This window comes from Myotis yumanensis, unplaced genomic scaffold, assembly GCF_028538775.1.
Source record: "Myotis yumanensis isolate MYYU_CA2020_CCGP unplaced genomic scaffold, mMyoYum1.0.hap1 SCAF_8, whole genome shotgun sequence".
Lineage (NCBI taxonomy): Eukaryota > Metazoa > Chordata > Mammalia > Chiroptera > Vespertilionidae > Myotis > Myotis yumanensis.
The window spans coordinates 63,581,128-64,734,560 of NW_027223759.1; the positions used below are offsets into that span (position 1 = coordinate 63,581,128).

At 39.4% G+C, this 1,153,433-nt stretch overlaps 4 protein-coding genes and 3 pseudogenes across 13 annotated transcripts; 2 read left to right on the forward strand and 5 right to left on the reverse strand.

Moving 5' to 3' along the window:
• Nucleotides 1-5,532: 5,532 nt before the first annotated feature.
• Nucleotides 5,533-127,495, reverse strand: EPC2 (enhancer of polycomb homolog 2). Of its 3 annotated transcripts, none has more exons than XM_070423042.1 (14): nucleotides 127,065-127,495; nucleotides 86,736-86,895; nucleotides 47,533-47,678; nucleotides 42,027-42,233; nucleotides 34,442-34,590; nucleotides 33,518-33,650; nucleotides 30,902-31,093; nucleotides 26,864-26,953; nucleotides 25,582-25,727; nucleotides 24,158-24,501; nucleotides 12,393-12,523; nucleotides 9,648-9,807; nucleotides 8,393-8,726; nucleotides 5,533-7,445 (listed from the first exon to the last, which is right to left on the reverse strand). In XM_070423042.1, exons 1-14 carry the CDS (start codon nucleotides 127,215-127,217, stop codon nucleotides 7,373-7,375), a joined length of 2,418 nt encoding a protein of 805 aa, XP_070279143.1. In that variant the 5' UTR covers nucleotides 127,218-127,495; the 3' UTR covers nucleotides 5,533-7,372. The 3 variants fall into 3 exon arrangements, with proteins under 3 accessions (XP_070279143.1, XP_070279142.1, XP_070279144.1); XM_070423041.1 differs by having other exon boundaries at nucleotides 12,393-12,529; XM_070423043.1 differs by lacking the exon at nucleotides 30,902-31,093 and having other exon boundaries at nucleotides 12,393-12,529.
• A 112,663-nt stretch (nucleotides 127,496-240,158) lies between these two features.
• MBD5 (methyl-CpG binding domain protein 5) lies at nucleotides 240,159-637,424 on the reverse strand. 4 transcript variants are annotated; one of them, XM_070423044.1, is made up of 16 exons: nucleotides 636,807-637,424; nucleotides 502,107-502,200; nucleotides 458,851-458,999; nucleotides 397,147-397,266; nucleotides 310,829-311,002; nucleotides 300,783-300,893; nucleotides 300,220-300,498; nucleotides 296,594-296,696; nucleotides 295,341-295,521; nucleotides 288,877-291,012; nucleotides 275,018-276,043; nucleotides 272,975-273,186; nucleotides 266,351-267,559; nucleotides 252,384-252,457; nucleotides 244,765-244,840; nucleotides 240,159-241,659 (listed from the first exon to the last, which is right to left on the reverse strand). In XM_070423044.1, exons 7-16 carry the CDS (start codon nucleotides 300,330-300,332, stop codon nucleotides 241,588-241,590), a joined length of 5,202 nt encoding a protein of 1,733 aa, XP_070279145.1. In that variant the 5' UTR covers nucleotides 300,333-300,498; nucleotides 300,783-300,893; nucleotides 310,829-311,002; nucleotides 397,147-397,266; nucleotides 458,851-458,999; nucleotides 502,107-502,200; nucleotides 636,807-637,424; the 3' UTR covers nucleotides 240,159-241,587. The 4 variants fall into 4 exon arrangements, with proteins under 4 accessions (XP_070279145.1, XP_070279148.1, XP_070279146.1 ...); XM_070423047.1 differs by having other exon boundaries at nucleotides 275,717-276,043; nucleotides 300,220-300,893; nucleotides 636,807-637,422; XM_070423045.1 differs by lacking the exon at nucleotides 397,147-397,266 and having other exon boundaries at nucleotides 300,220-300,893.
• Nucleotides 636,847-719,264, forward strand: ORC4 (origin recognition complex subunit 4). Of its 4 annotated transcripts, XM_070423049.1 has the most exons (15): nucleotides 669,974-669,997; nucleotides 673,911-673,969; nucleotides 674,064-674,430; nucleotides 675,557-675,633; nucleotides 676,181-676,271; nucleotides 683,422-683,497; nucleotides 683,923-684,008; nucleotides 687,142-687,190; nucleotides 689,215-689,366; nucleotides 691,450-691,623; nucleotides 697,012-697,098; nucleotides 704,046-704,154; nucleotides 704,799-704,894; nucleotides 704,979-705,046; nucleotides 707,528-719,264. In XM_070423049.1, the coding sequence occupies exons 3-15, from the start codon at nucleotides 674,110-674,112 to the stop codon at nucleotides 707,714-707,716; spliced, it is 1,575 nt and encodes a 524-aa protein (XP_070279150.1). In that variant the 5' UTR covers nucleotides 669,974-669,997; nucleotides 673,911-673,969; nucleotides 674,064-674,109; the 3' UTR covers nucleotides 707,717-719,264. The 4 variants fall into 4 exon arrangements, with proteins under 4 accessions (XP_070279152.1, XP_070279151.1, XP_070279150.1 ...); XM_070423051.1 differs by lacking the exons at nucleotides 673,911-673,969; nucleotides 674,064-674,430 and adding an exon at nucleotides 636,847-636,864 and having other exon boundaries at nucleotides 669,924-669,997; XM_070423050.1 differs by lacking the exons at nucleotides 673,911-673,969; nucleotides 674,064-674,430 and adding an exon at nucleotides 637,728-637,854 and having other exon boundaries at nucleotides 669,924-669,997.
• ACVR2A (activin A receptor type 2A) lies at nucleotides 713,713-803,244 on the reverse strand. 2 transcript variants are annotated; one of them, XM_070423053.1, is made up of 12 exons: nucleotides 802,539-803,244; nucleotides 748,063-748,270; nucleotides 743,470-743,579; nucleotides 743,126-743,280; nucleotides 732,420-732,443; nucleotides 728,286-728,429; nucleotides 724,439-724,582; nucleotides 722,835-722,980; nucleotides 720,993-721,107; nucleotides 718,516-718,654; nucleotides 715,121-715,251; nucleotides 713,713-714,280 (listed from the first exon to the last, which is right to left on the reverse strand). In XM_070423053.1, exons 1-12 carry the CDS (start codon nucleotides 802,591-802,593, stop codon nucleotides 714,086-714,088), a joined length of 1,566 nt encoding a protein of 521 aa, XP_070279154.1. In that variant the 5' UTR covers nucleotides 802,594-803,244; the 3' UTR covers nucleotides 713,713-714,085. The 2 variants fall into 2 exon arrangements, with proteins under 2 accessions (XP_070279154.1, XP_070279155.1); XM_070423054.1 differs by lacking the exon at nucleotides 732,420-732,443 and having other exon boundaries at nucleotides 802,539-803,243.
• Nucleotides 803,245-833,215: 29,971 nt separating this feature from the next.
• LOC139015698 (large ribosomal subunit protein uL24 pseudogene) lies at nucleotides 833,216-833,681 on the reverse strand (annotated as a pseudogene).
• Nucleotides 833,682-942,103: 108,422 nt separating this feature from the next.
• On the reverse strand, nucleotides 942,104-951,638 carry LOC139015793 (ferritin light chain pseudogene; annotated as a pseudogene).
• Nucleotides 951,639-1,148,462: 196,824 nt separating this feature from the next.
• LOC139015699 (small ribosomal subunit protein eS10-like) lies at nucleotides 1,148,463-1,148,948 on the forward strand (annotated as a pseudogene).
• The last annotated feature ends 4,485 nt before the right edge of the window (nucleotides 1,148,949-1,153,433 follow it).

Below are 1,153,433 nucleotides of genomic sequence, written 5' to 3' on the forward strand. Positions count from 1 at the left end.
AGGCAGAGAGGAGAATTCTAGGCAGAAAGGATGTCCATGTACAAAAGCACGAAGGCAGGAAATCAGTTGTGAAAGTCAGGACCGAGGTTCTCCAATGAGGCTCGCCAGTGCTGAGGCGAGGAAATAATACAGGATGCGTTTGGAGAGGAAGCCAGAGCAAGACATAGAAGATCTTGCAGTCATGGTAGAAATTCAGATTTTTAGTGTAAATGGGAAGCAATGGGAAAGGTTTTAGGAGACCATTGAGACAGTCTGACTGTTAAGGGCTATTTGCTTCCATGTGAGTGGATGGAAACGGGCAAGAATGGGAGTGGGGGGAGGGAGAGTGTCATGAGGCTGTTGTAGTGCAAAGGATGGCCATGGTGTGAACAAGGTGGTGGTCGTCTGAATAAGGGAAAAAATGGATGGGCCTAACATATATTTTGGAGCTCATGTCAAAAGACTTGTTGATGGATTGCAATGGGTAGAGGTGGGGGCGAGGAAGGGAAGAATCAAGATGACTCTTAGGTTGCCCTAGCTGATTTGCCTCAGTGCATAGAGTGTCTGCCTGCGGACTGAAGGGTGCCCGGTTTGATTCTGGTCAAGGGCACATGCCCGGGTTGTGGGCTTGATCCCCAGTAGGGGGTTAGCAGGAGGCAGCTGATTGATGTTTGATTTGGGAAATTAGATTGCTTGAAATAGGTAGGTGTGAGGTATATTTACAAATTGCTGTAGAGAATTTGAATGATCACAATTTCAATCTTGATGAACCGCACAAATTTTTTAAAGCATATGATCTCAAAACCTTAAAAGAGCAGGGAACTGCATTTGTTATATGGCGGCAATTTTCAACCTTTTTTTTTTAACATATGGCATACAAAAACTAGTTACTAAAATCCTGTAGCACGCCAAAAAAATATTTATTTTGCCAATCTGAAAAAAAAATTGGTATAATTTTGATTCATTCACCTCAGACAGCCATTGTTGTGTTGGCTGTTGTCATTTTTTAATTTGAATATCTAAGGGAAAGTATCTAAATAGTCAGATGTTGCATGATTTAAAAATTCTTTAGCCAAACTGGTTGGAAATCACTGTTACAAGCAATTCTTCGAAGTCAGTACTACAGAGCCATGGAGCTTTCTCAGTGAGAGGCATTCTCTGTGTTCCCTTGGAGCTAATGGGACTTAGGGAAATAATTTATGCCTCCTTATTTTGCAGCTAAGGAAATAAATTCTGAACTTCTCAGTACAGCTACTCGTCCACTGTCACAATCAGTAAATAGAATGATCAGACTAGTCATTCCCAACCTTAACTGCAGTGAACAAACACCATCTGGTGAACTTACAAACACAAACACAATCAACCAACCCTACAGCAAATAAACAAAAGGACTAATACAAACAAAGAATAATTTTTAAAATTAATAATTAAAAAATCTTAAAGAAGTAAAAAAAAAAATCCCACTTTTGGAGATTCAACCAGCCTGGGATGAGACTCACACATCTGTACCTGTGATGGTGAGAAGCACCCAATAGGACTTTAACCCAGAATTTCTGATCAGGTCATTCTCCACTTTTACCTCATCACCTGTATTTCCTTCCCAACCAAAACCACTCATTTCTATCCACTGGCACTGTACCTCTGCAGAGTTCTTCCAAAGGGAATTAGAAAACTCCCTGGGTTTCCAGATTCCCCCTGGATGGCTACCCTGTCTCTTCTCTGCTCCCCCTTCCCCTGGCCACATCGATGCTGAGGTTCTGCTGCTCACAGTTTCCTTCCTTCCGGTCTACTCTTGCTCTAGCTGATCTCATCCATTCCTTTCCACATGGCTTCTCTGCTAATGATGGGCAGGCTTATCTGCAGACTGGACCTCACCTCCTCCCTGACATCCAGGACTGTGGAATTTATGATGCACAAAGTAGCACAGTGTTTGCACTATACAGAGTACCTTCAACTGTTTCTATATAGGGGAAGACCGGTGAGTGGTAGTGGGATGGAGTTGATCCCATCATTGACATGTGGCAGACACACCCTGGAGTAACCCTAGTATTCCCATCTCTTAGTGTCTATGCCTTCCCTCCCTTTGAGTTTAAAGCCTGTGACTTGTTTCTAATAAAATAGGGCAAAAGGAAAAGGATTTCACAGATGTAAGGTCCTCAATCAGTTGACTGCATCAATCATAGCAGATCAGGCTGCATGGGCCTGACCGAATCAGATAAGCCCTTTACGAGGTCCAGGTCTTCCCTGAAGCAAGAGACTTCACACACAGTGGAAACGCTCTCCCACGGCTAGCTTTGAAGAAGCAAATTGCTACAAATTCTACAGCCACAGGAGGTGAATTGTCTACAACCGGAGGGAGTTTAGAAGTGAATCCTCCCCTACTTGAGCCTCCAGATGAGAACAGAGCCCATGCCACCTGGATTTCTGCCTTGTGCTATGCTAGACTCTTCACCCACATTACAAGTTGTACCAATTTATTACTCAGCAGCAGATAACTAATAATGCTTTATGTTAAAAGCCGAAATCCTGGTCCTGGCTGGTGGGACTCAGTTGGTAGGGCATTGTCCAGTGCACTGAAAGGTTGCCAGTTCAATTCCCAGAGCATATGCCCAGGTTGTGGGCTTGATCCCCAGGAGGGGGTGTGAAGGAGGCAGCCTATCGATGTTCCATGCTCACATCGATGTTTCTCTTTCTTACGTTCCCTAGAAATTAATAATTAAAAATCTTAAAAAACAAAACAACAAAAACACGCAAAAGCTGAAATCCTGCATCTTGGTTTTCCCTAATTAGGGCTCACTTAGGCTGACCAAAATCTACTCACGACAGTGAGAAGAGCACATAAAAGACAGGCATTAGTAAGACAAGGAGCTGTGTGTGGCCACGACCTTGAGTGGCCTGCCCGGGGACTGAGAGAGGAAGAACATAATGTCATTGTATACACTAATGAAAGGTTTTCAACAGCGATAAATGTCAAATGTCAGTACTCTATGATCAAACCAATAGTTAGAAGGTGAAAGAATTTCCTTTTTGTGATTGGGGTTGGTCTCTTGCTCTGGCAGTGAAACGTAACTGCAGAATCCTAGCCTTCCTTGAGAATAACAGGTGTTCATTCTGAGGCAGGGTCAATGCTCTGAGCTATCTTGTCATCTTCTTGACCTGCCATGTTCCTCTGATCAGTCAGCCAGGGAAATAAGAGTTTTGTTCAAATATGCAATGCTCTGACAAGGAAGATTTCATGAACTCTTAATCTTGATATGACATAAAAGATTCCATTTCAAGTTTTTTCTGAAAAGGGAGCTAGCAGGGGAGTGGGAGGGGGAGGGGAGACTGGATTCCTGCAGCACTTGGAGCTGGCAGAGATGTTGGAGGTTACCTAATTCCACCCACCTATCCTACGATACAAGTTTGGAGATAGGAAGGCGATAAAATCACCAGGCAATTAAATGGCAGAGGTATTAAAACCCAGCTCAACAAATTATCTGCTAGTCTAGCACCCTGTGTTGTCTGTCTTGTTCCCCGTTGATGCCTTCTCCAAAAAATATTAATTCTTGTGTCCTGAGACTTGTCACTGAAGTTGGTTAGAATTATTAGTTCTGCCCAAGCTCAGCGGCATTACACAGACAACTGTCCACACACTAGTCAGCCTAGATGACATTAATGGCTAAAAAAAGTTGTCTAGACTGTATCTGTCTTCGATCCCACATCATTTACTTCCTTGGTGAGAAATCAATGACACGAGGGCCATACCTCCACCTCCACCAAGCTTGTCCATGTGGCCTCCTTTCTGGAGTTCCAGGAAAATTTGCTTATTTTACAGATAGGAACACCAAAGTCCAGAAAGGGCAAAACTCAGCCACGTCCTGGCCCAGACCCAGCTCCCAGTGCCTTGTGTCAATTGAGCATTTACCGCCAGGTCTGACAGAACAGAAACTAATTAGTTTGGGTTTGCCGGGCAGATGGCTAGGAGCCAGTTGGATTGAATGCACTCAGTCTGGGAAGTAAAAAGCCAACATTAAGTGCCTGGTGGTGGAAGAGGGGGAGGGTGTTTTCTAAATGAATTTTAAAACCCTGCTACAGATGCTGCCAATAAGTGACTGAAAGATACAGTCAGTACTTCTTTGAAGAGCATTTCTTTCACATTAAAGATGGATGCAGTGTCTTGAGTGTTGACTACCTAAGTTTAATTTCTGGCTCAGTAACTTACCAGCTATGTGACCTGGGGCAAGTTATCTAACTTCTCTAAACTTCATTTTCTACAACTGTTGTTAGGACTAAATGAAAAAGTCACTGGGAGAGAACTCCACATGCTCCATGATGTTAGCTATTGTGCTGTGGTTAGTGATTAAAACATCACTAGTCTTACAGGATAAAGCAGTCACAGTTACTTGAGATATCCTTAGCCTTTTGAAATTTAATTTGCCACGTCAGTTAAGGGACAACAAAACATTTCAGTCAAAAGTGTGTTACTACTGATCAACAAAACTTGATCAAAATAGAGCATTATACTCAAATACAGCAGTATATACTAGGGAGAAGTTTCTGAAATGGTAGTCCTCCTTACTGCCCTCCCCCTCCCCACCAAAAAACTACCTTGGCAATAAAGAACACTATGCATAGTTGCAAATACTGTATTCCCTATTTTTAAAAAAGAATCTGTATGAATGATATGTGTGTGTATGTGTATATATTTATATAGTAATTTTAAATGTGCCCTCCAGGTATTCCCCCCCGCCCCCCCCCACTTTTGCAAAAGATATGCAACATGTGGTGAAATATACGTAGAGCTACCATCATAATCACTGGGCGTAATGATGGTCTTCAATTCCTAGGAAGGAACGGTACTCTGTTTAGGAAGGTGGGAGACTAGTTTATGAATACTTTTGTCTATACTGAATTACAAGATATCCCAAGCACAGGAGAGTTACCCCTTTGTTTAAAACACATAAACAAACAAACAAACAAACAGACCTACTACTCCATAAAAAAACACCCTCCAAGGACTCTAGGAGCTTAGTGAATTACAAGTACCAACACTAGTTTCCTCAGAAAACACAGAGAGAGAGAGAGGGCAAGAGAGAGAGAGAGAGAGAGAGAGAGAGAGAGAGAGAGAGAGAGAGAGAGATTGCCCAGTGGAGGGCCATGCAAACCTAAACTATTCTTCAATTTAATATGGTGAAAATAAAATATCTGTCACGAAAGTTTTTGAAATGTGTGTCCAAGTAACTGAAATGCCATCCATGAAATAGTTACAACCACCAAAATAATGAAGGCTTATTTTTCTATTTTACTTCAAAAGGAACAAATAAATTGGGTCATCAGTCTGATAAATTCTGGATTTGTCACATATCCAGAAACTGTACAAATGGATAGTTCTTTTTTTTTACTTAAATTATTTTTTAACATGTATATCACATAAGGCAAATTCACTTCATGCTTGGCTTTAGTAAAACGGAAAAAAAAGCTTTCTCCAAAGTTGGCACTAATGTTATTGTAAGTTCTTAATAACGAAGAGATACATTCAACTACAAGCAGAATGAAAACAGTCATGATACATATCAAACAAAATGATTTCCTTTATATCATCAGCAATGAGAACTCCAGAGGTAGAATGGCAGAAACGAGCATGGATCCTATCAGGTCACAACCAATGAAGAAATTAAATTTATTTATTTTTCTATGGTTTTGCCCATAAATCGCTTTACACATTTAGGACCTGAATAAAAACCACTCTCAGCAGAAATCTTGGCCCATTAATTCAACTGACATATCAATTTACAACTTTTAGAACTGCAGATATAAAAAATGTAAAGTATAAAATTATGTTTAAGTTTGAAATGGTTTTAATCATATTCATTAAAAATATTTACATTTCCCAGTACTTACTTCACAAAACGCCCTTGCAATATAATTCTACTCTAAACTTCTATTTATAAAATGAGGCTCATTTATGAGATTTCAATGAATGTTATATTGCAAATTACTTACATTTGTAAAATATTTCAAGAACTTTTCATATCAAAGGTAGTTTATATTGGATTATCTGAAACCCAATAGTGCCCACAGATGAGCTCCTTATAGTTCTTTTCATTAATGCTTGGAAAGCACTGTGAAAATGAAAAGTGCTGTTAAGTGCTATCGTCTCCCTTAAATTTTACTGACACTGTGTGCACATTGTGAAATAAACACATATGCAGCATGGCCATGTTTTGATATGTATTTTTATTTCCCTGCAGTTTTCACTTATCAAGAACAAGTAACAGGGAAAGTTGTCTGAACTAGTGCATAAACAAACATTCTGAAACACCACTACACGTATCTAATTTACAAGAACCGTATAAAAAAAGTCACTAAAACACTACACTATGAAGGTGTCCAACGCTTACAGTCAGACTTTTTCCAACCCGTTACTTGCCTTGTAGCCACAGGAAAACTCTCCAAAATTGAAAAGACAATCTTGCCACAACCCTCCCCCCTCCCAACACCTGGGATGGCTCGATATCTAGACTTCCAATAATTATTGCAATGATATAATAATGCAATACATACCTGGTAAAATACCCTTTATGTGGTGTGTTACAGTTTTAAAGCCAGTTAAAATATGCAGTCTTCAGATAAAATGTGATCCTTGAAAAATTTTCATATCTGCACAGTTTAAATGTGCTAGATGCATAATTTTTCCTAGTCCTTTTTTCTGTGTAATTATTTTTTATAAACTGGTATTATAAATAGAAATATACATTCAAAATATATGGAAAAGTGAGTTACTACATTAAATTTGCATGTATCGATCCATCCCTTTCCCCTGCACAGTAATAGAAAATACTATTTTGCCTTGAACTTCATATTTGACAGTGAAATGCCACTAAAGTATTTACCAAAAAGTCCATCTAGTCAAATTGTGAAACAAAATGAACCAAGTGAAAACTTTACAGTTCCTTTAGAAAAAAATTACAAGAATTTCATTTCCTAGCTATGAATCTTTAACGTTTTAGACACAAAGTTGGATTTATTTTTACAAGATACAAAATGTAAACATGGCAAAATAAATAGTTAAAACAAGTGATGTAGGATCCCATTTCATGCTCATGATCCCATTAAAGAATTATTTTTTTAAATCCATTCAGTTGCAAATTCAAGTGCAAAAGCATGATGATGAATATCTACTATTCAAGTAACAGAAATAATATTGATGATACAAATAAACTATTTTACAAGGTAGTGATTTTCCCGATTTTACAAAATATACATCATATATGGATTACACATCCGATATACTGTAGTCCATTTAGGTCCATGGTTAACCTCTGTGATCCACAGAGTGTCGCCTTTTGCATTCAGCTGGAATATGAATGACTGCACACCATCAGCACAGGTCAAAGCCACATGTTTTAGGTTATGTCACTTCCATAGCTACTGTTGTCTCTGCTAGTCCATTTAAACCCAATCTTTCTGGTTCATGGTTCTCTCTATAATAAGGCAAAGAGTAAAATAAACATTAACACTCTCTAGTATTTACAGATACCTTTTTATGTACTACAACTAAACATGTACTTCTAAAGAACATTTCCCACTTTTATAATTTCTATACAGGAATGAGAAAAAGTTTTCTTCAGCTAAGAAATCCTGTTAGTTCCTAATTACTTGATTATAACTATTTACTTAGGGAAGAAAAGTAATTTAACATAAATTTCATTAGAAGTGAGTGATAAATTACTTATGCAATATATAACATAGGACAATCCAAGTTTTTACAATAGGTGGAGCTTATGATGCTCCAAAACAATGATTATTAGGAGCACAATATTAAATTACTTTCTACTGTAGTTTTAATTTTTCAGCTTGAAGGTCGTATAGTTATTAACCCATGCAAATCAATTTTTTTGATTCATTGTTCTAATGTATTAGTTTCACAGAAAGAAGGTAAGATTTAGTTAATCCCAGAATATTCTCAATTTTAATATATACATAGAATAATTTACTTTCCTCTTGTGTTTAATGTTGAAGAAAACACAAATGTGACTTGAAAATTAAAGCTCTGACATGGAAGTTAATAACGACTCTAATCCTCCAGACTGTTTAAATTACTAATAAATCATGTAAGAGTAACTGAAGTTTCTAAAATAGGCTCTGTGATATATTTTTTTGGTTTGGTGGTTCCCAATTTGATGTGGTTTTCTCCTGTGTTTTTATAATTTTGCCTGGCATTTAAACACTGCAGTAGTGACCTCAAACAAATAATAAGTCACAGCACTTTATACTAAGCAGATATTCAATATCTGTTGAAAAGCAAGCCAATCAACAGACATCTATTACTGGGGCAGTAAAAAAAAAAAAAAAAAAAAAAAGTCTTTTCCTCCCTCAGAGTAGCCAGCAGAAAGAGATAGAATGATGCCTGAAACAAGCGCACACACACCTTGCTATGCTGCTGATGGCACTGCTAGGAGTAACCTTTGGCACTCTGTCCATACTGGCAGCAACTGTGGCAAGTTTTAAGGCTGTTGGCGATGGTGCTGAAGTCCGTGTATTGATATGCACATTGACTGGAGAAACAACACTGACGTTATTGAGGTGCACTGCATTTGTCAGGCAAGAACTGTTCATGGGAAGTGTTGGAGGACTGCTTGTGCACAAGGCTGGGATTAAGTGGTTTGTAGTGGTGTGGCCAACTGTCCTTACAAGTTGTACGGCTGAGATCCCTGGGGTGGATGATAAAGCCATGTTGGTGGAGTATAATGTTTTAGAGGTTCCTGAAGGAGAAAAAAAAATCATTCAATTCATGTTATGAGACATTAATTGAACTCTTAAAAAGACTTTAATAATAAAAATATATGTAAACATTTGTATTCTAATTAAATACCATGTCAACTTTTCACATAATGGCCTATCAAAGACAGCTTCTGATTAGTAAAGACAACATATGCACCTGTTACAACCCCAAAGATAAAGACACCCTTTTTCTACATAAAAGGGCTTTGCAAAGTATTCTGTTGCCTCCATATCTGGAAATTGTGTAATAGGACAGAGAGGTCCATTATGGAGGCGGAGGGCAGGTGAAAACTATAGTTGGATTTCTATTAGAATGTATACATGTAAGAACATCAGTAAGGAGAAGCAATCAGGATTGTGGATGCACGTAAAAGTAAGTGAAAATCCTGAAGTTTGAGCACTAGTTGAAGGATATTCAGAACAGCAAGTCTTTGAGGACTCGGGGTAGTGAGAAGCAGACAGGGTTTCAGAGCAATGCTGCACTTCAAGAGGAGGAGTCAGAGAAAGCAGGCCTATGAGTATGTAAGACTGGGGAGGTAAACCATTTCAATCTTACTGATCATCCTGCATTGAATTTCATCTTTTTAAAAAGCATGGATAATTCAGTGATGATGGTTAGTGATTAGCTTGATGCATTTCCTAAGATGTGAGGCAACTGACAGGACATGGGTAAAACCAGGCAGGGTGGACAGTCACACAAGTAGATATCCAGTGGGTGTGGTACAAGAGAAATAGGAAGCAGGCTCTATTTGGATTCTAAAAAACATCCAGCTGTTCCACCACTCATTATCCACAGAAGACGTTTGGTACATCTTCCCCTTGGATTTAAAAACAAAAACCATACCTCAAATCACTGAGTTACAACTTTGAGTAGTAAGGACCACACGAAACCACAGGCTTACCTGAAGGCTGGACAACACCGTTGATGTTGTTGTGCCCAGTGTTCTGTTCCTTGGCCGACTCACTGCGACTGGGAACAGGTGCACTGACCACTGCAGATGCAGCAAAGTGGGCGCTGGCTGAGTCAAGTGTTTTAGACATACAGTCAGAGGTGCTTGAGCCCTGTAAAATGAACAAAATTAAACCCAATTTTTTTAGATGTGATTCCATGAACATATTAAGAAATGGGCAAAACCCAAGAAGAGGCTGTTGATTTTTCATACAGAACAGTTACAAGTGTTTAGATTAAGAGACGGAGGGCTCCGGCCCTGGCCTGCGTAGCTAGGTGTTAGAAAGTCAGACACACACTGAAGGGTCATGGGTTTGATTTCTGGTCAAGGGCACGTACTTGGGTTGCCAATTCATTCCCCACACCTGAGGCATGTGTCAGGCAACCAATCGATGTCTCTCGCTCACATTGATGTTTCTTTCTCTCCCCCTCCCCTCTGAAAAAGCAATGGGAAAAACATCCTTTGGTGAGGATTAACAAAAACACACACACACACACAAAAGAAAAAGAAAAAGAAAAAAGAAAAAAAAAAAGAGACAGATCCAGGGCTCCATAGACTATTTTTGGCATATGAAGCAGAGAAGTGACTAAAAACTGAGAAGCAACTATTTCTAAGAAAAAACTAGGGGATTAAAAAACCCAAACCTTTAATGCTCTATACATTTTTTCCAATAAGTGTTTATGAATGCCTTTAAAAATACTTGACAATCTTGATACTATGAGCAAAATAAAATCACAGAGATGACTAACAGTCATCTTTGTCACAATGTAAAAAAATGTGTCTTGGCCTAATCCTGGAGTAGGCTGAAAACACTTCAGTCTTACCCAAGAGATTCAGAAAAAGCAAATAAAAAGGCAAGTTTAATGGTACTTATTATTTTTTAAAATTTATCTTTATTGTTGAGAGTATTACAGATGTCCCCCATTGCCCTCCTCCACTCCAGGCCTTCACAGCACTATTGTCTGTGTCCATGAACTATGCATATAAGTTCTTTGGTTAATCTCTTCCCCACTGCCCCTTTCCTCTGAGATGCATCAGTCAGTTGGATGCTTCCATGTCTCTGGAGCTATTTTGTTTGTCAATTTATTTTGTTCATTAGGTTCCACAGGTAAGTGAGATCATGTGATACTTATCTTCCTCTGACTGGCTTATTTCGCTTAGCGTAACATTCTCCAGGTCCCTCTATGCTATCTCAAAGGGAAGATTTTTTTTTATAGCTGTATAGTATTCCATTGTGTAAATGTACCACTGCTTTTTAATCCATTCATCTACTGATGGGCACTTGGGCTGTTTTCAGATCTTAGCTTTTGTAAATAAAGCTGCTACAAACATAGGGGTGCATATAGTCTTTCTGATTGGTGTTTCAGGACTCTTGGATATATTCCTAGGAGTGGGATCACTGGGTTGAAAGGCAGCTCCATTTTTATTTTTTTGAGGAAACTCCATACTATTTTCCATAGTGGCGGCACCAGTTTGCATTCCCACCAGCAGTGCACGAGGGTTCCTTTTTCTCCACATCCTCACCAGCACTTGTTTTTTGATTTGTTGATAGTAGTCACTCTGGCCAGTGTGAGGTGATTCCTCATTAGAGTTTAATTTGCATCTCTCCAATGATTAGTGACACTAAGCATTTTTCCCTATGTCCTTTGGCCATCTATCTGTATGTCCTCTTTGGAGAAGTGTCACTTAAGTCCTCTGAATGGCATTTACTCTTGATTCTGTATAAAACTGGTAGCTATTACTAACAGCCAACAACCCTAGAATGTGGGCCAGTCCCAAATCCACCAGGATGATAGGGGAGTGTTAAGGGGTCCCAGGGTCACTGAGATTTTCATGTTGCTGGACATGGGATCTCAAGGTCAGTGTACTGACCTTTGAGAAAGAGCTGAATTAACTGCTATGGGCAGATGCTAGCCTGAGATATAACAAACTAAGTAATCTCATTATTATTTTAGAATTATTTTTTAGAATTATGGTGCAACAAAATTTAAGACCTAAAACACTAGGTTTATTTTTTCAGATGGCTCAAATTTGAAATACACTTCTCAGTTAGTTTTCTTTTTAGTGGCTTAAACAACAGAAATTCATTGTCATACAGTTCCAGAGGCCAAAAGTCCAAAATGAGTCTACAGGGCTCATCTCAAGGTGTTGAAAGCTTTTCTCTTCTGGCAATTATAATTTTATAACGTATTTTTATTCTTATCCATAGTATCTTCATTTAATGGCGCTTACGGACCTCACCTGGTGGCATTTTTTTCTTCAGGAAAATATGATTCAAGAAAATATGTTTAGAGTTAATGCACAATTCAAGAGAAGTAAATACCTTTCAGCTTAGGGCACAATGACATGGCACTAGGGGTTAGGAAAAATATTTTTTTTGGGGGGGGGGGGACAGTAGGGGTTGGGGGATAATGGTTCTAAAAGTATGCAATTACTTTTATAAATTCTCAACCCTTCAAAACATTTTTTCCTAAATTAAAAATATCATATTTGGTTCTAATGTGCCTCTCATAAAATATGAACTGGTCACTTAAAATTAAAATTATGTAAATTAACTAAAAAGACACTTAGAGGTTTGATCTTAAAATCAAGGGTGGCAATATCAAGATTATTTCCTCTGACTTGACTACAAGTGAATAGGACTATATAATTATGAGAGAAAGGAAGAGAAATAAGCATGGTTGAAGATAGGCTTACCTGTGCTTTTGGATGTGTCTGTTGCGAGGAATGCTGAGATTGCTGTTTCTGCTGAAGCTGAGCAAGTTGCTGCCTTTGCATTTGAACTAGCTGCTGTTGATGTGTCTGAAACTGCTCTTCTGTGATACCCCCTGTTACTGATAAAGAACATTCATTTCAGAAGTATGTTTAAAAGTACTTTTAACAACACAAATAAAACACAACATAAAATTATTCCACAATTAAGATGAAAAGCAATTACATACCACAATATACATCATCAGCAAAGAATCCAATAAAAATGACAAATCTTTCAGCAAAAGTGGCTTATGCTAATATCTACAACCTTATGCTCAAAGTTCCTATATTTTTTACTATATAACATAGTAATAAATGAGAATTCTATCATTTATTCAGACTCATTACCTGTAATCACCCTTTTTAAAATATATTTTTTATTGATTTTAAAGAGGAAGGGAGAGGAAGAGATAGAAACATCCATGATGAGAGGGAATCATTAATTGGCTGCCTCCTGCACGTTGGACCAAGCCCGCAACCCAAGCATGTGCCCTTGACCGGACTCGAACCTGGGACCCTTCAGTCCACAGGCCGACGCTCTAGCCACTGAGCTAAACTGGCGAGGGCTGTGATTACTCTTAATTCTCTACACTATGTTAACTACAATGAGAAAACTTTATTAGTGCAAATAACATTAAGACTAAGTTAAGTTATAGCCTTAATAAGAACACAGGACCATCTGTAATAGTGTAATTGGTTCTGATTATTGGTTTTCATCTATGACAATATGAAAATACCTTTTTAAAAAAAATTTCAAATCAGAGTGGAAGGCAATGATGTTCATCTTACATAACCATTAACCAGCAATTTTCAACCTTTTTCATCTCATGGCACATATAAACTAATTACTAAAAGTCTTTGGCACACCAAAAAAATACATTAATTTTTTTTTAATCTGACAAAAAAAAAAAAAAAAAGGTATACTTTTGATTCATTCACACCACACGGCTATTGTTGTGTTGGCTGTTGTCATTTTTTTATTTGACAATCTAAGGAAAAAGAGGTCAGTGGCCCTGACCAAACAGTTAGGTACTGCATGTTTTAAAAATTCTTGCGGCATACTGGTTGAAAATTGCTGCCATAAACCATAGCTCAAGCTAATAGATTAGCTGCTTAAAATAAGTCCTATCTATAAAAATATGGGCTAGAAATCGGAGAGGTATTCAGAAAATTAAAGATGCAATGTTTCCTCAGACAGAACTGATTATACTGTAACCAACTGTGTTAAAAGTTAGTAATTTCAAATAAAAGCAAGGCATCTAAAACTTTTGTTGAAAAGATTAGCTAAGTAAAAGTAATATAAGAAACATTTTCTCAAACAAATGTATACAAACTTTCATATTAAAGTAGCTTACTGATAAAATGATTTAGGACACAAAGCTATTTCCATAGTAGTTACTATGTTATTATAGTCAAGAAATATTAAATCACATCAGAGTATATGTACCACTAGAGTAAAATTTTGCTTTTTTTAAAGTTAATTTTGAGAGGGGGGGGGGGAGAAGGGAGAGGGGGAATGGAGAGAGAGAGGGAGGGAGGGAGATTCCTTGCTCCACTTATTTATGCATTCATTGGTTGTTTCTTGTATTTGTATGTGCCCTACCAGGATCTAATCTGCAACCTTGGTATATTGGGACCATGTTCTAATCCAGCGGTCACCAACCTTTCGGACCTCACGGACCACCAGTGGTCCGCCGCTGCTCTAATCAACTGGTCTACCCAGCCAGGGCTGCTCTATTTTTCTTTATTGCTTTCCTCTCCCTGAACTAGTTCACTCAATCAACAAGTATTTACTATCTATTGTGATGCAAAGTGCTGTATTGAGTTAAGAGTGACTATAGGAAAAAATAAATTAAGAAGAAGTTCCCTGCTATGACGTCCTATAGCAGTGATGGCGAACCTATGACATGCGTGTCAGAGGTGACACGCGAACTCATTTTTTTGGTTGATTTTTCTTTGTTAAATGGCATTTAAATATATAAAATAAGTATCAAAAATATAAGTCTTTGTTTTACTATGGTTGCAAATATCAAAAAATTTCTATATGTGACACGGCACCAGAGTTTAGTTAGTGTTTTTCAAAATGCTGACATGCTGAGCTCAAAAGGTTCGCCATCACTGTCCTATAAGGTAGTTGGGAAGAAAAGATACTTATAAAGAAATACCAACTAATAAATGTGTCAACCTTTAAATGCAATCGTGCGATCTAATTAATATGACCTAAAGAAGTTTAGATAGGAGATAGATCCTTAACCTAGCTTACTTAATTAGTCCCCAAAGTATTCTGTATAGTAGGATCACAAATGGGAAATTAAAAAAAAAAATTTTGATCGTTAATCAGATATATAACAAGTTATACATAGTATAGTCTATTTTGTATGAAAAGGGAGTTAGGCATCAGAGATGGACAAAGCTTTAGATATGTCTTCATTACTATTCCACAACAATTTTTAAAAAAATCCTCACCCTGCAGAGCTGCTTCAAACAGATTGTCAAACTGCAGCGGGAAGGCCGGGGAGGGTTGGGGGGCAGGAGGGAGGGGGGTAAGAGGTCAACTGAAGGACTTGTATGCATGCATGTAAGCATAACCAATGGACATAAGACACTGGGGGATAGGGGAGGCCAGGGGATTGTCAAGGGCAGGGGAAAAAAAAAGGGACACATATGTAATACCCTTTGTAATACTTTAAGCAATAAAAAAACCTCACCCGAGGATGTTTACTGATTTGAGAGAGGTGATGGGGGGGGGGGGGGGGGGAGATATCTATCTACTTCAACCAGTTGGCCCCCTTATGTGCCACGGGGGTGTGGGGGGTGGGGGCCTTGAACCCAAAATCTAGATATGGTCCCTGACCAGGAATTGAACTCATGACCTTTTGGTTTACAGACCGATGCTTCAACCGACTGAGCCTCATGGGCCAGGGCTTCCACAATTCTAATCATCATTAAAACGTGTATTAGACAATGAGGGGAAAACAGTTCTTACACAGATAGCAATTTTATTTTCAGGTGGTTAAAAAGCCTGGGGCTATGATAATGCTCACTAAAATTTTAATATTACCTGTATTTTTGAAGTACACATTAGTTATCTTACTGAATTACCAACAAAATCAAATGTCTTTCTTTGCACATGTTAAATTCACTGCAAGTGTTCTATTTTTAAATGGAAAATAATAATTTTAATTCTAAATGTACAATCTTCAAAATCAAATGAAAATATGAAGTATTCATGAATTTCCAGCTGTTTGAAAACCTTGGGAAAGATGAAAAATAGTTCATTAGATACAAAGGCAGGAAGGAAAATTTTACCCCCCAAAAATCTGTTTAGTTCTATGTGTGTAAGGAGTGTATCAATTAAAAAAAAATTGACTTGGATTCTGGTGTTAACATGGTCCACTCTTCAAATCTAGTGTTATGCTTGTCCAGAGCTAAGGGTTATAATGTGGTAAAAAGCTGGGTCAGTGGTTAACTTTAAGTGAACAATAAACCAAACAGAGAACATACTTTTTGTGGCTATTTTAAAATTAAAGAGAAATGAGGATAATGAGTATCTTTTCTGTTTCAAAAATATTTTAAATCATAAAATCTTACTAATTCAGAATAAAGTATATGCTAAATTAGTAGAAAGAAGAAAGTGTACTTTTTTAAATTAAAAAATTACTTTTGGTTGGTAGTCCATGGCTAACAAGGTATTGCTAATTATAGGTATTCAACTTGCTTTTATGAATAATTATTTATATACACAAAAAAGGAATGCTGATAAAATTGCCCATTTGGGGGGCTATGTCTACTTATTGCTCTGTATTGTTGAGACCATTAGTTCACTCAGGAACCTCATATTTTTTCCTAGAAAACTCAGGATACAATGTATTCTCAGATGTATCCCCAACCAAAGAGCAATCCAATTATTCAAATTAATGGTCAGTGTTTCCAATTTTTTAAACTTAAGCTGACTGATTCTCATTCCTGGCTCCATTACTGGTTGAGTATCTAATATAATGTGCTTTAAAAAATTACATTCATTGTTGTTTCTCTCTTACTTCAAACTTAGCATATTATATTGATTCTTGTTACCTAGCATTTTCTTTACTTTAAGGTGCTTGTGCTTGAAACAAGCTGAAGTTCCTCATTCAGAATTTTCTAGAGCATTGTTTAGTATTATTGCAACTCTTTAGACAAAAAGAGCAACTAGTACCATGACACAAACAAAACATCCTTTGTAACTGACTCGCTTTCCTTATGTTGGGTGAATGCAAAATGTAAGAAATGTATGGCTTAGCATATTATATTGTGTTTAATGGCATAGACACAGTACTGAATTATCACTCTCAGGGTTGACTTACTGGTTGGTGGAGGATGGTAATGTGATTGAAAGTACCTTCTCTACTAATTATTTTTCCTTTCAAAAATTACTGAAATACTTCCACAAGAGATTTATTTCTTACAATGACTTTGAGTTACCAAGAGGCAAGCATTAATATAATAAGGACAAAGTCATAGTTACAGCATAAAGAAATCTGTTTAGGGATGAGATACAGGACAAGGGCCCAGAGCTTTGGGTCGGTGGTAGTGGCACAAAGGGAAAAGGGAATGTACAAAAGAGAAACCTTGTCTGTTTATGTTGCTTAGGACCAATCCAAGTTCTTTCCTCTAGTTGCTCTGAAGTTGCTAGTTTAAAAGTGAAATTCATGCTGGTCATAAATCTGCTCTACCCAACCCTTCCAAGTCCTATTAGTTTAAAAGTAACCACTGAGCTGAATGTTTTGTGAAGATGGCAGTATTTCACTATTCCAAGTCTCACCTTGGGAAGTGTTCCTTTCCTTAAGTAAAAAGTTATGCAAATCTCCCTGGGTAAACACATTCTAATAGGTAGATATCCATATTATAGAATTTTCCCTTTTATGTAAATACTAGAGGCCTGGTGCACAAAATTCGTGCACTGGGTGGTGGTGGGGGTGTCCCTCAGCCTGGCCTGTGCCCTCTCTCAGTCCGGGAGCCAGGGGCCCTTGGGGATGTCCAACTGATGGCTTAGGCCCGCTCCCTGGCAGTCGGACATCCTTAGTGCTGCCACGGAGGTGGGAGAGGTTCACAGCCATGAACCTGGCTTCTGGCTCAGCAGCACTCCCCCTGTGGGAGCACACTGACCACCAGGGGGCAGCTCCTGTGTTGAGTGTCTGCCCCCTGGTGGTCAGTGCACGTCATAGTGACCAGTCATTCTGCTGTTTGGTCGATTTGCATATTAGCCTTTTATTATATAGGATATTTTTATTGATTTCAGAGAGGAAGGGAGAGGGAGAGAAAGATAGAAACATCAATGATGAGAGAAAATCATTAACTGGCTGTCTTCTGCACACGCCATATTGAGGATCGAGCCTGCAACCTGGGCATGTGCCTTGACTGGGAATCGAACTGTAACCTCCTGGTCCATAGGACAATGATCAAACACTGAGCAACACTGGCTGGGCTATCCTAAAACTTTTATGTTTGGCAACATTTTATGGCAATTTAAGAAAGGAAGAGAAACTGAAAAAAAGAAAAATCAGGAATTTATCGTAAAACTATCCAAAATGTTAATGATTTTACAAATTGGTAATATTAAGATATTTGAAGATGGTCAAAAGGCTGCTGGTATCTACTACTCAATACACTAAGACAAATAAGGAAAGTTAATTTGCAACCATGCATTAGTCAAAACCAAGATTAAATGTAAATTAATCGAGCCCTTCAAATATAAACAAGCAAAGCTACTTTTAGATATGAAATAAATTTTCTTGAGGCCTGGATTTAAGAACAGCATATCAAAAGAACAGTTTAATGCTACACTTTCAAATGACTAGAAACTTTATCATCTTTTTATTTTTTAAAAAATATATTTTATTGATTTTTCACAGAGAGGAAGGGAGAGGAATAGAGAGTCAGAAACATCGATGAGAGAGAAACATCAATCAGCTGCCTCCTGCACGCCCCCTACTGGGGATGTGCCCACAACCAAGATACATGCCCTTGACCGAAATCCAACCTGGGACCCTTCAGTTTGCAGGCCGACGCTCTATCCACTGAGCCAAACCGGTCAGGGCTTTATCATCTTTTTATATAAAGAATGCAATATTTGCCTGTAAACTTCTTTTTTTTAAAAAAAAAATATATTATTGATTTTTCACAGAGAGGAAGGGAGAGGGATAGAGAGTTAAAAACATCGACGAGAGAGAAACATCGATCAGCTGCCTCCCGCACACCCCCCACTGTGGATGTGCCCGCAACCAAGGCACACGCCCCTGACCGGATCGAACCTGGGACCCTTGAGTCCGCAGGCCGATGCTCCACCAACTGAGCCAAACTGGTAGGGCTGCCTGTAAACTTCTTGAAGGTAAGGATTATTGTCTTGTAAAACTTTGCAACTTTTAAACACTTCAACACTTAATAAAGTGATTTGCATATATCCTAAATAATTATGTATGAAATGAGTAATCTTTGGTTGTTCACTTGCCATGTTCAACACAATCTATTTTTCCTTTCTCTGTCCTGATTCTATTCTTTGAGAATAACTTTTCAACTAAGAAAACATATCCTTATTTTACTTAATAGTTACAAGAAGCGTCTCTGCTTTAAAATGAAGTATTTAGTTTTAGTTCTTCTAATACTTAGGACACACATTTCAATTTGTATTCCTTTAAGTCCTTTATGTGATACAAAAATAAGAATTAGAATATTTATGACTCAGGGATTATGACTTAAAAAACATTAACTGGGTTATAAACAACATAAAAGAAAGAAAATTCTTTGCCACTAGACCTCAAGTTGTTTTTTAAAGAACTAAGGAACCTGTGACACCAATAAATATTACTTCCAAGTGTATCATATTTCTTTTTCGGATTAAATCTTTTATTTGCTGGATTTGCCTGCTGTGAAACAGAAAATTCAGTACTTATAATTTGTCTAGCTCAGTGATACTCTGCCAGGTACAAATATGGTCCTGTGTCAGTCTTGGTACTCTTAAACACACATGCTCTCAAGACCAAGGCAACTTAGAATAAGCAGAAGGCAACAGTGTTAAAGACACACAGTTGAAAAGAAACCACATATAGGAGGATTCAATCCTTTTGTATGTATACAGCAAATATAAAAATACAGCTTTCTAAAAACACCCTACATCCTTTGCTTTAGGCAGATGAAGGAATTTCTATCAATACTTATTGAATTGAAGTGAACCTGCTTAAAATTATCTAACCGGAACTGAGAAAATTATATAATGAATATAACTGGTACAAATGAATACTATTGCCATAGCTTTTTGGTTATTTATAAAAATGCTGTTAAAACACCTGTTTCATTATACATTTATATATCTATGCCTACAATTTTGAAACGAAAGAAATTTGTTAAAAACAAACAAAAAACTTTGTGACTTTTATGACTAGAGGATCACACTTAGCAGAGAAGGAAAACTTCAAACAAAATCCTTTAGTAACAAATAATTATATATTTGAAGAGTTCAATTAAAAAACACTGATTCTACTGTAGCTTAGCTGTTGCTTAAGCCTTGACATTTTTCAAGGGAAGAAATAAATGGTACTATGTTGAGAATACTAAAAAAAACATAAGACAGGAAAAATTACACAGACCATTTTTTTTCCAATGGTAGGGGAAAGGCAAAAATAAAAAAAATCTTATTATCTATGATGTTATAACTTTTTAACACTTGTGATTTAACATTGTACGCCATAAGCATCTGTAGACGCAAGCGGTGGACCTTCCCCAAACTTCACGCGCGTATATAAAAAACAACACTGTTTTCCCTAAGTGGCAGCCCTGACCAACTTTAAAATCATTTTTCATGAGAATTTTCAGCTGAAAATATCCAAGAACACCCAAATTGTAATATATTTATTTTTATAATATTCATTGCAGATTGATTTTTTAAGTTAAATTCAAAATGTCGTGGCACGTGGGAGTGGTTTCCATTTTGGATGTGTGGCAGTTAACTTTAAGTTCCCTGAGAAGTGTGTATTTTATTATTATTATAATATTTAAATGCTTTTTTATGCTAATGTATGATAGTGTCAGAAAATTCTAGAGCTGATTATGAAATTATTTAAGTTACATTAAGTTTTATTCTGGATCAATGCATTTGAGTATTGATGATACAAAAACATGCAACAAATATATATTTTCTGGAAAAGAGTTAAGCCAGACAGATCTAAAGTGGATTGAACTGTATAGAAGAAAAGCTGCAAGTATGTTCAGGTTGTGAAGGAATATGTTAAAATCATTTTTTTGGTTTGGTATATACATTGGTAAAGTAGAAACTCATTCTATGGTCAAATCTAATTACAAATGCCTATACTGACAGGCTTTTTAACTCTCTTTTTGGCAAAAATTGTTTTGAGCTACTTTTGGGATAGGAATTCCTGTTCAGTTATTTGAACAATGTCTTGGAATTGGCTGAAAAAAAGATCTGACCTATATTCATCAACTTCTTATTTATTATCTTTAAATTTCTGACAATCTTGACACCTGAAAATCACATTAGGTATTTATCCATTTCAGCTTCAAAAGCTCATTAAACTTCAGAGACTTATGAACTTTATATAATGGGATGCCATTTTCCCTACCTAAATTCATTTAGGAGAATATTAACCAATTAATTTGGAGACATGATATCCCAACTTCCAATCATTCAAACAAATTCACTTTCCCATTACAAACTTTAAACACATAAATATGTCTAGGTCAGTTTGAAAATAAGAGTTTAGTAACTAAAAGACTGAACATTATTGAGACCAAATTTCAAGCTAAAATGATTTAAAATCACTTTAGTGCGATGGTAAATGGGATTGTTTTTATAATCTCTCTTTCTGCAGGTTCACTATTGGTGTATAGAAATGCCTCAGATTTCTTGGGGTTAATTTTGTATTCTGCTACATTGCCAAATTCATGTATTAAGTCTAGTAGTTTTTTGATGGAGTCTCTAGGGTTTTGTATGTATAATATCATGTCGTCTGCAAATAAGCACAGTGATATTTTGGTGTTCAAAATTAATACACCTAGGAATAAACTTAACTAAAGAGGTAAAAGACCTCTACTCAGAAAACTACAGGACGTTGAAAAAAGAGATAGAGGAAGACATAAAGAGATGGAAGAACATACCATGTTCTTGGATTGGTAGAATCAACATCATTAAAATGTCCATACTACCCAAAGCAATCTATAAATTCAACGCACTTCCCATTAAAATACCAATGGCCTACTTCAAAGATCTAGAACGAACTCTCCAAAAATTCATCTGGAATAAAAAAAGACCCCGAATAGCTGCAGCGATCCTGAGAAAGAACAAAGTAGGTGGGATCTCAATGCCAGATATCAAGCTGTATTACAAAGCCACTGTTCTCAAAACTGCCTGGTACTGGCACAAGAACAGACATATAGATCAGTGGAATAGAATAGAGAGTCCAGAAATTAGCCCGAACCAATATGCTCAATTAATATTTGACAAAGGAGGCAAGAACATACAATGGAGCCAAGATAGTCTCTTCAATAAATGGTGTTGGGAAAATTGGACAGATATATGCAAGAAAATGAAACTAGACCACCAACTTACACCATACAAAGAATAAACTCAAAATGGATAAAGGACTTAAATGTATGACAGGAAACCATAAAAATTCTAGAAGAATCCAAAGGCAACAAAATCTCAGACATATGCCAAAACAATTTCTTCACTGATACAGCTCCTAGGGCAGTTGAAACTAAAGAGAAAATGAACAAATGGGACTACATCAAAATAAAAAGCTTCTGCACAGCAAAAGAAACCATCAACAAAACAACAAGAAAACCCACTGCGTGGGAAAACATATTTGCCAATGTCATATCTGATAAGGGTCTAATCTCCAAAATTTATAGGGAACTCATACAACTTAACAAAAAGAAGATAAACAATCCAATCAAAAAATGGGCAAAGGAGCTAAATAGACACCTCTCAAAAGAGGACATTCAGAAAGCCAAGAGACATATGAAAACATGCTTAAAGTCACTAATCATCCGAGAGATGCAAATCAAAACAACAATGAGGTACCATCTCACACCTGTCAGAATGGCTATCATCAACAAATCAACAAACGACAAGTGCTGGAGAGGATGTGGAGAAAAAGGAACACTTGTGCACTGCTGGTGGGAATGCAGACTGGTGCAGCCACTATGGAAGACAGTATGGAGTTTCCTCAAAAAACTAAAAATGGAACTCCCATTTGACCCTGTGATCCCACTTCTAGGAATATATCCCAAGAAACTAGAAACACCAATCAGAAAGGATATGTTCTGATATGGGATATGAACACCCATATGTTCATAGCAGCACAATTCACCATAGCTAAGATCTGGAAACAGCCTAAGTGCCCATCGGTAGATGAATGGATTAGAAAACTGTGGTACATCTACATGATGGAATACTATGCTGCTGTAAAAAAGAAGGAACTCTTACCATTTGCAACAACATGGATGGAACTGGAGAGCATTATGCTAAGTGAAATAAGCCAGTCAATGAAGGAAAAATACCACATGATCTCACTCATTCATGGATAATAAAGACCATTACAAACTTTTGAACAATAATAGATACAGAGGCAGAGCTGCCTCAAACCTATTGTCAAACTGCAGTGGGAAGGCCAGAGAGAGTTGGGGGGCAGAAGGGAGGGGAGTAAGAGATCAACCGAAGGACTTGTATGCATGCATATAAGCATAACTAATGGACATAAGACACTGGGGGGTAAGGGAGGGCAGGGGATTGTCAAGGGCGGGGGGGGGGGGGGGGGGAGACACATACGTAATACCGTTTGTAATACTTATTATAATATATATTTTTAAAAAGAATAAAAAAAAAGTAAAATCACTTTAAATAAGTTTAACATAATTTTGCATACTAAAATACACCATCCAGGAAATAGTTTAGAAATCTATACCTATAAAAGAAAGAAAGGATAAGTCAAATCACATCTATGTGGTTTCTGGATACCATGAATCATTTGTAATGCATTTGTTATAAGGCTGTTTATAAATTATACATACTCCCATAAAGAGAAGCTATCCACAGAGGAAAACAAATCAAAATTACACTTTTGATTCTCTAGATATTATACATTATTTACAATGTACATGTCATAAAAACATTAAAATATTCTGAGCACAATGTCTCTTAAAATAAAAAAAACTTTCCAATCTCAATTAGAAAGGTAAGTTACCAGATAAAAATAATAACTTTTCATAGAAAGCCTCTTTAAATATCATTTTACACCAAAAAAGCTTTCAGTGGTACTCCTGAGGAGCAATGCCTATTTTTAAGGATAAAAATAAACATTTTCTTCAACCAAAGCAGACAGCATTGTGCAATGATGATATGGTTGCAGCTTATAATCACTTTGCCCATAGGGATCCCTATGCATTCTGCTTCCATATTCACCATAGCAGGCCCACACACTCAGAATATACCTCAATAGTTTTATAGGTATCAGAACATTTTGGTTAAAATGTCAACCACAATAATTAGGTTGTTTCTTAGGCTGGAAAGAAATGTGGTAGATTAAGATAAAATTGTGGTTCTCAGTGGGATTATGAAAATAAACCTTCAAAATTTACCATGTAAGTTTACTGAGTAAATGATGAAATTTAAGGAGAAAAAACCAGCAGGATATACCTCCAATAAAGTGACAGCTTACCTGATATGCCATTCTTGCTGGTGTTCAATAAAGCTACAGATGCTGCAGAAACCCTTTTATTGTTCACAGTCTGCCCTGGTTTTCTTGAGGTACATTCTTCACTATCACTATCCTGTACATTTAGTAGCCTTGGCTGGAAACACTGTAGTCGACATGATCTGATATTGCTTAATATTTCAGAAAGGGACAGTCTATTTTCACAATGTTTACTGGAAGCATTGGTCCGAGAGAAATTAGAAGAAAAGTCTATAGTTTGGGAAGAGCTTGAAAAACCATTCAGCATTTCAGGGTCTATCTGTTTCAGGACTGGGTCATATTCTGTGGATATTCGGTCCATTATGACCCTGAAAAACAATATAAAACCAAATATTATCTGGAAGAACTTAACATCTAATCTAATAAAAGAGAAACATGCAAATTGACCGCACCTCTGCTATGCCCCAAGCCACGCCCACCAGCCAATCACAGCAACTATATGCAAATTAACCCAACCAAGATGGCGGCCAGCAGCCATGGAGCTGGAGCAAGCAGGAGGCTTGGTTGCCCTGGCGATGGAGGAAGCCAAGCTTCCCGCCTGCCCTGGTTGGCTGTGGCTTCCGCTCAAGGCAACAAAGTTTCAATTATAGAAGATAACTAAATCCCAGATACCTGCTTCCAGCCAGCCTCCACTGGGAGCTTGGGTGGCTGGGGGCCATGGCCAGCCTGCAAACAGCCATCAGCCCCTCACCCAGACTGACCAAGCACCCCAGCAGGACCCTACACCCTGAAGGGGGTGTGGCCAGCCTGCAAACAGACATCAGCCCCTCACCCAGGCTGGCCAGGCATCCCAGTGGGACCCCCACCCTGATCCGGGACACCCTTCAGGGCAAACCAGCTGGCCGCCACCCGTGCACCAGGCCTCTATCCTATATAATAAAAGGATAATACGCAAATTGACCCTAACAGCAGAATGACTGGGAATGACTGGTCACTATGACACACACTGACCACCAGGGGGCAGATGCTCAATGCAGGAGCTGACCCCTGGTGGTCAGTGCGCTCCCACACGGGGAGTTCTGCTCAGCCAAAAGCCAGGCTGCCAGCTGCCAGCACAGTGGTGGTGGTGGGAGCCTCTCCCGCCTCCTCAGCAGCGCTAAGGATGTCCGACTGCAGCTTAGGCCTGCTCCCCGCTGGCAAGTGGACATCCTCCGAGGGCTCCCGGGCTGCCAGAGGGATGTCTGACTGCCAGCTTAGGCCCAATTCCCCAGGGAGTGGGCCTAAGCCAGCAGGTGGTCATCCCCCAAGAGGTCCCAGACTGCAAGAGGGCACAGGCCGGACTGAGGCCCCTCCCCCAGTGCACAAATTTTTGTGCACCGGGCCTCTAGTTTTCCTATAACTTTCCTTCTATCTTATAAACTAAATCCAGGTCAAAACAAATAGTTTACCTTCCACCTCTGCCAATTCGCCTCCTCGCAAATCCTATACATCTTCTTGGGACTGTGAGTGTTGTAAGGCAATGCCTATATCTCAACTTATCCAGATCTGCCAATTCTGAATTTTCAAATGAATGGTTAACTTGGTCCAAACGAGGCTGCAAAGAAAGAAAAAAATAAATGAAAACTCATGGAATAAATCTGAAATGAAAAAAAGCTAAATCATGATAAAAATAAAGTAACTATAGCATTAAGAAAACAATTAAATTTAGATATTCAGAAATTTAAAAATTCAAACTGAATTTAGTTTATAAATATAAACACATTTAAGGTGTATTTTAAAAAGAAATATATCTTTAAAGAATAACATGGCTTTTAACATTTATGTAAAAAAGTAAAGATAGTGAAGTTAGTAATAAGCTTTCTATTTAGATAAACCAGAAGAAATTTTTTGGACCCAAAATTACACTTTTTAAGCATGCATGGGTCAAGTTGACACTTCTTCTTTACTTTTAAGAACATATAGTCCATTTCTTTACCTTCTCATCCCCTTTATTATTCTATTTTTCTGTGTCTTAGCACTTCTGCCCCTTTAATAATTTTCCTCTTCTCTAATTAGTATAATTTGTAAACAACTCCCTACACTTCTACATTAAACACACACACCCTGAAAAAGCTGTATGACAAAAGGTGTCCACAAGCCATATATGAAAGGCATGCTCATAACTATATAGCTATACCTTATCTGAAAACCCAAACATTCGGGAGTGAGGGCCATTCTTTGCTATAATGCTACACCAAAACTTGACTTAATAGCACAGAGTAATTTCTAAGTGTGTCAAAAAGTTACACATATAATGACCAGATAAAATACTGCCATAGAAAAGTTTAAAAATGGTCCTATATGTTTGATACTTACTAGATATGTATGCACAAAATGGGCATACATACTTGGCAGTCATCAAAGGTTCAATTGGATATTCTGGGCTTACCTAACTATAGCAATGACACTGAGTAATTTTCGTTAACTGCTGAGCTATAGCTACACTTAGAAGTCCAAAGTGAGACTAGATTTCTAAAATATGAGTCATCAATTTCCAAGTGAAGAATTCTGATATCCTTTGAAAGAACTCAGTACCTTTAAGCACCTTTTGCTGGTATCTGCACAGGGGGTATTAAATAAAAAATGCTGAAGGATTTCCAATTTCTAGATCAAGACTAAGTCACCTTGATAAGAGTTACCTGTTAATTCTAGTTCACAAAAACATCACATCACAAAAAATAAAGTTCTTACAGCATAATACTGGCATCCTGCTCGCCTCCTGAAAGCACAGGGACCATCAGGATCATTTTCTTCTTCAGGTTCTGATACTGGGGACGGTACCTGAAAAATGAAGAATGAGGCATTCTACTTAGGAGTTATCAAAAGTCAAAAGATAAATCTTTGTAATGATTTAAAATTAGAATCTGATCATAAACAATAAATCACTCCTATGTTAACTTGAAAATTTTTGAACCTAACAAATTCCTCTCTTCCTATTTTGAGAAGAAAAATGTTTTCACCACATTTATTACCAAACTGTGGTAATTACCACTGAGCAGGGTCATCCAGGGGAGAAAGGCATTTGTTTGAGGTTACAATATATCTCCACCAGCCCTGTGGAGGATACAGAAATAGAAAGCTAGGGCAGATTCTTCCTCCTGCAGAACCAAGCCCCAAACCTGAAACTTGAAAGGAAATCCCAAATGTGAGTTTTATACTTTGTTTCCTTTGCCAATCATCTACATCTTCTAAAATGCACACAGAAAGTATCACAGTCTTAGAAATTCTTTGCATAAAGCATACCACCCCTTCCTCCCAACCATCATTCCCCAGGTGTGGACTTCAGGATTTAGTCTGAGCTATAGGAAGAGATAGCCACTTTAGAAAAACCAGAAGCACGGTCAAGACGACACAGGAGTTTTATTTCTGCTCTGCTGTGAACCAGTGGGTAAGTCTGGTTAAAATGTTTGTTCTCTTAAGTCTTCCTTTTTTCCTTGTTTATTGGACAAAGAAAAAGCATGATTACTTTATTGATTTTTTTTTTTTTACCAATAAAATCCTGATTTTGTAAGAGCTACATTCGAAATAGTTGCCTCACTGAATGATGTCCAACTGTAGGTAAATACTTACTTTAGCAATATGGGGATACCATTATAAAAATGTTTGAGGGTTGTCAAAAGACCTTATACAAGGACTCAGAGGAACCTCAAAGTTTCAAAATACAATTTTCATGTGGTTATGGGAGCTGCGGACTATGTAAATAAACATGAGAATTTGAACAGATATGAAGATACCTTAATGTTTGAGGAATATATGACTAGTGTGTTAAGTGTGCCCTATTATCAGGATGGACAAACTGATGCTAGCAATAAGGGGAAAGTTTCTATAGGTCATAGTATCCCATAGTATCATTTTATTGATTGATTGATTGATTGATTGATTTCAGAGAGGAAGGGAGAAGGAGAAAGAGAGAAATATCAATGATGAGAGAGAATCATTGATCGGCTGCCTCCTGCACGTCCCCCACTGGGGATTAAGCCCACAACCCAGGCATGTGCCCTTGACCAGAATCGAACCTGGTACCCCTCAGTACACAGGCCAACGCTCTATCCACCAAGCCAAGCCAGCCAGGGCCCATAGTATCATTCTTAAAGGGACTGTATAGCAAAACATTATAGGTTCTCACAAGTACCGTCAATATAAGGCCAATATATATCTATATCTGTCATATTCTGATTTAAAATTCTTCAATAATTTCCCAATATGTATAAGATAGACAGAGACCATTTGCTATCTGGGTAGCACTCCAGGCACCATTCTGTTCATTCTTTTTCCCTTTTTGTGTTTTATGCTCCAGCAATGCCAAATTGAAAACAGTGCTCTCTAATATGCTGTTTTCTCTACCTACAGCTCTTCCCTACATTTTCTATCTGGAAACCTACTATTTGTTAAGACATTACTTCCCTCATTCTTTCAAAATAGTCATTTAATTAATGTTTCATGGCTATTCAAAGCCCTGCCTAAGTCTAACTGGATGATCCTCTGACGAAAGTAATAAATTATTTCATTAAGTGCTTTTCAAGAGTATACTAAATTAAACACATCTTAGTGCATTGGGTACAATATGTATAATGCTAATATATCATCTGGGGTAAAAAACTAAATCAGTGACAAAAGAGTGAAAAATATAATCTAGCCAAAGTAAGTATCTTATATAGTAAAAGACTAATATGCAAATTGACCAAACGGCAGAATGACCGGCAGAACAACTCGTCGCTATGATGTGCACTGACCACCAGTGGGCAGACGCTCAATGTAGGAGCTGCCCCTAGCCCGCAGGCCCCAGGCCAGCCAAGGCGGGTGCCAGCGGGGGCCCCGCTATTGCCCCACCAGTTGCCCTGCAGAGGGAGGCAACTGGCAGAGCAGCAGGGGGCAGGGCCGGTGAGCAGGTGGTGCCAGGCTAGCCAAGGCGGGTGCCAGGGGGGCCCCCTGATTGCCTCGCAGAGGGAGGTGACCAGTGGGGGGTGGGCAGCACCAGGCTGGCCAAGGGAGGTGCCAGTGGGGGCCCCCCCATCGCCCCACTGGTCACCCCACAGATGAGCCCTGATCGCCGGCCAGGCCTAGGGACCCTACCCGTGCACACATTTCATGCACCCGGCCTCTAGTTTTATATAAACTCTAGATTCTTAAATAGTTACAATAAAGGGTTTTATAAACAGTCTTGCTTCCAAATATATCTGTGACAGTGTTTTTTTATTTGTTTTGTATTTAAATATCTTTTAAAGCAAATAAGTCACAATGTTAAAATATGGGAAAGCCTGTTTGTTACTGTATTCTCTTTAGGTTGCCCATACCATATAGAAAAGAAAAAAAAAGGGGATATTGCTAGACCAGGTGCTAAACAACTTTTTAAAAATTGAACTTCTACTATATAAAATAAAGGTCTTTTTTTAAATCCTCACCTGAGGATATTTTTTCCATTGATTTCTAGAGAGTGGAAGGGGACCCTGGCTGGTTTGCCTCAGTGGATAGAGTGTCGGGCCTGGGGACTGAAGGGTCCCTGGTTTGATTCCCATCAAGGGCACATGCCTGGGTTATGGGCTTGGAGGCAGCTGATCAATGATTCTCATCATTGATGTTTCAATCTCTCTCTCTCCCTTGCTCTATGAAATAAAAAAAAATAATAATATTAAAATGCTTTAGAGAGTGGAAGGGAGAGAGAGAGCGGGAAACATTGATTGGTTGCTACCAGGGCTGGGGAACCTGCAACCAAGGCATGTGCTCTTGACTGGAAATGGAACCCGCGACCCTTTGGTCTAAGGGTCGATGCTCTAACCATTGATCAGAACTGGCCAGGGCAAAGTCTTATTTTAAAAATAGCACTTATGAAAGTAAAATTGAGATTTTAATTGCAAACATTTTTTTCTATAAAACTGTTGCAGTATAAACCAGAGAATTACCTTTACAAGTTAAAACTTGAATCAGTTCTTCTAAATCATCTTTATAATCAAATCGTTACTGCTAAACAAATTAGCAAAATTAACATTAAAAGCTGTAAACCTTAATGCTGGTAAAAAGGGAATTACTGTTGGTAAATATTTATAACTAGAGGCCCAGTGCACAAAATTCATGCACTGGAGTGGTGGTGTCCCTCAGCCCAGCCTGCACCCTCTCCAATCTCGGACATCCCTCTCACAATATGGGACTGCTGGCTCCCAACCACTCGCCTGCCTGCCTGCCTGATTGCCCCTAACTGCTTCTGCCTGCCAGCCTAACCACTCCCCTGCCAGCCTGATCGACGCCTAACTGCTCCCCTGCTATCCCGGTCGCCCCCAACTGCCCTCCCCTGTGGGCCTGATCGCCCACAACTGCCAGCCATCTTGTAGCTGTGGGTGCTGCCATCTTTGAGGGTGTGGGAGTCAATTAGCATATTCCCACTTTATTAGATAGGACTATGTATTAAATGTCTTAAAATATTAATAATCTTTGGTTCAGTAATTTCATTTTTAATACTCTATTTTAAATAGAGAGAAAAGATAGAGATGCTCATTTTTTTTTTAAAATGGAAAATCACCCAAGTTCTCCATAATAAATTTTATCCTACTGATGGAAAATAACAAAAAATAAAAACCATTTCAATGGCTATATAAATAACGTGGAAAATATTTATGCTATACCATTAGGTGAAGAGAGCAAGAATCAAAACTCTAAGATGTCAATTATGTTTTAAAATATAGCAATATAAAAGACTAGAAGGAAATGTTTTTAAAATAGTTTTAAAACAAGCACCTGTGGAAATTCATCTTCATCTGAGCTGTGAAAGTCATATTGCTTAATGTCACTCTTATTGATCACAGGCAATGTCTCAGGAGTGGGTTGCTGAGATGTTATCAAAGCCTCTGCTTTAGGCTTCTTTGGGTACTTCTTCTTTTGACGAACCACATCAGAAGCCTCTTCTTTCAAAGACAAATGATGAGGGTGCTGTTAACATGACGATTTTCCCCCCAAAGGAAGAAATGAAAATCATTTTAGAAATCATGAAAACTATACTGCTCTTTGAAAAACATACATTTTTTACCCCAGAGGTGATTTTATTTACTGCTTTTATTATGCAAAAATTATGTAATCATAAATTTAAAAATTTCTGTCTATAAGTTATGATAAAAATAATTATGGTACTTAAATTTGCTTTATTTATTGTTATTAATACTTAAACTAAGATGTTAGTGATTTAAAAAAATTGCTCTATTGCAATCCAGCATTTACAAAGTATTTACATTTAATTTTAGTTTTATCACTGTACTAATGATGAAAATTAATTACTATTTTTATTTTAAAACTTGATTATGAATTCATTAACTTATTTTTACTTATTTCCAACTTTAAAAAACTCAATTTTTTTTTAGGGGAAATAGCTTATTACCTAGAAAAAAAGTCACTTTTTAGAATGTATAATTACTGCCTCAACTGAACAATAATCAAACCGTTCTCAAGTTCCACAGAGTTCTGTTGGTACTTCAGAGGCCATATGGCAAAAGGCAGGCTGATGGGGTGGGTTTCCAGCCCCCACCTCTCCTCAACAGAGCAGCTGTTTCTGTTTTAACATACTGGCACTCTTTTTAATAAAAGGGACCTATCACTTAAAAAAGTTTGAAAAGAGCCCTGACCAGTTTGGCCCAGTGGCTACAGCATCGGCCTGGGGACTGAAGGGTCCTGGGTTCGACTCCGGTCAGGGGCATGTACTTTGGTTGTGGGCACATCCCCAGTAGGGGGTGTGCAGGAAGCTGCTGATCAACGTTTCTCTCTCATCGATGTTTCTAACTCTCTATTCCTCTCCCTTCCTCTCTGTAAAAAAAATCAATAAATTAAAAAAAAAAAAAGTTTGAAAAGGACTGTTCTGAGCACCAAAGTACAAGCAATATGAAAAGTGTAAAAATATTTAGGAAGTTATACATTTCCCCATGTAGCCCAGATTTTTGTTAAAACGACTTTAGGGTCAAAATGGTACACACAATGAAAATGTTTAAATGCCAAATTATTTAGTGAGATATAAATTGTTTCATACAATGGGTACAGTTACGCCATCAAAAAGAAAATCCAACTTCTTAGAAACTACCTATATTTTAAGGTGGGATATGTGACAAAGTAAATACAGTTAACTTTGTTATATTGTAGAACAACTATGGATGCAACCATATATCTAAAAGTAGGATTTAAATAGGCCGAGTGTTTATTCTTAGTAAGAATCAATATATAATAAAGACTAATTCTGTCAGTTATTTGGGGCTGAGATTTTCAGATTTTATGCCTGCCAATTACATACCTAAGGAAAAGCATTGATCTATATAAAATGGATTTAAAAAATAACTTAGAAAATGACATTTTTTGCATTGATAACATTTTGGCTGGTTATAGAGGCAAATGTGATTTAAGGGGTATCAGGTAAGTGGGCTAGATGCCTGTGATTAATAAGAAAGAACTTTGGTGTTTGAACCGACATGAGTTGAGTAAAGAAGGAGTAAAAAAGTTGAGTTTTCCTGCTCCACATTCTTTCTTGACCTTTAAGAATGAACCCATGAAAAACGAGGATTGTGTACATTTTTTAAAAGATGAATTTTCCACAAATACCCTGTCGCTTTTAAATCTTGCTACACAGTAAATCTTTATCGTCTAATGCTTCAGTTAATACCTGTTCCTTATTTAAATCTATGCTCCTAAAATTAAAGATCTGACTAATTTTTGTATTATCTATTGAATACTTAATCAATGTACCAAGTGAATACTGAATAAATATAATTGAATACTTTAATCAATGTGCCAAGAGAATAATGAATAAATATAATTCTTTAGTCTAAGAAACTAAAGTAATAACTGTGATTACTAGGAAAAAATTGTAGTCTAGAAGTTAGAGGACATTTTCAAATCATGAAGTATAGATAGCAACTGATAACTGCTGGTTCTGGCAATGATGATGACAACAAGAATAACTTTCAATAGTCTCCATAAAGAATGCTTTAGTTTTAGATTTGATGCCTGCCAGTAAGTTTGATGCAGGATTTGCTAAGGCTAAAGATAATAACTAAACTTTATCCTTATTCTCTACAGAAGCAGCTTGCACAGTAGAAAGCACATCGTCCTTGGTGTAAGATCTAGATTCAAATCTTGAATCTGCCACTCATTAGCTATTTGATCTGGAAGTCTCACAGAAGTAAAATCTATCTCAAAGGCTTGTTATAAGAATTAATAAGCCATATGTATGTAAAATTCCCAGCAAAGTGTTGGCAAATAGAAAGAACTAAATATATGTTAATTACTCTCTTTAACCAAACTATAATAAGATGACTGCAGAAACCAATAACTGTGAAATCATATTACCATACATGCTTCTCTCCAGAGGATATTCACCTTAGTTTTACATTCTTGGACTTTGTGATGGTTTCCATTATGAAGAGTTGCTGGAGTGGCATATAACTCTTTTTCTGATCTATTGATTTTCACTTCATTAAGGATTTCACCACCATAGTCTCCCAAATGATATCTTGAAAAGGTAACAAAATATAAAAAAGTTGCACATTTTAAAAATGAAGAAAAACCAATGATACCTCAATTAATTGGAACACAACTAATCAAACAGAGCCAACAATTAATCAAGAGTCTTAAAATTTGCATGAATAAAGAAGCTCATAATTGGGATTTAGTAACTAAAACAAATGAACAACAAAACAACAACAACCCCAAAACAAAAAATCTCTTAGGTATACATAGGACGAATTTCTTGTACATTTTATATTTTGAAGCACTGGGAAATGATAACTTCAGAAAATACATAAAATTCTGTTAGGTTTAGGGATAGTATAATTATGCAGGAAAATTACTAATAAATTAGAGAATACATTTTCAAAATGCATTAAAACAAAACATATTTCTATTTAATAAAAAATACAATAAATAAAACATTAATTTCCCTCAAATTTTGTTTAATAGAAACTTTATTACAGAGAATTAGACAAAATGATCTCTAGGTTCTTTTGTAAATACAATTCAATAATTCTGCAAAAACAAGAACAAAAAATCAGGTGTATTAGAGGATCTATACTATACACAAAAATACCCCAAAATTTGTACTCCAAATTTTAACAATCTGCTTAAAAACAAACAAGTAGCAACCACAATTCTTCAAAAAAAAAAAAAAAGATTTTGTTAGAGTATCAATTTCAACTGTCTTAAATTTAACAACAAAATTTCTTTCTCTCTCTCTCTCTTTCATCTGGTTATATTGCCCATAAGTTGGCTAAAGCTGCCACTAGTATGTAATTGTGGCAATGTTACCTTTTTTCCACAACTTCTAAGGTTAAGTGCAATAATTCTCGTTTTGTTTTCTCTCTTCTCTTAATCATTTCCAGAATTGTTATGGCTCTACTAAACTCTCGTCTCAGTTTCAACATCTTTTCATAAGAGGCTTCATCATTCTTACGATTCTATTGAAAATAAAGACAATTTAAAATAAACAATTAATCCAGTTATCCACATTTCTAGTTTCATCCAACAAATCCATTCTATAAAGTCAAAATGTTAAATGTAAAAGTTAAAAAGTCATCCAACAACCACATAAAAAACCTATCTAACTCTGAAAATGTAAGTTTAAACAAATATCTCAATTAATATTCAGAAAAAAGTGTTACCAGCTGTTGAAAAGATGGAATGGCATAGAAGGGCTAATTCCAATGTAACCAAATTTTAAAATCTGCCTGAAACAAAACCTAGTGTATTAGAAAATGCAGTCCATTTAAATTGTAACAAGGTGTTTTCCAATGACAGAGAGAACAGTTCCTTCAAATCAAGGTTACCTAAAAATAGCCAAAATGGGTCTCTATCCATCCATCCAGCTTTGTAACTGGTGGCTGGAAAGTTCAATATACTACAATGTAAACATGCACAACGACAAGCAAAGCTTCACTTCAGGAACTCAGATATAAAACTAAAAGTGGAATATAATGTTTCTCAAGGAATGAGATTATCATGATTCATTGTAATGGCACCTCATTGCACAGCAGAAAAGAGATTTAGTAATAACTATGAGTTTCAGAGTATTAAGTTCTTACTATGAAGTGTAGAAACAATTTGAACAAACTTAGAGTGACAGTTGTGTTTAATAACCAGAGAAGGCTCAGCTATAATTAGCAGCATCTCTTTGTATATAAAAGTTACTGTTTCCATCCTTGACTTAATAATGCAGTATGATTATTAAAAAAAACCCTGAAGAAAGCCAATTTTCATGCTGGAGGATTACAGAAGAGAAAATAAAACTTGAGAAAGATTCAAAGTTTTATTCTCTTTTTCTTTTATGCATAGTTTCTTGTATTTTAAAGTTGATCAGCACATACAAAACATAACCTAAACTAACTCCCATTAAGGTACCACATATCAAACATTAAGAAATACTGTGTTAATAAGTCATCCCTTTCTCTCATCAAGAGGAAAATCTTTTTTCCCTTCAGTACTATGTGTATGACAAAAGGCAAAATCTAACGTATGATTTTAAGCAATTTTTTGGAGGAAAGAGGGGTTAAACAGGCAGCAATAATGCCCTCTAATTGAAAAATAATTAACGTTATCAACAGCAAATATTAAAGTGTCCACTCTGTGCAGGATACTGCACATGTCCCCCATCCGCAGGAAGCTTAAAGTCTTGTAAGAATGAGAGACAAATAGATTTGAATCCTATATAATAAAGGCCTAATATGAAAATTGTCCCCTTGGCCAGGAGTTCGACCGCTTGCTATGACATGCGCTGACCACCAGGGGAGGCGGCACAGGACATGGCAGGCGTCGGCGACACAGTGTTGGCAGCGGGCAGCAGTGGAGGTGCTGCTGGCCCCTATGGGCCCCAACGAGAGCGGGACCATGGCGGGATGGTGGAGGAGGCAAGCAGGCAGCGCCAGGCCAAAGCGGTGCAAGCGGGGCCCAAATGCCCTGCTGATCACCCCACAGACGGCAACAGGCAGAGGCAGCAGGGGGTGGGGCTGCTGCTAGGCTCCCAGGCGCTGAGGGAGCTGGGCGGGGGCCTGATGACTCAGGTGGAGGGGGCGCAGGTGCTGCCCAGGGCCCAGAGGTCAGCTGTGACCTGCCCTTCCATGCCAGATGCTCATGCTTCCATCGCCAGCCAAGCCTAGGGACTACACCCATGCACGAATTTCATGCACCGAGCCTCTAGTAATAAATAATAATACAAGGCTACAAGTCAGCTGAACAATATCCAAAAGAGCACGAGAACCTTTTAAAATTGCTCCCTCTTCACTAGGTTCCTCTTGAATTATGTGCTTCTGCTCTGTCTTACTCATTTACTTCCTGCTCTCTGTAGGCCCAAATAACTACCCTTCCTAATTTTTCCTTTCCTCAGATTTACAAAAAAAAATTTTTTGGGGGGGAAATAATTTGATTTACAAAAAAAATTACATAGCATAAAGAATTCTCATATAACAGACAATAGGGTAGTGAAGGCCTGGGGTGGGTGGTGGGGGCAGGCTAGCAGGGGTCAATGGGGGATAAGGAGGGACATATATAACACTTTCAACAATAAAGATTTAATTTGAAAAATTCTCTCCAGAAATAGAGATTGAAAAAAAAAAAAGAATTGTCATATATCTTCAACCAGATTTCCGAAATGTTAATATTTTATATTTGCTTTATCTTTTTCTCTATGTATATAGGGTGAGGCAAAAGTAGGCTTACAGCTGTTTGTGTGGAAATAATGCAATAATTAATAAACAAGAAAAACTCTGTTTCATGTACTCACAACTATAAATCGAGTTTTGCCTCACCCTCCATATATACACATACATGCACATATGTTATATGTTTATATATATGCATATTGTTATGCACTGAATGTTTGTGTCCCCTGAAAACTCCTATGCTGAAATTCTAATCTCCTAATGTGATGGTATTTGGAGGTGGAGGTGATTAGGTTATCAGTGTGGTCCTTAGGAATGGATTAATGATCTTATAAAGAAGACCCCAGAGAGCTCTCTGGGCACAGCAAGATGCCTGTCCATGAACCAGGAAACAGGCCCTCACCAGACACTGAATTTATTGGTACCTGGACCTTGGACTTCCGAGCCTCCAGAACTGTGGGAAACATATGTTTGTGTTTAAGCCACACAGCCAGTCTACGGTATTTTTATTACAGCAGCCCAAATGAACTAAGAAACATATACACATATGTTTATTAACAGTAGTATTTTAAAGATTTTTTTTGAAAAAAATGTAAGATAAAATACCCCTTTATTCCTAAACACGTTTAAAGTGTATATTCTAAAAATAATATTATCTTATATAATCACAGCAATTATAAAAATCAGGAAACTAACATGATGTATTCCTATTATCTATTTATAGATTTAATTCATATTTATCTAATTGTCCTACTAATGTTCTTAACAGCAACATATATAATTGTTATATTTTTATATATTTACATAACTTGTTAAAAAGGGCATTAAGTGAGACAACAGTAATTTTTACTATTAAAATTCATTAAAATATAGTAATATTTTTTTCTGTCTAGGATGTGATTCAGGATAAAACTGCATTTAATTGACATGTTTCTCTAATCTGATTGTCTACAGTGATCATGACCTTTATATATATACAGTATATATACATGTATTTAAATGTTTTTATTGATTTCAGAGAGAGGGAGAGAAATATCAATGAGAGAATCATTGATTGACTGCCTCCTGCACATCCTCTACTAGGGATCGAGCCCACAACCCGGGCATGTGCCCTGACCAGGAATTGGAACCGTGACCTCCTGGTTCATGGGTTGATGCTCAACCTCAGAGCCACACAGGTCGGGTGTGACCTTGATATTTTTGAAGAATAGAAGCCATTTATTTTTACAGAATGTTCCTCAATTTGGGTTTCTTAGATGTTTTTCCACAATTAAATTCAGGTTATATATTTTTAGTGGGACTATCACAGTAGTATTATAACCTTCTCTCACCATATTACAAGTTAAATTATATCTATTTGTCCTATTAGTGCTGATTTTAGCTTTGATCACTTGATTACGATGACGCCTGCCAGGTTTCTCTAGTTAAATTACTATTTTTCCTTTTTTTAATTAAAAAGTATGCTATAAAACTCTCTATCTTGTTTTTCATCAAATCTCCCCCCACTAGTTTTATATCCATTGATTCTAACTTTTGCCTGAAACATGATTAATATGGTAGTTGCCAAATGGTGATTTTTAAATTTAATCATTCCACTGACATTTATAAGTTGCAATTCTCTTATAAGGAAAAGAGTACCTTTCTCTTACCTATGGGTCTGTATACCAACCATCCACTCATCCATCCATTTATATCAGTACTAGAGGCCCGGTGCATGAAATTCATGCATGGGGGGGAGGGGAAAGAGGGGGGGTTCCCTCAGCCCAGCCTACATTCTCTCTAATCCGGACCCCTTGGACATCCCTCTCACAATCTGGGACCATTGGCTCCTAACTGCTCACCTGCCTGCCTACCTGATCGCCCCTAACTGCTTCTGCCTGCTGGCCTGATTGCCCCTCACTGCCCCCACTGCCAGCTTGGTCACCCCCAACTGGCCCCCCCACTGGCCTGATCGCCCCCCGGCTGCACCCCCTGCTGGCCTGGTCGCCCCATGCAGCCTGCTGTTCGGTCGTCCGTCCGGTCGTTTCGGTCATGACGGCCCCTGGTTTTTTATATATTAGGATGGACTCATAGGTTAGTTATATTCTATTGTTTATCCATTACTCTTATTTATTCTGACACTCAAACTTTCTTAGTTCTACTCAGTGGAGTCCTCCTTCTGACATGGCTCCAACATATTTTAATCACATTCTTATTTTCTGGCAGAGAAGAATGTTCCAAGCTTCTCTTTATGCTTTCTCAGCACCAGACCTGGAATCAACCATTTTTCTAAGGAGCCCTGGTTCCTTTTTATGAAAACTGGATTTAAAGTCACAATCTACATGCTAAGCATGCCCGCTGCTACTGAGTCATTGCTTCTAAACCCTCTCAGAGAACAGAGTTAGGAAATATGTATGTAATCCCATATAATAAAGAGGTAATATGCAAATTAACCCTCACACCCTCACAAGATGGCTGCCTACGACCAGCCCGGCAGGTGGGTTAGTGAGGGACGACCAAATGACTGAACAAGCAGGCTGCATGGGGCGACCAGGCTGGCAGGGGGGTTAGTGAGGGACAACCAAACGACTGAACAAGCAGGCTGCGTGGGGCAACCAGGCCGGCAGGGGGGCCATGAGGTGCGACCAGCCGGCGGTGGGGGGGGGGGGGGGTGTTGGGGGTGACCAGGCTGGCAGGGAGGGCAGTAAGAGGTGACCAGGCCAGCGGGGAGGGGGGGGGGTCAGTTAGGGGCTGGTGGGAGGGTGCAGTTGGGGGCAACCAGGCAGGCAGGGGGGACAGTTGGGGGCAATTAGGCTGGCAGGGGGGGCAGTGAGGGGCAACTAGGCCAGCATGGGGGCAGTTGGGGGCGACCAGGCCGGCGGGGGGGGGCAGTTAGGGGTGATCAGGCAGGTGAGCGATTAGGAGCCAGCAGTCCGGGATCAGGCCTAAAATGGCAGTCAGACATCCCCCAAGGGGTTCCGGATTGAAGAGGGTGCAGGTTGGGCTGAGGGAACCGCCCACCGCCCCATGCATAAATTTCGTGCACTGGGCCTCTAATGTATGTGTGTGTGTGTGTGTGTGTGTGTGTGTATATATATATATATATATATATATATATATATATATATATATATATTCCTTTCTTCCTATTCCAGTAACATATAGTTCTGACCTACTGCCAAATCTCTGGGGAAATGGTTCTCAAACTGCTTCACTTTAGAATTAACTGTAGATCTTTTTATAACCAAGGGTAATTCACAGGTGACTGTTATGTGCAGTCAGACTGACAACCACTACCATGAGACTTCCCTCTCCTGTTTGTCTTGCTTCTTCTGGTCCACAGAGAGGGAGGAGAGAAGGCACAGATGCTAACAGTTGTTTCTCTGGGGTTAAACATACTAAATGTATATTGGGATTCAAGATTTCCCAATCAGTACATTTAGACTTGCTGGTGCCTTAAGACTACCTCATTTAAGAATGGCCTAAAGTACTTAAATATTCCCAAATTAAATATTAGTTTGGTGAATTAAAATTAAATTCTAGAGTACCAAGCAAGTATTTCAGAAGTCCCTTACTTTCAGTCTTTGCATTTTGTGGCAATAGAGAAGGAAGCAGAGAATCTTTGCTAGCTGTATTCATTTTTGCATATCCCAATGCTTGCCCACCTCTTAAACACTGGGGTGGGAGTTGGGTGGTGGGAGTACTTATTGTTAACTGCTTTCCCAACTTTCTCATTTTGAAACATCAACATTTCTACCAGCAACAGCATGCATGATGGGGAATAATCCTTTGTCCCACAACTGAAAACAGAGAGGAATAAAAAGACTACTGGAAAAGAAACCACACCACAGGTAAGAGAAGGGGTTGGAATTAAGAGTTCAGGAAAAAGCTGGGCTAGTTATTACACAATGGTAAAGCACATAAACACAAGAAACCATTACAAGCAATTCTCAATACTGATTAGAAAATAGTAACTTAACCTATTTAAGAATAAAACATAGTTAAACAGTTAGAATATTGTTTAAAATGCAATAAATACTTCTTATGCTTTTCCTTGAAGAAAATGCTAAAAGATTATGCTTTGCAATATATCTAAATTAATTACATTTCTTTTAAAAAGCAACTGGCAGTTCAAATCTTTCAATGATTTAGATAAACCTTTCCTTCCACATGCCCAATAATCTATAAGTTTTATTATATTTACAAATTTCTCTCACTCTAGTCTTTTCTAAGGCACTAAATCTTCATAAAATATCTTAGATTTCCTTAATTAAGAACTAAAACACCAAACTGAAAACTCAGCTCAGGTTAGGGAATGCCATCTACACTTGGGAAATCCAAGAAAAAGTTATATAACTCTGCTTGTTAACCAGTAGGCGAGTTTCTCCTAAACTATACTATCCCTGGCAGCTGTTAAGCTTCCCAGCTGTTATACTAACAGCTGATGAGGACAAGCTTTCAATGTTAGGAAAAACAGAAATCCACAGAAAATGCTTTGCCTCCAATTATAATTCCTTACAGTTTTTACATTTATATGTTCTTAATATTTTACAATGTTAGAGAATGTGTTACCATGTGTGGTTCTTACTGTTAATTATGAGAAAAGGAAGGTAGTGAATACTCCTCTGAAATAATGCTTCCCTGTATACCATGTCATTCCACAGCATGAGACCTCTTACTTAAAAATCTGGCTCCTACTGCTTATGAACTTGCCAGTTGGGAACACGTTTATCAATCTGAAATCTGACACACCTGACAACTCAGAAAAGGAGAAAAAGATCCTCTGTATTACCTCTGACTGTTGGCATAACAGGCTTGAAAATGAATCTTTCCCTACTTCCCACGATCGTATCATAGCTAGAGGCAGTAAAGCCCATTTTTACTTGCAAGGATTAGAATATGGTTTCAAAGGAACTGTGAGTTCTTGGGCTTCCCAAATAAAGGATATGTACACATTGTCATAGTTTACTAAGAAATCAAAACATCCAAGGTACATAAAGACATATAATTCCTCATATCACTTCAACTGCAGGTCTAAAATGGTATGATCAATAGATTTATAAGGGGCATGGGATTAGATAAAAATACACAATTGGTCAATAGAATCTACTGAAGAGCGGGATTTCTAACATAAAGTTCAACAATATCATTATTGTCTCTTTATTTTCAAAGTATTGAAAATTATTCAAATCGTTAGCAGAAAAAATACTTGTCTTAAATACTATTAAGGTACATTCAATTAATTCCAATTTGCACATTACCTTTCGAGTTTGCATTTTCTCTGTTCTCCTCCGAAAGGCAACATAAGGGTCATTGTTAGTAGAGCCATCTCTTTTCTCTTGTTTTATCTGGGGGATGAGGGATGGCCCCCTGCAGTTTTTACGTTTTCTCACCCAGTAGTCATATACCGCTTTAATAAGATAATCATCTTCGTTTAGCAGCAGTTTTGCTTCTTGAAGTGTTACAAGCTAAATTTAAAAAATTACATATAATCAACTACAATGCTTGAAAAAGAGAAATCAAAAAAGTTAAAATTATACATTTGGTAAAAAATGTGATGTCAAATAAAACAATTATGATCAGATATCATGATGGCAGAAAACACAATTCAATCAAACAAAGGATTTATTAATAGGAGATTTATCTGAAAATTTATATTTTGCCCTGATAGGTAGGGAGTACCACCACTTAAAATATTTAAGAAGCTTGGATAAATGATAGTTGGGAAGACTACAATAGATTTATGCCTCAGGTAAGTCTTGAACTAGAAGACAACTGAGGTCCTTCAAAATTCTAATATTCTATGATTCTACACACTTGAGGATCTACCAATTTTCAATAGTCTAACTTCTTTCTGTGTATTTATCAACAGAAACTAGAAGCTACAGGTATCTTTTTCTCCCTCTACAAAGTAAAAGATAAATACAGGGTGTGGCAAAAGTAGGTTTACAGTTGTTCATATGGAAAATAACACAATAATAATATAAGAATTAAACTCCGTGTTTCATGTATTCACAACTGTAAACCTACTTTTGCCCAACCTTATATGTCCTAATATATTGCAACTAAATAATGCCTGTTTCAAAATTGTAAAAGGACAAATTTTGGCACATTTCCAGAAGTTTCAACACTATGTAATTTTGAATTTCTTGTACCAATTACAGATAAAAGCAATTCCTCTATCCAAGCTGGTTATATACTAGAGAATCTTTGTTCTCAACACTCGTTCTGTTACATGACAGTGTCCTAGGATGGTTTCTCTAGGAATTCTGACATTGGTATCTCAGGGATCTACTCCTTTATCAATGCAGCCAGTATAATGAGAACAAATCTCAAACTAATGTTTGTAAAAATTTGCTAGGTCACATCTGTTTCCTTGCTCCTTATAAAAATCAGGCCAATCAATGTTAGCAGAATAGACTTGGGGTTATACATACTCATTTACAGTGAATTTTAGAAAAACATCATGGAGGAGTTTTAGTGCTGGAAAGCCTCACTGAAGGATGTTATCTCAATTTTTTTACTTTTATCATTTTAGAGATTAATTTTAAAATCTCTGATATCTCATAAGAAATGTTTCCCTAAAACTTGGAAATGAAAGGCAAAATTTTCTCACTCAAATTATAATATCCACCTATGAATTGATCTGTTGCTTTTATGAAGTCATCTGAAGAAGGCATGACCCATCAAATAAATTTCTGATATGATCTGACTTACATTGGTATAACTTCATGGAATAATGCAATGACCACTTGGACTTCCAGTCCTATGGCAGTATTACTAGGGCTCATTAGTTGGTTTCTTATATAATTTGGCTGCCAAGGTAGTTTGGCCACAGGAAGAAAATACACTGACAATGTAAACTCAAGTATTCTAGTCCATGTAACAAGTGCATTAAAACTTTAAGTGTCCATTCTTTATTTTATTCAAGGTCTCAGTGGAGTTAGCTTAAAATGCACTTGAGAAGCTGAGCAATTTGGTCTTTAAAGTGGAGGGCCAGAGGCTGGAACATGAGACCAAATGAAAAGAATCAATATTTCCAAACATTAACTTTAAACGGACACTTTTTTTTTTACTGTGGGTGAAGTTCTCTGGAATGGTGATACGTGCCTCCAAAGTCTACAAGGACAGTGGCAGAGTAAGAATCAAGCTTTGTGGATGTAATGAAACTCCCCCTCATGCTGACAGAATCACAGCATCATTAGCAGCTCTCATGTGCTCTGGGGACCATTGCTGTGATTATGCTACATGTGCTTGAGCTGTTTGGTCATTCTGCTTCTGATACATTTTTATAACATTCACTCAGTAAATAAAAAACTTAATCTAATCTTAGACTGGGGAGAAGGATCGAATTCTTTCTGTCAACCAGCAGAGCAGTAGTAAGTTTCTTATATAACAATACTATCAAAATAACACTATCCTGTTGCAAGAGGCATTAGGGGATTAAAACACTGCCGCGGTTTTCCGTCTCCGATGCTTTCTTGCTCCTGCTAGAAATTTCCTTCTGCCCTTTAACTACCCTCTTTGTATTTCAGGTCATAAGAATTCAATATACAATTTACAGTTGAACATCCTGACAATTTTTTCTAGTGTTAACCGTATTTTCTTAGTCAACTGGTTTTTATATTATATAGCAAATTTTTATTTTATTGAATAATCTTGGTTTTAATCATTCTGTTAAATTATCTGTAGCAATTCTAAGGTAATTAATATCACTATCACCATTATCATTGGTGACAGCATCAATCTGAGTGGGCAAAAACTATTTGCGGGTAAAGTAGTCCCCAATTATGTCACATGATTAAAACCCCAGAAAATCAGAATTCTACTACTTTTGAACCTCAGCAAAATGTTCTGCCACTCAGAAAAACTTCTGTCTACTAGAAAGTAGTAGAAAACAGTATTTAACTGGCAAAGCATCTGGGATAAATTTAATATTCCCAAGACAGGTCTGAGTTGTTTGATTTACTTACTTTGGGGGTTTGAGAATGGGGAGATTAAAAATTATTCTACTGTATGGCCTTTTCTTCTAGACTGCTACTAGCTCCATGAGGATGAGGATCATTTAGTTTGTTTATATACAAAACTGATGATTAAGCAATTTTAATGAACACATTTTAAATACACAAATGAATAAATTACATGTAAACGTTAATGTTTTATATATACTAGTAAACTATTCAATTAAACAATAAGTAGTCAATAATTAATCACTCATTGTGTTATAGTTTGTGAGGAAGATAAACAAATTTTAAGATAAATCCACAACCTAAAGAAACTTACAATATGGCCAAAGAGGTAAAATAACACAAATACAAATTAAACAATAAGAGAACAATATAAAAACTCTAGAACTGAGTATTAGTGCAGTAAAATGCAGGTCAGAGTCACAAGAACACTATGTAAGAGGGCCTGCAGTAGTAGTTTGAGATACAATAATGAATTCAGAGGGCAGATACTGAAGAAAATAGCAAAAATAATATGTAGAGGAGCAGAGAAAGAGGAGATGAAGACGGCAAGAACCAGGAAATGTGGAGGTCAACAGCATCCAATACTACAGAGATATTAAGTAGGGTACAGGCTGAGAAGAAACTCTTGGATGGCAATTTAGAAGGTCACTCACCGGTGGACCTTATAGAATTTCTATAAACTGAAATAGATGTGGTGGTTAATCTTTTGGAAATTTAACAGTGACAGAAAAGGAGAGGCATAGGTGGTAGTTTATTAAGAAAGAAAGGGTCAAATATAGGGACTCTTGGCAGAGAATTTGGGGGCAGAGCAAAGAAATGAGAGAAGAAACAACTGAAAATGAAATATTCAAGGAATACACACAAGGAAGAATCAGAATTAGAAAGTTAAGAGACTAAAGGAAAGGAGTAAAAAAAAAAAAAATACATGATCCTGAGTTCTGAGTCACGGGAGAGATAAGGAATACAATATAGGAGGATTATCTGGAGTTGAGAGTAACTATCATGCTTTGAGCCCATCCAGTTGCTTTAGGGCCTAGAAGCTTGTCACTGAGCAAAGAGAACTAAAATAGAATAATACTGATGTATGTGTATAGTTAATTGTATTATTTACATGCTTTTTGTTTATCCTGTCCCTACTTAGAAAATAAGCTCCACAAGGTGAGAACTTTTGTCACCTCTCCTGTTCACCTGAGCACTTAAAAAATATTACTGACTGAATGAAGAAAAGCATATTAAAGAACAGAGAGGTGAAGGTTTCTGATGATATAATTTCTGCCACCTTGACTAATTTCTGAGTAATCATGGAAAACAGAAGAAATACCAAAAGATGGATTGAGCCTAAGATTGCTAGGAAAATTTGTGTATAAAGAAAAATTGAAACTATATCTGGTGCCAGTGATCAAAATCCTATAAAAATTATGAGCATTGATTACTATGAATATCAATTTGATAATTAAAACACATTTCCAATTAAAAAAACAAGACAGACATTTTCTTAAAAATTCAGTTTTCAATGTATTTCTTTGGATAGTACACTAGATTTTACTTTCCATTAAGATGTGGAAATTATTCATAAAGTAGTGAATACAAGCTAAATACAAGCAAAGTCACTTTACAATATAAAAGTTTTTAGAAATGTTCTGAAAGCTGATAATGTCTCAGGAATTCAAGAGACTTAAGTTGGGAGTTGAGAAAATGTTTGCATGAGTAAACTAGTAAAAAGTTTTAAGACTATTTTTAAAAGTTTATTTATATCTAACTTTTTACTACTTTAATAACAATTAGCATATTAATATATCACACATGTATATCAAAAATTGTTTTAAAAGATAGTTCAAAAAAAATCTAATTCCAATAGCAACACACGATTATAGTAAAATTGGAAAACAGAAAAACAGAATGAAAACATAAAAAATTACCAATAAGTCCATCACTTAAATATTATCATTGCTGCCATTTTGTTGGACTTTCTTGTTCTTTATTCTATGCACAAGTATAAATGTAAAGGCTTTAAATAAAACTCATTTTCATTTAAACAATTCTGTATCCTGGTTTTGAAATAGCTAATTATAAAATGAACTAATAATTTTGAATGGCTGTATGATATTCCACAATAAAGACTGTCTGTAAGTTACTCTGAACATCACTACTTAAAAACCTTCGATATTTTCACTAATTATTGTCCTTGAGAATAATTCCTAGAGGTAGGATTACTAAATCAAAAGGTATAAGCATTTTATACTTGACATATGCTACTTTCCAGAAAGACCATACCATTTTAAATTCTGTATACCAAATGAAGACTGTTTCACTAAGAAAAATTCACTACTTTATGAATAATTTTTCCTTCACTTAAAATTTTAATATATAAATAAATAAGACTAAAATACATTTAAAATAGTAAGAGTACCTTAATATAAATCTGAGCAACTGAGCAAGATTTGGTATGAGATGTCTGCCTTAGAGACCCAACCAAGCAAATTTAGTTACTGAAGCACCAAAAAGATAGCCCTATGAAAAGGATCAAGAAGATATTATAATATTGTAACTAGTATTATTTTATATCCAAACAATAAAAATGTCAGAACAGTACTCTTTACACTCCCACAAAAAGAAATTATGCTTAAGTATTCATATTCAGTTCAAGAAATATTATAAACAGAAATTCTAGGATGTGAGGAAAAGAAATTCATAAGACAGGAAAACGCAATATACTTTTAGGTCTAAAGAAAATGTAAAATAAAGCTACTAATTGGATTAATTATAAGACAAAAGACATTTTTACAATGTACAGTACCTGATTAGAACTGGCTTTTTCAAGTCTGTCAATCATAATTTCAAATTGCAAAGGCTTAATTTCCATCTTTCTGTTAAGTCTATTTAATAAGGTCTCATCTTCTGAATCCATATCATAATCTGGTTGCTCGTTGTCTAGATTAAAGGCTAGAAAAGAAAAGAAAAAGTGTTCAAATTCAGGAGAAATTGTTTACATACGACCACAGAATACTCTTAAACTATAAAGCATTGACCAAAGACAAGCTCATGAGCAGACATCTATAAACTGGCTTCAAAGACAAAGGAAACAATGAAAATATAAAATTTTAATTCATATATGTTTTAAAGTTTACTAAAAGCAATAGCAAAAATGATACATATTTATCAACATGTTAATTTAGTAGCACAATGAGAAGTTATGAAACAAAATTAAGAATACAGAAATAAACTCAAATACAAAATATAATGAAAATGGCATTTAAAATCATTAAGGATAAAACTGATTATTTAAAAGGGGAGGAGCTGGCACAACAGACTAATGATCTTTAAAAAATTAAGTTTGGCCAAGGCAGTGTGGCTCAATGGTTGAGTGTCCACCGGACCAGGAGGTCACACTTCAATTTCTGGTCAGGGCACATGCCTGGGTAGTGGGCTTGATCCACAGTGGGGGGCGTGCAGGAGGCAGCATCGATGATTCTCTCTCATCATTTCTCTCTCTCTTTCCCTCTCCCTTCCTCTCTAAAATCAATAAAAATATATTTAAAAAAATTAAGTTTGATTCCTGCTAGTCATCATACCAACAAATGATGTATTCATCAAATTAAAAAAAAAATTTTAAATATATTTTATTGATTTTTTACAGAGAGGAAGAGAGAGGAATAGAGTGCTAGAAACATCGATGAGAAACATCTATCAGCTGCCTCCTGCACATCTCCCACTGGGGATGTGCCCCCAACCAAGGTACATGCCCTTGACTGGAATCGAACCCGGGACCCTTCAGTCCGCAGGCTGACGCCCTATCCACTGAGCCAAACCGGTGCTGGCTCATCAAATTTTATAGTAAAAAATAAAACACATAAAAATTTTATAAGAAAATGCAAGGGAAAAAAATGTTGTATGGGCAGGTAAAAGCTCAGAAATCATAAACCCGACTAAATAAGTACAAATACAGTAACAGTAGTATATTTTACTCATTAGACAGACTACAATCCAAAACTTGGTGATAAACTACTTTGGAATGTATGGGGGAAGGACGCCTTCTCAAACACCGTGACAAGGAAATTATAAATTGATATTTACATTTAGTTTCTATTGCAGGAATTTATCCGATAAACTTACACAGAGACAAAGACATAGAAATAAGAGTTTTAGATGTGACACAATGAGAAGTAAAAAATATAAAACAAGCAATGGCCTAGAGAAATAAATGATGGTTTGTACATAAACTGAAGCCGTGACAATGACGTGTGCGTATTTATATGAAATGAAACCAATCTTTATGAGCATTAAGTAAAAAAAAGCGAAGGTACAGTTCATTGGGCACTGTCCTTAGACCAAAAGCTTGCTGGCTTGATTTCTAGTCAAGGCACATGCCCAGGTTTTGGACTCAATCCCGGGTGCGGGGATCAATGTCTCCTCATATCGATGTTTCCCTTTCTCTCTCTAAAACTCAATAAAAATACTAGGGGGAAAGGGGGCCTAAGGTACAGAATATTGTATAGTGTACTAAGCTATGTTTTTAAAAGAGGAAGGAGTGTATGAGTGTGTATAATCTTATAAAGGCACAGAATATTTTGTTATTATTTTTATTATTTTGAATCTCCACCCAAGGATATGCTTATTGATTTTAGCAAGAGGGGAAGGGAGAGAGAAACAGTGATGTGAGAGAGAATATTGTATGTGCTCTGACCAGGGATAAAACCTGCAATATAGGTATGTGCCCTGACCCGGGAATTGAACCCAAAACTTTTAGGTGTAAGGAACAAACACTCCAACCAACTAAGCCAAACCAGCCAGGGTTGCACAGAATATTTTTACAGGATACTGGTAATAGTTCTCCTCTAGAAGTGGAATTGTTAGGTAGGAAGTTAGACATGAGCTGCTGGGGTGGGGCCTGCCCTGGGGTCCTAAACAGGGGTCAGACCACATTGCCTTCAGACTGCCTCTCTATTGGTGGCCCAGCAGCCAGCAGACCACCAATGGCCAGGATGGGAAACAGCCAGTTCTTGGCATAAGCTCAGAGGAAAACAACATGACCTCAAGGTGACCTTACTAGGGTTCTGGACTAATTATAATAAAATTTGCATTGTGGTTTTGACATTAACCCCCACCCCACACTCTGCCCCGGGGTTTTCTGTATGCATTATGGGTAAGATGCACAGAAGAAATATAGTCATGTAAACCTTCCTGTCAGTCATCCATGAATGCAAATGAAAGTCTCCACCCAGAATATTTCTCTTTTAAACCATATAACCCAGGAGTTCGGGGCCATTGTCTCTCTTGACTGGCCTGCTCCTCTAAACCCCATTTGGCTTTACTTTCATTTTCATTAACCTTAAAATCTTTTCTGCATTGACAAGAAAAACTGGTAACCCCAATTGGTAACAGAATTTTAAGTAGGAGTTCAAGGAAAGGGGAGATAATTTTAAATTTCTCTTTGTTCCTTTTATACTGTCCTCTTTATTTTAAATGTAAAGCGCTTTAAGATTTAAAAATAAAGGATTTTAAGCATGTGTACGTATTAATTTTTAAAATATAAAGGAAAAAAAACCCTAAAGTGCCACAAAGTGTGTGTTGAAATCACATATCAAGAGTCAGCGCCAGGCAATTAAAGAGAAACCAATCACCAACAGGTTATTTAAAGACTAGAGGCCTGGTGCACAGAATTTGTGCACCGGTAGGGTCCCTAGGTCTGGGCCTATCTGTGGGGTAACCAGCAGGGCGACTGGGGGCCCCCGCTGACACCTGCCTTGGCTGGCCAGGCGCCACCAACTCGCCAGCCCTGCTCCCCGCTGCTGCCACCGGTTGGGGCCTGTGGGCAGCTCCTGCCCCCTGGTGGTCAGTGCACATCATAGTGACCGGTCACTCTGCTGTTTGGTCTATTTGCTTATTAGGCTTTTATTATATAGGATTATCTACATATTAATGTATAAATGAATGCCCCATATTCATACTGTGTGGAAATTCCTGGCATTCTCAGATTCAGCATAGCATTCTTAAAGTTAGTTTATAACACAGTAACAGGAACAGATGTGTATATTTATGTAATTTTAGTAAAGTCACCCACTCAACAATGGATAGTACTGATGGACATAAACTATTTAAAGGCAAAAATAACTGATTATACCTGAACTGTGGTTGTTTAGTAAAACTGTACCACTATATAAAAAACAATAAAAATAAATGTTATGTAACACTTCTAACCTTATATAGCACTTAATATGGGCCTGGCAGTGTTCAAAGGGCTTTATATATACTAAATTATCACAACCACCCTAAATCATTGGTAATATTTTATCTCTGAATGAGTCTTGCATTCTAAAATCTGTAAAAATGTTATTGTATTTAACTTGTATCACATAGTACAAAATAAAGTTAATAAGAAGTTATAACTATTCATGAAACGATACAAATTATTTTGTAAGTATGATTCATGTAAAATAGTCCTGAAAATAAAATTTTCTTCCTTATCTTGATATACTGCTTATTATATGATTAGCAATAATTCACAAGTATGCTTTAAAAAATCCAATCCAGGTGCTTTGCCCATGCTTTTCAGCCAGCAACTGAATCCTTGTGCCCAGAAGTAAATTTGCCTTGCTGAGCCATTTTTGAGTATTTGTCTCATTCTTGTTGAGCATTTCTAACAATTTGGGGGCTCGTCTGGGATTTTGCCTCTTGAGAGAGTCATCTGGACTCCCTCTCTAGGGGAGGGGCACTCCACCATTTCATTATGGTGGCCTCTGGGAGAGGGAAACCTATGGCACTCCAAGCTGGCAACAGACTCCAGATCGAAAGTTAATCGGCAACACAGGGGAAGGGCCCGGGAAAGAGAACCGCGTCAACCAGGTAACTGCATAGACCAAGGTGCAAAAACTTCAGGGAGAAGTCAGCAGTGCCTTGATGGTCTGGACATCCTCAGAGGTTGGGTATATGTCACTGGGAAGGGTCTGAGACATAAAGTGAGTGTGGAGTTCTGATCTGCACTCCCGTTCTCCCGCAAGGGAAATGGCCCGAGAGGGACAAAGCAGATTTCAGGGAGTGCGACACATCTCCCAATATGGGAGGTTGAGCATGAACTTTCCGAGGATGAGAAACAAAAATTCTAGGCCTAGGAAATACATTCTCCAAATAGTCCATGGGGAGAATGCTGAGGCTCTGGCGAAAGGCAGTCCCCAAACCAGGGACAGGAGACATTGCTCTGCTTCGGTGGTTTTTATTTTATGCAGGGCATTCTGTGGTGTCTGTGGGTTTGTGTGCACCTGTAAATATTGTATATAAGAAATAAATAAATAAATAATCCAATCTGCATCAAATTCAATGACAGATTATGTGGACCCCTAAACTATGTAGATCACTAAAAAGTACTATTCTATCTTTAAAGTGATGTTGTATTTGTAAATTCACATAGTGAGTCAATGATCTGCTTTTAGTCCACAGACTAATAAATAATAAAACCAGGGGTCTGATATGACTAGAAGACATTTTATTTATTTATTTTTTATTATTGATAGTATTACAGATCTCCCATTTTGCCTCCTTCCCCCTGGTTTCCAGGCGCCCCCTCCCCCCAGGTCTTCCCTACCCTATTGCCTGTGCCCATGGGCTATGCATATAAGTATGTAAGTTCTTTGATTTATCACAACTAGAAAACATTTTAGAGGAAGACAGGGTTTTAAAAATGTTGAGCAGAGTTAAGCCAGTACACTGAGTTTCTAAGTTAAACACAAGTTTTCGAAAGTTCAAGGTCATGGCTATCTATGCAAATTTTGTATGCCCATCTTTTACACACCTACCAACCTTTCTTTTTTTTTCAAATTTTAAAACATTTTAATGTATGTGACTTTATTCAATCTTTTTCAAGTCTTTTAAATAGTTAAAGTCAATGCCTTTTTTTTTAATGTATTTTTTATTGTTGATAGTATTACAGATTATCTCCCATTTCTCCCCCTTTACACACCTACTAAACGTATTCATCCCTTGTTCCTCCACCTGTTACCTCTGGTTCTACGTTCTTAATGCTATTCTTACAAAAGGCAGTACCCTAGCTTCCAAAGCAGGGGAAGGGGCAAGAAAAACTGGGAAACAGAAAAATTAATAGTGAGAATTGATAGGTCTTACAGTATGTTAAATCAGACCAAGGCAAAGACTTGCACTAGCACTGTAAGTTTTCTGATGCTACCTACATTTATCTTGTCATCCAAAAACTATACAAGAACTTGATTACAGATTCAGGTATTTTATTGCTTCCAAACACCTATACAGTTCCATCTGCACCTCTTTTTACCACAGATTACATTGATTATCTCCTCTAGCAGGCCAAACAAACAAACCCCAAATTCTTTAAAAATAGTGATTACTTTACTGGCTGGTAGGGCTCAGTTGGTTGGAGCATTGTCTGTACCCTAAAGGTTATGGGTTCAATGCCCAGTAAGAGCACTGGGGGAATCTCTCTCTCTCTTTCTCTCTCTTTCTACCCACTTCTTCCTCTCTCTAAAATCAATTAAAAAAAAAAAACATGTCCTCAGGTGAGAATTAAAAATTGTCATTTCTTAAATATAAATATACTAGAGACTCGATGCACGGATTCGTGCACGGGTGGGGTCCCTCGGCCTGGCCTGCGAGGATCAGGCCAAAAATGGCTCTCCAACATCCCCCGAGGGGTCCCGGATTGCGAGAGGGTGGTTCTCGGGTGAAACACCCCGGAATCAGGCTCCCTCCTCTCTGGTTCCAGGTGCATCACCTGAGAACCGCAGCTGCCAAGTCACCGCAGCTTGGCAGCTCCTGCATTGAGTAGCTGCCCCCTGGTGGTCATTGCACATCATAGCTACTGGTTGGACGGTCAAATGGTTGGATGGTCACTTAGGCTTTTATATATATACTAGAGGCCCGGTGCACAAAAATTTGTGCACTCGGGGGGGGTCCCCCAGCCCGGCCTGTGCCCTCTCGAAGTCTGGGACCCCTCGGGAGATAACGACCTGCTGGCTTAGGCCTGCTTCTGGGTGGCAGAGGGCACGCCCAATCCCTAGGTGCAGCCCCTGGTCAGGGTCAGAGCAGGGCCGATTGGGGAGTTGGGGCGCTGCCCCATCATGCACAGAGCAGGGCGGATTGGGAGGTTGCAATGCCACCCTCAGGGTAGGGCCGATTGGGGGGTTGGGGCACTGCCCCCCTGTCACACTCAAGGCAGGGTCGATGGGGAGGTTGCGGCGCCACCCCCTGTCATGCACAGAGCAGGGCCGATCAGGGGGTTGGGGCGCTGCCCCCTGTCACGCACAGAGCAGGGCCCATCAGGGGTGTTGGGGCTCCGTACCCTGTCACGCACAGAGCAGGACCGATCAGGGGGTTGAGGAGCTCCCCGCTGTCACTCACAGAGTAGGGCAGATAGGGGAGTTGGGGCACCACCCCGTCACACACAGAGCAGGGCTGATCAGGGGGTTGGTGCGCTGCACCCTGTCAAACACAAGAGCCACAGGGCAATCAGGGGATTGGGGAGCTCCCCCCTATCAGGCACAGAGCAGGGCAGATAGGGAGGTTGTGGCCCTGCCCCCTGTCACACACAGAGCCGCAGGGCGATCACGGGGTTTGGGCGCTGCCCCGTCACGCTGATCCTGGTGCCGGGAGCCTCGCTGCTCCGCTGATCTCGGTGCCGGGAGGCATATTACCCTTTTACTATATAGAATAGAGGCCTGGTGCATGGGTAGGGGCTGGCTGGTGTGCCCTGAAGGGTGTCCTGGATCAGGGTGGGGGTCCCCACTGGGGTGCCTGGCCAGGCTGGCTGAGGGGCTGAGGGCTGTTTTCCGGAAGCGAGTGACTGAAGCTTCCAACCGCTCCTTGTTTTCTTCTTTTTTTTTTATTCTGGGCCAGCTTTAGCTCTGAGGCCTCGCCGCTGAAAACATCGATACAATGTTGCTAAAGCCCGGCTGAATGAAAGCCGGTTTCTGGGGTTTTGTTTAGCTTCTTATTTGCAACATAGTACATAGTTGCTTAGAGTTGCAGCTGAGAGACCGGCAAGTGAGGCGGGGAACGTTGGAGTCCGCAGTCACTGAAGCAAGCAAGCCTCATGTTCGCTTCCAGCTGCCTGGCTGCCGGCCGCCATCTTGGCTGACAGTTAATTTGCATATCCTCACTGATTAGCCAATGAAAAGGGTAGCGGTTGTACGCTAATTACCATGTTTCTCTTTTATTAGTGTAGACTAGAGGCCTGGTGCACGGATTCATGCATCAGTGGGGTCCCTCGGCCTGGCCTATACCCTCTCACAATCTGGGATCCCTCAGGGGATGTCGGAGAGCCGGTTTCGGCCAGGCCGAGGGACCCCACTGGTGCACAAATCTGTGCACCGGGCCTCTAGTATGCATATAAGATCTTTGATTAATCTCTTCCCGCCCTCCCCCCTCCCCCCTTCCCTCTGAGATTCATCAGTCTATTCCATGTTTCCATGCCTGTGGCTTCCTGTGTTGAGTGTCTGCCCCCCTGGTGGTCAGTGTGTGTCATAGCTACCAGTCGGCTGGTCCCTTAGCTTTTATATATATAGATGTGGGGAAGCATGGGGCTTGGTTGGAAGGTCTGTAAGAAGGATTCTCTGAAAGGTTGGGGGCCTCTGAGGGGACCTTGCCAAAGGTGACAATTCGTACCTTGACTTTTCCAAACAAGTCCGACTCCCCGGGGTGTTTTGCTAGAATCTCTATGTTTAGTCTTTAAAGGCCTGACCTTGTAGAAGCATATACAGTGGGGCCTTGACTTATGAGTGTCCCGACTAACGAGTTTTTCGAGATACGAGCCATCTCTCGGCTGATTTTTTGCTTTGAGTTGCGAGCTAAAATTCGGGTTACGAGCCAGCTTCAGATACCCCACCGCTAGTTGGCGCAGCGAACGTCACAGTGAATGCCACAACATCAGCCCAGCATCACGTGTCTCACTCGTTCACTTTAAGATTTGACATACGAGTAATTTGAGTTACGAACTCTGTCACGGAACGAATTAAACTCGTAAGTCAAGGCCCCACTGTACTTTCTCAAGGATACTTACCCTGCTGATTGTATCTAGAGATTAATTTTAGTTCAAGCTGTCAGGACAATAAAAGCCAAAAAAGGCAGGTGAACAGGGCTACTTGGCGGTGACAGCCAAATAGTGCTTTAGCCCTCTCTTTTACAGAAACATGTGTCAGAGTAATCATTCACCCATCATTCAGGATCTGCTGGTCAGTCCCGGCATATACATAGATAAGTGATCTCTTAAACTACAAGCAGAACATATTCTGTAAATTCTTTTTTACCTTATTTTTTGAAATCCAGAAAGATTTTTCCTATTAAAAAAGAAACCTTACAAATACTGAGTTAGTTTCACAAGCCAGTCAACCAAGCAAAAAAAGTAAGGCATTCTCTATTCCCTCCCCCTATAAAGAGGGGAAAGAGGTACATGGGAGGTTGAACATTTCTTGATGTAGTTGATCAACAGAATCAAGATATGAACAAGGTTAAGGACAATAAGGGCATGTGTGTATGTGTAGAAGACTTCCTGTGGTAAAGTTAATTGAACAGTAAACAATTAAAGAAAACTGAGGGAACTAGAGTGTGCATGATCACTATGAGAAAGAAAAAGGAAGTGGGAAGGAAAGTAGATCAGTAAGTTTCAAAGGATGGCTACCGCTGTCCAGGGAAACTTGGTTACAGGGGGAGCAACTGCTTCTGTATAGGTAGGGAAGTGAGCATAACCTGCTGTGTTCATATAGAAGGCTTAGAGAATATATAGAACAGAGTATGTCTAAAATAGCTGGCATACAGAGATATTACTTCTAGTTAAAAGGACCTTTCAAAGTCCTTTAGATTGCATTTTATTTGGATACTAGAGGCCCAATGCACGAAATTCGTGCAAGAGTAGGCCTTCCTTCCCCTGGCTGCCGGCACTGGCTTCCCTCTGGCACCTGGGACCCGGGCTTCCCTTGCAGCCTCGGCTTTGTCCAGAAGGTCGTCCAGAGGGATGTCTGGTCTAATCAGCATATTATGCTTTTATTATTATAGATACAGGGAGGGGCAAAAGTAGGTTTACAGTTGTGAGTTGACCCTCTACTATGGGGCTGATTCTGCCCCTGTATTTGGAGATCTGCTCTGCCAGTGACCAGCCAGTGGTGAGGCAAGTTTATCTAATTCTGGGGTAAATATTAGATTGTCTGTTGAGGAATTTCAACACCATTTTTATTAATAATGATAGAAGACTAAAGGCTTCATTTGAAAAGGTTAATCCAGAAAGCCAGTGGACTCTGGAGTACAAGGCATGCTGAAGGAAGGTACTGGCTCCATACCAAAGAAGATTAAGTTAAAGTCTACAGGTTGAACCATGAACTCTTCCATCACTGCCATTCCACTATCTCATTCCCACACCCTAACTCAGCTATAAAAACAAAAAGTCAGCTACCCAGGAATGAAACTGAATTCTTTTTTTGGGAAAACTGATCAATTCCCCATAAAACATTAGATCAATGACCTTACTCAAATATGGACAGTCAAGTAATCCAAATATTTGAGAAAGGACAGCTGATGGATGTTTCTATCTATCCCTCTCCCTTCCTCTCTTATATAGATATATAGATATATAGATATATATATAGTTTCTAATATATATACATATTAGAAAAATAAAAAGAGCAGAAACAGGATACTATATAAAATAAACACTCAGACATCAAAAAATTAAAATTTAAAACTATAACAGCAAAAAGTAAAGAACAGCAGATTTCTCAATAGCAACACAACAGCACAATCAATTTTCAAAATTATGAAGGACAAAGGTTTTCAACCCAAAACTTTCTACCCAGCTAAACTATCAATAAAGTATGAGGCTAGAATAAAGATAATTTCAGACATGGCCTCAAAAAATTTTACCTTCCACTCACCCTTTCTTAGAAAGCTATCAGAAGGTCTGCTCCATTAGAATGGAGTAAATCCAAAAGGAAGAAAGCATGGAATCTAGGAAATGGGGAAATGAACACATGAGAAAAGCAAAGAAATTCCCAAGATAATGGATGATAACCAAGCATTAAGCCTAAAAGCAACCAGTCCAGAATATAGCAGCATAATGAATGGTTCTAGAAAAAATAATTTCCACGGAAGAAATAAAACTGACAGATTATCTGACTGAACATATTACAAGAGTTATACACTTCTGTGGGAGAATCTGTGATGACTTAATCAAAGGTACATACAAGAGGAAGCAGATATAAAGATACGAAAGTCGTCTCTTTTGAAAATAAAACCTAAACAAGAAAGGACATGTAATCATTGTTAAACTGTTGATATCTGCAGAATGATAATGCTGTTTCAGATGTTAGTATTTGTAGAATGATAATATTGCAAACATTGGATAATGATTTAATAATGTAACTATAGCCAAAATATGAGACATGGAAAGTATACCGAGAAGAGAAGTAAATTTTAAATGGCCAGAGTCAAAAGATAATTTATTTTTTAAAAGTTTGAAAAGACTTATATAAGCCTATTATTTAGAAATATGAAGATAAATACCTAAAAATCCCACAAAAAAACAAGTAAAAGATTTGAAGTTAGTTGCATCTCAGAATGGGGAACAACAGACTGTCCTTTTTAGAAGAAAAAGTTTTCAACTAAATCTAATGATATATGCATCACTTTGATTTTAAAAATATGTACTTTTTAAAACGAGAGAGAAAGAGAGAGAGAGAGAGAGAGAGAGAGAGAGAGAGGTAGATAAGAATAACGTTAATGATGGGAGCAACAAGGTAGAAGAATTCCACATACAATATTGTCCAAAACCAAAGCTGTGAAGTAACAGAAACTAGGAGGAAAATAGTAAAAAAATTCCAATTCCAGTTTACAGGCATTAATAATCCTTATACTAACTCCACCTTTTCTGCTTTAGTTATATGAGCGATCACCAACCTTACAATCAAAAGTGACTGTTTAAAACACTTTAGTCCTTGCAAAAAAATGTTTCCACGAGGGCCAATACAGTTTTATTTCAAGGTTTTAAGCAGAAGTTTGTTTTTCCTTTGATCTGTTTGTAGCCCTAAACATTTCCAGTTAGTTTTAAGTAGCTTAATAAAACCCTAATTCACTTGTTGCTTGAAAGTACTATAAATTACAAGTACTCATAACAATGCTTAAAACACTGATGCAATTCCTACTACCTTAAATGTATGCTTTATATACATTTTCTCTCACGGAGCACTGAAGGCATGGTACCTGTATCTTCCTTTTGCATACAACAAAACTGAGATTTTAGAGGTGGTTTAATTACTTTGCACCAGCTCACACAGATAGAATTTGAATCTAAGTCTGTTGGATCCAGAAGTCCATGCTGTTTTCCTTTTACTCCAACTTGCCTGAAAGGAGTGCATTTGTTTCTCCTTTTTTTGTTGTTGTTTGTTTCTTTTGTGGTATAGAAATTTAAAGTTTTACTATAATGCAATCTTTCCTTTATGGTTTCTGCTCTTTACCTTTAAAAAACCTGTAACTTTAGGTCATAAAGTTATCCTCACATTTTCCCCCTTAAACATGTTAACACTGTCTTTTAATATTTATATATTAGTTTTATGTTTTTCTATATGGATAACCACACTGTCCCAGAACTATTTATCAAATATTTCAATCATTTCCCCACTGATTTGTAGTGCCTCTTTGGTCATATATAAAATTTACACATATGTGTGTGGATGAGTGTGTTTCTAGCCTCTATTTTCCTTTCATTGGCATACTTACCAATCTTCAAATAAAACAAACCATAAAACTTTAAGAAATGGTTAACTATAAGAGGAGGAAGAAACAGAATTGGGGGCGGGGGGGGTGGGGGGGGGGCCACAAACATACAAGGAACAGCAACTAGACTTCTTTGACCATGCCTTGTTTTATAGGTAGTTTTAGAACCATATAAATATTTTACATAATTATGAAACAATAGAATCTTGGACAAAATTCCTAAGAATAAAAATTAAATAGAACAAATAAACCCAATTGTCATTTGAGTTCTATTGAAAGCACCTTTAAAATACAATAAAGTAATATTTCTGGTGGGAAATACTCTAAGGACTAAAAGCAAAATACAACCAAACGACCAAAAATCCTTCAAATTGCTTTCAGTAATTATATTGTTGGTGTAAGTGTTGGCATTATAATTCTGAGACTACTGTGGTGTAAAGTGAGATAAAACAGGGAATTAGGTAGATGTCCTTGAGAACTAATAGATGTGGAATAAAGTTGTAAATACGTAAGATTAAAACACTGTTGTCATGTGTTAGAGTAAGAAATATTATATAAACTCATGATATATTTTATCTTAAAAAATTTTAAGTACCTATTTCCTAGTGAGGTCCACTAAAAAGTCTTAGAGACAATGGCCAACCTAGTGCCCTGAATGTAGTCTCCAAATATAATTTGTCACTGATAGGAACAAAAGCTCTATGGAGAAATAGATACTTTCAGATCTGAGCCAGGAAATACAGGGTTTGGCAAATGAGGGTTTACAGTTTTGAGTACATGAAACAGTTTATTCTTGTATTATTAATTATTGTTTTCTTTTTATTACAACTGTAAACCTATTTTTACCCACCCCTGTACTAGGTGAGCCAATAACTGTTAGTTTTCTTGCTTTTTGGTCTGGTAATGTCAAAAAGACTCAGAAGTTAACCTGAATAACATTTTTTCCTACTGACCAAAGACAGTCATATATATGAGTATCAATGAGGATAATAATGCAGTAAATTGAAATATAATAAAAATGTGTAAGTCCATGATTCATAAGGATTCTAAAACAAAACAAACATCTTCACAATCACCTTTAGAGAGTACTAAGCAACCATCCTTCACCAGGAAGCATATAATATTTGGTTGCCTCTCCTTTTGTGATATTGGCAACCATTAATGATCACTGACTTGATCCATTAATTCACTAGGGGTTGAAAAATAGTGACACTTTATCATTCCTTTTTGTTCTACTTCAGCTGGAATAATGATATTAAGAGAAACATCCCCCTCTTTAAATATGTAGAAATCCTGAGATATAGTTCATAGGAAAGGCAAGATAAAAGTTCAATTCCCAATTAAAAGAATCTTTAGAAACTGATTAACCAATTGTAAATTATGGAAGTTTTCTGGATCCCAATTCAAAATGATCAGCTGTTATTTTTTAAATAAGATAAAAGAGAAAGGGTGATCACTTAAGACAATGAAAAAATGTGCACACTAACTATTTTGTGATATTTTTAAAATGCTGTTTTCTTTAAAGTGGTGGCGTGAGAATGGTACTGTGATTATGTTTAAAACTTCCCAGATGAAATGATGTTGGAATGGTTATAAAATCAAAGAGTGGGGGGTAAAGATGTAGAGGAACAATATTGCCAATGTTGAGTGATGAGTACATGAAAATTTATTATACTATTATTTCTACTTTTGAACATGTTGGAAAATTTTCCATAATAAATGTTTTCAAAAATATATAAACAATCTCTTTAAAAAAATCAGTAAGAAAATAACAGAGAAAAATGAACCCAGATAAGAAGAGGTCATTGACATAAAAACGTATAATCCTCCTTGTAATTGAGGAAAGGCAAATTTAAATCAGCAAATACCATCACATATCCATCAGATTGGGAAAAATTATACAGTTTGACAATAACAAGTCAAAAATATGAAAAAATAAGAACTCTCATACACTACTGGTAAAAATATATATTGACAGAATGAGTTTGGAAAGCAATTCCGCAATATGTAGTCAAGTTAAGCATGTACATTCTGTAAGACCCAGCAATTCCACTTTTAAGTCTATATTCCATAGAAGCTCTCATAAATGTGGACAAAGTCATTCATTGCTGCATTATTTGTAAGAGCTAAAAATTAGATAAACACTAACTGTCCATCAACAGAATAAATTGATATATTTACACAAAATTATTTCTATGAAATAAAAAATTATGTTGACACAAAAACATACACATGAATGTTCACAGCAACTTTACTCATAATAGCCAAAAATTGGAACCAACCCAAATGTCCTTCAATGAGTGAAGGATTAAACGAACTGGTACATTCATACTGTGGAATTATATTAAGCAATACATAGTATCAAACTAATGATATATGCAACAACTTGGATAAATCTCAAGGGAATTATGCTGAGTAAAGAAAACCCCATATCAAAAGGTCTGAATCCTTTTGTAAAATCCTATTTATATAACACTAGGGGCCCAGTGCACGAATTCGTGCACCTTGAAAGGAACTGAGAGCCGTGAGGCTGTGATGGGCACAGGGGCAGGTCTCGGCCCATCCTCTGCGCCCCTGCCCAGCTCCTCCGCCTGCGGCCCCTGGTCCCCTCTCTGTGACAGCCCAGCTCCCACCTCCTGATGGTGCGGAGCAATTGGGGCCGGTGCCAGGAGCAGGTGCTAGTGGGCCAGCACCGTCAGTGGGTGCAATTGGCAGCTGCTGCCCCAATTGTCCCTCAGGAGCAGGGGGAGGTGGAGAAGCCCTGAGGGGCGATTGGGGCCAGCAGCCGCCGCTGGTAGCAGGTGTGAGTGCCGGGCGGGACCGCAGCGCACAGGAGCAAAGAATTTTTAGTAACCACCAGAGGCTTGCCCTGATGACAGCAACCGGTGCGCCCTGCCTAGGTCTGCACATGCCCCCCCCCCCCCACCCCCGCTCATCTGCTCCACTATCCCGCTGCTGCCACCGCCCGCCATGTTCCATGTGCGCTCCCTGGTGGTCAGCGCACGTCATAGTGACCAGTTGTTCTGCCATTCGGTCTATTTGCATAATAGGGATTTTATATATATACTAGTAGCCTGGTGCACGAAATTCATGCACATTAAAAGGGAAATAATTAGTGGAGATATTTTAATATTGCTATTTGCCCTTTCTCTATAATAGAAGTGTGAGAGATGAAAGGAAATTAGTAAAATGTATATGAAAATAATATATAAATTTATTAATAAATAAACAGTAACAAAAGGACATAACAACAACAGAGGCATGATATAACAACAAAAACATGATATGAAAACAACAAAAACATGACATAAAAACAACAGTGATGCAAACAATGACTGATAAAGTGATTAAACTTATTCTAATATCTCCCTGTACACCACATTAACAGTGAAAACACTTTCAGAGTGCTTGACTAATTTCTCTTGTGATGAAGTATTTAGAACTTTAACGTCACAAGCTCTTCGAACTCGAGAGAAAGCAACATATAACTGACCATGTGCAAAAACCGGTTCAGGTAGGAATATTCCTACTCTGTCTAGAGTTTGTCTTTGTGATTTATTAATAGTCATCGCAAATGCTGGCATCACTAGAAACTGTCGTTGAATCAATTCAAATGGAAGGCCAGTGTCAGATGGGGACAAATCAATTCTTGGAATCAGAACAACCTCTCCCTCTGCAGATCCTGTTAATACTTCAGCTTCAATAATGTTAGGTCGTAATTTTTTTATAATAAATCTGGTACCATTACAAAGACCCCAGTTACTATTAAGATTTCTCAATAGCATGATGATTGCACCCACTTTCAATTTTAATTTATGACACGGCATTCCCAAAGGAGTAATACTATTAAGAAATTTGATGGCAAAATTTTCCTTTTCAGCATCTTCTGTTGAATCAATGAAATCATCACTCAAATATGTGTGAAAATCTCCATCAAGTATGTCCAAAATTTCTTAATTTACTTTTTGAATGTGCTGCTCATTTTTTGGACAAAGAATTGCATGTTTAGATATATTTTTAATATTATCTACAGACATAGTATTTCCAAAGGTAGCTTCAATAATAGATCCATTACAAATCATTTCACAGGGGATTTCAATAATATCCATTCCTAAATGAAAACTGCTATCAGGTTTGCCATCTCCAAGTTTTACTAACCATCCACTATAAGCAGAATCCTGTGATCTCATATTTGTTGTGAGATAACTTTCTGAAACATCTCCAAACATTACAGTACTTTAAACTCGTTTGTACTATGGCCGATCGCATAGCATGCGGTACAATACTGAGACATTGTCAAAAATCCCCTCCAAGAAGGAGAACTTTCCATTAAATACAACATTCAAATTCATAATTTCTCTTAGTAATCTGTCTATGGCATTTATAGCATGACTGGATGCCATGGTGCATTCGTCAATAATGAGAAGTTGGGCCTTTTTAATAGTTTTAGCAACTTCACTGTTTATATCGAGTCTAGAAGTTGAAGTTTCATTTAGTGGAATGGGTAATTTATATTGGGAATGAAAGGTGCTTCCACCGAGAAGTAAATTTGCAGCAATTCCTGTAGATGCTGTGGGTAAAACAGTACCACCACAACCTCTAATATAATGTATTAAAACTTTATTGTGGGGAGCTGCTACAGTGTTTTGGACAGGTTCAAGCCTTGGACTAATGAGAGGGCACAGTCCTCTCATTGCCACGTGCAAGTCCCAGCTTGGAGGGCAGGGCCCTCCCAGCATAATTATAGCCAACAGCTATAGTTGTAAGCTTGAACCTATGGTTTGAACATGTGGCCCCACATGCCTGAGTGATGTGGGCTCAATAGAGTTCAGGTGCATGTAACTGAGTAGGATCGAAACCCATGAGAAGGTTTTAAACATCTTGACCACGCCCTTACTTTGTCTTGTGGCATCTGCTATAAAATAAAGACACGGCTGTGGGCGTGGTCGCTGTCTCTCAGAGAAGCAGCGTCCCACCTAGACCCAGCTTTCATTCTTTTGTCTGTCTTTTCTAAGCCTCTCAGCTGCCCCCACTCAGGTTCACCTTTGGCTGTGCTGGCGTGGCACACTTTATAAAGATATGCCTCCACGCTCTGAGGGCCGTTTCCTGCCTCAAACCTCGCCCTCACCAGAAACAGCTCCGGGAGGGCGCAGTCCTCGGCAAAGTGACCCAGGACTCAGTGGGTCCACGCTCCGAGGGCCGGTTCCTGCCTCAAACCTCGCCCTTACCGGAAACAGCTCTGGGAAACAGCTTGGGGAGGGCACAGCCATTGCCAAGACAACCCCTGCAGGACTGACTTTCTTATGGTTGGTCAAGCCTCGGGTCGTGATGTTACACCCAGGATTTTTATATAAATAGATTCTTAAAATGATAGAGGTGGAGAACAGATTCGTGGCTATAAAACAAGACGAATAAATGCACCTATCTCATAAGATTCTTGTCAGGGTTAAATTAAATAACTTGTACATCATAGGGCCCAGTATAGAGGAAAAGTGCTCAATAAAGGTAGGCTGCTATAACTCAACACTACTCCATTAGTAGATCAAGACTATTCTGTAACGTAGCATAAATGAAAGTAAAGCACAATACAATTTTATAGGTATTTTCAGTATTAATGCTCTTAATGATCAGAGTATACAGAAATCAAGTTTTTAGTTTAAATACTTTAAAGTAGTCCCAACTATGACTAACTGAAAACTGTACGGTATATTGCAAAAAAGTACTTCTTTCTGTTTCTCCAAGGCTAAAACCTACTAAGAGCTGCAACATCTATTTTTCTGGCTTATTTCTTAATACTGATTTGTAGCCAATGTGAATTTTTTAATGGTTATTTTTATGAGGATGATATTGATTTTTTAAAGAGAAAGGAATGGAGAAGAAGAGATAAAAACAATGATTGACTGGCTGCCTCCTGTATGCCCCCACTGGAGACCAAGGCTGAAACCAAAACCGGGGCATGTGCCCTGACCTGGAATTGAACGGGTGACCTCCTGGTGCATAGGAGGTCAATCTACTAAGCACTGAGCAACACCAGCAGGACTAGAAAATGTGTTTTTAATTGATAAGACTTGAACTTGCAAATGGTTTGATAGAATCTGGACTAACTTTAAAAATTAACTAACTACATGTACAGTTTACAGAGTGAATCACAAAATGCCTGGCCTAACACTAGTTCAATTTATCAAGGGCTTACTTAATGTATTGGGTAGAGAGTTCAGTACAGTAGATGAAACCATGAATCCCTGTCCTGGAGGCTTTGTAGTCCCTCATTTTAAATATAACAGTACTGGCTTTTACTTGGAAACACTCTTGGATTGGAAAAGAACTTTGTAATTTTTCTCAGAAACACATATACCATGTGGTCATTGGGCTTAGAACATTGTTTGTTCATCTTCCAACAAAGTATTGCCCTACATCAAGCATGTCAAACTCAAAGGCTAACAAGGGCCAAATAAACAAGGTTTAAGTTTGTGTGGGCCACCAAAAAACAAAAACTTCAATTTTCATAGAAACGTAGGTTTATTTCAATAGAGACATGCTGAATACAAAGGGCTGCAATAAATAAGTAATCATTAACATAAAATAATAGAACATTTTAATAAAAATTAATACTTTCTTGAACATTAACTTACCAGACACTGAATAACTGCACAAATTAAGTGTAACGCAAATAAACCTATTTTTCTTGTTTTCCAAAAGCAAAATATTTCCTGTTGCGCACACCAAACAAGTCAGTACAAGACTAAGGACGTGGCAATCAGCTGCTCAAATATTCGCTGCTAGTGTTAGTGGAAATGGTGCGCCTGCGCATTAAGGTGCGTAAAGGAAATGAATGCACCACGATTATAGTAATCAGTCATTAGTGAACATTGTAGTTCGTTATTAATAATTATGCCTAACAGGATATTGTAAAAATTAAGTTACAAAATGTTTATTAAAACGTTTCTTACATACCATTATATTAACTGGGCTGCAAAAATATTCGTTGTGGGCCACATGTGGCCCTTGGGCTGCGAGTTCAACATGCTTGCCCTACATTCTTTGAATTATGTAGCCATATCCAGTTTAGGGTTTTTTTCTTTCCTCTGATCTAGAGGAGCAGTTTGGCTACATGTCACCCTTCTTTTGGTTACCTGTGATAACGAGCTTAATTGGATACATCTGAATTTTAGTATTTTGAAATGGACTTGTACCACAGCTAGACAGTGTGTGCTACTGATGAGAAAGAATCAATTTCCCTTCCAAAGGGACAAATATTTTAAAACAAATTTGGAAATAATAATGCCTCATGATCTTTTTGTCCTACCAGATACCACACAGTATGACTCCTACGAAGAGAGAGGAAAAGGAAAGGCCATCTGCCACCAGAAAAAGAGTGACCAGAGAGTACACTACCAACATTCACTATCATCTTTTGAATGTGCACCTCACATACTAAGAAATCTAAAAAATTCACAATGAGGGAGATGGAAACACCAAATGCGTACACTGCTAACAGGCTCCAGAAAGCTGTCTGACTAAAGGAACAAGAATGCACTCTAGCCAGAACCGGTTTGGCTCAGTGGATAGAGCGTCGGCCTGTGGACTCAAGGGTCCCAGGTTCGATTCCGGTCAAGGGCATGTACCTTAGTTGCCGGCACATCCCCGGTGGGGGGCGTGCAGGAGGCAGCTGATCGATGTTTCTCTCTCATTGATGTTTCTGGCTCTCTATCTCTCTCCCTTCCTCTCTGTAAAAAATCAATAAAATATGTTTAAAAAAAAAAAAAAAAAAAGAATGCACTCTAGAGCATTTAAGTACAACTGTTCAGAAAACATCATTAATATGATGATTTGTCAAAGAAGCTCTATATACTTATCATCCATGTACATATCCGCAATTTCAAAACCTTGCAGAGGCACAGGACAGCAGTTTACACAAAGGAACAAGAATGCACTCTAGAGCATTTAAGTACAACTGTTCAGAAAACATCATTAATATGATGATTTGTCAAAGAAGCTCTATATACTTATCATCCATGTACATATCCGCAATTTCAAAACCTTGCAGAGGCACAGGACAGCAGTTTACACCAGTGGGGCTTAGCATTTCTTCCTTCTACCCAGCATACAGTAATGGGCATCTTTCTAAACAATGGGTAAGACGAGGGTCATCTGTGTAGACTACAATGTATCTAGTAATAAATGGTCTGCACTAAGACCCTAATGAGAAACAGCACTGTGCTCATCCATAGCACACAATACCTAGCAATGGTACAAGGTGCCACTACACAATTCCCCTGAATCACATGGGGCAAAGCTGACTGCTGAGGAAATTTTAAACAAAAACAATAAAAAAATTTCAAGAGAAATATGATTAAGAATAAAAATTTCTGAAGGAGTTCCTCCTCCAGAGCAGAGAAAGCTTCTTAATTCTTAAGAGCACTGCTTTAAGGTCTGGCTAGTGTGGCCCAAGTGGCAAAGCTGATAACTTTGTCCTGGAAAATAAGTTGGAATTCCATCTAAGGAAGACCAACACCCAGAGAAGCCAAGCTCCTCCCTCCCATCTTAGTTCAGATAATAAAGTAGTCTATTAAAACAAAACAAAAAAAACACCTCAAGAGACAGTTCATAGAAAAAAAACTAGTTTAAAATTATAATCAAGTTTTAAAACAAGAAGAAAAAGGCTTTCAAACTCATCTTGTATACTTCCAATGAAGGGGCAGCCAGATGCATTGCTTATTTTTTTTTTTTACTTTTGTTAATATCTACCAAATACTTCTCTCACTCGCTAACAATTACCTTTACTTTTAAATTAAAAAAATTAACATAAAAATTCATTCATCTACATACATATTTTCTCTGATTTAAAATAGCAACAAACTGTAAGCAAAACAGATTTAAAACTGTTTCACAAGCGGATAAAGTGATATAAGATATGAGAATGGCAAGTCCTGATTTTAAATGTCTTTTACTATAAAAATTACTCCATTTTTATTGGGAACATTTTTTACCTAAAGTTGCTTGTCTTCTAAATAGGAATTAAAGAAAATAAAGAGGCCATAGACCAGGGGTGGGCAAACTTTTTGACTCGAGGGCCACAATGGGTTCTTAAACTGGACCGGAGGGCCGGAACAGAAGCATGGATGGAGTGTTTGTGTGAACTAATATAAATTCAAAGTAAACATCATTACATAAAAGGGTACGGTCTTTTTTTTTTTTTTTTTTTAGTTTTATTCATTTCAAACGGGCCATAGTTTGCCCACGGCTGCCATAGACACAAAATGCAGTGAGAATGGAGACAACATTTCCTATACTTTCAGAGTTTTTTAATTACAAGCTGATTTTCCTCTTAAGTTCAACCTGTATTGAGGGTCTATAACAGTGGTTCTTAACCTGTGGGTCGTGACCTCTTTGGGGATCGAACGACCCTTTCACAGGGGTCGAGAACGACACTTTCACAGGGGTCGCCTAAGACCATCGGAAAACACACATATAATTACATATTGTTTTTGTGATTAATTACTATGCTTTAATTATGTTCAATTTGTAACAATGAAAATATATCCTGCATATCAGATATTTACATTACGATTTATAACAGTAGCAAAACTACAGTTATGAAGTAGCAACGAAGATAACTTTATGGTTGGTGGTCACCACAACACGGGGAACTTTATTAAAGGGTCACGGCATTAGGAAGGTTGAGAACCACTGGTCTATAATATGTTAGGCACTAACATCAGAAAGGATGCATGGGGATGCCCAGTTCAAGTGCTCCTGAGTCTTAAAAAAATTGTAATTTATGTGCAACTTGTCAAGAGGAAAATAGAATAAACAAAATTATGCTGGGAGATCCAGATTCCAATTAGCTTTACTCAAATTACATAGTCGCTATCTCTTCTCCAGTAAACAGAGGTAAAAATCTTAAAAATTCATAGTTCCTAAGGGTAGTCAGTCACAAACCAGAACCCAGATGTTCAATTAATCACATTATTCCCTTTCCTCATGTTGGTGGAAAAACACCAGGTGTGGGGGAAAATTATATAACTAAATATGGTTACTGAAGCAATACTTAAAAAGTAAAAATCTCAATGTCATAAAATAAAACTCGGATAGTTTTCATCTTTTTAAGTTTTTTATTACTGGAATCCATTTTGAATTTTTTCCCTCTTTTAACTCCCCCTACCCTACTCCTTCCTGTGAACTTTTCTCTTTCTGGTATACCACTACTAGGGTCATTGTTTTTTAAAAACACATACACAAAAACAGCTCTGGCCCACGTTGTTCAATGGTTAGAGCAGGGGGCAGTGGCAGGATTTTGTTTGATTCACAGTCAAGGGCACTCACCTGGATTGCAGGTTTGATCCCCAGTCCTGTGCGGATCGTGTGCCAGAGGCAACCAATCAATGTATCTCTCTCACATCAATGTTTCTCTTTTTCCCTCTCTCCCTTCCCATTACTCCCTTCCACTCTCTCTAAAAATCAATGGAAAAAATATATTCAAGTGAGGATTAACAGCCACAAGAAAGCAAGCTAAAGTCAAGATCAAACATATCAGTTAATTTAGACGTATACAAAGTTACACACTGCAGAACTAGAAAAACCTTATCTTACAGATCAGAAAACTATGACTGATTAAGGACCTTAGTGAGTTGAGCACAGGTTTGAGGGCTTTGACTCAGAGCTCAATACTTTTCCCATTATGACACACAGATGTTAAATTAAACGCTTCTAATCATAACAGCAGCAATAAAAAATGCTTTCAATATTAAAAGGAACAAAAATATAGATAAATCAAAATATTGTTTTTGACTTTGGATTTAAAGGTTCAAGCTTATAAATTACATTAATAATCAAAGGTAATACAAAATAATATACAGATAAAATAATTATCAGTTGACTAAAATATTTATAAAACAAGCTATTGTGAACCTAGTGCATCAGATACTCAAGGATTTGTTAAAAACAAACGTTAAAAATTAAAATGAACAAAGACAATATTTTCTTAAAGTTATTTCAAGTCAAAATTTCCAACATTTAGCTAAGAATTAGCAATGATGATTTTTTGACGCAAAAAGAAGCAAAATCAATCTTTATACAAAGCCCCTACATTACTTTCATGCATCTTTATGTTTCCTAAATGTTTAACTTCTGGAAAGTATTTGCCAATATCCAATACCTCTTAACGAAGGCAACAAATTAGGACAGAGGTACAAGTGTACCTTGTTTGTAAAGGTGTGTTGTTTTTTTAAAAATATGTTTTTATTGATTTCAGAGAAACATAGAAACACCAATGATGAGAGAGAATCATTGATCAGCTGCCTCCTGCACTCCTCCTACTAGGGATCAAGCCCACAACCCAGGCATGTGCCCCAACCAAGAATTGAACTGTGACCTCCTGATTCATAGGTGGATGCTCAACCACTGAGCCCCATAGGCGGGGAAGTAAAGGCTCTTCTTTGAAAGTATTAACGATAGCATTCTAAGAGTTCACTGGACAGGGTAGGTCTGTATTCATATGACATGGGTTTAAAATAGCCAAGGAAGGCTGTGAGAGAACACTGTTTTGAAAGACTACAGGGTAGTTTTTTCTCCTGAAAAAGTTTCTTTCCTTTATGTTTCAACAACTGAATTGTAAGTATGTCCATTGGGGTGTCAACCAGAGACCTGACAAATGGCCCCTTGTCCAGGTTCTCTGCCACCTGCATGTTCTTGTTATGTTTAACTCTTGCTTCCTTTGTCTCCTCTTCAGGATTTCATTTAGCCATTTAATGCCCAAGAGTGGCCGAACCACTTCCAACCTTCCATGGGACTGCAGGGTACTGTTGCTTCTACATAGGCACAGACAGGCTTCCAGATAAACAGACCTTGCCTCTTCCAGCACTTCAGATTCCCCTTGTCTTGGTTTAAAAAATTATTTCCCCCCCTCTGTCCTTTGCACTAAAGGATCAACCACAAACATCACTGCATTGCCATCAGAAATTCACAATGTGCTCTTTGTTCTGAGAAGGGCAGCTCTAGGTGACAGTTCCAATCATCCCTTGGCCAGGTAAGACCATATAGTTCTGATTCAGTTATGAAGGGTGAGGGTGAGCTAGACCCAGTTATGCAGCCAAATTCTGGTTAATAAAATGTTTTCAAGCACCCCTAATTTCGTGCAGTAGGACATTCTATTTGCATGCTCTTCCCTTGCCTCTTAAGAATAAGGTGAGACTAGTAACCGAATACTGTTTAAATCTAGAAATGAGTGCATAACCTATGCTGACCGATTCAGGGGCTTAAACAGATGCCTCTTGACTGACGTTGTTGGCAGGTATTGATTGGTTGAAGACGTTTTTAGCAGGAGTTCCATTCATGTGGACCTATGGCCACCTGTAAGAAGATGGCAGGCATATTGGGAACTCGGGGATGCGTGAAGGGGGATATCAGGTTTCAGTGGCTTTGGACAGAAGAGCAGACTCTGAGTTTAAGTGGGTCATCACCTATTAAGGCTTTTACCTTGGGATTGTTATTTAACTGAATCAGTTATTTTCTTGAAATTTCAGAGTAGTGTGTGGGCCAGTGTTAAGGCTCTGGCCAAATAACATGAAATATGAAGCACATAGAAACACAGGACCACCAGGGTCTTTCTGCATGGCTGAAATGTCAATATCATGAGTTGTGATGACTTTCAACAGTATCATTAAAAGAACTGGTGTTCTTGCTGGTCTATCTCACCTTCCAACTCTTCACTTCCTTTCTTATACAATAAATTATGTTTATTAATTTTATGAACCCACTAACAACACACACTGACGATACCTCAAGTACAATATGCTTGACAGACTCCCTTCTAAATTAGAATAGATATCAATACCATAAGGCATATGCTTAAGTGCAAGAGATACAAATTACCTGTGATAGGACACTACTAGTATATAATCCAAGTCCACCTTTAAACAACAAAAATTCAGAACTGTATGTCCATAGAAGTTGTATATGCATATATAAGGAGTGTGTGTGTGTGTGTGTGTGTGTGTGTACACACACATTTATTTTAAAAAAGCAGAGTTAGCGAGTTAGCCCTGGCTGGTTGTTCAGTGGTTAGAGCACTGGCCCATGAACCGAAGGGTTCTGGGTTCAATTCCTGGTCAACAGCATGTACCTTGGTTGCAGGTTCCATGCCCAGCCCCAGTCAGGCATGTGTGGAAGGCAACCAGTTCCTGTGTCTCTCTCACATCGATGTTCCTTTTTTTTCCTTCTTCTTCTTCTCTCTCTCTAAAGATCAATGGAAAAAATATCCTCTGGTGAGGATTAAAAAATAAATAAATAAGCAGAGTTAAATGGTTTTACATATTGCACATCTAGACCTCAGTACATGGAACCTAGTGTACACGAAAATGGGCTCTGATTAGGCAGAATCATGAACTCGGAAGCAGTTTGAATAAACCATCTTCCTAAGACCCCATATATTTCTTAAACATGGGACTTGACAAAGGCTCAGAAGTCTCTCCTTGACACGAGAATATCATTAAAGCTTTTAAAAACCAGTGTTTTTCGAACTTTAGCATTCACCACAATCATCTGTTTGGCTTGTTAACAGATTACTGAGCTTGAGCACCCATTTCTGACTCAGTAGATCTGGAAACGGCTTGTGAATTTGCATTTCTAACAAGTTCCCAAGTTATGATGGACAATGTTTTGAGAACCTCTGATCTAAACCCAAGTCCTTGCTCTTAAAATATTACAAACTTTACTTATGTCTAATATAAGATAACTGGCTGAACTTTTAAAATTTGTAAGTTGCCCTGGCTGTCGTTCAGCTGGTTGGGCATCATCCTGTGCACCAAAAGGTTGCTGGTTCAATTCCCAGTCCGGGCACATGTCCAGGTTGTGGCTCAATCGATGTTCTACTCTCACATGGATATTTCTCTTTCTCCCTCTTCCTTCCTCTCTAAAAAGCAATAAAAATATTTTAAAAATAAATAAAATTTGTAAATCTTTTTCTCAGGCTTCACATAACTTTAAAAAATAGTTACTGACAAGCAAGTGTTTCTCAAAGTTCAGAAGCAACCCAAGCACCATCTCCTCTTTTATTTGGAGCTCTCCAAGGTTCTGATAGCTTCCAAGCCAAGCAGTTCTTGGATATTGTACCGAGATCATTAATGTTGAAAGTCAAGAGTGTGAACCTTGACTTTGATTCTCTGAGATTTCCTACAGTTATGACTTGGCCAGAGACCTTCCTTACACTCCCTCCCCAATGTACAAATATAAAAAGTGCAGAGAAGTCCAAGGCTACTTTCCACAAGATCACACAGTGATTCAAGTTGCTCTACTTGACTAAAAAAAGCTCCAGGTTTATACTATAAACACTCTTATTAGTGTTTTTGCTGACCAGCCAACTGACATTTCTCTCCCTCTTTGAAGAATCAACATTTGATATAAATAATAAGCATTACGAGCAAAAATTAGTAGCAATGATTACAACTATGGGAACCACATACTATGAGAATGGGTAAGTGAATTCTCTGAATCTTTCAGGTAGAGATTTTCATCATTAGAGAGGGGATATAGCTTAATTATATCAGATAGGACTTAAGTAATGCAATAGTGATTTTTTTTAAAAAGTAAGGTGTGTGGCCCGGCTGGTGTAGCTCAGTGCTTGAGCACTGACCCATGCACCAAGAGGTCAGGGCACATGCCTGGGTAGCAGGCTCCATCCCCAGTAGGGGGCATGCAGCAGCCAATTGATGTTTCTCATCTATGTTCTAACAGTATTTCATTTTATTTTTCAAGTAATCATGTAAATCAGGTATGATTTCCCCCCACACAGATCTAAAAATCTACATGAATCACATAACTTGATACACGTTAAAATAGTCAATAACTAAATAAATACCAAAGCTGCAATGTCCCATTAATATCCGGTTATTCATATATATGTTGTAAATTAACCCCTTAACAGATGTATCATTGTAAATTATGTTTTTCCCATACAGTGGGTTCCCTTTTCATTTTGATGGTGGTTTCTTTTGCTGTGCAGAAGCCTTTTATTTTGATGTAGTCCTATTTGTTTTTTTTTCCTTTGTTTTTCTTGCCCTAGATGTTGTATCTGAAAATTTTGCTACTTGAGATGTCAGCTTTTTTGCTGCCAACGTTTTCAAGAATTTTTATGGTTTCACCACTTACATTTCAATCTTATCCACTTTGAACTTATTCTTGTATATGGTGTAAGTTGGTGGTCTAGTTTCATCATTTTACATGTACTTGTCCAATTATCCCAAAACCATTTATCGAAGAGACTGTTTTTACTCCACTGTATGCTCTTGCCTCCTTTATGAAATATTAGACTCTATGTAATTAGAGCATAATGGCTGGCGTTGATTTCCAGGTTCTCTGTTCTGTTCCATTGATCTATGTCTGTTCTTGTGCCAGTACCAGGCTGTTTCTATTACAGTGGCTTTGTAATACAGCTTGATATCTGGTATTGTGAACCCTCCAACTTTGTTCTTCTTTCTTAAGATTGCTGTTGCTCTTTTTTGGTTCCACAAAAGTTTTTGGAGTGTTTGTTCTAGATCTGTGGAATATGCTATTGGTATTTTAATAGGGATCACATTGAATCTATAAATTGCTTTGGGTAGTATGGACATTTTAATGATGTTGATTCTACCAATCCAAAAACATGGTATAACCTCCCACTTATTTATATCTCCCATCTCTTTTTTCAATGTTCCATAGGTTTCTGAGTAAAGGTCTTTTAACTCATTGGTTAAGTTTATTTTTAAGTATTTTAACATTTTAGTTGCAATGGTAAATGGAACCATTTTCTTAGTCTCTCTTTCTGAGATTTCATTACTGGTATATAAAAATGCCAATGACTTCTGGGTGATAATTCTGTATCCTTCTACATTGCCAAAGTCAATTATTAAATCTAGTAGTTTTTTTGGTGGTCTTTATGGTTTTCTATGCATAATATCATGTCATCTGTGATTAATGATGGTTTTACATCCTACTTTCCAATTTGGATGCCTTTTAGTTTTTCTTCTTGTCTGATTGCTGTGGCTAAGACTTCCAGTACCATGTAGAATAAGAGTGGTGAAAGCAGACATTCCTGTCGTATTCCTGTTCTTAGGGGAAATGGTTAGTTTTTTGCCGAGTATGAGGTTGGCTGTAGGTTTGTCGTACATGGCCTTTATTATGTTGAGGTATAATCCCTCTAGTCCCACTTTGTTGAGAGTTTTTTTAATAAAAAATGGGTGTTGGATTTTATCGAATCCTTTTTTTCTCCATCTATTGATATGATCATGTGATTTTTTCCATTCAATTTGTTTATCACATCTATTGGCTTGAAAATATTTTAACAGCTTTGCATCCCCTGAATAAATCCCACTTGGTCATGGTATATGATCTTTTTAATATACTGCTGGATCCAATTTGCTAATATTTTGTTGAGGAGTTTAGCATTTATGTTCACCAGAGATATTGGCCTATAATTCTTCCTTTGTAGTGTTTTTAACTGGTTTTTGAATTAGGATAATGTTGGCCTCAAGAAATGAGCTTGGAAGTATTCCTTCCTCTTGAATTTTCTGGAATAGTTTGAGGATAGGTGTTAGTTCTTCTTTGAGTATTTGGTAAAACTCCCCTGTGAAGCTGTCTGGGCCAGGGCTTTTTGTTTGCTAGGAGTTTCTTGATTAGTGCTTCAATTTCATCAGTTGTTATTGGCCTATTCAGGTTTTCGGATTCTTCCTAATTCAGTTTTGGAAGGTTGTATTTCCCTAGGAATTTGTTCATTTTATCCAGGTTGTTCAGCTTGTTGGCATATAGTTGTTCACAGTATTTGCTTACAATGCTTTGTATTTCTGTGGTGTTCCTTGTTACTTCACCTCTTTTATTTCTGATTTTATTTGGATTCCCCCTCTTTGTTTTTCAATGAGTCTGCCTAAGGGTTCACCAATCTTGTTTATCTTTTCAAAGAATCAGCTCTTGGTTTCAATGATCTTATATTTTTTTTTAGTCTGTCATTTATTTCTGGTCTGATCTTTATTTTTCCTTCCTTCTGCTTACTCTTGGCTTTTCTTGTTCTCTTTCTAAGTCTTTAAGTTGTAGAATTAGTTTATGAGCAATTTTTTGTTTCTTGTAGTAGGCTTGTAATGCTATGAACTTCCCTCTCAAGACTGCTTTTGCTGTGTCCCAAGATTTTGGGCTGTTGTGCATTCATTTTTGTTTGTTTCCAGGAAGTATTTTCTTTCTTTCTTTCTTTTTTTAAAAATATATTTTATTGATTTTTTTTTTTACAGAGAGGAAGGGATAGAGTTAGAAACATTGATGAGCGAGAATCATTGATCAGCTGCCTCCTGCACGCCCCCTACTGGGGATGTGCCTGCAACCAAGGTACATGCCCTTGACTGGAATTGAACCTGGGACCCTTCAGTCTGCAGGCCGATGCTCTATCCATTGAGCCAAACCAGTTAGGGCAGTTTTTTCTTTCTTGATCTCATTGGTAAGCCATTCACTGTTTAACCCCTAGAGTGCTGGGGAGCGCGATCGCGCTCCTCCTGTCTTTCGCCAAAAGTGCCGGAGCGCCATCGCGCTCCTCCTGCAGTGTCCAGTTCTAAGTCTGCTTTTATTAGTGATGATGATATTGCTAAATATGTCAATTCTTGCTGTGAAGATGACGATTTTGTGGAAGATATTGAATACATAACTTCATTTACTTGTGACTCATAATTTTTTTTCCTAAACTGCTGTAAAATCAGCAAAAATGCCTTGGCAATTTTAGCATAGTTCCTAGGATATTGGTTGGCACTCAAAGGGTTAATAGCATGCTATTTAGCCTCCATGTGCTTGACTGTTTTGGGGTGTTTTTATTTGTTGATCGCTAGTTTTACGTGACTGTGATCCAAGTTGATGCTTGATATGATTTCAATCCTCCTGAATGTGTAGAGACTTTGTTTGTGTTCTAGCATGTGCTCTATCTTTGATAATGTCCCATGTACACTAGATAAAAGAATGTATATTCTACAGCTCTGGGGTGAAATATTCTGTAAATGTCAATTAAATCCATTTGATCTAGTGTGTCATTCAGGGTCACTGTCTCCTTGTTGATTTTTTTGTCTAGAACTATCCCATGATGTCAGTGGGGTGTTAAAGTTCCCTACTATAATTGAATTGCTGTCACTCTCTCCCTTTAAGTCCCCCAGAAGTTTTTTTTATATAATTGGGTGCTACTATATTGGGTACACATATGTTTACCAGGGTTTATTCTCTTTGTTGTATCAATCCCTTTAGTATTATGAAGTGGTCTTCATTTTGAAGTATATTTTGTCAATTATGAGTTTTACTATCCTTCCCAGCTTTCCTTTCATTTCCATGTGCATGTAAAAAATTTTTCCATGCCTTCAACTCTTCACTTTCATCTGTGTGAATCTTTTGTTCTGAGGTGGGTCTCTTGTAGGAAATACACACACGCACACACACACACACATTCTTATCCATTCAGCTACCCTATGTCTTTTAATTTGAATATTTAAGCCATTATTTAAGGGTATTATTGATAGATATTACCATTTTTACTCTTTACGCCTGTGTTCTGCCCTCTCTCTCTCTCTCTTTCATGTTACAATAGTCTCTGTAGCATTTCTTGCATTGCTGGTTTGGTGGTAATAAACTCTTAGTCATTTTTTGTCTGCAGAACTCCTAATTTCTTTCATTATGAATGATAGCCTTGGTTGATAGAGTAGTCTTGGATTCAATCCCTTGCTTTTCATTATTTTGTATACTTCATGTCATTCTCTTCTGGCCTGAAGTATTTCTATTGAGAAATCAGCTGACAGTCTAATGGGAGCGCCTTTGTAGGAAACTTTGTCTCTTTCTTGCAGCTTTTAAGATTGTGTCTTTAACATCTGCCATTTTAATTACGTGTCTCGGTGTGGGTCCTTTTGGGTTCATCTTGTTCGGGACTCTCTGTTTCCTGGACTTGTGTGACTTTTTTCTTCCCCAGATCAGGGAAGTTTTCTGTCATTATTTCTTCAAAGAGGTTCTCTATTACTTGCTCAGATTCTTCTACTTCTTGTACCCCTATTATATGAATGCTGTTATGTTTCATGCTGTCCCAACGCTCCTTAAACTCTCCTACTTTTAATATTGTTTTCCAATTGCAGCTCTGAATGGGTATTTTATTCTACCTTCTCTTCTAATTCGCTGATTCAGTCCTTAGCGTCTTCTAATCTATTGTTGCATCCTTCCAGGGTATTCTTTACTTCAGCTATGTCATTCTTCATTTTGATTGATTCTCATTCATTGCTTCATCTCGTTTCATGTTGGTGTAGTTATCATTAATTCCTTATAATTCTCATTAGTTGCTTGTAGATCTCCCTAAATTGTTTGAGCACCCTTATAACTATTCCTTTAATTCTTTATCTAACAAATTGCTTGCCTCCATTTCGTTTAGTTACCTTTCTGGCAAGTCCTCCTTTTCTTTCATTTGGGATTGTTTCTTTGTCTCCCCATTTTAGCAGTCCGTTAGTCTGGGGCACTGTTGAAGTAGACAGACTCATGGGGTTTGGCCTGTACATCCAGAGTTAACTGGTTGTGCTGGTTCGCTGTGGCAGGTCTGTGTCAAAGCAGTGGGGTCAGTCGTCCAAGGGCGTGCAGTCGTGCATTCTGGGTTGGGGTAGCAGCTCCCTGTGTCCAGGTGGTCCACATGTGAAGGTGGCAGGGCAGGCCTAGCAATGCTCAGCTGATGATAATGACAGGCCACTAGATGCTGCTCCACTGGTGAAGGGGTTGGGCCGGATGATGTTCCGCTGGTGGAGGGATTGGGCTGGGTGGGGCGCTGCTCCACTGGCCGAGGGAGTGAGCTGGGCACTTCTCTGCTGGTAGAGGAGGAGGGGTTGGTCGGATGCCCCACTCTCCAATATTGAAAACAATTATTTTAATCACTAAAATATAATCATCTTGGATTATTTAATAAACAAAATTATAAATGCTTTTGTATTCTTACATCTTTTACATCATTTCTATTATCCATTTCAGGCTCCTCTGTACAACCATGACAGATAATGTTAAACATAGAAAATAAAGCAAATCTGACCAAGGTCCTATGCAGTCCAGTTCATTCCACCCAAAGCAAATTTTATTGCTTGCCAAGCTCAGCACTTTGTTCGAGGTTTTAGAAATCAGTACCTGCCACACAGTCTTCTAAACTTGGGCCTCGCTCTATCAGGATTGCAGGATTATCTTCAAAGATGGGTTGAACTTGGAAAGTCAGGATACCCAGAGGCACCAGAAGCAATTCTCTAGCTCTGTTCCCAGAGCCCAAAATTCTTGGCTGATTCCTTATATTGCGTGTGTGTGTGTGTGTGTGTGTGTATGTGTGTGTGTGTGTACACTTATGCACATGCGCACATGTACTGGAATGGGAATTTTTCTTAAAGGCTTACCCCATATTGTCACCCTAGTGGCTTCCTCCTCCTAATATCTTTGATTGATAAAACTGAAAAGTTTTTTGTGTGTGTGTTTTTTTTAACAAATATTAGATCAGAGGCCTTTTTAAATGCTAATAAAATTCACTCCTTTTTACTGGAGCTCCACACTAACTTAAAATTATAAAATGTGTTTTTATTACTCTCATGGCTCTCTTTTCTTCAATCTTTTCCCTCTTCCTGGCACCTTCCCTCATCCCCATGCACAGTAGGCTTCATTATTTAAGCAACTCTGCCAGGCCAAACCAGAAAAATGTCATAGCAGGTGTTCACATCTGTCTTTCACATCCAGCTCTCCCTTTTCTATCAGCAGACAACCAATCATCTATCCTGCAATGTATCCATCCAAAAAAGAAATACTTTATTCTCACTGCTGATTCTATTAACCACACATGAATAGTAATGGATTTTTTTTAATGCACATCAATATTTGTATCTTATAACAATGAGGCATGACTGAGAAGCAGTATATCAAAGTAAACCATGCACCTTGTAGAGCCAGATGTCCTGGGTTTTAATTCTGACGCTTTCATTTGCTGGTTGCACTACCTTGAGCTCTTTACATCATCTTCCTTTAAAAAGAAGGTAAAGCCCTGGCCAGTTTTGGTCAGTGGATAGGGTGTGGGCCCATGAACCGAATGATCCAGGTTTGATTCCCAGTCAAGGGCATGTACATGGGTTGCAGGCCCTATCCCGACCCTGGTTGTGCATGTGCAGGAGGCAACATTGATGTCTCCTCCACACACACACACATTTCCACTCTCTCTAAAAATCAATGGGAATAATATTCTCAAGTAAGGATTAACAACATCAACAAAATATATGTATTACCTGCCTCATAAGATTCCTTTGTATTTTAACCCTTTGTAGCCATAAGCATTTATAGACACAAGCGGCAGACCTTTCCCACATGCCATGCGCGTCTATAACCGCAAACCACACATATCAACTCTGGTCGCCCAATTTTAAAATCAAACTTGTTAGTGACATCTCTGGGTTTGTAAAGAAAATTATGGTAACCTAAGTTCGTAAATATTCCAGCACATGTGGAAGAAATTCCAATATCGATAAATAGGGCTGCCACTCAGACACGTGAGAGATAAACACTGCGACACTTGAGACTTGTGTTATCATGAATTTCACACCTAAAATGGTAAACATGGTGTGTGCATTCTTCATTATTTTTTTTTTACAGATTTTGTCTTTGGCACATCAACAAAATTTAGTGTTTTCGAGGCTTTTCATGTTGACGGTTTATTTTTATTTCGCACTCGCTTTTGTTGGTATTTCCGTAGAATTAAAATTATTATTTTATTATTGAATTTATCGTTGTAATACATTATATTGTGCAAATAAAATTCAATCCCCATAAATGGCATCAGATGAAGAAATAATTGAACCAAGCGCCTCCCAAGAAGAAGATGACATCCTTTATTCAACTCCAGAATCAGATGATTTTTTAAATTAAATTCAAAATATCGTGGTGTGTGGGGATAGTTTCCACTTTGGACGTGTGGCAATTAACTGGTTAACATATGTAAAACACTATGGGATGTGGGCAAAATCAGTAAATGTTAAATATTTTATTATGCTTTTTACCCATAACTGTAGAAAAAAAACTTTTAGTCTATTAAAATTTTCAGGAAATAAGCATGAGAAAATATTTTTATAGATAGGCAGTCCATGAAATTATATTACTGGGGTCAGATGGGAAGAAAATTTAGTCTTTTATGATAGACAGGGAGACAGATAAGATGCTAAAAGGTGTCAACTCTCAGGGCAGTGTGTTGTCACTGAAGAATCTTTCTGGAGATGCTAGTTGCTAAGTGAATGTGCTGAAGGCCTATTTATGGCAACTCATATTAGCACAACCAGGTGTGCTGCTGGTTATATGACAGTATCTTTTTTGTGTGGCCCCACAGGAGAGTTCTGAATGCTTCAGTACCAGGAAACATCCACTGAAATATGCACCATAAAACCAACATTACTTTTTGGCTTTGTCTAATTATATCATGCCTAAAATATGTAACACTATGCATCAAATTTACCTCTTACTATACTATCTTTTATTTTCTCCCTGACTTCTTTTAACCCTAGTCTTTAATATATTGCACTGTGTTTTATTCAGTCACTCCAAACAACTTCTTTTCATAGTGGACATAAATAAATGCATATAGGCCCAAGGGGCACTCTCCTTGTACCCAAACTTCTCTTTGGTCTCTCTATCCCAGACTGCCAAATGATTATTTTGCTTTTGCCCAAAACACCTTGCATTATCTTAATATTTTCTGAGTTCTGGAGTTCTTTCTCCTTCCTGGATTAGTAGGTACCCAGATAATGGTTGACCATTTCAGCCCTAGTATCCACATTCACAGCTTCATCCAAAGTAAGGAGGGTCAGCTCAATCTCAAGAAAAGAGGAAAACTACTTAAAGATACCTGATCAGAATGTGGACTGCCTTCAATGCCTGGCCTTGCTAATCATCCCTGTTATAATCCCTCTAATTACCCCAAACTGGAATCCAGCCTCACCTGGAATGTGGTTCTCCACAAATTTGATACAATCAGCTTTTATACTTGTGACTGTTTTTCTAGCATTTATTTAAAAGTGTGATGTCATCTAATGGGATTTGTGCTCAATTTGACTTAATACATATCCTAGTGACAATTTTACAGGAAAATGATATTCCTACAATGCATCCTTTTCACCAAGAAGTTTTACTATATAAACAAAACAATGCTCTTCATTTGGGATCTTTTCCAACTCTTTCTAATCAAAACATGTTTGTCCTGCCAGTGCTAAGGGTCAATTACCATAATTTTTGTTTCATGAGAATAGCAAAGGACATTCCAAGATAATGAGATTGAAGCTGGGTGTTAGACCAACATGTGTCTCACTTTTGCTAAAAATCGAGTGCACTAGACAGGTTCACTTTACATTAAATAAATAGGATTTTTCTTCTTTTCCCAGTGTATACTGGTCAGCTTTATCAGACTGAGGAGGAGCCAGCTTCAAGTGTACTGAGGTATACAATAGAGTATACACACAGGCACTTTGCCAGGGTTTAAGATCTTGGCCACAGATACAAAACAGCAGAATTCAATTTACTTTGGGAGAGTTCCTCTCCCCCTCTAACAGATAACAAGAGGGCTCTACCCTACATATCCTTTCCCCTAAATTCTTCACACAACAGATTTCTCAATTTCGCTGTACACACCAATAATTTTATTCTTGTATTTGATTCTGCATACAATTTTGAGTTCTACAAGATGGACGTCAAAAAAAATGCCCTGATATGTATGCTTTTAGCCACACTATCCATTCACTCATTTATTTACTCAGCAAATAATTACATACCTAACCACATGCTAGGTACTATACTAGGCAGTGAAATTAAAAGAAAAAAATTCCCCTGCTCTCAATGAGCATTATGTTTACTGAGCAACAGAGGGCAACAATCACAACTGAAAGCGGTCAATGCCACACTGAGGGTGCAAACATGGCACAGGAGAGCTTGAGGTAAATAGTGCCAAGGACTTAAAGGGGTCAGAAAAAGGCTCTTAAAGGTAATCCTAAAGACGAGATTTGGAGAACAAGTTATGTTTTAACAAGTGGAAGAGAGAAGTAAAGGGCTATGTGAAGCCATGGAAACATTAGAAAATAAGACGTAAGTTAGAGAGTTGCAAGGAGCTCATTATTATAGCTGAAAGTATGAAGACAGAAATTGGGGGTGTGAGGTGTTGGGACTATAAGAACTATATGGTGAATGAGTTGAAGCTTCTGTTCCTCAGGAGCTTAGAGTCAAGAAAAGGAAATTCTCTCCAAAAGGTCATTTCAGTAAGGCTGGTGTCATAGTGAAAGAACACACAGGGAACTGTGGCTGGACAGGCACAACAAATGTTAAAATTTTATCCTATTCACAACAGAGTCTTTGAAAAATTCTAAATCAGTAATGATTACAACAGTGGCTGCGTGGACAACGGACCGGAAGGCACGAAGCTAGAGCAGAAGGGCCAATAAAGAGGTTTCTGCCAAACCCCAGGCAAGCAATATGATAGGGCTGCACTAGGCCACCTTACTGTGGCAATTTTGCAATGTCTTTTTCTAGTCAGGCTAATGGGGATTCTTTCAAATCTATCATAAAAGAAGAAAAAGAAAAATCCAGAGCAATATTATCTGAAGTTTCTTGTATTTAAGGGCTTAAAAGGAGTTATATAAAAAAATAACTTTTTAAGCTTTCCTGTAAAAAATAACACCTAAATAATACAAGATTAAGTTTTACTACAGATAACCTTAAAGCCAATAATAATCACAAAGGTAAGCAAATTGTGGAAAATCAATTTGATAAAAAAGTAGTATACATTGAAAATGAAAATAAGAGACTACGTAATATAAAAACTTGAGAAACTTAAAAAAAACATAAGTAGAAAAGCAGAATAAAAAATTGTATGTATAGTATGAAATTGCATAGTATATAGAATATATATGCTGATAGACTAAAAGGTTAAAATAATTTTCTGTTATTTTTATTCAAATTTCTTACAATAGAATAAAATGAAAAACAAACAAATAAACACCAATACAAAATTAATGTTTACTGTATCCAATGGGCCTGACCTGGATGGTTACACCCAATTTCTTCCTTCTTGGTTTCCTAGAATAGATTTTACAAATAGTCCTATTGTCTGGCTATACTATTATTAAAATAAAATAAAAAATGGATACTTTAGCTTGACAAATTCTTAAAATTCCAATTGTGAACAGTTATCTCCTTCCTGATGCAAAGAAAAGGCAAATTCAATAAGCTAAAGGGACTCAAAATGAAAGAACACAGAGGAAACATATCACAAATAATGTATGCATGTGTGTTTTTCTTGAGTGCTTCAGTCTCTGGAAAATGGTTATGACACCTAACAGACTTATAAGTCATTTAAAAACAACTGAATCAGTCAACAAACATGCCATTCACTGAGCATCTATAAGCCATGCACTTTATTCTAAAGATAAAAAAAACAAAAGAAAACAGTCTACTGTCCTCAAAAAACTCACAGTTTAAAAGGAGAGAAAGAATGGCTGCATATAACTGCAATGACATATGGTGAATCCTCTAATAGAGGTATGTACAAAATACTGAGATAAGCAAAAAAGATAGGTAGAATGAGAAAAGTAGGTAAACTTTATAAGTGAGTTAGGCCTTAAATGAGCTATAAGAAGGGAAAGAAGACTTGAAAAGCACATGCAAGTAATTGTGACATGTAAAGCAAGGCAAATGTGTATGATTTTTAGTTAGTGCCTATGTTGCAGAGAGTAAGGGAAAAAACAACAGAAAATTAGGTTAACAGAGCTGTCAGGGAATAAATCACAAAGTAGCTTGTATTCAAAATGGAGAATCCGGCTATTACTAAATTCTGTCAAAAAACATCAATTACAAATGCACCATGACTTTATGTACAGTAAGGAAGAAAAAAAAACAACTTTATGCTGGAGTCTATTAGGAGACTTCATAGTATACTCCTATATAAAGCTGCATGCTCTACCAAAGGGCAACAACCTCAGTGTACGGTAAGAAAATAAACTGGTCATGCAGAAAGGAAAAGCAAAGAACTTTGCATTTCTCTACTTGCCCTTAGGTAGAAGGAAGGGGAAAATCTCCCCCTGAGAACTAAACTCCAAGCAGGTCTATAGTCTGAACTAAAGCTACCAGTGTGGTACAAAAACAAACAAAGAAAACAAACAAGACAAGAATTTAAAATGCTCTCAGATTGGCAAGTGTCTCAGATGCCTGGCAGAAACAAATGTAAATTCTCTTTAGTTAAACCAAACTTCAATCCAGGTCAATAACAATTTAAAAATGCAATCTCATTTCAAAGATGACAAATGAAAACATATTCATTGTGGAATCTACTTAAAAAACAGATCTTATAGTCCTGTGACTATGAATCTGAAGATGTTTCAGAATTACCTGAGGAACTGCTAAAACATTCTTTATAACAGTTGCATACCAGAGATTATTAGATAGGTAGGCCTAAACAAAATGCTGGAATCTCTATTCTAACAAACTACCCGAGGGTGGGTGCGTATGCGTGCACTATTAGACAAGACAGTAGCATGTCTGTGAGGAGTTGGTTGAAAACTCCTACTATCCTATATAATAAAAGCATAGTATGCAAATTGTCCCCTCGAATGGAGTTCTTCTGGGAGTTCGACTAGGGGGCGGGCCAGCTGGGGGAAGAGAGGGAGGCCCCGGCGCTGCCAAGCGGCTGGGGAAAGGGAGGGAGGCTCTGGCTAGCAGCAGTGGCAGGCGGCCAGGGGAAGGGAGGGAGTACCTGGCTGGCAGCCAGCAGCCGCTAGGGACCCTACCAGTGCACGAGTTTCATGCACTGGGCCTCTAGTAGACAATAAAGAACAGTAGGATTTAGACTGACACTTCGGGAAGACACTCTGGTGGTGATGGACTTTGTGAATAGATAAATTAGAAAAGGGTAAGGAGATGAGGGTAGTAATATAATAATTAGGAGGTTATTAAAAGAGGCAAGAGATGGTAATCATTTAATTAGTAACAATGGAAAGAAACGAGTGTATAAAGGAGGCAGAATTAGAATTTTATAAAAACTAGTGCTATACAAAATCCTACACTACATTAATATCAAATGCTCCAAATGCAACTAACACTCGAAATGATCTCCAAGTTCAGATATAAGCACAGAGAGATTTTATTACTTAATGTTTTACATTTCTATTAATCAGTATATACAAATTGAAAAATGTCAATCTCTTTGGGCAAAAGAGAGAAAGGATTTTAAATTACAAACAGAAAATAATGAATTAAAAAACTTACGCTGAATATGAATGAACTGTTTGGGTTGTTTAAACTCTCCTTTGTACAAGCGATTGTAATAGTTGACGTTGCTCTCTGCCTCAGGAACTGGAATGACCATGCTCTCTTTTTTCTCTCTAAACACTTGCTGTGCTGAAATAGCTCGCTGTAAGTGATGTTCCTGGAAAATGTAAAGTAGGCAACATAAGTTGTTTTAATAATGTTACTTTAATGCATAAATATATTTAAGTTTTACTTGGTTTAATAATAGCAAGGTGCTTTAAGAATCAATTATAAACAGTTCCTTTGCTGCAAAATTAGGAAAACATTGCTGTTGCTCTCCTTTAATACTTGTGGTTCATAGTTAGATGTCACCTTAGATCAGTGGTTCTCAACCTGTGGGTCGTGACCCCTTTGGGGGTCAAACGACCCTTTCACAGGGGTTGCCTAAGACCATCGGAAAACACATATATAATTACATATTGTTTTTGTGATTAATCACTATGCTTTAATTATGTTCAATTTGTAACAATGAAAATACATCCTGCATATCAGATATTTACATTACGATTTATAACAGTAGCAAAATTACAGTTATGAAGTAGCAATGAAAATAATTTTGTTACAAACAAATATGCAAATGGCAAGAAAATAATTTTTATTGCAGATTTTAAGTGTCTTCTGCATTTATATTGCAAAAACTTCAACAATACAAAATTCTGGATAATTCAAAGAAAGATAAAATGATGCTCAACAGACAAAGTTAAACAAAAACTTCTTATAAAATATACCAGATTCTAATACTTTCAATCACCTCCCACTTAATGCATACTTTCTCCCTTGACCCACAGTGGACCATTACCATCTAACCAGCTATAACCTTGTGGAAGGAAAATTAGGTTATCTTACCCCCAAAAAATTCCCCTTCATATTCAGATTAAAGGTTTTTTTAAATCCCCTAAAACAAAACAAACTGGAAGGAGAGCAGCAAGAAAAGCCCAGATGGAAGGAAATAATAAAGATCAGAGCAGAAATAAATGACATAGAAACTAAAATACTGGTACAAAACATAAATGAATCCAAGAGGTGATAAACAAGAAAAGATAAACAAGACTGATGAACTCTTAGCCAGACTCATTGAGAAACAAAGAGAGGGGACCCAAATAAAATTAGAAATGAAAGAGGTGAAGTAACAACAGACACCACAGAAATACAAAGGATTGTAAGCAAATACTATGAACAACTACATGCCAACAAACTGGACAACCTGGGAAAAATGAACAAATTCCTAGAAACATATAAATCTTCTAAAACTGAATCAGGAAGAATCAGAAAACCTGAATAGGCCAATAACAACTGATGAAAATGAAGTAATTAAAAAGCTCCCAGCAAACAAAAGATCTGGACCTGATGGATTTACAGGAGAATTTTACCACACAGGAGATTTCAATAATAGATAGATCAATCAGACAGAATATCAACAAAGAAAAAGGACTTAGACAACACTACAGATCAACTGAACTTAATGGAACATTCCATTCAACAACAGCAGAACACTCATTCTTCTCATGCACTCACAAAACATTTCCCAGGATAGATCACACACTAGGGCACAAAACAAGTTTTATCAAATTTAAGAAGACTGAAATCATACCAAGAATCTTTTACAATCACAACAGAATGAAACTAGAAATCAACAGCAACAGGAAAACTGAAAAATTCACAAATGCAGAGGTAGGCAAGAGTAGATTTCAGTTGCCCATATGGAAAATAATACAATAATTAATAAATAACACAACAGTAAACTCTGTTTTGTGTATTCACAACTGTAAACCTAATTTTCCCCACCCTTAGACATGAAAACTGAACAATACACTTTTGGACAACCAAAGGATAAAAAGAAATTACAAGAGAATTTAGAAAATATTGACACAAATGAAAACAAAAATTCAAAATTAAACTTAAGGGATGTAGCAAAAGCAATATTATGAGGGAAGTTTATAGCACTAAAATCCTATCTACATTAAAAAGATTTCAAATCAACAACCTAACATTACATTTCATGAAACTAGAAAAAGAACAAACAAATCGTAAATTAGCAAAAGAAAGACTATATTAGAGGAGAAATAAAATAGAAAATAAAAACATAGGGGGAAAATCAATGAAACAGAAAGTTGTTTTGAAAAGATCAATAAAATTGACAAAAGCTTAGTTACTGAACTAAATAGGAGTAAACCCAAATACTAGAAATCAGAAATGAGACATTAAAAATGATGTCACATAAATAAAGAGAATTATGAGACTACTATGAACAATTATACACCAATGAATTGGGTAATCTAGAATAAACAGATAAATTTCTAGAAACATGCAACCTATCAAGATTAAATCATGAAAATAAAAAGTCTGAACAAACCTGTAACTAGAAAAGCTCATGGCCAGATGGCTTCACTGGAGAAAGAATTAACAACAATCCTTCTTAAACTCTTAAAAAAACACATTAAAGAAGCCCAGCCAGTGTTGCTTATTGGATTGAGCATCATCCCATGCACCAAGAGGTCACAGATTCAATGAACAGTCAGGGCACATGCCCGAGTAGCCGCTTGATCTGTGGTAGTGGGCAAGCAGGAGGAAGCCAATCAATGTTTTGCTCTCACATTGATGTTTCTATCTCTCTCCCCCTTCCTCTCTTAAAATAAATAAATGAATAAAAAACATTTTTAAAAAATTAAAGAAAAGGGAAAATTTCCAAAGTCATTTTATGAAGCCAATATTACCAATACCAAAATCGGACAAAAATACTGCACGGAGGAGGGTGAAGGAAGGAGGAAATGGGTTAAGCTAGTGCAAAGGTATAAACTCACAGTTACAAGATTAATAAAATTCTGGGGATGTAGAGTATGGTGACTATATATCATGACCAAGTGGGATTTATTCCTGGAATGCAAGATTCAAAAATTTATCAATATAATGCACCGTAATAAAAGAATGAAGGACAAATACCACCATGATCATTTCAATTAATGCATTAACAAAATTCAACATTCTTTCATGAAAAACACTCAACATACTAGGAACAGAAGAAAATTACTTCAACTAGTAAACAAATTAGAACTAATAAATTTAACAATGTTACAGGATATGTCAACACACAAAAATCAGTTGTTCTTATATACTAACAATGAGCAATCTGTAAAGAAATTAAGCCGAAACTGGTTTGGCTCAGTGGATAAGAGCATCAGCCTGCGGACTGAAAGGTCCCAGGTTCGATTCCGGTCAAGGGCATGTACCTGGGTTGTGGGCACATCCCCAGTGGGAGATGTGCAGGAGGTGGCTGATCGATGTTTCTCTCTCATTGATGTTTCTAACTATCCCTCTCCCTTCCTCTCTGTAAAAAATCAATAAAATATATTAAAAAAAAAAAGAAATTAAGAAAACAATCCCATTTACAACAGCATTGAAAAGAGAAAAATACTTAGAAAATAAACTTAACCAAGGAGGTGAAAGAATTATACATGAAAAACCACAAAACACTGCCGAAAGAAGTTAAATAAGACGTAAGTAAAAAGGAAAGACAAATTTGTTTTCATGTATTCGAAGACCATTTGAAAAAAAGAAATACCATATGATCAAGCAATCCAACTTCTGGGTACATATACAAAGAAATGAAAATGAGATTTCCAAGAGATATTTGCACACCCATGTTCACAAGAGCCAAGTGGTAAAAATAATCCAAGAGTTTATTGACAGATGAATGGATAAACAAAATGTGGTATATACATGTAATGGAATATTACTCTGCTGTAAAAAGAAAGAAATCCTGACACATGCTACAACTTGGATAAACCTTATGAACATTATGCTAAATGAAATAACCCAGCCACAAAAAGACCAACACTGCATCATTTCACTTATAAACGGTATAAAGTAGTCAAATTTATAGAAACAAAAATTGGTTGCCAGAGGTTTGAGGGAGGAGGAAAAAGGGAAGATGTTGTTTTCTGAACAGAGTTTCAGTTTTTAAAAATGAAAATAGTTCTAGATATCTGTTGTAATAACAGATAAAAATTTAGTGGTTTGTTTTTTTACATGTATAGAACACCTCAATTCAGATTAGCCATATTTTAAGTGCTCAAAAGCCACAAATGACTAGTGGCAACATATTGGATAGTGTGGTCCATCTTCACATGGCTTCCTTCAACCAAGACTGGAAAACTTCAGCAAAATTCTGTATAGACAAACACACATATTTCAAAGATGGGGAAAGGCTAGAAGACTAATATTCAAAATCTGCACATCAAAGTGGAAATAATGCAGCTAAAAATGGGAGAATGAAAAAAACCTTCTCAAATACCAAATATAATCCTATATAATAAATGCCTAATATTCTAAGTGTCTGGTCGGCCATTCAACCAATCAAAGCATAATATGCTAATGATATGCTAAGGCCGCTCAACCGCTTGCTATGACGTGCACTGACCACCAGGGGGCAGATGTTCCAACTGGTACGTTAGCTTGCGGCTGGGGTCCAGCCAAACGGGACTGAATGAGATGGGCCAGACATACCCTGGAGCCCTTCCATGGCACCTCCCTGACTGGCCAACCTCCTGCGTCCCTCCCCGCCCCGATCATGCACTGGTGGGGTCCCTCGGCCTGGCCTCTCACAATCTGGGCTGAGGGACCCTGCTCCCCACAAGTGCACAAATTTCGTGCACCAGGCCTCTAGTCTTTTTAGAAAAGAGCAAAAAGTAAAAACAGCCAATATAATAAAAATTTTAAAAATTAAATATGAAAGAATTGAGATCAAACATATTTAGTCACAGCAATAAATGTAAATGGTCTTTACTCATCTATGAAAACAAGATTTTCAACTTGTCTCATAACCCAAGACTCAACTATATGCTTATACAACACACACACACACACACACACACACACACACACACACACCCACACAGTAGGTTCAAGTTATTCAGAAAGAATAAAATTAAAGGCACAGATGAAAGTTTACTATGTAATAGAAGACAATAAGGCAAGCAGACCTTAATATCAGACTAGTAGAATTCAAGCGAAAGAACAATAAGCATGACCTATAAACCACAATTCACAACAGATTTTGAATATCTACGTATCATTTGTAAATATCTATATCTATGTATTGTGAGTATATACAGGGTATCCCAAAAAATGTATACACACTTTAATAGCTGATAGCTCAATTTTGAAAATGAAATGATTTTAATAAACACTGCCTTTATAATTATTCAAAGTGTGTGTATATATATTTGGGGGACACCCTATATTTGAATATCTATGTAATTTATGATTATCTATACATCAAATAACATAGCAACCATTTTACAAAGCAAAACTACAGGATATGCAAGTAGTAATAGGTAAGAAACAGTAATAATCAGTAACTTTAACACAACACTCAGCATAAGGCAAATCAAGGGGACAAAAAACAATCATGGACCTACCTATGCAACTTAATAAGGCATAATTAAACAGTTTATATCAAACTTTATACCCAAAGCCCCTTCTTATCAAGTACCAATAGAATTTTCATAAAACTAATCAGATAGTAGTTAAGAATTACAAAGATCAGGTATTACAGATGGTGTAGAAAGTATAAGGACAAAGTGAAAATTCTCTGAGCATATACCCTTTGTATTGTTTTGAATTTTAGAACCATGTTAATGTTTCATGTAATCCTATATAGTAAGAGGCTAATATGAAAGTCGACCGAACAGCTGAACGACCGGTCGCTATGACGTGCACTGACCACCAGCGGAGTGCCACTCAACCAGAAGTAGGGCTCATGGTTGGTGAGCACAGCAGCGGTGGTGGGAGCCTCTCCCACCTCCACACGCTAAGGATGTCCAACTGATGGCTTAGGCCTGCTCCCCACTGGGCCTAAGCTGTCAGTTGGACATCCCCTGAGGGCTCACGGCCTGTGAAAGGGCGCAGGCCGGGCTGAGAACCCCCACCCCCGCAAGAATTTCGTGCAACAGGCCTCTGGTCTAAAAATAATTAAAATCAAAGAGGATGTGGGGAGAACCCAAAATAGAATGCAAAGAGAAACAAATAGAAAACTCACTTATTAGAAATGAATGCCCATATACCTACCAGGAAGGGGATGGAAAAGAAAGGAATTTAAGTTCCTTTAGAAAATAATGATGAGAGACTCATCTGTAAAATTTAGTTAAGATATACTTTAAAGGTTTATTGTGATGGTTATGTAAGTTAAAGTGTTCAGAATAGTCCATGACATAAGGAATAAAAGTTTCTTGTTTTTATTAAAACATATCACAAAGGTACAATATTCAAAATAGTGGAATTTTAAGAACAAAAGCAAAACAATTTAGAAATCTTGACAATTAAAAACCTTTTTCAACACCCATTCAAAACAAAAATTTCTCTGAAAGAAATGTGTTCAAGCTAATAAAGAGTAAGCACCTATGAAAAACCTATATCTAACATCATACTTAATGGTCAAAGAGTGAGTGCTTTCCTCCTAAAATCAATAACAAACTAATAAGGAAGTCTGTTCTCACCACTTCTAGTCCACATTTTACCAGAAGTTTTAGCCAGTGCAGTAAGGGAAGAAAAAAATAAGAACATACAGATTGGAAACAAAAAGGTAAAAAACTATTTACACATGATATGATCATGTAGGGAGAAAACCCTAAGGAATCTTAACAGAGCTGATAAAATTAAAAGGTAAATTTAACAAAAGATTGCAAACCAATAATAAAAATTCAATTTTATTTCTATACATTAGTAACTGAAAAATTAGAAAAAAAAGCAGTATCATTTATAACAGCATCAGAACTGAACATTTAGGGTTTAACGAAGTATATGCCAAACTTGCACAGCAACATAAATTGAGAAATATAACATGGTCATGGACTAGAAGGTTCAATAACAAAAAACAAAAACTTTCTCAAGTAAATTTCACCCTAAACTGATCTAGATATAGACTCATCATAACCCTAATAAAACCCCAATAGGCTTTAAAAAAAACCCCACAGAAATGGATAAGCTGATTCTAAAAGTCATATGGAAAGGCAAAAGAAACAGAATAGTCAAAACAATCTTGAAAAAAAAATTTTTTAAAGAATTTGAAGAACATGCACAATTTGATTACAAGCTAAATCATAAATCTAAGTTAACAACAATGTGTTACTGGCATAAAGATAAACATACAAAGCAATGGAGATAAAAGGAGTCTAGAAACAGACCCGCATACACACAGGTAATGAGTTTTAGACAAAGGTGCCAATTACATGGGGGTAAGGAGTCTTTTCATCAAACGGTCTGGACATGAGCTGGTAAAAAAAAAAAAAAAAAAAAAAAAAAAAAGAGCCCAATATTCCTATCTCATACTACACTCAAAATAGATCACAGATTTAAACATAAAGCCTAAATTATAAAATATCTACAAGAAAATATGGGAAAAAATTCTAGGGACCCTGGATTTGGCAAAGATTTCTCAGGACATAAAAAGCACAAATTATAAATGGAAGAATTAATAAGCTGAACTTCCTCAAAATAAAAAAATTGTGCTTTTCAAATTACATTAAGAAAACAAAAAGATAAGCCAGACTGGGGAAAAATATTCACAATATATGTGAGAAAACGTGTATATAGAATATAGAGTGAGGCAAAGTAGGTTTATAGTCGTGAGTACACAAAAGATGTGTGCTTGCATGATTATTGTATTATTTTGCATACAAACAACTGTATAAAAAGAACTCTTATAACTCAATAAGAAAACAATTTAATTTTTAAAGAAAGCAGACACTTCATGAAGATACAGGAATGGCCAATAAACACTTTAAAAGATGCTCAAAATCTTTTTATCAGGGAAATCCGTATACATAAAAGACTAACATGCTAAGTGTCCAACCAGTAGCTATGATGCACCAACAGGGGGCAGGTGCTCAATGCAGAAGCTGCCGTGACTCGCACTGGCACCATGAACCTGGCACCCACAAAGCAACATTCGGCTTCCCTTAAGTGGGACATAGGCCCTGCCACCACCCCAGAGTGACAGCCCATCAAATTGCAACGGATGCTGCCGAGACACCTTGGCGTAAAATGCGGCCCACAGCCCAGCCCGGAAATGGTCGCTGTGGGAGCCGGGTAATGATGTCATGTAGCAATGCCTGGCTTCCTCTCCCTAGCGATGACTAATCTCCTTGCAGTTTCTTCAACCCAGGAACATGACTTGCTTTATAGCCAGGTGCAAACATTTCACACTTTAACCAATGTCTGTGAAGCGTTTTCCCGTGCCTCATCTCATCTGATCCTCATAGAAGTCCTGGAGCAGGTAGACAGGAGACTCGGTAGAATACTATTTTCTTTTCAATAGCCAGAAAACAGAGATTTAGAAAGTTTAGAAACTTGACCCGACTGAAAAGAAGTAATGGTGGGCCTTGAAAATGACTTCAGGTTTTCTCACTGCACAGAATATAGTCAAACACTGCTGCAGTTATATATTTTACCCTTTGTTCTCCCTGCGTGATCTACAATAATAATCTGCTTCCTGTTGATATTTACTGCTGTGTTGCTGACAATTACCTGAAAGAGAAGTTGAGGTGCTTCACTGGGCTGGCAACAGTCTAGCTACATCAGAAAGCAGGTCTATTTAAGCAAGTTTATTCTATATATATAAAAGGCTAAGTTGACTCATGCATGCGCGATACATATAAAGCTCTTGCTGGTGCCAATCGCACGCGTGTTTGGATATGTCATTGTCGATCGTGAATTTGGTTGACACTTCTGTTACAGAGACAGGGCAAACAACAATATTAAAATATTTCTTCTAATAAATTTCCTTTCAATGTGCATGAATCCATGCACCAGGCCACTAGTGTAAAATAAAACCACAGAAAGTTTTGACTACACACCCACAAAATGACTAGAATTAAGAAACTGACCACAACAAGTGATGGGATGTTAAATGATATCACCACTTTGGAAAACTGTTGGGTAGTTGCTTATAAAGTAAATATTCATTTTATCATTTGACCCAGCAATCCTACTGCTAACAAAGTATGTACCCGAGAAGTGAAATGCCTATCCACAAACAACTTGCACATAAATGTTAACTGCAATTTTACTCACAATGGCAAAAAACTGGAAACAAATGTACATCAACAGTTGAATAGATAAGAAAAGTGAGTATACTTATTCAATAGAATATTTGGTTAAAAGAAAAAAAGGAATGGAACAAACTAACCACACTCAGGATCTCAAAAGTATACTGAGCAATAACCGCACACAGGCAGCTACATACTGTGTGATTCCCTTTATATGAAGTTTGAGTACAGACAAAACTAACCAACAGTGATTGAAATCAGATCAGTAGTTGCCTGAAATGGGGGTGGAGGATAAAACCGTAAAAAGGTTAAAAGGAACTTTTGTAGGGAGTGAAAATATTCTATTCCTTGTCTGAGGTACTGGTTACACTGGTGTATTTCTTTATTAAAACATAGAACCACACACAAAATAAATGCTTTATACTATAAAGTACAAAGCCAATTTTTAAAATCTAGAAAAATTAACTTGTGTGGTAAAAAATATTTAACGTAAATAAAACATGGTGGCTAGGCAATATCTGCAATGCTGGTAAAATTGTGATGAGTAAAACAAACACTTTCAAGAATGAGTGCTAGAAAATGTGTTAAAGTGTAAATTGGCATGTTCTGGAGAACAGTTTGGTAATATATTTCTAAGCCTTAAAAATCTTCTAACAGTTAACTTATTATTTAAACAACTAGAGGCCCAGTACACGAATTCATGCATGGGTGGGATCCCTCGGCCTGGCTGGCGATCAGAACTGATCGGGGCTGTCTCACCTGTCCCAATCGGGGCCGTCCTGGCCAGGGGGAGGGACAGCGGGAGGTTGGCCAGCTGAGGGAGGTTGGCTATAGGAGCGCACTGACCACCAGGGGGCAGCTCCTCCGTTGAGCATCTGCCCCCTTGGTGGTCAGTGAGTGTCATAGCTACCAGCTGGTCATCCGGTCGTAATGGTCATTTAGGCTTTTATATATATAAATAATAATAATAAGTAAAACTGGAAGCAAGCTAATTATCTCCATCACTGGATTAATTGTAATTTAGTATATCCATACAATGGACTTATACACTGCCACTTAAAATTTCTTGAAAAATAATTTAATATTTGAAAATGTTTATGCATTAAATAGAAAAAGCAGGAACCAAAATCACACATTGAAAATAATCTCAAATAGAATAAGGTAAATAGATGATACATGATGGGATATATAAACACAGAATTAAAAAGTAAAAAAATAGAAAAAAAATCTGAAAAAGAAATGTGCCAAAGTATTAGGTGGTGAAATTATAGATGGTCTTTATTTTCTTCTCTACATTTTCTACAATTTACCCAAAGAGCAACCAGTGCCAATCTTTAAAATCACTTAAAATGATCCTTTTAGAATCAAAGAAAGGAAGAGATAAAGGAAGACCAAAAAAAAAAAAAAAAAAAAATCGTAGAGGAGTCCTTATCCTATCTATTTAAAACTGCTTCTCTTCTAATACTTCCTAAATCTGATTCTCAGCCCTGGCAGCATATTAAAATTACCTGGAAGGCCAAATATAGACTCTATGGGAGATAAAAGAGGCAGCAGAAATCAGTTAAAAGGCTTTAGCATCTTACTTTCACTACAAAGATGAAATACATACAGTGAAATATTATTCAGCCATAAAGACAAATGTAGTACTGATTTATGCTACATTGTGATCTTTATAAACATTATGCTATTTAAAAGAACGCCGCATGTATATGATTCCCTTTATAGGAAATGTAAAGAAATAGACAAAACCATAGAGAAAAAAGTATATTAGTGGTTGTCATAGAGTATTAGGGGGAGTAGGATGAAGAGTGACTAATGGGTATGAGATTTCTCTTTAGGGTGCTTAAAGTGTTCTGAAACAAAATAGTTGTTATGTTACAGAAGAGTGTGAATATAAAAAAAACCATGGAGTTGCACAATTTCATATGGTGAATTATATGTTATGTGAAAGTTTATCACAAAAAAATTTGCCCCCCTGCCTCCCCCCGCCTAAAAGATGAAGTGACAGTGGATGAATTTACACTTCTACCTGAAGCAACAACAATAAAATATGACAAGAGTTGAAATAATGGTTTTCCAGGCAGTGGACATCAGGCAATAAAAGACTTAAAAGAAGGAAAATAAAACCAGGTGAGTGAGACTATGTTAGCCTCTGTTTACTACCTTGAAAGAGTTTCCATGCCAAGGAGCAAAAGAATGAACTGAGGCAGAGCCTAGACTTCATGAGCTGCAGAGACAGAAATAAGAGGCCAGGAAGACTAAGGCACCTTTCAAGTTCATGGCAGAATACCGAAGAGGAAAGAACTACACAAAGATAGAACCCAGGAAATCTGCAGAGGGTTCCCTGGAGTATTCAGCAGAGAGTCTTCAGCACACAAATGTGACAATGAGGAACAAACTTCCCCAAAAGATTAGAGGGAACAGTGCCTGTCATTCAGGGTCAGGAAGAGTACCTGTTCCTACCAACCAGACTGGAAAAAAAGACAAGCCGTATACAGAGGAACAAAGATACAGATGACATCGGATTTCTCATCAGAAACAATGCAAGAAAAGACTGGAACATTTTCAATGAGTACTAGAAGAAAAAACTGACAACTTGAAATTCTGTATCCAGAATATCGTTCAAAAGCAAAGCAAAAATCAGAGATATGTTGTACAACAATATGCATATAGTTAACAGTACTGTAACATGTATTTATAACTTGTTAAAAGGATAAATTCATGTTATGTGCTTTACTACACACAAAAAAGGCAAAATAAAGATTTTTTTTTAGACATACAAAAGCTGAAAGTATTCCTCACCAGCAGACCAGCATTATAGGAAATGTCCTTTGGGAAAAAGGAAAATGATACCAGATGGAAGTCTGAATATAAGACAAACTGATGAAAAGCAGGAGTAGTGATAACTACAAGAGTAAATAGATACATCTTTTTATATTATTTTAAAGTATTTGAAAAATAAGTGGTTGTTTAAGTAAAAATAGTAAGAATGTATTATAGAGCTTATTATATATGACAACAATAATAAAAGGGCTGGGCAAGAGAAAATGGCAGTACACTACTATAAGGTTCTTACACTATACATAAGTGATATATCACTTGAACATAGACTATGATTAAATAAAAATCCTATCTAATAAAAAAGGGAATATGCTAATTGACCCTCACGCTGTCGCAAAGATGGAGGCGCCCACAGCCAATAAGGAGGGAAAATGCTAACTGACCCTCTGCCCTCAAAGATGGAGGCGCCCACAGCCAATAAGGAGGGAAAATGCTAACTGACCCCCTGCCCTCAAAGATGGAGGCGCCCACAGCCAATAAGGTGGAATATGTTAATTGACTGCCCCACCCTCAAAGATGGTGGCGCCAACAGCCACAAGATGGCGGTGACCAGTCCCCTCAGCCCCGCTGGGGCGGCCGCTCTGCACGCCTGCCTCCGGAGTCCCTCAGTCCCCTCAGCGCCCCATTCGCCCAGGGCCAGTCTGAGGTACAGGCAAGCCTCACATGATGGCTGCCTTGCCGCCCAGGGCCGGCTGAGACTTGCGCTGCCGGCAATGGCAGCAGCAGAGGTGTGATGGGGCGTCGCCTTCCCTGATCGCCGGGTCGCCTCCCGCCCCTGAGGGCTCCTAGAGGGTGAGGGGGGCAGGCCGGGCTGAGGGACCCTCCTCCATCAGGCCTCTGGTGTATATTATAATCCCCAAATCATGGGTTCTCAACTTTGGCACTACTGATATTTTGGGCATAAATTCTTTGTTGTGGGAGGCTGCCCTATGCACTGTAGATGTTTAGCAGCATCCCTGACCTCTAACCACAAGAAGTCAGTAGCATCCCCCAAGTTGTGAAAATAAAAAAATGCTTTCAGACATTACCAAGTGTCCTCTGGGAAATAAATCAGACCCCGCTGAGAATCACATTCCTGAAGCAATCACTAAATTAACAAAACAAAGTTATTGCTAATGAACTAAAAACAAAGGTAAAATGGAATCATAAAAAGTACTCAACTCAAAAGAAGGCAGAAAAGGAAAAAGGAACAAAGGACAGAAGAAACAAAGAGAAAACAGTAGCATAACAGAGTGTTACCTAACCGTATCAAAAAATCCTATCAAATCTCAATAAAATAGGAATAGAGGGGATCTTTCCTCAACTTGTCCCCTCTCACTACTGTGTTTCAACATCATACAAGAAGTTCTAGCAATGAGACAAAAAAAAAAAAAAAAAGGAAATAAGAGGTATAAAGATTGGGAAAAGACATAAAATTGTCTTTGTTTGCAAATGAAGTGATCATCTATGGAGAAAATCTGAAACAGACAAAAGACTCCTGGAACTACTATACCAAGGTTGCAGGATTCAAGGTTAATATACAAAAGTAAATTTCTTTCCTGTATACCAACAATGAACAAGTGGAATTTTAAATTAAAAACAATACCATTTACATTAGCAACACCCAAAATGAAATGTTTATGTATAAATCTAACAAAATAGATACAGTATCTATGAGGGAATATCGTAAAATTCTGAAGAACAAAATCAAATAGAAGAATGAAGAGATAGTCTATATTCATGAATAGGAACACCAACATTGTCAAGATGTCAGTTCTTCCCAACTTGATCTACATGGTGGGGCAAAAATAGGCTTACAGTTGTATGTGAAAGTTTAGTTTTGTATTATTATTTATTAATTACTAGAGGCCCGGTGCACGAAATTCGTGCACGGGGGGGGTGGGTTGGGGAGGGGGGGGCCTCAGCCCGGCCTGCACGCTCTCACAATCCAGGACTGCTGGCTCCTAACCACTCGCCTGCCTGCCTGCCTGATCACCACTAACTACTCGCCTGCCTGCCTGTCACCCCTAACCACTCGCCTGCCTGATCACCTCTAATTGCTCACCTGACTGCCTGATTGCCCCTAACTGCCTCTGCCTGCCTGCCTGCTCACCCCTAACCATCTGCCTGCCTGTATAATCGCCCATAACCATCTGCCTGCCTGCCTGATCGCCCCTAACCACTCACCTGCCTGCCTGATCGCCCCTAACCGCCTCTGCCTGCCTGCCTGATCACCCCTAACTGCCTCTGCCTGCCTGCCTGATCACCCCTAACCATCTGCCTGCCTGTATAATCGCCCATAACCATCTGCCTGCCTGCCTGATCACCCGTAACTGCCTCTGCCTCGGCGGCTTCGTTTGGCTGTCCAGTCTAATTAGCATATTATGCTTTCATTATTATAGATTGTATTATTTCCATTTGAGTAACTGAAAACCTACTTTTGCCCCATCCTGTATATAGATTCAATGCAATCCCAATCAAAATCCCAACAAGTTACTTTGTGGATATTGACAAACAGATTCTAAAGTTTACAAGGAGAGATAAATGACCTAGATTAACCAACACAATACTGAAGAAGAGGAACAAAGTTGGAAGGCTGATGCTATCTGAGTTCAAAGACTTCTAAAGCTACCCTAATCAAAACAGTGTAGTACTGGGGAAAGAACAAATAGATCAATGGAACAGAATAGAGAGCCCAGAAATAGACCCACATAAACAGATCCTCTTTGATGGAGGAGCAAAGGCAATGCAACAGAGCAAATCTTTTCAACAAATGCTACTTGAACTGTACACTCACATGCAAAAAAAAGTGAAAAAAGCCAATCTGAAAAGGTTACATATTGTATAATTCCAACTGTATGACATTATAGAAAATGCAAAACAATGGAGACAGTAAAAATATCAGTGGTTGTGGGGGATGGGGAGGCCAGAGGGATACATAAGGACAGGGTCGATTTTTAGGAGTTAAAATATTCTATATACCATAACGAGGGGCACATCATTATACATTTGTTCAAACCTATATATTGTATGCCACCAAGAGTGAACTATAATGTAAACTACTGAACTTTGGGTGATCATGGTTTTTCAATATAGGTTCATTAATTTTAACAAATGTACCACTCTGGTAATAGATGTTGATAGCAGGAAACCCAGCTACCATTCCAAAAAAAATCCTCAGAAAACTGTATGTGGACAGGGGTATATGGGAAATCTGTCCCTTCCTCTCAAAACTGCTCTAAAAAAGTCTTAATTAAAAAAAAAAAAACATATTAAATGTAAAAGGTCTAAACACAACAATTAAGAAACAGAGATTGCCAGACCGATTTTTAAAAACACCCAATTATAAACTACCAATAATAAATAGACTTTAAATATAAAGACATAAACAGGTTAAAAGTAAAAACATAAGAAGAGCTATAGATGCTAACACTAGTTAGAGACTTAGTGTGACCACATTCACATCAAACATAGATTTCAAATCAAAGAAAATCACAAGGGATTTAGAAGTTTATTTTATACTGCATAAAGGGGTCAATTAGTCAAGGAGACATAACAAACCTACTCAATTATGCACCTAACAACAGAGCTTCAAGATATGTAAAATAAAAGCTAATGTAACTTCAAGGATAAACAGACATATCTACAATTATAGAGATTTTACTACCATGTTCTCAATAATAGAATAAACGAATACACAGAAAATCAGCACAGGTATAATGACTCTAAGAAAATACCATCTACGGTAACTTGACCTGCCTTTTACAGAATGCTCTCTACCCATTAAAGGCAGCATACACCTTCTTTTCATATTGAAAGGGAACATTTAGCATGACAAAATATATTCTGAACTATACTGAGTGGCCAGATTATTATGATCACCTGACATTTGTAGGCAAATTAGATATAATTTCCACGCTGAAGTTGCTAGAGGGCCAAACCATTATAAATAGGGAAGCAGGTTGTTTACCATGACAGAAGAAGTGATTTTTTTCTGAAGATATGGGTAAACAGCGAGATTTAACAGCCTTTGAACGTGGGACACACACACACACACACACACACACACACTGAGTGGCCAGATTATTATGACCACCTGACATTTGTAGACAAATTAACCATACACTGCATTGTATGGGATATGGAAGCCAAAGGCCTGTTCGAACACCTTTGCTGTCTGCAGTTACCAAGATAAAACGTCTCCAATTCGCACAGGAACACAAGGATTGGACAGTCGAGCATTGGAAAAAAGTTATGTGGTCCGAAGAATCATGTTTCCAGTTGCATCATGCAGATGGCAGAGTGAGAATTTGGCGGAAACAGCATGAAAGCATGCACCCCACATGCATGAGTACAACCCTTCAAGCTGGTGGGGGCAGTGTTATGGTTTGGGCCATGTTTTCCTGGCATAGTTTGGACCCTTTAATTCGTGTGGAACTACGTCTGAATAGCACAACATATCTAAGTATCGTTGCTGATCAAGTTCATCCTATCATGTTGATGGCGTATCCCAATGGAAATGGCTTCTTCCAATAAGACAGTACGCCATGCCATGGTGCTCGTACTGTGCAGGAGTGGTTTCAAGAACATGAGGGAGACTTTACCTTGCTTAGGTGGCCCCCACAATCACCAGATCTCAATCCAATGGAGCATTTGTGGGACGAAGTTAAAAGAGCCATCAGGCAGCTGGTTCCACAACCATCAAATCTTACAGAACTGGACAGTACTATTCAGGCATGGTGTCAGATTCCTCGCATCACCTTTCAACATCTCGTGGAGTCAATGCCAAGAAGAATCGCTGCAGTATTGAAGGCAAAAGGTAGCCCAACGAAGTCCTGACAGGGTGGTCATAATAATCTGGCCACTCAGTGTGTGTGTGTGTGTGTGTGTGTGTGTACACACACACGTTCAAAGGCTGTTAAATCGCCTTGTTTACCCATATCTTTAGAAAAAAATCACTTCTACTGTCCTGGTAAACAACCTGCTTCCCTATTTATAGAGGTCTGGCCCTTTAGCAACTTCAGCGCGAAATTATAGCTAATTTGCCTACAAACGTCAGGTGGTCATAAAAATCTGGCCACTCAGTGTATATTATGAATTATAAAAAATTTACAAGAATTCAAATCACACAAATTATGCTCTCAGACTACAATGCGATCAAGTTAGAAACTGATAAAAGATTTCTGCAAAATCACTAAATATTTGGAAACTAAGTAACATTTTTCTAAACCAGGAACAAAGACGAAATTAAAGGGGAAATTACAAAGTATCTTAAGCAGTACTTAGAATTTTATAGAAATAGAAAACAAAATCAGTAAAGTTGATAAACTTCTAGCCAGATCAGTGAGGAAAAAAGAAGACAAATTACCAATGCCAGGAGTAAGAAAGAAGAGAATATTATGAACACTTTCATACCAATATAAACTCATCAACTGGATGAAAAGGACAAATTCCTTGAAAGAAACAAAGCTCAACGAGGAAGAAATAAATACCCTGAATAACATATCTAGTAAAGAAATTTAACCCTTTGAGTGCCAACCAATATCCTAGGAACTATGCTAAAATTGCCAAGGCATTTTTGTTGATTTTACAGCAGTTTAGGGAAAAAATTATGAATCGAAAGTAAATGAAGTTACATATTCAAAAACTTAAGGAAACCTTTATTACATTGACATATTTAGCAATATCATCATCACTAATAAAAGCAGACTTAGAACTGGACGCCATTTCGAAGCTTTGATAGCGCTCCAGGCACTTTTGGCGAAAGAAAGGAGGAGCATGATCGCGCTCCCCGGCACTCACGGGGTTAACTGTAGTTAAAAAACATACAAAGAAACTTTAGGTACAGATACTTCATTGGTGAATTCTACCAAATACATGAGAGAAAATAATACCAACTCTATACAGATTTTTCCAAGGCCCTGAAGTAGAAGGAATACTTCCCAACTCATTCTATGATGCCAAAACCAAAAAAAGATATTACAAGCTACTAATATTCCTTGTTAACATAGATGCAATCATTGTAAACAAAAATTTAGCAAATAGAACCCAACAATATGTTAAAAGGATAATAAATGACCAAATGGAGTTTATTCCAGGAATGCAGCATTGGTTTACATTAAAAAAATCAATGTAATTCATCATATTAATAAATAAAAGAGACTAAATCGTCTCCATATACAAAAATATTTACAAAACCCAGCTACCATTCCAAAAAAATTCTCAGAAAACTAAAAATAGGAATTTCCAAAAAGCATCAATGAAAAAAAACACAACTAACGTCACACTTATGTGAAATACTGAACACTTTTTCCTAAAATTAGGAACGAGATAGGGATATCCACTGTCAACACTTATGTTCAATGTTGTACTGAAGGTCATAGTGCAATCACCAGAGAGGGAAGCAGGCAGAAAGAATGAGTGAATGAGTAACTTGGAAAGGAAGAAGTAAAACTGCCTTTATGCACAGACCAACAAGATCTTCTCTATATAGGAAATCTGATGTAATCTACAAAAACAAAACAAAACCTTCTAAAACTAAAGCAATATTGCAGGGCATAAGATCAACATACAAATCAAATGTATTTTATGCATCAGTTACAGACACACTAAAATTGAATTATAATCAAGACAGATTCCATTTCAATCTAAAGTGATTTCAAATACAACAATGTGCTAGTTCCTTTTAATACGTACTGAAACAACCTACCAAACTCCCAACTTAGAGTTATATGAATCAGTTGCTATGCAACCCAGAGGTCTTAAACCATGACGGGTTTTAACCAGCAAAGTCTTCATCTAGGTGAGAGCAAAGTCAGGCTTCTCAGATCCATCAAAAGAATGTTAATTATGCAACCCATATTCCTAGTATCTAAAACACCAGAATCTATTTTCAGTTAGCACATATATTTTCAAACATCTCAATCTTTAATTACATGTGTTATTTCCTATCTAAGAATCCATGACAGATTTAATGTTTTAACCAACCATACCTTTCAGTCTTACAATTACATAGTTGCACTCAAAGAGAGTTTGAGACTATCCAGTTCCTCCTGAGAAAGCCCAGGTAATCAGCATTTTAGGGGGACAGCCCAAAGCAATGGCTCTCAAACTTTAGTGTGCTTCAGAATCACTTACAGTACTCATTTCAAAACATACTGCTGAGGCAAACCACTAGAATTTCTGATTCAATAGGTCTGGGATGGAACCAAACAATATGCATTTATAACAAGTTCCAATCTATATATATAAAGGAGTAATATGCAAATCGACCGAATGGCGAACAACCAGAACCGCTCGACCAGCCACTGTGAGGCGCACTGACCACCTCTAGGTACCTCCCCCCCGGCCAGTAGGCTCTGATCGCCCGATGGCAAATGGGGAACAGGGGGGTGGGGGAGTGGGGGTGGGGTCGGCTGCCAGCAGCCAGGGAAGATGGCCCTGATCACAGGACAGGCCTAGGGACTGTACCCGTGCACACATTTCGTGCACCGGGCCTCTAGTGTGGTATTTAAGCTGTAATTTGGGGACTACACTTAGAATTACCAGTCTAAAGCAGTGCTACTTAGATTGTGGTGCTCTAGAAGTTGTAAAGCAATGTGACAAAGTAATTCTGTCTGTTAAAACTAATGATCAAAAAGTAGTGGCCTTGTAGTTGCCACATCTTTCTTTGAATTTTTCTAGTAATTCATTTTTTATTACACTTAAGAAAAGTATTAGCAAGCAATGAATTATTTTTTTAAACTGGTCTTTCACCACAAAATTCGAGAAACATCAGCGTAAAGAATATGGTATCTAGCCATCCCTCTAGTATTCTAAATACCATCTTTGAAGGGAAAGTTACATTTATTTAATTAACTTTGCTTCCCAAAGAGATACATCAGGTTTAGCTGAAAATCAATGAAACAGAAACTCACTTTATTAAGCTTTCTATTGTTCTGTATTTAAGGGCATTTATTAATCAGGTAAGTGCCCCTCTCTATATATAAAAGCCTAAGCGACCGAATGACCAGTTGCTATGACGTGCACTGACCACCAGGGGACAGACGTTCAATGCACAGGATCGGGCTCCCTCCTGTCTGGAACCGGCCTACAGGGATGGGGCCTGTGTGGATAGGGCAGAAACCGGCTATCCAACATCCCGAGGGTCCTGGACTGCGAGAGGGCGCAGGCCAGGCTGAGGGACCCTAGTTTGCAATATATTCCTTTTAAAATTTATTAACAGCCCTAGCCGGTTGGGCTCTGTGGATAGAGCGTCAGCCTGTGGACTGAATGGTCCTGGGTTCGATTCTGGTCAAGGGCACATGCCGGGGTTGCAGGCTCGATCCCCAGTGTGGGGCCTGCAGGAGGCAGCCACTCAGTGATTCTCTCTCATCATTGATGTTTCTATCTCTCCCTCTACCTTCCTTTCTGAAAGCAATAAAAATATATATATTAAAAAAAAAATTATTAACAGGATAAAGATTTTTCTCTTCTGAAAAACATGTGTTAAATTTTAAATAAGAATTGGATCACCCATAGCTTCTCCACCTTTCTTAATGGCCTATGGGAATGTAAAAAAGAAATGTGGGTGAGGGGGTTATAATGGCCTGAACAACTGATATTTTAGAAAAAATCTAAAAGTGAAAGCAATCTTATTGGGTAGAAATATTTTACCACAAGCATTACTGTATAATTCTAGAACATTTGACTTACAGATCAACTTTGGGAGAACTCAATTATAAGTTACATAACACTAACTTGTTTCACTTGATAAAGTAACTAATGCTTACTTTTTAATCTAATTATTGTTTTGAAACCTTGTTTTAATTTGAGAATTTCTGAATACTGATTAAGACCTTTAACATTAACACTACTTCAGGAAGGTGACAGTAACATCAACGTAGCTTGATCTTAAATATTTTTATGCAAGAATGGAAATGAGCAGTAGTAGAGAAAATTTAAAACAGTAGACAAAATAAATTATTGATACTTGGCTTTAAAAAGCATTATTTGATATTCAGTTAACCTATTAATAACAAAATCATTTCTGAAATTACTTTGCATTCCTTGAATACTAAGAGTAGATAGATAACCCATACAGAAATTTTCAGGATACCTAAATAAAAAAATAACCAAGAATTAGATCACTGGTTATGAGAAAAAAAGAAATAACAACAAAAAAGGCAAATGGACTTATTCACCAGATAAATTACACAAAATTATACAAAAAGAAAATGGGCATTGCTTACCCACCCACACAAAAAATTGTGCCAGGCTAGATAGCACTACATTGAAGAAATGCTTGGGAAGTAATTCCTTCTTAAACTGATGCCAGAATAATTAATGAGCTAGACTCCCCAGACATGAGTGGGAGTGAGGCTCTTGGGGCACTGTGAAAAGAAGTATTTTTAAAAGGCTCCAGGGGAAGATGGAATGTGGAAGGCTTCATTGGCATGGAGTTATAGTTTTCAGGTTGCAATATTTTATTTCCCCCAAGCCAGTCGTGAAAGAGGAGCAGCTGGGTGTTCAATAGAGTCAGAAACAAGGTTAGTGTCCAGAGTTTCTATTCTATAATAGTTGGTTGTGGTTCAGTATTTAGCCCAGGTTAAAGTCCATTAGTGCAGCAGTTGCCAACCTTTCGGACCTCAAGGACCACCAGTAGTCCGCAGGCCAACGGTTGGCGACCGCTGCTCCAAAGGTTTCATTAAACCAGCGGTCGCCAACCTTTCGGACCTCATGGACCACCAGTGGTCCGCAGACCACCAGTTGGCAACCACTGCATTAGTGCATAGTGGAGTTCAACATGGCGTGTGCCATGTGGGCACAGCACAGTCCCCTGCAGTAGAAGCCCCAAGAGGGCCAGTGTGTGAGAGCCAAGAGAGAGAGAGAAAGGGAGGCAAACTCTCTTTGTTTGGAAGTTTATACATATAGATTTTGCCTGTTTGCAGTGGCTACTGACTTGGGGTTTTTCAGATGTGATTGCCTGGCAATTAGCCTCCCACATCACTCAGACCTTATTGGGCCTTTGTCTAGTCCAGTGATGGCAAACCTTTTGAGCCCGGAGTGACAGCATTTGGAAAAACCCTAACTTAACTCTGGTGCCGTGTCACATATAGAAATTTTTTGATATTTGCAACCATAGTAAAACAAAGACTTATATTTTTGATATTTATTTTATATATTTAAATGCCATTTAACAAAGAAAAAGCAACAAAAAAATGAGTTCACGTGTCACCTCTGACACGCGTGTCATAGGTTCACCATCACTGGTCTAGTCCCTTCCCCTATCAATCAGTGGGGAACACACTTGGAGAATGTTAAATGCAGCTTTTTGGCAAAGCTATGTAAATGGCATGCCTGTATCTTTTGGTCTCCCCTTTCACTCCTTTCCTGTTAAATAATAACCAGGTTATCATATCATTAGCAACGCTACTATATTTGAAATGGGCAGTAGGCAAAAAGTTATTGCCACAAGTAAATCACTATGAAACAATCATTTGAAGAAGGGCAGAACACTGAGAATTTATCAATATCATCTCGGAATTTTAAAAATGATACTGCATCTCCCAGCCCCATTTGAGAATGTCATACAAATGTGTCAATGCCCTAAGTATGGTAAAGTGAAGGAGGAGGTGGAGGAAGATGAAGAAGTAGAAGAAGGGGAAGAAGAAGGAGGATGAAGAACGGGAAGAGAAAGAGTAACAAAAACAACAACATCTGCTCTAAACCAAAGCTTCTCAAATCCTAATGTGCATTTGAATCACCCAGGATCTTTCTAATTTTTCTAATTGCACATTTTGATTCATTAGGTGTAGATGGAACCTAAAATTCAACAAATTTAACCCTTTGCACTCCGAACCATTCTGGACATTGGCTACCAGCTACTCGACGCTACTTTGCGGCGGAAACGTGCATTTACAGACCCTCGTATTATTTAGTATAATTTTGGAGCCAAGTAACGTATTATAATGATATTGGACTTATATGAATTGGGTGACATCGAGGAATGTATATTTGCAAAAAAAACAATATTTTATTGTTTATAATTTTATACAGTATGATAAGTTTTGTAACACTCCCCAATATGCATTGCAGGCTGATTAGTGCATGTTTGACAGTAATAAGTGGTTTGACGCCTGCCACCAGGTGTTTTCCTGTTAGAACACACAATGCAGTCCCGTTTTCTTTGTCCCACATCGGGAATATGTAGTTTATTGTTTAATCCGACACAAAACCCGCTGACATTTCTTGTATATATCTTAGTAATTTTACGATATTTTGATTTAATTTCTTGTGCCATTTCAAGATAAAACTTCAGGGAAACATGCATGTCTCAAAAAGTTGCGTTGAAAAAACTCAATTCCCCGTAATCACTAATAAACTGCAATGTCTCCTGAGAGGGGACATCCGAGTGATATGCTAGAATTCCGATGTCCCCTGAGAGGGGACAGCGGAGTGCAAAGGGTTAAGGAGCTCCTCTTAGGTCAGCGGTTCTCAACCTGTGGGTTGCGACCCTTTTGGTGGTCAAACGACCCTTTCACAGGGGTCGCCTAAGACCATCCTGCGTATCAGATATTTACATTACGATTCTTAACAGTAGCAACGAAAATAATTTTATGGTTGGGTCACAATATGAGGAACTGTATTTAAAGGGCCAGAAGGTTGAGAACCACTGTCTTAGGTAATGCCCAATCCACACCAAACTTTGAGTAGCAAGGTTGTAAGCTATGTAAACATCTCAAAAAAGGTGTCTTTATGGTATATAATTACTCTAAAAAAGTTTGATCGTTTTAAGTTAAACCTTTTAAAATATATATTAGTAAACCATATGATCAAGCCATTTCACCCCCAGATATTTAACGAAAATAAATGAAAGCAGATGTACACACACAAATATTCATAGCAGCTTTATCTGGAAGAGCCAAAAATCAACCAACCAATAAAAGGATAAATTATGGTATAGCCATAACATGGAATACTACTGAGCAATAAAGAGGAATGTATTATTAATAAATGCTATCATATTTATGAATCTCAAAACAATTATGCTGAGTAAGAAGCCAGACCAAAAAAGAATATATACTATGATTTCATTTATATAAAACTAGAGGCCCGGTGCACGACATTTGTGCACTGGGGGGTGTGGGGGTCTCTCAGCCCGACCTGCACCCTCTCCAATCTGGGAGCCCTCAGGGGAGCCCTCTCCAATCCGGGAGTTCCTGTCTGTCTTTGCAATCATATGAGCAAATTGTCTGAGACCCCAACTCAGTTTGGTTTGTTGCTCACAGAATAATAGAGGCATTTTTTTTTCTTTGCTTCATTGGTGGAGATTTCCTGGAAGTTTTAGGATATCTTCCCTTTAATTTTTCTTAGACACTCTGATTTTACTTATGTCTCTCACCTTTGCTTTCTCTCCATCCCCTACCACAACAGTAACTTGGTCCAGGCTCACTTTGCTCTAGTGTCTAGGAGACCCATCTGCCACCAGAAATACGATTCCCAGCATTCCAGGTGCTTCCGCGCTCTGGGCTTCTGCTTCCGGTCCTGGGGCTGCCACCAAAACTACTACTCCCAGAATTCCTGGTGCTCCCCACGATCTTGGTTTTCCCTTCCTGCTCTGTCTCTGTCCCATGGCCTCCCACTCTGCCAAGTCCTCCAAGCCACCAGCTCTCCCTCTCTGCTCTCTGTCTGGTGGCTTGGGGAGCCAATTTCCCCAAGCCGCTCCACTCTCCGCCCGGTACCTGTGTATGCAAATTAATCTGCCATCTTTGTCGGGTTAATTTGTATACTCATTCCTGATTGGCTGGTGAGCGTAGCGGAGGGACCGTCAATTTACATGTTTCTCTTTTATTATACAGGATTCTAGAAAAAGCAAACCAGAACACAATGCCCAATGCATTTCCTTCTATCTGGCTGACCCTGAGTTATATCCTATATAATAAAAGGCTAATATGCAAATCAACCGAACGGCAGAATGACCAGTCGCTTTGATGTGCGCTGACCACCCAGGGGCAGACGCTCAATGCAGGAGCTGCCCTCTGGGGATCAGTGCACTCCCACAGGGGAAGCGCACTTAGGCAGAAGCCAGGCTCACAACTAGTGAGTGCAACGGTGGTGGCGGGAGCCTTTCCTGCCTCCATGGCAGTGCTAAGGATGTCCAACTGCCGGCTTTGGCCTACTCCCCACAGGGGAGCGGCAGTTGGGCATCCCCTGAGGGCTCCCGGACTGTGAGAGGGTGCAGGCCAGGCTGAGGGACCCCCCCTCCCCCGACCGAGTGCACGTATTTCGTGCACCAGGCCTCTAGTTCTTTAATAATAAACCAGTAATCTAGCAAGTAAAATGTTTCTCTGAGTTCTGTGAGCAGCCAGATACTGATCACTAAAACCTCCAATCTATAACCAGTCAGTCATAATTAAACCCAGGTGAAGGATCACTGAAACCTCCAATCTATAACTGTCAGTCGAAAACACAGGTAGCAATCTGGGCTTTTGATTGGCAACAGATGCTATTTCCAGATAGTGTCAGAACTGAGTTGAACTGTAAGATAATCTGCTGGTGCCAGAAATTGCTTTGGGGGAGAGGGTAGAAGTATCAGAATAAATGCCAAAATCAGATATCCACAACAGTATGCCTATCTATACTAATAATAGCCTAGTTGGTCATCACGCTCTCACACATCACACCCTCATGTCGTCACAAGATGGCCACGCGCACAGCAAAGGCGGGGCCTGGCAGAGGAGGCGGGTCACAGCAGGGGAGGGCAGTTGTGGGTGATCAGGCTGGCAGGGGAGCGCAGTTGTGGGCAATCAGGCTAGCAGGGGAGGGCAGTTGGGGGCAATCAGACTAGTAGGGGAGCAGTTAGGCGTCAATCAGGCCAGTAGGGGAGCGGTTAGGGGGCGATCAGGCTGGCAGGCAGAAGCAATTAGGGGCAATCAGGCAGGCAAGTGGTTAGGCGCCAGCAGTCCCGGATTGTGAGAGGGATTCCGGATTGCGAGAGGGTGCAGGGTGGGCTGAGGGACCCCACCCCCACCTCCGTGCATGAATTTCGTGCACTGGGCCTCTAGTATTAAGAATAAAAGCCTCCCTCTTTTGGGGGAGGTGATGGTGTAAAGTGACTTAGAAATTCCAAGTAACGACTGAAAAGTATTGTAGAGTAGGTAATAAAACCAATAGTGACCCAGTGACAGAAATAATAGAAAGCAATAGTCACATGAAATAAAATTAACATAGAAATTGATAGCTTTTTAAAATACAAGCAATAACAAGTCATAAGGTATAATGAAAGAGGAGATGATATTTACAATAGCGACCAAATAGGCAGAATTCCAAAGAATAAGCTTAACCAAAAATAAACAAAACCAATAAGAAAACTGCTCCTGAAAGATATAAGTACACTTCAACAAATGAAGACATAAACCATGTTCTTGGATAGGAAGTAAACATCACAAGGATGTCAATACTTTATAAAGGTACTAGAGGCCCAGTGCACAAAAATTTGTGCACTCGGGGGGGGGGGGGGTCCCTCAGCCCGGCCTGTGCCCTCTCGCAGTCTGGGACCCCTCAGGAGATAACGACCTGCTGGCTTAGGCCTGCTCCTGGGTGGCAGAGGGCAGGCCCAATCCCTAGGTGCAGCCCCTGGGCAGGCTCAGAGCAGGGCTGATTGGGGAGTTGGGGCGCCGCCCCCTGTCACACTCAAGGCAGGGTCGATGGGGAGGTTGCGGTGCCACCCCGTCACGCACAGAGCAGGGCCAATCAGGGGGTTGGGGCGCTGCCCCCTGTCATGCACAGAGCAGGGCCAATCAGGGGGTTGGGGCACTGCCCCCTGTCATGCACAGAGCAGGGCCAATCAGGGGGCTGGGGCGCTGCCCCCTGTCACGCACAGAGCAGGGCCCAACAGGGGGTTGGGGAGCTCCCCCCGTCACGCACAGAGTAGGGCCGATAGGGGAGTTAGGGCACTGCCCCCTGAAACACACAGAGCAGGGCGGATCAGGGGGTTGGGGCGCCGCCCTCTATCACTCACAGAGCAGGGCCAATCAGGGGGTTGGGGCGCCGCCACTGTCACACTCAGGGCAGGGCCGATGGGGAGGTTATGGCTCTACCCCGTCACACACAGAGCAGGGCCCGTGGGGGGGGGGGGGGGGGGAGTGGGTTGGGGCGCCACACCCTGTCACTCACAGAGCAGGGCCCATCAGGGGATTGGGGCGCCTTCCCCTGTCACGAACAGAGCTGGGCGGATAGGGAGGTTGTGGCCCCGCCCCGTCACACACACAGCTGCAGGGCGATCAGGGGGTTTGGGCGCTGCCCCCTGTCACGCTGATCTGGTGCCAAGAGGCCTCGCGGCTCCGCTGATCCCGGTGCTGGGAGGCATATTACCCTTTTACTATATAGGATAGAGGTCTGAGGGCCAGCTGGTTTGCCCTGAAGGGTGTCCTGGATCAGGGTGGGGGTCCCCACTGGGGTGCCTGGCCAGCCTGGATGAGGGGATGATGGCTGTTTGCAGCTGGTCACACACCCTTCAGGGTGGGGGTCCCCACTGGGGTTTCTGGCCAATCTGGGTGAGGGGCTGAGGGCTGCTTTCAGGCTGGCGGTTGTTGACTGAAGCTCCCAACCGCTCCTTTTTTTTCCTCTTTTTTTTAATTTTATTCTGGGCCAGCTTTAGCTCTGGCTCTAGCTCTGAGGCTTCGTATCTGGTTTGTTTGCCGTTCTATAATCAAAACAATGTATAACTTCAGCTCTGAGATCCCGGCAGGCTGAAAGCTGGTTTCTGGGGTTTTATTTAGCTTCTACATTTGCAACATAGTACATAGTTGCTTAGAGTTGCAACTCAGAGGCCGGCAAGTCAGGCGGGGAACGTTGGAGTCTGCAGTCACTGGAGCAAGCAAGCCTCATGTTCGCTTCCAGCTGCCTGGCTGCCGGCCGCCATCTTGGCTGACAGTTAATTTGCATAAGGATATGCTGATTAGCCAATGGGAAGGGTAGCGGTCGTACGCTAATTACCATGTTTCTCTTTTATTAGTGTAGAATATAGTGAATCCCAATAAAAACACCAAACTTTTTTCTAGAGTTAAACAAAATTTATAAAGTTCATATGGGAAAATAAACAAGAAACTATCGTTAGAAAAACTCTGAAAAAGAAGAACAATAAGAATGAGAGAAGTTACTAACTCTTCCAGATATATTTTAGAATGATAAAAATAGATGAAATAATGAAATGATTAATGATTAAAACAGTAAAATTTTTTTGCACAATGAAACAAAATATAAAGTCAAGAAATAAGCTCAAATGCCTAAGAAAATTCAAATATGGTGAAAATGGCATCTTAAACCAGGGAGAAAGTATTTTTTTTTAATGATGTTTGGACAAATGAATATTCATTTGGATAAAAAAAATTGGATCTACAGAGTAGTGCACACTAGAACAAACCATATTAAATTCTAGAAAAAAATTTGAAGTAATTAAGGACCAGAGAAAAGGGGGGTGGGGGGGATGCCTTAACACTAATTTAAAAACCAGAGCCTTTTTTAAGAAATGAAAACTTTCTATTTTGTCCTTTTAATGTTCTATTTAGTGCTATGATTTTTGCATTTTAAAAATTATTTCATTGTTTACATCCCCCCCCCCCCCGCCCCTCCCGTACCCACAACTGTAGTGCTGCAGTGCTGTTTAGTGTGCCTAAGCACAAGAAGGCTGGGATATGCCTTACAGAGAAAATATCGTATGTTAGACAAGCTTTATTCAGGCATGACTTATAGTGCCAGTGGCCTAAGTTCAATATCAATGAATCAACAATATATATTATATAAAGTATCTTTAAACAGAAACATATGTAAAACAAGGTTATGTATGCATTGATTGGTTGATGAAAATACACTGAGACCAACCCTAGCAAGTTTGGCTCAGTGGATAGAGCATCAGTCTGCAGACTAAAGCATCCCAGGTTCAATTCCGGTCAAGGGCATGTACCTCAGTTGCAGGCTTGATCACGGGCCCTGGTCGATGTGTCTCTCTCACAACAATGTTTCTCTCTGTCTCTCACTCTCCTTTCCACTCTCTCTAAAAATCAATGGAAAAATATCCTCAGGTGAGGATTAACCAAAACACACACACACACACACACACACACACACTCTGAGACCAGAGGCTTACAGGAACCTAACCCTGTATTTCCTCTAGGAGCAATGGTTCATTCACTGTTCATAGCAAGTCTACAGAACATAACTACTGTGAAATATAAAAATCCACTGATTATGTACTAGTATGTGTGTGTGTCAATGTGTACTTTATTTTGGTTGTGTACACATACACACACACACACTGTCACAGCCAAGAGGTTGAAAGCCAATGAATTAGAGCACAGAAATTCTGAATGGAATGGTAAAATGGCAAGGCAGTCAGGAAGGGATCATAGGCATGCATGCTAATCATTTTTTCCTACTTAAAAAGTCAAAATCAGCCATAAAGGGTAATTCGGTTGGTAAATCTAGGGCAGTGGTTCTCAACCTTCCTAATGCCGTGACCCTTTAATACAGTTCCTCATGTTGTGGTGACCCCCAATTTCATTGTTACAAATTGAACATAATTAAAGCATAGTGATTAATCACAAAAACAATATGTAATTATATATGTGTTTTCCGATGGTCTTAGGCGACCCCTGTGAAAGGGTCGTTTGACCCCCAGAGGGTCTCGACCCACAGGTTGAGAACCGCTGATCTAGGGTAAAGCCCAAACATGTACTTTAGAAAAGCATCAAGATATTCTGACGTGTGGCCTAGATGAGAACCACTCTTCTCCCTCCTAACCTGGTGGCTCTTAAAGTGCTGTTGCTGGGCAAGCAACATCAGATCACCTGGGAACTTGTTAAAAGTACAAAATCCCGGGCCCCACCCCAGACCTACTAAATCCAACACTCTGGGAATCACCAGTGATCAGTGTTTTAACAAGCCTTCCAGGTGATTCTGATGCATGCCAAAGTTTGAGAATCCTGACCTAATCTTTTATATTTATTTTACAGATATTTTGAAAGCCCTGATGAAATCTGCTAAGATGGCTGAGGCTATCTATAATAATAAAAACGTAATATGCTAATTAGACTGGAGAGCCAAACGACTTTCCAGCCGAAGCCGGGGCTGCGAGGACCAAAGCAAGCCGTTGTGGCTGCTAAGCCCCTTGCACCAATTTCATGCATCGGGCCTCTAGTTTCAAATAAAACAGAAGGGTTACTGCTATTGTTACGCTATTGAAGCACCTATAATGTACAGACAAGCTTCTTTCAAGTAGTTTCTTTATGGAGAGTGACCCTGTGCTTTAAACCAAAATCAGTAAAAGCTGCAAATTATTTGTATCAAGCAACACGGTTTCTTTAGGCCCGTGGTCAGCAAACTGCGGCTCATGAGCCACATGCGGTTCTTTGGCCCCTTGGGTGTGGCTCTTCCTAAGCCTTAGAGTACCCTAATTAAGTTAATAACAATGTACCTACCCATATAGTTTAAGTTTAAAAAATTTGGCTCTCAAAAGAAATTTCAATCGTTGTACTGTTGATATTTGGCTCTGTTGACTAATGAGTTTGCCGACCACTGCCAAGCCATCCTCCATAACACCAAATTTCTTGTCCTCAGAACTCTTTAAAACACTGGTGGTCCATGAGGTCCAAAAGGTTGGCGACCGCTGCTTTAAAAGGCACTACTCTTAACACCAGCATGCCTTTCCTAAAAGGTGAATCTACACTAAATCACAAGAATTCTAATCCTCTAACAACTCTCCTGGGCATCATACACTTTCCAATATGAAAAAATATCTATTAAAAAAAACCAACAACAACAAAAAACACCCCAACAACTTACAGCATTCTGGCATATGGACATAATTTTTAAACTGATTTGTAAAAAGTATATTATACTCAATTAGCTATTATTACATGAATCCACATATACTCTTGTTCAAATTGGTCTCTTGTGTCATGAAATTCCACAGTACCATTTTTATCTTCCACATAACACATTAAGCCTCATACAGAGTTATCCGTGTGCAACTCTTTTGTATGGGACTGGAAGCTGCTTGAAGACAGGTACCACATTTTACCTCTTTCCATGTCTAAAGTACACAGCAGGTACTGTTTATCACATCAGCAAATATTTAGTGAGCAGCTACCATATCTCATTCACTGTACCACATGAGATACAAAGGAAGTACAGACAGTCCCTGTGCTCATGGAGCTATTTATTCAATGAATAAACATCACAAACATTACACTCAAAGGTTGAGAGTGTAGTCTGTAAGAAAGATCCAGTTTACGAATGTGATGCATGCTCTTTCTGATCCAAGTTGCTATTTAAGGCCATTTCAGATTGTTTAAAAAAAATTAGAGACACTTAATCAATAGTTAATCTGACTTTAATATTTTATATATAAAAAAATAAATAAAAGTCTATGCACAATGCAAGGCTTACTGACAACCAAATTCCCACATGGGAATAACAGGTTAAGGTTTGATATCCAAACTCCAAACAATTTATCAGAAAGCTACAATTTGCGAATTTCTCAGAGATTTTAGAGGGAAAAAATTTAAAATAAAAGTTATCTGACATGACTGTAGATTAAGGAATTAAAAGATTACATATCACTCATAAAATGAATACAACTAGAGAAATATTTGTCTATTTCACTGAGGAAAAAGCATGTGTTTAAAAATTTCCTAGGACACACACACAGTTACCTCTGTAGAATGTCTGGGGACATGGGGAAGATACTTTTTATGTATATCATTTTGTGCTATTAAATTTTTATATTTAAATAATGTGGATCTATTGTATTTCAATTTTAAAAAGCTAGGAATATTAAAATCTCAGGGGGACCACTTTGTAAAGTATACGGTAATAAAATCTGTAGCCTGACTATATATTTGGGAGAAGAATGACACAGAATGGGATTGTCATTTGGTTCATGGAAATTCTTCTGAGGAGTTCTGAACCACAGGTTATAGATTCCCCAAAACATTCACTGAAAAACCTGAAGAACCCAAGAACTTGGGTGAGAAAATAATCCTTTCTCTAATTTCACTAACTTGTTACATATTTAACATTTTCTTTTATTATTAACTAGAGACCCTAGTGCATGAAATTCATGCACCCTCTCACAATCCAGGACTGCTGGCTCCTAACTGCTCGCCTGCCTGCCTGCCTGCCTGATCGCCCCTAACCGCCTCTGCCTTGGCCCCCACTGCCGCGGCTTCGTTGGGAAGGACGTCCAGAAGGTCATTTGGCTGTCCGGTATAATTAGCATATTACCCTTTTATTATTATAGATGTAATTAGACGACAGTGGTATTAGTAATCCTTCTGACTAGCAATACAAAAGCCACAGATCTTTTGTCATATTACAATGGTTGCACTTGTCAAAATATTGTTTATACTCATCATTACTTCAAATTTAAGACAATTAGACTCAAGTCTGGATCCAGTTACTAATGTGTTAAATATGTAAATTAAGAACTGTTTTAATATTGATAACTACATTTCAATATAATTGGTTTATTTTATTTTATGCATTCAAATATCTTCTGAGGAATTTCACCAGACAAAGGAGTCTAAGTCACAAAACAGGTTAAGAAGCTTGGATAATAGTTCTCAAATCAAGTGCAATAGCCCCCATCTGGAAATAGATGGAGGAAACATTATGGGATTATTACAATCATTATGCTACTAGAAATTAGTGAGCAGGAGACTGATTAATAACCTTCCTGATATGCCTTCCCTGAACAACTAACTATGCACAAACATCAAAAAACATCCCAGCCAAGAACAATCTCAAGAATCAAGTAAATGTCAGCACTATCCTCTTCAGTACCATGCTTTTCAAAATTTCCAAACTTAAGTGTTCACCTCAGGCTTCACTGGTATATTAAAATGTATCACTTCACTTGCTTCTGCCCTCTAGTGTATGCCACCCACTGAACAGATTTTTACCACTAAAACCTATTTTCACACATCAAAAACTAATCTCTCTAACCTAAAACAATAACAACACAAAACCTACAAAACAAATACAATATCAATTATTCAAGACTCAATTATTACTCCAAGGATTTGTTAAAGATTTAGTTCTCTTGGCTATTAATTTTCAGTTTTTAATTTTTTAAATCAATTTGATTGTTAGCTGCTCTGCCAGAAAACAGAGATGAAAGGAGAAAAATAAAGTATCAATTTGCTAATGTCTATCAGATGTAAAAATATATTTAATTGGCAGAAGAAAAAAATGTGAAACTATACCACAATAATGTATGGAAATACTCTGTATATTTTATTCTTCCATATTATTATTTATTACTATTTATAATTCTGTATAACTAAAAATTACCAGTAATAAATAATAGCAATTGCCTGTAGAAAGTACTAACTTAGGTCTTTACAAAAAATAAAAAATAAAAAAAAAAACCTTTAAAGTTACCTTTTTTAGATACTTCTCATTAAAGTATAAAGAAATGTTATTTAAGAAGATAAAGTATTTTATCTTGCCCAGAGGGAAAGTGACAGAGGCCAAAATTGGAAACTAAATCACAATTTGGAAGTTCCAACAACTTCATCAGATTAGTAGTACCAACTTAGAGTTGCTTGCAGACTCCCCAACCAACAACTTTATCCTTTGCCCACCAAAAAAAGGGGGGTGCAATAAGAAAGCTGGAGGTAAAGATATGAGGATATGAGTTAGAGAGCAAGCAAATGGGCTGACTCTTTCACTCTGCATTCCTCAAACTGCACAGTATTACTAGCTGACAAGACAAAAGACACCTAAAAGCAGATATATGAAAATGGTGCTAAAAAGAATCTGGCAGTGACTGCCATCTTCTAGTATAAATCTCAAAAGCAGCAGTACTACATGATGAGTAGGCAAACTGAAGGCCTGTTCCATTTAAGTGTAAACAACACAAAACAAAAACAAAAAAAAGAATCAAGGATCAGTCGTAAGGTGAGATCAACTAATCAACGATGGACCTTCTGCTATCTACACTGTCTCCTTCATGGCTTATTCCTACCTAGTATCCTTTCTACCTCAGGTAGTCCCCTTTGCATCTATTACAGTTTTTCCACCTCAACTGTATTTAAAATGAAATAAAGATGCAGTGCAGTGTTTTTAGTAATACAATCAAACTCAATCCCAGTGGCCATGCCTAAATTATAAACTTTTTATCACCTAAGTGCCTCGGTAGGTATCTGAGCTGAATAAAACAAAGACATGATACCTTCCTTAAAATATTTGGTTTAATTGGAAAAACAGGTGTCTTTTCTCTCACTTGTGCTCTCATTGTCTCATACATATATCTATAGCCATACACACACACACACACACACGAGATATTAGAAAATTAGAATAAACTCAAGTAGTAGGGGTTGAAAGTATGCCAAAATTCAGAACATTTACAGCAACGAATAAGAGTAGTAAAGATAGAAAAAGAAAATCTTATGAAAGCAAGGGAACTGATTATAACCAAAACTTAAGGAGTGGACTGCCCTACTGATCTCTAGGGAAAAAAAATCAGTGTCGGATTGTGGGTAAATGTAACCGATCCTCATTAAAAAAAGGACTCTAAAGGCGACAAATGTACTACTCTTTGTAATACTTTAAGCAATAAAAAAAAAGCAAAAAAAAAAGGACTCTAAACAAAATTGACAGCATTTACAATAGTGTTAGAGTTAAACCTTACCTATTAACATATATTTTCCTAATATCTAGTCTCTCATTTGTTAGTTCTAGGTAGACATGTTGATTCACAGATGCAGTAATTTTTAGGTCACTCAGTCCAATTCTATTTCACAAATGAGAAAACTAAGAGCCAAAAAGGCTAAATAACTCCTTTGAGATCACACAAAATTCATGCCTTGCTATTTTGAAAATTAGTAAGTGTGAAAGGTTTGTTTTCTTTAAAGGGATTCTGGAGACTTCTTTTATAGTCTCTAATTCAAATTTCATCAAGAAATGTATACATTCAAATTATTCTAATCTCATTAAAACACCTTACAACCCTGGCCGATGTGGCTGTGGTTAGAGCTGTGAGCCCATACACCGAAGGGTCGTGGGTTCTATTCCCAATCAAGGGCCTGAGTTGCGGGTTCCTCCTCATGCCCCCAAATACGCCCCCCCCCTCCCCCGCCGAATCAGGATGCATGCCAGAGACAAGGAGTCAATGTGTGCATCAGTATTTCTCTTCCTCTCTCCCCCTCCCCCCCTTCCACATTCTCTGAAAAGCAATGGAAAAAATATCCCAATAAAAAAAAATAAAACACCTTACAAATTTAAGGTTTGTAAAAACACAAGTATACAAATTCACCTTGGGTCAAACCATGAATTTAAACAATTTAACTCCACAACTTTTGATTATGATGCTATATATCCACCGGAAGATCTCTCAGGGCAGCTCCTGGCTAAAACCCCATTCCCAGGAGGGTAGCTCTTAATAGCACATGTATACTAACTCCCCCTGTCCTTGACTGGTAGACTTAGAGGGAGACAGATACCTGATGCAGGCCAAACCAATAACACTCCATCTCAGGAATCTGGAATTTTGAACTTAAAGAAATATAACATTGATGATAATAATAGCTAACACTTATTATATGCTGACTGCAAGCCACCAACTATCCCAAGCACACTACAATTCATCCTCCCAATAACTCCATTAGATTTCATAGATGAAATTAACCTGCCTGGTGACTCAAACCCATACAGTCTGGCTCCAGAACACATACATGTACCTAACCACTAACCTATATTACTTCTCAAAAGATTGGGAATTATTAGAATGATATGAATGTCACCATACCTGCCCTGATTCTTGGCCTTCCCAAATCTTGACTGTTCACTTCTTTCTTGGGAGTCTGTGAAACAACCTCCACGAATGTTAAAGAAACCAGACTTGGTTTCTGTTATTTGAAACCAACCTACTGATCCCACAATCAAACATTTTTAGGCCTCATTTTTAGAGAACTGATACTGATGAAATCTAAACTTACACCACAGATAGATCATGCCTCTGAATTTTTAAAAAAGGAATGTGTTTACAAAAAGAATTCACCACAAAGTTTCTTTCATAATATTCCCTGAGGCAGAAGTTAGCACCTCCTCCATGCCTATGAGATATTAAGTGATAGAACAATAGAAACGTAATAACACTTAGATATCATCTGCTTCTCTACACACTCATTTTACAGATGAGCAGTACAATGGTGAAGAGAAGAGCCCAGGGTCATGAACCTATAGAGCCCGAGTTCAGGTACCACCTCTATCATGTTCTAGTTTAGATAGGAGCACCCTTGTGCAAGATACTTAATTTCTAAAGGCTCGGGTTCTTTTTCCGGAAAAGATATAATAGCAACCACCCATTCTAGTGTTATAATGAGCTCTAAACCATCTACTGAGTTTAAGGAAGCGCCTGGAACATGCTCAACACACTCAATAACACACACTCAATAAATGGTAGTGATGAACAACCAGAGGTTCAAAGAAGGTAGGCAACTTTCCCAGATCACATGGCCACTTAACAACAGAACTAAAACTTAGAAAACAGATTTCACACTTGTACCTCAATTCTTTCTTCTACACCATCCTACAAACTGCTGGGCCTAACATTCAAAACTCTGTATAATCTGGCATAATCCTACCCTTTTTTCAACCTAGTCTCCACTGCAACAATTTTATTCATTCAATCACCAGATATTTACTGAGTGACTTCTAGATTATAAACAGTATCTAGTGCTGAAGATACAGCAGGAAACAAACGGAGGGGAAGAAATAAAAGTCATCTGCATGTCCAAAAAAAGGAGAAAGATCAAAGAGAATGACATGCTCAGAAATGATAGACTGCAGCCCCCCTCAAGATTCTGTAAGTAGGGGAAGGATAGACAAGGATAGATTAAAAAACATAACATCCAAGAAGAGCCATAGCCAGGTGGCTTGGTTGGGTGAGGATAAAAAATATATGTAACATGCATTAGTCTGTGTAACATCCATAGAACTAGTTTTGAGTATTTCTGCACTAAATATTTGCTTCAACATACCCACACAACCAAACCTGAAAGTCCAAATTGTTAAATCCCTCTCCAAGGAGCCTTCTCTATACTTTCCAGTAACAGTTTTCTCTTACTCCTCTTAACTGCACCAACAGTTAACTTTTTCTAATGCTCTTTTAATGTCTTTCAGGCTGACTTAACCTGGTAGTTTTTGCTAACTTTCCAAATACATTTTTGACCTCAATGATTCATTTAAGTTCCCTGAAGTCAAGATCAGTATCATATTCTTCTTTTAATCCTAACATCACTTCAGCACACAGACTTACACACATTGATATACAGAACCCTTTCAATAGTTCCCCAATCTCTTATTTAGGTAACACCTGGAACTTAGATGATACCTGGCTGGTATTTGCTTTTATTGGGGAAAAAAACACCCCAAACCAAATGAAAAACGCTTAATGTTTTTACAATATCAGTTTACAAAACTGCATTTTATACCCTCTTTAGAACCCCCTATTATGAAACATGAAATATATTAGTACCAAAAATAACTTTGAAATGGTAGAAAGATTGAATATATTTCTACTATACCATTCAAAATATCACAAAATATTAAGATGACAAAAATTAGGCAACTAACATATGAGGGGAGAAATGGCAATTTAACTCAGTCATGATGTTTTTCTTTAAAAATAAATGGAATCACATGCTTCATGTAGATTTTGGTTCATTCCAGTATAAAGAGATCTTACACAAATATACCTATGAGAGGGGTAACTAACACAAATAAAGACTAATACTGCAACCATACCTATCTATAAAAAATTCTATATTTAAAGAGGCCTGACTCAAGAGGGAAAACAAATGAGTATTTAAGTGTACACAGTCCATCAAAATAAGAAACCAAAAAGAATCCCTGGGACAATACCAAAAAGAATCCCTGGGACAATAATGTACCACATTGTGCTAACGAATTTTACACACACACACACACACACACACACACACACAGTGTTTCATAAAAACCTAGCTCTTGGTATAGAAAACGAAATAGAAGCTCATTCAATACTCAGCAAACATATATCAAGCATAAGTTACGTGACAGGCACAGTTCCAGGAACTGAAATATGTTAAGGAGCAAAACCTGCAAAGATCCCTGCCCTTATAGAGATTACATTCTACTAGGAGAAAATATAATAAAATAGGATAGTTTCCTACAAGTTTATTATATGGTTAGGATAACAAACACTCAGATAAACATAATGGTGCCAACATAGGGAAAAGCAAAGTTAACAGACTTACAAAAAAAAAAAAGAGAAAATTTGAAAAGCCAAGAGCAAAAGTCAAAGTGATAAAAAAAATTACACTACTTAATTAAATATTTTAATCAAATCAATATCATTTACGGTTCCCAAAATTATAAAAAGTACTTTATTTACAAAAACTACAATTAACGTAATAATCGTTCGTAAGATAATTCGGGGTTCTGTAACAAGTCAATATGCAGCATAGTGGTTATGAAAATAACCCAACGTTAACACTAATAAACAAAATTGTGCTGGGGTTAATTAAGCATTTATTTTTCATATATTTTTCATATATCAAAAATAACTAACTGCAAGTTTTTCCCCCTAAATTCAAATAAAATACCAAGACACATGTGGCAAACTAAGGACCTAAAGCAGTAACTAAATAATAATGCTGATCACTGTTTACAAACAGTAACATATCTTCCACCGGCTAATTATTCATTCTAGAACAAATTTTTTGATTAAAGTTTTTCCCAAACCAAAATAATGGGATCCAAGTAGTTACATACAGTACAAGGTGGGACAAAGGTTTGCAGTTGTTCGTATGGAAAATAATACAATAACTAGTAAATAATACAAGAATAAACTGTCTCACGTTCTCACAACTGTACTTTAATTAAGGCTCAGAAGCCACCTTTCTTTTGGGGTCAAAACCCATAAAATAACATTAACAGAAACTTAAATTTGTGGAATCCAAAGTTGTGTTATTTAAAGTTCAATTCAATTAATTCTTGTACATACTATAACTTTATTTTAATTATCTTTCCCATGGAACACTGAGCTAAGTTAGAAATAAGTTTTATTCAAACAACCGAAAGACTTTTCACATCTGACTTAATTCTAAACTTTCAGCATAAATGTTGGGCTTTCATCTTATTATTTACTTAAAAGACGTTGGAATGTTCTTCCTGATAGTGCGGCCACATTCATTTTCTACTGAAAGTGCAAAATTTTCAAGTAATCCAACACCACAGAGAAATGCGATTAAATCACAGCAGAAAGCGATGGCAGGGTAATATCATGAGGCCAGAACTCGAGCAGCCAATCAAAGGCATAAAAGCATTTCCTGCAATATTAATAGTCAAAAGAGAAAACCAATCACAGAAACCTCGCGCCTTCTTTTGACAGGCACAGAAGCGAGGGAACCAATCCACGAACACCCGGGGTTGACAATAAGGCGGGACTGCAGGTTCATTGAAGAAATTCTGGAGGGTGCAGTTACTATAAACTTCGCATGCAAGTAACACCACTCCGGTGTCATAAACACTGTCAACCCAGATGAAATTCAACCGTATGCAAAAATTTAACCCATCGGGGAGGAAAAGCAGCCATTGCCAAAAAAAAATTAAAAAATGCAACTGTCAATTCAGACGCACCAGGTCAACTCCTAAAAGACTCCCCACCCCTCCGATGACAGTTCTCGGGGAGGCGGCCCGGGGACAGCACGCAGCCGGCGGCTCGCTGCTGCGCGTCCCCGGTTCCCTCCGAAGGCTGCGCACCCCGCGGGCGCCGTGCGCGCTGGGCAGGCAGAGCGAGCGAGCAGGTCCCGGACCCTCAAACGCTACAACCCGCCGGGCAGTCGCGGCCTCCGCCCTCCCCCGGCGCCGTGCCGCCCCGCCTCGGCCCGCTGCACCCCCACGGGCCGGGGGGACGACGATTACCTTGTGCTTTCCCTTCCTAAGTCATTTCAAAGATAACCCCATGCCAAACTAAATTTACAAGTTTGAAAAACAAAGCTTTCCCAGACACAGGATCCCTCTCCCCTTAGTTAACCCAGGGTCGCGGGTGGGAGAGAAAAAAAAAAAAAGGTAAACAGAGGCCCTACGCCAAGTGCGGCCAGAACATTTCCCTGCGCCATTCCCAGCCGCCGCTTACGGCAAGGCCCCCTTACGGCAGCGTAAGAGGCGCAGCGAGCTAATCACAACACGGGGACGCAACAACATGGCGGCCGCGGCGGGCGCTGCGCCGGCCGAGAGGCTTTACGCTACTCCGCCGGCGTAGGGGCTCCGGCGTTGGAGCGGCAGCGGCGCCCTCCAGCGAGCGTAAAGCGCGCTGTGAATGGCGAGGCCCGACTGACAAAGGGGAGGGGGGAGGAGGGAAGGGGGGGGTAATAAACACTTGAGTCCCTACCGATTCCTCCTCCTTCTCCATCCCGGTGGGCATCTGGGGCACGGCCCGGTTGATGGAGACGCAGTCGTTGAGATCAGGCATGTCCTTGCCGCGGTAGATCGGCAGCGGTTTGGCGGCGTCCAGCGCCCGCGCTCGGAAGGAGAGTTTACTCATTGTCTCCCCGCCTCACAGGAACAGCCCGGGCGGCGGCGGCGGGGCGGGTGGGGAGGGGGGGAGGACTCCCGCCGCCTCCTCCACCTCCTTCCTCAGTGCAGCGCGGCCGGCCCGCTCCTCCTCCTCCGCCGCACGGCCCCCGGCCACAGCATGGGCGCCCACCCGCCCGAAAACAGCCCCCCGCCGCCCGCGGCCGCTTCCCAACACTAGATCCGCCGCTCGCCCGCCCGATCCGCTCCCTGCGCCATGGCCAACATGGCGGACATTACCACCGCGGCGGCGAGCGATCCCGGCAGCCCGCGCGAGAGCGCGCCCCCGCCGCGGGGACGCGCCCCGTCCGCCCTCCCTCCCTCCTTCCTCTCCCTTCCCCTCCCTCGCCTGCCCACCCACTCGCTCCGCGGCGCGGCCGGCCCGCGGGAGCGTGCTCCGCCTCGGGCGCCGGGCGAGAGGGGCGGCGGCCCTCCGCGGGGCGGCCCTCCGCCGGGCGGGCGGCCCGCGCTCTCGCCGGCGGCAGGTGCCAGGTGCGCCGGTGCCCCGCGCCCCGAGCGTGCGCCTCTGCCTCTGCCTCTGGCTCTGCCTCCGCGGCCGCGGCTCCCGCTCGCCGGGCGCCCGGAGGAAGGCGCCGGGCAGAGCACCGCCGAGCGCGCGGAAATGGGCGAGCGCGCTGAAGTCTGCGAGCGGGAAGGGAGGTGACAGCCGGGCTGTCGCTGCGCCACCAGCCCGCACTCACACACTTGCTTTTGCACTTATGTGCCGACTGTTAGGACGCGGTGCAATGTGGCGCGCTCCTCCCGGAGGCTGCATCCTCGCAGACCCGCTTATTTACTTATTCGTGCAGCGCTGTCTCCAGGCGCGCCGAGCGCCGGCTGATTTGCAACCTCCGGTTCGCTGGTCCCCGGGAGGAGCGAAAGGTCCTCCCCGGCTGCCCGCGGGGCGCAGACCTGCCGAGCCCGCCGCCGCTCCAACGCGCCCGCAGCCCCGGCCCCCATCCCTGCAGCCCCCGCCTCCATCCCACAGCCCCGGCCCCCATCCCCGCAGCCCCTCTTTAGAGCCGACCGAAAGCCCTCTCCGAGGTGAGGAGCCGCTGCTCGTCCTCGCCTGCGCGGGGAGGATGTCATGGCAGCTTCGAGGGTTAATGCTGGCGGCTGCCAGACGCAACAAGTGCACTTGAGCCTGTCACCCGAACTATGTAGAGTTATTTAGCGGACGGTAGACATTCCTCTGATTTCAAAACTATTAAGAGTCCTTGAAAATTGAAGATCAAGTGTAACTAAGGCAGCGAGATTTCCGAAGTGGCAGAAGGGTGGACAGTATCAGCTACGGGGAAAGACGAAAAGAAGTTTGAGATAAAGTTCCTGCCCGCGTGGAGCTTCCACATCGGTGGGCTGACAGGTCGTTGGAAAGATGGATTAACAATAAGAGCCGCCCTAACCTGTTTGGCTCAGCGGATGGAGCGTCGGCCTGCGGACTCAAGGGTCCCGGGTTCGATTCCGGTCAAGGGCATGTACCTTGGTTGCGGGCACATCCCCAGTGGGGAGTGTGCAGGAGGCAGCTGATGGATGCTTCTCTCTCATCGATGTTTCTAACTCTCATTCCCCTTCCTTCCTCTCTGTAAAAAAGTCAATAAAATGTATTTTGAAACAAACAAAAAACAGTTAAGAGCCGCCAACGGTGGGAGAACCGGGCAACTGGAAAGATAAATGGCAGCAAAACAACAAACAAACCACAAGACGACAACAACAACAGTGTGAATACGTGGAGAAAACGATCCAGGAGATAACACAAGGCAGGAGGACATGATTAATTACCGAATGAGTTGTACTGGCAATGACTGCCGTGCGAGTTCGGAGAAAGGAGGCATTGCGTTAGCCTGAACTGATTAGAGAAAGTCCTGAAGAGGAAGGGAGATCGGGTTGCCTCAACTATACCAGCTATTGTGGAATCAGCCTCGTTTTGCCAAGTTTCTTGGTTAGTCTTGAAGCATTCCAGCTTTCTTACCAAATCCCGAGGAAGAGTGTAACACATTTTACCATGTTCTAATAGTTGATAAATACCCTGCCTCGTTCAGAGAGGAGATGGTGTGCTCAAGTCCAGACGTGTGAACAGTTGATTCCTACAGTCATTTCTATAAAAAACAAACAAACAAAGAAACTTCCTCCGTTAACTCCTCCTTCTCACCCACTTCTTCTCCTCTCCTTTTTTTTCCTCCTGCCTTTTCTCTCCATCTCCCTCCTTGAAGGCAGAATGGTGCATATGGACCCCTGGCAGTGTCTACCTAGTCGAACCCGCTTGGTGCAGCGATATTTGGGGCGTTGTTCAGCTGGGCTTGAGTGTTTTCCATCCACTTTGTTTTTGGAAACAATGGAGATGCTGTGACTCACTTCTCGTAAGCAACACCTTCCTCAGGCTGATGGGCATGTCCGGCTCTGAATGCTCCCCTCTGGAGCAGTTCCAGTTCTCTGCGAGGAAGGACAAGATGTTGCCGCCAGGGGGTCAGCCCTGTTCAGGCCCGAAGGTGGCTGAAGAAATGAGTCATCCAGAGCTTCCCATCTGGGTGCCCAGCACCTCTCCGGCTCAGAAAGGGTAGCTTTTCTCCATGCCCTATATTTATTGCTCCTTTCTCTCCAGAAAGGAAATATTGGGTATTTGTAATATACCAGCCACTATAGTGGTAACATATGCATATCCATATTAATTAAATTCCACTGAATTCTCATTACAACCCTATGAAGAAATATTTTAACTTTGCTAATAAGGAAAATGAAGCTCAGACAGATATTTGCCACGTTTCAACACGACTAACTCGCAGAACTGGGTTCAAAACCAGGTCTAGCCTGCGCTGCCCCCCAGCCCCCCCCAGCCCCCCGCCAAACTCCTGTTTCCTCTGCAGTGCCACCTTGCTGTTCGATGGCTAATGGAGTGCATGACCCAGAGCCTAAAGATGCAATGCCCTCAATGAGGGCAGGAACAACACCTGCTCTGTTAACCCTGTATCCCTAGTTCTGTGCCTCACACGGAGCAGACACCTCATATATACTGGTTGACTGATAAATCCCCTCAGGACACTCTGACACCCCACTTCACTCCAGCTTAGAGTTCATCAGACCTTATTGGCCCGCCACCTGACCTAACCATTGCTGCCAGTATTTGCCCTTATAGCCCACCCTGCTCTCTACCTTCCTACCTTGAGCATAGGAATTTAAGAACCAATGAAAGCAATTCAAAGAAACTTCTTAAAATCTGAAATTTTATTACATAAACAGGTCTTTTGCTATGGTAGTTGTTGTTTTGTTGTTCTTTTCTTTGAGCATGTAACAGATTTCTTCTCCGAGTCTCTATGTTCCTCCTGCCCTGTAGGCAATGATTATAGAGCTGGGAATAAAACGGTTTGAGGCAGGTAACACATCATGCTTTTCAAGTGAGACCCAGCCTGTGTTTTCTTGGCTTCCAACTCAGTACCCAAACCAGAATGCCTCTTTCCACATTTGGAAAGTAACTTTTATTTGTATGCACGTATTCTTTTTCATAAAGTTTACTTCTAATCTATTTGCTGAACACCCGTATACTATACTTGTTAGGGCTAAAAGCAGAAAATAGCTTTTCAACTTTTGAAGTAGATCCTGTTATAAAATGTCTTTATCAAAACCTGTTTCAAATGATTGTGCAGCCTAACAGCCTATTTTAATTTCCATGTACAATGAGCTAAGTACACTTATTCTAAAATCAGTCTACTGCAAATATGTTCTGGACCCATTAAAAAAAAAAAAGACATGCATTTAGCCAAGCAAGTGTCATAAATACATATCTAAGAATTAGAAATAGCTTTACAGCCATATCAAAAATAAAATCACACCCTAGCCGGTTTGGCTCCGTGGATAGAGCGTCGGCCTGCGGACTGAAGGGTCTCAGGTTTGATTCTGGTCAAGGGCACATGCCTGGGTTGCAGGCTCGATCCCCAGTGGGGGGCGTGCAGAAGGCAGCCAATCGATGATTCTCTCTCATCATTGATGTTTCTATCTCTCTCTCCCTCTTCCTTCCTCTCTGAAATCAATAAAAATATATTAAAAAAAGAAAAATAAATCACTGTCTAAATGTAGTTTAAATTAGAATAAAAGTCAAATAACAATAAGAATTGAGTTTATATTCCAGTTTCCACTTCCCCTTACTACCATCAGGACAGGCTGCTTCCAAATAATGAACAAATTACTTTTTGAAGAAGCTTAGAGCTAGTAAACACAGTTGCTATTCAACCATTTCAGAATTTTGTAAATGTCACGTTCTTTCTAATTGGCTCTCTACTTCAGCAAACCCAACTGAAAGTTAATTGGGTTGGTATGTGAACTGCATCCCCACCTCTCCCCCAGTGTTCCCAGGAATGAGCCCGGTACCAATAAGGCTTCGTTGTTTTCATCTGTAATCTGAATGTGGGGTCTGCATTCAGTACATCGGCCAGAATCAGCCTCCTGGTTCCAGTGCCCTCGGCTGAGGCAACTCTGGATCTTCGAGACACAGAGACGGAGACCGCCCTCAAAGGTGACATGCCAAACATCTACCTCCACCTTTATATTTGCAACAGTGAGAAAACCAAATGCCGAACAAAAACTGTGGCTGCGGCTCAGCCGCCTAGCAGCACCGCTTCTCTCAGCCCTGGTTGGAATCACAGGGTGCCACCTTGTGTATAAGCGGACGATTTACTTCCCAGTTCCACAAAGGACCCAGAGAGACTCAGAAATAATCAGCCCCAAAGCTCTGTGTTTTATTAACCAAGGAAAAATGAGACAGATGTAATCGAAGGAAACAGATTTGAAAACACACAGCTCCAGATGGTCCACAACACTCAATTTCAAATCACACCAATAGCCTGTCTCATTTGTTGCCCCACCCTGACCAGAAAACACACCCAATGGCTCAAACATGGAATAGATTGATGCCACTCATTCAAGCTTTTGGATGGGGATATGGGAAATAGGTAAAGCTCTGACAGAGCTAACAAATCTGGCTAGGACAATTATCTGTGTCCAAACAGCAAGCGAGTTACATAGGTTTAATTTCGGGACTTTGAAGTTCTGAAAGGCACCAGTTTCCATCGAGTTGATAAATATGATCCTACTTATTTTAATAAAGTGCCGAGTTTGAAACAGAGAAATACGATTGTTGAAGCAAGGCCCCGGGAGGTAAAGTAGGATCCTTCCCCATCCAGCTACCTTGCCCTTGAGAAATCCCACCCTTCTCCAAGTTCAGCACAGCTGCCATCCATCTGAAGCCACCATTACACTCAGGGAATTGGCTGGACCTGTCAGATTCTCTTCAGCAGCGAGGTGGAGTGGAGACCCGGGGGCTTTGGTGCTACAGCTGCACTTCTGCTGGCTGAGGTCTACTGAAACATCATTTCTCAGGTGCCTGCCCTGGCCTCCTCCACCAGGCATCCTTTTCTTCTCAGGCATCTCTGAAAGGTAACGTGGAAGATGGTTTCCCTCTCCCTGTGAAGACAGGTTAGCCTCCCCGGTGTGCTGGCACATCTCAGACAACTGTAGCAGGCTCCAAGCCCCGAGCTCGGGGCGGGGGGCGGGGGGAGGCGGGGGGGGGGGGGGGGGATGCGGGGGATCTTAAGTGTTAGCTTAGAGGAGTCCATCTTTAGAAACCTTGAGCTGCTATTCTAAATGTCTCTCCCCTCACCAATTTTTAAAAAATCTCTTCTACCACCAAAGGACTAATGTTTATAAACACAGGTTTGGGAATGAAATAGGCAATTGGAAGCCTAAATTAAAGAAAATCCGTGAACTGATTTAGTAAGCCTTATTGATCTTGTCTTTGTTGCCCCCAAGAACAAGCTGGCCTGTTTCCTAAGAGGTATGGTGTTAGCATAGTGAGAGCCCCTAAACTCCAGAGTGACTTGTCAGGAGGCAGAAAGGAAAGCACCTGAACGTCTCCAAATCAGAAGACGGGTCTACTTGTCTTTTGTCAGCCATTAAAGGTAACTCTGGCAGAGGAAGAGACAGAAGCCATTGAGATAAAATACACTAATTACCTGGATATTTACTGCTTCGCGTACCCCTCTCACCTTGTTTCAGAGAGACTTTGAGGTGACTTCTGAGAGCAGCTCAGTTGTGCTAGGATAGCATTTGGGCCCTAACTTTCCCAGTAAGGTGAAATATCCTCGTCATGAAAACGTGACTTGTCAGCTTCACAATGTCCATTAAATAAAACGATTGCTCAGGAGATTTACAACTGTTCCTGGTTCTGATGGGAATATCCATGAGTTCTTAAACAGAGTACCGAGGTGGTATGACAGACATCTCAACAGTATCCTGAGATACAATAGACCCGCAAGGGGCAACCCAGAGCTGTTTCTTACAGTGACCCTCTTTGCAAGCGGATGGCGTCCTCTGCAATCCCGCACAAACAATTCTGCAAGGGTTACGATGACCTGGGTGTCTGAGGCTGGGAGCCCCACCCCATGCAGATCGGGGAGTGGGAATGGCCTCCAAGAAATCCTCCCTGAATAATGTTTTTCTCTCAACTGTCACCTGCTAAACCGTGTGGCTGAGAGCTCAAAATTGTGCTCTATTACAATTGCCTTAAGTGTGGCTCTTCTAAGTGCCCAATTAAGGGCAGACCCATATGCCTTAAATGACTGTCTTGTGGAGGACAGAGTTAACTTCCTTTTCTGGAAAGAAAGGAGCTTTACAAGGACCAGTGCCTGAATAGAAAGCTGTCCCTCCTGCTCTTGCAGCGAGCTAAGGGTTTCTCTATTGGCAGGGCCAAGAGGTACATTGGCCTTTGCATAAACAAGGTGTACATTGCTCTCTCAGGATAGATGACAGTTGTGGGGGTGGGGGTGGGGAGGGTGTTTTTGCACTGCATCCACATGAGGTTGTCCAGTGGTTGGTAACTATAGATTACGGTTCCAACTCCACTTCCAGTGCCTACATTGTGCCTTTACTTAGAGAGCAGCTCCATCTATAACCGCTCCTTGCTATAAACAGCTTTATGTTCAGCAGGCTGTATCAAAGGTGGTTTTGAAAAAAAAAAACACCACAACTGAGCTTCAGAATATCTTCTTTTACAGGAAGATACCGGCTCCTCCTACTCAAAGCCATGCAGGGATGTCTTTGTACCAAGCCTCCCATCTTCCACACTTACCCACTCCAGCAGTCCTTCCCAGCATGGCATTCCCCTGCAAGGCTGGTGCACAGGCCCAGGCCCACAGATGACCCAGACCTGCCATTTTAGGACAATGTAACATGGACAAAGGGATTCTAGAATGGATGTTGGTTTGAAGGCCAATTTTCTCCATCACATTGATGGCCTCTATAAAGTTTGGAGGCAATTATAGCTTGGTCTGGAGCTTGTTGCTTGAAAGCCCTACTGAGTTTCTTAGTCCTTTCTTCTACTATTTCTCTATTTCATGGAGATGAAATGGCCTAAATAGTATGTTTCAAATATGTATGTTTGCAATAGCTCCAGCTGCTTAAAAACGTGCCCGAGTGGCTAACCAAAGAAAACATTTGAAACCTATTTTAGACACAGAGACAAGTCTGGAACATTGTATCAAAATATTCCCTCTAGTGAGGGAAATGAGATTGCAGGGAAAGGGATAGTGGTGAAGAGAAATCCTTAACTTCTCACTCCACAGACCCCTCTGTAAAGGTTAAATAATAACAATAATTCTAGAGAGATGGTTTAAAAAACCCATTTAAAAAAATTGAAGTCAGATAATGGAGCACAGTTGGGCTTTGAAGGAAGACAAAGCTTGTCTCCATGTATTCTACGACCCCTGAAACATTGTTAACCTCTGTGACTATTTCATAGCCTCCTTATGAGAACTAACAGTTAAACCGATACAACTTGGCTAACAGTACCTGGCAAATAGAGGCCCAATCAACATTAAGACTACTCTTTCCGTTCCCTTCCCTCTGTCTTTTTATTTACATAGCTCGAGGTGATTAAAATTAGATAAAATTAGAACCATAGCACACAGAAGATGAAACGTTGAGTTTCTACTCTGGTTTATGGTTTATTTTAATAATTAAATTTAGAACTTTAATTTAGAACTAAATGGAACATTCCTCCCTCCCCTCACCCCCAATAACCTAATTTTCTGGCCCTGTTTGGTTCTCATGCTTGGAGTGGAACTGTCTTCAGATCCTCATGGCCATTGGGCCCTGCCAAAGAGATAACATTAGGTGCGAAGAGCTTATCTTTATTAAGAATGGGCACAGTTATATCTAAATATTTAATTAGACTCTGAAAATTCTGATTTGTTTTTCATTTTCCAAAAGTTCTCTTTAATGACTATGATAAGATGAATCCCATGACCTTGATACTCACATTTGCGTTTCCTTCTTCTTTTCTCTTACCCTCATTTCCTCCCTTCCTTTCATTCTCTTCTTATTTTAGAAAATTCTAAAGCTAATTTTTAAAAATTCAAATTTCTGTCTGAACAGCACCATGGTTAGCTCCTATTCAAAATCAGCCAGAGATGGTCTACTTATCCATGAAATATCCGTAAGCTAGTTTCTGAGTTTGTTTACCTGTAAAATACCGCTACCACATTCACCAATGAGGTTGTAAAAATTATTAGCAAGAGTTTTAATGTAACATATTGGTAGGCCTTCCAAAGGAATTTACAAATGGTGTTTAAAAATAATGTATGTGTGATTGTTTTCAACAAATCTGTCAGAACATAGCCACCCGAAAGAGCCAGACAGTTCTCAGAGTCCAACCTGGTAACTAAAGTGAGTGAGCCATTTGAGTTGATTTTTTTTTCTGGTCGGAGAGGAAGGAGGTAATGACTCTAGTTTGCTCACATGATTTGTAAATTATCTCTGAAGGCTTTTTCAAAAGAAGGGTCCCAAGAATACAGTAAGCTTGTCCAAATCTCCACTTTGAAGGGTCACACTGATTTGGATGTGTATATATTAGCATGTTTACTAAGCCAGACCCGTCACTAACTGACCTTTTCTTTATTATCTATTGATATAATTTAGTTAAGAGGAGAACATTGGAACATAAGACTTGGTTTACCAACGTTTTCTGACCCTGAGAGATGAGAATTTTCTTTAGACAAGAGAGTTTAGCTCAAAAAGAGCAATAAATACGCTGTTCAACACTGTTCTCTGACAACATATTTATTCTATATTAGTTTTACAAATTTATGAACAGCTCTGAAGACATTCTGTTTGAATGAGAGAGTATGCAAGCTTGATTTTATTTGGTATTTTTAATATATTCTTTATACAGATTTTTATCACTTTTAGAATCACCTTACCATAATTAGAAGTAATTTGGCATTATATGAAATAGTAATAAAAAAGGGAATAGCCCCCAAAATACTTAGAATTAAGAATGTCAACTTCATCTCCAGCCCCAAACCAAATATGTGTTTCCCACCCTAGAAGCTCAGGCGTATTCTCAGCAGTACAGCGAACTTCCCGGAGCGGGCACAATTACAGACTTCTCCACTGCCCCGTTGCCTGATCTATAGCAATAAATTCCCAGGGTGGCAGCACAATTACATACAATGTGATCACCATCACAGCAGGCCCAGCTAGACATGGATACACAACGTGATCACTTACCCAGTAGGCACTGTTCAGTGTGGTTAGACAACATGATCACGACACAGCAGGCCCTTTTCAATATGGATTCTTAATATGGCCATGACTAATATACCAGGCAACGTGCAGGCTTCGCACTGCAGCCACCATCCGTCCATGCAGGAACTGCTGGACGGGGATATGTCATCGAATACCTGGCTCCACATGTGCACTCAGGTACAGACACCCTGCACAAGGCCATTTAGCACAGCGTGTTCTGCCAAACAGACATTTGACCAGAGACGCAGTGGAAACAGGTTTGGCCCTGAAGACAACATGTGATAGGGCTCCCAATTAGGCCTATTCTGACTTTAGCCAAGTGTCAATAAACGAAACCTACTGAACACAAGATCTGCGACAGAGAAAACGTCATCACAGAAGGACCTGGAGGAAAAGACAAGGGCGCATCGCACCACCTGGTGTGCAGGACTTTCCTGCACCCCCATGGCCAGTGCTTCAGGCAGAAGAGAACACATTTGACATTATCCTGCTTTCTCATTAGAGCACAGCCTTTTGATGGAAGGTGTGAAAGTACTTCCTGTAAGGTTATCAACAGTTGTATAGAATAAAAAGGGCAAGTTTTTCAGGCAAATAAATGGATACTTTTTTTTTTTTTTGCCAGCTTTAAAGAAGCAAATGGATTTGCAAATTTGGAATCAAAGTAAAATCTGAAATCAGATTTTAAAAAAGAGAGTAATTATTTTATCAAAAAGCTTTTCTTTTAGGTTTAAATGATGCTACTCCCATAGATTCCAACATGGCTGATCTGGAATGTGGCCCAGAAATATACTTTTAACAAATATGCCATGTGGTTCTGCATCAGACTCTTTTATACAGCTTTATCCCACTCTCTTTTCATGCTCATTTTTTCTCTAATTTTTACCTTCCTCTTCCTCTCCTTGTGTATCCCCTTCATTCTCTTGTCTCTTTCCTTTCTCCTATCTTATGCCCTTTTTTTCCCTCTAGGTATGGGCAGGGATAGGTAGAATAGTTGGAGGGTTATGAGGAAAATAGAAGAAAGAAAATCCTGCCCATTTTATCAGCCTCAAGCTATGCTCACAAATAGTATGAAGTCTCACTGTATTGCCTGTGCCCCTTTAATTGTAATACATAGTTCATGCCACCTGATTTTCTACAATCATGATTAATTGAGGGAGGTCTTCCGGAGCCAAGGGAAGAGAGGCAGAGATCTTATTCCGAGCCTGCAATTGTCCAAGTTTGGTTCCATCAACTAAAAGTTCCTACATTTAAAATCCCTTCGGTTGCTGAAACCGGTTTGACTCAGTGGATAGAGCATCGGCTTGCGGGCTGAAATGTCCCAGGTTCGATTCCGGTCAAGGGCATGTACCTGGGTTGCGGGCACTTCCCCGGTAGGAGATGTGCAGGAGGCAGCTGATCGATGTTTCTAACTCTCTATCTCTCTCCCTTCCTCTCTGTAAAAAATCAATAAAATATATTTTAAAAAAATAAATAAATAAAATAAAATCCCTTCGGCAAACCTGGGATTGGAGCAGCTTTTGTCTAAATTTCTCACCAGTGGCCTTTGGAAATAATGAGGCTCCAGTGTTCCCTTTCCTCTGGCCTCTGTCCCAGTTTTCCATCTATTTACTGGTAGTTTGGCTTTGTTTATTTCTGTTGTGGACTGTTTTATTGACCATGAGTGAAGCAATGTAGTTTGAAGAACCCTAAGAGTCAGGAGGCTCATGTCCACCTCTGGACCTGGCTTTAGCTAACCTGTGATCTTGGACAGATCATGCAACCTCTTCAGTCTCATTGTCCTCATTGTAAAGTGAGGGGGTTATCTGTAATGTTCATTTTATTTCTAACATTATACAAATTAAAAGATATTAATCTTCTCTAATGCTTCAAGATAAATAAGTTTTTAGCATCTAGAATAAGTGAATTTTTTGGCCTTAAAAAATTAAACTATTTTTTTTCTAACATAGCCGTACTAGAGTCAGAATTAAATGGCTGCCAAACTTGTCTGTTTGGTCATAATCAAAGTTAGCCTGAATGGTAAAATACAAACATATAAAAAACATAGCATGTAAAATAGGTTAATGTTTTAAGTTAAACTACAAGCTTCTCAAATTTTCTTGTTGTTGTTGTTGTTGTTGTTAGAGTGGAAAAGGAAAGAGAGAGAGAGAGAAAGAGAGAGAAACATTGATGTGAAAGAGACACATTGATTGGTTGTCTCTCGCACGCAACTCAACAATTTACTATATTTTACATTCACAATAACGTTGTGGGTTTTCAGGTAGATATTTTGCCATTTGCTCCAACAGAAAACCAAGAATGAGAGAAACTGAGTATTTTGACCAAATAGTCATTAATAGGCAGGACCAGGACTGAAAGCTTTGTCGACTGCGTCCTAGATCTTCCCACTCACCGTGTTTTATCCTTCAGGTTCCTGATCCTGGCATGCATCCTGTCCTTCCCCCCTTCATGTCTTTGCTCATGAACCTATTGCCCCCTTTCTACCTGTTCACATACTTTTCAAGGCTATATTTTGCCCTAAAGCTTTCTCTGACATACTCCAAGGCCATCAGTCAGAAGTTATCTCTCCACAGTTTCTTTTCCCCGTGACTTTTTTTGTTTTTGTTTTTGTAGATTTTGCTTAAGATACCTGTCACTTTCTATGTTGTGCCATAGTTAGCTGTGTACATGTCTTGTCTCTTCCGGATCGTAGGCACTAAGGGCAGATATTTTCTCATCTTTGAATCCTCATAGCATTTAGTAATAAGTCTTACTTAGTAGCAAGTAGAAAGCACAGTAGGCATTACTGAGTATTTGAATGAATGAATAACTGAATGAATGAATGAAGTGATAAAGGTACAAGTCCCAAGAACATGGTCTTTGAAAAAGAAACCATTTCCAGCACTTTCCTCTCTCCCCGGTTTACCCTGTTTATTCCAGAGCTGAGGGCAGACATATACTGTAGAGACGTTCAGTGATTTCTAGCCAATGTACCTTCTGTTTAATTTTTATGGAAGGGTCACCTAATTTCTCACACAAAGTCAACCAGGCATGGAGCATGAAACATGGGATTAATAACCATAAAAAGCTATACAAGGATAAGGCATTTTTACTAATAGATTGGGGCCCAATGATGGAGGGCCTTGAGCATTAGGCTAAGGGGTTTGCACGTGCTAACTGCATCAGATGCAGAAGGTCTTTCACCGAGCGTTCCCATCACTTCCTGGGTAAAGTCAGCTACCTCTTTTACACAATGTAATATAATCAGGCCTACTGGCAATATACACATTTGGTAACTGGTGTAGGCTACACACTTATCACTCACATTATTAAGTTAACTTGCTACAGGTTCACATTTTAAGCATAGGCTTCCAATGTTCCCTCCCCTGTAGAGTGACAGGTCTATCTTCTGGCCCGAACATTGGGGCCACCTTTCCAAATTTCTTGTTCTCACGACTCCCCCCTCTCAGGCCCACATTAGGGACAGTCTTCCCAGCTCCACTGATTCCTGAAGAATTAAACTCAATCCTGGTCTGGGGCCCAGCATCCACTACCCACCTCAGATCGAAAGGAATTCCCACTTCATGTAGGTGAAAAAAATTTAAATTAATTAAGGGTGAATATATGAATAACTGGCATTGTCTCAGAGGATCTGCAATAGCAGTTTAACACTCACTGGTTCTAAATATCTGTTGGCTTTTATGTTATGCTTAACTTTTTGGTTGTCATTAATAATAGATTATTTGCAAAATTAAAATAAAGATGAAATGAATTCCTTGTAGCTGTGGTGGCCTTTTCATTTCTGCGGCCCACCCACTAACTGCTTTTAACTGTGGCCCTATTTCTCCATGATCAGACGCTTACTGGTCTCCCAACGCCAGTGGTTTCCTAACTAGACATGCCTGCCCAGTCTTGCCTCTTCCTCTCCAGTCTCCACAGTGGTATCAGCGTGGTCACTCTGAGTGTGCAGGTCTGTTTGTGCCTTTCCGTTGCTTCCTTAGCATGGCTTGTACCCCTCCATGGCCCTTCCCTCTGCCACTTCCCCCATCACTCGAAGCCCCAATGTCTCCATCCTTTAGTCATACCACACCCCCTGCACTCCACCCCCTGCACTTCAAGCCATGCTCTTTTACAGCTTGTCTTTTCATGTTATTCCCTGGAGTTTCTGCTCAGTATCCTCATATTCTACTTGAGGTTTCATCTCTATCAGTCCCTTCTCTGTGAAGACGCTCTGATGGGGATGCCCTCCCATCCCCCCCACCTTCGGCATCATCGATGCAGGCCTTCTCTCAGCACCTGATGCAAAATGAACTCCAGTGGGGCATTATTCATACCCATCACCACTGTTTGTTGGCTCACCTGTCGCCTCACTAGATCCTGAGCCTTTTATTGTTCCAAGACCGCGTATGTACCCAATGCATAGTTGTTAAATGAATGACTAATGAGCCCACAGACCTCGACTTTAGAAAGCACTCCAGAAATTCTAGTTCCCTTTTGCCCTTTCTCCTATCTCTTATTCTACTTAGCTCCTAAAAACCATCATTTCCATTTCAGCTCAACCTAGGTCACCATATGGGGACCCCACTTACAAATGCCCACTTTTAGGGAGTCTGATCACCAGTCACAGTGAAGAGGTCATTTTCAATTTTCAAGAAGTCTAGAGGGAAAGAAAACTCCTCCCACCCATCAACTGTTATTTTACTGTCTTGCCTGGACCGAGCCTCAAGGCATACGTACACTTTGGGGGGAAAGAAAAAAAGGTTTTGTCATATTCATTCCTACACCTAAAATTCTGTAAAACAGAATTTTACCCAACAGAAGTAATGATAAGAAGGACAAATAGAGGTGATGCCCAAACCAATGTAAACTAGATGCTCCGTTAAGACTTGGACGCCTTCTCTGTGCCCGGCTCCCTGTGAGTGAGGTGCTTGCACACGTTCTCTCTGGTTGGAATCAGTGACCTGGATCGGGTTTCTCACCACTGGCGCAACTGACATTTTGGGCCAGACACTTTTCTGTTGTGGGGCTTTCCAGTGGACCTTGGGATGTTTAGCAGCATCCCTTGCCTCTATCCAGTAGATGCCAGCAGCAACCCTACCCCAACTGTGACCACCGGAAATGTCTGCAAAATGTCTCCAGACATTGCCAACGTCCTGTGGGGGCGACGTCAGCCCGCTTCAGAATCACTGATGTCCTCATTTTTATATTTTAGCTAATGTGTCACCACCTCTTAGAAGCCTTTCTTGACCCCTCAGAGTGGATTACATGTCCCATGACATGTTCTTATACATTGTACACCATTCCTTTAGAGCAGTGGTCGGCAAACTCATTAGTCAACAGAGCCGAATATCAACAGTACTTATTCAAAATAGACTCGCCCAGGCCGAAAACCGACTTCTGCGCATGGGCCACAAAGTTTCCATCTCACTGTACACGCGCCCACACGTGGTATTTTGTGGAAGAGCCACACTCAAGGGGCCAAAAAGCCACATGTGGCTAGCGAGCCGCAGTTTGCCAACCACGGCTTTAGAGTATGTATCAAGGTTTGCAATGATATGTTCATGTGTTCATGCTTGTCCGCTTATGCTTTTTCTCCTAGTCTATAAGGTCCATGAAAGTTCAGGCTGGGGCTGTTTTTCTCAGGTGGTATGGCTTAGCACAGCACCTGGCTCATAGTAGGTGTCCCTTAAAAAAACAATGTATAAAAGAGAGAATGCAGAGGTAGAGAGATCAAAGATGTAATCTCTGCTCTCCGTAACAAAATTAAAAAAGAAACAGATAAAACATACATGGGAACCATTGGCCTGAAATATGTAAGAAGCAATGTATTCAAGGGGGTGGGAGCTTATAAATAAAATTCCTTCTGTAGAACCAAGAAACAGTGGGAAGCAGCTGTACAATTAGTGTGGAAGAGTCTCTGGTGAGACACCATGGGGGGATGAAGGGATGGGCACACACCGACATCTCTAGGAACCGGGCCAGGGAGGCTAACGCCCATGGAGCTGAGGCTCACGTGATGGCTACAGGGAGGGCTTCACAATTCCACGTGCAGGCAGGACTCCACCTGTACGGAAAGCAGGAGCAGCAGCTGTGGCTCTATGGGAACCCGGACAGAGAGCCGCTAGGTGTGCATGAGTGGAATCATTGGCCGCCAGGTTCTGATACATGCTGTACCCATGGTTAAATTCAAAACAAAGTAATCATGATTCTCTTTTATATGAATGAAGATGTAAGCAAAATAGGAACTACCCTTTTTTTTCTCGTGTTGATCTGCTAGTAACACCTTCTCCAAATAAGGGGACTTAGATTGTTCTCATCTTTTCTTGCTCTAAACTCTTTGCTTTGATTTGTTTGCTGTTTGTGTATTAGGAGGGTGTTAGAAGCAGGGCCTTGACAGGAAAAGGATGGACTTGATAAAGGTGTTGTGTAGAGGATGTGTTGGGAAACCACAAGGATAGTGCTATATCTGGGGTCTAACAGGGAGGCACCCTTGTCACCTCTACACCTAAAGAAGTAAAAGAGAGGTTACAGGAAGAAAGAGGGAGAGGGAGGAAAGAGAGGGACAGACCCACGGGAGAACTATATAGGTAGAGAGGGCCACCTGCCATGAGCTGTGGCTTTGGAGGAGGATGGACCAGCTGTGGTGACCAGGCAGCACAGAAAATGAATCCATACCCACCTTTGCGCTTGTCCTCCCTCTCAAATCTGCTGCTGCTCATCATTGGTAGCAATCAAGCAGGCAAGGTCACCTGCTGATGCAGTCAACAAAGGTGAGCTTCTTGGGGCCCAGGATAGGGAAGAAAAGGGAGCCAAGAAGACGTGGAGGGCAGCAGAAAACACCCAGCACCATGTAGAATTACCATTTCCAGAGGTGGACCATCACATTACTTCAGACTTAACATCAACAGTTTGTAAAATAGCATTGATTGCGTTGCAAAGTTTTAACTGGAGATGGAATATACTTTCAAGTGTGTATGTACTTTGAAGGTAGCCACAACATAGGGCAGTGGCTCTCAATCTTCCTAATGCCACGACCCTTTAATACAGTTCCTCATGTTATGGTGACCCCCAACCATAAAATTATTTTCGTTGCTACTTCATAACTGTAATTTTGCTACTGTTATGAATCGTAATGTAAATATCTGATATGCAGGATGTATTTTCATTGTTACAAATTGAACATAACTAAAGCATTGTGATTAATCACAAAAACAATATGTAATTATATATGTGTTTTCCGATGGTCATAGGCGACCCCTGTGAAAGGGTCGTTCGACCCCCAAAGGGGTCGCGACCCACAGGTTGAGAACCGCTGACATAGAGAAAGCCTGCATGACTGTCTCTGAGGCTTGATCATTTTCAGAGTCATCATAGTGGTTCAGAATCATAACGAGGCAGGCACCAGCCTCCAAACTGCCTGTTGCATTCTTGAGCATGGCTGCATGAAAGAGGCTGGATAAAACTTAACCTGCCCCTGCCTCTCCCCGTTATGGGTGTGATAGGGTCACACAACAGAGCCTTCTTAACTTTCCCTACAAGGAAGTAGAAGCAGCAGAAGCAAGAAGAGCCATCACTAGCTCTTTGAGGAAGTGGGAGGGAGGGAAGGAGAGAGGGAGAGGAGAAGGGAGAAGGAGGGAGGGAAGGAGAGGGAGAGAGAGAGAGAGAGAGAGCGAGAGAGCTTGAAAGCTGTTGGGATGAGAGGCCCCTTGGCAATACAATAGGTGGCTAAAAAGGAATGTCAGAAAGTTTGCCTGTGTGTCATGTGACATTACCTCTCTCTCCTTAGAATTCTCTGAGTGACCTAAGTAAAAATTTAAATTGCTTCCCAATTTTTTATTTGAAAATGAAGCTGTTCAGTAGAGACCCCCAAGTCATCTCAGCTGTCTGTAGGCCGCAGAAGCAAAGAACAGATGGCCATCTGGACAGGGGCCCTAGAGCCAGAAGGAAAATACGAGGAACATGGGAACTCAGAGATGCCAGTCTCAACATGATGCCCAGGTGAACGCTCCCCTGCTCTCACCATGTTTTCCAGGAAGGGAGAGCATGTTTATCGGGGGCAGTGTGAAGGGCGCATGGATGAGGAAAGTGCAGCCTAGCTCAACAGACTAACAGGCACAAACATTTAAGAAATAGGTTGGCAGCCACACTTAACTGGACAGACCTCCTTTCAGGATAATGGCGCCTACTAGGAGCGATCCTGGTTGCTGTCTGAGACCCAGCCCTGGCTTCCGCCTGTCCCATCTCTTCAGTCCTGATCTGGGCTTGTTGCCCATGCTCCCATCTGTCTTGCTCACTGCTTGGCACTTCTTCCTGTTCATAACTTTAGCCTCCACCTGTCTGTGCCTTTGGTGAGCCCCCTCTGCAAACTCTAGCCGTAGCATGCATGTGAACTATGAGCTTTGATTAAGTGTTTTTCTCAACAATATATTTCTTCCAATCTTGTTTGGGTTTCTTGACTGTCTTGGCTTGAAATATATACTATTTCTACATCATAACGAGGACAAATTGGGGTCTGATACCAAACCGAGTTCATGACAATATCCTCAGGATATTCCAGCCTGGCCCAGGCCAATTACCTCAGTCTTTGCAAACCAATATTATATCGCTAATATTTATTAGGTGTTTTTTTTTTTTTCCTGTAAGCCTAGCCCTTTGCATGGATTATCTCATGGAATCCACAGGAAACACCTGTATGTAAGAGAAGACTACTGTTTCCATCTTATAGATGACAATGTCAAACACAGACAGGATGAGTAGCTCCCCTAAGGCCAGGTAGTGGGTGGTACAGTGGGCACTGGAACCCAGCCTGTCAGACTTCTGAGCCTCTGCCCTCAACCACTGTGCTCCATGTGCCCAGAATGCCCCTAACCCCCCGAGGGGATGCCCCTCGGTCTACACCAGCTGTACCTTCTGGTCAGGAGCCCCATCCCTTATACCGTCCAGGGTGAGCGCCTTCTCACTCTCAACTTACCGGTTTCCTCCTCAGAGAGGCTCCCTGCTCACCAGTCTAAAGACGGTCTCTCCCGCTTACATTCTCTCATGCACATTCTTCTTCTGTTTCATTTGTCCCCATAAATCTTCCTTTGTGTGTTTACTTGTTTAATGGGTTCTCTTGCTCTGTAAGGGATGGGACTGAGTCTGTTTGGCTCAGCACCATATTCCCAACATTCAGCTCAGCCACCGACCCACACTAGTCAGTATCTTTTGAATAAAGGAGTAAATGAGTAGACTTCCTTCTGGCATTCTTCACACCCCAGAATCTTCCAGAATTTCCCTCCGTTGCCTAAATTATTGAGCAAATTTTTTCTGCTCTTTGCTTCCTGCTGAGAAAGCAAACATTCATCCTTTGAAGGTAGATTTTATTTTCAGAGATAGATAAGACTTGTTTGAGGTCAAATTTGCAATGAGCAAGTTTGTCACAACTAAGTAACCTAACTTTGGTTCTAAAATGCCTTGTGCTTATAAAGTAGTAAGACTGTCCTAGCCTGTACAGCTCAGTTGGTTGGGCTTTGTCCCATGTATCAAAGTGCTAGTTCAATTCCCAGTCAAGGAACATTCCTACGTTGCGGGCTCAATCGCTGGTCAGGCCGTGCAGGAGACAGTCAATTGATCTTTCACTCTCACATTGATGTTTCTCTCTCTGGCCTCCTTTCCTCTCTCCCTAAAAATTAATAAAAATATATTTTCAGGTGAGGATTAAAAAAAAATGATGGTCAGCGTTGCTCAATGGTTAGAATGTTGGTCCATGCACTGAAGGGTCTCAGGTTCAATTCCTGATCAAGGGCAGATACCTGGGTTGCAGGTTCGATCCCCAGCCATGGGTAGGGGCACGTGTGGGAAGCAACCAATTAATGTGTCTCTCTCACATTGATGTTTCTCTCTCTCTCTCTCTCCCTCCTTTCCACTCTCTAAAAAGCAATGGAAAAAAATATCCTTGGTGAGGATTAACAAAAAAAAAAAAAAAAAAAAAAAGAAAGAAAAAGACACATAGTGTAAAGATTAAATGAAATTAATAATTTTTACTGCCCACCAAGGACATTCTTTTTTTAATCCTCACTGGAGGATATGCTCTTATTGATTTTAGAGAGAGAAGGAGGGAGAGAGAGAGAGAGAAAGAGAGAGAAACATTGATGTGAGAGAAAAACATCCATCGGTTGCCTCTCTTACAGGCCCTGAATGGAATTGAACCCGAAACTCGGGTATGTGCCCTGACTGGAATTGAAGTCGGCAACCTTTTGGTGTAAGGGATGATGCTCCAACCAACTGATCCACCTGGCCGGTGCCCACCAAGGAAATTCTTAATTGCAATAGGATTTTCTCCTTCTTTCTCTCTTTTTCTTCCCTTCCTCCTTCCCCCTCCCCCTTCCCTCCCTCTCTCCTTTCTTTCTTTCTTTCTTTCTTTCTTTCTTTCTTTCTTTCTTTCTTTCTTTCTTTCATGTGTCAATAAAGGATACAATTACTGCTGCCTGGTGCTGCTACCTTGATTTGTGCAAGGGCACCACCGGCAGGTTTGACAACCATTGCTTTCACACCACCAGTGCAAATGTCAACGCAGCAGGAAAGGCAAATAACACAGCATTATAACAAAAATAGTTTCGACCATTTAATCCCTCCAAAGCAGGCTCCCAGGAGTCTGCAGACCACTCTGCGAACTGCTGTGTTAGTCTTCCTGCTATCAAATTTTCCAAGAGCAAAGTTGTGTCATTATCTTCCTGTATAATGTGATGAGACAATCTCTCTCTATATATAAAATAGAGGAATATGCTAATTAACCGGGACGCCGTAACGGGTCGATGGGACAGGAGGAGGTTGTGTGTGCGGGATGGCAGGGGCCTCCATGTGCCTGCGCTCGGGGAGGACCTGATCAGCAGAGGCCGCAGCTGCTTCAAGGGCCAGAGTGGGAGGCAGGGCCGGACTGGCAGTGGCCGCAGCTGCTGCGGGGCCTGGGGAGCGAGGCAAGGCCAGACTGGTGAGTTGAGGGTGGGCGGTGCTGCACAATTTCGAATTGTGCACTGGGCTCCTAGTATACTCATAAAACAGTGTAAGCCCAAAACTGGAAAATGGCTCCAAATCCACAGAGGAAAAAGAATGTGGGAGAGGAAAGAGTGTCATAGACAAGAAAAGCAATTCTTGTTACAATGTGTTTAGATAACAAATGCACTACAATGGCACTGACTCTAAAATCTGCTTTCCTTTGCCTACAGTAGACTTCAAGAATGGTCTCACCCTGACTGGTTTGGCTCAGTGAATAGAGCGTTGGCCTGCAGACTGAAGGGTCCCAGGTTTAATTCCAGCCAAGGGCATGTACCTTTGTTGTGGGCTCGGTCCCCCACTGGGGACGTGCAGGAGGCAGCTGATCGATATTCCTAACTTTCTATCCCTCTCCTTACCCCTCTGTAAAAATCAATAAATTAATTAAATAAAATAAGCTGCAAAAAAGAAAGAGGAAGAAAAGAACAGAGCAGTCTCAGTGGTCACGCATCTTGCTGACTCCTTCTAATCCTACTTCGCAGAGTACAAGAACCATGAGTTTGCTTTGAGGGGGAAGACAACAGGAATTCAGGGAGGCAATGTCTTACTTCATAACCAGAATTTGCCTTTTAGCCCAAAGCTGGTGGCTTCCCACCAGTCTGACTTGAGTTGTCACTTCTAGCCAATGCCATCGTGCCTCCTGTCTCTCGGAGTGCTTATGGTTATGGGTAGTGGCTAATTAACTAATGCCTGTGACATCTGGGAGAGGACAACTTTGTGAGCAAGACATTCCTGTGGGGGCTTTATGTTTCAGTGGTTCTCAACCTTCCGAAAGCCGCGACCCTTTAATACAGTTCCTCATGTTGTGGTGACCCCCAACCATAAAATTATTTTCGTTGCTACTTCATAACTGTAATTTTGCTACTATTATAAATCGTAATGTAAATATCTGATATGCAGGATGTATTTTCATTGTTCACAACCCACAGGTTGAGAACCGCTGTTAAATGAAGAGCATAATTGTTCATTTAAATGATGTGGCAGCCCTAGAGCTGTTTTCTTAGCGGAGCAAATGGGTTTGTTCACAGCCAAAGAGCAGCAAGTAGGATCCCAGGTTTAATCCCAGCCCATCCTTCAGTCCCTGTGTGCCATGTTGATGACCTGGGACACTGTGTTTGTGTGCCTGGCTCTAGGGGAGGGGGCCTTGAGGGAGGGCAATCCAAGTAGAACCTGGATGAAGTGGAAGAGAGAAGAGGAGCACACGCCACCTGTGTCACATCAGAGCAGTTCGACTGCTGTCAGGGAAAACAAAGCTTTCTGTCCTTTGGGCATCTTCTCTGATTCTGGAAGATGCAGACAGGTGTTTCCTGGACAGGACCTAGTCCACCCCGGGGGACCAGGCTCTCACCAAAACCTCACACTAGGGCCAGGCCCGTGAGCCAGAGACGCTGGAAGTGCCTGCTGACCGGAAGGCCTGACCTTGAGACGGTGGAGGTAGAGCACTGGCAGGGAGATCCCAGAAAAGGGTCAGCAGCTACTTCACCTCCCTGCCCCTTCCGTGGTGCCAAGGATCCTGCCCAGCCTGCTGCATCCATAGGCAGAGGGAAGAGACTGCGAAATAGGAACCATCCAGGGGAAGGGGAGAGGGAGCCAGTAAGTTTTGCTTGTCAGGAGGAAAGGAGAAAGCTCAACCTGGGCGCAGGCTGCTCATGGCAACGAAAACAATGGAGCCATACATTTTCCAAAGCACTTCCTCGTTAGGGAGCCTTTTCCCTTTTCCCATTACCACCGTTGCACCGCACTACAAGCAAATGATGTAGGCAAAGGGGAATGCTGGGGAATGTTTCCATAATAAGGAAATGTACAAGTTGTAAAGCTGCCCACACAGTCGAGCCACAAGGCTGTTCTTCGGTGTGAAGTTAAAGGTAGGAATGCACGCCAACAGGAGTGCTTTTAGAAAAATTTCTTTTGATGTCACAAAAAACAAGAAGGACCTAACCTTTCTCTCAAACATAAAACATTCACGATGAGAACAGAAGGTATTCTGTTTTGGATGTTTCTGATGAAATCGTTCCATTTTTCTTTTCTTTTTTTTTTTCCTTCTCTTCAAAACAAGAAGAAAGGCATCCTGTGACTTTCAGTCTGCCCTAGTCTTTATTACTCCAAGGGCAATAAGAGTTGACAGCGCACATAATTCCAGGCATGAGAATTTGTTGGTACCCACGTGAAATTGCCGGTATCGGAGCTCTCTTAGCTTTAAGCTCCCATGGGCCTCTTGTTAGTACCTAGCGTCAGAAGACTCAGCTTCTTGGAGCCCAGGCTTCCCATCTGTGAAATGGTGATGACAATATCTACTTCACAAGGTATTATGAGTGCTAGATTAAAGGGGCAATAACACGGATAAATGTGTACAGCATAATCGTACAAGACATTAGTATGAACGTGCTCAGTGGTGTGCTGCAGTTGATTTGTATGGGCTTACTAAAGCTGGAGATTATATTTTCAGGAACTTTGCTAGCCAATCACTAAACCATGGGTAGCTTGAAACTAACCATGGTAAGAGCATTCATACCATGGAAATCAGCAAACTATAAACGAGGGTTTCTCCCCCGCTGGTGGAGAAAGATTTACAAGCACACCATAACTGCTCCAAATAAATATTTTCTTTAACATCTTGGTTTTCAATGTCCTATTTGATATTGTTCTAAAAAATAGTATGAATAAATATTTGTTGGGCATAAATATCTTGAAAATGTAATTACTTTTCTTTTTTCAATTATATTTTATTTTTATTGTTGACATTATTACAGATGTCCCCCCCATCCCCTCGCCCCCTGCTGTGTCCCCCTCCACACAGATCCTGCCCTTCCCTCCCTCTGGCCCTCACCACATTTTTGTCTGTGTCCATGGGTTATGTACATATCTTCTTTGGCTGTTCTCTTCCATTCCATCTGCCCCACCCACCTTCCCTCTGACCTTTGTCAGCCTGTTCCATGTATCCATGGTTCTGTTTTGTTTGCCAGTTTATTTTATTCACTAGATTCCACATATCAGTGAGATCATGTGATATTTGTCTTTCTCTGCCTGGCTTATTTCACTTAGCATGGTAATCTTCAGGTCCTTCCATGCTGTCTCAAAAGGTAAGAGTTCCTTCCTTTTTATAGTCAAGTAGTATTCCATTGTATAAATGTGCCACAGCTTCGTTACCCACTCACCTACTAATGGGCACTTGGGCAGTTTCCAGATCTTGGCTATTGTAAATAATGCTGCAATGAACATAGCGGTGCATATGTTCTTTCTGATTGGTGTTTCTGGATTCTTAGGATCTATTCCAAGAAGTGGGATCGCTGGCTCAAAAGGCAGTTCCATTTTTAATTTTTGAGGAAACTCCATACTGTTTGTCACAGTGGCTGCACCAGTCTGCATTCCCACCAGCAGTGAAGGAGGGTTCCCTTCTCCCCACATCCTCGCCAGCACTTGTTGTTTGTTGATTTGTTGATGATAGCCATTCTGACAGGTGTGAAGTAATAGCTCATTGTAGTTTTAATTTGCATCTCTCTGATGATTAGTGATGTTGAGCATTTTTTTTTCATATGTCTCTTGGCCATCTGTATGTTCTCTTTGGAGAAATATCTATTTAGGTCCTTTGTCCATTTTTATTTATTTATTTTATTTTATTTTTGTTAATCCTCACCTGAGGATATTTTTCCATTGATTTTTAGAGAGAGTGGAAGGGAGGGAGAGAGACAGAGAGAGAGAAACATCAATGTGAGAAAGACACATCAATTGGTTGCCTTCTGCACATGCCCTGACTGGGGATAGGAATTGAGACTGCATCCCAGGTATGTGCCCTTGATTGGAATCAAACCTGGGACCCTTCAGTCTGCAGGCCGACACTCTATTCACTGAGCCAAACCAGCCAGAGCCCTTAACCCTTTTTTAAATACAAATTTTCTTTCACTGGGACAGAGCCTCTGTTGAATTAAAGCACCAGTGGAACAATCATGGGATTCCAGGCATCAGCAAGCTCAGTAGTTATGGCAGACACTGTTGGCTGCCTCCCCAACAACCAATCTCTCGCCCTTGCCTCTCTTCCCTCATCACAGAACTCCACTCCTCAGTTTCAGAGTAGGCAGGCCCCAATCCTGATTGATGGGTCACAATTGCTCCAGCTGTTCCTGGCAATGCAATTCTCCTTCACTGGTGATTGGTCTAGCAGAGGGCGTATAACCAAGCTCCAGCTCCCTTCTCAGATTGAAAAAAAAGCAGACCTTTATTAGAAGAAAGACCTCGAGTCCTTTCCTCTCCATTCACTTTGGTCTGGCCTTGTGACCATAAGGCAACAGGCAGGCAGGAAGAAAGGCAACTTCCTGAGGATGTCTGAGGGGAAGAGTGGAGAGTGTCTATTGCTGTGTAGCATCCCTGAGACGCTGATTGAACCCTGAACCAGCCTCTGGCCAATGCAAATGGTTTAAACCACAATTATATTTTTCTATTACTTGCAGCCAGAAGCATTCCTATCTACTACAGGGAAGGCAATAGATTTCAAAGGAAGGTATCTTTTCAAAGTTCCCTAGATTATACCTATTTTGTAGCTGATATTTACTTAAAAGTCCATTCTGGCTCTAATCTCAAAGATCACAGGCCTTAGAGCCAGAGGGGACCATACTACGGCGGCGAGAAGACAGGTATGGGATGGGGAAGGAGATATCAATGGGCTTGTGGACGTCCCCAGAGCTGTGCGGGTCTGTTGGGCTATTACAATGAATCAAGTATGGATGGGCATCACTGAGAAGTCCTGAGAGGGACCCTGCGTGCTGAGGTCCTGCTCCTGAGGTGTTCCTCTGGGCACAGTATCTAGGATCGTCTCAGGGTTATTTAATTATCCTGAGTTATTGTGAATGCTTACCACAGCTGGCAAATAACGAAAGAGGTTTTAAGGGAGTGGAGGTGGTGGCAGGGCTGTCCAGAAGCTGTACCTGCTACCCCCCTTTCAAATGAAATTTGAAAAGACTGTGTCATCATACGTGTGAACAAAGAAGAACCTGAATAAGATGAGGCTAGTCTAGCAGAGGAAACAGTGAACTAGCACACGGTGTACTGCCTCCGCTCTTTCTGTGTATCAGAATCTGCTTACGCCTCCCCTTCACGCAAAGAAAAGACTTGCAGCCAAGTCAGCGGAAAGCCAGCAGCAAGGGCAGGAAGGGGGGCATTTCGAAGAAGCAGGCAATCTAGGCCTTGTTCCTGGAGGCAGCCTGGGGGCAGCCTGGGGGCAGCCTGGAGGCAGACTCGGGGAAAGCTCTGCCGGTCTAGAAAGCTTCCCCGCGGCCCCGCCCCCGCCCCAGCAGGAGGTTTCAGACTGGTTACAGGAGCATTGGGACAGGAAGTGCCATTCAGGGGGTATGAAAATAGCCTTATGTACTTCATCCCCCCCAGCGCCACAGTTCCGGCTCATCTCTTTTCTGCACAGTCTGTGATCCCATCTGATGGCTTCTTCCCATACTCCAAAGCCTTCGCGCCTCAGAGAGCTCAGCTGCCCGGCTGGTGCCCAAGAGGGACAATGATGACAGTGAGGAGCCGCATCCAGGGCCTCAGACTGGGAAATGGCAGGGGATGCTAGCGGAGCCTGTGAATGGCCTCCAAGGCTGCTTAGAGCTTATAAAGTCCTCCTTTCTCCTTTTGCTGAAAACTCCCATGGAAGTGAAAGGGACCTCTGTCTGGTTTATTTCAAAAGGGGGTTTGTAGAAAAAAAATATTCAACATTATCCAAGTAGCTGCTTACTGGATAATTTTCAGAGCTAAATATCTCAGCTGCTCCCAAACGTTTCGTTTTCATATTCATCAAAGAGACCGGTGATGGGGTCTGACATCGATGCATTTTCTATGTATACGTTCTGTTTCTCCCTCTTTAGGGAGCTGGCCAATGCTTGCGCCTTTTCAGAAACTATTTTTAGAGAACAACTGCTCACTGATAAGAGCTCATCAGAACAAAATCAACTCCAGGAAGCAGGGGAGTCACTGCAAAGTGTTCTTATAATTTGGGATCAATGAAGTCCAAATCTCTTCAAGCTGTCGCAGCCTGGCCTCCTGTGCAAACTCGAGCAGGACCGTGCCAGAGGCACTCGAGTGTCCCGACCTTCTTTTGGGGAGTGGGAAGTGGTGCCTACATTAGTCACTTCCCTTGCACCCAGAAGCTGTGTGTGTGTGTGTGTGTGTGTGTGTGTGTGTTTAAGCTAAAATCACACTACAATCACTATACGATTATGTGTAGACTTACAATTAAATTATGTAATTTAACTTCAGTGACAGAGACACACTGAAGTTACCACACACACACACACACACACACACACAAAATGTGTGTTGCAAGCAGTGCTTCTGCTTCTGTGGCTACTGCTGGTGGTTTTAAAATTGGAGATCCAGGAAATCCAAAATCCCTGGCCACAGGGAGATCAGGAGTTGGAGCTGAGTTAGGTGGAAGGGGGAGGAGGAATTCATTCAACTTGACATGGGAGTTGTTTGTGCTTCTTCAGCTCCTCTGTTGGTCAGTTGCCTCAATCTCATCATTTCTGCTTTCTCAGAGCTTTTGCTTCCTCATCTTACTCATGGTTTCTGTTTCCCCCTAACTTCTCTGGTCTTGTGTAGACCCAGTGAACCCTTTCAGCCCCCGAGCTCGCTTCTCCCACTTCATTCACCAATGTCTGCTCACTGTAGGTTCTGGGAGAGACTTGATGGTTCAGCTTATCTTTTCCTGTGCTGCTGCCTGTCCTGAGGACTGATTGCCCTTGGCATAGGACCCTGTGGTTCAAAACATGGCAGTCCTGGCAGTCTCTTGCTTAGGGGCAATGGTTGGGTCAGTTCCTATTAACCATGGTGGGTACCATGACTGACACGTCTATCTAATATGTGTGAGCATGCAGTTACAACATCCTCTTGGCAGTTCCATTTTTAGTTTTTTGAGGAAACGCCACACTGTTTTCCAGAGTGGCTGCACCAGCCTGCATTCCCACCAGCAGTTCACGAGGGTTCCCTTTTCTCCACATTCTCACCAGCACTTGTTGGTTGCTGATTTATTGATGGTAACCATTCTGAAAAGTCTGAGGTGCTATCTCATTGTGGTTTTAATTTGCATCTCTCTGATAATTAGTGATAGTGAGCATTTTTATGTTTCTTGGCCATTGGTATGTGAAGCCAGAAACACCAATCAGAAAGAATACATGTGCCCCTATGTTCATAGCAGCATTATGTATGATACCTAAGATCTGGAAACAGCCCAAGTGCCTGAGTAGATGAATGGATTAAAATATGGTGGTACATTTACACATTGGAGTACTATGCGCTCTGAAAAAGAAGGATCTCTTACCCTTTGAGATAGCATAGAGGGACTTAGAGAGTATTATGCTAAATGAAATAAGTCAGTCAGAGAAAGACAAGTATCATATGATCTCACTTATATGTGGAATCTAATGAACAAAATAAACTGATGAATGAAATAGATTCAGAGACATTGAACCATGCAACAAACCAATGTATTTCTGAGGGAAAGGGTGGGGTGGGGGGTGCAGGCAGAGATTAACTAATGAACTTATATGCATATATGCATAGCTCATGGACAGACAATAGTTCAGGAAAGGCCTGGGAAGGGGGTGGGAGCAGGGTGGAGGGGACCAATGGGGGGGGGCATCTGTAATACTTTCAACAATAAAGATAAATTTTTTAAAATTCTCTTAATTTAAACTTATATTAAAGGGTTTTAAAATTTGATTTGTCACCTTGGCCTGTGTGACCCTTTATCATCCTGTGGACTGAAGGGTCACTGGTTCTATTCCCAGTCAGGGCACATACCCAGCTTGTGGGTTCCATCCCCAGTCATGGAGTATACAGGAGGCAACCGATCAATGTTTCTCTCTCACATCGATGTCTGTCTGTCTCCCTCTTCCTCTCCCTCTCCCTCTCCCTCTCCCTCTCCCTCTCCCTCTCCCTCTCTCTCTCCCTCTCCCTCCCTCTCTCCCTTTCCCTCTTCCTCTCCCTCTTCTTTTCCCTTTCCCTCTTCCTTCCTCTCTCTAAAACAACAACAACAAAAAATTTTTTTTGATTTGTCTAATAGGACTACAATTCATATGTGGGCGTATGTTTGTGTTTTATCCTGAATGAGAATTCTGAGGGGAAAAAAATCATAAACATGCATCTCAATTAAATATTGCCTCCTCATAGAGCCTTTCTTGAGCATCCAATCTAAAGAAACCACTGAGCTGCTTGCCTGCCAGCTCCCCTTTCTTTATTTCCTCTATAGTTATTATTATTTGAAATTACATTAAAAATATAATTTATTGCCTCTCCCCCTCACTAACCAACTATAAGTTCTCGAGGGTAGGACTTGGCTGATCTTGTTTATCACTTTATTCTCCAGCACCTGAGACAGTAACTAACAATAAATATTTGTTAAATAAAATGAATTAATAAATAGAGTCCATGATGAACACATAATGGGAAAAACACTACTTAGTCTTTAGATCTCCAGCTTTAGTGCACATGCGAATCACCTGGTTCTTGTTTAAAATGCAGAATCTTTGCAGGTATCCTGACTGAGCATTTCTGGGGTAAAACCCACAATTCATCACTGTACACAACCATGCTGAGTGATTCTGATGTGAGTGGTGCCCGGACCACATTTTGATAAACACTGCTGTAATCAAACCTGTAAGACCTTCGCTTTGAAACTTCTCACCCAGTCAATACCAGAATATGGGCCAGCACTGGGAGATTACAGGGGCCAGCACTTGGAAGATCAGAGCTCGTTCCCTTTGTCATCAGTTGACTATCATGACCTATATCCCATCAACTAGCCTTTTGCCCCCAGTTATATCATGAACTGCTTTTACCAGAAGAAAGAGAAATGGATGCTGGGGAAGCGCCAACAGCAGATGTCTACTACAAATATCTTGGCAAAATAGCATCACTCCCAAACTCCTTTGCGTATAGCATTGAAACATTTCATGACCTGATTCCCAATGACTCACTCACCCACATGTGTGACACCTAACCAATCTCAAAAGCAAAAGCAGACATGCTGACCTTCTAACAGTTTCCTCTACGTGACCACGCTCTTCATCACCTCTGGGCTGTGGTGTGTTGGTTAATGTTTATCGACTAGTTCTTCAGAGGCAAAAGCCCTGATGAGTAGTGTTTGCCAATTTCTGTGGTGTAAATACTCCTCCTGTGACTGATTTCAGGCTATCAGGGTGACATCGATGAATGTAGGGTTGGAAGGAGAGGCACACAGCTCTTCTAACAGGTACTAACAGGCACCAACACCACTGCTTCTGGGCCTTCACACATTCTGTTCTTTCCTCGTAGAACCACCTTCACCCAAGTTCTTCTGCATCTCCCCACACTCTCCCAGGCTATTTCCCACAGAACTTCAATCTGTGACTCAGCTGTAGGCTCCTTGCCTGGGGGCAGTACTCTTCTAACTGCATGCAAGTCCCTGGGTTTCCTTCTAGTAGAGATGCACATGCATGTCTCCATTAGATCACGGATTCATGGCATCCACCACACGTTGCACACTACCTAGCATACAGCAAGTATTCAAAAATGTTTATTGCGTGCATGAATGAATGTACTCCTTGAGTGTCATGAAATCTCTTCATGTGGGCAGCTGTCAACTGGTATGAGGCCAGGCAGAATATATTTATTAAAGATGTAAACAATGCATCTTGGAAGTGACTTTCCAAGTGTTGGGCTAGTGGACTCATTCTCACTTCATTAAGATGCTTTGTGCCTAAGAGATCAGAAATTCACTTCTTGGTCCCCAGTCTTGCATTTGCCTTACTGTCCATGAAGCCTGAGGGAGGCATTCATTAGTGACTGAGCACCTCACGCAAGGATGGAAGATGTTTGTGGGAGCTGAGTGCCTTGCTTGTTTTTGTTTGTGAGAAAAGCTCACCAGAGGACAATAAAGCCATCAGGCTGGGTTGTGTGGCACGGCAGGGAATACTGGGACAATGGTGGGGGTTGGGGGGAGACAGGGACAAGGAGGACTCAGAAGGAAAATTGGAGCATTACTGATGCATTCTCCACATATTTTCTGAACTTGGAGGGAGTGAACATTCTATATTCAAAGGGTTTTGATATTGACCCTTTTTCTGGGAAGTTAGAGAAAACAAATTCTTCTGATTCCCAGCAATAAAAATACAAGAGCACCTTAAAGAAGGGTTAGTGGCTAAGGGTTGAACACAGTATTGGAAAATATAACAGCTGTGCTGTTTAATAATAAGTTTGTGCTATGTCGCCCAACTTTCAAACACCTTGTATATTGTCCCATATAACTCTCGCAGCACATGAAGCGAGGGAGGTGCCACAACTTGACCCAGGTAGGAAACAAATCCCTATGGAAGACACCTGTAATGCCCATGTCCCTATCTGCACCTCTGCCCCAAGGAACAGTTAGGGCGCACGTGCAGGGACACATGGTCATGGGCACAGCTATGCAGACAGCAAGCCAACAGCCAACACTACTGCCTCGCAAGTGTGCCTTTGTGATTATGTGCTCTCTGCTGAAAGCAAAGGGAAGTATCATTCCCTGAACCTTATAGTCATAACATCATTGTTCCTGGAAACGTTCTCTCTCCTCTGCTTCACCGACCCCCTTGTACTCCCTCCAACAGTTTCTAAAGCACTTTCACGTAAGTGCAAACATTTCCAGAGCAAACATGTACCAGCCCTGCCATTAGATGGAGGTAGAAAAGTGGAGGCTTCTTGCTTTGTCTTTAAGAACTTTACAGACAAAAATGTGGTTTTTACCTGGGTCCACGATCGCCAAGGGAGTCCGGGGATGGCCTTTGGGGGTCTTGCACATGTCCTGACACTGAATGCAGTTTCAGTTGTCAGGAGAGAGGGCCCATCACCTTTCTTGGTGTCTCAAAAAGTCTCCTGAAGCCTACGATACGAAGAGATGGGCACGTGACTTAACTGAATAGGGATGTGACCAAGGTGTCAGGAAAGCACCGTGGTCTCTCAACAACCCTGTGGGGGCTCAAAGCTCGGAAGGGAGGCTCTGAAGGCGAAAGCAGGTGGTCTTGGGCCCCGGGCAGCTAAGCTTTAAATCCTGGCTCTGCCCCAGAGCTGCTGGGAGACCTCAGGTCCTCATTTGATATAGCACAAACTTACTATTAAACAGCACAGCAGTTATACTTTCCAATACTGTGCTCCATATGTGTTTTTTTAAATCAATCTTCAGACACCTTTGAGGGTGAACTTAGTAAAGCAATGGGTCCAATTTTTCATTTGAAGAAGTTCAGAAAGTGCTTATTTCCTATGTGTTTCCAGACTTCTTTGAATGTTCTGTAGTGTACTGAAATTTAGAAGAATTTTGTCTGAAATGGTGTCTGAAGGTTGAAGAAAAATAATATTGAAAATGCAGTAGCACCTTGTTTGAAATGAGGTTTATCCTACGTTTGTTGGCAGGCTTTTCAGATGCTCTCTGTATGCAGGTTGCTGAGACACCATTTTATTCTGTTTGTTTTTTTTCCTGAGGAAGAAGCAGAGGTACGTGAATCCCTAAGCCACCAGCTAGCAGCACAGCCAGGGTCCCCGTAACCCCTGGTCTTCATCCCGTCACCTCTTCACCACCAGTGTTGGAGTGGGCAGCTGGTCACTGCCCGTCCTTCTGTCCCTCCCTCCCTCTCTCTGCCTCTCAACTCAGTGGCATGGAAGTGTCTAGCAGTCCTCCTGTGTCCCCGACAGGTGACCACCCTGAAGTAGTTTCGCCTAAAGGAGAAAAGATTGCTGGTTAGAGAAGCATTCAGTTGCATTTAGTCATATAAACGTGGTTGTTTTTTCCCCAATTAAATTTATTGAGGTGACATTGGTCAACATGCTCATATAGGTTTCAGGTGTGAGTTTCTGTGTTACATGATCTGTATAGTGTACCGTGTGCCCACCACCCAATGTCAAATCTTCTGTCACCATTTATTAGGCCCCTTAACATGGTTTTTAAAAATTATGGTTAGAGAATAAGGAGCCTGGAGGAGGCTCTGTCCCTCTCTCCTGGGAGGGGGGGCGGGGAGGGCGGGGGCCACACTTTCCCTCCCCAGCACTTAGCACCAAGATGGCAATCACCTGTGTGGTGGTCTGCCCTCCTCCCCAGCTCACGTCCCCACTCGCCAGCACTGTGGTGCCTGCTCTATAGCAAGATCTCCACAGTATTTTTCAAAGAAGTGCTTCTTAAAGAAACAACGTCTTCCTGAAAATACAAGGAGATTCTTACTTGAGATTGGTGAGTTACAGTTGGAGACAAATGTTCTTTGAATGAGAATAATTATAGCCAAATATCGGAGCTATAATTCCCTAACTTCTTTTCTCCCAGGAAGCTGCCATTGATGTAGATACATACACAGTAAGCAAATAAGGACATTCATGTGCTAACAGATTTTATTAACGAAGCAGGGAGTGTCTGGGTGTCCTACATCCGCGTCATAGAGGTTTTCTCAGTGTGAGTAGCACACCAAAGACACTTTTGGGTTCCCAACCCCAGCAGGTCAAAGGATCCCCTAGAAGTTCTTCAGGAAATACCTATTCCCAAACTACATTCCTGGAGATGTTGATTCAGAAGGTGTGAAGTCAGGCCCAGATTCTGTCTTCACAAATGTGCCCTGGGGTTCAGTGGGTGGGTTAGGTTTGGGGACGGACTTCTGAGGGGCCTTTCGCTGAGTAGTGTTGGAAGGCTCCTTTTTTTTTTTTTATGAGTGAACAAGCTTTTATTTTTATTTTTATTTTTTATTGTTTAAAGTATTACAAATAGTAGTACATATGTCTCCTTTTTTTTCCAGTTGACGAGGCTGGGGGAAGGTCACTTGGAAGGCTCTTGATGACTCACGCCTCTGAAGCAGCCGTTGAGTATGTGTAAGAATCGCCCATGGAGCTCTTTCAAATGCAGACTTCACATCCAGTAGAAAGTGGCAAAAATGACAGGAACAGACAACAGCAATATTGGTAAAAAGCGGGGAACATTGTAGATGAAAAGGAAAAACTGTACAGCCTGTTTGAAAAACGGCTTGACATTTTCTCCTAAGGTTAAACATAAGCAACTCTACTCCTTGGTATTTACCCAAGTCTTCCACAAAATACTACAAAATACCACGTGCGGGTATTTTGTGCGATTGAAACTTCGTGGCCCATGTGCAGAAGTCGGTATTTTGTGGAAGAGCCACACTCAAGGGGCCAAAGAGCCACATGTGGCTCGCGAGCCGCAGTTTGCCGACCACTGACCTAAGAGAAATGAAGCGTTTGTTCCCATAAAGACGATGTACTGACGGTGTTCATAATTAGTAAAAACTAGAAACAACTTCTGATGGACACACGCTCAGGTGGCCCCCAATAATCCACAGCCTGTCTAATACCCTGTCGGTGAGTCTGGGTGAAATCTGTGACTTGCTTCTAGTCAACATGTCACTCCCATGGTTATATTTGACAGAAGATCCCATTTCAGCAGACTGAGGAGGGAGACTCCTGTTGGCCTTGCAGGAGCGAACAACCACATCATGCACTGTCTCCAGAGAGGGCCACGTGGCAGAAGCCCCAGCTCCAGCCAGTAAGAAGCCAAGATCTTTAGACCTGCAGCTCCAAGGACCTGAATTCTGCCAGCAACCATGTAAGAGGACCCTGCGCTCCACCCAGCAATGCAGTGTGACCACACCATGGCTGCAGCCTGTGAGACTGAACACAGGCGCCAGCTCGACCACATCCAGATTCCTGACCGATGGAAATTGCGAGACAATAAATGTGCGTTATTTTAAACTGCTACGCTTGTGGTAGTTTGTTATGCTGCATAGCATAGAAAAGAAATGCAAAACTCAGATGTCTATCAACAGATGTGGCTGGATAAACGAACTGTACAAACACATTCCTACAATGGAATATTACCTAATAAAAAGGAACTAAGGATTACGTGTGACAACGTGGATAAATCTCAAAAACCTGCTGAATGAAGGAGCCTGGTGTAAATGAGAATAGTCATTGCTTCTAGGGAGGTGGGGTGATTGGAAAGGGCAACAAGGAAACTGGAATGATAGAAGTCTTTTTCTTTTTCTTTTCTTTTTTTTTAGAGAGTGGAAGGGAGAGGAATAGACAGAGAGAGAAACATCTATGTAAGAGAGACACATTGATTGGTTGCCCCCTGCATGCACCCCGTCCAGGGCCAGGGATTGAGCCTGCAACCAAGGTACATGCCCTTGACCAGAATCAAACCTGGGACCCCTCAGTCCACAGGCTGACGCTCTATCCACTGAGCCAAACCAGCTGGGGCTAGAAGTCTTATTTGGGATGGTGGTTACATGGGGTGTATACATTTATCAAATTCCTTTGAATGGTATACTTAAAATACATGCATTTGATTGTATGTAAATTCTAATGAGTACTCTACCTCCCAGATTCTCATTCAGTGGGTGTAGGGCAGTGGGATGTAGGATTCTTCATTTTAACAAGCTTCCCCAGACAAGTCTAAGTACACATCCTTGGACCGCACTTGGGAAAACACCCCAGAGCAGTGGGTCATTTAAGGAGGAAGGATGGAGGAGTCAGGAACATGTGGTTTCTTCTGACTTAATCTAGCTTTCTCCCAAAGGACCTGTATTCTAATTAGAGCAACATTGTCTTCATTCGTTATTTAGCCAGTCAACAGGCAATTTCATTTGGTTCTATTAATTGAGTGTTTTCCAAGTATTTGCTACTTATCTTACTCAAAGAAGTCATAAGACATAGCCATTCTTCCGAAGAGCTAAAATTTCAACTGAGGAAAAATGCTCATATGTGCATGAAACTGGAAACTGTTCAATTGCAATACAGGTAATCACCCACTCTCTCTAGTTATCAAATCCAGTTTTTCTTTGTCACTTTCCAAAGTATTCCCAATAGCCATACTTCTCTCATATCAGTATATCTTTAAAGTCAGCTTTTAATGGACTAGTTAATCATGTTAATGATCATTCAGATGCTGTTCCCCTGCTAGGTTTCCTCCATCTTTCCTACCTTAAGGTTTCTCTTTTTTTCTCATTTTATGCATTTTTGTTCTGATTTGCCATGAACCGCACTATGGGGAGATTTCAGGAGCTCTTGGTCGAGGATCATGGCAATATTCAGCCCCACCTGCCTTCCCCGGTGTCTTGGCACAACTCTTGGTCCTGCCCCATGTTCCAAGGACCAAGAAAGAAATTTTGTTACACCCAGAACAACAGATTTATCCCAGCTGGACAGAGGAAATACAACATCTTAATTCCCAGATGCTGCTGTTTTTTATTGCACTTACTTCATTTGGGGAAATTTCTGTTAACTAGCTAAGCATCAAGTCTTAATCCTAATTAAGTATCACAATCTATAATGTTCAGGCAGATTCATACTTTTGAGACCTTCCTGATAACTTTCTACTTCATTTTTTTTATTCCAGGTCATTCTAAATGATGCTTCTCTATTATGCACAATCGCATGGTTGATAGTCCAGAAAATAATGTTTACCTTTGGTGATAAAGATGGAAAATTCCTCCTTTGTAACAGAAGAGTAAGGTACTCCTAATCAGCAAAGGCTTTTCTTTCTTTCTTTTTTTCTTGGAGATCACATTTTTTGCAAGGGTTGGAGAAAAATAAAAATGCCATTTAGCTTAATAATTTGTGAGTTATGTGCAAATCAGCTCATTTCAGGAGTGAAGAATTATTGGTCATTTCTTGGTATCAAAATTTAGGCAGGTTTCTCTTTTGAATATCTTCTACATTTAAAGACCCAATCATATACTAGTAAGTCTCCTAATTTCCATACAGGATACATTCTTTGTTTCAGACAACTCTCAGTGCAGCAGCAACTAAAACAACACCATCTCCCCGGACAAAGAGCATTGGAATATTCCGTTTTGTTGACTTATATATCTCTTCATATGTTTCTTTTTCAATTTCTACAGCAGTCACAGTTTCGTCCACGTCTCCCAGTATCATATTTAAATGTTGATCATAAGCATGTGATCTACCTGGAAGCTCTCTGTCATGTCTCATTTTCACAGAAATTCCCTCATCCAGGCTGAGTCAGGATGGAGAATGCACAGGGGATCTCTGGTCCAAAGAAGGGAAGGCTCACCTAGGCTGTCTTCAAATATGGGATGGGCTGTCAACAGGGCTTCAAGAAATAAAATTAGGTCTATTGTTGGAAGGAACAATGACAGGATCTTTAGTGCAATCAGTAAGATTACATTTCCTTACAATGAGTGCTATTCAAGGATAGAATAAGCTTCTTGGGAAGGTTTATTCATTTTCTGTGACTGACATAAGAAATCACCACAAATTTAGCAGCTTAAATCAACACTTGTTAATTACCTCACAGTTCTGTAAATTTGGGATAATTTGTAACTAATACACTTAGCTTTATCCTTAATGCCTCTTTTCCCCTCACATTTCACATCTAGTCCATTAGAAAATCTTGTTGGGTTTATGTGCTTCTCATATATCCAGATCTGACCATCTCTCACCATCTCCACTGCCACCACCCAGGCCCTTGATCTCTGCTTCTACATCTGCACTGCCTCAGTCTATTCTTTCTTTTCTTTTTCTTTTCTCTGTTTGCTGTCCTTTACTGAAGGGTCCCACATCCTCATGGGACCAGAAGCCAGAAACCAGACAGGTCCTCCATTGATAGCAGGAGGCCTGGAAGGGGTGGGGAATGCCTTATGATTCGGCCACACCTCCCTGGAAACAGAAACCACCACAGAAAGACAGACAAGAGCTGAGGAGGAGAACTTGCCTCACTCTAGGTCCTCTCCCCGTTGCCCCACTTGAAAAGAAAGTCAAACACTGACTACACAGCCTCCCCACCACCACCCCACCCACAGCAGCATTTGTGGGACTCCCCTCTGCAAGGGGCAGCCCCGGGGCAGCTTCCCATCGCCCTTCCTTTGGTTTGCTCCTGGCAACTCCTTCAGTCTATTCTTAAAGGAGCATCCATGAACCTTGAAAGACGTTTAGTTAGGTCATGTCACTGCTCTGATCAAACCCTGCAATTCTTTCTCATTTCACTCATATTAAAGCTAAATTCTCACAGTGACTCTACATGATGTTCCTTTCCCCATCCCCTCCACTGGGATCCCAACTACTATTCTGCACCCATCTCTATATCTACCCCCACATTCCTCACTCACCTCTCTGCCTTTATTTAAATTTGCAGCCCCCTCTGCCCTCCTCCCCCTCTCCACATCCTTGGCACTCATCACCATCTGACACATTGTTTACAGCCAGGCCTCTGAGCCCAGGACTCCTTGGATGGGCGGTCTTACTCAGGGTCCCAGTGGGTGGCAGAGCACTGTCATGGCTGCACCACGTCCTGCCTCCTTGGCCTTACATCTTAGTGGGCATTGTGCTCAGTAATCTTTTGCACTCTGAAGTCCGTCTCCGTGTCTGCTTCCCAGAGACCAACACTAATACAGCACTGTTAGATCCACTTTACCTATAATAACTCTTTTAAATGTTTTTTTTTTTTTCCATTCTGGCTCCTGATTATGGAGCTTTCAAAATTTCCTAGGATCTAAAATCCCAGCAGCATGAAAATTAACTAAGCTTCCTAAATCCTTACTCTTTTTTCTTTTTTTTCAATTCTCACTTGAGATAGGTTTTTTTCCATTGATTTTCAGAGATAGTGGAAGGGAGGGAGGGGGAGAGAGGGGGGAGAGAGAGAGAGAGAGAAAGAGAGAGAGAGAAACATTGATGTGAGAGAGACACATCAATTGGTTGCCTCCCACACATGCCCTGACCGGGGTCAGGGAACTAGCTTGTAACCAAGGTATGTGCCCTTGACCAGAATCAAACCCGAGACTCTTCAGTCTGTGGGATGACACTCTAACCACTGAGCAAACTGGCCAGGGCCTAATCATTACTCCTTATCAGCAAAACTCTCCTGGGTCTTAACCTAAAATCGTTGTAAAATGTCCCCATTTTTCTCTTTTTTGGAAAGAAAATAAACCTTTTTGAAACTCTTTTGCCACCCTCTGATTTTCTGTCTTTTCACTGCCACACTTCCTAAACTAGCTCTCCTTTTCCTCCCAGCACACCTGTGCGTGTACCTAGCAGTCTGATTGCCCACAGCCCAAGAACCGCTCTCTAAAACTTCTGATGTAACTGGCACTCTCAACAACTCTCCTTGCCCTTCCTCCTTGCTCATCTATTTCTCCTGGACTTTCTTTGCTTTCTCACTTTCTCCCTTAACCTCTGCTTTGTATATTCCCAAAGGCACAGTACCTTGCCCTCCTCCCTACTGTCTCTGTACCCTTCCTTCTAGGGAACCTACTCTCATGCTGTCATTATCACTTGCAGTTATTTCACCATGTTGATCTCTATCACTTCACTGCTTTGTGACCACTTCAGAAGACATGCCTTAAACTAAAGGAAAGCTTGATATAGAAACCAGAAGCCCTAAAGATAGACACTGTTCAGTTTGATGAGCAAAAATGTCAAACACTGGCATGGCTAAAAATCAAACAAAGATGTGAAGTCAACCAACAAACCAACCTACCATAAGCAAAGTTAACAGACTATCGTACATAATTGAGAAAGACTATTTATAATTCATATGGCAAAGGACTAATTTTCTTATTAGACAGATGACTCTTTCATATCCATAGAACACCCCAAAACAACCCAGTAAGAAAAAATGGGGAATAGATATGAATAGAAAATTTATAGGGGTAAAAAAGGCAAGTATGTGCTGGGACAACAGGATATTGACATGCAAAAGAATGAATTTTGTCCCCCTACCTCACAATACATACAAATGTTAACTCAAAATAGAACAAAGTTCTCAGTTTAAGAGCTAAAACTATACAACTCTTAGAAGAAAAAATGTAAGTATAAATCTTTGTGTCTTTAGATTAGGCAGTTTTAGATATGATGCTAAAAGCACAACAACCAAAGAAAAAAGAAATAAAACCTTTTTACAATTCAAAACGTTTGTTCATCAAAGGACTACTAAGAAAGGGAAGAGACAAGTAACAGAATGGGAGAAAATATTCGAAAATCATACATTTGATAAGGAACTAGTGTCCAGAATTAAGAAAGAACACTTACAACTGAACAATTAAAAGTTAAACAGTTTTAAAATGGGCAAAGCATTTGTTTTTTTGCTCTTTGTTTTCTATGTCTAAGGTTTTTGTTTTGTTTTCTCAATCCCTTCACCTTTTCACCTGGTCCCCCAAAGAGCTATCAGTCTGTTCTCTGTATCTATGAGTCTGTTTCTATTTTGTTTGGTTGTTTATTTTATTCATTAAATTCCATATATAAGTGAAATCATATGGTATTTGTCTTTCTTTGACTAGCTTATTTCATTTAGCATAATAATATCTAGGTCCATCCGTTTTGTCTTAAAGGGTAACATTTCTTTCTTTTTTATGGCTGAGTAGTAGTCCTTTGTGTAAAAGTACCACTGCTTTTTTATCCATTCATCTACTGATGGACACTTGGGCTGCTTCCAAATCTTGGCTATTGTAAAGAATGCTGCAATGAACATAGAGGTGCATATATTCTTTCTGACTGGTGTTTCTGGATTCTTAGTATATATTCCCAGAAGTGGAATCCCTGGGTGGTAAGGAAGTTTCATTTTTAAGTTTTTGCGGAACTCCATACTGTTTTCCACAGTGGGTGCACCAATCTGCATTCCTACCAACAGTGCACAAGGATTCCTTTTTTCCACACTTGTTTGTTGATTTATGGATGGTAGCCATTCTGGCAGGTGTGAGGTGATACCTCATTGTAGTTTTAATTTGCATCTCTCTGATGATTAGTGACCATGAGTATTTTTTCATATGTTTCTTGGCCATCTGTATGTTCTCTTTGGAGAAGTGTCTATTCAGGTCCTTTGCCCACTTTTTACTTGAGTTGTTTCTTTTTTGGTGTTGAGTTATATAAGTTCTTTATAAATTTTGGATATTAACCCCTTATCAGATGTATCACTGGTGAATATGCATTTGAATAGATGTTTCTTCAAAGAAGATACAAAAATGGTCAATATGTACATGAAAAGCTGCTCAACCTCAGTAGTCATTAGGGAAATTCAAGTTAAAACTATGATGAGATATTACTTCACCTATACTGGGATTGTTATAATTTTTTAAAAACAGGAAAATAACCTGTATTGGTAAATATGTGTGGAATTAAAACCCTCATACATTACTGATGGCAATGCAAATGGTACAGCCTCAGAAAGTTGAACAGCGTTACCAATGACCCAGCAATTCTTTTCCAAGGTATATCATCAAAAGAATTAAAAGTATATGTCTATACAAAAACTTGTACACTAATGTTTATAGCAACATTATTCATGATAGGCAAAAAGTGGAAACAACCCAAATGCCCATAACTTGATGAATGAATAACCAAAAGGTGTATGGATAATGGAATATTATTCAGCCATAAGAAGAATGAAGTACTGATACATGCTACAACATGGATGACCCTTGAACATATTTTGCTGAGTGAAAGAAGTCAGTCACATAAGGCCATATATTACTTGATTTTATTTCTAGGAAATGTCCAGAATAGGCAATGTCATAGGGATAGAAAGTAGATTAGTTGTTGCCAGGGGTTGCAGGGGTGGGGATAGTATTAGGGGAGTAGGGGTTGGAGGAAGCGGGGGAATGGGTGTGACGGCCAATGGATATGAGGTTTTCTCTTGGGGTGATGAAATGTCTTGGAACTAGATAAAGTGGTGATTGTACAACTTTGTAAATATACTAAAACCCACTGAATTGTATACTTTGAAATGGTTAATATTATTGTATGTGAATTACATTTCAATTTTAAAAAATGAAAAAAAAGCAAGTGGGCAATAAACATGGGGATAGATGATCAAACTCACTAGCAATTTTGATTTTCAAATTAAAACAACAATCAGGATTCATTTTCCCATAATTAGATTGGCAGATTTTTTTAAAAATTCTATAACATACTGTGTTTCATGGTCTTAGAGAAACTCATATCTTGGGGAGAAAGTAATTTGGCATAATGTGTTCATACTCTTTGAAAAAATAACCTCACTCCCAAGAATTTATCCTGGGATTATATTTGCACAAATATGGAAGAACAGATGTTTAAAGCAGTTAGCTGTAGCATTGTTACTAAGAATAAAATGCTGAAAACTACTTAATTGTACAGCCATACAATGCAATGTTAAGCTACTGCTAAAATAATAAGGTAGGTTAATGTGGAAAGATGTCCACAATATAATGTAATGTTTAAACAATTTATCACAAATACATAAAGATAATAGCCATAATCTTTCAAAAGGTTTACATTGTATACACTTATATACCCTATATACATATATCCATTATATATAAAACACATCCATTTTTGTCTAAAATGTATGTATGTGTGCATTTGTAAAATAAAAATCAGAGAAACAAACACTGAAATAATAATGTTTGTTGAGCATGGGGGAAGATGAGAATTGAGACAAATTTTATTTTCTATCTTCCTTATTTAAAGTTTTAAAAATAAACATGTTTAGTGTATTCGCAAAGATACATGCACCCTATGTTCATTGCAGTATTATTCATGGTGGCCAAGACATGAAGACAGCCAAGGTGTCCTTCAATAAAGAATTGGCTAAAGAAAATGTGGTACATATACACAATGGAATACTACTCAGCCATAAGAAAAGATGAAATACTGCTGTTTGTGACAACATGGATGGACCTTGAAAATATTATGCTAAGTGAAGTAAGTCAGGCAGAAAAACTAAGAACCATATAATTTCACTCATATGTGGGATATAAAACTGAAACTCATGGATGCAAACAGCAGTGGTGGTTGCCAGAGGGAAGGTGGTGGGGGGAGGGCCGTGAAGGGGAACTAATATATCGTTGACGGAAGTTGATTTGACTTTGGGTGGTGAGCACACAGTGCAATATACAGATCTTATAACATAGAAATCCATACCTGAACCTTTTTGATTCTATTAACCAATGTCACCTTAATACATTTAATTAAAAAATAAATAAAATAAAAATTAACATGTTTAAATTTTTTATAATCAGAAAAACTAATCACTGTTTATAAAAATTGGTGAATTTCTTGAAAGCTCAAAACATAAAATGTGTACATTTGACATATTTTAAGGTATTTTAAAGAGATCATTTTGGAGAAGAAAATAAAAAATTCTTAAAATCCACCATCTAGGATAGCTTAGGATTCTTTTTTTTTTTTAATCTTCACCTGAGAATATTTTTTTCCATTGGTTTTTAGGGTGAGTGGAAGGGAGAGAGAAGGGGGAGAGAGAGACAAAGAGAGAAAGAGAGGGAGAGAAACATCGACGTCAGAGAGACTCATCAATTGGTTGTCTCCCTCATTGGCTCCCACTAGGGCTGGGGATCTAACCTGCAACCAAGGTATGTGCCCTTGACTGGGAATCGAACCCATGACCCTTCAGTCCACGGGCTGACACTCTAACCACTGAGCCAAACCGGGCAGGGCTGGAATTCATTTTTATGAGTCGTATTGCTTTATTTGTGTGTATCATCAGTTAATGTTTTCTGTTTGTTTTTTTTCTCTCACACACTTAGAAAGTGGTTTTGTCTTTTTCCACCTACAGAGAGAAGAGCTGGGACGTTGGAAGTAGGAGGCATCTCCTAGTCACTAGGACCTAGTGGGCCACGATCCTGCCACATAGAGGATGGCTATGCCCCCAAGGAATGACTAATTGCTAACATCACTGGGATTATCAATAACTTCACAGCTAGCAAAGAACCTCTGCACATCTCACCTCATTGACCTGAGGGACCTAATGCCACGCCATGTTCCTTAAGATCAGGTTTCTGTTTCATTAACCGCTGTGTCCCCAGGATCTGGCTCTGTCAATGTACACAAAAGCTGCTTTCTAAACTGAACTCAACTGAAACTGGGGAGAGAAGGAGACAGAAGGATGGAAGGGGAGAATGCTGAAAATAAGGATAACCCTGAAGCTGTTTCATAGGTTTCACATTTCTCTCTCCCACCTATCTCATCCCATCTCCAAACTCTAGAGAAGCAGGCAAGACAGGGAGGCCAGCGAAGAGTGATAGGAGGGACGTGGACAGTGGGAAATGACACAAGCAAGTTTCACCTCACCCCCGTGTTCCAGAAGCCAGTCGCCACCTCCGAACGTCCAGGTACAGGGTGCAAAGCTAAGCTTAATCAGATACAAGTCTATCTTTTGCCCTTTAATCAATGAACTCTTGGTCTTGTTTTTAAGCTGAGCACAGTCTGGTCTATTGCCAATATTTAGCTGAATTAAACCAGGAGGTTGCTATTTGAAATTGTCACACTTTTCAGATCCCTCCGTTGGTGACAAGCATGGCTATAACGCAAATGGTCCCACGTCTCCTTTGAAACTGCCAAACTCAAGGTTTCAGGCTATGGCTTGCAGTTGCTTCAGATTCTCTCTTTGCTCTGAATTCTGCTCAGTTCAAATGAAATGCATGCTTCCGACATCAAGGAAGAAAGGAAGTGGCCGGAATGTCCTGAAACACCTGGTGTCAAGGGCAGGTTGAGGCAGGCGAGCCTGTCATGCTGCCCTTGACAGGTTTGTGATAGCATCTTCCTTTGATCTTCATGTTATTTACTGGCAAATTCCGAGCTGTTCCAAGCAGCGTCAGCGCTGATGAATGCAAAACAGCCACTGTGGCTGCGCTATCGCTGCTGCTCAGAGAAGACCTCAACGGATCTTAACAGAGCTTTTTAAACTGGAGGTGGTCTGATCCCTTGATGGGTGGAAAAAAACAACTCAGTAGATCATGACAGCATTTAAAAAAACCAAGTAGCATAAAATGGAAAAAAAAAGGAATTTATAGTTCCTACGAAATGTAAGAACTGTTTTATGAAACTTAAGTTTGCATTACATATGTGTATATGTATTTATATATGTTGTAGCTCTGGATAAATGCCTTTCTTACAGTCATGGTCAGAAGAGAAGGAAAGCTACTGATCTGGAGCAGAGATTGGTAAACTGTGGTTCGCAGGCCACGTCCAGCCCGCTGCCTGTTGTCTCTGGACCACAAGCTAAGAATGGCTTTTCATTTTTAAATATTTGAGAAAGAATCACAAGAGGAATATTTCACGATCATGTGAAACTCAAATTTCTGTGTCATGAAGGAATGCAGCCACACCCACTTGTTCATGTACCGTCTGGGGCTGCTTTGGTAGGAACTGAGTAGTTGCGACAGATACTTTATGGCCCATAAAGCCTAAAATATTTACTGCCTTTATGGGAAAAGATACTGGATCCTTATCTAGAGGACTCATTTTCACGATGCATTCTTTTCAAGTTTGTGTACGCGTTTACTTTGGTTTGTAGAAGAAACAGGGAGACAATCTGGCAGGATTGGAGTATGATGTGTAAGGGGTGTCATGGACACTGCCACTCGCTACTCCCAGTATCTCCTGGGGTCGCCCATCTGTGCCTGCAAATGGCCCACAGCTGCAGCTTTCGCAGAGGCCTGTCCTTGGGCTTCTGGAGTGGCTTTGCCCACCTGGGCAGGAGCCAGAAGTGCCTAGGGGTTTCATCCACCGCAGGTGGGCCCTTGGCCAAGATGCAGAGACATGAAAGGCTCGTCATGAGGACAGAGCTCTGAAGGGTCACCTCATTCCTCAGGTGTCCTATGGGATCAGGCAAACGTTCTCTTCCTCTGGACTTTGCCCAGATGACACCCTTGCTTGATTTCTCTCCCTCCTCGGTCCGGCTTGCCTTCCCAGGCTTCCCGGAGCACTTTCTTAATAACACTTCGGGACGTGTGAACCTCAGTCTCAGAGTTGTCTTCTGCGGAACCCAGCCTCAGAGAGAAGGCGCAGGGAGTGAAGTTCATAAAAGGCAACCCTTTCTGACAAAACTCTGGCTTAGTGGGTGCCACCCGCCTGTCCTGCTGAATGTGGACTGTGCGTGCGGTGGTTGGTGCTCTTCAGAAAGGGGGGAGATGGTTTTCCTATTGAAGATGAATTTGCAGTGTGTTGTAATGTTAAAGAGCCCCAGGATGAGTCAAGAGGACTGGATTCTAATTCTAACTGAGCCAGTGGGCAAGCAGTAATTTCTGTGAGACATTTCCCCACTTGAGAAAGAGTTAGACGAGCCAATTTTTAAGGTTTCCCCCAATGTTCTGATTCTCCTTGTGAAGTGGGTGGTTAAAACCATCTTCTAGATGCTGACTAATCCCCATCTGGCTATCTAACCCACACACTAGGCTGGGCTCCCAAATCCAGACCAGGGCACACAACCCATGCAATACAGCCACTAGACCCATCAACCCCAGGTGGGCACCCACAGTGCAGCTGAGCACCCCCTAGGGTTCCCCCTACTGCAAACCCGGACACTGGCAGCCAGTGAGCAGCACTAAGAGACATTGCTTCCCTAATGTGGAGGCTCTCTGGGTAGTTTTAGGTTCTACAACTCTGAACTCGCCCTCATCCCAATACCAGCCCAGGCTCTACGGTACTGGGCTTCCTACTTGGCACCAAATCTTTGGTCTGTTATTCTTTTCCCGTGTGTCTACTAGCGATGCTCCCGTCACAGCTCAGGGCTCTGATACAGTGAGAGGACTGGTGCAAAAACGGCCAGCTGTGGAGCCTGCACAACAGAAATGGGGAGAGTAGGGTGGGGTGGTGAAAAGTAGGTGACTATAAGGTGGTACCACTTTATTTTTATCTTGCTCAACATACACACCTTAAACAGCAAAAGAAGGATAGAAAGTATTTCTTCAACTAGGTCTAAGGACCCCTAGGAATTCTGGACATACTGTCTGAGGCCTGTGAGTTCTTGACACAAACTCTTTGTAATTGTATCTGTTTACCTGTATAGCCACCTCAGTGCTTAAATAGGAAAAACTCAGGCATCCAGATTGTAGAAGATGGCCACATTCAACTGAAAGGTAGCACTCACATTTATCACCTTTTTTTCCATTTGGGAGTCAAGTAATCAAGTGACAGCATTTTTATCTTTTCATTTTTTCACAATAAGATCAGTGTTATCACTTTGTGGTTTATGTAAATAACCATGATCATGTAAAAATGATCCAATAACACAGGAAAAGGAAGGAAGAAGTAGAAATTACTCAAAATCCTACCACTCATGCCACGGACATTTGACCATTCTTTCCTGGGTTTTACCTGTTTCTGAGTTGGAAAGCAGGTTAGCTGCCATCAGGTTGGCAGGTCTCAACTCAAAATGCTAGTCATTGCGCTCATGTTGAATTGTTTCCTTGTGAAGACAAAACTTCCCTTTGGCTGTAATAATTTGCACTTGAGTGGCCTTCTCATATACAAAGGCTTAAACTTTTAAAATCATTTAATGAATTCCAAATTTAAGTGGACGTCCTGAAAATTAACATAATTAAATGAGTAGTGTACTACTTTAGTTAATGAGGAGGGATGAGGACAGGCGAGCAGATTTAATAGGAAGATGGTGCATTTGCCTCATCTGAAAACCACTGGACATTGTGCTGACAGTAGTTTGAACATTTCAATTGCAGGTCACACAGAAAAAATGAAAAGAAAACTTGAATTATGGTTGTTTTCTAAATGATATGAATGACTCATTTCCCATTTTTACTATTTTCTTTCAAATTTTAATTATGGATTCTGTTGAAACTATATATTTTTCAACATTTGCAGAAAATAGAGCAGATTCATATATTATTTTCCTGTTGCACCAAAAATTTAATGCTTAAAAAAGTTATAATAGCAATCTTACACTTAAGAAAATAAAGCTAATTTAGATTTATCCATTTATTTAATTATTTAGGGCTCTTGTCTGCATGAGGATACTACTCAATATAATGCAGAGAAAGTGACAGAGCAGGGCCTGGGATGGGGCAATGTCATTAAAATTGGTCCATAGTTTTGGTTAAATGTGGTCTGATCATCTGGATATCAACATTTTTTCATAGTTTTTTTTAGCATAGAAGAGTATAAAGAGTATTAACAAAAGTCAAATTTAAAAAAATTCATATAGACTTATACCTGAGATTACATCTTTTCATCATTATAACTTCAACAGAGATCTTTTGTTTTAGGGCAACACTCAACAATTTGAGTTTTTATTACATAGATTGTTTGGGGGTGTTTAATTTATAAATTGTCTTTGAATTTATATTTCTAATAATGCTCTAAATTTCTAAGACCTCCTAATTATTGCTTAAAGCATACATAGAGTACATTGATTTCAAATACTTGTACCTATTTAAGTAAAAATTAGAATTAAAAATTTTAAGCTAATGGTGAATATTCAAAGAACTATTTTCTTTTAAGGGATCCATATAGCATTTGGATTTGAGATAGCCAGGCGTAAGGCTAAAAGAATGTTTGTTTGTTTTTTTTGTTCCTGTTGCAGGCTTTTAGAGTTAGAGATAGAGATCGGGAGAGAGAGAGAGATTCTTTTTTTTTATCATTTGAACCATCCCATATGTGCTATTCTGTAACTTGAATTTTTACTTAATTTTAATATGTCACAGACCTCATTCTTTTAGAGGCTCGAAAGTATCCCATCACATGGCCGGGTAGGTGGTTCCTCATTAGGATATTTTTGTTCCCAGATCTCAGATAAGGAACATTGGGATGACATCATTGTTCATTTTGTAAGCTTGTGTAGGGTCATTTCACAGAAGTAAAATTGCTGAAGCAAAGAGAATTTACTTTTAAATTTTTGACAAATACTGCTCAGTTACTTTCCAAAAAGGCTGTATCAATTTTCTATCTCACCCATAGAGTGTAGAAGTTTTGTCACACTCTCACCAACACAGAATATCATAGAATTCTTAAATGTTTGGAAATCTGATGGCTGAAAAGGAAGGACTGTGTGTAAACTGAGTTGATGATATTCTATGTTTCAAATGTATATAGGTGCTGCTGTAATCATTGAAATGCAAAATCGTTTCAAAGTATTGCTGCAATAATTTATCTATTTACCATTATGCATTTCCCCAATCAACAGCTGCTTAAACCCCTATCATGCAGAAATTTGTTTCTTTCAAAAAAGGATGCTCATCGTAAAATATGTTTGGAAGCCTGCAATTATTTAATTATTTGGGGCTCTTGTCTGCATGAGAATACTACCCAATATGATGCAGAGAAAATGACAGAGCAGGGCTGGGGCCCGGGCAGCCCTGGCAGGCACCCTTCCTCTTTGTACTGACAAAAATACCACTCCAACTGCCCCTGGGTTCAAAGAGATTCCAAAGAAAGATGAGGTCCCTCTCTGAGAGGAGTTTTTTTCTTAAATAGGAATGAAGGTGTACTTTGTCTTTTTTTAAAAATTCCTCACCCAAGGATATGTTTCCACTGATTTCTGCGGGGGGGGGGGGGGGGGGGGGGCGGGGGGCGGGGGGGGGGCTGGAAGGGAGGGAGGGGAATAGAGAGGAAGAGAGAAACATTAATGTGAGAAACATCCATCTGTTACCTCCTGTATGTGCCCTAACTGGGGATCAAACCTGCAACCTAGTTATGTGCCCTGACCGGGAATGGAACCCACAACTTTTTGGTGCACATGATGATGCTCCGCCAACTGGGCCACCCAGCCAGGGCTATACTTTGTCTTTTTTGTTTCCAAGTTCCAGGGTCTTAATTTCCACTCTTGTGGAATCACTGTAAGTAGACAATATCTTTTTTTTTTTTTTTAAAGCAGCTCAGTCCATCAATTCATTTCTCCAGATGCCATAAAAAGCACGCTTGGTTTGTGCCACTGCACTTGAAATCCTTTGGTGGCAGGCTATGTGCCCACTCTATCCTTAAACCCCCCAGTGCCTGGCAGAATGCCTGGCATGCAGACGAATGAACGAGTGCTATTATGAGCACAGGTGGACACTTTTTTAACCTGAGCAGGGTGGCATGCTTTCTAACACCTTTCTCATTCTCACTCTTAATCAGGCTTTAGCCTTTAGAGAAATCCTTTTAGGAACCATGGGTAAGAAACTATTGATTTAGACTTTTGCTGGAATTGGTGATAACATATTTAAAAAGACAAGTACAAAATTTCTCTGAAAAGACAACTATCTGACTTCTTAAAAATGAAGCTTCCTATTGCAAGGGCAGAATATAGCCTGCTACCCAGGTCCCATTGACACTATTTCAAAGGGAAATTTTACACCTCTATTAGTGTTGTGCGGATTGGGTCAACCGGTTGCCAATTCTACTAGTTACCTTCATCCAGAGAAGAAAGATCTGATTACCAACAGCAACTCTGTTACTAAGTGAACCGGTTATATCAAATGCCACATTTCTGGCCACCTTGAAAACTCCACAATTCAGGAGACAAAAAGAAAAAGCAGATGCAACAATAAGAGAAGTCTTTCTGAGGTATTTGACCTCTCTTGCTATTTACGTCCTTTAGAATTTTTAAAAAGTTGAGATATAATTCACATACCATACAATTCACCCTTTTAAATGTGTACAATTTAGTAGTTTTTAGTATATTCACCCATCACCACCATCTAATTCCAGAATATTTTGGTCACCCCGAAAAGAAATCCCCTAGCGCCAGCCTCTGGCAACCACTGACCTATCTCCATTTCCTTTTACTTCTAGTTAATAGTGCCTCTAGCCTTGGGGAGGCCGTGGCCATTAGCATCCCAGGCCTGGAGACAGTCCTGTTTCCCAAGCTGATTTTCTCTTCCTGCCACCATCAGTAAATGCCATTGACGGGAATTCTCTGTAGGGCAATGCCTCTTAGTCATATAAAAGAGGAAGTGTGTATGTGTGAGTGGTGACTGGGGAAGGATTAACTGATGAACATGTGGTGAGGGATGGCCTTTGCTGAAGCAGAGTATTGATTGCCATGGATGGCTGATGATCACAATCTCTCCAAGAGATAAAATAGTAGGGAAGTGTTTTATTTTTTATTTTATTTTTTAAAAAAATATATTTTATTGATTTTTTAAAAATATATTTTACTGATTTCTCAGAGAGAGGAAGGGAGAGAGACAGAGAATCAGAAACATCGATGAGAGAGAAACATCGATCAGCTGCCTCCTGCACACCTCCCACTGGGGATGCGCCCGCAACCCTGGCACATGCCCTTGACCAGAATCGAACCTGGGACCCTCCAGTCCGCAGGCCGACGCTCCATCCACTGAGCCAAACCAGCTTCGGCTTATTGATTTTTTACAGAGAGGAAGGGAGAGGGACAGAGAGTTAGAAACATTGATGAGAGAGCAGCTGCCTCCTGCACACCCCCTACTGGGGATGTGCCCGCAACCAAGGTACATGCCTTTGACCGGAATCAAACCTGGGACCTTTCAGTCTGCAGGCCAATGCTCTATCCACTGAGCCAAACTGGTTAGGGCAGTAGGGAAGTGTTTTAAAGAGTTCAACCAAGACCATCCCAGAGTCCAAGATCGGGTTTAAACTTCATGAACATAATACAAAACTCTTAACTTGCTGACTGTGTGTCCCTGGCATTTTGCCTGGAAACAGAGCGAGGTGGTTCAGGAAAGAGCTACCTAGGAAGGTGTGAGAATAAAACAGTCCACCACAGAGCTGACCTGGCGCCCACAGCTAGGTCCCGTTCTCCTGTGGGATATAAATAGTTTCACAGAGCGCTAGCATTCTATGACCTTGATGGATCAAAAGAAAGACCAAACCACTCTGTGATTATGTCTAAACATGGGCACAATCGGAATGTTGCCCAAACCACACAAATGACCAAACATCCTCCTTTTCTGGCTGATAAGAGTGAGTGCTACTTCCTGACCAACCCCAGCTTTAGTTACCTAGATGAGATGTCAAGTCATAGAATTGCCTTTAATTTCTGAAAGCATCCAGTCCAGGGCAAGGCTCTGCTTCCTTAACCCTTCTCAAAATCATATAGCACAAGCCCAAAGCCTCTCCTGAGTTTCTAACGTCTCTTGCTGAGATGTGCCACAATTCTCCCTCACCGAATCCAGTAACAGAACAAACTCGTCCATCTACAGGTGTGTTTTTGTTCTTTAGCTGAAGGACATTGGCAGGGGGGATAGGTCATCTTCAACAAGGGTGATTTCATATCATACAAGGGCTCCTGCCTGAAACTATTTCGCCTACCTACCTGCCACAGGCAGTACCCGCAATTCCACCATGAAAATGCTATTCCTTTGGGTAAACACTTGAATGACTATAGAAGCAGAAATGCTCTTACAAAGGAGAGTGGCCGCTAAAACACTCTCAAACACAGATGTTTGACTTTGAGCAACCCCTTTTTACATTTCACTTAGTTTATAAATTTCCCCACATTCTAGCCCTTTGAAACTAGGACACACCCTATGACCCATGGCATGTTAAATTCTTTGAAACAGGGTGACACTTCTGAGCCTCAGTTTCCTCAAGTGTGAGTTCTAGTGGTGGGCAAATACTATTTCACAAAAACCTCAGTTATTTGCATACAACTCTCACAATTCTTGCTATATGGATGTGTATCATATTTGTCTTTATAGCAATACATTTTTTATTTTAAGGATGTTTTGTTATTGTTTTTTTTAGAGAGAGAGGAAGGAAAGGAAGAGAGAAAAACATCAATGTGAGAGTGAAACATTGATTGGCTGCCTCCTGCACACCCCCTACCAGCAATTGAGCCCCCAACCTGACTGGGCATGTGCCCTGACTAGGAATCGAACCTGTAACCTTTCAGTACAGGGTTCAATGCTCACCCAACTCAGTTATCCACATTGGTCATGGTTATAGCAGCTCATTTTAAAACTTAAGTAAATATAGTTTTCTCCTCATAATATTATCCATGAAATCATGGGTATGATACACTAGTTATAGTTTTCCCCAAAACATACACTATTATAAAAAATTATAAAATGGTTGTTCATGTCCCCCTTAAAATCATCTTTTTTGTCCCTCAGGGTAGCTGTGTGTGTGTGGACGGCACTGAACTGGCTGAGCCTTAGGTGTCTTCCTGCCTCCTTAGGTGTTTCGTGTTTCTCTTGTTCTGAGAGGGCAACGTCTGTCTCCCAAAGTTTACAATCTAAGGTCAAGGCTGACACGAACAAATAGAAAAAAAACCTAACAATCATAGATATTCTTAAACACAAAAATAGATCCTATTAGCCATTTGTATGGCTTTTCCAGGAAGATACTTGTGTTGGAGTCGCTGGAGCGTGAAGGTTAATTATCTATGTTGGCAAAAAGCATCAGATCTCTTGATACTTGGAAACAGGTGAGGGATTAAAGATATGATCTTTGTTTCAAATATTTTTGGGGGGTGGGGTGGGGGGAGGTTTGTTGAGAAAATAGGTTTGTTCTGGGAAAGCCTGTTAGAGGAAAAAAGATTTTAGAAATGACACAAACTCTTCCCTTTGTTACCGCTGATCAGAGATCCTCTAAGCCCTTGCTATCAATGTCTGTTTGGTGGACAGCAGCTTGGCGGGGCGCTTGTTGGAGATGCCGGTTCTCAGGTCCTAACTGCAGCCCTGCTGAGTCAGAATCTGCATTTTTCCTGATCCCAGGGTGTCTGTGTGCACATTGTGTTTGAGAACCACTGCTTTAAGCCACCCAAGCCTGCCGTAGCCACTGCTTATTTAAAAATAGTCCTGCCACAACACATCCCAGGCCAAGTAGCAAGGAAATTGGAGGCCCCAGAGAGAGTAAACACACTAGGTTCCCAGGGTTCCCCTCCACACCTTTGAGGGACACCACATTACACAGAAGACTTAGGAAGGGGATATTTACCTTATTAAGGGGAAAAAGAAACATCAGTTTAAACTAAACTCAAAACCTCAAGCCATGACTTGTGGTTCTTCAGCTGACTGAGGCTAAGAACAAGATTAAAATAGCGCTCACTTTCTTCCTTCTTCCGACCACCTCTACCATCCCATGTGCCTGTACGTCCTGGCCTAGGAACACATCTGCTCTCCATTGTAAGCCTGCAACCCACAGTGTGAACACCTAAAGTGATAAAGATCCACATACAGGAAAGTACTGATGGGTGAATTTATTCATGTGGGAAAGAAAATGTCATTTTTTTTTTTACATGGAGAAGGAACAGGCATATCTATGAGAAAACATTTTCCCTGGAAAACTTTAGCCCAGAGGACTCCTTTATTCGTCTCAGGACCCCTGTTCCTTCCTTCCTTCATTTGGTCTGTATTCAACAAGTTTTTATTGAATGAACGAGTGAAATCATTTTCCTTCATGGGCAATAGCCTAGACCTCCTGCTTCCCCTCTCAGCCCCTCTGGAAACCCTGGGCTCTTGACAAAGGCCATTTGATAGCACGTATTCTCCCATCCTAACAACAGAGTAAAATCAAAAGCATCTTTAAAGTTCCCAGTGACTAAGCAGAAAATGATCATTAAAAGGCCAATGAAAGGGAGCCAATCAGAAAATAAATAGCCAGTGGCTACATATAAGCATGACGATTTCTGACTTTTTAAGTGAGCCACACTCCATAAAAGAAAGCTGTTTTATTTTTAGCAAATTCACATTCCTTATTCCCAGGTTTCTATTCTGAACTCAGACTATCCCAGGCTCCAGGATTGCTACTACCTTTATTTCTGTGTCATATTTCATCAGCACATTCAAAAATTATCCCAACTGTCCTTTAAAAGGTGGCTGTTGGGTGATGAAATGTTATTGTTAGAATATTATCTCCTGTGATTATATGTAGCAATGGGCTTTGGTATATCCATATTAATAAGAGTAAAGTCATTTATTTGAGTTTAAAGGTCCCTCAATATGGACATTTTGACAAGCACAATACCAATGGGCTTTAGTTTTTTCTTTCTAGCAAGAAGAAGAGTGGAAAGGAGTGGCTAGTTTACCGTGCCCCTATTCTGTGCCAGGCACTCTGCTGGGAGCTTGGTGAAAAATAAAACTGTACAAAATACTACAAAAAGAGATATTATAGGTGACCTGCCATGTGCCAGACTCTAAGTCTATTGTTTCAGACTCTAAGTGTTTAAGGTAGACATTCTAATGTGATGGCTCCTAATCCTGGCTGCACAGTGGACTCACCCAGGGTCTTTAAAAATATATCCTAAACAAGTGGATAAAACACTGTCGTACACTTACACAATAGAATACTATTCAGCTGTAAAAAATGAAGGAAATCAGATCTTTTGCCACCAAAATCAGATCTTTTGGTCCAGCATGGATGGACCTGGAGGGCACTATGCTTAGTGAAATAAGCCAATCAGAGAAAGACAAGTACCATATGATTCCAGTTGTGGAATCTAATGAACAAAATAAACTAACAAACAAAATAGAAACAGACTCATAGATAGAGAACAGATTGACAGCTGTCAGAGGTGAGGAGGGTTGTGGGGCTGGATGAAAAAGATGAAGTGATTAAGCAAAAAAACAACAACTCATAGACATACACAATGGTATGGTGATTACCAGAGGGAAAGGAGGGTGGGGAGGTAGAAGAGGATGTGGAAGGGATATATAGTGATGGCAGAAGACTTGATTTTGGGTGGTGAACACACAATACAATATACAGATAATGTATTACAGAGTTGTACACCTGAAACCTATATAATTTTATTAATCAACCCCATCCAAATAAATTTTAAAAAGTAATTAAAACTAAAATTACTATTGGGGGAATCAATGTAGAAATGTAATACCTGCTAGCAGGCCAACTGGATCATTCCCATTAGATTACTTGCTATGATACTTGTGTGTGTGTGTGTGTGTGTATGTGGTTATCTTCTGACTCCTACTAGAATGGAAGCTTCAAGAGAAGAGAGAACTAGTTTGCTTTGTTCAGCACCATATCTCCAGAATTTCGCACAGTGCCTACCTGACCCATAATAAATATTTGTTGAATAAAAGAATGAATGTCACACATATTGAATATCTATCTGCCACGGACCAAAAATAGGATCAAACATAAGGTCTTTGCCTTTATTTAGTTTAAAGTCTAGAGGGGAAGAAAGCATTAACCAGAGAACCTTGAGATAAGTGTATTATTACAAATTGTGTTAAATGCTATAGAGGAAAACCAAAGTGTGTCATGAGAGCATATAACCATGGGGACCTGAGCTGGTCTGGGTAGGTGAGATTTCCCCCCATAATAGATTAAGACAGCTTGTATTGTTTACACACACACACACACACACACACACACACACACACATTCCTAGTGCCTGGACCCCATTTCCAGAAATTCTGATTCAATTGGTTGAGGTGGGGGTGGGGACATCAGGGCTTTTAAAAAAAACTCTCTTGGTGATCTGCCTCTGGGGTAAGGTTGAGAGCCACTGCTTTGAATCTTGCATTATAGTATTGTGTTAATGTCCATATGCAAGTCAGAGTGGTAAATTTCTTGATATTTCAGGGTAAACAATGGATAAAACATATTTCTTTATGATTCTTGAGAACATGGGCCAGGTTTTTTTCTTCCCATACCTATCACGGTTTGCAGCCAATAAGTATGTGTTAAAGATCTTAATGATGATGACTGAGAAGTCTCTTGAAGTCATACACATACTGTCTGCCCCATCTCGAGTGCTTAATACATTTTTATCAAATAAAAATAGGCTTCCATTGATGAAGGAATGATGATGAGGTGACACGGTGCTATATTGCTTCCTTGAAACAAGGAAGACATAGAAACTCTGTTAGCTCTACTCTTCCTGTCTCTGTGGAACTTTATTATTCATCTCACAGCAAATAACTATTATGAATTCTTTGCCACAGATGGAGTAGAGAGGCCCAAGTCTATCTCTGGGGTAGCTGTGGAGGTCGGTGGACCCTCCCCTGCTTTATCTGAGCCTCCTCGTTGCCAGGGTCAAGTTGTGATTGGGCAGGAGATCCGGTAGGGAGGTCAGACATGACAGGAGCACCATGGTAGAAGAAAGAGTTCCACGGACTTTGGTAGCCAGGAACTGAACTCTGCTGTGAGAGTTTCTCCTTTGATTAAAAAAAATATTTTTTTATTGAGAGGAGAAGGGAGAGGGAGAGATAGAAACATCAATGATGAGAGAGAATCATTGATTGGCTTCCTGCACAGCCCCACTGGGGATTGAGCCTGCAACACCATGCCCTGACCAGGAATCAAATCATGACCTTCTGGTTCATAGGTTGACACTCAACCACTGAGCCATGCTGATTGGGCTCTCCTTTGTTTTTTCACTTGGAGTCAAACATTTGCCCTTTCACAAATTCTTCCCTCTTTGTTATGATTGGCTATGGTGGGAGTGAGCTCTTAGGCTTTGAATGAGAGTCTTAAGATCAAGGGATATTATGCACGTGTAAGTGTGTCTATAGTTGTGTTTAAATGTCACCTTCTCTGAAAGAGTTCCTTTGAACAATGTGTGATGCCAGAGACTATGAAGCATATCTTGCTATCTTGGTACATGCTCTACAAGATGTATCACATTGGGTTCTTATCATAAAAGCATCCTACTACATTATGAAATTTTGCTACAGAGATTTGATATATTAGTAGTCAAATTGTTTCATAACACCTATAACACGATAAAAGCCATGTTCTGACATTGTCAGCCTCTTTGGTGGATATTAAGTCTCTTCCCCAAATGCCAGGATGATAAAGAACTCTCTGCTATTTGACATTAATCTATGTATCTGGTGTGTGAGATTCTATGTAGAATATTCTAGGACAGTGATGGCGAACCTTTTGAGCTCGGTGTGTCAGCATTTTGAAAAACCCTAACTTAACTCTGGTGCCGTGTCACATATAGACATTTTTTGATATTTGCAACCATAGTAAATCAAAGACTTATATTTTTGATATTTATTTTATAAATTTAAATGCCATTTAACAAAGAAAAATCAACCAAAGTAATGAGTTCGCGTGTCACCTCTGATACGCGTGTCATAGGTTCGCCATCACTGTTCTAGGAGAAGGTCACATGCTACAGCACCAGCCACTGCAAATGTAGTTTCCAAATGGGAAGATACTAGCTCAAATGGCAGCGTCCTCTGTTTCTTAGACACACAAAGAGCAATCATTAAGGATACACACAAGGGCAGCAGGAAGTTCCTCAGAATTCTGGGAGCCCTGACTGCATATAGTTCTGTACCATGATACCATCTGGAAATGAGGACATTGGTAGGAAGAGGGTGGTTCATGCCTGTATCATGGCATAATCGTAAGGGAAGAATTATAAGAATAAATTAAACAGCCTCTTTTCCACCTCTTACCTCCTCGCCTGGTCTATTCCTCACTGATGCTCTTAACCAAACCTTCACTTTCTGTTCTTGATCACATTTAAAATTTTCTGATTTCTAGACCTGGCTGATGTGGCTCAGTTGTGGAATGTCATCCAGTACACTGAAAGGTGGCGGGTCAACTCCTAGTCAGGGCACATACCCAGGTTGTGGGTTTGATCCTCGGTTGGTTGGACACCTACAGAGGCAACCAATTGATTTTTCTCTCTCACATCAATGTTTCTCTCTCTCTCTCTCTCTTCTCTGAAAATCAATAAGAACATATCCTCAAGTGAGGATTAAAATTTTTTTTCCTGATTTTTAGAATGAAGAGGTAGGATGATATAAATGCATATCTATATTATACAACATATAAAAATACATAGACCCAAACATCTCATTCTTTCTTTGAAGGCTACTTTTGTTATTATAGTTCATCCCATGTCACCTATATATTGCCTCTTTATCAATTCATCTTCTACCATATTTCTTTACTCCTTTTTCTTGTTATTTTGCAATACCCATTCTCTTTCTGTTCCAGAATCTCCAAAACTTTCAACTGCTCATTTATCACACACATCCCCACCACTGATATTTAACTGCTAGGGAATGGTTATGATAAAGAAAATTAGATGAGGTGCCAGCATTATTGTCTCCATTTTCCCAACTCAAGTATTTCCTAGGATTTTGTTTATAAAAGACTGAGTACATTGCTCATAGTTTGATCTTTTTTCCTTTTACATTCCTTCAATTTCTCAGATTCTTTCCTAAAAGGAAATGATCACAATCACCTAGGGAAATATGTATGAGAACTAGAGTTGGACCCTGAGGGGATGTAACAATTTGCTAGAGCTGCTGTAACCAGGACCACAAACTGGGTGGCTTAAACAACAGAAATCTCTTGTCTCACTTCCTTGGAGGCTAGAAGTCTTGAGTTCAAGATTTAGTTTCCTTCTAAGGACTGTCAAGATCTGTTTCCTGCCCCTCTCCTAGTTTCTGGTGATTGGCTGACAACCTTCCGTGTGCCTTGGCTTGTAGAGCATCACCCCCACCTCAGCCTGCATCCTCGCATGGCATTCTCCCTGTGTGTGCCAGTCTCCCATTTTCCCCTTTTTAGAAGGACACCAGCCTTATTGGCTTAGAGCCTGCCCTGACGACCTCATTTTAACTTGATTACCTCTGTGAAAACCTTATCCCCCAATAAGGTTACATTCTGAGGTACTGCGAATTAGGATTTCAAAAATGGGAAGGGGCACAATTCAGCCCTTAACAGGGGACTACTTTTCTGTTCTGTGTATGGCTGGACTGGGCTGTGTCATGCTTCCTTAACGGTAGACTTGATGAGATGGTGGGCAGTTCCTCCCAGTTTCATTCTGCCTTTCGACCACATGCCGTTGGTCTCACTCGGCAGCATTTGTTCAAAGGAAATAGTGATTACTGGGGAGAGTGAAAACAGTGACTTAGTTTAAAAGAACTGACTCCTCATCCCTAAGGGAGAACAGAACCTCTCTCAGACTCTGCACATCCTTGTTCCTGTCCCTCCTCATCCCTCCCCACTCCCCTCTCCTACTCCCAAGCTGTAACCACATCTGACATTTTCTTCCGACCCTCCTTAGAAGTCACTCTGGTTTAAGTCACTACCTGCTGCTTTGCACAAAGCGAAAGGAGCCACTTATCTAGGTCTCTTTCTCAAACAGCAGAAATGCTGAGCCTTCCTGCTGGGAACCCTTAGTCCCTCTCAGCCTTCACCACAAAGTCAGCCACTGACCCGGAGATCAGCAAGAGGCCTACCTGGGAGTGGAGAGGTCAGTGGGATGAGCTGAGAACGCTACAGCTGGAGGGAAAATGAGTTTAAAGGATGCGGGCAATAAATGGCAGAGCCCACGTAGCCATCCAGGAAATTCTGCCTGAAGTTTTGGCTCATTTTCCCAGCTCGTCCAGGATGTTTCCTGTCGGCTCCATGTTCCGGCCAAAGCACACACCTCAGCCACCTCTCAGACCCAGAGAACAGAGCCTTAGAGCTGAGGGGCGGTTTAGGTGGTTGTGTTCTGGTTTTTGTTTTCCCAGCGGAAAAGCCAGCACATTGTTCACAACTAAACCATTTACAGTCTTTGTGTCCTCCCGATGCTCTGACATCCACAGAAATAAAAGGGACTTTTGCCTCAGGGAAGCGTGTAAGCTGAGTTAATACCAAGCCTGGGAAAGCTCATTGAAAACCATCTTCCAATACATCCGGGCAGTAAACCTTCCGGAAAGGTGATCCCTGGGGCTCAGGGACTCCGAGATGAAAGAGGAGAAGCACATTTTGAGGAGATTTTAACAAACGGCATAACCGGGGAGTGGTGGGATGGCTGACACTTTCGGGGTAAAATGCCTCCTACTGACTCTGTGACTTTACCTCTCTGAACCTCAATGTTTGCTTTTTAACGCTTACCGAGTGGGGGAAATGATTTCTGACTCAAGGGTGAATATTAAGTGAGATGATGAAGAATGACAGTGTTTGTACCTTGATGAGTCATTTGGAGACAAATTCTCCTGCCCATCGCGATAGAATTATCCCAATATTGTTTTGGTTCAAAGGTGGGACAGGATTGGACAGGAACATGCGAGACAATTACAGTGAGACAAGGGAAGGAGCCGCTTAAGTCTGCAGCGTCTCTCTGTGCAAAACTTCCCTGTAGGGCACCCCTCCCTCTCATGCATTGGACTGGCCAACACCAGGTCAGGACAACCTGTGTGCTCCCCACCGGAGGCTGCTGGGCCTGATGCTCCCGGTCCAGACTCAGACACACCTACCTGTACACACAGGTTATGGACTGACAAGGAGGCTTTATTTTTGTTCTGGCACAGAAGCTGAGGAACAAAGGGGACTTTATTTGCTTCCTACAGCTCCCTCCAGTGCCTCCCTTCTCTCCTGATTACGTACTCTTTTTGAAGTGTGCTGTAACTATTCCATGTATGGTCTTGTCTTGGCACATGCATCAAGGGCAGGGAATAGTCTTTTATTTCTCTTTTATGCACTGAAACTGCACAATGCTGAGCAGATAGTAGATGTTCAATAAATGCTTTATTAACTGCATTTCCGTGTGGGCTATAACAGTCAACTTGTGTTAGACCAACTCTCCACGGAACACAACTAGAATTGCTGGATTTTAAAAAGTCATCAAAGCGTTACCTACCAAGGTAGACAGAAATTAGGGACAGCGTCCTGGAGAGAAAGGAAATGCATTGAGATGAGACCAAGGTTGGGGCCATGTCTCCCCTCCAGGCATTTGCTGATTGACAGGAGGGATGGGGCTGAGAGGCTGAGAATACAATCAGAAAGTGATAGCTAATCAATTATGTCAATGAAGCTGGGACACACACACACACACACACACACACACACACACACACAAATGCTCCCAGAACTCCCAGAGAAAAAAAGTAATGGCTAAGAGAGAGAGAAGCTGAGAAGATAAGTAGTGTCTCACAGGGTTGAGGAAATAAAAACTGGAGCTGTGGGCTCACCAAGAAGGGGCCTCAGGCTCCCAGTTGTGACCCCTGAAAGTTTGTGCCTAGGAGTAAGGAAGAACTGGAAATACCTCTGTAGTCAGAAAGACTGAAACACAACTTCAGATCAGATCCATCCAAGTCGGCATTAAGGCAGACAGCCCTACTCTAGCTGCCCTCAGAAGCAAAAGTAAATCCAGTCTGGAGGAAGACAACATAATCAGAAATACTACAATTCTCTACATAATTATTCAATGATATTTGCCTGTATAAATCTCCCCTACCCTTACCTTTCAAAGCCTCCTGGTGAGATGAGGAAAAGGCATCTCGGTCTGTCTCCTTGTTTACAGGGTTATCTAGCTTTGACATTCTCTGGTTCCATCTATGGAATTAGACTCTGCCTCACCCTAACTGTGCTACCACCTGTGTTAACCACATTTTATTCAACCCATTGGTGAGGGAGGGATTCCTGCTCCAGGCTTATGGGAATGGCCAGACTAAGGACACCCATCACTGGACATACACACACATATAGTTACACATACAGCTCAGAGAAGGAAGACACGGCATGCTACGAAGGGCCACATGGGGATTGTACTTGGGAACAGAGTGAACACCAGAGGCTGTAGGAGGCAAGAGGGTGTGGTGACCCCGGTTTTCATGGAGTGATGGGATTGGCTTGTTTGAAATGTTCTGTGGACGGGAACCCACTTCTCAGGGATAAGCAGGAACGTGCCTGGTCCCTTTGATAAGGAATGCCGTTTGCCTGAAGGACCTTATCTGCAGGAGCAGGTGGATGGGGACTTGCAGTCAGGTCATTGGGGGCTCTCCCAGTTTCACCAGTTGTCAAGGCAGCACGGCATGGTGAGCCTTCATTTTAGGACTCACACCACACCTCCCGAGAGAGAGGCCGCAGTGCGGCTTCTGCTACTCTCCTCAGTTGTTTCGACTTTTTACTTACCTTTACATCACATTCTCCTTTTTTTTTCTTTTTAACCTATGCCTCTCACCAAAGTTTGGGTTTTTATCACCCCATACCCACTGTAATAACGTCATGCAATAGGTTTCTGTGCTTCCATTTCTCCCCTGGTTGAATCCACTCTTGTCACAGCTATGTTAACCATCACAAAACACCACTGTGACCACATTGCTTCCCAGTAGCTCCTCACAACCCTTCAATAGCTCACTACTGAGCTTGTGGCTTGGCTTGCCCAAGTGTGTGAAAGCACAGTAACAGCGAGCACGATGGGCCTAGTGCTGGGCTCTCAGAGTCAAGTCTCTGATTTCAGGGCGGAAAACTAGATATTTGCCTCCATGCCGCTGCTTTCTAAACAAGATCTGGTAATAAAACCTAAAAAGTAAAGTCACTGCCAGTTATTGACATTTTCTTTTCAATAAAATAGATAATCTTGGTTTTAAGACTATGCTTCTTATTTATCAGAGTCCAAAAGAGCTGTTTTCATTTTGGATGATTAAAAGTGGTATGGCTGAGGAACTCAGAGGAACCAATATTTACAGTAGATGGAGTGTTTATGAAAAATATGGCATCAGGTATATCATATATATATATGTGTGTGTGTGTGTGTGTGTGTGTGTGTGTGTGTTTATGTAGGGTGTCTCAAAGTGTATACACATACTTTGAATAATTATAAAGGCAGTGCTTATTAAAATACATTTCATTTTTAAAATTGAGCTATTAGCTATTAAAGTGTATACATATTTTGGGGGGACAACCTGTATATAACCCAATATAATATGAACTAGGAGACAGAGGATGTATATCTCAACAGCAGTACTAGAGATATATCTAGTGCATATCACAGACGCAGTGTTTAATTGATCCCATCATGCTACTAGTTGTCTCTTTGAGAGTTTCAGGTTTTTTTTCTCTGTTCATCATCTTCACAGTTTTGAAGTTTGTCATCAAAAAGCTTTAATTGCTCTATCAAGATTTGTAGTTAAGCATCGGCCTCCTTAAGTTTCTAATCAAAGTCTTGGATGCCAGGAACAAATCCTGAATCCAAATCCCCAGAGGGCAGTGGGAAGGAGACAGGGAGAAAGCGACAATCATGCTCACACCCCCGGTAAACAGCAGGGACCCTGGGGACTAAGGGGTGGAGGCTGGCCCTCTCCCAGACCCTTGGGGTCTACTCACTCTGCAGCTGGCCCCAGAAAGCCATTCGTCAAGGCTCCTGACCTCTGTGTCTCCAGGAGAGGGAGCCAGGGGCCGCTTCCGAGCACCCCCTTTCCTCCCCACACATTGATTGCCTTGCTGGGCTGCAATGCAGTCTTGCCAGGTGCCTAGACTTTATTTTTTAGATCAATTTTGGATTCACAGAAAAAATGAGAAGGAAGTATAGCAAGTTCCCATATATGCCCTGCCTCCACACATGCACAACTTCCCCCGCTGCCAACAGCCCCACTATCAACATCCCCACACCACAGTGGTACATTTGCAACAATTGATGAACCTCCATCGACACATCATTATCATCAAAGTCCATAGTTTACATTAGGGTTTTCTCTTGGTGTTGTATGTTTGATGGGTTGGACAAATGTATAGTGGCATGTATCCACAATTGTAGTTCATACAGAGTAGTTTCACTGCCCTAAAAATCCTCGGTGCTCTATTCATTCTCTCCCCTCTCACCCCCTACCATAGCAACCACTGATCTTTTTGCTGTCTCCATAGGTATGCCATTTCCAGAATGTCATATAGTTGGAATCATACAGTATGTAGCTTTTCCAGTTTGGCTTATTTTGGCATATTATTTAAGTAATATGCATTGAATAGTATTTCATTGTCTGGATGTACCATAGTTTATTTTTCCACTTACCTACTGAAGGACATCTGAGTTGGTTCAACGTTTTGGCAATGAAGAATAAAACTGCATTAGCACATTTTTTGCCTTGTAAACAAACCTACCCGGGTTGGCCAGGCCAAATGAGACTGGTGGGAATCCCAATTAACAGTAAGTTCTGCTGAATAGGGGTTGTGTTTAAGATACCTGCTAACTATACCCACGCCCAAGACTGCGTTATAAAACTCAGGTCAGACACTTTTCAGGGATATCAGATTTCCCCAGTAGAAATTATTCAGTTAGCCTCCACAGCATTTATTGAGCATATTCAGGCAGATGATGAGGTGACTCAGACGACTTGAGAGCAGTCTAGAGAGCCCATTGCCACTATCACGTCCATAACAATGAACATTTACCGAACAAGTGCTGAGTGCCGAGTGCTGTGTTCGGTATTTCATTTAAGCCACGCATTGACCCAGCAAAGACATTTTACAGGACAGGGAACGGAGGCTCAGGCAGGAAAGCCCTCCTGAGTTGACTTGCAGAAACGTGAAATGTATTCGGGACCACCTGGACCTGCCCCTGTCCACTTGTTGGTGTCCATAGGAAGGGTCTCCTTGGACCCTAGGGTCCAAGATTATGTTCTCTATTCCTTTCCTGCTATTCAAGGGCAGGATGAAGGATGCATAGGAAAAACTCCGCCTTGGGTTCCACTCTGCTCTTAAGGGTCTCCTCAAAGAGAAACGAAGGGATATTGCCTCAGCAGGACGTGGTTTAACATCTTTCTTATAAAATGTATTTTTAGCAGCCCACAGTTCAAGGTAGCTTTAGCTAAAAGGAAGCTTTCTCCACCTCAAAACCATTTCTTCACGTTTCAATTCTCTTCAACTTTGTAAATGTGTCCTTATGGTCTCTTAGTCACCAACAAGACATTTAGAGCAGACCAGAAACACAGCTGGAGGGAATGAGTGAATCAGAAGACATCCCCCTGTGGTTTTGGGGCCCAGCACAAAGCGCAAATGTGGGGCTGTGTACATATAGCCAGACCTTCCACAGTCTCAGATGTAGACACTCCCTGCTTTCAGGTCAGCATCGGAGTCAGGACCAGTGACAAGCAGGAGGGTGAACACCTGGTAAATGAAGGGTGGGTGCTGCACCTTCCCTCCATCAGACAGTCACACAAAGGGAACTGAAGGAACAGGCCCAACTGGCAGGCGGTTCAAGGATTCTGGATGCCAGCACACTCCACCCCTCCCCCTTCAGGGCCTTCTCTGATGCTCACTCTCCCGGTGGGAAATAACAACAGGCCATGCCCTGTTTGTGTTATGATTCCCCTCTCCCAGGCACAATGCATGCGCTGAGCACCCCCTGGTACGTGGAAGGAGATGACGGGGGATGTTGACTTCGCTTGGCCTTGGTGCCTGGCACGCAGGGAAGGACTGATTGGTCTGATGGACTCTGTGCCACCTGAGAACCTTCAGAGCCAGTTTACCATGAGAGGCGCTGATGCTGGTGTCTCGCTGGCCTTCTAATCACTTTCCTGACAAACAGGCTCTCCGCTTTCCCCTTACAAAGGCTGACCTAACGCACGTGCTTTCCCTGCAGCAGGTGACTTTCCCTCTCTGGGCTGAACACAGGGTTACAGGAACACACAGAGCCCCATCCCTTGTCTCCCTCTGTGGGGTCCCCAGACCTGACCCCTCTCCCCTCTCCCCGGCTTCCTGAGGCCTGGGTGGGGGCGCTTTCAGAAGGCCCAGGAGACTTCCTCTGTCAGTCCGGCCCGCTCTGCACCTATCAGCACTAACAGAGCCAGGATGTGGTGAGGCTGAGAAACCTGACCACACGCTCCCGGGTGTGCTGGGCGGCGGAGCCCAGGTGATGCATTTGCACACACCCACGCCGCTTTCACAGTTCACACTTGGGTCTTGGCAGCGCTGTCTCACCAGGGACATTCCCCACTGCCGTCCAGAAAGCTCTTCTTTTGTTATTTTGTTTCCATTCAGAAGCTCTTTTAGTCCATAGTATGGCCTCAGTCCGGTACCACGCCCACCCCGAGGCTCGGGAGCTTTCTGGAACAGAAGGACAGAGAGGAGTGTGGTCCTTCGTGGGTACAGGTAATTTTCTGGAACATATGTTGCTACCTTTGCCTTGTCTGTCAGGGCCTTCGGTCAGGAGCTTTCCCACCCCCTGCAGGCCCAGCCTTCTCTCTCCGCCAGCAGGATCCTGGAAGAGAGGGCAGGAGGCCACTGCTGCGGTGGGATGCGCTGGTGAGGATTTGGCCTTTTCTAGAAAAATCTCTCCTTCTTGACAAATTCCTGTGTGCCAGGCTCTCAGGATAGAAAGGCAGCTGACAAGGCCCAGTGCTAAAGCCTGGCCGCTGAGGTGTGGCACAGGCAGTGATGAAGGCGTGTTCCTCTGAAGGAGAAGAGGTCAGGAAGTCGAACAGCAGAGTGGGGTATTAAAACAGCCCTCAAAACTGCTGTGGGACTTACTGAAACAAACATGGCAGCGTGGGTCCTGGCGTCAGACATCGAGGTCAAATTCCGCCTTTGCCTTTTCCTAGGTGGGGGCCTTGGGTGAGTGACTTGACCTTTCTGTGTCAGGGTTTCATCATCTATAAAGTGGGGGAAACCAAGTTCCTGTATCACAGGCTTGCGGTGAGGACTGGATGAGTTAACACGGGCGAAGCTCTTAGCATAGATTACTATGTGCTCAATTAGCTAGCAGAAAGTTTCAGAACATCTGCTTTCACCCTTCCTGTGACAGGAATCTCCATCTTCCAGGCAGATGCGGAAGTAGAGGAGATCCTAGGAAGAGGGAGGGAGGAGGAGAAGGAGAAAGAAGAGGCTGGGAGAGTGAGGGATGGGAGAAGCAGGAGGTGCACCCCCAGGTGGACAGCAGAGTCACCCAGGTGCCCCCATGGGCCAAGTGAGAGGCTGCTTCCTGGAGAAGGAGTGAGTGACATTCCAAAAATGATGCCTTGCCGGGTCTCATGGGAACAAAAACGAGAACATTGACAGGATTTCTGAGAAAACTGGGAGCTGCAAGGCCACAGCGGTGGAGGACACATGCCCCACAGTGTCACATGTCAGCCCAGGGAACAAGGCAGCATCCACAGTGAGGGAGACCCAAGGACCTCAGTCCCCACACTTCACAATTGCTGTTATATGAGTTGTTATATGATATACAGAATTTCTGTTGATTAAAGTCTTTGATGTGAATACGAAGCAAGAGTATTTATCTAGTACTTTAAATATTCAGGCGAGTTGAGGAAAAGGGCAGAAGCACTATGTCATTTGACTATAACCCATGTAACTGATTACCTGGCAAGTAGATGTTAAATAAATGCCTTGATGTAGGTACTATTGAGGGATGAAGAGGAGTTTCCAAATAGACAAGCATAAGAGGGAATGGACTTACCAAGTAGGGGGAACAAAACACAAGGAGAGCATGGCTTGCGGGGAGTGCACAGTGAGAGGGTTATCACCTGAGCATGAAGTGCAAGAAGAGGGAGATGAGGCTGAGATCTGGGGCTAGGCCAGGACATCTTGTGTCTTGCCCGAACTTGAATTTGTCGATCAAAGCTGTGAGAAATTACTGAATGGTGTTGAGTGGGGAATGTCAGCTTAGAAACACAGTGGAGAATGGTTTTGAAGGGCTGAAATTGGGCAGCGGAGAAAATAGTAGAATTGTCCTGCAATAATTCAAGTAGGACCAATGAGCAATAGCAGAAGGAATCCAGGCTATGGGGCAGGTCACCTCAGGAAGTCAGGAGCGCTGGGGAGAAGGAATTGCTACCGGAGGCTAGTAACAGCCTTAAGGATGAGTCGCTGTGTGTGACTCAGGGGGTGATGGAGCTTATAAGGTGGGAAAGATAACTTCCTTTTCGGATGCAAAATGGGAAAGAGGAGCTGAGTAGCCAGGGGAACGTGTGGATATACACGTAGGAGTGAGGTTAGTAAAAGACACTTTCCCAAGTTAAGCTGAAAAGACACATAGCTTATCTGCTGTTTTGTCTTTGCCACCTCTCGTCTTCTTTACAGAGGAGATATTTAAAGACAATGCAAAAGCAGTACAAACAACTAACATGGATTAAGTGCTTCTTTGTGTGGTTAAGTACGCTACCAAATTACCTCATTTTTTCCTCAAAGCAGTCTTATGAAATGAATATTATAATTTCTAGTTTAGAGATGAACCAACTGAGATTCAAAGGGCTTAAGTAATGTGCTAAAAGCCTCATAGTTAAGAAATGGTAGAACTGATATCTCTCACTAAGAATAAAGAAAATTTCAGGAAAGAAGAATTTTTCATTGTTCATATTTCTGGGAGGGGGAAGGTAGGCTAAGAATTTGGATGAACAAATGCACTTTGGCAGTTTTATTAACACCTTACATCCTATATAATAGAAGGCTAATATGCAAATAGACCGAACGGCGGAACAACAGAACAACCAGTCGCTATGGTGTGCACTGACCACCGAGGGCATGAGCAGAACATGGTGGGCATTAGCACGGCAGGATGGTAGAGCAGGTGAGTGGGGACACCAGACCAAGGTGGGGCGCAAGTCGCTGTCATCGGGGTGAGCCTCTAATGGTTACTGAAAATTCTTTCTCCTGCACAAAAATGGTTTCACCTGGTGCTCGTACTTGCTGCTGGCACCAGCCCCATGGCCAGTGCTGGAGCCGCCACTCGCACCCACTGCTGGCGCCCGGCATCAGCCCCAATCGCTCCGTGTCGTCAGTGGGTGTGAGCGGCAGCTGTCGGCCCCAATTGCCCCTAAGGGTTTCTCTACCTCCTCCTGCTCCTCCTGAGGGGAGATTGGGGCCAGCAGCCACCTCTAGCACCCGCTGCCAGTGCTGGCCCTGCTTGCACCTGCAGCTGGTGCCAGAGCTGCTGCTCGCACCCGCTGCCCATACCTAGCACCGGTCTCGCTTGGCACCATCAGCAGGTGTGAGTGGTGGCTGCTGGCCCTGATTGTCCCTGAGGGCTTCTCCACCTTCCCCTGCTCCTGAGGGGCTATTGGGGCAGCAGCTGCCACTCACACCCACTGACAGCGCTGGCCCCAATCACTCCATGCCTTCAGGGGTACAAGCAGGACTGGCGTCATCAGTGTGTGGGAGCTGGGGCTGCTGGCAGACAGGGAACAGGGGGCCTCAGTGGGAGAGGTGGGGCGGGGGCATGGAGGATGGGCTGAGACCCGCCCCTGTGCCCACAGCAGCCTTGGGACCCACAGATCCTTTCAATGTGCACAAATTTGTGCACTGGGCCCCTAGTTTATTTATATGTTCATGCTTTCAAAATAAGTTCTCATCCCTTATCTCAGATTTCTCACAAAATATCTACATGGGACAGGTAGGGCAGATGCTAGTCTCTATCAGCCAATGAACAAACACCTGCTGGCCTCACCCCTAAGCAAGTCACCCACTGTTCACAGGGTGTTTCCTGAAGTTTCATTCGTGGTCCTGCTTGCTAGGGGTTTACAGTCTATTAAAGGATTGCTACAGGAGGCTAGTAACAGCATTAGGCATGCATGCCAGTGATACCTGGAGATATCAGCCCTTTATTTTCAAACCTATTTCCCAGCCCCTAGTGTCTCTAGGGCAATGGCTCTCAAAGGGTGGGTTGATTTTGCCCCCAGGGGGCCACTCGGCAATGTCTAGAGACATACTGGATTCTCACAACTTTGGGGCTGGGGTGGGTGCTGCTGACATGTGGTGGGTAGAGGGCAGGGAGGCTCCCAACATCTTACAAGGCACAGGAGGGCCCCCCACCACACAGAACCGTCCAGCCCAGAATAGGAATAGTGCCGAGGTTGAGGAAGCTGCGCCAGGGTAATACGATTACTTGATTTCATTTCTTAAATTACACTTTATTTAAAAATAGTAATAAGACCACAGATGTACTGAACATTGTTACATTCTAAACTTTAACACATTGCACTCACCAAAGGACGAACTTGGGCTGCCAAATTAAATGCTCTTGTGGAGAACTTGAACGAAGTCTTCCTGGCATAGTAATTGTAAAGGAGAAAACTCTTAGCAAGATTACCCACTCTGAAGGGTATCCTAATATTTCCAGGTAAGTCATTACTTTTAATAAAATTAACCATTTCTAACTATTTGTCCAGATGTATCGGGGTCTTCTCAATAAAACACAGACATGAATTTGGAAGCAGAGGCTGACTCAAGATTACAAACGGTCAAGAACAGCCTTACAGTATTGTTTCTGTCTTTACCAAGCAGCCTAGTGGGCTGACTTAAAAGTAAATGTTGTTAAGTTGGAACGTATAAACTTGAATTAATGAAATGCTGATCTAATTTGGGGGGGTGGAGGTCTGTGATACTAGAAAGAAGTTTGGCACCATTGGCACAGGGCACAAGACCCAGGCTGGCCCTTGGAGCGGGTTCCTCAGACCAGGAGCCGAAGCTGCCCTGAGGGCTGGGCACAAGTGCAGAAGCTCAGACCCGCCCAGCAGGCAGGGATTAGAATGAAGGTTCAGAAATGTGGGGAGGGCATTCCAGATGGGGGAGAGGTAGAACGAGGGGCCAGGAATAGGCCACCTGGCCAGACAGAGGATTCTGGGAGCAGAACCCTGAGGAACAGTTTGAAGAATTTGGGGGCAGGGGAACTTGGGGCTGAGAGAGGCCAGTAGCCGGCACGTTCCCCCACTCAGGGCTCCAGGCCCCTTACCTTGTTGACAGAGCGGCCTCCGGCCTCCGTGGAATTCCTGCCAGGATTGCCAACCACTTCGCCACCATGAATCAATTAAACCGTCAATGGCCCCAAGAAGTTGGGGCTCATTATCTCCAATTTCTAGATGGGGAGCCAACCACTTCCGAAGCTGTAATTACTGGAGGTCAGAGGGCACCTGAGGCAGGAAGTCTGGTCTGTAGCTGCACATTCTTGGCCCTCCCAGCCCCAACCCCCACTTCCGAGGGGCACCAGGAGCTGCTCACTGCGGCTGGAGTCAGTCCAGAGCTCAAGGGGCTTCAAGGAGCCCTGGCAAGGAGAAAGGGGCTGTTAGCATCTCCACTCAGGCGTGCCAACCTTGTGGGGGGAGGGCAGGACTGAGAGGGTTTGCTGAAAGGACCTGGGACAGGGCAGCCTCGGGAGTGGAGGGAGGTGCTGGGGAGGGTAGAAGAGAAGGGGGAAGTGAAGGGAGGTGCTAGGAGGGTGGAAGAGGAGGCAGAGGGAAGGTCCAAGGAAGGAGGCCTCCAGTGAGCCTTTCCTGAGAGAAGTAGGGACTGTAATGCCTTCCAATGGAGCAGAGAGCAAACTTCAGCTGAGTCAAGAATCACCTAGCTTTCTTAAATAGGCCTAATGCGAAGCCTTCTGTGTCAGCTGCATTCCTTCCAGGCCCACACAGAACCCTGGGAAACAGAATGTGCTGCTGGCTGGTGTCCTGAAGCGTTGGTTCTGACTGGGACCTTCTGACCCACCTGATTTTGCTCAAGGTTTGGCATGGGGTCAGCTTTCTCCTGACTTCTTGGGAGACCCAGTGAGGTTTCTAAGCTAAGGGAGGCTATGGATGGACTCTAGTAGAACAAGTGACCATGGGATAAGGAGAAGGGTCAGGACAAGCTACTCCCTCTCTCAGGGCTCCCCCAGCCACCCCGTCCTGAAGATGGAGAGGCTGGGATGCCCCTCCACCCTGCCCCACACAGCTCAGGGCATTTGTCCACATCCAGCTGGGCCCCTCAGCTCTGCCTTCGGGCAGATTCATCAACTCCTGGAGGCCTCCCCTCCATGCTGACCTTTGATTCTGGTTAATGATTCCCAGCTGCACGGGTCCTGAATCTGTTCAGACTTTTTGGGGGGAAAAAAACCTCTGAAACCTGAGCTCTCTGCTAGGTGGCTGTGGGCACCTTTGGGGACAGAGCAAGTGCTGTTGGCCCCTCCCCACCCAAGGATGCACTATGGCCCTCAGCAGTGTGGGGCAGGGTGGAGGGGCGTCCCAGCCTCTCCATCTTCAGGACGGGGCGGCTGGGGGAGCCCTGTGGGAGGGAGTAGCTTGTCCTGACCCTTCTCCTCACCCACCCCTTGGCCTCTCAGGCCTCCTGGGTTGGCTTCAGGCATGAGACCTGTCCTTAAATTAATGAGCCTGGGACTTCACCAGAGCAGAGAGACATGGGTCTCTTGCCTCTCCTCCAAATTCTTCACACTGACATTTCTGAAATCAAGACACTGTTCCTGACATCCTCAAATATTAAGCAGAGACAGCGTGCTATAGGGGCCCTTCTTCAAGGAACTGCTAACCCAAGTTGGCAAGGGTAGGGAAAGGTGTGAAGATAAATGGAGAGGCTCCACGTTCATTGTTTGCACGCAGGTAAGGACACTGCAGGGGGGCTGCTCCTCAACCAGGAGGTTGTGTGGGCCCATGAGAACCTCCAGGGGAGCATTTCAGAGGAAAGGGGGAGAGAGAAAGGAAGACAATGAAACTCAAAGCTGATCAGGCAGCCCAGCCCAGCCTCAGCCCGGGTGCCTTGGAGAGGAAGCCAGACCTGAGGGCCAGACAGGGTTTGAGTTGCTGGGCAAGGTGTCTGGTGGGGCCAATGGAGAAAAGACACTGTCACTGCTGACGGCTTGATTCTCCAGGGGCCAGGGAGGCCGTGGGGGCTCAGGTGATTTCAAAACCTGAAGACTTAGACAAATCTAGTGTATGTGTACTATATATACAACATAGCCATTAGAATCATGCTATTCTTTAAAAGTATTTAAGTATGTGGAGAAATTCTCATGATATATTGTAGTGAAAAGAAGCTAGTGCTACAAACAGTACATACAGATTCCACTTATTTTGTTGAACACACACACACACACATCGGAAGTATGGAGTATTGGAAGTATGTCACCTCATCAACACCGGCTATCTCTGTGTAGTAGCAGGGTAGGTGGCATTTACTTTCTTTGTGTTTTTCTATACTTTTCAAATTTTCCATGATCAACGTGTCTTGCTTTTGTAAACAGGGGACAATAACCGTTCACTTAAGTGGTAGCACTTGTTCTACCTAAACTGGTGGTTCTGTTTAAACTGGTGTGAAGTGTCAGAGTCAGTTAGCTGCGGGAAGGGGCCTTGGTGGACACTGTTAGCTACCTAAGACCACCCCTTCCCCTTCCTCCTGCCTCAGTTTTGTCCATGCTCTGCTCCATATCTTCTATCTGCCCTTCCAGATCCTCTCTCTGCTTCTCTCTTCCTCACTCTGGGCCAGGGATGCTGACCTTTATGGACGACACCAAAAGCACTGGTTGGGTTTGGCTAATAGGGGGCACCAGCAGGAGATCAAAGGGAGTCAGGAGGGTAAGGCTTGGTATTGATTCTTCCAGCTTCCTCCCAGTGGGCTAGCTGTGTCTCTCTTTAGAAGGTGTGACTCCTGCAACAGGCCCTCTCCACACAGCTCTCTCTGAGTCTGCCACCCCTCCACCCGCTGCAGGCCTTGGGGTGGTATACTGGCCAATGGTGGCTTACCAAGACATGTCTGCATCCTAATCCCCAGACATGTAAATACGACTTCATTCGGAATAAAGGTCTCTTTTTAAGTTTACGATTTTGAGGTGAGAAGATAATCCTGGATTATTCAGGTGGGCCCTAAGTCCAATGACAAGTGTCCTTATAAGAGAGCAGTAGAGGGAGATTTGATGAACAGAAGGGAAGGAGGCACTGTGGCCATGGAGGCAGAACTGGAGTGATGTGGCCCCAAGTCAAGGAGTGCCAGCAACCACCAGCGAGGCAAAGCACGGATTCCCTCTAGAGCAGTGGTTCTCAACCTTCCTAATGCCGTGACCCTTTAACACAGTTTCTCATGTTGTGGTGACCCCCAACCATAAAATTATTTTTGTTGCTACTTCATAACTGTAATTTTGCTACTGTTATGAATTGTAATGTAAATATCTGATATGCAGGATGTATTTTCATTGTTACAAATTGAACATAATTAAAGCATAGTGATTAATCACAAAAGCAATATGTAATTATATATGTGTTTTCTGATGGTTGTAGGTGACCCCTGTGAAAGGGTCGTTCGACCCCCAAAGGGGTCGCGACCCACAGGTTGAGAACCGCTGCTCTAGAGCCTCCAGTGTCAGTTCCTGACTTCTGGCCTCCAGAAACACAGGAGAATGTTTCTATTGTTTGTAGTAAGGTGTCACAGTAACCACAGGAACCTAATAATACAGGCGGTCACGGGTTAAGGTGTCCCCATTGTTACTAGCCTGGGGGCATGGGGGAGCCAGTGGTATTTGTTGTTGTTTTCCTATGCCTGTCTCATCTCTTTGTAAATAGTCCTGCTATTAAATTCTCCTCACAGGACTCAATTTCTATGGGCCGCCATTGTTTCCTGCCTGGAGCCTGATATGGTTGGGGCCTGCCTCACCTGCATAGCATGTCCCACCCCCACATCCAGGGTGGATCCTGATCCATCCAAGCTGTCCAATTCCCTTTGCAACTGATTAGTCCAAAAGTGGATTTGCCCTAACTTTAGCCAAATCAGAGGGGACTCTGGGGGCCTTCTGGGACAGTTGCTTGCTGCTCTTATGAGAGCCACAGGAGGAGATAGTCCTCTACCCCTCTCCTTCCTCTGGGCTTTGGCATATCTGGCTATAATGCTGACAACTTCTGCAGCCATCTTGCCACCAATTGGAACCAACTGGTGGATTAGTGAATATACCAGCCCTGAAGGGAGCGCTGGCCTAGCCTTCCCATCACGTGAAATAATGCATTTCACTATGATTTATTTCTGTTTGAGTTGGGGTTATGTTATTAGTGGCTGGAAGCCTACTAAATGATGGAGAATTAGATGGGTTATATGTTGCCATAAGGTAGAGATGGTTGAACGGTTTTTAATATCCCAGTACATTTTTAAAAACTTTAAAAACTGGAAAAATCTTGTTTAAAGAAATGTCATGATATATATGTATGCATATTTGATTGGCAACTATAGCAAAGCAAAATGTGTAGAAATTTATGGTTCAACAGGGAGAGGGTCTGAAATCAGAGCAATTAGGTAAAACAAAAACAACTGCATATTCAGTTCAGCAAACAACTATTAAACCTGCTGTATACTGGACACTCAGCATAAGACATCAAGTGGGATTGGTCAGAGAGCTTATAGTTTGTTTTTTAAAAAACATTTTTTCTCCAGGTTATATTTTACCCAAACCGTGGACAAATAAATACAAAACTGTTCATCCAGCAATATTTGCTCTGTTCACTTTCTGTACTGCTGTTGACAATATTCTTGGTGAGAAATGTCCTGTTAAGGTCAAATGAGTGCAATTCAGAGGCAGAAAAATAGAAAGGAATTTGTTTCAGAAAGATTACATAAACAAAGTATGGGAACAAAATTGAGCTTTACCCCCAATTGCTAGAAACTATGTTCTGCTTGTAAAATATTACTTGGAACTGTCACAGGTGTTTTCCAGGGTCCCAGTTTGAAGAGAACTGGTTGGAGGCTTGGGGGAGCAGTGGGAGGGTGTGAAACTTACCCACCAAATCTCACAGAATAAAACAAAAGGAGACAGAGCCTTTTTCCTTACCAGCCAAGACCCCTGCCCCTTCATTCCAGGGCCAAGAAGTAGACATCCTCAGGAAGCCTAGATGTGTTTCTCAGTCAAAACCACTCCCAGCCTGATGGTTCAGTAGAACGCCATTCCTTCACGTCTAGTAGGACCCCTTACAAATCCTCTCTAAAGTATTAGTGCCCTTGGGAGGGGCATCAAATTAATTCAAAGCAGTAGGTGATTCGTTTAGTGTTTTAACAAGAGCTCTGAGAGAATGGGACAGGGGATGAAGAAAAGAGGGATTAAGGGACTTGTGTGGGAAGGATGGTACAGGGAGAATATTTGATAAAGCACCTACTTTTTTTTCTTCTCTTCTCGGTCCTATTTTCTCATGGCTACTTAGCCTTCCTCTTATGAGAAATGCTTAAATAGAAGCCAACCTCATCCAATGAACTTGCCCACAGTTCACTCTGGTTCTACAGGTGGTCCTAGAAAATACTGTGTTCAGAAAGCCCTTGGAAAATCACAAGTAGGTTAGTACATTGATGCTTCTGAGAAGTCCTGCAGTAAAGGATTCTAATTTGTGTTTATATAATCTGGCATTGTCTAAAGTTGTTATTAATCAAAGAACTCTTTTATGCATGTAAATGATCATGTCTTAGCCACATATTCTGAGAAATGTTATCTGATGCTCATGGTTTTCATAGCAGTGTTCGTTACCTGAGTTTTCAGATAATATAGTGCCATTTCCTCTGCTAATTGTGGCCCCATAGCATGTGAGCAGGGAGGAGAAGAGGCCACATGTCTACTGAACACTCAGCTATTTCTTGTTGGCTTTCCTAGCAAATGATTTGGCTGGGAACAGATTTAAACAATTCCTTACTTTATAGTTAGCAGATTTGCCACAGATTGCAGTGATCTAGACTCTTATTTTTTATTAATTTGGAAAAATTGGAAGTTGGCTTCTACTGAGTTGTTCTCCTTGTAAACGTGGCTCCTTTAAAAGCAGTAGCCTCCTTAATAAGCTTATTTTCATTACTCCGTAATCTTTGAAAGGACCTCAAACACCTCTCCTCCCCTAGAAGAGCTGGTTCAGAAAATTTCTGTTCCTGGTCAGAAATATTTCAAATAGAATCATCACAGATGCCATTGGATGTTCAGGAGGTTGCCCAGAAGACCAAGAATTTGAGACCACAAAAGTCAGGCCTAAGGGCTCACTCTAAGACTTTGCTCCTCAAAGTGAGCTCTCTAAACCAGCTGCAGAGAGCTTGTTAGAAATGTGGGATCTGGAGTCCCACCCCAGACCCATGGGAGCATAATCTGCATTAGAACAGATTTACTTGTACATCAAAGTCTAAGAAATAGCAGGATTCACCCTTCATTTCTCATTTGTTCATTCATTTATTTAACAAGTATATTGAATACGCTACAGCAGGCTCTGTTCTAGGTATGAGGACGTAGTAGTAAAAAAGCAGAGAAGTTCCCAGTTCTCTCGAAGTTTATATTCTAGTGGGGGAGACAGACATAAATAAATTTAAAACAAGAGATTTCAGGAAGTGGTAACTGCTTTAAGAAATAAGAGCATCATGGATTAGGAAATGACCAGGGTTGGGGGTGAGATGCAATGGTCTGTCCGAATAGAGGCCTGCACAGTGAGAGATTGAGGCCACAAGAGCATCTGGTGGGCACATTCCAGGCAGATGACACATCTAGAGCAAAGGCTCTGAGAAGAGTGTGAGCTTGGGAACAGAAAGAAAGAAGGCCAGTGTGGCTAAACCTTAGTAAATTAGGAAACTCAGAGGTCAGAGGTGGGGAAGGGCCAGATTATACGCACTAATGGTGCTCAGACTAGTGTGCACCAGAATCACGTGGAATAGGGATTGTTAAATACAGATTCCTGGGTCCCATCCCCAGAGCTTCTGATTCTGAGGTGGGGCCCACGAATTTGCATTTCTGACAAGTTCCTGGTAATGCTGAAGTTGCTGGTCCAGGGACCACACTTTGAGGAGCACTGGTGTAGAATCTTGTCGGGCCTTGGATGGAGTTGAGTTATAGTCTACATGTGATGAAATGCCATTGGAGGGTTTTAACCAGGGGAGTTACATGATCTGATTTTCATTTTCCTCTGTCATTACCAGAAGAGCAGGCCTTTCCAGTCATCCATTATGACCTGCACGTGCATCCCTTTCCTGCATTGCTCAACACCTGATTTGACCTAATTTCCATTTGACCTCCATTTCCTCCCAAACATTCCCATTGTGTCTTCTGGAATCTCCCCCTGTCCATCCCCCCTCTGCTCTGATCTAAAATTCTTAGGCATTCTCAGCCTATAACAGCCTTCCCTGCTCCTCCTTGCCTTAGAGCCTGGCTGGTCCCAAGAATACTGTGTTCCTGCATCTCTTTCTGGCACAGCCTGTTTGATCTTTTAAAGTTCATGAACTTCAAGGCCAGGAGGTAGTGCTGGTGCTTGCTTGTTCTCCACTTTGCTCCCAGGCTGTAATTCCTCTTTCCTCTTACAAAGTTCCTGCGTCTCAGGGTCCTGCTGCCTGACTCCACACTAGATCACGTGTCCTCATTCACTGAGGGCTACACCCCGGATCTCCATCTTCCTCTTTTGTCAATCTTACCCCTTTTGTCAATCTCAGTGAAGTTAACCACACAGATGTCCCAGCTTCCTTGACCTTCTCAGTTTCCTTGACCTTCTCATTTCTCATGACCTTTTCTTGCTCCATTTTACCTCAAGGTCATCATTTGAACCTTGTCACCACCAGAAACTGTCAGGTCTCTGCAAGTCCAAATGCCACTGACTTCCACAGTTTCTTCTCGATGTACTTGCTCAAGTGTCTATTGCAATGGTCCTTCAACTCTGTGGAGAACTCTTTTCTATTGGCTCCATCACTTTTACTATCTATCAGTCACTCCAGTGTCCACTCTTTTGTGCAGCTTAGGGTTCATGGTCCATCACAGTATACACTCCCTTCAAACACTCTCATCCTCAGAATCCCCTCATCTTCCAGTATAGAACCTACAAAACACTAAATGGATCCAACCATCCATTTCCCCATTCCTTCATTCAAGCAACTTAATGTTGCTATGGAACACCACACAAGTAAACTGTTTTCACTCTAAGTTCATGATCACAGACCTCAAAGGAGTATTCAAGATTGCTAGGCAATATTACTGTGTTTTTCTGGGAAACCAGCATTCATATTTCTGGAGGCCGCTTTTCATATATTTTTAATCTTTAAAACTCCCACAACCCTTCCTGCTTGTTACTCTCAGCTGATGAACAATCTCATATTTCAGTGAGAAAAGAGAAGCTATCAAATGTGAACTTCCTCATTTTCCCACGTTAAATCTACATGTCTACACTTGTTGTCCTCTTCTCCTGACCTCTGCTCAGATGTGTCTGTGCCCATCAAAGGCCACTGGTACTCTGAGGGACTCTCCATGTTCATTCAGTCATCCGCCATCAGCATCTGCCTCTCTATTGGATAATTCCCATTGGCACACACACATGCATTAGTATCTCCCATCTGTTTCTTGTGTAATTTATATCTGTACTTCTAAATAATACAGCTATTTTTAGCTTCTTCAATTTGAAACACTTTTAATTGCTTTCCTCCACTCTCCTCATGCATATTTCTCCTCCTTCTACCCTCCCAATGTAGTTATATAAGCACTTTTGGCTAAATCAATGTTCAGTGTTTGCATTACTCTGATTTAAGTACTCATAGCTGAACCATATAGGATGTTATTCTTTTATGGGTCAACTTTGTTTTTCTTGGGGTTACTAATTATTTAATTTTTTCGTTGCTTAGTTTTTAAAGTATGTATTACTAAGTTTTGACCAAACTTTCCAGTCAAATTGCAAAGCCCCTCTCATGAGTTATAGGTAACTGACCAAGATGTCTTTTCACTCCTGAGTCTGTCAACGTGGCTTTTGTGGCTAAAGCATGGCTTAGTTGGGGGTGTCCACCTCTATGCTTGCATGTGATCTCTCCAGCATGGTGGGCATACATAGCTGGACTCCTCACTCTGCATCTCAGGTCTCCAAGAATGAGTGTTCCGGCAAAGGTGGAAGCTGTGTGGCCTTTTAGGACCTCGATTGGGAAGTCACATCCTGTCTCCATATGGTAATGGTTGAAGTAGTCAGAAGCTCACCCAGACTCAAAGGGAGGGGACATAACCTCACTTCTCAAAGAATATTTGTGGCTATGTTTCAAAACTGCCATAGAGACACATATACTTGCATCTGAGTAGAATGTCTTTGGAGGGAATCACAAGAAACTGGTAAGAGGAGAAACTGGGTGACAAAAGTAGAAAAGACACAAACTTTGCCCTATAAGCCGTTTTGTGCCTTTTGGATTTTGCATCATGTGCTTGAACTACCTTTTTAAAAAAAATTAAATATTTGTGACCACATCACAGCTGAGCCTGGAGTTACACCAGCCCATGGAGGCCAGGACAGCTCCCGGGGTCCTCTAGACCAGCTGCTCAGTAGGACTTCCTGGGATGATGATAGTCTGTATCTGCACTGTCACTGGCCACATGTCACTATTAGAAGTGAAATTAAATTTAATTCCTTAATCATAGTAGCCACATTTCAAGTCCTAAGTACTATGCATGGCTGGTAGCAACATATTAGCTAGCACAGCTCTGGAACATGGGAGGAGCTCACCCAGATGGGATGACTTGTAGAGCGTGGGATTCCTTGGGTCTCCAAACATTTTTACACATATACACACATATACTTCCTAAAACAACTTTAAAGCAATACTGACCCCCTTGAAAACATTAAAGTTGACATCTAAATGCTTCATCCTTAGTTTAAAAGTTTGTTTTTGTAGGAGTCATAAAAGATTAAACATTTCTTAAGATGAGAAATAACTATAATTAGAATAAATATTTCATGAGATGGGTTGATAAGATAGGTTTAATTACTGAATAATGCAGACTGAATCTGAATGAAATCCTGTAAAAATGTTAGCATCACTAACCTACCCTGCTTCAGCTGTTCTAAATTTAGAGCATCTCCACGTGGGCTGCCTTCACCCTTAATGGAAATCTGTACAAGACAAGGAAAGGCAGGAAGCCCTACGGGGCAAAGATGCCTTGATGAATCATTAAAGAAGCTCCCCAGAAACCAATATATCAATCTCCCCATTTTTTTGCTCGAGGAGGTTTTTATACCCCCAGAGAAAAGCCCCCATGGTAAGATTACGATGGGTGAGGGGCACACAGAAATTTTCATATGACGATTTTAGAAATTTATCCTTGAAGTTAAGACTCTGGAAGCCGATTCTCTTTAGACCATTCATGGACATTAACCCCCTTGAAAAGTCGGTATACCTTCAAGTATACTTGAACCCCTGTTTGAAGACAGCCACCATAGGAAGAGGGACACTGGGCTTGGCAACCAGTTAGCTACCTGCTGCTGCTGCTGGGAAAGTTGCCATTGAAACCCGCCAAGGAGCAAACAGGAGGACAGTTTCCTGGGGCCTCTGGAACTGAGGCAGGGTGGCCCTGTCAGTATCACGGTCACTGGCCTCTGGCCTGCTCTCCAAGGCTGGTCACTGCCTGGGTTTCTTCACCGAGGCTCACTTCTCTTGTCTAGAATTTTTAAGCCTGTCCCGAGTGGGAAGGGCCAAACACAGGGTTATTTTCTTCTAGGACTTTGGAACAATCTGTAAGACAAGATTCCCTTTTCCTAGTTGAATCTACTCTATCACTTCCTTCCTTTTCATCACCCCACTCCCCTTACACCTAATTTCTTCGAATGGAACATATAGTAGAGATGGGCTTGGAGAATCACAGTTCACTGGATCAGGGGGAGCAGGGCTGAGAGGGGATGACCCATATGTCAGAGTGGACAGCAGCCTAAGTAACTACGAGCTGGTTAGAGGGTCCTCCTCTAGAAGGCGCTTTTATGCTGACCTGGGGGTGCTCATGAGATGACAATTGCACACAGCCACAGTTAGTCTTCAAAGTCTCTGAAATCAGCCTCTGGCTGTATCTTGCAGGGTGTGTTTATGTGCCAAATCGGAGACCAATACACCATCGCTCAAAAGGGCCAATATGGAACCCACGTAAGCCTCTCAACCTCATCCTACTCCCCATGTAAAAACGCTGCCTCTGTTTACTTGCAGTCAGAAAAGATATGAATGGCAAAGGGGCTGGATGGCATTGGGCCCACTTCCTCACACGGGAGAGCCCAGAGAGTGCCAGGAAACAAAAGTGGCAAAAGTGGCGGCAATTAAACAGCCAATAATCAAATGAGTGTCTGAGTGGAGCCTGTCCCAGGGGAAAGCAAAGGGGCCCCAGAGAGGCACAGCAGCTGAACAAGTCGAATTGAAAATGAAGGTGATGAGTTGAGTCTGGGAAAATGAAGGTACTTCGTTTGCCACAAGGAATGCTATTTTGATGTTCTTTAGCGAAAGAAGCTTAAGCCAGCAATGTATTTTCTCTAATTTGCTGCCTTGGGGTGACATCTACAATATCAGTTAATAACGTCTACAGCATGTTATCCATTTTGATTTAATTGTCGTTATAAAGAAAAGCCATCACCTACTATGAACATGGTTGACTTAATAGCGTTAAGACATGTCTCTGTTTATTTCATCATGTTAAACTTGGCGGCACATGCTCATCTCTTCCTGGAAATTGATTCCATATTAACATTGTCACAAGATAGTTCACACACTGCGGATTTTCCTCCCCATCACACTCCCTTTTTTAGTCTTACAATGTTCTTTTCCCAAGAGGCCATGTGGAAGATGTACTGAGGCAAGCTCTCAGTGGGTACCTGTTAGTCAACTACCTACATAGCCCATCTCACCCTGCAGATGCCAGAGAGGAAACAAGGACAAACCAGCCAAATTGTGAGAGGCTGTTCTGTCAGCAGCCGGCGACGCCAGCTCCTCAAGGGAATTGTGTTTCTGGTCCAATGCTGCCAATGACCACCTTCTGGTATTTTCAGTGAGAGCTGACTGATGCTAAATTACTGCTGTCACTGTATTTTATTTGAAGTAGCCATTACCAAACTATCAGCGTGTTATTTATCCAAGAAGAAAAAGGCTGGTTGTTCCCTCTTTAACTCAGACCCAGCCCTCCTGCATCTCTCTTGGCATTAGGACATGTTTGTTCCTATCCGTTTGAACACTGTCCACCCTGGAATTATTAGCTGCCTCAGACACTCTCCACTCATGCTTAACCAGAGGCTGACTGTCTTTTAAATGTATCCCCAAGCCCAGGCTCACAAGTCTGCATGCATTGCACCTCCATCAGATGCCCTTCCACTCCTCCTCTTCCTTCAAGACCTAGTTCTAGGTCACTTGACATCCATCAGACATTCTCTCCCTTCCCCAATGCCCACATCTTTCTCTGAAGTCCAAGCCCTTTCATAAGGCCTCCCAAGCTGCCCATTGTCATGGCACCTATTCCTGCCTTTGAGTTACTATATTTCTATGGACAAGTCTTAGCTTCCCAACCAGACAGGCCTTCACCTTCTTCAGAGCACAGACTCTGGATTATTTATGTTGGTATTTCCTTCACCTGCCTCACAACCAGGTTTGGTCCTGAAACCTGCAAGCGAAGGGCTCCATCAGTGGTAAAGCTGCATTGCATGTGCAGTACTCAGTACTCAGCCTGGAGCCCGAGGGAGAAACCCTGGCCTCAAACATGCAAACGGGTGTGGGGAGGGCGGTGGGAGGGAGGCGCTCCATGGCTTCCCCCGGGTTCTTGCTCAGCCTCCCCTGTTCCACTATAGAACCATCAGATCCTTTGGTTGTGCAGGCCAAGGTGGCCCTTGGGGTCCCACAATTCAACCACGATAGCATTGGATTAGGGAGAAATGGGGTGAAGGCCAAAGATAGGGTACTCTCAGAGCTGATGGTCCAGCAGGAGAGAAACAGGATGGCCACAAAACTCCCTTGAAAATGGAAATCTTTTCAGAAAGTAAACAATCATGAGCACAAGGGCATGGTTAGGGAGAAAATAAGTCTCACAGAGCTGAGTGAAAGGGAGAGGAAGTAGGGCAAGAGTCAGGAGGGAGGAGGGGCACCTGAGCCCAGGAAGACGCATGGGTGGTGAGAGGGACAGGAAGGGAAGGAAGAAAGCACATTCTGCAGGGCAGGAAACGACAGACCCAATGTAGGAAGTCTTGTTTTTGCAAGTAATTATTTTGGAGTTCATTAAGCAACTTCCTGCATGTGGCTGGAAGGGCAGTGGGTGTTCTTTCTAGCAAGCTGATGGTCTTGCTTCATCTTGGTTTAGAAGGTGAAAGGGCACATGGGAGGAGCCCAGGGTGGTGGCATTTTGAGCCAAGTCCCTTCAGCTATAGGCCCAAGATGAGGCTGACAGACCCCTCAGCTAGGGGGCGAACGGAACTGCCTGCAGGAACATGACCAGAGCTGCTTCCTAGGGAGCCGAGCCTGGGGAGTGGGCACAGAACTGGCCTTCCCAGCTCTCTCAGATGCGAAGGGGAGCACCACTCCTCAGCCAGCTAGAGTCCCCACTGCCATCCTGCCCATTTCTCTCCTTAGGTCAAGTAATGAGCTGTGTGGGAGGAGGGGATTTCTTCCTCTGGGGTTCTAGGGAACCATGTGTCGCCGCCTTCTGTGCTCATCTTTGGAAACACTGACCTGTTTGTTCTTCAGGGTCCTCCCTCAGCAGATTTGAAAAGGAGCGGTGGTTCCCACAACCTCTAGTAACCGGGATCCTGTGCCAACACACTGGACCTCAGGTCCCTGCCGTTGGTTCTAATCCTCTCATGTTGCCTGGCGGTGTCCATCAGAATGTCCCTACCCTGTGCTCCATTCTGTTTCCTAATAGATGGGAAATGTTTCATGTGATAAGTCAACTAGAAAAAGTGTTATAAAAAACCGGCTGTGTTCATAGACTCTTGTTCTCAACTCTCTTAGGCAGAGGCTTTGGGTGCCCAGAGCAGGAAGTGATCCTAGGCACTTAAGCAGAAAAGTCACTTACTGAGAGCATAGGCAGTGGCTCAGAGCCTGGGCAGAGGTGACTCCAGAATGTCTCTCTGTCGCTGCCTCTGGTGACTGGACTTGGCACTGCTGCCTTGGACTTGACTTGGCCGGAGCACCTGTGATCATCCCCACAGAGATGGAGTGGCCTGGGTCTGTGTGCTGCTTCTTCAAGACAGACAGTCCTGGGCTGCAGCCTTGGGGTGGAGCACCAAGTCCCGTGTCTCTTGCCAGCTTTCTGGAGGTGGGAAAAGGACCATCCATACATTTCAATTCTGCAGTGGAAAGTAGAGTCTTCTTTCCTCTTTTAGGATTCCTCCTAAATAGGAAGAAAAGTTACCCACTAGAATAATATTGTAAATATTCATAAGGAACTCCCAGGACAACTCCTTCATCCAAGAGTGCCTCTCCTGGGGATTCCAGGTACATGACGGATGGGTGGGGAGACTTGCCTAATGTCAAAGGCAGAAGTCCCACCCGTCAAAGCTCAGTTCCCCTGAGTACAGATCCAAGTGCTGTTGGCTGCGCTGGCCTCGTGAAGTGGACATTGCTGATGTTCAACCAATATTTGCTAAAATGAATGAATGAATTGTTGGGTCTTTCACTAGGCAATCACCTGCCCCGAATACATCATGCAAAGAGGCAGGATCAAATTATCGACAAATAACCTCTGAGGTTCTGGGTAAGTTATTTAATCTCTCTAGCTCTCAGTCTCCTTATCTTGTAAGACAAGAAGGTTGGCTGATCTCTAAGAACTTCCCTTTGAGTGAACTGCAAAAAGAGTGTGGGTCACACATAAGACAACTGGAAATTTGAACACCAGTTAGCTAACTTGATGACATTAAAGAATCACTGTTAATTACTTTTTAGGGCTGCTTACTCCATCTCCCACCCTCAGCCGAGTTGATGAGAGCCCACAGTATCGTGTCCTTCTCCATGATGTTCAATATAATGGGACACTCTTGCTTAATGTCTTTCTTCCCCACTAGTTTTTAAGCTTACAGAGGGTGGAGCCATTGCTCCACACCACCCCAAACACCTGTCACCGTGCCTGGCACGTACTGGTGATTAGTAAGTCAGTATTGGTTGACTGTCTGTCAGGTGTAGCCACTGCTGGGGCCTCCTAAGAAGGTGGCCTCAAGTAGCCCTCAAAGCCCTATTTGGACTCTTAAATGTGGAACTTCACACCCACCATGTTCCCGCTCCAGGGGTGTGGATGAATCAGAGTCCACTGGGACTCTGGGAGTGATATTGCTGACAGAGCGAAATGGCTTATTGGGATTCAGAACGTTCCCCTCGCAAACAGACTTGTTTCTTACTGTGTTCTAATGCGTTGTGTAGGACTCAGAGATACAGAACGCAGACTTGAAACAGAAAGCGAAACTGAGAGGGGAGGCTGGAGCCATCTCTGTCCACCCGCAGAGTGCACCAGGGGACAGTATCCTCGTCCTCCTGCTTCCTCAGCAATAAGTAGAAGCCAGTCAAGTCCTCTAGTCAGTGCTTCCTCCTGGGCTGCAGGGAGCGATGGGGGCTGGGGGGCAGAGCCAAGCTGTGATGCCCAGGCGTGGGGACCACTTGAAGCGTCGTGGGTGGCACCCGCTGGTCCCTCTCCCTCCCTGACACAAGGAGGTGGGACCTGGGGCAGGAGTGGTGTGTGCACCCTCCCCTCCGCAGGAGGCTGTCAGGGTGTGTGAGCCTCATCCCCACTCAGGGCGTGAGGACAGCCACTTCTCTCCAGAGTCAGCACAACCCCTGGGAACTCATCACCACGTCTCCCTCTGGGAAAGCGTGGAGTCACGTTCTCCTGCGTCAGATGTAGACTGAGCGGGACTGTCCTGTCAGGGCGTGGGTCGCTGACAGGGTGGGGGTGGGCGTGAGGGTTGGAGTGGGGCAGCCAGCCCAGGGCCAAGAGAGCCCAGCGGCAGCTCCCTGGACCCAGCCAGGTGCTGAGGCGTCGTGGCCTCCGGCGGTGGGCCTGGCCGCAGGGATGCTGGGAGCCTGCCAGGTTGGAAAAGGGGACGGCCAGAGGGGGGCAAAGGTGGAGACCATGCATCCAAGGTGCAGGGGCGGCGAGATTCAGCCAGCCTGTGCCTGAGTCAGGCCATGCGGCTGAGAGCTCCTCTCCTTCTACTTATTCTTCAGCAATAAGTAGAGCTCCGAGGCTCACGGTCCGTGGTGACATGGTCTCACTGTGGACCCGAAACCAAGCATAAACTGCTCGCAGGCGGCTCTGGATTCAAGAGGCAGCTTGTGCAATTATTACCTAGGGGCTGAGCCCAGGCCTGCCCTGGTCCCTCCCACCTCACCGCGCTGCCTTCCCAGCGGGTTCTCTAACACAAGCTGCTCCTGCCAGTCCTCAGTCAGGGAGCTTTCTGGGCCCCCCAGACCCCCACAGAACTGCTCAGACTTCTGGGCCGAAGGATCCCTAACAAGGGCAAATGCAGGCCCCAGCACAGCAGGGATGGAATTTCTCTCAAGTCCCTTATTCTATCTTAAAAATGCATGTGAATTTTTTTTTAATCTTATACCATAATATAGTCAAACTTGTTTTAATAAAAATAACTTATTTTCTTCAACTATTCCAATTAAATGTATAGTTCTAATAAGTTGCTGGAAGAAGTGGGGTGGGCGGTGAGGAAGAGGAGGGAGGGCGTGGCCCCTCACATCTGAAACATGTTTAAGTCTCCCTTTAATCCTAGGACTTTCCTTTTTGGAAAAGAATCAAAACATGACAGCTTTTATAAAACAGAGTGGGAGCATCCACAGTGTTAACTGCTCCCAGAACCCTTGTCGGCAGCGTCTGTGGCCGAGTGTGGAACATCCCTGCCCTGGGCTGGAGACGTGTGTCTTAATTGTACCGTCACTCGCACACACTGTCCTTACCTTTTAACGGAGAGCAGAGAGCATGGCCTCCTGCCTGGATCCCATTCTGTTAATTAAATGTAAGCTTTGGCCTGAGGCTAGCTCTGCCATAAACCAAGAGAGGTGGTTGGAGGGGCTCTTCTCCAGGCCTGGCCTGACCTTTATTTTAGAAGAAGCCGTATCTGATGGGATTCACTGTCCAGTGGAGTCCTGAGCTGGCAGCCAGCTCCGCAGGGATCTGTTTGCATGAAGAGAGGAGGTGACGGGGCACTGTCCTTCAGAGCCTGGTGGGGAGGAGGGATGGAGTGGGATCATGGTGTCTGTGCCCCGGCCCTGGGCATGAGGGGGTGGGTTAGAAAGAAGCTGCAGGCAGGCAAATGAGTGCCTTGCAATGGAGACTTGAGAGATGCAGGTCCAGAGGCTAAAATACAACACAGGGTTGGGATGCAGGCCCATCTCCCCATGACTGCAGGGCCAATAGGGGCTCAGGAGGAAGGCAGAGACCCCAGGGAGCGTGGCCACAATGGTCACCAGCGGCTCGGTCCCAAGAGAGGAGGTAGTTCTTTCACACAGAGAAGACTTCAGCAATACCATGGGGAGCCTTCCCGAGGGCGCGAGGGCAGAGGCAACGGGCCAGTGTAATTTACTGTTCAGGCTTATGTGGCCTAATACATATTCATACACAGGAAAGGCTTGGGGAATTCAGCTTAGAGAAAAATTCCATCAACTAAGCATTCATCTTGTGAATTTATTTTTTTGGGGGTGGGTGGGTGGGGGGCTATATATGTTCCTACAATCTAAAACAGAAAACAGACACACGGAATTGCTATATGAAATGGATGTGCCCCTTCAGATGGTGCCTCGGGAGGTCACGCACGCCTTCTGAGAAGCCCAGGGTATTTGCAGAAATCAGCTTTGGGAACTGACTGCAGAGCCGTCCTATGAGTCACACTCTAGAGTCAGCTGGTTTGAGCACCCATCTTATTCTGCAGATTTGTCTTTAAGTCATTTTTGTTTGATTCCAAAAATAAAAGCCTCCATCAAATGATGGTCCTCATTCACGAAGCCTGTTTCTCTGGACATTTCTTGGGCCAGTGGAGCACGTCTGTCACCTTTGGCCACTGGAGCTCTGGCCAGACCCTGCTGAAAGGCTTGGTCAATATTTAGTTCTGTGCTGTTCCCTCTGCTCCGCAGGGCTGTTTCCATCACTGTTGTGTCAGGTACACATTGCAGACTTCAAAACATCGGCCTCCTCTTCACCAGAGGCTTTTGGTACTAAGTAGCTAACAGTTATTCCAGAAAGGGAAGGGCTGTTCTAAATCGCACCCACCAAACCCGCAGCAGCTACGCCGCCTGGAAGGAGCATCAACCGTTCAGTGTTTTCTGTTGGTTGACATCACAGAGAACAGTCTGTCAACATTTTCCCTACGTTGCTTTTCTTTTCGGGGCATAGAATAGAGATGAAAAAGCACAGCTCCGGGAGCTCATGGAACCGAGAGCTGGCGCTCACGGGATTGATTATGCATTCACTTATTTATTACAATTTTAAAAAATGGCCCAGCTGCTTCGGCTTCTGCAAGCTGGGCTGGAATATTTCACTCGATACTACTCTCATCGGGTAGCTACAATACTGAGTGACTTAATGCAAAGGTTTTTTTCAACCCTAAAAGAAGAAAATCAAAATCAAGTAAAAAAATAATAATGTTGGGGACTGAAACTGGGATTCACACACTCAAGTGATTTAAAGAAATACCTGCCTCTTTGCTTCCCCTTCCCTGTGAGTTGATCCATAGCAGCCCCACTCTCAGTGGTGCACGTAAGAAGCACCTCCCCTGACAGAATTTTCCAATTGCTTATGCGCCCCTCACATGACCTCAAGGGCCCAGGCCCAGACCTGATCACTTTTGTTTTGTAAGGTGCCCCCGGGTGATTCTGGCTGAGAATACGTGAGCTATCTGACCACTCCTGCCCGGTGGTTTCTCTCTTGTAGTTGTCATTACACCCGATAAATTACGTTTGGTCAAATGATGGAGGAGCACAACTCCAGTTGTCTTAGGCAGAAGGAGAAGTTTGTTGGCTCATGTACCTGGAACGTCCAGGGGTAGGTTTGGCACAAGACGTTGCTTGATGGAGCTACTCAAATAGTGTCAAGACCAGGCTTCTGTCATCTCTTGGTGTGGCCCCCTCACCTTGGCGACTTTCTCAGATGATACTGTGTGACAGCAAGGTGGCTGCCAGCTGCTCTGGGCTCCTCGCCTCCAAGTCCATCAGAAAGTTAACCTCTGCTTCTCCACTGAATAAAACTCTGTGAGCTGACTCTCTCCTTGGTCCAAATGGGCTCCCAAGTGCCCATCTCCTCTGTACTAGGCGGGGTTCATTGGTAGAATATAGAAGCCACTCCAGATATTTAAAGCAGAGAGAGATTTAACTCCAATATCGGGTGCTGGCAAAATTGAGGGGTGAGTTCTAGGTTGAATCTTCAGAAATGACACCCAGAATACAGCAGAATGAACCTGCTGGGGAGCTATGGCTCCTGAAGCACTCAGGAAGATGGGGAGTCAGGAGGCCCCCCGAGAGCAGTTGAGTGAAACACCACGTGTCGTATGTGTGATTCTGGGCTCAGAAGGCCAGTTCTCAGCACTGCCATGGCCACCAAACTGCTTCTCAAACCCAAGACGTGACTGAATAGATATTGGACCACCGCTGCAGGATTAGGGTCCTTATCAGAAGTGTCTCCATGAGCTCGTGTGCCTACAGAAAATGTGAGCCACCCGGAAACAGTCTCTTCTGCACTCTGCCTTCCAAATCTAATTTGAATGGAAAATTTTGTATAATGATTTGCATTAAGATTATTGCTGGTAGCCCTGGCCAGTGTGGTTCAGTTGGTTGAGCGTCATCCCATGCACTGAAAGTTCGCTGGTTTGATTCCCGGTCAAAGCACATGCCCAGGTTGAGGGTTCAATTCCCAGTCAGGGTGTATAAGGGAGGTAACCAATTGATGCTTCTCTCTCTCTCTCTCTCTCTCTCTCTCCATTCCTCTTTCTCTAAAATCAATTTTTAAAAAACATATTAAAAAAAGATGATTGCCTGTAGAACAGTCTAGAAAAGGTAGTTTAGCTGTGCAATACAGGATAGTATACTGGATGATGATTCGAAAGCATTCTGAGGGCCAGCCCACCACAGGAAGAGGCTGGGAGGGTGCAAGGCGTTCGTTGGCCAGGCCTTGAGCCACATCCCCAGCTTCTGGGACTGGAGGAAAGGTCAAGTCCACCTGCAGCCCCAGGACTAACGGTCAGATGAGGTTGGTTGTCAGAGGAAATATACTATCATTAGAAGGAGAGATAAACGATGCTGGGTGACAAAACCAAAAAACATCTTCTGCAAGGTATAGATCAGTGGTTCTCAACCTTGGCTGCACATTAGAATCACCTGGGAATCTTTTAAAAATCCTGATTTCTGGGCCTCATCCTCCGGAAATTCTGTCTCTTTGTTATGGGGTGGGGCCACAACATTAGTAACAAAGAAACAGAATTTCCAGAGGATGAGGCCCAGAAATCAGGATTTTTAAAAGATTCCCAGGTGATTCTAATGTGCAGCCAAGGTTGAGAACCACTGGTATAGATGGTGCTTAATTGTTTATAAGTTCCTTCACCTATGCTACTCCATTTGCTTCTCACAAAAGCCTAGGGGGGAGGGTGAAGGTCAAATATGATTATATTCCCATTTTACAAATGAGGGAGTCCAGACTCCGAGGTCCTGAGCTGATCCCTTGTGGCTGGTAAGGGGTAGTGCTTTGATTCACACCTAGTCTTCTGCCTCAAATCCCATTCCCTTGGGCTGCAGCCAAATGTGGAAGAAACTGCTTTCTAAAACAAGGGTTCCAGCCTCAGCCCTCGTGTGTAGACCTTGTGCAGGGGCCTTGAGCAGAAGGCATTCCCTGGCTTTCTGGCAGCTCTGGCCAGGTTGGAGCAAGCATCACAGAGGTCGGGGTACTAGAGGAGTGGCGGGAAACCTGCATAAGCACTCAGATGCTCTGCTCCCCTTTCACTTGGTCTTTGAAGAATGAAACAGGGGGTTCCATGTGTGTTTGTTTAATGCAGGGTGTTCCAATTAGTTGAGAAATTGACACTAACCACAGTATCATTTTAAATATCTGAATTTCTCTCAAACAGCAATATTTTTCGCATTAGCCACTCCCATGTAAATGCAAAATCTTCTTTGATAACAGATCAAAGCAGATCCCTCCTCCTAGCCTTCCCTGTGGGCTGTGAAATGGCTGGGTTTGCACAAACCAGATTAGAGCCACACAGAGCTGCTACCGGCATTACAAATGCCTCCTGGTGTCAGCACCCAGGAAACCTCCACCATCAGATCAGCACCAGCTTCCTCTCCATCGGCTCTCAGACAGAGGGCGCCAAACTGGCCACACAGCGCCCAGTAGCACCACATGGCAAAGAAGGGGCTTACTCTGGGGCCAGTGGGACAGCCAGCATTTGTTCTTGAGGAGGAAGAGGAAGCACGATGGTCTGCCCTCTGGAAGTTCTGCCTCCCGGTCATGACCCTGCAGGGCCCCACAACTCCACCGGGCAATGAGGCCAAAGGTCAACTTTGCAATCCAGGAGGCGCTTCCTCTTCGTGCGTGTGGTTGGGTCATCGCACTCGTAGAATCCTCACCACCTGTCTTGGGCTGCTACCAACTACCATAGACTGGGTGGTTTAAGTAACAAATATTTATTGCCCACAGTTCTGGAAGCTGGGAAGTCCAAGATCAGCGTGCTGGTGGTTTCTGTTCTGGGGAGGTGCTCTTCCTGGTTTGCAGATGACCTGCTTCTGGTGTTCTCACATGCTGGAGAACCAGAGAGAGCAAACTCTTCTTATCAGGACCCTAATCTCATTTGGGGGGGCTCCACTTTCATGACCTAATTGCTTCCCAGAGGCTCCACCTTCTACAACCATCATGTGGGGGTTAGGACTTCAACATGTGAATTTGGGGGGACACAAACATTCAGTCCATATCACCACCTGCTGTAGAGGAGGCCTTTGGTAAGACCAGGTCTCTCCTGGAGTCCTGGCCCAACGTGACTGAGTTGTGCCTTTCTTCTCGCCCTCCACCCCAGGCCCTGGTAAAGTCTTTATGACAATCCCCACAGAAAGATGGTTGTTCTCTTTTCTCCACGGCTTCAATTTAACGAAGTTAAGAAAATGCTGCTTCTATGGGCTGAATTTTGCCCTCTCCCAAAATTCATTTGTTGATGTCCTAACCCTCCAGTACCATAGAATGTGACTGTGTTGGGAGATAGAGTCGTTAAAGAGGTAATTAAGGTAAAATAAGGTCATTAGGGTTAGGTCTAATCCAATATGACGGTATCCTTATGAGAAGGAGAGATTAGACACATACGGAGACACCCAGTGAGGACTCAAGGAGACTATGCCCATCTACAAGCTAAGGAGAAGGGCCTCAGAAGAAAGCAAACCTACTGACACTTTGATCTATCTTCAACTCCTGGCCTCCAGGAATGTGAGACAATACACTTCTGTTGTTTAAGCCACCAGTCTCTGTGTGGCACTTTGTGACAGCAGCCCTGGTAGACTAATACACCTTCTCTTCAGACCAATTGTCAGTATGATTTCCTGCCTCTGTTCGCTAGCCCTCTTCTTAATAGCACTACTGCTAATTTGCTCTCTTGATTCAGAGATGGCAGAGAGACCATACCCAGTGGGTGTGTGCATGAGTCCTCTCCCAAGAACAAGCGTGGATTCATCCACACATGCTCTCTGTCTCTGGGCTTCTTCTAGGCTAGGGCCAAGAAAAGGTAAAGGCTTACCACATGCTTCTGGCTGGGAAGCAGTCTACGGAGAGGAACGGACAGGAGGAGAGGGCCCACATGTGTGTGATACGCTGTCTTGGTCTCCATCTTTACTATTCTAGCCACTGACTACCAAATATTCACACCTCCATTTCTTCTCAGCATTGGTGGCTTAATCCAGTGGGCCTTGCCTTCCCACATTTACTTCTAACTTCATTGACACAACCCACAGGCTTGTGGAATGCCTGGATTGGCTCATGCTTCCCAGAGAGGCTTAGCGCCTTGTCTCACGCAGGCATGACAGGCTCATCATGGTCACGTGTCTGAGCAGTTGATGTACCCTCTTGCTCTCAGCCCTTGATGGTATAGCTTGTCTTCTTGATATACTATTTTAAATGAACATTGTGAAATCTAAGGAGAATAAGGATTAACCGCATCACTACTGGTCGTACAATGCAGATCGCCTTTCCCCTCCAGAAACCTCATAGCATCTAGTGTTTTAAGCCATCCCATCTTTCCATCTGCACCCCAAAACAATCATATATGTATCTCCCATTTCTACCAATCTTGCCTTTGTGGACAGGCTCTTGCTGGGACTACCTATGTCCTTCCCACTGTACCCAGCACAAATCCTGGCATGCATAGGGGCCCTATGAATATTTATCGAAGGAATAACTTATGCTCATAATTTAGATTCATTTGCACTTATTAGCAATTTCAGTTTCAAAGTATTTCTCCTTTTTCATCCTCACTGTACCTATCATTACAGTTAGGGAAACAGAGACACACGAAAGTGGAGAGGATATAGAGGAACCACTACTCTGGTTTCCAAGCTTAGTTGTCCCTTCATATCCTTTGGGTCTGACACTCTTAAGACAAGTCTCTTCTGAAGTAATTAGCAAAGCATTCTATGTGGTGCCTGGACTGGAGTGGGTATTCAGTAAATATCTGTGAATGATATTTGGATGAATGAATGAATGAATGAATGTATGAATGGAATATATGAATAAAGAGACCCCAGAGTAAAGTACAGATATTCTTATGTAGCATTCAGCTAACCAGCGGTTCTCAACCTGTGGGTCGTGACCCCTTTGGCAGTCGAATGACCCTTTCACAGGGGTCGCCTAAGACCATCCTGCATATCAGATATTTACATCACGATTCATAACAGTAGCAACATTACAGTTATGAAGTAGCAACGAAAATAATTTTATGGTTGGGTCACAACATGAGGAACTGTATTTAAAGGGCCAGAAGGTTGAGAACCACTGAGCTAACCAGTACCTCAAAGTTTCTTAAAACTTGTTCTCATCATTGGGCCCAGAAATCAGGATTTTAAAAAGATTCCCAGGTGATTCTAATGTGTAGCCAAGGTTGAGAACCACTGCCCTAAAGGAAGAGGAAGACAGACATGAATTAGGGATTTTACAGCTGGCTCTCTGTCCCTCTTCTTGCCAAGTGGCTGGGTAATGAGAGAAGTACATAGAAGTAGGAGTGCAAATATTTTCTATGTGCTCTGGCCTAAGCCTTCGCTAGGGTACATAGAACCCTGAACATACAGTGATGTGCCAGAGGCATTGGAAGCCACAATAGAGGGCAATCTCCACAGAGCATCGTTTTAATTCAGCTACAAGTAATTAAAAATATAGACATGAATGCCCTAGTGGCTAGGGCCTAGCCAGTTTGGCTCAGTGGATGAGTATTGGCCCACAGACGAAGCGTCTCGGGTTTGATTCCAGACGAGTGCATGTACCTCGGTTGCAGGCTAGATCCTGGCCTGGTTGGGGTGTGTGCGGGAGGCAACCAATCGATGTGTCTCTCTCACATTCATGTCTCTCTTTTGATTCTGAGGCCCAGAAATCAGGATTTTAAAAAGATTCCCAGGTGATTCTAATGTGCAGCCAAGGTTGAGAACCACTGCTTTAGGGTCTCAGAAGGGCATGAGGAGAGGAGGGTCTTCTGTGGGGAGCCGGCACGGCCCTGGCATACTCAGCCCCAGGGCGCCTTATGTGCCGTGCCAGCTCAGCCTGGTTCAGAGACCCTGAGTGGGGTTGGTGAAAGGCTTAGATTAGACAGACAAGAGAATGAAAGCTGGGTCTCGGTGGGACGCTGCCCCTCTGATGGACAGTGCCAACGCCCACAAGCCGTGTCTTTATTTTATAGCAGATGCCATGAGGTAAAGTAGGGGCATGATCAAGATGTTTACAACATTCTCATTGGTTTCAATCCCACTCCACTACATGCACCTGAACTCTATCACTTCAGGTACGTGGGGCCACGTGTTCGGACCACAGGCTCAAGCTCACAACTATAGCTGTTGGCTATAATTGTGCTGGGAGGGCTCTGCCATCCAAACCGGGACTTGCACGTGGCAATGAGAGGACTGTGCCCTCTCAGTAGTCCAAGGCTTGAACCTGTCCAAAACACTCTGGCCGCATCCCACAGTCTTTGAGCTCATAAAAAGATGGGAGAGAAGTTTCTTCATTCTCCCACCACCTGCTGGGTTGCTGACTTAGGGTATCCCCATGGGATTTCCAAGGGTGGCACTGTCCTGCCTTAAGCCTGGCTGGCAGCAAGCAGGACCCCAGCACTCATCCTGTGCCAGTCCCTACCCTTGGTGGGCAGTGCCATGGCCCGATAGCGCTCTTGGGACCTGGGGTCTGGAGTAAAGCAGGGCTATTGCCTGGCACTGGGAGGCCCTCAGAGCAGTGCCTGCTATTACCCCACAATCCGGGCATGTGCCCTGAATGGGAATCAAACTGTGACCTCCTACCTCATAGATTGATGCTCAACCACTGAGCTATGCTGGCCAGGCAGGAGTAGCTTAATCTTACATTGGGTACATCTTCAGTTACATTTTCAGCTCGATATTAACAAATGCCTGGAGGCACAACATTCCCTGCAGTAGGCATTCCCAGGGAGCAGACAAATCCATTGGGAGCTGCAGAGAGAGGGCACAATGGGAAGGAGTAAAGACACACACACACACACACACACACACACACACACACTGAGCAGGAGCAGGGAGTCCAGGCACCTTCTGCAGCTCTCAGAAGTCAGTGTGTGTGGGAATCACCTGGGTTGGGCAGCTTGTTACAGACACCGGGTGGAAGGGCCACCCCAGGGGTTGTGACTTGTGGTTCCATGGAATTTGCATTTTATATGAGCTCCTCAGGTGGTGCTGCTGGGTGGCCTGTAAGCTGCTCCTCATTGAGAGGACGAGGGTGTTGATGGGGCAGCTGGGTGCAGAGCTGGGTGCCGGTGGGACAGGGGGAGAGAGAGAAGCTGTAGATCCAACCACAAGGAGGCTGGTGGTGAGCTAGGTGTGCTCAGTTTCGATGGAGGGCTCCAGGCAGGCCTCAGAACAGGGGGCAAGCCTGAAGCTGCTGGCCAAACCACTTCTCAACCAGCAACAGAGACCGGGCAGGTGCCAGACCCCTGCACTCAGCCTCAGTGCAGAGAACTGGCCACTCAATAAAAAAGGAGCAAGGAATCAAGAAACATAAAAGCAGAAAGGAATACTTAGCAAATGAGGACAAGGGAAGGAATGGAGATGACCGTTATAGGTACTCTCTCAAAATGTGAATGTGGTGGGGAACATGGGAGAAGGCCTTTTGCTGTGTTTTGTTTAAATTCTGGTGAGGAGGTGCCCTCCACACATTTGCCCACTGACTGGAGATGTGGGTAGAGAAGAAGAGGCTGAAGGTGCCAGGGTGGCAACCAGGGGCAACCCGTAGGGGCAGCAGGGCCAGGGCTCAGAGGCAGCCTGGTCTTCCACAAAGGGAGCCAGGGGTTTTCTGCCTCGAGGAGAGTCAGGAGGAAAGATGGCCACAGGTAGCCTGGAGCAGCTTTGTCTGGGGAGGGGAGTGGAGTCCTCATCCCCGGCTTCCACCTTCTCTGTCATTCTGGCCCACTCCTCCTGAATCCCTGGGGGAGCTCCAGCAGGGCCTCACCTGGCTTCTGCCCACCAGCCCCCCTCCCCTGGGGTGTTAGGATGGATGTGGCCTTTGGGAGAACACTCCTTTGGGCCCTAGCTCTCTCCTCCCTTCAGGGCCATTTACCTGCTCCCTGCTAGGACCACAGGGGAGGGTGGGGTGAGAACACTACCTCCTCCCGGTTAGAGCCTAGACAGGAGGCTGGAGGAGGATTTAGGGGAGGACCATACCGGTTTCAGCCTCCCTGTGCAGAGCCCTGCCGTGGTGGGGAGGATTCTGGAACCCGCCCCTCCCCTACGATCTGAGCAGCTCAGCTCATTGGCACCTCCTTTGTTTCTGCTTCCTGGTAAGATTTCTTTTGAAGAAAGGCTCCTTGTGGTTTAAAAAAAAATTTTTTTTTGTTTGTTTTAAACCACAAATCTAGTACAACTACCTCATTTTTCAAATAAGGAGGCCCAGACAGTAAACTCTCACCTTTCTGGTTTCCAGTTTTGATTTGGGTGTTGGACATGTTCTTAAATTGGGTCATACTTTTTAGCCACATTGCAAACTAGAATTGAAAGAATTACAGTGACACACATTTTCTTTGAAAGCTGAAATCAGGTCAGTGCCATTGGTGACGGCCAACAAGCAAGCAAACAAGCGCCGGAAACAAGGAGGCACATGTGGTTTTAAAAATTTCTTAAAACAATAGAAATCCCTTCTCTCATGGTTCTGGATGCGAGGTGTTTGGAACCAACGTGTGAGCAGGCCATTCCACCTCCCACGGCTTCCAGAGAGAATCCCTCGCCGCGTTAGCTTCCTGGTGTTCCTTGGTTTGTGCCTCCGCCTTCTCGTGGCCTGCTTCTCTGTGTCTGTGCCTGCGTCCTCTCCTCTTCTCAGAAACTCGCCATTCATTGAACTTGTTTCGTGTTGTTGTATCAGAGGCTTAATGATTGCGGAGATGATGCCTGTCCTCTTCTTATAAGGACACCGGTCTTAGGGGGTTAGGATCCCGCCCTTACCGCCTCACTGAGGGTCGTATCTGTGAACACAGTCACGTGGGGAGTGGGGCTTTAGCATACACATTTTGGGGTTTAGTTGGTGAGGAAATGCCCTCCACACATTTTGGGGTTTAGTTGATAGTAGTCCCTTAACCCTTGCCCTGAAGATGCTTGGGGAGAGGCGTGTCCTCTCACACATCTCATTCTGTGTCACCGGAATCAGGCCGGGGAAATTCTTGGTAACTTTCAACAGCCCAGCCGTGAGCTGGGCGCACACATACCGCAGAGAGCAACTTCCTTCTATTTTGCTCTTGGAGATCTGAGAGCCCAGCTGAACGTCGGTAAAGGAGCTCTTGTCTAATATGACCCACGTGGGACCTTTCTGTCCTTTGGAGACTTAGGTTAAACTTGGCCCAAACTCTAATTCTATGGCCTCCCTTGCCGGAAGCCAATTCCAGCATGTCAGCCAGGGCTGAATCATCTGGAGTGGCTGAAGGGCATTTCCCCAAACCTGAAAAGGGATGATGGCTTGCTGCCAGAGAGCTCAGGGCATCTTAATATACATGTTATTGCCTCCTACTGGCCAAACACCTGAACAGCCATAGGCGAGTCTTCCAATCTGACAATGGACTCTGTATAGGAAACCTGACCCTTTGAAGTGTATATCTCCACCTTGCCTCAGGACAATTTGTGTTAATAAAAAGCATGGGATCCTGAGATGAGGAGATCTTAGTTTCTTTAGCTAGGCTCCTCTGACCTGACCCCCAAATGCCTTTCAAAATTATATTTCGTCTCTGGACTCTTTATTAAGTTACACACAGCTCTTCTCCAGATTGCTGAACCCTTCTAGATGCTGGAACAAGAACCCTAGCACTCCCTACATTTCTTTGCCTCATAATCTCCAGCTTTTCTCTGGCTCGTGGCTAAATTCCTGGGGCTCAGACTAGATACAGGAGCCCATCCCTTTACAGTCTCCACACACACACACACACACACCCAGACCCACACAGTGTTTTCCCAGGTCACTCCCTTCCCTGATGATTTCAAGTGGGTACAGAGTGAGAGCGTATCAGTACGAAACAATCTCCTATACTCTCCTCCTGGGCCCTCTCAGAACCTCCCTTCCCCCTCTTCCCAAAGCCCAGTCTCTCCTGCTTTATTTGGCCCCTGAGAAGGGGGTTCAGTTCTTGTGAGCAGCCGCTGCTGTGGTGGTGAGCCACCGGGTCCGTCTTTCCAGGGCAACACACACGCGTCGCCTCCTGGAGCTCTCACAGCTGGGTCTCACCTTACAGGACATCCTGAGCCCAGTGACTTCTCCATGGGGTGGGGTACAAGGGACAGCCCCAGGCTTCAGTCTGAGACAACTCCCAGCTGCCATCCCAGCTCAAGTTCCCCTGGGAACCGGCTGCTGCCTTTGCTGTAACTTCTCTCTCTGCTCAGTTGGTCTGTCCTTGCTCCTCACAGGTGTGATCCTGGCAGCATTCCCTGATACACATCCTGCAATCAAACCTCCATCTCAGAGGCCATCTCTGGCAGACCAGATCCAACACCCAACACCCAGGCAGCCCCATCGTGTGATCTGTGCTTCCCAGTCTCCCCAGAGCCTTGGCAAGTCAAAGTCTCTCCATGTGTGTTTTACCATTCTCCCCATTTTATTGACAGAGATACTAAGGCTCAGAAAGGAGGGGTCATGCAGGCCCAACCTCACCCATTCCACCAGTGGCTGAGCCAGCCGGAAGGCATAGCCACTGGATTAGGTGTAACTCCTAGTTTGGTTGGTTAGTTGACTTACCATGTGGCACTGTGGGTGCCTGATGGTAAAACTAAGCCCATAGTCCTGGCTATAGGAGAAGAAAAATCTCTCCCTCCCCCTTAACCCTAAGCCCTTGTGCTTCCTTGCGGGCCTGCTCCATTGACAACCACTCTTCTCTCTCACATCTCCACTCCCTCCTACTCAGAAAGCATTTGAGCTTCCCGTTTAATTTGGTTCAGGTTTTCTCATTTGCCAGGAACTGAACGCACTGGGTGACTCAGGGATGCTCAGGTGGTCTCGGGAAACCCAGTAAAGCGAGAGCACCTGAGCTTAGGAAGGGCCGGCTCCGGGCACCTTCAGAGAGCACCTCTCCTCGCCCTCCTGAGAGGCAGTGGTGCATGTGGCTAAAAGTGAGGACTTGGGAGGCAGCCCATTTAGTTTATGTCCCGGCTTCACTGGGAGTCGAAGTGGGCACAACTTCTTTATGTCTTGGGTTCTTCATCTGTAAAATAAGGATAACCATAGCACCCATCTCATAGGATTGGTATGAGAAATAAAGGAGGTAAGTCAATGTAAAGGACTTAGTACAGCGCGTGGCATGTATGAAGTGCCACCGCTTAGTTATTCTCTCTCACTTGTGGCTTCTCCACTTTTCTCCTTGTGTCTGTTGTTCTCTCCTGCCCAGCCACTTCCCGTGGGTCCCCGTGACTTAGGTATGCACATGACCAGATCATAGCCACTCTTCTTTACTTGATTTTCAGCTCCAGGGTCTGTTCTCAAAGGGCATCTTTCATCTGTGCCCCTTGATCTGGGACTCCTGTGAGAAGGAGTGTGATTGTCCCGGGGATCTTTTTGAGCCTGATCAGGTGCCCTCCTCAGTCAACCATCTGACGCTGGGATCGTGGAAGTAACCAGATTCCCTCTCCAATCAGCAGGCACATGGGTAGGGGTAGACTCTCTGAGAAGGGAGAGGAGGGAGGGCAGAAGCCCCCAAATGTGCCTGCTGCATCATTCTGTGAAACAGCCACAATCCTTTGACTTCCTCTATCACTATGGTTCTTTCCCTTCCTAACATGTTCAGAGTATCATTTAAAATTTTTTTTAAATATATTTTTATTGATTTCAGAGAGAAAGGGAGAGAGAGGTAGAAACATCAATGATGAGAGAAAATCATTATTGGCTGCCTCCTGGATGCCCCCTACTAGGGGTCAAGCCCCAACCCAGGCATGTGCCTTTGCCTGGAATCAAACCTGGGACCCTTCAGTCCGCAGGCCAATGCTCTAGCCACTGAGCAAACCAGCCAGGGCCAAAGAGCATAATTTTTGATGGCTTTGCTTACTCTCCATCGCCTTAACCCCTAGCATCTGACTGCCCACTCTACCCACTCGCCTGAAAGCATTCCCTTGAAGGCCCTATTTGTCTCCTAGAAACAAAAGCCACAGATGTCTGCTGTTATTTTTCTCCTGAACTCTCTGCATCACTGAGCCTCCAATCATCCCTTCTCTCTAAAATCTCCCCTCTTGTTTTTCATGCTGCTGACCATCCTTATGGGTCTCCTGCTTCACCCATCAGCTTAGACACTTCTGCTACTTTAATAGATACGTGGGTGTCCGATCTTATGTCTTAGATTATAAGCTTCTAGAAGTCAGAGACTGTGTCTTGTACAATTCCATATTCCATGCAATGGGCATGTAATTTATACTGTGAGTATTTTGGTCAGCTTTGGCTAGGTTACGCTGTTGTAACAACCTCAAAATCCTACTGCCTTAAAACAGCCAAGGTTTGTTTCTTGCTCATGTTGCTTGACTCCTACAGTCAGCTCCAGCTCTGCTGCGCTCCGTCCAGCTCCAGCCTACACGTCTCTTTCATTGTGGGATTCAGACAGAAGGAATAACTTTCATCTAAAATAAAAACTTGTGGATGAAGAAATGAGCATACAATGGCTTTTAAAGTCCCTTTTTGGAACAGGCTCTTCTACTTACAACCCATTGGCCACAATTAGTCCATGGCCAAGCTTGACATCCTCAGGGTGGGGAACTAGAAAGATACCACCAGTCATAAGGCAATGAGGTCCTTTTATAGGAAGGGGGTTGTGAACAATTGGGAAAAACGAGACAGTATTCCACAAAGTGTCACACAGTACTGTTTAGGGACCCTTAACAGGGATACGCTTAAGGGTATTGCATAGGAAGTGTGATGGCATCCATATTTCTACACAACCAGGAATCAACTTTAGGTTATAACTCCAACCAGAATATAACTAACTCTCCCCAAAACAGGGCATAAAGCCCCTGTTCCTGTTAGTGCTGTGACTAGCGACCCATCTCCACACGAAAGCACAATAGCCATCGGAATATGTAGTAGGTAGAGACAGGAAGCTGCAAACCCCACAATACCAGGGCCAGACTTTTCAGAGCTCGATGGAGAAAATCAAAGTGTTTTGTAGGAAACAATTGACACTTAGTGTTTAATGCTTAAGTCTTCCGCAAGGGCAAGCGCAAAGACTGGGACTTATCACCAAGTATCTGAGGCTAGAGGCAGCAGATGACGCTGGACAAGAATAACATGGGAAACCCAGAGCTGACCTTGATCAGGCTTCAGTTAGACAGCTAAGAGTTCCTGCCTCTTCCCTAGCAAAAGGGAACTAGAGACAAGCCTTGAGGTTCTTCATTGATAAGCATAAAAAATAAAATTTATCTGGTTCTCACCGCAGAGTGTTAGGCTAGTTTCAACAAGCACTTGGAGTGGTGGCATCATAGACATCTTGAGGAATCATTATGTATCTGGACCGAGTGGGATCCACCTTCCTAGTAGAGTCCTGGTACCCAGAATGGGCAAAACAAGGTGAACAGCCATTCCATCCCAAATTCAGTGTCACTGGGGTTTGTTTCTATCTGGGTATAAGAGTTGTAGGTGCTCAGTAAGCATGTTCTCAATGGAGAAGATTCATTCTTCTGTGAACAGACTGAGCCTGATTCCTGGGAAGGAGGAAGTGGCCCTGAGTGGGACTGAAACTAGCAAATGAATTCAATCACTCACTCCATCAGGGACATGGTCTAATTGCTAGAGGGCACAGTTTAAGAACCCAGAGGTTAGTGACTCCCTTTAGCAGCTCGGGCTTATTCTGAGTGATCCTGGAGACAAAACTCAAACTCTGAACTATCTACAACTGGAAATTCATTTGCACCAACCACTACGCTTCCTGTCCCACTGAGGGATTTTCAGAGGCTCAGGGAGAGTTCACGTTGCACAGCACAGTGTCTTTCTTGAAAACCTCATTACAAGAAAGAAATATTTTTTAGATAAACCTCTTCTCCTAAAATCTTCTTCTGGTCCCCCCTGCCTCTTTCTTCATCTTTCCCCAGCAAAACTCAGTACCCCCCTTTTCCAAGGGAGCCCCCTCCTGCTCTGCCGCATGGCTAGGGAGGCTCCCTTCTACCCCACAAAGGGGTGATTGCAGCATCTTTCCCTCAAATACAGCCTCCTCCCTCCAGAAACGTCATGGAACAGCCACCAAGAAGAGATGTTTTCCATATCATTATGAACTGTGCAAGTATGTTTTTTGTGTGTGAGATTGTATAGAGCTATATGTACATCCACTTACTAACTTTGAGAACTATATTTAGTTACTCAAACCTCATCTTACATACTAGGTCAGTGATCGGCAAACTGCGGCTCGCAAGCCACATGTGGCTCTTTGGCCCCTTGAGTGTGGCTCTTCCACAAAATGCTGACTTCTGTGCATGGGCCACGAAGTTTCAATAGCACTGTACATGCGTGCCTGCACGTGGTATTTTGTGGAAGAGCCACACTCAAGGGGCCAAAGAGCCGCATGTGGCTCGCGAGTCGCAGTTTTCCAACCACTGAACTAGGTACAAGAGAGACTGAGGATACGGACAGTTTGGCTTAGTGATAAGCTGCCTGGGCTCCTCTGGTGGGGCTGCCACTTCTCCATGGATGACAAATACAGATTACCTTTAAGTTTTGGACTCCAGATCTATAACATGGGGACATACTAGTACCTGTCCCATAGAATGGGGAGTGGTACACCATTTAACTCTCTCAACGTGTATAGTGCTTAGCATTGTTCCTGCCATGTGATACTTGACCCCAATCTCAGCAATACTTATACCAGCGAAGAGAATATGCTCCAATCACATATTTTGTCAAAAGCTTGTGTAGTGATTTGAAATGTGTGTGTCTGCACATTTTTGCCACTTCATCGAGAGAGAGTCAAATTCCCCTCTTACGTGCTGGCTTTAGGGCCATGCTTCTTACCAAACAAATTGGGCAAAAGCAACGACATGTGACTTCAGAGGGCAGGTTGGGAAAGGCAATACATCTTGCACCTGGCTCTTCCTCTTGCGTCCTGGGGCACTTGCTCTTGGAACCCAGGTGGATGCTGCGAGGAAGCCCAGACCACGTGGAGAAGACGTGCGTGAGCGTTCTGGTCAACAGCGCCAGCTGAAGTCTTCAGGCACGTGAGTCTGAATACCTTGACTTCATTCATACGACGTTTTGCATTGTTCTGCAAAATACCTGCCTACATATGTATATTCACGTGTACCTTCAGGATCAGCCTGTGGGGCAGGTGGGGTAACATCAGTGCCCCTGGGGACAGATGAGAAAACGTAAGGTTTAGAAAAGTAAAGGCACTGGTCCTAGGTCCCGCAGGAACAGCGGAGGTAAGACTTAAAACCAGTTCCGCTCTTTTCCCACAATACCGTGCCCACACCTTTTACATGGGTAACAAGGACAGATTACCTTTAAGTTTTGGGAACCTGTCGAGAAGGTTCCAGAACTCTCTGGAGGCTGGAAGTGTACCAAGTGCATGCGCATATGCACAGAGTGCCTGACCCAGGTCTGTGAGCTGGTAGGCCCACCGTGGAGCTGGCGTGCTCGCTTACCGCTACCAAGTGTGGCATGGGCAGTGCCGGGCACACTGGGTGGGCACCTGTCCTGAACAGATGACAGAACCTGGTCGGACCCTGTCTCACACTCAAAGAGCTACATCTGGTGACAGTCTGAGCTTATAGAAAGATCAAGGTCATTCACACATCCTAATACAAAGCCTACATTCCACGTTAGCCGCCAGGTTTTCAGGAACGCTTTCCTCCCTTTCTTGTCTCCTTTACAATTGAATTAGAATTGAGCAGATTGAATACGGAAAACCGGGTCTCTCCTCAAGGTGCTCCCTTTGATGGTTTGGCTCCATCACCGCCTTTGCTCATGGGAGACACACATTATGACCTGCCAGTGTTTCATCACTTGGAATGATTCTGAAGTCGGATGCACATACTGCAGGCAAAATGCAAGATAATCCACTGGGGTGAGAGAGAGAAATAGAAAAGCTTCCATTTCTGTTCCATTCATCTCAGTCTTTCCTAATTTCCAGTTTGTGAGTTTTATAACACATATTCATTCAGTAGTATACATACTAGCACAAGCATATTCACATGCATTTGTCTGTGTATAGTGTGTCTTCAATTTCATTTTTATTTTACTGATTGGAATTTGTTAGTCAAGTTTGAGAACCGTTGCTTTAGAACAAGGAAAGCTACTCTCCGAGGCAGGACCGACACCCCTTCTTTGTTCTGTTCTCTGCGCGGGAAGTTGTGTGCCCCTCCTGAGGCAGTGGCTGCAGCCTGATCTCTTTGGCTGACCCAGTTGCCTTACGAGGCACAAGGCGCACTTTCCCCTCCTTCCTGGACACCTCACCTGCTCCATGATGGCCTTGGATACGTGGGAAGAGCTGGAAAGCCAAGAGAAAGGGGACAAAACAGCGTCTCTTCGTCTTTGCCGACTCGGCTGGGCATATGGCTTGTCCACAGAGAGCCAGTCCGTTCTCCAGTCTGCCTCTCGCACGCCTCCTTCTCCAGCTTCTGTGAATTTTTGCTTCCAGTTCTTTGCCAAATTCATCAGAACAGTCAGAATCAGCCTGAAATCATGAGCGCCTGAACCTCCAGGCTTGTTTTGAAATTTGAAAGAACCTAACATTTCGAGATAATCCCTCTTTGATTGGAAAAGGGGGACAGAGCCTGTAAAAGGTCACAGGTGATTTCCAAAGGCTAACGCCCCTGACCACGACAGCTAGGAAAGATCACCTTGGCAGCGAAAACTATGTCCTGGGGGACAGAGTCACATTCCAGGGACCAAAGCTTCAGGCGACCAGTTGTTCTGGCCCAGCGCGCACGCAGTGTGCAGCAGCTGAGCAGACAGGACACCTTGAGGCCCTGGGAGCTAAGTGTTTAGCTAAACCATTTATCTGCATCCGTGTTTGGCAAATTCTGCCCCCCCCCCACCCGCCCCCAACACTTAGCAAGATGTACCTAAGGTTTCACAGTCTGAATATTCTAAGTATAATACTTAGGTATGAACTTCCAATTGAGAAATCAATAATAATCCTTAATAGCACTTATAAATACTATGACTGTGGGTTATTCGTTCTTTCCCCTTCTAAAAGCATGGCTCAAGGCACCATCTCTTTTCATGGCCATGCTTGTCTTCTGAGCACAGTGAATCCTGTGAGAATATGAGCATTTTCCTCCCCCCCGCCCCCCCCCCCCCCCCCCCCCCCGCCCACTCTCAAACCTCTGGGAGCTTCTTGGTTCAAAACCTTGCTCCTCTCAAGAGCACCTGTGTTTAAATCAGGAAAGAGAAATAAATGGTTAAACATGAATAGTAGGATCCTCTTAAGTGACCACCCCACAGAAGACTGGCTCTTTCTTTAAGATACATGAGGGCTACACCATTCCCATCTACGGTGAAGGAAGTCAGTGTGACTCAGCCTCTATTACTAACAGTAATAATGATAATAATAGCCAGACCTGCATAGCGCTTACTGTATGCCTGCCGCTCACATAGATTCATATATTTAATCCTCAAGCAATTTTAAGAGGTAGGTTCTATTGTCCCCATTTTTCAGATGATGAAACAAAGGCGGGGAGGTGGTAATTTGCCTGAAGGCACAGGGCTCCTGAATGCCTGGATTCACACCTTGGAGGAGGCCTCAGGGTTTCTTTAATGATCAAGAGTCAGTCTGCACCAAGGACTAGGCTGGTGTGGCTCAGTGGTTGATCATCGACCTATGAACCAGGAGATCACAGTTCGATTCCTGGTCAGGCCACATGACCGGGTTTCAGGCTCCATCCCCAGTAGGGGGCACGGAGGGGACATGCAGGACGCAGCCCATTAATGATTTTTCTCTCATAATTGGTTTCTACCTCTCTCTCCCTTCCTCTCTGAAATCAATAGCAATACATTTTTTTAAAAAAGAACAAGGACCCCAAATTTCACTTTCTTAAGTCAAATACACTTTTCCCTGTACTAAACTGTGCATTCCCTGATTGGACTGATTTTGTTTAAAATTTTCACATCTTGAGCTACTTATTTGAAGAGCCCTTTCCAATTTCACTCTGAGGATGAAGGTTAGAAGCTGTTTCTGCTCTGGTTACCGCAGCCATGCACTTAGCTTCCTGGAGAAATCATTTTGCAGACCAGTTTCCTGGGAAATCACTTTGCTGGTCTAGTTCTGCCTGTGGCATTACGGACAGTGGAGTTCACCTAAGAAACACCCTGGGCGGTCCGTCCAGAGTCTGCAAGCTGGGAGGGAGAAGCAGACACCTCCGTGGTGCAGTTTGCTTTGTCAGAACTGCCCTGGACAGGCCAACCACTCTCTTACCCTTCAGGGCTTTTGGGGAAGACACAGCACCTGGAGACACAAGTCCTCCTTATGTGCGACACTTTCACTGGCAGGAAGTTCCCTGTTCTAATCTGAATCTTTCATACCAGGCACCCAGAGCTGCATGATCTCATCTGATCTTTAATCAATCCCACAAGGAAAGTGCTATTATTATCCCCTTTTGTAGATGAAACGAAACATGGATAGACTGAGTAACTTGCCCAAAGTCAAGCAACTAGTTAGTGGCACAGCCTAGATTTGAATGCAGACAATCGCCCTCCAGAGCCCAATTTGTAAACTTTATGATGGACCGTCTCCCCGTCGAGGGTCCATTTCCTGTGCAGAGGGCCCGTGCCGGAGGGAAGGCCTATTTGCTGGTCTCTGGATCATAGAATTGGATGCCTGTTATTGCATTGCCTCTGCTTTTTTTTTTCTTTTAAAACCGATAATTAGCTTTGAAAAACCCTCAAGTTCAATGTTCACTGAATGTAGGAGGTGACTAATTGTGGCTGGGAATACTTTGAAGGGCATGGAACGGATGATGAAAGGCCACTGTGGCCGCCCCTGCTGTGGGGCAGAGGTCCATGAAGCCAGATGGCCTTGTCCTGGGCTCTGACTCCCTGTGTTCCCCTTTCCTGTGCTTTCATAGCCTTTGGTGCTCACCTGGTACCCCCGGCATGTTGCGTGCTCCTCTGCAGCTTCCTGTTTCCCGTGGATGTGTGAGGGAAGAATGCTCACTCCAGAGGTGTGACCTGACCCTCATTTACCTGTGCATGCTGGTTTGCAGGCCTTGCTTTCTAACACTTTCACAAGAGGCTTTGGATTTTAACTTTCCCATACTCTGATCATCAAAGTGGAAACACTATTGCTAGGCCGACAGCACACTCATTTGTGTCAAAAATAAAATAAAAAATAAAATAGGGAATTCATGTTGTTGGCAAAAAACGTAAGTGTGCTGATGAGCATGTCTTCATGGCTACCGAAGTGAATTTGCACATGTACATTACACACCCCTCAAGACTGGGGTGGAACTTGCTCAACAAATGTAAGAAGAAGAAGTAGAGTGGCCCCCGTATTTTATGTTGGTTTCTGAGGACGTACATGCTAAGTAAAAATGCTGCACTTGACACGAGGTCTATGCTCGTCGGTGTTGTCCTCCTGCAAATGCCTCTTCTTCACAGTACAGTCAGAATAATCTTTTAAAAACACAAACCTGATTATATCCCCCCCCCAAAAAAAACCCTACAATAGTTCCCCATTACTATGGTGCTCAAGGGCAAAGTCTTGACAAAACTTGCCTAGACCCCTCCCCGACTTTGCCTTTCACTCTATTTCTCTTCATAATTCCCTTTTGCACTCTATTCTCCTCTCACACTCCTTAGCTCCAAGCCTTACACACCTGTTCTCTCTGCCCCCGACTTGCTCTCATTTACCTTCCTCCACGTCACACCTATCTCCTGTGTCCGACTAATCTTATTCATCTTCCTTGATCCCCACTGAAGCCCCATCCCCATTAAATGGGGCCAGGGGCTTGTGATGGGCTTCCCTATCCCAGCCCTACCACCTTCTGTTGTACTTACACGTTAATTGGCTACCTCCTTGGGCAGCTGTTGTGAGGGCAAAGAAGGGGTCTGTCTTATTCACTATTGCATCCCCCTTGCCACACAGGTTGGGGCATAGAGCAGGTGTCCATGAATATTTATTGAATGAATATATTTATCCATGATATCTCCAAGGTCTCCTGAACTGCTTCTATCAGAACTTTTAAGAGGGTCACATAGAAACGACCGATTCCTGAACCAGGCCGCTGCAGAGAGCTGTTAAAATACACACAGAACAGGGCCTCCTTTGCCAGCTTCCTCATCTTCACCGAGGGAGGCAGCTACACTAGCCCTGGGCAGGTTACCACTGCTGGAAGCCCCTTGCATTACCCAGCGTGGACCATCAGTCTTCTCGGAAACTCGGGACCACAGAATTCAGGTGACTCTCCTGAGCCTTATCTGAGAGTTCTCAAAACATGATTGTTCTGGGTCTTAGCATCAAAGTGTCAAATGTGTCCAAAATAAAGCCAAAGCTCATGTGTTCCCTTCCTTAACCATGGATCGAGAAGCTCACCCTTGGCGTGGATTTTGTTTTGGATTTTGATCTAGGAATCCGTTTCCTGCAGATTACAGCATGCAAAACATGGCGTACTTCACACAGACATATGTTCCCTAACTGATTCTGTTAAGGCAGTGGTTTTCAAATCTCATTTTGTCCCCCGCCCCCAGGTCCCCCTCCAGGAGACATTTGGCAATGTGTGGCGTCGCTTCTGATTGTCACAATTTGGAAGGGAAGCTACTGGCATCTGGTGGGTAGAGACCAGGGAGGCTGCCAAAATCCTACAATGCCCAGGACAGCCCCCGCAACAATGCATGATCTCACCCAAATGTTACCGGTGCCAAGGCCGACAAGCCCCGAGCTGAGATGACACTCCTGGCACATGAGAACTAGGCCCTGACGATCTGTGTGGTGTTTCTAAGACGTATGAACTAAAGCAGAAAAGAATAAGTCAAAAGCAATAAGGTGGCTGTGGCTTTTTCTCTGCTTACGATTTAGAAATGACGGTGCACAGCCTGTCTCTAAAGCAGAACAATTCAGTTTGGGAAGGTTTCCTAGGTAGAGCCCAGACCTGGATCGATGAATCAAACCACCTATGGAAATCTCCTAATACAAGGCATTTAGCATGGAACTGAAAAGACTCTTGAGTGTGAAAAGGAGTTTTGGTGAATTCAAAACCATATTTGTTTTTCCGCAATGAAAATGTTGATGTCACTTATTTTTCCTAAGGCTATAACCATTTGGATAAAGATATTCATTTGAAATGCAGGTGAAATGTAAATTGCTACTTTTCTATACAGACAATCAGTGTATTTATACTTAATCCATAAAGGCATGATGGTTCAAAACACATTTGTATATTGTGAAGCCATCCGGCATCAAATTTTCCAATCTATAGACAACTTTGTATTTACATAACAAATCAGTAAATCAACCATTTTTTCCCCCGGTTTATAAAAGGTCACTGAAGTACACACACAGTGTGTATAAAAGCAGGTAAGGCTGATAATACATATTTACAGTAGATACAAATTAATCTTTCATATTTAAGAAAATGCTTTTTGTATATTTTTTCTCCATCCGACTCCCTACTCTTAGCAGGATATCCCATGCTGGAATTGTTTATTGCTTTTTGGCTCACTGATTTAAAAATCACTAGGGTGTTTTTTTTTTACACACATGAATTACTAATGTTCTTATCTCTTTGGCTAATGCAAATGTGATAGAGTGAATGAAAGAAAAAGATAAACTAATTCAATATTACAGTTCTTAATATCAGGTTATTAATTTGGCCACAGCCCCCACATCAATAAAGTATTGCATAACTCATTTTATACATGACAGTGACATGTCTTGAGTCTTGTGTTACACTATTTGGGCATAAATGGGCAATGTAAACAAGATTTCAGATTTTCAGTAAGGTCTAGAATCCTTGGCTTTCTTTTCACAAAGAGCAGTGTCACTAGCATCTTACGCATCTTAGATTTTAAAATCTCAGTGCAGAATGGCCTGTGACTTACACAGGAACGTTGCACACAGCACGGACGATTACCAAAGTAACTGCACTCTGAAATGAAAAAGGAATCTCCTCATGGGATAAGTCAGTTGAGAATTTTCATAAAACTTAACGGAAAACAAAATAACTGCCCTCTGCTCCTCCCACAATTCTGCTGTATGTTCAAAACAGAAGGTTGTGATTACTTAAAAAAACAGACACAGCAAATAACTCAAAGTCAGGGTCTAATTAAAAGACTAAAAGTGGCCCATGATATCACAAGGGATGAATATTCTTCTTAAAGTATTGATAGTCACAATAGAATTGAAATGTTCCTTTAAATAAATAAAAACCCTGATTGCTTTTAATGCCACAAACAAGACAAATCAAACAAGAGCTGCTCTGTTAATTTCCACTTGTTGGAAATCATCTTTGGCAACTACATAAAAGTATAGTTTATTCTCCTTGTGCTCCCTAAGACTGTTAGGGGAACAGAATAAAATCAGTTTGCCTTTTCCAAGGGGAGCTATTAAGTTCTTAAAAGGAGCAAAACATTTTCATTCTGTTTCCATTCTCAGATATATTAGGGGGGAAAGTTTATTTTAGGGAATAAAAAAATGTACTGATGTAGAAGGGCTAGCCTTCATTTAAAAAAAATGAATTGGCTTTAATACAAAGAGAAAGAAATGGCTCTATGGGCAAAATTTAAGTATGGTGACCAGTTTTTTAATTGTAAAGTAGGTGCAACATTTAAAAAAAATGTTACAGCACTGCATGACCTGTCATGCCAACAATGTTTACATGAACTGCTTACATGAAATCATATAACTGTAAAAGAGAAAGGGGGGAAAAACCCTGGTGGGCTGAAACAACCACACATAGCACCCACATCAAAGCTGTGAGCAGCCAATGAAATCATGGGCGCAAACATACTTTACATGGTCTACTGATGTAAAGTATACATGGGTGGGGGAGCACAAACCCAGTTAGTTTAAAATATCAAAAAGAAGGCTTGATTGACACAAACTCAGTCTGAAGACAAAAAAGTAAAGGCTGGAGAAACTTGTACATATGAGAACACACACACACACACGCACACGCACACGCACACGTGCGCGCACACATGCCCAGATAGACACAGGCACCTATCTGTGACTGAAATCAATCATATAAAACAAAACAGTAGAAAAGCAGGCTGGTGCACAAAAAATGGACAACGTTAATGGTTGAAACACACTGAACACATCAACTAATTACAAAAATGTGCCAACTCAACTACACAAAAGATGACTCTAGGCTAGGGGCTGGGGAGAGACAAAATGAACCTGCCCCAAAAGGAAGGGTCCCTCCCTCCAGCCCATGGAGCCCAGTGTGGCCAGTTGCTTGGGGACAGGGCTGAGGGTGGGAGTGGAAAGGACACAGAGCCACAGGAGACTTGGGGGAAGAATTCAGAGCTGCTGATATTACAGAACAGCCCAGGGAGAGTGTTCTGTGCTGTGGCCCCAAGAAACCAGTTGGAGGAATGACCTTGGTCTCCTTTTTCCTGAGTTACTGGAACTCTGCTACATCATGGGACTGAGGAGTTTGGGGGATGGATGAGAGAGGAGGAGTAAGGGTGAGCTATTGGAGGGCCTCCCAGCAGCCCGATCACTAAGCTGTTGAGTGAGCCCTGAGCTAGGGGGACAAGGCAGCGCTCCCTAGGGGAGTAAGAATTTGGGGGTGGGGCTGGTCGTAGGAAAAATAAAGGAATAATGGACTTCTTTTGACAATACATCAACAGAAGCCTGGCTGGAGGCCTGAAAATTTGTTCAGTTGCTTGGGAGATAGGGTTATACCACCACCACAAAAATTGTGAGAAAAAAAAGACAGAAAATTATGTTGTGCTACATTTCTTATTAATAACCTTGTACTTTACAATGGCTCACAGTTTTAGGCTTGTATACTTGTAATGTAGTATTTTCTTTCTACATTTGTTTCAAATTTGTTTCTTATTTAATATAATATAAATAATTTGGTTAATAGATTTAACCTGCACATTTCAGCCACATTAATATATATATATATATATATATAAGAATCTGTTAATGGTATAAATAATTCTTTAAATAAAATAAATCTGATATGTTACATAATACTGATAAAAAATTACCATTGCTAATAATTTTGAAAGCCACCTTAGCTTGCGGATTAAGTAATACTGATAAATGGATGGATATATGAAACTTGCTTTGATGATTCATGTTTCTTTTTGTCCCCAAAGGAAAACTGAATTATAACCAACCTTCCCTCTGATGATGATTTCAAAGTGGGGCTTTAGCCTCCATGTACAGGAACAGAAGAAAGTTTTACCTTGTCGGGTATTGTTTGCAAAGAAACTTAGCTCTGAGCATCACGGTGGTGCAGCATAAACAATCTAGTTCAATAGGTGGCTATCAAACGTTACCTACAGAAATGACTGAGTAAAATATTCCCTCTAAGATTTTTTTTTATAAAACCTATTCTACTTTAAAACTTAGGTAAAAAAAATATGCAACAAATGGTTGCAGTTTCTGAATTCTTAATTTAGACCTGTGAGCCCTCAACTCTTTAGAAATCCGCAAGGTTTCGACTTCCTAGACACCCGAGGTCAAGTCCAGTGCTTGCAGGCCAGGTGCGTCCAAACAGACAATATAAATGGACACTCAGTGGTGTGCAGTGTATGTCATAATTCAGGGAATACACATCATCATGCCTTTTCTCTGCTGTTAAATACAAAAACAGCATCTTTTACATTATCATAGAAAAGCATTTAGGTTGTATTTTTATTTATCACTTTACACTGGTAGTCTCTGGTAGGTGTACTCCATAGAAACCAAAGAATTTTGTACACTATTTCTTTGTACAATAAAAGATAAAGTGTGCATTAAGTACGCTTGTACATGACAATATTGTACAATATTTACATTTCTGATATCACCATGAAATTCTGTATTTTCTATATACAACATTGAAAAGTCTTCAGAAACATTTGGACTATCTCTTATAATCACAATTTTAGTGTTATAGAAAAAAAGGGTTTCTCAGTCATCTCTTGACCATTTATCACGCCCATCACTCAGGGATTTTGATTGGTTTTTCCAGCATTCATTATCCTTCCTGATCAAAAAAATATTGTATCACTGTTTCTTTTAGCACCCTGTGGTGGATGTAGCTCTCTGCCATAGTATAAATATTGATATAACGGTGGCTATATCAATACCTATATACAGATATATCTGTGCACGTTCCTTTCATAAACATTGTGCATGGTGGAGCAGTCCCTGTTATCTGGAGATCTTCCTCCTCTTGGGTTTGGGGGGCCTCATTTGTCTGTCTCCATGTGGGATTTGGTGAACCTGGAAATAAAGAGGCAGGAAAACAACAAGAGAGGTTGAAATCATAAATACCATCTGATTTCTGACACAGAAACGTAGGAAACAGACTCAGGCTTTTATTTGTAATCACTGCTATCGTAGGGTGTTTAAAATGTCTACCAAGACCCTAGATCTCAATGTGCCCACGGTCACTACAGAATATGAGGAGTCCTGGAAACTTGGAAGCAGAGCAGCACTCTGTGGACCCCACAACAGTGGAACATAAAGGAGGAACTGGGGAAATTCAAGCGAGGGAAAGGCGATGCGCAGTTGCCACTGCTCCTGTACATTGAAGATGAAAACAAGGCCTTTCCTGTCAGAGAGTCCTAGGTCATCAATGCCACCAGGACCTGGAAAGTGGGTGAATACACACCAGCCATGTTTTCTCCTTCACTCATCACCCTACTTATTTTACAACTACTAAGAAGGGTCAAAAATTGTAAGAACCTTGGCCCAAGAAGTTTATTTATGAGAAGAGTCAGGATGGAAAATGGAACACCACTACCATCTGTTGGCAGATTTGAGCTTGTGTAGTCTGGGAAGAGCAATTAATACAAGTCGTCTTTATAAACTAACACAGAAACTAGCAGGATTCAGGGCTGTGTATCAGATTGAGCAGAGGTGAATCAAACGAGGAGCATGATCGCCAGGTATCAGAAAGCAGGTGGTGTGGTTTCAAGAGGCAGAGGACAGGGGTTAGAGGGGTGATCAGGTGCCCCATGTTGTATTGTGGCTACTGATGAGAAAGGGAAAGGTCAAGATGCAGGAAAAGCAGGATGGACCCAAGACAGCGGCTTAGCAAATGATTAACAACTAGCTAGCTCCCTGTGGAGGGACACAAATACATGGTAGCACATGCCAATTTCCGCAGTGTAAATACTTCCACCATGGTTGATTTCAAGCTACCAATGTGATCTCACAGAACTAAGAGTTAGAAAGAGTTGTACACAATCAGCTCGTGATATTCACAACAAGTTGGCTCTATTGTATGTTTTAAAAAATAACATTTAGATAATAGCAAAGGTCAGTGTTATTCAGGGTCAAATGCAGAAGACTTCTTAAAAAATAATATTTAAATTTAAAAAATAACATTTATGCATTTTTTCAAAATGCCTCTTCCTCTTAACCCTTTCCTACACATTTTGAAAAATCATAGCCTCTGATAAGGAGTTATAACTGAAATCTTTTTATAATCGAGGAAAGCCATTATTCAAGAATATAAACTAGTAACCCATGAAAAGGTATTTTGTTTAGCCATCCAATGTTTTACTATTTTAAAAATAGTTGTCAACACTAAAGAGAAAGAGAGAGAGAGAGAGAGAGAGAGAGAGATTTTATTTCTAGACTTCTAGCATCTCAGGAAAATAAGGAGCCCCTCCTGCAGGGGGCTCACGCTCCGGTTGCCACAGTCCCCGTGGCCCAAGACCGTCCCCTGGCCACAGAGGCCAATGTCCTGAGGCAGGCACTAGTGAGATGCTCACTAAACCCATTTTCTCTTCTTCCTGAGCAGGCACCTTGTATAAGGCATGTCCTCGTCCATGAGTTAAGAAGGCCACATGAGCCCTAGCCGATTTGGCTCAGTGGATAGAGCATCAGTCTGTGGACTGAGGATCCCAGGTTCGATTCCGGTCAAGGGCACATGCCCGGGTTGCGGGCTCGATCCTCAGTGGGGGGCATGCAGGAGGCAGCTAATCAATGATGCTCTCTCATCATGGATGTTTCTCTCTCTCTCTCTCTCTCTCCCTCTCTTTTCCTCTCTGAAATCAATAAAACTATGTGTTTAAAAAAAAAAAAAAAGGCCACATGATTGGGTCAGGCCGAGAGTCAGCAGGAGTGATATCTGCCAGGCCTGGCCCGTAAAACCTACCCTGGTGGTGCTCTGTGTGCACTCTCTTCTCGAGGCTGCTGGGATCGATGCCAAGATTATAATGGAGCAGCCTGAGGCTCTAAGGAACAGTGGATGCTAAAGAACCTGGGCCCCTGAAACACTGTGTGGAGCAAGACCGTCCCCAGTCAGAACCAGACGGGAGCGAGCAGTTACTGTGCGGAGCCTCTAAGACTGGCAGTGGCGGGCAGCCTGATCTCACCAGCGCGTCTGGGTTGGCACGTCTCAGTCCACGCGAACTGCAGTTTTCCTCACACCTGACTCACCTTAACTATGGGTATTATTTGTTTGGTCCTAGAAGGCATTTGAGTGTATAATCCTAGTTCCAGACTTTTCTGTCAGGAAATTTAACATCTCAGGACCTCACTTTGCCCATCTGTGAAGTGATGGGTTGGATCAGAGTCTCTAAAGCCCAGACCAATCCCAACATTCTGTGAGTCTAACATACACCTGTCACGCAATAGCCACTGGATGGCTCTCAGATAACCGTGTTAGCACAAAGTGTCAAGAAAAAGGAAAAGGAAAAGAAATGACCTTTCAGAGCTGAATAGCTTTAGATATGTCACATATTTAAAACGATTACCAAAATGATACTTTGAGTGTTTACATTAGTGAATTAGAGGATGATGATTAAATTGCTTACATTCAACACTGTTATATGCACTGTTCAATAAAGGAAAGAAAAAGTAGATACTACTTCTCTAAAACCAGAGGTGACAGTGTTAATTAGCTTAACAACAGAGTTTTGTGCCAAATATTTTATTTTTTAGCTAGCAGTAGAAAGGAAATGAGAGGTCTATGAACTGTTGATCTTGACCTTGTTGTTCAATTTCACTTTTTTGTTCTATGGACAAAATTTGCACCAGTGAATATTTAGGCAACATTAATGGCCACGGCTATTCAGAGTCCAATGCAGAAAGCTGTGGTTTGAATTCAATATTTTGTTGCTCAGATTTTAAAAAAAAAATGCTATATGCAGGGGGAAAAAAGTTACTTATCTCAGAAAAAGACATAGTTAATACTGCTAGGTTATTTTTTTTAAATTATTTTTGGATCTTTTCTGGTATCAGTCTTCTTTAGAGCCTAGTAATTTAGTATTGCTACATGAGTTGCTTGACAATGTTTTAGAGACTATAGCAAAAAAGGGTAATGCAATTTATTTTCAAAGAAACACAGTATAATGGAAAAATAAATGAACTTACAGTCCCAGACATTTTGTCCAGTTCACTCATGGCCTCATGAATAGCAGCTTCTAAATGGTTATTTAGCTTCCCACTTCTAGAATTAATGGAAACAACACATCAGATTAATACATTAAAGAAACAAAACGGCAATTTAATTCCCTAATCAGAAAACAGAAGTGCCAATTCCACCAGAGAAAAACCAACTTATATTCACATTTGGAAAATTCAGATGACAACACACTCTGGAATTCTCACCACTGAAGGCTGACGATAAAATAGCAGATCTGGGGGGGCGGGGCGGGGGGGATTGAACACACGATTGTGGAAAACGGATTCTCTCCCCTTCCACATGCTTCTTCCACGTCTGATAATTTTGCAAGGAATTTGGGCCATGGGTCTCTTTCCCACAGACGCAGCTTATCCTCCAGCCGGTCCTGCGTTGCTTCTGGTTCTGGCTTGTTTCTTTTCAGGCAGCAGCCAGGCATGTGGCCAAAGGGAAGGGCGGAGGGGCTGAACTGCGGGCTCTGGCCACTAGGGAGCTCCCTCTACCTTCTCTGGAGCTCCTGGCTTCAGGAAGCTAGTGAAGGCTGATATTCAGATGGGAACTGGCTGCAGAAATGGCCACACCCAAGGCTCCCTCCACGCGGGGAGCCCACCCCATTTCCCCCCAAACCCAAATGGCGTAACTGTTTGAACAGATAAAGAATGACGGTCTCAGAGTGTCTATCACTTGCCTGACCTCTTCTCCCCACTTAGCATTCCTTTACACACGTTTGGCCTGAATAACACGCACAGCACAGCTGCCTTGATTGAAACTTACATCTGGGAAGCTGTTGGACTAATTACTAAACGCAGGCAAATCCATACTAGCCACCTCTGCAGTCACATACCCTTTGTCCATTCTGTTAACTTATTTCCCCTGCTTTATGCATATAAATAATTACCCAGTTATTCTGAGTAAGGTGATCCATTTCATTTATCTTCCCAGGACAACTATGAGAAAAGCTGCAGAGCTTTCCAAGGGTTAAACTGTATCTCAGCATCTACAGGGAGATCAGAATTTACAAATGCAGAAGAATTTGTTTCACAGTCCCATTTAATTTGGCTCACGGCCTGTTTAAAAATGCATTTGCCTTTAGATGAGGCCTTTAGGCTCACCACACTCCTCGCCTGGTATCCTCACATACCAACACTGACCATTCATACCTAGTTTCTGGGTATACATTGAAGAATTCTGAGTCTTCCATCCCTGAGTAGCACATGGCTGGGCACATCATGATGCCTATATTTACTAAATAAAAATATGTGTCCAAAGGTAGCATGCTGGCCCTATATTTTGGAAAACATACAGTATGCACTTAAGTCAGTTTAACTGAAAGGAAAGATGAATGCATTGGCTGTAACCACATTATAAGGGTAACGTGACACCAAGCCTCTTCCACCCACCTTTGCTGACCTGTAAGCTAGCCTCCAGCTTCTATATTTCCCAGGTACGTTCAGAAATCTAAGCAATGCAGAAAAGTGCATAAAATAAATTAACAACTAACAAACCCATTTCCAAGAACAGATTGTTAATAGATGACCTATTTTTCTTTAAAAAATTAAAGTTGAAGTTCCCATTTGTCATCAATTCCCAGGCCCATTCTCTCCCACCCTCCTCTCAAAGGCAACTGTGTTGCATATCCTTCTAGAATGTGTTCATATTTTATATGATTAACCATAAACAGTACCTAGGATTGTGTTATCAGCTTTTAAATCTATATCCCAATGGTGTCCTGATAATACACACCATTCTGCAACTTATCTCCCCCCCCCCCCCCCCCCCCACTTATTACTGTTTGGAGGACTGTCCAAACTGATATAACCTGTTATATTCTGTTTTTATTTACCTACCCATTCTGGTTTTAAGAGGGCCAGGGTATCTAGGGGAGTCAGTCTGCCCTGTGTTCGCAGTGAGGAGTTGGCTAGGCAGAATTCTGGATGACTGGGCAGGAATCCAGTCTCAGGACTGCAGGACCACCTACGCTTAGCTGAGGTTTTTGGGGGCTGTTTGGAGAAGGTCTTGATAGTATCACACATTGCCTAGTTGCCCAACAGTATTACACCTAGTACTATGTGCTAAACAGATTTATCCTTACTATTTCTTTTGTATTGAAAAGTATGAACATAAGTTTTAAAATACATTTCTTTGTTATACATTTTGATGGTAAGATCTTATGGGTTTAAGATTGACTACATAAGGTTCTAAATATCTAAAAAGATGGTAAAATGTTTTCATGAAAAATCATCAGAGAATCTTGTTTCTCTCACCTTTACATTAATAACAAAAATAACTACTATCTATTGAAAATTTTCTGTGCCAAGAATTGTGTTAAATCTTTACATCATTATCTTATTTAACCCATACAACAATCCTAAAAGGTAGGTATTATGACAACTGTTTGCATGCAATACCTTATGACTTTTGTAGGGGGAATTGGTGAAACCAATTTTAATTTTGTAATGAGGAAGATGAATATTTAAGTATAACTAGTTTTAAAAGTAATAAACAGAGTCATAACTTTTTTATGTAACTATTAAAAATTACAGTGGCTGTACTAATCTACATTCCCACCAGCAGTGAATGAGGGTTCCCTTTTCTCCACCACCTCTCCAACACTTGTTATTACTTGTCTTGTTGATAAGAGCCATCAACATGGACAGACCTTGAGAATATTATGCTAAATTAAATAAGCCGGTCGGAAAAAGCTAAGAACCATATGATTTCACTCATGTGGGATATAAAACTGAAACTCATGGATAGCAGTGTGGTTGGTGGTTGCCAGAGGGAAGGGGGAGGGGTTGGGGAGGGGGATGAAGGAGGCCTAATATATGAAAGAAGATTTGACTTTGGGTGGTGGGCACACAGTGCAATATACAGATCTTGTATATAGAACTCTGTATCTAAAACCTATGGGATCCTATTAACCAATGTTGCCCCAATAAATTTAATTAAAAATGACAATAACATCACCATTAAAGAAGATAAATAATTTAATATTACTTGTTAAATAGAATTTTAGGAGTCTGTGATCTCATTCTTCAACAAGGTATTTAAAATGTTTGTAAGTACCTTGTATTAATTTAAGCTAAATTAGTATAATATTATTTTTCTTTAACAAACTTAAGTAGTTAATAGAGGAAGAAGTGACTACTCTTGGAAGAGAGGATAGATACAGAGATGCGGGGCATGAAACTACTTGGATATATCATGAGAATCAAAGAGTGACTGTCCCAAATGTCAAATCTCCAGACCAACTTTTACACTCACTTGCCAGGTAGGGGGGAAATGAGCTTAAAAGAGGAAGAAAAAACTCCATGAGTTCCTGAAATGAACAATTAGTCAAAATTCAGCCCTCCAGTCCAGAGGGCCTCCCTGTGGTGTCTCTTCTACTATTTTCTATATCCCGCTGACATTTAATAATAAACATTTTTACTAATGGACACTCTAAAACCTACTTGATTAAGCAATTGATGCTCATATAATCACATTTCTAGTTATTAATGGAGATAATTGCCACTTCTCATCTCCATTGCCTATATTGTCACACATTATCCTTTTCTTCACTAATTAAAAAAAAAAGCCAGGTACACATCTGTGAATGGTACAAGAAATAAGAGGGAAATGAGAAATTGCATGTTGCTCTACACTGTCAGTTTAAAATCTGGGCAACTTCATGCAGAACAGAACAAATTTGGGGAAGACTTAAAGGTCAAGAACCTTAGACTCTAAAACATTATCATAAAGTATGAAGATTTAAGAAAATTTTACACACTAAGTATTATTTCTTGGTTTTAAACTAAAAGTATGATTTGTTTTATTACTTTATCATTTTCCAGCTTTATAAAAATCAGGGTACCAAATAATTTATATGTACGTATAAGACAGATATTTTTATCTTCACATAAATGAAAACCATAACATCCTTAAAGCTATGGAATTTTCTTGAACAAAGCTATTTCCTTTTTTAAGTACAAAATGACCCTGAGTAGTGTCATCAGTAAGTATGTTAATATTTCTTTTGTGGTTAGGCTGTAATAAGCATGTAAGTTTAAAGATATTTTATTGTACAGTTTGTAGGATATTGAGGAATAAAATGACTACATAAAGTTTTAAACATTTAATATGGTGATAGAATATTTCAACTGCATAAATATCAGATACTTTTTGTTTCTTTCACTTGTATCTTTATAATAAAAATAACTATTCACTAAATATTTACTATGTACCAAGTACTATGTTAAGGCTCTAATTATGTTATCTATGTTACAAAAACCCTAAAAGGTAGGTATTACCATGCCTCTTTTAGAAATGAAGAATTTAGGCTCAGAGAGGTTAAACAACATGCCCAAGGGCACAGAGGAATGAAGTGAAAGAAACAGGATTTCAACTCAGATCAAAAACCAACCGCGTAACAATCTTGTTCAGTACCATCTTCCCCGTGCAGTCTCTTCCTCTGTTCTTTTTCCCTCAGTCTACAAAAGCAGTCAAATCTTTGTAACCTTAAAATTTTTCTATTGTTGTTTTTCAGGAACTTCTCACATTAATGGTAGCAACCCATGGCCACTTTGTTTTTATAGCCACTACTCCCGTGGAAACCGGTTTCACTAAGGTGACCACTGGCCTCCAAACTGCCCAGTCCATGGAGATGTCTCAATTTTTGTCTTACGGGACCTCTGTTGAGCATTCTATCATCCCCAAACTTTTAGTCTTTGACTTCTGACACCCTACTCTCCTACCACTGATGATCCCCCTCCTTTCTGCCCATCTTCTTCAGTATCTGCAGTAAGTGTTCAGATGCCCCCGTGTTCAATCTGGCCAAGGTATCTGTGATCACTGCCGTTTTTACAATGTCAAATTCAGTTTCTCCCCCGTTTCAGACCTGAGTGTCCAACCTATCCCACAGGCACCCACACAGCACCCAACAGTTCTCCCTGTCTTCTCCATTCCAGTCAGGGTTTCCGCCACCCACCAGGACATCCAAACCAAAACCTTGACAGTTGTCCTTGATTGCTTACTCTCCTTCACAGGCCAGTCAGTCACCAGGATGCTCTGTTAATTTTACCTCCCAGATATTTCTATGCGACACTCCTCCTCCTCCATCTGCATTGTGCTCTTCCTGGTGTGAGTCCCCATCTCCCCTGTCTTCTACTGTGGCCTCCTAAATCATCTTCCTGCCTCCAGAATTGTTCCCCTACAATTTATCCTCCATACAGTCATTTCTAAAGTAAAAATCCTGTCCCCTTCAGGCACTTCCAATAAGATCAAGGATCCCATGGGCCTGCACTGGGCCCTTTCAGTCTAGTTCCTGCTTACACCTGTGGTTACATCTCTTACAGCTTCTGACACCTTATAGTCCCAGTTCCAACTGTTGATCTCATCTAAACACTCTCCCAGCCCACCCCACTGCAGTCCTTGTTTCTTTCATCTGGTTCACACCTAGGTAGAGATCATCTGCTCCAGGAAGTCTTCCTGTCCCTGAGTTTAATGCCGCTTCTCTATGATCTCAAAATAGACTACACACATTGCTATCCCTGCAATTTTAGCATTTTGTTTGTTTCTCGATCTGTCTTCTTCATCAGTGAGCTCCAGATCCTGCAGTACTGTGCCTGGCATTTTTTTTTTTTTTTTTTTTGGTAAATTAGTTTCCTTAAATTGGGGAATAAATAAATGACTGGATTCAACATATCATTTATCATGTGACCTTCCACTAATTATTTAAGCGATTTGGGTCTGCGTGTCCTCATCTATAAATGGGCTCAGTGATTCTGGCCCATCTTGTGATTACATAAACCACACACGCAAAGTGTAAACTATTCTTCTGGGCATTTGCAAGGCAAGTCAGTCTACTTAGACAATGGTATAAATAAATCTGTTTTTACTAATGTGTGCTTCATAATTTCTTCTTTACCTCTTTAGCCTGCACGCAAAGTGTACGGTTTCATCAGAGTTACTTTAGATAATTCACTACAAATAGTAAACTGGTTTTGAAGAAAAAATTGTTAAACCACTGTTTGTTACTCAATACCTTGCAGAAATTGCATAGTAACAAATTTGTGGGGAAAACACAGCTTATTTCAAGGCAGAATATCTAAAAATTTGGAGGAGGTATTTCATTTCTACGCTATCAACCATGCTTTGGGTATTCTGCTCATAATCCAGCTAACCTGCATGACTCACTGGAAGAAAGATTTTAGAGATTTTTTTTTTACATCAAATAAACAAGTACAGTTGACACTCTATAGTAAACAGCCCATTGTGAATTTGGGATGTAGGTAATTTGCAATTCCTCTCCTTTCATTCAGATCTTATATTAATTGGATAGGCCTGATCCTACTACCGAGCCTCCACAGGAAGAGTCTCTTTCAGAGCAGAGGGCACCCGCCTCACTGCACTCCTCATCAGCTCTGCAGTGAATCTGCCCATTCCCTGGACCCTCGTCCAGCCAGTGCCAACACAGGAGTCCAGCATAGGAGCTGGCTCTTGCAGTTGACACCCTGTTAGGAGACATTCCAGTGAGATAAAGAGTCTCCCCAAGATCTGTGGACTTCTAAAATTTTACCTCTGGCAAGAATTATTGACGACCCCACTAAAAGAACTAGAGTGCCCTTGAATAGGTATTTACACAAAGGGCATGCCTGAGCATTCTGGTTTCATAATTCTCGGATGTCTGATACGTAATATGAAAACTGTAGTATCTGAACAGGTCTGTCAGTTATATATACTTGAAAATAATTTTTCATGTACATACACAGAAGCAACATTTGAACTTCTTTACCTCAAAATAAAATAAAAAGGGGCACCTGTAATACTTTCAACAATAAAGATAAATTTTAAAAAATAAGTTATGATACACGAAACTACAATTTATTATAGTGGAAACTGTGCTTCAAGCATTATTTGCTTGAACATTACACATTTACTCAGAATATAAAGATCTGGAAAAACTTGAATAATAATGTCCCAAAGTTCATCTTCTCGTTACAATTTCAAAGAGAACTTACTGCATCTGCCCCAAGAGAAAAAATAATTCTTTACCATCACTTTGACCAATTTGCCAAACTGTAAATGGTAGACTTTTTGCTCTACTTTCAGAGACCATTTAATTGCTACATGTTGAGACTATTAATCATATTCCCTTGTCCACTGAATCAGAGGGATGGAGATGGAGGGAGTTAGGAAAGAGCCGATACACACCAAACCCTCCATCCCCTCCCCTGGTATAAATTGCTAAGAAAATATTTTCTGAAACAGCTAATTTGGTTTGTCTATAATGGGCCTCTTTGGTGATAACTATCAACCTGTTCTTAATCAGTGAGATTTCATTGTCGTTTGAAGGAAAACCAGTAAATTATATCCTTAAAATACTAAATGGGCCCGGACGGTGTTGCTCAGTGGTCGAGCGTCAACCTATGAACCGGGAGGGAGGTCATGGTTTGATTCCCAGTCGGGGCACATGCCCGGGTTGCAGGCTTGATCCCCAGTGTGGGATCTCTCTCTCCCTCCTCTCCCTTTCTCTCTGAAATCAATAAAAAAATAAAGAAATAAACCCAAAGTTTATTACTTAAAAAATGGGAAGAAAAATAATAGAGCTTACTTTCTGTTTCTTTTCCGGGCTCGGCTGTAGGCTTCTAAACCTTCTGTTAGTGTCTTCAGCTTCTCGGGCTCCACCTGAGTGAAGGTATGAAGACCAGATCACATTACCCAGACCTGCGATTGTTACCACTGTTTTCTCTCTCCTGCTGCACAGCAGGCTCTGCACTGGGGAGGCCTCACTGCCCTGCCCTGCCCAGTGTCCTGTCCTCTCCACGTAGAGCCTGGCCCAGGCTCCAGGCTGCAAACAGCAGTGGAAATGAAAGACGGTTGGGCTTTTAACTTGTTAACATTTTTAAAACAGTGTTTTAAGAACAAAACTTGGAATTTTAATAACCTTCGATTGGCAAAATGATATAAATCAGAGATCCTGTTTTGCTTTCTTCATTGCCTGCTGTTCAGAAACTGCAAATCTGTGTCCCATCAGGGAGGACAAGAGCAGTGGTGAGTGGAGTTTGCATCCGACCTCCCAGCATCAGGAAAACACTTAAATTTTCTGAGCCTCAGTTTCCTCCTCTTTAAAACGAGGACCATAATACCTACCTTCCTGCTAGAATTGCTGTGAGAACCACAATGTGACAAGTCACGTCGAGCAGTTAGCCAAGCACGAGCAGCTAATATCACCTAGCATGCTGGGGAGGCCCTCACAGTCCTTACTGATGTGGGAAGAGGGTGTTGTCCTCTCCCCTGTCCTGCTCTAGCACTACCACCCTCTGCGAAGCCTCCACCTCATTACAGTGCGGCCACCAGATGGTAGTTGGGGATCGTGGGGGTGGGGAGGTGCCTCTGCCACTCACCCCAATAATCTCTATCTCAGTTTTTGAAACCATCTCCCCTAAGAAAAACAATAAGTATGAAAATTTGTATGTAACTTGTGAATAAAAACACCTTTAGAAAAACATGGCTATTTTTATTGATCTTTAACAATAAAAGGACAAACTAAGTAAAAACAGTGTTACTTGTATAAACACAACTTCAAGGCAAATCCCCTGCCCATCCCTTAACCCAGTTCCCCCACCCCTACACTACTTTTATGTAAACATTCAGAGGTTGACAAAATGCCTCATGGTAAGAAAGTAAACACTAATAAGCAAGGGTATTATTATTAACTTTTGTCTTTAAATCTCCCTGACTCCTGAATATTATTTATAAGTGACTATTTCTTTGACCACTTCAAATTTAGTACAAAATAATGATTAACAAAGTGTTTTCACTACCAAGTCTGAAAACAAGCATTTCTAAGTATTCAGTGAGAGAAGGAAGTCAAATGGTGATTTTTGTATTTTGTCCTAAAGGATTTAAATATTTTATATACACAAGTTCATTGGGGATAACCAATCTATCACTGCCAGAACGAGAGATGACACTTCACAGGAGCCATGAAGAAAACGTGTTATCGGTATGATTAGAAAACTTTAAAATGAATACATCCATGTGTTGTTTAAAAAAAAAAAAAAAGAAAAAGGTGCCTGGATACATTTTCACATTTCATGTTAGACATGAGGTACTATGGTGTATTCACTCACACAAAGAGCATATGAAAGAGATTTCACACATTACATTTGTGTAATTTGTAGCTAATTCCACTTATATTTAAATGGCCTTCTTGGCAGCAGGAAGGAAGCTCTCCTGTAACAGAAACTTCTATTAGACACAACTGGTCTAGAGAGAGACCTCAGAGGGATGGATGGATGCAGGCAACAGAGCAGGTTCACTGTGAAACAGAGCAAGACACCACAGTGCAAACTTTCCCTATTCATCTTAATTAAAAAGAAAACAAGGCTAAGTTAGGCCAAACAATTTTTTAAAGTCTTTCATTTTTTAAAATTTTAATTAAATAAGGAATAAGGGGCAGTAGAGACATTCTTGTGCATTTTTATGTAAAAGGCACTGCTTTATTACTGAATATGGTAATACTGAAAGCCAGTATTATTTTTGTTATTTTTCAGGTGGGACTCAGGAGTTTAAGTAACAGGGCCAGCACTGAAATTCATGTCTGACTCCAAAGCACTCAGCTTCCCTCTACCATACCAACTCTGATAGACATTGAAATATACAGTCATTCTATATATAACTAGAGGCCCGGTGCATGGATTCGTGCACCAGGGGGTCCCTTGGCCTGGCCTGTGCCCTCTCACAATCCAGGACCCCTTGGGGGATGTTGGACTGCTGGTTTCGGCCTGATCCCAGCAGTCCAGGCCAAGGGACCCCACCAGTGCACAAATCTGTGCACCGGGCGTCTAGTATGCCTATAAAATCTTTGGTTAATCTCTTCTCGCCCTCCCCCTTTCCCCCTTCCCTCTGAGATTCATTAGTCTGTTCCATGTTTCCATGCCTGTGCATTGAGTGTCTGCCCCCTGGTGGTCAGTGCGCATTATAGCTACTGGTCAAACCGTCACTTAGGCTTTTATATATATTTTATATATAATATGCATACACACACACACACACACACATAGACATACTAAAAAATTAAGTAAAATTATTTTAAATCAAATGAAAATTTTACAGAAATTTAGACACTAGTCCAAATTTGTTTTCAAAATTTTTCTATGCTTAGATAATTTTCTGGTGATTTTTCTGAATTAATTCTCTACAAGATTTCTTTATTTAATTTTGCCTGTAAGGTTCAAAGGTACTCTCACAACAAACTATATTATTTATAAAGGAGTCAATGAACTTGACAGAGAAAGCAATGATGGTGCTTTCTAAAACTAACACACATGTCTATGTATTTCTGATATAACAGGATCATACATCTCCAGAGGTAAATATATAGTTTATTTTGTTTGAAGAAAATTTAATAGAATTTTAGTACTCTACTGTACTGTGAAATATAATATACTAGAGGCCCGATGCATGGAATTCGTGCAAGAGTAGGCCTTCCTACTTCCGGCTGCCGGCACCGGCTTCCCTCTGGCACCCAGGGCCTGGGCTTCTCTCTGGCCACTGGCAGGCATCTGGGACCCAGGCTTCCCTCGTAGCCCCGGCGTCCAGAAGGACGTCCGGAAGGATGTCTGGTCTAATTAGCATATTACACTTTTATTATTTTAGATGAAGAGTACGTGTTGTTTCTGGGGAAATATTCATAAATCTTCACAATATTCAAAAAGCTCTTTAAAGATACCACCCACCCAAATGGTATCAGAGATGAACAAAATGAATTCAATTTCTAGTCAAATAGAAATCATATTTAATGATTTAATAAACATTCCTTCACAAATTACCTGGCTAACTTGTAAATGAAAAAAATACTGGAAAATCAAATACATATAGATTTAATATATATTAAAAAGGTTAAACATATTTTATAAAACTGACACTGAAGGAGCAAGAAACAACATACACAATACTCTAATTTATAATTATAATCTTACTAGAGGCCTGGTGCATGGATTCATGCATCAGTGGGGTTCCTTGGCCTGGCCTGCGGGTATCTGGCTGAAACTGGCCCGGTGTACAAATTTGTGCACTGGTGGGGTCTCTCGGCCTAGCCTGCAGGGATCAGGCTGAAACCAGCAGTCCAACATCCCCTGAGGGGTCCTGAATTGCAAGAGGGCACAGGCCAAGCCAAGAGAACTCACTGGTGCACGAATCCATGCACCAGGCCTCTAGTATGCATATAAGATCTTTGGTTAATCTCTTCCTGCCCTCCTTCCTCCCTCCTTCCCTCTGAGATTCATCAGTCTGTTCCATGTTTCTATGCCTATGCATTGAGCATCTGCCCCCTGGTGGTCAGTGTGTGTCATAGCTACCAGTCGAATGGTCAGACACTTAGTATATTATATATATATTTATTCCCTGTACATTTACATGCCAGGGGTTCCAAAATTATTTCAATCCTATCTTGGTGTCAAATTGGGGGAGGACTTTATAATGCATCATTACTGCTCACATATTCTCATTCTAGTATGACGATGCTATAGCAAAGGCCAGCATGACATTTATACATATATCATTTAAGAACTAGAAAAAGACACCTAGAATTTATGTGGATTTAAAATTCCCATATTACCTCATATGTAAATGCACACATATGTTCATTTTTTTTTACTCCTAAATCCCTTCTTTCACTCATTCACATGCTTTAGATATAGAAATTCTTTGACGCAAATAGTCCTAGAGCTGTTTGGGATCCCTTGGGGATGTCGGACTGCTGGTTTCGGCCTGATACTGGCAGGCCAAGCCGAAACATATGCATAAAGCCAGACATTATTATACAGTGAAAGTTTGAGAGTGTTTTGAACAGTCTAAATCTCTGGTTGCTTCTTTTGTTCACAAGGCACATATCAACACTTGGTAATTTAACTAAGTTTGATTTCGGTTCAGCACAGTAGCAGGTATGTATCTCAGGAGAAACTTAAAGTCTGTGACAAGGGAAGATACAAACCTTCTAGATAGCAAGCTGTCCCTCTGAAAGTGAGTTGCAGTAGAAACAGGGAAAACCATGTAAGACAGAGAGAACTGCCACCTGCTGACATCTTCATCTCAGATTTCTAGTCTTCAGAACTGTCAGAAAATAAGTTTCTATTGTTTAAGCACCCCACAGCCTCAAATTGAGGTATAGACTATATGAGAAGAACCTGGAACAAAAATCCCAGATCAGCCCTAGCTGGTTTGGCTCAGTAGCTAGAGAACTGGCTTGCAGACTGAAGGGTCCAGGGTTCAATTCCCAATAGGGGGCATGCAGGAAGCAGCTGATCAATGATTCTCTCTCATCATTGATGTTTCTCTCTCTCTCTCCCTCTCCCTTCCTTTCTGAAATCAATAAAAATATATTTGGAAAAAAAAATCCCAGATCACTTTTGGATAGAGCCAATTAATTAGAGAAGGTGTTAACATTCCCTGCAGGTTTTAACCCTGATAACAGGATTAAATCTCTTGGTGATGAATTTGTGGCTACTTAGCTGATGCAAAGCTGTCATACAGAGGTCAAAGGACAGAGCACAAGCAACATCACAGATTTCATAACTGAGATAACTGACCTCAAGTTCCCCCTTCCTTCTTCACTTGCCCATCCCATTTCTACAGTATCAGCAGCTACTGTTGGGGGAATGGTATCATGCTGAATACTACTTAGAGTTAGGAGACCAGGCTTTACTGCCTATTATTTGTGTCCTTGGGAATGCCGCTTCTCTGAGGTTCAATTTTCTCATCTGTAAAATGGGGATATTTGTACACATTTTTATGGGTCATTGAGAGAATCTAAAAAGACAGTGAACAGGAAGATGCTCTATCAACACCAAAGTGGCTTTTCCCAAAGTGCCACTGGTGATGTGTGAAATTATTTTAGGTGGGACATGGACAGACCTTAAACATTTTTAATAGTTATGTACTTGTATAAATTTGTATTAGAAAAATACAAAAACCATTCTACTTATGATTCTCACATCTAATCTAATTAAAGAGAAACATGCAAATTGACTGCACCTCCCCTACGCCCCAAGCCAGCAAATCAGAGCAACTATATGCAAATTAACCCAACCAAGATGGCAGCTGGCAGCCATGGAGCTGGAGCAAGCAGGAGGCTTGGTTGCCCTGGCGATGGAGGAAGCCAAGTTTCCTGCCTGCCCTGGCCGGCTGTGTCCTCCGCTCAAGGCAACAAAGTTTCAATTATAGAAGATAAAAAAAATCCCAGATACCTGCTTCCAGCCAGCCTCCACTGGGAGCTTGGGTGGCTGGGAGCCCTGCCAGCCTGCAAACAGCCATGAGCCCCTCACCCAGGATGGCCACACCCTCATGGGGTGAGGGTCCCCGCTGGGGGGCTTGGCCAGCCTGCAAACAGCCATCAGCCCCTCAGCCAGACTGGCCAGGCACCCCAGCAGGACTCCCCACCCTGAAGGGGTGTGGCCATCCTGAAAAAAGGCCTCAGCCCCTCACCCAGGCTGGCCAGGCAGCCCAGCAGGGACCCCCACCCTGAAGGGGCTGTGGCCAGCCTGCAAACAGCCATCAGCCGCTCACCCAGGCTGGCCAGGCACCCCAGCAGGACCCCCTTGTCTGAAGGGGGTGTGGCCAGCCTGAAAACGGCCCTCAGCCCCTCACCCAGGCTGGCCAGGCACCCCAGCGGGATCCCCACCCTGATCCGGGAAACCCTTCAGGGCAAACCAGCTGGCCCCCACCCATGCACCAGGCCTCTATCCTATATAATAAAAGGGTAATATGCAAATTGACCCTAACAGCAGAACAACTGGGAATGACTGGTCACTATGACACACACTGACCACCAGGGGGCAGATGCTCAATGCAGGAGCTGCCCCCTGGTGGTCAGTGGGCTCCCACAGGGGGAGCTCTGCTCAGCCACAAGCCAGGTTGATGGCTGCCAGTACAGTGGTGATGGTGGGAGCCTCTCCCGCCTCCTCAGCAGCACTAAGGATGTCCGACTGCAGCTTAGGCCTGCTCCCCACTGGTAAGTGGACATCCCCTGATGGCTACCGGGCTTCCAGAGGGATGTCTGACTGCCAGCTTAGGTCCAATCCCCTGGGGAGTGGGCCTAAGCCAGCAGGTGGTCATCCCCCGAGGGGTCCCAGACTGTGATAGGGCACAGGCTGGGCTGAGGGACCCCCCCGAGTGCACAAATTTTTGTGCACTGGGCCTCTACTATAAGATAGAAGTGAAGAAGCTATTTAAAATTGGCTTGAATAGTGCCTAGTACATAGTATGTGGTAAAAAATATTTGTTGAATGAATAAATGAGTAAATGAATCTAAAGAAAAATTTTAATTAACCCTTTGAGTGCCAACCAATATCCTAGGAACTACAGTGGGGCCTTGACTTACGAGTGTCCCGACTAACAAGTTTTTCGAGATACGAGCCGTCTCTCAATTTTTTGCTTTGAGTTGCGAGCTAAAATTCAGGTTAAAAGCCAGCTTCAGATACCCCACCGCTAGTTGGCGCAGCGAACGTCACAGTGAACGCCACAACATCAGCCCAGCATCACGTGTCTCACTCATTCACTTTATGATTTGACATACGAGTAATTTGAGTTACAAGCTCCGTCACAGAACAAATTAAACTTGTAAGTCAAGGCCCCACTGTATGCTAAAATTGCCAAGGCATTTTTGCTGATTTTACAGCAGTTTAGGAAAAAAATTATGAATCGCAAGTAAATGAAGTTACATATTCAAAAATTTAAGGAAACCTTTACTACATTGACATATTTAGCAATATCAACATCACTAATAAAAGCAGACTTAGAACTGGACACCATTTCGAAGCTTTGATAGCGCTCCCGGCACTTTTGGCAAAAGACAGGAGGAGTGCGATCGCGCTCCCCCGCACTCTAGGCATTAAGTAATATTACAGGCAACATACCACATTAGCTGAAGTCTGGGAGATACAGCTCTGAAGAATTAAGTAAATATGAGGCAGTTCCTAGGCTCATTATCTCTCTATATAAAAGCCCCAGTGACTGCTACTACCAGCTGACCAAATGACCGGTCGCTATGATGCGCACTGACCACCAGGGGGCAGACGCTCAATGCAGGAGCTGCCCCCTGGTGGTCAGTGCACTCCCACAGCCAACCTCTGGTAGGCCCTCCCCCTGTTCCTGATCAGGACTGGGGGAGACAGCCCTGACTGGCCCTGATCGCTGGCCAGGCCAAGGGACCCTATCCGTGCACAAATTCGTGCACCAGGACTCTAGTTATCAAATATTAAATAGTAAATATTTTTTTCAAAATCTTCAAGCTGAAGAAGTCTCGCTAATTTAAGTGCAATATCTCAACATTTTTGAAAGAATGGGAATTAATGGTAAATAAGTAATTTGGGATAAAATGTTAACTCACCTGTGACAGAAAGGATGAACTTAATTTTCCAATAGAACTCACGGAAATATCACTAAAGTGAATCCAGTTTTTTCCAATGAACTCATCAAGTTCACATTATTACTATGTTAGTCAGTGACACTATCTGAGGGGTGTGTGTGTGTGTGTGTGTGTGTGTTTGCTTTCCTCCTCACTCTGGAGAGCGGTATCTTTGAGTACTAGAGAACTACACTGCAGGACTAGAGTAAATCTAAAATAAGACAACAAATTTCAGATTGACCAACAACACATAAACACATGAGACGAATTGGATAAATTGGTAAATCCGAAGAAACACTGTTGAAAAGCTCAGGTGACAGAAGCACGTATTTGCCTGAGACCTGAGATTGCATTTGCTACCATCTACGGGAAAACTGCACTGCCAGCTCGAGAACTCTGGGCTGAGCCTCAGTATCTGTGCATGGAGATAGGCCTCTTTCCCCTCTTGGATGCTGCCCAAAAGAAGAAGTTCACAATATCCCACAATTCACCAGCGTAAAGCTTACAGTCTCATCTAAGCGTTTGACTCAGTTTAGTCTTTTTTCCTAACATTCCCATTTCTGGTCTCATCTAGTTCTTCATTTGTATTATCACTCAAGTTTTGATTGGGCACTGACTTTCTTAGCCTGGATCTTATCGTAGTTACTACTTTTCAAAAACGATTTTGCTTCCTTTTCAAGACGATCCTGTTGCTACAGAGCACTGATTGCCCCTGCCGCCCTGCCAGCCAAAATGTAGCCCAAATATTATCGATATGGATTCTGTACCGAGGAAAGGATTCCTTTCCAGCAGAGGCTAAGAAACTACCTAAGTAAAGGGGCTATACAAAGGACAACTTCAACAGAGGATGATAGCACCAAACAATGCAAACAGCTCACACTGATAATCGAGCACAGGAAGAATGGTCTTGAAAATAAAATGTGTAACCATCACAGGACGGCACACCTCCCAAAACCAGTCCCCAGGCTCAATTCCTTAAGTTCTACATCCCCCGAATATGATGCAGGCTGTCTCTGGTTTTGCTCCACACTGTCAAATGTGTGCATGTGACGCTGTATGGACATGCAAAAGTGTGCTGTCCCAAATCAATTTTCCTATGAGTTTAATAATGATGTGTTTTGTCTGCTTTGAACGACTATATAAAGAACTCTTCTTATCTCTACTTGCCAAATAACAACTGTGTGGAAAAAATCCAAGTGTGAGTCTGGAGAAGGGGCACCCCGTCCACTGCGTTTACAGACCTGTCTTCATTTACCCAGGTGGCGCTGCCCTGAAATGGAGAACTTTATTGGGTAATCAAGAGATGTCCCTACTTGTCAAACAACAACAAATGTTTCATTGGAAAGAAACATGTTGGTGCCAATCTAGAAAGAAATCCTTTTCTAAATTGGGCTCGAGGCAAAATACATATTGAATGCCAGAGCAATGAAATGTGAAGACCAACGGGGCAATGTTCAAAGAGTAAAAATGATCTACTTAGAAAAAAAAAAAGAATTTTATTTTTCAATCATTAAAAAAGAAAAAGAGAATCATCCCTTTCAAGCTACTGTAAGATCAAAGATTAGAATGCCAAAATTTGTTTTAGAAAACAAGGGCATTTTTCCCTATGTTTAAATAATGTGCTGAAATGAGCACATAAAAATACCTGCTGTAGCCAAAACCGGTTTGGCTCAGTGGATAGAGCGTCAGCCTGCGGACTGAAAGGTCCCGGGTTTGATTCCGGTCAAGGGCACGTACCTGGGTTGCGGGCACATCCCCCGTGGGAGATGTGCAGGAGGCAGCTGGTCGATGTTTCTCCTCCATCGATGTTTCTAACTATCTATCTCTCTCCCTTCCTCTCTGTAAAAAATCAATAAAATATATTTAAAAAAAAAAAAAATACCTGCTGTATAGGCTTACCCTGTTTGCACATTGTAGAGTGTAGGTGCAGCCCCAATGGAAGCCCTTTTCCCTTCCAAGAATTCTCTGATCCAATGCCAAGAACTGGCAGTGCCTCGCTGGCCATGACCTTGTACTTGAGCACTGCAATGAAGTCTTACTCTTGGCTACTGAACCTCAAACTATGACAGGTTCAGAGTTTATAGAAACTTGCATTTCTTTAAAAAAAAATTGTAAGTATCTTCCAGACCATGCTTCATTACAAACTGCTAATGAAAGGGAAAAAAGCATTAGTAAGGCGATACCACTTCCCGAATGGCACCACAGGCACTGAAGACCCTGCAGCGTTGCCCCATATCAAGAACTATGGTACAGTACTCAAGGGGCGATCCAGTCCAACCTTTCGCAGACCGTTAAAAATCTCTACTATGTCATGTTGTTGAGTGGGGGGAAGGGTGTGAAGGAAGGTAGAGGAAGATAGTCTGAGTTGATGTTTTTTTAGAAAATCTGAGAAGGGGACTTTCAAATTCACTCAACAAACAGAGAGCTTTGAAATGCTTCCAAGTCAACTCCTGCTTGAAATGAGCAGCTAATATTAATTTATAATCAGATATGCCAATATGTCTGATGTGCTGAGGTTTATTAAAAAGTTATAAACTATTTCACTCATTAACTACATTCCTTATAATCTTTTTATCCCCATCCTGTATTCATGGATAGTAAACCCTGGATTCATGGATAATGCCTAGATGAACACCAACAAAGGTCCAATGGCCACAATTCTATAATGGTGGGAACCAAATTAATCGGGTTGTCGTGCATAGAGAATATGGATGAGGAGGTTCATTTTTGCTGAGGCTCTTTTGTGTTTTAACTTTTAAAACATCATCCTGAATAGGAATTAATATTCCCACTCGAGAGGTGCGAAGACTGCAGCTCTGGGAGGTTAACATACCTCCCAGGACCATCTTGGTAACTGGCAGAGCTGGGATGAAGCTCACGTCAAAATGCCCAAAGCCCATGCCTTCTCTGCCTCACCTTGTTTTCTCTCTAGTTCTCTGTAGACCGTATTCATACAGTGTTGATGTTTAGAAATCATACCTCTTAGCAAGTAATCTCAGAAACTGCAGAACATTTCTAATGGCTTATTCGTAATTTTGCTACATGTCATACTCCACCAAAGACTGAAAGTGCCTTGCTAAAATAATAAACTGAAAAGATCACTTACTATCGTGACAAATAGCTGGCTAAAGCATCAACTTATGGACAACATGGTGCTGGAGATCTCAGGCCCCCGAAGACATCAGTGCTCCGATCAGCACCGACCTCTCAGTGCAGAGACCACTCATACAACCAGCAAACACCGGAGGTGCCTGGTTTGCTCTGAACTAGTAACCTGCAGTCCTGTCAATCAATTATTTATTGTTTCTATTTTGCCTACTTCCAAAAAGAATCAGAAGTGTCCTGCTCAGGACAAAGACTGCAACAGAAAATAAATAAATGGTAGGTTTGTGGGATGTGGGGGTGGTGGGGAGATAAGATAATAAATCCATTCTAAAATTTGAATTAACATAGATTTCATCTGCTGGGATCTGACAGGGTCTTGGATGAATTTACTTTGGTAGACATGGAAATAGTATGAAAACCTGAGAGGCTAAAAAGGTTTAAAAGGATAATGTGTAAGAAAGTTCTCTAGCAAACCCTTTTCTCTGAGATACTACAAAGATAAACACTAGGAAAGAAGGTCCCTTCTGTGTTAGTGAGGTCGAATTAATAAGATCTTACTATAATAACCAATTGTCTATGGAGTCAGCCTCTGTCTTTGTCGACATTATTAAAATGTCAGGCATTGCCACAGTATATGGAGGAAGCCCTAATGCACTGCTTCCCTTTTTAAAAGCAGAAGTACAAGACTTTATCCACCGAGAACTAAGGGGCTCTATGTAACTAACATTCATACTTTGTTCACTTGAATAAGAGTACAAATTTAAAAATTGTTTTAATGGGAATCTTTTAGAATAGATTGTGCTTTGTCTCACACAGATATTAAACATAGTTTAATCTTTTCTGGATGCACCAGGGTCTCGAAGGCAGCAGGCCAAGGTCATTGGGCTTGAAGTCAGACAGACCTGGGTTTGAAATTTTGCCTTTTCTGGTGTTAGAAATTGGGAACACTGTTTGGCTAGCTGGGCATCATTAAATAAGGTATGAGGAAGCCCTTCCTTTGTTTTGTGCGCTATAGGAGAAAAAAGATTCTTTGTGAAGTAGTACTTTTTTTTAATGTGAAAAAGTGACGTAGGCCCTGAAAAGACTCGAGGTTTTAAAAATGTTAAGTGCCCTAGAGCATATAAGGCTGTGATACCTTGCTTTTTAATGATAGCTAAATATTTCATGTGCTATTAATATTTCATTACATACATTTTCGGTTTTTTACCTCTAAACGTCTACTTTAAAGTATTTTTCTGAATTACTAAAAATATTTATAGTGTATCTTGAAATCAACATTTTGAGAATTTGAAGTTACAATGTCAGCCCGTGGGAGGGGGGATATTTGCATTTACAGAAACAATTTTATTCTCCCTATTAAGAATTTTCCTATTGCTTACAATAAAAATGAAGAATCTGGATTTTTGAAACATTATTTTATAGTGAATGAAAACCAGTTGCTTACTTAAATGAAGGAAAATAAATGTTTCTTGGACTCTTAGATAACGACTTTTTATTTTTTTAGTCTATCTCCCTGAATATCAGTGAGGAACTCAATCTTAGGAGTTTGCTGACGCAGACTAATCGGAAGATCAGGAGCATTGCTGAATGGGAAATGTGTTAAAAGCACATGCCTTTATTCTCCAGGGGACACGGAAGATATTTAGACAAGGCATTCAGGACAGGAAGAAGGTTTCCAGGAAAGGGAGGCCGTACTCTTTCCTTTAGTTAAGCTTTTGTAAAATAGCACATTAAAAAAGACTTGGTTTCATGTGCACAGACTTTATAAAACAGCTCAATGTCTACATCTTGTATTTGCAGCAGTTCCATTTATATCCAAAAAGCCCAATTTTGCTGTTTCTAATTATTTTGGAATAAACTGTCAAAAATATTTAGGTTTATCAACCTAAAGATAGTTTGTCTGGTCTCGGAGAGACTAGAGAGTAAAATGTTTTGTGACTAGGAGTATGGAATTCATTTTCTTATCAAACATAGAAACATTATGGCCACAGTGATCCTGACAAGTATATATTAGGCATTATAAGCAACGGGTTTAAGGACCGCCCGGTCATTTGCAGAAAGACAATCCTTTTATTGTGCGAGCAAAAATGCCTTTGGTTTCCTGCCATTAAACCTAAGTGCCAGTGGAGGTTTGCGCAGAGTTGACAAAGCTTTATACAATATGCTCTTTAACAGAATAATACTTATACCTGGAAGAGTAATTTTTATTTCCCAAGGAGATGAAAAATTATGTTTCTTCACTATCTGTGAGAAACATACATTATTATCTCCCCCTGGTCAGATATAGACTTTTCTATCTACTTTATACATTCTGCATATTTCTGGCCTACTGAGTCACTTCCGCCAACTGTGGGGCAGGGGTGGGGGAAGCCCAGAAGACCCCTACTAATTTCTTCTAAATTGAATGGTAGTTTCACGGAGAACTTTTCCTTTAATTTATATGATCAGATTGTGTTAAGTAGAACCAGACTATGGGGCTAAACATTTCCATATGCTATAGAGGCCCAGAACTTTTCCTGAAAGGAGACACCATTCTGACTTCAGATATTACCTGCTGCTTCCAGAAATGGCTGCAATCCACCCTGATTTTACCCTCTCCCAGGCTCCAAGGGTCACATGTAAGCACACGGAGGGGATGCTGCCCCTTGGCACATCCTGTCGCCTGGCAGGACTCTTCCCTCTGCCACACTCCTGGGCTCCAGTGGCTACCAGACTTTTCCCCACTCACTGCCACTTGCCTTCATCCTCTGCATATGGGATGAAGAATTAGACAAATGCAGGCAAGAAAGGCAGAGTTAAATTCTGGCCATCTGGTTCCTGGGTTGGAACCACTCTGAGCCTTGGTGGAATCTACAGATGCTTCACAACTCACCCCTTGGCGATAGGACATTTTGGTGCCTCTAACCTTCCCCTCTTCACTTTATGCTCCAGAAGTTTGTGAAACCTTAATGAGTCATGAAGAATCCTAATTTCAAATCCAAAGAATCCAAAGTGATGATAACAACAAATAATAATTGATATCTGAATAAAGGTTAGTATTTGACAATGGATAAAGATTGGTATACCTTCCCTTCCTCAGGGCTTTGTTGACATAAATTGTGAACGTCGTCTTCTCTTACTAATTTTCCAGGCCAGGAAGTCAGTCCTTTGATTTGGCCCCAGACCAAGTCGCCAACATTGAACGTCCTTGGCCTATAATGTATCAACTCGTTTGAAGAGGGGGAGTCTGGATTCCGTAGGTCATCTTCACTACTAATGCTTTTAGCGTCTGAAGGGCTAGGCACACACCCATTAATGCTTTTGGCATTAAAGTCTCCATTGTAATGGATGTAGTCTTTGACCAGAGAACTTTCCAAACTATTTGAGGAGCTTGGAGACTGCTCCCCTAGGACCAGGTCTTGCTTTGTGGTGCTCAGCAGCTCTCCAAAGCCACGACTCTGTCGAGGTCTGTTCCCATTGATGTGTGCACATCTTTCCACAGTGTTCTCTAGTCTCTCCTTGAAACTCATCATAGTTCTTTTGTAGTTATTATACCTGAAATTTTCCTCCAGAATTTTATCCCCTTGACAGTTTCTTGGTGGTAACAGTATTGGGTGCTGTTCCCCAGGCAGAAATGGCAGTGTAGAGACATTGTTGGGCCTTTCGTGACAAGGACTACTGTGAATATGGCCTGGATGATCTAAAAATTCCTCACACTTCCACCTGTTTCGCTCCCCTCCAGGGCTCTGCTCCCCATCCCACTGTTTTTTAGATGCGTGGCAACTTGCTGACTTGAAATATTCAAACCCATCTCCTTCATGTGAGTTTTTCCCATGGTCCGGATTCCTGGGCAGCCGGGGCCCTCTTGCATTCCTCAGCCTACCATCGTGATCGACATTGCCCATGTTCCGTCCATGAATGACTGCACTGACAGCACTGGGGAGACTTAACGGGTCACCAATCGAAGCAGTGAAGGCACTCATGGCACTCAGAGCTGGAATGGGGCTGATCTGAGTTGTACTGTTGACTGCTGTGGTGATGACAACCTGCATTCCTTTGCTGGCAGCATCGACAACTGCCTTGTAAATGGCATCTACGGAAGCATCACCTTGGCCACCCACAATGAGGCCGTCCTTCACCTGCTGGCCAAGAGATGGGTCAATCCTCGGCTGCAACTCACAAGCTGTATCTTGGAAAGGTGGAAGTGTAGTGTTCGGATTCTCAGGAAGTGCAGTGAGCCCCGGCTGAGTGCTTGTTCTTTTGTTTAGGAGAGCTGCATCTTCCTGCATTCTCACCTTAAAGAAATAGACAGGAAGCAGTGAGAGAGAGAAAAAAATAAATTTAAAGATCTCAAAGAGAAAGACATAATTTTCAGATCTACCAGAAGACAAACAAACATAATGGGAAAGAAAATGACTCAAAAATGAAATAAAAAGTTACTCTGCATAGAAGAGCTTATGTCTTGATTATATTTGGGTACTGTTTCTTTGGTTAAAATCATTCAACAGATTTATTTTTAATCATTATTACTAAACATCCTCTAGAAAAAAATAAAGTTGAGGCTGTTGGACAAAATATGTTTTCAGGTGATGACTTCAAGTATTTAGTATCATTACAGGTTTTGCAACTTGGGATTCAAAGAGAGAAGCAGATTGAGAAACCAAGATGGCGGCATAGGTTAACGCCGGAGTTTGCTGCCTCGAACAACCACTTCAAAAATACAACTAAAAGACAGAACGGACATCATCCAGAACCACAGGAAGGCTGGCTGAGTGGAAGTTCTACAACTAGGAGGAACCGAGAATCAGAGGAGGCGCAGTGCTGAAGTAAAATACTAAGGTGCGGAGTGCGCGCAGCGCGGGCTGGTGGCTGAGGGCGCGGTTGACTGTTTCAATCCGGAGGGAGCCTCAGACTCTGAGCTCCAGATCCGGGCGAGTCTCTAGGGACCCATACTCAAATGGGAGAAGCCGGACTGTCTGGCTACGGTCCCTCCGAGGTTTGCAGCGGTTGCTGGGACAGAGAGGCAGAGCCCCTGGGGATGGACTGAGAGCAGCCATAACTGCTCCCTCCTCCGCCCCGTTGATCCCGTGGGACCCGCCCGGCCCAAGCCCTGCACAGAGCCATTTGCCGGATAGCCTCAGGCAAAGGCTAGATTAGCACCTCCCTAGAGGACACAAGTTCTTCCACTGCAGGCACAGCTGATTATCACAGCCAGTCGGCCTGGAGGTCAAATCCCTCTAGTATTAACTACAACAATCAAGGCTTAACTACAACAAGACTGCGCACAAAGACCACTAGGGGGTGTACCAAGAAAGCGTAAAAAATGCGGAGACAAAGAAACAGGACAAAACTATCAAGGGAGGATATTGAGTTCAGAACCACACTTTTGAGGTCTCTCAAGAGGCTACTAGAGTCTGTCGATAAACTTGATGAGATGTACAGGAAATCTAATGAGACCCTCGATGGTGTGATAAAGGACCAACTAGAAATTAAGCATACACTGACTGAAATAAAGAATATTATACAGACTCCCAACAGCAGACCAGAGGAGCGAAAGAATCAAGTCAAAGATTTGAAATGCGAAGAAGCAAAAAACACCCAACCAGAAAAGCAAAATGAAAAAAGAACCCAAAAATACGAAGATAGTGTAAGGAGCCTCTGGGACAGCTTCAAATGTACCAACATCAGAATTATAGGGGTGCCAGAAGATGAGAGAGAGCAAGATATTGAAAACCTATTTGAAGAAATAATGACAGAAAACTTCCCCCACCTGGTGAAAGAAATAGATTTACAAGTCCAGGAAGCGCAGAGAACCCCAAACAAAAGGAATCCAAAGAGGACCACACCAAGACACATCATCATTAAAATGCCAAGAGCAAAAGACAAAGAGAGAATCTTAAAAGCAGCAAGAGAAAGAAACTCAGTTACCTACAAGGGAATACCCATACGACTGTCAGCTGATTTCTCAACAGAAACTTTGCAGGCCAGAAGGGAGTGCCAAGAAATATTCAAAGTGATGAATAACAAGAACCTACAACCAAGATTACTTTATCCAGCAAAGCTATCATTCAGAATTGAAGGTCAGATAAAGAGCTTCACAGATAAGGAAAAGCTAAAGGAGTTCATCACCACTAAACCAGTATTATATGAAATGCTGAAAGGTATCCTTTAAGAAGAGGAAGAAGAAGAAAAAGGTAAAGATACAAATTATGAACAACAAATATGCATCTATCAACAAGTGAATCTAAGAATCAAGTGAATAAATAACCTGATGTACAGAATGAACTGGTGATTATAATAGAATCAGGGACATAGAAAGGGAATGGACTGACTATTCTTGGGGGGAAAAGGGGAATGGGAGATGCGGGAAGAGACTGGACAAAAATCATGCACCTATGGATGAGGACAGTGGGTGGGGAGTGAGGGCAGAGGGTGGGGTGGGAGCTGGAAGGAGGGGAGCTATGGGGGGAAAAAAAGAGGAACAAATGTAATAATCTGAACAATAAAGATTTAATTAAAAAAAAAAGAGAGAGAAGCAAGTCAGTCACCAACACTGCTCAAATTACAAAGGGAACCAGATTTTGAAAATGATATCTACTGAACTAAGTGAAATACGATATAAGATAAAACAAAAAAACACATACTCCTTTCTTAACAACAAGATATTTCTAATATAACACTAAAATTTTAAAGTCTAATTTTCAACCTTACCAGGCATCGGCTGAGGGACACCAGTGACAATGGCTCCCTAAAGAAGTGTTTCTGAGTTGAGAAGAGGTGAAGGGAGGGAATGCCACCAGGGAAGACTATTAATGCTCAGGACAGGAAGGATGGGTGCAGTTTGAAAAAAGTCTCTGAGGTTACTCTAACTTCACCAACCCCATCTAAGAATTGCTGCTCCAGATCTTTGATACTTGGGATGGCACCTCCACACCCCTGATCATTCCCTTCCGGTCTTCCCGTCCTTCCCCACTAAACCAGAACCTGGGAGCACCAGCACATCACTGACACTCTTGCCACTCTCCCCTGGTCTACACCTCCCAGATAAAATCCCAGTCCTGAGTCAATTCAACTGCCAGCCTCATCTATATCTACAGTGAGGGTGCTGAGTCTGTGATGCTTCACCACTATTCAGCTCTTCACCCACTTCCACAAGCTGGCTGCTGTACCGTCTCTTGCATTATTCTTAGTAGATGGCTTTACTTAACACAGAAAATGGAGTTCATAGGTTAAGAATTCTCATAATTCTTATACCCTGGCTTCTGGCGGCTCATACTTCTGTGCAATTTTGTGTCCCAAATCCTGTCCTGCTTCCCAGGGTCAGAGGGACACCTTCTGCTCTCTGAGAGCAAGTTCTCCATTTGTGCTTCGGATCCTACCCCCTCCTCAGGGATCTTGCCTTACCTATTATCCCTTCTCCTCTTTATGCTCCATCTCTTCCACATTAAAAAAATGAAATTTATTGGTTAATAAAATTATTTATATTTCACATGTACAATTCTAAAATACATCATCTGTATATTGTATTGTGTGTTCACCACTCCAAGTCATTTATCCCCCCTTTATCCTCTTCTACCCCTCGCCCCCCCCCCCCCTCAGCCCCCCGCCACTCTTTCCCTCTGGTAACTACCATCTCTTCTTTTTGGTTTCTTTCCTTTAGCATACAACTATGTACATGGCTTCCATATTACAAAGTCTGCAGCCTGCCTTGGGGCACTACCCTGTTTTTCATATGCTCTTTATCGTTCAGTTTTTGAAAGGTTTTCATCTACACTATTTAATTCCTAACCGTTTTCATCCTTTCATCCATTGCAATCTGGCTCATGCTCCCACTACTCCACCCAAACTGCATTCCATCAAGTCACTGGTGATGTTCTCACTGCTAAATCTAATGGCTTCTCTGCAAGCTTCATCTGCTTGTTTTCTCAGTGACATGGTTGAACACTTCCTCTTCCTTTCTAAATTATTTGATTACGTAAGATGTATATGAGTATTTTCACATTGTCCAAAAACGCAAAAGTTTTCCTTATCATTACGCCCCACCTAAATCTGTACTTTGCCATCCTACTGCAATCCAATTTCCTTTCTTAGAAGTACTAGTAATCAGTGCTGGAGAGCATTCTTGCAGACACCTATTTTTAATACATTCAAGTGTGTAGGTGAATATCTAATCTTTCTTCCTTCCTTCCTTCCTTCCTTCCTTCCTTCCTTCCTTCCTTCCTTCCTTCCTTCCTTCCTTCCTTCCTTCTTTCCTTCTTTCCTTCTTTCTACTTTTCATATAAATGGTATTGTATTTTACTTTTCTTCTGCAATACTACAGTATTGGAGTCTTGCAATCTTGTTGACCTTAACATATCAAATTATATAAGTCTAGCTAATTTTTAAATATATATTTTTATTGATTTAAAAGATGGAGGGAGAGGGAGAATGAGATAGAAACATCAATAATGAGAGAGAATCATTGATTAGCTGCCTCCTGCATGCTCCACACTGGGGACTGAGCCTGCAACCTGGGCATGTGCCCTGACTAGAAATTGAACCGTGACTTCCTGGTTCATAGATCACTGCTCAACCACTGAGCCATACCAGCCAGACAAGTCTAGCTAATTTTTTAAACTACTAGATAGATGGATCTACCATAATATATTTAACCATGTCCCTACTGATGGATGTTTAAGTAGTTGTAATGAACATTCTGAATTGTGCCCTTTTGTTCATTTCAAAGACTTCTTTAACATAGACACATAGAAGTTAAACTTCTGGGTCAAAGGTCATGTGTATTTAAAAAACTGATAAACTAAAATTACTCTCCAAAAGGACTGTATCAGCATATAATCAGACCAACAATATATCTGATATATAACAATATCATTATCCCACACCACTGTCAGCAAGTTATCATCAATTTGATGGACATATTAGTGTTGTAATTTATATAACTGATTATTCTTTTCATGTTTAATAATTTATCTTTTATTTTCTGTGAATTGACTGTTCATATCTATTGCTCATTTTTCTGATCAATTATCTTTATTTTTCTAATATGTAGGAGCTCTTTTTCTATTACAGATATCAGATATTTGTTATTATTTTCTTCCAGGTTATCACTTGTCTTTCACTTTGTTTAGAATACACTTAATCATACAGATTTTAAAGGTTTATGTATTCAATTTTCTTACTTCTTTTTACTACTTTGTTTTGTATCCTCTGAAAGAGCCTTTCCTACCCCAAAATTATAAAAACATCCTATATTTTCGTCTTATACTTATTTGGTGTTACTCTTTCCATCTAGCTCCTAAATCCATCAGGAATTTATTCAGTTGATCTAAATAAGAAGAAGACCAAGTAGCTGAAGCCAGGAAGAGAGCAGTGAGAGTGGGGCTGAGAGTGAGGCAGGCAAGGCAGGCATGTTAAGGATATGGATTTTAATCATGAGAGCAATGGGATTAAACCCTCAAAAGGGTGCAAGAGGGTACCAAGATCAGTTTTTACTAATAGCTCTAAAAGGACCACTGGGATGCTTCAGACAAAATAAAATAACCTTCACATAAAAGACTAGACTGTTTAACAATATTCATTATAGAGAAATGACAGTTAGTAGAGGTGGAAGGGCAGATACTAGTAACTTCCTTCTTTTGTCTCTTTGCCCAAATTGTTTAAAAAAACTTAGACATTGGTTTCTACTACAGTAACCCAGGGAAGGAGAGTACCTGAAAGTTCTGAAACAGACAAGCCATGGGGTTATTGTTAGCTGGGCAGGGAATTGTGGGCTGTCCTTGGAATGCCTGGAGATTCGGGTACCCCTGAAGAATCTGCTGCTGCTGCTGCTGATTTGGAGGAAACATCTGATTGTTGTTTAACAGCGACTGTAGATGAGTCAGTTGATGATTATTCAAAGTATTGTTTATTGAGGACATGTCACCTATGGTTTGGAAAACATAAAATGTAAGTCAATGTGATTCTTTGGCAATCCTATGCCTATCCTTGTACCCAACGATTCCTGAAACAAAAACTAAAAACTAGACTTACATGATAAAAATTTTTTTTCTCTTTTTCTCCTCAAAGTCTTACTAAGTGGTAAGGAAAGAGTATTTTACTATTTAATTTTATCTTTCATAATTATTTTTTTGGTTTTATGTCATGAGAGATGAATCTTTCTCTATCCATTATCCAGTCCCTTACATTGAGCATCAGTGTTAAAAATTCCTTGAAACTATTTTTATTAAAGCACCTACAATTAAAGGTAGAAATTAGTCCTAACCTGTTTTAGCAATCATAAGAATTTGATCAGATGATTAAAATAAGTGGATCTGGTCAGACTTTGTTTACAAAGTTTAGTTCTCAAGTCACAATCATCACCAATTACCACCAAATAAAACTGGATTTTGTCTGGAAATATGTATTTTTTTTTCTTTAAAATTTATTGATTTTTTATAGAGAGGAAGGGAGAGGGATAGAGAGTTAGAAACATCGATGAGAGAGAAACATCGATCAGCTGCCTCCTGCACACCCCCTACTGAGGATGTGCCCGCAACCAAGGTACATGCCCTTGACCGCAATCGAACCCAGGACCCTTCAGTCCGCAGGCCGACACTCTATCCACTGAGCCAAACCGGTCAGGGCTGTATTTTGTTTTTAAGTGAAAGGTTGGTCACCTAAAATTAAAATTGTAAAGAAAGTGAACAATACAAAAAGAAATCATTATCATAATCATTAAAAAATAAATATTATATAATCATGTAGGATTAGCTAATAACTAAATTTATATTCAAAATTCAAAATAGACTTGTTTTGAAATTACACTGAAGTTATTTTAAAGATGATGTCAAAGGAATTGTCCTGTAACTTGAAATATATAACACTAGTATGCTTTTTTAGATTACTTAACTGCATCGATTTCAATGGCAAATAGAACTAATTAAATTGTATTATAAAGGTGTCCATAGATCTGGAAACATATATATATATATATATATTTGCATACATTGGACATGCCCTTGACAATATCAAGTATATTTGCTGATGCTTCCAGACTTTATGGAAACCATCTCTGTACTTTACATTATAGTCACCTGCATCAATCAGTTGAATATACTTGACATTATTATCTAACATTTTTGTGACATTATAATTTACATGAAGAATTTTGTTTTTAAGCCACAAAAATTTTAAAGAACAATACTGTTGGAGGAAATCTAACAATAGCTATTGGGGCTGTCTCCTTGAACTTGGACACACTTTAACTTTGAATGTTTTTATGCCTTGTTTCTTATTTTGCTCAATAAGTATTTAATTCTGTTTATTGAGGGATCACCTGGAAAAACACTTCCTGAGACTGTTCCCACCCACGGTGCAGCTGCTCATGCTAACCCTGTGATGCCACACCAACTAAAATTCAAATAAAAGTTATTTTTAAGATGTACCTGTGCTTTATTATTTGAAAAGTAAGACTCTACTTGGCTTAAGAGGATGATGGATAGGTTAGTGTTAGGTGGCATCAGAATTAGAAGATAAGCAAAGGCAGATTAAAATGGTATTTAGTATTGCTAGGATAGGGGAGAAGAAAAAAGTCATTTTCATGTTTGTATAACTATGGTGGTGTGTGGGTGTTATTATATTTAGTTCCTTAAGCAAGCTGTGAAATAACAAAAACATATTTAAAAATAGTGTGACAAAATGGAGTCTTTAAAAATGAGAAATTAGAATTAGAAAAACGTTTCTTTTGTAAAAATTTGTGAAAAAATGTAACTTACCAAGCAGACCTGTCCCCAGTAGAGGGTTAAGTAGCTGTGGCACCACAGAGTTACTGTTGAGTTTAGCTGGACCAGGTGTGTTCCCAGCACTATTAGATACATTCAGCAATGTTTCTGCCATTGACACCACTGCTGTCCCACCAAGTGTTGAGACAGTCAGTGCTGCCACTGCTGATGATGTAGTGGTTGTGGTAGTGGTTGCCTGGGAGGAAGTTGCTATGGAAACCTCTGGATGATTAGCGGTGTTGGCCGATGCCGAGTTCAGGACACCTCCCAACAGCTGGGGATTCAAGGCCATTAATCCTGAGGCCCCAGTGACAGCTGGGAGGAACAGGGGGTTAAAAGGAGTGTCACTGCCTGCAAAGCTGGGTAAAGGGTTCCCCAGGGGGCTGGTTAAAAGGGTGTCAGCTTGGCTGTTCTCTGACTGATTGCTTGGCAAATGGTCTGGTGGGGCTGTCATCTGTGTTAAGGAGGGTAAAGGGGTATTTTGCTGTTGAAAAAGATCTGAGATGGTCAGATTGAAAGATGGCAGGGGAAGCATGGCAGCTGCGTGGGCTTGGTTCTGAAGCAGGGCCGCTAAGAGCTGAAAGTGGACAGGCTGCAATCCCTGCCCATCCATGTCACCGGAGAGAAAAGCTAAAGCAGCGTTTACATTCGGGTTGAGAAAACCTAAAGGGTGGAGGTTGATCTCAGACTTGCCTTCTCCCGCTGAAGGCTGGAGGATATTTAATAGATTCTGGTTTAGGAGATGCTGTTGATTCACTGGCAAAGAGATAGGTAGAGAACTGAGGAGGCTGGGGTTCAAGGGGTGTGGAAGATGGTTGTTGGAAGTGCTGTTGGATGGAAAATGAAGTGCGTGCTCCTGGCCAACAAAAGGAAAGTCACTCCCGATGGGCAGATGACTCTGCAGTGGGTTTCCAGCCGCGGTGGTGACGATGACGCCGTCCTGGAGAACAGATGTTGTCTTGGTGATGGCAGGATGGCTGGTGCCAGCGATGGCGATGGAGGATGAGGGTCCTGAACCGCCTAAAATGAAAACAACACAAAACAAAAAGGCCAGCATTAATTGTGGATGTGAAGGAAGACAACCCCATGAAAACACATTGAGATCCATTTCAACTATTTCATTACCTGTCCCCTTTACTGATTTTAATCAGAGAAATTGTGATCAGAGATGATATCCCATCTGAATGACACGTTTTCTAACCTACTTTGAAAAAAAATTTATTGGAGTTTAGGTTACTAAGAAATAGCTTGTTTTTCACAGCTGGACAGAGTGAATATGGAGGAAGTTCTGTAGTAGTTCATTCATTTGGGTTAGATAAAAGCAACAAGCCTTCATTTTTAAAAAACATTTTTCCTTTTAAAAATGTGTTTGTTCTTCTATTTGTAATACCAGTACTTGCTTTTAGTAAAAAAACAAAGTAGAATATGCATGAGCATATAAAACAGAAAATAAAAAGTACTTATAAATATTTTAATATTTTGATGTATAGTTTTCTGGACTTTACCCACCTGTACTAGTATTTGTATATATTTATACACACACACACACACACACACACACACACACACATACACATATATACACGTGTTACATATTTTAACAAAAATGGAATCATGCTGTCTTATAACTTTTTCATTTATCAATATATCTTTTCATGTTAACTCTTTTAACTACAGAATTATTTTACTAGTATCATGTATGGATATACCATAATTTAAACAACATACAGATGTGATATTTTGATTGTTTACAATCCTTTACATGGTAAGCAGCACTAAAAACATTAACTCATCTTTGTCAATATACTAAATTACTTTCTAAAGAGAAAGTCTTGAAAGTGGAATTCCAGGAACAGAAGAGTTTACATAAATTTAAAGCTTTGAATACTTCCTGTCAAACTGCCCTCCAGCAAAGTTGATCAATATAAAATTCAATTTCCATTTCTATAAACAGTGCACAGTAGTGCTCATTCTCACCAACATTAAGTTTCATTATGTTTAAATCTTTGCTACTCTGATAGCATAAAGGTACTTTGCACTCATTATTCCTTAAGTCAGACAAGTCTTCATCCAAACAGCATTTTTAATTTTGAAAGTCTTATGCAAGAGATGAAAATTCAGGAAATTTGATATTTAAAAATATAAAATTTGGTTGCTTAATTGTTTTCAATCCAAGCTGCACAATAGAATTACCTGGATAACTTGAAAAGAAAAGAAATAAAAAGCAATGCCTTGGACCCTATTCCAGACCAGTTGAAAACCCATCTCTGGGGCACATCCAGCCTGAGCAGTAGCATTTTTTTCAAATCACCCCTGGAGAGCCCGATGCACACAGGTGGGGTGAGGAGGGTGAGGATCACATCTGTTGAGTAATCATTTTTTCATAAAAGGTTTTCCGCTAAAGAGATGAATTATTTTATGTGATACATGCATTTGGCAAATGTTTATTATCACAAGCATATGCATTTAATTTCCTATTAAAACATAAACATGTATATAGTATGTTAAACAATACCACTGTCACTGGAAACCAAAAATAATTCAAAAATTTTACTGCTGTACTATGCCATCATAAGACATATTACATTTGACCAAGTAACCATGGAGGCCTCGTTCAAACACATAGAAATGTTTCCGTAGTTATAATAATAGTACAAATATGATTTTATAGTCTTCCTGTTTTCTCCGAACAGAAGAACACAAGAATTTTTCCTTTATGATATATAGACTTTGTATAAATATTTTTAAACCATATAGCATATGAATTGACTATATTATTTAAAACATTCTGATACATTTTGGCATTTTGATTTTTTTCATTATTATGTATAACACAGGGATGCACATCTTATTGCATATGATACTTTCCTATCTTTGAATTTGTCCTTAGGAAAAATTCCATCATTGGCATGATTGTTATGAGAACAAAAAATAGGTACATGAAAGGCTTGTAATATGTAAAAATCTATACAAATAAAAGGAGTTATCGTCATCATTACTACTGGCATTCATGTATGTAGTTAGTAGTGGTGATGTGTCAATAGCAGTTAGTATATCCAACACATCAGCATATCTAACACTCCTTACAGAATGTCTCTATAGCACGACTTTAATTTTTCCCAGCTGTCATGTCTGCTTTTTTTTTAAAGCTCTGTGTTTCATTTCAAGAATAAGATTTTAAAATGTTCTCTGTTTAAAAATATATAAATATTTATAAAATATTATCATAAAATAATGAGTATGTTCACAAAGAGTGGGGTCAGAGCATATCAAATGCTGAGATAGGCATATGGCATACAATTATTTAAATATTAATTCAGATTTGTGATAAAACAATCAACATCTTAAACATTTCATTGCCTCTTAAATCTTGCTGCTATTTCTATAAATAGGTACTGTGCTTTATTTGCATCTGGAAACCATCTTTTTAAACAAGTGAATAAAAACTCTTATTAATTGTTAATCACTACCCGAGGCCTTTCTCCCTATTTGCTAAATAATAATGACTTATTTAAATGTACAGATCACCATTCAGAACACATTTTCAAAATATTCCAGCATGTAGGTGACAAGGCTTTGTAGAAGAAGGATTTCCATAGAGGTTATTCTTTTTAATCTTTGTTTTCCAAGAGAAACATTTATATTTAAGATTCAAGAAAGTAGCCCTTGGGGGACATTATAAGTCTCCATCTAAATATTATTGAAAAATGACAATAAAGAAATGTAGTTACTTTGAGTGTATTTTCACATTACAAACAAGATGATGGTGAAGAGAACAACCTTTTCAAGAGTAAATATGTGAATCAAAGACCATTTTTTAAAACATTTTTCGCCAATTTTTAACCAATCAGTGCAACAAACAGGTATCATACCTCTTCTGAACAAAAGGATAGAAATGATTATACAGAAACGAAAACCAAACATAAACACCACAAAACACCCTGCCCTTTCCTACAGGAACTCGGTTCAGCAGTCTTGAGCACACAAACCTCCCTGTCTCTCTTTTTCTTCTTTCAAAGACACATTATTGAGAGCTTATTACGAACCAGGAACTAATGTTCTTTTCATATAGCCAGTGTACCTGTAATAGCTAAGAGCTATAATAGGCATATAACAGGAAGGCAATTGTAAAACTGAAGGTGTCAGGGAAAACTAAGCAAGTGGTAATATTTGATCTGGGATTTGAGAGTGGAAAAGGAGAGAAAGAGCTTCTAAGTAAAAGGAAAGTAATTAAAAAAAAACAAGACAAGGAGGTAATAAAATGCATGGAGAGTAATGGATTCTTATATATCTTCGAGTAAATAAATATGACTGAAAATATTATAAGCTGCTTTCCCAGACACACTGGCCCTGCCACCCATAGTTAAACGTGCTGCCTTCGACAAGAGGTAATGCCATTTGAAATAATCTTTCTAAACAATTAAAGGCAAGGACCACTTCTTATTTTCTTCTGCATTCCAAGACCTAACAGTCTCACACATGGTTGGCGTTCAGAAAATGTTTCTTGGTTGAATTAATCTGTTAAGAAGTTCAGAAGACTTGCACTGATTTTCTAGAAATCAGATCATTTGCATTCAATGGTGTGTGCCTGTGGCATGTGTGTATGTGAAGAAAGGGAGAGCATACCACCCATTGGTGGAGAAAGTAATGACCTAGCTCTCCCGATGCCAGGAGATGAGACGTTGGAAAGGAGATGGCTGGAAGATGCCAAGTTGCTTTAGAAGGCTCCCAGGTGTCTAGGGAGTTAAAATCTCCTTAGAGAGGAAGAGTCCTCACAAAGTCCTCAGTTCTTAAGGTCACTCGTTAATGCTTGGGGTCATTCGGAGAACCCTGGATTTTTATAGCTGGAGATAAGTTGGAGGGTGTTTATTTCTGAACCATTTAATCTTGAATAGGCACTCTCTGGTGAACCTACATCACAGTTCTGCATAAAAACCTTGTCTGTTGAAGCATTTGGGAAGACAATGATTTTCTTCTTTCCTTTTTCCCGTTCCTTGTCTTTTTCTTTTCTTTTCTCTTCCCGCCTTCTTTCCTGCCTGCCTGGCTGCCCACCTTTACTTAGTTTGCAGCCAAGATGTTTCATGCTTAATCTAATGAAATGAACAGTTAGTTTTTGAAAAAGCAAACTATTCATTAACCATTTAGCAGTTAAATAATCAAAAGGCAGCTGGGAGCCTGGAAGAAATGTCGGAGAAGTCCTTTAATTGGAAAAAGTGATTATTTCATACCAGCCGGCAGTACCATGAACCGGCATAGTTTTTCTCTTTGTCTTTGTTGCTTCTGAGGAAGAGAGAAGAGTTATAAAGCTACCCAAATAAACCTTCCTGGTGCGAGATCATGTGCCTTGATCCCCAATCAAAGGGTGAGAGTCTAGCACAATGAGGAAAGGACTTGCCCAGTTGGGTTGATTCCCAAATATAAATAGTACTCTTTGCACACACATATAGTTTATCTCTCTCTGTGTGTACACAGAAATAGCATCAGCAAAATTTTTCAAAGAAAATTTTAAGGCTATTTTCCTACTATTACTAATTTTCATTCTTGAGTTTTATTTGCCTCATTAGAAATGCTTTTCAAAACATAGGTACTGTATACCTCTTTAGATTTATCTTCTGTGTCACCAATATTCTTTAAGAAAAGTCATTGCCCTGGCCGGTTTGGCTCAGTGGATAGAGCGTCGGCCTGCGGACTGAAGGGTCCCAGGTTCGATTCCAGTCAAGGGCATGTACCTTGGTTGCGGGCACATCCCCAGTGGGGGGTGTGCAGGAGGCAGCTGATTGATGTTTCTCTCTCATCGATGTTTCTAACTCTCTATCCCTCTCCCTTCCTCTCTGTACAAAATCAATAAAATATATTTAAAAAAAAAAGAAAAGTCATTGTTCACATTATGCTAAATTTTTTAAAGGCTGGATCTTAACACATCGTGGACCAGTAGTTTTATTGCTAGCTTTACCCAGTGGCCAGATAAGTTTCTATTGAACGAGTACAAAAAACGTTTTACATAAATGTTAAAGGCATGCTTAAAAATTAAATACCCATTGCATTTTGAAGTTATTTATTACATGTTCTTACAAGTTAATATCTTTTTAAAGTATGATACTTTGTAAAACACTGTGTACTATGAAGCGAGAATTCTCATGATCCGTCCGCAATGTGTTAAGTATTAATATTGTATATGTCTTTGTATGTGTACAAAATAGGGCATTAATTAAGCTCATACCAAATAGACCAATAAGTTGTTTTTTAAAATGTCATTATACCAGTTTAATCTCCAATTTTGAATAAATAGTACTTCATGTTAGAAAACACTTTCTAAATTGATATGCCCACCTGTTGATTTTTGTCCATAAAATTCAAGAAATGAGTCATACAGAAGGAACTCCTTCACCATTTAACCTTTATCATTTGGCAAATGTACTTCAATTATATACTTTCAATGGCAATCCCTAGTAAAAATGAATGCTCCTAGAGATGAGAGAAAATATCATGCCCTAGTGAGTCAATAAATATAATCCATCTTTCTGTGCAATGGAAATAGTACACTTTTCTCCTCTATATTTAAAGGATTGATTTAAAAATAACTGTTATGAGAAGTCTCTATTTTCCAACAAGACGTTATATTCCCAAGCCTTAGTAATGTCATGGTAGTATTTACAAAAATATATCACTCTATGCTTGTGCTTTGGATTCTGATGTAAATTCCTAGCATTCTTTTAGCAGAAGTAGGCAGGAAGTCCTAGGCACTACAGATGTTCCTTGACTTACAATGGGGTTATATCCCAAAAAACCCATGGGAAATTGAAAATATCATAGATCAAAATGCATTTAATACACAACCTACTGAATATCACTGCCTAGCCTAGCCTTCTTAAATGTGCTCAGAACACTTACATTAGCTCATAGTTGGGCAAAATTATCTCACACAAAGCCCATTTTATAATAGTGTTGAGTATCTCATAAGTTATTGAGTACAGTATCAAAAATATACTGGCAACACAGTACACTGTGGAGTTCTGGTTGTTTACCCTCGTGCTCTTGTGGATGCCTGAAAGCTGGGCTCCCTGCCGCTAGCTGCTCCATATCAGAGAGAGAGCACCAGACTGCAGATTGCTAGCCCAGGAAAAGGTCAAAATTCAAAGTACAGTTTCTACTGAATGTGTGTTGCTTTTGCATCATTGTAAAGTCAAAAAATCTTAAGTTGAACCATCATAAGTTAGAACCATTTAGTGTCTACTTGTTCTCCACAAAGAAGGGAGGGGTGGACCCCAAAACAAAAGCACTTAGAAGAGGGGGAAGGAAGGAATGTAAGTCTCTTGCTTGGTAGGATTTTTAGTGTATGAATATGCTAGAGTAACATTTGAAATGCATCACCAATATTCCAATTGGAAGTTTTATTTCCTTATTTTAATGAGGTGAGTTTCTAGATTAATACAGTTAATTTGTACCCTTTCATTGTATACCATGTTATGTGTAGTGCTAAAATAGTGTTTAGCACATACTAGGTGCTCAATAAATATTTGCTGAGTTTATTACCCCATGAATAGTTTGAGACAGTGTTTAGGCCAATTTGGGGCTGCAAAATCAATTTAGTATGCCCCAACCATAAATAAATAGAAAAGAGCACACTGCATAACTAGGGTATTATTTTGTGGAAACTTCTTCTGTTAATGTTTGAGTGCTGGGTCAAGTTCTGTTAGTGGGTGATAATTTTAGTGAATCATGACTTTTAAAAGAAAATACAACAAAATAGGATAAAAAAGAATATATCAGAGTGCATCACATATAATAAGTGTGTGTTTTTTTCCAGGAAAATTTTATTTGTTATACATTAAAGATATATCTTCGGTGGATTGTAAGGCAAATCATTTTTTTTTTTTTACCGTGGGAAGAAGTAAAAAACAAAAGTTTGAAAAACACTGCATTCAGATCCGGCCTCGGAGTTGCTCAACTCTGTGGGGATGCTCCATGGAGCAGTGCTCCAGGAAGCACATCCATCAGCCTGCAGTGCGAGGGGTGTCCCTGTCGGGTGGGCAGCGCCGGAGCCCGCTCAGGGTGTCTGTGATAAATACTCTCTTAGACCTGTACCTGTGGGTCTTGGATAGACTTCCAAACTTCCCTGGACTAGCTCCACCCCAGGAGTATTTCAGCTACTCCATCAGAATTCTGACATCCAATTCCATTTTTAATCTGTGAAAAGGTGAGTTGTTACTTTGCATTTGCAAGAAGTATAATTCTTAGAAAATAATGTTTACTCTCCTCTTTGCTTGGTTGGCATTAATGTTGTCTGATATAAGTTCCCGGAAGATAAGAACTTAATGATTTGATTTATTTAGTACCACTTAGACATGGTACTAAATGATATCTATTTCTATGACACCATAGGAACATTTTTGATCGTTATTTTTAATGAGTCAAATTTTTTTAGAGTTAGCATCACTGCTTATAATTTGGGTATTTTCAGAGGCTACTTCACTGTTTTCAGACCACTTAATTTTAGTAAATAATAGCTTAGGCATCACTCTTGGACTGAAGAATTTCTAGTGGCTTTATGTATAAGTGAGCTTAGTGTACTGCAACAAAATAAAATTCTCCCAATTTACACACTGGGACAATTTATTTCTTGAAAGGTACAGAATAGATAATTGGATCAGCAAACATCTCACCCCACTCTGAGTTCTGTTATCTCCTTTGATGACACAGACTCAATGTCTAAAGCAAAACACGTGTTAGCTCCTTCGTTTGCACACAAGGAAACATTAAGCTTGGAATATGTAAGCAAAACAAGTGGTGTAACCCTGATATTTAGGAAACCTTCTTAAGCAGCAAGCTATTGTCTGTTGTAAAAGTATTTTCCAACAAAGAAGAAATGGCTCATTTTGCAAAAAATTAACCAAGTGAATAGACATAGATTATCATCACACAATCAAGAATTTAATATAGTTTTGGTATCTGGTTAAAAAACAAGAGGGCAACTTTTAACCTAGAAGCCCTGTGCATGATGATAAAATCTAGGCATTTAAAATTTTGGGTGGAAATACTTTCAATAGAAACTAATGTATGTTCAGTCATGACCTTAGGAGAGCCTCTGGCATTCTTCACTCTACATTAGTCTATGTAAGATTAGAAGATTATTTCTACACAAACTTCCCATATCTTGAGAGCTCTAAACTCATAGAGTATAATCACCCTTGAGCATTTTTATCCCATAATTTTTTGTACCTGTAACATGTAGGAAATGACAATTTCCCTTTATTTTCTGTCTGGCATCTTCTGAGAATAAATAAATATATAGAACAACAACAACAAAAACACAAGCTTATTACTTTGCAGTTTTTTTACCAAGAGTGTTCTTTTGTGGTCTCTATTTCATTTTCTTATACCTACCATATCAATGGTTATACTGAGTTTTAATCAAATGCATTTTATGCTGAAATAAAACATGTCTTTTCCAGAGTTTAAAAAATATATATATAAATATCCATGAACATATATTTATTTGTAGGTTTATTTGTATTATTCTTATAGTCGATTTATATCTTTAAGAGTTAAGGCAAATAAATGTTTCAGTTATTTTCTCTTCCGGTACAAACTCATACTCTGCGCATTCAGAGAATTTGTTTTCATGTGTTTAGATGAGTTGATTTCATGATTTTATTAGGGGAAAAATAAGAGAACATAAAAAGCATTTTAAAGTAAAAAAGTTGTATTTAATGACCTTATCATATTGGAGTAAAGCAAGGTTCAGTTAAGTTAGCAGAATAGTCTAAATCTTTTTGTTTCTTTGAAAATTGGAAAAAAAACCACAGGGCCACGGAAAGGATGTGTTGGCTGTAATGTGGGCACTAAGGGACCAAGTCCCCGCAGAGGCCCAGGTGGCAGGGCCCTGACGGAGCTAAGTCCTTGCAGAGGCCCTGGTGGCTGGGCACTGAGGGACTAAGTCCCCGCAGAGGCCCTGGTGGCTGGGCACTGATGGAGCTAAGTCCTTGCAGAGGCCCTGGTGGCAGGACACTGAGGGACTAAGTCCCCGCAGAGGCCCGGGTTCTTGGCATGTGTGTTTCTGTTCTAAGGTCAGCAGGCAGGCAGGAGGCAAAGGCCCGGAGAAATGAAATTTGAGTCAAGGGCACTTGATTTTGGATTCCTCTCTAAACCAAACCACCACAAAACATGCTAAAACCTGTCCCTCTTCATAAATTGAAAGTTACTTTCAAAGTACATGACTGAGGGCTCTCTGAACAGCCTGCCTTCGGCAGTTTGAGTGTTTGCACTGAGATCAGGAACTTTGGGAGTTGGTGGTCAGGTCCACAACTTTGCTTTGCCACCTCCTACTGGTCAGTTTCTTGATCTGTCACGTGGAAATATTAAACCTTACTTAAAATCTGATATCCAAAACGCTAACAGAAACCTGTAAACTTCACAATGCAAATGTTTAGAGAGCTTTAGTAGAAAGGCAATTTCAAAACTCCAAATAGAACCAATAAAGCCTTGATATCTAAGTTTCACAAAATGTTTTCTAAGCATTTCATATCTTTTATCTGATTTTTTAAAAAAATTATCTTTGCCTCCAATTCCCATACTTGAGTGTGTCCCATAGAATTCACTTATAGGCCAAAAAAATAAAAAATAAAAAATAAAAATCTGTACCTGGGTTGTTTGTAATAGAAAAACTCTTTAAATGAAGATTTAGAAAATAAATTACCAATAGAATAAAGCATTTTGAGAGCAAGTGATTTTTTGTCTTAATAGATGTCTTAATGTAACATTTTTGAGCTGGTGCTTCGGAAAGTGGATAAAGGGCTCTGGATTGCACAGGAGGCCACCTGAGCTCTGTCCAGGCTCCGTTACTGTGGAGCAGAGCTGGCCTGTGTTACCTTAGTCTCTTACCCTCACTGTGTATCACACTGGGAATGACAAGACTAGTAAATGCATAGTCAACTCCTTTAAAAGTCTAATGACATGTTATCCACTAGGAAACCCATTCTTATCTGAGTCAGATGATACCAATTCATTAAAATAAAGGTCACCAAATTAAATTAGCAAATGAAGGGTAGTTCTCTTGATATTTTTCACAGTTCACCAGCATGGACACAAACATTCTAATTGTTGTACACTATAATATTTGAGTCCACAGAGAGAAGGCAAAAATAACCGACTGTTGTCTAAAAGTGTATCAAAAGTTTAAAAACGTGGCTTGTAACATGCTTCAATTCATTTTCTGTTGGATATTTTTTAAGATGTTGAAAGTGAAAAGAGTTTTTTTAACCACTAAATGTTTCAGTTGAAGAACTTATGCAGCTGAAAAGAAAATGAATTTTAGAATTAGATGAACCCGAGTTCAAATCTGATTTCAGTTATATATGATCTTGGACAGTTAAGTTCTCTGACACTCAATTTACTCATCTGGAAAATGGGGACAATGATGCCTTATGCTTTGGAAAACTGTATATGTTAGAAATAATCTAGGTAAATCACCTGGTACATTAATAGGTACTCAATAATAGCTATAAGTAACATTTTAAGAATAAAGTGTTTTCACCTAATATCTAACTGGTATGCTAGGAATATCCAGCAAAACTTAGAGAGATAGTTGTGACCGTCATCTGCTGTCTGACTATGAATGAATGCCCAGCCTGGATGCTTATTGGATGGATGAACAAAGTCAGTGTAAATAAATATTTAGTGTAAGCAATTACAGTGACAGAACATTCAGTGACACAGTTAACTACATATCAAAAAGAAAAATGGCATTAGAGACCTCTTCGATGTTCAGCTCATCAAAATAGTTATATTAATTAGTAAATCTACTAATTTTCATAACCAGCTGCATATTCAGTCTATGTATATTAAGTAGTATTTAATTTTATTAAGTTTGATATTTTAAAGATTCTTACTGACCTAAGTTTTCATCAAGCATATGCTCTCTGTTAGCTTACATATGACTGGTCACATCCATATCATTACTAGACATTTATTCTTACCCCTTTTAGCTATTTATATGCCAGCACTTTTCTTACATTAATTAACTTTAAACTTGTGTGTTTTGATACTCCCAACACTGGGAATCCGGATCCAATGTTCTACACAGATGCGAGGAACAAGAAAATACATGTTTAAGACTATATAAAATAAGTCTACAATTGACATCCAGATGAAACAAGAATATAAATAAATGTTTGTCTTTACATATAAACTTAAATACATCATTAATAAAATACATACACTTTTCAATATGAACTGAGACCTGAAACAAAGTAAGTTGAGGTAAGGGGTATCAAAATTTGAAGATATAATACAACGAAACTAACAATTCTCATATAAATGATTGAAAGTATGCTTAATAAATATTTAAAATAGTTTCTTATTTCACGTAACTTTAATCTGATAAGTGCACAAGATTAAATTTTCATTTGTGTGGAATTATCTAAAAAGGAATAAGAGTCATTGAAAAGCTAGAAGCCCATTTGTAATAAGTATCCTGTTAAACACAAAACATAGTTTCATGAAATTCCTTAGACTAAGACTATCAAGAAGGCACTAATGATTTCAGTTATCTTCTCCACCTCATATTCTTTTTAACACAAGAAGCCAATGAATAGTTCTGCATTAAATACTGACAACAAGACAACACGAACATGAGTTGTGGAGGATGGCAGGTGTAGGTAGTGACACTGGGAAGAAACACTTGATCTAACTATCAGTAACAAAGGTGTAGGTCACAGTGCTGTCCCAGTAAGGCGGTACGATACAGTCTACACATGCCTGTACAGCAGCTTATTATTAGACGCCTCAGCAGTTTTCTCATTTTCAGAAGCACTCTGGTTTTTAAAGCCCACTATTTTCATATTTGAATTTTGTCTCAACAACCACCTTTTATTTTCTCCCTGGCATTTCCCACAAATCTCCCAAATCATTAGTGCTGTGTTTTTGGGTATTCTTTCTAATGTTTTCATGGCCAAGTTTTCTGATGTCTCGATGAAGTTCCCTCTTTACATTTTTTAAAATAATAATTTCTGAGGAATCTATTGCACAAAATGCAGTTCTTTCTAATGTGTCTGCTTTTAAATAGACTTGTCTCCATTAATAGTGGATGAAAAGATACAATAAATTTGGGTTCAAAACCTAAATGTCAATGCTAAAAATAATGGTTTAGTTCTCCAAGAAAACTGTAAAACAATATCAAGATCAAAAATTCTGGAAATCAGGTTTTCAAGCCTTTTTTTTTATTAGAAAACTTAAATTATTACCCTTTTTAAAAAGGGAGTAGTCAATATCCATTTTTTAATTTTCTCAAACAAATAATAATAAATGAGAGCAAACTAGGATAAGAAAACACATTAGAAGACAGCTTTCTACTTCATACAACTTCTGGTTACCTCTTCCTATCCATTCACTTATTTCTGGTCAGCAGCAAGAACAGAACATCCGTTTATCTTTGCCTTTTTGGGTTTTCCAAGATGAGCTTCATTTACCTGAATACAAACAAAAGCTAGGGGACACAGATTTTATATTGCAAGAGCCAAGAACCTGGCTCATAAGCCAGGATGCCCTGCCTTCTATGGCTTCTGTAGTTTAGAGTCCAGTGGTTACACGACCAACTGAAAGTTGAATGATATTCGAAACGACAGAGATTGACAACAAATAACGGAAACAAATGGAATCCCCATGGCTGCTGTTTCTCCCTAGTAGACAAATGCCTAGCATTCTGTAAATAACATTATAAATACTAAAGAAACGATGAGAATTTCACAATGGGGAAAGAGGATCATTGCTTATCATAATAAATATTTTGGTACAAACTTTAAAAAAACGTAGAAAAGTTTAGTACCTCTGGGTACTTTTTTCTAAGAAAACCATACCTGCTTCAGAACTTGTTTGATTATAGCTGCTAACAATGCTGTTTGGTATCACTGGAGTGGAGGACGTTGAAATTCTTGACTGAGGTGGATTGGGATGTAATGAGTTTCCTAAAGCCATGCCCGACTGACTGAGCATCCCACAGTTCCCGCTAGCCTGAATCTGATTGATCAAACCTGCAAGATGGTGGTTGGGGACTGAATTGTGACTGTGAACAAAGTTAGTGTTTGCGTTGTGGCAGTGCACGGCTTCCCCTCGGACGGGGATGTTCTGTGTCAGTGAATTCTGAAGAACACTGGAGTTCACACTGGGATCTGTAAAATGCAGCTGGTTAGCAGAGCAAGGCAAAGCAGTATTGGAGGCCCCACAACCCGGGGTACTATTGCTACTCAAGTGAGAGCTTTGACAACTCATAGACTGTAGTAACTGAGACATTGAACTGATGGGGAAAGAACCCTGACTTTGCTTCCTCAGCAAGTCGGGTCCAGGTTTAGGAACTGAAGAACTATCCATTTGAGACTGTCTGAGCAAACTCAAAACTGTGGTAGGAGGCTGTTTTCTTTTCCGCAATGAGTCTTTCTGCTGAGACATCAGCTTATCTCTTAGCGCTGCTCGACCACTTTGCCCTTCACCTGTTGGGAGAAGCATGTTGGCAGTAGGAGGGAACATGGTGTTTAAAGTGCTATGTCCTTCAGTGTTGCCACTGCCAGCAACAGCTCCGGGATTGCTACTGCTGCTACTGTTGTTACTAGCAAGTTTGTTTTGATTTGCTAGCTGTGCTTTGGCTGCTGCTGAGAGTAAACTACTTGCTGGAAAGGAGGCAGCATTGTGCTGGTTCAAGATCTGATTTAAAGGCATTCCCAGCAAACCAGGCTGACTCTTTACAGAACCACTTCCGGCAGGTGCAGCAGGAAAAGCGGCACTGCTTGGGGTAGTTAGTACATTACTCATTCCAGCAATTAATGGGTTAGGGATATCCTTGTACTGATGATGTCCATCGGACTTGGTGGAAGGGCTTGATGGCATTGATGGCCGTGGGGACCCTATTGTTGACCTTGGTGACCTGGGTGGAACCTTAATACCACTGCAAGCCGCTTGGGGTCCTAGAGGTGGCATCATGAAATTTCCATGATCTGATGATGTGGAAGATGAGCGTGATCTTTGGGGCGAAGCCTCAATCCTTCCGATTCCAGCCCCCATCATGTGCACTGGGGATGTCACTGGAGAAGGGGACAGGGAGGTCGAAGCTGAATGCTGAACTCTTTGAACATGACTCCCATGATTCATGTGACCAGGTTTCACGGTTGGCAAAGGGAGATTACTTGGCAAAGGAACAACAGCAGGAGGCATGCTTACATTCATCACAGGTACCTGAGAGTGGACATTTGAATGGAAACTAGTTGGATTAATGATAACAGGGTTCTGATTCGCCGGTTTACTAGGAATAGGGTCAAGAATGCCAAGTGGATCTTTCTCAGATGTTAATGGCTTTTTCTGAAGAGCACAAGAAGGTGGAGGAGGGGGAGGTGGGCCGTGGGGTAGTTTGTGGTGGAACATTGCTCGTGGTATTTCCATATTATTTGAAAAATTACACATTGGTTTTTTCATTACTGGACTCTTTGTAGTCAAGGTTGGGGAAAGAGGTATATTAGTCCTTCCAGCCATTGCACAGGATGACTGTACAGGAGAACCGTGTAGCATTACTGAAGGTGGAGAGAGAGGAGTCCTATTCAGGTGAATAGGACTGGAATTGGGAGCTCCATGAAAACCAGGATTATTTCTTGTGAAAACATCAGGGCTTCCAAGTGGGTCAGTCCTCGGAGAGATTGAGCCATCTCCATAAATCTGGGATCCTGACGACGCTGGGCTGGGCAGGCCTCCATGGCTGCCACGGAATGGAGATTTCTGTCCATGTTCACTGCTGCCCAATCTTTGCCGGGGGTAGACGGGGTGGAGTTCTTGTTGCTGGCTTCCAGGCAGTTCTTGTACATAGAGCCTTCCCATGGCATTGGATGATCCCATCATTAACTTGAAAGGATGCTTACATTCAGGCATTACAGAATTTGTAATTCCTTCATGAGACTTATTTCTTACGGATCTTGGAGTTGCTGCCCGTGAAGGTACTACTGGAGTCGCATCTGATGTGAAAGAAAAAGAAAAATCTGTTAAGTCGTCTCAGTTCTTTTGTATTTGGGGGTGGGGGATGAGGAGGGAGGAAATGAGGAAGGGAGGGCAGCTGGAAATAGAAATTTGCAAATAGAAGCCGTGCCTCCATGCAACTAGAAATTTCCACTCTACATTAAATTTTGATTTAAAAGTGCACATTATTCTCCCTTAGTTGGCCAAAGGTCCTGAATTAACTGCTCATTATGCTTGTTTGCCTCTTATCTGTTGAGAAAGAATGAAAATCTGAATCAGTTCATACTGACATTCGCCATTCTAATACTATTTAGAATATGCAAAATCAAGATTGACAGCCCACATAGAATTGATGATGCTACTATCTTGTTGAATTTGAAATTTTTAGGAACACAGTTACAATAGAAAATTATTATCTGTGTGGCATATTTTCTTGGGTGATTTAAATGAATTGCCATTTTTACCAGAAAATCTGTTGCCCTATAAATGTTTCTGTTATCTTACTGAAACCTCATCAGGACAGCTATAGAAACGCTTCTGTATCCCAACATTTTCACTGTAAAAGAGTCTTAATTTTTGTGAATTAAGTGAATGGAGTTCAGAATCTTTTATAATGGGAGCGATGACAATGGTAAATGCAGTGATACTGCAATCACACCTAACTTCTAATCAAGTCTCTAACACTGCAGTTTCTTTGACGTTAACCAGTCATTACTGTAAAAACAACTTTAGCCAGTCAACTCAGGTAAAAGGCTGCAATTCTTTTATTAGGATAGAATTCCTATGCAACATTTAGACTGCCAAATCTTTAGTACTGGGTTCTAATTGCTGTTCCTCTTCCTACAGAGCTCATCTCTCCCTCACTGGCCTTTGGAGTCCCTTCAGTCCCTTTGGAGATCAACAGAAAACAGGCAACAAAACCAAGCTGGCCCACTGGACAGAGCTTTCACTTTATCTTGTTAGAATTCTAGGTTCAAGTTTTTTAGCCCCTAAGGATGTTTCACTATTTTATAAAGTTGTACCTTGTAAAACAGGGGTAGTAAATAAAATTGATTTCCTAGGCCAAGTCCCATCAACTGGTGGTGGCTGATTAGAGGGCTATGATGGAAAGGATGCTGAGCCTTGCTGGGCTCTGTAGAAAATGCCACTGAGTCTACTACAGGCACAGGGGTTGAGAGTGGCTTCATTCATACTATCTGCTGGCCATCCCCATTCTGGGACTTACAACATCTTGGCAAGTACACCTGGATTCATTTGCAATCAGAAGTACATTTACTCACATGGATACTTGCACATCTAAGATAAATATACTTCTCCTACCTGCGAGGTAGTATACAGATCAAAACAGATAATGTTTTTTTTTAAGACAGTGGTTCATCTTAAAAAATGAAATCCATGTAGGGTGCATTCAAAAAGTAATAGAATGCAGTGAACATATATTTTTCTTTGGAAATGTGGGCTTTCTGTTTCTAGCATGGTGAAGATTCTGGATAGAGTAATTTCTGAATATAATATATGAAAAGTTGAGAACCAATGATATAAGAGAATTGTAGCAGATAAACTCAACTGAACTTATTTTCTTGTTAAAAAGAGATTTTCAAAGCTTGCAATAAAAATAATATATGAAAAGTAGTTGGGGTACTAGGCATAGCTCATGGTGGGAACACAGGTACCTGTATTAGCCTTATTATAGGACTGACTGTTCTCTTCGGGAACAAAACTATAGACTTGTGTCTTTTCTTGGGTATTTCTATAATTATTTATAGTTAAGTGATTAAAAATGTAGACATTGGCATTTTTAAATGTACAACAGACAGAAAAAAATATACAACAGAATTTAGAAAATAGTTGTGTTTTAAAAAGGATTTCTTCCATACCTGGGGAAACCTAGTTACCATCTTTAAAATAATAGGAATACTAAATAAACAAATAAAAGTCATGCTGCTGTTATGTTACACTTAGGAACTAAAGTATTAGAAGAGTTGGCAAATATAAATGCTAGGTACCCATCAAGGGCTTTCATGTAGACCTTTCAAAAGAATAAGCAGAAACTAAATGTATGTTTATGTATGTTAGAGGTGAAAATTACTATATGAGTCTTCTTAACATTTAAGGTTGAGCTTTAAATAATTAAATGTTAAGATAGATATCAATTTCATAAAATTAGGAAGTTGATATAAATGTTATGTCTGAAGCTAGTAAAAGAGGCAATTAATCCAATAAAGTATACCATTGTAAGAGTGGATGGAGATATGCCTCTTAAACCAGTTCCAGTTAAATATTTATCTTTATTTTTTAATAATGAAACGTGTTAAGATATGAAAAGTTGAGAACCAAATCAAGACTCTGTTATGGTCATTAAAAAGGCAACAAGGCAGAATGTAAAAAGAGGTAAAACTGTTTGATATGAGACAGCAGCAGATATGAGCATATACAAAAGTGAAACCATAGTTACGTTGAGGTGGCAAGATATCGGTAAATGTTAAATAAGTTATTACTATTAAATGTCTTTAAACTGTGGCAATATTTGTTTTTAATTAAAAAAAATGTAGCTCATCAAAAGAAAAAAAAATCCCTTAAAAGACTGTTTTTTCTTACATACCTCAGTGGAGCAATATTTTTCTGATCATTCCTGTTCAAGCTTCAAGGTTAGAGGTTATTGGGAAGGAGCTCTCTGGTCATAGCTGCTAACTTATCTCCCCGCCCTCTTCACATGAGTGCTAAGTGTCAATCTTTACCTGTCCGATGTCACAACTGCTCCTCTTTGTAAGTCCATAATTTGACCCCAATTTACCTACGCAGGCTTAATCTTCCCCTCAAGTCAGATTAGTTTCTACATTATCGATTCTACTCATTCTGGACAAGAATTTTCTTATTTCTCTCATATTTCTAAATCCTGCAAATTTCCAGGTTGGTTCAAATCTGAGTTCTGCTGTAAAGCCTTCTCTGATCACTACAGGGACCACGCGTCATCTGTATTTAGAGCTCTGCAGAACATCACTTTGCCTTCATAAGCAAACACTTTGGCACTTAGTCACATTTTATTCTGAATTACTATTCAAGTGCTAAGTAGATTGTAATATTTTGGAGGGAGTTTATACTAGCCATTACAAAAAGAAGTTCCCCAGTCTCAAATCATAATTCCACAGATTACATATTAATCTTAAAGGGAAAAAGTACCTTAACAATGGAGTGATCAGATGGATAAACTATACCCAAGCAATCAAACTTAATGTCATCAATATGGGATAAATTGACATTATGTGCCTCCTGAGGAGGACATAACATCACCTGTGCAGTATTCCTAGCAAAAAATTTTTAACTTGAATATAAATGAGGAAACAATCAGGCAAATCCAAATTGAGGAACATCCTATTAACATTGACCTGGACTCATCAACAATGTCAGTGCCATGAAAGAATGAAAGATGGGGAACTGATGCAGATTAAAGAAATGGAACAACTAATTGCAGTGTACAATCTTTGATTGCATCCTGGATTAAAAAAGAAAACCTGGTTTAAAAACAACTATAAGGAATTATTAGGACAACAGGAGGAATTTGAATACAGACTACATATTAGATAATATTGTATCATAATATTATATCAGTGTTAAAGTTCCTCAATGTGACAATTAGGTTTTGGTTTGTGAGGAGAATGTCTGTGTGTGTTGAACTATTTAGGGGTCAATTTTTATGACATCTGCAATTTCTAAAACAAAATTGTTAATTGGTGAATCTACATGAAGGGTACGTGGTATTCAATAAACTGTTCATGCAATTTTTCTGCATTTTGAAATTTAAAAAAAATATGAAAGCATGCATTCATGCATACAGGTGTGTTGGGGGAGGTATAAAAAGTTCCTAAAAAGGTAAGATCTACTAGTAGGTGCTCAATAAATAGCTGTAAAATGACAGAAAAAAATAACACTGCTAGTTCTTGCAAATATTATTAGTTGCATTTGAGGACTTGATACCACACATTCAAGCACAACCTTAAGAAAAAGGCTACCTCTGATTCCTAAAAATCTGTATCACTTTCTCTTTTGTTAGCCCAGCTCCATACCCCCATAACATGTGCATGTGCTAATCAGACTCTACTTGTTTAACTAGATGATTTGGATAGGACATTTTGGGAAACAACTTCATGGGATTTTTCAGAATGAGTATGCTACTTGTAATAAAATGATAAGACACTCATAACTTTAAAAGCATTGTGCCTGTTTGAAAAGTGGACTTGGAAAATGCTTGGCAAAGTGATCACCCATGACTCCACGAGGAGAGGAGAGGGTGGGGTGGGATTCCTAAACCCTTCCCCAGGTTACATACTTGTTCCTCCTCCGGGACTGGTAAGCACCAGAGAAGGATGTGGGGCTTCCATGCTTTTATGAAGTGTGGCCACTGCAATGATTTTCCTTTTATGGATGCATAGCTTTGTGACATCTTCATCGGCTTTAACATCTTCTGCAGTTCTCTGCTTCACAGCAGCTCCAGGATCAAAATTAAACACCTGGAAAAAGAATGGCCTCGGTTTAGAGCATGTCGTAAAAGCACAACATAAAAAGTTGCTTTGTTAAAACATTTCTTTACATAGATTAGGCCATCAATATGAATAAAACTTTCTCAAGTTATTTAAGAAAAGCAACTTTATGTAACTTAATAGTACTTCTGCTGAACATATGGCTTTTAGTGGCACAGTAAATAATGAAAATTATCCTAATTCCACGATAGCCAAGATAAATATATGCAAAGGTATATTATCTATGTTCCCTGATGTTATATTTCCTGCTGGTATAACAGTACAAAAATAGATGAAGTTCAGTTTAAAAATCCAAAAGCTGACACTTCTATGTGCTGACTTTTCCTTTGGCTTTATTTTATTACTATATTAATATTACCTTTTCACCTATTAAAAATCTACTCTTCTATTAAAATAATCTTATTGTGTATATATTTATGAGATGTTTCAAATGCTTTTTTCTTTTTTGGAATGAGGTGAAGGTGAAACAAGTAAGAAGAAAAAAGGTGTCTGTTAATTTTATTTCTAAAATTAGCACTATAATAGATACTCAGAGAACAAGAACCTGCTTCCATAATAAATAATATTTTATCATTTTAAACAGTTTTTACTTTCTACCTTGCAAAGGAGTAAAACCGTTTCACATTTTGAGTAGGAAGGTTCAGTTCAGCTTCATCATTTTAGAAGCATTGGTGGCAGATTTATCAACACCAGTGCTAAAAATAACATTGCAGATTGAGCAGTTACAGGAGGGGAAAAACTACTGCACTATTAAATGGTGAACATAGGTAGAGCTCTAATAAAATGTGCAAAAATGGCTTTCATAAAGTATTTCATATGAATATAGGTTTGTCACCTTTGAAAATGACTCTGGGATTTGAACCACTTTCCACAGTCATTAAGCATTCCAAAATGCATGCAAAAGATACCTAATTAGATAGACTTTAAAATGCATATGTGATTGGAGAAGTAATATAAAAATGAAATGCCAAATGAGAAAAGCTAATATACGAAACACCTAGAAAAGAGAAAACTGCTGATAGAACTGTTGTGAAATGGTTACCTTGGGAAGAATAAGAGGACATTCCAAGCCACACTTGCATGTTCCGTCAGTAAGCAGGTATGTTTTAACCTGCTCCAAGCAAGATAACAAAGACCCACTGGGACTGTAAAAATAGTTCAAAAAAGCATCAGGAAATAATTCTGACTGCACATATCATATAAAAAAAGGCATAATTTATAGTCTTACTGTCCTTCACAGGATAATATTTTCCTACTAGGGAAAAGCATTCTCTTTGTCAATATTATGCTAGCTGCTAAATTATAGCCTTTTAGCACCATCGCTCTTTCTTTTGAACCAAAATATTTCTCAGAAAAAGACAGATCTTCCTAGAAAATTAAATAAAAGTATTTGGAAAACCAAGCGTGGACTGGGATGGGGGAAAATGCTATTCTTAAGACGACAGGAGCAGGCAGGAAAGGAACAAGAAAACAACATGAAAGTAATCATTATCATTTTAAACCAGAAGATCTACTTTTGAAGCTGTTGGAGGAAAAACTGAAATTTACGAACACATTGGAGGTCAAACCAGAAAGTCACTAAGTGTATAAAAGTTGGAGCTAGCAAGTTCGTTCCTTTAATCTTGGAGTCCAGAACCAAGTCGTCCCTATGTAAAAATAGGTTTCTTTTTTTTTTCCTCCCTCATCCATGTGTTTCTTTGAAGATAGACCTGTGTGGCCCAACTCAAATTACACTGAGGAGCCAAATGGTACTGGCAAGGAGAGAGGAGCCAAGCAGATCTGACAAAGGATGAGGGGACTCTTGAGGAAAGAGGATTTTAGGTGGCAGAAAGGGGTGCCTTGCGGGTCTTCTGGCTGGTAAATGGGTGCTGCTCTCAAGGTTACTACTCCTGGTTTTTATTTTTATTTTTAATTTTCTTTGATTTTCATTTACTAATATAGTGAGGGTTAGTTTAAAATGGGCAATTTGCATTTTAAGACTTTTATTATTAAAATATTGATTTTTACAACCTTGAAAATTATTACACACTTTTCATTCAAGAATGGTCTTTTATTTATGACTGTTTACCAAAACCTTCACTTACACATTCTGATCAAATTTGGATTTGACCAGAAATAATACAAAGGATTACACTACTAGGGGTAGACTATTCTGCTTCTACAAAAACACAGGGAGCAGTTTTGCATCTACAAGTGAGCCAACTTTAAAATGCAATTCATCTTTTATTTATGGACAATCATGTAAGTGACTTATACATGTAGAAAATCTCAATTAAAATCCTCAACTTTGTCAATTCACTCACTCATTTATTGAGGCTAACAAAGTTTTTCAAGTGATCTGTAAAAAATAATAATTCCCATCTTATCGACTTGAGTTCCATGACAGTGGTAATGACCAGAGGTGTTGGAGGTCTGCTAATTTACATAAAACACGACCACCCAACAGTTATCATGTGTAAAAGTTCATGAGTTTTGTGACAAGAAATTGCCTAACATTTTACAGTTAAAGAAGGTGTACAGACTGAATCCTAGAGGAATTTAATTGTAAAATTAAACCTGAAGACAAGAGTTCCTGAATTCTATTAGAGTATTCCACTCTAGACTTCAAAAACACTTCCTCTCAGTCAGTCAGCTGGCCTCTTTTCTTCAGCTGTACCTCTTTAATTAACTTTTAAAGTAATAATTAACGTAAAAAACAGCTACAAGTCTTATGGCAAGGATAACGCTTAGAAGATTGGAAGCAGGTGGGAAATTTAATGTGCAGCCTCAACGCCTCCCTGAGGCAGGAGCAGCTGGAGACAAACCTAAAAATTACAAGCAAACTGCACATTGAGAAGGGAGCTATAGGAGGGCTAGCCCCTTATATGTGTTCAAGCAGTAATTTAACTCTTTACAAACAAATCAAACCCATACTGGCTTAATTTATTTGAAGGTGTTTTACCTTATCTGGCAAAGGTAGTTTTCAAAATAATTTTTAGTGCAGAGACTTGGATTTGGAGAACTCACGTTAACTCACACTAACAGATAGCGGAATCTACCTACACGTGGAAAATCATGAACAAGATAACTGACAGATTCCCAGACTTAGTAGCTTGTTTTAATTTAGTTTTCAGCAATCTGAAAAGCTGATTGATCTTTCATAGGAATGAAGATAAAGTTAAAAAAATTAGATCTTCAAGATCCTAGAATCTAGGATCTAGGACCTAGATTCATTTACTCTAAGATGGATACATGTTTGCTCCTTACAGACTAGAGCAATACTAAATATGAACAGCAACACTGACACCTTGCTATATTATATTAATAACAAAGTATTTCTGGCAGTTTGTTAACAGCACCGGCAATAGGAACACTTGAGAAAGTGATCCGTGTATCCATCTTAACAGGACAAGCTCCACATCCCCTGCTTTCGTATTCCTTCACCCCTCTTAATATAGAGCACATCTTTAGCATCCCAGAAACAAAAGAATTATGTGCCAGAGAATTTCAATTGTAATTAAGTTTACCTCCAGAAACACCTTACATCAAACAAATGCAGGAGAGACACTGAACTGAATTTTGAGTTGTTATGGCATGAAATAATTTATGTTTATATAACAGCAAATACCTCATTCATATAAATACATCTTTGAACAAATGAAGAATTCCGTTGAAGCAGAGATACAAATAACTGCATTTAAAGTAACAGCATTAATATCATGATGCGACGTGATAACTTTTAAAAAGTTCTATTTCTAGTAATCGTTTATTACATAACAAAGAGAGATTTTATGGTGTCCTAACTTTTCATATAAACTGCTAAGTAAGGAACTTAGGTGTTAATTATCTATAATAATAAAAGCATAATATGCTAATTAGACCGGACGACCTTCCGGGGGTGCGAGGGAAGCACTGGTCCCGGGTGCCAGAGGGTGCTGGGGGAAGGAAGGCCTTCTCTTGCACGCATTTTGTGCATCCGGCTTCTAATTCAATAATAAGACTGAAACTTCTTCCCAACAGTTCAGTTATTCCATTCAACTTGTTCTATAAGAGATACTTGCCCTCAAAATTCTATAGAGCAGGCATTTGCATTTTATTTGTATGATTTTTATGTGAGAGATGAAGAGCCATCTCCATCGTGACCTTTTCTTTTTTACTATAATATGCAAGGATATAGATTAAAAATGGTGCAGAAAAAAATAGGAAAATTATTTGTACCTAATATAAGGCTTTAAGAAGTCTACTAATTAAAACTGCCTATAAATATAAACACTCCACCTTCCTTCGGAAAATCCAGCTGAAGCACTCTGAAGGATAGAATAACACTGTCGAGGGACCTTGGGTCTATTTCTAGTATTTACATTCCCTTGTGAATGTGGTAATGATGCCTATGTTTCTTTTAGAAATCTTCATTTTTCTTTATCCTTGTTACAGAGATAAGCAGAACGACACGTTATATAAACACAAGTAATGCGTAAAAATTCTCTCTTGTAACCTAAGGCAATTTACATCGCAAAATAGGGCAGAATAAAAACAGTTGAATATTTCCAGCACAAAGATCATTTATTCAAATTTATTTGAGGTGCTGTCAGTCACAATATTTTGCTCCCTTGGAGGAACAGGCTCTATCTACCTCCTTAATTTTGGGACTGCAACTTGGAGGTAACTCAGGTAGTAATAAGGGCTCACCTGACATAAAGCACTCCATTGTGATCCACACGGCGCTGCCAACCCACAGGAACTTGTATCGCTGGAAGACCTCCATCCTTGTCCCCTCCGTCACACTCCTTGCCTCCATTCATTTTCTGTGTCTGCTTGGGACTCTCCAAAGATATCAGCAAGAAGATGATATCCTTATATTACAGGGCCCGATGGCCTTCAAAAACGGCCAGTGCAGCATAGTTGTTCCCAGACTGTACACAATGCACTGGGATGCTCCGGCTCAGTTTGGAACCAAGTCCTTGAAATCTGCCATTGTGGAAAAAATCAGTTTCCCATTATAATCTACATTAAATAACCAATATTTAATTCCTAAGGATGGTCTACATGGGTACAGCGGAGTGCTTCTGGCTAAGGAAAATCATATTCACTAATGCTGGTACCTGTCTGAAGTGGGGGAGGGGAAGGGAGTAAAGTTTTTAGTTCAACATTTTGTCTTGAACCTTGATGTTGGACTAAAATAATCTCTACTCTTTAGAAACCAGTCTCATTTTTACAATGCGAGTCGGTTAATATTTCCAGGTACTACCCGCCTTTATAGGCCACATTCTTTAAACTTTCTCTTCATCTTCCAATCTGAATCCAAGATGTTGCAGGTTGGTTCATCTGATGTTTTCATGTCTTCAAAATTCCAATAATGTAGCCTGAAACATATATAAATATATAAACTGTATATTAAATGTTGTAAAACTAAGAACCTGTACAATTATAAATAGAATAAACTGTTAAGTGTACCAAATTACTTTGATGCCCCCTGCCATCAAAATCACAAACAAATTCAACTTGTTTTCTTCTTCTAATGATCCACTTAAACCAATTTGCTTGCTCTTCACCACATGAAACTTTCTAATTACTAGAGACCGACCCATAATTATGGCATTACACACACACTCCTTTAATTCACAATAAAAATATCTCTCTCAAAACCTCTTATGACTTGACAACTGGAAAGTTATGTATTAATCCAATCACAACTGATCACTCTACATATCCTTATGATTTACTTTTTTAATCATCATAGTGGCCTAAAGAACAAAAGGTTTCTGTTTTTAAAAGAAAAATAAAAAGGAAATAAACTCATAGAACACTTCCAAATATAAGAGAAGGTTTTCCCCCACTGTTCTTGAATCCAAGAGTGGAAGTTGCTTTATAGTTAGGAGTTTCAAGCTCCCTTCTATTATGGGGCATGCTCTCTTAATTCCTTTATTGCATCACAAGGTCCTGTTGGGGGTGGACATATTAGCTTGAACCAGCAGGAATCGCTGCTGGTCTAGGATGCTTGTAAGAGGTCATCTTAAAGGAACTGTTAAATAAAAAAAGATGAGAAATACATTTTTAAAAAGATTTAGTACATAATCCTTGCAAAGATTGTATGTCACAGTTGCTGGCTTATTTGTTGTGGTAAACAAGACTTTTTATAATCAATTTAATACGTAGTGTATGATTACATTGTGAGACTCATGAAACTACTCTAAAAATGAATGAAAAAATGTTCTCATATTATATGACAGGGACTTGTGGTCTGTGATAAAAACTCCCAGGACAGCATCACCCACAGATTCAAAAAGTGTTATATCTCAAATAACTTAATGGAAGCCAGGTGACATGCTTTGGAAAGCTATGTCAACTGACTTAAGATTCACCTGGAAGTACTAGTACTAAAACTGTTTCAAAAAACTTAAATTAAAAAGTCATTATTTTAGCCCTGGTCGGTGTGGCTTGGTTGGTTGGCACGTTGTCCTGTGCACCAGAAGGTGGTAGGTTCGATTCCCACTCAGTCACATACCCAGGTGGTGAGTTTGATCCCCAGTCGGGGTGTGTGAAGGAGGCAGCCAATCAATATTTCTCTCTCATACCAATGTTTCTCTCTCTCCCCCTTCCTCTCTCTCTCTCAAAATGAATTTTAAAAGTTAATATTTTAGAGACTATGTTTAAATATACAAGCATAACAATCAACAAATTAAACAGTGTAAGTAGACACATAATCACTTAATCTATATTCCTAAAAGTCTACATTTTTAAGTTCAACCTAAACCTTTTTTGGATCTCTTCCTTAGGGAAGTAGGAGAATGCCTTGCAGTAAAGAGCATCATGTAGTCAGGCATATGCCTTATTTGCAGCCTCAGGTCTGAGACAGTTGTAATGAAATATATACTCATTTAGCTAAAAGTTGGGAACCATGGGTATTGGTGTGGGAAACATTGGCAAGGCAGTGGGAAGAGTAGCAAAAGTCTACTGGGGAAAATGTGGGTATGAGGAAAAGTGCCAAATAGTAACATTCCCGATGGTGTCTCAAGCTGGTGATTGGCACTGTTGGGCCCGCTCTGCTGTGCCTATGATTCCTACTTGCAGGCACTGCATCCTATTTCTGTCTTCCATTCACTGCACCTTTAACCAAGACCCCTTCTGATCACGTATGTGTTTACTCATGTTTTATTCAACAGTTAGTGAGCGGCTGTTATGTGCTAGGTACTATGCTACTAGTATGTCCTGTAGTTCCAAGATGGTAAGACACTACTTTATCCAGAGCCCAGTGTAACGCTTGGCACTACAGTGCTGCTCGGTGTGGCAGAACAAATAGAAAGGCAAGTGGGATGAAGGGAGGATGAGAAAGGATAGAGAGAGCAAGGAAGGGTCAGTCCCTCTTTCTCAAGGAGTCCCCGGCCGAGGGGAATACCCAGTGCTGGTGACAAACGTGAATGGGAGAGAAACTTTGTGCCATCCTGGATCCCCAGTTTTGTCAAACAGCAACAGACCCTGATGACTGAAACTTTGTTATTTTTTACAGTCCCTTTTCATGCTCATTTTATTGCCTTGCTTTTCTCCTAAATAAATATCTTCAGTGGTGTCTGATCATTAGAGATCACTCTCATTTTCTCACTTTTGCGTTTTCTAACCCCCTGATGACTTTTTGTTTATCTGCCTGCCCTAGCATGTGACTCCAACTTCCCCGAGACTGGCTGGCTGGCTCCATTGAGTAATTTGTGATCTGCCAGATAATAACATTGGAGTCATTCTTGCCAAATGTCTCCCTCATATTTCAACAATTAAAAATACAAGTATCTGATGGCTGGGTTTTGCATACACCAGAAGTTCTCAAGGCCTGGTCCTGAGACAAGCATCATCATTGTCAATAACATCTGGGAACTTGTTAGAAATGCAAATTCATAGGCCTGGCCCCAGTTACTGAATTAGAAACTCGGGGGACAACCTGTTTTTTCCACAAGCCCTCTCTGTGATTCTGATGCATGCCCAAGTTTGAGACCAGTGGCTTAGAATAACACCCTTCCCTCCCCCTTCCCAAGATATGGCCGGTTTTACATCTCCACACGGTGAAGGCAGCCAGCCCTCTACTTCCTTTTGTCTGTGGGAGAATCATCCTATTTTTGTCCATTCGTCAGCCTTCTAGAGGCAGCTCAAGTGTAAGGGCCTTAGGAACCCTGGATACAGCTACTGGTTATTTATCTATAAGTGGCTCTAATTTTCTCAGCATTCATTTTGTGAATTTGGAAAATGCAGAGAAGTTTGAAAATGAAAATAAAAATGGAACTGTAATCTTTCTGCTGAAGAGTAACCACTGCAAACATATATGTACCTTCTCTTAATTATTGTTTACAGAAAATTTTAAAAGCACACATAAGAAAGATTAATATAATAAACTTGAACTACCATTCCAAATTCACAATGTAAGCATTTTGTCAGTTATGTTTTTTTTTTAAAATTAATGACTTAGAAAACATTACAGATGAAGTTAAATACTATCCCTCACCCCCACCCTATTTCCCTTTTTAGTCTCATTCCTCTCCCTCCCACCCTAAAGGGCACCACCATCATGGTTCTGATGGTACTACACACACACACACACACACACACACAATATTTGGTATTGTTATATGTATTTTACATTTTTATGCAAATATTACTATATACTGTATATCATTTGGCAACTTGCTTTATAAAATTCAACATTGTTTTGAGAGCTAACTCTATTGAGATATATCGATCTATCTCTCCTGCAGATATATTGATCCAATTCATTAATATTTAACATCTGAATAGCACTTTATCATATGACTAGAGCCCCAGTGCACAAAAATTTGTGCACTTGGGGTGGGGGGCTCCTCAGCCCGGCCTGCGCCCTCTCGCAGTCTGGGACCCCACGGGGGATGACCACCTGCTGGCTTAGGCCTGCTCCCCAAGGGATTGGGCCTAAGCTGGCAGTCAGACATCACTCTGCCAGCCCGGGAGCCCTCAGGGGATGTCCACTTGCCAGCGGGGAGCAGATCTAAGCTGCGGTCAGACATCCTTAGTGCTGCTGAGGAGGCAGGAGAGGCTCCCACCACCACCGCTGTACTGGCAGCCATTAGCCTGGCTTGTGGCTGAGCAGAGCTCCCCAATGTGGGAGACCATCAGAGGGCAGCTCCTGCATTGAGCGTCTGCCCCCTGGTGGTCAGTGTGTGTCATAGTGACCAGTCATTCCCAGTCTTTCTGCTGTTAGGGTCAATATGCATATTACCCTTTTACTATATAGGATAGAGGCCTGGTGCACGGGTGGTGGCCGGCTGGTTTGCCCTGAAGGGTGTCCCGGATCAGGGTGGGGGTCCCGCTTGGATGCCTGGCCAGCCTAGGTGAGGGGCTGATGGCTATTTGCAGCTAGTCACACGCCCTTCAGGGTGGGGGTCCCCACTGGGGTGCCTGGCCAGCATGGATGAGGGGCTGATGGCTGTTTTCAGGCTGACCACACCCCCTTTAGGGCGAGGGTCCCCACTGGGGTGCCTGGCCAGCCTGGGTGAGGACCGTTTTCAGGCTGGCTGGCGACTGAAGCTCCCAGCCTCTCCTTTTTTTCTTTTTTTTATTTATTCTGGGATTTATTTACCTTCTATAATTGAAACTTCGTTGCTGTCACTGGAGCTGAGAGCCGGCTCCAGCTCTGAGGCCACAGTCTGCTGAAAGCAGGTATCTGGGGTTTGTTTAGCTTCTATAATTGAAACTTTGTTGCTTTCGGAGCTCAGAGCTGGGCCGCGGCAGGTGGGGAACCTTGGCTTCCTCCATCACTGGAGCAAGCAAGCCTCCTGCTCGCTTCAGCTGGTGGCTGCCAGCCGCCATCTTGGTTCACGGTTAATTTGCATATCACCCTGATTAGCCAATGGGAAGCGTAGCGAAGGTACAGTCAATTACCCTTTTTGTCTTTTATTAGATAGGATTATACAACTACTTATGTATGGGTATATCAATCCTATTAATGTTCGGTTGGAGGGTCTGCACATTTTCAACTTCACAGGCATTGCCAAATTACTCTCCAAAGTAGGTGCACTGATTCCAAATTTTTTCTATGTATAAATGTGTCTTTTTGCTTTCAACATTGAGTAATTACAACACTTTGTCCTGAGCATTTTATTATGGCATTAAATATTTTTCCAAAATATGGCTTTAAAATGCTGGGTAGAATTTTCTTGGATAATTGTATATAATTATTTAATTATATAGATTTTTCTCCTAAATTCTCACAATTTATAAATAAATCTAATATAAATATTCCTGTGCATAAATCTATGGTCATTTTGATAATACATTTAGAATTATTTGTTAAAATAAGAATTGCATAATTTTAGGACCCTTCATAAATTTCTGAATGTGCCAGGAGGGTAATTTTAGGAAAATACTTCAGGCCATATTTCTCAAACTTTTGACACCCATACATGCCCTCTTCTGCTAAATATTAAAATTACATTCTTTGTGCCTCCAAGATTTTGATAAGTTTATCTTCCATATAAACCCATCATTCAAGATTTAGTCAAGTTTTATTTTTGTAGTTTGTATTATGAAAACATAGTTTCTCTTCTTTTCTAATTTTTATAAATTTAATGTAAAAAGTAACATGATCTACCACATTTTCCCTTCACCTCTCCTAAAGATTTCATTATGACCCACCATGTTTATATCGCTTGTTTAAGCCCAACAGACACAAGTTAGACAGAAACGATATTGTGATATGAAAAGTACCTCCATCTCATTAATATTCTGGATAAAGGAAAGATCTTATACTCATGACATAATTTAAATTGATTTCACAAACAGTTTTAGTGGTAATAATAGTGAAATTTAAAAAGTGGTGTGTGTGTTCTAAGGTGAATACTGTATATGTCACAATTCTACCAATGTTTTCATTTTCTTGCTTCTTTTCAATATGAAAATTACTCTATGCGAATTGGCTTGTGGTGAACTGAATTTTAGTGGCTTGATTTTTTTTACCTTGGCTTTTTCTGACCATGAAGAATTCTAATTAGCTGTCATCTCTTTACAGAGACTATTCTGTAAATCCTAGGTACTCTCTCACACTTTTGTTAATTCACTGACTCCTCCTGATTTTTTTCTTATCATTTATTTGTTTATTGACTATCTCTCCCCAAAGGAATGTAAAACTCCCTCAGGGCAGGAATCTTTCTCTCTAAGACTTCTTATATTCCCAGTTCCAGCTGTAGACCCTGGCCTTAAAGACTTCCTGAAGATTATGCATATTCTAAGTAGTCAACATAATTTTCTATTCTGATTTCTACCATGTAGGCTTATAAAGTTTTAAAAACACATGTCTAAAATGAAAAAGAGGTTTTTAAAAGAAGACAGTAAGTATGTATTTTGACAAAATAGACAAAATGATTTTTTGTTCTAGATTTGTCCCTAATGATCTCATAATTTCTGAGTGTAGAAAAAGTATAATAGAGCTTCTAAGAAAATTAATATGCTAACTTTATGCATCAGAGTTTTATTTATTAAGTGGACTACATATAACACAATTGAATTGAATTAATGAACGAAGCACTAAAATAAATAAATAAATGCAACAATATAAAAATTAAGCATGATTTTAAGTAGTACAATAGACCTTTTTCTCAATGCTGACATTCTTGTCAAACTAAGAATAAACTCGCTATGCAGTGTTGATGTCAATTTTAAAAGTTATACCTGAAACACCATGAAGACTAAATATCAGAGAATATGACCTCAAGAAAATAAGCAGATTCATAAATGTTTCTGAATAACATCAAATATAATAATAAATTCTTCTGAATAATGGAAGACAAACTTAATGGTAAAAATAATGAATTGATTTTTGAATCATGTGATATGAATAAATTCTATTAAAATGTAAATCAGATAAAACTCCAATATTTAATATGTTGTATAATATAAATCATCATTATACTTTATAATACTGAATTATAAACATAGCTCATGAAATACTTAGTTAAATAAGAAGTCCACTCCATTCCTACATTTGCAAGAGTGAACACCTCATGTTCTCCAGCTGAGAACGAGTAGCACATAAAACCTACCTCTATACTTAAATGCCAAAACATATGCACACAACAGAGATGTGATTGGATTAAAAATAACATCAGCATTAGCATTTTGGAGAGTAATGTCTGAGTGGCTACAACATAATTATCATTTGATTGGGTAATAAATGTATATACCCATCATCTTTCCATCATTATTAGTTAAATGATGCTCATTAAAGTAACCCTAAATGACATTTCCCCTTTTCAATTACCTTTCACCTGTGTATCAATTATTCAAATGGCTCCTTCATGGCATTTAGCCAGCTCCCTCCACCCAACCTTACCATCTGTTTATTCCACCTTTCACCTGTTTATTCCAGCTATGCATTTTTACTTATGAGCACACTTATCTTGCAGTTAGATCTTCTTTTCATTTTTAAAAAACCGTCCAATAGATCAAGCCCCACTTTCACTCTGGTTATTATTTCCATTTGGTTCTTATCTTCACTGTACAGCCACCTCTTCCAAAACACACCTCTCAGATATATCCTTTGTGAGAGACCTAATCTCTTCCAGGCTCTTCTTACTCGCTCCAAGTGACTCCCAGCACATTTATGTTTGCTTTATGCGGATGTACCAGGATTCCTTACACACATCTTCTCTGCCCTGATCACTGATGCTCTCTGGTTCCACATCTCCATGACCTTTTAGTACAGAGGGATCACACCCATGTAGGAAGGCTACATTTTTTTCAGAAACTTTGAAGGTTAGGGAGTTTAGGAAAGTCAGAGAGTCAGGCCAGCCTTCAGTGTCAAGGTAACAAGCATGCTGGCCTATGGCCATCTATGGTCAGGAGGATTATTTGTATCAGGCCATTACTTGCTACCACAGTTCAGCAACTTACACATTCTAGTCACATAACAGCCTTTAGAAAACTAAATGCTGAGTGTAGTATACTGCACTGACTACAAATATTTTGTACCTCCTTCCATCAGCAAGTGGGATTACTCTACACCTTGAATCTGGGCTGGCCTGGTGATTTGCTTTGACCAATGGAATAGGATGGATGTGATACTATTGAAGTTGAGACTAACCCTCAAAAGGCCTTGCATCTTCCACTCCTGCTCCTTGTAATGCCACTGTCACATGAACAACCTGAGCTAGTCACCTTGAGGACCACACGCCAGATGGTCAGCCAGTCCAGCTGAGGCCCCAGACGTGTATGTGAGCCCAGCCAACACCACGTGGAACAGGGATAAGTTGGACGAGCTAAGCCCAGCCTAGACTGCCAATCTACAGAATCAAATAGCCAAAAACTATACTGGAAACAAACTGAAAGTCTAAAATAGGGTGTTATGTACATGAATTACAGTGTTGAGAAGCTATGTAGCTCTACCCTTTATTAGCTTGTGACCCTGGGCAAGCTTTAAAATTTCTTCCCTTATTGAATAGAGATTATAGTCTTATAGAATTTATCTGGGGATGCAATAAAAAACTTAAATCAGTGCCTAGCTCATCATAAATATCCAAACTGTTATTATTTATACATAGCTATTAAAATCATGTTATAGAAAATTTAACAGCATAGGAAAGGTCCATGATATTGTCAACTGAAAAGAATACTACAAAGTTGCATTTATAATTATAAACCTTCATTTACCAAAATGCTACTCTATATATATATCTAGGAATAGAACAGCACTATCCTCCCAGCAGTAGTCTCTGGGTAGTAGGAACATTTTTATATTTTCATTGTTTTTCTGTAGTTTCAACATTTTCTATAACAAAAATGTATTGGCTTTATAATTGGAAAAAATATTATTTCAAAAAAATTAAATGTTATATCTATAGACCAGCTAATTAATATCTTTCAGCTCCTTAAAAGCAATATGGAAACTTTTATGAAACAGTTACAGGCTTTGCACCTCATATTATGCTATCACTGCTCTTTCTGTTTTAGCCCCGGTCTGAGCTCCACTCAAAGCAACAAAGTTTCAATTATAGAAGGTAAATAAATCCCAGAATAAAAAAAGGAAAAGAAAAAAAGGAGAGGCTGGGAGCTTCCGTCACCGGGGGGCTTGGCCAGCCTGAAAACGGCCCTCAGCCCCTCACCCAGACTGGCCAGGCACCCCAGTGGGACCCCCACCCTGATCCGGGAAACCCTTCAGGGCAAACCAGCTGGCCCCCACCCGTGCACTAGGCCTCTATCCTCCTCCTATATAATAAAAGGGTAATATGCAAACTGACCCTAACAGCAGAAAGACTGGGAATGACTGGTCACTATGACACACACTGACCACCAGGGGGCAGACGCTCAATGCAGGAGCTGCCCCCTGGTGGTCAGTGCGCTCCCACAGGGGGAGCTCTGCTCAGCCACAAGCCAGGCTGATGGCTGCCAGTACAGCGGTGGCGGTAGGAGCCTCTCCCGCCTCCTCAGCAGCACTAAGGATGTCCAACTGCAGCTTAGGCCTGCTCCCCGCTGGCAAGTGGACATCCCCTGAGGGCTCCCGGGCTGGCAGAGTGATGTCTGACTGCCAGCTTAGGCCCAATTCCCCAGGGAGCAGGCCTAAACCAGCAGGTGGTCATCCCCTGAGGGGTCCCAGACTGTGAGAGGGCACAGGTCAGGCTGAGGGACCCCCCCCCCCCCCCCAGTGCACAAATTTTTGTGCACCAGGCCTCTAGTGTAAAAGATAACTAAAGTCTAATAAATTGTCTGATAAATCAGGTTCTCAAGAAGTAAGAGAAGGAAGATCATTTATGTGTGGATTCTGGAAAGAGAAGCCCAAAGCATACAATCTCTGAGCTCCATGAAATAAATGATCTTTTACTGTGTTTATGTCAGTTACCCGTCAGTACCAAAATGAGTGAGCAGTAAACCTGCAGATGTTTAGTGGTGTCATAACAAAGCATCTTAAGGAGACTCCATTTAGCATCCACTGCTCACTGGAATGCTGAGAGTGGCAGAGAAAATGTAGCAGCCAAAGAAAACGTATGCACAAACTACTCAGGTTGGAGAGGAAAGGAGTTTCAATATCACAAAACCAGGCACAATATATTTTAGAGCACATGCTGAAGAAAAGCAAAAGCTATAGAAAATAAAGCCTGCAATTCAACAAATAGGTAAGCACAATATAGGACCAAGCTACAAACAGGAGGACTCTGGGCCAAATCCCATCTGCAGAAGTATTTGGCTTGTGCACAGTTTGAGAATAATAATAATAATAATAATAATGGCAAATTAGTTGAAAAATATTTAAATTTTAAAAATTTCACATGAAAACTTGCATTTCCTGCTTTACCTGATAAACTGGACAAAGTGGCATCACTAGGTTAACATTCCTGCCTTGCAACAATTATCTGGACCAGAGCAGCGGCTGCTCCTTCAGAAAGAACTTGGCTCTCCAGGTCACTGCTGTGGCTTCCTGCTTCATTCCCACCAGACTGGCCTCTGTAGGCACTTGGGTTTCCAATCTCTGGAACAGAAAGGACCTTGAGGTAAGGCTTGAAAGACTCACTTTAGCCCTTGAGAAGAGGTATAGCTTTTTTTTTTTTCAATGGCAATTTAACCTTCACGTCATAGTTTCTTCACAACGATAAGGATGAACTAGTGGATCATCAGGCATTACTCTATGTGCTGGAGCACCAGCAAGCCAGCTAGAACCACAAGCACACTTTAACTTTCTTAATGAAACCAAGTTGACCCTGAGACAGTGATGATTCTTCAATTAGAGGAAGTAGAGGGGACAGAAAACTTGTCCAACTTCAATGCTCCATTTTTCCTTCTTTCTTAGCACCATCATCAGCAAAACCACATTATCATTAACTTAGGAACCCATCTTGGGATCAAAGAATTAAGGAACCAAAATGCACATCACCATTATTAAGAGTTAAAAAATGTCACTGTTTTATTTTCTGACTTTTAAAATTATTTTCTTTTAGCAAATAAAATATAATTTTGTAAGGGCTTTCAAAAGTGTGCTTGAGACCTTGCTACCCCTTAGTCTATTATCTCTGGTCAGCCATCAGGGACACACTGACAAGCTCCTCCTCAGTCTGGGTAAAATAATCCTTGTGACAGTCTAACTCAGCAGTTCTCAACCTGTGGGTCGTGACCCCTTTGGCGGTCGAAGGACCCTTTCACAGGAGTTGCCTAAGACCATCCTGCATATCAGATATTTACATTATGATTCATAACAGTAGCAACATTACAGTTATGAAGTAGCAACGAAAATAATTTTATGGTTGGGGGTCACAACATGAGGAACTGTTTTAAAGGGCCAGAAGGTTGAGAACCACTGGTCTAACTCACCTTGCTCTGTTTCTAAGGTCATTGAACAACCTTTTGAATATTTGTTGGATTTCCTAGAGGCTTTGATATCATTAAGTTAGTGACTTGGATACCATGAATATGTATTTCACTCAGTGAAAACAAACAAATAAACAGGCCATCTGGCTTGTAAATTAATTTCTTGTAAATATCGATGGTATAGATGGTCTGTGTCAGACCCTAGGGCCCCATCACCCTTGAGACCAAAGGCAAAAACAATTCTTTAAATTGGAAGAGTAAGTACCACATCCCGGACCATAGTTACTTCACAGGGTGCTCCTCCACTTTTGAGGTCTTTCCTGATAACCAGCCCACTTTCTCTTTTTTATTTTAGGCCAAAGGAGGACATGGGAATGTGGTGGACATGGTGTAACAGCATGCTTGAGCATTGAGATTCTTCATAAGAGACAAAGGAGCAAGTAAGGGATATGGGACCACAGTTAAGTAATTATGTTTCTATAATCCTGATATACTAAAGGCACTTCAGGCATTATATTTAATGTTTCAAGTATTTATTGGGCAACTACATGTGAGGCACTGAATGGATAGTAGAGACCCAAACATAAAGAGAACACAGTCCCATCTTAAGGCGCTTACTGCCTGGGAGGTGCAGGGTGGGCAGTCAGGTGAACAGGTAATTGCAACATTAAATGATACTGGCTATGACAGGGGCTAAGTATGGAGTGCTAAATGAGCACAAAAAAGAGCTAGTCTGGATTTTGGGAATCAGGTTAGGGGGTCAGCATACATGTAAGGATGCACAGAGATTAGAAAGGCAAAGAAAGGTGGGTAAAAGACCTGAAACTACCTAATCCATGCAAATGGTCTTAACTCCAAAACATTAATGTTGAAGGCTTTACATTCTGTCTGGTAATAACAACTCCAATATTATACTCATTTTTAGCTGGTAAGCAAGCATAAAGGTCTCATTTTTTAAAAAATATATTTTATTGATTTTTTTACAGAGAGGAAGGGAGAGAGATAGAGAGTTAGAAACATCGATCAGCTGCCTCCTGCACATCCCCTACTGGGGATATGCCCGCAACCCAGGTACATGCCCTCGACCGGAATCAAACCTGGGACCCTTCAGTCCGCAGGCCGACACTCTATCCATTGAGCCAAACCGGTCTTGGCAAAGGTCTCATTTTTGTCAGAACTTTTAACCTTGGGATGTGATAAGTCATGAAGCATTAATGAATATTTTCCACAGAAAGATCTGGATGCCGGCCTAATGCCTGAAATAGAATGATGGCCTGACATCTGGATAATCAAATATTGTTTTCTAGAACATTATAAAAAACAATGATTCATTTCAATAACAAATATTAGAAGTAAATGCATTGGAAGCAGAAGCTAAAAGGAGCAAGATATGGATGAGGAGTCTTAGCCTCTAGAGTAGTTCATAACTGTTTGGAGGTACGTCCTTTAATAAAAGAAGTCCATAAGATGATTATTGCGCTAAAGTTATTTTAGCCAAGTATGTGAATAATATTAGCTGACATTTATCTTACCATCTTTTGGAAACTGTGCTGAACACTATACAGTCATTAACTCATTTAATCCCTGTTGCAACTGTAGAAGTACTATTATTTTTTTCTTTTCTAGAGTTAAGGAAACTGAGGCGAGAGAAATTAAGTAGACTGACCTTCTCTCTTCCTCTCTGATAATTTACATAGCCTTTTTCTGCTTTATTATTTCCCCTTAGTATGTATCACTAACATATTACATATTTTACTGTTTGTTACTGCCTGTCTCTTCTGACAAAAATGTAAACTATGTGAGTACATGGATTTATTAGTCATCATAACAGACAAAAATCTACTATTTTTTGTTTTGCATCACAAGTTTCTATTTCTAATAGCACAAAGTACAGAGCCTTATACATGTTGCAGCCAAAAATATCTGAGTGAATGAAGGGAACACTTAGTGAGCAAGCATGCACTAAGCCCTGGCCATGCTCGGCACTGCACACATCACCATGGGGTTGGGAAGTACAAATACATCAGTGTTCTCAAAGACCTTAACATTTAGGGGCAGAAATAGGTAGAAGCACGAGGAATACCTATACAGAATAAGAAGTTCAGACATTTCCTTACTTCCATTCTTCAATTGTCTAATGGTGTGTACAAATGTTCACTCACCACTCCTCCTAAGACACCCTAGTTAGTTAGGAACCTGTTGTGTTAAACTTTCTTGGAAATGCTAGAACCACTCACACCTCTATGCTTATACATGTGTTGTTTCCTGGGCTTCAAAAGAATGCCTCCTACTTTCTTAATGCAACTTACCAGTCCTTAACTAAACCCCAGGGCCAGCTCCTCCGTGAAGCCCCCTCCAGCCCCTGCTTAGAGTTGCTTGTTCATTCCTCTCATTCTACAGTGCTGTTTACATAAAGGTAACAGCACCTACCACACACATTCCTTGTTTCATACATCTTTGTGCTTGTGGTTGCCAAACACATTTACAGGTTCATGGTATGCAGAGTGCTTTGAGTTAAATTATTTGTTTTTCTCACCTTTCAAAATATTAAAGAACGTTTTTACTCCCCTGAAACATAGCCATAAACAGAAAAGCTCTTGTTAGTAATATATTAAAACCACCCAGTGATACAATGACTAATTGCAGGTGTGCATTCAACCAAAATTAAATAGAGGCTGAATAGAATCACATTTCTTATTTTATTTTCAGCACAATTTTTAGATTCAGAGATGGTATCCAGTGCCTACAAGAGTGCCTAGCACCCAGAAAATTTCCTGTTGCATAAATAAATAAATGATGTATACAAACCATGTCATTAAATTCTAAATGGAATGACATAAACTAAACGTACTATAGGAACTCAGAGATAAGGTAACAAATAATAGAGAGAACAGTGAACTAAGTATTAGGAACTTTGGCAACTACAGTTTTCTAGCTGTATAACTTTGAGCAAGACAGTTAAACTGACCTTTAATTTTTCAATTTGTAAAACTAATGGATTGGGCCAGATCAGTGGTTTTGATATTATTTACTAGGTGTATCAGTTAATAATGCTTATTTTGTAATCAAAGAAAATATGATAATTTCAAGAGAAACATCAAAAGTGCTTTATTCAAAGTAATGTCCATCGCTAGCTACTAGTAATTGTAGATCTCTTGTCTAATAAACTCTAAATAGAATCTCCATTATATACAACAGAAAAAGATTTGTTAGTAATAACTCATTTTATAAGACCAAATTATAATGCTACTTATCAAAATCCATCAATAAAAACAACAAGCAATTGACTAATAAAAATATGAAATCAAGGGATAGGGGTAATAGCTGAAATTTTAAATCATCATCAACATATTTCTGTACTTTGTTTCGGCTTTATAATATTGAGACAATTCTCAACACTAGAAAAGCAATTGAAAATGGCAACTTCTAAAAATAGCTAATTTGGTTTGGGCAATATTAAGATTTTTGCTATTAAAATAGTCCAGAAGCTTGAAGGAAGAATTTTAAAAAATCTTGTTTCCATATTGAGTGATTATATCTAATTATTACTCATGTTTCTGGTCATGAATGTAAAATGTTATTTTATATGGGCAAGAACTAACCAAAACTTAAATTAAGCAAGAAAACTTTCTCTAATATAAATTTATCACATTAACTTCCCATTGTAAGACTGGAAAGGAGGGATACGGGTATGTGCAGGATGCTCCTGCATCTTGTTTGTGTTTATTCATCAGAGCACACACATGCTGCAGCCAGGCTCTGGCTTGTGTAATGTGATTTGGATATATAATAATGGGCTCAAGTTTTTGTTGTTGGTGTTGTTAATCTTCAGCTGAGGACATTTTTCCACTGATTTTTAGAGAGAGTGGAAGGGAGGGGGAGAGACAGAGAGACAGACACACATTGATTGGTTGCCTCCCACAGGAGCCCCAACCAGGGCCAGGGATCAAGCCTGCAAGTGAGGTATGTGCCCTTGACCAGAACTGAACCCAGAACCCTTCAGTCTGCAGGATGACGCTCTATCTACTGTGCCAAACTGGCTAGAACAATGAAAAGTTTTCTAAAAGCCCAGCTAAAAACATAAATAAAAATATGCATACTCATAAAAAGTTCAAATATCTCCAGAAAAATCAGTAGCAAAGGTTTAGTCAGTAGTCCATAAAAATACAAACTAGCAGTGAAGTTTATTTTTGTTTCATGGCATCTATCTATATATAAAAAGCCTGTGGCTGTAATGCCATAACGACCAAACAACCGGTCACCAGGAGGTGCATTGATAGGTCTCGCTGACACAGTGGGTCTGGGGTCCTGCCTCACGCAGCGGGTCTGGGGTCTTGCATGATTTCGGCTCATGTGGTGTGGCCCACAGGCTCCGATTACAGCAAGGCTGGTGGCCAGAAGGTGGGTGATATGGTGGGCGGGTGGGTGCAGTGAGGCGGGCGCAGGTGGGCAGGGTTGCGAGCACAGTGAGGTGCGCACGGGTGGGCAGGGCTGCGAGTGTGGCAAGGCGTGCAGGGACGTGCGATTTTGCGCATTGGGGTTCTAGTGTTAATATGTTTCCATGTGGTATAAAACATTAGCGTGTGCATGTTATTTTTACGACAGTGTTAAAATGTGGGGATAAGGACACGTATGCAATAACTTAATCAATAAAGAAATTAAAAATAATAATAAAAAAATACTTAATATATTTTAAATTTGTGTCCAACATTTGAAAAACTCTGAAGAACCTCTTCTGAGATGGATGCTCTTCTGGTCCTTTTGATTCTATCATTTCTACATAAGCTAGAAAAGCAAGACTTTATGAAGATGACTTCATTGTTTTTCAACTCAATCATAAATACAGTTACTGAGATAAGACACCACGGGACAGAGAAGAGTTTGATCAGACTGGAGAACCTGTATTGGGAATATCATGAATAGAGTTCAAAAAAACATGTCAATCTTCTTAGCATAGGGTGAATGTCTATGCACATAAGCTAAAAACAACTTTGGTATCATGGATCCATGACATTTTTAGCATAAGTATTGCTGGTCTATAGGTATCTTAACTTATAAATGCAATTTCCCTCCAATGTAGTTATTTTCTCAAAATGACATCTGCCAGATACAGAGCAACTTTTCAATGATTTTGACTTTATTTACTTAAACAATGTGTCCTGATTTGAACTTACAGAGGACACTCTCTTAACTGACCCCCACTTAAATCACAGAATTAATGAAAGCAGCATTTCCATTTGAAATCAGATGAATGCTTACTTCTGCAGCTTAACTTGTATGCTTTCCAATATCAGTTGTGCTTTTTATTAAAGCTGTCTGAGCCAATAATGTTGGTGGTATAATTTAGGAATTTAATAAGCTGATAAAATATAAATATACAAAAAAAGAATGACTCTTTCCATGAAAATTAAGTTGAAAGTTTAGCTTTTAACATCAGCCTCTTAAAAAATGAGGTTGAATAAGAGGGGAAAGAGGAGAATCTTGGGGGTGGGGGAACACTAAAAATCTTGAAAAAATTCTGCATTCAGACCATCTTGCAAGTGTCTTTGAGTTCTTCTTCCTCTCCAAAGTTAAACACACACACACATAAATAAATATCTGATGTTACGTTATTGGTGAAAAGACAATGATGTACTCCAATAAGTAAAGTCATAATTCAAGAAAGGCTTTGATCCAAAAAGTTGTTGACTGAGTATACATTTATATATTATAAGTTAAAGCTAAATGTTTAACTATAAGTATTTTTTATGATTCTCTTCTTTAATAAATCATTTTGGTTAATGAACCAATTTACAGGTTCAGATTATGTTAGATAAGAGACCATCTCTATTGCTATTTGTGACTGAGAGTCTGAATTTCACATTGAAATAATAAGATGGTGGTTTGAGATCTAGTCTATTTTCATTCTATTATCTTATTATTTTAAAAACATTGGTAAAAAATTATTATATAACCATTGAAGAAAAAATCTTTAGTGAGAAATAAAAACTCTGAAAATAGATATACTTAACAATATCCAAAAAATAATTTACACAAAAAAAGTGAGAATTGCAATGAGAAACTGATCAATCTACAATGAACATACATTCCTCAGAAACTGATAAGTAAGCAAGAAATTAATAAAATATACAAGATCAGAACAATTTAATTAACATGTCCAAGCTAATGGAAATATATACAGAACTTACAGAAATTATAAGAATTATAGATGAAAAAATTAACATAGTATGACGATAAAGAGCATGAATTTCAGATACAGAGTCCTGGGATTAAAATCTCAGCTCTATTATTTGCTAGGTGACTGAAGGCAAGTTATATCTTCGTCTCTCAGTTTCCTCATCTGCAAAATGAAGATAACAATAGTACCTACCACACAGTGTTGATAAAATTGAATAAAGATTGGTAAAGTACTTAGTGCCCGGCCCAAGTTAAGGACTATGTAAATATTTGGTAAATAATGATAAGTGCCCATAAAAGAAACCCCAATGATTTCAAACAACTGAAATCACACAGAATGTGTCATCTAATCAAATTCCCACAAATATATAATGTCATAAGAAATTATATCAGAAAACATCCTGTGTTTGCAGATTTAAAAACAGTCACTCATATATAGGCAGTGTTGTAAGTCAATCTGAGGTCAGTGGTCATGAATTCATGGCATTATCTAAAATGTAACTTTATTTTCTAGAACATAACTTATCAATCAATAGAGCAGTACGGGTAGAGTTGAACCCCTGGCTTATTGAGGATAGGGATGGAAAAATTAAAAACAAAATAGATCCCATGATATTTGCAATTTACCATTAAACTTCTAAAAACATACATAAATACACTGAGTGGGTAAGAGAAAGAATGATAAAGCAAATATGGCAAAATGTTTTGCAATGTGTGTAAAGAGAGTTCTTTGTATTATTATAACTTTTCTGTAAGTTTGAATTAATTTCAAAATAAAAAGTTTTTTAAATGTAAGAAAAACACAAACAAAACAAAAAAAACAGGACCAGGTTTTGGAGATGGGTAGTCAACAATAGTACCTCCCACACAGTGTTGATAAAATTGAATAAAGATTGGTAAAGTACTTAGGGCCTGGCCCAAGTTAAGGACTATGTATGGGTATGTAAGCTAGAATAAAGGTTTATATGAAGTTCAAAAATATGCAGTTCAGGTATAAGGGGAGAAGGGTAGGGACTGTGGGTATATAAGAGGCAGGATAAATACTCTGACCTGAAGAAGTTAAAATATTGGGAGACAGATATAGACCCATAAAAATGATAAGGCAAAAATTTGTGATTAAATACACAAATAAATACAGGAGAAAGAAAAATTCTGTATCAGATCAGAAAAAGTTAATATCTATTCTATTCTACTTTTGAATCTCTTCCGTATTTTGCCTAACTCCCCCAGCCTCACACATGGGTTGGATAACTCAAGCTTAAAGTAAATAATTTTTTTAAAAAAGGTAGGGCAATAGAAATTGAGAAAGAGAAACCCATCTTGCATAAATGGAGAAGACTGAACCTGGGAGGGGATAGGTAGAGAAGGATAAAATCTTCTACAGAAGTTGATAGAAATGAGCCGATTCACAGGTGCTTATTCGAAAATGGAATTGTCTTGAATATTTAGTAAAACCAATGAGTATTATATGAGGTATAAGGAATAGAAATAAAGAGATAAAACTGTTAGTACTTGAAGTAAATATGATATTTTAGCTCAAAACCCAACTAAAAAGTCATTAGAACCAATGACAAAAGCAGTTAGAGAGCAGCTGTGTATGATGCTAACATACTAAATAAGAGAAATTTGTCCTATCTAATAGTAAGTTATGTTAAAAAGTTGTATTATTGGTGCAAAAATAGGTTAAGTAGCATATGTAACAGAAGAGAGTAGCCACAAAAAAGCCATAGATATGCAAATTTAATTAATTATAGAGGTAGCATTTTAAGTCAGCTGAAAAAGAAAGGTCAATTCAATAAATGGTGTTGGGACACCTTGAAAAAAAAAGTTACTTCCATAACTCATGTAATTCACAAAAATGAGTTCCAGAGGACTCAAGACTTGAATAAAAACTAAACCAATACAATTAAAAAATGCATTAAGAAAATTTAAAAGAATATGTATATTTGTGCCATCTTTATGAAGGCCTTCTAAAGGAGATACAAAAAGCAAAGCTCATAATAAAAAAGACTGGTAAATTTTACTATATCAAAATTTAACATTTCAGTTCAACAGAAGACCCACCAAAAAAACTTGAAAGACAATTGATAGCCTGGGGAAAACATTTGCAACATATACACAAAGTATTAATATCTAGAATGGATAAAGAACTTCTAAAAATCAATTAGAAAAAGATAATAAAGATGTATCATTGGCAAATAAGTTGTCCCATGTAGTGGGCTCTCTTGTTATTTTGTTGATGGTTTTGGTTTTTTTTTCCAGTGCAGAAGCTTTTTATTTTAATGTAGTACCATTTGTTTATTTTCTCCTTAGTTTTCATTGCCCTAGGACAGTGGTCGGCAAACTGCGGCCTGGCAAACCGTGGCGCGCGAGTCACATGCGGCTCTTTGGCCCCTTGAGTGTGGCTCTTCCACAAAATCCCGGCTCTTCCACAAAATACCGACTTCTGCGCATGGGCCAAGAAGTTTCAATCGCACTGTACGTGCTCCCGCACGTGGTATTTTGTGGAAGAGCCACACTCAAGGGGCCAAAGAGCCACATGTGGCTCGCGAGCCACGGTTTGCTGACCATGGCCCTAGGAGATGTATCGGTAAACATATTGCTATGAGAGATGTCTGAGATTTTGGTGCCTATGGTTTCTTCTAGGACTTTTATGTTTCCATGTCTTACATTTAAGTCTTTTATCCATTTTGAGTTTATTTTTGTGTATGATGTAAGTTGGTGGACTAGTTTCATTGTTTTGCATTTACCTGTCTAATTTTCCCAACACCATTTATTGAAGAGCCTGTTTCTGTTCCAATGTATGCTCTTGACTCCTTTGTCAAATACATATTTGCCAATGATACATCCAATAAGTGATTAACCTCCAAAATATATAGGGAACTCATACAACTTAACAAAAGGAAGACAAACTGTGGGAAGCCACTGCTTGCCAATACTGTCAGTGCACCAAGGAACGTGGAAGGCCGATGGACCTTAGGCATTAGCAGGGCTGACGCTAAGCACCTCATCTGTTGAGTTAGTGGTGGCTCAAGGCAAATTCCCTAACCTGATAATCCTTTTATTGTTTACCAAACTTTACCTTTGATATGTCTGTATGCATTGCTAATGGGCAAATGTGTACTCAAGTAATTAAAAAGTGGACCAGCCAAAGGTCAGTGTGTCTCTTCAAGAAAGAGGCTCCTCCACCTGGTCCCCAATGCCTTCCAAATTCCTATTACTTGTATAGTATTTTCATTTGTGCGCCGGCCCCTCCTTCAGATCCTGAACCCCGCCGCGAAGGTTGTGGCATCTGGCACCCCGACAGGGACTGGAGGAGAAGATTTGCCCAAGCAAAAAATGAAGTGAAAAAGGAAAAGTGGAAATTCACTGGAGAGGTGGGAAGTTCACCACGCACAAAGCCCATGCCAGCTTCAGAGTCGTGACTGTAAGTGGATGGGAACATTTTTAATCAGCCAGGTTATAATGGGGAAGAATTTGAGTAAAAGGCAAAAACATTATTGTAAATTTTTAGCTTGCATGATCAAGGATAAAGTAATTAAGGTGTCAAAAGGTACTCTCTTAAATAAGGCTCAAGGAAAACAAGTGCCCTTGTCGTCTTTAAATATGTGGGCTCTTGTTCGAACTGCATTATGCCCACTTCGTATTGAGGATCAAAAGTCTGTAACACCTAAGGCCCTGGATCCTCCACCTTTAGTGTGGGAAGGTTCATCAACTAGAGAAAATGGGGCTAACAATCCTTTTACAAAAGGACTCCTTAACACTTTGTCTGAAAATTACCGTAGGAGGCCTTGGGACTGGCAGATTTTAGCTAAAATGACTTTAGATGCCAATCAATGCTATGGAGAGCAGAATATGATAACATCTGTGAACAAGAGGTTGAGATCTAGGCCGCATCTGGCTGTAAGTCCCAGGCAATGTAAAACATCGGAAAGATCCATGAAAAGAACTCTGATTTATTAAGTCTTGTCTATGTGTTATGCATGCTTGTCTGTTGATTGTTATTTTATCTGTCTTTTTTGATTGGTTTAATTTGTTCATTATTAGTCTATTAAGCATGCCTTTAATTTATCTTAATAGAAAAGAAACAGTAGATGGCCTGGCCATTACTTAACTTCCCCAGAGCAAACAGAATGTGGGGGTGGGGAGAAAGAATATGAGCAGTACACGTGGCGGATAACACAGGTCCTAGGAAAATGCCCTAGACAAAGGGAGGTAACTAAAAAAGGCCCCAGCCCATTAATTACTAGGTCTCTTGGTGATCCAGTAAAATGGATGCCCCCTCTCGGGGGGCATTTTCTCCATGTTTTTAAAAGTCTCATTTTCTCCATGTTTTTATTTCCTTGTCCATCATTTGAAATTTGGATAGATGAGACATTTCTCACAATTTAGGGATGCCATGTGGGACTTCTATACCTGTGAAGAGAAAAAGGCTAGCTTAAGAGAAGGGGCGCCCTGCCCGATTTTGGGTGGCCTCTTGGCCTCAGCCCCTTCTCTGCATGGATGCTACAGAATAGGCCCCAGAGTGTTTTTCTTTGGAAGATGGCGAAAATGACACAAGAAAAATATACAGGCTGGGTCTGGGCAACAAGATTAGCGTTTCCATAATAATGGGTAGTTCTTGAATAATAACGGACCGCATTCCAAGGTTGCCTCCCAGGTCCTGAGGGCACTCTGTTTTTATAAAGAAAAATAAAATAATACTTTAACATTAAAGCCACTGAAAGCCAGTGAGTTATCTCTGTTACAGAATTTGCCAAGGAAAATGCCTTGGGTAATAATAATTGGCTTTAAAATCTCAAAGTTGTTAAGGCAAAATATACATAACTAAAATGAAAGGTATATGATAAATCTTTTTCAGTGGTTATTATATATGCCTAAACATAGTTTTCCAAAGTCTTTGGTAACTTAAAACTTTGGACTTTGCTTAATTAAATAAAAATTATTAAATATCTAGATATTTTGAAATAACAGGGTACTGAAATATTAATCTGAGTTTGCCCTGTATGAAAATTCTAAAGGATAGATTTGAATCTATTAGTTGAATATGTCTTGTATTTTATTTGAAAGATGTCCTTAAAAATGTAAATATATTACTAATCTGAGAAATGCTAGTATTTAGCTTGCCACCTAAAATTTGAGGCTTCTAAGAGTTAAAAGTTCAAATTAAGTTGGGAGAAATTATTTGGTTGTGATAATAGAATGCATAAAATATGGAAATTCATTTTTGAGGAAAATAATTCTTGTGTTTTCTCTGGAGAAATTAGTAGTTCAAAATATATTACAGTCCTTATGTGTACTACATGTGGTAAAATTTCAACCTAGGATATAATATTTTATTGGTCTGATTAAAAAAGAAGATTAATTCTGTGGTCTAAACCAAATTTTTAATATTAAAACCAGTATAAATTTAATTGATGTCTTTTAGAATAATTACAAAAAGTGTGTTGATAAATGTCCATCTAAGAAATGCTGGCTGTTTACTTTTAATTATCATTGGAAAATTAAGGTTTAAATATTGCATGGTTTTAATAATAGAAGGCATGGACATACATTTTAAAGGAAAAAGAAGAAAAATGTCTGTGCAAGTTGCTGAAGGTATATACAAGTTGATGACAGAAAGAAAGAATATTAGAGCGGAAATACTTAATAGAAGGTCTAAGGCATGGTTATACATTTTTGAAGAACATAGAAAGAAGGTTGAAGGCTAATTTGAAAGTGCGAAACTTGTGAAGGTTGTGTATGTGATGAGAAGGAAAAGAGAAATGTTAAAAGAAAGAAAGAAGTTCTAAAATTAACTATTTACAAGAATTGTAAAAGGGCCATTTTACTCTGAGCAAGAAAGCCCGATGCTTCAGTGTCCAAGCCTGGCAGATAAGGTTGCTGGATACTTCTTAAACTACACCAGAATATTCAGCAGCGGAATTTTAAGACAGGAGCGTACATAATGCCTCAGACCGCCACCCAGCCTGCTCTTCAGATTGGCTCGGGGGTGGGGCGGCATCTGTACTTCATATATCAAATGTATAGGTTTGCTTACTTTACTTTTTCAATAAAGGTACATACTTTAATTATTTAATAAGTTAGCCTTTCACAATATAATCAAGGTCTCATATGACTCATTTATATGAGAAGCCAATATTTTATGAGCAACCTGGTTCTAGTAGAGTCCAAAGTAAAATTTGCATATATATGCAAATGAGCACTAGCCAAAAAGAATGCTGTTTTGAAGTAAATTTAAGCTTAAAAAGGAGAAATTTCAAAAATCTCTTCCACTACTATTTACAAAGTAAACTAAAAATTATTATCCAAGCATTAAATCTCACCATTAACGAGACACCATAAGTAAAGAAAGTTACTTTTACTTGAGAAGTATGCATTGCAGTATTGGCCAGCATGTCTCTCTCCTACCTGCTTTTCTGAAAGGCAACCAAGTTGGTTGTTCTGTTTGAAAGAAAGTAAGTCTTTAATGTAGTGATTTATGGCAAGCCCACAGGAAAAGCAGACTTTAGCAATGCTTACCCAAATAGAAAAGAAAATGCCTAAATGTGGCTTAAAAATTTCTCCAAAAGAAAGTACAGAAGGAAATGCCCTTCAAATATCTAGGAACTGTAATTAAAAAAATCAATGTATTAGACCTCAAAAGGAAGAAATATGAAAGAATTGCCTTAAGACCCTGAACAACTTTTAGAAATTATTAGAGAACATTAATTAAGACCTTATCTAAAAATCTTTATGGGAAAAATGACAAATTTATTCAATATACTTAGGGAATCCTGAGAATCTTTTATTAAGTGTATGCAAAGACCTATTGAATCATTTTCTAATTTTGTGGCTCGCCTCACTCGAGCAGTGAGATGGCAAATACAGCATGTAACAGCAGTTTGCAATCATCTAAAAAATATAAATGCCACGTGGTTTGGGACCATCTAGTAAACCCTATCTTCCCTAAATCAAGGACACTTAAAAGTAAATAATTTACATTTTGCCTCCCTAAACAAAGCTTATGTCAATATACTCAAAGAGACTGATAGGAGAAATCCAATTAGTGTCATTTGCTGTCCACACCCAAGGACAAATGAAGTTAAAAAATAAACCTTATTTAGACTAATTTAAATTGGCAAATTGAAATAAGTGAATATTCAGGGGAACTTACTTGTCACTTACTAAAAAACAAGTTACTACAGTTTTTATATTACACCTTTATTATTTATACCAAAATATACTAGACAGGAACCTATTCCTGGAGCATTAACTGTTTTTACTAATGGTTCATTTAATGGTAAAGCTGCTTATTATGCAATGGATTCAGACTAGTCACACTTCTATACAAAGGATTGAATTAGAAGCTATCAAGACTGCACTACAGAATTTCCAAGAGCCTCTTAATATTATTTCTGATTCTGCCTATGCTGCTGGCCTGGTAAACAGAATTGAGACTGCTCGATTAAAATGGCTTAGTGAGCAAAGTCTATTTATACTATTTAAACAGATGCAGCAAATTGTACAGCAAAGACAATATCCCTTTTTTAAAAAAATATTTTTTTTATTGATTTTTTTTACAGAGAGGAAAGGAGAAGGATAGAGAGTTAGAAACATCAATGAGAGAGAAACATCGATCAATCAGCTGCCTTCTGCACACCATCCACTGGGGATGTGCCTGCAACCAAGGTACATGCCCTTGACTGGAATCGAACCTGGGACCCTTGAGTCCGCAGGCCGACGCTCTATCCACTGAGCCAAACCGGTTAGGGTCCCTTTTATATTACTCATATCAGGGCTCATACCATCCTGGTCCTTTAACAAAAGGAAATGCATACTTTATTACAACAGGCACAATACAGGAATGCAATTCCGGAGGACAGGCAATTATAGAATGCCAACATCAGCAGCTAACTTGAAAAACAAAAAGGGGGAATAGTGATACTGGAGAAATCTCCTGTAGGTAAACTACATCAAACCATGATTACTTTAAATTTTTCACTTGTAACATTGATGGCAAGACACCTATGGAATTACACTGGTGTCAGAATAAACCACAGGACAGTGGTTTGGTTAAATGGAAAGATCCTGAGTCTGGTTTATGGAAGGTCCCAACCCTTTGTTAACCTTTGGTCAAGGATATGCTTGTGTATTTCCAGAAAACTCCTCCAAGCCCATGTGGATTTCTGCAAGGAACATTAAACTTCAACATGGATCCGAGAGAGGAATTGACCAGACTAATGAGGACCTTGCATCTGGAGCCTCACCCTGTAACTGTGGCTGCAGACAATCGACTACTCCAGCCACAGATAGCAGTAGCCCCAAGCAACACGCTGAAGATAAGGAATGGGAGGAGAACAAGACAGACCAGAAATAGTCCAGAGATGACCTGGGGGATGGCAAAGAAGCCTTGCCATGCTAGCAGTCACCAGTTGTGGGATGGTGCAGGTTGCCCTGGACAAAGCCAGAGAAGGTCAGACTTGCATTGTCATTGCCCACTGTTTGTGCACCATCCAGAACTCGAATATCATTGCTGTCATGTCACAGGGGACAGTGATTGAGAAGGGGACCCATAAATAACGGACAGCCCAGAAAGGAGCCTACTACAAACTAGTTCCTTAGATGCCTGGCAGCAATTAAAAAAGGACATGAAAGAACTCAATCCTTTTCATTGGATCTCCCTACATCTGCCTCTTAGCATAACCACTATTGTCTGTCTCATTCTTGTTCTTATATGTTTACTAGAGGCCCGGTGCACGAAATTCGTGCACTCGGGGGCGGGGGGGGGGGGGGTCTCTCAGCCTGGCCTGCACCATCTCGAAGTCTGGGAGCCCTCAGGGGATATCCAACTGCCGCTGAGGTGGGAGAGGCTCCTGCCACTGCCGCTGCTCTTGCCAGCCATGAGCCCGGCTTCTGGCTGACCAGCACTCCCCTTATGGGAGCTCCTGCATTGAGCGTTTGCCCCCTGGTGGTCAGTGTACATCATAGCAACCAGTCATTCTGCCATTTGGTCAATTTGCATATTTACCTTTTATTATATAGGATTTGTAGTCTGCAGATACGGAATGAAGAGTCTTAAGAGGACTCAAGCCCTACGGATGGCATACACTTTTCAAGATTTATTAAGAAAACAAAAAGGGGGAGATGCTGGAAGCCACCGCTTGCCAGTACTGTTAGTGCATCAAGGAATGCGGAAGGTCGATGGACCTTGGGCATTAGCAGGGCTGACGCTAAGCACCTCATCTGTTGAGATAGTGGTGGCTCAAGGCAAATTCCCTAACCTGATAATCCTTTTACTGTTTACCAAACTTTACCTTTGATAAGCCTGTATCTATTGCTAAAGGTCAAATGTGTATTCAAGTAAACAAAAAGCAGACCACCCAAAGGTCCTGTGTCTCTTCAAGAAAGACGCTCCTCCATCTGGCCCCCAATGCCTTCCAAATTCATATTACTTGTATAGTATTTTCATTTGTGTGTCGGCTCCTCCTTCAGATCATGAACCCTGCTGCAAAGGTTGTGGCAACAAACAATTCAATTTAAAAAATGGGCAAAGAACCTAAATAGGCACTTCTCTAAAGTGGACATACAGAATACCAAGAGACATATGAAAAAATGCTCTGAGAGATGCAAATCAAAATGACATGAGATATCACCTCACACCTGTCAAGAATGGCTACCAACAACAAATCAATAAACGACAAGTGTTGGCGAGGAGTGGAGAAAAGAGAACCCTAGTACACTGCTGGTGGGAATGCAGATTGGTGCAGCCACTGTGGAAAATAGTATGGATTTTCCTCAAAAAATTAAAAATGGAACTCACATTTGACCCAGTGATCCCACTTCTAGAAATATATCATAAGAAACCAGAAACACTTATCAGAAAGAATATATGCGCCCCTATGTTCATAGCAGCACAATTTACAATAGCTAAGATTTGTAAACAGCCTAAGTGCCCATCAGCAGATGAGTGGATAATAAAATTATGGTATATTTATACAATGGAATACTATGTGGCAAAAAAATAGAAAGAACTCTTACCATTTGCAACAGTATAGATGGAGCTGGAGAGTATTATGCTGAGTGAAATGAGCCAGTCAGAGAAGGATCAGTATCTTAATCTTCAGAGACTAAAATTACATGTTAGTACTGAGTACCTACTATACATTTAGGTGTTCAAAAACAAGTAATACATGGAATGTCCCCTCAAAACCTGTGCAATAACTTTAGGAAACCACTCAGGAGCCTCACTTAAGTGGCATGAAGCAATTATGTTCTTAGAAAGAAGATGATTTATTTGTTTTTGGCAATCCACACAAGCTCAATATTTACTTTAAAGCTCCGACTCAGTCATCATTTTTAACACATAACATAAAGGTGTCCAATTACTTCAATTAAATACTGTTTTTCTATGCTCATTAACATAGAGTTTTTCAATACTCACCTAAGGATATGTTTACTGATTTATACAGAGAGAGGAAGGGAGAGCGAGAGCAACATCGACCCATTGCATCCTGTATGTGCCCAGACTGGGGGATAGAACCCACAACCGTTTTTTGTTTTGTTTTTTTGCATTGTTCTTTTTTAAATTATTATTATTGTTTAAAGTGTTACAAATAGTAGTACATATGTTTCCCCCCTTTTTTTTCCCAATTGACCTTCACCTTTGGATGTATGGGACAACACTCCAATCAACTGAGCTACTGGGCCAGGGCAAACAGATTTTAATATTTTATTTAAAAAGGCCCAGAACACTAAATGTAAGCCTTTATAGAACTATTGGAATTTGTGTCTTTGTTTTTATTATGTAATGTCCTTGGAATTCTTCAGCTTCTAATTCCTTGTTCCTTGATGACTTAAAATGCTTGACACATTTTTGGGGGCTTCAAGAATGAAAATATGACAGTGACCTGATGTGAACATTGATCACATCAATATGTTACACTTGAGTTTTCAGAATGGTCAGCATGGCAGTAACTCTTGGGAACCTGGAACAACTGGCAGGCTAAAACCTAAAGTTGGCTTAGGAGGCTTTAGGAACATTAGGAAGTAATATGTTGCAAGCAATTTTATCTCTGGGCAAGTCAATCCAATGTTAATGAAAATATTGCCTTGGCAACCTGATACAGAAGCAAAGGTGCTGGATGCAAAGATAAAACATTTTCAGTTCTAACTATAATTGACATTTGAAGACTTTACTCTTTATTTTAGCCTTTTGTTTCTAAATATCAATTGAGATATATTTTAATGTATTTATCTTTAAAGCTTTCAATATGGAGAGTGATGATTCAGACCAACTAATCAGCTAATAAGCCAATCTCTACTGCCCTACAGCGTCAAAGTCTCTGAAATAGGTTACATAACTTTTAGGGCATATATTAATTCTTGCTCATGGTTAGGCAGTTTTACTAGCTATCGATTTATTCTTTTTGTCAGGATGATATGCAAATTATAATCAGAAAATAGATGTTTACATAAAAACTATCTAATAAACACAGCAGGCAACTATAAAACATTACTATGATTTTTTACATTAAAAATATAAAAAACAAATAAAAAGAATTGACCAAATTTATAAGGAAATAATCCTGAAACCCTCAAATAAATTTCAAATTTAGACTATGAGGTCATTTCTTACTAGTTATAAAAAATGAATAAATCCAAACTTGTGACTACAATGGTAATTCTAACATTTCAAGCATGAACACATCACTACACAATTGTAATAATTTTATATTTTTGGCATGAACCCTTCAACTCACAATATTATTTTGGAAGAAAATAAGCCAGGATATTGTAATACTAGTGCTGTGATTTAATAGTATTATGTGATTAATACTGAATGATAAATAGATAACATCCTATACTATTTCATGTTTTCAACATCTATTTGTACCAGGCAGTACCAAATAGTGCACTACTAAATATGTTCTATTTGTCAAAAAAATTTTTTGGCGGCCTCAATCTATTTCATATATACAAGTTGTATAATTATAAAAATTGCATAAAATTATATAAAATATCAGACACACTGGGAAATTTCATATTATCAAGTCTTCATTAATCTTACAAAATACAGAAAGACTTGTCATAAGTAATTAAAATTGAAATTATATTTAGCAAAAATGTATGTTGTGAGATGATAATGCTGATGTTAATCTTTTTCATTTGTTCAGCAAAAGATATACAAGAGTAACTGGGTCATGCTCAATCATTATTTCAGAATTTTATACCCTTTGCAACAGCATGGATGAACCTGGAAAAATTATGCTAAATGAAATAAGACAGTCAGAGAAAGACAAATCTCATTAGATTTCACTCATATGTGTAATTTAATGAATAAGCTTAACTAACAAGCAAAATACAGATTCTTAGATAGAAAGTAGGCAAACAGCTCTGGTAAAGGGGGGTGGAGTGTGTTGGGATGGGTGGGTGGAGGGATTGAGCAAAAAAGAAAATAAAAAGAGCCGTAGCCAAGGACTCTCAGTGGTTAGAGTGTCGGTCGGCCCAAGCATGGGAAGGTCGCAGGTTTGATTTTGGTCAAGGACAATACCTGGGTTGCAGGTTTTATCCCCGGTCCAGTCAGGGCATGTGCGGGAGGCAACCAGTCAATGTGTCTCTCTTACATGGACATTTCTCTTTCCCCCTTCCCTCCCTTCTACTCTCTCTAAAAAGTCAATGGGAAAAAATATCCTCAGGTGAGGATTAACCAAAAAAAAAAAAAAAAAAAAAAAAGGAGAAAGAGAGAGAGAGAGAGAGATAGAGTGAGAACTCATGGACATAGACAACTGTGGTGATGTGGGGTGGGAGGGAGGTGAGTGGAGGTGGAAGAGGGCATGAAGGAGATAAATGATGATGGAAAAATAAATAAAGTTGGAAAAACACCTGTATGTCCTTTTTCTCTCCCTGAACACTTCAGTATTAAAGAGTATCTTTCTTAAAAAGAACTTTTATTCTAAATTTTATAATTTTCTTTCTAATACAAGAATACCCAGCTTTATTGTACTGCAATTTATTGCACTTCATAGATATTGCATTTTTTTAAAAATGGAAGGTTTTTTGCTACCCTGTGTTAAGCAAGCCTGTTAGCACAATTTTCCCAACAGCATTTGCTCACTTATTGTATCTGTGTCACATTTTGGTAATTTTTGTAATATTTCAAACTTTTTCATTATTATTATACTAGAGGCCTGATGCAAGAAATTTGGGCAAGAGTAGGCCTTCCTTCTTCTGGCTGCTGGCACCGGCTTCCCTCTGGCACCAGGGACCCGGGCTTCCCTCGCAGCCCTGGCTTTGTCCAGTCTAATTAGTATATTATGCTTTTATTATTATAGACTAGAGGCTTGGTGCATGAAATTTGTGCATGGAGGGTTTCCTCAGCCCAGCCTGCACCCTCTCGCAATCCGGGACCCCTCAGGGGATGTCTGAATGCCGGTTTATGCACGATTCTGGGGATCAGGTCTAAACCGGCAGTCGGACATTCCTCTCTCAATCCGAGACTGCTGGCTCCTAACTGCCGCCTGTCTGCCTGCCTGATTGCCCCTAACCACTCGCCTGCCTGCCTGATCGCCCCTAACCACTCTGCATACCTGCCTGATCACCCCTAACAGCTCGCCTGCCTGCCTGATCACCCCTAACTGCTCACCTGCCTGCCTGATCACGCTTAACCACCTCTGTCTCGGCTCCCACTGCAGCGGCTTTGTCTGGAAGGTCGTCCGAAAGGACATCTGGAATGACATCTGGAAGGTCATTGGGCTGTCTGGTCTAATTAGCATATTATGCTTTTATTATTATAGATTTGTTATGGTGATCTGTGGCCAGTCGTCTTTGATGTTACTATTGTAATAATTTTTGGACTCCATGAACCCTACCAATATAAGACCACAATCTTAATGAATAAGTATTAAATGCATTCTGACTGCTACACCGACCAGCTGTTCCCCCATCTCTCTTCCTCTCCTCAGGGCTCCCTATTCCCTGAGCCACAAGATTGAAATTGGCCAATTAATTACCCTACAATCGCCTCTAAGTGTTCCAGTGAAAGGAAGAGCCCATTGATATGGCAAACTGCATTGTTGTGTTATTTTAAGAAATTGCCACAGCCACCCCAACCTTCAGCGACCATCACCCTGACCAGTCAGCAGCCATTAAAGAGGCAAGACCATTCACCAGCAAAAGGTTATGACTCACTGAAGGCTCAGATGATGGTTAGCATTTTTAGTAATAAGTATTTGGAAATTACGGTGGTGTATACAGTGTTTTGTAGACATAATAACATTGTACACTTAATAGAGCATAGTAGAATATAAACATAACTTTTATATGCACTGGGAAACCAAAACATTCATGGACTTGCTTTATGGCAATATTTGCTTTATTGCAATTGTATGGAGCCAAACACACAATTTCTCCAAGTTAGGCCTCAATGTTCACTCATTCATTTATCAAAAAATATATGAACTAGCTTTAAACTCAATGAAATTATTCAAATCCTTTATTAAGGCCTCCTTTTTATCTGGCAGTTCTGTGCACTGGGGATACTGAAATTGGGAGGCTTGTATTGTGGTGATGGAGGCAGACCAAGACCCAGTTAGCAAATACATAAATAAAATAACTGCAGGTTATGTTAACTGCTATAAAAGAAATAAACAAGGGCATAGAAAGAGAACTGGAAGGGAGGAAAGGTTAGAAAAGATCTCTTTTACATAGATGACAGGTCCTGTCTGAGGAGAAAAAATTGACGTGAGACCTGAAGGATGAAAAAGAAACTAGCCTGAGAAAGGGTATTCCAGGCAAAGAAACGGCACGTGCAAAATTCCAGCACTGGACAGGAGCTGGGTGTGTTCTGGAAACTGAAGGATGATGATGCTGGAGTATGAGATAAGGGGGAGTGGTATGAGATGAGGTTGAAGAAACAGGCAGGGAGGGATTCATGTCAGGCCTTATTATTTTAAATCATGTTTTGATTTTGATTTTAATTGCCATGGGAGCCGTCAAAAGAATATAAGCACAGGAGTGACAAGACCTTAATTGCACTTGAGGAAGGTACCCCTTTTTTTTGTTGTGCTAAAGATGGATTGGGAGAAGCAATCTGATGGAAAGAAGTCTTTGTGACAAAAGCTGATAGACTGACAAAATTTTGACAAAAGCTGATAGTCTCATAACTATCTTCTAAACTAGTTCTTTGTATTTAACTCTGACTAATAATGATAGCCATAATTAAAATAATTAAAGAAATGGGTCATGTTATGTTGGAGATTGTAATAGCTCAGAAAGTGCACACTGGAAGTGTATGTATTTCAAAGTATTCAAAGATAACTAAAAGTTAATTGTCAGCATCTGTTATAAGGAAGGCAAAAGGTTTGAAACTACTTTTTTTTAAATGAAAGGACACTTCAGCCCTGCCTGGTGTGGCTCAGTTGTTTGGGCCTTGTCCCGTGCACTGAAAGGTTGCTAGTTTGATTTCCAGTCAGGGCACATGCCCGGGTTTCTGGCTCCATCTCTGGTAGGGGTGTGCAAAAGGCAGCTGATCAATGATTCTCAGTCAATAAAAAAAAATCTTTAAAAACAGAATTGAGGATTCTCACAGCCAATTGGCCTGGAGGTCAACCCCTCCCAGTGTTACTTACAACAATCAAGGCTTAACTACAACAAGTCTGTGCACAAAGACCACAAGGGGGAGCACCAAGAGTGTCCTCCTCAGGTCATTGGGGAGGCTGAACCACTGGGCCCTAGAGGACACTTAGCACAGAAAACCACTTTATCAACACAAGGAAGCATAAAAAATGAGGAGACAAAGAAACAGGACACAAATGACAGAAATGGAGGAAAGCAAACTGCTGGATATAGAGTTCAAAACCACACTTTTAAGGTGTTTGAAGAACTGTCTAGAAGCCACCAATAAATTTAGTAAGACCCTCGAAAAGACTGGTGAGACCGCCGATAAATGTAATGAGATCCTCAAGAAATCTAGTGAGACCCTCGATGTTGTGATAAGGGACCAACTAGAAATTAAGCATACACTGACTGAAATAAAGAATATTATACAGACTCCCAACAGCAGACCAGAGGATCGCAAGAATCAAGTTAAAGATTTGAAATACAAAGAAGCAAAAAACACCCAACCGGAAAAGCAAAATGAAAAAAGAATCCAAAAATACGAAAATAGTGTAAAGAGCCTCTGGGACAGCTTCAAGCGTACCAACATCCGAATTATAGGGGTGCCAGAAGAAGAGAGAGAGCAAGATATTGAAAACCTATTTGAAGAAATAATGACAGAAAACTTCCCCTACCTGGTGAAAGAAATGGACTTCCAAGTCCAGGAAGCGCATAGAACCCCAAACAAAAGGAATCCAAAGAGGACCACACCAAGACACATCATAATTAAAATGCCAAGAGCAAAAGACAAAGAGAGTATCCTAAAAGCTGCAAGAGAAAGAAAGTCAGTTACCTACAAGGGAGTACCCATACGACTGTCAGCTGATTTCTCAACAGAAACTTTGCAGGCCAGAAGGGAGTGGCAAGAAATATTCAAAGTGATGAATACCAAGAACCTACAACCAAGATTACTTTATCCAGCAAAGCTATCATTCAGAAGTGAAGGTCAGATAAAGAGCTTCACAGATAAGAAAAAGCTAAAGGAGTTTATCACCACCAAACCAGTATTATATGAAATGCTGAAAGGTATCGTTTAAGAAGAGGAAGAAGAAGAAAAAGGTAAAGATACAAATTATGAACAACAAATACACATCTATCAACAAGTGAATCTAAAAATCAAGTGAGGCCCTGGCCGGTTTGGCTCAGTGGATAGAGCGTCAGCCTGCGGACTGAAGGGTCCCGGGTTCAATTCCAGCCAGGGGCACATGCCAGTTGGGGGCATGCAGGAGGCGGCCAATCAATGATTCTCTCTCATCGTTGATGTTTCTATCTCTCTCCTTCTCTCTTCCTCTGTGAAATCAATAAATAAATATATAAAAAAATAAAATAAAATAAAAAACAGAATTGAATAAATAAAATAAAAATAAAAAAGCACACTTTGGTCATGACCACACACACATATCCAGCATAAGCCCAAAGATGGAGAATCCAGACAGATATCTGTAGAAGCTCAAGCAATTGCACAGGGATGTTCCTAAGAGACTTAGATATAAAAAGTATGTTTAAAAAGTAAAAGGAAAGGCACATAAATGCATTACTCAGCCTTCAAGACCTTAATTGATCTGACATTTGAATACTTCCATGACCACATTCTGTACTACTCTTTTCTTTAAAAAAAATTATTATTTTTTTATTGATTTCAGAGAGGAAGGGAGAGGGAGAGATAGAAACATCAATGATGAGAATAATTGATTGGCTGCCTCCTGCATATCCCCTACTGGGGATCAAGCCTGAAACCTCGGCATGTGCCCTGACTGGGAATCAAACCATGACTTCCTGGTTCATAGGTCGATATTCAATCACTGAGCCACCCAGGCTGTACAACCCTCTTCTTGATAAATGACTCTCCAGTCACATCCTTTTTTATATTTCTTGAACATGTCAAACTTATTCTTGATGTTGGGCTTTTGCAGTTGTTATTCCTTCTTTTAAAACTCTTTTAATATTTGAGCTCAAATATCACATCAAAATATTATCTTGTTTATTTTCTTCATAGCATATGTTTCCAACTAAAATAACATATTTATGTGTTTATTGCCTTTCTCCCATCACCAGAATTTAAGCAACAGAGCAAGATCTTTGTCATTTTCATGGAATTATCCTCAGTGCTTAGTTTAGCATCTGGCACATTTTAGGCCTTCAATAAATATTTATTGACTGGAAAGAAGGAAGAAAATTAGAAAGAAAAGAAGGGAGGGGAAAAAGACAAGCCATGTGAAATAAAAAAGTCAAAAAGTTTATCAAGTCCAAAATGAAAAATCCTAAAGACATAAAAGAAATTTTTTAAAGTTATAATGGGAACAAGAAGACGATTAAGAAAAAGACCTTTACTTGGATAAACATTGTAATAATAAAATGAAATTAAATTTCAATTTTGTTTCTATTTTCTTGATCAAAGAGAATAAGCCTTATGTCAAAATGAAAACATAAATTTGATTAAGAATAAATCATAAAGGAATTTGGCTTCCAACCAAGATGGAATAACAGGGGTCAGAACAACAACAACAACAAACCAAAGCCGGCAAGATACATGAAACAGTGATTTTGAAGTTACTAGATACCAGGCAATAAAAGACAGTGAATCCTCAGAAACAGGAAACAATAGAGATGAGTCCTAGAACTGCTCTAGTTTATGCCTTGAGGGACTTTCCAGTCTGTGTGCAGAGGATAAACCCAGCTGGAGAACAACAGACTCTCTAAGTTGAGGAGACACAGCTGAAGAGTCAGGGGAGCCCAAGGCAGTCTGAGCTGCAGGATGAAGAGCTGGAGAAAACAGAGCTGCTGAGAGAAAAATGCAGAGTTCTACAGAGAGTTCACTTAGAGAATCCAGTAGGGTACTGATTAGTGCACACATCTGAGGACTCCCAAGGCTGAGAAAAGATTTCCCTGAAAGAATAGTACAAATGGCACTTGGATCTCAGACTGGGCTGACAGCTAGAAAAATTCCTAACTCATGAGGTAAAGGGTAGAATACTCAGAAGTGTCTTGCTCAGTATTGGGGAATATGTAGACTTAGACCAAACACTGTTCTGGTACCAACTAATGAGTTTTAAAAGTGAGACCTGAAAGGATCAAATTCTTATTTCCAAGTCACTTAACTGCATTCCAGAATAAAGTGGAAAACCATATAAAGACACACAAAATACCCAGAATCTAACAAGAAAATATTTACAATGTCTAGCATCAAATAAAAATTGTCAGCTGGCTGTGTGGCTCAGTTAGTTGAGCATCACCCCATGCACTAGGACAGTGATGGCGAACCTTTTGAGCTCGGCGTGTCAGCATTTTGAAAAACCCTAACTTAACTCTGGTGCCGTGTCACATATAGAAACTTTGATATTTGCAACCATAGTAAAACAAAGACATATTTTTGATATTTATTTTATATATTTAAATGCCATTTAACAAAGAAAAATCAACCAAAAAAATGAGTTCGTGTGTCAACTCTGACACGCGTGTCATAGGTTCGCCATCACTGCACTAGGAGGTCACAGGTTCCATTCCCGGTCAGGGCACATGCCCAGGTTGCAGGCTCGATCCCCAGTGAGGGGTGTGAAGGAGGCAGTTGATTGATGTTTCTTTTTCATTGACGTTTCCATCTCTCTCTCCCTCTCCGTTCCTCTCTCTCTAAAACCAATAAAAACAAACATTTTAAAAATTATCAGATATGGAAAGAAGCATGAAAATAAAACACATAGCGAGGAGAAAAATTAATCAATCTTGGATGAATCTCCAGGGAATTATGCTGAGTGGAAAGAGTTAATTACCAAAGGTTACATACTATATGATTCCATTTATTTAACATTTTTGAAATGACAAAATTTTAGAAATGAAGTATATTAGTTATCAAAGGGGTTAAGGATGGGGTAGGGTAGAAACAAGATAGAAGTGAGTATGGATATAAAGAGGGAGCATAAGAAATTCTTGAGTTGATGGAACTGTAACTTCACTATGGTAGTGGATATATAAACCTACACATGGGATATGATTGTATAGAACTACACACACACAAAAGGCACACAAATGAGTACAAGTAATATTGGAGAAATCTGAAAAAAATCAGTGCTTTGTATCAATATATTCTGGTTATGATATTTTATTAGTGTTATAAGATGATACCTTTGGGGAAAACTGGCTAAAATGTACATGAGATTTCTCTGTATTATTTCTTACAAGTGCATGTGAATCTACAATTAACTCAATAAAAATTTAATTAAAAAATTAATTGAAACTGATCCAGATAGATTTTAGAATTAGTAGATAAGAATATTGACACAATTATTATAACTGTATTCTATATGTTCAAAGATTCAGAGTGCTGTGAAAGAGAGGAAAACGTACCCAAATTGAACTTCTAGAGTAAAAATGGTAATTTCTGAGATAAAAAATACACTGGACGAGATTAACAATGGATTAAACATTGCAGAAGAAAAGACTAGTGAACTTGAAGAAATAGCAACAAACTAAAATAAAACAAAGAAAAGAGGCTGAAAAATAAAAGGAACAGAGTATCAGTGATCTGTGGGACAATTCAAGTGACCTACTATAGGTGTAATTATAATCCTGAAGGAGAGTAGTGAGTGAAGACAAAATTTTTTTTGAAGAAATAGTGGCTGACATTTTCTCAGATTTGATGAAAATTATAAACCTGGAAATTCAAGAAGCAAAATAACTCTCAAGCACAAAAAGCATGAAGAAAATTTACTTGAAGATATATAATCAAATTGGTCAAAACCAGAGATTTTTAAAAAGACCTTAAAAGCAGCCAGAAAAAAATCCCAAAACAAAACATGTCATGTATAGAATAACAAAGTTTGGGATGATTATGAGAATCCTTAATGAAAACAATTCTGGGGCGATAAGAACACATATGTAATACTTTAATCAATCAAGAAAAAAAAGAAATATTAGGATGACACAATACTCATGTGGATCAAGGAAACTATACTTTAAGTAACAGTTTTAGTGATAGCAGTTAACTGGGTTTTTGTTTTCAAAGAGACACAAGCTAAGACTATACTAGGTAAGCAGATATTGCTATAGTCAATGAAAATGGCTAAAATTCAAATCTTCTAATACCAAGTGCTCCTAAGGATAGGGATAAACTGGCACTCTCATAGACTGTTAGAATGTAAAAATTGATATGGCCACTTTGGAAAGCTGTTCGGTGTTTCCTATTAAATTTGAATAAATAAATAAAAAATTCAAAGGGAAAAAAAGAAAGAAAACAATTCATGAGAGAAGACTGTGGGCTCTTATTTTGAAAGTATTAAGAAAGCCCCCAAAACCTGTCAACCTAGAATTCTACATACAGCAAAATATCTTTAAAAAGTTAAAGTGTTATAAAGACTTTTTTTTTACACAGAAGCTTAAAGAATTTTTATCACTAGCTGATCTGCACTACAAATAATGTTAAACAAAGTCCTCCAGGAGGAAGCAAAATAATAACAGGTTGAAATTTGGATCTAAGAAAGACATGAAGAGCACCAGAAATAGTAACTATATGGCTAAATATATAACATATTTTTCTTATATTACATTTCTTTGAATATAGCCCAAAATTTAAATTTTAAAAAATGCAGTGTAGGGTTTATAACACATGAAAAAGTACAATATGACAACAATACCACAAAATCCAAAGGGTGAGAAATGGCTGTATTACATTAATTCTAAGGTTATAACACTACAAGTGAAATGAAATAATATCACTTGAAGCTAAGTGGTGGAAGTTAAAGATGCATACTAAAAAACTCCCAAACAACCACTAAAATAACAAAACAAAGAGTTATAGCTAAAGGGCCATTTAAAGGATATAAAAATGGAATCATCAAAAGAATATATGTAGAGGAAAAAAATACAGATAGGATAAACAGAAAATGAGAAACGTGATACAAATAGCAAAATGATAGACAAATCCAACCATATTAATAACCATATTAAACATAAATAGCCTAAACACCCTGATTAAAAGGCTGAGGTTGCTACATTGTATATAAAAAAGCAAAGCCCAATTATATGCTGCCTACAAAAAATAAACTTTAAATATAATAACACAATAGGTCAAAAATAAAAGTATGGACAAAGATAAATCTTAACAGTAATAAAAGAAAGGTAGAAGGGGAATTATGATAGTCAAAACTTAAAACAACCCAAATATCCATCAATTATGAATAAATTAATTGTGGTATATCCATATAGTGGAATATGACTCGGGAAAAAACAACTATTGACTTATGTAACAGCAAGAATAAATCTCAAAATAATTATCCTGAGTGAAAGAAGCCAAATGAAAAAAGAGTATATACTATATTATTCCATTTATATAAAATTTTAGAAAGTGCAAATTAATCTATAGTGATAGAAAACAGATTAGTTCGTGCTTGGGGAAGATGGGAAAGGGGTGGGGAGAAAAGGGAGGTAGGGATAAGAAATAAATATAAGAAAACCTTTGGTGGTTATGGATATGTTCAGTATCTTGATTGTGATGATGGTTTCTCATATGCTAAAACATCTAATTGTACTACTTAATTATGTGTTGCTTACTATATGTCAACTATATCTCAATAAAACCATTACAAATAAGTAAATAAAAAAAGGACAACTCTTCCTCACAGAATTCCAATAAAAAATGCAGAAGGACGGAGGGGAATTAAAAATCACTATTAGAACACAGAGTACTAATTGTGGCAGGCGTGATCCATTAATGAATGCCAAAATTAGTAGGCGAAGGTTTAAGAAGAAAGAGGATATATCCCTGTTATCAAAGTATTCCCTTCTAAATATTAATTACAAAAGGGGAAAGTAACTTTAAACGGAGGAACCTGACAGATATCCCCTAAAACAAGGGATCAAGGTAAACATCCCCAGTAATAAAATTTATCAACATCATGTGCCACCGACTTTAATGCACTGAGAAAGGTACATCACTTAGAAATATTTGTCCCCCAAATGCATAATCTCTATCTAATCAGGAAAAAACATCAGATAAACCCACATTGAAAGATATTCAACAAAATGCCTACTAGTACTCAGTGGCAAGGTTATGAGAGATAAGGACAAAGGAACTCTAACTGATTGGTGGAGACCAAGGATCCATGAAAACTAAATGTAATGTGGGATCCTGGATTGTACTTAAAAAGAAAAAGAACATCAATGGAAAAACTGGTGAAATCAGAACAAAGTCTACAGAGTTTAATTAACAGTATTGTACCAATATTAATTTCTCAGTTTTGATAACCGGATTATGGCTATGTAAGATGTTAACATTAGAGAAGGCTATCCAGAAATGCTTTGTACTCTTTTTACAATTCTTCTGTAAGTCTAAAATTATTTCAAAATAAAAGTTTTTGAAAAAGAGTAACTCACAAGCTCCAAGTGAAGAAATAGTAACATATCCTTTACCTGCATGTTGACCTACATGAGTGCCTGAAATGAGAGAACTTGGAGATGAACTGACTGGATGATGATGGTAATCTTTGAAGAACTAAAGAGACTAGAAAAGATGTTGACATGCTAGATAATGAAACTGTTTCTAATTTTTTTAAAAAAGAAAAGAATGTGCAGAACTGAAATTATAAATCAGTCTGGATTTAAACCATGCTTTTAAGTCTTGCATGATTTCTGAAGAAATTAATAAACAGTCTTACATGTGTTTAGAAGGAAAGCCCATGGTAACTATGAGTAGTTTGGCTTCACCAAGAACAAGTCATGTCAGACTAACCTCAATCATTTCCTGAAAGTATTTCTTGCTTGACAGATCTGAAAAATGCCCTAGACCTAGATAATTTGATTTTAAGACAGTATTTGGCAAAGTCATTAGAAATCTTGTGGACCAAATGGTGGTAAAATAAGGGCTAGATGATATTTCAAAACTTGTATATATTTATTATTGACTGACTATTTACAGATTTGTGACTCACTGTCCAAGGTCAATCTCCTATTAGGGAGAGTTCTCTGTTGGCAGATCCAAAGGCTTTTTTGGCAGTCCTATCCAAATAAACATTTTCCATTAACCAGGATGAAGATACAATGAATTGGAAGAATGGCTGATGGTTACAGAACAGAATTAAGATCCAAATATCTTTTAAGGGCTTTAAAAAAATCACCTTAAAAATAATGTTAAATGAAAAATGTAAGAGATATAATATATTGTATATGATGTAATAATAAAAAGACATTTTGGGGCTACCTCAAGTTTAGTAAGTTTTACCGTACAATACAGTTGGTAGAAGTGCTAACAGGATCATACTTATCAGAGAGTGATATTCAGCCTATTTTAAAATGAGGAGTTCTGATAAACTTCATATTTCATTCATCTAATTTCTTTAAATCATAGAAAAAATGAAAATAAACAAATCTTCATGATAGATGGAATTTCCAAATCCTTTCAAACAGGAATCTTTCTTGGGAAAAAATCATCCTCCCCAGATAGCACAAGAACCAGGTTCTCATTAAAACCAATTTCTGATTATATTGGTGAATATATGTAGAACAAACTCTCTGTTTGTACAACAGAGTAGCTTATTTATTAGTGTATGATGGCTATTAATTAGTATATGTGCTAATTTGGCACAGGGCCAGGATAGTAGTAGAGATAAAGCTAGAGAAAATAAAAAGAGGATAAATACTTATTAAGATCTGGTAAGAATGCTGAGCAGTTATTTACTGATTGTATCTTAGGTGCTAACCTTAACTAGAACCCATTCTATTTTATTTTATGTATTAGGGTTACATCTGAGATTTCATTAGATAGAAGCTTTCTACAGTTATAAATAAAATAAAATCCCCCAAATATCAATGATCTATTAAAATGTGAGGATTAGAAGACAGAAGTATAGGGGCCACAGCATACACACTTGTGAGTGAACCAGAGAATAATAAAGCCAAATATAATCAAGTAGGCCACATAATAAGTTTGTCAGGGATTGGTAACCATTGCTAAATAGTTTGCCTGAATATCAGTCCTTTTCCACTTCATATATTTTTATTTCATAGAGAGATACTGAGGGCCTGAACTAGGATTTTAAGAGTGAGAGTAGAGAGAAGGGATACAATTGCATAACGTTTGAGATTTGAAATAACCAAGTCTTTGTAATTGTGGGACTTGAGGATTATAGAAAAAGTTTAGGAAAGGGATGACATATACATTATAATTCACATGCTACCCTAGTCATGGTCCTGGCAGAAAACAAGATGATATAATCAAATTGGGTAATTTGTGGAACACTTTACCTACGAAGATGTGGGCAAGATTTAGGGGACCTGACAAGGGGTAGAATGTGACCCCAGGCAGTACTGGGGATCCGTTATCACCCCTAAATCAGGAAAGAGTAGTTTCTGGAATGGAGGAGGGTGTTCACAGAGTTGTGTCCTTTGGTAAAGGGATGCAGCCAACCTGTGGCAACTGCTGTAATAATCCGAATGCCACTGCCCTCTCACTTTCTGATCTGTGATTGCCTCCCAGAAAACCCAACCAGAGACAGAGGGCAAGAAAGCTTTGATGTAGTCCAAGGGGTGAAAATAAACAGGGTGCCAGTCCTAACTGATTGATACTGGTTGCCTGAAACAGTATGTATAACAAGATTCTGTGATGTCATTCAACATCATTAGGACAGACAACCACAAGAGGCATAAGCTTACTATGAGAATGGGATGAGGTAGTGTCAGCATGTGTGCTCATGAGTCCTATGTCTGTAATAAGTATAGGATGGAGGAATGGTAGAATGCTTGTCATATGTTTTCCAACCCTGAACTATGAAGACTTTCATGCTTCTACTTTGCCTCAATGGTAAATGGTTATATCATTAAATGAAACAGAATTATAAGAGGAACACATTTAGAAGCACGGTTGATAAATTCAGTTGAGTATATGTTGACCTTGAGGTACCCAATGACCATGCGTGGATATATGAATCTGAAGTTCTTTGGGGAAGTCTAGACTAAAAACGGGGAGTTTGGGAATAAATAGTTTATTTGATAAATAGTTTATTTGATATTTATCACATAAATAGTTTATGTGATAGTTGAGACCAGAAAAATCAAGAAAATACAGAGTAATAGGAGTTACATATGGAATCTGAGGAATATCAACATTTCAAATGGGGGCCTTAGAGAAAGCCCACAAAAAGAAAAAGAACAAGATAATTCAACAGGCTAAAAGCAGCACCATAAAACTGTAGATCCACAAAACCCAAGGGAGTAGAATATTTGCAGAAGAAAGTTGCCATGAATGTCAAATGTTGAACAAACGGCAGTAAGATGAGGACTAACAATTTTCCACTGGATATGACAATTGGAAGATGACTAGTGCCCTTGGTGAGAGTAATTCCAGGGATATAATAAAAGACTAAGCCAAATTTCAGTGGGATGAGAGTTAATGAGAGATACGGATGTGAATATGGCGAACATTATTCTTTTGGGTACAATAAATGAGATGAAAAGGAGAACTGAATTCATGATAGCTTGATGAAAACAGGATCAAAGAGGATTTTTTAAAAGAGTGGCAATAAAAATTAAAGTATGAGGAGAAGGAGCAAATGAAGTGAAATTGAATAAAGAAGAATGAGGACAATTAGAGATGACTAGAGCCTATTCTACCAACATATATATTCCTAATGAAAAATGTCTTGCTCATAGTACCTGGCCACCAATGCACAATTCATGGTGTAATTCCTTAGCCCTCAATACAGGTGATTGACTAATGGTAGCCATATAGATTGGTTAATGACTACCTGTTATAACAAGATGAGTCGAGCCTATTGGATTCTCTTTATTAGGAGTATAAACTATGAAACATGGAAATAATTGGCTGGCTAGCAGTGGAAATTCAGATGAAAGGGTAGTACTCTAAAAAGAAAGACTAGTACAGCAGTAATGAGTCATATTATAATTGAAGTTAGACAAAATAAAAACCATGAAGGTAGAGCATGAAGAAGCTAGCTTTTAGAGAAACAGAAGAGGACAGAGATGCGTGGAGAGAGGCAGGAGAGGCAGAGATTCCATGAAAGAGCACGTCTCTCTAAAGAAGGGAGGGAGGGAAGGAGGGAGGGAGGGAGAAAGAGAGCAAGCTGCCTGATAGTCCACTGCTATCCATCTACTAACTCTCATTTTCTCTTAAAATGAAAGTGTTTCTGTTCTCAAATTCCAAACTCCAACCCTAACAGAAGAACTAAAAGCAAAGACATGGAGGAGATAAAAGGAGAAAAGAAAAAGTCTAAGTGAAAAGGGTTGGCCTTGAACAGGAAAGGAAAATCTAATCCTCAGTGATCTTAGAAAAGAAAGTAGGATGGGTGTTGATGCAGGTGTTGGAAAGAAGTTCATCAAATACATTTATCAAGAAACAAAAAAGGTTAAAATTAAATGAGTAAAGTGTCCAACTAAAAAAGTTGGATAAAAGCCACAGAGTAAGCCCAAAGAAACAAGAAAAAAATAATAAGTATCAAGGCAGGTGATATCTTTCTACACTAATAAAAGAGAAACATGGTAATTAGCATACGACCGCTACCCTTCCCATTGGCTAATCAGCATATCCTTATGCAAATTAACTGTCAGCCAAGATGGTGGCCGGCAGCCAGGCAGCTGGAAGTGAACATGAGGCTTGCTTGCTTCAGTGACTGCAGACTCCAACGTTCCCCACCTGACTTACCAGCCTCTGAGCTGCAACTCTAAGAAACTATGTACTATGTTGCAAATAAGAAGCTAAACAAAACCCCAGAAACCAGCTTTCAGCAGGCCCGGGATCTCAGAGCTGGAGTTATACATTGTTTCGATTATAGAACTGAACCAAACCAGATGCCTGTTTTCAGCAGCGGAAGCCTCAGAGCTAGAGCCAGAGCTAAAGCTGGCCCAGAATAAAAAAAGAAAAGAAAAAAAGGAGCGGTTGGGAGCTTCAGTCAACTGCCACCCTGAAAGCAGCCCTCAGCTCCTCACCCAGACTGGCCAGGCACCCCAGTGAGGACCCCCACCCTGAAGGGTGTGTGACCAGCTGCAAACAGCCATCATCACCTCATCCAGGCTGGCCAGGCACCCCAGTGGGGACCCCCACCCTGATCCAGGACACCCTTCAGGGCAAACCAGCCGGCCCCCAGGCCTCTATCCTATATAGTAAAAGGGTAATATGCCTCCCAGCACCAGGATCAGTGGAGCCCCGAGGCCTCCTGGCACCGGATCAGCGTGACAGGGAGCAGCGCCCAAACCCCCTGATCGCCCTGCGGCTCTGTGTGTGACAGGGTGCGGCGCCCCAACTCCCTCCCCCGCCCCGACAGGCCCTGCTCTGTGTGTGATGGGGTAGAGCCATAACCTCCCCATTGGCTCTGCCCTGAGTGTGACAGTGGCGGTGCCCCAACCCCCTGATCCGCCCTGCTGTGTGTGTGACAGGGGGCGGTGCCCTAACTCCCCTATCGGCCCTACTCTGTGAGTGATGGGGGGAGCTCCTCAACCCTCTGATCGGCCCTGCTCTGTGCATGACAGGGGGGAGCTCCCCAACCCCCTGATCGGCCCTGCTCTGTGAGTGACAGGGGGCAGTGCCCCAACCCCCCTGATGGGCCCTGCTCTGTGAGTGACAGGGGGCAGCGCCCCAACCCCCTGATCGGCCCTGCTCTGTGCGTGACGGGGTGGCGCCGCAACCTCCCCATCGACCCTGCCTTGAATGTGACAGGGGGCGGTGCCCCAACCCCCCAATCGGCCCTACCCTGAGCGTGACTAGGGGTGGCATCGCAACCTCCCAATCCGCCCTGCTCTGTGCATGACAGGGGGCGGCGCCCCAACTCCCCAATCAGCCCTGCTCTGAGCCCGACCAGGGGCTGCACCTAGGGATTGGGCCTGCCCTCTGCCACCCGGGAGCAGGCCTAAGCCAGCAGGTCGTTATCTCCCGAGGGGTCCCAGACTTCGAGAGGGCACAGGCTGGGCTGAGGGACTCCCCTCCCCCCACCCCCGAGTGCACAAATTTTTGTGCACCGGGCCTCTAGTATAAATATATCAACAACAACCAGAATAACAACTAACAAGAAAGAATAACCAACTAAAAAGACTTATTGTTTAAAAAGATTAATAAGCAGACATCAGGCAAGACTGCAAAAAGACAAAAGGGAGAATGCTTAGAAGCTCTAGGTTATAAAGCTTAGGAACCAATGAAATCAGCAGTTTATTGTTTTGATTTTGGGAGTGCACTATCTGTATCTCATATGGCTTCAAGATCTGCCCCTGCCTAATCTGTGAAGATGACAAAAGGCTAAGATGTCTTTGGAAAAGGGAGATGCCAATCACAGACCTTTTGGCTTTTCTGTTTTGTTATTTTAACTAGTTAGGGGCACAGAGACCTCTGGGTAATATACTGTTTACCTTCCTTAGAGTCAGACTTTTGACTCTGGAGGTGATTTATTTCATTATATCAGTATCATAGGGGTTGAAGAAGAGATTTAAAAACTTACAGAAAACAGATTAGGTGAACATAAATTTAAAAGATTAGATAGGAATAATTTCCCATAGGACTGCCATACTTCTCAATTCTCTAATATTTGTGGTCATCTTTTTCCTTTATCCAGAAACTCTCACCGGAGTGAGAGCTGAATGTTTTGTTACAAGGCCTTTATCTGTAGCTCCCTTAGTCTGTATAATACAAAACATATATACCTATATATCTTGAAAGATCTGTGGTCTATAGTTTCTGGAACTAACTAAATCTCAGTAACGCAGAGGTAAAAGAAATACACGGTAACTCCTAGTGGAGAATTACAGGTTATATTTAAGAGGTCAAAGGGCAGTGGATTTTTTTTTAACTTAGTTTTAAAATGTTCAGATTTGCAATTACATTGACTGAAAGAATGAAAGTGAATCTTCCATTGTAACCATTATCCCCTAAGTAAATATTGGACTAAAATATTTCTTTAAATAAATCAAGAGATAATAATTACTAAGCTCAAGTAACGAAGAGTGGGATGGACTTCACAAATGCTGTGTATTTTCCAGGCCTGACAGACGAACACAGGCATCCAGCGCAGAGCCTGAGCAGAGCCTGGCTCTCCTTGCTTTTCAAGTTGCTGTTTGATTTAAACCAAGGTATAAAAGGACTGTAACACAACCGTCCCATAAAAGGACTGTCACACAACGAAGCAGTAATTTGGAGGATGGGCCACACCTAGAGAGGCAGGGCACAAAGCTCTTTCAGTGTTCAGGCTCTGGTGCACATCAGGGGTTCCTGAACGTGCCTAAGAATTAGCAGTGTTGCTCGCTAACATGCAGATGCCCAAGCCGGTAATCTGACTGGGAAGCCAGTGGGTAGCATTTAGGCACTGGGCTTTTTAACAAGTGCCTGCAGGTAGTTTTGATAGAAGTGGAAGTCTAGATACAACATATTGAAAAAGCATTGGTCTACAATATAAAAAAGAAATAGAACAGTTGGCAGTTCCCGCATTGATTTTGTTAAAAATGAATCAAACTCCCATAACAAATATTTGGAATTTGGATTCATGCTATGGTAGTGTGAATTGTGTACAGTGCTCTTATGATAGAAATAGCCATGGTAATAATGAAATGTGATATCATGTCTTCCAGAAAACCCATTCTAGTATGAACTTTATCTATATTACCAGAAACACAGACATTTGCAATAAGTAGCACCACTCATATTCAGAAAACAAAAAGCAATGAAGTAATTTCTACTTTGTGAGAAAAAAGTAAAACAGTAATTTACATAATGCAGTATACCAGACTGAGGGGAGCTATAGCAAAAAATTATTAAATGTTCAATCTGTTTTTCAATAATTCAACACAAGTCAGAGAGAACAGAACAACAAATGGATACATATAAAGGTCAACAGAAATATTACTTTATAGAATACATGTTGTATATCTATATCCCTTGAGGAACAAATGCAAAATCTAAGAAAAATGAATATTAGCTTATCTGTTTTCAGAACAATGATTTGCAAATATATATTTGCTTTTATCTGACAGCTTTATCAATATACCTATTAGCTTTCAGGCTATTAAGCTTTGACAAGATGCAGAATAATTGAAGAAATATGCCTATTGTAAATATATCTGGAAGCTTCCATTAATTCTTACTTTTATCCTTTCTAAAATCAGGCAGATGAACATATCAGACAGGAATGCTGTCTGCTGATAAGAAACCTATTCTTTGTTTTAGGTGACCCCCCCAAAGTACATTTCTTGTAAAATATATGATGTCAAAAGAAAAGCATTCTAGAGTTAAAAATTACTTTCAGGCAGGAAAAAGAGATTTAAATTACATTAAATCATCTGGATCTCTGCTAGGATTTTTCTCATATTCAGTGCAGAGAAGTAAGAAGTCACTGAGTCATTCAGTTTGAGCAAAGCAAGAACATGCAAAAAATACAGCTGGGCTTCAAATTAAACTGGTAAATTATTTTTGTTTGTATGCTAAAATATACAAACTATTTTTAGGTATGGATTATTTCCTATTAAGTACTGCTCTTTAACATTGTTTTCTGAAACATCTAAAAAATAATCAACATTTCTCTAACCTCTTAATGGAAGATAAAAAATAGTTTGAAATATAAGTCTAGACTATCCAAGATTAAATAAAATATTCAGAAACCTCAGAATGTTTTCTTCTCTGGTCTCTTCCATTATTAGGTTTATTAGAGTCCTGGGAGTTTCAATTTGCTAGCTGGAAATTTAGTCTTTGCAGACTGATGTAGAATGATTTGTGATTATGCAAATCATTTTTCTAGAGAAATATGAAAACATTTCCAAAGAGGTTAATATCAAGAACTTCTGAACACTAAAATGTGTGAGGTGCATGTTCTATTTAAATTTTTTAATTAAAAATTTGTCTGGACGGAACTGAATTTCCCTAAAATTCATATGTTCAAGCCTTAACCCACTAATATTTAGAGACAGGGCCTTTAAGAAGATAATTAAGGTTAAATGAGGTCATAAAGGTAGGGTCGTAATCCAATAGGTTGGTGTCTTGATAAGCAGAGGAAGAGACAACAGGGGTGGGAGGTCCTAAAAGAGGCCAGGTGAGGACACAGCAAGAAGGCAGCTATCTGCAAGCCAAGGACAGAAGCATCAGGATAAACCGAACCTACCAATAGCTTGACCTTGAACTTTTAGCCCCTAGAACTATGAGAAAAGAAACATCTATTGTTTAAGCTATCTAGTCTGTGGTAGCTTGTTATGGCAGCCCTAGAACAGCAATATAATTATATCAGGTATATAATCCTATATAATAAGAGAGAAACATGCAAATTAACTGTCCCTCCACCACAAAGATGGCTGCACCCACAGCTGAGGCCCAGTTCCCATAATGAGCCTTAAGGAGCAATCAGCAGGGACTTGAGGCCTCGCCCCCTCCTGCACACACCACCCCCCCCCCCCCCCCCCCGTGGGGCTTGACAGGGGACCTCAGGCCGTGTCTCCTGCCCGGCACCAAGCCAGGGGACCTGAGGCTGTGCCCCCCACCGGGCAGGGCTTGACAAGGGTAGGACCGGCGGGTCTGGATCTAGCCCAATGAGGGGGGCCAGCTGGGTCTGGGTCTTGCACGATTTTGAGGCACACATGGGTGGGTGGGGACTTGACTCTGGGTCCCATGGTGTACCCCAGACTCTGACAGGAGGAAGATTTTCATATACATTTTACTAATTTTCTTTCATCTCTGACACTTCTATTAGAGAGAAAGGGCAAATAGCAATATTAAAATATTTCCTCTAATTAATCCCCTTTTAATGTGCACGAATTTCGTGCACTGGGCCACTAGTAAGTATATATTATGTATCCGAGTTATAAAGCACCTATATATAGGAAAGGCTAAGTGACCCTCTGACCTTCCAACTGTCTGACCGGTTGGTACCTATGATGGGCACTGACCACCAGAGGGCCGATGCTCAATGCAGGAGCTGTGAGCTGGGGTGATTTTACAGCAGTGGTTCTCAGGTGATGCATCCCAGAAACCAGAGAGGAGGGAGCCCTATTCCTCACGGGGCCACACGATTCAACCTTCAGCCATGGGTAATGTTGTTCCTGGGGTACTGTCAGCCCCGAATCTGGTTTACTGCACATTTGCATTTGCGTTCCATACCCTGTAAGATAGCAACTTTGCAGAGTGCCCTCTTGCACTCTAGGGCCTCTTGGGGGATATCAGAGAGCCAGTTTTGGCCTGATTCCCGCAGGCCAGGCTTAGGGACTCCACCTGCCAGAGGGACCCTACTCACTCCACAGACACTCCATGTGTGGCTGCCGGGGAGGGATCATGGGAGGTTGGCTCCACAGCATGTCCGGCCCATCTCGCCCAGTCCCGCTCTGCCAGCCACCTTCTAATTAATTTCCTTTCAATGTGCACGGATCCGTGCACTGGGCTGCTAGTAACAAAATAACTACCCACACTAACTCTCTAATTGCAAAGTCCCTGCACCAGAGGGAATCATTATCGTAAATTTTGTATTCATCATTCCTTTGCTTTAGAAAAAAAAAGTTTTATCATATATTTAGGTAGTATCTCAAAACAATATATTTTGTTCAATTGGTCAAATTGTCTATCCCTCTGCCAATACTATCACACTTTCTTAAATTCAAACCTTATTATCTGACAGAGCAAATTTAATTCTTCTTTAGGAGTCTGTTGGCTATTCTAGGCTGTTTTTCCATGTAAAATTTAGACCCAAGTAGAATTCCTCAAAAACCCTATTGGAGTTTTTCACTGGAATCACATTGCTCTATGAATCAATTTGCAAAAAAACGAACATTTTGCTTATGTTAGAAATTCAACTTATTTTTGCATATTGATTTTATAATTAGTCACCTTGCTAAACTTTCATATTATCTACACTAATAAAAGAGAAACATGGTAATTAGCATACGACCGCTACCCTTCCCATTGGCTAATCAGCATATCCTTATGCAAATTAACTGTCAGCCAAGATGGCGGCCGGCACCCATGCACTGAAGCGAGCAGGGAGGCTTGCTTGCTCCAGTGACTGCGGACTCTAACGTTCCCTGCCTGAGTTGCCGGCCTCTCAGCTGCAACTCTAAGCAACTATGTACTATGTTGCAAATAAGCTAAACAAAACCCCAGAAACCGGTTTTCAGTCAGCCAGGTTCAGCCAGCCGGACCGCAACATTGTATCAAATACAGAAGGAAAAACAAAGGCCAGAAACCGGCTTTCAGCAGCCGAGGCCTCAGAGCTAAAGCTGGCCCAGAATTAAAAAAAAGAAAGAAAAAAAGGAGCTGTTGGGAGCTTTAGTCACCCGCCAGCCGGAAAACGGCCCTCAGCCCCTCACCCAGACTGGCCAGGCACCCCAGTGGGGACCCCCACCCTGATCCAGGACACCCTTCAGGGCAAACCAGCCGGCCCCCACCCGTGCACCAGGCCTCTATTCTATTTAGTAAAAGGGTAATATGCCTCCTGGCACCGGGATCAGCGGAGCCATGAGGGCTCCCGGCACCGGGATCAGTGTGACAGGGGGCAGCGCCCAAACCCCCTGATCGCCCTGCGGCTCTGTGAGTGACAGGGGGCGGGGCCACAACCTCCCTATCCGCCCTGCTCTGTTCGTGACAGGGGAAGGCGCCCCAACCCCCTGATCAGCCCTGCTCTGTGCCTGATAGGGGGGAGCTCCCCAATCCCGATCGCCCTGCGGCTCTGTGTGTGACGGGGGGAGCTCCCCAACCCCCTGATCGCCCTGCGGCTCTGTGTTTGACAGTGTGCGGCGCCCCAACCCCCTGATCGGCCCTGCTCTGTGTGTGACAGGGTGCGGCGCCCCAACCCCCCCACCCCGCACGGGCCCTGCTCTGTGTGTGACAGGGTAGAGCCATAACCTCTCCATCGGCCCTGCCCTGAGTGTGACAGTGGCGGCGCCCCAACCCCCTGATCGGCCCTGCTCTGTGGGTGATAGAGGGTGACGTCCCAACCCCCCTCCACGGGCCTTGCTCTGTGTGTGACAGGGTAGAGCCATAACCTCCCCATTGGCCTTGCCCTGAGTGTGACAGGGTGCAGCGCCCCAACCCCCTGATCCGCCCTGCTCTGTGTGTGACAGGGGGCGGTGCCCTAACTCCCCTATCGGCCCTACTCTGTGAGTGACAGGGGGGAGCTCCTCAACCCCCTGATGGGCCCTGCTCTGTGCGTGACAGGGGGGAGCTCCCCAACCCCCTGATCGGCCCTGCTCTGTGAGTGACAGGGGGCAGCGCCCCAACCCTCTGATTGGCCCTGCTCTGTGCGTGACAGGGGGTGGCGCCGCAACCTCCCCATCGACCCTGCCTTGAGTGTGATAGGGGGCGGTGCCCCAACCCCCCAATCGGCCCTGCTCTGAGCCCCACCAGGGGCTGCACCTAGGGATTGGGCTTGCCCTCTGCCACCCGGGAGCAGGCCTAAGCCAGCAGGTCGTTATCTCCCGAGGGGTCCCAGACTTCGAGAGGGCACAGGCCGGGCTGTGGGACCCCCCCTCCCCTCCCGAGTGCACAAATTTTTGTGCACCAGGCCCCTAGTCCTATATAATAAAGAGGTAATACACAAATTGACCATCACTCGAACAAACAAGATGGCTGCCCCCATGTGGTCAAAGATGGCCAGCAGAGGAGGGCAGTTGGGGGCAACCAGGCCAGCAGGGGAGGGCAGTTGGGGGGATCAGGCCAGCAGGGGAGGGCAGTTGGGGGGGGACCAAGCCTGCAGGGGAGGGCAGTTGGTGGTGACCAGGCCAACAGGGGAGGGCAGTTAGGGGTGACCAGGCCGGCAGGGGAGGGCAGTTAGGGGCAACCAAGCTGGCAAGGGAGGAAAGTTAGGGGTGATCGGACCAGCAGGGGTGGGCAGTTGGGGGCAATCAGGCCTGCAGCAGAGGGCAGTTGGGGGCAATCGGGCTGGAAGAGGAGCAGTTAGGCGTTGATCAGATTGACAAGGGAGTGGTTAGGGGGTGATCAGGCTGGCAGGCAGAAGTGGTTAGGGGCAATTAGGCAGGCAGGCAGGCAGGCGAGCAGTTGGGAGCCAGCAGTCCTGGATTGTGAGAGGGATGTCCAAATGCCAGTTTAGTGGGATCAGGCCTAAACGGGCAGTCGGACATCTCTCAAGGGGTCCCAGATTGGAGAAGGTGCAGGACGGGCTGAGGGACACACACCCCCACCCCCGTGCACGAATTTCGTGCACTGGGCCTCCAGTGTCTAATAGTTTACCAGTAAATTAGTTTGTTTCCCATGCAATCATGTCATCTATATAAATGAAGGCAGTTTTATTTTTCCTTTCAAATGCTTATACAGTTGTCCCCTGGATTGGGAGTCTGGGGGTGGGAGGATTGGCTCCAGGAATCCCTGTGGATACCAAAATCCCAGAATGCTGAGTTTGTTTTGCTGAGGATGTTTTGTCTTTTTCTATTCTCTGGAAGAGTGTGCAAATTAGAAATGATTTTTTTTAAAAGGTCAGGGGTTGGTTTTAGCCATGCAATACTAGTATTTGCATATAACCTACCTAATCCTCCTGTATACTTTAAATTACTCTGAATTATGTAGAACACTCAACACAATGTAAATGCTATTAAATAGTTGTTATACTGTATTGTTTAGGGAATAATAACAAAAGAAAGTCTGTGCATGTTAAGTACAGACACAACCATCATAGGCCTCAGTACATAGTACAGGCACATCTCATTTTACTGTGCTTTGCTTTATTGTGTGTCACAGATGTATTTTTTCACAAATTGAAGGCAAGACCCTCCACCAGCAAAAAGATTATAATTTGATTTTTTGTAATATTCACTTAATTGTGGCGGTCTGGAAACAAACCCTCAATATCTCTGAGGTATGCCTGTAGATATTAGCTACAATGTAACATTTCCCCCCTAAATATTTTCAATCTGTGGTTGGTTAAATATGGGAATGTGGAGCCCACGGATACAGAGGACCAGCTGTACTTGATATTTCTTCTCTGTTCTTGCTGTCAGGACTCTGACCTCCAGTACAATATTAAATGGTCTTATTCCAATTTCAAAGAGAATATCTCCAGTATTTCGTTGGAAAAAATTATATTTGATGCATGTGCTTGATAGATATCCTTTATTAAGTTAGGGAACCATCCCTTCTTCTCAAATTTTCCTAAGAACTGAACCCCTTCCCTCCAATTAGTGAGTCAACTAAATAAAAAAAAAAATCTGTTGAGCTGATCATGCCTTTTCTCCTTTAATCTGTTAATGTGCTAAATGACATGCATAGTTTTTCCCCTAATATTAAATTACACTTGTATTCCTTCGATGCCCTCCTTGGTCATGATATATATATTTTTAAAAAAACACACTGTTGTAATAAATATAAAAAAATACATTGTTGTATTCAGTTTGATAATGTTTTGTTTAGGATTTGATATTAACATTTATGAGTGAGAGTGAATTGTATTTGTAGTTTCTCTTGCTGTCTGTCTGGATTGAATGTTAAGGTTTTAATCTTTGGTTTAGATATTGAGGTTTTGATATAGATGATTTGATATAGATAATTTTGCTGAGTTTGTTTTGCTGAGGATGTTTTGTCTTTTTCTATTCTCTGGAAGAGTGTGCAAATTAGAAATGATTTTTATTTAAAAGGTCAGAGGTTGGTTTTAGCCATGCAATACTAGCAGTTTTTTTAAATGAGAAAGTTGAACTGAATATTTAATTCTTTAATGGTTACATTTTTTTTTTTTTTAGTCACTCCTGGTAAGCTATGTTCTTAAGAGTTTGTTCATTTTATCTAAGTTTTTGTAATTTATTGGTATAAAAATTTTCATAATATCTTTTAAATCTTTATTGATTTATAGGTATGTACCCTCCCCTTTTTTACTGATAACATTATTTCTGCCTTTTCTTTTTAATTTTTAACAGATTAACTTTCAGAGGACTATTTTATAGGTCTTTTAAAAGAACCAATTTCAGGCTCTGTTGATCCCACCTGCTAAATGCAGGTTTTACATTTCATTAATTTCTGGTCCCTGCTATCTCATTCTTACTTTTTCTTTTCTTTTCTTTTTTTAAGGCTGTTGATCATTTTCTAACTCATTAAATTGGAAGTCTAGGTTATTATAGTTCAGTCTCCCTCCCTTTCTAATACAAGCATTTAAGATTATATATCATATAAATTTGATATATTTAGTTTTTGTCCAGTTAAAAGTACAGGTACTCCCCACTCTCTGCAGGTTCGTGTTATGCCACTTCACTTTTACGGAAGACCTACATTAGTATAGTAATGGCTTTCTTTCATAAAAGTGAAAATCCTCTTCAGATTTCTTTCAGTTAGCAAATACAGGCAAGAACAGGTCTTCCGTAAAAGTGAAGTGGCAAAAATGTAAGCTTTTGAAAAGCAGGGATACTCCTCGCTTTACATTTTTTCAGCATAGGAACGTTTTCCTAAGAATGCTCTCTTTTTAGAGAGAGGGGAAATCTGTATTTCCTTTTGGTTCATGATTTAGTCAAAGGTCTTTTTAAAAAACTGTCAGAATGTACAATCATCTAAGAATTCATCTTTTTGCTGTTGACTTTTATTTATATGTCAGAGGATAGGATCTCCAAGACAATTCTCTGAAATTTATTGACTGACACTTTGTGGTAAAATGTGACCCACTTTTGTAAATGGTTAATCACTTGAGAAGAATGCATATTCTCTAATTGTTTGGTATACAGTTCTATACAGAAAAATGTGTGTTAAAATTTATTATGATATTGAATTGATCAATTTCCTCCTTTAATATATTAAATTTTAATATTTTATTTTATCTTGAGACTATTATGGGTATAGAGGCTTAATATTATTATATATTTCTAGTGAACTGAATCTTTCATTTTATGCAGTGACTCTTCTTATCTCTAGTCATGCTTATTACATTGAGATTGATACCCCAGATTTTTATTGTTCGGTGTTTGCCAAGCAGAACTTTTTATTATCCTTTTATTTTCAACCTTTTCATGTCTTACTCTTTTGCTTTCTATTTGTCCCACTCTTCCTATGCTTAAAAAAAGTCTCTTCTTGCCTTAAAATATTGACTGAAATAATTTTTATTTGTTTGATACTTATTCTATTTTCTCCTTTCTTTTGGATTGGACATCATACTCTCCTTTTATACTTTTTTAGTGGGTTACCTTGGAAACTTCACTATGCATACAAATAATCCCTGTTGTATCCCTTCCCAAGCTCTCATGCTATTGCTAATATTATATTTTTATCAAGTTTTTCAACCCCTGAAACTTTAAATATCTATATAAAAGTAGTAATAGTATTTTTTGTTGTTGTTGTTAATCTTTACCCAAAGATAATTTTTTCACTGATTTTTAGAGAGAGTAGAAGGGAGGGGGAGACAGAGAGAGAGAAACATTGATGTGAGAGAGACACATCGATTGGTTGCCTCATCCTGAGCGGGGTGGGGATCAATCCTGGAATCGAATCTGGGACTCTTCAGTCTGTGGGCTGATGCTCTAAGCACTGAGCAAAACTGACTAGGGCGGTAATCATTTTTTATATGGATTTTATTTGGTTTACTCTCTTTTGTCTATTTTTCACTCACCATTGCTTCTAGCATGTCATGTTTTCTTTTGGAATTATTTTCCTATTATACTGTCATTTTACTGATTTATTTTTCTTAATCATTTTCTTTTAGAATTTCCTTTAGTTCCTATCTATTGTTGGTAAACTCTCTGTTTTTGGTTATCTATCTTTTTTTATATGTTTGACTTGCAAGAAAGTTTGCTAGGCACCTAATTTTAGGTTGATACGTATTTTCTCTAAATATTTAAGAAATATTCCATTGATTTCTAGTTTCCATGTTATTATTAAAAAGTCTGCTGTCCATTTTATTGTTTCTCACCCCTGAGCCCCTGCCTCAGGCTGCTTTTAGTATTTTTCCTTGTCTTTGATGTCCTGCAGTTTTACCACACAATCTCAAGGTCTGAATTTCTTTTTATTCCTCTTGCTTGTTATTTATTGTGCTTCTGCTATCTGCAGACCACTCTTCTTCCCCATTATGGAAAAAATTATTAGTTATTAGCTCTTTATTATATATCCTTCATCTACTCTTTTTTTTCTCTGTGGGAGTCTTTGATTAATCTCAGAATTTCACATTTGAGCCTGAAAATCTCTACATTTTTTTCACATATTTATTTTTCTATGCTGTATTCTATCATTTTAAAACATCTCTTCCAATCGTCAATTTTCTCTTTATCTAAGCCCAAACTGGTATATAACCTACTCTACTAACTGCTTGTCTATTTATTCTTTTAAAAAATTTTATCTTTATTGTTGAAAGTATTACAGATGTCATTTACATAATACCATAAATTCTAAATAAAACCATGTATGTGTATACAGTACAGAAACTATATATACATAACATATCACATGTACCACATGTATGCATATGTGAGCACACATGTTTACATATATAAATATATATATATATCTTCCAAACTCACTATAAATTATGTATGTATATTACCTGATGTCATCTTGTCCTTTAACACAAATGACATTACCTCAGTCCTCCTATAGGGACATGTCCTAACCAATATTATCAATTCACAGGAACATAAAATCATGTGATTTTACAGTTTCCTATTGATTCCAAATTTCATATATGTATCACCTCTTGTTGCTGCTAACTGCTGCTGATCTCTTCCCACTGTGCCATAATTCAGTCACTGATCTCCTTTTCAGAGAGAAAGAGGGAGACTATAATATTTGAATTAGCCATTTGTGTATTCTAAACTTCAATGAATTTAGGAGAAAATGAAGCACACAATGTTTGATAATTGTTTTATCCTGTTTCTGCTCTTTTCTCTCTAAAATTTCTGTTTGCTGATTGTCCAATATACAATTTGTACAACTCTTGCCTTTACATTAAGTGTGACTTTCTTGTCTTATGTTACTTATATTGGTTCAGGTCATAGCTGTGGTACATTTACAAAATGGAATACTATGCAGCTGTAAAAAAAGAAGGATCTCTTACCCTTTGAGACAGTATGGGGGGACCTGGAGAGTATTATGCTAAGTGAAATAAACCAGTCAGAGAAAGACAAGCATCGCACGATCTCAGTCATATGTGGAATCTAATAAACAAAAAACAAGATAAAAAAAATAGATCCAGAGATAGAGAAACATGGAACAGACTGAGGAATCTCAGAAGGAAGGATTAACTAAAGAACTTACATGAATATATGCATAACCCATGGACACAGACAATAGTGTGGTGAAGGCTTGGGAAGAGGGTGTGGTGTGGAGTGGAGGGGGTCAATGGGGGGAAAAAAGGGACATCTGTAATACTTTCAACAATAAATTAAAAAAAAAAAGACCACAGAGACATTCTGGAGCTCCCTCTACCATGAAAATGATTTAAGTAATCTAGTGTTTGAGATACCATATTTTTATCATAATATCAAAATCCGTATGTTGCAAAGGATGGCTTGCTGAGAATAAATTATTCAGGTGTCTGTTTACTCTTAAAGACTTCATTCCCACACCATGAAAATGATGAAGTGATCTAGTGTTTGAGATACCATAGCTATTAAGGAAACCTCTTGATTTTGTCATTACTCAAACTTTAGTTAGCAAGAGATGTTTTTATTAGGAACACCCATGAAGTTGAAAAAAATTTTTTTCTAGATGGTGATTTTATCATAATATCAAAGTCCCTATGTTGCAAAAGATGGCTTGCTGAGAATAAATTATTCAGGTGTCTGTTTACTCTTAAAGACTTCATTCCCACTCTTCTAGACTCTGCTTTGTATTAAATGAGGTGAGGAGTTTGTAAATCCTGGCTCTCCTAACAAGTTTCCTAGTAAAGTCTTCAAACAAGAGGCACCTAGAGAAGATGATAAGGAAAGAGTTGCTTTCTAAGCAGTAGGAATAAGGTGATTCCAGAACCCAGAAGTTTGGGAAGAGGCAGAGACTTTTTGGTTATTCCAGCTGTGGCTGAGGTGACACTATACTCTAGTGAATCCAACAGTAACTGCAAGAGCATGTCAGTGGATTTACTAGTATGCTTACCGGCTCCAACCAGGCAGTGCTAGCAGCTTCTGAGCTCTGCACACTACTCCTTTCCCTTTTTGTTTCGCTATGACAGTTATCCTCTATTTGCTCTTCTGATGCTCTCTAATAACCTGTGTAACCAATTCCTCGTATTAAACTGTCTCTTTTTAGAACAATTAGCAAAACTCCTATTTTCCTGCCTAGATAATAATACATCTATCCATTAAATATTTCTCTTTTATTTCAAAAATTACGTTTTCCAATTTCGTAAGTTCAATTCTGCCGGACTATTTTTTTAAAAAACATTTCAGATGTGCTTTTATACATTTTATATCAGCTAATTCAATATCTGTAGCCCTTGGTGGGTCTAAATCTTAATTTGTCATTTCTGCTAACTCTCACACACGGTGGCTTATTTCCTTCTGTGTTTGCTGGACTTTGCTTATGAAGTTGACATAATCTGCAAACAAAACAGGAGAAAAATAACTCATCTGGGGATCTTAAGTGAGAACTATTTCTCCCAGCTTCTCCATCTTGCTCTTGGCCTATAGCTTTCTTTCTAAATTAAGTGCTATTATTTTCATTTGCCACTAAGTCAACTCCACTTGTCTTGTATGTTTACTACTGATGCTCCAGTTTCAAACCAAGGTTTGTTAAGATTTTACTCCTACCTGTGGAACCTGGCAATGAAACAACCTTAAGTTTTGTGCAAGATTTGGTACTTTTGGTATTAAGACAGCCCTTAAGAGTAATCTGCTATACTATTAGAAATGGATGTCTTTATACTGGTTTTCTACTTATTCCACCTCTGTGCTATTTGAGTATTTTTTAAATAATATCATTTTTGATAATAATATTCTGGTTTCTAAAAAAATTTTAATATAGTAACACAGATTTTAGCAAGTCTGTATTACATCATTTTTCTTTTCAATTAAATCATTTAATTTAAACACTAATTAATAAAGTATAAATGCCAATTTCTTACGTTTATCTGTATTATTTTATGTGATATACCTCAATCTATCAAAATTATTTTCACTAAGTACAATAACAGATAAAATTTAAATCTCACTAATATTAAAAGTGGAAAGATGGAAGCCACAAAAATTTTATTACTTTCCAAATAAGTCAATGGATAGCCAGTAACTATATGCTTGTAACTACCTAATCACACATTTGTAAATATTTTTTCTATGTGTATTAATAAAATAAACATAAGTTATATCAAATTTAAGTCAATTTTAATTGGAATAATGGACACTATGAGGCTACATTAAGATAAAACTAGAGCCCTGGTCGGTGTTGCTCAGTGGTTGGAGTGTTGGCCCAAGCACTACAGGGTTGTGGGGAACCCAGTCAAGGACATGTACTTGAGTTTCAGATTCCTCCCTAACCCCTGGTCAGGGAGCATCCAGGAGGCAACTAGTCGATGTGTCTCTCTCATATCGATGTTTCTCTCTCTCCTTCCCGGTCCCTTCCGCTCTCTCTGAAAAGCAATGGGGGGGGAAATCCTCTGGTGAGAATTAACACCACCAACAAAAAAAGATAAAGCTAGCCAAAATTAATACATAAAAATGCACTGATTAGAATTAGTGAGTTATTTCAAGACAGAATAAGATACATATTTCTCTTTTTTTAATAATAGAAAAACTTTAAGCATTTCTGGTAAGGAAAAAATGTTCTTTCTAACATAGCTGATGAGGTATTTATGACATAGTATAAAAACTGAAACTACCTTGATAAAAAGATGAATTATTTATTCTACCTAAAAACCATACAGAAAGAAATTTAATCATGCCCTCATACTTGCAAAGCTATAACTTATTAAGCAGTAAAAGAAATGCTTAAAGTAAGAAAATTAGATGTTACCCTTCAATATTGGAAAGGCATGCTTCTAAACTCTTAAACAGGGTAGCAAATTGGAGGTTAATTTAAAAAATAGTAATATGATTCAGGTCAACTTTGAAATTTATCAGAAAACCAAATGTCATTAAACTGATTTTTCTCTATTTTATCTTTGCTTAGAATAATTAAAGATTAATACATAAAATCATTTTACTCACATAAACTATCACTTTTAAGGAGTATATATAGAATACTGCAAAATGCATTAAAAGAAAAAGACAATTTATATGGCTTATCTCTAGTTCCTTGCATATGCTCTGAAATACTAAAGGAAATATAGAAAAGTTTTTAAAAGAGGGCTTCCAGGCTCAATCCCAAATCTTGATTATAACATAATAACTAATTTCTGCATTGTGAGTGCATCTTTCCAAGTAAATTTAATGTGATGACAAAATGACAACCTTAACAAATATGTACTAACTCAATTCACCAAATTTTTGACACACAAAGTTTAATTCAAAGTCTGAACTAATTTTCCGTTTGCTTACTTTCTTCTTATAGGTACTCACTGTCAAGACTATCCTTGAAGAAGGGAAAGGATATAGACTATTTATATTGTACTGAAGGGGCAGAAAGTATTGGAGGAAGCAAGGAATTCCTGGAGGCCTGCACAGAAGAGATAATTTCTCAACCTCCTGTTTAGATTTATATAACACATTTTGATGAAAAGACTTTAGGAGAAGCACCAAGAGACATATAATTATAGCATCAATGGTCATTATTATAAGAATCACAGAGAAAGAGGCAAAGGCAGCATCTGTTTATTTGCATAAGTTGTCCACTAAGCAAAGGCGTAGTTTCATCTTAGTGGCTCTCAACTGGCAATGATTTTGGAATCCAGGGGACATCTGTCAGTGTCTGAAGACAATTTTGATTATCATGATGGGTGTGTCTGTGTGTGTGCGCACACTACTGGCACCTAGTGGGTAGATACCAGAGATGCTGCGAACACTCTACAATCACAAGAGCACACCCTCAATAAAGAACTTTGCATCCCCTAATGTCAACAGGGCTGCGGGCGAGAAACCATGCTCTACAAGATGTGCTCTTCTCTTCCAGTTCAAGCATGAATGGTGGCTAGAGGGGCTAAGATGAGGTAAAAGTGACTCACAAGAAAATACTTTGCATATTTACTGAGAGCGAAAATTAGGATACATTTCCCAGAGAAAGACAATGGCCTGTAGATGATTGTAGAAATTTTAAGTGATGCAATGAAGAGTTAAAAGTTAATCTAGTTCACTGTTATCTGTGGACATTGATCACCTGTGCCTACCACAAGGTTTTGAACACTTTCCTTATCTTTGTTAATTTTCTACAATGTGACCCCAATCTTTGTAAGGCAGAAACCAGAAAACTAGCATTTTCAGACTGTCTCACAGCAAGGAAAATACCTTAGGTCCCAGCAATCAAATTCAGAGTGTGATTTGAAATTGGAAACAAGCAACCTGAGGATGTAACTCTTCTTGGAGAACTTGATTTGTTGGTGGAGACATTAGGTTCTTTGGGGATGACAGAGGTGTTCAGACTGATGCAACAACATAAGTGCTGGCTGCCAGTGGAAGCGGTGTTTTGGTAGAGGGTCTCCTAGAATATACTTGCACAATGTTATTGACTAGGTCACTTCCGAGCTGACTCTCTGGTCCTGCAGGATCTGTTCACTCTCTAATTACTACCTTTTAACATATCTCCTTTATGGTAAAACTGACCAGAGAGAATTATGTTATTTGTAATAAATAATCTTGACTGATACAAAAATGTATGATTTATAAACATTTTTTCCCTAAACTCCTTTTTTATTAAAGAATCAGCAATAGGCTTGAGACACACTATTAAACCATAGTGTCTGGATCTGGTACTTATAGGATTTTTAATAAATAATATGCATTACTAATGAAAGGATGCCAAAGTAAAGAAAAGTCCAAGGATGTGACATTCAGGATCAATATTTAACAAAATATTTGTAGACAGTAGGTATTAAAGAATGTTAGCTAAGAGGTTAACTTGAATTCAAAATAAAATCAATAAAATGGAATAGTGATCAAGTATTTAAAATAGTATTGTTTTCTAATGTTCAGTATAAAAAGTACACATACGAGTAAAAAGAATGCTCTAAAATATAAGTATAGTCATATGTATGCACAGCAGAAAGGAACCTAGACATGGCAATTAAAGAGGGCAGTATAAATCTCTATTATTGTTATTGTGCATCTGTTGTACCCAGAGTCCTGAGAGGATGTACTATGTCCTTCACATCTCAGCCCCAGGGAAAGGGAACAGACTGGTCACCTTCAGCTCCCCTATTATGGGAAAATCAATGGGAGGCCAGCAGGAGTTAGGCCTTAATTTTCCTCTCTTCAATACCACTTTACATTTTAGGTTGCACTTAGAAAATATTCAATAAGCACTTAACTAAATGTGATTTATGGAGATAAAAAAATAAGAAAGCAGCTCTGGCCAGCGTTGCTCACTGGTTAGAACATCGGCCTGCATACCAAAGGGTCTTGGGTTTAATTCTTGGTCAAGGGCACGTATCTGGGTTGCAGGTTTGATCCCTAGCCAGCCCTGGTCAGGGTGCATGAGGGAGGCAACCAATTGATGTGTCTCTCTCACATGGATGATTCTCTCTCCCTCTCCTCTCTCTCTCTCCTCTCTCTCTCTCTCTCTCTCTCTCTCTCTCCCTCCCCTCCCCCATCCTTTCTACTCATTGTAAAAAAAAAAAAAATCAATGGAAAAAATATCATTGGATGATTAAAAAAAAAAAAAGAAAAAAGAAAAGCAGGACACCTTAGTAAGACTTAAAAGAAATACAGAACCTGGTCTCATTATGCTTAGTATTGCTCAAGGGTCTTTTATATTGCAAAAGATAACATGATAACTGAGGATTATTAAATAACTAGAGACCCGTTGCATGAATTTGTGCATCAGTGGGGTCCCTTAGCCTGGCTTGTGGGATTGGGCCGAACCGAAGGACCTCACTGGTGCATGATCGAGGCCGGGGAGGGATGGGGGAGGTTGGCCAGCCAGGGAGGGACCGCAGGAGGGCTCCAGGGTGTGTCCGGCCCATCTCGCTCAGTCCTGATCAGCTGGACCCCAGCAGCAAGCTAACCTACCAGTCGGAGCGTCCGACCCCTAGTGGTCAGTGTATGTCATGGCAACTGGTTGACTAGTTCTGGTCATTTGGTCGTAAAGGTCGCTTAGGCTTTTATATATATAGATACCAAATATACATTCAGAATGGTCCCACATCTTTTTGACTTTGTAATTAAAAAACACTTGGGCATATGCATGTACACACAACACTGAGAAATGTACTTATTTAGTCTGGAACAAGTAATAGACCTGTGTGAAATGTATGTATTAAGCTTTGCAACAATTCTGGGTATGAAAAATTGCTATTAGTTACCATTAAATCAGTAGTCAGGCAAACCTAGATTCAGAACTTAAAAGGAAAGACTGAAAAAGGAGTGTGTGGAGGAAAGCCACAAAGTCAATTATTATATTATGAATAATTCTAATTAGTAAATACTTACAAAAAAGATTTAGTCATTGATGACTATTGAGAGTATTTTATTTGGCTTGTGTTTTCATTGAGGATTTTCCAATAAATGTAATTGGTTTTAGAGTCACAAGAAAAGTGACTTGCGTGTAGACAGAAGCTTTGTCCAATTTTTAATTTATGCCGTCATCAATATAAAGTCAAGTCAACACCATTTGTTTGTACTTTTCAGTATCTTAAGGATTCTATTATACTGTGGTTCAGAAAGTCTTATAGTTTATAAAGTACGGGAAAGCTAATGGATACTTTTATGATAAATAAAAGCAAAGATGGTATTTGTAAAACCTCTCCTTTCAATAACAAATACAGAAGAACATGTTTTTATTTTTTGCTATAGCAGACACAAATCAATAGGAATCATCACTGTGTTAGGTCATTATCTGGTTTTTCAATATGCACTCTCACTGTAATAAAATGCTATCACTGAACAAGAACTATTATGCACCGAATTAATGGAAATTTATCAAAATCATGAGTGGAAATAAATAAGTAAACAAATTCTTATCAAAGATATTCTTTTTCCCTTGCTCCTTGAAAACTTTGAATAATTAAGCCTATTAAAAATCAGGACTTCCTGTTTTTTCCTATTAGGTATTATATAACTAATTTTTCATTTTTCACTGAGGTCTGTTCTTACCTAAGTTAAAACTTAATTTTGTGGCCATATAAACAAAGATTTCTTTTAAAAATTAAATAAAAACTACATACAACTGAACAATGTGTTTGTTCCAGTATGCAACTAAAAGGTAAGATGTGGGTCTTCATTACACTATAGAGAACTAATCAGAACAACTACTCAAAGGCTAAAATTCCTTTTCCTCAGTTACCTTGTTAGCAGAGTTAGTGAAAACTATCGGCAGAATTGTAGAAAATAACAATGACTATGCAACAACACAAATTCAAGTACAAGTGACTTTCTGTATCATACTTAACTATTAAATTCCTAAAACTACTGTATTTTCTTCCACTTATTTCACTTCACTTAAACTCATGTTCTCTTTGTTAATATTTCCTACCTTCTTTTTTTGTTTGTTTTGTTAATCCTCACCCAAGGATATTTTTCCCATTGATTTTTAGAGAGAGTGGAAGGGAGGGGGAGAGACACAGAGAGAGAAACATCAATGTGAGAGAGACACATGGATTGGTTGCCTCTGGCAGGGGCCCCAACCAGGGCCAGGGATCAAGCCTGCAACTGATGTACATGCCCTTGACCAGAATCAAACCTGGGACCCTTCAGTCTGTGGGCTGACGCTCTACCCACTGAGCCAGACCAGCTAGGACTTCTTTTTACCTTTCATTTTAATTGCTGTATTCCCACTCTCGTATTTAGAAAATCTCCCTCTTCGTACAAGGCTGTTTCACCAAATTCAGCCTTACTACTTTTCAGAAATATTGCATTGTAACACTTTTCCTAGTGGTGACGGTTCATAGCGTAATTATGACTTGCTGTTTTTTATACGTGATGATGAAGGTAATGATCCAACAATTATTAGTAGGCTATGAGATCCATCCTTTCCTACTAGAAATCCAACTCATGGCTTCTAGTAGTAAAGGATGGGTTTACAATAATGAAGCCATAATGTTGCCCCTGGGTAACTCTGAAAGCCAATGGTGTGAGTTGTAAGGCATGAATTGGTATATATCAGTTAACCAGAAAGAGCCCAACAATCACAAGAAATAAGATATTTTCTTAGGAAAAAAATCCACACTATTATTATTATTTTAGATACTTAATATAGATGACAAGATTGTATTTGTTGTAACACTTAGCATATCATAGACATTCATTAAGTTGCTAATGTTAACAAGGCTAATGTTTACCTTCAAATAAGCTGATTTGGATCACAAAATTCACCTACTGTTTTTTCTAGTACATCTTTGTTAATAAAAAAAATCACTGACTCCCATAACTATCCAGTATGGGTTAGGAGTTCTAACTTTATACCTCTATAGTACATTGTGCTTATTTTTATCACATTTACTATATTGCATTGTCATGGTTCAGTTTGCCTGAGGACTATCTCTGTCTGCAACTTTAACCCAAGCACAGTACCTGGAACATATGTACATGATTTAGGCTGCATAAAAGAATGAATAGAAACCAAAGCAGCTTTTCAACAGGACTTTCAATCACTAACACTAAGAGTGAATTTATTGATTGTTTTATAGACAGGCCACTAGATAGATATATGAGAGTCATAATATTTGTATTATGGGAAAAAATTACTGGAAAAAAATCACTTTCCTATTCCTGATTTCTATGAATCTCTAAGAATAAGGAGAGCAGAAAACCAAAAATGGCTTTCACAGGAAATGTAAGAAGATGATAAGACCATTTGAAATAATACAGGCCTCAACTAGAGATTCTGTGAGTTTCCTTCCCATTCTAAGACATCAGACAGTTTAGAGAAGCTTTAGCAAAATTTTGAAACTCCTGAAGTTCTGGAATTAACCTGGTATTTATAACCTCGCTTCCTATAACATTTTTTTTCCTGTCAGCTGTCTGTTGATATGCTGCAACCTTATTTTATATTCAGGTTACAGAAATACAGCAAGAATGAGTTTCTTTCTTTTTTTTAATATGTTACAATAAAATTCTGGCTCCAAATTCTGGTGTGAGACAATTATTCTCTCACTAAAAAATATGAATGAGGAAAAAAGTAGGTCAATACTGGTGTTGAATCCTTTCTTATGTGAGAAATTCAAGATTTAATTCTGCAAAATAATTTTACATGATAATACATGACCATTTTCTCAGAGAAAGTATATGGTCATTAAAATGGCAAAAATATTATTGACATGTGTTATTCAATACATTTTGAATGTAGACTATAAAATTGTTGGTGGGATTATACATAAAAATAAAGATTGAATATAATTCATTTTTTAAAATGCTTATACATTTCTCTTTCCTTTGAAAGCTATTAAAATCTTCCCCAAGAAGAAAGTCCTTCATCTCTCTGTTTTTGATTTAGACTCTGGGTGATTTCAGATACCAGGTAATATCTGCATCTATGACAGCCTTTGTCTTCCCATGGTCTATTAAACAGTAAATATATTTTAAAAATTGAACTATAGTGCTGTTTAGTCCTCTGGGTTTACTTTGACTTACCAACTCTTAATGTCAAGTAACTAAAATATAATATTTGACTTCTGAACAGAAACAAATATTAACTTGCTTATAAAGAGTATATAGCTTATGAATACAAAGAAGGCAGAATTTAGACTCTGAGAAAGGTAAAGGAATAAATAACTTTACCCACTGCATATAAATAGACATAAAATAAAAAAACATACATAACATAGATATAAATATTCTGCCAAATTAAAAAATTATGATGCACTTAAAATATTTAAAATTAAAGATATTTTAATAATTATTCCATTTAAAAAATAAAATGTACTATAGTAATTTATGATACAAATAATGTATCAAAAACTAGGCAATTTCTTAGTACAGACTTTTAAAAAAGCATGTTTCTCAATGTAATACATACTCTATTACCTTTACAGAGTGGAGGCAATGACTTATTATAAAATATAGAGGGCAAAAAGGTTCCTGGGCAAAGCTTTTGTTACACTTAAACTAGCCAGGTAAAGTTGGGGGATGAAGAATAAATAATTTGTGGCAGGTGGGATGGAGTCTGGGGAGAGAATGAATATAGTAGTTTTATGTATCTCTTGAAATAGCTGTCAATTGTACATCCTCTAAGGGCATTCACTTAAAATATTAATACCATGAATTTGTGTGGTACATTTACATAAAGAATTTAATATTACTCACAAATAGATTAGAATTTACCTTTTCTTCATGGAGGGAGATTATTAATCACAATATTAATGTGCTTCATAATTGTACCAATCTGGATAAAGACTAAGGGATAAACTTCTAACTTTGACCTTTATTCTTATATACCTGGAAAACTTGACACGTTACAGTGAAGCTAGAAGCCCGGAGCACGAATTCATGCATGGGTGGGGTCTGGCTGGCCTGCCCCGATGGGGACCCTCGGGCTGAGCCAGCAGGAGGCCGGGTCGCGGGTGGTTGGCCAGCTGGTCCCGCTCCTGATCAGGGTGTTGGGGACTGACTGGGGGCTGGGCCGACCAGGGGTTGGGGGGCCAATCGGGGCCCAGATCAGGCTGGTTGGCTACCGCAATGCACGTCATGGCCACTGGTTATTCTGGTCGTTCTGCCGTTCCAGTCACTGGCTTTTATATAATAGATAGGCTTTAACTCTTAGTGGGTATACTCAAGTTTAAAAAAGTATTACAGTTTTTTATTTCAGTACTAGAGGCCCATTGCACGAAGAGATTCGTGCAATAGGCCTTCCCTTCCCCTGGCTGCCGGCACCGGTTTTCCTCTGGCACTCAGGACCCAGGCCTTCTCTCTGGATGGAGCCTTCAGTCTTCATGGCTCCGGACGGAGCCTTCAGTCTTGACTCCGCCGCTTCATCCTTACGTATGCAAATTAACCACCATTTTTGTTGGGTTAATTTGTATACTCTCCTGATTGGCTGGTGAGCATAGCGGAGGGACAGTTAATTTACATGTTTGTCTATTATTAGGTAAGATAAGTTCAAACTTTGAGAAATGTTGAAAGAATAGAATGGGGAATTCTCCAGAAACTTCATCCAGCCTTCTCAATTGTTTACATTTTGCCCCATTTGCTAATTGCTATCCAAGAATCTAATTTGTTCTTTGAGAGTAAATTGGAGCAATGCGTCAATTTTCCTCTAAAAATTTCAGTATATCCTTAGAACATGGACATTTTCTTATATAACCACAGTACAATTTTTAAAATAAAGAAATTTAATATATCTAATTTATAGTCCATATTCGTTTTTTAAATTATTGTCCCAATAAAGCCCTCTGTAGTATTATCCTATATAATAAAAGGCCAATATGCAAACTGTCCCCTCGGGAGTTTGACCAAGGGACTGGGAGTTTGATAGCTCGCTATGACGTGTGATGACCACCAGGGGGCAGCGTGGAACATGGCGGGTGACCAGCGGTGGCAGTGGGGCACTGAGGGAGTGGGGGAAGGAGGAAGTGGTGAGGTGGGGAGGCAGGGAACCTGATGGCTGGCCAGGCCTAAGGACCCTACTTGTGCACAAATTTTGTGCATCGGGCCTCTAGTATCTATATAATAAAAGCCTAAGCGACCATTACAGCGTTACGACCAGTTGCTATGATGTGCACTGACCACCAAGGGGCAGATGCTCAATGCAGGAGCTGCCCCCTGGTGGTTAGTGCACTCCCACAGGGGGAGCACTGCTCAGCCTGAAGCCGGGCTCACAGCCGGTGAGCAGTGGCAGGAGCCTCTCCCACCTCCACGGCAGTGCTAAGGAGCAGCGAGCAGGCAGGCAGTAAGGAGCAGGGGGTCCCGGACTGCGAGAGTGCTGTCCCACTGCTGGCTTAGTCTGGAACCCCTCGGGGAAGCTTAGGCCCGATCCTTGCGAGGAGCGGGCCTAAGCTGGCTGGTGGACATCCCCCAAGGGGTCCTAGACTACAAGAGGGCACAGGCCAGGCTGAGAGACCCTGCCCCCTCAGTGCATGAATTTCGTGCACTGGGCCTCTAGCATATATATATAAAACTTCTGGGGCAGGATCCAACCCATCATCAATTATATTTAGTTGTCAATGTCTCTTTAGTTTCCTTAAAAATGAAACATTTACTTTCTCTTTTTGTCTTTCTTGATATTGACATTTTTGAAGAATGCAGGCCAGTTAATTTGGCAAATGTTCCTCATTTTATTAAACTTTTTTTTTCTTTATTGATTAAGGTATTACATATGTGTCCTTATCCCCCCCCTACCCCCCACTCATGCCCTCACCCCCCTGCTGTCTGTGTCCATTGGTTAGGCTTATATGCATGCATACAAGTCCTTTGGTTGATCTCTCCCCTTTACACCCACCCTCCCTTACCTTCCCTCTGAGGTTTGATGGTATGATTGATGCTTCTCTGTCACTGGATCTGTTTCTGTTCATCAGTTTATGTTGTTCATTATATTCCACAAATGAGTGAGATCATGTGATATTTATCTTTCTCTGACTGGCTTATTTCGCTTAGTACAATGCTCTCCAGTTCTATCCATGCTGTTGCAAATGGTAAGATTTCCTTCTTTTTTACCACAGCATAGTATTCCATTGTGTAGATGTACCACAGCTTTTTAATCCATGCATCTGCTGATGGGCACTTAGGCTGTTTCCAAATCTTAGCTATGGTAAATTGTGCTGCTATGAACATAGGGGTGCATATATCCTTTCTGATTGGTGTTTCTAGTTTCTTGGGATATATTCCTAGAAGTGCGATCACTGGGTCAAAAGGGAGTTCCATTTTTAGTTTTTTGAGGAAACTCCATACTGTTCTCCACAGTGGCTGCACCAGTCTGCATTCCCACCAGCAGTGCACAAGTGTTCCTTTTTCTCCACATCCTCGCCAGCACTTGTCATTTGTGGATTTGTTGATGATAGCAAATGTTCCTCATTTTGAGTTTGTCTGATGTTCTTCATGATAAGCTCTAGTTCACACATTTTGGTGGGAATATTACAGAGGCAATACTGTGTCCTTTTCAAGTGCATTATATCAGGAGGCACATGAGATGTGAGTTTAACTAATATTGGTGGTAACTTTTATCTGTTTGTTAATGTAATGCCGTTCAGTTTCTCCACTGTCAAAATACTAGCTTTCCTTTATAATAAATAATTTGTGGGGAAACAATTTTATATAAAACTAGAGGCCCGGTGCATGAAAATTCATGCACTGGAGAGGGAGAGGGGTCCCTCAGCCTGGCCTGCTCACAGTCTGGGAGTCCTCAGGGGCAGGAGGCGACCTGGCCATCAAGGGAAGGTGACGCCCCCATCATACCTCTGCTGTTGCCACTGCTGACAGAGCAAGCCATGGCCAGCCCTGGTTACCTGAGCCTCAGGTGGCCCTGGGAAGCTGACATCTGAGGCTTGCCTGCGCCTCAGGCTGGCCCTAGGTGGCTGGTCAGCAGACATCCGAGGCTTGCCTGCGCCTTGGGCCAGCCCTGGGAGGCTGGGGGGCTGAGGGCGGGTCTGGCCGAACCATGCACCTGCTGCCCCCCCCCCCCCCCCCCCCCCCGCTGGCGGGGATGAAAGGACTGGGGGACTCCGGCGGGGCTGAGGGGACTAGGCACCGCCATCTTGTGGCTATGGGTGCCACCAGCTTTGTGACGGTCAATTTGCATATTCCGTCTTTATTAGATAGGATTTTACTCACTATTTTTTGGTCCACTGATGATTTTCTAACTCCATATCCTTAATTTAGTTGGCATTCTATTAGAAGAAAGAGCTTTCTCTTCTATCTCATTTATTTATTTATTCCTTTATATTAATATATATTGTCAAATTTTCATTTTAAGTGTGTTATAGTTCATTATTATCATTATTTACTTTGATGCTCATATTGTTCCAGATTTGGCCAGTGGGAGTCTCTTCAAGCTGACTCCTACTCCAAATATATTTTGCAAGTAAATTGTTCTTTAAAAAACAACAATACCCAGTTCCACTTTTCACTCTACGTCCAAAGAAATAAAATATTCTTCTATTATTTTTGCTTTCATAGCAGAAAGTTACTATAATGTCAGACTCAAAAGTTTCCTAGAAGAACATGCCATGACATATGACACTGATAATACTAAATTAAGTGATGAAAAGTACTGTTCCTATTTCAAAAAACCATTTCTTCTTTAGCTACTCCTTAGAGTTGTAAGATATGCAATTTTTTTGAATTAAAAAATAATATATGCATGATTTTAGAGTATTTTACCTAAAAACTGTAATGACTAACACCACTTAAACCCTTAGAAATCTTTAACATTCTATTCTAAGTACTCTAAAATCATGCAAATATTATTTTTAATTAAATATAAAAAATCTAATTACATGTGAAGTTGTTATAATGCTACAACCTAAGAGATTTTTTTTCAAATAACACTAGTCCCTCACAAAGTACACATTTGGAGTTCTTTGCTTATAAAAATGTACAGTCCTCTTTTTTTTTCTTTTAAGAAAAAATATAAATAGATAATATTAATCACTGAATATAACATCTTAGAATTACAGAAAGGTTGGGAACATATTCAGTCCTGTATTTCTCAAACTATGTTCTAAGGATCATTTAATATATGTGGCCTAGATATAGGGTAAAAGAAACCTTTAATGCTATATCCATCTTTTGAAAATTCACAGTGCATATTAATATTGGTTATAGTAACTTGCATTATTTTGTTTAATCCAGAATTTCCCAAATTTGAACACAGGGCTTAGCATTTCTTTTAGAAGTTGATTATTAATATTCAGCTGGGAAATGATAAACTCATTTTTTTTAGAAAACAACTGTCTTCTATAATGTCTCTTAATTGATGGCAGATCCATACAGAACGCAAATCTGGCTACTGGTAGTTTTGTGTGTCTGTTGCAATGCACTGCTTCCTGTGGTAACACAGGATCACCTCAGAACCTTCTCAGTGGGTGTCCTCTTACCCAGTATAGTAAGAGTAGAATATAGTTACAGCGAAACATGTTTTGCTCTAACTAATGTCTAGCAGTTGCTGTCCAAAATATAGGATCAGTGAGTGGTTCTTTGTTGTGGAGTTTAGCTTCTGTAACTTAATACACTGACTATATGAACTTTGAAAATAAGGTGCTAGGATGATTTCCTATTTGCCTGACTATATAAATAATGTGAACCCTTCTAATATGAAAGACTGGATTCTGTGCAAAGTTGCAAAGCTATATTAGTAAATATTGGAAAAATTCATTCATTCCTTTAGTATATATCCTACCTTAAAAAAATGGCTTTGAAACAGATCTCTATATTGAAACAGTAAAGAAAGTTTCTGGCACTAGTGTCCTGGAGAACACAGCTCCACAGGATGGTATTTGATGTGATGCAAAATAGTGTTCGAGGTCAATCAAGTTTGTGAAACGTTGGGTTTACAGATTTCTTTTCCCCTGGACTACTCAGAAGCTTTGATTCTAGGCACTGGCTTTCTAGCAGATGGCCTTAGACTTCTCAATTTCGATTCTGCTCATCTGACCAGTCATTTGCAGTTCTCCCTGGCTATATAAAGAAATCCATAAATTAGTTTGGCAAGCTAATCTTTCTATCACTGAGAGAACAAACAAAAATGTAGAGTTGATCTTTAGCACATCTGTGCTTTAATTTTCTTAGCTGAGAACTGCGACACATATTGTTTCTTTTATTTCATAATATTTTTGTAATAAGTAAAGAGAAAACAAATCAGATTTTTTCAGTAATATATGATTCTCTACTTTGAAGTCAGTCGCCTGTGCAGATGTTTTAACTCATTCAGTGCTTTCCCTTCAAGGTTTCATTTTTCACACGGAAGCATTAAAGGGTGAGATAGCTTTATAGATGGGAGAATATGGCTTCCCGAATATACAAGCTGACTTTTTGGAAGAGATGCTCTACACTAATCTAACAGATGCTCTTGATGAACATAATTTTATACTGTAGATTCTAGATACTATTCTATTTTTTAATAATTTAAAAGACTAAACCCAAAATTAGGAAATGGCAACAGACTAACTTGCAGCTTATTGTGGTTAGATTTCAAAATTAGTAGATTGCTATCATTCTAAACACAAGGTAAATACTAGGGGGAAAATCCACAGCCTTATCAAGCATCACCTAAAACTGAAAACTGAAAATGATTATGTGTGTATTCTTAACTGGACTATAAAGCATTGTTTTATATTTGAACATTTTTTGAATATTTAAAACATTTTAATGCCAATTTACAAATGATTGTACAGACTATCAGAGACCTTTTAAAATACCAGTGATATTAAACAGTGTGATTTTAGCAGGTGTATCCAGAATGTTTCTGAGGTTTCACAGTAAATATCAGCAATGCAGCACATTCTACCTCGATTTTTAATATCTAGGTCACATGGACCACTTTGAATACTGTGAATAGGAAAAAAAAAACAAGCAGCAAAATTTCTGTAGAGCCACCAAGAAATCATAATAGCATTCAAATTATGGAAAAAAAAGAAACACCCTGGCATATTATGGTATTTAAAATAACAATTCCTGCATAAAATAGAAGATAGTGCCCTAAAAATTAACTTCTCATCTATTATGTAAACAGAATAAAACCTTTGAGAAGTGTTATTTACTTAATAAAATCTATTTTGCTTTTATTACTCCCTCAGATTTGTTTATGTGGTGAATGTATTTATGTGGTGAATGGGTTTGCACCGTGTGTGTGTGTGTGTGTGTGTGTGTGTGTGCATGCATACAGAAACAGCTAAAAATTGAAAATAAATGTGTTATTAATCAAGAAGCATATGCAATGGAGGAAAAAATCTTGCAGTAGTTAGCAGTAATCAGAAACTATAGCTTCTACTTACAATGAAGGCAAATAGGTATGATAACAATGATATCTGAAATTACAATATTTTATTTACATAAAAAAGACATAGAGGGTTGGCAATATATTTTAATCACAAAAATGCACAGCGGTTTTGTAATTTCTTTTAGCTATAATCATATAGTTGCAGATATTTGGAGCCTGGAAGCATCGTTACTGTAATTTTTTATTCTTTTCCTTGAAATCTACTAAATATTAAGTTTTTAAAATTTCTCCTTGTCCTTTTGCCAAGATATTATGTGAAGGGCAGGAAGGAAATATGTTTCTTAGTAAAAAGAGAGACCCTAACAACCTATAATAAAACTCTGCTACTACTTATAGTTTTTTATATGTTTAGTTCTTCATAAGGGAGATAGAAATGAAAGCAACTTGTCTAAGTGCATTTTTTAAATCTGTTCAATAACACAAAAGGGAAATCATACATACGTCAGCATAACAATTCAGATGGGAAACACTGGAAAACATATTTAAATGACTAGGATTTATATAGAGAGAACTTGGATAGATTATTCATATTATAAAAACCTGACTATAATCAATGTATATTTCTTTAACAGCACTACATCTTACAAATATCTTTTAATCAAGTACATAAAGGAGCTGCTTAAGCCTGCAAGAAAGCAAGGAAAAATGCTTTTTACGCATAAAATTATATTAGTTAGCAGCAGTCCCTTTTAAAGCACTAAAATTTTCACATAGATACAGGTTAGGAGATTTGGATTACAGAATTACTATAATTATGGAGATATTCTCAAGGTTGTTTAAAAATGGGTATATAAAAGAAAATTGGAGAAAAATTAACATTATATATTTTACCTCATTTTAATCATCATTGCCACCCCCAAGAAAGTAATTTTATACTCACTATGGTCAACCAACTACAAATAAGAGATCATAAACTTCTAGAAGTTGAAGTCTGGTTTAAGGTTAATTTATTGCTATTCTATGCAAAATAACTTGTATATTCAATGATAAGAGATGTGTTGGTATTAAGAAATAGATGGAAGGCACTGGTAAAGTAGATAGAGATTATGTCATTTCTGAAGAAAGACATTTTGGTTTTGACTTGGAGAGTATTATAAAAATATAATTTATTAATATACTATGATATAATATATTTACATAATATAATAAGTATGTTTTGCATTTAGTAGGAGAAAAATACTTAACAAATTTCTAGATTATTGTATTCCATTTAGTGCTGGTCCAGTTATGTCTAAGAATGTACTATTTATATCATTATTTTAATAAATTGTTTTACTAAATTATATTTTGTGCTAAGTGGTATAAGTATCATATAATTACATCTAGTAGAACATAGTCTGCTAGTTCATGTTGCTATAATAAAAGTCTAACTAGGGTGACCTTTGTTAAATGACACTTGACCTGGTCAATTTTCTGCTTACAAATTTTCAATGACTTCTAGTTAAAGGTGGTAGGTAGATCATACATATTTTTACTTCACTTGAGAACTACTAAAAAAATAGTACAAAAATGAAAAAAAAATGACACCAGCACAGATGGAAGATAGGTCATCAATAGAGAAGAGTTTTCAAAAAAATGAAAGTGAACTGGAAAACAGAAAAAGACTATTGCAGTGGAGCACAGGAGATCTTGGCCTACAGCAGACAGGGAGTGGTAAAAGCCAAGGTGGTACTCAGCGAAGTAAAGAAACACAGAGAGGTTCAGAGGATGCCTGATAAAAGAGTAGCAGTGAGAATAGGAGTGCGAGGTGGGGCTGAAAATGGGGATATTAATTGCATAAGGAACCTCTGGTATCCACATCTAGTGAAGCAAGGCATTCCTAAAACAACAATCACAGGGTTCCTCTTGGAGGGAATCAATCCTAGAGCAAAGAATAGCTTCGATGTCTGGCACTAAAGAGATTCTCCCCTAGCTAATCACCCTTAACACCAGAAATCAGGAAAAGCTGCATTTGTATGCAAAGTTCCCAATCAGCTATTTATTTTCTCACTGTTAAATATGAACCTGTAACCAAGGATTGTCAGGGATTTACAGAAAGCATCCTGCATAAAAAAAGAGAAATAAAAATAAACAAAAAGAAAAAAGAAGCTGAACTGGAAGCAATGAGTAATGTAGGGAAAAAAAGGATCTTTAAAAGAACTCTAGGAAATCCAAAATGGCAGTGGGCTAGGTGAATGTTACACTCACCTCCTCCCATGACGAAACTGGAATTCCAACTAAACTATAAAACAATCAATCTGAATAATTAACTAAAGACTAGCTGAAGAGAAGTCTTATAACCAAAGACTTACAGAAGAAGCCACAAGACTGGTAGGAAGGGCGGCAATGGGAAAAGGGCTGGCTCTGCTCCCACCTGAGGAGGCTGAGATTCCAGAGGATATCTCAGCTGCAAAGGTTTTTCCTGAGGAGCTTGAGGACTCAACCCCATGCCAGGCTCTCTGGTCCAGAACACCAGGGCTTGAAAAAGGCACCCACATAATATCTGGCTGTGAAAATCAGCGGGGATTCTATCTGCCAGGGGGAGACAGAGACACACGTTCTCTCCTCAAGGGCGAACACACAAAACCATGTTCACAGCCACTCACCTTGGCTTCTGGCAGACGGAGGGTAGAGTGAACTTGAGTCATTTGAGAGATGGCTCTGGGGAAAAAGCTGAAAGGAGAGCCACTGGGACCCCTGTGCTGAGTCACTCTCCTGAACCCCAGACGCTATCTTTCTTGGGAGGAGCATGACCCTCCTAATGGCATCAGCATGGGAGAATGCAACAGCCCTACCCTCTAGATTCCCTGTCACACCAACCTCTGCAGGTCACACCTTGCTGAAGAGTCAGCTGCCTGGGCCAGGATGCAGAGGTCTGGGCAAACCCAGGGGGTGTAAGTGGCTGAGTGGTGTGGCTTTGGGGTGAGGGCCATTCCTCCCACTTTCCTGTGAACCTGCCTGGAGCCTCCCTCTGACAGGACAGCCTTTAGCCCCACCCTCTGGGCTCAAGGTGGCCCCACTTCTTGACTCCAGGTGGCTCTGTCCTGCCTAGGTCTGGGCAGAATCTGGGATAGGCTGAGTTGTGTGGCTTTGGGGCAGGGACCACTTCTCCAACCTTCCCCCAAACCTGACCAGAGCCTCCCTCTCATAGTAGATCCACTAGCCTCACCCCCCTAAGTCCAGGCAGCCCCATCCTGTTGAGGTTGGCCTTCTGGCAGAATTTTGAATACATTTTCAGTTGTGTGACTCTAGGATGAGGGCCATTGTTCCCTCAACCACCCTACTGGTGCTGAGCCCTCCCTTCAATAAAATCAGAAATGAAAGAGGAGAAGTAGCAACTGACTCCACAGAAGTATAAGGGATTATAAGAAAATATTACAGACAACCATATGACAAAAAAATTGGGCTATTGGGATGAAATGGATAAATTCCTAAAAATATACAACTGATTTCCAAAACTGAATCAGGAAGAACCAGAGAATCTGACTAGACAGATTACAATGAATAAAATCGAAGCAGTAATCCTATGTAATAAAAGACTAATATGCAAATAGACCAAATGGTGGAACAACTGAACAACTGGTCGCTATGATGTACGATGACCACCAGGGGGCATGTGCGGAAGTTGGCAGTGGCGGGATGGTAGAGCAGGTTAGTGGGGGCGCCAGACCAAGGGGGCGCGTGATCACTGTCATCGGGACAAGCCTCTGGTGGTTACTGAAAATTCTTTGCTCCCGCGCGCTGTGTCCCACCCAGCACTCACACTTGCTGCCGGTGCTGGCCCCACTCACACCCACTGCCAGTGTCTTCCCCGCTTGCACCCACAGCCAGCACCACCACTCGCACCCGCTGACGGTGCCCAGCGCTGGTCCCAATCACTCGGTGCCGGTTCTGATCACTCAATGCCATCAGCGGGTGTGAGTAGTGGCTGCTGGCCCTGTTCACCCCTGAGGGCTTCTCCACCTCACCATGTTCCTGAGGGGTGATCGGGGCAGCAGTCACTGCTCGCACCCACTAATGGCACTGGCCCAGCTTGAACCTGCTGCTGGCGCTGGCCCCATTCACTCTGTACCGTCAGCAGGTGTGAGTGGGGCCGGCGCCGTCAGCATGTGGGAGCAACGGCGGTGGGAGCAGGGCTGCTGGCAGACGGGACCAGGGGCCACGGCAGGAGGGGCTGGGTGGAGGCGTGGAGGATGGGCCGAGACCTGCCCCTGTGCCTTCTGCATCCTCACAGCCCACAGTTCCTTTCAAGGTGCATGAATTTGTGCACTGAGCCCCTAGTAATCATAATAATCCTATCTAATAATAGACAAACATGGTAACTGACCGTACCTTCGCTACACCTCCCATTGGCTAATCAGCGGGATATACAAATTAACCGCCAACAAAGATGGCGGCTAATTTGCATACTTAAGGCAGGGCGGGAAAGCGCGAGCTGCCATCCAGGCCTCTGTGTGCGACCCCAGATGCCGCCTGCCTGCCGCCCATGATCAGATCCGATCCTGGGGCGCAGGCTAGCCCCGGAAGCCCCAGAATCCACCTGATATGGCAGTAACTCTATCAGTAAGCACTCTGAAAGTCAGTGGCATAAATGCACCAATTAAAAGACAGATTATGAGGGTGAATCAAAAACAAAACCCACTTTAAATATAAAGACACATATAGATTAAAAGTAAATGGCTGCCTAGGAGGCAGAGCTTTTGACGCTGACTGGCATAGAAACTGACCAATCAGAACCAAATTGGCCGGCAGAGGAGGGCAGTTGGGAGCGAGATCAGACTGGCAGGGGAGGGCAGTTAGGGGCAATCAGGCAGATAGGCAGAGAGGTTAGGGGCGATCAGGCAGGCAGGAAGAGGGGTTAGGGGCAATCAGGCAGGTGAGTGGTTAGGAGCCAGGGGTCTCAGATTGTGGGATCGGGCCTAAACCGGTGGTCAGACATCCCCTGAGGGGGTCCCTGTATGGAGTGGGTGCAGGCTGGGCTGAGGGAACCTCCACTCTCCATGCACGAATTTCGTGCACTGAGCCTCTAGTAATCCTATCTAATAATAGACAAAGATTGAAATTAACCGTACCTCTGCTATGCTTCCCATTGGCTAATCAGCGAGATATGCAAATTAACCACTAACAAAGATGGCGGCTGGCAGCCATGCAGCTGAAGTGAGCAAGAGGCTTGCTTGCTCCAGTGATGGAGGAAGCCATGCTTCCTCCATGCTGCAGTCGGGCTCTGAGCTCCACTCTAAGCAACAAAGTTGCAATTATAGAACCTAAAAAACCCCAGATACCTGCTTTCAGCAGGCCATGGCCTCAGAGCTGGAGCAGCAACAAAGTTTCAATTATAGAAGGTAAATAAATCCCAGAATTAAAATAAAAGAAAAAAAGGAGAGGCTGGGAGCTTCAGTCACCAGTGGGCTTGGCCAGCCTGAAAACGGCCCTCAGTCCCTCATCCAGGCTGGCCAGGCACCACAGTGCGGACCCCCACCCTAAAGGGGGTGCAGACAGCCTTAAAACAGCCATCAGCCCCTCATCCAGGCTGTCCAGGCACCACAGTGCGGACCCCCACCCTAAAGGGGGTGCAGACAGCCTTAAAACAGCCATCAGCCCCTCATCCAGGCTGGCCAGGCACCCCAGTGGGGACCCCCACCCTGAAGGGGGTGTGACCAGCTGCAAACAGCCATCAGCCCCTCACCCAGGCTGGCCAGGCACTCAAGCGGGAACCCCACCCTGATCTGGGACACCCTTCAGGGCAAACCAGCCGGCCCCCACCTGTGCACCAGGACTCTATCCTATATAGTAAAAGGGTAATATGCAAACTGACCCTAACAGCAGAAAGACTGGGAATGACTGGTCACTATGACACACACTGACCACCAGGGGGCAGCTTAGGCCCAATCCCCTGGGGAGCAGGCCTAAGCCAGCAGGTGGTCATCCCCCGAGGGGTCCCAGACTGCAAGAAGGCACAGGCTGGGCTGAGGGACCTCCCCCCCCCCCCCCGCCGAGTGCACAAATTTTTGTGCACCGGGCCTCTAGTAATAATAATAATACTCCCCCCAATAAACCTCCTGGACCAGATGGCCACACAGGTAAATTTTATTAAACATTCAAAGATCTAACACCTAATCTTCTCAAACTATTCCCAAAATTCAAGAGGAGGGAAGATTCACAAGCTCATTTTGTAAGGCCAGCAGTATCCTAATTCCAAAAGCAGATAAGGACACTACAAATTGAAAAATTATAGACTAATAACTCTGTTGAATACAAATTCTCAACAAAATATTAGCAAACCAGATCCAGCAAACCATTTAAAAAAAATCATGCAACTTGATCAAGTAGGTTTTATTCCAGGGATGCAAGATCGGTACAATATTGGTAAAGCAATAAATGTAATACACCACATAAATAAAATGAAGCATAAAAATCGTATGATCTTACCAACAGATGCAGAAAAAGCAGCTGATAAAATCCAGCACCCATTTATGATTAAATCTCTCAGCAAAGTGAGATTAGAGGAAACATACTGCAATATGATAAAGGCCATATTTGATAAACCTAGAGCTAACATCATACTCAAAGGGCAAAAACTAAAAGTGTTCCAATTAAGATCTGGAACAAGACAGGATGTCTACTTTCACAACTTTTATTCAACATAGTACTGGAAGTCCTGGCCACTGCAATTAGAGAATAAGAAGAAGAAATAAAACTGTTATTATTTGTAGATGACATGATACTAAAGATTCCATTCCAAAACTACTATAACTGACAAATGAATTCAGTAAAGTAGCAGGATACAAAATAAATATCCAGAAATCAGTTGCATTTATACACAAATAGAGACCCAGTGCACGAAATTTGTGCACTCGGGATGGGGTCTCTTAGCTCAGCCTGCAGTCTCTTGCAGTCCAGGAGCCCTCCGGGGATGTCCAACTGACAGCTTTCGGAGCGGGCCTAAGCCGGCAGTCGGATATACTTAGCCCTGCCTTGGAGGCAGGTGAGGCTCCTGCCACAGCCGCTGTGCTCACCAGCTGTGAGCCTGGCTTCTGGATGAGCGGCGCTCCCTCTGTGGCAGCATTCTGACCACCAGGGGGCAGCTCCTGCATTGAGCATCTGCCCCCTGGTGGTCAGTGCATGTCATAGCGACTGGTTGACCAGTCAACTGTCTGCCCCCTGGTGGTCAGTGCACATCATAGCGAATGGTTGAGTGGCCTTAGCATATCATTAGCATATTACTCTTTGATTGGTTGAACAGACGACTGGATGACTGGACACTTAGCATATTAGGCTTTTATTATATAGGATAATGAGCTATCGGAAGGGGAAACTAAGAAAGCAATCCCATTTATAATTGTATTAAAAATATCTTGGAGTAAACTTAACCAAGGATGCAAAAGACCTGTAGTCAAAAAATTGTAAGACACTGAAGAAATTGAAGATACAAATAAATTGAAGCATATATCATGTTCATAGATAGGAAAAATTAACATAATTAAAATATCCATACTATCCAAAGTATTCTATAGATTCAATGTAATTCCAATCAAGATACTAATATGTATCTCATAGAACTAGAACAAGTATTCCAAAAATTTATAAACCACAAAAGACCCCAAATAGCAACAAAAATCTAGAGAAAGAAGAAGAAATCTGGAGGAATCATGCTACCTGATATCAAATTATACTACAAGGCCATAGTAATAAAAACAGCATGGTACTGGCATAAAAACAGACATATAGATTAATGGAACAAAATAGAGAGCCAAGAAATAAATCCACACCTTCAAAGTTAATTAATATTTGGCAAAGGAGGCATGAACACATAATGGGGTAAAGAGAGTCTATTCAATAAATGGTATTGGGAAAATTGTACAGATACATGCAAAAATTTATATTAGACCATTTTCTCACACCATACACAAGAATAAACTCAAAATGTATTAAAGACTTAAATGTAAGACTTGAACGCTTAAAAATCCTAGAAGAAAACATAGGCAGTAAAAATCATGAACATTTCTCATACCAATATTTTTTGACTCCTCAAGCAAAGGAAAGAAAAACAAACGAACAAATGGAACTACATAAAACTAAAAAGCTTTCGTACAGCAAAAGAATAATAAAATAAATTAAAGGACAACCCACTGAAATACTAATTAGAAAGATATATACACTCCCATGTTCATTGCAATGTATTTACTAGTAAAAATTTGGAATTAAATCAAATGCCCATTAGTAGTAGGTAAGTGGATAAAAATGTTGTGGTACATTTACACAATGGAATACTACTTGGCCATAAAAAAGAAGGAAATCTTATTTTTTTGTGACAGCATGGATGGATCTGGAAAGTATTATGCTAATGAAATAAGCCAGTCAAAGAAAGACAAGTAAATATCATATGATTTCACCAATACTTGAAATCTAATGGACAAAACAAACAAACAAACAAGCTAGAAACAGACTCATATGTACGGAAAACAGACTGACCACTATTAGAGGAGAGCTGAGTGTAAAAGGTGAAGGGATTAAGCAACAAATAAACAAACAAACAAACAAAAGCACTCACAGACACAGACAACAATATGGTGGTTACCAGAAGGAAAAGGGGAGTGGGAGGATAAATTGTGACAGAAAGAGAATTGACTTTGGATGGTGAAGATGCAATACAGAGCATAATTATAAAATTGTACACCTGAAACCTATATAATTTTATTAACCAATGTAACTAAATAAATGCAATAAAATTTTTTTTAAAATCTACCAAATCAGAGAAATAGTTGTCTTTTTTAAAAAACAAAAACAAAAACTTCTAACTAGTTTTCTCAGGAACAGTGAGTAGATGTCATATCTACAAAATAATAATGATTATAATAGTAACTAGAGGCATGGTGCACAAAAATTTGTGCACTTGGGGGTGTCCCTCAGCCCAGCCTGTGCCCTCTTGCAGTCTGGGACCCCTCGGGGGATGACCACCTGCTGGCTTAGGCCCGCTCTCTGGGGGATTAGGCCTAAACTGGCAGTCAGATATCTCTCTGGCAGCCCAGGAGCCCTCGGGGGATGTCCACTTGCCAGCAGGGAGCAGGCCTAAGCTGCAGTCGGACATCCTTAGTGCTGCTAATTGGAAGGAGAGTCTCCCACCACCACCACTGTGCTGGCAGCCATCAGCCTGGCTTGTGGCTGAGCAGAGCTCCCCCTATGGGAGTGCACTGACCACCAGAGGGCAGCTCCTTCATTGAGCATCTGCCCCCTGGTGGTCAGTGTGTGTCATAGTGACCAGTCATTCTCAGTCTTTCTGCTGTTAGGGTCAGTTTGCATATTACCCTTTTACTATATAGGATAGAGTCCTGGTGCACGGGTGGGGGCTGGCTGGTTTGCCCTGAAGGGTGTCCCGGATCAGGGTGGGGGTCCCGCTTGGGTGCCTGGCCAGCCTGGGTGAGGGGCTGATGGCTGTTTGCAGCTGGTCACACCCCCTTCAGGATGGAGGTTCCCACTGGGGTGCCTGGCCAGCCTGGTTGAGGGGCTGAGGGCTGTTTTCAGGCTGGCCACGCCCCCGGGCAACCCAAGCTCCCAGCCTCTCCTTTTTACTTTTTTTTTGTTCCTGGGATTTATTTATCTTCCATAATTGAAACTTTGTAGCCTTGAGCGGAGCCCAGGTCCGGCTGGAAGCTGGTATCTGGGATTTATTTATCTTCTATAATTGAAACTTTGTAGCCTTAAGCAGAGCCCAGTACAGGCCAGAACAGGCAGGAAGCTTGGCTTCCTCCATCACCGGGGGCAACCCAAGCCTCCTGCTCACTCCAGCTCTGTGGCTGCCGCCATCATAGTTGAGTTAATTTGCATACTCGCTCCTGATTGGCTGGTGGGCATGGCTTGTGGGTGTAGTGGAGTGGCCGAGTGACAGAGTGATGATTAATTTGCATCTTTCTCTTTTATTAGTGTAGATGATTATAGCAAATACATATGAGGTTTACTATATTCCAGATATTATTGTTAGTGTTTTATGTTTATCAACTCATTGAATCCTCTGACCTCTAAATCCGATGTACTATTATCACATTTCATATTAGGTCAGAGACACACAATGTAAAATTGCTCAAGGTCACAGAGTTATTAAATGTGAGAGATAGAGTTTCAACCCCAGTCTGATTCCAAAAATTACTGCTCTTAATCAATGCCCTTTTCAGCTTAAAACTAAGAAGCAAAACAAAAAATGACAAACAAACTAAAACTCCAGAGTGTGAAAGATTCTTAGAAAACAAAAACATAATTTTCCATTTCAAGCCTCCTATAAATCTTTTTTTTTTTTTTTTTGGTCTTGTTTAGAAATTGAAAGCATTGCCTAAGAGCAGATTTTAAAAAACAGAAAGTATCACTGAAAAGATATGACATTAGCTACTCAACTCATGTGGTCCTTCATAGAATAATAGAAGCTAAAGAGGAAAGAATAAGAAGGAAAAGAAAAGGAGAAGAATTGCTAAAGATATAATACGGGGTAATATTTTAGAGATGAAACTCCTCAGATGAAAGTGTTCACTAAATACAACATGAATAGAAAAAAGCCTACACCTACATCATTAGGAAGTGAAAAAATGCCAAGAAAAACAAGGGTAGGCTCCAAAAATGGTCAGAAGAAAAGAGCAGATGAGCTACAAAGAACTGAGGCTGGTGGGAATGAATTTTAGAAGTCTGTGGAACATCACCTTCCAAATTCAGAGATAAAGTAGAATTTAGATGACACACAGATTGGCAACAATTGTTTCTCCTCAGCATATTCTTTAAAGGCCTTATCTACAAGTTTTAACACAATGACTCATATTTTTTAAAAAAGCAAGTAGAAGTGGTACAAAATGTGAGTTTTTAGACATGGAAAACTACACTGCTATATAAAAGAAGGAACTTTTGACGTCTCAAACATCAAAACATGCCATCTTTTGCCCTGGCCAGTTTGGCTCAGTGGATAGAGTGTCGGCCTGCAGACTAAAAGGTCCCAGGTTCGATTCTGTTCTAGGGCACATGCCTGGGTTGTGGGCTCGGTCCAATGTGCAGGAGGCAGCCAATTAATGATTCCCTCTTATCACTGATGTTTCTAGCTCTCTCTCTCTCTCTCTCTCTCTCTCTCTCTTCCCCTCTGAAAACAATAAAAATATATTAAAAACAAAACAAAAACATGGCATCTTTTAATGCATTTTTCTCCCTTGTCAATAATGATGCATACATCCCCACTCCAACCCCACCTCTCTTCTTCTCCCCCACAACACCCCTCCTCCCCAATCAGGTCCTACTCCTAGGCTTATATGTTCTGAAGTTAGGTCCTGGATACACCTCTAGTGAAAAATAAAATAAAGAACATTTCAAACATGTGAAAGTTATCATTTCTTAGGAAGTTGCTAAGGATATGCTTCACTAAAGTAGGCTGTACAAAGAGAAAGAAAATATAAAAATGCAGATAGAAAACATAAAAAAGAACCAATCAGAAACAAAGAATACAGTATCTGAAAGAAGACTACATTAGAGGGAATCAACAGTAGATTAGAGAAAGCAGAGGATAAAATCAGCAATTTGAAAGATAAGATCCCAGAAAATACTCAATCAGAATAGCAAAAGGAAAGAAAGAATCCAAAACATGAGAAGAGTATACATCAAGTGTACCAACATTTGCATCTGGGGATTCTAGAAGGGAAGAGAGAACGCAAGAAATTGAAACCTATTTTAAAAAATGACATAAAACTTCCCTAATGTGGTGAAGGAAACAGACATACATACAGGTCCAGGAAGTACAGAGAGTCCAAAACTGAACCCAAAGAGGCCACACCAAGATACATCATAATTAAAATGCAAAAGGTTAAAGACAAAGAGAAAATCTTAAAAGCAGCAAGAAAAAGCAGTTAGTTACATATAAGGGCGCTCCCATAAGAATGTCAGCTGATTTCTCAACAGAAACTTTGTAGGCCAGAAGGGATTGCCAAGCAATATTAAAAGTGATGCAGACTGGTGCAGCCACTGTGGAAAACAGTATGGAGTTTCCTCAAAAAGTTAAAAATGGAACTCCCATTCGACCCAGTAATCCCACTTCTAAGAATATATACCAAGAAATCTGAATCACCAATCAGAAAGGACATATGCACCCCTATGTTCATAGCAGCACAATATACAATAGCTAAGATTTGTAAACAGCCTAAGTGCCCATCAACAGATGAGTGCATTAAAAACCTGTGGTACATCTACACAATGGAATACTACGCTGCTATAAAAAAGATGAAACTTTTACCATTTGTAACAGCATGGATGGACCTGGAGATCATTATGCTAAGCAAAATAAGCCAGTTGGAGAAAGATAAATATCACATGATCTCACTCATTTGTGGAATATGATGAAAAACATAGACTGATGACCAAAAATGGATCCAGAGACAGAGAAGCACCGAACGGACTGTCAAACTTCAGGGGAAAGGTAAGGGAGGGTGTGTGTGTGGGATGTAAGAGATCAGCTAAAGGACTTGTATGCATGAATATTAGCATAACCAATGGTCACAGACACTGTGGCGGTTGGGGCTTGTCCTTGGGGATGGGAGTGGCCAGGGAGGGGTCGATGGGGGGGGGGGGGGGAAGGAGACATATGTAATACTTTAAACAACAAAAAAAAGAAATTAAAAAAAAAGTGTTAAAAAGCAAGGACCTACAACCAAGATTACTCTCCCCAGGAGAGCTATAATTTAGAATGGAAGGACAGATAAAGAGCTTTCCAGACAAGAAAAAGCCAAAGGAGTTCATTACCATGAAACTAGTATTGCAACAATGTTAAAGAATCTTATTTAAGAAGAATAAAATAAAAAGACCAAAAATAAAAATTATAAAATGGCAGTAAATATATATCTATTAATAATTACTTTAAATGCAAATGGATTAAATGTTCCAATCAAAATACATAAGGTGGCTGAATGAATAACAAAACAACACCCTTAAATAATACAGAATTTTAATTTTTTTTTAAAAAAGTTTGCTGCCTGCAAAAGATTCACTTCAAATCAAAAGACACAGGCTGAAACTAAGGAATGTAAAAAGTATTTTATGACATTGGAAACAAAAACAAAACAGCTGGCATAGCAATACTTATACCAGACAAAATAATCTTTAAAAAAAAGGATATTACAAGAGATAAAGAAGGACCCAGCAATTCCACTTCTGGGTGTTAAGCCAAAGAAACCCAAAACACTAGATTGAAAAAATATATGCATCCATGAGTTCACTGCAGCATTATTTAAAATAGCCAAGATAGGGAAGCAACATAAGTGTCCACCAACAAATGAATAAACAAAGAAGTGGGACATATACAATGAAATATGACTCAGCCATAAAAAAAAAAAGAATGAAATCTTGCCATCTGCAACAATATGGATGGACTTAGAGGTATTGTGCTGGGTGAAATAAATTAGACAGAAAAAGATAAAAAACATTATGATTTCACTTACATGTGGAATCTAAGAAACAAAGCAAATGAACAAGCAAAAAAGATCCAGACTCATAGATATAGAGAACATTTTGAGAGTTGTCAGATGGGAAGAAGGTTGGGGGCAGGGGGGGATGAACAAAAAGGGTGAAGGAATTAAGAAGTACAAATTGGTAGTTACAGAATAGTCATGGGGATGTAATGCACAGCATAGGGAATATAGTTAATAATAATGTAATAACTATGTATGGTGTCAGATGGATAGTAGATTTATTGGGGTGATCACTTTGTAAGTTATATAAATGTCTGATCACTGGGTTGTTCATCTGAAATGATATAATATTGTATGCCAACTGTAACTAAAAAATAAAATATATAAAAAATGAAGCAATTTTAAAAATTAGAAAAAATAAAAATAATACAAAAAGACAAAAGGCAATTCCAAATTTTAAGAAAACAAAAAAATTGCATAAATAAAGACATATAACCAAAAAAGAACATTTGAAAATATAATTAACCATTAATTCAAATGATTCTGTGTCTGGCACTGATTTAGCTACTGAGAATATAATAGTGAAGGGGAAAATAATAATTTAGTTAAAACAGATAATAATCGTCTTCTTGAAGCTATAGCCAAGAATGTACAAAGTGACAATAATTTCAGAAATTAGGTGAAATGAAAATACGTTATTTATATTAACAATAAATACTATGTAGAAAAAAATAACAAGGAAAACAGAGCAAGAATGCCAGGTAATAGAATGGATATTTCCAATAAGATGACCAGGAATGGCCCCACTGAGCAGCTGCCACTTGGGTCAAGAATTTAAAGAAGGGAAGGACCAAGCAATGTGGTAATCTGGGTGAATGAATTTCCAGATTGAGGAAACAGCAGATGCAAAGGCCCCTTTAACACAATAATATAAATACTTAATTGTAGTGATAAAGTAAATGTAAATAAAACCAATTTTAGAAATATAAAAATGAAAGGACTGAGAACAGAACCATGAAGTAGATGTGTGCACTAATACTCTCATCTGACACAGGGAACAATCCCCAAAGCAGCATTAATAGTTAATGGGACAAAAAAACAAAGGTACTAGTTTATTACCCACAGTTACAATAGAGAAACCAAAAATAGAGATAAAACTAAATGAATAATGATAGAGAAAAGGTGGAGGGGGGTAGGGTGAGTGAGTGTATAAGGCGTGCGCGCCTGCGTGTGTGTGAATGTGTATGTTAATACATGATGCTTTAAAATGATAAGTAAAAAATAGGATGAGGAGGTAGATTACTTTTACCTGGAAAAATGAAGATAAATATCAGGAAGAAAATGGAAAGAGGTGAGGCTTAAGTGGGAAAAGCTGGACCAAAGAACTATTGATTTTAACCATGTGTGTTATTAATTTGATTTAAACACACACATACCCTTTGGAGATTTTCCATTGCTCTTAGAATATAAAAAACCTAAACACAGCCTACAGGGCCCTGCCTGCCTTACCAGCCTCACCTCAAGCCTCCCTCTCCTAAACACTCTGCTTTAGCCACACTAGTCTCCTTTCAGGTTTCTCTAGCCTCTGAAATCTTCGGTCTATGCTAGCCCTTCCATATGGAATGTTTCTGGCCCATTACTGCCCCCCAGCCCCGTCCCTGGGCTGATTTATCATTAGGCACAGTAGGCACAAATGCCTAGGGCTTATAATATTTTAAGGTTCCATGAAATGTTTTAATTTCTTTTTTAAAATATATTTTTATTGATTTCAGAGAGAGAGAGAGAGAGAGAGAGGGAGAGAGAGAGAGAGAGAGAGAGAGAGAGAGAGAAAGAAAGAAGGAAGGAAGGAAGGAAGGAAGGAAGGAAGGAAGGAAGGAAGGAAGGAAGGAAGGAAGGAAGGAAGGAAGGAAGGAAAGAAACATCAAGGATGAGAGAGAATTATTGATTAGCTGCCTCCTGCACGCCCCCCACTGGAGATCGAGCTGCAACCTGGGCATGTGCCCTTGACCAGAATCGAACCTGGGACCTTTCAGTCAGCAGGCTGATGCTCTATCTACTGAGCTAAACCTGTTAGGGCTGTTTTAATTTCTTATAAAATAATACAAAAAAACCTTTCAGTCCCATGAAATGTTTTAATGTATAATGTTAACATATTTGTCTTCATATCAATATAATTGCAAAATATAATTTTAATATATTTTCTGGAGGCAGGAGACATGAAGGCAAAAGAGTCTAGAGCCCACAAAAGTCATAATGTTGCCCCTGCCTGTCCTCCTTCCCAATTCCACTTGGCCCTGTGGATCCCACTCATCCCTCAGATCTCAGCCTGATTCAGAATACAAGAAGTCCCTGTATATGTTCTTCCATCACCTTGTAATACGGAAATGAAATAAATTATTGTGTGATTTTGTATTTAATGAAACCATGTCTACCTTATTTGCCACTATCTCCCCAGCATGAAGACTTGTGTGAAGTGATGTGAGACCCTGAAGGGCTGATAATTTTCTACTGTGCTCTCAAGTCCTTGTTCAGTTTTCTGTTGCTGGATTCCCTACTTATTATTTAATTTCTTATTGATTCAGTTTCCTCATTTTAAAAATGGGGAAAATAATGGAGTTATGAGTTAGAACTGTACCCAGTATATAGTAAACACTATTTAAAGGTTTATTTATTCTCATTCATGTTATTAGATGATTACTATTATTTTTATTACTATTATCATCATTATTATTCCATACATTGGGTGAGGTAAGTGAATGTTTAGTTTGTTAATTCTTTCCCTTTTACTATCTATTATGGAAATATGTTTTAAAAGGGTAGGGTCATTTTAACTTGTCACAAATTTTTAGGAAAGAGAGAAAATAGCTATAAAGATAGAAGGAAACTGAGATTTTGGTACCTGAAAATACATAATTATCCATGAATTAAAGACTTTAGGGCTTTCAAAATATCCACACTAACCAGTTCATAATTTTACATGATGATATCAGGCTAGAAGAATATTTTCAGCAAAGAATAGTAAATAAGAATTCTCTCAAACATAAATTTCCATGAAAAATCTCATAAAAATGAGATGTGGCATTCATTATCTTTATTATTATTATTTTTTATTTTTATTGATTTCAGAGAGGAAGGGAGAGGGAGAGATAGAAACATCAATGATGAGAGAGAATCATTGATCGGCTGCCTCCTGCACGCCCTCTACTGGGGATCGAGCCTGCAACCCGGGCATGTGTCCTTGACCAGTATGGAACCTGGGACCCTTCAGTCTGCAGGCTGATGCTCTATTCACTGAGCCAAACCGGCGAAGGCTGTTATCTTTTTTAAAACAAAAATCTTACCTATTTCCCCTGAATAGATGTAGAGACATATCTGAACACAATTTTCAACAGTGATATTACTTTCTTGGTGTTACAATTTTTTATACATAATTCCGTCTACAGGCAAATTAATATACATACCCAAAGCAGTAAAAATAAAATAAAACCACAGGACCTGAAAAACCTACCAAGGGTTTTTGTTTTGGTAAACATTTATGTTACCATTTAAACTTCAGACTCCTGAGATGGTCCTTGGTATAAAGTGACAGCTTCTGGTTTGATTCCCTCTGGTATTTCAAACAATACTCGCCAACCTAAAGACCAGTGTTTGGAGGCTGTATGGCTGGCTATGTGCGTCAATGTCCCAAGGCTTTGCCTCAGGCCTATAATCTCCCCTAATCATTATTCACAATCCCTCAGAAAAGCCTCAAGCTAAAACTGTGATTGCTATTGCTATTTAGAACTAAACTTGCATACTCGTTTTTGAAAATCATTTCTTCTTTCATGATTTATTTTTTTGTCTAATTCATGCACCTATAGAGATCCACTAAAGTAAGCATGAAAACCTAGAGCAACAAGCAATCTGTTTGGACTGTTGCTTTCTTCACTAATTTATTAAAAAGATATTTTAATAACAAAAATACTTAGGGACTGCATTGCATAATACATGCAACTGGATATATAAAGTCCTTAAAGGGGATATGAAAAGCAGTGATAATGGAGAAGAGTTTGGTAACTTCAGAATTTTGTAATACTGTTGTCATAAGACATCGTTTATTCAAAAATCCAAAATAAATTTTTTTAAATGCAAAAATGAATTGAGGGATGCAATGGTTCCTGAAAATCAGAATAAGCCAGAGTTAAATCACACCACAAATTTCTTTAACTAGACCTTTCACTTTTTTTTTTTTTACTTGGGATGTCAAAATATTATTTCTTGCCATCTATTCTGCCTAAAGTTCCCACTCCTGTCTTATTTCTAGGATTGAACATTGCAATCCTTTCTCTGTTCTTCCCATAATTCTGTCTGCTTGAGTGATAGTGAAATACAACGTCTTACTGAGGGAGGGCTATATGTCTCAGACTCCCTGGATTAGCGTCAGTTGCCTTACCTCTATAAAAGGGATAATAATAGTTCTTACCGCAAAGTATATGTGAGGATTAAATGAGACAAACGATAGAAAATATTTAGTAGATTCTCTGGTTTAGAGTAAGCACTCAATAATTGTTACTTATTGTTGTTAATAATGATAACTTTTTAGAACCTTTTAAATGTCTTCTGAGAAAACTATAAATAAAAACCATTTGCATGACTTCGGACAAACGTGAGTTAAACTCTCTGTTCTTTTGTTTTCTCATTCATAAAATAATATGATCTGACAATACTAACACAAAGATCTCTATTAACTATTAAATCTTACATGATTTTACTTAGCTGTGACTAAGGCTCATACTTATTTTCCTCCTCTGCTTTTCATATACATTGACAATTCTATTTCTAGTTGAGACTAACTTTGCTTTTGTATCTTTCTTTATATAAGAACCATATCTGATTATGTTCTGTACTCTTTCTGGCAGTAGTAATCATGGGATATCTTGCTAATTTCCAATGAACTATTATATTCACTATCAAACGCCATAGAAGACCCTAAGAAAGTATTGCTTTCTTGCCCGTCTGATGTGGCTCAATGGCTGAGCATTGACCTATGAACCAGGAGGTCATGGTTCAATTCCCGGGCAGGGAACAGGCCTAGGTTATGGGCTCAATCCCCAGTGTGGGCATGTGGGAGGCAGCTGATCTATGATTCTCTCTCAACATTGATGAGTCTATTTCTCTATCCCTCTCCTTCCCTCTCTCTAAAAAAAAAAAAAAAAGAAAAAAAAGGTACTCGTTTTTTTTTAACTGATATCTTAAAAAGTAATCAGATATTAATCACATAAAACATGTAAATATGCTGCTATAAAAAAAGAAGGAACTTTTAACATCTGCAACAACATGGATGGAACTGGAGAACATTATGCTAAGCGAAATAAGCCAGTCAGGGAAAGATAAATATCACATGTTCTCACTCAATATGTGGGATATAATGATCAACATAATTTGATGAACAAGAATAGATTGATCCAGAGACAAATGGTAGGGAAAGAGGCGGGGTTAGAGAGCAACCAAAGGACTTGTATGCATGCATATTAGCATAACCAATGGACACAGACACTGGGAGCTTGCCTGGGGTGGGAAGGGCTGGGGCGGGGTCAATTGGGGAAAAAGAAGACATATGTAAAACTTTAGACAATAAAAGAAAAAAAAACATATAAAATTTTGTATTCCATCTAAACCAAGGATTCAAAAAAAATCTGCTACGTTTCTGGAGAGGCATATGTCAAGTTTTATTCAAAAGTCTTGAAAAATTCCCCATTAATGTAGTAAAACAATTAGCAATTTAGGACAGTACCTTCTGAGGACAGAAAAATAATATCTATATTGTGGTGTAAAAAGAGTTATAATAAGGCTTATCTTCAGTAAAAATGGAAACTGAGGCTTTTTATTGATTGATTTAACTTTAGCAACAAAAAAAGTATGGGTCATAGATATATGTATATTTAAAGCATGAAAAATGAGTAACACATATTTTTTTTTTTGGTCAGTATATTAAATTCTTATGGAGGCTATTTTAAAATTATAAATTACAAAACACTAATCTTAGCTAATGTTGATGTTTGGTATAACATTAAGTATGTTGTAGTGGAAGTCAATGATTTCAGCAAGAAAAACTATGGCAGATGTAAAATACAGGTTAGGTAAAACTACCTTTAGAGTTACTCTCATACTGAAATATTAATAGATGAAATAACTTAATGTCTGCCTTTGCTTCAACATACTACAAGAGTTTTAAAAGAAAAAGATTAGCCATGAGTTGTTAATCATTGAGGCCAGATTGAAATACATGGGGGTTTATTATACTACTAGAGGCCCAGTGCATGGATTTGTGCACTGGTGAGGTCCGATGACCTGGCCTGTGCCCTCTCGCAATCTGGGACCCTTCGGGGGATGTTGGAGAACCGGTTCCATCCCGATCTCCGCAGGCCAGGCCGAAGGACCCCTCTAGTATGCATATAAGATCTTTGGTTAATCTCTTCCCACCCTCTCTCCTTCCCCCTCCCCTCTGAGATTCATCAGTGTGTTCCATGTTTCCATGCCTGTGCGTTGAGCATCTGTCCCCTGGTGGTCATTATGTATTATAGCTACTGGCTGGTCAGCCAATCGGCTGGTCACTTAGGCTTTTATATCTATAGAATAGATTCTCCCAAATCTTCTATGTTTGAAACTATCCATAATAAAGTTTTTTAGAAAAAGCCAATGAACATACAGACACCAAATTCAGAATCCATGATGATGACAGAATGATTGAACCTCATAAGATGCCAACCTTACATGGCAAAATTAAAATACATAAAATAAAACAAAACATAAAAAGAGGAAAATGAGGGAAAACATAATTGTACCATGTGATTTACAGTGTTAATATTCTTAATATGATTCTTGATTCTTTGTAATCAAAAAAATCCATTAAAAAGCCTAAGAAAAATTTGAAATGGGGCATAAATGAGATGGTCATAAAAGAAAAATAATGGGCAAATGAAAGTATAAAAAGACATTTATCTCACTAGCAATCAAGTAAATGAAAATTAAAATACCATATACTTTTCTCATATCAGATTTATGTAAAACATAAACAGTTACTATCAAATGATAAAACTACAGTGAAAGTGGCACTCCTCCATACTGCTGGTAAAAATGCAATTTGTAGACTTTCAGTATATTTACTCTTTGATCCACCAATTCCCTTTTAAAGAATATACCGTAAGCAAGTATTTTCCAAAGTGTTAAGTGGGATGTTATCAGGTGTGTATTATGTGTATGTGTGCAAGTCTAAATTTAATTTGAAATGTAAATGTATACAATGGCACTTAAATATATTCCCCTTTAACATTTCCTTTTGCTTTTTATAACAAAGACTTTATTTTTTAGAGAAGTTTTGGACTCAGCAAAATTGAGTGGAAACTAGAAAGATTTCCCATATGCCCCCTTCCCACACATGCACAACTTCTCCAACTCTCAACAGCCCATAGACAGGTTTTATTTTAAGAAAGGATTCTATAAACAAATAAGTTTGATTTCTAAGACCTTAGTATACTACTAAATATTGGAATTCTTCAAGATGGTGGGTAATAGTCAGTGTTTTCTTATATTATAAGTCCTGGAACCCTTTCATCAGAGAGCATGCTTAGGAACTAAGGTTCTACAATACTTACTTTTGGAAATTGTCCTAAATATCATTAGACATGAATACAAAGATGTATGCACAAGTACATTCATCGAAGTCATGTTAACCACAGGGAGATATTGGAAACATCTCAAATACTCAATAATTGGAAAATGGTTATACAATTTATGTTATACCTTTAAATTAGATTATTATATGACCTTTGACAAGGCTAATGTGGATGATATTTACTGGCATGAAAAATGCCACAACTTGCTAAGTGAAAGAAGCACTGTAGTCAAAGAGTGTTTAATTTCTATCCTATTGTTGCCAGTCATAATCTTAATAATTATATAGATATGTATTATATATGCATCAAATTCAGCAAGAATTACAACAAAATAAAAAAAATGGTTATTTCAAGGTGGTAGGATTACTATACATTTCTGTACTATTTTATATGTATATATATATATATATATATATATATATATTTTTTTTTTTAACAATGAACATGTATTAATTTTAGAATAGAAAATGTTTTTATAGAGGCAATGTGATTATGTGCCTTAACTCTTTGGCATTTTAATCTCTGGATGTCAGAAGATGCTTTTAATATTTAAAAAAAATTAAATTCACAGACAAGAAAACTATAATTATATAAATAATTCATGGAGAGAAAAACACACAATTCCTACCTTCTGGAGAGAAACTTAAAAACATAACAAGTGCTGTGAGACCCAGCAGCGTAATGGAGGCAGCAAATCTCTAGGTGCTCTATGCCTTTATGAATCCCTACATGGGAGTACCTCTTCTCTCTGAAATAGAAGTGACACAGACACACGCATTAATTTAAAGGAGAGGTGGAATGAAGTCTATCTTCAAGCACACATTGGAGCTGTACAGGCTGCCTGCTTTTAAATGGGGTCTCACAGGTAAAAAGTTGTTATGTAACCTTGGAAAAAATATTTATCTTCTCTGTAATTCAGGTTCCTCATCTACAAATGGGGAGGATAATAATAGTATCCAATTTTTGCTACAAAGATTAATATTCATAAAATATTTAGAACACTGCCATATACAATAGTATATGATATATATGTGGTTTAAAAAATAAATACCTGGGTAGGGTTGGTGACATTAATAGAGACCCTTCACAGGGTATATTACTGTAAGTGACATTTCATGTCATTACTTGAGTTCACATCTCAAGTAATTCTCAACTCAATGCTGTGAGGTAGATATTATTATCACTTGGCCCTCACTTCGCAAATCAGAAACTTCTGTCGGTTCCCCAAACTGTTACAAACTCACAAAAAACTGATCAATTTAACAGGAGAACACTTTTGCTGTTCCAAGTGATATCCAATGGATTGAATAAAATACTATTTACTGATACCTGGTCTATTTAACTTTCAAATCACTTAAAAATGACCTATCAGTATAAAATTAAAGCAAAGAGAATTGAAAACTCATTCTGGACCCTCCATCAAGTCATAGTAGAGTGCTCATCTACTGTGTTACCAATTTCTTCTTTATATTATCTGGAGGAGGCACAGCATTACCAATAGAGTATTCTTGCCAAGAATATTTAATCTAAATCTAATAATTTAAAAATTCAGAAAAATCTAAATCAAGGAACATCTTATAAACAATTGACCCAGACTTAAAAAAAAAAGTCAATGTCATGACACAAAAAGGTTGGGAAGTTTTTTTAGATGAAAGAAAATTAAATGGATAGGACAACTGAATACAATATATGATCCTTAATTGGCTTTTGGATCAGGGAAAAAAGAGAGCTATAATTAACGGACACTCAGAAAATTTAAAATACAACCTTTAAAAATCTCTCTCAGTTAATATATTTAGAATGAACCTAGGTGGCGTATTCTTATAAAATTGATTCATGCATTTATAGTCATCATAACTTATTAAATACCTATTCAGTGTGGTAAGCCTACACATAACAAAAATTCTTGCAAGGAACAGACCCTAAAATATAGACTTGGGTTGGACAAAGGGGTTAAGTGAAGGGTAATGAGGACCCTCTATCTCAGTCTGGCAAGTTAGCAAAATAGCTAAACTATCATCTGTTATATTTGGGACTCAGGCCATCTTCCTACTGAAGTATTTTCCCTTCTACTGTAAGGCAAACAGTCAGAAGGCTGAAGTAGGCTGCTGCTTCATGCAGCCTTCGTTCCACAAGACAGAGAGGCACATCAGGAAGCAGAGGAGGGAGAAAAGACAGCTTTGCCAAAAGAGCTTCTTTCTGTCTGTGGCTGAGAATCAGATGATTTGGAGCCTGGCAAGATTAAAGAAGCCAGATTATGAATGTTTTACAATGATCTTTTATTTATTTTTTGAATAAATTATTTGCATAATACAGAATTTGAAAGATATAAAAAAGCAGTGAAAAATTTCTTTTCCAGTCTTGTTCCCCAGACATCTGCTTTCCCTCCCCGAAGGCAACCTGATCCAGATTCGTGTCTTCTTCCAGAAATGTTTAATGCATTGCCTTATCTAAATAAGTTTTTACAGACATGGAGCAAGTTATACACATTGTTCTTACTTTGCTCTCTTCACATGATGTTTTGTCAATTGATCATTTCAGGATATATAGAGCTGCCTTATATATTCTTATTATAAAGTTTATGGCATAAAATCTATAAATAGGCAAGAATGTAAGAGGATAAAATAGATGTTTTCCTATGCAGAGGAAATAGATTCTGCCCCCCAGCCAGGAAAGAGCATCTAGGTGTCTGAGTATAGAGCGCACAGGTACTGTCTTAGGAAGGTAGCTGGGAGGGCTGTCTGAAGACATCTTTGGATTTTACACCACCAGTGTATTGTGTGTATTGTGGCAGAGCACCTGAGAAGTTCCTGAAGCCTATGAGTGGATTGCAAAAGTTTGAAGACTGATCCGGCAGACAAAAAGGAGATTGAGGTTTAAGAAAACGCAGCAAAGAGTGCAAGGTCCTTACAACTGGAGACCATGGTAGTATGTTCAGTATGAGGCTCAGCAAGAAGAACCACATCTCAGTAGGTGCTGGCATATGGTGCCAATATGCCAGGGCCAACCAGTAACTCAGCAGAGACCAGCAAGCAGAGGGAAGAGTGTGGAATCCCATACTTACCCACTGACGCCAGAATGATATGAGTCTCCCAGAAACTTGAAGAAGAGCGGAAGGAAAGGAGAAAGTAAGGGGTAGGGAAGAAACTTAATTTAAAGCCTAAATTGACTCAATTTTATTTCAGAAATGACCAAGCAACTACCGATTGGTAAGATTAAGTTTTACTTTGTGGAAATGGTGGTGACAGGGTGTGTATTGCAGGGGCTGGGATGGAGGCGTTGGGGATGTGGAAGAGGGGAAGTGAGAGGAGACAGACAATGATGACCAGGAAAAGGTGTTTGTGAGGTAAGTAAATTATAGCTATAGGCAAACAATGTTTTACATATTTGAGAGAAACAACTATAAAACTTAAATTTATATTGCCAGCTCATAGGGCTGTTAGTATACAATGAAATAGTTGTGTAAAAAGGTGCAAACAATAGTGATGTAATTTTCTGATTACTATTGCTGATAGTGTTCTTTCTTTGACTTTTCACCAAGTTCTGGGGATCTTTAATGCAGTCTCATGTGTCCTGATTTTTTTATGCACACTCACTCCAAAGAGTATTAGCGGTGAAGTGAATTCTGGGTTCAAATTTTACCTTTGTCACCCACTAGCTGTATGAGTTTGGGGAAGTACCTTGACTTCTCTGAGTCTCTTTATGATCTTTATTCATAAAACACAGTGCGATAATAAAAAAATCATCTCAAACATGCGTTAAGTAAGATAATGAAACTTACATAGTACATTGGCCCAACGTTCGTGGATCTACTTGCTTTCCTTAATGTTTCAACTAAGTTGTCCAGTGTTTGATTTGGAAAATTTGATCATCTTATTATATGTCATAATTATAAGAGCTTGAGCTATGTAATATATGGCTCTCAGTTATTGTTTTCAGGCCAACCCAGGAATACATATCACCACATGCTGTGAAGGAAGCAGGTTTGTATGGTAATAAAACCACTTAAATGCAGAATATATAATATGTGAACAGCAATCTCCTCAAATCTTACTCTGAGACAGAGTATAGAACTGAATATGGTAATTTCCCATTTTCTCCAGAGAAAAATTTATTTTTAAGAAAAATCTTTATCTCAAATCTAACAAATGCTTAAAAAATGAAACTATAAATTCAATAAAAATAAAATAAAAAAGAAGAAACTATATAGTAGACAATAAAATCAACACCTTTGACTTCTGGTTAAAGGTGGCAGATTGAACATACACATTTAACTTCATTTCCTTTCAAAACCACACTAAAATACAACAGGATATTAAATATTTTATTAAAAAGAATAAGCCAAGAAAGAAAAGCAGAATAGAGATGAATGACAGTAACCAAAATTTGGGAGCTAGAGGGCAGAAAACTATAGCTAACTAACTATAGTTGAATCCCAAGCAAGTTGAATCCTAAAGCAGCAGTAGGCAAAGCCAAGAAGCAATTTAATTTGTACTAGTTTCCAAAAAAACTTAGGAATTAGGGGGACCCAGATTTATGAAAGTTAGTTAAAGGTGGGAATCAGAGCAAACCTCTTTGGAGTTCTATTTAAGAATTTGTCTTTTACATTCCCTTTCTACTCTTCACAAGTGGACAAGAACTTCTCCCTCTTTCATCCTAGCAAAGTTCCTGAACTGGGAAATTTGGACGAATTCTGAAGGACAGAGTGCTCAACTGAAAACAGAACTGCGTGACATTTTACATGCTGAATATTGAGACTCCCACTTCTCTTCTATTTGGTTTGCAGAATGCTGCTAGCCCATTTTATAACTTCTAGGCAGGAGAGTAAAAACTTCTTTGGTGAATCTAATTGAACTGAAAAGGAAGATATTCACTAAAATAATATTGGGGTTCTGAATAAATAGCATAGTTGGATTTAGGGAATTCACAGTTATTAAGCCACAATTATGTGTTATCTACGCATTTACCTTTCTTACTACCTTAAATGTGAGCTGACAGTCAAAGACCACCAGACATCCGAGGAAAGCCCCTCACATGAAAGATGAAGCCTTAAAGCAAACAAACAGGAAATAGAACTATTGGGGGAAATACTAGTAAAGTTTCCAGAAAAAGTATCCTCAAAGATATGAGAGGACTACATCCATGAAACAAAAACAAGTTGATTTTTTTTTTTTAAAAAAAAAGGAACAAAGAAACTGTTTCTGAGAAACAAAATTATATTAGAAATGGAAACCTAAAGGTTGGATGATATCCCAGAAAGAAGAGACTAAGAAAAGTCTCTTTTTTAAAGGAACATAGGAGAAAAAGGATAAGAAAATTAGACCAATCTAGAGGTTCAGCATCCAGATAACAGAAAGAAAAGAGAACATGGAGAGAAAGAAATAATCAAAGAAGCAATTCATGAAAATTTGCCTGAATTAAACAACATTAATTTGCGGATTAAAAGGGCTCACTGAGTGTCTAGTCAAATAGAACCCCAACAAGGCACATCATAATAAAGTTTAAAAACTCTTGAAAAAAATAGAAAATAGTGAGAAAAAATGTAGAACAAAAATTAGATTGTTTTTCAACTTTTAAACACCAAAAGACAATGGAGAGTGAACATAAAAATTTTGAGAGAAAATAAATTCCAAACCACAAAGTCTGTTCTCAGCCACAAAATCAATCAAATGTCTAAAGCATAAAGGCATTTTACAGAGCGAAGATCAAAGCTATTGTTAGAAGTGCTCCATCAAAATGAGAGAGTAAATGAAGAAGGAAAGACATTAAAAACAGAAGATCCAATTCAAAGCAGGGACAAAAAGAAACCCCAAGGTGATAGTATAAAGAAATCTGTTTCATGTGGGACAGAGGTTACAGCTGAGTCAGAAACAAGTACATAGGAAGCCAAGCAAATGAAAAATATGACTATTATTGTTAGGGAAAGCAGAGAATTAGATACATGGTATGGTTATTAAAAGTCATCAGACTGAAAAGATGGCGTATTTGTGGTGATGGTGTAGGGCGCATAAAGATCTAAATCTACATCTCCCATAGTGGCACAGTAATGGATTATCTGAAGCTGAAAAAATCAAGAAGTAGAAATACAATCATGTTACTTAGTGATATTATTTTTCATAAATACCAGAGGAAACAGAAAAAAAAGTAAAAAGAAAAAAAATGATTGCTTCTGAAAATTTGAAAAATAGTAAAAGGAAGTACACAGCAAGGACCTGTTTCTGTTTTGTTTTTTTTATAAGTTTTGTAGGACTAATTGATTTTTTAAACTATGTGCATGTGTAACTCTGATAAATATAAAACAAAACAAAAACAGCATAAAAGTTAACATTAACCATGATCTGTGGAAACATAGTAGGCGTTTATAAATTCTTAAATGTGGTTGCATGAATTGAATTATACAACCTTATAGGGTAAATTTCTAGGAAACAGCTGTTGCACCAAGTATCTGCTATGACAGACAGCACATGGCAGGTCCCTAAATATTGCTGCTAATTGGTGACAATGAAAATAAAAAACAGGCACTGCAGTGGGTTCTGGACTCCCTGGGTTTAAATCTTAGCTCTGCCTCTTTCCAGTTACATCTTTTCATTTGCTTGGTTTCCTGTGTACTTGTTTCTGATTCAGCTGGAACCTCTGTCCCACATGAAACAGATATTAAACCACATGGATAAGATATTAAACCATTTTTTTAAGTTTCATTATTTGTAAAAATCCTTAGTTCATAGGAATGCTGTATTAATTGATATAGGAACAATGCTTAGCACAGTGCCTGATATAAGGAATGGCTAATAAATGTTAGCTATTTAAATTGCTAACATTGGGACATTGGGACATTTTATTTCCCACAAATTTCTTGTTCACCCTCCCCACAGATTCAGACTCAATTATCACCCTAAAATCAATCATGCCTGGTTTACTTCAAAAAACAGAATAGAAATAAATGTCATACCTAGAACCATTTCTCTTTTCTTATCCATTGCTGCTTCCCTTTTCCTTTAGGGCAGGCAGCCTGGAGCAGGATTTGTAACCAGAAGACCTACTTTGGGTAGGTCATTTAGCCCCTCTGAATATCCATGTTCTCATCTGAAAGGTGGAGATGATAATATCTGCTAGAGGGGACATTTGAAGTTTGCCACCCACCATGCTTTACTGCTACTTTTGGTAACTGCATGCTGACTTTCCTTTGGACAACTCACCTACTTCCCAGCTCTAGAAGTGAGTCTAATTGCCAAAGCAGTCAAAGTGTCTAGCTATTCCTCTGTCCACAGTGATGTGTCCAAAGATGGGCATTAACCAAATCAGTAACAGTGATACTCAAAAACGTCAGGATCACCAAAGAGTGAAAGTCTCGGAGCCGATCCAGAGGGAAAGAGTTGGGAGCCTGGAATTGGCCAATTTAAAAACCATCCCATCCTATGAACCCAAATGTCCCTTTTTAGCCCAAGCCTCTGGAGTGTGTGTGTGTGTGTGTGTGTGTGTGTGTGTAGTAGGAGAAGAGAAAAAGGGAGGGGAGTGAGGAAGAATGCTCTTCATTGTAACAAAGTAAGTCTTAACTCCTATCTACATTATAAGTTAAACTAGAGGCCATGCACCAGTGGGGTCCCTCGGGTTGGCCTTCGGGAATTGGGCTGAAACCGGTTCTCTGATATCCCCCGAGGGGTTGCGGATTGTGAGAGGGCACAGGCCAGGGCGAGGGACCCCATTGGTGCACGATTGGGGCTGGGGAGAGACTGCGGGATGGCTCCAGGGTGTGTCCAGCCCGTCTCTCCCAGTCCTGATTGGTCGGACCCCAGCAGAAAGCTAACCTACTGGTGGGAGTGTCTGCCCTCTGGTGGTCAGTGTGCATCATAGTGACTGGTCAAATGGTCGGACACTTAGCATATTAGGCTTTTATTATATAGGACTAGAGGCCCGGTGCATGAAATTAGTGCATGGGGGGGGAATCCCCTCAGCCTAGCCTGCATCCTCTCACAATCTGGGACTCCTCTGCCTGCCTGCCTGATCACCCCTAACCACTCACCTGCCTGACTGGTCTCCCCTAACCACTCACCTGCCTGCCCGATCACCCCTAACCACTCTTCCTGCCTGCCTGATAGCTGCTAACTCTTCACCTGTTTGCCTGATTGCCTCTAACCACTTGCCTGCCTGCCTGCCTGATCGCCCCTAACCTCCTATGCCTCAGCCCCCGCTGCTGCAGCTTCAGCTGGAATGACATCTGGAAGGTCATTTGGCTGTCTGGTCTAATTAGCATATTATGCTTTTATTATTATAGATATCTACTGTTTCCAGGGTGGGGACCAACTGAGATAACAAATATAAAAATATTTGGTAAACATAATGCAGTATGCACATGTTATTACCATATTTAATAACATAAGTCAACGTTTTTCAGAAAGCAAACTATGCCTTGAAACAGTAATTACTTATTTTCACAAAATATCAAGGTACCCTCCTGAAAGTCTGGGCATGATAGAAATTACTTGTGAATATCTATCCTATATTATAAAAGCCTAATATGCCAAGTGTCTGGTAGTCCAGTCATCCGTTCAACCAATCAAAGCGTAATATGCTAATGATATGCTAAGGCTGCTCAACCACTTGCTATGATGTGCACTGACCACCAGGGGGCAGATGCTCCTACCAGTAGGTTAGCTTGCTGCTGGGGTCCGGCTGATCGGGACTGAGCAAGACAGGCCTGACATTCCCTAAAGCCCTCCTGTGGTCCCTCCCCAGCTGGCCAACCTCCCACATCACTCCCCAGCCCCAATCGTGCACCAGTGGGGTCCCCTGGCCTGGCCTGCACCCTCGCGCAACCCAGAACCCCTCGGGGGATATCGGAGATTGGTTTCAGCCCGATCCCACAGGCCAGGCCAAGGGACCCCACTGGTGCACGAATTCATGCACTGGGCCTCTAATTGTGTATAAAAATATAAGAAGGTACAATGGTTATTTGTTTCAGGTCATGCATGTGACAGTAGCTCAGATGGCTTCCTTACCCATCAAACTTACAAGTTTAGGCTAGTTTGCCCGAATCTCTATTTTACCCTTTGAAATCTGTGCTTCATAAACCTGCTTGAATCCTTTTGAAAATATGTACTCTGTACTAATTACTTACAAGTGAATTTTATCAGACTTAATTAGTAAAATCTGGAGTAGTTCAATTGTTTTATTATTTATAAATAAAACACCAATTAAAGAGAAATAGAAAAATGGTACCTAGTCCCTATAAAAGCTTGTTTTATAAACTTGTAAAATAAAATACATTGAAGTCAGAATAAAAATTTAAAGTATATGAATATTCCTTCCAAATGAACTCAAAGATTTTAAAAAGGCATTTCCTTTTTCTTTATTCCTCACCTGAGGATATGTTTTTTACTGATTTTTAGAGAGAGAGGAAGGGGATGGGAGAGAGAGAGGGAGACAGGGAGAGGTGGGGGAGAGGGAGAGAGAGACCTATGGGTTGCCTCCATTACATGCCCTGACTGAGAATGGAACCACAACCTTTCTTGTACAGCAGGCATGTCAAACTTAAAGGCTAACACGGGCCAAATAAACACGGCTTAAGTTTATGTGGGCCGCAAAAAACAAAAGCTTCAATTTTCATAGAAACATAGGTTTATTTTGATAGACACATGCTGAATACAAATGAGAATTTGAGGGCTGAAATAAATGAGTAACATTAACATAAAATAATAGAACATTTTAAAAAAATTAATATTTTTTCTTGAACATTCACTTACCAGACACTGAGTAACTGCACAAATTAATAAGCGCAATGCAAATAAACATATTTTTCTTGTTTTCTGAAAGAGAAATATTTCCTATTGCACACACCAAACAAGTCAGTACAAGACTAATAACATGGCAATTGGCTGCTAAAATATTCGCTGCTAGTATTAGTGGACAGAAATGGTGCGCCTGCACGTAGGCACAAAGGAAATGAATGCAACACGATTATAGTGATCAGTCATTAGCAAATGCTGTAGTTCATTATTAATAATTATGTATAACAGGATATTGTAAAAATTAGGTTACGAAATTTTTATTAAAACGTTTCTCACATACTGTTATATTGGCTGGGCTGCAAAAATATTCATTGTGGGCCACATGCAGCCCATGGGCCGCGAGTTTGACATGCTAGGTGTACAGGACGATGTGCCAACCAACTGAGCCACCCACCCAGGGCAAGGCATTTGTTTTCTTAAATAGATCTATCTCTTCATGTCAATAGCATTAATTTAACTGGCAATCCTTTTTCTTTCTAGCTAAAGCAAACGTAAACTTTAGCTCTTCTCCTGTTTCATTTCTCAGAAACAGAGTAAGTACAGTTGAAATGCTGCTTTATAGTATTTGCTCCATCTGACATGTCCTTGGTCTTAGCTCTAGACTAGGCTTCTTTAGGTAAAAGATCAGATAATCAAGTAACGAGGGTGATTTTTGGTCTTACCTGATAACAACAATGAATATAATAATGAAAGAATCATGAGCATGAATGCACACATTTTTTCAGGCTGAAAAATATCCAATAAAAATGAAAAAAAAATCAAGTGAGCTCTAATTACATCTTTTAAAGAAAGAATGAGGAAATAATAATTATATTTTCTAATTAAAAACAAGTTATGATATAGAGGTCACTAGTAAAAGTTTAATACCAATTCAGGATAATATTAGACTGATTATTTGTCAGGAAACAACATAAAATGCTTAAATTCTAGTCCAATAAAACCAACTCTTTTTAATAAACCAGGGTTACAAACTGCGACTATGAGGAGTCTGGTATTTTAATGAATGTACTGTACTTAAGGTTTGCCCTTCAAAATGGTTATCCTGGGAGGCCATAAAGCAAGCCCAGAAATGCTAAAATAGTTCACTATATATTTGGAATTTCTCTTTTGTAATTGCCGTTACCATGAGCTTTTGCACCTCACAAGATCCCTTGTTTTTGACCTCAAAAGGTCTGCATAACTTTTGACCCACTAAACTTCGCTTGAGATGACATTTAGTAGGTTTCTGAATTCAGATAAAACAAGTGTGTGTATTTAAAACAGTGTGTCAGGAACAAAAGGCCAATTCTATAAATATGTTGTGTGAAGGCAGTACCCATAGAATAAGCCTACAGTTTCCAAAGTGAGAAAGAGTAAAATAATTTAGATTTAAAATGTTACGTTTATCAATTTCTCTACAATTGCATCTTAAATTAGGATAAAAACCAGCAGTCTGGATATGCAGATGTAGTATATTAAATTATAGACTGTGAGATTGAATTTTTTAAAAAGAGCAGCTCCTAGAAATTAATTCAATTTAACAAGCATTTATTGAGTGTATTCTATGTATTTTTAGTAGTGCTAGGAAATAGAACAAAAATAATACACAGGACAGGTCTTCAAGGCACTTATACACTAGTAGAAGAGGATGATGTACAATAACCACAACAACATTCTAATTCAATTCTAGAATTGAATATTCTAAATGAAACTGAAATCATAGTTGTACGTTAATTTATATTCAAACACTATAGTCTATATTTTCTCATATTTATCGTATTACCACTAGCATTTTGTAGCTTTAAAAATACATATTACCAAAGTACTTATATGCATATATACATAATCCATGGACACAGACAATAGTGTGGTGAAGGCGTGGAGGTGGGGGGAGGGTGGCAGTACAGGGTGGAGGAGGTTAATGGGGAACAAAAGGAGGACATCTGTAATACTTTCAACAATAAAGATAAATTAAAAAGTAAAATAAAATTACATATTACATTAAATCATACACATTTGTTTATATATCTGCCTCCTTAGATGGCCTATGACAGGGAAGGGCAACCCCTGGCATATGTGCCAAACATGGCACGCCAGTAACTTTTGCTGGCACGCGAAACTCTCTCTTATAAGCTTCAATTTACAATTTTTTTCTTAATATCGAGTTTTTTATTTTTCAGATAAATTCAGTGTAGGTGCATCTTAGATAAATAAATAATTTTACATAACAATTTATCTTAAAGACCATAGACATGGATTGACGAGAGAGGGGAAGAGCAATTTCTATGCCTCTGCCTTAACTCTCCCTGCTTTCCTAGATCTGACCAGTGTTTTGGTTTCATCCACATACACTTGTGAATCTTTGTTCTCAGTGATGAATTTTGTTAAGTCTCATAATAGGAGTAGCCTGACGGATGAAAGTAGTAGCTCGTGCATTTCTCTGAAGGTCATGAAATATAAACCTGAAGTAAAATCTCTGTCATCAGTGATGCAGCAGCAAAAGTCCCACTGATAATATCAAACAGAGTCATCAAGTTTTCTGTCGGACTATCAGTGTACATGTATACATTAAAAAATAAATGTATTTTTCATCATCATATACTGTGTTTGTGTTGCTTGAATGAATTTTATTATTTCTTCAAAGTTCTTCACATACATACACCTTAAGAGATATCAAGTAGGTGTAACATGTTCTCAAAAAATTAGGGTTGGCACGCAGAAGAATTTTGAGTCAGAGATTTTGCTGGTTTTGGCACGCACTCACAAAAAGGTTGCCCACCCCTGGCCTATGAGCTCCTCCACAGCAAGAACTAGAGGTCACAGCATAGTAAAATGTTTAAGACAGAGACAAAACTTGAAAGCAGTAAGAGAAAAAGAACTCATCATATATAAGAAAAACCCAATAATATCAGAAACTGATTCTTTGGAAATAAAGGTCAGAATGCAGTGGGGTTATATAATCAAAGTGTTAACAGAAAAATACCCAAATAACTGCCAACCAAAAAGCGATACCAGTAAAACTAATTTTCAAAAATGAAGGGGCAATAAATACATATCCAAATAAACAAAACTGAGAGGAATCATTGGTAGCACACCGACATCACAAAAACTACTAAAGAAAGTTCTTCAGGCTGAAAGCAAGTGCCCCCAGGTGTGACATGACTCCAAACAAAAGGCAGAGCACCAGTACATGAAATTATGGAATTATAAGAAAGCATAAATGTGAATTTCTTCTCCTACCTAATTTAAAAAGGAATTGTACAAAACAATCTTGCGGATTACATATTGTTGGGTTCTAACATATAGATATATAATATATATAACAGTGCAAAGGAGGTTGGTGGGAGCAAATCTGTATTGGAGAAGGAAATGACACCACATTGTAACTCAAATCCACAAGAACAAATAAAGATAATTAGAAATGGTAAAAAAGAAGGCTAATAAAATAAACTCTATACATATGTATTTGCTTCCCTTTCTTTTCTTCTTTAAAAGACATAAAATTACTCAAACTAATAATTACATCAACATATTGTTAGGTTTGTAACATATATACATGTGTGTGCAAAGTAATAGCACAAAAAAGGAAGAAAAGAAAATAGAGCTATACAGAAATATGATTTTTAATTTCACTGGAATTCAATAAGTATAAACCTGAAGTAGAATCTGTTCACTTAAGATGTATAAGGGAATCCCTAGACCAATCACTAATAACAAAAATATATATAATAAAAAATCATTACAAGAACTACTTACTTCAAAAAGAGAAAAAATAAAGGAACAAAAAAGACATGAGACATATTAAAGACATATTTCAGAGATGCATATGTCTTTTTTGAGTTAGTATTTTGGATTTATTTGAATAAATACCCAGAAGTGGAATTTCTAGGCCATAAGGTAGTTTTATTTTTAATTTTTTTTTTTTTAGGAATTTCCATATTGTTTTCCATAATGATTGCAGCAATTTGCAATTCCACCAACAGTGCACAAAGGTTCCCTTCTCTTCACATTCTCACCAAGATTTTCTTTTTGTTGATTCATTGGTGATAATCATTCTTATAGATGCGAGGCAATAGCTCATTGTGGTTTTAAAATGCATTTCTCTGATGTTTAGTGATGGTGAGCATCTTTTCCTATGTCTATTGGCCATTTGCATGTCCTCTTTGAAGAATTGTCTATTAAGGTTCTCTGCCCATTATTAAAATTGGTTGTTTGTCTATTTGGAGTTAAGTTGTAGGTGTTCCTTTTTTTTTTTTGGATATTAATCCCTTACCAACTGTATCATTGGTGAATATCTTCTCCCATTCAACAGGTTGTCTTTTCATTTTCTTGATGGTTTCCTTTGCTGTGCAAAACTTTTTAGTTGGATGTAGTCCCATTTGTTTATTTTTTCTTGTCCAAGGAGATATAAATCCCTCCCCAAAATTATTAAGAGCAATCTCAAAGAGTTTACTGCCTATGTGTTCTCCTAGGAATTTTATGGTTTGGGGCCTTCATTTAAGTCTTTAACTCATTTTGACTTTATTCTTGCATATGGTATAAGAGAGAAGTCTAGATTCACTTTGGGGATACGTCTATCCAGCTTTCCCCAAATGATTATTGAAAAGACTGTCTCTATTCCATTGTAAATTCTTGCCTCCTTTGCCATAGATTAATTGACCATACAGGTGTAAGTTTATCTCTGAGCTGTCAATTCTATTCCATTGGCTTATGTATCTTATTTTATGTCAGTACCATGCTGTTTTGATTACCACAGCCTTTTCTTTTATTGTATACCTTGTTGTATATCAGGTAGCATGGTATTCCCAACTTTGTTCTTTCTCAAGATTCCTGTGGCTATTCCTGTGGTTCTATGTAAAATTTAGGATTATTTGATCTAGTTCTGTGGAAAATATCACTGTTATTTTGTTAGAGATTGCACTGGATATATAGATTGCTTGGGGGAGTATGGACATTTTAACAATATCATTTTTTGCTATCCAAGAACAGGGTATTTGCTTCTATTTATTTTTATCTTCAGGTTCTTTATTTAATGTCATAACTTTTCGGGTACAGGTCTTATACCACCTTGGTTAAATTTATTCCTAGGCATTTTATTGTGTTTTTTTTGGATGCAATTGTAAATGGGATTGTTTTCTTAATTTCTCTTTCTGCTGGTTCATTATCCTATCTAATAAAAGAGTAATATGCAAATTAACTGTCACTCCCTCACTCTGTCACTCCCTCACAAAGATGGCAGCGGCCACGAAGCTGGAGTAAGCTGGAGGTTTGGGTTGCCCCCAGCGATGGAGGAAGCCAAGCTTCCTGTCTGCCCTGGCTGGCACTGGGCTCCATTCAACACTACAAAATTTCAATTATAGAAGATAAATAAATCCCAGATACCTGCTTCCAGCCCGTGGCCGTGGCCAGCCTGAAAACGGCCATCAGCCCCTCACCCAGGCTGGCCAGGCACCCCAGTAGGGAACCCCACCCTGAAGTGGGTGTGGCCAGCCTGAAAACAGCCCTCAGCCCCTCACCCAGGCTGGCCAGACACCCCAGTAGGGATTCCCACCCTGATCTGGGACACCCTTCAGGGCAAACCAGCCAGCCCCCACCCATGCACCAGGCCTCTTTCCTATATATAAAAGGGTAATATGCAAATTGACCCTAACAGCAGAATGACTGGTCACTATGACATACACTGACCACCAGGGGGCAGACGCTCAAAGCAGGAGATGCCCCTTGGTGGTCAGTGTGCTCCCACAGGGGAAGCTCTGTTCAGCCACAAGCCAGGCTGATGGCTGCCATCACAGCGGTGGTGGCGGGAGCCTCTCCCACCTTCTCAGCAGCACTAAGGATGTCCAACTGCAGCTTAGGCCTGCTCCCCGCTGGCAAGTGGACATCCCTCGAGGGCTCCCGGACTGCCAGAGGGATGTCTGACTGCTAGTTTAGGCCCGGTCCCCCAGGGAGCGGGCCTAAGCCAGCAGGTGGACATTCCCCGAGGGGTCCCAGACTGCGAGAGGGCACAGGCTGGGCTGAGCGACCCCACCGAGTCCACAAATTTTTGTGCACTGGGCCTCTAGTTGATGTATAAAAGTGCAACTGTTTTCTGAATATTAATTTTGGATTCTGCTACTTTACTAAATCCATTTATCAATTCTAATGGTTTTTTTTCATGGAATTTTTAAGGTACTCTCTATATAATATCATATGAACTGATGATAATTTTACTACTTATTTTACAATTCGGATGCTTTTTATTTCTTTTTCTTCTCTATGGCTAGTACTTCCAATGTTATGTTGAATACAAGTGATAGAATTGGACAACCTTGTCTTATTCCTGAGCATAAGTAAAACACTTTTAGTTTTTCACTGTTGAATATGATGTAAGCTGTGGGTTTGTCATATATGCCTTTATTATGTGGAGTTATGTCCTCTCTATTTCTACTTTGCTGAGTTTTTATCAGAAATGGATGCTGAATTTTTTCTGCATCTATTGATATGATCATATGACTTTTATCCTTCATTTTGTTTATGCGGTGTGTCACATTGACTTTCATATACTAAAACATCCTTGCATCCTGGTAATAAATCTCACCTGATCATGGTGTATGATATTTTTAATGTACTGATGAATTTGGTTTGCTAATATTTTGTTAAGAATTTTTGCATCTATGTTCATCAGATACATGGAGCTATACTTTTCTTTTATTGTAATAAAATTTTGGAATCAAAACCAGATGTTGGCCTCATAAAATAGCCTTGGGAACATTTCCTCTTGAATTTTTCGGAATAGGTTTAGAAGAATAGGTGCTAATTCTTTAAATGTTTGCTAAAATTCAAGTGTGAAGCAATCTGGTCCAGGACTTTTGTTTGTTGTTTTTAAACTATTGATCCATTCCCTTAGTAGTTATAGGTTTATTCAGATTTCCTGTGTCTTTTTGACTCAGTCTTAGAAGACTGAATGTTTCTAGGAATTTATCCATTTCTTTAGATTATCCAATTTGTTGGCATATAATTGTTCATAATATTTTCTATAGTCCTTTGTATTTCTATGGTTTCAGTTTCACTTCTTTTTCATTTATGATTTTACTCATATGGATCCTATCTCTTTTTTCCTCAAGAGTTATTTTTTTTTTTTAAACTACCTCTTGGTTTTATTGTTCTTTTGTATTTTTTAGACTCTTTTATTTATTTCCTTTTCTATACTCACTTTGGGCTTTTTTATTTCCTCATTTTCTAGTTCCTTAGGTGTAAGGTGAGATTGTTTATTTAAGATTTTTCTTATTTCTTGAGGCTTTTATTGCTATGATTTTTCCTCTTAGAAGTTCTTTGGCTGCATCCCATAGATTTTGGGTTATTGTGTTCTCATTTTCATTTGTTAACCCATTCATTATTTATTAGCATGTTACTTAGCCTTCATGTGTTTGTAAATTCTTAATTTTTTTTGTAGTTGACTTCTATTTTAATACCATTGTGGTTGTTGAAGATGGTTGGTATGATTTTAATCTTCCTAATTTATTGAGACTTGTTTTGTGACCTAACATGTGATCTATCCCCCAAATTTTTCCATGTGCACTTGGAAAGAATGCATATCCAGCTGCTTTTGGGTGAAGTGTTCTAAAAATATCAACTAAATACATGTGATTTAATGTATCATTTAAGATCACTGTTTCCTTTGTGATTTTTCTGTCTGCATGATCTATCCATTGATGTCAGTGGGGTGTTAAAGTTCCCTCAATTACCAACTACTGTTGATCTCACCCTTCATGTCCATCAATATTTGTTTTATATTTTTAGGTGCCCCTATACTGGGTACATAGATATTTACAAGGGTTATACTCTCTTGTTGGATTGATCCCTTTATCATTATGAAATGTGCTTCTTTGTCTCCTTTTGTAGCCTTTTATTTGAAGCATACTTTGTCTAATATTAAGTATTGCTACCCAGTTTTTTTCATATTAATTTGCATGAAATTTTTTTTCTGTCCCTTTACTTTCAGTCCTTGTGTGTCTTTCAATCTGAAGTGGGTCTCTTGTAGACAGCCTGTGTATGGGTCTTGTTTTCTTATTCATTCAGCAAGAGGTACAAGGCATTAGGACAATTGTTGCTTGTTTGGGAATTAATGGACCTTTGAGAGATTCTGGGAAAGTCTACAGCATAAGCCCTGATCAACAGCTTATGTGTATTAGCCTCTGAAAAAGGTTCAGGCCAGGTAGGGTCTCAGGGAATCATTAGGGTGAGGTGAGAGCCATGTTAACCTGGTTAATGGAGACTCATACTTGTTGACAAGTCTACAGGCTGAGTGACAGGAGGGCTTAATAACAACAGTAAACAACAATAGTTACTGCTAGCATTTCGGTCTGCACCTGCTGGCTGTGTGGGAGGAGGGCTGAACAAAGGAACAATGGCACCTGCAGGCACTTTAGTATGGGAGAGAGCTCCCACTCCAGCCCTCACCCTGACCCGGACAATTCAGTCTCCCCCTCGCCTGTTATTTTCCTAGCACTTTTTGAGCTGCTGCCCTTTCACTGGAGCTGAGGGCAAATATTTGTGAGCAAATAAGTCTGTGCTCAGGCCCTTTTGGAGGAAATCTGGGTCTCCAGTAGCCTTGCATCTGACCAAAATTGAGTTACTACTGATTTTCACAGCCAGGTGTTGTGTGGACTACTCTTCCCACAGTGGGGAGGTTGGTGTAGGGCTGGGATCCCTTACTCCTACAGTGGAGATCTCTGCTGCAGAGATATCCCTTTTGATTCTTAATGGCCACATGTGGGTGTGGGACCAGCCCTTCTGCATCTCCACACTTCCTACCAGTCTCAATGTGGCTTCTTCTTTATATCCTTAGATATAAGGGTTTGGGCAAACTAGTTTTCAGGTGGTTGGTTCTTAAGGGTGGTTGTTTTATATTTTAGTTGTAATTCTGATTTGATGTTGTGAGGCAGTGAGCATAGCATTTACCTATTTTGCCATCTTGACTGGAATTTTAAAATAGCTAAATTCACATAGCTTTTTAAAAAATATATTTTTATTGATTTCAGAGAGGAAGGAAGAGGGAAAAAGAGATAGAAACATCAATGAGAGAGAATCATTGATTGGCTGCTTCTTGCCCGCCCCACAATGGGGATCGAGCCCACAACTTGGACATATGCCCTGACCGAGAATCAAACCTCGATCTCCTGGTTCATAAGTCAATGCTCAACCACTGAGCCAGGCCAGCCGGGCTAAAGTTATATCGTTTTAACAAAATGTCCATGTTTTGACATATTCTTTGCCAACATCATGTATTATTGCATTGAAATTTTCTTATTACTATTATTTGGATTGTTTTCAAAATTTAATTATTATAAACAATGTTGCAAAGTTTCCTTGGGATAATGCTTTTTCTGTGCTTCTTTAGAATAGGTTTTTAGAAACTGGGTGAAAGAATAATAATATATTTAGGCTTTCCATATATATATATATATATATATATATATATATATTTATATTGCTTTCCATAGTTGTACAAATTTATACTTACCAGCAGTGTAAGAAAATACCTGTTTCTGCATAAATGTCATCTTAACCTCATGAAAGAGTCTTAAGAGCATTAACCTGAAATTCCTCTCACAACCTATATTGGAAAAGGAACTCTTTGTAAGTTTAGTAACGGGAGTAATGGTTAATATTTGCTATAAAGGCTTTGCATAGTTCGTGAGAGCAATGTAGCATACATTAAATAGGAGTCAAATTAATTTTTCATATTGTGGAAAAGAATGTGTATATCAATCAAACCAAATAAAGTTTTGGCCACATCTACTATTAGTAAGGCACTATAGTATAAACTGGAGAGTATGATCGATTGTAAGAGGCTTACAGTTTAGTTGGAAAAGTATAAGCACCAAAGGAGTTCAATAACAATATGATATTTAAATAAGTTTCTTAAAATAGCACAATTTAGTACAAAATTATTTGTCAAGGAAGCAATGTGGAAAATGAAGCTGCTACAAGTTCAGAGAGGAAAGAAAATACTGCATGCATCACTCACTAATTGTTCCCTACTCAAACATTCTTCCTGGGTCAACACTAAAGAATCCATCCTTACCCTTTATGACAAAAGTTTTGTTGATTGGTCTCTCCTTAATTACTGGATGCTGTAAATGTATCTGCCCTTCTGGGATGCTATTTCTGGCTATAAATAATACAATTCAAATTGGCTCTACACCAGTATTGGAAAAATGTAGAATTTCATGAGGTTAATGAAAGCGATATTGGAATACTACTCAAATCACACAAAAAGCCAGTTAGACAAGTTAAAAGTGAAATAGAGAAAATCTGTAAAGATTATGATTCAATGGGTATACCAAAGGTGGGTAATTTAAATATCAAATAATTGGAGAGACCACTGGAAAAATTGAAAAAATCCTCTGAATATATTTTTGCAAAAAAGGCAACTCTTTAAAAGCATGCTAGAAAGTTAAGGGCAAGATTCATATTGTGTCAACTATGTGAAAAATTACAAAAAAGAAAAAAAATTGTCATTCATTCTTTGCTGATTTTCATTATTCCCATAGTTAAAATTATAGCCTGTATTTAGATAGCTTTTGGTTTAATACTTTTCATAATCAAGTCCTATTAAAACTTCCCTTTCTATTCCCATGTCCTCACTATTTACCATAAATCTTTAGTTTTTATTACATTTAGGTTCCTAGCCCTGGTGCCAATTATTCCTAGATAACAACAATAACAATATACAAAGTGATTTTTTTATTCTAAAAATGAATAGAACCAAATTCTGTAAATTCTTTTTCAACAAAGATGTAAACCTTAATTAAATGTGCTCATAAACAAAGCATTCCATAGTTGTGGTTCAGTGTTAACAAAGAAAGCAATGTCCATCATCTTTAATACTTGTTTATACCATGAGAGATTTCAATGCAGAGAGTATAAAGTACTGGATGAACAAGAGATTAAAACTCACCTAAATAAACAGGGGTCTACAAAGTTTTGAAGATTAAAATCAATGAGAAATTATATGGTAAGTCAGTTCGTCAGCTCAGGGATTGAAATGTAGAAGAAATATGATCATAATTTTGATTAACCTTGCTGTAACATTTCTCAGCAACTGAAGTTTTCTTTTTAAATATATGTTTATTGATTTCAGAGAGGAAGAGGGAGAGAGAGATAGAAACATCAATGATGAGAGAGAATCATTGATCGGCTGCCTCCTGCACACCCCTTACTGGGGTTTGAGCCAACATCCCGGGCATGTGCCCTTGACTGGAATTGAACCTGGGACCCTTCAGTCCACAGGCCAACGCTCTATCCACTGAGCCAAACCAGCTAGGGCTGAAGTTTTCTTAAAGATACTAGAGGTCCCGCACCCTCTCACAATCCGGGACCCCTTGGGGGGATGTCAGACTGCCAGTTTTGGCCCTATCCCCGCAGGCCAGGCCAAGGGACCCCACCGGTGCATGAATCCATGCACTGGGCCGGTTTTGGCCCAATCCCCACAGGCCAGGATGAGGGACCCTACTGGTGCACGAATCCGTGCCTCTAGTATGCATATAACATCTTTGGTTAATCTCTTCCGCCCTTCCCCCTGTCCCCTTCCCTCTGAGATTCATCAGTCTGTTCCATGTTTCCATGCCTGTGGTTTCCACTCCTGCATTGAGCGTCTGTCCCCTGGTGGTCAGTGCACGCCATAGCTACCGGCCAGTTGCCCATCACTTAGGGTTTTATATATATATAGATATTGTATATTAAAAGTCAAATGACCGAAATATGGAATAATCAATCTATGAAGAAAATAAGAATCATTTGGAAAGTGATAAAAATCAATGATAGTTTTCCAAGACAGTAAGAAAATATGTTCATTTATTAAAAGAAGGAAAAATATTTATGTTAAGTAGTTCAAACATTAAATCAAATGTCAGATTCCATGTTTTAAAGAACAAATACTTTAATCATAATAATTGTAAATTTTTTACTGAACTATTATTGCTAAATACTATGTAAAAATCTGAAAATACTGACAATAAAAATAAGTGTTTGCTGATATATAAACTTATTAAAACTTTTTATAGTATTCTGAAGTATAAGGAAAAAAAATGAGTGGAGAGGCCATGTATAAGAATGTAGTAAATTAGAGTGCACTCCCCCATTAATAGTTGCAATTTGATAATATGGGCAATTGTAGCCAGATAGTCTGATTATTCAAGCAAAGCCAGAGATTTGGATTTTAATGTAAAATTCCCCAAGTTTGAAAGATTATGTAACAAATATGACACAATCCTGCTGGCTGAACCTGGCCTGTTAGCCAGTGGTTGCCACACCTAGTATAAAGCAATGCTATTTTGGTTCCGTATGGCTGATTTACATTTACAGTGAAGAAAGAAAATGTTTCAGACACCTTAGTTCAATTTTTCTTATGTTAATTCCATTAACACCATTCTTTCCTTTAATAAGTATACAAATGGATATACAAAATTGTAAGAGCTTCTTAATCATGCTTTCATTTCCAAACGTTTTGACATGGGCAGGAGGCAGAAGAGAAAAGGGAGTTTATATGTGTTTCCTGACTTGTGAACGTTTAGTTAAGAACAGTGAACATCTCACAGGTACATAACTGCAATCTAGACTACTTTTCCTTCTTTCCTTCAGTCAGCCTTCAGTTATTCAAAATGACAGAATGCTGAAAACAACTATTTGTTTCAGGAGCAGATGGGAAAAGTAGCTGCTTTAAAATGTGATTAAAATACGAGGCCTCTGTTTAGTATTTCTTTTACTTTTTAAGCTTCAGATTTTAGGCTTAAGCAACTTTAATCAAGAGAAGAAGGACCAGACAGCTGTGGCAGCCCTAGCCCACTGCTTATGTCTCTGCGTGGGGAATATACTATAAAAACAAACAAACAAACAACAACAGCAAACAACCAACTCCATCTTTTGCCAAGGCTATGAGAAAAAAAAAATCACTCATATACTATTGCTGAGAGTTTAGTGAGGGCGTACAATCTTTATGGAGAGGAAAAAGCCAATATTTATTAAAATTAAAATATGCATTTACTATTTGGTATGGGATTATGGTGGTGGTTACACAAATCTATGCATGTGTTAAAATGTATAGAACAGTACATAAAAAGAAAAAGTCAGTTTTAGAGAATGGTAATTAAAAATTTAGAGAATGGAAGTGAGCCTAGAATGTGGGCATCTGGGTTGTGGTCATTATCAAGTTAATAATCACAGCACCGTAAAGGTGAGCAGTGCAGACAACTCCTCTCTATTATCTCATCTAACTTTATGATCACCCAACTGACATAGAGACTATTCCCCCATTTTTGCAGAGGAGTGCAGCAAAGCTCCATGGGAGGGGAACTGACTTGCCCTGGGGCACGTGAGGAAGCCCAGACCAAACCCAGGCCTGTCTGTACAATTCAACCAACAGGCTCCATCCCCAATGCACCCGCTCTCTGTTGTTTTGAGGTGGTTGAAATAATAATGAAAAAATTTTTAAAATGCATTTTCTTTTTGACCCAGTAATCCTACTTTCAAAACATATCCTATAGATATCCTCGCAAAGTTTTTCACTGAGGCAGTGTTTATGTCAAGAAGAGCTAAGACAACTCAAGTGTTCCTCCTTAAATAAAAGATGGCACAGACTTTCAGTGAAATACCATATAGCTCTACACAGAAATGAAGAAGCTCTCTATGCATAGACATTAGAACAAAAACAAAGGAAAACTCCAAGATAAACTATTCAGTAAAACAAGCAAAGTGCAAAACTATATATGGTATGCTATCATTTGGGAAAGAAAAGTGAGGTTATTATATCTGTATCTATATCCATCTACATTTTAAATTTGTGTGTATAAACAAACAGCAGGAGGACACACAAGAAACTAGTAATGACTGACTAGAGTGGGGTAGTGGTGGGAGCACATGAGGACACGAGTGGAAGCAAGATACTCAGTAAATAGCTTTTAAATACTGTTTTAAGTTTTGAGCCATAGGTGGAAAGTTAAGAAAATAGTTAAGAAAGAAATGGGTTAAAAGGCAGCTGAGTAGAGCTATAAGCTTTATGTCCTAACCTTTTACTTGGCTTCCAGGAGTAGCAATTTGACTTTAAATGTATTCAGCTCTAGCAGGAACAAAGCAGAACTTTGGTTCCACTTGCAGTGGTTTCTGCTACATTTGAGTCTGCAGAGGCAAGGGAAAAACTGTATTGGAGACTTATCTGAGGAACACCTTTCTTATGATTCAAAATAGAGGCATCAACTAAGGATACACAGTTTGGTTCTTAGATTTGTTCAGCATAGTCCACTAAAGGTATGTAATACTTTTATCTGAAAAGGGAAGAAAATGCCAGCTCAACTGACTTCAAAACTAGAATTAGGATTCCTTATTTCTGTTTCAAATTGCTAAGAACTAACTATTGTATGCTGTGTTTGAACGAGCAAAGGGTTCTAAACTTTGGTCTCAGCAGTTAAACTGTCAAATATACTACATATGAGATAACGTATATCTACTTCACTGCCGTCCCCTAAGGATCCGTCTACATAGAATCCTCACTGGAAGTGTTTCCTTATTACAAAAAGTGCAGGATGGATTGCAAGTGAAAGAACCTTTCCAGGCACAGGGTTACCTGTTTCCATATGAGCTCTGTAAACCTGCTGTAATGAAGACAAGCAATCACAGCTTATTTTTGTGGTTATTTACAGTTTACAGATTGCATTGTCATATCTTATTTCATTTAATTTCAATAAACATCGGGTATGTGAGTATTATTATCTCTGTTTTATAAATTAAGAAACCGAGGTTTAGAGGTCAGGCAATTGGATAAAATCCCACCTCCAGAGATTGGCAGAGGTCAATCCAGATCTTCTGATTCTGAGATCAGATGATTTTCTATCATCACAATGTTATATATAATTATCAATGCCTGTCCTAAATACGCACATAACTAGTGTAGAAATAACTAATGGCAGTTATCTCTAATGAGAAGGTTAAGTCTTAAAGTAGGTCTGTAAGGGAAAAATATGTGGTAGTCAAAATTACCTTTGGAGATCATTTAAATCACTCACCAAATGTAAAACATAGAGTAGAGAGGGCTATACAATCCTAGTAATATTTAACTTCAAAGTACTATTAATGTATCACATATACTAGATATATACCTAAAATACACTTTTATGCTACATGAATATCAAAAAAGAAAATTGCTACAGGTGAACTTATACAATTAAATGTGCATATCATACAACTCCACTGTATAAAAAATAGCTAGCATTCACTGATGTTTCACTATAAGTCATATATTATGTAAATGTTTTGTGTATTTCCATATTTAATCATTTACAGATTTAGATTCTATCCAAATTCCAAATTCTTATGGGAAAACTATATTGCTAGGACTTCTAGGTCAGATAGTAGAGAGAGTATACATTTTAGAGACTTCTCTATTTTAGATATTTAATAATTATAAATTATAGAGAGAAAAAATTAAAAGATATACTTGTACTAAATACAAAAATCCCCATGTAACAAACACAAAGTAGTAAGCAGGCCCATAGCATAGGCTTGTTAGGTTCCAGGTCTGGTAGCGAGCAGAGGCACCAAAGCTTGGTATTGCATGGGAGTGGGGATTAATCTGCACCAAGGAGTGATTCCCCAAACGGTGAAAAGAGGCTGAAAAAGCTCTTAGAGTTAAAGGTTATATAAGCCCAAATCAGACCTTACATAGTCTGCCTCCTAAAACATAGTCCAAACCATCCACCAACTCTGTGATTAGCATACCCGGAAGACAGTTAATAGAGAAAAACATTTCCCTTCAAGATGAGCCTGCAAACTAATTTCCAAAGCACATAAGGAAATTTAATAGCCAAGAAAGGAAGTAAACAACCTCAACAATTAGAAGGGTATATAAAATTAAAAAAGAAAAAGTAAGCATCAGGAACAAATACATACACACAGAGCAGTCAGAAAACATCTTAAAAATAAGAGTTTAAGATTCACCAAAAGAAATAAGTAAGTAAGTAAATAAATAAATAAATAACACCTACAAAGAAGAACTAGAAATTATGAAAGAAAATCAAGAGAAAAGACAAGAATAGATATATACAAAAACATACAACAAAACTTATTGGAATAAAAAATATATTAATTAAAAAAGAAAATGAAAATATATTTAAAAATATCAATTGAATAAATATTAATTGGAAAAAAAACACCACCACCACCAAGTGATTCAGTGGTATGAAAGGAAAGAAGAATGAAAAATACATTCCATGTAAGTGCTAGCCAACAGGAAGTAAGAATATAGTTGACTTGAAGAACACAGTCAATAAGCTTTTCTAACAGCTATATGTAGAACCAGCACCCCAAAATAGAGAATTCCTTTCAAGCACACAGAGACCATTCATGAAAAATGATGACATACTAAACCTCAAAACATATCAAAAATTCAGAATCATATAGACTAATAAAATCTTTATCAAAATTTTGAACTTCTGATAATGGATACATGTAGAATTGCTCTTTGTGTTGAGAAAACAAAGAAAAATCATCATATATAAGAAAAGGTTCATTTGAGGAGCCATATAAAATATTTCCATATACATCATTCATGCCAAGAAAGAGCACATCACTTCAAAAAAATCTCTTCTATGATAACTAAAAGCAATGTATAATTCTTGACTGAGAATTAGACTGCAGAAAACAGTTGCTATAAAAATTGAAATAACTAGCAAAATTTGAATATACAGAGCATATTAAATGATAGCATTATATAACTGTTGCATTTTTCTGAATTCAATATCTTTTTTAAGTCATGTAAAAGAATGTCATATTCTTAGGAAATACCTGCTCAAATATTTAGGTAAAAATCATAAGGTCTGCAATTTACCCTCAAATGGTTTAGCCAACCTAGGCGAAAGGTATAATGGTATTAAACTATTCTTGCAAATTTTCTGGAGCTTATAAATTTTTCAAAATAAAAGGTTTTTAAAAACAGTCAAAACAAATAAGCATATAAATACCCAAGAAATACTTCAAATTACAACATATTTTAAATAAAAATATGAGAAAATCTTGCAAGCATAAAAATATGAAATCACAAAGTATTGCTTTTAAATGAGAAATATGATTACCAAATTTAGAAAAAGCAATAAATGCTAGAAGCAGCAAACAGATGTCCTTTGTTGTTGTTTTTTGCTAATCCTCACCCGAGGATATTTTTTCCATTGATTTTTCTTTTTTTCAGAAAGATTGGAAGGGAGGGGAGAGATACACAGAGAGAAACATCAATGTGAGAAAGACACACTGATTGGTTGCCTCCCACATGCACCCCGACTTGGGATCATGCTTGCAACCGAGGTCTGTGCCCTTGACCAGAACTGAGCCTGCAGCCTTTCAGGCCATGGACCAACACTAACCACCGAGGGAAACCGGCGAGGCAAGAGGTGTTTCTTAAGAAGGTTATTTTAAGAAATTATCCTAGAACTCAAACTAATTGTAAGAAGAAATAAAGGACAAAGAGAGAGTGATTTAGGGAATGTGATCCTTTTATTGTCAACTTGGCTAGACTACGGTGCACTGCTGTTTGCTCAAACACTGGTCTAAACATTCCTAGGGAGGTAATATTTAGTTGTGATTAACATTTAAATTAATAGACTTCGAGTGAAGCAGATCACTCTGGTAATGTGAGTGGGCCGCATCCAATCACTTGATGGCCTTTAGAGGAAAGACTAAGATCTCCAGGGAGAAAAAATTCTGTCTCCAGATTGCCTTGCAGTGCAAGACTGCAATATCAACTGCTCCCAGAATTCCCAGCCTGCTGGCCTGCCTTACAATTTCAGACTTGCTAGCTGCTGCAGGAGCATGAGTTCATTTCTTAAACAGCCCTAGCCTATTTGGCTCAGTGGATAGAGTGCCGGTCGGCCCGCAGACGGAAAGGTCCTAAGTGGAGGGCACGTACCTGGGTTGCTGGTTCAATCCCCGGCCCTGGTCGGGACACCTGTGGGAGACAATCAATCGATGCTCACATAGATGTTTCTCTCTCTCTCCACCTCCCTTCCACTCTCTCTAAAAATCAATGGGAAAATATCCTAGGGTGAGGACTAACAAAAAATACATATCTATGTATCTAAATTATATATATATATATATATATATATATAGAGAGAGAGAGAGAGAGAGAGAGAGAGATTTCCAAATATGCATACATACATCCCATTAGTTCTCTGGAGAGCCCTGACTAATACAGAACACAATCCAGAAGGTCCAATATAATAAGAATTTGGGTAGGTGAGAAGATAGTAAATGGAAGGGAAACAATAATTAAATAAATAATACTGGGAATTTTCCTGAAAAAAAGAAAAATATGAATTTTCAGACTGAAATGATTTACTCAAATTTGGGCAAAAAGGACTTACACCTAGAATCCCCTGATGATATTTATGAATTTAAAGAAGTTAAAATAAAAGAAAAAACAAAATCCTATACAAGTCTCAACAGACAAAAGAAAGTCATCTAAAATGAAAAAAATCAGGTTGACATCAGACTTCTTTCACACAACCATATGCAATAGAAAACAAGGGAACATGCTCAATTAATTTTTAAAAGTAAAAGATTTCTTCTAAGATTTCTCAAGCTAGCCTAGTACAAAAATTCATTTCCAAAGACATCATGAAAAAAATGACATTTGTGAAATGCAAAATATTTTAGCTATGAGGAAGCATAAGCAAAAAAAACCATTAAAACTTTGGGTTATATGCCTAAGTTAACATGGTTCTAAGGCAATGCATATGTTAAAATAATAATTTAACCAAATTAAGTAATGTAAAATATGGGAGAAAGTAAAATCATGTTAAACCTCTCATTGTACATAGGGAAAACTATTACATAATTTTATTCATGACACTGAAAGAAGAACGAAGCAATTATGGAGCAAAAACACAATGAAAAATTTCCAAATGGGAACCAAAATAAAGCAAGATCAGTAAAAATGTGGCTGGTATATCAAAGTATCGGAAAAAGAAAAGGAAAGAGCAAAAAAAATGCTTCTAAAAAAATTCAGCTTGGATAAATCCATGTGATGAAAGTGAATTTCCCATACCCATCAGGAACACAAATTTAAGCATTCTCACTTTGCAGAGCATGTGTGAGATGAGGTTAACAAAGAGAAAAAGAGAAATGTTTTCTAAAGAGACGTGTAAAACATAGAGAGCATAAAGTAAGAACAAACAGATTTCTTCTCATAGGAACAGTGAGATCTTTCAGTTCTTTGTCTTAAAAAATAAGATCCCTGGGTTTTAAAAAAAATAAATTTTTTGTTGCTTTTTATGTTTAAGAAAGCAATTATAAGCTTTGACACTCTCATTTTAAATATTTCTAAGCAAAGGTTAAAATTAAATGAATAGGTAAAGATAAATCAGGCAAAAAAAGAAAAAAAAAAAAAAAGAAAAGCCAAAGTGGCAACATTAAAGCATACTTGTCGAAATCAAAGCAAAATGTATTATACAGGCAAAGTGAATTTGTTTAAACTGATTAAAAAGTATAGATTTATAATAAGGATATAGTATTTATGAACTTTATTTTTATTAAATTTACTAATGGCCCAGTGCACAAAATTCGTGCATGGGGGGCGGGTGTCCCTCAGCCTGACCTGCACTCTCTTCCAATCTGGGACCCCTCGGGGGATGTCCGACTGCCAGATTAGTCCCAATTCCACAGGAATTGGGCCTAAACAGGCAGTCGGACATCCCTCTCACAATCTGAGACCTCTGGCTCCTAACTGCTCGCCTGCCTGCCTGCCTGCCTGATTGCCTTTAACCACTTCTGCCTGCCAGCCTGATCGCCCCCTAACTGCTCCCTTGCAGGCACGATTGACACCTAACTGCTCCTCTGCCAGCCTGATTGTCCCCAACTGCCCTCCCCTGCTGGCCTGATCGCCCCCAACTGGCCTCCCCTGCTGGCCTGATCACCCACAACTGCCCTCCCCTGGTGGCCTGATCGCCCACAACTGCCCTCCTCTGCCGGGACCCGCCTCCTCCGCCGGGACCTGCCTCTTCCACGCAAGGCAGGGGAGACGCCAGGACCAGCCTCCTCTGCACCGCGTGGAGCTGTGGGACCCCTAAGCCTCACTGTGCAGAGTATCCGCCGGGCCCCACCTATGCTGTGTGTGCAGCCATCTTGGCGGCCATCTTGTAAAGACGTCGCACGAGGGCGCGAGGACCACCTAGGCTTTTATTAGTATAGGTTGGGGTGACATCCTACATAATAAAAGCCTAACATGCAAATTATCTCCTCGGGTGGTCGCTTGACTGGGAGTTTGATCATTGCTATGATGTGTGCTGACCACCAGGGGTCAGCGCAGAACATGGTGGGCGTTGGTGATGCTGTTCTGGCAGTGGGCAGCAGTGGAGGTGCTGCTGGCCTTGATGGGCCCTGACGAGAGCAGGACCATGGTGGGATGGTGGAGCAGGTGAGCGGGCCGTGCCAGGTCAAGGCAGGTGTGCGCGGGGGCCTGATCACCCCACCGATCGTCCCGCAGATGGTGACCAGAGGCGATGGTGGGGAGTGGGGCCACCACCCGGCTCCCAGGCACTGAGGGAACAGGCAGGGGGTCTGGCCCTGATTGATAGTCCTGGAGGTGGATGGTGGAGCAGGTGAGGAGGCAGCGCCAAGTCAAGGTGGGGTGCCAGGCAGGGCTGCGAGGCTGGTGGTGCAAGCTGGGGCCTGATCTATGCTGGCCACTCTGAGGGACCCCACCCGTGCACTAATTCGTGCACCGGACCTCTAGATGGTTAATAAAGTTATATAGGTTTCTCTCTCTCTGTCTCCAGTGGTACAATTCTATTATTTTATTATTTATACTAGAAAATATGAAACAAAGCTATTCGAAATTCGAGAAGAACACGAAGAGATAGAAATAATTGTTTTTAGGAAAATAACTTCTATCACACAGTCATTTACATATCAAACATCCAGAGGAACATTGCAGCAATAGAATACTTTCTATTTCTAATATTTGGCAGTAGAATGATGTCCATTTCTATTTTTCAGCTATTATTAAGTTAGAAAATTGTTAATTTATTTTATTACATATTTTGGGTTTCTGAGCTATTTGGGGCAAAGAAGAGGTTTGGATTACTTATTAATTTAATAGACAAATGTAAATAAAAAATTGATCAATACAATGAATGTTCATAACTTTGTATATAACAGAGAATGTAATTTTTGTTCAAACGCCCATGTAATGTTTATCAAAATGGATTACATTCTATATTACACAAAATATTTTTGAACTCCAAAAATTAAGACACATTAAGGCAAGCCACTAATCACAGTGCAATAAAACTAGAAACTATAGACTTAAGAGAATAAGTAATATTATATAGGTACAAAATATCATTCTCCAAGGAGGAAATAAAACCATAATTACAGATTCCATATTTAAAAAGTAATAATAAAGGCAGTCAAAAGCTCTTAAGATGAGTTTCTGTTATGAGATGATAGGTTGAATTCAATCCTATCTTCTCTCTCTTGAGATCTCATTGGAATATGAATAAAGAAATACTATTTTTAAAGGAAAAATGATAAAATAAGGAAAGGGATGAGAGGTCAGCATCAGTGGAAGAGGGAGTTTAACAACTTTGGAAAAAAGGAAAGTAGGAGGAGTGGTAAATGATAAAGCAGAGCAGAAGAGGAGAGGGCCAACCTGCTGGAGGAAACCTGGAAAGGCAGGAAACACAAAATATAACAGTCTTTAGTAGAAAGATGTAGGACTGAAAACAGGAAATAATTGAAAATCAGAAGACAGTTGTGAATTTCCCAACTACTTGTCACCCTAGAATGCTTGGCAAATAGTCAGCCTCTATTTCTATCCCAAGTAAAATAACTGAGGTTTCTTCTCCAAAGAAACTGAACACATATCTGGTATGAAGCAGGGTGGCTAGAATCAGAGGCAGTGCTCCCAATCAGAGACACCAGCATTTTACATTCTGGGGTTGCAAAAGACGATGGCTTTTTTCATGCATACCTCATCCTAAAGGAAGCGAGCAAATTCACTAGTCGGTTCATGTACACAGAGCTCAGAACTTTCCTATTACTCTATTTAAAAAGTAAAAAGGCACCACAGATCACCAGATACATGAGGCATAGCTACCATAATGAAGAACAAAAGGAAATCAACAAATTGGGGAAATTGGGGGGTGGGGGGACAAGTAATGGACTATGGAGAAAAGAAAGAATATTTACAGAAAAGTAACTTTGAAAACCTTCCAATACATTGCATCCATAAAACAAGAACAGGTTATCTTTAGGAAGGATTAAAAATAAAATGAGTATGAGCTTTTGGAAACTAAATATATGATTGCCAAATTCAATGGGGAGTTTGGAAAATAAAGTTGAGAAAATTTTTCAAAAAGAAAAAGCACAAGCTAAAATATGAGAAAGAAGTTAAATGTTATAGAGGATTTATTCTAAAGGTTAATATTCAACTAACAAGTCTCAGAATGGAAAAAGTAGGGACATTGAGAGGGAAATAATTAATCAATGAAATAATAGAAGATAGTCAGAGATAAAAAAAGATATATATTTAAAAAATAGGACTTCAGGTTAAAGGAACCCTATATGCCAAGTACAACAGGCAAAAAAAAAAAAAGTACAACTAGACATATCTTAATTTTGGACCACTGGATAAGAAAATCTTAAAGACTTCCAGAAAGAAGAAATACATCACATATCAATAATCTTAATAGCAATACTAGAAGAAACAAAGCAATGTCTTAAGAGTTGTGAGGAAAATGACTTTAAACTCATTTTCTAGCAAAAGTTGTTTTTAATTATAAAGGCAGGATACAAGGATTTTTCAGGCATACAAAAAGTTAAAGAGTTTACCATCCTATGTATCCTTTGTTAGATTCTTCCTTGAGCTTGAGTGTCTACTTTCACAATAGGAGAGCGGAATACAGAAAGAGGAAAATTAAGGGTAGGTTCACTCAGGAGAGTTGATTAAACACTTACATGTATAAGTGTCAAATTAAAATATAGTCTAAAAATGAGGAAAAAATGAAGTGATTGAAGGAAAGACAAGTAATTCAATAAAGAATATTGAGCAAAAATACACGCAAATTTGTAAGTCCAATTGTGATGTACACTGGCAAAAGGAAATTAGTAACGACTATAATGGTTGTGGGGATGAGTAAATTCAAATGGTTGTGTGAAAGAAAATTAATCACCTTAGGTTTTTGTTTTGTTAGGGTGTACTGATTACATTTTATTAGAAAATAAAAGTTTATATGCATATACGTGTGCACAAATATTTAAACAGTATACAATAATTTTTAAACCACCTAAAGAAAAACCAAAATAAAGAAGAAAATTAGGTCTGTTAAACAGAAAGCAGGAAAAGAAATAAGATGAACAAATAGGGAAGTATTAAGTAAAAAACTAAACAATTATAGGGCAGGAGATAATCCAAATATATCAAGAGTCATAATACATACCAATATATTTTATGCCTCCATTAAAAAAACAAAGACTGGTCAAAAATATCTAGTGACATACTAGTTTAAAAAGGCACAGTTAAATCAATCTGATGGAGAAATGCTGACAATCAAATGATAAACGAATAAACTACGAAAATGTTAACAAAGATAGAGAGGTATCAGAAAAAATGTTTTATTGAACACAAAGTTAATTAGTTGGGATAAGAAGGATATATGAATTGATATTTCTATGAACTGACTTTGGTAAAAGTCAATTTTCAATAATAATATATAATAGTGACACTTTATTCATATTTAGAAATATATGTTCTATGACTATATACATATATATTATTACATATGCATGTGTGTATACACACACATAAATACTGTTTAATAATACAAGGAGAAACAGTCATAGCTACAATCAGTAGGAAACCTAATAGAATGTTCTCATATATCAATAATCAAGTAGTGAAAAATTCATGACACAGAAAGCAAGCTTCATCAACAGAAAATACATATTATTTTTAGATGCCACAGAAGTGATTATACATTAGATCATAAAGAAAAGTTCAATAAATTCCCCAAATAGAAACTGTGCAGGCCACATAATATAAACTAAGAAATAAATCTATAAATCCACACAAAAGAATAGCTAAAATGATCTTAGAATGTAAAAGCAAGCATCTTCTAAATAATGCCTATATTAATAATGCCTATATTAAAGAAGAAATAAAAAGTAAATTAGAGAAATAATTGACCTCAGAAGAATATTTAGAGCTAAAATCCATTTATTAAAAAAGAAATGTTTGAAATACATGAACCAAGCATTTAATTCAAGGAACCAGAAAAGAATGATAATATAAACTTAAAGAAGAGAGAACAAAAATAAAAACAGAAATAAATGAAACAAAGACCAATAGGTATAGTTGCGACAACCACAACAAAAGCTGGCCCTTTTTAAAGAGTAGTCATCAGACAATTCTAGTGCTATTTCAATATTTTGAATGATCTTAGAGAAAGAAAGCCTTTCAATTCATTTTATAAAACTAGTACTTTGTTATAAAATGTGACAAGGCAAAAATAAAAACTGAAAAGTAAGCTCACTTATTCTTGTATTAGGTAAACATTTACTGACTTTCTATTCTATGCCAGGTACTGTAACAGTACTAAGTATAAAGCAGTAAATAAAAAGACAAACTCCTATCCCACCTCCATGGAAACAGGATTTTAAAAATAAGTAAATGTACAATAAAAATGAGTACAAGAAGAGTTTCATTTAAATAGAAGCATAATAGAAAATGTAATAGAAAAAGAGTTCACAATGGCACAAGCAGCATGTATACTTGGTAATAAATCTCACCGAAGCTATACTACTAAAATAAGTTAAAACAGGATGAGCTCTTCTAGACAACAGGCTTTTCTTGGGAAAAATAAAATTAGATCCCTACCTCAAATCATATGTAAGACAAATTCTACATGGATTAAAGTACTACACATGAACAGCACACTTAAATATGAAATTTTTTAAAATTAAAGAATATCCTATATTATTTATCAGTAATACATATAATTAGTAAAAATATACAAACATTCATGTATATGAACACATGAATTTTAGAATAGTGGTTACCTTTGCAGAGGAAGGGCCAGAGGAGGGATGGAAGTGGGCTTTAGCTTTGTTAATAATTGACATACATTAGTCCCTGAATAAGTATCTGTTCAGTAAATTAATTTGTTTTACAAAAACAAACAAACAAAAACAACAACAACAATAAAACCCAAAACATAAAAACTCTGAAAAGCTAGGATTGTATTGTATTAATAGACTATAGCATTTTTATTGCATTTAGTCAAACCAACATATAAACAGTGTGTCCCAAAAGTAGTATACACACTAACAATTGATAGCTCAATTTTGAAAATGAAACGTATTTTAATGAGCACTGCCTTTATAATTATTCAAAGTGTGTGTATACATTTTTTGGGGGACACCCTATATTTATTTGTTAATGTGTTTTTAAATGTTTCTCAGCAAAGTTTTAAAATTTTCTTCAAATCAATTGTACATGAAATTTCTTTTAGTTTATATTCGGTATAATTTTTATTGATATCCTTGTTCTTTCTTTTTAAAATTGGTTATTGGTAAATAGGGAATTTATCAATTGTTTCAGTTTACTTTTTATCCAGAAAACTAACTGATATCTATTTTTAATTCTATATAGATACTAGTAACATCTGAAAATAATTACATTCTATGTCTTGCTAGCCAATTTGTATATTTTTCTTCCTCTTTCTTTTCTTACTGCATGGGGTAAAACTTCTAGTATGTTGAAGTTGGAATATTAACAAGCAACCGTTTCTATTTTTTTAGACTTTTACATGACATGTTTGCTTTTTAAAAAAAAATTATGTCATTTAAACATTTTGTAGATACCTTTTTATCAAATTAAAAAAATTTTCCTTCTATTCCTAATTTACTAAGTCTGTCTTATAACTGTTGAATTTTACTGAGTACTTTTTATTCATCTATTGAGATAATCTCACATAGTTTTTCCCTCTTAATTTATTCAATGTAGTAGATTACAGTGATAGATTAAACAAACAAAGGCAACAGCATTGACATTCCTGAATTCCTCAGATAAAGCCCATGTGGTCAGAGATACTAACACTCAAGTACAGGAACACACTTCAATTTGCTAATATTTTATTTAGGATTTTTGCACCCAAGTTTCTATATGAGACTGGTCTATACTATCTCTTTCTTATATCGTCTTTGCCTGACTTTGATATTAAAATCAAATGAGAGAAGCTTTCCCACTTTTCCTGACACAGTCCTAACCTCCCCACCCTAGTCTGAACCACCATTCGGATTATACTCCAATCCTCCTCCTTTTTCAAACTTATTTTAGTGTTTATTCTTTTCTCTTCTCTGACCCCATTTTTCTTCTCTTCACCCCACCATCTCACACATGCACTAGAATGTTGCTCCACAAGGGCTAGGAGTTTGCCTCTCCCCAGAAAGTAGGCTGTGCTAGCGGGGGCTCCAACATATCTGTTGAATAAATAAAAGAAATAAAAATCCCACTTTTTATCTATCAGCTTAACAAAGACAAAAAGCTTGAAGTGCTCATATTGGCATTTTGGGGGTTAATGAACACACATTTACATAATTATATTAATATAATTTTTCTGAAGAGTAATTTGAAGATAATAACCAAAAGCCTTTCAAATGTGATGAATTTTGATCAAGCAAGTGTATTTCTAGTAATTTATTTTTCTGAAGTAATCTAATGTAAAAAACTTGTAAAAGCTGCAAACAGCCTATTTAATGATAATGTGATTTTTTTAATGAATTATGATACATCCATAAAGAACAGTATGTACTTCTAAAATTGTCACAGAAATATGTTTAGGATAAATTGTAAAGTTTAAAGAAATGATAATATAATATGTATTATCATCACATTTTGGTAAAAAGTGCACTTCTACATTTAGAACAAAGTTTGGAAGGAAATACACAAAATTATTGCTGTTGTCTATCATCATCAGGCACTAGGATAAAACAAAAAAAAATTTCCCCTTTTCCTTTACTTGTATTTTTCTCCCTTTCTACCATAAAAATTATGCTTTGAGTAGTAAAGAAGAAATTTAAAAAGAAAAGCGTTCTAAAATTAGATAGTTGCCAATTTAATGAACTATCACTGGCATTGGGAAGTAATATCAAATATTCACGTGTGTGTGTGTGTGTGTGTGTGTGTGTGTGTGTGTATAAAAAACATCTGTTGATGCCTGACTAGTGTCTGAACACATTTCTTTTTTTGAGGATTCTCAAAACAAACTGGTGTCTGGGAAGTTCCCAAACTGCAATGAGTGTCCCAGGGCAGCAGAGCCCAGCACATGATGAATGCCCAGTGGAAACTACATCAGCAGCAGCTTTCAGAGCGGAATTTTCTTATGGGAAGACACTGACTAGGCTTTGCCTTCTTTCGTAAGCCCAGTACTCGTGTCAGTCCAGTGTCCTTCACAGCATTTGCGAGTTCTACAATACCTTTCCAAAACAGTGCTTTTCTGCTTTAGACAGTTGGCTTCTATTACTTAAAACCAAACATCCTGACTGGTACAATTATCAATTGATATGACTTCCTAGCAATGATCACTAGTAATACTCTTTCATTTCAGAAATTGCCACTATTTTTCTAGGTAGTTCAAAGCATGGGCTGTGAAGCCAGAGAAATCAGGTGTGAACACCAGAAATGATATTTCCTAGTTGTATGATCTTGAGTAATAGAACTAATTTCTCTCAGCCTTAATTTCTTCATTTCTATATTATTTTTGAGGATTGAACAAGATCATGGTAAAATTTCACATATTCCATATTGGTCTCAAATCCCCAACTTTGCTTCCTATTCCATGGCTTACATTATATCTACACTTTCACTCATGCATACCTCCATTACAGTGAAAACCACTTGCCAATATGATCAACTACTTCTGTCTTAGGCTATGCAACTCCTATTCATTAATCCCAATGTCTGTTTTCTCCACTGTACATACATAAGTTGCTGGAGTTCTGGTAGAGAAACTGGAAGTAACCCATATGAAGTCAAGCTGACTATGTCCAGACTCATAATGCTATGTTAAGACAAAAAACAAAACAAAAAACAAAATAGTAGCCTGTATCTAAAAAAAACACTAAACGAGCCCTGTTTGTGTGGCTCAGTGGTTGAGCACTGACCTATGAATCAGGAGGTCATGGTTCGATTCCTGGTCAGGAGACATGCCTGTGTGGCAGACTTGATCCCCAGTGTGGGGTGTGCAGGAGGCAGCCAATCCATCACTCTCTCTCATCACTGATGTTTCTATCTCTCTTTCCCTCTACATTCCTCTCTGAAATCAAGAAATATATATATATATATACTAAAAGAGAAAAGAGATTTTAAATCTTTACTAAACTCTGTGAAGAAACACTAATTTAGGATTTCATTTCTAATACACAGTGAAATATCTTAAAATTCTCTTTTGTCCTGTCTTTAAATAACAGAGCAGGGCAGCTGCCCCAGAACCTCATCTCATACCCCCAAATCTTCCTCAAACTCTTTACAAGTTTTCCCCAATATGACATTTTACTTCAATACAACCCCTTCTCCAGTCTTCCTGGACTGACTGTTATTTTCTTCCTCTAAATTCCTAGTGTAAATCAATCAAGCTTTCTCGGCTTCTTTCAATTATCCTCCCTTTCCAATATATAAAGCAGCATAAATTGGCTCTGAAACTAAACAGGCAAACAGGGAAACATTTATTAACTTTTAAATACTCATAATATTTTATCTTTCCCCATGCCTTCGAAGATTTCTCCTTCCTCTTCTCTCATATCTTTTTCCTCTCCCTTACACTCCACCTGCACAATTCTATAGATTTGGACCATGATAAATTTTGATCTAAAACCTCAACTGTGTCCTTAAAAATGCTTGGCAATCCTGCATTTCCCTGCCTGGCCCCTTTATTTCCCAGCCCAGACCTTTCTCCTGAGCTCTAGATTCACGGATGCTTTTGCGTTCTGAACATCTTCATTTGGTTGCTTTAGGGGTATTTCAAACACAACTTTAAAAAAACTCAACAACTTTCTCCCTAAATCTTCTCCCTCTTAACTATGAGTTTCTCACTTAAACAAAAAGCCCTGGAGTGATCCCTGACTTTCCCATTTCCTTCACACTCCATGTCAATTAATCACCAAGTCCTGATCTTTCTAATTGCTAAAATCTCTTAAATCTGTATACTACTACAGTAGCTGCCACTACCTGAGATAGGACTAGCATACATGCTTTCTTCTTATTGGTCTTCATGTCACATTTCAGTTCATTGTTTTTACGATAGTCAAACAATCTTTCTAAAAATGCAGATATAATTCTGTCATTTAACAATATGGGCTCTGGAGTGTGACTGCTGAGTTTTGAACCCTGATTTAATGATCAAGTAGGAAGGAGAGGGTGCATGTATAACAGTGAAGTGCAGATCCTAGTTTGTCTGCTTGGTTCAAACCCCAATATTGCCTTTATTAAAATGTGACCTTAAACAATCATTTAACCCCATAGAGCTTAGTTTTCTTAACTGTAAAATAGAAATAACAAAAGCAACTATATTATAGAGCAGTTGTGAGGACTAACTAATATAAAACTCTAGTAGATTCAGAGCCACATATATTCTTGCTATTATTATATAACCTTACATAAGTTATATAGCATTTTTGTACTTCAGTATCCTTATCTATAATAGGAAAAATATGTACAAAATGGGTTATTTAAATATTAGATGATATAGACTTATGTTCAGTGTCATATCCAGTTAAAGTATTCCCAGACCTTCTACTTTCCCAAAGCAGAAATAAATGCATGTGCACCCACTGCACAGTATATACTCCACATCAGACCATTTATCTTATGTAGTTACAACTGACTGCTTCTATGTATGTCTTCCTCACCACACTGGATGGTCTTAGATTGCAGGGGCTACACTTCCCCCAGAGTGTTTTCTTCTGTACATTACAGCAAAATTTTATTGTAGAAATGAATGAAAGAATATATATAAGGTACCTTTCCCAATGTCTAGCAAACGGTAGGTGATCAATATATGTCAGCTCCTTTTATCAAATTTCCCATCTGTGGTGGAAACGGTGGTGACAATCTTCTAGAGTTCTCTCTGCTTTTGATCTTGACCTTTACCAGCCAAAGTACCAGGCCATTTGGTGAGCCCTTTTACCTAAGTCAATTGTCACTGCTGAGTTTCTGTATCCCAACCTTATAATCTCATAAGAAATTAAGTCCCATTCCCATTTCTAGGCCTTTTTTTTCTGAAGGGATAATGCTAGAGAAAAATGTCCCTAACAACAGTTCAGGTGCATTCTTCAAATACCACACCACCACGTGCAAAGGGTAAACTTGATTTTTCCAGTAAGCATCTTCATGAAATGGTGGTTTGTTGGGTTTAAAGGTTACACCTTGGAGATCCCTTAAATTTCAGATCCCTTAACTTTTCATAAAGATAACTGGTATTTTACACATATTCATAACTAGAATATGCATCAATATCTTTCAGTGTTTCTTAATGGAGATGCTGTGACATTTGATAGAAAAAAATCTTTGTTAGATGGGATTGTTTCATGCTCTCCAAAAAAAATTAACACTCATGGACTCTTTTCAGCAGCACTCTTTTCAATGGCAATAGCTCTCGCATTTGCAGTTAGATCATTCATATAACTTCTAAAACGTATTCTGTAATACACAGAACTTTAACCCCCAACTTCCTACTGACGAAAGAAAGGCAGGAGTTATGAAGGTGATGATCACTTATTTCCCCTCTCAAAATGACCTGTACTTTTGAAATATTGAAGTAAAATGGTAGAGAAAATGCATACTTGCAACAACTGTTGAATAGGTATACATTTAAAAAATATTACCTTTGAAATGTTTTTATACATATCAATTTTAAGTAAACATATAAAACTTGGCACCCCTTCTTAAAATATGAAAGACATCATCTTAAAATGACCACAACTCTTCAAAAACTATGATGAACAGGTATTTTAAACTGAATAAAAATTATTTAAATTTTAGCTTTAAATAAATCTATATGGTATTAAATATTTTCAAATGCCTGTTTACCATTTTCATCAAGATGGTCATACAAATGAAAATGAAGGCCAATCTTTTATTTTTTTTTATTTTGATGATAATAGGAATGGCAAGTCACAGGAAGTCCATAATGCATGGGACTTCTTGCCTTTCTTAACTTATCATGACACTTAACATCAATGCAACAAGTCAATGTAATAAATGATTCAAATACATCAAGCAATAAGGGCTTCTGAAGCAGTTTTTGAGTCAAAAGGAAATATAAACAAAGTTCTCATTTAAAATGCAAACCTACCTTTTCTGTTTTGAAATAACTGTTCTGGCAGGCTTCTTACATTGTTCTGAAGAAGTCAAGCATTCCTACTTTTCCTCATTACACCCATCTTTCCCCACCATTTTTTTTCCTTTTTAAAGAATATTTATTAAGCTTTTTAAAACCCATAGCACTCCACTAGGTATTCTGAATTATAGGGATGAATAAGCAGAGCACAGAGGATTTTTTGGGCAGTGAAAATACTCTGTATGATAATGATGGTATATGATACATCATTATATAAGGATTATTATACATTTGTCCAAACCTATAAAAAGTACAACACCAAGAGTGAAACCTAAGGTAAAATATAGATTTGGGGTGATTATGAGGTGTCAATATAGGTTCATACTTGTAAAGAAATGTAAAATTCTGGTAAGTGAAGCTGATTATGGGGGAGGCTATGCATGTGTAGGGTCAGGGGGCATAAAGGAAATCTCTGTACCTTCCTCTCAATTTTGTGGTGTACACAAAACTATCCTAAAAATCTCTTGTCGAAAAATGACGGGAAGCAAGAAAAAAGAACATTAAAAACACACGAGTTTTCAAATACTTTACTTTCTAGACAACAAAATAAACACTTAAATATAACTACATAAAATAGGCATGCTGCAAATAATCCTATATAATAAAAGGCTAATACGCAAATCGACCGAACAGCGGAACAACCGGTCGCTTGACACACACTGACCACCAGGGGGCAGATGCTCAATGCAGGAGCTGCCCACTGGTGGTCAGTGCAGTCCTGTAGGGGGAGCGCCACTCAGCCAGAAGCCCTGAGCTGGGCTCACAGCTGATGAATGCAGCTGCGGTGGCGGGAACCTCTCCCGTCTCCGTGGCAGCACTAAGGATGTCCAGCTGATGGCTTAGGCCTGCTCCCCACAGGAAGCAGGCCTAGGGCATCAGTCGGACATCCCCCGAGGGCTCCCAGACTGTGAGAGGGTGCATGCCGGGCTGAGGAACCCCCTTCCCCAAAGTGCACGAATTTCATGCACTGGGCCTCTAGTAAAGTATAAAATGGCTGAATGGCACAGTAGAAAGAACAGTAAACTTGAGTTAGAAAAAAATCCCGATTTTTGTGTGAAATTGGACGAGGCATTTACATGTACTTTTTCTAAGTCCTAGTTTTCTCTTCTGTAAAATAAGAATAATATTTATATGTTTGTTCTGAAAATTAATGAGCTAAATTTCTGGAAACACCAGCATAGTATAATGACTAGCACAAATAAATAGACACCCATTAAATGTTTGTTTGGATTTTCCCTCCATAAAGTCTGGGAATGAAAAACAAGACAGTATCACTATCTGGTGATTTTTTTTAAAAATCCTGTTTTATTAATTTGCCTAATTTCATGATTTATATGGGGAAAACCCTGATATAGAAGAGTAGGAAAGCCCTAGCTGTCTTCATTCAAACCTATTTATGTCAATACATTCTCAACTTTTTGTACTATTTTGTTAGTTGTAGTAGTAGCAGAATTCAGAACATACAATTTATTACATTAGAAAGATGGTCTACAAGGGCAAGTATGTCCAGATGAGTCAACCATAGAAGACAAGCACAATAAGAAAGTAGCTAGAAAGGAAGGTTAGAGCTGGGTTGCTCAACTATGGCACTAATTGCATGTTGGGTCAGATAATTTTTCATTGTGGGGAGCCAGATGAATAGCAGCATCCCTGGCCTTGTACCCCAGCCAGAATGACATTTCAAAATGGCATCAAATATTGCCAAATGTCCCTTTAGGGGCAGAAAATGCCCCTGATTTAGCTGGTAACAGTGGCACCAAGAAAAGAGTGAGGTAACAAATAATTCTGCCCAAAAGATTCACAGTTAAAAATGAACACCACTTTAAAAGATTAATAACACAAAAATGGTAAATGTTTAAATCATGTTTAGAGAAAATTATCTGCAGAGACTCTCAAGTAGATAATGCCATTTCTACTTGATACTACAGGAGAATGAATATAATGTAATGACTGTATCAAAGGTCAGAAGCTGAGAGAAAGTGATAATTAGTTGGGGCTTGCCACAAAGATATGGGAGTGAGTCAATTCAAGGGTAATTTTTTCAGCATGCCAATTTTATTTTAATTAATTTATTTTCCAAAACATCAACTGAGAAACACACAGTATTGGATTTTGCCCCTTTAGAAAGCAAAATCAGATAAAAATATGAGGTCTTTTGCCCATTTTTCTGGGGTTTTTTGGTATTGATTTGTAATAATTATTTTCCAGTTATATGTGTTGAAATGTCTTCTCTAGATTCTAATTTGTCTTTTCATTCTCTAAAAGTGGCTTGTGAGAGAAGGAAGATCACCATTGTAAGACAACAAAATTTAACAATCTTTTCCGTAATGACTTTTTCATTTTGTATCTTAAATTTTTCACTACTTTGAAGATATTCCCTTAAAATTGTATAGTTTTGCCTTTCACATTTAAGTCTTTATTTCATTTAGAGTTGATCTTTACATATGGTATTAAGTAGGGGGTCAAATTTCATTTTTCCGCTAATGAATAATCAATGATCCAATACCATTTACTGAAAAGTCAATTCTATCACCATGCTAGCTTTGTTATAAGGGTTGGGCAAAAGTAGGTTTACAGTTGTTTGTATGGAAAATATAATAATAAATAATACAGAAATAAATTCTATGTTTCACATATTCATAACTGTAAATTATTGTATTATTTTCCATACAAACAACTGTAAACCTACTTTTGCCCCACTGTGAATATTAAGTTTCCACTCATATAAATGCATCTGGGCTATTTTGTTCCACTGACCAATCCATCTACCTGTGCTGTATTAATTACTAAAGTTTAATGCCAAATCTTCATATGTGGTATGTTAAGTCTTCCCACATTCTTCTTCAAGTGTATGATCATGTTATATTTCTTTATTAAACAGATGTTTTCTATTCTGCTTCATAATCTTAACATCTGACATGTTTGTGAATCTTATTCTTCTGAATATTGTTTCTAATACTCATTCATAATACCTTTTTTGTAATTTCTTAGTGTAAATTCATATTTGTTTTTACATTTTGCCTTGGGAATTTGAGTCCTGTATTGAAGCAGATTGCTTCAGGTAAAATTTATGTTTGCTTCTACCAGGTACTTGAGGGATTTTAAACTTAGGACCATGTTAAATTACTGGCTTTAATTTTCTATTTTATATCACCTATGTGGTGTGACATTCAGTGGCAATGTGGAAGACCAGCTTTTGGTTACAAATAATCAGGGAGATAACCTTTTACTATATACTCAGTTTCCAGGTTTGAACCAATCAGTTTTTCTTGCAATGCTATAGGAAGTGAGTAGGCCGATTTTATTATGCACTCTTACAATAGACCTTACTTTTAGACTGTGCAACTAGGAAGAACCCTGGACTTTGTCTCCTATTCATCTTTCAATAAGGAATGAGCTTGTGAAAACCCTAGCCCAGGGTTTATCACATTCAACAAGGCTTACCTCTCTGAATTGCACTTTTCCCCATGTTTTTTGTTTGTTTTAGCCTCCAGTTCATAGTTGCATGCAAACATTATTTTTATATCTATCACATTCTTTTTAGTTGATTGCCATGAGATGTTAGGGCATTTCTTTTATCATATTAACAAGACATAAAGGTTAATTTTTATCCCTCCACTTTATCCTTTACTCTATTTCTTTTTAAAATGTCTCTATTCCTTTTGTTTTTCTGGTTTCAAAAAATCAGATGCTCATTTTAAAAAAAATTCAAGTGAGATGGAAGTATACGAGTAAAAAGTATACAAGTAAAAAGTCACAGCCCTCTACCCCACCTCCACATAACCCTAAGGAAAAGGCATTGTTAATAGTTTGCTCTAATATAATTTTCATTTTTATAAAAATAGTACTATACCTACTTATATTTCCATATTGTTCTTTAAAATGATTTTAAAAAAATAACTATAATGTATCAGGGGGAATTTAACATCATTAATTATAGATCTTATTCATGAATATTTTCAAAAGAAAACTTGCAAATCTTGAGTTTATATCTTCTTCTTCAATTTAGAATCCTATTTTCTGAAAGACATTTGGAAAGCATATTTTAACTTGCTTTATTAAATATGCAATGTTTAATTGCAGACCCACACATACTAGTTCACTTATAATTATGTTACTGATTAAAAAAAACTTAAATAAATTCAATATGACATATTTTCAAGGTCTGACATTCTCATTTCTCTTTATAAAATTCCATGAAGTTACTAAACTCACTGGATTTAGAATTTTGTCAGATACAGTGATTTTATAAAATATTCTCAGTATGTTATACAAGTTTTTTTCAAATGACAGTGAATGCATTTAAAGTAGTTGCTATATTCCTTTAAAGGACTCAGTATTCTAGCTGGTTTTGAGTTACCATCTTTCAGGCTGTTCACCTATGATGCAAAAGTCCAACTCTTTTGAGTGATCAACTGAAAAATTGAATGACATCTGCCATCTTCAATATTTTGGATATTCACTTAACCAAGAGGGTAGTGGTTACACATATTTTTTTAAGACATGCTGAAAACGTACTAATTTATTTGAAGAACGTACTAATTAAAATGAAATACTCCTACTATGGAAGTTATTTATTATTAGAAAACATTAGAGATCTTTGTTTTAAATTTTGTTTATTTTATCAAAAGATATTTTAGCCTGGCTGGTGTGGCCCAGCAGTTGAACTTTGACTCATGAACCAAGAGATCCCTGGTTCAATTCCTGGTCAGAGCACATTCCTGGGTTGCCGGCTCGATCCCCAGTAGGGGGCATGCAGGAGGCAACCGATCCATGTTTCTATCTCTCTATACCTCTTCCTTCCTCTCTCTCTAAAAAGTCAATAAAAACATATTTTAAAAAACAAGATGTTGTAAATGTGGCTTTTGGAAAATTTTGAGAAACAAAATCAAAGACTCTTTAAAAATTAATACAAATTTCTGACAGGGATAGGTTGTAGAGTCTACAAATAAAATCTGCTGCAGCCCTGGCTACATGGCTTAGTTGGTTGGAGTGTCCTCCCATGCACCAAATAGGCTGCGAGTTTGATTCCTGGTCAGGGCAAGTATGGAAGGCAACTGATTGGAAGTTTCTCTCTCTCTTCCTTCCTCTCTCTAAAAATCATAATGTATCTTTGTGTGAGGATTGAAAAAACAACATACCTGCTGCAAAGTTTAAGAAAGAAACAAACTGGATACAAGTTAACATCTCTACCACACGGTTTCAAAGAATAATGACAGAGATAGAAAAAGGAATAGGTTGAAAGAAAATTTCTTTCTAATTATAAAATACTCACAACAGAAAATAAGAGAAAATCTCCAGTCAACAAAAAGTAATGTACAAGAAAGGAAGTGTAATTATAGTATACTACTTGATTTTGCAGTGAACAATCTAATCTAATAAAAGAGAAACATGCAAATTGACTGTAACTGCCCAAGCCATGCCCACCAGCCAATCACAGCAACTATATGCAAATTAACCCAACCAAGATGGCGGCCGGCAGCCACGAAGCTGGAGCAAGCTGGAGGCTTGGTTGCCCCGGCGATGGAGGAAGCCAAGCTTCCCGCCTGCCCTGGCTGACTGTGGACTTCTCTAAAGGCAACAAAGTTTCAATTATAGAAGATAAATAAATCTCAGATACCTGCTTCCAGCCAGCCTCCACTGGGAGCTTGGGTGGCTGGGGGCTGTGGCCACTCTGCAAACAGCCATCAGCCCTTCACCCAGGATGGCCAGGCACCCCCACCCTGAAGGGGCTGTGGCCAGCCTGCAAACAGCCATCAGCCCCTCACCCAGGCTGGCTACACCCTCAAGGGGTGAGGGTCCCTGCTGGGAGGCTTGACCAGCCTGCAAACAACCCTTAGCACCTCATCCAGGCTGGCCAGGCACCCCAGCAGGGACCCCCACCTTGAAGGGGCTGTGGCCAGCCTGCAAACAGCCATCAGCCCCTCACCCAAGTTGGCACAGGCCGGGCTGAGGGACCCCCCTGAGTGCACAAATATTACTAATAATAGCCTAGGACCTCATAGCCTGGTTGTCATGCCCTCACACTGTGATGCCCTCATGCCCTCACAAGGAGGCTGCATGTGCAACGGGCATGTGCAGGTGGGCGGGGCTGCATGTGTGACGAGGTATGTGCAGGTGGTCTGCGACTTGACGCTGTGTGCACGGCACAGAGGTGGGGCCGGCAGCTGCTCTGTGCAGTGAGGACTGGGTGTCCCACGGCTGTACACGCTGCAGAGGCGGGACTTCCAGCTCCGGCCTACCTCTTTGGGGCAATCCACTGAGGAGCCCCAGGGTCCTGGGTCTTGCATAATTTTGCACGTCGAGTCACTAGTATTTATATAATATCAATAAGGTAGATATTTTAAAAAAATTATATTGACAGGATGGAGGGACGGAGAGCTACATGTGAATTAAGTCATCTAAGATAATAGATTAATTATTTCTATCTATAGTGTCTAATATTGGTAAATCAGGTATAGCAGTAAAACATTATTTACAAATAAGTGACTAAAAACTTGGAATAATTAAAAGTAATTAAAAATTAAAGCAGTTAAAAATTAAAGAAGTTATCACCAAGTAGATCCTAGGCAGGATATACTCAATATTATTTGATTTAACATGTATACATAATAAATGAAATTAAAAAAGGAAAAAAAAAAGCCAATTCATAACAGGGAATCGAAGGCTGCCTAAGCACTCCACTCCACTCCTGTGTTCTAGAATCCAGTGGAGAGGCAAAGTGGTACAATGGGTATTGGATTCAGAGTCAAACTAACATGGGTTTGAATTCTGGCTCCACAACTAATTCAAATGTCTGTGGGAAAGACAGTTACTATTTTTGAGACCATATTTCCTCATATATAATTAGGCAATAATGATTCCTATCTTGTGGAGTTACTGTGAGGACTACCAATAATCTATGTGAAGCATATGGATTTTAAAAAGCTTAACTAATAGTAAGTAGTTGCTATAATTAATTATGATCTCTTGCCACTAAATACAACAGCTAACTATATGAAAGTCTTTACTTTCTAAAGCTGCTTATTTCAAAATCCGAACCACATAACCAGCAGGTGAATGTTATCACCTGCACCTTACAGCTGAGCACAAAGGACAAGTATACTAGTACTTGCCCAAATCCTCCTATAGATAAGAACTTAAAACGAACTGCAAATGCTTATTTGCTTAGTTTCTTTCAAAAATAGTTCTGTCTCCTTCAAACAATAAACAGAAAAGCAGAGAAGGGAAGGGTTTATAGCCTTTTCTGAGATTTAGTAGAATGTCTTCATCAACAAAGTTCTTTCACAACAGTTAATATGGTAATTAATGGTGGGGAAGATAGAAGAAAAGCTCCAAACAGAAATAGCTATTAACCTAGGTAGTGGTCCAAGGCCCAAGGTTTCCTAATACTCAAAAGGTAAAGAGAATTTAATTATTTTTACTTAAAGTAGACCAGATAATGGAATTAACAGAACTATAATAGTAGTTAGATTCAATTGTGATCATGTACTTTTCTTACCTAACTTTTGTTATTCATTTGTACCGAAGCCCTCATAATTTGGTAAGGCAAACTGGAAAATATATCTTTCCTTTAAGAGGACAGAGAATAATTACATATAACTTTCAGGAATGTGGGCTAATAATATTACTTTGCAAGCCTGGTGCTGTCTGGAATTATTATGATTCATGGAGTCAAAAAAGGAACCCTCATTCATGTGATGTCTGCTTCTTAGATCTGCCTAGGACACTGTTCACCACCTGTGAACCACCTCTGGTGCGTGGACTTGCAAATCCAGGTCTGAAAAATGAACTAGGATTCCAATTAACTGTAAAGTTTTTGAAGGCAGGGAGCTGGTCAGCCTTGCTCACAGTGCTATCACTAGTTCCCGCCACAATGTCCGGAAAACAGGTATGATCAGTCAATACTTGTGGAATGGATAAATAAATAAATGAAAGAGTAAATAATAACTCCCCAGTGGTTATTTGAGTTTTCACTCTGCAAAGACAAAATAACTAGGTAAAAAATTAAATAATAAATATATTTTATTTATAGCTCATGATATTTTCCCTTAATTAAAAACACACACAAATAGTACAGATTAAATAAAGTACTTCCTCTTTGGAATAAAAATTCTGCTATTTATACACATTCCAAGTCAATGTTATGGTTTAACTAGTTCTGTTTCATAACAAGGTACTCTCATCCATTCTTTATTAGTAAAAATAATGAGAACAATAACTGTAACAATGTTTTTTCCTAACCTAAACTACTACAGCCACTATAATATAGGCCCAACATACATTGTCTCATTCACTCTTCACAACAAACTTATGACTCGGATATTGTCACTACATTTGACAGATGAAGAAAATGAAGTTTAAAGAGGTAATTTGCCCAAGGTCACAAAGATGATAAAATCAGTTTAAATCTAAAATAACTGGTTTAACCACAGAGATAGTTAACACACAGAGAGAGACTCACACAACATCTAGCCTGCTCTCCAACTCCAAGCATGAGAGAAAATATTCATGTTATTTTCAAAACATTTATTGAACACCTATTATGCTCCAGGAACTATGCCAGCTAGCTCTCTTAAAAATCACTTATAATTCTGAAATACAATTAAAAATGGGACAGACCAACATTGTTCTCTGGGAGCTAACTATTGAGAACTATACTGTGAAATCTGCCCACTCTGTTCATATCCATATGTCATCTTTGTAGTTTTATTTGTTCTACCAAGCTACACACATCTTAGAGGCAGGATGTTACCAGATTCATTTTTTTCTTTTGTATCCCCTAAAAATACTTAGTATAGTGGTTTGCTCATAAAAAGTTCTTAATAAACACTGTTCAAAAACAACACTGTGTAAATGGCTCAGAGGAAATGTAAATGAAGATTTTTATCTTCAAATCTTCTGTGCAATTCCTTTATATTTAAAAAAATGCCAAAAAGACAGTTTTATTATTTTAAATATTTTATTTTATTGGTATGTTTAAAAAAAATTTAAGTTTTCATGGATACAAATATAAAATCTATTTTGGGAAATTGCATGTTCTATATAAATAGCTTTTGTTTGCTTCTCACATATTACAAACTTACGTAATGCTTTTTTGATAATATGGCCTTTCCTTAGAATGCAAGTTAGTGCATATGTTTTCACAAGGACATAAAATTTCCATTTTAAAATGATAAATAATAATTTTTCTATTTTCTCTCAGAGTCATTATTATGATTACAGAAATATATGAACATCTGAGTCTTCAAGAATTATATGTAATAAAAGAAAACACATCATCACAGGAATTATTTTATTTCCTCTTCTGACACTGCATTTTGCTTCTTAGTCTGGATAAAAATAAAACAAATCTGAAAGGACAGATTTTAATCTGAGATGTTACTCAGCATGTCTTTTTTTGGTGGAAAAAAGATATGTGGCAATTCATGCTATGCATTTGTGATCATAATCTGGCCCTAAGTTTACATGACTGATGGGTTTTTATTTGAACAGGCATAAATGTGAACAGCAACTGTAATAATGCTTACCAGAGAGAGTTGATGCAACCTCAAACACTTTCCCTTTTTACCTTCAGCATTAAATTGTTTCCACTGTAGCAAAATGTTTTTAAAATCACGCAAAAAATCTTATGCATTGCTTCGATATCACACACAAAAAAACACCATGATTCCAGTAGTCAGAACAAACACTGATGTTAACTATTCATAGAAAAGCTCATTCCATAACAAGTTTCTGAAATTGCATGTTTGCCTAGGGTAAAAATCATTCATTTTTGAGTTACATGTAAAGCTGAAGGAGAGACTAGTTCATTACATAGTGCTATTATGCTCTTTACTGACCATATGTACACGTACTACTTGTTTCACTGAGCCAGAGTATTCTCACTGAATATTCTGTTTCGCTCTAAAATTAGAAACTTGCTTAGATTCATTCTTCTCTGATAGGAAAAAAATGCTATAGTAGTATCTGCTGTCACCAGTCAGTTAGTTGTCTGGCTCTTAAGTGCTCGGAGAAGAGAAAAAGACATCACCCAGAACCCTGACTGTGTGGCTTGACTATTAGTAAGTTTCATTTAGCTCTTCCTCCTCTGAATCACCATCAGAACATCAATTTTTCCTCATATTGGATAACACTAAAACTGGAATCTCTGGGAAACAAACTTATCTTGCAGAATTGATTTAATTAATCTATACTCCTGTTACCTAGCAGTAAGATCTTGGGTAAGCTGTTCCATATGGTAATATCTGACCTTCCAAATTATAGAATAATTATGGTTAATAAAGGTAGCAAGCAGCATTTATGAGTGGCAAGAAATTTCTAGGCCCTGTGCCACATGTTTCACACATATTTTCACATTTAATATTCAAAAGCAACCAACCTAATAAGGTACATGTGATCATTTCCATTTTACATAAAAGGACACTAGAAATCAGAAATTTGAAGTAACATTATAATAAATGGCAGAGCCAGGAATCCAACCTAGGTCTAAGTGACTAAATTGGTCATGGAGTGACATAGTATACTTGAATGTGAAATAATAAAGTGAATAGGTAACTATGAAAGTAAAACAAACCCACCCAGGAATTAATTCTGGTAATGGTAGAGTAACTTCAATCAGACCTATTATCCACCGACAGCAATTATAAACTGTGGAAAATACTAACACAAACAGAAAGAAACAACTATTTAAAGACACAATGGAAAGTGACCAAAAGCAACAGAAACAGAAAGAAAGAGGATTTCACTCTTTCAAAGAAGAGAACATGGCTGGACTGGATCTCCATTTATATTGCTCATCCCTTTAGGTAAAAAGCAGTGGGGACTGCTAGAAGTAAAAAGCGGGAAGGCCACACTTATTGGCTTGAGGTATCAGAGGTTACTGTTCAGGGTTGGGAATGGCTGATAATTGAGGGTTGGGAGAAGTGGATTTCAGAAACTAAGAAAACTGAGGCGGAGTAAAAATATTACATATATACTCCCACTTGGGCTGACTCCCGAACTGTATGCATGGGGAAGACTCCAAAGAACCCACAGGAAGTAAAAGGTTGAAGGCTGAAACAGGGATTTCTGCTGCTGTCCACTGAATGAGAAAAGGAGTTTGAATCTCATCAAATTAAAGCAGCTTGGTGAACAACTCAAACTTTCTACATAAATCTCTGAAGGGCCACATTTTAGGAGCAAAGATTATATCCCAGTCCTAACAGAGTCACCTTGGGATTAAGGGCAAAACCAAAAGAGACTCATTCTTACAAAACATAAAATCAAACCTTCCTTAAAGACAAGCAGTCAATAATTTAATGGTTATACAAACAGCCAATGGTCTTCAGAGAAAGATAATAGAATCCAGAGTCTCTAAAGTATATCATCTATCCAGTAAATTATAAAAAAATTAGAGATGTAAACAAAGAGGAAAATGTGACCCAGCATTCATAGAAAAAAGCAGGCAACAGAATAGACTTTGAGATGACTTAGACAAGTACTTTAAGGCAGCTACTATAAATATTATCAAGAACATAAAGTAAAATATCATCATAATGAGTGCACACAGAGACTCTTAGCAGAATATGGAAACAATAAAAAAGAATTCAATTGGTATACTTAAAATAGTTAAAATAATAAGTTATGTTATATATAGATCTAACCACAATAAATACTTTTTTAATAAAAGAATTGAACTGAAATCACAGAATTAAAAAGTACAATATAAAAATAAAAAAATCACAGGATGGGGTTAACAGTGTATTGGAGATGATAGGGAAACCAACCAAAGAACTTGAAGACAGATCAATATAAATTTCTGAAGAACAGATAGAAAATATTACAAAAAAATTTCAGTCTCAGTGACCCACATACCCATGGAACAATATTGAGCAATCTATCATACACATATTTTATGTCCCAGAAGGAGAAGAGAGAGGAAATGAGGCAGGAAAAAATCTTTGAAAAAGTAATAGGATAAATACCCAATATTTGGTGAAAAACATCAACTTATAGATTCAAGCTCAGCACAACTCTAGAAGAAAATATACAAGGAAACATATTCTAGGCACATCATGTCAAATTTCTGAAGATCGAGGATAAAAAGCAAATCTTAAAGTAGCCACAGATAAAAAGAGCAAGTTTAATTCTGTCATCAGAAAATTGGTTTTATATAACTCTAAGAATTCAACTACTCATTCAATTTTGTTTCACTTTTTAAATAATTATTTTATTTGCAAACACCTAATTTTCCTGTAATCAGAGCTATGAGAGCTGCAAGGTTGTCATATCTATGGTGGTAAAAGTATTGGTGGACCAAAAAAAGTTAAAAACAATCCTATATAATAAAAGGCTAATATGCAAATCGACCGAACAGCAGAATGACTGGTCGCTATGACACTCACTGACCACAAGGAAGCAGGTGCTCAATGCAGGAGTTGTCCCATGGTGGTCAGTGTGCTCCCACAGGGGGAGCGCCGCTCAGCCAGAAGCCAGGCTCATGGCTGGCTAGGGCAGCAGCAGTGGTGGAAGCCTTTCCCACCTCCGTGGCAGCGCTAATGATGTCTGACTGATGGCTTAGTTGGACATCCCCTGAGGGCTCCTGGACTGTGAGAGGGCTTAGTCTGGGCTAAGGGACCCTACCCTCTGAGTGCACAAATTTTGTGCACCGGGCCTCTAGTCTATATATAAAAGCCTAAGCGACCGAACAACTGGTTGACTAGTAGCTATGACGCGCACTGACCACCAGGAGGCAGATGCTCAATGCAGGAGCTGGCCCCTGGTGGTCAGTGTGCTCCCACAGTGGGAGTGCCACTCAACCGACAGATCTGTCCTGGTAGCCCATCAGCCAGGCGGCAGTCACTCAATCCCTCAGTAGTCCTGCAGGTCCAATCTCTGGAGACCGGGCCAGGCACCGACGGACTGGCACTGCCAGCATGATCCTAACACTGCTGCCAGCTTCCTGGAAGTTGGCCTCAGGCACCGCGGTCACTTTCCCTCCCTAGATGCTCCACAAGGAAGAAATGATATAAAAGCAGCCACCAGGTAGCTCCTGACAACCTGTGCGAATGTCAGCGGGACGGATCCGGATCCCAGGCAGGCCAGGGTGTCCCACTGCCTGCCTGGAGGGCCGATCATGTCCTGTCTCCTCCCTACCCCCTCGGGACGGGTGCCAGATGCAGAGCTCATGGCTGGTGAGTGCTGCTGTGGTGGTGCGAGCCTCTCCCCATCAGGACTGACTGGCCCCATCAGAACTGACTGGGTGTGAGCCCGCGGCAGGTGCAGTGGGGCCAGGATGAGCGGGAGTGGCAGGCAGGAGCAGCGGCATTGGCCTGCCATTTCAGCCTAGTCCCTGCAGGCTTCCCGGAGGGACCTCAGCCATGCACGAATTTGTGCACCGAGCCTCTAGTTATATTGATATTGTTCTGTATATACTAGCTAATTAGGTGGGAGAGAGAAGTAAAAGGTATGCAAATCAATGGAAAACCTAAGAAAAAAATTTAGAAAGGTAGCCAGTTATATGATTAGTATATGGAAATCAATGTTTCTACTATATCTAAGCCATGCTCAATTAGAAAAGAAAAACTAGAAACAAATCCATTTAATATAAACACACACACACACACACACACACATACACACAAATAAATAACTCAGAATAAATAAATCAAGATATCTGCAAGACATGTAATTTGCTTTTAGGACAGACATAATCAATATTCTAAGACTTCTTATTCTGCTTAGATTAACCTATCATTCTAATAAAATTTCAATTATAATACCAATAGGATTTTTTATTTTGAGAACTTAAAAATATAATAACAAAGTAGATCTGATAAAAAGCATGTAATTATCTAGGAATATTAAAAAAAAAAAAAAAGAGGAGCAAGAGGGAACCAGTCCTTGCAGATATTAAAAACATTATAAAGATATAGTAAATAAAGAGTTTAGTTCTACAAAAGGAATAGACAAAAGTTTGTTTAATGGAGAATCCTGAGATACACTCGCATATACATAACTTTTAAATATAGAATAAAGTGACATTTTAAGAAAAGATGATTCAATAAAAGTTGTTAGGACACTAACAAGATTCCAGTTATTTAAAGATTTAAACATCAGAACTTTATTTAAAAACAGGGGATTAATAGGCACAGAGGATTTTTAAGGGAGTGAAACTACTATGTATAATACTGTTATAGCGGATACACATCATTTTACAATTGTCCAAACCCACACCGATAGTGAACCCTAATGTAAAGTGTAGACTGTAGATGATGATGTGTCAATGTAAGTTCATCAGATGTAACACATGCACCACTGCGGTGGGAATATTGATAATGGGGAAAGCTATACATGTTTGAGGCCAGGGGGTCTATAGGAAATCTCTGTACCTTCCTTTTAATTTTGCTGTGAACCTAAAACTTCTGGAATAAAATAAAGTCCCTTAACAAAAATTCAGCCATAATGGTGGGAAAGATGAAATGATGTTATATATTTTATCATCTTGGACATAAACTCCAGAAGCCATAACAGAAACAAGTAATAATTTGACTAACCCAAAATTTAAAATTTCAGTATGAGAAAGAGAAACTACCATAAATCAACCTGAAGGCAAATTAAACTACAGAAAAATGGTTTGAAACACATTAAAAAAGGCACATTTTATTAGTATACAAAGAGCTCTTACAAATCAATATTAAAGAGACAAACAGCGGAAAGGCTACTAGCAAAAAACAATGGATCTGTTGCATTTATGTAATAAAAAGCATATAACAGTATATGCATATGTGTAGGTGTGTATGTATATGCGTGTGTCACTTGTATTTGGATAGACCTCTGAAATGATACATTAAAAGTTAATTGAAGTTACTCGTGGGAAGTAGAAACAGAATGGCTACAAACTTTACTTTTATACTTTTCCATATTATGTTTCTTATTTTAAAAACCATGAGTATGTATTGCTTTTATAACCCAAAAGCAAAACCTAAAAAAAATACTTTACTTCTGAGGAACTCGACCAATAATATGCTGATGGTTTGACCCAATATATATTCATTTCTCTGGTGCCTCTTTACTCATGGACAGTAATATATATTGAATTCTATTATGGAGTTAAAACATTTCAAAGTAGGGAATGACTTGCTAAAACCCAGTAAAACTAAAAGTAGTAAAACTCTAGAGAAGGGAAGTTAAGTTAAAAAAAGGTAGCTCAGCCCTAACCGGTTTGGCTCAATGGATAGAGCATCGGCCAGCGGACTCAAGGGTCCCAGGTTTGATTCCGGTAAAGGGCATGTACCTTGGCTGCGGGCACATCCCCAGTAGGGAGTGTGCAGAAGGCAGTTGATCGATGTTTCTCTCTCATCGATGTTTCTAACTCTCTATCCCTCTCCCTTCCTCTCTGTAAAAAATCAATAAAATATATTTTAAAGAATATTTTAAAAAGGTAGCTTAATTTTACTTTTACACTTTTTATTATCTTTATATTGCTTTAGAAATACATAGCAGAAAAAAGAAAATAACTATTGATGTTTTCATTTTGCTTCTTTAAAGCCAGAACTAGATGGTCTTCTCTAGAAATTCCCTTCCCTTCAAACCCTCTGGGGCTCCGGAATCAATCAAGTCCTATACTCTAAGACCCATTATACTTACTTAGCCTTTCTCTTATGAGTACTGTTTCCCTATCCTCAGCAGTTTTCTTCCAGGAAACTGTACTCTCTCTCTCCAAAATTCTGGCTATTAATAAGCAATAATAGCAGCATCAAAAGTAACTTCATCAGCTGCATGCTTAGTAAAGGAACATGCAGGCAAGGAACAATGACAGAAATTAATTAATGTTAGCACCTGAGTCTTACCCAATAATAATTTCAAATACAATATAATGCATATTTATATTTGTTTTCAAGAAGCTTCTCTTCAAAAATCCTGGATCAAGATGACAGCTTTTCTAGTACAATTTCTTTCTGTACATTTAAGTATATTGAAGTCCTATTTCATACATTTACGTTAGCTCCTAAATGGTAACAGAAATAGCCAACACATGTATATGTATAAATGAAATACAATTATGTTTTTTAATTGCCCCCATGATACTATATAGTGTATTCTATTTTCCTTCAGGTACTAAATTTTATCTTCCAGTAAGTTTTCAAAATATATAAATGAATAAATAAATGCTAACAAAAGACTGTCAATTATTTACAAACACAGCCTATTCGAGTTGGAAAAGAACCTTAGAGGTTTTCCAATTCATAAGCATTCCATAAGCTAACATGTCCTGATCACCATCATATCTACCAGTGTTATACTCTTAGCAAATAGTTATTCAACTTGGAATATAGACATTTGAGGCAAAGGTACAATTTCCTAATATTTTCCCCAAGTATTTTTACCAGTAACACAGGGTATTTACTTCATCATTATTGATGCTCTTAATAAGAAAATCTTTATTGTTTAATTTGCATATTTATCTCCTCAAATCCCTGTTTTTCAGTTCAAAATTTTCCTAATTAGATCAGCACATCTCTAAGTATATATTATATTTTATTTTCAATTTCTGTAAGACACAATCTTATCCAAAAGTCCACTACTACTGTATCATCACTTCTCGAGAATCTGATTCTGAGAACTAAAAAATGCTCAAAGCCACACAGCTAGTAATCGGAACAATAGAGAGTAACCAGTAGAGGCAGGGCCTAAATAACTATTTTTAAAAAACTTCTCTGGTTATGCTAAAGCATAGTCAGGGTGGAGAACCACTCCTCTAGTAATTTGATCCATAGTCTACAAAACCAAACCCCAATCTCAAAATGCATAGTCAACTCTTCATTTAACCAGATACTTTATGTTTTTTCCTCAAGGTTTCAACATTCACTTGGAAATGAGATAAAAATATAAACCTTAAATCCTTCAATTTACTGAAAAGTTCTGGGAAATAAAGACTATATTGCCACTTTCCCACATTGCAAACTTTCTAATTCCCATCTCTGTTTACCTTTCATATAAAATTTTAGAAAAATATTTAACATGAAGGTGCATAACAGAGTTAGCTTCAGAACTGCTTTACCTTCTAATAACACTCTTTTGGATGCTATCTACAAGCAGAAGGACTAATTACAATTTCCTTCATTCACTTCATAAACATTTATTGAGTGACTATTATATGTAAAGAATAATTTGAAGCAGGTTTTACCTGCAAGAAAAGTACTTTTGGATATTTCATGTGTGTCATGCAAGAATGGCAAAACACGAGGACCCACAATAGGATTTTATAATGCTTTACTTCCTTTTCAGAAGCTCAAAGAGAAGAAAATACATATAAAATCTTTTTATTGAAACTTACACAGTGTAAGTTTTATTACATGGAAAATCTGTGACAGTTGTCTAAATATGTGGGCAATGACAATAAAAAAGATGTGATAAAAATGTACTGATGATCTATATACCACATACCAAGTTATATATTAGAAAGAATTCACAAGAACGAGCTTTTCTATAATAAACAGTAGAATTAATGCTTATGTTCTTTTTGAAAGGTCAACAATTTTTTTTCTTAATCTTAATTTTAAAGTAAATATCTTACTCAGGAAAATAAAAAGTAGTCCTGTTTTGAATCAAGTACAACAAAGGAAAACTGGCTCAGTTAATTTACTTACAAAGAGTAATTCTAAGTAAAATTATAAACACAAATGTCATACCATCTCTAATGTCTTTAGGGCATCACATTTGTTTATATATGTAATATGGACACATGCCTGTGACCATAAAACTGTAACCCTATTATTTGAACTCTGATATCAAGTAAACAAACAAGATAACTATTGTTCTCTAATTTTAAAAAACAGAGCTATTCAGTTAATGGGAAAAAGTTTTATCAAGAAACTATGTTCAAGAAATGGTACTGGCAAATCATTCTAAGCAAACAGCAAAAACCTATTCATAGATCATGTCCTGTCACAAGTGAAACAACCATTGTTCTAGAAGAAGATAATTTTCTGTTTTTAAAATCAATGTTTCTTTCTTAACTTGATTCTCAGTTAAAAAAATATATCTAAACCTATTTATATAGATAAAAAAAGACAGTGTGTTAAATCAGTTGAATTGTACCCCGACCCCCAAAGATACATTTAAATCCTAATCCTTGACACCTAAGAATGTGACCTTATTTGTAAAAAGCGTTTTTGCAGATGTAATCAAGTTAAAATGAGGTCATGCTGAATTAGGGTGGACCCTAATCCAATATAATCCTGTCCTTATAAGAAGAGAAGATACATAGACACAGGAGAAAAACCATGTGATGAGCGAAGCAGAGATAGAAGGGATGAATCTATAAGCCAAGGAATACCAAGGATGGACGGCCACACCAGAAGCTAAGAGAAAGGCATGGAACAGGTTCCCCCCTAGAGTCTTGAAAAGAAGATGGTCCTGAGGACAACTTGATTTTGGACTTCTAGACTTAAGAACTGTGGGAGAATAAATTTTTTTTAATTTAAGCCACCCAATTTGTAATAATTTATTACAGCAGACATAGGAAACTAATCCAGAGAACCAAATTGCCTATTTAATTTTATCTTTCTAGTGGAAAGATCAAATCAGTTTCTCATACTAAATACACATTTGATCAATGTATACATAAAAGATATTTAATCCCAAGAAGAAAATTCTTCAACTCTCTTGCTTTGCATGTGGAATATTTCTCCAAACAATACTGGTTGATAAAAAGTTAAAATTTTAGAACAGGAAGTGAATCACTCAAGTAAAATTCCTTGCAAAATTTGTAATGTATAAAGTTTTCATGAAGCTCAAAAGTTAACAACCACTTTTTTAAAAAACTATGTTTTTTAACCGTGATTTCAGCATAGATTACATTTTCACATATTTCATATAAAATTTAAACTGCTTTTTGGGAAATTTCAATAAGAACAAAATTTAGTAGCAGTACAACAAACACAATAATGCAAAAAAAAATTTGACATGAGTATAATGGACAAATCCATTACTTATTTTCTAAGAGTTGAGCTTACTATGAGGAAACCTTCTTCAATCATTTGCAGAAAGTAGGATAACTATATCACCTATTTATTAAATTATGTGCTAGGTGAGTGCTAAATATCTAAGCTTTTTACTAATGTTATCATCTATCCCATTTAATCCTTACAATTATATTATTAGTATCTAAATATAAAAAATATACAAAATATACATTGATCAAAGAGAATCAATGATTTGCCCAAGATCACACAGCTGGTAGGTCTGGCACAGGATTAATCAGTTAGTCTTCACTGTTCTTTGAATTTGTCATACCTATAAGTCATATGTGCTGTGTTACAACTGCCTTTCGAATTACTAAAAATTTCTCCAATGATAATTTACAAATAAACCTTACAATATGGGAAATAAATGAAATAGCACTTGTGATTAGAACTATAAATATCTGTCACAAATTAATGATATGAGCAAAACTAGAATGCAATTCATAGAGAACAAAGGGCTAGTTCTTAATGTGGAAGAAATATAAATTAGAGCTATTTGACACAGATATGTTGCTGTGATTAAAGAATAACGTAAGATCAAAATAAGGTCTGATATATGAATGAGTTAAAAAAGGAAACATGAGAGAAAGAAATTTGACAATAGGCTGCTTATGGAGTAGCATTGTTTATGGGAACTATTTCCACTAATTTAGCAATGATCAATTTAAAGTATCTTTTTAAAGTAGTTACGTGAATTGTATTAGACAGAAAATATTTAAACTGTGATTAAAGTATAATTCTGAGAGAAGTTTTAGAAACAGTTACTTGTGTGCAAGGGTTATAAGAACTTCCTGCTTCTTATAGGTTAAACAACTCAACTCAACTAAGAAAGCAGTAGAATCTATTTTTTCTTTTTTACGATCTATCCTTATAAACAGAAGGCATACATTATCAGCAGTTCAGAAAGGTTAGGTGTGTTTTTGCCAGAAGGCAGCCAGTGGATAATCACTTACGGTTCTATAAAGCCCAGTGACTGCATAATACTGCTATTCTTATAACTATGAGGCAAGGGCAACACAGCTGCTCTTTCTTTTCTTTGGTGATCAGGATTTGCTGTCCAAAAAGTTGCAGAATAATTTGAATGTAATTAGATGAAATTTTCCCCAACAGAAAAGCAAGAATTAATTTTGACTCTAGTTACTCAGATGCTCTACAGTAGGCTTTTTAAACATTTATGGTCTCCTTTACTTAGAAAGTGTTTCTGTAAGTTCAGCTTAAAAAGCAGACTCTTTTGCTGAATGACCTTAGGCCTCTGAGTTGAAGGAACATTAAATAAAAAATTCTGAGCAAATCTTTAGTTTCTCTGTTTGTATAAAAAGCTTTGAAAAATTGAATTTTAGTACATTCGACTCAAATTTTTATGAGTTTATTTTATTTCATTTTATATTCATCTACTTAAGTCTTTTTTTTTTTTTTATGAAGGTGAAGAAGGGAGATTCCTTATATTTATAATTTTTTTTTTCTAAAACAGTCAATTTATTTCCAGGCAAACTTTCCATTTAAAGGGTAAGGTAATTAGTTTCAGTTTTGAAGATGACACTGTGGTTCCACAATCCTTGATTGACTGTTTTTCCAGGAAAAGCAAGGGCAGCTGTGAAAGTAACTAAAAACTTAATGGGATCTTTTGATGTAGACATCTCACAAAATATAAAACTGTGAGGAATATAAAGGGATGACTTACCGCGAATTTGGAATACTTTAGAATATTTAAAAATAAGTGAGGAAAATGCAGGAATCAAAACAAAAAATTTATAAATGGTATGGATAATTAAAAATACCCAAACAATTCCAACACCCAAACTATTTAGTATTTGTAGTTATACGTGTGTCCAAGATAGATAGAAAGAGCCCTGTTGTCAAACGTGGGTACTTAATTTCTGTTATTTAAATTTTTACTTTGTATTTAGGAATGTAATGTAACCCTATACCATGGAAGGGCAAAAGCAGCTTAGCTCAATGTAATGTTTGACATGCTACAATGCTCTGGGGGGAAAAAGGAGGGGAGAAATAGCTTATCTATACTTATGTAAATTACAGTATTAAAGAACACTTTTCATATTTTCATTAAAACATAATTCTACTTGTTTCTACATACTTAATAATAGAAAACTCAAAGCATCAATATTTCATTGCTTGCCTCCAAAAAACTGTTGACATCCTCTGTGGCCATCTGCCAAGGTGGTCATTCCTTTGTATTTGATGGAATTAGAGAAGTATCACGATTCTATGAATTGGTGAAGGAAAATATTCTGTGCTCTGGGCTTCTGGTGTTTTATTTCCTTGGTCCTGTTAAAAAGGGAAGAAGGATGAATTTTCCAGTTTTGAACAGAGAGCCAGTTATTTTGTATTTCCTAGTTTCATATTTAAGGACATTTTGAGATTTTATGAGGTCTCATTAAGAATCACAGAATTTTAGTCTTACACACAGGACTTGCTAACTTTATGATTGCAGGCACAAAAGAGCTATATCAATTAGATGATTCAATCCCCATATTTTACACTATAGGAAACTGAAATCCAGAGAGGTTAAACAACCCAACTAATGGTACAACCGACTGGTGGCAGAGCCAGCATGAGAAACCAGTTCTTTCTACTCTTAGTCCAAGGTTCTTTCCTCCAGTTGTATGCCTGGGAGGGAAATTGGGAAAAGCATCATCATTTTTAAGTTAATTTCTCAGACCTAAAGCTTAGAGGAAAATCTAGAACAAGAAACAACAAACACGATAGTTTATTATTTAGATTACTAATTCAATGCATGGAACTTATTCAATGGGTATCTAAGAGAGACTATTTTATTACAGTATGATCATCATTTTATCAAAAATGATCATTTACCATTAAATTTCTGAATGTCAGCCAGTCATAATTATTTATTTTTCCTAATTCTTCCTACTGCAACATAGCAAAAAGTGATATTTTTATTATATGCAGAGCAACAGACTGAAATTTTTTTTTTAAAAAAAGGATTTTAGACACACCCTTATATCCTATAACATTTAAGATAAAATCCAAATCTAGAGGAGAACCAAGATGGTAGTGTCAGTAAACACCTGTACTCACCGCCTCCCACAACCACATCAAAATTACAACTAAAAAAATACAAACCACCGTCATTCAGAACCTTCTGAAAGTGACTTTGGCTGACCAATTCAGGCATGTGTGATCCAAACTTGATCAACCAAGTGTCTGTTTAATACCCTGAAATTTAGACACGTGACTGGGAACCCCATTAATGGCTCTACTCTGGAGAAAGCTGAAATCCCCAGAGCTACCCTTGTTCCTTTCCTTCCCACCTGTCAATTCCATGAGATATTCGAGTCACTTTCCAGATGAATGCCACATATGAATAAGTTTACAAAAATCTTGTTGCAAACAAAGGAAATTTAACCAAAGTAGGCTTAAAAAACACACATACACACCCAGTGTTCTTTTTGTTATAATTTCAAAGTACAGAGAAGGATATTTAAAGAGACTAAATAAAGCTTGCCTTTGTTTTTTATTCTCTTAAAGTAATTTTATAAATTGTAGTTAGGGACTGTGTGTCCTCTGGTACTACTTAAAAATTCTTCCAAATTTTAAAAATCAGGGTCCATGGATCCTAGATTCTGTGGATAGAACTATATTTTAGTAGAGGTGAAAAGATTTGCTTTGTAATTTTACTTATTTTATGTATTTAAAAATATTTTATGTAGAATGAGCTTTCTATATTCCTTTTGCTAATGCAAGACAAGGGAACATATGAAATTATTTGTGTCACTGATTTACTCAGATCCACTTATGAGACCCAAACATATTCCCATACATTGTTTTGGGTACGGAGGAGAGAGCAGGGACAAAACAGATAAAGTCTCTGCCCTCATAGAGTAGCAATAAGAGAATTCATGGAATATAATTTGAAAATTTTATAGTACTTTAGTAATGAACTTGGTACATGTATATACAATGAGGAGATAAAACTAGCTTAAAAGTGTGAGCATATGGAGATAAAAATCCTGGAAAAAAATTTATGTGCAAATCCTTAACCATTATCTAATCTTTAAGAGGGATATATCAGAATATATAGGAAGCCCTGCCAGAAGTCAAATTATTATAAGAGTAATAATAAAGTGCAACCATCACCACAAAGGCAATACTTATGTTACACTCTTTACCACTAATTTCATATCTATCATTACAATATAGCCTCTTAATACTTCTTCCAAATAAGCAGGATAGACAATGGAGCCTTAGAGGTTTGACAAACTTGACCACTTTGAGTAGGGGCAGAATCAGCTACAGCCTGGTTTCTAAGTTTTCCAGTTTTACTTCCACCATACCACATGGCATCATCTAACAAAAGACAGTTTCTTAATAAGCAGAGTAAAAATTCCTTTTAATTTACTTCTGTGAACTACAAATAAAGTGAGAAAAAGAAGCAATACTATTGGTGTTACGAAGAAGTGGCTGGTAACAAAGTGAACATCTTTTGTCACTTTGAAAGACATAAGCTCAAATCAGTAAGAATTCTGGGATAGTTTGATAGATTTGGCTGTGGAGGAGTTTAAGAATGTGTTATTAAGGCATATTTTCCCAACCAATGGGGTTGGCAAACTTTAGCCAGCAGAACCAACCCAATCTGCCATCTGTTTTGTGTGGCCCTCCAGACAAGAATGGTATTTACATTTCTAAATGCTTTAAAGAGCATACAAATTCTGACACCTGGAAGTTATATAAAATTAAGTTTCGGTATCCATAAATAAAGCTGAACCACAGCCACACTCATTTGTTCATGTATTGCCTCTGACTATTTCACACCTCAACAGCAGAGTTGAATAGCTCCACGGAGACCTGCCAGCCAGAGGAGCCTAAAATACTTACAATTTGAGCTTTTCAGGAAAAAGTTTGTTGATCCTTGATCTAGAACAGCAATTTCCAACTGGTGCACCACAAGATTTTTTAAAACATGCAATACCTGACTATTTAGTCAGGGTCACTAGCCTCTTTTCTTTCAGATTGTCAAATAAAAAAAATGACAACAGCTACACAATAGCCATCTGGTGTGAATGGATAAAAATTACACTTTTTTTTTTTTTTTGGTCAGATTGGCAACAAATAGAATGTATTTGTTGTTGTGCTACCGAATTTTAGTAATTACTTTATGTGTGCCATGAGTTAAAAAGATTGAAAATCACTGCTCTAGAAGGTCACAATTTTCCAAAGAGTTCATAATGTTAAAGGCAATAACGACATCTGCTTAAACTAATAATTAAATAAATTTGATAACTGGAGAGTTAAATAAATATTTCTTCCCCTTAAAATGGAATGATTTGCAAGCACCTGAGGTCTAAGTGACTACTTGGGTGCCTGAGAAGCATGCTTACATATCTCAGCACTCAGTCAGCTTATCACTTAAACTACAAGCCCAGGGCACGAAATTCATGCACGGGTGTCCCTCAGCCTGGCCTACACCCTCTGTGATACAAGATCCCTTGGGGGATGTCTGACTGCCGGTTTAGGCCCGATCCCACAGTCGGATATCCCTCTCGCAATCCGAGACTGCTGGCTCCTAATGGCTCGCCTGCCTACTGGCCTGATCCCCCTAACTGCCCTCCCATGTCGACCTGATCCCCCTAACTGCTCTCCCCTGCTGGTGTGATCTCCCTAACTGCTCTCCCCTGCCAGCCTGATCCTCCTAACTACTCTCCCCTGCTGGCCTGATCATCCTAACTGCCCTCCCATGTCGACCTGATCCCCCTAACTGCTCTCCCCTGCTGGTGTGATCTCCCTAACTGCTCTCCCCTGCCAGCCTGATCCTTCTAACTACTCTCCCCTGCTGGCCTGATCACCCCTAACTGCCTCTGCTTTGGCCCCACCACCATGGATTTGTCCAGAAGGACGTCCAGTCTAATTAGTATATTATCCTTTTATTAGTATAGATTATCTCTTTGTGTTTAAATTACCTCATGAAATTTGTGATTATTGTAGAGGTTGTAAATTTCTTAAGTATCAGTCCAACAATTTGAAATTTACTGTTACATAGATTTCTAGTTAATGACAGCAAGCACAAAAGCAACTTTTGGTGACATATAATTGAGTAGCATAAAAATCCTATGAAGCCTATAGATTTGCCTTAAGATAACCATCATCAAGTCTATAGGTTGCATTTACTTAATCAAAAGGAACTCCCAGAAGTCTTAAATACTTTAAAACTCAGGTTTAAAAGAACATGATTATCATATCCACAATTATCTTGAACAAAATTATCTCTTATTTAAATTAAATGCAGGTAGGTTCAAAAGCATCCTATCTAATGATAGAGAGACATGGTAATTAACCGTAACTTCGCTACCCTTCCCATAGGCTAATCAGCGAGATATGCAAATTAACTGCCAACCAAGATGGCGGCCGACAGCCACGCAGCTGAAGCGAACATGAGGCTTGCTTGCTCCATTGACGGAGGAAGCCAAGGTTCCCCGCCTGCCACAGCCCAGCTCTGAGCTCCAGATGCAACAATGTTGCAATTATAGAAGCTAAACAAACCCAGAAACCTGCTTTCAGCTGCCAGTGGGCTCAGAGCTTAGAGCGCCAGTGATGGCAACAGAGTTTCAATTATAGAAGCTAAACAAACCCAGATACCTGCTTTCAGCCAGCCACAGCCACAGAGCTGGAGCTGGCTCTCAGCTCCAGTGACAGCTATAGAAGGTAAATAAATCCCAGAATAAAAAAAAAAGAAAAAAAAGAGGCTGGGAGCTTCAGTCGTCCGCCAGCCTGAAAACGGCCCTCAGCCCCTAACCCAGACTGGCCAGGCACCCCAGTGGGGACCCCCACCCTGAAGGGGGTGTGACCAGCTGCAAACAGCAATCAGCCCATCATCCAGGCTGGACAGGCACCCAAGCGGGACCGCCACCCTGATCCGGATCACCCTTCAGGGCAAACCAGCCAGCCCCCACCCCTGCACCAGGCCTCTATCTTATATAGTAAAAGGGTAATATGCAAACTGACCCTAACAGCAGAACGATTGGGAATGACTGGTCACTATGACACACACTGACCACCAGGGGGCAGACGCTCAATGCAGGAGCTGCCCTCTGGTGGTCAGTGAGCTCCCACATGGAGGAGCTCTGTTCAGCTACAAGCCAGGCTGATGGCTGCCAGTGCAGCGGTGGTGGTGAGAGCCTCTCCTGCCTCCTCAGCAGCGCTAAGGATGTCTGACTGCAGCTTAGGTCTGCTCCCTGCTGGCAAGTGGGCATCCCCTGAGGGCTGCTGGGCTGCCAGAGGGATGTCTGATTGCCAGCTTAGGCCCAATCCCCTGGGGAGCAGGCCTAAGCCTGCAAGTGGTCACCCTCAAGGGGTCCCAGACTGCGAGAGGGCACAGGCCGAGCTGAGGGACCCCCTATCCCTGAGTGCACAAATTTCTGTGCACCGGGCCTCTAGTCTACACTAATAAAAGACAAACATGCAAATAGACTATACCTTCGCTATGCCTTAAGCAACACCCACCAGCCAATCAGAGCGACTATATGCAAATTAACCCAACCAAGATGGCAGCCAGCAGCCACGGAGCTGGAGCAAGCAGGAGGCTTGGTTGCCCCAATGATGGAGGAAGCCAAGCTTCCTGCTTGCCGCAGTGGGCTATGAGCTCCACTCAAAGCAACAAAGTTCCAATTATAGAAGGTAAATAAACCACAGATACCTGCTTTCAGCTGGCCATGGCCACGGAGCTGGAGCGAGCAGGAGGCTTCCCTCCTGCCTGCCTTTGCCGGCTCTGATCTCCTCTCAAGGCCACAAAGTTTCAATTATAGAAGGTAAATAAATCCCAGAATAAAAAAAAAAGGAAAAAAGGAGAGGCTGAAAGCTCCCATCGCTGGTGGGGCTTGGCCAGCCTGAAAACGGCCCTCAGACCCTCACCCAGACTTGCCAGGCACCCCAGTGGGGACCCCCCCACCCTAAAGGGGCTGTGGCCAGCCTGAAAACACCCATCAGCCCCTCACCCAGGCTGGCCAAACCTCCATGGGGTGAGGGGCCCCACTGGGGGGGTGGGCTTGACCAGCCTGCAACAGCCATCAGCCCCTCACCCAGGCTGGCCAGGCACCCCAGTGGGAACCCCCACCCTGAAGGGGGTGTGACCACCTGCAAACAGCCATCAGCCCCTCACCCAGGCTGGCCAGGCACCCCAGCGGGACCCCCACCATGATCCGGGACACCCTTCAAGGCAAACCAGCTGGCCCCCACCCATGCACCACGCCTCTATCCTATATAATAAAAGTGTAATATGCAAACTGACCCTAACAGCAGAACGATTGGGAATGACTGGTCACTATGACACACACCCACCAGGGGGCAGATGCTCAATGCAGGAGATGCCCCCTGGTCAGTGCGCTCCCACAGGGGGAGCTCTGCTCAGCCACAAGCCAGGCTGAAGGCTGCCAGTACAGCGGTGGTGGTGGTGGGAGCCTCTCCTGCCTCCTCAGCTGCTCTACGGATGTCCAATTGCAGCTTAGGCCTGCTCTCCACTGGCAAGTGGACATCCCCCGAGGGCTGCCGGGCTGCCAGAGGGATGTCTGACTGCCATCTTGGGCCCAATCCCCCACGGAGCAGGCCTAAGCCAGCAGGTGGACATTCTCCGAAGGGTCCCAGACTGCAAGAGGGCATAGGCCGGCCTGAGGGACCCCCCGAGTGCATGAATTTTTGAGCACTGGGCCTCTAGTCTATATATATAAAAGCCTAAGTGACCATTATGACTGAACGACTGGTCGACCAGTCACTATGATGCACACTGACCACTAGGGGCAGGTGCTCAACGCAGGAGCTGCCCCCTGGTTGTCAGTGTGGTCCCACAGCCAACCTCCTGTGGCCCACCAACCTCCTGAGGCCCCTCCCCCTGGCCAGCTGGCCCCCCGATAAGCCCTGATGGGGGGCCGGCCGGCCAACTTCCTAGCTTCCCTCCCCTGGCCGGCCTCCCAATAGGCCGCAATCACTGGCCAGGCCAAGGGACCCCACCCATGCACAAATTCATGAACCGGGCCTCTAGTAAAATATAAAAAACTTCAAAATGTAAGATCATAAAAGCAGTTTTGAGCCTACTTTTGATGCTGTAACTTAGTTACTTTTCAAGATACATTTAAATAGTCATTAGGACTCAAAGTCAAATATTATTTGAAATATTGTTAAAATTTTATATTTACTTTTGTCCTATTGTCCCCACCCTAAATTTTAATTAATAAATTTTTACAGGTCACTTGCTAAAAGTAAAAAAAGTTGAATATCTTCATTATGCTTAATAAATATTGATTTATTTTTAAATAAACTTTATGATTCATTTTTTTCCCTTTTGTAACTCAACCATTTTTTCAAGGAGGGTTAAAAATATCTACATCATCCTATTTATTCTCTGTGATATGGCTGCTCCAAAACGAGCTGCTCTGTGATTTAGAAACCAAAGTCTACCTTTAATCAAAACAAGTTTTTAAGATATCTTTTACTAATGCTTCTATTTTACAGTTTTTCATTTATCTCTTAGGAATATGCCTAAGCCTCATATTGGAACTTTCTTCTTTATTCCCATATGTTTCATCTTCTCTTACATCATTTTAAATTTTTCTTTGAATTCTGAGAAAATTTCTCATTTCCCCCCCACCCTCACTTCACTAAGTTGATTTCCTGCAGGCCAATTCTGTTTTTACTGACAAGAGTTGAGAATTTTAATTTATTTTTCTAATTTTAATTTTATCCAGTCATTTTTAACCTTATTTACCTCACCCTTAGATTTATCCTGGTGTTTTTTTAATTTTATCTGCTCTCTCCTGTGGACACCTGCTTCTGTTTCAAATATCCATGTCTTCTTGGGATCACAATCAGTTTTCTAAATATCTATCTTTTTGCAAAGTTATTTCTCTGAATGTTCACTATAGAGGTCTAATTATCCTTAATTTGCAATCTTCTTTTATAAACTTTGTGTTGTTATTCAATTATTTTTTAAAATACTCACCCCAGGACATGCTTATTGATTTGAGAGAGAGAGAGAGAGAGAGAGAGAGAGAGAGGAAGGGCAGGAGGAGGAGGAGAAAGAGGAGGAGGAGGAGGAGGAAGAAGAAGAGAAACATTGATGTGAGAGAGAAACTTCATTGGTTGCCTCCAGTACACACCCTGACCAATGATTAAATCCACAACTTAGGTATGTACTCTGACTGGGAATCGAGCCTTCAACCTTTCAGTGTTTGGGACAACACTCCAATCAACTGACCCACACCAGCCATGGCTTTGATTCAGTTTTTAACAATAGCTTTCCAACATTTTTGTAACTTAAAAACAATAACATCCTTTTGAACAATTTAAAGATTCGCCTATTTAAAAAATGTTGAGAAACGCTAAATAAAAAAAAAAAAGGGATAATATTTATCCACTTATTTCTTAAGCAAATAGATGAGTACAAATTCTTTGCCAGCCACTGTAGAAAAAAGCCAAGAGATAAATGATAGTATTTACTTTTAAGGAGATTACAGACCAGTGGATGGAAACAGACAAGTATTCAGATTGTTAAAATATAGTTTAATAACATCTTCAATGAATGCAAATTAAGCTGCTCATAGATGTAAAGAAGGTGCTACTTTATAATCTAGAACAAAAATGAACTCAGTTCTGGGTGGTGAGAACAGAAAAGGGAGAATAAATGAGAGGTATTAATAATAGAATCCATTGGGCATATTGACCAATTTGATGAAAGAAGTAAGACAAATATTAAAATTATTGTCAATAAGGGTGCCCTTTTATTAGAGATATAAGGAGAAGGTAGGTAGAGTCTAGAGAGGTACCATGATTGATTTATTTTTAAAGTAATTTGTACTTATTAAAGTAATTCATGATCATGGTACAATTCAAAGAGCATAGAAGAGTGAAAAAGTGAGAAATAAAACTCCTATCTCTTCTCTCTATGGAAAAACACCATCAATTTCTTGCATGTCTCATTACATAAATTTTATACACCTTTTTCTCTCTCAGTCCGCAGGCTGACGCTCTATCCACTGAGCCAAACCGGTTTCAGCTATACACCTTTTTAAAGAAACTCCTGGGGACAAATATATTTAGTAATTTTGGGTTTTTCAGATTTAGAAACGTAATGAGAGAAACTGCATGGACTGTAGTTTATCTAATACCAGCCAGTGGTGTCTAGGCAGCAGCCCATAATCAAATACACTAATTTTTCTGTAATGAATAGTCACACTTTGATTTAAACATAGAATAGAAATAATTTCATATATTCATAAATAGCTTTTATTTTTTTCCTCAGAGGATGTCATTTTCCCCTAGCTTTACTGAGATATAATTGACATATAACATAGGTAAATCTAAGGTGTACAACATGGTGATCTGATACATGTTTATATTGCAAAATAATTATTGCAGTAAGGTTAGTTAACACATTCGTCACCTCAATTAATTACAATTTATATGTGTATGTGTTGTGAAAACACATAATATTGTTAACTGTAGGCTGCATGCTGAATATTAGATCCCAATAACTTATTCACTTTATAACTGGAAGTTTGTACCCTTTGACCAAAATCTCCCCATTTCCCCTACTTCCCAGCCTCTGCAACTACCATTCTATTCTGTTTCTATGAATTTGGCTTTTTTTTTTTTTTAATAGATTTCACATATATGTGGGATCACACAGTATTTGCCTTTCTCTGTCTCACTTATTTCACTAAGCTTAAATGCCCTGTAAATGTTGTCACAAATTATAGGATTATCTTTTTTGGCTGAATAATATTCATAAGTATGCATATATAAACAAATTTACATGCATTATATATGATATATATGTGATATGCATATTACATGTTCACATATATATCACATTTTCTTTATCCATTCATCTATCAATGGGGGTGCAGTTATCTTTGAAATAGTGATTTCATTTCCTTGTGATATATACACAGAAGTGGGATATATATGCAGCTGTGGGACCATAAGGTAGATTTATTTTAAAATTTTTGAGGAACCTCACTGTTTTCCATGGTGGCTGCACCAATTTACATTCCCACTGACAGGGTACAAGTGTTCCCTTTTCTCCACTTCCTCACCAGCACTTATCTCTTTTCTTTTTCTTTTCTTTTTTTAATATATTTTATTGATTTTTTACAGAGAGGAAGGGAGAAGGACAGAGAGCTAGAAACATCGACGAGAGAGGAACATCGATCAGCTGCCTCCCGCACACCCCCCACCGGGGATGTGCCCGCAACCAAGGTACATGCCCCTGACCAGAATTGAACCCGGGACCCGCCAGTCCACAGGCCGACGCTCCATCCACTGAGCCAAACAGGTCAGGGCATATCTCTTTTCTTTTGACAATTAACCTTTTCCCAGGTGTGAGCTGATATCTCATGGTTTTGATTTGCATTTCCTTGATGATGAGTGATGATGGGCACCTTTTCCATTACTGGTTGGCCACCTGTATATGTCTTCTGTGGAATAATGTCTATTCAGGTATTTGGCCGATTTTTAAAATCAGACTATTTTTTGGCTATTGAGTTCATTGAGTTCTTTAATATTTTGGATATCAACTCCTTATCAGATGTGGTCATCAATAGCTTTTCAATTCATGAGGAAATTAATGTTTCCACACCAGTTTGGTCTTGTTGCCAAAACATATTGAAGGAAAAAGAAATTTTTGGAATTCAGAATCTAATGCCTTTTAGAATTGCAATTACAGACCTGTACTAACTCTACCCATGGAAACAATATATTACCATATATAGATATAAAAGACTAAAATGCTAAGTGTCTATCCAACCATCTGACCAGTCGCTATGACACGCACTGACCACCAGGGGGCAGATGCTCAATGCAGGAGCTGCCGTAACATGCACTGGCCATTTACAAAGAAATGGCACCACGGACCTGGCATCAACAAAGCAACACTTGACTTCCCCCAGGTGGGACACAGGCCCCGCCACCACCCTGGAGCAACAGCCCATCAAATCTCAGCCAATGCTGCTGAGACCTCATGGCACAAAATGTGGCCTACAGCCCAGCCCACCCTTAAAAGGTGGCTGTGGGTGTCAAGTAATGACATCACATGGAAACACCCTAGCTTCCTCTCCCTAGCAACCAGCCTCCTTGGAGTTTCTTCAGCCCAGGAACATGACTTGCTTTATAGCCCCGTGCAAACATTTTACACTTTAACCAAATGTCTATGAAGCATTTTCCCATGCCTCATATCATTTGACCCTCACAGAAGTCCTGGAGTAGGTAGATAGGAGACTCAGTGGAATCCAATTTTCTTTTCCTTAGCCAGAAAACAGAGATTTAGAAAGTTTAGAAACTTGACACGACTGAAAAGAAGTAAGAAATGGTAGAACTTGAAAATGACTTCAGGTTTTCTCACTGCGCAGAATAGAGTCAAACACTGCTGCAGTTAATTATTTTACCCTTTGTTCTCCTTGTGTGATCTACAATAATAATCTGCTTCATGTTGATATTTACTGCTGTGTTGCTGACAATTACCTGAAAGAGAAGTTGGGGTGCTTCACTAGGCTGGAAAAAGTTTAGCTAAATCAGAAAGCAGGTCTAATTAAGTGAGTTTATTCTATCTACACTAATAAAAGAGAAACATGGTAATTGGCGTACGACCGCTACCCTTTTCATTGGCTAATCAGTGAGTATATGCAAATTAACTGTCAGACAAGATGGCGGCTGGCAGCCAGGCAGCTGGAAGCAAACATGAGGCTTGCTTGCTTCAGTGACTGCAGACTCCAACGTTCCCCGCCTGACTTGCCGGCCTCTGAGCCGGCAGTTTGAAACTTTGTAACAAATATAGAAGATAAACAAACCCCAGAAACGAGCTTTCAGAGCTCAGAGCTGGAGTTATACATTGTTTCGATTATAGAACGCTCAGCAGCGGAAGCTTCAGAGCTAGAGCCAGAGCTAAAGCTGGCCCAGAATAAAATAAAAAAAAAGAGAAAAAAAAGGAGCGGTTGGGAGCTTCAGTCAACAACCACCAGCCTGAAAGCAGCCCTCAGCCCCTCACCCAGACTGGCCAGGCACCCCAGTGGAGACCCCCACCCTGATCCGGGACACCCTTCAGGGCAAACCAGCCAGCCCCCAGGCCTCTATCCTATATAGTAAAAGGGTAATATGTCTCCAAGCACCAGGATCAGCAGAGCCGCGAGGCCTCCTGGCACCGGATCAGCGTGACAGGGGGCAGCGCCCAAACCCCCTGATCGCCCTGCGGCTCTGTGTGTGACAGGGTGCAGGGCCACAACCTCCCTATCCGCCCTGCTCTGTTCGTGACAGGGGAAGGTGCCCCAACCCCCTGATCAGCCCTGCTCTGTGCCTGATAGGGGGGAGCTCCCCAAACCCCTGATCGGCCCTGCTCTGTGTGTGATAGGGTGCGGCGCCCCAAACCCCTCCACCCCCCACAGGCCCTGCCTCTGTGTGTGACAGGGTAGAGCCATAACCTCCCCATCGGCCCTGCCCTGAGTGTGACAGTGGCTGCGCCCCAACCCCCTGATCGGCCCTGCTCTGTGGGTGATAGAGGGCGGCGCCCCAACCCCCCCCCCCCCACGGGCCCTGCTCTGTGTGTGACGGGGTAGAGCCATAACCTCCCCATCGGCCCTGCCCTGAGTGTGACAGTGGCGGCGCCCCAACCCCCTGATCGGCCCTGCTCTGTGGGTGATAGAGGGTGGCGCCCCAACCCCCTGATCTGCCCTGCTCTGTGTGTGACAGCGGGTGGTGCCCTAACTCCCCTATCGGCCCTACTCTGTGTGTGACAGGGGGGAGCTCCCCAACCCCCTTATGTGCCCTGCGCTGTGCATGACAGGGGGCAGTGCCCAACCCCCTGATGGGCCCTGCTCTGTGCATGACAGGGGGCAGTGCCCCAACCCCCTGATTGGCCCTGCTCTGTGCGTGACAGGGGGTGGTGCTGCAACCTTCCCATCGACCCTGCCTTGAGTGTGACAGGGGGTGGTGCCCCAATCCCCCAATCGGCCCTACCCTGAGCGTGACTGAGGGTGTCATCACAACCTCCTGATCCGCCCTGCTCTGTGCATGACAGGGGGTGGCGCCCCAACTCCCCAATCGGCCCTGCTCTGAGCCCGACCAGGGGCTGCACCTAGAGATTGGGCCTGCCCTCTGCCACCCGGGAGCAGGCCAAAGCAGGCAGGTCATTATCTCCCGAGGGGTTCCAGACTGCGAGAGGGCACAGGCCGGGCTGGGGGACCTCCCCCCCCCCGGCCGAGTGCACAAATTTTTGTGCACTGGGCCTCTAGTATCTACACTAATAAAAGAGAAACATGGTAATTGGCGTACGACCGCAACCCTTCCCATTGGCTAATTAGCGAGATATGCAAATTAATCACCAGCCAAGATGGCGGTTAACTGTCAACAAAGATGGCGGTTAATTTGCATATGTAGGCACAATGCAGGGAGGCAAAATGGAAAGCACAGAAGAAGCCCCCTGGCACTGACAGTGATCGGAAACCCAGGGGGGAGCTAAGAGCCGGGGGACAGGGCAAAGGCGGCCCCTAGGGCCGCCTTTGCCCTGCCCCCGGCCATGATCGGAGAATCCTGGCCTTTGCCGCTCTGGCCAGTGATAGCAGGAAGTAGGGGTGGAGCCAGCAATGGGAGCTGGGCAGAGGTGGAGCCAGGGATCTCCGGGTGGCTGCAGCCGCTGCCCGGAGCCCACGATCAGGGAGCGGTTGCAGCTGGGTGGGGGGGGCGGCTGCAGCTGGGGGTCCCCGCTGCCCTAACGCCTCGGCCAGAGGCATTAGGCACGGGCAGGGGTGGAGCCCATCAGGGGGCGGCTGCAGCTTGGGGGATCCTCTGCCCGGGCCTAACGCCTCCGCCAGAGGCAAAAGGCCCGGGAAGGGCGGCTGCAGCTGGGGTCCCCACTGCCCGGGCCTCACGCCTCAGCCAGAGGCATAAGGCCTGGGCAGGGGCGGAGCCCACGATCGGGGGGCGGCTGCAGCTGCGGGGGTCCCCTGCCCAGCCTAACGCCTCGGCCAGAGGCGTTAGGCTGGGCAGGGGCAGCTGCAGCTGGGGGTCCCCACTGCCCGGGCCTCACGCCTCAGCCAGAGGCATAAGGCCTGGGCAGGGGCGGAGCCCACGATCGGGGGGCGGCTGCAGCTGCGGGGGGGTCCCCTGCCCAGCCTAATGCCTCGGCCAGAGGCGTTAGGCTGGGCAGGGGCAGCTGTAGCTGGGGGTCCCCACTGCCTGGGCCTCACGCCTCAGCCAGAGGCGTAAGGCCCGGGGCAGGGGTGGCTGCAGCTGCGGGGGTCCCCTGCCCAGCCTAAAGCCTCGGCCAGAGGCGTTAGGCTGGGCAGGGGCAGCTGCAGCTGGGGGTCCCCACTGCCCGGGCCTCACACCTCAGCCAGAGGCATAAGGCCTGGGCAGGGGCGGAGCCCACGATCGGGGGGCGGCTGCAGCTGCGGGGGGTCCCCTGCCCAGCCTAACGCCTTGGCCAGAGGCGTTAGGCTGGGCAGGGGCAGCTGCAGCTGGGGGTCCCCACTGCCCGGGCCTCACGCCTCAGCCAGAGGCATAAGGCCTGGGCAGGGGCGGAGCCCACAATGGAGGGGGGGCGGCTGCAGCTGCGGGGGGTCCCCAGCCCAGCCTAAGGCCTCGGCCAGAGGAGTTAGCAAGGTGTTAGGCTGAGCAGGGGCAGCTGCAGCTGGGGGTCCCCACTGCCGGGGCCTCACGCCTCAGCCAGAGGAGTAAGGCCCAGGCAGGGGTGGAGCCCACATCGCAGGCGGCTGCAACTGGGGGTGTCCCTTGCCCAGGCCTAACGCCTCAGCCAGAGGAGGTGTTAGGCCGGGGCAGGGGCAGCTGCAGCTGGGGGTCCCCGCTGCCCGGGCCCAACGCAGAAGCGTAAGGCCTGGGTAGGGGTGGAGCCCATGATCTTGGGAGGCTGCAGCTGCGGGGGTCCCCTGCCCAGGCCTAATGCCTTGGCCAGAGGCATTAGGCCTGGGCCGGAGCAGTGCCAGTGATCATGGGGAGCAGGGTCACAGTCGCTGATGGTGGGAGCTTGGGGTCCCCTGCCCAGGCCTAATGCCTTGGCCACAGGCGTTAGGCCTGGGAAGGGGTGGAGCAGGAGGTCCCTTGGAGAGCTGTGGGTCCCCTGCCCAGGCCTAATGCCTGGGTGAGAGGCATTAGGGCGGAGCAGTCAATTGCAGGGAGCAGGGGCCGAGTTGATGATGGTGGGGAGCTGGGGGTCTCTTGCCCAGGCCTAATGCCTTGGCCAGAGGTGTTAGGCGTGAGCATGGGCAGAGCCAGCGATCGCAAGCAGGGGCGGCGTGGGCAATCGTAGGGAGCTGGGGGTCCCCTGCCCACCCTGATCTGGGACACCCTTCAGGGCAAACCAGCTGGCTCCCACCTGTGCACCAGGCTTCTATCCTATATAATAAAAGGGTAATGTGCACATGCAATTTTTTTCCCCAAATATATTTTATTGATTTTTTACAGAGAGGAAGGGAGAGGGATAGAGAGTTAGAAACATCGATGAGAGAGAAACTTCGATCAGCTGCCTCCTGCACACCCCCTACTGGGGATGTGTACGCAACCAGAGTACATGCCCTTGACGAGAATCGAACCTGAGACCCTTCAGTCCGCAGGCCGATGCTCTATCCACTGAGCCAAACCCGTTAGGGCGGTAATGTGCAAATTGACCCTAACAGCAGAACGACTGGGAATGACTGGTCACTATGACACACACTGACCACCAGGGGGCAGAAGCTCAATGCAGGAGCTGCCCCCTGGTAGTCAGTGCACTCCAACAGGGCGAGCTCTGCTCAGCCACAAGCCAGGCTGAAGGCATCACATTGGCGATGGTGGGAGCCTCTCCTGCCTCCTCAGCAGCTCTGTGGATGTTCAACTGCAGCTTTGGCCCGTTGGCAAGTGGACATCCCCCAAGGGATGTATCACTGCCAGCTTAGGCACAATCCCCCGGTGAGCAGGCCTAAGCCAGCAGGTGGACATCCCCGGAGGGGTCCCAGACTGCGAGAGGGCACAGGATGGGCTGAGGGACCCCCGAGTGCACAAATTTTTGTGCACGGGGCCTCTAGTATATATATAAAAGGCTAAGTTGACTCTCACATGCACAATTTATACAAAGTTCTCACTGGTGCCAATTGCACGTGTGTGTTTCAATCTGTCATTGTCAATCGTGACTAGGTTGACACTGCTATTATAGAGAAAGGGCGAATAGTGATATTAAAATATTTGTTCTAATTAATTTCCTTTCAATGTGTATGAATCTGTGCACCAGGCCTCTAGTATACTTATAATGATAAATTGTATCCTTTTACTTATCACATGCTTCATTATGCATGAAACACAATCTTGTTCTCAGCCATAGTGTTCCAAGACTGAAATCCTTAGAGAACATTAGATATTTACTCTCACTTAATACAGGTAGTAACTGAGTACCCATTAGTAAAAAGTCTCATCACTGAGTAGTTTATGGATTTGTGTATATTTCTCAGAAGCAGCTTTATGATTATTCAGATAAGAGATTTCAGATAGTGGATCGAGTGAAAACACTCTATCAGATGGAATGTATTCATTCAATGACTACAACATAAGCCTTGCATTGCTTGCAGATGTTTCCCACATTCCCTTTGCTTTTCATTATGGGTTTAATTATTTGTAGCTTTCATATTTTTGTTTCATCCTTTAACATTTCTCTTTTGTCATTTGCCACTTTGCCCTCCCCCCTTTTTGTGTTCTCTTACCAGCTGTGTTCATGAGATGTTCAATGTGGTTGATAATCCATCTAATGCTTCTGGTATTTTATAAGTGTTTGTCTCATGATTTCATAAAGTTCTTATCCTCTAAAACTGTTGAGCATTTTAAGTAAACAAATGCTCAGAACACATACAATTAATATAAACAATTTATATATAACCAGTGACCCGGTGCACAAAATCCGTGCATGGGGGGTAGGAGGGGTTGTCCCTCAGCCCGGTCTGCACCTTCTCCAATCTGGGACCCCTTTGGGGATGTCTGACTGCCGGTTTAGGCGGGACCGGGCCTAAACTGGTAGTTGGACATCCCTCTTGCAATCCAGGACCACTGGCTCCTAACCGCTCACCTGCCTGCCTGCCTGATCGCCCCTAACCACTTGGCCTGCCAGCATGCTTGCCCCCAACTGTCCCCTCACTGGATTTCTCACCCCCAACTACCCGCCTTGCTGGCCTGATTACCCCCAAGTGCCCCCCCACCAGCCTGATCACCCCCAACTGCCTCCCCGCCAGCATGCTTGCCCCCAACTGTCCCCCTGCTGGCCTGATTGCCCCAAACACCCCCCCTGCTTGCCTGCTAACCCCCAACTTCCCCCCCTGCCAGACTGATTGCCCCCAACTGCCCCCTTGCTGGCCTGCTCACCCCCAAATGCCCTCCCCACCGGTCTGCTTGCCCCAACTGCCCTCCCCTCCTGGCCTGATCGCCCCTAACCACCTCTGCGTCGGTCCTGCCACTATGGCTTTGTCTGGACAGCGGCCATGGAGCCGGCTGGGGCAACCAAGGAAGCCAAGCCTAGGCAACCAAGGAAGCGAAGCCTCCCACGCCTGCTCTCCAGCCGGCTTGGCTCCATGGCTCCGGCCAGCGCCTCCATCTTTGTCACATCAATTTGCATATTTCTTCCTTAATGGCTGTGGCACCACCATCTTTATCGCATAGTGATGGTTAATTTGCATATTACTCTTTATTAGATAGGATGTATTAAGTTCAAAATAAGTTTCATGTTTATTTTTGAAAACTGCAAAATATAAGCTAAATCTAAAAAATAAGTAAATAAGGAAGCACTCTGAAATGCCCGCTGTCTTACAGGCATGATTTACCTAGGGTCATTGGATACACATTTATTGTCTAGAACAGTGATGGTGAACCTATGACACGACACGCGAACTCATTTTTTTGGTTGATTTTTCTTTGTTAAATGGCATTTAAATATATAAAATAAATATCAAAAATATAAGTCTTTGTTTTACTATGGTTGCAAATATCAAAAAATTTCTATATGTGACACGGCACCAGAGTTAAGTTAGGGTTTTTCAAAATGCTGACATGCCGAGCTCAAAAGGTTCGCTATCACTGGTCTAGAATGATCATATGAAAACCATGTGCAGCTAAAACTTGGGGAATATATCTAAGTTTTGTATAAATACAAATAAAAATAAGCATGTTTGTATCTCCTTTTTAAAAAAATCATTCAAATGAGAACATTTTCTCCATGTATAATGTCCTGTTATAAGGCATCTTTTCATAATACTACAGAAATCTATTTCTTCAGATCAAATGAGGCCTACATCATGAGACTGAATGTAGCTGCAGAAAAACCCATAATCATACTGACTGGTCTCATTTTTAAATTCATGAAGCACTCAAGTGGGCTCTTCATGCTCCCAGGCAATCATAGTATATTTCCCTAGTCCATTCATTCTCCCATTTTTCTAGATAATGTTTTCATACTTCCTCTTCCTTGTGTTCTCTCCCTCACATTCCACATCCAGTCTCTCTGGGATCCAGTTGATTTAATTTTAAATTACATCCAAACTCCAACTCTTTCTCACCACTTCCACTGCCATTCCTCAGGTCTAAGGTACCATTATCTCCCAGCTTTTTACCTTTGCTCCCTATCAGCCTATTTGTAGTAACATCAGCTTAAGCTTTTACAAATTTATCAGATACTGTCACTCCTCTGCTAAGACAAACAAACTGAAATGGACCTCATTTATCTTTCTGACCCCATCTCTACCACTATCCCTCTTTCTCTGCTCAAGCCACACTGTCCACTACCCTTTTAACATCTGATATGACATGTTACTTAGAACACTCTTTCCTCCAACATCCACATGACTAAATCCCTGGATTCATGCTTTTATTTAAATTTGCTCTTTTCTGATGAGACCTACCTGCTAATCGTATTTAATAAATTGCAACATTTTCTCCTAATCTCAATGATGCTGCCTATCTAAGTAATTCTGTTTTATAAAATGTTTTTCTTTACAGAACTTTTATCTTCTGATAGTAAGTATTTATTATGGTTAATTTTTGTCTGTCTTCCACCATTAGAATGTAAGCTCCATAAAGACTGGGATTTTTGTCATTGATCCCATGCACCTCAAACAGTGCCTGGTAAAAAGTAGCCCTCAATAAATATATCATTAAGAAATAAAATTTATTCATTTAGTTAAAAAGTTAATATACATACTTATTTTAATAATTTTTAAGCTTAGAGTATTTTATAGTCAAATTTCCCTCTCACTTCTGTCTCCATCTATCCAGTTCCTCCTATTCCTTCCAATGAGATAATGGCATTTTTATTATTTCCTTGTATATACTTGATATATTTTTGCATAAGTAATCATATATAAATGAACATGTTTTTCATTATCTTTGAACCACGAAGATAGCAACCTATACATACCATTCTGCATTTGCACATTGTAATTTTAAAAGATTTTTCTTTATTAGAACCTAGAGGCCCAGTGCACAAATTTGTATACATTGAAAGTAAATTAATTAGAAGAAATATTTAATATTGCTATTTGTCCTTTTTCTATAATAGAAGTGTCAACCAAATGCATGATCGACAATGCCAGATGGAAACACACATGTGCGATTGGGACCAGTGAGATATATATATATATATATATATATATATATATGTAAATTTGCTTAATTAGACCTGCTTTCTGATTTAGCCAAACTTTTTTCCAGCCTAGTGAAGCATCCAAACTTCTCTTTCAGGTAATTGTCAGCAACACAGCAGTAAATATCAACAGGAAGCAGATTATTATTGTAGATCACACAGGGAGAACAAAGGGTAAAATATTTAACTGCAGCAGTGTTTGACTCTATTCTGTGCAGTGAGAAAACCTGAAGTCATTTTCAAGTTCTACCATTTCTTACTTCTTTTCAGTCGTGTCAAGTTTCTAAACTTTCTAAATCTCTGTTTTCTGGCTAAAGAAAAGAAAATAGGATTCCATCTAGTCTCCTATCTACCTACTCCAGGACTTCTGTGAGGGTCAAATGAGATGAGGCATGGGAAAATGCTTCACAGACATTTGGTTAAAGTGTAAAATGTTTGCACGGGGCTATAAAGCAAGTCATGTTCCTGGGCTGAAGAAACTCCAAGGAGGCTGGTTGCTAGGGAGAGGAAGCTAGGGTGTTTCCACATGATGTCATTACTTGACACCCACAGCCACTGTTTAAGGGTGGGCTGGGCCATGGGGTCTCAGCAGCGTTGGCTGCGATTTGGTGGGCTGTTGCTCCAGGGTGGTGGTGGGGCCTGTGTCCCACTTGGGGAAAGTCAAGTGTTGCTTTGTTGACACCAGGTCTGCGGTGCCGTTTCTTTGTAAATGGCTAGTGCATGTCACGGCAGCTCCTGTATTGAACATCTGCCCCCCCTGGTGGTCAGTGAGTGTCATAGTGACTGGTTGGATGGTTGGAGGGACACTTAGCATATTAGCCTTTTATATTGATACTAGAGGCCAGATGCATAAAATTCATGCAAGAGTAGGCCTTCACAGCCCTGTCAGCCTCAGCCTTCGGCTGCCTTGGCCCTCACAGCCCTGGCTTTGTCCAGAAGGTCGTCCGGACGGTTGTTCCGTTGTTCGGTCGTTCGGTCAATTTGCATATTAAGCATTTAGTATTACAGATATATAAAAGCCTAAGCGACCATTACAACTGAATGACCGGAACGACCAGTTGACTGATTGTTATGATGTGCACTGACCACCAGGGGGCAGACGTTCAACACAGGAGCTGCCCCCTGGTGGTCAGTGCACTACCCCAGTGGGAGTGCTGCTCAGTCAGAAGCCAGGCTCACAGTTGACAAGCAAACCTGTGGCGGCAAGAGCCTCTCCGGCCACTGCGGCAGTGCTACAAAGCAGTGGCGGTGGCAGGCGCAGTGGGTCTCCTCCCCATCTGCCTGCCACTTCAGTACTGCTACATCCCTTGGGGGGATGTTGGACTGCCGGGATCAGGCTGAAACTGGCTCTCCGACATCCCCTGAGAGGTACCAGATTGTGAGAGGGCACAGGCCAGGCTGAGGGACCCCGCCCATTCACAAATCCATGCACCAGGCCTCTAGTATATAGATAACAAGGTTCCTTGTTTGTTATTAGTAACTGCATAGTATTTCATTCTGGATATCCCACAGTTTAACTTGTTCCACCATGAACACTCAAATTTGTCCATTTGCTATTAAATATTGCAGTGAATAATTCTGTACATCATCTCTTTTCATAAAGGAAAAGACTGGTGAATAAATTCTAAGAAGTAATTAATTAAATCAATGGGAAAATTTTTTTCTTTGACAGATATTGCCACTCACACTCCAAATGAAAAGAGCAAGTGTATAATTCTACCAGAAACATCAAATAATGCGTTCAGTATCCCCAAGACTATTATATCCACTTTTGGAATACTGGGAAATTCTGATAGTGACAGTGTTTCATTGTGACTTATATATGTTTTCCTTTATTAGCAGTGAGGTTAGAATTATCATATTCATAAGAGCCATTTGAATGAACAGTCTGTTCATGTCCCTCGTTATTTTTCCAACAGTATTAGTAGTATTTTAACTTACCACTTTTTATCTTTTAATTATATTTTAGTATATAGCCATTCCTCTTTACTAAGAATAGCAAACTTTTTAAAAAAATATTTATAGTTTGTCTTATTTTACTTGTGTATGTGTTTTTTTAAAAAATGTGGTGAAGTTTATTAATATTTTCTTTTATGGTTTCTAGATTTTTTTTCTTCTTTTTAATAAAATCTATTGGAATGACATTGGCTAATAACATTATATAGGTTTTAAATGTACAATTCTATGAAACATCACTTATATATTGCATTGTGTGCCCACCACCAATGTCAAATCGTCTTCTATCACTTTATCCTTTACTACTTCTCTATCCCTTTCTACCTGGTAACCACCATACTGTTGTCTGTGTCTATGAGTTTTTGTTAGTTTTTCTTGTTTGTTAATTTGTTACTTTTGCTTTTATATCCCACAAGATATTATCGTTCTTGATTTTTTCTATGTGATTCATTTCACTAGTATATTTTCAAGATCTGTCCATGTTGTCATAAGTGGCAGTATTTCATCTTTTATTATAGCTGAGTAATATTCCACTGTATATATGAACCATATCTTGACCCTTTGATTGTTTCCATGTCTTGGCCACCAAGAATAATGCTTCAATGAACATAGGTGTGCATATATTTTTTCAAATAGATGTTTCAAATTTTTTGGGTAGATACCCAGAAGACAGTTTGTGGGGTCATATGGTAACTCTCTTCTTAATTTTTTGAGGAATCTCCCTACTGTTTTCCATAGTGGCTGTACCAGTTTACATTCCCACCAGAAGTGAATGAGGGTTCCTTTTTCTTGGCATCCTCTCCAACACTTGTTATTACTTGTCTTGTTGATTATAGCCATTCCAACAGGTGTGTGTTGGTATCTCATTGTAGTTTTGATTTGCATTTCCCTAACAGCTAGTGAAATTGAGCATTTTTTCATATATCTATTGGCCATTTGTACGTCTCCTTTGGAGAATTGTCTGTTCAGGTCCTCAGCCCATTAAAAAATTGTTTTTTGTTTAATCCTCAACTGAGGATATGTTTTGTTTTGTTTTGTTTTAATTGATTTTTAGAGAGAGAGGAAGGAGACAGAAACATTGATTGATAATGCTCCACTCAACTGAGCCACCAGGCCTAGGCCTTTTTATACTGAATTGTTTATTTAGTGTTGAGTTGTGTGAATTCTATCTATTCTGGATATTAACATCTTGTCAGAGCTGTTGTTTGCAAATATCTTCGCCCATTCAGTTGGTTGCCTTTTTGTTTTGTTGGCAGTTTCTTTTGCTGTGCAGAAACTTTTTAGTTTGATATAGTCCCATTCATTTATTTTGTCTTTACTTTCCTTGCCCCTGAGGTAAAATTCATAAAATACTCTCAAAGACCAAAGTCCATCAGTTTAGTACCTATGTTTTCTTCCATGTAATTTATTGTTTCAGGTCTTATATTTAGGCCTTTGATCCAGTTTGAGTTAATTTTTGTACATGGGGACAAACTGTAATATACTTTCATTCCTTCCCAGCACCATTTATTAAAGAAGCTTTCTTTTCTCCATTGTGTGCTTTTGGCTCCTTTGTTAAACATTTGCCCATAACTAGATTTTGTTTTGAAGTTATTTTCTATGCTAAAGTCAGAAGGGAAAAAAAAATCTTGTGGTTTTTTTTGAGTACCTCTATGGGTTTACATTTAAGTTTCTGGTCTATTTCTAGATATTTGGTGAATGATGTGAGTATGCATTCAACTTGTCTTTACAGATAGCTAAGCAGTTGTCCCAATAACATGCATTAAATAACACACCTTTTCCCACAACTGTGAGATGCCATCCTCATCATTTTCAAGATTCCTGCATTTATTAAGTCTATTGCTAGAGTTTATAATCCTGTTTATTCTATCATTTCACACCCCAAGATAGTATTTTTCAATGAGGGTTCTGTAAGAGAATTAAACTCTAAAATTTTTATATGTGACTATTTTCTTAATCACCCCAAGGTTGGTACTTTTCTGATTATCCCAAGAATGGTACCAGGAAGTTAATTCATTATATACTTGGGGAATTAAACTCTATAAAAATGATTTGTGGCTATTTTCTTGATTATCTCAAGGATAGTAGTTTCCTGATTCTCTCAAGGATAGTACAGAGCTACTACCATTCTAGATACTTTCTAATAGAAAGTTAGTTCATTACACATTACATTACAGTACAGTACATGAAGTCACCACCCAAAGATGTCATGTCTTAATCCCTGGAATCTGTAAATGTTACCTTATAAGGAAAATGGATCTTTCCAGATGTGATTAGAATTTTTAAATGGGGAAATAATCTTGGACTATCCAGGTGAGCCCTAAATGCAATTACAAGGGTCTTCTAAGAAAAAAGCAGATACACACAGAAGGGGAGGAGGCAATGTGACCATGTAGCTTAAGACTGAAGTGATGTGGCCATAGCCAAAGCATGCTGGTAGCCACCAGAAGCTGGAAGAGGTGAGGAAAGGATTCTCCACAAACGCCCAGAGACTTTAGAGGGCGAGTGGCCCTGCCAACAGCTTGATTTTGGCCTAGTGACAACTTCTGGCATCTGGAACTGAGAGAATAAATATCTGTTGCATTAAGTCACCAAGTCTATGGTAATTTGATACAGCAGCTTTAGCAAATTAACACACAAAAAGTATGACTAGGCTTACAGCACATACCCACGTAATCAGCCTATGCATTATATGGCACTGGGGCTTAATTCATAGTTATTCTGGTATACTAGTATATGAAAGTTACCTATAGGGATACATTAATCTTGTGCCACAATATCTAAATGAATTATCTCATTATTCTTAGTAATTAGTTAATTTTATTTTGGGTGGTGATTTCAGGTAGATAATCATGTTACTCACACAGAGGTTCTAACTTTACCTCTTTGATGTTTTAAAGAACTTCTAGTATTTTTCTCATCTGCTTCCCTTCACCACAATGTTAAATGATAGTCATGGCAGTGGGCATCTCTGCAATATTGCTGACTTTTGAGCAAATGCTTTCAGTGTTTCCTCGTTCTCCCCTTACCCCCAACCCTGCTTTACCTGCTTTGAAATGATTGAAGAATAAAAGTTCCAAGTTTAGTGTGTTTTTAACTATTTTCCTTTGTATCTGCACTGTTGTAGCTTTATCAGTATTGTGGCATGTTATTTGGTTTTTAGATATCCAAAATTGCCACACCTTCATTATGAATTGCACTTTTTACATTTAAAAATATCTTTTTTACAGCAGCATAGTATTCCACTGAATAAATGTACCATAGCTATTTTTATCCACTGATCTACCGATGGGCACTTGGGTTGTTTCCAGATCTTAGCTATTGTAAATAATGCTGCTATGAATGCATGGGTGCATATATTCTTTCTAATATGGGGAGATAATCCTGGACTATCTCAGGATTTTTAGGATATATTCCTAGAGGTGGGATCATTGGGTCAAATGGCAGTTCCATATTTAATTTTTTGAGAAAACTCCATACTGTTTGTCACAGTGGCTACAACAGTTTGCATTCCCACCAGCAGTGTACTAGGATTCCCTTTTCTCCACATCCTCACCAGAACTTGTCGTTTATTGATTTGTTGATGGTAGCCATTCTGGCAGGTGTGAGCTAATACCTTATTGCAGTTTTTATTTGCATCTCTTTGATGATTAGCGAAGCTGAACATATTTTCATATGTCTATTGGCCATCTGTAAGTCCCCTTTGGAGAAGTGTCTACTCAGGTCCTTTGCCCATTTTTTATTGGACTGTTTGTCTTTCTGGTGTTGAGTTGTATAACTTCTTTATATATTTTGGAAATTAACCCCTTATCAGATGTGTCATTGGTAAATATGTTCTCCCATTCATTCGGTTCCCTTTTCATTTTATTGATGGTTTCTTTTACTGTACAGAAACTTTTTGTTTGATGTAGTCCCATTTCTTTATTTTTTCTTTGCCCTAGGATATGTATCAGCAAAAATACTGCTACATAAGATATCTGAAATTATACTGCTTATGTTTCTTATAGGATTTTTATGGTTTCCCAATTTACATTTAAGTCTTTAATCCATTTTTAGTTTATTCCTGTGTATGATGTACCAGTAAGTTGCTGGTCTGGTTTCATTTTCTTGAATGTACCTGTCCAGTTTTCCCAACACCATTGATTGAAGAGACTGTCTTTACTCTGTTGAATGCTCTTGCCTCCTTTGTTAAACATTATTTGACCATAAAGGCATAGGTTGATTTCTGGGCTCTCTGTTCTGTTCCATTGATCTATATGCCCATTCTTGTGCCAGTACGAGGCTGTTTTGATTACAATGGCTTTGTAGTATAGTGTGATATCTGGTATTGTAATCCCTCCAAGTTTGTTCTTTCTCAAGAATGCTGAGGCCATTTTGGGTCTTTTGGTTCCATATAAATTTTTGGAATATTAAAAAGAAGGAAGTCTTACTCTTTGCGACAGCATAGATGGACCTGGAGATTATTATGCCAAGCAAAATAAGCCCATCAGAGAAAGGTAAATATTACATGATCTCACTTATTTGTGCAATCTAATGAGTGAAATAAACTGACAAACAAATAGGACCAGAGGCATGGATACATGGAACAGATCTCATAAAGGGGGAGGGGGAACTAGAAGTAATTAACCAAAGGACATATACGCATATACGCATAGGGCATGGACACAGACAATAACACGGCAAAGGCCTGGGAGAGCGGCGAGGATTGGGGAGAGGGGAGAGAGGAAGTGGGGAACATCTGTAACAGTGTCAACAATAAAAGTAACTTTTCATCTCATTTGATGTTTATGGGGACTGATTCCTTTGTTCTGATGTATATTGCTTGCCTTTATCTAGCTTAATTTTTACCCTTTAGTTTTCAACATTTCTAAAACACTTTAGTTCTGTTTTTTGCATATATCAGAGAATAGACATTTGCTCTGTGATTTAGTTGGAAATTCACTTTTAATAAATAACACATGAGTTAAGCCCATTTACATTAATTTTTCTGTTGATTGATCCCCTTCAATACAATGTTAAATGATAATTTTGACAGTGGGCATCTAATAGAATTATTCTTCATTCTGTTATTAATTTAACTTGTTTTCTGGATTTTTTTAAAAGAAAATATTTTACTAGTAGGTTTTATCTCATATTTCTCCATATGTAGTTTCTCTGTATGTATCTTTGTTCCAGAAACTGTGTTTATAACTCTGTGCAACTTTGTATTTATAAATCGTATTATGTAATTTAATTTTTTTAAATTTCTGTATTCAATATATATTAGCTTCAATAAGCAATTATATTAGCATATTTTCTATTATTCTTTCCTGATCTTACTTTCCTTATCATATTTCAGTTAATATTTTTCAGTGTTTTTCTAAGTCCTGTTAAATTTGCTTGTTATTTTTATTATTTGCAACTTTAATTGACAGTTTTTGACTTTTAAGTATTAAAGAGGAGGATATAAAAAATCTTACAAATACAAAAATCTCGTGAAAAGGCTGAGAAAAATAGGTCCAGGTAGTGTATAATTTCTATTTTTAGGAATACAGTATTCACATTTTGTTCTTTAATTCTAATTCCCACATTTGTTTTCATCTTGTTTTACAACTAAATCCTCTCAATGCTCACTGCTCAACCATCGGTGGTGTTTCCCGTTATCTTCATCTGAATGGCAGTAATTTTCTCGGAATTTTTTTCAAGAAGGGCACACCTGAAACAATATTCTCTAAGTTCAAAACTGTCTGAAGTTTTTATGCCTGAAGACAGCTTTACTGAATTTAAAATACTATTTTAAAAACTCTATTTTTTCTAAAAGATCCTGCAGATGTTAGTCCATTGTCAGCTGGCTCTAAATGTTGATGTGGATAAATCAGAGATGAGACTGACTATTTCCCCCCTCTTATGTGTGAGTTAATCATTATTTTTTCATGTTTAAAAATCCAGTAACTTCATGAGGCTATGCCTCAGTATTGACAGTTCTAAACTCATTTTTTTTGGCCCGTGGAGTGTCCTTTTAAAATGTAGATTCAAAAGGTCTCCTGTATTATCAAAAAGTTATTAGATTTCATCTTTAAATATTTATTTATATTATTTTAAGTTTTTATAGTGTCTCTATCTCAATTTATATATCTTACACATACATAAAAATTTTCTAATTTGCCGAAACGGTTTGGCTCAGTGGATAGAGCGTCAGCCTGCAGACTGAAAGGTCCCAGGTTCGATTCCAGTCAAGGGCATGTACCTTGGTTGCGGGCACATTCCCAGTGGGAGATGTGCAGGAGGCAGCTGATCGATGTTTCTCTCTCATCGATGTTTTTACTCTCTATCTTTCTTCCTTCCTCTCTGTAAAAAATCAATAAAATATATTAAAAAAATTTTTTTTTCTAATTGTTTTGTTCTTTCTTTGGTTTATTGCATTCATTTTTATCTTTTATATTCCTTAAGTTCCTTTCCATAATTTCCAGTCTCTCTTGAGCTCTTTCCAATTTTATCTTTGAAATAAATACTTCTTTCCTAATTTTGGCCCACTCATAATTTGTCTTCTCCATTGTTTTATGTCTTTCCCAGAGTTCTTTCTTTCTGGATCATGAATTTGGCTCCTAGAGCTGATGGCTTTATTTATTTTTTCTTTTCTCTTTCTGTTTGTGCCCTTCCATCTGCCCAGTTGTGTTTCCCTCCAAAGGAAGAAACACATACAATATATTTGTAGTAATATTAGGGTTCAGATATAATCCTTAAACTTAAAATAGTAAAAGCAGCTGAAACCTGGCAGGAGCTCCATGAGAGTAAGTGAAGAAAAGCAGTCTCGGAGAAATGCAGCTGTAAAAGAGCCCACAGTGTGAATACCAGAAAATCAGGGCAAAAAATATGCCCTGAAGGTATATAACACACCCTAAGTTGCTACAGGCCTTTTTTGTAATCACAGGTATGGGTACAGAGGTGAGCTGAGTTGTCAGCAGAACCTACTAGACTCAGATTTAGAAAGTAGAAAAGGTGGGGGAGGGAGGTTACACAAAGAATACGCAGACAAGCAACTTCTATAGGAAGCATTTTGTGTCTATGGCAGCAGAGAAACAACTTTGTGAAGACTGGCAAACCTGGAACAATACTCTGTACTCTTCCTTACCTTCAGTCTCCCCATAACACACACACACACACACACACACACACACACACACACACACACACCTCTTAAAAATAGCTAGCCAGGTAAAAAGTATTATTTCCAGTCATAAGTAATAACAAAGAAAAGAGTACAGCACTGGTAACAAAGATACTCTACGAAAAGATGATGAAGAGAATAGCTAAACACAGTAACAGGCAGCAACTGATCACTAGAAATATGTCACCATAGAGCAAAGGAGAGATTGAGAAATGAAATGTTCTCTTGTATTTGTTAGCCATTAGCATTTCTTTTTTGATAAAATGCATTTTCATCTCTTTTATACAAATGAGTTGTCTTTTCCATATTGAATTGTTAGCACTCTGCCTATTAAAAAATCAGCATCTTCTTTGTTATAGTGACTAAATATTAATTCTTAGATTTTTAAATGCCTTTTAATTTAATTTCTGGATTTTTCTAGTTGTTAAAAAATGTGGAGTAAAAATTGTCAATCTGTTATTTTATGACTTTTAAATGACTGTTTTTCAAACAAGACACTAAGTTATCATTGAATATATTTTCTGAATGTTTTAAATTTCATAAATCACATCAATCCTATGTTCAAAACGCCACCAATAGCTTCTTGTCACAGTTAAATAAAACCTACATTTTAAATTCGTCAATATGACCTCTAAGGCCCTACATATCTGGCCCTGCTCTCTCTTCAGCCTTATTTCAAACCACTGTTTTTCTCACTTTCTCCATACCCATAGTTTCTCCACATTTACTTTCTGGCTATGCCTCAAACACATAATTCTTGCTGACCCAGCAGCCTTTTCAATTGCAGTTCCATTTTGCTGCAAGGACCCCTCCTCCTTCAGACACAGCTCCTTCCTACACTATTTAGGAGGTTTCTGTTTAAATATCATTTCCTCAGATAAGTCTTCAGTAACCACCTTATCTAAAATAACACTCCCAAGCTCTCCATTACCCTTGTCTACTTACTATATTTTGTGTTTCTTTATAGACCATGTCACCTTTTGAAATTATATTATTTAATTATTTACATGCTTATTGTTTGTCTCCCACAATAGGTAGTAAGCGCCATGAGGCAGGGACTTTGTGTCCTTCACTGCTTATGACAGCTCCCACAATACTCCCCAGCAAACGGTGCATAAATATTTTTTGTTTTTGTTTTTGTTTTTTTTGAAGATTTTTTAAAAATCCTCATCTGAGGACATTTTTTCCATTGATCTTTAGAGAGAGAGCGAAAGAAAGGGAAGAGGGGAAGGGGGAGAGAGAGAAAGAAAAACACTGATATGAGAGATACACATCAACTGGTTGCCTCCTGTACGGGCCCCAACAGGGGTCAGGGATGGAACCTGCAGCTGAGGTACCTGCCCTTAACTTGGAATCGAACCTGCTGACCCTTCAGTCAGCAGGCTGATGCTCTAACCACTGACCCAAATGGGCTGGGCACATAAATGTATTTTTTAAATACATCAATGAATAAATATTTCCAATATTAAAAAATGTTTTGAAATGTTTGAAATATTAATGTTTATTGCATGTAAAAAAAATTTCTGGTCAGGCACAAGCCTGGGTTGCAGGTTCGATCCCCAATAGGGGGCGTGAAGGAGGCAACTGATAAATGATTTTCTCTCATCATTGATGTTTCTATCTCTCTCTTTCCCTCTCTGAAATATATATATATATATATTCCTAAGCTTGGGCTAGTGATTTCCAAACTGTATTTTTAAAGTTTGCCTAATGATATAACACAGGATGTCAGTAAGGCAGGTTCAGTGAATACATACATTTCTTGGATTGGCATGGCACTTAATGCTGTGCTTGCTTCCATCTGTGACATACTGACATTCCTGGTAAGGTTAGGAGGAATGGGCAAGTGCAAAGGCCCAGGAGCTGAAAGAGCTGGTCTGTTTTTAAGCATCAAGAAGGCCAGAGTGGATAGAGCAAAGGGAAGGAGGAGAGTGATAGGAAATAGATTGAGTAGGGTTCAGATCTCCCAGGTCATGGTAGGACATGGACTTTTACTCCAAATGTGATCAAAATACATAGAAGAATTTTGAGCAGGGAAGTGACATAAAAAAAAAGTTTTAAAGTAGCTTTTAAAAATTGCCTCTATTAGGGAAAACAAAACATATGACAACAAACTAGTTACATCTAAAGACTTCTTTAGAAGTTCGTGCCTTTAAAGATTTTATTTATGATGTGCTAAGTATTTTCAGAGCTCTTGAGTACATGTAGAACATGTCTTTTTCCATGGTGGGATGGATAGAAAGGGGACCTTGCAGGGGAACCCCCTTAAATTTACACATCAATAAAGCTTTCCATGAAACCTCATCCTCCCCTGAGGGCCTCAGGAAATCCTTTTCCTTGCAGCATCCGAAGCACTCCACTTCCACTGATAACAAACTCATTTAATCATACTTTGTATTCTGCATATGATTATCTTTTCTTGATTTTTTTGTATAATATTCAGAAATGTTACAGAAAAATGTATCAATAAAGAAATCCATAGAACCTATCTACACTAATAAAAGAGAAACATGGTAATTGGCGTATGACCGCTACCCTTCCCATTGGCTAATCAGCGTATCCTTATGCAAATTAACTGTCAGCCAAGATGGCGGCCGGCAGCCATGCACTGAAGCGAGCAGGGAGGCTTCCTTGCTCCAGTGACTGCAGACTGCAACGTTCCCCGCCTGACTTGCAGGCCTCTGAGCTGGCAGTTTGAAACATTCTAACAAATATAGCCGGCTGGATCTCAGAGCTGAAGTTATACATTGTTTCGATTATAGAACGGCAAACAAACCAGCAGTGGAAGCCTCAGAGCTAGAGCCAGAGCTAAAGCTGGCCCAGAAGAAAAAAAAAAAGAAAAAAAGGAGTGGTTGGGAGCTTCCCGCCAGCCTGAAAGCAGTCAAAACCGCCAGCCTGAAAGCAGCCCTCAGCCCCTCACCCAGACTGACCAGGCACCCCAGTGGGGACCCCCACCCTGAAGGGTGTGTGACCAGATGCAAACAGCCATCATCTCATCCAGGCTGTCCAGGCACCCCAGTGGGGACCCCCACCCTGAAGGGTGTGTGACCAGATGCAAACAGCCCTCAGCCCCTCATCCAGGCTGGCCAGGCACCCCAGTGGGGACCCCCACCCTGATCCAGGACACCCTTCAGGGAAAACCAGCCGGCCCCCAGGCCTCTATCCTATATAGTAAAAGGGTAATATGCCTCCCAGCACCGGGATCAACGGAGCAGTGAGGCCTCCTGGCACCAGATCAGCGTGACAGGGGGCAGCGCCCAAACCCCCTGATTGCCCTGCGGCTCTGTGAGTGACAGGGGGTGGAGCCCCAACCTCCTGATTGGCCCTGCGCTGGGTGTGACAGGGTGCGGCGCCCAAACCCGCCCCCCCCCCTCCACGGGCCCTGCTCTGTGTGTGACGGGGTAGAGCCATAACCTCCCCATCGGCCCTGCCCTGAGTGTGACAGTGGTGGCGCCCCAACCCCCTGATCCACCCTGCTGTGTGTGACAGGGGGCGGTGCCCCAACTCCCCTATTGGCCCTACTCTGTGCGTGACAGGGGGGAGTTCCCCAACCCCCTGATGGGCCCTGCTCTGTGCGTGATGGGGGGGGGGGGGTAAGGGGGGGCAGTGCCCCAACCTCCTGATTGGCCCTGCTCTGTGCGTGACAGGGGGTGGCACCACAACCTCCCCATCGACCCTGCCTTAAGTGTGACAGGGGGCGGTGCCCCAACCCCCCAATCAGCCCTACCCTGAGCGTGACTGAGGGTGGCATCACAACCTCCCAATCCGCCCTGCTCTGTGCATGACGGGGCGGCGCCCCAACTCCCCAATCAGCCCTGCTCTGAGCCCGACCAGGGGCTGCACTTAGGGATTGGGCCTGCCCTCTGCCACCCAAGAGCAGGCCTAAGCCAGCAGGTCGTTATCTCCCGAGGGGTCCCAGACTGCAAGAGGGCACAGGCCAGGCTGAGGGACCCCCCCCCTTGCCCCCCAAGTGCACAAATTTTTGTGCACCGGGCCTCTAGTACTAATAATAAACATGATACTCTATCCGCTGAGCCAAACCGGCTAGGGCAAACCTTTCCACTTTTAACATAGTAGTCCATTTATTTTATATGATTTTTTCTTAAGTGTCACAACTAAAGGCATTGAAATGATTTAATGTATTAATGTGAAAATCACCATCAATAGCCTGTCCCACTATTTTCCTTTGCAATGGCTAGTTTTCTGATTCACCTTAGGTAGGCTGTATTACAGTTATTTAGTTAAGCACTAATTTAGGTGTTGCTGTGAATGTATTTCATAGAATTTTTCAAACAGCTGATAACATCTACAATCGGTTGACTTTAAATAAAAAAGATTATCTTTCATAATCTGGGTTAGCCTCATCCAATCAGTTGAAAAGGCTTAAGAGCAAAGCTGAGATTTTCCTGAAGAAATTCTGCCTCAGGGCTGAAGCATCAGCGCCAGCCTGAGTTTCAGTCTGCCAGCCTGCCCTACAAATTTCATACTTGAGAGACTACAACTGTAAAGCTAATTTCTTGAAATGAATGTCGTTACACACAAGTATGTGTGTGAGCACCCTTGCACGCCCACAAACACACCCATTCATGCACATATATATTCCTTACTGACCTGTGACTGATACAGTCCTCTGACTAAATTAGAAGCTAGTTGATAGGCACCATGTCTTGTTATGATCCTGCATCTAATATAGTTCATAGCATAGTGCTTTCTTGAAAGAAAACATAAAATCATAGAAGAACGTATTAATTCTATCAGTAGCTGGAAGGTAATTTTACTATTAAACAGTAGAAAAAATTTTAAAACTTTAAAAAACTGTATACAACAAAATCAAAAGATTAAAAAAAGAAAATGATCATGAAATAAATATAATAAAGTTCTTATGTCAAATATATATGATGAAATGACAAAAACATGAAATCATTACAACTTCTCTGTATGAGAAAATCTAAACTTACTCAGCATTGAGTGTTTCAAATAAAATATAAAACACCCAGTCAAGTGCTGTATGTGCATTACTAGTGGCCCAGTGAACGAATTTGTGCACATTGAAAGCAAATTAATTAGAAGAAATATTTTGATATCGCTATTCGCCTTTTCTCTATAAGATAAGTGTCAACCAAATTCACGATTGACAATGACAGGTGGAAACACATGTGTGCAATTGGCGCCAGTGAGAGCTTTATATATATAGATAAACTTGCTTAATTAGACCTGCTTTCTAATGTAGCTACACTTTTTCCAGCCCAGTGAAGCACCCCAACTTCTCTTTCAGGTAATTGTCAGCAACACAGCAGTAAATATCAACATGAAGCAGATTATTATTGTAGATCACACAGGGAGAACAAAGGGTAAAATAATTAACTGCAGCAGTGTTTGACTCTATTCTGTGCATTGAGAAAATCTGAAGTCATTTTAAAGTTCCACCATTTCTTACTTTTCAGTCGGATCAAGTTTCTAAACTTTCTAAACCTCCATTTTCCAGCTAATGAAAAGAAAATAGAATTCCATCTAGTCTCCTATCTACCTACTCCAGGACTTCTGTGAGGAACAAATGATATGAGGCACGGGAAAATGCTTCACAGACATTTGGTTAAAGTGTGAAATGTTTGCACCTGGCTATAAAGCAAGTCGTGTTCCTGGGATGAAGGAACTCCAAGGAGGCTAGTCTCTAGAGAGAGGAAGCTGGGTATTGCTATGTGATGTCATTACCCAGCACCCACAACCATCATTTACAGGCTGGGCTGGGCTGTGGGCCGCATTTTGTACCATGGGGTCTCGGCAGCATTGGCTAGGATTTGGTGGGCTGTGGCTCCGGGGTGGTGGCGGGGCCTTTGTCCCAGTTGGGGGAAGCTGAGTGTTGCTTTGTGGGCACCAGGTCCGCGGTGCTCTTTCTCTGTAAATGGCCAGTGCGTGTCATGGCAGCTCCTGTGTTCAGCATCTGCCCCCTGGTGGTCAGTGTGGGTCATAGAGACCAGTTGGACAGTTGGACACTTAGCATATTAGCCTTTTATATATATAGATTATATATAGATAGATTTTGTTTACTTATTTTTTAAAAACTTATCTTTATTGTTGAAAGTATTACAGATAAGCTATCCCCTTTTTCCCCCCATTGGCTCCCTCCACCCTGCATTGGTCCCCACCCCAAGACCTTCACAGAACTATAGTCTGTGTCCATGGGTAATGCATATATGCATGTAAGTTCTTTGCTTTACCCCTCCCCCCTCCACCTTTTCCCCTTCCTTCTGAGATTCCTCAGTGTGTTTCACACTTTCATGACTCTGGATCTATTTTGTTCATCAGTTTATTTTGTTTATTAGATTCCACATATAAGTGAGATCATGTGATACTTGTCTTTCTCTCACTGGCTTATTTCGCTTAGTATAATACTCTCCCAGTCCCTCCATGCTATCTCAAAGGCAAGAGATCAACTCGAGATAGGTAATATTCAGTTTCTCAATTTAAGGATGAGGAGGCCAAGCACAGAGACATTGAGAAACAAACTAGGTATTTAATGGTGGAGCTGTCATGAGACCATGAGGACCCAGGCAAATGTAGTGCTAAACATGGAGGAAACAATACATTAAAAAAAAAAAAAGGCCAATTAAAAAGATTCGGCATTGTTCATTCTTGGCATAAATTATAGAAATACAAACTCAAACAACTGTGTATTGCGACTTTACATTTTGGCAGTAAAAAAAAAGAAAAATGTTAAAACCTATGAAGTATTTGAAAAAAAAGACACAATTTTATTGATTATGATAATGTAAAATGCTTTAATTTCTTAGAATTTAATGTAGGCAGTCATTAGAAATTGTAGATGCCATAGCATAGTAATTGTACTCCAAAGACTAGAGTCTATGGAAATAACTAAAAGAGAAAGAAATTTTTTTTTTACCAAAACACATGTAATAGCAAAATGTTGTAAATAACCTAAATGCTCAAGCACAGAAGAATGAAGAGGAGCATGATGGTTTATTAATAGAATACATAGGCATTAAAATGATGACTTTGGAGAAATATTCTCAAATGATGACACATGAGATGCTCTATGCAAAACACATATGCTATCTATGATCTTCTTGGAGAGTAACTATGATCTGCTTGGAAAGCATCACATATTAGCATACTGAAGGCTTTCCCATAGCAGAGAAATTTCTTACGCTGTTCAATAAGTATTTTCCAAACTTACTTTAAAACAGAACCTTTTGGTACCAGCTATTTATTGCTACATAGCAAACACCACAGGTTCAGGCAGAGTTCAGAAGAGATAGCTAGCCTCTGCTCTACTTGGTGCAAGCTGGGGCAACTTGAAGGCCTTGGACTGGAATTATCAGAAAATTGCTCAGTCACATGCCTGGTGTGGTGGTAGCCTCCTCATTTTGCCTGGCCTTCCTCAAAATATGGGGGTTTGAGTTCTAAGGGCAAGCATCTCAAGAGAGAGAGATTCATATAGAGCCCTTGTATCTTTAATGACTAAGTTTCTGAAGATATCTAGTGTCACTTCCACTACTCATTAAGGCAGCCAGATTTCAGGGAAAAGGGAAAGAGATTATGCTTCCTGTTGACAGAGTAAAAAGATTTTGGAAGAGTATGTGAGAATAGAAATATGTCTTTGGCCAGTTTTGCCAAATATAATCTGTCACATTTTTTTCATGTAATAACTTTTAATTTCTAAAGTTTGGTAAATGTTGATGGAGGTACTTCAAAAGCTATATATAAAATATCAGAGGCCTGGTGCACGAATTCATGCATGGGTGGGTTCTGGCCAGCCTGCTCCAATTGGCCCCAATCGTGTCCAGGCCAGCGTGCTCCAATTGTCCCCAATCGTGTCCAGGCCAGCCAGGGGGAGGGGCTGTGGGTGGTTGGCCAGTCAGCCCCACCCCTGATCAGGGTAAAGGGGCTGATCAGGGCCGAAGTACATGTCAAAGCAACCGGTTATTCCGGTCGTTCTGGTGTTCCAGTAGCTTGGCTTTTATATATGTAGATATCCTATCTAATAATAGAGAAACATGGTAATTAACCGTAACTTTGCTACCCTTCCCATTGGCTAATCAGCGAGATATGCAAATTGACTGCCAGCCAAGATGGCAGCCGGCAGCCAGGCAGCTGAAGCGAACAGGAGGTTTGCTTGCTCCAGTGAAGGAGGAAGCCAAGGTTCCCCGCCTGCCGCTGCCGGCCTCTGAGCTGCAGTCTAAGAAACAATGTTGCAAATATAGAAGCTAAACAAAACCCATGCTTTCAGCCAGCCAGCCGAGCTGGAGCTGAAACAGTGTTTCAATTATAGAATCCAACAAATGCAGATACTGCTTTCAGCAGCCTAGGTCTCACAGCTGGAGCCGAGCCTCAGATCTAAAGCGGGCTCTCAGCTCCAGTGACAGCCATAGAAGGTAAATCAATCCCAGAATAAAAAAAAAAGAAAAAAAGGAGAGGTTGGGAGCTTCAGTCACCCGCCAGCCTGAAAACGGCCCTCAGCCCCTCACCCAGACTGGCCAGGCACCCCAGTGGGGACCCCCACCCTGAAGGGTGTGTGACCAGCTGCAAACAGCCATCATCCCCCCATCCAGGCTGTCCAGGCACCCCAGTGGGGACCCTCACCCTGATCCAGGACACCCTTCAGGGCAAACCAGCCGGCCCCCACCAGTGCACCAGGCCTCTATCCTATATAGTAAAAGGGTAATATGCCTCCCAGCACCAGGATCAGCGGAGCCGCGAGGCCACACGCCCCGGGATCAGCGGAGCCGCAAGGCCTCCTGGCCCCTGAAGCAGTGTGACGGGGGCAGCGCCCAAACCCCCTGATCGCCCTGCGGCTCTCTGTGTGACAGGGGGTGGGGCCACAACCTATCTATCCACCCTGCTCTGTTTGTGACAGGGGAAGGCGCCCCAACCCCCTGATCAGCCCTGCTCTGTGCCTGATAGGGGAGAGCTCCCCAAACCCCTGATCACCCTGCGGCTCTGTGACAGGGTGCGGCGCCCCAACGCCCTGATCTGCCCTGCTCTGTCTGTGACGGGGCGGTGCCCCAACTCCCCTATCGGCCCTACTCTGTGCGTGACAGTGGGGAGCTCCCCAACACCCTGACCAGCCCTGCTCTGTGTGTGACAGGGTGCGGCACCCCAACCCCCCCGTGGGCCCTGCTCTATGTGTGACGGGGTAGAGCCACAACCTCCTCATCGGCCCTGCCCTGAGTGTGACAGCCGCGGCGCCCCAACTCCCAATCGGCCCTACTCTGTGCGTGACAGGGGGGAGCTCCCCAACCCCCTGATGGGCCCTGCTCTGTGCGTGAGAGGGTATAGAGCCCCAACCCCACTGATGGACCCTGCTCTGTGTGTGTCAGGGGGGAGCTCCCCAACTCCCTGATTGGCCCTGCTCTGTGCATGACAGGGTACGGAGCCCCAACCCCACTGATGGGCCCTGCTCTGTGCGTGACAAGGGGCAGCGCCCCCACCCCCTGATGGGCCGTGCTCTGTGTGTGACAGGGGGTGGCGCCGCAACCTCCCCATCAACCCTGCCTTGAGTGTGACAGGAGGCGATGCGCCAACCCCCCAATCAGCCCTACCCTGAGCGTGACTGAGGATGGCATCGCAACCTCCCGATCCGCCCTGCTCTGTGCATGACGGGGGGCGGCGCCCCAAAGCCCCAATCAGCCCTGCTCTGAGCCCAACCAGGGGCTGCAGCTAGGGATTGGGCCTGCCCTCTACCACCCGGGAGCAGGCCTAAGGCAGCAGGTCGTTATCTCCCGAGGGGTCCCAGACTGTGAGAGGGCACAAGTGGGGCTGAGGGACACGCCCCCCCACCGCCAGTGCACAAATTTTTGTGCACCGGGCCTCTATCCTATATAATAAAAGCCCAGCGACCATAAGGGTGTAACGACCAGAATGACAGGTGAACTAGTCATTATGATGTGCACTGACCACTAGGGGCCAGACGCTCAACGCAGCAGGAGGGGGAGGGGGGCGCAGTGAGGCCTGGAGATGCATGCTATGGTCCAGGGATCCCAGGAACTGCAAGCTCAGAGCTTCCTTTCCAACAAAAATAAATAAATTGAAAAAAAAGTGGCCGATACTACCACCATGGGAAGAACTGTGCCAGGAGGGAAAGGCCTCCCCAGGCCCCACCTGGCCTGGCTGGCGTGCCACAGGCTCGCAGGGACTCACTGGTGACGTGCAGGAAGTGCAGCCCCTCCGACTCCAAAGCCGGTCGCAACAATAGCTCCTCCCCGTCCAGCTCCATGGCAGATGCAGTGCTGCCAGGACACCTCAGCTCCAGCTTTCAGCTTCTGGCTTCCTGCCCACCCCTTTGCATACTACATGTGCTTGGGGGCGTGGCTTCGCCCCCCCTCCCCGCACCAGCCAATAGCACCGCAGTTAAACCACAGAGTGGCAGGACACAGCCACCAGCGCTGGCTGGGCATTGATTTGGCTGCGTGACTGATGTCCATGTGCAGTTACACTAAGTGTTTACATTTGTAGGGAAGCAGGGCAGCCTGCTTCTGCTGCCCGCATCACCTTCTAGGCTAAAAAAGGCCTGCTGATCTCCATGTTTCTCCTCCCGTCCAGAATCAACACCTCTTGGGGATGAATGATCCCAGCGATAGCCCTAATACACACTCGGTGTCACTATCATAGACATTCCCAGTCATTACAGCGTGTTCCTCATCCCGCAGGGCCCTGCTCTACCCACTGCCACTCCTCATCTGTCACCCCCTGAGGGCCACCTTACATTCTCCTATCTGAAATGTGAGCAAGATATCAAATGCCCCCCTGTCAATAGCTCCCTTGCCCTACCTTTCCTCTAAAAACCTTGCATTTTAAAAATATATATCTGATTGATTTCGGAGAGGGAAATAGAGATAGAAATATCAATGATGATAGAGAATCATTGATTGGCTGCCTCCTGCATGTTCCAAACTGGGGAAGGAAACCTTCCCTGGCCACTCCCCCTCCCCTCCCCCAGCCAGTGGGCCCCCAGTGGCAGCATGGCACTAAGGGAAGGAGGGGTGGCAGGGAACCATGGGGTGGTGGGGCACTGAGGGCAGCATCAGCATCTGGCATCTGTTCCTTTCGCACCCGGCCCAGCCACCGTCACCTCCTCTCCCGACCCCACCAGGGCCTTCAGGCCCTGATGGGCCCTGATCGTCTGCCAGGCCTAGGGACCCTACCCATGCACGAATTTTATGCACCGGGCTAGTTATATATATATATATATATATATATATAAAATATATACATATCTATATTTTTTTCACACATGCACCATTTGGCCAAGGAAAAAAATCTCCTTTGTTTGACACAGTGAAGTAGTCCCAATTACTGCAGCTCAATGAGGCAAAGCCATTCATATTTATATGAAACAACAATAGGACCCAGAGCTTACTCTGCTCACATATGTCCCATTGACCACTTCGGTTACCAGACTATCTACCTCATTGCATTTCAAAAGAAACACCAAGTTTTCTTGATACTAAATCTTGCTAATATTAGTGATGAAAGAAATCTTAATGTGACTTACAAGGAATCTACACAAATAAATACATATATATTTTTTTTTTTGCTAAACACAATGCTGGGTAATAAACTTATCTAAGGGGATTGATTCTTTTAATAACAATGCCTTCTTGAATTTTCTTTCTTATGAAAGCCTTTTTCAGAATGTTTTCCTCATGTAGATACAGGGACTATATAAAGCAGAGAGAAAGTATTTTTTAATGGTGGTGCAAACACATTTTTAAATAGCTATTCCTAATTACCTTAAGGCAACATAAATGAAGGCAAAGTGAAAAGATCTAACGTTCATAGAAATGTAAATCTCAGTGAGAATGAAAAATTATTTCCTATACATCCTTTCTCAAGAATCCCCCAGAGGGCTGGGCTGGCTCCACAAAAATGAGAAAGCAAAACCTTAAGAAAAGGTTTAAGCAACAGGAAGAGAAAAAGGAAATCCCATAAAAGATTAAGAAGACAGATCCGAGAATGATACCTGTCCATTAGAGATACGGGATAGCAGCCAGGTCATATTTCAATAAGGTGATTCAAGAAGTTAAAGGCTGTCATCATCAAGACTCCTCACTGGCTATTTTAATGGTCTCTCTCTCTCTCTCTCTCTCTCTCTCTCTCTCTCTCTCTCTCCTGTCCTTGATCAGTCTAGCAAGAGATTTACCAATTTTATTGGTATTTTCAAACAACCACCTTTTGCTTTCACTGATTTTCTCTATCTTTTGGTATTTCCTAAATACTGATTTCTGCTTTTATATTATTTCCTTGTTTCTAGTCACTAATGGATTTGCTTCTCCTTCTCTTAAAATGATAAATTTCTGTCTTAGCACTGCTTAACATACATTCCACAAATTTTGATATGTTGTGTTTTATCATTCAGTTTAAAATATTTTCCAATGTCCCTTATGATTTCTAATTGACTCATAGGTTATTTAGAAGTATAGTGCTTAATTTCCAAATATTTGGGACTTTTTTTCACATTATTATTTTTTTAGTTTGATACTTAATTCTACAGAGAACCTACTCTGGATGACTTCAATCTTTTAAAATTACTGGGACTTGTGTTATGACCCAGCATATGGTCTATCATGGAGAATGTTCCCACAGTGTTAAAGAATGTATATTCTGCTGTTATTGAATATATGTTCTATAAATGGCAATTAGGTAAGGTTGGATTTTATAGGTGTTCAAGGTTTGTTTACTAACTGATTTTTGCCTACATTTTTGAACAATTGTTGAGAATGGAAAGTTGAAATACCTAATTATAACTGTGGATTTGTCTATTTCTCCTTGCAACTCTACTGCTTTTTTTTTTTTTTTTTTTTTAAATATATTTTATTGATTTTTACAGAGAGGAAGGAAGAGAGATAGAGAGTTAGAAACATCGATGAGAGAGACATCGATCAGCTGCCTCCTGCACATCTCCCACTGGGGATGTGCCTGCAACCCAGGTACATGCCCTTGACCGGAATCGAACCTGGGACCTTTCAGTCCGCAGTCCGACGCTCTATCCACTGAGCCAAACCGGTTTCGGCAACTATACTGCTTTTTGCTTCATATATTCTAAAGATTCTAAAAGACCCTAAAAACCAGTTACATTAGGCCTGGCTGGTGTGGCTCAGTGGTTGAGCATCAACCCATGAACCAAGAGGTCACCTATTCTAGGTCAGGGCACATGCTGGGGTTGCAGGCTCAATCTTCGGTAGGGGGCATGCAGGAGGTAGTAGATCAATGTTTCTTTCTTATCAATGTTTCTATCTCTCTATTCTTCTCCCTTCCTCTCTCTCTAATTTCAATGAAAACATATTTTTTTAAAAAAGAAAATAAATAAAAAATATAAATAAGTGCTTTGTATGGACCAGTGATGACAGTGTGCCATGGACTGAGGAAAATGATTTACTCTGTTTTCTATGCAGAAGGTCCATTAAAGAAAAAAATGATACCATTTTTTTTCCCTAAATCAGAAGGCTCCATTTTAGACTGTGGAGATGAACAAACTATAAAAATAACTGTGTAATTATTATTATTCAGGAAACAACTGAATAGCTGTCCAAGTAACCAACTCACCATATATAACTGTACAAATGAATTAAAAATAAGTAATATTTATATCATTTATATTTTCAAGAGAAGTCATTTCTGACAATAATAGTCATCACAGAAAACTAGCAAAATCGCTAAGCTGCTAACTACAAATTAGGGAGAAAAAATAGATTCTAAGTACTTGCATTCTAAAAGAATAAAGAAACAGAAAAAAGGAAAAAAAAATTCCCCTATCAAAGGCTATAAACTGTTTTATTTGGCTCACACAGTGGCAAATGTGGATTTTTCACTGCCAAATGTTATGCTGATATTGAAAAATTAGAACTTTTCAAAATCTGTATTTCTGGTTTCTTTCAAAAAAATCATAAAATATGACTTGACTGGTCTCTTATTTCCACTGAGAAAGAATTATAGAGTTGAATAGAGGTGCCCCATTTACAGAGCATGTACTCTCCAAGGTTCCATTGTGCCCATCTGACTGCAACATTATTTATATTTTGTACCCTTCATATGTCACTCAAAATTTTACCAAAATGTTTTTAAAAATTTGCTTAGTAATGCAAGCATGTTATTACCGGAGGCATGAACAGAACATACTAAGTAAAAGGATATGCTCATTCAAGACAAATCTTTGGGGACACAAGAAATAGTGACAAGAGATTTGGTATTCAGAGGCAATACTGTATTTGAAACTATGACAGGGTTTTTGGAGGGTTAAAGAACAAGTTCTTAACATGGTTAAAGAACAGATTAATGAATACATTTTAAAAAGTGCAGTGAATAGTAGTTTTTGTTTAATTACTGTTTCAAGTATAACTCTATGGACTGAGTTGTGCTCACACAGCTGATAGAAGCTACTTCTTCATTCTTTTTAATGGATTTGCTCTCTTCCATAATAATGTACCAATTTTATCAACTGCCTGTGGTAAATAAAATCTGATACTTCCTGTCAAGATGGTGTTAGGGCATAAAAATGTGTGTCTGAATACGAATAAAAGTGGTTGTCAGGTCATTTAGACAGGGCCAGTAATAAAAAGTAAGCAAGTTTAGCAAGTCAAATTATAATCTGGCAACCTTAACCATTTAAATGAGATTATTTATGAGGCTATAGTTATTTATTACTTACCTTGAGTGTTTATCTTTTAAAGATGTTTTCTGTAAACCATATAACCTTCAATATCTACTGCCCACATGCAGAAACTGATATTCTCAATAAACATCTAAAAGAGAAACATAAGAAAATATCATAAATTTGAGTTTATACATATGGTCTCATTTATTTTAACTGTAAAAGTAGATCTTGAAATTATTCTTTCTGACTTTCTCTAATGAGTTTGAACAAAGGAAGGTGTATAACAAAGGATGTGTTTTATGTAAATAAACTGTAATAATGATGAAATTTTCACATTAGAAGAATCAAAGTTCTGTGGAACATATATTGTAATCCATGTCATTAAGTTTAGCACTTTCTACAGTACTAAATTTATCTGGCTGCCTAGTTCCTACGAACATTTTTTAAAATATAATTTTAAACATATTGATTCTGATGTCCTACATGAACATAGCCGCACTCTAGAAAATATTTTCCTTGTTCAAAATAGATAATGAAAAATAATTCTTGATTACATTTGAGTTGGTTATAAATGCCAAAAATCATAAAAATCAACTGATTAAATATATCTGTCCCCACGAAAAGGTCAAAAGTTTATTCCTTATCAATTAAACTGCCCAATCAGTACTTTACTCAACCTAGTGAAGCTTAGCAGAGATCTTAAAGGGAAATTGCCTCTAAAATGGAACTAAAATTAGCCAGAATAAAATGTTCTTTGCTAAAAAAATTTGACTCTAATTTTCTTTGCTTTTTTTAAATGGGTCAGAGACAAGCAGTTAGGGAAAAGAGGATTTGGATCCTACAGTGTCATACTTTTAGTATGTGGTTTGGAGTACAATGGATTCCCAAGCCAAATATCAATAATTTTTGGATTAGCAACATCATTCTTATTTTTGGTCATTTGTATAATCCCTGTTGCTCAGTTGCAGCTGCACATTAAAACACTTGGAACTCTTGAAAATATATCAAGATTCAGCCTATTCCTTAGGTATTTTGATTAATTTGTATGATGTGGGGCCTGGGCCCAGCTATTTTTAAAAAGCATTAAGGACATAGATTTGTTCTTAAGGTAAGAAATAATCTCACTGCAGCTATTTGCCTTACTTTCTATAGATTAATTAATAAAACACTAACTGTAAAAACAATACTGTCTACTTAGGTCTATGAAAACTACTGAAATACTTGCTAATCTGATTACTAAATATTTAAAATGACTTCAATGCTTCCATGACAAACACACACCTATCTCAACAACTATGTAATATCTTAGATTACATGGATCCAAGCATGACATAAATGGCAATTGCAGAGAATCCAAAACTATAAGGACCAAAGGTACTACTTTAAAATGTAAATTCCCAGATTACATGCCCAGAGATCCTTATTCAGAAGAACTAGACTAAGGCCACAGTGTCTCTATTTTTAAAGACTAAGGTCTACAGTCGCAATGAAATAGTGCTCTAAGTATTTATGAACACTGACTCCTAATTGACCTCATTAGTATTTATAAAAAGACTTTTTGAGTTTTAGTCCAAAAATTACATTTCTAATATTAAAAGATAATCCTGAGACTCACTAGGTAAGAAATAACTTTAAACATACAATAAATAGAACTTCAGCAATAAATCAATGCAGATAAGCTAGAATAATGTTTATGGATTACATGTTTTGTAAGCTTTGGTATCCTCCTAAGTAAACTCTGCAGGTAATCAATAAAATACTTGTGGCAAACAACAACAACAAACCAACCAACCAAATTTAGGTTATATTACAAAATGAAAATTTAGCCTAGAACCTCATATATAACTAGAAACATGCCCTCAATGTCTCAGAATTAAAAATCTTTGTCCCTAACTTAATAGGGGGAAAAAGCTCTCTAGCATCATTTTCTCTGTTATAATACAAAGCCAACGTTTTTTAAAAGAAAAAGTGACAAACCATTTCCCTCAAGAGCATGAACACACTAACATAACCTCTAAAAATAACAATGAATAGGCTGTTAGCATTTTAGTTTTGAAAATTCTTATAAATGGGTCCAGAAATACTTCACAAGGAAAATAATATATTCACACACACATACCCTTTAGATTTTTTTCTGAAAAAGAAATGTCTAATAAACAGAGGTAAATATCTGAGTCTCTGCTACACATAATAAGGATGGTGATCTCAATTACTACTTAATCTTTAAAGATAACTATACTTATTTTCTTTCACCCTAGTTTATGCTGCTAAAGATTTCAGTTTTTTTCTATTAAGTTAGCATCAATCTTCAGTTTATGACTACAGTTGATTCTCCCCCTCCACTCTCAGGGCCTGTGCTGCTTAATAGCTGGTAAACAGCCATGGGCTTCCCAAATGTCTTCACAAACAGGAAACTATTCTACCTCTAAAATCTATGGTGGGCTGTATATCTGCCTCTTTGGTCTGCAGCTATGAAATGAAGTCCCAGTGTCCTTTGGCAAGATTCCTATCTTCTACTATCTGACTCCAGCTGCCTTTCGCTGTTTATCTCTTACCTCTTGGTCAACCAAAACCTGGCTCAGATACTGCTTCCTCCTTGAAGGAAATTTCCATCCATCTGACACTAAAAGCTCTCTTTGTCTTCTGATTTCCTATATTAATTATTGCAAATTACTTTACTAATTAATCAGGTACTCACTTATGGTCCCTTATTTTTTTTTGTTATTATTTAGGATCTGGCATGTCTGTTTTATTCCTTCAAGTAGATTATCATTTTCCAGCAAGTTCGAGTAAAAGCATTAAATAAATATGTGATGATTTCATTTGTTGGTCTCCCTAGTAATTGAGTATAGTATTTTACAATGATTGGGTGAGAAACTCGGCTCTTCTTTTTATTATACTCTATTACTATGAATGATTTAAAAACTGTAGTCTCCCTCTGCTGCATGAATTTTCCCATCTCTTCGGAGGACTTCCATAGCTAACTCTTTTAACGGCTCATAATCCAGGAAATTTGGGTTAACTGAGAGTAACAGTATATTAATTACCATTATTAATAACAACTGAATTAACAAGAATGAACATTTTTTCCATAAATTGGGGTCTTTTAACATACTTAATACAGAAGTTATAGGAAACATGATTTAGTGTTTCCTTAGAAAAACTACATTTTTAATAAGAACCAATAACTCTCAATCACACAATACTCCACATTACAAGAGAATTCAATTTATGTATATTACCTTTAATGATTAAAAAATACAAGCTTCTAGATAATAGACATTGCTAAATACCTCCAACATTTGTCCCATTAAGTTGCTAAGACTTCCTTGTTTTTAAATTCACTAATAAGAACATTTATTGATTGCTAAATTCTAAGTAGCATTAATTACTTTCATCCTCACGACAATCCTAAGAAGTGCTATTTTAATCTACATTTTACAAATAAGAAAATTTAGGGTAAGAGAGATTAACTTGCTCAGGGTTTTACAGCTAAAAACTGGCAGACTTGGGTTTCAAACTCATGCAGTCTACAATTGACTGTAGTAATTCTTGAAGGCCCCATCCACTAAACTAAAATCTACAGTAGCTCTGGAAGACTTACATAATATATCTTCACATAAATTCCTGCTTTATACCTTTTGCAAGGTTTGCCAGGTTTCCCACTCTAAGGTTGGTCCACTTCTAGTTCTCTTCTTCACAAAAAGATGATTTCTAAGTCCCCATTTAGCTCTCCATATTTTCTATTATTTCTGTGCAATTTACATAATAAGGGCTCTGTGAGACTAAGGGTTACCCTAAAAGCCTCAGTCTTGTTTCTGAATATAATGTTCTATAAGCCTGTTCTAATTAAGATCCTTTAAGTATGGTTCAATACTGGGATATAATTTATGGTTTTACCCTTTTATTTCAATTTTTTAAAAAAATGAAAAACTGCTTTCTTAAAAAATTACTGCACTCCTAATTTTAAAATATGGCAGTTTCTATGGGAAGAAAATATGCTTTCTACTTCCCTGAGCTATGGGGACTATATCTAAACATAAACTTTTATAGGTGATTGCTTTTTATAGCATTAGCAGTATGTAATTTCATAGCCCTCGAGAACCCATTCATTCTGATCTGATAGGTGACTTTTTAAAAAGAATTCTAATTCACAAATTTCATATATGACTTAATGGAAACATATCATAGTAAGAAAGTATATAAAATAAAACTCCATACAGTATTTTATGTCAACAGAAAACAAATATTCAAAAAATTAAAAATATTTTAGCCTATATTTGCTTTTTTAAAAATTCCAAATTTCTTCCATTTCAGAGCTCCAATTATGCACTCCATGCAAGATTTGTTTTTCTCAACTGTTTTTTTTTTTTATCACAAACAATAATCTTAATCTGACATATTCAAGCCATTGCTAAGTACCTATTAGGACCATTATTAGGTTTATTCCAGATTACTCTTTTAGTGGACCTTGTAAAACTTTTGGTTTTAATGCAATATTGTATTTTTGGGGATAAACAGCATAAGTCTCTTATTGCATATGCCTAAGTCACTTTCAATACAAAGAACCATTGGTAATTCTAAATCCTATCCACCAAATTAAGCCTTGTCTTTAGTCCTCCTGGAATTTGTCCAGATGATCTGGCTCAGTAAAAAACTATTTTAAAGTCCAAAGCACCTGAAGTTCTCTCTATGGAAGTTGATGATAACCAAGTTATTCAAGGTATTACTAATAAATCATATATTTTCACTAGAGAAAGAAAAAGAAGCAATCCTTTCTTTCACATTCTTCTCCCCACCAGCATTCTCTAAAAATGTCCATCTGAAGTAGACAGGGAATCTTTTCAGCTGGAAAAAGTAATCCATTTGGTTCTGATAGACAATTATTTTAGTTACATCTTTTATTTGGAGAATACCAGTGAGTGATTTGGGGTACACTAATAAGCAACCACTTTAAGAGATGACCTTTCTGAAGACAAAGAATTAAGAACAATATTTTGTCAAAAATAGTACCAGAGCATGCATATTAACATTCTGGCAATAACAAATTTGACCTGAGTCTTCTTATCCAATTGGGTTTGTTAAGCTGTTAGGGTTGAAACCCAGCAAATGGGCTAGCAGTTAATTTATTACTTTATTCTATATAGTTTATACCAACCTCAAAAATAAGGTCCTTGAAAAACCACTGTGAATTGAGAACTCAAGATTGAGAAAATGAGTATGCTATAGAGAAAAAGCAGGATTGGAAGACTGAAATCATGTCAATATGAAGGATTATGTGAATAGGTTTACATTCAATAAAACCATTTTTTAAGAGAAATAATTTCCACTTATGCTACCATGCACTAGAACTTTTCAAGGACTTCCTCTGTGACAGTGCATAGAAACATATGCAAACTATTATATTTACTATTATTATATTTTATAAAGCTATTTTACCTTTGGAAATAATAAATGGAAGAGTGACTTTACTCTCTTCCTTCCTTCAAATAATGGCATTGTTAGAAGTTTATGACTAGGATGATATAGATGTTATCTTCCTCATATCTTCTCAGGTTTTGCCTCTTGCCTTTCTGAGTCCTGACTAAGTTGTCTATCCTACACATATCTAGCAGTATATACTCTTTTATCTTTTCCATGGCTTACTTAAAAAATATCACTACCATTGACATCACCTCCATTTTCTTTTCTAAAACATCATATTCCTCTTTTTCTTATTATCATCATCAACAGCAATTGCTTAAATTTCCAGAATACTAGAAATGAACTATTTTTCAATACTAAGAAGTTGTGAGGGGGAAAAAGAAGGGAAGAGAAGAAAAGCAATGATGACAACTACCGTTGATTCTAGTGATCAGGATTATGCTAAACGTGTAGATGGAATTACTGGGCAAAGAAAGAATTTCAACATCAGAAGGTATGCTTAAATTCCCTCTGAAACATGGTAACCTTGAAGGTGCCTTCCAACTCCATGATTTTATGAATCTATGATTAGGAAGTACAAGACATTTTATGAGCAAACAAGAGAAGAATGCTTTGAAAGAAAGCATTCACAAATCAAACACAAAAGTTGTAATGCCCCATTTTGGAGGCAAACAACAGAAATTCACACACATTTAACATTTAATTTGATAAAGCAATATGGGAAAAAATAGGCATTAGTTGTACCAGCATTTTATTACACAATACATTTAACTAACTCCCAGGTTGAAACAAACACAAAACACTATAAATTGATGGTGGGGCAACATAAATAATAAAACAAAAATCTTGGAACTGATGATGAAACTCATGCCACCAAATAAAAAATTGCAAAATAAGTGGAATTTAGCTCAACAAAAAATGGGAGCTTCTTTCTGTGTGTGTGCGCGCGCGCATGTGCGCACACACAGAGAACAAAAATTAGGAGGCCTTAAAGAAGTTTCACATATTCTAAAGTATTTTAATGGTGCTATAATAGAATTTTTGGGCATCTGACATAAAAGACACTAGTATCCCAAAGAAAAACACTATTATAAAGATAGATTTCATGAAGTTATCATAAAACTATGTCAATGCTAAAAAAAAAACAACAACCAAAAAACCAGGTCCAGAGTATGAACCATAATGCTTTATTTACATGGTAGTAACAAATATAATAGGTCTAAAAGTGATTCCGTGGTAGTGAACCAAACAAATGATTAGATGTTGTAGGAACTTAAGAAGAAAATAATGAATCAGAACTCGAAAAAAGTCTTTATAAAAAAATGTCCTCTATATAAAAACAAAAGAAAATCATGTAACTTAAATGTTCTATAATATGTAAACACCCTCCTTATAATATTTATGGCGTTGATGAGGTAAAACATTATCTTTTTGTACAATGCATATTTCAGCCAAAGTGACTTTTCAAATTTTCAAACAAAAATAAATAAATAAATAAATAAAAGAAACCCTCCAAAAGGTAGAGTCCTTCTTAATGAAAATAAATCCTGAAAGTATTATCCAAAGCTAACGGAAGAGATATAACTGAAAAAAACACACACACAAAAAAAAACAAGCAATAAGTACTTGCATTTTGGAACAATACTTAAAAAGTTATAAAGGAAAAAAATGGAGAAAAAACAGTAAAATAAACATTTAAATTCTACCATAATTTCTAACAAAAACAAAAAGATAGCAGGGAGAGGTGTTAGAACTCTGTGCAAGAAGGTGAAGAAATCCCCATATGTCAACACATTGAAAGAATTAAAATGACAAGTAGAGAAAATGCAAATAAACATACAGAAGAATAGGAGTTTCCTCCTTAGTGATGTCTGAGAAGGAGGGTAATGTGACGAGAGTATCAAAGCTGCAGCATTTGGGGGAAACACAAGGCCCAGACTTTCTGTAGAATTTTAGTACAGGCTCTCATAACAGCAAAAGAAACCGTATTATGTGAGGAAATCTGTGAGCCAGCAGTAATGCCTGATTTTACAATGTCTGGAAATAGCTATCTTTTACTGAGAGAGAATAATATTTCAAATCCTACCAAGAACAGCAATTCTATGCCAACCTGCCAAATAATGTAGTTTTGTTAGAGAAAATAACACATTGACATAAGACTAAAATCCTTATAAACAGAAAAAGATGTCTGCATTACACAAATTACTTCCAGGAGTAAACAAAGACGAGATCATTACTGGCTCGGTGAGATAACTGAAAGATGAAAAAGTGAACTCTGAATATGAGAGACTGCAACCAAAAAGAGCTTATGAGTCATTCCTGTTTATTAGAGATTTTTCAGGTTTAGAAGACTGACCTGTCAAGTTTCGTTTTTGAGGTTCATAAGAAATAAATGGAATTATCATTTCAGATCTTTCAAAGGCGATAAATCCGAAGCTACACATTTAAATTTGAAATATTTCCAGAAATTTGCTCCATCTTCTCTGTCTACAGTGAAATGAAATGACTATGTAGAAAAATAACTACTTAAATGTTTAAACCAAAACATTATAGGACATTTTGCTCTATATGAGTCATATAAGTCCTAATACCACATATAGGTCCCAATGCTCCTCAATATTAATAAAATATTAAAGGTTCCCTATATTGCTGGCATTTATAATGCTGTGATTTTTCTGATGGCTCAATAGCACTGAGAATACAGCTGCAGATACCACTGCAGATACTAGTACAGATATAATAAAATGCACCTTATGCAAATATATATAATACAAACTTTAACTCAGTACAATAAACTGTAAATCAGTATGTGGAAGTAAAACTTAGCAGATGGGTTCATGGTCAGTAAAAATTAAACATAAAATATTTAAAAATATCTATTGATTGGATGGTTGCAACTAAGAGCAATTGAAACAATAAGTAAAATGAAATATTCAATTCATTCATAAAAAATAATAAAAACAAATTATCTTAAAGCAGTCAATATGTTAGCAATACATGCCTCTCTATTGGATTGCATCAGGTAAAATTATTTTTATTGATCAAAAGAGGCTAAATATTGATAATTACATACAGTTCAAAATAAAAGAATTATAGTTAATATAGTTAACTCTTTTAATTCCATGAACTAATGCAATGCAAACCAAAACACAATATATTCAATGCTTAAAAATACGAATTTCAAATAATACTACATTTCAAAGAACACAGAAAAGGTGAAAGTGAAATAAATACTATCAGTTATTTCTGTTGCTCCCGTATTATGAAATTAAGAATTAGATTGTTAGTAAATTTAAACATATATTATAAAGATTATTAGGTAAAATTCAGCATTATTTTATTCTTCTTGGATGTGCAGAGAGAAGATGTATCAAGAGGAAAGTTATAAATGACAGCAAATTTATATTTGGAAAAAAACAAAACAACAAAGTCCTTTATGGTATTTACAACTACTTAATTTTTTTGGCCAAAGAATGTAGGTGTGAGTTTCCTCCACCAAATTATTGCTAGTTCATAATTTTTACAAAATGGCTGACTGAAAATAAAGGCAATCTATATTAACTGGCAATTGATCAACTGATCAATCATTCAATCAATCAATCAATCAATCAAAGTAATTGAAAATGAACCAGATATCTATATAATAAAAGGCCAATGGCTGTAACAACCAAAACGACCAAACGGTCACCAGGAAGTACATGGAGCACTTCTCGGTCCCTGCCCTGGGGCCCACAGGCTCCTATCACAGCAAGGCTGGTGGCCGGTGGGTGTGCGGGGTGGCAGGCGGCTGGGCAGGGTGAGGGAGGCACAGCGACAGAGGCAGGGCCTGATCTGCAGCTGCCGCTGAGGCTGTGGATCAGGCCCGGAGATTGGCCCGGAGAGAGAAGCAAGCTGTGATCAGTAGCTGCCGCGGAGGCTGTGGATCAGGCCCGGAGAGAGAGACAGGTGTCAGCTGGCCTTTCTGGATTTCCCAGAAGAGCCAATGACTGCCTAGGAGGCGGAGCTTTTGATGCTGACTGGCATAGAAATTGACCAATCAGAACGAAATCTGGGTGAACTGCGAGGAGCCAATGGCTGCCTAGGAGGCAGAGCTTTTGATGCTGACTGGCATGGAAACCGAGCAATCAGAACAAAATCTGGGTGAACTGCGAGGAGTCAATGGCTGCCAAGGAGGCAGAGCTTTTGATGCTGACTGGCATAGAAACCGACCAATCAGAACCTAATCTGGGTGAACTGCAAAGGCAGAACCTAAGGTGGGCGTTGAGGAGGGGTTATAAGGGTAACAGCTATTTGGTGTAAGGTGTAAGAAACCGGTTCAATTTTTTAATAACCGGTTTGGCAGTATAGTGCCTATGGCTGGCTATTAGTCCAGATATATATAGGGTTATGTATTTTTGTCTGCCAAAAGCATCTCCTCTTGCTGAAAAAGGCTCCCCCCCCCCCCATTTAAACAATCCTATCCTATATAATTTATGCTAATAAAAGGGTAATATGCTAATTAGACCAGGTCAACCGGCCATCTTCAGGACAACCGACTTCCTTCCGGACAAAGCCATGGTAGATGGGTCGAGGCAGAGGCAGCTAGAGGCGAGATCAGGCTGGCAGGGTTGGGCAGTTGGGGGCTACCAGGCCTGCATGAGAAGGCATTGAGGGTAACCAGGCCGGCAGAAGAGGGCCATTGGGGGCGACCAGGCCAGCAGGGGAGGGCAGTCAGGGGCGCAACCAGGCTGGCAAGGGAGGGCCACTGGGGGCATTTGGCAGGCAGGCAGGTGAGTGGTTAGGAGCCAGTGGTCCTGGATTGAGAGAGGGATGTCCGACTGCCGGTTTAGGCCCTATCCCTGTGGGCCTAAACCGGCAGTCGGACATTCCCCGAGAGGTCCCAGATTGAAGAGGGTGCAGACCGGGCTGAGGGACACCCCCACCCCCGGTGCATGAATTTCGTGCACCAGGCCTCTAGTTTATGTAATAATAGTTTAGCAGAAATCTTGAGGAAGTCTCAATTATGCCTAATATTAAAATGTGTCCAAAAAAACCCAATAACCAACCAAACATAAAAATGAAAATTAACACAGTATTTAAAATGTTATATACCTAATTATAACATTAGGTACATCATAATTACCTATTTTGATATATCTAATGTTTGGTCAGAATGAACAGTGAGGCTACACCAGTTGTTAGAATACTAAAGAGTGAGACCTCCATGCTTGTTGGGAAATGGCCACTGCCCCAGGTTCTCCACATGGCCCTTCTCTAGGACCCTGTGGCCCACCAAGAGTTCTAACCACTAATGAGATACCATGTGGCAGCACAGGGGGCCTCCAAGACCTGATATCCAGTCAGATTGGTTGGTGCCTGGGCCACACCAATTGTTACGTATTTCCAACCTCTCCTCTGTTTAACACAGGGATAGCAGTGGAAGCTTTGAGTCAGATTGCTCTGATACTTGGGTAAATCACTGGACTTGGCTGAAATTTCAACTTCCTTTTTTAAAATGAAGTGTTTTGTTTTTATCAGCATGGGTTTATTTTATGCAGTCAGCTTAATAACACTTAACATTTACTTACTATAAAGGTAATAAAAAAACACATTTTTTATAAACAACATTTGAAACTGGGATTAACAGATGACAACTGCAGTCTTAACAACAGTGTAAACATTGAAGAAATCTGAATCTGAGGCTTATGGACTTTCTAAAATACTTTCTGAAACACAATTTGACAAACACTGTTTCCACAACAAGCTCTTCCCACAAAGCAGGCCTTTCTCAGCCTTAACTGTCTAAAGATGCCACATTCCCTGTCTGTTTTATAGATCATATGTTTTGGAAGATTTAGAGCTCCCAGAAGGTTTTGTTCGTTTTGTTTTGTTTTAATCCTCACTGGGGGACATGCTTAGAAAGAGGAAGAGAGAGAGTCAGAAAGCCCCCCATAAACCTCCTGACTGGGGATTAAACCTGCAACCCAGGTATGTGATCTGACCTGGAATCAGACAGGCAAACAATGCTCAACCAACTGAGTCACTCCGGCCTGGCTGTCCCAGAGGGGTTTCATATCCTCACCAACATGATAAAAATTTTCCCCTGTGAGACCATCTAATTCTCTCTTGCCAACTCTTCCTCTTCTAGGTCCTGTTGTCTCACTACAGAGACACTCACTGTTAACATAAAATGAAGTTATTAACAGCTACCAATTAGACCTGATTACACAAAATGACATACAATTTTTTTTTTTATCACATGGAAGCATAGTAAATACTACATGAAAAAATAAGCAAAAATGACAGTACTTTACTCACAAATAGGTCATGTTTCAAACATTCATTTTTGAAGTCAGTAGACGGGTAATTAGAATGCATTTCTCCCATAATAGTCATACAAAAGCAGTTATGTATGTCAACAATGTTATAAATTCCCATTTTATCCGTAATTTACTGTTCTCATACACACACACACACACACACACATACACACACATAGAAATTAAGCATTCATATATGCTAGGCACTATTTAAGAATTTTATTTTTAAGTTATTTAGTCTTTAAACAACCTTATGGAATAGTATGTTCTTAACATGCCTACTTTACAAATGAGATCAAGGCAAAGGAGAGGTGGCATTAGCTAGGAAGTGGCAGAGCCAACCTTAGACCTAGGCAATCCAGCTCAAGGGCCTATGTTCCTAATTACTATGCTATATTGTCTTTGGAGTTATTTGTATCATAAAACATATAAATGTTTATAAAAATCAAAACATTGGGAAGAAATACACAGTAGTTTCTCAACTTGTGATATAAACAAAACTGGTCAAACTGAGCAAAAGAAGGAAGAAGGATACTGAATAACTCACAGAAATACATACAGGCTGAGACAGATTAGACCTGTGGAGAAGAGAGTGGCCTGCCTACTGTCAAAGGCTTTAAGTCCTGCTATCATTGGTTCTTCATCACAGCTAAAGTTCCTGAGTTACTCTTTGTTATCTTATTTACAAATCTACCATCGGCTTTTACAAAATGTTACTAAAAGGGTGGGAAATGCAGCAGGAAATTGGGGGTCATTGACATGGTTTGATTTCTCCCTCTTCTTTCAGAGTAAGTGATTTTAAAGACAGTCTGCAAACAGGCCTTAAGCCAACCGGTATCAGCCTGTGCTCCCCAAAACAAATTCTCCAGAGTGACCAAGCTCTTACCTGGCACTTTTCCTACAGATCAAGAGAATGGGCGTATTTGTTCTAAGGAGGTTAAACTCAGCTACTGTCTTGACCCCCATCTTCTTTGGACTAGACCTAGGTCTTTTTACCCCTGAGGCTCCTCTGAGTGCTCTGTGACCATTTGTGGCTTTGAGAGATAGCCTTTTAAATTCAGTTCTTGGTGTATTAAAATGGCATCTGTCTAATGCTCTCAGTATTTTTAAATTGCTCTTTAATATTTTAATTTGAGCATTTTATTACATTTTTACTTTATTACATTTTTATTTTATTCTCTTTATTTTTTTCTATCACCATTTATCCCCCCTATAACCTCTTCCACCTCCCCCTACAACTCCCACAATCACCACACTGTTGTCTGTGTCCAGAAGTTCTTCCTTTCATTTTAATTTAAAAAAAATATATTTCATTGATATTTTACAGAGAGGAAGGGAGAGGGATAGAGAGTCAGAAACATTGATGAGAGAGAAACATCAATCAGCTGCCTCCTGCACACCCACCACCGGGGATGTGCTCGCAACCAAGTACATGCCCTCGACCGGAATCGAACCCGGGACCCCTCAGTCCGCAGGCCGACGCTCTATCCACTGAGCCAAACCAGCCAGGGCTCATTTTAATTTTTTTCTCGGTCCCCCCGCCCCCTTCAACAGAGATATGCTCTCTCTCTGAGTCGGTCTTTATTTTGCTTGTTAGTTTAATTTGTTCATTAAATTCCACATATGAGTGTAACCATACGGTACTTGTCCTTCTCTGCCTGGCTCATTTCATTTAGCATAATACTCTTCAGGTCCACTAATTCAAAAGAATATGTGCACCCCTATGTTCATTGCAGTGTCATTTACAACTAGAGGCCCGGTGCACGAAATTCATGAACGGGGGGGATGTGGGGGGATGGGGTGGTGGTGGCAGCGGGTGACCCTCAGCCCGGCCTGTGCCTTCTCGCAATCCAGGACTCCTTGGGTAGGGTCCCTAGGCCTGGCCGGTGATCAGGGCCTCTCGGGGCTCCCCCCTCCCCCACCACTGGTCACCTCCCTCTGTGGGCGACAGGCATGGGGTGTGATCGCTTGGCTGGCCTGGGCCTCCCTCTGTGGGGTGATTGCTGGCCGGCCCTGCACACCCACCACAGCATCGCTGGCCAGTGGCCTCGGCTTCCCTCTGTGGGGCGATAGATCGTGGGGCCCCCTGGTAGCCTGGGCCTCCCTCTTCGGGGCGATTGTGGAGCCCCCTCCACATCCCCCATCGATTGTCCTGCTGGGCCTCCCTCTTTGGGGCGACTGATTGCAGCCTCCCTCTGTGGGGCGATCATGGGGCCCCCAATCCAATCGCATTGCACCCGCCTCGGCTGGCCTGGCACCAGTACATGTCATAATGTGGTCATCCCGAAGGTCATCTGGACAGTCATTCTGCTGTCCGGTCATTCGGTTGATTTGCATATTATGCTTTTATGTTAGTTACAATAGCCAAGATTTAGAAGCAGGTCAAGAGTCCATCAGTAGATAAGTGGTTAAAATAGCTATGGTACATTTACACAATGGAATACTACTCAGCCATAAAAAGGAGGAAAATTTTACCCTTTGTTCCAGCATGGATGGACCTGGACATTTTACTTTTAGTATCAAGGTGGCTGTCAAGTATTTTATTCATTTATTTGATATATTGAGTGCTCTGAATACTAGTGTTTTAGAATCTTATTACTTTACTATTTGTTTTCAATTCTTTAGCATTTTTAGGTAGCCCTAAACATTTACATTTGAGTATTTTAAGAGTATTAGTTTTATTTTAGATTACAGGTCTCAATACATTTTTTGTTATAATTATATTCAATTTTTAAGTTAAAATGAATTTTTTCCTTACTTCCTGTATTAGGACTTTACTATTTATATTGATTTTAGTATTTTAAAGTTATGGTTAGAACGTCAATAAAAGGTTGATCATGTAAGTAAGATCCATTTAATTACATAACTTTGCTAATTTTTACTAGTATTTGATGACTACTAATTTTAAGCTTGTGGGCACAAAGAAGGGAGAGGGATTTATAACACTAAGTATTTTCAGTACCATACAAATGCAAATATATTACCTTTATATATGTCCACTTACTATAGACAATTTTTCATAATTAAATAGGGAGGATTACCATGTTTTGGGGGCTTTGGGGTAGCTCTTAGTGGAGTTTCCAAGGAAGCAGACCCTGAGTGAGGTGCACATAATTTACTTAGGAGATTCAGAGTAACTGGCAGAGCAGTGGGAAAGATGATAAGAGAAGGGCAGGCAGCTAATATAGGGTACATTAGTAAGCTAGCTATCACAGAAGCTAGCTTAACCCCATGAGAGACATTGGCAAATGTTGTAAGAAACATGTCTCCAAATTGTCTAAGTGAGGGCCAAGTAAGCTGACACCTGTCAGTTACTGCTTAAAGTCTTCCCTCAGTGCTTCCAGGAGCTCAAAGGCAGTCCTAAGGCATAGATGCAGCTGCTGGCCTTCGGAAAGTTGATGTGCACAAAATAGTACAGGGCTATGAGAGCACAGAGATAGAGTACCACATTATCTGTTACATTAGCAAAACCGTGAAGCACCCCCAATCAACACAGTGATCATCCTGGCAAAGTACATTTAGCCCTGAATGTTGGTGAAATTTTGGCAAACCAGTTTTACCTGGAAGCTGAAAGTATGCTAACCATAGCTAAGCATTACTAGTAATAAGGTAGTTTGTAACTTCTCAATTCAAAATGCTAAAAAAAAAAAGAAGCAGCGTATTAAGACACTAGGAAATATATACAAGCCCCAGGAATAATAACAGCCCATGATTTAACTCTTAAGAAATACTCCTCACAGATTCCTATAATGTCCCAAACCATAGTGAGGGCAAACACCCATCAGAGCAAGGGATGTGAAGCTTCATCCTAAATCATCTGCCTGGCTGTTTGCCTAGCAAATGGCTACATGCCTACTGTAACTTGAAAGGTCATGCTATAAACACACACACACACACACACACACACACACACACACAAACTACAGATTAAAGTCATTTGGTGGACCCTCAAATACTTTCTCCAAAAAGACCATACCTCACTGACCTAAGAAAACATATTTTTGTTCAGTTTAGAATTTTTCCTTAGCTTTAAAGTCTTTCCTGGTTCCTGTGGGTGTTCACCTGACTCGAATCTTTGGCCTCCTTCCTTTGGAGTGATCCATACAGCATTTAGGTTTCCTGGCGTCAGCTGATAGGTGCCAAGCAGGAATGCTCCAGCCCAGGCTCTGGCCTCACCATAATGCTAGAGCTGCTTTGGTCAATGAGATGCCAAGTCTGATAAATTATTATTTCTGGATCTTCATTCTGCTCAATGTTTCATTCTAGACTAGAGCTTATTAGACAACTGGACAGCTAAATCAGACGGCTCTGTGGCCAGATGGGGCATCTTTGTTCACATATGCTTCCGATGTGGGTTGATGAAAGAGTAATGATCTTTTTAAAGCTAACCATGTCAGTAAAAAAGCTAAGTATATATCTGTACCAAGACTGATATTTGTAGTTGTAATTATTTTTTTGCAGAGAACAGAGAAAAAAGATGGAAAGCAAGTGTGTGTGTGTGAAAGTGAAGAAATGACAATTCCCCTTAAACTGTGCTATGTAGCTATTTGGGACAATTATACCTATATTTACTACCACTGGATTATACTTTCACAATACAGTTGCCATGTATTGTTCTATTTCTACTGTGGAAAGTAGTGCCCCAGAATTTGTCAAGGTGCCTCTGCTACTACTCTGTGGCTCTGTGATTGTCAGACTTGGTTTAGTAAATTTTTTATTTATTGATTTGAGAGAGAGAGAGGAAGGGAAAGAGGAAGGGAGGCAGGAAGGGAAAGATGGAGGGAGGGAAGCAGGAAGGAAAAGAGGGAGGGAGGGAGAGAAGAGAGAGAAAGAGAGAGAGAGAGAGAGAGAGAGAGAGAGAGAGAGAGAGACTGGCCCACAGTTCCACTTATTTATGCATGTATTCATAAGTTGATTCCTGCATGTGCCCGACGTGATCAACTGGATGGAACCTGCAACCTTCAGACTTACTTTTTTTTAAAAAATTGATTTTTAGAGAGAGAGGAAGGGAGAAGGAAAGAGAAGGAGAAACAAAAATGTGACATCCGAACATTGATTGGCTGCCTCCTGCATGCCCCCTACCAGGGATGGAGGCTGCAACTCAGGCATGTGCCCTGACCATCAAAATGGCAACCTTTTGGTGCAGGGGCATGGGACAATGTTCTAACCAACTGAGCCACATCGGCCTGTGCTAGACTTACTTTTAAAGTGTGTACTCATGGGGAGGGTATTTTGGGATTGGGAAATGAAGGAGAGGTAGCATAAAATGAGAAGGGTAAGATATTCACCTATAAAATATTTTCTTTCTCAAAATGAATAAGTCTGGTAAAAAAAATAGCACATAAATCAGAAAACACTTAGAAACAAAGAATACAATTGAATTTTTTATATTTTTAAAGACCAGTTTGCAGTGTAAAATTATACTATTAATAACTCTTAGTACAACATTCATTCTATGTACAGTATGACTAATTTCTTTTCATCTCAAATTTTAATAACAAGAATATTAGAAATTCACAGTTGGAAGGATGGGCAATCCCTCAGACCTTGTCTTAATTGTCAAGAAGAGAAGACAGAGCTAAAAGGTTGACTTGCTAAAGGTTATAGTCAGTGATAAAAGGGCTAGGATCCAGAACTCCTCATTTCCTTTCAGATGTCCTTTTCACAAATAATTTCAAAATATTATTGACATAGTGTTTTTGCAACTTGCAGAGCTTTTCACTTGAGTGCTACAACATTATACCTCCACATAAATAATACTTGTGGGAGGTATTATTAGCATTGCACCAACTCTCAAAATGAACATATTTCAAATCTTTTTTCTAATAATTGAGAAAAGATGCTTGTATATGGCTAACTATTAAGAACAATGTCTTGACTATTCTTAACAACTCCATTAATGTGAAATACCTCTAAATTACTGTAATTATTTTTAAATTTACAACAAGTCACCAATATCAAAGATAGAGCTCTTTTCTAAAAGTCATACTTTCTGGCCCTACCGGTTTGGCTCAGTGGTTGGAGCATCAGCCAGCAGACTCAAGGGTTGTGGGTTCGATTCCATACTTCCTACCTCCATTGCAAGCTCAATCTCCACACAGGATGGGGCATGTGTGGGAGGGGAGGACACAACCAATAGATGTGTCTTTCTCACATTGGTGTTTCTCTCTGTCTCTATCCTTCCCTCCCACTCTCTCTGAAAATCAATGGAGAAAATATCCTTGGGTAAGGATTAACAAAAAACAACAACAACCACAAAAAAGAAAAGTAACACTTTCTAAAATTAAGCAAACTGTGGAAAAGGGAGGGGGGAAGTGAACATATTATATCTTTTAAAAAATAATCCCAGCATACTAACCCAAAGTTTTTCTTTTTCTTTTTCTATTATTTTACACTCCCCTCCAAAATTACATATGAGAAAGTGTTCTTATAACTGTTAATCAAAGCATAAAATTTTTTAAAGTAACAACGTAATATTACTTTATTAACAAGTCCCCTGAATACAGAGTGGCTTGGAAACGGAACAAGTTTAAGGAATTTCCATTCTTCAAAAATCTTGCTCAGAATGAAGGATAACATGGAGATGACAGGTTTCCATAAACTAAGTCTAGATCCACCTGAGAGAAAGGCTCATTTGATATAAGAAATACGGTGAGTATAGTTATATTTTCATAGGTGCACAGCTGTTTAATTATATTAAGGATGAATAGCTTTTGTGGGGAAACCATGACAAATTAATCCTATTGATAGCACAGCTTCTATAAGAAAATGTGTTTTAGGTTCCTGTTTTGGAGGCTAGGATAATGTCTTCCTCTTGCCTTGTCTATAGGCATAGAGGTAATATGGAGGCTCAATAAATAGGCCCCCTCTTTCCGTGGGCACAACACAAACACAGCATCCTTCAAGCTTCACAAATGGGATGCTCAGAATCCAGAATGTTTAGACTCACATTCCTACTGAATGTGACAATTCAGACCATTTTAGTCACAATAATTACAGGTTGTAAAGGGACAAAAATAAAAATATTTTTTCCCAACCTGTGAAAATCTGATCTGAATTCAACTAGCATTTGAATAAGTTTATAGTGTATGCCATATACTTTTCCAAATATAATGGGATGTAACCCTCATTAAAATCATCCTCATTAAACTCATGGGCTGTGGACTGCATGCAGCCCACAACAAATATTTTTTATTTATTTATTTTTTAAAATACATTTTATTAATTTTTTACAGGGAAGAAGAAAGAGGGATAGAAAGTTAGAACCATCGATGAGAGAGAAACATCTATCAGCTCCCTCCTGCACACCTCCTACAGGGATGTGCCCGCACCAAGGTACATGCTCTTGACGGGAATTGAACCTGGGACCCTTCAGTCTGAAGGCCAACACTCTATCCACTGAGCCAAATTGGTTAGGGCCACAACAAATATTTTTGCGGCCCAGCTAATATAACGGTATCTAAGAAAAATTTTAATAAAAATTTCCTAACTTAATTTTTACAATATCCTGTTATACATAATCTATCTACACTAATAAAAGAGAAAAATGCAAATTGGTGTCACACCGCTACCCTTCCCATTGGCTAATCAGGGCCATATGCAAATTAACTGCCAGCCAAGATGGTGGCCGGCAGCCAGGCAGCTTGAAGCGAACATGAGGCTTGCTTGCTTCAGTGACAGAGGAAGCCAACGTTCCCCGCCTGGCGCTGCTGGCCTCTGAGCTTGCAGTTTGAAACATTATTACAAATATAGAAACTAAACAGAACACCAGAAACCTGCTTTCAGCCAGCCAGGATCTCAGAGCTGGAGTTGAAACAGTGTTTCGATTATAGAACCCAAACAAACCAGATACCTGCTTTCAGCAGCCGAGGCCTAAGAGTTGGAGCCAAGCCTCAGAGCTAAAGCTGGCCCAGAATAAAAAAAGAAAAAAAAAGAAAAAAAGGAGCAGTTGGGAGCTTCAGTTACCCGCCAGCCTGAAAACAGCCCTCAGCCCCTCACCCAGACTGGCCAGGAACCCCAGTGGGGACCCCCACCCTGATCCAGGACACCCTTCAGGGCAAACCAGCCGGCCCCCACCGGTGTACCAGGCCTCTATCCTATATAGTGAAAATATGCCTCCCAGCACCGGGATCAGTGTGACAGGGGGCAGCGCCCAAACCCCGATCGCCCTGCGGTGGTGTGTGTGACAGGGGGCGGGGCCAGAACCTCCCTATCCACCCTGCTCTGTTCGTGACAGGGGAAGGCGCCCCAACCCCCTGATCGACCCTGCTCTGTGCATGACAGGGTATGGAGCCCCAACCCCCCTGATGGGCCCTGCTCTGTGCATGACAGAGGGCAGTGCCCCAACCCCCTGATTGGCCCTGCTCTGCAAGTGACAGGGGGTGGCGCCGCAACCTCCCCATCGACCCTGCCTTGAGTGTGACGGGGGCGGTGCCCAAACCCCCCAATCGGCTCTACCCTGAGCGTGACTGAGGGTGGCATCGCAACCTCCCGATCCGCCCTGCTCTGTGCATGACAGGGGGCGGCGCCCCAACTCCCCAATCAGCCCTGTTCTGAGCCCAACCAGGGTCTGCAGCTAGGGATTGGGCCTGCCCTCTGCCACCCGGGATCGGGCCTAAGCCAGCAGGTCGTTATCTCCCGAGGGGTCCCAGACTGCTAGAGGGCACAGGACGGGCTGAGGGACCCCCCCCTCCACCCCAAGTGCACAAATTTTTGTGCACTGGGCCTCTAGTATATATATAAAAGGCTAAGCGACCGTCTGACCATCCGGTAGGTATGACACACACTGACCACCAGGGGGCAGATGCTCAATGCAGGAGCTGCCGAGCTGTGGTGACTTGGCAGTGGCAGTTCTCGGGTGATACACCCCAGAACCAGAGAGGAGGGAGCCCGATTCCAGAGTGCATCACCTGAGAACTGCCCTCTTGCAATCCGGAACTCCTTGAGGGATGTCAGAGAGCCGGTTTTGGGCCCTTCCCCACAGGCCAGGCTGAGGGACCCCACCTGACAGAGGGATCCGCTCACTCCACAGACACCCTTTGAGTCATAGCACAGCCCCAGGTATGGCTGGCCAGGAAGGGACCATGAGAGGTTGGCTCCAGGGCATGTCTGGACCATCTGGCCCAGTCCTGCCCCACAGGCCATCTTCTAATTAATTTCCTTTCAATGTGCACGAGTCCGTGCACGGGGGCACTAGCTATTAATAACGAACTACAATGTTCACTAATGACTGATTACTATAATCATGTTGCATTCATTTCCCTTATGCGCCTTATGTTCAGGCTCACCATTTCTCTCCACTAATACTAGCAGCAAATATTTCAGCAGCCGATTGCCACGTCATTAGTCTTGGACTGACTTGTTTGGAGTGTGCAACAGAAAATATTTCGCTTTCAGAGAACAAGAAAAATAGGTTTATTTGCATTATGCTTATTAATTTGTGCAGTTATTCAGTGTCTGTTAAGTTAATGTTCAAGAAAAAATATTAATTTTTATTAAAATGTTCTATTATTTTATGTTAACAATTACTCATTAATTTCAGCCCTTTGTATCCAGCATGTCCCTATTGAAATAAACCTACATTTCTAAGAAAATTGAAGCTTTTGTTTTTTTGGGCCCACATCAACTTAAACCTTGTTTATTTGGCCTGTGTTAGCCTTTGAGTTTGACATGCTTGGCATAGGAGTTACTGTCCTCATTAGCAGATGAGAACACTGACAGACTAAGAGAAACCAAAGCTCTGGCCCTGGATTGGAAAAATGCAGAGCCAGAACTTGAACCCAAGGCTAGTGCTTTCTTCCCATCTTGTCACATTGCTTTGTGATACCTCTGATAATGGCTTATATTCATGTCACAATTAAGATCTATTACATTCTAGGTTTATTTACTTACCTACCTGTTTTATTACAAAGTGATCAAGGCAGCTTATCAAATACCAGCATCATAAGAGTGAAACAAAAACAGGTACAGGAGGGGGGGAGGTTGGGAGTTAATGGGGGGATGAGGACACATTTGTAATACCTTAACCGATAAAAAAATTTTAAAAAAATGATTAAATAAAAAACAGGTACAGGAAACAGGGTTTATTCTTGTATTATTATTTATTATTGTATTATTTTTTCATATGAACAACTGTAAACCTACTTTTGCCCCATCCTGTATATAAAATGGAAATGAGGAAATTGGAGCAAAGGAAAATTATAAATGGGAAAGGTTTAAGTTTAAGAAAGAGTTGTAGAGCCCTAACCGGTTTGGCTCAGCGGATAGAGTGTCGGCCTGCGGACTCAAGGGTCCCAGGTTTGATTCCGGTCAAGGGCATATACCTTGGTTGTGGGCACATACCCAGTGGGGAGTGTGCAGGAGGCAGCTGATCGATGTTTCTCTCTCATCGATGTTTCTAACTCTCTATCCCTCTCCCTTCCTCTCTGTAAAAAATCAATAAAATATATTTTTAAAAAAAGAGAAAGAGTTGTAGGAAATGAATGTTTTAATGTATCACTGTGATGATGGTACAGTAACACATTAATAGATAAGACCTGCTTTACCAACATAATACTTTTTTCAAAATATCATGCCAGAATCATAACTGCATGGGAGACTGGCAATGTTGTCAGATGTAAATCCCCTCTGGAATTCTCTTAGCTATGGGTTCCTCTCACTTCCAGCGATGTAGTTATCAACAATGATTCCCAATCAGGCAAGGTCTCTCTTTTCACAGGTGACTAGGATGATGTGATGTCTAGGAACACTGCCCTAGGTATCTAGCTCTATTTACTACATGGTTTTCAAAGATGGACATGTATTCTCAGTTCCAAAACAGTAAACTACCCCCAGAAAAGTATAACTTGGGATTTGGGGGCTTCAGTTATTTCCCATTTAATGGAATAATGCAGAAAGTCTATGGGATAACTAGTGCAATGACCAAGGACATTTACACAGATATTTTACTAACATATTCATTTCCAAAGAGATTTTAATTCAAATAGATCAAACTCACTTCGGTAAATTACATTAGTAAAACACCCATTTTTTTATTTTTTATTTTTTTGTTAATTCTCAGCTAAGGATATTTTTCCATTGACTTTTTTGAGAGAGTGGAAGGGAGAGAGAAAGACAGAGAGAAACATCAATGTGAGGGAGAAACATTGATTGGTTGCCTCCTAGTTCCCCAGACTAGGGCCGGGGAACCTGCAACCAAGGTACGTGCCCTTGACCAGAATCAAACCCGGGACCCTTCAGTTCGCAGGCCGACACTCTATCTACTGAGCCAAACTGGCTACTAGGGTGTAAAATAACCAATTTTGATCATATTATATATTATGGAAACTGGAAGGTACATTACATAATATGTACAGAAAATGGTGGATAGAAATCATTAAAAGTCAAACTTCTCCTAAGTATTAGCACTTTCCAAAAACCAACTGTAAAATCCATTTCAAATATGTTTTCAACTAAATATTTATTAATTAGAAATCAATCACAGTTTCCTCCTGGGAAAAAGCAGTGTGTATCCATTTAACACAGTACAAAAATAGTGTACAATATAACAATGTTTACAAGCCTGGCTTTTGGATCTTGTGATATGACAAATTCCTCATTATTGTGAAAAAAGCTGACATGCCCCACAACTGGGCTACAGGGTAAAGTGTCAAATGTATCTGTCAATATTTAAATTCATGTGTCTTTGAAATAATGATATAGTGGAAAAAGTGCAAAGGGAAAGAAGTTTAACTCCCCCCCCCCCGCCTCCCGGCTCAGTCCCATTGACCTGGTGTTATCCTGATCAGCACATACTTTGGTTTTCTGAGTAGATTTGATGACTATGGTTTACAGAGAAGCTAACATTCCAGGTCCTCTACTTCCAAGCCTGCCATTGTAAGGTCTTGCAAGGGGGTAAAATTACACATGATATACATTTTCAATTCTCCCCTCTGCTCATCTCCTTATCAATTTTCCTTTCTTTCTTCCCTCTTTTTCTTGCTTCAAAGATAGAGATAAGATATGGTGTTGCTAAACAAACTAGGGAATAAACAGGGACCACTAGTTTGGCATTAAAATTTAAATATTATGACTGAACTATATCTATGAAGAGATAACAAATACTCACTTATCAAAAGCATTTTCTGTGTTGTTAAAAAAAACCTGGCTCTTGAATATACAAAATTTATTAACTCCAATGTAGGAACCTCTGCATATATAAATTGGATTTGTTTGTTATTTAGACTTCCACTTTAGCATTATATAGACATAATAGCTCCCCTATTATACTAATATTAAAGAAGACAACTTGGGGAGAAATAGAGAAGATAACTGGTTCTTCTCCCTTAATTCAATACAGTGAACTTTTAAAGTTCTACTATGTGCATGATAGGGTTTAGGTACTCCTGAGCATTTTAAGAACAAGAAGCTGGGGATATCAAATACACACAAATCACCATAAAAGCAAAGGCACAGAAGGGCAAGAGTAATAACTACTTTGCAACTTTTTTCTTTTAAAAAATTTGTTTTAAATTATAGTTTATATTCAATATTATTTTATATTAGTTTCAGGTACACAGCATAGTAATATAAATTAAATTAAATTAACGTAGACCAAGATTCAAAATCAAATACTAAGGATGCTTATCCTTCTCAAAGATATCGCTACAATACATTCTATGTCTTGGAATGATCCCACTCTATAGCTTCCTGTCATATTTCACATAACTTCTGGGAAGCCTACTCACCTGATCCCAAGATCGATGCTTGTTCTCCACAGCATATAATGACTACACTATTCACATTATTTACTATAATGTCAGAGTACATTTACACAACTACGTTCAACTTTGGGGAGTTAATATGTGTCAGGCACTGTGCTGAACTGCTTTATTTGTATACTAGAGGACCGGTGCACGAAATTCATCCACGGGGGAGGAGGGGATGGTGTCTCAGCCCGGCCTGCGCACTCTCGCAGTCCGGGAGCCCTGGGGGGATGTCCGACTAATAGCTTATATCCGATCCACACAAGGAGCAGGCCTAAGCCGGCAGTTGGACATCCTTAGCACTGCTGCAGAGGCAGGAAAGGCTCCTGCCACCACGGCTGCGCTCTCCAGCCGGGAGTCCAGTTTTTAGCTGAGCAGCGTTCACCCTGTGGGAGCCCATTAACCACCAGAAGGCAGCTCCTGTATTGAGCATCTGACCCCTGGTGGTCAGTACGTGTCGTAGCGACCGGTCGTTCCGCCGTTTGGTCAATTTGCATATGCTACTTAACAAAATTTACCCTATTTAATGCATCATGAAACTAAGTTTTAGACAAATTAAGTAGTATCCTCAAAGTAACAAAATTAATAAATTGTAGTGAGGAAGTCTAGCTCCAGAGTCCACACCACCAATCAATAAGCAATATTACCTTGCTTGATATTTTCATAAAAGTTAAAGTCTTTTGGATATGACAGCCCAAGATATCATGACAATACCATTAGCTTCATGTACACAGGGGACAAGTATACACCTAAATCATCTATGGAACATCTTCATACAGGTATGCATAACCTACCCTGGAAGACAGTGATTCATTTTGCCTACAGTTGGATTGGGCCTCTGTGTGTATAGAAAACCCCACAGGTTTTTTTTTTGTGTTTTTTTTAATGTGTAGCCAAGGTTGAAGCTATTATGTTACATACTTTTAGAACATAAACAAATTTTAAATAGCAAACAAATTTCTTCTTGAGCACCATTTTGGATTACTCAGTGGCTGCCTGGAAAACCATGTTAAAAAGGATGCTAAAGCTCAGATTGCCTGGATTCAAACCTTGGCTTTGGTATTAATTACCCTGTGACCCTGTGCTTCAGCTTCCTTATATGTAAACATGGATAACACTGGTATTAACTAGAGTTACTGAGATTAAATTTTATAAAAATTTATAATGGTGCCTGGCACACGGAAAATTTCAATATTAGCAACTGTCATGGGAGTGGCATTATAAGTACTGAATATTTGCCAATTCAGACCTGAGAAATACCCTTGGTGATTGATTCTTAATTAATTTAATGTTATACCTATGAGAAAAGTAATTACATATGCACACGACTAAATGAGAACACAATTTATTTACAAACTGAGAATTGTTTATTCTTGAGGCTTTGTGGTGGCAATGTCCAGCACAGCACAGAAAAAAAGCTATGCTGTGCAGTAGAAAAAGCATAGATTTATAAGCAGGGCACCAGTGTTTGAGCCTCAATTTAAACTTCTGTAAGCCAGAGATGAATGCCCGCCCCCCCCCACCCTGCCGATCTGTAAAGTGGGTATATAAAGAGTTTTTACTTTGCAAAGTTTTTGTGGAAATTATATGAGATGATGGATGTAACTGTATCTAGTGTACGACTGAACACATGGTAAATATATTCAATAAATATAATATTTCAAGCTGGAGCCTTCCCCCCCAGAATTCTATTTAACCTATTTACAGTGTAAAGACAATATAAACTGCCCAAGTAAAACCTCCAATTCAGTATGTTAACATTTTCTCCTTTCCAGACTCTTTGTACCACGATGGGACAAAGGCTCTGGGTATAATGAACAGACCACTGGCAAAATCAGAGCCTCCATGGGTGAAAGTCTAACTTAGAGGCAACTGTAAAGAGACTCCAATGGAAAGCCTGCCATTTTAACTGTTGGGACGAAGGCTTCATGTGCTTAAAGGAGCTCAAGGAACACTTACAATTTTCTTTCAGCTTTTTTTTAATGCATGCTTGTTTTACAAAACTGTCCAACTGTTTAATTTTGTATTCAATGCTCTTCACATGACATATTCTCATGAGCATTTTCACATTTCATTAAAAATCCTTTACAAATATTATTGCAATGGCTGCATAGTAGTCTAGCATACAGATATATCATATGTAATCACTCCCTTTTTATTAAACAGTTATTGCACATAACTTTTTCTATTATAAATAATGCTGAACTGAACATGCCTATTTAAAAAATAATTTAACAGAGGTGAAATTCACATAACATAAAATTAACCATTTTAAAGTAAACGATTCAGTGGTATTTAGTAAATTTACAATGTTGTGCCACCACCCCCTCTACCTCTAACACATTTCCATCAGGATTAATATTTTGAAGTATTAATGAGTATGAACATTTTAAGGTCTTTCAATACACACTGTTAACAACTATTTATACGTTCATCAGCAGTAGCTAAGAGAACACTTTTCATAGCACACTTATTTCCAAGTGTATTATTACTAAAAAAGTAAAAACATTTGACAATGACAAAGGTTTAAGAAAAACCTATCTTTTTTCAGTGATCACTAGTAAGGTTTCAATTTTTTAAAATATTTACTTTGACCTATGTTTCTTCTTTTCAGGATTGTCCACAGTGATAAAGTAACTTTAAGATGTTATTCTATGAGGCATCTGCAGCAGTTTTATGGTGTTTGGTTTAAAGGGACACCTAGCTTGGGCCAAATGTGGATGAGCCTGAGATTGTTCCAGGTCTCTGGAAGCCCCAGGAAGGCTATTTTTGTGTTTTGGGGCAATTAAATACCCATATCGGTGAAATCATTCCATTGCCTGTGGTAAAATAGGATTTTATTTTTTACTAGATGCCTGGTGCACAAAAATCGTGCACAGGTAGGGTCCCTAGGCCTGGCCTGCGATCAGGGCTGATTTTTCCCGGCGGGCTGCAGCCGGCCCTGCCCTCCACTGCTGCTGCCACTGATTGCCCTCTATGTGTGGGGCTACTGGTGAGGCAATCAGAGCCCTGTCAGCACCTGCCTTGGCCTGGCACCAGCTGCATCTGCTGCCACCCACTCCCAGTTCCCCATTCCCCATCAGGTGATCAGAGCCTGTTGGCTGGGGGGAGGGACCAAGAGGTTGGTGGGAGGCTCCTGCATTGAGCGTCTGCCCCCTGGTGGTCAGTGCAGGTCATAGCAACCGGTTGTTCCACTGTCTGGTTGATTTGCATATTATACTTTTATATATATAGATTATTATTTTTAAAATATGCTTTCTACTGATTTTTAGATAGAGAGGGAAAGAGAGAAACATTGATGAGACACACTGATCAGCTGCCTCCTTCATGCCCCTTACTGGGGATTGAGCCTGCAACCCAGGCATGTGCCCTGACTGGGAATCGAACCAGTAATCTCTTGGTGCATGGGATGGCGTTCAATCTACTGAGCCACACCAGCAGGGCAAACACTAGGCTTTTAAAAAACAGTAACTAGAAATAGAAAATTTAAAGCATTATTATAAGCAAACAAAAATGAGTATTTTGATTCAAGTAATATTAATTTACAAAATTATTTAAGTATTTAAAGATGACAATATCAATCTATGTGTCTAAAAGTAAAGGAATTCTAAAAATCATAAAAAACAATAATAATGCATAAAATATGAGAGGAAAATCCCTGCAAAGTTTTCAAAGTCAGAATTAAAGATACCACTAAATTAAAAATGCAATTAAAAAGATACAGCTCAGATTCATAAATCAAATCTACTTGGGTAGGATAATCTGAGAAAAGCCTGCGATTCCTTTGCTAAGAGGTACTGAGCACTATCACAATCTGGTGATTTAAGTGAACTATAAATTAATACTAATTCTTTCCTATAAATCTCATATACTTGGTCAAATTAATTGAGCTTCCCTTTAAATTAATTAAATTCACTAAACTTATATTAAGTGCAGCTTAATGCCGGGCACTATGTTAGAAGTTAAGGAGACAGAGACAAAACAAAACCAAAAATTTCATAGACCCTCAAAGAACTTACACCAGTGGAGTTTAACATATAAACAAACTATTCTAGGTTGAGATAACTACAATAAAAAGATCACATAGAAGTGGGCAGTAGCACAGAAGAATAAATAATCAGTTTATGTTCGCATTTCCAGGGAAAGATTCCTATAGAACAGTGGTTCTCAACCTGTGGGTCGCGACCCGTTTTCCAAGACCATCGGAAAACACATATATAATTACATATTGTTTTTGTAATGAATCACTATGCTGTAATTATGTTCAATTTGTAACAATGAAAATACATCCTGCATATCAGATATTTACATTACGATTCATAACAGTAGCAAATTACAGTTATGAAGTAGCAACAAAAATAATTTTATGGTTGGGGGTCACCACAACATGAGAAACTGTATTAAAGTGTTGCGGCATTAGGAAGGTTGAGAACCACTGCTGTAGAAGATGACATCTGAGATTAATTTTGAAGGACCAAAATGAATTCATGAAGTTGGCAAGGGCCAAAGAGCACTCCAAGCATTTGCTAAGGCCCAGAGACGTGAAATTTCTCCCTTGGGGGGAAGGGGGGGAGGCGGTAATTATAAGTGGTTCTGCACTGATGGTATATAGAGATATAAGAGCAGGCCTGTGGGAGCTGCCACTGAAGAGAATAAAGTCAAATTAAAATACCACCTGTGCTATGTTATAGAGCTGAAATTTAACCTAAAGCCAATAGGGAATCATTGGTGGATTTAATTCTGGGAGATAAATTATTACATTGAAGTTTCAAAAAGATCATTTTGGTAACAAATGGATTAACTGAACACACTAATAGGACCTGAAGATATGCATGATGTGGCTCCTTCGCATTGCTCTCCAGCTTGATTTTGAGCCACTCTCCTCTTTTTGGCGTTCAGTTCTATTTTCTGGGCACTTGCAAAAGTGATCTCTTTTCTTGGAAACTCTTCTCTCCTTGATGTTCTAACTCCTACTTATCTTTTAGATCTTAAGAGGAATATAATTTCTCCTAGAAAGCTTACGCTAACTCTCATAAATCAAAACTACCCACCAGCTATGTGCTACTAAGACAGCTTGTATTTCCCTTCTCAAAGCACTTATTACACTGTCAGGTTATTAACCGACTGTATGATTTTCTCCCCAGTTACTGTAAACTTTGTAAGGACAATGATCATGACAAGCTTGATGACCATTAAACACACAATACCTAGTGCAGGGCCAGGAACTCAGAAGTTGTTTAAAAATATCTCTTGAGTGGGTGCTGAATATTTGGTGTGAGACTAGCAGCAAATCAACTGAGTGACCAGTGATAGAGGACTGAACTAAGGAAAAAGTAGTGAGACTGAAGGATAGACAGAAGAGTAACACAGGAGTTGAAATCAATAAAACTTGGTAACTTACTAGTTATAAGAGGAGGAAAGGAGAATGACAGATTAAGTAGTAAGGGGTAGTTTCTAATTTTTAACAAATGGGTAGACATGACCAACATCACTATGTTCCCTGACCTCTCTGCTAGTGTTCTCCCCCTCACACAAACCAGGTATGACGGCCACCTTATTGTTTCTCTAAAATGCCAGGCACACTCCTGCCTCACAGTGTGCAGGTTTTGTTTCCTCATCCTGAAACAATCTTCCTCCAGAGATCCACGTGGTTTGCTCCCTCACCTCCTCAGATCTTTGCTCCAACAGCACCTTTTCAGTGATGGCTTTCCCAAGCATCTTACTTAGAACTGCAACCCTTATCTTCATCTTGGCTCTCCTCAGTTCTCTTCCCTGCTTCATTTCTCCCAACAGAATTTGTCAACATCACACACACAATAGACTCTGCTCTGTCTCTTCCACTAGAAACATGTTCCCTGATGGGTAAGGATTTGTTAATTTGTTTACTTCACTATTGTATTCTTAGATTAGCAGGCACTCAATGAATGTTTAATTAATTGATTAATGGTCGAATGAAGGAGTAAACAGTGTTGCCCATGCAGGCATAGAGAGGAAAAAAAATATGTATAAAATGGTTACAAGTTTATTTTTAGATATGTGCAATTAGAAGATGTCTCTGGGTTATCTAAATGGTGCTTGGAAAAAAAAGAAAAGAAAAGGTTTCGGCAGGTTCCATGAAGCATGTTATATATACCAAGAGACAATGTGTAGAAAATAAAAGAAGGTTAAAAACCTATGGGAAACATGAAATATTTAAGGAGTAGGCAAAGAAGAGCAAGCAAAAAAGACTGAAAAGAAATAACCAAAGAAGTAGGAAGAACCCTAGAAAAGGAGAAAAAAGATAATTTCAATATGTTGAACAGTATCACATTTAATAGAAACAAAAATAAAGAAAGAGAAGGACCTATAGAATTTCATAATTTAGACTATGTAGTTTTAGAGGAGCACAAAATAATCACAAGAATAAGGTCCACTTACTGAGCACCTACTTACATACCATGCAAGGTGTTTGGTGATTAAAATACACTATGTCACTAATCTCTCAGCACGTTGCCAAGTAGTTATTCTACTGTCTAAATGTTATGAAACAGACTTAGCTCAGAGAGGTTGAGTGGCTTTTGGCTGCATAAATGAATAACAAGTGAAGGTAAGGTTTGAGTCATAATAAATATATACTTTAAAAAATTTCGTTCATTTGACACTGCTGATATAAATTCCAGATTAATTCTTTTTCTGGAGGGAAAAAGCTTGCCACTTTAAACACCAACACATATTTTAAAGATCTCTAAAGAAATTTTTTTAAAAAATCTTATACTTGATTAACTCAAGAATGCCATTATGAATATCAATTGCTGTATTTATGCCTTTGGAAACTCCTGCGTTGTCTAGAGTTCTTGATTTTATAATGAAGTCACCACAATAATTTATTTATTTTTTTGTATTTCTGTCTTCATTTTAAAAATTGTCTACCTATAGGTCAGAAAGTGCTCTACATACATCAGCAGAACCTTATAATTTAACTTCTATTATTAAAAAAAAAAAAAGAGGCATAGAGAAGCCAAATGACTTATCCAATGTCACACAGCCAGTCCCAGCAGCAGTCCTTAAGTCTCTGAGTCACATTCTTAATTTTGACTCAGCTATTTTCCAGGCTGATTTTCTAATGCAGTCCTTGGTCACTTTTCAGATAGGCCTGATTTCTAAATAAGTAATTGCAGATGGGAAAGGTTTTGCCCTAAATGAACTCTGAAATATTAAACTTCCAGAAAATTTAATTTAAAAAAAAGCCTTTTAGAGTTTTGGACAAATTCTAACAATTTGAGGGGGAGAAAATGGAAGCATGAGACCTATTAAGTTTAATTTTACCTGCCTATTGTTAAATATTTACTAACACAGAAAACCTTCGCCATTTGTGAGTGCTTTGTCTTAATAGTTTAGTGACTTCGTTAATTTCTTATTTGCTGCCAAAACAAATTACCACAAACTTATGGCGTAGAACAACACTATTGATCGCCTTGTTCTTCTGTAGGTGGGCTAAAGTCAAAGTGTTGGCAGAGCTGCACCCCTTTTTGACGGTTCTGAGGAAGAATGCTTCTTTGCTTTTTCCAGTTTTAGTGGCTGCCCACATTCCTTGACTTGTGCTTCCCTTCCTCTGTTTTCAAGCCCCATAATGGCAGGTCAAGTCCTTCTCACATGAAATCGCTCTCAGCTCCTGTTCTGCCGTCCTCTCCCATTTTTAAGAGCCCTTATAATAACACAGGTCCCACCTAGATAATCCAGGGTAAACTCTATTTTAAGGTTAGCCAGCTAACCTTACTGCGGTGGTTCTCAAAGTACAGTGCTCCAGACCAGCAGAATCAACATCATCCTTGGAATTATATTAGACTTAAAATTCCCAGACCACAACCTTGACTCAAGTGAATCACAAACTCTACAGTTGAGTCTCAGCATACTATGTATTGACAAGATTTCCACATGATTTTGATTGATGCAAAAATTGAGATTATTGTTTTATTGTAATCTCAACAAAGTAACAAAAGGATTTTTCCTTAAGAGGGAAACAGAACTAGACAAGCTTATTTTAAAGATTTTATGGAAAAATAAACACTAAAAGTTTGGCATTAGATAATAAAATTTGAATAAGTATGTAAGGTGCTACATGAGTACTAGACTTATTGGGGGATCACTTCGAAAGTTATGTAAATGTCTAACCACTATGCAGTATACCTGAAACTAATATAATATTGAATGTCAACTATGACTGAAAAATTATAAAAATTAAAAAAAATTAAATGTTGGCATTAGAGAAGGGATAATTTGGCCAAGAAATCAGTGGAAAAGAATGATGACTCCAGAAATATTCTCTATACACATAAAGGAATTTAGTACCTAACAGAGTGGCATGTTAAATCGAGAATGGTGCAGAAACATCTGGTTATCACTCACAAACAACCAGACAAATAAATACATAAATGGATCAATATGCTTCTGGAAGAAATTATGGATGAATGTTTCTAAACTAAAAAGCAAAGGCCTTTCTAAGCGAGTCATAAAACCACTAGAAGACTGGAAAGTTTGACATTTTTTTAAAAAATAAAGAAAAAGTATTGTAAGTTATGCCAAATAATCAACTAGAAAAAGAAATATTTGTAATATATAAAACAAACCAACCGTCCAATTCTCTTTACTCAGTAAAAAAATAAAATAAAGAATATGAAAAGAGGCACTCTAGGAGTAGTGTGTTTGGTGGTGGAAGAAGATTTACTAGTATAAGTATATGGAATAGAAGAAATTTAAAACAATGAAGATATGTTTTTCATCTTTAAAATGGCTAAATGTTTGACAATACAATGTGACAAGGTTAGCCAGCTGAGGAGAAACAGCATTCTCCTTTACTACAGACAAAAGTATAAACTGATAAAACATCTTTAGAGAGGTAATTTAGTAACATCCATTAAAACTTAAAAACAAATACATCTCACATTTCATAGGTAGAAATTTATCTTATACCAGCACACATGGTCAAAAAGATGCAAATGCAATAATGTTCACTCCATCATTGTTTGAACTAACAAAATAGTAGATCAACTCAAATATTTGTTCCTAGAAAATGTAAAAATAATAAGACTACCCACCCATGGAATATCAAACAACTACAACAACAATGACAAACTGAGATAGTCCCATGTATCAACATGGATCAATATCTAAAGTAAATTACCAAGTTAAAAAATGTCAAAAAATATACAGTATATTTATATATGTATGAAAGGAAATATAGATCTTATCTTTTACAGATACATGCTTCTCTAGCCATATATTTATGAAGGATGCACAGTAACTGTTATCACTAGTTAATATTCTGGTTAGAAATGGGGGACTAAGTTTTAGGAAAGAAACCTTATTTATAATAATATTTGGTCTATTTGTACTATCTGAATTGTTTTTATAAAAGCACAGCTCAGCCCTGGCTAGTGTGGCTCAGTTGGTTGGAGCTTGCCCATACACCAGAAGGTAGTGGGTTTGATTCCCAGTCAGGGCACATACCTGGGTTGCAGGTAGATCCCCAGTCAGGGTGCGAATGGGAGGCAACTGATCTATGTTACTCTTTGTCTCTCCCTTCCTCTCTCTCTCAAATCAATAAAAACATATCCTCAGGTGAAGATTAAAAAAAAAAGAAATAATCAAAACAAAACACACAGCTCAATATTCAGAATGGTGGAATAAAGACCTCCAAAAAAGTTCCTGCATAAAGGTAATAACACTGGCAAAAACTGTCAAAATCACCTTTTCAAAACTATGAAAACTAGCTAAAGGCTCACAACAATCCAAAGACTGTTTATTCAAGAAAAATGGCTGTATCTTAGTAAGAAAAGAAATCTTGTGGCATTTCAATTTGCCACATTCCATTCCATTCCATTCTCAGGTTCTGGAGTAGCACTGAAAACCAAGAGCCTCACAACTCTGGCAGCTGTAAAAACTAGCAATCCACCACTTAAAAGATTGGAATAGATTTGAGATCCCCAAAATGTCCATCCCCTAAGAATTGTCACTATAGACCTACTTGGCAGCTCACTAAACGGCTCCATTTTCAGCGCACTTCATTTCATCTGACTCAGAGCTGCCTGTGCAAACAGTCCTAGTCCTAGGGCACTTGTTGAAAACCATCGGTGGCAATTGTTAAATAGTGAAACTGTTGGAGGTGGCTCTAACAGTTGGGGCTAACAAGGGGCTGATAAAAAACAACAACAAACAAACAAAACAAAACAAACAAAAAAACACACGGGAAAACTGGGGGATGAGATGTCCACATGGGTCTACAAAAATCTCCTACATATTCTTGGGAGTCTAGAGGTCATGCACTTGAATGGTCTTTGTGCAAGACCATGAAAGACCTGAGAAGGCTCTAAACTCTCACCTATATGACTGAGCTGACATTGAGGTTCTGTGCAAGCAGAAGTGAAGGCTGAGGCTAAGGCAGAGCTGTAAAATGCCAGGTGGAGCACTGAGGTCATGCCCTAACACATACAAAGAGCCCCTCAGCAGAGGCTGAGAGACTTATTGGTCCAATTTTCCACCAATCAGTAGCTAGCTGACTACCAAGGTAACAAGGAGACGTTAGTGGCCACATACAACAAAGAACACAGACTTCACAGAAAAATCACTTAAAAAACAAATAGCAACCACAATAAAAGCAAACAACAACAAATCCTGGGGTGGAAGGCATCTTATTTATAGAGTTGACAATTAAATTATTTAAAATGTCCAGTTTTGACAAAAAAGTATAAGATATGCCAAAAGAAAAGTATGGCTCATAAACAACAAAAAAATAGCAGTCAGTAAATATTGTCTCAGAGGAAGGCCAAAAGTTGGAATTATTAGAGAGATTTAAAAAATCACCTATAATAAATAAGATTAAATAACTAACAGAAACTATGTCTAAGAATTAAAAGAAAGTATGCAAATGATAATCTCACCAAATATAAATAATACATAGAAACTATTTAAAAAAAAGAAATTCTGGCATTGAAAAGTACAATAACTGAAATGAAAACCTCCACTAGTCTGAACAGCACATTTAATTGGCAGAAGAAAGAATCAATTAACTTGAAGATAATGACAGGAAGACAGGTCAATTGAAATTATCTAGTATGAGGAGCAAAAAGTATTTTAAAAAATTAACTGAGCCTTAAACACATGTGGGCTACCACCCATCATCCCAATACATGATGAGGGGAATCCCAGAAGGAACGGAAAGACAAAGAAAAAAGCAGAAAGAATATCTTAAGAAATGACTCCCCAAATAAAAATCACAACAAGCCCTGATCGGTTTAGCTCAGTGGATAGAGCGTTGGCCTGCAGACTCAAGGGTCCCAGGTTCGATTCTGATCGAGGGCATGTACCTTGGTTGCGGGCACGTCCCCAGTAGGGAGTGTGCAGGAGGCAGCTGATCGATGTTTCTCTCTCATCGATGTTTCTAACTCTCTATCCCTCTCCCTTCCTCTCTGTAAAAAGTCAATAAAATATATTTTTTTAAAAAATCACAACAAGAGACATTAATCTTAAAATCCAAGAAGCTCAACCAACTTGAGTACTGTAAACTCAAAGATATCCACACATCAAACACATCATAGTCAAAATGTCAAAGACAAATATAAGAGACTAGAGGCCCGGTGCACAAAAATTTGTGCACTCGGGGGGGAAGGGGGGGTCCCTCAGCCCGGCCTGTGCCCTCTCGCAGTCTGGGACCCCTCGGGAGATAACGACCTGCTGGCTTAGGCCTGCCCCCGGGTGGCAGAGGGCAGGCCCAATCCCTAGGTGCAGCCCCTGGTCACGCTCAGGGTAGGGCCGATTGGGAGTTGGGGCACCGCCCCCTGTCACACTCAAGGCAGGGTTGATGGGAAGGTTGCGGTGCCACCCACTGTCACGCACAGAGCAGGGCCAATCAGGGGGTTGGGGCGCTGCCCCCTGTCACGCACAGAGCAGGGCCCATCAGGGGGTTGGGGAGCTCCCCCGTCATGCACAGAGCAGGGCCCATTAGGAGGTTGGGGAGCTCCCCCCTGTCACGCACAGAGTAGGGCCAATAGGGGAGTTAGGGCACTGCCCCCTGTCACACACAGAGCCGGGCGGATCAGGGGGTTGGGACGCCGCACCCTGTCACACACAGAGCCGCAGGGCGATCAGGGGGTTTGGGCGCTGCACTCTGTCACGCTGATCTGGTGCCAGGAGGCCTCCCGGCTCCGCTGATCCCGGTGCTGGGAGACATATTACCCTTTTACTATATAGGATAGAGGCCTGGTGCACAGGTGGGGGCTGGCTGGTTTGCCCTGAAGGGTGTCCTGGATCAGGGTGGGGGTCCCCACTGGGGTGCCTGGCCAGCCTGGATGAGGGGATGATGGCTGTTTGCAGCTGGTCACACACCCTTTAGGGTGGGGGTCCCCACTGGGGTGCCTGGCCAGTCTGGGTGAGGGGCTGAGGGCTGCCTTCAGGCTGGCGATTGACCGAATCTCCCAACCGCTCCTTTTTTTTTTTTTTTATTCTGGGCCAGCTTTAGCTCTGGCTCTAGCTCTGAGGCCTCCGCTGCTGGTTTGTTTGCTGTTCTATAATCGAAACAATGTATAACTTCAGCTCTGAGATCCCAGCTGGCTATATTTGTTACAAAGTTTCAAACTGTTGGCTGAGAGTTGGAGTCTGCAGTGCCTGCAGCAAGCAAGCCTCATGTTCGCTTCCAGCTGCCTGGCTGCCGGCCGCCATCTTGGCTGACAGTTAATTTGCATAAGGATACGCTGATTAGCCAATGGGAAGGGTAGCGGTCGTACGCCAATTACCATGTTTCTCTTTTATTAGTGTAGATTATCTTGAAAATAATAATAGGAAATAATCCATGATGTACAAGGAATCCTCAATAAAATTAAAGGCTCACTTATCATTAGAAACTATGTAGGCCAAATTGCATTGGATGATATGTCCAAAGTTCTGAAGAAAAAGATGATTAACAATCTTATCCAGCAAAACTATTATTTGAAAACTATTATTTTTGCCTAAAACAACCTAAATCCTTACAGTATTTAATCAATACTAAAATTATTAGTGGTGTTTGGTGCTTTTGATTTAGTTATGTAAAAAATAGATTCTTTTTCTAAAATTCAAAGCAGAAATCCATTGTTATCAAACATGAAGAAATGAAATGCCTTTGGGATGATATTTAAATCAAAAGCCCAGTATGATGTGGTAAAAAGAACACTGACATGGGAATAAAGGAATCTGGTTCTAAATTGTTACTAATATTTTAGGCCTGGGCAAAGTCATTTAAATCTCTTGGTCTTCAGTTTCCTCCATTATAAAATAAAAGCATTAGACTAGATAATTTCTAAGGGCCTCTCTATTGCCGAAAGTTTCATTACTTCAATATAATTATTTTCACAGCAATAATATTATTTACTAACTAGAGGCCCGGTGCATGAAATTTGTGGACTGGGGGGCGGGAAGGGTCCTCAGCCCAACCTGCACCCTCCCGCAGTCTGGGAGCCCTTGGGGGATGTTCGACTGACAGCTTAGCCCCGTTCCCTGGGGAGGGGCCTAAGCCAGCAGTCAGACATCCTTAGCGCTGCCGTGGAGACAGGAGAGGCGCCTGCCACTGCTGCTGCACTCGCCAGCTGTGAGCCTGGCTTTTGGCTAAGTGGTGTTCCCACTGTGGGAGCACACTGACCACCAGGGGGCAGACACTCCTGAGTTGAGCCTCTGCCCCCTGGTGGTCAGTGCATGTCATAGCAACTGGTCATAGTGAACGGTTGAACAGCCTTAGTATATCATTAGCATATTACGCTTTGATTGGTTGAACAAATGACCAGAGGACCTGACACTTAGCATATTAGGCTTTTATTATATAGGATTGATATTTTGAGTGATAGACTTAGTTTTACAATTCTGATGCTTAGGTTCTTTCACAATTACTCATTCTGCCATTATCATGGAGTAGCGATTTGATCTTATAGGCTGCTACTCCATGGTATGTCTGGGGCCACCAAGTTAGGGAAGAACAGAAACCAAAGTTTAGCGGTGAATAAGTCCAAGCACATCCAGTGAACATATTGAGAGACAGTGGGAGTGCAGAGGGTTATAAGAGTCCAATATTGAAGCAGTCATTCTGAGAGGAATGGTACAAGAATGACTGGGTCTGCACATCAGGCTATCTGGGGAGAGTGGACATAAAAATAAAAAAATAGACAATCTATGACTATTTTCTCTGTGTATACCAAGGCCTACCTTTTTAATGTTTTTGCATCAGAGACTGAACAACTATCACATCTCTGTGTTACCTTTAAAAAGTTTAAAGAAAACATTTTGGGACAATATGCTCAGGAAATAAACCATTTCACCTGTATTAATACATCCCCCAAGCTCAGTCTCTAATTTTATAATTTACAGATAATCTATAGCAGTGGTTCTCAACCTTCCTAATGCCGCGACCCTTTAATACAGTTAGTTCCTCATGTTGTGGTGACCCTTAACCATAAAATTATTTTCGTTGCTACTTCATAACTGTAATTTTGCTATTGTTATGAATCGTAATGTAAATATCTGGTATGCAGGATGTATTTTCATTGTTACAAATTGAACATAATTAAAGCACAGTGATTCATCACAAAAACAATATGTAATTATATATGTGTTTTCCAATGGTCTTAGGCGACCCCTGTGAAAGGGTCGTTCGACCCCAAAGGGGTCGAGACCCACAGGTTGGCGACCCACAGGTTAAGAACCGCTGATCTATAGGGTATAAAGCTAGTTTTAAAATTTGCTAAAAATCATAATTCAAAAATGCCAAAATTTGTCTAAAACAACATATAAAAGTATTTTTCAAATAATATATAAATTAAGTTATAAAGTATGAATTTAACTTTTGAAAAGAAATAAAACATACTAGAAATTTCATTCCCTGAGATTTGCATCCCAGGTCAAGCAAGGAATGTATTATACTGTTGCCTCAACCTAAAACCCAAATCAGTTAATAATTCTTCCAAGGTAAATACTTTTAGAAATTTCAAAATCTGATTTTTTTTAACAGTTCTTTCTAAAAGGGATTAACTTGTGGAGTTAAACAGACAGAAAATTTGGGGATTTGAATTAAGCACTTTCTCTCCCTTGCCCTCCATATCTATCCAAATAGCAGCTCATATACATTCTACTTCTATATCTCAAGCATTTAAATTCTTTGCATTCCTGCCTCAACTACTTTAAAGTCAGTTTTTCTTGATTAGTTTAGTGTTAACAGCTTCTGAATCACCCACTTCATATTGTGCTCCATAATGATTCCTTTAAATACAATTTCCCCATTGTATTTCCTTGGACAACAATCTCCAATATAAGTATAAGTCATGTCATGTAGCCACACGCTACATTCTAAAAAGTTAAGTGGTCAAGACATTATAAGATTTAATCCTAATAAACTAAACAAAGTTACTTGATGATTTTAAGTTTTTCTATATTCTGACTGAAATTTAAACCTGAACTCTGAGAGACTGCCTAGATTTAAATGTGATTGTGGACAAGTGTCTTTACCTTTCAAGTGCCTTACTGTTTTTTTTAAAATATATTTTTATTGATTTTTTACAGAGAGGAAGGGAGAGGGATAGAGAGTTAGAAACATCGATCAGCTGCCTCCTGCACACTCCCTACTGGGTATGTGCCCACAACCAAGGTACCTGCCCTTGATTGGACTCGAACCTGGGACCCTTGAGTCCGCAGGCCAACACTCTATCCACTGAGCCAAACCTGTTAGGGCTAAGTGCCTTACTTTTTACATCTGTAAAACTGACAGGGGCTGGAGGCATTGTCACTAACAGGCCAGAGGGTATCATCAAAACTCCCAGGATCCTAGGAGATCTTGGCCTTGTCTGAAAGTAAGCACATGCCCATGTGTGTAGTCTTAGGAGTTTTGGATTATGTTTGTGGAAGATCTTTCAAGCAGCGATAAAGATGGTCAGAGTTATCCTCTATTCCTAAGGAGAAATTTAACCCAAATAATCCTGTTGCCTCCAGAAATGGTGAGTAGGCTTGCTGGTTGGTATATTTAAAGCTTATAGAGCAGGGAATGCTGGGCCTCTTACCACTCAAAAGCTGCACAGAACCATTATTAGACAAAGGGAAATAATAATACACCAAGGGGCCCAATAATCAGAGAGGAAAAAACAAGCAAAATCCTGAGAATGGGAAACCACCTAGTGCCATGGTCGGCAAACTGCGGCTCTTTGGCCCCTTGAGTGTGGCTCTTCCACAAAATACCACGTGTGGGCGCGCACGTACAGTGCGATTGAAACTTCGTGGCCCATGCGCAGAAGTTGGTTTTCGGCCTGGGCGAGTCTCTTTTGAAGAAGTACTGTTAATATTTGGCTCTGTTGACTAATGAGTTTGCTGACCACTGACCTAGTGGAACAGAATTTCTGGCAGAAGAGAAAAAACACACATAATAACAGTAATACAAAATAATGATCAGCTTTAAAACATATTCTGGAATTTGGAAATCTAATTTTGAACTTAAAAATAGAAGAATTGAAATTAAGTATGTCCCTGTTGAGCTCTGAATTACTGGCTTGTAAGACCAAATGGAAGAAATATCTCAAAATATGGAGCAAATATACAATGAGAGAAATCTTTGGGGAAACACACTTGGAAAACAATTCCAAGAGAAATTTCAGGTAAAGAAGACAATAATCAGACACACAAAAACGGAGGTGAGGAATAAAGAAATAACACAGGTAAAGTTCCCTGATTGGAAGAAGAACTAAGCTTGTGATTGAAAGGCTCCCTAAATTCTAGGTAGATTAAACAAAGTAAGGCACCCAACTAAATATCAAAATATTTTGATAATATTCCCATATTATAATGATTAAGAAAAATGTTACTAATTCCAGAAAGAAAGAATAAGTTACTTAGCAAAGAAAAGAATCAGATGGAGATTTTACTTCTTATCTGCCACACCTGAAGCTGAAAGATATTGGAAAGCTTAACAGAGAAAGCGATCGCTAACAAACAATTCTGTGCCTAATTATCACTGATCTTGAAGGTTAGAAGAAAGAATTGTGGCTAGTCGTGGGAGATAATGCCACTTCTCTAGACCCCATCTGATGAAAATACTCAAGAAAGTACCTGAACCAAACAACATATGAATCAGAATAGAAATCCCAATATAAATGATGAATAGAAACCAGTTCAATTAGTCTTACAATATACATGTTAAAGCTAAATGGGTAATGATTGTCTGACTGGGAATTTGAAATATAACTGCAAGGTAAAGATTTATCAAATAGAAGGGACATATGGCCAGGGAAAATCTAATAAATCTGGAACCTAAAGTATTGAACTATGTCAGCAAAATCAGAGTTGGAAGGAGGGGAAAGAAAAGTTAAAGCACCCTAAAGGCCCATTTAGGAAGGGGAATAAATTGGGAATTCTAAAGCTTTCATATAGGAAAGGGGAATAGAGTGGATTGGTGGACAGTTTATTTGGTTTCTGGTTTTCATATAATTTTGGAGAAATATGTTAGGTAATGATTATCAGAATTTAAACAGCACATAATTTCCAGATTGACAGGTACTAAGGAAAATAATAAAGCGTTAAAAATGAAATTAATAGCAATTTTAACAAATTAATAAAAAGAAATGGGAAAAGAGCAAACAACAAAATGAAATAAATAATGAACATCAAGTAATAGTTTAAAAATAATGACGTGTATCAGTTGTCACTCCAGATAGTGATAGGATTTTTCTTAAAATATAGGAAGTTTCAGAATGGGTTAAAAAGCAAAACCCAATTATATTATATTTTACAAAAACACATTAAAAGAAATTACTAAATATCTTTCATGTTTATTGTCAAGAATTTGAAAATATAAATCTATCTATCTATCTATCTATCTATCTATCTATCTATCCTTCCATCCATCCATCCATCCATCCATCCATTCATCCTATCATTAAGATAAGTAAGAGCTGGGCATAATAAACAGAGTAAAGTCACATTTAGTTTAAAGATTGGATGATGCATGGCTAAAACAAAAAATTTATTTTCATATTCCAGAATCTTTATGAAAATATTTCCTTTACTGTATTCTTGGTAATTTGGACACCTACCCTCATTACCTGTACTTGGCAAATAAATTTTCCTACTATAACGTGAATTTTTAGATAATTATTTTTCTTTTCAAAATAAGTTAATAGTATGTTTAACTCGTTTTTTTTTATAGTATAGTTTTATTTAAACATACTATTTTCTATATTTGACAACCAAAATGACAAGAAAAACAAAGTGAAGGCAGAAATGTTCGACTAGGAAAGCTTATCCAAATGGAAATAACAACTTGGAGATAAACAAGGGCAAATTCATACCTCAACATTCCACTGAGAATAACTTATTTGGAATGCTATAATTTATAAATCTAAGGTTTATAAGGTAAACTGCAATACCAGATCTCTTAAAATATGAAAAAAGAAAATATACTCTCTCCTAAATGATATTTCATTACCCCAAGAAAAACTTATACAAGGACTGTTCTAGAAATATAATATGTATACTCCTTTAAGAGATGAAGAAACAGAAGTTAAACTACTATTGAACCTCAGGAATAGCAGAAGTAAACTTTTTGGTTTCCTTTATAAATGATCACATAATTACTCCAAATTATATATTCTGAGACACTAACTGTGAACTTTTGTTTTTTAAAGTAACATTCTGGTATAATAGTATCCATATCTCCACTTTCCAATAGAAAACTATGCTGTTAATCATGATCCATCCAATTATTTTTTTAGAAGCAAAGATGGCATATGAATAGGTACATAAGATATGTTATACTACTAAATCATCCTTCAGCTAGGTTTCACTGTTTCATGTATTTTATGTAAATGAATGAATATTCTTATGTAAGTATCTTCATGTACCTATAAAAGACGAAAGTACATAGAAGCTACAGGCTACAAATCCTGGTTCTGGTTAAAAAGAAATCATATTAGATTTTAATATTCCAGTGAAATCCAAAATATCTTGAAAAATGATGTATAACTAATTAATGATTTAAAAAATTTACCAGTCTATCTTCATTGAACCTAGATGAGAATAGTGATTACAGCTGAAATCTTACTTTCACTCCTGCATAACTTTCTCAAAGATTTGTTTGGAAACTGGCTCATGCTTAGTCACCCTCCACATATGATTTTTATGAGCAAAAAGCAGTTAGCTATTTTTGTGTTATGCAAGATGGGAAAAGATGTATGAGTATTCATTTTTAAGCAACATAATTTGATTTTTATGCTTATTCAGTATCGAAAAAGCAGTTCATTTTCTTACATTTTAGAACTGCCATATGGATGTACCTCACTGAAGATCCATTCCTACCAAAAGCCTAGAGAACTTTTGTTTATAAGAGGTAAAAGCAAGATGATAATTTATGCATTGTCTGTGTATATTTTATTTTCATTCCAGGTTTTGAACAGTAGATTCTAACAATAGATTAGTAGTCTTAATCTCTAAAAAACATGAAAGAGATCATAAAAACCACAACAATGCATATATTATTCTCTTTTGTAATCCTCTAAAAGTTTTTAGTGACTATTTTTTTTTTTATTTTTAGTGACTATTAATTGAGCACTTTCAATGTGCCAGGCATTGTGCTCAGCAGATTATGTCATTTAACCCCTGTAATAGATCTATGCTGCCAGCACAATTATTCCCATTTTACAATTCAGGAAACAAAGTTGGAAGAGGGCACATGGATAGAATGTTAGCTCGAGTCTAACATCAAAGCTCTGTGAAGGTCAGTTATCAAAAAATATGTAACTCTAAGTTGCAACCCTTAGATGAGGAACTCATCATGCTGAAAAGAATAATAATATCTCATTAATCTAGAACAATCAAAGAATTAGAAACTTTAAGAATTTTCAAGATAATTAAACATATAGCATTCTATATTTACCATTTAAAATATTTGAGGGACTTTTAAAAAAATACAGTAAGTTCTAATTTAACATGTGGATATTCTTGGAACCGTGGTGAAAAATGACCTATAATGAAGCCAATTTTACCAAAAGCAAATTATGTTAAGTTCCTAATGACATTTCATAAACATTACAACAAAATGACATTGAAGGAAATGACATTATTGGAGGACCTGCTGTACATAATACATTTTCCTATATTCTGAATAGAATGAAAATTTAAGAATAAAACTTGTCTTGACAATGCAAGTTTATTCTTATAAAAATTAAAATCTTTTCTAGTTATTTGAAGAATGTGCTATAATTATAGTGGTGACCTCAGCTGTCAATGAGTGTAGTGCTCCTTGACCTTGTAATAGGACTTGATGACCATGCTACCTGATTCCTTAAATCTTTGTTTCCTCTATTTAGTTGCCTACTATAAGCATGCCATATCTCTTGGTATGCGTCTCCGTCCATTATAAAAAAAAATCACTAAAAAACTGCAGATTGGGAAACAGAAAAACCAGTGGATCTTTCAACCCTCCTAACTTCCTTCCTTTCTTCTGTCTATTCATTCAGCAAGTACTGTGTTGTGTGGCTATTTTACAGGCCACACACTGTACCAAATGCTAGTTAGAATTAGATTTTATAACAACTATTAAAATAACTGATAAACAACTTCTCTAAAATATTAACTCTTCTCATTGGGACACATAGTTCAACAATACAAAAATTACAGTGAGAAAGTAACTACCACATAGGATGATTTTACAAAGTCTTCACCTTGGCCTTATAGTTCTTGAGTATAAAGTAGATGTTATCTCTGTTCAGGTATAAAGAATAACATTGTGATAATGTAAAAGGTGTACTTGGAGACTTATAAGCAGGGGAATTCCAAATAGAATGAAAGCATCTATATAAACAAGAACAGAGAGAGGGAAATAAGAAACCCCTGAAGCTTCTGATTATGATTATTCGTGCCAGAGGCTTGGCCCTCACAGCCCTGGCTTTGTCTGGAAGGTCACCTGGAAGGTCGTTCAGCTGTCCAGTCTAATTAGCATATTACGCTTTTATTATTATAGATTACAATTAGAGGCCTGATGCACGAAATTCATGCAAGAGTAGGCCTTCCTTCCCCTGGCTGCTGGCACCAGCTTCCCTCTGGCATCCGGTATCCAGGCTTCACTCCAGCTGCTGGCAGGCACCTGGGACCCGGGCTTCCCTCGCAGCCCCAGCTTCGTCTGGAAGGTCGTCCGGAAGGATGTCCAGTCTAACTAGCATATTATGCTTTTATTATTATAGATGTGATCATATAATCCTAATATAATCTAGAGGTAAGTCAGGAGCTACTCAGCCCATCAGATCACTGGGCCACTGAGTCCCTCCCCATCATTTTCCTGAGGTCTTAGATTGTTCCTGGAATGCTTTATTAAACCTCATAGCTGATGCTGATGTTGGTGGTCCAGGATCCACATTTTATTAAATACAGTAGTCCCTCCTTGTCTGCAGTTTTGCTTTCTGCAGTTTCAATTACCAGTGGTCAACAATGGCCCAAAAATATTAAGTAGAAAATTCTAGAAACAAACAATTCATAAATTTTGAACTCTGCATTCTAAGCAGTGTGATGAAATCTTGCCCAGGACATTATTCATCCCTTTGACTAGCATATCCACCTCACTTTGTATCACCACACAGGCACTGTATCATCTTACAGCATCACAAACAAGGATAAATATAGCACAATAAAATATTCTGGGAGAGACCACATTCATATAACTTTTACTATGGTATATTATTGTAATTGTTCCATTTTATTTTCAGTTATTGTTTTTAATCTTTTACTGTACCAAATTTATAAATTAAACTTTTTCACAGTTATGTATGCATAGGAAAAAATATAGTACATATAGGATTTAGGGATTTCAGGCATCTCCTACATATAAGGGGGGGGCTAAAAGGTAATAGTACAGGAGACCTCCTGGATAAAAATAATATCAATATTATACTTGAAAAAGAAACATAAAGCTTTATACAAATTGGAACAAGAAAAAAGAATGGTTCAGGTATGACCTGGATATTGATTTGGGTTTCCCAGTATGGTTCACTCACTACCTGTAAAATAATCATCCATAGTGCATATCAGTAAAACATAGATTCCTCAGGCTTATTCAGACCTACTGAATTAGAAAATCTATGGCCAAAGCTGAAGAATCTCCATTTTTAAGAAACTCACTTCTGAGAATCTAAAGCAGTCCTTATAATAAGCAGCTACAACCGGAGGCTTTATTAGAAATAATATAGCGTTATAACTAAGTTAAAATATATTTCCTATCTTACTTTCATACAAAAGCCATTCATTAATTCAGGATTTATGGGACACTCATCACATGTCACACAGTGTTGGTAGAGTATAAAGATGACTAGAGAGAGTCCCTGAACTCAAAAAGAGAAGTCTAATATTTGTAAAGACACTAAAATCAATAGTCTTTTCACTTAATAAGCTCTAATTAACTTCTATTTTATAACATGGACAAATGATCATTGCAATTAATTGATACTATAACTTGACCCATAAATCCTCTTTAAAAAATAGCATTAAAGAAAGTCCTTTTGAATGACCTCTATATTGCATTTGATGACAAAGAACTTCTCATTCATCTCCTCTTATGAGGAAACTAGAGGCCCGATGCACGAAATTCGTGCAGGAGTAGGCCTTCCTTCCCCTGGCTGCCGGCACTGGCTTCCCTCTGGCACCCAGGACCCAGGCTTCCCTCATAGCCCCAGCTTGGTCCAGAAGGTCCTCCGGAAGGACGTCCAGTCTAATTAGCATATTACACTTTTATCATTATAGATTATTATAGATGAGATGTTATGGATGAATTCAGTTTTCAGGTAAGTGAAGCTTCACTTATTAAGTGCCCAAACTATATTGAGTCTAATTACCTTTGGTGAGCTAAAATATACTACACATTAACTGGTCTCCTCCACCTTGCCCAGGAAAATCATTCATCATTAAGTAAGTAAATCCCTGCTGCTACTCACCCTGGATCATGCTAAATGAGAAAGCACTGGATGGCAAACCAAGGTCTGCAATATGTCAGGTCCATCCTCAGGACTCTTTATTGAAGAGTCGTAGTTAACACTACTGTTTTATCCTTCTGTGATGTCTTAATACACATCCCTGTCTCTCATGAGCAAGAGTCATACAAGCCCCTCTTTGTCATGGAAATTTAGTTGATCTATGAGATAGGTCCCTTGAGATCCCAAAGTGAATTTTATGTCATATAGCTTATATTTTAAGTTATACATTCTCAAACAAGAGTCAAATTTGTTGAAAAATTTCTATATGCTTGTTTCTAGATGTTTGTATGGTAACAAACAGAAATATCCCTGTCATAGTAAGCAATATATTGGGAGTCATTTTGTATGGTTGCATTGACCTAGTTCATCACTTACTGTACGGTTCTATAAAAGAACGATATTCCAGAGGCATTTGAGGTGCACAGGGGCATTGCTATACTGTGCCAGCCTCCAGAAGAGCAGTGCTTCTAATGTACTATGTAGGGAGAATTGAGAGGCATCAGGAGAAACTAGGTGATAGTTATTTAATCAACTTAACTAAAACTTATATTAATAATTTCTCAAAATAGTATATTAACTTTTCCCCCCAAACTAGTAATAATGGTTACAGTCCTCTCTTTTAGGACAAAATGCATGGGTTTTTAAATAGTTACTTCCCTAAATGTTCAGAGATTTCGTTTTAGATCAATGTTTTATAATGGAGTTATTTCATAACCTACAAAAGTCATCAAAATGTCTACCATGTCACAAAATTACTTATGTTTGATAATTGAATTGTAAACATTTCAACAATGGAAAAATCTTACTACTGTAAAAATTTTTGAAGTGTCAATTAGGGAGGCAGTCCCATTTGAGAATGGTATTTAACTATGTTTTAGTATTTTATAGATATAAATTAGTTCAGAAAGTTAAAGAAAATTCAAGTCCCATATCATTTAACAATTAAAAATGAACACTAAATTCTGAACTTGCCTATTCAATTATTTAGTAAAACATATTTATAGTGTCTGAATTATCAATATTTGTAGTTTTCAGCCACAAAAAAGCTAAATAGATGTAGAATAAATTCTTTCTCAAAATTTCAACATTTTCATCAATTACCATGTTTTTAAAACTTATTACCAACAAAACATTCCTTTTTCTTAATGCTCAGTGATATTTTGAATATACCTTCTTTGTACGATGTATCAGCAGCATTTCCACTGAGCCTGCTTTTTTAGACATAAAACTATGGTCTGAGTCACTGTTTTGGTTAAGTTCCTTCAGCCACAGCTTGTGTTCCATTTTCCTGTTCAGGATTGCTAACAGTTCTTTGCTGCTTGTAACTCTCTTGGAGTGTGAGATGTTTAAAATTGGGGTTGGATGATAAAGGCATTTTGGAGATCATTATAAAAACGACAAAAAGCAATGTGAAATTACTAGCCTAAAATAAATTTTGTGACTCGTGAGAGATCAAAACTTTGTGCTAAATCTTATTTGTGCTGATAGAAATATTCAGCTGCCAGATTTCTTCCTTAAAAATACAGAGAATTGTGCTAGTGTAATAAATAAGGATAATTGCAAATATTATGCACATGAAAACCATTAATTTTAATTAATATTGTTCTAAGAGAGGTGGAAGTGAAGCTTTAAATACTGCTGCTGGTGGAACAGTTTTTAGACATTTAAAAAGTAAATCATTGACAATATGTGCAATATATGTGTGTGTGTGTGTGTGTGTGTGTGGGTGGGTGTGTGCGCGCACATATATATAAAAATTTATACATTACTTTTTTCATGATGATTCGTATTTTCAGTCTTTACATAGCAATGTGGTATGAAAAGAAAAGGGGGCTTAAAGCAAGAAGCTTGGACCTAGTTTCTGCTCCTGCCCTAATTAATGTGTGAGCTTGGACACCAATTTGCCATTGTCCTTCAGGACCTTTTCTACCAAAAGCACAGGACTACTGTAAGATTCAATAATATATGTATTGTATGTATTATATGTATGTAAAATAATATGTAGATTTTTAAAAAATACAGTTTCAGTTTCTCAACTAAGGTATGGCAGTAATATATTACTAATAATTAAGTACCAAAGTTTGCAAAACTTTTTTGAGTTATTTTAAATTTTAGGAATATCCAATATTACCTTTATATTATAAATTATATTCTCTCATCCCTTTCAATTAAGTCATTCTGACATGCTTTTCTGAGTAAGGAATGTGCTGTACATGTGACTACTATCCATCATGTAGTCATGTTGGAAAAGAGATTGTCAATGCTGTTTATGTATAAACAGCTAGGGGGAAAAGATGGTTTTATTATTGTTCCTATTTTTAAAATAGTCCAGGTTAGAGGCCTCCTCCTAATGCTATAATTCATGCAATACCTCACTGTGAGAAAGGTAAGTATAAAGGATTGCTTTGTTTGTTTTTGCCTTTTGGTGTGTGTGGAGCATGGGAAGGAAGCACCTGGCAGAAAGCACTCACTATATATAGTGAGAGATACAGTAAACACTCTGGCTATCACATACGGAAGGCTATATTTAGCCACCTAATAATACAGTTATATTCCTTCATCGAAACCCTTAGCAACTTTTTCCTTTATAAAAGTACCTACTTCTTAACCTAGTATTCTTAATGTCATGGCTTGGTACATAACAGATCTCTGGAACACATTTTTATTTTGGTTGTTGCTTCCTCTTAAGATGGCTAAAAACAGAAAAAAAGTATGTATCTGTAATACAAACATATTTTTCATTTCCTTTTAAGCTAGTCTAACAGCTCTGTAAACTCTCTTTTTATTTTCCTTTTAAGCATAGAAAACATTTTTTATAGTAAATCTATAAAGATATTTAGAAACATTTTTAAGACACTTCACAGCATTATTTATTCTTTCAATATTGACTGACAAAGTGACAGCTACTCATTGTACTAGTTACAAAGGCCTAGATTTTTAAAAAGCCTACAAGAGATAGAAGAGTAAATAAGGCATCTGCAGTACAATATGATAAATGTTGAAAGAAGTTAAGCAAACGGGGCTATTGGGCTAGTCTGGAGATGCCTTTGACCTTGAAGTTAGTCTTCCACAATGACACCAAGCTGAGTTCTGAAGTCAGAATGGGAAAACAAAAATTTGAGAAGGATATTTCAAGCAGAGGGAATATCATAAGAATTTATATACTACATTACACTTGTCCTGATCACTTTTACCTTTTAGAGAGATGACCACAATCGTAATATGAAGAATAGATTAGAAAAATGTAAGAATAAGATGTTAATCATGATTATCTATCTATCTATCTATCTATCTATCTAAGAGAAATATGCTAATTAACCGTGACCCACCATAATGGGTCAACCGGACAGGAGGTGGTTGGTGGTTGCAGGTGCAGTGTCGGGGGTGGGGCGGCAGGGGCCTCCACGCCTGTGCTGGGGGAGGGCCGGATCAGCAGTGGCTGTGGCTGCTGCGGGGCCTCGGGAGGGAGGCAGGGCCTGACCAGGGACTTGAGGGTTGGCGGTGCCGTGCAATTTCAAATCATGTGCTGGGCTCCTAGTATTTTTATAATGTATGCAAATTAGCATTATAGCTTATAAGCACTAATTTAACATGAAATAAACACAACACTTAGTAGAAAAAGAATGTTAATTAAGTAATTTGGGGTAAAAGTGAAAAGCTTAAAACAAAACAAAACCCAAAAATCATACTACACAATAACAAAAAGCCTTAATCAAATATATAGGCACATCATAAGTATTTATTATTAAAAATTATGAGAGAATCATACCATGGAATAATATGCAGCCAAGAGAAAAAATGATTACTCTATTTTCATCAAGTCTATATGCTAGATATGGTAAAATATAACCTGGATTCAGAGATATTAAAATAAGAAAAAAGTGCCTCTTAGGATTGATGAAATATACTTTTAAACTTCTGTATTTCAAAAACCTCTTAAATTTAAAAAGCATGTTCTAACTATACACACACACATATATTCCTAGTCCCACCTTTATATAAAAGAGGAATGATATGTATTAGTACATATTTGCTTTACATACATGCTATCTATTTCTAATACTTAGATAACTACATTTTCTTGATTTGATAGATTATAACTGTGTATGTAACATATTTTTATTTATTTATATATACTAGAGGCCCGGTGCACAAAAATTTGTGCACAGGAGGGGGGGGTCCCTCAGCCCGGCCTGTGCCCTCTTGCAGTCTGGGACCCCTCAGGAGATAACGACCTGCTGGCTTAGACCTGCTCCTGGGTGGCAGAGGTGAAGCCCCTGGTCAGGCTCAGAGTAGGGCCAATTGGGGAGTTGGGGCGCCGCCCCCTGTCATGCACAGAGCAGGGCGGATCGGGGAGTTGGGGCACCGCCCCCTGTCACACTCAAGGCAGGGTTGATGGGGAGGTTGCGGCGCCACCCCCTGTCACACACAGAGCAGGGCCAATCAGGGGGTTGGGGCGCTGCCCCCTGTCACGCACAGAGTAGGGCGGATCAGGGGGTTGGGGCGCCGCCCTCTATCACCCACAGAGCAGGGCCGATCAGGGGGTTGGGGCGCCGCCACTGTCACACTCAGGGCAGGGCCGATGGGGAGGTTATGGCTCTACCCCGTCACACACAGAGCAGGGCCCGTGGGGGGGGGGGGGTGTTGGGGTGCCACACCCTGTCACACAGAGCAGGGCCCATCAGGGGGTTGGGGCGCCTTCCCCTGTCACGAACAGAGCAGGGCGGATAGGGAGGTTGTTGCCCCGTGCCCTGTCACACACAGAGCCGCAGGGCGATCAGGGGGTTTGGGCGCTGCCCCCTGTCATGCTGATCTGGTGCCAAGAGGCCTCGCGGCTCCGCTGATCCCGGTGCTGGGAGGCATATTACCCTTTTACTATATAGGATAAAGGCCTGGGGGCCAGCTGGTTTGCCCTGAAGGGTGTCCTGGATCAGGGTGGGGGTCCCCACTGGGGTGCCTGGCCAGCCTGGATGAGGGGATGATGGCTGTTTGCAGCTGGTCACACACCCTTCAGGGTGGGGGTCCCCACTGGGGTGCCTGGCCAGTCTGGGTGAGGGGCTGAGGGCTGCTTTCAGGCTGGCGGTTGTTGACTGAAGCTCCCAACGGCTCCTTTTTTTTCTCTTTTTTTAAATTTTATTCTGGGCCAGCTTTAGCTCTGGCTCTAGCTCTGAGGCTTCGTATCTGGTTTGTTTGCCGTTCTATAATCGAAACAATGTATAACTTCAGCTCTGAGATCCTGGCAGGCTGAAAGCTGGTGTCTGGGGTTTTGTTTAGCTTCTACATTTGCAACATAGTACATAGTTGCTTAGAGTTGCAACTCAGAGGCTGGCAAGACAGGCGGGGAACGTTGGAGTCCGCAGTCACTGGAGCAAGCAAGCCTCATGTTCGCTTCCAGCTGCCTGGCTGCCGGCCGCCATCTTGGCTGACAGTTAATTTGCATAAGGATATGCTGATTAGCCAATGGGAAGGGTAGCGGTCGTACGCTAATTACCATGTTTCTCTTTTATTAGTGTAGATTTTCATATTCCTTTATTTTAATATGGTATTCATTTAATACCAGTCTTTTTGGAGAAAATCCATTAACTTAAACATACACATCAATTGCTAAGACACAGCCTAATTTCAGAAATATAAAAAGGTGAAAACTTTTGCATTTGAGCTAGTAGGAATACAGTAATGCTTGCATATGCAAGAAAAATAATTCAAAAGATGAAGAAATTTAACATCTAATACTTCAGGAAAAAATGCAGTGTAGAGAGGGGAATTTTTTTCACTTTCTACCTTCTTAATCTCTTTAAGTAATTTTTAAAAATAACATAATACATTACTTTTGCAATTAAAGTTTCTTTTAAAAAGATCAGTATGGACATTTGTGCTAACTGCCATTACTAAAATGATTTGTCTTTGGTTTTGCTGGCTTCACTTTTGAGTTCCTACTTTCCCAAGTGTTCTATCCAATTTTCTCACTGGATTCCCTTCTGTTGCCAAATTTTATATATGTTAACCCACATTTCAATTCTCAGCAGTCTTCTTGAACAGGTAGATACTTGTCTTGGAGACTATTTCAGGGGTGGGAACATTCAGGCCCCAGCCTATATAAGCCCTCGAAATCATTTAGTCTGGCTCTGCCGAGGCATTAAGGGTAAGTTAATTAAATGTTTGACCACATGTAGCATGCTAATTTTTAAGTTGATAATTTTGTATGGCCAGAGAATGTTATAAATATCCAAATGGCCCTTGGCAGAAAAAAGGTTCCCCACCCCTGATATTTAATGCAGTCAGCTCATTTCTGTATGTTTCGTAGGCCTCACCTTTCACATCTGAAAAGTAGAAAAGTAAAATTGGAAATAGTTTATTACCAGTTGTCTGGTGGACATTTCTAAGTGGATATCACATAGTCAACACACAATGAGCATAATCTAAACACAACTCATCTTGTTCATTCTCAATCCTATTTTGACAACTGTTCTACATCTTGATTAATGAATCATAAACTTCTGTGCTCAAAACCTCAGAATCACCTCAGAGTCCTCCTATCCAGTTTGCAAGGTCCCCAATCTAGGCAGTTTCCAATAACTAAACAATATTGAACTTATACCTACAGTGTTTCTAACATTGTTCCCCTTTTTAAAATCTAATAACTTGTATATATCTCTCATTTGGATTATACTAGCTTTCTAAATTCTGTTTCTAATATTCCCAAGTCAATTCATACTAAAGTCATTTTCCTAAAACAGAATAAGTCTATTCAGTTGATACTCCTAACTTAAAAATTTAAAAAACATTCAACACTGCAAGTTTCTACAAATATTTAATAAATACTTATTATGTGCCTGTATATTTGATATATAGGAGAAAGACTTCAAAAACAAAACAAAACACCAAAAAACCACACACCAGAATTAGAGGTAAAAAAGCTAGGGAGAAGAACAGCATTTGATGAGAGCACAAAGTTGTACATTCTTAGCTATTACACCACACACCACTATCCATTGGCCACGAACATCTGTCTACTCTTACTGTCACTGCCTTTGAGAAATTCATTTGGCTCATATATGGCCTCTCACATTCACCTATATTCTTTAAGGAACATAGAATAATAAAACACAGTCTTAAACGTGATGAAAATAGCCAAGAATGAACTCCATACAACAAAGGCTACTTTCACATCTAATGCACTTAACATAATTATTGACCATTTACCTCACATTTTGAGTCTAACATAACACAGTTTACTGATTACAGGCAAAAGATTGTCAAACTAACAAATAAGTAAGGATAAACAATATTTTCATCAAGCCATCCTGAGGAAAAATTAAAAGAGTAAAATACCTCATTTTTGTAATTTTTAGGAAACAAAGTGTTTGTCATAACTAATTTTCTAAGTAATAACATTTACCTCTTAAAATTTTAAACTTAAAAACAATTAACTTTTTTTTGATGAAAAAATTCTAAAATATATCATAAACATTCCAAATGTGCACTCCTAAGTAGAAAGGTAAAGAATAATTTTACTTTTATTTGATCATTCCAGTTCATCTGTTATGATATACAATCATATCATTTTGTAATTTTCATTTTTTAAGGTCTCTATTTAAATGGAGGTTGTCTCTTTCCTATCCAAATGCTTTATAAATCTCTATATTCAGGTATTGCTTCCAAGCTTTTTTTTTTGGCTAAACAACTAGAAAACTATGTTAGGAAGCAATAAAGTCAGTAATGGTCTATAGAGAAAGGGAACTGCTTTAATCAGAGCTTTGTGATAACTACTTTCAGTGCTCTGGGTATTTATATTACTTTACCTCCGTATGAGGAACTATATTCAAACAATTGCTTATGCTAAAATTAATTTCCTATCAAAAGTGAGGAAGTCAGTTAATTCTAGATTTTTTTCTAGGCAGCTAAAGAACAATTTCAAACTGGTATTCAAATTTTATAAAATGAGAGTGAATCATATGAAATAGTTGTTCATAAGGAATTAACATTCTGAAGCATGTTCTCATAGTTGACTCCAAAGAAATACAAAGAATTTCATTTTGAATCTTCTCATCTATATGTCTAGCTCAAACTAACAAGAAATAAAAAAACATTACATCTGTGTTCTTTCCTTCAATTTATGCCCAGAGGAATTATCAGAATACAAAATAGTTGTTTTATTCTGAAATAAAAAGCCTAGAAATTTAGTTCTTTGATGCCCTTAATGAATCTAGTCCCTCATGGCAAGTTATGTTGCTTTTCATAGCTATTCATTCATGTTCTCTATGGAAGTAGCCTAGCTAACTAAATATGAAAACCAGGAAGATGTCTCGCAAGCTTTTTTACAGACATGGTACATAGCTTCTTAAAAGAAATATGATCTGAAGAACTGAATTCTTCTGTAGGAATAAGCAAGGCATAGATACAAACCAAACTAACTTTAAAACTTTCCAAAAATTGAACAAGGGGTTCTGAATCCTACATTACCTGACTTTGTAGGTGCTAGATATATATGTAGCCTTAGATAAGTTTACCTGAATATTCATCTACTAAGAGTGTAACATTGGGGAAAAAAACACACATAAAAGATTTAAATACAGTTTTGAATAAAATACATTATTTCCTTAAAGAGATGGCTTCTAAAATGTGTATTCATGCAAAAATGTATTGAGATAAATTCATGCACAAATTATGCATGTTCTTAATAACAACTAATATATATTAGTGCTTATGAGGCCATCTACTATTCTAAGTGCTTTATTTGTAAATAGTTTAGTCTTTAAAAGATCCTATAGGGTAGGTACTAAAAATCAATCAAACCCAGTTTTGCAGATGAGGAAACTCAAGTGCATAGAAATTAAGGTAGCCCAAGTTCACACATCTAGAAAGTTGAAGCACTGTTTAACAGAAAGTAGAAGAGCTATTAATGTAACTGAAGAATATTTTAGTTACTGCTATCCCTATATGATGTGGATTCTAAAATACAAAATATTGATTCTAGATTGATTGTGTTGATTGTTAAACAATTCTCTGAATATATTAAAAATCACTGCATTGTACACTTTAAATGGATGCTTTGTATGGTATAAGTTATATCTCAATAAAGCTGTTAAAATAATGTAACATAATCTTTTCACCTTATATAAAAGACTTGAAATGAAATCTACATTAAGTGACCCAGGAAATGACCCCTTTGTGAAAGAGAATAAAAAGGTTAAATTCCTTTTTGTCATGTGTTCCCAACTTTGACCAAGACTAAGCAAGAACAGGTCTAGTACTATTAACTATCTATCTATCTATCTACCTACCATCTATCTATCTATCTACCTACCTACCTACCTACCTATCTATCTAAGCCTACGTGATGGTCCAACAGTCCGACTAGTAGCTATGACACGCACTGACCACCAGGGGGCAGACGCAAACATAGGAGCTGCTGAGCTGTGGTAACTTGGCAGCTTCAGTTCTTGGGTGACGCACCCGGTACCAGAGAAGAGGGAGACTGATTCCGGGGTGCATCACCCGAGAACTGCCCTCTCACAATCCGGAACCCCTTGGGGGATGTCGGAGAGCGGGTTTCGGCCGATTCCGCAGGGACCCCACCTGTGCATGAATCCATGCACAGGGCCTCTACTCAGATATAACAGTTTAGTTAATCATTGCAAAGTGAAAATAACTAATTTTTAACAACTTCTATTAAAATACAATAGATTTACAGCAATAGTTTAATTAATAGGAAAATTAATTCATATTTATAATTTGTGGGCACATTTTGAAACTAATTCATTTGGTAGAATAACTATATCATCCATAGTTTTGATCAATCCATGAGACTATTATTACAGAGGTTTGCTCATTTTCTGAGATTATTTACTGAGTACCATGAGCTTGGCAGTAAGATAAATGCTGGGTATTCAATGGTGACCATTCTTCCAGGGCTATACTGGAATACTGGTAATGCCTACTCTAGTAATAAGCCGAAGATTCTTTATTGTGCATTATGCTTTATGGTGAAGATTTCCCAAGACTCGGTTGACATTTTTTTCTTGTGCATTGGAGCAGCTACAAAACTCATTTTACTACAGATGCAAAGTGCTATAAGCATGATTTTTATTTCAAGCTGAATGGCTTTTCTTTCCAGCCATGAGACCATTATCAAGTTACTTAGATTCTCTGTGCCAAAAAGGGCTAATGGTATCTACCTTATTGGGTTCATATGAGAATTAAATGAGGCACCGACCCTGATCGCCCCTCAGGGCTTCTCACCTCCCCATGCTCCTGAGGGGTGATCTGGGCCAGCAGCTGCCTCTTGCTGGTCCTGATCGCTCGGCACTGTCACTAGGTGCGAGCAGTGGCTGCTGATCGGGATCACTCCTGAGGCCTTCTCCACCTCCCCATGATCCTGAGGAGCGATCAGGGCAGCAGCCACTGCTCGCACCCACTGATGGCGCTGCCCTGGTCGCACCCGCTGCTGGCACTGGCCCCAATCACTTCACATCATCAGTGGATGAGAATGGGGCCGGGTTTATCAGCACATGGGAGCCATGGTGGCAGGAGCAGGGTTGCCCGCAGACAGGGGACTGGGGGCCAAAGCAGGAGGGGCCAGGCGGGGGTGCAGAGGATAAGCCAAGACCTGCCCCTGTGTCCACTGCAGCCTTGCGGCCCACAGTTCCTTTCAAGGTGCAGCGGAACAATTGGTCACTATGGTGCACCCTGACCCCCAGGGGGCAGACGCTCAATGCAGGAGCCACCCCCAGCCCGCAGGCCCCAGGCCAGCCAAGGTGGGTGCCAGCGGGGGCCCCCCCATCACCCTGCTGGTCGCCCCACTGATCGGCCCTGATTGCCAGCCAGGCCTAGGGACCCTACCCATGCATGATTTTTGTGCATCAGGCCTCTAGTATAAAATCATAAGACCTATCTATCCATGCTATATATAAAAGTACTGAATTTCTGTTCTACAAGTTTATTATATGCAGTAATAAAAATTCCCTTTTTCCCAGTCTGCTCCTGCCAGGAAACCCCCAAAGCCAGACCTACCTGGGTACTGAAGTGACTCCAGAGTGGCAACAGTACCTACACAAATAAGGATTATTGGATATCAAAAGAGAATCAGCAGTTCAAAAAAGAAGACCAAGGTGAAATGGCATTCAGTGAAGAGAAATAATGAAAGAAACAGGAGAGGTGATGGAAAATTTCTAATGTTGTTTTCAATTACATTTTAGAGGTATTATGCCAATAAAACAAGAATATACTACCCTGGAAAAGAAGCAAAAATAAAACAAAAGAGCTTACTAATCTACAATTTTCCCCTGGTACATGAAATAAGAATTTCTCCAAGAACTCAGGTGTTATAATTTTTAAACTCAGTTATTCTGAGAAGCAATGGGTTAAATTCGTTGTCATTTTTATTTATACTTCTGAGATGTTTAGTTTCAGACTGTTATTGAGATCTGGTAGGGCATTTCAAAGTCAAGTAGAACTCAGGAATTCTTTGTTGAGAGAAGGAAGTTCTGTGTACTAAAAGAGTCTGGCAGACATCCCTGGCTCTCAACCACTGAATACCAGTAGTGCTTTCTCAATCATGGTGATAACTTTAAAAGGATCCTTGCATTATCAATATGTCCCTTGGGATAGTAGAAGAGGAACACTACTAGTCCCACATTTTTTAAAAAAGGATGCAAATATTTTAATGTAGAAAATAAAAATGATACAATCTCTAAGAGAATTCAAGAAGGTAATTTTATAATTCTGTAGCAGAAATTTCCTTTCTTAGCATGACACAAGATCATAACAAAAAAAGACTGACACACTTGACTAAACAAAAGTGTAAATCTTAAATTCAGGAAAAGATAAAACAAACTAAAAAAATAATAAAATTTTAAAAATTATTATAACTTACTGCCAAGACCAGTTTGGGTCAGTGGATAGAGCGTCGGCCCGGGGACTGAAAGGTCCCAGGTTCAATTCCGGTCAAGGGCATGTACCTTGGTTGCGGGCACATCCCCAGTGGGAGGTGTGCAGGAGGCAGCTGGTCGATGTTTCTCTCTCATTGATGTTTCTGACTCTCTATTTCTCTCCCTTCCTCTCTGTAAAAAATCAATAAAAAAATATTTTTAAAAAATTATTATAACTTACAAAATAAAGTAAATATTGTTAAAATAAAAAATTCTCCTACAAGTCAATAAAAATAAACTATTCAGAAAAAAATGAAAGAAACAGAAAATTTTCTAAAGAAGAAAATTTAAGAACAGGTATTTTAGTACTTACTATATGCCAGGTGCAATAGGTACATAGTGACTGACAGGAATTTCCTCATTAAGAGGAGATATATAGAATTCTCAATAATTCTATAATGCAGCTTCTAAATTCACATCAATTTTATAGGAAGGTCAATTAGCTTGCCAACGGTACATGGCATGTTAGTGGGGGAGGATGGAATTCAAGCTCTAATACCAGAGCTAAGAGTCTTATCATTACTCTCTACCAATAACAATTCCATGCTGCAAGTGTACTTATTTTAAGGAAATAATAATAAAAACATAAATGTCTGTCTAAGAAAATAAATGTACCCGCTATCTGTAATTAATTAGAAAAAGACAATCTAAATAATTATCAATAAGGAATTTTTATTTACTAAAATGTAGTATGTTCATTCCATGTAATATCATGTAGGAATTAAAAAGAAAAAAGCAAATCTACATGTAATAATATGGGAAGATGTTTATGTTGATATATATATATATATATATATATATATTAACATTTTTAATATATATATGTTTTTATTGAGTCAGAGAGAGAAAGAGAGAGAAACGTCAATAACAAGAATCATTAATTGGCCTAATCCAGCAGGTGGATGTCCCCCAAAGGGATCCCAGACTGTGAAAGGGCGCAGACCAGGCTGAGGAACGCCCCCACCCACCGAAAGCATGAATTTTCATGCACCAGGTTTCTAGTACATATATAACTTAACAGAGAATATAAGTAATATGATTATAGATAATAATTTTTATTTTTTTTTATATTTGTGCACTTTTAGATTTTTTAAGAGGAACAAATTATTTTTGTCATTTAGAATAGGCAATAAAATATCCCCACTTGGACCCCACCATGTTGTTCAGTTGGCTGGAATGTTGTCCCATATACCAAGAGTTGACAGGTTCGATTTTTGGTCAAGGTACATACCTAGGTTGCAGGTTTGATCCTTGGTCAGGGTGTGTATGGGAGGCAACTGATCAATGTTGTTCTCACCTCTCTCTCTCTCTCTCTCAACCAATCAGTGAAAACATATCCTGGTTAAGAATTTTTAAAAATCCCCATTTGGGGGAAAAAAAGATGAAACTACATTAACCAAATCATTTCCTATGAACATCAAAGCCTTTATACTGGTAAAGTGTTGTCTGCTGTTACATAGATAGTACTTCTGATTTATATTGGAAATTCTTAATATTATTCCTAATGATAGCAGGTAGTAACTAACTTATTCTCACCTCCAGACCATTAAGCAACAAGTTCACAGCTTGCTAAGAGGTTATCTAAAGTTCTCAAGACAGTATTTAAACTAACCATCTTCCTTACTGGTTTTCTCTAAATATTACTATATTAAGCTATTTTTCAATATAAAGTACTTTTAAAAAGTACTTGAGCAATATGTATCAAAATTTTAAAAATTTCCATCATCTTTGACCTAGCTATTGTGATTTTCATTCAAAAAAAATTGTGCCCAAATATTTATTTCATCCATGTCATCAGAGTACTAGTGTAATAAAAATTTTTAAATAAACAAGAGGAAGCTGTTTAAATAAGACATGGAGCAATTAAATAATATTATACAGCAATATGAAATAATAGTGCAGAAAAAAATAAAATAACCTGGAAAAGATGTCCACAATATATTGTTAAAAAAATAATTTTAGGTAACAAAATGGAATATACAATAGATCTCATTTAAAAAATGAAAATCCTGCCCTGGCCAGGTAGCTCAGTGGGTTAGAGCATCCTCCCAATATGCCAAGGCTGTGGGCTCAACCTCCAGTCAGGGCATACAGAAGAAGCAGTCAATGAATGTATAAATAAAAAGAAAAACAAGTCTCTCTCTCTCTCTCTCTCTCTCTCCCCATCCCTCTCTCTTCCCCCTTCCCACTCTCCCGCCATTCCTTCTTTCCCCTTCCTCTATCTCTCTAAATTTAATAAACAAAAAATAAAAAATCCCTCAAGAGAAAGATCTAGGAGGATGAATACCAAAATGATATCTCTGTGTGATGTAGTGACAAACAATTTTTTTCTTCTATATTTTCTAAAAGAAAAAAACACACACATTACTTTGTAATAATCAAATAGTTTAAAAAGTAGAAAAGAATCAAAGTTGTATGCTGTGTTGTAGTTACCATATGCTATATAGTCATCTGCAGGTTATTCACAGAGAGAGGAAAAATGGGGTACAAAAGCTACGAGATGGACATCATCATTTATTAACCCAGTTCCACCATCCTGCTCTATTCTTCCTAGCAGCCTCTTTCATACTGAAAAGTGGCCATTCCAACAGAGTAAGGTGAATTGAGGCTACTTACATTCTTCTGAAAGGTTCCACAATGTATGTCACTTTAAGCCCCTCTATTCTCTGATAAAAACTGGGGATGTCAACAATATTTTAACTGGAGATTAACAATTAACAGCAAATGCCAAAAATACCAATAATACAAATTTGAGATTAGGTACTATACACAAGAAAGTTTTCCACAGGTAAGATTCCCAGGTGAAATAAAATGTACCTGCCATTATCTAAGAGTTGAACTTTATGTGTAAAAGGGAAGCATCAATCATGAGATCATTGAATGAATTATTATAAGTACTAGAGGCCCGGTGCACAAAAATTTGTGCACTCGGGGGGGTGGAGGGGGGTCCCTCAGCCCGCCCTGTGCCCTCTCACAGTCTGGGACCCCTCAGGGGATGACCACCTGCTGGCTTAGGCCCGCTCCCCAGGGGATTGGGCCTAAGATGGCAATCAGACATCCCTCTGGCAGCCCGGCAGCCCTCGGGGGATGCCCACTTGCCAGCGGGGAGCAGGCCTAAACTGCAGTCGGACATCCTTAGCGTTGCTGAGGAGGCTGGAGAGGCTCCCACCACCACCGCTGTACTCGCAGCATCAGCCTGGCTTGTGGCTGAGCAGAGCTCCTCCCATGTGAGAGCGCCCTGACCACCAGAGGGCAGCTCCTGCATTGAGCATCTGCCCCCTGGTGGTCAGTGTGTGTAATAGTGACCAGTCATTCCCAGTCCTTCTGCTGTTAGGGTCAGTTTGCATATTACCCTTTTACTATATAGGATAGAGGCCTGGTGCACGGGTGGGGGCCAGCTGCTTTGCCCTGAAGGGTGTCCCGGATCAGGGTGGGGGTCCCACTTGGGTGCCTGGACAGCCTGGATGAAGGGATGATGGCTGTTTGAAGCTGGTCACACCCACTTTCAGGGTGGGGGTCCCCACTGGGGTGCCTGGCCAGTCTGGGTGAGGGGCTGAGGGCCGTTTTCAGGCTGGCGGGAGACTGAAGCTCCCAGCCTCTCATTTTTTTTCTTTTTTTTTTTTTATTCTGGGATTTATTTACCTTCTATAGCTGTCACTGGAGCTGAGAGCCGGCTCCAGCTCTGAGGCTGTGGCTGGCTGAAAGCAGATATCTGGGTTTGTTTAGCTTCTATAATTGAAACTCTGTTGCCATCACTGGCGCTCTAAGCTCTGAGCTCGCTGGCAGCTGAAAGCAGGTTTCTGGGTTTGTTTAGCTTCTATAATTGCAACATTGTTGCATCTGGAGCTCAGAGCTGGGCTGTGGCAGGTGGGGAACCTTGGCTTCCTCCATCACTGGAGCAAGCAAGCCTCATGTTCGCTTCAGCTGCGTGGCTGCTGGCCGCCATCTTGGTTGGCAGTTAATTTGCATATCTCGCTGATTAGCCAACGGCAAGGGTAGCGAAGTTATGGTTAATTACCATGTTTCTCTATTATTAGATAGGATAAAGAATCTGCAATCATACCACTTATTTCTTTTTATTTTTTTTTTAATTTTTAATTTTTTTATTTCAGAGAGGAAGGGAGAGGGAGAGATAGAAACATCAATGATAAGAGAGAATCATTGATTGGCTGCCTTCTGCACGCCCCCCACTGGGGATCAAGCCCGCAACCCAGGCACATGCCCTTGACCAGAATCAAACCAGCGACCCTTCAATCTGCAGGTCAACGCTCTATCCTCTGAGCCAAGCCGGGTAGGGCCATACCACCTATTTCTCAACCCCAATGTCACCTAGAGTGTTAAAGAGAATTTGCGTGATAAAACGAGCAAGCTTTTTAGTTAGTTTGACAGTGAACAGCTGCAGACACCACACAATAAAGGAAGCATAGCCAACTCACTCTATGCTAGAGTAGATTGTTAAATTGATGGTTGTTACCTACATATCTGGTCTAATGAGATTTTTAGTTTACCAAACAGACCACCACACTTTAATGACCAAACAAAATACCTGAGCTTTAGTTCAAGCTAGTTAGTGGCAGAACTGGGCCTTCTAGGATTTCTGAATCCTATTAAAAGACTTTTTTTCCAAGTTCAGCACTACACTAGACCAAATGAGACTGACAATCCATAATCAGACTATGATGAGATTTAGACTCAATGATAAGCATTTAAAATTGTTAATTTATTGAGAAGAAATTGTACATCAGACTATTTTTTATTATGTATTGGTAACCATGAACTTCAAAAAGGCTCATGTGATAATTCCTCATGCTTATTTTATTCTACAATATGTGAACAGTTCATAAAGACATTCATTTTGCACCAAGTCGAAAATATTTGGTATAAAGATTAGGCCAATTTAGGATAACATTTCAAGAACGGCTAATAAATGGTACCATTTTTTAAAGAAGAAAAGAACATTTTAGTTCAGGATATTTATGACAGAGTAGAACCTCCAATAAAAAATAACACATGCTGAAAAGTTTCCTTGGGGAACAGGAATTCAGCAGAGACACTAAAGGCTCTCACAAATGCATATGTGTACACAAACACATGCGCACACGCACAAACATACACACACAATTTCTTATATAGGCTAAAAACCCATGAACAATAAATTGTTAGAGTATTACTGCAAAGGAGATATAGTTGTAGGTATAGAATAGCTAAATTTAAATTTTATGATGTTATACATCAGTGATGGCGAACCTTTTGAGCTCGGCGTGTCAGCATTTTGAAAAACCCTAACTTAACTCTGGTGCCGTGTCACATATAGAAATTTTTTGATATTTGCAACCATAGTAAAAAGAAGATTTATATTTTTGATATTTATTTTATGTATTTAAATGCCATTTAACAAAGAAAAATCAACCAAAAAAAATAAGTTCGCCTGTCACTTGTGACACGCATGTCATAGGTTCGCCATCACTGCTATAGATCAAAGTTAGAATAATGTATTTCAAGTTACCAACTTTTTTGAAAAATTTAAAACTTAAAGAAGTCCCAGTAGTCCCTCCCAATCATTGAACACACATCTTTTACCCAGTTTCATGGGTATGTACTTATGTGTGTGTGCATATCTGTATGTGTGTACACATATGTACACTTATTTATATAGATATACATATATATACACACACACATATAAACACACATTTTTGGTGAACCACTTAAGAGTTAATTGCACAGAATATTCTCTACACAACTGTGGTAAGTATCACATTCAAGACACTTAAAATTGAGATTTAATCTATCCTATTTAATAAAGAGGGAATATGAAAATTGACCATCACGCCATCACAAAGATGGCGGCGCCCATTCCCCTCAGCCCTGCTGGAGTCCCACAGTCCTTTCAGCCCAGTTGGGGGTGGGGGGATAACAGGCACACAGTGCAGCCGGACCTGCTCTCAGCTCCCCAGCCGCCCAGAGCTGGCCTGAGGCACAGGCAAGTCTTGGATGGCGGCTCCCCAGCTGAGGCCCGAGGCGCAGGCAAGCCTCGAATGGTGGCTGCCCGGCCGTCCAGGGCCGCCCAAGGCTCAGGTAAGCAGGGCTGGCCTAGGCTTGCGCTGCTGGCAGTGGCAGCAGCAGAAGTGTGATGGGGGTGTTGCCTTCACATAATCGCCGGGCTGCCTCCCACCCAGACTATGAGAGGGGGCAGGCTGGGCTGAGGGACACCCCCCTCCAGTGCATAAATTTTCATGCGCCGGGCCTCTAGTATATATATAAAAACCTAAGTGACCAGATGACGGCCAGTAGCTATGACACACACTGACCACCAAGGGGCAGACGCTCAACGCAGGAGATGCCCCCTGGTGGTCAGTGCGCTCTCAAAGCGGGAGCGCTGCTCAGCTGAAAAATGGGGTGCCAGACTCGGGCTCACGGCTGGCAAGCACAGCTGTCACAGCGGGAGCCTCTCCCGCGGACAGTCCCCCTGCACGCCCGAGCCAGTGGCGACAGGCATGGTGGGGCCAGAAAAGGAGGAGCTGTGCTGCTCCCAGCCAAGGCTCGGGCTCCTCCCTGGCCGCCTGCCGCTTCAGGGATTGACGCGGACAGCGGGCTGGAGCCAGATGAGCTGTCAGGTAAGGCCAGGCTGCATCCATGTGGAGGTCCACTGATCCCCGCAGGCCGAAGGACCCCACCAGTGCACGAATCTGTACACCAGGCCTCTAGTGTGATATAATATTCAACCCACAATGGCTTTTGTGTCCAAAGCATCCTTAATCATTTCGCTGTGTTGTTTTTTTTTTAATTAGGATCCAATCAATCTTCATTCTCCTTTCACCTAGAACAATTCTCCAGTCTTGATTAGTTTTTCATATGACTGACATTTTGGAAAAGTCTAGTTATTCAATTCAAATGTGTCTAATTCCTCATGATTAGATTTAGGTTAAACATTATTGGTAGAAACATAACAAAACTGACATATTTTCCTTCTGAAGTGCATCATATTAGAAGCCACATAATGCCAAACTGTCCTTTAGCAGTGTTGTGAAGTTTAGTCATTTAGTTATGATGGTATCTGGCAGATTTCTCCATTTTAAAGGTACCTTTTCCTTTCTCATTAATTAGTAATCTGTGAGGTGATAATCTAAGACCATGTAAATATGCTGCTTCCAAACAGTCCTTTACCCAATAATTTTAGCAGCAATTGGTGACTGTTGCCTGAATCAGTATTACAATTGTAAATAAAGGTGGTTTTCTATTTCTACTTTTTCTACATTAGCTGGCATTCTTTAAAGAAGCACAGTCCCACCACCCCTTTTTCTCACTAATTCTTTTATATTATTTCTTGGACTCATGGATTACTCTTTTTAATTTATTATGTTAGAATCTATTTCTTTCATTAGTTATTTTAACAGTCCAACCGTTCCAAATTTGTACAGAGGGAGCCTCCTTAAAGCTGGCATCTGTGTCCTTTGAACATGCCTTCTCAGTTTTTGAGCCTTTCCTAAAATATATTTTTTAAATTATGAGCTATTTAAAAACAGAAATCAATATTATACCCAATAATAGAACCCTACTATAAGTATGCCATGCAAACTCAGGGGTAAAATAAGAATATTATTTACCAATATTATTTTAAATTATGTCAAATATTTTTTTACAAATGCAGAACAAAAATAAATAATAAATTAATATATGAAGAGGCAAAATATTCTGACAAAATGGTTGTATGTAATTAAATCTAAAAGAATTAGTGCAGAAAAAATAAAACTAATAAGTTTACTAAATTTTGTAGATATAAGTTAAATATACTAAAGTAATATCATCAAGTAGATAACTAGCTAGAAAATACAATGAAGAAATTTCATTCCAAATAACAAGGAAAAACTGCATATTTTGGAATGCAATTTAATGAGAGGTGCACTGAATCATTATGAAGAAAACCATTAAATTTAAATTAGGAAATTTAAACTATGCCTTGACTTATAGAGAAAACGTCATATTCTTAAATGGGTGACAATAATATTATAAAATGAGTTTTTTTAGTTAAGCATAGTGGGTAAAACATAGATTCATCTTCACTCTTTCCTGAAATACCATTTCAATGATGTAAATATATATAAATATTTTAAAATTATAACACTAGAAGAAAAAACAAGAAAGAAAACAAATAAAAGATGTCAATACAGTTTTTGAAACTGGAAATTGGATTGAATAAAGATAACCCAAGGGGTGAAAAGTAAAGGAGGGAGGGAGGGAGGGTACGAAGAAGAGAGGGAGCAATGAAGGAAGAGAAAAAGCGATTCTATTGCAAAACCTCAGAAAAGTTTAGGAACTGTACTTTGGAACAGGGCTTTAAAGGAAGGATTTCTTGATAATTTTTTAAAGAAGATGCCAAATTAAATGGATCTGCTTCGCTATTATGGAGCCAGAGCCAGGTGACAACTCAATTATATGACTGCAGTTTTAGTCTCTTGAACAGCAATTTTCAACCTTTTTTTTATCTCATGGCACACATACACTAATTACTAACATTCTGCAGCACACCAAAAATATGTTATATTTTTTGCCAATCTCACATGCACACACACATACACAGAAGGGATCATATCAATTCATTCACACTGGATGGTTATTGTGTTTCATTTTCTATAAAGTGATGTAATGACCACTCTTGTAGCTAAATCTCTGCATATATCTTTAATTCTTTTCAAAAAGTTTAGAAGTGAAATTTATGTGTCACAAATATAAGTATTTTAATAACTTGGATACATATTGCCAAATTGCTCTGCATAAGAGTTACAGCAATTAACATTCTTGCCAGTAAGAGATATGAAAGTATCTGGATTCTTGAATGCCTGTACTTTGGGGATTTAAAATTACGTTTCCTTCCTCCCTACCCTCCTTTTGACCTCCCTCCCTCCCTTCCTTTTCTAATCTATATATATATCTACACTAATAAAAGAGAACATGGTAATTAGCGTACGACCGCTACCCTTCTCATTGGCTAATCAGCATATCCTTCTGCAAATTAACTGTCAGCCAAGATGGCGGCCGGCAGCCATGCACTGAAGCAAACAGGGAGGCTTGCTTGCTCCAGTGACGGCTGACTCTAACGTTCCCCGCCTGAGTTGCCGGCCTCTCAGCTGCAACTCTAAGCAACTATGTACTATGTTGCAAATAAGAAGCTAAACAAAACCCCAGAAACCCGCTTTCAGTCAGCCAGGTTCAGCCAGCCGGACCGCAACATTGTATCAAATACAGAAGGAAAAACAAAGGCCAGAAACTGGCTTTCAGCAGCCGAGGCCTCAGAGCTAAAGCTGACCCAGAATAAATAAATAAAAAAGAAAAAAAGGAGCAGTTGGGAGCTTTAGTCACCCGCCAGCCGGAAAACGGCCCTCAGCCCCTTACCCAGACTGGCCAGGCACCCCAGTGGGGACCCCCACCCTGATCCAGGACACCCTTCAGGGCAAACCAGCCGGCCCTCACCCATGCACCAGGCCTCTAACTTATATAGTAAAAGGGTAATATGCCTCCCGGCACCGGGATCAGCGTGACAGGGGGCAACGCCCAAACCCCCGATCGCCCTGCGGCTCTGTGAGTGACAGGGCGCGGGGCCACAACCTCCCTATCTGCCCTGCTCTGTTCGTGACAGGGGAAGGTGCCCCAACCCCCTGATCAGCCCTGCTCTGTGCCTGATAGGGGGGAGCTCCCCAATCCCCTGATCGCCCTGCCGCTCTGTGTTTGACAGGGTGCGGCGCATCAACCCCCTGATCGGCCCTGCTCTGTGTGTGACAGTGGCGGCGCCCCAACCCCCTGATGGGCCCTGCTCTGTGGGTGATAGAGGGTGGCGCCCCAACCCCCCTCCACGGGCCTTGCTCCGTGTGTGACAAGGTAGAGCCATAACCTCCCCATTGGCCCTGCCCTGAGTGTGACAGGGTGCAGCGCCCCAACCCCCTGATCCACCCTGCTCTGTGTGTGACGGGGGCAGTGCCCCAACTCCCCTATCGGCCCTACTCTGTGAGTGACAGGGGGGAGCTCCCCAACCCCCTGATCGACCCTGCTCTGTGTGTGACAGGGTACGGAGCCCCAACCCCCCTGATGGGCCCTGCTCTGTGAGTGACAGGGGGCAGCGCCCCAACCCCCTGATCAGCCCTGCTCTGTGCGTGACAGGGGGCAGCGCCCCAACCCCCTGATCGGCCCTGCTCTGTGCATGACAGGGGGCAGTGCCCCAACCCCCTGATTGGCCCTGCTCTGTGCGTGACAGGGGGTGGCGCCGCAACCTCCCCATCGACCCTGCCTTGAGTGTGACAGGGGGCGTTGCCCCAACCCCCCAATCGACCCTACCCTGAGCGTGACTGAGGGTGGCATCGCAACCTCCTGATCCGCCCTGCTCTGTGCATGACAAGGGGCAGTGCCCCAACTCCCCAATCGGCCCTGCTCTGAGCCTGACCAGGGGGTGCACCTAGGGATTGGGCGTGCCCTCTGCCACCTGGGAGCAGGCCTAAGCCAGCAGGTTGTTATCTCCCGAGGGGTCCCAGACTGCGAGAGGGCACAGGCCGGGCTGGGGGACCCCCCTCCCCTCCCTAGTGTACAAATTTTTGTGCACCGGGCCTCTAGTATATATATATAAAAGTCTAAGCAATCATTATGATGGAATGACCAGAATGACTGGAATGGCCAGTCACTATGACACACTGAGCAGGCAGGCAGGGGAGCGGTTAGGAATGAGCAGGCAGGTGAGCCGTTCGAAGCAAGCCTTCCAGGTTGTGAGAGAGATGTCTGACTGCCATATGTCCGACTGCAGGGATCAACCTAAACCGGCACTCGGAAATCCCCTGAGGGGTCCCAGACTGCGAGAGGGATGTCCGACTGCCGGATATCCAACTGCAGGGATCAGGCCTAAACCATCAGTCGGAAATCCCCCGAGGGGTCCAGGATTGCGAGAGGGCACAGGCTGGGCTGAGGGACACCCCCCCCCCCATGCACGAATTTCATGCACTGGGCCTCTAGTGTGATATAAAAAATGGCACTGTATGGGTACTTCCATCAGTACTTCTTAGATTACTAGTAATTTTAAATATTTGTTTTTTAAATACTTAAGTATTATGGTTTTTGTGTACTTGTGGGTTTGAGCCCTGTTCAGGGCACAACCATTTGATGGGAAGCAACCAATCGATGTTTCTCACATTTAACCAATCAATGCTTCTCTAGCATATTTATGTTTCTCTCTCTCTCTCTTTCTCTCTCTTTCTCTCTTTCAAATCAATAAAAACTTATCCTCTAGTGAGGCTTTTAAAAAATCAACCAATAGGTTAAGCAGTAACTTTAATATAGTTGAAATGAGAATTAGAAAATTGAAACAGAGAAGTAAATACATTATGTCACATGTAGTCCTGAGAGATAAAGAAGCATGGAAAATATTGTGAAAAGATCTAACATATCTGAATTAGCACTCTGGCAATGAGAGAAGGAAGTAGAAGCTTACCAGAAGAGCAAAACTGCAGAAAATACAAGAAAGAGAAAAGATCTCAAAAGCAAACAGAGAAAAGTAAAATTACATTCCATGGACTGAAAGATCAATAATTAAATTTTTAAAGGAATAGTTGAAGCCTAAAGACAGTGGATATCTTCAATAGGCTAAAAGGAATTAGCTCTTAACCTAGAATTTTATACACAACAAAATTCTTCTAACAATGAGAGTGAAATAAGGTCATTTAGAGATAAAAACTAAAAAGGTTTATTACTTTCCTCACTGAACATACCTTCAAGCAAAATGAAAATAATACCAGATACAAAATGTGAAATGACAGAGAAATGATAGGGTGGGAAAAAGGGATATAAACGTAAGCAATATTAACATTATAAAATAATATTTATTTCGTACAGAATTAAAAATGATAGATATACATTATATATATAAAACAGAAAAATGTTCTGTTCTTTGGGTAGTTAGTATAGATATGTACATAATTTAAAAAATAAACATGGCAACATTTCTATGGTAACCAACTAAAAATGGTATGACAAACTAGTAGAACAACAAAAATGAGAAAAAAATAATGAAGAATACAAAAAGGCAATAAAGGGAAGAAAAAGAAAAATTGGTGGTAAAATAAAAACACAAAATAAAATAGTAGATATAAACTCTAATTTAGCAGTAATTACAATAAATGTAAATGAACTGTATGATCCAATTAAAAGATAAAAATGTCAGGTTAGATTAAAAAAATTTTAGCTATTTTTTTTCTTTTCAAAAGATACCTATGTGAAAAATATTAATGACGAATATCGTAAATTACATTAATAGTATCTAAAATGTACTGAGGTCAAAAGCATTATTAGAAATACAGAGGATAATTTTTAAATAATAAAAGGTTTTTCTTTAGGAGTACATAATAATATCCAATTTGTGTGCAACTAATAACATAACCTATAAATCCATAAAGCAAAATGTGACACGTAGGCCCTGGCTGGTGTGGTTCAATTGGGTGAGCAATTGTCCCATGCACCTAAAAGGTTACTGGTTTGATTCCTGTTCAGGGCACATCCCGAGGTTTGGGGCTCGATCCATGGTAGGGGGCATGTAGGAGCAGCCCATCGATGTTCTGCTCTCTATCAATGTTTCCCCCTCTCTTTTCACCCTTCCTCTCTCTCTAAAAATCAATTTAAAAAATCTTTTAAAAAAACCCCCACAACTTGACAAGTAGAACTAAACACCAGAAAAAAGACAGTTTTATTATTATTGTTTTTATTTTTTGTTAATCCTCACCCAAGGATACTTTTCCATTGATTTTTAGAGAGAGTAAAAGGGAGAGGGAAAGACAAAGAGAAACATCTATGTGAGAGAAACACATCGATTGGTTGCTTCCTGCACATGCCCTAACTTGAGCCTGGGTTGGGGAGGAGCCTGCAACTAAGTATGTGCCCTGGACTGGAATTGAACCTGGGACCCTTTGGTCTACAGGCTGACGCTCTATTCACTGAGCAAACTGGCTAGGGCTGACATTTTTAATATAGCTTAGTAATTGACAGGTCAATAAGACAATTTCATAAGAACATAGATTTGAAGACATATATAAAATGGCACCAAAGGCTATAGAATACATATTATTTTCAAGTACATTTCCAAATCAGAACATTTCCACCCTGGTTGGGAAGCTCAGTTGGTTAGAACATCATCCTGATATGGCAAGATTGAGGGTTCAATCTCTGGTCAGGGCACATACAAGAAGCAACTAATGGCCCAGGCTGGTTTGGCTGAGTGGATAGAGTATTGGCCTGCGGACTGAAGGGTCCCGGGTTTGATTCCAGTCCTGGGCACATGCCCGGGTTGCGGGCTTGATCCCCAATGGGGGGCATGCAGGAGGCAGCCAATCAATGGTTCTCTCTCATCACTGATGTTTCTATCTCTCCCTCTTCCTTCCTCTATGAAATCAATAAAAATATATTTTTTAAAAAATCATGTTTTTGTTTTGCTTTTTTTTTTTAAAAAAAAGCAGCAACTAATGAATGCATAAATAAGTGGAACAACAAATTGATGTCTGTCTGTCTCTCTCCTCATCCCTTCATCTTTTTCTTTAAAAATCAATAAAGTAAAAAAAAAAAAAAAAAAAGGAAAACATTTCAAAAACCTGATCACACAGTAGGCCACAAATGCAGATACAGAATCTTTTAAATAATTGATATTGCACTGGCCAGTGTTAATCAGTGGTCAGTGTCAGCCCTGCAAGGGCTGGGTCACGGGGTTAAGGGCATGTACCTTGTCAGGGCCCTGCAGGAGTAACCAATCATGTGTTTCTTTCACACAGATGTTTTTCTCTAGCTCTCCCCCCTTCCCTCCTTTCCACTCTCAAAAAAAAAAAAAAAAAATCAATGGAGAAAATATCAAGTGAGGATTAACAAAAATAAATAAATAAATAAATAAATAATTGACATTATATAAACCACATTCTCTAACAACGAGATTAATATAGACTTTAGTAAGAAAAGATAACTAGAAATAACTGAATTGCTTTGAAAATAAGAAGCATATTTCTAAATAACTTAAAATAAGAATTCGAATAAAATATTCATAACTAAATGACAACCAAAATATAATATGAAAACTTGTGGTACACAGCAAAATCAATAATTGAGTATTTTATAGTCTTAAATGCTTAGAGAATAAGAAATAACCGAAATTAAAGAAATAGAAAATAAAAATAAAATAAAGGTGACAGCAAAGCTAAAAGTTGACTCTTTAAAAAGCCTAATAAAGATGCAAACCTCTGGAGAGATTTAGCAGAAAGTAGTAAGGATGGAAGAAAGGGAAAAAAGGACAGGAAGGAAAAAGAGAAAAAGGACAAGGAAGAGGTGTATGCAGAAATAGTTAATATAAAAAACTTCCTAACTACAGTTGCTGCACTAAAATAAGCAAATATTAAAACAGCTTCATGCCAATACATTTGAAAACAGATAAAATGGGCAAACTTTTAGAAAAACATAGTTTACTGACACAAATTCACAATTAAGTAGAAAAGTCTGAACAATACTATTAAAGGAATTGAAGCAATAATAAAAATCTTCCCACAAATTAAATTCCAGGCCTATGTGTACAATCTAGGATTATTAAACCTCTATGATTCTTAGGTTATTTATTTATAAAATGGATATTATAATACCCTATTATATTATGTCTTATACTATCTCACAAGCATTTAATTTGAAGATTATATAAAAAGAAGTACATGAAGGCAACCTGTGAACACTAAAGTATTATAAAAACCATAAATATCATTCACCTAATTTTAGATTTATATCAGAAAGCCCATAATTTTAAAAACAGACACATTCCAAAGAATCCACCAAAATGTCAAGTTTTCATCATAAGGCAAATAAATCTTATTTTGCTGTGGCCTCCAGTTAATAACTAAGGACACATTCTCTGGAAGGAAAATTGACCACACACAAACACACACAATACAACTGCAAATTAAGAATATTAAAAACAATTTTAAACTCATATTTTAATAAAGTCAACATTATGTGTTAAAACCTTACTGACAAAGCTATAATTTAAATAACCACTATATTTTGTTCAGGGCAATAGGTTAAAGATCCAAAGGAACAGAAACAATATTGCAGGATGGGACAAAGAAGCATAACAAAGGCACTGGTTTAATTTTCATGGGTAATGAGTTAATGCTTTTTCCCTCCTGAAACACAATCTCCCATGAATGTGTGCTTCATAAAATACCTGTAAATCTATTCATATCTATTTTTTCATGTATGCATTCATTCAATAAAGATGTCAGTGCCTACGAAGTATCAGGTACAAGATGAGCTGCTGAGACACAAAGATAAGAAACAGTGAAGATTACAATTTTATAGTAAAGCAAGGAAGAGATGAAGAGAAGCACCTGAGTATGCACAGAGTGCTACAGATGTTCACAAAAGAGGTATGCCTAATGCAAAATGAGTGGATCAGAGAATATCACCAGAACGGATGATGTCTAAGCTGTATATTAAGAAAGAAATTAGAGTAAGGATAAAGGGAGCAGCTGGATGGTCATTCCAGGAAGAGAAAACTCAATTCTTCATTCTCCCTACAACTTCACCGTGCACATATATGCTAAACTGTATTGCCTGGTGTCTGCCATAAACATTATTTCATAAGGAGCAAAATTTTAAATTTACTACTGAATAATGCTAAAGATGAATTTTAATATGAGTTCATGTATTTAAATTATTCTTTTAACTCTGGCAAGATACGTTAAATTTATTATCAAATCAAACTTCAGAGATTCATGTTTGACTAAAATACCATGAAGTTTTTAAAAACATGACTATCTTGTTTCAGTTTTCCATGAACTGGGATAGCCAGAAATTATAAGAAAGAAAACAGGGGCCCTGTGACGGCATGGGAAAGCTGGGCAAACCTCTGGTCCAGAACAAAGAAAGGGCACTTCACTAAACTGTCTAGCTTATTTTCCAAAGTATTCCATGTACTAACTTGCCACGTTAACATGTAGCATGTATCAGAACATCAACAGGTTATGCGACTTCCTGAAAAGGTTCCCTGAACTAAGGCCATTGTCCTGGTTCTTCTTCCAGCAGTGATTGGCTTTTGAGAGTGTTTCTTATACCACTACTTCTATCTTGACTTCTCTATGACTCCAGTAGTACTTACCCGTGAGCCACTACATTAATATTAAAACATTTTCAAGGCTGCAATGTTTTTAATTACATGAAATTTTTATCGCTGTAAAAAATGCAACCTCCTCTTTAAGGAAATATGTTACTCTAAAGAGGAAAAGTCACTGATGAAACATAAAATAATAGAAAGATCAAGCAGTAAGTAGCAGAGTTGGGGTTGTACTTGGCTTTGGTACAATAAAGGAAAGTATAATACAAGTAGATAATATACATTTTCTTTTCTTTATGGTGCTTACATAGATGTGTGAGGAATTTAATCTAAGGCAATAGTTTGATTTCTTGCAGAATGTTATATTTTCTTACAGGAAACTTATATTCTGATTAACTTTTTCCATCTATCTTTTCTTGGTGACCTGGAATACTCTGTTCTTGTGCAACATAATAAATTATACTTTACATAGTTTCTTTTGTATATTTTTTTGGTCATAATAAAAACCTTTAAAAATTCTGATCTGACAACAGACTATGAGCTCTTAGTAGGGTTAATGTCCTGCTCACCTAAGTCTTACTGTTCCTGAAAATGCCCTATACAAATAATCCAGATTTATATATACATCTAGCTGAAGAAAACAAGCAATTTAATTCTGATCACTCACATAAATAATAAATCAGTATCAAAATAATATTCAACTCTTGAAATATTAAGGGAAAACTACAGGTACTGATAGTAAACTGAAAAAACCCCCACAGTATTTGGAGTTGGGTAGATCTGGCATAGAATCTAATTTATTGTCACTACTATATCACAGCTGAGTAACGGACAGTTACTGCATTTCCTGCAGCTTTTTGCTTTCTTCTCTGGGAAATAAAGAGAATAACAGGTACCCTTCCTAGTTGCTGTGAGGATTAAGTGAGGTAACAAATGCACAGCACTTGGTAAAAATAGTCGACACTACCATTTTTCAACTCTACTTCTTATCAAAGTAGCCTGGAAAGTCTTTTTAAGGTCAGTAAGTCTCTGAGATTTGGCTGAAGTGGGCAGGAGAAGAGAGGATAGGGTGGATTAGAACAGCAAACGATATCAAGAATAGATACATAACTTTTAAAAGATTTCTTTCTAATTAAATTCAGATCTTCCTGGATCATTTAAAATCAGAGGACTAAAAGGATTCACTAAGATACACAGTGAATCAAGAAAGGCCTAGTTTTGGGTTTATGGTTATGTATGTATATAGACATTGTTTAATATATCATGTATGTACATACATGTACATATATGTATACACATAAATAGTTTGCACAAACACATACATAAAAATAATTCTATTCATGAGAAAATCAGGGCCAAACAAAGAAAAACAAACAGAAATGTAATGAGCTGTAGTTTTAACTTTAACATCTATTTTTACTGTAAGAACACAATGTTTTTAAAGTTTAATATTGTTTATATTATAACTGAGGCTAATACACAGCGTTAAAAAAATAAGGTTTAAAAAATAAACCCAAACTGTCATACCTAGCTAGCAAAGATGATAAAGTAGTAGTGAAGTTCCTTAACTTAAAATTACATTAGGTTCTGAAAGAATGTTTATTTAATTCCATTGATTTATATGTCTAATGTTACAATGTAGAACCAGTAGTTACAGTTTTACCTCTGTTTTAATTAAAAATCTTTGTTGATTTCCAATGGAATCATATGACTTTTCTTAGTACCACTTTTAGCCTTATGTCTGCTTTTGCAAATACTGAATGGGATGGGGCAGCTAACTTTTATAAATTACCTCAAACATAATGTTAAAGATAACATGAATGAATAACAGGAAACTATAAAGGACAATTATGACTGCTGCTGGTGCAGCAGAACATAGGTTGTTCTTATTTTGTGAATATTCTTAAATGAGTGTGCAAGATTATTCTTTCCAAATACACTAGTCAATCAATCAATTAATCCTTTCTCCCCTTCTCTTCTTACAATGTCACTAACACTCTTCCAACTGAGAGGTAGGTTCTTTGTTCCTTTCCCTTGAACATGGGCAAGGGTTATGACTGCTCCAACAAATAGACTATGGTAAAGATGGTGCCATGTGATTTCTGAGGCTAGGTCACAAAAAGATAAAGCTTACACCTCGTTTTCTTCTTGAGACACTCTTGTATACTGGTCACCATGTTCTGAGGAAGCTCAAACTAGCCTATGAGGAGAGACAATGCAGAGAGACTTTTACAGAAAAGAAATAAGCCCTCTACCAATAGCCAGAATCAACTGCTAGATCGATGAATGAACAATGCTGCAGATGATTTTAGCCTTCACAGCCTTCCAGTCCTCAAGCTGAGATCCCAAGCATCATGCAACTAAGAAAAACCATCCCTGCTGTGACCTGTCTGAAACCCTGACCCAGAATCTGTGGGTATAACAAACGGCTGTTCTATTCCATCAATTTTGGGTAATTTGTTATGCAGCATTAGATAACTAGAACAACCTGCTTCTGTACATGTCAATTTGAGACCTGGCATTTTGAGGGTTATATGTAGGGGTTTGTACTTGTAGGAAAATCTGAGCATATCTCTGACAATGGAGGTGGGGAAGACAAGGATAGGTTAACATCCTATCTAATTTTCCCTGTCTATATATGGTTCTTTACTTTCTCTTGCCTTGAGAACATCCTACTCTATTCCCTCAGCCTTAACATTCATCTTCCCAGTGAGTCAACACTCACTCTAATCTTCTCTTGGCAAATCCCTACTCTCCTTAAAGGTCTTAGGTCTCACACAAAATATCACATTCTCCCAGAAGACTCTTCTAACTGCTAATGAATGAATTGGGTGCCCTCACTATCAGACTATCAGAGACAATCAGGGGCCAAATCAATCATGTAGGGTCATTTGTTATGAAGATTAAATAGGATGAATATATAATAGCCAGTAATTACATGTTATTTTGTGGGCACTTAACAAACATTACTTATAAAAATGTTATTCCAGATCAGTCTCCTCTGCTCTTCCAGATATATGTATCAGTTCAAAACAATTAAAGAAAAATTAAAACATGCTAGGTTTTCAAGGAAATTCTTTTATATCTGGATTCCCATAGCTTCAACTTTCCAATGACCTTATATCATATATGTCTATATCTGAATGTTTAAATACACCTATATAATAGTAAACCTAAATATAATGAGTATGCATTTTAAAATACATACAAAACCTTATACACCAAATAAATGTTGCCCCATTCATAGTATAGGATTACAGGGCTACAATTGTTCCAAATAGCTTTGAACCTCTTCTAGAAATACTAAAATTAATTTAAAAGCTCCACAAAGTCTACTGCTTTTTAACTTTTACCTGTTTTTGACCAAGAAACAAACAAAACACAAAAACAAAAACCTTGCTCATTAATCATTACTCAGAAAGAAAACTGTCTGTAAATTATCTGATAATACATGTAACTTTCAAAATAATGGCACAGACTGTGAAGACTGAGTTACAAAAGCATTTAAACAAAATAGCAGCACTGAAATGAGCGCATAGCCTCCCATGTGATTACTTTCTAAGAAAAAAAATTTCTTGTTTTCAAGATAGTTTGAACTTGTATGCATACATGCATAATCCCTAGACACAGGCCTGAGGGTGGGGGAACAGGGGAGGGCTAGAAGAGGTTAATGCGGGGGGGAGGGGAGGAAAACCCATGTAATACTTTCTACAATAAAGATTAAAAGAAAAATATGAAAAATAAAATAAAATAAAAGCAAATCGGCCCACGTGGCTCGGTGGTTGAGCATCAGCCTACGAACCAGAAAGTTCATAAACCTATGAACCAGTAGGTTCAATTCCCAGTCAGGGCACATGCTTGGGTTGTAGGCTTGATCCCCAGTGAGGAGGCATGTGGGAGGCAGCCAATCAATGATTCTCTGTCATCATTGATGTTTCTATCACTCTCTCCCTCTCCATTCCTCTCTGAAATCAATGCAAAATACATTTAAAATAAAAAAATAAATAAAAAATAAAGCAGTCTACCACTGTGTACATTGTGTATATTTGTAAAGGACAGAGTGAAATTGAGAGATCATTTATTGCAAAAGAGTCTAATGGGAGTATTCCTTAGGAAAATGTTACTTAACCTAATAATTAGCAAGAAAACAAAAGATTGTACTTCTACTTTTTCTAACTTCTTGACAGTAATACACCAATATTCTTTCTTCCCAGCCTCAGTTATTTAATAGCTTAAAGCACATATCATGCATTTCTTAGTAAAAACTATTAGCCTTCCTTATGAAAGAGTCACAGAGAAGAAGTGGATAATTTAAAAAGAAAGAAACATAGTCCCATTATTTCCAAATAAATATGAGAACTACAGCTAATATAAACAGAAAAGGATTTAGGCAGATAGTTCCTAGAGTCTAGAAGAAAAGAATGAAAATAGAGAAGCAAAAAGAACCCCATCCTCATCCTGCAGCTTATTCAAGGAGCCTTTAGCCATAATCTGGGCCTGTTGGAATTCCCACTCGCATTGCACCGAGGGATAAGGGGACTCAGAAATTATGTGAAAGCTGTAGTCCGGTTGTTCTTATGTTTGAGGAGCAAGGGTGGAGTAAAGAAAATAGATACACCCTAAAAATATTTTTCATAGAAACACTGCCATAAAATCCATAGAAACATTAAAAAAAATCCAATTAAAAAAATGGGCAGAGAACCTGAATAGACATTTCTCCAGAGAAGACATGCAGATGAACAACAGACACATGAACAGATGCTCAACATCAACTATCACTAATCATCAGGGAACTGCAAACCAAAACCTCAATGAGATATCACTTCATACCTGGCAGGATGGCTATTACCAAAAAGACAAGAAATATCAAGTGTTGCAGAGGATGTGGAGAAAAGAGAACATTCTCACACTGCTGGTGGGAATGTAAAGTAGTGCAGCCAGTTTACAGTATGGAAAACAGTATGGAGATTAATTTTAAAAATTAAAAACAGAAACCACCATACAACCAGCATTTCACTTCTGAGTATTTATCTGAAGAAAAAAATCAATTTAATTTGGAAGGAAAAGCCTCAGGAAAAGAAACAGCCACCATTAAGAGAAATAGCAAAACTATTCTATAAATAGTAATAAGATACCCTGTATTTATATAATGGCTTTCTTCCAAGAAATTCATGGTGATATATTTTTTAAAGTAAAGAGAATTTTTTCTTTTAAAGATGATGAGCCAATACAGAGTAAGCCTGAACCACTCTTAAAAGTACATGATATTCTCATATTGAAGATTAATTACTTGGTACTAAAAAAAGAGAGAATCATTTAAAGATATATAGGAACCTCAGATAAAGGTTTGTATCGCAGACAAAGATCTTATTATGCTCAAGTTTTCCACTGAACAATCAATGTAACAATGATGAAACATTTATACTGAACTAATGACGTGAAAGTCAACAACACTGTACTGAAATATTTTAAAAGCTATATCTTAAGAGGCAGAAAATAAGGGTAGATATTAATTAAGATATGACAAAACTGCCTTATTTCTTCAATGGCTATTTTAATACAATACCTTTTGTTTATATGTCCTTGTTTTTGGAATAGTTTAAATTCTAGTTGGGTAGAATTTTGTAATCCCAATGTAAAGAAGCTTCTAGTTAGGCAAGTCACAGGGAGCAGGTGCCATTCTATATGAGAGTAGAAGCAAAGAGTAAGTAAATTTGCCCAACTATTAATGGTGAAAAAAGTAAAGATATTGTTGTTTGACTTCAAGTTGAGTGCTTTTAAGTACTACATAAATATGTATTCAATCAGATTAAATTGAAAACTATTAAGTTGCAAACAAACAAAACAAGAGAATTTCTGTTGGGTTTTTAATATTTTGTGGGCTATTATTATGTAGAAGAAAAATATCTCCCGGAAGTGAAAATTTGTGAAGGATAAAAAAATAGGTCTTATAAACATTATAAACAATGGAAAAAAGGGGACACAATTTCAATAACAGCAGGTTGGAACGTAAGGTCTCTACTGGGATGTTCTATTTCTTATTTTTCTAATGAAATATGTTACATAAATATTATAGTATAACAGACTTAGAGGGAACTATGTATGCTGTCTTTTCATCTTATTTTAAAAAATTCAATATTAACAAAAAAAGTTTGCTAACTCCCAATTATTTATGATTTAAAATAATAATACTCACATGCAATCAATCCTTTCACAAAAATATTTTCCATTTGGTAGTAAATATTTCCCAGTGTTTAAAAAGTCATATTCTCTTTCATACTCAAAACTAATCATAAACTGGCTTTGTAGATATGGTTAAATCTTCGTTTTTGAAAAAATATTCCCCAACATTTTAAAGAACAGAAATATTAATATGATCAAAGAGAAAACACAAATTTTACACATTTGACTTCTGATTAACTTCACTAGGAATGGAACCCAGCAAACATGAGAGACAACAGAGCTCAGGTTCTTGGACAAAAAGACTTGGATTCGAATCCCTACTCTCTCACTTAGTACCTCAATGACTTTGAGCAAGTGACTTAACTTCTTTGTGCCTCTTTCATCATAAGTTTGTTGTAGGGACAATAGAAAATCATGCCCATAATGGGCAAGAAGCACAAGGCCTAATAAATATTGGTTATAATTATTGACAGGAGTTTTATAAAAGATAATCTATTCATTTTGGTTGGAAACAATAAATGGCCTTTAGATTGTGCCAAAGGTACCGGTAAACAGGTAAGATTATTTTATTCCTTTTGGGTGCAAATGCATAAGAGAATTCTGTAATAAAAACTTCCTTTCCCTGAAGTCAGACACAATTAATAATGGAAATAGATGTGTGAGATTAGTGTGTTATGTTTCAACTGGACAGTCAGCTCCACAAGGGTGTAGACCACATTTGTTTCTTTTACCACTTATCCTAACACTTAGCACAGCTCTGGTACTTGGTAGTGTACTAAATATCTGTTGAATGACTGAATAAGTGAATGAATGAGCTGATGTCAATCAGAGAAGAACTAACAGGGCTAAAAGATGAATAATGAGAAATATGACCATCTGAGATGAAAAATAAGATGCTGGTGGTTCTGGGCAAATGACAAAGATGTGTGGAGTTTAGAGAACTTGCCAGAACCAAAAAGAAATAATGAAACTTGAAGGAATCTTGACAGGAAGATAGCTATGTGCTCTAGAAAAGGGAAGCTATCACAGAAGACACTGAATGAATGACAAGATTCAGAACTTAGGGCTCAGAGTGAGAGATTCTAATCTATAATATAAATATTCAAGGAGTTCTGGAAAGAGCAGATTCGGCCTAAAACTATAAACATCTGAGGCTAGAGAAAGGAAATTATGCTTTCTCAGAGTCCAAAGGATCCATGAGAATGCCTCCAGTTTTGCATATGAAGTGTGAAATATTTCCACAAAGAGAAAAGAAGCATAGAGGGAAATAGCAACTGAAAAGAAAGAGGCTATAGAATGAAAGATTAGAAAGAGTCTAAAAATTATTTACATAGAATCGCACCTAAGTGAATGAAAGGAAATAATGAGTATATTGGCCATGAGCAAAATAAAATGATTTTCTTATTACATTGATTCAATCACTTTCAAAATGAACAATTACTGATGTGGTTGGTTTGTGTTCTAAGATATCCGGACTTCCCCACAGTGCAGGAGGCACTATGTGAAAGAAACAGATGGATTAAAGTTATGACTTCAGGATAGACTCAAAGTATGCACAAAACAATCTGGAAAGCTTTCTGAGGGGGTGACACCTTAGGTTGTATTGTAATACAGGGTCCATTTATGGTAAGCAAACCAGGACTTATGGGATATTCCTAACACCTCTCCACCCTACTTACAATACATACTGTACATACTCACATTATTCCTTAGAGCAAGGTGTTTTACTATCAAGGTTGATTTTGCTTGGCTGCAAGTTGTTACATTCTCTACAAATCAAGGCATCTTTAACCCTTCCCACAAGGTTTATATTGCTCTGGTTATACAGCCTAAATAGGTGAGATGGTGAGGGTATGAGAAACAGTAACTTACATTGGAAGTATCTGTACATAAATCATTAGTTCATTGTACATCTCTCTCATGTGATATTTATTTGTTCAATTAATATACACTTATGAAGCCCCTACTATGTCCCAGAAACTTTTAAATGCTAGGGACACAATAATTTAAAAAGATAGACAAGAACCCCACCCTTGTAGAGTTTTTATTCAAGATGTTTGGGGGAATAAGGAGGTTTGGAGGAGACAATAAACAACTTAAGATTTACTTAACCCCTTTACATGAAAACTTATTAATTTTGAAAATTGCTTAGGACTCTGACACTGTGAGCTCTTCTTACACTGAAATATACTCTAAAGAAAATGCAGTATTTTTGGTACATGAATTATCCTTATCCTATATAATAAAAGCCTAATATGCTAGATGTCTGATCTTCGACAGTTCTACCAGTCACTATGATGCCCACTGAACCACCAGGGGGCAGAGGCTCTGACCGGAAAGGTTAGCTTGCTGCTGGGGTCCAGCCAATTGGGACTGGGTGAGAGGGGCCGGACACACCCTGGAGCCCTCCCAGGGTCCCTCCCTGGCCCCGATCATGCACCGGTGGGGTCCGTTGGCCTGGCCTGTGCCCTCTCACAATCCAGGACCCCTCAGGCGAAGTCAGAGAGCCGGTTTTGGCCCAATCCCCACAGGCCAGGACAAGGGTCCCCACTGCTGCACAAATCTGTACACCAGGCCTCTAGAATCTAATAAGTGCCTTTGAATTTGCTATAATTAGAATCAGTAAATGCTTTTCTATATTTAATCGTATCTTTATTATAGCTTGTAAAAGCATATTTATTTTATTCTTCACATCATAAAAGTAACAACTATAGTACACAAATATTGGAATCTAGAAAAACAAAGGCCTTAATCCTAGAACCTTACTATAACCAAGTATTTGTTGACATAGTTGTATATTTACAGTTGTAATCATAATTTTTAATAATTTTGAATATTTTCATTTTATTTTAAACTTTTTTCATTACTTCATAATTTGTATTTACTTTTAAATTCAGTAGATACACAAATTAGCAAAGAAGTCATATATGTATTTATCTTTCTCACAGACCATTTAAAAAGTGTAAGATAAGCATCGAATCTGGTATGTGCTTCACACTTTTTGAAGAAAGTAACATTAATTCAAATTAAACTTCTACTTCTGTTATGACCCAAGCTTCCTGGATCATTTTTTGAAGTTATTTGAAATTTGCTTTTTGTAGAAGAAATGTCCAAAACTAAATAAGAGAATACACTGAATTTCCATATATACTGATTTTATTAAAGGATTATAATTTTAATATTTCTCTCATATTACAAGATATAACTGCCTCAGCTTAACCAAAACTTACTCCTAAATTTATATGTGGATACAACGACTGCTATAATTGAAAGAAAAATTAATCACCTGCTCCCAATTCCATGCTCCAGATTCCACCTTCACCTTGATTCTAAATTTCCTTTACACAATAAGATTAAATTTTTTTGTTTTGATTTGGTTTTAATAATTCCAAAAGATTTATTAAAGATAAAGTTGCATTTATTAACATGATAACATGGTTTATTAAATAGCTTCAGGAATCTAGACACTAAGCAAAATGGGCAAAGGCAAGTTTTAATAGGAAGGAGAGTGTTTACAACTATAACTGTGATGGGGATACAGTATATGGGCAGGGACTGCTTTCTGACTTGAGCATTTCAGGCACATAGAAAATTGTGTATTTTTTTTATATTCATCCACTAACCAAAAAAATTCTTTGAAGCTACACTTTCTCTAGTTTGTATTTTCAAAGCTGATAATGCTTCTCCAACTACAACAAAATCCTCAGTGGATGTTATTGCTGTCAACACTACTGTTACCTTTAATACATATGAAAATCACTGATCTAAGACAGGCTGAATGAAGTTAGGCAAAACCCAGCACTCAGAATTATGGGAATACAAAGGTAGTGGTTTTGAAATAGGAAGATAGAGAAAAATTATTCACAATTCTGCTGAGACTCCAGGTCAGCATTTTATTAATTAGAACTGACCTAAGTAGCAATAAATAATTTCAATAACTTTATCATTTAATTTTGTTTAAAAATTTTAATAATGTTGACCTGGACATATATTTCAGTGGACTATTGAAAATAAAGACAGAAAAGCTATATGTAAAGAATAGATGACAGATGAATCAACAATATTAAATTTATTTTTCTATAAATATGTCTTAAAAGGTTAGGTATGGGGGTCATTTGTTCAAATCTGTGTAGCATTCATGAACAAAATATTTTTATAATAGAATATTTTAATAGTTAATAAAATAATTGATAAAATACTTTAATGATAAAATAATTAATACACTTATTTTTATATTAATTTTCCAACAAAATGACAGGATTATTGGGTAATTCCAAATTATAGCTATGGTACCAAGTTAGGTGAAATTATATGTGCAATTAATATTGACCAAAAGAAGCTCATAATTAGCAACAAGGTTAAATTGGTAATGTAGAAATTAGAGATTTGAAAGGGTAAAAATGTGTTGAAAGAAGTATCAATGGACTTACACTGGACTATTTTAGGTGCCATAGAAAGGGCAGTCAGTCATATGACATTATATGATGGTATATTTGCAGTGGCTAAGCTGTAAGCCAGTTCACGTTATGGAAATTAACAATAAAATAACTACATAAGATAAAGGCAATTTTAAATGATAATCTGGCTTTCGCAATGGTAGCAGAGGCTGCCTGTTAGGCGAGCCTGGACAGCCTGCCCCCGAAGGTCCTGCGGGATCTCACTGTGCCACACACACACACACACCTCACACGTCCACACACTCCTCTTTTGCTCCCTCACTCACTCACGCTCTCTCCCTCACTGCCGCCTTCTTCCTGCCTCTGTAGTTGGGTCTGGAGTGTTATTGACCAGTTCATGGATGGGGTCTCCTCTCCAGGTGTCTGGTTATGTGTCTCGCTCTCTACTACATTGGCCAAACAGGACAAAATGCAACTCGACAAGACACGATACAAAGGGAACAAAACACGAATGTACTCATGACACTGATAACCCCAATATAAGTGACCACCAGAGAAAAGAGAATTAGGGGAGAGAAAAGAGAGCACAAATGATATTGAAGAGAGAAAAAATGGTATGAGAGAAAAAAAAAGGAGAAAAAGGAAAAAATATATATATATGGGCAGTAAACACCAGAGAACAGATAAACCAAAACATACAAACCCAAAATACCAAGTAAAGAGGGTGGGGGCAGAATCTGTAGAGGCCGAGCTTAAAAACAGAAAGTAAGGTTAAGGAATTGGATGAATATGGGGAGGACCTCAGTTCAGTATAGAGGAAGTAGAAAGAGGATGAGTAATAAGAAGAAAGAGAAAGAGAAGAAAAAAAAATAAAATATTTAAAAATTAATTATAAAAAATAGAATAAAATAAAATTAGGATGAAAAAATTGCAAAAATAGAAAATAAAGAAACGAAAAAGGGGAAAAAAGAAAAAAAGAGATAACAAAATAATAATAAAATAAAATAAAAATGAAAAAGTGAAGTGTCGTTCCTTTCCACCGAGTTTTAATTCCCCATGAGGGCTGGTTATAATTACCCACTCTTCTGTACTGTCTGCCGCTTCTCAGTTTCCTGTTGCTGGGACCGAATGGTCTCTCTTTAGGCCAGTCACTGAGGACTCTCAGGGACTGAGAATTACATATAGCAGCAGTCAACGGACAGGAGAATGAATTATACATAATTGATAGTAAACACTGGCACACTTGGTGTATTTAGAGTAAACTGCCAATCCTCAAATAGAAGGTTAGTCAAATACAATGCCAACTTGATATACATGTAAACAAGTGCCCACTGTATACACACACCATTCAGTATACTAGCTCAAAATCTGATTACTAGAATCACATCTGTCATCTAGTCATAATCAGTCATAAACCTGGAAAGAACCTTAGGAATCACTTGAAAAATATGCTTGTGCACTAACAAAACAAACTCCAGTGCTTATAAAATAGTTGAGAGTAACATTTATTGATTCAAGCTCTGAAGCACCAGATCTAAAAAAAATAAAAAATTAAAATTAAAATTCCCCCAAATCTATAAAAATTCAACAGGATAGAAGCTGACCTTGACCAAGACTAGAATTGTAGACTGTTGTTAAACAGGAGTTTTTGGCACTGACAATCACATTCCACACATAAGAATACCTTGAGTAGATCCTAAAACTGGTATGGAATCTGGCAGTGTTCCATAATCTAACATGCAAATAAAAGTGAAGATATAACAGAATTGAGCTCTGATGGTCAATACAAGACTGTATTAAGTATAAGTTAAAAGCATTTTTTCTCTTCTGATGTTATGAAAGTTACATATTTTGGAGGCTTTTCCTCCAAAACTGCTTTAGAATAAAACAGATTTATTTTATACAATCCTATTCCTCTCAACCTGAATCAAAATATTCTGTCTTTATTTTGAACTTGAGCACTAGGAGTGATTCTCACTTGTCCTTGTATCTCAAGTGCCTCATTCATAGCAGGGACTTGACATATATTCTTTGAACCCCATTTACTTTGAACCACAGCCTCTTACTCAGTTTAAGAAATATCTAAAATTATAATCCTTAATAGAGTAGCCCAGTCCATAGTACAGAAAATAAAAACCCGGCTTTTATGTGAACTTCCATTCACTGACTGATTTCTAAAGTCCATCAAGTTTAGGCCTTATTTCTCTGTGGAAGCAGATATTCTCATGGTTACTCTACTTCCTTTTTGCCAATAAATTATTACTTAATATCTGCATGAACATATTTTAGAAGTCTGACAATTTTGTGGCTACCTAAATAATGCATCAAATTGAACAGGGACCCTGTATCTCCAAAGCCCAGTAACAAGAGCACTCAAGATGCTAATAAAATCACCATTCTGGCCCTGGCCAGGTAGCTCTTTTAGTTGAAGTGTCATCCCTGAAGTGCGAAGGTTACAGGTTTGATCCCTATTCAGGGCATGTACAAGAAGCAACAAAGGAATGCATAAAGACATGGAACAAATCGATGTTTCTCTCTCTCCCTCCCTCCCTCCCTCCCTCCCTTCCATTCCCTCTTTCCCTTCCTCTCTCTCTGTAAGATCAAAAAAATTTTTTTTAAATCACCATTCCAACAACACAGGAAAAGACATATATTTCCATAGAAATATATTATCAGATAAAACCAAAGGCACATTATTAAGGGGTATGCAGAGCTTACAAGGTAATTGTGCACCATTTATCTGCCAATGGTCTAGACTGCAATTTATTTGAGGAGCTTCAAATTTAAGGACAGATGTCATAGATCAGAGGTCAGTGAAGTTTTTCACTATAAGGAGTCAGATAGTAAATATTTTAGGCTGTACGGGTCACTTACAGTCTCTTTTATTCTATTTTTGTTTGCCTTTAAAAATGTAAGACATTTTTTAGTTTAAGGTCCCTATAAAAACAGGCTGCAGGCCAGATTTGGCCTATGGGTCATTTGCTGAGCCCTAATATAGAATTACTTACCTCTTGCCTCTACTAGATTCTGAGAATCTAGAGAGAAGGAATGGAACATCTTTTATGCACTTTAATATTTTCACTGTTTAGTAAAATAACTTGTACATAGCAGCCATTCAATAAATATTAGGTTAATACATAAATAGGTGAATGAGCAGATCTGTCCACAATCTAGTAACAGACTCATTACTTAACGTGCTAGTTATTTGTGCTGCTCACCAATAGCTGGTTCCTCTCTCTGAGGCACATAGAAGACTAACCACTCCTCCTAGCCTGTGATTGGATGTGTGAATTCTGGGCTGGAACATTTAATTGCAGTTGTAAGACCTTCCAGGGTAATCAGCAATGATTGAAATGGTGGCTGCTCCATAAGGTCCCTAAGTGACTATTATGAGCAGAGGTAACTCTGATCATGATGAACATGCAAGGAGAACCAGAAATAAATATTTGTTGTTTTAAACCAATGAGGTTTTGTGGTTGTTTCTCACTACCTCACAATATAGCCTATCCTGACTGACACCAAGCATACTCTCATCTTCAGTCTACTTGCAATCTATTTTAAAACTCACACAAGGCTGTGGTATAAAGAAAAAAACATCTTTATTACTCTACAAAAAATATTAAGTGCTTCAAGTTTTCAAACTAGTTCCTAAGGGTAATCTAGGGTAAACTACCAATCATTTGAGAACTGTTTTTCTACCCAGGATTAAATAATCAGGATAATATTTATTTTCTAAGATGCACTTGTAGGGCAAATTAAGAAAACAACTATATAGATTTTATTTACAAATGAATAAGTTGGCTTATTATTAGTGGCTCCTGATTTCTTGCAAACTAGTTATTTTGATCGTTAATACATTCATATGGGGACTGAATAAAAAACTAGATTAAGTATTTTCTCATATATTTAATTCTTATATATTGCTATTTTCTAAAATCTCTATTGTTAAATTGTACATATAAACTAAAGTCTAATCAATTATTAATTGTGAGAGTGAAGACCTTGAGATTCAGAAATACTTGAGATATATCATCTAATTGCAATCATGGATTTTATTTAGATCCTGATTAAAATAGAGAATTATAAAATAAAATAAAAACAAACTCCACAAAAAGCCAAACTTATAATTGGAAAAATCTGAAAACTGACTAGTGCATGATTTTAATTAACCCTTTGCACTCCGAACCATTCTGGACATTGGCTACCAGCTACTCGACGCTACTTTGCGGCAGAAACGTGCATTTACAGACCCTCGTATTATTTAGTATAATTTTGGAACCAAGTAACGTATTATAATGGTATTGGACTTATATGAATTGGGTGACATCGAGGAATGTATATTTGCAAAAAAAACAGTATTTTATTGTTTATAATTTTGTACAGTATGATAAGTTTTGTAACACTCCCCAATATGCATTGCAGGCTGATTAGTGCATGTTTGACAGTAATAAGTGGTTTGACGCCTGCCACCAGGTGTTTTCCTGTTAGAACACACAATGCAGTCCCGTTTTCTTTGTCCCACATCAGGAATATGTAGTTTATTGTTTAATCCGACACAAAACCCGCTGACATTTCTTGTATATATCTTAGTAATTTTACGATATTTTGATTTAATTTCTTGTGCCATTTCAAGATAAAACTTCAGGGAAACATGCATGTCTCAAAAAGTTGCGTTGAAATAACTCAATTCCCCGTAATCACTAATAAACTGCAATGTCCCCTGAGAGGGGACATCCGAGTGATATGCTAGAATTCCAATGTCCTCTGAGAGGGGACAGCGGAGTGCAAAGGTTTAAGGACTCCTTCTAACTTTTTAAAGTATAATAATGGTAGTGTAGTTATTTTTAGATTGAGTTCTCATCTTTTAGATATACATATAGCAATATTTATAGATGAGAAAAAAGATCTAATATATAATGTTATAACACTTTCAGGACAATTATTTCAATTTCTCTTAGCCTAGTCTAGCACTTTAAGAAAGAAGGGCAATGGGACGGAGGTTTAAAAAAAGATAGTGGGCAGGGTTCTAGACTCCTACTATGATTTCAAATGGAGTAAATCAATTTTTACCTTTGCTTGTGACTACCCAAAAAAATAGAAACAAAAAATTAACACAGAAACAAACCTGACTAAATCCAATTTATACCACTATGGCTATAGCTGTGTCATCTTTGGCCACCCCTTGACATATAAACCCTCTGCTAGAGCCTGCTATAAGCTTCACTTGTTGGCACATTCTACTCAGAGCTCATTCCTTGAGCCATCCTATATAACAAAGAGGTAATATGCAAATTGACCCTCACTCCATCACAAGATGGCTGTGCCCACAGTAGAGGCAGGGTTCTTGTAACACAAGATGGCTGCACCCATAGGGACCTGAGGCTGCGTGGCACCAGGCCGGGGCAGGGGACTTGAGGCCATGCCCCCCGCCCGGCGGGGCTTGACGGGGGACCTCAGGCCATGCCCCTCACCCCCGGGCCTGAGGCCACGTCCCCTGCCCCAGTGTCGGGCTGGGGGACCTCAGGCTGTGCCCTCTGCCTTGGCATTGGGCCTGGGGACCTGAGGCTGCACTGGACTGGGGGACCTGAAGGGGGGTGGGGATGGCTGCATCTGGATCTTGCCCAATGGGGGTGGGGCCGGCCGGGTCTGGGTCTTGTGCAATTTCAAGGTGCACACAGATGGGTGGGGACTTGATTCTGGGTCCCGCAGCATGCCCCAGTCTCTGACAGAAGATTTTCATATACATTTTACTAATTTTCTTTCATCTCTGACACTCTATCATAGAGAAAGGGCAAATAGCAATATTAAAATATTTCCTCTAATTAATCCCCTTTTAATGTGCATGAATTTCATGCACCAGGCCACTGCTCTTTCCAATAATCCCTTCTAACAATACTTTTCTACTGCACCTCTATTATTACTAGTACTAGAGGCCTGGTTCACGAATTCGTGTATGGGTGGGGTCCATCGGCCTGGCAGGGGATCAGGGCTGATAGTGGCTGTCTTGCCCAGCTCAGCCAGGTTGGGGGAGGGACTGCAGGAGGTTGGCCAGCCACAAGAAGTTGGCTGTGGGAGCACACTGACCACTCTGCTGGTCAGGGGGAGGGAATACGGGAGGGTGGGTGGCCACTGGAGGTTGGCTGTGGGAGCGCACTAACCACTAGGGGGAAGCTCCAGTATTGAGCTGCCCCCTGGTGGTCAGTGCATGTCATAGCTACTGGTCGATTGAGCAGTTGTAAAAGTTGCTTAGGCTTTTAGATAAATAGATAATTATTAATTAACAATTGACAATACCCCATGCCACATCATCATCACAAAATGCTCCCTCTCGAGACCTATTTGCCTAATAGGAACCCAGAGGACACCATTCTCCGGTGGCCCTTTCTATAGAAGGGAGTCTTTATTCTCCCAACACCTCTGTTTAACACCACAACAGAGTCTGGAGGAAGAAGGAAGTCAGCACTCCTCTAGCGACTCATGATCATTTCAAAATCATTACTGCCATATCCTCATGTCAAAAATTCTATTCTGTTGAGGTTTATTATTTTCCAGTTATATCCACATTTCTTTTGAAAAGCAAATAGTATATCTATGAATTTTTTTAATCAGAAAGCTCACATTAATTTGTTTTTGTCCTCCTCATCATTTACTGGAAGTCCAACAAATACCAAGCTAAATAGTATAGTAGTAGGGCAGTGTTCCGTGTTCCTCTTCTGAAGGAGTCCTTGCAGCAGTCCATGTAGTAGTTCATACAGCCACCTGGGAGTTTTCTTTCTGGCCTCCTAGATCATGGCTTCCATACAAGATCAGACACACATCAAGCAGGTGAGGGAGTTACACTGACTTGGAGGCCTCATGCCCCACCTGGAGTCATTATTTCTTGTAACAACACTATGGGCATATCTCCCCTTCAAGGGACATATCCATTTTTAAGAGTCACCACATACAGGGAAATGCAGAGATATGGCTTCCAGCCAGGTATTTATAGCGCTATCAGTACACATGAAGTTTATCAATTAGGAGTCATTTTTACCATAAGCAATGTTGCCTAGTGACACAGCTGATATACTACCTTTATCAGGTTACCAAGGAAACAGACTAGAGCGTTAATAGAAGGTCAAACACTCATGTTGAAGGAGAAAAGGTTTTGTTACACCTTTGTCCATATAGGGCAAGAGGCTTTCTTATAGCACTGGTGAGAGAAGAGAATAAGAATAACCATTCAGTTACCAGGAGATTTTAAACATCAGCTTTGGAAGACAGGAGGGAACTGGAAGTAGGGGACAGTGTAAAAGTGGAAAGGAATTGAATAAAATTATTTTGCAGCCTGAACTGCATCCTATATCTATTTAGCTCCAGTTAACAGTTAAATAAAAATAGAGATGAATTTAATATTTTTATTTTATAGGAAAGTAGGGAGAGATGTTAAACTATATTTACTTAAGTATTAAGTAATAAGTCATCTGGAACAAATCTATAGAATATAGACTTATCTCGAGTCTTGGAGGTATCAACACTTAAGAAATATTTATTTATGTGTTGGAAAGTGAAATAAGATATTTACTGAATTCTTAAAATTTTAATCTTGTTCTATGTCTAATAATAATGTGTAAAGAAGATCAAATCTAACAAAAATACCTAACAATTATCAAGTGGCTCTTAACTGAAGGTCAAAATACTTACTTGATGAGATACACTTAAAGCTCATAGACATTTCAATGTCTAGCATAGTGTCTGGTTCAGAGTGAGTGCTTAATAAATGTACTGAATTAATGGATATTCAGAGAGTGCACCTTTTATATTCTATTTTTTGCACAGTTATTGAGAAGAGAGACAAAACTTATATCAACTTTAACTTTTGTTTCTTAGCATTAACCAGAATAGGTACAGTTATTCTTAAATCTATATTCAGTTCTACAAATGCTTTTTGAGTACCTCTATATACCTAGATCTGTACTAGATCCTAGAAACACTATCTTTGCTCCCTAGATGTTCACAAAAAATTCTAATATGAGCAAAGGCACAAAACTAGATGGTGCCTTAAGTGCACTGAAGGACAAAAGAAGTCTGACAGAAGGCCTAAGCCAAATCTCAAATTATAAATAAGAGTGAATCAAGCACGGAGATATGAAGTGTATTATTCATTGAAGGCATAACATGAACAAAAGCCCGAAGGTGAGAAAAAAACATAGTATATGGGGTTGATCTAAAACAGTTTAAGTACTGCTAAAAGAAATACTGAATACTAAAGTGAGGAGCCAGTGTGAGATGTGGCTTCATCATGAGACGAAAATAAAACATTTACCTATTAACATATGGCATTTAAAAGTAATAAAGGCCTATAAATCTCCCCAGCAAAAATAATGCTGTAAAAATCTCTTGGCTCTTCCCCACCCCCAAAGCTTTTTTCTTTTTTAAATATATTTTATTGGTTTTTTACAGAGAGGAAGGAAGAGAGATAGAGAGCCAGAAACATCAATGAGAGGGAAACATCGATCAGCCACCTCCTGCACATCTCCCACTGGGGATATGCCCGAAACTCAGGTACATGCCCTTGACTGGAATCGAACCTGGGACCTTTCAGTCCGCAGGCCGACGCTCTATCCACTGAGCCAAACCGGTTTCGGCACCCCCAAAGCTTTAACAATAGCATCTACTCAATTCTGGGACATACAAATAACAGATGTTTTATTAACTATATATCAATTAAATACTAAGTTCATCTTTTTAGCGTTGCTTCCAATATATTCCAGCTAATGAACATTAATAGACTATCTTCCTACTTTTAAAAAAACTCACATAAGGCTCAGAGGTACAATGTTTGCTACTAAAAGTCTATAATACACAGAATAATCAAATTTAGCATTTTATTTTGTGTCATTCCTATTTCCCACTCCCTCCCCACGTCATCTCTGGTTTAACTAACATGCAGTCTTTAACACATTAACTCAGAGAAAAATTCAGATTTTCTTACATTCTACCGTGATATCTCTACTATTATTATTATTGCCTGAGATTGGTTTTTCCTACATCTTTTGTTGAATGATAATTTCAAATGTTCATGACACTGTTCCTGAGTTGCTCCTGTTAAAGAAGATGGTCTGGCCTCAATCATGGAATTGTGAACAGAGAATGTTCACAAGCCAGGAAGACACAGAAGCACCTCATGAACTCACAGGTTAGCTATTCTCAACTGATAGCTAGAGCCTCTGGTTCACATGGACTACTGGTCCAGCTGTCTCAGGTGAGGATTTAAAAAAAGTAAGAAACTGCCAAAACCGGTTTGGCTCAGTGGATAGAGCGTCGGCCTGCGGACTGAAGGGTCCCGGGTTCGGTTCCGGTCAAGGGCATGTGCCTGGGTTGCGGGCACATCTCCAGTGGGAGACGTGTGGGAGGCAGCTGGTCGATGATTCTCTCTCATCGATGTTTCTAACTCTCTATCTTTCTCCCTTCCTCTCTGTAAAAAATCAATAAAATATATTTAAAAAATAAAATAAATAAAAATAAAAAAATTAAAAAAGTAAGAAACTGAGTTCATACCTGGTTTATTTTGATATATATTTAAGAAATTTTCTGGAAAAAAAAATACCTATCTCTCTCTCTCTCTCTCTCTCTCTCTCTATATATATATATATATATATATATATTTATATACTAGAGGCCCAGTGCACAAAAATTTGTGTACTTGGGGGGTCGGGGGGGGGGGGGTCCCTCAGCCTGGCCTGTGCCCTCTCACAGACTGGGACCCCTAGGGGGATGACCACCTACTGGCTTAGGCCTGCTCCCCGGGGAGATTGGGCCTAAGCTGGCAATCAGATGATCCTCTGGCAGCCGGCAGCCCTCGGGGGATGTCCACTTGCCAGCAGGGAGCAGACCTAAGCTGCAGTCAAACATCCTTAGCACTGCTGAGGAGACAGGAGAGGCTCCCACCACCACTGCTGTACTGGCAGCCATCAGCCTGGCTTGTGGCTGAGCAGAGCTCCTCCCGGTGGTCAGTGTGTGTCATAGTGACCAGTAATTCCCAGTCATTCTGCTGTTAGGGTCAGTTTGCATATTACCCACTTACTATATAGGCCTGGTGCACGGGTGGGGGCCGGCTGGTTTGCCCTGAATGGTGTCCCAGATCAGGGTGGGGGTCCCCACTGGGGTGCCTGGCCAGCCTGGATGAGGGGCTGAGGGCTGTTTTCAGGCTGCCCGTACCCCCTTCAGGGTGGGGGTCCCCACTAGGGTGCCTGGCCTGCCTGGATGAGGGGCTGAGGGCTGTTTTCAGGCTGCCCGCACTCCCTTCAGGGTGGGGTCCCACTGGGGTGCCTGGCCTGCCTGGATGAGGGGCTGAGGGCTGTTTTCAGGCTGCCTGCACCCCCTTCAGGGTGGGGGTCCCCACTGGGGTGCCTGGCCAACCTGGATGAGGGGCTGAGGCCTGTTTTCAGGCTGCCCGCATCCGCTTCCAGGTGGGTGTCCCCACTGGGGTGCCTGGCCAGTCTGGATGAGGGGCTGAGGGCTGTTTTCAGGCAGGCCAAGCCTGCAACTGGAGCTCCCAGTCTCTCCTTTTTTTCTTTTTTTTTTTTTATTCTGTAATTGAAACTTTGTTGCGGCTCCAGCTCCAAGGCTGGCTGGCTGAAAGCAGGTATCTGGGATTTGTTTAGCTTCTATAATTGCAACAGTGTTGCATCCGGAGCTCAGAGCTGGGCCCTGCAGGCGGGGAACCTTGGCTTCCTCCATCGCCGGGGCAACCAAGCTTCATGTTCGCTTCAGCTGCGTGGCTGCCAGCCACCATCTTGGTTGGCAGTTAATTTGCATATCACTCTGATTAGCCAATGTGAAGCGTAGGGGAGGTATGGTTAATTACCATGTTTGTCTATTATTAGATAGGATATATATATTTAGAATTGTATATATAGTAGTAAAATTTGAAAAATCCTTATCAGAGTATGTCAGTGGAGAAAAAAAATTTACATCCCCAAATCCTCACAACATAATTAAAACTCAGGAGAGCTTTTATGATTAAAAAACCATTAATTATTTAAAAAAAAACAACCCTAAACCAATGTTCAAATTAGATGTTCATTTGCCTGTAACCTTCATCACACATCTGTAAAACAGAACATTTTTTTACATGAAGTTAAAACAAAAACACTTAGCAAATGTTTATCTATTACTCTGAGCTTATAAAATATAGACAGTTAAGTGTTAAATGTTTAAATTACTAAATACAACGTATAAAATGATATACATTTTAAAAGCATGTTAAGAAAATATGCAAATTTTGAAAATAGAGCCATGTAGTTTTTTTTACTTTTTACAAATTTAGATTCTAGGAAATAATATCAAATTTAGCATCTCACAACATTCCTTTCACCAAAAAAAGCTAAAATGAAATTATACATGTGTGTATATACATATTATTTATTACATCTATTCATATCAAGGTTAATACTGCCAACAGAAAGAATATGTAGAACATTTTCATGGTAATTCTGATTTCAATCTAATATACAAACAAACAGGAACAATATTTTCTGCCAACATGACAAAATGTTAATATCCATACCATATAATACTCTTACATATCTATATAGATAAAAAGCCAGCGACTGGATCGCTGTAACGACTGGAACGACTAGTCGCTATGACGCCCACTGCGGCCAGTGGGGACCGATCACGGGGTAGGGCCAGCCAGCCAACCTCCTACAGCCCCTCCTCCTGACTGACCCTGCCCCTGATGGCCCCCACTACCCCATCGACTCGTGGCCCCTCCCCCCAGCCAGCTCTGCCCCTGACAGGTCCCTCCACTCCGATCAGGGGTAGGGCCAGCCAGCCAACCACCCATGGTCCCTTCCCCAAGCCACTGGCCCCTGATTGGCCCCCCCAACACATTTGGGGGTGGGGCCAGCCAGCCCACTACCCACAGCCCTTCCCCAAAGTCAGCCGCACTCCCCAATCAGCCCCCACTACCCCCATCAGCCCGTGGCCCCTCCCCAAAGCGAGCTTCGCCCCCAATTGGCCCCCCAACACCAATTGGGGGTGGAGCTGGCCGGCCAACCTCCCAAAGCCCCTCCCCCAGCCCCAACTGGGGGTGGGGCCCGCCAGCCAATCACCCGTGGCACCTCCCCCCAGCAAGCCAATCTTCTGCTGTCTCCTACTCCTGACAGGCCCAGCTCCGATCTGCTGACTGGGGCTTGGTTGTCCGGACCCCACCCGTGCACCAATTCATATAGGTCCTATAGTCCTATATAATAAAAGGCTAATATGTAAATAGACCGAATGGCGGAACAACTGGAACAACCAGCTGCTATGATGTGTGCTGGCCACCAGAGGGCATGCGCAGAACATGGTGGGCGTTGGCTGCGGTGGGATGGTGGAGCAGGTGAGCAAGGGTGCCAGACTAAGGCAGGGGGGGCGCTGGTCGCTGCCATTGGGGCAGGCCTCTGGTGGTTACTGAAAATCCTTTGCTCCCGCGCACCACAGTCCCACCCGGCACTCGCACTTGCTGCCGGCGCTGGCCCCACTCTCACCCACAGCCGGCGCCAGAGCCACCGCTCGCACCTGCTGCCAATGCCTGGCGCCGGTCCTGAACGCTCGATGCTATCAGCAGGTGCGAGCAGCAGCTGCTAGCCCTGATCACCCCTGAGAGCTTCTCCACCTCCTCCTGCTCCTAAGGGGCGATTGGGGCAACAGCCGCTGCTTGCACCCACTGACGGCACCGGCCCCAGTTGCTCCTTCAGTGGGTGTGAACAGGGTCAGTGCGTGGGAGCAGGGATGGGGGGGAGTGGGGCTACTGGCAGACAGGGGACCGCAGGGGTCACAGTGAGGGGGCCCTAGTGGGGGTGTGGAGGATAGGCCAAGACCTGCCCGTGCCTACTGCAGCCTCACGGCCCACAGTTCCTTTCAAGGTGCACAAATTCGTGTACTCAGCCCCTAGTTCATACATAAGAAAATTAATCCCTCAACAGATAAAAAGAACAAAGTGGATATCATGAATAAATATTAAAACAAAAGTAAGTACCAATTATAACAAGTACCTGAGAAATATTTAATATCCTGAGGACACAAAGAAATAAAAATTAGAAATTTTAAGGAAGAGAAAATCCAAAGCTTTCAATGGTACAGTAAGACATTCTCGGTTGGGGCTGACCAAGATGGCGGCATAGGTAAACACCGGAGTTTGCTGCCTCGAACAACCACTTCAAAAATATAACTAAAAGACGGAACGGACATCACCCAGAACCACAGGAAGGCTGGCTGAGGAGAGACTCTTCAACTAGAAGGAAAAACAACAGCATTACGAGGCTTAGAGGAGGCGCAGTGTGGAAAATTTAAAGGTACGGTGGTGCGGCGGTGCGCGCGCAAAGCGGGCTGGTGGCTGAGGGCGCGGTTGTCGTTTTCAATCAGGAGGGAGTCTCAGACTCTGGGCTACAGATCCGGGCGAGTCTCTAGGGACCCAGACTCAAACGGGAGAAGCGGGACTGTCTGGCTACGGTCCCTCCGAGGTTTGCAGCGGTTGTGGGGACAGAGAGGCAGAGCCCCTGGAGACGGACTGAGAGCATCCATAGCTGCTCCCTCCCCCCGCCCTGTTGAGCCCGCCCCGCCCAGGCCCTGCGGAGAGCCATTTGCCGATCGCCTCAGGCAAAGGCTGGACTAGCGCCTCCCCAGAGGACTGAAGTTTTCCACACAGCTGATTCCTACAGCCAGTCAGCCTGGTGGTCAAATCCCTCTAGTGTTATCTACAACAATTAAGGCTTGGCTAGAACAAGACTGCGCACAAAGACCACAAGGGGGTGCACCAAGAAAGCATAAAAGATGCGGAGACAAAAAAACATGACAGAAATGGAGGATATGGAGCTAAGAATCGCAATTTTGAGGGCTTGCTATAAACTTGAGCAGAGCCTCACGAAAACTAATGAGACCCTCGATGCTACGATAAAGAAATTAGAAAGTAAGCATACACGGACTGAAATAAAGAATATTATACCCAATAGCAGACCAGAGGAGCACAAGAATCAAACCAAAGATTTGAAAGCAAAAAACACCCAACTGGAAAAGCAAAATGAAAAAAGAATCCGAAAGTGTGAAGATAGTGTAAGGAGCCTCTGGGACAGTTTCAAGCGTACCAACATCAGAATAATAGGGGTGCCAGAAGATGAAAGACAGCAAGATATTGAAAACCTATTTCAAGAAATAATGGCAGAAAACTTCCCCCACCTGGTGAAAGAAATGGACTTACAGGTCCAAGAAGCGCAGAGAATCCCAAACAAAAGGAATCCAAAGAGGACCACACCAAGACACATCATAATTAAAATGCCAAGAGCAAAAGACAAAGAGAGAATCTTAAAAGCAGCAAGAGGAAGAGACTCAATTACCTACAAGGGAATACCCATACGACTGTCAGCTGATTTCTCAACAGAAACTTTGCAGGCCAGAAGGGAATGGCAAGAAATATTCAAAGTGCTGAATACCAAGAACCTACAACCAAGATTACTTTATCCAGCAAAGCTATCATTCAGAAGTGAAGGTCAGATAAAGAGCTTCACAGATAAGGAAAAGCTAAAGGAGTTCATCACCACTAAACCAGTATTATACGAAATACTGTAAGGTATCCTTTAAGAAGAGGAAGAAGAAAAAGGTAAAGATACAAATTGTGAACAACAAACATGCCTCTATCAACAAGTGAATCTAAGAATCAAGTGAATAAATAATCTGATGTACAGAATGAACTGGTGATTATAATGAATCAGGGACATAGAAAGGGAATGGACTGACTATTCTTGGGGGGGAAAGGGGAATGGGAGATTCGGGAAGAGACTGGACAAAAATCGTGCACCTATGGATGAGGACAGTGGGTGGGGAGTGAGGGCGGAGGGTGGGGCGGGAACTGGAAGGAGGGGAGTTATGAGGGGGGGGAAGAGGAACAAATGTAATCTGAACAATAAAAATTTAATAAAAAAAAATAATAATAATAATAAAAAAAAAGACATTCTCATATGCTGCCTGGTGGGATAAGAAAATCCATTTCATCTTTCTTAAGTATATTGCAATATAAATTAATAGCTTTAAAAGTTTTCATAGACTTTGATTCAGCAGTTTTATTTTTGAGAATTCTAGACTTTGGAAATTGAGATGTTGCCAAATCTTCTGCAAAAAAAGTATTCACTGCTGTGGAATAATAAAGAAATTTTAGCAACAATCTAAGGTATAACATTAAGGAAATTGCTAAGAAAATTATGGTATATACACCAAAGAAATATTAGGTTTTGAACACTATGGAAATATACTTATGATAGGGTAGGTATCCCTTTTGTTGGAGTAAGAAAAACCAGATACACAATATGATCTCAATTCTGAGGGGGAAATGATAGAGAAAGGACAAAGAAACATACCCAAATCTTAACAGTGGTTCTTTCTAATTCTATGTTCTTCCCAGATTTACCAGTACATATAAGCATGAAGTAGACTCAGAAACAGAAAAGAGAAACAAAAAAAGAAAAAAATTGCCACTGATTATTTAAATACTATTTCGTGCTAGTTATGATTACAGATCGGTCAGACGGCATCTCTAATAGGCAAGCAGAGTTACTTACAATAAAAGGAAGAACATTTTGTAAAGGACTAACATTCTAAATAAAAATTCTATGGGATTATAAATATGATTAAATTGGAAAAGTAGAAATTATTTATATTTGACTTTTAAACACTTCAATAAAATTAAACCCAAAACGATTTCCAAAATTGAGTCATCCAGAGATTGGGAAACTCTTTTTTACAATGGAGAAGAAAATGTGTAAAATACAAAAATATAAAAAGGGAGATATGGAGAATCAGCATCAGAAATCAGTCCTATCTGCCTTTTTATGAATCTTGGTAGGAAAATGTAAAAGCCTCCTTGGTTAACTAATGAACATACAGTAAATTGGTAAGGTGACAGGACAAATATACAGCAGAACCATACAGAAGTCTATGAAGGGTAATCAAAACTGGTACATTAGATTTGACTGAGGTAATATCATGTACAGGGAAGTAACAAAAATATACTTTTAGAACAAATAATCATGCACTTTGAAATCATTGTAAGAAATAGAAACACAGGTAGTTATTTTTTTGTTTTGTTTTTTTTTCCAATTTTCTCTGAGAATTCTGTTTAACACCCTAAGAAAATTCTGAGCATTATAAAAGGGATACCGCCCGGCTGGGTGGCTCAGCTGGTTGAGTGTCATCTATAGATGAAAAAGGTTGTGGGTTTGATTCCCAGTTGGGGTGCATAAGGGAGGCAACTAATCCATGTTTCTCTCTCTCTCTCTCTCTCTCTCTCTCTCTCTCTCTCTCTTCTCTCTCCCTCGTCAATGAAAATGTCCTCGGGCCCTAGCCGGTTTGGCTCAGTGGATAGACCGTCTACCAGCAGACTGAAGGGTACCAGGTTCGATTCCAGTCAGGGGCACATGCCTGGGTTGTGGGCTTGATTCCCAGTAGGAGGTGTGCAGGAGGCAGCCAATCAATGATTCTCTCTCCCTCTCCCTTCCTCTCTGAAATCAATAAAGATATATTAGAAAGAAAAGAAAAAAAAATGTCCTCAGGTGAGAATTTTTTTAAATGAATACTACTAATAAAATAAACATATTTTCCCTCAAAAAGTTTCAATAAATTTTGAAAAACTTTAGAGTAGTCCATGCCTGAGGCCCTAAAATAATCAGTTTACTAGCGTATACAATGTAAAGCAGACTTGTACAATTAACCCCCACTGCTGTGGAAAGAAAACATAAGGTGAAAATTATCAAGTACAGGTACCACAAGAATGAATGACAAATATTGGTTTTGTACAAGCTATATAATAGAAGATTTATAAAGTGAGCCAATCCATTGGGACATATTTAAGGCATGGTACCATGCATTTGAGGCCTCCAAACACCTGAAAGCATCTCACCAGTCACCACGAACTAGGATTCTTCCTAGCCCTGTGCTAGAGAAATCTTTTAAAGAATTGGAAGTTCCTTCGATTACTTCTTAATTGAAAAGTAACTTTAATTGCATTTAAATACAGACTATTAAAAACATTTTAATTATGCTAATATATTTGCATAGCTCACAATATTAATTGCATTTCTACCAGCCTATGTATTAAGGTAAAACTGTTTTATTAAAATAAATGTTTTTATTGATTTGAGAGAGAGAGGAAGGAAGAGGTAGAAATAGAAGCATTGATGCATCACCATATTGGCAGCCTCCTACATGTACCCTGCTGGGATTCAAGCCCTCACCCTCCCATGTGACCAGGAATTGAACAGGAGAACTTCTTGGTGCATGGGGCAACACTAAACCACTGAGCCACACCGGCTAAGCTAAAACTGCTTTACTGCATCTAAATTTAAAGAGTATAGTGATAGATCAATGTAGAATACAGTGACTACACAATAACACTGTATGGTATAATTTAAATTTACTAAGAGAGTAGAACTTAAATGTTCTCACCAAAAAAATAAAAAGGTAAATATGTAAGGAGGTGGATGTATTAATTAACTCAATGGAGGAAACTTTTTCATAATGTATATCAAATCGCTGAATTGTACACTTTAAATATTTTACAATTTTGTCAATTATACCTCAATAAAGCTGGAAAAAATGCACAGTGATGACACTATGGCAGCAAAGTTGCTCTTTGAGATACTGCAGATTATTGTATATATGGAGAGCTAGCAGTAAACTATAGTTTTCTTCAATTGTCAAAGCCATCTTTCATGAATGTGCAAATATTTTAATATTAAAAAGCCACTGACGACTCTAAGTTAAATGTATATTTATAAATGATGCTAAGATTATATGCAAACTACCGAAACAGATACATTGTTTCTTATAAAAGCAAATAATACCAAAGTTTTTATTTATTTGCTTATCCATTTATCCATCCATCCAATACAATTCATAAAACACTTTCATTGTGTCCCAATGACTTTACAGAATGTAGTAGCCAGAAGTTCTGACCAAGCTCATATAAGGCCACTCACTATGTTCTTCTGGAATTCCATGTTTAATACACACACACACACACACACACACACACACACACACATTTTGACAAAAAGTTTTTAAACTAATAACTCAAGCATACTTTTTGCCTAACACATGCTTTGAGCAATTGTTTTAAAGTTAGACAGAAATAATAAAATCTATTTGCAGAAAAGAACTTCAAGAACAGTGTCCATCATATATAGAGTCTAAAGATAAATGGAAAAGTGTGTGGGAAAACAAAATCAAACTTTATGATTACACTTCACTGATTTGTTAATGAAGTGATTACATTAAATATAAATGATATGGAGAATATTTAGTAGTAAGTACCTCTGGAAATCCTCTATTTTAATAATATATTTTTATTGATTTCAGAGAGCAAGGGATAGGGAGAGAGAGAGAGAAACATCAATGATGAAAGAGAATCATTGATCAGCTGCCTCCTGATCGCCCCATACTGGGGATTGAGCCCACAACCCAGGCAAGTGCCCTGACAGGGAATGGAACTGTGACCTCCTGGTTCATAGATCGATGCTCAACCACTAAGCCATGCAGGCTGGGCTGGAAATCCTTTTATAAGCATTTACAATACAAGCAAAATAAAAGCAATATGGAAAATAAAAATATTTATATATTGGAACATATTTAAGCCATGACGGTTTAAACTTGCTTCTTAATGACCTCACACATACTACAACAGATCTACAGAACAAAACTTATACAAACATAAAAGTAGAGCTGAGATGGGTTTACTCTGACTTATCCCACTTAATAGCTAACGGACGTTGAACAGTTACAATTTAGCATTCCAGTTTTGGTTTCATTATCTGGAAAATATGGACACTGCCTAATTTGTAGGGTATCTGTGGGTATACAAGAAATAGTGTCTCAAACCGATTGTCGGACTTCAGTGGTAAGGCCAGGGAGGATTGGGGGACAGGAGGGAGGGGAGTAAGAGATCAACCGATGGACTTGTATGCATCCATATAACCATAACTAATGGACATAAGACACTGGGGGGTAAGGGAGGGCAGGGGCTTGTCAAGGGTGGGGGGGAAAAAAGGACACATATGTAATGCTTTAAGCAATAAAAAAATAAATAAATAAATAAATAAAATAAAGTAAAAGGAGGAAAAAAAATAAATAAATAAAATAAAATAAAATAAAATAAAATGACATGAAAAGTTTAAAAAAAAAGAAAGAAATAGTGTCAGGAAAAACCGTTCATGACACCGTTAAATGATACATAAGAGTTCAATGCTACATGAGTACAATAATACACAGTGTAGAAATAAAGGAAAAAATGTTTATCCAAACTCTGAGGTAAAGGGTGGGAAAGTGAGAGTTACTCCTACCCCCTTAAAACAGCACCCTAAGAACAATGTGCATTATGGATTTTAAAGTATTGAAAAGTACAGGGGGAAGAACATCATCATTGACATAATGTCTTTGGGAATAAACTATGAATCACATTGAAGATTTTAATGTTGTACTTTATGACCAATAAATCTGAACCAGATTTACACTATTGCTTATTTCATGGCCCAGAAAACAAAACAAACAAATTAAAACAATAAAATAAATGACGACAATAAAGCAACAACAACTCAGTAAGAGATTTAAAGAATCTAATATTTTTTAAAGTATGGAAACAATTTTTGTGGATATTCTCTTCGTGCTGCTGATAATATCTGGATTCTTAGAATCAAGGGGAGAAATCTAAGTAATGACAGTACTACAAATTCATGTGACTAAATTACAAACCCTAAAGCAAACTGGACATTTTTTTTTAGCATGCTGGATTTAAATTCGGATAAATGGATCCCACTAGTATAATATGAGATTCTAAGCTCAGATCCCATGACCACAATGTCTTTAAATGTAAAAACCAGTAACGAAAAAAGGTATTTGTATAGGCTTGTAAAGCAAAAACAAACAAACATATAAAACACTTTTAAAGAACTCATTAGTCACTGAAGATAGCACAAGAGAAATCAGAAAATATAAGAAAACAGTGAAAAAAACCCTACATATCAAAACTTGTGGGATACAGCTAAAGCAATATTTAGAGAATATTTAATGGCCTTAAATGCTTATATTAAAATAGATTTTAAAAACTATAAATTAATTAAAAAGCATCTAAATTAAAGTTTAGATATTTAGCAGAATATATAATGAATGAAGCAAAATAAATAAGTAGAATAAAGACAGTTATAGAAACAAATCAGAAGTGAACATACAATGAAAATATCAGTACCACCAAAAGGTAATACTTTAAAAAGATGGGGGGAAAATGAGTGTCAGTACAGACTAATCACAAACAACAAGAGAAGCATAAATTTTAAAAAATGTTAGCTACAAAAAATGCTATCTAACAAATAATACATATACTAAACAAAGAAGAGAACATTAGAAACAACTTAATGCCAATAAAGCTTTTTTATAAGCTTTAAAATTTTGTCTTTCACATTTAGGCCTTTATTCCCAATTGCATCTGCATTTGATTTCTGTGTAGAATTTCAGATAAGGATATAATGTTATTTTTTCCTTTTATGGTTAAGGGTCCCAGTATTGTTTATTATTGTTTACTAGAGGCCCGGTGCATGAAATTCGTGCACTCGGGGGGTGGGGGGTTCCATCAGCCCGGCCTGCACCCTGGCAGTCTGGGAGGCCTCAAGGGATGTCTGACTGCCAGCTTAGACCCACTGCTGCGCTCACCAGCCATGAGCCCGGCTTCTGGCTGAGCAGCGCTCCCCATTGGAGTGCACTGACCACTGGGGGCAGCTCCTGTGTTGAACATCTGCATCCTGTTGGTCAGTGCATGTCATAGCGACTAGTCATTCCATCGTTCGGTCAATTTGCATATTAGCTTTTTTATTATATAAGATTGAATAGGTTCTCCTTTACCAGTGATTTTCAATACCTGATCAGTCTGAAATTATGTCATATGTACCCACAGACCTGGGTTCTAAAATGTTTATTTCTCATAACTTACTTAAATAAAATGATGTTCAAACAGCAAAAAAAACTTAATTTCTTTATGATTTTTGGTGCTCATTAATATTAATGGTACCTAACTGAAAATGTGTATGTAGGTAACATATGGTTAAGTATCATTAAAAACCTTGTTGCTAGGCCGAGGGCAGAATTGGTATAGCACATAATTCTCAAACTCTAGTAGTGAAGAGAAAAATCATGTGGCAATGTTTGTTAAAATGCAAATTCCAGAACTTAGGTCACTGGAAATTCTAATACAGTAGGTTTGACGTTTTATCTAATATTCTGCATCTTAGCAGAATGATTCTGATGCAGGTGGTCTAGGGAGTTCATAAGGTTTATGAATCCCCTGATTCATAAACAAGGTCATCTAGAATTTTTCAGATATCCTTCCTCAAGAGTCCAATGATTTTATCAGATTCTTAATGGAAACCAAGTCCCCAAAGAGGGTAAACTAAAAGTCACATTACTTTAGGAAACCCTGATGCCACAGGAAAAAATTCCTGACCAGCAATGGGATTCCCATGACTTGTAGGATTTCTTTTAGCACTACTAGTCCAGTCTCCTTTTCCTTTTTTTAGCTTTAGAGGTAGTCACCTTGCAATTCTTATAAAACTGGCAAATGCTAGTTTGAAAATTTTATCAACATAATTTTGCCTTTTCAAGAGATTTTGAGATCTGCAACTTTTCTTATTTACTGTACTTGTAGCTTTTTTTTTGCTCTTTGTAATCTTCACAAATGCATTATAATAAGTTTTATTTTACACTTTATTTAATGAAGACTTTGGGGGAACTGTACAGCATTTTTTATAAATAATGTAATGAATGGACCTTGATAATGTAAAATTTTTAAAATTGTTTTTTGAAATGCTGATCTAAATATCTCTTGGTATCCTAGGGTATTATTTTTTTTTTTTTTAAAAAAAAAAAGCCTCTTTGGCCTTTTACTTAGAGTTCTCTATAGCTTACTCACAGCTAAGAAAATGTTTTATCTGTAAGTCATAAACCCCCCCTTTTTCCTCATAGAAGCATATGCTTCTTATCAGTCATATAAATGGAGATGTAACTTTAAAATGTTATATAGGCACTGAAAATAAATGGTAGGAAAAATTGCCAAGAAAGGGTAGAGATCTACAATCACTGAACTTTTATTTATTTATTTTTATTTATTTATTTTAATAATTAAATCTTTATTGTTCAGATTACATTTGTTCCTCTTTTTTTTCCCCATAACTCCCCTCCTCCCAGTTCCCACCCCACCCCCCACCCTCACTCCCCACCCACTGTCCTCATCCATAGGTGCATGATTTTTGTCCAGTCTCTTCCCGCATCTCCCACACCCCTTTCCCCCGAAGCATAGTCAGTCCATTCCCTTTCTATGTCCCTGATTCTATTATAATCACCAGTTCATTCTGTTCATCAGATTATTTATTACTTGATTCTTAGATTCACTTGTTGATAGATGTGTATTTGTTGTTCATAATTTGTATCTTTACCTTTTTCTTCTTCTTCCTCTTCTTAAAGGATACCTTTCAGCATTTCATATAATACTGGTTTGGTGGTGATGAACTCCTTTAGCTTTTCCTTATCTGTGAAGCTCTTTATCTGACCTTCAATTCTGAATGATAAGCTTTGCTGGATAAAGTACTCTTGGTTGTAGGTTCTTGCTATTCATCACTTTGAATATTTCTTGCCACTCCCTTCTGGCCTGCAAAGTTTCTGTTGAGAAATCAGCTGACAGTCGTATGGGTATTCCCTTGTAGGTAACTGAGTTTCTTTCTCTTGCTGCTTTTAAGATTCTCTCTTTGTCTTTTGCTCTTGGCATTTTAATTATGATGTGTCTTGGTGTGGTCCTCTTTGGATTCCTTTTGTTTGGGGTGCTCTGCGCTTCCTGGACTTGTAAATCTATTTCTTTCACCAAGTAGGGGAAGTTTTCTGCCATTATTTCTTCAAATAGGTTTTCAATATCTTGCTCTCTCTCATCTTCTGGCACCCCTATAATTCTGATGTTGGTATGCTTGTAGCTGTCCCAGAGGCTCATTACACTATCTTCACACTTTCGGATTCTTTTTTCATTTTGCTTTTCCGGTTGGGTGTTTTTTGCTTCTTTGCATTTCAAATCTTTGACTTGATTCTTGTGCTCCTCTGGTCTGCTGTTGGGAGTCTGTATAATATTCTTTATTTCAGTCAGTGTATGCTTACTTTCTAGTTGGTCCTTTATCACACCATCGAGGGTCTCATTAGATTTCCTGTACATCTCATCAAGTTTATCGACAGACTCTAGAAGCCTCTTGAGAGACCTCAAAAGTGTGGTTTTGAATTCTATATCCAGTAGCCTGCTTTCCTCCGGTTCTCTCCTTTGTGGCCTGTTTCTTTGTCTTGGCATTTTTTTATGCTTCGCTGTGTCGATAGAGTGGCTTTCCGAGTTAAGTGTCCCAATTACCTGAGGTAGACACTCTTGGTGCACCCCCTTGTGGTCTCTGTGAGCAGTCTTGTTGTAGTCAAGCCTTGATTGTTGTAGGTAATTACTACTTGACCTCCAGGCCAACTGGCTGTGAGAATCAGCTGTGTTTGCAGCGGGAGAACTTCTGTTCTCTAGGGAGGTGCTAATCTAGCCTTTGCCTGAGGCTATCCGGCAAATGGCTCTGTGCTGGGCTTGGGCGGGGCGGGTCCCATAGGATCAACAGGGCGGAGGAGGGAGCAGTTATGGCTGCTCTCAGTCCGTCCCCAGGGGCTCTGCCTCTCTGTCCCAGAAACCGCTGCAAACCTCGGAGGGACCAAAGCCAGACAGTCCCGCTTCTCCCGTTTGAGTCTGGGTCCCTAGAGACTCGCCCGGATCTGGAGCTCAGAGTCTGAGGCTCCCTCCGGATTGAAACAGACAACCACGCCCTCAGCACCTTAGTATTTTACTTCAGCACTGCGCCTCCTCTGATTCTCGGTTCCTCCTAGTTGTAGAACTTCCACTCAGCCAGCCTTCCTGTGGTTCTGGATGATGTCCGTTCCGTCTTTTAGTTGTATTTTTGAAGTGGTTGTTCGAGGCAGCAAACTCCAGTGTTAACCTATGCCGCCATCTTGGTTTTTCTACAATCACTTAACTTTTAATGTAGCAGAGCCCTGCTCACCAGTTTTAGTCATTCTAATCACTATTATGCAGAAAAGGAAGAAAAGTGTGTTTTCTGAACCATAGTAACATCCACCAAGTAGCATTTATTATAATAATGTTTACTATTTATAACCATATAAATTCATTTTTTACTTTTTATTTATTTTTTAATCCTCATCTGAGGATGATCTGTTGATTGATTAGAGAGAGGGAGTGAGAGAAAAGGAGAGAGAGAAAGAAAACGAGAGAGAAATGCTGATGTAAGAAACATCGACTGATTGCCTCCTGCACGCACCGACTGGGTATGAACCTGCAATCTAGGTAGATGCCCTGACTGGGAATGAACCCACACCTTTTTGGTGTATGGGATGACACTCCAACCAACTAACTCACCCAGCCAGGGTTTCACATAAATTCTTATAAAAGAGAAATAAATTCTGTATCTTTTTAAAAATAAGAATACTAAATTCTAATCACTACCTGCAACTAAACTGCTCACCAGGGGTTTAGTAAGCACACAGTACTTTTGTACATATCTTTTTTGTATCTGTTCACCATAAAAGGTAACCAGCAAACCAGGAAGTAAGCAATCCCCTTAGATGGCCATAGCTTTTCACTCCTTGTTATTCTCACTCACGGGAAATACAGGAAAGGATAAAGAGACATGTAACTTGTTTAAAGACTACATATGCTATGAGATTCCAATGTGTGAGTTTCCATGCTAAGTTCTTCAACTCTATTTAAGGAGGAAGTCAAATCCTCTTAAGAAAGTTCATATACAAGCTAATAGGTATGAAAAGATTTTTGTGTAGGCTTTTGGAAAGAGGATAGAAGGAAAGGAAAAGAAAGGCAGTGGATACAAGACAGAATCGTTTTTTGCCCCAATATCAATTACTGCATAAAAACATGTGTATCCTTACATGCTTTACAATAACTGGGCAGCCGTGTGTATGATGTGTGTGGGTGTGCCTGTGCATGCTGAGACGAGGAGAGCACTGTCGAAAAGGGCAGTTTGTCAATACCCAGTTCTCATCACTCTCCCTAAAAGGCTATCCATGATGGCAGGGTAGGGGCTCTTTTGGAGGTCCATTTCAAGCACTTCAGGACATGAATGGCTATATAATCTATTTTTAATATCACTTTCCTGAAACTTCTTAACTCACTTCAATTTCATCTGACCAATCAGAAGGACCCTCTTCTAATTCCTCCCTGGCCTGAGACAGGATGAGTGGTCTCAGCTACCTTGTTCTAGTCTCAGCAACTACAGCTGAGGATCCAGAAGCCATCCTCACAGGAATTTCTCATCACACTCTAATGCCACTCCAAAAACAGGTTAGCGTAGTCCACATTCTGCAGTGCCATCAGCCCTCCAGTACCCTGTGAACCTGGTATTTACGGATCTCTTAAGCACAATTTTGTAACACAGTGGATCTTACCCATAGAAAATTAATTCTCAATATTGGCTGCACTTTAACATCATCTGAGGAACTTTAAAAAATATCAACACGAGGATCCCTACCCGCAAAGATTCAGATTTAAATATGTATCCACTAGAACTATTATCTTAGACCACAGGTGACACGCAAACTCATTTTTTTGGTTGATTTTTCTTTGTTAAATGGCATTTAAATATGTAAAATAAATATCAAAAATATAAATCTTTGTTTTACTATGGTTGCAAATATCAAAAAATTTCTATATGTGACACGGCACCAGAGTTAAGTTAGGGTTTTTCAAAATGCTGACATGCCGAGCTCAAAAGGTTCGCCATCACTGACCTAGGAGAAAGAAGTGATTTGCAAAAACAAAAAATAATGCTGTAACATGTAGAACTCTCCAGGATGGGGTAAGCAATTAATAAATTAATGGATATATATGTTGTCAAATATGAATACCATTAAGTATAAATCAAATTAGTTTTATTTAAGTAGGTGACAGCATTAGATGCTCATAGGGCTGGATACTCAACTCTGTCCATGTACTGTATGCTGACACTTAATGGACATGAACTTATTCAAACAGGATAATAGCCCAGTATTATAGACTACTGGATTCGCTTTTACTAAAGGAGGAGCAATAGCCTGTGCCCAAACTAATATCAAATATTTTGAAACATAACTGAAAGCCAGTATTCTTGTGTTTAATGGAGACTCACATTATAATATCATTTTTACATGTAAACTCCTTACTCCACATATTATTTTCATATAGACTCAAAAAACAAATTTCAAAGATAATAAAAGTAAAGAATATACACTAGTAACTCTATAAAATGAATATATTTGAATTCAGATGCAAATGGAGTTTCCATGTGTGAAATATTTTTTCATTAGTTTATGATTAACATTTCAGAAATGCTTTATTTACCTTCACTTCTGATTACCAGTTAAGCAGCAGTGGCTGCCACAGTTTCAGCACTGAGTTTTCTTGTCTCTTTTAACCCAGGGTAGGAGGTGATTTTACAAGCACTTAGATACATCAGAAGGGCTTTCTGTTTAAAGGAATTCCTCAGTAAATCCTTTCACCATTTACTTTACAGCCTTTGTATGTTAAATTTTTCATGTAACAAATTTCTTAAAAATTGCCACAACAGTAAAGTGAAAATAGTGTGTGTTCCTAAGACATAAAACCACAAATATATACCAGAAAAAAATAATAGTTTAAAACATATTACCCTAACTATATTATTAAGTATTGAGATACTTAAAAAAAAACAAGTTTCTTATAAATTAAAATATGTTCCTATATATTATATCAAAAGGAAGATGATACAGTGTCATTATTTCTGAGATGAGAGATCTAAGGTTATAAAGCAGAATAGGCATTTTAACTTCCAACTATTATTTTTGTCTATATTCTATTGCACTATTTTTCTCCTTAGCCATATGCATTATAGGTGGAATATTTCCTGTTGTTACCAAGTCTACTTTGCAGACTCAATTTTCAAACAGTTTATTTACTTTATGTGCTTTCCTATCCTTAAGTAAAACTAAGTTACTAGGATGCATATATAGCTTTTCTATTTAATAGCCTTAAAATATAAAAATTCAAACTATGTTATTCTAAAGGAATACAAACAATAACACTGAGTATCAACTACAAAAATTATAATGGAAATAAAAATAATGTAACTTTCTTACAGATCCATATATCTATCTATTAGTTTAGTAAGAACCTCATGTGATTGGAATACCATTTATAATTTATAATGGTATTTTCTTATCAGATACATCCAGGATTAGTCTATAGCAACAGGATGTCAAACCCATGTTAGGTCAAAATGATCCCAGGGAAAACTGTCTTTAATCTTCCACCATCCTGTTTTACTTTCTTTCCTGCAACAAGTAGCTTAGTAAATTCAAGATAGTTAAAGGAAACAACTTTCTTTACTGAGAAAAAAAAAATACCACTGAGAAGTTATAGTAGATAAGAGCTTCAGAAACCATGGCACCAAATTACATGACTTCCAGGGGCACAGAGCTACCTTAAATTTTTTGTACAAATATGGATTTAGCAAAACCCTGAAAGACTATTTAGTAAATGTTAAAGGAGAACCAAGATAATTTTACAAAAATTCAAATAGAAATAAGTTTCCAAATATATTTTCTCATATTATATTAACTATATTCAAGTCCAAAGTGGCTGGTCCAACTTTCCCGGTAACCTTCCTTACTTTCTTAACTTTCAGCTTCCTGTTTTAAGCAAATGGCAAATCTAAGCAGAATAGGAGGCAGGGACCTAGGTTCTAAATATATCGCTTGCTATATGACCTTGGATAAACAATTTACCATTACTGGGTCTCTATCCTTTATCAATAAAACTGAGAGGTTGAAAATACATGCCTTTAACTATTATCACCGAGAAATATCTGCCTTCCAACTCACATCTCCGTTCTCTAAGTACCTGAAAGAACTGTTTATTCTTTGTAATGTCTATCACTCTTTAAGCTCCATGGTCCCTGCCCATCATAATTACAGCTGAATATCAGGCTCATAGCAAGTAGTTAATACTTACAGAATAAGTAACTGAACGAATAATTATTATAATTCTCTATTCCACAATGAAAAATCTGAGACTGCATCTCGAGTCCTTTTACCTAAATGCATATATAATATGAATACATACACAAAATGTGTTTTCTTCCTCTTTGAGAAATAGTACTGCTTATTAAAATAATAGTACTCCCTCGACTCAGGATTTGCTGTCACTCAGCAGCTGAAGTTAGCCTTAGTATTACTCTAAAATGTCCACAACAGTCCCATTTAAAGAAAATAATTGTTTTCACAAGCTATAATTTAAAAAAAAAGACTTAAATGTAACTTGATTATTTTTAGCAAAATTTTAAAGTGGTTTAATCACATCAGGATTAACAAAATAATCTGAATTTTAAACTGTGTTATTAGGTGATTAGGTTCCGAGTCGATGCCCCTATTTAGCAGAATATATGAAAATAACAAAACAAACCAAAAAAGGAGAGAAAAAACATTTTATAAAACTTATTTACAAAACTTAAACATTATTTCATGTGGAAAATACCGAAGGCACTGTGTCTTTGAGTCAACATCTTGCTATTTTAAACACATATAGAATTATCTTTGTTTAATTTTCTATAATAAAAAATGGTATTTATGAGAAAACCCCCACAAATTTTTACAAATTATAGACTGGAATACTAAATTTTAAGTATTGTTATTTTTAAAACAAAAATTCATAAAAAGTATTTTACATAAAAATTCTACCTAATGCCCTAACCGGTTTGGCTCAGTGGATAGAGCGTCGGCCTGTGGACTGAAGGGTCCCGGGTTCGATTCCGGTCAGGGGCATGTACCTTGGTTGCGGGCACATCCCCAGTGGGAGGTGTGCGGGAGGCAGCTGATCGATGTTTCTCTCTCGTTGATGTTTCTAACTCTCTATCTCTCTCCCTTCCTCTCTGTAAAAAATCAATAAAATATATTTTAAAAAATTCTACCAATATGCTCAATTAATATTTGACAAAGGAGGAAAGAACATTCAATGGAGCCAAGATAGTCTCTTCAATAAGTGGTGTTGGGGAAATTGGACAGATATATGCAAGAAAATGAAACTAGACCACCAACTTACACCATACACAAAAATAAACTCAAAATGGATAAAGGACTTAAATATACGACAGGAAACCATAAAAATTCTAGAAGAATCCAAAGGCAACAAAATCTCAGACATATGCCAAAGCAATTTCTTCACTGATACAGCTCCTAGGGCAGTTGAAACTAAAGAGAAAATGAAAAATGGGACTACATCAAAATAAAAAGCTTCTGCACTGCAAAAGAAACCATCAACAAAACAACAAGAAAACCCACTGCGTGGGAAAACATATTTGCCAATGTCATATCTGATAAGGGCCTAATCTCCAAAATTTATAGGGAACTCATACAACTTAACAAAAGGAAGATAAACAATCCAATCAAAAAATGGGCAGAGGACCTAAATAGACAACTTTCGAAAGAGGACATTCAGAAAGCCAAGAGACATATGAAAACATGCTCAAAGTCACTAATCATCCGAGAGATGCAAATCAAAACAACAATGAGGTACCATCTCACACCTGTCAGAATGGCTATCATCAACAAATCAACAAACGACAAGTGCTGGAGAGGATGTGGAGAAAAAGGAACACTCGTGCACTGCTGGTGGGAATGCAGACTGGTGCAGCCACTATGGAAGACAGGATGGAGTTTCCTCAAAAAACTAAAAATGGAACTCCCATTTGACCCTGTGATCCCACTTCTAGGAATATATCCCAAGAAACCAGAAACACCAACCAGAAAAGATATATGCACCCATATGTTCATAGCAGCACAATTCACCATAGCTAAGATCTGGAAACAGCCTAAGTGCCCATCAGTAGATGAATGGATTAGAAAACTGTGGTACATCTACACGATGGAATACTATGCTGCTATAAAAAAGAAGGAACTCTTACCATTTGCAGCGGCATGGATGGAACTGGAGAGCATTATGCTAAGTGAAATAAGCCAGTCAATGAAGGAAAAATACCACATGATCTCACTCATTCATGGATAATAGAGACCATTATAAACTTTTGAACAATAATAGTTACAGAGGCAGAGCTGCCTCAAACAGATTGTCAAACTGCAGTGGGAAGGCTGGGGAGGGTTGGGGGGCAGGAGGGAGGGGGGTAAGAGATCAACTGAAAGACTTGTATGCATGCATATAAGCATAACCAATGGACATAAGATACTGGGGGGTAGGGGGGGCCAGGGGATTGTCAAGGGCGGGAAAAAAAAAAAAGGACACATATGTAATACCCTTTGTAATACTTTAAGCAATAAAAAAAATTTTTTAAAATTCTACCTAAGCAACTATGAACAATAATTATAAATTTGAAATTAGACACTCTCCTGCTATTACTAATATGTTCAAGAAACCTATTTTCTCTTACAGAAATGGTTCTCTGTGAGTCTGTTATTTTTATTTTCAAAGCCCAACCAAATTGTTCATCATATGCTTAAACTGATGAATTATAGACACTATGCAATATTTGAAACAAACAGTAAATTTCTCTAATATGTCTTTATAAAAATTCTAGAGGCCCGGTGCACGAAATTCGTGCACTCGGGGTGGGGGGGGTCAGCTCAGCCTATACCTTCTCACAGTTCAGAAGCCCCACCATCATTAGCACCAATGAGGTAGGCCACGCCCACCCGGCTAGGGTTCCGCAATTGATCGCCCTCACAGAGAGAGGCCCTGCCCACCCGCTGGAGCACCGCAACTGGGTAGCCTGAGCCTCCTTATTTGGGGCCATCAATCATGGGGCTCTGCCATCGACCTACGGACCGATGTATCTACCGACCAGGGCTCCGCGATAGATACCCCCCCGCAGAGGGAGACCCCTCCCATCCACTGTAGCAAACTGGTCGGTGGCCAGGGTCTCCCTCTTTGGGGCAATCATGGAGCCCCCCGATTGATCAATTGCTCTGCTGGCCGTGGCCTGGGCTTCATTGTTTGGGGTGATCGTGGAGCCTCTTGACTGATCAATCGCCCCACCAACTGGTGGCATAGGCTTCCAGCTGCAGGACGATCACGGGGCGATGGCCAAACCCCGACCAACTGCATCTACACCCACCTTGGCTGGTCTGGCGACAGTGGGTGTCATAGTGTGGTCGTCGGATGATTATTCTGCTGTTCTGCCGTTCAGTTGATTTGCATATTACACTTTTATTATTATAGACTAGAGGCCCTGTGCACAAAAATTTGTGTAGTGGGGGAGGGGTCCCTCAGTCCGGCCTATGCCCTCTTGCAGTCTAGGACCCCTCGGAGGATGTCCACCTGCTGGCTTAGGCCCGATCCCTGAGGGATAGGGCCAAAGCTGGCAGTCAGACATCCCTCTGGAAGCCTGGCAGCCCTCAGGGGATGTCCACTTGCCAGCGGGGAGCAGGCATAAGCTGCAGTCGGACATCCTTAGTGCTGCTGAGGAGGCAGGAGAGGCTCCAACCACCACCGCTGTACTGGCAGCTGTCAGCATGTCTTGTGGCTGAGCAGAGCTCCCCCTGTGGGAGCATACTGACTACCAGGGGGCAGCTCCTACATTGAGCGTCTGCCCCCTGGTGGTCAGTGTGTGTCATAGTGACCAGTCATTCCCGGTCATTCTGCTGTTAGGGTCAGTTTGCATATTACCCTTTTATTATATAGGATAGAGTCCTGGTGCATGGGTGGGGGCAGGCTGGTTTGCCCTGAAGGGTGTCCCGGATCAGGGTGGGGGGTCCCCACTGGGGTGCCTGGCCAGTCTGGGTGAGGGGCTGAGGGCCATTTTCAGGCTGGCCAAGCCCCCCTGGCGACAGAAGCTCCCAGCCTCTCCTTTTTTTCTTTTCTTTTCTTTTTTTATTCTGGGATTTATTTGCCTTCTATAATTGAAACTTTGTTGCCTTTTGCAGAGGCTACAGCCAGCTGCAGGAAGCTTGGCTTCCTCCATCACTGGAGTAACCAAGCCTCCTGCTCGCTCCAGCTCCATGGCCGCGGCCAGCTGAAAGCAGGTATCTGGGGTTTATTTACCTTCTATAATTGAAACTTTGTTGCCATTTGCAAAGGCTACAGCCGGCCGCGGGAAGCTTGGCTTCCTCCATCTTTGGGGCAACCAAGCCTCCTGCTTGCTCCAGCTCCGTGGTTGCCGCCCGCCATCTTGGTTGGGTTAATTTGCATATATAATCGCTCTGATTGGCTGGTGGGCGTGGCTTAAGGCATAGTGAATGTATGGTCAATTTGCATGTTTATCTTTTATTAGTGTAGATGTATAACACATGGACACAGACAATAGGGTGGTGAAGGCCTGGGACAGGGGGTAGAGGTGGGCTAGAAGAGGTCAATGGGGGGTAAAAAGGAACATATGCAATACTTTCAACAATAAAGATTTTTTTTAAAAAATGATAATTAACTTCTAAGGTGGCTCAAAAAATCACAGTGAACCCATATTATAAATAATCATACTGAACCCACATTATACAGTACTAGAGTAATAAATGGGGAAGGCGTTTTTGATCTAGTTCATCAAACATGGAGAGAACAGTTGATAACTAAAAAAACATACTCAACCTTCAAATGTCCTAAGGGATAGCTAGGCCAAACTTTAATTAGTCTAATCCTATTTAAAACAATATTTTTTTCATACAATTTTTCAATGAATCAATCATAACTAGAGGACACATCCAAAGGAGACAGCCAATGAGAGTTTTGAAGAACAGAATAATATATTTTTAACACTTATTTTGCCAACTAATAAGTTTGTTGTCTGAATACTTAATAAGGAGCAGAAATAGCTTGGCTCAACATACTGGCACATGCAATATTTCAAACTCTAATTTTAGTCTTTCCACTGACTTTTCTACTGCCATGCTTTAAAGGGTCCTGAGCATTCTGCATGTCTCGGTTTCTTTATGGGGAACAATAGAAATGTTTTTCCCACTACCTCTCAAGAGCATGATTAAGAAGTAAAAAATATGTAAAGAATTTGGCAAATACAAAACGCTACATACAGAAACTATAAATTAAACTAAATTTGTTTTATTCTTCCTAATAAAAATTACCAAGTTAGGTACTTTCCAAAATATAATAATCACTATTTTTTCCATAAGAAAACAAATACGCAAATAATACATATAATCACTATTAACAGTTAACACTTTTATGGCATTATGTATATGCCAGGCAGTTTCCTTTAAAATATATTTATCTTATTAAAATAATCTGAGATGAGTATAATTATTACACCCACTTCACTAATGAAGAAATTAAAGCACAGAATGTCATACAGCTAGTAAGTGATAAAAGAGGTATTTAAATCCAGACAGTCTGTATCATAAAATTGTATACTTGACACCTATATACTTTTTTAAAAAATACATTTTATTGATTTTTACAGAGAGGAAGGGAGAGGGATAGAGAGCTAGAAACATCGATGAGAGCGAAACATCAATCAGCCACCTCCAGCACACCCCCCACTGGGGATGTGCCCACAACCAAGGTACATGCCCTTGACTGGAATAGAACCTGGGACCCTTCAGTCTGTAGGCCAATGCTCTATCCATGGAGCCAAACCGGTCAGGGCGACACCTAAATACTTTTATTAATCATTGTCACTGCAATACATTTAATTTTAAAAAGATAACCATATTAAAAATACAAATTCACACAGTCTGGCTCTGGAGTCCAGGCTCTTAACTTTGTAATACTCCCTGTTTAATGTGGGGAAACTAATAAAAAGAAAGAAAACCTATTTACATATTATTTCACTTAATAGGAATTACCAAACACACTACTGTAAGCTGTAAGTAGAATATTTACATTCACAAATAAGGAGGGCCATTTATTCAAATTTCTCTAATATATGAGTTCCACAAAAGTTGTAAGTGCCCATTTTATTAGCAATGTGCAGGAAAGAAAAAAAAAAGTAAATCTGGTCCTATTCTACAGAATTTCAGGAAAGTTTTAAAACAATTTTAGGGGTAATGGGATAATTTAATTGAAAAAAAGTAAAGATTTAGTGCATATATAATTTCACAAAGATCCTGAAATGTGGTTATTCCTAATAAAAGCACAGAAGGAAAAGGAAAGGAAACAAAGTTTAATGAATGTCCACAACATGCTAGAACTTCATATGCACTCTATATTAAACAGTCACAACTCTGTAAGAAATATATCACTACACTACTTTACAAACATTGTTCTAACCCAGAAATGTCTCTAAATCTCTAAAGACTGTTCCCTATCTACACTAATAAAGACAAACATGCAAATTGACTGTACCTTCACTATGCCTTAAGCCATACCCACCAGCCAATCACAGCGACTATATGCAAATTAACACGGAGCTGGAGCAAGCAGGAGGCTTGGTTGCCCCAATGATGGAGGAAGCCAAGCCTCCCGCCTGCTGCAGGTGGCTCTGAGCTCCACTCAAAGCAACAAAGTTTCAATTATAGAAGGTAAATAAACCCCAGATACCTGCTTTCAGCCGGCCATGGCCACGGAGCTGGAGCAAGAAGGAGGCTTCCTTCCCGCCTGCCCTGGCCGGCTCTGAGCTTCTCTCAAGGCTACAAAGTTTCAATTATAGAAGGTAAATAAATCCCAGAAAAAGAGAAAAAGAAAAAAAGGAGAGGCTGGGAGCTTCCATCGCCGGGGGGTTTGGCCAGTCTGAAAACGGCCCTCAGCCCCTCACCCAGACTGGCCAGGCACCCCAGTGGGGACCTCCCGCCCTAAAGGGGCTGTGGCCAGCCTGCAAACAGCCATCAGCCCCTCACCCAGGCTGGCCAAACCTCCATGGGGTGAGGGTCCCTACTGGGGGGCGGGGGGGGCGGTTGACCAGCCTGCAAACAGCCATCAGCCCCGCACCCAGGCTGGCCAGGCACCCCAGTGGGGACCCCTACCCTGAAGAGGGTGTGACCAGCTGCAAACAGCCATCAGCCCCTCACCCGGGCTGGCCAGGCACCCCAGCCGGACCCCCACCCTGATCCGGGACACCCTTCAGGGCAAACCAGCCTGCCCCCACCCATGCACCAGGACTCTATCCTATATAATAAAAGGGTAATATGTAAACTGACCCTAACAGCAGAACGACTGGGAATGACTGGTCACTATGACACACACTGACCACCAGGGGGCAGACGCTCAATGCAGGAGCTGCCTCCTGGTAGTCAGTGCGCTCCAAGCCAGGCTGATGGCTGCCAGTACAGTGGTGTTGGTGAGAGCCTCTCCTGCCTCCTCAGCAGTGCTAAGGATGTCCAACTACAGCTTATGCCTGCTCTCCGCTGGCAAGTGGACATCCCCCGAGGGCTGCCGGGCTTCCAGAGGGATGTCTGACTGCCAGCTTTGGCCCTATTCCCCAGGGAGCGGGCCTAATCCAGCAGGTGGACATCCTCAGAGGGGTCCCAGACTGCAAGAGGGCATAGGCCTGGCTGAGGGACCCCCCACCAGTGCACAATTTTTTGTGCACCGGGCCTCTAGTTAATAAGAAGTATAACGGTTATCACTGATCATCTGTGAACACTGTGGTTAAAAGAGAATACAAAGATACTATTAAATTCAGTATTTAATTTTAAGAATACAGTTCATAACCTTTCTTTCCCAAAGCTGTAGGGTTATAACAACAAATGGTATTTGTCTCACTTTTCCATGCTTATAAGCAGTCAAGTAATATGACAAACAACAACAACAAACCAACTTTCTGAAGTGTGTTTCTCAGAATGTTTTTTCTGGTTAAGAGGTTTTAAAAATGCTTAGCACAGTGAGTGGCACAAAGTAAGCACTCAATAAATGTAGTGATTAGTGTTGCAATAAAAGTTTTCTAGTATTTTTTAATCACAATCTATTTTTCTAAGCTTTATTTGATAAAGGAACCTTATAGGGGATGGAGGAGAAGGGGTCATACCTGTTAACCTAGCACAGAACTAGGGATCATGGGAATACACTTTCATATAAAGACAAGTAAGAAGCTATAAAGGCAAGGGAACACATCAATCCCTGAATAATTCCCAAGAGAATCTTCATTTCTGTTCACAAAGTACAGTGACCCCTTTGAGTTATTAGATAAATTTAGTAAACTGTCTTTTCCAACACTAATAAGCTTATCAAACACTTATGGTCTATGAATCATCAGTGATCTGCAAGATACTGCATGAAAAATAAATCAATACTAATGATATTGTATCATTTAGAATGTTTATAAATAAGTAAAAAAGCAAATAGGTGAAAAAGTAATCACTAAACTCAATTCTGTAGTTTTTAATTTTAGATATTAATTTGCTTTAACAGCATGGTCTGCTATAGCTAAATATGTCAGAAAGTTAAGTTCAATATCAGGTGATTTAGATGTATAAACCAGCTGTGGGCAAACTGCGGCCTGCGGGCCGGATCTGGCCCGTTTGAAATGAATAAAACTAAAAAAAAAAAAAGATCATGCCCTTTTATGTAATGATGTTTACTTTGAATTTATATTAGTTCACACAAACACTCCATCCATGCTTTTGTTCCAGCCCTCCGGTCCAGTTTAAGAACCCATTGTGGCCCTCGAGTCAAAAAGTTTGCCCACCCCTGGTATAGACAGAATTCAACCAACAGTAATGTGATACACCCTCTCTAGCCAATGCATGTATTTTATGTCTTCCTTATAATTTAACAAATCTTTGTATATTTGGTCTTAATAAAATTCAAGTGTCTTAATACATTTTTAACAATGTTCTTAATGTTTGGCATATTTCTTAAAACTCTAGTTATTAATTAGACTGTTTATTACGTAATACAAACAGAAACTGGTATTTAAAGAGGTTTAAAACTTAAAGATCACCATGAAATAAAGATATTTTATTAACAATGTTATGTTAAATGGATAATAAGAATTAAAAATTAAATTTCTTCAACTTTGTCTTTTGAGATACATCATTATTTTCAAGATTAACATCAAGGTCTGAAATAGTTAATGTAACTTAGTAATTTATAATTACTTCTGACTGTATGAATTACTTTAAAAATAGCCAAAGTTGGCATTGTATTGACATCATTTAGCAATTCTACTTTTCTTAAGAGTATGTTTATATTTTAATAACATTGAAACAAATATGCTCTAGATTTAGAACATACAATTTGTGTGATGTCTTCTACTTTCCCTGCCTTGGTTTGTTCCAGATATCACAGTTTCATAACCAGGTGGCAGCTGAGGGTCTTCTCCAGGTGTCCAACGTGGTATGTCCCTTTACAATCATTTGGTACGATCTCCTGCACTAGCCTAGTATACGTGTGGGCTTTTTTTTTCTTCATTATTCACTAGTCAGTCACACCCAGGATATTCTCCTGAATACATGCAGCATCAATTTTCACCCGTTTTCTAAGCTCTACCTGGCTAAGTTTAGGGGACAATGTTATATTCACTACTTTCCATTGTTATTGGTGTTAAAGGGGTTTTATGAGACCTGACCACTCTAACAATGATACTATGGAAAAAAAGCTTTATGAATTTTAAACTGAAATAAGAATGAACTCGTATAACTTTTATAAGTAGTAGAAAGCTTCTGTGTTGAGCATGAAGAAGATAAGGGGGCAAAAAAAAAAAGAGCACCTCAGCCTTCAAACATCCTACAGTTTGGCACCTACATAAGTTCCTATCACCTTTTACCAAGTATCTACAGTTCTTGATGCCTGTCACTTTGACCTCATTTGGTGTTAGGTTCTATGCTCTCTCACTATTCAGGACCTTTTTGAACACTGTTTTTTTCTTCCAGAATACTATTTTCTCCCTCTTCATCAAGTTATCTCTAATTCATCAAGATATTCCAGCTAACCAAACACTCCCTAAAAAAAAAAAAAAAAAAAGCTGCCCCTAATCCCAGCAATTGGTCAAATTATCCTTCTAAAAGCCCTCATATTAAATACCATGGACCTCTCCACAGCAATTGAAATGTTTCAATTTTGCACTTACTTATATGATTATTTGATTAATACACTTCTCTATCTTTAGGATAGAAGTTCAGAAGATCAACAAGACCCATGTCTAGTTTACTCATCATTTCAGTGAGCATATAATAGGCATCAACATATATTTGTTGAAAAAAAGACACTAACAAACCACTAGTTGGAGATAGAGAGAGAGAAAGAGATAGGGAACAAACACTAAGTTAATGACCTTTACATAGTTGTGTATTTTTAAATCACTATGACTTTTTGGGTAAAAACAAAATATGTACAGAGCCATTTCATAGAATTCTTTAAACTTGCTACTTTTCAGGGAAAACAGTTCAATTCTTGAAACCATTTGTTATAAACTTTCTTTTCTGAAGTATAGTAGATGACACAGAATAGTTCTTTAGCATTTAAAAATAGTTCCAAACCCCATGGTTCCTAATGCATTGGCATCAGACTTATAGGATAACAGAGACAATGTTAAGTATGTAAGTATGTAAGATGGAATGGTAATTTACATGACCAGGTCAGCTGTAAATAAATTAGATGCATTTAAAATGTAAATTAAATGGAGAAAACATAAGCTATTATATCTTTAAATTTATTTATATATAAAGTTTATAGTTTTTAATTATGTACTATTTACTACTGATCCTAGGAACTGACCTGAATATGAATTTTAATTATGAAAAGAAAACCTCAGTATCCTTTGATAAAATTTTCCTGTTTTAACTACAATGTTTAATTTCCAACTCACATTCAGAATAACTTCTTTAGACTCCAACAGATTTTTCCAGTCATAATTGCAAAAAGTTATTCACTTCCTTATTTTTTATGCAAGTGTTTTGCTTTTTTCCTATTTCTTTTCTGACCCACATTCTGGAAAATAAAGTTTTAAAAATATAAAGGCTAGGCATATTATTTCTAACCACTTTCCTATTTTACCAGGTTATGCTGAATTTTAATCCTAGCTGTCAAACTAGTAAACATCTTTTCCTCATCCCCTCATCCCATTGGAAGCTTTGTCTTTACTTGAGTTACTCTTATCCATGCCAACCTAGAAACTCTCAACCCAAACTATGATTAACTTGTGTCCTCCCAGGAAGCTGGTGTGATTAACTTCACAGAATTCTAATAGCTTCTTTAGTCTGTATATTTACATACACAGTTTGATGTCATTTTACAGTGCTTTTCAAATCATGATCTAGTCATTTTTTTTAAAGAAAATATTAAAACCTTCTGTTTTATCTTTGTCATCTATTCAAACCAGTTCCTGGATATAGAAAACATTATAAAAATGGTAAGTTAACTATGTCATCTGTATTATGAATGAACATAAGATAATTTAGATCACTGATTAAAATAATGAAAGTCAATCTTAGGCCTCTATATTGTATCTTATATCAGACTGAAACTGACTTACTGTCTACCACTTTATAACTGACATTCTACACTTTCCCAGGATAGTGAGAAATGTATTTTGCAATAAAGCAAAATATTTAAAAATCAGGATAGATTATATTCATTGTTCCCCCCTCAATTGACTAGGATTTTCAATTTGTTGGTTAAGAAGATTCGATCAGTCTAACAGTGTTTAGTCTGTATCAAGCTATGATGATTGTTAGCCAATATTCAATTCTCTTCAAGGTATTCAAGGGATATATTCATGTGATGATTAGGGGTGAGGGCTACAATTTTCTTAGGTTAATCTATTTCTCATTTCTTTATTACATAAGTATATTTTTCCATTATAAAATTACTACATAAATATAAGCTTACAGTTAAAAATAAAAATAAATCCAAGTAATGCTAAAGTACACAAAACAAAAAATATTCTTCAACTTTCTAGCATTCCACATAGATATTTTCTATAAAAAAAAAGATATAATTTGGTACATACTGTCCAGACCTTTTCTCATTGTATTTCATACAATTTCTATTTCATAAATATATGTGCATGTAACATAAAGTTTATATTATATATGCAAATTTATATATTTAAACACATATTTAAGAAATTTTTTAAAGAATTCTTAACATTTGTATGTTATCTGTATGTGTTTTTATATATATATAAATGGGATCATACTGTGCATATTATTTTGTCTTCTTTTCAAGTTAGCTTGTCTTAGAGATCTTTCCATGTTTTTAGCCTGCAAATCTAAATTTTGCATGATGGTTGTCAATTCCCATCTTCAGATACTATAGATAGTATGTCTTAATTTTCTATCTTTGTAACATTCCAAAGTAAACAGAGCACTTCTTTCAGTGACTAAGAAAATGAATAATATAAATTTTTCCATTGTAATGTTTCTTCTTAATTAAAATGAAAAGCATTTTAGCAAGTATTCATTCATTCAATTTACAATGATTTTTCAAATCTCTTAAAATGTTTAAACCCCCGTATGAACTCATATTCTAATAAAAATATATTATACTAGTACATATAAAGAATGCATATATTTAGTAAATCAAGGTCTAAAATTAATAAAAACTAAATTTATTTTTTATAAAAGGAAAAGCAATATAATAGAGCAAATTTCTCTACTAATTAGAAAAATTTTAAAAATATGCGCACTATTCATTTTCTGAGTCACTGAGGTAAATTGTGCAAGAGAAGCTGATGAGGAAAATCAAGAGGAGCCGAGGAAGAAATATTTTTAAAGAATTCTTAACATCTGTAAAAAGAAAAATAAAATTTTAAAACAGTTTACCCACATATTAGAATACAGAAACCACAGACAACAGGAGCAACAGTTAGAAAAGCAAGATTAAATTAAAATCTATATTATGTGGGTCTCTCTATATATAAAAACACTGGAGTAATGTGACTATCACTTTTGTTTTCTAACAGGCAACAAACATTCTGGTATGTTCTTCAAACTAGAAACAGAAGTCATATCAGGTGGATAGCAAACTAACATCTACTATAGAATTTAATAATCCTAAAAATACTAAACTGGGACCATTTAAATAAGATATGCAATAATATAAGCTGTTAGGTTTTATTATCCAAAGTTAGGAAATGCTGTACTATTTCTAATAGAAGATAAGTTTCATTTTTAGACTTCCATGAAAGAATTAAATGTCAATACCTCCTAAATGGGAAAAAAAAAAGTATTCATAAAGAGTGGCACGATATGGAAATCCAGCATTACTGGTGATATTTGTAGCTAGTATGGGTCTTCTGATATCTAGTGAACTGAACACTGTAGCTTTAATTGAAGTTTCAATGTTATAAACAGTTAGATGTCTGGCTCTGGCCAGCATTCTAATACCATCAGCAGAACAGAGATGGGAAGCATAAACAAACCTTTTAACTAGATTACAGTCTCTAAAATGGCCAAGAAACCCTTCAGCATAAACTCCTGTGTGACAAATGTCTAAGGAAAGTGATTTTGGAATAATGGTAAAAAAAAGAACAACAAAAAACAGGCTCTAAATTTCTGTCATTCCTGGAATTTGTATTTGACTTTTAAATATTTTGATATTGCTTAATATGCATTAATGATAAGCTTTATATTTAATTTTCCAACTAAACCCTTTTTTCTCTTACATAGCAGCTGCTTTTTAGATCATTATATCCCAAGGAAGCTATTTAAAAATCAATACTTTTCTTCTGTTGAATCAGAATAATTCCTTCCCCCAGCATCAGCAAGTGTATGTATATAAAGCCTATATTATTATATTTAGGTACTAGTAACATTAAGAATATATGTATTAAGTTAATTAATGCTCAACAGATTAAGTCAGCTTCTGGATTTAAGTTGTATATAGAAAACAATAGCTTTGAACACAAGATTAAATCTAGATATAATTGAGCACTTGGTCAATCTTAAGAAACAACTTAGGTCTGCTTCTAACTTCTGATATATAGACATTAAGAAAAGAAAAGGCAGCACAAGAATGTAAGTTATAACCCTAGCAACACACAGAAATTTTTCCTCTCAATGATGGAATCTTGGTTGGTTGGAAAAGAACTCAGTGAAACATGTATGTCCAAAGATTTTTTGCCCTTACAAGGTTGGCAACTAATTTATATAACTCATTTTTGACCTTTAAAACAATATATCCTAACAAACTACTCAATGATATAGAATTTAATTACAAGTTCTCTAAGAAAAGGTTATATAGATCAGCTAAAATAAGGACTCAAATCAGAATTAGTCACATCCAACTCTGAATGAAGTATATGCTTTTCAACAGGTATGAGTATCATTAGTGATTTTCTTTTCCATTATGTCCAGCTATATTAGAAGATATACCTTAATATATGTTAAGCCTGGTTCTCACCTTGTTTCTCTGAAGAGTTATACTGAGTCTTTCTGATTTCTGAAACCTTACATAATATAGAATACTTCAAACAGAAATGCTGACGAATTAGAATCTTTACTTTTAACTGAAATTACCTTTAGATTATCTAAGGAAATTATTTGGGACCATAAACTTATTCTATCTCATCAATTACTCAGATTGTTCTTAAAAGCAAGAAACCATTTGTTATAAACTTTCTTTTCTGAAGTATAGTAGATGACATAGAATAGTTCCTTAGCATTTAAAAATAGTTCCAAACCCAATGAATGGTTCCTGATGCATTGGCATCACACTTATAGGATAACAGAGTCAATGTTAAGTATGTAAGATAAATGTGTATTTATTTAGGATGGATATGAAAGTTACTTGATTAATAAAACAGAATTTTTAAAAAATTACTCTTTTCTCCTAAAAGCAAGATGTAAAAAATCAACTCTGGTCAACTGGGTCAAAAAGCATTTTAATGAAGTGCTGCTTTAAAGAAGTATATCATAATAATGACATTTTAAGAATCCAACAAATTGTCCATTCTAATACTAAAAATATTTCAGACTTGAAGCAGTAGGCAAGAAGACACTAAACTTAATCCTATTAACTTTATTAATTATGAAAATATTGCAAGATAGAGTGTCCAGAAGGAACATGTATATACACCAAAGCACTAGGCAATATAAACTCTCCTTTGTTTAGGTTTTCCACTATCAACAGAGGTATATAAAAATTTTTACTGTAAATATTCTTTGGGTCACAAATTGTTGGATCCTCCAAACAATTTAGCATAGGAAAGTGTTAAATGTAATTCCATGCAAGATAAAGAAAGTTTAATATGTAGGAGGCCTAAGTGTCATGTTTGCCATACAAAGAGAAGAATGACTTTATCCATATTTTATTTCAAGTTGCACAATGGTCTGCATCTATGCTCCTTATAAAGCATTGAGTTTTTTGTCTGTCTTTCTGTCCTTAAGAACTTTTCGAAATTTTCCATCACTCAGTCAATAAGCTACTGGGGCCATGATTTTACTAATGTTTCCCAGAATACTTAGTGACTGATAAAAAGTCTTTATTGTTACTTTGTTTTGGATTAGAAAATGTCATGAATATACTGTTACTTACTATTTTGCTGCTATTTAATAAATGCTCAATGCTGTTTTGTCAGGAGTAGGTTTCCTTGTTTGTAACATGGGGACAATGCTACAAAGTTCACCAGGACTGGGATTGGTAAATTTATCACAGTACTAGACCCATATAATAAATGGTAACTATGATTATTACTAAAATAGAAAATTAAGAATGAATGTGAAAGAGATCAGAATTGATTCTCAGAGTCTATTTACCTTCACAAGATACTGTATCAGCAGGGGATTCCTCCTTCTTTTATTTTTTTAAAATATATTTTACTGATTTTTTACAGAGAGGAAGGGAGAGGGATAGAGAGTTAGGAACATCGAGAGAGAGAAACATCGACCAGCTGCCTCCTGCACACCCCCTACTGGGGATGTGGCTGCAACCAAGGTACATGCCCTTGACTGGAATCAAACCCGGGACTCTTCAGTCCCCAGGCCAACGCTCTATCCAGTGAGCCAAACTGGCTAGGGCTCCTCCTTCTTTTAAATTATGAATCAGTATTATTCTAAAAGTTATACTTAAGAGGGCAAAGGAAATTCATGAAATCTTTTTCTCTCTAATATACTTTAAAATTACAAGTGAAAGCCATGACAGGAACCGAGACAGTATTCTTTGTTTTTGAAACATCCAATCAGCTAAGAAACTTCCAACTCATTTTATTAAAGTTACAGAAACAATATCACAAAACCAAGATTAAAAATTGCAACTAATTTAGAACAAGAACTGGGAAGTGTCTTATGAGGACCTTGGAGGAACATATCTAGTACCCATTAAAAATTCCAAAACTCCTAAATAGTGTATACTACAATTACTCCATGATAATTAAGTCATACTGTCAGCTTAAACTATGATAGAAAATAACTAAGTGCTCAAAATGATAACGTACAATGTCTTCCAAGTAACCATGAAAGATAAAGATAACCTGTTAATATGAGATATAAAAAGGAAAAAGTTACTTTTGAGAAAAAAAGTTTAAGTTGAAAAAGTTTGGTTTTTATCTTTTGTTAATAATTTACTAAGAGATACTTCAAGGAACAGTGCTGGTCATCTTCAAATTAAAGTATATAACAATAAAATACTAGAAATGGAAACCACATAAACTATTTTCATGATCTAAAATTAGTGAATTATATACAGAATAGAAATCCCCAGAAAACAATATTAAGTGGAAAATTTTACTTTATATTTTTCTATTTTAATAAAATACAGCAATATCTTTCTTAAACATGCATTTTTCCACCTAACAGTATCCATCTAAGTTAATATAAAATGTACTTAGGTAGAAACATCAAAATAAAGATATGACCAAAACACTTCTAGAATACAATTATGATATCTCTTCACATTAGCTGTAGGGACCATCCTTATTTCTCAGATGCCTAGCACAGTGCCTGACAGACAGTAGACACTCAAGTGATGTTTAATGAATAATAGCTAAGTACAATGTGTTTTGCACATACATTCAAAATCCAGACAAGTTTGCAAAGGTACATAGGTTGGATATAGGTTTTCTGGCTGACTTCATTGGGTCCCACTGATGACTAGCAGTAAATCTTCATATCCATAGAAAACTGGAAAGTTGATAATTGTCTGGGTAAGGACCAAAAAAACAAAGTCAGGGAAACATGTCACCTAAGTAACAGTTGTTTTTAAAGAGCTGGTAAAAGCCACCTAATCACTCTGACAACCTACGATACCAGTCACTCAGTGAAATGAAATTTAAGTGTATCCTCAACATTTGCTAGTATGTTTTTCATTGGAATTTTTTTATCATCCCTTATTTAAAATAGATCACTTTTGTCAAATTGTGTCCTGTAAAAGAATTAGGGGGATATGTTTTTACTTATTATGAGTACTATTATTGTTAATAGGATTTAACTTGGCCATTGGAATAAAGTGAGAGCCACAGTAAAGATTACAAAAAAAAAAAAAAAATCATGGTGCTGAAGAAATTGTAGCAAGGAGGAAAGGATAAGGAGAAAGGGAAGGAATCCCACATACGGAATAAAGAGATTCAAATATGCCTAACGCTAATATCAATATGACAAACAACCAGTAGGGCCTATGGTGCACCAGACACTGTGCTATAAGGGATATAAATGCTAACAAGTCAAAAATCTGTAGTTCTAAGTAATTCATAGACCAAGACTCACAAATATTTATAATACAATATGCATTCTTCTTATATATATGGGTCTTTAATCTAAGAGTAAGAATGATATTTACTGATTAATTGGAAGTGCAGGGGGATAATAAGCACTAGGGGAAGCTGAAAATAATTCCCAAAATAGTAATAATCCACCTATTTAAAAAAATCAACTGAAGGACTTGTATGCATGCATATGAGCATAACCAATGAACATAAGACACTGGGGGGTAGGGGAAGCCGGGGTATTGTCAAGGGTGGGGGAAAAAAAGGACACATATGTAATACCCTTTGTAATGCTTTAAGCAATAAAAAAAAAATTTAAAAAAATCAACAAATTATAAATGGACAGGATTATGACTTTATGACTTTAAAGCTATTTACCTTAATATTCTTAGAAGAATATGCCTCCATATGAAACCCTTAAGTGCTATACACAGAATTGTGATTATAGTCTCATTTCTTTATTTAAATTTTATTTGTTGATTTGGAGAGAGAGGAAGGGAGTTTAGAAAGATAGAGAAAAAACACACATATCGATTTTGTTGTTCCACTTATTTATGCACTCTTTGGTTGACGATTGTATGTGCCCTCACCAGGGATCCAACCCACAATCTTGCAGTAGTGGGATGACACTCTAACCGACTGAACTACTAGAAAATGAAGTAGCACATCAGTGTGAATGTCAAGAGACCTGGGTTCTCTGGTCCATGCTCCGCCCACTTAAAGTTCTTGGAACCCTGAGCAAGTTCATCAAGCTCTTGAACTTCAGCAATATGGAAAATGAAAAGCTGGATAAACTGACCTCCAAAATATCACCTTGCTGAAAATTACAATCCTAAATTATATCTTAATACTTAAAAAAATAAGCCATAATAAAAAAAAAAGGTTTTCTAATTGTAAATAATTATCCAACCCAGAGGAAGTCTGGAATCTTCAAAACACATAGGGGAACCCTGGGGGTGGTAGAATAAGGAATGTTTTCAAAGGAAAGCAGAAACAAAATAAGTAAAGGTATTATGCTGAAGACTGTACATTTTTCACTCAGCTGAGCAACTACCACCCTAATTATCCACATAATTCGCTTTACTTAAAATTGATTTATTCACTAAGTTCTACTTTCTATCTCTTATGTTAAGGCTACTAAGGTATTAAAGGGAGAACAAGAAAACCGAGGTGGATCTGGAATAGTATTGATGTTGAAAGAAAAACTTGAACTTGGCACAGATTTCTGCTTAAGAGCAGGATTTACACCTCAGAGAAAGGTAAGAAACTGTTCAAATTTATAACAGAAAGGAGAGAAATAAGACCATATTGTTTATTGCTGCACAGCTTTTTTTTTTCCTGTGTGTAAATGCCTGCTTTGCACACAGTTGATAAAATTTACAGAACCAATTCCTACATATGCAATGCTTTTCTGTCACTAAAACATAAGAGCATTATGTTTTGGCTTTAACATCAAGATAATAAAAAATTAAAAGTATTATCATGTCTTTAAAATATTTATGCCAAACATCCTTCTAGATTTTTTTCTTCAATCCTTTCTAATTGATCAAATTGCTATTTTCATATTGCCAGTCTGATCATAAAATTGCTGCTTTACAGAAAAATATTTTTTGCTGACATAAATTATGGGATCAGAGATACCAATACAGTAACAAAAAAGGGTGTGAGAGAGACAGAAAGAGAGAGAGAGAGAGAGAGAATATGTGTTGCATCCATCTTCAAGGAAAGCATAAAGAAATGTATGTATGAAACAAAATACCATTCTCCAATGTAAGACCTAATAAAAGGCCTACATCATAAACATACTTTCTAGCATTTGTGAAATAAAATGCAGCACTGATTTTGAAAGCCATTCATAAGAACATACCATGTAAAAACGTAAGAATAGTGATTTCTATCAAGATTGTTACTCTGTAAGCCTAAATCTAGTTTCATCTTTCGATTTATATCTAACTACAATGAATATACTAACTACAACTTCATGATTTCTTTTGAGTCATGAATACATATTTTAGAAATCTGCCTCCCTTCAGATATAGTGAGCATTTTGGTCCAGTACCCCAAGAGGGGAAAAACTCGTCTCAATTTACAACAGTAAATAAATAATTCAGTTAAAACTGAAAGTGGTACCAATCCAGCAAACTATTGATGGAGAGGTTTGGCCTTCCATGAAGCCAGAACAACATAAAGTTTTCAATGGGGATTACTTGTTCATACAAGTTACAACGACTGAAAAAATACCCAGATTAATTATGAAATAGCTTACATTCTCATCTTATGTGGGGAAAGACAAGACCAGTGGTATTTAAACTTTAAGCATTTTAAGCTTTGAACTTTATATGCTGATACATGAAACAAACATTTAATCCCCAAAAAAAGCAATAATACAAGTCAAAACCTAACCAAAGGCCTCTATCAACTAAAAATCTGAAATTTTCTCTGCATGTCGGACAAAACGAAAAAAGGAAAAAAACGTAACCCAGAAAGCAAAAACCAAACAAGTCTGCTCCAACACTGAAGTCCAGACCCAAATCACATACAGAACCACGCAGGGGAAAACACTCAAGTCCACTCATGGACCAGCAGTTCCAACACAATCCAGACCCCGACATTTTCCCACTCGGAAACAAATGCAACGGGCTTCTCCTGGGGACGCAGGAGCACAGCCCTCCACACGAATCCTGCAAAGTGACACCCAGAAAGTGTGCCTCTTTCTGCCCCTTTCCCTGGCGCCTCCCCGGGAGAAGGAGGGGGTTGTTTTTGTATTCTCCCCCACTGGAGCAAGACACAATCGGATGTGAGCTGGAGGAGAGAAACCACTTTTGACAACAGCAAATATTCACAAAAGTGCCCTTCCTCCTCTGACAGGATGGGCACCCTCCTCGCACACCCCTCCCCACTCCGACCCCTCCTACACCGCCCCCCCCCCCAGCACCACCCCCTCCTCACCCCGGAGCTACACTGCGTACACGGTTTGGTGCTACTGTTGCCCCGGAGTTAAAGTCGGAGCCAGAGGAAGGCAATAAAGCCCCCACAGACACACTTACCTTTCCTGCCCCCCACTTTTGAGTGCCTTCCCGGGAGCTGTGGAGGATGACACAAAGGGTAATAAAGGGGGGAGTGGAGGAGGAGGAGGAGGCGGCGGCGGCGGAGGAGAGCTGGGGAAGTGGCTGCTCCTGGGTGTAGTGAGATGTCTCCAGCCAGGGCCAAGCAGCAGCAGTAGCAGCAGCAGCAGCAGCAGCAGCAACAGCAGCAGCAGCAGAGCAGGGTCTGTGTTGCTAAGAGGCTTTTGGTCTCTTTCTCTCCTCTCTCGCGGCCAAAGAGGAGGGTGGAGGGGGCTCGGGAGGGAGGCTACTGGAGGGGTGAAGGGGTAGGAGTCGTAGATGGGGGTTTTCGAAGAAGAAGAAACTCCTTCTCCTTCTCTCTCTGGCTCAATCCCCCTCTCAGGTCTCAGGGCTGGAGGGTGGGGGAAGGAACTCAGCCGCCTTCCCCCCACCCCCCCCCCTCAATTCAAGGTTGAAGTGGGGTAAAATTAGTGTCCTGTCCCTTTAAAAATAGAAATAAAAGGTGCCCCCCCTCTGCCACTGCCTCTCTCTTCATCATCAGCTGCTGCTGCTGCTGGGGTCTCTCTGCTTTGGGGGGGAGGGGGGGGATCGGGTAGAAGAGACGGGAGGCACTCACTGCGCATGTCCCTCACTGATGGGAGGCTGGTTGGTTGAAGGCAGGAGGAGGGGGAGGGGAGGAAATGAGACGGCTTCCCAGAAGGCTATGAGGCTCTGGCGACCCGGAAGACATTGTAGCAGGGGGTAGAGGGGCGGGGGCGAGGAGTAGGAGGAAGTCGCTACTCAGTAACACCCTCCGCCCCCTCCTCCCTCCTAAGGGAAAGTGGAGGAACGGAAGTGGGCGTAGCGGAGGCCAAAGGAGGTCACGTGTTGGGGCGGGAGGTGGGCGGGGTGGGAGAAGCGCGTGCGCGCGGCATGCCGGGAGTAGCGGTGCCTCCTTAGCAGCACCTGGTGCGAGGCGAGCCTGTGGAACGGTTCCCGCTGTGGCTACATCTCCGCTCTGCCCTAGTAAGGGCAGACTTTTCTGTGAGAGGTAACGTGGGGGAGGCTGGCCCCTAGTAGGGGCGCCAACGATGAAAGGCGATCTAAACGGGGGGGGGGGGGGGGGGGCGGGCGGGGAGGGCGAAAGGCTCTGGAGACTGGGAATGCGGGCTGGGGGCTGGCTTGTGTAGGCCGGGCAGGCCAGAAAGCAGGAGGCTCCTGGTCCCCTGGCCTCCCTGCCGACGGATCCCGGGTGGGGCGGGGAGTCCTAGTGAGGCCGGTTCGGTGGCGGGGTGGCGACGGCACTCGGTGGTGTGAGGTCCTGGTGTAAAGAGGGCAGCGGACTCGGAGCCTCTGCAGATGACTGGTGTCCGCTGCTTCAGCTTGGAGCAGGGAACCTGTGCGGGGACGGAAGCTCCCTGTGTGAATGACCACAACTTCTAGGGCCGGAAGCGATGCTTCCCTGACTTCGCCACCCGCCCTGGAATCCTGGAGGGGCTTGGAGGCCGAGCAGGCTGGGAAGCCGTGGTGGAATTTCTCTCCGCGTTTTGCGTTGCTCCTGCAACAACGCCTGTGCCTGTTCTCATCTCAGGAAGGGGTGGTGGATGGTGTAGTCCTTGATATTGGGTATTGCTGTTGATAGAGAAGGGACATATCTCAGTTTTCACCTTCTGCGGTGTAGATGAGAGATTTTTAAATGGGTATCTTAAGGGTTTTTGTGGTGGTGGTTTTGTTACTAGCCTCGGATTTGGAGCCTTCTCAATTAAATGCTATCTATTTTTGCTGGAAATAATGTTTCCCTCATAAGATCAGAATTAATTCCAAACTATTTAAGAAAAGATTCATGAATTTACATTAATAAAGCTTTTTAAAAAAATATATTTTACTGATTTTTTTTACAGAGTGGGATAGAGAGTTAGAAACATCCATGAGAGAGAAACATCCATCAGCTGCCTCCTGCGACACCTCCTACTGGGGATGTGCCCGCAACCAAGGTACATGCCCTTGACCAGAATCGTACCCGGGACCTTTCAGTCCGCAGGCCAATGCTCTATCCACTGAGCCAAACCGGTCAGGGCTTAGTAAAGCTTTTTAAAATAAAACAGCACTATTTCTTTTTCATACTCTCTTTATACAACTTAAATCATTTCAGTCTTTCAGTTGGCGTGTTTTGTAAAGGTACTTTGAAAGATTATCACCCATCTATGGTTTCTATTAAGATCAAGAATCTAAAGTTTCTCATACAGTGGGGCCTTGACTTACGAGTTTAATTCGTTCCCTGACGGAGCTCGTAACTCAAATTACTCGTATGTCAAATCAATTGTGAACGAGTGAGACATGTGATGCTGAGCTGATGTTGTGGCGTTCACGGTAACTTTCGCTGCGCCAACTAGCGGTGGGGTATCTGAAGCTGGCTCATAACCCGAATTTTAGCTCGCAACACAAAGAAAAAAATTGGCCGAGAGACGGCTCGTATCTCGAAAAACTCGTTAGTCGGGACACTCATAAGTCAAGGCCCCACTGTATTTATTTGTGTTGGTGTTACCTAATCTGTAATGGGTCCTTTGGGGTAAACTATCAATTAAAGGTACTACTATTTCTCTTCATTTTGTTTTAGCAGTGGACCCTATTTATGCATCATATCCTAGTGCTTGCTACTTTCTGTGTGTGCTGTAATCTTGTCAAATGAAATAAAAACTAGAGTCTTGTACCTTAAAATTTTTTATATAGTAAAACCAGACGTTTATCACTTTTTAACAGAAAAATACCTTGCAAAGCAATTAAAGTGCCTTAGGTAACAATTTTGAAGTCTTTTTGTGTGGTAAAATATACAAAAAATGAACAAATTATAGATATGCAGTCTAATGAATGCAGTGAACACTCTGTAATCATTACCAAAGTCAAGAACTAGAACATTGTTGGCCCTGGAGACATGTTCCTACCCCCCATCTATTCCTGATCATTCCTCCCTCCTCACTACTCTCAGAGTTAACACTATTTGGATTTTATGGGAATTATGTCTTACTTTTATTTCAACTATTTTTTTAACTAGCTATGCCAGCATTCCTAAAATAATATAGGTCAGTTTTGCCTGTATTTACCTATATGTAAATGAGTTACATATTATGTACGAGGGGCCCAGTGCACGAATTTGTGCACCTTGAAAGGAACTGTGGTCCTTGAGGCTGCGGTGGGCACAGGGGCGGGTCTCAGCCCATCCTCTGCGCCCCTGCCCGGCCCCTTCTGCCATGGCTCTCGGTCCCCTGTCTGCCTACAGCCCTACTCCCGCCGCTGCTGCTCCCACGTGCTGATGGTGCCGGCTCTGCTCGCACCCACTAACAGCACATGGACCTATTGGGGCTGGCGCCAGCAGCAGGTGCAAGCAGGGCTGGTACTGTCAGCAGGTGTGAGTGGCAGCTGCTGCCCTGATCGCCCCTCAGGAGCAGGGGGAGGTGGAGAAGCCCTCAGGGATGATCGGGGGCCAACAGCTTCCGCTCTCACCCGCTGACAGCGCCTAGTGATCGGTACCAGCGCCAGGTGCCAGCAGTGGATGCGAGCGGGGCCAGCGCTGACAGCGGGTGCAAGAGGCAGCTACCAGCTCCAATTGCCTCTCAGGAGCAGGGGATGGTGGAGAAGCCTTGAGGGGCAATCAGGGCCAGCGCCAGCCGTGGGTGCGAGTGGCGGCTCTGGCACCAGCAGTGGGTGTGAGCGCCCTGTGGGACCTCAGTGTGCAGGAGCAAAGAATTTTCAGTAACCACCAGAGGCTTGCCCTGATGACAGCGATTGGCACCCCACCTTGGTCCGGCACCCCCACTCACCGGCTCCACCATCTCGCTGCAGCTGATGCCTGCCATGTTCCACACTCTGCCGCCTGCTGGCAACGCCCACCATGTTCCGCATATGCCCCCTGGTGGTCAGCGCACGTCATAGCAACCAGTTGTTCGGTTGTTCTGCCTTTTGGTCTATTTGCATATTAGGGTTTTATATATATAGATTATGTTATTTTCTCTCATGTTATTAATATATAACCACGTTAGTACATTTAGCTTTAGTATGTATATTTTCATTGCTGTATAGTAATGTCTATAGTCTACAGTAAAAGTATACTGTAGTATTTTTTTTTTAATCCTCACCAGAGGATATTTTTTACATTGATTATTATTATTATTATTATTATTATTTTTTTAGAGCTAGGGGAAGGGTGGAAGGAAGGGAGAGAGGGGAAGAAGAGAGACAGACAGACAGACAGACAGACATAGGTTGTCTCCCCCAGCACGTGCCCTGACCAGGCTGGATGGAACCTAAAACCCTGCTCTAACCACTTTGCAACATGGGTCAGAACTAGTGTGGTCTTTTTATGAATAAGCCACAATTAACTAATCTAATATTAATGGACATTTGGATTGTGTCTAGTTTTTAACAATTATGGGCAGTGCTATTATGGATTTTTTAAATGTATTTTTATGCATATAGCATACAATTTTGTGTATGCCCAATTTTTCCAAAGTGATATATTAATTTATTCTCCCACCAGCAGTATACAATAGATACTTTTTCTCGACCATCCTGCCAACAGTTGGTATTTTTTTATTTTTGCCAAACTGATGGATGTAGCTTCACATTATTGCTTTAATTTGCAGTTCCCTGGTTATTAATGAAGCTAAACATTTTTTTTTTTCAAAAATATAAATTGGTTACGTGAATAGTCTTTAAGTATTTTGCACAGATTATTTATTAGGTTAAAAGCAATTTACCAACCGAATTGTTATGTTCTGTGAATGTCAAATAAACCCCAGATTTCTAATACTAAGTATAAAAACAGAGTAAATTCAGTTTCTTAATATATTACATGTTGAAATTTTAATAAGTTAATTTCACCTTTTTTTATTTTTTAAACTAGAGGCCCGGTACATGAAAATTCATGCACTGGAGGGGGGTCCCTCAGCCCATCCTGCTCCCTTTCACAGTCCGGGAGCCCTCAGGGGTGGGAGGCCACCCAGAGATTAGGGGAAGGCAACGCCCCATCACACCTCTGCTGCTACCACTGCTGGCAGCTCAAGCCTCAGCCGGCCCTGGTTACCTGAGCCTTGGGCGGCCCTGGGCAGCTGAGTAGCCACCATTCAAGGCTTGCCTGCACCTTGGGCCAGCCCTGGGCGGCTGGGCAGCCGCCATCCGAGGCTTGCCTGCGCCTTGGCCTGGCCCTGGGGCCTGAGGGGACTGGGGGTCTCCAGAGGCAGGCCTGCGGAGTGGCTAGGCCCGCCTGGAGGCGGGCCCTGCCTTGCTGTACACCTGCCGCCCCGGCAGGGCTGAGGGGACTGGGCACTGCCATCTTTGAGGGCGGGGCAGTCAATTAGCATATTTCCTCCTTATTGGCTGTGGGCGCCACCATCTTTGCAATGGTGTGAGGGTCAATTAGCATATTCCCTCTTTATTAGGATACTAGAAAATTTTAAAGAACATATAGGTCAGCAGTTCTCAACCTGTGATTCTCGACCCCTTTGGGGGTCGAATGACCCTTTCACAGGGGTCGCCTAAGACCATCAGAAAACATTTATATAATTACATACTGTTTTTGTGATGAATCACTATGCTTTAATTATGTTCAATTTGTAACAATGAAAATACATCCTGCATATCAGATATTTACATTACAATTCATAACAGTAGCAAAATTACAGTTATGAAGTAGCAACGAAAATAATTTTATGGTTGGGGGTCACCACAACATGAGGAACTGTATTAAAGGGTAGCGGCATTAGGAAGGTTGAAAACCACTGACATAGGTACTATGTTTCCGTTTGGACAGCACAGTTCTCTATCATCATTGTTGACTTACATATCCCTACATATTTATATACTTTCAGTGTTCTTTATTTCTTCTAATGTCTCTGAATTTTCCTCGGAGATCCTTTTCTATTTTGTTTTTGTTTTTTTAGCATATTATTTAGATACAGATGTGTTCATGGCCAATGCTCTTAATTTTTTGTTTGTCTTGCACTGTCTTTGTTTCACCTTCAATCTTGAAGAATGTTTTGGGGTGTATTAAATTGTAGCATTATGGTTGTTTTTCACCACCACAAAGGTAATATTCCACTGCTGTTTGACTTCCATTACTGACTTTGGAAGTCAGCTGTCAGTCTAACTCTTGCTGCTTTGAAAGAAATCTGCTTATTTTTTTAACATTTTTTTAAAAATATATTTTATTGATTTTTTACAGAGAGGAGGGGAGAGGGATAGAGAGTCAGAAACATCGATCAGCTGCCTCCTGCACACTCCCCACGGGAGATGTGCCCGCAAGCAAGGTACATGCCCTTGACCGGAATCGAACCTGGGACCCTTGAGTCCGCAGGCAGACGCTCTATCCGCTGAGCCAAACCGGTTAGGGCTTTTTTTTTTTTTTTTTTTTTTAACATTTAAGAAATCTGCTTTTTAAAAATGTTTCTTTTATCTTAGATTTTCTGCTATTTCTTCATGAGGTTTTCCTGTTTTGGGTTCACTGGGATTCTTAATTCTGTGGATCAGAATTTAAAGAAATATACCTATATTCATTTTTTTAAAATATATTTTTGTTGATTTCAGAGAGGGAGAGAGAGAAACATCAGTGATGAGAAAGAATCATTTATCGGCTGCCTCCTGCACACCCCCTACTGTGGATGAAGCCCACAACCCCTGCATGTAACCTGACCAGGAATCAAACTGCAACCTTATTGTTCATAGGTCCTTATTGGTGTGGTTTTTTTTTTAATCCTCACCCAAGAATATTTTTCCATTGATTTTTTTTTTTTTTTTTTAGAGAGAGTGGTAGAGAGGGGAAAGACAGAGAAAAACATCGATCTGAGAGACACACATTGATTGATTGCCTCCTGCACAGGCCCTGACCAAGGAGTAGCCTGCAACCTAGGTACATGGTCTTGAATGGAATCGAACCCGGGACGCTTTGTTCTGCAGGCCGACACTCTATCCACTGAGCCAAATCGGCTAGCGCCCTATATTCATTTTTACTGTTTCTGGCTACTTGGTAAAAATTATAAATTTTAAATTACAAATTAAAAGTTGTGGCTTTAGTGGCATAGCATTCATAGTTTCTTTTGTCTGTGACTGATAATTACAGTTTCTGAATTTTGTGTTTGCTGGTTTATGATTTTTCTTGTGTGCCTATGTGCTGGTTTTGTTTGAAAAATTACAGGAATAGTGAGTAAGTACTAGCATAATAATATCTTTGTCAAGAAGGCATGTTTTTCTAGGAAAGATGCTTAGGAATGCTACCAGTTCCAAATCAATTCATTTTCAAAATTTGGGATTTCTTCTGTTACACACATGAAATAAGCAGGACTTTGAGTTATATGAGTTGTGTTTTACATCCAGTTCTTCCTATACTGATGACACTGCCCTTGAGATCTCAACTTAAATTGTGTCATGGTTTATTTGAATCCCCAGGTTTGGTAGATCCTTTGCTTCAGTGTTTTGTTTTGTTTTTTGGTTTTGGTTTTGCTGTTGTTGCTGTTGTTTTTTACCATGCTCATCAAAGTCACCAGTAGCTCAGTCTTCCTTTTTATTTCTCAGCCTTTGTTTCTGGATTGGCAAAAGGCCTCAGGAAAAAGTGATTGGGTGTGTGGTTTATTTCTCTGGTTTACCTTCTACTAGGTTTTGGCATATATTTCATGCTGCCTTATTTCTTTGATTTTTATTATGAAGGTTTTTCTTGACTTTGGCAAGAGGATTGATTCCATCTGCCTTTACCATAAAGAAAACCCTTATCCTCTCTTTTGTTTTTAAATTTAGAAATTCATATCAAGATCTTTCTGGTTTTGGCCAAAATTTTGTGTTTCAACTTAAGTCATACATGAGTTTAAAAATTTTTAAATTGAATTACCTTCTACAGTATAAGTAGCCAAGTTAATGAAAATATTTTCAGGTTGTTTTTTTTTTAAGTTAACAGTTTCAAATTTAAAAGAATATAAGCTTCAAGTATTGACTACTTCTTCATTGTTTATTATTAAAAACAACTCATACCTGTTTTAATATATATATGTGTGTATATATATGTATATATATAATTAAAATATATACATATTTTAATCCTTACCCAAAGATATGTTTATTTTAACAAGAAAGGAGGTTAGAGAGAGAGAAACATCATTGTGAGCGAGAAACATCGGCAGTTGATTTCCATGTGTACCTGGACCAGGGACTGAACCCACAACTTAAGTATATGCCCTGACCGGGGAATCGAACCCATGATCTTTCCATATACGGGATAGTACTCCAACCAACTGAGCCACAACAGGCAGGGCAACTCATTTATTGCAAGTTCTCTTCTCCATAATATTTCCCATCAGAGTTGGCACCATGGTGGACCAAAATGCTTGGGCCTTTGTACCCTCACCTTGCTCAAGCCCCTTGAAGGGTGTAATATTGGACGAGGTGGCTATTGCCCATCTCTCGGGGGGAACACTTTTTATTTTTTTGGCACATTCTTTTGCTATTTACTTCCATATTTCTAAATAACATCTTATATTGCTACCTCTTGATTTTTTTTTTCATTTCATTATTTGTTGACTTCCCACTATGGATTCTATAAATTGGATTTTTTCCCCACAAACACCCTAACCACTCCCTCATCGTTCTACAGATACTTTAGTTTTTCAATATTTATTAAATAATTTCCAAACTAACTGATAGTTGTCAGCATATCCTCTCCATAGGTTCAGAAGTATTGATTATTTTTATCAGGTTTACCATAATGGAGAAATTTCTCCTGGAATATTCTGCTTCCAGATTAAGCCAGTTGCTTATTAATAAGGTTCTCCTTCGTGCAGCCTCTATTCTATGATGGATCATCTGTTGTTTGTATCCCATGTAATTCTTTGTCTTGTATGCTCCTTCTCTTTGTTTGGTCATGGTCTCCAGTTGCTATCTGAAAGGCTAATGTTTTGAGGCATTATGTTCCTGTAAATATCTGCTACTTTATATGACTATAGTCTGGGTATAGAATTCTAAGTTGGGAATGTTTTTCTTCAGAATTGTGAAGGATGCCGAACCGGTTTGGCTCAGTGGATAGAGCGTCAGCCTGCGGACTGAAGGGTCCCGGGTTCGATTCCGGTCAAGGGCATGTACTGTGGTTGCAGGCGCATCCCCGGTGGGGGGTGTGCAGGAGGCAGCTGATCGATGTTTCTCTCTCATCGATGTTTCTGACTCTCTGTTCCTCTCCCTTCCTCTCTGTGAAAAATCAATAAAATACATTTAAAAAAAAAAAAGAATTGTGAAGGAATTCTTAGTGTCTTATATAAAATCTGAAACTATTCTAATTTTCAACACTTTGCATTTCACCTTTCTCTCCCCATGAAAGCTTCTGCAGCCTTTTTGTTTAAAGCTTATAGAATTTTCTCTTCGTTGTACCCAGTATTCTAAAATGTCATAGTCGTAAAATAAATGCACTTTTTTGTGTGTTCCATGGGACCTTTCCATTTGGTAACTTATATCCTTCAGCTCTGAGAAACTTTCTGATACTTTTTGTGTAATTTCCTTGCTTCTGTGTATTTTGTTCTGGAAGTGCAATTAGACATTGCCCTCCTGGACCTGTTTTATTTCTCCCATTTTTTATGTTTTTACAATTCTATGCTTTACACTCCCTGGGAAATTTACTTGATTTTTTAAATGTTTAAAGATTTTCATTTCAGTTCTCATACTCTTTTGTTTACAATAGCTTTCTTGATCTCTGTATTTTTTTCACAGAATCCTAGTGGTTGGTTTTTCTTTGTTTTGTTTTGTGTTTTTCTTTTCTTTTTATGGACTTAATTAAAGTTTTTTTTGAAATTTATTTTTCTTTGCTTTATCTAAGGGTATTCTCTTTGTATGTTTTGGTTTCTTTCATTTTAGACGTTTTCCTTAGCTCTCTTATGATCCTTGATTGTGTGTTCAAATTTTGTAAGGGGCAGTAGAAAGTTATCTCGGGTCTTTATGAACTTGGCTGGGACTTGCTAGCTATTGATGGTTCTCACTGAGGAAAAATTTGGCTGGGGCACATATTAGAGGGAAAAACCCTAATGTGCATTTCTTAGGTATTTGGAAACCTTTTCTATTGGGCTAACAAGAGTTCAGTGCAAAGGATTTTTCACTCTCATGCCTTTAAGTCGCTGGTTCTAGGATGTGGTTGTTACTAAAAACCAGTAGATGGAAGCTGCAGGTGCTATTGACCATTTGTCAATTCACTAGACAGCCTCCCACAACAAATCCTGCTCCAAGCTGTAAGCCTGATTGCCAATGCTTGGAAAAGCAAGTGAAAGCAGAGAGCTCAGGAATATCAATATTCAGTTTTTTCATCTGTAATGCCCTTACCTTCTACTGAGGCCGATATCCCCTAGTGTAGAGTTCTGTATTGCCCTCATTAGAACCTCTTGTCTTTTGATGGAGTGGAATAGAGGCCTTGGTTTAATTTTAACTATTTTAGTGCTGCAGGTCTTTTGGAAATGGCTTTGTCAATGAATTCTATCCAAATTAAAACACTGGTTGTTAAGTGACCATGCTGTTATATGTTTCTTCTTTTTGGACAGGATTTGCTGATGGGACTGAATAGCTTTGCACATTTTACTAAGTGCTTAAATGGGAAAATAATGCAAGCTGAGATTGTAAACTAGAAGAAAGTAGATGAAATCTGAAATCGACAATTGTTCCCCCATTCTTTTCTTTTAGTTTTACTCCCCTTTTTCACTCCCAAATCATGCCCATATTCAAACAAGCATGTGTTGGGGTTGCTCGTTTTTCCTAAATTCTTTTTCCCCTTAATCTCACAAAAGTCTCCCAATCTCTTTCCCACCTCCAATAAAAACATAATTTTAGTAGTTTGCTACTTCCATGATGGATATAGGAATAGAGATGAGTATGAAGTTTTGACCAAAAAGTTGATGACAGTCTTGGCAAAGTTAAAGTTGAAAGGGTAATAGCTTTTCTTTTCATGTCTGTGGGATCAGTAGTGATGGTCCTCCTTTAATTTCTGATATTAATCATGTCTGATATTAATCATTTGTGCCTGCTCTTTTTTATTGTTTTGTTTTAACCTCGCTAGAGGTTTGTCAGTTTTATTCATTTATGTATTTAGCTTTATCAGTTTTCATTTTAGGCTGAATGAGTTTTTCATGATTTCTTTTTGTGATTGAGTTCTTGCTTTCAATTTCATTGGCCTGTTCTCTAATTTTTTGTTATTCTTACTTTGGGTTTATTTTGCTTTTCTTTTTCTGATTAACTAAGGTGGAAACTTAGATTATTGATTTTAGGTCTTCTTTGCTGTTCTCATATATGCATTCAGCACTATAAATTTTCCTCTAAGGCAGCGGTTCTCAACCTCTGGGTCGCGACCCCTTTGGCTGTCGAACGACCCTTTCACAGGGGTCGCCTAAGACCATCCTGCATATCAGATATTTCCATTACGATTCATAACAGTAGCAACATTACAGTTATGAAGTAGCAACGAAAATAATTTTATGTTTGGGTCACAACATGAGGAACTGTATTTAAAGGGCCAGAAGGTTGAGAACCACTGCTCTAAGGACTGCTTTTGCTACATGTCAAACATTTGGTAACTTCTATTTTAATTTTAATTTTATTTACAATTCTTTTTCTTAATTTCTCTTATTTGATCCATGTGTTTTATAGAAGTGTGTTGTTTAAGCTCTGTATTGGGGGATTTACTAGCTATTTTTCTGTTTATTTCTACCTTAATTCTATCATGGTGTTAGAGCATACTTTATATAATTTCTTTCTTTCTTTTTTTTTTCAAATATAAGGTGTTTGGGGGTTTTTTTTGTGTGTGTGGTGTTTTTTTTTTTTTTTTTTGCCCCAGACTGTCGTCTATCTAGGTGAATGTCCCATGTCAGTTTGAGGAGAATATGCATTCTGTTCTTCTTGGATGCAGTATTCTATGTATGTCAATTAGGTCCTTTTGACTGGTAGTCCTGTCCAATTCAAGTATTTCCTTAGTGATTTTCTGTCAATTATTGTTCGAGGGATATTGATGTCTTCCAAGTATAAAGTGGATTCCTCAATTTCTTCTTGCATTCGTATCAATTTTTGTTTCATATACTTTGATCTTTTGTTGTTAGGCAGTTGTTAGCCACTCACACATTAAGAATTGTTGACTTAATAGAATTCACTCCTTTATCATTATGTAATGCCTTCTTTAATCTTAATACTTATCACTCTGATATTTGCTCTATCTAAAATTATATATTGCTACTTAAACTTTCTTTTGATTAGTGTCTAACTGCCGCCCGCCCCCCCCATCCCTGTACTTTAATCTGTGTTGTTATATTTAAAGTGTCTTGTAGACAGTATATACTTGGGTCTTATTTGTTTATGTACTGTGACAGTCTCTACTTATTAATTGGTGTTTTTAGCCCATTAACGTTTAAAAGTCATACTGACATAGTTAGATTAATGTCTGTCACATTTATTGCTGTTTTCCCTGGGTTGTCTTTGTTCTTTTTTCCCCTGCCCTGGTCTTTCATTTTCTGCCTTCTCTGATTTTAGTCAATCATGTTATATCCATTTTTTTTCCTCCCTCAGTCCATAGTTCCACCTCTTTAAAAATAAAAACAAAAAAACTTCATTTAGTGGTTACTATAGGCTTTGCAGTGTACATTTATAAGAAATCCAAGTTTATTTTCAAATAACACTGTACCACTTAACAAGTAGTACAGGTATCATATAATAGAATATTGCCAGGTCCTTGTAATAGTCTTTACGTGATCATTTATACATTGTTAAGCATATCAAATGCATTCTTTATTTCTATTTTATTGTTTTCAATTTTTTGTATTTCCTTTTGATTTGTTTTCAAGAGTTTCCATCTGTGCTTACATTGCCCATCTTTAATTGCAGGTTGTTTGCTTTTTTCATTAGAGCTCTTAGCATATTGAATTCCCAGTCTTAATTTTAAAATTGTTGCCATTCCTAAGTCTTACTGTGTCTTTTCAATCTCTTCAATGTATGTTTATTTTCACTTTTAGCGTGCCTTATAATTTTTTGATTGAAAGCCAGACAAGATATATTCTGGTATAAGAAACTAAAGTAAATAGGACTTTAGTGTAAGGTTTTTATGTTCACTCAGCTCAAAGTTAGACTATCATAAGCTGTTTGGAATTTCCTTACAGATATTTAAAAATAAGGTCTGAGATTTGTTCTTTTAGTTATAAAGAGGAGCTCTATTGATATGATGGTATGGCGCTTGCCTAGGGGAAGCAGTCGGTATTCCTGTGATTAGGTTTCAGTTTTGTTTTGTGTGTGTGAGAGCCTGTGCCCCTGGGCTGTGCCCATGTTCATGGGTACTTCTTAGCTTGCTTTTTGTGTACATCTGGGATTATGGAGTAAATTTCTGGAAGTGGAATTGCAGGCTTGAAGTCTATACAAAATTGAGGCTTCTAGTAATAAGTGGTTGTGCCATTATTGTGTGTTAACCACAGCCTTACCAACTGTGACTATTCTTTTAACTAAAATGAAACAAGCACAAGATCTGCATTTTTAAACAGATTTATTTTATTTTTCCTAAGTTATTTTGTATTAACACTAGAATATGACTTAATAATTTTGCTACTTATCAGTGATAGTTAATAAGGCAGAGGAATGTTAAAAAGTGGAACTTTTCAGTTTGCTACATTAATGTAGTAGAGCTTCATCTATAAACTTCCTTTTTACCCTTTGTCCAGTTTTATTAATGAAGGTTTTATCAAGTGCATAAACTAAAGTAAAATGGCCTGCATATTTATCTTGATACTGGAACTGTTTAAATTCCTCTGAACGCTGTTTTGAATGTTTGGTTAAAAATTAAATTCCCGAACCACCTGGGGCTATTGCCATTGTTGTGCATAGTTTTGAACACCCTTTCTAGTTCTTTCATGATGACTGATTTGTTCAGGTTTTATGCCTCTACTTTTCATACTATTTATTATTTATTAAAAATTACTTCATCAGCCCAGCTGGTGTGGCTCATTGATTGAATGAGGAGGTTTTGATTCCAGATCAGGGCACATGCCCAGTTGAGTCCCTTCCTCTCTGAAATCAATAAAAACATTTTTAAAAATTACTTCATCAGTTTTGTGCCTTGGTCTTTATTCTTTGTTATGCACTCTTTTGTTACTTTTATTCCTTTTCTAGCTTTATAGGTTACATGTTGCAAATACTGCATATTTATTTTTTTAATAAGTTGGTAAGTTTGTTTAATACTAAATACTTCTGCATGGAGTTACAATTTTGTGTAGGTATTCCTCACCTACCAAGCAATTCTAGGACACTCACTGGTTGAGTGTCCTAAATCCAACTTAATTCTGAAATTGTTTACCTGGAGATAGCATAGATTCAACAAATAATGGGCTCAGTTCCACAAGACTGTCCCCCTCTCCTAACCCCTTTAGACACCAGTCGCAAGTCAGATTTGTCATTTGTGTTTCTGAACAACACATTTAAATTACCCACTCATTGCGTTAGATTAATTTGCTAGACTGGCTCAAAAAATTCAAAGAAGCATTTTATGTACTAGATTACAGTCTATAATAATAAAAGCATAATATGCTAATTAGACCAGATGTCCTTCCAGACATCTGTCTTTCTGGCTGCCACAGCAGTGGGCAGGAGAGCCAAGGCAGAGACAGAGGCAGCGGGGGCCAAAGCCCTTGCACAGATTTTGTGCATTGGGCCTCTAGTTTATTATAAAAGGACCAGTGGCCCTGTGCACGAAATTTGTGCACGGTGGGGGGTGTCCCTCAGCCCAGCCTGCACCCTCTCCAATCTGGGACATCCCTCTCACAATCCTGGACCACTGGCTCCTAACCGCTCGCCTGCCTGATTGCCCCTAACCCAGTGGTCGGCAAACCGCAGCTCGTGAGGCACATGCGGCTCTTTGGTCCCTTGAGTGTGGCTCTTCCACAAAATATCAACTTCTGCACATGGGCCACAAAGTTTCGATCGCGCTATATGTGTGCGCCCACATGTGGTATTTTGTGGAAGAGCCACACTCAAGGGGCCAAAGAGCCGCATGTGGTTCGCGAGCCGCAGTTTGCCAACCACTGCCCTAACTGCTTTTTCCAGCCAGCCTGATCCCCCCCTAACTGCTCCCCTGCCAGCCTGATTGATGCCTAACTGCTCCCTTCTGGCCCAATCACTCCCAACTGCCCTCCCCTGCCGGCCCGATCGCCCACAACTGCCCTCCCCTGCCGGCCTGATCACACACAACTGCCCTCTCCTGCAGGCCCGATCGCCCACAACTGCCCTCCCTAGCCGCAACCCGCCTTCTCCGCTGGGACCCGTCTCCTCTGCGCAAGGCGGTGGAGATGCCGGGACTGGCCTCCTCTGCGCCCTGTGGAGCCGCGGGACCCCCAGGCCTCACCGCACGGAGCAACCACCGGGCCCGCCTCTGCTGTGCGCGTGACCATCTTGTGGCAACGTTGCGCGTGAGGGCCACTAGGCTTTTATTAGTATAGATATAACTCAGGAACAGCCAGATGGAAGAGATGCATAGCAAGGTATGGTGAAGGGGCATGGAGCTTCCATACCCTTTCAGAGCATGCCACTCGCCGATATCTCCACTTTTTCACCAACCCAGAAGTTCTTCAAACCCTTTGGGATTTTTATGGAGATTTCACACAGGCATGATTAGCCAATTTCACTTTCTCAAGAGAATGGGAACAGGGCTGAAAATTCCAAGTTTCTAATAATGACTTGTTTTCTTATGACCAGTCCTCATCCAGACCTATCCACAAGCCCACTAATTGTCATCTCAAATGGAACAAAAGACACTCCAATCACCCAAGAAATTATAAGCATTTAAGTGATATCATCATTGTGCTAACATCATAGAGTGCGCTTACACAAACCTAGGTGGTATAGCCTGCTACACAGCTAGGCTATATGTTATAGCCTGTTGTTCCTAGGCTACAACTCTACACGGCATGTAACTGTACCAAGTATTGTAGGCAGTTGTAAACCAATAGTAGTAAATATTTGTATATCTAAACATATCTTAAATATAGAAAAGGTACAGAAAAATGATAAAAAAGATAAAAAATTATATACCTATCTGAGGTGCTTACCGCGAGTGGAGCTTGTGGAACTGGAAGTTGCTCTGCATAAGTGAGTGAGTGATGTATATACTTCACACTACTGTAGACTTTATAAACATATGTGAAAATGAGGGAGTTATGTTTGGTGATCTTGAGAAAAAGTGAGTCTGTAACTTTTATGAAGACACTTTGGATATTTGGTTACCTTAAAGTCATCATGATGAACAGTTATCTTGAAATACAAAGAATGCCTTAAGTTTTTTTTTAGTATTTTCCTGGTTTGAAGTCTGAAAAGGATAAAGTTTTCCTCTGTATTGTATGATGTTATATAAGAAAAAATTCTAAGATATCTTTTTAAAGCATTAATAAATAAAAACGTAGCATTCCCCTAAAACACATCCAACTATTTTAAGATCTTACTACAGTATAAATGTTTAAACTCAAATGTCTGCCTTGGCAGTTACCTAAGCATGAGGATGGGGGCCGGAGGGCGGGAGGGGGGGCGGGCGGGGGGCAGCGGTGGTGGTGGTGGTGGTGGTGTATACATTAGTAAGCACAATTGGAGAACATAATTTATTTGGCCCTAGTATTCAGATTGCGGGAATCTGGCCTCTTTATGTTTCCTGCACAAGCTGAAGAGTCTCATTAGAAACAATATACTATTAAAGTTTTGGGGGGAAATTCTGAGATTTTGCATTCAAATTGATAATTTCTATAAATTCTCAAATGGTTTCTCTCTAAGGCAATGCTATTTTAAATGTTTTCCTTCCAAAAATAGTTTAATTAACATTTGCTAATTAATTCACTGGGGTTGTAGCATATCATATTTACATAACTGTGTAAGCATGTCAAAAGAAAAAAATTATTTAAATAATGGTAAGGATTTTATTCAATTATTCTCAAATGAACATATGCCCTGGAGTAATTGCTCTTGCAAGAAAGTACAATACAGTACGTTATGAGTTCAGGGCTTTTAACTCTAATATTTACCTTGCTACATGCAAATGCTCCTTAATTCTAGCTGGCTGAAAAGCAAGTTAAATATATTCTTACCTCAATGTTATCTCAAAAACCAGTAACTGATCACACACAACTGCCCTCCCCTGCCGGCCCAATGGCAACATCCATGGAAAACATGGAAAGCATCCACAGATTTCTCCTAAAATACCTTTTGTTTTACATTATTTGCTTATCTCATCAAGAGTATTTTTCTAACTAAAGAGAGGCAGAGTTCTAGCCGTCTGTCCATTCTTACTCTTTGAACAAAATGTCTACTATTCAGAATTAGACACTAGGTAAATAGTAGTAGAATTTGTTTTTATGTAATGGAGGCTTATAGTGATATTATTTTCAATATTTCTGTAGTCATCATCAGAGAGTAGTGTTAAACACTTTTATTTTAATTGACCAAAAATTCCTGTCACAAAGTAATACTGCCCTCTGCTAGGATTTCAGGTTTTTGTCCCCCTCACTTCCACTCAAGCTATTGAAGAAAATAATGTTTATTTGTATGTTTTTAATTTTAATTTCTATTCACTGATTTTAAAAGAGTTTTTAAGTTGTCTGTTAGTAAATTTAATCTTCTCTCATGTAAATTGTTTTTGGCAAACTGTTTGGAAAGTTGTATATTTTTATATCTCCACTAATAAAAGAGAAACATGCAAATTGATGTCACTCTGCTACACCCACAAGCCACCCCCACCAGCCAATCAGGAGCAAGTATGCAAATTAAACCAACCAAGATGGTGGCGGCCATGGAATTGGAGAAAGCAGGAGGCTTGGGTTGCCCCCAGCGATGGAGGAAGCCAAGCTTCCCGCCCACCCTGGCCAGACCTCACCACTCAAGGCTACAAAGTTTCAATTATAGAAGATAAATAAATCCCAGATACCTGCTTCCTTCCGCTCAAGGAGGCGCTGGGAAAAAAAAAAAAAGGAGGGGCTGGGAGCTTGGGTTGCTGGGGGCCATGGCCAGCCTGCAAACAGCCATCAGCCCCTCACCCAGGCTGGCTACACACCCCCAGTGGGGACCCTCACCCCATGGGGGCATGGCTGGCCTTCAAACAACCACAGGCCCCTCGCCCTGGGTGCCCCACACCCCAAGGGAACCCCCACCCTGATCCAGGACACCCTTCAGGGCAAACCAGCTGGCCCCCACCTGTGCACCAAGCCTCTATCTATACTAATAAAAGGGTAATATGCTAATTAGACTTGGAGACCTTCCAGGAGACCTTATGGACGTTCTTCTGTATAAAGCCATAGTGGCGGGGCCGAGGTAGAGGTGGTTAGAGGCCAAAAGGGGAGGGCAGCTGTGGGTGATCAGGTTGGTTGGGGGCGGGGCTGTTGGGGGTAAGCAGACCAGCAGAAGGGGCCAGTTGGGGGCAATCAGGCCATCAGTGGGGGTCAGTTGGAGGTGATCAGGACAGTGGAGGGTGGGGGGAAGTTTGAGTGAGCAGGCCAGAAGGGGGGCACCTGGGGGCGAGCAGGCCAGTGGGAAGGGAAGATGACGGTGAGCAGACCAGCAGGGGGGACAGTTGGGGGTGAGAAGGCTGGCAGGGGAGGCAGTTGGGGGCAAGCACATGGCATGGGGGGCAGTTGGGGGTGATCAGGTTGGCAGGCAGAGTGGTTAGGGGCAATCAGGCATGCAGGCAGCTGAGCAGTTAGGAGCCAGCAGTCCCGGATTGCGGGAGGAATGTCCGACTGCCGGTTTAGGCCCAATCCCTGTAAACCGGCAGTAGGACATCCTTCGAGGGGTCCCAGATTGGAGAGGCTGCAGGCTGGGCTGAGGAACACCCCCTCCCCCATGCATGAATTTCGTGCACCGGGCCACTAGTTTTTAAATAATGGACATAAAACCCATTCATACTCTTTATAGAAATGTCTGTCAATAGATTAAATAGTTCTCTTTATAAGTGTTACATGTAAGTTGTTAGAAATAAAGTCAGTGGTGGTCGGTTTTCAAGGCAAGGCATTTAACCCTTAATGGAAAATTACTGGGAGATTGCTTGCATAGTGGCTTGTGGACTTGACAAAATTCATGCACCTGGAAAGACCTCAGGGCAAACAGGATATTGGGGAGTGACCAACTGACAAAGGAACTTAAACTGGGACGGGAAAAGAAAGAATACCCTATAAGGAAATAATGAAACTTTGCCGGGAGCCGGTCCATCCTTGCTGCTTGACACAGTCGCTGCAGGGAAGAAACATCTGCACAGCATATGTTTCAAGGGATCTGGCGTATATGGCATACTGTTCTTAATATGTTTGCTCACCTTCTTGGTGCTATGTGTTTTAACCAAGGTCGACTCTCTGAGAAAGGTGGTTTCCCCAGGTAGGGATTTTCCCCTGAAGTTAGGGAGGGAATAAAACCCCTTCACTAAGTGCCAGGCGGGTAGTTAATCACTTTAACTACGAACAATCACGCTTAAGCTACGTAATCTTTACTCCCTGGAATGGAGATAAGAAACGCCCTAACCTTTGGAATAGAAATTGATAGGATTAAAATCAACTGGTATAAATACAGATGTAACAAGACAACAGAACACAGAACCTAGAGACAGGATTTGGCTGGAGATCCTAGACAGAACCTAGGGACAGAACCTAGAGACAGGACTTGGTTGGAGATCCTGGACAGAACTTGGCTGGAGATCCTGACCAAAACTTGGCTGGAGATCCTTGCTAGGCTGCTGATCAACTGAACGCTGTCTCCTTGTCATTCCATCTTTGCCGACTCCGTCCACACCTTTGGGGACCCCTGGACCTGCTGGGGTTGGACCCTAGCAAAACTTAGGTGACATCTGGGAAGATTGTACACCCGTAGTACTCAGCCAAAGAGGAACCAGGGGAGGGACCTGTGCACTATGGAATAAAATGCTCTTGTAACTGCTTTAGGTGTGCCTTCCCACCAGATATCTGATCTTGCAAGACCGACATTAAATGCCTTGCTTTTGCTGTACTTAGTGTCTCCATGTCCATTTTAAAAAATTTTTTGGACTGGTGAGTATATTTCTAACATTTTTTGGACTGGTGAGTATATTTCTTTCTTACATTTGTCTTAAAGTTCTACATAAGCGATTTTTTTAAATACATTTTATTGATTTTTTTTACAGAGAGGAAGGGAGAGGGATAGAGAGTTAGAAACATCGATGAGAGAGAAACATTTATCAGCTGCCTCCTGCACACTGCCCACTGGGTATGTGCCTGCAACCAAGGTACATGCCCTTGACCGGAATCGAACTCGGGACCCTTGAGTCCACAGGCCGACAATCTATCCATTGAGCCAAACTGGTCAGGGCGGGATTTTCTTTTTTTTATTTTATGTTTATTTGCTAAGCAGAATGCTTTTGACAGGCAACTACTGTTCATTACAGGAAAGATCTGCAATTTATTGAGACACCTGCATTTTACTTTTATTTAAAACACTGAAACAATACCTTTAAGTTTAGCAAATCACCTGGATTTATAAGTAAAAGTTTTGAAATATTCTCTTTACCTGAGAGGGTTATTTTGTACCAACTTTCTTGGAGTCCTTTGATATGCAGGGTAGGAAAAACTATTGTATCTTTGACCTACTTGAACAACTTTGAAACTAATAGGACTGAGGCTTCCATCTAATTTTCCATTCTCCTTAAATTGTCACTTCACTGACCCCATTTACTTGGGATATAAGTATACTTCTATAGGGCTTGGGTAAGGTGTTCACTGAAGTTAGTTTGCATTAACCGAAAACAAACTAATAAAACTAGCCAAAGATGCAAAGCTTCATTCGAAAGGCAGGTCATTTCATGGTACTTAATAAGATTTTAATAAAACTTGAAAAAATTGTATTCTGCCTAATCTAAAAGTATATTTTTATTATTTAGCTGAAGTACTTGGTTCTTTTTCTCAGTTAAACCCACTAATTCCATTTATTTATTTATTTTTGCTTTAAAGTAGTAATAGGAAAAACAATAAGATATGTATAAATATATATTTGTGTGGGTATATGTGTACTAATATGCATGTCTATGTATGTATGAGTATGGCAAGTTGTTCCTGCTTTTTTTAACTGACAAATAAATACTATGGAGAAGTTTGAAGAGGATCCATTTTGGTAAAAAAAAAAAATATGTGTGCACACTCATAACAATAGTGATATTGCTTCCATTCAATTTTTCTGAATTTAACCAAATAAAAGTGAGAATTGCTGAACTTTGAATATTGAGATGATCTAATGTTTTAAAAAGTCCCTTTTCTGTACTGCATATTTTAATTTTAAACAGTATTTTCTCCCAGTTATTAATAATGAAGAAATTAGTACTCTTATGCATTCACTAGTTACATTGTATAATTATTTTTACGTTATTAAGATTTATATTTACCACCTGTTCTATAACTATAAATTTTATAGTTGTTTAGTTTTAATTATTTAATGGATTCATAGCTCACCACCAACCACCATACCGTGTGTGTGTGTGTGTGTGTGTGTGTGTGTGTGTGCTCTAAATGGCTGGATTTCATGATTGGGTTCCCTCTCCAAAACTTCATTTTCTGTATTTACTGAATCTAGTCTAGTTTAAAGAGGTTGTTATCTTTATATGTGAATGAAATCTTTACTACTTATGACTCTTTAAACTTTCTCTCAGAACTTTGAAAATATTATTCCATTGTCTTTCAACATTTATTTTTTTTACCATGTAGGTTTTAGTCTGCCTGGAGGCCTGATGAATTCTTTCTTTAGGTTTAAAATGAAACAGCTGAATTATGATTGTTTGAGTTTGCTTCTCTCCTTATTTGACATTTTTTGAGAATTTCTGGGCTTTTGACAGTGGGATTAAAATTGGAAGCTTTGCAGAACTCTTCTAGATTTTTCTAGCCTTTTATTTTTTGTGGTAATGTTTCACTTTTTCTTTAATTTTACTATGACATTTTTCAGAGATTTATTTTGGCAAAATATACATTACAAAATTTATCATACACATAACATAAAATTTACAATTTTAAATGTACATACAGGTCAGTGATATTAAATACATTCCTTACTATTGTGCTGTCATCATCACCATTCATCTCTAGAACACTGTTCAACTTTTAAAATTAAAACTCTATACCCATAAAAAATAATTCATCATGCTACCCTGCCCGTCAACCCCTGGCTATCAAGATTCTGCTTTTTGTCTAGATTTTTAACTATTCTGATTATTTCATGTAAATGGAATTATACAGTATTTGTCTTTTAGTGACTGGTTTAATTTTCATACATTTGGTCATAAATTTAAAATGTGTTGCCAGATTTTTCAGACATGCTAAAACTGGCATTAACAATAGCAACTTTGAAACAAGTAGGGAGAATAATCCAAATCACTGCAAAATTATAAGCCAAGAAATGGAGGATTGCTAATATGTAAATTGTCCGATCGGTGGAACGACCAGTCGCTGTTACACGCACTGACCACTAGGGGGCAGATGCTCAACGCAGGAGCTGCCCCCTGGTGGTCAATGCGCTCCCACAGGCAACGCTAAGGATGTCCAACTGCTGGATGTCTGATGGGGAGCTGGCCTAAACTGTCAGTCGGACAACATCCCTCGGGGCTCCCGGACTGCAAGAGGGCATAGGCCAGGCTGAGGGACACCGCCCCCCCCCCCCATTGTTCACCAATTTTGTGCACTGGGCCTCTAGTTCGTTTTATAAATAACTAAAAGTACAGATTTTGACTAGTAATTTTAATCATTAGAACTATTTCTCTTTTCCTCTAAGTTCTTAATTGAAGCTAGTATAAATAAAATATAAAATGAGCTAGCTTAATTCTAGAAAGGAGATTATATTCATTAATCTTTTAAAAATGTTAATAATGAGCTATTGTGAGTAATGGCCCACCTTTCCGAATTTCAAATGACAGACTTGCAAACAGAAGAATGACAAAAATGAGACTTTTAATGCACTCTTGAGAGCAGGCATCCATTGATGTGTATGTGCGCGCGTGCGCACACACACACACACACACACACACACACACAGCAGGGAACATAGCCTATTTATTTAGTCCCTCTTCCAGTTCCTCATTGGCTGAGTAGTATGAGGTCACCTGTTTCCTCATATTTCACCTAGGTCTTGCCGTCTCCCATTGGGCCATTAAAAAAAATTGGGCTGTGACCTTTCTAGCTACCTCCATCTTCCCTGTCTAGCTGAGGCCAAGGGGGGTTTCCCACCATAATGCTGCCCCATATGCACAGTTCTTTGTTCCTACATCCTATTCTTTCCTCCCTATATACTGCTTGCCCTTGGGAAATTCAGCGAATTCCATCAGAAGCTGACCATGCTGGAGATGGATCACAGAGGTCCATTTCTTACATTATCAATCTTCCTAATATATAAAAAGCCATGAACAAAACAACTGGATGGATGACCGAACGGCAGGCTGCATGGGGTGACAAGGCCAGGAAGGGGGTTAGTGAAGGATGGCCAATCGACTGAACACCAGGCTGCATGGGGCGACCAGGCCAGCATGGAGGTTAGTGAGGGACGATGAAATGACTGAACAGCAGGCTGCATGGGACGACCAGGTTGTCAGGGGGGTTAGTGAGGGATAACCATATGACTGAACAGCAGGCTGTGTGGGGTGACCAGGCCGGCAGTGGAGGCAGCTGGGGGCGACCAGGCCAGTGAGGGGGTGGCAGTTGGGGGCGACCAGGCCGGCAGGGGGCAGTTGAGGGCGACCAAGCCGGCAGGAGGGGCAGTTGGGTGTGACCAGGTTGGCAGGAGGGGCAGTAAGGGGTGACCAGGCGGTGTGGGGCAGTTAGGGGCAACCAGGCTGGCAGAGGCAGGCAGTTGGGGGAAACCAGGTCAATGAGGGGGGGCAGTTAGGGGTGATCAGGCTGGCGGGGGGGAGGGGCGCAGTAAGGGGCAACCAGGCCCGTGGAAGGGGCAGTTAGGGGTGACCAGATTGGTGGGGGGAAAAGTTGGGGGCAACTAGGCCGGCAGGGATGGCAGTTGGGGGAGATCAAGCCGGTGGGGGGGGCAGTTAGGGGTGACCAGGATGGCGGGGGGGAATGTTGGGAGTGACCAGGCCAGCAGGCAGGTGAGCAGTTAGGAGCCAGCAGTTCTGGATTGTGAGAGGGATGTCCGGGCCTAAACTGTCAGTCATACATCCCCCGAGGGGTCCTGGATTGGAGAGGGTGCAGGCTGGGCTGAGGGAACCCCCTGTGCACGAATTTCATGCACTGGGCCTTTAGTGTATTATAAACAGGTAGACATAATCAGGAATCATCAGATGTGTAGCTATGTAAGGTCTGCAACTTGATTTAAAAATTATTCATAAAAAATTTGTGTACTTTAATCTTGTGACTTCTAAAATTTCTTAAACAAATTATATTTTAACCATTTTGAAATTCTGTTGCTATGATACTACCAAGATAATACTGCATATATTTTACTTGAATTAGAAAATAAATTACTCTGTTTCTATAATTTATTGTTCTTTTATGCTTGACAGTGTTTTTTAGGGTGATGGTATATAGTTATTTGAAAATTTAAAATTTACTAAGCAGTTGATTTAAGCTAACCTGTCTCTTTTTTGGCAGCTTAGTTTACCTCTGCACATCCTCACTGCCGAGCACTTATTCATTTGTCAAATATTGTTTTGAAGACCAACTCTCTGCTAACATTTACTAGTTGATTTGGATACAATTATAACATAATTTCTGAGCCCTTTTTTAAGGAGCCTTGGTCTAGTGCAGAGGTTCTCAACCGGTGGGTAGTGATCCCTTTAGGGGTTTTCACAGGGGTCGCCTAAATACATCCTGCATATCAGATATTTACATTACAATTCATAACAGTATCAAAATTACAGTTATGAAGTAGCAACGAAAATAATTTTATGGTTGGGGGTCACCACAACATGAGGAACTGTATTAAAGGGTCATGGCATTAGGAAGGTTGAGAACCAGTGGTCTAGTGGAACAAACAGACAAGTTAAGACCGAGTTAGTTGCATTACCCTATGCTAATTAAGTTGTGTGAAAGAAAGAGGAAAATCGCATATATCATGAAAGCACTTTAGGAACACTAAACCCTCACACATTTGCCAGAGTTGGGGTGTCACAGAAAGTATTCCCAAGAAAATAAGGTCTCACTTTAAGATCTGAGGTTGGAGTGAGGAAGGGTAGAGAGAATGGTTGATTGTTCCAGGAACAATATTAAGAGAAGGAGCTAGTTCAGTAAGCTGGGAAACTAGTCATTCCTTTTAAATGATGTTAGGGAGTTTGGAATTTAGAATTTGGGGGGTTGGGAAAGGGTTTTTATGAGAAAGTGTTATCATAAATGGGTTAAGACTTGGAGACCAGTAAGAAGCTGTAGATATCCGGGCAAGAAATAATGGTGATCTGAAAGTGGGATAGAGACAACTAGTAACCGAAGTGGTTTGAGTTGAAATTTTTGAGACAATAGCATAGACCAATTGTTACTTGAAAGGCTGAGATTAATTATTAGGTTGAATCATTCTAACAAAACAATTTAGAGAGAAGGACCTACTGGAAACTGATAATACAGCAATTGTAGAACTAAAGCAGTAATATCAGGGTGAATCATTCCTTAAACTTACCCATTTCACTGCTCCTTGCAATAGTATGAATACGTAATAGTAGGTTCTACCAAAATTTTAGTCACTTTGGTTTATATTTGATACCAAAATGAGAAATCACTTAGTCCTGCATAGACATTCATCGCCTCTTACACTTTATGTCTAGTTCTACTATTTTAGAATAGTAAGTAAAATTATAGTATAGAAAGCACAATAGGAAGTAGAAGGAGTCCCAAGATCCATTGGTATAATTTGAAGAAAAATTCAACCAAACTTACTCTACTAATCTATTTGCAGATAATAAAGATTTGGTTGGACCACTAATCACTATTTTGGTCATTAAGTAGTTTTTAAAAGCCATAAAATTAGAATTCTCTTCTTAAATTTTTAATTTTGACATCATTATAGACTCACAGAAGTACAGGGAGTCCAGTAAATCCTTTATCCAGCTTCTCTTAAGGGTGACAGCTTATGTAACTCTAGTATAATATTTCAAAGCAGGAAATTTACATTGGTATACCACTCACTGGTAATAGACTAAAGACCTTATTCAACTTTATCAGTTTTCACCTGAACTCATTTTTGTGTCTGTGTCTCTGTGCTATGATCCCATGTATAGATTTGTGTGACTACTACCACAATAAAGATAAAGAACTGTCCCATTATAAGAAAACCCCTCCTGTCATACCCACCCCTCAACCCTGTCCCTATCTCCTAGCTGCCATAATTCTGTTCTTAATTCTAAATGTTTTGTTGTTTTAAGAATGTGATATAAATGGAATCGTACAAAATGTAATTGGCCTTTTTTTTCCTTAGTAAGCATAATGCCCTTGAGAGCCATCCAAGTTACTGCACATAGCAATAGTTATTGTTTTGTTTTTTTCTCACCCATATTCTCCGGAATGTACGGATATTTCAGTTTCTATAACCCCACTGGCTTGTTGAAGGACATCTGTGTTATTTCCAGTTTTTTGAGGTATTACAAGATAACTTGTTATAGACATTAGTATTATAGACTGTTTGTTTGAACATGAGTTTTCCTTTCTCGGATAAATACCCAAGAGTACAATTGCTGTGTTGCATGGTGAATGTATGTTTCACTTTTAAGAAACTGCCAGAAGAAAACTTTGCAGGGTAGCTGTACCATTTCACATTCTCACCAGTAGTTGTATGAGAAATCCAGTTTTTCTTTATGCTCACTGACATTTAGTCTCTCTCTCTCTCTCTCTCTGTCTTTATCTTATTTTGGCTGTTGTAATAGGTGTGTATTAATATCTCATTGGGTTTTAATTTACACTTTCCTAATGGCTCATGATGTGGAACATCTATTCATATGTTTATTTGCCATACATTTATCCTCTTTGGTGAAATGTTTATGTCTTGTTCATTTTTCTAATTAAATTGTTTATTTTGAGTTTTTTTAATTAAATCTTTATTGTTCAGATTATTACAGTTGTTCCTCTTCCCCCCCACCCCCCATAGTTCCCCTCCATCCGGTTCCCACCCCACCCTCTGCCCTTACTCCCCCCCAATGTCCTCATCCATAGGTGTACGATTTTTGTCCAGTCTCTTCCCGCATCCCCCCCACCCCCAGAATAGTCAGTCCACTCCCTTTCTATGCCCCTGATTCTATTATAATCCCTCCAACAGTTTATTCTGTTCATCAGATTATTTATTCACTTGATTTTTAGATTCACTTGTTGATAGATGTGAATTTGTTGTTCACTATTTGTATCTGTACCTTTTTCTTCTTCTTCCTCTTCTTAAACGATACCTTTCAGCATTTCATATAATACTGGTTTGGTGGTGATGAACTCCTTTAGCTTTTCCTTATCTGTGAAGCTCTTTATCTGACCTTCAATTCTGAATGATAGCTTTGCTGGATAAAGTACTCTTGGTTGTAGGTTCTTGGTATTCATCACTTTGAATATTTCTTGCCACTCCCTTCTGGCCTGCAAAGTTTCTGTTGAGAAATCAGCTGACAGTCCTATGGGTACTCTCTTGTAGGTAACTGACTGTCTTTCTCTTGCTGCTTTTAAGAGTCTATCTTTGTCTTTTGCTCTTGCATTTTAATTATGATGTGTCTTGGTGTGGTCCTCTTTGGATTCCTTTTGTTTGGGGTTCTCTGCACTTCCTGGACTTGTAAGTCTATTTCTTTCACCAGGTAGGGGAAGTTTTCTGTCATTATTTTTTCAAATAGGTTTTCAGTATATTGCTCTCTCTCTTCTTCTGGCACCCCTATAATTCTGATGTTGGTACACTTGAAGTTGTCCCAGAGGCTCCTTACACTATCTTCATATTTTTGGATTCTTTTTTCTTTTTGCTTTTCCGGTTGGGTGTTTTTTGCTTCTTCGTATTTCAGATCTTTGACCAGATTCTTGCAATCCTCTAGTCTGGTGTTGGAACTCTGTATAATATTCTTTATTTCAGTCAGTGTATGCTTAATTTCTAGCTGGTTCTTTTTCACTACCTCAAGGGTCTCACTAGACTTATTGAGGATCTCATTAAATTTATCGGCGGTCACACTAGATTTCTTGAGTGTCTCACTAAGTTTATCGGCGGTTTCTAGAAAATTCTTGAAAAACCTTAAAAGTGTGGTTTTGAACTCTATATCCTGTAGTTTGCTTTCCTCCATTTCTGTCATTTGTGTCCTGTTTCTTTGTCTCCGCATTTTGGCTGCTTCCCTGTGTTGATAGAGTTGCTTTCTGTGCTAGGTGTCCTATAGAGCCCAGTGGCTCAGCCTCCCCAATTACCTGAGGTGGACACTCTTGGTGCACCCCCTTGTGGGCTTTGTGCACAGTCTTGTTGTAGTTAAGACTTGATTGTTGTAGGTATCACTTGGAGGAGTTGACCTCCAGGCCAATTGGCTGTGAGAATCAGCTGTGTCTGCAGTGGGAGAACTTCTGTGCTGGAGACACCCTTCTGGGGCAAGACTTGCTTCAGTGGGGCTTTGGTGCTCACTGAGTCTGCCCCCTGAGTGTGTCCCTTATGGATCTGAGGAGTTGTAATCTGGATGGTTCCACTCTGAGTACTGGGTACACTGGCTCTTGGATCTCTAAGGAGGTGCTAATTTAGCCTCTGCCTGAGGCTACCCAGCAGGAGCTCAGCTTTGAAGGAATACAAGCTGCTGTGGGGCCTTGGGCCAGCTGCAGTTGGTTAGGTAATTTTCAGATTGCAAAGGGCCAGGCCTTTCATATGCAAAATCTGTTGCACAGCTTGGGCAGGGCGGGGTCCCAGGGGATCAACAGGGTGGAGCAAGCAGTTATGGCTGCTCCTCAGTCCTGCCCTCAGAGGCCCTGCTTCTCAGTGTCCCGGTAATCGCTGCAAGCACCTCTGAGAGAAACTCGCCTTTGAGGTCCGACCAATGCCAGACAGTCTAGCTCAGCCGTGGGCACACTATGGCCGATCCAGCCCGTTTGAAATGAATAAAACTAAAAAAAAAAAAAAAAAAAAAAAAAAAGAGACCGTACCCTTTTATATAATGATGTTTACTTTGAATTTATATTAATTCACACAAACACTCCATCCATGCTTTTGTTCCGGCCCTCCGGTCCAGTTTAAGAACCCATTGTGGTCCTCGAGTCAAAAAGTTTGCCCACCCCTGATCTAGCCTCTCCCCATATGAGTCTGGGTCCCCAGAGACTTTCTGGAACTGGAGTTCAGAGCAGTTGGAAGCTTGAGACTCCCTCCCGATTGAAAAAGACAGTCGCGTCCTCCGTGTGCGCCTCCGTACCTCTGCACTTTACTTCCACACCGCACCTCCTCTGAGTCTCAGTGTGCTTTTCTCTTTCCTTCTAGTTGTAGAATTTCCACTCAGCCAGCCTTCCTGTGGTTCTGGGTGATGTCTGTTTTGTCTTTTAGTTGTAGTTTTTTTGTTGTTGTTTTTTTTTTAATCTTTATTGTTCAGATTATTACATTTGTTCCTCTTTTTTCCCCCCATAACTCCCCTCCTCCCAGTTCCCACCCCACCCTCCGCCCTCACTCCCCACCCACTGTCCTCTTTCCTAGGTGCTCGATTTTTGTCCAGTCTCTTCCTGCATCCCTGACACTCCTCCCCCCCACAAAGAATATTCAGTCCATTTCCTTTCTATGCCCCTGATTCTATTATAATCACCAGTTCATTCTGTTCATCAGATTATGTATTCCCTTGCTTTTTAGATTCACTTGTTGATAGATGTGTATTTGTTGTTCATAATTTATATCTGTACCTTTTTCTTCTTCCTCTTCTTAAACGATACCTTTCAGCATTTCATATAATACTGGTTTGGTGGTGATGAACTCCTTTAGCTTTTCCTTACCTGTGAAGCTCTTTATCTGACCTTCAATTCTGAATGATAGCTTTGCTGGATAAAGTACTCTTGGTTGTAGGTTCTTGGTATTCATCACTTTGAATATTTCTTGCCACTCCCTTCTGGCCTGCAAAGTTTCTGTTGAGAAATCAGCTGACAGTCGTATGGGTATTCCCTTGTAGGTAACTGACTGTCTTTCTCTTGCTGCTTTTGAGAGTCTCTCTTTGTCTTTTGCTCTTGCATTTTAATTATGATGTGTCTTGGTGTGGTCCTCTTTGGATTCCTTTTGTTTGGGGTTCTCTGCGCTTCCTGGACTTGGAAGTCTATTTCTTTCACCAAGTAGGGGAAGTTTTCTGCCATTATTTCTTCAAATAGGTTTTCAGTATATTGCTCTCTCTCTTCTTCTGGCACCCCTATAATTCCGATGTTGGTACGCTTGAAGTTGTCCCAGAGGCTCCTTACTCTATCTTTGTATTTTTGGATTCTTTTTTCTTTTTGCTTTTCCGGTTGGGTGTTTTTTGCTTCTTCGTATTTCAAAGTTTTGACTTGATTCTTGCGCTCCTCTGGTCTGCTGTTGGAACTCTGTATAATATTCTTTATTTCAGTCAGTGTATGCTTAATTTCTAGTTGGTCCTTTATCACAACATCGAGGGTCTCACTAGATTTCTTGAGTGTCTCACTAAGTTTATCGGCGGTTTCTAGAAAATTCTTGAAAAACCTTAAAAGTGTGGTTTTGAACTCTATATCCTGTAGTTTGCTTTCCTCCATTTCTGTCATTTGTGTCCTTTTTCTTTGTCCCCACATTTTTTATGCTTCCTTGTGTTGATAAAGTGGTTTTCTGTGCTAAGTGTCCTCTGGGCCCAGTGGTTCAGCCTCCCCAATTACCTGAGGAGGACACTCTTGGTGATCCCCCTTGTGGTCTTTGTGCACAGTCTTGTTGTAGTTAAGCCTTGATTGTTGTAGATAACACTGGGAGGGATTGCCCTCCAGGCCAATTGGCTGTGAGAATCAGTTGTGTCTGCAGTTGGGAGAATTTCTGTCCTGGAGCTCTAGGGAAGTGCTAATCTAGCCTCTGCCTGAGGCTATCCAGCAAACACCTCTGTGCAAGGCTTGGGCGGGCCGAGTCCCAAGGGATCAATAGGGTGGGCGGAGCGAGCAGTTATGGCTGCTCTCAGTTCTGCTTTCAGAGGCCCCGCTTCTGAGTGTCCCAGCAATTGCTGCAAGCCCCTTGGAGGGAAAGCTTCCCTCAAGTTCCAACCGATGCCAGATAGTCCCGCTTCTCCCGTATGAATCTTGGTCCCCAGTGACTCACCCGGAACTGGAGCTCAGAGCCTGAGACTCCCTCCCGATTGAAAAAGACAACCTCACTCTCAGCCGCCAGCCCTCTCCGCATGCACCTCCGCACCTTAGTATTTTACTTCCGCACCGCACCTCCTCTGAGTCTCGGTATGCTTTTCTCTTTCCTTCTAGTTGTAGAATTTCCACTCAGCCAGCCTTCCTGTGGTTCTGGGTGATGTCCGTTCCGTCTTTTAGTTGTATTTTTGAAGTGGTTGTGCGAGGCAGCAAACTCCGGTGTTTACCTATGCCGCCATCTTGGTTTCTCCTAGTTGTAGTTTGTTTTTTTTGTTGTTTCTTTTTAAAATATATTTTATTGATTTTTTACAGAGAGGAAGGGAGAGGGATAGAGAGTTAGAAACATCGATGAGAGAGAAACATCGATCAGCTGCCTCCTGCACACTCCCCACTGGGGATGTGCCCGCAACCAAGGTACATGCCCTTGACCGGAATTGAACCTTGGACCCTTGAGTCAGCAGGCCGATGCTCTATCCACTGAGCCAAACCGGTTAGGGCTCCTAGTTGTAGTTTTGAAGTGGTTGTGCGAGGCAGCAATTTCTGGTGTCTACCTATGCCGCCATCTTGGTTTCTCTCTATTTTGAGTTTTGAGTATTTTTTATATGTACATTCTTTGTTAAATACATAGCTTGTAAATATTTTCTCTAATTTGAAACTTGCCTTTTCATTTGTAAAATTAAAATTAGCTTTTAAATTATTCTTTATTAGAGAGTAGAGATTTTACTATTACTTGGAGAGACAAGATGTGTTAGAACTTCTATCTTTTGACTAAGACTTATTTACAGTCAAAATTTGCACAGGTTAGGCACTAAAAGAGTGCATGTGTTTCTTTCATGGATTATCCCCAAAAGAAGAAAAATGCCTGCTTTTAATAATGCCTTACCAGTCATATTTGATGCAAGAGGAAGGCTTAAACACCTGCCCTGCAATCTCAGACATTTTACTTAGCTTTTCTGAGTAGTGAATTTGTAATCCATAAAATAGGGCGGAGGGGTATGTTTTTTAATTCCAAAAATACTGTGAAATAGCTAATATAGCTCTAAAAAATAAGGCATATTACCAAAGCTTTCTCCCGCTTTTTAAATTATTAGTCTTCCTTATCATTTAAGGGACAGTTGTTTCAGGATTTGAACCTAGTCTTCTATAATTTCAAATGTCAACATTTAAACCCTTTTCAGAGAACCAGAGTGAGGATATTATTTCATGTTGCTAATCTTAAAGGGTTATTGTAGTAATAGTTATTTTATTGGGTTATTTTGATGATTAAATGATTTAATAAATGCAAAGCACTTGTAACAGTTCCTGTTATATACTAGCAAGTAAACACTGCTTAAGCTATTATTACCTGACTAGTAAAGTACTGCTATAGGAAATCAATGCTAAGAAAGTGAGATCTTTCAGCCTAGGTGTTTACCAATGAGTATGTTGCCCTCAAGGAGAATTTTATGTTATTTTTCAGTAGAATATACATTTTTCATTTCAGTTATAATTGCCAAAATGCTTGGAATTTTTAAATATCTTCAATTTGGGGACTCTGACAATTAAATAGACAGTTTTATTTAATATAGTTTGATTATGGATAAAGAGAAATAGAGGCATTTATGGATGTTTACAGAAGAGGCATTATATTTATCTACTCTCTAATGACTAAGACTGATCAAGAAAGCAAAGGCTTTGGGAAAGATGATTCTGTGGGATGGACGTGGGGAGAAATGGCAATAGGTTCAGCTAAGAATTGAAAGTTTGAGAAATTCGATCATTTTTTCATGTTTTAAAATATGTGTTTAATTTGATTCTATAATGGTAAATTCTTAAATACTTTAAGCCAATAGTCTTTATTATATTCATGCTTAAATATTTTTTTTTTGTTTTTAAGGACTTCAGTTTGTAGAAATGAGCAGTCGTAAATCAAAGAGTAACAATTTAATACATACAGAGTACCTTTCACAGGTTAGTATATATTTTCATTAACTTCAAATTCTATTACTTTGCAAAGGTCCTCAGAGAAATAGTTGTCTTCTTCCCATTCTAAGAGGCAGAATGCCATATGCTTCTATTTAATTTTATCCTTTTTAAGTCTTTGGGTAGTTGGGATTCTAACTTTACATGTCTTCCTAAGTGTGGTTCTTTTTTTGTGTTTTTTAAATATATTTTATTGATTTTTTACAGAGAGGAAGGGAGAGAGAGAGAGAGTTAGAAACATCGATGAGAGAGAAACATCCATCAGCTGCCTCCTGCACATCTCCCACTGGGGATGTGCCCGCAACCAAGGTAAATGCCCTTGACCAGCATCGAACCTGGGACCTTTCAGTCCCCAGGCGGACACTCTATCCACTGAGCCAAACTGGGTTCAGCCCTAAGTGTGGTTCTGATTTCAATTTAGTTTAATATTATCTTCCAAGTTGTATACTTCCTTGGCTAAATGTATTCCTGTGGTTTTTTCATTTCTTTTGAAACTGTAATAAATAAAGTAGTTTTATTTTTATTTGTTCATTGCTAATATATCTAAATGCAATTGATTTTTATATATTAATCTTATATACTGCAACTTTGCTGAACTCATTTATTAGTTCTAATAGTTTATTAGTTTATTCCCTAAGATTATCTGTATACTAGGTCATGTAATCTACAAATAGAAATAGTTTTACTCCTTCCTTTTCAAACTGGATGCCTTTCATTCCTTTTTCTTATCTAATTGCTCTGGCTAAACGTTCAGTGCAATATTGAATAAAGGTGGCAAGAGGAGACAATCTTGTTTTGTTTTTGATATTGGAGAAATGCATTCAGCCTTTAACTGTGGAACATTATATTAGCTGTAGGTTTTTGTAGATGCCCTTTATCACATCAAGGAATTTCACTTATATTCCTAGAATATTTATCATGAACATTTAAGATAGTTGCATACTGTATTTCAAATGCTAAGTATATAGCTATACATATCTCTATTAAGGAATCTAGGAGGGAATGGGCATGGTATTTCTACCCTGACATTTCTTTTTACCTGGCTTGATCATCAGAACTACATTATTTTTTAACTTAAAACTATGCCGAAACTGGTTTGGCTCAGTGGATAGAGCATCGGCCTGCGGACTGAGGGGTCCCAGGTTCGATTCCAGTCAGGGGCATGTACCTGGGTTGCGGGCACATCCCCAGTGGGAGATGTGCAGGAGGCAGCTGATGGATGTTTCTCTCTCATCGATATTTCTAACTCTATCTCTCTCCCTTCCTCTCTGTAAAAAATCAATAAACTATATTAAAAAAAAAACAAAACTAAATGGTATTGGCATCCCTTTATAAAACCTTGTTCTTATTTTTGAAGGTAAATGTTTAATTCTGTTCCAAAAAAATTTTTTTAACAAGTATAATTTACATGTCTTCATAAAGGGCACCAGTTCATGTACAGCTTCATTAATTTCTTTAAATCCTGACCCAAGGATATGTTTTTCATTAATTTGAGAGAGAGAGACAGAGAGACATCAGCATGAAAGAGAAACTTCAATCGGGTGTACGGCTCCCCTCCAAACATGTCCCAATCAGGGATTGAACCTGCCACACCAACCAGGGCCAGCTTCATTAATTTCTGTACATACATACACTTGTGTAACCTCTACCTGAGATCACTTTGGGATTTTTAAACCTCCGACTACTTACTACAGCTTCTCTTCACTTTATCCCTGTCATATTTTATACATAGTTGTTCCCTCTCTAATGGACTCTAATGAAGAAAGAAAAGGTCTGAGGTTTGTCTTTTAATTTCTAGTGATATTATCTAGGTAGAGGAATAAACATTATGATTTGTTGAGTCTCCATATATGCTCATTTAAATGTTTTACAGGTATCAGCTGTTACCTGTCCAATACCTATGCTGTGTTAGAGATAGCTGCCTTATTTAATCTGAAAAGTGTTACTGTCTCCATTTTATAAATTTTTTAAAATTAAGATTTAGAAAGGACTAACTTTAAAATGCTTTTCTGGCACCAATTTTCTTATTCTTTTCACTTCCTCTATAATGAAAAGTATTTATTATTTTATTCCCAGTGAATAATTTGCTTTGTTTATACTCTAGTGCATGTAAAGAGAACTCATGTGTCTCTTTGATACATGAAGGATCAGTCCCACACTCTCAATTTGGGAAAAATAAATAATCTTGGAGGCTTCTTTTTTCTGTTGATGGAGCCAAATCTGAAGCTTCCTAAAGTTTGTGTTCCTGGGTGTACCTCTGCATTAGCAGTAGATCCTGAAAAGAATGCCTTTAATGCCCATCTATTCTTTTTATTTTTATCTATCTTCTTCTATATAAATAAAAATGTAAATGTTTGTTTGTTCAAAATCTTAAATCTCCGAAAGTTCTTCACCAATTGCTTTGAAATTTTGACACAACGTTGCATTCGAATATGCGCGTGTTTTTATATACCTATTACTATCTGTATCTGGCCACGCGTTGCTGTGGCTCAGTCTGGTTAAATGGAAAAGAAAGAAAAGAGAAAGCCCACATTTTGACACTGATCTGCTGTTTCTCGTTGACGTCTTTCAGCCACTCTCAGCCTGTCGCGTTCATTCTGTTGAGAACGAAGCAGATCTGAAGCTGCAGAATGCGATCGCCGTGCTCGCCACCGTGCATACTCAAGTCTGGCTGCACGTTGCTCTGCTGCTTCCTCGGCACGTTTTTGAGCCATTCTTTGTCTGTTTCGCTCGTTCGCTGATGCCCGTTCTTCCTCAGTTTGATTTGCAATTACTCGTCGCACTGCTTCTGCTCCGCGAGTACGACGACCTAAGTTTGATCTTCTGCGAGGCATTATTTTGATGAACTAAAGCAGATCGATTGCACTGAGAAAGAAAGTTCTAACAAGAACATATAAAATTGCCAAACATTAAGAAAGGAAAAAACACAAACTAAAAACCATAGAAAAAACAAAAAAATAAAAAATACTAACGAAATATTTCAATTCAAACGCAGATCAATCGACACAGCTCAATTCCATCGCCAATTGCACTGAAAAATAAGACAAACAGTTAAAAAATCGAAATGAAAAACAATGAAAAAGAAAAAGAATAAACTATACTCACGAAATGAACGCTGTGGTAAACGACACAGCTCAATTCCAATGCAATGTCACACGGAATAATTAAATCAAAATGAAAATAAATCGAAATCTATGTAAATTCAATTTAACAATGCAATTGGAAACATTGAAATGGAATCGTAAAATTGGAAATTTGGAAATCGTAAATGGATCGTAAATCAGAAACATTGAAATGGAATCGTAAAATATTTAGGATAGCTTGTGTTGCTTTTACATCCAACAGATGGCGCTATTTTTTAAAGAAGCATGTTTTTACCTGTCACAGGTGTGACATCTATATAATTATATAAAAACACACGCGTATTCGAATGCAACGTTGTGTCAAAATTTCAAAGCAATTGGTGAAGAACATTCGGAGATTTGAGATTTTGAACAAACGAACATTTACATTTTTATTTATATAGAAGATATAGATGTCACACCTGTGACAGGTAAAAACATGCTTTTTTAAAAAACAGCGCCATATGTTGGATGTAAAAGCAACACAAGCTATCCTAAATATTTTACGATTCCATTTCAATGTTTCTGATTTACGATCCATTTACAATTTCCAAATTTCCAATTTTACGATTCCATTTCAATGTTTCCAATTGCATTGTTAAATTGAATTTACATAGATTTCGATTTATTTTCATTTTGATTTAATTATTCCGTGTGACATTGCATTGGAATTGAGCTGTGTCGTTTACCACAGCGTTCATTTCGTGAGTATAGTTTATTTTTTTTCTTTTTTCATTGTTTTTCATTTCGATTTTTTAACTGTTTTTCTTATTTTTCAGTGCAATTGGCGATGGAATTGAGCTGTGTCGATTGATCTGCGTTTGAATTGAAATATTTCGTTAGTATTTTTTATTTTTTTTTGTTTTTTCTATGGTTTTTAGTTTGTGTTTTTTCCTTTCTTAATGTTTTGCAATTTTATATGTTCTTGTTAGAACTTTCTTTCTCAGTGCAATCGATCTGCTTTAGTTCATCAAAATAATGCCTCGCAGAAGATCAAACTTAGGTCGTCGTACTCGCGGAGCAGAAGCAGTGCGACGAGTAATTGCAAATCAAACTGAGGAAGAACGGGCATCAGCGAACGAGCGAAACAGACAAAGAATGGCTCAAAAACGTGCCGAGGAAGCAGCAGAGCAACGTGCAGCCAGACTTGAGTATGCACGGTGGCGAGCACGGCGAGCACGGCGAGCACAGCGATCGCGTTCTGCAGCTTCAGATCTGCTTCGTTCTCAACAGAATGAACGCAACAGGCTGAGAGTGGCTGAAAGACGTCAACGAGAAACAGCAGATCCGCGTCAAAATGTGCGCTTTCTCTTTTCTTTCTTTTCCATTTAACCAGACTGAGCCACAGCAACGTGTGGCCGGGTACAGCTAGTTTTTAAATATATTCGTATTGATTTCAGAGAGGAAGGGAGAAGGAGAGAGAGATAGAAACATCAATGATGATAGAGAATCATTCATTGATTGACTGCCTCCTCCACCCTCCCTCCCCCCCCGCCCCCCACTGGGGACTGAGCCGGCAACCCAGGCATGTGCCCTTGACCAGAATCGAACCCAAGACCTTTCAGTCTGCAGGCTGATGCTCTATCCACTGAGCCAAGCCAGCTAGGGCAATAGCCTATGTTCTTAAAAATGTGCTAGATTTTCTGACATTTTTTACAACCAAGGCTGGGCCCCTTATTTTATGATGACCTCAAAATTAAGCTCTTTATAAGAATTTTTTTCTTTATTTCAATGATTTTTTTATTTTATAGCCTACATGAATGTGATTTCTTCCGTATAATTGAGCATTTTCTTATATGCTGTTAATACTTTTATGCAGGTTCTTGAATGTGTCATTTCTGCACAGTATATCTGCAATTTTTTTTTTTAGGCTTGGGTCATGCTCTTTTAGTAATCTTGTGCTCTGCATCTAATAAGTACTAAATAACTACGGGGACTTTTAAACTTCTTTAATTCTCTCAGAATACTGACCTTTATGGCAGTTATAGATTGGTAGGGCTTGAGCTAAGGCAATTTAAATGTGTTGGTCTCTAGAGATAGAGGAGTGATATATGAGTATTATGAGATTAGGTTACATTATTAGATTATCACCTGTCAGTTTTTTAGCTGACATGTTATTCTCGGTAAAATATACATTCATTCACATGCTTTAAAACAGTCCTCAAGTTCTGATGTAACTAAAGTAAGTAATTCTCTCTTGTTGAAACCTACACAACTAAATTCTCATCTTTTCTCTGGGATTTAAGATAAAAAGAACTATTGAATTTATAACTCATGAAAATGGTGCCAGAGCTCTTGAAGAAAAGTTATTTAGGGAGGGTTGAATTGATTCATTAATACCTAATTCTGACTCCTATAAGTGTATATTCTCATTTATTTTGATTGCATGTATAATATTTTTTTATACTTACTTTATTTTCATCAGGTACAAAGAATTTTACGTGAAAGACTTTGTTATCAGAGTTCACATAGTAACCTATTTGGACTACAAGTACAATATAAGTAAGTTTGGCTATTCCCTTGTATGTTATGAGTATACTTACAGATGCCCTGTAGGTTTTGCAGATATTACCATATACAAATTTTATCTTAAGCATTGCTAATGAACCTTTTGCTTTGGGTATAGAAACATTGAGTATCATGAAGCAAGAGAGATATAAGTATTTCCATAATAAGAAAGCCTTTAACTTTTAGTCTTACGTTGTTTTTGTTACCTGGTATTGTAGAGATAATTCTGCTCTTCTTATACCTAAGACTTGGCAGCCAGTTGTAAAGTGAAAGGGCCTAAGAGCTGCCACTGTTGTCACTTACCCCATACTAGCATAAAGACCAAGATATTTCAGACTTGATTTCTTCCTGTGGTTTCCAGAGAATCAGTATTAGCCAACAATCTGTTTCTGTGTAGGACTATATAGAGTATAAGTCAAGTGCCCAGAGGGAAAGAAAAAAGGAATACCTGTTTTCTATGCATATTCAAATTTAGCTTTAAAAAATAATACCTAACAATTATTCTAGCTTTTTAAATTTGGGCCTGTTTATATAATTTCAGACACTTAATTGAGCTGCTAAAAAGAACTGCTATCCATGGAGAAAGTAACTCTGTTCTCATTATTGGACCCCGAGGATCAGGAAAGACCATGGTAAAGCTATTTATTTCTGGTGTTTGCTTTGGTAGGCTTGTGACTATTCCTGTAGACAACGCTGAAATGTATTTCATTATTTTGTTAACATTTTGCTTTTTTTTCCTTAAATCATTGAAAACATGAAAATCCTTATAAAATTGGGGCGATATATTTGAGTTGAGCTATCTTTTTTGCCTTGTTTTTCCCCACAGTGACAAGTTTCAGTTGATGTTTGTTTAATCATGATCTTCTGTCCTTGAAGAATTAGTGATTGCCAGTGGAAAAAGCAAACTAGCATTTATTGGACATGTACCTTGTGCCTTTTATCTTTGCTTTATCATTTATTGTTTACACTAACCTAGTAAGATAGGTTTTGTCTCTATTTGTGAATTAGGTAACTGTCACCAATGCATTCTTTTTTTTCTCGTTATTTTATTGTTTAACCCTAACATAAACAAATTTTTCATATGTCCATTCACATTTTCTAGATTTGTCTTCTACTTTCCCTCGTAATCATATTTGCTTAGTCGTCTCATTTTCTCTTTTCACATTCTTTATACAGAATATGAAACCAATTATGTCTGTCACACTGAAAGTATAACCAAACCATTTAATTTTAAATAGGTGGGCTGTGTAAAATCTATTTAAACAGTGTTCTCTAAAATGGAAATTAGAACTTTCGAATTTTACTGTTTTCCATTACCAGTATTGTTTGAAAGATATAAATTGGGAATATAGATCTATGGAAGGAAGTGGTGCCTAGAAGAAAGGTTAATCAGAAGTACTAGGCAACTGTCACTGACAACCACCACAGCTAACTTGTTTTTAGTTCATGTGATTTCCCCTATCTGGTTGCTTGTAGAGTTTCTTTATATTAGCAATGTTAAAATTTCACAGGTTATATCTAAATATTGATCATAAAATTTATATTCTTCAAATCCTCTTATTGTGAATTTAGATCTTTTCTTCTATAAAAGATCCTCTCCCTGCTCCCGCCATTTTTATTATAATACTAGAATTTTCATGCACTGGATGGGGGTCCCTCAGCCCGGCCTGCCCCCTATCACAGTCGAGGAGCCCTCAGGGGTGGGAGGCGACCCGGTCATCAGGGGAAGGTGATGCCCCATCACACCTCTGCTGCTGCCACTGCCAGCAGCGCAAGCCTCAGCCGGCCCTGGTTACCTGAGCCTTGGGCAGCCCTGGGCCTCTGGGCAGCTGCCATCCGAGGCTTGCCTGCGCCTCGGGCCACCCCTGGGCGGCTGGGGGGTTGAGGGGACTGGGGGAATCTGGAGGCTGGGGGGGCTGAAGGGATTGGGGGACATCTGTTGGCTGTGAGTGCCACCACCTTTGAGGGCGGGGCAGTCAATTAGCATATTCCCTCCTTATTGGCTGTGGGCACCCCCATCTTTGCGATGGTGTGAGGGTCAATTAGCATATTCCGTCTTTATTAGATAGGATCTGGAAGACACATCATCATAGTAATGTTTGAAGAACATTTTTAGATAAAACTTTAATTTTCAAGAAGCTTTATAGTGATACTCATATCAATACAGAAGAAAATGAGATTTAGGAAATCAGTGCTTTAGGTCTATCCCATCATAAACTGTGCATCTTGAAACTAAATGGCACTACAACAGGAAAGTTGAATATCAGTAATTTGTACATCAATGTCAAGCCTAAAAGTATAACTTGAGTGGCTGATTGAATTTGTTCTGAACTTCACCTTGGAAGTTTGTCTCTATAGGCATGGAGAAAGTTCAGAAATAGAGCTAAACACTTATAAAAATGTATAACTAAATACAAATTTTAACTATAGCCCATTTCATTAGAAAATGGGCTAAAAAATATATATTTTTTTTACCAGAAAAATTAAGCAGATACTACAAAGTTCCCATATTATTCTCCCCTACTCCTACCCCATACACACAATTTCCCCTACTGTTAACACCTTGACTTAGCATGGTACATTATAATCAATGAATTGATATTGATACATTATCATTAAAGTCCATAGTTTACATTAAGGTTCACTCTTTGTGTTGTACAATGTAATGGGTTTTAACAAATACATAATGTAATATATCCACCATTTAAGTGTCATACAAAATAACTTCACCATTCTAAAAAATCCCCTGTATTTATTCTCTCACCCCCAACCCCTCTCAATGACTGATGTTTCACTGTTTCCATACTTTTGCCTTTTTCAGAATGTCATATAGTTGGGATCATACAGTATAGAACCTTTTCATATTGTCTTCTTGCACTTAACAATAAGCATTTAAGGTTCCTCCATGATATTTCATGGCTTGGCAGGTCATTTCTTTTAATTGCTGAATAATATTCCATTACATAAATGTACCACTGTTTATTTACCTATTGAAGGACATCTTGTTTGGTTCTGATTTTTAGCAATTTGAATAAAGTTATTCTAAACACATGTGTACAAGATTTTATGTGAATGTAAGTCTGCAACTTAATTGGGTAAATACTTAGGAGCACCAATTGTTGCATCATATGGTAATACTATGTTTAGCTTTGTGAGAAGTTGACAAACTGTCTTCCAAAATAGTTATACCATTTTGCTTCTTACTAGCATTGAATGAGAGTTTCTTCTGCGATGTGTCTTCACAAGCATTTGGTATTGTCAGTTTTTAAAATTTTAGCCATTCCAGTAGATACACAGTGCTATCTCATTGCTTTTCTTGTTATAGTTCTTTATTGGTGTATGATATTGAGCATCTTTTAATGTGCTTATCTTTTTAAAAAAATATATTTTATTGATTTTTTACAGAGAGGAAGGGAGAGGGATAGAGAGTTAGAAACATCAATGGGAGAGAAACATCGATCAGCTGCCTCCTGCATACCTCCTACAGGGGATGTGCCCACAACCAAGATACATGCCCTTGACCGGAATCGAACCTGGGACCCTTCAGTCCGAAGGCCGACGTTCTATCCACTGAGCCAAACCAGTTAGGGCAATGTGCTTATCTTTTATCTGTATATCTTTGGTGAGATACTTTATGATCATTTTAAATTGGGTTCTTATTGATGTTTTAAGAGTCATTTGTGTATTTTGGATATATCAGATATATGTTTTGCAAATATTTTCTCCCAATCTGTCCTTTGCCCTTTGAATTCTATTAACAATGATTTTGGAAGGGAAGTTTTTAATTTAAAAGAAGTCCAACTTGTCAGCTATTTTTTTCATGGATTGTGATTTTGGTGTTGCATCTAAAACTCCATCACCAAAACTCAGGCTCTCTAGGTTCTCTCCTATTTTATTTTCTAGAAGTTTTATAGTTCTTTGCATTTACATTTACATCTGTGATTCATTACAAGTTAATGTTTGTGAAAAGTGTAAAGTCAGTGTCTAGATTCATTTTTTTTTTTGCATATGAATATCCAATTCTAACATTATTTATTGAAAAGACTATCTTTTCTTTATTGGATTACCTTTATCTCTTTATGAAAGATCAGTTGACCGTATTTGTATGTGTCTCTTTCTGGGCTCTCTATTTTGTTTCCATTATCTGTTTGTTCTTGCACTGGCATCACGCTGTCTTGATTACTGTAGCTTTATAGTTAGCCTTGAAGTTCCATAGTGTCAGTCTTTCAATTTTTTGCTTCTTCAATATTGTTTTGGCTATCCTGGGTACTTTGCATTTCCATATTAACTTCAGAATCAATTAACTACAAAATACTGGGAACTTTTGTGTTCAATTATGGGATTTTGTGTTGAATCTGTATATCACATTGAGATGATTTGGTTTAACTATATTGAATCTTCACATTCATGAACATGGAATATTTTTTCCATTTATGTATGTATGTATGTATGTATGTATGTCTTTCACCAGAATTTGTGGTTTTCCTCATGCAGAACTTATACATATTTTGTTAGATTTATAGCTAAGCATTTAAATGTTTTAGTGTTAGTGTGAATAGTATTATGTTTTTAATTTCATGTTCCAAGGGTTCATTGCTGATATGTGGTGAAACAAATGCCATGTGTGTATTACTTGTATCTTCCAACCTTGCTATAATTGATTATCAATTCCAGGAATTTATCGATTCTTTGGGATTTTCTACATAAACAGTCATGTCATCTGCAAACAAAAAAGTTTTATTTCTTGTCTATTTCTATCCATGCCTTTTATATCCTTTTTTTTGTCTCATTACATTAGTTATTAACAGGCTCTGTTTAAGTATTAATCATAAAATTAACTGATATTATACAAACTTTCTTAATATGAATTAGGTCTTCACTAAATAATAATTTAATTTTTGATATTTCTTCTGTTTCATTCTTTTTGTCCTTTCTTAGAATTATTCAGTTATTAAACTTTTGTCTAGCTCCTTGTCCTGAAACTTCTGAGTCTGCTGTTTTGTGTTTATCTGGGTCTGGCTTAAATAGCTTGAAACATTTTTTTTCTATATACGTTTTCAGTACTAATTAATCTTTATCGTCAACCTGCCTTTCCTTTTCTTTCATGTTACATCTTTTTTTTTTTAATGAATTCCTGTCAACTTTTTCTGCTTACTCAGGTTTAAAGAAGGACATGGCCATTACAGCATAGTATTTATCAGTTAATAAAATGGATAGACTATTCTTGGCATAATGACAGTTTATCCAGTTGTTGTTATTTCTTAAACTAGAGCCCTCTTCTGGTACTCTGAAGTCATTTATTTAATGTGACTTCACTGGAATATGGAAGAATCCCTTACTTGGTATTGTATTTTGGTATAATTTAATTTATGCTTGCTGCACTCCAATATTGAGAGGTCAAAGAGCTGAGGATCATTGTTTATCTGTGTCACTTTTGTAATTTGCTTTGCTTGGGACTATCCTAAGATATAAAATAGGTTATTCTTAGACAAGAACTCTCATTAATTAATTATGTAAATTAAAATTTAAAAATAAGATTCCAGCATATTTAATAACATTATGCTTTGCCTGTCTGAAATATAAAAATTTGAAATCTGCATTTGATTAAGGGGTTAGAGAGTGGTGGTTAAAGGAGCCTAATAGATGGTGAAGGAAGATAATTTGACTCTGGGTGGTGGGAAAAATAATATACAGTTGATTGATAAATATCATAGATAATGTGTCTTGTTGTACTTCAAACATTTCGATCCAAATGACAGATTGGACCCTGGGAAATACTCTTTTTTATAAAAATAAATTACTGTAAACAGAAACTTAATAGATGGTTAAATAGGATGTTTCTTCTGATTGATGTTTCTTCTACTTGCATATTGCTGAATGTTGTGTTTATTAAAGTATTTAGAAATAGTAATTTTAGTAAGCATAAAAATCCCTAGATGCTGGCAGATCTAAGCAAACTCTCCTAGTAGATTTGTAAAATTAGTTTTCAGGTACAAAAAATGTGGAAACAGGGTAGCCATGTTGGTTATGCTGGTTGGTGTAACATTAATAACCAACTAGCTTTTTAGTATATTATATAGTTTAAAATATTTGAAAAGGTGACATTATATCCATGAGAAAACTGACTGAAATTATACAATTGGTTATCTAGCTAATTACATACTAAATTTTAGCAGTATTCAGATCGGAACAAAAATTATATGAAGACATACTTGCTAATACATTTAAATTATTGTTTTAGAACACACACACACACACCATTAAAAAGGCTGTGAGTTGATCTAGGCAAATCATGACAGCTTAATGCCTAAAATAAAATCTGGAAAGAGTGCCCTATAAACCTGTTATAACTCTCTCTATGCATATGTAGAATGAAGGTACTATTGTTAACCTTATTTCATTTGGTCAAGAAATTGAAATGCTTTTCAACAATTCAGCAGACATAAAATAATTTAAATCATTAAATCAGAGCTTGAGATACATAAATGTTATATAAATAAAATATCAAAAGGGTGGGGGCAAGAACATAGCAGATTACTAAAAAAATATGGTGAAAGTCATATTTTGAGAGCCCAAGTTTATGTCCTCTGGGGACAAACTCTTGTAGTATGGAAAGACTTGACCCAAAGGCAGAGAAGCACCACCTCTTCTTCTGACAGTTCTTCATAAAGAATTTCACATCTCAACCAGGCCTTAATGCATATAACAATTGATATTTCCATATTGTCCCTTGTAAAGAGGACCTGGACTGCCTATGTTCTGAGGTAGAATTCCATCTGCTTTAAAAACGGTATAGATAAATAAGGAATAGCTGTTATGTTTGGTATCCTGTTGTGCAACCTAGTAATTTAAAATGAGGGTATTTGTTTCTTCCTATTGCACAAAGATGCTATAGTGACAGATAGAGGATAGGCTATTGTAAAAACAAATAGTATTTTGTTTTTCAAAATAGTTTACCAGTCATCCCAGTGACCTTTTTGAATAATTCCTTTTGTTCTCACTAAATTTTGATGCTATCTTAATTAATTTTTTTCTATATGCTGTGAGTGGTAAGATGTCACAATTTAAAAAGTATAATAAAATGTAAGTATGTGGATTAGAAACCTGTAATTATAAAAATGTGCAGCTTTATAACTGAACAGTTTAAGGTAGTATAATAATTTCTGTGCATATTTTAGTAGTAATCTATATATGTAAAAGCCTAAGCAACCAGCTGACCAGCTAGTAGCTATGATGTGCTCTGACCACCAGAGGGCAGACGTTCAACGCAGTTGTGGAAACCACAGGCATGGAAACATAGAACAGACTGATGAATCTCAGAGGGAAGAGGGGAGTCAGGGAAGAGATTAACCAAAGATCTTATATGCATACTAGAGGCCCGGTGCATGGATTCATGTACTGGTGGGGTCCTTCAGCCTGGCCTGCGGGGATCGGGCTAAAACCAGCTCTCCGACATCCCCCGAGGGGCCCTGGATTGTGAGAGGGCGCAGACCAGGCTGAGGGACCCCACTGGTGCATGAATCCAAGTACTGGGCCTCTAGTTATTATAAGTATATTAGTAGTAGGAATAATTTTTTCATTGTAAGCACTAAGTTTCTGTAATAAGGACTTTCTCTGTATACCTAGCAACTAACAGAGGGAACTAAAGAATCTGCAATTGTATTTGTTAATTTAAAGTGGCAATCTGTTTATATCATTTCCACTATTCATAGTTTAAAAAATAAGGGCTTATTAACTTTTAGCTATCATTAACTATTTTGTAAACTTTTTAATATTGTTTAGCTAATAAACCATGCTTTGAAAGAATTAATGGAGGTAGAAGACGTGAGTGAAAATGTATTACAAGTTCACCTAAATGGTAAGTGTGTCATTATTTTGCCACTGGAACTAATCATGTGCGCTTTTTATATTATGAAACTAAATCCCCTTGTATGTTTTAAATTTAGATTCATAATTAAATTTTTAAAACTAGATTTATGTCTAATAACTCTTAGCACACCATAAACAATATTTTTAGAAACTAAAACAATAAATAAAGGATGCACATAAAGACTTTCGGTTTTGTTGTGTGTTTTTTTCAATAACCCTAACTCCAGAGAAGATTGTTCTTTGATTCTACTAGATGTCTTCATTACTCAGTTGTAATATGAAATATAAACTCACAGTCTGTGACTTTTTTCTTTCTAGTTAAATTTAAAAATCATTAAAAATTATTTGATTGGAAAATAACCTCAAATACATATTTCATTTTAATTAAATGCTTTTAAATGGGCTTTGTTTTAGGACTGCTGCAGATCAATGATAAAATAGCTCTAAAGGAAATCACAAGGCAGTTAAATCTGGAAAACGTAGTTGGAGATAAAGTTTTTGTACGTATAACTTCTATTCTTTTATTAAATAGTCATCAAAATAAAGTCTGTATTGTTATAGCTTTATATTTTTGTAATAAAAATGTGTTAAGTACTAGGGTGCATTTATTTATCAAAACCAGGTTTACATAGATACTGAGTTTGTTTCTTTATTTGTAAGATAAATATTCTGATTCTCTGTCTTTGGAGATAAATTAATGTTTTTAAAAATACTATACTCTAGCAGTCTATTTCTAGTCGTCTGAGACTTGGGTATCATGGGAGTGGTGGAAAATGTGCTGAATTTTACACTACAGAAAAGGTGGATTTTAGTCTTGCTTTACAGCCTGGTGAGAATGATTAATGAATCCCCCCTGAATTTCAGGTCCTCCTCTGTTAAATAGGCATTATCTTAAACTTACTGCACTAATTTATTTGGCAGACAAAAGAAAGCATTAAACATAATTTATGTTTTAAGAAAAGATACTTGATGGTAATACACTATACATATGCCAGTTATCTCGTACTATTAAAATGTTTTCAGATACTTGCCCATATCTCATTATTGTAATAGCTTGGAATCTAGGACAATGAATGTCATAACTTAAAAGAAACTGATTAGAAATGTTTTGAAACTTGAAAATTTTTTTGCCTATCACTTGATTTATAGGGCTCAAGGGAAGAATGATTAACTTAATTTTCAACTTCTTTAATTTTCATGATGAAATGACTTATCCTCATACTACCTATGCATTTGAAGTGGGTTATATATGTTCCAAGTTCATTTTCTGGTCTCTGGTAATCATGCAGTGCTGTCACTCTCCTATGCAGCTTCACAGCCATGGTTGTGAAAGCCTCCTAGCATGTAGTGATTCATTCTTTTGTAATTATCTCTAAAATCTTGAGCCCAATCACATGTTACCCTTTCACTGTCTGCAGGTCTCTGAAGTGGAAGTTCAGAATTCCCCTTCTATTAATGTTCTATCTTCTGTTAGAATTTAATGTTGAAAATAGTCTGCTACTTGGTCAAGGAGAAGTACTGTTATAGAGGCCCTGTTTTGCTTTTAGTTTCCTGTTGATGTAAGATTGGTGTTTCCAACTTGCATATTGGATTCATACGAAATAATAAAAAGGCATCGTTGTTTATCATCCTAGTCATCACTTTTGGTACCATAATTGTCACACAGAGATATTATTAATTTAACTTCTACATTGTATTCATTAGTCAGTCAGCTGAAGCTCAGAGAGCATAAAAAGCTTGCCTAAAGTCGTAAAATAACAAAGGCTTGGCATTAAGAACCTGAGTCACTTATCTCAATCCAGAGCTTTTCTGTTCTGATATCCTTACAGCAAATTTGTATATTCTTATACATATATATATACATGTATATTTATATAAGTACATATATGTACATATGTATTGTATAGGTATATATTTAATGTATGTATAATATGTACATATGTATTTGTACAGGTATATATCTAATGTCATGTACAACATTCTTTTAAAAAATATCTGGAAGAGAAGCAACCTTTGAGTAACATTGACCACTGATTTCCTAACAAATTGTCTCTGAGCCTTTGTTTATGTTATGGTAACTACCTCTAGTCCTGCTTACCTTGGAATAGTGTTGACGTGGCAGTTTGCAATCATCACAAAATATATGGAAACTCTTAAAAACTTACGCTATTTTATATCAGTTCTCTCATTAGGAAACAAATAAATGTGTTTCCTCTCTCTTCTACATCTCAAATTTAAAGTTGGCTATTTCTTTAAATTAAAAAATCTGAAGTATAGTAATGATTTTAATGAAAAAATATTTTAATAGGGCCTTTATCCACAAGCTGTAACATCTGAATAATACATCTGCAACTCTAAATTTTTATCTGGAATATTTAAGTTGTATGTAAAAATGTTTTAGGTGTGGTTCAGTTAGCCAAATTTGATATGATAGTACATATTGTGTAATATGCTCTTGAATAGAGATTCACTATTATAGTATCTAATATTTGAGGCAAATTTCTTCTCCCTTTTACTTTTGGATCTCATTTAAATTCATTTTTTAGTGGTAGAAATTAATTTGTGACTTTCAAGAGCCTGATGTTTTTGACGATACAAAGTGCAATGGATTTCTAATTCTCTGATTATATTTATAATATAGCAACTCTTAATAGCCCAACCTGGGGGGTCTGTTGGTTGGCGCGTCATCCCGTAAGCCAAAAAGTTTGTGGGGCGAGTACAAGAGACAAGTGATCAATGTTTCTCACATCAATGTGTCTCTCTCACATCACTGTTTCTATCTAAAAATCTAAAATCAATGTACATATCCTCAGATGAGGATAAAAAAAAACTCCCTTTAAATAACATTAACAGTTTTATGTATTTTATCAAGAAAATATAAAATTTTGAACACTATGTAGTAATGTCACTTTCAGAGGTATGCCATCTCTGCTTTTATATTTAAGTTTTAGATTGTAAGCATAGATATATTCAACTGAGAATCTGGCCAATGACTCTAATCCTATATAATAAAGCCTAATATGCTAAGTGTCCAGTCGACTGGTCTGCCATTCAACCAATCAAAGCATAATATGCTAATGATATGCTAAGGCTGCTCAACCTCTCGCTATGATGTGCACCGACCATCAGGGGGCAGACAGTCTACTGGTCGGCCAGTTGCTATAACGTGCACTGACCACCAGGGGGCAGACGCTCCAACCGGTAGGTTAGCTTGCTGCTGGGGTCCGGCCTATCAGGACTGAGCAAGAGGGACTGGACATGCCCTGGAGCCCTCCCACGGTTCCTCCCCAGCTGGCCAACCTCCTGCGTCTCTCCCCGGCCCCGATCGATCATGCACCAGTGGGGTTCCACGGCCTGGCCTGCACCCTTTCACAATCCGGGACCCCTCGGGGGATGTGGGAGAGCCAGTTTCAGCCTCATCCCACAAGTCAGGCCAAGGGACCCCACTGGTGCACGGATTTGTGCACCGGGCCTCTAGTTTACTATGAAAAATGAGTATCTATATAATGTCTAAGAATTAGATACAGGGTGTGTCTACATAATGTTTAAGGGCCAGATAACCTTTCTGTTTTTTTATTTAATAAACTTCTAGTCATGGTATTTGTTTGTTTGTTTTTTGTTTTTGTTACTCAGGGAAGCTTTGCCGAAAACCTTTCATTTATTCTGGAAGCTTTAAAGAAAGGTAAATATTAACATATTTAACAGTATCAAACATACTTGTTTAGCTGTAGTTTCCCCTGATTATAAAGATAATAACATGATTTAACAAAAAAATTAGTAAAGAAATATTAAAAAAGAAAATAATAGTCACTATATTCCCACACTAATAGTGATTATCCCAATTTAACTTTGGTTTTATGTCTTTATTCACCTGCAGTATATCATTGATATAAGTAGTTAAGTAATTTTCATAAGAATACATTTATTTTCCATATTGTGTAGTCTACATCTTTTCATTTACAAACAGTATATTGTGAGCATTTTTCCATGTCAGTAAAAAATGCTGCATTATCATTTTTATGGTTCTTATATATTTCATTTTAAAAATATAAATTAACTATAATTAAAAATATACATTATAACTTATTAACCACCAGTTCTGGGCTTTTATTTTTAATTTTGTAATTATGAAGAAATTCGTAGATAGTCATCCAGATATTTCCTGGGGAAAATTTCAGTGAGTAGAATTCTGGATTAAAAGGTACAACAATTAAACTACCTTAGAAGGCCCATTTTCTAAATATATTTCAAGAATACCTTTTTCTTAACAATTTCAAAAACAAGTATTTATTTTTATATTTGTCTAATAGAAAAATTATTAGTTTAATTTGCTTAATTTTGATAATGATGATCATTTTGTTTTTATTGACCATTGACATTTCCTGATTCATGTGTTTCCTATGGTTCTGTCTTATTTTGATGTTTAGCTTGTTTGTTTGTTTATGGGGATTCTTGCACTTAAAAACAACACTTAATGTTTCTCTTCTCTTAAATTTGGGTTGGATTATCTGCTGAACAGAGTTTTAGAATTTTTACATAGTCAAAATTTCTTCTCTCCAGGTTTAAAAATACTCAATTATTTTTTCATCTAATAGTTGTAATTAATAATTTGCCTAGAATTTATTTTGGTGAGGTGTAAAGTGGAGCTTTAACCTTGAATAAACCACTTTTCCCCATTAATATGTAATGCTATGTTTTACCAATACTAAATTTCTAATAATGTAGGCCTGTTTCTAGACTTGTGAGCAGTCCCTGTGGTTTTTATGCCATTTAGGTTAGTGTTAAATGTTTTATTACCTGTTGGAGTGAGTGTCCCCTTATCAGATTTTCTTGTTACTTGTTTATGCAAATATAAAGCCCTAAACCTTAAAGTAGTAGTGATTCTTTTGCTAAAGCTGATTCTGTTGTGATGAGAACAATGAATTCACAAAATCATGTTGAACTTTTCCCTGTTGAAATATTAAATTTGTGGTTAGAAGGAATTATAGTGGTTCTGATTGAATTTCACAGTCTAACCATTGTTTATAAAAATTATTTCTAAGGGAAGATATACTTTGCATTTCTAGCTAAATGAATCTTTTCTGAAATAATAGTTTTGAGCATAATGACTCTTTATATTTAATCTCAAAATGATTTGGTCTGTGTAGGTATTAAAAGTTCTTTGTAAATTTTCTGGTACTAGAAGGACTCTGTTTACATAATTTTAAAAACAATAGTCTCCATTTATTTAAATCATTTTCATCAATAAACTACTAGTAACTAGACTGAAATACTTAAGGCTATCTTGTCCTATGAGTAATTTTGTTGAATAAATAAATTTATGTGCATTGTTAAATATCCTACCCGAAGTAGGTTATCAATAATTGTTTGTTGAATTAAGTTTTAAAAAGTGAAATGTAGCCCTGACTGGTTTGGCTCAGTGAATAGCCTGTGGACTGAAACGTCACAGGTTCGATTCTGGTCAGGGGCACGTGCCCAGGTTGCGGGCTCGATCCCCAGTGGTGGGCTTGCAGGAGGCAGCCGATCAGTGTGATTCTCTCATCATTGATGTTTCTTTCTCTCTTTTCCTCTCCCTTCCTCTCTGAAATCTATAAAAATATATTTTAAAAAAATAAAAATAAATAAAAAGTGAAATGTAGTAAATAGTATGGGAATTTAACAAAGGTTAATATAATTGCTGTTAATAAAACTCTTATTTTATCTTAGGTGACCGGACTAGTAGTTGTCCAGTGATCTTCATATTAGATGAATTTGATCTCTTTGCTCATCATAGAAACCAAACACTCCTCTATAATCTTTTTGATATTTCTCAGTCTGCACAGACTCCAATAGCAGTTATTGGTCTTACCTGTAGATTGGTAAGTCTTTTTTTTTAAATTAAAAAATTGTAATGTTTAGAAAGTTAAAGCTTAATTACCAACATAGTCACTTATGTAGGTCATGATATCAGGCATTTTTCAAATGTGTTTCACCGATGCCTGGTGCATTTATCCCATTTTTCAAATCAGATTGAGGAAAATAAGAACACAGTTAATCACTCATACTCATAAATACCTGTCTCTCCAACGGAATCACTAAATGAAAAAAATGAAGTCAGATTATGCTAATAAATACAATATTTCTACATTAGCAAGTAAAGAGAAAGTTAAATAATCTTACCATCACTTGATTAAATTCACCAATAGTGTCTATGTTTAACATTTATGATTCTTCCCATATTTGAAAATGCTTGGAATCAACTCAGAATGATACTATTTTAACTTTGTAAATATACACCGCTGGAAGTGAGGTTCATGTACTTGTTCTCTTTTTCAGTAACTCTTTGTCTTTTTTTTTTGAAAAGTGAAACTTTTTACAAAGTCATCTTCCAACAGTCCCCCTAGTGCTGTTTTTTCTTTCCAGTGGCTTTTCCCGCCCTCCTTCCCCAGTGCTCCAGAGCTTATGACGTATGCCTTCATATAAGCCTCCCTCGTAGAACATCGGGCTGGTTCTCCACATAACTATCCTGCCCTGCTAGAAGCAGCCGTCTGTCATGAGGATTGAGGCATCTTCTTCTTGTTAAAAAAACAAACAAACAAACAAAAAAAACTTCCTTTGGATGGAAGTGGCAGTGGCAAATATTGATCCAGTTAAGGACCAAATAAAGCAGGAGTGGGGAATTTCTGGCCTGTGGGCCGTATAAGGACCCTGAAATCATTTGGTCTGGTCCTGCTAAGGCTTTTGAGTTAATTAAATGTTTGACCAAATATAGAAGGTTAATTTTTAAGTTGATAATTTTGTATGGCCCACAAATGATGTTATAAATATCCAAATGGCCTTTGGCAGTAAAAAGGGTCCCAACCCCTGCTCTATATAATTGATTTCTTAACCTAGCTGTTTTATGAAAGTCATCTTGGTAGATTAGAAATCCATATTTCTAGGGCTTATCACAGCTTCTTTTTAAAAAAATAAAACTTTTTAATTATAGAAAGTTGGCAATAAACTTGATTTCTAACTTCTTAAGGAAAAATAGCATAAATGTAAGTAGTTTCTAAAATGTCACCATAGAAAAGCCACAGGACAATAACATACCATTGTCATGCTGTGTTTCTGCCAAGTTTCTCTTCTGTAGTTTGTTCCTTCAGCCTAGCATGGCTTCAGCTTAAATTTGTGGATATTTCAGTGATCTGAACATTTCTCCATTACACATACTGCTTACTTAAGTCATTGTTACATAAAAACAATGAAGATGTTTAGATTTTCATGAATGTAATAAGTCTTAGTACAAATTTTCATCTTAATTTTTTATCTGAATTCTTCATAGAATGTACAGAATTCCTTGAAACTTTTAATGTTACTATGACAAATAACTACTCAATAATAGTTACAATTTTTTTTAGCAATTATTATAAGTTTTAGAATGTTGAAGATTAGCTGAGATTAACATGGTAGGTAAAACGCATGACATCATCGGGCCTACAGATTCTTAAAGGGGATTAAAGTAGCATGCATAACAGAATCTTTTAGAGCAGGGGTGGGGAACGTCTGTCCCTTGGGCCATATAAGGCCTGAAAAATTATTTGGTCTAACCCTGCCAAGGCATTAGGGGGTGAGTTAAATGTTTAACCAAATATAGCAGGCTAATTTTTAAGTTGATAATATTGTATGACCAGAGAATGATGTTATAAATATTCAAATGGCCCTGGGCATAAAAAAGGTTCCCCATCCCTGTTTTAGAGGCTTGGTTTATTTCCAAGCCACACTCTCTTCTACTGCCTTTTAACAGTAAAGAGATCAAGGGAATAATTTGAGTGTTTAGTGGTTTTCATAAATTTTTTTTATGCTTAACTGAATATTATAAGATAGGCATTGCTAATTATAGGTAATAGTTTAAATATTTATATTTCTAACATTGACTTTTTTTTAACATGCATCTTACAGGAATTTCTGTTTGTTTTTAAGGATATTTTGGAACTCTTAGAAAAAAGAGTGAAGTCACGATTTTCTCACAGACAGATGCACTTAATGAATTCATTTGGTTTTCCCCAGTATCTTAAAATATTTAAAGAACAATTATCTCTACCTGCAGAATTTCCAGACAAGCTTTTTGCTGAGAAGTGGAATGAGAATGTTCAGGTAACTTGGAGCAAAAGTAATAATATCAAAATGATTTTTGTATCTTGCTATACCATTTGAAAACAAAACTTAGAAATATTTAAAATTTCTGAATTAGTACAAAGCTTCTAATGTACTATTGCATAAAACTGCATGAATACTAATTATACACTTTTTGTGTGTGCATATTATCTTCTTATAAAAAACTGTTGAAATGTCATAGCTCCTGAATTTGTCTCTCAAAAGAACTTTAATAAGCTTTTTGTTTTATTTATATCTGATTTATATTTTAGGTTATTTTGTTGAAGCGTTTCCATCACAAAAATTATTTTTATTTTACTTTTTAAGTTTAGCAATATATTATGTTAGTGATTCATATCTACCTATCCAATGTGGATTTTCCCCCTCTAATTCTCATAAAGAACTTTACCTTTTATCTCGTCACATCTATTAAAAGGCAATCCAGGTTATGGCAGTTGTGGTTATATTATATACATTGACGAAATCCATATTGGAGTCCATGGAGCCCTGAGGTTATTAGCTACAGAGGTACCTTCATATGTTGTTTTCAAGATTTACTAAACATGTGGACTCTGTTGATTTACCTACACTTCAAGCTTAATTTCTACAGACCACTGTTATGTCAGCCCAACATATTGGCATCAGTTTGTCTTATGCTGACAAGAAATTTCAGTTGGCAGGGAGAAAGGGAGAGGAAGTTCAATAACATAATTGAAGAACAGTGTTGCTAAATAAAGCCCACATAGTAGAATCTTGCAAAAATATGGGTCCTATGAAAGTGGAAAATAATAACAAAAAAGTCCTTCATTTTGAAAGCATTGGATAAAACTGGTATGTAGTATTAAATGCTAATGAGTGAGGATGATTAGCTATATGGATAATTAGAGTTACACAATTTATATTCACTGCCTCTAAAAAAGGATTGTTTTATAGTAAAGTAGTATTGATTTTATTCTTAAATAACAATACCAAAATAAAAATGTATTTATTTTTCTCTTATATGATTCTTGTTTTTTTTCCCATCTTTGTTGAAGTATAATCAGCAAGTTGAAAACAGTATATGTTTGTGGTGTTCAATTTAATGTTTTGATATACATATACATTGTGAAATACCACAATCAAGCTATTAAATATATCCATCACCTCACATAGGTATAATTTTTTTTTTTCTTTTAAGTGTGAGAACACTTAAGATCTATCCTGTATGTAAATTTCAGGGGTACAATACTATATAGTTAACCATAGTCACATTGCTTGCATAACTGAAACTTGATTCTTTTAATAATAAAATATGGTCTGCTCATGTTAGCATTAGTAATTTTGACACATTTCATTTTTTAAATTAAAAGTTCATTGAACAAAATATAACCAGTTCATAAGAATATACGGTAAAAATTAGAAGTTTCATTATGTCCAAACTCACCAGAGTAATTATTTAGTTTATAGCAATTCAGACTTTATGTGTAAAAACTAAACTTGTTTTTATATAAAGGGTTTAAGCTTTACATATTTTTTAAAATACGTTTTTATTGATTTTAGAGAGAGAGAAAGGGAGAGGAGAGATGGAAGCTGCCCCACAACCCAGGCTTCTTCCCTGACTGGGAATCAAACCAGCGACTTCTTGGAGCATGGGTCGATGCTCAATCCATTGACCCACACTGGCTGGGCAAACTTTTCGTATTATTTTTTGTTTTGCCTTTTATACTTTGTTCTGATTAATAATCCTATATTATTTTTCTTAATATAACTATATGGAATTGTGTGTAAAAATGGCTAACTTCATCCTTAAAATTCAGATATTGTATCTTGGTATAATTAGGTGTGGGTCCTCCCTTCCAACTTCATCCCCATATTAGTCTTTCCTGGGACTCAGATATTTGTTAGCTCAGGCACGTTTTCTTTGATACTCTAACTATAAGATTACATTTTTTAGGAGCACTTTATAATTAGTGCTCCCACGTTGTCCCTTCCTTTTCAAAGGTCTGGAATCTCTGGTTCTGAATCCACTTTTCAGTGAGTCACAGACTTTCACCTTCTGCAGCTCTTTAACTGACTGTTTTGTTACAACAATGGGTTTTCTGAGTGTTTAGAGATTCAAATGTAATCTTTCATAGTAAATGTTTGTGCTGTCCCAGGACTTCTATTTCTATCCTTGCTCACTTTCTTTCCTAAAATGACTGATGCCATCATCCTTCTTTCTGTCCTTCCCAGATACATTATATTCTGATCATCTTAGAGTGGGCATGTATATAAAGGAAGTATATGGTGGGTGTTACTGGTGACGCAAACTCTGGATGACTCAGAAAATGGGTAACCATGTGGTTGTAAAGTGACTAGGCCTAAGTTTTTTGGTCCCCTTTTTGCTGATCCTATATCACTGAATTTAGCAGCAGATGGTAGGAATGAATGTGAGCACTATCCTGTCATCTTTTTGACAACCTTGTAGACTTTCATAAGGTAATACTAGTACCACTGGAGTTTGTGTTTCTTAGTTCTAATACTTTTTTCCCCCAACCTAATCATTTGCCACCTTTTGGTATGCTAATAAATGAACTTCACTTGAAAAATATATCAGGACCATGGCCAGAAGCCCTGTCCTATGAGTGGTGGTGGAGTGGGGACTGCATTAAGGGAGCTATCCTTTCTCTCAGTGCTGACTGTTCAGGAAGTTTTTCTGATTCCAAAGTTAAATCAAAAGCAATGGTATAGGTCACCTATGGAATCTCACCCAAGAACTATCTTTAGGATAGTGTTGAATCTAGACCTCTGAATATCATTTATACCCCAAATGAGTCAATAAGTAAGAGAGAGTATGGCAGTGTAAGAGAAATCCCTGTATAAATGAACATTTAAAAGAACCATAGCTAATTCTCCTCTAAGGAAATTTCTCCAAAATACTATAGCTAAGTTCAGGAAAGATTTACCTATTGTCTTAAACCTTGCCTGTTTAGTTAACAAAAGGTGAGAAGTTTTAGCAGGAACTGACTAGGAGATTAGTACATATGTTGCTGCCTCTAAGTTATCCCTGGAGCAGCATGGGTCCTAAGGTGCAGGTGTAATTCTGTAACATTCTGCTTAGAATCTTACCTGAGGAAGGCACTGGCCTACCACACTGTGCAATCAGCACCATGAGAACCTGCTTCTGTGGCAGCTGTTCATGTGTTCATCAGTGAGAAGGAACGGTATCAGCTTCCCTGAACAACAGAGGGGGTCTGCTTTATTTCTGGGAACTCCCCCGTATTCCTGTGAGTGGTGATATCAGTCAGTCAGTTCTGTCTTATTCCCCTTATATTATTTCCTGACCCAACCATAAGAAATTGTCATGTTTCAAAACCTGAGATCTAATATCTTCAATAATTATAATTAGTTAAATGTAATAGGCATCCAGTAAGTGGTTATTGGTAATAATAACCGTCTTCAGGCAGTTTATAATGTTTGAATTAAAATGAAATAAAAAATATGATGAGGTTTCATTTTTTAATGGCTCACAGATAGATCTTGTAAGCTTCTTTTAGGCGGACTAATTATGGAAGCAAGAAGATGATAGCTTTCAGAAAGAAGGGGCATTGGATTCAGACCTCTAAAAATAAAGAGATGAGCAGAAAGGCAGAGTACAGAATATAAAAGACTAACTCTTTGGCACATTATTCTACTTATTTATGTTTTAATCCTCGCCCATTGATATGTTTTTATTGATTTGAGAGAGAGAGGAAGGGCAAGAGAGAGAGAAAATCATCTATCAATTGCCTCCTGTACGCCCTAACTAGGAATCAAACCCACAACCTTTTGGTGTGTGGGATGATGCTCCAACCAACTGAGCCACCTGGAATTCTTGCTGGAAAAAAAAAAAAATATCTTGCATCAATATATTTGTCCCAGAGGATTTACTTTCATTCTAAAGTGCTCTTATTGTAATACAGAAACTTCATAAGGGATTTGATGAGAGTCAATAATTGCAGAAGCCAGGACTGCAGTTATTTTTCAAGACTTTTTTATTTGAATTACTTTGCTTTATTTTAAGTTTATCTTATGTATCTCCAAAGGGTATTTGACGCTGTTTATGGAAAAGGGTATGTATAGTGACAGTAAGCTCTTTCAAATAGAAAGAGAATAACTAAAACATATAAGGAAACGGGGACTATAACTAGGATAGTATTTTTACTGAGAACACAAAACTTTATTTCATTAGATTAGAACTTACAGTAGGAGAGAGACATGTAGTTTTAGCTCTAGAAAATACAGAAATAATCAGTACTTAGTTTTCTCTCTTTTTTAAGAAAAATAATCCTTATTCTTTGCAGATGATTTATTAAAAATTAATGTCAATCTTACCCAAGGCTTTCTTGGCTCTGACAATTTTGAATTTATTCTTCTTTCATTTAATCTTTTTCAGTGCCAAGTGTACCTTATTTTTCATTAATCCTAATTTACTGCAGTCAGTTGGCTCTTTTAGATAATGCTTTTCAAAGGGTCTCTGAATTTCCTAAGCCATTAGCTTCCTCTCAGAATATATCTCAACTTAATTAGAAAAAGTGTTTTACATCATTGATCACCACTTGCCTCTTGAAGTTTTATTCCCTTGGTTTCATTGTTCTTGCTTGTATTCTCTTCCAGTCTTAAGTATCTTTCTCAATCTTTTACTTTGCTTCTCTCTTTTCTTCTGCTTCTTAAACATTGATAATCCAAGTTTTCACTTCTTGACATCATCTCCTCGTGGGACATTCTGTATGCCATGGTATCATCTCTGATTTTTTCTTTCCCCCTCTAACCCCTTTCTCCTCCATTTCTCACCAGTTGATTCTCCATCAGACATGTCTTTTATAAATGTCTTAATTTTCTCTTGTTTTTACATCACTTTGTTAATTCAGATCTTTTTGGTCTCTTGTATGAACAGTTACAGTCACTTCCAATTAGGTTTTCCTGTTTCTGTCTTCATACACAAATTATTTTGCCAGTCACTAAAACTCAGGATTACATGACTGCTTATCTTCTGTCAGTATGCCACAATCTTTTCTGCTTTACTCATGCTGTTTTTATATATATACTGGAACGTTCTTTTTTCTTTTTAATCTATTGACTCATACAATAAGCATTCTGCATACTTTGTTTTCCTAAATATAGTAACTCTTATTCTCTGTTGTGTGTTTTTGCTGCATTTTGATCATGCCACTGGTATCACTGTGTAGATTCCCTTTTCAGACTAGAAATTCACGGGTAGCAAGGATTGTATTTTATGTTTGTGTCAACTGAAATCATGTAAAAGGATAAGAAAATCAATAAACTAGTAATGAATAGAATTAATGAGGTACACCAACTAGTGATGCACAAGATTATATTTAAGTTTTAAATTGTAAGATTCCTTAACTCTGCTTTGATTTTTCTCTCCAGTGTCTCTCAGAAGATAAAAGTGTGCAAGAAGTCCTACAGAAGCATTTCAACGTCAGCAAAAGCCTGCGGTCCTTACATATGCTATTGGTTCGTATTAGCTTTGTTTTTATCATTTTTTTAAATTTTTATTTCACAAGACAATTATATTCTGTTGGGAATTCATTAAACCTATAAATTTTGGGAGAATTATCATGTTTACTACATGGAGTTCTCCAGTCTCTGTCTGTGGCATTTTTCTCCTTTTATTTAGTTCTTTGCTTTCTTTCATCATTTATCTTATAATTTTTTATCCTGTTTGTACATGTTTAAAGTATTTAACTTTTTAGAGCAGTTGTCCATGATGTTTTGTTCTTAATTTTGGTTTCAGCATGCTCTTTGTTAGTATATAGAAATGTGATTGATTTTTTGTATGTTGATGCACTCTGCAAACTTGCTGAACTCATTCTAGGAGTTTTTTAGATTTCTTGAGACAGTCATGTCATCTGCAAATAGAGAGGTAGGTTTTTTCCCCCTTACCAACCTGACTATATTTTATTTCTCTTTCTTGTCTTGCAACATCTAAAACCTGTCAAAAATGCTAAGTAAGTGTGGTGAGGATGGACATCTTTGCCTTGTTTCCTATCTTGGGAGAAAAGCATTTAGCCTTTCACTGTTAAGTATAAGGAAGCTATAGGTTGTTTATACATTTGTTATCAAGTTATGGTAATTCCCATCTGTTCTTAACTTGTTGATAGTTTATTATAAATGGATGTTGGATTTGTCAAATGCTTACTCTATCAATGAATATGCTCTATGATTTTTCTTCTTTAGCCTGTGCGGTGTTGGGTTGCACTGCTTGACTTCTGAATGTTGAACTAGCTTTGCATACCTGGAATAAATCTCATCTTGTTATGGTCTTAAACAAAGTAATAATATCTTTTAAGCTTAAACATTATCAACGAAGAAGTACTTTATTCTGAAAATGAAAGCTCTTCCTTTATTAAGAGTATTTGACATTAGCCTAATGTTTCTAGAAAATTATCTGTGGCAAATATCATTCAAGGAAAAACTAATTTTGTTTCATGAATTTCTTCTTGGTCACTTTCATTTATTATAATAATAGGTATCATTTATTAAATAGCACTTGAGCTGGGAACTATATAGTTGCTTTACCAACATTTTGTCTATTTTTTTTTTTTAATCCTCACCGGAGGATATTTTCCCATTGATTTTTAGAGGGAGTGGAAGAGAGAGGGAAAGACAGAGAGGAATACCAGTGTGACAGAAACACATCAATTGGTTGCCTCCTGCACACGCCCTGACCAGGGCCCAGGCCGGGGAGAAACCTGCAATCGAGGTTCGTGCCCTTGACCGGAATCGAACCTGGGACCCTTCAGTCGGCAGGCCAAAGCTCTATCCACCGAGCAATCCAGTTAGGGCAGATTATGTCTATATTTTACCTTTGGATATTTTTATCTTTATTTTTTAAGAAACTGAGGCTTCTTATGATGCAATATCTTTTTAAAAAAAATAAGTTTTTGATTTCAGAGAGGAAGGGAGAGAGAGAGAGAGAGAGAGAGAGAGAGAAACAGAAACTTCAGTGATGAGAATCATTGATTGGCTGCCTCCTGCACACCTCCTACTGGGGATGGAGCCTGCAACCTAGGCATGTGCCCTTGACCAGAATCAAACCCAGGACCCTTCGGTTCGCAGGCTGACACTCTATCCACTTAGTCAAAACAGCCAGGGCATGGTTAATTATCTTGCCCCAGGTCACACGGGTAGTAGATGGCAAACCCAACCCAAAGCCAAGGTGTCTGGCTTCAAGCTTGTATCCTGCTTTACTCTATGGTTCTGCTGTGTTTGTTTACAGATTCTCCTTTCCCATTTCTGCTTTTGGTGAGGAAATTTAAGAGCTTTTTTTGTATATACTTTCTCATTAGAAATCCCCCTCCCATCTTGTCATTTTCATTAACAACTGTCTTTCTTACAAAGTAATTTTGGGATTAAGAATTTTTAGAGTAGTATTTTTAATTATTTGTATATGAAAATTAGACTTTATTAACTTACTTTACATAGAGAATACACACACCACACATACATGCAACATAACTATTCATATACACACTTCTCATTATGATAAAATTTCTCTGCCTTAAAATTGTCAGCATGAACAAATATTTTTCCAGTTTTCTGTTACACTTCTCATTCGGGGTAATGGCTTGATTTTTGTTTCAGCTTTTCATGTTTAAGAAAAGTTTGGAATTGGTGGAAATTATAAAGAAGGGGGAATGACTTGACTGAGATTAATTATAGTTTGGATAATTTTTCAACAACCACCACAACAAAATCAGGAGTTATACATAGAAAAAAAAAAAAGAAAGAAACACCTTCATTGCATATCCAAAAGTAAATTCCAAGTTGATAAACCTATATGTCTGTACAAAAAGTTTAAAAAGTTTATAAAAAAATGTAAGAGAATATATTTGTAATCTTGAGGTAGGGAAATGTTTCTTAGATAAAATACGCAAATTCCAAGCCATAAAAAAACAGATGGATAAAGTTTAACTACATTTAACTTTTAAATGTAGACTGACTGGCCAGGATGGAGATTTAAAAAAAAAAAAAAAGCTGATTGGGAGAGGGTGTATGCAATGCATCTAATCATCAATACTATCCATAATAAATAAAGAGCTTTTATAGTAATCAGTAAAGGAATGAGCTAAGAGTACGAGCAAGCCATTTAGCAATGTAGAATCCCACATGCCCTATAATATACAACGATGCGTTACCTCGCCAGTATTCAGGGAAACGGTACAATTTAAACTTTACATAATTAAACACTAGAGTTAAACCTTTTTTTCCTGCCAACTGGTAGGTGTCAAAAGTTTATATCTGATGGTGTGGTGTCTGTGACTGTAGAAATGCGTTGCTGCTGATAGTGTGAATATGTACAGGGACTTTGGAGAACAATTTGGCGAATTAGATATCTAGAGTAACTCAGAAGCACAAGAAGGCGTAGAAAGGTTGTTTATTGCAGCCTTATTCATAATTGCAAAAGAAATGAGAGGTGTTCATCAATAAAAGAAAAAGAATTAAATTGTAGAGCAATACAATACAACAGGAAAAAAATGAATAAACTAGACTTGACAACTTGATGTGGATAAATTCTCATGATAAATGTTCAATGGAGAGAGAGTTGCAACAGTACAATATGATATTTATATAAAATTTAAAAATTACTCTATAGTCTAGGAAACCATGCATAGGTAGAAGTACATAGGTAGTAGGAGACGTGCATTTTTATTTATGCCTGGCCAGTTTGCCTCAATGGTTGAGCATCATGGTTCAATTCCTGGTCAGGGCACATCCCCAGTGGGGGGCATGCAGGAGGCAGCTGATCAATGATTCTCTGGCCCCCTCTGAAATCAATGAAAATAATACATTTTTTTTTAAATGTGCATTTTTATTTTTGTATACAAAGGAGAAGAGAGTTCAACCAAGGAAAGAGACAGGGGCTTCAACTGTATAAGGTCATATTTTGTAAGCGAAGAAAGTGGTCGTGGTTATTGATTATATTATTCTCTTGCCTTTTTGAGTGTCAAAAATATTTAATTGTAAAATGTAAAAGGACAGGTCAGAGAAAGGGAATGAAGCAGGGAAATGAAGTTCAAATAAAGTGGGCTCTGCTTTCAAGGAGAGCTATTTCTGAGTGTAATTTTGGTTTTTATCTTTTTCCTTTTTGAACAATTGAACATAAGGTAGCTAACTTCTTTCTATTACTTAACCCCGACCTGGACTGGCAGATTTGGTGGTTAGAAAGTTATGCACAAGTCACACATCTGCCTTTTAGTTTGGTTTGGTGTGGGGCTTTAAGTTGTATTTTACTTATTTTTGGTCGCTCTGCTTGCCCTACTCCTTTTTAAATGTTCTTCCTTTAACTTACACCATACACAAGAATAAACTCAAAATGGATAAAGGACTTAAATGTACGACAGGAAACCATAAAAATTCTAGAAGAATACAAAGGCAACAAAATCTCAGACATATGCCAAAACAATTTCTTCACTGATACAGCTCCTAGGGCAGTTGAAACTAAAGAGAAACTGAACAAATGGGACTACATCAAAATAAAAAGCTTCTGCACAGCAAAAGAAACCATCAACAAAACAACAAGAAAACCCACCTCGTGGGAAAACATATTTGCCAACGTCATATCGGATAAGGGCTTAATCTCCAAAATTTATAGGGAACTCATACAACTTAACAAAAAGAAGATAAACAATCCAATCAAAAAATGGGCAAAGGATCTTAATAGACACCTTTCAAAAGAGGACATTCAGAAAGCCAAGAGACATATGAAAACATGCTCAAAGTCACTAATCATCCGAGAGATGCAAATCAAAACAACAATGAGGTACCATCTCACACCTGTCAGAATGGCCATCATCAACAAATCAACAAACGACAAGTGCTGGAGAGGATGTGGAGAAAAAGGAACACTTGTGCACTGCTGGTGGGAATGCAGACTGGTGCAGCCACTATGGAAGGCAGTATGGAGGCTCCTCAAAAAATTGGAAATGGAACTCCCATTTGACCCTGTGATCCCACTACTAGGAATATATCCCAAGAAACCAGAAACACCTATCAGAAAGGATATATGCACCCAGATGTTCATAGCAGCACAATTCACCATAGCTAAGATCTGGAAACAGCCTAAGTGCCCATCAGTAGATGAATGGATTAGAAAACTGTGGTACATCTACACGATGGAATACTATGCTGCTGTTAAAAAGAAGGAACTCCTACCATTTGCAACATCATGGATGGAACTGGAGAGCATTATGCTAAGTGAAACAAGCCAGTCAATGAAGGAAAAATACCACATGATCTCACTCATTCATGGATAATAAAGACCATTACAAACTTTTGAACAATAATAGATACAGAGGCAGAGCTGCCTCAAACTGATTGTCAAACTGCAGTGGGAAGGCCAGAGAGAGTTGGGGGGCAGGAGGGAGGGGAGTAAGAGATCAACCGAAGGACTTGTATGCATGCATATAAGCATAACTAATGGACATAAGACACTGGGGGGTAAGGGAGGGTAGTGGTTTGTCAAGGGCGGGGGGGGGAAAAAGGATACTTATGTAATACCCTTTGTAATACTTTAAGAGGAAAATAAAAGAAAAAAAAAAAAGAAAAAAAAATAAAAATTCACACACAAATGAAAATGGAAAAAAAAAAAAAAAAAAAAAAAAATGTTCTTCCTTTGAGGAGTTGTAAGTAAGATATGCAAGTGGGAAGGAGTAGAGAGAGCAGCAAAACTTTTTTATGCTTTACATTTATAATTATACTAGAGGCCCAGTGCACAAAAACTTGTGCACTCGGGGGTGGGGGTCTTTCAGCCCGGCCTGTGCCCTCTCGCAGTCTGGGACCCCTTGGGAGATAACGACCTGCTGGCTTAGGCCTGCTCCCCGGTGGCAGAGGACAGGCCCAATCCCTAGGTGCAGCCCCTGGTCGGGCTCAGAGCAGGGCCGATTGGGGAGTTGGGGCGCCACCCCCTGTCATGCACAGAGCAGGGCAGATTGGGAGGTTGCGATGCCACCCTCAGTCACGCTCAGGGTGGGGCCGATTGGGGGGTTGGGGCACCGCCCCCTGTCACGCACAGAGCAGGGCCAATCAGGGGGTTGGGGCGCCACCCCCTGTCACGCACAGAGCAGGGCCCATCAGGGGGTTGGGGAGCTCCCCCCTGTCACGCACAGAGTAGGGCCGATAGGGGAGTAGGGGCACCGCCCCCTGTCACACACAGAGCAGGGCTGATCAGGGGGTTGGGGCACCACCCTCTATCACCCACAGAGCAGGGCCGATCAGGGGGTTGGGGCGCCGCCACTCTCACACTCAGGGCAGGGCTGATGGGGAGGTTATGGCTCTACCCCATCACACACAGAGCAGGGCCCGTGGGGGGGCGGCGATTGGGGTGCCGCACCCTGTCACACACAGAGCCGCAGGGCGATCAAGGGGTTGGGGAGCTCCCCCCTATCAGGCACAGAGCAGGGCTGATCAGGGGGTTGGGGCGCCTTCCCCTGTCACAAACAGAGCAGGGCAGATAGGGCGGTTGTGGCCCCGCCCCCTGTCACACACAGAGCAGCAGGGTGATCAGGGGGTTTGGGCGCTGCCCCCTGTCACGCTGATCCCGGTGCCGGGAGGCCTCGAGGCTCCGCTCATCCCGGTGCTGGGAGGCATATTACCCTTTTACTATATAGGATAGAGGCCTGGTGCATGGGTAGGGGCTGGCTGGTTTGCCCTGAACGGTGTCCTGGATCAGGGTGGGGGTACCTACTGGGGTGCCTGGAAAGCCTGTATGAGGGGATGATGGCTGTTTGCAGCTGGTCACACACCCTTCAGGGTGGGGGTCCTCACTGGGGTGCCTGGCCAGTCTGGGTGAGGGGCTGAGGGCTGTTTTCAGGCTGGTGGGTGACTGAAGCTCCCAACCGCTCCTTTTTTTCTTTTTTTTTTTATTCTGGGCCAAGGCCTCTGCTGCTGAAAGCAGGTATCTGGTTTGTTTCAGTTCTATAATCGAAACACTATCATCTCCAGCTCTGAGATCCCGGCCGGCTGAAAGCTGGTTCCTGGGGTTTTGTTTAGCTTCTATATTTGTTACAATGTTTCAAACTGCCAGCTCAGAGGCTGGCAAGGCAGGCGGGGAACGTTGGAGTCCTCCTTCACTGAAGCAAGCAAGCCTCATGTTTGCTTCCAGCTGCCTGGCTGCCGGCCGCCATCTTGGCTGGCAGTTAATTTGCATATCGCCCTGATTAGCCAATGGGAAGGGTAGCAGTTGTACGCTAATTACCATGTTTCTCTTTTATTAGATAGGATGGCATATGAATTTAAATATTAAATTTTAGTACAGCTAAATATGAGAGAATACTTTTCCCAAGCATTAATATTTACTCTCTCATAAGAGTAGACTCTCCAAATTAAAAAGTGTTGTTCAGTAATACCGCCACATTTCCCAAGTAAAGATGTAATTGTTTTCCTGATCCTCATTTTCCTAGATGCTTGCTTTAAGTCGTGTAACCACATCACACCCATTTATCACTGCAGCAGATTTGATGGAGGCAAACCAGCTGTGTAGCATGGACTCTAAAGCAAATATTGTACATGGTGAGAAACCTACCTGATTAATAATTAACCTTGGGCATAGTGCTTTATACACAGACTGCTTTTATATCCACACTGCCTTTAACTCGGCCCTTTATAAGGTGTTGTCACTCCCACTTAAAGTCCCCGAAAACTGTCACTGCCTCCCTTGCCACTTCGAAAGTCCAGCTAGCACTGTGTTGCAGGTATTCTTACTGCACCAGGTGCTAATGAAGAGCATGGGCTTTTAGCCATTTGGGGGTTTACTGTCACTTTTGAGAATCTAATGAGTCATCTCTTTAGGAAAAAGAATTTAGATATAATTTCTTGGGATTTAAGGATTCTTTGAATAATCAAGAGCCCTGTGTGACTTAAAGTTACATATGATTGCACAGTTTGCTTACTGTGGACCATATGGTACGTGCTTAATTCTTCTAACATCTCCGTAAGTTAGAAAGATCCCTATTCTGTTGATATGAAAACTAAGATCAGGGAAGTTGAGTAATTTGCTTAAGATTAGATGACAGTAACTGAAACACGTTGGGACCTGGGGGGTTTTGACCCCTTTCCACCCTTTCACTTCATCATTTTGTTTGAGGGGCAGTTATTTCAGTCTTATGTATCAGTAAGTAAACTATAACTTATAGTTTGTTTACCTTTTACTATAGGTCTGTCAGTCTTGGAAATCTGTCTTATAATAGCAATGAAACATTTAAATGACATCTATGAAGAGGAGCCCTTTAATTTTCAAATGGTCTATAATGGTGAGATGAGACTTGGGTAGTTTCTTTCTGACTCTACCCCACTGCTTATTGAAGATCCTGACTTTGTCATTGCTTTCTGCCCAGAGTTTCAGAAGTTTGTTCAAAGGAAAGCCCATTCTGTCTATAATTTTGAGAAACCTGTTGTCATGAAGGTAAGATTCACTGTTATTTTTCTGCAGGCTGGTATATTTTTATATCCAATTTAATTGTCTAGTTGACCCTTGAACAACATGGGGGTTTAAACAGTGTCCACTTATACATGAATTTTTTTTCAGTAAGTATTGTAAATGTATTTTCTCTTTGCTATAATTTTCTTAAAATTTTCTTTGTTCTAGCTTCCTTTATTGTAAGAATATAGTATATAATCTATATGACATACAAAATATGTGTCAATCAACTGTTTGTTATTGGTAAGGCTTCCAGTCTACAGTAGCCTAGTAGTAAAGTTTTGGGAGAGACAAAGTTATATGGGGATTTCTGACGGGGTGTGGAGGGTTGTTGGCACCCCTAACCCCAGCATTGTTCAAGGCCTCACTATATATCATAGGTGCACAAAGTTAGCAGCCAGGTGTTTTGGTTTGTGGGAGTATACTGCCCTCTACTGTCTGCTCCTAACACTTACATCCTGAAAAGAAACATTTATAGTCTGTGAAATATATTGATACAGCCCTATCCCTTTATACTCAAGGTTTGGCTAGGCTCTATAATTTTAGCAGTAAAAAGCTACAAAAATGCTGACATGAGCCATTAAGAAACCAACAGGCGAAATCTCACTGGCTGGTGAAAGCATATCGAGAAGGTTTTATTAGGGGTTGGGTGACACAAGGGTTTTAAAACTTGAGAAACTTTATTCTTGTGTAATATGTATTACCCACTAAAAATAAAATGTGAGCCATATAATATAATTATCAATTTTCTAGTAGCAACAAAAAATAAAGTGAAGTTTATTTTAATAATAAATTTTATTTAACCTAATATACCAAAATAGTCCCTAAATATTCATTGGAAATACTCTTTAGATTCCATAAAATTTTTAGCTAAAGAAGTAGATGTAGCCCAGGCGGTGTTGCTCAGTGGTTGACCATCGACCTATGAACCAGGAGGTCACAGTTGGATTCCCTGTCAGGGCACATGCCCAGGTTGCAAACTCCATTCTAGTAGGGAGCCTGCAGGAGGCAACCGATCAATGATTCTCTCTCATCATTAATATTTCTCTCTCCCCCTCACTTCCTCTCTGAAATCAATAAAAATATATTTTACAAAAAAATATTTACATATTGAAAGTTTCTAAACATAGTTAATTTTTTTTATTGACTCAGGCATTGGTTTTTAAATTCAATTTAATGAAAATGAAATAAAATTAAAAATCGAGTCCCACATTTCAAATGCTCAGTAGCCCTATGTAGCTAGTGATTACCTTATTGGACACCACAGCTCTAGAGGACTTTATGAGAAAAAACTTTTGTTTTAAAGCAATGGACCCATACATCCCTTAGCATCCCCTGTAGACCTATGTAGTCAGAATTTTATTTCTTGTAGCAACCAAAAAGTGTTGGGGCATTGCCATTTCTTCACAACAGAAAGTGTATCTAGCACAGTGCAGGTGGGTTTTCTCCCCCTTCCTAATACCCATGTCTGTCTGATAGTCATGGCTTCTGGGAGTTGTGAATGGAAAAAGGTACCTGAGCATTTACATTCTTAGGAGTTTCTACATTTAAAAAACAAACATTTTTGCTGCCTATATTTTAAATCTCCTTAATTTTATTCAGCCCCAGCCTTTTGTATTTTTCTCATTTTCAGAAGTGGTATCTGAGCTATTTGTTTCATCAGAAGAATTTTTGATACATAGAGAATATGTTCTAATGATATTTTTCACAATAAAGCTGTAGGAATAGAAAGCTCAGGAATTGATTGTAATGTTAGTATTTACGTTTAGTATGTCATGATTTAATGGTTTGTTTTTTCATAACCTAACAATACCTAAAACAATCATCAGGGTTAAAAAAGACATAATATGTGTGGTAAGAGGAAACAGAAGAGAGCCCTATTAAGGTGGGGAAAATGGAAGGAAACTCTGACAGGTGGTGGCAGTCTCCACCAGACTCCTTAGGGGACAGGAGCTGGCCCCTCCTCCATTGTGGTCCTCTGCTGAGTCACAAGGTCAGCTGACAGGCTTGCTGTGCTCCTAGGGCTCTTTCCTCTCAGCTGCATTAAACTTACACAGCAGTCTTACAAAGGTACAAACAAAATATAAGTGCAAATTGGAGTAATTTTAAGTCAAAAAGTAATGGACTTAGTGGATCTTAGCTGGAAACCCCTCATTAACTTCATCACTAGTAGGAAATATGATATAGAATAAGATCAGAAACAAAAAATGAGATTAGGAAAAATCATGGTGTGCAGACTGGATTAAAATGTGTCCTGTTTACATTCAACAATATAGTGACAGATAACTATTTATTGACGCTGCTTCACCTGATATACAAGTTTTTACGAAGTTGATGGAGAGTTGTTTTTGATTATTGATTTCTATTAAGTTTTTTCTGGCATTCTATTCCACAACTGATCAAAATCCTTAACTGTTCTCTGGGTTGTTCCTCTAATGAACCTAAACTATTTTTTTCATCTTTCAGGCCTTTGAACACTTACAACAATTAGAATTAATAAGGCCCGTGGAAAGAACTTCAATAAATGCACAGAGAGAGTACCAGCTGATGAAACTACTTTTGGATAATACTCAAATTATGAATGCTTTGCAGAAATACCCCAACTGTCCTACAGATGTTAGGCAGTGGGCAACATCCTCACTAAGCTGGTTATAAATATAACCCATGGCTTCAGTCATGTAGTTTCAGGCAGACTTCTCTCAAGAACTAAAAGCTGTTGTCCTTTAATAAGATGTGTTAATACATTTTTTTATATTTATAGACATGTATTTTTTGTATTTATGGGGAACTGTTACACAGGTAGTATTCTTGGCTATGTCATGTCTTTAAATCATAAGCAGTTACGTGATTTATAATTCCAGTAATTTAGACTATGTTGAAGTAGAAGTTAAAAAAAATGTGACTATTTCTTAGATATTGAACCATATACTTATTTAACAGTTATGAAGTATTTTTGTGTTACATTTGAAATGTTCATTTCAGTCTAGCAGCCAATGTTTTTATAAACATTAAAGAAAGCATTAAAGAAACAACAGCAAACATTGAGATGTAGAGTAATTTTTTTAGTTTTTTTTCTGTACCATGGAAATGTTGGATTCTATTTCAGACCCAGGTCTAGTTCAGGAGCCTGGCCAGTTTGGCTAGAAGATGCTTCAAATGGAAGTGAAAGGCCAAAAGTTTGGACATTTTCCTCCAGACTTCTCCGACTGTGGTACTTTATACTACCTACAGAAGAACCCCTTGAAGAGTTGAAGGGTGTTCTTAAATGCAGGTCCTTGGGCCTATTCTAGTCCAAAATGATCAGAATTTATGTTTTTAAACAGGTACTTACGAAATTCTTGAAAAACCACTTTCACAAAGACTAGGGAATGTTTGGCAGTGTTAACTAAATCTATATCTAAAAGTAAAACGCAAGAGGAATGTGGAACTGTCAGCCAAAGGATCACCTTATAAATTCAGGAATCCACAAGCTAATACAGCCATGTATTTAAAGTGGAATATAATAAGCATTCGTTAAGTGTTAGCGACTTCATTTATTCAGGATTATTTGATTGCCTATTGTTTTCATGGAAGGTTTACAGAAGGCATTGTCCCTAAACTTGTGCAGTTTGTAATACCTGTAACTGTCAAAGATAGGATGTTTCAGTGCCGTTACCTGCAGATGAAGAATCTAGCACAGCGGTGGCAGTGTTCAGAGTCACAGAGAATGATGACAGAGCCCAGTTCAAATCGGGTTTGACATCAAAGTCCCTGCTATTAAGGTGTGAAATCCAGCAAAGGTTTCTTACCATGTGTTTTTTAAAGAATACTCCAGGAAATGATTTATCTGGTTTTTAAGAAGTCTTGGACATCGAATAGAAATATCTGTGTGTAATAAAAGTAGCTCTCGTAGTTCTTCAATAATTACAACCTATTGTTCTACACACTTAGCCAGTCATGCCCTGCCCCTAAGTCTTCAGATCACTATCACTTGCTTTTCAGCAGTTTCACTAAATCTAAGGCTTACATACTATTTCTGTGCAATACTCTAGATTTTTAGGGGATGCTTTGCCAACATAATAGCTTCACTATTACTAGAAGCAAAGATTTTATTATACACTTGAGCTAAAATTGACCCTTTAAAATTTTTTCTCAACTATTTTAAGGCACTGACTGTATAAATACTTGAAGAACTGACTTGAGGTTTATAAATTTTTATTAGGCTAAATGCCACTAAAAGACTGAGAGCCCTCCCTCCTCTGCCTCCCTGGTACATAAAGCTAGATTAGATCCATCAGCATGCAAGTATACAGATTAAAAAACTAAGCAGCAAGGTGGGTTTTCATACTCATGAAACAGAAAGCAAGCCATCCCCTTCTTAAGTCATCAGATTGAAAACCAGGTGTGGAAGAAGAATTCAGTGCAGTTTTTACCCATGACTCCCCCCCAGGTGCCCTAACAAAAACAGATTCTTATAAAACAAATCTATATAATAAAAGCCTAAGCAGCCTGTTATGGCAGAAGGACCAGAACGACCGGTTGCTATGATGCACACTGACCACCAGCTCAGTGCAGGAGCCGGGTTCACAGCTGGTGAGCGCAGTGGCGGGAGCCCCTCCCGCCTCTGCGGCAGTTGTAAGGAGCAAGGGCTCCCTGACTTCGAGAGGGATGTCCAACTGCCGGCTTAGACCCAGGAGAGGGTGCAGGCCGGGCTGAGGGACTCCCTAGCATCCCCCGCCACCCGTACACAAATTTCACATACTGGGCCTCATGTTTTAATTAAAGAAATACTTTCCAATTCATGTGCACGTGCATATGAATGGCTCTGAGGAATGAAAACCTGTTGTGCAAACTTACTATGTCATAATGCTATATATATTAAGTGTATACTGTATTAGCTTCCTGATAAAGATAAATCAGTGTTTTGCAGAACACATTGTGGAAAACAATTCCAATATTCCTGTAGATTTCACCATTGTTCCCATTTTCATGTAGTTTAGAAGACAATGCACGTTCTTTCAAACCACCATAACCTAAGTGTTGTCCCTTCCTTTGCCTTTACCCTAAAAACTTGAGAATCAGTGTGAACTGTAACACTCCATGTGGCATTGTGGGGCTTTTCCACTCCCCCTTTCTTCGAAAGCCACATCATAAACAAAACTTTTGCAACATTAAATATGTAAATGGAAGCTGGCTTCCTATTACTGATTACCCAAAGTGAAAATACCAGAATTCTTCCATCCACTTGGTAAACAGGAAATGTATATCTTTGAGGGCTATTTCCTAAGCCACATTTTTTTTTATTTTCATATGAAGAAGAAAACTAATGCCAGCTAGCCCCTGGCTTCCTAAAACTGGCAGGACCAACATAAATACTTTAGTGGGAATATAATCTGTTTAGACGACAAAGGAAGGAAATTCCATAACTGACAAGCCTTCCTTTCACCTTATCCCCATTCATGCAAATCTCAAAGTGGAAGCCTCACTATAAATTACAAAGCTACTATTCCCCTCTTAAGAACATATATAGCTAAAGAAAAACTGCATATGCAAATCATACTATATTCACTTTTTTTTATTTAACTTGGGGATGGAATGGGAATAGCATACATTTTATTTGTACAATATTTAACAATCACTTATCCAAGGTGGGGTTTAATGGGGCTTTTTTTTTTTTTTAGCTTTTTGTTAAATACTTGCAGAAAAAACAGCAAGTACAATTTGACAGTAGTACAACAACCTGTGCCCAAAACACTGACAAGAAATACAGAGTAAAGCTAAATAATTGCTTTCCAATATTTTGAGAGGTAACAAATAGGATATGGGTTTAGACTGCATAAAAAATGTACTGCTGGTTGAATATCTGAGGTAAATGATGTTCAATCAAAATGCTACTTGTATCATTTTGCCCATAAATCAGTAAATAATTTTATGCACATTATACCAAATGTTCCTAAAAAGTAACTTTTTTAGAAAGGTAAAAAAGAGAAACTGGAAAATATCTATGGTGAAGCAGTTTTTTTTTAAACAGTAATCAGTTTATCCCACCAAACTATCATCTGGCCAGGGTTTTTTCCCATAGCACCTGCATTTTACTTAAATGCAGTTGTTATGTAGGGATAAGGAAAGGGGGAAGAGATTCTTTTTTAATTTGATGATATATGATTCTATTTTAAATTCCAAATTTGTGGGGGTTGTTTCCTGATTGTATTTTCAAAACCATCACCATGAAGGATAGTTCATGGGACCAACAATTGTGAGGCACAGTCTCTGTTCTAGAATTCACAAGATATCTATAATAAACACTCAAACAAGAATCACACATCACATGCTGAAAACTTCCTAGCATCTAAAATACATACAAGAGCTGTGCAGGGCATTGACTTCGAATAAAGCCAAATACCGGTTAATCCATCATCAGTCCTATGGCAGTTGATCATAAAGCGTTCTTTAGATGAAGATCTGGGCAAGGTAAAGAGTGTAAGTTAGAGCAGCAGTCCGATGGGTATCAGAAAGGCTAAATACAAGACAAATCATAAGGAGCACCATACACATGAGGAAAAAAAGTATTGGAGTCCATTTACCCCAAAACAAAGTCTTTTCTCATTCTTTGATCTTTCTTTTTTTACTATCCCCAGCTCAAACGTTTTGTTGACTTGCCCACTCTGCCCCAACTGTAAACCAAACATGAAAATGCCCTGCAAAAGAAAGTTCTAACGAGACTGGGTATCAGGACAAGGTAGTCACCAGAACATTCTTACGTAACTGCTTATAAAGTTTTTCTAATAACGTTCTCAAAAGGATACAAGCTTTAAAATTGGTTAGTTAAGTACAATACCCAGATTTCTAAAAAAAATTTCTAACTTACAAGAGAAAAATTTATTTTGTGAATAAATGGTCTTATAAAACTTATCTCTAAGTACCCACATAAGACAAATATTCCTCCTGTTTTGGATTTTTAACTTTTAAAATCAGGATTAAATGTTTAGAACACATGTAAATTAGTCTTCAGGAGATTAACAATTTTCATGTGTGAACATTCTGATTCTTTTCCTTTCTTGATTAGTTTCAAAGTGAAAGCGAAACCATATCAAGAAATTGATAGGCAAAGTATTTTTTAACTAAAGAGGTGAACTCAACATTGAAATGGGAATTCCTAAAAATGACATGACGACTTGGGCACATGTGACCAAGAGAATGTTCTAGATGGTGTGTGGCACATGGGCAACAATGCTATTACTCTTTTTTCCCTCCCTGCTTAGAGTCTGTTGACCTATTTATTTTTAAATAATATAACTTATGATTCCCAGAGAGTAAATGCACATCATATGTAAAATGTAGTGTACTGTGTGATTAAATAGCCATTTAAAGATAACACATTCACAGTGAGTGCCTGACAGTGACATGTAAAAAATTATTTTATAAAGTTAATGTACGGATTTCAAAATGACCTGACAAAAAGTATATAGTGTAATACTGGTGGTCAGTAATCTAGAAATTCAGGAAATGAATGTTTTACTTTGGCCTGAATAATTTGAGAAAGAATCCAATGATATTCTAATGGTATACTGTTTTGAAAAGCACTTTGACACCTACCATCAATTCCATTTTCTTATCAAGGGTAAGGAATGAACTATCTTAAAAGAGTCAGTTGTGAGAGCAACTTGCAGGAGGAGACGGCTCTATGTGACCTATTTTCAATATTGGTTACCTCTAAATGTCATTGCATATTTTAAGTTATAGGTTTAACTTGTTATCCCTGATTTGTTTTAAAGTGGTAACATCTGAAATCTGTGCTTAAAATTTAGTCTCTATCCTAGGATAATTCTTTACATATCACAGACATCAAATATTACTCTGACAGGATGGCACCAAGCAGAAATATGGTGATAAACTTATAAGTCTCAAAGCAGAGAGTGAGGAATTCTGGGTAATGACACTTCCTGAGGTGATCCTAAAACAGTGATAAAGAATGTCCCACACTGTTTGGTGAAAAGAAATACACTACAATTTTACATATATAAATAGGAAAAAAATCTATTTTAAAAGAATAAAAATGAAGAGCTTTCCAGTGTCACAGCTCACTTAAAAATTTTAAATCATGCTTTAAATTTTCAAATATTCCCCAAACACAGCACACCTAAAAAAAATACTTAGGTAAAAATGCAATATTTTGGGAACTGGATATAAGATGAAGCTTTAAAACATGGGAAGAAAGGGGAATGCCACCATTTTTCAAAGAACAGCACTTTTTTCCTAAAATTACAAGCTAGCACAAGAAAAGCTAAAACACTGCTTTACGAATGGCCACTTACTGTTGGCACTAAGTATAGCTTACCTTTTTTTCTTAAATAACACAGTGAATTTGTAATACCTTGTTACAAAACATGGATCAATTTATTATTCAAATTTTGTTAGTGTTTTCAATTATATAATTTAGCAACCGTGGAACTGAGGTATACCTTGTTGAGGGAGGTTAAAGTAATGCTTGGAAGCCTCTTTACTGTACCCCACTTTGATGACTGTTTATGTACACAGAACAGCAGCACACTAAACATTCACAAGCTGTGTCATATTGGCATTACAATAGTCATTTATAGAAACACAACAGCAAATGCAATAAAAACAAGTTACCCTTTTTTAAAATCTGAAATGAAAAGTTTCTGATTTAAAAAAAAAAAATAGCAGTAGTTCATTTAAGGAATTAGTGTCTTCTGACAGACATTAGAAATCTGAAGTCAGTTTCAAACACTTGATTAGCCAGGTCCAAAGAGCCTTGATTTGGAGAGGGCCATATTCTTCATGTACACTTTCTCAAAAGTTTATAGAGTTTGCAATGTTTCTCTTCATCTCGTCCTTTCACGTCTCTGCTATACGCAGTGCCTAAGTCTCCCAGAGCCACAGTTTTAAACGAGGGTCTTCTTTTCGACGTATCCAGGAGAACTCCTGCTCATTTCACACAGAAAATACACTGTAAGCAGTTGCGTTAGCTTAGCAGCTCCAGTTCACAGTCCCGTTTCTCAATGTGTACACATGGTGCAACCATCATAGACTAGATTCTTTGGGAGGAAAGTCAACATTTGTCACCATTGTGACCACTGTTACAATGTCCTCTGTGGTAATGATATTTGTTAGTCTCTGCATCTGAGTAATTCTTTCCCCTACACATCCAGCTGATAACCTGGCTTCTGCATCATGATCCCAACATTCTTCTATCGTTTCACAGAGCATTGCCATTCCCTAGAAAGGAAAAACATATTCAAACACCATGGCAATTTTTGTTTTCTATTAGGAAATAGAATAAAACTTCCATAAACGAAAGTGTCAAGATTAACCAAGTTTGCTATTATTTGCCAGTGTTCATTTTTTAGTATCTAATGTACACAGGAACATTAAGAATAAGAGAAGCACTGAGATAAAATTTTTTTAGCACTGGAGATTATCAGAGTAGGTAATTAATTTTTTCAATTCCAAAAATTGCTATCCATTGTTCATAAACCAAGTCATTTCAGTGCTAACCCTTGAAATGGATTTAAGACTAAGGCTATAGGAGGTATACATTAACAATCAACATTTCTATCTTGCAATTTATATCTTGAAAACTATCCTTGAGAATGATCCTGGTTATATCTAGACCAAAATAACCACAACAATACTGTCCCATCCTGTGTCCACCTAGTCTCTAGTTTCAGAGCATCCTTAAGAATTTGAAAATCTTGCAACCACAAATCAAAATGCTAAAGCAAATGCCCTTGGAGAGAGAGAACTGGGTGTTTATGGCATCATATAGGAAGGTGGTGATCAGCAGGGTTAACCCCATCATCCGCAGACGGCTCAGAGCCAGGAGCTCCTTTCCCAAACAGGAGTCATCTGCACAGGACCACACAGGGATGAGAGCCCGCAAGGCCCTATGACTGCATCATCTCCCCTGTGAGTGCACAATCTTCTTGTTTCTAGAGCAGAGTATTCTGATGAAGATCACCTCCCAGAAATCATTCCAGAAATGTGTAGAGGTGTAAATCATTCCTCTGCAAAGCATTTTATTGGGATTTCATGTGACAAGCTAACTGCGTAACTTACAGCATGCTTCTGCCAATAATCTCTTAAAACGGGCCTCTTTTTTTTATGCACAACAACTTCCTGCATGTCTTCAAGAGATGGATGCTGGCCGATTTCCTCCTCAAATGGCAGCATGTACTCATCTACAGGTCCTAAAGTGTAAATAAAAAGGGGAAAAAGTCTTTTAATTTAAGTTTCCCTGATTTCCAAAGTGAACAAACTTTAAAACACTATCACATTTCCCAGCTGTTACATACTGCAATGAGAGAAGCACTCTCAACCAGACTTACACACAGTGTGACCCAAACTCTAGCTTAGGGGAAGTCAGGTCTGACTTGGCATGTGACTTTGCAAAGGACGGTAAGGAGCTTTCTTAACCCTTATATGAGTACTGGTTATCCCCACGCATATGTAGGATATAGAGAACCACTGATATTTGCAACTGCTCTGGGGTACCCACTCCTCTTACAATTCAAGTCAGTGGTGCTGTAAACAGTGGTGCCGCAGCCTGGGTTCAGTCTGTTACAACCATCTCTAATCTATGAAATGCTCAGACTCTCAACACACTACACATGAGGGGTCTGTACCCCAGAGTCTGCCTCCTCTGCCCCCAAGAGCTGACAAAAATATATTGTTTTTCAAATCACAAACTCTCTCCACACAGGGTTGCCAAAAATTCAGAATATTGCCTTCACAGACAAGCAAGATTTCTTCAGTATTATAAGTGATTCCTGGTTTCTTAGGCCTACTCAAACAGGAAAAGGCAGTCAGGAGTTAATAATGAATATCTGATGCACTTTTCTCCTGATCAGAAACTTTACATATATTAATTATTTCCATTTTACTTTCACAGACTGAAGGTCGAGTTACATCTATTTTACAAATAAAAAGGAAGCTCAGAAAAGTTCCCTAATTTGCACAAGGGCATACAGCTGTTAAGTGTAGAGTTGGCACTTGAATCCATTTGAATGACTACAGTCTGTGCTTTCTCCCCTTGACAGAAGCCTGTCACTAAGCAATTTCAGTGTCCAGCTATGTCTGTACATAGACATAAACCTTGTACAAGCTCTTTAAATGCACTAAATTCTCCTGAAAAGAATCTAAGTCAAACAGTAAGTCATGAAGAAAGGCAGCTAACCCCACCCTCTCTAAATGTAAGCATTTCTGATGCCTGGTCACAGCCTCCCCGGGAACCCCTGCAGTGACAGCACTGTCACCCTAAGGCGTCTATTCCACCCCTCCTCAGAGTGTGGTCCACAGGGCAGCAGCACTGGCCTGACCCAGTACACCTTGTAACGCGTAAATATCAGGCCCAACCCAGACGTCTAGTCAGAATCTGAATCAACAAGGCCTCGAGGGGTTTGGTATACATTAGTTTGAGAGTCACTGAATTGAATCAATAATTCGATATCAAGAAATTTTAAAGCACTCACTTTAGCAATATCCACACTGTCCTCTGCCCCAGTTTCTGCCTAAGGGTTAGAAATGCCTGACTGCAATTCAGTACTTCACAGCACATGCCAGGCATCCAAGGAATGTGAGCATCCATCCTTTTCCATAAAAACTTCCCTGGTAAATCCTCCTCCCAATAACAATTTTCCCAATCTAAACTCCCATAACACTTCCTTACATTTAGTTCTCAAGTGTTACATATATCCAAAAATATTTACTGAATACCTATGTACCAAGCACTGGGCTAGACAATCCACACTTACCTTCTCTAGAGCAGTGGTTCTCAACCTTCTGGCCCTTTAAATACAGTTCCTCATGTTGTGACCCAACCATAAAATTATTTTCGTTGCTACTTCATAACTGTAATGTTGCTACTGTTATGAATCGTAATGTAAATATCTGATATGCAGGGTGGTCTTAGGCAACCCCTGTGAAAGGGTCGTTCGACCGCCAAAGGGGTCACGACCCACAGGTTGAGAACCGCTGCTCTAGAGTTAATAGTCCCAGAAAAAATGTGCCACCTTAATGAAACTGTACATTACTTAAGGGCAGGTCCCTGTGTATCCATATCTAATGGTTCGCTTTGGAGAGTTCATATTAATAAAGTTCTTATGAGATATATTTTTCTATGATATCTGCCATTTAATCTACTTTTTCTTCCATAAATGCCCATAATAAATGTACTTCCATTTACAGCCAAATACACTGAACAGCTTACTCTTCTTCCTACAGAACTACAAACTTAAATTATATCTAAACTGCTTCCTACTTTTTTAGGTTCTGAATCCACTTCCATACCAAATCCCCTGTCTGGAAGAATAAACGGCTGTCCATTCCTGAGCATATTCTAATAAGTTCCTTTAAAAGCACAGCTCCCCAAGTCAAGTTTCATATACCAGAGTAGTCTGTCCTGCACTAAGACTATTACTATACTCAGCATTTAAGTATTCTTGTAATCATAGGCTAAATTTGGTTATACCTTTCAAAATATTCAACAGTTTCTATGGTCTTTGACAATCCACAGGAAGTTTTTAGGCAATTATAAGTTAAAATATAAAACACCAGATCAAGTTAATTTACATTTGGGAGTTTAACAAAGTTTGCCTTATATTCTCACATGCAAAAACTGTAACATAACTGAAGGGAGTAGAGAGGCTTTGCAAAGAGCACTAAAACCAAGTACTTACAGCACTATAAATCTCACACCAGGAACATAGTATGCAGATTTATTATCAATCAGTCAATGCAAGTATTTATAGGACGTGAACAATGACCTCACTAACAAGAACAAAGAACATGAATCCTTAGAACCCAGGTGCTGTGCAGGCAAACATTCGCAATAATGTCTACATCAGATCACACTTTCAGAGCTTTAAGGAGACATAATTTAACCTGTGGTATATCCACACGCCTGCTCAGTTACGTGTCAGAGGACAGACTGATTCGTCAGGTATATGACAGATTCAGCCTGAATGTCCTGGGAGCAAAAGTCTCTCAACTCTATATGTATTTCCTCTGGCCAGAGGTGTTGACTTAGAACCTGGGGCAGGACCCACATGAACTAACAGTACAACCTTCTCCCTACATCTGGGTCAGTTTCAAATCTAGGTTTTACCATTTACCACTTTGAGGCTAAAACAGGCAAGCTACTTTAATTTCTACTTAAAATTTGAGCCTCAAATTCCTCATGTGTAAACCTGAGATAATTACTACTCCAAAGGTGTTTTAGGAAATAACCTAAAGCTATGTGAAGTGTCCAGCAAAACATCTGGCAAGGTGAAGGACCCATACATCCTGCCCCCTTCTCCCCTGCCTCCTGAATTCCCTAAGCTACCACCTCCTGTAGTCTATTTTAAAAAAATTAAAATGTGTACTTTAAAATATTACCTTTGAGTGTAATCATCCCTTTTCATACATGTGTAGTAGGCATATATATCTTTTTAAAAAATGTTTTTTTCCCTTACCATCTGCAGCAGTACAGCGAGAAGCCAGTTCCCACAGGACTAATCCCATGGCGTACATATCTATCCTCAAAAATGCATCCCTTTGGAAGTTTATGGCACCCTCTAATACCTCTGGAGCCATATACCTTCGGGTACCAACCTGAAAAAGATGTTGAAAGCAAATAGTACTCATTCATTAATTTTATGAACTAACATATACTTTTGTAAAAAAGAATCAAAACCAGATGTGGTGTAATATCAGATAAGGTAACTAAGTTATAACCACCAGACTACAAGGTCAAGCAGAATTTATTCCATTTCAAGTAATACAACAGCCAAGACACTCACTAGAAAGAACAGAAGCATCTATCAGTAAGGGTAGATTAAACAAATGGAGCATAAGCAGCTCTTAAAAACATGAGGTACATCTATGGGCTAATCTAGAAAGATTTCCAAAAACACTGCAGGATGAAAACATCAATGAACAAAGCAGTATAAACCAAAGTCCTTTCTGGGTACACTTAATAAATATATCAACATTATGCTAGTATAGGCTTAGAATTTTTCCCCTCTTCTGGAAGTAATCATAAGAAACTAAACAATAATTGTGGGGAGAAGGATGAGAGAGAAAAAAAACTATATAGTTTTAAGTTGTACCTTTACACACTTTGAAATGTATCTTTTTTAAAAAATGCTTTAAGGGTTTCTCTTTTCCTGTATTAGAAAATAATACACTAATAAAAATACAAAATGTAAAAAGAATTAGCTAAAAAAAGGATGAATAAACTTTTTAAAGTCTAGTTGTACAAAATCTGTATGTTTACTTATTCATGACTTCTGTCTCAGAGGTCTTTATCTTTCCCTAACAATTTGGTATTTCTTAGTAATGTAACAATGTTTACTAAGCTAGTACAGCTAGCTTTGCTTGGTGCTTGACAACATTCATAGATGGATGTTTAAAAATCTGTGTAATAGCTGGGTAGATCCCAATCCACTTGAGCAGATCTAGGAAATACTGGCCATTTCCAAAAAGCTCCATCCTTAAGTGACTGTGATTTCTAGACTAGAATTGCACAATTATCTGCAAATATACTGGTAATAAGAACAGATTACGAAGAGCCTAAAGTTCAAGTTTTTAATTCATTTAATAAGGAGAATACTTCAGAGAAAAAGAAAGCTTAATATTTTTTCTACTTTAAATAACTATTTCAATGGTACAATTGTGTAATATATAAAATGTGTAATAACATGCATTTTTATATTTTCTGGTCCATGAAATCTAAAGTCAAGGAACAACTGATGTAAGTAGTTATTTTAATCTCATCACGTAACCCAACTATGAGGGTATTAAAAGATATGAATGAGTTCCACATTCTTTTCTTAAAAAAACAGGGGGTAGGGGGGTTATGAGGTACCAAAGGAATAAACTATTCACCAAACTTAGTCTTATGATAATCGACCATACAATAAGCTCAGGTGTTTAATCCCAAGGCTTCCTGCACAATCTCCCTCTGTTACATTCTCCACAAAACTGCCTTTGTTCCCAAATACATTTGTTGTCAACCTTTCTAGAACTATGACTGCTGACCATGGCTCCAAACTAAATTCTTAAATCATTAGTCAATACTGCCAAAATTTGTTATGTTGTGGATATTTGAGAACTGTGTTCTTGGAAGTTAATAGGATATGCTGGGGGGAAAGAAAGCTGAGAATTAGATGTTCAAATAATTTGCATGATTTGAAAGATGAAGAAATAATCATACCAGAGCCTAAGTCATTAGGCTTTGTAAAAAAAATGTCACCTCTCAGGTTAAACTGGTTTTCCTGGTTAAAAGTCATCTTGCAGGAATGACAACACCTTTGCTATTTTCTAGCCTCACAGGTTTCGAGAATAAAGTGTATGGATAATGTTCTTTTCCTCTGTGGCCTTCTTAAAGTTTCCCATTACTGAGATCTCTGTGCCGACCTTGACAAGAGGTAGGATCCTCACTCAAGGCTTTACAAGTGTCCTGAAATGTGGAGAGAATTCAGAGAAAGGCTATAGAGCTGATTAAAGAGTTGATGAAGCAAGAAATTATAATGGTCTGAAAAAAATGAGCAGATCTTAATGCAATGTAGCATGAATAGTGACCGAATATTCTTCCATTCCCTCTTAAGGTAGTGAAAGAATTAAGTTAAAACTGAGTTACTACTAAGAACTCTCTCATAATGAGTCTATTAAAATGTGTTTGATTCTTCTTTGACTAGTTTTTAAAATTAGAATCCCATGACATCTATCTAGGCTATTTTTATGAAATGCTTGTTCTAAACCACTTGAGGTCCTCACAGTCCTTCACCATCCTATGAAAATGTCCTCCTCAGCAAATTTAACGCATTACTCTTAAGAGAGCCATTTTATATTAGACGCTGAGTTAATAACCAATTCAATCCAGATATGCCATGCTAAGCAAATATGAGACAAGATTATTTTTTTCAGAGTTTATAGTGACCATGCTTACCTGTCCATGAGTATCACCTGCAGACTTGCCAGCCTCAAACTTTAACGCCAACCCAAAGTCAGCAATACAGGCTGTCAAATTGTTTTTCAACAGCACATTTTTACTTTTGATGTCCCTTGCAAATAGAAAGATAGACAAAGTACTCAAATTAAGTTTTAACAAGGTACATCTTGTAAAAATTTTCACTGAAAGTGGGAGAGAGACTAGGTATGCTATAAAAGAATAGTTACTGGAAAGCATGAAAGGCAAAAAAAAGGAGAGGGAGAAAAAGCTTAAGCAAAGTCTCCATATAGCTGAAGCACAAGAAAGAGTACAGAGACAAACTCCTATTTATAACATGGACAAGAAGAAGGAATTCTTTCCATAACAGTTTTATAAAGAAGTGCCATTCCAAAAATACTATCCAGCCTACATGTTATCTATGCCATTCCTACTATCAATCATAAACATAATTGATATGTTTTCTAAGACAATAAAAACATATCAGAGTTTATTGTTAGAAACTCCCATTGAAACAGAACATTAAATACCAAAATTTAAGAATTTTCCAAGAATAGCTTAATTGGGGACCTTCTGCCTATTGGTACAGGCCTACATTTTAGAATGGTCCCTTATTTTAATGGTTCTTACATTCATCAACCTGGTTGCAGACAAGCACCTCCAGGAATGTATAACAGATAAAAATTTTTCACTATGAACATACCCTGCTCCAATTAGACCCTGGTGTTCTGAAAAGAGTAATTGTTTTTTAAGGCAATCAGATGTCCTCTACACACCAGTCTCAACCGGTTCATCCTAGAAATACTATACCTGAGCTGAATACATCTGTGCCATGAGCAATGGTTAAATTTATGTGTACAGAGAGACCAAGAGTGGGATAGAGGAGACACAAGGAGACACCCACAAATGTTACAAAACCAATCAGTTTTAGACTCAAAAATTTTTATGGGTGCTACTCCTTATAACCTGTGGGGGAGGAAAGTTCATTCAGTTCCCTGTAAGATGGGGTGAGGTGAGTAAAAATCCAGGAAGAGGCAGTTAGACTGAAGAGAGGGAGGTGAGAAGAAAGGGGAGCTATTTCTGAGGTGGAAGTTTGCAAAATCAGAATCTATGTTACAGTTGGGTTTAAAAGTAATGCCTCCCAGCAACCTAAACACCACCTGGTGCCACTCAACTAAATATTTGTTAAATGCATCAGTTCATACCCAATTTTAAAGCAACCATTCTTAAATTGAATGCTAGAAGACAAATTGGTCTCACGTTCAAGGAAGTTAAATTCACAATGACAAACTGAATCCTATGATTAAGGAAACTAATATTTTCCCTTTTAATGAAATTATAACTTTTTTGTCCAAGTACTATTTCTTCCCTGAAAAGGCAACTGAGTAAAACCAATTGTTCTGATGATGCCTCCTTCCACCTCAGCTCAAGTAATAATCATTCAAATGAAAGCAAAAAAAGGCACTCCTTAGTTATATCCCCTTTTACCTATTTTTAATCATCTTTGGAGTCAATCATGTTTTGAGGTTAAACAAATTTACCCTTTGATTTAGAGAAAATACACTTTTATTCTTAACCATGCTTTCAAAAATGAGACTAATTAAAACATAAATCGATAATTAAGCTAGTGATGACTAACAATTAAGCTAATGATGTTAATATATACATTATCCAAATTACTTCCTGGCCAATCTCAAAATTAATTTGAAAAACAAATGAAATCATTCTGCCTCCTATAGCATAACTAGATAACTAGGGAAAAAATAAATTTTGTTCAGGGGATTAAAAGCTTAAGTAATAAACAAATACTGATTTGGGAAAATAATATAAATTTAGCTCTACCTGTGAGATATGGCGGGTTTGTGGCCATCTTTTAGGCCAGGTATATCCTCATGTAAATATGCCAATCCTCTAGCCATAGTTTCTGCAATATGACACAGTTCATTCCAAGAGACCACATTAGCCTTAAGAAAGTCTGACAGTGAACCCTAAAGGGGAAAAAAAAAACAACTTATGTTCTTGACAAAAAGCCGTATGTATATGGAGACTTTCCTTTTTACTTTTAAGAGGTTATAGAAGACAACATATTTTTCTTTTGGTGAATAATAACACCCCAAAACCAATTTAAAGTATCTGGAATGGTTCAAGTTTCACATTAATAAATATTTGACTAGAAAAAAATACCACTCATCTTTAAAGGTTTGCTACAAGCACAGGCAGTCGGTCAATTTCCCCCTACTTAGAAGGCAACATTTTTTTTAAAAAAATGTCTAGTTTCAGAAACTATTTAATGACTATGGAGATATTATATTGGACTAGGAGAGCATAAAATTAAGACACATAAACAACAACAAACATAAAGAATCCTCTTGGGATTGATTATTGCCATCTTTTTGGTTAAGAATTAAGAGAAGTGAAAGAGCCACTTATATCTGACAATAAACCTGACTGCCAAGGAGAACACAATTTCCTATATCATTAATGTATATTTTCATACTAACTCTGAAAGTAGAAAAAATGAGGAAAAATAGCAAGTGTGCTTTGGTAATAATTACCCTACAAACGAGTGACAAAGATCAGGTATATTTCCTAATTCTAGTTTTGTCACTAAGCTATACTAAGTAAAGTTTTAAGAAACAAAATTCAAGCTGAAAAAAAATATATGGTTCACGTAATCAAAATGGATGGTAAATTTACTAAGCATCAATTATTCTATATAAGAAAAGCCTAATAATGCTAAGTGTCCTGTAGTCCAGCCGTTCAACCAATCAAAGCGTAATTTGCTAATGATATGCTAAGGCTGCTCAACCGTGCGCTACGATATGCACTGACCACCAGGGGGCAGATAGTTGAACGGTGACCAGTAGCTATGACGTGCACTGACCACCAGGAGGCAGATGCTCCGACCAGTATGTTAGCTGGCTGCTGGGGTCTGGCCAATCAGGACTGAGTGAGACGGACCAGACGTGACCTGGAACTCTCCTGACCTGGAACTCTCCTGCGGCCCCTCCCCAGCTAGCCAACCTCCCGTATTTCTTCCCGGCCCTGATTGTACACCAGTGAGGGTCCCTCAACCTGGCCTGCACCCTCTCATAATCCGGGGACCTCTCGGGGATGTCGGAGAGCCGGTTTCGGCCAGATCCCGCAGGCCAGGCCAAGGGACCCCACTGGTGCACGAACCTCTAGCACTAAAATAATTATTTGTAGCAGAGGTAATTGCAGCACAAGAAATCAGGGACAAAAGACTGGTTAACTAGAGGGTTAGGTAAAAAAGTTGCTATCTTTGCTCTTTTATTAAAGTAAATTTTCTAAATAGATATTACTTATAAATATTAACCTAGTAGAATATACTATTCCCAGAAAAATAAATCTGAGTAATTTGTAACCAACATTAGGTAGGTAAACCAACCCTGACTTTATTGAGTTAAAACAGAAAGTAGTTTTACCTTTTCATGAAATGCTGTGATTAGCCAAAGATCCACATCAACACTGGTGCCTCGTTTTTCTGCACCAATGAACTGTAATATATTCTCATGCTTCATTCCAGGCAAACTGTAGACTTCATATTCATTTTGCCATGACTGTTTGTCCTACAGTCAAAAAGGAAGAATAGTAAGAGTGCAAAGAATAGAGGCAATAAACTATATCTAAAAAAAAAAAGTTACTTGAGTTCTAAGGCAAAAAATTAAAAATAAACATAACCATTAAAAGATTCACCAGTTTTGATTTTTAATAAAAGCACACTCTGACAACAGATAAGAGTTCCATACCAAATGTCTGCCCTCCCCTATACCCTCAAAACACACTTTTCTGTGTTTCCAATTTGTAAACATAGGAGTTGCTCAGAAATACTCAACTTCAGTATCTAACCTTGGACACATTCTGCTTACAAGTTAGCACTACGGTGTAATTTCACCATGGTGTGAAGTTACTTGTGTTACTATTCAGAATAATCTCCCTGGGAGATGAAATTCAGGTAGAAAGACTTCATCTAATTAGAAAAAAATATTTTAAAGAATTTATATATATAAAAGCCTAATATGCTAAGTGTCTGACTGTTCGACCAGTTGCTATGACACACACTGACCACCATGGGGCAGACACTCTGACCAGTAAATTAGCTTGCTGCTGGGGTCTGGCCGATTGGGACTAGGCGAGACAGCCCTGATTGGCCCCGAACAGGACTGGGCGAGATGGGCCGGACACACCTTGGAGCCCTCCCATGGTCCCTCTCTGGCCCCAAACATGCACTGGTGGGGTCCCTCGGCCTGGCGTGCGCCCTCTCACAATCCAGGACTCCTCAGGGGATGTAGGAGAGCTGATTTCAGCCCTATCCCCATAGGCCAGGCCAAGGGACCCCACCAGTGCACAAATCCATGCACCGGACCTCTAGTAACATATTAATACGTTGTTTGCGGGTAGTTTTTATCGTGCGCTAACAGGTGGCTCTACTTCTTACAGTCAACGTAAAATGTATAAATACGTTTCCCGCATACAATGTGTTAAACACTAGAGGACTGATGCATGAAATTTGTGCACTTGGGGGGGGGGGGGGTCCCTCAGCCCAGCCTGCACCCTCTCACAGTCTGGGAGCCCTCAGGAGATGTCTGACTGCCGCGGAGATGGGAGGGGCTCCTGCCACTGCCTCTGTGCTCGCCACCCGTGAGCCCAGCTTCTGGCTGAGCAGCACTCCCCCTGTGTGAGCACACTGACCACCAGGGGGCAGCTCCTGCATTGAGCATCTGCCCCCTGGTGGTCAGTGCACATTATAGCAAGCAGTCACTCCGTCGTTTGGTTGCTTTGCATATTACCCTTTTATTATATAGGATTCTTAACAAAATGCTTATAATACCCTATAAAGTCAATAAGAGCACAATGGAGTATATTTATGCAATACAATAATTTTAAATACAATATTCTCATTTGTGCCTGCAAATGATCCATGCCCACTACATATCAAATTATAAAATATTTAGTTTCCATCCACAATGAAAGGATAATAAAAGCAGAAAGCATGATTGCATAATAGTTAGGGACCCTCCGGATCTAAAATATCTGAGACCTTTGGCAAGTTAATAACCATTAGCAAAATGAGGACTGTGCACGGGTTTGGGGGCGGGGGGGTGGTCCCTCAGCCCGCCCTGTGCCCTCTTGCAATCCAGGACCCCTCAGGGGATGTCTGACTGCCAGTTTATGGGCCTAAACCGGCAGTTGGACATCCCTCTCGCAATCCGGGATGTTGCATGCACCAGTGACCATACTTTTCATACAGGTGAAAGGCATCTTGCTGTTGTATGGGCAGCTACATTTTTTGCCCTGATAATAAAAAGTAGTATATAACATGATCCTTCTGAGGCAATAGTAGCATTTTCCCCATCTTATGGGTGGAAAAACTGAAGCAGAGAGAAGTTAAGTAATTGGCTTTGTCACACAGTTACAAGTGTCAGAATCAGGGCTGACCACAAAATGTGCAAGCCAGAGTCCATGCATGTCATTGCTGCATCATCCTGTTTCTTCAATGTTAAAGTAGCCTTGCCAGATTTTAATTTGTAAATCTAAGAGACTGTTCCCAATATATAGGGTAGGGTCCCTAGGCCTGGCCGGCGATCAGGGCCGATCTGTGGGACGACTGGTGGGGCGATTGGGGGAGCTCCCACTGGCACCTCCCTTGGCTGGCAGCCTGGCACCATCTGCTCACGGGCCAGCCCCACCTCCCTACCAACACTGGCAGGGCGATTGGGGAGTGGTACTGCCCACTTGCTGGCAGGCCCTGCCCCCCAATCACACCACCGCCACTGGTTGCCTCCCTCTGCCCACAGGCACCTGCCTTGGCTGGCCTGGCGCCACCCGCTTGCCAGCCCTGCCCCCCGCTGACCAGTCGTTCCGCAGGTCGTTCTGCCATTTGGTCGATTTGCATATTAGGGTTTTATATAAATAGACTAGAGGCCCAGTGCACGGATTCATGCACCAGTAAGGTCCCTTGGCGTGGCCTGCAGGGATCCGGGGAGGAGCCACTCCTGCTCATCCCAGCCCCTGTAAATCCCGGTAAGCTGAGCGACACTCCCACTGTGGGAGCACATTGACCACCAGGGGGGCAGCTCCTGCATTGAGCGTCTGCCCCATGGTGGTAAGTGCACATCATAGCAAACAGTCAAGCGGTCACTTAGGCTTTTATATATAGAGATAGAGATATGTATAGTGTGTGTTGTATTATATGTATGGACATATATTAGTCAGTACTCATATATGTAAAACACCTCTACCTGACACAATAGAAGCATCAAATAAAATGTTAGCTACTATTATTGTTATTAATCTTACATTAATATCATCCAAATATTTGTGAATCTTGGCACAACAGAATAGACTTTCCCTCTAAGAACTAAAATATATAGTTTCTGCAGTTCTACCAAAAAGAATAGTAATAGACTTTTTCATAGACTCTAAGAAATAGGCTTTAGAAGAGTTAAGAAGGCTAAAATCCAGGTATATTACGATGAAGAAGTTGATTATATTGTAACTTTGGAATAAGGAAGATCTACTGTCCAGGTACAGTGGTGAAGCAAGCATCATCCGACCCAGCCAGGATTGCAATACCACGCATGGCTTTAGCCACAGAGGTTTAGACACGAGAGAAAACGAAAAGGAATCATCTCAGATCTATACCACAGTCATTCTCATTGGAACAAAACAAAACAGAAGATAGCTCAGGGGTGCATTAGACCAGGTTTTATGAGGTCAGCCCCTTTAAAAAGAAAATTTCAACAGTAAACCAATTATTTGCCATCTTCATTAACTGCCTCTGAAAATTCAACAAGCAATATCTGAAGCAATTATATTAACACTCAAAGTAGAACAAAAATGAATCAGTTTGATAACATACTTCCAAACGGCAATTCTGAAACAAAGCACTTTACTCTTTCATTCTTCTGTTTGCTTTTTTTCTGATTATGTCAATGGAATATTAAAAGTTAACCACTCAGACATTAATTAAATTTTTATTGGAATCTTCATATTCACTTTGCATTTTTTTAGAATTTTTACTGGCAAACGATCTCCTATATGTTCATTTATTTTAATTCCACCACTCCAAAAAAACGTAATGACTAGTCTATCATTAATTCCATTTCTCAGATGAGAAGGCAGACTTAACAAGGAGAACCGCTTTCCCTAGTACCACAAGAACCACCTTGAAACATATGGCTTGTATTTTCAGACTGGAGTTACAAAGAACAATGCAGTTGCAATCTTTTAAAATTCTGTGTGCAGATTAGAAAACTATAATAAGCATACCTGTATTGGAAATATTTTCACAGCTACATATTCATTGAGCAACTGGGCTTTCCAAACACAACCAAATCTTCCCCTTGCTTTCACTTCTAGTAACTGCAGTGGCTTCAAACCTAGTAATGGAGAAGGTGGGGGTGGTCCTGGGTCCTACAGATAAATAACAATAATAATATTAAAAAGCAGCACTTGATACATATCTCTCTAAATGTGAGGGGGAAAGTTGAGTGTACTGAGAAATCAATTGACAGAAAAGGTAAACACATACAAATGACATTAACTTCAATCTTGCCCAAACTGAGTTCTCAAGCATTCCTAATTATCTATAGTAATCACAAGGCAAGCAACTTGAATTAAGAGTTTTCATAAGAACATTCGGCAGTACTGCTATGTATGTATAGTGGGGAAAAAGATCTAAAATCTTTTTGATCCACTGTCACTAATTTTCCTGACTAAAACTTTCTGTGGCCTCTAGGATACTATTAATAGTATTTCAATGGTTTCATCCAGTTGATACTTCCTTACAGAATGAGGATTCAAAAAGTGCCAGAAACAGCAAATTATGGCTGTGTCTCAAAGAAAACTTGTCCTCAAAATCCTCTACTTTCCCCAATTGCTCTTTAAAATCTTTCTTCAATTAATCTCAGAAATACCCACAGTGATTCTCAAATGCAAAGCACATAAAAGAAATGTCAGTTAACGTTGCTATAGCCCAACTGTTCCATTAATTCTAATGTTCCAACCTATTAACAATTTACCCCTTTGCTTGTAATTATTTCCCAAAATTGATCTGAGATAAAAATTATTAGTGTTCTGGAACTGACTGGCAAAAGAAAAGTGCAAATAATAATCAAGAAAATGAGTGGTCATCCTGGTAGGTGATACAAACTGTAGGTAAAAGAAAGAGAAGTGAGTGTACCGCTATAGTTAACTTTTTTAAGTGGAGTAAATACAAATAGGAGTATAGCATTTACAAAGGACAAAGGAATCCTCCCTATACAGACTGGAGTAGCAACCCTTCACTGAAAGTTTTTTATCAGTTCAGTATCTGCAAAGAAAAAACATAGGAAACCTTTTGGAAAGTTTCCAGAAGAAAAAAAAATAAAAGTATTTGAAGGGCTGCATAATGAGTACTATAGGGAGCAACTAAAATTTCTGTGACTACAGCAACAGACATTATGACATTGGTGGCACATAAGACATGTGGAAATAGTATGTCACCCCTATACTGATGCACCTCTCTCTGCCTCCTCCCCTCGTGTAAAAAGAAAAGATCTCTTCTTCTAATGCCTCAAGACTGTGAGAGCTCCCTTTAGGCATTATTCAGCCTGCCAGTGCCACTCGAGATTTTAAAAAGTTCGCATCTACATTAGAAGAACCCTTAAGAATAAAAACACTGCAAAGTATTAAAGAGAAAAAATATGTAATTTCAACTAAAGTAGACAATCTTTTACAAAACGGTTTCAGAATTCCGATTTTTTAAAACGGTAAGATAACTACAAGACTTCCTGTGACTCATTTCAATTTATTTTTTTAAATGTCTACAGAAGTTGTTTTTCCATGACATACTCAAAACATGAAAGATTAGCAGAGATAAAGAGTATTTTTGTTTTTAACAGGGACAAATCCAGGAAGTCAGATATAAATCTCATAGATGTATGCCCCTGAAGTTATTATCTTCAGTGGGAGAGGACACAAAAATCTCTGGAAAGGTTTTAGTAAAACAACCTTCCCTACCTCATTCTTTGATCATTTAAACTCTTGGATTCTACTGCTAAGTTTGTTACTTATGTGAATGCGGAGTCAGAGGGGAAAAAAAGTTGAAAACTACTCTTCTAGAGGCAAAGGACTCAGTGCTGAAAATCCAAGAATTACTGGATAAAAGCATAAAAGAAAATTTACACTAACTAACTAAAAAAGTTCAATTTGAAAAACTTAAAGTAACTAAAACAATAATGTCAATGATTTCCCCTCCTTTAGAGGTAAATTAGAAAACTTGAATTTTCAAAGCTGGGATTCCAAAAACTAAAATATACAGATAATGCCGAACCGGTTTGGCTCAGTGGATAGAGCGTCGGCCTGAGGACTCAAGGGTCCCACGTTCTATTCCGGTCAAGGGCATGTACCTGGGTTGCGGGCACATCCCTACTGGGGGCTGTGCAGGAGGCAGCTGATCGATCTCTCTCATCGATGTTTCTAACTCTCTATCCCTCTCCCTTCTTCTCTGTAAAAATTCAATAAAATATATTTAAAAAATAAAATAAAAAAATAAAATATACAGATAAGAGCTGAAAGCTGAAGGAAAAATAACCAAATAAAGGGTAATATGGCTCTAAATTTAAACACTACGATTTTTAATAACTTATATATAAATTAACTGATAATGTCTCTGGATAACATATACATTGCCCATTCTTGGTTCTAGAGTACCATCTACCTGGAAATAATGTCTATTAAACAGGATTTGGATTACTTAATTCACAAATCAAATTAAGAATATGTCAGCAGTTCAAAACATGATTTAACATAACATTAATCTTAATTTTAGGAAACATAATAAATTTTAATGTCTATGCTTAGAAAAAAAATAATTGAGTGTTTTTCAAATGCAAAGATAAACTTCAAAGTTCCCATGTTTCCAAGGCTCTGTTTAGCAAGCTTCTAAGCTACCATTATTTCAGTGAGAAATCTTAGATAGCTCTCCTAATGATATTACCATTATATCATAGCCTGAAAACATAACCACTGTCAAAATTAGTTGTAAGTAAAAAGCTTAAATTAAGAGCACTGGCCAATTTTCAAAGGGTGATAAAAAGATCTTCAAAAGTACATTCCTATAGAGTATTAAATAAAAAATATTCTTTATAAATAACATCGTATAATACTTAAAAGGTTGGGTAAAAAAAACAGTAACTATAATAGGTACCACTATCTAAAATTTATAACATCAATCAATCAACATATCTTTTGCTTTTTCAATAAAAAATCAGTAGAATGTTCTTCTATTTCATACTTTTCAGTTCTTTATTAAGCTTTAACTGAATCTCTAATATCTACCTTTTACTTATTCTATAATCCAAGATTATAAATGATTTTGTTTATTAACATCATTATACTAATCTACCCACACAAAAAACAATGCTCGATTCTAGAAATAAAGATTTATACCTTTAAAGTATAAGAATACCTGGGAAGACTAATTCAGACTTAAACTTCAAAAAGACAGCAACATTGTATTGTTATCCGTAAAACAGGGATTTGCCCTGCCATGCAGAAAAACTACTTTCAGGTGGGAGCAGCTATGAGGACTGCAGAATTTCTAAAAAATCTCCCTAAGTCTCTGGTTCTTTTGCAGTATCCATACTATTTTTGCAGTTAAAAAGATATGCATTAGAACATGGCTCTGATTACATCCCTTCTTTACCCATTTGTATGTGAAAATTATGGCCTCGTGAGACATCATGTTATGAAGCAACAAATGACTAGGGCTGGAAAAAGTGCCTCCCACCCCAACACACTAACACTACTGTAACCAATACCTGAGTACATTGTTCAAAGAAAGAACTGCAAAGAAGTCTGTGATCATTTCACTTATTCTGAATTCTCCAGATGAAGGCTGAACTCTAATTAAAGTTTTAAACTACCACACAGTGAAAAATCAAGTTATACTTCCCTAGCTAGTCCATTTGCTAAAGATGTCAAAGATGAAAGAAACTATCTGAAAATATAGATTTCACATTAAAAGATAATGGATTCAACCAGAAAGTCAGCACCTATCAAAGGTGAGGACATGCTGACATTTAAGCTAATGATGTTATATAAGAATTAACCAATACAAAGATTTTAAGACTAAAAATCTTGCCATTAGGTGTTAACTTCTAATCAACTAAAACAATTGTGTCTACATTCCACCTCAGGTGAGTATAAATATTGTTAACAATCCTTTAAACCCAAAACTATTACTATGGCAAAATCAATCATGTTTTCAATACCAAAAGTAGAAAAAAAACTTCATAACATAAATGTATAAACTATAAAGGATGCACAATAAAGCAATAACAAATAATCTAAGAACAAAATGTTTAGTATGCATCCACAAAAAAGTTCCACAACCATAAAACAAACATCAATGCATCTTACCTCTATCATTATATGAAAGGCGTGCTTGTGAAGAAAAAACACAGGCAAAAGAAATTACGATTTATATCCAGAATGAAATGAAAAATGACACATCAGTTACAAAAGTGAAGGAAGAAGGATAATGATTTAGCTTTTTAAAAATTGGCAATGATCCACTGTATAATATTTCTAAAATGAGACTTGGGAACACTTTCCTTATAAAACAAAGGAAAGTAATATTTGAAAAAACAAACTGGGACATTACCTATCAGACAGATGACTCTTGTATAACCCCAAGTTACCTGATCGAATGGACTTTAAGCCAGTAAATAAACTAAACCAAATCTTAAATAACTGTTACTTATTTTTCTCAGAAGTTATATTGTCTTAGCTATAAGAGTACAAGTAATTTAACTGAGAAGAAATGCATTGGAATTGACTTCTGGACACCAGAGGGCAGTATTGCCTGTAACAAAATTTGTAGGAGCAGCACTATATAGCTCAGACCACACTCTCTGACAGTTATCTTCACAATCTCTAGAATCTTCTACTTCCTGAACTGCTGCACATCCCTTTCATCGAAGGCAGCAGAAGCATAACAGTGAAACAGAAAACTGTTTCCGGTGCCAATGTGAATGTGTGCAACAATACACTAGGGTAAAAAAAAAGAAGGGAAGACTAAGAAGGTCAGAATTAAATAGAAAGAGTGACAGACCAGGCCCACTGCTATTCTATTTCTCTAGCCACAGCAACAGTAAAGAATTCAAGCAGCGGTGGCCCTGAGAACAAGTATCCAAACATACTTTTCAATCTGAGGACACTCATAGAGAACAAGATTTTCAATGCCCTAGTCATCACAAAATAGGTAAGGGCCCAAATTAAAAATTAAGAGAAATATTGTCACCACAGTGTAAAGAAGGCTATGAATCCCTCCAATCACTGATTATATTCTCCAGTTTCCAATATTTCTAAAGAGAAAAATAGCTACAAAAAAAGATTTGACAGCTCATTTATCTATACCAATTGCTTAACTAGTTTTTTTGCCTTCTTAATTTTTTCCTGTGACAATTCAGGATTGTTTATAATTCATCTAAAAGGCTTAGCTAATCCTACTATTAAAACATCTTATCAGTACTCCAGAGTAAAATTCATTCCTTGTAAGAAATACATGCCTTTATTGGCTTAGCTAATCCTACTATTAAAACATCTTATCAGTACTCCAGAGTAAAATTCATTCCTTGTAAGAAATACATGCCACATGAATAACTAGACGATAGCTTCCCAAGGTTTAAGCACCTCTCAGGTTTTGTTTTCATACAGGTGCTTTCAGAGATAAAGATGCCACTGTAATAACATTGTGCAAGCAGGTGCCATTCACGAACCTTACCAAAAAGTATAAACTTGTTCAATGTACACATTAGAATAAACTATAGAATGATGCAAACTAAACAGGAGACACAAAGAACAGGCCTCAATGTATCAACAATGTTATAAAATAAAAGGGTCCAAACAGAATCCAAAAAAAATAAATTCACCAAAATACATAAACAGATATAAAGGAACCAAACAAAACAGTCTGGATTCACAAATGGAAAATGGAACATGAATGTCACTAACTATAACTGGAGAAAGCAGTGAAAACCAAATAAGCACATTAATATCAAGTATTTAGGTTTGCTGAATAAAATTCTTTTAAAAGACTTTCCTTAAGGGAAAAAAAAATTAACTGTCAAACACCAGAAAGGAATGAACAGTACTTCTCCATGATTCAACAAATCTTTACTGAGTGCCGAGTTTGTGCCAGGCACTGACTATCTAGGCTCTCGTGATGCTTACTATAGTGTAGGTAAGAAAGACTAAGCTAATCAAAGATTACACTAATAAATGCATAGTTATAAAGAGCAAGAAAAAGGAATTCAGTACCTTGAGCACCTGTAAGGAGTTTAACTTAAACTGGCAAGTTAAATAAGAGAAGATATTCCTGAGAAGAGGATCCTTGAGAAATGGAATAAGTATTAGAGGTAGGAAGATAAGGGAGAGCATTATGCTAAGTGAAATAAGCCAATCAGAGAAAGATAAATATCACATCATCTCACTCATTTGTGGAATATAATGAACAACATACACTGATGAACAAAAACAGATCCAGAGACAGAGAAGCATCGATCAGACCATCAAACCTCAGAAGGAAGGAAGGTTGGGGAGGGTGAGGGTAAGGGGGAGAGATCAACCAAAGGACTTGTATGCATGCATATAAGCCTAACCAAAGGACACAGACACCAGGGGGGGTGAGGTTATGAGTGGGGGGAGTGGGAGGGCAATGGGAGGATAAGGGCACATATGTAATACCTTAATCAATAGAGAGAGAGGAAAAAATAAAAAGATAAAGTACAAAAACAACATTGGGACCCATCCTACAATCCTGACTTGCACAACCAAATGGTTATTGGTTCCATTTACTGAGAAACAGGTTTGAGAGAGATCACTACCCTTGAATGTTAAGTGCTTGGAGACATCTAGGTGGAGACATTTAGTAGCCAGTTAGATATACAAAACTGGAATACAAAGAAATCTTCCTAGAAATAGGGATTTAGGTTCATTTGCATACTATAAATAAATATATATGACATATAATATACATTTTCCCCTACTTAAACTATTCTGATATCACTCAAAAACTTCTTAGAAGAATTAAGAACCCCCTACCCAACATATTTGAAAACTTATAAATTCTAAATTTGTCTCCTCTTAGTCATCTAATTATCTTACATTCTAAGAAACTTTACAATCGCTAATTATAAAAAGACTATTGCCAAGTAGATAGAAATAGGATCTATAAAGAAATAACACAGTGTATGAGGACAAATGTTTCTGAGCTAAGGAAAGCAAGACATTATACATTAACAGATTCAATAATAAGGATACTGTCAAATGCACAGCCATGATTCCAATCCAAATAGAGTTTCAAAATTCCTGTGATATATCAACTCCTACTTCCTACAGTTTCTCTCATCTAATCCTCCTGAAAGCAAAGCAAAAACAGACCAAGGTGGATGAAATTAGAATTCTGAACACATTCCCTAAGAAGCTGTTAGTTCCTCAGGGTAGCCAGCCCTGAGGTTAAAAGTCTGAAAGAGATGTAGGGATGCCCATTCTCCTTTTGGTTGCTGCTCAGTACCATCAGATTTTACTGGTATGAAAATTTTTTTTGTTCATTTTAGCACTTGAATTCTGCAAGTAAGGCTGAAAAAATGAAAAGAACCGTGCTATACATTAATGTATTGTGATATGGGGAAGTGGTTATGTTTATCTACAAGTCTATATATGCTAACTATAAAAACTTTTTTAAACATAATTTATGTACTCTGATCTTTACCCTCACCCTATTTTAGTTTTTTATGAACCCCACATTATTATTTACAGAAATAAGCCATTAAATTAAAATTATTTCAATGAATTTAATCCTTGGATATAGATGCATAGGTGTTTTTGCCAATCAGCAAAATGACTCTAGGCCAACTTATTTACCTACCCGTGTCTTGGTTTTCTTAACTATAAAATGGATTTAAAATAGGACCTAAATCATGGGATGTTGAAAGATTAAATGAGTTAAACTTAAGTGCTCTGTATAGCACCTGATAGAGTCAAAATGAAATCTTTTATTACACTAAATCAATTTCAAAGTATTGACATGTACCTGGCCGGCGTGGCTCAGTAGATAGAGCATCGGCCTGCGGATTGAGGGGTCCCAGGTTCGATTCCGGCCAAGGGCACATGCTTGAGTTTCGGGCTTGGTCCCCAGTGAGGGGCGTGCAGGAGGCAGCCAATCGATAATTCTCTCTCATCATTGATGTTTCTGTCTCTCTCTCCTTCTCCCTTCCTCTCTGAAATCAATAAAGAAATATATTTAAAAAAAAAAAAAGTATTGACATGTATCTACAATGGTTTCAATAACAATGATTGATTTTGAGTACAATTTTGAAGTTGTTATTCTGATAGCAATAATAGCTAACACTTATTGAGGACTTAACATTAACTGAGCACCCCAGATGTGGCTCTTCTCCTAATCACTAAAGAGCTTGAATCAGGTACTTCTCCTCCTTCCCTCAATCATTGCCCAAAATTATTGAAGCAATTCCTTTCTTACTCTCTATGTCCTTCATTTCCAAACTGTAAAGTCAAACAACCAATCAACCAACCTACTTTTCATTCATCTATGTATTAACTGTGGGCTCCAAAAGGGCTACTGGCAAGGACTGTCCTGGTGCTTGCTTACCACTGCACATCCAGCATGGTGCCTGGCACACGATGGGCACTCAAGCATTAGGTGAGTGGTTAAACAAAACAAACAAACTTTCATACCTCCCAGCCTATCTGATATGAGCAGCTTTCACTAATAAACAGACTTTTATTCATTTTTATAATCTCAAATTAATAGAAAAAGGTTTGACAGCAATGAAGTAGCTAGGAGTGGAGAAACAGATCCAGGATGAGGTCCAGGAAATAAGAATAGAGAGGAAAGCAAACTTACTTCTTCCTGTCTATCATCTCCTTGCCAGACAAGGAGGAATAATGTCCTCTGGTCTACATGCATCAGTCCCATTTGTAAATTGGCAGACTGGGTTCTCCACAGGCCTAAGAAAAACTGAACTCAACGTTTTTTAATTTAAATGGAAGTCAGTCTTAGAAACAAGGTGCTTTAATTTTAATGTGTAGCTTTAAGTTACTTTAAGCTTTTGAAGCACCTTTTTTAAAATTTCCCTTTCTTCCCTTCCCGTCCTTTGGCTTTTGAACACAGGATTTCAGGCAATCTCCAAGTGGGCCTATCTGTGTGTTTGTAAGTGAAACAGTTTACATATGCCTAATGAGAGTAATTTTTTTTTCAAGCTGCATGATATGGATAATTTATGACATTTTTCCCACAATTAGTATAGAAGTATGTATAAAAGTAAGTTGTAATTTAGGTTATCAATATAAAAACAATCACACACAAAGGTGGAACACAGAAGGAAGAGACATTTGTAATAGCCCTGTACTATTTCTAAAGCATGTACCCCCTCCAAAAAAAATATATATATATATATCCTCAAGCATAAAACAATAGCATTATATCACCATATTTTAAGCATGATAAAATAATAAAGTGAAAACATTTGTGGAATGTAGGTTCCTGCTCTTATCAGAAACCTATCACAAACTCTAAGCAAATAAAACAAGTTTTGGTATTTTAAGAGCACACATTAGAGTCCCACTAAATTTCATCTAAAAACAACATCATTTAATCAGAATGAGATCGATTAGAAGTACTGAGCTGAAAAGCTGTCCTTAGTATACATCGTGGAGTAACATTTTACAGTTTAAAAAAGAGGGGGGGAGAGCATATACTCAAACAAATGAGATTCGAGGTGTCAAAGGATATACACCAGCCTGTTAGAATTGGTTATTTCAGAAAACTGATTAAAAAAAGAAAGGAAGAACAAATGATTCCCCCCCCCCTTTTTTTTTGGAGGGGGAGGGGGACACACACACTTCTATCTGTATTTTAAATAGAAGGCAATTTTTTAAAGAGAAAGCAAAAGATGTAGAAAAAGCAAGAGATGTGTTCATAAACTTCAAGCATTTAATAAGCAGTCAATCTATTTCAAGATATGCTTCCATAGATGCAATATCTATTTTGCAGGTATAACTTAATATTAGCATATTAAATACTTAATGAAATTTAGTAAATTTCCCCTACATCCTCCCAAATAAAGAACATACTTCCCTAAACTGACTTGTTTGAATGATGATATGCTGCCCCTTTCAGTATCTTACTAATTTTAAATGGGTACATATATAGATTTATGTTCAACAGGAAAATCCTACAAAGCATTTCAAAGATGGCTTGGTTTCTCAGTGAACAGTAATTTGACCTAGCATGAAATGATAACCTATGATTAATATTAAGGTCAATTGGATTATTCTGTGTGCCCAACTAGGTATCTCAAACATGTGAAAGCTTTTAGTCCTTATCAGACCAAAACCTAAACAAAAAAGTCATGACATAAGAACTGAAGAGACCAATGTCACTTAAAAAGTATTAATGTTACAATACTATAGTGCTGTTTATATAGCCTCTAAAAATTTAACAAGAAGCTAACTTCATATCTTGTTAAAGGCACTTTAATTTCTAGTCCCTAAAATGGATTTTTCTTATCAAGTGGTATTTTTTATCTGCACAAATAAAGATCTTACAAGCAAGAAACTTAAGCTCACATATGGTTATGAAAGTGATGCAAACAGTTTTATTGAAACCACATTAAGACTTCTTAATAATAGAGTGAATGCATCAATTCCCTCACATTCATGACTCACTGACACTAGAAAAACCAGTTCATGATCAGTTTACTCACTAAAGATTATTAAGAGGCTCCTTTCACATGTGGAAAGACAGTTTCAACACAGGCAAAAGAAAAGTGACATAGGTTAAACAAATTAAAAGGATGCTTTAAGACTGTGATAAATAAAGAACTGAATAATGGCATTCTCTTATAAAAGCCTAGAAGACTTCAACTTATTTTACCCCCAAGAAATACGGCCTCAAGATTCATCTTAAAGCAAAGCCCTAGATAACTTAAATGCTTATTAAATGAATCCCTGGGCATAGTGCATTATCATCTTAGTATAACTCTAAATACAATAAAGTCAATTTAGCAATTCATCACTTACAGAATAGTTATTACATGCAAATACTGTGTGAGATACAGTAGTGATACAAACACAGTTATCTTCAAGGAGCTTACAATCAAGTGTGAGAATGAAACATACACAAATGACTAAAGCCTTTCTCAACTGGGTGGGGTCGCTCGTCTGCATCACAGAAAACTTAAACTGACTTGAGCACTATTTTCTCAATTCCCTCAAGGAAGGCACATAACTAATACCATTCTAGATGGATATGATGGATGGCTTAGGTTGTATTAGGAGAAAAGAATCAAAAGGCAGACAAAGTGTAGAAGAACACACGTCATGCTCCAAACTCTGTATATTTTGTACTGATCATTTAAAAACTCCCAAATAGCTTTTAAGCTCAGAAGTAACATAATCAGACAAGTATTCTACAGCATTAGTACAGATGAAGAGAAAAAACTAGAAGACCAGCTACAAGATTATAGAAATAATCCTAGCACTGGATGCCATAATGTCCTGAGCTACAACAGGATCAGAAGGGATGAACAGTGAATGGACACAGCCAAGAGTAGGAAAAGCACTTGTCTCCAAGGCTTTCACTCAGGATGACTAGAAAGACAGTGATACCATGAAACAACATCACAAATATAGTAGTAGCTTAGCAAGAGGATGTATGTTGCTATCTCAGTCCTCCAGTATGTCCCATAGGATTGATCTTTTTCCCCCCAAGAAGAATAAAAGATCAGATCAACGAATGAGCACAGTATATGTAACCTTATCAGCACAGATTCTTACTCTGCTGAGAATCACTGTAAATCTTCAAATATAGTTCTTACTGTAGGAATGACTCATCAATAAGTATCTTCATGAAAAGATATCACCACTGCCATTTTACAACAGAGCAGTTAATCCACAAACCAGCCTTTAGCCAAAGCTCTAAGGAAAAGTTTCCCTAAGAAAATGAATGACAAACTTTACATCATTGTCTAAAAGTGTTTAAAGAATTTAGATAAAGAATGTTCTAGAAATCCACAAGCATGTAAGCTATTTTTCTAACTGGTCTTGTAATTAAACTTGGTATATGGGGACATGAAAATGGGATGAAATACAGAAGTCACTTTAAGATTTCAAATGTGTGGTATGTCTCCCCTACCTACTTCTCCCCCTCAAAAAAAGTCTTGAATAACAACTAGGTATTGGCACTATCAACTCAGACACACAAGAATCTTTACCTGCAACCCAATCAAAGTTCATAAACCCTATTCTAAAATGTGTTAAAATTTTTTAGTGGAAAACATGAATATGACTTGTTTATTTTTCCTTTTGTCCTATTAGAGATGATGTGATCATGCTATTGCTCATTTTTATTATTTTGTTGCTTGTTATTATTCAACATCCCAAAGTAGGAAAATAAAATGGCCTATAAGATGGTTTTGAGATGGCAGGAATGTTTAGAATTATCTGAAACCCCTGAGGCAACTGTTCTGTGGAAAATGAGAAGCAGAACAGCGTAAGCAATAAGAGCAAAGCTTTAGTTGTCCGAGTCCATGGTTTAGATTTCAGCTCTGATAGTTGTGAGCTTTGTTATGTCTCAATTTCTTTATCTATAAAGTAGGGATTAAACTATATAAACAATCCTGTGAGTAAAATCAAATCAGAGCTTTTCATACCTGGCTGTCACCAAAATCACCTGGGAAACTTATTAGAAACATAATATCCTAGGCCCCATTCTATACTTTTAGGGGTGTGGTTCAGGAATTTTTATTTTTAAACAAAAATACATCGTGATATTCTAAAGATGATCTTCATATACCAGTCACAAGTTGGAAATCATGGGGGGGGGGGGGGGAATTATATATCTTATATAGTTTTATATATTCTTGTCTAAATTATGTATTTCTACATATACATAAAGTACCAGTATTCTCATACACTCTAAATGTTCAATAAATGCTTGATGTAATTTCAGTAATTATTTTGAAATAGATAAAACTGAGTATTTTGTAACAAGATGGCCCCTAAGTCATCTTGCAGAACTAGTTTACTTAACTTTCCCACCCAAATGAGACTGAAAGAGTGGCACTACAGTTTCTGAGAAATTGTGAAGTTGACACAAGAGAAATGCCACACTGATGACAATGCTCCTTTTCCACAGCATAGTTTATGACAGAAGGAAAGCATAACGTCAGGCATGTCTTGTATTTTTAATAACAAAGGTTGACCATTCCAGGTCATTCCATCAAAAACCTTCCAACTCATTCCTTATTTTTCAGTAATTCATAAAGTTTATTCAAATTCACCACAGAACAATGTAAGTATCAAATAAATGAGAACAGTAACATTAACCATGGCAACAAATATCAAAGATGAATACTATTAAAGATACCTGGTTCTTAGTTAATTATGAACAATAACTGCATCTTTCCTTTTTAGAAGTGTAAACCCTGTAATGAATTAGCATTTCTAAATGAAGTAGCCTAATATATTATATCAAGCCCTTTTAAAAAAAAATGTTCAACCATACTTTCCTATCAACATTATATACAAATCAATATTATCTATAAGATTACATTATTCTTCTTATAGTTTTACTAAGAAACAACAAAGTTGTTTTTAAATGTAGTTTCCAGTTAGTTTCCATCACACCACAAATGTAAGTAAGGTACATTTGGACACCACTATAGTACTAAAGATATATGCTCTCTCTTCTAAATGTAGGTACTTATTATTAAAATAGTTACCACCAACAGAAGGTAAAGTGTATCCTATAGCCTTATGGAGTAAACTACATCTATTTACTGGACACTAACATTTTTTATTATAAATTACTTTTTAGAGATTATTTTATATTGACTCAAAACTTGATTACTAATGTCTAAAAGTTAAAATATTTCAGCTGTACAAAATAGTGTGTTTACCTAATTGAACAAAGTATTTAACCTCAGGTTTATTCCTCCATACACACATTTTACAAAGATTATGGGGATCAATGATCTAATGCTAACAGATTGTGGCAAGTACTGAGAAAGAAATATGTTATGTAAATAAAGCTTAAAGAGAAGAAGTTGTTTTGGTCATTAAATTATAGGACTTTACCATTTTCTTCTATCAAGTTTTAACCATTAATCCTACTATATTAGAGAAACAAAGTTAAACAAAGAGATCCAGAGGCTGAGGTAATCTGATCTTAAGAGTTAAAACAGTAAAAATTAGAGTTTAAAAAATGTCTCAAGCAAATGTAACCAAAAGTTATCACCTTTGCTCAGCCTGTAGAGTATCAACTATTTATATTAAAAGTCCTTATAAAGCACTGGACTAAAGCCAACTGTCTACAAGATAGAGAATGAGGAAAATTTCATGCATTTAATCTGGCTACCCACCACACCTATATTTTCAGATATATTCTGGCTCAGAGAAGTAAGAATCAAGGGCATTAAAAAAAGTGTTTAGTGTTTAGTACACAATTAATATGTTGCAAACAAAAATATATTTGGAACTATCAACAATACAAGATGAGAAACAATGCTCTTCTGCTTTTCCCCAAAACACCATTTTTAGTGATGTATCTTCCTGAAGCCTTTGTGAAACCTCTCTTTTCCACACTTTCCTGGTTACCTTAACGGGTCCCTAATTCATGGTTAGAAGGATATTTTGGCAAGTAGTCTTGAAAAAAGGCACAAAAATTTGGGAATGGAGGAGAGAATGGAAGGGAATAAAAGGGTTGTTTTCCCTTCTCCATCATCAATTACATCATAATAAAGCAGGGTGAATCTCACTCACACTGTAAAGTGTTACAATGACAGTGAAACTCCCCCAAGAAGAACAGGAATGGGAAAACCCTTCAATCTAGTCTACTCAACACTTAAGTGAGGAAAGTTCAGGACATAGCAAATTGCTAAGTTTGCAAAATTAGCTTTGCAATATTTTCCATAATAAAAAATATTCAAAAATTAATTCTAAAGGAAAACGAATTGTAACTAACTGGTAGATTTTATCACAGTAATACTCCTTTAAAATATGCAAGTTAAAACAGCACAAAGTATGAGACAATAACTTACTTGAGTAGGAACAAGTACAGGAGGGTAGGCCATCTTATGATGTCTATACACCCAAAATGCACAGATGACGATCCCTGCAATTAACATAAGTGGCACCAAGGAGTAGAGCAAGATGTTGTAATAGGGTGGCTTAGGTGTAACTGGATTCGAAGTAGCTGTGGAAAGGGAAGGAAAAGAACAACTCAGATTTAATCTACAAAATTCTATAATAAGTACTTATTGTAGGATCAAATTTTAGGAGAAAAATAAAAGTAGGAGAGGTAGGAGTAAATGATCCTATTAACATGAATATACTTTGTTTTCCATCTACTAAACAGACCTATGCATTTTCCCTGTGAACTTACGCTGTGTGACTTCCATCTCCGGAAAATAAGAAAACCTTTCATTACACATATTGCCCTCACAGCAACAAAAATATACTTCAGGGCTGTCTTTTTTCTCTATACAATCAGTCCTGCAAACAAACAAAGAGGAATAATTAAAATCAACATTATTATACTGAATCTACAACAGGTATGTTTCTCAAGTTCTTCTCAGAGAAAAAGTAATAAGTCATTTATAGTCAACTTTAAGATTTTTATTAATATCCAATGGTCAATTCTTAAAATTCAAAACTATCCTTGGAATCCTGTTACTAAATCTCATCAGAATAAAATAAACAACTGATTTTATAACAATCACTTTGGCTCATTGAGACTATTGCTTTAACTCGGTTTTTAATGATCAATCTAAAGCAACCATCTTTTTGTTGTTTAATTATTAAAAAACTGAAAGAGCCAATGAAGAAATTTGGTCTAGGAGCACTTTTCTCACAAGAAATATAGCTTTCACATTTCAGAAATACAAACACTGAACACTATATGTAAAACTGTACCTGTGTACATGTAAATATGCATATGAACGAATATACACACATAAATACACAAATACAAAGTGATGCAAGTTCATACCTCACAGTAGAACATATCTCAATATCAGAGACCAAATCAGGGCTTGGGAATTAAGTGCTTTTTGTAGTACAAATTTAAATACCCTGAACACAATAAACAGACTTAAGATAAACAACAAGAACAATATGTAACAACAAACATATAGAACCTAGTAACTCAAAAACTAATTCAAGTTAGGTTGATCTGGAGGGGAAGGTGGAGGCAACCTTCTATAGAGAACCTAAGTTACTGAAAAGATAGGAAATTAGCCTGTAGAACAAATCCTAATCAATCACTAAGAAACAGCTATACAGTAGTTCCCCCCACCTATCTGCAGGGGAAAAGTTCCAAGACTCCAGTGGATGCTTGAAACCGAGGATAGTGCTGAACCCTATATACACTGTTTTTTCCTATATATTCATACCTATGATAAAGTTTAATTTATAAGTTAGGCGCAATATGAGATTAACAACAATTACTAATAATAAAATAGAACAATTATAACAATATACTGTAATAAAGTTATATAATGGTGGTCTCTGTCTCTCTCTCCCTCTCTCTCGCTCTCATAATCAAAACACGTACTAAGTGACTAATGAGCAGGTAACATATACAGCCTGCATACACTGAACAAAGGGATGATTGCAGTTGTGGGTAGGATAGCACGAGATTTCTTCACAACACTCAGAGCTGTGCGCAATAGTTATTTCTGGAATTTTCCACGCAATATTTTGGGGCCCAAAAATGACACTCTTAATTCCCATAGGTAATTGAAACCACAGAAAGTAGCGCTAGTTGGTTTGCCTCAGTGGATAGAGCGTCAGCCTGCAGACAGAAGGGTCCCGGGTTTGATTCCAATCAAGGGCACATGCATGGGTTGCAGGCTCGATCCCCAGTAGGGGCATGCAGGAGGCAGCTGATCAATGGTTCACTCTCATCATTGATGTTTCTATCTCTCTCTTCCTCTCAGAAATCAATAAAAATATATTAAAAAAAACAAAGCAAAACTGCAGCTAAGGAGGGACCACTGTACCTATTTTTTCTTTAAAAAAAAAACCTCAAACACTGAAATAGTGCTAACAAACATCAGGTAGATTTAAAGACATGTTACAAATAAACTGAACTTTAAGGATGGCTATTAGAATAATAGGTTGATTTAACTTTATAATGAAAAGCTCAAGATATTTCAGGGAGAATGCCATCTTTAAAAAACCTAAGTTTAAAATGTAATTGATACCAATATCTATTTAGTAGAAAGTAAAAGATAAACGAAAGGTACATTTTTAACAATTTAGCAAAAGAAATATATATAAATTTAATATTTAGTATTTAGAACCATGCCTCAAATTATGGGAGGTAAATTAACCTAGCCTAATTACTTTTTGCCATCCAATTTTATTTTTATTTTTATTACTCTTTTCCTCCACACTTTGACATTTCTTTAATCTTCTTTTCCTTTCTCCTACTTTTATTATCCTTAATATCTGTTTTTTAATCAAATTCAAAGCATAAAAACAAAATTTCACATACTTTTAAGTTAGCATTTAATCCCTAGAAACAGAGTTGGTGTAGTAATTATCCCTGTAAGAACAAGCATTTGCGCTGAACCACCCGTACCCCATTATCAAGCCAAGTTTAACGTCCAGCAATACTGGTTTTAGATGAGAAGCACAGTATCTTTTTACTACAAAACACACACACACACACACACACACACACACACACACAAAAAAAAACACACAAAAAAAACCACCAGAAATCCTTGATTTCAACTAATTAATGAAAGGTAGTTTTGGGTAAAGATGATTCCCAGATCTCATTTTCCCCCAACTTCTTTCTACCTACCTTTTTAAAAAAATAGATATGTAATTAACATATAACATTGTATATTTTTCAGGTATGAAACATAATAATATGATATTTGTATAGACTGTGAAATGATCACCACAATAAGTTAACATCCATCACCACAGCATTACACACATTTTTTTCCATGTGATGAGAACTTTTAAGATCTACCCTCTCTGCAACTTATAAATACACAATGCAGTATTATTAACTAGTCACCATGCTGTACATTACATGCCAGGATTAATTTGTTTTATAACTGAAAGTATGCACCATTTCTCCCCTTTCACCTATTTCACCCACCCCTCAGCCTCTTACAACTACTCTGTATCTATGAATTTTGGTTTGTTTGTCTTTTTGATTCACATATAAATGACATCATATGGTATTTTTTTTCTCTGACTTATTTCACTTAGCATAATGCCATTAAGGTTTATCCATGTGATTTCAAAAAGCAAGATTTCCTTCTTTTTATGGGTGATTTCTATGCATACAATAGAATATTATATATTTTATATATCATATGTTATATATGATATATATTATGTATGTAATATATATTTTTATTTTAATTACATACACCTTCTTTATCCATTCATCTATCAATGGACACTTACATTACTTCCACATCTTGGCTATTATAAATAATGCTACAATAAACATAAAGGTGCATATATCTTTTTCAGTTGGCGTTTTCATTTCTGGATAAATATACAGAAATAGAATTGCTGAAATGTAAGGTAGCTCAATTTTTAATTTTTTTAGGAACCTCTATACTGTTTTCTTAGTGGCCCTACTTACCTTTCATGATAACAAATATTACTTAATGATCACCTCTGCGCTAACAGAAAGGCTAACAATTGAAATGCAGCTTAAATATATAATTATAGAGAAATAATCCCTGGAAAATTCACAGATTTGGAAGTCTATCCTAAATAATACATATACACCAAAATAACTATTTAAAAATAAAGTAGAGCTAATTCAATTTGTATGGTCTTATTCAATGCATTTTGCTATTAATCACATATAGCCAATCAACCACAGATGAGGCACCTAAAAGCGAAGAGGAACACGAGTATATCAGTTTTTTGGCTCCAAGAAGTCTGGTTATCTAGGACTTTGCAGCCTCTGCCAGTCATCAGCACCCACCCGCAGTGAAAAAACCCAGGCAGTTTAAGTGATCAGCCCAACATCTATGGGCTCCTCCACGAAAAATCACTGACAGTCAATTACATGTGCACTGTATTTCATTGTCAATATAGAATAAAACAATTTAAACAAGATCTTTTAAATAAAATGCAGTTTTCTATGAGGACTGTGTTAGTTCTGATGTAATTCTGAACATCAAGTTAAAATGTCTCTTGGGATAAAGTACAAAGGCCTACTTTGCAAGGGAAAAAAAAGGAAAAAATAAAGTAAAATCAATTTATTCCACATACATAAAGAAGAAACCTAAAAGGAAATTAAATACTACGATTAAACTTTCATCTCCTTGAGAATAAATTTTCAACGGATATATTCTCTTTTAAAGCAATTTTAAAAATCCTTTTTCCTTAAAATTGTTATTAAAAAAAACACACATTTATAATCCTAACAATATAAGGAAAGACATGTTTTTTATCTATATTTCTCATTACTTGGTCATTTATATCGAAGATAAAATATAAACATGTCACATTTATTTTATTACTTTAAAATACATCTCTTGTCATTAGAGAATCTCTATATATAAAAGCCCAATATGCTAAGTATCTGACTGAGAGGTTGACCAACCGGTCAGTAAGACATGCACTGACCACCAAGGGGCAGATGCTCCAACCAGTAGGTTAGCTTACTGCTGGGGTCGGCCGATCGGGAATGGGTGAGATGGGGCCAGACATGCCTGATAGCCCTCCCGTGGCCCCTCCCTAGCCACCGGCCCCAATCAGGACTGGGCGAGATGGCCCTGATTGGCCCCAATTGCCAGCCAGGCGGAGGGACCCCACCTGTGCACGAATTCGTGCACCAGGCCTCTAGTGTTACAATGGTCTTCATAATCCCATGTTTACAAAAAAAGAAATAAAGTGAAAAATACATGCATTGATCTATCCCCTTTAAAAGGAGTTGTGGTGGTAAAAATTACTCAATGCTATCATAAAAAAAGAAATGTTTCCTTACCTGTCATAGCAGTTGATATCATCCAGCCAACAACCTTGCTTCACTATTTCAATGGAACCAGAAATATTCTTCCAGGTAGCAAAACAATGTCTCCGTTTATCTTTGTCACCATAACAGAGTTCAACACCAGTTCGATTGGTTTTATCTCTTTCCCAATTAGCGTTATAGAAAATACACTCCTGAGTTTCTGATCTACCAAGTATAGCACCTATAAGATAATAAAACACAATTTAATGTAACTGCATTCGCTCTTAAAATAAAAGATTGTCTCCCAATATACTAACTTCAGATCTTCTGAAAATGTCAATAATTTACTGTCTTCCTAGTGTTATAACCTACAGTTATAACATTAGTTGTAGGTTTCTAGGTCAATCACTGCATTTTAAGTATAATAAACATAATAATAGAAAGTGAGTACATATATCACAAGATTTCTCTGGAAAAGACCAGTTTCACTTTACTAAAGAATGTCCTTGATAAAAAGCAGTAAAACTGTTCATTTTATTAAATCTTAACCTTTGAGTAGAGTTCAATATTCTGTGTAACAAAATAGGAACTAAGGCACTTCTGCTGCATACTGAAAATGGTTGCCTCAAGAAAAAGCCCTTGCATGATTGAGTTGTGAAATGAACCAGCCATGGTTATCTCAGATTTGGGTATCTGGTAAGGTCTTAAAAATGAATCATGTAAACCAGTTACTTCAAGAAAAACAACTGACAGTATGCATCAAAAATTTGAGTTTTCACACAAAATTAAGAATTTTTGAAAATTTGTATTCACCACCATTAGCATGACACCTTCCCAATACGTAAAGAACTTTCTGATGCAGTCAGTGATGATATTAACAAATGTTACATTTAAATATTGAATAACAAAATGTACCAATATTTAGAAGGTCTATATAATTCAGAAAACCAATGCTTTTCAAATGAATTATGTGTTATGTTATAAAAGTATTTAAGGGGGAAAATCTATTCAATGTTCAAAATAGCCCATTACATTTTAATGGTACAGAGGACAAGAAGCTCATTAATGGTTTCAGATTTTTCACTGTAACTAACTTTAGAGAAATTATCTTTTGTGTTACATGGGAAAGCAAGGAAAAATGAGCTTTTAAATTTTTTTACAACCTTTGTAAATAGTTTACAACAAATTATGATACTAAACCAACAACCCCCATGAACAATTCATTTGTTAAACTCTTTATCCCTTCTACCTATTTCCTCCAGAAACCTCCATACACATTCAAAACTAGCACTGACTGGCATCATTTCAAGGTTATCTGTCTTCTCCAAACACTGTATTTTTATTCAAAATAAAATTACTGAGAGCCTCAAATATGAAAACTTTGTAAGGACTCAAATATAAAATTACTCTTTTTCTAAAGAATAATCTTCCAGAGAAAACTTTGCTTTATATAGTATATTTACACATAAAAAACTGATTATATACTTGTACTATAGATTAAAACATCAAGATAAGGGCTATAAATAAATGCTGTAAGAATTTTAAGATAAAAACCTAGAACCTCCATTAGACTAAGAGCTAGACAAAGCCCTGGTATCTTCTTTGTACTACCAGTGCCTGGAACAGTACAGGAGCTCAATAAATGTGTATTAAATCAATTCTCAGGGACAAAGAAGAAAGGAAAGACTTTATAGAGAAAATGGGACTAAGACAGGGCTATGAAGGAGAGACAGAGTAAGGTAAACAAAGGCAGGGAAGGCCATAACCAAACAGGGTTGTGAATATTGTGAGAAGACTGTTCTTACTAGACATAAGAAGTCTATATTCTTTTGTACTGGGTATAATATAGACAGATCTGGAAGACATCAAAAGTTAAAAGAAAGAAGGGTGTGGGGCAGGCTATAAGGGGTCAATGAGAAAAAAGGGGACATGCAGGAAGCCAGTCCATCCTTGCTGCTTGACACAGTCGCTGCAGGGAAGAAACATCTGCACAGCATGTTTCAAGGAACCTGGTGTATATGGCATACTGTTCTTAATATGTTTGCTCCCCCTCTTAGCACTATGTGTTTTAAAAAGGCCACCTCCCCGAGAAAGGTTGTTTCCCCAGGTGAGGATTTTTTCCCTGGAGTTAGGGATTAACAGGACTAAGGAAGAGAATAAATCAGTGAAACCCCCTAGGGTTACAGAAATACCATGAGGAACTTGGACTAAGACTGTTGGCAATAAATTTGGGACTTGTTGGGCCCACATCCCCAGGGGTCTGTCCACCAGGGAAAGTACCAAAGCCTATACCCCTGGAGACCCACCAACACAGGGCAGTCCCAAGGAAGGCAAGCAGCGAGGCTGGGAGGACATAACCTTTACTGGGTAGGATAATCCCCTTCAGTCACTTCCTTGTAGCATATCAGTAAAGCAGTGACCTTGGAATAGCCCTTATAATGGAACACAGAGATTAACCTAGACAGGATTAAACTCAAAAGACCTAGATTAACAAACGCCCTAACCTTTGGAATAGAATGGATAGGATTAAAATCAACTGGTATAAATACAGATATAACAGGACAATAAAGACCGAACCTGGCTAGAACCTGGCTAGAGAACCTGGCTAGGCTGCTGATCAACTGAACACTATCGCTGTGTCATTCCTTCTTCACCGACTCCGTCCACACCTTTGGGAACCCCTGGACCTGCTGGGGTTGGACCACAACAGGGACATTTGTAATACTTTCAAAAATAAAGTTTTTTTTAAGTTAAAAAAATAAAAGAGGTATTTTTAAGATTAATTTGAAAACAATAAGAAAACTGTTGGAATGGAAAGAAACCCAGTAAGCCTTACTAACTACCCAATAAAAAGCAAAGGTCTACTAGTATCTGCTAACCAGATGGTCCCAGGTATCAAAAGGGATGGCAAATTAGAATACAGAGATCAAGTTTTTTCTTTGCATAGTCCCTCATTTGATCTCGCCAAGTATAAGAAAGTAAGAGATAAAAAAAAAAAAATTGGTTTAAAACTCATACAGAGAACAAATTCATAGTTGCCATATGGGAGGGGGTAGGAGGGATGGGTAAAAAAGGTGAAGGAATTAAGAAATACAAATTGCCAGTTATAAAAATAGTCAACAAGTATGTAGTGTACAACACAGGGAATCTATACTAATAAAACAGTAATATGCTAATTAGACCAGATATCTTCCCAATGTCCTTCTGGACAAAGCCATGGTGGCAGGGGCCGAGCAGAGGCAGTTAGGGGCGATCAGGCCGACAGGGGAAGGCAGTTGGGGGCAATCAGGCCAGCAGGGGAGGCAGTTGGGGGCGATCAGGCCAGCAGGGGAGGGCAATTGGGGGTGATAAGGCTGGCAGGGAGGGCAGTTGGGGGGCAATTAGGCTGGCAGGGGAGCAGTTAGGGGGGCGATCAAGCCAGCAGGGGAGCAGTTAGGGTGAGATCAAGCCAGCAGGGGAGCATTGGGGAGCAATCAAGCTGCCAATGGAGCAGTTAGGGGCATCAGGCTGGCAGGCAGGCAAGTGGTTAGGAGCCAGCGGTCCCAGATTGCAAGGGGAATGTCAGTATTCTGGGATCGGGCCTAAGGCAGCAGGCAGACCCCCCGACACACACACCAGTGCACTAATTTTGTGCACCGGGCCTCTAGTTAAATAATAACAGACACAGGGTCACTTAACTAGCTTTATTTTGAAAATCACCAATAGTGTTGTTCATATTTATAATACTAGGATTAAAATTCTTTTTTTAGAAAAGAAAAATTAAAATTCTTGTTTATTACTTTTGTGTTATGTAATATCTGAAATAACTCATTTTAGTAATTTGTTTCTATTGCAACTATAAACATCATATGTCTTCTGTATCATTTATTTTCTATATTAATACACATCATAGAACACAAGTCACCTTCCCTATCTGGCTGTCCTGGGCTCTTTGAAAGCACTAGCAAGAAAAGTCAAGTCCACAATATCCCAAAAGACTTCTGATAAACAGGTTAGAAATATGAGGAAGCAGAATAAATTTTCAAATGCAACATTTTAGGCCCTGTCAATCTAATTTTTTTTAAACTAAGCACTTTCCTACCACCAAACAACCACTTCTGAAGGAAAATACAAACACTTTCTGGCATTCTTTCCAGGAATATTTTTTTTGCCTGGCCTATTATATTCTGTATTTAGTACTTACTATTAGTCTGACAAAATAGTGCAAGATTCTGTCCATCTAGCTCAAGTACTATAAACTAAAAACAAAACTTAATATAGAATAAACTAAGGAGATAAACGTATGTTGTGACACTAGATACAGAGTATGCATGTGCGTGTGGAATAAGGAGCGTAAAAGTACTTAGAAGTCAATATTTAACTATTGGCTATTTAAGGACTCCTAATATTCATTCCTGACAAATTACTAAGATAACCATCTTAAATGTATTTCAACATTAACTCATAACTGACTAATTTTCCCCATGTACATAGTTCCAAAAGAAGTATGTATCTACTTTTATACAGACCAAGATTTGAAAAACATATATAAGTTGCTCATTTTTTCAAATCTCTTTCTTAAAAAGGCTCAACATAAAGTTTTAGAGTTCCAAAGAGAGCACAAACTTTGTAATGGGAGAATTTTCTCTTATAAAAGAGGCAAGCAGCCCAGTCCCCTTTAAATAAATTCCTTACAATTTGCCTATTTCTTAAACTACTTAATTGTAGAAAGAGTCTAATACAGGGGTGGGCAAACTTTTTGACTCGAGGGCCACAATGGGTTCTTAACCGTTTGAGTCCCAAGCATGCAATCGCGCTGCTTGGTATTTCTCGACATAAAATAAAACAAGCACTATCACGCTGTTTGGGTCTTTCGTATTCATTTAGAGAAAGTGCGGTTGCGCTGTTTGGGATTCTTCGACAGTGTTTTTTCAATACCCCCTGGGACTCAAACGAATCGTATGTTTTCTCGACATAAAATCTCAGCAGCACGATCGCGCTGCTTGGGACTCAAACGGTTAAACTGGACGGGAGGGCCAGAACAAAAGCATGGATGGAGTGTTTGTGTGAATAAAAATTCAAAGTAAACATCATTACATAAAAGGGTACAGTCTTTTTTTTTTTTAGTTTTATTCATTTCAAACGGGCCGGATCCGGCCCGAGTGCCATAGTTTGCCCATGGCTGGTCTAATACAAAAAGATGCATTTCTGTCTTAGCAAAACTTTTAGAGGACCTTCTTTCTTAAACTCTTCACTAAATACAAAATGTACTCTATACATGGGCTTATTCAATGAAAGATGCTAACTACCTGCAATCAGTTACTAAACTACTAAATAACAAAAGACACCCATTATAATATTTTCTTCCAGAAGACCCAAAAGAAAAAAAATTTTCTTTAAAAGTCACATAGAGGGAGAAACCAAGATGGCGGCATAGGTAAACACCAGAGATTGCTGCCTCACACAACCACTTCAAAAATAAAACTAAAAGACATAACAGACATCATCCAGTACCACAGGAAGGCTGGCTGAGTGGAATTTCTACAACTAGAAGGAAAGAGAAAAGCACACCGAGACTCAGAGGAGGTGTGGTGCGGAAGTCAAATACAAAGGTGCAGAGGTGCACACGGAGAGGGCTGGTGGCTGAGGACACGATTGTCTTTTAAAATCGGGAGGGAGTCTCAGGCTTTGAGCTCCAGTTCCTGGCGAGTCTCTGGGGACCCAGACTCATACAGGAGAAACGGGACTATCTGGCATCGGTCAGAACTCGAGGGAAGCTTTCTCTCGGAGGCACTCGCAGAGATAGCCAGGGCCTCTGAGGGCAAGACTGCTCGCTCCGCCCACCCTGTTGATCCCCTGGGACCCCGCCCCGCCCAAGCCATGCACAGAGGCTTTTGCATATGCAAGGCCCGGCCCTTTGTAATCTGAAAATTACTTAACAAACTGCAGCTGCCCCAAGGCCTCAGGGCAACTTGCATAGCTTTAGAGCTGGCTTCTGCTGGGTAGCCGCAGGCAGAGACTAGATTAGCACCTCCTTAGATCCCAGAGCCAGTGTACCCAGTGGTCAGAGTGGGACTATCCAATTACAACTCCTCAGATCTATAAGGGACACACTCAGGGGGCAGACTCAGTAAGCACCAAAACCCCACTGAAGCAAGTCTTGCCCCAGAAGGGTGGGTGTCTTCAGCACAGAAGTTCTCCCACCGTAGACACAGCTGATTCTCACAGCCAATTGGCCTGGAGGTCAAATCCTCCCAGTGTTAACTACAACAATCAAGGCTTAACTACAACAAGACTGTGCACAAAGCCCACAAGGGGGTGCACCAAGAGTGTCTACCTCAGGTAATTGGGACACTTAGCACAGAAAGCCACTCTATCGACACAGCGAAGCATAAAAAATGCCTAGACAAAGAAACAGGACACAAATGACAGAAATGGAGGAAAGCAAACTACTGGATATAGAGTTCAAAACCACACTTTTTAGGTTTTTCAAGAATTTTCTAGAAACCGCTGATAAATGTAGTGAGATCCTCAAGAAATCTAGTGAGACCCTCGATGTTGTTATAAAGGACCAACTAGAAATTAAGCATACACTGACTGAAATAAAGAATATTATAGAGACTCCCAACAGCAGACCAGAGGATCGCAAGAATCAAGTCAAAAATTTGAAATACGAAGAAGCAAAAACACCCAACCAGAAAAGCAAAATGAAAAAAGAATCCAAAAATACAAAGATAGTGTAAGAAACCTCTGGGACAGCTTCAAGCGTACCAACATCAGAATTATAGGGGTGCCAGAAGAAGAGAGAAAGCAAGATATTGAAAACCTATTTGAAGAAATAATGACAGAAAACTTCCCCTACCTGGTGAAAGAAATAGACTTACAAGTCCAGGAAGTGCATAGAACCCCAAACAAAAGGAATCCAAAGAGGAACACACCAAGACACATCATAATTAAAATGCCAAGAGCAAAAGACAAAGAGAGAATCTTAAAAGCAGCAAGAGAAAGAAACTCAGTTACTTACAAGGGAATACCCATATGACTGTCAGCTGATTTCTCAATAGAAACTCTGCAGGCCAGAAGGGAGTGGCAAGAAATATTCAAAGTGATGAATACCAAGAACCTACAACCAAGATTACTTTATCCAGCAAAGCTATCATTCAGAAGTGAAGATCAGATAAAGAGCTTCATAGATAAGAAAAAGCTAAAGGAGTTCATCACCACCAAACCAGTATTATATGAAATGCTGAAAGGTATCCTTTAAGAAGAAGTAGAAGAAGAAAAAGGTAAAGATACAAATTATGAACAACAAATACACATCTATCAACAAGTGAATCTAAAAATCAAGTGAATAAATAATCTGATGAACAGAATGAACTGGTGATTATAATAGAATCAGGAACACAGAAAGGGAATGGACTGACTATTCTTGGGGAGGAAAGGGGTGTGGGGGGTGCGGGAAGAGATTGGACAAAAATCGTGCACCTATGGATGAAGACAGTGGGTGAGGAGTGAGGGTGGAGGGTGGGGTGGGAACTGGGTGGAGGGGAGTTATGGGGGGAAAAAAGAGGAACCAATGTAATAATCTGAACAATAAAGATTTAATTAAAAAAAATAAAAGTCACATACACACACTGACACACAGGCAAAGAAAATACAATATGAAGGCATCAGAATCCAGAGAGCATTCATTTTTAAAAGTAACCATCCTCATCCTCCTAAGGCAGTGGTTCTCAACCTGTGACTAATAACTGATTGGAGGTGCTGATGGGGGGCAGGGCCAGCCGGGGGGAGGGGTCATAGGCAGTTGACCGGCTGGACCCTCCTCCTGGTATAACTCCCAATCGATCGAGGGGACAATTTGCAGGACAATCAGCCCTAATCTGGGCAGGCCAGCCAGACCCCAACCGTGCACGAATTTGTGCACCAAGCCTCTAGTGCAGCAGTTCTCAACCTGTGTGTCGTGACCCCTTTGGGGTCGAATGACCTTTTCACAGGGGTTGCCTAAGACCATTGGAAAACACATATATAATTACATATTGTTTTTGTGATTAATCACTATGCTTTAATAATGTTCAATTTGTAACAATGAAATTGGGGGTCAGCACAACATAAGGAACTGTATTAAAGGGTCGCCGCATTAGGAAGGTTGAGAACCACTGCTCTAGTGTATGTATACAGGAGCCAGCAAAAGAGCAAATCACAACACTCAAAATTTCTGATTCAATTAACTAGCATGTGGGAACACACTGAAGATTATTTTTCTATGACAGTCCAAGAAAACCTGGGTATTTCCAGACCTCAACTACCCTGTGCCTTTTTAAATATAAAAAAGAGGGGAAAGGTAATGGCTGTAAGAAAAGACCTGCTTTCTTCTCATTTAAATCAATATAAGAAGGTTTCTTATATTACTAGAGGCCTGATGCACAAAATTTGTGCATGGGGCGGAGGAGGGTCCCTCAGCCCAGCCTGCACCCTCTTCAATCTGGGACCCCTCAGGGGATGCCTCTTGTAATCCAGGACCTGGGCGGTTTTGCCCGGGCTGTGGCTGCAGCCACAGGGGACCAGGACCAGGGGCGGGGCGGCTTCACCAGGGCCCGGCTTTGTCAGGAAGGACGTCCGTAAGGCCATCCGGAAGACATCCAGTCTAATTAGCATATTATCCTTTTATTAGTATAGATAGACTAGAGGATCGATGAATGAAATTCGTGCAAGGGGCTCAGCCCTCGCATTCCCAGCTTCGTCCGGAAGGTCATCTGGAAGGATGTCCGGTCTAATTAGCATGTTACCCTTTTATTATTATAGATGGGAAGAGATTTCCAACTAAGCAAAGAACAGGAAAAATAGGAAACCAATGTTTTTCCATTTATAAATGAGAAATTTCCACTCTTCTACCCCTTCCATCCCGACAGGATACTTAAATGTCTATTTTGGTGACACGTTAAATGAAATCTTATAGGATACTATGTCTTTCCCACAAATAGAGCATCATCTACATTCAACAAATATATAGTGCTGGCACACACTGTGTCAGGCACTCTGACCCTTAGGTACTAAGCAGAAATAGTGAAAGAAATATTTTCAAAATCTGAGAAATCTTTAGCCTCAACTTGATAAGAAGAGAAAAGTGAGAGGTTTAATTTTCAAAACAAAACACTGGAAGTAAAAAAAGAGAGAAACTCACAAATCATTAGATATTTCTGAACTTCAATTAAGGTTCATTCTAATTTCTTCAGTAAGGTAAGTGGAAAGGCAGGAATAGATAATCAGAAAATTACAAAGACCAGGAAATTTTTATCTTTAACAATGTTCTTTATTTAAAAGAAAAAAATTATATTAATACCTCTAAAAAAAGTAACTTTTGTCTTAGACTAAATTTAGAAGGTAAAAAGATGAGTAACAAATAAAAAGTGAGTATACTGACAGCATAAAAAGTGCTCACTAGTCACCAGTTTGATATTAAGAGCAGCCATATCAACTCATTAATAGGTAGTAAGGATAAATAAATCCTACATAAAGTCATACTAGCTATAAAGAAATTCATACTAGCACCCTTAACGAATAAAATAATATTACCTATCTTGTCAAATAAAAGTTTATATATAGCTGAAACAAACAAAAAAGACCAAAATCAGGTTAGAGACTCAAGTCGTAAGTAAAAGAATTAGAGAAACTCTAAACAAGTTTTTGAAGGAGGTGTCAGTGGAGTAAGAAGGTTATTATTACTATTACTGCAAGTCACCAATATATCTCCCTGAACAGGAGCAATAATCTTCCTGATTTCCCAGCTTCCACTTTTATCCCATCCAATCCTTTCTTCATTCAAAGTCAGATCCTTTATTAAAGTGAACAAAATCAAGTCACTCCTCCAATTTAAAGCCATTAAAGGGCTTCCCACTGCTCTTTGCCTTAAAATAAAACGTGAACACATACAAGTCCTTCCACAGTTTGGCTCCTCTTCAGCTTCAATTCACACCAGACAAGTGAACTTCCTTTGAACATCAAACTCTTTCAGGCCTTGATATAGTCTTTCTACTAGTACAACCACCCTCCTTATCTCTAACCCCTTTTAATGGATGCGATAGCAGAATGCAGTTAAAACATTGAGAAAATGCTTGAAAAAGTTGAAATTACCAGATCATGAAATGAACAAAATTAACACTAGTTTGGAAATAAGTTCCTAAACCACTGAGAACTGTTTGATTAAATTTAGTAAGATTTTTTTAAAAACATTATCTTTACCATCTTCTTCATTCCCAAGAAACCACTGATCTGTAAACTTTTAAAAAATTATAATAATCAGTTGATTTAAAGAAAGCCTCATTTGCTATTTAATCCGTAAGAGACAAGTAAGAGCCCTTAAGTCTAACATCCTTTCTCTGAAACTATCTAAGTCACAGTAATACAAAAACATGCACTCTTCCTCCAAAACCCAAAGAAAACTAAGCAAAAATTTCAGGTAAGTACTGAAAGATCAGTCGGGAGCTGAAAACCAGGTGTTACAGGCTTTATTAGGGGAAAGACCTGCCGGGCTGTCTTGCAAGGGGAGAGCAGCAACCTGTGCAGGGGTGAGCACTCCTTTTGAGAGGAATGGGAAGGAATGGGGGCTTTGGGTACTCGGCACGTGCTGATTGGTGGCTTAATGTATGGTCCATATAAGGTACATAGTTAGGCACTCAGGTAATTAGGAACAAGGGCTTAGGGTATTTGGCAGGTGCTGATTAGTGGCTGAATGTATATCCATATATAAAGTACATGGTTAGGCACTCAGGTATTTCCGGGCTGCAGGTTACATCATACTCCGCCCACCAGTTGGGGGAAGGTAGGATTTATCAAGTATATGTCATCTAAATCCTTCACATAATTTTAAAATATTTTCTCCAATCTAGCTTTAATCTTTACCTTCTAACTGAAAGAAAAAAATGTAATAATTTAATAGTCTTGATATATTAATACAACCCAAAATCTAACATTTTCTATGTTAATTACCATAAAAGAATTATTTTAATAATATCTCAACAGATTTTTCCCTCCACAACTTAATGAAACAAAACATACTACAGGCAATAATTTTTACTGTAAGAATTCACATTTCTCTATATTAACCAGTCAGTAGTTAATACAGTTATTGAAGAGTAAAAAAAAAGCAGTATGATAAATGTAACACTAACAGTTTTAATCAAGATCAAAGTTATAGAAAATAGTCCAGACCAGCCTCCTTCAGAAATCTTTTATATAAATATCTGTAAAGCATACTATATCTAGTCCATGATTTTTATCACCTTCACTAATGAAACTTTCACTTGAAATGTCATGTTTACACTGGAAACAATCCATGTTTACTTCAACAATCAATAACTGATATGTTTTACTATGTAAAGAATTAAACTATTTTCTAGTATTCCAGCACCTATATCTGATTAATAAAGCTAGAAAAATTCCTGTTTACTTAAGCTAATAATAAAAAAAAAACTTTTTGTGTTCAGCAGTATAACAGACAACCCTGGAGAAGTAGAACTGAAGAATATTAAACTATTTACCTATTTCAATTAAAATATTTTAAAACGATAGATTTACATGCAATTGTAATGGAATAACATAACGAGGGTCAGGGGAGATCCCATTTACTCTTATCTAGTTTCCCCCAGTGGTAACAACTTATCTATAACATAATAAAAGCATAATATCTAATTAGACTGGACATCCTTCCGGAAGTCTTTCCGGAAGACCTTCCAGACAAAGTTGGGGCTGTGAGGGAAGCCTGGGTCCCGGGTACCTGCCAGCAGCCAGAGGGAAGCCCGGGTCCTGGGTGCCAGAGGGAAGCCGGTGCCGGCAGCTGGGGGAAGAAAGGCCTACTCTTGCACGAATTTTGTGCATTGGGCCTTTAGTAAAATTATAAAACTACTAGAGGCCTGGGGCACGGATTCGTACACCAGTGGGGTCCCTCGGCCTGACCTGCAGGGATCAGGCCAAAATCAGCTCTCTGACATCCCCCTAGGGGTTCTGGGTTGCGAGAGGGCACAAGCCAGGCCAATAGACCCCACCAGTGCACAATCGGGGCTGGGGAGGGACAGCAGGAGGGCTCCAGGGCGTGTTCAGCCCGTCTCGCCCATTTTTGATCAGGGCCAGGGAGGGACTGAAGGAGGGCTCTGGGGCATGTCCAACCCATCTTGCCCAGTCCCACAGGGGCCGATCGGGGCCTGGGAGGGACACGGGAGGGCTCTGGAGCATGTCCAACCCATCTTGCCCAGTCCCATAGGGGCCGATCGGGGCCTGGGAAGGACACGGGAGGGCTCTGGAGCATGTGCAGTCCATCTCGCCCAGTCCTGATTGGCCAGACCCCAGCAGCAAGCTAACCTACCGGTCGGAGCGTCTACCCCCCGGTGGTCAGTGCATGTCACAGTGACTGGTCGAACGGTCAGACACTTAGCATATTGGGCTTTTATTATATAGGATGATAGTGACATTGCTACAACCCACCAGATTCAGATTTCCATACTTTACTGATACTTACACTGAGTGGCCAGATTATTATGACCCCCCCCACATCAATACTTCGTTGGGCCACCTTTTGCCTTCAATACTGCGGCAATTCTTCTTGGCACTGACTCCACGAGATGTTGAAAGGTGATGCGAGGAATCTGACACCATGTCTGATGAATAGCACTGTCCAGGTCTGTGAGATTTGATGGTTGTGGAACCAGCTGCCTGATGGCTCTTTTAACTTCGCCCCACAAATGCTCAATTGGATTGAGATCTGGTGATTGTGGGGGCCACCTAAGCAAGATAAAGTAAGTCTCCCTCATGTTCTTGAAACCACTCCTGCACAATACGAGCACCATGGCAGGGCGCATTGTCTTGTTGGAAGAAGCCATCTCCATTGGAATACGCCATCAACATGATAGGATGAACTTGATCAGCAAGGATACTTAGGTATGTTGTGCTATTCAGACATTAATCCACACCAATTAAAGGGCCCAAATCATGCCAGGAAAACATGCCCCAAACCGTAACACTGCCCCACCAGCTTGAAGGGCTGTACTCATGCATGTGGGGTGCATGCTTTCATGCTGTTCCCGCCAAATTCTCACTCTGCCATCTGCATGATGCAACTGGAAACATGATTCATCGGACCACATGACTTTTTTCCAATGTTCAACTGTCCAATCTTTGTGTTCCTGTGCGAATTGGAGACGTTTTATCTTGGTAACTGCAGACAGCAAAGGTGTTCCAACAGGCCTTCAGCTTCCATATCCCATACGATGCAGTGTACGGCTAATTTGCCTACAAACGTCAGGTGGTCATAATAATCTGGCCACTCAGTGTATTAGTGTATTTGTGTGTGTGTGTGTGTGCACGCGCGCGCGCACGTGCAGGCGTTCATTCTAAGCAATGTTTTTCAGATGTGTAAGTTTGTGCATCCACCACCGTAATAAAAACATGAAACAGTTTCATCACCACATCCACCTCCCTATTTACTTTTAATCTAATAGTGCAAGAGAGTCAACACATTGTTATATCCTTCTGTTCTAATAAGTATTTTTAAAAGAATTCTATTAGCTCACCTTGAATGCAATTACACCATTTCTTCAAAATCCTCCCACTCAGAAATGTTTATATCCATCCTTCTCTTAAGGAACAAAGATCCACAAAACCCTAACAATTATTGGGTTGTTACTAGTCCTTTATTTGTGAAACATCTAAACATGGGACAAGTACGGCCCTGACCGGTTTGGCTCAGTGGCTAGAGCGTCGGCCTGCGGACTGAGGGGTCCCGGGTTCGATTTCGGTCAAGGGCATGTGCCTTGGTTACTGGCACATCCCCAGTGGGAGGCGTGCAGGAGGCGGCTGATCGATGTTTCTCTCTCATCGATGTTTCTGGCTCTCTGTCCCTCTCCCTTCCTCTCTGTAAAAAATCAATAAAATATATTTTTTAAAAAAAACAGTACATATGAGGTCACATATGTAATACCTTAATCCAGGGGTGGGCAAACTTTTTGACTCGAGGGCCACAATGGGTTCTTAAACTGGACCGGAGGGCCGGAACAAAAGCATGGATGGAGTGTTTGTGTGAACTAATATAAATTCAAAGTAAACATCATTACATAAAAGGGTACGGTCTTTTTTTTTTTTAGTTTTATTCATTTCACACGGGCTGGATCCGGCCCGCGGGCCGTAGTTTGCCCACGGCTGCCTTAATCAATAAAGAAATTAAAGATTGAAAAAAATAAAAATAAGCGTGGGACAAAAATTTTTTGCTAGTGAGCCAATGAAAGATAAGAAAATAAGATTCAAAGAAGTTAAAACATAGGGTACTTTCTTTTTTCCAAGTTAAAAGCCACTTTCCCAGTGCCAGAAACTAAGGGCACAGCTGGCCAATGTTTAGATTCAGGTCTACCCTCAGAATGGAAGTCTGGGATCAGAACATGTGTAAGCAGGAAGCAAAGGAATTCAGAGACACAGAGACTTTAATAATAATGCTACTATTGTTACCCCTTGTCATACTAAGTGATGTATTTGTACACTGAGGAGACAGAGAGAAGGGACAGGAACAACAGGACAGAAGAAAAGGTTGGAAACAAAAAGCAGTTGAAAGGACATGGGTAACAACTGCATCCATCAGAGTTGTTCTCAGTTAAGCAGCTGGCTGGCTGGTGACTCAGGGGTCAACAATTCTAATCCCTGGCTTTCCACAAAGTCTGAAGACCAATTCCTGGTGGAATTCACATTCTCTTTCCATTTAGCACTTACGCCCACCTGACTCAATTTTCAGTGAAGCACAATTTTGCTTTTTAAAAACAAATTAAGAACAGGGAACAATTGCAATGAACGTTTGAGCCCCAATAACATTGTAATAACTAAATATGGTGCTAGGTGGGTACTGGAAATATTGGGGGATCACTTTGTAAAGTTTATGACTGTTTAACCACTATGCTATACACATGAAACTAATACAAAATAATACTAAATGAAAACAGTAATTGAAAAAAAGTTTGAGCCCAACGAGAATTTACATATCTATAGTTGTTAGAAGTCTCATAAATCCAATGAAGAGAATGACAATGATAATCTGATGAAAGTTATGCTTTAGATGCCACACAATCCAAGATCCATATCTAATATTGGCATTTTCAAATATAATAAGCACTAATGTCATATATGTAACACTGAGAACTAAGAGAAAAAAGGAGCATCACTGCTTTTTACCAAACCAAATTTTAATTTTTTGCTTACTTTAATACTTAGGAATTTTAAGTTTTTGTACACTATTTAATTTTATAATTATACCATACAGTAAAAAGGGAGAAGACAGGGAGAGAGACAAAAAATGAGACATAGTACAAGAAAAACAAATAACGAGTGATCAGACTGTTTAAATGAGGAACAAGAAAAATGACCAAAACCTAAGGACTTTTCATGGGAATAAATAAAGGCATTTAATCCTTTCAAGAGGTCAATGCCAGTGTTGAAGAAGATGCTTGCAGGAGCATATTAACAGACATGCAATAAAGCTCAATAGTTTTTCTTTTTCTTTTTTTAAAAATATATTTTATTGATTTTTTTCTTTCTTTTTCTTTTTTTTTTCTTTTTTATTGATTTCAAAGAGAGGAAGGGAGAAGGATAGAGAGTTAGAAACATAGATTAGAGAGAAACATCCATCAGCTGCCTCCTGCACATCCCCTATTGAGGATGTGCCTGCAACCTAGGTACATACCCTTGACCGGTATCAAACCTGGGACCCTTCAGTCCGCAGAACGACAGTCTATCCACTGAGCCAAACCGGTTAGGGCTCATAGTTTTTCTTAAAGGAAGTAACAGACACTGCCTGTTACCCTATTTTCTTCTTCCTTATTTCACCACAAAATCTTAACAGTTTTCACTAATAGACTGTAATGTTTTGGGATCCCCGAAGCTAACTTAAAAAGAAGGGCTGAGACTTATAGACAAACTACTTCAAGAGCCAGCCATGTCCTATGATTTTCCTTTTTATAAAAATGTTTTCTGTGATACTAAACAGTTTTAACCTGCAGGTGGTAGGTTTGTCCCCTTCATTTAACATCTGTGTTAATATTATCTTGAGTTACTGAGGAAAACACACACAAACACAGGTGAAGTTCTGATGTGTAACATTTTTATGGCCATTTTCCAGCTGGAAGCACACTATTCCTAATTTATGCTATGGAGCCAGTACCTACAATTTATGTCTCTAGAGGCAACAAGAAACTCTGAGCAATATTTCCAGCGTGGAACCTACACAACCTCCAACAAAATCACCAAAATGCTGATTTCTGGGACCCAATCCAGAACCACTCAATCAAATTCTCTAAAAGTGTGTTGTTTGTCTGGGATGCTACATTTTTAATAAGCATTTCTATATATTAAATGATGTGTAGACATTAGACATGAAAACAAGAATGTTGTAAGCATGAAACACTGTAACTAACACAAAATAAATATTTAATAATAGTCTGTTCTCTGGAAATGAAGAAAATAAGGGATTATATTTTACGCCCAGGGAAAGTACCATTGTAGCAGGGTGGCTTTTTGTTCTGGGTTGGTTTTTTTGTCTATTGAGAGCAGAGAGGTTAATTGATGGAAAAAGAGTATTAATGGTAGATTACAGATAATCCCTAACCAGGGTTTCTACTTTAAACAATTAAGAGTCACAGAAATAATGAAAAAATTATTTCTAATATTAATATTAGGAATTAGTCCTAATATTAAATGTTTTAAACCTCTAAATTTGAAAATTAAAATTTGAAATTTATTTCAAATTGTATACTCACCTGGTTTGAATGTCTATAATCCTGCTTAGCCTCTATGTGACTAATAAAAGCAAAAAAATTTAAATGAGACATGGGAGATAAAAATAAATTCATTTTGTTCATAGGAAATCTGGTATCAAACACTTAACTTGATCTGTAATCCACCAAAACTCACCTAATACATAAATCACTATAGATTTGTAGCTAAGAGTCACTGCCTATATACGTATGTATTTCAAATTATAACATATGCTTGTATAATATGTATTATATACATTACAATCTATAGGTTCCTAAAATTTGTTTTTTCGCTTAAACCTAATTTTACAAACTTAAAGGTATTTTACTTGAGTCTCACAACAGTCTTACAGTGTAAATAAGAATAGATATCATTATTTTTATCCAACTCCTACTCTAGACTTATAATACAATGTGTAGATTCATACTTGAACCAAAACAGATCTTGGAATCATCCTTTCTGGTGGTTAGATGTGGTGTGAATCAGCTACACTTGAGTACTAAATAAAACCTCCTTGGCTCTGCCTTCAGAGATTATTTCAATGGGTCTAACATGGGCTCAAGAATTTTTATCCAGTACTCAAGGTGATTCTAATGCTGGGAGGTCCTCGAACCACAGCTTGAGAATCACTACTTAATTCAGTCTCAATGGAGTCCCAGAGAGATAAACAATTATTAGATGACTACGTGGTGTAGCTGGGACTCAATCCCAGACTTGTATTCTCATTTTCACTACCCACACCATTTACAAAACAAAACTTAGAAAATCTTTCTTCACTTAATTTTAATTATGACTAAAAAAATTTTCATCAATTATCAAGAGGCTTCACCAAGCTGAACTCTGAAAACTGCTTTTAGGGGTAATAGCTTAGTAGATATGGTGTGAGCATGTACTACAAAAAAACACTACTGTAACTTTTTCCTTCCTCTGGACATTCCAAACTAAGAATAACAGGAAGATGTGTCATACTGGTCAAGGTCACTACATACATAATCTCATTTAATCTATATCGTTCTATGAAGTAGATACTATTTCTACCTATTCTGTGAAGAAACTGAGGCTGGGGTGGCTATAATTTGCCAAGGAATATAAAGTTAAGTGGCCAGGCTAGGACTGGACCAAAGTTAAAAGCATGAGCTCTTAACTTCCCTCATATACTGTATCCAGTGCCCCATTGACTAAGACTTATTCACTGCCTAAGCAATAAATTTTGATATAATATTCTGCATCTTTCATTTGCTCTTAAGTCACTAAGAACTCTATCCGGTTCTTATTTTATAAAAATCAATCATTTACCTCAGACCCTTCCTCTCTACTATATTAGCGTAAATCACCCTCTACGGCCTCCCTGCTACCCATATTATTTCTCTGCAATCCATTTTATCTGTCGATCTCAATGGTTTCTCTTGGGTGTCATTATGAGTAACTACTGTTCTCTTCCAAACTGTAATGACATAGCATAGGCTAAAAGCCCTTGATTAGGAAACATGTTTTCCTTAAAATGATAATCAATCACCTTGTTCCTCTTATAGAATATTGGTCATTGTCAATTTCTGCCATTCCTATTTTCATCTTTTGAATCTCTGCTGTTCTCATCTTCCAGATGGTTTCCCATCATCTACCAAAGCTCTGTTTCACACCAGTTTCCCAATCTGGCTCTCTCCTGAAATTTCAGTTTCATATAAAATTCCCTGTGCTAGGTCCATCTTAGTGATTCACATGTGATCCCCTATGCCTTCTCCAATTTCCTGGCATCACCAAACACTCTAGACCTAAGCTGTCCTATATAATAGCCACTTACCGTATGTGGTTACTGAACACTAGAAATGTGGCTAATCTAAATTGAGTTGTGCCATAAGTGTAAAATATACACCAAATTTTTCAGACTTATTACAAAAAAAGGAAAACACTCAATAATTTTCATATTGATTTCATGTTGAAATATTTTTAATGTCCTGAGTTAAATAAACTATCCTATCCTATATAATAAAAGGCTAATATGCAAATAGACTGAACGGTGGAACAACCAAACAAGTGGTCGCTATGATGTGCGCTGACCACCAGGGGGCGTGTGCGGAACATGGTGGGCATTGACCATGGCGGGATGGTGGAGATGAGTGGGGGCACCAGACCAAGGTGGGGCACCAGTTGCTGTCATCAGGGCGAGCCGCTGGTTGTTACTGAAAATTCTTTGTTCCTGCATGCCACAGTCCCACGCAACACTCTCACCTGCTGCCAGCCCTGGCCCTGCTCGCACCCACTGCCAGCACCGGCCCCACTCACACCCGCAGCCAGTGCCTGGTGCTGGTCCCGATCACTTGGCACCATCAGCGGATGTGAGTGGCAGCTGCCAGCCCTGATGGCCCCTTAGGGCTTCTCCACCTCCCCCTGCACCTGAGGGGCGATCAGGGGAGCAGCTGCTGCTCACACCTTCTGATGTTGCCGGCTCCGCTTGCACCTGCTGCTGGTGCCAACCCCAATAGCTCCATGCTGTCAGCAGGTGCGAGTGGGGCCAACCCCATCAGCGCATGGGAGCGATGGCGGTGGGAGCAGGGCTGCCGGCTGACAGGGGACTGGGGGCAGCGGTGGGAGGAGCCTGACGGGGGCACGGAGCATGGGCCGAGACCCACCCCTGTGCCTACTGCAGCCTCTTGGCCCAGTTCCTTTCAAGGTGCATGAATTCATGCACTGGGCTCTCAGTATTATTAAAAAATTCATGTTTTTCTTTACTTTTTTAAATGTGGCTACCAGAAAATCTAAAAAGTACATTTTGTGGCTTACACTGCAGTTCTTTTGCAGCACTGCTTTAGACAGTGCACCATTCTGAGCTAAAATGGCCTAATGTTCTATTTATATATAACACATTTACCTATCTATATATATAAAGAGTCAGGGGCCGTCACATCCAAAACAACCGAATGGACGACCGAACAGGCTGAGTGGGGTGGCAAGGCCGGCAGGGGGGTTAGTGAGGGACAACCAAACGACTGAGCAGCAGGCTGCATGGGGCGACCAGGCCGGCAGGGGCGTTAGTGAGGGTCGACAATATGACTGAGCAGCAGGCTGCGTGGGATGACCAGGCCAGCAGGGGGGTTAGTGAGAGTCAACAAAATGACTAAGCAGCAGGATGCATGGGGCGACCAGGCTAGCAGGGTGGGCGGGGGGAGGCAGTGAGGGGCGACCAAACGACCAAGCAGCAGGCTGCATGGGATGACCAGGCCAGCAGGGGGGTCAGTGAGGGGTGACCAGGCTAGCAGAGGGGAGCTGTTGGGGGCGACCAGGTTGGAAGGGGGGGCATTTGGGGGTGATCAGGTCAGCAGGCAGAGGTGGTTAGGGGCGAATAGGCAGGCAGGCAGGTAAGCAGTTAGGAGCCAGCGGACCTGGATTGAGAGACCGATCCCAGATTGGAGATGGTGCAGTTTGGGCTGGGGCTGAAGGGGGCCCCCCACCGCCCCCCATGCACAAATTTCGTGTACTGGGCCTCTAGTCTATATATATAAGAGCCTAAGTGACCATTACAACCAGTCAACTGAACAACTGGTCACTATGACGCACTGACCACCAGGGGGCAGACGCTCAATGCAGGAGCTGCCCCTGGTGGTCAGTGCACTCCCACAGCCAACCTCACACAGCCCCGCCAGCTGGCCAACCCCAACTGGGATTGGGCAAGATGGCCCTGATTGGCCCCGATCACCGGCCAGGCAGAGGGACCCCACCCGTGCACAAATTCATGCACCGGGCCTCTAGTGTCATATAAGAGCTTCTTAGAACATACCCACTCTATTTTCAACCATTGCTTAAAAGTTGTATCTTCCCATAAAAATATCTAAAACAATTATTTAATCATCCTATATAATAAAAGGGTAATATGCAAATCGACTGAACAGTAGAACGACCAGTTGCTTTGACATGCACTGACTACCTGAGGACAGACACTCAACGCAGGAGCTGCCCCCTGGTGGTCAGTGCACTCCCACAGGGGGAGCGCCGCTCAGCCAGAAGCCAGGCTCACAGCTGGCGAGCACAGCAGTGGTGGGCCTAAGCCATCAGTCGGACATCCCCAAGTTGGACATCCCCTGAGAGCTCCCGGACTGTGAGAGGGGGCAGGCCAGGCTGAGGGACATCCCCCGCCCCAGCCCCCCGCAACCCTGGGCACGAATCTCATGCACCAGGCCCCTAGTAAATAATATATGAATGCATTTCAAAGAATACTATTTGGAATGAAGCTACCATAAATGTCTCCAAAGTGAGAACTACAAGTTAGGTGTCTAGTAAATGTGATATTCAAAGGCACATAACCACCCTGACTTTTATAAAACTAGTCCTCTCCTATACTTGGAAATTATTCTCTGAAATTTTTATTGTTCTCTTCTGTGTACTTAAAAAGTGCCCCCAAGAAGGTAAGACAATGGCTATCTCTAACAATGGAAAAGGAAAATCCTAGAAACTATAGAAAGACAAGTATAACTTCTATTGCTAAAGTATCTATATTCAAAACCACATGTATATGTAATTCTGGGACTTAGAACATACATTACTAAGAAAGAAATCATCATAACTTTCAGAAAGGACGTATTTAACAGCATCTGCCACAAATCCTGTTCAACCAGATGACTTAGAAACAGTGGTAGGTGAGTCTAACTTCGACCATGGTCATCTAGTAGCATCTGTGTCAAAGGAAGAAATCACAACAATACTTCTTGAATTGTCTGAGCCAAGAGTTACAGTAATGACGACTTTCCTGAATTTGCAGAAGTAGCAATGATAAATCAAAACATCAGATGAAAAATCCTGGCAGTCTGTTGATGTCAGACTGGAAAAGAAGCAAAAGACAGGGGTTTCTGTTGAGAAATACTCTGAAAATATAAAGTACAACAATATGTAAGCTATCAATGCTTTAGGTCAACTACTTAACATACTGAATTATCCATGGAATCCATTTCTCCATTAAAACATAGTAAGAAGCTTTTTACCTCAAGGTACATTTTACTTTTAAATGGGCTTTACATAATACATTCAATGTTGAAAAAAATAATGTATGACTCCTTTTTGACAGATGCAAAACTGGTAAGTGGGACACATTTAAGAAGTTAGCTATCAGTCATTAAATTTTACTGTCGGAGAATAAATACATACATACCAAACCATGGGCTCATATTTTCAATGCTAATTCAGAGACGGAAATGGAAAGTGCATGAGCAGGTCTGCAACTATGTGAGGTTCTGAGAAAACATGCATTGAAAAAAAAGAAGAAAAGAAAACATGCATTGGAGAGCAAGCAATTTTCACCAATAAGAGTCCCTAATACAGTAGGCATTTGACAAATTGTTTTTCTCCTACTCGTGTCAAAGACCAACTAACAAAATCAAGTCACAAGGGATGTAAATGAAAAAGTAACAAGAGAATGAGCAGAAAAGAGAAAAGATGTCAACTTGAAGAAGAGAAAGAAGGCAATGTGAGCAGCAATTTGAAATGATACCAAAAAGCATGAGGTAAGTTTGTCTTGAAAATGAAATCTTAACAGATGGTTAAGTAGGGGACTTAGTCCTCAGAATATTTATAAAATGAGTTTTTCAATACATATCTGCTCAATTCCACTGACACTGAAAAGACAGCACAAGGCTTAAAAGCAGCTGTTCCATGATTTTGCTTGCTAGGACTTACCTGAAGCAGTTAGCATGGCTTTTCACTACTTTTTTCCTTTCAAAAAGTATTGATATGCCAGCTGCAAAAATTTATCTATAATTAAATACACATACATAAATATATCAACACCTAAGCTTGACGTTCTGCAAATTTTCCTAATAAAATATTTTAACTAAAACCCCGATTTAAAATTAAAATTTTTTTTAAAAAATATATTTTATTGATTTTTTACAGAGAGGAAGGGAGAGGGATAGAGAATTAGAAACATCGATGAGAGAGAAACATCGATCAGCTGCCTCTTGCACACCCCCTACTGGGGATGTGCCCGCAACCAAGGTACATGCCCTTGGCCGGAATCGAACCTGGGATCTTTCAGTCTGCAGGCCAACGCTCTATCCACTGAGCCAAACCGGTCAGGGCTAAATTATTTCTTGATGTCCCATCAGGGCCTTAGAATTTAGGTTTCAAAAAAAGTGATGAGCAGAAAGTAAGAATAGGATAGAGTTTATTAAACAATTTAATTAGCAATAATGTATTCACTCATTGGCATTTACTCAACATTGACCAAAAGGAAAGAAAAACTGTCTTAACAAAATATTTAATATCATAAAAATCCACACAAGTATATGAACTAGAACTTCCAATATAGCAGAAGAAACACCTTTCCACATATGAGCTCTAGGACACAGGAGTACCAACCATATCTAAGTGCTCAGAGTATGCAAAATGTATGGGAATATACCCCCAAAAAAATAGAATAGTCTTTTTCTATCCATGGAGAATCTGCAATCCATTCTGAATAGTGAACATGTCAAAAATTTGAAATTTTTAAAAATAATCTGTATGCTTATTTGTAAGCCAAGTAAATGAGGAATGTGATGACTCAAGGAATAGAAGTTTATGAAAAAGATTCCATAGTGGTTTATGAAAAAGATTCTAGCTATATTTGTAAAGATATCTGATTATCTAAAGAGGAGTGCATTCAAGGAAAATAATGGCACATATGCCCAAAACAGTCTATAGCAAAAAGTAACGCAAAAGGAAGTTTATTAAAAGGGAGAAGGAAGAAGTGGGCCTTCACTAACACAGCCAGGAGAAAAATGAGAAAAGTCAAGTGAGAAAAAACAGTTCTTGCAACTGAAAGGTTTATGATAATTACCCAGTGATCGGCTCTTCCACAAAATACCGACTTCTGCGCATGGGCCACGAAGTTTCAATCGCACTGTACGTGTGCACCGCACGTGGTATTTTGTGGAAAAGCCACACTCAAGGGGCCAAAGAGCCACATGTGGCTCGCGAGCCGCAGTTTGCCGACCACTGACCTATAATATTCAGAATCAATAGATAGTGACTTTACAGTTTAGAAGGCCTGAAGGTGTTAAAGGTGAAACTCGGTCCCAGGCAGTCCACAGGATGCTAGATAGGTGGATACAAAGTCTGACACCTGCTCTCGAATTGCAAATGTTCAAACAAGAAAAATGAGGAGTTGCTTGTTAGATTCAGCATTCTGGCAAGGTATATTTTACTCAGACTAATTTTTTTTAAAGGCACAGATAGATAGAGTTATTTGAGATTAAAAGTACATTTTGATTAAAGAAATACCAGAGATGACTAAGTAGAATATTAGAAGGAAGAAATAAGGCAACACTTAATTTGATGCTATGCTACATGAGAGTACAACAGTAACCAATGTCTGAATATTGAAGGCATGTCTGAATATTGAAGGTTTTCTTACACTTCAGACATTTTCACTCCAATATTATTTTTCTTTGAAAAAAACACACTCACACCCTCCACACATACCCTCTTCTCACACTCACATACATCCTCACATCCCTATGCCCCTTCTCCACACATCCCTACACACGCACATACCCTCTTCTCAAACATCCCACAATACCCTCACACCCTTACACATACATTCCTCTTACACACCTCCACACACCTTCACAACTCTCATACACCCTCACATCCTCTACTCTCACACATTCCTACAACCTTCACACCCCACACAGCTCTCTCAACCTCCTTATCTATCCTCTCCTACACTCCTATGCACATTCATACCCTAGTCAGTGCAAATAAACCATTCTCATGCCTACCCTCACTCTTCCTCCCCCATCTCTCAATGCACCACACACTACCACTTTCTCACCTATCTAAATCTCAATTTATTTTTTAAGGTTCATTGAAGTCCTATTTTCTTTATAAAGCTTTCCAGACCACCTTGTCTCTGATTTTTTTTCTCCTAGATTTCTTACTCAGCTGGTGGTTTAACTGGTTTCTCGTGCAACAGCACTTAAATACAAATTATATTGTAACATTTACTGTAGATTTATATAGAATTCTCTCTTCAATTAGGTATAAGCATAGACCACAGCTTTGTTTTCTCTACAGGAACACAGTAAAGGGGCATATCCCTCTTGAATGCTTGTTACCTTATACTGTATTCCCCTTTCTCACCTAACTTGTCTAATAGTGCCCCAAATAAGTCCCTGGATTTCCTTCCATAATTTCACATTTAAACACACAACTGAGAGGGTCTTGCACTTATAAATTGGCTTAAGGAAATATGCAAAAGGCAAGAACGAATAATCAATCTCTCTTATGAATGATGCAAAATCAATTTTAATATTTTTATAAATAATTTGTAAAAGCAAGTATACAGCAAAACCTCCAGACTTACAGATTTCATAAAGCAATTCTAGGAAGTAAGTTACCAAGCCAAAAGGGAGGAACTTTATAACGTTCTCTTCAGGGTATAAAATTGTAATATTAGAATACTTTTTAATATCAAAGGAAGAATAATAAAAACTACCTTATTAAATGATTATTTATGAAGAAAAAAATCTAGAAATCATCAAGGATATTAAAAGACAATGACAGAAAGTACTGATATATCCACAAAGGACAACATTTTATAATCCTTAGGAAATGGACTAAAAAACAAAAAACAGAAATTACTAAAACTCTGCAAAAAAACAGACAGGTTATCCACATCTGATATTTCAAAGAAGATACAGATCCCTCCCTAAGAATTCAGAGTTGGTATTACCTCCCAGTTTAACATTCCACAAAGGTTGTTACAGGAAAAAAAGGAAAAATAACATTTTAAAGCATAGCATCTCAAGGCTTCATTCACTGGTACCCAACTTATTGTTTTAACCCTACCTCCCATTACATTTTCACTGCTTCTATCCTGTCTAAAAGGTATAGTCAGCATATCTATAAATATTATCATATTTACTGCTTCAATGCTCTATGCACAGAATCTTCTTCCCCTCAAAGGTTACTTGGTGAAATTCTACCATTCTTCCCAAATCCAGTCAAATGTCACCACCACCACAAATATTTTTTTATATAAAATCAATGAGCATGAGCTGAGGAATAATAATTCCACCAACACTGAGGCAGGCACAAAAATTCAGAGATGAATTAGTCAAACCCCTTACAGATTTAATGTGAAGAGAAAAAACTAGAGAAAATGTCAATAATGTAGGAAGTACAAGTATATTAAGTAAATGAGTAAGGTGCTAAGGCAACACAGAAAGGAGCATCTAACAAAGTGCTAGAGAAGAGCGGTCCCCAAGAAACTGCAGGATGTATTAAATCAGTGGAATGTAGAGGCAAAATACAAGTATGTGGTACAGGGGAGAGATTAGATCATTTTTAGTGTTATAGGATCAAAGTGGAAGGCAGTGAATAGCAGGAAATGAAGTTAGAAAGGAACAGTGCCAGAGTACTGTACAGAAATTAAGAAGCTTGACCTGCCTGGCTGGTGTGGCTCAGTGGTTGAGCAATTCCCAGTCAGGGCACATGCCTGGGATGCAGGTTCCATCCCCAGTATGGGGCATGCAGGAGGCAGCCAAACAATGATTCTCTCTCATCATTTATTTTTCTCATTCTCTCTTCCTCTCCCTTCCTCTCTGAAATCAATAAAAATACATTTAAAAGAAAGAAGCTTGACCTTCATCCTGTGAGGTGATGAAAAGTCAGTATGGGGGTTTTAAGCAGCTGAGTGTCAGAGTCAAATCTGTACATTCATAATGTATCTCTTAGTTTCTATAATATCCATGGTTTCTAGCAAAGACTGTAGAAGACAGGTTTTCACATTTCCAGGTGCTTTTTTGTTTGCTTTGTTTTATTTGGGAGTAGGAGAAGGAAAGGTCCAATTAAGAGTCCAACCCTAGCCAGTTTGGATCAGTGGATAGAGCATAAGCCTGCAGACTCAAGGGTCCCAGGTTCAATTCCAGGCAAGAGCACATGCCCGGGTTGTGGGCTCGATCTCCAGCGTGGGGCGTGCAGGAGGCAGCTGATCAATGATTCTCTCATCATTGATGTTCCTATCTCTCTCTCTCACTTTCCCTTCCTCTCTGGATTCAATAAAAATATATTAAAAATAAAATAAAAATAAAAAGAGTCTAGGCAAGGAATGGTGAGGGAAGAACTAATACACTAGTGATGGGAATGGGCAAGCAAGAGATTCAAGAAATAGAAGGTAAAATTTACAGGATTTAGTAATTTCTTAGATTTAGCACAATATTAAGAAGTAAGTGTTAAAGATGGTACCAAGTTTCTGGCTCCAAAAGGTTTAAATTTTAATCTTTCCCTTTCTATAAGCTCTTTCCTGAACCAACTCTTCAAGCACATAAACATCTCAACTTTAGTTTTCTTCCCATGTCTCTACATCTCTTCTCAGCTAACATTTCTTGAAAAGTAACAGACTACAGCTGAACCTACTTCCTCATCTGCATTTCACTCCTCATCTTCTACCACATGGTTTTTGTCTCCACCATTCCACTGAATGTCTCTTGCTAAAGTTACAAAAAATCTCCAAACTGACAAATCTAGTTGTGACATTTCAGGCTCTATTTTATTTGATCTCTCTGGCACTGCTGAAGAGTCTCTCTATACATTTAATACAATGACACTATACTTGTTTCTGGCGACATCTTGTTTTCCTCTACAAGCTCTTCCTCCTCCTCTCTCCCTACCATGAAAATGTTAGTGTTCCCCAGAGTCTGACCTTTGGTTCTCTCTTTCTTTCTTTCTTTCTTTCTTTCTCTATTTAATTGATTTGAGGAAGAGCGGGGGGGGGGGGGGGGGGGGGATACAAACAAACAAACATCAATCCACTATTTCACTTATTTATGCATTCATTGGTTACTTCTTGTGTGTGCCCTAACCAGAGATGGAACCCACAACCTTGGCGCATCCGGACTATGCTATAATCATCCAAGCCACCCAGCCAGGGCTGGTTCTCTTTTTATTCTTCCTCTTGCCTAGTTGATTTCATAGCTATTCCTCAATTGGCTGAAACTCAAATCTCTCTCCCGCTCAGATCTATATCATCAACTACTTATTTGATGTCCCTATCAGGAAGAGCCACTACTTTGACCTTTCAACTTATTGAAAACTTATGCCATCTTTTTATGCTAAAGCTCAAATCTGGTGGAGAACACTTCCACAGTCTTTAAACATGTAGTTAACACTCCTGAACAAATCAAGTCCTCCATGATCTGACATCCTGCACATCTCTGCAAACTCATCCCCCCAACACTGCTCCATGCCTCATAGTATGCCTTATGATCTAGGTCTCATGAGCTAATTTCAGTTCCTCAAACATGTAATAATTATTCATGTTTCCATATTAATTGTTACCTCTGCATTTGTCTGGCCATTCTTAGCTCCTATAGTCCCTGTCTACTCGAAGTACAGAGACTAATAGCAGTGGCATCACTGGGAGCTTATAAGAAATAAAGAACCTCAGGGCCACTCCAGGATACCAAATCAAAACCTGCATTTTAACATTATCTCCAAGTGATGCATATACACATTTAAGCTTGAGAAGCATTGCTTTAATTTATCATAACCACTACTACAATATAACAGGTATCATAGAAAAGGGCAAATGTAGCAGAAATAACTTTCAGAGCCTTAGTCTAAAATTATTCCTTTATATTCACTGCTTTTGACAGAGATTTTTGATATTAACTCCCCAGGTCTTACAGTCACCTCTCCCTCTGGCTTTGATGCTTGATACCATTTTGCCAACTATGACATTGGGTCCACAGGAACATGCTTACTCTCTGCCCTGAGGCTGTATGTCCTCAGGCCTTGGAAATTCCATAATGGGCTGTTTCAAGAGGGAGCACACCCACCAGGCTTGACAGGCAACATAAACTACTCCTCCCACTTTATTCACCTGGTGAACTCCTAATCATCCTTCACAATCACCTCAAGCATCAGAGGGGAAACACATTACCTGACTCTTTCCAAACTGAATTAGGCCATCTTTTTCAGTAGTCCCAAGGTACTCATACAATGTGCTGCATAATTGCTAGTTTACTAACCATTCTCCTCCAAATAAGCAGTCTAGGTTAAATAGTGTGTCATACTCCCAGTTCTGACATATACTTAATATTTACTGGAGCTCAAGAGGGAGATCAAAGCCAGATATATATTTCTGGACACGTACATTCAGTTAAAAACTAACAATGAGCCCAGCCAGCATGGCTCAGTGGTTGAGCGTCAACCTATGAACCAGGAGGTCAGGGTTCGATTCCCAGGCAGATCACATGCCAGAGTTGCAAGTCCATCCCCAGTGTGGGGTGTGCAGGAGGCAGCCAGTCATTGATTCTCTCTCATCATTGATGTTTCTATCTCTCTCCCCCTCTCCTTTCCCCTCTGAAATCAATAAAAATATATTGGGGGGGTGGGGGGGGTAATGAAGAGATGTGGGATTACTTCAGCAGGAAAGGAGAAGTAGACTAAGAATTCCCTAACAACTTAACTCAGAAACAAAAAACTAAAAGGATGGGCAGAATGAATACTGAGGTGGTGAGGGGCAGTAGACAGAAAAACTGAGAGTAAAGGCACAAAAGAATTTCACAAGAGAACAGAGAGACACGAGTATCAAAGTTACAGGAAAGTCCAGTGATAACCAAAAATAGATAACAATCTTAAATTAGACAATTAGAAAATCATTAAGTTTGAGGGAATTATTTCATTTACTTTGGGATACCAATGGCTGAAGAAAAAACAAAAGGTACAAATGTGAAGCCAATGTAAGATAGAAACCTTTCAAGAAAGTGGATAGCGAGAGTAAGAAGAGAGACTTTCACATTAATTTATTAAAAAACTAAACTGAACACTAGGAATGCAGTGATAAACATGAGGGCCATAATCCCCTCCTCATGGTACTGATACTTTTTTTTTTTTAGCAGCGATAAATTCAGGAAGAAACAAGCCAAGAAGGACTCAAAGGATGAGATCAAGAAGAATATGAAAAGCATTCCTCACCTAGTGAAGTTCTAAAAAATAACCAAAAACTTCAAAGAGAGAGAGAGAGAGAGAGAAAGAGAAATATGTCCCTTAATGCCTGGCACTAATTAATTTTAGTAATTTAATGTATCAAATATTTTTCAATCAAAAGACTTCATATTCCTTTTGCAAAACTGAGAAGCCCAAAGAAGGTACCCCTAAAATGTTGATTGATTTCAATTATAGCTAAATGAACTAAAGATACAACAATATTAGTTTTCTATAAATTCAGTCACTTAAATTCAAACCAAATCCCTATGGATTTATTACATTCTACTACTCATTTGCTACATTTCATTCATTCTTTTCCTAGCCAGTGATGGCAAACCTATGACACGCGTGTCAGAGGTGACACGCGAACTCATTTTTTTGGTTGATTTTTCTTTGTTAAATGGCATTTAAATATCTACACTAATAAAGAGAAACATGGTAATTGGCATACGACCGCTACCCTTCCCATTGGCTAATCAGTGTATCCTTATGCAAATTAACTGTCAGCCAAGATGGCGGCCGGCAGCCATGCACTGAAGTGAGCAGGGAGACTTGCTTCCTCCAGGAACTGCAGACTCCAACTTCCCCGCCTCACTTGCCAGCCTCTCAACTGCAACTCTAAGCAACTATTACTATGTTGCAAATAAGAAGCTAAACAAAACCGGCTTTCAGTCAGCCCCGGACCGTAACATTGTATCCATGTTTTCAGCAGAGAGGCCTCAGAGCTAAAGCTGGCCCAGAATTAAAAAAAAGAAAAGAAAACAAGGAGCAGTTGGGAGCTTTTAGTCAAGTGCCAGTGGGAAAACAGCCCTCAGCCCCTCAGCCAGCCTGGCCAGGCACCCCAGTGGGGACCCCCACCCTGATCCAGGACACCCTTCAGGGCAAACCAGCAGGCCCTTACCCATGCACCAGGCCTCTATCCTATATAGTAAAAGGGTAATATGCCTCCCGGCACCGGGATCAGCGAAGCAGCGAGGCTCCCGGCACTGGGATCAGCGTGACAGGGGGCAGCGCCCAAACCCCCTGATCAGCCCTGCTCTGAGCCTGATAGGGGGGGAGCTCCCCAATCCCCCGATTGCCCTGCGGCTGTGTGTGTGACAGGGTGCAGCACACCAACCCCCTGATCTGCCTTGCTCTGTGTGTGACAGGGGGCAGCGCCCCAACCCCCCTGATGGACCCTGCTCTGTTAGAGACAGGGGGCAGCTCCCCAACCCCCTGATTGGCCCTGCTCTGTGAGTGACAGGGGGTGGCGCCGCAACCTCCCCATTGACCCTGCCTTGAGTGTAACAGGGGGCGGTGCCCCAACCCCCCAATCAGTCTATCCTGAGCGTGACTGAGGGTGGCATTGCAATCTCCCGATCCGCCCTGCTCTGTGCATGACGGGGCAGCGCCCCAACTCCCCAATCGGCCCTGCTCTGAGCCGGACCAGGGGCTGCACCTAGGGACTGGGCCTGCCCTCTGCCACCCGGGAGCAGGCCTAAGCCAGCAGGTCGTTATCTCCCGAGGGGTCCCAGACTGTGAGAGGGCACAGGCCGGGCTGGGGGACCCCCTCCCCACCGAGTGCACAAATTTTTGTGCACCGGGCCTCTAGTATAAAATAAATAACAAAAATATAAGTCTTTGTTTTACTATGGTTGCAAATATTAAAAAATTTCTATATGTGACACAGCACCAGAGTTAAGTTAGGGTTTTTCAAAATGCTGACACGCCAAGCTCAAAAGGTTTGCCATCACTGTGTCTAACACACAGAAATAAGGAATTTCCTTTTCTTCCTATTCTTTTCAGCATCTTTCAGTTTCCTGCAAGCTAATCCAAAACTTAAGTAATAATAAAAAAAACAACAACAAAAAACACCCTAAAGTCCTTGGATTTGGAAAAGCAAAGGATGTATTACACGTTTTTATTAATCTGTTTTAATCTGAACATGGGCAAGGGAACCATAAATCCAAATGCCAGAACCATTCATATTTATCCAGCATATTCTTCTTCATTCACCCAACAGACAAAAAGTGAACAATAATGACCACAATCATTAAATTATTTTCCAACTATGAGTCAAAAGAGCCTATATTTGTTTCCTGCTACGTGAGCAAATTTCAATTAATTCAACCTCTCAGAATCAAAGTACAAACATTTTTAAAAGAGCCACATACTTTGATCATTCAATTCACTAATTACTCAAGTGCTGATCAGAGCAAACGAATTTTGACCTAGTTCTGATTATGGATCATTGCATAACCAAAGGAACAACTTTTGTTTAGAACAAACAACTACTTTTAAATAAGGGGTGGAAAAAGTTTGTTATATCAGCTACAGGAACCATGTTAGATCATTAGCAACACAATTTGTTAACTCAGCATTTTTTACTACATCATAAGTTTTAAGGGATATCAGCAACAGCAGCTGATATCAGAATGGGACAAGGGGAGGCAACTTTGGCAGAACAGGTTCAAAGAAAGTCACACTGCCCTGGAATTAGTAACATCTATTTAAACATACATGTCAAGATACTTGATTCAACAGAAAGAATAAAGTTAAGACCTGCAGACCTTGGTTATAGCGCTGACTCTGCTACTTATTTAGTTATATAACCTTAGGCAAGTTACTGAGTCTCAGTTTCCTCAGCTATAAAATGGGGACAAGAGAGAGAAACCAAGATGGCGACATAGGTAAACACCTGAAATTGCTGCCTCCCACAACCACTTCAAAACTACAACTAAAAGACAAACGGACATCATCCAGAACCACAGGAAGGCTGGCTGAGTGGAAATTCTACAACTAGAAGGAAAGAGAAAAGCACACTGAGACTCAGAGGAGGTGTGGAAGTAAAGTGCAGAGGTTCGGAGGCGCACAGAAAGGGCTGGCAACTGAGGACGCGGTTCTCTTTTTCAATCGGGAGGGAGACACAAGCTCCCGACTGCTCTGAACTCCAGTTCCGGGCAAGTCTCTGGGACCCAGACTCATTCGGCGAGAAACTGGACTGTCTGGCAGCGGGCAGAACTTGAGGGCGGCTTTCTCTCAGAGGTGCTTGCAGCGAGCGATTACAGGGACACTGAGACCCAAGGCTTCTTAGGGCAGGGTTGAGGATCAACTATAGCTGCTTGCTCCACCCTGTTGATTCCCCAAGACCCCGCCCCAACCAAGCTGTGTGCAGAGGCTTTTGCATATGAATGGCCTGGCCCTTTGCAATCTAAAATTACCTAAAAACGGCAGCTGGGTCAGAGAGACCCAGAACATCCAAAAGAAGGCCCAAGGCCCCACAGCAGCTTGCATTACTTCACAGCTGGGCCTCATCTGGGCACCTCCAAAACCCAAACAAAGAAGAGGAATCTGGAGATCTCTCCATAGCTCCTGCTGGGTAGCCTCAGGCAGAGGCTAAATTAGCACCTCCTTAGACATCCAAGAGCCAGTGTACCCGGTGGTCAGAGTGGGACCATCCAGATTACAACTCCTCAGATCCGTAAGTGACACACTCAGGGGGCAGACTCAGTGAGCACCAAAGCCCCACTGAAGCAAGTCTTGCCCCATAAGGGTGTCGCCAGCACAGAAGTTCTCCCCCCGTAGACACAGCTGATTCTCACAGCCAATTGGCCTGGAGGTCAATTCCTCCCAGTGACACCAACAACAATCAAGGCTTAACTACAAGACTGTGCACAAAGCCCACAAAGGAGTGCACCAAGAGTGTCCACCTCAGGTAATTGGGGAGGCTGAGCCACTGGGCCCTGTAGGACACCTAGCACACAAAGCCACTCTACCAACACAGGGAAGCTTAAAAATTGCGGAGACAAAGAAACAGGTCACAAATGACAGAAATGGAGGAAAGCAAACTACTGGATATAGAGTTCAAAATTACGGTTATAAGGTTTTTCAAGAATTTTCTAGAAACCGCCGATAAATTTAGTGAGACCCTTGAGGATATGAAAAAGGACCAACTAGAAATTAAGCATACACTGACTAAAATAAAGAATAATATACAGAGCTACAACAGCAGACTAGAGGATCGCAAGAATCAAGTCAAAGATTTGAAATACAAAGAAGCAAAAAACACCCAACCGGAAAAGCAAAATGAAAAAAGAATCCAAAAATACGAAGATAGTGTAAGGAGCCTCTGGGACAGCTTCAAGCGTACCAACATCCAAATTATGGGGGTGCCAGAAGAAGAGAGAGAGCAAGATATTGAAAACCTATTTGAAGAAATCATAACAGAAAACTTCCCCTACCTGGTGAAAGAAATAGACTTCCAAGTCCAGGGAGCGCAGAGAACCCCAAAGAGAAGGAATCCAAAGAGGACCACACCAAGACACATCATAATTAAAATGCCAAGAGCAAAAGACAAAGAGAGAATCTTAAAAGCAGCAAGAGAGATTGTCAGCTGATTTCTCAACAGAAACTATGCAGGCCAGAAGGGAATGGCAAGAAATATTCAAAGTGATGAACAGCAAGAACATACAACCAAGATTACTTTACCCAGCAAAGCTATCATTCAGAATTGAAGGTCAGATAAAGAGCTTCATAGATAAGAAAAAGCTAAAGGAGTTCATCACCACCAAACCAGTATTATTTGAAATGCTGAAAGGTATCCTTTAAGAAGAGGAAGAAGAAGAAAAAGGTAAAGATACAAATTATGAACAACAAATACATATCTATCAACAAGTGAATCTAAGAATTAAGTGAATAAATAATCTGATGAACAGAATAAACTGGTGAATATAATAGAATCAGGGGCATAGAAAGGGAGTGGACTGACAATTCTTGGGGGGAGAGTGGCGTGGGGGGTGTGGGAAGAGACTGGCCAAAAATCGTACACCTATGGATGAGGACAGTGGGCGGGGGGTAAGGGCAGAGGGTGGGGTGAGAACCGGGTGGAGGGGAGCTATGGGGGGAAAAAAGAGGAACAACTGTAATAATCTGAACAATAAAGATTTAATAAAAAATAAAAAAATAAAATGGGGACAATATTTATCTGATAGGGTAAGTCATACACATTATCACTAAAACCTAAAAGCACTTAGCTCAGAGCATGCAATACAATATAGTGGTGACTATTAATGGCAGTTTTAATAAAAAAAATAATCATTAATAACATTATTGTTTTACATAATGACTGAGCTGGGACATAACTTGGCACCTCCAATTTCGAACCAATGTAATAATGTAAAATTCTGGCACATGTGTAATGGGACTCACCTAATAATGGCCCATTGAGAAAACAATTTTAACCCTTCTCATCAAAAGCTAAAGTGGTTTGGGATGTAAGGTACAGCATAAGGAATACAGTCAATAATATTGTAATAGCTATGTATGGTGTCAGATGAGTACTAGATTTATTAGGGTAATTATTTTGTAAGTTATACACTATGTTGTATACCTGAACTAATATTATATTATATGTCAAGTGTAATTGAAAAATAAAAAGAAAAAAGAAAAAGTGATTGAGAAATAAAGAATTTCTGCAGCAATCAAAGGCAGGATTTACGTACAATTTTCTTTCAGCAACAATTAACATATGTGGGATATGTGGATTTGGGATTGCCATCGAGCTATCCAATCAAGAGCACAACCACCTCTACCCTGGAATTAGAGCTGACTTGGGTACTTCTTACTGCTATATTGCTACTTCTGGTTCTCCCCTTCCCCTCCCAACCATGGATTTCACAAAATGTGGTACAAGGATAATTTACAAAGCAACTATCTCTATAAATGATTGCAAACATTTTTCCACGAAGGGAGGGAGATGGCAGAGGAGGATGGGTAAGCATTCTTTACTTTTACAAAAGAACAATGAACTTAAAAATCAGGGTTTAAGTTCTAGCTCCACCAATCAGTGACTTCAGGTAAACTCTATTACCACAATCTGAGTTACAGAAAAAAAAAAAAAAAATCATGAAACAATTCAAATTAGATAAAAGAGGCAAAGAAGCAAAAAACACCCAACAAATTACATATAAAACTATAAAGCATTAATAAATGGAAGTTATCTTCCTAGATATGTTGATATTAAAACAATGAGAAAATTAAACAAAATATGCTCTTGGAAGTTTCAGTTATTCCCCAAAAACCACTCCCTTTTGTCTTTACCTCATTTTGGAAAGGTTCTGAGGTGCTCTCATTAGGGAATATACTACCGAATGATGCACTACTCCATTCTATTTTACAGTTTTCTGAAAACATTCCCCCCAAAACCTCTTTATAAAACAATACTACCAAACTACATAATTGAAAATATAGTATTCTTCCCTTGAAAACCAACTTATTTCCCAGAATTAAACCAGAGTCCAATAAATAGATAAACATAAATATTATAAACAAACACTATTATATCCTAAACAAAACAGCATAGCCACTTGCAAAAGTAGTTTTTCCACTAAATAAAGGGTGGGGCAAAAGTAGGTTTACAGTTGTTCCCACAGAAAATAATACAATAATTAATAAAAATACAATAAACTCTGTTTCACATACTCACTACTGTAAACCTACTTTTGCCAAACCCTGTACACGGAATGCCCATAATTAACATCACTCATCAGAGTGGTACATTTGTCAGCAAGAATAAACCTATACTGATACTTCATAATTACCCAAACTCAACAGTTTACCTTAGGGTTCACTCTTGGTGATATATATGCTATGGGTTTGAACAAATGTATAATGACATATATCCATCACTTTAATATCATAAAGGGTAGTTTCAATGCCCTAAAAATCCTCTGTGCTCTACCTATTCATCTCTCCTCCACCACCACCCTACCCCCAAGCACTCCTGGTAATTACTGATCATTTTACTGTCACCATAATTTTGCCTTTCCAGATATCGTAAGTTCGAATCATACTGGATAGTGCCTTTCAGTTTGGCTTTTTCACTTAATAATATGCATTTAAGCTTCTTCCTCGTCTTTTCATGACTTAATAGCTCATTTCTTTTTAGAATAACATTCCATTGTCTGGATTTATGAATAAAGCTGTTATAAACATCTGTGTAGAAGTTTTTGTGTCATAAAAGTTTTCCAATTCCTATAGGTAAATACCAAGGAGCATGATCCCTGGATCTTATGGTAAAAGGATGTTTCGTTTTAGAGGAAACCACCAAACTGTCTCCCAAAGTAGCTCCCAAATATCATTCTGCATTCCCACCATCAATGAATGACAGTTCCTTTTGCTCTACCTCCTTGTCAGCAATTGGTGGTGTCAGTGTCCCAGATTTTGGTCACTATAATAGTGTAATGGTATCTCATTGTCTTAATTTGCATCTCCCTGATGACATATGATATGAAGTATCTTTTCATACACTTATTTGCCATCTGTATATCGTCTTTAGTGAGGTGTTTATTGAAGTTTTTGGCTTATATTTTAATTGGGTTATTTGTTTTCTTCTTTATTCTTTCATTATTTGTATAACAGTCCTTTATCAGATATTATCAAATAGTACAAATATTTCCTCCCAGTCTCTGGCTTATCTTTCAACTTATATTTTGTATTGAGTTATTTAGAATGCTTACTAAATGCCAGACATCATTCAAAGGTCTTTATATATATATATATATACACACACACTAGGGGCCCAGTGCACGAAATTCGTGCACGGGGGGGGGGGGGGGGTGTCCCTTAGCCCAGCCTCTGCCCCCTCTCACATACTGGGAGCCCTCAGGGAATGTCCTAGTGATGGCTTAGGCCCGCTCCCTGCTCCCCTTGGGGAGCGGGCCTAAGCCACAGTCTAGCCTCCTTTTGTGGGAGGTGACCGGGCTGATCAGGAGAAGGCACCAGCCCCATCACCCCGCTGCTGCAGCCACTGCCCGTCACCACAGCCAGCAAGGTTTTTTCATCAACACGGACTCCAATCCCATCATTATGAAAAAATGACAACTTTCGTTAGGCATTTTCAAGATGTGTCTTTCATATAATAATAATTTATTATTTTTTTTATTCTCACCTGAGGATATGTTTCCATTGCTTTTTGGAGACTGTGGAAGAGAAAGGGAAAGACAGAGAGAAACATCAAAGTGAGAGGAACACTTTGATTGGTTGCCTCCTGCATGAGCCCTGACCTGGGCCCCGGCCAGGGAGGAGCCTGCAATCTAGGTACATACCCTTGGTCAGAATTGAACCCAGACCCTGCCATCAGCAGGCCAAGGCATTATCCATTGAGCCAAACCAGCTAGGGCAGGATATGACATTTCTTAGCCCTCCAGCAGCGGACCTTCGTTTTTTTCACCAGGAGTGTGGTGAAAAACCCTAGATTACCTTTTTGGATTCTTATTACCCAAGTTACTAAGAATATTACCGGTGGCATATAGGGAGCTTAGCCAATGAGCGGTCAGAAAAGGTGTTTCCTCTGTAGTTCACACCAATCGCCGGCTTGGACCCCCGGCCCAGGCCTGACGCCTCTGGCCCAGACTTCAGGCCTGGGCAGTGGACCCCCATCTCCCCCCGATCACTGGCTCCGCCCTCGCCCAGGCCTGACGCCTCGGCCAGAGGCATCAAACCCCCATCACCCTCTGATCACTGGATGGGCCCCTTGCCCAGGCCTGACGACTCCGCCAGAGGTGTCAGGCCTGGGCAGGGGACCCCCATCTCCCCCTGATCACCGGCTTCTGGGGTCGCACACTGTGGCCTGGATGGAGGCTCTTGCGTTGGCGGCTGCGCTGTCCCGCCCTGCCTGCAGTATGCAAATTAGCCACCATATTTGTTGGCAGATAATTTGCATATTGCGCTGATTAGCCAATGGGAGGCGTAGCGAAGGTATGGTCAATTACCATGTTTGTCTATTATTAGATAGGATATATATTAACTTACCTATACTAAATAACAACTGCATAGAGTAAGTACCACTATTATCTCCATTTTCCAGGTGAAAAAACTGTGGCCCCGAGAGGTTAAATAACTTACCCTCAGTCACAGATAGAAAATTATGGTGCTACAAGATCAGGCACTCTGGCTCCAATGCTATTAACCTACAACGTACATTAACATAGTACTATACTGAATGAGACTGAAAGAGCACCATGTCAGCTGGTAGGTGAACATATTAACAAGCAATTATAATACTGAATATAATAAGCAGTACCACAGGGTAAGCAATATTAAGCCCAAGTCTTCAGATATTACTAGTTGAAACTAATTATATTTGAATTAATTCCCCAGCAAAATAAAGAATCCCCAACTCAGCCTGAGAAAGAGGAACACATTTTATAAGGGTCTGTCATTTTCCATTCAATTAATCAGGTATCTGTCTGCTATGGTTTTGTTACTTTTCTAGTTAAGAACAATAACTTTCCTATCAATCTTTTACTTCCCAAGACAATTCTAAATCAAGTTAGAGATCACACTCAGCATAAATGAGTTTTTACACTTGTTAACTCAATACATAAGAGAAACAGAGATGTCTTCAACATGTATTATAATTTTGAAGTACTTAAAATAGGTAACTGAATCTAGACTAACCAAGTGTTGCTTAAGAGAGAGAGACGTTCCCTTGCCGTAACCCGTGGTCGGCAAACTGCGGCTCATGAGCCACATGCGGCTCTTTGGCCCCTTGAGTTTGGCTCTTCCTAAGCCTTAGGAGTACCCTAATTAAGTCAATAACAATGTACCTACCTATATAGTTTAAGTTTAAAAAATTTGGCTCTCAAAAGAAATTTCAATCGTTGTACTGTTGATATTTGGCTCTGTTGACTAATGAGTTTGCCGACCACTGCTAGCCCATTAGGCTCAGTGGACAGAACGTCGGCCTATGGACCAAAGGGTCCCAGGTTCGATTCGGCCAAGGGCACATACCCTAACTGCAGGCTTCTGGTTTCTCCCAGGCCCTAAGCCCTGGCCAGAGCTCATGCAGGAGACAACCAATCGATGTGTTTCTCTCACATCAATGTTTCTCTATGTCTTTCCCTCTCTCTTCCACTCTCCCTAGAAATCAATGGAAAAATATCCTCAGGTGAGGATTAACAAAAATAATTAAAAATAAGAGACGTTCCCTTAATAACTAAAAGAACTATTTTCAATTAGCATATCAAAGTTACAAGTCTCCAAAGTCAAGACTTCTGCTTGTAACTCAATTAATAGCAGGCTGTTTTACGTACACCCACTGATAAATTGCCACCTGGGAAGAGCCAACCTATCTGGGTGACCAGGTGGCCCTGCTACTTGAGTTTCCCTTCTCATTCTCGTTTCAGCTAAAGACAAGATTATATTACTCTTTCTTCCTCACTAAACCTCATCCTCAAGCCCTTGCCATTTCTAGTATGAATTAAGAGTTCTTACTGGTGGTGAGGTATGAACGAGCAGGGAGAGTAGTACAGAGGCAGAAGAAGAAAAACATAAAGGCAAAATGACATGAGAGTCCCCTCCTTTCTTATACTACATATGGATAATCATATCATTCTCCATATGTAGTACCTAACCATTTTCTTCCAGTGGTCCTGTCCTAAAAGTTAAGCCAATTGCCTTTGTCTCAAGCAATCTAGTAAGCTGCCACCAACTGGGGGCTCTTTTGTACTCTGAAACACAATGGAAGTCATACATGGCTTCTTTCCCTACAGGGAAAACACCATGGTGTAATGGACAAAGCCCATATTCTAAAATAAGGTAAGCGTCTGTCTGAATCTCAGTTGTGAAGCTTATTGGCTGCATGACCATTTTCTCATCTGTAAAACTGGTAACTAAGGTAGCTCGGTACCAGAAACACACTGTAGCAGGCAGTCAGTAAACAGGCTTCCTTTATATTTTTCATTTGGCTCTGACAAAGGATCTCAGGATCAGTATCTCTCAGGATCAGTATCTCAAATCCTTAGAAAACAGGCTGTCAAACTCTTGCTACATACCACAGTAAGAAATGCATTTTTCACTGAGACTCAGCATGTATATAGATATAATCATACACTAACTGATATTTCACAAAATGATACTAACCTGCTATGTATAATGCATTCTGATATTCTCTATTTTCTTTCTTTCTCCTCTCCTCTATAATCCTTCTCTTCTCATGACTCCTCCCTAATCACATACATGAATTACTTTTTAGTCTGGTCACCATACCAAACCTACTAGAGCTCCAGGGAACAGGGTACTTCCAGGATGCTAACTGCAGCAGGTGAAAGAGACATCAGGGAATAAGGAAATTCTAATAATGCTGGGAGAAATCAATTTTTCCTAAGACATAATGTTATTCCTGAGGGTAAAGTCAGTTGTACTGCTATAATACAGAACAGAGGTAAAACAGGTTTGTAGATTGGTCTGGGAACTTAACCAACACATATAACAATGATCCTTATAAGAAAATGCTTCCTAGGTTTCAAAGGTTTTGGAACATAATATATTTCTAAGTTGGGTAAGGGGTGTTACTTATACAATGTCCTATGTCAGGGGTTGGTAAACTATTTTCCGCATGTCAAATACAATCTGCAGCCTGTTTTTGTACAACCCCTGAACAACGGCTTTTACATTTTAATAGCTGAAAAAAATCAAAATAATATTTTGTCACACATGAAAATCAAATTCCAGTATCTATCAATAAAGTTTTATTAGAATACAGTCACACTTTATTAGAACAAAGTTTTATTTACATATTGTCCATGACAAATATCTGTTAAGCACCTTTTATGTATGTGTCAGACACTGGAGAAACTAGAGTGAATAAGTCAGATATGGTCCCCCTCATAAGTATTAATGAAAGGCAAGTGAAAGAAAAATCTCAGAGAAATAAAAGGCACTTGGTTTGTTGTAGAAACCATCAAAGGGCCAATATGGCAAAAGATGAGGTTGGAGAAGGGCCTTATCAAGCAGTGCCTGTAAGGTCACTGGAAGGAATAGACATTGTCTTGTATTTTACATTCAGTTGTTTATGGAATAAATGGCTCTCTACTCCTTTAATAAATCATTGCATTATTACAAATATTTGCAATAATATTTTAAAATTTCATGTATATATGTATATGCAAGTATGATTGTGTTTGTGTACACAGTCTTTGACCCTCACCGTAATCTTGAGAGGTAGGTATTAGTATTACAAACTCTCCATTTTACAGATGAAGAAACTAAATTTATGGAGCTTCCCAAAGTTCACACGATGTATCATCATACCATAGTAAAAAAAAAAAAAAAAAAAAATGCCCAATACCCAAGTTTTCTCCCTACAGAATGTTTGCTCTTTCTTCTATACCAGTCCAAGACTTGCATAATTAATTACTTTCGCTGAATTTGAGATGAAGAACATTCTTACTGCTGTTTGTTAGTTTGTTTTTTAGGAAACTATTCTTTCTAACCAATAGCTACATTTGAACCAATAAGATTAGCTTTTATTTCTATTAACTAGCCCCTAGTGGCCAACCACATATTCTAATGGTAGAAAATTCTATAATATGTAACCGACTAGGCTCACCTACTCTTCGGCTGACTTAGCTTCCATTTCACAGAAATAAGACTAGTTATTAATTAAAAAACATTACTTAATTGAGGCTGCTAAATATATGTTGCTAAACTAACACGAACTACAATTCTTAGTAGGAGCTATTCTCAGGCTCCGTAGTGAAAGATAAGATCAAAACTACCCTTCACTAATTCAAAAGGAAAAAACACACTTCTTCTATGACCCTAATCTTTTAACTTGACTCCATCCTTCAGAAGTAAGGACCAATTTGAGTATTCGTCATAAAAATCATTCCAATAGAGAAAACAGTACCTGACAGTTTGTTAGGCCCTCTCACCAGTTAAAGCTCCTAATTTAACTGCTTCTATTATTTCTAGTCTTCTCAGCTAACAGGCAATCGCTATTTACATTTTAACAAACAACATAATTAGCAATTAATTTCCTAATTCAATACCCAAACCCGGTTTATGTATCTCTACAGAACTAAGGAAGAGAATTAAAAAAGATTACCAGGTAAGGTTTGTTATATAATATTTATATAGAATAAAAGGATGGTCAGTAGCTATTCAATCATTTTTCCCTGGTCATTTAGAAAGGTGGTTTATTCTACTTCTGAATGCCTACTAATAAATTGTTTTACTATTACCTTGTCCATCTTGTATAAGTCAGTATCTCACAACTGCCCTTATTTATAATTTATCAGTCTCGTTTAACTTTGACTTTTCATTTCTACCCATATTATTTTAAAGGGTACTTATACAAGTAATGTCAAGTCTTAGCTTAAATAAAAATAAGCAAATTCTGTTCACTAATCCTGCAGCATAGAATCTCACTTCCAGGTAACACAAAGCCTAGCAACCAATTCTTTTTCTAGAACTACTTTATCTAAGGTATTAAATAAAATAGCTTATAATACTTACAAGGTGAAACTACATTTCTTTATAGAGGATAGCTTACCAAGGATAATTAGCTTTACCTGCTTCCAAAATGAAAGAAACCAAATGAAGAGAGGCAGTCACCATTATATTTTTAAATTCAGAAAAGCTTAATGTTTCTTCTGGTTTTATCTCTGTGTAATCATGTAGTTTTTCCTAGTCAAAGATGATGCTACTGACCTTCTGCCAATATAAAACTAAGATTTCCCTGCACCAAGCACCAACTCCCCCTTCCCACCAACAGTGGAGGCTTGGAATCCTTCATAGACAAAAATATTCAAGCTGACTACTTAGAGTTAGAGGCCGCAGTCCTGAGTAAAATTAACAGCCCATAGTATTAACTATCCTTTCAGCCTTAATTGTAAGACCTTAATGACCTATAAAGATATCAAATTCCTGAGAATTAAGATACAAAATACCCAGTTTCTACTTCTGAATCTTCAACCATACCAACAATATACTATCTTACAAGTTTACAATTAAGAGGTGATCTCATTAAAAAACAGACATTTGAAAATAAGTAAAGACAAAGTTCCCGATAGAAATCGGAATGCTTAGTAAATAAGAATATAAATTAGCGGATGCCCAAAATCTGAAGATAGAAATTTGCCACAAAAATTCAATAACCTCTAGTCTGTTTTATTCTCTCCTTTTTGAGGTATGTGTTTTTAAGGCATTGTATTCACAGTTCTCATGTGCACAATGAACTCATCCATTTCTTTTTAAGTAATAAATAGGAAAAAGTGGAGTGACTAAGAGGGAAGACTGGTAAGTGTAGGCAAGTTTTAAAATACAGAAAATGTTCTAAGCTAGAAGGGATCTTGGAGAGTCTCTCTAGCTTAGGTTGATGTAATAGTCTCCTAACTGGTCTCACCTCTTCACCTCTACATACTTTCACTGTATTTCCAGATTGCTGCTAAAGTGATCCTAACACATAACCCAGATCTAGCTTCTCCTTAAAACTTGTTGCTTCCCCTGCCCTCTGGATTTCATTCCAACACCTTCCCACACCAGATCAAAACTACTGCATGATCTTGTCCCTGACTCTCTCCAATCCCATCCCTGCATTCATTTCTTCAGGCAGCCAAATATTTATTGAGCTTCTACTCGCCAGAAACTGTGCCATCCCTCAGGGGTATTGCGATGAAGGTGAGAGGTGGCTCACCCTCTCTCAGAGCCTACACACCAGTAGTGAAAAGGGCAGATAATAAATAGGTAGATAAATAAACTAAGTAGTAATTAGAGACTGTGACATGTGATGCAAGACAAACAGTCACTCTCTCAGGACCCTGTTTGTTTCTGTTACTATACACATATGACAATTTGTAATTATTTATTCACTGGATTACTTACTTTATGACTGTAAGCTCCATTAGGATATAATCATGTCTGTCTTATTCCTGTTGCATCCCAAGCACTTAGTACAGTGTCTAGCATGTAGTTCAATATTTACTAACTAAATTATTTCATCCTCTTTAATTTAGAGTTTCAGTGGTTGCCAAGGTCAAAGAAGAGTAAGTAGTTAAGAAGGAATTTGAATGAGACTCCAAAATTTTAGTCCAAAATATCACACCACATTCAAAATATTGATCTCAAAACTGAAAGATCATGTTTTCAAAGCTTATAGCTGTTACCCAAAACAGACTTGAGAATCTTTCCAGACTTGAGTTTTACATGAAAAATTTTAAAACACTGAATGAAGACTTAAATAAAATTGTCTAAGAAAAATATTTTAAATTATAACAAATAAATAGAGATGAAGATTTACTCCAATGTTTCCTTTTAATGCATGCTAGAGCAATAAGACCTTAAAGAACCTGTAAAAGAACCATGATATCTGAATGTTCTAGATACTTCCTGGCACCTATTTGTCACTTGGTATCGACATTTTCTCTGGCTGAACCATGTAGACTATTATCTCACATTAACTGATATTTAATTTACCAACAAATTTAAAATATCCCCCAAGAAGTGACTCTACATTTTTTAATGTTTTACACACTACATGCTACATTTTTTAAAATAAAACAAAAATAAGTTAAAAACTCACATTTACAGGGGTGGGCAAAAGTAGGTTTACAGTTTAAATGTTTTACACACTACATTTTAAAAGATAGGCTAGATACTAATATTTACAGGGGTGGACAAAAGTAGGTTTGCAGTTATAATACAAAGAAATATAATCTATATATATAAAAGCCTAAGTGACCATCACAACCGAACGGACGACCCAACAGGCTGCATGGGGCGACTAGGCCAGCAGGGGGGTTTAGTGAGGGGCGACCAAACGACCGAGCAGCAGGCTGTGTGGGTTGACCAGGCCGGCAGGGGGGTTAGTGAGGGGCGACCAAACGACCCAGCAGCAGGCTGCGAGGGGCAACCAGGTCCACAGTGGGGGGCAGGTGAGGGCGACCAGGCCGGCAGGGGAGGGGTGGGGCAGTTGGGGGTAACTAGGCTGGCAGGGAGAGCAGTTGGGGGTGACCAGGCCAGCAGGGGGTGCAGTTAGGGGCGATAAGGCAGGCAGGCAGGTAGCAGTTAGGAGCCAGTGGTCCCGGATTGTGAGAGGTATGTCCGACTGCCGGTTTAGGCCCGATCCGAGGGGTCCCGGATTGGAGAAGGTGCAGGCTGGGCTGAGGGGAACCCTCTCCCCCACCATGCACGAATTTCGTGCACTGGGCCTCTAGTAAATAATAATACAAGAATAAACTGTTTCATGTACTCACAACTGCAAACCTACTTTTGCTCACCCCGTATATGTAAAATCTATGAACTAGCTATGTGTTATGTGGTATATTATTTCACTTAGTACATATTGATTTACAATTTTTTTTAAATTCTCAGAATTTTAGGAACTTGCCAAGATCTCATAACTCGCCCATGCCCCTGCCTCTTGAAATAATGCCTTAGAACGAGCTTGATTTATCATAAATAATCATAAAGATGTGAAGACCAACAGATCTTTCCTAATAATTAAGGTCTCGTTTCTATAAAATATAAATTGTAAAGTTAGTAATCATAACCAGAAAAAAAAATCCTACCTCAAAGCTTTATATACTGATAAGCTTAATCTTTTAAAAAGCAACAGCTCCCTAAATGGGTCCTTCTAATAATTATCTTATTGCTTTACATTTATTTTTTTCAGCAACATTAGAGAATAAAATGATTCCTAACATGACTATAGCTACTAAGAAAATAGTCAACCAGAGAAAAAAGAGCTTTTATCTAGTCCAAAAGAATGGTACTGAAAAGGTTTAGGATTCAGGCATGAATAGCATAGATCACATCAGAAAATTTCTAAATCTACTTCTATAGAACAGTGTAATTTACTGTGAGGAAAATGACTCATGTAGATTTCAAAGAATACTTAAACACAAACAACATATTGAGCCACTTGTGCTCAGAATTCTTTAACTCGACAGCCCAATGGCTACATACTCATCAAACAATGTCTCTGCCCTATAAAAGAATATTACATGCTATCGTGTGTTTTATGTGCTCTTATTTTTCCAAATCTAAGTCTGTATTTTCATTCATGCTTACAATATAAACTCATATCTGTGTCTAGAATTTCTTTTTTTATGAAAGTGATTCCTCTTTTCTTCTGGCTTGTTATTTCTTTATCAATTTTATTTAGTAGTGCTACCATACTACCTCAATCGTCAGGCTGCTTTTCTGTCCTATACGCTACATATATGTATTTGGGACATCAATCATGATCATATCATCCACTCCTATCTCCTCTAACTTTTAATTAATTTTCATTTAGACTTACCCCCCTCAACTGAGATTATTCTACTTCTTCAAGCAATTCTAAACATCTTTTCATCTTACAAATCTCTTCTTTATATTTAGGCAAAATTCCTGCATTCTAACTTGCCTTTCATCCATAATCAAGTTTACTCACAAGTGCCCTCTATGTTTCTTATCCTATTTTGTACCTTTTCCTTCATATTAAGATGAATAACCTACTCAACCTCCTGCCAAGACATTTTTTTTTCCTATTATTAGGATCTATATTTTCCAGCAAGCCTTTCTTAAATGAAAAAATCTGAACTCTTCAAAATTACAACTAATTTTGTTTGAGCACCTTCATGTGTGCTTAATTCATCCAACTGGTCCAGAAGAAAGAACAACTCAGCCACAGTGGGTCCATGTTCTCCCTCGGGATCAGTTTTCCCTCAATTCTGTACCTAATTATATGTTCTCTACTGTAGATTAAATAATGAGCATATTTTTCAATGCACACTATTTTTCATTGCAAATATTTACTTATTCAGCTTCCTTCTCTAAGAGTAGAATAAGAGATTGCTGAACTAGGTCAGTATTTTTTAGGAGTTTAGTACCCATTGATCATGGAATTAATTAATGGGTCATAAAATTTTTTTTAAATATAACTGAATATAAACATAAATAAGTGTCCTGCACACAGCATGAGTTAGTTCATGAAACTTCAATTTCTGATACATATTTATGTATATGGGAACTGAATCATGATGCAATATGTATTTCTTATTACAGTTATGATAAAAAAAAGTTGAAAGTCACTGAATTTGAAGATCTCTAAGATGCCTTCTAAATCTACATGAATCAAATTATATTAAAAGATTTAATCTAAGGATCAGAGACAGCATTTTTTTTAAATGAAGAGAACTTAATGATACAAAAAACCAACAAAATCATTTTTTCTTAATAAAATGTCACTATTAAATTCTAACCTTAAAATTAAAGAATCATAAAGCTTTTAGAGTAGAAAAAAAGTTCAGAGATCATCTAATCCAACTTTACCATTTTAATACATTTAAAACTTAGGCCCAAAAAAATGAAAAAAATTCGCCTCATTTGTTCAATAAACATTTGTTGAGCACCTGCTGAATGCCAGGTTTAGGAATGGGTCTGTGAAAAAAAAAAAAAGAGAGAGAGAGATCTTTGAAGAGCTCATAGTCTAAAGTGCATATAGGTGAGTAAGCAATTGCAATAATTCCTGGAATCAAGGTAATTTACAAAGTATAAGACAACAGAAAGCAACTAACTCAATCTAGGTTGAGTGGCGGAGAAAATGTTTCTCAAGAGGTGATACTTCTCAGTCTTAAAAACAAGGAGTTAGCCAGGGAAAGGAGGAAGAAATAACTTGTACAAAAAGGCACCATACTGATATATAATAAAGGATAATACATTCAGGAAACAGCAAGTCGAGTTTGTATAGCTGGAATATAGGACTCATGCTGGGGAGGAGCCACAGCAGAACACCTAACACTTATGTGACATTTAATCTTCAAAACAGCCTGTGGGGTAGGCACTATTAATATCCCCATTTTGTAGATGACAAAACAAGCACAAAAGGTGAAGTGATTTGCCCAAGGTTAAGTTGAGAAGCCAATATGTAAAACATAAAAACCATGGAAGTCTAATTCCAGAGCCTATACTCTTAGCCACTATTCCAAGAAGTTAGAAAAAACAGGCAGGCATCAAATGATAAAGGACTTTGTATGCCATTCTAACACTTAGATTTTATGCTAAAAGTGACTCAACAGTCAGTGAAAGGTTTTAAGCAGGAATGATATATACAGATTTATTTTTTAATGAGGTCAATCTAGCAGCTATGTGGATGGACTGCAAGAGAAAGCAGTAACAGGAATTAGCTAGTCTTAGCTAGAAAGGTACTACAATTATTCAGGTAAGAAAAATGATGATGAGCTAGACACTGGCAGTGCTGGCACCTGAACCCAAGTCTAATGACCACAACAACCACATTCCTGTCCACTATCCATAAGAACCTCCCAATTTTTTCCCTTGAACCCACCATTCTAACAGTATAAGAAATCCAACCTTGCCCTGATGGCTCAATTGTTTGGAGTGTCATCCTGTACATCAAAAGGTTGTGGATCCAATTTCTCGTCAGGACAAATACCTAGACTGTGGGTTCAATCTCCAGTCAGGGCACTTATGGGAGGCAAGATCCATGTCCGTCCATCCCTCCCTCTCTCCCTTCCTCTCTCCCCTCACCTCTCTCCCTCCCTTCCTCCCTCCCTGTGTCTCCCTCTCTAAAATCAATAAACATATCCTCAAGTGAGGATAGGTTGAGAGAGAGAGAGAAAGAAACCCAACCTCAGAGACAACAACACATTCCCTTAAGGTCCCTTTATTAAACAAAACCTGACCACTTGATACATTAGGTACATGGAAGTGACTAACAGAAATCTAGTTGGAGAATGAAGGGAAGTCAATTGTGCTCTATAGTAGTTTTCTTTCTTTTTTAAAAAAATGTGTTTTAATTGATTTCAGAGAGAGGAAGGGAGAGGAAGAGAGAGAGAGAGAAACATGGATGAGAGAGAAACATAGATCAGCTGCCTCCTGCACACACACCACCTACTGCGGATGGAACCTGCAACCCAGGCATATACCCTGACAGAAATCGAACCACAAAACCTCCTGGTGCATGGGTCAACACTCAACCAACTGAGCCACACCAGTTGGGCTTACCCTCTTGACTTCTCCTTCTCCTTCCTCTATACACTATTCCTGGAACTTTCATGTTCAATAGTCAATTTAAAATCAATGTTCTGTCTAGACATGACTATTATAACCAAACAGAATTAAATTTACCACAGAGGAAAACTCTAATGTGGTCCCAGCTGTTACAATAAATATACTCTCTGGTCTGGTCAAATTCTGGTTTAAACAGAGATGAATATTAACAAGAGGTAATCTTTGAAAGTAAAAAAAAATTAAAGAATATCAGAATATTAAAAAGGGAATAAGAGCAATCTAAAGTTTGATAAAGCCGTTTGATTGCAAGACAGTAACACTACTCCCAAGTGTGTGTGTGGTATTCCAGAAACCATCAAATGAAAGAATAGTGGAGAAGATTATTTGGTCAATTCTCAAGCATTCTAAATTTAATCCATTTTTATTTAAACCACGGATGAGACCTCTGGAGTCACATGATGTTAAACCACGAGTGGGTTCCATAAGCAAACAGCCTACAGTATAAGGAAGTACAGAAGGAATGGAGGGGGAAGAGAGTAAAGGAAGAAGGGAGGAAACTGTAAAGGGAACTATAAAGAAAATGAATGAAATTAGTTACAAGATAAGGAACAAACAGTGAAGGAATTCTAGTGATCTCAATGTCAATCATTGTGTACCTTACCTAGCTTACCACCTGAGGGGCACCACGACAAATGACAATATAAGAGGAACACGAAAAGAAAAAATTAAATCACAGATTTATGAGACACCAAAGATAAGAAATAAGAGGACTTACAAAAGTAAAAAAGCAACAAAACAGTTTTAGAATCTAAAGGGACAATTTAAAGATTAAAACTTCTTTTGGTTTAGTTATGCTTTACTTCTCATTAAACAGTGATTCTGATAGACCCAAAAGGTGAGATGTCAGTAGTATCAGAGATATATAAGGGAGGTGTGTTGCAAAGACAATATGAGGCTTATTTGCATACTTTTTGTGGGAGTGACTTCAGAATTTTTCCTATTAATAGATTATAAAATATTACTTAGTATAGCCTAAATGAGCCTAATGATAACCAAAAACCTGCAAGAAAATTATGTAATTATGAAACACTTTAAAAGTTTCTTGAAATTAAAGCTAGCTAGAGAAAAAAATATATATCCTTTAAAAAGAACAGAATTTACACCTTGAACCATTCAGGAATCATGCAATAGTGGACATATTTCTTCCATATGAAACTTAACAAAACTTTCAGGCACCATGTTAAATACACACTACACACACAAACACACCCTGATGCCACTATTCAGCCCAGGCAGTAAGAATAAAAGGAAATATCCTTAAAGACAATTATTATGGCAAAAAAACAACTGGATCAAAAGCAAATATAATTAAACCAGATAAACTGACCAATCATTCATCATATCCATGAATATGCAATCTTTATGAGCACTCCATAACCAATGATTAGAGTTTATTCCTAACAGTCAGCAAAGTATTTTTAGTAAAGTATAATAGGGTGAAATAATGTATATCCCTATAGTCTTGTTACTCTAATCATTCTAATTTTTAAAGATAGTGAAAAAAAATGAAAACTCTTAAACTCTCTCACCTGGAGATCACCAATACCATGTACTTATAAAATTAGGTAACAGGAGGAGGAGAAGCAGAGCCCTTTACTAATATACCAATGCTTTTAAAACTTAAAAGTTTAAAGTAGAGCTTCTCCACCTCAACACTACTGACATTTTAAGCTAGATAATTCTTTGTTGTGGAAGGCTGTGCAGTGTATTATAGGATGATCAGCAGCATCCCTGTCCTCTACCCACTAGATGCCAGTATCACACCCTCCCCTCCTCTTCTGTAGTTGGGACAAGCAAAAATGTCTCCAAATGTCCCCTGGGGTAGAGGTGCAGGGGTAGGGAGCAAAAGTTACCCAAGCTTAAGACTATTGGCTTCTTATAAATAAGTAAAAATTAAAAATGAATGGGAGGGTCCCAGGAGGGGGTGGATATTTTGTTTCCCTTCTGCTCTTGATGTTCCAATATATTATATTTGAATTTGATCACAGCCTACATTTAAGAGATTCTGGCTTTTAGAAAACAAAGCATTTAATATCTATCATTTGTTAGCCAAAGTTGAGAAGAGTCCCAGAAGATTCACTGCACTGCCAATTCCCCCTCCAACCACACACTTATTCACAGAAATACACACAGTATTGCCTAGCTGAACCAAAGAAAATGCACATATTACTTCATTTTCATTTCTTATTTCATCAAATATATGGACCAGACTGTTCTGGCTCCAAAGGAATTCTCAACGTATTCAATGCAACACAATAGTTTCATCACTTTAGGTAAGATAAAACCAAGAACTAGAGCAAGTATTAAACTCATCCTCATATTTTAACAAATTGTGGAGAAAAGGTACAAATTAACCACAATGCTTAAAAAACAAACAAACAACTAAGTAGGTTTCTGTTTGAAAAAAAAAATCTGAGGAGGAGTGAACAAAAAAATCAAAGAGAATCTGTAGACATTTCTGGATGAAGGCAAAACTCAAAAATGTTTCCCCTGGAATGAGAGGAGGAAATTACACACTTGGCCATACCCTACAGGAATAGTCTGTATAATCAGTCTCCAGTGTGCATACCATGGAATGGAAACTGAAAAATAAAAATGCACAAAATACTAAAGAAAACAGTAAACATCCATCCTAAACACCTGAAATAAATTTGTTCTTTACTACTAATCTCCAGCTGATTGAAAATATTCAAATAACCAGAAACAAAAAACTGAAAACTTGAAAAATAATTTTAATTTTTATAAAAATTGCCGTCCTCATGCCAGATTTCAAATTACACCGAAAAATCAAATAGGAGAAGAAACATAATAACCCTTTTTTAGAGTGCATTTGATTCACAACAAAAGCTCTTAAAAAGCAGACATTTTAAGTTCTAATAATCTTCATGTATAAATAAGGATTAAAGTCTTTAAGATTAGTTCAATTATCTTCAATAGAATACTTTATTCAACTAGGAACATTTACTTAAAAAACTATGCAACAATATATAATATCAGTTTAATGTAAGTAGAATATCTATATACTCTATAGCAACAAATTACTTTATTTCAAAATTTTAGCTATTAACCCTCCTGGCCCAGTGAAAATAATACTACAAGAAACGAATGCTCAATTCTTTTTTTTCTCCCAAACCAAGCAGAGGAAGCTGTAAGATCTGTAGTGGCAGCCTGCTTTTCCAGAAGTAATACCTTGACACTGCTCAGGAATAACCTCCTTCACCAATGAGTGTGACTCAGGTGAGCTTGGGAGGGAATAATGTCCACTATTCTTTGGTCAGTGGCCATGATGCCCCTCCCCCTCAAGGGCAGGAGATCAGAAAGAGGGATTTGAACAAGAGGAGTTCACCAACCAGAGCATATCCGAGCAGGGGAGAAAGAGTACTACCGGAAAAATAACACCCTCATGGTTAAGTCATGTCACAAAAGCCAGGGGTTTAATGTTATCAAGGTATTCATTCCTTGTAGAGACACCATTGTTTATCTTCCTCTCCAAACGTGCACAAAAAGAACTGTCAGCCTGCCTTAAGCATGCACCTTCTTCCATTTAAACAGACATGATTCTTTTGGTTAATCTCTGGCAATGATCGCCATTTCACAACACATTCAGCCCACCCGGAACTGATCAATACCACTACAGACATAAGACTAGACTTTATCCATTTATTAACCACAAGGAAATGTACCATTCAGCAAAATTCTATACATTACAAAAGATTCTATTAAAAAGGGGGGTGGGGAGGATGGACCTGACACACACACACACACCACAGAGGTACACAAAGAAAAGACTACCACCCTCTAATTTCCCTGTGGCAAATGAGATAAAGACGTGGCCATAGAACCTGTCAATTCTAAACCCTCCCCGCCCCCCGCCCCCATAATGCTATCTCACAACCTAGTAACTGATTTTTTAATTTCAAGATAAATAAATCCATTGCGACTTTAAAACTGTTCACCTATGGAACTAACTCTTGTTATGTACATCTGCACACCTCTGAGCTAGATGACACATTCACAGAATTTCAAATACAAAAGCCTAGCTTAGTTTTCCAACCACTGGTTGCAACCACAGAACGTTCTCACAAAATCAAAATTTCAAATACAAAAGGGCCAGATTCTTCTTCCAACCTTGAGCTCAAACCTACTTTATGAATACAGTGTATCTGACAGTGTGAACCATTTCAAATGGGCGATTCTGAACCCGAAAACAATGCCTCAATACAACGCGTTCAAAAATAAGTATTCCGTAGGTAAGCAAAATCGATGCCAGAACCGAGCACATAAATGGTGGTTGGAAGCCAGCACATTACCAACACAGCGGCATACCTCTCCTGCACTGGGTTATAGTTAATTCTCCAGCAACAACTACAACTATTTTTAACACGAAGCTGGACACCGAAGTTGAAGGCAACGTGAGGGGAGACCCGATGAAACTGCTGATAGGATCCATTGTTTCTCACGGTCAAAATTAAGTAGCAACTGACTCGATCTCTGCCGTTGATAGTCACTGGTGGAGCACTAATTAAAAGACGATTTAAAAAAAAAAAAAAAGCACACACACACACACACACACACACACACACACCCTTATTTTGGAGAATGCCACACTAAATGGCATGTTAGAATCCGCCTTGCAGGTCTCAAACCTTTGCATAAATTGTTACTTGTGGTATCTGCGGCTTCATCGCCACCCCACCGGCGCTGTCATCCGTGTTATGGCCACAAAACCATGACTTTCTCACTTCCACAACAACAGCGCGGCCAGCCTTATCAGTCAGCAGCCTCCCTCCACACCGGGGAAAGGCATGGAGGCTTCCAGATCCCCATCGGGCCTGGGGGGTGGGTGGCCACCGAGGGGCTCGGGGCGGGGGGAAGGCTCCCCGGGCTCCCCCGGGGCGCGCACGGCGGCTGCAGCCCGCCCGCCCGCCGCCCGCCCGGGCACCTACCTGAAGAGCAGGAGATGAGAAAGACGGCGAACGCCAACTTTGCAGCAGCTCCCATGTTCCCGAGGCGCCGGGGAAGCCGGAGCAAGTTCTCGCTAGATATCCAGTTCCCTGGGTCTTCCTCGGAGACAAACCTCCTGGTGTGAAATCAACCGTCAAAAAACATATTCGGAAGCCCCGATCAAAAAACGTTCACGGGTTTGTTTTAAAAAAAAAAAAGGAGAGAGAGAGGAAAAAAAGAGCACAACAATAAAAAAAAAAATGCACCACGGGGGGAAAACCGCCACACACACCCACAACACACAAAACCGAACCACGAGAAGCCAACAACAACAAAAGCGGGTTTAAATCACTGTCAAAATCACTGTCAGCGCCGCTCGCCTCGCGGGGCTCTCGGAACAAAACGCCAGGCTGAGGCGACGAGGCGGCGGCGGCGGCGGCGGTCGCTGCCGCCCGGACAGTCCGGGAACCGAGCTGGGTCCGACGTCCGGACCGACCTTCAACCCGGACACCCAAAGTCCGCGGGCCACTGGGGGCCGAGCTCGCAGCAGCGGCGGCCCGGGAGGCGGCGGCGCGGGGACAGAGCGGCGAGCGGCGGGCGGCGGCGGCGGCGGTCCTGGCGGCGGCCAAGTTCTGGTCCAGGCGCTGGCTCCGGCTCCGGGCTCCGAGCTCGGCCGCGTTTTCGGTCCCCTGGCCTCCGCCGGCCCCGCCCCCTGGACTTCCGGTTCCGGTCCGAAGCTGGAAGGCAGGCTTGGTGGAGGAACGCTCCGCGGCGGCGGTGGCGGTGGCGGCTGCGGGGCGCTGCGCGCGTGCCGGGCCGGAGCGCGAGGAGCTTGTGGGGCTGGGGAGGCGGGCGCGGGGGAGAAGTAGCGAGCGAGGGCGGGGCCGGGAGGACGCGGAGGCGGGGCCGACGGAGGCGCGCTACCGCCAGGCCTGGGCGTCCGGCCTGCTGGGCCGGCAGGGCCGCGGGCTCCAGGGGGTGGGCGGGTCGAGGCGGTGGGCGGTGGGAACACCTGGTGTGTTAACCGCGCCGCACCGGCCTCTCTGGAGCGCCATCCCGAATGGTCGGGGGAGCCCAAGACGAACGGGACTTGGAGGCGAGGCGGGGGGCGGCGGCTCCTCCCGGGGGGGCGTCTGCGGCGCCCTGTCTTTCCTCTGGGGGACGCCGCGTCCGCTCCGAGGCTCCGGGCGCCGGGAAGCCGCGGGTGGGAGCCGGTCCGCTGCGCCGACCGAGCTGCCCGGGCGAGCTCGGCGGTGTGCGAGCTGATGTGTCTGTGCTACCAGCCTTAGAGATGCCTCCCACCCCTGTGGCTTCTGCTGAAGCGCGTTGTATTTAGGCTAAAAAGAAAAAAAATAAAGGTGAGGAGGATGGCTGTCCACCCGATGAGAATATCCACAGTTTTCACGTTGTGCAGTTTGAAAACTTGAATCCATTCCCACCATTCCTCTTAATACACGAGTCATCCTTGTGTTGAGAACTGTTGTGCATGTGATAGGTTCGCAAGTACCTGCAGATTTTGATCGACATATTTGAAGGTCAGACAATTGTTTACTTTTTTTCAACTTTTAGGGCCTATTTTTATCCCTTAACCTAAGTTGATTGCTGTTCTAGGCCTGGAGTTGGATCTAAAATGTAAAAATTGTATCCCTGCCTCAAGGAGCTCACAGTATTTGCTCTACTCGAATTTGTGACTACCGAATACAAACCAAAGACAGTATTTAGCAAGCTCCGTGAAGGTAGGGATCTCATCTGTTTAGAATATGGTGGGTGCTTAATAAATAATTATATAAATAGCTAGGGATTCACTGCCTTTTACAAAAATCCAATATTTTCACTTGTATTCTGCAAATATTTGTTTTTATTAATAAAAATAATACAGCAACTGTATTATGAGGCTAATTCATTTTTTACTTTTGGCTTTCTGATTCCTACATTTTCCCCACAAAGTCAAGCCTTTTCCCTTGTATTGATAGTGTTTTATTTTTCTCTTCCTCGAAATTACTCTGAATTTCTATTAAATTCATCCTGTAATCATCTGCCCATTTCTACAGCTTGTCAAGGTTATTAGCAATCATTGTGGCACTTTAAACTCTCTCCAAGACTCCCAGTTCCCAAGTCATGGTACTCGGAATGTGATATTGTGCAACAGTTAAGAAAATCTAAAGTTGATCTTCAAGGTATCTAAAAGATCTCATGTAGTTCTCTGGACTTTATGAGCTGTTCAAAGGAATAAATATAAACCATTTTCCATTCACTGGTTGAATTAAGAGTTGCCACTAACATTTCTGGAATGGAAGAGTGTATTTTATTTAGAACTACCTTCATTTAATTCAGGAATTTGATGTCGGTTATACCCTGGATCAGGCCCCACTGTTGTCTTATCTCTGAATCACTTCAATATTTTTGAATTGTGAAACCAGAGCATGTGGAATAACTGGAATAACCAGAAATATGACTAAAACTTGAAAACATATTCCTTATCTTACCACCCAAATTCCCCAGTACAAGAAAGTAAGAGAAGATAAAAATTATTTTTCTGTAGTATGAAAGAGGAACAACTAATCAAAATCTTCACTACAGTATTCTTCTCTAATAAAGAGTTAAAATAACCCCATGGGAAATAGTAGCATCCATTAACAGTAGTTATCTGTTTTGTTCCTAAATCCGTGTTCACCTTGCCCTGTGCATTTTTCAAAAATTCAAAAATAACCTGTTAAGACATGTGTATATGTGACTAATTCCTATGGGAATTCCAAGACTTAAAAAGAGGTAGCTGCAACTGACCCTACTGCCCTTTTTGTAGAATGACTTTTTCTTATCTACAAGTCCAGTGGTGCAAGCTGTACAAACCTGGTTTAGGAAGAATGGTGAGGAAAGGAAAATGAAATGTGAAAGAAATTCTGTTCTGCCAGAGCATTAGGCATGTGTTAGCTTAGCTAACTCAGTCCCAAAACTTGAGACCTAGCCTAATAGCCACTCCAATGCTAGAATTTCAAGTCCAGAGTCCCAGCAACAAGTTCAATCAAACTGCAAATTATTCCCAGCTGGAAGAACCTTGAGAGGCCAGTTCAACCTAGAGATGCAAGTATGTGTTGGCTGGATGAGGAGACAGAGGTAAATGAGAGTCACAGATGGTTCCAGAATAAAGGATGGTTTTTTTATGCTAGAAACTCATGGCTCAAAGAGGTATGGATAGACTACAACTTTGAAGTGGGACTAGAATTGAACTAGCCTTTGAGATTGGATAGTATGGCATATATTGTGAGGAAATTTACTGCTGGGGGCCAGCCCCAGCGGTCCAGGGGTTCCCAAAGGTGTGGACGGAGTCGGCGAAGAAAGTTTTTCTCCGTGGATCTTCCCTGTGCCTGGCTGAGGCCTCAGAGAAATATCCCAAGGCAAGCTGAGCCTTTATTTTATAGTGAGAGGTAAACAAGGTAGTGGTTTCTATAGTTACACAGTTCTTGTGAGTTTCATTTGTTTTGACCATAGTTACACTTCCTGCACTTCCCTCAGCCCATTAGCTTCCCAGATAAGATCTAGAGAGCCTCATAAGGTCAAGCCTAATTATGCTAAGAGGACTGTACTCTCTAAGCTGGGAATTGTTTATGACTTTGCCCATAGGTCAGTCTGAGGCTTAACCCTATATCAGCTCCCCACAATTTACCTTAAGGTAATCACCTGCCTTTGGACATACCAATAGTCACATATAAGCAACACATGCCAAATCTTTCTTCCTTCATCATCAGGAAGATGATAGAATCCCTGTAGAGCAGTGGTTCTCAACCTTGGCTGCACATTAGAATCACCTGGGAATCTTTTTAAAATCCTGATTTCTGGGCCTCATCCTCCAGAAATTCTGTTTCTTTGTTACTAATGTTGTGGCCCTACCCCATAACAAAGAAACAGAATTTCCGGAGGATGGGGCCCAGAAATCAGGATTTTAAAAAGATTCCCAGGTGATTCTAATGTGCAGCCAAGGTTGAGAACCACTGCTGTAGAGTATGAGGGATGTTGAATTCCTCCTCGATGAAGGATTTAAAGGTATTTCTGCTGTTTTTTTAGCTACTGTAAAAATCTTTTAGGTTCAGATAAAATAGGCATTCTGGAAGTAGCACAACTAATTAATTTCTCATATGCCAATGCTATAAAGCAAGCATGTCAAACTCTTGGCCCGTGGGCTGCATGCGGCCCACAATGAATATTTTTTGCAGCCCAGCCAATATAACGGTATGTAAGAAATGTTTTAATAAAAATTTTGTAACTTAATTTTTACAATATAAACGTTCGCTAATGACTGATTACTATAATCGTGCTGCATTCATTTCCCTTATGCGCCTTCCGCACAGGCACACCATTTCTCTCCACTAATACTAGCAGCGAATATTTTAGCAGCCGATTGCCACGTCATTAGTCTTAGACTGACTTGCTTGGTGTGCGCAACAGGAAATAGTTCGCTTTCGGAGAACAAGAAAAATAGGCTCATTTGCGATATGCTTATTAATTTGTGCAGTTATTCAGTGTCTGGTAAGTTAATGTTCAAGAAAAAATATTAAATTTTTATTAAAATGTTCTATTATTTTATGTTAACGATTACTCATTTATTTCAGCCCTTTGTAGTCAGCATGTCTCTATCAAAATAAACCTACATTTCTATGAAGATTGAAGCATTTTTTTTTTTTTTTTTTGCAGCCCACATAAACTTAAACCTCGTTTATTTGGCCTGTGTTAGCCTTTGAGTTTGACATGCTTGCTGTGAAGCATAATACATGGGGAACAAACTTGGTACCTTGGTAGGTCAAAGGAAGGCAGATAACAATCAGCATGTTTTTCATTAATCCTCCTTTCCCTAAATGTGCAAAGTGGGAAGAAAACTCCCTATATCCTAGCTTTTGCTACTGTTATTCCTTTCTTTCTAATTAGATCTAGCCTTAGTATTGCACAGTATCAATGGGATAAAAAAGACATAATAAGGATAAGAATGTGGGAGTAGCGGAGGGACTAAACATTAAGGCCGAATAATCTAGAACAGAAAAGTGAGCTAGACGAGCTAAGAGAAACCAGCTATGGTGGAAATAATGTTTCCAACATGTAATTAAGCTCTAGCCAGTTTTTCTCAGTGGATAGAGCGTCGGCCTATGGACCAAAGTGTCCCAGTTTGATTCCAGGCACATACCTTGGTTGCAGGCTCCTCCCTGGTCCAGGCCCTGATTGGGGTTCATGCAGGAGGCAACCAATCAATGTTGTTCTCACATCAATGTTTCTGTCTTTCCCTCTACCACTCTCTCTAAAAATCAATGAAAAAATATCCTAGGGTGAGGATTAAAAAAAAAAAAAAGCTACATTAGCCAGGCCAGTTGGTTGAGGGTCTTCCCATGCACCAGGAGGTTGCAAAGTTCCATTCCCATGAGCCACATGTCCCAATTGCAGTTATATCCCCCATTAGTGGGTGAGCAGGAGGCTACCGATTAATGTTTCTCCCTTTCCCTTTGTCTCTCTCTAAAATAAATTTTTTAAAAACTATACTAACCCAGCTGGTAATATAAATCTCAACAAATTGGGTTCTTTATTACCTCCCAAGGGTTATATTTGATTTTTCTTCATATCACTTCGAAATCCAGTAAATGTGTGAGATACAAAAAGAACAGGCTTACTTGGGGGAAAATTTTTTTCCCACTCTCCAATAGACAGATGCATCAGCATCAAGCCATTAGATGGTTTTAAGTAAATGAGTTATGTGGTCAGTTTATGTTTTAAAAATTACTCTTGCTCTTATATGGAGAACAGGTTGCAAGGTATTACCAAAGAAAGCAGAGAAACCAGATAAGAGGGTGCGTCAATAAGGCAGGCAAGAGAATACTGGCAATGTGAACTAATGTAGAAAGAAGTGGATAGATTCTAGATATATTTTGTAAGTACATTCAACAAGATTTGCTGGTGATTGGATGACTTCTACTTTTTCCTTGAGCCAATGAGCGGACATGGTGTCATTTGTTGAGATGGGAAAGGTTTAGAGGAAGAGATATATTACAGAAAAGAAAGTGGAGAAATGAAGTGAAATTTTTCAGTTTTAAAAATGTTAAGTTTGACTTGCCTATGAGACATCCAAATGGAGATATAATCAATTAGATATAGGTGACTGAAGTTTGGAAGAACATGCAACGATATAGGTAGGAATTTGGGAACTGTTGGCACATAAATGGTATTGAAGGCCATGGAAATGAATGAGAACATCTAAATAGAGAGTAAACATAGAGAATAAATTTAGCAAGTGGTGGTTTGAAAGTGAGAAAGAGGGATGAAAAAGTAGCAGCTAGAGAGATGAGATAAAAACCAAGAGAAAGAGATGTCATACATGAGAATGTTTTACAAAGGGAGATAAGAACAGTTCCATCTCTTATAGACGCATCAGTAAATTGAAGAACATAAAATAAAATAAAGAGCCACTATATGTGCCATCATGGAGAGAATTGATGTCCTTAACAGTAATTTCAGCAGAAGCCAGATTGAAATGTTTGAAGTGTCAATGGTAAATAAGAACTCGGAAGTAGAACTTAAAGACATTTGGCTATTAAAAATCAAATAAGATAATGGGTAGCAGCAAATGCAGAATCTAGAGAGTATTTTGTTTTCTACTTTCAGATGAGAATAAATAATATTTGTAAACAGAGGTATGATGCAATAAGGAAAGAAGATTAAAAATGTAGAAGAAAGTGAGGGAAATTAAATGGGCAAAATACTTGTCAAGGTGAGAAGGAAGAAGCTTCAGAGCATGAGATAGATGGTTTGGACTTTGAAAAAAAGTATGGCCATTCCTTTTTTCTCTTTTTCCTTTTCTTTTTTTCTCTCTTCTCTTCCCTTCATTTATCTATCATCCATCTATCTACCTCCATCTCCTTCTTTGTCTTTATTTCTAACATTATCTTTTCCTTTCTTTCTTGTTTAGTTTTGTTGTTTGTTGTTTTTGTTTTGTTTTGTTTTTTTGAGGCAGGCAAAAAGAAGAAAGGGCAAGTAGAAGAAGATGAGTCTGTAGAACAGGACACTAGAGGGTGATGGTATTCCCAGCTGAGAGCTCTTATTTCCCTGTAAAGCAAGATTTTAGCATAAAGTGAAAGGGGCATAATGAAAAGGTATGAAATAGTCCTAACTAAGATTGGAGAGAAAAGTGTTACAGAAGAAGTGTCGGGGTTGCTCAACAATTTGAGAGGTTGGAGATCATGACTTCAGTCTGCCCATCTACGTGTGTGGTTATTTCCTGTAGCACAAAGGTGTTGGCAGGCACAGAGAAGGCAGATGATTGTGTTCTTCCATGGTTGGATTTGTTAAGTAAGAGATTTTGAGGAAGAGAGGAATAAGGAAGTAATGGGAGTTGTATGGGAGTGATTGGGATAATGAATGATAGAATTTCAGTTGGATAAGAAGAAAGCATAGTCTAGAAGAGGCTCTTGTAGGTAGAAAGAAGTGATAGGAGTAATGAATTAGAAGGCTGACACCATTAGAAGGACTCTTGCTTCCTGGAAGATATTTATACAAGATATATACACAAATGAACTAGAAGGATAGGAGCTATGATCTATGAATAAGAATTCAAGGTTTTTCAGGGGAGCTATGTCTGGTGAATGACAGTGGCTAGGGAGTTACTATTGGGAGTTATTTTTACCATTTTCCTAGATAAGAAAAAAATAACTGAGTCCCAGAGCAATTACAATTGTACTAGAAGCCTTATTTTTTTTAGTGTTTATATATTTTAATAATTATTTTCTTAACAGCTTTATTGATATATAATTCACATACCATACAATCCACCCATTTAAAGTGTACAATTCACTGTTTTCCAGTATGCTCACACGGTTGTGCAGCCATCAACACAATCTAATTACAGAACATTTTTATTACCCCCTGTCCCCAAAAGCCCATCCCCATTAGCAGACACTCTTCCTTCCTCCCTTCCCCTAGGCCCTGGAAACAATAAACCTACTTTCTGTCTCTATGGATTTGCATATTCTAGGCATTTCATATCAATGGAATCATAGAATATGTGGCCTTTTGTGTCTGGCTTCTTTCACTTCACATAATGTTTTCAAAGTTAATTCATGTTGTAGCATGTATTATTACTTTATTCCTTTTTATTGCCAAATAATACTCCTTTAAATGCCTATATCATATTTTGCTTTCTCAATAATCAATTGATGGATATTTTGTTGGTTTTACTTTTTTGGCAATTATTAACAATGCTGCTATGAACATTCTTTTTTTTTTAAATTAAATCTTTATTGTTCAGATTATTACAGTTGTTCCTCTTTTTTCCCCCCATAGCTCCCCTCCACCCGGTTCCCACCCCACCCTCTGCCCTTACCCCCCTCCCCCACGGTCCTCATTCATAGGTGTATGATTTTTGTTCAGTCTCTTCCCCCACCCCCACAACCCTTCCCCCCCAAGAGTAGTCAGTCCACTCCCTTTCTATGCCCCTGATTCTATTATATTCACCAGTTTATTCTGTTCACCAGATTATTTATTCACTTGATTTTTAGATTCACTTGTTGATAGATGTGAATTTGTTGTTCATAATTTGTATCTTTACCTTTTTCTTCTTCTTCCTCTTCTTAAAGGATACTTTTCAGCATTTCATATAATACTGGTTTGGTGGTGATGAACTCCTTTAGCTTTTTCTTATCTATGAAGCTCTTTATCTGACCTTCAATTCTGAATGATAGCTTTGCTGGGTAGAGTAATCTTGGTTGTAAGTTCTTGCTATTCATCACTTTAAATATTTCTTGCCACTCCCTTCTGGGCTGCATAGTTTCTGTTGAGAAATCAGCTGACAGTCATATGGGTACTCCCTTGTAGGTAACTGACTTTTTTCTCTTGCTGCTTTTAAGATTCTCTCTTTGTCTTTTTAAATATATTTCTTTATTGATTTCAGAGAGGAAGGGAGGAGAGAGAGATAGAAACATCAATGATAAGAGAGAATCATTGATCGGCTGCCTCCTGCATGCCCCCTACTGGGGATCGAGCCTGCAACCCAGGTATGTGCCCTTGGCCGGAATCAAACCTGAGACCCTTCAGTCCTCAGGCTGACCTCTATCCACTGAGCCAAGCCGGCTAGGGCTCTCTTTGTCTTTTGCTCTTGGCATTTTAATTATGATGTGTCTTGGTGTGGTCCTCTTTGGATTCCTTTTGTTTGGGGTTCTCTGTGCTTCCTGGACTTGTAAATCTATTTCTTTCACCAGGTAGGGGAAGTTTTCTGACATTATTTCTTCAAATAGGTTTTCAATATCTTGCTCTCTCTCTTCTTCTGGCACCCCCATAATTTGGATGTTGGTATGCTTGAAGTTGTCCCAGAGGCTCCTTACACTATCTTCATATTTTTGGATTCTTTTTTCTTTTTGTTTTTCTGGTTGGGTGTTTTTTGCTTCTTCGTATTTCAAATCTTTGACTTGATTCTTGCAATCCTCTAGTCTGCTGTTGGAACTTTGTATAATATTCTTTATTTCAGTCAGTGTATGCTTAATTTCTAGTTGGTCCTTTTTCATAACCTTGAGGGTATCATTAGATTTCTTGAGGGTCTCACTAAATTTATCGGCAGTTTCACTAGACTTATTGAGGGTCTTACTAAATTCATCGGCGGTTTCTAGAAAATTCTTGAAAAACCTTATAAGTGTGGTTTTGAACACTATATCCAGTAGTTTGCTTTCCTCCATTTCTGTCATTTTGACCTGTTTCTTTGTCTCTGCATTTTTTATGCTTCCCTGTGTTGATAGAGTAGCTTTCTGTGCTAGGTGTCCTATAGGGCCCAGTGGCTCAGCCTCCCCAATTACCTGAGGTGGACACTCTTGGTGCACCCCTTTGTGGGCTGTGTGCACAGTCTTGTTGTAGTTAAGCCTTGATTGTTGTAGGTATCACTGGGAGGAGTTGACCTCCAGGCCAATTGGCTGTGAGAATCAGCTGTGTCTGCAGTGGGAGAACTTCTGTGCTGGAGACACCCTTCTGGGGCAAGACTTGCTTCAGTGGGGCTTTGGTGCTCACTGAGTCTGACCCCTGAGTGTGTCCCTTATGGATCTGAGGAGTTGTAATCTGGATGGTCCCACTCTGACCACTGGGTACACTGGCTCTTGGATCACTAAGGAGGTGCTAATTAGCCTCTGCCTGAGGTTACCCAGCAGGAGCTATGGAGAGATCTGCAGATTCCTCTTCTTTGATTGGGGTTTGGAGGTGCCCAATGAGGCCCAGCTGTGAAGTAATGCAAGCTGCTGTGGGGCCTTGGGCCTTCTTTTGGAAGTTCTGGGTCTCTCTGATCCAGCTGCTATTTGTTAGGTAATTTTCAGATTGCAAAGGGCCAGGCCTTTCATATGCAAAAGCCTCTGCACACAGCTTGGGTGGGGCGGGGTCTCAGGGGATCAACAGGGTGGAGCAAGCAGCTATGGCTGCTCCTCAGTCCTCCCCTAAGAGGCCCTTCGTCTCAGTGTCCCTGTAATCGCTGCAAGCACCTCTGAGAGAAAGCCGCCCTCGAGTTCCGACCAATGCCAGACCGTCCAGTTTCTCCCAGTATGAGTCTGGGTCCCCAGAGACTCGCCCAGAACTGGAGTTCAGAGATCTCGGGAGCTTGTGTCTCCCTTCCAATTGAAAAAGACAGGCGAGTCCTCAGTTGCCAGCCCTTTCCACATGCGCCTCTATACCTCTGCACTTTACTTCCGCACCTCCTCTGAGTCTCAGTGTGCTTTTCTCTTTCCTTCTAGTTGTAGAATTTCCACTCGGCCAGCCTTCCTGTGGTTTGGGATGATGTCCGTTTTGTCTTTTAGTTGTATTTTTGAAGTGGTTGAGCGAGACAGCAATTTCTGGTGTTTACCTATGCTGCCATCTTGGTTTCTCTAGAAGCCTTATTGAAGTGATAGAAAAATGGTCACTAACATGAGGAGGTCCAGAAAACTGGATGTCAAAACATCCAGAGAGTTGGATGAGTTATTTGCAAGAATGTTGAAATCACCTAGAATGGTGACAAAGATTAAGCTGGTGAATAAAAACATCAAGACTTCAATAATACAGAGATGTTATATAGAGGCTGTTAGATAATAGCATTCCTCAAAGTTGTCTCTAACAAGATAAATGGTTTTCAAAGTGTTTTAATATGCATTCTTACTTAATTTTTAAATTTTTTATTAAAATTTTAATTGAATTTATTGGGGTGACATTGGTTAATAAAATTATATAGGTTTCAGGCGTGTTCACCACCCCAAGTCAAATCTTCTTTCATCATCATTTATCCCCCATTTACCCTCTTCTACCTCCCCTACCCCATCCCCCCTGGTAATCACCATAGTCTTTTCTGTCTATGTATTTTTTCTTTGCTTAATCCATTCACCTTTTTCACCCAACCCCTAGCCCCCTCCACTCTGACAGCTACCATTTTGTTCTCTGTATCTATGAGTCTGTTTCTATTTTGTTCATAAGATTCCACATAGAGCCCAGCTGGTGTTGCTCAGTCGTAGAGCACTGACCTATGAATCAGGAGATCATGGTTTAGAATTCCTGGTCAGGGCACATGCCCGGGTTGTGGGCTCAATCCCTAGTCGGAGGCATGCAGGAGGCAGCCAATGAATGATTCTCTCTCATCCTTGATGTCTCTATCTCTTTCTCTCTCTCCCTTCCTCTCTAATATATATATTTTCCACATATAAGTGAAATCATATGGTACTTATCTTTCTCTGACTGGCTTATTTCACTTAGTATATTAATCTCCAGATCCATACATGCTGTTGTAAAAGGTAAGATTTCCTTCTTTTTTATGGATGAATAGTATTTCATTGTACAAATGTACCATGGCTTTTTTATCCACTCACTTACTGATAGGCAATTGGGCTGCTACAACTTTGGTTGGTAGCCTTGGTATTATTTTTAGCGTTTCATAGATAAGGAAAAAATAACTAAGTCTCAGAGCACTAGAAACAGTTATAAGTAGATGCAATAAAGAGAGTCAATTTAGTGTCCTCTATTTAAACTTAAACTCAAATAAATGAAATAAATTGGGTATGTCTTATTAAATATTTAAAAGGATTATTTTAAAGCTTCCTTTAAAAAGCACCTTTCCTAAATCCAATTACTATATTTTAAATTTCTCTGTATTCAAATTAATTCAATCTTGATTATTTTTTAGTATCATGTATTGTGCAAAGAAAGATAAAGTACCAAAGGAATGATCTATTTGCTCCTTTTTATGATGTGGTGAGAACTTTAAAAAAAGAAACCTGTGTTGAGAGAAAATTATTATAAAATTTAAGAATAATTATTATTAAACTCAATTTCTAAAGAATTATAAATAAGAAAAGAAAAAGAGTAAATGTGAGTTTATTGTTGTTGTGTGTAAATGTGAATTTTTGTGCTTTGGCAATAAAGAGTAATACATGTGTAAAATATATAATACTTTTTACAATTTAAAAAAAACTGTGGGGGAAAGAAAGATTATTCTTCTCTCTATTTTTAAACATTTTTTTGTTTTCTTAGGCTTAACTACACTGGATTTTCCCACCTGTTTAAGCATGCAAATTAAACAGAACACTTAACTGCATTTTATTGTGCTTCATTTTAACTTAGATCAGAAGAATTTTAATCAAAGCAGTACTAAGGTTTTAGAAGAAATTGAATTGTAGGAATGTTTGTAGTAATTTTAACTGGTCAAAATATATTATATGCATTTATATTCAAAATCAGTTATTACTAGCTACTCTTGCACATAAGTGATAATTTTATACCACTTTTCAGGTAAACAAATACAAAAGTTAAATGGCTGGCCCAGGGGCACAAATTGAATCAGTAACAGAACTAGGATTATAACTCCAAACTACTGACTCAAAGCTTGGTCCAATGAGCCATGCTGTTTCTCAAGTAGTAAGCATATTAATTGTCCCTCCAAGCAGGAAACACAGCTCTAAATGGAGCATGTCCCATCCAGAAGACCTGCACAACATAGTAAAAAGACCTACTTTCACTTAAAAAAGAAAGAAAGAAATCCTACATCAAACTGATAAACTTGTCTTTTTGTAAAAAGGTAATATATATTATAAATTCAAATAACAATAATACAAAATGTATGTTACAGAAAGACACTAACTTTTATACTTATAAAACCAATGTTTTGATTTTCTTTTTCAATAGTGACATTATATCTGGGATACACAGAATGCTGAATCTGCATTATTAAACAAACATCTACATAACTCAGAATCCATTTTCCCTTTGTTATTTATGCTAGTCATAGAAAAATAGCAATCATACAAATTTTATTTAGTGTTTGAATAAATGCTTTCCTGACTCATTTTTCTTATTTTAAGTCCACCCAGGTACATAATTTTTCTGACTCAATTTTAACTCTGCAGTTTTAAGGAACTGAGAAGTTTTAAGCAAATGAGAAGACTATATCGAAAGTTGAGATTAAGGAAAATTGAAAATAGAAAGTAAATGGTTCAACTCCATTCTGGCTATGACAGAATAGCTTGTATTACGTTAACTCTCCTGTTGAGAACAGCTATTTTAAAATAATATAATCAGCTATTTAAAGTTATTAGAGGGGAATTAAGGAAGCCAGTACTGGAGGGACCAAGATCCCAGAGAAGAGAAAGATGTAATAAACTAACCCTTCATTCACCTGAGCTTTTCACATGTGTGTTTGTAGATTCATGTCATAGGTAATAGAGACCAAGAAGCAAATGTCAGCCAGAATTTATGGCAGTCTCACTGGGTTAAGAGACAGGTATTGGAGTTTGAGTCTACCAAGGTGATTAGCACTTGAGAGACTAATATCCAGGAATTGAGAGGAGTGAGCCTAAGCGCCTGTGCAATTTCCCCTCAAGGCATGTGCTGACTCATAAACTGTTGCAGGGTAAAATGCAGAGAAACTAAGTATAAAGGAACAGATGAGCAGAAAGGTTGGCAGTCTTAGAGATCTTGAGAGACAGTGATTAAAACTTAGACACCATCAAGGTATGAGAGCCCAAATAAACACTTCAAGATTTCTGAAGAAAACCCAAGTAAACACCTCAGGATTTCAGAGGAGAACCCAAGAAGGCTACTCCTTAAAAATTAAAGACTATGCTCTAACAGAAATAAATAGAAAATGATGAGGATAACAAAGTCTAAAATCCTGCATTGACTAGAGTAATGTTTTCATTCCATATATTATATGACTAGAGTATATTAAATCCTTTCTGGAGAAAGATAACTTCATGTAGATTCTTTGCAATTGTTCACACAAGATGTTCAGCATTCAATTAAAAAATTACCAAGTATATATATAAAAAAAGTACCAAATGGAAATGCTAGATATAAAAGTTACAAGAACTAAACAAATTAAAAGACAGGACTGTAATAAATTAGGCACAGAGAGGACAATAGTGATCTAAGAGAGAAAGCTGCAGAAAATATTCAAATTTAAGAAAAAAGAGAAGGAAAATACAGAAGAGAGAATAAAAGCAATGTGAAACAGAGTTTAAAAGTCTGATATACCTGTAATAGGTGTCCCAGAAGGATAAGAAAGCATGAATTGAACAAAATCAATATTTTAAATAATATTGGCAACTAATTTTACAAAACTTATGAGAGACAGCAAGTCATGAATTCAAGAAGCTTCACCAATCACATGAAGGATAAATACAAGGAAAACTACAACCAGTGCATCATATTTAAATATCTGGAAAACAATGATAAAAATAAAATAATGAAAGTAGTCAAAGGGAAAAAAAAATACATTACTTTCAAAGGAGCAAAAATAAGACTTAATGCTGACTTTTCAACAGAAACTATGGAATACAGAAGACAATGGAATGACATCTTTAAAATTCTAAAAGTACACAACCAAGAATTCTATACTCACAAAAATAGCCATCAGAAAGGAATGTAAAGTAAATACATTTTGGAAAAACAAAGGAAGAAATAATCTGTTGCTAGCAGACTTATACTAAAAGAAAGTCTAAAGGGCTCTTTTTTTTTCAGGTTCATGGTACTGCAAGAAAAAATTCAGTACATAGGGAAGAATAAATGAGAAAACCTAAATACAACCAGTAGTAGTAATGCATTGTAGGATTAAAAATATATGACAACACAAAAGGTGGATAACTTAAGGTAGATTGTAATAAGCAAAAGATGAATATTGGAATTACTTATTTTAGTTGAATCAATAATATATAGTAATAATAAATATATCACTAACTCTCATAAATGGGGCAAATGTAATAATAAACACTTGATTAACCCAAAAGAAAATACAGAAACAAAAAACATATAGTACAATAGGAAACATATAGTAAGAAGGTAGATTTAAATCTAGATGTATCAATAATTACACTTAATTAGTGTGATTAATACTCCAATTAAATGACAAAGATGGTTAAAGTGGACAGAAACACCCAATTACATGCTGCTTATAAAAGATACATCTTAAATATAAGGACTCCTGAAGGTTGAAAGTAATAGTATGAAAGATATAACATGAAATGATAACCAAAGAAAATGGTGCAGCTATATACATACCAGGCAAAACAAACACTAAGGCGAGAGAAAAAAAACAAGATAGCGGCATAGGTAAACACCTGAAATTGCTGCCTCTCACAACCACTTCAAAACTACAACTAAAAAACAAAACGGACATCATCCAGAACCACAGGAAGGCTGGCTGAGTGGAAATTCTACAACTAGAAGGAAAGAGAAAAGCACATTGAGACTCAGAGGAGGTGTGGAAGTAAAGTGCAGAGGTACAGAGGCGCACGTGGAAAGGGTTGGCAACTGAGGACGCAGCCCACGTGGAAAGGGCTGGCAAATGAAGACACGGTTGTTTTTTTCAATCGGGAGGGAGTCTCAAGCTCCCAACTGCTCTGAACTCCAGTTCTGGGCGAGTCTCTGGGGACCCAGACTCATACGGGGAGAAATTGGACGGTCTGGCATCGGTTGGAACTCGAGGGCGGCTTTCTCTCAGAGGTGCTTGCAGCGATTACAGGGACACTGAGGAGCGGGGCCTCTTAGGATAGGACTGAGGAGCAGCCATAGCTGCTTACTCCACCCTATTGATCCCCTGAGGCCCCGCCCCACCCAAGCTGTGTGCAGATGCTTTTGCATATGAAAGGCCTAGCCCTTTGCAATCTGAAAATTACCTAACAAACTGCAGCTGGGTCAGAGAGACCCAGAACTTCCAAAAGAAGGCCCAAGGCCCCACAGCAGCTTGCATTGTTTCACAGCTGGGCCTCATCTGAGCACCTCCAAACCCCAATCAAAGAAGAGGAATCTGCAGATCTCTCCATAGCTCCTGCTGGGTAGCCTCAGGCAGAGGCTAATTAGCACCTCCTTAGAGATCCAAGAGCCAGTGTACCCAGTAGTCAGAGTGGGACCATCCAGATTACAACTCCTCAGATCCATAAGGGACACACTCAGGGGTCAGACTCAGTGAGCACCAAAGCCCCACTGAAGCAAGTCTTGCCCCAGAAGGGTGTCTCCAGCACAGAAGTTCTCCCACTGCAGACACAGCTGATTCTCACAGCCAATTGGCCTGGAGGTCAACTCCTCCCAGTGATACCTACAACAATCAAGGCTTAACTACAACAAGACTGTGCACACAGCCCACAAAGGGGTGCACCAAGAGTGTCCACCTCAGGTAATTGGGGAGGCTGAGCCACTGGGCCCTATAGGATACCTAGCACAGAAAGCCACTCTATCAACACAGGGAAGCATAAAAAATGCGGAGACAAAGAAACAGGTCACAAATGACAGAAGTGGAGGAAAGCAAACTACTGGACATAGAGTTCAAAACCACAGTTATAAGGTTTCTCAAGAATTTTCTAGAAACCGCCGATAAACTTAGTGAGATCCTCAAGAAATCTAGTGAGACCCTCGAGGTTATGAAAAAGGACCAACTAGAAATTAAGCATACACTGATTAAAATAAACAATATTATACAGAGTTCCAACAGCAGACTAGAGGATCGCAAGAATCAAGTCAAAGATTTGAAATACGAAGAAGCAAAAAACACCCAACCAGAAAAACAAAAAGAAAAAAGAATCCAAAAATATGAAGATAGTGTAAGGAGCCTCTGGGACAACTTCAAGCGTACCAACATCCGAATTATGGGGGTGCCAGAAGAAGAGAGAACCTATTTGAAAACCTATTTGAAGAAATCATAACAGAAAACTTCCCCTACCTGGTGAAAGAAATAGACTTCCAAGTCCAGGGAGCGCAGAGAACCCCAAACAGAAGGAATTCAAAGAGGACCACACCAAGACACATCATAATTAAAATGCCAAGAGCAAAAGACAAAGAGAGAATCTTAAAAGCAGCAAGAGAAAAATAGTTAGTTACCTACAAGGGAGTACCCATAAGATTGTCAGCTGATTTCTCAACAAAAACTATGCAGACCAGAAGGGAGTGGCAAGAAATATTCAGAGTGATGAATACCAAGAACCTACAACCAAGAGTACTTTATCCAGCAAAGCTATCATTCAGAAGTGAAGGTGAGATAAAGAGCTTCACAGATAAGAAAAACCTAAAGGAGTTCATCACCACCAAACCAGTATTATATGAAATGCTGAAAGGTATTCTTTTTTTTTTTTTTTTTTAAATATATTTTATTGATTTTTTTTACAGAGAGGAAGGGAGAGAGATAGAGAGTTAGAAACATCCATGAGAGAGAAACATCCATCAGCTGCCTCCTGCACACCCCCTACTGGGGATGTGCCCGCAACCAAGGTACATGCCCTTGACCGGAATCGAACCTGGGACCCTTGAGTCCGCAGGCTGACGCTCTATCCACTGAGCCAAACCGGTTAGGGCCTGAAAGGTATTCTTTAAGAAGAGGAAGAAGAAGAAAAAAATTACGAACAACAAATAGATATCTATCAACAAGTGAATCTAAAAATCAAGTGAATAAAAAAATCTGATGAACAGAATAAACTGGTGAATATAATAGAATCAGGGGCATAGAAAGGGAGTGGACTGACAATTTTCAGGGGGAAAGGTGTTTGTGGGTGGGGGAAGAGACTGGACAAAAATCGTACACCTATGGATAAGGACAGTGGGGTGGGGGGGTAAGGGCAGAGGATGGGGTGGGAACTGGGTGGAGGAGAACTATGAGGGGGAAAAAAGAGGAACAACTGTAATAATCTGAACAATAAAGATTTAAAAAAACAAAAAAACAAACACTAAGGCAAAAAGTATTACTACTAGAGAAAAACATCGTGTTTCATAATGGTAAAGGAATCAACAGGATTATAAACTTAAATTTAAATGTACCTACTAATATAATTTTAAAATATGTAAAGAAAGAAATTACATAAATAAAAATTTCTGTAGTTTGTGTCTTCCTGGTAATTCACCCATTTCATCTCGATTATCTAATTTGTTGCCGTACAGTGTTTATAAGATTCCTTTATAATCCTTTTCATTTGTACAAATTAAAAGTAAATAGTTCAACTTCCACTTTTGGCTTTGACAGAATAGCTTAGTGGCCTATTGTTCATTTCTAATTTTAGTAATTTTAGGCTTGTTTCCCAATTCTTTAATTTATAATTTTTATTTTTTAGCAGTGGTTAAAGGATTGCCAATTTTCTTGACATTTTCAAAATCTTCGGTTTTGTTGCTTTTCTCGATTTTTCTGGACTCTATTTTATCTATCTATGTATTTATTTTATTCCTCACCTGATGATATTTGTATTGATTTTTTTTTAATATATTTTATTGATTTTTTACAGAGAGGAAGGGAGAGAGATAGAGAGTTAGAAACATTGATGAGAGAAACATCGATCAGCTGCCTCCTGCACATCTCCCACTGGGGATGTGCTCACAACCCAGGTACATGCCCTTGACCGGAATCGAACCCGGGACCTTTCAGTCCGCAGGCCGACGCTCTATCCACTGAGCCAAACCGGTTTCGGCATTTGTATTGATTTTTAGAGCGAGAGTGAGAGTGACATCAATGTGAGAAAGAAACATCAATCAGTTGCCTAGTGGAGGCACCCCAACAGGGGATCAAACCCACATGAGCCCTGACCTGGAATGGAACCTACCACCTTTTTGGTGTATGGGATGAAACTCCTACCAACTGAGCCACCCGGCCAGGATGCACTCTATTTTATTTATTTCCTTTCTAATTTTTTTTATTTCCTTCCTGCTTGTTTTAATTAAGATTGTTCTTCTTTTTCTAATTTCTTAAGGTGGAAGCTTAGCTTATTCATTTGAGATCTTTCTCTTTTTTTAAATATATTTTATTGATTTTTTTACAGAGAGGAAGGGAGAGGGATAGAGAGTTAGAAATATTGATGGGAGAGAAACATTGATCAGCTGCCTCCTGCACACCTCCTACTGGGGATGTGCCCGCAACCAATGTACATGCCCTTGACCAGAATCGAACCTGGGACCTTTCAGTCCGCAGGCTGACGCTCTATCCACTGAGCCAAACTGGTTAGGGTTTTCTTCTTTTTTAATATAGGCATTTATAACTACAAATTTTTCTCTGAGCACTGCTTTCACTGCATGCCATATGTTTTAGCATGTTGTGTTTTCATTTTCATTCACCTTAAAATATATTCTATTTTCTTTATGATTTTTTGTATCTACTTGTTATTTAGGGTTATGTTGTTTCATTTCCACATATTTGTAAATTTCTCAAAAATTTTAATTGATTTTTTATTTTATTCCATTTCCATGGCTAGAAAACATGTTGTATAATTTAAATTCTTATAAATTTATTGCAGTTTGTGGCCTAATATGGTATTTCAAGGACTAATTCTGTAAAATTAGACTTTTGAGGACTAATTCTGTCATATGTGGCTATGGAAGTCTCTCCTTGGTTAGTTAAGTGGTTAGCTAACAATTGCAGGAAGATTTCTTTAAATGCCCTAAAACAATAAATGTTCAAGATTTTGCAAACATGAAAGAGGGTCTTTGTGCGTTTGTTTTGGTGCATGTCTTCAATACTCTGGCATTTTATACGTCTGCGTTAGCCTTCAGTTCCTGTTTGCACGGGGCCTCGGATTATGCTAGAAGCCAGAAAATAGGGCCTTCTGTGGTTTTCTGGGGCATGTACAAGGTCCTGCACATGCATGTGGCCATTTAGATCCCCAGGAATATGTTGGAACTTTTCAAAGTCCACCGTGGATGTCCCATTTTCCAGATTTTTCTTTTAAGTTTTTTGGCAAGCTTCTTATTTGTTTCAAATGGTAGATTGCCTTAGATTGCTGTGATGTTAGGTAATTGCCACTGAATGTTTTTGACAATGCCTTGGGAATAGAACTCTCCTCACTGAGTAAATTCCAGAGCAGGAAAAATAAATACAAGTCTTGTGAATGGGGCTTTTCCAGGGAGTTGCCAGATAGGTTAAATTGCAACAATTGACTACGGATTTTTTGGGAGCTCCAAACTCATTCTGTCCTATTCAGTATCTACTAGGGTGGTTTTCACAGCTTCTGTGATGTGAGGCTGCTGATTTTCAAAGGCTATTATGAATCTGGAAAGAGTGCAATCAAAATAGGGAAAGCTAAAATCCCAGAGAGCTAATTTTTATAAAACAAATACCAGGTTTTTGTTTTTTTAAATAAATGATCTTAAGATTGCTGTAGTCTTTGGCTTATTTCCAGAGTTCCGAGAAGTTGATTTTTAACAATTTTTATCAGTGATATCATTGCTTTTATAAAAGAGGATATTTTCAGAGATCCTTACTCTGCCATTCCAGAAATGCTTCTGTTTTAGCATTTTCTTAAAGCAAAATAGTATACAACAATACAAATAACGAAAAACTGCTTTATGCAATCACATTGATAAATCTCACAGAAATAATTTTAGCCAAAGTAGCCAAAATCAGAGTACAAATTGTATGATTTCATTTATATGAACTTCCAAAATAATTAAAATTAATCTCTAGTGATGAAAGTCAGAATATAGTCGTTATCTTTGCGATGGTTAACTGGGATGGGGCATGAGGGAATATTCTAGTATGTTGGTAATGTTCTATATCTTGACTTGGGTGATGATTATTTACTAAAATCCTTTGAGCAATACACCTTATGAACTTCATTGTATGAACAATGTAACAAATAAAAGTAAATGGTTTTATACAAGGAGTGAAAGGTTTCATATTTGTAGTTAAAAGATTTCTATATGTATCATTGAGACATAGGTATGATTTGTTTCTAGTATTGTTACTACTAACAACAGAGGCATATATGTCAGCAATACACTATAGGTCTTAAATGGCTTTCACATTTATTTTCTTATTATCTGTACAACTCTTGAAGGTGGAGTCAAATGCTATATTTTCCAAATGAAAACGCTTAGATGTAGAGTCAGAATTTGTGAATAGTAGATTGAAGATTGATACTTTGTGTCTTACTCTTGGATTATTATGTGTTTTTGCCACACCTTACAGTTTTTGTAGTATATTGCTAGTCACCAACTTATCAAAATTAGATGGATACCCAAGGTTTTAGCTTTCTATTAAATCATTCTTAAAAGATGATATTAATCCTTGATTCCATTGGTAATCACAGGATTCTAGGAATAGACAGAATTTTGTACTTCCTCTTTTGAGTCTCTCCATGAGATACAACTTAAATATCCAACTTAAACATCTTTTGATGAGATTTCACAATGCTAACTCATTTCAATATCACATACTTTTTGTGATAAGGAAGTCTTCCCATAATTATAACTCTACGTATTTATTTCTGCAGCGTGCTTTTTCCCTGTCTTCTTCTCAAATATAGAATGATTGATCACAATCTGTGATTCCTTTCTAAATATTTTTACATTAGTGGTCTTTCCCATACTTAATTTAGGCATCTCTTCTGTCATTTACTAAATATTCTCATATTGGCTGAAATTCTCCCTATCAGAAAATATCCTTGTCTTGTCATTTCATCTATACTAGCTGGTTTTACCTAGAAAACAATACTTTAAGACCTGGTCAGTGATCACTATAAAGACTTTGTTGTTTATTGCTTCTGATATATCATAATTACTAGATAGTATTCTACAAGTTTATGTAAATTTCTAACATCTGTTTCTTTTATTTAGGTGATTTAATCTGCATTTGTCCTCATTAAAGGTCATTAAATTTGTGAAGATGACTTTCAATTCAATCATGTTTTCCTAAGTAATAGGCATGCCAACTAACTTTGCATCTTTGGCTAGTTTAATAAGTTTATTCTAAACATAAATACTGAAATCACAAATGAGATAATAAATAAAGTAGGACCCACAACGCTGTTATGTATTTGTGGATAACTATTAGGAAGCCTTAATTTTCTTTGCAGGCAAATGAAGAATAGCACAGAAGTGAGAAAGTATTATTTATAAAGAGAATAAGGGGCTTGGGAATTTTATGTATGCTTTTGCAATTAAGTTCTAAATGGCTGATGAAACACCACTCTCAGAGCCCAAACAGCGAAAGCAACTTCAGCTGGATTTTCTCTGTTCCTCATCTTGAGCAAAAAACTTACCTTCTCAACCATGTAAATATTTAAGGTGGTGGTGGGGGGTGGGGGGGATTTTTCCTTCAAATATCTCTCTACAGCTAGACACCATTTTCCCTCTCTGGAACACACCTTTCCTATTATATCCACCAAAATACAGTATACACAATCTTTTCAATCCCACAACTAATATTACTACCCCTTGGGTAACTTCAGGAGTAAACTATAGATAAATGAGATGTGTTACTGGTGTATATTGTTTCATTAGCTCAGTACAGCCTGAGAAGAATAAATCATTTCTCCTAAGTTATCTCAGTTCTTGCATTTGCTGTTTTCTCCTTGAGTCCAAACCTGTGGGGAGCAGGCCTAAGCCAACAGTCAGACATCCCCCAAGGGTTCCCAGACTGCGAAAGGGCGCAGGCCGGGCTGAGGGACCACCACCCCCCCCATCTCCACCAGTGCACAGATTTTGTGCACTGGGCCTCTAGTATAGTATATCCTTTTTAACCCAGTGAGCAAGTATAGATAATTATGACGTTTGGTGGTGAATATACAATTCAACATATACATGATGTATTATAGAATTGTACACATGAAACCTACTAGTATATAGTTTTATTGACCAATGTTACCCCAATAAGTTCAATAAAAAAGAAAAAAAGATGCACCACAATAAAAGAGATTGAGAATGTTCATTTATTTAAATTTTTGTTATGAAAATATGTTCAAAATATACAAAAGTAGAGGAAAATTATATTGAGCTCTCAGATATCTGTAACTCAACTTCTACAAGTATTGTGGTCTACTTATGTGATAAAAAGAAATATGGTCACTATATTGTATTAGCATTACTTTCTCAAGGGTTATTTTCCCCCAGGACAAATCTGCTTTTTTTTCTAAATTCAGTCCTAAGACCAAACTAAAACACTTCCTGAGCAAGTCGGAGAGGGTAGGGAAGAGAAAAACAAAGAAACTGAATGCAATCTGTTAATTCCTGGAGTATCACTTTAATATCTTTACCATATAAGTCAAGTTGCAATGCAAAGTGTCTTATAAATTCTCCTTTGAAACACTGGTTGAAGGGAATTTTAGGTTATTGGAGTTAACTTTTCTTTAATCACATCAGTGTAGTGGTAGAGCCTGGTTTATACCACTTCTAGGTAATTGAACAATTTGAGAAAGTTACAAATGAAGAGTAGTTAGCCTTCGCTGTGTTTCTAGACCAGGTGAATCAAAAGATAATTCGTAGAAACCTACAATGAGCATAGGTTTTGTCATATCTTTATTGATGATCTGGATAGAATAATTTAGGACATATTGTTAGACTCAGAGGGAGCTGAGTTAGGTGATTTGCTAATATCCTAGAGCAGAGAGAAAAATGTCCTTGCAAGCTCGTAAGATATTAGTCTGGAAACAGAGTGTGAAATCATAGGTAACAAATAAAAGGTGAGTTTTACATTAAAAAAAACAACTTCCATAGACTTAGTTTGAAAGATAACCCTCCCACTTTACATTTGACAGAATTGTACTAAAACAGTGTGTTCGTTTAGATCAGAAAACTTTAAAATTCTGTAGACAAAATAGAGGAGTTTCCAAGTTTAATGGCAAAATCAGTAAAAGTAAAACATTTAGCTTACAAAATCGTATTTTAAAGCTAGAAAGTATGTTAGGAGGAATGCAATAGTCTGAGTGAATATGTCCCTCCAAAATTCATATGTTGACATTCGAACCCCTAAGGATGATGGTTTTAGGAGGTAGGGTTTTGGAAGGCACTTAAGTTATGAGGGTGGAGGCCTCATGAATGGGATAAATTAAATTATGAGGGTGGAGCCCTCATGAACAGGATTAATGCTTTAATAAAAGAGGTTCCGGAGATATGCCTAACCCTTCAATCATATGAGGGTACAATGAGAACTGGAAGCGGGCTCTCAACAGACCATGGGAAATAAACCGTGAGAAATTAAATTTCTGTTGTTTATAAGCCACCAACATTGAATAGACCAAGACAAGGAAAACACTGAATGATTTTTTTTTCTTCGTGTTTAAAAAGAATTGAAAAGAAAGGAAAGACCTGCGGGTACACTATATTTGGGCATAATTCCCTTTCTCTTAGGTAAAGCAACAGAAATAATTTTTTTAAAAAAATGTATTTTAGTTGGTTCTCTTTCCAAAGTGTGGCTTTAACGGTGTTCCTTTTAGTAGAAAGAGTCCTCTGGCAATGAAGGTAGTTTTTATTGACTTCCCACTCTCCCTAACAGCAAATGGTTTGCAGGTTTGCTTGTGACTAAGGCTGTAAAGGAACAGCTCTTCCTGGCAAGCACGGCCTTCACCCATCCTCTACCCTAAAATGTCATATACTCATATCGTTCAAAATTTTTAAAAAAGTGTACAGTGAAAAATTCTGTTCTCACCCTGTTTCCCATCTACACAGCTCACTGACACACAAACGCATATACAGAGCCATAATTGGTTCTTTTATTTTTTTTAAATATATTTTTATTGATTTCAGAGAGGAAGGGAGAGGGAGATATAGAAACATCAATGATGAGAGAGAATCATTGATTGGCTGCTTCCTGCACTCCCCACACTAGGGATCAAGCCCAAAATCCGGGCATATGCCCAGATAGGGAATTGAACCATGACCTCCTGGCTCATAGATCGACGCACAACCACTGAGCCACACCAGCTGGGCTTATTTTCTTATCTATTCTTGCAGAGTTTCTTCATGCATTTAAAGGAAAGTATAAGAGATAGTCTTATTCCTTCTCTTTTTACAAAAAGTTGCATGCCGTATACACCTTTATACATTACCTTTATTTTTTGCATTTAACAATACATCTTATGATCAATTAGAGTGCGTCCTCTTTTTTTTTTTTTTTTTAAAGTTCTGTGTAGTATTTCCGTCTGTAAATGTTCCATGACTTTTTAACCAGTGTCCTATTAATGGGCATGTGAGATATTTCCAGTTTTTTATGTCAAGTAATGTTGGCATGAATGATAGCATTTCACATTTGGGCAAGTATATCTGTAGGAAAAATTCCTAGAAGTGCAATTGTGAGTCAATGGATATATGAGGTTTTGACGAATCTTACAAAACTCCTTCCATTAGAGTTGTACCCATTTAACTCTCCCTAATGTGTGAGAGAGGACCTATTTTCCTTCAAAAAATAAAATGTGTTATCAATCTCCTAGACCAGCGGTTCTCAACCTGTGGGTCGTGACCACTTTGGGGGTCGAACGACCCTTTCACAGGGGTTGCTTAAATACATCCTGCATATCACATATTTACATTACGATTCAAAACAGTAGCAAAGTTACAGTTATGAAGTAGCAACGAAAATAATTTTATGGTTGGGGGTCACCACAACATGAGGAACTGTATTAAAGGGTTGCGGCATTAGGAAGGTTGAGAACCACTGTCCTAGACCATTTCCAATCTGAAAAGTGATATATCAGTATAGTTTTTACATGTTGTTATCTTATTACAAGTGGACTTGATCATCTACTTATGTTTACAAACCATTTGGATTTTTCTTTTTGTGACTTGAATATATATATATATATTTCTGTCTGTTTTTCTATTATGTTATTGGTCGACACTCAACCACTGAGCCATGCTGGCTGGGCTTCCAGTTTTTGTTTTAATATTTAATAGTGCAAATTCCCATCCTTGCCCTTTTCTCCCTCAAGTTTTTTTTGTTTTTGTTTTTTGCCTATTTTTTATATAAACCTTTGACCACTTTGCCTAGTTTTAAAAACCCACTGTCAATATTTTTTCTTTTTGGGCTCAAGTTGAAATTATAAATTAGCTCAGAAAGAATTGACATATTTTTATGTTGACTCTACCAACTCAATACCTTGTCTCTTTGTATAAAATTTTTTGTATGTTTACCAGCATGTTTTACATTTTTATTAAACTTAATCCTGTGCCTTTAATCTTCTTTTCCTATTTAAATGAGTACTTTCTTCCATTATGTATTCATACTATTTGTTATTTGTCTTTTGTATATTAATTTTGTGCCCCACTACTTTGCTAAATAGCTTTTAAGTTGAGTCTCTTGTGTTTTCTAGGTTGATAATTACAATATCAGGCAGGAAAAATCCTAATGGACTCAGTGGAGGAGAAGAAATTCTGCTTTTCAGTTTAGGCAGGGGTGGGGAACCTTTTTCGGCCAACGGCCATTAGGATATTTATAATATAATTCATGGGCTATACAAAATTAACAATTTAAAAATTACCTGCTATGTTTGGTCAAACATAATTAACTCACACCTAATGCCTTAGCAGGGCCAGACCAAATGATTTTGAGGGCCTTGTATGGCCCCCGGGCCGGAGGTTCCCCACCCCTGACTTAGTGGATGCAAGTTTCTTCTGACAAATCTCTGGAAGGACAAATATGGGTATATTATGGTCCTGTGGTACTCTAGACCAGACCAAGTAATGCCCAGTGTTCAAAGGCTGTAGAATCAGTTTAGGACAGATATAATGGAATGAGGATTGTTTTAAAACAAATAATTTATTATTACCTTGATCTCAGCCATCATAATTGCCATCACATCTTGCATTTATATTTTAAAATATTTAAAGAAATATTTTTTAAAAATAATACAAGAAATTTACTACCTATTTATCATTACCATTATTATTTTCCCAAAATACCTCTGGAATATCCATGTAAGAATCAATGGAGTTTAACTCTAATACAGTGTGGAAAAAGGCAGTGCAGATATATGAAACTAACTACCCAGCAGTCTTGCAGTTGGATTTGTGTTTTTGTGTTTAAGTAGCTTAAATGAGTAGCTTTGTATTGTGATGAGCACAGCAAATCCTCCTTGCTAAAGTTACTAAACCCTCCTCACCTAACAATGCTCTTCTTGTTGATCTTCTGGGCATGGTGTCTCATCTGTTTAGTTTGGCTTTTTATTTGACTTTCATTGACTTTGCAGCCAAGCCTGTTTTCTTTGTTTGATATGTTAACTCAAATATGTAGGTGAACTCAGCCATTTAGTGATGGGCATGTAATTTTTAAAAATAACACATATTGGGTTTGATGAGAGAAAATCATTTTTCCTAGCAAATGAAGAAGCAAATGTTTGACTTTTTGCGTAATATCTTGCTGTCTTTTAGAGGAGTTGTCCAACTGTCTTTTGTTAGGAGACACAGATTTCTGGTTGCTGAATTTCTGCCAGCTTGCTTTCTATACATAGTGCTCAACCTTAGATTAGATAGAGACAGCTTTGAATCTTTAAAATCTTGCAAAGATAGTAGCACCATTTAGTGCTAATTTCTGGAGAACTGCAGCTAGTTATTACAGTATTATTAACTATATTCCCTATGCTGTACTTTACATCCTTATTATTATTTTGTAACTGCCAATTTTCACTTCTTAACCCCTTCACCTTTTTCACCCAACCCCCGCCCCCCCCGCCCCAAACCCCCATCCATCTGGCAACCATGAGTTTGTTTCTGCATCTATGAGTTTGTTTCTGTTTTGTTTATTCATTTATTTTGTGTTTTATATTTTTCATAGAAATGAAATGACATGGTATTTGTGTTTCTCTGTCTGACTTATTTCACTTAGCATAACACCCTTTAGGTCCATCCATGTTGTCATAAATGGTAAGATTTCATTCTTTTTTTATGACCAAATAATATTCCATTGTATAAATGCACCATTTCTTTTTTTATCTAATCATCCATTGATGGGTACTTAGGTTGCTTTTATATCTTGGCTATTGTAAATAATGCTGCAACAAACATAAGGATGCATATATCTTTTCTTTTTTTTTTTTTTTTTAATATATTTAATTGATTTTTTACAGAGAGGAAGGGAGAGAGATAGAGAGTTAGAAACATCGATGAGTGAGAAACATCGATCAGCTGCCTCCTGCACATCTCCCACTGGGGATGTGCCCGCAACCCAGGTACATGCCCTTGACCGGAATCGAACCCGGGACCCCTCAGTCCGCAGGCCGACGCTCTATCCACTGAGCCAAACCGGTTTCGGCAAGGATGCATATATCTTTTCAATTAGAGCCATGTTGATATGATGAAAGGAAGGTATATGTGTGAGAAAATGTTATTTTATGTTATGATTAAAACTGTCATGTTTGGATGGGACAAAACCTCTGTACTATAAAGTTCAGAGAAGCTTCTTAGAATTTACTTATTTTGTTTTGTTTTGTCAGAGAGAAACCAAGAGTCTGAGAGCCGTCTGCTCTTTCAACAACCAGATACTATTTGGGTGAATTCCTTTTCTTTGAGGGATGGTCTAAGTAACAGAGAACAGAGTACATTGAGGATATATCAAAATGTTTCCCTCATTTCCTGCCTGGAGCATGAGGCAATATTTTCTAGTTTCATGGTAAGAACCTGCTTGGACTCCTATCAGAAATAATAAATTTGAAGGAGTTCCCTCAGATTGGACTTCTTAAAGCTTTTGACTCTCAAGCTAATCCAATCTGTGTCTCCAGAAAATTCATTTCTAAGAGTTTATGTTTTCCTAAAGCAGCGGTTCTCAACCTGTGGGTCGCGACCCCTTTGGGGGTCGAATGACCCTTTCACAGGGGTCGCCTAAGACCATCGGAAAACATATATAATTACATATTGTTTTTGTGATTAATCACTATGCTTTAATTATGTTCAATTTGTAACGATGAAATTGGGAGTCACCACAACATGAGGAACTGTATTAAAGGGTTGCGGCATTAGGAAGGTTGAAAACCACTGTCCTAGAGGCTGCTGACTCTACTTGTTTCTCCTTCAGCTAAGTGGTAACTCTCTATATTCACCTGTCTTTTGTTTTGGGGTTATGGTTTGCCATGTATTCTCAAATCTGTCATGTATCTAAAAAGAGGTATTGCGTTTTACGTTTTTCAGGATTTTTCATGTTGTGAAGATGGGAATGATCACTTAGAACTCTTTACATATCAGAACAGGAACCATCCATTCACTTCTGTTATTCAAAAAAGGATGTTCTCATTTGACATACATCACGAGTTGTATAATATTTCTGTTAGAAAAAATAAAAACACACACATTGAGCAGCATGTCAATGAATATAAAAGATGTACAACAGAGAACTGAAAGTACAACAGAGAATTGAAAGATTGTGAATATGTTGATTAATACCTATTGGTACTGAAATTCTGATTTGGTCTAGTAAATTTAACTTCATTGCTGTGTTTCTGGTATGGTTAAATCTCAATACTTTACCTCTCTTCTAGAAATTCTCTAAAGAAAGCCAAAATATAAAATGCTTTTAAAATCCTAAGGAAGTTATATATAAATGTTCGTTTTCTTTGAGACATTACTTTTGAAATAAAAACAGTGAAACCTCATATCAACCAATATGAAAAATTGAAATCTAAGGCACTTATTTTGTGTGTATTGAGAGTTGCTGGAAATTGGAATACTCTCATCAATAGCAGGCACCAAATGTGAATTACTTACACTTCAGAATATCTTTTTATGTGATAGAAACGTTTGTTATGCTATCTGAGGAAGGGTATTGTTGTATGTAATAGGCCTTCTGATTGACTAACATACCTGAAATATCAACATTTAAAACTCATTCATTTAACCTCTTTTATTGATGTTCTTTTGAAAACTCTCAAGTACCTACTTAGAAATGCTTCCCAAGAATATTTTCTTGTGTCTAGACTAGAGTGTACTATGACTTCTTCCTTCCTTCCTTCCTTCCTTCCTTTCTTCCTTCTTCCTTCCTTTCTTCCTTCCTTCCCTTTCCTTCCTTCCTTCCTTCCTTCCTTCCTTCCTTCCTTCCTTCCTTCCTTCTTTCTTTCTTTCTTTCTTTCTTTCTTTCTTTCTTTCTTTCTTTCTTTCTTTCTTTCTTTCATTTTAAAAATACTGTGATTTGCAAACATAGTGCACATTTCAAAGAAACAAGACTTGGGGAAGAACAGAGGCAGAGCCAAGTTCAGGTTTCTTCACACGGCCAGCAGAAGGACAAAGGAGAAGCCCTCTCTACTACTTTATAATTGACCAAGGCAGGAGAACTCTCTAATAAAGATAGGGCCCTAATTTTATTCCTGGAAATCTTTGATAATCTTAGTCTTTTGGTGCAAATTAATATTAAATTAATAAACAAGAACTTGAAACAATTTTCCATCTGTTTGTTCTTTGGGAGGATGGGGCAGCTGGTAGACCACAGGGATAGGGCTGAGGAGATTTTTTTTCATTTTAGCAGTTTTTAATGAAGGATGCATATAATATTGCTTCATTCTTACATCTTCTCACTTGTTTCTTCCTTATATTTGCCCTTTTTCTTTCCTCCTTGGTGAGATTTGGCTTTATATTCAAGGATCCTTTTGCTGTCTTTGTCCAGTTTTAACCCAATGACAACCATCTTTCTGGGCTGAATGCTCACATGGGCTGTTGTGTCATTGGCTTCTCTTGCTGCATATGTTCGATGTAAATGACACATTTTTTTCCCTGTAAACTTGGACTACATCACCAATTTGCTGACCTTTGTAGTGTCATCACACAACTTCTTCATCATCCTTTTGGATTGACATGGATCAAACATTGTAATTCTGTCTTAACTCTTCGGAAAGAGGGAAAAACATAATGTCCATGTGAATGTGGGAAGGTGCATTAAAATGCCTTTTATCGTTCTTGCTCTGCTTATAAGTCACAAAAGGATTACACTTCATTTTGGCAACTGCTGCTTCCGTGATGGCCACAAAAGGAAAGAGAAGATGGGGTTTTTCAGAGCAGTTCCCCTAACTCAAAATCTCTTGGTCTGCTTGTGAGTGTGCTTCTGCCTTTTTATTCTCTGCTCAACCTTTTGCCTGGTCTACTCAGTATTTTCTCTTCTAAAAGCTTGGATTTATTGCTAAATGAAATAAGCCAGTCAGAGAAAGACAAATACCATATGATTTCACTTATATGTTGAATCTAATGAACAAAATAAACAAGCAAACAAAATAGAAATAGACTCACGGATACTTACAGGTAAAACAGACTGACAGCTGTTAGAGGGGATGTGAGTTGGGGAGCGGGGTAAAAAGGATGAAGGGATTAAGCAAAAAAAAAAAATATTCATAGACACAGACAATAGTATAGTGATTACCTGAGGGAAAGGGGGATGGATAGAGGTAGAAGAGGGTAAAGGAGGAATAAATGGTGATGGAGAGAGACTTGACACAATACATATACAGATGATATATTATAGAATTGTATCCCTGAAACATATAGAATTTTATTAACCAATGTCACTCCAATTAATTCAATAAGAAATAAAAGCTAGGATTTATAATTTCCACACACCTGGGTGTCACTTGGAGTAAGTGTGCAACCAAAGGAAGAATATTGTAATCTACAATTTAAAAAGAAAGTACCCTGGCTGCTCTGTTGAGAACAGAGAACTAGAAGGACCAGGATAGAAGCTGAGGAGACCACTGAGGAGGCTATTGCAGTGACCTGGACCAGAGTGGAGGGTAACAGAGGAAGCACTGAGAAGTGGTTGGACTCTGGATGTAATGTGTATATAGGACTGACCTAACTTCTTGAAGGATTTTTGGAGGGTGGGGGGTTGCGGGGGGTGGGGGGGGAGGTGAATAAAAGATAACTCCAAAGCTTTTGGCCTAGGAAACTGGAGTTACTGGTTACTGAAAGAGGAAGATTGGCCTATTAACGTATTTGGAGTGGAAGTGAAGAGATCAGAAGTTTGGATGTGAATATATTAAGTTTGAGAATAAATGCTTATTAGACTTAGAAGTAGAAATGTTTACTAAGCTTATAAAGTCATGAGACTGCATGAGAACTACCAGGGGAAGAGTATATGTAGTCAAGGAACTTGGTCCTAGGTCTCTTTAGCATTAAGAAGTGCTGAGATGAGAAGAAACTGTCTTTCAAATTTGTTGCTCATAGTGAAAGTGTAGGTTGGGGAACATATTTTGAGGTAGTTTATCTATATTCACCTTGCTTCCCAATTCAAACCCGAAGCGAGCACTGTATTGGCTTCCTGAAACTAACAAATATTGCATATCTATTGCTTAAGAAGCATAAAACTCTAGAAGTGTTTAGAGAATTTATACAGAAAGTAGACCAAAAAATCATCTTCACACGAGAGATGTTAAAACTTACAAATGGCTTATAAATACATCAAAAGTAGGCCTTGGCCAGGTAGCTCAGTTGGTTAGAGCATCATCCCAATACACCAAGGATGCAGATTTGATCTCTGGTCAGGGCACATACAAGAAGCAAACAATAAAAGCATAAATTAGTGGAACAACAAATTGATGTTTCTCTGCTTCTCTCTCCATCCCTCCCACCCTTCCTCTCAAATAAATTCTTTAGAAAAGTGAGGTAACGAACAGAGTAATGAACTGGAAGTGATGGCCAGTGTTTCTAGGACCTAGAGCCATGTGGCTGATTTAGAAATGGTTTATGAAAAAGACTAACCTTGATCCAAGTTTGGAAGGCAGGGATTCATAGAAAGAAGAGAATTTAAAAATCAACGATGGCCTATTAGCCATTGGATTAGTAGTTTGGTGAGTGAGTCATTTCTTCCTCACTGTACCACTCAGGATCCTGCAAATAGATGGCTCACTCAAAAGGAGCTATTGAAGACAACTTAATGAAGGAACTATTTCTAATGGCATAGGTAGAGTTAAATCAATAAGAGGGCCTGGCTAGACCTTCTCTAGCCCTGGAATAGGAAAGGCAGCTATGGTTGTATCTGTAGGAGAGAATGAGATGACAGGAGCTGTGGCCTTCTGTGGAGGAACTCAGGCACTGCCAAACTGCATTGTGACATGGAGGAAAGCAGGGGAATATATACGCAACTTCATCACCTTTCCAGTGTCCAGTATCCTGTTGGAGCCTCTCATTGATGGGATTCAGCAAGAAACCAGAGGGCAAGCAAGCTTAGTGATGTGCTCTCTACAAGTCAGCCTCCTGGGGTGCAGATCTGGTGTGGAAAGATGGAGAGTAGATCTGAGGGACACACTGAGACCATCCAGTACACTTATCTCCATAAAAGTTTATAATAAGGTTCTGCAAGAAGTCAGAATTGTGAGAAATTCAGCACCAATAACAACTTTGAACAATCATAAATTGAATATACTCCCAATCCTCCAATTTTATTCTTTTTTTAAATTTGCATTATTGTTTCATTTGTTTTGCTCTGGCAAAGTTCTGCCCAATGTTGTTATCCAAAATTTATAAAAAATTGACATGCCTTTCTCATTTGAGAAGAACCTGCTTTTAAAGAGGGTACCAGATTTAAGCTACATGAAATCTCGCTTGACTGTAGCACTGTGTGTTATAGTTTGTAAGACTTTGATATTGATACCCTAGTTTAACATTTTTTCTTACTAGTTATAATTGGATAACTTGTCACCATATATACGGAGTTAAAATCCTCATTCTAGTAAAATAGTCACTCGCCAAATTGTAGTTATTTTCCTTCCACATAGTTTTCTGTTGACCTCCGTGTTTGCAACCATTCTCCTTTGAAACCTTTTCACTATAGACAGTTAGTGATTATTTTTAGGCCAACGATATAAATAGAGTTAGTAAGATGAGGTAGATTCTAAAGAAAATGAATAACAAAACAGCAATATTAAAGATGTGTAAAGTTATTTTGATATTAGCACAAACATTAGGGATATGCAAATCTTTTGCAAATAGCCATTACTTTCTTCCAAATGCATGTAGATTTTGTCAAGGATGTTAACTTTTCCCTAATAACGCTTTTATCCTTCTTTCTTTAGTAATAGAACTCTCAACTCTTATAATTTATGAGCACATGGCTGCACAAAGCAAAACAAATGAAACACCAATAAGAACTTTGAACAACCATAAATTGATTACACATGGCTGCCCAGATAAAGACTACATTTCCCAGCTATTCTTGCTGCTATGTTGGCCATATATTTTAGAATCTAACCAATGATATGTGAGCAGAATGCAGCCACAATGGTGATGAAAACCCTGTCTTGAGAATGTACCTAGGTCCTCAAGACCAAGGAGTTGCCATGTGACCCCTGGATTACTTGTGCTTCAGCTTTTACACGAGAAAACAATCAATGTCTCTTTGAGCTATTATTGTTTTGGCCTTTTTTTAAAAAAAAATATATTTTATTGATTTTTTACAGAGATGAAGGGAGAGGGATAGAGAGTTAGAAACATTGATGAAAGAGAAACATCAATCAGCCACCTCCTGCACACCTCCTACTGGGGATGTGCCTGCAACCAAGGTACATGCCCCTGACCGGAATTGAACCTGGGACCTTTCAGTCCTCAGGTTGAGGCTCTATCCACTGAGCCAAACCAGTTAGGGCTGTTTTGGCCTTTGTAACAGCAGCCAGAATTGTATCCCAATTTACTCATGGCCCTTCTAAAAGAGGCCAGTGTGCTAAAGTCCAATAGTAATTGTACTTTACAATCTGTTGATAGAGAATATACATAATGACAAAGGGATATAAATGTAGGAAAATTCTGAATGAACTTTTATTTAATTAATCACACCTACTGGTATATACATTTGAAAAAAAAAAGTAGTACTGACCTAGGTGAGATATATTGTTTATACACTCTATTGATAATGCTTGGACTGGCATATGGATTTAAGGACTCTTTGCCAGACCTCTCCCCAAAATTACTTTTTGAAGTCAGTGGACATAGGCCTTAGAATAAAAAATGAGATTAGGCAGTATGGGATCTAGCTCAGAATATGCAAATAAAATCTGAAATGCCAGTTCAACTATAAAGCTGTTGACTATAACCAGGTAAATGAAGAGAGCAAAGGGCCAGAGGGTCCAGCATCTATAGTGGGCATTATGGGAACCCCCTTAACATCATTTTGCTACTTGCTCATTGCGTAGCAGCCATCCCGCTTGGGGGATATACTGGCTTGAATAGTGTCCCCCAAAGTTATATCCACCTAGAACCTGTGAATGTGACCTTATTTGGAAATAAGGTCTTTGAAGATATTAGCAAGTTAAGATGAGGTCATGCTAGGTTAAGGTGGGCCCTAATCCTATGATTGATGTTTTTATAAGAAAAGGGAAATTTAGACACAAGATGCATAGATGACCAACATGTGAAGACAGATGCAGAGATTGGAGTTTTCTTACCACAAACAAAGGCACACCAAGGAATGTGGGCAACCATCAAAAGCTAGAAAAGGCCAGGAGGGATTCTTCCCTTGAGTCTTTGGAAGGAGCATGGCTCGGTCAACAATTTGATTTTGGACTTCTAGCCTCTAGAACAGCCGTGGGCAAACTACGGCCTGCGGGCCGGATCCAGCCCGTTTGAAATGAATAAAACTAAAAAAAAAAAAAAAAAAAAGACAGTATCCTTTTATGTAATGATGTTTACTTTGAATTTATATTAGTTCACACAAACACTCCATCCATGCTTTTGTTCCAGCCCTCCGGTCCAGTTTAAGAACCCATTGTGGCCCTCGAGTCAAAAAGTTTGCCCACCCCTGCTCTAGAATGATGAGATAATATATTTCTGTTGTGTTAAGCCACCCAGTTTGCGGTACTTTGTTATGGCTACCTAGGAAACTAATATAGTAGGATTGAGGCTGCAAGTTAGATGATATTCAAAATGTTTAACATCCAGGACATGATCCATCCAAACAGAAGGGATGCCTACTGTATTGCTGGAGCACGGTGCAAATGGATCTTTGCTTTGCAGATATTGACTTTTTAGTTGCTGGATAATGAAGAGGTCAGGGGGATTTCAGGAGGGGTTGCTGATGCAGTGAGGAACATCTGGGGAGACTCAGAGCCGTAGCTGCTTATGTTTAGAAGTGTTTTAGCATTTAAGAAACCTATGGGATTGTATCAGGGTGTGCCAGGCATACACCTTGGTTGGTCTAAACCAATACAGCTGTCCCCCTTATCCATGGTTTCAGTTACCTAGGGTCAACTGCAGTCTGAAAATACTAAGTGGAAAATTACAGAACTAGCAATTCATAAGTTTTAAATTGTGTGCTGTAATGAGTAGCGTGATGAAATCTTGTGCCATCTTGCTCTGTCCAACCTGGGACATGAACCATCCCTTTGTCCAGTGTATCCACTCTTGTATATGTTCCCTGTCCGTTAGATCTCTGGCTTGTTAGAGCGACTGTCACCATGTCACAGTACTTGTGTTCAAATAAACCTTATTTTTATTTAATAATGACCACCAAGTACATGAGTAGTTTAAAGTTTATCATAGGTATGTGTGTATAGGAAAAAACAGTAAAATAGAATTCGGAACTGCATAGAGGTATATATGTGGGGGGTCGTGGAATGTATCTCCTGCAGAAAAGAGTGTGGGTGGGGACTACTGAATGCCTTTCCTTCTTGCCACTACAGACGATTCAAGAGGTGTCCAAACTGGGTCAATGAATGAAGTTTAGGACTTTTGTTTTTTGGCTGGGGAAAAGCATGCCCTCTCCTGGGAGATGTGAGTGAGAAAGAATAGTGGTTCTCAACCTTCTGGCCCTTTAAATATAATTCCTCATGTTGTGACCCAACCATAAAATTATTTTCGTTGCTATTTCATAACTGTAATGTTGCTACTGTTATGAATCATAATGTAAATATCTGATATGCAGGATGGTCTTAGGCGACCCCTGTGAAAGGGTTGTTCGACCGCCAAAGGGGTCGCAACCCACAGGTCGAGAACTGCTGAGAAAGAAGAACATGACCCTGGTTGCTTCTAGCTCAAATTTTGCGATTTGGGAAGTAGCTAACCTAAGGGCAGAACCAACAATCAAGAAGGGAAAAGAACTGAGACACCTGAGACAATTGTAGCCAATAACCTGGGAATTGCCTGGAGCTCTGGTTATTTGCACCTGAGTCTCTTCCATCCTCTACCAGGGGTCCTCAAACTTTTTAAATGGGGCCAGTTCACTGTCCCTCAGACCGCTGGAGGGCCGGACTATAGTTTAAAAAAAAAACTATGAACAAATTCCTATGCACACTGCACATATCTTATTTTGAAGTAAAAAAACCAAATGTTTTCGGCGGGCCGCATGTGGCCCGCGGGCCGTAGTTTGAGGACCCCTGCTCCAGATTGTTGGTTACATGATCCAATGCATTCTCTTCATTGTTTATGCAAGTTTTTGTTGGGGTTGGGTTTTCTGTTGTTGTAACTAAAAAGCATCCTAACCGATACAATCCCTATGACTTTCTTAGCAGATGTTTGCTAGGTCCTTCTCTTTGAAACATTCTATTCTATTTTGATGTGTAGGAGTGTAAATTTTTTTGGTAATTACCTTTATCTTTGTGTTCTGTTAATAAATGAGACACCAGCCAGGCTTCAAGGAAGTAGGGTTTTTTTGAGAGACTACTGTCATTAATTTTATACTGAATCCTTATTTTATAATACAAGTCAAAAGCACACAGACACATGCAAGGGTGTGCACATGCACACACGCATGGTTACACACACATATCTGCATTTCCCCCTACTGCACCACTTGCCATAATAAGAACTAACGTATATTATTGATGCAATTGATGGGCAAAATGTGCAAACAAATGGGAGAGGATCTGTAATCTCAGGATAGTGGGAAAATAAAAGAAAGCATTAATTCAAAGAAATATGGCTTTGTGAATAAAATTCTTATCTATAAGAATAACTCCAAAATAAATCAAATGGTAGTGCAAGGGCCAATTTAAATACAGAGGCTAGAAAAGGAATGGAAATGGAGAGAGATGGATAGAGGCAGCCAGGGAAAAATCATGAGGTTTAAACTCCTTTTCCTCTATCTCAGCCTTCAAAATAAATCTTTCTTTTGAAGTCCTAGGGGCCATTTTAAAAACAGGGCTAAGAAGGAGCAGAAACTAAGCACCACTGTTCTCCGTGGCCCCCACAAAATGAAAAATTGGAGTTGACTCAATTGATTTAGGCTACCTTGAATACTGTTCATCTATTTGCATACTGAATTGGAGGCTGGGGCTTTACCAGTATACTCCTCATGGCAGTTACTGTCTATACAATCTTAACAACAAATATTAGAAAATGCAATTCAACATTTAGCCATCATTTCAGTTACCTTTGATTGATTTTGAAATTAGTATATAGTTTCCAATAAGCAGGAACAAGAATTTTAGAAAGAAAACTATAAAAATGACAAAGTAGCTTTTCCCAGGATGCAATTCATGTTAATCACTGGTGTCTGAATAATAGCGAGCTGAGATTTTATCAATACATGCAGCACCACACATTTCCAATTTTAGTCCCTAATTAGTATTCAGGTGTGCAGTGGAATAAGGAAATTAAATGCGAATGCTGTTTCACTTGTAATTTAACGTGTACAAGTTGTTACTACATAGTGCCTTTCCCCCATCTACGTACATGTGTAATTGTTTTTTCTTTTTCCTTTGTAATCATGATATCTTTTCGTATTCATTTGATTCAATCTTCTAAGGGCATGATAAGAGTAAATCTTGGTTTCAAAGAAAATAATTACCTTCTGTAGTTTAGACATGAAAATAAGAGATATCTGAGAGTCAATTTAGAAGGCTTCAGTTGAGGACTTAGCTTAGTCCATTAGTGTAGAAATTTTAGTTTTTCCTTTGTTTCACTTAATTTGTGATTAACAGCTACATAAAATTGTGAACCACCCGATGAAAGTAGATTTGTAAATATTACATGCTATTTTATGTTCTTCAACCTGTACTTCCCTTATTAAGTATTTTCATGTTAGAAATTTCAGAGTTAATGTGTGAGAAAGTTAACTAGCTACTTTAGTTAGTTAGATTTCTCTTCCTTGAAGAAAATTACTATAATGGTTACTTTTGCTAAAATGCAATTACTGTCACTATAACAATCAATCATATTTTTATATAAGAAACTTTAACAACTTTTGAATGCATTAAGAAAAGTTAATGAAATAGACTCAGTGTGAAATAAGATGAGACATCAAAAGCCCCCACCCTGACATCTAATGTGAAAAAACTCAAGTATTTTTCTTGTAATAATGTTTTAATGCCTTTCCAAGATCACTGTGAAGATTTTTTAATATAGTAGTAAGCAAGTTTCTTAGAATATCATTGAAAATGCTATACATATTCAACAACTAGTAGCTATTATTATTTCTGTTGAGTAGTTTACTCCTAATCTATCAGAATCTGTAGTCTTCAAATTTTGTGAATTAAACCAAAATATATCATTTGAAAAGGTTTAACATTGTGATACTCCTAGAGATGAAAGTATCTCCATGTGAAAATTGGAGGTTAGGAAATATGAACCATATCAGTTCTTGACTTTAATAAAGAGACTGACCACTAGTTGAGGTCAGAAAATTCTTTGTCTCAAAACTTTGTGCAGTCACACGGAGATGGTGTTCCTCCCCAGAAGCATCTGGAATATACTCATGAAGGTAGAATACTAAGCATAACATGAGATTACTGCTACTCAAAATACCAAGCTTCTCTTGTAGTGTTGGGAATATAGAAACAGGTGACTTGATCCATACTGTTATATAACACTAGAGGCCTGGTGCACCAAATTTGTGCACTGGAGGAGAGGGGGTGTCCCTCAGCCCAGGCTGTACCCTCTCCAATCTGGGACCCCTTGGAGGGATGTCCAATTGCCAATCCCTGTGGGGTAGGAGCCTAAACCTGCAGTTGGACAGCCCTCTCACAATCCAGGACTGCTGGCTCTCAACCGCTCGCCTGCCTGCCTGCCCTATTGCCCCTAATCGCTTCGGCCTGCTGGCCTGATCACCCCCTAACCACTCTCCTGCCAGCCTGATCAGCACCTAACTGTTCCTCTGTCGGCCCAATTGCCCCCAAGTGCCCTGCCCTGCCGGCCTGATTGCCCCCAACTGCCCTCTCTGCCGGCCTGGTCACCCCTAATTGCCCTCCCCTGGAGGCCTGGTCGCCCTCAACTGCCCTCCCATGCTGGCCTGGTCGTCTCTAACTGCCCTCCTCTGCTGGCCTGGTCACCCCTAACTGCCCTCCCCTGCTGGCCTGATTGCTCACAACTGCCTCCCCTGCCGGCCATCTTGTGGGGGCCATCTTATGATCACATAGAGGTGGCCATCTTGTGCAAGGGCATGATGGTCAATTTGCATATTAGCCTTTTATTATAGAGGATGTGTTTTGATGGTGAATACATTTAAGTGGGACATTAACCAAATATATCAAGAATAATATGTTATCAGTAAAAGACATTATTTTATGTAGCTATTGTACTAAAACCCCAAATTAATGTCTTTCAGCACAGGCAATCACAGCTCCGTTCTCTCTCCCAATCATCCCTGCCCTGCTCTCTACCCCAATGTCTGTTTCTTCTACTTTCCCTAATATCTTTAAGGATATTAAACTAGTCTCCTAAACTGGATACATGAATTATTTTGATTCCTTCCTCTTCATTAGCTCCCTCATTCAATCCATTACTAATAATTTCCATTGGAACTTTGCAAAGTCTCTGTAGACATCCAGTCTTAGTTTAGGCCAGTCGTCGGCAAACTGCGGCTCGCAAGCCACATGCAGCTCTTGTGGCCCCTTGAGTGTGGCCACAAAGTTTCAATCGCACTGTATGTGCACGCCCACATGTGGTATTTTGTGAAAGAGCCACACTCAAGGGGCTGCAGTTTGCCGACCACTGGTTTAGGCCACATATTAGCCTTTCCTATAACCTCCATAAGGTCTCAGTGAACTCGGTCTCTCTCCTTTTCACCCATCCTCCTCCCTACTTCCAGAGTTAACTTTCCCAACTCCTTGGCATGACATACTATTCCCATCCCATTCTGTCTGTTCTTACCCCTTGTTAGTTTCCTGGGCATTCATTCCTGCTGTTTTCTGTCCTGCCAGTGACTTAAGGAAACCACAAAGTGCTGTAACAGTGAGTTATGCTTTTTCTTCCTGGAATACCTGGTATACTTTCTAGGCCTCTAGTTAAAAACAATTACAGTTTCTCCATCAAGACCTTCACTTTAAAAAAGCTTTCTCTGATAGACCTCAGGCACAACAGTTTGCTGCTCTGTGCTATCATAGTTGTCTGGACGTAAGTGTTTTGTAGCATGGCTATGCTTTTGAGCTTTTCCTTGGCTATATTGTGAGTTTTCTAGAGCAAGGACATGTCTTATTCTTTGTTGTATCATTAGTGCTCAGCTCAGTGCATAATAATGCGGTAGGCTCTCAATACAGAGTGAAAGAATAAAGGAATGAATAAATCCTTCAGCACTTTTAGTTGTGAAACAATTTCAGTGTTATCACTTATGGATTCATATTCTGTCTAGAAACAAAGCCATTAAAAATAATAATTTTTTTTCATGCTATAAAAAGTAGCTTTTATCAATTTACCTGAAGGCAAAATCCATTACAATTAGAGGTCATTCTTCATTACTAGGAAGACTCTAAGTTTTTATGGATTCTTTTTGGTATTAAAAAATATGAGCTGGCCCGGCTGGCATGGCTCAGTGGTTGAGCATCAACCTATGAACCAGGAGCTCAAGATTTGATTCCCCCATTAGAAGGCATGCAGGAGGCAGCCAATCAATGATTCTCTCTCATCATTGATGTTTCTATATCCCTCTCCCTCTCCCTTCCTCTCTGAAATCAATAAAAATATATATTAAAAAATAATAAATATGAGCTGGTGTGTGTGTGTGTGTGTGTGTGTGTGTGTGTGAAGGGATTGAGCAAAAAATAAAAAAGAGAGAGAGAACTCATGGACAACAATGTGGTGATTGCAGGGTTTTGGAGGGGAAGGTGGTGGAAAAGGGCTTAAATGATGATGGGGAAATATATATATATATACTGTGAATGACCAGTGGGTAATGACTGCATGCACAATTATTTGTTAATAAAAAATCCCACCCAAAGACATACCATTACAAGATATTCATCAGGCATTAGATTTATTTTCCTTAAAACTAAAGCTAGACAAAAATTCCATCTGCTGGCATTTTTTTCCAGTTTTATTGAGAAATAATTAACACACACCCCTGAACAAGTTTAAGGGGTACAGCATGATGGTTTAATGTACGTGTATTATCCAATGATTACCACAACAGGTTCAGCTAATATCCACCTTCTCATATAGATATAAAACAAGAAAAGAAAGAAGAAAAGAAAAAAGAAAAACATTTTTCTCCTTATGATGAGCACTCTGAGGATTTACTCTCTTAACAATTTTATTATATACTAGAGGCCTGGCGCACGAAATTCATGTGTGGGTACGGTCCCTAGGCCTGGCCTGCAATCAGGGCCATCTTCCCCAGCTGCCCGCAGCTGGCCCTGCCCGCTACTGCCACCCACCCCCAGTTCCCCATTCGCCATCAGGTGATCGGTGCCTGACGGCCAGGGGAAGGGACCGAGAGGTTGTCTGTTCCCGCCCGCTCACAGGCCCTGCCCCACAGCAGGTGGCCATCAGGCGACCGGAGCCTGCCAGCTGGGGAAAGGGACCAAGAGGTGGTCAGTGCACCTCATAGTGACTGGTCCAGCGGTCGTCCTGGTCATTCTGCCGTTAGGGTCAATTTGCATATTATCCTTTTATTATATAGGATAGAGGCCTAGTGCATGCTTGGGGGCCAGCTGGCCTGCCCTGAAGGGGGCTCTGGATTGGGGTGGGGCTGCCAGGCCAGGGGCCATGGGGTTTGCATGCCAGCCCTGCCTCTGATCAGGGTGAGGGTCCCTGCTGGGACAGGCCGGCCTGAGCAAGGGGCTGCCGGCAGTTTGCAGGCCAGCCATGCCCCCGATGGGGTGGGGGTCCCCGCTGGGGGGTGGTGCCGGCCTGGGTGAGGGGCCTGGGGCAGTTTGCCCCCGGCTTTTTCAGGAAGGACTTCAGGAAGACGTCCGGTCTAATCAGCATATTATCCTTTTATTAGTATAGATTGTAGGGCAGTGTTCGCTGTAGTCATTATGTTATACATTACAACCCTAGCACTTATCTTATAACTGAAACTTTGTAACTTTTGACCATATTTCTCCAACTCCCCTTTTCCAAATTCCCACAAGTCTGATCTTTTTTTCTATGAGTTTTTTTTGTTGTTTTGTTTTGTTTTTAGATTTGGTGGCAATTTTTTGAATGTATTTTAAATTGAGACAGCAGCAGGCTAGTGCTATCTATAGAAAACTGCATTTGGTTCTATTGCCAATATGTGTTGCTTTTTAAAAAATGTCTACACTCCGTCTGTTATCAGAGAATTAATAAAGGTGCTTCTTTATGTCACTGTCATGCTTTCTAGAAAAGGGAAAAATAATAGCATAAACTACAACATCTCTCTCTCTCAACTAACAGAGACCTTGCAATTCTTTAATTTAAAGTACATTTGCATTAAACATCAGTCAGTTTACTCTGGCCAGAACCCCTGTGTTATTTGAGGAGTGACGCTTCCCTCACCCAAGCGGTTTTGGCAGAAGTGATAGCCCCAGTGTGCTGCCTGCTTCTGCTGCAAGGGTGGGCAGAAGACCCAGATAGGACAATTTAGAATCTTTCAGTGTGTGTGTGTGTGTGTGTGTGTGTGTATTTTGCATGTGTGTTGGGAGAGAAAGGGCTTATTTTTGCATCACAAGCTGTAAAGATGCACACTTGGAAAAACTGGCACTTACGTCTTTTTACATGTGGAGAGAGTTTGTTTGAAGTAGGAAAATATAAACCTTACTCATAAGAGAAGTGGAGACTAGCAGAATGGAGAGATGCTGAGTAAACCCCAATGATCCTATTTGCACCCTGGGACCTAGTCATGCCTGAAGTGAGAGCCATCCTTGAATTTGAGTTATATGAGCTTCCAATTCCCTCTTTGCTACCTACACTGGTTTGCGTTCTTGCAACCAAAATAGTAAACATTAGGGTGACAGTATGCTCAGAAAAAGTGTTTGGCTCTTTAAGTATGAAATGTCAGGGCTAAGTAAATAAAAAGTAATCATAACTGTTCACCACCCCCTAAAGGAGTAACTCCAAGATGTGATCACCATGAAAGCTATCACCGGAAGAAGCTTCTGGACATGAGTCCTCTGACATCTCTCAGTACTTTCCACTCTAGAGCACCAGCAAGCTTTCGCAAACCATTCTATTTCACACTTCCCAATTTTAAATACAACTCTTAGTTAATTAACGGTAAAAGTACTAAACTGTATGGTGACTTTGAACTATGTCAGTTTCCCCAGATTCTCTTCCATTATGGCTCCAAGTTAGGGTTGGTCACAGAAAAATTGGTGGGATTTGTTACCAATGGGCAGCCATCCCTAGGCTTGAGGAGTGCTGCAGGGCAGGCACTGTTGGCATTTGATCTGCTGTTGACAAGGTACAGCTGCTGGGCCCACACCATCTCCGGCTCCCATCAAACCCCTTCAGCTTCTGAAAATCCTGGGCCCCGGGCTAAGTACAGCTATGTGGTTGACAGGTGGCCCAAATGGTAGGGACTGGATGTGGTGAGTGATGAGGTGACCTTTCAGTGTTTCCTCACAGGCTCTGATTTGTCCTTGGGTCTAACTGCTCTTCCTGAACGCTGATGTTCAGGGTTAGCCATCAGACCTACATGGGGCAGACATTTATGATTGCATGAGGACTAGTGCCTACATAGTGGATTCCTTGTTTTCTGTCACTCATATTGGTTCTTCTTGCCTGATCGAACTCTAACTGATGGGAGATTTATTTTTCATTATTCATTTCTGAAGCCATATGAGAATTTATTTGTTATTGGGAAACAACATTGATGAGGTTGAAAAATTTAGGCTTTATACTCAGTCTTTACATTCTACCTTTGCTACTTGTTATCTGTGTGACTTTGACCAAATTATTTGATCTCTTGATGCCCTTGTTTCTTCAGCTGTCCAATGGCGAAGGGTATATTTACCAATGGGATTGCTCACAAGGAAATAACATTTATTTTGTCAGTGGACTATTGCTCATTATTGCAGTCCCAGCATCTAGCTTCAAAATCACTACATTGTACCTGTTCCATAATTTTTTTAAATTGCTAAGTAAGTGGGTATTTCTTAATACATGTTAATCTTTTCTCTTTGTTCTTTATTTATGAGGAGTTGTGATAGAATCAGTTATTGTTCAGATAATATTTAGTTTCTTCCCCCAAAAACACTTCCAAGGGAGAAATATATTTCCCGATTCTATTGATGTTGATCTGGGCTGTGTGACTTGCCTTAGCCAACGGGATGTAAGAAATGTGAGCAAAGGTTTGACATGTACTTCCATACTAGGATTTGCCCTCTTGCTTTCCTGCCTCTACCAAGATTAAGAACATACCCCAGGTATCTGCTACTCCTTCAGCTGGAGCATCTAAGTATGAGAGTGAAGCAGAGGAGTTCTGGTGTAGTCTGAAGCAAAGGCACTTCAGCTGATTCAGAGACTAGAATCAATGTTTATCGTTCTATGACTTGACTATTGGAGTGGTTTGTTGTGGAACAACCACTGACTGATACACGGGAGCTTAATTGTAAAGAGAGAATCTATATTTATAGATTTGGCATGTAAAAGAGACTTTAAAATTCAAATAGGTCTATGTGCCTATCATAAATTAAATATATAGATTTGAACAACAGTTTAAGAGTCTCTTTGGCCAGATTAACCCATCCATTAACATAGTCCATGAGTCCCAATTCTGTTTGTAGTCTTGAGATGGCTGTAAGGAACATTTAAAGAGCACAAGACATTATAACCATTCTCAAAAAGCACATAAATATGTCCTCAAGAAAAGTGAGACTCTTCTTTGAAAGCACACTACATCTCTGAGCTCTGCAACTGGCTCCGTGTAGGGTCATTGTGTTGTTTCTCACATGCACATGTAGAAATAATTCTGCACGACTTAGAGGCTATGACCTTGGAGAAGAAGAAACTCACCTTCATGTCTTCATCTTTAAAATGAAGATAATAACAGTTACCACCTAATTGAATTATGACACTTAAATGAAAACAAACTCTTAGCACTCTAAGCAGCCAATAGACATTAGCCCTTGTTATAGCTGTTGTTCTGTGAGTGACAGGATGTTTAGGCACAAGGCCAGACTAATTCTGCCACTCTAAGCCATGGTGATGTTATACAGGAATCCAGCCTGGCTCTGTGATAGGACAAGGAGTCTCATAGCAAGAAGATTTCATTGAAGGGTAAATCTAGGAGACCCAAACTTTAGTGTTTCTGAAAAAGAAAATAATGTAGATTTTATTTTTTACAACTATTCCTGTGGAATATGTTGCATCAGATTTCAGGTTTCCCTTTATTAGATTAAGAAATCCAAATACTTTTATTTATCTTCATTGTTCACTTATAAATCATCCACTAAATTTTCACATTTCTCATTTTGTCTTGTGAAGACCAAGGGAGGTCTGATCTGAGCCAATCACAGTGGAACAATAATAAGCTGGTATAGAGTATATATTTTACTATTTTATTTTATTATTTTGTTTTATTTGTCTTGTGATAATCATTTCCCAGCCTATCTTTCTCTATTCTGGTTTGATAGGTGGGATTGACCCTGTTCTCATTCCTAGACTGGGCCTCATTTAGCTTATCAACATCTCATTCCTGTGGTCCTTGTGACTTGTTCAGAGTTAGGCATGTGGTCCAACCTGAACCAAGGAGATCCTGAACCAAAAATTTGTATTTGACTGCTGAGGTCCTTTTTTTTTTTTTTTTTTTCTTGGCTGGTGTTCTATGAGGATGTCAGGCATGAAGCTGCTGTGGGCAATAAAATCAGCAGCAAGGAAGGTAAAGTGTGGGAGACACAGAGAAGCTGGCTCACTGGTCAAATCAACAAGCTGCTGCTTGCACTCAGACCTGCCTCTGGATTTCAGCTCTTTAAGCGCTGTGTGAGCCTTAAAGAGTTTGCATTGGGTTTTCTATTACCTGCAACGTAAAGAGTACTGTATCTACATGCCATACCCTTATTCCTGTGAAAGCTCAGGTGATCAATAATGATAAGTTTTTGCTTCAGCACTATGACACATTTAGCTGGCTGTCCAATTTTTATTCTTTCTTTTTTTTTTGTACTTTTGACTTGGTGGGGTGGCAGAATAGGGGTTCCTTAATTACATTTTCAAAACACTTTCTTAAGAAAACATAATGTAAGATGTAATGCTAGATGAAAATAGCAGGAAAAATTCTATATACAGACACAACATATATATAATACATGTGTAATTCTATATATAGTACTCAACTATGTAGCACACAAAGGAAAATATTACTTTCATAATAAAAAATAATAAGTATTAAAAATACTCCTTCCTGCCTGGCTGGCATGGCTCAGTGGTTGAGCATCATCCTATGAACCAGGAGGTCACGATTCAATTCTGGCCAGGGCATATGCCCCGTTTTCGGGCTAAATCCCCAGTGGGGGTTTGCAGGAGGCAGCCAATCAATGATTCTCTCTCATCATTGATGTTTCTAACTCTCTCTCACTCTCTCTTCCTCTCTGAAATCAGTAAGAATATAGTTTTAAAAAATACTCCTTCCTACCATAGCACTTTAATATAGGATGTCATCCTTTTGAGGCATCAACCACCCCCTCACTATCTAGATGGTCCCTGTGACACTTAGTTGCATTCATTTGTCACACCATTATTTCACATAACAACTAGATTGTGAATTTTTGCATCACAAAATTGGGGTGGGGGTGGGGGTCATTAGATTTATTTTTGAACATGTTCTCATTCCAAACTTTAGTGTTTGGAATGAGAACATGCAAGAAACACTTGAAATTATAAAGCTGGCCCCCAAGCATGCACTAGGCCTCTATCCTATATAATAAAAGGGTACTATGCAAATTGACCCTAACGGCAGAATGACCAGGACCACCACTGGGCCAGTCACTATGAGGTGCACTGACCACCTCTTGGTCCCTTTCCCCAGCTGGCAGGCTCCGGTCGCCTGATGGCCACCTGCTGTGGGGCAGGGCCTGTGAGCGGGCGGGAACAGACAACCTCTCGGTCCCTTCCCCCGGCCGTCAGGCACCGATCACTTGATGGCGAATGGGGAACCGGGGGTGGGATGCAAAATAGAATTTTTGCATCACAAAATTGGGGTGGTTTGCTATTTTTGCATCACAAAAATTGTCACCAGTATATGGATGATACAGCAAATAGTGAAGACAAGTTAGAATATAGTGTACCCTGATATTTTGCCATATTTTCCTCTTTTTATTGTAACTTTCATTTTTTATTTTTTAAAATTTTATTGAATTGATTAGGGTGACATTGGTTAATAAAATTATATAGGTTTCAGGAGATCAATTCTATGATATATCATAATGGATTGCGTGTTCACTATCCAAAGTCAAGTCTCCTTCCATCACCCTTTATCCCCCCTTTATCCTCTTCTACCTCTATCCATGCCCCTTTCCCTCTGGTAATCACCATGATGTTGTCTGTATCTGTGAGTATGGCTTTTTTTCTTCTTAATCCCTTGACCTTTATGACCCAGCTCCCCAACCCTCATCCCCTCTGATAGCTGTCAGTCTGTTTTCTGTATCTACAAGTCTGTTTCTATTTTGTTTGTTTTGTTCATTAGATTCCACATATAAGTGAAATCAGATGGTATTTGTCTGTCTCTGACTGGTTTATTTTACTTAGCATAATACTCTCCAGATCCACCCAGGCTGTTACAAGGGCTAAGATTTTCTTCTTTTTTATGACTGAGTAATAATCCATGGTGTAAATATATCACAGCTTTTAGATACACTCATTTACTGATGGGCACTTGGGCTGCTTCCAAGTCTTGGCTATCCTATATAATAAAGAGCTAATATGCTAATTAGACCAAACAGCCAAACAACCTTCTGGATGACCTTCCAGATGAAGCCGGGGCTGCGAGGGCCGGCCGAGGCTGTGAGGGGCTGCAAGGACTGAGCCCCTTGCATGAATTTTGTGCATCGGGCCTCTAGTTGTAACTAATGCTGCAATGAACACAGAGATGCATATATTCTTTCAAATCAGTGTTTCAGTTTTCATTGGATATAGTAACAGAAGTGGAATTACTAGGTTATAACTTTCTTTTAACATCACCAAATCTGGTGCTTTATCAAAATGATTGACTCCTAAATTGGAAGACTGTTTGATGGTTAGGCTCCATATCTTTGAGTTAGAGTTTTGATTGAGATTTATAAGAGCTTGTGAGTGGCATTATCTCTATCAGCCTTCCATAACACACATATCAGGTACAAGGTTTCTCATTCCTGAAGTTGTAGTTCAGAAACAAAGACAAAAGTGAAAGAAAAACTTTGCGCTCTTGAAGGTAAGTGTAAAATGTCTTAATAATTTTCTATGCACTCTCTATTCATTACTAAATTTTATTGTTCCTATCTTGACATATACCTTTAAAATAGTTGTCTTTCTGACAAAGCAAAGGAAATGAGCTATTCAAAGTAGAGGGCTAATAAAGCTAGCATTAATTTAATAAGAATTTCACAATATTGCCATGGTTGATTTGTAAGCTCCATGCCTACTTTTGTTGTTTTTAACTCTCATGAGAGTATATTTACACTTTCAGGAGTACAGATGAAGTGATGGAATTGTTAACTGGAGGGAAAAACGTAACAAAAGGGTGTAATGCATACATCTGCCTAATGAGTGATATAATAGCTAGGGTGTTTTTAGAATTGAGTTATTTTCTAAGTCTTTGACCATACATGACTGTTCAGGGCTGTGCCTTCTTCCCCTTAGAGAGGATGGGTGTAAGGGGAGGGGGCATGGTGGTGAGAGAAGGAAGACAGAGAAGTGGAAAACACCCATGGGGATTTGCTGTGTTAGTTCAACAGGAGGTGAGAATTCTGTAACTTTCTCAAAGTTGTCTTTTAAAACACTGATAATACAATGGAGCCACTGTTATACAATACTAGAGGCCTGGTGCATGAAAATTCTTGCACTCAGGGGGGTCCCTCAGCCCGGCCTGTGCCCTCTTGCAGTCTGGGACCCCTTGGGGGATGTCATCTGCCGGCTTAGGCCCGCCCAGTCTTAAACCGCAGTCGGACATCCTTAGTGCTGCTGAGGAAGTGGGTGAGGCTCCTGCCACCTCCACTGCACTCACAGCTGTCAGCCCAGCCTGTGGCTGAGTGGAGCTCCCCCTGTGGGAGCGAACTGACCACCAGGAGGCAGCTCCTGCATTGAGCATCTGCCTCCTGGTGGTCAGTGCATGTCATAGCGACTGGTCATTCCTGATCATTCTGCTGTTAGGGTCAATTTGCATATTACCCTTTTATTATATAGGACTAGAGACCTGGTACACCAAATTCGTGCATGGAGGGGGGGGGGGGTGTCCCTCAGCCCAGCCTACAACCTCTCCAATCCGGGACTCCTTGGGCGATGTCTGACTGCCAGTTTAGGCCTGATCCCAGTGGGCCTAAACTGGCAGCCGGACATACCTCTCACAATCCAGGACCACTGGCTCATAACCACTTGCCTGCCTGCCTAATGCCCCCAACTTCCCTCCCCTGCCGGCCTGGTCACCCCCAACTGCCCTCCCCTGCAAGCCTGGTTGCCCCCAACTGCCCTCGCCTGCTGGTCTGATCTCGCCCCCAACTGCCCTCCTCTGCTGGCCTGATCTTGCCCCTAACTGCTCTCCCCTGCCAGCCTGATCACCCCTAACTGCCTCTTCCTTGGCCCCCACCACCATGGCTTTGTCTGGAAGGAAGTCGGATGCCCAGAAGATGGCCAGTTGACCCAGTCTAATTAGCATATTACCCTTTTATTAGTATAGATTGGTGATAGAGGTAAAATTTACATTAATAATCTAGATTTTATGTGCATTATAATGAGAGAGATACTTGAGGTCATTATTTTAACTAAAGTATAACCCTAATCCACAATAAAATGAAACAAATTATTTCAGGATGATACTATACTTTGATTTAATCTAGATGTTAAGTCATGTATCTTGGTAGATTCAATCATAGTAAATGAACATTTCTTTTTATTTCAATTTACTTGTACTAATATAATCATTATAGATAAGAGGATGCTAGACAAATTTTAAAACATTTTTCTTCTTTGCCAAAGATTCATAGCAGAAGCTCAATAGACATTGTATGCATGGAGAATGCTTAGCGAATATCCACTGAAATTCCTATATTTGAAACAATATATGTGAACAAAGGTTACATAGATGTTTGGTTCTTTCTTAATATAAAGGTTTTATTCAACTTGTTCTTAACTTTCTCTCTCAATCTCTCTCTCATACACATACACACACAGACACATCTTTATGTACTTTACATATCTAAAGAAGAAATTTTACATATGGCATGTTTTCCACTTAGTGTTAAGTTTAACAGTTGTTTTAAAAGTTATTAACAGACAAATTGACAAATTAAAAATTCAAAAATTTAACTGTGATTAGTGTCAGAGAATATTTTTAATATATGTGCATTTAAAATAATTACCAAGCATTAAAATCCACCTTAAAAATATGAAATCTATCATTATTTTTTCCAAATCTGTAATTGTGCCATAATGTAAGCTCATTTTTTTATATTCACAAGTAAGCATATTTAAGACTTCTAAGGGCCTGTATAGGTTGTATCCTAATAACTTTCAATGGTCCTTTGATTTACAATGTCCTTTTTAAAAATTTACTCTCAGTTGTGAATTTAATAGTGTCTGATAGAGTTTAAGAGCATGAACTCTGGAGCCAGGCTACCTATCTAAGCTTCCTATTAGCTATCTAACCATACTCATATTATTACCCCTCTCTTCAATCTGTTTCCTCATCTGTGAAATGGGGATCATTGTGTATTCTTCCTTAGAGAGCTGTTGCCAGGATTAAGTGAACTGATAAATGTAAACCATTTATAATTGTGTCTAACTTAGAGAAGGTTTGATAAATGTTAATAATTTTGATGATCTGTTTAACCCTCTCTCAAGGGTTGATTTAAAACAATCCAATTAATGTTACTTTATTATGCTTTCGAATTACAATATATCATACCAAATATACTTTAAGAGCTTCAAGTCCCATATTATTCTATTTAAATGAAAATTTCAGAATATTTAATCAATACTTTAAATAACACTTTCTATTGCATTATGAAAGAATGTAGGTCAATAGTTAAAATGAGATTTTCTTAATCTGTGTCACAAATATTCTAATGAACTCCAAACAGAGTATTTAACATATATGTTACAAGAAACATAAGTCAAATACAATAAGGTTTTTTTTTCTCAGTCCCAGGGTGCTGGTGATGTTTAATTAACATTTGAAAAGTGCTGTGTGGATAAAATTGTTATGTAAGTGCTATGTCCTCATTGTTAGTAACAGATGATCAAGTTTGAAAAAACACATCAAGAATATGTTACAAAGAAATTGTATTTTATTGTAATTTTTGCTTCTCTACTGTGTAGAAAACTGCCATTAACGTTTATTCTCCTAAGAGATAAAAGCAGAGAACTCTCACTGGAAGTCTCAGCACAGTTGACCCGGGATAAATGGAAGGACTTTGACTCAGCCACCCCAACCAATGCCTTTCACTTTCGTTATTACTGCGGTAAAGATAATCATATTTACCCGTTATCTACTTACTGCAGGCATGAAAATAAATACTCCTGTCGTTGTTATACATATAACATTGTATATATAATGTCAGCTTTGAGCTCTTTGAGGGGCATCGCAACTTATAACTATTATAACTATTCCCCATGTACTTGGTGCAAGGCTGTTGAAGCAGGTAGAGTCTCTGCCCACAGGACTGATTGCAGAGCCAGGCCATCTCCTTTCCACCCCCTCCATCCCCTCATAAAGAGGGCAAGTGGGAGAGCACAACAAACTGGAGAGTCTCTGAGCTGGAAAGGCTCTGAGAGAACAACTAGTCCAGACACAAGTGAAATCCACTTTGAAAACAAAATGGCTATTGTGTTCTTCAAATGGGTGAACCGTATGGTATATGGATGATACAGCAATAAACTGGTTTTTAAAACAAGCTTGCATGACCACATGAGTTTGTGTGTGGTGTGCGTAAATGTCTGCTTTTTTGGCCATTCTCCGAACTGAATGGCAAACCTACTCACTAACCCTGGGCTCATTCCATTTGTGGTCTTTGATGGGTTGTGAATGCAGTGATGTTGGTCAGGACCCCAGATGATCTTTCTTAAGAGCTAATGGCAAGTAGTGAAGAAAAGTTATTTAGGATTTTCTCTTTTTCAGATGCATTAACCTCTCAGGGGTTCTGAGAGGGTCTTGTTGACCCATCAGACTTTCCTTTCCACTCTCTTTCCCACCTCAGTTTCTTACTCAGTCCCAAGCTGTTGGTTTCTGACAATGCATTTAGGAGCTCTGCTGACTCAGTGGTTCACACCTGGAAGCTCTTTTTTTTAAAAAAAATATATTTTTATTGATTTTTTACAGAGAGGAAGGGAGAGGGATAGAGAGTTAGAAACATCAATCAGCTGCCTCCTGCATACCCCCTACTGGGGATGTGCCCGCAACCAAGGTACATGCCCTTGACTGGAATTGAACCTGGGACCCCTCAGTCCACAGGCCGATGCTCTATCCACTGAGCCAAACCAGTCAGGGCTCACCTGGAAGCTCTTTATGGGGCATTTAGAAATGAGAGATACTTTATATTACTACTATCTATTGGAGAAGGGGCCAGACGTGATGAGAATGCTCTGCATGAGCAGTCATTCATGTAGAACAAAGCGTTATCTGACCCCAGTTGTCAAAAGTGCATGTGATGATAGATAATTGACAGGGTCTAACTTAAGACTTTGGTTCCTCTTAACATATAAATGCCGGAGAGGTCATTGTCACCCAGAACTTGCCATAAGTCTATAGTCTTTCCTTGGAAATAGTTTTGGTATATAGACTGGTAAGAGATGGTGGAAAAAGCACCTGTTATGAATTTCCTGGAAGTAATGCTTTCATGGGGGCAAAGAAAATAGAAAGAAAAGAATATGTCAGGTACTTTTGACTGGCTGACCAACAGCATTTTTGCTTGTTTGTTTTGTTAATTCTCACTTGGGATATTTTTCCCATTGATTTTTAGAGAGAGTGTATGGGAGGGGGAGAGAGAGAGAGAGAAACTTCAATGTAAGAGAGACACATTGTTTGGTTGCCTCCCACACGACCAGGCCAGGAATTGAACCTGCAACTGAGATATACGCCCTTGACTGGGAATCAAGTCCATGATGCTTCAGTGTGAGGGTCAGCTCTCTAACCACTGAGGACGCCATCCAGGGCCCAACAGCAATTTTTTTTCCTTCACTTTTCAATTACAATTTACATTCAGTACTAGTCTGTACTAGCTTCAGATGTACCGCATGGTGGCCAGACAACCATGTACTCCACAGAGTGGTCCCCCCCAGAAACTTCAAGTACCCACCTGGCCCCACAAATGACCACAGCAATTTCTAACCCCCTTCCCTCTTGTCTCCTTTCACTAAAGAGGCTGCCAAGGCTAATTGACTTCCCGAGCTTTCCTTGCTGATGAGTGACCATGTGACAATATGCCAACCAATGAGATGTAAGTAAAAGGCTGCCTGGGGTGGGAGTGGGGGCTTCTGGTGAAGCATTGCTTTCCTAGTGAAAGGGCTAGCTGGTGTTGCCCCTTCCCATTTGCCTGCTCTGAGTATGGATGTGATGTCCAGAGACATCCTTCCACATAAGATAAAAATCATGCTGAGGGAAAGCCAGTACAAAGAGTATAGCAAAGGGGAAGCATAGAAAGAGCCTGAACCTCAGGACATGCTTGAGCAGTGGAATAATCGTGACAATTGCTACCCTGGATCTTATATAGAAAAAAAGAAACTATTGATTTGAGCTAGTTAGTTAGTTTTTCTATTATTCGTAGCTAAACACACAACTAACAATGTAGATTCAAAGGAAAATTGCCTGTGTATGCATAATTTTGTGTATGTCTACCCCTGCCTCTACCCAGAATATTTTGTCAATTGAGATTACCCCACACTATTCCCCAAAGAGTAGTCAAGACTGACAAGGACCTTACTTAAATAACTGCAACATTGTTGAGAGTCTACTACTTAAAAGGCAATACAGAAGAAATGAAAATGAAAAAGATACAGCTCTTACCCTAATGAGCTTACATTTTGAGATAAATAAGAGAATCCGATTCTTTTACTCAATTATTCTGATTTGGTCTGTATTAGAGCCAGGAATAGAATCAATTTTAAAAGCATAGAACACAATAGAAAGCATAGAATATTAGAACCCTTACTATAATTGATTTGGAAAGGATAGAACATGGATTGGGAAGAGATTGGAAATAAAGGTCATGTAGAAAGTTACTGGGATCATTTAGGTCTAGGGCAGTGTCTACATCACAGCCTGGTTCAGAAGATACCATTCATTGCTCAGTGGCTGAACATATGATAAAAAGGCAGAGCTTCTGTGTTATCAAAGATATTCCCCTTTATAGTTGAAAAATTGGCCTTTCAACTGCTTTCCCACATTTTCATGACCCTACTTGGTAAAATCCTCTAGTCTCATATCAAAATTTCATTAAGTGTCTGGGGAGTTGGAAGAAGTGCTGCTCAGTGGTCAGGAGTGCATACTCTGGCTTCGAATTCTGGCTTGGCTCCTATTTGCAAATGTGAATTTGTACTTTGGCAAGTTACTGAATACATCTGTAAAATGGGGGTAAAATTAACACTACTCAAAGTGCTGTTGAAATTATTAAATATCATAGTTTATGTTAAGCGCCTAGAACAATGCTTGGCATATACTAAGTGCTCAATAAATACTAGCTATTATATTAGCATTGGGTCAGACCACTGGGAATGCAAATCATAATCTTACCATTTACGGGTTTAACAGTATTGGAAAAAGGATAGAAATTCAGTTTGTTGAGGTTTCCTAGAAAAGGGGGCAGAATTGAAATGTCTAAATGTAGACCTCTAAATGCAGGCCCTGGTTCTGTATGTACCTCAAGCTGGGTTTGATACTGGTGATTTATAATGCTTACATACACATATACCCTCCAAACTCTCCCCTGCCGATGTGAAGCTAAGAGTACAGTTGTCATGCAGACTAATTTTCCCAAGGCAGCTAGGAGGTAAGCTTCAGACACATACTCTTTGAACAAGGTAGAGTCAAATCTACCTGCTTTTTGGGACTGCGAAAAGAGATGTTCAAATAAAGATATGCAGTGGCTTATATACAATATAATAGGACCAAAAAATAGAGAAAATTTTAGTGTGAAATAAAAGAAATAGAAAAAAGAAAACAAGATTCAGCTTGGATTAGGAGTGCTTAGAGAAAATTTGTTGGACCATTCTAAACTGGAAGGAAAAAAAGAGTAATCTAACTTTAAGCTAACAGACAATTGAGCAAAATACTTTGTATGAATGGCTGGTCTTTGTCTTTTTTTTCTTCATAAAGGTGGCAATATTTTTTCTTTCCCAACAATGTGTGCCATTTTATATAAATGTCTTGTTAATCTCAGTACCCAGGAATGCATATATCCCAACATCATTTTGTAAAGGTATGAGTTTTCTGAGATCGGATTACATCATTACACCCACATAAATATGTAAACTTCATGCTGCATTTATTTAACACAACAAGACCCAGTTACTAAAACCTCCTGTTCCTTTTGTTTTCCAGCACATGACATTGTTTAGAGGAGTGTTTTGGTTCCAAGCACAAAAGACATTTTTTAAATAAACAAGGATTTGTTTTCCTTGTGAGGATGTGGGCTGTCTATTTGAAGCATTAGAAAAGTCACTTTTTCGGGGCCTAACATTTTCATTTGCACAGAGATCTGCAGTCAGTTGTTGAAGATGGTGGGTACATGGCAACGTAAAGTGTTCAAGTAGCCAGGGTTGGAGAAGTCCCTTTGCATTTCCTCCTTTCTCCTACTCTCACACACATGCATGGGGCCACAAACAGATCCCCTCACTCAGTTCTGAGTAAGATCAGGTGGACCTGTGACAGCCTCCTACCTGTTTTCACCACTTCTGTGTGTGGGTGCACATCCTGAGGCAGAGGGGAGAACACAGGAAGGCGAACCTGACTGGTCACCCACTCAGAGATGGAGTTCAGAACCTCATTCTTTTTCTTGGGAAAGCATAAGGTGTGCTTCTTTGTGACTTTGCATCTTCCTTTAGCTAGAAAGGAGAGATGCGGGACAGGTGAAAGTGCTGATGGGCAAGTGTGTAAAAGCATTGTCATTGGCGTTCCAGGGAAGTTCTACGGTAATGAATTGAAAAAGGATCATTGAAGCTAGTTTTTTTTCCTTTAAAAATATTTTTTTTTCATTTATAATAAGATTTGAGATTGTATAGTGCAAAGATGATGAAAAGAATTTATAACAACCAAAAGACTATTAAGCAGACTTTTTTTTTAAAAAAAGCAGACTACAGAGTTTTATTTGTAGGATTCACAAACATGTTCATGTTAATTCAGTTGGTGGTAAAGTTGTTAAAATGGGAAACAAAAAAATATATGCACAAAAGAGTAGGTTCTCCATTTGTGTGTGATAGAGGAAAATAGAGCTAAGAGACTTTGCAGGGAATCAGTATGCCACATTAGTTCTGTAATTAACAATTTACCCTTTGATGTGCTTTTAAATACCTATACCTGGGAGGTGTGTTCCACTAAAATAAATATATACATAAGTAAGCTAACTCTGCTCTTTTTCATTTGATGTTTTATAATGAAGGCCTTAAATTATTGTTAATTAAAAGTTAAATAAAAGTGTAAGAATATTCCTTTCCTATGTATTTATAGTAAATTAATACAGTGAGAGAGAGGGGAGAATGTTGCTAGTTTTTGTCTTTTTCTCCTTCCTTTGAATTGACCCCATTCATAAAGGAAGTTGGTGATTATGATGCTCAACCTAACTCCTCCATTTAAATGCATTTATATCTATATTTGTAGTTAAAAGGGAAGAATGAATGATTAATTCCCCCTATTTCCAGGAAAAAGGAATTATTGAAATTAGAAAGATGTGTGCATCCAAGGCCATTTTTATGATCATTCCCATGATTCTCCAGGCACTTTATTTCATCTCACTATGAATTATGTGAGTGATTGGGTTTCCCATAATTGGCATCATAAAATATTTTATGATGAAGTAGGGGAAGACTTCTCCGCTCTTGGATGGGCATTAAGTGGTATGGGAACACTTGAGCACAGGTGAAAGTTTCTCTACTGCTCTTGAGGTTCATGGACAAAGATAGACGGGTTCCCGATATCAGTAGTAAAGGACACTGGAATGTCAAAAATGCATGCAGCACTGTGCAAGAGTGTGCTGCGAGAATCAACAAGTTATGGTCTCCAGGTACCTGAAGCTCATAATCTAAAAATACAACCTGCCCATTCCCAGCTCTCTCAGAAGTAGTCAGTGCCTGTGTAACTACTTCTAGACCTTGGACCACTTTTGTGGCCCTGCCAGCCAGCAGACTTGCAGAGAAGGCAGATGCTTTTCATGCTTAAATCTATTCATTATTTTTCTACTAGGCTCATTTACTGTTAAACAGAAAATTGCCCTTTAAAGAATGGCTTGTTCTTGTCTCTCTTATTGAATGCTCAGTCAGAAAACAGTTCTTTTGTTGTTGCTAGAATGAACTTCTTATGTTAAGTAGCTGGCCAGCTTTATAATTGTGCTTTGTAGCCATAAAGTACTAATGTAGAAAGCTACAATAGGGGTACAAGACCTCAACACTAAAATTATTTCCATAAAGACAAATACCGGATGATTTCACTTATATGTGGAATTTAAAAAACAAAATAAATGAACAAGCGAAACAGAAACAAACTCATAGATATAGAAAACAAACTGATGGTTGCCGGATGGGAGCGGGATGGGAGTGGGTGTAAAAGGTGAAAGGGGTTAAGAAGTACAAATTGTCAGTTATAAAAATAGTCATGGGAATGTAAAGTACAACGTAGTCAATGATATTGTATGTTGTCAGATGGATACTGGATTTATTGAGGTGATCACTTCATAAGTTGTATAAATGTCTAATCACTATGTTAAACACCTGAAACTAATATAATAGTGTAAACTGTAAAAAAACATTTCAATAGATTCCATGTTTTAAGATGTTCCATTACTCAATCAGTTTTAAGGAGCATTTTTTTATCCTTACATTGGTATTTTACTGGACTAGAGTTTTGCTCGTGTGTATGGCTTTCTCATTTGAAGGACATCAAAGTTCTTCACATCCTACCCTCCTACTTCCAAGGATACCTCACTGACTACAATTTTCACAGCCAATCTTGGATGTCATGAAATTTCAACCAGAAAACTGCTGCTGTGTTTAGCATCTATATCTTTTTTTTTTTTAGCTTGTATTCTTTTTTTTTTAATTGCTTAAAGTATTACAAAGGGTATTACATATGTGTCCTCCCCCCCCCCCCCGCCCCCCCCCCCCCCCCGCACTTGACAATCCCCTGGCCTCCCTTACCCCCCAGTGTCTTATGTCCATTGGTTATGCGTATATGCATGCATACAAGTCTTTCGGTTGATCTCTTACCCACCTCCCTCCTTCCCCCCAACCTTCCCTGGCCTTCCCGCTGCAGTTTGACAATCAGTTTGAGGCAGCTCTGCCTCTGTATCTATTATTGTTCAAAAGTTTGTAATGGTCTTTATTATCCATGAATGAGTGAGATCATGTGGTATTTTTCCTTCATTGACTGGCTTATTTCACTTAGCATAATGCTCTCCAGTTCCATCCATAGCATCTATATCTTATGTAAATTTGTTTATCTGATTAAGTTTGCACACCTGGAAGTGGGAGAGGACAGGTATATTTTGCTGGGAAAGAAATGAAGAAAATTGAAAGTGTATATGGCTACAGGCATTCTCCTAGGCAGACCTATGAGGCCAAGCAAGCCCTCTGTACTGTTAATAGGAGGAAGATGCTATAGGAGTCATTATTTTAAAAAAGGCAAAAAGACTTGAAAGGCTATATGAGGTTATCTATTTTACATTTTTGACCAGAGAAGACCATATCTAGACACCACACTGAAAAAAGATCTGCCAACTTATGACTTTGTCATAAGTAAATGAGCAGGCAATTCATGCAAATTTATTCTAACAACAAAATGAATTTTGAAAGGCCCAGAAGTTTAGAAATATAAAAATATGCTTAATCTAAGTCAATTGAGCATTTTAAAAAGTATTTAAGGTAATCCTAACGAGGGAATGCCAAAATAATATTATAAATAGTGAGTCCAGCTAGTGGAGGCTTGAGGCGGGCTGAGATATGCAGGGAAAGCTATGAGGGGCCCACATCAGTGACCCGAGGAACTGGTAGGATTTAGATAGTTAAGCAAAGAGGGAAGGAGCTGATGTTCCAGAAGGTGAGAAAAGCATGAGAAAACACAAGAGAATGGGTTTCCAAACCATGTTTCATGGAATGAAAGGTGAGCACAGCAGAGTCTCCTCAGCCGGGCATCTCAGGTGGGAAGGGCCATGTGTGGCAGCCGTGTCTGAATGTGTGGTTTAGGAGTTTGTACTCTATAGTGGTGTCACAGAACAAGTGCTATATGCATGTATAGTTAGAGGCATTTAAAATAATTATGCTTTTCATATTGCATCTTTCACTTACCATTTTAAGGTACTCGATTATTCTCTTAACATGTGAAAACTACATAGGACGTGAAAGTGAAGGGTGGAGTGGGATGACTGGTATTTACTATATGCCTGCCAGGCACTGTAAATATACAGATTTCTTAAGGTACTGAATTAATTACTAATTGTATGACTTGTGCAAGTCAATGTCTCTGTGACTCTATTTACTTAAATATAAAATAAAGATAATAATACCCCTACAACTATGTACCTACCTCTCCACCTAGACATCTAATGGACTGGGAAATTCTGAAGGGAGAGGCTCAACAAATATTTGCTCAGTGGATACCTGCATGGGCTGTTTTGAGGACCAAATGAATTGAGTAATGACTGAGAAAATTACATTTTATAAACAGCAGAGCAAAATGTAAATGAGGAAGGGATCTCTTCCATTTGCTCATCTCCCAATTCTCTTCTGAAATTGCAGTAGTCCTTACCTGTAGCTACTGCTTTCTGCAGTTTGTTACCTGTAGTCAGTTGTGGTCCAAAAATATTAAATGGAAAATTCCAGAAATAAACAATTCATAAGTTTTAAATTGTATGCCATTTTGAGAAGCCTGATGAAATCATGTGAGTCTAGCTCTGTCCCCCCTGGGACATTTGTGTAAGTATACCCTATGATGTTTGTACAATGAGGAGATCATCTAACAATGCATTTCTCAGAATGTATCTCAGTTGTTAAGTGATGCATAATAAGGTTCAGTATTACCTGAGGTTTTAGGCATCTTCTGGGGAACTTGGAATGTATCCCTTGTGGATAAGAGGGGACTATTATACATGCTAATTCCGGGATTGGGTAGAGAGTCATTCCCACCTCAAATTCAGGCTACCCAACTTCTAGCAGAAACACTTTTATGGGCTCACCAAATTCATTTTTATACCTTTACTTCTCCTGCACTAAGATGAGGCCATGTGACTGAGTTCTAGCTAATACTCTGGGGGTGAACGTGGAACATAGGCATAGTCCCTGAAATGTCTAGAAAGTGACCCTGAAATCACCTTCAAGATTCTCCACATTCTCTCTTTATATGTTGGCTGGATAACACCGGGTGACTAGGAAGCTGTATTAATTTGCTAGGATGGCTATAAAAAAGTACCATGGACTGGATCACATAAACAACAGATTTTATTTCCTCACAGTTCTGGAGGATAAAAGTCTGAGATAAAGATGCCACAGGGTTGGTTCCTCCTGAGGACTGTAAAGGAAGGGTCTGTTTCAGGCTTCTCTCCTTTGGCTTGTAGATGGCTGTCTTCTCCCTGTGTCTTCACATCGTCTTCCATCTGTGTATGTCTGTGTCCAAATTTCCTCCTCTTGTGGGGACACCAGTTATATTTGGTTAAAGCCCACTCTAATGATCTAATTTTAACTTAATTACCTTTATAAATACCCTGCCTCTAAGTATGGTCACATTCTGAGATTCCTGGCGGACAATACCTAAACATATGAATGTTAGGAAAAGACACAAATACAATAAGCTTATAATAAAAGTTATAGTTAAAGTTAGGGGAAGTCTAGATATTCCCTGCTCCCTAACATGCATTGACTGTGACATAAGCTAGAAACTCAGTGAGATTTTGGTGTTATAATAGCAGCTGGGATATCTATAATAATAAAAGCATAATATGCTAATTAGACCAGATGTCCTTCTGGATGACCTTCCAAATAAAACTGGTGGCGGGGACCAAGGCAGAGGCAGCCGAGGTAGAGGCCCCCCTTCAACCACGGCAGCAGTGGGTCCAAAGCCCCTTCACGAATTTCATGCATTGGGCCTTTAGTCTTTAATAATACAGAAATTGGCAACATGACTAGGGTGCACCCAGCTGGTGTGGCTCAGTGGTTGAGTGTCAACCTATGAACCAGGAGGTCACAGTTCGATTCCCTGTCAAGGCATATGCCTGGGTTGTGGGCTTGATCCCCAGGGCGGGGTGTGCAGGAGGCAGCTGATCAACGATTCTCTTTTATCATTGATGTTTCTATCTCTCTCTCTCTCTCTCTCTCCCTTCCTCTCTGAAACCAATAAAAATATATTTTTTAAAAGACGAGGGTGCTATATAAATATATGGCTTTGGCTTAGCAGTGGGAGGATGCAGGTATCAATTGGCAAAGGTGACCATTTCTAAGCCCCAGTCAGTAGAAAATAAGAGTGAAAAAAAAAATTAAAAACCCAGTAAGATGCAAGCATTTGGCAAAGATCAGATTAAGAGTGTGGCTTTTCAACCAAGCATGTTGGCAATGAGGTGACTGCCATTAAATTGAGACAGTAAGGCACAGAGCGAGGAAAAAGAAATAAAGCATATTTGAGAATTATGTTTAGAAAATAATTGGAGGATGATTACTTAGTCAATTCGGATGAACGTGACTTAAGTAGATCAGAAATATTCTATGCTTTTGAGGGAACTGTATTACCAAAGAAAACACAAACTGCAAGTTTGGATTACAAACAAAAAGCTTGACTATTCAAACGGTAAGACAACTTTTGGACTCCCAAGTTTCTGTAACTGAAAGTGGCTCATTGAAACTGTGCGGGTTGCAAGAGGGAAATTCAGTTCTCTCAAGTCCCCAATTCAGTCACAGCCAAAGAAGATGCTGGACAAGGAAGAAGCTCCCAGATGGGAGAGACAACGGCCAAGGATAAATGGTCAAAAGAGTCCTCGCAAAGAGTGGAAGCAGGGCCTGTACAAGAAAATCTTCCCTTACCCCTATTCCAGGGTAGGAGACCCTCGGAGTGTCTGCCCAGCAGGATTGGAGAATTGCTTTAACTCATGTCTGCTTCCTCTTCCCAAATGGAAATGTTTTTGGTGGTAATTCTGCATCCATTCCACTGCTGAATTTTGGGAGTATGTGTGTCCAGAGGCAGATAACTTGTAGTTTATTTAGTTTCTGGTTTATAAGAACTTGAGAAATTCCATCTGAACTTGATGGAGGGTGGGATCATTACTCAGAGATCCTGGTCTTTGGGCTGAATGCAGGGGTAGAATGGGAATTGGGCTGCCTCTCATGGGGAAATGAAAGTTTTGTCTGTGTGTGGAGGAGGGGGGTGAAATAGATATGTGGTGGGGAAGGAAGACTATGGCAGAGATATTTTCACATGCTCACCAAATCGGCTTTCTTTTCCAACAGGCATGTAGCAAATTTATTTTCCCCAGCATCTCCTTCAGTTAGATGAAGCCATATAACTAACTGAGTTCTGACCAGTGGCATGTGTAGAAAAGTAATATAAACCTCTTCTGGGCCTGACATCTAAAATGTCTTATAAATCCTCTACAATTCCTCTTTCCTCATCCCCCTGTTGGATGATGCCAGGGTGGTTTGACAGCACAGTTGAAGACTGAAGAAACTGGGATACCTGAATGGGTGCATGGAGCAGAGTCAAGACCCTCCCTTCCCCTGACCCTTTGCACCATCTAAATCCATCCAACCCTCACTAAACTGAGACATAAGTGAGAAATGCACTGCTATTGTGTTAGGCCACTGAGATTTGGAGACCATTCATTACAGCAGTTGGTTTAGTCTGACTGACAGAGCCATCAATGTTGTCAGGTGATCCTTTTACTCCTTCCCAGTTTATTCCTTTCACATTCCCCATAATGACCACTTCACTGAGCTCATGCATTCAATAGAGTAGCAAAAGATTCAGCCAGCCCACTCTCAAATTTAAAGCCTCACAGGTCCCAACCCCCTCACTCTCTATATATGTAAATTCTCTGAGAAGTAGTCCATGATGTTATTTTAAATAGTACCTCTGTGTAGATGTACTACACCTACTTCTTCAGTATGACTTCTTTCTTGAATTCCAGACCTAAATTTCTGATCGGTTACTTAGCATATTCCCAGGATCAAGTTGAGTCTGATTTTCAAGTAAGAAAATCACCACTATAGTCATCTTCATCTAAAAATCTGGGTCTTTATTCTCAGTTAATGGGATCACAAGTCTTCCTGTAATCATTTTTTAATTCTTCCCTCCACCTTCACACTAATACCTGACAGTGTTTCTCTATTGTCTCATACATCTATTCCTTCCTTCTCCTCCTTCATTAATCAGGACCTCCTCATTCTGTCTCTGGCCCATTAATGATTTCACCTGACTCTAGTCTCTCCTCCATAACTCTATCCTTCTAATACTTTCGTAATTATATTTGTAAAATTGTGGTGGATGATGACACTCCTTTTCTAAGAAGCTCTAGTAGCATTTCATTATTTACAAAATAAATCCACATTCTTTAACATAGCATTTAAGAGTCCTTATCTGTTCATTCGAACCTAATGTTTAGTTCCTACCTCTATATTCCAACTCTACTAGTCTCCTCTGCATTACTGTCTCTACTTTAATATCCCCCATTACTGCTATCAGTTGCTAATAAAGGTTCTCAATTACTGTCAATGACTGTCTAGGTCACATCTTTATAGATATTATGGTCCTCTTAATCTAGTTCACATTGTGGACAAGAGTGAAAAAAATTATAATACCTTTCAAAACAAAAAGTGTTTCAGGAACAGCTGAGTCAGAATCTGCAGGGGTAGAGTTTCCCCAAGCATTTCTGACATGCAACAGGTTTGGGAACCGCTCATAGGTGAGTTGAGAATAAGAAAGAATAGAACAAGGCATCCTATCTAATAAAAGAGTAATATGCAAATTAACCACCACCCCACAACAAAGATGGCAGCACTCATAGTGGCAGGGGGTGGGGGAGACGCTGGTGGTGTTGCCCTGGCGATGCAAGCCCTGCATCCTGTGCCCTGGCCGCATAGAGGGAGGGTCCTCTGGCAAGAGGCCGGGGCGCGGGACCCTGGCATCATTGCAGGCTGGGCTGAGGCTCCCCCCCCCCCATGCTCAAATTTTGTGCACCAGGCCTCTAGTTAAATATATACTCCAAATAATACTACCAAGGAATGGAGAAGGGAAATATCATTATGAAATCAGGGAATATTTCTGTGAGTCATTATGCTTACAACATGCTAGATACACTAGGACCTGGAGTCAGAAAAAGGAAAGTCCCCTCACTCATGTAGGATCTTTATCACTGGGAAGAATATGAATATAGGGAAAGTGACTTTCTTGAAGTAGTTGCATTGTTAAATATACATTAACTTAAAATGCACTATGGTTAATGTCACATCCAGCAGCACGGAGAGTGTATGTGCCAGGAAACCTATTCTCGCCACAGAAAAGAGACAAATGCACACTGACAAGTGATTAAAGCTGATGGCACGAGGAGGTGAGATGACAAAGGCATTTGTGTCCAACTGGCTATCCTGTCAAGAGGGGAAGTGAGAGAGAAAGCCATTAAGGACTCCACTCTCTCTGGCCTTGAATGAAGAAACAAAAACAGCAATTGAACAGCTCATACTAACAAATGAATAAGTTGATGGTAGAAAGGACCATGACTTGCTAAGAACTCTACAATGAGTCAGCCTCTCTATTCTGTCCTGACAGATGAATAGGGGAATTATATCTATTTTGCTTTTGTTCTTGTCTTTAGCAGTCAGGAAGCCATACAGTAACTTAAGGTGGAATGCCACTGCCGTGAGAATGTCATATTTTGAGAGCCAAGCAAATATTTGGATACAAAATGATTTTCTGTGATTTTTTTTCTCTTTAGTTTGGGGATCATCATTTCAAGGAATTCCACATCTTGAAAAGGGTTAATGACATCGTGTTTTGAAACCTGATCTGATCTGTTTTTCAAGCTGTGCTGTAGTTAGAGATACATTTAGTTCTGCAAATATCTTGAGTTTATCATTGGAATTGGACTTTCCCATCAAAACCAGACACTGATTCTCAAGGAGCCAGAGCAGGGCACTCAGTGCTATCTGGTAGACCATTTTCATGTTGCCTTCCACAAAAGCTGCATGGCAGCAAGAACTGATACAGCTCTTCTCTTTTTGTCTGGCCTGGAGAAGCTGTCTCCAATTGGTTGTGTAATATAAGTTATAGACTTTAATTTGGGAATTGCCTTGACTAAGAAAAGTCTTCAGGAGTGACGTAATTTTGTCAGTCTCAAGGGTTTGAAAAAATGTAGAAATAAGAATTAAAAAACATGAACAGAAGATTCATTTGTATTATTTCAAGAGGAGAGGTATTCAAATTGAGGGGACCTCTGATGAAAAAGAGAAAAATGTTTAAGATTCTGATGGTTCAAGTTTCTATGAGTCAAGGGCTGGGGACCCAAGACTTGAGGAACTCAAGATTATATTTAAGGTTGGAATAAACAAAAGCAAGGGTCATTCTTTTCTAAATTGGAGACTGAATTTTTAAATGCTCTAGGAATCATTGAGTATGGCCAAAAGCCTGCCACATGTCTCATCTGATTGAACAGATGAATAAAATCATTCAGGGTAAAATGGTTTTCTATTGCTGTTGTGTTATTTTGTCCAATTCCACCCCCCCAAAGGTGTGATTTACATAACAAAGTTAGCAAAAAATTTCCAGGCCTAATTATCACTTTCAAAATAGAACCTGGAAATCAGCCATTGGTAACTGAAGATTACAGATTGTTTTTTAAAAAGCAAATCTTGAGTTCAGCTCAAATGTTACTTTTAAAACTGGATTGCATTATTTTGCCACATCAAATCAAATGCCTTTTTAGCATCAAAGAAAGCAGCTCCCAAGCTAATTCATAACTCAAAGTCTGTCTATTTAGGTTATACTAAAGCTTTAACCTTTTTAAAATTAAAAAAATAAAAGACAATTGTGCTATATTGTTTATAATAACATTTTACTCCTGTGATATTTTTACACAGTCTTTTCCATGTTGTAAAGACAAAGTTGGCTCAGTGGATGATCAGAGTGTCGGCCTGCTGACTGCAGGGTCCAGGGTTTGATTCCAGTCACGGGCATGTATCTCGGTTGCAGGCTCAATCCCAGGCACTGGTCAGGGTATGTATGGGAGGCAATCGATCCATGTGTCTCTCTCATATCATTGTTTCTCTCTCTCTCTGTCTCTCTCCTGCCCTTTCACTCTTTAAAAATCAATGGAAAAATACCCTTGGATGAAGATTAACAACAACAACAAAAATTATGTTATTTTTCTTCAATCTATGCTCTATTACAGAGACAGTAGAGAAGGTGGTGGTTAAGAGCATAGGCTGTGGGTTAGATTGCCTGGATTTATATTCCAACTTTGGCACTCCTCAGCTGAGAGTCCTAGGATGCTTTTTAAAACTTCTCTGTGTCTCAGTTCTTTCATCTGTAAAAGGGAATAATAATAGAATTTCTCTCATGAGGTTTGTTGAGAGGATTAAATGAATCAATTCATGGAAAGCACTTAGCTCTGTGCCTCCAAATAGAAACCATTCAGTGTTTATTATACTCAACACATTCTCTGCATCAAATGTAGGAAGATTCAGACTCCTGTGTATAAAAGAAAACTTATCACTCCTGGTCATACATATACTAAACTAGTTGAATAGAAAGAATACTTACCGCTCCTAGTCATACACATACTAAGCTAGTTGAGAACTTTTCTTTTTAAATATAGAAGTGCTAGAAATTAGTATAAAAAGATTTTTCAGTGCGGGTATGATTTAAGCAATTTTCCTGCAAAGTTAAATAATTTAGATAAAACTAGCAAATGCAGGCTTTTATGTCCAACTTTTCATTAATTAGAGGTGTTTTTTTTCCCTAAAATGTTTGGAGAACAGACTAACCTGATTGTGCAGTTTGATTAGTAAATAATAAATATTTTCTGAATTCTTATGGAAGACAAGGAATGCACTGTACTAATAATTATGAGTAAAGGACCAGTGATAATTAAGGAAGTCACACAGATAAATAAACATATAACACTGATTCTACTTGATAGGGACTTACTTAGTTTTGGTAATTTTATCTCTATTACAAATCATTGAGAATACAACATGCTTTAGATTGTATTACGAGTAAGAAATAAACTGTCTATGTTGAACTGCTGAGGTTTGGGGGTATTATTCTACAGCAACTGTAGTTATTTACATTAACTAATAAAGTTGGGTTCTAAAACCTGTAGTATGACTAATAATTTGAGATTTGTGACTGCTATTAAGTTTAGTGTTGTTGGTGGGTCCCAAGAAATCCTGCCTCAAGAACAAAGCAGATACAACTTCTTTGTTCACATTTTGAAGTTTTGTTGAGCACCTACTACATAAGCAGTTTTTATGTAAGACATTGGGGATATAAAACAAAAATAAGACAGAGTTGTTGTCCTCAAGGAGTTCATGAACTTACAGCAGCAGCAGTAACAATAATATAACATTTATGGAGTAACTACTGTATGCCTTGCTTTCATTATTTTATTCCTCATAAAAACTCTACTAGATATTTATTCTCATGCTTATTTTGAAGATGAGGAAAATAGGGCCTAAAGACATTAAGAAACTTGGAATTATTTACAAGTACTATTATAGAAAAAAATGCACAAAAAACCCCAAAACACACAACATAATGGAATGCCTACAATGCCTCCCAAAGTATACAAATAAAGCAAAGGGAATGCCTACAGTGCCCCTGGCATGCTGGGCATTATGCTATATGATTTTATATATAAATATTGCATTTAATCCAAATAATATTACCTCCAAAGGTATGTATTATTATCCCTAAATTACAGAAAAATATGAGTCAGAGAGGTTAAGTAAGTTTCCTTAGATCACTCAGTTTGTAGTAATGGAGTAAGAAATTTAAGTATGTATCTTTCTGGTTTTAAAAATCAAGTTCTCTCCACCACATCAGCTGGTCTATGTGACCTGGAAGAAGGCGAAAGAACTTCAAGAGACAAGACAGGATCATGTTGAACCTTGTGGGTGGTGAGCAGCCACCAGAAGATTTTGGTAGAAGAATATCAGATTTGTTTTTCAGAAAGAGCAGTTTAGCAGCAGTTAAGAAGAATGATTATATCTTTAAAAGCTTTATAAATTACAGTTACTATGCTACTTTCTTTATTGGCTTAAAAGCATCACTAAGATGAAGATCATGAACAAGATGCCTCATCATCCCTCTCACATTTTGGGACTTAGATTTTGCACTTTCCCTTTTCTTCAAGCTTTAGTATAACCTAAATAGACTTAGGTGACCCATGCTCTTGTCCTATCCAATCTTGAGTATAGGTTCCCAGCTTTTATGAGAGTACTCACTACAGACCTTACCATTTAGTGTGCACTTATTCCATTTTATATTTTCCTTTCATATTCACCCCTTGACATTGTCATCTAGATTTGACTATATATTTTCAACTCAGTGTGGTAATAGAGTTACCCCTTGTGTACCATAATAGTGTAATAAAGTGCAATGTGTGGTGACTTTATGTAATTATCAAACCTATGTTGTTTACCTAACAGTGTATTGTACTGGTTAAGAGCTAGGGATCTAGACAAAAACTGCCTGGTTAAGAATCCTGCTATGCAGCTAACTAACTGTTAAGCACTTTGCTCAAGGTCATTTAACTAAATAAATAATTGGAAGGCAGTGAGCCACTTGCTAAAATAAAGGAACATAGACAGAGTGTACAAAGGTGCAAACAGTATGCTACACATTATGCTTCATGTTTCATATATCTCATTGCATACACACACACACACACACACACACACACACACTAGAGGCCTGGTGCATGAATTTGTGCACAGGTGGGGTCCCTCGGCCTGGCCGGCTATCGGGGCCAATTGGGGCAGGCTGGCAGGGTGTAGGGACCATGGGAGGTTGGCTGTGGGAGTGCACTGACCACCAGGGGGCAGCTCCTGTGTTAGGCATCTGCCCCCTGGTGGTCAGTACATGTCATAGTGACTGCCCAGTTGTCCAGTCGTCTGGTTGTCTGGTCATAACGGTCACTTAGGCTTTTATATATATAGATTTACTCTTGTACTTAATGAGAATATGGTGGACCTGGAAGGTGAGTATTATTTTCTAAAAGTGACCTTTTTGAGCATTACTTTCCTTATTTATAAGGATAGCAATAGTAAGTATCTCCTAGGGTTATGAAGATTAAATGAATTAATCTATTATTATGTAACTACCATATACTAAGCTCTCAGTCAATATTAACTATTACCTGAAGAACCAAGAAGTAATTCAAAATAAAAGCTCCTGACCTCTGAGACAGAATGATAAGCTATGAAAGAGAAATATTCATATAGAAATAAAAAGGAAAGAAATCAAGCAGAGAGAAAAAGAATCATTTTTTCCAGTTGGTTTATTAGATTAAAGTAAAGCAAGCTGACTAGCTGCAAAATTGTGCTGTGTATCCCTGACCACAAGTACAAAAATAGCACCGGTTTTTAGATTTAAACATCCTTGATAATTTATTGAAAAACTTAAAAAATGAATCTTTAAGCAATTACATGTTCACTGATTAAACCACAGAAACGAAACTTTAATGAAAGAAAATCAGCTTAACTCTTAAGTGTACCAATCTAATGAAATCCAAGTCAGAAAATGCTAAATTTAAATTCTATGAAACTGAAAAATAAGCAGATGAAACTGCCTGTAACTATCAATTGAATATCATTTTGATTTCTTAACTGGTTTTATGTATGTAAATAAAATTCATTTGTGTAAGAGGAATATTATTTAGATGAAAATGCAACTCTGCCAAGAAAAATTTACAGGAAAATAATCTGTAGAAAGTAAAAGGGACAATGCTCATCAAGTCAGACTGAGTTGAAAACAGGAGTGCCCTGAGCTTTCAGACATGGTACTCCTCTCATTAAAAATTAGAATCTATTCACATTTTCCTCTGCTAAATATCAAAGTGATCCTTGACAAATCTGAGTGGTCATATTGATCAGTTTTCCTGTGTGGAGACATAGTCCAGTAAGGGTTCTTTTCACAGTGGCCTTTTTTCTCTATTATACCTTACTAGAGGCTTGGTGCACAAAATTTGTGCATGGGGGAGGGTCCCCTCCTCCCAGCTTGCACCCTCTCTAATTCGGGACCCCTTGGGGATTGTCTGACTGCCAGTTTAGGCCCCTAACTGCCCGCCCCTGTCAGCCTGGTCACACCCATCTGCCCCTGCTGGCCTGGCTGCCCCCAACTGCCCCCCTGTCAGCCTGGTCACCCCACACAGCCTGCTATTCAGTCGTTTGGTCATCCCTCACTAACCGCCCTGCCAGCCTGGTCATAGGCAGCCATCTTGTGAGGGCGTGAGGGTTAATTTGCATATTACATCTTTATTATATAGGGTCAGAAATGTCAAATCATTCAGCCTTTACTCTTCTGAGTATTTAATAGCTATTCAACTCCCGACATACTGGTAACTTTAATTTCTTTATTCATTGGGTGTCCAATTGAAGGAAAAATTTCAAAGATAAATTTCACACTATAATTTCAAAAGATATTAATCAAACTGCAAGAGAAAATTTGGGTTGATTTTCTTCATTCTTCATATCTAGATGTCTATGCTTATTCTGTGTGTGGAGCTGTTTCTCAAATATAGTTAATCAATTTGGTGGAGGATGAACCCCAGAGTTTTAAAAAACTAAATGGTTGGTTATAGTTGGAGATAGTGTAAATATGGAAATATTTCCACCTGCTAATCCTAAAAACATACTAAAAAATAAAAAAGGATTCAGGAGACCCATTAATGAGGAATTAACTCCTCTTTCCCCAGCCAGGTAACATTTAGGAGTCAATAGGAACTAAAGATGGTTGAATATGAATATATATATATATATATAATTTTTTTTTCTCTAGCATTAACAGACATCTGTTTGGAGATGGTGGTGGAAGGAAGCTTGTATGCATGTGTGAGTTTGAGTGTGTGTGCAGGGACCTTCCTTTGCGATGGTTTAAATCTTGAATTGTGCTTCTGAGGTGCACTTGACACTGAAGGAAAAAGTCCAAGTTGCTGGAATTTTAATATTCATTTTACCTCTGTTTTTATTCCCTTCTGAAATACCATGAATCCTTCAGGAAAGAAATTTGCTAAAGTCTGTGCAGTCAGATGAGCTATTCTTGTAAAAGTAAAAGGCTAGTGTGGCAAAAGGCAAGAAGGCATGCTCACTCCATCCCTTCCTCTTCCAGGTTCTAGTAATGCCCCGAGCTACATGTGGAGGTCTATGTCTGAAGGACATTCCACAGAGAAGCCTTCAGGAGGGAGCACCTTGTGAAGAGAACATGGCAGTAAGAACAGGCTCTGATTGCATACAGAGGGCAGAGTCCACATTTTCCTGAAAGAGGAAATAGTGACTCCAGAGAACTCCTGGGTTCATTTTACTACTTCAATGCTAGACCTACTGCTGGTTGCTGGGCAACACATTTCCATATACATCTCTCAGGAAACACTTTATTCCTAGGAACAGCTCCTGCTCTTCTTTTATCTTTCTGGTTATAGGTTGGAGAGGAATGTTGTCCTCAACACTCATTTAAAGATAACAAATTTTCACAGTAAAATAAGTTATTTGAAGATGTCACTAGTTAAATATCACTTTTTCAGTGAGACCTTCTCTGTACACCTTATTTATAACATCTCCTCTGGCAACATTCCTTAATGCCCTTCTCCATCATGCTTATCACCTTTAGCATATCTATACTAATAAAAGGGTAATATGCTAATTAGACCGGACATCTTCTGGAAGTCTTCCAGACGTCCTTCTGGACAAAGCCACCATGGCGGGGGCTGAGGCAGAGGCAGATGGGGCAATCAGGCTGGCAGGGGAGGGCAGTTAGGGGTAATCAGGCCAGAAGGGGAGGGAAGTTAGGGGCAATGAGGCTGGCAGGGGAAAGCAGTTAGGGGCTTAGGAGGTGATCAGGCTGGCAGGGGAGCAGTTAAGGGGTGATCAGGCCGGCAGGTAGAGGCAGTTAGGGGAGATCAGGCAGGCAGGCAGGTGAGTAGTTAGGAGCCAGTGGTCCTGGATTGTGATATGGATGTCCGACTGCAGGGATCGGGCCTAAACTGGCAGTCGGACATTCCCCGAGGGGTCCCGGATTGGAGAGGGTGCAGGCTGGGCTGAGGGACTCCCTCTCTCCCCACCATCCCCCGCACGAATTTCCTGCACCAGGCCTCTAGTATTATATATTTTACTTTATTGATTCATTTCCCTGATAGAAACAAAGTTCCATGAGGGCAGGGATTTTCCTTTTCTGCTCACAACTGTATATACCAAGTGCTAGAACAATGTCTGTGTCTAGCGGTCATTCAATAAGTATTAGAGGAGTGTTGATGCAGATGACAAATGAAAGCACCCTGTACCCTTCTGCCCAAGCACAGAGCATCTGGATGAATCTTCGTCTCACATGGATGGATACCTGCCCTTGAAAGCTAGTGTGAAGCATCCAATTAAATTACAACAGTTGTGTTTTTCACAAGCACAGTGCTTGCATACCACAAGGAACCTGTAGTATTCCCAACTATTTCCTTTAGTAAATACTGCCTCGTGTGTTACTCTGGCCCCCTTGGTCTCTCAGGATTTTCCCAGCTGCTCAAATACCTGCAGAGGTGCCACTGCTGGAACCGTTGATAGGACTCCCTATTTTTTATTTTTATTTTTGCTAACTTCCTTGAGCTTTGTCTCCTGCTATCACCAATGTTGCCTTCATCATCGTCTTCGCCATCTCTCTCATATGCTCTCTCTCATTTCCTCCCAGAGCCAATGAATATCTCTCTGATTCTGGTTTAGAGAAACAAATAAACAAAAACCACAACTAAAAACTGTTCTTAAACGAGAATGTGCTTGGATTCTACAAGCTCCCACTCTTGTTCTGATATCCTTGGGAAGTGAGAAAACAAGAAGTCCAAACTGGCCAGGTCCATTAACTGTTCCTTGCCTGCTGCTGGGTTTGTGTATGGAAGCCTATCACAAGCTTCCTCCCTTGACATGTCATTGCAGCTCTCTCTCCGACCCCTCTGGCGCTTTGCCTTCTACTGCAAATCTTGTACTTGGAATTATTTCTGGTTCTGGGTTTGATCCTTGGGCTGGATGTTTTGGGCTATTTTGTCCAGGACTAGGACTTTTGAGTCCCCTTTGACCACAGCTTCACGCAATTCCTACTCATTCTTCTCCTAATGCTGCTGCTGCTCTTGGAGCGGGGGAGGCTGAACTCGAAGGGTTTCTGTTTCAGCCTTTCATTCCCTATTGAGGGTGCTGGGCTTTTCAACCAGAGTGGATGGGTTATGGGCAATGAGAAGCTAAACATCCTGACCCACGAGTCCTGGAGCACTGGATTTGCAGAAAGACAATTGATCTCAAGAGGATTTAAACAAACACTTGACAGACCCATGACACTCACCACCACCATCGCCTCAGACCCACTTTCAGCAGCTGGGAAATCTTTGCTTCTCTAATTAGACCTATGGGTACAAGACCATCTTCCTTAGGCACCTGCACAATGTCTAAGAAACTCTTCCTTTTTCCTGTCCAAGGCAGCATGAGACTCCACCACAGATTAGTGGTGTGGGGAAACCCAGTAGGGTGTCTTTGGGATTCGGTAAGACACTGCTTACAACTAAGCTCTCCTCACAGAAGCTCTCAATTTTGGAGCACATGGCGTATGTTTGGTATCAGAAGCAGAGGTAGGGGTAAGGAGGAATGTCATATCACCCAATCAAAGAGCAGCTCCAGGCCAGGTTGTGGGAAGGTGGAGGTGGGTAAGGGATTGCTCACATATTATATGCCCCCTGGGAAGTCTTGATGTCACCAGGGCTGTAATGTTAAATATTCCCTATCTTTCCATATAGAAACAAATGCAGTCCTTTGTGCATTGATTAATTTACATTTTAAAATATTTGCAGGCAAAGATTTACTGAGCACCTACTATGCACACATTGTTGGGCTGGGAGATGGGAGTGCTGAGACTTATAATAAACAAGACCTATCTCTTGCTTTCTAAAGAGATTACTGTCTTGTGGGGGAGAGAGAGAAGCACAGAAATAAGACAAAAGGGTGAAAGAGGGGCATGACAAGTGATGAATGTGGGGGCTGAGAACGGAAGTAGCCAGCAAAATTTCTAATTTTGAGCATTAGTGTCACAGTACATATGGCTTTTATTTCTTTTGCAAAAGGAAGAATAAAAAATTCCGTGATCTTTTTTTATAAGACTATTAAGCAAAACTACTTCCAACAACTTAGAGAAATTTGGTTATTCATGAGAATAACACCTTTTCTAAGAGAAATAAAGTTAATTTTCTACTCTTCTGCAAAGGAGGTCATTAATTATACATTTTAGATTTCATCAATTTCAGTTAGATGAGACTAACATTTTAACTAGATGTCAAGGAAGACATAATATTAAGTTAAATACACTAGATGACAATAAATGGTTCTTTAAAAACATAATTCTGTTACTCTAATCATCTTTTTCACTTGGGTATCTAATTGAAGGCCTGAATTGCACATTTAGGCAGTCAAGTCAATGCATAACAATCCTGTGAGCTTTAAACAAAAGCTTCTAAACCATTGAGTCATTTCCAGACTAAGGAATTAAGGACAGATGGATGGCATTTTTTTTTTGAGCACTAAAAAAATAAAAAATAAAAAACCCCAAATCAACAAAAACACTGGCATACACATAGTAACCATCTTTTTGAAAAAAAAAAATTCAACATACCTCTTATTCTGCTCCCACTAAGAATTCACTATTTTTAAGATAGAAACTTTATCTTGAAAAAGTTTAATACATGTGATTCTGTGTTTTGGTGACTCTCGTTGCCAACAAATTCAGCAAATGAAGGAAGGAAAGGAAAAGCTAAGAGCACTAGCTGTTTGGCATGCCGGGTGATTTTCCCAGTTTGCTGTTCTGTGTTCATCTTCTACTGTTTTTCAAAAATTGCCCTCTGGACAGCCCCCTATGAGGAGAAACAGGAGAAGTAACACCATGCTCTCCCGGATGCTGCATGGGGTAGCTGAAGCCATCTTTCATTTTTCACATCGTCTTCTGCTCGCTTGGCCCAGATTCGCAAATGGAGAACTGTTTCTTTAAAAAATTCTTTGTTCTTAAAGAATCCAATTTAAAATATTAACCAATTTTAATTGTTTTTATTAAGCCTGTGAGCAAGGGGGGTGGGGGGCATTCGCTTTCCAATGAAGATTTAAGTTAATGGTATTCTAAGATTTCATTTGGGGATTACAAAAAGTGTCCATAAACTCTTGGACTTCACACATCTGGAATGAAATTTGAATAGTTCAGATGAAAGACTGACTCATGTGGGTTGCATCTGTTTGACCCTGCTTTCTTGTCCTCTGGTCTATCTTGTAAGTACAGTAAAGCGGTGAGGACCCCCAACGTTACTATGGTAAATATTTATCTTTGGTTTTGCTACTTCATGGAATACTCCGGCTGGTCATACATCTTTTCACTATATTTTTGCATGTCATATATTTTTATTCATTCAGTCTCTGTTAGATTCTTTCTGTCCCTGTTAGATTGAGTTTTTAAGAGGCATGGTTACCATCTCCTGCTTCCTGTTTCCCCAGTGAGAATCCACGGCACAGATAGTAGCTGTTTAACAGGTCATTGTTATGAGACTGACATTTTCCCTCCCAGTAACCGATTAAAATTTTTTATTTTTTTATTTTTTCCATCATTTTGCTCTATGCAGAATCAGTGACCTTAATCTGTAGTATGGTGCATAAGGAAAAGAGATCACTAGAGTTGACAACAATTTGAAATAGCAAAGAAATGAGGCATCCAAAAGGAAGTAAAGAATGTGGGAACTTCATGCATCAAGCAAGACTCTGCTGTGTAAGTGGCCACTGACTATTAGTAACGAACACTAATTTTTTGTTTCCAACTATTATGAATTTGATTTTCTTCAGGGTGGCTTCGAAAAATCTCTAAGAGAAACTCATCGTTTTAAAATGCTTATTTACAGTTTTACCCTCTCTTTTCAATGTGATACCGAGGCATTAAACCATTGAGATTCTTGTTAAATGTGGTTGAAGCTGAGGAGATAAATTCCCAGGATATAAAGGGGTAAAAAAGGACCCTTAATATTCTTTAAGAGGAAAAAGCAATTATCATTTTGTAGGCTTTGGAGAGCTTCCCTTCTTTTCCTTTTTCATTCTGTCATCAGTTTTGTTTTATTAGAAAACAAGTACCCATCTGTTTTTTATATGAAAAGAAAATGTTTCTTAATTGTATTTATATGCAAGCCAATAGTTCCAAGCAACATGATTAATCTAAGGCAATAAATAAATGACTTCAAGAAAGTACTTATAAAGGCCACTACCCTTCAAGTTTTCAGTTTTTCTCACATTCTCAAGTTTCCTGGGTGTAATCCTTCTTGATTTCCCAATTGCTATTAATTTTTATTGCAATTATTACTGAAAAAGGAAGGTTAGTAGGAGAAAAATGAATTACTGCACAAAAGAGAAAATTTGTAGCAGCTACCTGAGCTGGGGCTTATCTTTTAGAAGGGCAATTAGATAAATCTAGAGTCAAAGAAACTAGTATTTATAAACCCATTTTAGCGATGTCCTCACAGGAAAAGACTATGTCTAGACAGCTTGGCCTATTAGCAGATCAGAAAAAAATCAGACTTTTCACTTTGATAGAGATTTCCCACATAATTATATTATAACTAGAGGCACAGTGCACCAAATTTGTGCACGGGGGGAGAGGGGTCCCCTCAGCCAGGCCTGCACCTTCTCCAATCTGGGACCCCTCAGGGGATGTCTGACTGCTAAACTGGCAATCAAACATCCCTCTTGCAATCTGGGACCACTGGCTTCTAACTGCTCACCTGCCTGCCTGCCTGATGCCCCTAACTGCTCCCCTGCCAGCCTGATTGCCCCTCACCACTCTCCCCTGCCGGCCTGATTACTCCTATCTGCTCTGCCTGCCTGCCTGATTGTCCCTAACCACCTCTGCCTCGGCACCCGCCACCATGGCTTTGTCCAAAAGGATGTCTGGAAGACGTCCGGTCTATCCAGTCTAATTAGCACATTACCCTTTTATTAGTATAGAAGTGGAGTCTAGAAATGCCGATTCCAATACACAAAATAGTTCAGATAATTCCACTGACTCTCATTGGCTAAATGTTTCAGTTAAACTCTGTTAGATGGTCCCTGTTGATTACTTTACTTGAATAACCTACTTCTAGTGCATATAGTTGTATATATATAAGCAGAGCCATAAAGTTTAAAAGTAAGTATTCAGATCAGGCAATTGTGAAATGGATAGGAATTTCCTTTTTATCCTCTTTGTTCTAAAGTAAATTATAAAAATAAATTTTAGAAGGAACATAAATTTTATTCAGAACATTTTGCTCTTTAACCATAGACCACCTCAGATATTTTGGAAATTTGAAATTTAGTTATAATGCATTTTCACATACATACAACTGTATGTGAAACTGATCAGTGATAATCCAAAATCAAAACTTCACTTAATATTGCTTGTGCTACATACCAGGGACCAGGCTAAACTTTAGAGACACAATGTACTTTTCTTATGTATGAAGTCTAGATGTTCTGAAACTAGGGAAATAAAATGGCACCTAAGATGTGTGTGAGCATTCGGGGAATTAATCCTCTGTTAATCGTTGTTCCTCTAATGTCTAATGCATGCCTTGAACAGGATACGAGGTGTACTTCTGGGAATGAGTAAGGGTTATCTTAGTCTTGGTGAAGACAAATAGAGAAGCAGCTCTAGGTGTCTTTGAACTTTGACTAAGGAGGAACAGAAGAGATATTTCACCATCTAGTTGAAGAAGTGGAAAGGAGACCTGCAAAAAGAAGGGGGTCATTCATGTGTATGAAGTGAAGAGAAGGAAATGGAATTAGAAAAATCAGAGAATGAATACACATTCAGTTTTATGTGTCCATATTTAATGCCTAGCAATCTTGAAGAGATCTTTCTTTTTTTCTCCCTTCAATTGTGTTCCAGTATGAGATCTCAATAACAAAGGCAATAAATTCTAGAATTGTTTGAGTCTGAAATCTTGGTCTCTTTTAGCTTATGAATGTGGCCTTGGAAATCCAGTAAAATGTGTAGAGTTATTGGTGGTGAATAGCTGAGACCAGTATGTGGTTTAGCAATAATATATGGTTATTGTTTCATTGTGGATTAATAGTTGTATATGAATATTTAGTTTTGTGTTCCAGCATAACTATACTTAAATCTCCTCTAGACATACTGATGGCCAATATTAACAAGGATTAAAAAAACAACAAATTAGCAAATTCACGCATTTTCTCCCTAACACATGGTTAATTACACAACTGAGGGATCAAAGTCCTGTGCTATGAAAGTATGTTTGCTTTTCACACTAGGGAGCCAAGTTTAGCTGCACTTGAGGAATTCAAACAGAAACTGTGTTTATTAGCCAGCAGCATAGTAAAGGCTATAATTAGATAAATGCCTAGGGACTAGAAAGATAAGCATAGGCACAATCCATCCATTTTTGCTTATAGCTACTTTTTCTTAGTGCTTATTATATGGGTTTCTATCTCTCACCTATAAATTGGTCAGAGTTTTTAGTTGCAAACCAAGAGATTTATTAAAGTGTCTCAGATAGCTCACAGAATTTCTGTAAGGGCCACTGGGCCAGATTTGAATGCAACACATTCTCAAATAATACATCTTGGAGCTCTGCTTCACCAGCTGCAGGATTGTTATTACCAATTGACCACTGCTGCCACCCTCCACTGATTGTGTTTCATGCCACATGGCAGACACCTCCTGGAGAATCAGATGCCTCCACTCCCACATTTGCCAGAAGATCTATTTCCCCATGTGTGGCTACTGGTTCATGCTGTTACCATCCATGTTTTACTTCTGCAGTCTGATAGAAAGTATTTGCTTGATACAACCTTGATCTGATGCTTGTACTGTAGGTGCAAGTGAGACTGGAAGGAGTTCTGTGTGTGTGTGTGTGTGTGTGTGTGTGTGTGTGTGTGTGTGTGTTTTAATTCTACTTTGGCAAGGCTGATTCATGATATGAGAATCTTTCAAAATATTGAGAATGCTTAAAAGCTCTCAGGCAGCTACAAATGATAAAGTTCCAAAGGCTATGACTAAAGAAACTCAGTGAGGACACATTTATTTCAGGAAGAGCTAGAAATTAAAATTAGGTGGCACATTAACAGGATGTGCTGACTAAAACTTGGAGACTAAGATCTTTTTCCAATCTTGGTGTGTAGGATTTGGACAAATTATAATTTCTAAGTTGCAAACATCCAAAATACCTAGGGGTACACTTAACATGAAATATGCATGACCTATGAAGAAAGTGATACAATGAGCTGAGGGGCATAAAAGAAGACAACACATGGAAAGATACCTTTTCTTGACTAGAAACACTCACTAATGTCAAGATGTCCGTGATCTCAAAGTCAACCAATGCAATATCCTAATTAAAACTCCAAGTGAGTTTTTTGGAGGGAACTTGACTAAGTCATTATAAAGATAATACTGGGTCATAGTCAACAACATTCTGAAAAAATATATTAGTCAATGAATGTAACAGCCAATAAAATTCTGAAAAAGAGAAGTGATGAGGGGTAACTTTCCCTGGCATCAAGGCATTCATAAGGAAAGAAATGTGGTTCTGATAGCACAGGAATAGGTGGAAGGTGAGGTAAAATGATTAATCTAGAAAGAGACTTGTTAGTAGGGGAACAAAATATTTGATAAAGGTGACAGTGTAAAAAAGATGGATTATTTAATGAATAATGATAAGAAAACTGATTAGTTATTCAGGAAAAAAAGAGCTCAATACTGACTTCACCCACTGTGTTAACATAAAATCCAAATGAATCAGAGATGTTGTATAAAATACTAAGCTATAGAATTATAGAAAAAAATCAAGGGTGGCTAGTATTATACTCTTCTGGTAAGAAAAGCCTTTTACCATCACACACACACACATACACACACACACACACACACACACACACACCCTCATATACCCTAACGCAGGGGTGAGGAATCTTTTTTTCTGCCAAGGGCCATTTGGATATTTATAACATCATTCATGGGCCATACAAAACTATCAACTTAAGAATTAGCCTGCTATATTTGGTCAAACATTTAATAACTCACCCTTAGTGCCTTGGCAAGGCCAGACCAAATGATTCATGGACCTTATACAGACTGTGGGCTGGACATTCCCCACCCCTACCCTAAAGAAAACTATCTACACTAATAAAAGAGAAACATGCAAATTGGTGTCACTCTGCTACACCCACCAGCCAATCAGAGAGACTATGCAAATTAACCCAACAAAAATGGCGGTTAATTTGCATACACAGGCACGGAGCAAAGACTGAAGGCTCCAGCCAAAGTGAAGACTGAAAACTAAAGACTGAAGACTGAAGACTGAAGACTGAAGACTGAAGACTGAAGATTGAAGATTGAAGAAGCTTGGCTTCTTTGCTGCAGCCAGACAGAAGGCCTGGGTCCTGGGTGCAGGAGGAAAACCGGTGCCAGCAGCCAGGGGAAGGAAGGCCTAATGCACGAATCTTCGTGCAACGGGCTTTTAGTTTAAGTATAAAATAGAAAAAATTAGTATAGCAAAATGAACCATGAAAAATAGAAAGAACATAAAACAAATTGAGAAAAATATTTGAAATACATGTTTATGTATCTGAAAATAAAATCATGTGACAATGCAGTCCTGTGTTTAAGGATAACAGTTGTCAATCTTTTCACACACATATGGGCTGATAATCTGTGTCTTTTCCATAATGCAATCCCTTTATATACTTCTCAGTGATTGTGTGTTTTTTAGAACCTAGTAAAGCTATGCTGATAAATTTGTAAAGATTTAGTTAATTCATCAGGCAAATTTTTTAATTTCAAAGAATATATATATATATTAATAATATATATTAATAATATATATTATTAATATATTATATTAGGCAAATTTTTTAATTTCAAAGAATATATATATATTAATAATATATATTAATAATATATATTATATATATATAATAATATATATTTCAAAGAATATATATATATATATATATAATATATATATATTAGTTTGTTGTCCTCTGCATTAAAATGGAGTTTTGTATATTGAATATGTTTCCCTTGACAAAAACAAATCTTTAGATGAGTTGAATTTCTGTAAAAAGTAATGAAAAGTCTTTTGCTTCTCTGGATTCAGGAAGACAAGGCAGGATTTTTAAAAGAGGGATTGTGTTCCCTTCAGATTGTTATTCTAAATCTGACTTGATGGCAGATCCAAAGTACATCATCTCCCAGATAAAGCTAACAGCTTGCCAGACTGCTCTGTTACAATTGAACTGTAAATGGCTCACATCAGCACATTCTGTCAAGTTTATATAAACCCCACTTTATGTAATATGATTATAGATCTTCTGAACACTGTTTTGTACCTGCAGCTTGCAGGATGAGCCTCTTGATATTCTCTATCAGACATGATGACCATGAAAAGCAGCAAGGCTAATGTTGAGGACACAGGCGGAGGTAACTTGTGCCCAATGCTTGTGGTTTCATTTTCTAGCAGTCCATTTCCCCATGTAATTGTGTTCTTTCTACCTTTACCCCCAAGCCTTCCCTCCTTGATCCCTTCTTTATCACATCCAGAGATATTTTGGGCTGGCTTACTTTGACCCAAGGACCCGAGCACTCCATAGGAAGAGCAGGGGATTCATGTGGCCAGCACACCTTTCTACGCAATGCGAATTATCCAGGAAAGCTTCACTCTCCATTTCTCTTTGGTGATGTAATTCCCTCTGTCCAATATCAGGCTGACCTCATGGTATGAAGAGTTCCTAGAAGATTCAGTTCAAATCAACAAGCATTTATTGAGCCTCTGTTTTGTGTAAGCACTGAGTGAGGCACTGGGCATACCAAGACATATAATGCATGATCCCTACTTTTGCAGAGGTGACAGAGGGAAGACAGAGAAAAACCAGTTTTTCAATGTAGTATAAGTAATGCTAAGATAAGACTCTTGGATACTGAATACAGGAAGGGTGCTTGGTCTAACTTGGGATCCAGGAAAGTTTCCTGGGAAGATGATGCCTGATCTGAGTCTTGAAGATTAAGAAAATATTGCATAGTTGGGAAGAGATGTCCACGCAGAAAGTAAACCTGCCCTGGCTGGTTGCTCAGTGGTTAGAGCATCAGCCTATGTACCAAAGGGTCTTGGGTTCAATTCCCAGTCAAGGGCACATACCTCAATTGCAGGTTCCCCAGCCCCGGTTGGGGTGTGTAAGGGAGGCACCAGTCAATGTGTCTCTCTCACATTGATGTTTCTTTGTTTCTCTCAACCCCCTCGTCCCCCCTCTTCCACTCTCTTCAGGAATTAATGGGGAAAAAATATTCTTAGGTAATGGGGTAACAATTTTTTAAAAAGTGTAGCCTTAAAAATGTCACAGAGAAATGAAATGGCATGGAGACATGGTCAGGAAACGCCCATCATTCAGAATTACTGAAGGGAAATGTTTGGGACATAGAATGTGGGAGATGAGACCTAGGAAGAAAGAGTCTCAGATTGGGAAGGATGTTGTACTATCAGCTTGGCCCTTATTCTATGGGCAATGCCGCATCATTCATTTCTTGTTTTCTCTTGGATCCACATTCAATCCTTCAGCAAACCCTCTTGACAAGATATCCCAAATCTGACCACCATCACCAACCTAACCCAAGCTACCATGGATCAGGGCAATAGCTTTGCAATTACAGTGGGACTCAGTCTCCTTCCATTTTTGTTCCGCTAAAGTCCCTAATGACATCCCCCAGTGAGTTCTCAAACTTCCCATAGCTTTGTCACTGCTGGAATAAAACCCACACTCTTACCAAGGCCTAGAAGGCAAGGCCTTACTTGAATTGGCCCTTACCCTGCTCCTCACTTCACTTTCAACCCCCTTGCACACGGCATTCCAACCATACAGGCCTCCTGGACGTGTCTGGGACATGCTGATATCTCCCTGACTCAGTAATCTTTCTGTCTGTAACGTTTGTCTTTCCTTCCTGTCAATCTCTCTCATGACCAACTCTCTCCCCTCATTGCCCTTCTGCTGAGAAAGGGCCCTCCTGACTATCCTTCTAAAACTTACCCCCACCCACCTCCATCACTCTCTGCCTCTTTTTTTCTGATATATATACATATATAATTTGTACAGTTGTCTGCATATTGCTTGTCTTACCCACAGGAATGTAGACCTCAAGAAGGCAACATATATCTGTTGTTGTTTTTTTAAAATATATTTTATTGATTTTTTACAGACAGGAAGGGAGAGGGATAGAGAGATAGAAACATTGATGAGAGAGAAACATCAATCAGCTGCCTCTTGCACACCCCCTACTGGGGATGTGCCCGCAACCAAGGGACATGCCCTTCACCAGAATCAAACCCGGGACCCTTCAGTCCGCAGGCTGACACTCTATCCACTGAGCCAAACCAGTTAGGGCACATATATCTGTTTTTGTTTACTGTTGTATTCCCAGTAGAGCATTAAAACATTTTTTAAATCTAAATTGTATTTTTTAATTACAGTTTACATTCAATATTATTTTGTATTAGTTTCAGGTGTATAGCATAGTGGTTAGACAATCATATACTTTACAAAGTGTTTCCCTCTGATATTTCCAGTACCCACCTGGCACCATACATAGTTATTACAATATTCTTGACTATATTCCCTATGCTGTAATTTACATCTCTGTGACTATTCTGTAACTACCAATTAGTACTTCTTAATCTTCACCTTTTTCAACCAGCCACCATACCTCCTCCCCTCTGACAACCATTAGCCTCTTCTCTGTATCTATGAGTCTGTTTCTATTTTGTTTGTTCATTTATTTTGTTCTTTAGATTACACATATAAGTGAAATCATATGACATTTTTCTTTCTCTGACTGACTTATTTCACTTAGCATAATACACTTTAGGTCCATCCATGCTGTTGCAAATGGAATTTTTTATGGCCGAGTAATATTCCATTGCACATATATGTGTTGCCACTTTTTTACTCACTCCTCTATTGATGGGCACTTGGATTACTTCCATATCTTGGCTATAGCAAATAACTCTACAATGAACATAGGGGTGCATATATCCATTCAAATTAGTATTTTGGGTTTTCAGATATATACCCAGAAATAAAAATCACTGAGTCATAGGCAGTTTCATTTTTTATTTTTTGAGAACTCTCCATACTATTTTCCACAGGGCCTGAACCAATCTGCATTCCCACCAACAGTGCACAAGGGATCTCTTTTCTACAAATCCTTGCCAACACTTATCATTTGTGGATTTATTGATGATAACCATTCTGACAGGTGTGAGGTGATATCTTATTATAGTTCTAATGTGCATTTCTCTGATGATTGGTGACATCGAACATCTTTTCATATGTCTATTGGTCATATGTATGACACTCTTTGGAGAACTGTCTATTCAGGTCTCTGTTCATTTTTAAAAATTGGATTGTTTTTATTTTTGTTTTGGGGTGAGTTGTATGAGTTCTTTATAAATTTTGGAAATTAACGCCTTATTAAATGTATCATTGGTGAATATCCTCTCCTATACAATAAGTCGTCTTCTGTTTTGCTGGCACTGGGCAATAAATATAATGAATGCATTCAGAACCTTTCAAAATTTTGGAGTGAAATGATCAGGTATGTGTATTTGGCAGGTCACTCTGGTGCAATGTGATGAATGTATGCAAGGGTAGTTTCAGGGTGGGAGATATAGGTAGACAGGAGAGGGACTAGTTTGGAAGGTCTTGTGTTAGTCCAGGTCAACAATATATGGGACTGGACTAAGGCAATGGTGTTCAGCATGTGGAAAGAAAAGATAGATTTGAGAAGTATTTTGGAGATAAAATTGGCCAAACATAATCAAGTTACATCTGGGCCTCCCTTCAGACTCTTGGCTACATAAGGGGATGATACAGGAAGCTGGAATTGAAAGTGGTCCAGAATCCGAGGGAGCAGAATGATGTTGCCTGAGTCCCTTCTGGGACCAGTGCTTTTCCATTTCAGCATTTCCCTGGGTTGAAATTGCCAAGGCATTCATGTGTCCCTTGTGAAGCACAGAAGCATTGTCTTGCTGCAGATCCAAATCACTGCAATGAGTTGGATGCATTTTTGGCACCATATACATGTTCAATAATAGTTCAATGATAGTTTCTACTGCAATTGGGTTTACCCTGGAGGCTGCATCTCTCTAATGACTAGGACCAAGCTTGCTTAGTTTATAAGATCTGGCAAAATTATAGTGTGAATTGGTAATGCCAGGGGCTGTTATACAAATTATGCCAGGCCTGTCTCTGAGGAACTTATCTGGGCTCAGGGCCTTCAGGTGCTCCAAGAATACTGACTTCAAAAGAAGTACTGAGCTATTATGAACACCACAAACCATGGACCTAGTAAAATAAGGGGACCCAGAGTGCTTCACTTGTAGAAACATTTTATGTGCTTGAAATTTTTGAAAATGTATTTGAGTCGTTGAAATTGACACTTGGTAGAGTGTCACAACTTTGTTTTCAACATGGTTTGGGAGAGCTCTTTTTAGCTTGGAAAAAGTTATGATGTTAGCCAAAGAAACTATTATGTGGCCTCAAATCTATAAGCTCTCAATCCAAGAGAGATTATGAAATTATTTTGGATGATTGAGACAGAGGTCTTTCCAAAGACAAGGTTTATCACATGGGCAATTTAAAACACTACTAAAATTGCCTCTCTAAGCAATGACCTAGAAATCTGACAATGCGATAATGAATTCTCAAACAAATAAAACAAACAATCACAAAAATCACATTGGAACATTTCACAATTGGCAGGATAAAAACTGGCAACAATGACTTCTGGAAAAGTGAGTTGGATCTTAGAGCATTAAAATGAGTTTTGGGACGATAACATGAAGTAACACTTTTGTGAGAATTTTGGAATGCTCCATTTCCCACAATCTCATCATTTTTCTGCCTGACAATTGTAATTATTCTTCACCAACTTGACAGTCAGATTTGCTTCCTGTAGTGATAATATACCTGCTACTATCTTGACCATATTGCAAAAATAGCTTTTTCTTTGATAGGTTTGTTCATTTTGAAGCTAACTTTCCATGTTATTCTAACCACTGTCTTACATTATTCATTAACTAATCACCATTCATGCTTCTGACAGTAGTTTGTAACTTTGGAGAAAATGAGGAGACACACAATTGTCTTCCTGATTATAAAGAAAAGACTACTTCACTTATGTCACAAATTAAAACTAATTAATTACTTGGGCAAGGTACGACATAAATTACTTCAGAAAACATTGAATATTATTATATGTTTCCAAAATATCCAAGGCCATCAAATTATCATGCATTTAATGTATGAGGCATTATACAGTAATCTAATTGTGTACAGATTGAGAAAATATGCATGAAACAGTAAGGCCAGATCATATGTTTTAAAAAAAGAACAATAATAGGGAAAATATAATAATTAATTATAAAGTAAAAGTGCCTGGTATGTATAAAAGATGTTGTTTTAAAATCCGTTCACTTAGTTATTTAGTCAGTAGGTTTTTACTCACCTCTGAGAAGGTGACATTTGAGCAAGACTTAAAGGAGGGATGGAGGGAAACTCGCAGATATCCCAGGAAACAACTTTCCAAACAGAGGGAACTGCCAGTGCAAAGAACTAGAGTGGAGCTATGTCCGGAGTGTTGGAGGAGGAGCGAGGAGGAATGCAGAGGCCATGGGCTGGAGCACAGCAATGCATAGGGAGATGAGGTCAGAAGATACTGGGGTCTGCAGCTAATGTAAGGATTTTGGCTTCTATTCTGGGCAACATGGGGAGGACTTGCAGTGCTTTGACAAGATGGGACATGTTTTAAAATACACACAGAGAGAGCCGACTGATGATTGCAGAGGAGAGGGGGGTTAAGGGCTGGGTGAAAAGTTGAAGGGATAAGAAGTACAAACTGGTAGTTACAAAATAGTTACAAGGATGTAAAGTTCAGCATAGGAAATAGAATCAAAAATATTAATAACTGTATGGTGCCAGGTGGGTATTAGAAATATTGGGAGGACCACTCTATGAAGTGTGTAATTATCTAACCACTATGCTGTACATCTGAAAATAGTACAAAATAATATTGAATATAAACTGTAATTGAAAAATAATTTAAAAAATAAGGAAAAAATGTTCAGCCTGTATGGTGTGTTGAGAATAGATTATAGGGGGCATGGGTGGAATCAAGGAGCTCTTTAAGCGGCTAATTGAGGATGGTGACTCCATTGAGAACAGTGGAAATAGTGAGAAGTGATCAGATTCTGGATAGTTTTTATTTTGTTTATTTTTTTCTTTATTTTTATTGTTGACACTATTACAGATGTCCCCATTTCCATCCCCTTTGCCCTCCTCCACACAGCCCCCGCTCCCCATTCCCTCTGACTATCACCACACTATTGTCTATATCCATAGGCTATCTGTACTAATAAAAGGGTAATATGCTCATTAGGCCGCACATCTTCCGGACAACCTTCCGGACGTCCTTCTGGACAAAGCCATGGTGGCAGGGCTGAGGCAGAGGCGGTTAGGGACAATCAGGCCAGCAGGGGAGAGCAGTTAGAGGGATCAGGCCGGCAGGCAGGTGAGTGGTTAGGAGCCAGTGGCCCCAGATTGCGAGAGGGATGTCCAACTGCTGGTTTGGGCCCAATCCTACAGGGACATATCCCGAGGGGTCCCGTATTGGAGAGGGTACAGGTTGTGCTAAGGCCCCCCCCCCCCCGCCCTCAGGGCCTCTAGTGCATATATATTCTTTGGTTAATCCCTTTTCTTTCTTTCATCCAGTCCCTTCCTTCTGATAGTTGTCAGTCTGTTCCATGTATCCATGCCTGTTTCTATTTTGCTCATCAGTCTATTTCCTTCATTAGATTCCACATATAAATTAAATCATATGGTATTTGTCTTTCTCTGCCTGGTCTATTTTACTGAGCATAGTAATCTCCAGGTGCATACATGCTGTCACAAAAGGAAGAGGTCCTTCCTTTTTTATGGCTGCATAGTATTACATTGTGTAAATGTACCACAGCTTTTTTATCCACTCGTCCACTGATGGGCGCTTGGGCTGTTTCCAGATGTTGGCTATTATAAATAAAGCTGTATTTTAAAAGTAGTGCTTTTGGATGGATTGGTGGTGTAAGAGAAAGACGCAAGTCAAGGACAATTCCAGGAGTTTGGGCAAGCATCTAAAAGGAAAGAACTGTTACTTGTATTTGAGTTTTAGTAATGCTGTAAAAAAACATTACCACAAACTGGGTGACTTAAAATAACAGACATGTATTATCTCAAAGTTCTAGAGAACATTAGTCCCAAATCAAGGTGTGGGCAAGCCTGTGCTCCCTCTGGAGGCTCTAGCGGAGCATTCATTCTTTGCCTTCCAGCTTCTGTGGTTACTGGTTTTCCTTGGCTTTCCTTGGCTGTACCACTCCAGGCTCCGCCTCTGGTTATATCGCCTCCTGCTCTTGTGTGTCTTAGGGCACAATATCCTTAATTCAATTATATCTGTAAGGTCCCCTTTACCAAATAAGGTAACATTCACATGTTCTAGAGATTTGAACTTGGATATGTTTTGTTTTTTTTTGGGGGGGGGAGGGGCCCATCATTCAATCCACTACACTACACCATTCATTGAAAAGCTAGAGATTGTGAGTAAAGCAAGTGGAATGAGAGGGAGGAATGCATGCAATTTTTTAGCTGAGAGGACATCTGATAATAGCCTGAGCTATTGAATTAAATAATCAGGTATTATTAGCAAAGATATTCATTGTATTGGTCATGTAAAACAGATTATTAAATCTCTATAAAAAATCGCTATACACCGAAACCCGTTTGGCTCAGGGGAGAGAGCGTCAGCCTGCGGACTGAAAGGTCCCAGGTTCGATTCCGGTCAGGGGCATGTACCTGGGTTGCGGGCACATCCCCAGTGGGAGATGTGCAGGAGGCGGCTGATCGATGTTTCTCTCCCATCGATGTTTCTGACTCTCTATCTCTCTCCCTTCCTCTCTGTAAAAAATCGGTAAAATATATTTTTTTAAAAATAGCTATATATTTCGCTATTATGCTCATTCTTCCTGAGATATTTTAGCTCAAAGTGTTAAAATAAGTGAATTGCTCATGTTTGAATTTTATTTTCTCTCCCTTCCACGAATCTATGATTTGTTTAAAAAGCACTCATTTACTTAACAGATATTTAGTTTCTAGAGGGTGCAGTTCACTCTGCTGACGATTCTAGAGATACAAAGATTAAAAAATAATTTTTATCATTATAGAACTGACATAATAGTTTGGTTAAAACTAGTCCCTCTCCCCTCACACACACATTTTGCTGTAAGGTGCCTTCTGCAGTGTATGGCTTACTTATAATAGGTGTTTTGTGAGTGAGAACGTAGGTGACTAAGTCTCCTTTACTCATTAAGATTGATAACAGTTGCAAAACCTCTCTCTTCCTTTTCACAACACCTCTCCCCATCTGCACTGAAAAGGTTTAGGCGATCACAGATAGTGAGCTGCAGGTTCCAGACGTGCCTAAAAATGCAGGGAGAAGACACTAGAACAAACACATAGTGGGTGGAATCAGTTTACTTGGAGAAGCTTTTCCTAGAAATAACTCTGATTTGAAGAAGGGTTTGCTGAAGAGACAGAAGTGCCGGGAAACAAGCACCATAAAATGTAACTAATGTAAAAGAAACTGTAATCTTGGAACTAGAAGCCCGCTAGTGATAAATGGTCCTTATGGAGTTTCAGAAAGGGAAAGTTGGTGAGTATTTTTCAGTGTTTATTTGTGACTGCTCAACAGAAGGAAGAGACTATATTTGATGTCAACTAGTAATCTGACCACTTGAAAAGTGGCGAATTCTCTGATCTCTCAGACAGCTTGATTTAAATAGTTCACAGGACTATCCAACCTTCTTTTCAGTGCATCTGGGCTCAGCAGACACCAGATTGTTATTATAAAGAGCTTGTGGGGTGCAGGGGGCAGCTAGTTCCTGACACTTAATATGAGCTCCAAGAAGATTACCTATTATTATAAATTACTATCTTATTTTCCTTGCTACTTTCTAATTTCTCCCAGTGTGATCAACTGCTGGGGATGAAACCGATGACACTGAGTTTGTAAGCCTTTTTGGCCCAGTCTAGACTGTGATGATTCTTGTCAAGCTGTGAGCAGTTATTTAACCAGCCACTCCTGAACCAGTCTACTAGGTCTCTCCTTGTATTTCTGCAAAAATATTTCCTCATTGATACAATATTTGGTAATGTTTGTCGTATATCATCACCTCATTGTTGTCTCTTTGTTTAATCACATGAAAGCACTGTTTGATCATGCCCTCTTCCTCAAACACCTTAAAATAGCTTTTAAAACCTGCTTGTTACCATAGAATTCCAACTTCATTCCAAATTATTTCTCTCACCACTCCACCATAGTATTTCTGGGCTACTGCCAAAATAGATTATTAATCATTTCCTTTTTTTTTTTTTTTTTTTTACAAAATGTATGCTCTTCTACCTCTACGCTTTTGCTCATGTGCCTCCTACCTCCTGGAATGATTCAACTTATTATTGTTAATCATTTCTTATTAGAATCCTTGCCATCGCTCAAGGGCCAGCTCAGAGGCCATCTCCTCCACCAAACATTTCCAGTTCTCTCTGGTTCATGGGTCTGCTTTGATGATGTTTGCCATTTCACTGTAATTTGTCTACATATGGGAGATGTGCTGTGATATCACAGAAAGGAAAGAATGCTCCCTGGAGTCAGACAGACAAGTCCCACTTACTAGTTTTATAACCTTACACTGCTCACTTAAACTCTGTGAGCTTAGTTTCCTCATCTGTAAAATAAGAATAACAATACCTGCCCAGTAGTGTTCATATGAGGATTAAATGAGATCATGTATGTGCTATAAAGCTCTTGGTGCAGTCCCTGGCAATCATGTGACCCATTATATGTTTGAAGTTATTATTATATTGCTATTGGTCTGTCCTCCCCTACTTAAATATTGTAGTTTTTTTTGAAGTCAAGGACCGTGCAGTTTTATTCCTCTTTATATTCTGCTTAGCATAGTGTCTTATACATAGGCTCTTGTTTGCTAAATTTGTGAGTATACTAGTATGTGTATCATTTTTTGCCTCTCCAACTATATTACAAATTTCTAGAAATCAGGGACAATGCCATGTATACTATAGTGTTACATGTCCAAAGGCTGGGGTAATGTGCGTATACCCAGGTAGGAATAAGACCTGTTCAGGTACCCTCTGTAAGGAATAACACTTACCAAGCCCCATTACTTCAGGCAACTGAATCTTGACTGCAGTTGTGAGTTGAGATGTTGGGGGGTCACCGAGTCCAGACAACACTTTTGAACTGTGTACAATTGAAATAACTGAACTCATTATATAAAACTAGAGGCCCGATGCACAAAACTGGTGCAAGAGTAGGCCTTCCTTCCCCTGGCTGCTGGCACCGGCTTCCCTCTGGCACCCAGGACCCGGGCTTCCCTCTCTTCCCTCGGGCCGCCGGCAGGCCCCTGGAATCCAGGCTTCCCTGGCAGCTCCGGCTTTGTCCAGAAGGACGTTTGGTCTAATTAGCATAGTACTCTTTTATTATTATAGATTAGTACTGTACTTAAAATGAATTTTACTTTAATATATTTCCAACAAACTACAATAAATAATGAACATTATTCTGACAGAGATCGTCATCTCTTGATATGAGAGAATTGGAAAAATCTTAGGTAAGTGAGGAGCAGAGAACTAGCTCTGCCCTGGTGCTGGTCCTCTTGTACGGTTCCCTTTCTGTGTCCTGCGCTTGGCATGTCCTGCAGCTGCCTGCCTCAGAATGGACAGGCATTGCCCCAGACTCAGGATTATTATTGGAAGAGGATATTTGGTTGCTACATTTCCATTTGCATAGCACAACCTTTAAGTAAAGTTTTCATCCACCATTTCTTTAGATAATTGCATCAAATGTAATTTGTATCAAATCCATTATTGCATCAAATGTAAAGGGGATTTCTATGTCTGCCTTATATAATATTTACCCCCGTTTGGTCTCTAGAGTGAGAGTGTTCTTTGCAAGCAATTCTACAACTGGTTTTTCTGAGAGTTTTTTTTTTTTACTTGCCCTATATTAAGGAACTGGAAATAATTAATATATAAATCCATGAATTTTTTCACATGATAAAACAGCTATTGGTTGAATTCAATCTGAAAAATAATCCTTTGTGGTGTAGAAATGATTTCAATGGCTTCTTGAGTGTCATAGTCAAGTATCTTCTATGCCTACCCCTAATTTTAAAAAATTTGAGCATTGCTTGATTATATAGCAGTATCAAACACTTAGCCCTTATTGAGTAACTTTGGTTTATGTTATTATTCTTATAGTTTATAAGATGTCTAAATGCTAAAAATAACAAAATTTGTAAATACTATCTAAATTTCACAGTATTTGAAAAGTGTCTTGTGAAAGTCATGTAACCTATACATTATCCTCACAAATGAGGCTTAGGCAATTATGTATCACTATGAAAGTGGAAAGATGACTAACTAATTGTATTACCTCTGATCGTAATAACATTATCATAGTATTAAAAAGTAAATTCAGAGATGAAGGTGAGATGATAAAAGGAAATTAATAAGTAATTTGAAATCATTTAAACTTTTTCTCCAGTGGCTTGTTCCCTAATGTGTCTGTTAATTTTTCATCAGTCATGTGGTATATATTACTGGTATATATGGTTTTGCAACATTAAACTATCTCTCCTATAAATACTGCAATTTATTTCTAGCAGCAGAATTAGATTTTTGTTTGGAAAAGATAATTTTTGAAACGGAAAGCGAAGTTATAATTCAATCATCTTTTCACAGCAGGACAGAAATTAATTTCAGCTGGTATTAGAAAATTAAGTGCCATAACATTCCTTTCACTTTGAATAAATGGAATATTAGCTCTGATGGTGGGTCTCTAGTCCACCTGCCTCATTTTAACAAGTGGAAAACACAGAGATAGTCAAAGACCAACAAGGAGTTTAACACAACTAAAAGTCTCTTGATTTCGAATCCAGGGCACTGTTTAAGTCGTTCTATCATTCTTTTAATTGTAAATTACTTCAGAACTGGTGCTATGTAGTGAATGTTTATGTCACCCCACAATTCAAATGTTGAAACCATAACTCCCAATGTAACTGTATTTGGAGATTGGCCCTTATGGAAGTAATTAGGGTTACATGAGGCCATAAGGGTGGACCGTCATAATGGAATTTAATAAGAAGAGACACCAGAAAGTTTGCTGGCTCTCTCTCCATCATGTGAGGACACAATGAGATGTGGCAGTTTGCAAGCCAGGAAGAGCCATCATTAAAAAGCAATCATGCTGATCACAGCCTTCTCAACCTCCAGAACTGTGAAAGAATACATTTCTGTTGTTTAAGCCACCCAGTCTATGGTATTTTGTTATGGCAGCCCAAGGAGACTAATATAATAAAAGAAAAATACTTTTTTTAATATGGCCAGATTTGGCTATTCTCCCATTGATTTTCTGTGATAAGTATTGATGGTGTCTTGATGATCACTGTTAGAAGGTGAGAAAGAAAACAGAAGTATCTTCATTTCTTCAGAGTATGCTAAGTTTCTGCAAATCACAAATTTGCATTTATAGGTAGAGGTGTATTGCATGATTTATGTGCAAATTCTATTCTTGGACTTGCCCTAGAGATTGATCTGCTTAAGCAAACAAAGATTAATTTGATTAAAAAGAAAGTTTATTATGTCTTAAATTTTCTCTTTCAAGTGGGAATATGTTATTCACTACTGAGTGCTCTGGGCTAAATTAGGTGATTTCTAATTATCTTGGTCAAAGGGGTTAGTAGCTGAGGGAGTTTTGCATTTCTTATTCTGCAGGGTACCCATCCACACTATTGCCCCGTCTTCCAATGAGATGAGAATTATCTGTAGGGTAAAATTAACTCTAAATCTTCTACTCAACCCAGAAACCTAAACATTTAGGAAGGAACTAAATAAAAATGGTTTCTTTTCAAATGTTTGTGTGGGCTTTCTTCACAGCAGAAAAAAAAAAGATCTTGATTTTTCCATTTTTAGTCAAATCTGAATCAGTAATGTATTCTGGGGGGCACTGTGGCTAATTCAGTTTGGGATTAAGAAGTTTCAGGAGAAGTCAAGTTGTTTTTGTTTAAATCCAAAGTAAATGTGAATAGGTCATTGACTGCATTTCTGATTATAATAGACTACAGGCCCGGTGCACAAAATTCATGCACAAGTGCAGTCCCTAGGCCTCGCTGGCAATCAAAGTGCGAACGTCTGGTGTGGAAGGGCAGGTCCCAGCTGACCTCTGGGCCCTGGGCAGCACCTGGGTCCCCGGGCCCCCATGTACCCCTTCCGCCTGAGTCATAGCGCCCAAGTCCCCACGTGGAGATGCAGTGAGCATAGCTGGACTCCACGGGCCGGGGTGCAGTGTGGGCCTCTGGGCCACCTGGCAACACCACACGAAAGCCAGGTGGGCAGCATGCTTTCTCCTGGCCGGCCTCGCAGACCAGACCGGCTCCTGTGCAAATCCACGGGGAGCCCGAGCGGCCCCTGTGTTCTCGGTGGCTGCGGCCCAGCTCACCTGGAAGAGGCCACACAGGTGCAGGGTGGGCTCCTCGTGGGTGCCTGACATGTGAATCCTGGCATCCTGGGGGAGGGTAGCAGGGGGAGTGAGAGCAAACTCAGTGGACATTCCACATTCTCACTGCACCTCCGACCCCGTCACCCCCACCCCCTGGTAGCCAGTGAGAGGTTGCAGTGTGTCGCCAACACCTTCCATGTTCTGTGCCACCCCCTGGCGGTCAGCACACATCATAGCAAGTGGTCGAACTGTGATCTCCTGATCAAACGTCCAGTCAAATGACTGCCTGAGGGGACAATTTGCATATTTGGCTTTTATTATATAGGATGATATCTGAAAAGATTTAAAAGACATACTAGTTAATACTGATTCTCACTGGAAAATGAGACTATTATAATATTTTATTTTTTATAATTTATGTGTTTTTGTTTTATCAAAATAATGTTAAAGCAAAGTTAGCCAGTAGGAATCTTACAAGCTTTTTGCTAAAGGTATGACATTAAAATCAATGCATTCTAAATCAGAAATATATATATTTTAATTTAGAAAAAAGGAGGCATTTAAGAACAGTAATATAGATATATCTAGAATATAAGTTACATTATAAAAATGGACCAATATAACAACATTAAATCTCAATCTCTCAAAAATACTTCTCTTAGGATTTCTTCCATAGTGCAAGAGTGCTTGGGTACTAGTAACAATAATTAAATGTCTTATCTGATAAGCTTATCAATTAAAAAACACTCTCTCCTTTGTGTCCAACAAGAATATTTTCTAGGCAAGGCAAAGATGGCTTTCTTCATCTTACTCATAAGTAACTGGGCCTCAGAGAAATGAAGTGATATGTTCAAGATGAAAGGGTAAGACATGGCTGGGTCAAAAGTAGAAATTAAATCCAGTTTTCTTTCCTGTATGGAACTATATTCACGATCACCACTTAACTTATCTCCACCCTCACTTGAATGTCTCACCAGGTTTTCATCCCTACCATGCCAGTCACTCATCCTTATTAAGGTTATCAAAACACTGCATCTGCCTTATCATTGGTCAGTTTCTCAGTCCTTGTTTTACTTGTTTTCTTGGCAACACTCTTTCCTCAGAAATTTAAAAATACTTTTCGAATAGATAATACATGTACATGCTATAAAATTAAAAAAGGTACAAAAGAGTATAAACAGAGAAAGTCTCTCATCCACTCCACATGGTTCTCATACCCAGAGGCAACCTTGGACCCAGGTTATTGTGCATTCTTTCAGAGACATTCTAGGCATATACAAAGATATATGTGTCTATGTTTTTTATTTTCTTATGTAAGAGATATGTAACACACTACAGATGCTAAGGTAAACTTTGACTTGTGTTACTTAGTCATATATCTTCAGGAGCCCTCTATATGGTACCTATAGAGGCACCTCATTCTTTTCAATAGTATTTCATTTTCAGGATGAGCCATAATTTATTTAACTCAGGGGTCCTCAAACTACGGCCCGTGGGCCACATGCAAATACAAATATTGTATTTGTTCCCGTTTCGTTTTTTTACTTCAAAATAAGATATGTGCAGTGTGCATAGGAATTTGTTCATAGTTTTTTTTTAAAACTATAGTCCGGCCCTCCGACTGTCTGAGGGACAGTGAACTGGCCCCCCGTTTAAAAAGTTTGAGGACCCCTGGTTTAACTAGATCCCTGATGATCTATGAGAATTGTTTCCAACCTTTTGGTATTGGATATAATACTGCAATATACATATATTTCCTCATACATTTGTCATTTTGTACATGTAAAAATATACTATGGGATCAATTCCCAGAAGTAGAGTTGATTGGTCAAAGGGTATGTTTACACTTAAAATTTTGCTATTGCCAAGTTACTCTCCAAAAAGAATATCCCCGTTTATTCTCCCATGAACACAATATATGAGACTATTTCCCTACAGCCTCATCAATATAGTGTGTTATCAAATTCTATGATCTTTTTTTTAATCTTGTGGATTTTTATCTTTTAGTATATGAGCAATAATATTGCAATAACGTTTGAATTTTATGTTCCCTGATTATGAGAGAGACTGAGTATCTTTTCTTCTCCAAGGATCATACGTATTTCAATTCCCATGAACTGCATTTTCATATCTCTTACTCATTTGTTTTCTTCTGGATACTCTATACTCCTTATTTCTCACCTTCCTGCTTTTCCGGCTGCCAGATGAGAAGAGTGTAGCACAGAGAATCATATTCTTGCCCACTATTTCATGGCTAGTAAATAGAGGAGCCAGGCCTTCTGTTTGACCAAAGCCTGATGGTTGTAGAATGTTCTGAAAACAAACGAAACTTTCCCATTTTCTCCTTCTACCTCATGTGCTTTATCCACCTGTGGAGGTACGGTATGTGTTTTCACATGGACCACAGAAACACCATCTGTTCTGGTTTTATTGTATAACATTGGCAGGAAGCTGAAGCAGCCCATGGAGAAGAGTGCTTGATCTAAAGAGCCCTGGTTGCCAAAAGATTCTCGCTGCTTGTTAGATTGGGAGCATTTTGAGAGCCTTTTAAGACTGTGGCATATTTATCTCTGTATCCACAGAACTCAGAATAGGGCCAGTATATAGTAGGTGTTCAATTAATTTTGGTAGAATGAATGAATAAATGACCTGACTATGATGAAAGGTGACAGGCATCATCCTAGAGAAGCTAATGACTCATCAGCCACAAATCATTCATTTGTGCCTGTGCTGTATTAGGGGTATTTTGTTAGATCATAGGTCCAGGGGCTCAGATGTTTTGCTTGCTGGTCCACCATTTATCTTCTGTGGTAGGGCTCATAGGTTCTAATATTTTGCTGCAACGCCCAATTCCAGTAACCAAGTTACATCTTCTGAGTCCTACCTTGATAATTCGCCAGATGTAACTGATGCTCTAGGATGTATCTTACTTTAGACATTTTCCCGTGTTTTCAGAGTCCTGCCTTTGGTCTCCCAACCCCTGTGGCTGAATACTTGATAGTAGGCAGCAGACCTAACAACCTCTTTTCATAGTCCTCTGCTTAGTGCCTACTGCCTGGCTCCTTAAAGCATGCCCATCATCCCAGGCTTTCTTCCTCCATACCATGTCTGAATCTACAAATCTAGCCACTTCCGGTTTAGCTTTCCCGTCAGCCTCACCCTGACCCCCTATTTGACTCCCTGTATTGGGGTACAGGAATGAAAAAGTCAACATGGAACTTTTAAATAAACAGCTGGAGGTAATCTTAGAAGAAAAAAATCATAGAGGTGAAGGAAAGAAGATCGTTCTCCTTTATTCATTTCACAAGTGTCGTGGGCATTAAGTGCTTTGAACTCTATAGGTTGGTTTCTACCTTTGCTGAACTCCTGCAACACATTCTGGAAGTCCCAGAGTTCACCCTTTTCATTTAACTGTCCATGTGAGATAGTGGTCTCTTCCCAGAAAAATGGTAATTTTTCTTATTAGTGGATATCTTAAGTCTTCTTATTTCAACATCAGTTCCAATATTAGTACCAACTACCGTTTTTGAGCACTTACAGTATGCTAGGCACTGTGCTAAGGGTTTTATTTATATGAACTTATTTCATCTTTGGAATAGTTTTAAAGAAAGGTGTGAATATTCCTATATCACTGGAGAAGAAACTAGAACATGATGGAGCTGCAGTTCCAAATATTTTCTTTAATAACAAACATAGCACTGGGTTAAACAACAAATAATCTTTGACCTTGACTTTAGGAAAATATGTTTAAAAAAACATTCTTTCTCACATCCATGAGAATGGATACTAAAAAAAAATCAGAAAATAACAAGTGCTGGTGAGGATATGGAAAAATTGGAACCTGTGTGCATTGTTGGTGAGATGTAAAATGATGCAGCCACTGTGGAAAACAGTATGGTGGTTCCTCAAAAAATTAAAAATAGAACTACAATGATTCAGCAATTCCACTTCTGGGTATATACCCTAAAAAATTTAAAGCAGGGTCTCAAAGAGATATATGTATATTCATGTCATAACAGCATTATTCATAGTAGCTGAAATGTACAAGCAGCCCAAGGGTTCACTGATTGAGGAATAAACAAACAAAATGTGGTATATACTTACAATGGAATGTTATTCTGCCTTAAAATGGAAGAAAATTTTAACACATGCTACAACATGGATGAACCTTGAGGATAGTATGCTAGGTAAAATAAATCAGTCACAAAATACTGTATGATTCCACTGTATATATATATGAGGTTTCTAGAGTAGTCAAATTCATAGAAACAGAAAGTAGAATGGTGGTTGCCACAGGCTGAGGAGAGGGGAAAAGGGAAATTGTTGTTTAACGGGTATAAAGTTTCAGTTTTGCAAGATAAAAATTCTGGAGAATATTGCACAATAATGTGAATATTCTTAACACTACTGAACTGTATACTTAAAAAGGGTCAAGGTGTTTATGTTATACTAGAGGCCTGGTGCACAAAATTTGTGCACTGGGGCGGGGGGTGTCCCTCAGCCCAGCCTGCTCCCTCTCCAATCTGGGACCCCTCGGGGGATGTCTGACTGCTGGTTTAGGCCCGATTCCTGAAACGGCAGTTGGATATCCCTCTCACAATCCAGGACTGCTGGCTCCCAACCGCTCGCCTGCTTGCCTGCCTGATTGCCCCTAACCGCTTCTGCCTGCCAGCCTGATTGATGCCTAACTGCTCCCCTGACAGCCCGATTGCTCCCAACTGCCCTCCCTTGCCAGCCTGGTTACCCCTAACTGCCCTCCCCTGCTGGCTTGGTCGCCCCTAACTGCCCTCCCCTGCCAGCCTGGTCCCCCCCAACTGCCCTCCTCTGCAGGCCTGGTCCCCCACAACTGCCCTCCCCTGCTGGCCTGGTTGCCCCTAACTGCGTCCCATGCTGCCTGATCACCCACAACTGCCCTCCCCTGCTGGCCATCTTGTGGTGGCCTCTTGTGACCACATCAGGGTGGCCTTCTTTGACCACATAGGGGCAGCCATCCTGTGCAAGGGTGTGATGGTCAATTTGCATATTACCTCTTTATCATATAGGATTTTAAAAATTATTCTTATACATGGAGGGTAGACTGAAATGCTATATAGTATTGTGCTGTGTCCAACAGTACATACACAACATAATTTTGTTATTAAAAATAATAGTTCTAATGATGAGTTGTCAAATCATTACATAATGCAATTGTTCTAAATTGGATTTAAAATGTTATTAGATTAAAAACATATGGGCAGTTTTTATAAATATCATCATGATATTCAACAGCTTTTAAGAAAAATTGGTGAGAACTCCAGACACTGTCTCATGTCTCTAAAACTTAGTTGGAGGTGTTTCTCCTGGGGACACACATATACACATTATGTGGATGCAGACACACAGCTATACCATGCATGTTATGACCCTTTAGCTTACTCTAAAAATATGTATTATTTAGTGATCTAGTACCTTTCCTGCATAACTAATGTGCTTGTCCACACTTTCTAGATTAAAAAAAAATGACATATCTGGTGTTAAAGTCTGGTTAGACTGACCTGCAATACTTTTTAAAACATATATTTCATTTGGAAAGAATATCTTCTCTAACTTACATAACATATTAAAACATGGGGAAAAAAAGCTACATTTGTAGTGAGAAAGAGTCCTTTATTTCATAGCTTTTTGGCATATTGATTAGATGATCCCATTCTGTGTTATTTTCCATTAATGAAAGTTCATATTGCTTTGGCTTTTTAAATGCCAAAAAGCTTGAAGTGTTTTGACTTATATACTATAAATAGATAGTCTGTGGATTTGACAGAAAACTGAGAAGTTTCCCTGTTCAAAGATATAGTCCTACTGTGTGTATTTGAAACACAACCAATAATGATTTATTGCTTGCTATTAAGCTTTTCCCTCATATAGTGACTCTTCTCTAAATTGTAAATACTCCAGGAAGGAGTAATATACTGACTAACTCACACTCTAGTATGAAAGAACTAGAGGCCCAGTGCACGAATTCATGCATGGGTGGGATCTTGCTGGCCCACCCCAATGGGGACCCATTGGGCTGGGCCAGTGGCAGGAGGGATGGCAGGGGCGGGCCTGGCCAGGGGAAGGGGTCACAGGTGGTGGCCAGCCAGCCCCGCCCCCAAACAGGTGGTTGGGGGCCAGTCGGGGCCCGGATCAGGCTGGTTGGCAGCCACAGTGCGCATCATAACCATCAGTTGTTCTGGCCGTTCCACTGTTCCAGTCACTGGGCTTTTATATATATAAATTGATCATATCTTTTCTAATGATAGGAGAGACTAAAGGAGAAGTACTGACATAGGATCCATGAAAGAAAACTGGATAAGGATGGCTCTGAGAGGGTAAGCATTGACTGCAAAGATTTCCCTTTCCACCTGAATAATAGGTGAGTTCCTGCTCCTTTTAAAAAATGAGCTTCTCAATTGCAAATTTAAGTATCGTGGATATAAGCAAAGTAAAAGGGAAACCTGGGACAATTACCTAAATTATTTCATTTTTTAAAACCTTTATTAAGGCCAAACACGGATTTTCCCCTTTTGGCTTAAATTATTCAACTGGACTAACTACATTAAAATTATCTAAAATTGCTTTGCTCTCTATTTCACCTTATCTGTTTAGAGAGACAGACTTTACGATGTGCCTGCTTTACCCTGTATGGATTGATTTGGGGCCAAAAAATTCAATTACTTCTATTCACAGAGAGCCATTGTGGCAATGAGCAAATGGCAAAATGAATGCTTCTGATTTCTTGCTGCCCCATTCCACTGTCAAGCCTGGGAGGGACTGTGTCTAACGTGTTTAATGATCCCAGTCCAGTTGGTTCACTATGCGTTTGCGTGGGTTTCCACTAGGCGTTCTATTTTAAATACATTGCCTTCAGTAACTGTTTTGCTTTGGGACAATCAATAGAGCCAGTTCGTTGTTTGAGAAGCAAAGAAAGCAAATTGAGGCAGTGTGTTGCTAGCTAAAATCGGTGTGCCTACCACGTGTTGAGTATTGACTATCTCATTAACCTAAGCGTGTCAGAAGTAGTGCAGTGGCTTCAACCCCTGCTGGTTTGGCTCTGTAACCCATGTGCTTAAGCACAGTTCTATGCTGAAAGGCAATGGAGCTCACCGGTCAAGAGTGTGGGCTCCAGACTCAGATTGCTGAGTTACATAATCTTGTGTGCCTCAGTTTCCCTTTCTGTAAAACGAGAGTCATAACAGCTCCTATCTCAAGGGGTTGTTGGGAGGATAGGAAGTTAATGCATGTGAAGCTTTTAAATGAGTGCCTAGTATATAAAAATTACTTAGTAAATATTACCTGTTATTATGAAGATCATTATTATTGGAGTCATTATAGTTAGTGTAAGCAATGCTTCTCAAAGGGTCTGTGTAAAAATCCCTGTATTTTGTCACTGAGTTTACCCCTTCCCCTACCTTTTGCTCTCCCGGTCCCACCCTTACCCATACACTACTATACATCCTTAAAAATTAAGGTTGACTTTGGGGCTGTACATCTAGGCAGAGTTATATAAATCAAGATCAAATGGACTATTTTTGTCTTTGTGATAGTCATATGCTTATTTCTTATGTTTTTACTTAAAAAATGATCATAAACGTCACCATGATGATGAGATTTGTGTAGCACTTAATGGTGTTATATTCATTACCTCATCTGATACAGCAACATTCTGTAAAATATTGTGCAGATGTGACTTTTATGAATAGAAAGTGTAGAGCAGATCGGTTAAATCCTTTGCAGAAGGATTCCCCACTTATGGGGAGAAAATACTGGGACTTCCCATGGAGCCTGGGACAGTAGAAGTTGAAGAAAGGAGCAAGAAAAAAATTTGGTATAAGCCAGGGAGTTTTGAATTATCGGGATTGTCAATGTCAGGCCTAGGGCCAAGGGGAGGGGTGAAGGACCCCTCAGAAGGAAAAGGTGAGAGTGCCAGCAGTTTCTCCCCGTTGCTGACTATTCACGTCTGAGAATAGAGGTACCACAATAGCAGGGTCTTTATCTAGGTCCTTAATGTCTTCTCTTGGTACTTAGTATAGTATTGTTGAGTGCTTAATGAATTGTTCTCTCTTGTGCACAAGATGAGAAATGGTTCATTTGTCCCATTGAGGAGAAAGGAAGACCTCCTGTGAAGCCAAAGGATTGGATGAAAATGATGGGCGTTCTCTGGGGTGGTTGAAATTAGAGCTCCATGGTCCGGAAAATAAACCGTGCTTCAGTACAGATACATTTATGGAAACATCAATAAACGCTGTGATTAAACTGCAGATAGGATTCCATTAGAGAGAACAAGTCAAATAGTGTATAAAGTTATTTTAAACCCTTATTCATTTTGCAGGTAAAAATTCCATTTTAATATACCAGATGGATTTATTCAGATGTGTTTGTTAAATTCAAATTTATGTTATAAAAAAATCTAGTGCAGCAGGATATGGAAAGTTTACATTTTTTTCCTCTTGTTTTGGTGTGCACTCTTTGCAAATGATAGCTTCTCCACATTGAGAGTTTTGGTGGGAGCATGGATTCTCTCATTCAAGAAGCAACTATTAAGTTGTTCTTGTGTGGTGAGTATTAGGCCTATGTTGAGGACTTCCTGACAGAGTCGTTGCTCCTAAGGAGATTAGTATCTTTTGGAGATTAAAAGACAATGTGACATTGACAAGAACACCTGGTGAGACAGCTCAAAGGACTGTGGGAGCTCAGGGGAGGGGCATTTGGGAGAATCAGGTTGTGCTCTAGCTCTGTGTCTGGTGGGAAGAGCTGATGAGGGTGATGAGCCATGTATTGAGTTGTGCATGTGCAGAGCTATAGAGAAAGAAATATTCAGGAGTTGAGGATGCTGGCTAGAGTATAGGTGGGGATTAGAAAGAGACAGGAGAAAAGATAAAGCTGGAATTGTAGGCAGAGTCTAATCTTAGAAGGTCTTGCCTGTCATTGTAAAAGTTTATTTGGAATGCCATGGGGGAGCCATTTAAGGAGTTTAAGCATCATGTTGGCATAGGGGACAGGAGGAGTGGGGGGAGAGAGGGGCGGTGAAAGAGTAGCTACAATTGGGTTTTGCGTTTTCGATAGTGCCCTCTGGGCTGCTGGGTGAGAAATGGGTTGAAGGAGGGTGTGACTGAGCAGTAGGGGGTGATTTGAGGAGTCTGCCTGAGAGGCTAGGGCAGTAATGAAGAGCAGAGGACATATCTGAGCAACAATAAAATAGAAGAGGTGTAGCAGCTTGGTGATTTACTCAATGCTGGTAAGTGAGAGGGGTCAATGAAGACTCATAGATTTCAGGCTTGCGAATCCAGGGGGTTTTGTTTTTCTTACTGAGAGAGGGATTATGAGGGGAAGAGAAGATTTGAAATGGAAGGTGACTTAAGATGGCTTCTTAGGGTAAGAACTGTTGTTGAAATTAGCATTGCCTGGAGCAGTCAGCATCATGGATTCCTAGTTTCTGCTTTCTGGCAATTGCCTCTTAAACTTTGGTGGTGATCGCCCTGCTCTGTCTGTTTCTCTCCCCACTCCCTCTCACTCTGCCCCTGCTGTTTTCTTTCATGCGCACCTGGCTCTGCTAATACTTCTTCCTGGTTCTCCCTGGCTCACCCCTTCCAACTTCCCCTGCTGAGAATCAGCACACACACACACACACACACACACACACCAGATAGAACAAATACTGAACCAACATTTTTGTTAAATAGCTTGACTGCTTTGTGGACAGGGATTTGTCAACACATCTGTTCTAAAGGATTTTCTTTTAATAGATTTTTTGTGTGGAAACCAGATCAGCAAAGCACTGTTACTATGGCTGATCCTTGGAGACCTGGGAATTGCTGTGCTAAGCAGAACTGATTAAATGGTATTTTACCTGTTTGAAATAAAACTCATAGTCTGTTCTTGAAAACTGTTTCTACAAATTGGTCAAAGGTAATTAAAAAGAGGACCATACTATTCCTTATATTCTGGGATTGAGATTTGTGATCTATGTCTATAGACAATGAGCTCCCTCCTCAATTGGATAAATGCAAACTGTGAATGTTGAAGGGAACTCATTCAAAACAGAGGGAACCCTGTAAAAGGCAACACCAAAGCTGACCATCAATGTAACTTAAGGACACCACCAGATACAGAACGAAGGTGTAGGTTAAGCAACAACACCCGGATCCACTATGGAGAAAGTAGAGTTTTTCAGATATACCCTTCAGGTGACACCGTGCTTACAAACCCAAGAAAAAGGGAAAGTTGGATCACCTGCATGTGTAAGTTCTGAAGATGGCTTACCCACAGATGCCTCATCTGAGGATAGCAGAGGGGTAAGGAGAGTCTGCCAGCTCTAATATCTTTTCACACCAGGACAGATGCAGGATCTGCCTGGTCTTCACCCAGAACAGGAACATACTCCAGAGGTGGTGTGGTAGGTAAACTTTATTCAGCCAGGCTGCTTGACACTGTGTCTAAGAGCAGGGACTATGGCAGACAGGGGCCAGCCTGACCCTGCCTCCATCGCTTGCTTCCCAGCTGTGTAACTTTGAGTAAGTAAAATGACCTCTCCACGCCTCACTTTTCTCTCTCTATATGGGGAGTAATATTACTCACCACATTGGGTGACAGTGGAGAGTAACTGAGCTACTACTGTGCTTACTGTGTTTAGCATGCTGTCGGGCAGGTAATGAGCACTCCACAAATGTTGCCTGGTATTATTAGTGGCTGCCTGATCAGGGGATGAAGATGGAACTAGAGAATTGCAACAAAGGGCTCTGAAAAATACAGATGTTTTCATGTCATGGCATTAAGAAATTGGTCTTTAGGGATTTGGTTACAATGAATTTGTTGCAAGGCACACTTCTATACTTGTTTTCCTCTGCTCATTGTCACCATGAACAACAGTATTCTGTAAACTGCTATCACTTATAGTCAATTTCAATCTCTACCTCTGATCACTCTTCACCTGAAACCAATTACCAACTTGCATATGACTTTCCAAAATGATATGTAAAGGTTCTGCTCCAGAAGCCAGAATTCTGACTGTGTTTTTGTCCATGTCTGCACTCTCTTCTTTCCCTTCTTTTTTAATCTGCGCAGCCCGGGAAGAGAATAGAGCAGTGGTCCTCCAGTCTGGCTGCATCGTGCTCAGTTGCAGAGCTGCTAATAAAGTGTAGATGACCAGGTGCCTGATGCCGACCCCATAGAGGGCAGCTTAGCTAATTCCCCACATCTTTATTTTACAGAACCTTTGCTGCAAATCTGTAGTTTTGACTGCATCTTCCCATCAGGCAGTCATTAATAATACCAGATAACATTTGTGGAGTGCTCATTACCTGCCTGGCAGCGTGCTAAGCACAGTAAGCACAGTAGTAGCTCAGCTACTCTTCACTGCCATCCATTGTGGTGAGTAATGTCATTCTCCTTATATATAGAGAGAGAAAAGTGAGGCGTGGAGAGGTCATTTCACTTACTCAGTTACCCAGCTGTGAAGCAAGCTATGGAGGCAGGGCCAGGCTGGCCCCTGTCTGCCATAGTCCTTGCTCTTAACCGATGGTGTCCTTGTCAAATCAGAAGATGCCAAGGACCATCCACAGTTGTATTGAGCAATCAAGAGACCTGTGAACATCCCCCTGTAGTTAGGAGGCCCTGGGTGTGTGTCTTGGGCCAGCATGCCCATAAAGGAGTCAGTCTTGTTTGGACCTCATTCTCTAGTACAGGTCTTTCCGACTTCACACCTGGCCTCTGCCAATTGCATTTGTCTTTGGCTGGCACTTTTCCTGTTGCTCTGAATTGGTACATCAATTAGGAGAAATACCAGATATATGTTTTCTCTCCAATGTGAATGTACTCTTTAAAACAGCCTTAGAACAAAACTTTCTTCCATATCTAAAATCAATCTGCGAGGAGTGATCAGGGCAGGGAGAAGACGAGCTCTGCCAGTGTATCTATCTCCTGGCAGATTTCCCCTTATTGGTTACAAGCCCTTTTCCCTGTGGCAGTTTGCTGTTCCAGGCTATCAAATGCACCCCCCACCCCCCAAACTTGGCTGCAATAGCTGAGGTCACAGACTGTTCCCTTGTGAAGAAAGCCAGCTCACTGGGGCCCTGCCTCTTAACAGTTTAATGTCAGCATCTATCAAAGCTAGAGCTGCCTCCTCATTATGACATTTTTTCACAGGTACATTTTAAGGTGAAAACATTTTTTTAATCAGTACTGATTTGAAGGTTGTCATTTTTCTCTACATATTTTGTTGCATTTACTTCCTTCTTTGTCCCAAATTAAAATAAACTTGTGAGCATTTCTCAAAAAGTATTCTTTCATTCCAGAGGTGTTTATAAGTCTTACTAGAAAAGGGAAATGTTTCCTGGTGGAAAATATTGGAGAAATGCTAGAAAACAAGATGGTTTCTTCTCTACAGGACTTGTCAGAGCATTTAACATGGCAATTTTAATAGCGTATGCAATATTTTCCTCAAATTATTTCCCATAAACCTCCCCCCATTCAGAACATCTCTGAAGACTAGGTTTTGGGGGAAAAGCTTTGGGAAATGGTGTCCTAAATTTCTTAAACAAGAACTGTGGACCAGAGAAGATAGAAGATACATATCTTGAAACAAAAATTGGTACAAATAATCTGGCACGCTCTCTGACAATAGGACAATTTGAAATAAGATCTGCCTCAATCAGGAACTTTTGGTCAATGTTTACCTCATGTCAAAAGGGTGATGAGAGATGGCACATTCTTGGTAAACTTTGAAAACAAAGGTCTTTGATCTTCAGTTGCCAAAGTTGTTTTTAGTGGTTGGCAGCGTCATTGGGAAAGGGGGTACACAATACCGAAAGTGTGCACCCCCTGCAGATCCAGATAAATCTTACAATTCTAACTCTGCTTCATAGGGAGTTAAGAGATTTGGAGCAAAAACCATGGGATCTTTCCTAAATGGTCATGATGTTGAACTTCACCAGAGATAAGTAGGCAAGATGGAAAGTGTGGGACAGATGTTTGGCTGGTACTGCTCCCTAGACAGGCAGAACCATTGGATCATCTCCTTGGTTTGCATCTGTGTAGCCAACCCTTAAGAAGGAAATATACTAAAAAAAGAAGGAATCACATTTACGTTGCTCTTGTTCAAAGCATCCACTGATTCACTGAATGAATATTTATTGGGAGCCTACAAAGTGGTAGGCACTGTTCTGGTCACCTGGGCTAGAGCAGTGACAAAAGAGATAAAGTCCCTTAACTAAAAAGTTTATTATCTATTTAATTTTGACAATGTCCTCATTTAATAGAAGAAAAAAATAATATTTTAAGAGATTGAGATTGTAGATTTTGAACTCTGGGAGGTACCTTACATTTTAATTCAAAGTCTTTATTTTACTCATGAAGAATTAAGTTTAAAGGTTTACTCTTTTTGATTAAAAATAGTGACACTTAGCACCAAAAGGCAGATCTTCTACCTTCCAAGTCTGGTCTCTCCATGTTGCTGTATGCTGTGAATATGTACAAGGTCAACAGAGGTAGGATTCTCCAAGAACGGCCACAGTATTTGCCCTAACATAGTCAGAATTTGACACTGTCAGCTCAAGCTGCTAACTGAAAATCCAAAAGCAGCAGTGGCTTGGGACCGTGCCAAATAGTATTTCTCGGGATAAAGGGTGGAAGGGACCTCCATTAACAGAGGGATGAGATAAATGGTCCCAGAACTCCTGCTTGTCTCCTGCTGGATTATAAAAGCATAGTGGACGTGCTCCAATTTAAACTTGGCCAGACGCTGGGGGATTAAGTTTCACGACAAAGGGTTGGTATTGCAATCCTTGTAAGTTGTCCGTGAGAAGATGGGACTCTTATATGTTATTAAATGTGGGGAAGAGATTTAAGGACCATATTTCTGTTATAAACAGCATTAGAAATTAGTACTTTCCCCCTCCTTGGTTGCAACACTAAATCTAGGCATGTCAAGGGAGAGAATGTGCTTCCTAAAATGCAGAAAACTCAGTTAAAAAACGCACAATTGAATTGGTAGTATGTATCATAGAAAGAATATGAAGCAAATAGCACACATTTTATATTTCAATTTTTAAAATTTGATTTATCTGAATTAGATTTATTAGTTGAATGGATGAATTAAAGGGGGATTTGATGACAATCAATCAACAGACCCATATTAAGCATCTAGTATGTGCAAACACCATTAGACAGTAAAAATTATAAAGATGAATAAATTCTGATCCCTGAGAGATGACAAATGTTGCAGTGCAAGGATGAAACTTTTCATGCTCATTAATGAAGTATGGCATGTTTGGGAGAGCACAGCTATTTCTAACTGTGGGGAATATAATCATAAAATAGTGAGCAAATGTTTGTTGCCTATGAGAATGTTTGGTCTTAAGAACCTGTTTAGCTATATGCCACTGAAATTATGGAATTACATGATTTATCTTTTGGAAAGTTAATTTGGTATGGATGGTATGATTCAAAATACCACTTGCAGCATGACCTATAATAATACCTGTTATTTTTTGAGATGATGTTATACTGGCTCAGACCCCTCTGAAATCAGTTCTGACATTCATAAGGGAGCAGTTAGCTCCTTTGCAGACAGCAAGCTCACCATCCTTGCATATTTGTATCTAAAATAGTCCTAAAATTCTCTTTATTGCCACTACACTGTTTCCCAAAATGAAGCATGAGATCATGGTAGTATTTAGTTATTGGTTCAGTTTCTTGTCTTCCTAGATCTTTTTAAAGCTCCAATGTCCTTACAGAATGACCTCCTAGCTTAATGTCTGATCACGTGATCAGCTATTTACAAAGTGCCGCTGTTCTAACTTGATTTCTTTTGATAACATAAAAGGACATTTAGTTGTATGGTCTGCAGTAAGTATAATTTATTTCATACTCTCGGAGCCTTAGGAAATTGTGCAGTGTCAGAAGGCAGAGCAATTATATAGCAACATTCTAGAAGAAATTGAGTCAATCTTTCTGTAAAGGAATTCCTCTCAACTATTTTTTCTTGTTGATTATATAGTTCTAAATGAAATAGATTTAAAATACTTTTGCCAGTGAATGTGCCAAGCCATACTTTGATTGTCAACCTTATTATAAAAATATATTAAATGTTTGTGCATTCTATATATCACATTTTTTGTGTGTGTAGGAGTATATGCAATTAAAATAAAATTTTTGATTTTTACTTATACTATTGGTAGTATTCATTACTAAAATTCTCATTGTAGAACCCATGGCTAAAGGTCCCTTTAAGGCAAACTTGTTAAATACCGGTTCCAAACTTTACTGCAAATCTATTATGCATACATAATACATTCCACACTCTTGCAAGATGCAAGTAACTACACTCCAATAGCATTCTTACATGGGACATTACACTTTTTTTCTTTACAGGAATGAAATACTCCTTTAGCTTGCATTATCTTGTTTTGTAAAAGTTTTGTGGATTTCACCTGTGACCTTAGAGAATTGGTTGTGATTTTATTGAAAACTGTAGCTCATTATTCTTATGCAAGTCTCCATGAGTGGTTATTTTTATTCTCAGTTCTCAACAGGAACAAATAAATACTGCAGTGTGAGTTATTCTTGAAGGTTTTAAAATAGTGTTTGTTATTTCAAGGCATTAACGAGTAAAACTTCTTAGAAAATACTGGTCAGTTGTGTTTATTGCTTTGTGTCAACACACTTGTCATTTTGAGAAAGTGTCATAATCCTAGAAGAAGATGGCTTGCTCTCCTTAAGTCAGATTCTAATCTGAGAAGTGCTCTGAGTATCCCTATGTGTCTCTCAGATCAGTGAGTGGCTGCACATCTGTAGGCACCTCACTTCTCATAGCAGAGCACATGCATGCTGGGAAGACCTAGAGTCTCTTCTTCAAAAGTATAATTGCAATTTGGTTGGCTAATATGGGAGAATGGGAAGCTCCTTAACCATCTGTGATATTTCCCCCTCTTCTCATAGTCTTTATATTGTTGACATATTTAGGGTAAGCCAGTTATACTGAATGGCGTGGACTAAACACAGAGACATGGATTCCAGGCCTGGATTTGCCTACAAGCAGCTTTCAGACTTTGATTGTAAACTTCTTGAGCCTCAGTTGTCCTTATTTTGTGAAATGAGAGGTTTGCAAACTGCCGGCTCATGGCTTAAATCTAGTGTGCACTGGTCTTCTGTTTGCGCCACATATTGTTTTAAAAGTCAAAATATTTACATAAGATTTCTAGTGTCTCTAAACAAATGGGACAATCTGGCAACATGGGGCCCGCATTCTCAAATAGCAATGATTTTCTGGGCCCTGTCGGCTCCTTAGTTTGTCATCCTTGTACTTGACTGGCTCTTGTTCCCTTGATCTTCTAAAATGGTGTGACTCTTTGGGCTCTGTTTCAAGAAACATTGTGGGAAAAGCTTATGACATGTTACTTTTTTTCTCTGGTTCCTTTTTGAACTCACACTCTCTCTTATAAAGGTTGCAGCATTTCATCTGTGTATGGCCGGTCCTACTCTGCACCCCTTTTGGGGACAATAGTGGGGAAATAACATTGGCTTCAATTTTCACACCTCTGTTTAACTTTTCCTTCCATAATTTTACTTCCCGATAGATAATGCAACATAATGTATCATTTCTTCTGTGGAAATTAGAGAAACAATGACTTTCCACTCTTGAAATCCAGAAAGTATGTGGAACTGAGAAAAGAATAGTAAATCTCACTTTCTGAAGCTGTCCTTGTTCACATTTTTTGGTTTCCACGCTGTATCTAATCAGATTCTTGCAAAGCAATGCTATGCGTGCAATGATTCTCCTATAACTCTCTTTAGAGACAGAGTCCAGCTGCTGTGGCGAGGGTTAGCTGCTTCTTATGATTGGGATCATCTTTCATTAAAAATCACAGATGGTAGAATATCCTCACCATAAGGACTGATAGAAGCTTTGGTCAGGCGACGGACGGATGTATAACCATGAAGAGCTTCTTCAAGCACAACATCTGTGAATCATATCCAATGAACAACTATCTGCAGTTGAACCCCCAACCCTGATTCATAGAAAAAATCAATATAGTAGTCAATAAAAGCACCTTTGGAGTAAAATAACTTACATCTACAAGAAGAAATGATCAATGAAATGCATTTATTTCTTGTTGATTTATTAAGAATTGAATTTGTGTAGAAAAAATATTAGTAAGATTAGAGAGATGGTTTAGAGACAGACAATGCCTATTTGCTAAAATAAAACATTGGTTTCTTTTTAGGTTGTTACAACATGGTTACTCTTCAACAGCTGTGGAGTAAGGCAAATGTTGCTTATTGTCAAATGTGATCATTGAAGAGCTTGGTTATTGACAGCTAAGAGCCAGCCAAAGATAAGGCACATTTTGTAAGATGATTTTCTTTCACCTGCTGATTAAATTGTGAACAATCTGTGAGCCCAAATGCAAATTTCTCTGTTCTTGTTTTACTGGACAGGCTCCCAGGACTAGACTGGAGTTAATGCAAATTAGAGAATTTTCACCAGTTGATTTAGGGAAAAAAATAGCTTGAAATATTAACCTTTCCATAGTGAAGTCCTGTAGAAAAATAAAAAATTAGGAGCTTTGATCCAGATAAGGGGGCTAGGCGGGCAACACGGTTCCTTAAAAAAAAAATCCTAACCTGAGGATATTTAATATTGATTTTGGAGAGAAAGAGAGAGAGAGAGAGAGAGAGAGAGAGAGAGAGAGAGAGAAGAGAGAGAGAGAGAATTGATCTGCTGCCTTCTGTTTGCACCCCAACTCAGGATCAAACCCACAACCTGGGTATGTGCCCTGATTGGGAATTGAACCAGCAACCTTTGGTGTACAGGATGACACGCAACCAACTGAGCCACCTGTCTGGGCAACATAATTCCTTTTTATAGAATCATTACTCAAGGTAGTGAGCAGATTGACCACATTCTCAATTTGTGAGTTTTTCTCTCTATTCCTGCTCATATCTTGTCAGGGTTCTCTTTGCTCATCACTACCTGCTGAAAGTGAAACATAACACCTAGGATAAGCCCTCTACCTCCGTAGTTTTGCAGTATGCATTTCCCTAAGTCCCTCATTGGGAAATTCATTCCAAAATAATAAGGGGCTACAGTTTGTGAGGCACACAGGCAGTGAATAACTTGGATAGAAAAAACTGGTGAATTGATCTCTGCTTCATATTTGACTAAACCTTTTAATAATTCTAAGGAAAGTGGGTGGAATATTTTGAATATCTGTTATAAAAATCCCCCAGACACAATTCCATAAAAGACAAAGATGTCTGGAAGAAGACATTTTTTGTGGATGTTAATCTCAAATGCTTTCATATCCAAAAGTTCATTGATAATGTAAGGGATTTGGTAAATGTTTATAACAAGTTGTTCTCCGGTATCTTTGGAGCCCTCGTGGTCAGCTGCAGGATCTGCCAAACTTCTCAGAGAGGGCAGCAATCAGTTCTGGGCAAACAACTAAAAAACAATCTTATGAATTAGCAAGTATTTTATAAGCTTCATTTATATTTAATTAAGCTTGAAAAAATAGTTGGGGTCAGATGGTCTGATACCTTCATTTTACAGATGAGAAAACTGAGGGCCAAAGAATGTAAATGTCATACTTTAGGTTACATAACTTCTGAACTGTAGAAACAAAATGAATTATTGATTGCCAGCCAAAGGCTTTGTTACTAGGGTCTGCTGCATTAGATTTTCCTACAAGATCAAACTGCTGGCTTGGGTAGAATTCTAATAATTGAGATTTCATTTTTGATAAAAGTTTGTTTTGTGAAGCCTGCATCACATTATGTCCTTGCAGCACTGTAAAAAGGAGCTTAATTTGAATGTCCTTGTACCATACTGTACCGGCTAAGTGTACCAGCTTAGCCAGTACAGTATTATCAACAGGCTCCAAGAACACAGTGTAACTTTTCCCACCTGATGCTAGCCCCTATCTGTCATGCTCAGATTCAATTTTGAAAGGCTGCCCAATTTCTCCTGTAGCTGACTAAATCTTACAGAAAGATGCTGCTTTTAGTGCATGGTGATTTTCAAGGAATCCTCCTCCCCAAACTGGCTTCAAATTAATGCATGGAAGTAAATGGAATTATTTTTTTCCATGGAAATATTAGCATAAATTACATGGGCATAAATAACAATCCAGTTGACTATTATGTTGAGACATCCTAAGTTTACATAAACCTGCTATTGTGCTAAATCATGGAGACAAATCAAGTATATGAGCTTCATTCTTTGCATTTTTTTAAGCTGTCTATCTTTGAATGCTAGACATCTTGGAATTGTCATTTTGGGTATCCAATTTCTCTATTTTTTGTTTTTATGCAATGGTTTATAAAGTCAGACTGCTCAATGGGAATGCAATTCTTCCTTAAGAAAGAAAATCTGAATATGAAGGAGGGCCATCTCAGAATATTTGTGAGTATTATGTCTGGGTCTGAGTAATCACCATGGGTTATCGGTGATGACCCGGGAGAAGGAAAAGACAGTGATGAAGGATAAAGGGGAAAAAACCCCCAAGGAGGCTATGCTTAAACACTTTGAATTAGCAGTTTCATTCATTGCTTATGGATCTGTGTGAAGGCCAGGGAGTATATTCCAACTTCCGGTCATTTTCAGGTTTGCCTCAGCATTTATTTTCCCCTGGTTCTCTTGCATCTTCCTTACGTATACCCAGAGTCAGCTCTGTCAACGAGGAATGTGTGAATGGCTGTGCATGTGGTCAATCCAGGATATTTGAAGAGTTTATCATATCCTTTATGAATACTCATTTCCCACAACTCTCCTTTAAAGCTCTGGCTAGTTCACCAACCCATTGCTTGCCCCAAAGAGGCCAGCATGCTCAGACTGATAGAGCCCTGGCCATCCCTTGCACCAGATCTCCTCTTTAACTGACAACGCTTCAAATGAGTAAGTACCCTCTACTAGTAGTGCAGCAACAAAGCTTATGTGTTCAAAGCCTCCCCAACTCTGGTTGAATTTTGAATTACTGGGACAAAAGCCGAAGCAGCGATGGTTGTAGCCCTAGGGGAAATGACACAGATTTGTTCGTTCTTATCCAGCGTTTAGTTGTTTCATGACTAAATGCTTCTCAGTTTGCTGATAACCTGACTTTGGTCAAATTCCAACGTACTGAGATCATTGTTTTTGACTGTTTTGTCCAGTTTCATAGTTGCTGTTGAGTGAGAGGATTTTTAAATTTTTTTTTTTTACCTTTTTGTTCTGTCATAGTAGAAGTTGGAAGTCTTCTACACTTAGTTTTAGTGACAGGATCTTCATTCAAGATGAGTGGTCCTTACCCTTTGAGTGTGAATATGGAAGCTCAGAACATGTTCCGAAGGTCATGTTCTGAGCACTGCATCTGAGGGTATGCCAACAATGGGAGATCCTCTATCCATTACCCATGCTTCCAGAAGCAAATGGGTTTGAAGCTCTACTTATGCCCCCTCCTCTATTTCCTTGTGAACAAACATTCAATATTATCATTTCTGAGTGCTGAGAACCACGGTGCAGAGGATTATTTTTCCTCTGGGCAACAATAACAGTCATTTAGTTTTCAAGTTGGGAGATTGACAAGGGAAGGGCATTATTTTCTGCCTTCTTAATAATAAATATTTTAAAAGCAGTAGGAATGTCTACCATTTAGTGAGTGTGCCAGGTACTTTGTTAAGCATTTCCCAATTTTATGTATTTTTATCTCCATTATGAAGCTTGGAAAAGGTAAGTAACTTGCCCAAGGTCACTCAATCCACAAGGTGTGGGTGAATTATTCAAATTGAGGTCAATTAGAAGCCTAATTCCATGTTGTTAATGACCATCCTGTGATTCTTTGGGGCACCCTTACTTCCAGACATTGATGAGACAGACCAGGTCTGTGCTTGTTCTGAAAGACTGGCTTCCAGTACGATGGCATTGTCAATACTCTGCCATGGTGATTCTTGTCTGTCTCAACCAAAATCTTCCTTTTCATCCTTTCTCTACTGGCCCACTAAATTTAGTTGTAAGTTAGGTAACGGAGGAGGGAATTCTGCTTAAAAATATTTTATTTTTCTAAAGTTTTAATTTTTTTAACTGAATGGTACATGTTGTCACAGCAGAATCTAAAATGGAGATTACCATACAAGAGATTTCTTAGGAAGTGGTCTTGGGATCAACAAATCTGAAGGGAATGGAAGGAGGTAGAGTTGGGCAGAAGAAAGAAACTGGGCTATGATGCAATTTCAACAGTCCTCAGACAGCCATAGCGGGAGTTCTGAAGCTAGGATAACCCTTTCAGAGTTGGAGGGTGGAGGCGGGGCCTTTTATATCCACAATGATCTGTCTTTGGATATGGGCCCTCCTGAGAAAGGGGTGGGACTTTGGGGAAGGTGGTGCTCTTTAACTGATGAAAGGGGCTGACCACTGAGAGTTATCAGCCAGTAGCCCTTGTCCCCCACTGAGGAAAATAAGTCTTTCATTCCTTAAGGGGGATTTGGACAGTTTATTGCAACACCCAGCATAGCTGTTTATGTTCATACATTTTTTTCTACAATTCTTTTTTTTTATTTGGCAAAATTATTTATTAAAAGTATTTTTAATTTAGATATCATTGAAACATAACATTATGTGCACAACATGATTTGATATATGTATATTCTTTCATTTATTCAAGCAACATATAATTTTTAAGATAATTCTTAAGCATAACATTTTTTTAGGCACTGTGTGAGAAGCTAGGGATATGATAATGAAAAATATGTACCAAGTTTTTGTTCTTATAATATTATAGCCTGGCGGAGACTATTGGTATTTAATATCCTTCCTTGAAGTCTCTTGTTAATTAGAAATTGGTTCTAGGTCAGTAACTCAATGTGTCCTAATTTAAGCCCATTTTAATCTCTCATACAAGCCTTAATCACTTGATCGTTGTTTCCCAAATCCTTTTGAATAAGTGGATATCTTTCTTAGAATTCTACTAGGCTATGTTTAGGTGTGTTTTTTAAAATCATTTATATAGTTACAATTACCAGTTTAATGAGTGTGAGCTGAGAGAAAAGAACCTCTGTATTTAAAAAAAAACATTAAGAATTAATTATAATTTTTGACAGAAAGTGGTGATAGCAGCAGTTGAATTTGTTGCTCAAGATTAACCTAGCTTCTTGGTATTATCCTATTATCCTTAAAAAAGAAATAGTGTGTTTTAATTGTTATTACGTTTGATAGTTTTTTACCCTAGGAGGTAAATTATTAATTAGGGTGTGCATTATAAATTACTTTTTTATTAGGTGATTTCTGTCTGACAATAGTTTCTAGGTTTTTTTTTTAATTAAACTATGTCTCTAGGATTTATTATTAATAGCTTTGGGCCCTATTAAGAGGGAGGCTAATTTGATTTCTACCTTATGGCTGCACATGCAACTGGAAAAATAATTCTGCCTGACTGAGATAACTGGTGAATTACCTGTGGCCAATATGAATAGCTCTGGGTGAGGAAGCATTTCTACATGGAAATTTTATTTTCACATTTTTTTTCACTATAGTATTTCACTACAGATTTTAAGTTAGTTTTTCTAACCATTTTGCATATATGTCAGGAAGAATATACCCAGGTCTTAAAAAATTGGCCCAGGAACAAAAAATAAATCAGGAAGAGGACAAGAAAACTCAATGTAGAATCAACCCCAAGTGATACAAATAAATTAATGGGTCACCAAAATGTTTCCCTTTTTGTGTATAAATGGGAACCCTTGGCTAAAACTGAGTCCTGAGACTTTTTAAAAAAAATGTCATAGGCATAAATGATAAACTAAAATCAATGAATAAAAACCTCCCACAACAAAAGTACTATTAAAATAAGACTATTTAAAAGTGTAAATCAGTTTTTTTTTCTTCAGTTTCACCTTGGGAGCTCCCAATCTTTTGTAAGAATGGGGTCTTGGAGGAATATGTATTTTACATATTACATAACAGCCCAGAAAGACTTGTAACACACCACATAACCAAACTCTTTAATATTTCTACAGTGAAGCCGATGGCTATTTACATGAAGTAGATAAATAAAGACTTTATGTAGTTCAGGTTCAATTTGCTACCTACTGAGTCAGCCCCAAACTTTGGCAAAAACATTTGGTTTTTAGAGATCTTTGGATTTCAGAATTGTGGGTATAACATTATGCATCTGTACTAATGATGTTATTTCTAGGAAAATATTTTGAGATCTCAGCTCTTGAACAATTGAACTAACCCTTGGAAAAAAGTTATGGCTTTGGAATGGGTGCTGGTACCCTTATTATTCTTTGTTTGGAGGGCTGATAGGGGTACTGCAACCTCAGAGTTGGCTCTTAGTCTCACTCCCTAAATAAAGCCTGCTATTATATGTCTTACCCACCACACATAGTTCTCTATTAGGTTTCCTATTCAGGGGAGAGCTCTTCCAACAAGTAGATTGATGTATTCAGCAGCAGCAGAACCCTTAGCAGAGCCTTAATCCCCTTCCCTTAAGTGTGATAGGACAGTCAAGAAACACAAAGAAATTTAGCACCATGAAAGAGAAAGGCCACAACAAAAAAGCAAAAACTACACCTGAAAGGACCCAAGATCATATAGGAAACAGAAGAAAAACTTAAAAGAAAAATACTCAGAGAGAGTCAAGAAAATATTACACAAAATAAGAGCAATCAAAAAAGTAAGAGCTTTTTTTTTTTTTTTTTTTTAATTTCTGGTGCTAGGAGGGAGAAAGGGAGGGAGAGGAAGAGGGGGAGGGAAAGGCACTGGCTACTCCTTGGAGGGAGAGCCAAAAAAGTAAGAGCTCTTAAAGAATAAAAAATATTATCACCTGTATGAAAAGAATGTAGCGCAATAACCTAAAAATGAAGTAGGAGAAATTTCTCAGAGCGTCAAGCCATAATAACAAATAGCAACATAAGAAAATGCATGAAATAAGAGACCAAACCAGGAAGTCCAACATACTTATGAAACAAACAAACAAAAGCCCCAGAGAAAACAAAGGGAAGGAACGATCAGGACAGCAAGAGAGAGCAGTTTCCCAGAGCTGAAACACATGAATGTTCAACCTGAAAGGGTGCACTCGGTGAATGAGAAATGTCTGTGTTCTGAGCGCTGAGGAGCAGGAGGAGGAAGGAAGTGGCTCGGCATCTGTCCCTGGAGAGCCCAGTGTAGGGGGAGTTAGACCTGGCACATTTGAGTCCTATCTGTAGAGTGAATCATGATTTATTTCATGAAGAGTTTTGTCTACATCGTTCTGACCGAGTTTGTGTTGGTAGAGGGTGCAGAGAGAGAATGCAGCAGGCCATGGTCTACCAAGAAAAGACACAATGTTAGATTCAGATTGTGCAAGCTTCTATGGAGGCACTTAAATAAAAGAGCTTTGAGTGCCCTTATTAACTGGATAATACAGTGAAAAAGCATGGATGCAATATGTATTCATGGTCTCATTCATTTGTATATGGTGGAATGATAGATGATTATTGTGTTCTTTTTTTAATAATTTTCTACATTTTAAAAAATAAGTATGTGTTAATTAAAAAATAATAAAGCAGTTTCTATTGGGCGGGGGGGAGGGAGGTTGGTGGGTTTGGGGAGGACCTTTCTGTATTTAAAATGCAAAGACTCCTAGGAGAAGGAGATGGTGAACACCTGGGGAGTGTGGCTTGTGAAGGTAGGAGTGGGAAGAAGCCTCAAGGGCACTTGAAGAAGGCCTGGGGTGGGACGTGCTGAAGAATGAGAAGAGTGTAAAATCCGAAAGGTCAAGCTAAAGGCAAGTTATTTGCTGCATGACTCACCCAAGACCCGTCTTTACAAATTTTCTAACTGAGATAAGTAATTTTCTTACACAAGGAGGACACGTTGCCTGAGGACCAGCTACACAAGATTCAGAAGAGACAGAATCAGAACCTGGAAAGCGCTTGGCCAAGGGTTCAGCTGTGAGAGGGGAGGGAAGGAACCCAGGGTTTACAGTGAGGCGACTGGGGCATGGGTCACATAAGGCATTCTGTGAGCACAGAGATCTTTCGAATTTATTTAAAAACAGACACCAATGCTTTACTGACTGTTCCAGCATCCTTGAAGAATGAACAAAATAAACTGACCAACAAAATAGGACCAGAGGCATGGATACATGGTACATACTGACAGATCTCAAGAGCCTTGAGGGGTTGGGGGGCCGGGACTGGAAGAGATTAACCAAAGAACATATATGCATAACTCAAGGACATGGACAATAATGTGGTGAAGGCCTGGGGTGGGGCAGGAGCAGGGTGGAGGGGGGCAAAGTGCGGGGATGGGGGACATCTGTAATACTGTCAACAATAAAATTTAAAAAAGAATGTTTCTCTGGCCATTGTCTCTTTGTTATCATGAAGATATAGCAATTGATTTATGTGTAGGGCTATTTTGAGCACTTTAAAAAGCAGGTTAATAAAGCAGAAATGGTTTCTTTTTGTCTAAAAGCAAGCAGATTATGAGAGAACAATTTAAAAGCGTACTTTATGCAAACAGAAATTATAAAACATAGCTCCTCACAATGAAGCCCTGAATGGCCATGTGATAATCCAATTGTTTAAAAACATTCCTTAATTGAATTCAGGTCACTAACTTTGGCCCTGACCCTCACGATAAGCCAAAAATTTAAGAATATTCAGTACTAAATGGTTCTGCATTAATTTAATAACCTATCTCAAATAGCAATGATGGAGAATTGCCATAGAATTTTCTATCCAGGTTAAACCCTTTTTTCCTAAAAAAAAAAGGCATTTATATTTGTAAGATTAAAAATAAATAATTCAAACTTTAAAAGTTACTTTTCCCTACAAAAATACCATTGTGGAGTTATATATTTTTCTAACTGAAGAGAGTAAAAAAACAAGGGGGAAGGTAGAAAAGGAATAGAAGAGTCGATTGAAGAGATAATGTATTGCATTTAAAGAAATTGAATGCCATTACTTTTCATCACTTAACTGTTCAAAGAACACTTTCGCTTCCTTATTTGCATGTTTCATTGTTTTCCAGCCTTTATACAGTATGCTTAAAATGCAAATGGAATAATATAAGAATAATGAGAAGTAATATTTGGAAATGTTCTGAGAAAATGTTGAAAAAAGGGCCTGGTTTCCACCTGACTGAAAGGAGGTGAGACGGGAGAGCAGTCAGACTAGCTATAACTCTATCTTAAGCTCTAACTAGAAGTACCATTGCTATTCTTTTTCCTTTGTACTGATGAAAATTAGTTAATATTTCTCTTTCATGACTCCCTGAATTTTTTTTATCCATTTCTCTTATTCTCTACATTATGTGCCTGTCAATCAGTTAACCTCGATTTAATGAACATTTATTGAGCACTTTTTAACTAGTCATTGCCAAAATTAAAATATAAAATAAATAGTACTTTATGAAGAAAAGCAAGGTTTGGCTAAGGAATGACATGGGGAAACACCAGCCTGGTGTGGGAAGCATGTGGGCTTTAATTTTGAATGGGCTCAAAAATTAAACATCTTGGGTTCCATCTAAGCTCTGCCATTTTCTAAACATGTTACTTACCTGCTCTGTGCCTCAGTCTCCTCATCTGTGGAATGGAATAAGAACACCTTTCTTATTGCTGTGATCACTGAGACAATACAAATAAAGTGCTTATAGAAATATCTTGAATACTCTATCTCTTGGATAGTGATATAACAAAGGAATGGTAGGGTAACCAATCATCACAGTTTGCCTGAGGTTGGTGGGTTTACTGGGACTTGGTTCTTTCAGGTTTAAAGTGGGGATGGTGCTGGACAAATCCAGATGAATTGGTCATCCTAGAGACAGGAGAATATGTATTCAGTTGGTCGTAATCCCAAGTAGAATCCAATCACATGCAAGAAAAAGTTATATTGAGGAATAAGGCAAAGCGTGGAAAATTCCTTCACAGGAAGGAAAGAGCACTCCATGCAGAGAGAACTGAAGTGAACGGCATGGGAACGAGACTCTGCATGGCCTGCTTGTGAGAGTCTTAAGCAGCCTGGTGTGGGAAGCATGTGGGCTTATGAGAGATTGTAGTGAATTAAAGTTTCCAAAAAGTGTGTTATTCCAGGCTACCCAAGGCCTGGTGTGTTATGCTCAGCACAGTGGATTTGTTCAGAGGTGATAGAAAGATGGTCATCAAGGTGGGTGGAGTGGAGGTATGACTGACACAGACTTCTCAAACCTTAGTTTAGCCCCACTTTCTAGTGAAGAGCTCACATGGCCACTACAAGTAGATAAAAATGAACAATCTGTCTTGAGCTCTCATTTTATAATTAAGCAATCACATAATTTGTTATCGTTTTAAAGTGCGATGGCTCTCCTTACACGATAGCAGATAAAGGTGCAAAGTCATTTTTTCCACCTTCCAGATTCAAAACTGGGGGCAGAGTTGAATCTCCTCTTTCCATTACCCTCATGGAATCAGTGTTATAATGTGTTAGTTTTTGTCTTCACATTCAAATTTTCTTCTTTATTTTCTATCTCAGGCTGTAGTCACGTTCCTCGATTTTCAAGAAATAATTGTATGTGGTTCATGCTCCTTGCCTCTGTCTAGACCAGTGGTTCTCAACCTTGGCTGCACATTAGAATCACCTGGGAATCTTTTTAAAATCCTGATTTCTGGGCCTCATCCTCCGGAAATTCTGTTTTTTTGTTACTAATGTTGTGGCCCCACCCCATAACAAAGAAACAGAATTTCCAGAGGATGAGGCCCATAAATCAGGATTTTAAAAAGATTCCCAGGTGATTCTAATGTGCAGCCAAGGTTGAGAACCACTGGTCTAGATGTAAATATTCATCCTAAATATTGTACCTGATTAAGCTTGTTAAACAGCATTTTTGTCATGTAACTTTCCTATTGAAGAACCTATTACAATTTCTTACTTACACCTGGATCTAGACCACTCTTGTCAGCCTGTGTTTAAAATTTCTCCATCAATGGGCTCCTCCCTGTGACTCCTGGGTTTTCTCAGAAAACATTTGTGCTGTTCAGATCCACAGAATTGTTCTTCTGAATTCACATTTGGAACAAATAAAGTCTCAGAGAGGTTTAAGAAATGACCTTGAGCTGCTCCTCAAATCAGTCTATTAACCCATGTTGGTGATCTTTTCCCACATACTTAAGACTAGTATAATATAAATCAGTGCAGAAAAATCCTACAAGCCTCTCTGCTAATATAATAACATCCTTTAGCTTAGCCCTCCACCTTACCTTAAAGCCATCTTCCCCTTTCTTCTGGTTTTCTCCTTAACTGCCCGTTGAAGCCTCTACAAGGGCAGGCTACATTGAGGGAGGCATTATTTACCAATGTGTTGCCAGAGTAATACCAGCCTGCACAAAGATCCAGTTGAAGGACTGGGATGGGTACAAAAGATAGTTTTGCTGGTCTTGTGTAGACTTCTCAGTCACCATCTCCTACCCTTGTCCCATGTGAGGAATAGTTGAGGATAAAGTTTGCTGTCTTTGTAAAGAGAAACCTGAGAGAGAGAGAGAGAGAGATTGAGATTGTATAATTTTATAGTGAGTTTCAGTTCAATGATGCTAATTATAGCTTTTCCATTGCTTCCATTTAAATTCTTGCTAATTATTCCAAGTAAAGTCCAATTACCAGAGTTTAGGGTCTTGTTTTTCATTTTCTTCCCAATTTTGATTGAAATTTAGACTTTTGTATAACCTTATTTCCCTAAAGTTTATATTTATGTATATACACACATATATCTCCTACATAATATATAAAACTTTATGCACACACTATACATATTATTTTTAAAACCTATCTTTCTTTCTCTCTTTCTTTCTTTCTTTCTTTCTTTCTTTCTTTCTTTCTTTCTTTTGTTGAGGCTGGTTTTTCAGGGAGCTGGGGTAGGGAGGATCTTATTATTGAGACACCGAGACTCGGACAGACTAATTTTTCTGTACATATATTAGCATGAGCTACCAGGAAGTTACTGATGTTTCTTTGCAGCATTATAAATTTGAACAGATTATTCAATTTATAACTATTAGGGAAAAACTGAGAGGAAGGCTGAAAAGATGTTCCTTGGGGGAAATTTTCATTGCTGAAGTAAAAGATACCAATAGACTCACAAAAAGTTCCATGAAACAAATGGGAAAAAATGTTACACTGAAGATACAGATAATTTGGGAAGCTGCAGCCATCTGGTTATGGTCAAAATAGCTGCTTCTGATGTCCTTAGATGGTACAAATTACTGGCAGACCTCACAAACCAAAACAGGAATCCATTTTGAGATCAGATTCCTTTGCCTTCAAGACATGTTTACAAAGAAATCAAGATTAGAGGAAACAGAGGAAGAACTGACGTGCGGAGAGAACATATCACCAAAAAGTTACTTAATTTGGCCAGTGATTAACAGGAGCTGAATTTGGATGAGAAGGCAGGTAGATGTCCAGCCCCAGGTCATTCTTTTGACTTTTTCCTTTTACCTTGTCCATCACCCCGCAGCGTTGCACATGGGAGCTGGTTGGTGGACTCATTAGGTAACCAAGAGGCTTCTTCAAGTGGGTTAGTGGACATCACCCATGGAAGACACCAAATGATGACTAGCATTGTTTTTCAGCACAGAGAACTCACTGGTTCAGAGGCTTCACAATAATGTGGGGGAAGCACTTTGCCGGTGTTGGACAAGAAGGCTAAGAACTTCATCTGTAGGGAGTACTATTGTGAGTTGAACATTAGAGGTAAATGTACTCTGAATTTATAATTCACAGGTCAGTGAAAGCTGAATGTACTGGTCACATTACTGGGCTGCTTCAAGCAGCCTGTGGGGGGATTGTCCACCGACACATCCTCCCCTTCAGTCACTGCACAGCTATCTACCCCACACTCTCAGCTTCCCCCTCCAACTGCATGTTTCCTGGTTGTCTGAGCGTGGCAATTTCTTTCCACTGTTTTTAAGATTAAGTCTTCTTTTCTTCCCCTCACATTTTTTCTATTTTCCTTAGAATCTCCCTCCCCAATTTCTAGGACTGGCCTCTTCTCTGGTCCCTGTTCTGATCTCATTTTCCAGCAATCTGTGAAGTCAGAAGTGAAAGAATCAAATAAATTCTTCAAAACACTTGTTCTTTAGCAATAGGGAGGGAAGAATAAGGAAGAGGGGTGTTGGTGTTTTTCGTATGTGAAAAAATAATTTGTGTACTTCAATAGATAATTTACAAATACTGTTTATGCAAACTTAAAAGATCATTTAAAAATGTTTTTTGAGCCCAGCTAGTGTTGCTCAGTGGTTGAGCGTCCACCCATGAACCAAGAAGTCACCGGTTCAAAACCCAGTCAGGGCACATGCTCGGGTTTCAAGCTTGATACCCGATAGGGGGCATGCAGGAGGCAGCAGATGATGTTTCTCTCTGATGGATGTTTCTATCTCTCTACCCCTTTCCCTTCCTCTCTCTAAAATCAATAAAGACATTAAAAAAATAAAAATGATTTTTGAAACCATCTTCTAAAACTATTTCAGAGTAATTGTATGGAAAATTGATTTTATCATACTTTATGCACATTGTCTTCTAGTTAGTTCTCACTTTGTTCAAAACACTGCAAATTCTTTTTATGCCTTCAATTGAGATGGGAATTGATTCATAATGTGTGTAACTTAAGTTAAATAATCTTATACAAACAATTACTATAAAGGATACCAGAAATACACCTATGAGTTTCCTGGGGCCCTCTTCAAAGAGATAGGTAGTCACTCTCCAGATAGGCCAAGATGGAGGCTTCATTAGAACCACTTAACCTGTGAATTAGGATATGTGATTTTTGTATGTCAAGGCTCCTTGGGCAGAGAAAACCAACATTTGTTTCAAAATGAGTCTTAAGGGAAACATCTCTAGGGCAGATGTCCTGATTTATAGATGTTGATGTGCAGCCAAGCTAGTCTATGGGCTGTGCTTCTAGATCAGTGGTTCTCAACCTGTGGGTCACGACCCCTTTGGGGGTCAAATGACCCTTTCACAGGGGTCGCCTAAATACATCCTGCATATCAGACATTTACATTGTGATTCATAACAGTAGCAACATTACAGTTATGAAGTAGCAATGAAAATAATTTTATGGTTGGGGGTCACCACAACATGAGGAACTGTATTAAAGGGTCGAGGCATTAGGAAGTCTGAGAACCACTGTTCTAGATGAATAACAATAGGAACTTATCTATGTAGATGGTTAATGCTTTTACTGAGTAATACCCAGGAGGTTAATCAAAACTGAAATGATTTTAACAAATTTGGAGTTGATTTTTGCCTGGAAAATGTGTCTGTATTAGTTAGGTAGGCTAACTGCCATGAGAATAGAATATAAAATATAGTATGGTTAAGACATAATAGAAGTTTATTTCTTGCTCACATGATGGTAGTGGGAAGTGAACCAGCCAGAACGATGGCCCTCTCTCATGAAGGCATTTAGGAGCCCAGGCCGATGAAGGCTATGCCATCTTCAACATGTGGCTTTCGAGTGCCAGCTGGTAGTTGGCAAGGACATAGAGGAGCAAGCCTGGAGGCTCCTATGACGCATGGAAGTGGCATGCATCACTTTTGCCCACATTCCACTGGGTACGTGGCCACATCTAACTGCAGAGGAAGTTGGGAAATCTAGTCAGCCCGTGCAGGAAGAAGTGGAGAACATGGGTTTTAGTGAGTAAACAGCAGTTTCTGCCAGTCTCCATGTATCAATCAGTGGCTGTTGTGAACTGTAGGAATAGGCGTATTTTATTCATGGAATGAATTTGGCCAAAAAGACTTAAAAGGGGGCTCTTTTTTTTTTTTTTTAACCCCTGAAGCATTCAGATAACTTCATCCAAGGAGAAATGTTTATTTTAATGTACAAGGTTACAGAACTTCTACGTTCCATGCTGCCCCAGCTCTGTCTGCTTTGCCTCCAAATAAAATAGGAATAGCCTTCTGCCTTCATTTTCCAAGGCAGTGATTTAATCTCCTAAAGGCTAAAGTCAGTTTTTTAACAAAGTGTTTAACAAAGCTTTACTTAATTCAATATATCATCATTGAAAGCATTTGTGTGTGTGTGTGTGTGTGTGTGTGTGTGTATTTTCCATCACTGAGTTCTGGGTCTACACCCAGCGAATGACATAAGTATGAATTTAAATAACTTGCATTGAAGCTACACCTTTTAAGATCCATTCATTATTAAGAGGAGCATGATATCCTTCTTTGGACCTTTCCTGCATGTGAAAATGAGTAAACACGCCCTGGTTGGGTAGGCAGTGGGAGTAAGAGGCCTTAAAATGACTTAATGACCTTGTTCATTACCGGCCTTAAATTGTATTTGATTTCAGGGTGGGACCTTGTTGCTGTGTGACTTGCAGAACCAGTTGTGTTTCATACAGAATGACTTTGTTTATCTAAAATCAGAGGTGAAGTCTTTGTGTAGGTTAATTAGGTGGGTAAAAGGGCAAAGCAAACAAAACTGCTTTGGAGCCAACTTGATGATGTAGGTTTATTAGGAACAGTGAATACTTTTGATAACTGAAACATGCAAGTAATCCCTAAATCTTATTCTGCCCGTTGGTTTTAGTGACTTCCTCCATGGGTTTGGTACCAGGTGTGTCAAATCAATCATTTTGTTTTTCCTCTTTCCCCTGCCTGTGGCCCCTGCGTGCTTGCTCTTCTGAAGGAAGATCTAACAAATGTGATCAATCTAGATTAAAATCTAACAAGTTGTTACCACTGAAAGAAAGTAGTGAGAGGTTGGGTAATCCACAAACGGTAAAAGGCCCCAGGCAACTGAGGGTCCACAGCAAACGATCTTTTCTTATCCCTAGTTTATGGCAGGAGCCTGGATAGAGAAATGGGGTATGGGCTCTGAAGCTAGACAAATGTTGGAGCAAATCTCACTGCCACCACATACCAGCTATGTGATTTCAAGCCATTATTTAACTTCTCTGTGCCTTCACTTCTCCATCCACAAAAGGAGACTGAGATTGTCCCTTTCTCGGGGTTATGGTAAGGATTAAAAGAGATCATGTGTATTATGTTTCTACTCTGGTGCCTGGCCTGCAGTAGGCACTTAATCAGTGTTAGCTATAATGATTATCTATGGAAAATGTGCATTTCCCTTTCTTCCTTTCATGTTCCACAACTTTCTCTATTCCTGATAGGACCAAAGGGGCATATGTTGTCGAAGTTTCTCAAATGTGTGCTGTTTCAGTAGTTAATGCAACAATCCCTGATGCCCTCTTTGACCTCAGGGGTAAAACAATTTGGTGGTTCAGAGCAGCTCTTTCTCCTCAGCTCTATTTTGTTCTTGATATAGCTCTTCCATTCACACACCTTGCAATCTGTGAAGATAAAATTAACCTATTTGCCAACCTGCGTCTCAGTGAGAAACTGAAAAATTACACCTCTCTACGCACTAGACAGTGTTTTCTAGTGCATCGTTGATGAAGAATATGTTAAAGGCAGAGACGGCTTAAAGGGAGAAGACTGAGTCTATCTGCACTTAGTTTATTCCCTTGGAAGAGTCCTCTGCAAATGTCAAAAGCTGGATTGAGAGAACAGGATGTGACATGGAAGTCGCTCAGTTGCGTCTCCACACACATTTCTGAAATGGAGAATCAAAGTGTGCCAGTGTAACTGTCAGATTTGGGCATATGGAACAATCTAAGGAATCTGACTCTTTCCAGTAACAAGTTTAGCAACTTCCTTTTAAGAGAGAAAGAAAGAAAAACACTGACTGCACTCACAACCAATGGTTATTCTCAGTCAACAGTTCAAAGGAGTGTACTTTTCCATTTTGTATCTGAGCTGACGACATCCCTGACATCAGAAAGAGGTAGTGCAGCTGACCTGCATGTTGCCCTCTTTGATCTTCGGTGCCCTGGATTAACCTAGCTGTCTTCTGCCTCCCTATTATTGCAGAAGCATGGTAAGTAGTCAAGGATAAATTTGTTTGCCTTGACCTTGTCCCGGAGGGCAGCTGGGTGTTATCTTTAGTCTCCAAGACAGCCTGGGCCATCGCACCAGGCTACACAGATGGACACTCTTCTCTTTCATTTCCTATCTCCTTCAATGGGCCATTGTGCGATATTCCTCAATCCTCTCTGGGCTTATCTCCCGCCCTCCCCCACCCCTACTCAGTAATTCTTAGAAATTCTGAAATTCCAGGTTTTAGAAACTAGAATCAATGAGGAGGGGGTACAAACTGGTGGTGGTGGGAGTGTCTTCAAGGCCTGCGTCTAAGGATTCCTAAGTTATCAAAAGTCTACTTGAGACCAGACCCTTAGAGGTATGGTAGGAGGAGAATCAGAATGAGAAACAACCCCTTTCTGCCTGATACAGCGAACCCCAAATCGGGTTGAGTAGGTGTGTACATGGTGGATAGACTGAAGTATTAGGCACAGCTCTTTGTGCTGAAATAGCCTATTAATACCTGCAATTTTACCACTAGAGATTAAGTCCTTTGGATCTGGAATGTTTCCGTTTCTAGAAGGTTCCTGTCTAAATCCATCTGGGAAATAAAATTTTAAAAGTGCTTTCACATATATTAATTTAATCCTCAAAACACTCTTGTGAAATAAGTCCTGTTGTTTTTGCCCATTTTACAGATGAGATGCCTGAGCCACTTGCCCAAGATCCTACAGGTAAGAAATGGTGGAGCAAGAGTTTAACATAGGCAGTCTAGCTCCAGAGCACCAGCATTAAGTCCCCTGCCACTGTGTCCTATACCAAAAGCATTCATTTTTTATCTTACTACTTCTAGCACCTCAGTGCTGTTGCAGAAACTCCAGTCTCTAGCAAAGCTCCCCCTGCCACCACACTGAACTATTTCTGAAATTTCCCCAGACCAGTGGTCGGCAAACTGTGGCTCACGAGCCACATGCCGCTCTTTGGCCCCTTGAGTGTGGCTCTTCCACAAAATACCGACTTCTGCGCATGGGCCACGAAGTTTCAATCACACTGTACGTGCACATTCGCACATGGTATTTTGTGGAAGAGCCACACTCAAGGGGCCAAAGAGCCGCATGTGGTTCATGAGCCGCAGTTTGCCGACCACTGCCCCAGACTGTCTGGTAGCTGTGGACCAGTGGACATTGGTGTAATGTCTGCTCAATCCTTTTCTCCTGTGTGGGTGTGTGTCCCCTGGATATTATCTTACTGTTGCCTCCATATTTCAACAATTTAACCCAAGAAGGCTATATGTTCTCCACAGTCCCCTGGGAGCTGAAGCCATGTGGTGTTCCGCTTTGAAGGAGTGAGGATTTTCTGTGAATGTGAGACACTGGGGCTTTAAGCAGCACAACACTATTGCCTGCGAGGATCTCTTTGTTAAAAACTGCCTCCTCCCCTTTCCCTCATTCTCATTGTTGATACAGGGACAAACATCTGAGTGTACTTTCATGTCTCCATTCCCAGGCCTTAACTGACAGGTCTCCCCTGGAAACTGGGCCAATCCCAGCAGCACCTGCTCTGGCCCTAGCTGACTGGTCCAAGTGCCGATTTAAGCTGGGCTAATGAGTATTTTTCTTGGGTGGACTAGGGCCCAGAGAGAGCTTGAAGGCAGCCTCTTTCTAGGGGTTAAGTCTGTAAGATCTAAAACTTAGCAACTTTCAAAGGTCATGTATCTTCTCATTTGAAGAAAATCATTCTGCAAGGGGAGAGGATGAAGTAGAAAGACAGAGGGGCAGGAATAAGGAACGGAGTAAAGGCCCAGTGTGCAGGAATCCCCGATTTCAATCATTTCAAAGGTTAAGTAGCATCTCCACTCTTCCCATATCTTACTGTTCTTTTCTTTCTTGAATATCATGAGCCAGCGAAGTCCCATATTTACTCTAGCTGATTTCAATTGTGTTTTTATCATTTGAAACTAAAAGAAATCTAAGTCTCGCAGGTGACTATTCTTGGTTAAATACCTTGATATCTGTTTTCAATTCTCTTTCCCTTGGACTTTGACAAGGAAATCTGGCCAATTGAGAATTTTTCACCAAAACATTTCCTTATTTTTCCAGCCTACTATTCCCACCCCAATATTATAATTAGTTCCTTAACGAATAATTCAAAGCTTTCACTTATATATGCAAATACACCTGGGAAAAGAAACACCCTGCACCAATATCAGCTAAAAGCTATTATCTGTAGAGACTAGTTGACAGTCTAGCTAAGAATAAGACTTCTGGGAAATGAAAACTGGTTGAAGAGCTGCAGAAATTTGATGTGCAAGTCAGGGAAATGGAAGAGTGAATTTGTCAAGGACAAGTTTTATGTCCTGGATGCCCTCTTTACCTTAGCACGGTGAATCTGGACATTTGTATGTTTCTTGTACTTCTTTTTCCATTGTGAATGTAATTAAATTAAGATAAAATATGTATTTTGTGCTGTGTTTGAATCTGGCCTAGAGGAGTGTTTATTTTATTGTACATACTTTAATTTTAGGCTTTTTAAAACTGAATATTTAGACCTTCTAAATAGGATGCAAATTTGTAATATGTTATTTTGTTTTTCAACCAAGGCCTCTGGAACTTGAAAAGAATCAGATTACAATCCTGTATGCCTACCTTCCATATCATGATATAACATTCACTGAACTGGGGAAATGGCTGGAGTTAGGAATCCTGTAAATAAGCACCGTGGGTATCTCCTGGGTTGCTAAATAGCCTGCCTAAAACCAAATCAATCTTGGTTGCTTTCTCTTGGAGAGGGATGTGAGAACAGAAGAGAGCTGAGGCATCCTGATTTTGCTTGTTCGGTGCCTTCTCCTGGGTTCCCTCAGCTTCTTGTGTTAAGAAAAATCACTAGGAAGTTTATAAACTTGTGCTTTCTGGTCCACTCATTTCACCAATCATGGAATTTTAGATCTGGAAAGGACTTCAGGGAGTGGGTGTTCCAGATCTTTTGATGACAGACTTCAGAAAAATTTAACTATTTTGATCAGGGCCATGTAGCTATTTAGAGGTCTTCACACTCCTAGGACAGTGCCGTTTCCAGGTACGATGTAGGATATTTCTAAATTAGGTCTGTTGACCATATATCTAAACCAAACCTATGTTCATTCTCCATTTGTTTCCCTTTGCTTACCATTCAAGGCAGAGCTGACAGAATTCATTTTTGCTAATGTTGGATTCCCCTCTGGGTTCAAAGGACTTGACCTGAGGAGCCAAGGGGCATTGAGTAGGTGGACTTGGCTGGCTCACTCCCTGCTAAAAGCTGAGCAGAGCCAAGGGAGCTCCAGAAACTTATCCAGATGAAGACCTGAAGTTCAGTCCAAAGTGAAATTTTCATCTGTAGAAACTGAGTGGAGATGGAAACCAATGGCATGACCATGGGGTGCAGGATGGAAACCAGTGAGAACCAATAGTTTGGGAAGGAAGATCTGAAAGGCAGAGCCAAAGGAAGTGCCTGAAGCCATAGCTTAGAGCATCACTGGGACCTTCCCACTGCCTTCCCACCGCCCCCTACCTGTACCCCTCCTTGAGGATGCGGGGTGGTTGATCTGGGCCCATTATTCTTCAGTAATCAAATAAAACAGAAATCTCCCTTACCAAAAAACCCAGTACTTTCAGATGATATTTTTGGCTCAGTATTTGTCAGTTTTATTTATCTCCTTGTTGGAAAGCCCCGTGAGAGAAGGCATAGTCATGCTTGAGGGGCCCTCTTAAATCCATAGGTTTATTATGAGACTGATATCACTTATATATAATCAAAGCGCTAGAAAATGTCAAAAGCAACGTTTTTATGTATTTCAAAGAATGTATATTTTTATGACAAGTTCTCGATGTGCTTCCATGCAAATATATTATGATTAAAATTCTCCCACCCTTCAGCCTGACAAATTAGTGTTGAAATTAAAACAATGAGTCCCTTGAGACAAGCTCTGGAAAAGAATTGCAGAAATATGAAATTTTATGCTGGCACAAAACTTAATTTCTGTGTTCCTTGCCTGCACAGGAAAGGGCATGGAATGAGAAAATCTGTAGGAAGACCTGTAAGTAGAAAATTCCTTTCTTTTTCTTCTTGTTATCCTTCATTCCTGATTCTTCCTCTCCTCTCCTTCATTTGACCTGAACTCAGATTTTTAAATTTCAGAAGCCATGAATCATATGTATATTTCTTGGGGTAATGTAATACACAAATAAATGAAAGGGTTTTAAGCTTACATGACACATTATAGGGGTGTATGATAAAGGCATAATATATTGTTTTTGTACAACGGGTTAGAATGAAGGTATGGTTGTCATTTGAGGAGGGTGAGGGGGCTGATTTGGGTGCTTGCTGAGTTCCTCTTTGGTACTCGTGTGGCACCAGTCTGTGCTTGCTCCGCCAGCTCATCTCCTTGCATTAGTGACATTTTCAGTTCCCCTTTCCCAAGCATACTTTGAAAGGTCAGTGCTTTGCCTGTAAATTACAAAACTGGTCACAAATGAGTAGGGGATTTGAAGGGAGTCTAGGGTGAGGGAATGAATAGAGTTGCTCCAAAAAGTGGTTTGCCACAGGGACCATCCTGGGGGTCAGGGAAAGTGAGTGATACAGAACCAGAGTCCATGATCCTGGATGGGCCGCTTCTCCCTCCGCACAGGTTTATGCAGATAAAATCTGATTAAAATAGTTATGGTGGGAATCACTGAGGGGAAACGCCTCGTTTCCCCATCCATGCATCCATACTCTCCATGGAGCTCCAACTGCCTGTTCACAGCAGAAAAGACTTTTCCCCAAACAGTCTGCGTGCCCCCTTTCCATAATACTGGGAGTGCAGGAGACCTCTGAGTATCTCTCCAATGAACCTCAAACTGTGCAGGATGAGCCAAAGTGCCATTTGTGGGTGATTTTTATTGATTTCAGAGCAGGAGAGGGAGAGAGAGATAAAAACATCAATGATGAGAAAAAGTCGATCAGCAGCCTCCTACACGTCCTACATTGGGGATCAAGCCCACAACCTGGGCATGTGCTCTGATTAGGCATTGAACCATGACCTCTTGGTTTATAGGTTGACACTCAACCACTGAGCCACACTGGCTGGGCATCGGTGATTTTTTGGCTGTCTTTGACATACTGTTTCCCCAAACGATATTCCTTTTCTTTCTTTTTCTTGATGGGGTGGGGGTTATGGGACTCAGCTGCAATAGTATGCTCACTGTGGAACTTGGTGTTCTGGAGTCTTGCTTTCTGCATTCTATGGATGTTCAGCTTGATAAATAGGTGTTATGTAAAGAGTGTTCAGAGAATAAATATTCAGGATAGATTCTATGGCTCAATGATGACATCAGAAAGCCAGGCTTTTTCATCTTTTGTCTAGTCATTAACATTGTGTTAGTATTTGGCTCTGTGCTGGTTATCTCAGGGCCACAGGTGGCTGCCACAATTCCTTGACAACATGGCCATATTTAAAGGCAGAATTAAGAAGTGGGAGTGGGGGTCGGTAGGAAAGAAGTGACTTAAGCTAATTCTCTCTCTTTCTTGATTGACAGATTGATAGACAGACACATAGACAGGTAGATATAGATATATGGATAGTCAGAAGGCCTCAGAAGACTTGCACTCCTAGCTCATTTACCTGAAATATATCATTTGTCACTTATAATACAGGGGTCTGGGAAAGCTAGCATCTGGAAGAAATGAATAGGATTGCTAGGAATGGCTTAGCTAATCATGATCCAAACACAAAGGGGCTGAAAACATCATTGTTCTGCACAAAATGATGGTTCTGTTGGTAGGGAAGAAGGAGTGGCTCTTGAAGGACCAGCCAACAGTATCTGCCACACAAACAGAATCACAGTTTTGTTGAGTTTTCTCCTCTACACAGGAGAGTGACTCATTTATGCTGGGGGGCTACCTTTCCAGTCCTAGAGGATGAATCATGGTCATGAGTGAGTTAATCCAAGTATGGTGGCCAAATTCCCCTTGCCAATGGTTGGGTTAAGTAAGGAAGTGTGGCATAATTTTGTCCAATGAGCTGTGAAAGGAATTGGACAGGAGGCTTCTGGGAAAGATTTGCCTCTCTGACTAAAAGTAATACATGGGGAAAAAGAATACTTTATTTTCCTGATAGACATTGGCATATATGGTTTTGATAGCTGGTGGTGCTGTAGTCATGAGGGGAATCACATACCCTGGGAAAGGCAAAGAGAAGAGACTGAAGTTCATGGGGCCTAATCACATCACCGAATGGCTGAATTATCCATCCTTAGAGACTCCTGATGAAGAATTTCTTGTTATATGAAATAATAATTCTTACTGTTTAAGCCATTCAGAATCCTTTTTGTTTTGTTTTGTTATTTTCAGTCCAAAGAATCTCAAGACAGAGGCAAGGGTAATTAATTACATCAGCTTCCCACAATGTATAACTCAAGATATTATTCCCTGGATATACTCTTCAACCTAAAATAATCCATGATCAAATAAATATGGGATATTTAAAAACTATAGATGGTTGTGGAAGTTAATGATAAAATTAGCAATATCAAAGGCTCAGAGCAAAGTGGTTCTTAAGAGAATCTTTGCCTTGCTTATAATCCTATAGCTTCTATTTAAGAGAGGAGTACATCAATAGCATGCAGGTGAGAGAAAATGCTTTTGGGTAGAAAATATATTTAATGTAGTAATCACCCTCCCAATAACAAATCCACAAATATCACTGGACTTGTCCACCTCTTGGACTTGAATCCATCCTTGGTACTGGGAAATCACTGGCAGGGTTCTTGGGTTTTACAAATGTCTTGAGAATGGTCTCCACTTAAAGGCCAGCTCTCAGTTATGGCTGCCCTGACTTTCACAGTGATCATAAAATATCTTCCTGTTGATAATTAATCACCAGCCATAAACCTGAAACTTTGTGTAATCTGAAACACAAGTATAAGACATGGCCCATGTATCAGTTTCCTAGAGTTGCTATAATAAATTACCCCAAACCAGGTAGCTTAAACCAATAGAAATTTATTCTCACTGTTCTGGAGGTTAGAAGTCTCAAATCAAGGTGTCAACAGAGCCATCCTCCCTCTAAAGGCTCCAGCAAAGAATCCTTTCTTTGCTTCTTATAGCTTCTGATGGTTGCTGGCAATCCTTGGCATTCTTTGGCTTGTGGCAGCATAATATTGCCTCTATTTTCTCATGGCTGTCTTCCCTCTGTGTATTTGTGTCTCTGTGTCTCTCTCCTTATGAGGACATGAGTCATTGGACTGGGGCCCACCCTAATCCAGTATGATCTCATCTTAACTAATTATATCTGGAAAACCCTGTTTCCAAATAAAGTCACACTCTTTATTGACAGTGTTGTCCTTACCGTGAGGGCCATCTGGCTTAGAGAGGATGAAGTGTTTATGTAGTTTCAATGGATCAGGAAAAATGTATGGATGAAGTAGAACTTGAAGGGAACCTTGAAGTATGGGTAGAATTTAGGCTGATGGGGTAACTTGAGTAGAATATTCTGGATCATGGAGATAGGAAAATTTCACGAGCAAGGACTATTAACCAATAGCTCTATTTTGAAAAAAGAAAAAAAGAAGGAATTACTATGATTTCTGAGAACATATATGGTCAAAGCAGTAAAAGGTACCATTTCCAAGGGCCGGCCTCTTCAGTATGGCTGGGACGGGTGGTTGTGTGGAAAGGAGATGTGTATGTACAGGTTATATTATGCAAGGAATATAACCTGTTTGTCTCCTTGCAAGAAAGAAGTTGGAGATAGTAGCAAAAGAAGATTGTACACTTTCAGTAATCATAAAAGTTTAAGGCAGAAGATAGGTGATGCCCACTTAAAACAGACATGTGGAGACCAAAGTTGTAGGTCAAATTTAGTTGTGGATCTTTTTTTGTTTTCTTAAATCCAGAATAAAACTTAAGGTCCGGATTATTATTGTCAACAGTTTTTATTTAACCAGCATTTTTTTAAAGTCATCATTAAGATTTGTATACCTGTCTAAATTTATGCCTCAAATATCCTAATAACTATTGATTGGTAGCCTTCTAAAGATATATAATATAGTTTAGATACCTATTAACCTTAGTTATTTTAAAGTAGCTACAGCATGGCTCCACATGCAAAAAGTTACTAGAGGCTATGCTGCTTCATATAGAACCAGCTGAGGATCTTACTTCCTTTTCCTTTATATAGCTTCTTTTTCCTATATATAGATCAAACAGTTTTTAAATGTATCTCTAATTCCTGGTCTGGTCTTCAAAGCCTGCTAGAGCAGCCCTGAAAATTGTCTCCAGAAATAAGTTTCTATGCAGCCTACTAATTTAAATCAGCCGTTCTCAAATTTACGGATGGTGTTTGCCCCAAAATGACATCCTTCTCCTTCTCTACATCCACAACTTTGGTTCAATGTACTTTTGACCACTTTGACATCCATGGTGCTCCTGTAAAGCCACTGAAATTTTACCTGGAGCCTTCAGATCACATGGAAATGTGTCTCCTGCCTGTCATTTCCCTTTAATAAATTTCACCATATTTTGATGGCAAACTTTGGTTTTCAATGGAAAAATCATCTATTTTTCCCCCCTATCTTCTGCCAGATGGGATCAGATGCACTATCCATGTTTAAATTGATAAGGGTGAGAAAAAAAAATTAGTGATTTGAGTAAAAACAGAAAGAATCTATAAGATAGCTAAAGAGAAACGATTAAAAGGCATTTATTCAGGGATAAGGCACAGACACTGACAATCAGAATGGAGACTGAATATAAACATCTGATGCAATTATCCTAATGCTGACTGAGATGAGCTGCATTTTCTAGATGGTTGGTATTGCCCGAGTTCTATCGAGCTGTGGGTCAGTCCGTCTGTTCGTCATATCTGTGGAGGAGCTGCTGGCAAAGGGAGGTGTCTCGCTTCCTAAAGTGCTGAGCACCTGTCCTCTTTGAGAAAGCTGCTGCTTCTGCCACAGAAACCGGTCAAGGAGTCTCCCCAGTTGCTAAGTTTGAAATTGACCTTGAAGGCTGTCAGAAAAAAAGTGTAGAAAGCTTTTGGCAGATCATCTTTTCTTTTTTTCTTTTTTTTTTTTTTTTTTTGCTGCAAAAAGCTTTATTTTTCCATTTGGTCCAATGCATGGGAGAGGACTCCAGGGAGGTCAAAAGAATGGCTAGTGGTGTCAGAGAGGCTCAGGCAAAAGCCAGATACCAGGGGAATGCAGAGGGGCCCCTCAAAGGCCTCTGGGCTCCAAAGGCTGCAGGCTGTATTTGAGGGTGAGCCTTTCAAAGCATCGCCCAGCCTGGCCTGGGGGCCCGCAGCCTGTGGAGGTGTCAGGTGTCACCCATCTTCTTGATGAGTTTCACCTCCTCTCCCAGGAAGTGGTTTTCCAGGAAGTCACAGAGCTGAGGGTCTGCACGGGTAGAACCCTGGGCCTGCAGCTCCACAAGGGCCTGGTTCAGGTTCCTCTCCAAGGCCATGGCGGCTTTCATGGTGCTCTGAGTTTTACCCACTCATCCTGAGACGGTTTCAGCACGTCCTGGAAGAAAATGCAGCTACTGCACTGGTTTTGCTTCTTTAAGAGATGCTCTGTGCCCTTGAGCTTCTCCTGGGCCAGCTTGCTTAAGAAGTGGCCCATGTCCTCCACAGCCACATCATCGCAGTCAAAATAGAAGCCCAGAGAGAGGTAGGTGTGTGCAGCCCGCAGATGCAGGCTGGCCAGGTGGGTGTCAGCAGCTTCCACCTCCGTAGAATAATCTGACGAATTTGGGAGCTCATGGTTGCTCAGCAATAAAGAGTTAAGGTTGAAAAACGATATTGGCTGGTCTCAGAGGCTGAGGATGGCTGAGGGGGTCCCGAAGGTGATATCTGGAAAAGACGTTGGAGGGTGGTCGGAGGCTGGAAGAAGGGATGTCCCTGGGTCTGTTGTATCCAAACACTGTTGAAGCAAGAGATAGACCTCGGGGTCCGCCCGGGGCCCATCTGTTCTTCCACGGAGGCTGAAGTGATAGGAAAGACCTGACAGAAATCAGAACTAGGTAATGCTTTTTAGCTGGGAGTTTGGGGGCCTGAAAAGAAGTAAAGTGTATTTGAAGAGTATTGACCAAAATGTTGAATCAGGATTCAGTGTTCTATGTGTACCCAAATTAAACCAATTGTGAATTATAAGCTCGGTGAGGTCAGGGACTAGGTCTGTCAAATTATAACATCTTTGGCACCTTGCTCAGTGATTGGCACATATATAATAAGCCCTTAATAAATATTTGGTGACTGATTGAATACATAGATGATGAAAATGAATGCCTCATATCTGCACATATTTGGATCTTACAGGTAGATGGAAAAAACTTGAAATTCCACCATTAGAGATTTATTTCTTTGTTTTAAATACTGCTCTTCCCTTCCCACACTTTCTCATGAAACACCAATGTTCCTGAGTGAGGTGACACCCTAAGTCTCCAGTACCTCTGATGTTTGAGTGTGAGTGAGTTTATCGGATCATGATGCCATGCAACATTCATGAAAGGGGAGAGAGGCTAAATGGAGATAAATTGTTGCAGAAAGGGATGCGGAACACAGGTGTTGGTCCTGGGGTTGGTCTTGTAACAAGAACACTGCCCCAGCTGCTACAATTATTCCTGGGAACACCTGCAGCTCTTGGAAAGTCACACACATTAGGGAAAGAGGAGAAAAGTAGTTGGAGAGTGGACTTAAAAAAGAAAATTCTGACCTAGTTTTCTATTAATAAAACATATTTATTACTTAGGCAACATTTTTCCCAGCAGGCAAATTATAACTAACAACATACAATTTAAGTTTACATTCTTTTTGCTAAAGGCCTCAGTCATAACAGGTGTTATTAAGGGTAATAAGTACTTGAGGAGGAAGAAAGAATAGTTCTTTTATAGGAACACTTGTGGAAGGTCCAGTCAATGCAGTTACAAATTATGACAAGTACCTTATTTTTCAGCTCTCAGAGAGACCATGATCTGTAAATGATTTTATAATGCTTGGGTAATGATGAATTCTGGTAGATATTGAAATAGTCCTGTGGCCTTGAAGGTAGTGACACTGGGTCTAAGGAAAAGGGATATTTACATGTAGGAATTAAAACAAACACTACATGTTCAACCTGTGGTGCTATATACTATGAGGTTCCTGAAAAGAGATAGAAACTCTGTATGTCCTCAACTTAGAAGAGGGTGTAAGGACGAGGAGAGCTGGGAGATGTGAGCCAGGTGGTAGTCCTTCCTACACCCAATAGAAAGTGCACCAGCTCCTGAGAGAGGATTTCTGTGGCCACTAATTTTTGCTTTCTCCTTGGGGCCGAGTTTCCAGGTGCATGGAGTTAGGAGAGGAGCAGATATGGTATGCTGGTCAGGTCTGCCACCTCCAGCAATTATAGCCTACAGAATATTGTAATACAGTGGGGTCTTGACTTACGAGTGTCCCGACTAACAAGTTTTTTGAGATACCAGCTGTCTCTCGGCTGATTTTTTGCATTGAGTTGACAGAGTAATTTGAGTTAACGAGCTCCTTAACGAGCTCGGTCTCGGAACGAATTAAACTCGCAAGTCAAGGCCCCACTGTACTCATTTATTATAGAGCATTTTATTGGTCTTCAAAATAGGCACTAACTCTTTAAGTTCATTATAAAGGCTCCCCTTTAGAAACAAATGGCCATACAGTCTAGTTGGCAATCAGTTTAAGCTCACACTGATACCAGTTGGTACCACTCATTTCTTTAGTTGAGTGACTACTATGTGCTGTCTTTCAGGGCTGGGTATGGCATTGTGAATAAGAGCAACAGGGTCTCAGAGTCCTCTGAGCTTATATTTTAGTGGGTAAATAACAAAGACACAGAAGTGACATTTGAGAAAGAGGGTTTCTACCTTGGAGTTGCTCTCAATGTAGTTGGTAAGACTGATACATCAGCATATACTTATTGACAAATTAGAGAAATACTTTATCAGCTGCTTAGGGGACCTTTGTGGATCTCCACTTCAAAGTCAATTTGCTCTGATTTGGGGAATTTCCCAGTGGAGTCCTTACTTCAAGCTCACCAAGGTGTCTCTAGAAACTTTTCCTTATTATTGCCCCACCCCTTTCTGATGATGTCATCACTTACCTTACTGAATACATTAGTATTCTGATGAAATAGCGTCACCATGTAATGGTGATCAGTTTGCTGTTCTCCCACTGAAAGTGGCAAGTGTAAACCAGTCTCCATTGTGGCTAAACATTCCCATATTCCAGCTCTCCACTCAGAGGACATCCCAGAGGGGCCTCTGACCACTGATTTCTAGCTGGCTTCCACTCTCCCGCCCACATTGTTCTTTATCTCCTTGGTTTATCCCAAGGTGTTTACAAACAAGAAGAGGAGGTAAGAGAAACATACAAATAGCCATGAAAGGAAGGTAGATGGTGTAAAATGCTACAAATCACTACAAGTAGTGTTATGTAGATTTAGTGAAAAGGGTCACTTCTTATTTTATTTTATATTCCAAAACAATTCCACCCTTAGAGAAAATTAGGATATATATACAAACTAGAGGCCCGGTGCATGAAATTCATGCAGGGGTAGGGTCCCTAGGCCTGGTCAACAACCAGGGCTGATCTGTGGGGCAACCAGCGGGGTGATTGAGGCCCCTGCTTGCATCCACCTTGGCTGGCCTGGTGCTGTCCGCTTGCCACCCACCTGCCCCCCCCGCTGCCGCCCCTGGTCAGGGCCTGTGGGCAGCTCCTGCATCGAGCGTCTGCCCCCTGGTGGTCAGTGCACGTTATAGTGACCAGTTGTTCTGCTGGTCATTCCTCCATTTGGTCAATTTGCATATTAGGCAAATATACACTGAAAGGCCAGATTATTATGACCACCCCATCAGTACTTCGTTAGGCCACCTTTTGCCTTCAATACTGTGGCAATTCTTCTTGGCACTGACTCCACGAGATGTTGAAAGATGATGCGAGGAATCTGACACCATGCCTGATGAATAGCACTGTCCAGTTCTGTGAGATTTGATGGTTGTGGAACCAGCTGCCTGATGGCTCTTTTAACTTCGTCCCACAAATGCTCAATTGGATTGAGATCTGGTGATTGTGGGGGCCACCTAAGCAAGGTAAAGTCTCCCTCATGTTCTTGAAACCACTCCTGCACAATATGAGCACCGTCTTGTTGGAAGAAGCCATCTCCATTAGGATACGCAATCAACATGATAGGATGAACTTGATCAGCAATGATACTTAGGTATGTTGTGCTATTCAGACGTTGTTCCACATGAATTAAAGGGCCCAAATCATGTCAAGAAAACATGCCCCAAATCATAACACTGCCCCCACCAGCTTGAAGGATTGTACTCATGCATGTGGGGTGCATGCTTTCATGCTGTTTCTGCCAAATTCTCACTCTGCCACCTGCATAATGCAACTGGAAACATGATTCATCGGACCACATGACTTTTTTCCAATGATCAACTGTCCAATCCTTGTGTTCCTGTGCGAATTGGAGACGTTTTATCTTGGTAACTGCAGACAGCAAAGATGTTCGAACAGGCCTTCGGCTTCCATATCCCATACGATGCAGTGTACAGCTAATTTGCCTACAAACGTCAGGTGGTCATAATAATCTGGCCACTCAGTGTGTGTGTGTGTGTGTGTGTGTGTGTGTGTGTATGTATACTAGAGGCCCGGTGCATGAAAATTCATGCATTGGAGGGGGGTCCCTCAGCCCGGCCTGCCCCTCTCACAGTCCAGGAGCCCTCAGGGGCGGGAGGCGACCTGGCAATCAGGGGAAGGTGATACTCCCATCACACCTCTGCTGCTGCCACTGCTGGCAGCACAAGCCTCGGCCGGCCCTGGTTACCTGAGCCTCAGGCAGCCCTGGGTGGCTGGGCAGCCGCCATCAAAGGCTTGCCTGCATCTCGGGCTGGCCCTGGGCGGCTGGGGGGCTGAGGGGACTGGGCGCCGCCATTTTGTGGCTGTGGCTGCCGCCATATTTGAGGGCGTGGCAGCCAATTAGTATATTCCCTCCTTATTGGCTGTGGGTGCTGCCATCTTTGAGGGCATGGCAGTCAATTAGCATATTCCCTCCTTATTGGCTGTGGGCACCGCCATCTTTGCGATGATGTGAGGGTCAATTAGCATATTTCCTCTTTATTAGATAGGAAATATATATATTTGAACCACTGGACAAGAAAATAAAGGTCCTGCAATGTTAATAAGATTTATGAACAGAGGAACAAGTTCTTATAGAGGCGATTGAAATATGTGACAAGCATTAGCATTTCAGAGTAGTGATGAGCTATTTGTATAGATTGATGTGGCTAGAAATTAGACAAGGCACATTAAAAGCTGAGATCATTCAGGCTTAGGAGCAGCTGAATATGAACAATTATGAAGCAGTTAAGCCATTAAATAAAACTGAAGATCTCGTGAACCGCCAGAGCAAAAAGGCACCTCCATGTGTGACCGAGAGCTTTTCCAATGTTCTCCTCTCAAAACATAAACATTAGAAAATGTTGGTGCCAAGGGCGATGGGGAGGCTATTTGAAGGCAAACCATTTCACATGTTTCTGGGGACAGCAGTCTCAGCCAGAGAAAGCTATTTCTAACGAGGCTCACCAATTGTGTGAGCAGAATGTGGTGATAAAGCGATTAAGGCCAGCCTTTGGGGTTGGGGCAGATATGGGGATCTGAATAATACAGAGTCCTGTGGAGAATGGCTCACCTGGATTCTGTCATGCTCCTATAATTGTACATTCAGACTGGCTGCCTTCATTAGCTGGTCCTTCCCAGGAAAGTATTGTAAACATGGGTAATGCTGTTTATGTGAAGATGGTTATTTTCTTCCCATTCTGCTTGGGTGACAGGCACCCGAGAGGGTTTCAAGAACACACTATACTAGTATAAGGGGAAATAACTCTAAAAACATCTATTCTTTCCCCAGTCACTGTGACTTGGCTTCATCATGTGATAGTAAATAAGATTATTCTATGAAGAAAAGGCTGAGACAGTTTCAAAGTGTATTTGCCCCCATGCAGTTATGCTGTGTCTATATGTATAAGTCGTTTTGAATGGCTTAATTGGTTGTCATAGAAACAGCTAATATTATTAAGACTCTGCCATGTGCTAGGCATGGGATAGGCATGTTTACATATTTATTCAGCAGAAGCAGGGTGTTGGAGTAGAAAGAGCATGACAAGTAGAGCTTCCATCTTGGCATAGTCTCTAACTGGCTGGGAAAACTAAGCCGTCATTTAAAACACTCAACAAATGTAAGGAAGGAAAGCAAAACCTCTAGGTCTGTATTTATTTTACAAAATAAAAGAGAGTGTGTGAGTGCATCTGTGTATGGAAGAGATTATCTTTCATAGCCCCAGCTCAAGTTCTTGGGTGGTACATATATACAGCTTTATTTATATTTTTGACCCTTCTGCTGTTTCTTGGATAATGTCCTTCCCATTTGCTGTATTTTCTTTCTTGTACCTCAAAGTTGGCCACATATTTCACTTTGATTCTTCTTCAAAATATCTCTCAAATGTCTTCCTTTCAACCAATCATTTTTGTATCTGGAAGCCCAATGGTTAAAAGTGCAGGCTCTACAGTAGAATAAAATTTATCCTTTGCCATTAGCAGCTGTGTGATCTTATCATCTTTACTTTTATTTAAACTGTCTGAAATTCAGCTTCCTTATCTGTAAAAGGAATGGTAATACCTACCTCTTAAGATTTTTTTGTGAATGTTAAAGGAAAAAATGCATATAAAGTGCATAGCTAAATATCCTCCTATATAATAAAACCCTAATATGCAAATTGACCGGACAGCAGAATGACCGGTCACTATGATGTGCACTGACCACCAGGGGGCAGATGCTCAATGCAGGAGCTGCCCCCTGGTGGTCAGTGCTCCCACAGGGGGAGCGCCGCTCAGCCAGAAGCTAGGCTTACAGCTGGAGCAGAGGTGGGAGCTTCTCCTCCCTCTGAGGCAGCACTAAGAAGCAGTGAGCCCAGCTTCTGGCTGGCAAGCACAGCGGTGATGGCGGGAGCCTCCCCCGCCTCCACAGCAGCACTAAGGACCCCTCGGGGGATGTCCTCCTGCTGGCTTAGGCCCACTCCTGGACATCCACAGCAGACATCCCCCGAGGGGTCCCGGACTGCGAGAGGGAGCAGGCTGAGATGAGGAACACCCCCCTCCCCAGTGCACGAATGTTGTGCACCAGGCCTCTAGTATATAATAAAATGCTAATATGCAAATAGACTAAACGGTGGAATGACTCTTCTCTATGACGTGCATTGATCACCAGGGGGCAGATGCTCAATGCAGGAGCTGCCCCCTGGTGGTCAGTGCGCTCTCCCAGGGGGAGCACCACTCAGCCAGAAGCCGGGCTCATGGCTGGTGAGCACAGGGGTGGTGGCGGGAGCCTCTCCACCTCCACAGAAGCACTAAGGATGTTTGACTGACGGCTTAGGCCCACGGTGGACCTAAGCTATCAGTCGGACATCCCCCGAGGGCTCCTGGACTGTGAGAGGGTACAGGCCTGGCTGAGGGACTCCCCCCGCCCCCTGAGTGCACAAATTTTGTGCACCAGGCCTCTAGTCTAGTATAAAAGACTCAATGTTAGCTAGAACCTCTACTGCTATATTAGTGTTATTGGTAGTAATTGCATTACTTTCCTACCATCACTATTATTTTCACCCTGCCTTCCTCTTTCAGTAGACAGGTTTGCTGCAATCTCCTAATTCCATTCATGGAACATCTACAGTCCATCACTATACTACATGGTAGACTCTGTTTCATTTTGGAGAGTTTCTATTGTTTTAGATCTGGTTCGCTAATTTTTCTTCTGCAGTGTCTAATCTGTTTGGTTTAGTAAATATAGTTTTTATCTATAGAAATTTTAAATGGGTCTCTTCAGTATTACCTGTGTCTCTCCTTAAATTGCTCATGCTTTTCTCTACCCTAGTTGTTCTCCACTGGAGGTGATTTTGCCTCCCAGGAGCCATGGAAATCTCTGAAGATATTTTTTGTTGCTACAGGAGGGTGGGGGAATGTCGCTGGAGTCTAGTGGGTATAGGTCAGGCTAAACATGCTATAATGTACAGAACAGCCCCCACAACACAGAATTACCTGGCCCCAAACATCAGTAGACCAAGGTTGAGAAACCTGCTTTACCTTCCTGGACAGTTTTAGTATCTGTTTTAATATATTTGTCCACTTGTCTTATCATCTGTGTCATTTCTGAATCTGTGTCTCTTAATTGTTTTTTTTTCTCCTCATTATGCTTCCTTGCATGCTTGGTAGTTTTTTATTGGATGCCAATTTTATCGTGTTGGATGCAGCAAATGATTTTGCATTCTCTTAAATATTCTTGAACTTCGTTCTGGACCCATTTAAGTTACTTGGAAACAGTTTGTAGGCTTATTTTTTAAATTTTGTTAGGTGGGAGAAGTGTAACCTTTAGGAATAATATTTTCTTACCACTAAGCCTATAAGTACTGTACCTAATGCCCTGTGTTTTTGAGGTTTTGCCACTCTGGTGCTGGCAGGGGGAAATGGAACTGTTTCTAGACCACTGCTTCTTTTCAGCGGTCCTTACTCGGCCTCATAGTTTCCTCACACACATGTGCTGGTCAGCATTCGGATGAAGACCCAAAGGAACCCTCTGTCTGTGTCCTGGGCACGGTCTCTGTGCAGCTGTCCCCATTCCGGTACTGAGTGCTGTGAATTGTAGTCACTTTGGTGTCCCCTCTTAAATAATCAACTCTTACCTCCTCAACTCAGGGAGAAAGCCTGCCTCTGCCTGGGTTTCCTCTCTTTGCTACAGCCTAGAAACTCTCTCCAGGCTCTAAAAGGAGGAGCTTGAGGTTTGTCTCCCTTCACTGTCCTGTGTTTCCTGTTGTCCAATGTCTGAAACTATTATTTCAGATGTTTAGTTTGTTTATTTAAAGTTAATCAAGATGGTAGGGTAAATAAGGTTCTTGATACTTTATGTGGCCCAAAGTGGAAGCCCCTGGTAGACTTTTATGAAAAGTACATAGACAATGTTATATAGTATATTCAAAAGAAAATTCCATTTTGTTTCCACAGCTGTGGTTCTAGGAAACATATTCTATCTTCAAACTGGCATCAATGCTGAGATTTCAGCCACAAGGTATGCTTTTACCAGAATAACCTCTTCTGCTTCTTCTCTCCACTTCGGATGCTTCTCTTGAGAATCTGTACTTTAATGCCTCAGCTGTTTCATTTTTACACCTTTTACCCTCCTGGATCCTATTACTTGCTCAATTAATTGGAACCTTTTTTGTTTGCTTTTGGCCTTTTCTGCAGTCAGGTCCTAAAGTTTGGCTCAATAATTCATATGTTCTGTTTGTTGGTTACAGTGCAATTTAATGGTATATTTATATTGCTGTATTTATTAGCTTTGCAATTCCTAACAGGGGTATCCATTTTCTGCCCTCAGGGCATGCTCACATTTTAATTACCACTTATGTATTAAAGAATATTTCTTTACATGTTTCCAGTAACTTTTTTCCCCCTTAAAATCTTTCATTAAGATACGTTTATTGAAAAGGATGGGGGCAGGAAACATAATGAGAACTGGGGAATAAAAGCAAAAGTACGACCGAGCCCCAGGTCTCAGTGCTTGCCAGCTGTTCCATTACTATTTCCCTTGGTAGCATGATGCTTGCAGATTTTCCAAAGCTAGAGAGATGTTAGTTCTTCATGTCTTGTAGTCACTAGCCTGGAAGTTACTAATCCAGAAGCTGTTGTACTATACAGCTTGGGTGAGCTTGATCTGATTAGGGGTTTGCTATGCTGCTCCATGTCGTTGTGGTATGCTGCTTGACAATAAAGCCCAGGATTTAGGTTGAGTGGCTCATAAGATTAGTGATGGGAAATGTGCAGTCTTTCATCTTTTGGTTCCTAATTCAGAGCCAATCAAGAAGTCATTGGCTTTAATGACCTCCAGTTAGAGGACCCTGTGAAATAAGCTGTTGCTGTCAATCCTATTTTTAATGGACAAGGATCCCCATAATTCAGTGACACATGGCATCCTTTGTTCCATTGGGTTGACAAATGGGCTCTGAATTGCACAGTTTCTGGAAACAATTTCTTCCTCTCTCCTCAGAGCTGAGGCAGTTTGACAGAATAAACTGTAGAAGTGTAACCAAACTTTTTTACCCGTCCAAATATGTTATCTGGAGTTGTTCCAGCATTTGGGGCTCATGTGGAGAATGGGGCCATAGTAAAAAGCAAATATTATTAAAGCCGGAAGAAGTTGGGATCCACTGTTGGCCACGCAGCTCAGAGAGCACTGTGGAAAGGGGTCAGCAGTCTTAAAGCCAGAGAACACACGACTCGTTCTATGAGTCAACAGCTGTTTGGGTTGCCACAGGGAAGCTTGGGGGTCAAGATCAAGAAGATAGTAAAACGCTGGGCAGACTGAAGATACTGGTAATAGAAAATTTGAAACTGAGGCTTCTCTTTTTTTAGAAAAAAAGTCTCATAGTTTTTCCTGCAGTGAGTGCATATGAGCCAATTTAAGAAAATAGCACGCAAATTATATCGGATAATGGAAAATGAGGACAGATTATGTCAAATGGCAAGAGGTCCTAACATACCTGGATTTAAATTACTTGAATTCAACTCTATCTTCAGGGGGAAAAGAGAGAGAGAGAGAAATAATTTAAATGGATGGGTGATTCTGCTTGCCATCCCACCTAATAAATGAGCAAGACATGGAGATGTGAACCCAACTTGTTCCCTGGGTTGATCTCAGTTCTTATGTGCTTCTCACACTGAGTATTTCTCTGCACCAAGGGTGATCCAAATGTTTAATGAGACTTAATTGTCATATGACATGGCCGCTAAAAGCAAGCTAACAACTTCATCTGGTGCTCAATCAGAGAAAGAACTGAAAGAAAATGGGGTTATAAATCTTCCTTATGGATTTTTTCCAAGGATAATTTTGATTCTATATAATTCTTGTTTCAAGTGCTGACCCTGGAATCCAATTTTGGCAAAATATATAACTCCTTTGGAATGACATAGTAACTGGCACACAGCTGGCACTCAACAAATATTGGTTAAATGAATGAATATATGAATATTAGATACAATATATGAGCAGAGTGACAGGAAACACTACTTCTAGAATATTCAATAGCTCTGCTAGAAATGTCTCTAAGAATTGTCCTATTAAACAATAAAGAACTTAAATTAAAAAAAAAGAATTGTCCTAGACGCCATAGGTGTATGTGTATTATCTTTATACCTATCAGTTGGTTGGTTTATTGATTATTCTATTTAAAATATAATTGTAGCTACCCCTCACACTGGGTGCAAAAATATGAACTTGGTAAAATTTTCATAAAATTCGAGTTGTAATACTGATTGGTACATTTTGTGACTTGCTTATCTTTGAGTATAAAAATAAATTTTACTCATGAAAATAAATCCAAGAACAGTTTTCCAAGCACACATTGTGGAAATGGTCCTTATAGACAGAAATTCACCTTGCGAAGTAGAATGAGTCCTGAAACAGAAGCCAAGAGGTTCCTTTTAAGCCTTCCATTGACCCTCTTAGCTGACTGACCTTGGGTGAGCTGTAACCTTTCTACCCAGTTTCCTCTTCTGTAAAGAGAAAGGGTTGGACCAGAAGAAACTGAGGCTTTTTAGCATTTAAACATCCAATGGTAAGTTTTTAATAAATAATTTAGTGCTTCAGCAGATGAAAAGATTAAGGGTTTTTTATTAGACACTTTCCTTTTTCAGTGCTCTTTAGCATTGTGATTTGGTATTGACAAAAGGGGTCAATTTTGGGGAGCTAAGATTTCCACTTACATACCTCCTTGTATCTATTTAGAAATACTCAGCAATATTCTTTGAAGTCTCTCAATTCAGTGGTGCATAAATATTAACTATGGGTTTGTTAAAAATATGCATTCTAGGGTGAAGCCTAGGAGCCTTAATATTTGTGAACTTTCTAAGTAATTCTGAAGTGATGGTCCCTGAGCTTATTTTGAGAAACACTGATTTAAGGTATAAATAAAATTGTCTTTGTATAGGAAAAAGCTCAAGATATAATCAGGTTCAATCTTCTATCCTCAAAGGCAGAATGAGTTTACTCTCCAAGTCCACCATAGAAAGGGATTACACAAAGTCCTAGTTTTAATTTATTCAGATCTTTAGGAATTTCTTCTTTGTGTTAAACCTGAGCCAATACTGTTTCACTTTTATAGTTCCTTTTCTTTGTTGGCCCCAATACTTCTAGTAAAAATTCTTATGGGATAATGAAACTTTGGAATTGAAAGTGACATCAAGGGATGCTTTTATTCAGTCCTCAGTTTTTTGGCTGGACTAAAATGAAATAAATTAAAAAAAACAACAGTGAAGTGATTAGAAGGATAATATAAAAATATTTGTTTGGCAAAGGACCTTAAAGGCATTTTGGAGCACGTAAAACGTTAGGCATTAGGCAAAAATGAGGAAGCAATCAGTGACGTTTTAAGGCACAGAATTTCCTAGTCAGTTACCCACAGGTAATCATCCTTAAAAATAAACAATTTTCTGGAGGTAAGTAGGTAAAAGGTATGCAAGTAAAATCTGTCTTTAGGGGTTTGTGGATGTGAAGATGGCCCAGGGTTTAGGTGGAAAAGAGAAAGTGAGGTGAATAAGTCTCAAAGTCCTTATCCACTGCTGCTTGGTACCACCAAGTCCCCAGCTAGCCAGTCTCTAGGCTTTAATCTATAGATGGTGCCTAATGACTTAAGAATTGTTTTCAAGGCTGGGTCTGGCTCACAACTCTGCCTTAGGGGTGCATTAGGAGGTGGGAGTTGGTGATAGAGAAGATGAATTTGTCATAATCGCACATGGTGTGAGCCTAAAAGTGATGTTTACTTTGGCTCCCTTGCCACCTTCCTTATGGTACGAAGGCTAACCTCACCATTTCCCAGAGGTTATACCACTGGCTATTCTCAGTAAGTATCACAGGAAGACAATAGCAGTCAATGAAGTTCTGGCTCTTCAATTACGCCCCCCCACCAAACCCCCAAATGTATCCCATAGACAAATCTAGTTTACTCTCCAGCCTGAACTTCATCTTTGAATTAATCAACATAATATAACAATGAAAGAAGATGGAGTTGGAATTGAGACCTGTGCTTTAGAAAAATAACAGAAATTGGTCAGATGAGGCTGGGCCCGATGTCAAAAAGGAACTTCAGTGTTGACAGAGTCTTGGGTTGGTGTTTGGGGAAAGTTATTATCTCTCTTGTTTGTGTGTTTGTTTTTTAAACAAAGCCATTATTTAAAATTTATTTTTTTAAATTGAAGTACAATTAAGCTTTAATTAGCTCTAAAAAGAAACACCTTTTGCTGGTTTGCTAAAAAAGACACGTGAGAACAGTAAATTTATTCTTTGCTCCATACCTCTGCACTTAGAATTTATGTTCATGGTAACCAGTCCTAATCGTTTTAAAATTTGTGTTGAGTTAAAACACATAACCAGCCCTAGCCAATTTTGCTCAGTGGTTAGAGCATTGGCCCTGGGACTGAAGGATCCACAGATTTGATTCCACTCAAGGACATGTACCTCAATTGCAGGCTTGGCCCTGGTCGGGGTTCAGGCAGGAGGCAGCCAGTCGATGTGCCTCTCTCACATTGATGTTCCTCTCTCTGTCTCTCCCCCTCCCTCCCACTCTCTCTGAAAATCAATGGAAGAAATATCCTCGGGTGAGGATTAAGAAAAAATAAATAAAAATAAAACACATAGCCTGAATAAATAATTTCCAATACATCTGCATTTTCCCAGATCACCTTTCCTTGAATGAAATTAAATTTTTTTCAATTTTAATAATAATATCATGAAAAATAAATAGTATTTAATTCAAATGTACTTGACAATCAATACCGGGGAATATCCTCTCCAAAGAAAAAAATCAATGGCATCAAACCCAAGAAATATTTTTCTAGAAATTTTTGAAGTCCTAGTTGGGCTTTTGTTTTTTATAGCAGTTCCCACAGCTTCCCACAGGGACTTTTACCTCAACTTTTACTATAAATACTATAAGAAAATAACATAGCAGGTAGGCCAAATATATAAGCTAAAACATAAACCCTAAAGTCCTATCCCAACTCTAGCATTTACCATCTGTGTGACTTTAGATAAGTTCACCAGTGCCCTTAGACTCAGTTTCTTCATCTGTCAAATAAGAATATCATATCTACCTCAGGGCTTACATTAGGATTAAATGAGATAATCCATGTCAAATGCTTGGAACACTGCCTGGCATATATTGGGTGCTTAGTAAAAGTTAGCTAGCTATGATAATTAATTATCTGGCCCCTCCTCTACACTTTGAGTTCCCACAGGGCCCAATTCATATGTCAATATTCAAGTTTATTCCTAGAGTTCCTGGCACATATTCTGTACTCAATTGATGGTGAGTGAAAAAATACTTTGCTCTTGGTGACAGTATGGAATCCAGTTCGCAAAAGGAATTAAACACAAACCAAGCCTCAAAGTTAATGTTGTGGAGTATTCACATGAAGAAACAATAGTTATATTATCCCCAACATTGTGTTGTGTGTGGCAGGGGGAAGAGTGGAACTGTAACAGACCCTCTACTCTTTTTTGTTGTTGTTGTTAATCCTCACCTGAGGATATTTTTCCATTGATTCTAGGGAGAGTGGAAGAGAGAGGGAAAGACAGACAGAAATATCAATGTGAGAGAAACACATCGACTTGTTGCCTCCTTCATGAGCCTGGACCTGGGCCTGGGCCAGGGAAGGAGCCTGCAACCAAGGTACGTGCCCTTGACTGGAATCAAACCAGGGACCTTTTGGTCCGCAGGTCAACGCTCTATCCACGGAGCCAAACAGGCTAGGGCCAAATCCTCTACCCTTATTCTCTACCTCCTCTAGTACCTGCTAAATATGCACTGAGTTTTAATACTTAGGAAGAGGTTTGAAATACATCAAATTGACAGAAGACTGCAAACAGATGATGAATTTTGGTGTCAGGAGGGCTCCAACCCTCTCATCTCATTGGCATAGCTGTGCCCCTAGTGTTCCTGTGGGTGACACAAACACATACAGCCAGTCATTGGAAGGTCTGGAACCAATACTTAGGACAACTGATTTCCTGGCAAAGGCTTTTATGAGCACACATGTATAACTGAGGATAGTGTGATAAAGTGCTGGGTAATCCTAATTGGCAAAGAAAGTAAGGTGGCACTACAAAACACCCTCCTAGGAAAATCACTGACTCAAGGACCTAATTAGCAAAGTAGGGTTCTGGCCAGTAAGGCACTAGGCTGCTGGGGGCTAGCAGAAAAGCTTTAACTTTTTGAGGTACAGGGATAGTGGTTTGAAGCCTTGGCTGTGGAGTGAGAAAAACCTGGGTTCTAATCCCAGTTTTGTCATTAACTAGCTCTGGATCCCGGGGAAACCCCTTAAGTTCTCTAAGCCTCTGTTTCCTCAGCTTTAAAATGCAGATAGTAATACCTAATTTGTATTGGTGGCCCAATACTTTTGATTGATGTGCCAGTTCAACCCTGACCCTTCGCTAGTGCCCTGTGCTTCTATTTTCATTCTTCTAGTCAGTAACTCAGCGTTCTTTTAGTGTTCATCTTATCTGAGTATCACTAGGAAAGCAAAGTGATTAAAGCAATTCACAATGAGATCTAGATAATTGATACATTAACTCAGAGACATTTGCATTTACAACTCATGCTAGGAAAAATATTCTTACATGCAAAAGAGTCCATAGAATTTGTTAAATCAAAGAAATCAGCAACATCTAAGTGTGAGATAAAGACAAAATATTTTGTGATAGTATACTTTCTTCCTCTGGCAATGGTTTCCCTCAATGCATACAAAAGAAGGAAATGGGTAGCATTCCTCCTTCAGAACTATGTTGCTAGAAGAGGAGTCTTTTTAAGGTGAGAGTGGATGTAGGTATTTGGATTGGGTCTCTAGTAGCCTAAGTGTTTCCCATTTTAAAGTCTTCTACAGAGATTCTGTAAGATCTCATTTTTTGAGACAGCCTCAAGTATCAAACACATAACTTTTTTTCCTTGAGAGCACAATGGAACCCTCTATTTTCATCTTTGCTGGAAATGAAAGGAAGTGCTTCCAAAATGTTTCAAATCCTCAGATGTCTTTAGTTTGGACAGAATAATATGAAAGATGAAGGCTGGCAGGGATATGATTGAAGTCTATAAAGTCATGAAGGGTCTGAGCAAGGTGAATACAGACTTGCTCACAAAATCTCTGAAAGGGAAAACCAAGGGCAATTGGTCAAAGCTTAAATGGCTAACTCATTGCACCCACTGCACCTTAACAAACATACTGTTAGTAATAGACAGGAAATCAGGTAGAATTCTAAAATACTGATTGGATTAGCAAATCCATGGGAATTCATTTTAAGAGGTGCTCCCTGGACCTGTGAATGATCTTGGGAAGAGCTTGGATTTGCTTCCATTTCACTTTGAATCTGCAATTGAAATTACTTTCAGAGTCCCTGACCTTCTGTGGACTTGTATATAATTAGTGAAAGTTATGGGATGCTTCTGGGTACCTCCCTACCTTCAGAGGCTGACATCTTATAAGAATATAGGTTTCTGAGTGTCAAAATTGAAGACTTCCTATTGGATCCAAAGAGTTTCCACTTCGTAGGTCCACACTTCTCATAATATGAGTTTATCCTGGAGGAAAGTAACTTATGAATTCTTAAACTAAGAATGGATTCCTCATTGCCCATATTGTCAAGTGGAAAGTAGAACAAGAGAATGTTCAAATCTTTGTGATTTATTAGATGCTCTTGATGTATCATATTATTAGCAACAAAGATATATATATTTAGTTAAGTTTCAATATATTTGTTTTTGACCTACAGTGATCTTATTGGTTTCAAAAAACAGCACTCAATTAAAAATGGATTGTGTGCTTGTTATAGCAAATGCGTATTGATTTGATAAAAAATGCATTAATTTCTTTAAATTTAAATAACAATGCATTCATTTTCAGAAAAAAAAGGGCTGGAAAATGTGCAGTCATGTAACCTGATAATCTCACTAAATGGTATTTAATATTGCTTACCAGGAAATTTTTCTTCTATACTTTTAAAGCAAAAATCTCCAATATTAAATGATGTATGTAGTGCATATGAAGCATTTAAAAGAAAAGAAAGCTCTCTAATTTAACTCAAGGTCACATGCACACTGTCAGAGCAAAGAGGGAGTTGTGAAATTATCCAGGGAACTTGAAACAGTCTAGACAGTCAATCCAGATAATTTAAAAAGATTGTTAAAGATGCTCATAAGAGTAAGAGAGTTATCTGCTAATATGAAGACACAGTTTTGGGACAAATCAAATTTAGTGTTGGTTAAGAGCCTTTAGGTCTTTGCTTGGAATCCATTTTACTAGAAACACACATATACTTAAAATGTAGGGAAATATTTAAAAACATGTTTTATTCATTTACTAACACACACAGAGCCATAGAAATGTCTTTAAAAATAACCTAATATGTGTAAATGTTTGTTTAATTATTTTCATGTCAAGTGGATGGAAAAATTATGAGCAAAGCCTGTAAAACTCAATGTATTATGTAAAAATGCAAGTGAACCTCAGAAGAAGTACTTACTTGGAAGGAGGAAGAAACCAGGCTTCTCCTATTAAATCTTCTGTTGCCTACATTTAGGCAAGTCCTTCATCCTTTTTCAGTTTTTTAATTTGTAAAGTGAAGAATGAGAGCTGGAAGGGTAAAGAATAGATAACCTCTAAGTTGAACATAAAGCAACAAAATATATCTACACACATTTATGTCATTTAGACACACCACAATGTAAGTCTGCAATAGTTAGCTAATTATATAACTGGCAGAATAAATAGCAAATTAATAAATTATGCTTTTGTTTACTCTTCTCCAAAGGATAATTGCTCAGTAGCTCAAGCTTCCAATTAGCAGGAACTCATTCAATGATTGTTGAATGGAACTGATTGTGACCCATAGTACATAAAAATGGGCTTGAATTCTCTACCAAGTGTGCTTGAATCTCACAAATCTTGCATTCCACACTAGGGAAATCAGCCTCAGAAATTATTTCACTATTTTCATGGTTTAGATAAAGATGGTAGATTTCACTAACAAACAGTTATCTTTGAGAAGAGAAATATAAACAAAATCACAGCTTGTGTGCGAACTGATTTTGTTCTTCTTTCCAGTGCAATTGAAGGCCAAATGTGTAAATATACATTTCAAGTGGGAAGGCTCTCTCTCTCTCTCTCAGATAAACTGAGATGCTAATTCTGCCAAGGATATATCATGCACTCGCCTTTCTCTCCATTCTCAATATTGTCACCATTTTTCATCACTATCATCATCTGGGATTACTCCTGGATCATTTCTTTGTCCCCAGAGCTGAACTATTCAATATAGTAATAACTAGCCACTGTGGTTGTAGAGCCCTTACAATGTAACTAGTTCAAATGGAGATGTGCTTTAAATTAAAATCCACAGTGGATTTCAGAGACATGATGTGAAAAAAGAATGTAACATATCTCATTACGAATTTTTATATATTGATCACACATTGAAATGATATATATTAGATAAATTGTGAAAAATAAAATATATTTTTTCCTCTTTATTGTATTTATCGGGGTGACACTGGTAAACAACATTATACATGTTTTGGTACATGATTCTATAACACATTATATGTACACGGTGTTGTGTGTTCACCACCCCAAGTCTCCATCCATCACCATTTAAAATATATTAGTAAAATGAATTTAACCTGTTTATTTTTTACTTTTTAAAATGTGGCTTTCAGAACATGTAAAATTACCTAAGTGGGCCCACATTTGTGACCACATTTTATTTCTGTTGGACAGAGCTGCTCGTGAATATCTGCTGAAGATGAATCTTCCCCACATGCTCTTTCTCAAATACTTTCAGTGGCACTTTAATCCCATCCACATAACCTACATGTTCTTTTTAGCTTTCAAGACCACTGCTGATCTGCACCATTCCTGTGGAACTGTTTTCGGAGGAAACATTCCCTCCGAGAATGCATGGTTTGCTGGCTGCCCTTTCCCTGTCCTTTTCCTCCTCACTGCCATTTGTGCCAAGGCTCTGAGCAGTTTCATTCATCACACAGTTATTGATTTTACTGCTGGACTCTAGGTCTGCAGTCCCGCCCCTCTTGGAATATACAATCTAGTGGAAGAAAGAGACAAGTAAACAGTACGTAGCAATTTGAGTCATAAGTGCCATGGTGGGGTGACAACAAAGTGCTGGGTTACACAGATGGGCCCCTCACTCAGGTTCAAAAGTTTAGAAAAGACACGTGAGAGAACCCAGCCAAGATCAGCAAATCCACTCAACAAACCACATATAGGAGCATTAGGTGCTTATTTTGCATGTAGTAATTATTTGTTATTGAACATGATTGTGGAAGTGTATAACTGAAACACTACCCAACTAGATTGTATGCTCCTTGACGCAGGGCCATGTCTTTGCTACCCTTTCCCAAGTGCTGAAATACACACACACACACACCACAAAAACAAACAAAACCTCCTAGTAATTATTTTATTTTGGAGCTTATGCCAGCTGTGTGTCTAGTTTTAAGTGCAGTAAAATAGAATCAGCAAATCACACTTATTTTTCATTCTTTCCCAGTATTTTTTGTTTGTATCTGTAGTAGTAGTATATACCAACTCTTCCTGTATATTGCCTTTTTGCTGGAAAATGTTGTATATTGAATAAATTTTTCTATAAAAATTATAAAAAAACAATCCCTAGTAACCAATAGATTTAGACTTTTCTTAGGTTCTTAAAGATTTTAATATCACCAGTTGTAGCCAGGAAAAATGGGAGCACCTCCCCCACCTCTCATTGGAGGCCCCATTGGCAGCCTCTGAAATAAAGAAAGGTGAGGAGGCTGAGTGTGATAGCCCAGTGAGGTTTCTGTATCAAAGAGAAGCCCCCTGGACTCTGGTGGGATTTAGGATATCTTATAGGTTCACACAGATACTCTTTATTTTTAAAAAATTTATTTTATTATTGAAAGTATTACAGATGTCCTCTTTTTTCCCTTCATTGACCCCCTCCACTTTGCTCCTGTTCCCTCCCCAGGCCTTCACCACACTATGCATTATTGCCTGTCCATGGGTTATGCTTCTATGCATACAAATTCTTTGATTACTCTCCCCCACAACCACCACCCCACTTCCCTCTGAATTCATCAGTCTGTTCAGTGTTTCAGTGTCTCTGGATCTATTTTGTTCATCGGTTTATTTTGTTCATTAGATTCCATATATAAGTGAAATCATGTGACACTTATCTTGCTCTGGCTTATTTCGATTAGCATATTACTCTACAGGTCCCTCCATGCTGCCTCAAAGGGTAAGAGATCCTTCTTTTTTACAACTACATAGTGTTCCATGGTATAAATGTACCACCGCTTTTTTATCTACTCATCTACTGATGAACACTTGATCTGTTTCCAGGTATTAGCTATTGTAAATAACACTGCTCTGAACATAGGACTGCATATATTTTTTCTGATAGGTATTTCAGGATTCTTAGGATATATTCCTAGAAGTGGGATCACTGGGTCAAATGGCAGTTCCATTTTTTAATTTTTTGAGGAAACTCCAGACTGTTTTCAAAGAGCAGCTGACATAGAATAAATGCCCAGTACAACTTCCAGAATCTAAATCTCATTTGATACCTTTTCTAGAATGTCTGTCCTTTTCCATAATGCTTGGCTCTGACAGATGCTAAGTATGCTGCCAGAGAAAATTGTTGAGCTTCATGGACTTTGGTCAGGTGGTCAGTGTTAATGGTACTGTGTCATAGTCCTTTTTCATCACCAAAGGAGTGAGAAAGGGTGCCCAAAAGAGCTAGCTTCACTCTATTTTGTGTAGGGATACTTCAGAATACTACTACAAATGTAGAACTGATGTTACTCTCTGCTTCAGATCTCCTGGAAAACTTTCCCTTATTATCAAGTGTGACTTAACATCTAAAGTCCTTCCTTAAGTCAATAAGCCAGGGTGATATACTATACATGCTGACAAAGGCACACAAAAGCAGATGTAAGGAATGTTGGTCTACTGTGTAGTGTCAGCACAATACTGTAGTCTGAAGAATGAAATTATGTACCCAAGCCTTCATGAGGGAATCCTGCCCTTATGATAACAGTCTTCCTTGGTGAATCAGAGATGAAACGTGGCTTTGGAGTTACATTGCTTGGGTTCAATTCCAGCTGTTATTTATCTGCTGAATGATTTTGAGTAGGAAAAAGTCTCTGAGCTCAGTTTCCTCTCTTGTAAGATGGAAATGAAAATAGTGTCAACCTCATTGAATTGTAGTGAAGACTAAATGGGATAAAGCATGAAAAGCTCTTGACACAGTGCCTGCTAAGTAGTGAGTTCTCAGTAACTGGTGGCTGTTATTATTAGTGATTTCTGCTGGCTTTGTTGACCTCGAGAGCCACGTAGTAAGCAATTCTAGACCAGCTTGTCCTAAGAGGGAATGACTGGCAGAACACTGTTCGACAAGAAATGAATCTTTAGGGGAATCTTTAATGGGCTGCTTGTTACATTATGAGGCTTTCAGTGGCTGTAGATGATGCTGTTGTGCCACTATTATCACTATCATCCCTAATGTGGATGCCAACCAAATTGTTCTGAGTGTGTTTTATGATCATCTACCCCTACTCTCTCAGTGCTGGGCCACCGTCTACTAGAAAAGGGATTTGTTCAATTGTAAAAGCTGCTTGCCACATTCACGGCTCATGAATAAAACTGTTCACTTCCATTGGTAACTTTGGATGATGTAGTCTGGACATAGTTCCATGACCACAGATGACTATTATCATAGTTTTAATAAGTGCAAGAAATGTGTCTGTGTGGTATGCATGTGTGTGTAAGAAGGGTATCTGGTTTTTACTCCTCCTTTAGTCATTTCGTCTTTCAACAAATATTTACTACATGTCTACTGTATAATAGGCACTATGTTCTGATGCCACTGCTGAGCTATATGTAAGCAGATTCATTTTCTGTTCTGTTTCTGTAAACTATATTTTCCAGGTTTCCTTGCCAAGTGGCTTCTTGCTAGACTCAGCAAAAATCTTGAAGGAGGTAGCAGAGCAGGAAGAAGAGGAGAAGCAATGGTATTTCTCACCATGTCTCCGTCTCCCACTTTGGGAAGCAGCTACATTTCCCCTGTGTCCCACCTCCTGCCAGGCAGCTTCTGTCATGTATCTGACTCCTACTAGGCAGCTCAGATCTTGGGTTCATGTAATAGTCTCCCCTTTTCTTCCAGCCACAAGGATGGGAGCAACTTCTTGCTCTTGCTTAACTCTAGGTTGTCTTAACTCTTAATTTCTTCAACACCTTTATAACTAGTTTCTGAAATTAAATTCCTTCTGTTAAACCAGTGGTTCTCAACCTTCTGGCCCTTTAAATACAGTTCCTCATGTTGTGACCCAATCATAAAATTATTTTCGTTGCTACTTCATAACTGTAATGTTGCTACTGTTATGAATCGCAATGTAAATATTTGATATGCAGGATGGTCTTAGGCGACCCCTGTGAAAGGGTCGTTCGACTGCCAAAGGGGTCGCGACCCACAGTTGAGAACTGCTGTGTTAAACTATCTGATGTAGTCTTTGTTTTCTTGACTAGAGTTTGGGTGATATGATCTTATTACTTTACATTTTGGAGGGACACAGATATTATTCAAATAGTCCTACAAACATATAATGGCATTCTGTGATATGCTATGAAGAACAGGTACAATGAGGGCATGTTACTGGGTGGGGAGCTGTGTTGATCAGTTCAAGGTCTTGCTATTACATGTGAGGTCCACCCACCTGCAACATTGTCATCCCCTGGGAGCTTATTAGAAATAAAAACTCTCAGATCCTACCCTAGTTACAACTGGTTCAGAATCTGCATTTTCATAAGCTGCCCACTCAAAGGAGTGATCCAATGATAGCATCAACTTTCAGTCTGATTACTGGTTCAGTCCTCCCAGCACTAGTCTACTGGGCTTGTACAGAATCAGTGGTGGCCATGAAACTCAGCTCCAATCAAATGAAGAAACCTTGCAATGCCTGCTTCTTAAACCTACCTGAGCAATCGCTGCTGGCCAGACTCTAGGGCTAATGCAAGAAAGAGGATGGAGATTAGAATAATTCAGGTAGAACAGCCAAAATACTACTTCTCTGCTGGCTATTTTGGGGGAGGTGGAAGCTGAGCATTAGAGGACTAGGTCATTGAAATGTATTGAAGCATGTTATGAGAAAGTAAATATCTTCCCCAAAGTGACCATATCTTATATCAGCCAATACAGGACATTTGATCACTGTAAACTTCAGGTGAGACTCACATGCATTATTGTTGTAACCACAGTGAAAGAGGCTGTCAGAGAGAAATTATATAAAATGTTATAGGAAGGTTTTTAATGATGATCTCTTTAATTTTTTAATAGTTTCCCCCTCACTCCTCAGACCTGTTCATTGATTCTGGATGTGCTATGCCCTTCACTGTGCCCATTACCCAGAAGAGAGAATAGTGGGAGAGTAACGCAGAAGACCACACCACGCAACACCTATGCCCTTCTGTGAACTGTGCTAACTTGAGTCAGTGCCTCAAGGTTTCTGACATAGTTAATTCCTGTGCCAAAATGACACTGGAAACTCCTTACTCACGGATTATGGTGTAAGAATGTGCTCTATAAAGTGAAAGAGACTAACTAGTGTTGGAAAACTACACTTAAAGCAAAGTAAAGTGGCGGATCTATAGGGGGAAAGTGAAAGGTGTGAAAGTGTAATTAAAAGTGATGCACTCTGCAGCTCCTGTGCTTGGGTCAGAAAGAACTAAAGGCTGCACAGTTTATAAATAGTTATGCTATTTGTTTAATGCTAGCCTGTACATCAAGGCCTGTGGGCCGCATGTGGTCCACAACAAATATTTTTGCAGCCCAGCCAATATAACAGTGTGTAAGAAACGTCTTAATAAACATTTCATAACTTAATTTTTACAATATCCTGATATACATAATTATTAATAACAAACTACAACGTCCGCTAATGACTGATTACTATAATCCTGTTGCATTCATTTCCCTTACTCACCTTATGCGCAGGCGCACCATTTCTTTCCACTAATACTAGCAGAGAATATCTTAGCAGCCGATTGCCATGTCATTAGTCTTGGACTGACTTGCTTGGTGTGCGCAACAGGAAATATTCCGCTTTCGGAGAACAAGAAAAATAGGTTTATTTGCGTTATGCTTATTAATTTGTGCAGTTATTCAGTGTCTGGTAAGTTAATGTTCAAGAAAAAAATATTAATTTTTATTAAAATGTTCTATTATTTTATGTTAGTGATGACTCATTTATTTCAGCCCTTCGTATTCAGCATGTCTCTATCGAAATAAACCTACGTTTCCTTGAAAATTGAAGCTGTTGGGTTTTTTTGCGGCCCACATCAGCTTAAACCTTGTTTGTTTGGCCTGTGTTAGCCTTTGAGTTTGACATACTTGCTGTTCATCTTTCAGCCACTCCCTGTTTCTCAAGTCTATTTTGAATTGTGGCTACTAGTACTTACTATTACTTCCTTCTTATTTGTGGCCGTTCACACTAAGATTCATTCAAGAAATACTTGCTGAGCACTGACTCTATACCAGGTGTTAGGGATACTCAGTGAACAGAATAGACCCAGAACTCCTGTTCTCACAGAGTTTAAACTGCAGTAAGGTCGAGTTGATGTAACAGGACTGTTAGGGTTACACTTAAGTCTAACAAATATCCATCAGCTCTGCCTAAAGACATGCAACCTACCTGGTCCTAGGTGAGATGAGTATGAAGATCCCTTCTTAGGTTGCTTGCTGGTTATAGTTGTTGTTTGGCCAGCTCTGATTTTGCAGTATGTAAAAATATTTTATCTTCACCCCATTTCTGGGTATCCCCTTCATGCTACTCTCCCAAATGACTGAGTCTTCTTTCATGACTATGTCAAATCTGCTGTCAGCTTTCTGGGATGAGGAGATGTTCTGCTTGCATGGTATTCCTTTATTCCTTCACTTATTCATTTGTTCACTCACCCCTTTAATATCTATTGAGATCATTATGTCACTATGCTAGGATACAGCTATCAATAGGACAGAGAGTAATCCTGTCTTCACAGAGCATCTTTTCTAGCAGAGGTGCCAGTGGACACAATTAACTACTCAGCTATGATTATAAAGAGGCCTACAGAGGAAAAGTGTACCATACTAGTAGAGTCACTAGTTGGGGTCCTTAGACTAGCCTGATTAGTTTACTTCCTTGAGGAAGATATTTGAACTGAATTCTGGATAATTGTGGACAGGGGCTACCATAGGTGAGTGGGGTGGGATGGGGTGGAGTAAGAGCAGGGTGTGCAGAAAAGTGCACGTGTAAAGGCTCTGAGGTAGAAAAGAACTTGGCATATTTGAGAAGCTGGGAAAAGTTGACATTACTGGATCATGGAGAGTGCGTGGAATGAAAGAACAGGATGAAATGAGGATGTCTGTATTCTTGTAGGCCATGTGGAGGATTTGAGTGTTTATGCTTAAGGTAATAAGAAAGTTAATTTGAAGAGTTTTATGCTAGGGTGTGATATGATGTCACCTGTTTCCAAGTAAACATTTTGGCTGTAATGTAGACAATGAGGTGGAGGTATGGCATGAATGGATGTGTAGAGACCAATTAAGAAACTATTACAGCTGTCCAGACAAGAGATGAAGTTAGCTTAGATGAGGTGGTGGCCTTGGAGATAGAAAAATGAGTGCATTTAACAGGTATTAAGGAGTGAAAATTGGAAGGACAAGGTGACTGAGTGGATGTTGGCATTAAGGAAAAAAGAAGATCAAGCATGACACCCAGGATTCTGGTTTTAGCCTCTGGGTAGATGGTGATGCTGTTCACTGAGATGAGACATACTGAAGGAAGAGTGGGTTTGGGGAACAAAATAACTTTAGTTTTGAACAGGTTGGATTTGTGCTGCCTTTAAAACATCCAGAAGGAGATGTTGAGCAGGTAGCTGGATATACTGGTCTAGAGTTCAGAGAGAAAGTTTTGGCTGCAAATTGCTTCTGGTAATTACTTCAATCATTGTTGGGTAAATACTTCAGATATTGGAGCCAATAATTCAAATCTTGACTGATAGCAAAATCATTTTATCAACTATTTCCATGAAATAAGTGTTCCAATTAATTCTATGTATCTGTTAATTAATAACATTATATTTTTTTCTAACCATTGCTTCTAACTCAAGGGATAATTTCACAAAAACAATTGAGGAGAATATTGACTCAGAATGTCCCTACAACTATAGTGAATAAAAAATAGGAACGTGATAGAAACATATGGAATATGGCTTATCTTATTTAAGTCTGGCACTTGAAAAGATATAGATTTTGCTTCATGATAAAATTAGTGCATCTAAGTAATCCTAGCTGGTGGTTTCCCTTTATTTGTTATTTAGCTGTTATTATAATACATCATACATGTCTAATTAGAAGTTGTTATAATTTAGGAAAATATTAAAGGCTTAAAACATAAAATTTTTAAGGCGTTCTATTCCTCTAATTTTCTGAACTGCAAGACATTTTTTATCTTTGTTGATTTGAAAACCTCAGGAGCATCCTGCATGAAATCTGAAACTGGCCCCTGTACACGGAGGGCCAGGAGAGACCAAAGAAAGAAGCAGGCCACTCCAGATATGGAGGTTTAATAAGCAAGGGGACTTACATACAAGGCTTATCTGCAGCAGCCTTAAGATGAGTAGATCCTTGCACCCACCTGCCAGAATCTTAAAAGTTTATAGAGAGGCCTTAACTGGGTTCAGTCACATATACTATCCAGATGGTCTCAACAACACATTGCTCCCTCTCAAGGGTGTGTCCTTGAAAACCCCTCCAACTGTGGGAACAATGGCAAGAATGTATATGCCAACGACAGGGCATGTGGCGAGGAGCCTTTGATTGCCCAGATCCAGCTACCAATGAACATGATTTCAAATGCCTCTTGATAGGCTATGAGACGTACAGTGCCTATATATTAAACTTCAGACTTTTAGACATAGGAGGTCAAGGTGGTCTGTACTGCCAGCAACCAGATACCTAGCTATGATGGTAATAAAATATGTCTTGAAGATATTGCCAGTTACCACCCCAATGCCCATTAACCTTCCTCCTTTCTCCTTAGCAACAGAACCTGGGCTACATTTCCTAACCACCTTTGCAATATGTGACCCTTTGACTAAAGGGCTTGCCAGTGAGATATAAAGAGTAGTTTTACATCTATGTTGGCAGAGAACCTAATGGGTGGGATGCAGGGGTGTGGAGAAGCTCATGTTCTCCTGCCTGCTGCTGGGAATCTAGATGTAATGGCTGAAAAACTGGCTGCCATTTTGCGCTAGAAAAGTTATGTGTGGTAGACCAGAAAGACAGAAGGAGCCTGGGTTCTTGATGACTTTCTGGAGCCCTATATTAATCTTGGATTGACTAAATGATGTCTTCTTTTACATAAAAAGGGAGTGAAAATTTGTGTGTATTTATGTTGTAGTTGGTTCTCTGTTACTAACAGTTAAATTCAATCGTTTTACTCCACATTTGGCAATTACCTGGATACTTGACTATAATGCAACTTATTAGAGTATGACATTTGGTGAAAAGAAAATAGGTTTGGATCTCATCCAGAGAAGTTTATTACTGTGGTGCTAGTGAAATCTTGTTTTAATACTGTTTACCTCTTGCCTAAGGCTTGATCAAGAGCAATGTAAAGATCAGCATCTGAGCTTGAATGGCAAACAGAAACTATGACAGAAGACAAGGAAATGAATTAGGGGTTTCTAAGAAATACTTGCAGATCACATCAGTGAGCTTTTGCTGCATAACAAACCACTTTCAAATGTAGTGACTTCAAACAATAACCATTTATTTAGTTTATGCTTTTGCAGATTGGTAAATTGGGCTGGGCTCAGGTTGGCTGCTCTGATGATCTGGGCCAGGCTTGGCTGCTCTTGGCTGGAGCTCATCCAGGCATCTCTAATTGAGTGCCAGGTCAGCTGGGGCTGATTGACTTTTGGCTGGGTGCTTGATTTTTCTTCTATGCAGTCTCTTATTCTCCAGAACTTGTTCACATGACTATGGTGGCAAAGGTCCCAAAAGAGTAAATGGAAGTGTGCAAGGCTTCCTGATGTCTAGGCTTGGAACTAGCACACAGTTGCATCTGCACACACCTACTGGTGAAAGCAATTTCTTGATGAATTTCAAGAAATGGTGGGGTAATTGGTAGCTATTTTCACAATCTACCACACAGACATCTAAAAATCTAATGTAAAAGAGAAATTATGAGAGAATACAGGCTCTAGCAAGAGTAAGATATCTGAAAAACGTTTGTAGAAAACAACTCAAGGGTTAAGAGTGTGGTCGTGCAATTAGAACTGGATTCAAATTCTGACTGTGTTGTTGACTGGCTGAGTTCCTTATTTATAATGATTATCCCATGGGTTTGTGAGGATTTTATATGCATAAAACTCCTGGCACAGTTCCTGGCATGTGCTAAGCAATAATAAAAGACAGCAGTTATTGTTGTTATTGTAGGACTAGAGGCCCAGTGCACGAAATTTGTGCACTAGTAGTGTCCCTAGTGGCTGCCAGCTGCCAGCTGGGGCCTCCCTCCCTTCCCCTGGCTGCCTGCCAGTGCCAGGGCCTCTCTCCCTTCTCCTGGCCAGTCTGCCCCCTGGTCGAACACCCAGAGGAATTCTAATTGAGGGGACAATTTGCATAGTATGCTTTTATTATATAGGATACTGCTGTAGGACAGAGTCTGGGTTGGAGACAGGTTTTAGCAGCACTGTAGATGGAGAGTTGAGCAAGGGAGAGTTTGGCTCAGATTGGCAGAAAGAAAAAAGAGAGTTATCTTAGAATTATGTAGTGAACTAGGGCAAGACAAAATTCAGGGTCAGAGAGACTAGGGACTTATCATAGCCATCGGCAAGCAGATCAGCACAGATCTACCCACAACAATAACAATTAGCAATTTATTGAGCACTTACACTGTTCTAAGTGCTTTGATAAGGACTAATTGATTTTTCCCTTAACACCCCATCTAGATATTTTTGCTACCCCATTTTACAATTGGCAAAATTGAGGCATAAACAGATTTTTTGTTAGCACATTGCCCAAGGCCACAACCCATAAGCCAGAATACCATCCAGGTGTGTCTCACTCCTGACTCTAAGCTCCGGCACTTTCTCTATATTGTGGGAAGACCCAAGTGGAAGCCAATGTCAGCAAGTGAGGTTCAGAAGTTCCCAGAAAGGTAGGGAAGATTCAAGCAGACCACTTGTGGTACCCAAAAAACTGTAGCTGAGAAACTGCTGGGGACAAGGTGGAGAAAGAATTCTCTTAATAACTGAGACCTTCTATATAGCTCAACACTCCCATTTGCCCTATTTCTGGCATTAAAATTTCTAGTCCTCAAAATGCAGGAAGGTGAGAATTACTTTCCCTTCACAAGTCAGCTACTTGAAAGAATGGTCTCCACTTGTTGACTTTGCTTACTCCTCTCCTACTGCTTTAGCTCCCAGCAGCCTGTCTCCCAAACCCTACTTTGGTCAAGGTCACCAGCAACTTGGGATGGCCACATCCAGTGGATTCTATTCAGTCCTCATTGTTTGGTGTTAAAGAGCTGTAGTTATTCATTTACTGAAATGCTTTTCTTCCTGCCAGATAATCTTGGCCTAAGGGAGGAGACTCCCACCCTTTATCAAGTATGGCCTCAGGTAACCTACTCACTCTCAGGGCCAAGTTCCACTCCCCTCCTCAACTTTCCTCAGCATTTATAGCAGCACATTTCCATGGCCCACATCAGGCACCTCCACTGTTTCAATATTTTTTCTTGTTCCTTTGAGTGTTAAGGACATGATTTCTTTTACCGTCTCTGACCTCTAGTCTAGAATATGAGAATTGGAAGTAGGGGCAGTAACTACTGTTTACTGAGCCCACGTCTCAGTACTTCTTTAGACCCAATGTAATCAGTTTGACTACAAGTCTATGAGCTAAGTAGTACTATTTTTATTTTACAGATAAAGGAACTAAGGCTCAGAGAGAAAATTAGCATACAGTGGAAGAGGAGTCTGGATTCAAAAATACCCATGTTGTTTTGACACAGAGCCTGCGTTTTCCCGCAACCTCATGCTGCCTCTTATAATTCACAAATGGTACACCATGGGATCAATAGCACTGTCTGCAATAACACAAGATTCTAATTTGCATTTATTTATTTGTTTGTTTATTATTTATTCACTCCTATTGCCTTTGGGACATAGCAGCACCTGGCTGACTGATGAAGGAGAGTGTAAGCACAGGCCTGCTTTCCAATTGCCCAGGGTGTGAATGGCCAAAGGTCAGAATTCTATTGGGATGCCTGGGTGCCTCGTTTTCTGTAATTTGTAGCCAGAGTCTGCCCTTAATTTGGGATTTTATGAGGAGGGGAAAACACACTGGTGTGATTGCAGATCAATAGCTCTTCCACAAAACACAGATAGAGAGCGAGCAATAGTTCAGAAATTGCAATCCAGGCATGAAGGCACCCTGGAAAAACACCTATTTTATCCCACCCCACCCCCTCTTTGGGATCACTGAGTGTCACTGAAGCCAGTAAGTTAAAACTTAATATGAGAAGCTTCATGGGTGAAGCAGCATATTAATGGAGGAAAATGAGAGGCATTTCTTGACCTGGTAATTTGAAAGGAGAGTAGGTGAAGTGTGTAAATTTGAGGAAATTCAAAGGTGAGTCATTTTGGAAATGTATAGTAGGCATATATCACACTAACTGCAGCTCAGAATTGTGCATCTCCCCCCTGAAATCCATTAAAGCAGGGCTTCCTAGCATTTTTACCATTTAATACTTGCATCCTTGTTTGCTTGATTTTGTCATATGTGGTCTATGCTTATTTAAAACTTCAAATGCATGAACATGATTCTTTCTCTGAAGTTTTAATGATGTTCCCTTGAGGTAATTAGAGGCACTTGGTGGTGGGAAGTGTCCCAGGGCAGGGAATTACGACATCATGGAAATGAAACCACTGCTACCTCCTTCCATTTTTAATTTAGAGGGAACAGCTGGACATACTGCTTAAGAGCTGAGGCTACAAAGAAAGGAAACGTAGTGACTCAAAGAGCTAGTCTGAAAAGAGGGATGGTAACCTTTGAGATCCTTGCCCAAATTTACTAGTAAGTAGGAATTAGGGTTGTAATCACAGGAAAGGAAAAGACTCTGACATCCCGTTGCAATAGGAATTAATCCCTGCCCGCCCAAGTCTTAGGATGCTATGTGTAGGAGTTCATTTATTCAACAAATATTTATTAATGTGCCAGGCTCTGTGGTAGACAGTGGGCATTAAGCAGTGAATCAAGTAAAGTCCCTGTTCTTAAGAAATGGACATTCTGGTGGGATAGATTAACAGACAACAAGTTAATAGCGCATTATTTCAGTTGGTGCTAAATGCTGTGGGGAGAGAGGTGTGTGTGTGGGGGGGGGGGGGAGAGAGAGAGAGGTGCTTTTTTATTCAGAGTGATTAGGGAAGGACTCTCTTCAATGGCACCATTTGACTAAAGGACTGGTATGTACCAAAATTCAATGGAGTGAAAAATGACAAGTGCAATGTACTTGGGAACCTAGATCACAGGATGGCTAAGAGAGACATCACCAGAATTCCATCTGAACTCCAATTAATGTCTCTGCTGCACTGTGAAATGGATAGTTAGAAAAGACCCTTGAGTTCTCATAGAGTCTTCTTACCAGAAAGCTTCTGTACCTTGACCTTGGGACTCTGCAGAGCTCTGTAGCCTTGCTAATAGTATGAATCTGTGATGGCAAGGACCACTGAACAACCCCAGTTTGGACACTGATTTAATTTTTCATTGCACCTGGTCTCCAGTGACAACAGGAACAAGTAAGGCAATTATCCAACTCCAGGGGAAAACAAATCAAGATGTTTGGACCACACAGTGCACTGTAGTCATTCTTTTTGACAGGTTGTCATGGTGTATTAAGTAAAATTTCTTATCTGCACATCTGAGGGTGAGAAGCAACATGGCATAGAGCTTCAGCAAAAAACAGAATTGGCTATTTGGGGGAAGTTTTACTTTCAAGACAAAAATCACTTGTTTACTTAAGCACACTATTGGCTCCACCTTCTTATGCCCAAATATTCTCTAGTATATTTCAGGGTTTTGTCCTGGTTAGGCGTTATATGTCTGTAAGAAATGGAACACATTCAAACAACATTAAGAAATACTGGACAAAATTTTTAAAAAAATATATTTTATTGATTTTTTTACAGAGAGGAAGGGAGAGGAATAGAGAGTTAGGAACATCGATGAGAGAGAAACATCGATCAGCTGCCTCCTGCACACCTCCTACTGAGGCTGTGCCCACAACCAAGGTACATGCCCTTGACCGGAATCGAACCTGAGACCTTTCAGTCTGCAGGCCGATGCTCTATCCACTGAGCCAAACCAGTTAGGACAAAACTGGACAAATTTATTAGGAAGATACAAGGCAATATCAAGAAGCCCATGGGAAGGAAGTCAGTGGGGCTCACAAGAAAATCATGAAGAATGGATGTTACTTTCTTCAGCTCTCTGGAATCTCATGGTCTTTTGTCTTTACCTCTCCCTGCTCACCTGCTTCATTTGTGTTTCTCTCTCTCTCTGAAGAGTGGCTTTCTAGGTTTCTCTGAGCACATGGCTGCTCTAGCTTCTGTCTTTACATTACTTCCTCGCTCATTCTTAAAAAGAGACTCACTAAAATTAGTCTTATCCAATGAATAAATACGTGTAAAAAGAAAGTTATAAATAAATCTACATAGTGTAATCCTATTCTATAAACAGTCTTCGTACGTGCATGTATGCTTAGAAAAAATACAGGAAAGAAATGCACTGAAGTGTTTTTAATGGGTATTTCTAAGTGATAGGATTATGGGTAGTTTTAATTTTTTTCTTCGAGTATGCCTGTACTTTTCCACCATTACCATATATATTTTTTGTGATTGTAAAAAAAAATTATTAAAGAAAAAGATGAGACGAAATACATGTAGGGAATCCAATTGATCTAGGACTAAACCCAGCAATGGATCTGGCATGTGTCAGATCTAACGTATGGCAGGGAGGGGTTATGGAAGATGTGGCCAGTGGCACTGGGGAAGGTAGCAGGAAGGAACTCACATACACAGAGGGGAGCTACTTCTGCATTTACTTGTTTTCAAGGAAACATTCTTCGGTAGCTCTCAGTACCATTATGGGAACAGAATTCGTAAATAATGATGACATGCTCCTCAGATCTCCTGATTTCCTTTTTCCTTCTTGCTTTACTTGCACAACTACAAGAATGTCTAAGAATCAGTAAGTCCTGCGGCATCCCGTGTTGTGGGACTGCCTGCTCAGAGACATCAGGTGATAAAGTTGAGATCCTGAGTTCCATCTATTCCCTGACTTTCTCCCTTCCTGGAAGACATCAGAGTGAATCTTGTAGGTGTCTCTCCCTCTTCAAGACACCACCTGAACAAGCTGGTTCTTAGAGCCTTTCCCTGGCTCCCATCATTCATAGGATCAAGTGTATGCAGCTTAGCATGTAAAAAAAAAGAAAAAAAAAGCCCTAGCTGGTTTGGCTCAGTGGATAGAGTGTCGGCCTGTAGACTGAAGGGTCCCAGGTTCCATTCCTGCCAAGGGCACATGCCTGGGTTGCGGCAGGCTCAATCCCCAGTAGGGGGCATACAGGAGGCAGCCGATCAATGATTCTCTCTCATTATTGATGTTTCTATTTCTCTCTCCCTCTCCCTTCCTCTCTAAAATCAATAAAATATAAATAAATAAATAAATAAAATTTTAAAAAGCCCTCAGTGGCCTAGATCCTGCCTATTTGCTATCTCATCCCCTGCCCTTCCCCCCTGTCGCTTCACCTACAGCAACACCGAATTGCTTGCAGTTCTGGCATGCCATAGCATTTCATACTTCCTTGCATTTGTACATGCTTCTCCTTCCTTCTGGAATGCCCCTCTCCTCCCTGTCTACTTGGAAACCTCTTCCTTCCTTCTGCTCAGATGTCACATCTTCTGTATAGATTTCCTTGAAATCTCAAATGCAAACTTCTCTGCATACCTTTGTGCCTTCAAGCACCCCTAGTATTGCTTCTACACAGCCACATAGTAATTTGTTTTTTTACATGCTTATCTCTCCTCCTACAAGGCAAGACCTAACTCCTTGAAGGCAACAACTGTTTCATTGTTTCTGAATCCTCAGTTCTTGTTACTTAATAGGTGATCAACACATGTTTCTTATATGAATAAATAATTCCAATTTAGGACTCCTGCAAATATTGTGTATTGGAAGGTACAGTGGATGAAAGTGAAAAAGAGAGACCTCACAGACATTATCTCCTTTAATCCTCCCAATAGTCCTCTGAGATTTTTATTAACTATCCCATTTCATGGATAAGGACACTAGCTCAGAGAGGTTAAAAAACTTGCCCGAGGCCACTCTTCTAGAAAGCGGCCAAACCAGGATTTGAACCTGGCTTTACAGTCTGTGCTCTTTTAACTAAGAATCTATATAAATCTAAACCTTGGTCTGCTATTAATGAACTACAGGACCTAAAGCAGTTCATTTACTGTTCGTTATGATCAGATGTTCACATCTGTGAAACAAACTGAACTCCAATGGGTGCACGTTAGAATCATGCGCTGAGGCTTTATGACATACTGATGTGTAGTTCCCACCCCCAGAGATTCTGACATCATTAGTGCGGGGTGGTGCCTGGAAATCAGTGTTTTTCCCCAAAGCTCCCCAGGTGTTAGCTCTAGCTCAATACTTCTCAAGCTTATATCCACATATAACTCATCTGGAGATCTTGTTAAATGAAGATTCTGATTCAGTATGTTCGAGGTGGGGCTCTAGACTGCATTTCTAACAGGCTTTCAGGTGTGACTGTTGTTGCTGGTCTCCAGACTCCCCTTCCAGTAGCAAGAGTTAGGGAGCCTGCATCCTACATGACCAAATCTAAATGATCCAAACAAAGACACTGTTGCTATCACCTCCTCTACATAGACGATGGCAGTTTCACTTGTCCATTCAATTCAATTTCTATGGACCTACAGCATTTGACCCTGAGTGGCCCTGACCACCATCATCTTTACTGCTAGGTCTGGCATTGGCTCTGGTCTCTCTCTCCATAGGTTTACAGGGATTGAGAAGCGAGTAATGGCTTGGGTCACAGTTGAAACAAGATCTTGGGCCAGCAATGAGAGCAGCAGATAGTACCAACCCATACACTAGGGCATCCAAAGTGGACACAATGGAGCGTGTGGCAAGGCTGGTTTTTGTGCAGTGCCTAACATTGTCTGGCTAGTTGAGTTCTGAGGCTAGGACAGTGAATGGTGTGTTAGGAGGACACAGGAAGGTGAGGACAAGGGAGGAGGGAGCTGTTAAATCAGATTTAGCCAAGGGCTTAGAAAGAACCAGGATGACTTCCCATGAGGCCAAACTGTCAACAATCATGAATTAATTAATATTCAGCTATTCGATTTCTACTACCTATACCTACCCTGACCTGGATGTGTGTCATGTGGGAGGGTGAGTGTGGGATAAATAAGCTGTGCAAATATTTGTGAGTCAGGGAAGAAACCTGGCTTGCAAAGGCCCTGCTTCTTTGGAGAGCCTGACTCCGAGTTCCCAGTCAGTCCACAAAACCACTTCATACCAAAGACCCACCAGCAATTTATTAGTTACCCTTGTTACATCTTGGTCGAGCAATCTCCTGGAATTTCACTTACACATTCCTGCATGAAGATGAACGCGGTTCCGGATGTTTGGTGTTCCTATTTACCAATGACAGGGAGATTTGTCCCTTTATAGGGAAAAAGCAGAAAGCAAAATTAAGTGAAGAAGATATTAGGGAGAATTTTCTTCCTCACAGTTTGAGAAACTTCTGATAGGTCACCGAGGAAGGAACTGTAGAGCATTATTCTCTGCAAGTTTCAGAGTTTTCTTTTAGGTTTTAATCCTGCTTGGCCTGGAGGCAGGGCAGGACTCAGATGGCCTCCCAGGATGGTTTTCCAGCTCCCAGTTTAGTTCTGTGTTTATGGCTTGGAAAACCCAACACCTTAACTACTCAGATATCCTAGACACTGAATGTTTTTCACAGATTTGGTAGCAGAAACACCTTACCTCTTTGTTTAGCTACTTGAAAAGGAGGATTAAAGGGGGAAAAAAAATCAGAGACTTGCCACGAATAGATGGAATGGAGCGCTGTTTTGTTAAGCAGCGCCTCTACATTGTGCTGTATTCCTTATGGAAATGGAACACAAAGCAGAGTTTGCTTTGTGCAAATTCAGCAGCACCAGGACGCCTTGGCAGGAGGCCATGTCACCCCTTGCTTGGGTGATGTTTGTGCAAAACCTTACTTGGTAAGGCCTCGCTTTCTTCCAAGGAACAAACAGGGTGAAAATTCCTGATCTACCTTGGTATCGCCAGTAATCTGACCTGTAGGCTTGTACCTGAATACTGAAACCTTGGGGTTCACTGCTCAAATATAATACTTGGGAAATGAAGAAAAGGAGTAAAGAGGCTCTTCGTAACCTTTGCAAATGTCACACACTATTTATATAACATTTACCACTTTTATTTTCCACAGCCTAAGACTTTGAGAGGAGCAAGGAACAGGCTCCTTAAGCTGAAATGCTTTCCTACAGGTTTTAAATTGCAGCCTCTCCTCTCCGAGGGCTAAGCTCATTGTATGGACATCGTTCTTCAGGGGCTGATTGTCTCATAAACAACGTGAATTCTATTTCTTGAATAATTCGCCAAACTGGTTCTCTAATAGCTTCAGGAGAGAGAAAACGATTCCCCCCTAAATTAAATAAATAACCAGCCCTAAAAGACAAGTTGCTATCTGTTGGATGGGAGTTTTTAGAGTTCTTTCAGTCTGTGTTGTAATAAATGCAATGACTTTTCATTTTCGAACCCAATCTTATTAAATAAAAATTGCACATTTATTGAGACTGGCTTCAAATTAAGTTTCTGTTGTCTTGCTTGTGTAATCCCTAGAGGTCTGAACTTGACTGAAGGAGTTGCTATGTGAAAGCCAGTGTTATATAAAATCTGGAAAGGAGGAAGCCACCGTCTCCTTTTGACAACCTTGCTAACTGTTGGGAGAAAAGAAAAGCAGTCACAGCTTAATGCCACCCAAGGAGACCATGTCACTCCAGGAAATGTGACAGATAAGTATACACATGCGGAGGCCTCATCGAAGGCACTCATTTCCCCTAAAATGCAGGTTACATAGATTTGACCCTTTAATAAAAGTAGATGTTCTTAGACCGAGAGCTTCTAAATAGCTCAAGTATCGGGGTGCTGTAGAATGAATACGCTGTTCCTTGTTGTAAAATGGCTGTCATGACTAACGTCAGAGGTTGTTAGCTGGTTATGCTCAAGCCTCCTTGGACCTGAAAGTTGTATATTGTTGAACTCTTACTATGTTTAGAAATAAATTATTGTAACATCTTAAAATGAGGCTGTTTCAAATAAAAATGCAGGTTTCTGGACTCTTGAAAAAAAGGGTAGGTTCTGCCCTCACTGGTTTGGCTCAGTGGATTGAGCATCGCCCCACCGACTGGAGGGTTGCAGGTTCGATTCCGGTCAGGGGCAAGTACCTCGGTTGCAGGCTCAATACCTGGTTGGGACACGTGTTGGAGGCAACCAAGCAGTGTCTCTCTCACATCGATCTTTCTCTCTCTCTGTCTCTCCCCCTTTCTTTCACTCTCTCTAAAAATCAATGGAAAGTATCCTCAGGTGAGAATTAACAAAAAAGGAAAAAAGGGGAGGTTCTGAAAGGATCATCCACATTCCCACTTGGCTGGTTGGCTGGTATGGGGTAGAGGTTACTCCTATAGGACACACACTTTCCAGTTTGGCACAGGTTGGCAAACGCACACTTTGCTACATATGTTGCCTCCTTGACTCCTGCAGGTCTTTAGTTTTTGACCCAAACCCAAAGCCTGGATGCTTCACTCTAGCCCAGAAGTGGCCACATATGGCAGGAAAGCTCATAGGCAATTGTGAGTCTTTCTGTTCCACTCACTAAAGTTGAAGAAGACATCTGGCGAAGACTTTTCTTTCTCTTCGGGGGCATTATAGCACAGATGAAGGGGACCTGGACCCAGGGGCGGGGACTTGGCTCTAGCAACCATTTCTTCTATCTGATGGAGTGAATTCAGGAAAACCATTTACTCATTTAGAGTCTCAGTTTCTTCATCTATAAAATGAGGGGTCCATTGGTTCATTCACCTAACATTTAAAACACACCTCTTCTGCTCCACAAATTTGGAGATACACCAAAGGACTTAATTAGAAGAGTACACAAACGGATGCTATGCAGACAGGCTCTGCATTGATTCTAACAGCTCTTTTAAAAAGAGCGAACTTGAATTCCTTTGGACAGTTTCTCACAGTGCCCACTGCTTCTAGCCAAGCAGGCATTCCATTACTTGCCTGGCCTGGCAGTCGTTTGAGTTAACGAATGACCCCTGGTGTTTGGGCCTCTTTCTTGCTAGGATGTCCTGTGGTTTTCCTCTCCCAACACTCGCTCTTCTTCTACCTTCCCCTTTTCTTTTGTTCTCCTCTCCATCTCCCCGAGCCTAAGGCTTGCCAGGGGCTTTGCTTTTAAAGTCTTCCACAGAGTTTCTGGAGAGAGAATTCTTTTGGCTTCGTCCTTTTGTTGCTTTTCATGCTCACCTTGACAATAAGAACACGGTTCTCAGTTTTACTCTGTAGCTTGGTTTACTGTTAACTGTAGTTCCCCCCCTCCCCTCGCCCCTTCTTTGCAGCAGCTGTTCTCATTTTTCTAACCAGTTCTTAAAAGGCTTGAATTTGGAAATACGGTCGCTGTGCGCCTCTTCAGAGATTCATCCATAACTGTCAGAGCCTTTTCATTCCCTGCCTTTTGTATAGGTTTCTTTTATGAGCAGGGTAATTTGCATTTGTCTTTAATTCTTAATTTGTCTTTGCATTGACTGTGGATGTAACACGCAGCTGAATTTGCATTTTCTTTTCACTTCCATTCTCATGGACTGGGGCTGTCTGAGGTGTAAACCATGGAGCGATTCAGGAGCATGTTTGCTGAGTGGTAAAATGGCTCCACTGGGTTCATCTCATTCCCTCCTCCCCTTACACTGAGTTGCCTTATATTTACATGCTCTAAACCAGCGGTTCTCAACCTGTGGGTCGTGACCCCTTTGGGGGTCGAACGACCCTTTCACAGGGGTCACCTAAGACCATCGGGGTATATACATATTGTTTTTGTGATTAATCACTATGCTTTAATTATGTTCAATTTGTAACAATGAAAATACATCCTGCATATCAGATGTTTACATTATGATTCATAACAGTAGCAAAATTACAGTTATGAAGTAGCAATGAAAATAATTTTATGGTTTGGGGTCACCACAACATGAGGAACTATATGAAAGGGTTGCGGCATTAGGAAGGTTGAGAACCAATGCTCTAAACTGTGATCAAACGTAGCCTCTGTTTTCCACTCCATCTGTTACTTAGTCCCATTAACTGTCAGTTATCAGGAAACCCTCTGTAAGAGGACACTATTAAATTCTTGAGTATAGAATGTTTAGAATTTAATTTTGTCCCTACCACTAACCAGTTGGGTGCATATGATGAAGCTTTCTGGGCCTCAGTTTCTTTGTCTGTAAAAGGGACTAAAATAATGTTTCTGGCTATTTCACAGAGTTCTTCTGAGGTGCAAATAGTAAGATGGGTAAGGAACCCTTTGAGGCGCCTGGTGTCTGGACCAATGTAAACTACAATGCGGGGAGGACCCCAGGCAGACTGCCCTCAAACACTTTGGTTGATGATGGAGTGTCGGTTTCATGCAGTTTCACACAGTTTCACCAACAATGACAACTGTGTTTCAACTTGTGTCAAAGTGTTCCATTATCTGGAGGAAAAGGGCCAGGTGAAAATCCACCCACAGCCTCACCCTAGGGGCTTCTTTTTAGTGTCCTGAAAGAACGTTTAAACAGAAGGTTAATGCTTTACACTAAACCTGGATTCCTGATGTGCCTACAAAAAGCATTAGTTCTAATTACTCTTTGTAGGAAGGCAGAGACTAGAAGTGGCCCTATATATTCCAACATTCGATTAAAAGGCTGTTCTTGAGTAATCATTTTTTTTTTTTTTTACTGCATTGTAGAGTGTTGAGAAAATTGTTAGTTGCTTCTATAGCCCATTCTGTAGCAATATGTTATTTTTTCGCCTCTCTGAGAGGGAGAAGAATTTCAAGTCAGTGTGAACTAATTGTAGGGTACACAGAGGTAGTTTTCAGCAAAGTCCAGTGATCCCTTCTCACTGCTTCTCTCCATCAGAGCTTTGTCATCAGAAGGCTTTGGAAGCTGTGGATTTCCTGTACAATCTGCCCATCCCCTTAAATCATGAACCTCCCCCGACCCCCCCGCCCTCCCCCCCCCCCCCCCCCCCCCGCCCCCTGACCCTTCAACATCCTCTGCAACATGGGGATTAGACCTTACCTTACTTTATTTGGGACTAGGCCCTGAGAGATATGGAGTTAATAGATTTACCTGAATCTAAGGGTCAGTTTAGTGGGGTGATTTATTCCCTGGCTAAAGATCCATTTTCTCTCAATTCTCCATGACATCCTTTAGCACCCCAAGAACCCTTGTTCCTGGGTCTTTAGGAAGCGGGAAGATCTCAGATTACTTTGCAGAAATCTCTGCTCCAGTTGGTTCAAGTGCGGATACTACGGACTCTAATGGGAACTTAAGCCCATTGTTCTGAGACACACCTCACACTTGGAGGCCAGAGGTTAAGGAGGAAAAGGACTCAAGCTAAGAGGTCAGAAAGAAGTACGAGGATATCACATACCAGGAAAAAAGAAAACAAACAAAACCCAGCAATGTTGGCTAAAGAATTCGTTGTGTTTCTTGACATTTTAAAGTGAAAGATTGTGTTCAGAAAGTTACATGTTGTTTTATAACTTATCAGCAACATTTTATTGTAGCAGGAAGTTTCTTCACTGCGATCTTTGTAGTTGCAAAAGACCTGCTATTTTCTTGGAGTTTACCAGAATTTTTTGACACTATTAACTCAAACTGTGAGTCAGAGTTTGGGAAGTAGATTTATTGTCCTATTTACTCTTGTCTGGGTAGATGAAATGCAAACTTCATTTCAACTGATTTTTTTTGGAAGCAGCTTCTCAGTTTCTGTGGTTGAGGACAGGCCATTCGTTCTTCCAAACCCGATGGGCTTCAGTGTGGGGCAACTATAAATCCTCTCTGACCTCATCCCTCGCCGAGGGGAGGGCTGTTTTCTTTCCAGATTGCTGACTGACTTCCTTCCTGTAGTGCTGGGAAGCCTTGTTCAAAGATCTCAAAGGCTGGCTGCATCTCTTTCCTAATGAAGCACCCTTAGCTTGAAGCTGGGGGAGAAGGTCCATCTGGCTCCTGCCATATGTGTGTATGCTGTCAAACCAGTAAACACGGCGGAGTTTGCTGACAGTGAGGAGTTTCAGTTAGTCAGTCATAAATTAGAGATGAGATATGCTGTGTTCCTGCTGCTGCAAGCTTTCAGACTCCACGGAGGGATCTTTACTTACCTATCCGAAGAAGAAGAAGAAAACGTGGACCAAGGAACCATCTGATGGGACACCACACCGAGTCAAAAGCACATGTCCTATTCGGAGACAGTGAGGATATGCACTTAGGAAACCAAAACCATTTCCTAAGCACCTGATTTGTATCGGTTTGCCTATGCAGTTGGCACATTGGCTCTTTTGTTTCAGCACACACACATATATCTAGTCAATTATGTCTTTTTCTACTTGGGGAGTAGGTATTGGGGAATAATTCCTTGAAGAGTCTTCAGACATATTCCTGTTGCTGAGAGAAAATGTGTGTAGTCCTCCACATCCACCCCCCACCCCCAGATGTGCCTTATTCATATCTGATCATCAGGTAGGGAGACAATAATTAAATTTTAATGCATCTGTCTTTTTAAAGAGAAAAGTGCTTTCTGACTCTTAATGGCAAAATTTCATTATTATGATTTTAATGCCTTTTAGACTCAAGGAGAGTTTACAGTTAGGCTGCAAAGAAGCATAGCTAACTATTCCTCTAAGACATCTTTGCTTCATTTATGGCTTGTATTGAAGTGTGTTTTAATGTATTACATTTAAAACAGACTGTGATACATTAGACTATTTAAACATCTTAAACCAGAATAGTTTAGAATAACATTGCTCTCTGTATCTGAGGCGATTATTATAGGAGGGTCATCATTTCTAAAACAGATTATTACCCTTTTGATCCTGCACACCCTTCTCACTCAAGAGGTCCTGTGACCCTCACATGTCTTCAAACCTTCTCACTCTAAAAAAAGAGTAAGATGTTAAGATGCTTTCAATAGTATGAGAAGTAGAAAACTATGGCAATCTATTTCATTTGATTAATTCAGAAATGGTTTAGACCCTGACCTTAGCCATGCTTTGTTTCTTTGAGTTTAGAATTTAGCACAGAGGAAGGAAGGTGATGATGAATGGAGTGAGCAGAGTAAGTAAGTTTCCAACTCATAAAAAAAAGACTGATTGGGAAAAATGTAGTTAGGTGGTCAAGATGGTGGTTTGCAAGAAAAGGGAGTTGTTGGTTTTATCCCAGTTCCAGAAAAACAAAAAACAAAACCCCAACACACTATAGGCTCTTTGACAGCCCCTATTTCATATGTACTATGAGTAGGGTTGACATGTTTTTAGAAATCTTCAGACTTTGCATATGTAATTGCTTATAACCATCATTTGGAAATACAAGTCTGATATGTTGCTGTAGTGAGTTGACTAGTGCCCCTCCAAAATTCATGTTCACTAGAACCTCAAAAGGTTATCTTATAGGGATACTGGGAATTTTTTAATGTAATTAGTTCAAGGTATAGATGAAAACATACTGAATTAGGGTGGGCCCTAAATCCAGTGATTGATGCCCTTATAAGAAGACAATAAGACACAAAGGCACAAGGAAGAATGCAATATGAAGATTGTGGCAAAGACTGGAGTCAGCCATCCACAAGCCAATAATGGGAAGGATTGCTGGCAACCACCAGAAATGCATGGATCAGAGTATCCCTCAGAAGAGATGCATGGATCAGATCATCCCTCAGAGCCTCTAGAAGAAGCCTACCCTACTGATACCTTAATTTTGGACTTTGGCCTCCAGAACTGTGAGAAAATAAATTTCTATTAGTTTAAGCCACCAAGTTTGCAGTAATTTGTTATGGCAGCCCTAGGAAACTAATGCAGTTGATGAACAATTTTATTCTAATAGTGAATAAACATAGCTGTAGGTGCTTTAACAAATCGAACACAATTATCTTCCTGAACTTAACCTTTTAAGCCACTGGTGAAACTGTATTTATGAAAACCTCCTCTGAAAGGAGTTTTGCAAATGGTGGCTCAGTGCTTATCATTTTTCTGTGGTGAGGCCATGGTACAAGTACCTACAGTGCTCCCCAAATGTGCAATGCTCTTGTGCCCCTTAGCACCAATTCATGCACCATTCCGAGTGCAGCAGAATGATGGGTCCTGTAGGTGTGGTTATGCTCTCTATACTTGGAGAACCCATTCTCCTTGTTCTGGGGAGGAGATTGTAGATCATCTAAGTAGACTGTTATTCTAGACATGTGAGCCCTTGGTAGTCATCTGACTGGGCCTCCTGGTTAGAAGACATGATGTGTGGGTAAACTACCTGGCTGCATCTCCCAGAAGCACTCCCAGGTGAGAGCATCCTCTTGCCATTAGTGCCTGATTATGATCCACGACTCGCTCAGTTTGCTCCTTAGTAAAATCCTAGCTTTATGATCAGAAAAAAAGGGCAAATTTTGTGTTTCCAAAGACAAGGTTTTAGAAACATTTTCCCTTCAGTGCAGGTACATGTATCTTCTATTTATCTGGCTTCCCAGCCCCTTTTCATGATCTCTTCACCCTCGGACGGATTTTCTCCATTTAGAGCTACCTTGGAAGTAAGTGGAGGGAGGACTTCCTTCAGGCCTGGAGAAATTCAGTTGGAATACTCATCTGCTTGGGATAGTTGGGGTGCAGTCTCCTTGGAGGAGAGCAGTCATTGAAGGATGATGAATTTCTCACATGTTGATACCTGCAGTTCTGTGGAGAGGTTAAGATCATCTTCTTACATTCCCCATTTTGGTAAGTAGAATGCCAATCCACCCAGCTATTCAACTTAAAACCTGGAAGTCATTCTTGACTCTGCTCTCCACCATCTCTCATATCTAATCAATCACCATGTCCTGTTGATTCTGCCTTTTTGCAGAAGAATCCACATCTTCCCATATGTCTCTATCCCTTTCAGTCAGCACCCTGGTCCAAGATACCATCACTTTCACCTAGATTATTGGCCAACTTCTTAATGACCTCAGCGTCTTCAGTTTCTACCTCTTTATTCTTTCCCCATGACCACAGCCAGAGTGATCATACTGAATGTGAATTAGACCATATTCTCTTGCTTAAAAGATTCCCATGACTTTAAGATAAGACATTAACTCTTTAAGTATGGTGTGATTGTTAATTTTATGTGTCCAGATATTTGGTTAAATCTTCTGGGTGTGTCGTGCGGGTGTTTCTGGATGAGATTAACAATTGAATTGGTAGATGGAGTAAAGCACATTACCCTTCCCAGTGTGGGTGAGCCTCAACCAACCAGCTGGAGGCCTGAAGAGAATAAAAGATGGGATGACGAAAACTTTGCTTTCTCTCTGCTTATTTTTGACCTGAAACATCAGACTTTTCCTGTACTTGGACTGGAGCTACACTGCTAGCTGTCCTGGGTCTCTAGTTTATAGATTGTGAGCCTTTTCAGCCTCCATACTTATGCCAGCCAATTCCTCATCTATCTATCTATCTATCTATCTATCTATCTATCTATCATCTATCTAATCCATTGTCTCATATTGGTTCTGATTCTCTACAAAATTCTAGGGCACATTGCATACAAGATCTGGGCACTTTAGCCTCATCTCTTGTTATTCTCTCATTTGCATAAAATGCTCTGAATGTCTTCCAGTACTCTGAATGGAAAGTTCTGTCTCTAAACCAGTGGTTCCCCTCCTTGGCTGCACATTGAAATAACCTGGGAACTTTAAAAATTATTGATGCCTAAGTCTCCCCCCCTCTTAAGATTATTATTCAACTTGTGAGGGTGCAGCCAGGAGTTTAAAAATCTTCCCAGGTGATGCTAATATTCAACTTAGGCTGAGAACCACTGAGACATTGCACATGATTCTAGACTCTCATTCCCTTTTCTGTTTATCAGACTAATATTAACTTATCTTTCTAGTCTCCACTTAATGAACACTTGCTCCAGAAACCTTCCTTGATTACCCTTAACTAGGTTAGTTTCCTCATTAGTTATTCCTATGGGATCCTTTACTTCCATGGCATCCCAGCCATCAATTTAATTGTAATTACTTCTTTAATTCTTTGCCTTCCCCATTAGAATCTAAACTCCATGGGGCCAGGAATTGTATTGGTTTTGCTCTGTATTCTATCCCCAGGACCTACCTTTGTATCTGGTATTTAGTAGTTAATAAATATTAAGTTGTATGCATAAACAAATGTAAATATATACAGCAGTGTTCACGGAGTAAGGTTATTTGTTTCAGGCAGTCCATTTTGAGGGCTGTGCTCAGCGTGGTCTGAAATTCTCAGCCTCTTTCCAGGGTGATTACGTTTCAGTGATTGTGCTCCCTTCATATCTGGGACTTGTCCTGGGGTGCAGTTTTTGGGGCCCATCCTTCCCAGCCATATTTCTCTAGTCTCTAGGTTTTCAAGATACCTCTTTCCCAACCCTGACCTTAACCTACATCCCATCCTATCTCCAGTGGTTGTTAGATAGAAGCTTGCATCAGAATGCCTGTGGGAGTGTTTTAAAAACATTCTTGTCCAAACTTCTACCGCTTTCCAAATTCTAACTTGTTAAGTTTGGGGCAGATCCAAGGCATTTATAGTTTATAAAAGCATCACAGGTGATTCTGGTGCACACTTGGTCTTTCATGCTTTCCAAATATGTGAAATGACAAACTAGAAAATCAAAGAGAGTAATGAAAGCTCATTTGGGTCTATATGTTAGTAGGAGAAGACCAGAAGGAGACAGGCACTGTCTACAATTTCTGTCCACCAACAAGGCCTGTGGTCTTAGTTGTACCTGTGGCACATGTAGGCATTATTAAGTGTCCTTCCGGAATTATGAGTCTTCTTTTATTGTCTAATCCAAAAAAGCAATTTTATGGTGGCTTTGTTAGAGGATTACTAGATCAGGGGTGGGGAACATCCGGCCCTTGGGCCATATAAGGCCTTTGAAATCACTTGGTCTGGCCCTGTTAAGGCATTAGGGGTGAGTTAATTAAATGTTTGACCAAATACAGCAGGCTAACTCTTAAGCTGATAATGTTGTATGGCCCACGAATGAGGTTATAAATATCATAATGGCCCTGGGCTGAAGAAAGGTTCCCCGTCCCTGATCTAGGTCACGGAAGAGCAGGAAAGGAGATATTTGGGGTTGGTGGAATGCTGTTGGCCCTCCAGATTATAAACAAGGCTGACCTCTTTTGAGTTTCATGCCACCGGATAGTTTTCTTCCCCACTGCCTGAGACTGGCTTCTGTCAATTTGTAAGAAAGGGTACCTGGCATTTCGCTACGGTGTCACTAAGTGTTCTACTTTATGTAACACAGCCTTAAGAACATTGTTCTTAAATATATGTTAGGGATGGGCTATTTAAAGCTCAAGACTTATGCTGCACAGGCATGAAGCACGACACTGTACCATAGCTTTAAGTTATGCAAAAGGTTTCTTCTCAGTTGCTGCAAGAAGCTTTGTTTTGTGATATTGGCTAAGAGCCAAACAGGTAGTGTGATGTGAACTGGCATCCCTCCTACTCCTCTCAAGCGGGTGGCTTCAGCCAGTGCAGGTTTCAAACATCCAAACAGGCCAGAAACAAGTCTGAAGAAAGATGCTGGGAGGTGGCATGCTTTGGTTACCTGTAGTCAGCACCTGGCCAGAGGTAGGAGACCTGGGATCCAGTCTCGGCTGTGGCACCGGGAGGGTTTACAGTTACTTCTCTGCTTCCCATTCTCCACTCTGTCTGAGAGAAGAGCTGGACTGGGCCATCTTTTCGAAATCTGAAATTTTACTTGGATATTGGTATGCATGCATAAATAACAAACATTATTAAACATCACATGTCCTCGTGTCAGCTGAGCCCCCTTTCCCTCAGAGATCTAGCTAATTAACTTGGGTCCTAGTTAGTCCCAAGGCATGGAAAGTCCAGAGTTTTCCCATGATTTCTGTCATTTTCCAAGCTTCTCATCACACCTTTGTTTTGTTACCCTATCTCTCTGGGTGCAAGCTCAGCCCAGTTTACATAAGAAATCTATACCCTCTCCCCGCCAAAAAAAAGAAGAAGAAAAGAAATTCACTCTCTCTTAGTGGAATGCATTCATAACTGGGGAGGGAGAATGTGGAGAGAAGTCATTTCCTGGTGTGCACAGCCTCCTGCTACCTTCCTTGCTCTGTTTTCCTTCCTTCCTCAGCTCCCACGACCTTTCTCTGTCTATAGCCTCTGTCTTTTACCCTAACCCCCAAACACCCCTGTCATACTGAGCAGTTTGGTCCCTGGGGAAAGGGGACAAAGGTGGGTTCAGCCTGTATCCCTAAACAACCTCAAATGACTTCTGCTCTTGGGATTCGCCCTTCCCAGGGAGCAGTCTTGGTTATAGGTAGTTTTTTTCCTCCATGTTATATGTTTGCTCGATATCTTTCCTGGAGCTCAGGTTGATCATGCATATGGATACAATGGAAATTGTAGAAATTTTAGAATGTACAGGTGGGTTCTCTGCAGGCAAGCTGTGTGATGTTATTAGCCCTGAGCTATATAAAAACCACCAAGACTTTAAAGCTCCAACCTGCTTATTTTGGTACAAAAGAGAAAGTGATTTTGAGGAAGAGTGAGAGAAAAATCTGCACCTTTAGGTAGAGATGTGCAACTTCCAAAGTGAAAGGTGGAAAATACATAAACCATCCTGTGAATATTAATAAGAATACTTTGCAAAGCACTCCGAGTTTTTAGAAGAAAGACGCTCTACAAGCACAAACTTTACCTCATTAATCCTAACAGCGTCCCTGTGAGAGGACAGCTAAGGCAGGTCATTCCATTTTAAAGGGAAGGAAATGGAGAAAGGAGGAGGCATAACTTGTCCCCAATGTCATCATTATCTCTGCAAACCCCTCCTGTATAACACCTTTACAACACCTTTACAATACCTGCATGATAGCGTTTCACTACTGGATGCTGCTCACCATTTCACTTGTTAGTCTCATCCATCCAACCAGATTGCGAGTTGTTTGAGGGGGAGAGCTGGGGCCCTCTCTCTTTGGCATCTTTCCCGCTCATTCCATCGAACAGAACATCACGGACTTAAGTTATTCAATAGTATGTTGATTGATGGATAGTCGTTGTGGCATGGCAGTGACAGGGATTTAGCTAATATTTTCCCTTTCTAGTCTTTTTTCCCACCACTAATTTCTAAATAATTATAAGTAATGTGAAAACCTTGTTTTTGTAAAAAAAATTAAAACATTCTACAAATTTCCTTTGTCTATCACCCTCTCCCCAGATTTAAGCAACAATTTATAGATATTTAGTAAAGAAATGACATGTGCATAGCACAACATTTGAAAGGTATTATTAGAGGATATTCTGTGAAAAGTAACCATCCCTCTACTTTTCCCCTGGGCCACCTGGTTCCCCTTCCCAGAGGCAATTGCCATTACGAGTCTCTTATGTCCTTCTAGGGATGGTCTATGCGGACACAAGCATGTATATGCATATAATTTTTAACATGAATGATAGCCTATCATAAACATTGGTCTCCATTTTGCTCTTTTTGCTTAATGACATATCTTGGAGGTTTTTCTATGTCAGTATTTATAGTTGCTTCATTCATAATATTTCTTTATATGGACATATCATCAATTGTTTAACTACTCTCCTACTAATGAACATTAAGTTATTTCCATCTTTTGATATTACCATGTTACCCTGAATGCTTTTATACATATACTAGAGGCCCAGTGCACAAAAATTTGTGCACTCGGGGGGGAAGGGGGGGTCCCTCAGCCCGGCCTGTGCCCTCTCGCAGTCTGGGACCCCTCCGGAGATAACGACCTGCTGGCTTAGGCCTGCTCTTGGGTGGCAGAGGGCAGGCCCAATCCCTAGGTGCAGCCCCTGGTCGGGCTCAGAGCAGGGCCGATTGGGGAGTTGGGGCGCCGCCCCGTCATGCACAGAGCAGGGCGGATTGGGAGGTTGTGATGCCACCCTCAGTCACGCTCAGGGTAGGGCTGATTGGGGGGTTGGGGCACCGCCCCCTGTCACACTTAAGGCAGGGTCGATGGGGAGGTTGTGGTGCCACCCCCTGTCACGCACAGAGCAGGGCCAATCAGGAGGTTGGGGCGCTGCCCCCTGTCACTCACAGAGCAGGGCCAATCAGGGGGTTGGGGCACTGCCCCCCCTTGCCCCCCCCCCCCCCCCCGTCACGCACAGAGCAGGGCCCATCAGGGGGTTGGGGAACTCCCCCCTGTCACGCACAGAGCAGGGCCCATCAGGGGGTTGGGGAGCTCCTCCCTGTCACGCACAGAGTAGGGCCAATAGGGGAGTTGGGGCACCGCCCCCTGTCACACACAGAGCAGGGCGGATCAGGGGGTTTGGGAGCCACCACTGTCACACTCAGGGCAGGGCCAATGGGGAGGTTATGGCTCTACCCTGTCACACACAGAGCAGGGCCGATCAGGAGGTTGGGGCTCCACCCCCTGTCACACACAGAGCCGCAGGGCGATCAGGGGGTTTGGGCGCTGCCTCCTGCCACGCTGATCTGGTGCCAGGAGGCCTCACTACTCCGCTGATCCCGGTGCTGGGAGGCATATTACCCTTTTACTATATAGGATAGAGGCCTGGGGGCCGGCTGGTTTTCCCTGAAGGGTGTCCTGGATCAGGGTGGGGGTCCCCACTGGGGTGCCTGGCCAGCCTGGATGAGGGGCTGAGGGCTGTTTGCATCTGGTCACACACCCTTCAGGGTGGGGGTCCCCACTGGGGTGCCTGGCCAGCCTGGATGAGGAGATGATGGCTGTTTGCATCTGGTCACACACCCTTCAGGGTGGGGGTCCCCACTGGGGTGCCTGGCCAGCCTGGATGAGGAGATGATGGCTGTTTGCATCTGGTCACACACCCTTCAGGGTGGGGGTCCCCACTGGGGTGCCTGGTCAGTCTGGGTGAGGGGCTGAGGGCTGCTTTCAGGCTGGCGGGAAGCTCCCAACCACTCCTTTTTTTCTTTTTTCTTTTCTCTTCTGGGCCAGCTTTAGCTCTGGCTCTAGCTCTGAGGCTTCCACTGTTGGTTTGTTTGCCGTTCTATAATCGAAACAATGTATAACTTCAGCTCTGAGATCCCAGCCGGCTATATTTGTTAGAATGTTTCAAACTGCCAGCTCAGAGGCCTGCAAGTCAGGCGGGGAACGTTGCAGTCTGCAGTCACTGGAGCAAGGAAGCCTCCCTGCTCGCTTCAGTGCATGGCTGCCGGCCGCCATCTTGGCTGACAGTTAATTTGCATAAGGATACGCTGATTAGCCAATCAGAAGGGTAGCGGTCGTACGCCAATTACCATGTTTCTCTTTTATTAGTGTAGATTATATTGCATGTGTGTTAGTGTATTTATATGGTAAGTTTCTAGAAGTAGAATTGCTGGTTGAAAGAAGTTATGAATTTAAAATTGTGATGAATATTGCTAAATTATTCCCCCTAGAAAAAAAGTCTACCAATACACATTCTCAACCACAATGGAAGAAAACATGACACATTTCAGAAAGGCTGTGCATAAGAGATGAAAATGTGGGGAAAGCACAAAAACCAGACTGCAGCATAGCATGTCCTAGTGTAGATGCTCATGGCTGACAATACTGTGTAGAGCTTATCGGGCTCTGCTATGGGCTCTTAGATTCATTAGTTATGTGATTGCTAGGTGTTTTTATTTAAAGGAACTTTAAATTGGTACCTCGCTTAACAGGTAAAGTAGCTGTTAGAAATCAAACATTTATTAAATATCCCCCTGTGCCAGGAACAGAGATTAAGTACATCCAATGCTATGTTATTTAATCCTATGAGGTATGTTTTATTATCCTCTTTTTTTTTTTATGAGGAGACTGAAATTCTGGTTAAGTAATTTGCTCAAGATATGCTATGGAATGAAACAAGGCCTCTTTAACTCTTTCTGCTATGTTGCACTGCCTTGTGTGATTTGAAAAATCAAGAATACTCAGTCCATTGAAACATTTTTATAAGAAAGAAAGTTATGAGTCCAATGGTATTGTGGCAGGAAAATTGTCCAAATACATGCACTTCAATCTTGTCAGCAGAAATAGACACCACCTGATAGTCAGAGGACATTTTCTGATGCAAAAATTCTCAACAATATCACTGTTCTCTCTCATATAATGAGGTCTTTGAGACAGACCTGTCATCATGCTTAGTGACCCTCCTCAATATTTTAATCTCAGCATCATTTTAGGAACTGGCAACTTAAGGAAAGGGAATACAAGGGAGAGGAACATAAGTTTTCATTTTCACATTGGGATACATAGCTGAGCTGAGATACTATCAATGACTAAAATTTGAGTCCTGTGGCTACTGCTATGATGAAATCCTGTGGAAATAGAAGTTTTGCTTCCAGACACAGATTGACCACCAACAGAACCAAGAAAGCCCATGCAATCATCTGTTGGGTTTTCCCTACCAAAGAAAACTGGCCATGGGACATTTGCAGGAAGCTAGGGATGGCAATGTGTATTTTTATAGGTATGTATTAAAAAAGATGGTGGTGCTAGGATTTGAGAGTACCTTTTTAATAGGGTATTTTGTGCAATTCACGTGGATGCGTGGCCTCAATACTATTAGTTAACTTAGTTCAACAATTATTTATGGTGTTCTGCCGAAATGAAAATACCTCCACAGTAAATGAGCTGAAAGATACATGAAATATAAATTCTTGTCTTTAGGTACTATATGTAAAGGCATAGTTAGTCTAATTGTGCAGACAAAAACACATACACATGAAAAACTACAAGATATTCCTTCAACAAATATTTGTCCAGAATCTGTTATGTGAAAGGTACTGGGCCAGGTTCTCAGAATCCTAGGTTAAGAGAAAAGAGATCTGGGTCCCTGCCTTCGTATTAATAGTGTAGATGGGAAGATAGAGAATTGAACAATTACACCAGAGAATTCCAGAAATAACTGCTAGAGGTATTTAGAGAGGTTATGTTAGCCTGGACAGGTGGAAGAATGCTTTAAATAGAGAGTGGGTATGAAAGTCAGAAGTGCACATGAACCAAATATTTTTATTGTCTTACTTCTGGGTGGAAGAATCTTTTAGTGGAAGGTGGGTGTGTCATCAATGCTGCTGACCAACTATTTTCATCTTTCCCTTTTCTGGGCACATGAAGTATTATTTTTCCCACCTTCTCTGAAGTTCGGCCTGCCAAATAACTTATTTTGGCAAAAGCAAGCAAAATTGGTATGTGTCTTGTTGGAAGCTTTAGGAGCCACATGCACTTAACCACATGTAGTCCCATTGTGTGCTGATCTTCATGGACGCATATGTTGGGAGGAAGCCTCCATCAATCATGGGTCCCAATGGACCATGATGAGCAGAGCCCACTAGCTTTTACAAGGTATACAACATCGTGGGAGGTTAGAAGATAAAGCTGGAGAAAGATAAACAAGTAAACAACATAATTAGTAAGATTTTATATTTTGATACTCTCAGTAAGGTGGAGAATAACTTTTTTATAGGAAATATTTTAGACAGGGTAGTCAAGAAAGACCTCTCTTTGAAGGATGAGGAAAAATCAACCATGTGAAAAACCAGCAAAGAGGAAACAGTAAAAGTCAGGAAAGAGCTTGGCTTATGTAAGGAACAAAAGAAGACCAGTGTGGTTTGAATAAGGTGCTCATAGAGAGGTGAATGTGGTACCAATTGAGATTAGAGAGGCAAGGCCCCAATGCTGTAGGCTGCAGTGAGAACTTTGAATTTTATTTTTAGGGAAAATGGGAGGTCATTGCAATATATTAAGCAGGAGATTGATGTGATGTCATTTATGTTTAAAAAAAGATCAAACTGATGGTTGCCAGATGGAAGGGGCTTAGGGGGCTGAGTGAAAAGGTGAAGGGATTAAGAATTACAAGTTGGAAGTTACAAAATAGTCACAAGGATGTAAATTACAGTATAGGGAATATAGTCAATAATGTGATAATAACTATGTATTATACCAGGTGGGTACTAGACATATTGGGGGATCACTTCATAAGTTATATAACTGTCTAACCACTATTATCTACACCCAAAAACTAATATAATATTGAATGTCAACTGTAATTGAAAAATTAAAAAAAAATTAAAAATAGAAAAAAATCACAAAAAAATAACTATTTGTTATGGGAGAAGGCCAAGTATGAATGTAGGAAGTTCATGTAGGGGACTATTGCAACATTCCAGGACAGAGATTTTGATGACTTGGTCTAAAGTGGTAGCAGTGGAGATGGAGAGAATTGAACATATTTGAACTATGTTATGCTGGTATTACACACAGAATGTGCTGATGGGTTAAATGTGGGTGGATATTAAGATTGATGTCTAAATTTTGGGTTGAGTTAAATGAATAGTGTCATTTATTGAGAGAGGGGGGGATTGTAGTAGACACAGGAGGGAGATTAGAGAGGTGAGCTAAGAGTTCTGATTAGATAAATTTAATGTGCATCTTGGACATCAAAGTTAAGATATCAAGACAGTCTGGGGCTCAAAGTAGATGTTAAGCCTGGAGGTAAATAAGGAGTCACCAGCAAATAGAGGGTATTTAAAGCCATGAGAGTAGATGAGGATAAGAGGTCCCAAAGTATGTTGTATGGTGAGGTGGCTGATTCAGGGGAAAAGAGGAATGAGAGGAGGGAGGGAGGGAGGGATGGAGAGAAAGAGAGAGAGAGAGAGAGAGAGAGAGAGAGAGAGAGAGAGAGAGAGAGAAGAAGAAGGGGAAGAAGAGGCGAAATATGGGGGAGACTATAAGTACAAAGTGCTTGCTAGTGTATGGAATTTTGAGCACTGACTTTGACCTGGTTGGGTGAATAGAATTTGTGTGGACAGAAAGGAGTGGAAACATCATAAGCAAATGTACATTTGTGATAATTAAGATGGTATTTTGGTGCAAACAAAGTAGCAGAATGGATTGATTGGAGCTTTATTAGGGGAATAGTAGCTTTATTAGGGAAATAGTAGAACTAAAGATCGGAAATATCTAATAGAACTGGAGAGTTGAAAAGGAAGTTCACTCATTGCAAGAATCTGTCCTACCACTGCCCTGACAGGCATCCACCAGCCTCTGCTCCAAGGGGAGGGCAGATTGCGAGGCTCTTTATATCTGACTAACCTTGGGAATTCATTATTTAGGCCATGAGAAGCCAGAATTTTATAGTTGGGTGTGTGTGTGGTGGGGGGAGTGGGACTTGATGAAAGCAGTATTTTAAGCAGCTTCACAAAGAGGGAGCATTTTAGAGAACTAGACCAGGGCGGTTGTCCAGAGGCCTCGTGGGAGGCTGGTGGGACAGAGGTCAATAAGGGTGGCACAGAGATTGTAGAGGAAGGGAGGCAACAGGGCAGATGAGGTAAGAGAAAGCATTTGAGACTTTGATAGCTGGAAGGAAGAGGTAAAAAGGGGTGAAGGTAATATGTAATATATTTTTAAGCCTAGAGAAATTGTGAACAGAGCAGGATAAATTAGAAATATAAAACTTAAGGGTAATTTTTCTTATAAGTGATTTTTTAGCAAGTCAGACTAGATGAATTTGTAGAGAGAAAGTGTAGAGAAAGACGAGCAGAGCATAGAGGACAAGTGAAGGAGACAGAAAAGAGCAGTGGAATAGGGAGCAGAGTTTCAAGAACAAAGTGTCCCTTGGGGTCAAATGCAACAAGTAGGGGCGATTAGGCATTAAAAATCACTAATGGCATATCTGCTTAGTTTACAAAGTCTTTTCACAATGTTTCATTTTCTTTACAAGTTTTAGATTCTTTCAGTAATTCTCTGAGGTAGGGAGAGGATAGGTATTCTCACATTTGGAAAATAGACTTGCTCAAGGTCACATGTCAGTGGTTCTCAAAGTGAGGTTCACAGAGCAGCGGCAGCAGCCTCAGCACCTGGGAACTTCTTGGAAAGACAAACTCCCAGGCCCCATTTCAGACCTACTGAATTAGACATGCTGGGAGTGGAGCCCAGCAATCTGTGTTCTAACAAGCTTTCCAGGTAATTCTGATGCATATTGAATTTGGGAACCACTAGCTTCCATATAACAAGCATGTGGTTGAAGAAAGACAGATGCCAGAGGGTTAAGGAGTGAATGGGAAGTAAGAAAGGGAGGCAGCTGGAGTGGTCACTTTCCCCGGTTAGGTCTGACCTCATTTCCTGAGGTTGTGGTTAGAGGGTGCTCATTCAGGACCTCTGGATTCTGCTTTTTCAGTACTATCTTGACTTCCACTTGATCACAAATTACTTTGTTAATGCATTGGTTAAGTGCTGTTGTATATGTGAGAGTTTGAAGTCATTAATTAAAAAGAAAACCTTATTTTTTAAAACAACATTCTCATAGTACCTATCATGGTGACCAAACACTCTATGGTTTCTTAATAAAGACTCATTAGCATATTTGTGTGTCTGGAAACTACAATGTCCAGGCATGATCCTGCCATGGCTCTTTAGGAGAAGCATGAAAAAAGACTGACAGATCAGCCTGAAGCGGTAAGAGCCTAAACAAGGACAGGAACTGATCTTGGACATATTTGATGGTCTTAAGAATCTTTGGGGAAAGCAGAAAAGTAGGACTGACAAGGGTGGACTGATGAGAAATGACTGTAAATCTGGAACAGGTTAATGACTTAACATAGTTCTTATTCAAGGAGGAGAATTAAGAAAGCTTTCATCTCTTTAACTACTTGGTCTTCTGCTCAGAGAAGAGCAAATATGTTTAACCTGAATACTTTTTCTCTCTGCTGTTGTTTATCAGTAAGACTTTCCCTTGCCCCAATGCCAAAATGGGTAGTCTACTTTTTGACTTGGATGACTAGCCATTGATCCATTCAATCCCAAATGCTTGGCCTTGACCTTACCTCCTTGGCATCAATTTGATTTCTTTTCCAACCTTCTTGGCTCCACACTCTTGCTGTAACACTTCCTACCTCTTTAGGGCCTAAGACTTCTTTTCTCTCTCTCCCTTTATGGACATGATTCTTTATCACTTAGGCTGACTGTGGGTATTTTGTGTGGTTAAAATAAACAGATTCTGAAGGTATGTACCACTTCTGCATAAGTTGCTTTTTCTGTTTATCTTTTGGTCAGATGTGTCTTCCATAGTCCAAGAGGTCAGTCAGGGTAGGAACAACCACATTTCCTAGTCTTTGAATAACTTCAGATAATTTTTGATTGACTAACTATGGAAAAAAAAAACCCCACAAACTCAAAAAATGCTTTTGGCAATCTTCAGTAGGACAGATGGAAATGTGCCTGGCAGGGTTTGATGTTCTATGATGAAGTTTCCATCATCTTTTGTCTAGTCACAGAAGGTACTTTGGAGTAAGAAAAGTAACACTGATTTTGATGTGGGCTCATTTGGCTAGATAAATGCTAGTCAGACATGCAATTTTCTGGCCTGGTTGTCTAGTGTTTTCTGTAATAAATGGAAATCTCAGTGAACATTTGATGAAGAAAATATAATACCTCAACAATTGCAGCAATGAAAAGAAAACATTAAAATAGGCAACTAAAATCCACAGGTGTGACTTTTAAGTTTTCTATGTGTTTAGACAAAAATGTGTTGATGGGCCAGACCAGAGGCACAAATTAAGGAAAGCTGTAGGTAATATCAACTAAACAACAATGCTTTGGGCATTTTTACTGCACTTAGGGGCTGAGCAAAGGTGTTCTGCAGTTTGTATTTTTGATGTGCATTGTTAATTAATTAAACTCATGCAGTTTTTCTGTGAAGTGAATCAGTGTTCCTCATTTCACGTGTGAGGAAACAAGGGCCGAGAGGATAAATGAGTTGCCATTTAGCCAACCAGTAGCGTTTCCCCGGCCATATTGCGAGGATCTCCAGTGGGGTTTCAAAGAATGATTTTAATTTCAGATTTAGTCTGGGTTCATGCAAGGCCACTTTGGTGAAATTCATAGGTCTCTGAAGTCACTCACTTGGTCATGCCTGGGAAGTAGATAATGATCAGCAAGGGTCTGTTAGAGGGTGTGGGGGTTTTAAGTGCTTCTCATGGTGACTTAAATTAGCACTTGTCTTGCTTTCTTAGTATAAATTTGCCAGCCCTGAGCACCACTTATGTGCTATATAGAACAAAGAGCAAGCTTGCTGGAAAATTAATTAATTCAATAATTGGCGGCAAAGGAACTTGAAAGTTTGCCAGACCAGCAGCCCAGTGTGATTTGTAGCAATAGAGGAGAAAAACACCTGAGGAATGAATTTTATGTGTTTTTTTTTTTGGATGCTGTAATAATTAGAATTAGAAAAAGGGGCCAATGAGAAAAAACAGACATTATGATTCAATTTTCCTCTTGCTCTCTGTGTGGCGTGACCTCTACACAGGATGGAACACTCAAGGGTGTGTTGGTAGAGGAGGAAAGTAAGGAGATTGTTATGGGAGAGGTAACTGTGCTTTGAAAGCCTGGATAAATCCATGTAAATTAGTGAGAGTGATGTGTCTCCTTAAGCAAACTGTGGAGAGAGGACACAGAAGACTTAGGGTCTGCAGATGGAAATGGGGTTTAGTAAACATCCAGGATTTTGAAGGATAAGATGTCACCTGTGGACAGGGAAGGGAGATAATGAAAGTCCAGTGTTAGGTTAGAGAGAAGCATGCCTGAAAGATGGGAACACTTAGACTAGTGAGCAGTGGAAGGTTCCAGCAGTGTGCTTCATTCCACAATCTGTAAATATAGAGGTGATCACTCTTGCATTTTGTTAGTGGGAAAGGGAACTAATTAATTAGAGCAAAAGAGGACCTTACAGTATTGGGACATGTTGAATTTCAATGGAGAAGTTGTCCGTGTGTTTCAGAATGAGTCAGAAGGAGCTAAATATTTTGGGGTGCATGGTTTTTGAGTGTATGAATCATAGGGGAAATTTTATGTGCTAAAGATGTCATTGAGTAAGTGGGCTTTCCTGTTTTTTTTTTTTTTTTTTTTCTTAGTTCAGATTGACTTATTAACAGCAAAGCTCTAATATGACATGATTATACTTAGGAAACTATGTTTTAAAAAGATCTGAGACTCAAATATTTTGTAGGTGAATTCTAATATGGTAATTTATTATTTAAAATTTTTATTCCAATTTTTAAAATTAATGAGAGTAATAGAGAGAGAAACATCAATTTGTTGTTCCATTTATTTATAGTGTTTATACACTCATTGGTTGTTTCTTGTATGTACCCTGACTGGGGATCAAACTCGCAACATTGGTGTATCAGGATGATGCGCTAACCTACTGAGCTACGGGGCTGGGTTGATGTGGTAACTTCTTATAGTAACCTTTCTTAAATCAACGTTGATAAAAACATCAGCCCGTGTTGAATGACTGGATGAAGAACATCAAGTCAAGTTCTGAAAAGGGTTTAGAAGGAATATTCATACTTTAAAGCAGTGGTTCTCAACCTTCCTAATGCCGCGACCCTTTAATACAGTTCCTCATGTTGTGGTGATCCCCAACCATAAAATTATTTTCGTTGCTACTTCATAACTGTAATTTTGCTACTGTTGTGAATTGTAATGTAAATATCTAATATGCAGGATGTATTTTCATTGTTACAAATTGAGCATAATTAAAGCATAGTGATTAATCACAAAAACAATATGTAATTATATATGTGTTTTCCCATGGTCTTAGGTGACCCCTGTGAAAGGGTCGTTCGACCCCCAAGGGGGTCGTGACCCACAGGTTGAGAACCGCTGCTTTAAAGTCTTACTCTCAAGATACGTCAAAATTCTTAAAGATTGCTATGTTCTTTCTTTCTCAAAACTCTTGCTGGGGTCTATTTTATGGGAATAATCCAGAGTATGGAAAAATTCAGTACACAAAGATATTGATTAAGGTATTGTTTATAATAGTGAAATGAAAATTTCTTTGAAAAATAAAGTAAATATAATGTCCAAATAAATTACAACACACCTATGTGATAGAGCATGTTATTTATGTACTATTAAACATGAAGACTATATAATGAATATGGAAATGGCATATTAAAATATTAAATTGAAAGATTAGGATAATAATAACTAACATTTATTTAGCATCCATTAGATAATATCTCTGTTTTAAGTCCTTTAAATGTTTTAACTCACTTAATTATCACAACAATCAAGTGGTAGGCATTATTATTACCCCATTTGGCAAATGAAGGAACTGAGACAGAGAGGATAAGTAATTTTCAAGGATTACACAGATAGAAATAGAGCCACCTGGCCCCAGAGACAGGATATAAAATTGTATCTATTGTATGATTAAAACCATTTATAAAGCATATATGAGGAGAGAATATGTTGATTTTAAAAAGTGAAAACACTTCTTATATATAATCCTATCTCTGCAAAGCAGTTATCTTCTCTGGTCCTCTACTTAACTCAGCACTTAAATAAACATGATCTTATTAGGCTGAAGGTACTGAATGGATTATGTGGCTTCGTTTGGAACATATGCAGTTATTTTTCTGGCACTGTATGGGTAATCTGCAGAGGTATTAACTGTAGGTCACCATTTGTTTTCTCTCTTGTGAATCCACTATACACAATTAGAGACCAGAAGAGGTGGCTGGTATTCGCATGGACAGAACCAAATACAACTCTGTAAGTTGATACTACCCTTGGAAGACTTTGTGGAGCCTGAACTTCAGACTGACATGAGACTATCTTGTAATAATATTATTATATGACATTTAATTCCTGTATACAGTTCACAAATTATTTTCATCATTATCTTATTTGATCTTCACCAAAAATTACCTTTATTTGGCTGGTGAAAAATATTAGGTTCAAAGATCACTCAAATTACAAAACCTAAATCCAAACTCTATTATTCTATTCTTTTATACAAAGATGTGCTCACACAACGTATATTTGTATCTATCTATCTATCTATCTATCTATTTATTCATCATCATCTATCTATCTAATTTCCCTGCAACTTGCTTTTCTCATCTAATATTAGATCACATACATTTCTCCAAGATAAGATATAAACCTGACTTATTTTTTTAGTAGTTGCATGAAAACCTGCACCATACAGATACTCCTCCATGTATTCTAACATTCTATTCTGTGGACATGTAGGTTGTTTCAAATTTTTGCCATCAGAAACACAACTGCAGCAAACATCTTTGTATATATGTCCTCAGGTACTAGTACTTTAATTTTTACAGGGTTGATTCCCAGAAGTAAAATTGCTGAGTCAAAGGATATGTGCCTTTAAAATTTTAATATATTGTGTCCGATTCCTCTCCAAAAGGCTGGGTCAAACACTTTCCCACTGATGATGTCTTGAAGTGTGTGCTTGTCTGCATCCTTACCAGCATTGGACGTCTTCACATCAGTCTCTCACAGGAGGAACCTTGGTGTTCTGACTTAAGATATACGCCTTTGTCTTTTAATTAAGATGTCTCAAATGGCAGAGATGTTGGGAAGATTAAAAAAATAGTTATCTTCAGGAGATTATTTACAATTTAATAAGCTTGGGTTCTGTTAAGAGGCTGCTTTTGGCCTCAGCGACTGCTTTGTGCACACACAACTTATCAATAATAATAACCATTATGGTTGAACATTAGAGTTGACAGTGTAGTAAGTTATGAACAAATCTCCTCATTGGCAGTACTATTATTTTGGTGTTTGCAGCAATCTAGTAGTCACAGCTAAGTTGAAACAAGAGCCATTATGTATGTAAGACATTTTTAGCTTATTTACTCTGAACTCACTTTGCATACAAGAGCACTTGGCCCACACCATATGGTGTAATGTCAGAACAAGTGCAAACTGAAGTGAAGAGGAAGAGGACCTCCTTGACATGAGAGTGTATTATCATGTACTTGGATGCTTGTGGCTTTAGCACTGAGCTAACAATTGTTTCTGAAGAGACTCAGATTTTAATTCCAGTTTAGTGACCCACATATTTTCTTGCTGTTGCAATGGAAGGGCTATTGTCCTAACTTTTATTTAATGTCTGCGTTTGCTGATTAGTCAAGATTTAGACTTAATTTTTCTTTTAAAAGATTTGGTCACTCTCCCACAAGCTGAGGCTGGCGAGTTAATTAAATTGAGTGCTGAAACGGGCAGACTGTAGCTTGTCTGGCATGCATTCCCCCTGCATTTATTTATTTATTGATTGATTGATTGATTTAGTAATGGCACCTTGATTTTACTCTGGGGATCCTTTCTCCCCAGTGCCTCTAGTCCATGAGGACGGGCTCTCAGGCAGCACCTTCCTCCACACCAGATCTAGTGTATTATGTTGCCTTGGCATATGGTTGGTTCAGGGATGGCATATGACCTAAGCCAGGACAATAAGACTCATTTCTGAGACACTTGTTAGAATAGGGAAGAGACAATCTCTCTCTGCAGGGCTTGCTAGCTCTAGGCTGAAATAAGCGTGAGCTGCAAAGTTCCCATGAGGACAGGGTGTACCCTCGAAGGAAGCCACCTCGGAGGTCTACAGAGCCAAGAGTGGAGAGAAATTGAGTCCTGATGATAGCATTTGAGCCCCTGGTTTGGGATTCATGCACTTGACCATTTTGTGAGCCAATAATTTCCCTCCTTCTTATTTTTAACTTCACCCATTTTGAGTTGAATAGCTTTTGTCACTTTCATCCAAATGAATTTTTACTGATTTGGCTTTTTAAATTGTTTTGATTTTTCTACTGCATTATTCATATGATTTGTTTTTCAATGGCTTCACTGTTTTACAGCATAACCAAGGATATTTTAAAGATATTCCTTATGCAAAGTATTAATCAGGTTAAAAAAGAAATATAGGAGCTGAGAGATAAGCTTCTCTTGGGCAGTTCCACAAATAAAAAAAGTAAGTTTCTCTTGTTTTTCTACTGAGTTTATTTAGTGTGCTTTTAGGTCAAACGTTGGTCTCTGCGTTTTCTTCCTCCTTGGTCAAAATTAACAACCTTATGGGATTTAAAAAATGGTTTCAGTTCTTCAGACAATAACATACAGATGCTTATTACCCCAGCACATTAAATATCACCCTGGGGGCTGAGAATACAGCGGAAGCTAAGGATAGTGCTAACGGAAGCCTCGCTCCTTCTTTGGGAAACCATTCATGTGAATCACAAATGATTCCTTAGCTTGCTCTTTATTGTGTCTTGTTCCAGGCACCTAGAGCAGACTTTGGAAATTAATATTCTTTCCTCTGTGCTGAGATAAGTCATATTATAACTGTTTTATACAAGTCAATAGGAACATTTAATTGTTTATAAATAAAGTATAAGGGTATGTGGGGGAGGATAGCATATTTTCCCCTGAACAGAGCTAGGGGAGGGCAAGTCATCCTCTTTTTAAATAAACCTTAATCTGAAAAATATTTTTCTCAACAAAAGAGGCCACAAAACAGAACAAAATAAGCATCTCTCCAACAGTCTCAGAGTGGCCAAGCAGGAGCCAGGACTCGGAGTCATCTGGAGTAAAGATATAGGGCAAGAGCGGCAGCGTAAGCCCATGCACATTACAGAGCCATCTCTCCGGAGCTGAAACACTAAAATGTGCTGGAGGAAGCAAACATTCTAAGAAATGTCATCGATATAAACTCCATACTTAAACCCTGTCCTTTGCAAGGGGAAAGTAAAGACTAAAAATTGCCTGGAAATAGTAATAAGGGAACTTATATGAGGAAATGGCACTCCAAAGCACAGGGCATAAGGACCGTGTAGGGTACACAGACTTGGATGGACAGTGTAAGGAGACACCGAGACAGAAACTTGAGTGCAGAGACGTTCCCCTTAGCCTTGCCTGGCTGAGTTTTCACCAATTCTTTAATGAAGGGAGTTGATGTGAAAGAAGAATATTTGGAGAGTGAGTACTATTGGCCACCTATTATGTCATGTAGCCCAAGGTCAGATACATTTTCTAATTTCTTTTGCATGAGTTTTGCTTACATGTATGGAAAACTGATTATCATTCATAGTCCATAGAAAAGAATATTTCATTGCTGTTAATTGTAGATTTCATGAAATCTTTAGTCTGGGGCACCTCTCCTGATATAGTTAAGATCCTGATGCACAGTGTGGCGAATGAGAAGAGTGCACCCAGGTGGAGTGATGCTTTCTTGGGGGTGATTTTTGTGTGTTTGTGCTACCTGGGCCACCTTTCCAAGCAGTATATTCAAGGAGATCCTAGGCTTCAGGCCATACATGTATCTCCAAAGCCATAGACAGACCTAGGCATATACACAATGCCAACCCAGTGGATGCTCTTTTTAACTAGCTAAAGTGATGGTCACTAAGAAGTCTCCCAGTGATACCTCTGCATCTCTTCTAGGCACCTGCCTCTTTTTCTTCCCCCCTTCAATTATTTTTATTGTGGTAAAATATACATAACAAATATTACCATCTTAACCATTTTTTAAGTGTTCAATTCAGTGGTATTAAACACATTCTTAATGTTGAGCAACCATCACCATTATGATCTCTACATCTCTTTTCATTTTGTAAAACGGAAATTCCATGCTTATTAAACATTTCTCTCTCCCTTCAGCCTCTGGCAACTACCATTCTACTTCCTATTTCTATGAATTTTTGTCTGGCTATTTGCTTCAAAACATTCTAGTTGGCCAAGGAGACTGGGGGAAGGTGGTCAAAATTTGGAGATGTAGGAAATGCAACTAAGGAGGGTGGGACTTGTACTTTGTCAAGCACCCAATACAGTTAGTTATATGACCTTGCACAAGTTCCTTAAGCACACTGGCCTCTGTTTCCTCATTTGTGAAATGGGGATACTTACCACTATGATTTTTATGAGGAAATGAATTAATACATGTTAAATCCACAGAGCAGTATCTGGTGCATCATGGGGATGATGATCTCTCATTAGGATAATTGACCTTGGTTAATTAGCTAATTCAAGCAGAAAATGAAGCTATATATACCTGACATAATCCCACTGGTTGTGTGGGATTGGAAATGCAGTTGTGAGGATGGTTTGGTGTTCAAACAGCCTGTTGACTCTTTCATGTTGGCATCAACTTATTCACGTTGTGTTGCCTTGCAACGTTATTTCCTGTTGAATTTACCCTATGGCAATGTAAAGGATACAAATAAACCAATAAGCCTCACACAGAAGGAAATGCATGTGTGTATCGCTGAGTGACCATGCCTTTTTCTGGAAAATTTTGGCTATTATCAGAGAAAGTGTTTGAGGAGCTAATATAAAATTACTATGGAAGAAATTGACATTTTCTTTACATAACAACATTGTTGCTTTTAATAGTTTAAGAGATTATATGGTTTGAGATTAAAAGGCCAAACTGAACATGTGTGTATACCTGCTCCACTCGCTTTGCAAATAGTGAAGAGAGCATTTTAAAATTCTACTCCTACCTTGATGCTGTTAATTGTTTCCATGACACTAGTTCTTGAGAGTGGCACTGAGCATAGTCAGCCATTGCAAGTGATGGATTAGGTAGTAATTGATGTGTGTTACAAAATGTACATCTGGGCCTTCCACCAACTGAGAGTCAGTTTGATTTGATATGCCAAAAGGAGTTGCAAAGCATTTAGTTTTTAATTTATAGTGATTTATAGAAAAGTGCCCTTAAGATGACTTTGAGCTGGTAGCAGGTTGAGTTCCCACAGAGAGTATGCTTTCATTGTCTTGATTTCTCCAAATGGCAAATCCACATGGCTTCCTGGAGCTTTCTCTTCCGTTTGTTATGCTACACAGATAGAATTGCCAGTGCTAAGATTGTAATTCACTGTGCTGTGGTTTATTTTGGGGTGACTGAATAATACTTGGATTATTAAAAACTGGGAATAAAGTACTTTGCTGATAATGTTAGAATATTTTAAATCTTTATAAATTTATGGGAACAATATTTTTTCAATTCAAAGTATATAGTGTTTGCCCTACAAAAATTGGCACACCTTACACTTTGTTTTTGGTTTCCTACATTCCTCTCTTTCTATCATGCTAACTTGCTAGTTAACAATTTACAAGCATCGAATACCCTCCTCCTCTCTGCACCTCTCCTTCCTTAGCAAAACTTGCGAAATCTGATATATTTTGTTTTTGTTTATGGATTTCACCTTAGTTTAATTAAGTTTTTGTCTATATTTTACCCTTTCTGAGTATTTGTACATTAGGCTTTTTGTTTCTGGTTGGGAAACAAAATGTTCTTCTCTATTAAAAATATCAACAAGGGACTTTTTCTGGAACTTGTTAAGACAGTCTGATATAATTCTAGATCTTCTTGTCAGAACAGCACTGGAGATAAACTGACTTAATCACACTGGAGAGACCCAAAAGAGAATCATCAGGAATCATGTTCTACTCAGCTGTGGCTGCTAGAAGCAGGTCCCAGGTGAGGAACAATATGTTTGCTGTCTTCCATTAAATATAGGTCTCCAATATAGGTTTCCAGTGTAGTGCTTCTCAATCTTTCATGTGCATGTGAGTCACTTCTTATTACAATATTGATTCTGATTTAGTAGATTCTGAGTGGGACCTGAGATTCTACATTCTGAATTTATTCCATGTGATGCCAATGTGGTTGGCCCACAGATCACATCTCTTACAAATCTTCTTTCTTTCTCTTGACTTTCTTCTTTTCCTGAGATAAAGTTTATGTAGATATACATTATGGCACATTTAAGGTTATTGTTACAAGTGATTAGGACATTACACATGATAATACCTTTAAAGTAACCAAATGGCACCATTCATTCAGAAAATATTAAGCATCCACCATGTGCAAGGAATTTTTCTATATACTAGGCACATAGGGGTGTACAAGACAGAACCTTACCCTTATGGAGCTTTCATTCTACCAGGAGAAGCAAATAATAATCAAGAAATATATAAAATCATGCAAAATGGAGATAAGTGCTATATAGAAAAATAGGCTAAGGTGGGGAGAAGGGAGTGATGGAGTAAGGGTGTGGGAGATGTAGGTCTACAGTAGGGTTGGCTTGAATAACACCTCTCTCCTCCTCTTCAAACCTCAACAAAGTTTAAATTAGTAACAATAATTAAATTATTGTTAATTATTGAATAAGCTAGTATTTCATTCAAATACTAGAAATCTAAGGAAAGATTTATTGAATAAAAACAAAAAGTTGCATTTTTTCGATGCTACAAAATTAGAGTTTGCAAATGTAGTGTAGTAAGGTTCATTGAATTATATGGTTCTCCCTCGGGTAAACCACTCACTATATGACATGTATAAGCTTTTCTTGGCTATGAGGGCACCACTTATGTTACCTATTGTCATTTTATGTGGTGTAGAACATTAATGACTTCTGGAAAAATCAATGAACCTTTAACAAAAAGACTTAATATCGAGAATCTATTTAGAACAGGACCATATGGATATAGTCAACTGATTTTTGATAAAGGAGAAAAGCCAATACAATAGAGTAAAATAGACTTTTTAACAAATGGTGCTGAAACAACTGAACATCCACATGCAAATAAATGTATCTAGACACAGACCTTACACTGTTCACAAAAATTAACTCAAAATGGAGTGTAGATCCAAATGTAAAATCCAAAACTATAAGACTCCTGGAAGAGAGCATAAAAGAAAACCAAGATGACCCTGGGTGTGGTGATGACTTTTTAGATATAATGCCAAAGGCATGATCCATGAAATAAATAATTGATAAGCTGGACTTCATTACAATGAAAATCTTATGTTCTGCAAGGGACAATGTCAGGAGAATGAGAAGACAGTCCACAAACTGGGAGAAAATATTGCAAAAGACACCTCTGATAAGATTGTTATCCAAAATATACAAAGAGCTCTTAAAACTTAAGAATAAGGAAATAGACAACCTTATTTTAAAAAATGGGTGAAGGATTGTTATAGTAATAAGTTTAGTACATATAAGTAACCTTAATTTGTATTAGTCTGAAACTTCGCTTCTGGGTTTTACTTCTAATACAAAAGGGATTAGTATAAGCAAATTCCATTTTGTGTTGGAGGTGAATGTTAGACGTGAAACCTAACCTACATGCGTGTACCCCGATAAGACCCCTGCGTGTGTATCCCGATAAGTACTTTGCAGACTCCTGCGTGTGTATCCTGATAAGTACTTTGCAGACCCCTGCATGTGTGACCCTGATAAGTACTTTGCAGCCCCCTTCGTGTGTACCCCGATAAGCCCAGAAGGCACCACTGGAGCACACTGATATGAGACACTGAAGACGCCCCTCCATCGGGTATAAAAGAAGGACCCTCACACCAGCAGCTAGACGCCTGTCTGCTCTCCACAGACGAGATGTCCTCCTTACCCCCCTGGAACCTGCCGTTCCTGCTCTGCCCTGAGCCCAGATTTTTAGAGGCCTCTTTTCGAGTCAAGAGACCGAGCACCTGCAGTGGCGTATCTGACGACCTCCGTGTGTCTTTGTCAGCGAGTGTCTCCGGGTGGCCTGCCAAGGACTGAAACCCATCAACTCTCTGGTAAATAAACCTGTGTGATTCTTGCACTCTGTTTGTGTCCTGTGTCTCCTCTCTTCTTAGTTTTGGTTTAAGCTTGGCCTAAATAATGAAGTACCCTTTGACGTCTGTATTGGTATATCCAAATGAGGCGCACTGGGTCACCTGTGCATACGTTCCCATAGAAGTGGAACAAGGATCTTAATAGACATCTCACCAAAAAAGATACACAGAGGGCAAATAAGCATATGAAAATATACTTCATATCATATGTCACATTAAAACAATAATTTACCACTACATATTTATTAGAATGACCAAGATCCAGAATACTGACAGCACTAAAAGTTACTGAGGATACAGAGTAAAAGAAACTCTCATCCTTTTACTGATGAGAATGCAAAATGTACAGCTACTTTAAAAATATTTCTATTTAGACAGATCAATTTATTGTTCCAATTATTTATACAATCATTTTTTGACTCTTGTATGTGTCCTGACAGGGGATTGAACCCACAACCTTGGCATATCAAGATGATGCTCTAACCCAGCGGTTCTCAACCTGTGGGTTGCAACCCCTTTGGGGGTCGAACGACCCTTTCACAGGGGTCGCCTAAGACCATGGGAAAACACATATATAATTACATATTGTTTTTGTGATTAATCACTATGCTTTAATTATATTCAATTTGTAACAATGAAAATACATCCTGCATATCAGATATTTACATTATGATTCACAACAGTAGCAAAATTACAGTTATGAAGCAGCAACAAAAATAATTTTATGGTTGGGGGTCACCACAACATGAGGAACTGTATTAAAGGGTTGCAGCATTAGGAAGGTTGAGAACCACTGCTCTAACCAATTGAACTACCTCCCAGGGCCTGATACAACTCCTTTGGAAGACAGTTTGGTGTCTTCTTAGAGAACTAAATATACCCTTACTATATGATCCAGCAATCATGTGCCTTGGTATTTACCCAAAGAAGTTGAAAATAGGTCCACACAGAAACCTATACATGAAACTTTATAGCAGCTTTAGCTATAATTGCCAAAACTAGGAAAAACCAAGATGCCCTTCAGTAGGTGAATGGATAAATAAACTGTGGTACATCCAGACAATGGAATGTTATCCAGCACTAAAAAGGAAATGATGAAGCCATGAGAAGACATGGAGAAGTCTTAAATGTATATCACTAAGTGAAAGAAGCCAATCTGCAAGGCTACATACTATATGATTCCAATTTTGTGACATCCTGGAAAAGGCAAAAGTATGGAGATAATACAGGACTAGTGATTTCCAGGGGTGGGGGTGGGAAGAGAGGATTTTTAGGTGAGGAACAATACTCTGTATGATACTATAATGATAGATATGTGTTGTTGCACATTTGTCCAAACCCATAGAAAGCAACACCAAGAGCGAACCCTAAGGTAAACTATGGACTTTGGGTGATTTTGATGTCAATGAAGGTTAATGAATTGTAATAAATGTACCACTCTAGTGAGGGATGTTAATAATAGTAAAGACTATACAAGTGTGAAGGCAAGGAGTATATGGAAAATCTCTGTACCTTCTCAATTTTGCTGTGAACCTAAAACTGCTCTGAAAAATGTAGTCACTTCTCCTGTGTGATCAGAGGCTTCAATACTCATAAAAATCCAAAACTCCTCATTTTATAAATGAGAATCCTGAGAAAAAAAAGGGTTGAAACTTAATGGCCAAAGCTCCACTGGTGGTCAGCAGAAGAGCTGGGGCCCTGACTCTTGGTTCTAAATGAACAGCTTCCTGGTCTCCTTGCTCTGCACTATTGCCTCTGGCAAACAGTGCTTCCAAAGATAGATTGAATAGAGTTTTAAACACAATGTTCTTAAAACCCTTCAGGGAAAAGATCAAATAAGTATGCTAATTCAGACCTCTTTTTTTTCTCCATGAATATACAGAGCTATGTGATCCAATAGTGTACATTCCTAGTACGTCTGTGTCAGGTCTGCCTCACATCATCTGTACTTGGTTGGGGAAGAATTCAGGAAATATCAACAACAATAATAGTCATTTCTCAAATAAATGAATAACTTAAAAAAATAATTGATGATGTTTTGGTCAGAAAATAAGTGCCCCTTCAGGGAAAAGCAGCTGGTGCTACAAGACCCACTTCTGCAAGTTTGCATGGCAAAGAGAATGCCAAATTTGTGTCATTACTATTAAAATCAGTAAATCAAGAATGTTTGCTTTAAAAACAGAATTGATGGTGCTAGCATTCAGTAACCACTTTTGGTGGCAGGTTTGCTGGATGGGTGAGTGGCTGGAATACTAGCAGCCCCATTAGTGTTTCTTAGCCGTTGGGCTGACTACTTACACTTGCAAACAGATAGGCAAGAGGCAAGCAAAAACCATGGAGGCAATATGTCTTCTTAACTTAAGATTTTTGTTTTGCTTTGTAATTCCAACCTCTAGTTTTGCCTCTATTTGATCCTTCAGTAAGGGAACTTGAATTGTTTTGCATTTGCTCTTGTTTAAAGTCTATGTACATGCAACAAAGAAAGTTAATGTAGAAAAAACATTTCCCACTGCTTAAGGTTCTTGTGTGTTTTTTTTTAAAAATTTTTTCTTTCTCTTTTCTTGTTTTTAAGAACAGAAAATCTCCATTGTTACAATCACCGATCATTTTGGAATCATCTTGTGAATTATACCAATGGTAATCCCTTTAGAAAGATAAAAATTTTTTAGGTTTTTGCCAATTGAAGTATTCAGTGTAAAAACAGATTTCTCCAAATTTAGCAAATTGTTGGTTCATTTACTAACCATGTTTGTTTCACGTATTTGCATTTGTCAGACAAACACTGAGAATATATATCTTAATTTTATTGCAAAACTACCATTTCCAGGCATACCGTGAAATTATAATTTATGTTCCTGAGATTTTTGTAGTTTTAGAATGATCGTTTCAATTTAGCCCTAGGTACTTCATACCATTATGCTAGGAACACTTCCAGTTTAAACATATATAATTTATTTTAACAGATTTTGCTTGGAGTACACAAATGAAATGTAACAGTCATTACAGAGATTGTCTTAGTTCATTTACTTAACATGAATCCATGTCCTCGTTTCCTTTATTCTGTGCTTGACTTTTGGCTGGGCTTCTGTTCTCTGCTTTGATGCAAATTGCAGGTTGAAGGAGACTCCCAGCATGAGGTCCCTTTTTGGATAATCCTGGCAAATGACACGTGTGCATTATTCAAATATTCTGTATATTTTATTTTTAAAATATATTTTATTGATTTTTTACAGAGAGGAAGGGAGAGGGACAGAGAGCTAGAAACATTGATGAGAGAGTAACATCGATCAGCTGCCTCCTGCACACTCCCCACTGGGGATGTGCCCGCAACCAAGGTACATGCCCTTGACCGGATTCGAACCTGGGACCCTTCAGTCCGCAGGCCAATGCTTTATCCACTGAGCCAAACCGATTAGGGCTCTGTATATTTTAGATAGTTCCTTCTGAAAAATCACATTTCCAAATTGATCATTCCTCCATTTCTAAGCCCTTTACATGTGGAACCCTTCTTTGCTGAAAAACCCCTAAACAGCCTTGATCTTGAGAGCTTTCTCCTTGGGAGATGACGGCTTGGTATTTTGAAGTTATTTTACCTTTATTCAGAAAGTGATTCAAAACTCAACTTCTAATTAGAGTTCCCATTCTCTCTCAAGCAGAACAGATCAAACAAACTAAGGTGGAGATTCTACATGTCACGGCTCCGTGAGTTTTCAGCAGGAATTACACAGCATTGAGCAGATAAACTTAAATAATGTGAAAACTTTGTATAATAGGCTCTGTGTTGAACCCTTGCCCAGCAAGGTTAGGCCTCCAAATATTTATATTGGGTCTGTGTCACCTTTGCACACCAAACCTTTGTGGCTTATTATGTATTGTCAAGCTCAGTACACATGGCATGCAAAGTATTTTTTTCTTTCTTTTTGCTTAGAACAGCGGTTCTCAACCTGTGGGTCGCGACCCTTTTGGCAGTCGAACGACCCTTTCACAGGGGTTGCCTAAGACCATCCTGCATATCAGATATTTACATTACGATTCATAACAGTAGCAATATTACAGTTATGAAGTAGCAACGAAAATAATTTTATGGTTGGGTCACAACATGAGGAACTGTATTTAAAGGGCCAGAAGGTTGAGAACCCTGGCTTGGAAGGATGTTTGAGGAGGATCTCACTATATGTAGCTGTTTATTGCTTGAAAAGATTTTATGCCATTGAAATTGGAATTCTATAGAGCAATTATCAAGAACGTAACAGAGATTTTGGATTCAGCAAACAGGCGGGGCTCGAAAATTAGGTTTTCATCAGTGTGAATAAATCTCTCTACAGGATTAAGGTAGCAGAGCAAGCTTTGGCAGATTTGTATGCACTGCGTACTGAGCTTTCATAAGATGCCATAAGGAGTTGTACAACTTCCCTGGCAGAAGCTGAAAAATAAAGACGGCATTCTGGGAGTGTGATGGGTTGTTAGGTGACTTTGCTCCAGGCGACCAAATAAAAATGGCACATGTCATTAGCCTTATGGAGAGAGGGTGGAAAATATCTTTCTCCAAAATTATGTCCTCTTTTGATTTATTCTGTGGTCCCTTTTGTTTGTCTCATATTTCTGAAAGAGGCCTGTGATGGGGCTGCTCTAGGGATCATCCCTTTTTTAACCTGACATGTTGAATTCTGTATGCTGCATACATGTTTTTTCTTTGATATTAAACACTTTCCAAGCATTGAATTAATCTTGCTGTTTTAAAAAAATAGTCTTAAGATAGCAAAAACAATTAAAATGGCTATGTATCTTTGCAAATCAGAAGCCCACAGATCATATTTGAAAAATGAATACTATTTAGCACCAGATGAGATGCTCTGGCTTCTTTGTGGATGATGTATTGATGGTGCTTCCAGCTTTTGTTTGTGCCCATACCCTCTATTATCTTTGATATTCAGTCTTCAGAGGGGAAAGATGAAGTATAGCTTCATAGGGAGGCACAGGGGTAATAAGAAGGTGGAAGTGACTTCAGTGGATAAAGAGCCGCCAAGCACTGGCCCGCAGGCTCTCATTACATAGAGGTTGGAGGAGCACAATAAAAAGATCAAATTCAGCAGAGATAAACGTCACGCATCATCCTAGCTGATCGATAACCGGCTTCTGAGAGTAACCACTCTCAGCTGAACTGTATCAGTCTCTCCCGGAGACTCGCCGAGGAGGGAAGATCACATCCCTTTTGCGATTGGAGGCCTTTAAAGTAAGCAAACCGATAGAGACACAGGCGTGTTGCAATGATTTCTCTCTAGCATTTTGCAGGTCTGCTTTATTGACAGACGTACGGTAATTTCACCAACGCAAGCAGCATGAATTAAGAAAAATCACACCACTAGGTAAATTATGCCATTTCTACCAGATTTCTCACAGCCACCCTACTCAACACTGTCGTTTTAACGGGAATTTATATAAAGAGGAACATTATTTTTGATACAATACTGAACTTGCAGGTTTCTAAAGCGAATACGTTAGAACAGTCTGAGCATGTTCTGACTAGAACAAAGTCTCAGCGATGGCTTCCAGTCAAGCATAGCTACATATTTCATTTAGACATTTCTAGAATGAAAACGAGAGGGAAATTTTAAGAGGCCTTAAACCCTATCTCCCTACCCATTCCTTCAAGTATAATTTTAGGTAAGTGTAATGTACAGAAAATAAGCATCCAAATAAACTCATTTGATTACATGGCTTTTCTGTCTAGGAATTATGGAAGCAGGATGGTTTATTTGATCTTAGGATATAATATTACTGAAAGTTTTTTCTAAGGCTAATAAAAAGGAAATGCAATAGATACATTAAAATGTCTGAAACAGGCTCATGAGTTAGAACACTGAGCTCATTGCACTTAAAGTGTGGAAGTCAGAATTCTGACTCCACTAAGCAGTGAGTCTCTGTGTTTGTGTCTATTCATGTGAGTGTATGTGCACATGTGTATGTACATGTGTTTGTGCATGTGAGTGTGTGTGTGTGTGTGTGTGTGTAAAGTGAGAGGTTGCTCTAGGGAAAGAAATTTCGTTGGCTCAATATTTTAGAGCATGCTGCTTTAGAAAAACACCTTTTAGTTGGCATTTAAACTTTTCTATTAATACAAGTGAGGATAAGAATGACAATTTTCTTTTCAGGGGACCATTTACTGTCATTCTCATCAGTATTTAACCATTGGGAAGCAAGGGAGGCCTTTTAGGTTATCTCAAGGATCGTTTAAAATCCGTGCTAATGTGAATCAAACTTTCATCTGAGAAAACTTGGAAAACCTGTCTGGCTAGGAAGCTTTTCTTCTTTTCTCCTCCTCTCCCCCTCCCTTCGTAGAGTTTGGATCTGTGAGCCCAGGGCAGGTTTAATTATAATTAGTTAATGTTAGTTAATTAGGTAATATTCACATAGTGCTTTGAAGATGAAAAGTATTTTAGAAATGCTAAGTGCTATCATTATTAATATCAGCAAAGGGGGGAAATTAAGCACGACGAACAGTTTTAGAATCTGTAGAATCTGAACATGAAGTGTTTGGTGCCATGTGACTCTCCAGTTCCACCATCTCATCTCTTCCTGATAGAAAGTGAAGCAGCCTTTGTCTTCATTGTTTTGGTGTCCAGAGCTCCCTTCCTCCTTCCCTGTCTTATGCTGTCACTGCTCAAAGCAGTGAGAAGTCAATCTCAGGCTGAACACTTCCCCAAATATATATATACTTGAGAATGTATACTCACATGTGTGTATGTTCACACTCATGAGCTCAGCCTTCAATGTGAGCTCATGCTCAGGTTTATTTCCCAACTCAGAGATGTTCCACAGGCTCCCACTCTTCTACCTTCAACTTTTCTTGTTCCAAGTAAAAAGTAACATCTCTTCCTTGCAAACCCAGGGAATTCTCTTAGTTGTAACTGAAATGCAGACTTTAGAGGCACCGCCTTCTAAGCTTTAGGAATTCATGGCCAGTCAGAACAGAAATCTTTTATAGGCCATGTTATATCTGAACGGCACTTCACACAACTTTTTATTAGCTAAGCCGAGGAAAGCAGGTTGATATAATCTCTGATGTACAGAGGAAGAAAGCTGGCCAGGGCCAGCGGTAAGTCCAGGTGACTTCCACCAAACTGTCCTCCAAACAGAAATTACATTCCTCGTAGATTTAATTCTGAAGAAGCTTATAACAAACAATAGGTTGGAGCTTGGGATCTTGGAATAAAATAAATAGTATATGGTGGTAGAGAGACTAAAGTTTAGAAACAGGATTCAGGGCCTACATTGTCATCTCACACTGGACGTCTACAGAAGTGTAGATGATGTTTGCGTGATCAAAGGTCACAGAAAGTCATTTAGGAAACTCTCGCCTCATGATTCCTCACTTCTTGTTTAGCTCATCAATTCCTTGCTCCCTTTCCTTCACATAAATAGTTTAGGTGGGAGTAGTAGCAGGGAAATGGCATGGAAATGTCTTGAAATTGAGTTAAATTGTACCCAAAGTCCAAATTGGTTTCTTAGTGTTTGGTGGAGTAATTTGTGTATCTCACCTTAGGGCTAATGAGCACTTCACTTTGGCACTTGGAAATAGACACATTCAGATCATGTTAATCAAACATAATTAACTTTCAAGGAAGGAGGCTAGAAGAGCAAGCCAAAACAAATATGCTAAAATAGAACAAAGATGAATACAAAGTCCTGCAGTTAAAAAAAATCAGCTTACACATACATAGAATAACTGTGGCTTATTAAAACAAAGCAAGACACAACAGCATCCACCCAACTTGTAAGACTTCAGTTGATTAAAAGCTCCATAGGTATGCAGCGAAGTGGCCTGAATGAGAAGGCGCTGAGGCCTCAGCTCTATGGGGCAAGTGTCCAGCCCCAAGGTTGGAGGAGGGCTGTTGTGGTCTGGTGAGAACATTTCCCAAACACTGAGTTTTCCTAGGCTTTGAATTTGGAGAATGCTTGACTGTCTTGTGAGGAATGGTTGAACTGGGAGGGATTTAGCCCAGAAAAGAAAAGTAAAGGTTCTGGAGATAGGATGACATTTAACATTTTAAAAATTGTTTTAAATATTTAAAAGCCTATCATCTGGAGGAGAGATTAGGCTTAGAATGACTGTGGTCCAGGAAAAAAATGATGAGTCAAGTAATGGTTCTGGACTTCAAAACCCTCCACGATGAGGACCAGATCTTATCCTTCATGCTGGTCTTCACTGCTCCTTATCAGAATCTTTGCCATCCATGCTATGTTGCTTCACTGTTCCCCCAGTGCACCTTCCTAATCACTTCAAGGGCCCTCCCTTCTGCTTTTCTGTTCAGCTGACTCCTTCCAAGTCTTGCCTAAAGGTTCTCAACCTTGGCTGCATATTAGAAATACCTAGAGAGCTTCTACTGCCAGAGGCTCTGATTTAATTGGGTAGGGGTTGGGCCCAGGCATCGGTATTATTTTAAAGCTTTCCAGGTGATTTTAATAGAAACCAGGTGTGAAGGACCCCCAGTTAGCCACAACTGGACTTTGGCGATGCATGACTTGATTTCACTAGTTCTGACCTCCTGCTGGGACGCTCATAATTAATATAATATTTGATTTAATTTATTCAACAGGAAAAAAACTACCTGCTTTGTATTGTTGATTTTATTTCAGAGTGCATTCATCTCACCTCTTCAGCAGGATCCTAAATCCCTTGGATGTGCTTTATATTCCATATTCCTTTCTCTCCAAAGCACAGCAAATACAATGCTTTCCATGTTGAACTGGGCATGTGGAAATTTTTCTTTAAATTATTTTAGAAAATCAATAAATACTTGTTACTCACGTGACAAATAATATATGAATTTTGATTCTTGATACTAAATTTATGAAAGTCACTCTATCTGGAAATGTATGTAAAAATGGGGTGGAATGTGTAAGTTTAGCTAAGTTATTGTATAAGAAAACACATTAAGGAACTCAAGAGCATTTTGGATGCATTTATTTTTGCAGTAAGATATCATGTAGGTAAATTGTGATGGTTCATCAATAGTGCCACTTGAAAGAAACAGAATAACTGAATTTGGCTGACCCCGGAAGTGACTTAGCATGACTTTACCTACGGGTAGTTGGGACAAGGTTAATTATTTCTGGCTAATGAGACTATCTTTGCTTTCTTTATTATCTGAGGGAGGGTGGATATTTGAATCATTGGGCTGAATTTGAGCTCTACAGGTGGATTTGTGCAAGCCAGAACAAAAATGAATGCCAAGAAACTGATGGAGTAACTAAACTGTTAATAAATTCCAGGGCCACCTAATAATAATACTTTGTATTTATATAGCGTCTTTCTTGGAGGAGCTCAAAGTACTTTATGGGCTCAGAAAGTTAATCAAGTTGGGAATTTTTCAATCATTGTGGGAGTGAGATCCAGGCTACAAACCCCCAAGCTGTAAAGCTTGCTTTCCTTATTTACACATGTGGACCCTGTTAGTGAGGGGACTTCAAAAAGTCCGAGGCTCCTTGGCTTTGGAGGCCTTGTAACCTGCAGTGAACTGCCATTCATTTCTGGCCAGCTGGTGAAAGGATCCTAACAATGTTTAAAATATTCTAACCAATGAAAACATTTAAAAAAATCATATGCAGCCTGAATGGCAATACATTGTCACCATGACAATTGCTGAAATATAATGATCCCTGTGTTTGTGTTTTTAGTTATTATAGGAATAATTGTGAGGGGGAAGAGTACATTTTACTTTAAGTTTCATTTATTGAAAAAAATGTTGTTTCTTTTTAATATGTATAATCTCTAAGCAATAGAAATGACTGGGGAGGTAGAGGTTTCCACCGAGTAGTTAAGAGTAAGAGGCTAAAAATAAGTATCTTGTGACAAAAGTGTTAAGTGGCACCTTGATTGTTTTCATAGCAATGAGGAAGGATATCATTTCATGGAGGAGCTCTTACAGTAAGAGCTTTCAAACATAAACAAGAAATGCACCCTGTGATGGGATTTTGGAATTTGGTTAATAATGAGAATCTTGCAGATTATCTATGCCATCAAAGACTGATGTGTAAATGTCATCTTCAAATCTGTGACCTGTGGGCTATTGTAGTCCTTGCTTTGGAACTCCTTTCTTAGCACTTGGATTTGCAAGACTTTTTTTTTTTTTTTTTTGTGGAGCTTGATTTTGTCTAGGCAGCAAATTTCTTTTTCTGGGGTCCTGGGGACTTGTGTTGCATGTAGCAAGGTTTTATGTATCTTTTAAAGAGGCAGATGGAGTTGACTTTGAGCATCTGCCATATTATAGTGGAGTGGGTCTTCCAAAATTAGAATATAAGCTCTTCAAAGAGACTGTAAGTCCAAGCATAGTGGAATGAAAATTACTGGGCTTGGTAGCATTTGTTGATTGATTTTCTTAATACAAGTTTCAAAAGGGGAGGCAGATCTGGGCTCAAATTCTGATGCCTGCAATTAGCTTTGTGACCTTGGACAAGTCACGGAAATGTTCCTTTGAAATGCAGTTTTAGTATCTGCCTAACAGGATTGCTAGAAGAATTAAATGACAGTTGGTTTTTATGGGAAAATAGGAACTCCTTTACAATACAACTAACAAGTGCATTGTAGAGCTGGGATCACCAAACCCAAAAACAAGACAGAAGAGAAGTCTTTAAAAAGCCAATGAATAGTCTGAAGGAATATGGGTTCCTCTGATGTTCCTCACCAGCCCTCTGCATTGCATATTGAGAATGCTCTATCCCTGGTCTTAGAGCCCGCAGCCAGCTGCTACCACTGTGTGTTCATGACCACAGGCTCTGCAATCTGCTGGCCACCAGCCAGGGGTTGACTTTGGGCTTATGCCGAGTTGGGGTGGGGTCAGTGAGACAGTTGCCATGATGTACATACCATGTGTAGGTGAACATAGAAGTGAGTAAGAGAAGTAAATTCTTCCCTAAAGGTCTTGCCTAAAGGAAGTAAATTGCGTCATAAGAGAATTTTATTTCAGACATCCTGTTTGCCTTACGTTCTTCCTCCCCAGGACAACTCTTTTCCAGGCACAGATGATCCTTGTCATCTATCTCCTCCCTGTTATCACTCAACCTTCCCCTTCACATCAAACCCACTCTCAAGAAAGCAGCTATTTAGACTTTGTGTGAAATCAAGTTAACAGTATTACCTTCCCCAGGTGTGTCTGCAACTTGAGGTTTTTATAGCAAGTTGTGGAACTCTGCCCCTATTAAGGGGATTACAGACAATTCCAGAATTTTCTGGGAAAGGGCCCATGGGGGCAGGCTCCAACTGGAAGTCTTGGAAGAGTGCCATGTCCTCAGGCTTCATGGGCTGGCCTTCTGGGCCTTATAGTCCTCAAGGCCAATGTTTCCCAGGGAGGTCCTCATTTCAGGGAGGTATTCTATTCTGTGTGTAAAAACATTTTCTTGGTTGGTGGGTTTGGTTTGGGAAATAAAATTTTGTCTGGTGTACAGTAGGCACTTTATTCTTATTTTGATGAATATGTTAGATATATATACAGACAACATACACAAATGCTTCTATTTCTTAATGCTAAGTTGGTCCCCTATTCTTCTTGGGTAGCTACAGTTCCTGCCTAGGCCTCCATGCTTAGGGTATTGTAGATTGTTATTCATAGCATACTCAAGCTGTGCAGTAATTCTATCTATCATCTATTTATCTATCTATCTATCCATCCAATTATCCATTATAAAGAAAATAGAGGAGAGAGTGGCTTTTAGACATTTTCTTTGAACAGTTCAAGATTTTGGATAGCTCTTCTTACCTTGCTCCTTCAGGAAACTGGGCTTAATAAGTTTCAGGACAAAGTGTGAAACGCTGCCTCTTTCAACAGTGCTGATGGTGGAAGGGCCTCTTGGGATTTGTGTTGCAGGCTGCTAGCATTTTGTTTTGATGTTATTGCTGCTGTTCTGGGTTTTAAATATTTTAATAAAAAATTTTATTGTGTTTGTGGACTGGCTTTTAGCAAAGACTGCAGTTTAAAAGATTCTAATAAATAAATGAGAGATGTGTATAAAGGGAACTAAAACTGAAACCTAGTTAACTTACACTTGCAAAGTATTTCATAAAACAATAGATTCTGATGTTGTTTCAGAGGTGAAGTGTGTGACTAGTTTGGTCCTGGAGAAATAGATTATGCCTCTTTCAGAGCTATTACAATCACAAAAGTCTGCAAATTCTTAGTTGGTTTGGTGAGTATTTGATTGTCTCCTTCTTTCAAGATAGTAATTATTATCGTAATGGGGTCTCTGTTTCAGAGCACAACCTGATTATATAGAACAAAGATGACGAAGAAAGTGATGATTTCCCTAAAAATCCAGCCTTGTGTAAATTCTTCCTTTTACAAATAAGTGATTAAAAAAACCTGATCCACAAGAGCTCTCTGTTTATAAATTTGTGAATAGGCCTAAACATCTAAACATATGTGGAAAACATTTCTAATGAGAAATAGAGCTCATTTTGTGAACTGTACTCCTTCCTCCCACCTCTGGGTTTTGATGCCTTAGGGCCTTTCCACAAAAATTGAACTTACACAATCAACTAGGTGATTCACACAGTGCTTTAAAAATGCATTCTCATTTCCGCGTGGTGCTGCCAGGAGCACTGTAGGATTGTGCGGGCTTATCTCCTCCTATGCTCTTAAACACTGAAAAATAAAATGGAATGTAATTATGAAACTCAGTGGTGCTGGTCATTTCCCAGTTTGTTCTCAGACTGATTCCCTGACCTTCTCAGGCTCTGCTCTGTGTAGACAGGATCAACCAGAGAGAGGAAGGAGCAGGAATTTGGAGGGTGGAAGGAATGAGGGGAGTTTGGGTACTCTCTCCTCTTCGATGTATCAGGTAGCAACTTTTGCAGTGTTTCCAGCTAACAAACAGCCCCTCTTTTTGTGGTCCCAGCTCCCCACAGGCAGGCTTACCTGGACCCAGCTGTCTCCAGGATGCCCCAGCCTCTGGGATCTGGCACTACCACCTCCTGCCCTCTATCCCTTTTTATAGTAAAAACAACAACAACAAAATTATTCTCTTAATTCTACATATTGCATGACTATTATAAAAACACGGAAACAAAACTATAAAAAGGAAATGTTAAGTTACCTGAAATTCTAGTACCAAGCAATAACCATAAGCAAGATAATAATATATTTCCTTCCTGTATTCTTCTGCTATAAATACGTATATAGTGGGCATACTTTCGGAAACATCTACTAGATGCTATTAGTGGCTTTTCAGGGCTATAATTTGTGGATGAGCTTCTGTGATAAAAGCCTGTGCTATCAGAATATCAGTCCAGGTACCAGGATGATGGGTATAAATGCCAAGATACAGCAAGCCATTGGCCATGGATATGGCCATCTGACCCTCTACACACACACACACACACACACACACACACACACACACACACACTTGCCCTGAAGGCCACTTCCAGGGTAGGTGTCCTGGGAAGAAGTCCCAATCTACAGATTGTCCATTGCAGATGAAGACTGACCAGCTTCAAAGGTTTCTAGCTATAGGGAGGTAGGCTCCTGTAGCAACTGTAGCAGCTGTCCCTTGAGGAGAAAAATAGCAATGGTAAACCCTGCTGCCTTTCTTCTGAAGAGCTCAAGATTTTCGGGCATTCTCTAACTAATTGTTTCTTCATGGCTGTGAAGGAGAGGGGAAGTCGTTTTCATTCCTTCTCTGTAAATGGGGAATCTGGGGCCAGTGAGGTGACTGTGACCAAAGCCACTGATCCATCGTCTGACTCCATAGATTCTGGGGTGGGGCCAAGTAATGTGTATTTTTCCCAAATACATTGTGTCACTGGGTTTGGGAACTGTTGCATTTGGAACCTTGTTACAGTCACACTGGCTGGTCTAATTGTTTAAACCCATGCAAAGCATCTCATGTACTGCTCCTTATGAAAACTTTTTAATCTTTACAAGAGGATATGCCTACTGATCTTAAGGAGAGGGGAAGGGGAAGGGAGGGAGTAAAGGAGATTGAGCTGAGAGAGAGAGACATCAGAAAACATTGATTGGTTGCCTTCCATAAGTGCCCTGACTAGGGATTGAACCCACAACCTAGGTATGTGCCCAAACCGAGAATTAAACCCTCAGCCTCTCTGTGTATGGGACAGTGCTCCAACCAACTGAGCCACATGAGCCAGGTCTCTTTATGAAATTTTTGTGTTCTTTGAAATGTTAGTCCTTCACTCCTAGGCTGGCTAAATTGGGGATATTCTGGCCTTTCTTGGCCATGATTGATCTTCCTGCTTCTGGTTTTCTGTATAGATGGTTTTCTGTGCTAGTTGATTTGCCTCATTGGGTGCAGGTGAGTCCTGTCTTTTGGAATCAAAAGGTGGGCCCATACTTGTGATGATTAATAGGCAAGTTCTGGGAAATGTCAGAAATAGGTCAAAGCTCCTCTCTGGATTCTTTCCATCTTCTTTTGGGCCCTGCTAGCTCTGGTATCATGAGATTTCCCACTGTGCTCTACCCTGGTTTGTACTCTCTATTAGCACAAATTGGTCTCTAAATGATAAAAGAATATAAAATACCTGACTTTTTCCTCTCTTTGAAATACTTTGGTCCTAGGCCTGATTTCCTCAGTGACTGGGCGGTTAGCTAATTTGAACTATTAGGTTTGTGGAGAAAAAGTGGGAGATATATATTGCTGCAAAACAAACTAACGCAATACTGAGTGGCTTAAAGCAACAAACATTTATGAACTTCATAGTTTCTTCGGGTCAAGAATTTGGGAGGAATTTAGGTGGATGGTCCTGATTTTTGGTCTTTCATGAGGTTGTAGTCAGGATATTGGCTGGGGCTTCAGACATCCCAAGGCTAGACAACAGGTGGAGGATCAGCTTCCAGGGTGGCTCACTCCCATGGCTAGAGGCTGGAGACCTCAGTTTCTCTCTTGGTAAGCTCTTCACAGGGCTGAGTGCCTCATGGCATGGCAGCTCGTTTCCTTCAGAGTGAGTGATATAGAAGAGTGTATGGAAGAAGTCACACCCACCTTTTATGTCCTAATTTCAGAAGCCACGGGGTCTTACTGTCACTTCTACCACATTCTTTTAGCTAAAAGAGTCACTAAATACTTAGGAGAAGGGCAATTTGGCTCCACCTTTTGAAGGAAGAAGCATCAAAGAAATTATGGATATGTTTTTAAACCACCCCAGTGGATAACCCTTTAGTTTACTAACTCTTCCTTAAGTTGTTCAAAGCTTAATACACTTTAGAACTCCCTTCTCTGACCTATGACTTTAGAGAGGGCATAACGGGGACATTTCAGTTTCTGGTTGATTTTTAATACCCTCTCCTATCTGTGATGTACACATCAGCACGTACACACACATTCACATACATGCAATCACCCTTGCTGGTCCTGGACCAGGTCCACATCTGGTGAGTCATCTGACCACTGCTGCGAGCAAAGCTCCTCTCCCACAGGGCCTTCCCCACCCCCATTCCCAGTCAGGCCTGGTCTCTCTGGTTTCTGACTTTCATGTTGAATACTTTATCCTGGTAATCCTATTCTTTGTCCTGAGTTTGGCCTTGAAGAAAAGCAGAGCAAGAATTGGAGTGACATTTGTGAGAAGGAGGAAATCTTTTCCTTCCGCCTATGTATTCAGGAGTTGTGATATCCCCTATATCCTAGCAACAGTCTTGGAGGTGAGGCAATGCTTTGTGAGAATCAAAGCAAGTCTGACTGTAGCTGCATGAGTATTGAAAAGGCCTTTGAAAGATGAAAAAAAGTGCCAATTATATGTCTTTGAATTGGATTCCATCCAAGCCCTCCCTGAAGGAATCCCATTTGCCTGGTGTCTGAAAAGGGACCGGGAGGGGAGGAAAGAAGCCTGGAATGAGGCAAGGACTGCCCGAGCACAAGGAGCAATGCCTTTTGTCACAGAATGATATCTGTTTCCCAGGTTAGGTCAGCGAAATGAGACAGATGGATAAACTAAGGATTATGGCTTTGTCACGCTTCATCAGGACATCACACGTTAAAGGCTTGTAAATCACCTATGAAAATTGCCATTAATCAATGGTGAAGAGGAACAAGAAAGTTTCTCTGTGTAGGTCAGATATGCAAAGGAAGCAGCAACAGAAATTGCCCTCAGGAGGAGACTCACTTCCAAACTCTCCTCTGCGTCTAGTGTGAGGAAGACCTGCTTTTGTAAGCCCCTGGAATGAAGATCTCATTATATTTTAAGAGATATAGGAAGTGTGTTGCTGATTAGAAGGTGGCGTGTTTTATAAGATTCCATGGGTGGAATCTTCCTTGGTTTATTATTTCATTTGGGTGTGTTTATAAGGGACGTTAATTAGGAAGAGCAGGTGGCACTGTGCTAAAGCATCCTTTTCTGAATTGTTGAGTGCCAGGCATCAAAGCAAGGCCTGTTACTTGCATGATTTTATTTAACCATTATACCAACCCAGAGAGGTAGCTTACTATTTGTTCTATTTTTCATAGGTGAAAATTTTTTGAGTTTTAGGTAGGGTAGGTAATTTACCCAAGGTCACACAGCTAGTAAGTAGCCAAACCAGAACTTAATGTTGCTTGAAGTGAGAAGGTTATAGAAATCTTCCATTTCCCAGGTGGAATGGTTTTAGGCTTTTCTGGGAAGTGGTGAAATGACCTCTGCCTTTTCTTAGCATCTTAGTCCATAAAATGGGCTAAAGGCTGGATTAATGTGGGGATCAAATGAGATATGTTAAAATATTTCTTAAACTGGAAATTATACTTTAAATATAAGGCATTATGTTCTCCCTTCATTTAGAACCTGCTTTGTGGGGAACTGATATAGGGTTGAGCCTCGGACTGACCTGCTGGCAAAGTCACAAACAAGTCCCAGCTTAGAGGGCTCAGTCCTCTTAGCTTAATTAGGCTTGACCTTATAACACTCCCTAGATCTTATCTGGGAAGCTAATGGGCTGAGGGAAGTGCAGGAAGTGTAACTATGGTCAAAACAAGTGAAACTCACAAGAACTGTGTAACTATGGTGACCACTGCCTTGGTGACCTCTTACTATAAAAGGTTGGTGCGGCCTGAGCACCAGTGGAAGTCCTTCCTCTTGAGTTGGACTTACCTGCCTGGCCCCCTATATTCCCAAATTATCTCTTGTCTCTTCTCTTTCATTTGTGTGTGGCTCCTCTTCCAGATCCTGAACCCTGAACCATGCGGGGCGTGGAGGGAAACATTTACAACACTGCTTCAAGAGTGATCAGTTTAGCTAATGAATATGGCATAGGTTCTGGTTGTGTCCAGGGCATTCTATTAAGACTGAATGTTGCCCTAGCTGGTTTGGCTTAGTGGGTAGAGCATCAGACTATGGACTGAAGGGTCCTGGTTCGATTCCAGCCAAGGACACATGCCTGGGTTTCGGGCTCCATCCCCAGTAGGGGGCATGTAGGAGGCAGCCAATCAATGATTCCCTTTCATCACTGATGTTTCTATCTCTCTCCCTCTTCCTTCCTCTCTGAAATCAATAAAAATGTATCTAAAAATTAAAAAAAAGACTGAATGTTTGCAGGGTTTAGGCGGTGAAGGGATTTCCATCTCAGTGCCTTGTGTTATTTCCTGACAGTTTGGAGAGTAAGAGTGTTAGTGCTGGTTGAAAGTGGCACAGCAAAAAGATGCCAACGTTTGCATGAGTGCTGTGCACACTCACACTTTTGGAGCTGAGCTATGTGAGTAATAAATCACCTCTACCTTTGTAGAAGAAAAGTAGTTGCCCATTTTCAAATATTAAAATCCAAATGAGGCAGAGGAAAATGGGCTAAAATGATGATTTAGTGCAAAAGGCAGGATTGAGCCCGAGTTTCAAGTACAAAAGAAAAAAACAAAAAGCAATCCGGGTTCTTCTCCCTATACAAATTCCTATGGGAAAGCAATATACAATGAAGTAATTGAATAAATAACATGAGCTATTTATAAGATGAAATTTCTCTTCGTGGAAAGAAGGTCCTGAATGCAAAATGTAAAATATTTATCTTCTTGCTATTCACTATTGTTATTTTAAATAAGGCTGCCTAGTTCATTAATAATGAAGAAGACAGCAGAACACTGTCATTCTTGAGATGACTGTACAAATTTATAATAATTTATCATTTCTAGGTACTTGCTTTTATTTATTAGTTTTTCTGCACATCAATATCTGAAGAATGGAGGCTATCAAATTGTTCTTATTTAATGGATTCAGGAATGCTGCAGTGCACAGAGGTGAGCTTCCTATGAGGCAGTGTTCTGAGGAAGGGGTGCATAAAAGGACTTGGATTTAGGTTTCTTTTCATGTCAAACATGCAGAAGCCCCTAGTGCAGGGGTTCCCAACCTGTGGGTCGCAAACAATGAAAATACATCCTGCATATCAGATGTTTACATTATGATTCATAACAGTAGCAAAATTACAGTTATGAAGTAGGAACGAAAATAATTTTATGGTTGGGGGTCACCACAACATGAGGAACTGTATTAAAGGGTCGCAGCATTAGGAAGGTTGAGAACCACTGCCTAGTGCATTGCCTCCAGCTACCTCATTTTTCAAAGGAGACAATGGAAGCCTAAATGAACAAACTGGTGGTGAAGGGGTTGTGACTAGAACTCTGGTACTTTGTTTCTTGAAGCTCAGCTCCACCCTAGTGTGCCTCACACTAAACCACTCCAAGCACTACATTATCAGGGAAGCTGCTCTCGGCCTCTGCTTTGCCTTCCGAATGGAACTGCGGTATGGTGGGTGCGTGGAAGTCAGGACGCAATGGGAGTCAGCTTTGTAGAGGATTTCAAAACTTCCTTAAGCAATTTTTCAGCCCACAACATTTGCATTGGCTTCCCTCCCTGCCCACCTTATCATCATCTCATTCCCCACCAGACAACATGTACAGATGCCGCAGCCACAGCCTCAATTTTCTTGAAGCCACCAGTTCCTGCAAAGCCAAAGGGAAACAGAGGGGAGGGCTGAGCACTCTAGGCTCAGTTTCTTCCTGGAATTTGGCCCACATTTCCTCTCTTTCCTCCAGATTGCTTGTCTCTCTAGTAACCTCAGCTTGTTTTCCAGGCTGGTACTGATGGTGAAACGCAGACCCATGTGCTCACGTGTAACTGTAGGGCCAAGACAGTGACGTAAGCTAGCTGAATGCTCCTAGAACTAGCCAGATGGTTGTCAACAAGGTGCAAAGTGAGGCTGAGAGTGGCTCTGCCAGGGAAAAAGAGGGATGCAGGTAAAGCACAGGACCGGCTGAATTCCCAGTCTCATCTCAGACACCGCTGCTTTTAATTCAATGCCATATTGCGTGGTACCTAGGCAGGACTAGCTGCTTTGGAGTCAGATTAACAAACATGCTTCAGACATTGTGTGGGGTATTAGAAATATGAGCCAAGAATAAGACCTGTTCCCCTGTCCTCCAATGATTTCATGTACCTTCTCAGCATCGCCAGAAGATGATAAAAATCCAGACATCTGAGCTTCACTCCAAACCTGCTGAATTCAAATCTCTGGGGGTTGAGCCTAGGGACCTGCTAGTGAAATAAGCCTCCCAGGTAAATCTCCCTAAATTCTGAGGGAAGACTAGCGAGAGAGAGAGAGTTTTGGGTGGTTCCACATTTGAAGTGGAGGGACACTAGAAGTGTGTCCTAGATGAACCCTGATGGAATCCTGATACCTGGAGGCAATCTTTGATTTTGGAGCTGCTAGGGCCTTTGGGTGATTGGCTGGGCTTCTATACGTGTGAAGGAAGAATGTCTGAGGCTAATTAAGGGAGTTTTTATTAATTTGAGTAGCCAAATCAAGTCAAACTCAGATTAGGAAATATTTCCTGATACCTACTATGGTCATGGCAATTTGGGGGATGAAGCACTTCCATTTCATGTAGCAGTGGACAGCAGACTTACCTATGCAATCCAGGGTTAAAAATAAGTAAAACTGTAGAGTGTCTGCCCTTGGGGAACATGGGGAACATCATTATATATGGGGGGGGGGGCATTTAAATGTGCTACTGAAATTCTGGAGTGACATCAGCATCATGGTAATGGAAGATGTCTCTCCTTTTCTTACCCCCCTTCTTAAAAAATATTTTTATTGATTTCAGAGAAGAAGGGAAAGGGAGAGAGAAATAGAGACATCAATGATGAAAGAGAATCATTGATTAGCTGCCTCCTGCACACCCCCTACTAGGGGTAGAGCCACAAGCGGGTTTTGTGCCCTGACCAGGAATGGAACTGTGACCCCCTGGTTCATAAGCCATACTGGCTGGGCTGTTCCCCTTTTTAACAACTAATTAGGCATCCTTACATGAATAAAAGTGTCTCTGTGGGAGTTGTGGGATCCAGCACCATACACCAAGGGACCGGGGAGGAACCTTGCCCAGCTGTATATCCAGTAATAGGCAGGCAGACCTCAATATGGGATGTAAAACCAGTGGGAGCCAGCAAATCTGCCCTAACCCCTCTGGCTGAGGTTGGGGAAACATGAGGAGCACTGAGTTGAGAGGTATCCACAGACAAGAGAGGCTGTAGAGTCTAGCCTTCTAGAGGGGGAGGTTCCAGTGCTCCATTGGACAATCTGAGAGAAGAGGGGAAGGGAGGGGAGCTGAGTCAGATGCATGTGGATATTCACTGTTGGGGACATAGCTTTTTCGAAGGCCCATGAAGTAAGTGAGTTCTCCTTTCCACTAGCTAAAAATTACACACACTGCGCACTTTCCACAGGCACCCTTCTAACAGCTTCTAAGTGCTAACCTCCTTTCATTCTCCCAGCAACATGATGACTTCGGTATTATCACTCTACCCATTTTCCAGATAGGAAAATTTTGGGACAGGAAAGTTAGGTCAATTGCCCAATGTTATGCGGCAAATGAGCTGTAGACCCAGGATTGAAAGTTCAGCAGTCCATTCCTGGGGCTTTGGTGCTATCTCTCAGCTCAGGGAGGAACGTGCTCTGCTACGCAGCATTCTCTTCCCTCCAGGCTTTTGCAGAAAAGCTCCTGCTGGTACCAGGCAGAGGAGGAGGCTGGCTGTAACCCTAGGAATGCCCAGATGAAGGAGAGGATAAGAGAGGATAAGAGAGGCTAAGGCAAGCATGTCAAACTCAAAGGCTAACACGGGCCAAATAAACAAGGTTTAAGTTGATGTTGGCTGCAAAAAAACACAAGCTTCAATTTTCATAGAAACACAGGTTTATTTCGATAGAGACATGCTGAGTACAAAGGGCTGAAATAAATGAGTCATTGCTAACATACAATAATAGAACATTTTAATAAAAATTAATATTTTTTCTTTAACATTAACTTATCAGACACGGAATAACTGCACAAATTAATAAGCGTAATGCAAATAAACCTATTTTTCTTGTTCTCCGAAAGCGAACTATTTCCTGTTGCGCACACCAAGCAAGTCAGTACAAGACTAATGACGTGGCAATTGGCTGCTAAGATATTCGCTGCTAGTATTAGCGGAGAGAAATGGTGCGCCTGCGAGTAAGGCAGGGAAGGGAAATAAATGCAACACGATTATAGTGATCAGTCATTAGCGAACGGTGTAGTTCGTTATTAACAATTATGTATATCAGGGTATTGTAAAAATTAAGTTACAAAATTTTTATTAAAATGTTTCTTACATACCGTCATATGGGCCAGGCCGCAAAAATATTGGTTGTGGGCCGCATGCATCCCACGGACCACACGTTTAACATGCTTAAGCTAAGGGAACTGGAATCATTTGAGACTTATCCTGAGCCAACAAAGGCAGTACAGCATTTCAGGGCATTTCTTCTCTGTCCGGGAGAGTGGAAAGGCAACCAGTGACCTTTCTCAGGGGACTCAGGTGAGCGTTTCTATAGGAGCCAGTGAGCCCTCATTTGGCTGCTATTTTTTAAAAATATATTTTATTGATTTTTTACAGAGAGGAAGGAAGAGGGATAGAGTTAGAAACATCAATGAGAGAGAAACATCGATCAGCTGCCTCCTGCATACCCCCCACTGGGGATGTGCCCGCAACCAAGGTACATGCCCTTGACAAGAATCGAACCTGGGACCCTTCAGCCCACAGGCTGGTGCCCTAGCCACTGAGCCAAACCAATCAGGGCTGGCTGCTATTTTTGCTGGTGGATGCCAGCAGCTCAGAACAGAAATAGGCATGGTTCACTTTATCTAGGATCAAAGATTGGCAATGTGGGTTGTGTAGCTTTAAAAGGTAAAAATTTGAGGAATCCCAGGGTGCTGGCAAGAATATAGAGTGGACTCTTGAACAACATAGGTTTCAACTGTTTGGGTCCAGTTATATGTGGATTTGTTTTCAATAAATACAGCGGGCCCTTCCTATCTACAGGTTTTGCATCTGTGGATTCAACCAACTGTGGATCTGAAACAGTAATTTTGCATTCCCAACTGCAGATTTCCAATGGTGGATTCCCAAGCGTAGATTTAAAATGCTGTTTTCCATGGGTGAATGGTTGAGCTTGCAGATGCATGGGTTCACCATAGAGTGAAAAGTTACAGGTCTAAGGATTTTTGACTGCATAGGGGTCAGTGTCCAATTCCTGCGTTGTTCAAGGGTCAACTGTAGTTGCAATGCCTGACCTTAAGTTTGTATGTAGAGAAAAGTGAAGCTGAGAGACCAGAGAATGGGAGACATAAAGGGTAGGTGTCAGATGGAGGACAAGAGCATCAGAACGGTGAGTCTGGAAGCTGAGAGATGTTGGCTACAGGGCTTGAGGGTGACTGTAAGTGGCCCAAGTAACCCATTGGAGCTCATCAGTGAAGAAGGGAGACATGAGGATGTTGAAGGAATCCTGCACACATTGAGGGTCACTGAGGTCCTGGTGCTAGAGGAACTCCTGGAAGTGTCCTTGCTTGGGTAAAAGCAGTGTGACCCTGAGATAGTCTAAATTGCACAGACCTCTCACAAAGGGAGCTGCGATCAATGGACCATTATAAAGTGATGGCCGTAGTAAGAGGCAGGGGAGACCACCAGATAGGGAGAGGATATAGAAGAGGTGATGCTTGAGCTGAGGCCTCTAAGGAGGAGAGATTCTGGATGGATTGGCCTAAGAGGAAGGCCCTGTGAGTGACAGGAGCAGAGCTCCAACGAGACAAAGCATGAGACAAGCCAAGGAGAGCTGTTTAGAAATTATTTCACTGTAAAATTGTTGCACTTCTTGATCAATTGTGCAAATATGTATATTACTTATTAATATAAGTTGCCTTAAGGGGTTTGCTTTAATGGTATGTAGCCTTTTGACCTCCTAAACCTTTGAAGGACCATGCATGATGGCAGCACAAATACTCTCGTTCTAAAGAGGCCAGTTTTTTTGGGGGGGAAAAATGTACATCTGAATTTCTGAGACAGGCAAATGTATTAATATATTAAATTAGGGAGGTGTTTACAGATCCTTATCTCTTTCTATATCTTATTGCCACGATGTTCATTATAATTTTTTTTCCAGAGGGAGAAAAGTGGGGAGGGGGAGAGAAGGAGATGGTTTTTGAAATTTAATGCTCCAGAAATTTAATGAACCTTTCCTGCCTGTCCTGACCTCTAACTTTGGACAAACACCTCCAACCCGGAACCTTCTGGGGAACATTGTGGCCATATCTGGGGTTTGAGTCATATGAAGGAGAATGTGGATCAGAGTTGTTTTCCTGGAATACGTCTGGAAATCTTTACCAGCTGTAAGGCATTTCTAATAAATCCTTAGTAGCTACAATTGGCTAACAGTGGTTCTCAACCTTCTGGCCCTTTAAATACAGTTCCTCATGTTGTGACCCAACCATAAAATTATTTTCGTTGCTACTTCATAACTGTAATGTTGCTACTGTTATGAATCGTAATGTAAATATCTGATATGCAGGATGGTCTTAAGCGACCCCTGTGAAAGGGTCGTTCGACCGCCAAAGGGGTCGCGACCCACAGGTTGAGAACCACTGGGCTAATATTTTGGGGATTTGGTGAAAATTGAGCTGAGAGAGAGAGAGAGAGAGAGAGAGAGAGAGAGAGAGAGAGTCCCTGAACATAGCACTTCCACCTCTTTTTCCTAAAGTTGGTCCTGGCCCTGCTCAGAAGCTACTTTTCCTTAAGATGCTGATGTGTGAAATAACCCTATCAGCTATTATACTAGTTACTGCATCTAGAAAAACTGGAACCTAGTGTTCTGTGATGTGTGGCTAGAAAGCTAGCTTAGAGAATTTGCTTTAAAAGAGTCTTCTTTTAAAACAGAATAAAAAGGCTTTAATGTTTTGGAGAGAAATGAAAAGGTGACTTTTGTGTGCTTCTTAATGCATATGTGGAGCTTAGAATGGATTTATTATAGAACTCAAGAAGAAAAGATTGAGAAATTAAGGATCATGATGCTTAAAATAGACACCACTATTTTTCTCACTTTAAGCAAAGCAATCTGCTAGGCAGGTGAGATTTCTGAAAGGATAACAATAAAATATCCAGGAGCCTGAAGTGCTATTCCTATGCCAGTAAATATTTCCAATTGGATTTCTGGTGGACTTTTTAAATGTTATCCTAGCAACATATAGATAAGCAGAAGTAGGGGAAACAATCTTCTGAGGCCCTTTACTGTTCAGGCTGACCAAAGAACATGAAGTTAAAGGACAGTGATGCATTTAAAAAATTTTTAATCTCCTACAAAATCAAGTCAGTGTCCAACCATCTGCTTTATTTCTCAGGTTATAGATTTTGTTTATTTTATTTTTAAATCTTTATTGTTGAAAGTATTTCAAATGTTTCATTTCCTCCCCATTGATCCCTCACCCCTCCCTCCCTACCACACCCCAGTCTTTCACCACCCTATTGTCTGTATCCATGGGTTATGATTGTGTGCATATAAGTTCTTTGGTTGATTAGTTCCTATCCACCTACCCACCCACCCACCCACCTCCGCCTTCCCTCTGAGATTCGACAGTCTGTTCCATGCTTATATATCTCTGATCTATTTTAACAGTTTATTTTGCTCATTAGATTCCACATATGAGTGAGATCATGTGATACTTATCTTTCTCTGACTGGCTTATTTCACTTAGCATAACAAACTCCAGGTTCCTTCATGCTATCTCAAAGGGTAAGAGATCCTTCTTTTATATTGCTGCATAGTATTCCATGGTGTAAATGTATCACAGCTTTTTTATCCACTCATCTACAGCTGGGCAATTGGGCTGTTTCCAGATCTGAGCTGCTATGAACATAGGGGTACATACATTCTTTTTGATTGGTGTTTTGGGTTTCTTAGGATATATTCGTAGAAATGGGATCACTGGGTCAATGGCAGCTCCATATTTAATTTTTTGAGGAAACTCCATACTGTTTTTCATAATGGCTGCATTAATCTGCATTCCCACCAGTAGTGTACTAGGGTTCCCTTTTCTCCACATCCTTGCCAGCATTTGTCATTCGTTGATTTGTTGATGGTAGCCATTCTGACAGGCGTGAGGTAATACCTCATTGTCAGTTTAATTTGCATCTCTCTGATGATCAGCGACTTTGAACATTTTTTTCATATGTCTCTTGGCCATCTGTATGTCCACTTTGGAGAAATGTAGGTTATTTGCCAATTTTTTAATTGGATTGTTTGTCTTTCTTTTGTTAAGTTGTATGAGTTCCTTATATATTTTGGATATTAACCCTTTATCAGATGTGTCATTGCCAAATATGTTCTCCCATACAGTGGGCTCCCTTTTCATTATGGTGATGATTTCTTTTGCTGTGCAGAAGCTTTTTATTTTGATGTAGTCCCATTTGCTTATTTTCTCCTTAGTTTCCTTTGCCCAGCAGATGTATCCATAAACATATTGATACTAGAGGCCCGGTGCATGAAATTTATGCATGGGTAGGGTCCCTAGGCCTGGCTAGTGATCAGGGCCAATTGGGGCCTTCTGGCTGCCGGCCAGGGCCTCCTTCATTCTGCGCCCTGGTGGTCAGTGCACGTCATAGCGAGTGATCGAACTCCCAGTCTCCCGATTGAACTCCCAAGGGGACACTTTGCATATTAGCCATATATATATATATATATATATATATATATATATATATATATACTAGAGGCCCGGTGCACAAAAATTTGTGCACTCGGGCGGGGGCGGGGGTCCCCAGCCCGGCCTGTGCCCTGTCGCAGTCTGGGACCCCTCGGGAGATAACTACCTGCTGGCTTAGGCCTGCTTTCGGGTGGCAGAGGGCAGGCCCAATCCCTAGGTGCAGCCCCTGGTCAGGCTCAGAGCAGGGCCGATTGGGGAGTTGGGGCACTGCCCCATCATGCACAGAGCAGGGCGGATTGGGAGGTTGCAATGCCACCCTCAGTCACACTCAGGGTAGGGCCGATTGGGGGGTTGGGGCACCGCCCCCTGTCACACTCAAGGCAGGGTCGTTGGGGAGATTGCGGCGCCACCCCCTGTCATGCACAGAGCAGGGCCGATCAGGGGGTTGGGGCGCTTCCCCCTGTCACGCACAGAGCAGGGCCCATCAGGGGTGTTGGGGCTCCGTACCCTGTCACGCACAGAGCAGGGCCGATCAGGGGCTTGAGGAGCCTCCCCCCTGTCACTCACAGAGTAGGGCCGATAGGGGAGCTGGGGCACCGCCCCCTGTCACACACAGAGCAGGGTGGATCAGGGGGTTGGGGCGCTGCGCCCTGTCACACTCAGGGCAGGGCCAATGGGGAGGTTATGGCTCTACCCTGTCACACACAGAGCAAGGCCTGTGGAGGGGGGTTGGGGCGCCACCCTCTATCACCCACAGAGCAGGGCCGATCAGGGGGTTGGGGCGCTGCCACTGTCACACTCGGGGCAGGGCTGATGGAGAGGTTATGGCTCTACCCTGTCACACACAGAGCAGGGCCCATGGTGGGGGGGGGGGTGGTTTGGGGCGCCGCACCCTGTCACACACACAGCAGGGCCGATCAGGGGGTTGGTGCACTGCACCTTGTCAAACACAGAGCCTCAGGGCAATCAGGGGGTTGGGGAGCTCCCCCGTATCAGGCACAGAGCAGGGCTGATCAGGGGGTTGGGGTGCCTTCCCCTGTCATAAACAGAGCAGGGCAGATAGGGAGGTTGTGGCCCCGCCCCCTGTCACACACAGAGCCACAGGGCAATCGGGGTTTGGGCGCTGCCCCCTGTCACGCTGATCCCGGTGCTGGGAGCCTTGCTGCTCCGCTGATCCCCGTGCCAGGAGGCATATTACCCTTTTACTATATAGAATAGAGGCCTGGTGCACGGGTAGGGGCTGGCTGGTTTTCCCTGAAAGGTGTCCTGGATCAGGGTGGGGGTCCCCACTGGGGTGCCTGGCCAGTCTGGGTGAGGGGCTGAGGGCTGTTTTCCGGAAGCGAGTGACTGAAGCTTCCAACCGCTCCTTGTTTTCTTTTCTTTTTTTTTTTTATTCTGGGCCAGCTTTAGCTCTGAGGCCTCGCCTCTGAAAACATCGATACAATGTTGCTAAAGCCTGGCTGAATGAAAGCCAGTATCTGGGGTTTTGTTTAGCTTCTTATTTGCAACATAGTACATAGTTGCTTAGAGTTGCAGCTGAGAGGCCGGTAAGTCAGGCGGGGAATGTTGGAGTCCTCCTTCACTGAAGCAAGCAAGCCTCATGTTCGCTTCCAGTTGCCTGGCTGCCGGCCGCCATCTTGGCTGACAGTTAATTTACATATACTCACTGATTAGCCAATGAAAAGGGTAGCGGTCGTACGCTAATTACCATCTTTCTCTTTTATTAGTGTAGATAGATGAGAGATGTCTGAGATTTTGCTGTCTATAGTTTCTTCTAAGATTTTTATGGCTTCCCAACTTACATTTAAGTCTTTTATCCATTTTGGGTTTATTCTTGTGTATGGTGCAAGTTGGTTGTCTAGTTTCATTTTTTTGCATGTATCTGTTCAATTTTCCTAGCACCATTTATTGAAGAGATTGTTTTTGCTCCATTGTATGCTCTTAACTCCTTTGTGAAATATTGAGTGTAATGGCTTGGGTCAATTTCTGGGGTATCTGTTCTGTTCCATTGATCTATATGTCTGTTCTTGTGCCAGTACCAAACTGTTTTGATTACAGTGACTTTATAGTATAACTTGATATTTAGTATTGTTCTTTCTCAAGATTACTGTGGCTATTTGGGATATTTTTTGGTTCCATATAAATTTTTTGAGTTATTTGTTCTATCTATATCTGTGAAATATGCCATGGGTAACTTAATAGGGATTGCATTGAATCTATAGATTGCTTTGGGTAGTATGGACATTTTAATAATGTTAATTCTACCAATCCATGAACATGGTATATTCTTCCACTTGTTTATATCTTCCTGTATCTCTTTTTTCAATATCCTATAGTTTTCCAAGTACAAGTCTTTTACTTCATTGGTTAAGTTCATTCCTAAGTATCTTAATTTTTTTCTTTCAATGATAAGTGGGATTGTTTGTTTAGTTTCTCTTTCTGAGAATTCATTATTGGTGGATAAAAATACCATTGGTTTCTGGGTGTAAATTTTGTATCCTGCTACATTGCTGAATTCATTTATTAAATCTAGTAGTTTTTTTAAGTGGAGTCTTTAGGGTTTTCAAAGTTCATTATCATGTCATCTGCAAATAATGAGACTTTTTCTTCCTTCCAATTTGGATGCCTTTTATGTTTTCTTCTTTTCTAATTGCTATGGCTAGGTTTTCTAATACGATGTTGAATCAGAGTGTGGAAGTGGATATCCCTGTCTTGTTCCTGTTCTTAGGGGAAATGGTTTTAGTTTTTTCCCACTGAGTATGATGTTGGCTGTAAGTTTGTCATATATGGCCTTTATTATGTTGAGATATGATCCATCTATTCCAACTTCACTGAGAGTTTTTATCAAAAATGGGTGTTGGATTTTGTTGAATGCTTTTTCTGTGTCTATTGATATGATCATGTGATTTTTGTCTTTCAGTTTGTTTATGTGATGTATCATGTCTATTGATTTGCAAATGTCTTACCAGCCTTGCATCCTTGGAATAAATCCCACTTGGTCATGGTGCATGATCTTTTTAATATATTGCTGTATCTGATTTGCTAATATTTTGTTGAGGATTTTATGTTCACCAGGGATATTGGCTTATAATTCTCTTTCTTTGTAGTGTCTTTATCTGGTTTTGGAATTAGGATAATGCTGGCCTCATAAAAAGAGGCTGGAAGTGTTCTTTCCTCTTGGATTTTTTTGAATAGTTTGAGAAGTATAGGTGTTAGTTCTTCTTTGAATGTTTGGTAAAACTCCCCTGTAAAGCTGTCTGGACCAGTGCTTTTGTTTGCTGGGAGTTTTTATTGTTATTATTATTATTATTATTATTACTGCTTCAATTCCATCAATTGTTATTGCCTATTCAGTTTGTCTAATACTTCCTGATTCAGTTTTTTTTTTGGACTGGGAATTTGGTAATTTATTTCTTTTTTCTTTATTTATTTTTAAATCCTTTATTGTTTAAAGTATTACAAAAGTATCTTTTTTTCCCCATTGACCTCTCCCCAGCCGCTCCCATTCCCCAGCATCCAGCACGTGCCCTCACCTCCCCTCCCTGAGTCTGTGTCCATTGGTTATGCTCATATGCATGCATACAAATCATTTGGTTGATCTCTTATCCCCTCAACCCCTGCCTTCCCTCATAGGTTGGACAGTCTGTTCGATGCTTCTGTGACTCTGGTTCTATTTTTGTTCATCAGTTTATGTTGTTCATTGAGTGAAATTATGTGATATTTATCTTTCTCTGACTGGCTTATTTTGCTTAGCATAATGCTCTCCAGTTGCATCCATGCTGTTGCAAATGGTAAGAAATCCTTCTTTTTTTACAGCAGCATAGTATTCCATTGTGTAGATGTACCACAGTTTTCTAATCCATTCATCTGCTGATGGGCACTTAGGCTGTTTCCAAATCTTAGCTATTGTAAATTATGCTGCTATGAACATAGGGGTGCATATATCCTTTCTGATTGATGTTTCTATTTTCCTGGAATATATTCCTAGAAATGGGATTACTGGGTCAAATGGAAGTTTCATTTTTAATTTTTTGAGGAAACACCATACTATTTTCCACAGGGGCTGCACCCTGATTCAATTTTGGAAGATTTTATTTTTCCAGGAATTTGTCCGTTTCATCCAGGTTGTCCAGCTTGTTGGCATATAGTTGCTCATAGTATTTTCTTACAATCCTTTGTATTCTGTGGTTTCAGTTGTTACTTCACCGTTTTTGTTTAGATTTTGTTTTTTAAATCAGTGACAACATTAGGAAAAAAATTAATTAAAAAAATTATAAAAACAAAACAAAAAATAAACCAGTGATAGCTAAGGAGGAAAATAAATCATCCTGGGTATATTTATAAGCTGTATAATTTCTTTTCTTCCTTTATCAGATAACTTTTTTTCTTTCATTTGCTATTATTGAAACATAAACAGAGATAGAGGTTAAGCCTAGCTAGGGTTCCAGTAAGACTAGCATGCGTAGGTGAGAAAGTATAATCATGTATATTGTGTCTGAAATTGACCTTTAATACATGCAGGAAGCAGTTCTTACCTCTCTGAAGTCCTGTGATACTCCGTTTATGTGTTTCTGCCTACAATTGTGTTTATGTCCTTTTCTTATCTACCATGTTAAGAACCTATATGGTTTGATTTGACAGATACCAAAGTGCACTGTCCTCAAATAATTTTTTTCCATTTCATTTTCACTGTTTTAAGTTTTGTTTTGTTTTGTGTGTCTTTCCCCACCCCCCCTGCCCCGCCCCAGAAATCATCTGTAAAAAGTTTTACCTGGGATGAGTGCCTTGAGGGCATGGGATACAGGAACTTGCATTTTGAATGGGGAAGGCTGTGGGAAGGATGTGAAGTTGGGATGCTATTGGCTGGGACGGTTAGTTTTAGGTAGAGGGCACCTGGGAGAAGAGGCTGCTGAGAGGCAGTAAGATAGTATCAAAAGAGGTATATTTTGCCTCTTTTGTATAATGGAGATTTTAAAAACATCAAACAACTAGAAAATCTGGTCTGTTAGATTTTGCAACCTGAAGCCCACATTGAAACCTGCCAACTCACAGCACAGACCCCTAAGCCCTCACTCACGTCTGTGCTGTTTCAATGACTCTTCTCAGTAGAACTATAGACAGCTGTAGTCATGCCAGGTGAGCTATAACCTGTGAGGACGTTCAACCTCTCCCAGATCAGCCAGAGTTGATTCTGTCTATAAGAGGGGTTTCCAAAAAGCATCCACTTCCTTTAAAGCCTCCTAATGACTTCAGCAGTATGTGAACCCAGAGGCTGATCCTGGGGGACGTAACAATCCTAGAGCTTTCCAAAGAGGAAGGAAGCCCTTGAAACAGCCAGGGGCATGTGTCCCAAGATACGTCCTCACTGAATCCCTCACGGCCTCCCTTCTGCTTCTTCTCCTTGGCTTTTTTCAGAGCCCTGCACTCAGTTAGCAAGGAACTCAGGTGGCAAGGGCTGACAGTTACTGCTTCTGTGTTTGCCCTTCAGAATTCCTAATTGGGAGTGTCCAGGGTCACACAGTAATTGTCATTAAACAACATGTTCTAGGACAGACATTTCAATTAATGATATCATGGCTTTTGGAAAATAAGTAATATTTTTTATCAGTTTTATGACGCAAAGTAGGTTAGTCGTTGAGAACAGAGAGCAAAAGCTGGTAAAAAAAAAATAGCTCAGTTCCCTAGAGTAGTGGAAATGGGAGGAGCAATGGAGAAGGTGGGTGAGAGTGAGAAAAAGAGAGAAAGGGAAGGAGACCCTGGGTACTGCTGCTATATCCCAGGGCCTGTCAACCGACATTTGCTCCTATTTGCAAGGCACTGTGCTTTGACTTCAGAAAAAACAAAGAAGAATAAAATATCATCTGTCCTTAATAGCAAGTTTCTTTTTCTTTGAGGAACATTTGGTTTGTCTTGTTTTTCTATGTTTGATTTTATTCTCTTTGAGAGTAAAAGCTGGCATTAAATGCATACATAAACTTAATAAAAACAAAACACAACACAATCTCATAAAATCTAGGTCTTCAGGTTACTTTCCTTTCTATCATTAATTTTCTCCCATCAACATTTCTTCCTGTAAGCCTTGTTGGGTGAGCTTCAGGAGGCAACCTATGCCAAGGTGTGATAGGCAATATAGTGCTCCTCAAAGATGTCCACATTCTAATTCCTGGAGCCTGTAAGTATGTTACCTTACATAGCAAAAGGAAATTAAGGTTGTAGGTGGAATTAAGGTTACTAATAAGCTGCCCTTATAATAGTGAGATTGTCCTATTTTATATGGGTGGAACCAATGTAATCACAGGGTCCTTAGGAGCAGAAGAGGGAGGCAGAAGAAGAAGTCAGACAGATGTAACATGAGGATGTAATCCTCTATTGCTGGCTTTGCAGATGGAGAAAGAGTCAAAAGCCAAAGAATATGGATGGCCTCCAGAGGCTAGAAAAGACAATGAAATGGTCTCCAGAAAGGAAACATAGCCTTCCAACACCTTGACTTTAGCTCAGTGAGACCCATTTTGGACTTTTGACCTCCAAAACTGTAAGAGGGTACATTTGAGTTGTTTCTAGCTATGTTTGTGGTAAACATCATAGCAGTAGAAAATTGAAATATAAGGTGAGTACAAAATAGGTCACCCTAATAGGTTACTCAGTTATTTCCCTTGTTGGCTGATCAAATCCCTCAAATTGCCTGCCTGAATTTCCTGAGACTTCTATTCTTAGTCCTTACTCATATCCTTCCCACTTAAAAACTCTGTACAATGAACTTTTCATTTCTCTATATCTTCTATTTTCTTCTCTTAAAACTTTCCTATCTGTGTCTCATTGCTTAGGTCCTCTTTCAACAGATGAGAATATCTCTGATAATAACCCTCAAAGAGGTTCATTTTGAAATGGGAAAATTAAGTTTTGTTCTCTATGGTCTATATCAGTCAGGATCCAATCAGGAGATATAAGCCATATAGTTATTTGAACAAGGAAAGTTGAATATAAAGAATTATTAATGCCCTAACCGGTTTGGCTCAGTGGATAGAGCATCAGCCTACGGACTCAAGGGTCCCAGGTTCGATTCCGGTCAAGGGCATGTACCTTGGTTGCAGGCACATCCCCAGTAAGGGTGTGCAGGAGGAAACTGATCTGTTTCTCTCTCATCTATGTTTCTAACTCTCTATCCCTCTCCATAGCAAGGGGATTGGAGTTTTGAGGAACTGGAAGTAATAACTAAAGAAAACACAAGGAGCATTTATAAGTAGCATCCACTATCCTAGGGCTTAGATAGTACACCTGCAGGAGATCCCCCCCAGGGTTGAGATTGTGAACTTGCTGGAGGGCATGGCCAGAGTTCACTGGTGGTGGAGAATTTGTTGCAGTGCCTTGCTGGTTGAACTTATTAGAAGCCACCCTCTAGGGTGCCAGGGAAGGTTGAGAAATGCTGACATAGGAAATAAATGGGTAGAAGTTGCAGGTTTTGGCTTACAGTAAGGAAGCACTATCTGAAAGTTAGAACTCTCTCAATCCCACTAGTAATCAGAAAAATGAAAGTTAAAATGCTAGATAGAAATAATTTCTCACCCTTCACATTGGCAAAAATGAAAAAGTCTGCCAGTGTCAATTCTGGTGAGAGTGTGTGAAAGTAAGAACCCTCAGTTATCATTGGTGGAAGTCAGAGTTCTGTAATGATTGCTGACAGCAAACTGGCAATCTTTTGTTTAATTGAAAATGTATTCTGCAACCCAGCAATTCTACTTTTTGTTGTATATTTTTGAGACTCTCTCATTCTTGTATTCGAGGGTGAAACGGGCAAAGATGTCCATTGTGAGCCTTCTATGTAACAGCAAACAAATAAAAGACTGCTCCATCGTATGATGGGATCCCATATGGCTGGTTAAAGTGAAGGCACCAGCTCTCTATAAATGTATATATATAGACTTCAGAACACAATATTGAGTGAAAATAACAAATTACAGAGTGATATGTATGGTATGATATCATTTATGCACATTTTAAAAGGTACAAACACAAAGCATGTATATGGTAGGCTGAATCACATGAAATTGAATTACTTAGATCAAGAAACAGTGGAAGATTAACATATTATTCAAACTAAATCTAGAGAAGTATAAGAAACAGCTTCAAATTGATCCCACTAAATTCCTCTGAAGAGGGAGATAGGCTGACCAATGAGAAGAGACTTCAACTTTATCTGTAACACTTAATTTTATTTTTTCATAAAATTAAAAAAAGAAAAAAAGGCCAAAATTGTAAATTCTAAATGGTTGGTGGGTGCCACTTTTACTATTATATTTTAGCAAATTATTTTTTTAAAGCTAGAATTGTCCAAAAGAGGGTTACATGAGTCAAGAAGCAGTCTGTTTCCCTTCACTTGCGGCATCCTGGGTATTGTAGGGCATTCAAGCAGGCAGTGTGGGGCTTTGGGGAACCCACTGCCTTACTCAAAAGAGTAAATGTGCTTAGAGCAGCTCCAGGGACCCCGGCAGCCTGTTGTGGTGGGGAAGAGACTTGTGGACTACAGATATTTGTAAGAACACCTATAAATCCCACTACCTAATTAGGTTCACGGACTTCCAGTGTTGAGTGAAGGAGGATTTTTGTCTAGCAGAATCTTCACTTCAGCAGAGCAGGAAATACTGACTTCCATCCAGCCATTCTAAGAGAGTCCATTTGGATATTTTTTCACCAGCACTGTGAAAGTTAGAAAGGTCAATTAGATATGAAAAAAAAATGGGCTTAAGATACATATATTATAGCTAATAGACAACATGCAACTTAAATGTATAAGAAGCATCTTTGAGTTGTATTCCTATTTTTTTTTGAATTGCTTTCTAAGTAGAATTTTTAATGAAAGTCTCACAGTATTGAAAACAAATGATGCAATAATCAAGCATTTAAGTCTTTTGAGCAGCTATTGCTTTCAGAGCTCTGGGTAAGAGGGGAAGGGAAGCTCTGTCCAGGACCTGAAGAAAATCCCAGTTTAACTGGCCAGCCAGAGCCCATACCAATGAAATTCCTACCAAACAAACCAGAGGAACTGATGAGGCTGGACCTTGGCAGCCATGGCTACAGAGAGAAGGAGAAGCCACTGTAGAAAGTGTGTGAAAGGAGCTCTTGAGACACTTGTCTGGGAGAAGCTTCCCAGAGTAGATAAGCCTCGCAGAGGTTTGAAAAGGGAGATGGTCAATTTACCTTATGAGGGATGACTTACTTTGGGACTTGTGATTTTCTGCTGAGTCTGGAGGTTAATTCTGGAAGAATGAATTGAACTAGCAACACAGGGTGATTCATGGCAGAGGCCTGGTTCTTGCAAATGAGTTGGGAAATATGAGGAGTGTGAAATATAGCAGGTGATGGCTACATAGCTCAGGGATGGTTATTGTCATTAGAAAGTGTGAGTCAATGTTGTATTTATAGCGTGCTGTTCTCAGCGCTTGTTCAACTCCCACCTCCACCCAAAGAACGCAGTGTGACATCAGGCTGGAAAGCCGCTCATCTAGGTAACAGTACTTAGGGGATTCCAGTGGGGCTTCAGATTATTCACATTTCAATGACATTTTCTCAGGGAAGTTATAGGACTGCTTTATACTACTTATAGCCAGTTGTCCAACAGTGACATTTTAATGTGCTCTGAAGAGGGCCCTGGATACATGGGCATTTTATTTCTCTAGGTCATGGCCACACCAAGATAAAATCTTTGGCAAGTCTCTGCTCTTTTCCCACCCTGCCCTATGTCAAACTGGCCCAAATATATCTGTAGGGCCGCTTCTCATTCTTAGTGAAACTCCGTCTTCTTGGTTTAGCTTCCAGTTAGCTTACTTGTTTTTCTAATTAATTTAGTCATTTTTAAATTTGATATATGTTGAATAGTATGCTAGGTGCAGCTAAAATAAATAAAAAATTCTTCATCTAATTAAGAAGTTAAGGGACATCCTAAATAATGTTAAAACAAAATGGATTGAGACGTGTCCAGTTCAGGGATGGGAGATGTTCAGATGGTGGTGGGTGAGAGAGGGAAGGAGATAATAGAGGAGAAGATTTCTGAGAGTTTACAGTAGAACCAGGACCAAGGTGAGAGCCCTCTGACTGGGTTTATGCCTTGGCGGTCCTGAAAATGAATGGTTTTAAAATACTTTGTCAACATTTGTTTACTGCAGAGAATAAAACCCAAATAATTCAGCTCTAGTCCCAAGCTTGTGTACCTTTATTTAGCAGGATAAAAACCCTGCCGTTACCTGGATCTGCTTCCCTGGAAGGCTCTCTAACCACCTGCCATCTGTGGTCATTCACACTTGGTCCTGCCAACCCCCCGCACCCCAATGGCTTTATTAAATTATTCCTTCCTAACACCTACAGTGCTGTTTCTGAATGGAGTCCTAGTAAACACAGTTTGTTGCATTTCTCTTCATTCTTGAGCACTGCTAGAGTGGTTGCCATCTGGCCCGCGCCCTAATCTGACTCTGGGAAGAAGCAACAGCTTGCACAAAGGTTCAGAGGCTGGAGAGCTTGGTGTGTCATACAAGACTGTGAGACATCATCTGTAGGATAGATGTGGCCGAAGCTGCTGCCAAGTAAGGGACATCAGCTTATAGAGGCCTTGAAGGGTTGTCTAATTTAAGAGAACTGGCCTGTTTTCACTAAATCATAGTAAGGCAGTGAAGAGTGATGGGCCAGGATTGTGATTTGCTTAATCAGATTCATAGTTTTGGAATACTTTCTTTGGTTAATAAAATGAGATAGTAGACTTAAAGCTGTACAAAAGTTAATGCATTTTCATTATCATGTTTCTTTATAAATGTCTTTGTGCATGTGGACTTTTGTAGTTGAGATCACCTTGTATATACAATTTATTTTCAGTTTTGGACTTAACAGAAAAACATTAATGCCCTACATTATTAAAAACTCTTCATGAACATAGTTCTTATTGGTTGTACAATATTTTGTAGAAATACTGGTATTTCCTCAACCATTTCCTTATTGTTGAACATTTGGATTATCTATTTATTATTAAATAATGTTATAATTATTTTATTAAGATTCATTTGGCAGCAATATGATTTGAAGAAGAAGGTTATGTTACACAAATAACACATGACTGGAAATGGGAGCCAACGACAGGAAGACATTTCAATGATTCCAGGCCTTAATTGAGTAGCAGCAAAGGAACGAAATAGAGGAAATCACATGGATTATTGTTACCTTCCCAAGCTTTGATTTCCTTATTCTCTACACCAGGTTTTATTCATTTCTCACACCTAGTGAGCCCTTATTTCATGTTTGTATAATGAATGAATGGATGAGCAAATGAATGATAGGCTTTGGTGATTCTGCTGTTGTATCACATATATCCATTTTAAGTAACATTTTTGCTCATGTGACTTCCCCAAAGAAGTCGTGGGGAATGACTTATAATTTAGTAGTGTAGCAAAAACTAACAGGCAGATGTAAAAAAGAGAGTATGATTAGAGATAGTGTTTAATCAAGAATGCATTTACTACTTCCCAATATTTAAGTATTTAAATATTTCTTTTTCATATTCTCAGCTGTACTTTTTATTGATATCAGAGAGAGAAAGGGAGAGGGAGAGAGAGAGAGAGAAATATCAATAATGAAAGAGAATCATTGACCTGCTGCCTCCTGCATGACCCCTACTGGGGGGTCAAACCCACAACCCAGGCATATGCCCTAACCAGAAATCGAACTGTGACCTCATATTCTCAGCTGAGATGCTGGCCTGCATATACAACCCCAAGGACAGACAGACTACACTTAAAACCTTCTATAATCCACGTGAATAATCAATATTTGCTGGTACGATGCTCTCACTCTGGAAATAATACTTATTGAGCTAATGAGAATATATTAGCTATTGGTTTAGTGAAAGTGATGGCAGAGTAATCTAATTCCTACTAGCTCCTCGATAACCTTCAATTGAAAGGTAATGACATTAAGAAATGTTAAACTGAGCATCCTCAAGCGTCCATGGTGTGTACTCATTAGGCAGCGATATTGGCTATATCAATGATTCCTCAGAGCAGAGATTCTTCACCTGGAGTCCCTGGATGGAATTCAGAAATTTTGTGGGCTTGGATTGAAAAGAGGGTACACCTTGATTTTCCCCTAATTTCTAATGAAATGTAACATTTCTTTCATCATGAATATTGACATCTAATTACAGTAATATCCAAGGTACCTGTGAATTAGTCGTTAGTAGAAACCACAGTTATTACTGTTGTTTTCCTGCATCATAAGATACTGTTTACATTCAACACCACTGCAAAAAATGATAATTAGACCTGCAAATAGATCTTGTTGTTTCATAACTTAATAAAGAGTATATTATGTTACCATTTTTTAACATTTTTATATTAGTATTTGAATACATTTGTTTCCTTTGTATTCCTACATTTTATGCTTTTAAAAACATTGTTGTGAATAGGCATTATAAAACTTTACCTGACTGTGAAGGGGTTCATGCAAAATAGAGTAGGGACCCTTAGTTTGAATAAGGACCTTGGAGCCTTTTTCCCTCTATGGAAACTGCTATTTGCGATACAAATTCTTTCTGTTTTTCTGACACAGGGGATCCCACCAGTCCCTTTTCATGGGGGAGAACTTGGAGTGGTTCTGCTGTCAGTTTACACAGTGAGATCTTGCACCATATGTAACTCTAGAGGCTAGAGAGATGACACTCTGCCAAAATGGTTGGAAACGGGGAGAACAGAGAGCTGGTGGCTGGACCATCTTACTAGGAGAAGTGACTTCTGTAAAACTGTATTAGGTTGCAGACTGCTGCCTTTCCTTCTTGGCTATTCTGCTTCTGGACTCTCACCAGATTAACAACAATTTTTAACAAACTGGCAAAACACAGGGATGCCTGAGGCAGCCTTTCTTCCAGCTCCCGGGTTCAGCTGAGGGATGCTAGTAGAGTGGAAAAGGAAAAACACATGGTTGGGGCCAAAGGGTCATTTCATCTCACAACATGGGCCCTCATTGGTGGTGTGTCCTTGGGTGAGTAACACATCATCTCTAGACGGTGGTTTTCTCATACGAAAAAGAGAGGACATCCCGGCCTGCATGGGTCAGGGGTTGAACATCAACCAATGAACCAGGAGGTCACAGTTTGATTTCCAGTCAGGACACATGCCCAGGTTACAGGCTCCATCCCCAGTTACAGGCAGCCAAACAATGATTTTCTGTCATCATTGATGTCTCTATCTCCCTTTCCTTCTCTCTTCCTCTCTGAAATCAATAAAAATATATTTAAAAGAGAGAGAGGTGGGGGGACAGTTCTGATTCTGAGGGGTCTTGAGGGCAGGTAAAGAGGGAGCAGTTCTTTGGGGCAGGATTTTGCTGCTGTGGCTCTGGTCCTGACAGCGCAGGACATGGTAAGAGAAACGGAGAGAACTGCTGGAACTGGGCCTCTCAGGAAGCCTCTTGGAGGAAGACCTGGAATGCTGCAGGGTCTGCTGTGTGAGGAAGGAGCACAGGAGTCTGTTTTTGGCACAAACTCGCTTGGGTCTTCAAACATGAAAAGTTGAACAATGTCACCAGTGAGGCAGTGCAGAATCCATCCCACAGTGACCTCTGGGCCCTTGGATGGCTGGTCTGTGTCTGTTAGGGTGTGGGCGTAGGTTATTTGGGCCCAAGAATGAGCCTAGATCAAATGGTCATTATTTTTCCTAATGCCTACTTTACTTTCTATAGTCCACCTCCTTTTTAATTTATTATTATTTCTTTTGCATTACTTCAGTTGATTTTAAATATTGCTTGTTCTCATGCCCTGGGCTCTGAGGATGAAAATAAGCTGTCAAGATAAGGTTTTGTGGCCTTTGCTGGAGAAGTATACAAGATGGAAAGCAAAAAATGCATGGTATTTGGAGTATAAGCTCCTGGTTTATTGGGTATACTTGTGAAAATATGTGGTTTCTCAAGTTGCATATCAATTTATTATGGTATTAAAATACTTGTAGTAAAATACATCATGGAGACACCTTGTCTCTGTAAGCATAGATAGCAGTGGTCCGAGCAGATAGCGTAACTGCCTTTCAGCATCTGAAGCCCACCCCTCTTTCTAACAACTATATCTCTGCTTCTGAATTCTAAGAGAGGGAGCTGGTTGTGAACTCTTGGACTGTTTCTATTGCAGCCAAAAAGATTGATCTATGAGAAGTTCTTTAGTTTCCAGGACTTTACCTAGAAACAGACATTTTGTTTGTTCTTGAAACACAAAGGTCTCAAAGCACAAAGGTCTTAATTTAGCAGAATATTAGTTGATTGCTATTTTTGTATAATCTACATTAGGAGAAATAGGTAAATGCCAATGAAATCGTATTGTTGCTTTGTTCAAGAAACCACATTTCATATTATGGTTGGGATTAGTGAAAAATCTGTTTAATCTCCTGTACCTACTATCTTATGACTATAATTAACATTCAGAAAGGACTGAAAACACAGCAAAACCTTGAATCATTAAAGATCAGCAAACTTTGAAACTCATTTTTTTTTCTTGCTTAACAACCCTCATTACCAAATCTCATACCTAATAATATGCTGATTGATCTAAGCTTTACTATGCCTTTGGAAAAAGTCAAATTTTATGAAGCTAGGCGCTTGAACGGAATGGTATATGACTTCCAATATAGAAGGAAAGATAATATGCTTAAGCTTTAGGTGTATTTTGCAAGCTGCAGTATAAATTCAGACTTAGTGATCAGTGTAGCAAAGGAATTAATACCCATGTTATTCTTAATTTATTTGGTTTGGGTGTTTTGTAGAAGAGAAGAAATTTATGCTTAGGAAATATCCAACTGGCTAAAGGAAGAAACTTTACCATAGTTTTTAAGCTTCGGAATGAGAAAGCTCTTGGAAAGGAAACAAGAAAGTAAAGCAAACTTTTTTTTATTTTATTTTAAGTATCTGACCTTTATTCTTTTAAGGACAGCAATGGTGGGCTGAGAGAACTCTTCTGATTATTGGTGAATATAATTACCTTGACTGTTGATAGGATTTCTGGAATATAACACTTTAATAACTGGATCTGGCCTGGTATGACAGTTGTTTATTATTTCATTTTACTTGAGAATCTGCAGGAATATTATTCACAGCTCTGGACTTTCTTTTCCACCCATGTAGCATCTCTGTCAGGCTTATCCTTTTATGTTTATAACAAGATGAGTCAGAAAATTAAATGCATGTTCTTGTTTGCACCCTTGGACAGAGGAACCAGTGTACATACAGTCAGTGAAATGAGACAGTAAGCCTCATACTTTTGTTCAAAATGTACAAAAATACCTACTTTTGTAAATGTACTTAAAGCTTCAAGTATGGTGTTTTAGTCGAACCTTTAAGTTCATGAACAATATGAAGAGGGATGAGATGCAGAAATTCAAATGAATAATTGCAACTCCATCTAGCAGAGTATATAACTCTGATGAGTTTTAATCTCACATTTTGACCCTTGTTTCTAGGCCAGTCACCCAGAGAACTGAGCTGGGTTTTTATTCTACAGTCTCTTGGCCCTGCCCCTTGCTCTGTGTGTTGTCCTTCTGTGTCTTGAAGGTATATCATTCTTTTTACCCCCTCTGGTAATCAGCTAATTCCTACCCTCCTTAAAGCAGGTGAGGACAGCCTAATGTCGCTTTATTAAACCTGTTACTTTCCCATCCATGCAACAAATGTTTATTAATAGGATAGATACTGAAAATGCAGCAGTGAACAAAATGAACACAATTTCTATCCTCATAGATGTTATGACATACTTAGGAAACAGACACTAATTAAATGAAAAATCGTATAACTTCAAATAATTGTATGAATTATGGTGGAACTTGTAAGATACAATCTTTTATTGAATATTATAATTGACTAGAGGCCTGGTGCATGAAATTCGTGTGTGGGGGGGTGGTGTCCCTCAGCCCAGTCTGCACCCTCTCCAATCTGGGATCCCTCAAGGGATGTCTAGGATCAGGCCTAAACGAGCAGTCGGACATCCCTCTCACAATCCAGGACTGCTGGCTCCCAACCGCTCACCTGCATTACTGCCTGATTACCCCTAACCGCTTCTGCCTACCAGCCTGATCACCCCCTAACCACTACCCTTAATTGATGCCTAACTCCTCCTCTGCCAGCCCAATCACCCCTAACTACCCTCCCCTGCAGGCCTTGTTCCTCCCAACTGCTCTCCCCTGCTGGACTAATTGCCCACAACTGCCATCTTGGGTGGCCATCTTGTGTCCACATGGGGGCAGCCATCTTGTGTTGGAGTGATGGTCAATTTGCATATTATCTCTTTATTATATAGGATGTTAGTTTGAGAAGTCAGAAAGATCTTTCTGAGAATAACACTAAGATGATTTGAAGGATGAGTAAGAATTAGCCAAGAGGTGAGTTGTAGAGAAGATTGTTCCGGGCAGATAGAAGCACCAGCTTGCAGGCCCTGGGGAGGGGAAGAACTAGAAGCATTTGAGGAACAGAAAGGCAGTCAGATGGTCAGAGCCTCCCATGTGTGGGAATGACGATTATGGGATAAATCTAGGGATATGGGCAAAGGCCGAATCATGCAAGGCATGTGGTTTATTTCAAGGGTTTTGGAGTTTATACTAAGAAGAATAGCAAGCCATTGCAAGCTTTTAAGCAAGAAAGTTACATAACTGGATTTAAGTAGCCAAAGATCACTCTGGCTATTGTATGGAAAGTCATCTGGAGGAAAAGGCAAGAATAAAAAATGGAGCATTAGTACTTTAGCCCAAGACAAGAGCATGGACTCCAGGGATAGCAGAAGTTACTAGGTTCAGACATATTTTATCAGTAAGGTAGGATTTAGAAATGGCTTAGATGAGGGGATGAGGAAGAAGAAAGTGATGAGTGTGACTTCCAGATTTTTAGTGCAATAAAGTGGATGGAAAAAATGCCATTTACTGAAATGGGGAAGGAGTTGGAGAAAAAAGAGGGGAAATAAAATTTTAATTTTAATATATTATGGTTGAAATGTATTTCAGACAGTATAGTGATAATATTGAAGACTTAATTGGAAGTCAAGATAGTCTCTTCAACAAATGGTGTTGGGAAATTTGGACCGATACATGCAAAAAAATGAAACTAGACCACCAACTTACACCATACACAAAAATGAACTCAAAATAGATAAAGGACTTAAATGTAAGATAGGAAACAATAAAAATCTTAGGAGAATCCATAGGCAGCAAAATATCAGACATATGTCATAGCAATATCTTTACCAATACAGCTCCTAGGACAAGGGAAACTAAGGAGAAAATAAACAAATGGGACTACACCAAAATAAAGAGCTTTTGCATAGCAAAAGAAACCATCAACAAAACAACAAGAAAGCCCACTACATGGGAGAACACATTTGCCAATATTATCTCCGATAAGGGTTTAATCTCCAACATTTACAGGGAACTCATACAATTTAACAAAAGGAAGATAAACAATCCAATAAAAAAAATGGGCAAAGGACCTGAATAGACACTTTTCAAAAGAGGACATACAGAAGGCCAAAAGACATATGAAAACATGCTCAAAGTCACTAATCATCTGAGAGATGCAAATCAAAACAACAAGGAGATACCACCTCACACCTGTCAGAGTGGCTATCATCAACAAATCAACAAATGACAAGTGCTTGGCGAGGATGTGGAGAAAAAGGAACCCTGGTGCACTGCTGGTGGGAATGCAGTCTGGTGCAACCACTGTGGAAAACAGTATGGAGTTTCCTCAAAAAATTAAAAATGGAATTCCCATTTGACCCAGTGATCCCACTTCTAGGAATATATCCCAAGAAATCAGAAATAGCAGTCAGAAAGGATATATGCACCCCTATGCTAATAGCAGCACAATTTACAATAGCTAAGATTTGGAATCAGCCTAAGTACCCATCAACAGATGAGTGGATTAGAAAACTGTGGTACATCTACACAATGGAATACTACGCTGCTATAAAAAAGAAGGATTTCTTACCATTTGCAACAGCATGGATGGAAATGAAGAACATTGTGCTAAGTGAAATAAGCCAGTCAGAGAAAGATAAGTATCACATGATCTCACTCATTTGTGGAATATAATGAACAAAAATAGAGCCAGAGGGCAAAAAATATGTTAGAATATAATAGAAGTAATCCTGTTATTTGCAGATTTTTAATATTTCCTACAACTTTTATGATATTATACTATGTTAATACAGTTTGGTAATATTATTATATTTAAAATAGTTTTTTTTAAATATTAATTTTTACTGCATGTAACATTATTATATTTAAAATAGTTTTTCTTGAAAAAAATAAAAAATAAATAAAAAGCTTTCAAAGAAAAAAGACTTAATTTGATATAAGGGTTCCCAGTTAGAGATACAAGTTGAAAATTTGTCAGCACTGAGGTGCCATTTAAAACTATATATATATATATATATATATATATATATATGTATATATATAATTTTACTGGTAAATAGAAAAAGACCCCCAGACCTGGCTTGTATGGCTCAGTGGTTTGAAAGTCTGCCTAAGATCTTAAGGACACATACCTTGGTTGCAGGTTCCCTGCCCTGGTTGAGGGGGCATGTGGTTGGAACAAATGTGGGAGACAACCAATTGATTTGGCTCTCTCACATTGATGATGATGTTTCTCTCTCCCCACTCCCTTCATTCTCTCTAAAATCAATGGAAAAAATATCCCCAGTGAGGATTAACAAAAAAAAAAAAAGAAGAAGAAGAAGAAGAAAGGAAGACTGAGCCCTGAAGGACTCTAAAATTTAAAGGTCACATAGACGAGGTTCTGTAAATGAGCCAAGGAGGTACAAATAGAAGAAATAAGAAGGCACTTAGAAGAATATGGTGTCATAGAAGGGACCAAAAAGAGCATTCCAACAAGAGGAGAGAAGTCAGGTTAATTAAATGTTGTTGTTAGTTTAGGAAAATGAGAACGTAATAATTTAGGGGACTTTGGCAATTTTGATGAGAATAATTTTTGAAGTAGAGGCAGTAAGCTGAATAATAGACAGTGAGAAAGTGAATGTGGAACAGGTAGAAAACGTCTTAGGAAAAGATTGGCTGTAAAGGGCAGCATAGAGAGGAGTGGTCTCTGGTGCGGGTTGTGGATCTAGGGAGAACTTTTAAAAGATGGGAGATACTAAACATGTTTGAATACTGATGGGATGAGCAGAAGAGAGGAAGTGTTTGAGTATGCGGGAGAGAGGGGTTAGTGATGGAGCAGCCTCCCCAAGAAGAGGGAGTGGGTGGTAGATCAAAAGTGAATCATGCTAAAATGCCACAGTGAACAGGGCTGGGATGTTTCTAGGTAGAGGTTATAGAAGCACAAAGGGGCAAGGGATCTGCAGGTATTTTGTAATGAATAGAGAGAAGTAGAGAAGTCAATGGATCCAAAGACTTGATGAAAACAATGAGCTACGATGGTGAGCACATTGGACAAGAGTTCTTACGTTGGACATTGGCTTCACCCATGCCTATCTAATTTCTTTCCTTTTTTTATTTCAACTTCCCTACCTCCTTTTTGCATGATGTATTGCAAAATACCTTTAGAAATCTTCCACAAAAATCCTCACGTTTACAAACTAAAGAGTAAGCAAGTCAGCCTATATTTGATTTTACTTCATCTTGCTTTCTGTCTTAACAAATTTCTTTTTGGCATGAGGAGCAATAATCATTTGTATGTGTTTGTTGAGAAAAATGTTTATTGGATTGCAATGCTGTTTTCACTTAATTCTGCTCTAGTTAGATGCCTGAGTTTATGGAGTTCTCCCACTAGCAAACTGTGTAGCAATCATATTTGAATGCTTTTACAATAGACCCACTGGATGAAAATGTGTTGCTGGCTGGGACCAAACTATCCCTTAATTATTACATTTTTAAAATATTGGGTTCTCTCAAAACTAGGTTCTTGACCTTTATTGCTTACATTTAATTATTTGTTGAGTGCCCATCCACTGACTGGCAATGTGCTAGATGCTAGGAATCAGGAAATTAAAAATCTAATTTGCTTTGGGGAAGGCATGCAAATCACAATGTCTATAGTAAATACTCTCAATATTTCTTATCAAAGACTACGGGAACACTGAGGAAGGGAGCAACTGGTTCTACCTTGGTAAAAGAGTTGGAAGAGGCTGCACCAAGAAAAGGATTTTTGATAAGGAACTTTAAGTCATGAATGTGAATGATAATGCTTGCCACCTGGGGTAGAATAGTTGTGGCTTGAGACTAATTTGCATGGACCTAGCAGCAGGGTTTTATTTTGGGAAGTTAGGTTTTGCCAAACTCGGAAGAGATTCATAGGTTAATAACTTGCATATTATTTTATAGCATAGAAAGCTATTAAAGGTTTTAAAATAGAGGACAGATTTGATCAGTTTTGTTTTTCTTCTCTATTTCTCTTTTCCTTCTTCTTTTAATATATTTTATTTTAAACAATCATTTTTCACCTAAGCCAAAATTATGCCTCAGAACTGACACTACTAAACTCCACATGCCTCAATTTCCTGACAGCTCTGATGTCTCAACTGGCCCTTTGTCTGCTGCCTGAGAAAGTGGACCACCTAACCCAGAAGTAGGGATTCTTCCCATCCCTAATTATTTGAGTAAAACTCGTGAGTGGCTGAATCTGATTGTTTTGACCATGTGACTACACCTTAGCTGCAAGAGAACCTGGGATAATGAATGTCCCACATTTCCAGTTATCATACTGGGAGGTTGACTCTACTTCGCACCAAAATTCCTAAAGAGAGAGACTCTATAAACATAAGCATAGCTACAAATAAGGTTCAGCTAAATCAGAAAAAAAAGATAAATGTTTACAAAACCATATTTTATGAATGAGGAAAGTGCCCACAGTAGTGTTAATAGTGGAGTCAGGATCCAACCCCAGAAAGTATAATTCCAGAACTCACACTCTGAGCCACGATATCCTATAATTAAACTGTTGGGGGATAAAGACGTTGACAAAGTCTGCACATGGGTGATAGTAATGAACTGAAGAGAGTAAGGACATCTTTGGCAGTGAAAGGAATGGGCCTCTACAGGAATTGAGCTCATTAGTCTTATCAGTACTCATGATATCACCTGGAGGTCTCAGGTTGTTGTAGCCACAGTCATAGATCAAGAGAAGTGTTTGCTCAGTTCAGAGCATCTAATTCAGCCAGCTTAACCTTAGCGCCATGGCCAAGTTCCTGAGACTGACTCCTGGCACCAGTGGTCTCTGTTCATTTGTTTCCATTAGATCTTTGCCCTTTCAGCCTCATTCCTCGCCCCTAACTCCCTGGTCCCTCTAGACTGGCTTTTTGTGATGGTCTCCCTGGTGACTAATAATCAAAACCCAAGAGGGCACGTAGAGGGTCTTTTGTGGGAGACAAACAACAATGTCAGTCACATATACGCACACCAGATGCAACAACAAAAACAATAACACGTGTCATTTTAGTTCAAGCTAAATCTGGTCATCAGATGTTTCTAAGAAACTATTCCAGTTTCCAGTAAATTTTGAATGCTTTGGACCCTTCAGTGAAAAGTAAGTTGAAAGATTTCTTGTAAACATCACTCAAATGTTGCAATAAGTCATCTTCTAAGCTAAACAAACATTGAGGGGCAATTGTATAATTTCTATGTTTTTACATCTTGAAAAATAAAGCAAAGAAAAAAAGAGATCCTTGTGATTCGTCCCTGTAATTCATCCATATATCAAGTGTTGGCTTCTCAGTGACCCTTTAACATCTGTGGAATGTGGTATCCCTTGTTCTGAGAGGGAAGGAGAGCTTCCAAAGCACCTTTCTTCCCTTGTTTTTACCTTGTGGCATTGCCCAGGTACCAATATGGACATTTCTCAGTGTTCTCTACCTACCTAGAGGTCCTTAGTCTCTGAAAACAGTAGGACTTCTAGTTGAATTTTGCAAATTCAAGGCCATTGCTGAGTGCTTTGCAATAATAAATACTTCTGATTCCTTTTATAAGCAGTTGTCCTTATGGAAATCAGAAGGCTCCTGGCACTTGGGAAAACTATATACCTAGACATCAAATACTCATGCGATCCTTGGTCTTTTACCCTGTGCTATTTATTAGTGTTGCTCATGGATCTGAATGCAGTCCTTTCCTTTTCTTTCAGCCACTGCCAATATTTATCTTTCATTTCTTCTGTTTCCCACAATTATACACCTCCAAACATTATCAGAATTGTCCGCAGGCATCTAAACTTCAAATGGGATTGTAACTTTTCCACTGGGCCTGTTTCATTAAATAAATATGTGGGTGCTACATGATTTTGCAGCAGATACTGTTTATGTGGGAGTTGGATATGTACTGTGTTTACAGCTAAAGAGAAAAAAAATTCAACACTTTATTGGACATGTACTAGCATGTGGGTTAGGTGGAAGAAAATAATTGAGTGTTGAAATGAAATACATGCCTGGGAAAATATTCCTTTCTAATGAGGCGGGGGGGGGTGGGGGGGGGGGGGAGCAGGAAAGGCCCACAGCTGGCACACGTGGAGATCTTTAAGGGTTAGCCTTCTTTCTCAGAATGATCTTGCAGGATGCCCAACCTCCTAACTGGAGCTAATCATTTCAGAAGAATTCAAGGCAAACTTCTATTTCAGAAGCAAGACATTTCACCACCAAGAAACCCCCCATGTATCTGTACTCTGTTATGCACATTCTCTCTCCCATGCTTCTAAAAGCTGTATAGCTATCACCTATCAATCGATCATCTATCTATCTATCTATCTATCTATCTAATCTATCTATCTTCAGTCAATTTTAATCATTCATGGCAGTTATGTTTTATCAGGTCACTGTGAACACTGAATTAGTGAATACTCAACCTTGCTCCTAGGGGAAATACTGCGAGTCCCTGGTTATATTTTCACCAACTTGTCAATACAGACTTTGTTTCACCTGTGTTTCTGTTTAAAGACAGTATATGTATATCAACAATACATATGTATATGTATAGATATTATTGATTCATTGCCATTGAAATCTCAACAAGCTGCTGTATAATTCATAGCTGAATAAACTCATCTAATACATATTTTCTCCATAAGGCAAAACACAGCATTTATTTATTTATTTATTTATAAATTTTAAAAAATTCATTTTTCAATTACAGTTGGAAAACAATATATTAGTTTTAGGTGTACAACATAGTGATTAGACATTTTTATGCCTTACCTTCTAATTGATCACCCAGGAAGACTAGTACCCACCTGACTCCACACATAGTCCTTAAAATATTATTGACTATAGTCCCTATGCTATCATGGAGACATCATAGCCTTCTTGTGCTTAGGAATCACTGACAGTATTTCAGTACTATGCTTGGGGGCCGTTTTAAACACTGAAATCACCCACAAAGGGCACACAAATGTGCTACCAGATAGAACACAAAAGAACACAGCTGGGAACATGCCTCTCTGGTGGCACAGATTTTTCATTGCTCACCGCACAACCATGAATAACCATGAAAGAACCTCAAGTATTTATTTGGGGTAACAAAGAAATGTTCCTGAGCAGGAGAATATAGATATACAGAATCTGTGAATGATGAGGATTGATCATATCTCCCTTGCCCCATTCTTTCTTCACCCATCCATTAATTTATTTTCAGGGCAATAAGCATACTAAAGAATTTCTGATCACTTTATTTGGGGTAATATACATCGAAAATGTGTCATATGTTATCCTAGTTTTAAGACTGTTTAAGATATACAGTCCTGAGATCAAGGACACACAGAGCTAATTCACTGCTATGTTCCCAGCCTTCGAACAGGGCATGGCACAGAGCAGATTCTCAATAAATATTTATTGAGTGAATCAAGTGTTTTGCAGTGGCTCTTGTTGCGTAGAAAAGCATGGTCTTCTTTCTCTCATTTTGATATCAAGTAGAAACATCTCAATAATCTGAAAATGTCTCTTCCATGTAGGTTATTTTTTGTACTCAATCTTCAAAGAAGAGGATTAAAATAAGTAATTATGATCTATGGACTCAGTGGAACCAATCTTAGCCATAAACTTAGGCAGATGAAAATCTATCTTCAAATTTTCTCCTCAACTTCTACTTCCACCCCAAATTAGAAAGAATCTACAACTTACCCAAATATTTATGTCAATATTTGAAAAGCTCTGTCACCTGAAAAATCTTTTTTTTTTTTTAATGGGAGCATTTTATCTTACTATATGTAAAGTTTTTTCCTCTGTCTCTGTCTCTTTCTCTCTCTCTTAATCCCTCCTTCTTTCCTCCTTCCCTTCCTTCCTTACATTTTCATATAGTACCAGGGTAAATAATAGCTTTACACATAAAACCTCTTAGACTAACAGGTTGTAATCTTCACTTTTCAAGGCAAAACTGTTGAATTATCTGTAGTCTTTGTATGCATTATTTTATTGCAGTGAATTACTGGTTGCATATATTATTTTGGAGAGAGTGCAATTGTGATTCTGAGTTCAGTAAATTGTTTAACCCAGTGGTCAGCAAAACTCAGCTTGCGAGCCACATGCGGCTCTTTGGCCCCTTGAGTGTGGCTCTTCCACAAAATACTGCGGGCGGGCGCGCACATACAGTGCAACTGAAACTTCGTGGCCCATGCGTAGAAGTCGGTTTTTGGCCTGGGCGAGTCTATTTTCAAGAAGTGGCGTTAGAAGAAGTGGGGGTACATTCGCTGGGGTCGACCCCTCAGATTAAGGACAATTTTAGCAAAGGCCAGCTTAGGAGTACCCTAATTAAGTTAATAACAATGTACCTACCTATATAGTTTAAGTTTAAAAAATATGGCTCTCAAGAAAAATTTCAGTCGTTGATATTGGCTCTATTGACTAATTAGTTTGACGACCACTGGTTTAACCTAACATGTACCCAGAATTGTGTGAAGAGCAAACATCCAAACAATAATTAAAGATAAAGAAGATTACATTTTTAGCATGGAGGTCAATTTATGGATATAAAATTAACCTTATAGTGTATGGGAGTACAGGACATTATGTAACTTAATGAAAGAGTTAGATTCATAAGTATCAGTGACTTTAAAGCTGTTCAGTTATGGAAAGAAGTAATTGTGGGGCTGGAATGAATTGCTAGGAAAGCTGCTGGGACTTAATTGTGTGAACCATGTGGTTCTAAATAGTTTTCTTTTCTAATCCTAGGGTTTAGTCCCTCATAACCCTTGAGGCAGTCTACTGCCTGGTATAGAGTGCTAATTGAATGTCATTACAAACCTGTTCTCTGAAGACTGGATGTATGTGGTAGGATGGTAGATTTGGGGGCCAAGGTTACTGGGAATAATATAACAGCTGCCATTTTTAGGTATCATGATAATTGTTTTATTTTCATGTTCTTATTTAATCTTCATAACCCTTTGAGAGGATTTTATCTCCATTTTACATATGAGGAAAATTATCTCAGAGAAGATAAATAATCTGCCCAAGATCAGAGAGCTGGTGGTATAAAGGGTAAAATAGGATTCTGATACAAAGCTGTATACCATCTAAAATTAAAAAACATCAATATAAAGGAACAACTTATTATATTTTTTCTGATTATAAAAAGCAATAAAGCTTCATTATAGGAAACTTGAAAGTTCAAATAACTGACAAAAAATAAGTACCACCCACAATACTATGTTTTGATAAAGTTCTGTTCAATTTCCTTTTAGTCTGTTTCTATCTGCAGCTTATATAAATGTTTCTTCATCTATACCTATACTTATATCTAGATTTATATAGATACATATGTGAACATACATATAAACAAATATATAGGGATACATATTTCTCTTTGTATATGTGTGCACACATAATTGGGATCATATGGCATATAATAATCTTATGGTCTACTTTACCAAGCAACATGATATTAAAAATTCTTCAAAAATAATCAATATGCTTAATGATCATTTAATGCTCCATGGAATATAGGTACTGTAATTTACCTATTTTTGTATATTTAGGTGATTCTAACTTTTTTGTATGATAAGTAATGGTATGATAAATATTGTGGTTTATAAGTATCTGAATCTGAGATGATATCCTCAGGAAGGATCCTTAAAAGTAGAATTATGTGTATAAGAAAAATGTGTATAAGCACATTTTTAAGGCTCTCTATATATAGCCAAGTTGCACTCCCCAGTTTATACACTTATTTTTAATATAGGGGAGTACCATTATCATTCACTGCATGCAATATTATTATTAAAATCTCTTGCCATTTTTTGTTTAAAATGGAATATTGATATTTCACATCATTAATAATAAATTTAAACTAATTTTTAAGTTTTTTTAACTTCATGTGATCCTCTATGGTACCATGCCAATCATTCTGCCCCATTTAGTTGGCTTCTATAATGTGACTAAATTTCTACTACACTCTTAGTATCCTACCTTTGGCCCATTATTAAGTCACCAAGCCTGCATTTATGCCAGTTTTTGTGACACAGGGACATTGGACTCCATGTGGTTTTTGGAAACAGATCTGGATGAGTTGTATCCACCATAGCCTGTCTGGGCCCCACCTAGCTGCCCCATGCAGGCTCAAACCCAAGCCCAGAACCAGTGGCACTAAGAAGGTGTGGTGTCTGTAGCCACATCCCTATTAGTATTCAGGTTTAGAAATAATGCTTGGCTGTCCAGTGTCTGAAGGCTATTGCAGTTTTGGTCTAGCAATGGGCCAGGCAATCCAAACAGATCGGACAGGAGTCTTAGCCTTTGTTCTCTCTGCCGCGTCCCTCTGGGTGGAAGTGAGTGTGCTCCCGTGTTCTGGGGTTTACTCTGGATCCTGTCAGTAGGCCAGGAACCTCTCCTTTACTTGACTTCCACCTGTCTACTTTCTACTTGAGAACCTTGCTCCCTGACAAGAACCCCCACCTTGCAGAAGTGTTGAAGTCCCCTCTCTCTTTCCTGGCTCCTCTCTGGAGTCCATTCCTAGTAGAGAGAGACTTATGTTTGGCTTCTGACCTTTGGACTTGTGATTTTGGACTCTGACTGCTTTTCTACCCTCACTATAGGATCCCGCAATATTTTCTCTCTTCTTCCCCACTCCTTCCAGACCTTGCTCTACATGTTTCCCATTGCGAGATGTGTGTGGTTATGAGCTCTCTGCATTTTATGGAGCTGTGCTACTCTGATGGTGGGGACTCAGAGATCTGGGGTTCAAGCTCTGTCTTCTAAAGGTGTGATTTGGCTAAGATATTTAAATTTTCTGAGTCAGAATTAGTCTATAAAGTGCAGATTCATTATTTTAATGAACGTTTACCTACTGCATAATGTAGGGAAGTGACCTTTGACTTAGAGAATTACACCTCTTGAAGTCAGCAAATACTTTGTACATAGTGATGGTACATCTCCTCTTTTAATTATTCTGTCTTACTTATGATTTGCCTCAAATGTTCAGAGTATGCCAACATTCTTTTAGAATTATATCCTATTTTTCTAATAACAGATAAATTTCAATTTAATGAATACAAATTCATTATAGCACGCTAACATCCTATTTCCTCCCCTCAATATCAGGCCCTTAAGGACCTAAATGTTTCCAGAAATGTGGCTTTATTATCAAACTGACTCTTAAAACATAAACCTATAACTGTTAGAATATAAACTTTACTCTGGTTAGAAATTCTGTGTGCCTCCTATAAGTATGTCACATTGAAAAATAAGTTAAAATTATTCTTGATTCAAGCAATAAAGAAAATAATCTCTGGCCTGTATGTTGCTTAAGCTTAAGTGTGTACTAGTATGTGTGTGTGTGTGTGTGTGTGTGTGTGTTAAAAGTGTTCTAACACCATTTCTACTATTATATCTAGCATTATTCCCACATTGCTAGCAGAATATTTGTGCTATATTTTTTTCAGGAAAGTAGTACTTTATCCAGCGGGTTAAAATGGGGTGTAATAGAAATGAAACCAGACTGAAGGACTCTAGAATTTAGCTTTGATCTTTCTGAATATTTTCTGTTTTTTAAAAAAGAATATGGATCAAATGTATACATTTTTCTAGTATATGGCTCTATTTAATCATGTGTAAGTAACAATGTATATATGTACTATTTTTTATTCTGGAGCAATGTATGTATGTACTATTTTTTTTTTTACCTCTGTGAAGACTAGAGAGTCAAATTTTATATTTTCTGAAATGATTGAACAAAACAAAACTGATTTATAAACCTGCCAATATCATGGCATCCCAGATGCAATGTTCTTCTAATCTAGAGATTGATGATCCTTCAAAGTGATTCAGTACACCATGCCTAGTTCAGTTTTTGTTTCAGAAGATAAAATAAGAATCTAGTTGTTCTTTTTTACTGATACTGCTTTTCAATCTTCTTATGGAACTCCTAGACTGACTTGCATTTTAAAATGTTGTTTCTCATTTGAATCTCTTACCATTCTGAATGATTCCAGGAGTCTTATTGACTTAAATGGAAACTTCTGTAAAGTTTAAAGAAATTATTTTTTATTTAAAAATTTCAAACAAAGCATTATTTACCATAATGCACAGTCAAGTCCTAATAGTACATTAGTGCATTAATCTTTAATGCTTTTATAGGCAACTTAGAGCTAAGCAAAAGACCATGCAATCCAAGTCACAGTTTTCACAGCTTTGAGGCCTCCTTCATCTGGGAACCCAGCTCCTACCCACCTTCCTCTCTGTTACTTCCAAAGCTCTACCCTCCTGGGTTTAGGATCCAGAGATATTGAAGGAAGAGAGCAGGGATAGAGGTGATTGGGGGAGGAAAGGGAAGAGCCATTTAATTAGGCAACAATTATAGCAAACTAAAAAGCTTTTGTACAGCAAAAGAAACCAACAGCAAAACTAAAAGGCAACCAACTGAATGGGAGATCAAAACAGCTCCAACATGGGGTTAATGTCAATATTAATAAAGAACTCAAACAGCTCAACAACAAACAAACAAAACAATCAAATTAAAAAAATGGGCAGAGAACCTGACTTGACATCTTTCCCAGGAAGACATACAAATGACCCACAAATATATGAAAAAATGTTCAACTTCCCTAGCTATTAGGGAAATGCAAATCAAAAGTACAATGAGATACAACCTCACACCTGTTAGAATGGTTATTATGAACATGACAAGTAATAACAAATGTTGGAGAGGTTGTGAAGAAAAAGGAACCCTCATTCACTGCTGGTGGAAATATAGAATGGTACAGCCCTTATGGAAAACAGTATGATGGTCCCTCAAAAAAATTAAGAATAGAGTTGCCATGTGACCTAGCAATTGCTTTTCTGGGTATCTATCTGAAAAACTTGAAAACATTTATTTGCAAAAATATATGCACCCCTATGTTCATTGCAGCATTATTCACGGTGGCCAAGACATGGAAATAACTAAAGTGTCCTTTGATAGATGACTGTGTAAAGAAGACGCAGTACATATGTACAATGGAATACACTTGGTTATAAAAACAAGATGAAATACAGACACTTGTGACAACATGGATGGATCTTGAGGATATCATGCTAAGTGAAATAAGTCAGATAAAAAAAGTCAAGAACCATATGGTTTCATTCATGTGTGGGATATAAAACTGATACTCATAGAAACAGAAAACAGTAGGGTGGTTACCAGATGGAAGGGGGTGGGAGAGCTAGTGGGGGTAAAGGGTGCCAAATATATGGTGACTTTGGGTGGTGGGCACACAATATAATATAGAGATCATAGAAAGGTACACTTGAAACGTCTGTGATCCCATTAATCAATGTCATCCCGATAAATACTTGATTTAAATAAAATAATAATAATAATTAGCCAACAATTATTTATTGAGTGCCTGTTATATGCCAGGTACTCTTTCATACCCTGAAGATACAGCAGTGAATAAAAGAAGCAATCTCTGCCCTCTAGCAGCTGACATTTGCTCCTCTTTACTGGAAAATGGAGGAAAGATGTGGGAGATCAGTAACATAAACATTTTGCTGCTCCTATCTTATTTTAATTTTGTGGTGTGGGATAGTTATCACTTATTGCATATCTCTATTGTGTCTCAGGTACTGAATAGATTTACATTACAAATTATGACCGATGTGGAAAAAAGTAGTCCCTCTAGTTGAAGGACTCTACTCTCTCTATGAATAGTGATTGTACTGTGTACCTGTTATCTTAAAAGTTTCTCTTGTTTTTTTTTTTTTTTTTTTTTTTTCATTCTGGAGAAACAGATTATTCCTCAGCCTTGTGTCTTCCATGGAATCTACTCTCTTGCTCACACAACATTTCTTCCAAAAATATGTACGAACAAAGTGTGTGTAATAGTCAGTGTCACTATCAATGTTAGCAAGGGTTGATTTGTTAATGTCTAGGATGTAAAGGTCAAGTCTATTATAAAAGCATGTAATTATTCAGCATGTGCCATTAATGTGTGGAGGTGTGGGACTGGAGACTGTTGATAATGAATTTATTCTGAGTGTATTCTTTCAAACAGTACAAAAATAATTTTCTACTAATTATATGCATGGTAGTTACTTTTACAAAGAGCAGTATGATGGCTTTTATTAATAATCTGTATGCATGAAATAATATCTACATATCTTACCAGAAGATAGATCATCACATTTGTTGCATATCTGCTAACTTAAGATACTTTGAGGTAAAAAAAAAAATTATTAAAATAGAACTGAAATTAGGATATTTTCTTTCTGAATTTATAGAAATCATGTTTGGTAATTGACAACTATCTCAGCCCATTTTAGCTGCTATAACAAAATACCACAGACTGGATGGCTAATAAATGACAAACATTTATTTCTTATAATTGTGGAGGTTGAAACTTTAAGATCATGGCACCAGCATGGTTGCCTTATGGTGAGGACCCTCTTCCTGGTTCATAGTTGTCACCTTCTCTGTGTGTCCTCACATGGTGAGTGGGGCAAGAGACTTCCATGAGGTGTCTTTTATAAGGGCACTAATCCCATTCATGAGGGCTCTGCCTCATGACGTAAGCACCTTCCCAAACCCCACCTCCTAATACTATTGCATTAGGCATTAGGATTTCAACATATGAATTTTGGGGTGACACAAACATTCAAACCATAGCAACAATTATATTGCTTGACAAATAGTCAAGCATTTCTTTAGAGCAGGTAAGGTGGGGCCCTAAATAAAATGGGCTAAATTTACATCCCTTGGTCTCCTCTGACTAGATGTTTCTTTACCTTTCTAGCCATGAGCCTGATATGTGGGTAATAGGAATGTAATCTAAGAATAATAGCAGCATAAAGGTCTCTCTGGACTTCTGAAATAATCTTATAATGAAATCTTCAGATCATAAAACAGATGTTGGGCAATAATGTTGTATTTGTAACATTTTAAATTGGATGCTAATGTGAAGTTCACTTTGATGGGGACTTCATGTTATCCTGCAAATCTTTTTTTGAAAAAAAAAAGGCATAACTCAATTCCTACAGATGCTCGTTAAAAGTATTTTGAAATTATAACATTATATAATTGTGGGGTTCTCAGGCTCCCAGCAGATTTGCACTGAAATTGTGATATCTTTATTACTTTGTGTTTATTGTTCATAAGTGTTTTCTAACGGACCTTGAACTTCCTGCTCATATTGAGAAGATGTTTACACTTACTCAAATAGGAAGATTTTCTGGTAATGTAAATCTCTACTAAGGGAAGTGGTTTCATTCTTTTAAACATGAGCCTTCTACATAATAAGAACTAAACTGTGAAAAGATAATTTCACTCCAGGTAAACCTTTGAAGCCTATAAACCACTATGATGATATTTGTATGTGTACAGCATGCTCTCAATAGTGCTTGCTGATTGATTGACGTGTGGAATGCTTTGCACCTAATAGGTGTTCCATAAGTGATTTCCTCCCCAAATAATTCAATCCAACAGGAAAAACCATAGGATAATATCCTTTCCTTAAAAACATTTATGATCCAGGTGAAAAGTTCAAACAAGAGGGCAATTTCAGAATATAAGATATCGGACCATCAGAAGGAAGAAAATATGGTATGGATGGATTCAACCCATGTGCCACAAGTAGAGGGTATGTTCAGTTAGTCCTGGGTAAGTGGCCATCACTTAAACAAAATGAGATGGATGAAATGAAAACAACACTAATGAAAAAACAACTAAGCTTATTTTTTTGGGTTATTTTGTGTCAAATCCTGAGGTAGCTTCCTTCACAGGTGTTTTATTAAATTCTTATAATAATCCCATGAACACAATTATCCTATTTTATAGATGAGAACACTGAGGCTTAGAGAAGTTAAGTAATTGTCGCACACCAACCAGCGAAGGAGTGGCAGAGGTGAGATTTAACGTGATGTCAGTTTTAGGTCACTATGTTTTTTTTTCTTTTCCTAGGGTCTGGTGAGATGTTTAAAATTTAAAATTTTTACAATTGAGGATGAAAGAGCTATAAACAAAATAAAAGAGAGTTAAGGACTCTTGTCAATCAATCAATCAATCAATCAATGGATACCTTATGAATTAGAATAACAGGAATGTTTATAAGCTCCATGAGGTACAGAACTATGGCTATTTTTTGAGGGAGTGCTTTTTTTATTATCTCAAGCAGAACTTTGGATACAGCTATATCATTGACAGACAAAGGAGTTGAGAGGACTGCAAAGGGGAAGTAGAGGCAACGATAGAGACATTTCCTGCTTTCCTATTATACAATGACATAATACTGTTCATTGAGGCCCAATCATGGTGGTCCAAGGTACCGAAGAGATTCAGTGTATCTTTAATTTTTTCTTGTATAAAACATAAGGTTGGGGGGCATGGGAAAGTAAAAAGGGAATTTTCAAATGCATTTACAATTCTGGAAAGTTAAGTACTGCTTTGATCACATGTACCTCTTTTGCTGTGACAATACCAGTAAATAAAAGTCTCAAATAAATGAGTAATTGCCAAGTGTACTTTTGAAACTTTTTTTGGAAAAGGGTGTGAGAGAAGGCGTAAGTTTTTGGCACAATATATTTCCAGGTGATTGGTGTTGGTGATTGTAGTGGAGTTCCCATCTTCAAAGCCCAATTGTAGGTTTCTTAAGTGGAGACAAAAGCTAGGATTCCATTCTCTTAAAGACACATGAGCTCTGGTGACAGCTGAGGAAAGTGGTCATAATACTTCGCATGATTATGACCACTGAGAATCACATTCAATGTGATTGACAAGAGTCCTCAAATCTAACTGTTTATTCTAGTTAGATTTTGCCAACGATATACTGAACTTGGAAGGTTTTAGAGGAAAAAAAAGGAAGAAGGGGGGAAAATGATGGTTGCATTTCAGTTTCATTGAATAATATCTATGAGTCACATGCAAATTTGTATTTTTAAAGAAAATCAAGAACTTGAGGACCTATCATAATAAAATTGCAGTCCTATTCATTTTGAATGCTGTAATATATTTCCACTTAAAATAATAATAATAATCTGTTCCCCAAAGCCTCTTTCATATATTAACCTCTATCAATGTTACTTTTGAATAGTTCTACAGCCTCCCATGGTGCAAATGTCTCTGTTTAACTGACACACTTTATTTTATTACGTTCAAAATGTACTTGTGAAAATGAAAGTGCTTTGTATTGCTGTTATAGCTCCAACAATGTGATTATTTAGCACTTTTCAGAGTTTGATTTCCTCGTTAGTAGTTAGTTATACAGCCCCATGTACTTGCTACGAGCATTGGAAAGGTGCAAACAGTGTTGGAAGGTTGGAATTATTTAGCATGTTTTAGAACAAAAGTGAGAAGGACTAACAGTAAGAAGGGAACAAAAAGGAACATTTCTAAGAAGTGACATTTTTAGGCTCCCCTTGACAAAACCCTCTGAACAGATGTGGAACATAATCAAAACAACCAACCACCCACTGCATCTGAAAACCAAATTCTGATTGGAGAAAAAGTTGAGGTCTATCCATTCTGAAATATACAACTGAAGGCCCAGTGTTGCCTGATGTATTGGAAGATGGCAAAAGCTTTGTTCAAAATATCCAAATGCTCTCAGAATGCCAAGTAGAAGTAAGTTATTTTATACTGGAGGCCTGGTGCACGAATTCATGCACCAGGGGGGGAGTCCCTTGGCCTGGCCTATGAGATCGGGCCAAAACCGGCTCTCCAACATCCCCCAAGGGGTTCCAGATTGCGAGAGGACACAGGCCAGACCAAGCGACCTCACCGGTGCACGATCGGGGCAGGGAGGGACGCAGAGGTTGGCCAGCCAGGGAGGGACCGTGGGAGGGCTCCAGGGAATGCCTGGCCTATCTCACTCAGTCCTGATCAATTGGACCCCAGCAGCAAGCTAACCTACTGGTTGGAGCGCCTGTCCCCTGGTGGTCAGTGCACATCATGGTAATTGGTTGACCAGTCAACTGTCTGCCCCCTGGTGGTCAGTATACATCATAGTGAGCGGTTGAACAGCCTTAGCATATCATTAGCATATTACGCTTTGATTGATTGAACGGCCGACCAGTCAACCGGACACTTAGCATATTAGGCTTTTAATATATAGGATGAGGACATATTTCCTAGATCCCATCCATGGATCCATCCTTAAAAATTTCCAGCTCCAAAGCTTGTGAGGTTATTTCCAACTTAAATAATTTTAAAAGGAGAAATTACTTCTCATTTGAGTCACTTCTGTAGAAATTTATGGCTTAAATTTTTGTCCAAAGCAGGACTGGAGATAACCAAGAATGAGTTGGGTATGGCAGTGTCTATGACCTGACTGCTTTGACAAAAACCTGATGGGACTGTATAGGTTAACATTTTCAATTTTCTCTGTATTTGGAGACTACGGTAGGCTTAAAAGTCCTTGTATGCTGTGCATTTTGTACTCCACTTGCCTTGTATATTTCCAACCTTGAGAACATCATATGAGGCCCTGTAATCTTCTGACTCAATCCTTGACCCTTGACTTTAGTGGTTCAGAGACAGGCCTTCACAAAGCAAAGCTACAACTTCTGGTATTAAGATTCTGAGCTTTTATTGCTATTTGATCTGTGGTTGAAGTATACATACACTGGAATATTATACAACCTTTGCCAATTAAAAATTTGCAAAATAATTGTAAATCATGTTGCAAATTTATGTGGACACCATAGTAATAGCTATAAAGTATATGTAGGAACTAGGAGGCAATAGGCAAAATTGAGAATAAAGTTTGTTTATTTGGAGATTAACTTTTTTGGAAAAAGTTATTTCTATAGTCGCATCATTTCTTCAATATGTAATTTTCATACAAACAATCCACTGATGTTTGATATAATTCGGGGAACTATGCAAAAATGAGTTTCTAAATGTGTATGCTTTGTAACAGCACTGAAACTAAAAAAGTTGAGTTGGTCCAAACTCATAAAGTTAACTTGGTTAAAGTGATTACATCTTATGTACATGACTGTAGTAAACTATTTAAAGGAATAGTATAGAACTAGTTAATACCTTGTTTCCTGAACTGCCATGATTATCTTTCTTTTCTGAGAGAAGAGTAGCCAGGTATTTTTACTCTGGGACTTTAAGCATAAGAAGGGAGGGGAAATACTAATAACATACAATTAACAACTAGAAAATGAATACATTGGCTATATTCTAAGACCTTTCAGAAAGCATTTTCTTCAAAGAAAATTAGATGGACTACAACTGAGTTAGAACTGTAGTATAGAACTTTGTGATTGAAAGATACTTTATAGATTACCTGTTCAAGTGACTTGACAGGTTCTAAAACCCCAGTGGAATGCTGATATAGGAACAGCTGGAAGAGAAGCTGCTTCGTTGAAGCACAGGGGCTATGCCAACTCTCTTCCACAGCCAGATTGACTTACCCCTGTTGAGACTGTCTCTGAGCTCACAGACCACCTGGTCCTCTGGTTCCTGCCATGACCCGACATGGCCAAAGCTCCACTTCTAAATGGGGATCTGGGTCTCCTGATACCCAGAATATGCTCTTCCTACTAAACCAATGGTTTTCAGACCTTTTCTGGATCCCTAGGACCCAGGGAAACAATCTCTATGGCTAACAGGAAAGCAGTACTTGAAGGGGGAGCAAGAATAAGGGTTCTTTATCCCATCTTTAACCAGAGCAGCTCCACTTTTATCTCCTATATAATAAAGAGGTAATATGCAAATTAACCATAACACCATCACAAGCCGGCTGCACCCATAACAGAGGCGGGGTTCCCGTAACACAAGATGGCTGCGCCCACAACAGAGGCAGGGTTACCGTGACAAGCCATAACAAGCGATCAGCATGGACTTGAGGCTGCGTGGCGCCTGGTCAGGGTAGGGTACCTGAGGCTGTGCCCCCTGCCAGGCGGGGCTTGACAGGGGACCTCAGGCCATGCCCTCCACCCTGGCACTGGGTTGGGGGACCTGAGGGTGAGCCCCCCACCTGGCAGGGATTGACGGGGGTGGGGCCAGCCGGATCTGAGTCTTGCGCAATTTTGAGGCACGCACGGGTGGGCGGGGACTTGACTCTGGTTCCTGCAGTGCGCCCCAGACTCTGACAGGAGGAAGATTTTCATATACATTTTACTAATTTTCTTTCATCTCTGACACTTCTATTATAGAGAAAGAGCAAATAGCAATATTAAAATATTTCCTCTAATTAATTCCCTTTTAATGTGCATGAATTTCATGCACTGGGCCACTAGTTTTTATATAATGGGGTTAATTTTAACATGCTTCTAGGAAAAGGCATCTCACTGCCAAAAAATAAAAGATGAAGGACTCAAGGAAAGAAGGAAGAAGGAGAGAAAAAAGGAAGGAAGGCTACCACAGTACTATCTCCATTCTATTTTCTTTTTTCTGAATAGTCTAAACTTAAAGTGCCTATATATTTTATCCCCTATTTCAGAGGTGACGATTATGAGGTACACACACACACACACACACACACACACACACACACAGCATTTTAGAAAAAAAATTGCAAAGCAATGGTTGCTGAATGGTGAAGCAAAATTCCTGACTAGAAAGTGGGTGCTTAGCAACCAGGTCCACAGTGTTTCTGGCCTGGCCACATAGATTGATTTTATTTTTTAAAGCTCTTATAATAGCTGGAGACTATCCTGTGGTCTAGATTAGTGATTCCCCTTGTATCTTTCTGAGGTTATTTTGTTTTACAGGCAGCAGTCAACTTTTTTTTTTTACATCACCTCTATCTACAGAAGGCACTTTGGATCACTTGCCAAATCTTCTTGGATCAGCACAGAACTGTGGGTCACAAGTTGAGGACAGCTGTTCTAGAAAATACAAGTAAACACAAGTCCAAAACCAATATGTTTCATAAGTGGAGAGGAATGGGCTGCTGATTGGCAGAAGAGACTCTGACTACATCATTCAAAGATATAGTGAAAAGAAATAGAAGTTGAAGTGACTTATGAGGAGTAGGAAAGTGTGGGGTATTCCGTTATGCGAGGGGAAAAAAGCCACATCCTCACCATTCTGACGGGAAAACAATGTTTTGTGTGTTAGACTCCACTCTACATAAAATCATGAATAATTTTTCTATGTCAAGAATGGACAGCCCGACATATTACTGTACTTAGAAAGCCAACACCATGAAAGCAACAGTGATACCACAGCACACATATCTGTGCTATTCCTGTGGACCGCTACTGACTATTATGACAGTTTCTTTTTCAAACTAACCTATACGTTTAGAGAACCTAATGCAGTAAAAAAAATTTTTAAACTAAACTTAGAAAATTTGATTAAGTTTTCACATAGTATCTCATGTCAAAGTTCTTTGTTGGTGACTATCTTACATGTTTATTTAGATGTTTGAGAAGCTAACTATCCATCTGATTTAGCAGATGAAATCTTACACCTTTTTATACCTCTCATGAGTTTAAACATACTAAGGAATTCTAAGAAATGCCCAATCCATCATTCAAAGCCACCCAGCAAGTAGCTGTTAATTTGGACAGCTTTTGAGTGCTTGGAGAAAGCATGGAAAATGACTGTGAAAATGGAAATTTCTCCATTTCCTGTCTTCCCTTTTTCCCTTTGGCCAGACAGTCTTCTCTAGCCTCACATTCAGCAGGATCTGTGCCCTTTCTCTCTCCTAGGACATTGTGAAGGGTATTCCCAGAGTTCCCAGTGGCTCTGCATTCCCAGGTGCCTGTGGAGCCCCACTTCCTCCTGCATTGTGCAAAGTTGCTGCCCTTCAATCACTCAGTGTCTTGGCTCAGCTCTGTGTGTGGGGGTGTGTTTTTCCTGTTTTCTAACTTGCATTTTGTTTGGTGGGGTGGGAATATATTTGTCCAGATGGTCTCCATCCCAGGACATTTTGCAAAGTGTCTGAGCCAGAAACCACCGGGGATTTTTTTTTCTTCTTTTGACTCAAGAAGGTCCCTCATTTGCACCACGCTGGCAATTCTTGTAAATCTCAAGACATGTTCCTTTTGCAAAACAGCTCTCTGAAAACACACATGCACACACATATAGTTATATTGGTTAAAAAATTAGTCTGGGATAAATTCTTTCAAAAGCATACTGCTAAAAAGGTATACTTTTTATCTCTTCAAAGAGGACACCAAACCTTTTCCCTTTTGTGACTGCTTTTTAAGCAAAACCCTTGACACCCAGAAATGTTCTTAGTGCACGTTTCTGTGTGGACAACCCGCAGAAGCTTATCCTCAGGACACAATGTTGGCCTCGCCATCTCTCTCTACCCCATCCCAGAACAAACCCGAGTCCTTTAGAAACAAATCAAGTGGAATAAGCCAGATTGTAAATGAAAGCCACACAGCCTATTGGAAGCAGCATGATTTGTGTTTATTATGTTCTTTCAAGCAATTCTGTATCCCCCTTTGTCTCATTTTCTTATTGCACAGTAGACATCTGCTCACAACTGAAATGCCTTAGAAGAACTCAGTCCCTTTGGGCTTGGGGAGGTGAGGGCGGGACAGGGGCTACTTCATCAAATACTACGTATTAACCCCACTGCTATAGTCTTTTGCAGAGCAATCTCCCATTCTTCTTTAGCATAGCCTGCTTCTCCATTGTCTTCCAGCATTCAGGATCTATCTAAGTAAAGGCTGTTGTGTTGGATGATACTCCTGATGAGGGATTTTAAACACTTTAACACGTGGCATCATTGTTATAGCTGTCATTGCTGTATTGGAATTTACTCTCAGCCCCGAGAAATGCTTTTTAGCCATGTGCCAGGCAGCACGTCAGCAGAAATTGCCAACGAGCATGATTTATAGTCAGCCCTTTAGGGCTGACAGAGTACTGCCTCAGGCTGCTTCAGGTCTGAAAGAAGCTAGAGCCACACCTTGGCAATCTGGGACCTATATCTGCCCTTGGTCAGGCAAATCATTTTATTTGTTAGATTATAGACATTGTCAGTGGCATATCCTGAACCGCTTTCCTTGACTGTAGATAGCTTAAGAAAGTGGACTCTCTCCTTCCCCCACAACCATATTCCACCCCATATTTGCACTTAACTCCTGCCTCCCCCATTCCAGAATGTAGTCAATCCTATTCTAGTTGCCCAAATCTAAAGTGAGACAGAATTGCTAAAATTTGTCTAGTCTCTATAGAGATGTTTATTACAAGATAGTTAAATTAAGTAATATGCTACATCTCATTAAATGGAATGGTTTTTTATATTGGAGGCCATTCTAATAGAATATGCCACAGACATTAAACATGATTTTTTAAAAAAATATATTTTATTGAATTTTTACAGAGAGGAAGGGAGAGAGATAGAGAGTTAGAAACATCGATGAGCGAGAAACATCGATCAGCTGCCTCCTGCACATCTCCTACTGGGGATGTGCCCACAACCCAGGTACATGCCCTTGACCGGAATCGAACCTGGGACCATTCAGTCCGCAGGCCGACGCTCTATCCACTGAGCCAAACCGGTTTCGGCATTAAACATGATTTTTAATTCCATGTTAATAAAATTTTTTTGGTAAGCAAAAAAAAATAAGTTACCAACTGATAAACAAAATGTCCATCAACTGATAAATGGATACATAAAACCTGGTATATTCACACAGTGAAATATTATTCAACCTTAAAAAGGAATAATTTACCAATACAACCTGAATGAACTTTGAAAACATTATGTTAAGTGAAGAAAGAGAGACACAAATGGCCATATAATATTCCATTTATATGAAATGTCCAGAATACAAAAATACACAGAGACAGAAAGTAGATTAGTGGTTGCTAGGGGCTGGGCAAGATAGAGGAAGGAATGGGGAGTAACTGCTAATGGATATTGAGTTTCTTTTTGGATTGGTGAAATTTTCTACATTTGGATGGTTTTGCAGAATCTTAATATACTAACAACCATTTTTTTTAGATTGAATTTAATGTTATGTGAATTATCTATACTAATAAAAGGGTAATATGCTAATTAGACTGGGTTGACCGGACATCTTTTGGACATCCGACTTCCTTCTGGAAAAAGCCATGGTGGCGGGGACCAAGGCAGAGGAGGTTAGGGGTGATCAGACAAGCAGGGGAGCAAGCAGACAGGGGTGATGAGGCCTGTGGGGGAGCAAGCAGTTAGGGGCACCATCAGGCCAGCGTGGGGGAACAAGCAGTTAGGAGGTGATCAGGCCAGCAGGGGAGGGCAGTTGGGGGTGATCAGGCCAGCAGGAAAGCAGTTAGGTGGTAATCAGGCAGGCAGGCAGAGGTGGTTAGGGGCGATCAGGCAGGCAAGTGGTTAGGAGCCAGCGGTCCTGGATTGTGAGAGGGTGCAGGCCAGGCTGAGGTACACCCCTCCTCCATGCACGAATTTCATGCACTGGGCCTCTAGTATCTCAATAAAGCTGTTATTTAAAAAAAAAAAACAGACTAAAGGAACAAAAAAGAAAAAAAATCAAGTTATCTAACTCCATTTACTTATGACCTTATTTTTTCCTTATGATCTTATTTTTGTAAAAACAAAATATATATATATAAAGGACTAGAAGAAAATAGTTATCACTGTGGATAAAATTATGAGAATTTTGCATTTTCCAATTCTTTTGCTTACCTGTATATATATTTTAATTATAAAATTTATGCTGGTTAGTTTTATAAGTCCTTGAAGATGAATGTCATTTTTAAATTTAAGAAAGAGAGTTGTAAAGGGTGGCTGCTTTAGACATATTTTTGAATGTTTCTCTTTGTCGTAGAGGGACACTGTGGGCCTTGGAAGTGAGCACCAAATGGGAAACTAAAAAAATTGTATTATAAGCTAGAAAGATCAATTCCTGGTCCTCTACTTTCATTTTTCCCCATACAGAAAATACTATCACACTGAAACATATTGTTTTGTGTTCATGACAGAGTTAACATGTGGTAGAAAGTAATTGAGCATTTATTCTGTGCATCTGATTGCCAGTACCTCTGAAAGAGCACTGCATTGTCAACTACATTAACAAATGTGCTCTCTGGTTGGAGTTTGTTACATCCAGTGCTTCCACTCACATTCTATCAGAGAGAACTTACTCAGCTAGTCACACCGAACTGCAAGAAAGTCTGGGAAACATAGTTCCTAATTGGTTGGCCCAGTTAGAACTACCGAGAACTATGACAGTTTGGAAGAAGGGAAGAGTAAATTTTCAGGGAAACTAGCAGACTGCTTTACCAGTTACTCAGAGATTATTTTTCAAGTGCAGCAAAACTATATTTATATATAAAGAAAAATGTCTTTAGACAAAGACTATTTCTGGATTACTATCTGAGGTAAAATAATTGTTAGAGCTCTTTAGAAATATGGAAACAACCCTTTGATTTGAATGTTTGATGGATATTCATCTGCCCACAAACAGGTTAATTGAATTAAATGTCTCATAGAATTAGTATCCTTGACCTTTCTTTTTTTATTCTGGGTTTTTTTAATCCTCACCTGAGGACATTTTTCCAATGATCTTTAGACAGAGTGGAAGAGAGAGGGAAAGACAGAAAGAAACACTGATGTGGGAGAAACACATCAATTGGTTGCCTCCTGCATGAGTCCTGACCAGGGCGCAGGCCAGGGAGGAGCCTGCAACCAAAGTACGTGCCATTGACCAGAATCGAACCCTGGACTCTTCAGTCCACAGGCCAGCACTTTATCCACTGAGCCAAACTGACTAGGGCTTGACCATTTTTTTAAAAAAAAAATGTCGAGACGTTTTCCTGTAAGCAACTAATGTACTTTTCACCTTTTGATTCTAAATTTTGCCAAGTGGTATGGCATCAGGTTGGCTTTTCTCTAAAGAACTCACCATGTTAACTTAAGTCCTGTAATAAGTACCATATTAGTTCATATAATGCTAGCTATTGTAATAAACAATTCCCCAATTTTCAATATCTTAATGGAATAAATACTTATTTCTTGCTCAAGCAATAGTGTAATATGAATGTTCAAATCGGTGGCTTTTAAAGTGCTGATCCAGAGACCCAGGCTTCTTCCTTCGATTGACTCTACCAACTTTGATATTTCTGTGGTCTTTAACTTCTAGCTGGTGAATGGGAAGAAAGAGAACCTGGAAGATAGGAGAGGATGTTTTTATGGTTCAGACCTGGAAGTGGAGAAGGGAACTTCCACCCATATCTCAACTGGCCCAAGGACCCCCCTCACCACAGGGCCTTCAAACAGCTGCTCTCACAGCCATGCTGTGTCACAATTGAGCTGTTTGAACTGAATAACATGCCCTTCTTTATGACATCCCAAATTGGGGATTCCTGTTGGTGTTGAATTGACACCAACATTTGATTGATATTGTTTAGCAGAAATTCAAATTTAACTGGGCATCCTGTATTTTTATTTGTTAATCTGACAACTCTAAATGGGCATAAGGGGGGAAAATGCATGGACCTTGGCATCAAGATTGAGCAGAGTTTGAGTCCTGGCTTGTCCTTTACTAGCTGTGTACATGAGCCAGTCCTATGATCAAAACCTCTTCTTTCTTATCTGCAAAAATAGAGATAAGAGCACTTGCCCTTTGGGGTTGTTGTAAATATTAAATGAGTTGATACATGTAAAGTGCTAGGTCCATATTAAATGATTAATAATAAGGCCAACAGCAGTGATGCTGATGTGGTTTGCCCACTCTATTAATTCTGGGGGGAAAAAGAGCATTGACTTTAGTAAGTGACCATGTTTGTAATGTCAAAAACAAACAAGCAAAAAAACCCCCAAATTCCACCCATACCTCATTGGCCAAACATTAGTTACATGACCACACCTAACTGAAGGGAAGCTCAGAAGTGCAGTTCAGTTGCAGTATCTTACCTAGGAGGAAAGGAAAGAGAGTTTGGAAAAATTAACCAGTTTCTGTCACAACTCTTTATCTCAAAAGAGATAAAAACCTAAACTCTTTATCAAGGATTACTGGTATTTTATTATGGTTTATTCCTGTTTACCTCTATATCTTTCCCTTGCCTCTTTCTGTTTTTTCTTTTCTTGTGACATTAAACCACTGAGCCACACAGGCAGGGCAAAAAAAAGTCAATCTTTTACTCACAAAACTTTATTATTATTATTATTATTATTATTATTATTATTTTAGAGAGAGAGAGAGATAGAAACTTCAATGAGAGAGAAATGTCAACATAGATTGGCTGCCTCCTGCATGCCCCCTACCGGGGATTAAGCCTGTAACCCAGGCATGTGCCCTGTCCAGGAATGAACCTGCTAGTGCCTGGTTCAATGCTCAGTCACTGATTCACACCATCTGGGCCTCAAAGCTTTCTTATGGAAAGGTCTGTGCTTGATGACGGGGACTCACAGAAGAATCAGATCTGAATCCTCATCCTCTGGAAGCCCCAGTCTAGTTTGAAAGTCATAAAGCAAAGTATTAAGCTCTGAGGGCGGGTCTCTGGTTCATCTCTATGTCCTCAGCTCCTAGTATAGGACCTGGCACAGAGTAGTCAGTCAAGAAATGCTTCTACAATATGAGTTTTTTCCCTTCAGTCTAATGGAATTGAATTATTAGTTCATGTAACTATATGCTACAAATGCTGTGGTGGAAATGGGTTCTGAGAAGAGTAAGAACATTGAAAAGAGAAAGGCAATATGTGGAAGAGGATGTGGGGAGGGCTCCTCTTGACATGCTCTGGTCATAGGTCCTGGTATAGGCTGCCTTTATATATTTACTAGAGGCCCAGTGCATGAATTCATGCATAGGTGGGGGCCCTCGGCCTGGCTGGCAATCGAGGCCTATTGGGGGACCAGCCAGCCACGGGGAGGGACCCCGGGAGGTTGGCCAGCCGGCCCCCCAATCAGGGCCTATCGGTGGGGCCGGCTGGCCAGGAGTAGGGACCATGGGAGGTTGGCCAGCTGTGGGGAGGGACCACAGGAGGTTGGCCTGCCAGCCCCTCCGATTGGGGCCGATCAGGGGGTCGGTTGGGGGAGGGGCTGTGGGAGGTTGGCTGTGGGAGTATACTGACCACCAGAGAGCAGTTCCTGCATTGAGCATCTGCCCCCTGGTGGTCAGTGTGCATCATAATGACTGGTTGACCCGTCATTCCAGTCATTCCGGTTGTTCCAGTCGTTCAGTCATAAAGGTCACTTAGGCTTTTATATATATAGATTGGTTTGTGGTTTTGCTTAGCTTTTTTAAAAAAGGTAAAGGAAATCTTATGTTCTTCCTTGTGGCCATCTTAGTGGTAGGCACCACGAGAGAAACAGGAATATAAGACTAGTGCCCTGAACTTAAAGGAGGACATATATCCTTGGAAGCAGGCAAGGAGACATTGACAAAGGCTTGCTTGAGCAGGGGAGACTTCAGCTCGGTCGTGAAGGATGCTTTGGAGTCAGAGAGAAGAAGGAAAGAGGAAACCTTCTCAGTGGGAAGGGACTCCCATGAGCAGGCACTTGGATGTGAGGTGACTGAGGAGATTGTCTGGGCACATGCGGAGGGGATGCTGGGGGAAGCTGAAAAGCCCCAGTGGGTGGGTTGGCTGAGGGAGTGTACCTTTGCCTGATATGTTTTCTTCTGCCTCAGGGTCACTTAACACCTCATTTATTTTCTTGTCCTCTCTGGGCTGACTCTGAGTTTAGGGTGGATGAATGAGCTAGAAACAATCTCTGTGGGTTCTCTTCCAGTCCCCTAGAAAGCAGCCCCAGAAGGGGGGTGTGCGAGCCAGGCCCTGATTTGCATGGTGCATTGCATATATTTGCTTACCGAAACTGAGGTTGCCTTACTCTGATCAAAGCAAAACATAAAAAAGTGGGAAGAGAGGCTAGTCGGGCCGATAACTTCTTGATGTATCCTGACTGGTGGAGAGCTTCTCTTGCTTCTTGAAATCTATTCCATTTCAGGTCACTAAATCATGGCGACCCTGGGGTGTTGCTAGTTCATATAATAATACTGTTTGACAGAAGAACAGTGACTAACAATTATTCAAATCTTTTGATCTTCTTATCTTTAGTCCCATGAGACCAGCCAGCTTTAATCAACACTTTTCCCACCAAACAAAAAAGACAGAGTATTGCTTAACTACTGTTTGATGTTCTGTGGTGTGTGTGTGTGTGTGTGTGTGTGTTGCATCCCAGCAAATCTTAAAGCCTAGGAGAGGGTTTTTATTCTCTTATTCTCCTAGGTGGAGAATGGTTTTTCTGTTTTACCTAAGATATTGGTTCCCAAACATTGATGTACTTAAGAATTACCTGGGAGGTTTGTGAAAAGATTGCAGAGCATCATCAGAGAATCCTATGTAGTGAGACTGATGTGGTATCCAAGAAGGTATATTTTTATTATTCTGATGTATTGGTCCATGGGTTATGACTTGAGAAATACTAAACTAGCAAGTTAGAGTACAGAGTAGTGAACAAGAATACTACTCGGACACATTTATTCAGATCTATTGTTGAGTAGCTCTGCAATATTGGGCAAGTTTCTTAAACTCTGAGTGGCTGGCTGAGGATCAGTGAAATGCTACTGGAAGCTTCTATTATGTGCCACTTACTTTCCTTCTAGAGGCCCCTCCTTGACCCTTCAGTAGTCTCGCTCCACTACTGCTGCTGGGCCCTCACTATAGGCAGCTGCAGTACGCTTCTCAAGAAAGGGTGACGCCTTCACGTCGAGCACTAAAGGACTGGCTTTTAGTACTAGGAAAGAGTTTAGGCTTAGTGAAGGAAGGATTCAAGGACCTGGTCCTTTCCTAGAATTTTCTCTTTTAAAGCAAAGGGTCCATAGCTTCCTGCAGATAGGGAGCCACTGGTGTGATGTCGTAGCTAAAAATGCAATACAATCATGTAGTGAACTAGGATGTTAGAATTTATATCAACAAAGGGGAAGGTCTTGCTGCACTCTGTGGTGGCCATGGCATAACTGGAAATATGCTCTCTGTGGAAACACTCTCTCCACCTAAACAAAACTTTGATAATCGGGATCACATCTAGAGGCAAGTGAATAAAATGGCACAAGGTCTAGAAACCACGTTTCCTGAGAAAACATTCAATCAAACTGGGAAGTTTAATTTTTCTGAAGAGAAGATTTGTTGATAGTTCAGAGTAATGGGTCAATAAGTTCATGAAGATTAATTTAAAGTACTCAAGGAGCCCTGGCCAAGTGGCTCAGTTGGATGGAGCATCATCCCATACATGAAAAAGTTGCAGGTCTGATTCCCAGTTGAGGCACACCGCTAGGTTGTGGGTTCAATCCCCAGTTGGGGCACGTATGGAAGGCAACTGATGGAGGTTTCTCTCACATTGATGTCCCTCGCTTTCTCTCCCCCTTCCTCTCTCTCTAAAAACCAATAAAAACATCCCTGGGTGAGGATTTAAAAACATATTAAAATACTCAAGGAAACAAAATGTATAAGACAATCTAGACTTATTATTTGACACCTTACAGAGCAGAATGAGGACTTTGGTAGGAGACAGATCCAGGTGAAAGATGTTTCCACGTTCAGAAACATCCATTTGTCATAAGAGTAGAACCTGGTGACCAGATCTAGAGGTGGTGTGAGTGGTATTTCTTCATCAGCAGATTACATGAACTATAAGGTCCCACAACTCACTGTAAAATTCTGTGGTTGATGCTGCTGAAAATGTGTTGGGTGATTTTGGCCTCATAGGCTTCTGTGTTTTCATCTAGTCTATGGAAATAGTGCTATAAAAACGCCAACTTACATGTTGCTTGTGAGGGCAAATTTATAAAAAGAGTGGTGTTCTTAAAGCATAACTTTATCTTCCCTTATCTGAATTTGGTTGGTGGCCCTGGACTGTGCCTGGGCAGTCTTATCCCCACTCCTCTGCTTCTCCCCAGCAGTGCAGTATGTGTTCTCAGTACTATGATTTTTGATAACATACTTGAGCTAATGTTAGAGCTTAGAAGTGCTGCCATCTCTTTTCCTGCACCATACATAATGGGCTGGTCCTTCTTTGGGCCCATAGGGAAACTGTGGTTTTATAGTCAGCATTATTTGAACCTGAGGGCTGAGCTGGTCTTGCTGGTCACATTGGACTGCAGAGGCAGGAGAGAAGGGAGGGAGGCAAGCTGCCGCTAGCTCTGGGTGCATAACCTTGTCTTGAGGGGGCTGGTTCTAAAGTGCCTAGTTTCCCATCTAGTGCACAGGCCTGGAGTGTCTCTAGGGTCTGTAATAAACTTTCTGTCTCTCATATCTTGTGACTAACCTTGAGGTTATCCATCCTGAATTCCAAAAACAAGCAGGCCCAGGAATTCTGGCATTTGGAATCACAGGATGTTTCGTTTGCTGATATCTTAAAGATTATCTCTCCAGCTCCTCAGTTTACAGATTACAAAACTGAGTTCCAGGAAGGTCAAGTACTTATAAAGGTTATAGAGCTAGTTACTCAGATTATAGTGTATGTTACATAACACAGTGGTCAAGATCGGTTAAGAGCACAGTTTCTGGAGCCAGCCAGCCTGTATTCAAGTTACCAGTTAATAACTCTTCCCTAAATAAGAAACTTAGGAAAGTTAATTAACTCTTCTGTGCCTCAGTTTCTTCACATGTAGCCATGGGTAATAAACATACCTATCTCATAGGTTGTCATGAGGTTTAAATCAGGTAAAATGTAAATAATTTTATAAACAATGATATTTAGTAAAATACTTAAAAATATGACCTATTACCATTAACTTTAGATCATTGTTCTTTCAGTCTGAGTTAGTCACCAATTCCTGCTATGAAACACATTCTGAATCTTAATGATTTTCATCACTTTCACTGACAACAACCTGGTTCAACCCCATTATCAACCACTGGGATTGCTGCAATGGTCTCCCTCATTGGTCCTCCTTCTTCCTCTCTCCTCATTTGTTCTAGTTATTGATTGTTGAATAGCAAACTACACCAAAATGTTTGCTCACAGTTTTGTGAGTCAGGGTTCAGAATTGTTCAGTATTGTTATCTGGGGCAGCTTGACGAAGGCTGGAGCATCTACTTCCAAGATGGCCCACTCATATGGCTGGCAAGCTGGTGCTGGCTCTTGGCTATGAGATTAGTCAGGGCTGTCATCCGGGGGCCTCAATTCCTCTCCATAAGGCCTTTCCTTGAGGCTACCTGGGTTTTCCCTCAGCATGATGGCTAGGTTACATGAATGAATGAGTGTTCCAAGACACTGGAAATAGAAGCTGCCAGTTTGTGAATACCCTCACCTGGAAAATTGGCAAATCATCTCTTTCATTATATTCTGTTGTTAAAACAATTACAGAGCCAGCTCAGATTCAAGGGGAAGAGAAATAGACCCTCCCTTCAATGAGATAAGTGTGAAACATTTTGTGGCTGTCTTTAATATTCTATATCCTTCTATTATCAATTATTTTCAGAATGTCAGAAACCAATGTTTTTAAAAAAAGAAAATCAGATCATATCACTCCCCATTATTTTAAAACTCTTATATGTATTCTCATCAAACTTAGGATACAATTCAAACTCTTTGCTATGGTGTGGTAAATGTTTCCCTCCACGTCCCGCGTGGTTCAGGGTTCAGGGTTCAGGATCTGGAAGAAGAGCCACACACAAATGAAAGAGAAAAGACACGAGATAATTTGGAGATATTGGGGGCCAGGTGGGTAAGTCCAACTCAAGAGGAAGGAGTTACCCCAGTGCTCAGGCCATACCAACCTTTTATAATCAGAGGTAAACAGGGCAGTGGTCACTATAGTTACACAGTTCTTGTGAGTTTCACTTGTTTTGACCATAGTTACACTTCCTGCACTTCCCTCAGCCCATTAGCTTCCCAGATAAGATCTAGGCCCTAGATTCTAGGAAGTGTTATAAGGTCAAACCTAATTATACTAAGAGGACTGTGCCCTCTAAGCTGGGACTTGTTTGAGACTTTGCCAACAGGTCAGTCCGAGGCTTAACCCCATATCAGTTTCCCACACTATGGCCTATGAGATGCTATGCATCAGACAATTGGTTGACTTTATAACTTCATTTCCTTTGTCACCTTTACAAATTGTATTACCTGACACTTTACCTAAAACAGCATCCTGTTAAACTTTCTATACCCTTACCCTGTGTTGTTTTTCTTTATGTGCTATTATTACCTGACACATTATATTTTTATCTATCAATTTGTCCAGTTCAGCCCCTAGAATGTGAGTACATAAGGGCAGGGACTTTAGTTAATCCCTTATCTCCATTGCCTAGAACAGTGAGTGGCACATAGTAGGTGCTCTATAAATATTTGGTGAAATAATGAATGCTTTGTTTTGCATTTTTTTTCTCTGCTAGAAAAAAAAAGCTTCTGTTTTTGTGTACTTGACTTTCTGCTATCCTTTCTCTTAAGAGGGGGTAGCCTTGGTGTCAACCCAGCTTACTTACCTATGCAGTATAATGAAGGAAAGCAAGATGAAAGATACAGTACTTTTGACAGGACAAAGGGGTGGAAATCAGTTGGCTAACGTCAATGAGAAGTCGCACTATTAACTTAGGTATTTAGGTCATGTGTATGTAATAAGAAACAAATGATACCATCTGTGCTCTCAAAGAGTGTAGGATTAGGGAGATGTCAATGTGATGATGACTCAAGGGTGGCAGAAAGCCTAAATGAAAAGATGGGTGGCATTGAAATCAGATAAAGTTGGACTACTTTCTCTAGGCATCAGATCATGTGTCATTGTATCTATGGGGGGTTTAAAACACAACAGCAAATTATTTGTCACTTCTTCCATTGAGAGGTGGAGTCCATTGAGAGGTGGAAGTCTATGTTCTTTCCCTTGAATTGAAACATATTATTCTTACTTGGACCAAAAGAGTACAGCAAAGTGATACTCTATGACCTCCAAGTCTGAGTCATAAATGATCAGAGTTCTCTTTCTTGGAACTCTGAGCCACTACATAATAATTCTAAAGACCCTGAGGCCACTGTGGTCACATGTAGGCCTCTGATTGCATTTCAGTTGAGCTATTCATCCACTATGTAACCTATATGTAAGTGCAGAAGCTATCTTGGATACGAAGCCCCCAGTTATTCCAGCTCTCAGCTTTTGAGTCCCTCCAAGCCCTGAAAGTCACCTGGGCCAAGGCCCCAAACAAGAGGAACAGAGAAGGACAGTCTCCACTGTACCCTTTCCAAATCTCTGATACATGGAACTCATGAGCATAATAAAATGGCTATTGTTTCAGGTCACTCTGTTTTGGGGATGGTTTGTTATGCAGAGAGATAACAGGGACAGAATGGAAACCACCCAACACAGATCTTTATACAAATTAGGTTATTCCAATATCTCAGTTCCCTTCTCCTTTCCTTCTAAATGTAATAAGAGGTTAGAGAAGAGGGACAGAAATGTATGGAATGTAGGTCTTAAAGTAGGGCAATATTTCAGTAGGGAGATGAAAGGGTGTCACAGAAAGACATTCCAGGCAGGGAAATATGGTTACGGCCAGAGACTTAGAGTAAGTCTTCAAATGACTCACTGTTAGAAATATGCAGTGATCAGTCAGACCAAGTCCTTTCGACAGGAGATAAAACTGCTTAGAAGGAGGGAACTTCCTAAGTAGCCATCTCTTTATTTTATGCTGAGAAGTGAAATGATAGGACCTCCCCACCAGGGCCCTGCCCCCTAGGCCTAGTCCTCATCAGGCATAAGCCATAGAAGTTGGAGGGATGCTGGGATCCTCACGTTGTCCCCATACTCCTGGTTTGGTGCATTCTCTATGTCTGCCCTTCGCTGCTACCTCCTCTGGTCTAAACCTCAGGCCTTCTTCTTACCCCACTTGCCTTATCTTCATTCGCTTTGCTTCCTGCTTGAGACGCCCCCATCTCTCTGTGATCCAACATTTCCCCCCCTGCTATATTCTCTGTCTGAGTAGAAATAAAAATGTAATTTTGGCACTTTCTCACACTTTTGAAAAAGGGAAGTGTCTGTGATTGTGTGTTTGTATGTACTTATCATTCATATGTACCTTTTTTTTAAAATTTTTCCAGTAGGGGAATTTATATTAAAACCAATGTAATAGACAGTGGTGTTACCAGGAGTGAGAACAATGACTTTTAGGTATGTATCTTGTGTAGAACAGTATTTATACTGAATAAATAATGAGTTGCTATGGAAAAATGTTCAATTATTGGTGTCCAAGAAATGTTTTCCACTTTAGCTGGGTAGCAGAGTTCCTGGAATTGTCATCACCATGTTAGACTTGAGTCTGAGAGCTTTATTGAGTCCTCCAACCTTTTTCACTTTCTCCATAAGATGGAACCAAGAGTCTGAGATTTTCATTGGAGCAAAATTCAGGATAACCTGATGGCATATTTTTTTTTATGGCCCGATCAGCATTATCTGTGATTACATTAGGTCAATTTCAAGGCTCTACTCAGCTAACATGGACATAATTTTCTCACATAATTCTCTCAACCTGATGGTTTCCACCTAGAAACAGGGCAGAGAGATTTTTCTTGGTGTGTTGAATCATCATTACAATCTTAATAACACTTATGTTCAAAGAACAGACAAGTATGGTACCACTGTGAAACAGCTCTATTTTTTTCTTAATAATGCTTATGTAAATGCAGTTATTTCTTTTCCTACCCTTGGAAAAAAATTTAGCTAAGCTTGGAATTTATCTTCTTGTTTTCAGATAATGAAATATTCTCTAGTCAGCTTAGTTGGAAAGAAAAAAGCTAGACTCAGTTTTTTTCCGTAGGTCCAATTTAATATAATGATCAAAAGTAGGAACCTCAAAGGTAGAGCTTTAGGTCTATGCAGGTGGAAGACTGCAAGTGGGGAAAGGGAGGGGGAAAGGGTACCTGAATAGCTTCTCAGTGTTATATTTCTACCCTTCCTCCTCAGCTTGCTAACTATGGCTCCTGACCCTCATCCCCACTGGTAGCTTGAAGTTGAGAAATGGGTGTAAGAGGGAGGGTAAGGGGACAGGAGGGGTCTTGCATGACTGAAACTATTGGGAGCTGGCACTGGAGCACTGTGGGCTATGCAGAAGCTTGAAGCTCCCCTCCCTCAACAGTCCATCACTAAGGACCTTTCACCTGCTATGTTCTGTCTGTTACAATTGAGGTACACTGTGGCTGGCTGCCTATGTTACCTTTCTCAGTTCCGGGCATCTGGCAATTTATCTCCAGCACGTTGCTGAGGTTTTCTTGCTCCTCCAGATGGTCATCATATTAGTTTTCTATTGCTGTGAAAGAAATTACTAGTGGTTTAAAACAATGTAAATTTATGATCTCAGTTTCTGTAGGTCAGAAGGGCAGGCACAGCATAGCTGGGTCCTACGCTCAGGGTCTCACCAGGCCAGAATCAAGGTGTTGGCTAGAGCAGTGATCTCAAGTGAAGTGAGGCATTCTCTTCTGATCTCACGTGATTGTTGGCAAAATTTATTTCCTTGTATCTTCCAGGCCAGCAGGAGAGTGTCTCTGTGACACTTTGCCTTCTTTTAAAGGCTTATCTAATTATGTCAGGCCTATTCAGTAAATATTTTTTTTCATCAACTCAGTGGATCAAGAGAGCGATATACTATCATATTTATAGGCCTCGCCCTATGGAGGCAATTATACAAGGGGAGGGGATTATGTCGCAGACCCATTGGGGTGTGAATATTGAGGGCAATCTTAGAATCTGCCTACCATATGTCTCTTGGGAAGGGTTTACAATTTTTCCCCATTGCCCTGTCATCTCTCTCATGTGATCCATGTCTGAGGTTCTCTTTGTGTGAGCATGCAATTACTTTCCAGCTAGAGATCTCTACTCTTCTTCCACAGGTCAATCTAACCAGCTCTGGCCCTTTATATTTCTCAGTTTCCATTTACTATGTCATTCAACATCCATGAGCTAACAAACTCACCAAATGGTCTCCTTGAAGTCACTCTCTTTAGTACTGAGGTGATAGTAGAAATCCACCCCTCACCAAAAAAAAAAAAAAAAAAAAAAAATCCTTTTTCCAATCTTCAGTTCTACCAGCCTTATCAAATGACTTCTTTAGATTCCCATGAGAGGTGAGGAGCTTGAGAAAAACCTCCTTTGTAAATCGGGTTACCTTGCATCTCACTTTGAAATTTGGGAATAATTGGCACTAATCTAGTGGGCTCAGTTCAAACTGAGGCTAAAACGTTCTATAACATTTTGGTATTGAGAGCTTATTACTGCTTACTTTTATTGGTTCTTACTTTGTGTTACAGTTCCCTCTGCACATAATAATGGGAAACTGAGGCTTAGAAGTTAATGTACTTGCTCAGGACCACATAATTGATAAATATTAGAGCTGTAATTTGAATCCAAGTCTGACCCCTTAGCCCATGTCTTCTTACCCACTGTCTGTACTACTTTCCTAACATTACTGTTCTTCACTTTTAATCTCCAAATAAAATCACCTGGGTTGCATTGAATCAAATTGCCTGGTGATAATTAAACTGCTCAATTTATTATCATGCTGGTTCTATCTCTACTTATTTGTGCCATATATTTACGTAAAAATCTCTTGATAAATGCTGATGTAATTAGGGCTGCTTCTTTCCTCTTACTCTGGGAAAACATCCTCAAAGGCCTGTGATCAATTAGTTTCAAACAACTGACTAACTGCCTATCTGGCCCTTTATCAACTACAAGGGCAAAGAAGGCTTATCAAACTCAGAGTCCAAGGATACCAGTGGGATAATGGGCAAAAGCAACCAAAGCAGCATCTTGTTTACATCTCTGGCAGTATTCTTGCAAGGGTTGGGCTTACGTGGCAGTCTCAGACTTGATTGCAAGTGGAAATTTTGAGAAATTCCATTCCATGGATGGAGAGCTAATTGTGTGCTGCTGATTTGTTTGTATTCCCTCTGTCACAATTAAAGAGACCACATTGGATGTGGATATTTGTTGAATATATTTTATAAGTGCCTTTTTCTAAGCGTCTGGTTACCTTATGTTGATTCAGAATACTCACCACCCTGCTACTCAGCTGTTTTTTTGGTCACAGGCAGAGTCAGATCACCAAACAGAGCCAAACCTCAGGACTGCAGGCGACTCAGCCATTCTCTATGCTGGAATACGTGTCTTAGTAACAAAAAGCTACCTCGAGGCATTGGAAAGAGCCAGCTCTCCTTGGCTTGGGCCAAGGTGGCAGAGAGAAGTAGAATGATTGCATCTGGTGTGGAAGGATTTCTGGAGTAACTTTAGCCCAATGGGGATGGAAAGTTTGGGAATGGTACCAGGAGAAGAATTAAGACCAAATGTGCAAGCAGGAAGGCAGACTTTAATAGCTTGTTGGTTGTTCAGCAGGGCACTGAGTGCTATTTCTGAGTTAGAACTTTGAAATCTTTAGGTCTATATCAAAGATGTGTTGTTCTTGATTTGCCACACAAACTCTTTCTTTTGCAGCTTATTCATAGTGAAAATTTAATCTTAGGCTGCCTGCCATTGCTATCAAATGAAATATGCTCAGGGAATGGAAATTAATTTCAATAGTTGACTAAATAAAACCCAATTAAGAAGATAAATTTGCTCCCAGGAAAACATGTGCCATATATTTCAGAACAATGAAGAAATGACTGACTTTGGATGGTTTGGCTTTATTCCTATGTTGCCTTCTCCCAATTTCTAATTCCTAATTAGGAAAACAGCCCAGAGGAGACTAAAGGTAGAATGGGTTTTTTTGTAAGTTTTAAAAGGTCACTGCAGGCCTATGAATATAAGTCCATGGAGAAAGTGGGGGAGACATTTTGACCATGGATGGGGTTTTGTGGTTAGGTGTGATGCAACCAGGAATGAGTGCTGGAAGTTATATTCTCCAGATGGCTTTGTGTCTCAGACCAGGCCAGAGATATCAGTCAATTCCCTTGAGCTTCTTGTGTTAAATATGTCTGGGATAGAAAACACAACTAAGTAAAGAGTCTGTGGAGGAAGAGCCAAGTTCTGGGAAATTCCTTTCTATGCAGCTGTACTCAACCCCTTGTGGGGGACTTTTCTGGGATCCCTGGAACAAAATTCCTGGTGAGTGAATGATCACCCTTATTAAATAAATGTCCTTATTGGGACTTTATTGACAAAAAAGGAACTTTACCTTTGTTGAGAATCTACAATGTATCATGAATTTAGTATACAGATGATTGAATGAGATAATATATAGGTTTTTTTTTTTTTTATTTATCCCTATTTTACAGAATGAGGACATTGATACAAAGGATGAATTAAGTAAGTTCTCCAGGAACTGAGTGGGAAAATTTGATTTGAAGCAAATCTTCGGAATTCCATATTCTCCCTAATATGGCACCATTGCAATAACATCATAATAAAAATAATAGTTAACATATATCTTCCACTTTTAACATTCAAAACTTTTCATGCCTAAAATCACACTGAAAATTGAGATCAGAATCAGAACTATGGCCTAGGGGTCTAGTGATTATTTCAGGGAATTATTCTTTAGTTTTTAACTGTACTTGGGAAATATGAAGATTAGCCAATTTTAGAGTTGTCAGAGTCCTGCATGGTAATTTCTTTTCTTTGTTTTTGGTTAATCCTCACCTGAGGATATTTTTCTATTGATTTTTTTTTTTTTTTTTTAGAAAGTGGGAGGATGGAAAGGGAGAGAGAAACATCTATGTGAGAGAGCCACATCAATTAGTTGCTCTTGCATATTCCCCAACCAGGGCCAGGAATTGAACCTGCAATCCAGGTAAGTGCCTTTAACTGGGAATCAAATTCACAAGGCTTTGGTGGGTGGGTCGATGCTCTAGCCGCTGAGCACACCAGCCAGGGCTGCATGGTAATTTCTTATCTCAGCTCTTACTCAAGCTAGTGTAATATTGTCCTTGAAGGAATGACATGGTGAGCATTTACTGGACTACCCTGCCCTTTTCTGAGTTAGGACTTTGAAATCTTTAGGTCTATATCAAAGATGTGTTGTGTTTTTCTAGAGTGTCTTTTCCCCTTGCAGAGCTTCATTCTGATCATCATGTTACCTAGGAAGAGGACAGGCTGTTGGTCAGAGTTGTAGTATCCTGCTGTGTATACTTTACACTGCTCACATGGATTCTGATGTATATGGTGATTTTAGAGTTGTGTAAAATAGTGGCTGTGCCTAGTAGCTGACTCCTCATATTCTCACAGAGAGCTGCCAAGAAAAGACAGTGATTGGGTGGGTTGGGAACACATTTTTTTTCTTAGGTCTCAGTGGTTAGGGCTGACCTTTTACCCAACACATTTATCAATCCCTTAAATCTACCAAATTCTCATTAGATTCAAGGTTGTTCTGGGCCTTGTAGTAATGAACAAATGCCTTACCTTGTTGAAGACCCTAGATAACACAACCTAGTTCCTTGAATAGGAAAGGGATCCTCAGACTCAATGTCTTATATTGCCCAAGTAATAGTAATGATTTTGTTATCTATATCTATCTATCTATCTATCTATCTATCCATCCATCCATCCATCCATCCATCTGTAAAGAAAAGGGGATTAATTTGTCCTTAGGACTACCTGGTTGTAAGAGTATTTAGCCCTCCTTTTATTAATTTTTCTTCAATCTGCAGCTATATTTATTTATGTTTAACACTCTTGAATAACATTGGCAAGACATTTATGAGCTTGCTTACATTGGTTGATTGATATAAAATGCTATAAAATTGTAATGGACCTTTGAAATTCTTAAGGCCAATATTTGCATTTCCAGGAAATTTGACAACAGGTGGATCAAAGAAAAGGCTTTTGTGTTCAAATTTGTTCTCTATACTTAGCCATTCTCTCATTTGATTTCTAAGCAATAACAGCAAGGATGGCTGCTGACTATGTATTTAGATTAAAACCAGCATCACCTTGCTAATAATGACTGTTGGTTGACACAACAGAATAGGCTGCTTTATCATTAAGAATGAGTCTGGTCAGGCCTTAAAGTTTATGAAATATAGAATTTTCTCCTAGAAATATTGAAAATAAAACAACTTGGGTTTTTAGGCTTAAAAGATCTTAATCTGGTTAAAAGTGACAATTTATCTATAACCAAAAAGCAATAATTATTCCATGACTCAATGGCTACATTAATGTCTTTATGAACAAAGAACAAAGAGCTTTAATTTATTAAAGTATGAATGTAAGTAAATGTTCTTGCATGATAGCTTTTACAGGACTTAACTACTCATGGTTCCAAATTCATTGCCACTTATTTGTAGGAGACAATAAGAATTATATTATATTCTTAAACCTGACCTGTTAGTGAGAGAGGGAGAGGGGAGAGAAAAAAAAAAAGAGGGAGAGGGAAAGGGAGAAATTATACCACTAGTGTAAGTCTTTTTTAGGTTAGTCTTCTTTTGTGAGGTGTGTTACGTTTATATTGGAAAATGGGCTATGGATGAACTCATTTTGGGGTTTTGCTGATCAAAGTTTGACCCAGAGTTTCCATGTCTCCTTTTTGGAATTCCATCTCCTATAATGTTCTTGCTGTGTATCTTGGAAGAGATCCCTTTCACTGTGGGTCCCCTCAAGTTTGCTGTGACCCAAAAGGACAATTTCTGCAGTGTCTTGTTGGGGCAGTGGGGACAGACCAAAATAGTCAACTCCTTGGCTATGATTCCTGACCTTTTTTGAAATTGCAAACACCATATTTTTTTTACTTCATGGCACCCGCCCACTCCTCTTAAAATTGCTGTGTGGCACTTTTAAAATAAAAGTGAATTAACACTGTTTGTTTTCAGAATTTGGGACATTGTAAAACTGGGACTGAAATTCGTTGCTCCAAAGAATCTGGAAAGGTAATAGCAGCTTATGCTGATTAAGTTCTTACTTGTGTACCTGGCCTGGGCAAAGCAACTTACATCCTTATAACTCTCCAACTCTGTGAGCACTGTTGTAGAGAAGAAAAAGACAAACTCAAGACAGAAAGAGGTGAGGTCCGTTGTCAAGGTTACCCAGCAGGTAGTGGTGGTGGACATCGAATCTGACCTTGGGAAGAATGAATTGGATCCTACTTCAGGCAGGGAGAGGAAGCTCTTGCAGTATTTGAGGCCTATGAGAAATATCATCTCTTAGTCTCTTATGGTGGCTCTTTGGGAGGTCATCAGATAGTACGCTTTCAGTGGTAGTGTCTTTTCCTGATGGCATTGGGACTGCTGGGAGCAAGAACAGCACAGCTTCTGAAACATTTTTGGAAGGTCTGGGAAGTACTGGATTCATCAAGGAAGTATTCATTATTTTGCAGTTATGCTAGACACAAGGGCACAACTGAATGGAAAGCTGATTGATTCTCTGAAGGCTTCTGGGTAGACTACATGTGTCAACCAGGCAGTCTGATAGCATATTATAAGCCTATACCCCAACCCCGCCTCCCCGCCCCCAAGCAGTTCCTGTTGGAAATTTACATCATTCAGTGCAATCATTTATGAGCTAATAACCAAGGCCTCCAGCCTGATCATCGCCCTGAACTGTGGGTGAATTTCCGGCTGGGCATTGTGTAGGTTATTTTCCTGGTTTGGAGCAGCATAAATGGAGATAGCTCTGAGATCAAATGTCACAGAATTGTTCAACCTACTGGGATAAGAATTTCCTGAGTACCTACTCTGAGCAGAGATGCAGGACAGGGGCTGCAAAGACAAGTAAGACTTATTCTTGCCCTGAAAGGGGGTTATGATCTAGCCTGGGTTTGGGACACATAAAATAACTCCTTCAAGGACAGAAACATCGCATTTCAATGGTCAGGCATGCCCAGCATCTAAATCATCCTTCTTGAATGTGGAATTCATTAGCTGTGGTGAAAGAGATGGTGGTTATGTGGATACTTTCATTCTTAATCCAGTCATTTGTTTACTTAATTGATGGTGTCTCTTCCTCAGGAGTTTGGAGAAGATCAAAATATTAGTGTGTCAGATGATCAACTGTCTTGTGTTCACTTTGCTGTTGTTGATATTTCAGGCATTTCTTTTGCCAACCGTTTTGATCCTGTCACTGTCCTATTTAACACCTTCAAGGCCTGCCGTTGTTCTTAGGATAAAGTTAAAAAATGACAGTGTAACCACCACCTAGTTCTCTGTTTGCTCAGAATACTCACCTTCTTTTATTTCTCAAATACATTCAAATATGGTGTGTATTTTTTTAATCCTCACCCAAGCATATGTTTTTATTGATTTTGAGAGAGAGAGAGAGAGAGAGAGAGAGAGAGAGAAAGAGAAAGATTAACATTGATGTGAGAGAGAAACATCGATTGGTTGTCTCCTGTCTGTGCCCCAACCAGGTTTGAACCTGCAATATTTTCTTGTCCAGGACAATGTCCAATCAACTGAGCCACTTGACCGGGCTGTTCTAGGTGTTTCATATCCATTGACTCCTTTAAGCCCCGTGATAATTCTATAGGGTTGTTATCATATTCCTTATCCTCCTTTTACAGATGGGGAAACTATAGCACCAGTTAAAAATTTGCTTAAGGGCAGGCAGCTAGTAAGGGGCAAAACCATGTGGACTGTGTAGTGTAACCCAGGAGCTGGGCTCCAATCTGCTCTCTCAGCCACTGCTCTACCCTGTTTCTGTCAGGGCTTTGTCATCCCCTTACTCCCTCCAGGCACTTCACAGGTATGTTCCTCCTGCCTGGAATTCAAGGCCCTGCCTACTCTGCCTCTACCACCACTCCTTCCTCCATCCATTCTGCCTATCTGTTGCATCACCCCTTTAGTTCTCAGTTCAAATAGCACTTTTCCCTAAACATTACTCCCAAAATGAGTTTCTGACCATATTACTTACTCTAAGAAAATCCTGTGTGTGTTTTTTTCTCTTATTGCATCTAACACATTGGTGATTAAATAATTATTTGAATAATGAAGTTTTTATGTGTTTTTTTTATTTCCACCAGATCAAGCATGTCAAACTCATGGCCCGCGGGCTGCCTGCCTCGTTTATTTGGCCTGTGTTAGCCTTTGAGTTTGACATGCTTGCATTAGATCATTCTGTAACTTAAGTGTAGGGACCATATCTATCTGTGTCCTCAATACCCAGCCTTCTATAGGCACCAAGTTCTTGTATACCACACTTAAGTTAAGTAAACCATTAGACTGGGGACAGACAGACAGGAGACTGTGGAATGATAAGAGGTGCCTGGAAGGCAGGACACCTGGCTGTTGGTTCTGTCTTTCCTGCTGACTAGCTGAACAGTGTTGGGCAAACTTTCACCCGCCTCGCCCCTCTCTCCTCATTTGTGAAATAGGGTCCCAGACAGCTATGCACCTACTCTAAAAAGGTGGTGTGAGGACAAAATAAAAGGGGAAGGGATGACTCATGAGGCCACTCTTTCCTACCCTTTCATTGGTTGTCCTGAGGCCTGTCATATGGAAGTTGCTAAAAGAAAAAAAAAATCAGAGCAGTCTGATCAAGCCTCTGGGTCCAACATGTAGTTTACAGGAAATACCTGGAACAGATGAACATGTTGAACTGTGCCATGTGTATGCAGTGAGGAAGATTCAGACTGAGGGCAATTCTCCTGCTCAAATGACCTGGAACCTTCAACAGGTGAATCATTAGGAAAAGAAAGAGGTGGTGGTGATAGTGGTGGGGACTGCAGACTAAAGTGACTTAAAAGATACATACATTTTAAAAATGAGTCACAGCAGGAGTGCACACTTGGGTGATAAACCTATACAAATGCAAAAAGAGTATTACCATAAAAGTTAGAATATTGGTTGCACATTTGGGGAGAGGACACACAAAAGAGCATATGGGTAGCTGACAACACTCTATTTCTTGCCCTGACTTGTGGTACAAGAGATTCTATCTTATAATAATTCATTTTACTCTATATTTGTTTGTGTAATTTTCTGTATCTCTGCTTTATTTTAAAATAAAATTATCTTAGAATAAAAATTATTTTAAAATAAAAGTCAAAACAATACAAATAAGTAACTCAGCCAATGAAGAAATAGTAAATATATAGAGAGCTGTGAATACAAAATAAAAGAGATGGTTGATGTATATACTTACATTACACTGATGATAGTCTAAATCAGGAGTGGACAAACCTGTAAAGGACCAGATAAAATACATTTTAGACTTTGTGGGCCTTAAGGTCTCTGCCTCCATTATTCACTCTGCCACTGTGTGTGAAAGCAGCCATGGACAGAATGTAAACCAATGGGCAGGCTATGTTCTGGTAAAACTTATTTATAAAAACATTCTGAGGACTGCAGTTGACCTAAGAGTGCTGGTTTTCTGACCCCTCATTTAGAAATTTAAATCAGAATGAGGTCTGGCCTGTCTTCCCAGCATCTATTAGAAGGAAAATCAGCTTAGCCCATATTCAAAACTTCTTTCAGTGGTTACTAGAGGGGCACTCACTTGTTCTAATGCTGCTTTATCTTCCAAAAATGCTTTAAAATTTTTATTTTCCGAATTGCCTTTGGAGATGAGGCAGCATTGGGGACATGCTGGGGCTTTTAAACTGAATTTGAGTTTTGGAAATACCTGTACTAGTCACTCAGAGCCAAAGTTGATGACTAAGATGGGTGATCAGCCCAGGTGATGGTGTTTTTCAGTCGAAAACATTTTCAGGGAAAGCTCATTGTAAACTAGAGCTCATAATAGGCTATTGTTCACTCGCTTCTATGGAGCAGTCACTTTCAAATCCTTCGAATATTTTCATGCTAAATCTGATAGTCAACCTAGCTATAGGAATGAATTTTCCTTCAGATAATGCCACTGATAGAAAAACAAATTCGGTATCATCTGCTTTTGTGATTTGGGCATCCATTTTATTTTTTGTTTTGAAGGTTCTTAGGGCTTCCTACTGAAGATTTTTGTTATTTATTTTCTGGTTATGCTAGAAACTCAATGTTTCATCATTGTTTATTACTGTCCTTAAAAAACAGTGTTGTTATTAATTTTCCTTGATTGATAAAAAAACATGCTGTCATCTCTGACTAGTCTTACTAATATGTGGTATAATCTTTAGATTGACTCATTTTTTCCCCATAGTGATATTATTTCTTTAATTACTTTTACCTATTCAGCCCAAATTCTCATGCTCAGCCCTATATTTGTGACCCCCAAATCTCTTATCTTTTAGCCATTTTTTCAGAAGCCCTATGGACAGATAACTTAGATCAATATCATTTCATATTTCCTGTAAAAATCTCTTTTTTATATTCCTTTATCCCCATGACATTATTTGACAATTTCTAATGACTTCATTTTAAGACTTACTTAATTTCACCCCATTTTGACACTAATATTTTTCATTTAAGAATTCACAATATGCCAGTGTATGTACTAGAACTATCCTGCCAGGCAGCTACGTGTTACTTTGAGAGTCTATCTCTAAACCAAAACAAGTTGCAACACATCCTTAACATAATTCCTCCCTTTGCTTTCAGAAGCCTTAGGAAATAAACATTCTCAATACTGCAGAGTCTCATGTTACCTACTGTATCATGATAGTTGCAAGAAACGTGACATACTTAGCCTTAAAAGAAAACTCACATGAGATATGAGAGATGAATTCAAGTATTTGAAGAACTGGTCATGTGGAAAGGGATGAGATTTGTTTTATAAACCATAATTCATGGTTAGAAGCTATAGTAACAAAGTTCTTGAGTTCTGATAGGGTAGGGTCATTGCTTGTCTGATTCATTTGTAGTAGATTGATTATAAAAATAATCCAAGATCTTTATGCCTTCCTGCCCCCAAACCTTTTGTAATGTGACTTTTCACCTCCTCCCATCAAGATGTGGATTCTGTTATTTCATCTGTTATTTCTGACCTGGACTTGTTATTATATTGGCTAATAGAATGCAGTAAAAGTGACTCTGCAACTTCTGGGACTAGACCTTGAGAACCCTGCACACTTTTGCTTGTTCCCTTGGTCCCCTGCAACTATCTGTTGGAGGATAAAATGTGTGTGGTCCAGTCACTCTGTTGCTCTATTAGTCAATAGTCAGTCAACTGCCAGACATGTGATTAGTCAGTCTATACCAGTGGTCGGCAAACTCATTAGTCAACAGAGCCAAATATCAACAGTACAATGATTGAAATTTCTTTTGAGAGCCAAATTTTTTAAACTTAAACTGTATAGGTAGGTACATTGTTATTAACTTAATTAGGGTACTCCTAAACTGGCCTTTGCTAAAAATATCCTCAATCTGATTGAGGTACGTTCGCTGAGGTCGACCCCTTCCAACTCTCCCATCCACACTCGTCTTGTATACTTGTTTTGTCTATCTCCTTTCGTTCATCCTCTATATGTCCAAACCATCTCAACATACCTTTCTCAATCCTTGACACTACATCTTCTTTCACTCCACAATGTTCCCTAAAATTAACTTAATAAACTTTACTTTTGTCACTCACACGCGATTTGCGGACTCGACTAGCACTAACCACTGCACAATGAGACTGCTGACTGACTGGCTCATATCTCGTGGCTCGCCTGCTCCGCGTCTCCCATTGCCCAACCGACCGACACCCCCCACTTCTTCTAACGCCACTTCTTCAAAATAGACTCGCCCAGGCCGAAAACAGACTTTGGCGCATGGGCCACGAGGTTTCAATCGCACTGTACGTGTGCGCCCACAGGTGGTATTTTGTGGAAGAGCCACACTCAAGGGGCCAAAAAGCCGCATGTGGCTCGCGAGCCCACGGTTTGCCAACCACTGGTCTATACTAACCTGACCAACCAACGTGGTTGGTTTTCCAGATGCATGAGTGAGGCTGGCTCACATAAGTAGACCCACTCAGCTGACTTGTGGACTTGTAATCCTATATAATAAAAGCCTATTATGCAAATTGTCCCCTTGACTGGGAGTTTGACTGGGAGTTCAACCACTTGCTATGATGTGCACTGACCACCTGGAGGTGGCGCAGAACATGGAGAGTGTCAGCGACGCAGCACTGGCAGTACCGCCCGCTGCCAGCCCCCATGGGCCCGACGAGAGCAGGACTATGGCGGGATGGTGGAGCAGGTGAGCAGGCAGTGCCAGGATAAGGTGGGTACAAGTGGCGCCCAATTGCTCAACCGATCGCCCTGCAGACAGCGTCTGGTCTGGTGGCAACAGCAGGGGGCGGGGCCACTGCCCAGCTCCCAGGAGCTGAGAGAGCCAGGCAGGGGCCTGATGACTCAGGCAGAGGGGGGCACGTGGGGGCCTGGGGACCCAGGTGCTGCCCAAGGCCCAGAGGTCAGCTGGGACCTGCTCTTCCATGCTAGACGCCCGCACTTCGATTGCCAGCCAGTCCTAGGGACCACATCCATGCACGAATTTCGTGCACCAGGCCTCTAGTCAATAATAAATGCTTACTGTTTCAAGTCACTGAGTTTTGGGGTGGTTAGTTACACAGCAATAGCAACCAATATGCCATTTTAATTCTAGGATCTAACACAAATGCCTAGCTATCATGAAGTAAGTTCTTAATACATATTTTTTTGAGTATAGGCATATACAAAAGAATGACTATGGATTACTTACTGAAAATTGGAGCTATTTAAGGATGAATGAAGCCCTGCAGAAGAGAGTGTTTTCAACATGGTCCATGTCATAGCCTGTCAGGATCTTTTTTGGATCATAATTCTATCATCCATTTTTTCAATTATTCTCTCCCTGCCTCATTCCAAGTGCAATTTTAGTGTGCAAGTGTCTATACACACAAATATCACACAAACACTATTCAGTCTACTCTTAAAAATATAGCCCCAGGACCCTGTGATGGTTGTGAGCATTAGAATTCTAAGTAGCTGGATTGGTCTGTGAAAGGATCAGTGAATGAGAATTAGGAAAGCTAGAATCTTGTTCCAGCTCTTGTAATATCTGTGTAATATGTGCAGGCATTTTTATTTTAACAATATTTAACATTTCAAAATTTTCTTTCAGTCCCTCATAACTCCTACTTGTAAGATTGAAAAAAGATAATATTTGCTTAATATATAACATGAACATTTTGTGGAAATATAAAGAAATAACAGATGAGATATATTTTTATCAAAGCCAGTGTGCTTCTATTACATTTATTTTATTTAAATACCAGCTATTATTAGCCTGAGACCAATGCTGTCATGTGGACAAGCATATTGCCAATTTAAATTATAATTTCTATTTATGTGAATTATGTTTTTTCAGAATCTTGTGTAACTTCTTTCTCTTCTTTTTTTGTTTTTTTTTGGTCACAGGTTCTTACTGAAACCTGTATATATATTGATTTCAGAGAGGAAGAAATAGGGGGAGAGAGATAGGAACATCAGTGATGAGAGAATCATTGATCGGCTGCCTCCTGCACATTCCCTACTGGGGATGGAACCCACAACCCAGGCATGTACCCTGACTGGGAATCAAACCATGACCTCCTGGTTTATAGGTTGACGCTCAACCACTGAGCCATGCCGGCTGGGTTCACTTTATATTTCTATATAAATTTTTCTTTTTGCTTCCTGTTTAACAACATCAATGAAGTATTAGTGGGAAAGTAATAATGTGTTCTAGAGTTTAAAAACATTTCTTTATATCTTACTCTAAATATGCATGATTTTCTTAAATAAGGTTGCTCTTTAATGTTATCAAACTTAACTGCTTTAATAATGAGTTTTATTTTGATAAGAGTTATTGATTGAAAAATTGATCACTGAATCTTTGGCTTTGTCATCAAATCACAACTTCTTACAAAGGTACCGTCTCTCATAGGTGGCACGTTCTCATAGCTGACAATGTGACCCCCTACAAATAGCTTCTTGAGTGCCAGACTCAAGGATCATAATCTCTACAGAAAAAATTCTAAGCATCATAGGACCTTATGAGCACTTCTAATATAGACAGGTTCTCTGATGTACTGTTTAGAAACACAAACTGGCAGAGATTTATTTTGCTGTGGTGTTTTAAAAAATCTCAGAAGAAAGGGAAATTCAGTTAACATGTTCATGAGTTAATTTTTTTATTGCTATTCTTGAAACTCTGAGTTTTGGTTTGGGTGGGGTGGAGAGTGCTGGCTTTAGGGCATCTGATGTTGGTTAACTAAGCTAAACATGTGCGAAAATAAATCTGGCTTACACCCCGACTGCTTTTCTAAATACTTCTACGCTGGCGCCAGGCTTCAGAATGACACCTCTCTCCATATCTCATTCTTCTTTCATGTTTGTTCCGAGCTTTCAGCCATAATGAACCACCACGGCCCTCAGCCCAATTTCAACAAACATGACTTGGAGGAATTTTTATAGCAGTTTAGACCCTAGTCCTAGAGGAAGGGGTGATGTAAGGTTTCTTTGGATGCTTCATGATAATCCCTGCACGGCAACTGACTACTGTGGTCAGGAGACCTGGAGCAGTGCTCCCTTTTACATGACATCACCCTTTTGGGGTCCCTAGGACACCAAGCTCCCCTCCCCTTCCAGAAGGAGACACTTTTATTTCTCCCCAGGTCTGGAGCCCTTCTTGGGCGCAGGGGAGAAATAGAAGGCAAAAGGACAGAGCCCACATTTCCTCTCCGGAGTTCCTAAGACAGCTGTGAATTCAGTGATATTATAAGAAAGAATTAAAATATAGATTAGTCATTTTCTGCTAAGTGGGCCAAAAAAGCATATATAGGATTATTTATTCATGGGTACAAAGAAGCCATCTAAATATTTTAAACACAAATTAAAATTTTAAAAATGCATGAAAAGAGATTATAGTGTTTAAACTAACCTTAACTCATATGTATTCACAGGTATAAACGTGCTTGTAAGAATAAATGGTGCCATTATCTTCCTATAAGCTTTCCCTTCCTGATGAAATTATAAATACAAAGGCAGTGTTGTGGATATATGAGGTGTTCTATTTTTCTTCACTATCAATTTCCATATCATTTTGTTTTTGATTGCACATGCTGAGCAATTTTAAGAATCGGCACAGTGATTATTAGAACAATTTAGGAGGAGTCCATGGTATACACCTGATGTAATTGGAGGGGAGGCTGCAAGACACTTATAGCCAAAATTTCCCCATCTGCCATTGCTATGGTAACTAGTTTGGCCTTGGTGGGTACGTTTTTGGGGTAAAGAGCCAAAGGTCCAAGTATGAATTTTAACAGGGGGAAGAGACAAGTTAAGCCAACCTTACGTAGCATAAATAGTCTATTGTAATGAAAGGAGCATTGTCTGTAGAATCAAGTAGTAGGATTTGAATCCTGGCTCTACTGCTTACTAACCATGTGATTATGGACAGATTATTCACTTTTCAGAGTCTATGTTTCATCATCATAAGATGGCTATATTTCTCCATATCTACAGGCCTTTGGAAATTATATCAGATGTGCACATAGAGAGGGCTCAACAACTGTTCCCTTTCCCTTCAGAGAGCAGAACCCATGGGGAATGAGCTTAGATAAGGGAAGTTGTTTTATGGGCAGAAAGGTCAGGGGAGCGCAAAATGGTGGCACAAAGAAGGCTTTCTCTATCAGTGGAACACCACTTGGGGCAGCCTTGACCCTGGGGTTTCCAGGCAGAAGCTTGGTTATATGTGGCCTGTCTCACACTGGGTGCTGGAATTTCAGTAAACAGAGCTTGCTTATCTCTTAATGATGGGTCAGGTGGACTCTGGTAATGGTCTGTATTTCTTATAGCTCCTCATTCCCAAAACAGAAATAATGCCAATAGTTGTATTACCAAACGTCTTTTAAAAACCCAATAAAAGGTAATAATGCAATTTGCACACTGTTAATTTATGCTTCTCCATCCCTGTGATTCTCCAAAGTTTCATGTCCCTTTAAAAATGCCTGCTTTTTTCCCTTCTTAGGCTGTAAAATCTATAAGTGCTAGAATATTCTATTCCTTTGGCTTCTCTCCAGTCCATAGAGAGAGTACTCACATGAACACATTGGCAATTTCCTGCCTGCCTGCCAGCCACCTCTGGGAGGCTAGGATTCTAAAGCCAGGTGCTTTTTTTTGTTTGTTTTTTTTCTATTATCTTTTCTTTTCACATATGTTTGTGTGGACACACACACACCCTACTGTGTGCTGGCCACTGGGACATACATTAGAGGTATAATGAAGAGAAAGACACTTCCTGCCCTCAAGCAGCTAGTGTAATTGGTAAGATATATTAAGCAAATGCTGACAATTTCAGGACACTGTGTGTGCAGGATGCTTTGGGAGCCTGAGAAGAGGCATCAAAATCACTCTGGGTTTTTCTAGAAGGGCTTCCAGAGTGGAAGGATGCTTAAGTTGAATCCTCAAGGCCCAGTGGGAGTTACCCAGGAGAAAAAGGAAATAGCCTGTACAAAGACAGAAAAGAAGTAAGAATATTTTTTTTTTGCTTTTAAGAACTATCAATTGACACAAAATGTAGGATGATTGGAAGGGAGGCAAGAAATGAGGCTTGAGAGGTACTCAGCAGCTCTCTCCGATAGAGCCTGTGAGCCTTGTTAAGCCTTGGACTCTACTCTGAATAGCATGGGTTTGGTGTGTGATGGTGATGGTGAGATGCAGGGCAGGTTAATGAGTAAATGAAACAGGAAATGACATAATCAAGGTATGTATAGTTGTACAAACCAGGGTCTGAACTGTAAGTGGTGGTATAAGTTGAAATGGGAAAACTTACTGGGTTCTGAAAAAAATGTCCCCCCAACAGAGATGAAGACCCAAAAACACAATATACATCTAGAAATGCATCAATGTGAGAGTCAATTTAGCCCTCCTCGAGAGTCACCACTGTTCTTATTAAGTAGGCAGTATTTCCTAGGAGGCTGAACAGAGTCATTCCTCAACATTTTCAATAGCAGTTCATTTATTCATTCAGAAAATACTCATTTGAAGAGCCACAGTGTTTTAGGTTCTATAACATGTCCTTCAAAGTTTGTAAAAAAAACATTGCATATGTATTGCATTTTTCTTTAGCTAAATTCTTTAAACTCAAGGCCTATTTGTTGATGTCCTTATTTGCCTGTGATATTCATTCTCGTACCCAACACCTAGATACAATTTGGCATGGAGTAGGCTTGTAACAAATGTTTGCTAAATGAATTGGTTATTTAACAGAACCCTTCTCTGCAATGGAAAGGTCAAGTTAGAATGACCTAGGGAATATAGAAGCAGAGAGCCCTCATACCACTTTTACCATCCCTGCACCTCTCCCCCCACCTCCGCTCCCCCAGAATCGCATAGTGTCCTCTTCCTCCCTCCCCTTAACATCCCTTGGGTAGGGAATAGGAAGAGGAAATCAACAGGGCCTCCAGAACTCCTTTGACTAGAGATGTGTCTAATTATAGTAAACCTTAAAGGAGGTAACCATTAACAATTAAATAATAACTGAGGAGTGGTCTGGGAAAGGGCCAATGAGGTATACATGTATTTAGATAATTGACTTTTTTGAGTAGAGAACCAAGGTGAAACTAGAGAGAAATGTGATTTTTACATCTTGAATGTTTTTCTTCCTTCCTTCCTTCCTTCTTTCCTTCCTTCCTTCCTTCCTTCCTTCCTTCCTTCCTTCCTTCCTTCCTTCCTTCCTTCCTTCCTTCCTTCTAGCTGTGTCTTAATATCTATATAGCTTATCCCAGAAGATAAACCAAAGGAATGGTGCCCTCATCCCTGGGTATGGAAAAGTATGTTAACTCTGCATCTCTGTGGGTTTAGGGGATGGGCATTCTGGTGCTATCAGTGCAGGTCTGTCTTGTGCGTCAGTGTAAGATCAAAGGCCATGATGAAAGCCGCTCTGATTTCTTGGAAGGGCTGAAGAAACTCTTCTGGACAGCCACAAAGTTTTATCCACGGACATCAGAAGGAAAAAGATATTGAAGGATATGGGCTCCAGCAGCAACTCTCCCTTGTACTTTTTCATCCCCCAATTTTTTCATTATCTACAAAAATCAGGGTCAGGGATTTTAAGAACTCATGGCTGTGGATGCTAATTTCACTTCTCCTTCTAAGGAATCATAATTTTGAATTAGAAAAGAAAATCTGAAAAGGTGTCATCTGGCTCCAGAGGCACTGTCAAAGAATGAGTTTTCTCAAACATGGCTCAAGAAACAAAATGTCAAGAGACAGAATACACACCAAACATACTAGGAAGAGTGAAAAATATAAGGACAAAGAGAATACCAATCTAATTAAGACAGCTTTACACTGAACTTTGAGTGGGAGGAGTAAAAAAGGCCTATAAACTAGATATTAGGAAGACAGCCAGCATGGCACAGAAAGCACAGTGATGAGGGAGGTGCCTAGTAATTTAATGAAGAAAATAACAGGGGAGATGTTTGAGAACTATACTTATGATCTTAGATTATATACAGATTATAAGTAATAAATAAAGTCAACCTGGAGTTTTAGCACGAGGAACCAGATCCAATGGAATTTGCCTTGTTCAAAGGAAATGGATGAAATAAAAATGATGGACATGCCCCAAAGCCATACCTATGTATGTATGAATGGCCACAAAATCGAAGCATCAGTTGCATAGCAGAGAACATTACTGAAAATAAAAGGAGAGAGAACACAAGTGTTTTAGTGGTTAGGGGGTGAGGACATACTGTAAGTTACCTGGCCAGGTGAAAAATGTGGCAGCGTCATGGGCAAATTCTGCCATATAGATGTCTGGTGACCTTTCATTCTGCTAAAAGCTGAGAATTTGAAATACTGCTTTAGGGAAGTATCTTTTATTGGAAGTCATAAGTTGTAGAACTATGAACCAGATGTTGATCCCTTAGAAACATTTGAGAAACTTCAACTCAATAAAAAAAAAATGTAGTGCCTAATAAAATGAGCCTGGCATTAGATGAGTATACAGAGATGATTCCGACAGAAATGAAGCTTGCCTTCTGGTGGATGATACAGATATTAAATAACTGATTCCATGATTGAGAAGGGCTGGGAGGGAATTTCAGGCAGGAGAGCAACTCAAAGGTGCCCTAATGCAACCCATCTACCCAGGAATAAATTGCTCACTCTTTAGGTCGGCAAAGAGGAAGAGCATTACTAAGCTGGGTGTCAGAAATCAAGACTTGTGATGTACCCCATGTTGCCTCATTATATCTCATATCCCAATTTACTATCTGAGTATAAATATATCAGCCATCTTGGCCCCAACAGGACAGAATTCAGAAAAGGAGGTGAGATGGGATTGTGGTTTAACTTCTCAGAAGAGAACTATAGAGATAGACATTTTTATCTAAATTAATCCATTGAGTGACTATGAGCTAGAGTTTCATGGTGCTGCACGTTAGAGCTTTTAATTATTGGTTTATTTAAATAAACTCTTGGTGGAAAGGCCACTTGGATAAGAGAGTTCTTTGTAAAGCTGGACACTGAAATTGCTACAGGCCCACCCTGCTTTGTATGGACAGTCGTGGCCCCTCCGTGCTCTGTATGGACAGTCTTGGAGAGAGAGAGCCTCTCCTTCCCATTGGCCAGGCCTGAGAAATCTGAGTGTGAAGCCAGGATCTCTTCTGTTCAGCCTCCCAATCAGACACCACTGACTGGACCCCAATTAAAGAGAAAAATATTCTCCAAGGTGAATCTATGTAATATTTCTCTTCAGAACCTTTTACTTTACACTTATCTTTGGCAAATGTTTTCATATCTGAATTGTCAAACTGAAAGGAGTGAAGAAAGGAAGTGCTGTTAACATGTCATTTATAGCTGAGGATTCAGGAGTGAAAGTAGGCTCCTGGGACTGAGAGCAAAATCCTGGCACTTGGAACGTTTAAGCTACCCAGACTGATGTTGCTCAGCTTCGCCAGTCAAATGACATAGTTCAGAGAGTATGTGGGGTAGGTCTCCTGTTTGTCTTCAAATATGTATGTGCCCCTGGATAGATATACCCACCTTGTTGGAGCTCCCAAAAGAGTGCAAAATATCATAAATACTTCTGAGCACATCTGGCACAGACTAACAGAAGACCAGTAGCCCTCTGAGTTCCAAAGAGATTCAGGCTGCAGGCCAGGAGACCTGGGTTCTGGTCCTGCTGCTGCCATAATCAGCCATGTGACTTCAGACTGGTCATTGATTCTGAGCCTGATGTGCATCACCTGTAAAATGTGGCCGGTGGACCTATGGGGACCTTTTTTTGCTGGGATATTCTAGAATTCTATGTATGACTGTTTCCAGATATCTTATAATAGCTTTGGGCTAAACCTACCTCAGAAAGTTAACTTGGTGCAAAATGAAGTTCAGGACTCTATAGATAACTGTTTTCAAATAATCACTAACAGAATCAGGGTTCCTTGTTTTTGTTTTTCAAATTGTTCAGTTGCCAGTGAAGATGGTGGGATGTGATCTCTTGTTTATTAAATAAGAAAGAAAACGCAAACTGTACAAAATATCTCTTCAGAGGGTGAGAAATGTTTATAACATTGGGATTATGAGGGGCAACATGGTGTAGTGGTTGTTATAGGTTGAATTGCATCCCCCTAAAAAAGATATGTTGAAGTTCTAATCCCCAGGACCTGCGAATATAACCATATTTGGAAACAGGGTTTTGCAGATGTAATCAACTTAAGATGAAGTCATTAGGGTGGGCCTTCGTCCAATATGATTAGTGTCCTTATAAGAAGAGGGAAATTTGGACACAGACACACAAAACGCCCTGTGAAGGTGGAGGCAGAGGTTCGAAAGATGCACCTATTCACTAAGAAATGCCATAAGTTGGCAGCTGTCATCAGAGGCTAAGGGAGAGGCATGAAAGAGATTCTCAGAGTCCTTAGGCGAGCTGACACCTGATTTTAAACTTCTAGCCTTCAGAACTTAAGCCACCTAGTTTGTGGTACTTAGTCATGGCAGCTCTAGGAAACAAATCCAGGTTAGGAGTATAAGCTCCTAAAATCAGACATCTTACGTTAGAAACCTGTCTTTTGACTTAGTGGCTGTGTGGGGACAAGTTACTTAACCTCCTTGAAACTCAGTTTCCTTCTCTGTAAAACGAGCATGTAGTTATACCCACCTGATAGCAATGCTGTAAAGATTAAGTGAGGTAATTCTTTTGAAAAGAGGCTAGCATCAGGCGGTGATAAACTGATTAGCTGTGATCATCTCCTCGTTTTTGCCTCTGAGCATGGAGACTGTCTCTCAGAGCCTTGGATGGAAGGTATGTACCATATTTATACCATCTCACCTAGCACACGGAGTGTTCCAAGTGGTACCTCTCAGTAAATATTTGCTACTGCTAGTAATACAAAGTTATTTTAAGTTTGGTAAAGCCCAAACAGTTATGAATGAAATTAAACACATTCTCCTCTTAGATTCCTCTCAAGCTTCCTGGGTTTTTCTGGGTAATACTTTGGCATCGAGGTGAGGAAGTAAGAGAGAGACTGGGTTGGAGTCAAATCCTGATGGTCCCTTGTGTGTTATTCCACCCTTTTGAGCTTCAGTTTCCTCCTCTGTGAAGCAGAGATGTGGATGGAGAGAGGTTGGTGAACTGACCTCTACCTTCCACAGCTCTGCCTTAGTGGAGGGGATTGGCCACACCTGGCTCTTCCCACTCAAGTGCTCTCAAACCCCTTACATTAAGTAGCCACATTATTTTCAAAGACTAGCTGCCTGAAGAATGCACCTTAAGAAGAATTATAAATAACTAGCAATCTTACTGATTTTTACACACACACACACACACACACACACACACACACACACACACACTTATGTGCACAGAGCAATCAGCCTCAATAAAAGCAACATCAAGGGCTTGGATTCACTATAGTAATTTCAACTAATGTGGAAATTGTGGCCTTGGCAGACCAAGACTTCACTGATGTGGGAATCACTAGTTTTGGGGGCACACTTATTAATAAAACAAAGTGCTGTGGCTGAGGAGACCCCTTGGTAAGCAGATCTTTTGGGGGAGGCCACTTCCAAAGGCCAGGTTTCACTCTTGGTCGACAAACATTGAAAGTCTCTTAGCTCAACGTGGAAAAAGCCCTGAGGAAAGCAGGACTGTGAGAATGATAGATGAGGTGTGCTCAGAGAGGGTTGTACAAATTGTTTCCTTTTAACAAGACATAAACCTCACTGAAAACATCATCTGTTTGGGGCTTGCTAATTATGCTTTTGCCTTTTCTCATTTAGTTGAAGCTTTGACAGCCCTAAATTTCCTTAAGGCCTTGTTAAGAAAAGAAAAACAAAATTAGAGTTTAATTATATAAATACACTACATATGTCATTTTTTTAGGTTCTCTAGGAAGTGTCCTGAATTTATGTTTATTTATTCATTCATTCATTCATTCATTCATTCATTAACCTACTCTTATTGGGCCCCTACTCTGTCTCAGGCACAATGCTAGGTCCATGGCAGCTGCAATTAATTAAGATTTTCAGTAGTCTAATTAAAAAATTTAAAAAATATATTTATTGAGATATAATTGACATATAACATTATATTAGTTTCAGGTGTACCACATAATGATTTTATATTTGCATATATTGCCAAATGATCACCATAATAAGTCTAGTTAACATCTGTGGCCATACATAGTTACAAAATTTTTGTGTGTGTGATGAGGACTTTTAAGATCTACTCTTAATAACTTTCAAATATGCAAGACAGTATTATTAACTACTAGAGGCCCAATGCATGAAATTCTTGCAAGGGCCTTGGCCGTGGCTGGGGGCCTCTGCCACCTCTGCCTCAGCCCCTGCCCGCTGTGGCTTTGTCTGGAAGGAAGGATGTCCCGGAAGGACATCTGGTCTAATTAGCATGTTACCCTTTTATTATTGATAGTCACCATGCTGTATATTATAGTCCCATAACTTACTTATTTTATAAATATGTTTGTACATTTTGACCACCTTTACCCATTTCACCCACCCTCCACACTCATCTTTGAGCTTGCTTTTTGGTTTGTTTGTTTTAGATTTCCCATGTAAGTGAGATCATGTCTGTCTTATTTCACTTCACTTAGCATAGCGCCCTCAAGGTCCATCTGCGTTGTCTCAAATGGAAAGAGTTTCTTCTTTTCTGTAGCTGAATAATATTCCATTATTCCATATATATACACACACCTTTTTTTATCCATTCATCCTTCAATGAACACTTAGGTTGTTCCCAGATCCTGGCTATTGTAAATAATGCTGTAATGAACATAAGGATGCATATATCTTTTCAAGTTAGTGTTTTCATTTTCTTCAGATAAATAACCAGAAGTGGTATTGCTGGATCAGATGGTTGTTCTATTTTTAATATTTTGAGGAAACTTCATACTGGTTTCCACAGTGGCTGCACCAATTTACATTCCCACCAGAGTTTCTTTGTTCCCCACATCCTTGCCAACACTTATTGCTTCTTGCCTTTTTGGTAATAGTCCTTATCACATATGTGAGATGATATCTTGTTGTGGTTTTTATTTGCATTTCCCTATAATTAGTGATGTTGAGCACCTTTTCATGTACCTGTTGGTCATCTGTATGTCTTCTTTGGAAAAATGTCTTTTGAAAGATCTGACCTTTTTTTTCCATTGGATTGTTTAGTTTTTCACTATTGAGTTGTATGAGTTCTTTACGCATTTTGGATGATAATCCTATTAGTATTTTTTTAATGCCCTCGTGCCTCATTCAGTCACCAGTGTCCCTATTCTAGCACAAGTGCTGACATGGAGCCCAGCGTGAGCCCAGTCTTGCCCACAAGGGCTTGCCATCTAGTTGGAGAAGGAAGGAAAACACACCTGCAGCCTTCCAAAGTGCTGTAATAGTAGTGATAGTGTAACCAGAACAGTAATAGTAATAATGATAAGGAAAATAGCTAACATTGATTGTTTACTTTGTGCCAGGTCAGAAGTGATTTAAATAGATTCTGTTTTTAATATACACATGTACCTGATGAAAGAGTTGCTAATTTATATCTATTTTATAGATGAGAAGCCACAGAAGTGAAATAACTTTTCTGAGCACATACATATAAATAAGAAGTAGCAGCACTGGGATCCCAACCCAGGTGGATAAGCTCCAGAGCCTGCCCTCCATCAGTTTTCTACACTGCACACAAGAACTCCGTTTAAAACAGTGTTTACCAACCACAGCTTTATAGGAATGTTCCTGTAAGTAGTAAATGCTCTTGGCACATTCAAAAGAATTCAGTTGACAACAGGTTGATTCATGTATTTTTCTTTAGGAAGCTATCTATTCTGTAGTGGGAAGTTCACCTGTATATTAAATTTTAATCAGATTACATAGAGAGCATGGGGCGGTAAAGGTGGTACAATAGACAACCCTTTCCCTGTACTACCATGAAAACATTTTTATTGACAGTTTTTTAATACTGACAAATATAATGAAGAAAACCAAAATGTAAATGACCTCACTGCACATATAACCCTCATTGTCTTTGAACTTTAATCATGTGCATCTATTACTTTTATTTAAAAAAATACAGAAAGCCCTAACCGGTTTGGCTCAGTGGATAGAGTGTTCGCCTGTGTACTCAAGAGTCCCAGGTTCGATTCCGGTCAAGGGCATGTACCTTGGTTGCGGGCATATCCCTAGTAGGGGGTGTGCAGGAGGCAGCTGATTGATGTTTCTCTCTCATCGATGTTTCTAACTCTCTATCCCTCTCCCTTCCTCCCTGTAAAAAAATACAGAAAGATATAAAATGGAAAATAAAAGGTTTCTTTCCCACCTTGACCAGCCAATGATCAAGAATTGTTTCTTGTGTATCCTTGTGTAACCAGCATGGAGTTGAATAGATATTCAATTTGTGTGGGCTAGAAGGAGTGAAAAGACACTTCCCATCATGTGCTGAGTCCCCTGCTCCAGAGAGCATGAAATCACAAAGATAAATATTACTCTATTCTGGGGTGTGAGAGGAAATGAAGATTGTCAAGAAAATGTGGATCTTCTGTTGCTTTCCCAAGTGTTTCAACCTGAATCTTAGGGTGATGTGAACCCTTTGGTCCCTGATTAGCCTCCCGTGATCCAGGCATAGCTCATTGACACCCACTCATATGCTTTTATTAGTCCACCCATCTTATTTCCTTCTTATTATCCTTACAATTTGGTGAGCAAGAAAGATTTACATTGAAATCCAATGCAGATTCTTTCTACTCACGTTCCTTCCTGTTCTCTCTACTTTCTCCTCTCTCTCTCTTCCTCTCTCTCTCTCTCTCTCTGTCTCTCTCTCTGTCTCTCTCTCACCTCTGTGCATTTCCACTACATTTTAGACCCTTGCCATGTTTTCTGCACATAAAGGGGTGCATCTGACAGTACATAAGGATGGCATTTGTGTGCATGTGTCCTTCTAACAATAGTCTACTGCTAGCAGGATTCTGTTTAAGTCCTTAACAGCATGTACAATTCCTTTGTGGGAGATATCTAGAATCAAAAGAGACTTCCCTCTCATCCTGCAGGCCATCAGCTGAGTGCTTCTTTCATCAATACACCATTGCTAGGCGTGAAATGGGCTATTTAGGATTTTAAGAGCCAAATGTAAATGTGCTTAATGAGCCTCGAGGGAGCTGTGGCATGGTCAGGGAAAAAAGGCTTTTAGCAGCAGATGCAGACAAAAGTATTGGATTTCAATCTCTGGGTCTCCTGAAAAGTCAAAGACAAAGAAAATGGTGATCCTGGCCCTTGATGGGGTAGGAGTCAGTCAAAACCTAAAACCAGGCAACTGGAGTCTCTTGACATTTTTTCTATTTGGTAAAGAATTCAACAAATGGTGGGGGGACAGATGGAGCATAATGATTTGTTATAATAGTGCAAAGCCCCTGGTACCGTTGGGTATACCCTAAAGGACCTCAAGAAAGCCAGCGAAGGAGAAGAAATCTTTGCAGTAGTTTTAAGGTTCTGAGCAGTAATTAAATTTCTTTTTTAGATTTTTAGATCAGTTCAGAAAAACTCATCTGAGTATTCCAAATCTGCTTGAAATCTCTTTTTGGCTCTGTCAAAACAACATTCTTTGTCTCTTTACTAGTAAATAGGAAGGCTAGTTCAGGCATCCCAGCGCATTAGAAATCTGTTGAATGTCTCAAATTTATTCTGCTGTAGCTTGGGGCTGGAGTCTGGGAGACTTCCTGCCTCTGACAACTGTTTTCTGCCTACCCCGGTCGGGCTAGCTCTTCTTTACTGTGTTAAAAGTGGCGTGTTTCTGAATATAACAATGCTGATACTTGATCCTGGCAGAAAAAGAAGTGAAAAATAACTCATAAAAAATGTTTTTATGGCTTTAGGCAAGTCAGTAACTCTGGGCAATCCGTATGGTTTACATTCTGCAACAGCTGAGCTTCTAGCATTCTCATCCCTTGAAAGGAGGAGAAAGGCGGGGTCCCCCACACTGTTTGCCTTGATACCCACGCTCCTGTACTCAGGTTTGGAAACTCGAGGCTGGCTGTGTCCATGCTCAGCCTACACTCAGCTCTCTCAGCAGTCCTCCTCCCTGGTTTGTATTCACTTCCTTGGTCTATTTGTACACCTGTGTATGATATGAATGCACTGGCTGATTAGCTGTGGGAAGACAGGGGTGGAGTCTTATCTCTCAGAGCACTGAACACAGAATTTTGCCCATGGAAACCACTAGGTAGACATTTGCCTAATATATTTGCCTATATATATATATTCAAAGTAGTGTATTTTAGTTCTTTTTCTAAGTCCTTATTCTCTTGACAAGTCTGGCTAAGTTTATACTCTTGCCACTACTATGATGATGTCTCATTTTAATTTTATGTGCTCATAAGCCTAAATCCTATGATTTTTTAAAAAATATTGTACCAGGGGAATATTGGATTGTGTGCCCTAGTATCAGTTACTTACAGTCTTGGTGTCTCAATTTTTCAGATAAGAATAAGGATAAGAATAGTTATTATAAGGTTCAGAAATGTAAGATAGAGAGTAATAGGAATGGCTATTGCAGTGCTGGTACACTGACTGTGTGATCTTAGACAAGTTACCTGAACTCTCTGAGCTTCAGTTCCCTTATCTGTAAGTTAGGGATATGGCCTAATTGACAGGGTTGTAATTAAGATTCAATGAGGTGAATTCCTTTTCTCTCTCTCTCTGGCATGCTCAAGCCTTCCCCCACACCCTTTCTCTTTCCAAGGCCCACACACCCATGCCTTCCCCTCTCTCCTTCCCCCAGGTGCATTACCTTTGCCTTTCTTTCTCCTAAGCTCCAAGGGCCCACACAGCTCAGCTGACTCACCTCTTTCTACCTTTGTGACTTTCAAAGTAAATTTTCTCCTTTGGGGGAAAAAAAAGATTGAGTGATGTTCAATGAGATGATACATGCATAGCTTTTAGAACTGTGCTGGTACTTAGCAAGTGCACAGTAAGTTCCATTGAGGTGGGTTGACTTGCTTTTGAGGAAACATGTAGAGATCTGAGACTCCAAAGGATTCCCTCTGGGGTTGTAGAGGAGAGAGCAGATCTTGAGATCCTGGGACATGGGGCCACATATCTCATTGCCTGGCTGTATCCTGAAGTGGAAGCACAGTCGCAGAGCAAAAGGTCAGAGCCTGTCTGTGGGATAGGATGGAGGCCTGGAGTGCTGGCCTTGCTCAGTATTTCCAGATCCAGGTGCACCTCAAAAGCATGAAGTGGTGGATCTAGAGAGACTGTGCAGCTGGAACACAGGGTGTCTGGCATCAACAACTTTGCACAGAGGGCCAACGACCCCAAGGAACTTCATAAAGTCTCAAAGTCTGAAAGACATTGAACCTTGGCCTAACTTTGGGGACCCTCAGAATGACTGAAGTTGAATTTCCCTCCACCCAGGCAGGAGGGGGAAATCAAAATTATGTTGTTTATAGAAAATAAAGAGTTGTGATAGTTCTTATCTCTTACTACCATTAAAAATAATAAATCTGCCACAGAATTTTACTTGGATGCTGACTCTTTTACAATATTTAGGAGCTTTGACGGAAGATGATTTTTTAAAAAATTCTTTATTGTTTAAAGTATTACATATGTCTCCCTTTTCCCCCATTGACCTCTCCCTGGCCACTCCTACCCCCAGTGCATGCCCTTACCCTTATATGCATGCATACAAGTCCTTTGATTGATCTCTTCCCTTCTACCTACCGAGGATGAATTTTTAAAATAATATAACATTAAATCCATCCAGATAACAGATTTGGCAAGTTTAGAAAGTAGTCTCTTTAATTTTTTAAAAACAATTATTAATAGCCTGATTCTCTATAAATTATGACTTTTATCCTTTGTGCAAAGTCAGATAGATTAAAGTATATACTAATTAGAATTAATATACAATAAATCATGGATGCACTAGCACCTAACATAGTGCCCTACATAATTATAGATTTGTAATAAATATTTGAGAAATGAATGAATTAATGGGCAGATTCTGACCAATCCTTAGAATTACTTAAAAAATGTAAATTTTATTCATCTTAGCTTTACTAAATTTTATTATATTCGAATCCTTGAGAGATTAGTCATTGGTGTATGGCATTACGTTCCAATTCTCTATTAACCAGAATGTATGATTAATCAAAATAAATATACCATTTCCTGACCATGCTAAATAATAGAGAATTTATAGAAAAAGGTGACAGTGTTGGTAGGTATCTCAGTACCTCATAAACCGAGGGAAATTTTACCCTTAGATGAAGCTGAGAAGGGGCAAGGTTTGCTCCTCTTTCTCATCTTTCTTCTCCCTCTTGCAACTTTCTGCCCTTTGGTGAGGGCTTCACTTCCCATATGGCCCTTGGCCTCTTCACTATAGCAACTCATCGCTTATGTTTTTCTGTGTTTCATTCTCTAATTGCGTTGATAAAAAGACTTGTGTACAGAGATACTCTTTGCTGTTTCAGATATAATGAAAAACTGAAATTAAATATCCAAATAAATTATGAGGTATTCCCAAAATAGCTACCATGCAGCTATTCTAGGTGGTGTTGTAAAGTTTTTTAAATACATTATTTAAGAAATTGTTAATGTCGCCAAGTCAAGACAAATGAGAAAATAGGATAAGTTTATGCATATGGTTCTGTGGGTGTGTTAGGATGGACTTTGGACTATAAAGAGTAATTATTAAATTTCACTTTCTTTGGAACATCCTTGGTAAATGATTTTTCTCTTAAGTGGGGTTTTTGAAAAATATTGGGGGATAGTGACTTCAAGCTCACACTCTCACCAATACCTGAAATGCAGTCTTTCTATATTGCTGGTTAAGTATAAAGTAGAAGCCAGGTGGCGTTGATTGACACCTTGTTTGAAAATTGAGAAGCCTTACTAGGATGCATACTTAAATAAAAGACCCTCTCACCTTGGCACAGAGGTGAATCAAAGGAGTATCTATGAGTAGGGTAAGGAATTTTTTTTTTTGAAAATAATTTTGAATTTCTTTTAACTGGAGATTAATTGCTCAGGGAAGCAGATTACAAAACTGCCTAGCAGTAACTATGGCTATCTCTTGGTATAGTTCTGGGCTATTTTAATTTTCTTTTTGATATCTTTATTTTCTAATTTCTCAGCGGTGAGTATACATCAATTTTATAACCAGAAAAAATAACAATTAACCCCTCTAAATTCCTTATATGCCTCTTCCTCATTGGCCTGTGTGTCTAAAACTAGGTCACAATTTCATTAATATGGAAATTATAATGTCTTTGCCCCTACCTGCCCATAAAGGAATTTAGATGCCTCTAACTGCTCTCCAGGTATTTATAAGAGTCTTCAGTACTTTCCTCCCTTCCATCTGGCTTCCTTGTCAAGAAGCCATAGTGTACAGGTAGACACACTCACAGTGTGAGGTAACTGGCCTTTGCCAAGGACATTGCTGACCTGAACAAGGGCCCTGGCCAGGGAGAGAAGCCCTGCTCCTTCCTTCTCCCTCTTTCTCGGCATTTTCTAAGATCCTTCTCCCAATTCCCCGGAAGGGTAGCTGATAATAAGCTGGAAATTTTTACAAGGCTTTCTTATAGCCATGTAGGAATGAAAGGAAAATATATTCTAGATATTGGCATATAGCTGGGACTAGACGAAATTTCCCTCAAAGCCCACTGGCCAGAGCTATCCTAAAAAATCCACATCCTGCTGCTCTTCTGCCCTCCTGCCCAGCCTCTCCCCATTCATACCTCCTAGAATGCTCAGCGCTCTCTAGGCCTTGGAGTTCACACCTGCAGTCATCCCAAAGAAACCAGTCCTTTCAGACTAAGGCTCACCTCCTTGGACCTCATTTCTAGTCCCATTCCAGGATGATTGACAAAGAGAATAGCTGCTTTCTTGGGAAGAAAGTCAAGTCTCTGACTTCCAGAGAATGTGGCCAGGTCCTCTAATTCCAACAGGAGAATAACTATAAATGACTTGAAAATCAATAGGTTACACTAGTTGTTCTTGGGAAGTTTAGTCTTAAATAATTTTACATATAAGAACTCAATGGTCCAGACCTAGTTTCTGAGATTGTCCAGTTCTTTTTATCCTCTCATCCATCCTGAGGTGAAGATCAGGCTAGCGTGACCTTTCTCTCAGCGTCTCCAATCCATCTCCTTTGAGCAATCAGAAAAATGTACACATACCACACACACAATCACACACATTCACATGCATGCACACACACTCCACAAGAACATGCAGAAGTTTGTCTCTATCAAACAGGGTAATAAAAAACAACCACATTGCCCTGAAAGAAAGAAACAAATATAAAGATTTTGGCTATAAACCTGTACCCCACAGTTTATATTACCAAGTAGTACACTTACTTTCTCAGTTGAAAACACCTGCACTCAGTTTACTTCACAATTTTCCCCAAGAACAATATGGGTGTGGACTTCCTTTACATTCCTGTCAATAAAGGGGTCCATTTGAAGCAAGTATCCCAAAGCAAAGGAACAGTCTGCCCCAAAGATGAATTCAATCTTCTTACTTCTTTGAGAGGAAATCTCCTCAGTTTTGAAATGGCAGTGTTCCAGCCTCTACATAACGAAGTTATAAAAAGGAGAGAGAGAGGGTAGAATAATCTGAGGGTAGACTTTTCATTTCATCTGGACACCCTTTTCACCAAGTGTTACAATTATTTATGCATTAATGTTGACTTCTCGTGTGCCTGGTGTGTTTCTACAAGGCTTACTTTCTGATGCCACTAACCCAGGAAATGGATGATCAGGAATGAAGCAGCAATTAAACATGGCTTGCTCTCTTTTTCTTCTCCTGTATCATTAGCAATGTGGAAGCCGCCGTCGTTGCTTTAATCCAATGGTGTGGGGTGACTGATGTGGAGATTCCCAGGACCAGGAGGCCTTCTGGGCATTGCAGTGGAGGTGGGGCAGGGCCAGGGCCTCCCTTCCCATCATTAGCCTTCGCTGCCAGCGCAGTCAACCAAGTGGCTGGGAATGCAGCACCTGAGTCAGTGCCCCCTGCTCTGCCCAGATCTCCATAGTGCCTTCATGGGCTGGGAGTGGGAATGAGAAATTGGAGAAGAGAAGAGGAGGAAAATTCCAGTAAAGAGATTTGAAGTTGTTCTCCGCTTTCCTTTCTCAAAATGACTCACCTGTACTGAGAAAGCAGAGCTGAGAGTAACTTCAAATGAGTTTCAACTATTAAGAATTTGATTACAAAGAGTTTATGTTTGCAGATATGTAGAAGCAGGACCAGAAAGAATGGATCTGTATTCTTCCAAGAGTGATAATAAAACAGTTAGCAACAAGTCCTGATAATAAGTGTGATCTGATGCCACAGGAGAGTGTGGTGCGCCCCCCACAGTCCTATCCCTACCACAGCCAGGGCAATTTCCTCTGAAGTTTGATACCTATTCTCTTTCCCTTATGCTCCTTGATCAACTTTATTTATTTCTCTTTAAACATACTGTGTGCCCTACTCAGGATGGTACCTCATTACATACAGCATATGATTACCTATCTGCCCTAACCCTATGGCTTTACAGGTAATGTCACCTCCTACACCTGTGTAAGAGTGATACTTCCTTCAAGGCCCATCTCATATTTCTTTTTCCTGCACAAAGTTGGCCTTGAATGTCTACTCTGAAGGTCATACCGCATGCATTTTAACATTTAATTTTACACAGTAAACACTCCTTGCTTTGTATGCCTATAAGCCTTTTAATGTGTACAGGCCATTTGTCATCTGCATTTTTGCATTATTAGTTTCTGTTTTATGTCCATTCAGCCATGTAATAAACATTTCCTGAATATTTGCTTTGGTCCAGGCACTATGGTAACAAGAGTAAGAGTAGGGCATTGTGTCTGATCTCAACTGGGAGTGCTTATGTTAGTGAAGAAAATGATGCCAATACCACTCTTTGATGTGCTATGTGCCATAAGGGAAGTATGAAGTGAGTGCTGGAGGATTCTTAGAGAGAAGAATGACTAACTCTAGAGAAGGCTTCACGGGGATTAGGATGGATCTTAAAGATATATTGAAATTTTCTAGGTAGAGAAGGCGGGGGCAATATACCAGGCAGACAGAGCAGTATATGCAGAAGTAGAGTCCTAAGAGGGCATAATGTCCATGGTAACTGGTGAATTGAGTAGAGGAGCTTAAGCATATTTTGTGTGCATGTGGTTTGGAAGGTGGGGAAGAAGATGAAAGTAATAGCCTGGGTCTAGCTTGTTGATGTTCTTATCTGCTATTTAGAGCTAAGAAATTTGTACATTTAGCTTTCAGAGTGCTGATATTTATAAGAAAGACTTATTTACTAGGATGAGAATTCTGATACTGACTTGGATTATGGACAGAGTTGAAAGACGAAGGCCATCTGGAAACTGAGCTGTAGCTGTGCGATGCAGAGGAAAGACAGGATTCTGGGAAAGAGAGAAAGAAGAGTGGAAGAACCTTCTGTAGATATGATAGTAAGTTTAGCTAAATTGCAAATGCTGGGAGATGTCCAGGGGGCAAGTAGAAAGAACGACTTTATCTTAGGGGAGAAGTCTCTTCCTTAGATGGAGAACAGGGACCACTGGCCTTGAAGTCATGGCAGTAGATGGTAAATGAAATCACTTTAGGGAGAGTAAATAGCCACCAAGGAAAGATGCTGAGAGGAGAGAAGAATGATACAGGAAAGTGAGGGATAATGGCAGAACAAGATCTCAAAACAGGCAGGATGACATTAAGTCCAGTAACTAGATAAAAGGGATTCTCCCTAGATAGGTAGACCATATTTGAGGAAAGGTAAGACTTGATAAATTAGGGTACTAGACTTGACAGTAGGAACTATATATCTTTTTTATCCTTTATTGTAAGTCCATAATAAATGTCTGTTGATTTATAAGTTTATTTGCACAAAAAACATACCTGTCTATTTTTTAATATGTCACCTGTTTCCTCACAGTGCCAATACTTACTTATTAGGTTTAAGTCATAGCAATTATTTCAAAAATAATTGTTGTTAAATAGTTACATATTTCGAATTTCTTTGTTCCTGGGGATGTGCTACGAGAAACTTGATATTCTAAATGTAATCTATAGAGTCACAGCATCAGCATCATACAGGAGCTGTCAGAAGTGCAGAATGGTAACCCCACCTCAGACCTACTGAATCAGAATTCACAGTATAACAAGGTTCTCAAGTGATCGGAGCACATAGCATAGTTAGAGAAGAACTGGATGGTACACAGCTTTTGAAATCCTTTCTTGTTCAGAACTCTGCATTTTTTTATTCCCTGCTTCTTCATTAGAACTTCACTATGGCTCCTGCAGGGTCATTATGGTCTTCCCAGGAGCTGTTGCCCCTTGATTAAGTTTGATGTATTGAATTTTGTAAAATAGTAGGTGAGACTGTACTCATTCAACTTAGCTTCTTCATGTCATTATGATAAGTTAAAAGATCTATACTATATTCATTTTCTAGTCACACAAAGAAAACCAACACTGATATTATAAAAATACACGGGATTTGTGCACTGGTGGGGGGCATGGCCTACGGGGATCAACCCACTGTGGGAACATTGCTCATCCTGGTCATCCGAGTGGTGCTCCCACTGTGGGAGTGCACGGATCACTAGGGGGCAGCTCCTGCATTGAGCGTCTGCCCCTTGGTGGTCAGTGCCTGTCATAGCAACTGGTTGAGTGGTTGTTCTGGTCATTCCACCATTCAGCCACTGGGCTTTTATTGTATAGGATTATGCTGCATAGGACCCTAACAGTTTGTGTTAGGTATAACTTAGAAAGTATTTGTTGTGTATCTGCTTCATTGCTGTTTTGTACCCCACTGACATATAATTTACAAAATCACCCTTTCTGACCTTTAAAATGTGAAGAGTAATCAAAAACAGGAAAGAAGAAAACATCCCCTGAAGAGTTGGAATTCCATACAAAAGAGGAAGTAAAAATATTGGGAGGGATACATGTACCACTCATTCTTATTGCTTTTTACAAAAGAGCTTTTGGCTCAGTTTCCAGTGGGCACTATGACTGCCAGATTTTTGCTTGTTCAATTGACTTTTATTGCTTTGCTTCATGCTTTTAAAATATTTGCAACCCAAGAAGAGCTTGTGTAATTCTGGGTGCTGATGCATGAGTGTGAAGATCTTTAGAAAACAGGTTGTTAGAAACGATAGATTAAGTACTTTACCCCCATTTTCAGTATTTTATCTGGTACTTTGAAATCAAAGTACATTATTCCTATATGAACCATAACTGCTGAACTTGCTTATAAAAAATGGAGAAAATTGTCTTTTGTTCAAATTGGTGCTTATGTTTCTAGAACCTTAACAGGAACCCAGTTGTAGATGTATCTTGACAATGTCCAACATGGGTGGACTTTCTACTTATTGGTATGATTTGTTTTAAGCAAAGGAGTAGAATTTCCTTTTATTATATTAAAATGTGTCTTGAAAAGTAAAAGCAAATTATGCTGAGCATGGAGTTTCAAACCTGAGTGAAAAACATCTGAACATTGGGTGTTCATCTTTCTAACAAGCTTAGCAGATGGATGGGAAGTGATGTTTGCTGTTTATTTCCTCAACATATCAATATGTGAGGATGTGGTGCAAAATATGGTTTTCCTGCAAATGAGCAAAACCATGCCAGGAGGGTACAAGTGACATAGTTTGTACTCTGAAAGAACTTTAGATTTTGGAGGGCTACTATTGACTTAAAATCTGCCAAATGCTTTTTACTCATCAAAATCTCAGGATGGTTGTGATCAGGGTTGAAAAGATGCAATTGTTTCTGCTGCTCATCTAACCATTTCAAGAGCACTTAAAGGGCTCTTTCAGGCAAGAAACACAAGGACAACTGAAAGCTATCTGCATTCATAGCCATTCAATCAAAAAAAAAAAGGAAAGAAAAATAAACCAAAAGATGCAGTACATCAGGTTATTGTTCTGCACTTTTAGTGTGCATTTTTGTGACCAATGACTTTTCTTTGGTTGTCAATCAGTTAAGAACTAAGCCATAGTAATGGTTAATTAGTCAATTAGCATTATTTCAGAATAACTATGGATTTAGTCATAGTAGCCATATCAAGATTTCTGCAGGAGTATCACACTGATGAAGGGGAGCTATCAGAAAGGGGGAAGTAACTAAAAAGCACACAAAACCTTGAGAATTGTCTACTTCTTTCAGATGAGTGAAACTTTCTTGGCTTTTTTGTTGAATTCTTGGTGCTAGTACAAAGCCTTTATTCTTTGTTAATTACTATTTCTCAATGGCTCTGTTCTTATGGTATTGATCATGGATTGCCTACATTTCCTGGAAAATCATAAAAATTCCTCTAAGCTAAGTGAAAGTGATCTGATCATCCTAAGGAGAATAATGAAGTGGCTTAAATGTTGAAAGATTCATGTTCCAATATAGGTCAAGGTTAGACATTTATAGTCACAGTCTCGCTAATAGTGACCTACAAAATTTTAATCCATGCCTGGGGCTAAGAAAACCAAATGCTTATTCTTGTTCGTAAGTTTCCATCATCTTGGTGCCTCTGGGATGGAAGAGGGAATATTCTAAGCCACTTAGACTAGAAGAAAAGTTTTTATCTCAGTATCTGAGTTGAGAGCAACAGCTTTAAACTGACAGGTAGCATGTGAAATTTTGCCCCAAGAATTGGTATTGGGCTTAAGCTGATTTGCCCAGAAGCCTGACACTGGGGCTAGAGAGTGGCGGGGGGTGGGGGTGGGGGGGTGGTTCCATGCTCAATGTGATCCCTTCTTGCTAAACAGCAACAGAAGATTGTTTTATTTCTTAAAGAGAATTCATAGGGTAATGTTATGCTTTTGGAGTGGATGAGGCAGAGGCATCTGATCTTTAGAAGTGTTTAAAAACACTTCAAAAAATGTATTTTGTGGTTTCCACTCTCTCTACTCTGTCGAACTGTTCTACATGAAAGCATTGACTTTTACAGTTACATTCTGCAGAGTGACTGTGAAGCTATGTAGCATAATGGATTAAAAAACTATAATGGGTAGAGGACTCGTTAGGAAATATGGGTTATAAGCCCCAATACATTTCTCCTTGGAGAAGTCACTTAATTTCTCTGACCCTCATTTTTGACATTTGTAATAATGGAGGTTCAACTAGCTTTTCTATCTATGACTCAATCCCCTGTTCTTAAGATAATATGGCTTCTCCAATGTTCCTCTTAGTAGGAAGTACAAACAAGCTAACTATAGAGACCAATGCTTATTACAGCAAAACAATAGGGAGTAAAGTTTTAGTGCATTCTAAAAAGTTTGGTATAGAAACCTGTATCACGAAATCCCACAGCAGAGAGAGGGACTAGATCTTAGGTATGATAAGCTAAAATTATTATTTCATATGGAATTCGGTCACAGTCTTATAAATGAGAGGAACAGGAGTTTGTCATATAGATCAGACAGGTAGTCTTTGAGAAGAAATCCATGTGGTGGCAAGGTATATGTTTATCTATTGAAGAAGAAAACCAACCATAGTTAATGTGAAACCCACCATCATTTTTCCTGGACCAGGGATCATCTTTCCTCTTGGTGGAACCAGTTTTCAATGAAGGAAGTAGAATAGAGGCAAAAGCCATGGACATTCAACAAATATGTGAAGCTGTACAATTTACAAGATGAAAAAACAAACCAGGGAACTGGGAGTATATACAGCTATCCAAGCTGAAGGTACAGTAAGGCCACGCTATCCTCTGGGAATTCCCTTTTCCAGAGAGTACTGGAGACACATCTTTTAGGGCAGAAAGGACAAGGCTAGTGCTTGCATTATAAAAATTTTGCCTGGGAAATGCTAACTCCATCATCCTATAGCTCCCTGATGTGTATTTTTCAGTACTGACCACATATTTAAGAGTAAAATGCAACTGATTTAATGGAGCCATATGGTAATAGCAGGAAGTAGCCAAGAGTTTCACACTATTTCATGACCTTAGAAAATAAACCATTGAACTTTCTGCTGAAACACATTAAGAAGAAGTTAATGCAACAGAAACCCTTACTTTTTCTCTGATCCTTGGAGAAATACCATGCCAGGAGTTGGCATTTTTCTTCTTCTGACCCAGAGCCACATCCAGATAAACCAATCCTACTTTTCAACATCATACATTCAAAAAGAAAAGAATAAAGGATAGCATGGTCAGGAAGTGAGCACTGAGAATGGGGTGGGGGATCTATTTAAGTTTTAATTATATTCATTTTACTCTACATGTCACCAAGACCCTGATGTCACTATTATCAGCATCCTGTCCCACTCCCCTTTTTTCTGATTTCTGCTTGACTCATTTATATTTCCTTGGTTCCAGATGTGTTCTTAATTTCACTTGACTCCCTGCTCTAGCCCCATTTAACCTTCAATGATTGCCTCTTACCCACCTCCCAGGAAAGAGAAATTTTGACACTATCTCTGTCATCACATAGTTGTAAGGATCGATGAAACGGTAAATGAAGAAATGCCATTCCAGTGAATGGGTGAGGTTCCTTGCAGACAAGGTAGCAGTGGGAGGGAGTGTTACTCTTTCAGAAATCAAAAGGCCTCCTTAGTCAATGGCTACTTCGGAACAGTACAGCTGGTCAACTATACTAAAACAACAACAACCACCACAACAACAATAACAGAAAAATAACCTTAAATTTAAAACTTCATAATCTCTCCCTCCATATTGCAGTTCATGAAGATTAAATCAGAGAGTCACATGCTAGGAAGTTTAAAAACATGAGTTTCTTTTTCCTTCTCTTAAAGGTAAACACTTTAAAAATACTTTTAAGCATCTCAAATCATACTGTCATAAATAGAAGTCAAGTTCAGAGAGCAAGCTTTTCAGTGGCATTTACCTGGCTCGTGGTGGAAAAGGTTTCTTCTTTTGTTGACAGAGGAGGAGAAAACCCGATGGTGGAAAATCCTAATGTAATCATTGCAAACTATTCTTCCTATATGGCCTGTGATACTCATATTAAATTTCTGATAAGCAGTGTAGTTACTGTTGGCAATGTTAATGTGAATTTTTTAATATTAACCTTTAATTCCATCTTATAGCCAAATAGTACTGTTAGATGTTTGATTACTTCTCCCAATGGGAAGATTTCTACCAGTCCTTACATAGGGGGTGTTAGTGGATAGGGTTCAGGTCCAGTATTCCTGGCTCTGCCATATGTTATCCTAGGATCTAGTCAGAAGACTCTGGATGTCAGTTTTTACACCCAGCAGTCCTACAGGCTCTAGGTAACTTGTGGAGTTTAGTGAAGATCAAAAGAGGAGGTGAAAATAAGCTTGATCAAAAGGGAAAAGAGCCTGATGGAGAAAATCCAACTTTTAAAAAAGTCTTTCTTTCATTATAGGTTCCATACTTTGAATCATTCTGGTCTTTTAAGTTAACTTTTTTTAAAAATTTAAAGTGTTAATTAATTCCTTTATTCTTTTGGTTATCAAAGACCTATATAATTGATGTTCTGAGCACCCTGAGATAGTAATCATATACTTACTCTCTCTAAATCAGAATAGTTAACCAACATTTAATCATAAGTATCCTCTTTTTTTAAAAAAACAACAACAATTGAAGTTAATTTCTTTTGCTAAAATGGACTGTTAATAGTTTGGTAATATTAAAAATATAAAAATAGCTTCCCAAACCTTATTGCTAGGTTTGCAGATTTTTTTTTTTTTTTTTTTTTTTTTTAGAATGAGAGAACCTCAGACTGATAAACATTAGGCTAAGGTTGGTAGTTTTTAATATATGTATACTCATATATGTATATGTGTGTGTGTTCTTAGAGGACAAATTTCTTTAAAACATCATAAAATGAAACCTCCACATGTAAAGTAGTTAAAATAATGCTGGTATGGTATGGTTGAAGATGACTCTCCCTTTGCCTCTTAATGGCTCTGAAGTTCCTCAACAGACTCCTGAGGTCTAAGGAACATAGCTTGAGATCCACTGGGCTAAGAAAGAAAGGTGAAAAGGACATGTGACAACCCCTTGATACAGCATTCTCAGTCCTCCTCTCTCATGCAGACAGTAGGTAACTGGGCCAATAGCAAAGGGTCAAAATATAAAGAGTTTTCCTTTGCTTATCCACTTATGAATCATTCATATGTTACTCATGAACCAAAGAGAATTTGATTCCTCTTCCCTATCTCATTTGTCTACAGATGTAGAGGACTCTAGCCTGTCATCATACTTCTCAAGCCTGCACTAGATCAATGTATGGAGAGAACCAGAACATAGTCATTCGCAGAGTTCTGTATTTCAAAGACCTGTGGAATTAAGAAATATGGGAGGCTGAATTGGGCTTCCGATGTTTTATTTTGCCAAAAAAAGAATACTTCAAAGAGTAGATACTAAAGGATATTTCAAAAAGCTTTGCCACTATATAAAAAGGGCATTTTAACCACAGAATAGAATGACTATAGTCTTAGAATTGTTCAAAAGTCAATATTGATAATTATTTGAAAAGAGGGGAAACAGTCCTGCTTTTGGAATAAGACTTGGGGTTCAGTCCCAGCTCTGCCAGTTATTACCTATATGCCATTGCCAGTAGAATTAATCTTTCTGAGCCTCATCTATAAAATGTAAATGAAAACATATACTCCACATGGTTTTCAGAATGCAGCCAACAAATAGATATACATTCTTGAGGTCTTTGGTGTATAGTAGGTGTTCAGTAAATATCCCTTCCCTCCCTCCTGCTCTCCTTTCCTCCCATCTCCTTACTTGATGATCAAGTAAGAAAATAACAAGGAAATGCTTGGTGAACCATAAAACACTATTTAAATGCAAGGCCCATAAGGTGCTTTTTGCTTTAAGCACACACATTTTCCTTTTTATAAGACTTGTGGATAAGTGGTACAATAACCCTCAGAAAATAAACCTAGTGCCTTTGTCCAATTCCTTGAGGATGAAACTATATAAAATATAGACGTTATTTTAAAATACTGCTCATATAGCACATATAGTGTTTCTCTTGCATGTTTTTTAAACAAAGAACATTAACTAGTCAACTCAGATTTTCCTGCATGATAAACTCTATCAGGAACAGTTATAAAGTCCATTGGAGTTGTAAAGTGTTTGGAGTTATATTGCAATGAGTGCTATTGCAGTCAATCTCACTGAGCTGTTAAGGTGTTTTATAATGGGATGTAAATATTTATGGTCTGTTTGAGAATGACCAAAGAAAAGTGCTTTTCATTATTTCACTTCATATCCTATTGGCCAGACATATCTCTGAGTGTTTCAATGCTTTCATGACTTGGAAAGTAATGCACAAAAGCTGACTTTTGTGCAATATGTGGTTTGGAAGGAATTTGGTGACTTTTGTTACTGTGTCAAATTGCCTAGGAGCTGCTTTGCCTGACAGCATGCCCAGTGAGCACATGCTACATTTTCTTACTAATATATTCTGTTGGTGCCAAGTAGAGCTGTAAGAATTCTTCTGTTCGTGCATCATGAACAATAGTAATTGTCCACAACTAACAAAGTAACTTTCTTTTAGGGAAACCTGGTAGTATCACATTCTAAACCTGGCTTGGATACCTCTCAGATATGGTTGGAAGTTGAGAAAAAGTATTTCTGCTTTTAATTCTTTTCCCTTAAAGAAAACTTGAATAACAATTGCTGATGCATCTTTAAGAATCAAACGTGGGTTTTTAGGACTCAGGCTTGGTTCTGAAGCTTTTGTACACATCCCTATTGCAACAACAGGAGGTGGTTAATGAATTTAAGCCATTGCTCATCACTAAAGGGTATAGGAATGTCTGGAAGACATGCTTTTGGTTGAGGAAATAATAAAAGCTGAGGCTATTTTCATGATCGCATAGTGTACTTGAAAACATCTAGTTACAGAAAACAGGAAAGGTTAAATAGTCAAAAATAACAATTCAAAACCACTGTGTTCTCAAATCTGTCACTATAGTTTTTGTCAGGTAAGTTTAAATCCTGGTGGTTGGTTTATGCCAAAGGACAGAGGACAGTCATTTCAAAGCATTCCTGTTCATAGACTGTTAAAATTGCCAGCAATAACAATCACAGCAAAGTGACACGTAATTTAGAAAGAATGCCACATATCCTTTAATCAGAACAACAATAACAACAACAATAGCAAAACCCTGCTGATAACAAGTATGGAAGTGCCAGTACAGTATGGAATCCAGCAGTGGTCACAAATAAAAAGCAACTGGGTGACAAGGACAGCTGTGAATGATCTATGTGCCCCTCACATCCTTGCCCACCACTCATTAAAAAAGATATTCTCATTGGAAGTATGGTTACAAGTGTAAGCCATTGATTCCTTGCAAGACCATGAGGGCTCTGTAATAAATATCAAATCAGTCCATTTTAGACCTGTAAAGGGCTTCTTTCAGATATGAAGACTCCAGAGCAACTGTGAAGCTGTCTTTACTCAAGTCCTTTGAAATTTAAAGCGGTGATCTTAGACCACCAAGAACTGCAAGACATGCCAACTGATGTTTATAACAACTTAGCCTTCCTGTTCTTCATATTTGATTTTATTAAAAGTCTGTCAGGGAGTATATTTAACTTCGATGTCTCCAACAGGAATTCATTGTCTAACTTTTATTTTATGTTTTAAGAGGCAGATAATGAAAAGAATTATTCTCATGCTGTATTTGTACCTCGGGCTATCTCTACAAAGGAAAGAGGTCTGAAGTTACTATTGTGGTGTGATTTTCTTTCTTAATAAATTATATCCAAAAAGGTAGAGGTGTCATAAAAATGAGGTTGGAAAGGAATTTTCAACATGATTTTGATGGACAGATGAAAGCATTTGCTATTATTTATAAAAGAGGATCTATTTAAAAGGAACTCCTTCTCAATGTAAGGTAGTTAAGAACTTAAAAGGGGAAGGGGGCCACTTTTATGGAATTTAGATGTTAGATGCTATATGAAGAAATCCCTTCATTTGCAGCCCAGCAGACAAGGACTGGCACACCCCAAAGAAAATTTTAGTGGAAATTAAGTGGTAGTGAAGCTGATTAAAAACAGATAACACTTTATTTGCTTAGAACTAGCAAACTACAAAAATAAGGTCAATAAAGTTTCATTGCAAACATTTATTGTTTTTAATTTGCTGTCAACACATTTTTAGAGTTAAATTACATAATTTGAACTCTATTCATTAATTTAATAAAAGTAGGATTAATAAAAATAAATTTGTTGTTTTTCAAACCATGAATTCAACTCTGAAATTGGGTGGTCCCTTCTGCTAATTTGGAAAAAGTCCAATTTCAGCATGCACACTCTCACATTCTCATAAGTGTATTTAATGCAAAGTTCCTAGCAATGTCTTGTCCAGGTAAAAAGCAACTTTGCATTGACAACACAAGAAAACTCAATGAGGAATTTCCATAGTTACTTTTCTCACTTATCACGCAGCTCTTTAAACCAACCATTTTACATTTCTGAATGTCTCACTTTGGACCAATGTATAATGTAAATATTTTATTTTCCATGCATTTTTTTTAAATAGCCCTAATAGGGTATCATTTGAATACTATAAAATTCATCCATACAAGTAAATAATATTTAGTAAATTTACAAAGTTTTGCAACCATCACCACAATCCAATTTTAGAACTCCACTCATGTTTACATTGTTTTATTTCTGTTTTTTTCTTTTTTTAGTATGTTCATTACCTGCTTGTCTGTGATATAGAGAGGGTTTCAATAAAGGCTAGATAAAGGAAAAAGGAAGTGATATTATAGGCAAAAGGATTAGGGTTTATTCATTTGTTTATTTGTTCACTCATCCATTCATTCACTTAACAGTTATTAAGTCCTTAGTATGAGTAAAACATAATAGTGAGTACTTATAATAGAAAGATTTTTCAGGAATAATCTGGTGGGTGGACAAACAATTTAGCCTTATTAGCATATAAACATGACAGGTGCTATCATAAGGGTATCCAGAGGACATAATGGGAGCGCATAGGAGAAGCCTAAAGGCAAGACGATCAGGGAGCACTTCCTGGAGGAAGGCCACTTTGAAGGATGGGTAGGCAGAGAGGCAAAAAAGAGCAGCAGTGCTAGAGCATGAGTGCTTGTGTCCTCACAGCTCTGTGACTGCCTCTAAGCTTATTGATTTGGGGCATTCAGCAGGCATAGAAGCGCCTGGAATCCAGGACAGGGCAGGTGAGAGGAAAGGTGAAGGTAGAGAAGCAAACAGGGACCAGATTCCAATGGAACTGTGAGAACAGGCTTACAATATGTCTTTGTTTGTAGGCAAGGAAATTAAGATTACTTATTAGATTTTCCTGGTTATGAGGATTTGAAAACCATTGTACATTGTGACACTTAGCTTTCTGCAGGGTTACTGGGTAGTAATGTCCTAATATAATTTGGACTTTATATGAGAGGCTAGGGTTCTCATTGTATCTTTCAAGATCAATACATGATTATCTATTAATCTGACTTCCATATATTTTACATGGACCATAGTTCAAAGATTCTGACTGTGGGAGAGAGGTGGGGCAGGTGGGGGCGTTGTGAGGGGAAGATACTAATGGCATTTGCTAATTAGTTTGATAACAGAAAGAATTTCTAGCAATGTTTTATATTTTAAGTATTTAATTTGACTCTGGTCATTATTCCAGAATTTACTCTAAAGTCAAGGTTTTGAGGAGGCTGAGGGAGTGGCCCAAGTATGATCTCTAGTGCTACCAAACTAATACTGTACTTAATGTGGGCTACATATTCTTTGGGTGTTGACATTGCAGGTCCAACATCTGCTTGAACACAATACATGCTTCTCTGTATCTCAGAGCCAAAAAGCCAATGGAAAAAGCCTCAGTATGTATGGATTCAACAGGCTGTGTATAATTAGGATGTGTGCTTCATGCACTGACCCCCTGGAGGAGAGCTGGCTCAATCCATTGATATGGATTGTTCTGGTAAGTGTGACAGGATGGTCAATTACGGTCCATCCTATTAAGATGACTATTGTTTCAAGACAACTGAAATATGTCTGGAGTCTTTTACTAGCCCATCCTCTGCCAGAAATGTGAATGCTGTTCTGGCCTGGTGAACCTCCTCAATTAGAAAATATATTTTACTCCATGCATGACACTCCTGGTCAAATAAAATTGATAGTTCCAATTAAGATCCAAACATGGTTTTAAGAAAACTTTAGAGAAAGCAAATTCTAAAGTTTTATATTTTCAGTATTTAATTTGAGATTCTCTGGTCATTTAAGTTTTTGTTTGTTTGTGTGTGTTTTTTTAAATCACCTGAATCTACACACCAGGAAGTGCTGTGGATGGTGGTGGATACGGCAATCCCTCTTATCTAGTCTGACACTAATAAAGCCATTAACAAGGTCCAACTGGAGCGACAATGGATAAGGCAAGAAGAGCTAAATTCCTTAAAATCAGTCCTATTAAGTTAGACAGATGTCAAGTTTAATAAATCTAGAGACCTTAAAGACTCACAAACGTCCTTTTCATTTTATTTATTTATGTGTTTGTATCTTAGTTGTTTCAATACTCTATTTTCATGGATATAATTATCCTTAATCGATATTAAGTAATCAGGAAGGTTTTTATTTATCTTACCTTATAATAGAAAAGCTTCCTAGTGCACTATTTTGAAAATTTAAGAATGAGTGTGCACACAAGGGTAAAAAAATTATACATGAACATGATAGTAACTAGGCCTGTTGAGCCTTTTGTTAACAAAGTTGGACACTTCTTCCAACTATCATTTAAAGAATGAATTAGCGGAACCTCTCTAGCTATTTCTTTCTCCAGTGGCAGATACCTGGGAAAGTAAATGTTTCACAATTAGAGATTGATTGCTTTGACTTGTACTTTCCAGCTTAAGTGATAGCAATCTCAGAAGAAGTCACATATGAACACTTACAAGTTTAACATATCTTTTTCTTATAATATATTCTTTTGGGTTGAGAACAGAGCATGTTGATAATGGGCATTAGCAAGGACTGAGTGGAAAGAGATGAGCAGAGAAAGGAGGAGAGGGGAGGCAGGACTTTAAAAAAACTGACTTCATGACATTGCCTGGGGTTTGAGCAGGTCTTTGGAGTCATTAATTCTACCAGTAAATATTTGTTAAATATCTACTCTATATTCAGTAATGTGTTCAAAGTTATCTGCCATTTCCCTTTGGTTGGACTGAACAAATTGTTGAGTAAAGATTGTAAAGATGGTGGGATTCAACAATTAAGAATAATCTATGATAATTCTCCTGCTTTTAGCTCGCTAAAATGGGCCTTACAGCTGTAAGCCTCTATCTTATCTCTATAAAAATAAGAAGATTAACCACTTATGCATCTTTCTAGTTAAAACTAATAATTTTATAAGTTAAAAATCTATATTTAAACTGAGGTTGAATAAATGCAGGCTCTACTTTAGATCCTAGAGCACAAGAGGCTCACAAACTTTAGGCAGGGGAGTTTAACCCTCATGTTCCTCATCTGAACCATGAGGATCCTTCTTAGACTTTCCCCATGTGGTATTTGTGAGGATTTTAAATATGAGACAGAAGTGAGGGCTTTGTACATAGTGTGTGGGACAAAGGAGGAAGCACTCAGTAAGTGATGAATGTTATTGTTGCCTCAATTTCCAGGAGGAAAAACACAAAAGAGAAAAAAAATTAGGAAGGGAGGACTTGATCTAGCCAAGGGGTGAAGAGGGCCTACTTAAGATGAAGGCTGTGGAAATGGGAATTGTGTTATTTTTTTAAAAGAAGAATTGAAAAAAAAATATTATAATGATAATGCAATAAATCTAATCCAGGCAAAAAGTACCCCAATATAATTGTTACCTCAGATGTATCAGTCCTTTAAAATTTGTTCATGTTACCCACTTCTTGTTTACAAGCACATATAAAAACGTAACTATAATAGAGATGTAATTGTGCATTTTTTGCTTTTCTGTTATGTAATTAAATTACTCATTTATCTGATATTTATGTACTAAGTTGTTCTAGATCTGTGGGGAGCCGATATAGGGTTAAGCCTCGGACTGACCTGTTGGCAAAGTCCCAAACAAGTCCCAGCTTAGAGGGCACAGTCCTCTTAGCATAATTAGGCTTGACCTTATAACACTCCCTAGATCTTATCTGGGAAGCTAATGGGCTGAGGGAAGTGCAGGAAGTGTAACTATGGTCAAAACAAGTGAAACTCACAAGAATAGTATAACTATGGTGACCACTGCCTTGTTTACCTCTGACTATAAAAGGTTGGTGCGGCCTGAGCACCAGTGGAAGTCCTTCCTCTTGAGTTGGACTTACCCGCCTGGCCCCCCAATATTCCCAAATTATCTCTTGTCTTTTCTCTTTCATTTGTGTGTGGCTCCTCTTCCAGATCCTGAACCCTGAACCACGTGGGACGTGGAGGGAAACATTTACAACATGATCTTTTCATTATAATGAATATTGTGGCAATAAAAATCTTTGTACTTGTAGTTCTTTGTCTTTGGGCTGTTTCTTAGAAGAAATTTCTAGAAAAAGAATACTAGGTCAAACGATATGAGCATTTTGTGTCTTCAAGGGTATTGCCAAAGGCTTTCCAAAAGTGTTTCCCAATTTGTGCCATCACTGGTAGAAAATGGATGGTATGTACAGTCTTCCAGACAACCTCATTGACAATCTTAAAGTAGTGTCATTATTTTTAATTTTTTCTCTATAATAGATGTCAGGTGTCATTTAACCTGCATTTCTTGCATAGCTAGTAAGGTTGAATATTTTCTCACTTTTGTTTCCTAACCATATTTCCTCCAATATAAATTTCTTTTTTGTTCTGGCCTTTCCCAACTTTGATGTTGGAGCATTTGAGGGGCAAAGAAGGGAACCTATTATGCTCAGGCTTTGTTCTTGGCACTTTAAATGCATTATCTCATTTAATCTCCAGCACCTCAGCAAAGTTGGTATTTCTACCTTCATTTTATAGAGTAGAAGGCTGAGTCTTGAGGAAATTAAATTTCATGCCTGAACTTAAATTCCTGATAAATGGCAGTTGTTAGATATTTTTCTAATCATTTTATATGAGTTTTTATATAATATAAATATTAACTCTTTGAGGAAAATATTTTTAGCAAATATGGATGACAATCTGTTATTTTCTTTTTTTTCTGAAATTATGCTATTTTTTGCTCTGCTGAAGCTTAACATTTTTCTATGAAGTGATAGATTGACGAGATACTAGGGTGGTGGATTGGGCCTCAGCTTCTGTTTTATTTTGGTACCAAGATCAGTTCAGTAAAGATTAGAAGCAGCCAAGAGACAGAACTGTGTGTGAATCATTTGCTAATAATTCTATAATGGAAAGTGTCTCCCAGCCCCTCCCCTGACTTCCCATGGGATGGCAGAGTGGTCCGTGATCCATTTAGAAGTCATCTGTGGACGGGCTATACTCCTAAGCCTCTTGCTGGGTGGTCTCCAAGTGGTTGCTGTGTGGTCACCATATTACTGCTTTCTTCACTTCTGCCAAAAAATATAAAGAGCCCCGTGATCGGCCACATAGTAGCCTGTTGGCCCTCCCAGTAGGACCAACAAGGATTATGGCTGATACCCAGCACAGATGAGGTCATTAGCTGTTGAGTTGAGTATTATTTCTATTCAGAGGAAGGATGGAATCTCACTGAAATGAAGAGATGCTGAGATTGTAGCTCTGTTGTTAGGAGCATCATTTGGAAGTTTTTCAATGGCCTGGCCTAGAAATGGACAGTTTGGATTAGGGTGGGAATGGCAGTGCCAGAGGCTGTATTTTGGAACAAAGGAATTATAAAGGTCTCCTTCTAAGTTAGAAGGGCTATATGTTACATGGCCTTTGGATAATCCCAACATATCATTCAGTCTGGTTGGCCTCTTCATGTAACTGACTCCAACCCAGCTGTCAGGGGGCATGACGTCATTCTCAGGCCTAGGCCTGGTAATACGGGAAGATCCAGCAGCCTGCTGTTTAGAAGGCTGAATTGAGAGAATAATTAAGGGAAACCTTTTCACCAGGGGAAAAGTGAACTCCCTAACATCAGGCCTACTGCCAACATCGTCTGGGCTATCAAGTTCTGTCCATCTCAGCTTTGCAGACACTGTGGCAAAGTCTGAAAAAGTGCTTTTGGCTTTCACCTTCATCAGAACACAAGGTATTTTTCTTGACCACCGAGAAATAGCAGCAGTTTCTTTCTCCCTCCATGAAAGGTGGATGATTGTTCAATGATATGGCGTGGAACAGAATTCCCAGTGTCCGAAGCACTCCTTTTCTCAGGTACTTCAAGGACCAGAGGCTTTTAAAAATGGCAACTGAGTAGAAATGGATTTTAGAAATGTCCTTCTCCCTTGTGTCTGTGTTACCTACCAAAACTCTGATTGCATTGTTGGGAGGGCTGTGATCACATAAAGTGTGATCACATAGGGGCCTCATCCAGGGAGAAAGTTGGAAGAAATATTTGGGTGAGGGTTGATGACATCTTTCTTTCTATACCTGGTCAATGTGAGATACATATGTTTTCATTGAAAACTTGAGTTTGTAGAAGAGGAAGCTGAGTTGGCTGGAGCAAATTCAATAGCAATGGACAGGACACCCAGAAATTTGACACATCTACTGAGATGAGCTGGCCTGTGAATCCTTGTGGTTAATTGGTGGGTGGCTGGTGGTTATGCCACTCTGTGGGCTCCCTGAAGGGATTGGAGCCACACCCGCAACAACACTGCTTAATCATGAACAAATTATAACTTTGTCTTCACACTCTGCCTCACAAAAGGAATGGTATCCATCATTTAACCATAATATATAGTCATGATTTCAATTAGCTCAGTGTTTTCTCAACCGCCTCTTGTTCAAGTTGGTGTTTTCTCCCTGAGATTCTTAGCTTCTCTACAATATAAACCTCATTTGAGTAAGTGTTTTAAGCAAAGTGCATGCAACTTGCACTCAGGGGCTCTCTAACTACTTTTGATGATGATGATGGTGACTGCTGGCCAGTTGTCCCATGACTGAAAGCCAGAACCCACCATATTCTGGGTGGCAAATATTTCAAGGCCTGCATATCACACCACCGGCTGATTGTAACCTTGGGGCTAGTTAATTACAAGCACTGTCCATGGCAATCTCCTCTCCTGTTACTAAGAAGTCCCTTTCATCTCCCGACTTCCTGCTTCCTGCATTCCTGTTATTTATAGCATCCCAGGAACCAACCACTCCCAAATTTCTCAAGCGGATTTACAGTTGCTACTTGCAATTCCTCACCCAGTTTACGCCTCCATCCATTGAAGCCTGTGTTCTGCTAGAACCCTCTATCCTTCCAAAGGTGGATAGTGACATCTTTGTTCAGTCCAAAGGCCTCTTTCTGAGTTCTTGACTTTTTGACCAACTTTTTCCTATTTGTCTCCTTTGCTCTGACTGTTGACTTCTGGGATCATTCAACTTTTTCTCCTTCTTTCTCTAAATGCTTCTTCTTGGCTCTCTTCTTCTTGTGGCACCAAAATATGACTGATCCTCAATGCTTACTTCTTTCTGAACATGCTCTCTTTGTGACCGGAAGCAGAACAGTGGCCATGACTATCACCTCATGTGAATAATGCCCAAATCTCTACTTCCAGATCCAAATCCCTCAAGATTTACACTCACATGCTCAATCTTTTGCTTGCTCTTTGTTGCGGAGCACATGAGACTTGTTTGGAAAGTTTGTAAGGAGGACATTCTGATAAAAGGGAAGTGTGTGGAAGGCTACCTGCCCTGTTTATTGGAATTCCAACTTAAGGGAGACATAGGGGAGTGTTGAAGGTGGCGCCCGTAATTATTCCTTGACCTTTCCAAACAAGTCTGTGCATGTGCAGACCCCTGGGTGTTTACTGGAATCCTTATGCTTAATCCCTGGATGCCCTTGCCTAGAGGACAATGTAAACATGTGTCCTCCCAAGATTAATCACCCTACTGATTGTACCTAAAGATAAAAACTACAATAAAAGCCTAACGAGGCAGGTAATCGAGGCTGCTCAGGCCGCTAGAGCCATGAGCCCCTTAGCCCTCTCTTTCACAGTGAAACTGTGTCTGAGTAATCTGTTCATTCATTTTTCAGGGGCTGCTGGTCAGCCCCAGCAGCTCTTCACCTGCACAGTCTGCTTAACACTTCAGACTTCACATGCCTCTCACTGAACTCACCTTTGCCCCTGACTGTGCTCCTTCTGACATCTCCACTTCTGTTAATTCTGCACCACCTTCCAGATACTTCAGAGTGGACTTTCGAAGTGGGAGGCAAGCTCTGTTTGGGCAAAGTCTCTTAAACCCTTATTTTTATTTCTATTCTTATCACCATATCTTACCTCCTTTTTACTTCTTGCCTGGGTTTTTGCAACAGCCTTCTTGCCAGGCTTTTTCAAGTTTTATTACCTATCCCAACACACTCAAGGTGCGCGCACGCACACACACACACACACACACACACACACACACACAGCACACTGTAATGATGGCTTGCAAAGGTGGCGATTCTCAGTTACCAGTAATAAATGGAGTGTGGGGGTTATTCTCCACTAAGAGCCATATCAGAAATCTTTGGGATCAAGGTAGGCAGTTTAAAAAAAGCCCTATATGTTGAACATAATTTCTCTAAAGCTATTATATTCACTTTTTGTTTGTTTTTATATGCTGCTGACAGATTAATTTTTTTGTTACTCAATCGAGATTAAGATACAATTCTTTCCCTGCTCAAAAGCCTTCAATGGCTCTCTTTTGCCTGCTAAATATTCCAAACTTCTTAACCTTGCATCCTTAACAAACCTTATTATCATGACTTCTCCATTTTCTTCTATGCTTACCCTATATTACAGCCAAACTGAGGGATGTTTCTGAACACACCCAGGCTGTTTCACCTGGTAGTGTGGTGTCGGACCACACTCTGTTTGTCATGCCCATTCCATTTGGATCTAACATCATTTCTATTAGGATGTTTTCCTGCTTCTGGGCTTTGAAGGACCAAAGGGGACCTTGTAATCTCCCATAAGACATTGTAACTCTCCTTCAGCATGATGTTATACTTATTTGTAGAGGTATCTTTTCTCCTATAGTGGAGTATACATTTCTGGAGAGCAGAAGTCCCATTCCCAATTTTTGGTTCCCAGGACCTGAGTGAATTATATCTTGGCTGTCTATAACATGAAGTTCCTGAATTTTGTTTCATTCTTTATTATTTACGCTGTTCTACTCCAATAAAATATTTTGAAGTGGCTTAACATAAAAAACTTAGAACATTAAAATAAAAATTAAAAACCAATAGAAGAAACCAGTTAGATCAGGGGGCAACAAATTACAGCTCATGGTCCAATTAAGCCCACAGCGCATTTTTTAAAAATATGTTTTTATTGATTTTTTACAGAGAGGAGGGGAGAGGGATAGAGAGTTAGAAACCTCGATGAGAGAGAAACATCGACCAGCTGCCTCCTGCACACCTCCCACTGGGGATGTGCCCGCAACCAAGGTACATGCCCTTGACCGGAATCGAACCTGGGACCCTTTAGTCCGCAGGCCGACGTTCTATCCACCGAGCCAAACCGGTTTTGACCACAGCACATTTTTATAAATAAAGTTTTATAGAAGCATAGCCGTGTTCACTTATTTACATATTTTCTGAGGTTGCTTCCATGCCAGAGTGTCAGAGTGAAGTAGCGGTGATAAAGGTCATATGGCCTGCAAAGCTTCAAATATTTAGTATCTGGCCCTGTATAGAAAGTTTGCCAGCCTCTGATTTAGATCAATGATTCTTAACTGAGGTGAGGTGAGAAAGGGAACAAAGGAATAGAGGGGAAGGTGCACATTCAGGATAATCTAGTTTAAGAATCCTAGTGAGAATTCTGGCTTTTAGAGCAAACCATTTACTGATGAGGATCTGCTCTTCTCCCAGGGTAACATTCTTGCTCAACGCAGAGGCTTTTAGGGGGACATTTTGGTCGCATCTGGGTCAGTGCCCTACTGTTGTAGTGGGTCAGTGTTACTGATGAGGCTGTGCTGTTCCTTTCCAATGTGGCAGGCAGGAAGAAAATGGGAAACAATTTATTTAGAAAAGGAAGAACATTTTTTTTACCAGGAGCTCTTAGTAAGGTAGTGATGCAAATTGAAGAGTAGATTTAGTTCTTTGGTTTCCAGCTGTCAAAGCAAAAAGCAAAGCTGACAAGTTAGGTAGTTCTCCTTGGCTAACATATAGAAGTGTACCCATTTGCCAAAAAGGACAAATTTCTCAATGCTGAAATCAAGAAGGAATGTGTTGAATTGTCTCTGAGAGACAGAGGAGACAATTCATTCAGCTACAGTTTTGCAAGAGATCTAGTCAATATATTGAAATGAACAATTCTCATTACGTTAAATTGTAATTAAGGAAGTAGGTTAGTACAGTCCAGGGACATTGGTTATTGGTGCCCTAACTTGTTATGGGAATAGAGGACTGGGTAGTTAATGTGTTCCTCCACTGGAACATTAGTTGGCTTTGGCAGGCCCTGAATACACGTCAAGTAGGTATAGAATTCCAGTGAGTAGCGGGAGTGCAGATTTTCTGGGATGATGACTAAAGACTAATCCATAAACTGGAGGCAGGCAGCAAAGCTGATAGTCTGGTGGGAGAACAGAGAAGGCTTGTACATTTTTGCTTGGCTGGCTGACCAGTGTGACTCCACAAGGTAGTAGGTAGTAGCTATGGGCACCAGAGCAATTTTATATAAATCTGTAGGGGCAGTAAAATAACTGAATGAAGGATAATGATGGCAGTAAATAAATCATGAACTATCAAAGGAGTTTATAAGGTTATTAACACCTGCAAAAGTCACCTTTAAAACATTATTCTGGAGTTCAGAAAATGATATCACTCTAACTACCTACTCATTGTGTCTATTTAATTACTGTAGACAGAGATTATAGATAGGTTTTATTTTAAAGAATTAGTATTTGACTTTTTTATAGGCCTCCAGAAAATAATGCAAATTATGAATATGCACACATGCTATTTTCCTATATAAAAATTTTTGAAAATATGCAAGACAAAGCTTATATTACATATACATATCTTGAAATGAAAAATGCTTTCAAAGGTTTATGGAAGTTTTTTTGTCAATTGAACATTTTCTTTTCTTCAAATTTTCTTTTCTTCTTTATATATAGTGTACACCAAGATAGCAAAAATATTTGTTGGCTATTAAATGGGAAAATAATTCAATTTTTAATGATTTTTAATCATCTAAGAAATTCTGATAAAGATGGCTTTAGTAATTTAGTATAATTTTGAATCATCTTCTGAAGGGTAGAGTTATAGTAGATAAAAGGATAATTTTATAAATAACATTTATTTAAAATATATTAATATGTAATTTCTCAGTCTAGCAGACTCACGAATCTTATTTAAATGACGTGTGTCCTTACAAGCACACTGAAGTGAGGGATGTCTCAAGTTGATTCTCCAAAAGGTTTGTTAGTTTTAACTTGGTATGATCCATGTGATGATAGCCAAAGGCCAGGTTAGAGCTCTGCCCATGGAACAGCTGTCATATGACCTCTCAGGTATGTGAAGATTTTATCTTAAGGGCAGTTTAGTTCCCCCACAGAAAGTGTTTAAGTAGGGGAGTGGCATGATTAGAGCTGCATTTAAAAGAATGCATTGCCCCATGTACAGAAAGGTTTGGAGATGGATGTGGGAGATTCATTGGGAGGTCATTGTAGCAGCCCCGGTGAAGGATGCTGATAATTTGAACTTGATTGTTAGCAGTTGTTGAGAAGAATGAGATATATTCTGGAGATAGAGTTCACAGATTAGATGTGAACTCTCGGGTCAGGGCTAACTCTGATGTTACTGGTGTGGACTATGAGTCTATACAATGAAGTCAAGTGTTGAGGGAGGGTACTATGAAAGAATAACCAATACAAGGTGGGAAGAGATATCAGAAGTTGACTTTGGACTTTTAAAATGCCTATGAGACAACCAAGGGGAAACACCAAGTAGTTAGTTGAATATTCAATTATAAATGCTTAAAGAAGAGGCTGGGCCAGAAATATAAATTTGGGAGCCATTTTATATATTTGGAATTTAAAGCAATATATCATTGAGTTTGCCTATGAAGAGAATATGATATGAGGGGGCGGAAAAGAGTGTCCAGGACACTTAATATCAGGTGGAAAAGAGGAGCCAGCAAAAGAGATTAAGGAATAGCCAGAGAGAAATGATAGCAAAACTTGGGGACACAGTGTACTGTTAAGAAATCCAAGAGGAAGAAGAAAGAAGCAGGTGATCATGTGTCTTGAATGCTGCTGAGAAGTTCAGAATGAAGATGAAAAACATCTCGTTCAATCAAGCAATGTAAATAAGGATGGTTTTTAGTGTGGGCAGATATCTGACTGGAATGAAATGCAGAGTCCATGAGAATAAAGAAGTTGAGGCTAAAATTCTAATTGTGAGACTCTTGACCTTCCAGGGTCCTAGATGGAAAAGACAATAGCTGAAGATGCCATGGGGTTCAGGTTTTCCCAGACTTCCAGTGAGAGATACTAGATCATATGTGAGTGATGATGGAAGGAGCTTAAAGGTTGATGATACTGCAGACAGAGGGGCTTTTTGTGTAACTCCTGGCCTTTGAAAGGAGGAGGGATATTTCTTCATTGTAGCTGAAGGAAAGGGCAAATGGTTGCAGACATTTGGTGTAAGAAAGGTGTATTTAAATGCACACTGCATGATATTTTTGAATAAATACTCATGTTACAATCAGGATTCATAAATTCTAATAAAAAGGAGGAAGACTGGCAAAGTGTAAATTGGAAGTAATTCTATGTAAACATCAGTTTGGGTGCTCCTGTTTTCACATCTCCTTCAAACAGAAATGTCTTTAAATTAAAACAAATGGATCTTTTCTTACATCTGCACTTCTGTTGAGTGGTTATTATATTGTAGTTGGTTCTAGTTTTCTCTTTTGGCTTTGATCTGCAGTACATCACTTTTCTATAATTCTACCAAATGGGGGAAAAATCATTCTCTGTGCACAAACTTTCAGTGCTCATAAAGATATTTATTTGTAATATTAGAGCTGTCACATGCCTACTCCTTCATCTAGCAGTGCAATTTACCTCTACCTGAATTGGCAAAAAGGAAAAAACTTAATTTTACTCTCTACTTTCCTGGCAGTTTTAAAGTTACATAAAAGTAACCTTGCCTCTTCTGGCAGTTCGAAAATGTTGTCAGGCAACCAGTCTATCAAGAGTAACAAGAATGTCTTTAAATTCAGTGATTTTGTTGTATTCATTCCTGTAACAGCAAGACAGCTGCAAAATGATATCCTAATTTCAGCTTCTATTGGGTACAGTCTTTCAAGATAATTCTGGCTCTTGCTTCTCATACTTCTCATACACCAGTAGACTTGGTCAGAGCAAAGTTACAATCTGGGACCTCTTTCTGGATCTCACCAAGCATACCACATATAGCCAGATGTGTCTGAGCCTGTATTCTGCTTGTCTCCAGTTGTCTGGAGTAATGGTAGTTACTAATACCTATTTAAATAGCTTTTTATAGGTTTACTAGAGGCCCAGTGAAATTTGTGCACTGGGTTGGGTGTGTGTGTCCCTCAGCCCAGCCTGCACCCTCTCCAATCTGGGACCCCTCGGGGGATGTCCAACTGCCAGTTTAGGCCCGATCCCTGTGGGATCCCAGATTGGAGAGGGTGCAGGCTGGGCTGAGGAACCCCCACTCTCCGCCCCCATGCATGAATTTCGTGGACCGGGCCTCTAGTATAATTATATGAAGCAAGTGCATAGCATTTCAAGGTAGAATATGAAAATATATGCAAAAATGGGTTATGCTAGATGTGTTCACTGCAGACATTTTGAATTAAAGTCATTCAGAAGAACCTCAGAGAAGAGGGTGCATTTTGAATTACGTCCAAAAAACAAATCATATATGATATAAATGGATGATATAAAAGAAGAACCAATCCCATTTGAGGAAGGGTTTGGCCAAAGATCAAGGATGAGTCAGGCATGTTTAGAGGTAGATATGGAGATCAGCTGGTTTTTAGTGTGTTCATTTGTGGGTTTTTCTGTTCTTTTTGTGGCTTTAATAATTGATAATATTGAGGCCATATTGTTAAATTCTCGACTACAGAATGAGAAATTTGAGCTTTAGCCTATGGCCAGGAGGGGCTAAGTTCTAAAACAGGAAAATAGCATGAACTGGTTGGTATTTTTGGAAGATCAATTTGGCACTTAGATTGATTGGACCTTGGAGAAACTGGGGACTGGAATACTAACTAAAAGTCTTCTTGTGATGGTGCATGTATAAGGAAGTGCAGGTATGATCTAGGATGGGTTTGGAATCAAAACAATGGATACATGAAGAAGAATCAACCGAATTTGTGAACCAAAGATGAGAGATATAAATGGGAGATAATTAAAAGGGATTTAAATTCCTGTTGGTTGGAATGCTTTTGAAATATAAAGCAGATCATATCATTCTTCTGCTCAAAACCCTCCAATAGCTTCCAATGATAGTTAGAATTAAATTCATCTTTACCATGGTCTATACACGCTACAAGTCTGAGCCCCTGGCTGCCTAACTGACCTCCTTCCTACCATCCAAGCTTCCTGTGGGCCAGCCACACTAGTCTCTGTAAAAGTAGCCTACTTATCCAAGGGCCTTTATCTTTGCTGTTTGTTCTCTCTGTCTGGAATGCTCTGCCCCAGATGTTCATGTGGCATCACTGTTTCAGCCATACAGGTCTCTATTCAAAAGTTACTTTTTCAGAGAGGAACTCCATTTTCATCCATGTTAACTGAAAGCTTCTGTTGCTGTCTATCCCATTACCCTGCTTTATATATCTTTATTGCAATGTATATGACAATATAGCCCATACTCATTTGCTTAATGTCTATCTCTTATGTCAGCTCAATGAAGAAGACTTAGTCTGCTTATTTTCTATTGCTGTGTGTCACTTTGTAGGTGTGAATGAACGACTGATTTCTAAACTGTTGGGTGCTAATTAAGTTGTCCAAGATAATAAGAAAACTGATATGAGGACCGAAGATCCTGAGTTTGGTTTTGGTCTTGTGAGTGTGAAATGAAATTTTGGTGCTTAACCATATAAATATTTTTCTGTTACTTTGAAAATGGCATACTTTTTCTCCAACAAATAAATCCTCTCCCCACTCCCATCTCCCCCAAAACAATCTTAAGTACTTTGATGCTTACAGTCGAAAGAACACAATGATCTGATTCTAATCAGGTATTACAAACTTTCAAATAATTTTTAAATTCATTTTCAGTGGCACCCAGAGCTTTTAAATAGGGGGTTAATTTGCACCAAAGGAGATAAAGGTGAGGCATGTTAATTGAATGTTCTATCTACCTGTCCATCTTAATATAAAAATCAATTTCTAAAGTAAAGTTTTAAGGGAAAGTGATTTGCCTAATTTATAGGCCAGACAGCGTTTCCCTGAAGCTGACACCACCCCCACTCCCTCAGTTTCTTGGCAGCCCTGCTCTCTGAAAGGGCCAATTTACTCATCTTTCTAGAGACATTTATGTCATCAAATCTCCCTCACTGTCATGACAGCAAACAGCACATATATTTCCTTTTCACTTAAAATACAAACACACAGAACATCCTCTTCTCAACTTGCAGCATTGAGGCAATAAGCATAGGTATTTGGCAATCCTGGAAGCAAGTGTAGATGGCACTTTATCCTACTCCAATATATTCAAGTGGAAGTCACCCTGTAGATATGCAAAATCCATGAAGTTCTATTGGAAAGGATTAGTTGGAGCACAGCCCCTCAAGGTGAATGGAATTGTTAGTCTCTGGCCAATGTTGTTGACTGATCCCTTGGGCCAGCACAAGATAGTAATGGTGAAGGTGGTGGAACCAGAAAAGATTTTGCACAGCAAAAGAAACCATCAATAAAACAACAAGAAAGCCCACTGCATGGGAGAACATATTTGCCAAAGTTATATCTGATAAGGGCCTAATCTCTAAAATTTACAGGGAACTCATACATCTTAACAAAAGGAAGATAAACAATCCAATCAAAAAATGGGCAAAGGACTTAAACAGACACTTTTTGAAAGTGGACATACAGAAGGCCAAGAGACATATGAAACCATGCTCAAAGTCACTAATCATCCAAGAGATGCAAATCAAAACAATAATGAGATACCATCTCACACCTGTCAGAAGAGCTGAAATCAACAAATCGACCAACGACAAGTGCTGGTGAGGATGTGGAGAAAAAGGAATCATTGTGCACTGCTGGTGGGAATGCAGGCTGGTGTAGCCACTGTGGAAAACAGTATGGCGTTTCCTCAAAAAATTAAAAATGAAATTCCCATTTGACCCAGTAATCCCACCTCTAGGAATAAATATATCCCAAGAAATCAGAAACATTAATTAGAGAGGATATATGCACCCCTATGTTGATAGCAGCACCATTTACAATAGCTAAGATTTGGAAACAGCCTAAGTGCCCATCAGCAGATGAGTGGATTAAAAAACAGTGGTACATCTACACAATGGAATACTATGCTGCTGTGAAAAAGAAAAAAATGCTTACCATTCCCAACAGCATGGATGGACCTGGGGAGCATTATGCTAAGCAAAATAAGCCAGTCAGAGAAAGATAAATATCACATGATTTCACTCATTTGTGAAATATAATGAACAACATAAACTGATGAACAAAAATAGAGCCAGAAACAGAGAAGCATCGAACAGACTGTCAAAATTCAGAGGGAAGGAGCAGGGATAAGAGATCAACCAAAGGACTTGTATGCACGCATATAAGCATAACCAATGAACACAGACACTAGGGGGGTGAAGGCATGTGCTGGGGGGTGGAGGTGGCCGGTAAGAGGTCAATGGGGGAAAAAAAAGGAGACATATGTAATACTATATGTAATACTTTAAACAATAAAGAAGTTTAAAAAAATAAAAGAAAAGAGTAACATGCTCTGTTTCCTTTGCTGTTTTGAAGCTTACAAACAGTGGCTTTAGGAAAACCAAATGTAGCGTTGTAGGCTGCATGGAAGAGTTGCGTATCTAGGATTCAATGGGAATTAGAAACTCCAGTCATGTGTCAGTAAGATTCTCAATGAGTTAGAAGGACTGCATTTGGGTCTTGCTCAAAATTCCACAGTTATATAAACTGGGGCTGAAAATTGTAGATCTAGTCCAGAGCTAATGTGAAAATAAAGCTGAGATTTGAGTCCTTATTTGGGGGTGGTTTCTATTTTCACTCAAAAAAATAAAACTCATTGCTTTAACATCCCCCAAATTAGCCATCAGAGTTCTCTGCCTAGTCTCAATGGGAAACTTTGCTGCTGGTTTGGAGAATGCATTCTCGGTGGGGTGCTGGGCAATTACATTCCAAATAGCAGCCCAGGGTTCTAATTCATGATTGGATTGTATTTTTGCTGCTGGTGGATGTGGCCAATCAGGCAGCAGGGTTGGGAGCAATGGGGGATAGAGGGAGGAGGAATAGGGTTGCTTTTACATTCCATTGAAATATAATACCACGAGAGTACTTGAAGGACTCATTTCTTTTAAAGTATAAATAAATAAGTGCTTGTTAGTCTGTAAATATTTGCCTTAATATACATGGCCTAAAGTGGCACTTTTTCATCCTGTCAACTATTGGAAGTATCAGACTGCAATGTGGAGTGATAGGACAATGTTTGCTTTCTTAGGCATTGATCTTTGTCTGCAGTAGTTTATGGACAGGTCAAGTCCACAGTTTTTTAAACGTCAGGGTAGGAGATTGGAGCTTCAGGCTGGGAGACAATGGGCTCTTTTCTAGATTTTCCACAAATGATTGCATGAGTTGTCCTAACATCTCTCAGCCTCAGTTTACTCATTTGTGTTAAGATGACTTTGGTTTTCAACCTTTCTTGCTATATGGACCCTAAAAAGAATTTGATAAAGCTGTGATTCCTTTCTCATGTGTGTGTGTGTATGTGTGTGTGTGTGTGTGTGTGTGTGTGTGTGAGAGAGAGAGAGAGAGAGAGAGAGAGAGAGAGAGAGAGAGAAAGAGAACATACAAACATAACATATGATAACAGGTTTGGAGTGGTCCATGGGTTCCTACATAAGATTCTGAAGTTAAGATCCTATGAACTGGCCCTTCCTTTGTAGCTCCAGTCCCAGACACAGCAGCCATGGTGATGCTGATGCCCAAGAAGAACCAGATTTCCATTTACAAACTTCTTTTTAAGGAGGGAGTGATGGTGGCCAAGAAGGATGTGCACATGCCTAAACACACCGAGCTGGCAGACAAGAACATGCCTAATCTTCACGTCATGTAGGCATGCAGTCTCTCAAATCATGAGGCTACTTGAAGGAACAGTTTGCCTGGAAACATTTCTACTGGTACCTTACCAACAAGGGCATCCGGTATCTCTGCAATTACCTCCACCTGCCCCCAGAGATCGTGGCCTGCCACTCTGCGCCTGAGACTGGCAGGCCAAGGCCCAAAGGTCTGGAGGGCGATGACCTGCAAGACTCACACTATGGGAAGCCGACAGAGACATGTACAGACAGGGCGCTGTGCCCCCTGGTGCTGACAAGAAAGCTGAGCCAGGGCTAAGTCAGCAACCGAATTCCAGTTTAGAGGCAGATTTGGTCGTGGACATAGTCAACTACCTCAGTAAAGTTGAAGGGATTTATTTTGTGTTGAATAAGCTGGTGATCAGAAAGAAAAAAAAAAGATCCTATGAACTGGATCATCCCTTCCAAAACTACTATGGCATCAAATGCAAATCACATATTTGAACCTAAGACAATTTTATTGTTTATTTGTAACCGACTGTCTTACAATTTCACTTCCAACTAGATTTTCTATTCATTGTTAACGAGACTGATTGTTTCTTGAATCAGGCAGAAAGGAACAATTCTCAATTACCTGAAGGACCCAGGGGGCTGATTTCTAGGGAAGTTCATTACATATACAATAGGTGTGTTACAAATAGAATTAAATGAAGGGCAGTTTGCTGGTCCCTAATGTTGTATCTCCACACCTATCAGCTAATATCTGCTGTAACCAAAATTATCTTGTTTACACATTTTCCAACAAGTTAATTGTTTAGCAGAGAGTTTACACATTGATTATAAACTGATGAATGGCATTGACAAATACACTGCTCTTGAATTCGCTCAATCAGCAATTTTATAAGCTTTACCCCATGTGATGAAAGGATATTGGTGTACTTTAAAAGAAAATCACCACTAACTTCTAGAATTAGAGTACAAGATCATTGAATAGCTCATCAATTAACATTGCAGTGTAATAGGTAAGATTCAGGGCTTAGAAATCATGTGGATCTGAGTTCAAATCCCAGTTCTACCTCTTTCTAGATCTGTTACTTTAAACTCTCTAAGTCTTGCTTTCCTCATCTGTAGAATGAGATGAAACAGCGCACAACTCAGAGCATTGTAATGAGGATTAAATGAGATATAGCAAAGTCCTTATCACAGTGCTTGCCTAACAATCCAGTTACTATTACCTTTATTATTTTTATCATTACACCTACATTCATGAAAAAAAATAGGTTGACACATTGAAATCATTCAGCAAACAATTGTTCACTCTCTGCTGTAGTCTATGCCCTCAAGATATTGTGGATATAGTATTCCTTTGGCTCCCAAGAACACACACTGAACTGTCATGATTTGCTCATGATCTCCTCTGCATATCAATGAGGCCCTTGAGGGCAGACACTATGTCTTATTTGGCTTTCATCCCTAGTTCAAGAAACAACTTTGGAACAACCTCTTGCCAGTCACTATGAGCTGCCTACAGGGTGATGTCTCAGCTTCCATTCCAGCTCTTCATGAAAGGGTTCCGCCTGTCTCTCAGACATCTCTCTTCTCCTTTGTATATTGTGGACAAAAGTAACCTCACATCTGATCATCCTTACTGGGCTGGTCATGATAGGTAGTCATGTCCCAGGCATATAACTTCTTTAGTAAAAGGCTTATATCTTTGCCTCAAGCAAGTCCTGACCATTATTCCTGTGCACCAAGGCTAACAGCCCTTTGACCCTTTGAAATGCCCCTTTTAAGACCCACCCTTCAAAGGTGACCACCCTCAAGAGAACATATGGTGTGTTTTTTTAAATTATGCTTTTGTTTTTATTAAAAGACATCATAAAGAGAGAGAAGCCTAAAATTTGGAGGGCTTGTTTGTCATGCATTCAATTAACAAAAGATTAGTATACAGAATTCATGGAGAGCTCCTAAAAATAAGTGAAGAACACCCTCCTCCCCCGAAAAAGGAAAGAAGCAACAAGAATGAAAAGGCTTTTCACGGAAGAGGAGACACCAATGGTTGATCAATCTACGCAATGTAGCTTACTTTTATTAGGAATCAAGCAAAAACAGAATAAAATCATAATGGGAGATATATTCACATCTACCAGATTGGTACATATTTGAAGTCTGACAGATTTAAGTGTTGGAAAGACTTTGTGGGTATAATAGGGTCTCCTGAACACCAGTGACAGGTGACAACAATCACTTTAGAAAAGAATTCGACGTGATCTAGTACAGTTGAGAATGCATATTTCCTATGCCTCTTAGGAGTATACCTTAGGAAAACTCTTGTACCAGATATTATATATATACTAGAGGCCCAATGCACAAAGAGATTCGTGCAATAGGCCTTCCCTTCCCCTGGCTGCCAGCACCAGTTTTCCTCCGGCACCCAGGACCCAGGCCTTCAGTCTTCGCAGCTCTGGATGGAGCCTTTAGTCTTTGCTCTGCTACTTCACCCTATGTATGCAAATTAACCACCATCTTTGTTAATGGAGCTGGAGCGAGCAGGAGACTTCCCTCCTGCCTGCCCTGGCCGGCTCCTCATGGCTACAAAGTTTCAATTATAGAAGGTAAATAAATCCCATAATAAAAAGAAAAAAAGAAAAAAAGGAGAGGCTGGGATCTTCTGTCACCACCCAGATTGGCCAGGCACCCCAGTGGGGACCCCCACCCTGAAGGAGGTGTGACCAGCCTGCAAATAGCCCTCAGCCCCTCACCCATGCTGGCCAGGCACCCCAGCGGGACCCCCACCCTGATCCAGGACACCCTTCAGGGCAAACCAGCCAGCCCCCACCCATGCACCAGGCCTCTAATATGCAAACTGACCCTAACAGCAGAATGACTGGGAATGACTGGTCATTATGACACACACTGACCACCAGGGGGCAGATGCTCAATGCAGGAGCTACCCCCGGTGGTCAGTGCGCTCCCACAAGGGGAGCTCTGCTCAGCCACAAGCTAGGCTGATGGCTGCCAGTACAGCAGTGGTGGTGGGAACCTCTCCCGCCTCCTCAGCAGCGCTAAGGATGTCCAACTGCAGTTTAGGCCTGCTCCCCGCTGGCAAGTGGACATCCCCTGAGGGCTGCTGGGCTGCCAGAGGGATGTCTGACTGCCAGCTTGGGCCCGATCCCCCAGGGAGCGGGCCCAAGCCAGCAGGTGGACATCCTCCGAGGGGTCCCAGACTGCAAGAGGGCATAGACCAGGCTGAGGGATGTCCCCCCCCCCCCCACCCCGAGTGCACAAATTTTTGTGCAACGGGCCTCTAGTTAGGTAAGATATATATATTTTCCTGTTTATTGAATTTATCAGGGTGACACTGGTTAACAAAATTACACAGGCTTCAGATGCACAATTCCACAACATATCATCTGTACACTGTATTGTGATAGCACATAGTCTTAAAACTATTCTGTAATCCGATCCACCCCTTGCTTTCTTCCACCTTTATGTAGTCTTCCTTACTTCCCCTCCTTAATCTTAAATGCATAAAAGGAGCTGCAGGCTGTTATTGTTGGAAGCATTTACCTAAGTCTGTTGAGAATGTGCTTCCAGGCGTATCCTGTGTTTGACTCAAATAAATTTTTTAAAAGAGAGGAAGGGAGAGTAAGAGAGAGATAGAAGCATCAAAGATGTAAGAGAATCATGCCCCACACTGGAGATCGAGCCCACAACCCAGGCATGTGCCCTGATCAGAATTAAACCATGACCTCCTAGTTCGTAGGTCGATGCTCAACCACTGAGCCACCCCAGCCATGTTCAAATACATTTTTATAAAAATTGTCTACAGGTTTGAACATTCTCATGTCGACAAATATTAAGCTCCCTCAAAACTACTCTGTTATATGTAATGAATCCAATAATCCATTCCATGTCTTTCTGACTTGGTACCTGTGGGTGGTTGTTTTGATTTCTGATGTCAATGACTTCCCTTCCTTTGTTAGTGAGTGATCAGATATCTATTGTGCACCTACTGTGTACAGTTCTGACCTGAACTGTGTTCCCCCCAAAAAAAAGATATGTTGAAGTTCTAGAATGTGACCTCATTTGGAAATAGACCCTATTACCTAAGAGGTAATCATCTTAAAATGAGGCCTTTAGGATGGCCTCAATCTGAAATGACTGGTGTATTTCCAGAGGCTGAATTTGTACAGGGACACTGACACACACTGTGGGAAGATGATGTGAAGACTCACAGAAAGAGTGCCCTGTGAAGATGAAGAATTGGAGTGATGCATTTGTGTAAGCTAAAGAGCACATAGGACTATAAGAGCTCAGAAGAGGCAAGGAAGGATTCTCCCCTATAAGTTTCAGAACTAGCATGGCTATGCTGACACCTTAATTTCAGACTTTTAACTCCAAAACTGTGAGACAATATATTTCTATTGTTTTAACCCACACAGTTTGTGATATTGTGTTTGGCAGCCCTAGGAAACTCTTATAAACCATATGCTAGAACCTTATTTGAAATTTAGAATTACAAACTTTTAAAATAATAATGTACGTTTGTACCTTCCTTCTCTCATGTGTGAATTATGAATGATGATACACACTTCTTGTTTTTGCCAACGGGCTGGACAAATAGCAGGGCACACAATATATACTGATATAGAAGCAACACTGAGTTGTGAAACAAGCTCTGGTTAGAACCTATTAAGCAGCTGAGTCTCTCTAGTTCTCAGCTTTTCAACTGGTCAAACAACATTTGGGTCATATGGTTTATCTCCCAGATCTCTTTTTGAATTATTCTATGAGGCCATGTTCTGGGTCAAGCATTTTAAAATTATGAAGTTTATTTTTAAATAATTGTATATTTACATGCAGTT

What these genes read in the sequence shown, in the direction of transcription:
- ACVR2A (XM_070423053.1), bottom strand. Translation starts at nt 802,593, where the DNA reads ATGGGAGCTGCTGCAAAGTTGGCGTTCGCCGTCTTTCTCATCTCCTGC. An exon ending in GATATCAACTGCTATGACAG is followed by an intron (nt 743,580 to 748,062) that starts GTAAGGAAACAT and finishes GTTTGTTTGCAG; the next exon opens with GACTGATTGTATAGAGAAAA. An exon ending in CAGGTGATACTCATGGACAG is followed by an intron (nt 718,655 to 720,992) that starts GTAAGCATGGTC and finishes CATCTTTTTCAG; the next exon opens with GTTGGTACCCGAAGGTATAT.
- MBD5 (XM_070423045.1), bottom strand. Translation starts at nt 300,332, where the DNA reads ATGAATGGAGGCAAGGAGTGTGACGGAGGGGACAAGGATGGAGGTCTT. An exon ending in GTCCTCTTATTCTTCCCAAG is followed by an intron (nt 295,522 to 296,593) that starts GTAACCATTTCA and finishes TTCTTTTTCCAG; the next exon opens with GTGTTTAATTTTGATCCTGG. An exon ending in CAGTCCCGGAGGAGGAACAA is followed by an intron (nt 291,013 to 295,340) that starts GTATGTAACCTG and finishes CTTTCACATCAG; the next exon opens with ATGCGACTCCAGTAGTACCT.
- ORC4 (XM_070423049.1), top strand. Translation starts at nt 674,110, where the DNA reads ATGCCTCGCAGAAGATCAAACTTAGGTCGTCGTACTCGCGGAGCAGAA. An exon ending in GAGGATCAGGAAAGACCATG is followed by an intron (nt 676,272 to 683,421) that starts GTAAAGCTATTT and finishes AATATTGTTTAG; the next exon opens with CTAATAAACCATGCTTTGAA. An exon ending in TTGGTCTTACCTGTAGATTG is followed by an intron (nt 689,367 to 691,449) that starts GTAAGTCTTTTT and finishes TTTGTTTTTAAG; the next exon opens with GATATTTTGGAACTCTTAGA.
- EPC2 (XM_070423041.1), bottom strand. Translation starts at nt 127,217, where the DNA reads ATGAGTAAACTCTCCTTCCGAGCGCGGGCGCTGGACGCCGCCAAACCG. An exon ending in AGAAAATGCAAACTCGAAAG is followed by an intron (nt 34,591 to 42,026) that starts GTAATGTGCAAA and finishes TATTTTCAATAG; the next exon opens with AATCGTAAGAATGATGAAGC. An exon ending in CGAATTGGCAGAGGTGGAAG is followed by an intron (nt 24,502 to 25,581) that starts GTAAACTATTTG and finishes ATTGTTTTTCAG; the next exon opens with GGTCATAATGGACCGAATAT.